The sequence below is a fragment of the Elgaria multicarinata genome, chromosome 7, assembly GCF_023053635.1.
Source record: "Elgaria multicarinata webbii isolate HBS135686 ecotype San Diego chromosome 7, rElgMul1.1.pri, whole genome shotgun sequence".
NCBI classification, from domain to species: Eukaryota; Metazoa; Chordata; class Lepidosauria; order Squamata; family Anguidae; genus Elgaria; species Elgaria multicarinata.
In genome coordinates, this window is record NC_086177.1 from 110,221,016 (window position 1) to 111,205,444 (window position 984,429).

General features: G+C 45.3%; 1 protein-coding gene across 2 annotated transcripts; it reads right to left on the reverse strand.

Moving 5' to 3' along the window:
* Positions 1 to 211,515: 211,515 nt before the first annotated feature.
* On the reverse strand, positions 211,516 to 715,530 carry TSNARE1 (t-SNARE domain containing 1). 2 transcript variants are annotated; one of them, XM_063131213.1, is made up of 13 exons: positions 715,459 to 715,530; positions 645,138 to 645,253; positions 579,938 to 580,062; positions 519,183 to 519,260; positions 512,123 to 512,192; positions 449,456 to 449,546; positions 441,751 to 441,825; positions 439,642 to 439,698; positions 401,915 to 402,082; positions 351,927 to 351,999; positions 342,536 to 342,618; positions 235,400 to 235,518; positions 211,516 to 212,061 (listed from the first exon to the last, which is right to left on the reverse strand). In XM_063131213.1, exons 3-12 carry the CDS (start codon positions 580,020 to 580,022, stop codon positions 235,423 to 235,425), a joined length of 876 nt encoding a protein of 291 aa, XP_062987283.1. In that variant the 5' UTR covers positions 580,023 to 580,062; positions 645,138 to 645,253; positions 715,459 to 715,530; the 3' UTR covers positions 211,516 to 212,061; positions 235,400 to 235,422. The 2 variants fall into 2 exon arrangements, with proteins under 2 accessions (XP_062987283.1, XP_062987282.1); XM_063131212.1 differs by lacking the exon at positions 715,459 to 715,530 and adding an exon at positions 651,217 to 651,238.
* Between the last annotated feature and the right edge of the window lie 268,899 nt (positions 715,531 to 984,429).

The following is a 984,429-nucleotide window of genomic DNA, read 5'->3' on the forward strand; positions in this document are numbered from 1 at the left end:
ATTGACAATGTGGTTCCTCTGGAACTGTGTATTACATCTCCTTGTGTGTCAAAAGTGCTTCACTCTCCAAATTAATGCAATTGCAAAATGTACCCATTTTGATGGTTACTGTTTATAACAAACACAGATATTTAATAATAATATCCCAGTTACAGACATTCCTTCATTAGTCTCCTGAAACTATTAATCTCTCTTGGGGTGAGTAATCTGTACTGCTTCTTTATGTGCTTCCGAACATGATTCAATATTCTTTTCACTTCAGTCTTAAACTAAAGTTTTAAGTGTAGCTTATTCTCACTCCAAAAGGCAATAAGAGCTAGTGTAGTGGTTATAGTGATTCAAAAGTCTGACTGCCTCCTTCTGAGAGCCTCTAAACCAGAAGTAGTTAACTTGATGACCACATGCACCAGTACACCCATGGATACCTTTCCAAGGGGCCCTACCCCCTCCCACTTAAAGAAACCTTTACTGCACAGTTACAAGATGGGGGATACTAGGCTCAGCAATACTACAAACGAGAAAGATCTTGGAATTGTTGTAGATCGCAAGCTGAATATGAGCCAACAGTGCGATATGGCTGCAAGAAAGGCCAATGCTATTTTGAGCTGCATTAATAGAAGTATAGCTTCCAAATCACGTGAGGTACTGGTTCCTCTGTATTTGGCCCTGGTTAGGCCTCACCTAGAGTATTGCGTCCAGTTCTGGGCTCCACAATTCAAGAAGGACGCAGACAAGCTGGAGCGTGTTCAGAGGAGGGCAACCAGGATTATCAGGGGTCTGGAAACAAAGCCCTATGAAGAGAGACTGAAAGAACTGGGCATGTTTAGCCTGGAGAAGAGAAGATTGAGGGGAGACATGATAGCACTCTTCCAATACTTAGAAGGTTGTCACACAGAGGAGGGCCAGGATCTCTTCTCGATCCTCCCAGAGTGCAGGACACGGAATAACGGGCTCAAGTTAAAGGAAGCCAGATTCCAGCTGGACATCAGGAAAAACTTCCTGACTGTTAGAGCAGTACGACAATGGAATCAGTGACCTAGGGAGGTTGTGGGCTCTCCCACACTAGAGGCCTTCAAGAGGCAGCTGGACAACCATCTGTCAGGGATGCTTTAGGGTGAATTCCTGCATTGAGCAGGGGGTTGGACTTGATGGCCTTGTAGGCCCCTTCCAACTCTGCTATTCTATGATTCTATGATTCTATGAAACCAATAGCACAATATTTCTCTTACTGGCAGCTGGGAGTGCAGTGAAACAGGTTTCTGATGCTGATGAAAAGTATGGGTCCAAAGGAATTGTTTAGTATGTTGGACCTCAGACCCTTCCACTGCTTTGGACTCAAGCTGTTGTGAGCAGCCATTTTGTGGTAGTGCCCAGGACAGTTTCTCAAATTGCCTAACGTGCCCACAGCCCCCAAAGGTTTCTTCTTACAGCCCTATATTGTGCCTTGCTGCCCACTTCCCTTCTTCCAAAGCTCAAGCGTATTTGACAGGGAGGTATTGCTAGAGGCCTCTGTGGCCATGGCTAGACCAGGGGCTGGAGAAGGGAGAATCTCGCAATATACCATACCATACATCTTTATTGCAATCCATAGATCCATGAGAAAACAAGAATCAAACATGAAACATCAGACAGAGCTATTGTCAACTTTCTTCTAATACACAGAGAACTCTAAACCTGGCCACCACTGTAAGAAATTTAAAAACAGCCAAAGTTACTTTTGAGGACTTACCTTCCAACAGAAACTTAACATAGAATTTGTCTGTACTTCTAGACAGTTTACTCATCTATGGGGTGATCATAAGATGATGGGCCTGATTATAAAAGTTACAGGACAGAAGGATATGCTCTATCGTCTCCACTTCCATATTCCTACAGGGGCACCGTCGTTCCTGATAAAGGTGATCTCGCAATATGGTGATCGTGAGATCCTCACCCCATTCTACACGCGGCGTATGACGTCCTGGGAGGACGGAGGATCTCGTGCCCACCATTTAGTTTTTTTAATTTCATTCAAGATGAGCGCTCCAGCGCTCCAATGTAAACAGTGAGTTGTTGTTTTTTTAAAAAACTCCCACTACCCCCTGATGGTCACAGAGCTCCATGCCCGTCTCTTGGCTCCTCGCAGTTACTCACAAGGAGCCAGGATAAAAATTGGTAGGGGTGTGCACGGACCCCCCACTCTGCTTCACTTTCAGATCCGCCATTTTCGGATCGGGCCGCTCCGCCCCGCCCCCACTCCGCCTGTGCCCACTCCGCTCCGCTCGGAGCTCCGGATCCGGATCGGAGCTCCGTTCCCCCCCCCATAGGGGAAGTTACCGGGCCCTGCGGCAATGGTGGCAGAGCCCGGTAAGGGACCAAGGGAGAGGGGGACCTTACCTGCCTCCGTCCGTGGTCCGTCGCTGTCTTCAATTGGCCCAGACTTCCTGCTGGAACCACGGGCTCAATTGAAGACGCTGACAGACCGCGGACGGAGGCAGGTAAGGGAGAGGAGGGCAGGGGGGGATTACCGGGCCCTGCCGCCGTCGCCGCATGGGCAACAGCGGCAGGGCCCAGTAAACCCCACTTACCTTTCCGACAGAGCTCCGGATCGAGGCGAAGGATCCGCCTTCACCTCGATCCTCTTCGCCACGCTCCGCCGGCCCCCCAATCCTCTTCGCCTCCGCCTTAAGGGCAGGCAAAGCCCCCCGCTCCGCTCCTGCTTCTACGGTCCGATTAGAAGCGGAGCACATCCCTAAAAATTGGGATGGGTGCCCACTTGTCCCGCAGTCTCAGGATCATCCTGAGACCGCAGGAAAAAACGGGACAAAAGTGGTGCCCATTATCCCAGGGCAAGGAAGGGATCATCAGTCCCTGCCCCCGTGATCCCCTGTGCGTCATGTGGATGCACAGGGATGATCCCGAGGCGATCCCCAGGATAAACAGTCGTCTAGCCATGCCCTGTGTGTGGCCTCCCTCTCCATTCTCCTGATGAATGCAGCATCCCAGGTGCTAGGCAAAGTTAGTTTTCCAAGGCCAGCTTATCAATGCCAGGTGTCCTGGAAGCTCCATTTCACATCCCCCTCCCCTTGTGCAACTGAGCATACCTCCTGGGCACAAAGAGCCCTGGAACATACATTAACCATCAGAGGCAGTAAGCCTGTGTACACCAGTTGCAGGGGAACATGGACAGGAGGGTGCTGTTGCACTCATGTCCTGATTGTGGGTTTCTGGTTGACAGCTGGTTGACCACTGTGTGAACAGAATCCAGGACTGGATGGACCTTTGGTCTGTTCTAGGATGGCTCTTCTTATGTCCTGATGCTCCAGGGCACTGGAGTACACATTAAAGACTGATCTGCCTTGGGACATTTTTATTTCCCAAGGCCTCTGATGTCTAACGTACTGCTGATGCAGCATTCAGGGTGTAAAGGAATGAAATGTATTGATCTGGATTGTAAAATGCACCAGATAATAATTCCATCGATGAGTGGACAATGGTACAAAAGGCGACTGCCTGACAATCCATGAAATGTAGATGGGACACATTAAACAAAGGGCTCATCTATGAAAGCGGTATATAAAAGGTAGGAGGCACACTACAGCTTTATAGCGGTATCAATCAATCCTTTATTTACAGTCAATAGACCAGAAAAAGAAAGGTACAGTTATTCCAAGCAGAAGGTCAGTAAGATAACCTAAGCATATAAAACATATCATTAGTAATACATTTTAAAAAATCAAGGGTAAAAGGGAGTAAGATCAGAGCAAGGATGGGACATGTGTTAACATTAGATCTTGAACAGAACATAGGAGGAAAATTCATGCAATCCTATGTGGTCTGATGAGAATGGCCAGATTCAGAAACTTGGCAACCTGTATAGTGATTGATTTATTTTGGCCCTGGAGGACGCTAATCATCAGGGTCTCTGGGGAGCGGCCAGGCAAAGCCTGTATAATAAGGTGTATCAGCTCTTTTCAATAGCAGTATTGAAGTGCACTGACAACTGTTGGGGCCCATTGACACAGACCACATGCAGCTTTCATACCACTTTCATAGTGTTATGTCTTGCTTGGTGCAGATGTGTCATGAGCCCCAGCAGTTGTCAGTGCACTTCAGTACCACTATAAAGCAGTAGTGTAGATCCTGCTGTGCACTTCAATACTGCTATAAAGCAGTCGTGTGGCTCCTGCCTTTTATATACCACTTTCATACCGCTTTCATACCGGAATATCCTGCTTGGTGTAGATGAGCCCAAAGTCTGCACATCTCTAGCTGTGTGTAACTGGGTCTGGAGTAGGGAGTGGGAAGAGTAGGATAAATTTAGGTGGACCTTCATCTGACCTCGATTATTAGGTGGACCTTCATCTGATTTAGCAAAGCAGTCCTGCTCTTTTTATGTTCTTAAGCCATGTACTCAACATGCACTGCTAGTAGTAGTACTGGAAATATTGGATATAAGCATAACTGGAAAAACAAGGGTTACTGTTAAGCAGATTATTCAATAGTGGGAGGGGCTATTGGAATCACCACCAGTAGAGTCATTTCACATGAAGTGTTCCTTCTTCCTGCTGAATGGTTGCTTTTACAATGCAAGAGGGATGGATTTCACAATTCAGCTGAGGTTTTTCTCTATCCCAAATTGTACCATTGAGCAACTAACAGATGCCTCATCAAGCATTTCTAATTTCTAATAATGTCAAGGATTTTTTTCTTCTAATTTGGATATGGAGTGAGTGATAGGTTTCTTGCACGAAGCAAAAGGCAGGGAGTTGCCTCAATGCACAAGATGAGTTTGTTAAAAGAATTATGTTCCCATCTTGGAGTTGATATAAACCTCAGTGAGTGCAGCAGGAGCCAAATTTAGGCCTCATCTTTCGCAAGGGAGGAGGGGTGGTTGCGAGCTTTCCTGCTTCCGCGATCGTCGCTCACGGGGCACGCGCGACGGAAGTTTCCCACAAGTAAAGGAGAGCTGTTGCAGGAGAACATGTGTCCCCTGATGGTGCTTCTGCATGTGGATTGGGAGAAGTGGGTGGGGATACACAGATGACACAACTATGGGGATTTTTTTTAATGAATTGGAAGGAATGCACAAGAACACAAAATCACAGCTATGCATGGGGTGTGTAGTAGGTCCAGTGAATATGTGATGCTGTGCAGAGATATGTTTGTATTAAAAAAAAACCATGGTTGGCACTGCAACATGCCAATAAACAATCAAAATCTGTGCCAAAAACGGCAGACGGGTCCACCCTGCACACTTTTAAAACTGCTGGACACATAAGAACATCAGAAGTGCCCTGATGCTGGATCAGACCAAGGGTCCATGTAGTCCAGCACTCTGTTCACACAGCGGCCAACCAGCCATCAGCCAAGGATGAACAAGCAGGACATGGTGCAACTGCACCCTCCCAACCTTGTTTCCCAGCAACTGGTGCACACAGGCTTAGTGCCTCGAATACTGGAGATAGCATTCAACCATCAGGGCTAGTAGCCATGGATAGCCTTCACCTCCAGGAATTTATCCAACCCCCTTTTAACGCCATCCAAATTGGTGGCCAGCACTACATCTTGTAGTAGTGAGTTCCATAATTTAACTATGTGCTGTGTGAAGAAGGACTTCCTTTTATTTGTCCTGGATCTCCCACCAATCAGCTTCAAGGGATGACCCTGGATGAGATGTCCCTGCTAATTTCCTTATATGGTAATACGTTCATGTTTTACTGGTTCTGGCTTTCAATAGATGCTGAAGGTTTTGTTAGGGCCCTTGCCTCATTCCCAAATGGATGATGGTCTGTAACTACATGGGAATAAAACTGTGTGAATCAGAGAACCTTGTCTTCGTTCCTCCACAGTGCCAAGCTATTTAGGCCACAGCTAGACCTAAGGTTTATCCTGGGATCATCCAGGGTTCGCCCCTGCCTGAGTACTGGATCCCCTGTGTGTCACCTAGATGAACAGGTTTGACCCCTGGACGATGCAGGGATAAACCTTAGGTCTAGCTATGGCCTTAGTGTTCTATAGGTTGAAAACAACACCTTAAAGTGTGGCTGGGGCAGGGAACTTGTGGTGTTCTTTCAGAACTGATGTAATATCTCCATAACCGAACACCCCTATCAAGAGCTCAGCGGATCTACTCTGAACGAGCTGAAGTTTCCAAAGACTTCTCAGGGGCAGCCCCACATCTAACGCATTACAGTAACCAAAGCATGTATAACCATGGCTAGGTCATTCCGTACCTTCTCTCCTGGTACGTTGCCATCTCATCCTGACTTGGAAAATAAAATCCTTGCCGTTTTTCAGGCCTCAAAGCGGAGGTTACATGAGGCTTGAACTCTAAAAGGGTATTCACTAAGAGCAGTATGGGAACTTTTTTTGTGCCAGCTGCAGTGAAGAGCAAGAAACCAGAAACTTAAAGGTAGGACAAGGGGAGGGGGAAGAGAATCCTTTCTCGCCTTGGGTGGGAAAAGATCAGAATCCTGAGTGTGCCACTTGAAATCAAATTGAAGAAAGCAGCTACAGGTCCAGGAAAAGACTTTGAGTTTCCTAAGCTGTGCTGGAGTATTTGTAGTCTCCTCATTCCGTAAGGTCACCTTCTGTTCTGATGCTGGTGCAGGACTTTAAGGGGGAACCGAGTTTTCTGTCAGCAGCTTCCGATGATGCACTTTCCAACCCATTGTTCTAGCTGAGCTCCTGCATTCTATAATTTATATTTCAGTTAACGAAATGAATGGCAATCATCTGCTCACTGAGGTGAGGTTTCTTTCTGCCTTTTTGAAAGGTCCCTGATGCCAGGGCTGGAATCGGCATGTAGAGCAACCTCTTTACTTTTCCAAGGCCCTTTCATGTAGGGTGACCCTATAAGAAGGAGAAAAGGAATCCGTGGAGAGCCCTGGTCACTCTGCCTTCATGGGAGGATTCTGAGAAGCCAAGGGGCAGTAACTCTTAGGGTACGTGGAATGTGTCAGGATCTGACGGCTTTCAGAGCTTAAGATGAATGGGACCTTGTGAATACATTCATATTAATGTAATAAAAAACATTAACCTAAGAAGCAGGTGATTTTGTCACAGAACTCTTCAAAAAAAGGAGAGGAACACCCGCACACATCTGGGCGGGGTAAGATTGTAGCTCCTCCTAAAGTGGATTCTAGGACAAACTCCTATGGACACCTGTGTCTGTGGCCACAGCTAGACCTAAGGTTTATCCCTGGATCGTCCAGGGGTCAAACCTGTTCATCTAGGTGACACCCAGGGGATCCAGTGCTCAAGCAGGGGTGAACCCTGGATGATCCCAGGATAAACCTTCAGTCTAGCTGTGGCCTGGGTCTTCAGAGACCATTCTTCGATGGAGTAACCACTGGCTCTTCTGGAATGGGGATGGCGGCATTATGGGGAGGTGCCCTCTGGCCTGAAAAGTCCTGAGGTAACAGACAATGGTTCACTGAATGATGCCTCCTGCACTTCTGAGACCTCCTCTGAGCCAGAGGGGGGATCAAGGCCAGAAAACATGACACCCCCCAGAACAAAGACAGTGGTGAATGCAGGTGGAAGTCAGCACCAGAAGGTGGAGAGCTTCTTCTCCTGGTAACAAGGTCCTTCCCTTTCCCAAGCTCTCAAGCTTCTGACTTATGCACTTCCCAGATGAGGGTCTCCATGGATGTACTAGAAAGAGTGGGGCTTCACGTATGGTAACAAATACATCTTGCTGCAACAGCCATTCATAACAGTGATTTAACAGTGCATATATGCATATGATGAATATATGACGAATCCAAGGCTGGAGTCGCAGGAAGAAACATTAACAATCTCAGATATGCAGATGACACCACTTTGATGGCTGAAAGCGAGGAGGAGCTGAGGAGCCTTATGACAAAGGTGAAAGAAGAAAGTGCAAAAGCTGGGTTACAGTTAAACCTCAAAAAAACCAAGATTATGGCAACCAGCTTGATTGATAACTGGCAAATAGAGGGAGAAAACGTGGAGGCAGTGACAGACTTTGTATTTCTGGGCGCAAAGATTACTGCAGACACTGACTGCAGCCAGGAAATCAGAAGACGTTGACTTCTTGGGAGGAGAGCAATGACAAATCTTGATAAAATAGTTAAGAGCAGAGACACCACACTGACAACAAAGGTCCGCATAGTGAAAGCAATGGTATTCCCCGTAGTAACATATGGCTGTGAGAGCTGGACCATAAGGAAAGCTGAGCGAAGGAAGATAGATGCTTTTGAACTGTGGTGTTGGAGGAAAATTCTGAGAGTGCCTTGGACCGCAAGAAGATCAAACCAGTCCATACTCCAGGAAATAAAGCCAGACTGCTCACTTGAGGGAATGCTATTAAAGGCAAAACTGAACTACTTTGGCCACATAATGAGAAGACAGGACACCCTGGAGAAGAGGCTGATGCTAGGGAAAGTGGAAGGCAAAAGGAAGAGCGGCCGACCAAGGGAAAGATGGATGGATGATATCCTGGAGGTGACAGACTTGACCTTGGGGGAGCTAGGGGTGGCAATGGCTGACAGAAAGCTCTGGCGTGGGCTGGTCCATGAAGTCACGAAGAGTCGGAAGCGACTGAACGAATAAACAACAACAACAATATGCATATCAATAGTGTGGGGTCACCAGTGTATTGAGGGCTGCTACTGATGGATCATTCCAGTTCCTGAAAAAAAATATTAGAAGCTCCCCTGGTGAAACCAGACCTCGGGACAAGTCAAAAGCAAGGCAGAGCAAATCAGGGACAAACAGTGAAAGATTGGAAAAGGGAAAGATCTCTCGTCCCTAATGTAATGTTTAAACTAGGCTGGACCATTTGCAAGGACCTTCAACCACCTTCCTCAACCTGGTCGCCTCCAGAAATGTCAGATCATCCACAACCAGCATGGCCAATGCATAATAACAAAAAATATAGTCGAGTGTCATGTTGCATTCAGTGGAAGGTTTTCAAGAGGACTTTCATGCAAAATAATAGTGTTCAAGCCAGTCAGCATGCTTCTCAGACAAAAAAATTGTCTGTATAAGCTGAGCAAATCCTAAAATATTGTTGTGAATCGCCCAGGGAGATTTTTATGAACCACCCAAGGAGCTTCGGCTATTGTTGTTTATTCGTTCAGTCGCTTCCGACTCTTTGTGACTTCATGGACCAGCCCACGCCAGACCTTTCTGTTGGCCGTCGCCACCCCTAGCTGCCCCAAGGTCAAGTCTGTCACCTCCAGAATATCATCCTTCCATCTTGCCCTTGGTCGGCCCATCTTCCTTTTGCCTTCCACTTTCTCTAGCATCAGCCTCTTCTCCAGGGTGTCCTGTCTTCTCATTAGTACTTCAGTTTTGTACTTCAGTTTAGCCTTTAGTATCATTCCCTCAAGTACTTCAGTTTTGCCTTTAGTATCATTCCCTCAAGTGAGCAGTCTGGATTTATTTCCTGGAGTATGGACTGGTTTGATCTTCTTGCGGTCCAAGGCACTCTCAGAATTTTCCTCCAACACCACAGTTCAAAAGCATCTATCTTCCTTCGCTCAGCCTTCCTTATGGTCCAGCTCTCGCAGCCAGAGGTTACTACGGGGAATACCATTGCTTTAACTACGCGGACCTTTGTTGTCAGTGTGGTGTCTCTGCTCTTAACTATTTTATCGAGATTTGTCATTGCTCTCCTCCCAAGAAGTCAACGTCTTCTGATTTCCTGGCTGCAGTCAGCGTCTGCAGTAATCTTTGCGCCCAGAAATACAAAGTCTGTCACTGCCTCCACGTTTTCTCCCTCTATTTGCCAGTTATCAATCAAGCTGGTTGCCATAATCTTGGTTTTTTTGAGGTTTAACTGCAACCCAGCTTTTGCACCTTCTTCTTTCACCTTCATCATAAGGCTCCTCAGCTCCTCCTGGCTTTCAGCCATCAAAGTGGTGTCATCTGCATATCTGAGATTGTTAATGTTTCTTCCTGCGATTTTAACTCCAACTCGGCTATTGGGCAGTATAAAAATGCAATAAATAAATAAATAAATAAATAAATGTCAGTATCCGGAAAGCTGCAATCAGAAGCATTCTTAAACAGTGCTTTCATTTCTTCAGCCCTTCAGTTTATAAAAGGAGGGCAACACTTTTCCCAATGATGCGATAAAAGTCTTTTGCCCACTAAAGAAAGAAAGAAAGAAAGAAAGAAAGAAAGAAAGAAAGAACACATACACAACCCAATGGCGATTCAGCCTTAAAATCAGGTGTCACCCACTGAGAGATGTAAAGTCTGGAAAAGCAGCCATAAGGAGACCCAAATGCTCTGGAATATTCAATTCTTCCGCATGTGAGAAGACGTTTCCCAGTGTAACCCCGAGCCTGGGAGAGGCTGTAGGTGGTGTTTGGCTTCAGATGGCCTCATTGAAACCTAGCACGGCCAATTGTCATTTTAAAAAATAAATAAAGCATGGGTATAGCAAAGAGTTTCAGCTCTTGGCCTAGCGGGAGCAAGGGATTGCCCAGAGCCAGTGTGCTAAGCTGGTCTGGATCATAAAAGTGTTTATGGGTCCCAGGCACAGCTGGCCACATGCATATAAATGGTGGAAGTTTTTCCTAAATGTTAAATAATTCATGGCTGGATAAATATTTTACATGGACGTGGCCCAAACATTGGTGGAGGAAGGAATAAGCAAAAGGGTCTGGTGAGCTATGTAGCAAAACGGGCTCTTTCGAGAAGCCAGAAGCCGAAGCCGAATTTCATTCTCACGCACATTGGAGGTTTCGTCTTTCCCCCGCAGTAGCAGATGGAGAGAAATGTTGCAGAAAAGATGCGTGCGGCTTTGTGTAATATGTAGTTTGGCTCCGTAGACGTTATTCCAGTTGTACTGAGGGGAGAACCAGAACTAAAACACTGCAGTGCCTCGCAGCGAAGAGTATGGGGCCATTGTTAACTGCAGGACAGAATTTATTTATTTATTTATTTTATTACATTTTTATACTGCCCAATAGCCAAAGCTCTCTGGGTGGTTCCCAAAAATTAAAACCATAATAAAACAACCAACAGGTTAAAAGCACAAATACAAAATACAGTATAAAAAGCGCAACCAGGATAAAAACCACGCAGCAAAATTGATATAAGATTAAAATACAGAGTTAAAACAGTAAGATTTAAATTTAAGTTAAAATTAAGTGTTAAAATACTGAGAGGATAAAAAGGTCTTCATCTGGAGATGAAAGGAGTACAGTGTAGGCGCCAGGCGGACCTCTCTGGGGAGCTCATTCCACAACCGGGGTGCCACAACAGAGAAAGCCCTCCTTCTAGTAGCCACCTGCCTCACTTCCTTTGGCACGGACTCAAGGAGAAGGGCCTCTCTAGATGATCTTAATGTCCAGGCAGGTACATATGGGAGGAGGCGTTCCTTCAAATAACGTGGCCCCAAACCGTTTAGGGCTTTAAATGTCAATACCAGCACTTTGAATCGGGCCCGGACCTGGACTGGCAGCCAATGAAGTTGTAAAAGGACTGGCGTAATGTGATCTCGCCAGCCAGTCCCTATTAGTAAATGGGCTGCCCTGTTTTGTACCAACTGAAGCTTCCGGACCGTTTTCAAAGGCAGCCCCACATATAACGCATTGCAGTAATCCAAACGAGAGGTTATCAGAGCATCGATAACTGTAGCTAGGCTATCTCTATCCAGATAAGGGCGTAGTTGGTATATCAACCTAAGCTGGACCTCCTTCCATGCTGTAACGGCATCTACTACAATTCCCAGCAGTCTCTGTTAGGAATCCATGAAATAAAATAGATTTGGAAGTAGAGGGCTAGAAAAGAAGTTAAGGCAGAGCTGGCGATTGGAAGAACTGTTTCAGGAATAAAGGAGTTACTACAAGTCACTGTCAATAGAGATGTCTTGTTAGACAATCTTCAAAGGAGACAAAACATATGCCCACATCCATTTTCTCTTTCTCCTTTAATCTGGCCGATGAATCAGCCCTCCCCATGAATGTAATTTGTGTTGTACAAATGTATACCATGTCCAATGGCAGGGATGGACATCCTGATTGAACAAGAGTTTTTGCATCGTTTTGAGCTGACGTCCAATGTCAGATTTGACATTTGAGCAAATGGAGCAATTTACTGGAAATACGTCAGCTTTGATGCTCAATTCAGTGGAAAGTAGTGAAGAGCTTGAGAGAGAAATGCCAAGATAATATTCTACTCTGGGACCCATTACAAACAGTACATTCGGACCCATTTCATCATTAGCCAATAGCTACTTATATAGATAGTTTTGGTTCCTTGTCAATGCCATTTTATTCAGCTGTTAATAGTGAAGTCAGAGAAATCTGCATTGGATTCAAATGAGTTTCTATTTCTGTGAATCTGACTTGTGGATTCCACAGCAGTCTGGCTTCTCTGAGTTGTGCAGATTCCGTGGACTTGCAGAGTGATTTTTTCGTCTTCTTTTTTTTCCTCCTGCAATTATATGTGAATTTAGTCTTACGAAAATAGGGGGGGGGGAAATACCCCGCCCCAAAGTCTAATAAAAACTGACCAAAAAGGTGCAAACCCCGCCCCACATAGCCCGAAGCATGGAAATGGGGATGGGGGTGGTCTGAACATTCATGCAAATACACAGTGGCCCAAATGTCCACCTTCCAATGTGAATGCAAGTTCAGGAAATTGAGAAATATCCAATTCCATCCATTAGTGGATGATGGGACGGTAGACGTTTGAGCATCCACAAAACTCACATGGAACAGATTTAACATCATCTGCACAAGCATAGCCAAGTTTCTCATTCATTCATTGCATTTATATCCCACCTTTTTTTTCCTCCAAGGAAGCCAAGGTGGCATGCATAATTCTCCTCCTCTCCATGTTATCCTCACAACACCAACCCTGTGAGGTAGGTTGGGCTGAGAGTCTGTGACTGGCCCAAAGTCACCCAGTTTAAGATCAATGCAGAAAGCCAGTGAGTTTCCATGGCTGAGTGTGTACTAGAACCCAGATCTCCTGACTTCGGGCCTTGCTAGACCTACCTGATAATCTGGTGGGGAGGAGAGGCGCTGCCGCGCTGCAGCTAGCGGGGGCCGTCGCCCCTAGCTAGACATAACAGGCGACGGGGTAAGGGAAAGCCCCGTCGCGTCCTCCTTTTTTTTAAATTAAAGGGCCATGTGCGCAGGAGCGCACCAACGAGAAGGTAGGTATTTTTTTTAAAAAAAGAGTTCCCCGCTCCCCCTGCCCCTGATTTCCCCCCCAAATGTCTGATGCCCCCCCGCTCGCCTGTCCGCTCGCCCCCTCGCCCCCTTGCTCGCCCGCCTGTCCCCTCGCTCACTCGCCATGTCCATCTCACGCTCGCCATGTCCACCCACCCCCGCTTGCCATGTCCAGCTCCCCGCTTGCCATGTCCACCCACCCCCACTCGCCATGTATGATGCCCCCTCTGCCCCCCCAGTCCGTGATCTCCCCACCCCCAGGCCCGATGGGCACAGCGCTCCTATGGCTGTGCCCAGTGTGCTGTGCCCAGTGCACGGCTTCTCCCATCTACTCGCGAATAAGCGAGCAGCTGGGAAAAGCCATGGAACTAGCTAGACCTTCCGCAGCCCCGGGCTCAGTCCAGGGCTGCGGAAAAAATGGGCCACAAGCGGATCCGGTTATCCCGGGTAAAGGGAGGGTTTAGCCTGGCCTGACCCTGGGATCCCCTGTGCATCATCTGCATGCACAGCAGGAAGCCCGGGCCTCGCAGCAGGCTAAACCCTCATCTAGCAACGGCCTTCCTGTCCAACACTCTAGCCCAGCGGTTCTCAACCTGTGGGTCGGGACCCCTTTGGGGGTCGAATGACCCTTTCACAGGGGTCGCCTAAGACCATCGGAAAATACATATTTCCGATGGTCTTAGGAAACTGTATTGACTGAACTATGTCATGTATCATCTTTTGTATTATTAAAGCTATTGTTATGTATTATTTTCATTAGCAAACCATCCCATGACAATGGATCGTGTAGAGAAGAACGAAAATAATTTTATGGTTGGGGGTCACCAAAACATGAGTAACTGTATTAAAGGGTCACGGCATTAGGAAGGTTGAGAACCACTGAGTCTAGCCACTACACCACACTGGCTTTCTGCATTAATCTTTCTAGAATTCAGGCTCCATACTGGAAGTATTGCCTACATCTGGAAGTGCCACAACCCATGCCAGACATCTCCAAAGTGCCCTCCCAATGTGTCAAAACAATATAATACCTTCATGAGGGGGGTGTTGTTATAGGAGTAGTATCTCAACACATACAGGAGGGCACCAGATGGGCAAGTCTAACCTACACCAGTGTGGTGTAGTGGTTCAGAGTGTTGGACTGAGAGCTGGGAGATTCAAATTCTACCCCCACTTGATTATGGAAGCTCACTGAGTGACTTTGGGCCAGCCACAGACTCTCAGCCCAACCTACCTCACAGGGTTGTTGTTGTTGAGGATAAAATGGGGAGGCAGATGATAATATAAACCACCTTGAGTAAAAAAGCTGGGATATAAATGCAACACACACAAGTAAATAATAAATACATAATGTGTAAACAGTTCAAGGCATACTGAATTATTCTGATTTCCTTCATATTATTTCTAGAGCCCCATCAATGTAAAACACTTATAGTTGAAATGAAACAGTTTATGCTGAGAAGAACACAGTTTTGAGGGCTCTGTGACATCAAAGAGGTGCTGGGTGTACAAGGGGTGTGAAGGGGGGAGGTGTGACAAGGGAAATGCAACTTCTGCTTTTACTCTCAGATAATTAATACTCTTCACTTGTCTGCAGCAGTGCTTAAGGCAATCAGTTCAACTTAGCAGAAGTCTCTAATTTCATACATCAATAAACGCTGCATCAGGATGGGAGAGCTATCAAGTGGAGTCATTGTTTACAGCCTATTCATCTTCATAAGCACTTGAGTATAAACAGAATATCTCTTCATTGAAGTTTCTTGAAAATATCCATCAATGTGACTTAAAACAGCGGGGAATGTGCTTGGAATGACTCACGAAGCTTTTCCTGCTTGTTTTCATTCTCTGTGGTGGGAATCTCAAGAGTGAGGAAAGAACACACAGAGATGTAGGAACGTGGGGAGATGCCACCTAGTAGGTCAGACTTTGTCCTTCTAGACCACGATAGTCTACTTTGACTAGCAGCAACTCTCCAGTCAGTGGATATGCCCAGAGCAGGACTTTGGGCAGCTGTCCAGGGCCCCACTCAACATTAGAGGGCCACCAAATGCAGTAGGCCTGACTTCCCATATTTTGAAGTAAGTTCCATGGTCTAAAGACCCTCCCATACCCTAGTAATATCATTAAGCGAAGAGTCTAAAATTACCTAACTGTGCCACAAAATGTCAGATCTGAAGCAGAAGGTCTTAAACGTCGGTTGCTACCTGGTCCTTTTATCTGGAGATACTGGAGATTGAAATTGAGACCTTCTGCCAGCAAAGATGTGCTCTACTACTGAGCTGTGCTCCCCTCTCCCAAAGTGTAGGCTATGGCCACAGCTAGACCTAAGGTTTATCCTGGGATCATCCAGGGTTCACCCCTACCTGAGCACTGGATCCCCTGTGTGTCACTTAGGTCATAGCTAGACCTAAGGTTTGTCCCTGGATTGTCCAGGGGTCAAACCTGTTCATCTAGGTGACACACAGGGGATCCAGTGCTCAGGCAGGGGCGAACCCTGGATGATCCCAGGATAAACCTTAGGTCTAGCTGTGGCCCTAGATGAACAGGTTTGACCACTGGACGATCCAGGGATAAACCTTAGGTCTAGCTGTGGCCCTAGATGAACAGGTTTGACCACTGGACGATCCAGGGATAAACCTTAGGTCTAGCTGTGGCCCTAGGGCCTTGCTAGACCATGCCGTATAAGCTGCCGTATAAAGTATAACTTTAGCGTGCGCCGCCCCGCCTCCTAGACAGCCGATGGCAGGGACTACGGAAGCCCTGCAGCATCTGCAATTTATTTATTTATTTTTGTTAAAGGGGCCACGTGCGGCCCGAAGACTCCGGACAAGGTAAGGTTTTTTTTTACTTAAGCCCCCTGCCCCTTGCCCACTCTTTCCCTGCCCTCCCTCCCCGTCCCCATCTCCCTTGTTGCCCTCCGCCATCATCCTCCGTCTCCCATGTCGCCCTCCGCCATCCCCCTCTCCTGCTGGTCCGGCCTTCCCCCCCCATGTCCCCCCCCCCGGGATGCCCCCCTGGCCTGATGGGCACAGTGCTCGTATGAGCGCTGTGCCCAGTCCGTGGCTTTTCCCGGCTACTCACGAGCGAGTAGCCGCAAAAAGCCACGGACCTCGCTAGACGCGCTAGACGTATGAGCGCTGTGCCCAGCGCGTGGCTTTTCCCAGCTACTCGCAAGTAAGCGAGTAGCCGCAAAAAGCCACGGACCTCGCTAGATGTTCCACAGCCCTGGCCTCAGGCCGGGGCTGCGGAAAAGGCACGCCATAAGCGACTTCGCTTATGGCGCGCTAAGGGAGGCTTCAGTAAGCCTTGACCCCGGATTCCCCTGTGCGTCATCTGGACGCACAGCAGGGAAACTGGGCCTCAAAGCACGCTAAGGCCTCGTCTAGCAAGGCCCCTAGTCTTCTTCAAACTGTTTCTTTCTAATGCTCTGGTCTTCCCTGCTCTGGCTCATTGGCTGGCTCTCTCCTTTTATCCCCTGTACCCCTCCCCCCCAAATGAAAGTGCTGTTTTGGTCTTGAAGAAATGAAACTTAACTGAAGGAATGAAACTTAACCAGGGAATGAATCTTAACCAGAGAAATGAAACTACTCTTTTCAGGGATAATGCCTGCCAACAGAAAAACTTCAGGCCTCTGAGCCTGACTCTTATTACCTTACCTCTGTAGGTCTCAAACCTTCACATAGGAATATTTTAAACTGCTGTGCAAAAGTGCTTTCTTTACCCAAAGGTTTTCAGAAAAACATCTGAGCCATTTGTTGGGAAGCAAAAAAAGGCTTACTGAATTGTTTTGATTTCCTTCATATTATTTCTAGGGTCCCATCAATGTAAAACACATAGATTTTCAGGATAGGGTGGGGTGGGAGTGTATGCATATTCCTAGTCTCTCCAGTTTATGCAAGAAATCCTCAACTTTTTAAGCTTCAGCTCCCTAAAACCCATGTTGTTGTTTTTAAAAAATACTTCCCTACTAACATCCGCCACCCCACCACCCCAGATACACACTACTGCAAAGAGAAAAGAAAGTCTCAGTTAAGTTGACATTTGTGATAATGCATGATGGCAGGTGAATTAGGCAAGGAGTTAATTAAAGTCTGAGAGTTAATTAATGAGATCCACTGCACATTAAAGATCATTACTTCATCTGAAAAGAGTAATTAGAGAGCCGTTTCTGGTGCGCCTTTATTCTCTTGGGTGTTAACGTTGACACACCACATAAGTCATTCAATGTTAAGCAAATAATCCACTGGTCCTGCTATTTATTCTGACTGTGGCTTAACTGTAACTAGTTGAGTTGCATGTGAGAGTTCCTATGTTTTTCAAGAGCCTTCCTGGTGCTTCCTTCTTCTAGGGCTGGATTAAATTTCAGGATAAGGATGTACTGTTGGAAAGAGTCCTCCCCGCTCAAGACTCAGGCCAAAATTCAAGATGCAACCTAATCCCTGGAACCTGTTGAGAAATGGGGGAATACTGATTTACCCCTCTTTGCTGGGGTGAGGGGATAGAAAAGGGGTCATGATTAAAGGGAGGAGTATAGCAATAGAAAGAAGAGGACGTTACTTGAAGGAGGGATCTCTGAATCAGCAACCCTGTTCTCACTGATGGTCTCTCAACTCAAGTTGTTGCTGTTTTTTCACATGAAAATCTGTCCATATTTCTGTGCATATATTTTCCCAAATGTATGTAAGGGATTGTGCACATCTTCTCCCATTGATTAAAGCATATTTCTGCACATTTTCAAATGTATGCATGCTGTTGAACAATTTGGGGTGGGTGGGTTCCACAAATAACAGTGCAAGACGAGAAATGTATGGACCGATGGAAGATCCTTCATTATGGTCCAGCTCTCGCAGCCATAGGTTACTACGGGGATGTCCCAAATTCAGAGGGGACCCTTACACCATAGTCTGCAATGACCTAGAGCAGGGCTCCTTCTGTGCTCGCCATATCAAAACGTTTACCTGTGTTTTTGCGTAAAATGGCAGCTCACAGGAAAAGCAGGACACCACGCATCACTCACCAGGCACCCGTGGACTGCCCAGCAGCTTGGCCCAGTACCTAGCTGGATGCTTCATTCAGCAAAGCAAGTCCCGCCTGACTGTCTTCCTGACATCTGAGTCCATGTGACTGAAACAACCTTTGCAACTGTAGCACTTCAGTTGTGGAACCTTCTCTTTGAAGAGGTTTTGCATCAGGTCTGTTGGCACTGAGATTTTATGGAAAGCTGAAACTTGAATACTCCAGTAAATAAAATAAAAAGAAATGTACCGGTAAACAGCACAAGGCTGTCCAGAAGACTTTGTTTCAGACTTCATTGTTGGCGGAACAAAGCTCCTATACTCACCTGATCAGCAGAATGTCAAGGACACCACAGATGGCAAATCAATCAGTTGTTTAACATGTTCCACAGAAGTCATTCAGCCTCATGATAATAGAATCATAGAATCATAGAATAGCAGAGTTGGAAGGGGCCTACAAGGCCATGGAGTCCAACCCCCTGCTCAATGCAGGAATCCACCCTAAAGCATCCCTGACAGAGGGTTGTCCAGCTGCCTCTTGAAGGCCTCTAGTGTGGGAGAGCCCACCACCTCCTAGGTAACTGATTCCATTGTCGTACTGCTCTAACAGTCAGGAAGAGAGCAGTACGACAATGGAATCAGTTACCTAGGGATACCATTAAGAAGGCTGCCAGAGCTCTGTGAGGCAAGGTAAGTGCCCCAGCCAGGTATGAGCGGGTTCCATCTCCCCTGGAATTTGTAGGAATGGCTGACTTCAAGCAGGGGCAGAAGCATATCTGGAATGGGTGTAAGACCTGCTTCTTTCTGGCAGCCCCAGTTAGGTTTACAGCCAGATCATTCCTTCAACAATGTCAATTGTTTGTTCCTGATAAAGACCTTCATCCCATGTACCCATTTCCCTCTAATTATCCCCATAGCGTAAAGCTGTTGCCATTGTCATTGTTGTTAGCTAAATCACACTCTGGGCAGCGGTGCTCCTAAGATCCTTTGCATACCTTTGTAAACGGCCCAGAGAGCTTCGCCTATTGGCGGTATAGAAATGCAATAAATAAATAAATAAATAAATACGAGGGAAAGGGTTTAAAGGGAGGAAATGTTTTTTAAAAAACCATTAAAAAATCAACAGATGACTCAATCTGACTCAAATTTGGTGTGCTCAAAGCCTTCCTTAATATCTATTATTGTGCCAATTTTGATGTTTTTATCGTTAAAACTTATGGAGATGGAAGCATTTGTTTAATTTAAAGTTTTAAAATATCAAATCTTCCTCCTGCGCCCCCAGTGGCCGCTCGGAGAACAACAAAAGATTTGCTCTTAAAGGGGGTACTAAAATACGGCGGTTCTTTTGGCTAAGAAGCACAATTAAAGCAGGATGCCTGGGAGTGCTTCACAGTCAATGCAGATTATAAGCTGGAAAACACTGGAGTCCTTTGCATGCAGTTCGCAGTGATTACACAGTATAACGCTGGTGTGATGAAGCTAAAAAGGCCGAGGTTTCCACACAGCTGCATTTCACTTGAGGGTGAAATGCAGTTGCGATATGGCTGCAAGAAAGGACAATGCTATTTTGGGCTGCATTAATAGAAGTATAGCTTCCAAATCACGTGAGGTACTGGTTCCTCTCTATTCAGCCTTGGTTAGGCCTCATCTAGAGTATTGCGTCCAGTTCTGGGCTCCACAATTCAAGAAGGACGCAGACAAGCTGGAGCGTGTTCAGAGGAGGCCAACCAGGATGATCAGGGGTCTGGAAACAAAGCCCTATGAAGAGAGACTGAAAGAACTGGGCATGTTTAGCCAGGAGAAGAGAAGATTGAGGGGAGACATGAGAGCACTCTTCAAATACTTAAAAGGTTGTCGCACAGAGGAGGGCCAGGATCTCTTCTCGATCCTCCCAGAGTGCAGGACACGGAATAACGGGCTCAAGTTAAAGGAAGCCAGATTCCAGCTGGACATCAGGAAAAACATCCTGGCTGTTAGAGCAGTACGACAATGGAATCAGTTACCTAGGGAGGTTGTGGGCTCTCCCACACTAGAGGCATTCAAGAGGCAGCTGAACAACCATCTGTCAGGGATGCTTTAGGGTGGATTCCTGCATTGAGAAGGGGGTTGGACTCGATGGCCTTGTAGGCCCCTTCCAACACTGCTATTCTATGATTCTATGATTTATAAGTTCTGTAGTCTTAAAGCTGTTTACATCAATTGCTCTTTTCATGGACATGTCTTAAACCTCTGAGAATGCTGGCAGTTTGGTGCAAAGGGATGGCGTATAAGCCCCTCATTTTCCTTCACATGGGCAACATCTGCAAATGGATTCAACTGGTCACCAGAAGTTTCTTGCCATGATTCCAAGTGATGCCATTGGAATCCCTGGCACCACAGTTGGTTGGCATCTCTGGTAATAACATTTAATTGCTTCCCTTTGTGAGCCAAACGAGGAAGGTTGACGAAAATGAAATAACTGGGTTTGCGTTCCCTCAAAAGCTCTTTAACATGTCTGACTAGAAGCAGTTTCCCTCAGCTTCAGAGCTGCAAGAGTTATACGTTCAGGCACTTTCGTGAAGGAAGGATTCCAACATTCATATTGTGTATTTCCTCCCTTTGGTTCAGAACACAGCCCCAAAACTGTCTTCTTTCCAGGAAAGAGGACTTGGGTATTTGATTGTTTGTTTCAACCTTCTCATGTGCTCAGAAGAACCCCCCTCTGGCATGGCTGTTTTGTTACTGGAAACATGCTGAGAATTTAAATGTCACCGTAGAACATATTTATTTTTATTTACAAAGGCTGTCAGGAGGACAGCCAAAAGGAAATTAAAAAAGGAAGAAACAACATCAAATCAACACGATAAAACAGATAAAGTAGATAGTCTGTAAATACCAGTGGTGCCTGGTGCCCATTTGGGCTGATGTAGCAATTGAGCTCAATTAAAGGTGCTGGTTTTGACCTATAAAGCCTTACACGGCTTGGGACCACAATACCTGATAGAACACCTCTTCCGATGTAAATATACCGAGTCACTATGGTCAACATCTAAGGTCCTCCTCCGGGTGCCTACTCCGAGAGAGGCTTGGAGTGTGGCAACGAGGGACAGGGCCTTTTTGGTGGTGGCCCCCAGACTGTGGAATGATCTCCCTGACGAGGCTCGCCTGGCACCAATGCTGCTATCTTTCTGGGACCAGGTTAAGACTTTCCTCTTTGCCCAGGCATATGGCAGCACATCTTAATCACCCACATGTTTAGTTTTTAACAGTTTTTAATGCTTTATGTGTGTATGTTCTGTGTTTTAAAATTTTAATTTTTTTTACTGGTTTTTATCTCAATTTTAGAAATTCTGTAAACTGCCCAGAGAGCTCTGGCTATGGGGGCGGTATATAAGTGTAATAAATAAATAAATAAATAAATGGGGCAGAGGTCAGGGTACCTAAAGGTAAGCAGAGCTAAGAGTTATACCCAACAGCAACCATTTTCATGGAAAGGGAAACTGACACAAATGAACTTTGAGATTCTTCCTGGAGAGCATGGGGAAGAGATTAGGGGTGTGCATGGACCCCCCGCTCCGCTTCACTTGCAGATCCGTGATTTTTGGATCGGGCCGCTTCGCCCCGCCCCTGCTCCGCCCATTTCCGCTCCGCTCTGCTCGGAGCTCCGGATCCGGATCGGAGCTCCGTTTCCCCCCCCATAGCTAAAAAAGTAAACAACTTTTTTTTGGTTCAAGTTAGAAACCTCATGTTTGGCACCATGACACCTCATGGACGTATACACACGCACACCAAGTTTCAAGGCAATCCCATCATCCCCTGATTTTTGGGGAATTTATGAAAATCGGGCACCCCATTCACACCCCTTGGGATAGCTCCGTCAATTTGCACGTTAGAAACCTCAAACTCGCCACCATGACAGCTTATCCATGTGTCCACATGGACGCCCAGACTCAAGGCAATCCCATCATCCCCTGATTTTTGGGGCGGCTTAACTCACCCCAAATTGTCCCATTCTACAACTACATCAATTTGCACGCCCCTTTCCATAGCTCCGTCAATTTGCATGTTAGAAACCTCAAACTCGCCACCATGAAAGCTTATCCAGGGATACATATGCACACCGAGACTCAAGGCAGTCCCATCATCCCCTGATTTTTGGGGAATTTATGAAAATCCAACACCCATTCACACCCCTTTCCAATAGCTCCGTCAATTTGCACGTTAAAAAAAAACCTCAAACTCACCACCATGACAGCTTATCCAGGGATACATATGCCGCACGTCGAGACTCAAGGCAGTCCCATCATCCCCTGTTTTTTGGCGGGGCTTAAACCTGCAGACCTCTCAATGGGGCCATTTCAAAGGAAATCCCAACATGCCATGAATTGGGGAGTAGAGATCAACCTATATGAATCTTCTTCCACACTTGAAAAATGGATTTGGAACTTCCAAAACTCCAAGTGAGTGCAGGAAGGACTTCTCCCATGAGTCAAAGCCAGACACACACAACATCCCTGCAAGGCGGGCAAGGGAGGAGAGAGGGAAGGCAGGCAGGCAAGCAGCAGACATTTCTGGGGGCATAAGGAAGTGAGCCAAGGATAAGCCAGTAATGCATATAAAATGGAATAAATAAATAAATAAACGAAGGAGGGGTGGAATTAAAAGCAGCAGTGTTGCTGAATAAACAGCAAGAAGAACTTTTTAAAAAAGGCTATATCTGTCTTTTACCAGCAATAGGGGGACGTGCCCAGGGGAGGGGGAAGCAGCAGCTGCCAATTTGACTGGTCAACCAGTCTTTTAAGAAGCAAGGCTGTCAGTTCAACTCATGATAGGCATCGCTCCACCACTAAGAGAAGTCGACCGCTCACTTCAACTCATGATAGGCATTGCTCCACCGGGTTATTCTCTTTGGAAGGCTCTGATGGCCTTCCAAGTACAGGAGAGAGTGGGGTACGTCCACAATGAGATGCCCTAGGGGAGCTCATCCCCTTGCACCACATCTTTTCAGTTGTTCCCCTAAGTTAGGGTGGGTAGCAGTGCTGTGTTTCTATCTCTTATTATTGGCTTAGTATATGATTTCAGGTTGTGTTTGTGCATTTGGTGGGGCTACTGTTTTAAAAAACACTGGGAAAAGTCCATTCAGACTAAGAAAGAGAAGTTTCCCAGAATCCCAAGTTACCCGTTTTGCCTATCCCCACCTTCAACTTTGGGATCATGTGATCATGACCGGGAGTTGACTCTGCCCCTCAGCAATCGAAAAGGTAATCTTTTTCCCGCCTTTACCCTACTTTTTAAAAAATTATAGCGCGCGACCCGCACCACGCAGAGAAGTGAGAGTAGTCTCAAAATGACCCCCATCCATGACTGTCTAAGCACAAGAATTTTCAGAACGATAGCTTAAAAATCAACCCAGTTATCCCCGATTCTTTTCCGCAATGCAATCCTATGGGCGAAAACCGCCGTTTGACCCACGCTGTCCCTGTTTGTTGACCTGATTTTTAAAAAATTCTAGCGCGCGACCCGCACGACACAGAGAGGTGAGAGTAGTCTCAAAATGACCCCCATCCACGACTGTCTAAGCACAAGAACGATAGCTTCAAAAACAACCCAGTTATCTATGGGCGAAATGTTTCAAGATGGCGATCGGAGCGGTCCGCCTGAAAGAGGAGCTCCGAAAAATGGTCGCTTCTCTTCGCCTTGCTTCTAGGGGTCTGCGGTCCGCTTCTACTCCGCCTCTGGGCAAGGCGGAGCAGGCCAATTCGCTCCTGCTTCTGCGCTTCTAATAGGAGTGGAGCACATGCCTAGAAGAGATCTTCACAGCAACACACAAGACCAATATTTTTGAATCTGGGCTCCACAATTCAAGAAGGAGGCAGACAAGCTGGAGCGTGTTCAGAGGAGGGCAACCAGGATCATCAGGGGTCTGGAAACAAAGCCCTATGAAGAGAGACTGAAAGAACTGGGCATGTTTAGCCTGGAGAAGAGAAGATTGAGGGGAGGCATGATAGCACTCTTTAAACACTTACAAGGTTGTCACACAGAGGAGGGCCAGGATCTATTCTCGACCCTCCCAGAGTGCAGGACACAGAATAACGGGCTCAAGTTAAAGGAAGCCAGATTTCAGCTGGACATTAGGCAAAACTTCCTAACTGTTAGAGCAGTACGACAATGGAATCCGTTACCTAGGGAGGTTGTGGGCTCTCCCACACTAGAGGCCTTCAAAAGGCAGCTGGACTGCCATCTGTCCGGGATGCTTTAGGATGGATTCCTGCATTGAGGAGGGGGTTGGACTTGATGGCCTTGTAGGTCCCTTCCAACTCTACTATTCTATGATTCTATGATTCTATGAATCTAGAGCAGATCCCATTACACCAAAATGAGACCATTTTAGAGATCTAGTTCTCTCTCTCTCTCTCTCTCTCTCTCTCTCTCTATATATATATATATATATATATATATATGCTTGATTGATTCCTGTGCTGTTTCTTGCTTTGCATCCTAATCTATTTTATTATTTTAAATATTGCTATTGTATTTTATATGTTTAACTGTTTCGTGTGGCGCTGAGCGGTGAAGCAGCAGTTTCTGAATCTGAAACTCTCCCTATGGCCTGAGTTCAATCCCAGCAGAAGCTGGTTTCAGGCAGCTGGCTTGGGTCGACTCAGCCTTCCAGCCTCCCGAAGTCGGTAAAATGAGTACCCAGTTAGCTGGGGGAAAGGTAATAAAGGCCGGGGAAGGCAACGGCAAACCACCCCGCTACAAAGCCTGCCAAGAAAACGTCAGCGAAAGCTTGCGTCTCTCCAAGAGTCAGTAATGACTCAGTGCTTGCACGAGAGGTTCCTTTCCTTTCCTTCCTTCCTGGCATTTTCGTCTTTTAACTGTTTGTAATCTACCCAGAGAACATTGGTTATTGGGCAGATTAAAGATTTAACACATAAATCAATAAAGGAAAACTTGAGTCAAGAAGCTGCAAGATCATGAGTGCAAAGGAACAGTATGAGCACAGAATCACTCATTTGGACCAACATTTATGCAGCAATAAACCGAATAAACCTATGTGCTGTGAACTCACTGCTAGGTGGAGAATAGGACCATAGCTAGACCTAAGGTTTATCCCTGCATCATCCAGCGGTCAAACCTGTTCATCTATGTGACACACAGGGGATCTAGTGCTCAGGCAGGGGTGAACCCTGGATGATCCCAAGATAAACCTTAGGTCTAGCTGTGGCCTAAGTCTATCAATATCTATAAGCAAGATTGCTATTGTCTTCAAGACCTACTTGTGGGCTTCCCAGAGAAATGTGGTTGGGCTACGTGCGCCTTTGGTCTGTTCCAGGAGTCTTATGTGAAATCTGACATTAGAAGTTTTATCATCATAATCATCATCTTTTCTCTAGTGCCCTTAGCCAGAGCTCTCTGGGTGGTTTACAAAAAAAATTGTATTGCCTTGAAAGGCAAATATATGTTTCCACATAGCTGCTGTATCATAGAGGTTGAAGGCTTGAGCTTTGAGCTGGAAATCTTCCAGTGAAAACTTCAGCTCAACCATAAAGTCAGGGGAGCGGGGGGTTAGTGATACTGGTGTATTGTACCCTTTTTTGCTAATGCATATTGAGCTGGTTTCCTTTAAATATTTCTCAATATTATGTAAGTGTTTTCCTACATTAATTTTGCAGCATAAAAACTGGAGAGCCAGTTGAGGTATAGTGACTAGAGTTTTGGACCAGGAGTCCGAAGATCCATCTTCTAGTCCCCACTTGGGCTGTGAGGCTCACTGGATGACTTTGGGCCAGTCAGCGACTCATGGCCTAACCTACCTCACAGGGTTGTTGTGAAAATAAAAATGGAGAGGGGAAAGACAATGAAAGCCTCCTTAGGTTCCTTTCCAGAAAGGAAAAGGTGGGTTATAAATGTAAATAACTGCATAAATTACAGTTATTTTAGCATCCGGTGTGATGTATTGATTAGGATACTGAGTTTGGATGAGTGGATATAAGGCATATATCCTATACTCAGCCATGAAGCTGACTGGATAGCCTTGAACTAGTCATAGGGTGGCCATGTGTCTTCTTTCACAGGTGTCCTCAATTTGAAGGGTTGCTAGAGGAATGTCCTCTGAGATCTTCTCTATTTAAAGAGGAGGTCTCTATTATCCTGTCCAATCCCAGTTAAAAGATAAAGAACTCTAATTGTTGCCCTTCAACAGTTAGCCTCTGAACAGCAAGTTGACTGTTTAGAAAGTAGAAAGTCTAGGGTAACCATATAAAAATGAGGACAGGGCTCCTGTATCTTTAACAGTTGTATTGAAAAGGAAATTTCAGCAGGTGTCATTTGCATATATGGGGAACCTGGTGAAATTTCCTCTTCATCACCACAGTTAAAGCTGCAGGGGCCCTGCCCTCTTTTAAATCTGGTCACTCTAGTATAGCTCCTACACCTTTAACTGTTGTGATGAAGAGGGAATTTCACCAGGTTCTCCATATATACAAATGACACCTGCTGAAATTCCCTTTTCAATACAATTGTTAAAGATACAGGAGCCCTGTCCTCCTTTTCCATAGGGTCAGCCTAAACAATATACAAGCAGAGTGGAATTACTTTTTTAAAAAAATCAAAAGTAATCTGAGTGGGACACACTCTCATGAAAACCCTCAACAATAAGTCCATCTTATCAGGAATCAAAGCTGAGATTATGGGGTGTCCAAAGTCACCCCAAAAGGCAAATAGGGGGGGATGCAAAGGGGAACCTGAGAATAGGTCAACTTTAATTCCCTAGCCATGGGAATATAACTGGCACCCAGCCGATCCCTGTAGCAGGAATAAGCAGCTGAGCTAAAAATTCTAAATAAGTAAATAAATAAACCATGCCCAAAATTAATTGAGGACCTCATCCTGGCTTGGCCATATTTCAGTAGTAATGTAGACCTATAGACATGGATTGGGTGCCATGCGCCATTGAGCTTTCATCTTTTCTGCCCCCTTTGCTCAGTAAGCGGTGATTGATTGAAAGAGCTTTTGAATTCTTAGCTACCCACTGCCCCACTTACCATAAAGTCCCCATTTGATTTCAAATGTTATTGATGAATGACTCAATAAACCTGGGATCTCTCTCTCTCTCTCTCTCTCTCTCTCTCTCTCTCTCTCTCTCACACACACACACACACACACACACACACAGCGTGTTTTTGAGAATGGCACCATTGATCATGGACTCATCATTATAATTGCAGCTCTCACATCTTAACAGAACCAGTGTCACCGGTGCCACTCTGTCTTGCTAAAGGAAATGGTCTCTGAATAGTGGCAACTAAAAGCCCGAAAAGGAGGAGAGAGAAAGAGCCAAGCTGAATCACAAATGGGGATTCTCAATTACCGATGCCAAGATGCCGATAAAGCCATTATCAAAACAAGGCTAGTGAGCAGAAAGAAAGGGGGATAATTACAAGAAATCGTGAAGGCATCAAAAGGTGTAATTTCACTTGCTGTGTCTTTAAAAGTGGGGAGCAACTAACCTCTAGCATTACAGATGTTACAGAGCATCCTGGTAAAATACAAATAGCCCGTGCATGCAAGAGCAGCCATTCAAATCAAGGACACAGAGTAAAGTGTGTTATGTAGTAGGGTGGCCATACGGTAAGGAGGACAGGGCTCCTGTATCTTTCACAGTTGTATTGAAAAAGGAATTTCAACAGATGATCAATTGTATGCATGGATTCCCTCTTCATCAGAACAGTTAAAGCTGCAGGAGCCCTGCCCTCTTTTGTACCTGGTCACTCTTGCAGCTTTAACTGTTGTGATGAAGAGGGAATTTCACCAGGTACTGTGTGCATACAGATGACACCTGCTGGAATTCCCTTTTCTCTACAACTGTTAAAGATACAGGATCCCTGTCCTCCTTTTTATATGGTCACCCTACTGTTAAAGATACAGGAGCCCTGTTCTCCTTTCCATATGGTCACCCTAGTACATGGTCTAGGACGTGGTCTTAGATCATGGACACCAACAATTTTGCATAAATGGCCCTATTGTACAAAATGAGGATTTAAAAGCCAGAAGACAAAAAGAGGGGCATTGATACAGAAGCTATATTAGAGTGACCAGGTACAAAAGAGGCCAGGGCACCTGCAGCTTTAACTGTTGTGATGAAGAGGGAATTTTACCAGGTGCTGCATGCATACAAAGGACACACACTGAAATTCCCTTTTCTAGGCAAAGATGCAGGAGCCCTGTCCTCCTTTCTATGTAGCTACCGTAGATGTATGATACTTCCCATTTTATTTGCTCATCTTTCTCAATATTAGCATTGCATGTTCAAGACACTCTTTGGGGTTTCAAACTGATATTAATATGTTGTTTTCTGAATTGCAATTGGTCTAATTTTTCCACATACAGTTTGGAATTGATTCAGTGTTTCAGCTGTCTTGATCATCCATTAATTAGAAATGCACTAAACAGAAAGGGTGTGCAAAGTGGGTCTTCTCTGCCTCACAATTTGAGCCAGAGCTCCACTGAGGCAATTCTCTGCCCCAATTTCAGAGCGGCTCCACTTACTCCACCCTGTCGGATTACCCGTTGGAGAACCACCCGTGTTTGGATAACTGCTTTAGTCAATGGAAATTAATCAAATGCTTACAGCTCCCTCATTTTTAAAGATGAAGAGATGGAACTTGGCACAGTGATAGCACTTAAGGAGGGCTTTAGCCATTATTAATATTTTATCATTAATATTTATTTATATAGCACCAACAATGTACTTGGTTCTATACAGTATGTACAAATAAAACAATTATAATATCCTGCCGGAGGCGTAAAATCCAAGTAAGCGAAGTTTGAGTCAGATCTGTTCATGCTTTGATTTTTAGGAATTTTAAAATGAAAATTAACAAAAATGCTTATATCTGCTTAAACTTTTAAAGATAAAGAGATAAAACTTGGCACGGTGATAGTTCTTAAGTAGGGCTTTAGCATGCTTTGATTTTTAAGGATTGTTTAATTTCCCCCCTCTACACCAGCCTGCTTCAACCTGATGCTCTCCAGATCTATTGGACAGATCACCCCTGCACCGGAAGCCCTGCCAGGCAATAGGAGTAATAGTTCAACTGAAATAAGAGGCTGTGGAAATGTGGATGATTGACTTCTATGAGTCCAAGCAGAAACACGCTCCCTCTCCCTCCCCCCCCCCCAGCCAGAACCAGTAGCCAGTTAGCGTTTCCCACTCTCCTGAACACTGCAATTGGAGGACATGTTCAGGGAAGTGCTGTGGGAATTTCTAATTAGTTAGCCACAGAAGTCAATATCAAAGCTGCCCCTCAGACCACTCAGTGTCTTCATCAGCCGCCTTAAGTACTAATGCCCCTCTGGCAGAAATCTGCAAGGCGGCCACCTGGACAAGTCCTAATTCCTTCATAAGACATTACAAAATAGACACATATGCCTCAGCGGATGCCTCCTTTGGCAGGAGAGTCCTCCAGCAGGTCGTAGGACTACAATAGACTCGGCTTAAGATTTTCCCACCCAGATAAGGGGTTTTAGCTTTTGCATATCCCATTGTGGGATGCCTTCCTCACACCAACCTGGAGAACGGAACATTGGTACTTACCGAGAAGGTTCCTTCTGGGTTGGTGTGCGGAAGGCATCCCAACCACACCCTGAAACACCACCAAGTCTATCAGGCCACTTGTCCCTGCATTTAGCCGGCCAGACCTTTTCCTAAGGATCCTCAAAGTTTGTACTCTCAGATTGATTTCTAAGTACTTACTAATAAGTTATCTGTTCTTCTGTGGTTCTTCCTTACCTATGATACAAAGAGATGCTTCCTTTCTCAATTTCTGAGAAAAGTCTTCCAAATATGGAGATATTCAATTGAGACACACACACACACATACACACACACACACACACACAGCATTGATGCCTGAACAATAGTCACATCATTTTGGAGACGTTAGACGCTCCAATAAGGTACATCTCTACTCTGATATTAATCAATAGGTTTGGAAGCAGCCAATCTCTGCTCTGGAAGATCGAATGCTCTGCGCATGTTCATGGTTACCAGATAATTCCATGGCAAAGGCCCCTACTAAACAGTGAATGTGCCCTATAACATTATTGAAGCACTATGTTTTAACATGCTGTTGGAATCATAGAATAGCAGAGTTGGAACGGGCCCATAAGGCCCTCAAGTCCAATACCCTGCTCAATGCAGGAATCCACCTTAAAGCATCCCTGACAGATGGCTGTCCAGCTGCCTCTTGAAGGCCTCTGTTGAAAGTTTGTTATCCTTTTAGTTTGCTTTTTGAGTGAGTGAATGAATAAATAAATACACTCACTCCCTAATTAACTTCCTATGGTTTTTGTTCTCATCCTGAATTTTTTACTACATTTGTAAAATAATTCAGTTTGTGGAACCCATGGAGGGGAAAAAAATCAATGAAAAAGCAAAGAAAAACCACGCAGACATGAAGGTGCAGATAGGATGGTATACAGATTATATATGATAAGACACAGAGCCAAATCCTGGAGAACATAAAATAGCCTGGCTGAATTAGGCCAATATTTATTTATTTATTTATTACATTTTTATAACGCCCAATAGCCGAAGCTCTCTGGGCAGTTCACAAAAATTAAAACCACAATAAAACAACCAACAGGTTAAAAGCACAATTACAAAATACAGTATTAAAAAGCACAACCAGGATAAAACCACGCAGCAAAATTGATATAAGATTAAAATACAGAGTTAAAACAGTAAAATTTAAATTTAAGTTAAAATTAAGTGTTAAAATACTGAGTGAATAAAAAGGTCTTCACCTGGCTTCTAAAAGCATATAATGTAGGTGCCAAGCGAACCTCCTTAGGGAGCTCATTCCACAGCCGGGGTGCCACAGCGGAGAAGGCCCTCCTCCTAGTAGCCACCTGCCTCACTTCTTTTGGCAGGGGCTCATGGAGAAGGGCCCCTGTAGATGATCTTAAGGTCCGGGCAGGTACATATGGGAGGAGGCGTTCCTTCAAATAACCTGGCCCCAAACCGTTTAGGGCTTTAAATGTCAATACCAGCACTTTGAATCGGGCCTGGACCTGGACTGGCAGCCAATGAAGCTGGAAAAGGACTGGCGTAATGTGATCTCGCCTGCCAATATCCACCCAATCCAGCAATCTGCTTTCTACAGGGGCCTTTGGGAAACCCACAAGTAGGCAAGAAGGAAATTGATTTCTCCAGCTGTTGCCCTTCATCAACTGGTATTCAATAGTATACTATTACTGAATGATCATGACTAAGGTCATAGCTAGACCTAAGGTTTATCCCTGGATCATCCAGGGGTCAAACCTGTTCATCTAGGTGACACACAGGGGATCCAGTGCTCAGGCAGGGGCGAACCCTGGATCATCCCAGGATAAACCTTAGGTCTAGCTGTGGCCTAAGCCATTGATGGACCTGTCCCATTTTCCATGCATTTCTTTATTCTGCTTTTGCAGACATCAACACTGGTGGTCATTACTACATCCTGTGGCAGCAAATTCCATTAATGAATGATGTGTAGTATGAAGAGCTTCTTCCTTTTGGCTGTCCTGAATCTACTGTCCACCCATTTCATTAAATTGCCCTGAGCTAGAGATGTACAAGAATTTTGCTTTGCTTTGTTGTTGTTTTGTTTTTATTGCATATGCTTTGTTTACACTTCCAAACTTAAATGTCAGCACATTTTTCAGGAAAAGTTCACAGGTTGCCGAAATGCACATTTTACAAACACAGGAGATTTTTTTTATGTTTTAGTCTCTTGGGTGTGTGTGTGCATTTGGGGGTACTCTTCCAAAAACATCCATTCCAAAACATACATATTCCCTGTTGGAATGAAAAGAAAAACAGATCATAAATTAAAATGAGAGCAAGGCAGGCTGAGCGTCAAGGTGGAACTTGGAGAAACTCAAAAAGCTCCAGTCTGACAGATTCTCCCATCCCAACTCTGAGTTCTAGTATTAAGAGAGGAGAAAAACGTTTCTCTAACAACTTTTTCCACACCTTGCATAACTTGTAAAACACTGTTATGTCTAAACAACATCATTAGTTAACATTTAGCTGAAGAAAAAATGCTCTCCTCTTGGGGAAAATGGTCCAAACCCCTGATCATTTTGGTTGCTCTTTTTGTGTACCTTTCCATAAGAACATAAGAAGAGCCCTGCTGGATCAGACCAAGGGTCCCTCTAGTCCAGCCTTCCTCAACCTGGGGCGCTCCAGATGTGTTGGACTGCATCTCCCAGGATGCAGTCCAACACATCTGGAGCGCCCCAGGTTGAGGAAGGCTGCTCTAGTCCAACACTCTGTTCATACAGTGGCCAAGCAGCTGTCAACCAGGAACCCACAAGCAGGACATAAGTGTAAAAGCACCCTGCCACCCATGTTCCCCAGCAACTGGTGCACACAGCCTTACTGCTTCTGGAGACAGCACATAGTCATCAGGACTAGAAACCATTGATATCTCTCTCCTCCAGGAATTTATCAACACCCTTTTAAAACCATCCAAATTGGCCATCACTACATCTTGTGGTAGAGAACTCCATAATTAAACTATGCACTGTATGAAGAAGTACTTTCTGTTCTCTGTCGTGAATCTCCCACTAATCAGTTTTTTGGGATGAACCTAAGTTCTAGTATTTTGAAAGAGGGAGAAAAATGTCTCCCTCTCCACACCATGCATAATTTTGTACACCTCTATCGAGTCTCCCCTTGCCCCCTTTTTCCAAGCTAAACAATCCCAGTTGTTGTAATGTTCTCTCATAGGGAAGATGCCCCAGATCCTTGATTATTTTAGTTGCCCCTTTCTGCATTTCCCCTCCCCCCTAATTCTACAATATCTTTTTTTAGGCGTAGTGATCAGAACTGTACACAGTATTCTAAGTGTGGTCGTACCACAGCTTTGTATAAAGGCAGCATGATTCCGGCAGTTTTATTCCCAATTCCTTTTCTTATAAAGCCCAACATGGAGTTTTCCTTCTTGACTGTGGCTGCTCACTGGGTTGAGATTTTTATTGAACTGTCCACTACAACCTCAAGATCTCTTTCGTGGTCAGTCACCATCAGGTTATACTTGAAGTTGCGATTGCCCCAATGTGCATCACTTTAAACTTGCTTTCATGCCCTTTGATGTCTTTCCTAAGATGGTGTGACCAGAACCACACTCAATATTTCAAATTTGGCCATGCCATAGATTTATATAAGGGCAATGGGATGTTGGCAGGACAGAAGAAAGAGAGGAAGATGACCCCAGCCATCTTCCTGCAGGGCAGGATGACTCCAGATTTGCCATATGGCTAGAGATGGGAAGAGAGGGGTGGGGAGGGTGCCCCCTGAATGAGATGCAAGTTCATGAGACAGACAGTAGATGTGTAACAGAAGTCAGGGTCCACCTGACATCCCTGCAAAGTAGGCTCCTGGACCAAAAGTCCTAGACTCCCAGGCAACCCGCCTCCCTAGCCCTGTCCACAACCGGGATGAGCCAGATGTTCCAGGAATAAAGCACAAACACACATCAGGGACCAAAGCAGGTTTATTAACACCACTAAGTCTAACATGTAAGGCCTTGGTCGGTAAAAGCTAAGCGTTAAGGAAAGGGAAGGGTTGGGAGAGGAGGTGAGGGAAAAGGAGAGAGGAAAGAGATTGAGGGGAAAAGGCTAGCAATTACCCCAATAAAACCATCAGTCATTCCACCACCCAGCCGCAGTGGTGGCTGACCTTGTCCACAATACCCCAATACATTAAAACATAAGAAAAGCTGATCCTCTCCTGACACGCGTGTCGTCCAGCAAAGAAGATGGAGACTCTCCAGCACTAGACGCTTTATCCCTTTTCGGCCACCTGGCCCCATGATTCACACCAACCAACCAATGCCCTTCCCGGGCTTCTGGCGACCCCTCCCAGCAGGAGCGAGACCCACATCTTGACAACATTCTTTCCCACAGCTGAAATGAGTTGACTTTTAAGCACCCCTGATAATCCCCAGGTGCTACGGTGGGAGTTGGAAATGCCAGGCACTTCCCTCCCAACAGAGCCTGGGACAAGGAAGCTCAAACCACAATAATGTACACATTCTGGCAGACACAAAAAGCAACATTAAATCAGAACAGAACAGAAACCATTTCAGGCCCCTTGTCCTTCACAAGATGCACCCAGACTTCCTGAGTGGAATCAGGAACAACCTCATAAGAAATGGTTTGAAGATGATGGGTATTGGCAATTAACTGGTGGGAAAAAAATGGAATAGTGTCTTCCCCATTCTAAGATTCTGTCCTCTTCCTTTTTTTTTTTTAATACAGGAAGAAACCCCAAATGGGGCTTGGCAGACACAGCAACAGCACTCAGCATGGTGAGGAAAATGCCAGCAAACACCTCATCTTGAACTGGTTTTTCTGGTTTAAAAAGCCTGAACTCAGGAGATTGGTCATCAGCAGAACAGCTGGGTGCTTTTAGAATGAGCAATAATGTTATGTTAGGGTGACCATATGAAAAGGAGGACAGGGCTCCTGTATCTTTAACAGTTGTATTGAAAAGGGAATTTCAGCAGGTATCATTTGTATATATGGGGAACCTGGTGAAATTCCCTCTTCATTACCACAGTTAAAGCTGCAGATGCCCTGCCCTCTTTTGAATCTGGTGACTCTAGTATAGCTCCTGCAGCTTTAACTGTTGTGATGAAAAGGGAATTTCACCAGGTTCCCCATATATACAAATGATACCTGCTGAAATTCCCTTTTCTGTGCAACTGTTAAAGATACAGAAGCCCTGTCCTCCTTTTCGTATGGTTACCCTATGTTATGTGGTCAGGGCTGGCATCAAAGGTGGACGTGGTTGGGCACCTGCCTGGGGCTCACACTCCACAGGGCCCCCTGACAAGAGCCCACTGGTTTTGTTCCTCCTCTTCTCCTTTGCAACCTGTCTCTCGCTTTAGTCCAAATGATGGTGATGGTGTGAAGGAGGAGCAACATATTATGGCCCTGTTCAGAAGACACCTTAAACCACAGCTTTAACCACGGTGAATACGGCTTTTGCCTTAGTCACCATGGTTAAAGCTGTGGTTGAAGGTGTCTTCTGAATGGGGCCACCAAGTGCCTATTTGCTCACTGGCTCTCTTCCTGTTAAACGAGCCAATGGTAACAATGGTGTGAAAGAGGAAGATGGGGAGCCATAGCTGCTGGTGAGAATTAGAGGAAGTAGACACTCAGGGGAGAGGTTGTCCAAGGGCCTCAAAAGCCGGATGCCAGCACCGAATGACAGGGGACAGGGGCTTTAACAGCCTGGCACTCTGAAGAGAGGCAAGGCAGTTGCAGCTACCATCAGCTGAATTCCCCAGCTTCAAGGTCCCATTGTACAGCACTGTGGCATTCTGGGGGAAATAAGATGGTTGCTGTTTCAAGCACTTCTCTTTGGGCTCTTTGGGTGAGCCCCTGCCAAAGGAAGTGAGGCAGGTGGCTACTAGGAGGAGGCCCTTCTCCGCCGTGGCACCCCGGTTGTGGAATGAGCTCCCCAGAGAGGTCCGCCTGGCGCCTACACTGTACTCCTTTCATCGCCAGCTGAAGACCTTTTTATTCTCCCAGTATTTTAATACTTAATTTTAACTTAAATTTAAATTTTACTGTTTTAACTCTGTATTTTAATTTTATATCAATTTTGCAGCGTGGTTTTTATTCTGCTTGTGCTTTTTATATTGTATTGTGTATTTGTGCTTTTAACCTGTTGATTGTTTTACTATGATTTTAATTTTTGTGAACTGCCCGGAGAGCTTTGGCTATTGGGCGGTATAGAAATGCAATAAATAAATAAATAAATAAATAAATAAATAAATATTCTCTTTTCATTGCTGGGCTGCCCATTCTGGCAGGACCGCTGTCCACTCCCCTGCCCACCACACACCCACACACACCAGTAAGCTTGCAAGGATATGTCAGGGTAGTGCTCGGGTGAGCCCAGAATCACCTTGTACACACCTGGTGCTGACCCTGGGGTGTGGCTTGGCCTACATCAGTCTCTGATAAACTCCAATAAACTAGGGATGTCCCCTCATCATTGTCGTACTGGACCTGTTTTGGGTTCCCTTGAATTTCTTGAGATGTTTTCCCCAAGGGAAAATGTCCAAATCCTCCCTTAGGATTTTCCTAGAGGTAAAATCCTCAGACGACTCAGGCGTGGAGAGCGGACACCCATAGAATCATAGAATAGCAGAGTTGGAAGGGGCCTACAAGGCCATCGAGTCCAACCCCCATTCCAGCTCAATGGAGGAATCCACCCAGAAACCTTTGAGAAATTTCTCGAGTCTTATTGAAACTTATTTGCTTTCCCTCAACGTTTCTCAAATGTTTTGCCTCCGGCAGTTTTCCGTAAGGTTAAAGTTTGGTGGCGACTGGCGCCAGAGTGAAAACCACCTTCATTCGTCATGTCAGCAGGCTCTCAGATTTGGATGGGCCCAACGGAGAAAAATTTAACAGCATGAATTCAGGATAACAGTGAGTGAATGGCTTTTTCTGCATAAAACTGCGTAAAATATCAGTAAGAGGCATACAAATGACGAGGCGGTAGTTAGGAATCCTCTTGTGCCATGTTAAGTTGGCCGTTTAGCATCAAATTATGTTGATTCTTCCCTTCTATAGGACACACTCATGCATAGCGGAGAAGCTTTTGAAATGTTTATGCATTATGATATTTGGAATAAAGCGAGCCGAGGCCCTATTAAAGTCCTCATGCCGAGTCTCTTATCAAGTCAATTCCTTAAGGATATAAAAAAAAATGGAAACTGCTTTGTGATAGGAATAAAAATGCAACACAGTAAGGCTTCTTTGTTTTCTTCAGCAGAATTTGAGTTGCATTAAAAAATGTCAAGCTGATTTGAATTTAAAAGCAGGTGTTAAAATGCCCGTGAACAGCTCCTCTCTCGTATCTCTGAAATCCCAGGCCCAAATCATAGGCCCACGCAGCAGATTTTTGTCCAATACGAGGTTGCGGGTTCCCCTGCACCTCCACTTCTTCATCATTGAGATGCATATAAGAATTGGGCTCTTAGGGAGGGGGTCTGTGGCCAAACTCCGCATGGAGAGATAAACCTATTTCTGAGCGATACCACTTTATTAGACTGCAGTCTGTAGGATGGGGCTCACATGAATGAATGTTTATCCTACCAAAAAAATCATCATCGTCATCATTCTAGAATAGATAGATCGATAGTTATATAGTTATGTCAGAAATGAACAAGAATAAAACACCGGATCACAAACCAATGCAGTAAAAACAGTAAAAGACGGGGCGGGGGGAACCCACAATGAAAACAACAACAGCAACCAGATTGTTTAGCAGGGGTTGTATGCATGCAGCACCTGGTGAAATCCCCTCTTCATCACAACAGTTAAAGCTGCAGCAACCCTGTGTCATTGACCAGATACAAAAGAGGGCAAGGCTCCTGCAACTTTAAGTGTTGGGATAAAGAGGGAATTTCACTAGGTGCTGCATACATACAAACAGCACTCTTTTCTATGCAACTGTTAAAGTTACAGGAACCCAGTCCTCCTTTCCATATGGCCACCCTACAGTCTGAGCCAAGGGCAAGGTGACTCCATAGATGGAAGAGATAAACCTGGAATAAAAGCTTGAATCTGTCCCCTACCCAGCATCAAACCCAGCTTCTCCGCTATGCATGAGTGTGTCCTATAGAAGGGAAGAATCAACATAATTTGATGCTAACAGGCTCAAGTTAAAGGAAGCCAGATTTCAGCTGGACATTAGGCAAAACTTCCTGACTGTTAGAGCAGTACAACAATGGAATCAGTTACCTCAGGAGGTTGTGGCCTCTCCCACCCTAGAGGCCTTCAAGAGGCAGCTGGACAACCATCTGTCAGGGATGCTTTAGGGTGGATTCTTGCATTGAGCAGGGGGTTGGACTCGATGGCCTTGTAGGCCCCTTCCAACTCTGCTATTCTAGGATTCTATGACTTTATTCATACTTTGTGTATGTCATACACTGCATGAGGCAATCAGTTTTCAATAAAATAAAGTATATTCATTGCATGCAAAGTTGTGTTTATGTGCTTGTGTGCATTTTTCTAGGGAGGGGGTCCATAGCTTTCACCAGATTTTCAAAGGGGTCCATGACTCAAAAAAGGTTAAGAACCACTGATATAGTGGATTCATCAGAGTGGTGGCTGCCCCCTCCCCCAACAAATGTGCCATTTGGCCAAGCCCAAAAGAACCCCATTTGAAAGCTGTTCGTATGAGTAATGTTCAGACCCTTTGCCTGCCTCATCAGAGGCATTCCTGAAAGGTTTCCCTCGAGGAACATGCATTGAACTTGGCAAGTGTTTTGGTACCCTTTTTTGTGACGGAAGTTGATACATGTCGGACTCTGATCCCTCCTACTCTGTGCTCAAAGCCCCAATGGATGTGCCATTGAGATTCAAAGACACTAAACTCTCTTCAGTACAAGGGGAATCACTGCAGCCTAAGCAGTTTTGATCAAAGATGAAAGAATCCCGAAGATCAAATGCTAAAAAGCGAGCATGCATGAGACAGGCAGAGCAAGAAACGTGTACCCAGAAGATTAGGGCTGCTATCACTGAACATTGCTTTCAATTATTGTTACATCACTTCTTGTGGTACTAACAACCGTGGCCACAGAAAAGCTGTGATGATCAACTTGCTGAACAAAGCTCAGCCTGACGTTCACCTCTATCTTTTGTTTGTGGCTGTTGTAACTCTGAATTCTGGCTTAGAGCATTTCCCTTTCAGCTTCAAGGAACTGTTGTTACCCCTGTTTCATAGCTCAGCTCTGCACAAAATGATTTTTTTTCTCTTTGCACTGCTTTTTTTTTTAACAGCAGCATCACACCCATTGCTCTTTCTAAGGCCCTTTCTAAGGGATTTGCTTTCTCTCAGTAGGGCCTGCCACTTTCCTACCAGGGCCTACCTCTCCACATCACTGCCTTATAGAATCATAGAAAAGCAGAGTTGGCCTACAAGGACATCGAGTCCAACCCCCTGCTCAATGCAGGAATCCACCCTAAAGCATCCCTGACAGATGGTTGTCCAGCTGCCTCTTGAAGGCCTCTAGTGTGGGAGAGCCCACCACCTCCCTAGGTAACTGATTCCATTGTCGTACTGCTCTAACAGTCAGGAAGTTTTTCCTGATGTCTAGCCGGAATCTGGCTTCCTTTAACTTGAGCCGGTGATTCCATGTCCTGCACTCTGGGAGGATAGAGAAGAGATCCTGGCCCTCCTCCGTGTGACAACCTTCCAGGGTATTAGCTATACCTTCTGCCTCTGACACTCAACTCACTCTGAACTCCCTTTTTCCTTCTCTCATTGTAACTAATGTGGCGGCACTAGTGAACATACTTGATGTTCCAGCCTTCAATAGGCCTGGTATATTACAGCCAGGAAATCAGAAGACGTTTACTTCTTGGGAGGAGAGCAATGACAAATCTTGATAAAATAGTTAAGATCAGAGACACCACACTGACAACAAAGGTCCGCATAGTTAAAGCAATGGTATTCCCCGTAGTAACCTATGGCTGCAAGAGCTGGACCATAAAGAAAGCTGAGTGAAAGAAGATAGATGCTTTTGAACTGTGGTGTTGGAGGAAAATTCTGAGAGTGCCTTGGACTGCAAGAAGATCAAACCAGTCCATACTCCAGGAAATAAAGCCAGACTGCTCACTTGAGGGAATGGTATTCAAGGCAAAACTGAAGTACTTTGGCCACATAATGAGAAGACAGGATACCCTGGAGAAGAGGCTGATGCTAGGGAAAGTGGAAGGCAAAAGGAAGAGGGGCCGACCAAGGGCAAGATGGATGGATGATATTCTGGAGGTGACAGACTTGACCTTGGGGGAGCTAGGGGTGATGACGGCCGACAGAAAGCTCTGGTGTGGGCTGGTCCATGAAGTCACGAAGAGTTGGAAGCGACTGAACGAATAAACAAAAAATTACAGCAGAACTCAGGCCATAATACCCCCAGGAAATGAAGTTTATTTTGGTTTCTAGGTCCTTACCTAAACTCCAAGCTTTAGGGAGCACTGGGACTGGCTCATAGAATTAGCTCAGGAGTGTTGATCTGGGGAAATTTGTACTGTGAACTCCTTGATCCTGAATTTCAGTCACATCACTGGATGACAGATAACAAATGGCACGGGAAGTTATTTCACAACTATAGTCCTTTGAGATTACTACTTCTCGTATAAAATGTGGCCACCATCCTCTGTGGTTACACATCATCGTAGAGTGAAAAGGTTTGCACGAATCTCTCAAATTTGGTACCCAAATGTTTGAGCCGAAAAGCTTCTCATCAAAGCATACGTTGAAGGTTCTGCATCTAATAGAATAAAATAATGACAACTAAATAAATAAATAAGCATTCCTAACAGCAACCTTCCCCAATCTGGCGTCCTCTAGATATTTTGGACTGCAACTTCCAGAATTCCTACCATGAGCCATGTTGGCTGGGGTTTATGGGAGTTGAAGCCTAAAAAAATATATCTGAAGGGCAGCTGATTGAGAAAGGCTTCTTAATGGCAAGTGAGGTGGCTAAGGGAATAGTTCTAAATCAAGGGGTTGAATGCACCAGATAGCCATAAATTAATCTCCAGTGTATGCTGACAGTTCGGTTTTCAGTGGGGCTGTGACTCCATTCTGGATTTCAGTCAGAAGCAGCCATAACTGGAGGTGCTGAAACATATCACTAAAATAGGTTCAACACCATGGATAGCTCCTGGTTGGTCTGACTAAAATCCAGAATGGAAGCACAGCCACACTGAAATCCCAGCCACCAGCTGGGCAGGCCAGTAAGGTTGAATTTCCTTGCAAAGTTATTGATTGCATTACTGAAATGATGTATATTTTAAATACTCTAAATGTTTGTTTGTTTGTTTGTTTGTAAAGTTATATCCCATTTTTTTTTAAAAAAAAAACATAAATAAATGAAAGCATCGAACAATTTAAAAAAAATCAAACCCAACTACAATGGTTTAAACTAAACTAAACGTGAATTAATATGGGTGGAGGAAGTCTGGGAAATCATTAGATTCAAAGTGTTTTGAGGTTTTATTTGCTTTTGTTTTTGTTTTTGTGTGTACAAGATTAATTTAAAGAGAAGCAGCTTATGAACTAATGCAATTAACCAAGTGGCTTCATAACGGACGCTCAGAGTAACTTCCCAGAGAGAGAGGTTTTATGCCGCCATGTATTTGATCTGGGGAACAGCTAATTTACTGCTCGCCTTGCACCATGCAACAAGAAATCTCTGGTTTGTTTGCAAATAAATCTTATTGGGAAATGAAGTACTTTGTAAATTGCAAGTAATGTTTTTCGGTCCCTGAGTGCAGGAAGGGGGCAGATACATGCCAGGTGGTGCATAAATATGATTTAGATCCGCATCTCACTGCTATGACCAGAGCTCATTTTCTTCAATACACTTTAGGGTTCAACAGAAAGGGGAGCATTTTTCTGAACGCTTTTGGCACAGTGAAAGGCACCCCCCCCTTTGGAGATTCTTGGAGAAGACATTGAAAGGAGGTCTGCTAATTGAGGATGGTAGCAGTGCCCTCACTCACAGTTGACTATGGCCTCATCTACACCAAGCAGGATATTGCACTATGAAAGCGGTATATAATAAGCAAGAGCCACACTACTGCTTTATAACGGTATTGAAGTGCACCGACGACTGTTGGGGCCCATTGACACACGGCATATACTGCTTTCATACCACTTTCATACCATGCTTGGTGTGGCTCCTGCCTTTTATTTATGACTTTCATACTGCTTTCATAGTGCTACATATCCTGCTCGGTGTAGATGAGGCCTTAGTTTGTCCTCGGTGATGTCACGTCATCAAGACCATTGGTTGTATGATGTTATCACACCATCATGCCTACTTCATGATAGTCGACGGGCTGCAATCATGACAAGAAAGAAAATAATATCTAAAGAAATAATGCTGAAAGGTCAGAAAGGGGAATGAAAGTGGTAGGAACCCTAGACCATGGATGCCTATTTGTCCATCAGCCCATTATTGTCTTCTCTGACTGTTAGAGGTCTACAGAGTATCAGCCAAGAGGTTTTTTCCATTGTTTGCTACCTGGATCAGACCGAGGGTCCATCTAGTCCAGCACTCCGTTCACACAGTGGCCAACCAGCTGTTGACCAGGGGCCAACAAAGCAGAACAGATGATATCAAACCTTTCCTTGAAGTAACAGCAGCTCTGTAAAGGATTCAAAAGAAGCAAGTGGGTGCTTGACTGCTTTCTTGATGTCATTCCAAATAAGAAAGTCATTCAGTTGCAGTTCCTGATAAAAAAACACGGCAGGCTGGGTTCGAGTTCTCTTCAAAACATCTGTGAGGGGGTAGCTGGGCTTTTCTGCAGAAGATCCCATGTTCAATTCCCCCCACATACATATACAATAGTTCCAGCTAAAAGAATCTCTGGGAGCTGGTCGGAGATAGACATCCGTCTATATCCTTGAATTGCTATTGACGACACAGAACCAAAAACTATAAGTGTGCTTCATATATTGATTTATATATTGGGGATGGAGAAACTCCAGCCCATGGGACTGATAAAGCTTGGGAAGTCCCCATCCAACCTGGCAACTTCTTCCTTTGGTCCACCCCCTCAGCCATAGAAAGAAAAGCTCTTATCTCCAATCAGCTGCTGACAGGAGATAAGAGCTTTCCCCCGCAGGACTGAGGGGATGGAGCCTGGGGAGGAATCTGAGTGAGTCAGTCCTGCTTCCTTCTGAGGCTTGTCCTACTTACTTCTGAGTAGACATGTGGAAGCGTGGCATTTGGGATGCTATTCGAAAGTGCTGCTGAGTAATTCAGTCCTTCTTACTTCTGAGTAGGCATACGTCCTGCTATAAATCGGTAACCATGGAATGGAGGGGGATTTTTCACCCTGCCCGTCACCTGAATATGAAGCTTCTCTGAAATGGGATTTGGCCCTCAGACTTAAAAAAAAAAAAAGTTAGTCACCTCTGATTTATACATTATAGACCTATGACATTCCTATGCACATTTTTTAAAAAAGGAAAAGAAAATACCTGTTCGGAAGGGAGTAAACAAAACCCAACAAGTATGAAGTTTCTCTAGGAAGACTAGCACTGTTACTCCTGGATTATAGGAGATGTGGCTTTAAATTCTCTTGTTTCTCCTTCTTCTCCTTCTTTGCTGGCTTTGCATACTCTTATGTCTGAGCCACGTAGTCTCTCTCTCTCTCTCTCTCTCTCTCTCTCTCTCTCTCTCTCTCTCTCTCTCTCTCTCTCTCTCTCATCCTCCCTTGCGCTTTGTATTCTGCACAGCTTGCTGCCCCACAGTTTAATATACAGCCTCGCGGATTCCGTCGCCAAGATATGGTACTTTTGCTTTTATCTCCACGGGTTCCCATTTCCTGATGGCAATGTCAATATCTCAATACCCTGGTGGATTTATGGGACAAGCTGCAGAGAGCAAGGTTCCTTTGGCAATTAGTACACCTGCCTCCATTCCGTGACCCCAATTCCCATGGGCCCGTGCTAAGACTGCGTGGAGCCGCTGAAGTCTTGGGAAGCTTAAGAAGTCATGCAGGTGTTTGAGGACTTTTTGAACATGATTAGCTTCTCTCTTCCCCTTTATGGGTTGGTTAAGCTATTTCAGCCGTGTCTAAAATATACAGCCCAATGGGGAACTCCGGATTCTTATAATTGCTTCGAGCAAACTAAGGTAATTGAGAATTAGAACTGCCCCCCACCAAAAAATATTCTTCATAGGCAACTGGATAAGTATATGTATTTCTTTTAAAGGTAGAGATGGGTACCCAACAGGGATGGGTCACTCCCCCCACTTTTTCTCAATAATAATAATAATTATAATAATAATAATAATAATAATAATAATAATAATAATAATAATAATAATAATTTATTTATTACCTTCCTCTGTATCGAGGTGTGGGACACCATCAAATATAAAATTCTATAAAATATGCAGAATTGATTAAAAACATATAAAACTACTACATTATTATAATAACAGCCAAACATCTTTAAAATCGACTGGGTAGGCCTGCCGGAAGAGATCAGTCTTTATAGCTTTCTTAAATTCGGGAACACTGTTAAGTTGGCGAATCTCTCCCGGCAGGCCATTCCACAGTCCAGGAGTGGCAGAAGAGAAGGTCTTCTGGGTAATGGTTGTCAGCCTTGTTTTTGCTGACTGGAATAAATTCTTCCCAGAGGATATATTACATCATACATCTGGGGGCAGATTGCAAGATGATGATGATGATGATTTACAATATTTCTATACTGCTCAATTATCTAACACAGATTCCAGAGTGGTGAACATAGGTATGAACAGTAAAAGAAAGAAGATTTTTAAAAAGCAAATGAAAATTGTTCAATTTAAAAAACAAAGGAACTAGAGAAACAGTGGCTAGTCAGTTGAGGAAAGCCTGTTTTCAGGAGGCGCCAGAAGCAGCCTAGTGTTGGTGCCTGCCTGACCTCCAGGGGCAGGGAGTTCCACAGAGAAGGGGCCACCACACTAAAGGCTCTCCTCCTGGTGGACTCCAATTGTGCCAAAGGTAAGGCCACAGCTAGACCTAAGGTTTATCCTGGGATCATCCAGGGTTCACTCCTGCCTGAGCACTGGATCCCCTGTGTGTCACCTAGATGAACAGGTTCAACTCCTGGACAATCCAGGGATAAACCTTAGGTCTAGCTATGGCCTAAATGTGGAACCACCAGGAGCATGCCCTCCAACAACCTCAGTGATCAGGCAGGTTGGTACAGGAGAAGGCACTCTCTCAGGTATCCTGGTCCCAAGTTGTTTAGGGATTTATACACTAGCACCAAAACCTTAAACCTGGCCTGGCAGCCAATAACCAGCCCGTACAATTCCCTCAGCAAAGGAGTTATATGCTGAAAAGAGGCAGCTTCTGACAGCAGCCGAGCTGCTGCATTCTGCACTAGCTCCAGCTTCTGGACCAGTCTTGAGGGCAGCCCCACATAGAGCGCATTGCAGTAATCCAGTCTTGAGGTTACTAATGCCCGTACCACTGTGGCCAAGCTATCCCTCTGCAGGAGAGGCCATAGCTGACGAGGGACTCTAAACTCTTGCCTCTTGGGCCTCCAGCAACAAAGTTTCCCTACTGGAAAACAAACCCATACAGAAATGTCTCATGAACTGGCCTGAAAGTTTTGGCTATTGGGTGGTATAGAAATGTAATCAATACATAAATTTTAAATAACACATTGGGGAGAAAGACTGGAACTTAGCCATTCTAGCAAGACTGTGGCTACAAATTCCTAGGGGAAAAACACACCCTCCTTCCTTCTTCTGATAGAAGAGCCCTGATGCTGGATCAGACCAAGGGTCCATCTAGTCCAGCACTCTGTTCACACAGTGGCCAACCGGCTCTTGACCAGGGACCAACAAAGCAGGACATGGTGCAACACCACCCTCCTACCCATGTTCCCCAGCAACTGGTGCACACAGGCTTACTGCCTCAGATTCTGGAGGTAGCACCTAACCATCAGGGCTAGTAGCCATTGATAGCCTTCTCCTCCAGGAATTTATCCAACCCCCTTTTAAAGCCATCCAAATGGGTGGTCATCACTACATCCTGAGTTAGTGAGTTCCATAATTTAACTATGTGCTGTGTGAAGAAGTCCTTCCTTTTATTTGTCCTGGATCTCCCACCCATCAGTTTCATGGGATGACCTCGGCTTCTAGTATTTTGAGAGAGGGAGAAAAATGTCTCCCTGTCCACATTCTCCACACCCTGCATAATTTTGTACACCTCTATCATGTCTCCCCTTAGCCTCCTTTTTTCCAAGCTAAACAATCCCAGTTAATGCAACCTTCCCTCATACAGGAGATGCTTCAGCCCCTTAATCATTTGAGTTGCACTTTTGTGCACTTTTTCCAGCTCTATAATGTCCTTTTTTAGGTGTGGTGACCAGAACTGTACACAGTTTTCTAAGTGTGGTCGCACCATAGATTTGTATAAGGGCAGTACGATACTAGCAGTTTTATTCTCAATTCCTTTTCTTATAATGCCTAACATGGAGTTTGCCTTCTTCACAGCAGCCACACACTGGGTTGTTAGCTCTCCACACTCAAGCAGCAATCATCTCCTTCCACTCTCTCCAGTGAGGAACAAGGTAAGTCTTGATTAGAGCCAATTAAGGGCATGCTGGCAAGTGATACACATGCAATTAATGGTGCTCACCCAGGCCTGGTTTATTTCTTCATCATGGCAACATCGGCATGCCACTTTACAGAGTAACACATGGGGATGTGTGAGAATGTCATTTTTGCTCGCATGCCAAATCCAAAGCTCCAAACGCAAAGATATGTTGGCCGAAAATATTATTTACTTATTTTATTTTATGTATTACATTTTTATACCACCCAATAGCCAAAGCTCTCTGGGTGGTTCACAAAAATTAAAACCATAATGAAACAACCAACGGTCTAAAAACACAAACACAAAATATAGTATGAAAAGCACCACCAGGATAAAACCATGCAGCAAAAATTGATATAAGATTAAAATACAGAGTTAGAACAGTAAAATTTAAATTTAAGTAAAAATTAAGTGTTAAAATACTGAGAGAATAAAAAGGTCTTCAGCTGGCGACGAAAGCAGTACAGTGTAGGCGCCAGGAAGACCTCTCTGGGGAGCTCATTCCACAGCCAGGGTGCCACAGCGGAAAAGGCCCTCCTCCTAGTAGCCACCTGCCTCTCTTCCTTTGGCAGGAAGTGAGTAAATTCTGAAATACATATATGTTTTTGTCTCATTCCCTACTCCCAGTTCAATTTGTGCAGATTTCCTAACTTGCACAATTTTCCTCCATAGACTGAATCAACTCTCCTTTAGTCTATGGAGGAGAGTTATGTAAATTAGGAAATTTGCACAATTTCCCCATTTTGCATGAGTTTCCCACTTGAGTACAGCAAACAGCAAATGCTTGAGTCTTACTTTGGGGAGAGGAGATAGGGATAGACGGACTCATTGCGAGCCACCATTGTCGCACAAAATGGTGGCTCGGGCATTTCTGGGAAGGGCAGGTTGCAAAAATGACAGCCATGAATTGGCCATTTACGTAACATTACAGGTGTGAATGCTCCAGTCGTGCTTGTAATGTTCCATAAATGGTCACTTTACAGTGGCAATTTATGCAACATGACCTTCATGGAAATGACCAGGCTGCTATTTTGTGCAACAGTAGTGACTTGGTAAGGGGCGGGCAGCTTTGTGATGTGCTCAATAAGCCCTGAGGCGCACAATAAGTGGGCCTATATGTGCCCCATGGTTTGGTAAGTGGACCCATCGGACTACTGGGAGAAATTGACAATAGGGTGATTGTTCAGTGGTCCAGCACATGCTTTACATAAAGAATTAGAATCATAGAATAGCAGAGTTGGAAGAGGTCTACAGGGCCATCGAGTCCAACCCCCTGCTCAATGCAGGAATCCACCCTAAAGCATCCCTGACAGATGGTTGTCCAGCTGCCTCTTGAAGGCCTCTAGTGTGGGAGAGCCCACAACATCCCTAGGTAACTGATTCCGTTGTCGTACTGCTCTAAAAGTAAGGAAGTATTTCCTGATGTCCAGCTGGAATCTGGCTTCCTTTAACTTGAGCCCATTATTCCGTGTCCTGCACTCTGGGACGATCGAGAAGAGATCCTGGCCCTCCTCTGTGTGACAACCTTTGAAGCCTTTGAAGAGTGCTATCATGTCTCCCCTCAATCTTCTCTTCTCCAGGCTAAATATGCCCAGTTCTTTCAGTCTCTCTTCATAGGGCTTTGTTTCCAGACCCCTGATCATCCTGGTTGCCCTCCTCTGAACACGCTTCAGCTTGTCTGCATCCTTCTTGAATTGTGGAGCCCAGAACTGGACGCAATACTCTAGATGAGGCCTAACCAGGGCCGAATAGAGAGGAACCAGTACCTCACGTGATTTGGAAGCTGTACTTCTATTAATGCAGCCCAAAATAGCATTGGCCTTTCTTGCAGCCATATCGCACTGTTGGCTCATATTCAGCTTGTGATCTACAACAATTCCAAGATCCTTCTCGTTTCCCAGGTTCAATCCCCAGCATTTCCAGTGAACATGATCCCAGGACTCAGGTTTGACAAAGATGTGCGACTCTGAGTGTCTGATGCCGTAGACATCTGCTGGTCTAGATGAATGAATGGACTTCCTAGTTGAATTCAAATATTATGTATTGAGCATCTAATCTGACCTGGTATAATCTACAATCACTGAGTCTAGGGCTGTGCACGGACACCCTCCCCCCAAGTCACTTCGTATCCCGAATCAGACCTTCCAAATCAAGCCAGATTCACTTCGGGTTTGTTTTAGGGAGTTCTGAATCACCCTGATTCACTTTGGATTCGGTATTCGAATCTAAAGCAGTGCACAGCCCTAACTGAATCCCATACTGGACATCTTATTTGGTCCCTACGTATATGCTGATAGGATGTGAGCTAGCAGTGACTGTCCAAGAAAGAGATCATGGGGTTGTGGTGGACAGTTCAATGAAAATATTTGCCCAGTCTGTGGCTGCCATGGAAAAGGTAAATTCCATTTTAGGCATAATTAGGAAAAGAATTAAAAATAAAACTGCCGGCATTATACCACCCATACACAAACCTATTGTGCAACCACACTTGGAAAACCATGTATAGTTCTGGTCACTGCTATTGTAGAGTTGGAAAAATTGCAGAAAAGGGCAACTAAAGTTATCAAAAAGCTGGCGCAACTCCCCTATGAGGAAAGGCTACAACATCTGAGACCATTTAGCTTAGAAAAGAGCTGAGTGAGGGGAGACATGATAGAGGTGTACAAAATTATGTGAGGAAAGGGAATAGTGAGACGTGATTCTTCCTCCCTCGTAATACTAGAACACAGTGGGCTCATCCCATTAAGGTGATTAGTTAAACTATGGAATTTGCTACCACCTGATGTACTGACCACCACCAGTTTGGATGGCAATAAAAGGGGATGTCACAGATTCAAGGAGGAGAAGGCTATCGATGGCTACTAGTCAGGATGGCTATTTGTTACCTCCACTATCAAAGGCAGTATGCCAATGTTCACTACTTGTGGGGGAACATGAGTGGAATGGTGATATTCTTCTCATGCCCTACCTATAAGATCCCCACAAGCAACTTACTAAGATTGGTGAGCAGCATACTGCAATAGATGGTCCCTTGCTCTTATCTGAGTAACTTGATTAATGAGATTTCTCAGGATTTAGGTAGACTGGTGTCTTTAAAGATGAATTTGTGGGGTAAGAAATGCAATTAAGATGAACAACCTTGGGTTGTTTATGTTATATGTGGGTTTCCCTTATCTTTACCTGGCAAATATTTTCAGAAAATCAATGCTGTGTTCATAATTTTTTGGAGGGGCGGTTTCCTTTCCATAAAGGTTATCTCTGAAAATGATGCAAGTTCCATTTAAAGAATATGGATCTGCTTTTCTAGATCTCGTTTGGTAACAATGGACTTATCTGCTGACTCATACTGAATATTGGTGTTTCCTGACTGCATTGGCTCTTCTGCCCTGGTCAGTTTTGGAACCGTCTGGTTGCTCCTGTGTCAGAGGCATTAGCAACTGTCCTTGTTGCCTGTATGCCTGAGTGCTTTTTCAGACATGGAACTTTGACACTTGAAGGGATCTTTTAACATTGAGCACTGAGCGTCCCAAAGCCATGCACCTTAAGGAGAAGTTCAGAGATTAAAGACATCATTGCTTAACCCAGGAGTACTTTACTGCAAAGAATTAAAGACATACATTCAAGAGACTGGATCATAGAAAAAGTCTTTTTAAAGGATCACTACCCTTTTGTACAGAATTCAAGTTCTAATGGTTAAGATGGACACATTGAAAGCAATGGCCTGGTGTAATTGACTAGCAGAGGGGAGGAGAAGAAGTTTGGGGCTATGGAGAGCTAGGGGGAGGAATGGATCTCGGGACCCACAGGGGAAGGAAATAGAGATTGGTAGCAAAGTTGGTGAATAGAGAGAGCGGCCATTAGCAACTTGCATTTCCCTGCAGAAAGAAGTGGGGAGGGTTGACTGGGTGATGACAGAAGAGAAGAGAGGGGGAAACCTGGTAAGACAGTAGACGTATCTGGGGGAAAGTTAATAAGGGGTTGATTATCTCTCCATATTTGCGCAGTCTGGGGTGCGATGAAGTTGGAGGCACTCTTCTGCAAAGAGAGAAAGAGGAAGAAGAGGGGATTCCACAAGATTCCTCTTGTGAGAAAGAATGAGGCTTCTCTTGGTTCAAAGAGATCCCCAATTTTGGGCTGTCTAGGAGCCAGCTGTATGCCCCAAAATTTAATTTAATATTTAAAACTTAAACAATGGCCATAATCCATAAACAATGGGTTATTGAAATCTCTGGGCTCATACAGACAGGTAAACATTAAGACCTGATGTGTGGATTTCCTGGTGACTCGCTTGGGAAGACAGTTTGGAGAGTTAATGTAAATTGAAGATAGGATTAAAGGAGGGTAGAAAGTCAAGGAGTCAAATCCGGAGAGCCATGGTCATGCCAAGAGGTGGGGTTGGGGATGGACAGCTTTGTATCAGGTACATCATTCTGCTTTGAGTGTCAGGCCTGGCCCTTAGAATGGCAGATTTCTTCTACGCTTTCTCAAGCCGGAACGAAACCTCCCTCAAAATTAGCAGAATAATGGCTTGTCTGGCAACAGAGGAGCAGTGAATCCACTTGGTTTCAGCACCTTGGAGAGCTCCTTTGGAGTCCTGACTGGTTCTGACTGAAACCCAGAATAGATTCATTGCCCCACTGACATAGGAGCCACGACTAGAGATTATAATAAGACATAATTTTGTACTGGAATACTATTAGACCTTAGCTAGACCTAAGGTTTATCCCGGGATTGTCCTGGGGTCATCCCTGTTCATGTAAATGACACACAGGGGATCCTGGAAGCAGGCAGGGATGACCCTGGGTTAACCCTTAGGTCTAGCTAAGACCTGAATTGATGTACATGCTCTTTTAAATTTCTTACCTGCTTCATTGAATTTAACAAATGGTCAGCATAATTGGATTATCCACACCCTTTTGGCAGCTAAGACTGATATGACAACATTGGGAGGATAAACACTCATCTCCTATAATGCAATGGATTGGAGACCTTGCAACACTTTCAACAGTTGAACAAGTGGCATATAAGTGGATAGTTATTTGGATATCTGGTCTGCTTTTGTTGAAGCATATGCATAAGTGTTAAACAGTTTTATTTTCACATATATGCATTATATATATATATATATATATATATATATATATATATATTCATTGCTATGAATATAAACAAATTCATGAATGCATACTAAAAAGAAAGGAGAAGAAGAAGAAGAAGAAGAAGAAGAAGAAGAAGAAGAAGAAGAAGAAGAAGAAGAAGAAGAAGAAGAGAAAATATATGTTTATACACATCATTGGCCATGGAAGTTAAAGAACTATGGCAACAGTAAAAGGTCACAGTTATACTGTTAGTCACATCAGTCACCAGCATCACATCAAAAAACAATACAGAAAACCTTCAGAAACTGGGCTGACCAAAATACATTTTCACCAACATCCAGAAAACATTTAAAACATGTTCAATTGTCAGGAAATTCCTGAATCAGCAAAGAAAGCATGATCTGGCAAATCCCATCATGTCCATCTAGAAAATCTGTCACAAGTGACAATGAGAAATAATAATATTAATAATAATAATAATGGTAATGGACACTTGGTCTGATCCAACACGGCTGCTCTTGTTTGCTTAGGACCACCCAGATGTTTTAGCCTACAATTCCCATCAGCCCTACCCAGCATAGCCAATGATGGAGGATCATTGGAGTTGTAGGACAAAGCATCTGAAAGTCCTTAGAACTAAGAGCATTTGTTTGCCAGCACATCTGCACTGCAATATGCTTCATTCCTTGCAGAGACTTTGTTATCGGAAGAAAGTAATTCTTCCTCACTATCACTATTTCGTGGCAAGGAAGGGGAGTTCAGCTCATCTTTCCCAAGCACCCCCTGTGGTATTAAAAATAAATTAGATATAAAGAAGGAGCCCCCGAGAGATTAAGCAGAAACCAAGATTTCGAGCACAATTATTCATAACCAAAAAGAACTTTGCTGTTGGGAAGGATGCTATCTATGAATAATAAAGGAGCTGCTTTTGTATTCATCATCTGGATGCCTCCTGATTAAATGGTGGTGGTTCACAAAATTACATGTGAGAGTAGGGTGGGGGGAAAGAGAGAGAGAGAGAGAGAGAGAGAGAGAGAGAGAGAGAGAGAGAGAGAGAGAGAGAGAGAGAGAGAGAACAACTTCAAAAATGCTGACACTGTAAATCAAGCAGAACCAATCTTCTGTCATCCCAAACATCACTTAAAGGAAAATTAATGTTCTGCACCCGGAAACTATGTCTTCACCTAGAACTAATAGAAAAGTTCTGTTACACCCCACCCCACCCCACCCACCCCTGCACACACACACATAATTAGAAATAATAGCTTCCTCCCATTTTATTGTTGGCAGAGGAGAGGATGTCTTCAGTGCGTCTAACTGCAGACCTAAGAAGATGGATAGAAGTTTTTCAGCTACTTCTCATTCGCCAGCCACATATTTCTTGCGGTTATTGTGCTCAAAATTTTACCCATTAAAAGAAGAGTGAAATATCCTTGCCTTTCCCCTCGCTCTTTGGTGGCGAAAAGGGGAAACAAATGTGAGAGCAGGTGGAGTGTGAGCCATGCATTTCCTGAATCAGCAAAGACAGCATGACCTGGCAAATCCCACCATATCCATCTAGAAAATCTGTCACAAGTGACAAAGAGAAATAATAATAATAATAATAATAATAATAATAATAATAATAATAATAATAATAATAGGTAATGGACCCTTGGTCTGATCCAACATGACTGCTCTTGTTTGCTTAGGACCTAAGGTCTGTTTTAGCTAATCGGTCCATATTTGAAGACACTTTCCTCCAAATATGTGTGCCTGATTTTTAGTGAAAATCAAAATTCCATCTGTCCCTGTCCATCTCCCATATATGAGCCAAGGGTTTGTAATGAAAACATTGAAGAACATTTTGGGAGCAAATGTGGCCCAACGGACAGTGCATGAACAGGAACCTGAAAATGCTGACTTCACGTACAATGGGTGTGTTGGTGTGTTTGTTTTGTTTTCCCGAAATGGTGCATATTAGTTCTAGGGGACAGGAATCAATGCAGGCCATCATGAAGAAAAGTCATACAAATTTCTGTTGTATAGGCTAGATTTGATAAGAACAGATAAGAACATAAGAAGAGCCAACGTGGATCAGACCAAGAGTCCATCTAGTCTGACACTCTGTTCACACAGTGTCCAGTCAGCTGTTGACCAGGGACCAACAAAGCAGGACATGGTGCAACAGCACCCTCCCACCCATGTTCCCCAGCAACTGGTGCACACAGGTTTACTGCTTCAAATACTGGAGATAGCACAGATTGCCAGTTATGACTTCCCAATAAATATGGAGATAGTGAAATAGATACTTTGTGCACCTCAAAGTATATTTAACACACACACACACATATTAGTGTGCACCTGTGTAGGGAAGCCTGTGTGAAACAGCCCTTAATACTGAACTCAATGAACACTCTTGGGCAGTCTGTGTACAACAGTTCCTTGGAAACACAACCTATTACACTCAAGTCTTACTTGTGGTTTTTCCATGGGCACCTGCTTGGCTACTATGTGAACAGAATGCTGGATGAGACAGACCCTTGGTCTGATCCAGAATGGCTCTTCTTATGTTCTTATGTTAACCTTAATTCACTCTGTCAGAATTCATGGTGGTCATATCATCACCCCAGACGGTGGGAGCATTTCCACAGAAATGCTCCCAGGCTGCCTGCACATGGTCTCTCTGCTTCCATGAGATGAGTGCGTAAGGCTCCCTGGACATTCCCCAGAACAATAGGCAGCAGTTGTTTGAGGTGCAAAATTCCACAGTGGATTTGGCGTTTCCTTCCAGCTTATGGAAAACATTCGAGGCATGTTGAGGGAGGTTAAAAGGATTTCTGTCACCCTAGCGACATTTCTAAAATGGGGTCTGTGCATTGTTTTACTTGGGTTAGAAGCCACCTTAGGTATTTTACAGAAAGGTGAAGTATAAATGTCAAAAACAAATGAATGAATGAAAATCTGAACATCACAGTTAGTCTGTGATGGGAGCATTAAAAACGAGCAATATACATTGTGGCCAAAGCAGTAATGTAAATTACATTGCACTAGTGTAAGGGGTACCTGGCATGGCACAGATTGAAGGGATTTGGGGTGGGGGGATCTCATCACACCAGCTAATGATATGGGCATTGTGCTAGAGCTCCTTTATGCTAGTACAACCTAATTTATGCTAGTGGTCAGGTCACATTGGATATTCCCCATTGTCCTCTTTGGAGACCATGAAATGGGCGTGGCACACAGCTTATTCTTCCAGCTCATAAACAACTTTTGTGGTGGGAGAAAACCCACAGGCAACTCCAAGGTATCTAACAAACACTTCCAGGTCAGGGGTCACCCAGAGCCTACAGGTGTGTGTGTGTGTTGGTAATCTTAGGTTGCACAGTAAGGATAATTTACCAAGCCAAAGTAATTGTTGATTCCAACTCCCATAACCGCCCCCCCCCCCAAAAAAGAGATGCACAGAATAAAACTTAACGGTGCATGTATTTCAAATCAAGAATTTCTCAGATAAATACACCATCCCTGCTCAGATGGTCTGTTACACAAATCCCATCTGAAAGCATTGTTGATGTATGGCAGCATAGCATGGTGGATTGCGCCTAATACGTTCCCGTGTTCAAAGAAATAATGTTCTCGGATAAGAGCAGGTACGAATCGCACAATCCAGGATGAAGTCCTCCTGCTCAAGCTCTCTTGGGCCCGATCTACACTAAGCAGGACACAATACTTTAAAAACGTTTTGAAAACTGTAAATGTAATGTGTCCTGGGCTTGAACAGTTGTCAAAACCATTATAAACTGTTTTAAGCAGTAGTGTAGATCCTGCCTTGGAAAACTTGGGAATTGTTCAAGAACACCCAGGAGAACATTCCCAGCAGATTATGGCACAGAGCAATCAAAACTGCATTATATATAATTTTCTCCCTTCCCAGGCCATTATGAGAGTGTTGTAGCCAATCGAAGTGATGCCATTTTATGACTTATTACTATTTAGCCAGAGACAATGTTCACAACTATTTGCCACTCCTGCAGACACAAATAAAAAAGAGACAGCATACAATTAATAAAGCAACACTGGAAAAAATAACCCGATATTGATTTACCAGCTTTCCATTCTGTTTTACAGCATCACTCAGCCTTTCCCCATATACATGGGAGGTTGATGAAGCCAAAATAGGTTTTATTTCTCAAAGCTAAGGCATTTTTCATTGCCGTCTTCTCTGCCATTTCCAACCAACCCTCCGAGTAAATGCATCAACGTTCTGGTTCTTGCAAAGAAGTTGAGGTGTGGGTGTGTGGGTGTGGATGTGTTCACAATTTTTATTTTTCTCTGAATGTCTTAATGCAAAAAGCACGTTTAGAACTTTGAGGGGGGTATTGTGAAAAGTGTGAAGAGAACATGTGGAAAATTTGCATCACCTATCTTAAAACGGGGACTTCTGTTCACACATATCAGAATGGCATTTTGCTTTAGCAGTTAAATAAACAAGAGACAAGACTTGTAAAACATAAAAATAAAAATCATCATCTGTGCTTTATTTGTGTTTCAAAGACTTTTTTTTCATGTTGTATTCACTTTGTGAGCCACCCAGAAAACGTCTGCAATGGAATGACTACATAAATAAAGTAAGAGATCAGTCCTTACTTTGGGGACCAGTGGATGTTATGGATGCATCCCCAAGGCTGTAAACCCACCTATGACCTTGAGGGAGGAGCCTTGAATTGGGATTTTCCCACCCTCATCCCTCTCAGATACCATTGAAAGCTCTTCAGGACGTCCTCTTCTGAGGTCCCTTTTGCAACCTCAGAAGAGAACAGGGGTGGAGAAAGAGGACACTGGTCTAAATATGCTAACAAGCAGGAACAGGAGGCAAACCAGTTCTGCCATTCTTCCCATTACCACCCCACCTGCTAGGGCTAAGAATGAATGGAAGGTCCTGATATCAGAGCCCTCCATCTACAGAGAAGAAGGAAGGACCTTTTGAGAGTGAAACACTTCATCTAGTGGAAGAATCTTTCTTCTTATGGGAAGCAGATCCTGGATCCAACCCTTGGAAATGTACAGCAGGTTGCATTTGGGTGTGCATTTAATTCCATGAGGTGCAAAAGTTGGGCCAGATCTACACGTTGTGTTAAATCATTACGATCCCATCCTGGTAATGGTGCATTTAGACCTTGCAGATCTAGCACATTTAGACCTTGCAGGTCAAACAATGACACTTGTTGCAGTATTTTGGATAATGTAAAATAAAAAGCAGGGGAAAACACATGGAAGCAGTATATGGAATGTGCAATGTGCCCCAACAGTTATCAGTGCACTTCAATACCATTAGAGGCCTTCAAGAGGCAGCTGGACAACCATCTGTCAGGTGTGCTTTAGGGTGGATTCGTGCATTGAGCAGGGGGTTGGACTTGATGGCCTTATAGGCCCCTTCCAACTCTAGTGATAAATGCCTCTGCATTGTCATGGACAGACCATTTTCTGGTCAGGGTTAATATCATGGCTACCATCCGCCCCTGTAGGGGTGGCGGACCTATTAAGATGGTCCGCCCTCGAAGGCTGATGGATCCTCTTGGATTCCAGAAAGCCTTAGAGGGTGCTATGGCTGGTATTGTCGACGATCCTGTTGAAGCCCTGGTCAAGAGATGGAATCAAGACCTAACTAGGGCTATCGACACAATTGCCCACAAACGTCCTCTCCGACCTGCTTCCAATCGGGCACCCTAGTACACAGAAGATCTCAGGAAGTTGAAGCGGGAAGGTCGACGACTGGAGCGCCGATGGAGGAAAACTCGTCTCATATCCGACAAGGCACGTCATAGAGTTAGAAGGGGGCTATAAGACCATCGAGTCCAACCCCCTGCTAAGTGCAGGAATCCACCCTAAAGCATACCTGACAGATGGTTGCCCAGCTGGCTCTTGAAGGCCTCTAGGGTGGGAGAGCCCACAACCTCCCTAGGTAACCGGTTCCATTGTTGTACTGCTCTGACAGCCAGGAAGTTTTTCCTGATGTCCAGCCAGAATCTGGCTTCCTTTAACTTGAGCCTGTTATTCCATGTCCTGCACTCTGGGATGATCGAGAAGAGATCCTGGCCCTCTTCTGTGTAACAACCTTTTAAGTATTTGAAAAGTGTAGATCTAGCCTTGGTAAATTACCTAAACTGAAATGGATTCCTCATACATCCCTCCTGAAGAGTTGAAGGTCCTTTCGATGAGAAACTCTGTAGCCACCTCCCTCTCCTGTCTGTGACAGATGGTCTCTGTCTTTTAATGGTGATGTGGCAGATGTCAACCAGATTTCCTTTTCAAAGAGCCTGCCCTCGGAGAACTTAAATTGTACTTTTTTTCCCTTTAAAAATATATAGATAGCTATAGCAATAGATAGATAGATAGATAGATAGATAGATAGATAGATAGATAGATAGACAGACAGACAGATAGATAGAGTTGTGTGCTGGTTTCCTATTCCAGAAGAGGAAAGACATTCTTCAGTGCTGTTCCTCATCATTTCTCATTCCCTGGAAGAACCAGGAGATGTAAATATGACAGAGCTGGCCACTGAGACATGGGGAAATTGATGGGAAAACTGGAGCATTTAGTCTGTAAACACGCATGCCTCCAAATGCGATGATTTATGTATTGTTTCAAAACAGAAACAACAGAAGATGCTTTGCAACCCCCCTTTTCTCTATTTGCATATTGTCCTCTTCTTTTTAAAGAAACGATTCAGATGAAACAACAAAAGATGCATAAATCATCGTCCTGCCGACAGAGGCAACACTTTAAAAAGGAATGATTTGTAACAGATATGCTGTAAAGTATTACCCTTGGCAAGTGTGGGAATGGCATTATATATTGAGCTGTCACTGGTGAAGTTTATGAGCTACTTGGGAGGCGCTTCTGGAGAGAGAATGATCTAAGACAGGGCTAAAGGAATGGCCACCAATATTACAGGGCCCTGATTGTGCAAAGAGGTTTTGCACCTGATTCGTGATGAGTGTTTGGAAACTCCGGAAATTGGAAGTAGTGAACACAATGAATAGCCCATTCCTCATGGAAATAGTTCAGTGGCTCTAGGGGCGTGCAAGAAACCCTACTGATCAATTGTGTCAGCCTTATTCAACTACCGGCATAATCTGATCATATTGGCGAGTCCCTGTTCACTATCTCACTGCCCTATTTTGGACCAGCTGAAAGTTCCGGACCATTTTCCAAGGGAGCCCCACATATAACGCATTGCAGTCATCCAAATACGAGGTTGCCCAAGTGTGAAGAATTGGAGGTATCCATGCTCAGGAGCAGATTTTCAGCCTTTCCCCAAATTCTCCCCAATTTTAGAAACCATTCCCACACAGAAACAGTATTATTTCTGGTCCAAAAGAAGTTCAATTATTTAGGCTCAGGCTTAGTTCCGCCCGTCTTCTAGATTGTCACCTAGTTTCCTATGAAGTAAAATTTGAAGTGAATTTGGAGGGTTTATTTATTTTATTACATTTATATCCCACCTTTTTTCCTCCAAGGAACCCAAGGCAGAGTACATAATCCCCCTCCTGTCCATTTATCCTCACAACAACAACTCTGTGAGGTAGGTTGGGGTGAGAGTCAGCGACTGACCCAAAGTCACCCAATGGGTTTCCATGGCCTAGTGGGGACTAGAACCCAGATCTCCCGACTCCTAGTCCAACTTTCTAGCCGCTACGCCTGTTGCCCCTGAAATTATGAGATTCCTCACTCCACCTGCTGAAAGTTTCCAAAATCACTCTTGCCGTTTCCCTGCTTTGGCCAATGGGCAAACAGAATCCCGTACATAAATATTGCTGGTCTTATCAACCTCCTTTTGTTCTCCCTAGGAAATGAGAAGTTTCATAAGCTGCCTTATGGAGAATCACATCGTTGCTAGAAAGGCAAATGCTATTTGGGGCTGCATTAATAGAAGTAGAGCTTCCAAATCATGTGAGGTACTGGTTCCTCTCTATTCGGCCCTGGTTAGGCCTCATCTAGAGTATTGCATCCAGTTCTGGGCTCCACAATTCAAGAAGGACGCAGACAAGCTGGAGCATGTTCAGAGGAGGGCAACCAGGATGATCAGGGCTCTGTAAACAAACCCTATGAAGACAGACTGAAAGAACTGGGCATGTTTAGCCTGGAGAAGAGAAGATTGAGGGGAGACATGATAGCACTCTTCAGATACTTGAAAGTTTGTCCCACAGAGGAGGGCCAGGATCTCTTCTCGATCCTCCCAGAGTGCAGGACACGGAATAACGGGCTCAAGTTACAGGAAGCCAGATTCCAGCTGGACATCAGGAAAAACTTCCTGACTGTTAGAGCAGTACGACAATGGAATCAGTTACCTAGGGAGGTTGTGGGCTCTCCCACACTAGAGGCATTCAAGAAGCAGCTGGACAACCATCTGTCAGGGATGCTTTAGGGTGGATTCCTGCATTGAGCAGGGGGTTGGACTCGATGGCCTTGTAGGCCCCTTCCAACTCTGCTATTCTAGGATTCTATGATTCTATGTATGAGAAATTCATTTCAGTTTGTTTTTGATCAGGATTTATGCAGTTTACACCTTCTGGAGTGAACATGCACTCAGATGCAATCTGCAGGCAAAGTGCATACCTCTCCGTGCCTGCAATGTGATTCACAGACACCCCCCTCAAAAAAAAAAAAAAATCATTCAACAGCATGTGAACTTTTGAAATGTGTGATTGAGAAAATGTGTACTTTTCTTTTTCCTTTTTTTCCTTTTATATTTAGTAGTTTTGGTTACAGAGGTCAAATGTTACATCATTTGTATATACACATATATCTATACGCTCCATATTGATTCAGATACAAATTACAAGTTTCAGCCAAGGGTGGCCTCCCCCCTCTGATACTACAGTCTTCCTATCCACCCCAAATTTATTTATTTATTTATTACATTTATATACCGCCCCACAGCCGAAGCTCTCTGGCTGGTTCACAAAAGCTAAAAACAGTAAACATTAAAAGTATACAAAATTTAAAAACCATCAGAGACATAAAAACAACAGTATGAAAACAGCAGCATCCATTTAAAACAACAGTTTAGGGGTCCATTAAAAAACAATCTTGTTCAATGCCGTTAAATGCCTGGGAGAAGAGAAAAGTCTTGACCTGGCGCCTGGAAGATAACAATGTTGGCGCCAGGCGAGCCTCATCGGGGAGATCATTCCACAGTCAGGGGGCCACCACTGAAAAGGCCCTCTCCCTTGTTGCCATCCTCCGAGCTTCTGTATGTGTTGTATAAAGTGACAGGGGTGTTCTCCGCTTCTTCTTCTTTATTCACAAAGTCAATAAATTTCTTCCAAATCCCCACAATTTTATTTTCATGTAATTGTCCTTGCACTTTCCTCATTTTATCTGTCAATTTTTCTAGAAGGGCCGTCTGCGAAACCTTTTGATACCAGTGAAACCCTTTGCCGTCCTTCCAGTGCCCGGCGATCAACCCTCTTGCTGCCAGTAGAAGGTGGCCCTATTAAATCCTTATCTAATAGTTAATTGTCCAGTCCTTTATATAAATTTAACAGCACTACATGGGAAGATGGATGAACCCATTGTCCAGTTATTGAGCTAATCTCCTGGAACAGAAATACATTTTAATAAATGGGAGAAGAATGCATACATTTCAAATAATAATAATAATAATAATAATAATAATAATAATAATTTTTGAAGATGTGGACAATTGATGTACATTTGGAAAAATCCTCACGTAAATCCCCACAGATTTTCACAAGAAATAATAATAATAATAATAATAATAATAATAATAATAATAATAATTTTCACAATCTAAATTAGATTCTAGTTGGAATGAGCTTCAAGGTGGAATTTAGAGAATTTAGAGAATTTTGTTTTGCTGATTTTTACATCCCTACAATCCCTGGTCCACCTGTCACAATATTCCAGGGTCTCCGACCCAGGTCCTTCTGAGCCCTGGCAATGACAGGGATTGAACTTTACGTGAAATCATGTGCTCACTCTTCAATTGCCATTGTTTCTCCTTCCACTCTTCACCTGTAGGAGAAGCCCCACATGTGAAGCTGGTTTTTCTTTAGATGAGCATTCTCCAAGTATCGGGGTTGACCTCTGAGGCCCTGATTCTGAAGTCTTGATTCTGTGCCATCATAAATACAGCAGGTAAACACAAGGAAAAGAGCCGTTCCTGTTGTGCCATAGAGACTCTGAAATGCGTTCCTAAATTTCTTTCTCCATCTTTTGGCAGGCAGTAAAAAGGTGTGATACTGGTGGTGAAACTCAAAATGAGGTGACTTATCAGTTGAATTTACTATGTTCGTAACGTTTACCGAGCTTGGATGGCTATCCCATGAACTTCACGTTTCAAATTGAGATTGATTGCAAGTACTTGTGTGACCTGCGTGACTTTCTTTCTCAGTCCAGCCAACCAGAAAGGAGCTTTTCTAAAGTTCTTAATGCTTTAGAAAACCTCTTTTGGTGCTTGTAGCAGCATGGTTGACTGCAAAGAGATAAGTGTTTCAGCCTGATAGATGCTTCCTAGAATCGTCATGTGACCACGCCAGGGTGCATCACATGGGGCGACCCTACGGGCATTCCAGGAAGTGTTGCTGGGCTGGAACATTGTTTTTGAAGACAGCAGTGCATGCAGTATTTCAAAGAAGAGGAGGTCGGGAGGGAGTGATGCAGCCAGGAGTGGCTGCGTGGTGGTCAAGGAGGACGTCAGTGCTTATGTAGCCCCACATATATACATAACGAGAACTCAGAATAATGGGAAACTTTCATCTTGGACAGAGGAATTTCAAACATTGTCAGCAAATAATAATTTGGGATACATTCACCCATCACTAGTAAAAACAGAGAGCTTCAGCTATTGGGCGGTATAGAAATGTAATAAATAAATAAATTAAATAAATAAAAATAAACCTTTTTTTTCCCCACAGTCTTTTTTTTAATGGGGGGGTGCTTCTTAATTTTACGTAGCATATCTTTATGTATTATGTATTAGGCATGTGCTCCGCTCCAATTAGAAGCGCAGAAGCAGGAGCGAATTGGCCTGCTCCGCCTTGCCCAGAGGCGGAGTAGAAGCGGACCGCGGACCCCTAGAAGCAAGGCGAGGAGAAGTGCCCATAGGTGGAGCGCTCCGGTTTCCGCGGTCCGATCCGATCGCCATCTTGAAACATTTCGCCCATAAGATTGCATTGCGAAAAAGAAAGGGGGATAACTGTGTTGTTTTTGAAGCTATCTTTCTGAAAATTCTTGTGCTTGGAGAGTCGTGGATGGGGGTCATTTTGAGACCACTCTCAGCTCTCTGCGTGGTGCGGTTCATGTGCTAGAATTTTTTAAAAAACCGGCGGGAAAATACCTTTTCCGAAGGGCTGAAGGGCAGAGTCAACTCCCGGTCATGATCACATGATCCCAAAGTTGGAGGAGGGGATAGGCAAAACGGGTAACTTGGGATTCTGGGAACTTCTCTTTCTTAGTCTGAACGGACTTTTCCCAGTGTTTTTTTAAAACAGTAGCCCCACCAAATGCACAAAAACAACCTGATATCATGTACTAAGCCAATAATAAGAGAGCACTGCTACCCACCCTAACTTTGGGGAACAACTGAAAAGATGTGGTGCAAGGGGATGAGCTCCCCTAGGGCATCCCATGTGGACGTGCCCCCACTCTCTCCTGTACTTGGAGGGCAATCAGAGCCCTCCAAAGAGAGTAACCCGGTGGAGCAATGCCTATCATGAGTTGAAGTGACAGTTCTACTCCTCAGCTTTCGTGGTGAAGCAATGGCTTTCATGAGTTGAACTGGCAGCTGCTTCCCCCTCCCCTGGGCACGTCCCCCTATTGCTGGTAAAAGACAGATATAGCCTTTTTAAAAAAGTTCTTCTTGTTGTTTATTCAGCAACACTGCTGCTTTTAATTCCACCCCTCCTTTGTTTATTTATTCCATTTTATATGCATTACTGGCTTATCCTTGGCTCACTTCCTTATGCCCCCAGAAATGTCTGCTGCCTGCCTGCCTTCCCTCTCTCCTCCCCTGCCCGCCTCACAGGGATGTTGTGTGTGTCTGGCTTTGACTCAGGGGAGAAGTCCTTCCTGCGCTCACTTGGAGTTTTGGAAGTTCCAAATCCATTTTTCTAGTGTGGCAGAAGATTCATATTCCCCAATTCATGGCATGTTGGGATTTCCTTTGAAATGGCCCCATTGAGATGTCAGCAGGTTTAAGCCCCACCAAAAAACAGGGGATGATGGGACTGCCTTGAGTCTGGGCGTGCGTGTGTATCCCTGGATAAGCTATCATGGTGGTGAGTTTGGGGGTTTTAACGTGCAAATTGACAGAGCTATCGAAAGGGGTGTGAATGGGGTGCCCGATTTTCATAAATTCCCCAAAAATCAGGGGATGATGGGACTGCCTTGAGTCTTGGCATGCGTGTGTGTCCCTGGATAAGCTATCATGGTGGCGAGTTTGAGGTTTTTAACGTGCAAATTGACGGAGCTATGGAAAAGGGTGTGAATGGGGAGTTGGATTTTCATAAATTCCCCAAAAATCAGGGGATGATGGGACTGCCTTGAGTCTGAGCGTGCGTGTGTGTCCCTGGATAAGCTACCATGGTGGTGAGTTTGAGGTTCTAACATGCAAATTGACGGAGCTATCGAAAGGGGTGTGAATGGGGTGCCCGAATTTCATAAATTCCCCAAAATTCAGGGGATGATGGGATTGCCTTGAGTCTTGGCGTGCGTGTGTATACCTCCATGAGGTGTCATGGTGCCAAACGTGAGGTTTCTAACTTTCACAGAAAAAAAGTTGTATACTTTTTAAGCTTAATGCAAGCCTATGGGGGGGGGAAACGGAGCTCTGATCCGGATCCGGAGCTCCGCAGCGGAGCGGAGCGGGCATGGGCGGAGTGGGGGTGGAGCGAAGCGGCCCGATCCGCAATTCACAGATCTGGAAGTGAAGCGGAGCGGGGGGTCCGTGCACACCCCTATTATGTATCCCATTATTGCTTTGTATTTGGTGGAATACACGAGGGTAAATAAAACTAAGCTCAGACTGAATTGGATTAATCATTTGGGAGGGCTCAATAGCCTAGTTAAATGGGAAAATTTGGATAGGATCATATTAGTCTGGATGGGATCATGTTCTTGTAAAAGGTCAGATGGAACAATTGGGGATACTGTTGGACCCAGAACTGCTTCTAGGGGCCCAGTTTGCACCCATCGCCCAGCGTGCCTATTATCAGCTTTGGATGACATGTTACCTAGACCTCCTACTGACAGACAGAGACCAGACCAATGTCAATCATGCACTGGTGATCTCATTGAACTACTGCAATGTATTTTACATGGGACTACCTTTAAGGATGGTGCAGAAATGTCAGCTGCTGCAAACCAATTTTCTCATACAACAACTATTTAAAACAGCTGCACTGGCCACCTATCTGTTTCAAAGTCCAATTTAAGATGTCTTTATTAACCTTTAAATATTTCAGAATCCTGATAGCCTCAGAGAACACCTCATTTTGTATCACACACACACACACACACACACACACACACACACACACACTGATAACTACACATGAGGTCCTCCTAAAGATTTGAACACATCTCAGGGCTAGATTATCCTCCAAAAGAAGCAGGGCCTTCTTTGTCACTGCCCCACAAATTTTGGAACAACCTTCCCTGGCAATTTCGCATGGATCCATCTTTGATAATCTTCTGAAGAAAGGGCAAACCAATTTCATTCCTTCTTTGATAGCTGATGTTTCAGATTGTTTCCTGCTATTTACATCAGGTGAGGATTTGTAGGAGGTTTTTTTGTGTGTTTATTTATTTATATTTATTTATTTATTACATTTATATACTGCCCCATAGCTGAACTCTCTGGGAGGTTTACAAAAGCTGTCATTTTTTATTTGAATAGTTGAAAACAATTATTTCTTTTTTTTTTAATTTTGAGAAAATTAAAAAAAAATGAAAACAATTATTTCAAATTTATAAATGTTGACTATAGTTATCAACCTTGTATTCAGTCCAACAACACATAGCAGACCTACATTCCAGTTCTCAATTTCCCAGCCTCGCTGTCCTCTGAAATTAAAGCCAAAAAAAGTTCCTTCTGATTAATGTTTTCACCACCGATTTCAAGAGAAGCTGCAATAATGGGACACTTAAGAGTAAAGAGTTACCACTCTAGCTAGTTGAGCTATTAATTGTAAATGTCAATCTTCATTGAGGACTCTAGATTTCAGAACATTTGTTTGCTTGGAATGTAGATTTTGCGATGCTAATTGGATAGTGGAAAAGATGATCCTTCAGTATAAGCCAAAGCAGATATTTACAACAAATAGGGAAATGAGTCTTTAAGATGCCACAAAACTCTTCCTTGTTTTTGCTGCAATAGACCAACATGTCTACCCTCTGAAAAATGCTCAAGATAGAATTCCAGATTTGTCACAACAGAGAGATTGTTCAGATGTTATGTACACAGGGGAGGAAACAGAATGGACAAATGTCTCTCAGATTTTGTTCTTCTCTTAGGACCTGCTCAGGCAATGGCCAGAACCTCTACAACTCTGTATGTCTACACTGGATGGTCAACCACAAAGTTGGGCTCAAGTTACAAGAAGCCAGATTCCAGCCAGACATCAGGAAAAACTTCTTTACTGTTAGAGCAGTACGACAATGAAACCAGTTACCTAGGGAGGTTGTGGGCTCTCCCACACTAGAGGCCTTCAAGAGGCAGCTGGACAACCATCTGTCAGCCTTGTTTTTGTTGGCTGGAGTAAATTCTTCCCAGAGGACCTGAGTGTGCAGGGCAGATTGTACAGGAGAAGGCGATCCCACAGGTAACCTGGACCCAAACCATGTAGGGCTTTAAAGGTAATAACCAATACTTTATACTTCACCCGGAAACTAATTGGCAGCCAGTGAAGAGTTTGTAAGACTGGTGTAATGTGGTCACCCCTAGGTGTACCGGTAACCAACCTAGTTCCTCATGGAGGACAAAGCAATTGATGTCTACTAGTCATGATACTTATATCTTATCTCTAATATTAGACACAATTTGATCCGAATAAAAAACAAACCTCGCAATCTGATAGGGTCATGAGAGCTTCAAGGTGGAATTTGGGGAACGTTGATGAACTCCACTTTTGCTTGTATGCCCATCTCTGCTGAACACGGAACTATGGCCTTCCCCAGAAACCCTGATCAGGTTTCTGATTTCTTGGACAAAGCATTCCCTATTCAGGCATTCAATTAATATGCATGGGGAGGAGACAGAGTTTGCCATTCCTGCTTTGCATGATCGTTGAACCCTGGGTAACATCTCTATTAGAATTATCCAACCATCCAGAATTCCTCTGGACATTTAGGAGTTCTTAACTGCTATCTAGAAAGAGTGGATGCACGGGGCTGTCTAGTTTCATGGGATGGAATGTTCTGATGTAAAAGACAGTGAATGGATTATTCAAGGAAAACCATGATATTGCTCGGCCTGTGACACATGTTAATGTCTTTTCTCTGTTTCAATTTATTGATTTCCCCGCCCCATCCAGCGCCTTCAAGATGGGACAGGCTGCATTGCTTCAACAAATCAATCCTCTTTCTTGACGTTCTCTGATGTGAGAAAACAAACTTCCGCCCCCGCCCTCACGTGCTGTTCCTGTGCCTGAGCCGCTGCTGGAAGCTTAAACTTTAAACGAATGTAATTGCAAAATTGTTCTTTTAATATCATATGCCCAAGGGAGGAGTGTCAGCTTTTATTTCCACTGCAACCAATAATGATTCTTGATAGGTAGTTACAAAGTGTGCTGCAGAATGGACAAAAGCATGATTTTTTTTAAAAAAAACTTCAGCCTTTACTTCCTCCGTGCAAATGCTCCATCAATACTCCATTGGCCAACGTTTGTTTCCCAACTACGCACTTCCATCAAATGTATATAATGCCCAGGGTGTTTCTCTAGAGGGTGCACATAGGGAATTGGTTTCTTTATTTAACACATTTCAGTGCCACCCTTCCTCAAATTGGATTCTAGGATGATGTACAACAATATAGATAATAACCACAATACGTGGGTGGGCCTCGGCACTATTACAATGCAACTCAAAAAAATAAAACATGAACATTAACAACCACATTAAAAGGGAGCAAATAAAAATTACAATGCCGACTGAAGGATTATGCATATTATTTATTTATTTATTACACTTATATACCGCCCCCATAGCCAGCGCTCTCTGGGCGGTTTACAGAAATTCTAAAATTGAGATAAAAACAAGTATACAAAATTTAAAATTTTAAAACACAGAACATACACACATAAAGCATTAAAAACCGTTAAAAAAAACTAAACATGTGGGTGATTAAGATGTGCTGCCATATGCCTGGGCAAAGAGGAGAGTCTTAACCTGGCGCTGGAAAGATAGCAGCGTTGGTGCCAGGCGAGCCTCATCAGGGAGATCATTTCATAGTCTGGGGGCCACCACCGAAAAGGCCCTGTCCCTTGTTGCCACACTCCAAGCCTCTCTCAGAGTAGGCACCTGGAAGAGGACTTTAGATCAGAGATTTCCAAACTGTGTGTCACGACACATTAGTATGTCTGCTGGCGTGTGTAGGTGTGTCACGCGAACGTAACGAGAAACCTATGAGTCTATGTGAAATAAGCAATACCAACTTGCATGCATTTTTACACAGCAAAGGTGCCGATTAGTATGGTGCACTATTATTATTATTATTATTATTATTATTATTTATTTATTTATATAGCACCATCAATGTACATGGTGCTGTACAGAGTAAAACAGTAAATAGCAAGACTCTGCCGCATAGGCTTACAATCTAATAAAATCATAGTAAAACAATAAGGAGGGGAAGAGAATGCAAACAGACACAGGGTAGGGTAAGCAGGCACAGGGTAGGGTAAAACTAACAGTATAAAGTCTGCACAACATCAAGTTTTAAAAGCTTTAGGAAAAAGAAAAGTTTTTAGTTGAGCTTTAAAAGCTGCGATTGAAGTTGTAGTTCTCAAATGTTCTGGAAGAGCGTTCCAGGCGTAAGGGGCAGCAGAAGAAAATGGACGGAGCCGAGCAAGGGAAGTAGAGGCCCTTGGGCAGGCGAGAAACATGGCATCAGAGGAGCGAAGAGCACGAGCGGGGCAATAGTGTGAGATGAGAGAGGAGAGATAGGAAGGAGCTAGACCATGAAAAGCTTTGAAGGTTAACAGGAGAAGTTTATATTGGATTCTGAAGTGAATTGGAAGCCAATGAAGAGATTTCAGAAGCGGAGTAACATGGTCAGAGCGGCGAGCCAAGAAGATGATCTTTGCGGCAGAGTGGTGAACAGAAACCAACGGACTGATGTGAGAAGAAGGAAGGCCAGAGAGAAGAAGGTTGCAGTAGTCCAACCGTGAAATAACCAGTGCATGAACAAGCGTCTTGGCGGAAGAGACAGACAAAAATGATCGAATCCTGGCAATATTATACAGGAAAAATTGACAAGATTTAGCTACTGCCTCAATATGAGGAATAAAGGAGAGCGAGGAGTCAAATATAAAGCCAAGGCTACGAGCTTCCTTGACCGGAGTAAGCGTAACATCATTGACAGTAAGAGAGAATGAGAGATGAGGAGAAGGTTTAGGAGGAAAAACTAGCAATTCAGTCTTTGCCATATTGAGTTTCAAACGACGATGAAGCAGTCAAGCTGAGATATCTGAAAGACATGCCGAGATACGATCGTGAACATCAGGAGAAAGTTCCGGAGATGACAGATATAGTTGTGTATCATCGGCGTACAGATGATATTGGAGGCCATGAGATTGAATAAGCTTGCCCAAGGGCAACATGTATAAGGAAAACAACAACGGGCCAAGCACCGAGCCTTGCGGAACCCCTACTGAAAGGGGAAAGGAGGAAGACGAGCTGCCATTAGCCAACACGCTGAAAGAGCGACCCGCTAGATAGGAGGCAAACCAGTTATAGACAGAGCCACAAAATCCAAGGTCATGAAGGGAATCTAAGAGAAGATCATGATCAACCGTGTCAAAGGCTGCAGTTAGATCAAGGAGAATAAGAACGGAATAATGGCCTTTAGACTTGGCAGTAAGGAGATCATTGGTGATCTTAGTAAGGGCTGTTTCGGTGGAATGCAGAGGACGGAATCCAGATTGAAGTGGATCCAAAGCAGAGTTACTAGAAAGAAAGTCAAGACAGCGAGAGTAGACCGCCCGCTCCAGGATCTTTGAAACAAACGGCAACAAAGAGACAGGTGCACACCATGGTCGAGGGATCGTACAGGTACTGTGCATGCGCAGTATGCATAATTGGGTCAAAACAGCTGATTCCACATCACTTCCAGTGATGCAGCTGCACCTGAAGTGATGCATTCGAGAAATTCCATGGGTCCAGTTTTTTGATAGAACACCGCCTCAACCGCCGCTCGATCGCAGCTTGACAAAATTGGTTAAATGTGAAAAGTCTTGGAAATGTATGTTATTATCTTGCAAATCATATATTTTTAAAAATATAAATGAAAGGTTTTCATGAGATATGTTGTGTCCCCATACATTTCGTTATTACAATTTATGTATGTGTCTGTATCTCTTGTAAGGGGTTAGTTTAACCTCTGGTTTGCTAGTAAAACTGAATTAGTGTGTCATGAAATGATGCATGTCTAAAAAGTGTGTCACCAACATGAAAAGTTTGGAAAGCTCTGCCTTAGATGTTGAACATAGTGACCGGGTATATTCACGTCGGGAGAGGCGTTCCATCAGGTATTGTGGTCCCAAGCCATGTAAGACTTTATAGGTCAAAACCAGCACCTTGAAAGTCCCGGGCAAATAAAAATATCTGAACTCGGTGCTGAAAAGATTTTGAAGTACCTGCCGGGAGTATACCTGCAAGGATGTCATTCTAAAGCCATAGGTGCCACCACTGAGAAAATCCTTGGCAGGATCTACACTACTGCTTTAAAGCGCTTTATAACAGTTTTGACAACTGTTGGGGCCCAGGACACACTGCATATATAGTTGTCAAAACTGTTATAAAGCACTTTAAAGCAGTAGTGTAGATCCAGCCCTTATCTCTGTGGTTACGCAGCCAACTTCTGATAAGGAAACCAGCTCAAGACATGAACAGGGTGAGATAGGAAGAAGCACCAATTACAATTAGATTACTGCAATGCACTCTACGTGGGGCTGCCTTTGAAGACAGTTTGGAAGCTGCAGCTTGTGCAAAATGCAGTGGCCGGATTGATAACAGGGACCTGAAGGTTTGAACATATAAGACCGATTCTGGTCTATTTGCATTGGCTGCCTGTATGTTTCCGAGCCCAATTCAAGGTGCTGGTTTTAACCTATAAAGCCTTACATGGCTTGGGGCCACAATACCTGATGGAAAGCATCTCTCAAAATGAACCTACCCGTACACTGTGCTCAACATCTGAGGCCCTCCTCCAGGTGCCTACTCTGAGGGAAGCTTAGAGGAGAGCAACGAGGGCCTTTTCTGTGGTGGCCCCCCAATTATGGAACAGTCTCCCCAATGAGGCCTGCCTGGCACCGACATTGTTATCTCTTTGGTGCCAGGTTAAGATTTTCCTTATCTCCCAGGCATTCAACAGCATACACTGAGTTTTAACTGACTCCAACAGCATTTGGCCTGGCTGAGTGTTTAAAATTTGTTTTAAAATGTAAACTTTTTAAAATGTTTTTAAATGTTGTATATTGATTTTTAATGTTCAGTCTTTTTAATCCAATCTTTTTAATCTTTGTAAACTGCCCAGAGAGTTTCGGCTATAGGGTGGTATACAAATGTAATAATAATAATAATAATAATAATAATAATAATAATAATAACAACAACAATAATAATAATAATAATAATAATAATAATAATAATAATAAAAATTCTGGCTGCTGAATTCTGTACCAACTGAAGCTTTCAAGTCATTTTCAAGGGCAACCCTACATAACGCTCAATACAGTAAACCCAACCTGGAAGTTATGGAAGCATAAATAATAATTGCTTAGGGTGACCATATGAAAAGGAGGACAGGGCTCCTGTATCTTTAACAGTTGCATAGAAAAGGGTAATTCAGCAGGTGTCCTTTGTATGCATGCAGCCCCTGGTGGAATTCCCTCTTCATCACAGTAGTTAAAGCTGCAGGAGCTATACTAGAGTGACCAGATTTAAAAGAGGGCAGGGCACCTGCAGTTTTAACTGTGGTGACGAAGAGGAAATTTCACCAGGTTCTCCATATATACAAATGACACCTGCTGAAATTTCCTTTTCAATACAACTGTTAAAGGTACGGGAGCCCTGTCCTTCTTTTCATATGGTCACCCTATAATTGCTAGACTATCCATCTGCAGGTATAGCTACAACTGTTGGACCAGTTCTCTGTGTCACAGAGGCCACCTTGTTCTCTAGTAACAAAGCTGTATTTAGGAGCACTGCCAAGCTGAGAACCTGCTCTTATTTAAAGAGAGTGAAAACCCATACAAAACATCACTTTCCCTGGAGCTAAGAACTATCTACCCAAAGTGTCTCCATTTTGACAGGATCCAGCTTCAGTTTATTGGGCCTCATCTAGCCAATTACTGAAGCCATACAACAGCTCAGCACCTACACACACCTGACTCAGATGATGAAGAGAATGGAAGTGTCTGGTAGAAAGAGTTCACGCAAGCAAATCTACACATTTGATTGGCTCGGGATTGTATTGGTTGTTTTCCAGACAGTCTTCATGCAGGAGAACATCTCTCAAATAAAAGACAATGGGAACTTTGATGTGGAAAAACAGCAGCCTGCCTATTCTCTTCCTCTGTCCTCCAGTACTGTGCAGAAAATGAAAGGGGGAAAGACAGCTTTAAGCAAACTTCCCTGGTCTGGCCCCTCCAGTTTACGTTGCTCCAACAAGCAGCAGATCATGACTGAGCCTTAAGTAGGGATGTGGCTTCCTTCAAACTGATTAGCCCTGCCTCCATGCTGACTACACTCTTTTCACTTAAAAGGGGATTGTCTGTTTTAGCTGTTTCAGGGTGTGGCAACATGTACATTAATGGTGCTATATAAATAAATAAATTAATAATAATAATAATAATAATAATAATAATAATAATAATGAAGGTGAGGGGAGGTCCCTGCAATCTTCCTAGTGAAGTGTTTCCTAAAGAGGTAGAAACCTCATGATGCAATTAAACTCAGAAGTGGCTTCTTCTGAGAATTTATTTATTTACTTATTATGTTTTTATACTGCCCAATAGCTGAGGTTCTCTGGGCAGTTCACAATTAAAATCATAAAATACAACATGACAGGAGACAATATAAAACATTAAAAGTTTAAAAGCACTCCAAAGAATGAGGGGTTGGTGTCTTTTAAGGACTAGAGTTCAGGGTCCAAAACCATAACATTATCCTGCTGTTACCATTACTATTATTATTAGTATCATTTATTTATAAAGTGTCATAGATGAACATGGCACTGTACAAAGAAGAAAAACAACAAAACAACTCCCTTCCCAAATGACTTACATTCTAGAAATGTAAACATAAAATTTAGTAAAAAATTAAAAGATATGTTTTTAAAAGGGGGGGTAAGGAAGAGATAAAATTAGAAGCCAGTTTCCAAGGAAAGATACCAAAGGCTTTAGAAAAAAGAAACATTTTCAACTGAGCCTTAAGAATATAAGAACATAAGAAGTGTCCTGATGCTGGAGCAGACCAAGGGTCCATCTAGTCCAGCACTCTGTCCACACAGTGGCCAACCAGCCATCGGCCAGGGATGAACATGCAGGACATGGTGCAACTTGTCAATCTCCCACCCATGCACCCTCCCACCCATGTTCCCCAGCAACTGGTGCACACAGGCTTACTGCCTCAAATACTGGAGATAGCACACAACCATCAGGGCTAGTAGCCATGGATAGCCTTTGCCTCCAGGAATTTATCCAACCCCCTTTTAAAGCCATCCAGATTGGTGGCCATCACTACATCTTGTGGTAGTGAGTTCCATGGTTTAACTATGTGCTGTGTGAAGAAGTCCTTCCTTTTATTTGTCCTGGATCTTCCGCCAATCAGCTTCATGGGATGACCACGGGTTCTAGTATTTTGAGAGAGGGAGAAAAATGTCTCCCTGTCCACATTCTCCACACCTTGCATAATTTTGTACACCTCCCCTTAGCCTCCTCTTCTCCAAGCTAAACAATCCCAGTTGATGTAACCTTCCCTCGTAGGGGAGATGCTCCAGCCCCTTGATCATTTTAATAGCCCTTTTCTGTACTTTCCCCAGCTCTATAATAATTTTTTTTAGGTGTGGTGACCAGAACTGCACACAGTACTCTAAATGTGACTGCACCAGAGATTTGTATAAGGGCAGTACGATACTGGCTGCTTTATTCTCAATTCCTTTTCTTATGATTCCTAACATGGAGTTTGCCTTCTTTACAGCAGCCGCACACTGGGTGGACATTTTCATCGAGCCTTAAAAGCTGAGATTGAAGGAGCAGTCCACAGATGCTCCAGGAGGCAGTTCCAGGAATACAGAGCAGCTACAGAAAATGGGCAAATTCGATGAGAAAACAGACACCCCTTGGATGGATCTGAAGTGTGGTATTTGAGGAGCAAACACCCCCGGTAGGGGTATAATAAGAGATAAGAGCGGAAAGATAAGACGGTACTAAATCACGTAGCATTTTAAAACTTATATCATTTTCTATTCCTGTACAGTCTTGGGCTTAAAACTCCCTGAGGTCAACAGCTGAGAACTTGCTCCATGGTACTTTGCATTCAGAAGTGAAGTGGGTGAACACCAGAGACAGGGCCTCTTCAGTCAAGGTTATGCAATTATGGAATATCATTCCAAGCAAGGGCTGTCCAGGAGGGAATCTACACATCGTACTGAAGGCGCATGCATACGCCCCCAAAACGATGGTGTAGATTCTGCCTACCTGCAGCCCAGAAGAGACGGAGGAGGAGGAGGCTGGAGAATCCGGCCACGTCCTTGCCGCCGCCGCCGCCTCCCCGCCGGCCTCCTGCTGCTGTAGTAAGAGCGACCTGGGTCGGAGAGCTCAGCTTCCGCTTCCGCCGAGCTCTCCGACCAGGGTGACTCTTTCGCTGGCAGCAGGAGGCCGGCGGGGAGGCGGATTCTCCAGCCTCCTCCTCCTCCGTCTCTTCTGGGCTGCAGGTTGGCAAAATCTACACCATCGTTTTGGGGGCGTACTGGGGGCGCATGCATGCGCCTTCAGTACTACGTGTAGATTCCCTCCAGCTCAATCTCTGCTTGCCTTTCAGTGTACACTGACCTCTGGAAGTCTTTGGGGTCAGTTTGTATTAGACTGTAGCTGAATATAGGTTGTACTTGATGGTCTGTTCTCCCCTTCCCCATTTTCGTTGATGTTGCCGAGCTGTATTTTTTTAAAAAAAAAAATCTAAAAATGAAAGTGATAAAAGAAAAGAAAACATTTCATTGTAAACTGCCTTGCAGGTGCTTTGGACACTGAAAGGTTGCTCTATTAAACTTCATTGATAAATCTCTACCTATAGAGCTGAAAGTATCTATTTTGGTTTGTATGTCCGATAATGTGTACCCACTTCCAGAAGAGTTAGAAACTTGAAATTTGGCAGGCTGATAGATCTGCTTGTACAATGTACCAGAAAAGTCTAAAAGCACTTTTTTTTGTCAACAGTATTTTTTAAATATTGTTTAAAATACAGTTTATTTATTTGAATAATAAAATAACAGGCTTATGCCTACAACTCCCAGCATGCCTTGGGTGGGAGGCTACTTACTGGCCTTTGGTGGCCATTGTGAGTGGATGGGGGTGTGTGGCAACTGAGTGCCTTTCACAACCCATTCCTTGGATTCAGCAAAAAAAGAGAAGTGAGAGTGCTCTTTCAGGAGCAGCCATGGGGGTCTCCAGTAGGCATGGGAGGGTCTGTTTTTCTCAGTCCTGCCAAGACTGCTAGGTTTTTGAGTTCATGTGCATTCAAGCCTGTTTCTTTCTGCCCATGTTTGTGCATTTCCAGGTGGCCTTTTCTGCAATGCATTTGTGTGTATGTGCATTCTAAAAAACATACACATTTTCCCCAAGTACTTTACATTGGTGTAATGCAATTTTGTGTGCACTTTTCTCAGATATCTGCATTTCGTGCACACTTTTCCTGAATGTGTAACTTTTTTGGTGTGTATTTTTCCTGAGATGAGCTGCAATGGAAAGTTTGCAAAAATGCAGATTTCAGCTCACCAAAAGGCTCTGGAGGTAAAAAGTGGGCAAATACATTAAAGGAACAAAACTAAGCTGATGGAATCCATAGTGTGTAGCATCTGTTGAAAGGAAAGGAAAGGAACCTCTCGTGCAAGCACTTGAGTCGTTGCTGACTCCTAGAGGGATGCCTGCTTTCGCTGACATTTTCTTGGCAGACTTTGTAGCGGGGTGGTTTGCCATGGCCTTCCCCAGTCGCAGTTCCCTTTCCCCCAGCTAGCTGGGTACTCATTTTACCGACCTTGGAAGGATGGAAGGCTGAGTCGACCTGAGCCGGCTGGCCTGAGAACCAGCTTCCGCTGGGATCGAACTCAGGCCGTGGGGAGAGTTCCGGCTGCAGTAACTGCCACTTACCACTATGCGCCACACGAGGCTCTAAGTAGCATCTGTTACCAACCTATAAAAAAGTGAGTGAGTGGCACCTGTCTGTCAGCTCCCCATTGTTGTAAGAGAATGATTTCACACTAGTTTTCTTGAGAACCTTTTGCTCAGAAAGGGGGACTAAAACTTGATTGCTGGATTTCTGTGCCTTAATGCTCTATTTTTTTCTTTTCTTTCTTAAAGGATATCTGAAATGCCAGCCATTTGAACCATCGTTCAATCCCCACTTCCTTTAATTTCCATGCCTAGGAATAAGATGGACTGGCAGAAGCAGGAACTGAGAGAAAAGGCAAAAGAAGGAAATTGAATTGGCAGAGAAAGCATCCAATTAAAAATTAAAGTTTTATTAACATACCAATATCCCCCGCTCTGTCCAATCCATATTCTCTTGCATTTTGCCACTGAAGACTCTCAGTTTAATAAACTCAATATCCATACGGCAAATCAGGTGCTCCCTACCTCTCTTCCCTAGGAAAAAAAGAGATTACATATCTTATTAATGATGCTGCAATGAGCAAGGCTGAATGCTTGCATGTTTTACATGGCTGCCTATCATCTGTGAGATTGTAATTATTTTTAGCTGCTAATTATAGATGCTGTGCCCACGCCAGTGGAAACTGACAGATGTAATTTCCACAGGATCATTGCATTGCTGGGAAGGGAATTCCAGCTGCAGCATTATCGCTCTCCTATATCAGCTGGGGCTGAAGGCGGGGTGGAGGGGAGTCTGTTTGGATTTTCAATCCAGCAAGCATTGACTATAAATATTTATTTAGTTCATGGCTCCCGGTGCATCTGCTTTGCTGATATTGCAGGCTACCACCAAGACTAGGACTGAGCCTAAACTACACAAACGTATGTGGTTACCTCCCAGTTAGGGCGTCGTTGTACGTGATGCTACCACTGAAGGTGAATTCAGTGAGTTCAAAACAGAGCGGCTAGGGTACTACCTGAGACTGGCCAATATGTTCATGTGACACCATTGCTTCGTCAGCTACACTGGCTTCCAACCAATTTCAGAGCCTAATTTGAAGGGTTGGTGTTGACTTTTAGGACTCAAAATGGCTCGGAGGCAGCATACGTAACAGAACATCAAAAGTCATAGATACCTGTTCAGTTATCTTTGGCGGCCCTCCTCTCGGTGCACTTTCCAAAGGAGGTTAGGCAGGTGGCTACAAGAGAAAGGGCCTTATAAGTTGTGGCATGCCATTTATGAAACTCTCTCTTGTTTCATAAATGGCGCGCCATTTTTGTAGGATACAATGATGGGGCCCCTTTTATATGGTTTTTCTGGGAGAAGGGGTCTCTAAACAGAAATGAAATTTACAAATTATAATTGTCATGACTAGGCCTGTTCCCCTGAGGCTGGGGGAAGCAGCTTCTGGCGATCAATCAGAATCAGATCTTGAAGCAGAAGATACAGTGTGAGAAACGTACCAGCCTACATAGGGAGGTGATTCTCATGGGCTCTTCACCAGCTGGGGATGAACCTTCACCAGACCTTATCATTGAAAACGTTAACAACATGCAGTCTGTGAGAAATCAGTATGGTTCAGAGGGGGAGGGCACATCAGGGCTGGCTGATCCCAGAGTCTAGCACAGACTCAAATGAACAGAACTGAAGGAAGGCGAGAGAAAGTCGGCCCGGCTAGCTTCTTGCCAAAGACTTCTTCAGAACTAGCCCCCTTGAAGTTAAAGACTTCTGGGAAAAGGCTTTAATTCACAGCCCTAGGCCTCTGTAAAGAAGGTACAGCCTACAATGCCCAGCATGCACTGCCTAGGAGGGCTGAACTTACCGAAGGCCAAGGACAGGGGGCACTCATGTCCCCGCTTAGTTTGCATAGTTTTGCCTAGAGGAAAGTTCCTAGAGGTTAGATGCTCTTTTGGTGGGAACAGAGGTTTATTGCCTGAATAAAGCTTTGTGGATTACATGGCAGTCCTCTTTATTGTCGCCCAACAAGGTGGGAGGTTTTGAGAAACACAAGAATACTGTGGGTGGGTGAATAGGGAGGTTGCATCCAAAACCAGCCATTGCTTCCATTTTCCCCATGATTTTCAGCACAGGGTAGTAAGGTAGAAAGCATCAACCACTTACATGAGTTTGGACTTCCTCAGCCTGGTGCTCCTCAGATGCCTTGGACAAGAAATTATATCATTCCTGACCAGCATGGGGATGATGGATTTGTAGTCCAACATTTCTGGAGGGCACCAGATTGGGGGAGGTTGATCTAGGTGATCTACCATCCCAAGGTGTGCTAGGAACTACAGAGAAGATAAGGGAGATGTTCCCTTCCTTCTGGTGCCTTTTATCTTCATCACACCTTGGTGATACTTCAGCTAGAGGGCTGTGGCCACAGAATCCAAAGTAATATATGTGAAGCATTTAAGAACATAAGAAGAGCCATAACGGATCAGGGTCCATCTAGTCCTGCACTCTATTCACACAGTAGCCAACCAGCTGTTGACCCACAAACAGGACATGTGTATACAGGTTTACTGCCTCTGATACTGGAGGATACACATAGGCCGTTGCTAGACAAGGGTTTAGCCCGGGCTGATACTCGGGCTCACCCCTGTGCATCCAGATGACACACAGGGGATCCCGGGGTCAGCACGGGCTAAACCCTCCCTTGGCCTGGGATAATTGGCACCAGTTGTGGCCCGGTATTTCTGCAGCCCCAGGCTGAGCCCGGTCTAGAAGGTCTAGCCAGTTCTGCGGCTTTTCCTGGCTACACAGCTTACTCGTGAGTAGCTGGGAGAAGCTGCGCACTGGGCACAGTGCTCCACAGGAGCGCTGTGCCCATCGGGCCGAGAATCGCCAGGGGGGAGATCGGGGCCAGGGGGGAGAGAGTGGACCTGGCAGGAGAAATGGGGGGCAAGAGTGGAGCCAGGGGACATTGGGGGGGAGGGAATCACGGCCCAGGGGCAATGGGGGGATCAGACATGGCGGGCGGGTGGGGGGGCATCGGACATGGTGGGCAGGCAGAGCATCGGATATGGCTGGGGGCGGGGGGCATCAGACATGGCTGACTAGCGGGTGGGCGGGCAGGGCATTGGACATGGCAGAGGGAAATCGGGGACAGGGGGGAGTGGGGAACCTTTTTTTTAAAAAAAATCTACCTTCTCGTTGGTGCGCTTTCCTTTCAAGTGTGGACAGGAGCAACAGCCCGCGGTACTTCTAGCGTGGGCTGGCCCCTCCACATGCCAGGATTTAAAGGTAGGTCTAGCAAGGCCCATAGACATCATGGCTACTAGACATTGATAACTTTCTCTTCCACGAAGTTATCCAAGCCCCTTTTAAATCCATCCAAATTGGTGGCCATCACCACATCTTTTGGTAGTGAATTTGAACACAGTAAGTCAGGGGAAAGGAATTTGTGGTCCTCCAGAATAGGGATGTATGAGAAATTTCTTTCCATTCATTTTGGATCATGTTTTACTCAGTTCACACCTTCTGGGCTGAACACAGGTTGGACACAATCTTCAGTCAACGTCTGTACATTTCTCCGCTCTCAACGTTATTCCTGGATCAAAGATATTGCATTCAACAGCATGGATATATTTAAAAACTATGCCTGAAAAAGGATACTTTTGAAAAAAAATATGTTTTAATCAATAGGAGAAAAATTCATAATGTCAAAGATGTGCACAATTGATGCTTATTTGGAAAAAAAAATTGCATGATACTATATGATACGGACTCAAGTCAGAACGAGCTCTGAGATGGAATTTGGTAGGGCTGTGCAAATCCAGACCTTGGATTTGAATAATTGAATCATGAGGGCCAATTCCTGATGGATTCGCCATTTCATGACAGATCTGCCATTTTAATTCACAGCCTGAGGCCTCCGTAAAGAAGGAACAGCCTACAACTTCCAGCATGCAGTGCCTGAGAGGGTTGAACCAACCAGAGGCCAGGGACAGTAGGCACTCGTGTCTTCTCCACCACCACCACCATCATGATCACCCACTAGCAAGTGTGATTGCTCGCTCACAGCTGTGATCAGCCATCTGCCGCCATCATTGCCCACTCCCTGACATGATCCAGGATATAGCAGTCCTTGGAAGGGTCCTCATGTGTTCCACAGGTGGCCTGCAGCTGCCTGCTTTGGTTCTCAGTGATGGAGAGGACATGAATGCTCACTGTCCTTGGCCTTCGGTAAGTTCAGCCCTCCCAGGCAATGCATGCTGGGAGTTGTAGGCTGTTCCTTCTTTACAGAGGCCTAGGGCTGTGAATTAAAATGGCGGATCCATCATGAAATGACAGATCCATCAGGAAATGGCTGTTGTGATTTGATTATTTGAATCCAAGGCCCGGATTCGCACAGTCCTAGAATTTGGAGAACTTCAGCAAGCCTGATTCACACGCCCCTTTCCAGCTGTTTGTTGGGCTCTGACTTCCATAATCTCCAACCATTGCCCATGTTAGCTGGGGCTGATAGGAGTTGGAGTCCAAGAACAGCCGGAGGGCCTCAGGTTTGCCACCCTTGCACTAAAACCCTATATAAATGCTATGCTTAGGATTTAATTTACACCTGACCTTTTGAGTAAACACCCTCCAGGCGGCTTGCAAAGATCAATCAAACGCAATCAAATGCAAACAACCCAAAAACCAAGCAATAAAGCCACAAAGAGCCAGCAGATAAAACCAGCAACTGCACATCATTGAAAGGATTCTAAATGTCATTAAAATCTTGAGGGAATTGCCAGTATTTCGTGCCGTGCCAAATCCTGCTCCCTAGTTTCGGGAATTCTTTCTCTCTCCCTGTGAAAGAGGCATTGTTTTTTCTGCCTCTTGCACAGGGAGGGGAAGAATTTCAGAGAATTTTCTCCTTGGAGAGGGGGGCAGGGTTTCCACGTACCTTTTTAAAGTGTCGTTTTTAAGTTTAGAAGGTCTACTTTCTATTTTTTATAAAAACAACAACATCAGCAACAACCCTGGCACATGGGGGAGCCCAGCAGTTCTTCTTGAATACCTGTTGGAGACCATGCCACCACACCTCCTCCAGTAGGTATTTAGAAAGAACACCTGGGCTCCTGCAAGTGTCATTTTTAAATAATAATGACAACTGTGTGATCGCCTTCTCCCGTACAATCCGCACTGCACACTCAGGTCCTCTGGGAAGAATTTACTCCAGCCAACAAAAACAAGGCTGACAACCATTACCCAGAGGACCTTCTCTTCTCCCGCTCTCAGACTGTGAAATGGCCCGCCGGGAGAGATTTGCCAACTTAACAGTCTTCCGGAATTTAAGAGAGCCATAAAGACTGACCACTTCCGGCAGGCCTACCCAGCTGAATTTCAAGATGCCTTTTAATAATGTGCTGTTTTTAATAATGTATTCATTTTAAATGTTTTACCCTATTTGTTCGATTCTAAGACGCACTTTTCCCCCCATATAAACATCTCTAAAAATGTGGTGCGTCTTAGAATCGCAGGTGTGTCTTAGGTGTGTGTTTTTCTGTTGGTGGTACTGAAATTAGTGTGCATCTTACAATCGATGGTGTCTTATAATTGAAGAAATACAGTAACTAGTTATATGTATTTTATGATGTTTGCATTTGTGTTGTACCCCACCTCGATCAGGAGGGAGAAGCGGATAACATATTATTATTATTATTATTATTATTATTATTATTATTATTATAAAGAAAACCCTTTAAAACTTCCTACATTTAAAAAGGCATGTAGAAATCCTGTCCCCCTGCCCAAGGAGAAAATTCTCTGAAATTCTCATCTCATCCAGCCTTTTTTTCCAAACCCTTTGTTCCTTCTCCCCCACCCCCTACGAAACGCCAGAAATGGAATAATTGAAATTTTCAGCACAGCACTACTAGTAATGCCCCTGTATTTCAGGTGGAGCCTTACAGTAAGGGTCACATTAGTGCTGGGCAGTCCGTCGGTCTCTTCACACACAGCACCCTTGCTTTGTAAATTACTTTTTGACGCATTCTGAATATGAAAGTGTTGAACAAACCATAATCTCCCAGCTTTCACTGTGTTTACAGTAGTCTTATCTTTTGTAGCGGCTGACATCGGAGATAATTGACTCAGGTTACACGGAGACATGACAATTCCTTTTATTAACAAGGTGAATTTGTGGTCTTTGCATCCTCAGTGAATGTCTAATGAGGCTGTGCACTGCGATGATTGAAGAGATCTGAAGACATCCATTAAAGATTACTGTTCAACCAGCTTCTCTCACAACCCCTAATTATACAGAGCTTTGAAAATATGCCTGGAATGCCACCTTTTATAACCCCTATTTCCCCATCATTTACATTCTTTCCTGACACCTGTATTGTGGCTTTAAAAAAAAAGGAGCAATGGAAAAAGTTGGTTTACAATGTGCACAATAGCCTGCTTCTTCAAAGACAAAGTGCATAATCCAATCAGATTTAAGCACTTTTAAGACCCATCGGTTTCAATGGGAGAGATTTAAACATGTATATGCCTCTAAAAGCATCAATCTTTATTGTATTGTGCTGGTGGCAGTGAAGACACCAACTGGCTGAGCTGGGATGGAATGTTCATGAACATTCCAAATGCTCAGGTAACTAAAGGGAATGTTTGCGGCTCAGCTTCTGTGAGGAAAGAATAACTGCAAGTTTCACTCGATTAAAAACTCGCATAGCCCTAGAAAAAGAATTATTTGTGGGGCCAGGCTGAGGACAGAGGTGCCATGGCATGAGGGGGGAAAGGTGTTAGAGAGCAAAACATACACAAAAAGGCGGGAGAAAAAGTGCAAAGTAAGCAATGGACAGAGAAAAAGGAACCTGGAAAATGAAAGAGAAGGCAGATTTCAGAAACAGGGTGGGAAGATAGGGAACTGAATTAATGAGAGCTACTGAGCCAGGAAGGAAGCTGAACATGGGGAGATTCAGGAAAGTCAAAATGAGGATGATCAGGGGTCTGGAAACCAAGCCCTATGAGGAGAGACTGAAAGTTCTGGGCATGTTTAGGCTGGAGAAGAGAAGATTGAGGGGAGACATGATAGCACTCTTCAAATACTTGAAAGGTTGTCACACAGAGGAGGGCCAGGATCTCTTCTCGATCCTCCCAGAGTGCAGGACACGGAATAACGGGCTCAAGTTACAGGAAGCCCGATTCCAGCTGGACATCAGGAAAAACTTTCTGATGTCCAGGAACAAGAATGTACAAGAATGTACAAGCAGTACAAGAAAGGAACCAGTTACATGGGCAGGGAAGCCAGATTTCAGCTGGACATCAGGAAAAACTCCCTGACTGTTAGAGCAGTACAACAATGGAATCAGTTACCTAGGGAGGTTGTGGGCTCTCCCACACTAGAGGCCTTCAAGAGGCAGCTGGACAACCATCTGTCCGGGATGCTTTAGGGTGGATTCCTGCATTGGGCAGGGGGTTGAACTCGATGGCCCTATCGCCCCCTTCCAACTCTACTATTCTATGATTCTAAGTACTTCTTCACACAGTGCTTTGTTAAGTTATGGAATTTGTTAACAGAAGATGCAATTCATGGAATGTAAGGCTACCATGGGCATGATGGGTATATTTTACCTCCAGTATCAGACCTCTTCATGTTAGTTGTTTGGAATATCAGTGGGAGGGTGCTGTCACACACATATCCTATCTATGGGCTTCCCATGGGCATCTGTTTGGCCAGTGTAGGACCAGAATGATGGACTCCTTAGGCCTTTGGTCTGCTCAAGCACAGCTCTACTTATGTTCTTATGGAAGGCTTAGGACTGTGGGCTGGAAAACATAGAATTGTTAGGCACAATCTAGGCCAGGCTGCTGTGTCTTTAAAAGTGAGACATCACGGAAAATCCGGGAGTCTGTTGTGGATTCTTTTGTCACTGGAGCATTGTAATCTGATAGTCCTCAAGAGATCATGACTGCCAAGAATCGATGGAGAGTGGGTGGGGTCTGAATTGCACATATTGATTAGAGGTAAGCTTCTGTGAAACCTGTCCCTTGATTCCTACAGCATATTCCATTTTCTTCTCCCAAGATCTCAGTCATGGATACTCTGCAAGTTGTCTCAGACATCCTTGCTTTTCAGAACTGAAGGCTTAAAGCAGATGTGCATCAGGAGGCAAATTGCAATGTGGATGCTGTCCATTACTTTCAATGGAATGTGCATTTTTAGGTGTGTCAGTCTTAAACCTCCAGCTAGCTTGAGAAAGAATCTGCACATCTATTTATTTATTTATTTATTTTTACTGACAGAGAATAAATCAGATCAAATAGGAAAGAGAATGGTGGGTTCGTAATCGTACCCTATCCATGCTAGAAATTCTCTGGGCTGAAGTATGGGCAGCTCTCTGAAGTCAGCCAAGAACTAGGTGACTTTGGATAAAAACAGTTACCACAACCAAAGGACTAGCCCGAAGGAGGGATGTATGAGATATTGGTTTTAGTGAGGGGGTTTTTAAATCAGGATTTATCCAGTTCTCACCTTTCGGAGCAAAGATGGACCAAAAAAGAAATGTATTTGTCCACATGCATCTGTTGGAAAAGTACACATTAAAAAATGTGTCCTTTTCAAAAATGCACACAAACACACTTTAATCAATGAGAAAATCATGCACACATTTCAAAGATGTGCACAATTGATGCACACATTTGGGAAAATACACATGGATTTTCATGTGAAAAGATGACAACAAAGAAGAAAACCCAAAGCTTTCAATCTGTTTTAACTCTGTATACTGTTTTAACTCTGTATTTTAACCTTATATCAATTTTGCTGCGTGGTTTTATCCTGGTTGTGCTTTTTATATTGTATTTTGTATTTGTATTTTTAACTTGTTGGTTGTTTTATGATGATTTTAATTTTTGTGAACCGCCCAGAGAGCTTCGGCTATTGGGCGGTATAAAAATGTAATAAATAAATATAAAAATGTAATAAATAAATAAATAATCTGATATGGACTCGAGATGGAACAAAATTCAAGATAGAACATGGAGAACCCCAGCTAGATCAGATTTTGATGATTCCCACATCCCTACGCAAGATTTGAGTAAGTCTGGAATGAGGAAAGAACCAGCACTCAAGACCAAAGGGCAACCAAAAAAACCCACAGAAACATACCAGACCTCAGAAAGAATGTTGCTATTCGAGCAAAGATTCACTGGAATTGCTCTTATTTATTTATTTTTTGTTCAGGAAGATCCAATGGGCAGTCTGTACTAAACTTTCTAGGCCGGTCTTCTCCAAACTGGTGCCCACTAGATCAGTGGGTCACGAGATCAGTCCACAGAATCATAGAGTCAATTGCTAACTTACATTCCATTGTTTTCTATGGGTGAAGTCTGGATCCAATGTAATGAATATATCTGAAATTGTATTAAAGGGGGTTAATTTACTGGATATGTAGAAAGGAGGGAAGGAAGGAAGGAAGGAAGGAAGGAAGGAAGGAAGGAAGGAAGGAAGGAAAGAAGGAGGGAGGGAGGGAGGGAGGGAAGGAAGAAAGGAAGGAAGGAAGGAAGGAAGGAAGGAAGGAAGGATCCCGAAGCATGAATAATAAAGTTAAGACGGTTTAAGTGGCAATGAAGGTAAAAATGGTTGGCTTCTAGCCCAGTCTCTACAAATGCCTATGAATGTGTTATTATTTTTCCTTAGGACTATGTTAGAATTTTATTGTTGTACTATGACAAATACAGGCTTTTAAAGATGTATAAAGAGTTCAAGACAAAGGGGAGGCCGGAATAAAAAAATGTCCAGCAAAGTCATGAATATTTATCCAAAGGGAATAGGGCTGAAGCACTGAAGGAAATGCATAGTAATAAGGCAGAAAAAGGATTTGTATGCAAATCACAGCTTCGGACATTAAAGCTTTCCCTGTGGAGAAGTTAAGGGTGAATTCACACGTGCCAGTTCATCACTTGATAATGACTGCAACATCGAGCGATAACTCGCATGTATCAAACAGGAATTACAGGTCAGATCCTACAGATCTGAACAGTCTAACCCCCTGAAATACATCGATTTTCAGTAGAAGGAGCTTGCTGCTGCATTTAAAACACTTGGGAGAGTTTCCGAAAAAGTCCAGATCTCTTGCTGCTCATGCCTGTAAGGCAGCATAAATGGCAGCTAGAAATCTGGGTGTGAGGCCCATCGTTCAGCCCATTCATAAATGGCCAAACACATCATCTCCATTTCAGAGTGCTTTTTCTGCCACTCCAGTCTTAACAGGGAACCAGCCAATTGAACAATAGACAGATCTACTCCTATATAAACAAATGGGGCTTGCATACTATTTGCATATAATTGAGTTACCTGCATAAAACAGAGAGCTCATGAAGAAAATAATAATAATAATAATAATAATAATAATAATAATAATAATAATTTATTTCTTACCTGCCTCTCCACTTTGACTGAGGCGGGGAACAACCATAAACGATAAAATAAATAAATCTGAACTAAAACATAACGTACATTGTTAAAAACATCCTAAAAAACATCCTAAAACATTCTAAAAACATCTTAAAATTCCACTGGGATAGGCCTGCCAGAAGAGATCAGTCTTTGATGCTTTCTTGAATGCTAGTAGACTATTAAGTTGACGTGCCTCCTCCGGCAGGCCATTCCACAGTCTGGAAGCAGCAGAAGAGAAGGTCCTCAGGGTAACAGTTGTTAATCTAGTTTTTGCTAGCCGAAGTAGATTTTTCCCAGAGGACCTGAGTGTGCGAGGCGGATTGTATGGGAGAAGGCGATCCTGCAGGTAGCCTGGACCCAAACCATGTAGGGCTTTAAAGGTAATAACCAACACTTTATACTTCGCTCGGAAACTAATTGGCAGCCAGTGAAGAGATTTTAAAACTGGTGTAATATGGTCACGCCTAGGTGTTCCAGTGACCAGCCTGGCTACCATATTTTAAACTTGTTGAAGTTTCTGGACTAGGAACAAAGGTAGCCCTATGTAGAGCACATTGCAGAAGTTGAGCCTTGAAGTTACCAGCATGTGCACTACTGTCTTTAGGTCTTCTAACTCTAGGAAGGGACGCAGCTTTGGTTGCAGCATTAGAAAGTTTGGCCAGATCTACACCAAAGAGGATATTGCCATCATAACTGGTAGCCATTGATACTTATCCTCCATGAATTTGTCTAATCTTTTCGTCCTAACGTCATCTAACTTATTTTCTGTACAGATGAAACTTCAGTCATGGCATTAACAACTGACCGTCTGAAGGGGTCTGCCCCCAAATTCAGCTCTACTACCTTACTGAAAACTGCATCTTTTTTTTTTCTTTTCTTTTTGGATATTAAACTCTAAAAATTTTTTTTAAAAAAATCCTATGGGAGCTTTCACCTAGGGTGACCATATGAAAAGGAGGACAGGGCTCCTGTATCTTTAACAGTTGTATTGAAAAGGGAAATTTGTATATATGGAGAATGTGGGGAAATTTCCTCTTCATGACAACAGTTAAAGCTGCAGGAGCTATACTAGAGTGACCAGATACAAAAGAGGGCAGGGCACCTGCAGCTTTAACTGTTGCGATGAAGAGGAAATTTCACCAGGTTCTCCATATATATACAAATGACACCTGCTGAAATTTCCTTTTCAATACAACGGTTAAAGATACAGGAGTCCTGTCTTCCTTTTCATATGGTCACCCTACATTTGTATGCATGCAGCACCTGGTGAAATCCCCTCTTCATCAAAACATTAAAGCTGTAGGAGCTATACTAGAGTGACCAGATACAAAAGAGTGCAGGGCTCCTGAAGATTTAACTGTGGGATGAAAAGGGAATTTCACCAGGTGATGCATGCATTACAGATGACACCAGCTGAAATTCCCTTTTCTATGCAACTGTTAAAGATACAGGAGCCCTGTCCTCCTTTCCATTTGGTCAGCCTATCTTAAATAAAGAGGCCCCAGTTTACCCAATCTCTGACATCTGAGGCCTCATCTACACCAAGCAGGATATTGCACTATGAAAGTGGTATATAAAAGGCAGGAGCCACACCAAGCAGGATATAGCGTCATGAAAGCTGTATATGGTCTGTGTCACTGGGCCCCAACAGTTGTCAGTGCACTTCAGTACTGCTATAAAGCACTCGTGTGGCTCCTGCCTTTTATATACTGCTTTCATAGTGCAATATCCTGCTTGGTGTAGATGAGGCCTGAGTCGTTATTTCCTCATTTCTTCTTCTATCTGCAAAGCCGCTCTGTCCATGGAGTGCTCCATCTCCCCCACAAAGCCACAGAGGTGTGTGTGTATGTGTGTGTGTGTGTGTGAACTACTTCTCAGTCTCTCTCACTTTGGGCTCATTTACATGTGCTTCTTATGATCCATATCTCATTCTTTGAATAATACAAGCTGAGCGTCAAGGTGTCCCATTTTGTGATGGATGCAAATGTCAACTGATGAAGGGCTCCACTCTGTACGCCTTGCAGGACAGGACTATAATAAATTGATGTAATTAAAACCTTCCAAACAACAACAGCATTGTCATTTGGAGGTCCATCTCGCTAACAAACAGCACACTTTTTCTTCCAGCGATACCTCTTTATAAATGAAAAAGAAGTTCATGGAGGGTTTGTTGGTAATTTTGTTGTTGTTGAAATGAAATTCAGAATGATTTATGAGGACGAAGCATATGAAAACACTTGATTAGAGATGAAGCTCTTGAATTTTAAAAAGGCTGTGGACCCCCACTTACTAATTCCCCCCCTAATGATCCTTCCCCGTGTTCCCAATCAAAGCAGCATGGAAGAGGCGAGTAGTTTTTCAAGGCTAGGTCATATATCTTAGCTGATGGTATGACGGATTTAAAGCAGAACATAAGGATGGGTGAACTACTTCAAGTCCTGTCTGTGCTTTACTCACCAGACTCCTATCATTTGCTCCTGGGACGAATCACCAGACAGTCCACAGGCACCTGGCAAGAGCTCACATCTTTTACTTTTTCATAGAATCATAGAATAGCAGAGCTGGAAGGGGCCTACAAGGCCATCCAGTCCAATCCCCTGCTCAATGCAGGAATCCACCCTAAAGCATCCCTGACAGGTGGTTGTCCAGCTGCCTCTTGAAGGCCTCTAGTGTGGGAGAGCCCACAACCTCCCTAGGTCGCTGATTCCATTGTCGTACTGCTCTAACAGTCAGGAAGTTTTTCCTGATGTCCAGCTGGAATCTGGCTTCCTTTAACTTGAGCCCATTATTCCGTGTCCTGCTTCCATTTCCTGTTTCTTTTCTTTTCTTTTTTGTCCATGAGCTGCTTTGCCAAAATTTGCAGCTGGAAATATTTATGGAAATTGCAATTTGTGCAAAATCACAGTCATCAATAGCATTTCTCTGGCTGCAATTTTGTGCAAATTGTGTAAGTGTTCTTAGCCACAAATTTGCACGAATCAGGATTTGCACAAATAAATCCTTGATAGCTGCTTAGTCTTGAAATTCGGTGTGTGTGTGTGTGTGTGTGTGTGTGTGTGTGTGTGTGTTGTGGAAGCAGGGCGGTTAACTTAGCCACTCTAACTATGCAAGTAGATTAAAAAGAAAAAAACATCATAACTTTTTGTTGTGGCCTTCTTGGGTACTGTTTTTAGAAGGCCAGAGTGACATGATTAGCACAGAGCAAAATATCCAAATTTGCTTAGGACAGCAATAAAAAGCCTTAAACCGGCTCTCATACAACAGTTCACAGTAGGCTTCATAGCCCATTTTTGCTGCTTGCCAAAGGCAGCAAATGTAGAAGGTTTATCAAGCACCTGGCTGGTTTGTGACCTGTGGTGAGTTTGGCGAGGTGTGGGTTGTGACAGTTTGGTTCAGAGTTGCCCCATCCTAACACGCTCTTCTTTCTCTTTGGTTAGAATTGGAAGGGCAGCTAAACCGTACAAGCTCCAGTCATTATGCAGATGTGCCATTGTGTACTCTTTGGGTAAAGTGCATGAAAATTGAACAGATAACGTATTTCTCTCTGGCTGGATTTGCTAGTAATTACCTAGAGGTGGCTTGCGCATGTGGCTTTCGTATGAAATACTGTTTTCATTACACGACTGCGTACCAAACCTGCAGAGGTGACCCTAGGACACCAAAAAACAGGAATTTGTCAAAGAATGTTAGGCGAGGTTGTATTTCAAATGAATATTGAATGTTTTTTGTTTGTTTGTTTGCTTTGCCCAAGTGGGGAGCTATTAAGTTTATTTCCAGGCTTTTTGTCTATAGCCATATCCAGGTGGAATGTTCTACCTTCCCTCCTCGGTCATTCGTTTTGAAGCTGCGTTTGTTTAGGACTCAGAGAGGAGTCAGCTCAGTGAGAGTGTTTACTTTGTATTATACTGTACATAATCCAGCTGTATGAACCCAGAAATTGCCTCTATTCTGGGGGATAGTTCCATGTGCCAATGCTGCACAATGATATCTGTGGCAAGGAGGAACTGAAAGAACTGGGCATGTTTAGCTTCGAGAAGAGAAAGCTGAGGGGAGACATGAGAGCACTCTTCAAATACTTAAAAGGTTGTCACACAGAGGAGGGCCAGGATCTCTTCTCGATCCTCCCAGAGTGCAGGACACGGAATAACTGGCTCAAGTTGAAGGAAGCCAGATTCCAGCGTGACATCAGGAAAAACTTCCTGACTGTTAGAGCAGTACGACAATGGAATCAGTTGCCTAGTGAGGTTGTGGGCTCTCCCACACTAGAGGCATTCAAGAGGCAGGTGGACAACCATCTGTCAGGGATCCTTTAGGGTGGATTCCAGCATTGAGCAAGGGGTTGGACTCAATGTCCTTGTAGGCCCCTTCCAACTCTGCTATTCTATGATTCTGTGAGGGATGGACAGATATAGTCATCTTATTATTAGAACGTAAGACGAACCCTGCTGGATTAGACCAAGAGTTCACCTTGTCCAGCATTCTGTTCACACAATGGCCAACTCGCTGCTTGCAGGAAACTCACAAGCAGCACCTTTTTGCTCACGTCCCCCTGCAACTGGAGTACATATGTATACTAGGGCTCTGCACGCCCCCCCGCCCCCCGGAAGCACTTCGTATCCCACTCATAGAATCATAGAATAGCAGAGTTGGAAGGGGCCTACAAGGCCATCGAGTCCAACCCCCTGCTCAATGCAGGAATCCACCCTAAAGCATCCCTGACAGATGGTTGTCCACCTGCCTCTTGAAGGCCTCTAGTGTGGGAGAGCCCACAACCTCCCTAGGTAACTGATTCCCTTGTCGTACTGCTCTAACAGTTAGGAAGTTTTTCCTGATGTCCAGCTGGAATCTGGCTTCCTTTAACTTGATCCAGATGGTGGTAGCTCACCAACTTGTATCTACTTTTCTCCCTGTCCCCTCAGGGTAAGGTGTTCCTCAGAAGTCCTTCTAGATGTTCCTGTTGTGTCCCAAACATCTAATGAACCTCCTGAGCATATGTAAATTTCCTCCAGTGCATCTAAAAATGTTGAGGTCTCTGGTTTTCTTTCCACCTGTCTCAGCGTTTGAGGACCCCAGGGGGAAATTGGAAGACAAGTGGAGGATGTTGCTCCATCTATTCACTCTTGTCACTGTTTAAGAAGTTAGGCTAATAGGCACCAGCTATGAGGAGCTATCCAAGGCCCTGTTTCTGTCTTCCTTGACCTTACCTGTCATGTCTGTACCTGTCAACTTTGACTGGGCTGTGTGTATTTCACCTGATCTTGTCTAAAGTGATCTGACCCTGTTTGCTGGATGGGATTTTACCTGCTTCAATCTGCCTGCCATCAAATGCTACCAGCTTCCTTTAGGAGCCTCAAGGAACCACAGAAATCGACAATTCATTCAAACAGGAGGGTTTATACTGACAGATTCAAGGATCCCCATTTTCAATGATGGGCTTCTAAGCACGCTGGAAAGCTTCCATTGTTTTTGTGGGATACAGCTTCCCCTTCCTCCATTTGTCCTCCTTTCCTTATTCACAAGGGACATGTCTAGGGTGACCATATGAAAAGGAGGACAGGGCTCCTGTATCTTTAACAGTTGTATTAAAAAGGGAATTTCAGCAGGTGTCATTTGTAAAAATGGAGAACCTGGTGAAATTCCCTCTTCATCACAACAGTAAAAGCTGCAGATGCCCTGCCCTCTGTTAAATCTGGTCACTCTAGGATAGCTCCAGCACCTTTAACTGTTGTGATGAAGAGGGAATTTCACCAGGTTCCCCATATATACAAATGACACCTGCTGAAATTCTATTTTCAATACAACTGTTAAAGATACAGGAGCCCGGTCCTCCTTTTCACATGGTCACCTTAGACATGTCTAGACCGCGGGGTGAAGGGGGAGGATCTCGCGATATGCTGATTGCAAGATCCTCCCCATCAGTCTACATGTGGCGCGTGACTCCCGGGAGGGAGAGGACATCACACCCACCATTTTGCTTTTGTTTTTTTTATCAAAAATGAGCGCAGGAGCGCTCCAGCACTAAAGGTTTTTTTTAAAAAAAAACTCCCACTCACCCCACCCCACCCCCAATGGGCATGGAGGTCCTGAGGAGCTCAGTGCCCGGTTCCTGGCTCCTCGCGGTTACTCATGAGGATCCGGGACAGCCGGCCACACATCCTGCATTCTAAGGATCATCCCGGGACTGCAGGGAAAAACAGGACAAAAGCATAGGGCAATATCCCAGGGAAATGCAGGGATCTTCCCTCCCTGCTCCCGGGATACCCTGTGTGTCATGTGGATGCACAGGGATGATCCCCGGGGTATCGCCCCATCTAGACATGCCCAAGGCAAGTTGGGAAAGCAAGGAGAAGGGAAACTGGCAACAGAAAAGGATAGGCACTGTGGTAGGCTGGTGAATAGTCTTGGTCTTTCTGAGTCTCCAAAACATCTGAAGAAGGAAGAACAATTCCTGAGAAGTCTCAGAAAAACCATAGCCTGTCCAGGGCCATTCTGAATTGAGATCTTTGAGTTTTGCCCATCTCTAGTTAAGTACAAGTTAATGGTGGGTTGAAAATGAACTTCTGCTGTCAAGGAACTCTTCTCTCCCTGCCTGCCCACCCCATGAAAGTCCACAGAGATTTGGGGCTGCTGTCAAGGGGGCACACATTTTTTGGAGGGGTTGTCTGCTGTTGTATCTGATCCTTGCAGTTGTAAGGCTTTCTGTATTCCCCATTTCCTGTTATGCAAAGACCGTTGCAGTTCTCTGCAGCTTCCTAGCCAAACCACAGTCCCCAGAATGCCCATGGCAACATGGGCCTTCCAGGAAATGTGGTCGGACTCTGAGACTACCAGGACAGCAAAAAAGCAGAAGGGTCATTGTGGGGTTATGAAGAGTTTGGGCCTTGCTAGACCTACCTGATAATCCGGTGGGGAGTCGGGGCGAGGCCACGCTGCAGCTAGCGCGGGCCATCGCCCCTAGCTAGATATAACACATGATGGGGTAAGGGAAAGCCCCGTTGCGTCTGCCATTCTTTTATATTAAAGGGGCCATGTGCGCAGGAGCGCACCAACGAAAAGGTAAGTCTTTTTTTAAAAAATAAATAAAGGGTTCCCCGCTCCACCTGCCCCCGATTTACTCTAATGTCTGATGACCCCCCCGCCCGCTCGCTCGCCCGTCTGCCCCCCACTTGCCATGTCCACCCCCGCTCACTCGCCCCGCCCGTCCCCCGCTCACTCGCCCGTCCACCCCCGGCTCGCCATGTCCAACGCCCCCTCCGCCCCCCAGCCGCGATCTCCCCACCCTGGCCCCGTTCTTCTTCTCCCCCATCTCTCCCACCCGGTCTGCTCTTTCCCCCCCCAGCCCCATCTCCCACCCTGTGGTTTTACACCCCCCCCCCACCCGATGGGCACAGCGCTCCTATGGAGTGCTGTGCCCAGTGCACGGCTTCTCCCAGAGAGCAGCCTGGAAAAGCCACAGAACCAGCTAGACCTTCTGCAGCTGCGGAAAAACCAGGCCACAAGTGGATCCGGTTATTCCGGGTCAAGGGAGGGTTTAGCCCGGCCTGACCCCGGGATCCCCTGTGCATCATCTGCACGCACAGCAAGGAGCCCGGGCCTCATACCACGCTAAACCCTCATCTAGCAACGGCCTTTGAGGCTGTGAGTAGCAAGCACAACCTTTTTTCTAGTGCAAAAAAAAGGGGGGGGACTCTCTCCCCTTGTAAAATTAACACAGGTAAGGCAGGCAACCCTTCCCCCAAAAATGTAGGGAAACATCTACCATCCCGAACAATCTTTGAGAGCATTTTCTTTCCACAGCCATTAATCACTGAAAAAGCTGGGTCCAAAATACCATCCAGCACTAGTACCAGCAAGCCGCTTTGCTTATTGGATACCAGACTGCCACCGTGGAGGGTAAACACTGCAGGGAATAGCGAAAGGAGAGAAAACAAATTAAACAGGAAAAGGCTTGATAATATCCCCATTATTATATTTTATGATATAATTAGACCTGCCTGATATAGATTAAATCCTCCTGGATCTTTAGCTGGCGAGGCATACCGAATTTTTATTGTTTGCTGATTCAATTATCTCATGTTGTATTTACCCTGACACTGTTATTAAGAGATGATGGAGGGATGATGGGGATTGTCAATTACCTCCCAACATGGTAGGATATTTTTATCTGTCATGGGGAAACAGGGAGAGATGCCATGCGGCGTTGCAGGGCAGGGCCACGATTGCAGTTGGGTCTTCACCTTTTGGAACAACCTTGTCCGTGAAACATTTGCTCTTCCGTGGTGAGAGTGTCAATGGGTCATGATCCAGGCTAGTACAATTAGCATCCAAAGTAATTCTTCAAAGCAGGCCAGCGTGTAGTCTTCATGGATACTTTCTCATATGTTTGAAGTTGCCTTCAAGACCAGCTGGTGGCCCATATGGACCAATACTATCTACTTTGAGTAGCAGTGACTGTCTTGGGGCAGAAGCCTTTTCCTAGTCTATGGCCTCAGCTAGACCTACCAGTCGAGAGCGACAGAGGGGTGAGGATCTTGCGATATATTTATCGTAAGATCTCCCCCTCTGTTTACACGCAGTGTGAGGTGACCTTGGAGGGAGAGGATGTCGCGGCTGTCATTTTGTTGTTGTTGTTAAAGAAGAGCGCACAAATACTCGTGTGCAAAAGGTAGGTTTTTTATTTTAAATTAATTTCCCCGCTCCCCCACCCCCACCCCTGATGGGCACAGAGCTCCTGAGGAGCTCTGCACCCCGTGCGCAGGTCCTGGCTCCTCGGGAGGAACCAGGACAAACTGTGACACCTTCACACACGTTCTACGGTCCTGGGATCAGCCGGAGACCATGGGAAAAGCAAGCTCAAAGGGGAAGGTGAGATCTTGGAGCAAGGGAGGGATGATCCCTCCCTGCTCTTGGGATCCCCTGTGCATCATGTCAACACACAGGGACGATCCTGGGGATCGCCCCGGGATTTTGCCCCACCTAACTATGGCCTATGTTACTGGGAATCCCTTGAACTGAAGACTCCAGGAATCAGTAACCTCACATTGATTTCAGGTGCCACAAGACTCTGTTGGTTTTGCTGCAACAAAGTAACATGGCTACTCCTCTGGAATCTACTATGTACTCCATTATATTTGGGGTTTCATGCCTTGTGGGTAGGGATTGGGGGAGAGAATTTCCCAAGCTCAGGTGGGATGGAGAAGGGTTGACTAGTTCTTTGACAAGTATGGAACATGGCTGTGCTGGTATTAACTAAGCAATGGGTGGAAATGATGAAACTGACAAGGATATTGACAAGAGGGGAATATGCCTCTGTTGGGTTTCACAAAAGCTTGCAGAGACATCTGACACGCTCAAACTATGGGCCTTGCTAGACCTACCTGATAATCCGGTGGGGAGTCAGGGCGAGGCCGCGCTACAGCTAGCGTGGGCCGTCGCCCTTTTCTACACGTAACACGCGACGGGGAAAGGGAAAGCCCCGTCGCGTCCTCCATTTTTTTTTTAATTAAAGGGCCATGTGCGCAGGAGTGCACCAATGGAAAGGTAAGTTTTTTTTTTAAAAAAATAGAGGGTTCCCTGCTCCCCCTGCCCCTGATTTCCCCCACACACAATGTCTGATGCCCCCCCTGCCCGCTCGCTCGCCCGTCCTCCCCCCGCTCGCCATGTCCGCCCCCCCCCGCTCGCTAGCCCGTCCCCGATCTCCTTGCCCTGGCCCCGTTCTTCTTCCCCCCTACCCGCCATGTCTGATGCCCGCCCTGCCCACTTACCAGCCCAATCGCCATGCCCACCCGATCACCCACCTGCCGTGTCCAATGCCCCCTCTGCGCCCCCCCCCCGTCTGTGATCTCCCCACCCTGGCTCCTCTCTTCCCCCATCTCTCCTGCTGGGTCCGCTCTTTCCCCCGGCCCCCATCTACCCCCCTCATGATTCCCCCCCCCCGGCCCAATGGGCACAGCGCTCCTATGGAGGGCTATGCCCAGTGCGTAGCTTCTCCTGGCTACTCGCGAGTAAGCGAGCAGCTGGGAAAAGCCATGGAAGTAGCTAGACCTTCCGGGGCTGCGGAAAAGCCGGGCCATAAGCGGATCCGGTTATCCCGGGTCAAGGGAGGATTTAGCCCGGCCTGACCCTGGGATCCCCTGTGCGTCGTCTACACACACAGCAGGGAGCCCGGGCCTCACACCGGGCTAAGTCCTCATCTAGCAACAGCTCATTTCTTAATAAATCTACCTACTTGGTGCAAGGCCAGCCTTATACCTATACCTGACAGCTACCTGGGGAAACAACGAAATCTGCAGAGCAGAACTGGAAAGAACCATTGAGTTTTCACCTCCTCCCCGAATGGAATTCTCATACATCCCTACTGCAAAAAAAGTGAATATCAGGCAACAATGCATAGAAAATGCATGTATTAGGAGAAACGTATACAAAGAAGAAGAAAGCTCCTGTATTTTCATTAAAAGATTGTTTGTTTTTTAATTCTCAAAGTTTAGGCTGACCTTAAGACTTGAAAAAATGAGAATCTGAAAAGAAAGATTTGTCCATCCATATTTTCAGGTTGCTATGGTTGCATAACGAAGCTGTGCTAGTTACTTGGGGTCATTATTATTCCCAAAATATAGGAAAGCATTAACATTAATTTGTTTTAATGTTCTCCGTTCAGCTCCTGTAGAAAGAAGATTGGATGGCAATCCATATGTGAATTCTGTATGGCCATGTGTTAGTGAACAGTTAGAAATGATAATTCTGTATTAGTTACTATTGCACACATTTTTGAGAAGTAAAACAACCTGACTTATTTGTCATTTGAATTTTTGAACCGTTCCCAGGAAAGTATTGGGATCTGGCCTACCTCGTCATGGAGGCACAACATTATGTAACTGAATCAGTTGTAAAAGGAGAGACAGTGTGGTGTAGTGGTTAGAGCATTGGACTGGAACCCAGGTTCTAGTCCTCACTCAGGCATGAATTTCACGGGGTGACATTGGGCCAATCACTTACTTTTAGGCCTTACCTAGACCTAAGGTTTATCCCGGGATCGTCCCAGGGTCATCCCTGTTCATGTAAATGACATACAGGGAATCCCAGGAGCAGGCAGGGACGACCCCAGGATGATCCCGGGATAAACCTTAGGTCTAGCTAAGGCCTAAGACTATCCTACCTCACCTGGTTGGAGAGGAGGACACCATCTTGGGCTCCTTGAAGGAAAAGTGACATATAAATGTGACAAATAAATAAAACTTTTGTCCCAAGCTATAAAATTCATAAGCAACTTCTGCAGAACCATTAATGGGTACTCATTGTTTTAATTTTGTCTTAGCTTTGTTTAGATTTCTTACTAATGAAAAATGTATTCTTAGTGGGCTTTCTGGTGGTGGTGGTGGTGTGTGTGTGGGGGTTTAGTTTCCTTTCCCTCTATTTTATGGAATTAAATGTTTGGTTTTGGCAATTTCAAGGTCTGTGATCTATTTAATATACTTGATACTCAGGTTGGATCCTGATTTAGGTGCATGCAACTAGGCTGACAAAGGTGGACTTTCCCACCTCACCCTCTCCATGGCAGCCCTCCATCCCCCTGAAAATGGTACATAGAGGGTCAACGGACCCTTCTGAATGCAATGAACTACGTTGTGGTGAAAAGCCAAAGTCCCTGACAACTGGACAGAGACACCTTCTGTATGTGACGCCCTTCCATCAACAGTAGGAAGATCCAAAACCTCTGATTCTGATACTTCAATTTATGATTGCAGTCTTTGAATCATTGGCATTAGTCAAAAGAGATTTTAGCAGGTAGAGATTAACCATGGAATCAGTACGACAATGGAATCAGTTACCTAGGGAGGTTGTGGGCTCTCCCACACTAGAGGCCTTCAAGAGGCAGCTGGACAAACATCTGTCAGGGATGCTTTAGGGTGGATTCCTGCATTGAGCAGGGGGTTGGACTCGATGGCCTTGTAGGCCCCTTCCAACTCTGCTATTCTTTGATTCTATGGCCTCTCTCTACCCTCTACTTCCATGTTCTGCTGTCAATAGAATTACATCTGTTAAAGATCTAATGACAACACATCTCCCGCTGGGACATTTCAGGGCTGATGAATAATGCATCATTTGTAAAGCTTATAAAAGAGGTTTCATCACTAATTACCCATAGATGTATTCTACATTTCCAAGTATGGGTTGTGGTTTTGGACTGAGAATTCAACCGTCTGAAACTCTCAATGTTTTGCATTTATTTATATTTTATTCAAAACCAATTTTTTAGCCCCCAAGTACACAAAGGCCATAGCTAGACCTAAGGTTTATCCCTGGATTGTCCAGGGGTCAAACCTGTTCATCTAGGTGACACACAGGGGATCCAGTGCTCAGGCAGGGGCGAACCCTGGATGATCCCAGGATAAACTTTAGGTCTAGCTGTGGCCAAAGGCAGCCTTGAAAATATGTGGGATGCCTGTCTGATGCAATCTCAAAATGGAGGAGCTAAGAAATGAAGACCAAGTGTAACTAGAAGGTATTTCAATGTCCTTCATACTTTTTTTTCACATCCTCAGGTTTAGAAATAGCAGAATAAGCAAATGAAGCACAATGTTTGAAAGGCCTTGCTTCAGATATTGATTCACAATATATCTTAAGTCTTTCTGGTCCTCTTTGAAATGGGTGTTTTGGATCCTGTATTGGATCTGCATACCGATTTCCATTCCAGAATTTGAGCTTGAAATGTGGAATGGTGTCCTGAATATGCTTACCAAATTACATTGCTATGTCACAAGACTCAAGGGAGGAATTTCATTGCAAACATACATACAAATAGACATGCCATACATAAATTAAAATAGAGTCCTTGTTTTGTTCTGGCAATTGCATTCATCATCCAGAGAAGTTTGGAGAGGAAAGAGCAAGAATCAGCCATAGCAGAGATAAGGCCTATTCAATTATTCCGTCTTCTTTCTGGCAAGGAGATGTTCCTGCCAAGTGGAAAAGCAGCTCAGGCACTCCCCTTGCCAAGAATGTGTAAAATGGTGGTGGACGTTTCAGCACTTCACCCTTTCTCCAGGTTCATTGCCTCTAGAGATGGCCACATTCCAAAAAGGTAGAAGGAGACTGTGGCCGTAGCTAGACCTAAGGTTTATCCCAGGATTGTCCTGGGGTCAAACCTGTTCAACTGAGTGCCACACAGGGCATCCAGCGCTCAGGCAGGGATGAACCCGGGATGATCCTGGGATAAACCATAGGTCTAGCTACAGCCTATCTTACACATGTTCAGTGTGTAACATATGAACCAACCTAATCCGTATACAATTATTTTTTAAAAAATCCTGATACTTTAAGACCAGCATTAAGGCTATCTCAAGCTCCACTAATCCAGGAAACTCAAGCTGATGCTTTAACCAGCATGCACCATGTCCCAGTTTTCTTTTATACAACCCATTTTATTAGGGTCCTTGTTAACTTCACAGGCCCCAACCAGTAAGTATACAACACACAATTTGGAGTTCCTTCTCCCTTGAACCCAGAACTGGAAAGTTGGCAAGTGGCTACAGTCCTGTGTATAGTTTTCCTCTGGTATGTTCTGCCTGTGATGTCTTTTGACTTGGTCCTTAGCTGCTAGATCACCCTCTTCCTGAAACTGAAAGGAAGCCCAAACCTCAGCCTGAAAAGTCTGGCAGGCTCTCTTTTTGGGACCTGGCCTGGGACAGGGTCCTCTTCCTCTCCTTCTTGGCATGTCCTTCTGTCCTTAATGGGATTCAATCTTAAGAACACACATGTTGAGAAACCATCAAATGAATGGCAATCAGAGAGGAGGGGAAATGGGAATCTCTTAGTGACTTGGAGAAGGGGGTGCATCCAGCTGAAGGTCTTAAGGGCCAAATTGAGACCCCCAGATGGATAGGATTTGGCCCATGGGCCTGAGGTTCAACACCCCTGCATTTATTTATTTTTAGGTAAGGAAATAATTTGGAAAATCTAGGAAGGGTGGAGAGACATAGAATCATAGAATAGCAGAGTTGGAAGGGGCCTACAAGGCCATCGAGTCCAACCCCCTGCTCAATGCAGGAATCCACCCTAAAGCATCCCTGACAGATGGTTGTCCAGCTGCCTCTTGAAGGCCTCTAGTGTGGGGGAGCCCACCACCTCCCTAGGTAACTGATTCCATTGTCGTACTGCTCTAACAGTCAGGAAGTTTTACCTGATGTCCAGCTGGAATCTGGCTTCCTTTAACTTGAGCCCATTATTCCGTGTCCTGCACTCTGGGAGGATCGAGAAGAGATCCTGGCCCTCCTCTGTGTGACAACTTTCAAGTATTTGAGGAGTGCTCTCATGTCTCCCCTCAATCTTCTCTTCTCCAGGCTAAACATGCCCAGTTCTTTCAGTCTCTGAAAGAACTGGCCATGTTTATCCTGTACTACAGATGTTGAGAAGAGTGCACCCACCTCATTGATGTCTTTCCTCATCTGTTGCTCTCCTGGAGAAAGGATTATTTCTTCTTTTGCTGCCTATCGAACATGGATTATGAGTTTTTGAATTGATATAGTTCCATAAATGTGTCATCACAAGCCAACCAAACACACAGAGACACATGTACCACACAGGGTGACTGCAGTTGTTATTGCCACATGTTCTCTGTGTGTACGATGAAGGTTTGCACACTCATCAATGTGGTCATATGCAGAAGGTATTACGTTAGAATGAATCATTAATTCAGCCTCCCATTCCTGAGTCGGCACTAGCTACATTCAGCCAGGAAGCACATTGGATAAACCTAATTCTTAACCTCACAGGGTTGTTGTGAGGGTCCAGGGCTAGAGGAGAACTCTGCATGCTTCCTTAAGCTCCTTGGAAGAATGGGGGTGATAAAATGTAATCAATAAAATTGACTTTTGCTTTCAGTGTCAATTTAGGGAAGTTTTATTAGCAACAATTAGAAATGTGTGACCCCAGTCATGACTCCGGTCTCAATTCAGGGGCCCTGTTAACAAATTTCATTGGATGGCCATCCAGAATCCCTACAGATGTTTCACCTGAGCAAGATTCATCAATTCTGTCTCCAAACTCAGTTTAGGTAAGAACATCCAGCAACTCTATATCAAAACTGCCTCCTTAGGAGCCAGGGACATAGGAATGTAGGCTAACCGTCATCATGTTTGGAGTGTATTTTGTCTATTACTATTTCATGTGCCAAGAACATGTTTATGACTCCATTCATGTAATGCATTTTTTTTTTTTTAATGGGGGATGCACGGTGAAATAATTGTCATGATTCTTCTTTGGTGATGCGGAATATTGGATCAAACCACCCGAAAATGCTCAAGTGAAGGGATGTCCAAAACCACTCGTTGATTCGTTTTTATGTACACAAACGCAATGCCATAAAGGCCCCGAGAATCCAATACTGCAGCTAATCCACTTGAGCAATTCAGTCTATTTCATTTACAAGCCAATATATCAGCCAATTTATAATCAATCTGTCATGCCTGAGAATCAATACAAATCATGAAAACACACTTACATTAGGTGCTGTGCATAATTGAATATTGTGGTCCTGCATCGCGGTGCGAGAGGCAGCTCAAAACGCACATATTTTCCTTCCAGTCCTAATGGCGATAACGCTGTGCCAGTCATTTCAAGTCCACGTTACTACTGAAGACACAGTAATAACAGGAGACAAATATAATATTAGGGGTGAGCCAATGTTTTGATAAGCTTCAATTATTCAAGTCGAAATAAGAACAAAGGAATGCTTAGCCGATCTACTGGGAATGTGTTCATTCAAATTATTGTGCAGCAAGCTGTCTTCCGCTCGCTAATGCAGAAGTTTGGACAGCTAAAAACTGCTGTATGTTCTCAGCCATTTAATGTCCCACATGTGCACATGGTTGGTAAGAAGACACCAGCACTTTGCAGACCTAAAATTTAACCATGGTTTGCTTTCCTCAACCATAGTTGATACTTCCATCAGAATAACTAAACCGTGGAGAAGGGTTGCTGCACGCAAACCCTTCTGTGAAATCATCGTTTGAAATGGATTTAAAACCCACGTTTTGCATGGGCCATTGTTTATCTTTATCTGCAGTAAGCAAAACATGGCTAGGGCATTTTTACCCTCTTTCTAGCCTCTTGTTGCAAGAAGACGACCAGATGTTGGGTCCAGGATCTGCCTTCTGGGAGAAGAAGAGACCTTCCAAGAGGGGAGGGGCTTTTCTCCATGGAAAGTCCCTCCATTTTATTTTTTTGAGGATTCCTCTCACTCTCACTCCATTCATCAGGGTCTCCATACTTTCTGTGGGCCATTTTCAGGGGGTTGCCATGAGAAGGAGGGGTCAGACAAGTCCACATCTGCCAGGACAGCTGATCCAACGTACATCTGGATCCTACCTCTAGTTGTTATATATGCCCTCTGGAACTAGGGCTTAGCTTAATATACTATGAATGGCCTCGCCATGCATTTGGGATATGGCTGAACCAAAATGCCCTCCCCCAGTTTGTAACACCACACCTCTATTTACAGGTGTCAAATTAGAGTAGCAATTCTGACGGTTTCCAGGATGGAGTGCAGAACAGCATTGAATTGTTTTGCAGGAAAGGAGACACTTTGAAGGTGAAAGTAGGGGGGAGTGAAGAAATGAGGCACACGCACATGGCCTAAAAACCCGGTCACATTTATTGAAAATCTGCAAAGAAGAAATACCTGGATGGGTGCCTCATCTATGCTGGCAACTTGCCAGGCAGTATATTTATATATATATTGGGGAAAACATTCTATGCCTGCTATAAGATCTATAAGATCTCCACCCCTCAGGATTACCCCATTTGGGGAAGAGAGGCTTTTGAATGTCAGCCCCTCCCAGACCACAAAACACCGGCTGGATGAGTTGAGTTGGCCTCACAGGGCATGGCTAGACCTACCGACGAAGGGGGGAGGATCTCACGATATGATGATCGCGAGATCCTCCCCCTCAGTCTACATGCAGCGCGTGATGTCCTGAGAGGACGTTGCACCTGCCATTTTGTTTTTTGTTTTGTTAGTTGAAGATGAGCGTTCGAGCACGCCAGCAAAAAGGTAAGTGTTTTTTTAAAAAAAGAACAAGAACAACAACAACCTTCCGCTCCCCCCACCGCACCCCAATGGTTCCTGGCTCCTCGCGGTTACACGTGAGGAGCCGGGACAAAACTAGGATGGCTGCCCACACGTCCCACGGTCTTGGGATGATCCCGAGACCACAGGAAAAGTCAGGATTAAAGCCATTCCGGTTATCCTGGGGCAAGGGAAGGATCATAGAATCATAGAATCATAGAATAGCAGAGTTGGAAGGGGCCTACAAGGCCATCGAGTCCAACCCCCTGCTCAATGCAGGAATCCACCCTAAAGCATCCAGGACAGATGGTTGTCCAGCTGCCTCTTGAAGGCCTCTAGTGTGGGAGAGCCCACAACCTCCCTAGGTAGCTGATTCCACTGTCGCACTGCTCTAACAGTCAGGAAGTTTTTCCTGATGTCCAGCCGGAATCTGGCTTCCTTTAACTTGAGCCCGTTATTCCGTGTCCTGCACTCTGGGAGAATCGAGAAGAGATCCTGGCCCTCCTCTGTGTGACAACCTTTTAAGTATTTGAAGAGTGCTATCCTGTCTCCCCTCCATCTTCTCTTCTCCAGGCTAAACATGCCCAGTTCTTTCAGTCTCTCTTCATAGGGCTTTGTTTCTAGACCTCTGATCATCCTCGTTGCCCTCTTCTGAACACGCTCCAGCTTGTCTGCGTCCTTCTTGAATTGTGGAGCCCAGAACTGGACGCAATACTCTAGATGAGGCCTAACCAGGGCCTAACCCTGCCTCCGGGATCCCCTGTGTGTCATGTGGACACACAGGGATGATCCCGGGATGATCCCCAGGATTCTATACGACAATGGAATCAGTGACCTAGGGAGGTTGTGGGCCGTCCCACACTAGAAGCATTCAAGAGGCAGCTGGACAACCACCTGTCAGGGATGCTGTAGGGTGGATTCCTGCATTGAGCAGGGGGTTGGACTCGATGGCCTTGTAGCCCCCTTCCAACTCTGCTATTCTATGATTCTATATCACCTAGTGTAGACATGTACACAGGTAACCTTTATCCTCCCACTGGGACTATGAAACCTGATTGGGAGGCCTCAGGCATCATCTGTCACCAAAATGGGGCCTCAAAATGCACACCATTCCTGTTCACAGTAACAGAGACTGCCCCAAGCCCTACCTACCATGAAATGTGACCAAATTAACCTAACGGTTGAAATGGAAACAGATTTGTCTATATGAAGACTCCTAGCACCGGCCAATCAGACAATGAGCCAAAAACAAACAAACAAACTCTATTCATCCGGCAAAAGGTCAACCAGCAGAACCCACACTGCTACAGGGATGGGGGAAGGGAGCCACACTTCAAAGAAGCTGAGGAGAGGGACCTCATGGCTAAAACACCTTGCGAGCCCCTCCCCCAGCTGGTGGCATCACACGACAAATGTCAATGGTGATTGCCCACATCTCTCTGTACCCTCCAAAACCTGCAATGGCCTCCCCATGGCCAAGCAAGCCAAAAGTGAGGCAAAGCATGTCTGTGGTACCAGTGTCAGATTCTTCTTCTTCTTGAGCGTGTTCAGAGGAGGGCAACCAGGATGATCAGGGGTCTGGAAACAAAGCCCTATGAAGAGAGACTGAAAGAACTGGGCATATTTAGCCTGGAGAAGAGAAGATTGAGGGGAGACATGAGAGCACGCTTCAAATACTTAAAAGGTTGTCACAAAGAGTGGGGCCAGGATCTCTTATCAATCATTCCAGAGTGCAGGATAAGGAATAATGGGCTGAAGTTACAGGAAGCCAGGTTCTGGCTGGACATCAGGAAAAACTTCTTGACAGTTAGAGCAGTACGACAATGGAACCAGTTACCTAGGGAGGTTGTGGGCTCTCCCACCCTAGAGGCCTTCAAGAGGCAGCTGGACAACCATCTGTCAGAGATGCTTTAGGGTGGATTCCTGCATTGAGCGGGGGGTTGGACTCGATGGTCTTGTAACTATTCTATGACCTGCTCAATGCAGGAATCCATCCTAAAGCATAAAGTATTTTAAGGCCACAGCTAGACCTAAGGTTTATCCTGGGATCATCCAGGGTTCGCCCCTGCCTGAGCACTGGATCCCCTGTGTGTCACCTAGATGAACAGGTTTGACCCCTGGACGATCCAGGGATAAACCTTAGGTCTAGCTATGGCCTAAGAGTGCTATCATGTCTCCCCTCACAGGGTTGTTGTTGCAAGGATAAAAAGGAGAGGAGGAGGCTAATGTATGCCACCTTGGGTTCTTTGGAGGAAATAGGTGGTTATTAAAATAATAAATAAATTTTCATCAGAAGCCACTGTTCCTGACCCAAGGAAAACTACCATTCCATCCTCCAGACGAGAGTACAATGTTGTCATGATGTTCCAGACAGAGACCTGGTGTTGCAATGTATACTACTCCAAAGTGTTATTGAGAAAAATCAATATTTATGAACACTCTGGTAAATTGATGGGTTGTGGAATACAGCAAGGAGTCCAAAGTTATCATTATCCATCAAACTAGTCTGCCATTACTTTAAAACACATGAGTGAGTGTCTCCTCCTCATGACCAATAACCCGCCCACTTGCCGTCCCCACACACCAGGCAATCGATGGTGGCAGGTGCAGGAATTCCCCTCCCATCTCAATCAGCAGCTCCCAGGCCCTGCAGGATGTAAGGGGGTGTGCGGGGTGGGGGCAAGGGATTGAAGAAGCACCCTGGGAAAAAGCTCTGCTGAAAGCAGAAAGGCCTTTAAAAGTTCCACAAATTATAGTTGCAAGTGCTGTGAAAGTTTCACGGTATTCAGAGTAGGATCCAATATATAGGAACATAGGAAGCAGCTGTATACTGAGTCAGACCATTGGTCCATCTAAGCCCAGTATTGTCAACACTGACTGGCAGCCGATTCCCAGGGATTCAGGCAGGAGTTTTTCCGCTCTACCTGGAATTGCTGGGGATTGAACATCAGTCATTCCCCATGCAAAGCAGGTGGGAATCTACACTGATGTTATTCTAACATTTTGAATGGGTTACTGTGACGCACAGCGTCACGTGACCCTGGGTCTCTAACGTTGTAAATGAGTTGTAATTACAGGTTCTATTTCTTCGTTCCAGCGCGGCTACAGATCCATGTGCCTCCTTCTACTGGTAATTTTCATCTCACTCTTCTCTGAGTAGCAGAGCTGCTGGGTTTGCTCCACCCACTTCCTGTTCTCCTTCCTTCGCCCCGTTTGCTATCTTATCTGCTACAGCAGATCAATCATACCAGCGTTATACTGTGCAATCACTGACAAATGCATGCAAAGGACTCAGAAGGTTTCCACCTTAGAATCTGCTTTTATTGTGAAGTACTCCCATGCATCCTGCCTTAATTGTGCTCCTTTTGCAAAAGATTCGCCCGAGCTGCTGCTGTGGGCGCAGGAGCAGGATTTAAAACAAATGCTTACATCTGTAAATTGGGTCATCGGTTGATTTTCTATGATTTTTTAAAAAACATTTCCCCCCTCTTTGCAAAGGAGCTGAGGAGCGCTCAAAGGATCGCTGTAGCTCCGTGCAGGAAAATTAACAAGGGTCTCTGCTCCCAGTCCAAAACCAGGCTGCTGCTAAAACTTTTCAATTTGGTCACCCATCCAAACCCTGACCAGACCCAACCCAGCTTAGCTTCAGCAAAGTGGCTGGCTCCTATACAGTCAGACAATTCCCTGGGACTTATGTTAAGATGTTTTGGGAGGGGGTTTGTGTGTGCTTATGACTATTGCCCTGCACTGCTGGCTAGGAATGAGGCAGGCAGTGGGTGGAGCAAACCCAGCAACTCTGCTACTCTCAGATAAGAGGAAGAACAACGGAAAGGATTTAACCATGTGCCCTGCAGTACCGTTGCAGCTAAACGTAAGTCACGCTAGTGTGCCCCGTGATACAGAGAACCGATACAGAGAACCACGTTAGAAAGGGACACTAGCAACGGTATAAGACTAGTGTAGATGCGGCCCCTGGCCTCTACCACTGTGCTACAGCCCTTCCTAAAGTTGACCTAAGGCACCTTGGGCTGTCAGGAGGGAAATGTCTTTGCTGCTGCTGTTGTTTCTATCCTGCCTTTTGATCCAGAAGGACCCTGAGGCAGCTTACACAAAATAACACACCGGGACCAGTTCATTTCACTGAGGTCTACACAGGACAACATCCTAATGAATCGAATCTGGAGTTTTTAATTGTAGAAATCAACGTCTTTTTGAACATTCTGACTATGGGTGGCAGCATCTTTCTCCAGTAGTCCTCAGAGGTCTCAGAAATTGTTCTGGAGCCAAAAAAATAAATAATGGTTAGGGTTAGTCAGCTTACACTAGCCAACTCCCAACACTGACATTCCCAAACTAGCTTCTGGTGGCAATCTCGTCCTTCTGAAACCCAGCAGGGCTTTTGACAAAGAAACTGACTCATTTGTCCTAATTAATTTCAATCAAGTTGAAATTAGTCACAGAATGTAGCCCCAGAATGTCTGCATGCTCTGTCACCACTGTTAGGTTTTGTGGAGGGTTTTATTAAAATGTATCCAATCAAACGACCTCAAAGTTTCCGTCACAGACACAAATTTCATTTTCATTTAACCCCTTCCATGCTCATCAAGCTGGTGGCCTGCGCTAGATTTACGAGACAGACTGTCAGCTTTCTCCCAACTGGGGGCCATACAAATACGGTGGACAACAACTCCCATCATTCCCAGCCAGCATGGCCTTTGCACTCCAAAACATGGGAGCTGCAGTCCAAGCCACATGGAGGGATCAGGTTGGGGAAGGCTGGTCTTTGGTGTGAACAATAAAGAATTCTTCAAATATGTCAGAAGCAGGAAACCAGCTATTGAAGTAGTTGGACCATTGGATGACAATGGACCTAAGGAAGTACTAAAGGAGACAGGGAGATTGCAGAGAAACTGAATGAATTCTTTGCATCTGTGTTCGCTGCAGAGGATACAGGACAGACGCCTGTGCCTGAACTGAAGTTTTCAGGAAGGGAGTCTGAGGAACTGAGGCAAATAGTGGTGACAAAAGATGAAGTTCTCAACCTTATTCACAACTGAAAGCAAATAAATCACCAGGCCCAGATGGCATCCATCCTAGAGTTCTCAAAGAATTCTGTGATGGCACCGACCTCATACAGAAGGCCTTGCCGTAGCTACCACTTGAAAAGCCTGAAGAAAGGGTAAAACCAACACAACCCCTCCCCTATATGTGAGGAAACAAGGTAAAGGGTTTTGGGAAATAGGTTCTATTGCTGAGGTGCTGAACAGCAGGTGTATTTTTAGATGTTTTTACATAGTGTAATATAGCAGGTAATCACTCCGAGCTGAGACACAGGCCATAGCTAGACCGAAGGTTTATCCCAGGATCATCCCGGGTTCGTACCTGCCTGAGTGCTGGATGCCCTGTGTGGCACTTAGAGGAACAGGTTTGACCCCAGGACAATCCTGGGATAACCCTTAGATCTAGCTACGGCCGTAGTTTGTGGTAACAGAACACAAAGTAAAGTTTATTGAAATTTAACAAACCTTTAGTATTTCAATTTAAATCAAAACTGCATGTTTTTATATTCAAAATAACAATCCCAAGTCCAAAATTCTCACTCCTCACATCAAACACTCTCACGAAGCACAAGCAAGACTAAAACTCCCAGACTAAAACTCCCACTCAAACCAAATGTACCTAACTAACTAAACTAAACCCCACGATACCCTGAGCCAACCTATTTATACTCCTCCCTCACCGCATCAGAAGCCACACCCACTCAGTCAAACATTCTGCACTCACTAGACATACAAACCCCAGACATACCTAAAGGACAGAAAGGTGGGTATCGCCACAAACTCAAATATGAAATTGCGGACCTCTACACAAAAATGTGCAACATGTCCCTAAGCTCAGCCTCTGTACCAAAGGTCTGGAAGATGGCCAATGAAACACCAATTTTCAAAAAGAGATCCGGGGGGATCCAGGAAATTACAGGCCAGTTAGCTTGACATAGAATCATAGAATCATAGAATAGCAGAGTTGGAAGGGGCCTACAAGGCCATCGAGTCCAACCCCCTGCTCAAGGCAGGAATCCACCCTAAAGCATCCCTGACAGAGGGTTGTCCAGCTGCCTCTTGAAGGCCTCTAGTGTGGGAGAGCCTACAACCTCTCTAGGGAACTGATTCCATTGTCGTACTGCTCTAACAGTTAGGAAGTTTTTCCTGATGTCCAGCTGGAATCTGGCTTCCTTTAACTTGAGCCCATTATTCCATGTCCTGTACTCTGGGAGGATCGAGAAGAGATCCTGGCCCTCCTCTATGTGACAACCTTTTAAGTATTTGAAGAGTGCTATCATGTCTCCCCTCAATCTTCTCTTCCCCAGGCTAAACATGCCCAGTTCTTTCAGTCTCTCCTCATAGGGCTTTGTTTCCAGACCCCCGATCATCCTGGTTGCCCTCCTCTGAACACACGTCAGCTTGTCTGCGTCCTTCTTGAATTGTGGAGCCCAGAACTGGATGCAATACTCTAGATGAGGCCTAATCATTTCAGGCCCGGCTTTGGCACGGAAACAGCCTTGGTCGCCCTGTATGATGACCTATGTCGGGAGAAGGACAGGGGGAGTGTGACTTTGTTGATTCTCCTTGATCTCTCAGCGGCTTTCGATACCATCGACCATGGTATCCTTCTGGAACGTCTGGCTGAGTTGGGAGTGGGGGGCACTGCATTGCAGTGGTTCCGCTCCTACTTAGCAGGACGGCTCCAGAAGGTGGTGCTTGGGGGACATTGCTCGGCCCCGTGGACTCTTCAGTATGGAGTTCCGCAGGGATCGGTCTTTTCCCCCATGCTGTTTAACATGTACATGAAACCGTTGGGTGCGGTCATCCGGAGTTTTGGAGTGCGCTGTCATCAGTACGCTGACGACACGCAGCTCTACTGCTCCTTTTCATCCTCATCAGGTGTGGCTGTGGATGTGCTGAACCGGTGCTTGGCTGCGACAATGGACTGGATGAGGGCTAATAAACTGAAGCTCAATCCAGACAAGACTGAGATGCTGCTGGTGGGTGGTTCCTCTGATCGGATGGGGGGTGTTCAACCGGTTCTGGATGGGGTTGCACTCCCCCTGAAGGAGCAGGTTCGTAGCTTGGGGGTTCTCCTAGAACCATCTTTGTCACTTGAGGCTCAGGTGGCCTCGGTGGCACGGAGTGCTTTCTACCAACTTCGGTTGGTGGCCCAGCTACGCCCCTATCTGGACAGGGATAACCTAGCTTCAGTTGTCCATACTCTGGTAACCTCCAAATTAGATTACTGCAATGCCCTCTACATGGGGCAGCCTTTGAAGACGGTCCGGAAGCTGCAGCTTGTGCAAAATGCGGCGGCCAGATTGATAGCTGGAACAGGGAGGTTTGAGCATGTAACACCGATTCTGGCCCGCTTGCATTGGCTGCCTATATGTTTCCGAGCCCAGTTCAAGGTGCTGGTCTTAACCTATAAAGCCCTACATGGCTTGGGACCACAATACCTGATGGAACGCCTCTCCCGACATGAACCTACCCGTACACTGCGCTCAACATCTAAGGTCCTCCTCCGAGTGCCTACTCCGGGGGAACCTCAGAGGTTGGCAACAAGGGAGAGGGCCTTCTCAGTGGTTGCCCCCCAACTGTGGAATGATCTTCCCGATGAGGCTCGCCTGGCGCCAACATTGTTATCTTTTCGGCGCCAGGTCAAGACTTTTCTCTTCTCCCAGGCATTTTTAACAGCATTTTAACAGCATTTAACAATGTTAAGTTTGTTTTTAATGGACCCCACAATTGTTGTTTTTAAATGGATACTGTTGTTTTTATACTGTTTTTTTTTTTGTGTGTGTGTGTGTGTGTGTGTGTGTTTAAATTGTATACTTTTAATGTTTACTATTTTTAAATGTTGTAAACCGCCCAGAGAGCTTCGGCTGTGGGGCGGTATATAAATGTAATTAAATAAATAAATAAATAACAAGGGCTGAATAGAGAGGAACATCTGTTCCAGGTAAATGGGTTGAAAGCATTATTAAACCATTAGCCATGTCTTCTACAAGAACACTTTCTTTCCAGTTCCTAAATCTGGATTTCCCCATAAAGTCAATTTTGCATGAGAGAATGGATCAAACTGTAATTGACATGATACAACATGCCACACCTCTCTAGTGGCCAAGATTGTAGGAGCGGGTTATTTATTCTAATATGTCGAGAACCAAGTGCCATCCATTTGGCACTAACCATAAGGATTCCAAAACTGACCAGGGTGGCAAATCTATATAAACCAGAACAGACCAATACTTAGTACAAGCCAATAGATAGGCCTGATATTTAATACAGCATATTAAAATGGTTCAAGTTAAACCAGAATACAAATTAAAAAATGGTGGCTGGTCTGCTGAGGAATGCTTCCTGGAAAAGACATGTTTCAGGAGGTTGTGGAAGCAGTGCAGCATTGTGCCTGCCTGACCTCCAGGGGCAGGGAGTTCCAAAGAATCATAGAATCATAGAATAGTAGAGTTGTAAGGGGCCTATAAGGCCATTGAGTCCAACCCCCTGCTCAATGCAGAATCCACCTTAAAGCATCCCTGACAGATGGTTGTCAAGCTGCCTCTTGAATGCCTCTAGTGTGGGAGAGCCCACAACCTCCCTAGGTAACTGGTTCCATTGTTGTACTGCTCTAACAGTCAGGAAGTTTTTCCTGACGTCCAGCCAGAATCTGGCATCCTGTAACTTGAGCCCATGGTTCCGTGTCCTGCACTCTGGGAGGATCAAGAAGAGATCCTGGCCCTCCTCTGTGTGACAACCTTTCAAGTATTTGAAGAGTGCTATCATGTCTCCCCTCAATCTTCTCTTCTCCAGGCTAAACATGCCCAGTTGTTTCAGTCTGTCTTCATAGGGCTTTGTTTCCAGACCCCTGATCATCCTCGTTGCCTTCCTCTGAACATGCTCCAGCTTGTCTGCATCCTTCTTGAAGTGTGGTGCCCAGAACTGGGTGCAATACTCCAGAGAAGGCCTAACCAGGGCCAAATAGAGAGGAACAAGTACCTCACGCGATTTGGAAGCTATACTTCTATTAATGCCAAAATAGCATTTTCTCTTTTTGCAGCCACATCACACTCTTGGCTCATATTCAGCTTGTGATCTACAACAATTCCAAGATCCTTCGCATTTGTAGTATTGCTGAATGAACAACCACACTGAAAGCTCTTCTACTGGTGCACTCCACTCAGTCTATAGGTCCATGTACAACCCTGTAATGACCTCAGTGATCAAGCTTGTTGGCAAAGCAGGAGGCACACTCTCAGGTATCCTGGGCCCGAGTTGTTCAGGGCTTTGTACACTAGGGAGCTGCCTATATGGTGGTGGGTTGCCACTGTGATAAGCAAAACCCCATGCTTTTGCTGAATCGGGGTGGCAGTGGCTAATCTGATGCAGGAGTGAAAGCATGGGTTTCCCTAACCCACACACTGCCCTCTGTCTGGGCAGATGGCAACCGATCAGGGGTCGCCATCCACCCGGCCATGCCTCCGCCATAACTCCAGAGCAAGGATAGACAGCAGATGCACTGTACTTGCCTTGCTCGAGAGGGAAAAAAAAAACAGGGTAAATCCCCAACTTTTTTCTTTGTGGGAAAGCCCATGATGGCTGCGAAGTGGCTGCTGCATTGTAGAATCAATGCAGCACCATTGCACAGCCACCCTAGGGATTTCGGTGCGCAGAGACAGCCCTTGTCATACTCATTTTTGTGTGCACTTTTTCACAATACACACATTTGTGTTGACATTTTTTGTCTCTAGAACCCCATTGCAAAATTCAGGGAAGTGGGAATTTCAAAGGATGAATGAGTGTTGATTTCTGGGGTGGAAGCTACACTATTGTATCTATAACGGTACATATGGCTCTGATTACATCACTGGTCACATGACGCGTTCTTTATTACGTTTTATAGTTAAATGATGTTCCGTTTTACCTTTCCGTTGTTACCCTTCTGCAGTGTTGTTTAGATTTCAATGTGCACTGCTCTATCACTGTATCCCCAGTCGCATTGTAAATCCAATGCCACGTGATCCTCCACTCTCCTTCCTGGTTGGGACAACTTCGGGCCTTGCTAGACCTACCTGATAATCTGGTGGGGAGTAGGGGTGACGCCGCGCTACAGGTAGCGCGGGCCGTCGCCCTTTTCTACACGTAACATGCAACGGGGTAAGGGAAAGCCCCGTCGCATCCTCCATTTTTTGGGGGACTTAAAGGATCATGTGCGCAGGAGCGCACCAACGGAAAAATAAGTCTGTTTTTTTTTAAAAAAAAGGGTTCTCTGCTCCCCCTGCCCCTGATTTCCCCCCCACAATGTCTGATGCCCCCCACTCGCTCACTTGCCCATCCTCCTCCTGCTCGCCATGTCCGCCTCCTATCTCTCGCCCGTCCCCACTCGCCATGCCCACCCGATCACCCGCCTGCCATGTCCGATGCCCCCTCTGTGCACCCCCGTCTGTGATCTCCCCCCCCATCTCTCCTGCCAGGTCCGCTCTTTCCCCCGGCCCCCATCTCCCCCCCCCCCCGTGATCCCCCCGGCCCGTTGTGCATAGCACTCCTATGGAGTGCTGTGCCCAGTGCGTGGCTTCTCCCGGCTACTCGCGAGTAAGCGAGCAACTGGGAAAAGCCACGGAAGTAGCTAGACCTTCTGCAGAAAAGCCGGGCCATAAGTGGATCCGGTTATCCCAGGTCAACGGAGGACTTAGCCCAGCCTGACCCCGGGATCCCCTGTGCGTCATCTGGATGCACAGCAGGGAGCCCGGGCCTCACACCGGGCTAACTCCTCGTCTAGCAACAGCCTTCCTCTCCGTGCATAAAGGGATGAAAAAGTAGGCACAGAAAACACAAAAACAGAAGTGGGAAGATCATAGAAGAGACAGTCTGGGCATTGGGAAGATCATAGAAAGGACAGGATCAAGGATCAGACAACGGGGCAACAAAACAGTGTGCTCTGGTATAACGTTACAGGAAACGGAAAATAACGCTAGTGAGCTCAGTTAAAAATAGTAACGTTAGAATTAATAACGGAACAAGGGCAAACGATAACATTTTAAGCTATAGTGTAGATTCCCCCTTGTATTGATTCAAAAGTGTACCTTAGGTAGTTCACATTAAAATGCACACTGAACACATTCCTTCTCCATCTCTACCCAGCACACAAGTTGCGTTAGTGTTGCCTTTAGGTCTAAAGGTAGGCACGTGTAGGATTTTCCTGAGGAATTTTGCTAATCTCTTAACAAAACTCTTCTTTGCTTCCTTTGAAATCCCTCTGCTGTTTCTCCCAAGCAGGAAACGCCAAATTTGCTTTAAATGCTTCCTGGAAATGAGTCATTACCGAACACTTTCAGATGAAAGAAGTCTGAACTGTGTGTTTTTGTACTGAAATTTAAAAAAACAAAATATGGAAAACTAACAAAGAGATATAAAGCTGGCCTGATTCCACTACAGCACTGAGCTGTCACCCTCATAAACTCCCCCAGAGAGGTAAACATGCATTTTCTTGTGTCTGAGGAAACATTAATGTATGATATACTGGCAATATAAAAGCAGAGGGTACCAAACCAATAATAGCATATTATTATGAAGGCATGTGGGGGGGGGAGAGAGGGGGGGAGAGAGAGAGAGAGAGAGAGAGAGAGAGAGATTTGCAATGGACATTGTTTTAGGGAGGTGGCAGAAGATGAGATCCATTTGTTATTGTTTTATTACAACTTGGTTCCCTTAATTTTATTATTTATTCACTCCCCCCCCCTCTTTTATGTAACATTTTTCAGACAATTCCTGCAGGTTGCTCACAGATCAATCTCAATGTCTTCTTTGAATTTATATTAAGCAATACTACAGTTTATCATACTTCTAGCATCCAAAGGGTGCACATACAAATAATATTTTACATGACTCTTAGCTTGTTCCTGGTTAGATCACTGAACTATTTTTTCTGTTTTAGAAAGCGAAGCCAGGATAGGCTTCCCTTACATCACTGCACACAGCACAAATGGATCTAGTCCATTCTTTTAGAGAGTCTATTGTACTCTACTCTTTCCTATATACTACATTTCCTCTGCTCCTGCCCCCTTAGTTTATTGCTTCTATTCACTGCCCACTCCTTAACTCTGACTTATAAAAGAGCCCTTACTAGGGTTTTTATAAAACTGCCGCTCATCTACACCAAGCAGGATATAGCACTATGGAAGTGGTACACGGTATGTGTTAATAGGCCCCAGCAGTTGTCAGTGCACTTCAATGCCGCTATAAAGCAGTAGTGTGGCTCCTGCCTCTTAGGCCTTATCTAGACCTAAGGTTTATCCCGGGATCGTCCCGGGGTCTTCCCTGTTCATGTAAATGACACACAGGGGATCCCCGGAGCAGGCAGGGATGACCCCGGGATAGCATTGGCCTTTCTTGCAGCCACATCGCACTGTTGGCTCATATTCAGCTTGTGATCTACAACAATTCCAAGATCCTTCTCGTTTGTAGTATTGCTGAGCCAAGTATCCCCCATCTTGTAACTGTGCCTTTGGTTTCTATTTCCTAAATGTAGAACTTGGCATTTATCCCTCTTACATTTCATTCTGTTGTTTTCAGCCCAGCACTCCAGCCTATCAAGATCACTTTGAAGTTTGTTTCTGTCTTCCAGGGTATTAGCTATCCCTCCCAATTTTGTGTCATCTGCAAATTTGATAAGCGTTCCCTGCAATGTCTTTGTCCAGATTGATTTACCTGCTCCACTCCCTTGGAATGCCTTAATTATTCCTTTCTCCACCAGTCCCCCTGTTGTGCGAGAGTATTCCAAGAAGGGGGAAGAGGAGGGAAATGGTAGCCAAGCCCCAGCAATTAGGGGAAGCAGTGGTTCAGGATCACCATACCTGATGGCGTACCCTCCCAGCATCCAAGGCCCTCCTCTGGGTGCCTCTTCTAAGGCAGGCTCAGAGGGCAGCCACAAGGAACAGGGACTTCTTGGGGGTGGCTCCTTAATTGTGGAATAATTCCTCTGGGAAGGGCCCCCTGGCACCAACATTGTTACCCTTTCAGTGGCAGGTTAAAACTGCCCTCTTCTTTCAGGCATTTGACAGCATATAATGAGTTTTTAAATCAGGTCTTGTGTTGTCTTTGGCTGATGGTTCAAAACATTTATTTAGAGATATGTTGCCTCTGTGTGTTGATATGCTTTTATGTAAATGGTTTTTGTACGTTGTATAATGTATTTTTATGGTTTTTAATTTTTATGAACCATCCAGAGAGCTTCAGCTATGGGGCGGTATAGAAATATAATAAATGGAATGAATGAAGATTTTGAATGTGGTGGATAGACACTCCTTTTGGGTAGACGGGGGCTCCACTTCATGAAAAGTGGCTAATTCCTACTCCCAAATACTAGGGAGCATCCTGGTTTTTGTAATGTTTCCAAGTCCCACCGCACTTATTTGCCGAGAAGCGATAGCAGGGCCGGAGATAATACGCCAGTAATGAACAATGGTGGATCTATCATCCAACCTTCAGCACTCTTTATTCTCTGTCTGCAGCCAAACATCACTGGAAATTCATCAGCTGCCCAACTGGGAACATCTAAGTCTGCTTCATACTTGACTTCAGGCGAGATTCAGTGGCAACTCATAATGGAAGTTGAAGGAGACTTAAAAGAACCAGGTAACCCCCCTGAGCATGGTACGGGGATTATTGAAACTAAATATGCATGAGCTGGGTTTTGAAAACCTGGGAATACAGCAGTCTGAAATTTTCACACATCAATATCACCCTAATATATGCTGCTCTTGCAACAAAATTGTCACAAGCTTCATGGCTACTTCTTTTTTCTCCCAGCACATGAAATGGAAATCCTGCCAGTTCTCTGAAAGAAAAGCTGTCTTTTGAGATAGCGCAGTAGCGTTGGCTTTCCACATAATTGGTGCATCCAGCCCAAGGCGTAATGATGCCACATGGAACAACTGAAGAAGTGGTCTCCAGCCTAGGAAAAGTTATGCCACAATAAATATCAACGTGAATCCACAGGGAGCTTCTCCTGCACAAGTTCCATTGATGGAAGACAGGAAAGGACAATATGATGCAATTATTATTATTATTATTATTAGAAGGTCCACAGGGACTTTCTCCTGCACAAGTTCCATTGATGGAAGACAGGAAAGGACAATATGATGCAATTATTATTATTATTATTATTATTATTATTATTAGAAGGTCCACAGGGAGCTTCTCCTGCACAAGTTCCATTGATGGAAGACAGGAAAGAACACAATGGTGCAAATAATAATAATAATAATAATAATAATAATAAATCCACAGAGACCTTCTCCTGCACAAGTTCCATTGATGGAAGCCAGGAAAGGACACAATGGTGTAAATAATAATAATAATAATAATAATAATAATAATAATAAATCCACAGAGACCTTCTCCTGCACAAGTTCCATTGATGGAAGCCAGGAAAGGACACAATGGTGCTATTATTGTTGTTGTTGTTGTTGTTGTTGTTGTTGTTGTTAATATAGCACTAACAATGTACATGGTGCTGTACAGAGTAGAACAATAAATCAGCAACACCCTACCAAGTAGGCTTACACTCTAATAAAATCAAAATAAAACAATAAGGAAGGGAAGAGACTGCACCAGACAGGCACAGGGGACAATACAACGAACAGTGTAAAAGTAAGATCAAAGTCAAGGTCTAAAAGCGTTAGAAAAAAGGAAAGTTTTCAACTGAGCTTAAAAAATTGTAATTGAACTCATGGTCTGCAAATGCTCTGGAAGAGAATTCCAGCTTAAGGGGGCATTGAGAGAAAATGGACGAAGCCGAGCAAGAGAAGTAGAGACCCTTGGGTGGGTAGGAAACATGGCATCAGAGGAGCAAAGAGCATGAGCAAGGCAATAATGTGAGATGAGAGAGGAAAGATAGGAAGGAGCTGGACTGTGGCCATAGCTAGACCTAAGGTTTATCCCTGGATCATCCAGGGGTCAAACCTGTTCATCTAGGTGACACACAGGGGATCCAGTGCTCAGGCAGGGGCGAACCCTGGATGATCCCAGGATAAACCTTAGGTCTAGCTGTGGCCTGTGAGAAGCTTTGAAAGTCAACAGGAGAAGCTTATATTGGATTCTGAGTTGAATGGGAAGCCAATGAAGGGATTTCAGGAGAGGCATGACATGATCAAAGCGATGAGCCAAGAAGATGATCTTAGCAGTGGAATGATAAATAGAGACCAATGAACTAATGTGAGAAGAAGGAAGGCCAGTCAGGAGAAGGTTACAATAGTCTAGCCGAGAAATGACTGAAGCGTGAACAAGAGTCTTGGCAGAGGAAACAGTTGTTGCTTCCATTTCAGTGGGGCTTGCACAGAGGAAGTCTCCCGTGGACTGTGTCCTTAGCTATTAAAAGTGATGAAATGCTTCCTTGTTTTTACAACATGGAAACTTTAACCTGGTTTATATCATAAAATAGACTTAACAGAACGGAGAAGTTTATTTCTTAAGGAACACATCTGGAAGTGCCATTACGGGAACAATTGCACAGGATCAGAATATAACTATGCTCCAAAGGGAGTATGGATTAGGGTCGCTGGAGAATTTTGTTCCATCTGCCCTTCCTGGATTGATATGCCGAATGGAATGCAGTTATGCTTCAGACTGCACACTTCTCTGAATGTTGCAATGCAGGACTCAGCTTTAAAAGTACGTACAAAAATGTGTATTTTAAGAGGAAATGTGTACAATTTAAATCTGAAAGTTCATGCCTTTATTTTTTAATGAAGAAAATAGGACAATATGGAGTTATGATTAAGCATACAGTATGAAGAACTGATATGGAACAGCAATAGACTGATCTATCCAGGATGATCAGGGGTCTGGAAACAAAGCCCTATGAAGAGAGGCTGAAGGAACTGGGCATGTTTAGCCTGGAGAAGAGAAGATTGAGGGGAGACATGAGAGCACTCTTCAAATACTTGAAATGTTGTCACACAGAGGAGGGCCAGGATCTCTTCTCGATCCTCCGAGAGTGCAGGACACGGAATAATGGGCTCAAGTTACAGGAAGCCAGATTCTGGATGGACATTGGGAAAAGCTTCCTGACTGTTAGAGCAGTACGACAATGGAATCAGTTACCTAGGGAGGTTGTGGGCTCTCCCACACTCGAGGCCTTCAAGAGGCAGCTGGACAACCCTCTGTCAGGGATGCTTTAGGGTGGATTCCTGCATTGAGCAGGGGGTTGGACTCGATGGCCTTGTAGGCCCCTTCCAATTCTGCTATTCTATGATAATTATGATTCTATGATTCTATATACACTATGTGCTACCTCCAGGATCAGAGGCAGTAAACCTATATATACCAGTTGTTGAGGAACATGGGCTGTAGGGTTGGCTACTGTGGGCCTTCCTAGATGAGGGTTTAGCCCGGTGTGAGGACCGGGCTACCTACTGTGCATGCAGATGACGCACAGGGGATCCCGGGGTCAGGCCGGGCTAAACCCTCCCTTGACCCAGGATAACCGGATCCACTTGTTTTTCCGCAGCCCCAGGCTGAGCCTAGCTGATTCCACAGCTTTTCCGAGCTGCTCGCTTACTCGTGAATAGGCAGGAGAAGCCGCGCACTGGGCACAGCGCTCCATAGGAGTGCTGTGCCCATCGGGCCGGGGGCAAGGGAATCGCAGGGGGGGTGATGGGGGCCAGGGAGGAAAGAGCAGACCCTGCAGGAGAGATGGGGGGAAGAGCAGAGCCAGGGTTGGGAGATCGTGGCCGGGGTGGTGGTGGAGGGGGCATCGGAGAGGGCAAATGGGGGTGGCGAGCGGACGGGTGAGCGAGCGGACAGGCGAGCGAGGGGGCGAGGGAGCGGGCGAGCGGGCAAGCGGGGGGGCAAGCAAGCAGGCGCACATAGCCCCTTTAACTTTTTTTTAAAAAAATGGAGGACGCGATGGGGCTTTTCTGTTCCCGTCGCGTCTGATGTCTGAATTGGCGTGATGGCCCATGCTAATTGTAGCACGGGCTCGCCACGCCTGAAGGCCGGATTCAAAGGTAGGTCTAGCAAGGCCCTGTGTGAACAGAGTGCTGAACTAGATGAACCATTGGTCTCATCAAGCATGGCTCTTCTTCTGGTTACCCTTCTTGGATATAAATGAGTATTATTGAGAGTTACTGTATGCCACCCAAATATATAAAATTATACTCAATCTGAGATATGTGAGATTAGAGTGGCATAATTAGTTGAGAGTATGTGACATTCAGGAATGCCCAAACCATTTATTTTGAGAGAGAAAGAGATTTCAGCATTGATAGGTCTCCCACCCAAATCCCATTCGATTAGCCAACCCAATCTTGTGGCCAGCTCAAATCCTGTTTCCTTACAAGGAAGACTTGTCTGTCCTCTGGTGAATTTTTCCCTTGGCATAATTCTAATCAAGCTCATGAAGAAAAATCTTATTATATTTTATGGTTGTTGTTTTTTGTATGAAAACTGTACTGAGCTAGGGTTATAGCAAAACAAGCCATCACACTGGCACATGCATTAAGTTCAGTGGTGTATTCCACTGTGGAGACACAGATGCTAAGTCATATGGGAAACCGTATGTTCTGTATGATGAATTAATTCTGCATGCTGAAAGGAAGAACATCTGTTCCCTAACATCATACACAATCCCCACTGATTCTGTCTGGAAAATTCTATAAGGGAAGAGGTAGTCATTTTCTTCTTTGGAGCTACAAGACGCATTTATATTTCACGTTTAGGCTACCAACAAATGGCATTCTGAACTAAGCAACTGTGGCCACAGCTAGACCTAAGGTTTATCCTGGGATCATCCAGGGTTCGCCCCTGCCTGAGCACTGGATCCCCTGTGTGTCACCTAGATGAACAGGTTTGACCCCTGGATGATCCAGCGATAAACCTTAGGTCTAGCTATGGCCTGTGTTGCATTCTCAAGTCACCTATTGGTTGATGAAAGAAACTTACTTATTATTTTCCCATCGCTAATGCCTGGGGGCCTCTTCCTTCTCTGCACTTCCATTTCTTTGGTGAAGCAAAGATCTGTGGACCATGTTTGATGCCTGGGGTGGAAGAAGGACTGGAGGCTGCTAGACCATCTTTGAAGCTGCATCAGAGCCTACTTCCAGCAAAGATAACCACTGGGAGACTCATGTCCTCTTGACAGTTTGGATCAGAGAGAAATGAATTTGGTTCTCAATTTAAAGTGAAGGTACCTAATTTCACACTTTGAGAAGCCCTAAATGGTTTGGGGCCAGGTTATTTGAAGGAACGCCTCCTCCCATATGCGCCTGCCTGGACCTTAAGAACATCCACAGGGGTCCTTCTCCGTGAACCCTTGCCGAAGGAAGTGAGGCAGGTGGCTACCAGGAGGAGGGCCTTCTCTGCTGTGGCACCCCGGCTGTGGAACGAGCTCCCCAGAGAGGTTCACTTGGCGCCTACATTGTTTTCCTTTCGTCGCCAGCTGAAGACCTTTTTATTTTCTCAGTATTTTAACACCTAATTTAACTTAAATTTAAACTCTGCTGTTTTAATTTCATTTTTTAACCTATATCAATTTTTGCTGTGTGGTTTTATCCTGGTCATGCTTTTTATATTGTATTTTGTATTTCTGTTTTTAAATTTGTTGGTTGCTTTTATGCTCTTCATGGTTTTAATTTTTGTGAATTTCCCAGAGAGCTTCAGCTATTGGGCGGTATAAAAATGCAATCAATAAATCAATAAATTTTGAACCAATAAAAGAACCAAAATTGTTATCCTTCAAAAATTGCATTCCTGCGATTTCCCCCCTAGAGTCTTCCAATCCAAAAACACATCCAAAAGATGCACATTGGGGAACTGTGCACACAAAAACGTGCATGCTAGTAAAATGCATTATGTTATATTGCACAAAATTCCACATGAAATTCCTTGTATGAAAATGTGTACACATTTTCATGCAATTTTTTTTTAAAAAACGAATGCACAAAATTCAGGATGAACCAAATTAAAGAATGGAAAAAATAAGGAACTTGGAGAAACCAAAAGTGACAGATTCAACCATCCCTAATTGGAAAACGTTTGAACATGGTTCTGTGCAGTCCTTCCAAGCAACCCTGATCATGAAGTGGAGGCAGGTGAAGCTACTCATTGGTAGGGACTATTGATAAATCCAGCCTCTGTGTTGGGCAATCTTTGAAAACCAGATGATTATCTGTGGCCTGAGTTAGACCTACCTCATAGTCCACGATGGAGGAGGGAAGATCTCGCATTGTGATTAACACAAAATCCCTCCTCCGTTTACACGTGAGGCGCGACAACCTCAAGAGGAGAGGCATCGCGCTCGCCATTTTTTAAAAAAAGAACCTGGAGCGCACAAACGCTCATGCACAAAGGTAGGTGCTTTTTTAAAATTAAAATGAATTTCAACGCTCCCCCACACTACCCCCGTGGGCGCAGCACTCCTGAGGAACGCTGTGCTTTGTGCGTGGCTTCCGGCTCCATGCAAGGAATCGTGTGGAGCTGGGTCAAACCGCAGCAACGGGCCACATGTTCCACGGTCTCGAGACCACTGGAAAAGCAGGCCCAAAGGGGAGGGCTATATCCCGGGACAAGGGAGGGATGATCCCTCCCTGATCCCGGGATCCCCTGTGTGTCATGTGGATGCACAGGGACGATCCTGGGGTTCGCCGCAGGATAAACCCCCATCTAGCTAAGGCCTATGTTATGGGGTGAGAGATGAGTGGACATCAGTTTCGGGAAGCACAGCTTGTAGTGAATTGCTTGCTTAAGATGTCTCAATAACAATAAATTGTCTAGAAGTAGGGGGGATATTACGAGACAGTGCCAAGAACATATTGGCTGACAGTGGGTGCAGATGCCCTTAGTCTTAGAGTGTGTTTAGACCTCAGAGTCCTCTTGAGACACAGAACGAACTTACAATGTGCAACTTTGGGGCGGTATGATGCCTCTGGCTTGTATAGGCTTGGGATATGTATGAGGAGCTTGGCTTTCCATCTCCACAGCAGTGCTTTGTGTATGCGAACCCGCAGGCTCAAGGTCCCAGTAGCGGATCGTAGGGACGGAGAGCTACCACACCCTCTTGGAAATGACCTCCCGACATCCTGACAGGGGGCTCATCTACACCAAGTAGGATATTCCACTATGAAAGCAGTATGAAAGCGGTATATAAAAGGCAGGAGCCACACTACTGCTTTATAGCGGTATTGAAGTGCACTGACAACTATTGGGGCCCATGACACATCTACACCAAGCAGGATATTCCATTATGAAAGTGGTATATAAAAGGCAGGAGCCACACTACTGCTTTATAGTGCTACTGAAGTGCACTGACAACTGTTGGGGCCCAGGACACATCTACTGCTTTATAGTGCTACTGAAGTGCACTGACAACTGTTGGGGCCCAGGACACATCTACACCAAGCAAGATATAATACTATGAAAGTAGTATATGGTATGTGTCATGGATCCCAACAGTTGTCAGTGCACTTCAATACCACTATATAGCTGTAGTGTGGCTCCTGCCTTTTATATACTGCTTTCATACCACTTTCATAGTGGAATATCTACTTGGTGTAGATGAGCCCAGGGCCTTGGCAACCCAACCACATGGCTCCAGTTTGGAAATGGAGAGGTAAGGTGTCCCCTACCAAGTTCTGTGTCTGTTGGGTTGGACTATGAGCAAGCAAGTGAGTGAGTGAGTGAGTGAGCGCACGAGTGAGTGAGTGAGCCTCTTTATGCAAGTGGTCTTCTTGGACATTCTGTGACTCAAGAGGGATGTCTGCTTATATGAGGGGAGTCCTATGGACCCAATGCAGCCTGTGCTGGAGCCCAGTCCACCCCATGCAAGATTGAGTACCCTCCATGGGTTCCCCCAATCTCCCCAAGCCCCACCCCCTTCCCAAACTCCACCCCCTGGTGAGAGTAATTCCTATGCTATCTCCAGTAGGAAATAACAACCACTTATTATTATTATTATTATTATTATTATTATTATTATTATTTATTTATTTATTTATTTATTTATATAGCACCATCAATGTACATGGTGCTGTACAGAGCAAAACAGTAAATCGCAAGACCCTGCCGCATAGGCTTACAATCTAATAAAATCTTAGTAAAGCAATAAGGAGGGGAAGAGAATGCAAACAAGCACTGGGTAGGGTAAACAGGCCACAGGGTAGGGTAGAACTAACAGTAGAAGTCCAAGCAACATCAAGTTTTAAAGGCTTTAGGAAAAAGAAAAGTTTTTAGCTGAGCTTTAAAAGCTGCGATTGAACTTGTGGATCTCAGATGTTCTGGAAGAGCATCCTCTGTCAGGGTGGAGCTGGGGATTCCCTCACACTGCTCAGCTGGGGCTTGCAGTTGCTGGCCCTGCAAACCCTGGCTGATTCCATTCCTGTGCTGCCCATTCCTTGACTGGGAATTTGGGTAGGATGACCATATGAAAAGGAGGACAGGGCTCCTGTATCTTTAACAGTAATGTAGAAAAGGGAATTTCAGCAGGTATCAATTGAAGAGGGTGAACTTCCCTCTTCATCACAACAGTTAAAGCTACACTAGCTATAGTAGAGTGGCCAGATACAAAAGAGGGCAGGGCTTCTGCAGCTTTAACTGTGGTGATGAAGAGGGAATTTCACCCTCTTCAATTGATACCTGTTGAAATTCCCTTTTCTACATTACTGTTAAAGATACAAGAGCCCTGTCCTCCTTTTCATATGGTCATCCTAAATTTGGGGATGGGTGGGAAGGAGTAGACCTACTTGGCCAGGCCCGGTAGAAGACAGCTCCTTCCCTACTCTGATCATGCCCCAATCGTGATGTGAGCAGTGTAGGAAAGCGCTGAACAAGGCGGGAAGGAGGCACACGGCTGGCAATTGCAGGAGTGCCTACAAACACCACCCAAGTGGCTTTCCGTGGCTTTCCACGGAACAAGAAGTGGGCAAAGTAGCGCTGCTGATGCCACTAGAGGGGGTGGAGCTTTAGGGCAGGGTGTCACCCTTTTGACATCACCCAGCCTGCCAGCTTGGTCCAGGAGAGTAAGCCAGCCACTGGACCGAAAGAGGTTGCCCCCACACCCCTGCTTAAATTAGCGTTACCAAGGAGTTCAATTCTATCCCCTGAGGCTTGAATCAAGACTATGGGTTTTTATCATGCTACCCCTAGTATTAACTTATCAATGCCAGGATGATTATTGATGCTACTTTGTGAATAGTCACAGGCCACAGCTAGACCTAAGGTTTATCCTAGGATCATCCAGGCTTCGCCCCTGGATGAGCACTGGATCCCCTGTGTGTCACCTAGATGAACAGGTTTGACCCCTGGACGATCCAGGGATAAACCTTAGGTCTAGCTGTGGCCACAGTGATTATTTTACATATAGCTAAGCTTTAACACACACACACACACACAGGGCCTTGCTAGACCAGGCATTAGCGCGGTGTGAGGCCCGGTTTCCCTCCTGTGCATCCAGATGACGCACAGGGGAATCCGAGGTCAGGCCACGCTGTAGCCTGCCTTAAGCCGGCATAAGCGAAATCGCTTATGGCCCGGCTTTTCCGCAGCCCTGGCCTGAGGCCGGGGCTGCGGAATGTCTAGCAGGGTCCGTGGCTTTTTGCGGCTACTCGCTTACTCGCGAGTAGCCGGGAAAAGCCACGGACTGGGCACAGCGCTCATACAAGCGCTGTGCCCATCGGGCCGGGAGGGGCAGGGGGAAGGCCAGACATCGGCGATGGCAAGGGGGGAAGGCAGGGATCGGGCCTGGCAAGGGGGGGGAAGACGGGGATTGGACCTGGCAAGAGGGGGGGAAAGACGGGGATCGGGCCTGGCAAGGGGGGGAAGACGGGGATCGGCCTGGCAAGGGGGGGAAGATGGGGATCGGCCTGGCAAGGGGGGGAAAGATGGGGATCGGCCTGGCAAGGAAGGGGGAAAGACGGGAATCAGCCTGGCAAGGGGGGGGGGGGAAGATGGGGATCGGCCTGGCAAGGGGGGAGAGATGGGGATCAGCCTGGCAAGGGAGGAAAGACGGGGATCGGCCTGGCAAGTGGGGGGGAGATCGGGGACGGGATCTGGGATGGTGGATGGGGGGAGGACGAGCGAGCAGGCAGGGGGGAAATCGGGCAGGGAGAGCGAGGGGGGGCTTTATTTTTGCAAAAAAAAACCCACTTACCTTCTCCGGCAGGGCTCCGGCGCACATGGCCCTTTAACAAAAAATAAATAAATGGCCGACGCTACGGGGCTTCCCATTGCCCCGTCGCGTTGGGCGTGTAGAAGCCGGTGACGGTGCGCGCTAGCTCTAGTGCGCCATCGCCCCTCCTCCCTAACGGCTTATTCTGCAGATCTAGCAAGGCACACACACACACACACACACACACACATTGATATATAGATAGATAATAGATAGATAGATGTAGATGTAGATGTAGATGTAGATGTAGATGTAGATGTAGATGTAGATATAGATATAGATATATAAATCAGGATGACAGACCAAATATTTGATGACGTGTATTCTGGTCCCAAAAAGCTTGGGGACACTTTGTTGGTTTTGGTGCAACAGCCTAATACAGCTACCTCTCTGGAAATGGCTTAAATTTTATTTGCTTTCAACCTGGTCAATAACATTACGGCTCCGTTGTTTAAAAAAACACAAAAAAACTCTTACATCTTTTTTATTTCAGACCCAAAGCGCAAAGGATGGCGACCAAATCTGTTTTTCTGTTAACCTCAAGAAACGGAAGGGAAGAGAGAGCCAACACCGAAGCTACAATCCAAGTGCAAAGCTATGCGCGGTGTCCTTGGCCCTGCGCTGACTCTGCTGACAGGACGTCACTCGATCTCATTCCTGAGCCACCTAAAAGGCCATTTATGAGCATTAATATTTGAACAGGACAATTATTGATTCAAGTATCAGATTCTTCCTCTGAAGGCAAATTGACAGCAGATGAATTCTCCCTGGCGCAGGGACAGAGTTAATGTGGTCGCTCTGCCCTATGATAGTGAGCTGCGTGTCACCCACATGCAGCGTGGAGAGGAAATATAGCCTAGATCCAAAGATAAGTGTGCCCAGCAATAGGCTGCCTGCACACTAATAGGCTCACCTAGCTGTGAAGGCTGATGGTTTGTATGTAAACAGGCCATCAAGAAGAGTTGAGCTGAGTCTGTACCTGAGGAATGCGTTGTTCAGACTAAAAGCTGCCAAAACCAGCAGTGTTATAGGAGTGGAGCTGTACTGGCTCCATCTCACCTGACCCCCTGCTAAGGCCATAGCTAGACCTAAGGTTTATCCCTGGATCGTCCAGGGGTCAAACCTGTTCATCTAGGTGACGCACAGGGGATTCAGTGCTCAGGCAGAGGCGAACCCTGGATGATCCCAGCATAAACCTTAGGTCTAGCTGTGGCCTAAGTTGATAGCTGCAGTACCAGGCCCAGCCACTCACACATAGAATTCTGCTATTCTATGATTCTATGAGTCCAACCCCCTGCTCAGTGCAGGAATCCACTCTAAAGCATCCCTGACAGATGGTTGTCCAGCTGCCTCTTGATTCCTGCAAAATCCCACAACATCACTGCTGCAAAATGGCATTGGTAGGGATACATGTTGCCATGGTGGGGATTACTAAACACACACTTGGAGCCTGCCCCCTGCCCTGTATTCCAGCACCTACCTAGCATCAGGATCTGCATCCGAACTGAATCTGCATCTGAAACCACCACTGTCCCATGCAAAACACCCCGTGAGCTTCTGAGATTTTGATGTTTGAGGCCACAATCCACCAAGAAGGAAAGGTGCTACTGAGGCCTCAGCTAGACCAGGGGTTTTTACCGTGATGATTTCACAATTTTATGACCGTGAGATTGTCGCACTGGTGTACACGCGGCACACGACATCACGGCTGCCATTTTTTTGTTTTAAAGAAGGAGCGTATGAGTGCTCGTGTACAGAAGGTAAGTCTTTTTTTTAAAAAAATAATTTTCCCTGCTCCCCCCACCCCACCCCACCCCACCCCACCCCAGATGGGCACAGAGTGAGGAGCTATTATTATTATTATTATTATTATTATTATTATTATTATTATTATTTATATAACACCATCAATGTACATGGTGCTGTACAGAGTAAAACAGTAAATAGCAAGACCCTGCCGCATAGGCTTACAATCTAATAAAATCATAGTAGAACAATAAGGAGGGGAAGAGAATGCAAACAGGCACAGGGTAGGGTAAGCAGGCACAGGGTAGGGTAAAACTAACAGTATAAAGTCCGAACAACATCAAGTTTTAAAAGCTTTAGGAAAAAGAAAAGTTTTTAGCTGAGCTTTAAAAGCTGTGATTGAACTTGTAGTTCTCAAATGTTCTGGAAGAGCGTTCTGTGCCCGGCTCCAAGCTCCTCGACGAGCAGTGATGCCCACCCACATGTTCCACGGTCTTGGGATCAGCCCAAGACCACAGAAAAAGCAGGCTAGAAGTGGAGGGCAAGATCCCGGGGCAAGCGAGGGATCATTCCTCCCTGCTACCGGGATCCCCTGTGTGTCATGTGAATGCACAGGGATGATCCCAGGGATTGCCCCGGGATATCGCCCAGTCTAGCTATGGCCTGAATTTTTCCTAAAGCAAAATGTGGAGCAAGTTTGGAGAAAAACAGCTAAAGAATTGTAAGTGAAGGACAAGAGTTTTTTATACAGCTAGTGAAATTTGGAAGTAAATCCAGAAGTTCTTGCTAGTGCAAAAATAGGAGCTGGTGGAAAATATCCCTGTTTTCACTTCTATTTCTACCAGCTGTGAAAACTGAATTCCACTTATGGATCTTTTAGCTCCTTAATGAAATGTTCATGTACTGGGAGCGGGAGTAAGAAGCTTATAACCCTGGAATGAAATCAGTAAGGGATGGATGAATCTGAAGTTCTTCCTGTCTCATTTATTGGAGGAAGGGGAATGCTAATTTTGGTAAGTTCTTATCAAAATGAACTCAATGCAATCCTCACCCATCTTCACAAGAAATTCAGCTATCCCCAGCACTGAGAGAACCATATTTTACCTGCCTGCTAAGTAGCAAGCCTGATTCAGCACAACAACCATGGATGAACGCTCAGGGATTCAATCCCAAACTTTAAAGCCCTTAGGGCCCTCTGCCTAGGTGGAGTACTCTGCTGGTTTCACTTTCTCTCACATTCATTCAAAAAACAAAAGCTCAAGTTCTTTCCTCCCTGTTTATGAAGAAATCTGAGAAATTCGGTAAGTTCTTATTAGAAAACAAATAAACAACAACAGAAATTATTTATTTATTTATTTATTTTAAACATTTATATCCCGCCCTGTATCAATAAGATCATAGAATCATAGAATAGCAGAGTTGGAAGGGGCCTACAAGGCCATCGAGTCCAACCCCCTGCTCAAAGCAGGAATCCACCCTAAAGCATCCCTGACAGATGGTTGTCCAGCTGCCTCTTGAAGGCCTCTAGTGTCGGAGAGCCCACCACCTCCCTAGGTCACTGATTCCATTGTCGTACTGCTCTAACAGTCAGGAAGTTTTTCCTGATGTCCAGCTGGAATCTGGCTTCCTTTAACTTGAGCCCATTATTCCGTGTCCTGCACTCTGGGACGATCGAGACGAGATCCTGGCCCTCCTCTGTGTGACAACCTTTGAAGTATTTGAAGAGTGCTATCTCAGATAAAAGCATACAGTATAAAAACAGTACAGATAAAAGCATACAGTATAAAAACTGTAAATATACACAGCTAAAAACAAATTAAACCATAATAATTCTTACCCATTCCTAGATATCAGTGACTTAATATTATTATTAATATTTATTTATATAGCGCCATCAAGTTTTCATGGTGCTGTACAGAACAAAATAAAACAAAATACCAAACGCCGTATGGCTTACATTCTAAAATCACAGTAACAAACAAACCAGGAGGGGAAAAAACAAACTTCAGTGTGTTTTGGCGTCTTGTCTGCTCATTGGCGGAAGTGGATTCCCCACACACACACCAATTTCCTGAGTCTGCACAAATTGACATTTCGCACTTGCACAAAATCACACGTCTGAAAATGCACAAATCCTCCCCCAAATGTGCAAATCCCGCCCCCAATGTACATTGTCATGCTTTAGCCTATGGGGGAAACATATGACGTTCAACTGCTCCCACATTGATCTCAGTTCCGCTTCTCACTTTTACTAGAATATCCCTGACTGCTTTTGTCATGTTTTTGCCGGCTCTCTCGCTTCCATTGAGAAGAACATTTGTGGTGTGCCCCTCCCCTTTGCAAGGTCATTGCTGTTTGCCCTGAGTTCAAGTCTCAGTGAACAGTAGGGGTGTGCACGGACCCCCCGCTCCGCTTCACTTGCAGATCCGCCATTTTCCGGATCGGGCCGCTCCGCCCCGCCCCCGCTCCGCCCACTTCCGCTCCGCTCCGCCCGGAGCTCCGGAGCTCCGGATCCGGATCCGGAGCTCCGTTTTCCCCCCCCCCCCATAGGCTTGCATTGAAAGCTAAAAAATTATACAACTTTTTTTCTGTTCAAGTTAGAAACCTCATGTTTGGCACCATGACACCTCATGGGGATATACACACGCACGCCAAGTTTCAAAGCAATCCCATCATCCCCTGATTTTTGGCGAATTTTTGAAAATCGGGCACCCCACACACAACATCCCTGCGAGGTGGGCAGGGGAGGAGGGAGGGAAGGCAGGCAGGCATGCAGCTGGCATTTCTGGGGGCATAAGGAAGTGAGCCAAGGATAAGCCAGTAATGCATATAAAATGGAATAAATCAATCAATAAACAAAGGAGGGGTGGAATTAAAAGCAGCAGTGTTGCTCAATAAACAGCAAGAAGAATTTTTTTAAAAAGGCTATATCTGTCTTTTACCAGCAATAGGGGGACGTGCCCGGGGGAGGGGGAAGTAGCTGCCAGTTCAAGACAGCCACCAACAGCTCTGAGAAGAAGTAAAACGCTCACTTCAACTCATAACAGGCATTGCTCCACCACTGAGAAGTAAACGCTCACTTCAACTCATAATAGGCATCGCTCCACCACTGAGAAGTAAACGCTCACTTCGACTCATGATAGGCATTGCTCCACCGTTTTACTCTCTTTGGAAGGCTCTATGGCCTTCCAGTGCAGGAGAGAGTGGGGGCACGTCCACGATGAGATGCCCTAGGGGAGCTCATCCCCTTGCACCACATCTATTCAGTTGTTCACCAAGGTTAGGGTGGGGAGCAGTGCTGTGTTTCTATCTCTTATTCTTGGCTTAGTATATGATTTCAGGTTGTGTTTGTGCATTTGGTAGGGCTACTGTTTTAAAAAACACGGGGAAAAGCCCGTTCAGATGAAGAAAGAGAAGTTTCCCAGAATCCCAAGTTACCCGTTTTGCCTATCCCCTCCTCTAACTTTGGGATCATCATGACCGGGAGCTGACTCTGCCCCTCAGCCCTTTGAAAAAGGTATTTTTCCCGCCGATTTTTTAAAAAATTCTAGCGCGCGACCCGGACAACGCAGAAAGTTGAGAGTAGTCTCAAAATGACCCGCATCCACGACTCTCTGTGCACAAGAATTTTCAGAACGATAGCTTAAAAACCAACCCAGTTATGCCCGAGTCTTTCCCTCAATGCAATCCTATGGGCGAAAAGCCGAAAACGCCGTTTGAGCCGCACGGTTGACCCGATTTTCACAAAAATATAGCACGTGACCCAGACAATGCAGAGAGGTGAGAGTGGTCTCAAAATGACCCCCATCCACGACTCTCTGAGCACAAGAATTTCTAGAACGATAGCTTCAAAAAGAACGTAGTTATGCGCGATTATTTGCCGCAATGCAATCCTATGGTGAAATGTTTTCAAGATGGCGACCGGAGCGCTCCGCCTGAACTAGGAGCTCCGAAAAATGGCCGCTTCTCTTCGCCTTGCTTCTAGGGGGTCCGCGGTCTGCTCCTACTCCGCCTCTGGGTAAGGCGGAGCAGGCCAATCCGCTACTGCTTCTACGCTCCTAATCGGAGCGGATCACACCCTAGTGAACAGCCACTTAGCTGTGAGGGGCGTTGCTACGACACAGGCTCTGAACAACAGACCCGGCCGCAGCTACTCCCTGCTCAAGCCAAGCACCACCGCTTGATACGCCTGAGGCAAGGGATAAAAACCACCTTCCTCCAAACTATGTGGAGAAAGGGGTTAAAATGGAGAAGGATTTTAATATATAAAATAAAACACTGTGAGTTATATGTGCTGAGGTGAATTATTGTCAGAGTGATTGCTAAATGTGTAAACTTCAGATGATAAATGCCAAACAGACACGTGGGATTTTTGTGGTAGTTAAAAACAAAATAATTAACATTTATTTTTAAAAGTTCACGAGCTTTGTTTCAAATAAAACATTTAAAAAACTTTTTGAAACCTTTCATCCAATCCTTTCACTCATTCACATACACGCTTTCCTTTCTCTCACACAATCATTCTTGAGCTTTCTTTATTATCTGTATTGATTAATATACATCAACAATGTGCACACCACACTCCAAAAACTCCATTCTCTACCCTGAACCTCAATTTTCCCAGAACTTAAGTACCCTAAACACAGAGAGCACTAAAGACTCTAAGAGTACCTAAAAAGTCCCCTCCAATCCCCTCAGTCCTTCCCTTATATATCCCTCCTCCTCTTCCCAAGACATTCTAACTCCGCCCACTGAGGCCAACATTCTGAACTCACCACAGACTTACAAACTGCAGACATACATTTGGGAACTGACTTGTGGGGTGTAACGCCACAGGCGTGTGCATGGATATTGGTGTATTTTACTGCCAAGTGTGTTTTTTATATATACAAACATATCTCTGCGCAAGAGCGCATATTCGATGGAGCTCCCACCCCCCACGTGTTGCTGCATGTCTGTGCTGCTGTGCATCCATCACGAGTCATTAAAAACAATCCTGTGCCCCATAGCCATCTGCCTAGCCCCACCCACTTCTACCGATACGCAGGTGGAACTGCTGTAATGGGGCACACGTGCTGCCGCAACAGCTTTCCTCTAATTGTGGTACAGATTAGGGCTGTGCAGGGACCCCCCAATCCACCTTGGAGGCTGATCCGGAGCCCCCGAAGCAGCCCCGATCCACCTCGGGGCTGCTCGGGGATTCACAATCCACCTCGGTGCTGAAGCCGAGGTGAAATTCAGACCCTGCGAGGTGACTCAGAGTTTTCTGGGTGCCGGGTGTGTAGCCAGGCTGTGCAGCCATCACCCAGAAAACTCTCCCCTCTTACCTGGTGCCTCCGCCGTCCACCACTGTTACCAGGGAAGCCCCCCTTCCCCACTTACTTGCATCCGCTGCTGCGGCCACTGCTGGTTTGCGTCAGGTGGCTTCTACTTGAGGACACTGAAGGCCGTTAATAGTCCTCGCGTTGAAGCCACCAGATGCAAACTAGCAGCTGCGGCAAACGCAGGTAAGTGGGGAAGGGGGCTTACCTGGGACCGGCGACAATTTAAAATCGTGCGGCCTATTCCCTTTCATTTCCAGCAGTGGCATTGGAAGCCGCCAGAAGAAAGATGGAGGCTGCAATGGAGGCAGCAGGTAAGGACATGGGTGGGGGCGGCTCCAAAGCTCCGAGGCAGCCCGAAGCTTCAGAGCCAATTGGCTTTGGCTTCGGACTGACTCAGGGTCCGAAGCACCCCGATCTGCTTCAGATTCAGGGTTCAGATCTGAGGCGGTGCACAACCCTAGTGCAGATCAGTCATGTGTGCTCCGTGAGGGGTGCTCGTGGAAGCAGGGAACCTTTCCCAGTATGCCTCTTCCCTTGCGAAAGGGCTGTAGGGGTAGATTAGCCCAAAACGTGCATAAAAATCCAGACAGTAAAAACACCCAGTCCACAAATCCACAAAATCCTGGAAAAGCCAGGCCGCTGTGGAATTCATAGAAATCTGAGCTCATTTGATCCATCCCTAGTTTCCAGTCCAAAAATCTCCATGGCTCCCTTAATAACACATGGCACGGTTTCCTGGAATCATTAGCAACCACAGAGACCTCAGAGGCTCATACCTGATGGCATGAAAAAAAATACATCTCACACCTTTACGTAAAGTTCATTCTTGGAGAGCCCTCTTGCAAAATATGCCAGGCTGTTGATGAAGGACTGGAGCATGGTGATCATTTTTGTGCCAGAAAGAGAAGAAAAAAGCCACAGCTTTTTTTAAAAAAAAACAGCCAATTTGCTCTCTTTTTTTCCCCTTCCCTTTCAAAAAAGGAGGTACAGCATTCACCCTCCCAAAATTCAGCCCTCATGGCAAGAGAGGTTTCATTTCAAAGAAATAAATAACATCTAACATTGCCAAATCCGTAACAAGCAATCCTTGTGGCTGGGGACTGCAGCAGACCATCTGCATACATAACCTGTGCTGCTATTGAGCTACAACATTTGGTGCAGAACTGGGCAAAATATTCAAACAATTTGTGGGAAGAACTTTGCTAACCTTCTCAAGTGGTGTTACAAGTGACCTTGGGTTGCTTAGAAATGCATCCCAAAACCAAATTCCTACTTGCCCATTGCTTTTAGATTTAAAAAGTTGTTGTTGTTCTTAATTAATTAATTTCTATAGCACCATCAGTGTACATGTTGAGGAATTTCTAGTGAAATATTAAGAGTTTTGATTGAAGTATCCATATTTCTGAGACGGGAAGTTTACACTTCCATTCTGGTAAGGAGGGGTTCCCACACTTTTTGGGTTGATGGACACATTTGGAATTTTGACACAGTGTTGTGGGCACTCTCACAAAAAGGCTGCCAGAGGGGGAGGGTTGCTGATTCAAAGAATGGCTGCCATAGTCATTGTGGTATATGAGAACCAGTGTGGTGTAGTGGCTAAGGTGTTGGACTGGGAGTCGGGAGATCTGGGTTCTAGTCCCCACTTGGCCATGAAAACCCACTGGGTGACTTTGGGCCAGTTACAGACTGTCAGCCCAACCTACCTCACAGGGTGGTTGTTGTGAGGATAAAATGGAGAGGAGGAGGAGGAGGATTATGTACGCCGCCTTGGGTTCCTTGGAGGAAAAATAGTGGGATATAAATGCAAAAATAAATAAATAAATAAATAAATAAATAAATAATAGACAAACTAGTGAGACTAAAAGAAAATCCACATGCCCAAAAACCTAAGTCAAGGCAGAGGTGGTGCCTGAGCTCCAAAGCACAGACGTTTGAATTCAAACATGGTGCTGGAAGGCAGGCAGCCCTTTGCTTTCCAACATGGCAGCCTCCCAGTTTCTTCTAAGTAAAGTATCTTTAAAATAAAATAAAAATCAGGGGAGTCAGGGAGCATGGCGATGCCAAGAGTGGAATCCATGGGCTCCACACTGGGGACCCAGTGAGAAGGTCTCCTCTGTACATCTGTAACAACCCACCGGGACTCACCACCAGGCCAAGTCATAATCCCTCCATTGCTGAAGACTCCTAGTCAGAGAGGCAGAAAGCAGCTGAGCCTGGGCATAAAGTTAAAAGCTTGGTTCTAAGAAATTCAAGACTCCTGATGTAGGAAAGTACCATGTTTCAGGATACCTTATTAAAAAGATTTTTAAAAAACCCTTTCATTGAGTTTTGCAGGAATGAGTATTTGCTCACTAATTATCACATGTGTGCTTGTAGCTTTATCTGCGACGCTCAGTGAGAGGGAAGCAAGAAAGATATGGAGCACCTTATACGAATTAAAGTTTATCGTAACAGAGTTGACTGATGAAGTAATGGAATGTTGAATGTAATCTGGAGCAGTTGTTTCACACTGTGCAGTGTTTTCATAGTGAATATGTTGCTTGATTTATTTGTTTATTAATTAATTAATTACATTTCTATACCGCCCAATAGCCGGAGCTCTCTGGGCGGTTCCATCATCATCTAACCTAAGTAAATAGCTTCCTGAAGCTATTCATCTAATAGCTTCCATCATCATCTAACCTAAATAAAATAAATAGCGGAGTTCTACAGAACAGAACTGCAGAATTTTATTTATTTATTTATTTATTTATTACATTTCTATACCGCCCAATAGCCGGAGCTCTCTGGGTGGTTCACAAAAATTAAAAAAATTCAAAGTATAAAACAACAGTATAAAACCATAACATAAAATACAATATAAAAGCTCAACCAGATAAAAACAGCAGCAATGCAAAATTACAAATTTAAAACACCAAGTTAAAATTTATTTATAGACTGTTAAAATGCTGGGAGAATAAAAAGGTCTTTCACCTGGCGTCTAAAAGCATATAATGTAGGTGCCAAGCAAACCTCCTTAGGGAGCTCATTCCACAGCCGGGGTGCCACAGCAGAGAAGGCCCTGCTCCTGGTAGCCACCTGCCTCACTTCCTTTGGCAGGGGCTCGTGGAAAAGTACCCCTGAGGATGACCTTAGGGTCCGGGGAGGTACATATGGGAGGAGGCGTTCCTTCAGATAGCCTGGCGCCAAACCGTTTAGGACTTTAAATGTTAATACCAGCACTTTGAATCGGGCCCGGACCTGGACTGGCAGCCAATGAAGCTGGAAAAGGACTGGCATGATGTGGTCTCATCGGCCAGTCCCTGTTAGTAACCGTGCTGTCCTGTTTTGTACCAGTTGAAGTTTCTGGACCATTTTCAAAGGCAGCCCCACGTATAAAGCATTGCAGCAATCCAAACGAGAGGTTATCAGAGCAAGGATAACTGTAGCTAGGCTATCTTTATAATAATATATCACTCTGGTCATTGTTCTTACAGTGAAGAAGTTGCTTTGATTATATATATAAAAACCCCTACAATATTTGATGGTCATTCATATATGTGTTATGTCAATAAAGAATTGAATGTTCAGCTAATACAGTTATGAATTTGCACAGTTGATATTCATATTTATATTATTATTTTAAAGGTCTCCCGTTTTGTGCTTGTTACCTGTGCGGGCTCCTCTCTGTTGTTGTTTATGTGAGGTTAAAAGTAGGGATGTGCTACGCTTCTAATCGGACTGGCGAATTAGAAGCGGAGCGGGGTGCTTCGCCTCCCCTTAAAGCAGAGGCGAAGAGGTTTGGGAGGCCGGCTGAGCGTTGCGAAGAGGATCGAGGTGAAGGTGGATCCTTCGCCTCGATCTGGAGCTCCGCAAGAAAGGTAAGTGGGGTTTACTGGGCCCTGCCGCTGTCGCTGTCGCCCATGCGGCGACAGCGGCAGGGCCCGGTAAACCCCCCTCCCTCCTCTCCCTTACCTGCGTCCGTCCGCGGTCCCTCGGCTTCTTCAATTGAGCCTGCAGCTCAACCAGGAAGTCTAGGCCGCACTTCCTGGTAGAGCCACGGGCTCAACTGAAGAAGCTGAGGGACCGCGGACGGACGCAGGTAAGGCCCCCCCTCCCCCTTGGTCCCTTACCGGGCTCTGCCGCCATCACCGCATGGGCGGCGGGGCCCGGCGAAGAGAAGCGGACTATGGGCGGAGCGGAGCGGGCCGATCCGAAATTTTCGGATTGGCCCGTGAGGTGGAGCGGGGGGTCCGTGCACACCCCTAGTTAAAAGGCAGCATCGTGTGGGAAGGGTTAGAGCTGACAAGGCCATCCCAGCTCAGCTGTGGGAGAATGAAGCCTCAGCAGCAACAGCTGAGTCTCGTCACGGGGCAGCTAGAAAATTTGGGGAAGGAGCAGGTAGGGGGAGGAATTGGGGCGAACGAAAGAAGGGAAGACAGACTGGTGAGAGGGGTGTACAAGCAGGCAGAACTTTGCCACCATGGTGGATGCTGGACTGAAGGCATTACTTACCTGCAGTTCCCCCCCCCCCAGTCTTTCTTTTTGGGGAGACTGGGAAGTCCCTAGCTGGTAACCCTAAGAAGGCCGCAGGCGTATACAGGCCTGGGAATATTATCTTCTCTACAGCACCGGAAGAACCCAACTTGCTGATGGTGCTATATAAATAAATAAATAAATAAATAATAACAGTGGCCAACTGAAAGGCCAGTACTGAAAAGGAGGAGACTTGGACATTTGGATAATTTGAAGCCAGAAGGGGAAGGAAGAAGGTGTATAATTCCTTGCCCTGACTTGGAAGTCTTTATGCTTGCTTTGCCTCAGTGCTGCAACTGGAGGGAAAGACTTGCAAGTAAAAGCTGTCTGCACTTAATGATAGACTCTTGGGGTTATGGAGCCTATGGACGAAGGGGGGGGGGTTCAATGTACCCCCTTCCAGAGGACTCGCACACAACATCCCAGTGAAGTGAAAGTGATCAGCTGAATAGGTCCCTTGCTGTTATTCTGTTATTTAAAACAACCTACTCTTCCATGTCTCCAATAGGGCTAAGTGATAGAAAGCCACGAGTTGTCTGATCAAGTCCCGTACTTTCTCCTCTCCTTGTCTTCTTTTTGTTGCAACCATTCAACCTGCTGCCCTACCGTGCCTCCGCTTGGAGGTGAGTAGAAGGACATCCAGGTGTCCTTTGCCATGAATAAAGCAACAAAGGGTAATAAATAAAACATGGCAACGCTAACCGTCAGAGACAGCTGGGGCTTTTATCTGCTCTGTAATGAAATACTTAACCACAGAACATATGTGGATGTTTGGAAAAGTGACCTTTGGTGAGCTACTGCATCTCCCCTGCCCCTCTCCCCCCGGCCCCCACAGCAATATTGAAAAGGTGCCTGAATAAGAAGTAGAGCCATTACAGCTGCCAGAGGATTTCTTTTGCTCTGCGTTTTTAAGCAAACTGGCCTCATTTGCACTCCCTAGACTAATTTCTGTATTGCAACGGAGCTACCCCTTAGATTCCACACTCCTAGGAAGGTTGTGATGCAGTTCTTGGCTCAAAGGATCTGTACAACAATGCATATGTTGGGAGGTGTTGGACATCAGCGAAGGCTGCATCTGAAAATAAATATGAAATTGTGTATTTATTTTAAGCAGAATGATGTAGAAATTAGACACAACCGACTTATGGTGGAATACGTGCAATACTAGGGTAACCTTATGAAAAGGAGGACAGGGCTCCTGTATCTTTAAAAGTTGCATAGAAAAGGGAATTTCAGCAGGTGTCATTTGTATGCATGTCGCACCTGGTGAAATTTCCTCTTTATCACAAAAGTTAAAGTTGCAGGAGCTATACTGTGACCAGATTTAAAAGACGGCAGGGCACCTGCAGCTTTAACTGTTGTGATGGAGAGGAAATTCCACCAGGTTCCCCATGTATACAAATGACACCTCCTGAAATTTCCTTTTCAATACAACTGTAAGAGATACAGGAGTCCTGTCCTCCTTTCCATATGGTCACCCTATGCAATACTGACATGGACACAAAACAGGGTGACCATATGAAAAGGAGGACAGGGCTCCTGTATCTTTAATAGTTGTGTAGAAAAGGGAATTTCAGCAGGTGTCCTTTGTATGCATGCAGCACCTGGTGAAATTCCCTCTTCATTACAACAGTTAAAGCTGCAGGCGATCTGCCCTCTTTTGTATCTGGTCACTCTAGTATAGCTCCTGCGGCTTTAACTGTTGTGATGAAGGGGAATGCATGCATACAAAGGACACCTGCTGAAATTCCCCTTTCAGTACAACTGTTAAAGATGCAGGAATCATAGACTCATAGAACAGTAGAGTTGGAAGGGGCCTAGTCCAAACCCCTGCTCAATGCAAGAATCCACCCTAAAGCATCCCTGACAGATGGCTGTCCCGCTGCCTCTTGAATGCCTTTAGTGTGGGAGAGCCCACAACCTCCCTAGGTAACTGGTTCCATTGTCATACTACTCTAACAGTCGGAAAGTTTTTCCTGATGTCCACCTGGAATCTGGCTGCCTTTAACTTGAGCCCGTTATTCCATGTCCTGCACTCTGGGATGATCAAGAAGAGATCCTGGCCCTCCTCTGTGTGACAACCTTTTAAGTATTTGAAGAGTGCTATCATGTCTCCCTTCAATCTTCTCTTCTCCAGGCTAAACATGCCCAATTGTTTCAGTCTCTCTTCATAGGGCTCTCTTCAGTCTCTCTTCATAGGAACCCTGTCCTCCTTTCCGTATGGTCATCCTACAAAATATAGAGCGATTCATACATCTCTAATAGTCGTACAACTCACAGCTTTCTTCCAGTGATTTCATTCAGGGTTGGAAAAAAAGGTGTTGTCTTGGCATCTCTGCAGATGCCACCTGAATAGGTAGCAGCTGAAGATGCTGGATACGCCTTCTTTTTTTTAATTTTTGGAAAATTAACACTCTATTTCCTCCCCGCACTGCCTACATGCGATAGTCCAAGCAATCAGTAATTATAATAAATCAAGGCAGAAAAATACAAAATACATTATTCACATGAACCAGAGAGACCGATATGCTACAGGCAAAGTGTTATGAAATTGAGTGTTACCAACATACATAATAAATTGATACCAATTCATAGCAAATGTATCATGTTCCCTACTTCCTTTTGCCAATTGTAACCTGTTTGTTAATTCTTCAAATAAGGCCGTCTTCCAAACCCAAGTCCAACAGGCATCCAATGAAACTCCTTTTAGGTCCTTCCAAAATTGGGCAATGACCAGTCTGGCAGCTGCCAACAAAAATCCAGCCAATGGCTTAAAGGAGCAGTTTTTGTTGTTTCCAGAAATAGTCCTAAAAGTGCCAACTCTGGTGTTCTCTACAACATCTGTCCAAGTATTTTATTCGTTTCACCAAAGACTTCAGTCCCAAACTTTGCCACTTTTACACAGGACCACTACGTATGCTGGGTGGTACCTGGTACATCCTCTCCAGCACAATCTTGTCAATTCCTGGTGAATGTGTACTAAACCAACAGGGGTCATTTACCATTTTTGAAGAATCTTCAAAGTTTGTTCATTCATATTAATAGATACTGATTTCAATGGGATTTTTTCCCAGCATTGAGTTCCTCTGGTCCAATTCCCATATCCATTTTAAACTATTAGTTGAACCCATGTCTAAATCAATTAGCATCCTATAAATATGTGACACCAGGCCTTCCTCCCCCTTGCCAACAAGTTTTAAGTATGGATTCTAGAGTGACCATATGAAAAGGAGGACAGGGCTCCTGTATCTTTAACAGTTGTATTGAAAAGGAAATTTCAGCAGGTGTCATTTGCATATATGAAGAACCTGGTGGAATTTCCTCTTCATCACCACAGTTAAAGCTGCAGGTGCCCTGCCCTCTTTTAAACTGGTCACTCTAGTACAGCTCCTGCAGCTTTAACTGTGGTGATGAAGAGGAAGTTCTCCATATATACAAATAACACCTACTGAAATTCTGTTTTCTATGCAACTGTTAAAGACACAGAAGCCCTGTCCTCCTTTTCATATGGTCACACTAATGGATTCAAATGGTGTTAAATTTCTCAGGACCCGTTCTTTAATATCCATCATGCCTTTGTTGCCGTTGTACTTGATCCCAAAAAGAGCCTTCGCCAGGGGAAGACAGAACAGGAGATGGAAACGGTTTTTCATTCTCTTTATCCCATTGATGTTGTTTCAACTTGCAGCCCTAATAGGCCACCTGCAATGTAGTCAGCTCAGTTGGTGGGGTTCTAATGAGAACATTTGTCCACTTACCAGCACACATGGTAGTGGTGGGGCTTTAGAAGTTCTCCCAGCTGTGTGGGAACCAGTTACACATGAGCAGCTTCATAGAATATTAAGAGTTGGAAGGGGGGCTATAAGGGCATCCAGTCCAATCCCCTATTCATTGCAGGAATCCACCTTAAAGCATCCCTGACAGATGGCTGTCCAGCTGCCTCTTGAAGGCCTCTAGTGTAGGAGAGCCCATGACCTCCCTAGGTCATTGCTTCCATTGTTGTGCTGCTCTAACAGTCAGGAAGCTTTTCCTGATGTCCAGCCAGAATCTGCCTTCCTGTAACTTGTCCTGCATTCTGGGATTACCCAGAAGAGATCCCGGCCCTCCTTTGTGTGACAACCTTTCAAGTCCTTGAAGAGCGCTATCGTGCCTCCCCTCAATTGTCTCTTCTCCAGGCTAAACATGCCCGATTCTTTCAGTCCCTCCTCATACAGCTTTGTTTCCAGACCTCTGATCATCCTCGTTGCCCTCCTCTGAACATGTCTCTATGCTGCTCAGTGAACATTTAAATGATCTAAACATGTCTCTGGTGGCCTCGTGTAGTTTTTTGCCCCCATTAAATTGCCCAGCATTAGCAGGGGGACTTGCCCCCCAGAACGTAAATAAGGAGGAAGCTCCTTAAATAAGGGGGAAGCTCCTAACTCAGCTGTAGAGCTCATACTTTCCAGCCCCTTTCCTTAGCAGCATCTCCTGATAGGGCTTAGATAGAGTCACGCTTTTGGAGGCAGGCACAAACTTTTCTGTTCTAGCATGCCTTTGGTGAATAATCTAGACTTCTGTCTTAGCCCAGGACTCTGAAAAGCACCTTCAATTTCACTGCCCGTGTTTTGAGATCTTCAGGGGAAGCCATCCTCTCACTCCCACCACCATCACAGGCGCGCTTGGTGGGAAGGCCGGAGAGGGCCTTCTCGGTGGCTGCTCCAGTGCTCTGGAACTCTCTTCCCAGGAAAGCTAGGCTGTGTTTTTGGAGGCAGGCCAAACCTTTTTTCTCCGGCAGGCCTTTGGCAAATAATCTGGACCTCTGTCTATGCCCAGGACTCTTAAAATTGTTATCCATTTCACGTATTTATTTATTTATTTATTGCATTTATATACCATAGCTGAAGCTCTCTGGGTGGTTTACAAAAGTTTCAAACAGTAAACATTAAAACAAATTTACAAAGTCTAAAAACGTAAAAAGCATAAAAACAACCATTTAAAATGTTTTAATATTGAAGCGTATTTAATTATAAACAAATAAATATAATAATTCATAATTCTTCAAACCCTGGAGAGCCACTGCCAATTTCTGTGCGGACAATATTGAAGAGGATGGACCAATTGTCTGAGTTGGAGTACGGCAGCTTCCTATGTCCCGAGTGTCTTTGCCTCCCCCGCCCCCCCGGCCGCCCACTTCTTTCTCTCTGGAAGCCTTGCGCACGGATGAAAGACGCCAAGCGCCTGTATGATTTCCCCTTTGTGTGTCTCTTGTACCTTGCAATGTTGTTGGCTTTCCCAAGGGGAATGAGCCACACTTAGCAGTCAGAGAGGGACAGACAAAAGCAGGGGGAGAAGCACGGCGTCAAGAAAATAGAAAAAGTCCACCTTGATACCAAGAAAGCCCAGCTAACAGCAAGGTCAGCGGGGCCAGAGAAAAGTACATTTAACACTCTGTGAAGTCAGGACAGAAGAACTGTGGGATGCAGAGGGAGAGTTGGGCTTGTGGTACTTCTGAAAATGTGCATCTATGGCTTATTTTCCCCTCAAACAAACCACCTTGAGATCCCATGACTTGTTGTTGGGTTGTTCAGGGTGGGTTAACAAGCCATACTGCAGGATTAATGAGCAACCCTAAGGAACAAGGGCTGTGTTCAGACAACATGAGAAACCACCCTGTGGAAAACATCCTGCATTCAGACAACACGATAACCCACAGTTCAACAACAACCCACACTGGGTAAGTTAGGGCCTTGCTAGACCTACCTTTGAATCCGGCCTTCAAGCGCGGCGAGCCCGTGCTACAATTAGCACAGGCCGTCGCGCCTATCCAGACATCAGACGCGACGGGGAAAGGAAAGCTCTGTCGCGTCCTCCATTTTTTTAAAAAAAGTTAAAGGAGTGCACCAACGAAAAGGTAAGTGTTTTTTTTAAAAAAATAAAAGGTTCCCTGCTCCCCCTGCCCCCGATTTCCCCCCCACAACGTCTGATGCCCCCCAGTTGCCCCCCAGCTCACCTGCTTGCTTGACCCCCCTGCTCACCCCTTCGCTCACCCCCCCCCGCTCACACGCTCGCTTGCCCGTTCGCCCCTCCGCTCGCACGCCCGTCCGCTCACTGCCCCTGCTCGCCACGTCCCATGCTCCCTCCAGCACCACCCCGGCTGCGATCTCCCCACCCTGCCTCCACTCTTCCCCCCCATCTCTCCTGCTGGGTCCACTCTTTCCCCCTGGCCCCCATCACTCCCACCCCCCGTGATTCCCTCGCCCCCAGCCCGATGGGCACAGCGCTCCTATGGAGCGCTGTGCCCAGGGCGTGGCTTCTCCTGACTACTCGCGAGTAAGTGAGCAGCTGGGAAAAGCTGCGGAACTAGCTAGGCTCAGCCTGGGGCTGCGGAAAAACCGGGCCACAAGTGGATCCGGTTATCCCGGGTGAAGGGAAGATTTAGCCCGGCCTGACCCCGGCATCCCCTGTGCATCTTCTGCACGCACAGCAGGGAGCCTGGGCCTTGCACCGGGCTAAACCCTCGTCTAGGAAGGCCCTTAGTCTGTTGTGTGAACTAAGCCATTGCTCTTGTGTCTTCAAACACCCCCTTTTCTTTTTTTCTTTTTTTTTCTTTTTTTGCATTCAGATACTAATTGATTTTTTAAAATTTTATATTTATTTGATTAGTTTAGCAAGCAATATTCTCCCAAGTATCTCTAAAATTGTGCATTTTGCTTTACAGGTTCCAGGTAGAAAACTTAACCTCATGGGAAGATTGTTGCAATGAGAGCTGTAATTATTGTTATATATGTTCCGCTGATGAGGACCAGTAAGGAAAACAGCACGGATTGGACTCTTGAATGTAAATGCTACCTACTCTGATGCTAATGCAATATTTCCAGTTCCTGAGTTTGAATTAGCAAAGAAAAGGATACTTCGTACATGTGCATTGCACCCAGAGTTACGCTGCACCTTAGGGTGTGTAGTTGTTGGGTTTTGCAATGATGCCAGCGTGATCATATGTGTTTACATTTCTCTATATTCCTCAGAGGAGACGAACAAACATGTAATGAAGTATGGTTCAAAACTAGCAATATTTTGTTTGTTTTTTTGAAGGTGCTGCCTTTTAGATGGAGAAATAGGAGCAGTGATGAATGACTGGATGGAGCTGGACTCATAGAATCATAGAATCATAGAATAGCAGAGTTGGAAGGAGCCTACAAGACCATCGAGTCCAACCCCCTGCTCAATGCAGGAATCCACCCAGAGATGGTTTGTCCAGCTGCCTCTTGAAGGCCTCAAGTGTGCGAGAGCCCATAACCTCCCTAGGTAACTGATTCCATTGTTGTACTGTTCTAACAGTCAGGAAGCTTTTCCTGATGTCCAGCTGGAATCTGGCTTCCTTTAACTTGAGCCCGTTATTCCGTGTCCTGCACTCTGGGAGGATCGAGAAGAGATCCTGGCCCTCCTCTGTGTGACAACCTTTTAAGTATTTGAAGAGTGCTCTCATGTCTTCATACCATAGTAAATGTCCAAATCCATAGTAAACGTCCAAATCCAGGATAAAGCTATTAATATTAGGTGGACAGTAAATCTGTCCATAGACAGACACCGAGGACAGACACTAATATATAAAATTGACCAGTCCATTACTAAGTAACTGCTCACCTACTTTCCGCTGCTGTTTAGTGACTAGGAAGAAGAGAAAGGCAGTGAAAATCCCTTCCACATTAAATCTCATAAATTCTGGGATCGTTAGGAGAGGGAAACAACCAATTAAACTCACTCATTACATTTTACAGAGGTGCCCCACTCTAATTATAACCTTTTTTTTTCTTTGGGGGTCTAATTAGGTTCAAGTCAACTCTGCTGTATTGAAGGGTGTAATGAATGGACACTTCAGCAGCTTAGTTCAGACTCCGCAGTCAGGAGAGGGAGCGTTAATGGCCTCACGGCTGCTCCTCCGAGAGGGACCGGTCTTAATTTTGTGAGTTAATGCACATAACTGATATGGATGAATTGCAGCCCATGCGTCTCCTCAGCCACGCACTCCTTTTTCTGGCCAGTGGCATGGTGCGTTAATAAGGAGTGGGCTCTGTGGGTTTTTGTATTCTCCAATCACTCAGAATATTGGCTCTGCACAGAGACAGTTGAAAATATTGTGGATGCCAGGGTATTATTTGTTTCTTTAAAAAAATCCAACTGCACAACTGCCCTGTCAGACACCCTCCCCTCGCCCAAGCGAGAAACCAAATGCACAGTTACAAGATGGGGGATATTTGGCTCAGCAATGCTACAAATGAGAAGGATCTTGGAATTGTAGATCACAAGCCGAATGTGAACCAACAGTGCGATATGGCTGCAAGAAAGGCAAATGCTATTTTGGGCTACATTCATAGAAGTATAGCTTCCGAATCACGTGAGGTAATGGTTCCTCTCTATTCGGCCCTGGTTAAGTCTCATCTAGAGTATTGCGTCCAGTTCTGGGCTCCACAATTCAAGAAGGATGCAGACAAGCTGGAGCGTGTTCAGAGGAGGGCAACCAGGATGATCAGGGGTCTGGAAACAAAGCCCTATGAAGAGAGACTGAAAGAACTGGGCATGTTTAGCCTGGAGAGGAGAAGATTGAGGGGAGACATGAGAGCACTCTTCAAATACTTAAAAGGTCGTCACACAGAGGAGGGCCAGGATCTCTTCTCGATCCTCCCAGAGTGCAGGACACGGAATAACGGGCTCAAGTTAAAGGAAGCCAGATTCTGGCTGGACATCAGGAAAAACTTCCTGACTATTAGAGCAGTACGACAATGGAATCAGTTGCCTGGTGAGGTTGTGGCCTCTCCCCACTAGAGGCCTTCAAGAGGCAGCTGGACAACCATCTGTCAGGGATGCTTTAAGGTGGATTCCTGAATTGAGCAGGGGGTTGGACTCGATGGCCTTGTAGGCCCCTTCCAACTCTGCTATTCTATGACTCTATGATCTCTTATGAACCCCTTGAGGAAGGCCTTTGAAAGAACACAGGCCGAAACGTGTCGGACTTTGAAATAAAGTATTTTAAGCATCATGAGAACCTGTTTCTCCCCTTTTTTTCTGACCATGGAGAGCTTCTCCACTAGCCTTGGACTCTCAACTAGACATCCAGGTCCAGTGACGAACAGATGATACCCACATCACAGCTTGATGAAATATGCCTTTATGCTTTCTGGGAGTCCCAGGAGGGATGTGGAAGATCCCCCCTTCTTTGTGAGGAATTGTCCTTATCAAAACTGGTGAAGATTAAGGGCGTGTCTACACTAGGGATCATCCTTGTGTGTCCACATGATGCACAGGGGATCCCAGGAGCAGGGAGGGATGATCCCTCTAATACCCTGGGATATTGCCATACTCTTTTTTTGTGGTTTTTCTCGTGGTCCTGGGACGAGTCCGAGGACTGTGGGTGGTGTGGCCACCCATCCCAGCTTCTTCTCTCCTCCCTGTGAGTAGTGAGAGTCATTAGAGGGAAGGAGCTGGGATAGGGAGAATCCAGGGCCATCAGGGATGGGTGGGGAGCGTGGCTGGAACTTTTTAAACTTACCTTTTTTGCTGGAGTGCAGGTGTGCTCCAGCTCCTGTGTTCTTAAAAAAAACATGTCAGGCACAACATCCTCCTTTCTCCCTGGATGTCGTGCACTGCATGTGAACCCAGGGGGAGGATCTCATGATCAGCATATCGCGAGAACCTCCCTGGTGTAGACATGCCCTAAGACTCCCTGTGAGGACAGGGCTCCATTCCATTGTCCTCTTTTGCCACTACCAAAGGGAATCACTGTTCTCTCTCCTTCCCATCTACCACAGAGGGAAAGAAGGCATGTGGCAACAGCTTCTCAGCCCTATCTGGAGATTGTTGTTTATTCGTTCAGTCATTTCCGACTCTTCGTGACTTCATGGACCAGCCCACGCCAGAGCATTCTGTCGGCTGTCGCCACCCCTAGCTCCCCCAAGGTCGAGTCCGTCACCTCCAGAATATCATCCCTCCATCTTGCCCTTGGTCGGCCCCTCTTCCTTTTGCCTTCCACTCTCCCTAGCATCAGCCTCTTCTCCAGGGTATCCTGTCTTCTCATTATGTGGCCAAAGTACTTCAGTTTTGCCTTTAATACCATTCCCTCAAGTGAGCATCTGGAACATCTGGAGATGTTGGGAACGAATTCCTGAAAACTGCTGAGAGCAAAGCATGCGATCTTCCTCCGAACGATGGTCCTTCCCCTTTTTTGGGTGGGGGACGATTCTGTGGGGGAAATCATACTTCCCTGTAGTTTCCCCAAAGATAACCCCTAGACAAACGAGTTCCATCTTTTCTCAGGCATTGGTGATGGGCTGTTCTTTTCATTCTTTTTAAACAGGCAGCGTTCCACAGCATGGCCTGCAAAACAACAGCCATGGCAGCAGAGCAATACAGAAGAAGATAACCTTTATATAGGGCTCAGTGAAACATGCAATTATCCAACTAGGGAATACGAGCAGTCAATAACAGGAACTCATTGTGTCAACTTGTCAGTCAATCAAGAGACGAAAAGGGCCAAGCAGTCGTTCAATCCTCTGACGATACTGGGATTTTAGTGTGCCGCAAATAGTACATTGGAAACCATCTTTTATATGTCTAGATGCATATTTGATATTGCATGTGGTCTAGGCTGGCTACATAATTGGCATCCTAAGAGTCAGGTCAGAGATCTCATAAGAAAATAAGAGCCCTGAGTCAGGATCAGATCAGATGTCCATCTAATCCAGCACCCTATTTCTAGGGTGACCATATGAAAAGGAGGACAGGGCCCCTGTATCTTTAACAGTTGCATAGAAAAGGGAATTTCAGCAGGTGCCATTTGTATATATGGAGAACCTGGTGAAATTTCCTCTTCGTCACAACAGTTAAAGCTGCAGGTGCCCTGCCCTCTTTTAAATCTGGTCACAGTGTAGCTGCAGTATAGCTCCTGCAGCTTTAACTGTTGTGATGAAGAGGAAACTTCACCAGGTGCGACATGCATACAAATGACAGCTGCTGAAATTCCGTTTTCTATGAAACTGTTTAAGATACAGGAGCCTTGTCCTCCTTTTCATATGGTCACCCTACCTATTTCTCACAGTGGCCAAACATTTGGTCCTAGGGAGCCCACCAGAAGGATATGAGGGCAACGGACTTTCCCGGCTATTAGCTGCCCTCCAAAAACTGGTATTCAGTGGCAATATGCCTCAGAACATGGACACTAATTGCCATGGATTGAGCTAGCCTCCCAGAATTTGTCCAGTTAGGGTGACCATACGGAAAGGACGACAGGGCTCCTGTATCTTTAACTGCATAGAAAGGGGAATTCCATCAGGTGACATTTGTATGCGTGCAGCAGCTGGTGAAATTCCCTCATCTTCATCGCCACAGTTAAAGCTGCAGGAGCCCTGCCAGCATGACCAGTTACAAAAGAGGGCAGGGCTCCTGCAGCTTTAACTGTGGTGATGAAAAGGGAATGTCACCAGGTGCTGCGTGCATACAAATGACACCTGCTGAAATTCCCTTTTCTATAGATGCAGGAGCTCTGTCCTCCTTTCCATATGGTCGCCCTAGTCCAATAACCCTTTAAAGACATCTGTTGTGACCTGTCTGGAGGTGTCCTCTTTGGAAGATAACCCGGAGCCTGCTGAACAGGGCCAGCATCAAGGGAAGGCATGGTTGGACAGTTGTCAAGGGCCCACAACCACCAGGGGTCCACTGATAGGACCTCCGTAGATTCAGTCCTCCTCCTCCACCTCCTCACTATTGTAACCTCCTTATTCTCCTGCCTCTCACTCCTGCCTCCTGTTATGGCCGAAATAGCAGTTCTTCATGCAGCATGGGTCGGTGAGGTTCCATTGCCAGGTGGGCGTTCATCCTTCCCAGATCTTTGCTGATGTGGGAGGGAGGGAGGCACCATCATCTTGAGGACCTTATGCTTCCCTAGAACATCATATATGCTATGCTCCCCAAGGAGGTCGCTCTCCACATTTTGCAAATGTGTCTAAACCAATGGTGCTAAACCTTGTTCAATCCAAGGGCTGAGTTCCATATTGGAAAACCCCTTAGGTGTTGCATTCCAGCGGTTGGTTGGGAGTGGCGGCAAACAGAGCAGGCCAAAATACCAAGAAATACCAGCGGATTGTAGCTTAAACCACCAATGATTGATCATCAGGGAAAACAGGGCATGGCCTTCTGGGGAATCCAAGAGGGCTGCATTGGAATCCTAAAAGGATTTGGCCTCCTGAGCCTGAGGTTCTGCATCCCTGGTCTACACCTTTAGATCCAAAAAGCTCTGCCTGAAGTCTGTGAGGCTTCATAAGAAACTCTGGCCATGACATGTTGATGGCGCCTCTACCCAGTTTTGCCAAGATTTCCTCCTTGTTTGTCTGCATTGCAAAAGCTCCAGTGACTCTTGGGTAGCACCCCAAAACTGAGCATTTCACAATTCAGTCTGCTCTCATGTAATTCTAATTATTCACATTATCCAGTGGTTCCCTGCAGCGCTCTGAGCTGGGCAAAATGCCCGCCTGCCGTTGCCAGCTCTTGGGGGGTGCTGGGCGGGCAACAGACTGCAAAGTGGAGATATTTTCAGCAAGGAGAGACAGTGCCAACTTGTATTTTTCACAAACGAGTTTGAGCATCAGCAGGGTAAACAGCAGCTTAACGGCGCTGCCGAATTAATTTGTCAGACAAATTAGAAGATGAATGCACCCTTGTCATGGGCAAATCAATACTCAAACAAACATATGAGTTAATAAAGTACTGTTGAACAAGCTCACTAAATTATGGTTAATAACATGTCCCATTATCAGTGCACAGTGTCAGGTGCTCCGACAGTAGGGTGACCATATGGAAAGGAGGACAGGGCTCCTGCTACTGTCCAACCATGTCTTCCCTTGATGCTGGCCCTGTTCAGCAGGCTCCGGGTTATCCTCAAAAGAGGACACCTCCAGACAAGGTCACAACAGATGTCTTTAAAGGGTTATTGGACTAGGGCGACCATATGGAAAGGAAGACAGGGCTCCTGCATCTTTAACAACTTTAACAACTTTAACAACTGTATAGAAAAATGTTGTTTTATACTTTGAATGGTTTTATTTTTTGTGAACCGCCCAGAGAGCTCCGGCTATTGGGCGGTATAGAAATGTAATAAATAAATAAATAAATAAATAAATAAAATTCATCAGGTGTCATTTGTATGCATGCAGCACCTGGTGAAATTCCCTCTTCATCGCCACAGTTAAAGCTGCAGGAGCCCTGCCAGCATGACCAGTTACAAAAGTCACCTTACAAATGACACCTGCTGAAATTCCCTTTTCTATACAGCTGTTAAAGATGCAGGAGCCCTGTCCTCCTTTTCATATGGTCACCCTATCCAACAGGAAGTCCAGATCAGCCTCTGCAGGCCCAGACAGGAAGTAATAGCAGCTGCATTTATTTACCGCCATCTAATTTTCCTGGTAATGGAAGTTTCCCTCTACCTGCCTGGAAAAGCCAAATCTCACAGCCAAAGTGAACTTACAATTAACCAAACTTATGCATTTCTCTCCTCTGCGCTATTTTCAAATTAACCCCGGTGTTGAGAGAGGCCATTTTCCTCCTTATTGCATTACACTTATTGCATTAACAAGCGAAGTTTAACAGTATAAGAATGATTTTGAAAAGCACTCTTTCCAGTCGCCAATAGATGAATACAGGAGACAGACCCTTTTCTGGAAGAAACCCTGCAAACACAAGTGGTAGTACATGTTAAGAAATAGCATATGCTACTTTGCTGTTATCTGCCCAGAGAGCTTCAGCTACTGGGTGGTACAGAGAAAGAAAGAAAGAAAGAAAGAAAGAAAGAAAGAAAGAAAGAAAGAAAGAAAGAAAGAAAGAGCGAGCGAGCGAGCGAGCGAGCGAGCTAGGCCTCATCTTCACCAAGCAGGATATTCCACTATGAAAGCGGTATATAAGAGGCAGGAGCCACACTACTGCTTTATAGCAGTATTGAAGTGCACTGACAACTGTTGGGGCCCACTGACACATACCATATACCACTTTCATAGTGTTATATCCTGCTTGGTGTAGATGTGTCACGGGCCCCAACAGTTGTCAATGCTATTCAGAACCACTATAAAGTAGGGTGACCATATTTTGGAAATCAAAAAGGAAGACAACATGGTCGCCCCCAAGGGGGCGTGTCCAGTACCAAGGGGGCGTGCCCACCCGAACATAGCCTTGGTCACATGTCTGATTTTACAGCACACATTTAAGACAAATCTGTTCTACATAACATCTTAATGTTAAAATCACTGAAATAAAGAACAAGTGAGAGATTCAACGTATCTGAAATTAACTTCACTCCCTCCTACTTTTGTAGGTTTTGCTGTACTTTGAAGCTTTTGCTATACTCTGTGTGTTACATTCTCCCCTTCCCTCAAATATCTTTTCTGACTGTATCTTCACTCATAGCAAGCTGCTGTTGTTGTTAACAGGGTTTGCTACTGGCCCCAGATCTGTTTCAAATTTGGTATGGCTAAAGCTCTACCTAAAAGCTATCATGGCACCAACTTTCAGCTCTTTATCTTTAAAAATGACGATTTAAAAAGTAATAATTTTAAAACCTCAATTTTTAAAAAAGTCTTAAAAAAATCAATGGATAAACGGATATGTTTCAAATTTGGTGTGGCTAAAGCTCTACCTAAATCCTTTCATGGTGCAAAGTTTCATCTCTTTATCTTTAAAAATGACGATTTAAAAAGTAATAATTTTAAAACCTCAATTTTTAAAAAATACCTAAAAAATCAATGGATGAACGGATCTCTTTCAAATTTTGTATGACTAAAGCCCTTCCTAAGAGTTACCATTGTGCCAAGTTTCATGTCTTTATCGTAAAAAATGACAGAGTTATAAGCATTTTTGTTAATTCTCATTAGCGCTGCCCTTTGAAAAAAATTCCGGATTTCCCCTCCCCCTCCCGGATTTGCCATCAAAAACCCAGACAAATCTGGGCAAATCTGGTCATATGGTCACCCTAATATAAAGCAGCACTGTATATCCTACAGTGCACTTCAATACCACTATAAAGCGGTCGTGTGGCTCTTTCCTTTTATATAACACTTTCATACTGCTTTCATAGTGGAATATCCTGTTTGGTGTAGATGAGCCCCTAGACTCTGCCACCATCACTATTTTTCCCAAATGGAATCCCCAAAAAATCTTACACCTGCTTTGCAAAAATGTATCCTAAACAAAAGATACCTTTCCTTAAATGTAGGGAAATGCAGGATGTTACAGTCAGTCAATAACTCAACCTCTGCTGCCCAAGAGCTAACCAACCAGTAAGTTAGATTACTGCAATGCACTCTACGTAGGGCTGCCTTTGAAGATGGTTCGGAAGCTGCAGCTCCTGCAAAATGCAGCAGCCAGATTGATTTCGGGAACCAGGAGGTTCAACCGTATAACACCTGCTCTGGTCCGCTTGCATGTGCTGCCTGTATGTTTCCGAGCCCAATTCAAGGTGCTGGTTTTGACCTATAAAGCCTTACACGGCTTGGGACCACAATACCTGACGGAACGCCTCTCCCGACGTGAATATACCCGGTCACTACGTTCAACATCTAAGGTCCTCCTCCAGGTGCCTACTCCAAGAGAGGCTCGGAGTGTGGCAATGAGGGACAGGGCCTTTTCGGTGGTGGCCCCCAGACTCTGGAATGATCTCCCTGACAAGGCTCGCCTGGCACCAACGCTGCTATCTTTCCGGCACAAGGTTAAGACTTTCCTCTTTGCCCAGGCATATGGTGGCACATCTTAATCACCCACATGTTTAGGTTCTTTTAAATGGTTTTTAATGCTTTATGTGTGTATGCTCTGTGTTTTAGAATTTTAAATTTTGTATACTCGTTTTTATCTTAATTTTAGAATTTCTGTAAACCGCCCAGAGAGCCCTGGCTATAGGAATGGTATGTAAGTGCAATAAATAAAATAAATAAATAAAAACAACCATCCATCCATCCATCCATCCATCCATGCCTGTCACTACAACGTCTAGCACCCAGAGTCGAACTTCCCATCACAATGAATTCCATGATTTGTTCATCTATCATTATTTCTTTAATTCCCAAAGAGCCTTCATGATGCCTGAGCCTGGAGTAAAGGATGATTTGGGGGGGGGGGGGCAGATTGCTTAACCCTTTCCCCTCCAATCATATTTCAGCTCAAAATTCCTAGTATTTTTTTCAACCATCAGGGAGGGAAGTGGGGAGGAACATATTTTTGTAGACTGCCCAGGGAGCTCAGCTATTGGGCAGTATAAAAATGCATTAATAATAATAATAATAATAATAATAATAATAATAATAATAATAATAATTTATTTATTTATTTTATTTATTTATTACATTTCTATACCGCCCAATAGCCGGAGCTCTCTGGGCGGTTCACAAAAATTAAAACCATTCAAAGTATAAAACAACAGTATAAAACCATAATATAAAATACAATATAAAAGCTCAACCAGATAAAAACAGCAGTAATGCAAAATTACAAATTTAAAACCATGTTATTTAAAATTTATAGATTGTTAAAATGTTGGGAGAATAAAAAGGTCTTCACCTGGCGTCTAAAAGCATATAATGTAGGTGCCAAGCGAACCTCCTTAGGGAGCTCATTCCACAGCTGGGGTGCCACAGCAGAGAAGGCCCTCCTCCTGGTAGCCACCTGCCTCACTTCCTTTGGCAGGGGCTCACAGAGAAGGACCCCTGAAGATGACCTTAGGGTCCGGGCAGGTACATATGGGAGGAGGCGTTCCTTCAGATAACCTGGCCCCAAGCCGTTTAGGGCTTTAAATGTTAATACCAGCACTTTGAATCGGGCCCGGACCTGGACTGGCAGCCAATGAAGCTGGAAAAGGACTGGCGTAATGTGGTCTCGTCGGCCAGTCCCTGTTAGTAAGCGTGCTGCCCTGTTTTGCACCAGTTGAAGTTTCTGGACCGTTTTCAAAGGCAGCCCCACGTATAACGCATTGCAGTAATCCAAACGAGAGGTTATCAGAGCATGGATAACTGTAGCTAAGCTATCTCTGTCCAGATAAGGGCGCAGCTGGTATATCAACCTAAGCTGATAAAAGGTGCTCTTTGCCACTGAGTTCACCTGTGCCTCAAGTGACAGTTCTGGATCCAAGAGCACCCCCAAACTACGGACCCGATCCTTTAGGGGGAGTGCAACCCCGTCCAGGACAGGGCAAACATCACCTCGCCGGACAGAAGAACCACCCGCTAACAGTACCTCCGTCTTGTCTGGATTGAGTTTCAGTTTATTAGCCCTCATCCAGTCCATTACCGTGCCCAGGCACTGATTCAGAACAGCCACTGCCTCACCTGGGTTTGATGAAAAGGAAAGGTAGAGCTGGGTATCATCCGCATATTGATGACACCTCAGTCCACATCTCCGGATAACCTCCCCCAGCGGCTTCATGTATATGTTAAACAGCATAGGGGATAAAGTAGAGCCCTGTGGAACCCCATGGCTTAGGTGCCACGGCACAGAGCAATAATCCCCCAGCACCACCTTCTGGAATCGGCCATCCAAGTAGGAGCGGAACCACTGCAACGCAGTACCTCCAACTCCCAGGTCAGACAACCTATCCAGAAGGATACCATGGTCGATGGTATCGAAGGCCGCTGAGAGGTCCAGGAGAACCAACAGGGTCGCACTCCCCCTGTCTCTCTCCCGACAGAGGTCATCCCACAGGGCGACCAAGGCAGTTTCCGTTCCAAAACCAGGCCTGAATCCCGATTGAAATGGATCTAGATAATCCGTTTCATTCAAGAGTGCCTGGAGTTGTCCTGCAACCACCCGCTCAATAATAATAATACAAGGACTTTGCAGCTACGTTTCACCCATTGGGGGGGCGGGGGAAGCAGCTGAAGGTCAGTGATTTTGTTCAAGCAGCAGAAAGACGAAGAGATAAGCAGCCGTTCCACACCAGTCTTCTACTTTTGATTTCACTCTGCTACAGCTCGTTTCTTAAAAGTTAGTAGGAAGAATTATGACCTGTCTGCTGCCACGTGTGTTTTAGCCATAATCTTCCTGCACCAAATTATGTAAAAATAAAAACCTGTCTTTCCTCAGTTCTCCCTATCCATTGCCCCATTGAAATAGTCCGGAAGGGGAAAGGGTTCCATTAGAGCGTGATGCACACAGAGGCACGTGTCGCAGATGAAAATGCAACTCTGTAAACCACCCAGAGAGCCAAGGCTATGGGAGTGGTATATAAGTGTAATAAATAAATAAATAAATAAATAAATAAATAAATAAATAAACTCTGAGTATCCCTACACAGCATGGTTGAGAGTACACCATCCCACCCATTCTCTTAATTTAGAGCTGAGTCAAGAATCCGAGTTCAGAAGCTGTGCATTTATTGATTGATTTTTATTTATTTATTTATTACATTTTTATACCGCCCAATAGCCGGAGCTCTCTGGGCGGTTCACAAAAATTAAAAACATTCAAAGTATAAAACAACAGTATAAAACCATAATATAAAATACAATATAAAAGCTCAACCAGCATCGCTTCCCGCGCACAACTTCTCCGGGCATGTCTAGACGAGGGCTTATCCCGGGGATCGCCCCGAGATCATCCCTGTACAACCACATGACACACAGGGGATCATAGAATCATAGAATAGCAGAGTTGGAAGGGGCCTACAAGGCCACTGAGTCCAACCCCCTGCTCAATGCAGGAATCCACCCGAAAGCATCCCTGACAGATGGTTGTCCAGCTGCCTCTTGAAGGCCTCTAGTGTGGGAGAGCCCACAACCTCCCTAGGTAACTGGTTCCATCGTCATACTGCTCTAACAGTCAGGAAGTTTTTCCTGATGTCCAGCTGGAATCTGGCTTCCTTTAACTTGAGCCCGTTATTCTGTGTCCTGCATTCTGGGAGGATCGAGAAGAGATCCTGGCCCTCCTCTGTGGGACAACCTTTTAAGTCTTTGAAGAGTGCTCTCATGTCTCCCCTCAATCTTGTCTTCTCCAGGCTAAACATGCCCAGTTCTTTCAGTCTCTCTTCATAGGGCTTTGTTTCCAGACCCCTGATCATCCTGGATCCTGGGGGCAGGGAGGGAAAATCCCTCCAAATTCCCAGGATAACTAGGACAGGTCATAGCCCGGGTTTCCCTGTGGTCTTGGGATCATCCCCAGACCATGGGACGTCTAGCCAGACATCCTTGTTTCGTCCCAGCTCCTTGCAAGTTAAACGCAAGGAGCCGGGAACAGGGCATGGTTAGTTCTTTTTAAAAAAGATCCTGCTCCCCCCTCCCTCATCCTGATGGGCACGGAACTCTTCAGGAGGTCTGTGCCCATCAGGGGTGGGAGGGGGGAGCGGGATCTTTTTTTTAAAAAAAAAACTGTCGTGGTTTTCCTTATTCTACTGGCCAACATGGATACAACACAGGTACATTCTCAAGCCAAAAAGGGTTTTTAATTGCAAGTCAGATACACACACTGCAGCGGAGCCTCTTCTCGAAAGAAGAAAAGAGAAACTGAGTCTCTTCCTCAACGGTCACTGTATTTATAGTATTATGCAAATAGCTTCTATCCCCCTATGACCCCCCCCTTTATTTTTGTCTTTTAAGGTATATTCTAATGGTTTAAGTTTCTATGGAACTTAAGTTTCTCCTTTTCATATGAAAAGGAGGACAGGGCTCCTGTACCTTTAACAGTTGTATTGAAAAGGAAATTTCAGCAAGTGTCATTTGTATATATGGGGAACCTGGTGAAATTTCCTCTTCATCACTACAGTTAAAGCTGCAGGTGCCCTGTCCTCTTTTGTATCTGGTCACTCTAGTATGGCTCCTGCACCTTTAACTGTTGTGATGAAGAGGGAATTGCACCAGGTTCTCCATATATACAAGTAACTCCTGCTGAAATTCCCTTTTCTATGCAACTGTTAAAGATACAGGAGCCCTTGTCTCTCTCATCAGCCACAAATTCATAGAATCATAGAATAGCAGAGTTGGAAGGGGCCTACAAGGCCATCGAGTCCAACCCCCTGCTCAATGCAGGAATCCACCCTAAAGCATCCCTGACAGATGGTTGTCCAGCTGCCTCTTGAAGGCCTCTAGTGTGGGAGAGCCCACAACCTCCCTAGGTAGCTGATTCCACCGTCGCACTGCTCTAACAGTCAGGAAGTTTTTCCTGATGTCCAGCTGGAATCTGGCTTCCTTTAACTTGAGCCCGTTATTCCGTGTCCTGCACTCTGGGAGGATCGAGAAGAGATCCTGGCCCTCCTCTGTGTGACAACCTTTTAAGTATTTGAAGAGTGCTATCCTGTCTCCCCTCCATCTTCTCTTCTCCAGGCTAAACATGCCCAGTTCTTTCAGTCTCTCTTCATAGGGCTTTGTTTCTAGACCTCTGATCATCCTGGTTGCCCTCTTCTGAACATTCTGAACAATTCATTGTGTTCTTCGTTGCCACGGTTACGCACATTCTTCCAGCTTGTAGGAAGGGGGCCCCAACATTCCAGAGATTCTAACTACAAATCCCATTTTCGGAATTCTACTACAATTGTTGCTAACATACACTTTGACATATAATAGTAGATTAAAATCCATTAAACATATTAAAATCCATTACAAAACTAACCTTATTGTTGGAGTGCTCGTGTGTTTATCTTCAATACAAAAATGGCAGCCATGACATCACGCGCCATGTGTTGACTGAGGGGGAGCATCTCGCGATCAGCATATCATGAGACCCTCCCCCTCCCCTCCCCTGGTGTAGACATGCCTCCTGCACCACCGACATAGCATCAGGGCTTTAGACTTCTGTGCTGAAACACACTTTTTGGTAGCATGGGATTTTAAAATTCATTAACACAAGGCGAAATCCATATTCAAAGGTCAAACGCCTGGGCCTCAGCTGAAAAAAAAACCTCAGTCACAATTACTAATCAGTAAGAACTACTAGATTTCCCCCCTTCTTCTTATATAATTGCACTGTTCATTGGCAACAACACTTTTTAATGTAATATATTCAGTAAAGTTGACATTGATGCATGGCCTGAATGTGCAACATCTTTGGCTTCTCTTCCACTGGATGATGGGATCACGTGCTCTGTGGATGGAAAGAAAAGTTGATCAGTATTCATAATGTTTGCCAAAGAAAGAAAGACCGAGAAAGAGAAAGAGAGAGAGGGAGAGAGAGGGAGAACAAGCCACTTGGAATAGTCATATTATATAAATACTAGCTAAATGACCAGATACAAAAGAGGGCAGGGCTCCTGCAGCTTTAACTATTGGGATGAAGAGGGAAATTCACCAGGTGCTGCATGCGTGCAAATGCTGAAATTCCCTTTTCTATACAACATATGAAAAAGAGCCCTGTTCTCCTTTTCATATGGTCACCCTAGTAATTAGGGGTGTGCACGGACCCCCCGCTCCGCTTCACTTGCAGATCCGCCATTTTCCGGATCGGGCCGCTCCGCCCCGCCCACTTCCGCTCCGCTCCGCCCGGAGCTCCGGATCCGGATCCGGAGCTCCGTTTCCCCCCCCCCATAGGCTTGCATTGAAAGCTAAAAAATTATACAACTTTTTTTCTGTTCAAGTTAGAAACCTCATGTTTGGCACCATGACACCTCATGGGGATATACACACGCACGCCAAGTTTCAAAGCAATCCCATCATCCCCTGATTTTTGGCGAATTTTTGAAAATCGGGCACCCCACACACAACATCCCTGCGAGGTGGGCAGGGGAGGAGGGAGGGAAGGCAGGCAGGCATGCAGCTGGCATTTCTGGGGGCATAAGGAAGTGAGCCAAGGATAAGCCAGTAATGCATATAAAATGGAATAAATCAATAAATAAACAAAGGAGGGGTGGAATTAAAAGCAGCAGTGTTGCTGAATAAACAGCAAGAAGATTTTTTTAAAAAAGGCTATATCTATCTTTTACCAGCAATAGGGGGACGTGCCCGGGGGAGAGGGAAGCAGCTGCCAGTTCAACTCAAGACAGCCCAAGATTAAGAAGTAAACGCTCACTTCAACTCATAACAGGCATCGCTCCACCACTAAAAAGTGAACATTCACTTCAACTCATGATAGGCATTGCTCCACCGTTTTACTCTTTTTGGAAGGCTCTAATGGCCTTCCAGTGCAGGAGAGAGTGGGGGCACGTCCACAATGAGATGCCCTAGGGGAGCTCATCCCCTTGCACCACATCTTTTCAGTTGTTCCCCAAAGTTAGGGTGGGGAGCAGTGCTGTGTTTCTATCTCTTATTCTTGACTTAGTATATGATTTCAGGTTGTGTTTGTGCATTTGGTGGGGCTACTGTGTTAAAAAACACGGGGAAAAGCCCGTTCAGATGAAGAAAGAGAAGTTTCCCAGAATCCCAAGTTACCTGTTTTGCCTATGCCCTCCTCTAACTTTGGGATCATCATGACCGGGAGCTGACTCTGCCCCTCAGCCCTTTGAAAAAGGTATTTTTCCCGCCGATTTTTAAAAAACTTCTAGCGCGCGACCCGGACAACGCAGAAAGTTGAGAGTAGTCTCAAAATGACCCGCATCCACGACTCTCTGTGCACAAGAATTTTCAGAACGATAGCTTAAAAACCAACCCAGTTATGCCCGAGTCTTTCCCTCAATGCAATCCTATGGGCGAAAAGCCGAAAACGCCGTTTGAGCCGCGTGGTTGACCCGATTTTCACAAAAATATAGCACGCGACCCAGACAACGCAGAGAGGTGAGAGTGGTCTCAAAATGACCCCCATCCACGACTCTCTGTGCACAAGAATTTTCAGAACGATAGCTTAAAAACCAACCCAGTTATGCCCGAGTCTTTCCCTCAATGCAATCCTATGGGCGAAAAGCCGAAAACGCAGTTTGAGCCGCGCGGTTGACCCGATTTTCACAAAAATATAGCACGCGACCCAGACAGCGCAGAGAGGTGAGAGTGGTCTCAAAATGACCCCCATCCACGACTCTCTGAGCACAAGAATTTCTAGAACGATAGCTTCAAAAAGAACGTAGTTATGCGCGATTATTTGCCGCAATGCAATCCTATGGTGAAATGTTTTCAAGATGGCGACCGGAGCGCTCCGCCTGAACTAGGAGCTCCAAAAAATGGCCGCTTCTCTTCGCCTTGCTTCTAGGGGGTCCGCGGTCCACTCCTACTCTGCCTCTGGGTAAGGCGGAGCAGGCCAATCCGCTACTGCTTCTACGCTCCTAATCGGAGCGGATCACACCCCTACTAGTAATGCCACATAGAATCATAGAATCGTAGAGTTGGAATGGGCCTACAAGGCCATCGAGTCCAACCCCCTGCTCAGTGCAGGAATCTACCCTAAAGCATACCTGACAGATGGTTGTCCAGCTGCCTTTGGGAGGCCTCTAGTGTAGGGTGACCATATGAAAAGGAGAACGGGGCTCCTATATCTTTAACAGTTGTATTGAAAAGGGAATTTCAGCAGGTGTCATTTGTATATATGGGGAACCTGGTGAAATTTTCTCTTCATCATAACAGTTAAAGCTGCAGGTGTCCTACCCTCGTTTAAATCTGGCCACTCTAGTATAGCTCCTGCACTTTAACTGTTGTGATGAGGAGGGAATTTCACCAGGTTCTCCATATATATAAATGACACCTGCTGAAATTCCCTTTTCTGTGCAACTATTAAAGATACAGGAGCTCTGTCCTCCTTTTCATATGGTCACCCTACTCTAGTGTGGGAGAGCCCACAACCTCCCTAGGTAACTGGTTCCATTGTCATACTGCTCTAACAGTCAGGAAGTTTTTCCTGATGTCCAGCCGGAATCTGGCTTCCTGTAACTTGAGCCCATTACTCCATGTCCTGCACTCTGGGATGTTTACCTCACAGATGGCTGTCTAGCTACCTCTTGAAAGCCCCCAGTGTGGGAGAGCCCATGAACTCCCTAGGCCATGGGTTCCATTGTTGTACTGCTCTAAAAGTCAGAAAGTGTTGAGCTTCAGAGTGTTGAGCTGCAGCCCCACAAGCCAAATCTGATCTTCAGGGACAATCCAGCAATCTGGAGTTCCTTAGGTGGCCATTATCCCTTTCCCTGGCCCCCAGTTTGGTTATTTCCTGGTTTTTGCCAGTTTCCCCCCTCATTTTAAAAGGTTTATCCCCATTTTAGGACATCCAGGTGGTACCTGAAACTGTTGACCTGTCTAGGAAGTGGGGACACTTCGTGATTGGGCCAAATTTCCCACCGTGGCTCTAGAATGGCCAATTCATGATTGCCCTCATGGGATCATTGGCTGTGAGGTTCCATAACAATGAGGAGGCGCGCCTTCGTGTGTTTCTGCAGTTGCAGGGTATAATTCCCTCTACTCATCTCTATGCCCCTCAACAGCCATCCAGAGCCTTATCAAAAACTTTTCTTTTTCCTAAAGCTTTTAAAACTTGATTTTGTTCTGACTTTTATACTGCCTGTTTGGTGCATTCTCTTCCCCTCCTTATTGTTTTATTATGATTCTATTAGAATGTAAGCCTATGCGGCAGGGTCTTGCTATTTACTGTTTTACTCTGTACAGCACCATGTACATTGATGGTGCTATATAAATAAATAATAATAATAATAATTCTCAGCTTCGCTTGCTGCTTATTCCAGAACCAAAATGGATACTTAAGCCAAAGTTTCCATGCCAATGAACTGCCTCGCACGCAATCAACATGTCCCAACACCCAGCACGTCTGAGCTCCTCCATAACATTTTGAACTCACTGGATACCATCTTTCCCTTGTGCTGGCCTTCTTTAAGTTGCTCACTTATAACAAGGGACGAATCACCAGCGATTCATCATTGCAACATTACAGCCCGCTTATAACAATACTGATTGAAAAGGGCTTTAGGTAAGAAGGAAGAGAAAACACAATTGACTTTTCAGCACAACGTCGGCAGACAAATGCAGAGAAGAATGGTTTTTCAAAGGGGAAAGAGATATATCTTTTGTCAGAGAAGCAAGCTGCACCAAAAGTATCTTGGCATTAAAGATTTTCTAGGAACAAAGGCCTACGTTTAAAAAAAGAGAGAGATGTACTATTGTAGTTCTTGGATTAATCTGATGTCTGCTGTGATCCCCCTTCAAAGATCCCAAATATGTTGCTATTTTTCCGTCCTTGTCATGTTGAATTTATGCCTCCCTTTGCTTTATGGTAGCCTTAGACACATAAACATCAGCACTAGGGGAACAATAGCAGAGAACAGCACTGGGTGACATTTAACTACGGGCCTTGCTAGACCTACCTGATAATCCGGTGGGGAGTAGGGGCGACGCCGTGCTACAGTTAGCGTGGGCCGTCACACTTTTCCACTTGTAACAAGTGATGGGGTAAGGGAAAGCCCCGTTGCGTCCTCCATTATTATTGTTTTTTAGTTAAAGGGCCATGTGCGCAGGAGAGCACCAATGGAAAAGTAAGTGGTTTTTTTAAAAAATAAAGGGATTCCCCACTCCCCCGCCCCTGATTTATTCCCCACAATGCCTGATCCCCCCGCCTGCTCGCTCGCCCATCCTCCCCCCGCTCGCCATGCCCGTCCCCCGCTCGCCATGCCCTGGCCCCGTTCTTCTTCTCCCCCCAGTCCGCCATGCCGCCTGGCCCGCTCGCCAGCCCACTCACCATGCCCCACCGATCACCCACCTGCCATGTCCGATGCCCCCTCCGTGCCCCCCATCTGTGATCTCCCCACCCTGGCTCCGCTCTCCCCCCCATCTCTCCTGCCGGGTCTGCTCTTTCCCCCGGCCCCCATCTCCCCTCCCCCATGATTCCCCCCCCCCGGCCTGATGGGCACAGAATGCTGTGCCCAGTGTGTGGCTTCTCCCGGCTACTCACGAGTAAGCGAGCAGCCAGGAAAAGCCACGAAAGTAGCTAGACCTTCCGCAGCCCCGGCCTCAGCCCAGGGCTGCAGAAAAGCTGAGCCATAAGTGGATCCGCTTATCCCGGGTCAAGAGAGGACTTAGCCCGGCCTGACCCCGGGATCCCCTGTGCGTCATCTGGATGCACAGCAGGGAGCCCGGGCCTCACACCGGGCTAACTCCTCGTCTAGCAACGGCCTACATCACAATTGGACTACTGGAATCCACACTACAAGGGGCAGCCTTTGAAATTTGTCTGGAAACTTCAGTGGGTCCAGGAGGCTGCGGCCAGGCTGGGGCTGGCTATAAGAGCTTCCTTGATTACAACAACTTCATTGGTTTCCTATCCATTTCCAGAGCCAATTCAAAGTGCTAGCTACATCATCATCAATAATAATAATAATAATAATAATAATAATAATAATAATAATATATTTATTTATTTGTTACCCACCTCTCCCACTGGATCGAGGCAGGGTACAACACAAATAAGAATGCCATAAAATACATAAAACTAATTCAAATGTTTAAAACCAGTGCATCATTAAAAGCAGCACACCACTAAAAAGGCATCTTAAAGCTCAACTGGGTAGGCTTGCTGGAAGAGATCAGTCTTTATGGCTTTATCATCTTTCAGCCCAAGGGACAATTGCAATTTTGGAGATGCTCTCAGGGACTGCATCCCCCTGATGGGTAGGGTCAAGAATACTACACACACCTCTCCCTCTCCCTCTCCCTCTCCCCCTCCCTCCCTCCCTCTCTCTCTCTCTCTCTCTCTCTCTCTCTCTCTCTCTCTCTCTCTCTCTCTCTTTCTTTCTAACTTAAGGCCAGCCAGATGTCCATCAATCAAGGATAAAGGGACCTCCTTCAACTTTCTTTTGATTCCCCAGAGCCAAACTATTGTTCCCTTTGTTTTGACCCATCCTGGGTCTGTCCTATGAGCCATCCCGTCCCTTGCACCCTTTGTTTTGAACCCAAGCTATAATAGCCTTGAAGTCCAGGCAGGAAGGTCTTGTTTCTTTCTTTTTGCTTGGACACCCTTCATACTTGTGGGACTCAGCTCTGAGAATAACCTGGGTCCAATTGGCTTGTAATCATTCTTCATGACTTTTCCCCAACACAGTTCTCCACTCCACACTGGTGCCCATTCCATGTTTCCAAGGCCTCACCCACCCATGCTGCATTTTCTGATTGAAGCACTTTGCGGCCTCCTTTGCCCAGAGAGATCCATTTACCTTGCATCCCCAGAGAAAAAGCTTTATCCCCTGGTAATGCAGCCATTGGCCCCAAACCCAAGTTCCATGCATTGCAGAAATATGACCGGACCTATAAGGCCACATAGGCAGCTTACAATCTCTGTATGAGTTTCTGTGTTTGAGCCCAAAGCAGTTGATCAAACACAGAACCTAGAAGATTGGAAGTAGCTACTAAAAACCTTAAGCTGAGTGCAACCTGTTTGAATCTTATTGGGAATTGCAAGGAGAAGCCCCACTGTCAAGATTCTCCATCCAAATTCTATTTTAAAACAAAACGGTGGTGGCTTCAGGAACCTTAATGACAGCTTAGGGTGCAATCTTAGGCATAATTAGACAGAAACAAGTCCTACAACAACAGCATGGCTGGCTGGGGGATGCTGGGAGTTTTTGGTCATTTCCTGTCCAAACATGCAAAAGATGGCACCCTTAGGATGCAATCCTGTTGATTATGCCCTTGATGCTCATAAGCTTTGAACATGGAGGCTGACAAGTACCCAGTGCAGAGCAGGAGGCACGGCAGGAGCGACTGTCAAACCCACCCACCCCAAAAAAACAACTCCCGCTCTGCATTTGAGCTAGATGGGCTTTTTCACATGTCTACCTGGGGTGCTGTAGAGGGAGGGGAAAGGAGGCCTGGGGATACACCATAATCCAGCCCCTCTCTTCCCTGCCAACATGAATGCCCCCTTTAACTAGGGTGACCATATTGAAAGGAGGACAGGGCTCCTGTATCTTTAACAGTTGCGTAGAAAAGGGAATTTCAGAGAACTGCACCAGCTGCCTCTCCAAGGGCTGGGTGGGCGGGCTGGAGGATGCATTCCTGGAGGTCCCCCACCCCAGGCTGAACCAGGCCTTCTCCTTGGCTGGCACGGAAGTCCAAGAATGCATTCTCTGGGCCTTTTCCCTGGTAAATTGGGGCCCAGACCTGGTTGCCCTAGAGATCCCCATTTTTCTGGAGGTTTCCAGGGTTTTCTGGGTCATCTGGTCACCCTACACATGCCCCACCATTCTCATCAGCACCTGAGCTCCTTCCTATGGTTGCACAGTGTCCCCAATTCCTTGTCTTCCATTTCCAAAGTTCCACCTTCTGCTTCTCATTAGCAAGAGCTAATTCCCCGTCTTCCTCATTCTCTGTCTTGTAGGCCTCTTAAACCTACCAGTCTGTGCCCCAGGGAGCTGCTATACTACCCAAGCCATTTTTCTTTTCTGTGACATGCAGGCATGAGTGTGTGTGTTAAGAATAAAATCTCTAAAACTCAAGTCTATGCTTCTGGGCTTTAATGACTGTGGCTTAACATCCCCATTTTCTAAGTAGCTGTTCCCCGTTTTGATTGATTGAAGTGTGTGATATATAGAAATAGCCAGGCGTGTAATCTCTCAGGCTACCAGAAGGGGCAATAAACAGCACTACACATGGTGGTAAAGAAAGTACTGGAAGGCCAAATCAAGAGGTGGTTGTTAGAAAAGCAAGTTGGTGTCAGGCTGTTTGTGAGAGATGAGAGATAGAACGTAGTGCGTGAATCTGTTTGGTGCGCGCCATAACTCTTACACTTGTGTTTGTCATCCACCTGTACATGAGAACGAGGTCATGTGACAGCAGTTCAAAGCAAGTGCTGTGCACATGGCAACCACTTCCCCTATTCTGGATGACAATTTATTTATTTATTTGTTATAGCTCAGTAGGGATTTAAATTAAATCAAAATCACCACCTTCTGTTCCAGCCCTACGCAGAGACACTAGCAATTGAACCAGGGATCATCTGAATGCAAACCATGAGCTCTCCCCTCCAAATCTACAATTCTATCTCTATGGCTGTAGCTAGACCTAAGGTTTATCCCAGGATTGTCCTGGGGTCAAACCTGTTCCTCTAAGTGCCACACAGGGCATCCAACGCTCAGGCAGGGATGAACCTGGGATGATCCTGGGATAAACCTTAGGTTTAGCTATGGCCTAAAAGTCCCAGAATGACAGAGAATGACCCCTGCCAATCTCAGCCTATTCCTTATTGCTGTTTCTCACTGTCTGAGATCTTGGATGGAGCTGTAAAACTGTAGCAGATCTCTGACAATTATACACTGTGTACTTTCTTCTGATTAAATAGCAAGCGACATTTTGGAACCCAGGGGCTTATTTTCATTGCCAAAATAATCTTCTCATTATGACAACCCCTGTCTGTCCTTAAATACTCCTCCAGAGTAGAGTGATGCATTTATTGGAGGGTGATTACAATTTTCTTTTGGCCATTTAGCTCCTCCAAAGCCAATCTGGCTTCATAATGAGCCATGACATTATCTCCTTGACAACTCCATCTCACCCCCCCCCCCCCACACACACATTCTAGTCCTGGAGGAACCCATCAAAGAAACGACTGAAAAAAACATTGGCTCTTGGCTAATTTGGCCATCAGTTGAGTTTCCATCTGTGGCTGGAGATACAAAGAGTCCCTCTGTACAAACTAAATGGGATATTTGATTCCCCCCCATCTCCCCTTGAACTAGACTTGCCATCCAATTTTGCCATAAGCTAAATGTCAAAGCAAATTTGCAAAAATCCTGCTTGGATGAAATTTCTCATTCATATATTGCCACCACAATAACAAATAATACTTACAATTTATATCCCTATATATGCCTGCCTGAGATTTGAGATCTGTTGGAGGAAGCCCTCCTCCATGTCCCACCAACATGAGACATACACTATGGTGGGACGTGGGAGAGGGCTTTCTCTGTGGTGGCACCCCATATGTGGAATGCCCTCCCCTTGGAGGCCCGACTGGAGCCAGCACTGGCTTCATCTTGGCACCAAGTTAAGCCATGGCTTTTTAACAATGCCTTTGATAGAACTGTCCCTTGAGGCACAGGTGAACTAAGTGGCAAAGAGCACCTTTAATCAGCTTAGGCTTGGGTGACCATACGTCCGGATTTGCCCAGACATGACCGGAAACAGAGGGGAGCCAAATCCAGGTCCGGCCAGAAATGCCTGTTCCCCCACCACCACCCTTTTGTCTGGGAAAAATGTGCCAGAAAAAAACTGTTTAGGCCCTCCAGGCTTCCATCGGAGCCCCGATGGAAGCCTGGAGGGCCTTAAACCGCGCGTTTCCGAAATGTGGAAACGCCCGGCTTAAGCTACGCCCACCTCGTCCATGTGGGCCTCTCCATTTGACGTCATAAGAGAGGCCCGGATGGATGAGGTGGGCGTGGCTTAAGCTGGACGTTTCCGCGTTTCGGAAACACGCAGTTTAAGGCCCTCCAGGCTTCTATCAGGGCCTCTCCTTGGTTGCCGTGGTGAAATACGGAAACGCCCGGCTTAAGCCACGCCCACCTCGTCCATCTGGGCCTCTCCAAGACGCAGCGGGTGCGGGCGATGGAACAAGAGGCAGGGCTGCAAGGCAGAAGCGGGCCGGTGGCAGCTGCAGAAGATGCAGCACTGCGTTGGAACAAGCAGCATGGCGGGGGCACGGCCAGGGCGGAACAAGGCAGGCGGAATGGTGGCGGCAAGGACAAGGTGGCGGGGCAAGGTGGCAAGGCGGGGGCCAGAAGACAGAAGGGCGGCAGCAGCGCAGGGACCAGAAGTGGAAGGAGGACACCAGCTGGCCGTGGACCAGGCAGCAGCAGGACATGAGGTGCAAAGGGAGGAGGCAGCTCCAAGGATGCCCCATGGGGAGGGAAAGACTGTTGGGGGGGAGAGAAGTGGGGGAGGAGGAATGACTAAAGCATGCCATAATGCAATATTTTGTTCCAGATCCTACTCGTAAGCACCCTAAATCCCACTGCTGTATTTTTTTTAGCCTCACTAACTTGACTCACAGGACGGACAGCCTCAAAAGGGTTGAGGTCACAAGCAGCAGCAGCCTTTTGACTCCATCTTGGAGCCTTGGGAAAAGAGAAAGGTCAAAAGCGCAAGGCAGGCATGGCCTAACTCTAAGTGACGTTAAACAGATGGTGTCGGAGAGTCAAGGAAATTGCTTGGCTGACTCTGGCAATGCGCTCCCTTCGCCGTTTAAGCTGCACGACTTCTGCTTAGCAGTGAGATTCAGCCTCATTCTTGTATTTATTTTTAACAGATGAGCCATACTGCCCGCAGGGCCTCTGAGGTTGTTATCTTAATAGCGAGTAATCTTTGCAAGAAAAAAAATGAGAAGTCGAAGCAAGGCACACATGGCTCCCTCCTGTTGCCTGCCAGTATGAATCCTGCTCTAGAAGGTCTTTGATGTCCTCCTTCATCCCAGGAGAAGTGGAGTCTGGAGAAAGATTCCCAAAGAGATCATCTTTAGGCTGTTCTCCAACTTCTGAAGAAAACTGTTGCATGGGGCCAAGAACCCCTGAGCTCTCTCATGTAGGAGCTGTGGCATGCAAAACAATTGCTACATTGATGTCCCAGTTGCACAGAGAACTTTGACACTGCTACCGTCCACCAAGCAGGGACATAGTACAATGCTCCAGTGAATAGCAGTGGTGTGTCTGCCTCTTTGCCGAAGTGCCTATGGGCAGGGCATAGCTAGATCTACCTGTTCTAGCGCGACTGAGGAGGGAGGATCTTGTGATATGGTTATCATGAAATCTCCCCCTCTTTCTACACGTGGCGTGTGACGTCGTAGGAGGAAGAGGATCATAGAATCATAGAATAGCAGAGTTGGAAGGGGCCTACAAGGCCATCGAGTCCAACCCCCTGCTCAATGCAGAAATCCACCTGAAAGCATCCCTGACAGATGGTTGTCCAGCTGCCTCTTGAAGGCCTCTAGTGTGGGAGAGCTCACAACCTCCCTAGGTAACTGATTCCATTGTCGTACTGCTCTAACAGGAAGTTTTTCCTAATGTCCAGCTGGAATCTGGCTTCCTTTAACTTGAGCCCGTTATCCCGTGACCTGCACTATGGGAGGATCAAGAAGAGATCCTGGCCCTCCTGTGGGTGACAACCTTTCAAGTATTTGAAGAGTGCTATCATGACTCCCCTCAATCTTCTCTTCTCCAGGCTAAACATGCCCAGTTCTTTCAGACTCTCTTCATAGGGCTTTGTTTCCAGACCCCTGATCATCCTGGTTGCCCTCCTCTGAACCCCCTTCAGCTTGTCTGTGTCCTTCTTGAATTGTGGAGCCCAGAACTGTATACAATACTCTAGATGAGGCCTAACCAGGGCCGAATAGAGAGGAACCAGTACCTCATGCGATTTGGAAGTTATACTTCTATTATTGCAGCCCAAATTAGCATTTGCCCTTTTTGCAGCCACATCACACTGTTGGCTCACATTCAGCTTGTGATCTAGAACAATTTCAAGATCCTTCTCGTTTGTAGTATTGCTGAGCCAAGTATCCCCCATCTTGTAACTGTGCATTTGGTTTCTATTTCCTAAATGTAGAACTTGGCATTTATCCCTATTAAATTTCATTCTGTTGTTTTCAGCCCAGCACTCTGCCATGTTGCACCTGCCATTTTTTTCTTAAAAGAGACAGAGCGCATGAGCGCATGAGCAAAAAACATTAAGTTTTATTTTAAAAATAATAATTTCCCCTCTCACCCCACCCCACCCCTGATGGGCACAGAGCTCCTGAGGAGCTCTGTGCCCCGTGCCCAGCTCCCAGCTTCTCGCAGTTACTCACGAGGAACCAGGACAAACCGCAACTCCTGGCCACACATTCCAGGGTCTCAGGATCATCCCGAGACCATGAAAAAAACTGTGAAAAAAGGGTAGGGTGGTATCCCAGGGAAAGACAGGGATCATTCCTCCCTGCTCCTGGGATCCCCTGTGCATCATGTGACTGCACAGGGACAATCCCATGGTAATCCTCGGGATATTTCCCTGTCTAGCTATGCCCTATGTGTGTGTGAATGTCTGTACAAATTCCACACCCATTTTGTCTTTAGACCTTCCCAAATTCGCTCCTGGCCCCACCCACTGTGTCAGTATGAACCTTGGGCTCAAAAAGCTTCCTTAACCCTCCTCTAGCTGCAGCAGAAATATAGTTCCTTTTAGTTCAGCCGGTTAATTTTTTTCAGCCTTTGGCGATCACAAAGAGATAACAGAACAAGGTGAAAACTGAAAAGCAAAAAATAAGACCAATCACAAGATATAGCAGACAGCCTGGTGGGAAGTGCGTCATGTAATTCAATTCATTCAACTCATAACTATCCCAATTACAACACACTGCATCCAAAGTGAAATTGGTCTGCTATTCCTTTGTAGCCACTGAGGCAAATGAAGGCACAGTTTCAGCGATCTCTTCATTTTCAGGAGCAAAACATAACTCTACTCTCTGTTAATTTGACAGCTGATCAGCTCTAAGAAAATCCACTAATACAGAAGCACTCAGAAATACCCAGAAAAATGCATACGAGGTGGCATTTTTCTTGCCACAGTACATATTTGCATTTATATTCTTATTGGGTTGGATCCAGACTACATTGGAAATTAGACTCTATTGATATCAATGGGGCAAGCTAGTCATGGCTTAAGTTCCATTGAGTTCAGTGGGACCTAGGGTCAGATCTACACCAACCTAGATACAACACTATGAAAGTGGTATGAAAGCAGTGTCAATGGGCCCCAACAGTTGTCAGTGAACTTCAATACCACTATATAGCTGTAGTGTGGCTCCTGCCTTTTATATACAGCTTTCATACCACTTTCATAGTGCAATATCCTGCTTGGTGTAGATCTGATCAAAGTTTAGCTAATTTAGCCTGGGGGTGGGTGGGTTCCATTCTTTTTATTCATGTATAAACACTCCAGTACACTGTACACACTTTTCTTATGTTGGTGTGTGCAATAGTAAATTGATAATGATAACCTGAATACATGACAGATTTATATTTGCCTTGTTATTCTGATAGTCATGAAAGACTTCCCATTTTTCATAAATCAGTTACATTTATGTCTAGAATCATAGAATAGCAGAGTTGGAAGGGGCCTACAAGGCCATCGAGTCCAACCCCCTGCTCAATGCAGGAATCCACCCTAAAGCATCCCTGGCAGATGCTTGTCCAGCTGCCTATTGAAGGCCTCCAGTGTGGGAGAGCCCACGACCTCCCTAGGTAACTGGTTCCATTGTCGTACTGCTCTAACAGTCAGGAAGTTTTTCCTGATGTCCAGCAGGAATCTGGCTTCCTGTAACTTGAGCCCATTATTCTGTGTCCTGCACTCTGGGAGGATCGAGAAGAGATCCTGGCCCTCCTCTGTGTGACAACCTTTTAAGTATTTCTTGGACTCAAAGCCACCTTAAGCACCATTTTTTTTTTTTTTTTTTGGTAGAAAGGCAGGGTAAAAATCATACAAACACACACCAAGTTAGCTAACTATAGCCATAGCCACGTAATCATGCCTCTTGCTTCCTGACTTTTCTGTAGCAGGTAATTTTTTTAGGTTGAAATCTAAGCACGAATAATAATAATAATAATAATAATAATAATAATAATAATAATAATTTATTTCTTACCCACCTCTCCACTTACATCGAGGCGGGGAACAACAATGAATTTTATTTATTTATCTATTTGTTACATTTGTATACCGCCCAATAGCGGTTCACAAAAATTAAAACCATAATAAAACTACCAACAGGTTAAAAACACAAATACAAAATACAGTATCAAAAGCACAACCAGGATAAAACCTTGCAGCAAAAATTGATATAAGATTAAAATACAGAGTTAGAACAGTAAAATTTAAATTTAAGTTAAAATTAAGTGTTAAAACACTGAGAGAATAAAAAGGTCTTCAGCTGGCGACGAAAAGAGCACAGCGTTGGCGCCAGGCAGACCTCTCTGGGGAGCTCATTCCACAGCCGGGGTGCCACAGCGGAGAAAGCCCTCTTCCTAGTAGCCACCTCACTTCCTTTGGCAGGGGCTCTATATAGCCTATATGGAGCTTTATCTAAGAGGAACCTGAGTTAACCACAGTGGGACTTACTTCTGAATAAACATGATTGCACTGTCAATCATTCGACCAAGGGCTGCATTCCCTTGGAGGTCATTTGCCAGGGCCAGTGGGCAGGGCTGAAATCATGAACGTATTTGGACAATCCAACGTATTTGGACAATCCAAACGTATTTGGACAATCCAAAGTGAGTAGGATTATTCCTTTTCTCATTTTGTCACACTTCTATCCCTCCCTCCCTCTTTCCCTGTTTTGTGGATTGCTGAAAGAGGCAGGGCCGTTATCAAGGTTAGACATGGGCCTAATCTATACCAAGCAGGATACTGTGCTATGAAAGCAGTATGAAAGTGGTATATAAGCAGTATTGAAGTGCACAGTATATAAGAGGCAGGAGCCACACTACTGCTTTATAGCACTTAGGTCTTCCAACTCTAGGAAGGGGTGCAGCTGGCGTATCAGCCAACGCTGATAGTAGGCACTCCTGGCTGTCGCATCTATCTGTGTTGTCATTTGGAGCAAAGGATCCAGGAGCACCCCCCAAAATGCGAATGCAGTCTTCGGGGGGTGGGAGTTGTAACCCCATCCAGACAAATGATGCCATCTCAGCACAGAAGTTCTCTCCGCGTCAATGTGTCCTTCCCCATTAGGGCCATGGCAACAGGGAAAGGGGCAGAATTGCTAGAGCTGCCCGCTTCCCTGTTGCCATGGCCTTGATGGAGAAGGAATGTCGGCACCAAGCCATGTGCTCCGCTGTGAGGGGTGATGTCGCTCAGCTCTGATGCATCCATCACCAGAGGCTGGATCGTGTGTCCTGACACACGAGGAGACCGCCCCTTGCTACAGAAGCAAAAGGTCCCATGTCCAGTCCTGGGCATTTCCAGGTTTTTTTTGCTCTGATGTTCTTCTCTTTGGGATTTTTCCTTCTCTTTTTACCCCCACACAGCCTTTCTACTTGCCTGATATATTCTCACATTAGAGTTTTCCTTCTTTCCATTGTCATTATCGTCTCAAGTCTCTTACTGCTACTATTGCTCTAATAATTTCCTCAATTATGCTGTTAATTGAAAACACTCAAGCCAGTGTGGCATCTGATCGTTGATTTTATTTCTACTCCTGAGTGAATAGTTGATCCTTTCATACTAAATCTATAGCTCTATATAGGTTTGTTTTTTTCTCCCTCCAGAAATTGTATTTTCCCAGGTCTCCCTCTCCAAGTATTTTTATGGTGCCAATATTAAACTTTATTAAACAATATTAAACTGATGGAAGAACTTATGGTCCTAGTTCATATGGAAGATCACAGTTGTGTGTTCACATTTCTCCAATATTCCTTTTCTTCTTTTCCCTATCCTGTCCACCACAAGCTTTTGGGGGAATATTGCATCTGTTCTATTCCAAACCAGCTCCTCCTATCTCACCTGGAACAGATGTTCTACTGTACAGGGGGGTGGGGAGACCTTTGGTAATAATCGTGTTTGACAGAAAAGTTAGAAAGATGAGTAAAGATCACAGAGGAGAGCAGAGAGGTGTACTCATTCACTTTCAGTGCAATCCTCTACATGTCTACTTCACTAAGTTCAATGGGACGTCCTCCCTGGTACATGTGAAAAGGTTTGCAGCCTCCTCCAATTAAATGAATAGGTAAGAAAATCAACTCCTCCCCCACCCACCCAAGAAAGGAGAATAAAGTATAATATGATAAAAATATAACGTGCATCGTTTGATAGGGATGTATGACAATTTTGTTTCAGTTCACGAATCACGCCAAAATTAGCAATTCCAAATATGAACACGAATGGGAGCGCATTTTGTCTGAAAATGTCTGCAAATTCCCCAAACTGGCATTCATGTTCTCAAAACGGTGTGCTTGAAAAATGCATGACTTTCTCTTTACATATGTTTTAAAAAAATATTTTTGTATTTTACTTTAATACGAAAACTTCATTATAAATCCATTATTACCTTAACTTTCTTGTTTTTTTAGCATATAGTGTTTGGTTAAGGTTAGCACCTGCTTTGTATGAAACTTTTAAATCGCCCATGTTTTACTGTAGGGGAAATTTGCACAGATTGGGGGATTTCTTTCACATTCAATAGTTGTTCATTTTGCGCTATTGTTCCCATTGGCGCAAAACGAAAAGCAATTGCAACCCATTTGCCGTATTGTCCAGTGTGGGTGGGAGAGAAAGATCAGAAGAACAGCACAGCTGGAGTGGATTGAAAGTCAATCTAGTTTAGCCATCCTGATGTCACTGGGAACCCTACAAGGACATGGAGGTAACAGCCGTCTTCCACTATTGCCTCCCCCCAGCAACCGGTATGGAGGTGGAATATAGAGTCCATAGGGTGACCCTATGAAAAGGAGGACAGGGCTCCTGTATCTTTAACAGTTGCATAGGAAAGGAAATTTCAGCAGGTGTCATTTGTATATATGGAGAACCTGGCAAAATTCCCTCTTCATCCCATCAGTTAAAGCTGAAGGAACTATTCTATAGTGACCAGATTTAAAAGAGGGCAGGGCACCTGCAGCTTTAACTGTTGTGATGAAGAGGAAATTTCACCAGGTTCCTCATATATACAAAGGACACCTGCTGAAATTCCCTTTTTCAATACAACTGTTAAAGATACAGGAGCCCTGTCCACCTTCTCATATGGTCACCTTAATATGGAGGTTCAATATTGACGTCATGGCTAACAGTCCTTGGCAAGTAGGGCCTGTAAAAGAACATTGCAATTCGGAGTGCCCTTGTGCATTCCATTTTCCCTCCTTCCCTATTTTCTGTAATTTCTCCCCAACAGTCTCCCCCACATTCTATGTTCAATGAGCATTTTAAAATCTTCGATGGGCTGTTTTTGGGTGCCCCCACTAACCATAGCATCTTCTTAAACTGAATATTTTTTGTTCTTAACAAACCTTGGAGTTCTCCAAACAAACTGATAGCTCCCTCTTCTGCATGGATTGCACTGTTCTGGATACAAAAACACCAGCAATCAGAGTTAGGATTGCAACAGCTAGATTGGTAGACAGGTTGATAGATCAGCTATTTTCCATTAATGTATATAACCCCTTTTTAAAGTCATCTAAGCTAGGGTGACCATATGAAAAGGAGGACAGGGCTTCTGTATCTTTATTTTATTTATTTATTTATTTATTTATTTATTTATTTATTTATTTATTTCATTTCTATACCGCCCAATAGCCGGAGCTCTCTGGGCAGTTCACAAAAAGGAATTTTGAAAAGGAAAAGGAAATTGCATTGAAAAGGAAATTTCAGCAGGTGTCATTTGTATTATATGGAGAACCTGGTGAAATTTCCTCTTCATCATAACAGTTAAAGCTGCAGGTGCCCAGCCCTCTTTTAAATCTGGTCACTCTAGTATAGCTCCTGCAGCTTTAACTATCATGATGAAGAGGGCATTTCACCAGGTTCTCCATATATACAAATGACACCTGCTGAAATTCCCTTTTCAATACAACCGTTAAAGATACAGGAGCCCTGTCCTCCTTTTCGTATGGTCACCCTAGTATCACTAGCAAACTTGAGGAGGGACTGTACAGTACCTGTGTGGAAGAGCATGCAGAAAGCCCCAGGTTGGATCCTTGGATCACATCGAGGGGAAAGGTTCCAGCGACTTTGTGATATCTTCGTTTTCAAAACCATTCCAGACGTGGTCCCCCCCCCACCTGCAGTTTGAAGCAGTACCATCCATTCTGCAAACACAAGAGTCCTATCACCAATTCAACTCCATCGTACTCCATATGTAGACCAGGTCTGAGTCTTGACACTTTTCAAAGAGGCTTCCATAGAATCAACAGTAACCCAATATCTTAAGCTGCGGAAATCTGAGTCTCATTTTGTAGATGATTCTGAGTGAAACCTTCAGAGAAACACCAAATCAGTGAGAGGCAGTCTGGTGTGGTGGTTAATGCAATTGGTCCAGGACTAGGGACAGCTGGGATTTAGTCCCCACTCAGCCTTTGAGGCCTTTGGGTGACTTTGGGCCAGTTACTGACTCTTGACATGACTTACCACACAGGCTTGTTGTGAGAATAAAATGGAAAGGAGGAAGGATCAGGTGGGCCACCTAAATTATTATTATTATTATTTATTATTATTATTATTATTATTATTATTATTATTATTATTATTATTATTATTATTCCAGTATTGCAACTTCCCTATGTTTTGAATACTGATATTCCAGGTCTGAGTATTGCCCAGGTAGTCCTGTCAAAGAAAAATTTCCAGAGATCTTTGCATTGGGAACTTTGTATTGCTAAGTATTTGGGGCCTAGTAGAGCTACAGGGGAGCCTCGTGTGGTGCAGAGTGGTAAAGCAGCAGTTTCTGCAGCTGAAACTCTCCCCACGACCTGAGTTCGATCCCAGCGGAAGCTGGTTTCAGGCAGCTGGCTCGGGTCGATTCAGCCTTCCATCCTCCCAAGATCGGTAAAATGAGTACCCAGTTAGCTGGGGGAAAGGTAATAACGGCCGGGGAAGGCAACGGCAAACCACCCCGCTATAAGGCCTGCCAAGAAAACGTCAGCGAAAGCTGGCATCCCTCCAAGAGTCAGCAATGACTCAGTGCTTGCACGAGAGGTTCCTTTCCTCCAGAGCTACAGGGACATAACGCAGTGGCGGTCTGGTAAGTCAGGATTTGAAACGGCACTATCTAGATTTCAGTTGGACTTTGCCCATCTCCACTTTTCAAACAAAGCTCCACCTCTTCCCCCCATTTCCTAATGGATCATTGAGATTAAAGACGAAATCCCACTTTCCAAAAGCTTTCTACTTTGAAATAACAAACACACGAATAGCTGTGCATCTCCGTCGCTGTCTCTTTGCCACCTCAGGCTGCGCTACACCTCCGCCATATGGAACTTTAATGGATATTAGCTATGGGAAACCTTTTTATTGTTAACAGATGGGCAAGGACTGCTTTCAGGCGGGATAAAGAACAAGGGGAAAACAACACTTGATAGACAGAGACAAACGTAAAGGGAAATATGCCTTTGGATTTGCCACATAGAAGCCCTCCTTATCCCATGTGATTGTGGATAGAAAGGGGACCACAGGTAGGGCATGTCTACACCCATGGGCTTTCCGGGACGGGGGGAGGATCTCAGGCTTCCCTGCTTCCGGGATCGTCCCCCAGTGTACACACGTCTGCATGTCATTCCGGAATTGAGGAGGGACATTCCAGTGCGGCATTCCCCCCCCCCAACTGAGACGTTTGTGCAGCAACATGGGCGTGATCGTGCACCAAAGTAAGTTTAAAAAGAAAAGGAAAACCCTCAAACCTCAGCACCCAACGCTGAGAGCCATCCAAAGGATGGTGAAACCGCTGCCCCCCCCCATGATGAGCGTAGAGCAGTGGTTCTCAACCTTCCTAATGCCGCGACCCTTTAATACAGTTCCTCATGTTGTGGTGACCCCCAACCATAAAACTATTTTCGTTCTTCTGTACATGATCCATTGTCATGGGATGGTTTGCTAGTGAAAATAATACATAACAATAGCTTTAATAATACAAAAGATGATACATGACATAGTTCAGTCAATACAGTTTCCTAAGACCATCAGAAATATGTGTTTTCCGATGGTCTTAGGCGACCCCTGTGAAAGGGTCATTCGACCCCCAAAGGGGTCCCGACCCACAGGTTGAGAACCGCTGGCGTAGAGGATAGCTCTGTGCCTGTTTGTTGAGGCCCTACTCGCAGGGAGATGGGAGGATCCGGGAGCCTGTGCCACACCACCTGCAGTCCTCAGGGTTGCCTCGGGACTACAGGAAAAATTGTTGTATATCCAGTCCATTTTATCCCATGATAACTGAGAAGTCATCCCTGGCATCCCCTGTGCATCATTTGGACACATAGGGATGACCGCGAGCTGACCCTGAGATAAATGGCTGGTGCAGACATGCCCGTGGCTTCAGGTGGGGCTGTCACCCATCACATGGGCTACCTTGAGAGCGAGTGTGGTGTAGTAGTTAAGGTGTTGTACCGCAACTTTGAATATTCAGGTTCTAGACCTCACTCAGCCATGAAGCTCACTGGGCAACCTCAGGCCTCATCTACACCTACTGCCCTTTCGCAAGGGAGGAGGAGTGGTTGGGCGCTCTCCCAGATCCACAATCGCCACTCATGGGGCACATGCGAGGGAAGTTTCCCACAAGTAAAAGAGAGCCGTTGCAGGAGAACAGGAGGGGATCTACACTAGTCAAGTTAGAATGTGTCTTACCGTTTTTAAGTGTGCGTTTGGTAGTATTTCGCCACATGACATTCAGTTTGTGATGTTTTATTGTTTTCTGTTCTCCGGTTTTTATTTTGAACTCTGAAATAAGTCATTCTATTTGGTATGACGTGGCCGATTTCATCGTATTAAATGGGTTTCCTGTAGTTCTTAATTAGCCAATCGTATTCCTGGGGGTGGGGGAGTGATGTTTATGTAATTTCCGTGCCCAAAGTTGGAGCTGTTTTTTTTTTCTTTTTTCTTTCAAGCCTCTTTTTTGCAGCCGCTTCCAGTTTCACTTTTGGGAGGCTGCTGGCTGGATTGTTTGTAGGTGGAGGATTGTCTCGGAGAGAAGAGGAAGTGGGAGGGGAAATTACAAATGGGTTTCTTTTCTTAGCGTGGCCGAAAGGAATGCATTCCCACGGAAAGAGAAAAGTAAGTAAACGTTTTGAAAACTGCTACATTTTAAATCATTCAAAAAAACCAACAACGTTCAATGACTGTAAAAACAACATTTCATATATTAGTGTAGATCCCCTCCATCTGTCAGGGATGCTTTAGGTTGGATTCCTGCGTTGAGCAGGGGGTTGGACTCGATGTCTTTCTAGGCCACTTCCAACTCTACTCTTCTATAATTCTATGATTCTATGTGACGGCAGTTCCAAATGTGTATCGGCCGAAGTGGGTGATAGGTATGGGACATGGATTTTTTTTTTAATAACTCCTGAGAGAAGTGCACCAGCACAGACCCACAACAACACAAAGGGGGGAAGGTACTGTGTCAGAAATGCGCTCCTGCACAGATATATTTGTTTTGGTGGTGTGTGGTTTTTTTTAAAACACTCTGTGATGAAACACAGTAATGTGCAAGCACACACCCCTCACACTGGGTTGGCTGTTCGCTGAGCCAGGAGCTCCTGCCAAACAGCAACAGCTTCATGAAGGGGTGGAGCTAGGGTGACCCTATGAAAAGGACGACAGGGCTCCTGTATCTTTAACAGTGTATTGGAAAGGGAATTTCAGCAGGTGTCATTTCTATATATGGAGAACCTGGTGAAATTTCCTCTTCATCACAACAGTTAAAGCTGCAGGAGCCCTGCCCTCTTTTAAATCTGGTCATTCTAGTACAGCTACTGCAGCTTTAATGGTTGTGATGAAGAGGGAATTTAACCAGGTTCTCTATATATACAAATGATACCTGCTGAAATTCCCTTTTCGATGCAACTGTTAAAAATACAGGAGCCCTGTCCTCCTTTTCATATGGTCACCCTGGTGGAGCACACCAGCAGCAGACTTCGGGATTGTAGCGAGAGAGCCGAGAAAACAGCTACAAAACCAGTCAGCGATATTCCTGAATAACTGAGTGGAGGAGCCAGGATCACAGTGGGATCAGCTATACGTCATGTAGCCCGGTAGGGATACTACCCTGGAATAAACAGCTGGTGTAGACAAGGCCTCAGTCTAACCTACCTCACAGGGCTGTTTTGAGGATGAAATGGAGAAGGCAGGAAAGATAGAATATGAATGCTGCCTTGGGTTCCTTGGAGGAAAGATAGAATATGAATGTAACAAATAGCTACATTTATTCCTGAGCGTGATTCCTGTGAACTAGTTCAGAAACTGCCCAGCTGGTTGTTGCTATAGTTGTTTATTTATTCATTTTATTTACTTATTACATTTATATAACACCCCATAGCCAATGTTCTCTGGGCAGTTTACAAAAGTTAAAAACAATGAACATTAAAAACAAATATACAAAAATTTAAAAGCATAAAAACTGCAATATCCATTTAAAACAGCTATTCTGGGGTCAGTTGAAAAATTCAGCATATGTTGTTAACTGCCTGGGAGAAAAGAAAAGTTTTAACCTGGCGCCGAAAAGATAACAATGTTGGCCCCAGGTGAGCCTCGTTGGGGAGATCATTCCATAATTGGGGGGGCCACCACTGAAAAGGCCCTCTCCCTTGTTGCCATCCTCTGAGGTTCCCTTGGATAGGCACTCGGAGGAGGACCTTAGATGTTGGGCGTAGTGTACGGGTAAGTTCATGTCAGGAGAGGCGTTCCGTCAGGTATGGTGGTCCCAAGCTGTGTAAGGCTTTATAGGTTAAAACCAGCACCTTGAATTGGACTCAGAAATGTACAGGCAGCCAATGCAAGCAGGCCAGAATCGGTCTTATATGTTCGAATCTTCTAGTTCCGGTTATCAATCTGGCTGCTGCATTTTGTTCTATTATTATTATCTTTAACTAAACATTGGGAATTTCTGCCCAGCTTCCTGTGGACCTAACTTTGTGTTTTGGATCAGGATGAAAACTCACAAAACAGGCTCAAATGTGCATTCCTCTTGAGCACAAAATTCTCCCTTTCAAAAATGTGCGAAAATAAAAATTCACAAATATTCAGCTTGGTTTTAGTGTGTGTGTGCCCCCCCCCCCGGCAAAAAACCCATGACTTCCCACTTTTTGAACAGCACAACACGCTTTAAAAAGAAACAAAATGTAGGGTGACCATATGAATAGGAGGACTGGGCTCCTGTGTCTTTAACAGTTGTATTGAAAAGGGAATTTCAACAGGGGTCATTTGTATGCATGCAGCACCTGGTGCAATTCCCTCTTCATCACACAGTTAAAACTGCAGGAGTTATACTAGAGTGACCAGATATAAAAGAGGGCAGGACCCCTGTAGCTTTAACTGTTGTGATGAAGACGGAATTTCATCAGGTGCTGCATGTATACAAATGATACCTGCTGAAACTCCCTTTTCTCCACAACTGTTAAAGATACAGGAACCCTATCCTTTCCATATGGTCACCCTACAAAATGACACACACAAACACACACACACACACACACACACAAAAAGCCTGGCAGAAACAACCAGGCCTCTGTTTCTCCTCATCTCCAACCTCTCCGGCTTCACAGTTTTGACTGCTCGTTGAATCTCTGTGCAAACACAAACCCACAATTTCCATCACAGGCACATTCAACCGCCCAGCCATATGTCAGTCTTCAATGCCAATTTGCATTTGAAAACCTCTCCCTGTATTCCGCACCCATCACATCTGATTAAGCGGCCACAGAAAAGACGGCTTTGAAAAAGGAACATTTGCTGGGACGTTGGCACAGCAGGCTGGAGGCGGGGGGCCCTGGAGGACACTCTGCCTTGGTATCTTGGTGCGAACTTCAGCTCTCCTTTCTGGAACAAAACAATATTTCCTCCAGCATATGGTGTAGGGCTCTAGCTCAGCGTCAGAGCACCTGCTTTGCATGCAGAAGGTCACAGGTTCAATCCCAGGTTCTCCAGGTAGGACTGAGAGAGGCCACTGCCACGACACAGGCTCTGAACACCAGGCCCGGCCACAGCTACTCCCTGCTCAAGCCAAGCACCACCGCTTGATACGCCTGAGGCGAGGGATAAAAACCACCTTCCTCCAAACTATGTGGAGAAAGGGGTTAAAATGGAGAAGGATTTTAATATATAAAATAAAACACTGTGAGTTATATCTGCTGAGGTGAATGGTTGTCAGAGTGGGTGCTAAATGTGCAAACTTTGGATGATACATGCCAAACCGACACGTGGGATTTTTGTGGTATGGTAAAAACCAAATAATTAAAAATTATTTTTAAAAGTTCACAAGTTTTGTTTCAAATAAAACATTTAAAAACCTTTTTGAAACCTTTCATCCAATCCTTTCACTCATTCACATACGCACTTTCCTTTCCCTCATACAATCACTCTTGAGGTTTCTTTATTATCTGTATTGATGAATATACATTAACTATGTGCACACCACACTCCAAAGACACCACTCTCTACACTGACCCTCAAATTTCCCAGAACTTAAGTACCCTAAACACAGAGAGCACTAAAGACTCTAAGGCCACAGCTAGACCGAAGGTTTATCCTGGGATCATCCAGGGGTCACTCCTGCCTGAGCACTGGATCCCCTGTGTTTCACCTAGATGAACAGGTTTGACCCCTGGATGATCCAGGGATAAACCTTAGGTCTAGCTATGGCCTAAGAGTGCCTAACAAGTTCCCCTCAATCCCCTCAGTCATTCCCTTATATATCACTCCTCCCCCTCCCAAGACATTCTAACCCCACCCACTCAGGCCAACAGTCTAAACTCACCACAGACTTACAAACTGCAGACATACATTTGGGAAGTGACTTGTGGGGTGTAACGCCACAGCCACCGTCAAATAATATTGACAAGCCTTCCTGGAGACATTTTGAGCTCCTTCTGCAGTTACGTTCTGCAGAGCTCTGCTATTTAAAGGTGCTTCCAGCATGGTTTAGCGAAAGCTGTCCCTGTTGGTAACTGACACAAAGGAGAGGCATCTCATCCTTTTCAAATTTGGAAAAAGTGCACAAAGGCCAATCACTTAGGGTGACCATCTGAAAAGGAGGACAGGCCTCCTGTATCTTTAACCGTTGCATAGAAAAGGGAATTTCAGCAGGTGTCATTTGTATGCATGTTGCAACTGGTGAAATTCCCTCTTCATCACAACAGTTAAAGTACAGGAGCTATACTACAGTGACCAGATTTAAAAGAGGGCAGGGCACCTGCAGCTTTAACTGTTGTGATGAAGAGGGAATTTCACCAGGTTCCCCATATACACAAATAACACCTGCTGAAATTACTAACATACAAAGCCCTAAATGGCTTGAGGCCAGGTTATTTGAAGGAATGCCTCCTCCCATATGTACCTGCCCGGAGCTTAAGATCATCCACAGGGGCCCTTCTCTGTGAGCCCCTGCCAAATGAAGTGAGGCAGGTGGCTACTAGGAAGAGGGCTTTCTCCACTGTGGCACCCCGGCTGTGGAACGAGCTCCCCAGAGAGTTCCGCCTGGCGCCTAAACTGTATTCTTTTCGTCGCCAGCTGAAGACCTTTTTATTTTCTCAGTATTTTAACACCTAAATTCACACTTTGTTGTTTTAATTCTGTATTTTAATCCTATATCAATTTCTGCTGTGTGGTTTTATCTTGGTTGTGATATTGTATTTTGTATTTGGGTTTTTAGATTGTTGGATGTTTTATTATGTTCTTAATGGTTTTAATTTTTGTGAACTGCCCAGAGAGCTTCGGCTATTGGGTGGTATAAAAATGTAATAAATAAATAAATAAAATAAAACCTGTTAAGGATACAGAAGCCCTGTCCTCCTTTTCATATGGCCACCCTAGAAAAAGTGCACAAAGGCCAATCACCCAATGAACAGGGTTGGGTGGGGGGAACGGATAGAGCCAGGGAAGGAGGCCCAGCCATCTGGGGGAACTCTGGAGGATTGGGACCCCAGGAGGGCCAGATAGGGCTCACAGGCCTGGGGTTAAATAGCCCAGGTGTAGACAACACTGAACTAAATGGTCCTATAGGCTGTGAAGGCTATTAGCCAGTGGAGGCTAGTTTAGTTTAAAATTGAATATCAGTTCAATTTAAGCATCAGAACTTGCCCGGTCACAATCCTGAACATGAACAGGAGTGCTTTTCTCAGCCAAGGCACGTGTATTCCTTAGCCTGCAATTGTATTCAAACAACGTTTGCTACCAAAAAAAGGGGCACTTTAAAAATGAGCTTTCATTTTTGTTTGTTTTTCAAAACACACATTTTCATGATCGAGTCAATGGGAGAAAAGCACTTTGAAAAAAATAAAATAAAATATGTGTATCCAAATGTAGTTTTCCCACTGTGGGGCAGGGGAGGAAGGAAAAGTTGGCATTCAGGAACGAGACGGACTGAGCTTTGAGGTGGAAATCAGAGAACTGTGATGAGTTGCTCCCCTCCCTAGGTGGGAATTGAATAGCTTCCATCATCATCTAACCTAAATAAAATAAATAGCGGAGTTCTACAGAACAGAACTGCAGGATTTTATTTATTTATTACATTTCTATACCGCCCAATAGCCGGAGCTCTCTGGGCAGTTCACAAAAATTAAAAACATTCAAAGTATAAAACAACAGTATAAAATGATAATATAAAATACAATATAAAAGCTCAACCAGATAAAAACAGCAGCAATGCAAAATTACAAATTTAAAACACCAAGTTAAAATTTATTTATAGACTGTTAAAATGCTGGGAGAATAAAAAGGTCTTTCACCTGGCGTTTAAAAGCATATAATGTAGGTGCCAAGCGAACCTCCTTAGGGAGCTCATTCCACCGCCGGGGTGCCACAGCAGAGAAGGTCCTCCTCCTAGTAGCCACCTGCCTCACTTCCTTTGGCAGGGGCTCGCAGAGAAGGACCCCTGAGGATGACCTTAGGGTCCGGGCAGGTACATACGGGAGGAAGCATTCCTTCAGATAACCTGACCCCAAGCCGTTTAGAGCTTTAAATGTCAATACCAGCACTTTGAATTGGGCCGGGACCTGGACTGGCAGCCAATGAAGCTGGAAAAGGACTGGCGTGATGTGCTCTCATTGGCCAGTCCCTGTTAGTAAACGTGCTGCCCTGTTTTGTACCAGCTGAAGTTTCCGGACCATTTTCAAAGGCAGCCCCACGTATAATGCTCAAAATGAATGAGCTCAAAATGTCTCCTGGAAGGCTTGTCAATATCAGGTTGCCCCGATCCAGCTAGGAGTATAGATACGCACAAGCCAACTTCTATATTCAGGTTCCTAGCCAGCTCAGGAACCATGGCTAGCTGCTGTACATGCAGGACACCAATCCAAGGACTGGGAACCCACACATGTAGCACCTAGAAGAAGGGCTTAGGAGAAGGGCAACAGGGTGCTGTATTTGGCCGTCCCTGCCCTCTTCCCTTTCCAAACAGCTGACCAATAGGCACATGCAGACCCCCCGCCCCAGGTGCTGCACAGGTAGCTGGAATGGGGCTGATGGCTCTCTGAGCTATGGGCTCACACATGCAGCTAGAGCAGGGTGAGCTGCATTTTGCAATGTCTCTCACCCAGTGGAGGCTGACGGCTCCAATTTTGGTGGGGCTGTGAATCAACTCCAGGTTTCAGTCAGAACCAGCTGGACCGCTAAAGGAGCTATCCAAGGTGCTGGACCCAATTTCGGTGGGGGGGGGTGTAGCTTGGATAGCTTCTCTAGATTTCTGGCTGATCCTAACTGAAATGCATATAGATAACATTTACAAGGTGTTCATCCAACATTCATAATGAAACCTACAATAAGTTGGCATCCATTAAACATTCGTGATAAGAATCAAAAACCTCATAATATATGCGACTAATAAATAATTTCATAAAGCGTCTAATAAACAGTAGTCCGGTACAAATCCTGTTTCGAGAATTCTTCGTCAGTAGGATGCCAACTTATTGTAGGTTTCATTATGAATGTTGGATGAACACCTTGTAAATGTTATCTATATGCCTGCCTTTTGTACATTAGTGATATCTTCTGAACTATTTGTCTATAAATATTTCTTAGTACCTTTGTGGTTGAGTGTTATTACTCTTATTGTACCATTGTTATTTTTAACCACAGCCTTCTATTTTATTTTATTTTGGTCCTAACTGAAACCCAGGATGGATTTACAGCCTCACCGAAATCAAAGCCACCAGCTTGCACTGCAGCTTGCTTTAGTCTTCAGGGACTTGTCTCCAATGGCATCACTCACCCCCAAACTCAAAACCCAATGGAATCTCCCTCCCAAACCCATCTGCCCAGGGAAAGAAAGACACATGATGAGAAGGATCACAAGCTCAGCGGTAGAGTACATATAGAAGGTCCCACCCCCAGCATCTCCAGGAAAGGCTAGGAAAAGTTCTTGGTGGAAACCCTGGAGACCTGCTACTGGTTGGTGTATGAAAGGCTGAGGTAGATGGAACAATGGTCCCTCTCCCTGTTCACGGTAACTAGAGTAGAAGGGAAACCTCCTCCTCTGCGGCCATCAGGGCCTGAAGTGTTAAGAGGCCCTTTCAGGCACCGATAGGTGCGGGGGCCCTGGGAAAGGCTTTAAACCCCACATTGGTGGGGCAGGGAGGAGGAGTGATGCCATTTCCCCAAGGCTGGGGAAAATGTGCATTTCCCCCCACACCTGACAGGACCAGCACCAGAAGGAGCCATGGGGCGAAAATCCACTGGGCTCTAAGGCCCCAGCAGAGTTTCAACCCACCACTAACCAGTGCATCTGGTATGGTGAGTCTGCCCTTCGCTAGATAGGATTCCTTCCATCCCTGGGTAGGCTTGCACCCTTAATTGATTATGGGCACTCCGGAGGACAAAATTGTAAAATCATCTAGAGCACAGGGAGACAGAGGTACCACCTTGCCTCCCTCTCTTCCTCTCTCTCTCTCTCTCTCTCTCTCTCTCTCTCTCTCTCTCTCTTTCTCTCCCTCTCTCTCTCTCTCTCTCTCTCTCACACACACACACACACACACTTCCTAAATAGTGTCCCAGGACTTGCAATCTTGTTCCTGCAAAACTAACTAACTAACTAAGAACATAAGAAGGGCCCTGATGCTGGATCAGACCAAGGGTCCATCTAGTCCAGCACTCTGTTTGCACAGTGGCTAACCAGCTGATGGCCAGGGATGAACAAGCAGGACATGGTGCAACAGCACCCTCCCACCCATGTTCCCCAGCAACTGGTACACACAGTTGTATTTCCTCAAATACTGGAGATAGCACACAACCATCAGGGCCAGTAGCGATTGGTAGCCTTCAACTCCAGGAATTTATCCAACCCCCTTTTAAAGCTATCCAGATTGGTGGCCATCACTACATCTTGTGGTAGTGAGTTCCATAATTCAACTATGCGCTGTGTGAAGAAGTCCTTCCTTTTATTCGTCCTGGATCTCCTACCAATCAGTTTCATGGGATGACCCTGAGTTCTAGTACTTTGAGAGAGGGAGAAAAATGTCTCCCCATCCACATTCTCCATACAAGATGAACAAGCAAGACCTGGTGCAACAGCACCCTCCCACCCATGTTCCCCAGCAACTGTTGTACACAGGCTTACTGCCTCAAATACTGGAGATCGCACACAAATACATTTAGGAAGCAAGAGAAGTTTGCAAGTGACTTGCATGAATATGTTTAATATCTCTCACCCACGACACGCCCTGTCTTACAAGGCACGAGAGGGTATGGGAGCGCTGAACTGGTTACTAAGGAGCTGCCCACACAACTTGGCTTAATGGAGACTTTGTATTTTGGGAAGTTAAGTGGAAAGAGAAAAGTGGCACCTTTTGTCTGGTTCTTGTAATTGGCAGACAAAGTGCAATCTTCTGTACTGCTCTGTTGACCAGATGCCCTTGTCATGGGCTGTCTTGACTTGTGAAAACTACGGTAATGGGACCTGGCGGCTACTTTGCTGTTCCTCACCTTTTGCATGAGTCACCACGCACAACAAGATGGCTAAAAATACACTTCTCGCAGAACATCACAACTGTGTTAAATAACAAAGTCATGGCACGGGTCTTCTCTGTACTATGGGCATTCAGTCCTAAACGCTCCGGATAAACTACAACGATGGAACAAGGACAGTGTCAGCAAACTATGCTTTGGTTTTTGGTAGGGTTGTGCTTTGCTTCGTTTTGAGTCGTAGAAGTGGGAGCGGAGTGACCCGATCCGCCTCCGCCAAAGGCGGATCCGGATCGGGTCGGGGGAGCTGAGGATCAAGGCAAAGTGATTTGCCTCCATCTGGAGCTCCGAGCGCAGGTAAGGGGGGAGGGGGCTCACCTGGCGGCAGCAGCGATTTCCGTGCGGCGACAGAGCCAGGTAAGGGGGCAGGGGAGCTTACCTGTGTCCGTTGCGGTCCGGCGCAGGCTTCAACTGAGGCCCAGGCCTCAGTTGAGCCTTGCGACAGACACAGGTAAGTGGGGGGAGAGGGGGCCTTACCTGGCTCCACCACCTCTGCCACAGTCTATGCGGTGACAGCTATGAAGCCAAGTAAGGGGGGAGGGGGCCTACCTGTGTCCATTGCGGTCCAGCACCGGCTACAACTGAGGCTCAGGCCTCAAGCTGGAAGAGCAGGCCAAAGCTTGCTCTTCTGGTTTGAGGCCTGGCCCTCAGATGAAGCCAGCGCTGGACTGTGATGGAAGCAGGTAAGTGGGGGGAGGGGGCTTACTTGGCTCCACCGCCAGGTAAGGAGGCCAGGGGAAGGGGACTTACCTGCCTCCATCATGGTTCAGCGCCAGCTTCAACTGAGAGTCAGGTCTCAAGCTGGAAGAGTAGGCTGCGGCCTGCTCTTCCAGTTTGAGGCCTGACCCTCAGTTGAAGCTAGTGCCAAACTGCAATGGAGGCAAATAAGTAGGGATGGGGCTTACCTGGCTCCGCTGCCGCAGTCCATGCAACGATGGTGACATGGCCAGGTAAGGGAGCAGTAGGAAGGGGGGCTTATTCAGCCCCCATTTTGCCCCCCCTTCCCCACTTACCTGCCTCCACCATCCGCCGCAGAGGCAAGTAAGTAGGGAAGGGGGGCAAAATGTCGATCCGCCCCTCCGGATCTCTCTCTGTGGAGCGGAGCGGGGGAGGGGCAGATCGGCCCAAAGCGGATCGCCCCAATCCAAAAGTTGCGGATCGGGCCACGAAGCATTTCGGGGTGGGGGTTTCCGTGCACATTCCTAGTTTTTGGTTTCTAAAATATTTGGAAAGGTCTCACATGCAGTGGAGGCTGGTGGCTCATACTCCATTCTGGGTTGTAATCAGAACCAACCAGAATTCTGAAGGAGCTATCCAAGGGGTTGAACCTTATCACCATCATGGGTTCAGCACCTTAGATAGCTCCTTTAGAGTTGACTACAACCCAGAATGGAAATGTAGCCACTTGCATCCATTGAACTCATCCCATGTATTTAGTCAAAGATATGGCAAATCATGTTGGTCACACACACACACACACACACACACACATACACACACACACAACTCTTGCAGCATGGGGCCCATTTATACAGTTGATAGAAGCTTGTGACCCCCATATAAAACTTCCCCCAACATATACTGTTGTTGTTTATACATTGTGAATTATTATTTTTTATGAGACCTCTGTAACCAATTTTTGATTTGCAATTATAATTATAACTTGTTTGCACTTAAACGTAGCTTGTTTTTTATGCATAAGGAATAAGCATTTTTTAAAAAAAAATTTTTAAAAATTCAGTGAATCAGCTGGGTGATAGTTTTGGAGAGTCAAGCCAATCCCTAAACGGTCAACAAAGGAGAGAGAATAATCGAATAAAATAAGAGAGGTTCATTGCCCGACGCAACTGTAGGTCATTCAGTCTAACTGCTGTCAGAAAAGAAAGTCTGATAACTGGGGCGGGGGGGGGGTGTTCCTAATAAATGCTGTTCTGAAGAAAAAAAGTCGAGGAAATCCTGCTTTCTCTGGGGACCGTTGACTGCATTGCTGAGCTGTTCTTAGGCAAGATTTTTTGTGAAAGCCTGACCTAAATCAACTTCTTTCTTCTTCTTTTCGTCGTTCATGTGTAACATAAAACCATGTTTACCCAGGGGTGGGAAACAGTTTTAGGTGCAGAACCAAAGCCACCCTCCACCAGGCCCTCTATGACATCAGTGGCTGACATCAGTGGTTGTGGTCACGCCCAGTGATGTCATCGTCTTGCCCATTTTGACCTCCACCATGCATGGAGAAAGGGATTTGGCCGATGCCAGCCAAATCCTTGGCTTTGCAGGGCACATATCACCCCCATCAGGAATACACTTCCTGGCCGGTGTTAGGAATTTATTTATTTATTTTATTACATTTATATACTACCCAACAGCCGAAGCTCTCTGGGTGGTTCACAAAAGCTAAAAACAGTAAACATTAAAAGTTTATTCAACTCTTCCCATTGTTTGCAGGTAGGGATGTTGCAGGTGTCCAAATGGCTCTGAGAGTCCAATGGACTCCCCCATGTCCGCCGCTTTGGGACCCACCCACAGCACGTTTGTGGACCCATGGGTCAAGCATCTGCATAGCCATCAACCGCCTGGCAGCCTTCTGCTCCATTGCAGACCTCTGGAACAGAGCAGACAGCTGCCAGGTGTTCATCAGATGCTCACCAAGCATCCAAAGAAGATAATGCAAATGGTGGTAGCAAGGTGAGCATCCCATGAGTCAGACCTGAATGAGTTGCATTAATAGAAGTATAGCTTCCAAAGTGTGTGAGGTACTGGTTCCCCTCCATTCAGCACTGGTTAGGCCTCATCTTGAGTATTGCATACAGTTCTGGGCTCTACACTTCAAGAAGGATGCAGAGAAGCTGGAGCGTGTTCAGAGGAGAGCAACCAGGATGATCAGGGGTCTGGAAACAAAGCCCTATGAAGAGCGACTGAAAGAACTGGGTGTGTTTAGTCTGGGAAAGAGAAGACTAAGGGGAGACATGATAGCACACTTCAAATACTTGAAAGGTTGTCACACAGAGGAGGGCCAGGATCTTTTTTTGCTCATCCCAGAGTGCAGGACACGGAATAACGGGCTCAAGAGACAGGAAGCCAGATCCTGGCTGGACATCTGGAAAACTTCCTGACTGTTAGAGCAGTACAACAATGGAACCAATTCCCTAGGGATGTCAAGGGCTCTCCCACACTAGGGCCTTCAAGAGACAGCTGGATAGTCATCTGTCAGGGATGCTTTAGGGTGGATTCCTGCATTGAGTAAGGGGTTGGACACGATGGCCTTATAGGCCCCTTCCAACTCTACGATTCTATGAATATATGAGTTCACTCATCCGTATTTACAGGTTCTTGGCTTCACATGCATGGAGAGTGCACCATGAGAATGGCCTTGTGTGGTGCTAGGAAGAGTATTCACTCTTCCCAGTGCATGCAGGCCTCTGGTTTCATATGCATGGGGTGGAATGTACCATGCGGATGGGCACAGATGGGGCTGGGAAAAGCAGTCGTTCCTCCCAACACCTACAGAATCCTCAGCTTTCTGAGGTGCATTTTATTTATTCATTTATTTATTTTTGTAACTTTTATAAACCTCTGAATATCCCTCAGTGGTTCACATCACCTCCATGGGTGCAGCGTGTGGTGCACGAACACCATTTTGAATGTGGCACTGACAAGCAGGGAAGATTTATTACAGGAGACGTTGTGGCAATCCTATGAGAACGACCTGTGATGGAGCACTGCCATCTTCTATACAGTATTGTTTCAAATACCGTCATGAATAGGGTGACCATATGGAAAGGAGGACAGGGCTCTTGTATCCTTTACAGTTGTACTGAAAAGGGAATTTCAGCGGGTGTCATTTGTATATATGGAGAGCCTGGTGAAATTCTCTCTTCATCACAGCAGTTAAAGCTGCAGGAGCTATACTAGAGGGACCAGATTGAAAAGAGGGCAGGGCACCTGCAGCTTTAACTGGTGTGATGAAGAGGGAATTTCACCAGGTTCCCCATACATACAAACGGCACCCGCTGAAATTCCCTTTTCAATACAACTGTTAAAGATACAGGAGCCCTGTCCTCCTTTTCATATGGTCACTCTAAATAAGCACATCCTGCTTTGGAAACTCCCAAATAGTAAAAGGTTGCTCTTTCCAAAAGCTCTCTGTACCTATTCATCCGCGTCTTGGCAGGCATGGTCCCCTCAGGAGGGGCACTGATCCCTGCAAATTGCATCTAATTTTGCCCAGAAATAATACAGTTATTTGCAGCTGCCTTAATATTTTTTTTTAATTAAAGGTGCATAGCACAAAACTCTAGCTAGGGTGACCATATGAAAAGGAGGACAGGGCTCTTGTATCCTTAACAGTGGCATTGAAAAGGAAATTTCAGCAGGTGTCATTTGTATAAATGGGGAACCTGGTGAAACTCCCTCTTCATCACAACAGTTAAAGCTGCAGGAGCCCTGCCCTCTTTTAAATCTGGTCACTCTAGTATAGCTCCTGCAGTTTTACCTGGTGTGATGAAGAGGGGATTTCACCAGGTTCTCCATATATACAAATGACACCCGCTGAAATTCCCTTTTCTATGCATCGGTTAAAGATACAGGAGCCCTGTCCTCCTTTTCATATGGTCACCCTAGTCATGAATAAAATGTGCCTCGGCAGTAAGGTGACCACACGGATCTTTTTTCATCACCCCAGCAACTTTAGGTATTCTGGATTGTTCCCAGAAAGCGCACCACTTAATTATTCAAAATTTGATTTTTGTTTTCTTTGGTTTCTCTCTCAGAGCAGTCACTTGGGATGCCAAATCTAGTTTTCCCGGGGGCTCAAGGGAGTGAAAGTTTGCATGAGTTTCCTGTACTTTAGCAGCGTGAAATATACAGGACCGTCAGAGTCATGGGTGGCCATGAGCAGATTCTGCTGGGAAGAAGTCACATTGAAATGAGTAAGTATCAGGACCATTCATTTGCAGACGAAGGAAGCAGGAGACAGATGCTCGCAACTAAACAATAGACATCAACTGAGCCATTGAAAGAGACAGACTGGATTTAAAAACTATAAGTTGGACCTGTAAGAGGAGTGTTGCTGTTCAGGCTTCCAGCCAGCTATGCCTTTCTGGGGGATATTAGAAGCTATGAAAGGCTCGAGCAAAGCAATTCATTCTCCACCATTGGTTTTCTGTTATTCTTTTCCAACTGAGACACTCAACATTCCATCATTCCTGGTGGGGAAAATGACAGCGGGAGTAGAAGTTGCTTGAAATTTATAGGGGAAGTGCAGTAGCTTAGTGTGTGAGCATAGGCGTGCGCAAGAGGTGTGCCGGGTGTGCCCTCCGGCTGTTCTGCTGCTGTGCTGAAGAACCACTGCCTCCGAGGGAGCATCAAAGCAGAGTAGGGCATCATAGAATCATAGAATCGTAGAATAGCAGAGTTGGAAGGGACCTACAAGGCCATTGAGTCCAACCCCCTACTCAATGCAGGAATCCACCCTACAGCATCCCTGACAGATGGTTGCCCAGCTGCCTCTTGAAGGCCTCTAGGGTGGGAGAGCCCACACTAGAGGGCTCTATCAGTGTCTACTGTGCTTAATAAATAAATGAATAAAAATAATACCCTTTATGACTGAATATTCAATAAACGTTCATCTTTTTTAAAAAAATCCCTGGGTGCACACCCTAATGAAATGTGCTGCCCATGCCTATTTGTTTGATAGGCCCATACAAAGCCCCATACTTTGTGGGGCTGTGCACAGACTCCCCGAACCACTTCGTGGACCGACCCGGAATGTTCAGATCGGGCCCAAACCGCTTCAGGTTGATCCGACCCTCCACTGCTCCACTCCATGGAGTGAGATCTGGAGGGACGGATTGAGATTTTGCCCTGCCTTCCCCACTTACCTGCCTCCGTTGCAGTCCGGCACAGGCTTCAACTGAGGCCCAGGCCTCAAAGCGGAAGCAGGCCGTGGCCTGCTTACATTTTGAGACCTAGGCCTCAGTTGAAGCCTGCGCCAGAGCGAAATGGACACAGGTAAGCCCCCTCCCCCTCTTACCTGGTTCCGCCGCCATTGCAACACGGACTGCGGCAGTGGTGGAAGAGCCAGGTAAGCCCCCTCCCCCCCCCACTTACCTGCCTCCGTTGCTGTCCAGCACAGGCTTCAACTCAGTTGAAGCCTGTGATGGACTGCGATGGACACTGGTAAGCCCCCTCCCCCCTGCCCCCTTACCTGGCTCCGCCGCCATTGCCACACGGAATGCAGCGGTGCCTGCAGCGCCAGGTGAGCCGCCCCCTTACCTGCATTCAGAGCTCCAGATGGAGGCAAACCACTTCATCTCAATCCACAGTTCCCCTGACCCGATTCGGATCCGCCTTTGGCAGAGGCAGATCGAGTCACTCCGCTCCGGATGCACAATCCAAATCGGAGCGGAGCACAGCCCTAATACTTTGTATGCCAAATGTCCCAAATTCAATGCACCACATCTCCAGATAGGGCTGAAGCATGCTGTCAACTGAGTTGGATGGACCAAGTGGTTTGACTCTGCACAGAGCACCATCCTATATTCCTAGGCTGCTTCCTGCCAATGGTAAACATCACCTGAAAGCTTAACACACACACACACACACACACACACACACACCAGTTCTCCCTAAATGTGTCACTTGTGAATGGACTGGTGAATTGGGGAGAGGGGAGGAATTTCATTTCAGTCCTGCTGCAGATTATCAACCGATAATCCAGAAAAGTTGGAAGAATCATGTGAAGAGAAGATAGAAGAGTGGTGTAAAGAGAAGCTGGAAGAATCAAGGAAAGAGAAGCTGGAAGAATCGTGTGAAGAGAAGATAGAAGAGTGGTGTAAAGAGAAGCTGGAAGAATGAAGGAAAGAGAAGCTGGAAGAATCATGTGAAGAGAAGTTGGAAGAGTGGTGTAAAGAGAAGCTGGAAGAATCAAGGAAAGAGAAGCTGGAAGAATCATGTGAAGAGAAGTTGGAAGAGTGGTGTAAAGAGAAACTGGAAGAATCAAGGAAAGAGAAGCTGGAAGAATCATGTGAAGAGAAGATGGAAGAGTGGTGTAAAGAGAAGCTGGAAGAATCAAGGAAAGAGAAGCTGGAAGAATCATGTGAAGAGAAGATGGAAGAGCAGTGTAAGGAGAAGATGGAAGAGTTAATTGACTCCATTGTTTTTCCACCCGTGCCTGGTTAACCCACTCAAGTTTGCTTAGACAACACTACGCCTTGCTCAGCAGGGAAATCTCCACTTCGTTTCCAGCTTCTTAGAGAGGCAAACATTGGGATTACGGCAATTTATTCAAATTGTCCTAATTTGCAAAGCCAGTGCTTATCACTCCAAGAACCTGCCATGGTTTGGCCCGAGCTACGTATGTGTTAAGCAAATCCCAGGAGTAGGAACAGAAAATCAGTAACAAGGCAGGCCATACGGCAGGCATGCTGGCTACTCCTGATCTATGGCAACTTTGGCTGAGTTAACTTGTATATATTCTCTCCTGGCCCCTGTTACCCAGCAGTATTTTTTCTAATGGATGCTAGAAATGGAACTGCACAGCCTTTCATTTCTCTAATCCCTCTGGATTTATTTCCATTGTGATTCAGTTTATCGCCCATCTAGGCTATGACATCAGATCATCAGTTATCTCAAAAGCAGGGGAGTGCATTGGTTTTGTCAAACTCTAAGCCATCACAAATGGCATTTCCAACCTCCGTCCAATTTCTCTTTCCTTTCCTTTGCTGACGGTGCACATTTTCCTAATCTTCCAGCGTTTCAACCTACACCATAGTGTTGTTCATTTCCAGGACATATGGATGGGGGGGGTGCGGAGGGTTGGCACGTTTTTCATTTTAACAAGCTTGCCAGAATCCACTGGTTTAGGAACAATGCAGGGAACGCAACAAGCAGGAGAAGGTGTCCCAGGTTGCAATAGGCCAAGGTCCATGGGGTCCATGGGGCAAAACTGTCCCCTAGGAAATTGTCCAGCCCCACAGTTGCTCCAGTCTGTTGACCATTGCCCTTGTTAAGAACACAGGGAGAGCTATACTGCATGGATCAGACCCAAGGTCTATCTCAGGGGTGTTGAATCTCTCTCAGATCTGGGGCAAATTCCATTTCAGAGGCCCTTTCTACACTTAGCAACCTCGTGTGGCGCAGAGTGGTAAGCAGCAGTTACTGCAGCCGGAACTCTCCCCATGGCCTGAGTTCGATCCCAGCAGAAGATGGTTCTCGGGCAGCCGGCTCAACTCAGCCTTCCATCCTTCCGAGGTCGGTAAAATGAGTAGTCAGCTAGCTGGGGGAAAGGTAGCCGCGACTGGGGAAGGCAATGGCAAACCACCCCGCTACAAAGTCTGCCAAGAAAATGTCAATGAAAGCAGGCGTCCCTCTAGGAGTTAGCAATGACTCAAGTGCTTGCATGAGAGGTTCCTTTCCTTCCTTTCTACACCTAATGGTTATCCCAGGAAAACGGAGGGATTGCCTACAGGAGCTATACTAGAGTGACCAGATTAAAAAGAGGGCAGGGCATCCGCAGCTTTAACTGTTGTGATGAAGAAGGAATTTCACCAGGTTCTCCATATATACAAATGGCACCTGCTGAAATTCCATTGTCTGTACAACTGTTAAAGATATAGGAGCCCTGTCCTCCTTTATATGGTCACCCTAGGGTGTCATTGCTTTCATTTGGGGGTGAGTGGGAGAGTTTTTTGAGAAAAATGTTTTGGGGGAGGGTGTAGGATTGCACATTTTTGTAGAATTGCAGTTGTTCCTAATAAAATACTGCTCAGCTGGATTTTGGATTGTTTTCCCCTCATGGGCCAATGTGAATATATTTAAATAATGTATAATTCTCTCTCTGTTTCCATTCTGGTTCTCAACATTCTGTTCCATTCCAGTCTGGCTAAAAAGCAGAAACTAGGGTGGGACAATGCAGATAGGAACCAACCTCGTCCTTAACTCCTGTGGTCACAATAGGCACAGAACAGGTTCAGTTCACACTGAAATGTGACCCAAATACAACCCTTTACTTCTTACAATACTCATGAATGGTTGCCAATCATTTTTGTGGTGAATATGGACATGGAATATGAATATGGAATATGGAGAAAGCCCTATGAAGAGAGACTGAAAGAACTGGACATGTTTAGCCTAGAGAAGGGAAGATTGAGGGGAGACATGATAGCACTCTTCAAATACTTAAAAGGTGGTCACACAGAGGAGGGCCAGGATCTCTTCTCGATCCTCCCAGAGTGCAGGACACAGAATAACGGGCTCAAGTTAAAGGAAGCCAGATTCCAGATGGACATCAGGAAAAACTTCCTAACTGTTAGAGCAGTGCGACAATGGAATCAGTTACCTAGGGAGGTTGTGGGCTCTCCCACACTAGAGTCATTCAAGAGGCAGCTGGACAACCATCTGTCAGGGATGCTTTAGGGTGGATTCCTGCACTGAGCAGGGGGTTGGACTCGATGGCCTTGTAGGCCCCTTCCAACTCTGCTATTCTATGATTCTATGATTCTATGATTACTTGGGCCTTACAGGGATCTGGTAGGATCTTATACGTTCAGAGGTCCTTGCAATATAAGAGCGCCATCCCTCCACACAATTTATCCATCCTAGTCTTTCTCTAATGAAAAGCTAGATCTCAACACCCCTGACACTCTAGGATGATCAAGAGATGGAATCCAGGGTGTATCTCTACAGATAAGAACAGGCTTCATTCGAAGAGTTCTTGCTAACTTCTACGGGACAAAATAAATGAATGCCTTATCAGCAAGCCTACTGAGAATCAAAGCTTCCCCCTGTCCCTGAGTAGCCCAGTCTGAACCGAGACCCCACAGGGGGTTGAAACTATTGCCCTGGTACTCCCTCTTCCTCTACCACCCATGCTAATGGCCATTTTGATAGCTCATTAATTTTGAGAGGTAGAAAACCACAAGACAGAATGGAGCTTTATTTCTGTAAGATGTGGAGTGATATTCAGCATCTGTCATCCCAAGTCTCTTGCGACATCAGTCAATTCTCCCCTCTAATTGTGTTGTCCATATGTGGCCCATCTCAGCTTTTAGCTCCAGCCTTCCTCCATCAGTGCTAACTAAGCAGAACTCTGAAATTATCATTCGCTTTAGAGGGGGTGGGAGAATGCTTGTTCAAGACATACGCCCTTAAGTCTATAATCTTTAAGTAGAAGAAAAATCATGGGACATTAAACCTGAGTAAGTAAGAAATGAAAAAAAAAATTATTTCTGCAGCAAATGATTCCCTGTAGGGACACTTTTCAGAAAGTGTCAGAAAGTTAAGGTCATGGTCCTTAAAGGGGAAAAAAGGGAAGTGCAGCAAAGAAGAATTGAAGGGAATTTTCCCGCCATGGGTACCCATGCTCCATGCAAACTCAACCACACTGGCTGGTCTATATGTCTATGTGTCCAAGGGGCAGGGTTCATGTATTTGAACGGTTGCCCAGTTCAAATCTGGATTAATGTCAAAGAACCATCAGAAGACAGGGAGCACAGGGGGCTACAAGCTGCCATCATCAGAGCCTGGACAGCATACTGAGCAACGCACACCCAGTTCATACGTTCACCACCTTCCTTACTATAATTAGACATATTTTTTTTATTGAAGCAGGCCCTTGGCGTGTAAGCAAGTCTGGTGGGTTGGGTGTTTTGTGCTGGTTTTTTCCCCTGTTATTGTTGTGTTTTTGATTTTATATTAATGCATTTGTTTGATTATTGATTTAATCAAGTTTTATTTATCCATGATTGTAAGCTGCATTGAGTACCGTTTCCTAGAAAGAAAGGTGAAGTTCAAATCAAATCAATTAATCAATCAAACAAACCGGGTTGTTATAGTAGTGAGTAGCATTTTGACCGTAATCTTGGAGCCTAAAGCTTTCTGACCATCTATCAGCTTTAAGTATTTCTGAAGTGTGCAAACGTGAACTGGAATTGGACACAAGATGAGCAGCGAGTCGATATTTGGAGAATCCAGTAATCTTGAACCTCACTCATTCACGCATCCTGAATGATCTGTTCTCCACCAATGACATTGGCTGGTAGAATCTCCATTGAAAGGTTTCCCACCTGGGGAATGTCACAAACCGGCAACACCCTATTCTGTGAGTAGAAGGGGAAAGGGGCAAAGGAGCCTGTCCTTGCTTCCTTTTATCCTTACTTTCCTGTGGTATTTTCTGCTACTACGAGGTGGGAATCCACCTCCCTCGGTTGTCGCTACCAAACCAGCCTTAAAACTGGTTGGACAGGAAAGAATCCATCTCAGTCCTCAGAGTGTACAAAGATGCACGAGGGACAAAGACGGCTGTCTTCTACTATGGCAGCCCCTTGGTCCGTGTAGCCCAGTATTGTCTACAATCCTGGGCAAGGTCCTTGAGTGGGTGGTGGCTGGCCAGCTCCAGACACTCTTGGATGAGACTGATTATCTGGATCCATTTCAGTTGGGCTTCAGGCCTGGTTCTGGCACGGAAACAGCCTTGGTCGCCCTGTATGATGACCTCTGTCGGGAGAAAGACAGGAGAGGGAGTGTGACTCTGTTGATTCTCCTTGATCTCTCAGTGGCTTTCGATACCATCAACCATGGTATCCTTCTGGAACGTCTGGCTGAGTTGGGAGTGGGCGGCACTGCATTGCAGTGGTTCCACTCCTACTTGGCAGGTCGGCTCCAGAAGGTGGTGCTTAGGGGACATTGCTCAGCCCCGTGAACTCTCCAGTATGCTGTTTAACATGTACATGAAACCGTTGGGTGCAGTCATCCGGAGTTTTGGAGTGCGCTGTCATCAGTACGCTTATGTTATGTCACCTTAACACTCTTTCCGAGTTTACACTGACGACACGCAACTCTACTGCTCCTTTTCAACTTCATCAGGTGTGGCTGTGGATGTGCTGGACCGGTGCTTGGCTGCGACAATGAACTGGATGAGGGCTAATAAACTGAAGCTCAATCCAGACAAGACTGAGATGCTGCTGGTGGGTGGTTCCTCTGATCGGATGGGGGGTGTTCAACCGGTTCTGGATGGGGTTGCACTCCCCCTGAAGGAGCAGGTTCATAGCTTGGGGGTTCTCCTAGAACCATCTTTGTCACTTGAAGCTCAGGTGGCCTCGGTGGCACGGAGTGCTTTCTACCAACTCCGGTTGGTGGCCCAGCTATGCCCCTATCTGGACAGGGATAACCTAGCTTCAGTTGTCCATACTTTGGTAACTTCCAAATTATATTACTGCAACGCCCTCTACATGGGGAAGCCTTTGAAGATGGTCCGGAAGCTGCAGCTTGTGCAAAATGCGGCGGCCAGATTGATAGCTGGAACAGGGAGGTTTGAGAATATAACACCGATTCTGGCCCGCTTGCATTGGCTGCCTATATGTTTCCGAGCCCAATTCAAGGTGCTGGTTTTAACCTATAAAGCCCTACATGGCTTGGGACCACAATACCTGATGGAACGCCTCTCCCGACATGAACCTACCCGTACACTGCGCTCAACATCTAAGGTCCTCCTCCGAGTGCCTACTCCAAGGGAAGCTCGGAGGATGGCAACAAGGGAGAGGGCCTTCTCAGTGGTGGCCCCCCGACTGTGGAATGATCTCCCCGATGAGGCTCGCCTGGCACCAACAATTTTATCTTTTCGGCGCCAGGTCAAGACTTTTCTCTTCTCCCAGGCATTTTAACAGCATTTAACAATGTTAAGTTTGTTTTTAATGGACCCCAGAATTGTTGTTTTTATACTGTTTTTTATGTTTTTGATGGTTTTTAAATTTTGTATACTTTTAATGTTTACCATTTTTAATTGTTGTAAACCGCCCAGAGAGCTTCAGCTGTGGGGCGGTATATAAATGTAATAAAATAAATAAATAAATAAATAAATACACCGACTGGCAGCAGTGGTGCTCCATGGTTTCAGACAGGATTCCTTCCCCAGTCCTACCTAGAGAAGCTTAGGACTGAACTTGGGGCCTTTGGTCCTGAAAGCAGATGACCTACCATTGAGCTGAAGGTCTTTTCTTCAAATTCCATGTGCCCTGATCATCTTCTGTGGTTTCCTAGAATAAAGAGAGCACTCATCCATCAATCATCACGCTGCCTTTCAGAATGGGAGGCATTTTGCTAATCATCAACATCACCAGCAAACCCTGAAAATCCCAGGAATCCAGCTGCTATCGGCAATTTGTAACATCGACTATCCAACTCCATCCTGCTGCACTTTAGTCCTCAAAGAGAAACTGCGTTCAAAACTAAGACATCAAGTTCCAGAATGGTTTTGACGTTCCTGCTGATTGTGCCTCCCGTTGGAAAAGTTTCACAAGGCCCATCAGTGATCCGTGCATCTTCCTTGAGGAGGTGAGGATCAGGCGAAAGGGATAATGCAAGCCAACGATTTTGTATTCAGGCCAATATTTCCAAGTCAGAATGGTTCTGAGTGAGCGAAGTTGAACAAATGAGCTCCAGAGAGATACACTGCCTCACTTATCTCCCAGCCGCAGTCCCCACTTAGCTCAATAGTAGCTTTTCTAATCTCTGTTTCGCCGGCATTAGTGTCATGGAATGACGGGGCGGCTGAAGGGAAAAGATGGCAAGGCTAGATTCGCTGTGCAGGTTCTGAGATATAATCCTTTATAGTTTGCAGATGTGTTGCTGCCCATTGCGAGATGCTATGATGCATGGAGATGCAGACAGGATGTCCATGGGTCACATCCAGTCCCCAGTGCACCTCTAGCAGGCGCCTGTTGTGTTTCCCAAGACCTACTGCCTTCTTGGGAGACAATCATAGAATCATAGAATAGTTGAGTTGGAAGGGGCCTACAAGGCCATCGAGTCCAACCCCCTGCTCAATGCAGGAATCCACCCTAAAGCATCCTTGACAGATGGTTGTCCAGCTGCCTCTTGAAGGCCTTTAGTGTGGGAGAGCCCACAACCTCCCTAGGTAACTGGTTCTATTGTCATACTGCTCTAACAGTCAGGAAGTTTTTCCTGATGTCCAGCCGGAATCTGACTTCCTTTAACTTCAGCCCATTATTCCGTGACCTGCACTCTGGGAGGATCGAGAAGAGATCCTGGCCCTCCCCTGTGTGACAACCTTTTAAGTATTTGAAGAGTGCTCTCATGTCTCCCCTCAATCTTCTCTTCTCCAGGCCAAACATGCCCAGTTGTTTCAGTCTCTCTTCATAAGGCTTTGTTTCCAGACCCCTGATCATCCTGGTCCACTAAGTAATCCACAAAGCTTTATTCAAGCAATAAACATCCCTTCCCACCTGAAGGGAGTCTAATCTCTAGGAACTTTCCTCTAGGCAAAAACTATGCAAACTAAGTGAGACAATTGTCCTTTCAAGATGAATGGAAAGCCTTTTCCCAAGACATGTTAACTTCAGAGAGACTGGTTGTGATGCAGCTTCTGATGAGATGCCAGCTGGGTTGACTTTCTCTCACCTTCCTTTAGCTCCGCCTGTTTTAGTCTGCGGCATACTCTAGGATTGGCTAACCTCTCTGTGCACTCCCCTTCGGAAGAATATTGGCTTCTCACTAACTGTGTGAGAAGCCCTGGAGGAGGTTCATTGCCAGCTGGTGAAGAGCCCGTGAGCGCTGCCTCCCCCACTGGTATAATCTGGCCTGTTTCTGGTGCCGTCTCCTCTACTTCAGAGCCTGATTCTGATTGATCACTTGAAACACCTTCCCCCAACCCAAAGGGAACAGAGCTAGACATGACAGTGCCAAATCTGTATGCCATCCTGAGTTCTTAGTGATATAGGTCAGGATATAAATGTTTTAAATAAATAAATAAATAAATAAATAAATAAATAAATAAATAAATCCTAATTATGATGTGGTAATTTTCTCTGAAAAGTTATTTTTTGTTGACAGTTTCACTTGTAAGGAACATGTTCTGGCACTGCCATCTCGTTGACGTTGCGGAAAGAAACTGAGCCACTGCTAATCAGCCCAAAGGCTGGACCGACCGTGCAGGATGTATGAGAATTCTGTTTGGGGGTGAAAACTCCACAGATTTTTCTGATTTGGTCCTGGCGGATTTCATTCCATTGCCCCCCCCCCCCAAGCATTGACTAGTGAGTCAATACAATATGCAGATTCTGTTATTGTTTTGGTTTTTAATGGCAGCAATTTCCTGCAAATTGGATTGATTGATTGATTTTGGAGGATTTTGGAATTTGTGCAAATGAGGTTGTATATCCCCCCCCTCCCCCAGTCTTTCAGAAGTACGCAAGACTGTAGATTTGGCTGTCTGATATGGGTAATTTTGCCATGTCAGTTTCTTTTTATGTTTCATCTGTCAATAGAAGTATAAAAATGGAGCTGGTGTCATGCAACAAAATTGATGAGGCAGGACTGTATATATAGGCTAATTTGCACACAGTCCTGAAGGGTTAGGGAGGGCGATAATAGCAGAAAGGAACCCGTGTGTGTGTGTGTGTGTGTGTGTGTGTGTGTGTAGTGAACTAAGTGCACCACGATGTGTGCTGAGGACAGTGGACATGTCTACATGAGAACTTATCACGAGGATCACCCCGAGATCATCCCTGTGCATCCACATGACACACAGGGGATCCCAGGGGCCAGGAGGGATGAACCCTCTCTTTCCCCAGGATAACCGGGATGGCTTTAATCCGGACTTTCCTCGTGGTCTCTGGATTGTCCTGAGACCATGGGGTGTGTGGGCAGCCATCCTGGTTTCGTCCCAGCTCCTCGCGAATAAACGTGAGGAGCTGGGAACTGGGCATGGGGCACGGAGCTCTGCAGAAGCTCCATGCCCATTGGGTGTGGGAGGGGGAGAGGGATCTTTCTTAAAAATGCACACACCACTAACCTTATCGATGGAGCGCTCGTGTGCCCATCTTCAATAGAAAAAAAATCCAAAATAGCGGGCGCGACGTCCTCCTTCCACTTGGGACGTCGTCCGCCACGTGTGGACTGAGGGGGAGGATCTTGTGATCACCCCATCACCTATTACCCCTCCCTAGATCTAGACATGCCCAGTATCTCCCACTGGGCAAGATAATCCACTCGCTATTAAGTGTTGCGCTGACACTTGACTATGTCCTCTTCCAGTGCGACACTTTCCCAAGTCTCCAGCAAGTCCAGAGCTTTTCACGTCCCCTTCCCGGAGCATTTACTGCTGTGGCACAATTTCCCTTTGCGTTTATTACCCAGTTTCTAAATTTGCACAATTTCCCCCTCCATTTACTTACCAGCCACTCAATTTGTACAAATTTAGAGGCTGGGAAGTAAATGGAAGGGGCATTTGCACAAAAGCAGTAATTGCTCTGAGAAGGGGCTGAAAAGGTGTGTGTGGGGTGGTTTCCATGTCCTCTTTGGGGGCAATTCATAAGTGGCCGCCCTACCAGCTGATGGTCTCATATCTTCCAAATGTGTTTTACCCAATACATGGACATCCTTTCCTGAATATGCAGGTGGGGGCACTTCTTTCCCTGTTCCTCACACCGAGGGCTGAAGAAGAACCAAGGACTGGAGAAAGGCAATCCCCTGCAGACAACTCACTAAAGGAGAGGCTTCCCAAAGCTTTGGATTTTGCCCTTGAAATCTCCAACTTCACCTTGATTCATTGAACGGGGTGGGGGTGGAGTGCACCAGCCATTTTCTGGTCCTTAGACAGGCTTGGAAAAATGAGCTGATATTTCCAACTCCACTAGAAGATCAGATTATTTCTGAGTTGTTCAGAGGCAAGCTTGGAAAAGCCTACCTATTTATTTATTTATTTATTTATTTATTTATTTATTTATTACATTTTTATACCGCCCAATAGCCGAAGCTCTCACTGCTCCCCCCAGTCTAATCTACCTCACAGGGTTGTTGTAAGGATAAAATATGCAGCCTTGAGCTCCTTGGAAGAAAGGTAGGTTAAATAAATAAAAGACCACTAATTATGAATCAGGAAAAGGAAAGGAAAGGAACCTCTCGTGACTCTTGGAGGGATGCCAGCTTTCGCTGATGTTTTCTTGGCAGGACTTATAGCAGGGTGGTTTGCCGTTGCCTTTCCCGGCCCTTATCACCTTTCCCCCAGCTAACTGGGTACTCATTTTACCAACCTCAGGAGGATGGAAGGCTGAGTCGACCCGAGCCAGCTGCCTGAAACCAGCTTCCGCTGGGATCGAACTCAGGCCGTGGGGAGAGTTTCAGCTGCAGAAACTGCTGCTTTACCGCTCTGCGCCTTGGAAGAAAGGTAGGTTAAATAAATAAATGACCACTAATAATGAATCAACAATGCCATAAATCCCTTTCTCTTACACCTAATGCTTATTGGCCATGCCGGATGCTTTAAATGCAATCCCGGTCTCTGGATTGCCAATCTACTGACCTCATTCTTAGTCTCAATGGATAAACCCCCACCCCCAATTGTGAATTAAAATGATCGCCTGGTAGAACTTGAGCTGATTATCAAGCTTGCAACCTTCAAATCTCTCCATCGTGGAAGAGGAGCTGTAGCTCAGAGCCCGTTTTGATTGTAGAAGATCTGAAGTTGAATTCCTAGGATCTCCAGGTAGGGCTTGAAAAACTCCTACTTAATACCCTGGCAGAGCTGCTGCCAGCCAGTGTTGACAATCCTGGGCTGGATGGACCAGGGGTTTGACTCAGTATAGGGGAGCTTCCTATGTTCTTCTCTTTTATTGACATGGCCACCGGTTTGAAGAGCAGCTTCTAAAAAGGCAGTGGGAACCGTTGGACTTCCTCCCACCTGGCCAACGACAGAAAACTTCCTAGCGCAAGACCCAAGAAACAACTTGCTAATTAGAAGCTGAGCAAAGGGAGAGGGAGGGAGAGGAGGGCATGGATGTGGAGATACGAAGGTGGTTACTGAAGGGGAAAAAGGATTACCACAAATCCAAGCTATTTGAGCCAACACACGCTACCGGGCAAGGCGAGAGTTGCCGGCTGTGTTTTTGTGCATTCATGAATGAGTTTAAATTAGGCAGGCTGAAAAGCCCATTTCCGGGGCCTCTCCTTGCCAGACGGTAAAAATCCTCAAACACAATTAAAAAACAAAAACCATTTCATGCTGTGATCTGTACTCCGCTCGTTCAACACCAGGGGCCTTGCTAGACCTACTTGGGAATCCATGCTGGAGGAGGGGCGAGCCCACGCTACAAGTAGCGATACACCCCCCCCCGGCGATCTCTGATTCCCCCCATTCCCCCCTGGTTCCGATTCCCCCCTGGCTCCGATTCCCCCCATCCCCTGCTGGCTCAGATTTCCCCCTGGCTCTGATTCCCCCCCATTCCCCTGGATCCGATTCCCCCTGGCTCCGTTTCCCCCTGGCTCCGATTCCCCCTGGCTCCGATTCCCCCCATCCCCTGCTGGCTCCGTTTCCCCCTGGCTCCAATTCCCCCCATCCCCCCGGCTCCGATTCCCCGCTGGCTCCAATTCCCCCCATCCCCCGCTGGCTCCGTTTCCCCCTGGCTCCGATTCCCCCCAGGTTCCGATTCCCCCCATCCCCTGCTGGCTCTGATTTCCCCCTGGCTCCGATTCCCCCCATCCCCTACTGGCTCCGAGTTTCCCCTGGCTCCGATTCCCCCCCATCCCCCACTGGTTCCTATTTCTCCCTGGCTCCGATCCTCCCATCCCCCACTGGCTCCAATTTCCCCCTGGCTCCGATCTCTTCCCCCGATCTCTCCCCCTGCCCTGATGGGCCCAGCACTCCTGTGGAGCGCTGCGCCCCATTTGCCGCTTTTCCCGGCTACTCGTAATTGCAGTAGCTGGGAAAAGCGGCGGACCGGTCTACACACCCGCGGTCTCGGGCTCAGCCAGAGACCATGGGAAATACCGAGCCAAAAGCGGTGCCGGTTATCCCGGGCTAAGGGAGGGTTACCCCTGCCTGAGCCAAGGATCCCCTGTGCGTCATCTGGACACACAGGGGATGGCCTGGGGCTCACACCGGGCTGACCCGTCGTCTAGCAATGCCCCAGGTCTCCCAAATACCAGAGATTCTCCGCATAAGCAGGCAAGAGCACAGGGAAATGTGCATCAAAACTGGAGGGGCTTCTCCTGGCCTCGCTCTTCAGGTGGGCCGTAATAAGCAGGATTGCTTCTTTTAAAAAAAAGAAAAAAGAAAAAAGGGGGCAGACATAGGGCTGTAGGGGGAGGGAGGATCACGGACTTACCGTCTTCCACGTTCCTCTCCCAGCGTCTTGACGGCCACGCGATGTCCTGGAAGGATGTCACGGCTGTCTTCCCCCCCCCCCCCGAAGAGGGAGAAGGAATGCAGTTGTGCTCCTCCGCAAAAAGGTATTTTTTTTTAAAGAAAAAACCAAACCCTCTCCCCACCCCGATGGGTATGGACTGCCCCTGTGCAGCTCCATTCCCATGTTATGGTCCCCACTACATGTGGGGACAATGGGAGGACCCGGGAGCAGCGGCCACACAACGCGCTCTGTGCGATGGTCCCGGAACCATGGAAAAATCGGGTTTTCCATGGTTCCCTGTATCCCGTGGAAAGTCCCTGGTCCCATGATTCCCTATATCCCGGGATCCCCTGTGCGTCATTTGAAAGAGACTGAAAGAACTGGGAGAGAGACTGAAAGAATTGGGCATGTTTAGCCTGAAGAAGAGAAGGTTGAGGGGAGACATGAGAGCACTCTTCAAACATTTAAAAGGTTGTCACACAGAGGAGGGCCAGGATCTCTTCTCGATCCTCCCAGAATGCAGGACACGGAATAACGGGCTCAAGATAAAGGAAGCCAGATTCTGGCTGGACATCAGGAAAAACTTCCTGACTGTTAGAGCAATATGACAATGGAACCAGTTACCTAGGGAGGTGGTAGGCTCTCCCACACTGGAGGCATTCAAGAGGCAGCTGGACAACCATCTGTCAGGGATGCTTTAGGGTGGATTCCTGCACTGAGCAGGGGGTTGGACTCGATGGCCTTGTAGGCCCCTTCCAACTCTGCTATTCTATGATTCTACCCCGAGACATAGGGCTGGTATAGATATGCCCATACTTATGGCGGCCAGGGCTATCATATTGAGCCTTGATAGCTCAATAGTAGTAGTACATTTCATAGATGTACTTTAGCTATGACAAAGCTAAAATACCATTACGTAGCAAAATCTAAGCACCATGCTTTCATAGCCACATTGTATATAGATCTTTGACAAGTGGGATCCACAACAAAATATTTCAGTTTATCCTCTGTGTAAAAGTGCTCCGGTCCATGGTCCTCTCTAGCCAGCCATGCCCCACGCCAGATACAAAAGAGGGCACGGCTCTGCAGCTTTAACTGTTGTGTAGAAAAGGGAATTTCAGCAGGTGTCATTTCTATGCATGCAGGATGTAGTGAAATGCCCCCTTCATCACCACAGTTAAAGCTGCAGGAGCTCTGCCTAGTAAGACCTGATACAAAAGAGGGCAGAGCTCCTTCTGCTTTAACTGTGGTGATGAAGAGGGAATTTCACCAGGTGCTGCATGCCAACAAAGGACATCTGCTGAAATTCCCCTTTCATCACAACTGTTACCCTGCCCTCCTTTTCATATGGTCACCCTATCTTACACACACTCACACACACACTGACTGTGAGCTTCCACTAAGAGCTCTGAGGGGCTTCAGACCTTGACCTCTTCTACTTCTCTGGACCTAAGTTCTTTAGAACCCAACACCTATTACCAAATATCTACAAAATGGTGGAACAAAAATGGCATTCAACAGCTGGCACTGAAAAGGCCATCTTCAGCCCTACCTGTACCTTCAGGGGACCAAAACAGCAGCAGAGCGGGAGAGGTTGGACTTAACCCTTGTACCCTCCAGATGCTTTGGACCGGGTCTCTCATAAACCCCAACCACCATTGGGATCTGAAGGGCCCTTGATTGCCTAGTCCTGCTTTAGCATTCAAACACGCACACACGCACGCACGCACACAAACACAGCATTTGCTCTACCAGGCCCCCTTTAATTTCCCCTGGGCTTCTGCAGGGAGCAAGTGCCATCTCAGTGTTGCTGAGAAGCAGCTCTGGAGGATTTTTCATTCCTAACAAATCCTTTATTATCCATCGCATTGATAATGCAAACGCCACTGCCCTCCTCCTCTCCTGGATTCCTTTGAAGTATCCCCAGAGCTCACGTAGTTGCCATCCTTTCCCAATCCCCTTTCATCGGGCAATTTGGCGAAACGGTTGCCGCAGCCTAGTTGGAGTGAATGAACTCTGCCTTACTTAAGGGTCCCAGATTAAAATTTCAAAAAAATTTTTTTACAGTAAAGCATTCTGGAGCTGTTTGGTTCTGGAAACAGTGGTGTCCAATTTGTTCTATTAAACAAAGAAATAAGCAAATCATAGAATCATAGAATAGCAGAGTTGGAAGGGGCCTACAAGGCCATCGAGTCCAACCCCCTGCTCAATGCAGGAATCCACCCTAAAGCATCCCTGACAGATGGTTGTCCAGCTGCCTCTTGAAGGCCTCTTGCAACCCACATGATGGCCCATTAAGTGGGAGGGACAGATAAATGGCATAGTAAAGCGAGACCTTGATGAGGACCAACGAAAAATCGCAAAGTAGTATGCGAGTTTTTGAGTTCAACAGAGCAATTCTTATTTCACTGGGTCTGTATGTTGCCATCTACCTGCGAGCAGAAGCCTGTTAGTGTCTCCTTGTTCATAGAGGTGGCTGGTAGGCAGCCCTGTTGCCTCATTAAAGGATGCAAACTTTTCAAAGCAGAGCACTGCAGGGCTTGCTCTGGCAATCCCGTGCCGCGCAATATAAAGTTCCCTGCCTCAAGAAACTTAATATCTAAATCCCAGCACTGGAGGAAATAAGGAAGGAAAGGCAGGGAACCAACTGATATGGTGAGACAAAGGGCTCATCTACACCAAGCAGGATATTCCACTATGAAAGCAGTATATAAAAAGCAGGAGCCACACCAAGCAGGATATAGGGGCATGAAAGTGGTATATGGTATGTGCCAATGGGCCCCAGCAGTTGTCAGTGCACTTCAATACCGCTATAAAGCAGTCGTGTGGCTCCTGCCTTTTATAGACCACTTTCATAGTGGAATATCCTGCTTGGTGTAGATGATCCCAAAGACAGTTTAAGATCAGATGGAAGCAATCCTGTATATCAGCGATCCCCAACCTTTTTGGCACCAGGGACCGGTTTCGTGGAAGACCATTTTTCCATGGACCGGGTGTGTGTGTGTGTTGAAGGGATGGTTTTGGGAAGCGCCCCCGCCCCCCTCTCCAGCGTCCTGCCTTTGCTTCGGCTGGGTGGGCACCCAGCTGAAGTGAAGCTAGGACGATGGAGTGGGCAGCTTCGGAACAGCGCGCCTGGAAGTCGCTCCCCCAGAGCAGCTTCCAGCCAGGAACGCCATTCTGAAGGCACCCCACCCCACCCCAGCGTCCTGGCTTCGCTTCGGCTGGGCAGGCGAGATGCCGCCCCACGCCCAGGTACTCTGGGGTGAAAGGGTGGGTGAAAGCAGCTCACCTGTGCAGCCCAGTTCCTAAGAGGCCACGGACCGGTACCGGCCCGTGGCCCGGGGGTTGGGGACCCCTGCTGTATATGTTGCTCAGAAGTAAGTCCAATGAGTTCAGCGGGGCAAAAGATTGCATCATTGGGATTTTGGCTGCAGCTGAGTACAAAGGAACTAAGCTAAGGGCTTGTTTTAAAAACAACAACTGGTCTTTTGAGGAAGGATATGAAAGTCGAGACAAAAGCTGCAACAGATTATTATCATGATAGAAAAGAAAAAAAATAACGCTTGTTCATTTTTATTTTATTTTTATTTTTGAGCTCCCTTTACTTTTAAAAAGAGGGCAATAAAAGGCAAGCACTGGATTCATCTCAGAAGAGAATAAAACAAATAGGATTCTAGGTGTAATTGGAGAAAAACATCACTTACCAAAATGGAAACTATACAGCAAGGGGAGGGGGGGGGAGAAGAAGAGATTTTGATGATTTTAAAAACCAATTGTCAAAGCATACAATATTCAGCTCCCATCAGTGGAAAATGGGTCTCATTTGGTACAATTCAAAATGCTTTCACAAATGTATCTCCAGGCTAGAGTTAAACGAGGGACGATGCACTATAAAAATAGCAGAGTCTTCATCCTCCTCTTGCTGACATGGCTCTGTTTTGCTGTTTGCAGGAGAACTGCGTGGTTACACTGGGTTGCACTCCTGACGGCAAAATATGCGCAAATGAAAGAGGTGTCATGAAGCGTGTTTGCCAGGCAGAAGCTCACAAATCTGCAGATCCAATTTGAAATCTGTTCTTTTGCTTTCATGGATATTGCCACCTTTCCCCGCTAATTCCATCACTTGTTTCGTAGACATCTGCAAAAGTGGAGATTTAATGATTTTCACAAACAATTTCACAATTGCTGCCAGTTGTCATCCATAGCTGCCCAGTGCATTTTCCAGTCAAAGCACAGAGAATAAGACAGATTTGAATCTATGGGCTCATCTACACCAAGCAGGATATTCCACTATGAAAGTGGTATGAAAGTGGTATATAAAATGCAGGAGCCACACTACAGTGATATCATTATAGTGATATTGAAGTGCACTGCAGGATTTCTTTCTTTCTTTATTTATTTATATACCGCCCAATAGCTGAAGCTCTCTGGGCTGTTCACAAAAATTAAAACCATAATAACAGGTTAAAAACACAAATACAAAATACAGTATCAAAAGCACAACCAGGATAAAACCACGCAGAAAAAAATAATATAAGATTAAAATACAGAGTTAGAACAGTAAAATTTAAATTTAAGGTAAAATTAAGTGTTAAAATACTGAGAGAATAAAAAGGTCTTCAGCTGGCGATGAAAGGAGTACAGTGTAGGCACCAGGCGGACCTCTCTGGGGAGCTCATTCCACAGCCGGGGTGCTACAGCGGAGAAAGCCCTCCTCCTAGTAGCCACCTGCCTCACTTCCTTTGGCAGGGGCTCATGGAGAAGGGCCCCTGTAGATGATCTTAAGGTCCGGACAGGTACTACACTACTGCTTTATCTATAGGACTGCTTTGTAGAGATATTGAAGTGCATTAACAATAGGTGGGCCCCATGACACATCTACACTAGGGTGACCATATGAAAAGGAGGACAAGGCTCCTGTGTCTTTAACAGTTGAATTGAAAAGGGAATTTCAGCAGGTGTCATTTGTAGATATGGAGAACCTGGTGAAATTCCCTCTTCATCACAACAGTTAAAACTGCAGGAGCTATACTAGAGTGACCAGATTTAAAAGAGGGCAGGACACCTGCAGCTTTAACTGTTGTGATGAAGAGGGAATTTCACCAGGTTCTCCACATAGCACCTGCTGAAATTCCCTTTCAATACAACTGTAAAAGATATAGGGCCCTGTCCTCCTTTTCATATGGTCACCCTAATCTACTCCAAGCAGGATATAACACTATGAAAGTGGTATGAAAGCAGTATATGGTATGTGTCAATGGGCCCCAACAGTTCTCAGTGCACTTCAATACCACTATAAAGCAGTAGTGTGGCTCCTGTCTTTTATATACCACTTTCATACCACTTTCATAGTGGAATATCTGCTTGGTGTAGATGAGCCCATTGTTGTACATCCCATGCACAGTTGACTGAATTGTGCACCTTCTTCCTCAGTTGCATAGAATTTGGGATCTTCTATTCCCATGGAGAGTTCCATATTTGGAAAAATTGATAGACTAGACATTGTAATCAGGACATCTGCATAGATTCTGACAATGCAGATGTTCTGGCTATAACATCCAGTCTACCTTCCCCCCGCTCCTATTCGCTCCCCACCTGCTTTTTGTGACTTCTTTCCTGATGAAGAGATCTGGAGATCTCAAAAGCTTGCACATTTTTGTAAACTTTAAGTAACCATTATTTCCGTAAGCTGGCTTAGTTTGTTTTTAACATTTGGATGCACAAGATTAATAATAATAATAATAATAATAATAATAATAATAATAATAATAATAATAAGGCATCACATAAAAAACCTGTACATTAAACCTTCGGAAACAGGGCCTATCAAAATACATCCGCACCAACATCCAGAAAGCAGTCATACTTAAAACTGAAATTCCTGAATCAGTAAAAGACAGCATGACTTGGTTGTCACACAGACAACTTAAAAGGTTGTCACAAAGAGGAGGGCCAGGATCTCTTCTCGATCCTCCCAGAGTGCAGGACACGGAATAATGGGCTCAAGTTAAAGGAAGCCAGATTCCAGCTGGACATCAGGAAAAACTTCCTGACTGTTAGAGCAGTATGACAATGGAACCAGTGACCTAGGGAGGTTGTGGGCTCTCCCACGCTAGAGGCCTTCAAGAGGCAGCTGGACAACCCTCTGTCAGGGTTGCTTTAGGGTGGATTCCTGCATTGAGCAGAGGGTTGGACTCGATGGCCTTGTTGGCCCCTTCCAACTCTGCTATTCTATGATTCTAAAGCCTATCATGGAAAAACCGCCACGAGCAAGAAAAGAGAGATATAATAATAACAATTTAAGGGACCTTATGGACAGAACATCCATTCCAACAAAGAATGAATCAATTCCAATTCGTGCAGAAATTGATACTTTAGGGGGCTTTACCCCTTCCTGAATCCAGACCATTCCCAACCTATCTTCAAAATGGAGACCAAATCCAGACCATCCCCACTCTATTGCTGTATCTCTGTTCAAATTCAGAATATGATGGATGCAGCAATGTCCTGCACGCGCAGCGAAACCGCAAATGCATCTGCGCGTCTGCTTTCAGCCACATGGCGTAACCCTTCGGTATCAAAACGTTCTTCCCCAATGTTAATCACAGCTCTAAAAGCTGAGAGGCAGGAATGTGCATCTCTCTGTTATTAACAGCTGCATTAACAGGGCTCCAAATGAGCAGCGCTGAGTTCTCTCTTTTTTAATGAGAGGAGCACGAGGCATAAAACAACATTTTGCACCAAATACCCAAATCGCATTTGCTTTCAAAAAAGAAAAAGACAGAGCGTGTGGGTGGGTGGGAAAGTTCGGTACACTGGAATGGATGCAGCTGAACGTGTTTAATAATTCTTCAATAATACCCTTCTCTGAAACCAAGTTTAATGTGTGAGTGGTTTTTCTTTTCTTTTCTTCCATCTACAGCAGGCTGCATACTTTGCAGTGAGAAAACCTGGAGAAGGGAATTTCAGCAGGTGTCCTTTGAATGCATGCAGCACCTGATGAAATTCCCTCCTCGTCACAACATTTAAAGTTGCAGGAGGTATACTAGAGTGACCAGATACAAAAGAGGGCAGGGCTCCTGTAGCTTTAACTGTTGTGATGAAGAGGGAGTTTTGCTAGGTGCTGCATGCATACAAAGGACACCTGCTGAAATTCCCTGTTGTATACAACTGTTAAAGATACAGGAGCCCAGTCTTCCTTTCCATATGGTCATCTTAATGCTAGGGACGCTCTAAAAATTAGCACTCAGAGGGCCTGCTTTTGATTGTGTGTAAGTGTGTGTGTGTAGTGGGAAAATGTTTGATGTCTGTATGTGTTTATGTGTGCAGGTATGTGGTGTGTGGGTGAAGAGTTCAGGAGTTTTGGGACAGAACAGCTAGGATAACCATATGAAAAGGAGGACAGGGCTCCTGTATCTTTAACAGTTGCAAAGAAAAGGGAATCTCAGCAGGTGTCATTTGAATATATGGAGAACCGGGTGAAATTCCCTCTTCATCACAACTGTTAAAGCTGAAGGAGCTATACTAGAGTGACCAGATTTAAAAGACAGCAGGCACCTACAGCTTTAACTGCTGTGATGAAGAGGGAATCTCACCAGGTTCTCCATATATACAAATGACACCTGCTGAAATTCCCTTTTCTTTGCAACTGTTAAAGATACAGGAGCCCTGTCCTCCTTTTCATATGGTCACCCTAGAACAGCCTTCCTCAACCTAGGATGCTCCAGATGTGTTGGACTGCACCTGGGGCATTCTGGGAGTTGTAGTCCAACACATCTGGAGCGCCCCAAGTTGAGGAAGGCTGCCCTAGAAGAACATGTATGGGAAAGCATATGCATGTATGTTTTCAAGGATACATGCAAATGCGCGCGCGCACGCACGCACACACTCACACACTCACACACACACACACACACATATATATATATATATATATATTGCAACGTTTGGGTTGAGCCAGATTTAAGACTGGAAAAAATTCTTTTTGTTTCAAATGAACCAAACGTAGAATTGGGGTGGGGTGAAGGGAAGAGAAACAGAGAGGACCAAAACTGACAGATCCATCCAGCCCAACTTCTGAGTAAACATGCCGGCAGTTATACATTAAATCCAAGTCAGTGTAAAAAAGGCAGTTCAGACTTAAAAGCAGAAAGGACGGCAAATTGTCTAAAGACCAGGGGCATGTCTACACCAGCCTTATATCCCAGGATCGTCCCAGGATCATTCTTGTTCATCCAAATGCCACACAGGGGGTCCCATAGCAGGCAGGGACAATCCCTCCGTTTTCCTGGGATAACCCTTAGGTGTAGAAAGGGCCCAGGTAACTCCACACTGGTGGAAAACTTGAACTACATCCTCCATCTGAAAACCAATTGCCATATGTGGATAGTTGTCTCAAAGAGGGCACCAGGCTTCTAAATAAGTCAATGACTGAAAGTATCTCCCTATGTATTCACGCTGTTTATCATAGAATCATAGAACAGCAGAGTTGGAAGGGGCCTACAAGGCCATCGAGTCCAACCCCCTGCTCAATGCAACATCCACCCTAATACATCCCTGACAGATGGTTGTCCAGCTGCCTCTTGAAGGCCTCTAGTGTCGGAGAGCCCACAACCTCCCTAGGTAACTGATTCCATTGTTGTACTGCTCTAACAGTCAGGAAGTTTTCCCCGATGTCCAGCTGGAATCTGGCTTCTTGTAACTTGAGCCCATTATTCCGTGTCCTGCACTCTGGGAGGATCGAGAAGGGATCCTGGCACTCCTCTGTGGGACAACCTTTGAAGTATTTGAAAAGTGCTATCATGTCTCCTCTCAATCTTCTCTTCTCCAGGCTAAACATGCCCAGTTCTTTCAGTCTCTCCTCATAGGGCTTTGTTTCCAGACCCCTGATCATCCTCGTTGCCCTCCTCTGAACACGCTCCAGCTTGTCTGCATCCTTCTTGAATTGTGGAGCCCAGAACTGGACGCAATATTCTAGATGAGGCCTAACCAGGGCCGAATAGAGAGGAACCAGTACCTCACATGATTTGGAAGCTATACTTCTATTAATGAAGCCCAAAATAGCATTTGCCTTTCTTGCAGCCATATCACACTGTTGGCTCATATTCAACTTGCGATCTACAACAATTCCAATATCCTTCCAAGATGCTTTACCCTTATCCTTTATCCTTTACCCAATTCCAAGATCCTTTACCCTTTCCACAGTGAAGATACCAAAAGATTGGAGCCCAGATGTTCTGTATACAATCCTATGTATATTCTGCATCCTATATGTTAAGAGTTTACAAAATATCCACGTAAAAATCCTCATGTAGCCAAATTGCACCATCCACGCACAAGAGAGATGCATCAAAAGGCTTGAAGGAACCCTACCTTTGGCAGAAGTACGAAAATCAAATGAACAAAACAACAACTATTTTTTGTCAGCCTATTTCACTGGGACTATTAGTAATAATTGTACAATATATGTTTCAGAAACCATGTAATATGGGAGACTGTTATGAAAAGCCTTGACCCACTGATACAAGGTAGGAAATAAAATTAAACATTTGGGATGGCAGGTTAACTTGAGAGAAAGTATGGTAAGGAGAAGTGCTGTTTTTGTATTATAGTGAATGATGGTTTCTCTTTATCACGTTTGTGTCTTAGCGTGTTCCTGAAGAAGCGCTGTCTAGCGAAACAGATTTATGTACCGGACTTCTGTTGGTGCTATGAAATCTCCACGCTAAAAGCATAATATTGAGAGGTGTCTATATCTATATCTATATCTATATATATGATAAAAATAGATGAGATTGTAATATGATTTGGACATACTGTAAAAACTCCAGCCAATGATTTGATTTATGTATATATGGATATAAGTGTTTGAATTGTAGCCTATGTCTATTGTGAAATTGTAGGTATCGTTATATCTCTATATATAATATTGTGATTATTGAACTATTGATGAAAAAAAAGTGGATTATTGGGATAAAGTAGCCAATATATGGGACAGAGTAATATATAAAGTATTGAAATACTATTGTGATTCAATTTTTGATTGTGGTTGGAGGGTGGATACCCTAGTGTTGTTTGTATTTCACTGAGGTCCATCCGAGGAGTGTTTTATTGCACGCGCGTTATTGGGCACTCATGGATTTCTTGCTGGACCCTCACAGGACGTCGTCTGCCTCTCGCGCCCCTTCTGGCCTTCCTTGTGCCGCAAGAAAAAAAACAGAAAAACTCCAAAATATTTTTAAACCGAAGTTGCTGCTCTCTCCTGCTGTGTGTGGGAGAAGCGGCATGATTATAACGCCGGACTGAACGAGCCTCGTGCTCCTTGTTTACTTCCTGTTTTCAAACAGGAAGTAACTGAGCGACGACGGAGAAGCGACGGTAGCCAGTGTTTTTTCCTAGGTGTGATGGAGCTCACTGTCAAACAATTCCTAACATTAGGAAGCTTATTCTAAAGGCTAGCAAAATCTGCTTCCTTGCCATTTTCACCCATTGGTTGTAGTCCTGTCCTCTTGACCAGCGGTCCCCAACCTTTTTGGCACCAGGGACCAGTTTCGTGGTAGAAAATTTTTCCACGGACCCGGGGGTGGTGGTGAGGGGATGGTTTTGGGAAGCCCACCCCACCCACCCCACTCCAGCGTCCTGGCTTCGCTTTGGCTCGGTGGGCGCCCAGCCGAAGCGAAGCCACGACGCTGGGGCGGGCAGCTTCGGAAGGGCACGCCCGGAAGTCACTCTCCAGAGCGGCTTCCGGCTGGGCACACCATTCCGAAGCTGCCCCACCCCACCCCAGTGTCCTGGCTTCGCTTTGGCTGGGCAGGTGAGATGGCACCCCGCACCCAGGTACGCTGGGGTGGGTCGGTGGGTGAAAGCAGCTCTCCTGCGCGGCACGGTTTCTAACAGGCTACTGACCGCTCCCGGTCCATGGCCTGGAGGTTGGGGACCCTTGCTCTGGACAACAGAGAACAAATCTGCTCCTTCTTCTATATGCCAGCAATTCAGATATTCAAATACAACTATCATGTCTCCCCTTAACCTGAACTTCTCCAGGCTAAATAGATCTAGCTCTTTCAAGCCATTCCTCAGAGAATTATCTTCCAAGTTCAGCTTCTGACCAACGAAGCCACCTAGAACTTTTCACATTTACTCCTGCAGAAGTATAGGTCTTCCCATCCTATACTTCTGCGGCATTACTTTGGATCGCCATGAATCTGAAAACATTGCTGGACTATCTGCCGATAATTTGTGGCCATCATGCTGGAAGATACATAGAGAGGGGCAGGTTTTGTACTTCTGAAGTTGGAAAGTTTGAGGGCAAAACCTAAAATAAAAAATAGAAATACTTAAATAGAAACGCTGGTGCATTCACCACCTTCGGTAAGCGAGCCAAATATCAACGCAGTCTTAACGCCGACTTCATTAACTCAGTGCCCTTCTCCTGTGCCCAAAGCTGGAGGGCTAGTTGCTGATAAGGAAACCCCCACCAGTTTAGAGACGTGGCTGACGGGCATATGCTAATTCCCAAAGTGGCGGGTGGCCTTCGCAGCGGGACTTTGACAGGATAAAGGCTTTACGAAGTGTCTGATCAGGATCCACCAACTGAGCAGCCTGGCTGCAAGTCAAGCAGTGGTGAATGCAAAAATGAGCAAAGAAGCAGCTTGCAACTCGGCGATTTAGCCGGCCTTAGAACAGCAATTAGGAATGAAACATTAAGTTTCTTGTGCAGGAACTTGGAAAAGAAGGCGACGCCTGTGGAATGTCAAACGGGAGACTATGGGAACAGCAAATCAAACCAGGGTCTCGGCCAAGTTCTCACAAGCAACAGATGAGGTGGCAAAGCTGGGGCTGAGTCAGTGGAGGCTGGTGGGACCGATTTCGGAGGGGCTGTGAATCCATTCCGAGTTTTAATCAGACCAACCCAGAACTCGAGCTGTGTAAAGTGCTGATTTGGGGATCAAGTTCAGCATCTTGGACAGCTCTTTTAGAGTTCTGGCTGGGTCTGACTAAAACCCAGACCGAATTCACAGCCCCACTGAAATTGGAGCCACCAGCCTTCACTGGGCTGGGCTGTACCATTTCAGACTACAGGCGGGGGTCTCATGGGACTGAATTTTCTTCCCTACATCCACATTCTTAACCCCCTGGTTAGCTTGAGCAAACAGTTGCACATCCAGCTGCCAATTTATTTATTTATTTATTTTATCGCATTTTTATACCGCCCAATAGCCGAAGCTTTCTGGGAGGTTTACAAAGATTTAAACCATAAAAAGAAACATTCCAAAATATAAAACAAACAGTATAAAATGCAATATAAAGACAAAACCAGGATAACATCAAGCACCAATTCAGAAATTAATACAGATTTAAAATACGAATTTAAAACAGCAAAGTTAAAATTAAATTGCTTAAGTGTTAAAATGCTGAGACCTAGTGTCTAAAAGAGTATAGTGAGGTGCCAGGCGAACCTCCTTAGGGAGCTCATTCCACAGCCGGGGTGCCACAGCAGAGAAGGCCCTCCTCCTGGTAACCACCTGCCTCACTTCCTTTGGCAGGGGCTCATGGAGAAGGACCCCTGAGGATGACCTTAGGGTCCGGGCAGGTACATACAGGAGGAGGCGTTCCTTCAGATAGCCTGGCCCCAAGCCGTTTAGGGCTTTACATGTTAATACCAGCACTTTGAATCAGGCCCGGACCTGGATTGGTAGCCAATGAAGCTGGAAAAGAACTGGCGTGATGCTGGGGTGCCACAGCAGAGAAGGCCCTCCTCCAATGACATGTGCAGATGGAGGGGATTTCCTAACATGGACTGGCAGCACCGTGTTCCATCAGTGGAAGGGAGAACAGGCAAATGGAGCATCCCTACACATTTCGCCCTTCTTTTCCTGCAGCGTTTTCCATTGCCACCAGAAGGAAATTGTCCCCCCACCCCCGGCCTGGCTATCTCTACGAAAACAGCCTTAAAACTCTCTAGTTCTCAAGCATCTCTTTTAGGTAGTGCAGGGCTTGGCTATTAGATATGGGGTGGGTAAGCAAAAAGAAAAGAGGCCACAAAGTTTCAAACAAATAAGTTTTAACGTTTTATTGATGAAAAATGTTAATAAGGAAAAAAAAGTTTTAAAATCTAAATGGGGTAATAAAATAACCAGGGATAAATGCATCCAGTTAATCTAATGTTATTTTATCAAGTTTGTTTTTTTATCCAAGCAATATTTCACTGTCTTGGGTCCAACATATATTAATGTATTGCATTTTTATACCACCCAATAGCCGAAGCTCTCAATCACTTCTCCAGTTACAGCACTTTTGGCTCTTTCTTTTCTCTAGGCTCCTTCCTTCCTTCCTTCCTTCCTTCCTTCCTTCCTTCCTTCCTTCCTTCCTTCCTTCCTTCCTTTCTTCCTTCCTCCCTCCCTCCCTTCCTTTTTCTTCTCTCTGTCCCCCTTCCCCCCATTTCTGCCATAGGGTTTTTATATCTTAAAATCCATGTTTTCTCTCCCCAGCTCTTTCTTCAATCAAAATTTCTATTTCCTAAGCTCTTCCCCTGACATTCAGCAAACTCTTTTTTTTCTTCCTCTGACCTTCAGTTGAATTTTAAACCTTTCTCATAGAATCATAGAATAGCAGAGTTGGAAGGGGCCTACAAGGCCATCGAGTCCAACCCCCTGCTCAATGCAGGAATCCACCCTAAAGCATCCCTGACAAGTGGTTGTCCAACTGCCTCTTGAAGGCCTCTAGTGTGGGAGAGCCCACAACCTCCCTAGGTCATTGGTTCCATTGTCTCACTACTCTAACCATCTTCCCATGACCAAACCTCATGGCATACTCTATGTAAGCTTCTGATCTCTGAACTAATAGCTGTTCATTGGAAACTGGGCAGTGAACATATGTATGTTCTCATTCTCTCTCTCTCTCTCTCTCTCTCTCTCTCTCTCTCTCACACACACACACACACACACTTAAAAAAAACTAAACTAAATACAAAAATGGAGGCGAGTTCTGTTCCTTCATAAAGTCAGCACAGGATCATTGTCTGTGCCAGTGGAGCTACAGTTATCTTTCTCTGAAAGCAAACTTGCCAAATCACTATTTCGACATATATTTCATTTTAACTGGGGATCAGGACTAAGGGTTAAGCACCACAGTCTCTCTTCCACTTGAAATAAACATAGTGCGAGGAAGAGATTTCTCGGGTTCTTAAGAAGTCAATGCAAACACTCCTCACAATTGCTAAACTGATCACGGCTTTCCTCGGCCAAACCGCTGTTCATTTCATGCAGTGAATGAAAGCAAAGGGCCCCAGTGCATGATAGATATAAATCATGTTGAGGGAGGAGACACGTGCAGAGAGCTCAGCAACTAGGGTAGCACATTAGCCCGACAGATATTGCTGTGTGACAACCATTTGGAAGCTGTGGATTTTATTCAGTGCGATACATCTGCGTATTTGGTGGGTCCTTGTCAAACTGGCTGGCATGCGTCCAAGAGAGGCCTACAAACCCAAGCGCACAGAGAAGAAGCCCTGGGCTCCAGCTGTCTGTTCTCAATCCTGCAGCTGTATTAAAGCGATCATGAAAGGAAGACAAGCTTTTCCTTTCTCGTCTCCCAGTCATTCTCCTTCCTCTATGAAACAGCAGACTACAGCTTTATGCCACACACCCGTACGTCTTGCGGAGAGGCCATAGCTCACTGATAAGGACACACACTCTACACGCAGAAGGTCCCAGCAGTTAAAGGCTCAGTTCAGACGTGTTAGTGAATGCAGTGTGAAAACTCCACTCAAAGGTTGAGTTCCTAGACGTTACTCCTCACATGACATGTTCTCACTCTACCATTGTGTGACTGTGGGCTACTGTGGAGTTGAGTAAAATCCATTATGACATTTGACTGACAGTTCCTCCACCTTCTCTCCTCCCCCAGTCTTCCCGATGGTATCCCATCAGCCATTGCTGTAAAACAACAACAACAACAACAACAATTCCGGTGGCTCTCCTAGAGCGGCATTCACTCCTTTCGTCGCTCTTGCCAGGGAACTCTGTAACCAGTGGGAAAAGTCAACACAGTGCAATGGAAAACGTCTTGAAAACAATGCAGTGATTACTAGAAGCCAGCATGGATTTGTCAAGGACAAATCCTGTCAGACTAATTTGGTCTCATTTTTTGATCGGGTAACCTCCCTTGTGGACTGTGGGAATGCTGTGGACGTCATATATCTTGACTTCAGCAAAGCTTTTGACAAAGTGCCCCATGATATTCTGATTAACAAACTAGCTAAAAGTGGGCTAGATGGTACAACTATTAGGTGGATTCACAGTTGGCTACAGAATCGGACTCAAAGAGTGCTTATCAATGGAACCTTCTCAAACTGGGGAGAGGCAACGAGTGGGGTACTGCAGGGCTTGGTCCTGGGCCCAGTGCTCTAACATTTTTATTAATGATTTGGACGAGGACGTGCAGGAAACGCTTATCAAATTTGCAGATGACACAAAATTGGGTGAGATAGCTAATACCCTGGAAGACAGAAACAAACTTCAAAGTGATCTTCATAGGCTGGAGTGCTGGGCTGAAAACAACAGAATGAAATTGAATAGGGATAAATGCCAAGTTCTACATCTAGGAAGAAGAAACCAATGAACAGTTACAAGATGGGGGATACTTGGCTCAGCAATAATACAAATGAGAAGGATCTTGGAAATGCTGTAGATCACAAGCTGAATATGAGCCAACAGTGCGATATGGCTGCAAGAAAGGCAAATGCTATTTTGGGCCACATTAATAGAAGTATAGCTTCCAAATCACGTGAGGTACTGGTTTTCCTGTATTCAGCACTGGTTAGGCCTCATCTAGAGTATTGCATCCAGTTCTGGGCACCACACTTCAAGACGGACACAGACAAGTTGGAGCGTGTTCAGAGGAGGGCAATGAGGATGATCAGGGATCTGGAAACAAAGCCCTATGAAGAGAGACTGAAAGAACTGGGCATGTTTAGCCTGGATAAGAGAAGTACGAGGGGAGACATGATAGCACTCTTCAAATACTTAAAAGATTGTCACACAGAGGAGATCCAGGATCTCTTCTCCATCCTCCCAGAGTTCAGGACACGGAATAATGGGCTCAAGTTACAGGAAGCCAGATTCCGGCTGGACATCAGGAAAAACATCCTGACTGTTAGAGCAGTATGACAATGGAACCAGTTACCTAGGGAGGTCGTGGGCTCTCCCACACTAGAGGCCTTCAAGAGGCAGCTGGACAACCATCTGTCAGGGATGCTTTAAGGTGGGTTTCTGCATTGAGCAGGGGGTTGGACTTGATGGCCTTAGAGGCCCCTTCCAACTCTGCTATTCTATGATTCTTTGAAATGTGTCCAATCCCCTTTTAAATCCATCCAAACTGGTGGTCATCACTACATCACGTGGTCGAAAATTCCCTAGTTAACTATGTGCTTTGTGCAGAAGGAGTTCCTTTTATCTGTCCTGAACCTCCTACCCGTCAGCTTCATGGGGAGACCTCCTTTGGGAGGAGCTTCGTGGGAAGGATCCTTGAGGATGATATTAGGATCCAGGCAGGTACATATGGGAGGAGGCGATCCTCCAGATAACCCAGCTCCAAGACGTTTAGGGCACTGAATGTTAATCCCAGTGAATCGGACGTGGCCTGGCAGTGAATGCAGTTGGAAAAGTACCGGTGTAATCTGGGCAACTCTTTGGACAGCCCCCCTTAACAATCTTGCTGTCCTGTTTTTGGACCAGCTGAAGTGTCAAAGGCAGCCCGACGTATAACACATAATCCAGAGGAGAGGTTATCACAGCATGGATAACTGTAGCTAGGCTATCTCTGTCCAGATAAGGGCATCGTTGGTGCAGCAGCCTAAGCTGATAAAAGGTGCTCTGTGCCACCGAGTCCAATCAGTGAGGAATGACTGGTTCTATGTTCTCATCATGAACAATGTATGGAGTGCGCGCGCTTTTCAGCAATGTTTTCAGCAAACTTGGAATTCCCATGGAGAACTGCTTGACCCATCATTGCTTGTTTTTTGTGCTAGCAAACTAAGACCTATTTGTACAGGAAATCATTTTCCGGTTATTTTGTGTGTGTATATATGGCTGCTGATTTTGGCTTTCTTTTTTTCGGTGGTGGCGGTGGGTTGGTCTGCTTTTATAACGCAATCAACCTTTTCCCACTTGTGCTTAGATCTTACCATGTTATTATTTGGACATGTTTGCGTTTTTATTCATCGTGCCTCACTTCAAGCACTTACTGCGGGGAATGCATCGAAGGAGTTCAATACTAATACTATTAATACCGGTAACACTAAGAATATTAATGCAACGAATTATCATTTTGAATGGGGAACATAACGTGCAATGGCAAGTGATTATACAACGACGATGAGCACAAATGGTTCGGAACGGCATCGTGAGAAATTGCATATCCAGAATACCGGCGTGTAAGAGAAGGTTAGGGTGACCATATGAAAAGGAGGACAGGGCTCCTGTATCTTTAACAATAGTATTGAGAGGGGGATTGCAGCAGGTGTCCTGTGTATGCATGCAGCACCAGGTGAAATCCCCTCTTCATCACAACAGTTCAAGCTGCAGGAGCCCTGCCCTCTTTTGTATCTGGTCACTCTAGTATAGCTCCTGCAGCTTTAACTGTTGTGATGAAGAGGGGATTCCACCAGGTGCTGCATGCATACAAAGGACATCTACTGAAATCCTCCTTTAATGCAACTGTTAAAGATACAGGTTCCCTGTCCTCCTTTTCATATGGGGCATGTCTACACCATGTCTTATCCCGGGGATTGTCCAAGGATCATCCCTCTGTGTGTCCACATGACGCACAGGGGATCCCTGGGGCAGGGAGGGATGATCCCTCCATTTCCCCAGGATAACTGGGGCAGCTTTTAGCCAAGCTTTCCCGTGGTCTCGGGATTGTCCCGAGACTGCGGGGGATGTGGGTGGCCATCACAGGTTCATCCCACCTCCTCATGAGTAAACACGAGGAGGAGGGAACCAGGCAAAGGGCATGGAGCTCTTCAGGTGCTCCGTGCCCATTGTGTGTGTGGGGGAAGCGGGATCATGATTTTAAATATATATATTACCTTTTCATTGGAGCGCCTGTGCACTCCTCTCCCTTTTTTTTTTAAATGGCGGCTGCGACGACCTTTCGAGCCGTCGCAAGGCCGTCTGGACACCCAGGAAGGATCGCGGAAGCCGGTATGTCCGTGATCTTCCCCCTACATGGTGTAGACATGCCCATGGTCACCCAAGAGAAGACGGAGATAACTATGGAAAGGAATGGGACAGATTTGGCAGACCCCAAACAGGCATCTCATTGGAAGCTTTGCATTCCAGAGAATCATAGAATCATAGAATAGTAGAGTTGGAAGGGGCCTATAAGGCCATTGAGTCCAACCCTCTGCTCAATGCAGAAATCCACCCGAAAGCATACTTGACAAGTGGTTGTCCAACTGCCTCTTGAATGCCTCTAGTGTGGGAGAACCCACAACCTTCCTACGTAACTGATTCCATTGTTGTACTGCTCTAACAGTCAGGAAGTTTTTCCTGATGTCCAGCTGAAATCTGGCTTCCTTTAACTTGAGCCTGTTATTCTGTGTCCTGCACTCTGGGAGGATCGAGAAGAGATCCTGGCCCTCCTCTGTGTGACAACCTTTTAAGTATTTGAAGAGTGCTCTCATGTCTTCCCTCAATCTTCTCTTCTCCAGGCTAAACATGCCCAGTTCTTTCAGTCTCTCTTCATAGGGCTTTGTTTCCAGACCCCTGATCATCCTGGTTGCCCTCCTCTGAATATGCTCCAACTTGTCTGCGTCGTTCTTGAATTGTGGAGTCCAGAACTGGACACAATACTCTAGATGAGGCCTAACCGGGGCCGAATAGAGAGGAACCAGTACCTCACGTGATTTGGAAGCTATACTTCTATTAATGCAGCCCAAAATAGCATTTGCATTTCTTGCAGCCATATCGCATTGTTGGCTCCTATTCAGCTTGTGATCTACAACAATTCCAAGATCCTTCTTCTTTGTAGTATTGCTGAGCCAAGTATCCCCCATCTTGTAACTGTGCCTTTGGTTTCTATTTCCTAAATGTAGAACTTGGCATTTATCCCTATTCAATTTCATTCTGTTGTTTTCAGCCCAGCACTCCAGCCCATCAAGATCACTTTGAAGTTTGTTTCTGTCTTCCAGGGTATTAGCTATCCCACCCAATTTTGTGTCATCTGCACAATGAAAAGAAAGTCAAAGTCTTAATGCGAAAACTGTAGAGAATCCCAGAGGCTAGCTTTGCAATGGTTGTGTGAGGTGTAGGAAGCAACTGATGGGGACAAAAAAGGCTTTGCAAAAGAAGAAAAAGAAGAAACCTGAAAAGAACATGGGGTTTTGGAAAAGGGTATTGCAAAGATGGATCGAGGGCTCCTTTTCAAACCAGCCTGGAGAGGATGGGATTCTATAAGGCAGCAGAGCTCAGTGGCTAAGCCAGAGGGCTGCTCTTGTCCAGTGACAGGCAGCTGGTAAACTTGATGAGGTCCCTGAAGCTCTGGAGGTGAACAGAGGGCTGCAATCTGGCCTGCTCTCTCAACCACTAAGCGGTGGACGGCACAGTGGTAAAAACAGAGAGCCAATCAGCAAAACTGGCCCCATGGCATCAATTTGGGAAGCTAGAGCAATTCCACGGAACGGAGCTGGCCGTGTTGTGCCCTTATTTACAATGTTCGTTAGGGTGAGTTATTGCTTCGTTCAACATTTCCTCATAGATGGGAATAGCTGTGGCTGCAACAATGTATTAACGTCCATTCTCAGGGAAGAGGAAATGGGGGTCAGCGGGTTGGGAGGGGGGAGAAAGATGTCGCAAGAACACGGAACGCACTGAAATGTTGGAAATAAGATGCTCTGTCTTTTGGTATGAGAAGCACTTTGAAACAAACTTCAAAGTGATCTTGATAGGCTGGAGTGCTGGGCTGAAAACAACAGAATGAAAATTAATAGGGATAAATGACAAGTTCTACATTTAGGGAATAGAAACCAAAGGCACAGTTACAAGATGGGGGATACTTGGCTCAGCAATACTACAAACGAGAAGGATCTTGAAATTGTTGTAGATCGCAAGCTGAATATGAGCCAACAGTGCGATATGGCTGCAAGAAAGGCAAATGCTATTTTGGGCTGCATTAATAGAAGTATAGCTTCCAAATCACGTGAGGTACTAGTTCCTCTGTATTCGGCCCTGGTTAGGCCTCATCTAGAGTATTGCGTCCAGTTCTGGGTTCCACAATTCAAGAAGGACGCAGACAAGCTGGAGTGTGTTCAGAGGAGGGCAACCAGGGGTCTGGAAACAAAGCCCTATGAAGAGAGACTGAAAGAACTGGGCATGTTTAGCCTGGAGTAGAGAAGATTGAGGGGAAACATGATAGCACTCTTCACATACTTAAAAGGTTGTCCCACAGAGGAGGGCCAGGATCTCTTCTCGATCCTCCCGGAGTGCAGGACACGGAATAACGGGCTCAAGTTACAGCAAGCCAGATTCCAGCTGGACATCAGGAAAAACTTCCTGACTGTTCGAGCAGTACAACAATGGAATCAGTTACCTAGGGAGGTTGTGGGCTCTCCCACCCTAGAGGCCTTCAAGAGGCAGCTGGACAAGCATCTGTCAGGGATGCTTTCGGGTGGATTCCTGCATTGAGCAGGGGGTTGGACTCGATGGCCTTGTAGGTCCCTTCCAACTCTGCTATTCTATGATTCTATGATTCTATGATCTCTCAAAGGGCTTTGAACGGCTGGAGAACAAGACTGCTGAAATTTGGCCCGTAGGCAATGCCTGTTCAAGGAGGGAATAAACTCTGAACATGTGAGGAGGGTGACAAATAAAGCAGTTGCTGGATCCTTTGGGCCCCGTCGGTTCAACCACAGCAGCTGATAATTCACTGCCCTACACTAGGTCTGATCTTTGGTTCATCTTGTTCACTACTGTCTCCTCCAGCAGAGTATCTTTTGGGAGAAGGTCTTTCCTAGCTCTGCTATCTGAGATCACTTCAAGGTGATATTGAAGTAGGTTTCTTCTGTGGGCAAAGCAGGAGGTGCAGCGGGCAACAAATCTCTAGTCCTTTCCTTAATGGCTGTCCAGAGTCTGAAGCAGGAGTCTTTTTCAAGTCCTGATACACAAAGTTCTTTATACTTGAAACCAATGAATATAAATATTAACCACCGGGCATAACGTTCAGATGTTTCATTATGGATTTAAGTTGCATCAGCCTTAGGGTTTCTTTAAACGAGTGATTTATAGCATGCTCGTGACTGGCCACTCACGGAAGTTTGTGGGTCAATTCAACAATGTTGTGAGCTTCCTGCATGCCTCCTGCTCCTTCCCTCTGTTATTCCGCTTAAAAATAAATGTTGGAAAACCTGATTTTTCTGAAATAGCCCGATACTTCCTGCCGTGTGCAGTCGAAGTTGCACTATAAAACAACCACTAGATGGAGTTGTCCCATTCTAATATGTGAGCTGGGAAGTTTTAAAGTACAGGCCATGTGGTCACTGCCCTTCTCCCAAATAATTCAGCAATTTCAAATCCGGAGGAGAAACAGGAAGCAAAGTGACGGTAAGGAAACGTTATTTCCCTTTAATCCAAAGGGTTTTTTTAAGGACAATGATAGATGGAATTTCGCAAAAAGGAAAACAATAACATAATCGCTCTTACCCTAATTATAGCATTATACATGTTGGGGAGTGGAGGAGGGGATTTGCATGTCCTTAGGTTTCTTTTAGAGATGGTTGATTCATCTATTTCCAATTAGTTTCATGTTTGCATGTGTTCACCCACACGTTTGTTCTAGCTGTTTTTACATTAAACTTTGATTTTTTAAAAAAATAAAAAATGGGCACAAGAATGCATTAAAAACTTATTTAAATACATCTTTTAAACATTTTCTCTGTCAAAACATGTATTTTAAAATGCATTTTGAAAATGCATTTTGAACAGGGCTGTGGTTCAGTGGCAAAGCATATGCTTGGAATGCAAAAAGTCCCATGTTCAATATGTGGCATCTTCATGTAAAGATAAGAACTTAAGGACATAAGAAATGCCCTGATGCTGGATCAGACCAAGGGTCCATCTAGTCCAGCACTCTGTTCACACAGTGGCCAGGCAGCCATCGGCCAGGGACCAACAAAGGAGGACATGGGGCAACAGCACCCTCCCACCCATGTTCCCCAGCAACTGGTGCACACAGGCTTACTGCCTTGAATACTGGAGATAGCACACAACCATCAGGGCTAGTAGCCATCGATAGCCTTTGCCTCCAGGAATTTATCCAACCCCCTTTTAAAACCATCGAAATTGGTGGCCATCACTACATCTTGTGGTAGTGAGTTCCATGACTTAATGGGAAAAACTCCTGCCTTAAATGCTTCAGGGCTGCTATGTTGGATCCGCAAATCTGAAAAAAACCTGAACTTGCTGAAATTTCTCCAAATTCCATCTCACAGCTAGTTCCGACTTAAGTCTGTATCAGATTGTGAGCTTTCTATGAACATCCATATGTATTTCTGTGCATATTCCCCTCCCAAAAAACAGAACGCATCCATTGTGCACAACTTTGAAATGTATGCATTCTTCTCCCATTGATTGAAGTGCATCAGTGCCCATTTTTCAAAAGTCTGCCTTTTTTTCCCATGCACATTTTTCAAATGGACGTATACTGTCAAATGTATTTTGGGGGGGGGGGGTTGGTCCATGAATCACACTGCTAGTTTGCAAATGTGCAAACGTCAACCACAGTCTGTATCTTGGGTCTGGGTTTGGCCCCAAAGGTGCGAACTGGAACTCCCTTCCCGGGGAAGCTGGAATGGATCCCTCCTTGGTGTGCTTCTGGAGGCAGGCAAAAACTTTTGTGTTTTCCGGCAGGCCTTTGGCAAATAGCCTGGACATCTGTCTATGAATAAGACTTTTAAAATTGCTAGCTGTATTTTAAATGTTTTAATATCGAACCCCATTTTACAAACTTTTCCTGGTCACCCAACTGAATTCTTAATGTTCCTATTACTTCGGAACACAGACAAATCAATCACTGAGCAAGTGGCCAAGTTTTTTAACTTGGCCATTTCTATTAGATCCTCTATGATTGCTTGTCTTTTTAATAGCTAACTGTACGCTCAGTGTCTCTGTATGTAACTTTTGTTGGAATGGTCTATTGACTGCAATAAATTGTTGTTGATAATATTGAAGTGCATTTAATTATATTTTTAACTTTTGTATATTTCTATTTCTACGATTTAATTGTATATGTTTTATTTTTGTAAAGACGCCTTGAAGCCCAGCATTGGGCAAAAGGTGGGGTATTACTACTACTACTACTACTACTACTAATGGAATTTGGGATAGGAAAATGCAAGATGCTACACATAGGAAGAGGAAAATGGAAAGAAGAAGAAACAGCAGAAACACTTAATAATAATAATAATAATAATAATAATAATAATAATAATAAAAAATTTATTTCTTACCCGCCTCTCCATTTTGATCGAGGCGGTGAACAACAATAAGTATAAAATACATAAACGAAATACTAGATAACATGGAAGAAAATGAAACATACAAATACTTAGGATTCCAACAAAAGATGAAAATCAATCACTCTACAGTAAAAAAAAACTCAACTAAAAATGCAATATAAAACTCACCTATAACAAATCCTAAAACCCTAGAGGAACCTAGAAGAATTCTTTAGGGTGGATTCCTGCATTGAGCAGGGGGTTGGACTTGATGGCCTTGTGGGCCCCTTCCAACTCTGCTATTCTATGATTCTATTAGGGTGACCATATTTGGGAAACCAAAAAAGAGGACACCTAGTGTGTGTGTGGGGAAGCAGCTTTCTGAGTCCTGCAGAAAGTATGTTATTCCCCCACCACCTTAAAGAACCCGATTGGAGTGGAGGAGGGGAAAGGATTTCATTCTGCACCACCACCATCCACTCCAATGGGGGCCTTTTCTATAATGTCCACGAATGACCCACTTTTCCCTTTAAGACCTCAATTAGAGCTCGGGGTGGGGGAATGATGTGCCTCAAGAAAGCATGTCATTCCCTCCTGCCATGCTAATGGCAGCCTTAAAGAGGAAGGTGTGTCATTCCAGGACATTATTGAAAATTATAGAAAATCCCCCCTGACACCATGGAAAGAACAAAAACCAGGACAAATCCGGGGAAATCCTGACAGTTGGTCACCCTAATTCTATGATTCTATGATTCTAAGTGCACGAACTTGGGGTCAGTTCCCCAGGAGAAGAAGAGTGAGTGTCATCACTCTCCATTTTCAATTCAAGTCTCAACACTTGACACGTTCCCTGCCTGGAGGACAGGGGAGGTGGGCCCGGACTTCTCCAGCAGCTCCTCCAAATCACTCTCCTTGCTCTTCAAAGCCGCTCCAGGGGAGGTAATGACAGACTCCCAGAAGGGGCTTTGCAAAGAAGCAGCAAGGGTCCCTCTCTACAAGGCACAGCTGGCTCCTCTGTGCTCACTGAGCTGAAGAATCAGTGGTGCATTTTCTCCTTTGGAAGCGAAAGCGCCGGCAGCCGGCTCAGCTATATTTCAGGCAAATTATTTCGAGGGAAGGGAAAACTCCGTAGGAGGTTGTTTCACGGTGGACAATTGGTTCAAGCCCAATTCCATGTTCCTTGACCTGGATGAAAGAGGCCAGACCCATATCAGACTCAGTTGCGCTAACAGGTTTGAAGGGGGCGGGCAAGATATTCCCGGGGGTGTGTGTGTATCCCTGGCCAGCCTTCCCATTGCTGCCATGCTGACCAACACAATCCTATTTTGTTTGATTTTTGGTTTCCTCCTCTTGTTGTGCCGTGCAGCGCACTAAACCAATCAGACACTGCCTTTGATGGGTCTGATAGATTTAGCGTGCTTTCACCTCTCCAGCCCCCAGATTGGCTATGCCCCCCCCAAAAAAAGGCAGCATCTGATCAGCACTCTGCTAATCTAAGTTAGCAAAGAAAAATACTGTAATTTATAATGGTGCAAAGGGAGGCAGGAATCTTCACTGCCTGCCACTCTGGCATTCAGCTCTCAGGGGATATTTGGGGGCCCTCCCAACTAGAGGGCTTTGGACCTATGCCTTGGGGTTTGGCTCTAGTGCTGGAGTGCTGGGCTGAAAACAACAGAATGAAATTTAATAGGGATAAATGCAAAGTTCTACACCTAGGAAATAGAAACCAAATGCACAGTTACAAGATGGGGGATACTTGGCTCAACAATACTACGAACGAGAAGGATCTTGGAATTGGTGTAGATCACAAGCTGAATATGAGCCAACAGTGCGACAGGGCTGCAAGAAAGGCAAATGCTATTTTGGGCTGCATTAATAGAAGTATAGCTTCCAAATATGGTTAGGCCTCATCGAGAGTATTGCGTCCAGTTCTGAGCTCCACAATTCAAGAAGGATGCAGACAAGCTGGAGCGTGTTCAGAGGAGGGCAACCAGGATGATCAGGGGTCTGGAAACAAAGCCCTATGAAGAGAGACTGAAAGAACTGGGCATGTTTAGCCTGGAGAAGAGAAGATTGAGGGGAGACATGAGAGCACTCTTCAAACTCTTAAAAGGTTGTCACACAGAGGAGGGCCAGGATCTCTTCTCGATCCTCCCAGAGTGCAGGACACGGAATAAAAGGCTGAAGTGAAAGGAAGTCTGATTCCGGCTGGACATCAGGAAAAACTTCCTGACAGTTAGAACAGTACGCCAATGGAACCAGTTACCTAGGGAGGTGGTGGGCTCTCCCACACTAGAGGCCTTCAAGAGGCAGCTGGACAACCACCTGTCAGGGATGCTTTAGGGTGGATTCCTGCATTGATCAGGGGGTTAGACTCGATGGCCTTATAGGCCCCTTCCATGTTTCTAGTGATGCCTCTGATCAGAACGGCTGAAGGCCCGCAGAGGTGCTGGGCAAAACCCTTCTGACCAAACCCAAATCAGTATAGACACTGTCAGTAGCATAAACCAGCCAGTAGCAAGCACCATCCAGAAATAGAAGACAACTAACAAATACTAAGTAACAGGGAGCAGTCGTAGGCCATCAGCTCCATGGGCTTCAGGATTCAGAGGAGCTTTGAGGAATCTTGGATGTTGCTCCACTGAGAGTCAGATCCCAGCCCCACTGATATGCTGTTACAATAAAGAAAACTAGTCATCAGATGAGTGTATTTTTGCACGCTCGTTGCCGGGCACACGGATTTCCGTGGGTCTCTCTCACGATATCATCTGCGTTCCACGCGCCTTCCCCCTCTTTGCGCGACAAAACCCCCACCCCAGTAAGTCTGACTTATTTTTAAAGGCGGAAGTTGCCGCTCTCTCCTGCTGTGTTCAGGAGAAGCAGAGGGATCAAAATGGCCCCCTGAATGGGCCACATGCACGTTGTTCACTTCCTCTTTTGAAAGAGGAAGTCATGAGGGACAATAGCGCGGGCGGAGAAGCGACAGTAGGGAAACACGATTTCCCCTGTGTGATGGCGCTCAATGGTTACTTTGGAACCGTGCTTCATTCTCTACCTCAGGGTTGGCAACCCTTGGCCTAATTTTGAATGCTTTCTGCAAGGGATCCATAGAGACCTCTGTGAAAAGTGATCGTTCCTTTCACTGGCTACTCACTGAGTGGGGAGGAAGAGGAAGAGAGAGAGAGAGAGAGAGAGAGAGAGAGAGAGAGAGAGAGAGAGAGAGAATGGGAGGCCCCAATCACTTCTGGCTCTGGACCCACCCTTGACTGGCATATGGCCTGCATGGAAAAAAAGAGTTATCCACCCTCACACTACAGCCAAAGGGAGGGGAGAAGCTAAATGTACCATGATACAGTGCAGACACTGGAGGACTTTTCAACTTGGAATGTGTTTTTATTTGCTTCCTTCTCTATATTTGGAGAGGGCTCGTAGTAGTAGGGGAAGGGCAGGGTGACCGTATGAAAAGGAGGACAGAGCTCCTGTATCTTTAACAGTTGTATTGAAAAGGGAATTTGTATGCATGCAGCACCTGGCGAAATTCCCTCGTCATCACAACAGCTCAAGCTGCAGGAGCCAGAGGCAGAAGAGGGCAGGGCTCCTGCAGCTTTAACTGTTGTGATGAAGAGGGAATTTCGCCAGGTGCTGCATGCATGCGAAGGACACCTGCTGAAATTCCCTTTTCTATACAACTGTTAAAGCTACAGGAGCCCTGCCCTCCTTTCCATAGGGTCACCATAGGGAAAGGGGCTAGAAGCTCCAGGTGGAAGCTAACCTCCCATCTGCTTAATTGAGTGAAGACAGACTGTACAGTTGCAATACGTTTCATCCCCCCTTCTCAGAGGTCTCTGGACCTCCCCACTGCCACATCTTCCATATCAACCAGTGAAGGCTCTGCTGCTCTGACCATCAACAGCTTTGCAGAGTCATCCATTGCTCTCTGCTTTTACATCCATCCTGCAGTGAAGGTTCCAGGAGAAGAGCCTACCTGTGGAAACCTGGTGGGTGGGGTTACTTCTTGACGGAAACCGCAATGATTATGATGAAGACCAGCAGGACCGCCAGGCCAGCAGAGATGACGCAGCACTTCACCCTCCGAGCTCGTCGCTGAAACGGATAAAGAGAGGAAACCAGAATAAAGGCATTGTCCTCTGGTGGCAGTACTGGCTTAGCACTAGACGGCAAGTAATGTATTCCGGGTTGCACAGGTCATATCCCACCGCTGGTACCAACTAAGAACTGCTTTGCATGTTCAGAGATGTGGGGGAAATTGGATGCTCCACAGGTGAGCCATTGGGAAAGCACGTCTCTTGACTTGTGGGCTAAGGGCAAATCCCCCTCCCCCTTTGAACATCGCCCAGAAGCACAAAGTAACAGAAGTGTGAATCTCTCAATCGTCCACCTTTTTACTTCGTCTGTGTGAAGTCCTCCTTAGAAACGTTTGCTCCCATTATCCCTACGGTAGGCGAGTTAAAGGCTTGTGTGAATTTCTCTCTCTAATAAATGCTATTCATAGGTTCAGCGGCATTAATAGGTTCAGCGCCCTGCCTCAGTTTGTGTTTGCTTGCCGGCAAAAGTTGGAAAAAGAAAGAAGAAAAGTCACAACAAGGTGTTGCCTATGGTCCGTTCCCCCCCTCCCCCCAAATCTCACATTTAAACTGCACTGCACTGTGCATTTCACGTGCGCTTTATGAGATGGTCATGTAGTCCACAATCATTTGTGATAAAGGAGACAAGACAGTGGGGTGTGTTGAAAGAGAACTGGACAAGGTGACCTTTGAAAGGATGTACAAATTGTAATGCGTTGTCCAAATCTGCCGACCTTTAAGGTAAAGCTTCCTTAAAATGTAACAATGAATTTGCGATTAAATATCACTGCTTCGGTGGCAGAGCTAGGAAAGGCCAATAATGTGATTAACTACTTTATTTTTGATGGGGAGGTACTTATTTAAATCACAAATAAGCAGCCGGCTTCTTTAAAACGACGTTCAGATAGATCAAAAGGCTCGATGTGAACTCTGGAATCCGGCAGAGTTTTGGATGGATTAACAAACATTAGCATATTTCATATTGGAAGCCTGCAACATCGGTAGTGAGCCCATTTCAGTTTTTGGGGTCTGAAGAAAATGGACGAAGCCGAGCAAGGGAAGTAGAGACCCTTGGGCAGGCGAGAAACATGGCGTCAGAGGAGCGAAGAGCACGAGCGGGGCAATAGTGTGAGATGAGAGAGGAGAGATAGGAAGGAGCTAGACCGTGAAAAGCTTTGTAGGTCAACAGGAGAAGTTTATATTGGATTCTGAAGTGAATTGGAAGCCAATGAAGAGATTTCAGAAGTGGAGTAACATGGTCAGAGCGGCGAGCCAAGAACATGATCTTAGCAGCAAGTGGTGAACAGAAACCAACGGACTGATGTGAGAAGAAGGAAGGCCAGTGAGAAGAAGGTTGCAGTAGTCCAACCGAGAAATAACTAATGCATGAACAAAAGTCTTGGCAGAAGAGACAAACAAAAATGATTGAATCCTAGCAATATTATACAGGATTATAGGGATGTCACAGGTTCCTGACAGAGTCCAGGAGTCCGACGGACTTCCCTGTGCCTGCCCCTCTGGAACTAGCTCAACGGATGTAGCGTGTTTGTGGGTCCATGCTTCGAGTCCCTGCACAGCCCAACAAGCATCCAGCAGCCATCCTCCCTGATCCAAAGTCTCCAGTGCTGCACACAATAGAGGCTCTAGAAATTAGTTATTTCTCTGTTGTGTCAACGGCAGCTGTAAAGGCCCCATTTATGCAACGAGGAAATACATAATTTCCGGAGCCTCCATTGTTCCCCAAGACTGGGGAAATCACATGGTTTCCCCCCTCTCTACTCTAATGGTGGCCACCACCATTAGTGTGGAGGGGAAAAACACACAACTTCCCCAGCCTTGGGGAAATCACATTTTTCTCCCCCGCCACTGCTGATGGGGCCCTTAAAGGCACTGTTTATAGGGCCATTGAGTAAGAGGGCCTTTAAGGCCCCGATTACCATGGGGGTTGGACAGAAAAGTTCAATTTTGCTGGCTACGCCATTAGATAACATTTTCAACAAATTTCCTCGGTAGACGGAATCTTCCCCGCTTTAGCCTATGCAGGAAATTTGCACAAATAAGAAAGTTTTTGCACATTTTGAGACAGCTGTGCAAACTCGGGGAAGTTTGCACAAATCTCGCGTCCGATCACTGCTCGATTGGTGCAATTTTCCCATTTGCGTAAAGTGAGCAGCAATTACAAACAGGAATCTGGCCCAAGAAGAACGGAGAATCCTGGCAATCTCGAACAATGCACATTTTGCCCATCCCTAGGTGCATTTTAAAGTGTGACTTTTTAAAACACACACACACACACACATTTTCCAAACATGGCCACAAGCTCTGGAATCCGGAAGCATTTTCTCCAAAATTGTACTTCTGTTCCTGGTTTTCACCAAGGCAAGTTATGATAATTTGCAAACTGAAATGAAATTATTGAACATCCCTAATGGGCCCAGATGCTAAAGTGTAGTGATGCCCTTTATGTCCTTTACTGTATCCTAAAAGAATACTCATGGGAGAAGAACTGATGCTGATTAAGGTCCATTTAATGTGGCAATTCAGTTTCCAATAGAGACCCAGCAATCTGTGGGTTGTATCAAATATGAATCCTACTTAAAGTAGACCATTGAAACTAGGGCTGTGCTCCGCTCCGATTTGGATCATGAATCCCGAGCGGAGCGACTTGACCCACCTCCTCCAAAGGCGGATCCGAATTGGGTCAGGGGAGCTGCGGATCGAGGCGAAGCGGTTCACCTCCATCTGGAGCTCTGAACGTAGGTAAGTGGGGGGGAGGGGGGTCACCTGGCACCACCGCCACTGCAGTCCATGTGACGATGGCGGCAGAGCCAGGTAAGAAGGCAGGGGGGCTTACCTGTGTCCATCGTGGTCTGGCGCAGGCTTCAACTGAGGCCTGGGCCTCAGTTGAAGCCTGCGCCAGACCACGATGGAGGCAGGTAAGGGGGGGGGGCTTACCTGGCTCCGCTGCTGCAGTCTGTGTGATGACGGTGGCGGAGCCAGGTAAGGGGGGAGGGGGGAGGGAGGCTTATTTGCCCCCCATTTTGTCCCCCCTTCCCCACTTACCTGCCTCCGCCGTCCGCTGCAAAGGCAAGTAAGTAGGGAAGGGGGGAATCTCGATCCGCCCCTCTGGATCTCGCTCCACGGAGCAGAGCGGGGGATGGTCGGATTGACCCAAAGTGGTTTGGGCCCGATCCGAAAGTTCCGGATCGGGCCACGAAGCGGTTCGGGGGGGTGTGTGTGTCCGTGCACAGCCCTAATTGAAACCAATTGGACTTGTTAGACCAGCCTGTAACACACAAGAATTAACTGATTGTTTATGTGAGCCTCAAGTTAAATCATTTTCTTTTCTAGTTTCAACATGCCTCAGGGTGATCTCGGGATACAGGCAATTAAGTTTTGAGCCTGTGAATTAGTTGAAGAGGAAACTTTTCCTCTTTCATCTCAACAAGATACTTCAGTTATCCACTTACTTGAAGAAGAAGAAAAAAAATGAGGACAAGCCGACCCAAAGTGCTTACCAAAATAAGCGGATTACAGCTAAAGAGAAGCTTTAATGACATAAAGAAGCTAGCACTAAACGATGATCTAAAATAAAATAAAAATATATAAAAATATTAATATGGTAAGTATGAGGGATGTGACAACCCAACGGGATGCATGTGATACCTACATAAGATTTCTCACATGGAACTCAAGATTTATATGTAAGTAGCTGTCGTAGTTGCAAGAAGAAAGAGATATGAAGTTGTCACCTCCAGTAAGCCTCTGAGCGGAACACCAATCCAGTTTCTGGGACCAGTCTTATAATCTTCTCAATCATGTAATTGAACTAAGACAGAGGAACAATAATGTGGGAATGGAGCCACACTTGCACTGTGGTCGTTGTTTCGCAAACCAGAGAAAACCAACATTTTGGTTTCAGGATACATGAAGTAATAAACTCAGAGCTGATGCATGTACCTCTTGTGCTCACCAGTTTCTTTCCCTTGCATCCAATGAGACTTCTTCTTCAAGGCAGTCACATGATTCATTCCCTACATGCAGAGTTGAGACTGTCACCCAAAATGGCAGAACTTGCTCCTGTAGAATGAACCAGCTGGCTGCCAATTAGTTTCCGGGCGAAGTATAAAGTGCTGGTTAGCACCTTTAAAGCCCTACATGGTTTGGGTCCAGGCTACCTGCGGGATCACCTTCTCTCGTGCAATCTGCCCCGCACGCTCAAGTCCTCTGGGAAGAATCTACTTCAGTCAGTCAAAGGTAGGCTGACAAGTATTACCCAGCGGACCTTCTCTTCTGCTGCTCCCAGACTGTGGAATGGCCCGCCGGAGGAGACTCGTCAACTTGACAGTCTATTAGCATTCAAGAAAGCTATCAAGACAGATCTCTTCTGGCAGGCTATCCAGGGGAATTTTAGGATGTTTTTAGAATGTTTTAACAATGATTGATAACTGGCAAATAGAGGGAGAAAACGTGGAGGCAGTGACAGACTTTGTACTTCTGGGCGCAAAGATTACCGCAGACGCTGACTGCAGCCAGGAAATCAGAAGACGTTGACTTCTTGGGAGGAGAGCAATGACAAATCTTGATAAAATAGTTAAGAGCAGAGACACCACACTGACAACAAAGGTCCGCATAGTTAAAGCAATGGTATTCCCCGTAGTAACCTATGGCTGCGAGAGCTGGACCATAAGGAAGGCTGAGCGAAGGAAGATAGATGCTTTTGAACTGTGCTGTTGGAGGAAAATTCTGAGAGTGCCGTGGACTGCAAGAAGATCAAACCAGTCCATACTCCAGGAAATAAAGCCAGACTGCTCACTTGAAGGAATGGTGTTAAAGGCAAAACTGAAGTACTTTGGCCACATAATGAGAAGACAGGATGCCCTGGAGAAGAGGCAGATGCTAGGGAAAGTGGAAGGCAAAAGGAAGAGGGGCCGACCAAGGGCAAGATGGATGGATGATATTCTGGAGGTGACAGACTTGACTTTGGGGGAGTTAGGGGTGGCGACAGCCGACAGAAATCTCTGGCGTGGGCTGGTCCATGAAGTCACGAAGAGTCGGAAGCGACTGAACGAATAAACAACAACAAATTATGTTCTTAATTCAGTTTTACGTATTTTATATTTACTGTTGTTCCCCGCCTCGATCAAAATGGAGAGGTGGGTAAGAGATAATAATAATGATGAGAATATTAATAATATATGATCTCTTTGCTACAAACAAAGATATTTTTTCCCTGCTTAAAGAGCAAAACGGGGCTTCTGCTTTTGCAGATAAGTAGCAACGGGCTTGTGAACAATGTTTGTGGACCTTTGTGTGTGGGTGAAGGCCAGGAAAGTGCAGCTCAATATGCAAGAGATCAGAAGGTGCTTTGAATTGAACCGATGTGAAGTAGCTTGTTCTGTGCTTATTTGAACTGTACGTAGGAACTGTACATAGGAACATATAGAAAGTAGACTGAAATTACCCAGGTGCACCATTGCTCTGATGCTGTATAGCTTCTTTCTCCCAAGGCTTGGGAGCATCACTGCATTCAGCCGCCCTAGGGCTTCAAACACCTTCCCCCACTTCTTTTGTTCTATACGAACAGCACTTGGTGTCCTGGACTTGGACTAAAAAATGCCTGTTTTGACAGAAAAAAAGTCCTACAACTCCCAGGATGCTGGAATTTGTAGGATCCCCCACTCCACTGTCTAAACATGCATAGGATTGCATCTTTAACTGTTACAAACTACAACAAGAGTTTCAGCAATGACGATGGTCTTCAGAAAGGATGTCATTGTTATTTTTGGCTGGCGGGATATGGCCAATGGTAAGGTGATCACATGGAAAGGAGGGCAGGGCTCCTGTATTTTTCACAGTTGTGGGAAAAGGGAATTTCAGCAAGCGTCAGTTGTATGCATGCAGCACCTGGTGACATTCGCTCTTCATCGTAAGAGTAAAAGCTGCAGGAGTCCTGCCCTCTTTTATTATTATTATTATTATTATTATTATTATTATTATTATTATTATTATTAATTTATTTATATAGCACCATCAATGTACATGGTGCTGTACAGAGTAAAACAGTAAATAGCAAGACCCTGCCGCATAGGCTTACAATCTAATAAAATCATAGTAGAACAATAAGGAGGGGAAGAGAATGCAAACAGGCACAGGGTAGGGTAAAACTAACAGTATAAAGTCCGAACAACATCAAGTTTTAAAAGCTTTAGGAAAAAGAAAAGTTTTTAGCTGAGCTTTAAAAGCTGCGATTGAACTTGTAGTTCTCAAATGTTCTGGAAGAGCGTTCCAGGCTCTTTTGTATCTGGTCACTCACACCAGGTGCTGCGTGCATACAGATGACACCTGCTGAAATTCCCTTTTCTATACAACTATTAAAGATACAGGAGCCCGGTCCTCCTTTCCATATGGTCACCCTGCCAATGGTTAAATTCCAAAAATTGAGGTATGCTATGGGACTATGACACCAGGTGTGATTTGGTTTATGTATTTATTCATTTGTTTTATCGCTTGATTGATTTTACTATTATGCAACGCTTACTCATTCGTTTCAAGTTTCAAATAGCCCTAGCAAATACTCTTCCATAGAGGAAGTAAAATTTGTTGAGGGGGAAAAAAAACACCACAAGTAATAAAATCTGCAAAGATGAAGGCACTGGGGTATCCCCTATGCAGCTCCCCAGTGCTGTGAATTAATTAAACAATGATATTAGCTGGGCTTTCACGTCTGACACTTGGCAGCTGACATTAATTGGGCCACAATCAAGATAGTAATTCAGGTTAATTGGATTCCCACTGTCAGAAGAGATCAGCTTGCTTGAATGTGCTGCTGTCATTTAAGAATAATGAATCATGGACAGCTCTATTGGACAGACTTGCTTGACAGCTGATGGCCTGGCCCAGCTGGTGGATCGCTGTGGGCAGGCAGAGGAAGAAGTCTGGCACTGTTCCTGGTTAAAAGGGAATGTGGGGCAGGGGGGAATCCTTTCGTTAGTCTCTGGGATCCAAGGATGCCACGCCAAGTGTTGACATGTCATCACTGGAAGCCTGTTTCACACTCTCTTGTGCCAGAGACAGAAAGAGACTCCAGATTTCTCAAGGCAGCTGCTTTGAAGGAGGTTGCACTGCATCATCAAAGTGGGTTGTACCATCCCGCCCTCTTGGCACATGGGAATGGCTTACAGGTCAGAGGACCTGTCGGTCAAGTGGCTTTGAATAGGTTTTAAATGCTGGTGCAAAGCTGAAAAAGTTTGGCTAGGTTTCATCTCTTGATGCAACACCTGGCCTCCCTTCTGCTTTGCATTCCATTTCTGCTTGGGACTTTGAAAGCACTCTGCACATGGACGCTTTGTGCACATGGACGCTTTAGATATCTAAGAACTGTGCCATGAAAAGTACTTTGAGGCTTTTCATAGACTTGGACTTGCATTTTTTTATTATTACATTTCTCTGGGTGGTTCATAAAAATTAAAACCATAATAAAACCCCCAACAGTTTAAAAACACAAATACAAAATACAGTATAAAAAGCACAACCAGGATAAAACCACACAACAAAAATCGATATAAGATTAAAATACAGAGTTAAAACAGTAAAATTTAATTTAAGTTAAAATTAAGTGTTAAAATACTGAGAGAATAAAAAGGTCTTCAGCTGGCGATGAAAGAAGTACAGTGTAGGCGCCAGGCTTTTAAAACTCAACTAAAACTTTTCTTTTTCCTAAAGCTTTTAAAACTTGATGTTGTGCAGACTTCTACTGTTACTTTCTACTGTTAGTTTTTCCCTACCCTGTGCCTGCTTACCCTACCCTGTACCTGTTTGCATTCTCTTCCCCTCCTTATTGTTTTACTATGATTTTATTAGATTGTAAGCCTATGCGGCAGGGTCTTGCTATTTATTGTTTTACTCTGTACAGCACCATGTACACTGATGGTGCTATATAAATAATAATAATAATAATAATAATAATAATAATAATAATAATAATAACAGGCAGACCTCTCTGGGGAGCTCATTCCACAGCCGGGTGCCACAGCGGAGAAAGCCCTCCTCCTATTAGCCACCTGCCTCACTTCCTTTGGCAGAGGTTCACAGAGAAAGGCCCCTGTAGATGATCTTAAGTGCATTTACTGTGGATTGTCTGTGCATGGCCAGACTCAGGTGGCAAGGAGTTGCCAGTCCTTAGCAGAAGGATGGGACTCTCGTGCCTGAAGTTTAGCCGTCCCTAAAGTCATGGTAACCAGGGTCATCTCAGTTGTAGCAGGCTGAGATTGACAAGTGTGTTAACTATCTTCTCTGCCTGGCTCTGGTGGCTCAGAGCAACCATTCTCTGGGACTTTGTTTTAGGAGATTGGTCATGTCCCTTGAGGTGCTAGCGTGTGCAGCATCTGGAGAAGCTCAAATTGGATGGTGGTGAACCCTAAACATACACCCTTCCGAGAGTTTGTCTTAAAGGTCGTATCAGAAAAGGAGCCTAAAGCTTTCTAACCATCGTTCTGCTTTAAGTGTGTTTTGGAGACTGGGGCCATAGCTAGACCTAAGGTTTATCCCTGGATTGTCCAGGAGTCAAACCTGTTCATCTAGGTGACACACAGGGGATCCAGTGCTCAGGCAGGGGTGGACCCTGGATGATCCCAGGATAAACCTTAGGTCTAGCTGTAGACTCTTGTTAGACCCTGCCGGATAAGCCGGCAGGGAGGCGGGGTGATGGCGCGCTAACTTTAGCGCGTGCCGCCCCGCCTCCTAGACGGCCGACGTGCAGGGACTGCGGAAGCCCTGTAGCATCGGCCTTTTTTGTTGTTGTTGTTAAAGAGGCCACGTGCGCCACGAAGACTCCGGAGAAGGTAGGTGGGTTTTTTTTTAATTAAGCCCCGCCCATCCGCTCCTGATCCCCTCCCATGCCTCCTGCCCACTCTTTCCCTGTCCTCCCTCCCTGTCCCCGTCCCCTGTGTCGCCCTCCCGTGTCGCCCTCCTGTGTCATCCCGTGTCGCCCTCCCATGTCATCCCATGTCGCCCTCCCGAGTCATCACGTGTCGCCCTCCGCCATCCCGTGTCGCCCTCTGCCATCTCCCTCTCCTGCTGGTCCGGCCTTCCCGCCCCATGTCCCCCCCCGGGATCTCCCCGGCCCGATGGGCACAGCGCTCGTATGAGCGCTGTGCCCAGTCCGTGGCTTTCCCCGGCTACTCGCGAGTAAGCGAGTAGCTCCAAAAAGCCACGGACCTTGCTAGACGTTCCGCAGTCCTGGCCTCAGGCTGGGGCTGCGGAAAAGGCGCACCATAAGCGACTTCACTTATGGCGCGTTAAGGGAGGTCTGAGCACGGCTTGACCCCGGATTCCCCTGTGCGTCATCTGGACGCACAGCAGGGAAACCGGGCCTCAAAGCACGCTAAGGCCTCGTCTAGCAAGGCTCTCAGTCTCTCTTCATAGGGCTTTGTTTCACCCCATCTCGATCACAACCTCTGTGTCTCATTTGCTCCCAGGCCAAGATTACTGTCCTCTCTGTGTAACCATTAAGCCTGTCGACCTCAATAAAAGAAGTCTCACTGATGTGAGTGTCTCGTGTCAGCTTGCCAGCACGTGTGAATGCCAGAGGGAACAGGCAGGAACACAACACCTACAGGTGTTTTATTTCAGCAGCATCCTTAAAACAGAGCTCAAAATTTGCTTTAAGAGAAACTTGGGGCTCATCTACACCAAGCAGGATATTCCACTATGAAAGCAGTATATAAAAAGCAGGAGCCACACCAAGCAGGATATAGGGGCATGAAAGTGGTATATGGTATGTGCCAATGGGCCCCAGCAGTTGTCAGTGCACTTCAATACCGCTATAAAGCAGTCGTGTGGCTCCTGCCTTTTATATACCGCTTTCATAGTGCAATTTTCCTGCATTGAGCAGGGGGTTGGACTCGGTGGCCTTGTAGGCCCCTTCCAACTCTGCTATTCTATGATTCTATGATTCAATATCCCCTTGATAGCAACTATAGCTTATTCCAGTGAATGCAAGCCTGCTATTCTTAGGTTCACCTTTTGGCATCCTCTAATTGTTGATGGTTTTTATTCATGATTTATCTGGTGTTTCACCGAATTGTTTATTTTTGTTGTTGTTTTAGTGTAACAAAGAATGATTTTTTAAATATATATATATATATGTATATATATATATTACAAGCTCCCTTCGGAGCTAATATTGCTGGAAAGGCCGGATGTAAATGTTTCAGGTAAATAAATGTGATTTGTGACTAGGGCTATTGGAGAAATTTGTTTGGTTTGCATTTTAATGCAAATTTATCTTATTTGCACTTCCCAAACCAATGAAACACACTTATATACTGCAATATTCATACTTCTTCAAAGTTTGCGATGCAGTTCTCCAACGGAAAAATGCACAGAACAATGAGTAAGTTAGAGGGAAGTCCACACAAACGCGGCTACAGTCATGAAAATAAAATTCAAACCCCATGGTATTAGGGGAAACTGCTTCAGGGGGGAAAGTATTTGTATTAGGCAAAATTGCTTACAGAGATGTTTATATAAGGCAAAATTGTGTACGCAGAAGTGTATATTAGGTGCAATGCACATGAAAATGTGCACATTGAGAGCCAGTGTGCTGTAGTGGTTGGAGTGTTGGGCTGGTCCTTGGGACAATCCATCTTCTAGTCCCCACTCAGCCATGGAAACCCACTGGGTGTCTTTGGGCCAGTCACAGACTCTCAGCCCAACCTACCTCACAGGGTTGTTGTGAGGATAAAATGGAGAGGAGAAACTGATAAAAACCAAAATGGACAAATGTATTAATTGGTCATGCATGGGGTCCTTGCTGGGGTTTGGTAATCCAGGTTTTGCTGCCCAATTGGAAATCTATTTCTTTTTTAAAGAGGTCAGAACACAGGGCTAGTATGTGTTCAGCTTGGTGGGCTACAGGTTGTACATGACTTGTTCTAACCAGTGATGGAGTAAACGTTGATGAAGGACATTCATGAAGGATAGGTTTCTCGATAGCTATTAGCCCTTGATGACTGGATGGAATCTCCAAGCTGATATATCCTGAGTCAGAAAACTGGTCCATCTAACTCAGTATTGTCGACACTGCCTGACGGCAGCTCTCCAAGATTTTAGACAAGAGTGTTTCTCACCCCTAACTAGAGGACACAGGGATTGAACCTGGGGCATCTTATATACAAAGCAAAGCATGAGCTTTATCACTGACCTATGGCCCTTCCTGATTCACTCTTAGCCAGTAGCAGTGGCATCAAAGAGAACTCACGGTAGAGTTTCAGAAGGTTTGGACTACAATTCCTGACCGCTGTCTGGGACACACAGGAAAGGATAGTATTGTGCAAAATTGTGACTGAATCCACCTGAAAAGAATCCAGGGAAGAGTGTTGCCATCATAAAAGCCAACGCTAGTTGAAGATGAGGCAGTTTGGAGATGAGAAATGGCCTCGTTGGAAGTCCACACCCACGACCCCCTTCTGCCATTTGCACTACGTTGCAACATCTGTTCCCTCCTGCTTCAAACAACTTGGAGGTTATATGAATAATACAAAGAGCTGCTATTCTTACAGCATTGCTCCATTCGTTACTGCTGGTGCCAGCGCAGGGCATTCAGTCCGTGCGAACAGTCTGGGCAGGGCTCCATAGATCATACCCCCTTTCCCCCCTTGCCAGTTTGTATTCTTTCTTCACAAAGAAACTTTCAATTATTTCTTTGCTCAGGAAAACGATCCAGATGGCTGGGCTCATGAGATACTGGCTGTTTCTTTATACGTCGTTATTTTACACAATGTATCTTGCTGGCATTGTATAGTGTCCAATCCGATGGTCCCTAGAAGTTCATCCCAGGGGGTCCTAGGGTTGATCAGACCTCACCGTCTGAAGATGGGTGGAAGGTGGTTATCAAACAAAACACTGCGAAATATTAGATTGTAAGCCTATGCGGCAGGGTCTTGCTATTTACTGTTTACTCTGTACAGCACCATGTACATTGATGGTGCTATATAAATAAATAAATAAATAAATAAATAAATAAATAAATAAATAAATAATAATAATAAAGAACATCAACAACACATAGATCACCCAGTAATCATTTTTAAAAATCCCATAATATTAAAATTGCTAACCAGAGAACAATAAGAATGATTCTTAAAACCACCAAGGGAGAGCCTTAATCAAAGTAAATTGAAAGAGAACTCAGTAAAAGTTGAAATAAATCGTCATAGTTTAACCAGCTGAATGAAACAATGGATTGTCAGGGCATGATGGATCTTGCGCTTGGAGTATTCCAGAAGGTGAGTTCTACTACAGAAAAAGTCCTGCTCCTGATAGCTGACCTCCATGCCTTATGTAGAGCAAGGAATCAGAAGCAAGGCCTCAGAAGTTGAACAAAGCCACGTAGGAAGGCACATGTGGAAGAAGGTGGTGTTTAACCTTAATCATTTTAGGCCAGTGGCAAATGTCCCTTTCCTGGGCAAGTTCCTTAAGCATGTAGTTGCCAACCAGTTCCAAACACGCTTGGATGAGACTGATGGTTTAGACCCATTTCAGCTGGGGTTCAGGCTGGGTTTTGGCATGAAAACAGCCTTGGTCACCTGTTATGATGATTTATGTTGGGTGAGAGATAGGAGAGTGTGACTTTGTTGATTTTCCTTGATCTCTCAGTGGCTTTCAATATCATCAACTATGGTACCCTTCTGGGACAATTGTCTGAGTTAGGAGTGGGAGGTATTGCATTGCAGTGATGTTGGTCCTACTTGCATGGCCAGCTCCAGCAGGTCGTGCTTGTGAATATTGCTCAACCCTGTGGATTCTCAAGTGTGGGTTTCCACAGGGGTCAGTTTTGTCCCCCATGCTATTCAACATCTACATAAAACCACTGGGTGGAGTCATCCAGAGTTTTGGAGTGCATTGTCCGCAGTATGTTGACAACATGCAGCTGTATTTCTCCTTCTCATATTCATCAGGTGAGGCTGTGGGTGTGCTGAACCGGTGCTTGGCTGTGACAATGGAGTGGATGAGGGCTAATAAACCAAAATTCAATCCAGACAGGACTGAGATACTGTTAGTGGGTGGTTCCTCTGACTGGATGGAGGGTGTTCAACATGTTTTGGGTGGTGTTGCACTCGCTCTGAAGGAACAGGTTCATAGCTTGTCTCTCCTGCAGCCATCTTTGTAACTTGAGGCTCAGGTGGCCTCAGTGCCATGGAGTGTCTTCTACAAACTTTGGTTGATGGCCCAGCTATACACATATCTGGACAGGGATAACCTGGCTTCAATTGTCTATGCTCTGGTAACCTCCAACTTAGATTACTGCAATGGTCTCTACTTGGGGCTACCTTTGAAGATGGTTGAGAACCTGCAGCTCATGCAAAATGTCACAGCCAGATGGATACCAGGGACAACATAGATCCAGGTTCTAGTCCCCTAGGGTGACCATATTTGGGAAACCAAAAAAGAGGACACCTAGTGTGTGTGGGGGGGAAGCAGCTTTCTGAGTCCTGCAGAAAGTACGTTATTCCCCCGCCACCTTAAAGAACCCGATTGGAATGGAGGAGGGGAAAGGATTTCATTCTGCACCGCCACCATCCACTCCAATGGGGGCCTTTTCTATAATGTCCACGAATGACCCACTTTCCCCTTTAAGACCTCAATTGGAGCTCGGGGTGGGGGAATGACGTGCCTCAAGAAAGCATGTCATTCCCTCCTGCCATGCTAATAGCAGCCTTAAAGAGGAAGGTGTGTCATTCCAGGACATTATTGAAAATTATAGAAAATCCCCCCTGACACCATGGAAAGAACAAAAACCAGGACAAATCCGGGGAAATCCTGACAGTTGGTCACCCTATAGTCCCCACTCAACCTGGGTGACTTTGGGCCAGTCACAGACTCTCAGCCCGAGCTATCTCATAGGATTGTTATTGTGAAGCTAAAATGGAGAGGATTATGTATACCACCTTGGGTTCCTTATGGAGGAAAAAAGGTGGGATATAAATGTAGTAAATAAATAAATAATAAATAAATAATACATAGTTCAAGATCATATTACCTGATGAAGCTCCTCTCCTGGCTTGGACCATCCCATACACTACGTTCATCATCTAACGCCCTCCTCCAGATGTCTCCTCCAAAAGAGGCTCAGAAGGCAGCCACAAGGGACGGGGCCTTCCCTGTCATTCCCCCCTCCCATTATGATGTGCTCTCCCCGAAGAGGCCCACCTGACACCAACATTGTTCTCTTTTCTGTGTCAGGTTAAGACCTCCTTCTTCTCTCAGGCATTTGGCAGCACATGATGGGGTTGTTTAGTAGGTCTGGGATACTTCTTATTTTTGACGGTTTAAAATTGTTTTAGATACATGTGTGTCTCCGTGCGTGTTGTTTATTTAGACGTTTAGACGTAAATGTATTTTTAATGGGTATTAAATCTTTGTAAACCACCCAGAGAACTTCGGCTATTGGGTGGTATAGAAATTTAAATAATAATAATAATAATAATAATAATAATAATAATAATAATAATAATTTGTATCCTGCCTTTTGCCCAATGCTGGGCCTCAAGGCGTCATTACAATATTTAAAACGTATACATTTAAAACCTATGAATAGAAATTGACAAAAGTTAAAAATATATTAAATATGCTGCCGGCTGGAATCTAGGTTTGCTCCAGCTGCTTTTACAGCTTCGGAGCCTCCAGCACTGTTAGAAACACTTATAACAGCTGAACTGACACGTCGATCCACGACCCATATATGTAAGTATTTAGTAGCAGCAGTAAGTAAATATGATACCCATAGTTTAAGACTGGATTGGAATAGAGAATTGGAGTGTCCTATCTTGCCTAACCAATGGACGGTTGCCCTAGCATCTGTATCTGAAGCTTCTATGGCTCTCAGGTTACATCTTATTCAGCATTTTTTGTTTGTTTCGGGTCTATTGGACTCCACAACGCCTTTTCAATGAGGTTTTGTCTAACTTGCACAATTGTTGGAGAGGTCATGCATGCATCTAATGCTTCTTTAACTCACTTTCTGGGAGGAGGTTATAATAAGAATGAACTTTGTACTCAAACAATCTATAATATGGAACGATGTCCATGTCCTCCTAAACTACCTACCAGCTTCTTGGAAGTTCATAGAATCATAGAATAGCAGAGTTGGAAGGGGCCTACAAGGCCATCGAGTCCAACCCCCTGCTCAACGCAGGAATCCACCCTAAAGCATCCCTGACAGATTGTTATCCAGCTGCCTCTTGAATGACTCTAGTGTGGGAGAGCCCACAACCTCCCTAGGTAATTGATTCCATTGTCATACTGCTCTAACAGTCAGGAAGTTTTTCCTGATGTCCAGCTGGAATCTGGCTTCCTTTAATTTGAGCCCGTTCTTCCGTGTCCTGTACTCTGGGAGGATCAAGAAGAGATCCTGGCCCTCCTCTGTGTGACAACCTTTTAAGTATTTGAAGAGTGCTATCATGTCTCCCCTCAATCTTCTCTTCTCCAGGCTAACACATGGTTAACACATGGTCAGCACAGATGGATCTTCAGACCCTTTTGGCAGCCAAAAGACTTATACTATCACATTGGAAGGACAAATCCACACTTCCCATAATGCAATGGACTGAGGGCTTAATAACATTATCAACTTTAGAACGGGTATAAAGGAAGCCAGATTCTGTCTGGACATCAGGAAAAACTTCCTGACTGTTAGAGCAGTACAACAATGGAATCAGTTACCTAGGGAGGTTGTGGGCTCTCCCACCCTAGAGGCGTTCAAGAGGCAGCTGGACAACCATCTGTCAGGGATGCTTTAGGGTGGATTCCTGCATTGAGCAGGGGGTTGGACTCGATGGCCTTGTAGGCCCCTTCCAACTCTGCTATTCTATGATTTCTATGATTCTATGATAGATGCAACTTGCAAGTGGATAAATACATGGATATCTGGTCTGCTTTTCTTGAAACCTTTGTATAACTTTCTCCTTTTTTTTTAAAGGTACACATTTTTATTTATTATTTATTTATTTACTGGATTTTTATACCACCCAATAACCAAAGCTCTCTGGGTGGTTCACAAATATTAAAACATGGTGGAAATGACGATAATCCTATATATGCCATGTATGGCGTGTTTTTCCCTTTCATTTTCACAATGTATTTTCTGTTCTGTTTTGTTGATATTCACAATAATAATAATAATAATAATAATAATAATAATAATATGTTCCAATATTAAAACATTAAAACATTTGAAATACACAACCATTTTAAAAGTCCTTGGCATAGACGGAGGTCTAGATTATTTACCAAAGGCCCGCTGGAACAAAAATGGTTTTGCCTGCCTCCAAAAACAGATCAAGGAAGGATCCAGGCCTAATCTACACCAAGCAGGATATTGCACCATGAAAGTGGTGTGAAAGCAGTATATAAAAGGCAGGAGCCACACCAAGCAGGATTTAAACTATGAAAGTAGTATGAAAGTGGTATATATGGTTTGTGTCAATGGGCCCCAACAGTGGTCAGTGCACTTCAATACTGCTACAAAGCAGTAGTGTGGCTCATGCTTTTTATATACCGCTTTCATAGTGCAATATCCTGCTTGGTGTAGATTAGGCCCCAGTCTAGCTTTCCTGGGAAGAGAGTTCCAGAGCACTGGAGCAGCCACTGAGAAGGCCCTCTCTGGCGTGCCCACCAGGCATGCCTGTGATGGTGGTGGGAGTGAGATAAGGGCTTCTCCTGAAGATCTCAAAACACAGGCAATGAAATTGAAGGTGCTCCAGTCCCAAGCCACTTAGGGTTTTGAAGGTTAATACAATTACTTTGAATTGAGCCTGGAAACACATCAACAAACAGTGAAAATCAGACAAAATATGTACCAGGGTCTGGTCAGCACCCTTAACACAGCTTCTAGCACTCCTTGCAGTTTCTGAACATCTGTTCTGAAGACCCGTGTAGAGCACACCAGGAGGTACAAATGATGGTGGATGATCTAACTTCATTAGGAAAAGTCAAAGTTGGCAGACCAGCCAGTGAGATTAAAAAAAAAAAAGTGCTCCTGCCACTGATGCCACCTGCACGTCTAAGAAGTGACCAGGTCACGGAACACCCCAAAAATGACAGACCTGATATTTAGGGGCTGGGCAGCCCTATCAAAACCAGAATGCACACTGAAATCTAGAGATCTGTGAATCAGCAAAACTGCAGCTCATCTAAGTTCTCCAAGTTCCATTTCGAAGCTTGTTCGAACTCGAATCCATAGCAGATTGTGAGCTTTTCTTCTTCTTCTTTACACATGAAACTCTATACATATTTTCATCCCTTTTCTCCAAATATATACATCAACTCTACTGCCTCATTAGGATCAGATGTAAATGAGAGATAGATCTGAGTAACATCGGGATACTGATGACTCTACAGCCCAAATCTCTGGATTTCTTCACCCTGGGGGACGTGATAGAATTCTGCAGAACCCTGTGGCCCCCCAGCAGACCCTTCTGAGTTCTCTCTCTCTCAGAATCATAGAATCATAGAATAGCAGAGTTGGAAGGGGCCTACAAGGCCATCGAGTCCAACCCCCTGCTCAATGCAGGAATCCACCCTAAAGCATCCCTGACAGAAGGTTGTCCAGCTGCCTCTTGAAGGCCTCTAGTGTGGGAGAGCCCACCACCTCCCTAGGTAACTGATTCCATTGTCGCACTGCTCTAACAGTCAGGAAGTTTTTCCTGATGTCCAGCTGGAATCTGGCTTCCTTTAACTTGAGCCCGTTATTCCGTGTCCTGCACTCTGGGAGGATCGAGAAGAGATCCTGGCCCTCCTCTGTGTGAAAACCTTTGAAGTATTTAAAGAGTGCTCTCATGTCTCCCCTCAATCTTCTCTTCTCCAGGCTAAACATGCCCAGTTCTTTCAGTCTCTCTTCATAGGGCTTTGTTTCCAGACCCCTGATCATCCTGGTTGCCCTCCTCTGAACACGCTCCAGCTTGTCTGTGTCCTTCTTGAATTGTGGAGCCCAGAACTGGACGCAATACTCTAGATGAGGCCTAACCAGGGCCGAATAGAGAGGAACCAGTACCTCACGTGATTTGGAAGCTATAATTCTATTAATGCAGCCCAAAATAGCATTTGCCTTTCTTGCAGCCATATCGCACTGTTGGCTCATATTCAGGTTGCGATCTACAACAATTCCAAGATCCTTCTCATTTGTAGTAAAGCCCCCTCAACACAGTGTCCTCAGTCCACATCCTTTGAGACAATCCAGAAGGAAACAGTGTTCATAAGTATTGAATGCCACCGAGAAGTCCAGGAGAACCAACACAGTTGCACTCCCTCATCCATCGCTTGGCAGAAGCTGTGGTGTTACTAGGATGACAAAGGCAATTTCTGTCCCAAAATGGAAATGATCTGGATAATATGTTTTCATCCCTGGAGTTACCCACTAGAGTTGAGTGTAGGTAGCGCTTGGAAAAGATGGCAATGAGATGTTAGCTAGCCTCCAGAAAGCCAAATGTCCCATATGAGGGTTCACTGTGTGAGTTAAAATTATGGGCAAAATTTAGAACAGGTTAAACATGTTGCAAGACAAATTCCTTTTGATTCCTTTCAGAATTCTATCCCCCACCCCCAAATCAGTCAGAGAAGCACTTGCCCTGAGAGGAAGGGCTGCATTCAGAAGCAAGGCACGGAGGCTGAAAAAGAAAGAGACAAAGGAGATTTCCGTACCGCTCAGTTGCTGTACTTCCCCTGGCGAAAAGCCCGATTTCCGAATGGATTTATCAAAAACGTATTTTCTATGTAAATATATTCACAAAATATGGCACTTTAGATACAACTATTTGTACATGTTTAGACTGCATTTCAGATCGATTATTCAGATACATATACCTCCAATTTAGAAAGATATGCTTGAATTGCGTTTATTTCGTAAGTGCTGTTGTCTCTGATGGCACTGCGTTGTTGTTGTTATTGTTTTAGGTGGATGACAAATGTTATAATTTTTACAAATGGGTACCCATTCCGCTAAGAAAGGGGAAGAATGTAAAAATCATGGCTTACAGTGTAAACTCAGAGACACTTACCAAGGGAATGATGCTTCAAGGGGGAATATATTTGCTCTAAAATCAGGAGAATTGTTTGGTGATGACGTGTGCCTCTTTACAGATACACACATTAAGAAATTATTATTATTATTATTATTATTATTATTATTATTATTATTATTATTATTCCTTCTAGCCCAGTCTCTTCCCTCAAGGGGGCAATTAAAAATGCAAGGCAAGCGAGGCCGTGCACTAACGCAGCCCCGGAATTGCCTGATCTGCTCAGTGTATGCAAAATGACACTCCGCAAATGTTCCGAGTGCAGGGTCATGTTGCAACAGAGAAGGACAACACAATTTGGGTGGGAGGACAAATGACACCCCCATCCCACCTTCTATTAATTGCACCCCCACTGCTCCGAAAAAAAGTTGCAAGACAAACTCCCTTTGTTTCCTTTCAAAGTCCTATCCCACCCAAAGAAGGTCAGGGAAGCAGATGCCCTAAGAACATCCCTACCAATGGCACCGTCATCGCTAGGAAGCCTGTGCTCTGCTGCGCTTGACCCTCCCTGTCCACCATCTTTGGCAATTTCCACTAGATGGGCTTTTCTAATAAGGGCACATTGGAAGGGGTGGTGGAAGGAGGCTGGAGGAAGCCCTGGATATCTTGTATCCTGACCTCTCCAGTCTCCTCTCCACCCCACCCACTGGAACACCCCCTTTTGTCCTCCGAGATTGCTTGTCTGACTTTGGAGGGCAGCCTGCACAGTTCCTTCTGCCCCAGCTGCGAGGAGGTGGGGGAAAGAGGGGGCGGATTTCCAACTCCCCCTTCCCAAGTCAGAGTATCGTCTCCAACTTCGGAAGGGTTTTCCCCAAAAAATCCGATGGTTCCTGGGACGTTCGCCCAGGATAGCATTCTAAGGCCTTAGCTAGGCCTAAGGTTTATCCCGGGGTCGTCCCTGCCTGCTCCTGGGATCCCCTGTGTGTCATTTACATGAACAGGGATGACCCTGGGACAATCCTGGGATAAACCTTAGGTCTAGCTAAGGCCTAATTCAGCCTTCCAGATGTGCTGGACTACAAGCCCCATCATTCTCATCCATCAAGGCTCACACTGACTGGAAATGATGGGGTTTGCAGTCCAGCACATCTGGAAGTCAGCAGCTTGGGGAAGTGTGAACAGTTGTAATACATATCCATCGGATAAGACAGTATTATTCATTTTATCCTCCATATTGCAGACTGCGGGACTAAAGCCGCCTTGTGAGTTCATGGCTTCTAAGCAGGATGCTCATGTACTGTAAAGTACTTTCCAAGGACAATCAAAATGGGAAAAAAAAACGGCCACAGAAAGAGACGAGTGACCTGCTGTTCTCGGCTCAGGCAAGTTACAAAGGGGAAAAAAGAAAAATGGCACACCGGGTCACTGTCAAATGAACTCTGCGTTCTTCAAGTGAAAGAGATAGATGTATCGCTACGATTATCTAACTGCCTTTCCGATACCGTAGTGCCTTTGGGATTGCATAGTGGAGGGCATAGTGACAGTCCATTATAACAAAGTACTTTTACTAATTGAGGTGTACAGATATATAAGGGTGGGTGGGTGTGTTTTTCCTCAGCTATTTTAAATCATTCATCCCTGATATTAATAACTTGCAAGCAGGAATTTTAAAGAAATGCTTTAGCTTCATTCTGACCATTCTTTTGTTAGTTAGCATACCATAGATCACCAGAGAGTATAAACAAGGCATGGGAGAATGCTAAAAACCTTATAGCTGCTTCGATTTAATTAAACATGGAGAACCAAGTACTACTATTATGTGGCAACTTTGTCTGTTTTTGTTTGTATTTTATGCTTTTGATGGTTTTAAATTTTGTATATTTGTTTTTAATGTTCACTGTTTTTAACTTTTGTAAACCGCCCAGAGAGCTTTGGCTATGGGGTGATATATAAATGTAATAAATAATAATAATAAATAATAGCAGAGACGAGATTTGAACTGAGAGGACTTCCAGGTTTGAAGCTCCGTCTCTTAACTTCAATGCTTTAGTGGCTCAAAATGACTGGCCAAGAAGTTGGCTTAAATCAGCCCTCCTTGACTTGCTGCCCATCAGATGTTTTGGACTTCAACTCCCATCAGGCCCAGCCAGTTCAAAATAGGGATGAATGAGAAATTTGTTTGAGTTAATTTTTTATCAGGATTTACCAGTTCACACCTTCCAGATTGAACATGGACATAGATACAATCTGTGGTCGACGTCCCTACATTTCCAGACTAGCCGCACGATTCACGGATGGTAAATAAGCATTTGAAAGGTCGCCATCTGAGTTGGACTCGAGTCAGAACAAACTTCAAGATGGAATCCCGAGGACTCCAATTTTGCTGATTCCCACATCGCTTTGGGAGGCCACCAGGTGGGAATCTACACTGATGTTATTCTAACGTTTTGAATAGGTTACTGTGACGCACAGCATCACGTGACCCTGGGTCTCCAACGTTGTAAATGAGTTGTACTTACAGGTTCTATTTCTTAGTTGCAGCACGGCTACTGATCCATGTGCCTCCTTCTGCTGGTAATTTTCCTCTTCCTCTTCTCTGAGAGTAGCAGAGCTGCTGGGTTTGCTCCACCCACTTCCTGTTCTCCTTCCTTCGCCCCGCTTGCTATCTTATCTGCTACAGCAGATCAATCACACCAGCGTTATACTGTGCAATCACTGACAATTGCATGCAAAGGACTCAGAAGTCTTCCACCTTAGAATCTGCTTTTATTGTGAAGTACTCCCCTGCATCCTGCCTTAATTGTGCTCCTTTTGCAAAAGATTCGCCCGAGCTGCTGCTGTGGGCGGCAGGATTTTAAACAAATGCTTACATCTGCATAAGCTTTATAGATAAAGACACCAAAATTGGCACAGTAATTCAAATACCAAATTTGAATCAAATTGGGTCATCGTTTGATTTTTTTTTAATATTTCACCCGCCTCTTTGCAAAGGAGCTGAGGAGCGCGCAAAGGATCGCTGTAGCTCCATGCAGGAAAATTAACAAGGGTCTCTGCTCCCAGTCCAAAACTCATGACCAGCAGGGCTTAAATGGTGTGTTTGAAATAATCTCAACAGCTGGGGCTGCTGCTAAAACTTTTCAGTTCGGTCACCCATCCAAACCCTGACCAGACCCAGCCCATCTTAGCTTCGGCACAGTGGCTGGCTCCTATGCATTCAGGCTATTCCCTAGGACTTCTGTTAAAATGTTTTGAGAGGGAGTTTGTGTGTGCTTATGATTATGCACTGCTGGCTAGGAACGAGGCAGGAAGTGGGCAGAGCAAACTGAACAGCTCTGCTTACTCTCAGAGAAGTGGAAGAATGGAAAGGATTTAACCATGTGCCCTGAAGTACCGTTGCAGCTAAACGTAAGTCACGCTAGCGTGCCCCGTGATACAGAGAACCGATACAGAGAACCACGTTAGAAAGGGACACTAGCAACGTTATAAGACTAGTGTAGATCCGGCCCAGGTTAAGAAAGAACGGTCAAAATAAATGGTGCACCCAATAGATCATTTCAAAATATCAGACTGTAAAGACAGTGGATGTTCAAAAGTCTATCTGCCACTACCACCTATGCCACGGTCTCAATGCTGATGGAGCTTTCTGGATCTACTCTAGCATAAAAATATATATTAAAAATGTAGTTGTGAGATATAGATTTAATGCCAGTTTTGCCCCAGAGTGCTGGATCTCTGGGAAAAGCTGCATTTGCTGAAATTCGCCCTTCTACATAGTTGTGAATAATTGAATGGAAGACCTTTCACATAATGAGTCTCGCAATCCTACCTGCACCTGTCAAACTGGCAAAGCCACAGGGCTCTCCTACACCCGCACAGGCACGCACGGTACAGCAATACTAGAATCATGGCTTAGCAACTCAATACCCCACGCACACATCTTCTGCAGTTAAAGGATGGGCAGGCTGGAGCGTTATTTATAACATTGACTGGCACACTGTTTATTGCAGTTCCAGGGATGCATCCTTAAATACAATAAATGATGATCAAAAGCAACCTTTAGAGAGAAAAAGCACCTGCAGGGAGAGGTGGGAAACACGTCTGACATCGCTGACAGAGTGAAAATTAGACAGGAGCGAGATGTCCGTAACCTTTGAATTGGGAATCTCTCTGACAAGCGGGAACTGCTGTCTGCACAATAAAAAGGTGGGTGGGGAGGCGAGAGAGTTTTTTTGGCAAGCAAGGCATGTTCCGTCAATTCCCTCCCCCCCCCCCATTTTTTTTGCTGCCAGGGAACTATTTAGCAACAAGCCACGAGGACACCTGGCAGATGTCACTTGTATTAGTTTCCATGTTGGGACGAATCTAGGGATGGGTGAAAACTGCCATAAATATATTTGTGCGGCTAACTCTGCCTTCCTGTAATTGTGTCGGTACATGGTCAAGACAGTTATCTGCAAAAGCCCAGAGACACACTGAGTGATTTTGCAATGCAGACCCGGATCACCATCGTGCATCATCATCATCATCATCATCATCATCATCATCATCATCACTCTTTTCTGGCTTGAGGTGGTTTTTCTAGACGGACATGACAGGCTTTGCCAAGTTGTTAGAAACGCGATTTGAAATAAAGATTCAAGGACAATGGTGAAAGCACTCTGTTCCTTTTATTGATACAGAATTGCAAGTCTGGGTGCTCTAGCAAAGTAGGCACACCCTCCAAGCACATGTCAAGACATCTTATACCTTACACCCGGCCGAAGAGGTCCCTCCCCGTCTCGTTATTGGTCAGAGACTTGTGGGGTTACAGCCTATCCCGGCACGCAGCTTTGTCCCGCCTTTGATCACTTGCTTTTTCATTTCATTTAATATTCCACCCACCCCTATTTACTTATGTCCAAATATGGGTTTGAATGGTCTGGGCCTACCCACTTTATTGCTCTTGATCATCCCTCCACCCATCAGGTAACCACAAAATCACAAGTTAAGAAACAACAGATGTATGTTTCAGTTTTGTCACTTCTTCTGACCACTAGTCTAACCACAAGTTCCGTATTATTCTCTTTTACTTCAACTGAATAGTCTAACGGCTAAAACACCTGTCTGAGCAGTTTCCTGTCCCTTAACCATCTTTCAGTAAAGATAACAGTACTTTAGCCTGGCTGCTATTCAGCTACATATTTTTAATTATATTATATTTGATATATATATATTTTAGCATAGCATTAATGAAAAAGTAACATATCTCTTTATTTCTCACAAAGTCATGCTGTCTTTTACTGATTCAAGAATTTCCTGACTATTGAACATGTTTTAAATATGACGGTTTTCTGGATATTATTATTATTATTATTGTTATCTGCAACCAACTTGATTGGAAATTGTCAACTCAAAACAACTCCCTAAGCCAGACGTGAACAAAAGAACATCAGAAGAGCCCTGCTGGATCAGCCCAAGGGTCCATCTAGTCCAGCATTGTCTTCCCACAGTGGTCAACCAGGGGCCTTGCTAGACCTATCTGATAATCCGGTGGGGAGTCGGGGTGAGGCCGCGCTGCAGCTAGCGCGGGCCGTCGCCCCTAGCTAGATGTAACACGCGACGGGGTAAGGGAAAGCCCCGTCGCGTCGGCCATTTTTTTTAATCTTAAAGGGGCCATGTGCGCAGGAGCACACCAACGGAAAAGTAAGTCTTTTTAAAAAATAAATAAATAAAGGGTTCCTTGCTCCCCCTGCCCCCGATTCCCCCCCCCCCGCAATGTCTGATGCCCCCCTGCCCGCTGCTCTAACAGTCAGGACGTTTTTCCGGATGTCCAGCTGGAATCTGGCTTCCTGTAACTTGAGCCCATTATTCCGTGTCCTGCACTCTGGGAGGATCGAGAAGAGATCCTGGCCCTCCTCTGTATGACAACCTTTCAAGGATTGGAAGAGTGCTAGCATGTCTCCCCACAGTCTTCTCTTCTCCAGGCTAAACATGCCCAGTTCTTTCTGTCCCTCTTCATAGGGCTTTGTTATCCTGGTTGTGCTTTTATACTGTATTGTGTATTTGTGTTTTTAACCTGTTGGTTGTTTTATTATGGTTTTAATTTTTGTGAACCCCTGCTGTTCTTAACAGACAACGAACTAAATAAAATGCTCCCCCATTTGCATTGTCCAAATTCAGTAGGTATTCCTAGCTCTGAAAGGACCATGTTGAACCTGCCGGTTGTATAGCCATGAAAGATGAGGAGCATGGCCAAACCAAAGGCGTGGCAGCCCTAAATCATCCCCACAAACATGCATTAATACTGGATTTAAACCATAACTTTTAAAGAGCTAGGCACACAAAAGCCTTTGCCTTTTGTGATTTGGAGGTATAGCTTCAAAATCACGTGAGGTACTGGTTCCTCTCTATTCGGCCCTGGTTAGGCCACATCTAGAGTATTGCATCCAGTTCTGGGCTCCACAATTCAAGAAGAACGCAGACAAACTGGAGCGTGTTCAGAGGAGGGCAACCAGGATGATCAGGGGTCTGGAAACAAAGCCCTATGAAGAGAGACTGAAAGAACTGGGCATGTTTAGCCTGGAGAAGAGAAGATTGAGAGGAGACATGATAGCACTCTTCAAATACTTAAAAGGTTGTCACACAGAGGAGGGCCAGGATCTCTTCTCGGTCCTCCCAGAGTGCAGGACACAGAATAACGGGCTCAAGATAAAGGAAGCCAGATTCCATCTGGACATCAGGAAAAACTTCCTGATTGTTAGAGCAGTACGACAATGGAATTTGTTACCTGGGGAGGTTGTGGGCTCTCTCACACTAGAGGCCTTCAAGAGGCAGCTGGGCAGCCATCTGTCAGGGATGCTTTCGGATGGATTCCTGCATTGAGCAGGGGGTTGGACTCGATGGCCTTGTAGGCCCCTTCCAACTCTGCTATTCTATGATTCTATGATTCTATGGACAACGCTGCTACATTTCAATTTTGTTGATCTCCACTGCGTTCCATCCAGTTTAGGATGAAATTTGTGGATTTGGGGAAGCTCCTATCAAAAAGTAAACTGAACCCAGTAAACAGCACATCTCTGTTTGGGAGGTGACCTCATGCCCTTTACTGCTCTCTCTTGCACGGAGCGCATGCTCGGAGGAGCATCGCCACGCGGTTTTCCAACAGCGCTCTCCTGAAACGGCACAAGCGATCCATCGTTCGCTCATCACAAGAGCAAAACAGGCTTCTTGGGGAGAGAGAGGTGCCCTCCCCTTCACAACGAAGTCATTTCTTCCCAATTAGAGTGTTTCACTTGAAAAAGAAAAGAAAGCGTAATAAGGTGAAGCTGAGATAAGAAGATTGGTAATTTTCAGCGGTATGGGTGGGGGATTGATGCGTTTTAAGCTCCCTGACTACTATCTTCGTGCGCACAGTCTTCTGCTCTTGATGAATGGTTCTTTTGAACGCCCCTTCGCCTGTTTCCACTGCATAATGAATTCTGTCACTCTCAACCAGGCTCCCGAGCTGCAAGCGGCGGGAGGGAGTTTGCATGCCGATTACACAAAAGGCGCCGTCAGCTCCAATTACAATGGAGACCTCATTGGTGTGCAGAAATTCTAAGGCACTTATGAGCTCAGACTCTTTCATGGAAGCCGGCAGTACATGACGCTGTCACTGTTTGACAGGGCTTAGCGCAAGGGCCCGGGACGGCGGGCGAGGCGGGGTGCGCGCCGGGCAGATGTGAGGCTGACAGAAAACAGCTGCAAATCCCCTCGCGGATGGAAAGGACCTGCGAGAGGATGGGCAGAAATACAAGGTGGTGGATTTTTGTGGGTTTTTTTTTTTTTTTAGCCTCCTAAACCCCTTCAAGTAGAGGAGATGTCACACACGTCGCACAGCAAACTCGCATGCCGAATGGATGCCCGCCTCCTTCAGCCCACCCTTCTCACGCGGACTTATCTCCCGTCTAACGCTTGTCAGCCATTTTCTGCCTGGCAGTGTGGGAGGGCCGCAAGGCGATAACGGCGGCCCGCTCTTGTGGCATGCTGCTGACATGCTATTAGGGTACCTCAGAGAGCTGTTCAGATGGGACAGAGAGCTGAGGAAAACTCTCTCTCTCCTGTGGCTGCCTACCCATAGTTAGTTCTATAGTCTCACCTCTGTTACCCCGTTCTTTTCCTCTATGAACCCCATAGCACCCCTTTTCCGGACCACCGTGGGTCTGGAAATGCACATGAGGTAAATCCAAAGAAATGAATAAAAGTTAATGGCACAACAGTCTCACAAATAAATTCCAAATAAGCACAGCACCTCTCATTAACTGTTACCCAGAGGACCTTGTGTTCTGTCGCCCCTAGACTGGGGAATGGCCTGTCAGAGGAGATTCGTCAACTTAACTCTCTCACCAAACTCCCAGAGTGCAGGACACGGAATAACTGGCCCAAGTTAAAGGAGGCTTCCTGACTGTTAGAACAGTACGACAATGGAATCAGTGACCTAGGGAGGTTGTGGGCTCTCCCACACTAGAGGCCTTCAAGAGGCAGCTGGACAACCATCTGTCAGGGATGCTTTAGGGTGGATTCCTGCACTAAGCAGGGGGTTGGACTCAATGGCCTTGTAGGTCCCTTCCAACTCTGCTATTCTATGATTCCATGATTCTAAATTCAAGACAGCTATAAATTCAAGACAGCTCTCCCGACGTGAATCTACCCGGTCACTACGTTCAACATCTAAGGTCCTCCTCCGGGTGCCTACTTCGAGAGAGGCTCGGAGTGTGGCAATGAGGGACAGGGCCTTTTCGGTGGTGGCCCCCAGACTCTGAAATGATCTCCCTGACGAGGCTCGCCTGGCACCAACGCTGCTATCTTTCCGGTGCCAGGTTAAGACGTTCCTCTTTGCCCAGGCATATGGCGGCACATCTTAATCACCCACATGTTTAGTTTTTTTAAACAGTTTTTAATGCTTTATGTGTGTATGTTCTGTGTTTTAGAATTTTAAATTTTGTCTACTCGTTTTTATCTTAATTTTAGAATTTCTGTAAACCGCCCAGAGAGCCCTGGCTATGGGAGCGGTATATAAGTGCAATAAAATAAATAAATAAATAAAATAAAGACTAGTCTCTTCTAGCAGGCCTACCCAGATGAATTTTAAAATAAGCATTTTAATGTGTCTTGGTTGTTATTTTGATGTTGCATTGCTTTTATATGCTCTTGTAATTAATATTATGTATTGATTTATATTGTGTTGTTGTGCTAATTCTGTTCCCTGCCTTAATCCAAAGGGAGAGGTGGGTAAGAAATAAATAAATAAATAAATAGATGATTATGATTTATTGCATTTTTATACCTCCCAATAGCCAAAGGTCCCTGGGCGGTTCACAAAAACTAAAACCATTTAAAGTATAAAACAAACTGTATAAAAACATGATATAAAATACCCATTAAAAAGTAATTAAAAACATACCACACATGATTAAAACATCTTTAAAACATCCTTAAACCATTCTAAAATTTCACTGGATAGGCCTGCCAGAATAGATCAGTCTTTATTGCTTTTTTAAACTCTAAATGTTTAATGATTGCTTAGTGCTGGTGAGGTCTGGGTTGCTTGGTTTCACTGTCCATCAAGAATTTATCAAGGATTTATTTATTTATTTATTTATTTATTACACTTATATACCGCCCCCATAGCCAGGGCTCTCTGGGTGGTTTACAGAAATTCTGAAATTAAGATAAAAATGAGTATACAAATTTTAAAATTTTGTATACACACATAAAGCATTAAAAACTGTTAAAAAAACTAAACATGTGGGTAATTAAGATGTGCCGCCATATGCCTGGGCAAAGAGGAAAGTCTTAACCTGGCGCCGGAAAGATAGCAGCGTTGGCGCCAGGCGAGCCTCGTCAGGGAGATCGTTCCGTAGTCTGGGGGCCACCACCGAAAAGGCCCTGTCCCTCATTGCCACACTCCGAGCCTCTCTCAGAGTAGGCACCCGGAGGAGGACCTTAGATGTTGAATGTAGTGACCGGGTATATTCACGTCGGAAGAGGCGTTCTGTCAGGTATTGTGGTCCCAAGCCGTGTAAGGCTTTATCGGTCAAAACCAGCACCTTGAATTGGGCTCGGAAACATACAGGCAGCCAGTGCAAGCGGACCAGAGCAGGTGTTATATGGTCAAACCACCTGGTTCCTGAAATCAATCTGGCCGCTGCATTTTGCATAAGCTGCAGCTTCCGAACCATCTTCAAAGGCAGCCCTACGTAGAGCGCATTGCAGTAATCTAACTTGGAGGTTACCAGAGCATGGACAACTGAAGCCAGGTTATCCCTGTCTGGATAGGGGCGTAGCTGGGCCACCAACTGGAGGTTATAAAAGGTTTTGGGCAAGACCACCAGCGTTAGCCACTAACTTGTTACTTCTCAGCTCTATAATTACACCTGCGGAAGACATAACACAGGGATAAATGTGCCATTGTTTATTTATTTATTTATTTATTTATTTATTTATGGATTTAGCCAATTTGCACCTCCTGGACCAAAATGAAGACCCCAAACGCAATTTGCAGTTGGAAATCCATATGTAAAGCCATTCTGGGGGGGTGGGGGGGAAAGTGTCCGACAACATGCACACATTTGAAAAATGTGCACATATACGCTTAAGTCAATGGGTGCATGCATTTCAAAATACATTGTAAAAATGTTCTTAAAACACATACATTAATGGATGCATTGAGTCATAAATTAATGCATATATTCATGCATACATTAAAAAATGCATAAGACTTTCATACATATTTTTAAACAGCAACAGCAGCAGCAACATGGAAGTTCGTGTGGAAAAGGGACAGAACAAGCTTGACTTAACACCCCTACACACACACACACACACACACACACACACAAACACACACTCAATCCTGGCTAGAGCGAGTTCTGTCCACCCTGTGGGTGTGGGTGTTTCTATTTGCATGTGCGTGTTTTTTGCCTAGTTCTGGGTGCTGCACTCCAAGAAGGATGTAGACCAGGGGTTCCTCCAGGGGTTCTGCATAACTCCCACAATCCCCGACCATTGCCCATGCTGGCTAGGACTTATGGGAGATGAAGTTGAAGACATTTGGAGTGTAGCAAGTTGCCTGTCCCAGATGTAGACAAATTGGAATGGTTTTAGCAGAGGATAACACAAATAGTCAGAAGTATGGAAAACAAGCATCTCTTGGGGATGTCTTAGATCTGGTTTCCCGCATTGAATGAGGAGTTGAATTACATGGCCTACAAGGCCCCCAACCACTCCTTGATTATACAGCAATGTACAGATATTTATTGAACTTTTTAGATTACTGGAAAATCGACGCACTCAAAATCAATCCACTATAAACTGTGTATAAAGGATCTATACCCTTTTACCACCTGAAACAAATCTCTTTCTGCCGAAAGCGAGGAGGAAAACTGGTTCCAAAGCTTTGATTAATAACAGCAGTGAGGATTGTGTGCTGGAAAATGCCAAGAGATTAAATTTCCCTACGTCACCTGCCGTCCTCTATCTAATAGAGATCTGGGCAATCTTGCTTATATAAGAGAATAGAATAATTGAGGCTTAGAGTTATCAGGATTGAGTGTAACAAATTATACTAATTCGGGCAAAGACGCGTCTGACGTGGGTGGGGTGCTAATTCTATCAACCAGATACCTTGGTAATGGCATTATTAGAAGTGACCTCTCCAATAAGTAACCCAACTGTGGGAGAAGTTAGATGCATTTAAATCCCAGTCAATTGCTCAGTATGAAAGTTAGCGGTGGTGGGAGATAATCATTTCCAGCAAACTTGCTTGCTGTCTTATTATCTGACACATATTTTAAATAAAATATATGTAAATCCAAGAAGTCAATTTCTTGGCTTCCCAACCTATTTGCATCCAGCACAAACTGTTTGCCAACTTTAAAGCTCTCCATGCCTTGGCCTTTTCATCCATAAATCCTTTTCCATGACCTTTGTTACTCCGATTTTGTCACCCATTCACCCTCAGCTATTTGGGATTCACCAATGCCCACAGAGAGCTCTACTCATTCCTTTCTGCAACTCCTTATGCAGTTCCATTTCTCTCTCTCTCTCTCTCCCTCTTTCTCTCTTTTTCAAACCTCCCTTCAAAACTCAGCTCTACCATAAAGCCTTTATCCTGACCTCTTCAGTCCTTGACCCCAACGAAAACAAAGCCTGAGGATGGAATCTTATCTATTTATTTATTACATTATTATACCGCCCAATAGCCGAAGCTCTCTGGGCGGTTCACAAAAATTACAACCATGATAAAACAGCCAACAGGTTAAAAGGACAAATACAAAATACAGTATAAAAAGCACAACCAGGATAAAACCACACAGCAAAAATTGATATAAGATTAAAATACAGAGTTAGAACAGTAAAATTTAAATTTAAGTTAAAATTAAGTGTTAAAATACTGAGAGAATAAAAAGGTTTTCAGCTGGCGACGAAAGCAGTACAGTGTAGGCGCCAGGCGGACCTCTCTGGGGAGCTCATTCCACAACCGGGGTGCCACAGCAGAGAAGGCCCTCCTCCTAGTAGCCACCTGCCTCACTTCCTTTGGCAGGGGTTCACGGAGAAGGGCCCCTGTAGATGATCTTAAGGTCTGGGCAGGTACATATGGGAGGAGGAGGCGTTCCTTCAAATAACCTGGCCCCAAACCGTTTAGGGCTTTAAATGTCAATACCAGCACTTTGAATCGGGCCCGGACCTGGACTGGCATCCAATCCTGGCCTACCTGAGAGTACATTCCATCGAACTCAATGGAGCTTACTTCATTCATTCATATCCTTTATGACATTTCTATACCATCCAAGAGTTGAAGGTCTCGGGGTAGTTTACAAAGAAACTTCTGAATATACATGTAAAGAATTACATTGTAAATAGTTGAGATTGGATTTGCACATGCTCTTTTCTCATCATCTTAGGCCAATGCTCAATCTTTGTGTCTCTCCACCCACCATCATTACTGTTCTTTTAAAGCTATGAGCAGGGACCAAGAATGGGGGAAGGGTACATTTCACCACATTTCCAGGGGTTCACATCTGAGGCTGCAAACCTTTTGCCATGAGTGTGTGTGTGTGGGGGCGGTTAAAGCCAAATTGCAGGTCATCTTTGAGGATATTTAGGGGAACTATTGCTGAGATTGGGTGGTGTTTGCTTGGCTGCAACAGAGAAGGAGTAATAGAACAGAACATGCAACATTCTGTTCCCAGCCTGGTCCCTTCTCTAGAACAGAGAGGGTGTGCTTGACCAGTTAAACTAGGACATCTAGAGAGACAGGAGATTTGTGGACATGCTCTCTCATGAACTACCAGTCCCAGGGTTCTTTGGGCATAGACAGGAAAGAGTAACAAATGGTAAAAAGGACAAAGTACCATAATAATTGGATATATTGTTTTCAGGAGCAGTCCTGCTGGGGAACATGGGTGGGAGGGTCTGTTGTACCATGTCCTGCTTGTTCATCCCTGGCCACTTTGTGAACAGAGTGCTGGACTAGATGGACCCTTGGTCTGATCCAGCATGGGACTTCTTATGTTCTTAAGTTCATTTGGGAACTGGGTTGTGACAGGGTGACCATATGACAAGGAGGACTGGGCTGTTGTATCTTTAACACTTGTATAAAAAAGGGAATCTCAGCAGGTGTCCTTTGTATGCACGCAGCACCAGGTGAAATTCTCTCTTAATCACAATAGATAAAGCACCTTTTTTCTTTTTATTTGGTCACCCTAGTATAGCTTTTCAATTCAACTGTTAAAGATACAGCAGCCCTGTCCTCCTTTCCATATGGTCACCCTAATAGTGGGGGATATTTGGGAAAGGGGTTAAGAAACAGTGGGCTGCAGCCCCTGCCAATGGGAATTCTTACCTGTGAGAAACTGTTGAGAATGTTTCTTTCCCCTGGAGAAATGGTAGGAAATAGTCCCCCCCCCCACACACACATATGCACACAGTTTCTCTACACCCAAATAGGGTAGAAATTTTCAAGATTTATTTGTGCACAGCTCTATTTAACAGACTGAGCTACGTTATTAGTATTTGAAGGCCCAACAGCTCTGTGAGTAAAATTAGGGTGACCATATTTGGGAAACCAAAAAAGAGGACACCTAGTGTGTGTGGGGGGAAGCAGCTTTCTGAGTCCTGCAGAAAGTACGTTATTCCCCCGCCACCTTAAAGAACCCGATTGGAATGGAGGAGGGGAAAGGATTTCATTCTGCACCGCCACCATCCACTCCAATGGGGGCCTTTTCTATAATGTCCACGAATGACCCACTTTCCCCTTTAAGACCTCAATTGGAGCTCGGGGTGGGGGAATGACGTGCCTCAAGAAAGCATGTCATTCCCTCCTGCCATGCTAATGGCAGCCTTAAAGAGGAAGGTGTGTCATTCCAGGACATTATTGAAAATTATAGAAAATCCCTCCTGACACCATGGAAAGAACAAAAACCAGGACAAATCCGGGGAAATCCTGACAGTTGGTCACCCTAGTAAAATGTTCTCTCTCTCTCTCTCTCTCTCTCTCTCTCTCTCTCTCTCTCTCTCTCTAACACACACACACACACACACACTGCAACATCTGGCCAAATCTAAAACTCATGAGATGGTGTAGCATGTTCGTACTGGGCTCCAAAACATGACATTTAGGCCATGGCTATGAAGGATATGATTTGTCTAAATTAGGGGAAGTCGTGGGTTAGAGCTTCTCCATTCCATTAAGGGTCTCATACCTCTTACAGTGTAATCTGAACACTGCTCTGGCCTCTTTAGGTTACATGCAGTGGGAGTTCTCTCTCTTTCCTTTTCTCCTCTTGCTTTTCCCATTATTGAAATACACATTATTATCTCCTTGGGAGATCCCTCTCTCTCCTTCTCTCTCTCTTTTGCGTTAGCGCATCTGATATTCACAATAAAACAGGTTTGCAATTTTCACTGTTTGGAATTCTACCATTTCATTAGAATGAACCAGGCACTATTCAATATTTGCTTGACCTATCGTTTCCTGCCCTAAGAAAGGCCTTTGCTGCCCTTCGTTTTCAGACAATGCCCTCTTCTTTCTTGGAGGGGAAGTATAAAAAAGTCCCCCATGCCCAGTGGATCTGTTTTTGTGCCTCGGGGGAGATCGAAAACCTAGCGCATTATCTTCTGCATTGCCCTCTGTACAAAGAAATCAGGGAGCGTTTTCTAAAGGTACTATTGTTAGCAAGAGCAGGTTGGCACACTAGAGACATTATCTGCGACCTGCTGGCGGACCATAGTAAAGTAATCACAATTAAGGTAGCAAAATTTGCGGCTGCAGCCCAAAAAATCAGAAATAACTTTCTTAACAAAGTCTGCGTAGATTGTAAGGGGGACCGTTTGATTTAATAGTTTTGTATAAACTATCATCAGAGATCCCACCTATCTGATAGTGCCAGATATTGACTGAAATTATCCTTGTGACTTTGGCATGTATGTCACCATCCTGATAGCAAAGGGTGGGTGCTGCAGATAACTGAAGCACCCCTAGAGCGACCCACTGACTGACTCCTTGGTTGAGAAAGGATAATACCTCAAATATTTTGAATATTTTAAATAATTTGTGTTGCTATACGTGAGCAATTCTGTATTTTGTAATGGTCTTTGTGCTACAAACTATTCATTCACCAGGCACTATTCCCAAGACACTCTGAATCCATCTGTAATAATTAGAAACAAGACATGTTTTGAGCTGATCTCTGACTTTTGCACCTACATCGATCAGTTTCGATGGGTGAGGCCATCAGCTGCACTAAGCAGACACTCAGAACTTACTTTACTTTTACCACTCATGTGGTCTCACTGAAGCATTGCCCTTCTCTGCTGATAACTGCATTTTAGTACAACCTTATTATTATTATTATTATTATTATTATTATTATTATTATTTATATAGCACCATCAATGTACATGGTGCTGTACAGAGTTTTTTGTCTTTTATTGTGAATACCAACAAAACAGAACAGAAAATACATTGTGAAAATGGAAAGAACCCCCCATACATTACATATATAAGATTACCATTTCCCATCATATGTACCGTTCATTTAAAACAAAGACGTGAGAGAGTTATACGATGGTTTCAAGAAAATCAGACTATATATTTATCCACTTGCAAGATGTATCTACATAACACCCATTCAAAAGTTGATTGTACAGCACCATGTACATTGATGGTGCTATATAAATAATAATAATAATAATAATAATAATAATAAGAAGAAGAAGAAGAAGAAGAAGAAGAAGAAGAAGAAGAAGAAGAAGAAGAAGAAGGTCCTCGATCCATTGCAATGGTATCCCTATTGTTGAAATGTGGGTAGCTTCCTATCTGGTGCCCATCCCCCATGATTCCCATGGCTACTGGGAATCTATACCACCACTTACTGGCAGGTTTCTCTTGCATGGAGCTGCAGGAAGAGAAATGTGAAATGCATGCCCACCTTCTTTTCAGAGGCAGTCACATGGCATGTGATGGGCAAGACGGTGACCCCCAATAGTGCCTCAGCTGCTGACACCTCCCCTCCTCCTCATTTAAGCAGCCGATCATGAGCCAAGGCAACTGGGAAGGAGCTCAGCCAATGAGAATTCAAACACCACAAGACAATTTAGAAGCCATGGGGAGAAGCCATTACCTTTTCCTTCCCTCCTGCTTTTTATAGTTGGTAGAGGAAGCTCAAATAAGGTTTTGGGTGTAGGTGAAGTGGGGGAATTCATCTATCACTAATTCATTTATTCTGAGTTAAATCCAGGCTAAGTCAAATTTAGGATTGGGGCCAGGTTAACTGAAGGAACGCCTCCTCCCATATGTACCTGCCCGGACCCTAAGGTCATCCTCAGGGGTCCTTCTTCACGAGCCCCTGCCAAAGGAAGTGAGGCAGGTGGCTACCAGGAGGAGGGCCTTCTCTGCTGTGGCACCCCGGCTGTAAAATGAGCTCCCTAAGGAGGCTCACTTGGCACCTACATTATATGCTTTTAAACGCCAGGTGAAAGACCTTTTTATTCTCCCAGCATTTTAACAGTCTACAAATAAATTTTAACTTGGTGTTTTAAATTTGTAATTTTGCATTGCTGCTGTTTTTATCTGGTTGAGCTTTTATATTGTATTTTATATTATGGTTTGATACTGTTGTTTTATACTTTGAATGTTTTTAATTTTTGTGAACTGCCCAGAGAGCTCCAGCGATTGGGCGGTATAGAAATGTAATAAATAAATAAATAAATAATAAATGTTAATCCTACTCGAGTAGACCCATTGAAATGCATGGGGCTTAAGTTAGGCTATCATTGGATTTAAAGTTTCATTGGTTTCATGGGATTTGTTATTTACTTAAGTCCCATTGATTTCATGACAAGCTAAATTCCCATTTATTTCAATGGGTCCATCCAACCTATTCTGTATGTCAACATGTGCATTTTGAATTAGTATCACTGTGTTTCATTTTTTTGTTTTCACTGTATTTTATTTTGAAAATAAGTAATTTTAAAAAAGAATAAAGATGGCAACTTAATATATCCAGATTCATTACAAAGCTTTTACAGAAATAATAAAGATGGCAACTTAATATATCCAGATTAAACTTGCTGTTTTGATTCTGTATTTTAATCTATATCAACTTCTGCTGTGTGGTTTTACCCTGGTTGTGCTTTTTATATTGTATTTTGTATTTGTGGCCTTAGCTAGACCTAAGGTTTATCCCAGGATCGTCCCTGTTCATGTAAATGACACACAGGATAATCTCCCGGGAGCAGGCAGGGATGACCCTGGGACGATCCCAGAATAAACCTTAGGTCTAGCTAAGGCCTCAGTTTTTAGACTGTTGGTTATTTTATTATACTTTTCATGGTTTTAATTTTTGTGAACTGCCCAGAGAGCTTCGACTATTGGGCGGTATAAAAATGTAATCAATCAATCAACCAGTAAAATAGAACAGAATCTCACACAGCATGAATCCATTTTAAGATTTGATATTTTAAAAGGATGTATCTCTTTCAACAACAACCCCACCAAAACATGTGTGTGTGTGTGTGTATGTGTATGTGTGTGTGTGTGTGTTGATCCTGTTCTATATATGACCAAGAACAAGTTGTGGAGTTCACTTTCTTAAGGTTGATTGTACTGCTTTTCTTTCTTTCTTTTTTTAACGTATACTAATTGCAATACCAGAACCAGGACAAATGTCCAACCCGCCCAATGTCGAGTCCTTCCTCACCCATCCACCTCAGTGGTATTGCCTTCCTCACTTCAAAATGCCCACTCAGATGTCAGCTCTGGGCTTAATAAAAATGCTGCAGCTTTTATACCAAAAGACCTTCAGAATCTACTTGTGGGAAAAGAAAAAAAGCAAAGGAAAGAGAGACAAACTTAGATAAATAATTTGCTTGTGGATTTTCCTCATCCCTTTTTTATATATAGTAATAAAGTAAGTTCTTCACAGTCAGATTCAGTTGGTGTTCTTCAGTTACAGTCTCATCATGAGTTTTAAATGAGTTGTTGGATTACAGGCCGGAAATATTGCACTGCAAAGTTATTAGATTTTTCTCTCCCAACAGCTACCCCGTCTCTTTTCATGCAAAACACGTACCAATGGGAAGCCTGGCGTGACATTCCCATTTATACAATGGGCATGATTCTATAAATACCATCGATAAGAAATCCCTGGTACTGACTTCGGTTCAAAAAGTTTTAGGCTGAGAACCTCGACATCCAGACATTGTTCTTCTTCTTCACCAGAGAATTTTGACCTGAGCTATGACAAATATTCTCCGGTTATAATTCTTGGATGTCACAAGCAATTTATTTATTTATTTATTACATTTTTATACCGCCCAATGGCCGAAGCTCTCTGGGCAAGTGGGGTAAACAGCTTTCTTACTCTCCCCCCAGTCACGCTTGGTATCAGTTCTGTTTCCCTCATTGTTAAAGTTTCTTCCTCTTTCTGAAATATGTAATAACATGATTTCCACACAGTGAATGTGATAGTGGTGTAGTGGCTAAAGTGTTGGACTGGGAGTCGGGAGATCCAGGTTCTAGTCCCCACTCGGCCATGGAAACCCACTGGGTGGCTTTGGGGATAGTCACAGACTCTCAGCCCAACCCACCTCACAGGGTTGTTATTGTGAGGATAAAATGGAGAGGAGGAGGAGGAGGAGGAGGAGGAGGATTATGTATGCTGCCTTGGGTTCCTTGGAGGAAAAAAACCGGGATATAAAATGCAATAATAAATAATAAATAAATAGTGGCACAACACTAAAAAGTCAATCAGATTTGCCAGAGATGATGTTTATCACTGAGGGCAAGTAAGGGCAAGTGAGGGCAAGAGCCAGTGGAGGCTGGCGGCTCCAATTGTGGTGGGGCTGTGAATCTATTCTGGGTTCCAGTCAGAAGTGAAGAGGGGACATAGCTCCTGCAGGCCACATAGCTCATGACATAGGTCATGCAGAAGGTCCTGGGTTCAATTTATGGCATCTCCATGTAGGAAAGATTCCTGCCTGAAATAACGGAGAGCTGTTTCTTTTTAGTATAGTCCAACAGGTGGGCAACCTGAAGCCTTCCAGATGTTTTAGACTACAAGTCCCATCAGCCCCAGCCAGCTTAGCCAAGGCTCTGTGAGTATGGGTGTTGTGGTCCAATGGCTTCTATAGGGTACTTGGTGACCTACAGCTGGTGTAGACAATAGTGAGCCCTCCAAGGAATAACTGCACATTTTTGCAAGGAACGCTGAAAGAGTGTTTGTCAGCAATGCCAAGAAAAAGACATGTTCGTGAAAAATAGGACACATTTTCAGCTCAGCTCTGATTCTTACAGAAGTCACAGCAGCTTCTGAAGTTAGAAGTGTTACAAGAAACACATCCAGCTTTTTCAGGACCGCACCGCACAGGTCTCCCCTTCAGACATCACAATAGAAATGGAAAAACTGGAAGGGTAACACATGCTTATTATACATTTGAAGGAATACTGTGCAAGTGTGAATATCTCTATAAAGATGCTTTAGGGTGGATTCCTGCATTGAGCAGGGGGTTGGACTCGATGGCCTTGTAGGTCCCTTCCAACTCTGCTATTCTATGATTCTAAGTGCTGACAGCCATGGGTTGTAGATAGCCATATACCTGGAGGGCTAAAGGTGTGGATGAGAGGGCCTTCTGTGGGTTCACTCTGCTGCACATTGCATTCCTTCTTCCTTCCCTGTTAATTTGGAGAATTTCTAAAATTTCACCCATGATGCAGAATGAGGCAGCTAATCACAATGGTGGAATCCTGGGGCTGTCATATTTGGGAATATTTCCCAATGTGAAACAGAAACAAGCCACCATGCCTGTAGTCAACAAGCATGTCAAGGCAAAAAGGTTTATCAAATCCTCAGTGCTAGTTGAGTATGTAGCGAGGATTTTATTTTCATGTGGGGGAGCATTTAAAAATAAGACCCTCTGTTTGCAGTCCCAACTGGGACTGTCTAGTGTTGAGTGAGCTACAAAGTTCTCACCAGCAAAACCACGTGTGTCCCTGAAGCGACAAAGTCAAATGTTCAGAAATCCTGAAGAGGGTCCTCCAAGCCTCTGATCGAAAGGCGCAAGGCTGGGCCCTTCCTTTCCCTGCCTGAAGGTCTGGGGGGATGAGACACCACCCTGGAAAAGCGGGATAGGATAGCCCCCCAGTGATGATTAGGGAGGACCAGCCAACTTCCCCATGGGTGGAAAGCGACCAGAACATCTTTTCTCATTGGGGTTGATAGAAGTTACCCCTTTCTGCACCTTTTCCACTGCTATCTGTACTTGATTTGCTCACCGTAATTCAAGCAGGGCCACACATATAGCCTAGTACCCCTGTTTCAAATGCTCGCACTGTCCCTAGCACATTCTGGGATCCAACCACTCCAAACTCTAGCACCCCGGAGCATGCTGAACGGCCCAAAGACAGTCCACGCTGGGTTTTGTTTCCTCCTCTTTGAACACCAGCGGAGAGATCGGGATGACTTCTCCCTGAGAGGAGCACGGACAGATGCAGAGAGCTAGCATTAAAATAATAACAATAATCAAATCACAGCAGCCCTGTGCACCCGAGGAAAGCTAACATGTGAGCTTATGGGTCGCGACAGATGCAGTATTGATAAAAAGGAGGCCAAGGAAAATGGAGCAGAGAAACGACAGGGAAACCATGGCGTGATTCTGATCGGACCTGATGGCTTCTTTCTGCTCTATGCGCCAAGCACAACGACCAGGCTGGAGGAAACACGTGCTCCCGTGTGTCTGTGGCAGGGAGCAGGGAGGGACGCATGAGCAGAACTGCTCTGGGTTATCTATGATTTTAATTCTTATTTATTTATTTATTTTGGCCTGGATCAGTGGCAGATGCAAGCAGTTCAGGGGGGTTATCTTCACAAATAATAATAATAATAATAATAATAATAATAATAATAATAATAATAATAACAACAACATATTTCTTACCCGCCTCTCCGACCGGATCGAGGCGAGGAAGAACAAGAAGCATAAAATACATATTAAAAACATGGCATACACTGTTTAAAAACATCCTAAAAGCATCCTAAACACATCCCAAAATTCTACTGGATTGCTACTGCACAGTCCTTGCAGACACCAAGAAGTCCCAAATATGTATCTACACCGGGAACCCTAAAGTAGAGATGCAATTGGGGCGGGGGGAACCAAAGGAAAAGACCCCCAGCTCACCAAGCCCAGTGGTGGGGGAAAGTGGAGGAAGCTCTTCCATTTCTCTCACTATGGTTTTATACTGTTGTTTTATACTTCGAATGTTTTTAATTTTTGTGAACCGCCCAGAGAGCTCCGGCTATTGGGCGGTATAGAAATGTAATAAATAAATAAATAAATAAATAAATAAAAAATCGGAACTCTCTCATTTTCTATCCTGTGGGGGTCCCTGTATAGGACCATCTGTTTCCTTACAGGGATATTGACTAGCAGGTATATATGGATGTGGGGGGAGAGATCGAAGACACTGGTATCTCTCTCTATGTGTCCCTGACATCCACAAGTTCAGCTGCCTGCATGATCAGGAACCATGATCAATCAGAGGTCTTGATTGTGTAGAAGCTCCTACATTTATTATTATTATTATTATAATTATTATTGATTATATTTACAACACACAGCTGTCATTAATACTTCTTTATACACCCCCCACATTAACCCTTAATATGTATATTAAGTGTGTTCAGAGGAGAGCAACCAGGATGATCAGGGGTCTGGAAACAAAGCCCTATGAAGAGAGACTGAAAGAACTGGGCATGTTTAGCCTGGAGAAGAGAAGATTGAGGGGAGACATGATAGCACTCTTCAAAGACTTAAAATGTTGTCACACAGAGGAGGGCCAGGATCTCTTCTTGATCCTCCCAGAGTGCAGGACACGGAATAACGGGCTCAAGTTAAAGGAAGCCAGATTCCATCTGGACATCAGGAAAAGCTTTCTGACTGTTAGAGCAATACGACAATGGAACCAGTTACCTAGGGAGGTTGTGGGCTCTCCCACACTAGAGGCCTTCAAGAGGCAGCTGGACAACCCTCTGTCAGGGATGCTTTAGGGTGGATTCCTGCATTGAGCAGGGGGTTGGACTCAATGGCCTTGTAGGCCCCTTCCAACTCTGCTATTCTATGATTCTATGATTCTATAACAAGCATTTTTATGCTTCAAGTTTTTGCGTTTCCATTGTAATATCTGAAGGGGGAACTTTACATTGTTGCTGTTATGATGACGACGATGAAAGTTTTCTACTTTCTGAATACTCAGAGCTGAAAGAACAGCTTACAAAAGGAAATAACCATGCAGGAAAGTATAACCTACAATATTATATGGGTATGTAAGTCAGAGCCCTTTAAAAACATTCACAACTGTATGGATATTGGGGACATGGGTCAGCTGGTGCAATTTTTCTCCCCTCTCCACACATTCGGGGGACAAGTAGAGGGAAAGACTGAGAAGGGCTGAAGTCTTAAACTGTCAGGGAATTTCCTGATCACGCAAGGGGTAAACGTGTGTAGTTGGGTGGGCATGCAAGCTCCAACACTAACCCCCCCAACCTCCCCCCCCCACACACACATACAGGAAGTTTTGAAAAGGATTTCTGAGAATGTTCAGCTGAATGCATTGAGAAACATATGTGCAATGGGGACCCATGCTAAGACTGATTGTGCAAAGATCTAAAGAGGAGCCCATGGTTGCAGGGTTGTCAAGGCGGGTCTTCTTTGTGCTCCGCCCCTTCATACATTTAGCTCCCATGTGTTCTGGCAAACAGGTCAGAAGAAAGGAGAAACAAATTCTCAAGAGGCAACCGTTTTTATTACGAAGCCCTACATGTTTCGGCCTGTATTCTCGCAAAGGCCTTCTTCAGGGGGAGATTCTTACTTGTTAGGAGATGACTTTAGAATTCTCTCTAGCGAGATAATTGTCTCATTGGCGACTGAAGAAGGCCTTTGAGAGAATACAGGCTGAAACACGTAGGGCTTTAGAATGAAAACGGTTGCCTCCTGAGAATTTGTTTCTCCTTTTTTCTGGCCTGACTTGGGCCGTAGCTAGGCCTAAGGTTTATCCCAGGATCATCCTGGGTTCGTCCCTGCCTGAGCACTGGATGCCCTGTGTGTCACCTAGATGAACAGGTTTGACCCCAGGACAATCCTGGGATAAACCTTAGGTCTAGCTATGGCCTTGGATGATCTCCTTCCCTTTGGTTTGGTAAACACCGAAACAGGACCAGAGATGTTTGTGTTTCTAGAGCTGAGCAGGACCCTCCACTACAGGAAGCAAGTAGATCCAAGAGTATGCTGAAATGCCCGTTTTCACTTTGAGATGCACATGAGGCAGGAGGCAGCACTTTGAACCAGGACTTAATAGGACTCGATCTTCCCAGAGTGCAGGACATGGAATAATGGGCTCAAGTGACAGGAAGCCAGATTCCAGCTGGACATCAGGAAAAACTTCCTGACTGTTAGAGCAGTACGACAATGGAATCAGTTACCTAGGGAGGTTGTGGTCTCCCCCACCCTAGAGGCCTTCAAGAGGCAGCTGGACAGCCATCTGTCAGGGATGTTTTAAGGTGGATTCCTGCATTGAGCAGGGGGTTGGATTTCATGGCCTTATAGACCCCTTCCAACTCTATGATTCTATGAAAAGCAGGCAGCAGCAGAGGAAATAAACCTGAGAATGATGCATCATCAAACCAGACTACCTGCCATCACCATATATACTATGGTACTTTGTTCATAGGTAGGGATATGACTCCTTCAAAAAAGAAACAAAGGGATAACGAAAAGGGAAAGGTAAATTCCTATTCTTATCCAAACTCATTTTTCCTTCTCTCATCGCCTCACCCAACCTGGGACCAGCACATCAGCCTTGATTTTTATTTTATTTTATGCCAGCTAAAACTTGGTGACAAATTAGTGACAGGTAGGGCTACGTCCCTGAGCCTTATCCAACATCCCCCACCCTCCATCTTCCCTCAACATCCCTTTGGATATTTTCCCCAAGCAGGAACTTCCAAATTTGTCTCCAAATTTGGAGACTCTAATTGTATGGGATGCCTTTGATCTGGGCACCCGGACAAGTTGAGGAATTCTGGACGCTGCTGATGGAGCATCCATCTGGGATCTGTCCCCTCTCTGATGTAAACATGTGGACATCTTAGGAGCCGCTGCTGTGCCAGCATGTCTTCTTGGATTAGTCAAACGTGCTTTATCCCCAGCTCCCTTCACATCTATAAATATCCTTCTCTCCGTATCTCTCTCTGCCTTGAAATATGCTTATCTCTGTCCCTTTTTTCTAGGTAGAAATTCAGCCACATCCAACCTTCCATGCAAATTATTTTCTTTCTTTCTTTTTAATCACACTACACTGAATGAAGCCCTTGATCTGGTCCATACTTTATGGTACTTTAAATGCAGATGAGTCTTTAATATTTCAGATTTCCAGCAGCGGAGCCTAAAAAATGCTGCTCAAAGTCAGGCCCAGCTGCTGGAAAGTGGCCCACGGGCATGTAGAAAGTTGCCCACGCCTGACTTAAATGAAGAACTAAAAGCATACTATCACAAGGTAATAGCCATTTCCTAACATTACAACAAATACATTTATTATGTATTTATTTTGCAATTAATGCAGCCTTCCTCCAAGGAAAACTAATTTGACTCCACCCTGTGATGTAGGAGAGGCTGAGGGTGACTGGCTCAATGTTATCCAGTGATTTTCATGGGTGAGTGGAGATTTCTTTTCTGGTGCTAGTCCAACGCTTGAACAACTGCACCACACTGGTTTTCAATACATGTTACACATTTTGTGAAGTCTGATCTACGCATCATGGCCTGTGAGGTGACTTTTATTCCATCACCCATCATTGAAGGAATTGGATTTTCCCCAATTTCCCAAATTTGGGCAAATTCTATTTGCACAAATTTGCATCTGAGCAAATTCACTCTTGCAAAAATGGACACAATCCCCTCCCCAAATGTGAAAATCCCCCTCCCCAAAATGGGGGAATGCACATTTTTGGCCATTGTTAATGGTGGTTTTTTTAAACCTATTTTTATACGACTAAGTTTGTGTAAAATTCCTGAAATTGGTCCGCAAGTCCACAGAACTCTGGAAAAATCGGTCCACTGCAGAATTCACCGGTCCGATTTATGGAAATTTGAACTGATTTGATTCTGTTACAGATCTCTCTCTCTCTCTCTCTCTCTCTCTCTCTCTCTCTCTCTCTCTCTGGCCTAATCTACACCAAGCAAGATATTGCACTATGAAAGTGGTATGAAAGCGGTATATAAGAGGCAGGAGCCACACTACTGCTTTATAGCAGTATTGAAGTGCACTGACAACTGTTGGAGCCCATTGACACAGACCACAGACCGCTTTCATACCACTATATCCTGCTTGGGGTGGATCAGCCCTAAGTCACAGGGTCCTTTCTAAACTCATTGTGGGCATTCTATAGTAGGGCAGATCCAAACCTCATAATTACCACCTAACTTGGGATACCAATTTAGTTTTGGATGCAATTGGAACCTTTATCCCCCCTTCTCTTCCATGGCTCCTTGCCAGCTCTTAAAGGAAAACAAGTCTTCGTACATGTGGAGAAAGTGCTTTTTAAAGTTAAACCTATGCCAAAGTCCTGGACACCAGCAAATGCTCACAGAGAACTCAGCAAACGAGAGCATCATGGAACAGGCATACTGTTCCTTGGAGCCCTTAAAATCTCCTTGAGGCTGTTTGCTTAGCTCTGTTTGAGCTGAGATTAGCGTCTAGGGCTTGGACAAAGAGAGAGAGAGAGAGAGAGAGAGAGAAAGAGAGAGAGAGAGGACTTTTAAAACCCATTTAATAAAGTGCAGCCAACATTAGGAGTCAGTTTCAGAACTGTCCAGAGGGGGTGAGGTGGGGATCTTTTTCAAGAGTTCTCTAAAAATACTCCAACGTGGTGACCTATTTCCAAATTGAACTGCGTTGTGTTCTCTCCCCTTGCTCTTAAGGGAATGGATGCCACTCATGGCTATGGGGAAGAGAAAAATGAAGCATTTGCCTTCGCTGTTACAATGAGGGCAAAACCTGGCCTCCTATAATACCTCACAGGTGGCAGCCGGATGCTCAGACGGTGTCCCCAAAGGAGACTGAATTTGTATCTCCCTTCATACGGACCTTTCAAAAAAGAAGAAGAAGCCCTGCCTGTATACAATGAAGGGCATTTTCCTAATGTTTACCTATTTATTTACATCGTTTTTACTCTGCCTTTCAATTTATCAAAATTCTCAAGGTGCCTTACCATTCAAAAACTAATTACCAGTGGAACAGTTAGGTAGGGTGACCCTATGAAAAGGAGGACAGGGCTCCTGTATCTTTAACAGTTGCATAGAAAAGGGAATTTCAGCAGGTGTCATTTGTATATATGGAGAACCTGGTGAAATTCCTTCTTCATCACAACAGTTAAAGCTGCAGCAGCTATACTAGAGTGACCAGATTTAAAAGAGGGCAGGGCTCCTGCAGCTTTAACTGCTGTGATGAAGATGAAATTTCTCTAGATTCCCCATATATACAAATTACACCTGCTGAAATCCCCTTTTCTATGCAACTGCTAAAGATACAGGAGCCCGGTCCTCCTTTTCATATGGTCACCCTAAGTTAGGGGCAGGCAAACATTCACATCTTGAAAACTGTCGGGGACTTGGAAATGTTCTATGAACCCACAAAACCTCGAGCTTTACAAACACAGAGGAAGGTCACAAATCTCTGATGGGTCACAAATCTCTAACCACCCAAACACATTTCAGAAGGAAACTCAACATATTCCATTCTTTACAGCAGGCAGGCTGAAAGAGCCTGCAGCCCCAGAAATGACTGGGAAAAGGCAAACAGAAGGACACTGCTGAAAAGCTGGGGGCAACAGGCTCTTTCACACTGGGATACTGACTGTTTCCAAACAGTTGTTTTGCGGGCGCTGGGCTCTTGGAATCTGTTCTGGGTGAGTTAGAAAAAGCCTACAGCCTAGGAATGGCCAGTGAGGACCACACAAAAGTAACTCTCTCTCTCTCTCTCTTTTCCTTCACTTGTGGGTTAGAAAGGACTGTCAGGGAGGGCTACTGGGTCAAGAAGTGAGGCCCATTTCAAGTCCGATCAAGGCTCATATGAGCCTCAGCAAGGATGATCAGGGGTCTGGAAACAAAGCCCTATGAAGAGAGACTGAAAGAACTGGGCATGTTTAGCCTGGAGAAGAGAAGATTGAGGGGAGACATGATAGCACTCTTCAAAGACTTAAAAAGTTGTCCCACAGAGGAGGGCCAGGATCTCTACTCGATCCTCCCAGAGTGCAGGACACAGAATAACAGGCTCAAGTTAAAGGAAGCCAGATTCCAGCTGGACATCAGGAAAAACTTCCTGACTGTTAGAGCAGTACGACAATGGAATCAGTTACGTAGGGAGGTTGTGGGCTCTCCCACACTAGAGGCCTTCAAGAGGCAGCTGGACAACCACCTGTCAGGGATGCTTTAGGGTGGATTCCTGCATTGAGCAGGGGGTTGGACTCGATGGCCTTGTAGGCCCCTTCCAACTCTGCTTTTCTATGATTCTATAAGACTCAAAATGGGTCGCAGGCAGAGTGGCCACAGCCATTTCATCCCAAAAGAAGAAATGCATAACCATGGAGTGGGCAAAAGAGGATACTGCCACGACACAGGCTCTGAACACCAGACCCGGCCGCAGCTGCTCCCTGCTCAAGCCAAGCACCACCGCTTGATACACCTGAGGCAAGGGATAAATCCCACCTTCTTCCAAACTATGTGGTTAAAGGGTTATATCTGTGAGTTATATCTGCTGAGGTGAATGGTTGTCAGAGTGGGTGTTAAATAAGTAAACTTTAGATGATAAATGCCAAACAGACACGTGGGATTTTTGTGGTAGTTAAAAACAAAATAATTAAAATTTATTTTTAAAAGTTCACAAGCTTTGTTTCAAATAAAACATTTAAAAACCTTTTTGAAACCTTTCATTCAATCCTTCCACTCATTCACATACACACTTTCCTTTCTCTCACACAATCACTCTTGAACTTTCTTTATTATCTGTATTGATTAATATACATCAACAATGTGCACACCACACTCCAAAGACACCACTCTCTATACTGGCCCTCAAATTTCCCAGAACTTAAGTACCCTAAACACAGAGAGCACTAAAGACCCTAAGAGGACCTAACAAGTCCCTCTCAATCCCCCCAGTCCTTCCCTTATATATGACTCCTCCCCCTCCCAAGACATTCTAACTCCGCCCACTCAAGCCAACATTCTAAACTCACCACAGACTTAAAAACTCAGACATACATTTGGGAACTGACTTGTGGGGTGTAACACCACAGATACCAGTTTGCATAATATTTGCGTATGCAAATTTAAATTTATAGCTGCAAATATAGAAACAACAGCAATAATTTAAATAAAAATATAATACAGCTCACCACAGTGAAGAGTGACTAGATCAAGGTACACATTTTAATGCCTATGGGCACCAATATGCTCCTAAAAGGCTTTCCTTCTTGCCCACCAAGATGCCAATCTTCAGATTTTTTTTTTTTTAAAAAATTAAAAACACATTTTCTTACTAACAGCTCAAATTGCTTCAAAGTGAAGTGGAAGCTTCTAGATGCTGCTGTCTTAATTTCTGATGAACACCTCTAGGCAGGTTACAGGTCCTTTGTGAGTAGCCATGGACACAGACGGTAGCCATTTTATGGTTGTGCCCAGGGCAGCTTCTCAAATCCTCTGCTCCTGGACTAGGTGACTTGTGGACCGTCTCAGTCCGTTATCCAGGTGCTAACTGTTAATGGGCAAGTTTAAAGCCGTTGGGCTGTTCCTTTGAATCAAATTTGGGCTGGAGGTTGTGGGCTCTCCCACACTAGAGGCCTTCAAGAGGCAAGTGGACAACCATCTGTCAGGGAGGCTTTAGGGTGGATTCCTGCATTGAGCTGGGGGTTGGACTCGATGACCTTAGAGGCCCCTTCCAACCCTATAACTCTGTTATTCTGATTCTATGACACACATCTCTTCTTGATCCTCCCAGAGTGCAGGACACGGAATAACGGGCTCAAGTTACAGGAAGCCAGATTCCGGCTGGACATCAGGAAAAACTTCCTGACTGTTAGAGCAGTACAACAATGGAATCAGTTACGTAGGGAGGTTGTGGGCTCTCCCACACTAGAGGCCTTCAAGAGGCAGCTGGACAAACATCTGTCAGGTATGCTTTAAGGTGGATTCCTGCATTGAGCTGCATTGAGCTGCATTCCTGCATTGAGCTGGGGGTTGGACTCGATGGCCTCGTAGGCCCCTTATAACTCTTCTATTCTATGATTCTATGATTCTATGGACAGCCTGTCAAAAAAAGGACTCCTTCAAACTAAGAACTGCCCCTGCCAGCTCTCCAAAACAGAGCACTGCCCTCTGGAAAGGAGGTCACCTCCCCCCACCCCAGTTGTAAACTCTTGAACTGGGAAAGGGGTGCATTTTAGCCTGTCTTTCTTTGGAGGTTCAACCAGTCCTTGAAAAACGATGTTTATGATATCAAAAGAATGCTTAAACAGCATAGTAGGTTAAAAATAACAAAATCACAGGATAGCAGCATCAGCATCAAAGTTTTACCTGTGGTTTTTACAGGCCTGGGTAAGTAAAAAAAGGTCTTCACCTGGTGCTAGATAGACATAAGACTTGGCACCAACCCAAACACCCTGCAAACAGTATTCCATATGTTGCCAAAAAGAAAACAAATCCCCCACTTTTTTTGCAGCTAGTACCTGTCTAGTCCACAATAGTGGGGGTGGGGGGAGAAGAGGCTCAGATGATGCCCTGAAAATCAGGTAAGTCCACGTAGGAGCAGTTGATCCTTCAGGTATCTGGCTCCCAAGTATGGATGTGCAACTGAGCAAAACCTGGACTTATCGAGGCTCTCTGAAGCTTGTTCTAACTCATGACTGTCTCAGATTGACAGCTTTGGGTTTTTTTTATTTGTCTTCTTTTTGTACGGGAAGTCGTGTGTATTTCCATGCATTTTCTTTCCAAACGTACATATTAGTTGTACACATTTTTGTTATGTCCATGCTTTTCTCCTATTGGTTAATGCAAGCTTGTGCATACTTTTCTCTGATTCACATTACAAGCTCAGAAATGTACGGACTGCGACCACACATTGAGCTCCTGTCTGTGTCCGGTTTTGTGTGTTTCATACTGGGTAAATCCTGATCAAAACCAAATTATAATGAATTTCTCATACATCCCTAGTCCTAAGCCGTGCAGGACTTCATCCAGGCCTTGATTTGGAATGTCGTTCAGAAACAGAACAGGAAGCCAGTGAAGTCATTTTTAAACTGGGGAGGCCTGTTCCATCTAGGGATGGGCAAATCAGCAGTTTTTGAGATCGATAGGACTCTCTGAATGCTGTCTCTCCACTCATTTCATGCCCGATTCCTGTCCAAGTTTGCAACCGTTGCTCCTTCTGCACGAACGGGGAAATCGCACAAATTGAGCAGCGATCAAACGTAAAATTTGCACAACTTTCCTGCATAGGCTAAAGAAGGGCTTTCAAGTCTGCAGGGGAAAATTTGTACAAATTCGGAACTTTGTGCAAAATGAAACTGGGAACACTGCACAATTTCAAGCGTTAACACATATCCAACATTCTCAAACTTTTTTTGGCAGAGATGTGCTCGCCCCTAAAATCTAGTTCAAGGCTTCACACAGGGCAGGCTTGCATGTTTTGTGAACAGTAAACAAATTCTCATACATCTCTATTTCCATCTGCTGGATCCCAGTAAACAGTCTAGAATTGCCATATGGATCTGTTACAGTTTCCAAGTAGGCTTCAAAGGCAACTCCAGATTTCACAGAACCATAGAAGCGTAGAGTTGGAAGGGGTTACTAAGGCCATCTAGTCCAACCCCCTGCTCAATGCAGAAATCCACCTCAAAGCATCCCTGACAGAGGGCTCTCCAGCTGCCTCTTGAAGGCCTCTAGTGTGGGAGAGCCCACCACCTCCCTAGGGAATTGATTACATTATTGTACTTCTCTAACAGACAGGATATTTTTCCTGACATCCAGTTGGAATCTGGCTTTTTGTAACTTCTGCCCATTATTCCATGTCCTGCACTCTAGGATGATTGAGAAGAGATCATGGCCCTCCTCTGTGTGACAAAATATATAACAAAGTGTAGTAGTTTATAGTGAGGTGTCCCCTTGTGTTAAATATGGGACACCAGCGTGCCAGCCTATCTTTTACCAAAAATAGCAGGATTCGGTAATATTCCCTTATTTTCTCACTCTGGCATGCTTAGTCATTCCCCATGGATATTTAGCACTCTTTAAATTAGTCAAACATAGCAGGGGGCTTCTCTCGCTCTACTAAAACCATAATAAGAATTACAAAAGTAGTGGGGGGGAATAAATTAAGCATTTTATATTTAATCTTACATAAAAAGGTGTTCAAATGCATTAACATGCTCACCCTTTCAAGCTTTCTCCCTTATATACTGGTTTCTTATGTGGAGGGAACTGTGTGATTGCATATTTGTGTTGTGTAATGGTTAATGAAGTGAGGCCCCACCTGTAGTCTAAAGTGGTACAAAGGAATGAAATCAGTTCAGATTTCGATGAATCTGATCTGCAGTTTCTGCAACAGAATAGCTTTTCCTGAGTCTCATGGATTCTGCAGATTTGCAGACTTTTTTTTAACTTTACTTTATGAAAATCTAGTTGTAGAAGCACACACACACACACACACACACACACACACACACACACAGCATTTCTCCCATCAGCTAAAGCATGAACATGCTATTTTTGGGGGTGGTGGAGTTTGCACATTGGGTGGGGGGTGTCCATGCATTTTTGCAAGTGCGGATTTGCGCCAATGCAAATTCGTGCAACTTCAGGAAATTGGGGTGGTGGTGGAATGCAATTCCATGAGCGGACGACAGAATGGCCAGCAGCAAAACACAGACAGACTGGATTTTACACAATCTGTACATCCCTCGTCTAAAATGACACAGACAAGGTGCAGTGTCTTCAGGAGAGCAAGGACTCTGCGAAAAGTAGAGCTGGGTCAAATCCTGCCCCCTGTGTTTGGGAAGTTTCTCCCGGTGAAAGAGAGGCATTGTGGGTTTTTCTGCCTCTTTTGCAGGGAGGGCTGACATTTGGAGAATTTTCTCCTCGGGGAGGGGGACAGGGTTTCCACATACCTTTTTTTAAGTGTAGCCGGTTGCTGACGGGTCTTCTACCTATTTTTTAGTTTAAAAAACAACAACAACACACCCTTCCTTTGCATTTGGATGAACCCAGCAGTTCTTAGTGAATGCCTATTGGAGAACATGTGACCTCTCCTTATCCAATGAGCATCCAGTAAGCACTTCTGGGCTCCCAAAAAGGTCGGGCTGGTGGTTTTTTTTTTTTTAAAAAAAAAGAACTTCTCAACAACTGGCTGCATTTAGAAAAGGTATCTGGACAGCCTGTCCCCCCACCCAAGGGGAAATCCTCCAAAATCCTCACCTCTCCTAGCCTCTTTCACCCGAATTTTCATCCCCCCCCCCCCACCATGAAATGACAAAAATGGAATGGTTGAAATTTTCTGCCCAACTCAAGCAAAAAGTAGCTGGCAGCCATTAGGCTGTAAACTCCACACTTCCACTCTCCATTTCGTTTCATGGGATGCTAACCAAAAATACGTGACTTTGTATAGCTATTCATTTGCCCAATTATGCCTGATAGATACAGGTCCTTCCACTGCTCAAAACTCCTCTTGCTCTTCAAAAAGTGCCAATTTGTCCCCGTTCAACATTACAACCTGTATCCAATAGAAACCTTGTGTCTTCTTAGAGGGATTTTTATTCTGTCTAACGCTTTCCATTTGTGTGTTTAGGTGGACACGGTGACCTAAGATGGGGTGACCATAAGAAAAGGAGGACAGGGATCCTGTATCTTTAACAGTGGTATTGAAAAGGGAATTTCAGCAGGTGTCATTTGTATATACGGAGAACCTGGTGAAATTCCCTCTTCATCACAACAGTTAAAGCTGCAGGTGCCCTGCCCTCTTTTAAATCTGATCACTCTAGGATAGCTCCTGCAACTTTAACTGTTGTGATAAAGAGGGGATTTCACCAGGTTCTCCATATATACAAATGACACCTGCTGAAATTCCCTTTTCTATGCAACTGTTAAAGATACAGGAGCCCCGTCCACCTTTTCATATGGTCACCCTACCTAAGACATGACAGCTTTTGTGTGTAGGGAAGATGGGAGTCTACGTTGCCCCCACCCCAATGAATTGGAAGGTGTGAAAGAGGGTTCTCTGCATGATCATTTGAATGTGAGTAGAATCCACACCAACAGGAGCCCTAATAACAAAGGGTTCCCAATTAAAGGGAGACGCAGGCATGTGCCCAATGAAATGCATCACACCATCCAGGTTAATGCCTGAAATTTGGGGTTGGAGGGGGCAGGATTGGCACACACAGGGATGCTGCAGGTAGGACAAACATGTTCACTTCTGCACTCCCTGCATACTTAAGCCTTTGTGTGCTAGGCTGAACACCAGCATTTGTCTTGTGTATATACAGATCTCCCTCCCTCCCTCCCTCCCTCCGTGTGTGTGTGTGTGTGTGTGTGTGAGAGAGAGAGAGAGAGAGAGAGAGAGAGAGAGAGAGAAAGGGGAGGGAGGGAAAGAGAGAGAGAGAGAGAGAGAGAGAGAGAGAGAGAGAGGGAACAATGTATTTTTCAAGCATTTCTGCAACGAGGTAAACAAACATGGCATTTAATCTTAATAAAATGAGAAGTTTAATAATGCTCTCTATTTTCAGCGGCTGAGACAAGCCAGATGTAAACTGCCCATTAACATTAGTTCTACATGACAAACCGCCCACCTAAGACAATAGTTCATTGCAAACTGAGTCCTCTGGGCCGGCACAGCCTCTGGAATGGCAGCGAGTTAAATCATATGGTTTGGGGATTAAAATAATCAAGAATTAAAGGCAAAAAAAAATTATCTGGAGAGAAACAGAGCTGCTTCCGAGAGAGGTGAGGCAGGGAGGATGAGACAGGAAAAGCTGGGGAGGCTGATGAGACACACACACACCCTCAAAGGGGGTCAAGAAAGACAAGTGGGCAGTAGGGGGGATTCATATCTTAAATCACAAATTCAGATGCTGCACTGATAGATCAATAAATAACAATGCATACACTTTTTCTCTCTGCTGTTGTGTTTTTAACGTGTGTGCTGTTGAGTGTTTTAATGTATTTGTTTTATTGTTTCGATCGAGTGTTATTTGCAATTGAAAGCATCTTGACTACCATTTTTCTTGGCAAAAAGGTGGGGTACGAATCAAATAAAAACGTAAGAAGAGGCCCTGCAGGAACAGACCAAGGGTCCATCTAGTCCAGCACTCTGTTCACACAGTGGCCAACCAGTTGTTGAACAGGGATCCAGAACCGGACATGGTGCATGCAAAAGCACCCTCCTGCCCATGTTCCCCAGCAACTGGTGTATACAGGCTTATTGCCTCTGATGCTGGAGGTAGCACTTAGCCATCAGGGCTGCTAAATAAATACATGGAAATTATTATCTGCTTTGCCTTGCAGGAAAAAAGGACATCAAGGAGGTAGGATTCTGTTTCAATTATGGAAACACTGCAGGAGGAATGAAGAAACCCTCTCGAAAGGCCACAAACCCAATCCTTCTGTGTACAACCCTGAGGCCGCCCTATGCCAGAAAGGCTGATCACTAATGTTGGGGTCTGGAGCGTCTGATCTGATTCAGATGTAGGGTGAAGGGCTGGAATAGAGAAGTGCCCTGCAGAAGTTCTGGGACATCTGCAACTTTGGATGGTTTGCATTGCTTAAGACCATAAGACCGTCAGAAGAGCCCTGATGCTGGATCAGGCCAAGGGTCCATGTAGTCCATCACTCTGTTCACACAGTGGCCAGGCAGCCGTCGACCAGGGACCAACAAAGCAGGACACGGCGCAACAGCACCCTTCTAGCTCATCATGGCTAGAATCCCCAAATTAAGAGGGTCATATGCCTTAAAGCCAGGATGGGGAAAATGTGACCCCTACAACATCCTTCACCATTGGACGTGCTGGTTAGGGGTGATTGAGTTTGGGCTTCAATCATCATCATCATCAACATCTACAGAATTAAAACTTTTAAAATGAGAATGTGCCAATAAAACTAAGGCTGGTTAGTTGGGGAAGTTTTGGTTAAATAAGAGTGTCTTCAGCAGCAGTTTGTTTAAATAAGAATGTCTCCCATAGTGAAGGAGACAAGACACTGAGAGACTGAAAGAACTGGGCATGTTTAGCCTGGAGAAGTGAAGGCTGAGGGGAGCCATGGTAGCGCTCTTCAAAGACCTGAAAAATTGTCACACAGAGGAGGGCCAGGATCTCTTCTCGATCCTCCCAGAGTGCAGGACAAGGAATAATGGGCTCAAGTGACAGGAAGCCAGATTCCAGTTGGACATCAGAAAAACTTCATGACTGTTAGAGCAGTACGACAATGGAACCAGTTACCTAGGGTGGTTGTGGGCTCTCCCACACTAGAGGCCTTCAAGAGGCAGCTGGACAACCATCTGTCAGGGATGCTTTAGGATGGATTCCTGCATTGAGCAGGGGGTTGGACTCAATGGCCTTATGCACCCCTTCCAGCTCTACTATTCTATGAGTCCATGAAGTCTTTTCTCTGAGGGGACTCCAAACAGATTGCAGGTCCATGCAGAACCACCAGGAGCACCTGATGTGGTGGATTTGGGGACTGGGCAGGCAGGGGACTGGGTAAGGGAGAAGGCGCTCTCTCTCAAATATCTTGGCTTCAATTTGTTTAGGGCTTTGTACACTAAAACATGCACCTGGCCTGGTTGCAAATAGGCAGCTAGTGTAGTTCATGCAGCAAAGACGTTAGTTGTTGAAATGGAGTGAGCTTGGAGAGTGCTCAGCCCACCTGCTCCTAAGTCTGCCCCACTCACCAGGCCCTGTGAGCTTCTGCTGCTCCCCCGGCTTTGTCCATTTCCCCCACTGCGGTAATGACAGCAGGGGGATGCCATAGGAAAATGAGAGCTGTGTTCCATCATCATCATCATCATCATCATCATCATCATCATCATCATCATCATCTTCATCATCTACATTTATATACTGCCCCGTAGCCGAAGCTCTCTGGGCAGTTTACAAAACTCTTCCCCTCAGTAGATGTATTTCTAACATTCACAGAATTTAGGTTAGTCAACATATATTTTTAGAGGGTTTTAGTGGGGGGGGGGGGGCGAGGAGAAACACCTTTGGGAAGGAAAAAAGAAAGGAAATCAAACTGTTTAGGAAATGCTTCTAGCTAAGCTCTTGTCCATTGACCGTGGGCCGGTGCGGATTCTTTAAAGGGATCACACCCAACATCATTTCCGAAAGGATATTACATGGTTTAGCATCCCAAAGATAGCACTGAAATGCATTGCATGATAAGCAGTTTCTGCTAAACACATTCCTAATCCAGGCATTACAGCTTGCATTGCATTGGAAAAGCTCTCCGGATTTGATGTGTGTGTGTGTGTGTGTGATGGCAGAGCATTTTTGTTTGTTTTTCATAAGGTTGGCTATGCCTGGGTCAGACCTTGGAAGATGGGTCTCTTCATGGCAGAGAGATCTATCAGTGGTCATTTCAACAGGTATTAGCTATTAGACTTTAAGGTAGCCTACAACATGGGCGTGCATTTTAGAAATGTCAGCATTTTTCTTTGCATATTTTCCAAACCCATGCTGTCAATCACTTTTCCCCCCTTCTGGACGCAGAACACATCACCAACTTGGAAATACATGAATTTCCAACGGCGCATTGTGTTCAGGTCTGTGTTCAGTTCTGCAAAATGCATGTGGGGTAAACTGGCAAAGAAATGTAAAAAATGCAAACCCAAGAAATTTCTCACCCATCTCTAAGCAGCCCACATTTGTCTTTGATTTTGGTATTTGTTCAATTTCATGGTTGTACTACCCAAGAGGGGGGAAAAATGACCAGAATCACCACTGCATATAGAATCATAGAATAGTAGAGTTGGAAGGGGCCTATAAGGCTATTGAATCCAACCCCCAGCTCAATGCAGGAATCCACCCTAGAGCATACCTGACAGATGGTTGTCCAGCTGCCTCTTGAAGGCCTCTACGGTGGGAGAGCCCACAACCACCCTAGGTAACTGGTTCCATTGTCATACTGCATCATGGGAAACATCATGGCCTGCTCCTGTTGGACTCTTTCCCCCACCCCCACAGGGCAAACTGTCATCTTGGCCCTGTGGGGAAGAAGAAAGAGCAAGGGGACAGGAGAAGGCAGAAGAAACATCATGGCCTTCTCCTGTTGGACTCTCTCTCTCTCCTCCCTCCCTCCCTCCCTCCCTCCTGAACTCCTGTTCCTTGTGTGTCATGTCTTTATTAGACTGTAAGCCTGAGGGCAGGGACTATCTTTTTTGCTAAGTGTAAGCCGCTCTGAGAGCCTTTTTTGGCTGAGGAGCGGGGTATAAATATGATAAATAAATAAATAAATAAATAAATAAATAAATAATACTGCTCTAACAGTCAGGAAGTTTTTCCTGATGTCCAGCTGGAATCTGGCTGCCTTTAACTTGAGCCCATTCTTCCCTGTCCTGCACTCTGGGAGGATCGAGAAGAGATCCTGTCCCTCCTCTGTGTGACAACCTTTTAAGTATTTGAAGAGTGCTATAATCTCTCCCCTTCAAATACTTAAAAGATTGACACACAGAGGAGGGACAGGATCTCTCCTTGATGAAAACAACAATGACACCACCAAATCCATATTGTGACAGCCTACATACACACCACATCCTCCTCCTTAAGATCCATTTTCTTCACACCCCTGTGCAATTTTCGTCTCATAAATTCATTCCAGGCTCTATCTCCTGAGCTCCAGTGAGCATTCATCTCTCTTGCCTTACACACATATCCAAAAACAATGCCGAGCTGCAAGCTTTGGCAATAAAGCGCTGGGACTTGCATTATTGGCTTTGCATTAGGTTTGTTTATAAAAGACAAGGCATATTAATCATCAGACGTCAATGCCGCGAGAAGCGGGCAGCAATGCAAGAAATGTATTCATTACAGAAAGCCGGGTGTCAAGCGGACTGGGTGGCGGCTGGATTGATGCACTGCCAGAAAGCTCCTGCACCTTCGACCTTCGTGTAAGGAAAGAAAAGTTCAGCTTGACTTTTCTTCTCTCTCTCTCTCTCTCTCTCTCTCTCTCTCTCTCTCTCTCTTATGAATACAGGATTCAGATCCACATTTTTGGAACAAGGCGTGCCTACATTTTTTTTAGGACAGGTCCATCCATGACTGCATGATAATTAAATGGAACCAGGGGTGCAGTCACAGAGGGACCGCTCACAGAAAACCCAAACTCTTTCCTGAATATCCAGCTTCATGTTTAAAAGGCAAGTCTTTCGCCTTTGTGTTGGTGATTGTTTTGTTTTTGTGGTTCTACCCAATTGTTCTACCCAATTGCTCAATATGAAGTGACCCAGTTAAATGAGCAGATTGGGCAGCCTGTATTTCTCATAGGGATGTGCTCCGCTTCTAATCGGACCGGAGAAGCAGTAGTGGAGCAGGGGGCTTTGCCTGCCCTTAAGGCGGAGGCGAAGAGGATTGGGGGGGCCGGCGGAGCGTGGCGAAGAGGATCGAGGTGAAGGCGGATCCTTTGCCTCGATCTGGAGCTCCGCCGGAAAGGTAAGTGGGGTTTAACGGGCTCTGCCGCTGTCGCTGTCGCCCATGCGGCAACAGCAGCAGGGCCCGGTAACGCCCCCCACCCTCCTCTCCCTTACCTGCCTCCGTCTGCGGTCCGTCAGCGTCTCCAATTGAGCCCGTGGTTCCAGCAGGAAGTCTGGGCCGCACTTGCGGCCCAGACTTCCTGGTGGAACCGCGGGCTCAATTGAAGATGGCGACGGACCGCGGACGGAGGCAGGTAAGGACCCCCTCCTCCTTACCGGGCTCTGCCGCTGTCGCCACATGGGCGGCGATGGCGGCAGGGCCCGGTAACCCCCCCTATGGGGGGGACCGGAGCTCCGATCCGGATCCGGAGCTCCAAGCGGAGCGGAGTGGGCACAGGCGGAGTGGGGGCGGGGCGGAGCGGGCCGATCCGGAAATGGCGGATCTTAAAGTGAAGCGGAGTGGGGGATCCGTGCACATCCCTAATTTCTCAGGAATAGCCGAGCACCAACCTAGGTGGGCCATCGATCCATTGGGCTGATAAATTTGATTTGAATACTTCATCAACCTCATCCGCCCACCACACTTTCCCCAAACCTCCCGGCTACCCCAATCCTCCCTGTCTGTCTCCCAGATCCCTTTCCCAAGGGAAACCAGATCCCTACCTTGGGTAAAAGGAAGGGATGCCAGGTAGTACAACAGCATATTTGAAAATAATGTGCATATTTGAAAAATGCCCCTAGAAAAATGCGTACAACCAAGGATTTTTAATCAATGGATGGATATGAATTTTCAAAATCCTACAACTTGAAATTTGCACATTTTTTTTTAATAATCCATGTGAATGGTGTGCTGTGGTGTGGTGTAGTGGCTAAAGTGTTGGACTGGGAGTTGGGAGATCCGGGTTCTAGTCCCCACTCGGCCTTGGAAACCCACTGGGTGACTTTGGGCCCATCACAGACTCTCAGCCCAACCTACCTCACAGGGTTGTTGTTGTGAGGATAAAATGGAGAGGAAGAGGAGGATTATGTACACCGCCTTGGGTTCCTTGGAGGAAAAAAGGAGGGAAATTTTAAAAAACTGCAATAATAAGTATTATTTAAAAATGTACAGATTTAGCATGGAAAGGACTTTGGAAGTGGTAAAACAAGGAATCTGCAAAAAATGGGCCTGAGATATTCACCCGTTCACCCTAACCCATTGGGTTTGAAGAAGTGAATTGGGAGCAGATGGAATGGGAAAATCTCTCAAGTCAAGAGGACAATCACTTGCACCCTTGATGTTGGCCCCTAAAACTAAGATTATTTCTTTCTGCCATGCCACCCTCCCCCCCCCTGCAACTGTGTGAAGAAAGCTAAAGCCCTGTAATGTCAGATCAGATCTGGAGACTTTGGGCTTTGCTAGACCTACCGGGTGTTCCGTCGTTGAGGAGCGGTGAAAGCGGATTTCCCCGTTCAGCCGTGACGCCTCATCATGCACACTGTCCTTCGATTTGTGGCGGAAGTTTGCGCTGGTTGTGCTGCTGCCGCCTTGAGCACGGCTGCGCAGCCACACCGGCCTGATTTCCGCGGCTTTTTTTTTCGCTCACTGCACGGTTTGCGCAAGTCCGGAGGACCGCAAACAGCGGCGATCGCTTGCGCAGCCGTCAGCGATGCCGCCGCGGCACCAGCGGCGGCGGCGGTGGCACCGGCAGTGGCAGTGCCAGCTGAAGTGCTGCTGCTGCTGCTGCGTACCAGCCCCCTCAGGCTGGGCGGAGGGGAGCCAGTTGCCATTGGTGGATGGCTCACAGGGGGCGTGGCCAGCGAGCGCCGGTGCTGAGGGTCAACATTGATGCGGTCACTTCCTGATGGGGGTCGTGGCATGTGTCATATGACCCGAGGTCAGTCGTCTGCATGGGCACTCTGTGCCTACATCTCCCATCATGCCTCTGAAGTGTCGGTGGCGATGACTGCCTCTGTGCCCTCTCCCCCATCCCACGGAGCCAACCCACATCTGGCTGTAGCCATGGCAGCAGCCCAGAAACAGCTGTGCCCTCTTCCAGCCTCGTACCCACACCAACAGGCTCACAGCCCTTCATGCCTGCACCGTCCCTCTCAGTCCCCGCTAGCCTTTGCATCTTCGGCGCAGCGTACAGCACCGCCATTATGCGGCCGCTGTGGCTGCCCACCGCGAGGAGCCACCAACTTCCCATGACTGTGGGATGCCCGCCTGTCCGAACAGTGACCCACACAGAGGTGGAAATAGGAGAAACAGCCGCACATTCCCCACCCATCCCCCCCACACACCCAGCGGCACACCAGCCACTTTTCCATTCCTCTGTTCCTGCGCAAACTGTCACTTAGGAATAATAATAAAAAAGCCGCTCCGCTGCGCTGCACCAGCTGGCGGACTGGGCGCAAATGGCGGAGGCAGCTTGACCGAAGCCGCTGGCCACTCCCCTTAGCACGCCTTTTCCTGCCCAGTGCGGACCGCAGTGACCTCACATCCTCCTACACGTACTCCAAATTAGCACGGGACAGCAGGAAAAGGCGCACTAGAACTCACTTTTTTAAAGACGGGATAAAGAGGTTTCACCGCAGGATAACGGCGGATCCTCGTGAACGTCATCTGGAAGCCTCGACGTGACTGCGGAAGGTAACGCGCGCTACAGCCTCGTCTAGTAACGCCCTTTATGACCTGCTGAAAATAGCTGCTCTACGGCTCTGTTATGCTAATAACAACAACAACAGGTGTCTCCCGGAGCGAATGGCACAAAAAGTTCCTGGGATCTTCTTTACCGAGTTCCTCAGAAAGTGTCTGGCAACAGTTATCCGTCAAATATGGGCATCGGGAGAAATGCAAGGAAATGAGAGACGCTGAAGGAGAAACGAACACAATCGTCTCCAGCTGCAGCTCAATTAAAGAGCCGTTCAGAAGCGCTTGCGATACACCCACTTCCTCACCGTCTCCTTTTCTGACGCCACGTGGACCATTCTCCCGAAGCGCTCTTTAGAACGCCGTTGAAAGGATCCTTGGATTGAACGAACAAAGGGCCAGGAGATCTGTGTCGCAGTTGCACCCGTCAAGGCTGTCAGGAAGGAAGCAGGTGGGAGTCGAGATGGAAGGTTGGGAGTGGGGGGAAATGAGTCCCTACTCCATGGGGACAATGGAAGGGGTGCTTAGGAGAAGAGGGAGCGTCAAGATGGCGGAAGGCTGAGTAATCAGCCTATCTGAGGCCCTAGACCAGCCTTCCTCAACCTGGGGCGCCCCAGATGTGTTGGACTGCAACTCCCAGAATGCCCCAGCCAGCTCGGCTGCCCTAGATGGAAGGCAAGGGACAGCGGTGTAGTGGAGGCACAGCTCACAGGGACGATGACATCACCTGCCACCTCTCCGGCTTCTCGGTTCCATCTCAGCTTAGCTCAGAGGGAAATTGGATTAGCTAGGTAAATTAGGAAACGTAGGGGATTGGATGTTTGCAGCGATAGTATTGTTGAGAGCTAACCCTGTTGTATTGCAAAGTATTTGGGGCCGGCTTGGTCTCTAAAGGGCAATTAAGACCTATTAACTATACTAATATGCAAACGACCTTCTCCTGTTGGAGAGGAAAACTGCTAGCGTTGCCTTGTTGACTTTGAGATGGAATGTTTCTCCCTGGAAGTAGGAAAAGAAACTCCTGGGGAATCTGGAGCAGAGCTGGTGGACTTCGGTTACCTACACACACACACACACACACACACACACACACGTATAGAGCAATCTTCCAGGACCGGTTCACACATCTATCACTTGATGACTGCAGGAGTAACTTGCACATGTCGGTGGAAGGCTTCATGCACACACATCATTTCACATGGTATAAAAGGGACTCTAGGAGGACACTGCCCCACGTTTGGTGCTGGCCACGGGCTTAAAATAGCTTTAAAAAGAGATCGGATCAAGTCATAGAGGAAAATAAGCTAATGCCGTGCTGGGGGAATTGGGACACTTTCCGGAAGACTTGGAGAGTTTGCTTTCCCTCCTGTCCTGCGCCAATCGTGGATTCTTAATCCAAGGCCATGATTGGTGTGTGGTGGGGGAGGGAGAGGAACGGGATTTCCCCAAGGCTGGAGAAATCATGTACCGTATTTCTTCGATTGTAAGACACACACTAATTTCAGTACCACCAACAGAAAAAAAACCACACAAAACCCTAAGACACACCCATGATTCTAAGACGCACCCCGTTTTTAGAGATGTTTATATGGGGAAAAAAGTGTGCCTTAGAATCGAAGAAATAGGGTATTCCCCCCCTCCACTCTAATGGTGGCCACCCGCCATTAGAGTGGAGGGGGAAATATGTGATTTCCTTAGCCTTGGGGAAATCATGTTTCTCCCTCCCCTGGCTAATGTGAGTTCCGCCTGGACCTGCACCCTCTTTGTCCTGCAGGTGCGATGGGGTGAAAATCTGCCCGGTGCGTCCATCAGGGCCCAGGAAGGCCGGATGCAGGGGCATCTGTTGCCATTGTGGGCCCTGGTGGATTTTTGCCCCATCATGATGGAGTCTCTTGCTTGAGCAAATATCAAAGGAGTTTTGGGGGAGGAAATAGGAGTTCCAATAACACCTGCAGAATGTCTTATGGACCTTACTTAGTGGTATCTGATTTGTGACTGTTCCTTGCAAGTCATCAAGTTAGAGACATTGTAGTCATCAAGTTAGAGACATTGATGTGTAAAACAGCCTTAATAGTTGCATGTTCACTGCAATGCCCATCTGCCTACCCTTGGTCTCCTTCCTTTTCCTTAGATCCAATGGTGGTGGTGGATTTTGGTAGGAGATCAATGGCAGAGAAAGCCAAGCCAACAGTGAGCCAAAAACTAGCAAGCCAACTCTGTTCCCCTCGTGCCAATTAAAATGCAAATTATTTCAGGTTGCTCCATGCTGCATAAACTCAAGCAAACCTCAGCAATGAGAAGGGCCTTTATGGTGGTGGTCCCATGTCGCAGAATGACATTTTGCAGGAGTTTCACCGCAGCTTTTCCCTGACGGATTTCAGAATGAGCTTCAGGGCTTTACTATTTAGGGGAAAAAAACATTTAGAAGCCTATAACTTCCATCATAGAATCATAGAATAGCAGAGTTGGAAGGGGCCTACAAGGCCATCGAGTCCAGCCCCCTTTGTTACCCATAAACACTGGTAAGGGATGATGGGTGTTGTAGGATGAAACATCTGGAGGACCACAAGTTCCCCACCTTTGGGCTAGAAATACTTACATCACTGCTGCTTTTAGATGTTTATACTGGATTGTAATTTTTGTTTTTTTTATTAATAGACAACCTTGTGATTTTTAATCATGACTGTAAGCCACACTGATCATAGGATGAGGTGGAATATAAATATTTAAAATCAATAAACCTACTTGTATAATCATGGCAATCAGTGGCACTTGGATCATAATGGTAGCTATTTAATATTTAATTCATCAAAGTCTCTCTTAACAACTGCTCTTTGAGCTTATTCCCTTGTAAGAATTGGCTTCATGCTGATCCAAATGATTTCGTGATGACTCAACTCAAATGCAGCAGTCATTATATAGAAGAAGGAAAAGGGGGAAAAAGATGCGTGGGAAGGAATGGCAAGTGTAACTTCGTGCCGTCTTATAGTTGCAATAGGCTGAGCGGAGTTCCCGAGGATATATTGACGAGGGTAATTATATAGCCTGTGAATTCAATCGTGAGGCACTCATGCAAAATGCACTCCTTTGTCAACATACCCAAAGTGGTAAAAGACAAGGAGAAGCTTTATGTGACTTTGGCTTACTAAGAACAGGAAATTGGAGGGGGCAGATGTGATCGCTGATGGCGGCCATTAAGTGATGTTCCTACTATAACCAAATATGGGGTCCTACCATGAAGCTGATTGGTGGGAGATCCAGGACAAATAAAAGGAAGGACTTCTTCACACAGTGCATAGATAATTACGGAACTCACTACCACAGGATGTAGTGATGGCCACCAATTTGGATGGCTTTAAAAGGGGGTTGGATAAATTCCTGGAGGCGAAGGCTATTCATGGCTACTAGCCCTGATGATTGAGTGCTATCTCCAGTATTCAAGGCAGTAAGCCTGTGTGCACCAGTCGCTGGGGAACATGGGTGGGAGGGTGCTGTTGCACCATGTCCTGCTTGTTCATCCCTGGCCGATGGCTGGTTGGCCACTGTGTGAACAGAGTGCTGGACTAGATGGACCCTTGGTCTGATCCAGCATCAGGGCTCTTCTTAAGTTCTTACTGTAAGTTAACTAGTAGGTTTCATTGAGTTTAAAAGGAGGGTACAAATTAAGTAAATGAAAACATATCCACATGAAGCTGAATGTTAGAAGGTATAGCACAGACAAAAGGAAGGACTTCTTCACACAGCGCATCATGAAATTATGGAACTCACTACCACAAGATGTAGTGATGGCCACCAATTTGGATGGCTTTAAAAGGGGGTTGGATAAATTCCTGGAGGAGAATGTTATCCGTGGCTACTAGCCATGATGGTTGTGTGCTATCTCCAGTATTTGAGGCAGTAAGCCTGTGTGCACTAGTTGCTGGGGAACATGGGTGGGAGGGTGCTGTTGCACCATATCCTGCTTTGTTGGTCCCTGGTTGACAGCTGGTTGGCCACTGTGTGAACAGAGTGCTGGACTAAATGGATCCTAGGTCGGATCCAACATGGTTCTCTTTATATTCTTATGCGTGGCCAGAATTTCCAGGTTGCAAATCAAGACAACAGCAGTCAAGCAGGCCCGCGGGAGGTTTCATTCTAACTTGAGGAGGAACTGGTATATCCTGGATGTGAAGTTCTTTCTAGAGCCAACCAATCAATACATGATAGTACATCAGTTCCTAAAAGACCTATACGGGGAACACTAAAACAGTTCCAAATGCAAAGACTAGGGTCAATATAACAGATAACACAATATCCAGTGAGGGCAGAACAGGGAAAGCGTCTTGCATATGCTCAAAGGCTTGAGGCAACGGCCTAGCCATAACAAGAGCCTTCTAAACAAAGTGGATGCGAATGAAACCACTACATCTTCTTTGCAAACCAGTTAGAATTAGAAAACAAGAGGAACATGGTGTGTGTGTGTGTGTGTGTGTGTGTGTGTGTGTGTGTGAGAGAGAGAGAGAGAGAGAGAGAGAGAGAGAGAGAGAGAGAGAGAGAGAGAGATTGGGGACTAGAGATAAGGAGAGAGGGGAAAAAAAGAACTTTCTTTCCCGGATGTGAAAATCAATTTTATTCTCAGACTTCCCTGGCTTTTCATTTAGAAAGCAATAAAATTCTATTTGTCTCTTGTTCATTTTCTACATAAAATGCCACCAAAGCTAGTAGCTTTCGGCAACTGCACAAAATTTAATAGGTTAGGACTGCTGCTTTAAAATATGTTAGGGATTTTTAATGAAACCAATTTATATCAGTTTGTGGCGGTGAAAGGGCCGAGGCAACTTAATTTCGTTCCATTTTCCACACGTTTGCAGCCAAAGCAAGGATTCACTTCGTTCTAATTCGACTGCACCTCCACATGCCGGCCGAAGCTATTTCTACCTGATTTGGCTGGTGGCCTCCATTAAATAGCCAGGTGTTTGGTTCTATTAAATGGCTAATTTCTTGATACCTACATGTGGGTGCTGTAAAATGTGTACATTTAAAAAGAAAATAAAACCTGGGTTGTAGCTTCTCTTTAAAGGAACTGCATGTCAGCTTCTATCACAATCCAAAAGTCTTCATGTAAAAAAGAAGAAGAAGGAGAAAATGCATACTTAAAAGTCAACATGTCTCCTCTGAGTTTGAGTCGGGCAATGACCTTGTGATTCTCCACATATCTTCGTCACCAGAGTAAACTGTGTACAACAGTTTTCTTTGAGGCCTGATTTCAAAGCAACATAACTCCAGAAAGGAGAGAGAGAGAGAGAGAGAGAGAGAGACAGAGAGAAAGAGATTTTTGACCCATGCTTATTTAGGACTTTCTTTCTTTCTTTTTAAAATCTTCCTGCAGATTCAGATAAGGTCTTCTGTTCATGATTTAAAAATATGCATTTCTATAATATTCTCAGTCTTGTCCTACTTTTGTCAAGCAACTGACAGGAACATCCAGTGGAGGCTGGTGCCTCCAATTTGAGTGGGGCTGTGAATCCGTTCCTGTCTTTCGTTAGAATCAGTCACAAGTGTAAAAGGGCTATTCACGGTGCTGAAATCTAGCCCCCAAATATGGATAGTTTCTTCATAGAATCATAGAATAGCAGAGTTGGAAGGGGCCTACAAGGCCATTTTTATTTATTTATTTATTTATTTATTACATTTTTATACCGCCCAATAGCCGAAGCTCTCTGCCCCTGCTCAATGCAGGAATCCACCCTAAAGCACCCCTGACAGATGGTTGTCCAGCTGCCTCTTGAAGGCCTCTTGTGTGGGAGAGCCCACAACCTCCCTAGGTAACTGTTTCCATTGTCGTACTGCTCTAACATTCAGGAAGTTTTTCCTGATGTCCATCCAGAATCTGGCTTCCTGTAACTTGAGCCCGTTATTCCGTGTCCTGCACTCTGGGAGGATCAAGAAGAGATCCTGGCCCTCCTCTGTGTGGCAACCTTTTAAGTATTGGAAGAGTGCTCTCATGTCTCCCCTCAATCTTCTCTTCTCCAGGCTAAACATGCCCAGTTCTTTCAGTCTCTCTTCATAGGGCTTTGTTTCCAGACCCCTGATCATCCTGGTTGCCCTTCTCTGAACACGCTCCAGCTTGTCTGAGTCCTTCTTGAATTGTGGAGCCCAGAACTAGATGCAATACTCTAGATGAGGCCTAACCAGGGCCGAATAGAGAGGAACCAGTACCTCACGCGATTTGGAAGCTATACTTCTATTAATGCAGCCTAAAATAGCATTTGCCTTTCTTGCAGCGATATCACACTGTTGACTTATATTCAGCTTGCGATCTACAACAATTCCAAGATCCTTCTCGTTTGTAGTATTGCTGAGCCAAGTATCCCCCATCTTGTAACTGTGCCTTTGGTTTCTATTTCCTAGATGTAGAACTTGGCATTTCTCCCTATTAAATTTCATTCTGTTGTTTTCAGCCCAGCACTCCAGCCTATCAAGATCACTTTGAAGTTTGTTTCAGAGTAGTGGCTGGTTCTGACTGATACCCAGAAACGATTTACAGCCTCACTGATATTGGAGCCACTAGACGCCATTGGTAGCATCATAACCTTTCACAGTTTATGTAGTGTGCTGGAATCATATGAGAACTGAAGGTAGTTATTGTCCATTTGAAATTATCATTGTTAATCACACTGCTTTTGAAAAGAAATAACGCTTCCTTCCTTTCTTATACTGATCTAGATCGTTTTGAAATATATTCAGCCAATTCATGGAGAACATTTATATCTGGCTACAAGGCATGATTGCTAGACCCAAACCCTAATGCTAACTCAGTGATAATAATGCGTCTCAATATCATATGCTATTAAAAAAAAAGCACCTGGGGGCAGAGAAATATGAGAATTTCATTTCAGTACATTTCATAGAACCATAGAATCATAGAATAGCAGAGTTGGAAGGGGCCTACAAGGCCATCGAGTCCAACCTCCTGCTCAATGCAGGAATCCACCCTAAAGCATCCCTGACAGAGGGTTGTCCAGCTGCCTCTTGAAGGCCCCTAGTGTGGGAGAGCCCACAACCTCACCAGGCAACTGATTCCATTGCCGTACTGCTCTAACAGTCAGGAAGGTTTTCCTGATGTTCAGCTGGAATCTGACTTCCTTTAACTTGAGCCTGATAGATTGATTAAATTAATCACTCAATCAGGATCTACCCAGTTTGCATGTTCTGAACCGAACATGGATGCAATCTATGGGTGAAATCTGTATGTCTGAATTTCCAATGTGATTCATGGTCCAAAAAATGTGCTCAACAGCATGCATACATTTGAAATATACAGATGAAAGAGGTGCAGGAAAAAAATGTGTTCTTTTGAAAAATGCACACAAATAACTTTCAGTCCATGGGAGAGGAATGTGTACATGGTTTTTTGTAAAAAAATGAAAATTAATGAATACAGTTGGATAAATTGTGCATCAATATACTCACAAATTTTCATCCAAAAAAAGAAGAAGTAAGTTTGCAAACTGATATGAACATGGGATATGGACAGTATTTTAAAAACATCTATATGAAGCCTTCGGAGGCGGTCATTGGGGATTTGGAGCAAAATGCCATCAGTACGCTGATGACACACAGCTCTGAATCTGTGACATCTGAATCAGGTGAGGCTGTGCAGGTCCTGGACCAGTGCCTAAACTCAGTCTTGGGCTGGATGAAGGTCAATAAACTGAAGCTGAATCCTGGCAAGGCAGAAGCCCTGTGGGTGAGTGGTTCCCAGGTCCAGGAGATAAGTCCATTGCCTGTTCTGGATGGGATTGCACTCTCTCTGGAAGATCAGGTTCGTAGTTTGGGGATACTCCAAGATCCATCATTGTCACTGGAGGCCCAAGTGGCCATGGCAGCTCGGCATGCCTTTTACCAGCTTCAGCTGGCTCGCCAGCTACAGCCTCTTCTGGACAGGGATAGGTTGGCCACAATGGTACGGGCATTAGTAACCTCAAGGCTGGATTACTAGAATGCACTCTATGTGGGGCTGCCCCCTTAAGACTGCTCCGGAAGCTGGAGCTAGTGCATGAAAAATTCAAGTTTTTGAGAAATGCACTCAAATATGCTTTAATCAATGGGAGAGGAATGTGCACGATTGTGTACAACTGATGTGTACATTTGGAAAATATGTATGAAAATGGTCATACATTTTTCATGCAAAACAAACACACACACACACACACACACACACACCAAAGTTCACAATCTGATATAGTCTCAATTCAGACTGAGCTTTGAGGTGGAAGTTTGAGGCCTGAACTGAGGTCTGGTTTGGCTGATTCACACAACCTTAGCAGGGGGGTGGTTATCTTTTTCATGATCTGTGTGGGGGACTCCTCAGAGGCATGAAATTTAGCAACTGCTGGGGAAAGAGCAATGAAATTGATGGGGGGGTTTTTTTTGGTCTCATCCAGAAAGGACATTGGCCATGTTCAGAAGACACCGTAAACTGTGGCTTTAACTACAGTGAATAAAGCAAAAAGCCTTATTCAACCTGGTTAAAGCCATGGTTTAAGGTGTCTTCTGAACAGGGCCATTATTATCTTCTTTCTTACCAGTGCTGGTTTAGTTTAACCTTTTGCAAGGGCTGATAACTGTACAAGCAAGCATGTAAGCAAACCATCATATACCATCCCCCCCAAAAAAAAACCAAAAAAAAAAAAAAAAAAAAAGAAAAAGAGATGGATTTATTTGCTACCAAGTTCATATATTAAAATAGCATGTCTGTGGGGGAGGGGATCCCCCCAAAAGGTTGTCGTTTTTGATAAAAAAGGTGCAATCCCACTATAACGTACTTCAGTTTCTCAGCCCCTGCAATCCTTAAAGAGGGACACTCCTTGATGACATAACAAGGTGCACTTCCAATATCATAAAATGTGCCATGCTCAGAATGGAGGGGATGGAATTTTGCATTCCACAATCAACACCAGAGTTTAGGTGGAGTGGGATGAATCCATTCCATGTTCTCGAAAATGCTCCTCAAAAATGGTTACCTGGAAGAGTCATCTCTAATTTTGCACACCATTGTCGGAGAGGCAAGGGGAGAAGGTCCATGGAACCCACGAGAAGCACAGATATTTCTTCCAAGATTAGATCCACAGTTCCCTATCTCTTTTTTTTACTGGTGTATGTGTGTATGCTGTACCATTATTGTTAACTGCCTCCCAATACCACAATTCATGTTAATTAACGAGGAGCAATTAATTAAAATGACACTCTCATCCCCAGCTATACAAATGCACTCTGGAATGCAGAACCTTTGTGTCACCATTAACAAATGAAGTTATTCGCTCCAGTTTGCTTCTCAGAATTTATGCTCTATTTAATTTCATGTTCTCCAAAGCTCGGGGCAAGGAGAAATCAATGAAATTGCCTGAGGATTCTCCTTCATGAGTAGGTTTGTTTTGGTTTCTGTGACTTTTGCATTGGACACCTTTGCAGCCAAGGAGAACGGCCTGCCGCAGCCTACCAAAGCTCTTTGGGGGTGATACAAGATAGAGACTTCTCAGTGGTGATAACCTGGCTTTGGAATCTTCTTCCCAAGAGGTATGCCCGGCACCAATTTTATTGACATTTTGCAATCAGGCTAAAATCCACCTGTTTACCTGGTTAGTTGCTGTTGCAATCAGACTCACTGCTGATGGTTTTATTATGATTGATTACTGTATTTACTGTTTCATTGTTGCTTTAACATTATTGTCCCTGGGATCTTTCTTTCATTCATTGCATTTTTATACCGCCCAATAGCCGAAGCTCTTCATTCATTCACTCACTCATTCATTCACTCATTCATTCATTCATTCATTCTATATATCCTTCTGTATTCTATATTGTGATCATTTAAAGCTTTCTGGGTGATAAACAACATGATAGAATGCAACATAAAACATGTGGCAAAATGGGGAACTGTTATTTGTACTAAAGTTCAGATTATATTTATTGCTGGGGTTAGCTGTACTGATGGTGGAACTTTATGGGAACTGAACTTCATTCCTGAGAGGTGATATGGTCTGTGGGGTTTGACAACTGAAGGGAAGAGAAGGTCAGTTCGGGCATTTGGTGTTCTAAGAACACTGAAGGCACACTCCTATGCATTTTTAGACAGAAAATGGTCTGACATGTTGGCTGAGGCATGCTGGGATTTGTAGGACAGAAAAGTCTAAACAGGCACAGGATTATGCCCTGAGGAGAATCAGATTGAAAACTGAGGAAGAAAAATGCAGTTATATATCTTTGTGTATTCTGCTTTTATTATTTTACTTGGCTTTGGAATAATGTGAACTATTAATGTTACTTTAGAAGGAAATAACATATTCAATATTTATCCAGGATCGCTTAGTGGAAACTAGTACCCACATGGACTGCCATTTCCTCTAGCAGCAACACAATTGTCCTGGTATTCTTGAGAGACTGTTCCCTCAAGTGGTGGCCACAGGCTGGTAATACCAGCATTAAACCTCTCACTCCACAGGGTGAGACGTCATATATGGGACACTAGCAGTAGGATCAAATTTGTCACAATTTGTCTTTAACATTCAAAAATGTAATACACTTTGAAAACAAGATTGAAAAACACACACACCTATTAACAATAAAACTACCAGGACCCAGTAAAAGGACCCCACCCCCCAAAAAACCATCATCATCTGCCAAATGGCTTAGAGTAGACAAAAAGTCTTAACTTTTTCTTGTCAAAAAATACTTTTGTAAGCCGCCATGGGAGCATATTTTGGCTGAATGGCGGCATAAAAATGCTTAAATAAATATAAATAAATAAACCTGGTACTGAAAAGATGGCAATGATGGCACCAGGTGGGACTCACTGGAGAGGGGGATCACCATTGAGAAGGCTCTGGCTATTGTCACCATCATCGGAGTCTCCCTTGGAGGAGGCACTTCGAGGAGGGCCTCAGATGAGGACTGTAGGTCATACCAGGAGTGCCACTCTATCAGGCATTGTGACTAGGGTGACCATATGTCAGGTTTGGCCTGGACATATCCAGAAATGAGGGGGCCAAACCGGGTCCGGAGGGGAAATCCAATTTTATTCATAATTGTCCAGGAAACACGCTTTAAGGCTCTCGCAGGCTTCCGTCCGGGCCTCTGTTTGGTCGACGCAGTGAAGTCACCCACGAGAGTCCCGGATGGAAGCTTGCGAGGACCTTAAAGAACTTGTTTCCACGTTTTGGAAATGTGCGCTTTAAGGCCCACCCAGCCTTCTGCCAGCACCAGCACCACCACCTGCAGCAGCAGCAGCCACCACCAGCTGCAGCAGCAGCTACCAGCTGCCACTGCTGCCAGCTGCAGCAGCAGCTGCTGCCACCACCACCTCAGCAGCTAGCTGAAGCAGCCACCAGCTATCAATGAGGCAGGTTTTTGGTGTTCTTTTTTTGCTGTTTTTGACGGTTAATGTCTGGTTGAAGTTGAAACAAGCTAAGAGGTACTACTCTTTAGTCCATTTTGTTCCATAGCTAATGTATGCAGGGTAATAGTAGTTTATACTCTTTCTGAATGCTTGTTTGCTGTACTAGATTTTTCTGTAGTTGTCAACTACTTCATTTGTTCAGTGGTAGCAGTATGCTGAATGTGTGAGTATGGATATGAGAAAGATGATGGGGAAAGAGTGTTAAATGTTAGGGGGTCATCCCTTTTCATGTAAATGACACACAGGGGATCCTGGGAGCAGGTAGGGATGACCCCGGGATGATCCTAGGATAAACCTTAGGTCTAGCTAATTTATTTATTTATTACATTTTTATACCGCCCAATAGCTAAGGCCTGAATAACACAGAGTATAGCAAAAGCTTCAAAGTACTGCAAAAGCTACAAAAGTAGGAATGAGTGAAGTTAATTTCAGATTCATTGAATATCTCATTTGTTCTTTATTCCAGTGATTTTAACACTAAGATGTTATGTAGAACAGAGTTGTCTTAATTGTGTGCTGTGAAGTCAGACTTGTGACCAAGGCCATGTTTGGGTGGGCACGCCCCCTTTGGGGCTGGGCATATTGTTGGGCATGCCCCCTGGGGTGTGTGGCCATTTTGTCCTCCTTTTTGGTTTCCAAAATATGGTCACCCTAATTGTTACACAAAACCATGTAAGGATTTATTGGTAAAAAACAAAACAAACAAACCAGAACCTTGAATTGGGCTCAGAAACATACAGGAAGCCAATGCAAGTGGGCCAGAATTGATGTCATATGTTCAGTTCTTCTCTGCTATAAATCTGGCTGCCACATTTCCCAGAAGCTGCAGCTTCTGAACTATCTTCAAATAATAACTAAGCCACACACATCACAGAAGCAAGGAACTGGGAGGGACCAACCTACTTCCAACTTACATCATATATCCTGCTGACTAACTTTTCAACTTCTTTATGTCCCTCTTGCAGTGAAGTGTCCAAACATATATTCAGCATTTGGGCCCTCTCAAATGCTGAATATAATGGAAAAAAGGAATTTGCGTCTTATTCATAGCTCTCCTATTATTGTAACCTGAAATAGTGTTGCTTTCTTAGACCTTAGCAAGATGGGGTGATCCCTGGGATCGTCCCTGTGCATTCACATGATGCACAGGGGATCCCAGGATGAGGGAGGGATGATCCTTCCCTTGTCCAGGGCTCTCGCCCTCCCTTTTAGGCCCACTTTTTCCGCAGTCTCGGGCTGAGCCCAAGACTGTGGAACGTGTGTGCAGGCACACAGTTTGTCCCCCTTCCTCACGAGGAGCCGGGTGCAGAGCTCCTCAGGAGCACTGCGCCCATTGGGGGTGGGGTGGAGGGAACGGGGAAAATAAGTTTTTTTTTTAAAAAAAACACCTTACATTTTGCGCATGAGCGCTCATGCGCATCTTGTGTTTCTTATTTTAAAAAACAAAATGGCAGGCGCGACGTCCTCTCCTTTTAAGGCTGTCATGCGCCGCATGTAAACAGAGGGGGAATCTCATGATAAAAACATTGTGAGATCTTCAGCCCTCCATCACGCAATAATAGGCAGGTCCAGCTGAGACTTCTGTCTTCACATTATACTCCTTGCTCTACTATTAGCTAAGCACTTCATATTCCTGCCTTCAGGTTTTTACTACCCAAAAAGGTACACACATTTATGCTTGATTCTGCCTGTTCTCCAACGTGTTGAGATAATTTGGAATTAAAAGCTCATCCTCCCAAAAGCTTGCAATCTACCCCAATTTAGTATCACTTGCAAATCCTTTCAGAAGTCTGCATTCTATTCTGTTCATTGAATACCTGCTCCCTAATTGCTACAGAAAATAGTTAGATCAAAGGGTGATTATACAAGACATCCCAACTTATTTGGCTCAATACTCACTAGCAGACATTAGAAGGAAAACGGGTATAATAGGTATCATTAACAGATGTTCTTTCAGTATCCCAAGACACATTGCAGCCTTTGTTCCTGCAACTAACATTCTTATGAAGGGAAGTCAATCAGCATGAAAGATAGCTCAATCAAAACACCAATTGACCAGGCTGATCAATGCAGCAGGATTGAATAAATATTCCTCCCTCATTTTTGGCACATGCATGCCACATAGAGGGAAATGTCAAAAGAGAAAGCATCTTCTATGTTTGTGGAGGAGACTTGAGAACTGTCAGACATCAACAGATTTGGGAATATTCATATCTCAACAGCTCTTCAAGCTGCAAGAGGTTATATATATATATATATATAGAGAGAGAGAGAGAGAGAGAGAGAGAGAGAGAGAGATGGACAGATGGAATTAATTATCCCCATTTTTTGCACATTTAGGAAAGACATCAGGATTGACACTTTAGAGCACTTTTCAATCCCAGCTGGAGCAGTTTGGAGGTCTGAGATGTTAAATACATAAATTTAAGAGAAAATTGGGCTTGCATGCAAAGGGAACGAGAGATGTACAGGCTGTGAATTCAAATAGCCAGAGCTGCCTTATAGTTCAGCCTCAGGTGTCCTTAGTGGAATGAAGTCCTTTCAAACAGTTTAGGCGGGGATGACAGCTGTGACCTCTCCTGGATTGGGATAGTCTGGCAAGGAGAATTCATGTTCTGGTAGCATCCCATTTAGATACTTCCTGTTTAGACGAGCACAGATGCAATCCTGTTAAAGTGGGGCTACCCATATTCAGAAACTGTAATTGGTTCAAAGTTTGGATTCCAAGGTTTTTTACTGGGACAGCTCACTGGACATCAGGAAAAACTTCCTGACTGTTAGAGCAGTACGACAATGAAATCAGTTACCTAGGGAGGTTGTGGGCTCTCCCACGCTAGAGGCATTCAAGAGGCAGCTGGACAACCATCTGTCAGGGATGCTTTAGGGTGGATTCCTGCATTGAGCAGGGGGTTGGACTCGATGGCCTTGTAGGCCCCTTCCAACTCTGCTATTCTATGATTCTATGAACACAACTCACCCATCTTGGCTTGCCCATTTGATACCCAGCCAATTAAAGGTGCTGGCTTTGAAGTTTAAAGTCCTTCATGGCTTTGGACCAAGGTATCCTGAGGACCGCCTACTCCCATATCAATCTGCCTGGAACATTAAATTCTTCCAATGAGGTCCTTCTTAGAGTGCCACCACCACCAGAGGTTAAATGGGTGGCATAAATGAATTGGAACATTCCATTCCTAACTACTCCATTCTCTCTGCCTGAAGCCAAAGGGGACTGACCAGTTGACCACCCTCAGCCTCACAATATATAATTGCAAGTGCCAATATGTATCTTCTATTTCCATATTACATGGAAAATGTCCCTTGGGCCTCAGCTAGACCTACAGGTCAAGCATGATGGAGGGGTGAGGATCTCGCAATATTTTTATCGTGAGATCTCCCCCTCTGTTTACACGTGGCATGCAACGGCCTCGGACGAACAGGATGTCACACCCGCCATTTTAGGGTTTTTTTAAGCGCTCAAAGGTAAGTTGTTCTTTTTTTAAAAAAAATCCCCACTACCCCTACTCCACCCCGATGGCTGCAGAGCTCCTGAGGAGCCCTGTGCACGGTCCCCAGCTCCTCACGAGTAACCGTGATGAGCTGGGACAAACCACGACGCACGCCCACACAGATCAGCCCAAGACCGTGGAAAAAGTGGGCTGAAAGGGTAGGACCATATGCCGGGGAAAGGGAGGGATCCCCTGTGCCCGGGGATCGCCCCTGAATATTGCCCCATCTAGCTGGCCTCTTGTAGGAACGGGTGAATATATCACTTTCACTTCCTCTTACATTCAGGCTTTTCTTTTTCTTTTAATATCTCAAGTGGTTTTTCCTCCCAACTCTGAAAAAGCTTTTCAATTTTTAGTAAATTCTGATCAGAAATGAACTTCAAACAGAATTCTCACCCACCTCTACCCGTCAAATTCAATGAGTACCGCTATTCTAAACACGCGAGAGGGCCATGACGTTCCTGGCTGCCGTATAGCCCTTAGAAAAAAAGAGGCGGAAAACCTAATGCAGCTCATGATTGAATACACAGGAATTCTGTTAGGTATAGCTATAAGGCCGGAGGCCTTGTTGAATGTAGGTAGATTTATTAGGAATTAGTTTAAGAATGTCAATGTTTCTGCAAGTTTATCTCTGATAGAGTTTTTTTTTTAAGGCCTTGTGGCCTTGCAGCTGGAAAAGCTTCGCTGGGAATTTGGGAGTGTTTTGGAAAGGTGTGTGTGTGGGGGGCTACTGCTTGGCAGTGTCACTCAGATCGTAGCGATATCTTAGTGGGTGGAGCAGTCTCGCTCTTAATTCAGACCCAGGGCATGTCTACACCTCCCAGCGATCTGGGAGGGAGGGTGGAGGATCTCACGAGATGCTGATCGCGAGATCCTCCCCCTGTGTTCACACAAGGTGCACGATGTCCAGGGGACGTCACACCCTACATTGCCAATGTAGACATGCCCCCAGACTATTAAGAGCAAAGTACTCAAATCTGTTTGCCAGAATGAATAAATCTTTGTTTTCTTCCATTCCCCCCACCCCCTGCACAAGTTCTTTATTTATGTCCTGGACATGGGAAACTTCGCAAGTTTTGTAAAAAAAAAAATTATCAGAACTAGGGATGTGTGAATTAGCAAGCTTTGATCTCACTGATGCTCTTCAAATTCCATATTGTTCTGACTCAAGTCAATATCAGATTGCGAACTTTGCTTTCCCCCCCTCTATTCTCATGAAAAGCCATGCACATTTTCATGTGCATTTTTGCAAATGTATCCATCAATCATGTGCATCTTTGAATTGTACACATTATTCCCCCATTCATTAAAGTGCATTTGTGCATTTTTCAAAAAGTATACATTTTTTTCATGCACATTTTTCCAATGTATGCCTCCTCTTGAACTCATTTTTATTGGTCTTCAACTTGGACTGCAAGCTCAGAAATGTATGGACTAATTGCAGATCACAGAATCATAGAATAGTAGAGCTGGAAGGGGCCTACAAGGCCATCGAGTCCAACCCCCTGCTCAATGCAGGAATCCACCCTAAAGCATCCCTGACAGATGGCTGTCCAGCTGCCTCTTGAAGGCCTCTAGTGTGGGAGAGCCCACAACCTCCCTAGGTAACTGGTTCCATTGTCATACTGCTCTAACAGTCAGGAAGTTTTTCCTGATGTCCAGCCGGAATATGACTTCCTGTAACTTGAGCCCATTATTCTGTGTCCTGCACTCTGGGAGGATCGAGAAGAGATCCTGGCCCTCCTCTGTGTGACAACTTTTAAGTATTTGAAGAGTGCTATCATGTAGGGTGACCATATTTTGGAAACCAAAAAGGAGGACAACATGGTTGGCCCCCAAGGGGGCGTGTCCAGCACCAAGGGGGCGTGCCCACCTGAACATAGCCTTGGTCACATGTCTGATTTTACAGCACACATTTAAGACAAATCTGTTCTACATAGCATCTTAATGTTAAAATCACTGAAATAAAGAACAAGTGAGAAATTCAATGTATCTGAAATTAACTTCACTCACTCCTACTTTTGTAGATTTTGCTGAACTTTGAAGCTTTTGCTATGCTTTGTGTGATACAGTCTCCCCTTCCCTCAAATATCTTTTCTGACTGTGTCTTCACTCATTGCAAGCTGCTGTTGTTGTTAACAGGGTTTGCTACTGGCCGGCCGGATGGCTGGCTTTTGTTAATTTCAATTTTTTAAAAAAGCTTGTGTATAATTGTCACAAGTTTCTCTACTCTAACATTAGGATGGGTGTTCTGGTAGTTTACCTAAAGACTGGAGATCCCCTTAATGCCAAGGGCTGAAACTGCTCAATATGCAAAACCCCAAAGAGGAGGTTTGACAAGCTGAGTTTGAAGGATATGGCTCCAGCTGTTTTGAAACACAATATTTTTAAAACTTTGAACTTTTAAAAAAATCCTTAAAAAAAATGGATGAACAGATCTGATTCAAACCTGGCATGGCTAAATCTCTCATTGAGCTATTATGGTGCGAACTTTCAGCCCTTTATCTTTTAAAAATGTCATTAAAAAATAATAATTTTAAAACCTTAAACTTTTTAAAAAATCCTAAAACTGAATGGATGGACAGATCTGTTTCAAACTTGACATAGCTAAAGTCCTTGTTAAGAGCAATCATGGTGCCAAGTTTCATCTTTTTATCTTTAAAAATAATATATATATATAAAAAATTAAATCCCCAAATTTTTAAAAATTCCTAAAAATCAATGGATGAACAGATCTTTTTCAAATTTGGTGTGGCTAAAGCTCTACCTAAATCCTATCATGGTGCAAAGTTTCATCTCTTTATCTTTAAAAATGATGATTTTAAAAATAATAATTTTAAAACCTATTTTTTAACAAAAATCCTAAAAAATCAATGGATGAACAGATCTATTTCAAATTTGGTATGGCTAAAGTCCTTCCTAAGAGCTACCATCGTGCCAAGTTTCATGTCTTTATCTTAAAAAATGACAGACTTATAAGCATTTTTGTTAATTCCCACTAGAGCTGCTCTTTGGAAAAATCCAGATTTCCCCTCCTCCTCCCAGATTTGTCATCAAAAACCTGGACAAATCCGGGCAAATCTGGTCATATGGTCACCCTATATCATGTCTCCTCTCAATCTTCTCTTCTCCAGGCTAAACATGCCCAGTTCTTTCAGTCTCTCTTCATAGGGCTTTCTTTCCAGACCCCTGATCATCCTGGTTGCCCTCCTCTGAACACGCTCCAGCTTGTCTGCATCCTTCTTGAATTGTGGAGCCCAGAACTGGACACAATACTCTAGATGAAGCCTAACCAGGGCCGAATAGAGAGGAACCAGTACCTCACGTGATTTGGAAGCTATACTTCGATTAATGCAGTCCAAAACAGCATTTGCATTTCTTGAAGCCATATCACAGTTGGCTCATACTCAGCTTGTTATCTACTACAACTACAAGATCCTTCTCGTTTGTAGTATTGCTGAGCCAAGTATCCCCCATCTTGTAACTGTGCCTTTGGTTTCTTTTTCCTAAATGTTGAACTTGGCATTTATCCCTATTAAATTTCATTCTGTTGTTTTCAGCCCAGCACTCCAGCCTATCAAGATCACTTTGAAGTTTGTTTCTGTCTTCCAGGGTATTAGCTATCCCACCCAATTTTGTGTCATCTGCAAATCTGATCAGCGTTCCCTGCATCTCCTCATCCAAATAATTAATTAAAATGTTGAAGAGCACTGGGCCCAGGACTGAGCCCTGCGGTACTCCACTCATTACCTCCCCGCAGTTTGAGAAGGTACCGTTGATGAGTGCTGAGCACTGAATAAATGATGATAAAAAAGAATGATCTGAAACAAATTCCTCAAACATCCCTAATCAAAACCAAACTGAAACAAATGTCTCACCCATTCCTAGTCTTTTATAGCTAAGAATGGTGAACTTACTGCAGCTCAGGTCTGGCGCTGACACCGACTGGAGGCTCAACCCTGCTCACTGTGCAGTCTGCGGGCACCAAGCCAGCGGCACGAGGCTTCCCCGTCCCTCACTGAGCTGCCACTTCACATAAAAATGGTGGCTCGACTTCCCCCCACCCCGTAAAAGGCTATTTGTGTAAATCGTAGCTGTAAATGGGTCATTATTTATACCATTTACACCTATAAAAGCAGCAGTTACTGCAGCCGAAACTCTCCCCATGGCCTGAGTTAGATCCCAGCGGAAGCTGGTTTCAGGCAGCTGGCTCGGGTCGACTCAGCCTTCCATCCTCCCGAGGTCGGTAAAATGAGTACCCAGCTAGCTGGGGAAAGGTGATAAGGGCCGGGGAAGGCAACGGCAAACCACCCCGCTATAAGGCCTGCCAAGAAAACGTCAGCGAAAGCTGGCATCCCTCCAAGAGTCAGCAACGACTCAGTGCTTGCACGAGAGGTTCCTTTCCTTTACAATGCTCATTTATGCAAACGGACATTTACAAAAAAGCCTTGTACCAAAATGGGCAAGCACAGGGATCCATGGACTGGTGTCTGCCAGTGTGTGTGTGTGGGAAGAGAAACCACTGGCCCTCAAGCCCCTCCTGGATGCCTGCAACATATCTAGTTGTAGCTTTTCCAAGAAAAGTATTGTCCACCTTATCAGCTCCTGAACATCTCTTCTGACCGCTATGGATTGAGCATGGGGTTGGACTCGATGACCTTATAGGCCCCTTCCAACTCTACTATTGTATGATTCAATGATTGGGTATTCCAGATACGCCATGGTGCTGGTTGCCAAGTCCACAAACTTATTTCTTCTTTGGGTTTTAATGCATGCCATTTGGGTTAGGAAAATGACTTCCCCCAGTGCCCTCTGCAGGCATCCCATCTTCATGTTCTTTCATCCCCAGCCTGAAAGGAACACTGACAAAAGTGCAGCTCTATCGACTGAACACCCTAAAGGGTACAGATGTGCATATTCCCATAAACACAATGTGGCATCTAATCAATAGAGCAGGAACAGCTCCCTACGGGAAGCACACACCATTGGCAGACCTTCCAAGAAGCAGCCCAATTATGAGTTCCCAGTCTGATGTTTGCGATGGCTCTTCCACAAGCATGGCCTCCAACATCTAAAAAGTTGCAAAAAAGCTTCCAGTTGCAATGTTATAGACTCCAGAAATGCAGGGATCAAAAGAACTAGGCACACAAACACCACTTGAATCTAACTCAGGGGTGTTGAATCCCTTTCAGCTTGGGGGAGGGGGGCAGATTCCAGTGTTGGGTGGGGCCTCGTTCCAGTGATGCGTGGGGCTAAAAGAAAAAGGGACAGGGCCCCAAATACCAAAAATAGCATCATCTTTTAGGTGAAAGACTTTACTGCGAGTAACTCTGCCTTGAGAAGGGCATTTCATAAGAACGTACGAAGTGCCCTGATGCTGGATCAGACCAAGGGTCCATCTAGTCCAGCACATTGTTCACACAGGGGCCAACCAGCTGTCAACCAGGGACCCACAAGCAGGACACAGGTGCAATATCATCCTCCCACCCATGTTCCCCTGCAACTTGTGTATACAAGCTTACTGCCTTGGATACTGTATGCAGCACACAACCATCAGGGCTCGTAGCCATTGATAGCCTTCTCCTCCAGGAATTTATCCAACCCCCTTATTAAAGCCATTCAAACTGGTGGCCATGACTACATCCTGTGGTAGCGAATTCCATTGTTTAATTATTATTATTTTATTTATTCAATTGCTGAGGTTCTCTGGGCAGTCCACAATTAAAGCCATGAAATGCAACACGTCTACGATACAATTGAAACATTAAAAATTTAGGAACACAATTTAAAATCAGATAAATTACAGTCCAGGGAGAGCCTGTGTGAAAAGGTATGTTTTCAGGAGGCGTTTGAAGGATGTTACATTTGCTGCCGGCCAAACTGCACGAGAGAGGGTTTTCCCGAGGGTGGGCACTGCACTGTGTGAAGAAGGACTTCCTCTTTATATGTCCTGAATCTCTCACCATTCAGCTTCATGGGATGACCCCAGGTTCTAGTATTATGGGAGAAGGAGAAAAATGTCTCCCTATCCACATTCTCCACACCAGGCATGATTTTGTACACCTCTATCATGTCTCACCTTATCCTCCTTTTTTCCAAGCGAAACAACCCTAGTCATTGTAACCTTCCCTCATAGGAGAGATGCTCCAGCCCTTTGATCATTCAACCTTCTAGAATGGAGAAGAAAGTGCATAAAAGCTGTGAAGCCACCAAATCATAGGGAGTCATGAGAAAGGGCATGGGGCCCCGGAAGGCCAGACAGGGACCTTGGATGGTCCAAATTTGGACCTGAAGTTCTACACCAATGGTCTAGAACAGCGGTTCTCAACCTGTGGGTCGGGACCCCTTTGGGGGTCGAATGACCCTTTCACAGGGGTCGCCTAAGACCATCGGAAAACACATATTTCCGATGGTCTTAGGAAACTGTATTGACTGAACTATGTCATGTATCATCTTTTGTATTATTAAAGCTATTGTTATGTATTATTTTCATTAGCAAACCATCCCATGACAATGGATCGTGTAGAGAAGAACGAAAATAATTTTATGGTTGGGCGTCACCACAACATGAGGAACTGTATTAAAGGGTTGCGGCATTAGGAAGGTTGAGAACCACTGGTCTAGAACAACGTTAAAGATCTCAATGGGTCAGAGTGAGGAATTTGTTTTTCCAACATACATTTTTGATGGACAATAAAACCGGCATTCTATGGCACGGATTTTAGAAATCCAAAACGTGGCCTCAAATTCAACAGCTCAGTTGCTCGAAATAGTCCTTCTCCACCACCCCCTTCTAAGTTCTGTACAGATTCAGAAGATTTCCCCCCTCCTTCCCTGCAATGCCTCTGAGATATCTATCTCCCTTGTATTTATTCAGTGCAGAACAGATTGATTTAAATCTTTGCCCAAGGTTATTTCCCCCCCTACTTTGCATTAATTTTAAACACATAAGAAGAGGTTATACAGGGCTGGAATGTCCCATTTTGGAGGAGGAGAAGGGGGAGATTAGTTTTAGCTAGAGGAAGGAGGGGAAAATATATAAAAAAAACCTGAGAAGCACTTTCAGTGTTTAAATATACAAATGCTTCCCTTTACTAAGCGTGCCTGAATTTTTCTCCAGTACTACGGAGGAAGGCACAGAATGTCACAGAAGTGAGAATCCATTCAAACCTGATTAGCAAAACAACATCTGCAAAAAAAAAAAAAAAAACTAAAGCAAAAACAAACAAACAAAATACCTGCCTTCCAGGGAGTTGACTTGTTAAGAGCCTTTGCAGACTTTCTAATGAAATCGAGCTTTTTGATAATTTAATCGGGTGTGTTTGAGAATTAAAAGAATAAGCACTTTTCCCCCTCATTTCTGCTGATGCTGGAGATGTCACGTGTCTGGGGCCAAAGCACACGGCTATCAGGAAGTGGGCAAAGAAGGATTATAACACAGACATGTCCCAAGAGATGGTTGAATTTAACTGCACTTGGTTTAAAATACTGAGAAGGTTCTCCAGCATTGAGAACCCTGATAGCCAACAGTGCGATATGGCTGCAAGAAAGGCCAATGCTATTTTGGGCTGCATTAATAGAAGTATAGCTTCCAAATCACGTGAGGTACTGGTTCCTCTCTATTCGGCCCTGGTTAGGCCTCATCTAGAGTATTGCATCCAGTTCTGGGCTCCACAATTCAAGAAGGACGCAGACAAGCTGGAGCGTGTTCAGAGGAGGGCAACCAGGATGATCAGGGGTCTGGAAACAAAGCCCTATGAAGAGAGACTGAAAGAACTGGGCATGTTTAGTCTGGAGAAGAGAAGATTGAGGGGAGACAGGATAGCACTCTTCAAATACTTAAAAGGTTGTCACACAGAGGAGGGCCAGGATCTCTTCTCGATCTTCCCAGAGTGCAGGACATGGAAGAACGGGCTCAAGTTAAAGGAAGCCAGATTCCAGCTGGACATCAGGAAAAACCTTCCTGACTGTTACAGCAGTACGACAACGGAATCAGTTACCTAGGGAGGTTGTGGGCTCTCCCACACTAGAGGCCTTCAAGAGGCAGCTGGACAACCCTTGTAGGCCCCTTCCAACTCTGCTATTCTAGGTTTCTAGGATTCTAAGCCAGTAGGAACATGGACATGGGGTGGGTGGGCGTTACATATGGGGCCCCTCCTCAGTTTAAGCCTACACGTGTTCATCCGAAGACATGGATAGGGCTCCACTGATGAGTTTTGTGTGTGAATTAGCATCACAGACCCACATTGCTCATCACCTTCAATTAGTGTGGGCCGAATCCTCCCTCCTATTTTTGGGAACTTCCTCTCTCCCTGTGAAAGAGGCATTGATTTTTCTGCCTCTTCCGCGTAGAGAGGGGGAATTCGGAGAATTTTCTCGTTGGGGAGGGGGACAGGGTTTCCTTGTACGTTTTTTAAAGTTTAGCCAATAGCTGAGGGGGCTTATTTCTCCCCCCACCCAATTTTTCAGCTCCCCCCTTCCCTCGAGATTTGGAGGAGCCCAGCAAATTGCATCTGCATGGTGGGTGGGTTGGGAAAGGGGAAACGAGCCAAAATCTGCATGGGGGGCAAACAGGTGAACATTTGGCAAGCTCCCACCCCACCCCACCCCCTGAACGGATTCCTTCCACACATCTGGTCACAGTACAGCAGGCAGAGAACTTGTGGGGGGAATCTACACTACTGCTTTTAAAGCGCTTTAAAGCACTTTGAAAATGTTTTGAAAACTGTATATGCAGTGTGTCCTGGGCCCCAACAGTTGTCAAAAGTAGGGGTGTGCACGGCCCCCCCACTCCGCTTCACTTTAAGATCCGCCATTTTCGGATCGGCCCGCTCCGCCCCGCCCCCACTCTGCCTGTGCCCACTCCGCTCCGCTCGGAGCTCCGGATCCGGATCGGAGCTCCGGTCCCCCCCCCATGGGGGGGGTTACCGGGCCCTGCTGCCATCGCCGCCCATGTGGCGACGGCGGCAGAGCCCAGTAAGGAGGAGGGGGGCCTTACCTGCCTCCGTCCGTGGTCCGTCGCCGTCTTCAATTGAGCCCGTGGTTCCACCAGGAAGTCTGGGCCGCAAGTGCGGCCCAGACTTCCTGCTGGAACCACGGGCTCAATTGGAGACGCTGACGGACCGCGGACGGAGGCAGGTAAGGGAGAGGAGGGCGGGGGGCGTTACCGGGCCCTGCTGCCGTCGCCGCATGGGCGACAGCGACAGCGGCAGGGCCCGGTAAACCCCACTTACCTTTCCGGCGGAGCTCCGGATCGAGGCGAAGGATCCGCCTTCACCTCGATCCTCTTCGCCACGCTCCGCCGGCCCCCCAATCCTCTTCGCCTCCGCCTTAAGGGCAGGCGAAGCCCCCCGCTCCGCTACTGCTTCTCCGGTCCGATTAGAAGCGGAGCACATCCCTAGTCAAAAGCACTTTAAAGCAGTAGTGTAGATACCCCCTCCCCAGTCCAGGAATTCCGCACAAAACCGATGTTTCAGCAGTAATGCTTTATCCTATGCAACACCTGCTTTGACAGAGTGGTGTGTGTGTGTGTGTGTGTGTGTGTGTGTGTTGCGTTCCACGCCATATAAATCCAAACATGGTATATGGCACAACCTGGGCAGGTGCATAGCCAATGGTTTGGTGCAACCTATATAAAATTAAAAACCCGATGAAGAGTTAAAAGGCACAATTTCAAAATGGTCAGGGAGGAGGGAGTTCTCCGGCTTTCCCTCTGGAGGGTTATAGACTCTGTTAAACTGCAGGCGGAAAGATTATGTAATAAATTACATTTCTCTGAGTAACAATTAAATGCGGTTATGCTGAAAGCCAGGAGTGTTTTTCTCCTGAAGTAGATGTTATCTGAAATTTTGGCTCACGGAATTTGGGCTCACGGAAGGTTAATTCCCGTTCTCGAAGGAAACCCCAGAATGAGCCATCAAAGCCAACTGCAGGGTCAGGTTTGACATTATTGAAATAATTTCCCTCGCATTCAAAGGGAATGGCAGAATTCCTAAATCTGCAAGGGCTTTTCTGCGCCTCGTCGTGGGACACAGGAAGAGAAACAGGAAAGAGAAAGAGGTCAGGTAGAAATAACCACCCAGAATGTTTGATTATGAGCAGAAGGAAATGCAAATATAGAATTCCTGTGATGGAGGAAGGGAGGAGAAACGGAGCTCACGGACAAAGGAAAAGGAGGATCAGTTGCCTTAATCCTATTAAGGGGGTGATTAATACTAGGGAAGAATACTAAATTTCAATTAGCTTATTTCTGCAGCCCTTTTAATGTTTCTCTCCTGTCCCCTCGTCCGATAACCCTGCCTGGCCTTTAACCTGCGGTCTCTCTTACTTATTACAACTGTCTTCAAGGAAATGTTGGGGTTTTATTCAGCTCTGCTTCATTTCCAAATTTATTTAAGAGTAATGAAATTGATTTTTTGAAATAAATAAACACAACTCAAGGTTCCCAAACCAGGAGGGGGGAAAAATGCTGTTCTTTTCATTTAAGGACCCTCCTGCTTCCCATACGTTGAGCTACAAAATAAGCCCACTGGCTTGACATACACCCCCCACCCTGCTACCCCAATGGGTAACAACAACAACAACAATAATAATAATAAGGCATCCAGAGTGGCTCCTAAGAAATAAATGGGTCAAAAAGGGTTTCAAAATGGCTGCTCTGATCCACCATTTAATTTATTTAAAGAAACCGTTTTTGTGGGGGGGGGGTTGATGGTAGGGGGTGATTTCAGGCTCTGGCCTCGGTGTTGCCCACCCCTCTACTGTCTTGTACTCAGTTCAGAGTGTTGGTAGTAGGGTTAAGCTCTGGGCTGGCGCTGCCATAGAGGACACTCAGGGGGCCGCCTAGAGCGCCAAGGTAAGGGGGGGCATCAAACGCCGTGCCCGGAAGTCGCCCTCCCACTCCCAGCCGCTCTGGCTGAGTGAGGGCAGCTTCTGGGCACGCCGTTCCGAAGCCGCCTTTCCGCCCCCCAGCCCAGCGTCCCTGGCTTGGCTTCGGCTGGGCGCCCGCCCAGCCAAAACCAAGCTGGGATGCTGGGGTGGGTGGATGGCTCCACGTTCTGACTTCCATCTGACACCCCCCCCCCAGCATCCCGGCTTGGCTTCGGCTGGGTGGCTGAAGCCAAGCCGGCACACTGGGGTGGGGGTGGGGGGGCGGTCGGACGGCTCCATGTTCTGACTTCCGGCACACGCTGGACGTCAGAATGTGGAGCCGTCCGACCGCCGCCCCCCTTAGTGTCCCGGATTGGCTTCAGCTGGGTGGCCGAAGCCAAGCTGGGACACTGGGGGGGGGCAGATGGATGGCCCCCCACTCCAGTGTCCTGCCCAGCTGAAGCCCAGCCAGGATGCTGTGTGGGGGGGGGGGCGGAATGGACAGCTCCACATTCTGACTTCCAGTGTGCACCGGACGTCAGAATTTGGAGCCGTCCGTTCGCCGTCAACCCCCCAGCGTCCCATCTTGGCTTCGGCTGGGCAGGATGCTTGGGTGGGAAGAACATGGGCATGCCCGGAAGAACGTGGAGCTGCGTGCCCATCCCACTGCAGCATCCCGCCCAGCCGAAGCCAAGCCGAGACGCACGTTCTGACTTCGGGCGAGGGAAAGGTAACGCGGCCTCCATCCCCACCTGTCTCTGCCTACCTGGAGTGGGGGTGGGGTGTGTGAAAGCAGCTCACCTTGCCTAGGGCGGAAAATAGCCTGGCACCGGCCCTGGAACTTAAGCTGCAGTTACTTGCAAGTAGTTGCACGTAAAAGCTACCATCCATCTCCAAGACTGAATAGGCTGTGGTTTCAACTGTTCAGGCCCTAAAAGGCTTGGGACCAGGCTGCCCAAAAGACGACCTTCTTTCATACGTACTTTCCTGAACCTTAAGATTTTCATCAAGGGCCCTGATTCGGGGTTCCCCTGCCAAAGTGGGAGAGGTGGAAACTTCTAGTGAGAGGGCTTTTTCAGGGGCGACACCCTGATTGTCTTTCAGTTTTAATAGTGTGTGTATGAGTTTGTTTGCTTTTATTATATTTTAATGTTGCCTTTGTGTCTGAGCTACGTAGAGAACCTGTGTTAAATACAGGAATAAATAAATATATATACATACTTGAATAGATAGATCAACAAACTCGAAGGAGAGGACAAATTCTAGGACAGAGTTAATAAGAAAGAGAAATGGAAGCCAAGCTAAGCCAACCCAAGTCAATGAGTGCTAAGTCAACCTAGGAAGGGGGGACTATTTTCACACACACACACACACACACACACTCACACACACACACACATGTTCTCAGAATTTAAAGTGGCCTTGCTTTTGCAGAAGTTGTTTCACAGGTTGTTGTAAAAGGGCTTAGAAACGGTGATCCCTGATTGGCTAGGATCACCTCTCTGTAATGGGCTCCATCTGCCCAAAGTGACATCAACAGACAGTTAAATCTAACTGGCTGCATAACACTGCGACATAATCGAACAAGTATGTGACCCCCCCCCCCCACTAATTGGCTGGGATCATTCATGGAGGAGTAAAATAAAACAATAAGAAGAACATAATAACAGCCCTGCTGGATCAGACCAAGGGTCCATCTATTCCAGTGGCCAAGCAGCTGCCCACAGGGAACCCACAAGTATAACAGGAACCCTTTGGGTTCCTCTGAAGTCAGGTAATTACAGCTGCACCTGCTCTGTTTATTTTCACTTTCTCCTAAATCTGTTTCTCACCCTATCGCCTACTATTATCACCAACACCTGAGCTCCCTTGATTACATACATTTACTTATTTCTTTAAATAAATTAAATGGTGGATCAGAGCAGCCATTTTGAAACCCTTTTTGACCCATTTACTTTTTAGTAGCCACTCTGGATGCCTTATTATTATTATTATTATTATTATTATTATTATTATTATTATTGTTGTTGTTGTTGTTGTTACCCATTGGGGTAGCAGGGTGTGTGGATGTGGGTAAAGCTTCTCTCCCCTGATGTACGTCAAGCTGATGGGCTTATTTTGTAGCTTCCAATTTCCTACCCTGCTATTCCCATAATACCATGTCCCCCTCCTAATTTGGCAAATCAGATTTTTTTCCTAATCTCCGTCTTCCTCTAACTTTTAGTTCAGCCTTTTAGAACTAGTACACTGTCCAGGCAATAGGGGTTGGATGTTCTAACGACGCCATTTTTCTCTTCTGTAATGAATGCCCATATGTGTGATGAGAACACAAATGTGCAAAAATAACATCGATGTTTTGGGACTTTTACAAGCTTTTGAGCTAATCTTCCCACCTTAGAAGTACCAATTTGCCACTCTGGTAGGTGTGTAGTGCATAAATCTGCTGAGTGCTCAACACCATACCTCTGGTGAAAGGCCTCTTTAGATCCACATTCATTGTTGAACATGAAAACCTGGACATTCACATGGCAACAAATGAGACTATCATTTTTTTTTTAACATTTCAGAGATACATATGGCACCCAACAGCAGTAAGGAGTTGGGGAGCATTAGTGAGATTTGCATCCCTGCCCCTCAAAATTTATTTATTTATTTACATTTATATACCGCCCCACAGCCGAAGCTCTCTGAGCGGTTCACAAAAGCTAAAAACAGTAAACGTTTAAAATATACAAAATTTAAAAACCATCAAAAACATAAAAAACAACAGTATAAAAACAGCAGCAGCCATTTAAATGTGACCCACAATCTCTTTCACACCCATCTTTCATCATGACCCCCCCTCCCATTCTGAAGGGGGAAAAAAAAAAGAAGTTTAAAAGTTCAGCCCAGCTGCCTTTTGGTTCAAAAGACCGGAAGGTGATTTTTTGATCGAGCCTAAATTACTCTCTTCCTACTGGAATTCTTCTCTAAAAGTTCTCATATCTACTTTACATTCCAAGAGTAAGACTGGCAGTCCATTTGGGTGATTGTCTCTGCTACAATTTTCAGAGGGGTTGTGGGGTGCTACCAGTGCAGTCACTGTTCTCCTAGACGTGTTGCCAGAACAAATATTATAGGACACTATCTAATTTAATGTCCTTCTTGGCATACATCAACTGGATGTGCTCAGCATTATGTTGGTACCACGCAGGACAAAAACAATTGAAATAAAACAAGATTGCATAACGACGGCAGCAGCATTCAAAGTTCAGGCGGAGATTCACACAGGGAGATCTCGCCAATTTCCAGTGCAACTCCTTGCATGCGCACAGCATAGGGCAAAATGTGGTTCCATAATTACATGGCTTGCGGTATTGCAAATTACATGGAAAGATCCACAGAGGTCCGGCAGAGTTTGCCTTCTTGGACTTCAGTTACCAATTAACCAATTTGCCTCGTTGGAGCTAAATAAACAGTTCACTGCCACTGTATTGGTGGGGCCGTGATGGTATATAAAAGTGGAGATGTTTTCTGGCTTTTGGAGCATGAGCAAATTGAAACAGGAAATCTCTTGAAGACAATAGGAAGAACATTTGGATTTTTAACTCACCCTGCTCTGAAAAACTCAAGACAGTCCCGTGACATAGCAATTCGACGCATGCAAATAAAATATGTGTTGTTGTTGTTTTTAAAAAATCATAGAATCATAGAATAGTAGAGTTGGAAGAGGCCTATAAGGCCATTGTCCAACCCCCGCTCATTGCAGGAATCCACCCTAAAGCATCCCTGACAGATGGCTGTCCAGCTGCCTCTTGAAGGCCTCTAGTGTTGGAGAGACCACAACCTCCCTAGGTAACAGATTCCATTGTCATACTGCTCTAACAGTCAGGAAGTTTTTCCTGCTGTCCAGCTGGAATCTGGCTTCCTGTAACTTGAGCCCGTTATTCCATGTCCTGCACTCTGGGAGGATCGAGAAGAGATCCTCCCAGAGTTTGCAGTACCCATCGCTTGTTCCGGACTTTGGTGGTTTATTTCTTTATTTGCAATTTTATATACCGCTCCCCATTCAAGAATTTCAGAGCGGTGAACGAATACAATAGAAGAATAAAAACACATTTTTAAAAGAAGCAAAGTGCAAGTAAAACTGGGAAGGAGTCCTGGAACAACATTGTTTTCAGGAGGCGCTGGAAGGAATACAAAGTTGGTGCTTGCCTGACCTCCAGAGGCCGGGAATTTGATAGGGTCACCACACCGAAGGCTCTTCCCCTAGTGGACTCCAAACAGATGATGGGTCTATGTTATCCCCATAATGGTCGGGGGAGAGTGAGGCTGAGGAATTGTGGGTTGCCTCAGACCATTCAATACAATAAGCAGAGAACCAAGGGCCCTCTGGCTCACAGGACAAGCTCTTAACCTAGGCTCTAGCAACCCTTTCACAGCCAGGGAAAGCCGCTTAGATAGTTTCCAAAGGTTTGACTTGCTATTGATGTGGGTGACTGCATGGGGCGTAGTGAGGAATTTCCCATACGAGAAGGGTGGATCATTTACCGATCTGTCTTGCTGTGGTCCTGACAGGGGAGTGAAAATGACATGATCTGAGTTGGGACTCATCTCGTCACCTGCCCGCTGCAGACTTCCCTGGGCTGCGTCTACAAGGTAAATGTCTTTTCCCCCCATGATGCACTTGGATGGGCAGACAGGTTGATTCTGGCATCCTTTTGGTGCCACTGTTTATGTCAGAACCATCCCTTAATTAACTGAGAGCAGAGAACAACGTTTGTTAGCCTGCTGATGTGGCATGAAGAAAGTGTTCAGGAAAAAAAGGGGGGGTCCATTTTGTCTTGCCAGGCAGCAACAGGTGAAGCTAACAGTATAGAGTCAGAACAAACTCAATATTTAATTGCTTTACTGTCTTTCTCTCCATCTGTATGAACACATTTCATCAATTTGTCTTACATTGTTTCTCAGATATGCTAGTAGATACGGAGACTAGGGCATAAGATAGATGATTGTAAAAATATGTTTCATCTTCTGTTGCCACCAATAACATTCCTGCTTCAATTTCAGTCTTCTTAGCTAGCATCCCCTTCCGTAGGAGTACCTCTCACACCGTGTAGGAGCGAGATTGTCCTCCTGACTGAAAGCACTTTATGATGTCTGGGCAGGTGGATAATGAATAATCACACACCCCATTTCATTTACAAATTGCTCATTGTCATTGACTACACAAGGGATCTACTCTGCCCAACACTATGACATGGAAACCAGTTGACTAGGAGTTGTGGGGGGCAGAGTGGAGGAAAAGAGAACTGCTGTCATAAAAGCATCAGGAAGAGGTCGTATCAGAGTACTAGGTTCAGTCCTAAGCATCCCTTGGATGCTTTGGAACCAAAGGCTTTAACAAAACTTTGGTTTCAGTTATATTAATCATCATCCTTTTCCTACTGACCACTAAGTTCTACATCGGTGGCAACTGGATAGATATATGAGGGACTTATAGATTGGATCCAGACTTGGGCCTTAGCTAGACTACGGGTTCATAGAACCCTACAAGGCCATCAAGTCCAACCCCCTGCTCAATGCAGGAATCCACCCTAAAGCATCCCTGACAGATGGTTGTCCAGCTGCCTCTTGAAGGTCTCTAGTGTGGGAGAGCTCACAACCTCCCTAGGTCACTGATTCCATTGTCGTACTGCTCTAACAGTCAGGAAGTTTTTCCTGATGTCCAGCTGGAATCTGGCTTCCTTTAACTTGAGCCCGTTATTCCGTGTCCTGCAGTCTGGGAGGATCGAGAAGAGATCCTGGCCCTCCTCTGTGTGACAACCTTTGAAGTATTTGAAGAGTGCTACATGTCTCCCCTCAATCTTCTCTTCTCCAGGCTAAACAGGCCCAGTTCTTTCAGTCTCTCTTCATAGGGCTTTGTTTCCAGACCCTTGATCATCCTGGTTGCCCTCCTCTGAACACGCTCCAGCTTGTCTGCATCCTTCTTGAAGTGTGGAGCCCAGAACTGGACGCAATACTCTAGATGAGGCCTAACCAGGGCCGAATAGAGAGGAACCAGGACCTCACGTGATTTGGAAGCTATACTTCTATTAATGCAGCCCAAAATAGCATTTGCCTTTCTTGCAGCCATATCGCACTGTTGGCTCATATTCAGCTTTTGATCTACGACAATTTCAAGACCCTTCTTTTTTGTAATATTGCTGAGCCAAGTATCCCCCATCTTGTAACTGCATTTGGTTTCTATTTCCTAGATGTAGAACTTGGCATTTATCCCTATTAAATTTCATTCTGTTGTTTTCAGCCTAGCACTCCAGCCTATCAAGATCACTTTGAAGTTTGTTTCTGTCTTCCAGGGTATTAGCTATCCCACCCAATTTTGTGTCATCTGCAAATTTGATCAGCGTTCCCTGCACCTCACATGCTAATACCCGGGATCATCTCTGTGTGTCCAGATGATGCACAGGGGATCCCAGGCTCAGGCAGGGGTCAACCCTCCCTTGCTCCGGGGTAACGGGCACCACTTTTGGCCCAGTATTTCTCACGACCTCGGGCTGAGCCCGAGACCACGAGCGCATAGACCGTTCCACCACTTTCCCCGGCTACCGCAATTACTCGCGAGTAGCCGGGAAAAGCGGCGGATGGGGCGCAGCGCTCCTCAGAATCTCTGCGGCCATCAGGGCTAGGTGGGAGGAGCAGGGAAAGCCATTAATTTTTTTAAAAAAACCACTTACCTGAGCGCACGAACGTTCGTGCGCATGGCCCCTTTAAGACGAAAAAATGGCGGATGCGACGGGGTCCTTTCTTGACCTCGTCACGCCTGAGGTATAGACAACGTCGAGAGCCCGCAATAGTTGCATCGCAGGCTCTCCCCTCCTCACCACTGGATTATCAGGTAGGTCTAGCAAAGGCCTTGGTCGTAAGTCGAGTAGACTGCTGAATTATTCTACTCCAGTCTTCTCCAAACTGCCCATAGTGTTTTATGTTAATATATTCAGTTGCATTGTTTCAGTCAAGAGGACAGCTGTGATTTAATATGTTCTTATGATCTTATGTTGTTCCTATTCATCTTTATTGCTCAAGTCGTCAGAACAGACACATTTATTTATTATTTATTTTATTTAATTACATTTATATACCGCCCCACAGCCGAAGCTCTCTGGGCGGTTATATATTTCTCTTCTTATGCTAGTTACTCCAAGAGAACAAAGACTGATAAGCATATTGCAATGGCGGGGTGGGTGGGTTATGACCTTATTTGCCACAAATGGGGCACCAGAATTTAAACACTGGTGACATCCTCTGTAAAAGTATCCAATTTAGCCTTTCATTCCAACAAGGAATGCTCCACGCCCAACCCAACATATTAGAATTTCCTTGTCAAACAATGCCAGTTTCATTTGCAGAAATTTAAGAAGGCTGCTAGATTTTAGATGTAATCAAAATGACGTCAATTCCAAAATGGTAGGTGGGTTATTCTGTCATAGCCAAAGTAAAGAGAATCTTGACTAGGGATGTTGTGAGTGCCCAGTGGGGTCTAGGGTCTGGTGGACTCACATGCATCAGTCCGCACAACCACGTTCGCCCTCATTGCTGCCTCCACTGGCTGTCAAGTAAGCCCCAGGCTCTCCATCTTGCAAGGAAGAGGACCACACCAAGGCCTTAACAAGAAGCAAGGAACAAGTGTTTGGAACATGGCAAAGGTGACTCCAACACATGGCATCAGGGACTCCAGTGGTCACCATTGCCAGCTTCACCTCTTCCAGGAAGGGGATGTTGCATAAAGGATTCCTTCATGCAACATTCCCTTCCCGGAAGATGTCACCCTGCCATTTTGCTCAGTCCACAGAGAAAAGTTGTGCATATTAGGACATTTGTGGGACTGGGAATTGGGAATGAGACAAATGCTAGCACATGTTGGACAATAAACTTTTTTTTCCAGGCAGACATATTCTCACGCTCACATTTATTTATTTATTACATTTTTATACCGCCCAATAGCCGAAGCTCTCTGGGCGGTTCACAAAAGTTAAAACCGTAATAAAACAACCAACGTGTTAAAAGCACAATTACAAAATACAGTATAAAAAGCACAACCAGGATAAAACCACGCAGCAAAATTGATATAAGATTAAAATGCAGAGTTAGAACAGTCAAATTTAAGTTAAAATTAAGTGTTAAAATACTGAGAGAATAAAAAGGTCTTCAGCTGGCGACAAAAGGAGTACAGTGTAGGCGCCAGGCGGACCTCTCTAGGGAGCTCATTCCACAACCGGGGTGCCACAGCAGAGAAAGCCCTCCTCCTAGTAGCCACCTGCCTCACTTCCTTTGGCAGGGGCTCATGGAGAAGGGCCCCTGTAGATGATCTTAAGGTCTTGGCAGGTACATATGGGAGGAGGCGTTCCTTCAAATAACCTGGCCCCAAACCGTTTAGGGCTTTAAATGTCAATACCAGCACTTTGAATGGGGCCCGGACCTGCACTGGCAGCCAATGAAGCTCACATTCAGAGCTTTGAACAGGCATGCTTGTATATTTTGCGAGCCAAAATTCTCATGTATCCCTCTTAGCCTCAAAGGAAGACATGGCTCGCAACACCTATTACCCTCCACCACTGGCGATACTGGCTAGGGCCATAGCTAGACTGAAGGTTTATCCCTGGATCGTCCAGGGGTCAAACCTGTTCATCTAGGTGACACACAGGGGATCCAGTGCTCAGGCAGGGGCGGACCCTGGATGATCCCAGGATAAACCTTAGGTCTAGCTGTGGCCTGGGACTCACAGGAGCTGAAATTTTTCTTTTTCCTAAAGCTTTTAAAACTTGATTTTGTTCTGACTTTATACTGTTAGTTTTACCCTACCCAGTGCCTGTTTACCCTACCCTATGCCTGTTTGCATTCTCTTCCCCTCCTTATTGTTTTATTATGATTTTATTAGAATGTAAGCCTATGCGGCAGGGTCTTGCTATTTACTGTTTTACTCTGTACAGCACCATGTACATTGATGGTGCTATATAAATAATAATAATAATAATAATAATAATAATAATAATAAAGGCCAGAACATCTGGAAGGCCTCACGTTGCCCCATTTTCATGCAATCATGGAGTGGACACTATAAATCATGTGCTATCAATGGGAATTATTTTGCAAGCTGTCATTAAAAAGCGATTGACCTCATACTGCACACAATACAGCCAAATTAAGCATTGGAATTAATGGGAGAGGTTTGAGCACGTGCTTTTTTTTTTTTTTTTTGCTCTAGAAATCAATAGAATTCAAGAATGAGTGATGGGATAGTGATGGGTGAACTCCCCTCTGATTTGTAAATGGCTCACTATTGATGAACAGTTTTTGACAGCTCTCAACACTCCACCCCCTTCCTGAGTTCTATATTGACTATTTTTTTCTTCTTTTTTTTGCTGGGCTATGTTAAGACTGTTTTAAAATTTCATCTCTTTTCAGACCAAGTCATGGGCTCCTTACGATCAGAAAGCCAAACAAATCCACCACCACTCTCTTGGAATGTTAAGGCTCCAGGGACTAGTGATGGTCCCAAAACGTTCCCAGCATCTGACCAATATATGGGGAGCTTCCTAGCTCAATTATCCAATATCATATGCAAAAGGTATGGTGAACGTATGGAAAGGAGGGCAGGGCTCTTGCAGCTCAGCTAACAGAGGTTACCTGGGCCTCTAGTGACAAACTGGATCTAGGGCTAGATCTATATAGCAGTATTGATAGGATGACCATATGGAAAGGAGTCAGATAATGCTCTCAATTGAGAGCATTATCTGATGGCTTTAATACATGAAAATGATGTGGTGATAAACCTTGGAGGGTTCCACTCTAAATGTATAGCCACGGCTCCTTTTGTGAACCAGTTGCGTCCTACTGACAAAGAATTCTCGAAACAGGACTTGTACCGGACTACTGTTTATTAGACGCTATTAAACGCTTTAGGAAATTATTTATTAGACACATATTTATGAGATTATTGATTCTTGTCATGAATGTTTAATGGATGCTAGCTTATTGTAGGCTTCATTATGAATGTTTGATGAACACCTTGTAAATGTTATCTATATGCCTGTCTTTCGTACATTTGTGATATCTTTTGAACTATTCGTCTATAAAACTTTCTTAGTACCTTTCTGGTTGAGTGTTATCACTCATATTGTACTATTGTTATTTTCAACCACAGCCTTCTATTTTACTTGATCATATGGAAAGGAGGACAGGGCTCCTGTGTCTTTAGCAGTTGTAAAGCAGTTGTGCATCAGTTGCTGGGGAACATGGGTAGGAGGGTGCTGTCGCACCATGTCGTGCTTGTTCATCCCTGGCCGATGGATGGTTGGCCGCTGTGTGAACAGAGTGCTGGACTAGATGGACCCTTGGTCTCATCCAGCAGGGCTCGTCTTATTTTCTTAAAAAAATGATTTCAGCAGGTGTCCTTTGTATGCATGCAGCACCTGGTGAAATTCCTTCTTCATCACAGCAGTTCAAGCTGCAGGAGCCCTGCCTAGCATGATCAGATACAAAAGAGGACAAGGCTCCTGCAGCTTTAACTACTGTGATAAAGAGTATACACGCATACAAAGGACACCTGTTGAAATTGCCTTTTCTCTACAACTGCTAAAGATACAGGAGCCCGGTCCTCCTTTCTATAGGGCCACCCTAGCAAAAAGGTTGTATTACAATCATGCTAGCTACGGATATAAATCACAAACTCCCGAGCTCAGATCAGAGATTTGTTTGGCTCTTTTTATCTATAAACAAAAAACTGCAGATTTAATCATAAACAGGGCAGAAAGAAATCGAGATATTAAAAAGAAATATGGGAGAAAGCAAAATTATCTATCTGAAATTATTTCTAGGCTGGCTTTAAGGCTGGAACTCTCTGAGAACCTGACTGATTCATACACACACACACACACACACAGAGGGCTCTGAGGGCTTCACTCTGAAAAGTCTGGCTTCGAACCTGTCTGTATTCAGCTGTGTTTGTGGCACGAAATTAAGGTTGCCACCTTTTCTTTCTCGTTCCTCACCTTTAACAGTTACATGGAAAGCAGGTGCATTATGGGGTTCTCCATGATGGGGAATAGCTGTGTCTATGAAATTTGGCCAGTGCAGATGGGTGAGAATTTCGTTTCATTTTAAGTTGGATAAGGATTTACCAAAAATGTGTAAATTCCTTTGTATTTGGGATGGAAATAATTTGGATTTTTTTAAAAAAAAAAAAAAAAAATTAATGTGGGAGAAAGTGAAATGGGTGGATTCCTCTATCCCTAGTTCAAACCTCATGAATTCAGGAGGGGACCTTAGGCAAGCCACTCTTTCTAAGCCTCAGTCCCCACTCTATCTGGAATATGTACGTTAGATAACATGACGGCTTCCCTGACATGGTTTTTGTAAGGATAAAACTTTTGTAAGTGTGGGGGTGTTGAAATTCTTTCAGCCAAAGGGCTAAATTCCATTTCAGGGAAGTGCTTTGGGATTGCATTCCAGTGGTGGGCGGAGCCCGGGGAAAAGGGGGCAGGACCAAGATACCAGCATATTTAACCTTAAACCTCCTACGGCCAGTAGCTAATCTTTAGCAGAAGCATTTCTACCTTTTAGAATGCAGGAAAAGCTGCACAAAGCTACTAAATGATTAGTGGTCCATGGAAAGACTAAGCCTAAATACACACCAATTGCTGGAGAACATGGGTGGGAGGATGCTGTTGCATTCATGTCCTGCTTGGGGTTCCCTGGTTGACAGGGGGTTGGCCACTGTGTGAACAGAGTCCTGGAATGGATGGACCCTCAATTTGATCAAGCACAATCCTTCTTATGTTCTTAAAGAGGGTGAGGCTAGGGGAATGAGGCATCACTATTTGGGGAACCCCAAATTTGGCCTGAGGTTCTGGATTCATAGAATCATAGAATAGCAGAGTTGGAAGGGACCTCCAAGGCCATTGAGTCCAACCCCCTGCTCAATGCAGGAGTCCACCCTAAAGCATCCCTGACAGATGGTTGTCCAGCTGCCTCTTGAAGGCCTCTAGTGTGGGAGAGCCCACAACCTCCCTAGGTCACTGATTCATAGAATCATAGAATAGCAGAGGTGGAAGGGACCTACAAGGCCATCGAGTCCAACCCCCTGCTCAGTGCAGGAGTCCACCCTAAAGCATCCCTGACAGATGGTTGTCCAGCTGCCTCTTGAATGCCTCTAGTGTGGGAAAGCCCACAACCTCCCTAGGTCACTGATTCATAGAATCATAGAATAGCAGAGTTGGAAGGGACCTACAAGGCCATCGAGTCCAACCCCCCGCTCAGTGCAGGAATCCACCCTAAAGCATCCCTGACAGATGGTTGTCCAGGTGCCTCTTGAACGCCTCTAGTGTGGGAGAGCCCACATCCTCCCTAGGTCACTGATTCATAGAATCATAGAATAGCAGAGTTGGAAGGGACCTCCAAGGCCATCGAGTCCAACCCTCTGCTCAATGCAGGAGTCCACCCTAAAGCATCCGTGACAGATGGTTGTCCAGCTGCCTCTTGAACGCCTCTAGTGTGGGACAGCCCACATCCTCCCTAGGTAACTAATTCATAGAATCATAGAATAACAGAGTTGGAAGGGACCTACAAGGCCATCAAGTCCAACCCCCTTCTCAATGCAGGAATCCACCCTAAAGCATCCCTAACAGATGGTTGTCCAGCTGCCTCTTGAATGCCTCTAGTGTGGGAGACCCCACAACCTCTCTAGGGAACTGATTCATAGAATCATAGTATCATAGAATAGCAGAGTTGGAAAGGGCCTACAAGGCCATCAAGTCCAACCCCCTGCTCAATGCAGGAATCCACCCTCAAGCATCCCTGACAGATGGTTGTCCAGCTGCCTCTTGAAGGCCTCTAGTGTGAAGTAATAGATGTGAAATACTTGGAGGTGCTATACAAAATCCATGTATCATTATTACGATGTCCTAATTAACGTACAGCAAGAGAAAAATGTCCCTTCCACATGCCACGGCATTCAAGGAACAAGATTCTGTCACTGTGTGTTGACAAGGCATGTAGACATGTAGGTTCAGGTTAGTGATGGGTGGCCAAACAATATTCGAGATTGATAGGAGTCTTTGAACTTCATCTCGCAGTCTGTCTTGTGCCCGATTCTTGTCCTCATTTCAGAACACTGCTTGCTCTGCACAAATGTGAATATTGCTCAAATTGAGCTATGCTCAAATGTGAAATTTGTGCAAACGGGCACAAATCTCCTAATTGTGCAACTGACTTCCATAGACTAAAGCGGGGCTGATTTGGTCTCTGAAGGAAATTTCCACCGTTTCTGAAAGTTGTGCAAATCAAACTGGGAAACTTACGTAAATCAAACATGACAATCACGTGTTCAGTGAGTGGTGAATATTTTCGATGAACATGTGCTCACGCTTGCAGCCGCGTTTGGGGCTTCAAATGTGGCAAGGCTGCATGTTTTGCAAGCAAAAACTATATTCTCATACATCCATGTTCCAGACACACTCTACCCTGAGTCAGTGATGACCACCCTAGCACGTGGTATTTGTAGTGTTTGGTCAACGTACAGTAGGTCTCAATCCAAGCTGAAAGAGACTGTCAAATATGTCAAAGACCTTGCTAAGACATACCCACTCTGCAAATTCAAGACATCTCCCTCCCAGAGTCCTGGAAGTTGCCCATGGCCTTGTGTCTGTGCATGGCATGGAAGCTTCCATACCCTCTGACTACAGATTCCCGAATGGGGGCCCACTACGCAAAGTGTTTAGAGAACCTTTGGATTTCCCTACTTGAGGCTGCCTAGCTGGCTGCCGGCTGCATCCGACGGAGATTTCGTTGATAAGCTCTGACAAGCTGACAGTCCAAAGTGGTACAGCCCGGGGCTCCACAGCTGTGACACTCGGCATTTGGCACCTTTGGGCATTTCTCTCCTCCAGGTTATGCAGGATTCTTTGGTTTTGCTCCCGCTGCGTCACGAGTTTAACTTTCTCTGATTTCGCCGTCCTTTATCAAACGTGCAACTCCTTCGGATAGCTCAGGATGGCTGGACGTGTCTAATGGCTCCACAGCGTCCGCTCGGAACAGCAGCCTTATAGCGTAGAACCCCATGTAAGACTGAAAATGAAAACTCCCCCCACCCTGCCACCATTTGAAACGTCCGATAGCAAGTCAGGGAGGATCAGTCTGATTATTTTCAGGGCTGAGGGACACTGGCAAGGCACAGGTAACGTCATTCTTACCCTCTCTTCCTCCCAGACATTTTCAACACCCGCTTAATGGCAGCCAAGAGAGATGGTCTCTTTTCTTTTTCTCTCCCTCTTCCGCAAAGCAGATCAAGAGCTCAAATTTTTCCAGCATCGCTACTCCTGAATATGTAGAACATTGCGAATTTAGGGGGGGGGTTTATCAAAACCGAATTGAAACAAAATCCTCACCCGGCTGGCAGAGGGCTTAAGGTGCACGCAGAATTGAGGCAGGGTCTTGCTCTCAGTGGGATGTGCATCCTTTGGTTCTCCTTGCAATTGTCTGAGCTGGGGGGTTGGCCTAGTCAAAGTCATCCATGCTTCGTTCCTTGCCGCCTCTCCCTGCTATTCCAGTGCTGTGCTGAAAATTTCCCCCATGAAAATTTCGACCATTCTCAGTCAATGTGCTAGAAAAGAAATGTCTTTCGAAAAGAAATTCAGAGGGGAAGACATTTCGGAGAAATTCTCGTGGGGTTTGGTCAAGAATTCTTGCGCTGACCTTACTTGTGAGATGACTGAGGAGTGTGTGTGAGCGTCCTCCCTTTCAAACTTCCTGACTGTTTGAGCAGTATGACAATGGAACCAGTTACCTAGGGAGGTTGTGGGTTCTCCCACACTAGAGGCCTTCAAGAGGCAGCTGGACTGCCATCTGTCAGGGATGCTTTAGGGTGGATTCCTGCATTGAGCAGGGGTTTGGACTCGATGGCCTTGTAGGCCCCTTCCAACTCTGCTGTTCTATGATTCTATGATTCTATGAAATACTTGAATGGTTGTCACACAGAGGAGGGCCAGGATCTCTTCTCGATCCTCCCAGAGTGCAGGACATGGAATAACGGGCTCAAGTTAAAGGAAGCCAGATTCCGGCTGGACATCAGGAAAAACTTCCTGACTGTTAGAACAGTATGACAATGGAATCAGTTACCTAGGGAGGTTGTGGGCTCTCCCACACTCGAGGCCTTCAAGAGGCAGCTGGACAACCATCTGTCAGGGATGCTTTAGGGTGGATTCCTGCATTGAGCAGGGGGTTGGACTCGATGGCCTTGTAGGTCCCTTCCAACTCTGCTATTCTGTGATTCTATGATTGCGCAATCATCACTCTGACAGCCTGTAGCCTCCTTGGCTTCCCACACTTCAGCCCAGCTGCGGTGGCTGCCTTCACTTCCTCAGCCCCTGCTATGACCTAGCATGATGCTAGGCGTACAGGGTATTGAGGAGGATACAAAATGCGGGCCAGGCTGCCAACATAGTTGATGCTGTTGCCACTTGCAGTGGCAGTGCTGAAAAGAAACAAAACCCATAGGAAAAAAGAAAGAAGCTGTTCTACACCCCTTGCCAATGGCGATGCCTACCTGTGAGTAATTGTTGGAGAATTTCTCCTCCCCCTGGAGAAATTCGGTGAAATTATCCTCCCGATTTCTCCGCCATAAGGTGGAGAATTCCGAGAGGCCGCTTGTGCACTGCGAAATGCTGTTTCTCAGCCGTGCAAAGCCCATCACTAGCCCAGGGGTGTACATTTTGCTGCGTGGTTTTATCCTGGTTGTGCTTTTTATACTGTATTCTTTGTATTTGTGCTTTTAACCTGTTGGGTGTTTTATTATGGTTTTAATTTTTGTGAACCGCCCAGAGGGCTTCAGCTATTCGGCGGTATAAAAATGAAATAAATAAATAAATAAATAAATAAATAAAATAAAAATGAACTAATCCTTGGCTTCATAACTTTCCCTCAAGAAACTCAAGGTCGCTTGTTCTCGGAAGGTCACTCTTGTTTGTCACGAAAGCGTTGCCTTGTTTTCTCAAAACTTCTTTGCAGAAACGGAAAACGATTAACCACAATGCTCCGAAGAAACACCTGCCTTTTGTCATCGCCACCGAATGCCCAGCTGCGGCCGGCGTTTTCCTTGCAAGGTTGCACCTTCCATGATTAGTAGCATCTGAAAGTTCCAGGTGACCCAACCCCATAAATATTCCATTACAGATCCAATATTTAGAGAAAGAGGGACCGTTTAAGAGCAAATAAATAAACAAATAAATAAAATAAAAAATGGAGGGGGGAGTTTAGGGTTGAATACACATGCCAGGTCAGGCTTTGCAAAGGGTTAGTTGCTGCGTTCACTTGCTTCGTTGATCAATGGGGCTGCCGGCTGAATTAGCTGCCTGGTTTTCCCGGGGAAGCAGCTGTTTTGAAAAAAGGCTCGCATTAAGGTAAAAATGAAAACCGCAGGTGCACAGACGCTGCCTTGCAAAACCGACAGTGCTCGGCATACCTGTAATCACAGGCAAGCTTTTGTACTCAGCCGGCCGAAAAACCGAAAGTGCGCATTTTATTGGGGCCACCTGCTCCTATCTGTTCCTAAATGGAAATTAAAACAATATGGCTTAATTGCATCACACGCTGCTCACACAAACAACGTCGCGATTTGCCTTTCTTGTTGTTAACAATGCAAGGGAAGCCCTGAGCGGCTTGTACTTTGTTAATGTGGATTACAATCTCCACTTCTTCCATCATCAGGGCTGTCCCCGGCCGCCGAGGCTTCTGGATATGTGATGCTACGAATTCCAATTGCACACTGAGCTTTTCCGGCATCGTTAAAGGTTCAAGCTGCTTCACATACTCAGACTTGTAGTAATCCTTACACAACAACCCTGTGAGGAAGGATCCTGTCGTCATCCCCACACTCTAGAAGGGGGACAGCTGCAGCTAAGAGAACGTAGCTCAGCTAAGGTCATCTAGAGCAGAGTTTTCCAAACGGTGTGTCATGACACATTAGTGTGTCGGCTGCAGTGTGTAGGTGTGTCGCGCGAACGTAGCGAGAAACCTGAGTCTATGGCCGTAGCTAGACCTAAGGTTTATCCCAGGATCATCCCGGGTTCATCCCTGCCTGAGCGCTGGATGCCCTGTGTGGCACTTAGATGAACAGGTTTGACCCCAGGACAATCCTGGGATAAACCTTAGGTCTAGCTATGGCCTATGTGAAATAAGCAATACCAACTTGCATGCATTTTTACTAAGGTGCCGATTAGTATGGAGCACTACCTTTATCGTTGGTGCGCTCTTGCGCACATGGCCACTTTAAGAGATAAAACAAAATGGCCGACGCCACGGGGCTTTCCTTTACCCCGTCGCATCGATGTGTGGATAGGAGCGACAGCCCGCGCTCCTTCTAGCACGGGCTGGCCCCTCCACACGCCCGGATTTTAAGGTAGGTCTAGCAAGGCCCTTAGACAACTTTTGGAATCACGTTTCAAAAATGCATCCAAACATAGGTAAAAAAAGCATTAAAAATTCTTCTGCAGTTTTCTACTACATACATTGGTGAAGTATCCTTTTCAACAATGAAAAACTTAAATACACAGAAATGCAGAAGCTTAAAAATGCTTGACAAAATGTGAGTGTCTTAATCTAATATTCCTCCAAATATTCAAAAGCTGTGTTCATTCCATCATACATCTCATTAAAATGGTAAGTAGTTATTGGTGTTATTCATTTTTAAAAAATTCTTACACATATTTACATTATTGTTACTAATGACAACAATCTTGGAAATGTATGTTATTATCTTACAAATCATATATTTTTAAAAATATAAATGAAAGGTTTTCATATGTTGTGTCCCCATACATTTTGTCATTACAATTTATGTATGTGTCCGTATCTCTTATAAGGGGTTAGTTTAACCTCCGGTTTGCTAGTAAAACTGAATTACTGTGTCGCAAAATGATGCATGTCTAAAAAGTGTGTCACCAACGTGAAAAGCTCTGATCTAGAGAACCACGAGCAGAGGCGAGATTCGAACCAGAGACTCTTTTTTAAAAAACAAAACAAAACTGTAGAGCTTCTTACCCACAATGCTACATCAGCTCTCCTTATTGTTTCTATAACCCCATCCATGTATGTGATGCTTTATAGTTAGTGGTATAGGACAAATGAGTATGGCTTCTGCCCCAAGAAGCTTACAATCTACATTTCGATAGACAAAGGTAGAGGGAAAGAGAGATTCATGGGGAATTATGAGAAATAAGTATGTGCTTGTTCATCTATATGCAATTAGGCTTTGTACTAGAGCCCCCCTGATGGTTCTTGCTTTTGGGACACCCTTAAGCAAACCCTCCCTGTCATACACACGCACACACAGACGGAGCAGCAAGGACTTTCTGAGCATTACAAGTTCCTATATCTGGCTGACCTTTGGTCCTGACATCTGGCTTGGTTCTCTGCTTGTACTTTGGTCCTGACCGATTGCTTCCGTCTTATGGCTGCCAGTTTCTGGCTCACCTTAGACTACTACTAGGGTGGCCATATGGAAAGGAGGACAGGGTTCCTGTGTCTTTAAGAGTTGCATAGAAGAGGGAATTTCAGTAGCTGTCATTAGTATGCATGAAGCACCTGGTGAAATTCCTTCTTCTTCATAACGGTTAAAGCTGCATGAGCCCTGGCTAGCATGACCAGATACAAAACACAGTGAGGCTCCTGCAGCTTTAACTATTGTGATGAAGAGGGAATTTCACCAGGTGCTGCATGCATAAAAATAACACCTGCTGAAATTCCCTTTTCTACACAACTGTTAAAGACACAGGAGCCCTGTCCTCCTTTCCATATGGTCACCCTAACTACTACCCGGAAGTGGCTACCAGGAGGAGGGCCTTCTCTGCTGTGGCACCCCGGCGATGGAATGAGCTCCCTAAGGAGGTTCACTTGGCACCTACATGATATGCTTTTAGACGCCAGGTGGAGACCTTTTTATTCCCCCAGCATTTTAACAGTATAAATAAATTTTCACTTGGTGTTTTAAATTTGTAATTTTGCATTGCTGCTGTTTTGATCTGGTTGAGCTTTTATATTGTATTTTATATTATGATTTGATACTGTTGTTTTATACTTTGAATGGTTTTAATTTTTGTGAACCGCCCAGAGAGCTCCAGCTATTGGGTGGTATAGAAATGTAATAAATAAATAAATAAATACCCACAGCCCAGGCCTGACAATAATAATAATATATTTATTTCTTACCCACCTCTCCCTCGGGATCGAGGCGGGGTACAACATTGAATACAAAAATACTATAAAATACATAAAATTGATTAAAAACGTATAAAACTAATACATTATTAAAAATAACAGTCAGACATCTTAAAATTCGACTGGGTAGGCTTGCCAGAAGAGCTCAGTCTTTATAGCTTCTTTAAATTCAGAAAGACTGTTTAGTTGATGGATGTCCTCCGGCAGGCCATTCCACAGTCTGGGAGCTGCAGAAGAGAAGGTCCTCTGGGTAATAGTTGTCAGCCTAGTTTTGGCTGACTAGAGTAAATTCAGGCCCTCTGCTGTGGTCTGAGCCTTGACAGGCGCCCAGTGAAACTGATCTCTTAATGCCAGTCAATCTAGTATCAATGGTTTTGATCCAGATAACTCCTAACATGAGTAGAATGCTTGTATTGGAGCTCCTGTAATATGGTGCATTTAAGATCTAGCAGTCCCAGAGGGGGGAAAAAACAAAACCCTGGGACTTTTCAGATGTTTTCAGCCTCATTTTATTATACAGATATTTCACCATGTATTTCTGCTAACAATGCGGATTCTGTGTCCCAGTTATGTTCAAATAAGTCTAGTGGCTTGCATGGCCCTGCTTTGTACTTGCTTCAATGCAAACGGATCTCTGATCGCAGCTTTAAAAGATTGCTGCTGAAATCCTATTTCCCAATGGTCTCACATCTGCCGGCACCATGATCTTTTCAATGAGTTGCCCAGTTAGGATGTGCCGAGAAGAAAGGACATGCAGGAGCAAAGGCTCTGCTTTTAATGCCATCTTTCAAAGAACAACAGTGGCTAATTGCTTCGTTTTCTAGTGGGAAATGGCTGTTTAATATGCAGATCTCAAAATGATGACTTCAACGCAAGCTGCCAACCCTGAAGTCATTTAAATCATGGGGAAATAAAGGAGGTTAAGCTCTGATTTTAGGAATACTCTTTAAGACACTTCCAAATATTTCAAAACAATTACTGGTACTACACCGGGTACCAATTGTCCAAGTTATTTTAAATTGCATGTTTATTTGAGCAGTCTATGCCAGATTCTTTTCTTTTCATTAAAAGATCAACTTACTTGGTGTTGACTGGCCTTTGCCAATTGCTCATTGGCAGACTCTACATTAGAAGAGGCGGTCTCAATGTTGGCTTCGATGCTATCTGTAAATTAAGACAATAGAAGGTAATTACACGGTGCGGAGTGAGGAGCAAATCCTGCAATGAAATTTAATTTAATCCGTACATACCCAAAGTGGCTTACAAAACACAGGACCAACAAGCAGTTATGAAAGCAAACTGCAAGAAGGCAATGAAAAGGAGCAACATTATAGGAAAGAAAGTGTACTATTACATTAATATTACATTAATATTATTAATTATTACATTAATAATGATTACATTATTACATTAATATTACATTAATATTACATTAATATTACATTAATATTAATATTACAGTAATTATTACATTCCAAAAATGCGCATTTGCGCAAAATCCTCAAACCCCACGTTTTCAAGCTTTCGTCTATGGGGGGTGGGGGTGGGAAATGTACATTTAAAAAAAGAAGAAATATATATATTATATTTCAATTTATTAGACCTTTGGTAGTTAGAACAGCTGGATACAGGGCCTTGCTAGACCTACCGGATAATCTGGCTGGGAGTTTCCCCTTTTCCACACGTCAACACGCGATGGGGCAAGGGAAAGCCCCATCGCGTGCTCCGCTTTTTCCCCCCTTAAAGGGCCATGTGTGCAGGAGCGAACCGCCGGAAAGGTAAGTGCTTTTTTAAAAAAATAAAGGGTTCCCCGCTCCCCCTGATTTCCCCCCCACGATGTGTGATGCCCCCCTGCCCACTCACTCGCCCATCCTCCCCCTGTCCGCCATGCCCTGCCCCCCATGCCCGTTCTTCTTTCCCCACCCCCATCCACCATGGCTGTGCCCATGCCCACTCTTCTCCCCCTGCCCCCCCCCGTCCCCAATGCCCATGCCCGTTCTTCTTCCCCTGCCCCCCATCCGCCATTGCTGTGCCCATTCCTCCCCCCCTCTCCTGCCGGGACGGTCTTTCCCCTGGCCCCCATCTCCCTCCCCCCGTGATTCCCCCCCCCGGCCCAATGGGCACAGCACTCCTATGGAATGCTGTGCCCAGTCCGTGGCTTCTCCCAGCTACTCGCGAGGCCGGGGCTGCGGAAAATAAGCGAATCCGCTTATGCCGGGTTAAGGGAGGCTTTAGCTCGGCCTGACCCTGGAATCCCCTGTGCGTCATCTGGATGCACAGGAGGGAGACCGGGCCTCACACCGCGCTAACGCCTCGTCTAGCAACGGCCACAGACATGGTGGTTGTTCTGCTGTGACATTCTTCTGGCTATGAATTTGTGGGGTCTTAACTCTGCAAAGGGCAGAGGTCAGGGTGTACCCACACCTGACTGCTCTTGAAGGCTCAAGAACTGTCTGTTGAGGAAAAAGAGGGGGAAAAACACCACATAAAGGCTATAAGAAAAAGAGGCTCCTAGCTCTGGTGCTAAGAAATGTCAAGCTGATGTTGCAAGCTGAATATGAGCCAACAGTGCGATATGGCTGCAAGAAAGGCAAATGCTATTTTGTCCTGCATTAATAGAAGTATAGCTTCCAAATCACATGAGGTACTGGTTCCTCTCTATTCGGCCCTGGTTAGGCCTCATCTAGAGTATTGCGTCCAGTTCTGGGCTCCACAATTCAAGAAGGACGCAGACAAGCTGGAGCGTGTCCAGAGGAGGGCAACCAGGATGATCAGGGGTCTGGAAACAAAGCCCTATGAAGAGAGACTGAAAGAACTGGGCATGTTTAGCCTGGAGAAGAGAAGATTGAGGGGAGACATGATAGCACTCTTCAAATACTTAAAAGGTGGTCACACAGAGGAGGGCCAGGATCTCTTCTCGATCCTCCCAGAGTGCAGGACACGGAATAACGGGCTCAAGTTAAAGGAAGCCAGATTCCAGCTGGACATCAGGAAAAACTTCCTGACTGTTAGAGCAGTACGACAATGGAATCAGTTACCTAGGGAGGTTGTGGGCTCTCCCACCCTAGAGTCCTTCAAGAGGCAGCTGGACAACCATCTGTCAGGGATGCTTTAGGGTGGATTCGTGCATTGAGCAGGGGGTTGGACTCGATGGCCTTGTAGGCCCCTTCCAACTCTGCTTTTCTATGATTCTATGATTCTATGAAAAGAAATTTCTTTTCTTTTTTAAATCCGAAATATAAAAATTTAAAAATGTTCAAAAAAAACTTTCAACCGAACTTGTACAACGCTCATTGTCTAACAGGGGTTTTGCTCCGTTTCCTGCCCTTTTTCTCTACCGCTCGTTTGCAGCTGAAGCACCCGACGAGGCGACGTCTGGTCCTTTCAGACATCCACCAAAGAGATAACTTCACTTGCTTCAATGACTTATTTGGATCAAAGAGGGTCTTGCTCAAAGGAAGCTTGTCACCAAACGTTGACAGCAGTAAGATGTGTTGTGTTTTCAAGCAGGGAGGAGGAATGAACGATGATTTGTTTAAATACAGGGAAATGCTATTTTGTAGAGCTTCTCCTCATTCCTCTGGCAAGTCAATATTGGGGCTCCATGTGTAACTCCTCAGAAAAAAAAAAAATCTAGCCAGAAGGGACACCGTGACAAGGGTCACCGGAGTAACTGATGGATCTTGTCACGCAGCTGGAGGCTTCTGCATCTGATATGCCTTCCGAAGCCAGAGCAAATTTGAGGAGCTTAATTCTAGGCTAAAGGGACTGCCAAGGAAGAACACAGCCAAATTGGTCGTGATGTCATCTTGATCGCTCTCCACATCCATCACGGAGCGGGCCCTTCAGCTTCAAGCAGGCATGGCGGATGAGAGCAGAGCATCTCCTGACGCGTCTGTGCCAGGGACCAGTGAGGAAAAGGCATTTCTGGAGCCTCAATCCTTGAATTTAGTTTGTCTTCCTCGTTATTAGAGGCTGACAACAACACAACAAGCAGTACATCCCAGGGCTAGGTAACGGTATGTCTGTGGTCACCAAGGCACGCCAAGACACCTTTCTTGGTGCCCACCAAGGTGCCCTTAGGGATGTCAGAGCAATCCATCAGGGGTGGAGCTTTCATCCATTCGCCCCACCCCACCCCAGATACAGCACGGTTTCCCCGTGAATATGGCTGAATACGGGAATCAATTGTAGATGCTTCATAATGAAATAGCTGAGCTAGGCCCTGAAAACCTGGGACAACAATGTCCTTCATATTTCCTAGAGGAGATGGTAGGGTGACCATATGGAAAGGAGGACAGGGCTCCTGTATCTTTAACAGTTGTATTGAAAAGGAAATTTCAACAGGTCTCATTTGTATATATGAAGAACCTGGTGAAATTTCCTCTTCATCACAACAGTTAAAGCTGCAGGAGCCCTGCCCTCTTTTAAATCTGGTCACTCTAGTACAGCTACTGCAGCTTTAATGGTTGTGATGAAGAGGGAATTTCACCAGGTTCTCCATATATACAAATGACATCTGCTGAAATTTCCTTTTCTATGCAACTGTTAAAGATACAGGAGCCCTGTCCTCCTTTTCATATGGTTACCCTAGGAGATGGCACTCCCTTATTCAAGCCTAACTTATTATCAGTCTATTCAAAGATGCACATGATAAATACCTGGAGGTTCTTCCCAGCCCTGTCTGCAACTAGGATCAACAAATCTGTTTGTTTCACTTTCCATAACTTTAACTGTAATAGTAAACCCAGGTAGGGGCAAATTGAACCCTCCCTGCTTCATATCTTTCATGAAAAAAGACAAACAGAGAAAGTTGCAATTAGTTCTATTGCTCTCTTTGACTTCATGGAGTCACAGCATTATTGTGAGTTGGGTCTTAGGGAGTGAACTATGTTGCTCAGTTCTGGAAAGGCAATTGGAATTTTGGGGATTGCTCCACCTGGTGTTTTTCCTTAGGGAAATCAGAGATCCAAACCCCACTAGGTTGTAGTCTTTAGCTCTTCCATTCCTCTTCAGGTCCCTTGGGTGGATGTCTCCCCCCCCCCCTTCAGGGCTGATAACTCTCAGGGCACATAGGGGTGTTCCTTTCTTGAGGTTCTTCAGTTAAGAAGGTTAGACATGAATGCTCCAGAATTCCAACCAATGACAGGGGAAGCTGTCTGCACAAGGCAGGGACTTCTACAAAGTGCCTCTGTCAGGATCCTGGACAGATCTATGCTGACTGGAACTCACACAAGAAGAGCTGTTGTCACAGCATCATGAAGAGGTCTTGCAAGGCTTGCTGAAGGCTGGCTGATCTGGGACTGCTGTTAACCCCACCACTTCTGAGGACCATTGCCTCTTCCTGCAATTGCTGGCTTCCCCAGCGTGGAAGTGGTAGAGACTACATCAGGAGTCCACGGAGTCTGGTATCCCAACATCTTCTGGCCTTGAGGGTCCTGGGATAACCGATGATGACCCACTGGTTGATGCCTCCTCCACCACCTCAGAGTCTTCTTCCTTCTAATGTTCTTATTCCTGCCTGTCTACTGCTCCCAGTACTACTAGCCAGTCCTCACATCTGCAAGACTTCCTTGGTACTTGGAGCTTCTGGGGCCCTCAGCTTCCTTTTGTCTCCTGAAGCCCTTTTCATTATTTGAGGAGAAATATTTGTCGTAACGCCTCAGTTGGGTTAGAAAGTTGTTTCAGGGGATGTGAAGACATTCATCGGTTTGTTTTCCTCTCATGCACACGGAGACATGAGAAGGATCGCAGGAGATGTGGGACATCTTTCCCTCAGCTGTCATTTTACATTAACCTCCCTTTGCATTTGCATGAGAAATTCACAGAGGCTGCACCTCATGTTAAGAAGAAGAAAAAAGTGCCTGGCAAAGGAGGATGTTCATTGTACAAGTTCCAGGAGGTTGGAAAGACAGACTTAGCATTATTTTAAAGTTAACACAAATCACAGGGGTGAATCATGGTCAACAGATCATGGTCTATGGGACAATTCCAACAAACTTCAGCTGACACATAATGCCACCCTCCCTGCCTTATTTCACATCTGTTTTCTCCTCCTCCTCCTCCTCCTCCTCCTCCTCCTCCTCCTCCTCCTCCTCCTCCTCCTCCTCCTCTTCTTCTTCTTCTCCTCCTCCTCCTCCTCCTCCTCTATTTCCTATTCCTTTATAATCCCCTTAACAGCTGTAATGAAGGCAGCAGCTGTAAAGAAGGCAAACTCCATGTTAGGCATTATAAGAAAAGGAATTCAGAATCAAACAGCCAGTATTTCACTGCCTTCATACAAATCTATGGTGCGACCACACTTAGAATACCATGTACAATTCTGGTCACCACACCTTAAAAAAATGATATTGTACAGCATGGTAAGATTGTTCAGCTTAGAAAGAAGGAGGCTAAGAGGAGATATGATAGAGGTGTACAAAATTATGCATGGTGTGGAGAATGTGGAAGGGGAGACATTTTTCTCCCTCTCCCATAGTGCTAGAACCTGGGATGATCCCATGAAGCTGATGGGTGGGAGATTCAGGACAAATAAAAGGAAGGACTTCTTCACACAGTGCACAGTTAAATTATGGAATTCACTACCACAAGATGTAGTGATGGACACCAGTTTGGATGGCTTTAAAAGGGGGTTGGGTAAATTCCTGGAGGCAAAGGCTATCCATGGCTACTAGCCCAGATGGTTGTGTGCTATCTCCAGTATTCGAGGCAGTAAGCCTGTGTGCACCAGTTGCTGGGGAACATGGATGGGAGGAGGTTGTTGCACCATGTCCTGCTTTGTTGGTCCCTGGTCAACAGCTGGTTGGCCACTGTGTGAAAAGAATGCTGGACTAGATGGACCCTTGGTCTGATCCAGAAGGGCTCTTCTTATAGTCTTAATTCTATTGGCCCTTATCAGATGGAATACCATGGTGGGGAAGCACAGGCCGTAGCTAGACCTAAGGTTTATCCCAGGATTGTCCTGGGGTCAAACCTGTTCATCTAAGTGCCACACAGGGCATCCAGCGCTCAGGCAGGGATGAACCTGGGATGATCCTGGGTTAAACATTAGGTCTAGCTATGGCCATACATATTCAGCTGATGCAAATATGCTGAATATCCACATGGTCTGAAGCCTCTGGTTGCCTGTAGCTGCTATTGGTTCTGACAGGTTCTAAATTCACCCAGAAAGTCCTCTTCCAGCCCCGTCTCCGCACCACTGCTTCCTTGCCCTCCTGCAACGTAGGGATCCTTCTGGAAGCACGCCCGTGGTGCTGAGACTCGGGTTTTTTTCCTTTAGAGAGCTGTAAGGAGAATTCCTCTGCTATTAGAAAGAGAGCAAGTACATGGGAAGCTCAAAGAAATGGTTGGAAGGTAGGTTCTCCACCTGACTGTTGCACGTCTCCAAAGTAATAGCTGCTACAGGCAGCTGGATGCTTCTATCTACATAGGTCAAATTGATGTAATTCAGGTTTCCCAAATCCAGAGGTGCTGGACTGCAACTTCCATCATTCCTAGCAAGCTGGCTGGGAATAACGGGAGTTGAAGTCCAAGGCATCTGGAGGACACGAGATTGGGGAAGACTGGAGCAGTCAGAAACTTCTAGCTGCCTATAGCAGCCATTGATTCCTCTTTGTCGGTGTCGTGTTTCCAAGCCCTCCTGCCTAACTGTGAGACAATAAAGAGGTCTGTCAAGTAATCCACAAAGCTTTATTCAGCAAATAAACGTCTCTTTGCACCTCAAGAGAGTTTAATCTCTAGGAGCTTTCCTCTAGGCTAAGACTTGACTAAACTAGAATCATAGAATCACAGAATAGCAGAGCTGGAAGGGGCCTACAAGGCCATCGAGTCCAACCCCCTGCTCAATGCAGGAATCCACCCTAAAGCATCTCTGACAGATGGTTGTCCAGCTGCCTCTTGAAGGCCTCTAGTGTGGGAGAGCCCACAACCTCCCTAGGTAACTGATTCCATTGTCGTACTGCTCTAACAGTCAGGAAGTTTTTCCTGATGTCCAGCTGGGATCTGGCTTCCTTTAACTTGAGCCCGTTATTCCGTGTCCTGCACTCTGGGAGGATCAAGAAGAGATCCTGGCCCTCCTCTGTGTGACAACCTTTTCAGTATTTGAAGAGTGCTATCATGTCTCCCCTCAATCTTCTCTTCTCCAGGCTAAACATGCCCAGTTCTTTCAGTCTCTCCTCATAGGGCTTTGTTTCCAGACCCCTGATCATCCTGGTTGCCCTCCTCTGAACACGCTCCAGCTTGTCTGCGTCCTTCTTGAAGTGTGGTGCTAAGTGAGACAATTGTCCATTCAACAAAAGGGAAAGACTTTTCCCTAAGCCCCCTTTAACTTCAAGGAGGCTTGTTCTGAAGAAGCCTTTGGTGAGAATCTAGCCAAGCCGATCACCGTTCGCTTCTTTTAGCCCCGCCCGTTTGAGTCTGTGGCAGACTCTAGGATCAGCCCACTCTGAAGTCCCTTCCCCCTCTGAAGATTACTGATTTCCCCCAGACTGTGAGTTGTTAAAGCTTTTACTGATAAGGTCCAGCGAAGGGTCATCCCCAGCTGGTGACGAGCCTGTGAGAATCCCCTCCTCCACTCCACATATAGGCTGGAATGTTTCTGGTGCTGCCTCTTCTGCTTCAGAATCTGATTCCGATTGATAGCCTTAAACTCCTTCCCCCCCACCCTAAGGGGGACAGACCTGGTCACGGCAGTCGGCCTCTTGTGTGAAGTGGCCCATTCCCCACCCCCTCTGCTGTTAGCTTGCTGATGCTGTCTCCCCTTGATCTCTCAGTGGGCCCTGTGGTGTGATAGCTTCATGTGGGATTGCACTCACCCTGAAGGAGCAGGTTCATAGCTTGGGGGTTCTTTTAGATCCATCATTGTCACTTGAGGCTCAGATGACCTCAGTGGCACAGAGTGCCTTCTACAAACTCCGGTTGGTGGCCCAGCTACGCCCCTATCCGGACAGGGATAACCTTGCTTCAGTTGTCCATGCTCTGGTAACCTCCAGGTTAGATAACTGCAATGCGCTCTACGTAGGGCTGTGTTTGAAAACGGTTCGGAAGCTGCAGCTCATGCAAAATGCAGCAGCCAGATTGATTTCGGGAACCAGAAGGTTCGACCATATAACACCTGCTCTGTCCGCTTGCACTGGCTGCCTGTATGTTTCCGAGCCCAATTCAAGGTGCTGGTTTTGACCTATAAAGCCTTACACGGCTTGGGACCACAATACCTGACGGAACGCCTCTCCCGACGTGAATATACCCGGTCACTACGTTCAACAACTAAGGTCCTCCTCCGGGTGCCTACTCCAAGAGAGGCTCGGAGTGTGGCAACGAGGGACAGGGCCTTTTCGGCGGTGGTCCCCAGACTTATAGAATGATCTCCCTGACGAGGCTTGCCTAGTGCCAACGCTGCTATCTTTCCGGCACCAGATTAAGACTTTCCTCTTTGCCCAGGCATATGGCGGCACATCGTAATCACCCACATGTTTATTTTTTTAATGGTTTTTAATGCTTTATGTATGTATACAAAATTTAAAATTTTGTATACTTGTTTTCATCTCAATTTTAGAATTTCTGTAAACCGTCCAGAGAGCTCTGGCTATGGGGGCGGTATATAAGTGTAATAAATAAATAAAAATAAATAAATGTACTGCTGGGAACCTGCCTAGCCAAACACATGCATTCTAGCTTGCCAGCTGAGTGACAACTCTCCTTTTCTTGCAGGGCCAGGCAGGCTGGAAGGAAACAAAATAATAATTAAAAAAAACCAACAGTTTATCAGCCTCTGGCTAGCCTCCATCTGCAGTTGGCTTAATTGCTCAAAGGTTGTGCAGGCGTACACTATAAGCTGCTTGGTCAACTCTGCACATAAAAATCAAGACTGTGAGGGGGAAGGCTAGGCCAGACCCCTTAGAATCATAGAATAGTAGAGTTGGAAGGGGCCTACAAGGCCATCAAGTCCAACCCCCCGCTCAGTGCAGGAATCCACCCTAAAGCATACTTGACAGATGGTTGTTCAGCTGCCTCTTGAAGGCCTCTAGTGTGGGAGAGCCCACAACTTCCCTAGGCAATTGGTTCCATTGTCGTACTGCTCTAACAGTCAGGAAGTTTTTCCTGATGTCCAGCCGGAATCTGGCTTCCTTTAACTTGAGCCCGTTATTCCGTGTCCTGCACTCTGGGAGGATCGAGAAGAGATCCTGGCCCTCCTCTGTGTGACAACCTTTCAAGTATTTGAAGAGTGCTATCATGTCTCCCCTCCATCTTCTCTTCTCCAGGCTAAACATGCCCAGTTCTTTCAGTCTCTCCTCAAAGGGCTTTGTTTCCAGACCCCTGATCATCCTGGTTGCCCTCCTCTGAACATGCTCCAGCTTGTCTTAAGTCGTTCAGCAATAGATCACCTTATCTTTTTCTGAGAATGAAGCTGCCGTCGTATCACAAATCCCAGATTTAAAGAACATCATAAGAGAACCGGTAATGATGATACCTACCTATCGTGTCACCCTGCTCGTATACCATGGAGGCCAAGTCCTTAATGATCTGGTTAACGTCCAACATATCACTCTGAAAAAGGGAAGGGAAGAGAGCGTGAGGATTTGCTGGAAACTCAACCTGCAGAAGACCCATCAACTAGCTCAGCCTTCCTCGACATGACGCCTTCCACACAAGGTAGGACTACAACTCCCATTATCCCCCACCAGCAGGACTAGCAGTGATGGGAGTTGTAGTGTAGCACAAGTGAAGAGCACCAAGATAGTGAAAGCGGAACAAATATTTTAAAGTGAGGTGCATGCAACCTCCTGCGTAATTTTGGTCTTGGTTTTCCCCCTGCTTGATTAGGAGCCACCAAACTGACCTGAAACACCATTTGAGGCAGAATCTGCCAGCAGCCTAAAAATGTGCAGGGACTTCATGACAACATTTGATGGCCTTCTTTAAACTCTGAAGACCTTCACATTTGAAGGAGGCCAAGAACTTACACTCCACCGTCCCCACAAAAAAAAGAAACACTTCCCACCCTACAATTTTTGAGAGGTTCTGCCTGGATAAGTTAAACACTCTTCCCTCTTCTCTTTCAGGATCTGTTCCCACCACCCAACTCATGACTGATCACCTGGGTGGCAGGGAACAGTGGATAGGATACCACACCAGCACTGCAGGTCACAGAGAAGACTGAGTGAAGGTCACCTGCGGCTTGCAGGCCACCTACATGTGGTCTAGGGGCCATGGAGTGGAAACGTTGCAAGCCTGTTTCCTCCCCTTTATGCTTGCAAAATAACATCCCAGCAGATCTCAGATCAGGATTCAGGGTGGGATTCACTGGACCACACTGAATCCTGGCGAATTGGCTGTACAGGAAGGAAAGGAAATGAATGTGCAAGGACTGAGTCATTAATGACTCTTGGAGAGATGCCAGCTTTTCGCTGACATTTTCTTGGCAGGCCTTCTGGCGGGGTGGTTTGCCGTTGCCTTCCCTGGCCATTATTACCTTTCCCCCAGCTAACTGGGTACTCATTTTACCGACCTCGGGAGGATGGAAGGCTGAGTCGACCCAAGCTGGCTGCCTGAAACCAGCTTCCGCCGGGATCAAACTCAGGCCGTGGGGAGAGTTTCAGCTGCAGAAACTGCTGCTTTACTGCTCTGCGCCACATGAGGCCATACAGACAAACTCATTTTTCATATTCCCAAACATGCTTTCCGTGTCGTCGCTTCCCCCTCAAAGAGGCTCCTTTCCCACCTCAGTTATGAAAAAGCGCCCTTGAGAACTCTTCCCTTGCATATTAAACTGCGTGGTGCCCAATTCGTTTGTTACTTTGGGCCTTCAGGGATTAGAACCTGTAGGATGTGAGCATCCTCAACCTACTTTTGCGGACAGCTAAGCCGTCTCCTGTGGTGAATTCAGAAAAGGTGCCAAGTGGATCTATGTGCTTTTGAGGGAGAGTTCATTATGCGATGGCGACGACCACTGTACTTAATTATGTAATGCAGTGAGAATCTCATTAATTTGTAATAAAGCCGGAGAGAGCCATTGTGAATTACTGAATGCCCCAAGAAAAGAGTGAGCCCATGAACAAATTGAAGAACCGAAACGCGAAGAAAGGAGCCGGGAAAGAAAACCGAACAAGGGCTGCGTCTAATGCAATACAAATATTCTCAGCTCTCTTTACTTTCAAAGAGAATCTACCTTGACTTATCTCTGCTAATATTCATTGTGGACATTAGATACAGAACATTAGGGGGGAGAGAAAAGAGAGACATTTTAATAATGCAAGAAGATGAGTCGATAAAGGGGTGGCAAAGTGGAGGAGTTGATCCAGCTCAAGTTAAACACTTTGAAATCCCATTCATGACACAGATGAAACTGTTTTATTCTGAGTAAGACTGTTGGTTACGATTAACTAGGGATATCCAAGGAATCCGTCTGGAACCTGGCATCTCATGGACTTTCCCGCAAGCTGGTCTGAGGAATCTGCATCAAGTCGGGCCAGTTAGCGGATGTTTATTGGGGGGGGGGGGTATTTGCATGAATAGCAATTTGCACAAATTATGGCTGCAATTTGGACAGGGATAACCTGGCTTCAGTTGTCCATGCTCTGGTAACCTCCAAGTTAGATTACTGCAATGCACTCTACGTAGGGCTGCCTTTGAAGATGGTTCGGAAGCTGCAGCTCGTGCAAAATGCAGCAGCCAGATTGATTTCGGGAACCAGAAGGTTCGACCATATAACACCTGTTCTGGTCCGCTTGCACTGGCTGCCTGTATGTTTCCGAGCCCAATTCAAGGTGCTGGTTTTGACCGATAAAGCCTTACACGGCTTGGGACCACAATACCTGACGGAACGCCTCTCCCGACGTGAATATACCCAGTCACTACGTTCAACATCTAAGGTCCTCCTCCAGGTGCCTACTCCGAGAGAGGCTTGGAGTGTGGCAATGAGGGACAGGGCCTTTTCGGTGGTGGCCCTCAGACTATGGAATTATTTCCCTGATGAGGCTTGCCTAGTGCCAACGCTGCTATCTTTCCGGCGCCAGGTTAAGACTTTCCTCTTTGCCCAGGCATATGGCGGCACATCTTAATCACCCACACTTCTATTTTAACAGTTTTTAATGCTTCATGTATGTATGTTCTTTGTTTTAGAATTTTAAATTTTGTTTACTTGTTTTTATCTCATTTTAGAATTTCTGTAAACCGCCCAGAGAGCTCTAGCGATGGGGGCGGTATATAAATGTAATAAATAAATAAATAAATAAATAAATTTTCACAGGTTATGCAAATTGCAATGAAAAATGCAGAAATTATGCAAAGGCGGCAGAGATTATGATTTATTTAGAGTATTTTTATCCTGCACCTCAGCCTAAAAGGCTCCCAGAGCGGCTTACAATAAATCAGTAAAGATGACAACCCCTGCCCTCAGGCTGACATTCTAAAAATATTCACACAAAGGATGCAAATTGTGGCTGCAATGTCCACAAATTGCTATCGACACCCACCCACCATTTTCAGTGTTTAGCAACACAAAAACGTACACAGTGGGAAGAAAAGTTTAGCAAAAACTCTCTTGTGTCAGTTTGCTACATGCTGAGAGCTTATTAAAAGGAGGCGCATGAAGAAATATGATCTACACACACACATGACCACCTGCAGGCTGAAAAGTGGTACAGTCCAGTCTTTCACTACCACATTGCGTAGAATGGCTCAAAAACGTTCCTATAAATCTATGGGTGACCTCAGTGCAGAGGGAGCAAGAATGAAAACCATTTTTTAAATGTGCATATACTTGAAAGGTCATCACAAAGAGGAGGGCCAGGATTAATAATAATAATAATAATAATAATAATAATAATAATAATAATATAGCACCCACAATGTACTTGGTGCTGTACAGAATATACAAATAAAACAGCAATACCCTGCCTAGAGGCTTACAGTCTAAAATCACATTAAAACACATGAAGGCGGAAGGGATTACACAAAACAGAAATAAGGGAACCATCTCTTCTAAATCATCCCACAGTGCAGGACACTGACTAACACACTTAAGTTACAGGAAGCCAGATTTCGGCTAGACATCAGGAAAAACTTCCTAACTGTTAGAGCGGTATGGCAATGGAAACAAGGAGCTAGGGAGGTTGTGGGCTCTCTCACATTAGAGGCCTTCAAGAGGCAGCTGGACAACCATCTGTCAGGGATGCTTGAAGGTGGATTCCTGCCTTGAGCAGGGGGTTGGACTCGATGGCCTTAGAGGCCCCTTCCAGCTCTACCATTCTATGTTTCTATGATATACTTGAACCACATATACACATGGGGTGGGCTAAGATGTCCCTGCTATGCATTAAAAAAATGCAAGGGGGGATTGTAGGGTTGCATTTGGTCTAGCCCTGTGCAGAACTCAGAGCCCTGCTCCTCACCAAAAATATGACTGTTACCATGCTCCTGGCCTCTGCACATATATGGCTAGAATTAGAAAGAGCTTTGTGCATCTGATGGATGCACGTGATGCTCCTCCAGATAATGGGATGGGGTGGGGGTAAATGGTCCCAGGGTCTCTCTCCACATGGAGGAGTTCTATGCATGTACACTCCCTCCGGGCATGTTCCGAATTCATGGAGCGGGGCGGCTGGTCAGATCCGTGGCACACATTCTCTCTTCAGGAAAGGGAGACGCTGGCAGAACGGATAAACTCCAAGAGTGGGAAATGATCTGCCCATAAAGCAAACAGCACGGGAAGGTGTTTCTCCTGAGAACAGGCAATAATGTCAGCTTGGCTCTCGAAGAGCAATTGTACCACTTTCCTTCTTCCCTGTTGCTGAGCATCGGAGGTGTCCCACTTCATTAGTCCAGATGGCTGAAGCCTCCGGGACGTCACAATTCATATACGAAAGCAGGGAGCAAAAGAAGAAGACGAAATAAATGATGCTATCCGCAAGAGAAGAAGCCCTTTTAAGATCACTGTTTCTTCCACCCCATCCTTGGAGGTTAATTAATCGCAAAGAAGTGCCATCCTCACGTTTCGCTATCAGCATACTAGCCTGAAAGCGACTCATTGAACCCTGAAGATCACAAAGATTCAAATCTCATCAGACCCCCTTTAACTGGTTGGCATGACGGTAAAAATGGCACAGTGTAGACAGGCAGCGATTTCAGGGGCACCCGCTCATTACAGCTAAACAGAGGAGTGTGTTTTCCTTACAAAAAAGAAGAAATCTCAAAGAGGGATGTGTGGAATTTAATGTTTGTGGTGGGTGGGAATATGCCAGATAATCTCACATTCTTCGGAAGAGAGAATCCCCTTGGGTTTGGGTTATTTTTTGAAAAACAAAGGATGCTTTTCACACCATGAATATTCAGAATTTCAGAAGGGGTGTCAAAATAGCAAATTGTTATGGTCCCAGTTCATTACCTTTCACCTAGAGAATTAGTGTCACCATGTGTTCCAAGCTTCAGATACTGAGATTGAGGGTGTAGAACCTAATAGTTTAGGGATGGTCCCAGGGTCCTGCAAAAGCCAAGGACAGAGCATGGAGGGATGAAGCACTCTTCAAATACTTGAAAGGTTGTCACCCAGAGGAGGGCCAGGATCTCTTCTCGATCCTCCCAGAGTGCAGGACACGGAATTGTTTTCCTTCTGGTCTGAGGCTTGACGTGCAATGCAATGAGAAGTGATGCCGCTTAAGAGTCGTTCCACAACATGGCCTCATGTTGATTAGGAAGCACTGAAGTGTGTGGTCAAATTATTTCATATGGGCTTTGGAATGGCTTCACCAACCCACAAAGTCATCACAGCGCTGGAAGCAATTTGACAAAAAGATGCTGTGAACCACAGAAGATACATGTATTCTGGCCCCATGGCTGTACATCTTGATTTGTTAGGGGTGTCAAAACTGGGAGCGGGCAAGTTGGTCATCATCACGGCCCCCTTTGAAAATATGGGAGCTCCAAGCATCCTGCTTCTAAGGAGAGAATTCACGATAACATAGATAAAATAAGTGAGCAACTTCCACTCATTCTCACTGAAGGAGACATCTGGACAAGCTGGAGCATGTTCAGAGGAGGGCAACCAGGATGATCAGGGGTCTGGAAACAAAGCCCTATGAAGAGAGACTGAAAGAACTGGGCATGTTTAGCCTGGAGAAGAGAAGATTGAGGGGAGACATGGTAGCACTCTTCAAATACTTAAAAGGTTATCACACAGAGGAGGGCCAGGATCTCTTCTCGGTCCTCCCAGAGTGCAGGACACGGAATAACGGGCTCAAGTGACAGGAAGCCAGATTCCGGCTGGACATCAGGGAAAACTGTTAGAGCAGTACGGCAATGGAACCAGTTACCTAGGGAGGTTGTGGGCTCTCCCATACTAGAGGCCTTCAAGAGGCAGCTGGACAACCATCTGTCAGGGATGCTTTAGGGTGGACTCCTGCATTGAGCACGGGGTTGGACTCAATGGCCTTATAGCCCCCTTCCAACTCTACTATTCTATTATTCTATGATTCGAAGTTTGTTTAATTTTTTAATAGGTATGAAATCATCCCTGCATGCTGAGCTTTAGAATTGAACCCAGTGCTTTCAAGCAGTTTTATTATGCCTGTGTGAAGGAACACACCTGTCCTTCATTTTTGGCTTTTAGTTTGGTGGCATGTGTGTATGCTAATCAGTTTAAGGCAAAAAGTTGATAGTCTAAATGTTTAGTTGTAACATAGAGGCCAGGATTTTTTGTTGAGGCAGCAGGAGATTATAAACTTCAACAGAACGTCACAGAAAGAAAGGGAAGTTTTAACTGAGGAAATAGAAACTTAATGAACAAGAAACCACTCTCTTGATTGATTGGATCTGAGGAGAGAGAGAGAGAGGGAGAAACTAATTAAAAATAATAAAGGTAAACAGCCCTAGAGGAAAGAAAGAGTCATAGGTGGTAGAACTGGACAACAGATGGAGAGAACTGGACCAATAGTAGTAATATATTGCTTCGATACGGACCTGCATAAAATAGGAACATTAGTCTAGTTAGGCCATAGCTAGCCTAAGATTTATCCCTGGATTGTCCAGGGGTCAAACCTGTTCATCTAGTTGACACACAGGGGATCCAGTGCTCAGGCAGGGGCGAATCCTGGATGATCCCAGGATAAACTTTAGGTCTAGCTGTGGCCTTAGTCCATCTGGATGTGTTTATCCCTGGTTTGTGATCATGTCTGACATTGCACATTTTCACACCTTTCCTATACAAGCAAGACAAACAAATAAACAAAGAGAGCACAAACACATGAGCTGACACTAACTTCAGCATCGTGTTTGGCGAATTTGGGCAATCATAGACATCACTTGTTTGTCCATCCCTAGTTTGGATCCAAACCATTTGGATTTCAGAACATTTTCTTGCAGTAATACTTAAACTTCGTTATTTGAAAATACGAGGCCTCCTTTTATCAGTTATCCATCCGCATCTAATAGCTAATCCGCACCACCTAAGGCGGCTAACTGAGACCTAGAGAGTTTTGAGTCTGGTTTGTTGGAGGCAACCAGAGAAATGTAGATCGCCACTAGGTGGCAGCAGGAAAGGCCACAGGAACCGAAGGGCAAAACGGAGTAGGAGCACACTATTTTGCCTCTTTCACCTTCCACTCACAGTCCGTATTATTGCATCAATCATCAAAAAATATGCCAGTTTGGTCCAAACTCAACAAAGCCAAGAAACTAAGTCATTGATGTTGTGCAATGCCACAAATTGTGCTTACGAGGAAAGCCTCGTGTGGCGCAGAGCGGTAAAGCAGCAGTTTCTGCAGCTGAAACTCTCCCCACGGCCTGAGTTCGATCCCAGCGGAGGCTGGTTTCAGGCAGCCGGCTCGGGTCGACTCAGCCTTCCATCCTCCTGAGGTCGGTAAAATGAGTACCCAGTTAGCTGGGGGAAAGGGAATAATGGCCGGGGAAGGCAACAGCAAACCACCCTGCTATAAGGCCTGCCAAGAAAACATCAGCGAAAGCTGGCGTCCCTCCAAGAGTCAGTAATGACTCAGTGCTTGCACAAGAGGTTCCTTTCCTTTCCTAACAACTTTACCCTCCATGCACCCACACCTTTCCTGGGTCTTTCAGTCCCAAATCCAGATGGGGAGGACGGAGTGACTGAGACCAGCAAAGATGGTCCACAATGTCCCGGTCCTGTCTTGCCTTATGGAGCATCTGAGTCTTACTGTATTGCTAGAGTAATCCTCTGTGAGGTGTCTCACGCCTTTATTCTGTGAGTTGACTCATGCCTTTACTGGGTGAGTTGATAGTGAGACATGGGTGTCTCCTTGAATGTAGCCAGCCTGTGAAGTGTTATCAATGGGAGTTTCACTGTCGCCACCTCTGCCTTCCATACAATAAGTGGGGGTTGCCTCGGGATAGGAGAAAGTGGAGCATAGCACTCTATCGGGCTTTTCCAGCCTTGCTATCACATACTCAAAGAACCCCCAAGTGTTTGGAGGTAAAGTAGGAGAGTGATAGCACATCCCTACCCTGGTGTAAGTATTGACAGATACCAATGCTGGCTTGAGATATAACTAGAAGTTGGAGAAGTGGAGACAGTAGGCAGGCATGGAATCAGTCAAGAGGTGCAGAGATATATCATAGAATCATAGAATAGCAGAGTTGGAAGGGGCCTACAAGGCCATCAAGTCCAACCCCCTGCTCAATGCAGGAATCAACCCTAAAGCATCCCTGATAGATGATCGTCCAGCCGCCTCTTGAAGGCCTCTAGTGTGGGAGAGCCCACAACCTCCTCAGGTCACTGGTTCCATTGTTGCACTGCTCTAACAGTCAGGAAGTTTTTCCTGATGTCCATCTGGAATCTGGCTTCCTGTAACTTGAGCCCGTTATTCCGTGTCCTGCACTCTGGGAGGATCGAGAAGAGATCCTGGCCCTCCTCTGTGGGACAACCTTTCAAGTATTTGAAGAGTGCTATCATGTCTCCCCTCAATCTTTTCTTCTCCAGGCTAAACATGCCCAGTTCTTTCAGTCTCTCTTCATAGGGCTTTGTTTCCAGACCCCTGATCATCCTGGTTGCCCTCCTCTGAACACGCTCCAGCTTGACCAGATGTCTCCTTCAGTGAGAATGAGTGGAAGTTACTCACTTATTTTATCTATGTTATCGTGAATTCTCTCCTTAGAAGCAGGATGCTTGGAGCTCCCATATTTTCAAAGGGGGCCGTGATGATGACCAACTTGCCCGCTCCCAGTTTTGACACCCCTAACAAATCAAGATGTACAGCCATGGGGCCAGAATACATGTATCTTCCGTGGTTCACAGCATCTTTTTGTCAAATTGCTTCCAGCGCTGTGATGACTTGGTGGGTTGGTGAAGCCATTCCAAAGCCCATATGAAATAATTTGGCCGCACACTTCAGTGCTTCCTAATCACCGTGAGGCCATGTTGTGGAACGACTCTTACGCGGCATCACTTCTCATTGCATGGCACGTCAAGCCTCAGACCAGAAGGAAAACATGGGTTGAGGCCAGGAAGGCTTAACATTATTCTGTTGCTCCCTGAACTGCTCCTCCTGGTCAACTTTGACAAGCCTTAAGGGAAAGGAATTCTGCACCCCATTTCAAAAGGACCAGGAACTGTTTCTGATGCTCCTTCAGAGTCACTTTTGATCAACGTTTCAGTCTCCAAGAACTCCCAGTCCTGGGCCATGACAGCCATATTAGCTTTGTCAGGGCATTCCTCGACTGCTTAAGAGGAATGAAAAGTTCCTGTAATTGATCCAAATGCTTTCCTTCATAAGAACATAAAAAGTGCCATGATGGATCAGACCAAAGGTCCATCTAGTCCAGCACTCTGTTCACACAGTGGCCAACCAGCCATTGCCCAGGGATGGACAAGCAGGACATGTTGCAATAGCACCCTCCCACCCATGTTCTGCAGCAACTAGTGTATATAGGCTCACTGCCTCAGATTCTGGAAGTAGCACATAGCCATCAGGGCTAGTAGCCATGGATAGCCTTCTCCCCCAGGAATTGACCCAACCCCCGTTTAAAGCCATCAAAATTGGTGGCCATCGCTACATCTTGTGATAGTGAATTCCATAGTTCAAGTACGTGCTGTGTGAAGAAGTCCTTCCTTTTATTTGTCCTGAACCACCCACCAATCAGATTCATGGGATGACCCCATTGGGTTCTAGTATTATCGGAGAAGGAGAAAAACGTCTCCTTATCCAAATTCGCCACACCCTGCATACATCTCCTAGCCCAGTCTATAAACCAAATGGGACATATATTATACCTGTTGTATGAAGGCCCATATGGAAGATGGGTACCTTGAGAGAAGTTTAAAGAATGGTGCCTCTCCTCCAGCACAGAGCTTCACACCTGAGCCCTTTCACAATTTCAGTAATTTTGGATTAGCTCTGTGGAGGTTTTCCCACCACTACAACCTACCTCCACCTGGGTAATTTCACTGCAGAGGGGAAAATATTTCAAGGGGAAAAACCATTTTCATTTTAAGAGAGTTCTGGGAAACCAGGGTAATTATTGCTATCTTAAACTGTCATGAATAAGTAATTGACATTCAATGATTATTTCACCTAAAATGTGTTGCCAACCACCAGAGAGAGAAAGAGAGAGAGAGAGAGAGATGGGATTTGATCAGCGGTCACATGTAGAATATATATATATATATATATATATATATATATATATATATATATAAAATAGTTCTGTCAGATGGTTTTCTTGAATGATCATATTAGTATACATCCTCCTGGACACCATCTTTGTCTTGGCTCTCCCACACTAGAGGCCTTCAAGAGGCAGCTGGACAACCATCTGTCAGAGATGGAGCGCTGTACCCATCAGGCCGGGGGCGAGGGAATCGTGGGGGGGGGGAGAGATGGGGGCCAGGGGGGACGAATGGAGGGGCGAGCAAGCAGGTGAGTGTGGGGGCAAGCGGACAGGTGAGCAAGCAGGCGAGTGTGGGGCAAGCGGACAGGCGAGCAAGCAGGCGAGTGGGGGTGAGGGGATGGGCGAGCAAGCAGGTGAGTGGGGGGGTGAGCGGATGGGCGAGCAAGCAGGCGAATGGGGGGTGAGCGGACAGGCGAGCAAGCAGGCGAGTGGGGGGTGAGGGGACGGGCGAGCAAGCAGGTGAGTGGGGGAGTCAGAGTCAGTTTATCCTCACTGCTTGCTCTATGCAGCTGTTGCATGGAACAATATATGCTAATTAAAGCATACATATGATCCGTGTGTGTGTGTGTGTGTGTGTGTGTGTGTGTATGTGCCGAAGAAGGATGCCTGTAAGAAGATGAGGCTTTGAAAGTGATGCCGGAGGTAGGGCAACCACTGGGAACCCATCATACTTTTATCAGCCCTATACCTGAACGCTTCCCGATAGCAGCGACTCAACAGCTGCCCTTGGAAATTATCCTGTTATCTCCCAAATAATTAACTTCAGAGAGTTATCGTACCTCTCCCATCCACATTTGCATATTTGCTTCTCTATTCTGAATCTGATATGCCCCTCTATACTCCATTTTCAGCTGTCTTAAATAATTCCTCCCCCTCAGAATGTGATTAGGTTGAAGCACAGAGGCACAGATATTGTGCTCCCCCAAACTGATTGTGAAGAAATGTCCTTGAGGCTACACTTGCATCCTGTCCTATCATCTCTCCTCGTAAATTATACCCATTCCTTCTATCATTCCCTCGCCCGGATTCAACTACAACTTATCTCAGAGAGGGGGAGGAGAAACTGGTCTTTGCCTCGGATGAAACTAACTATTTGCTAGAAGACACACTTTTAAAACAAAAGAGACAAAATGAAGTGATAGGCGAACGGCGGGCATGATCGAGCCCTTCTTGGGCATGTAGAAATGCATGCATAGGCGGTTAAGAACAGTCCTGGGCCATGGCAGCCATATTAGCTTTGTCAGGGCGTTCTGCGAATGCTTAAGAGGAATGAAAAGTTCCTGTAATTGATCCAAATGCTCTCCTTCATAAGAATGTAAAAAGTGCCCTGCTGGATCAGACCAAGGGTCCATCTACCGTATTTCTTCGATTCTAAGACGCACTTTTTTCCCTAAATAAGCAGCTCTAAAAATGGGGTGCGCCTTAGAATCGATGGCGTCTTAGAATCGAAGAAATACGGTAGTCCAGCACTCTGTTCACACAGTCACCAACCAGCTGTCGACCAGGGACCACCAAAGCAGGACATGAGTACAACAGCACACTTCTAGCTCATCATGGCTAGAACCCCCAATTTAAGAGGGTGCAACAGCACCCTCCCACCCATGTTCCCCAGCAACTGGTGGATCATGGGTTTGGCCCATGGGCCCTTTAAGGAACATCTTAACTTTTCATCCTGGGTGGAAGGAGATGGGTTTCTTTGTGTCCGAAAGGGAGTAGAAGAGCTGCAGAGGCCAAGGACGCGCCTTCCCATGGCGCCTAGCACCTGATAACAGCTAACCGGGCTGGAACTGGTGGGAGTACATTCTGTGTCTGAAAAAGTATCCAGCTGCAGCTGGCCAGGCTCCAGGAGTGTCCCCTCTCCCTTTGGGTGAGGCTGGGGGCTTCTGAGGACTTCTGATTGGTTGGGATGGATTGGGAGACTTAGGTGCCCCCAAAGAGATAAAAGCTTGGGCACCCAAGGGCTTGCCCTCTTTCCCGTGGGTGTTGGAGTCCGGTGCGTGCGCGTGTGAGCAAGGAGCATCCAGGCCGGGCCGGATGGATGGCGGAGCTCCGCGTAGCACCGAGGAAAAGAGTTTAGCTCGAGTGGCCATTGAGCCGAGTCAAGGTGAGCGACAATAGGTCGAGTCAGAGCGTTACATGTTGTTTCGTTGTAGTTTAGGTTTGGGTACTGGGGCAAGGGACCTTTGCCGAGTTACGGCTGAAGAGTGTTTTGAGGCGGGGAGTGCGTGTGTATTCAATTAGTCTGATTGAGAACGGGGGGGGGGGGGAGAGGGAGGTATTAGTCCCTGCTATCCTGTGTGTGTTTTATTCGTCTGTGTTTTTTCCCCAAACCTCCTAATTGTCTATCCTTGTGTGTGGACCCTTAAGAAGAGTGTGTTTAAATGTAATAAAGTCATTTGGTCTTTACATCCAGACTTCTGTCGTTTCTTGAAAACCTAGACTCAAAAGGGTTAAATTAGAATCATAGAATCATAGAATAGCAGAGTAGGAGGGGCCTACAAGGCCATCGAGTCCAACCCCCTGCTCAATGCAGGAATCCACCCTAAAGCATCCCTGACAGATGGTTATCCAGCTGCCTCTTGAAGGCCTCTAGGGTGGGAGAGCCCACAACCTCCCTAGGTAACTGGTTCCATTGTCGTACTGCTCTAACAGGAAGTTTTTCCTGATCATAGAATCATAGAATAGCAGAGTAGGAGGGGCCTACAAGGCCATCGAGTCCAACCCCCTGCTCAATGCAGGAATCCACCCTAAAGCATCCCTGACAGATGGTTGTCCAGCTGCCTCTTGAAGGCCTCTAGTGTGGGAGAGCCCACCACCTCACCAGGCAACTGATTCCATTGTCGTACTGCTCTAACAGTCAGGATGTTTTTCCTGATGTCCAGCTGGAATCTGGCTTCTTTTAACTTGAGCCCGTTATTCCGTGTCCTGCACTCTGGGAGGATCGAGAAGAGATCCTGGCCCTCCTCTGTGTGACAACCTTTTAAGTATTTGAAGAGTGCTCTCATGTCTCCCCTCCATCTTCTCTTCTCCAGGCTAAACATGCCCAGTTCTTTCAGTCTCTCTTCATAGGGCTTTGTTTCCAGACCTCTGATCATCCTGGTTGCCCTCCTCTGAACACGCTTCAGCTTGTCTGCGTCCTTCTTGAATTGTGGAGTCTAGAACTGGACGCAATACTCAAGATGAGGCCTAACCAGGGCCGAATAGAAAGGAACTAGTACCTCACGTGATTTGGAAGCTATACTTCTATTAATGCAGGACAAAATAGCATTGGCCTTTCTTGCAGCCATATTGCTTGTGATCTACAACAATTCCAAGATCCTTCTCGTTTGTAGTATTGCTGAGCCAAGTATCCCCCGTCTTGTAACTGTTCAATTGGAGAGAGAGAGAGGTGTGTGTTTGAGCCTGGCTGGGCAAACCCTCTCTCTCACCTGGAACTGCTGAATTAACTCTCACGGTTCCATCACATGGTGCACATAGGCTTGTTGCCTCGAATACTGGAGATAGCACCCAACCATCAGGGCTAGTAGCCATTGATAGCTTTTGACTCCAGGAATTTATCCAACCCCCTTTTAAAGCCATCCAAATTGGTGGCCATCTCTACATCTTGTGGTAGTGAATTCCATAATTTAACTATGTGCTGTGTAAAGGAGTAATAAAGCTAGAGACGTGGGGACTATAAAGGGATGTCAGGCTGGACTTGGGGCATTGCTAGACCACGTGTTAGCGTGGTGTGAGGCCCGTGCTCGTCCCTGTGCGTTCAAATGACGCACAGGGGATCCCGGCCTCAGCTAGGGCTCAAGCCGCCCTGGCACCGTGCTAACCAAAACCGCCTGTAGCACAGTTCTTCCAGTGGTCCCAGCCTCAGGTCGGGCTGAGGCCGGGACCACGTGCATGTGGACTGGTCCGCGGCTTTTCCCGGCCCTACCCCCTTACTCGCGGGTAGCCGGGAGAAGCTGCGCACTGGGCACAGTGCTTCTATGGAGCGCTGTACCCACAGGGCCGAGGGCGAGGGAATCGTGGGAGGGAGAGACGGGGGCCAGGGGGGACGAGCGGATGGGCGAGCAAGCAGGCGAGTGTGGGGGCGAGCGGACAGGCGAGCAAGCAGGCGAGTGTGGGGGCAAGCGGACAGGCGAGCAAGCATGCGAGTGGGGGGTGAGGGGACAGGTGAGCAAGCAGGTGAGTGGGGGTGAGCGGACGGGCGAGCAAGCAGGCAAATGGGGGGTGAGCGGACAGGCGAGCAGGCAGGCGAGTGTGGGGGCGAGCGGACAGGTGAGCAAGCAGGCGTGTGTGGGTGCAAGCGGACAGGTGAGCAAGCAGGCGAGTGGGGGGTGAGGGGACGGGCGAGCAAGCAGGCGAATGGGGGGCGAGCAGACAGGCGAGTAGGCAGGTGAGTGTGGGGGCAAGCGGAAAGGTGAGCAAGCAGGTGAGTGGGGGGGTGAGGGGACGGGCGAGCAAGCAGGCGAGTGGTGGGGTGAGCGGACGGGCGAGTTAACTATGCACTGTGTGAAGAAGTCATTCCTTTTATTTGTCCTGAATCTCCCACCGATCAGCTTCATGGGTTCTAGTATTTTGAGAGAGGGAGACAAAATGTCTTCCTATCCACATTCTCCATACCATGCATAATTTTGTACACCTTTATCACGACTCCCCTTAGGCTTCTTTTTTTTCCAAGCTATACAATCCCAGTTGATGGAACCTTCCCTCATAGGGGAGATGCTCCAGCCCCTTCATCATTTTAGCTGCCCTTTTATGCACTTTGGAGTGTGAAGTGTACCAGGATCCCTGCCATGGAGATGGGAACAGAAAAGGGCTGATTTAATCCCCATGTTCATCTGTATAGGCCGTTGCTAGATGAGGAGTTAGTCTGGTGTGAGGCCCGGTCTCCCTCCTGTGCATCCAGATGACGCACAGGGGATTCTGGGGTCAGGCTGGGCGAAGACTTCCCTTAAGCTGGGATGAGTGGATTCGCTTATGGCCCGGCTTTTCTGCAGCCCCGGACTGAGGCCGGTGCTGTGGAAGGTCTAGCAGGGTCCGTGGCTTTTCCCGGCTGCTCGCTTACTTGCGAGTAGCCGGGAGAAGCCAGGCACTGGGCACAGCATTCCATAGGAGCGCTGTGCCCATCGGGCCGGGGGGGGGGAATCACAGGGGGGGGAGATAGGGGCCGGGGGAAAGGCCAGACCCGGCAGGAGAGGGGGGGAAGAAGAACGGGCACGGGCATCGGCCATGGCGGACGGGGGATGAGGGGCAGGGGAAGGACGGGCACGGGCATGGCGGACGGGGGGAGGACGGGTGAGTGAGCGGGCAGGGTGGCATCAGGCATTGTGTGTGTGGGGGAATCAGGGGCAGGGGGAGCGGGGACCCTATATTTATTTTTAAAAAGACTTACCTCCTCCGGCGGTGCGCTCCTGCGCACATGGCCCTTTAAGGCTAAAAAAAAATGGCGGACGCAATGTGTCTTCCCTTTGCCACATCGCGTGTTACGTCTGGAAAAGGGTGACAGTGCACGCTAGCTGTAGCGCGCCGTCGCCCCGACTCCCAGACGGATTATCCAGTAGGTCTAGCAAGGTCCATAGTATAACCTCCAACAGGCAAAGCAAATTCACATCAACCACTGACAAACGTAGTGTGCAGTTTTATGCATTTAATGAACTGATGAGGTATTTTTCAGGCTATTAAAATGCTGATGTAGAAATACTATTTAAAGCACACATGCACGCACACACACAATTCTAACGTTTATTGTAAACCAGTTACAGGCGATATATGAAACACACACACACACACACACACCCCAGTGGTAAGCAGCAATTTGCTGCCTTCAGCTTGGATGTTGGTGCCGGCGGGGAGATGATTTGAAAATAATAAGCAAAGTTTGTATATGTCTTTAAGCAAAGTTTTACTATTTAATCTTAACGTCTAGCACACAAATTGGTTCACAATCTGTGGCCGTTTCAAACTGTCGCGCTCACTGGATTAAAGAAATTAAATAAATAATTTCTGGGCTATTTTGGTTTTTTAATGGGGAAAATCAAAAGGACTTACCATTTATGTATTTAAAACATTTTAAAAATGCTAGCATTTCTTCTGTTTAGAATTCCAGGGCAAATACGATCCATTCAATAATGACATACAAGAACCGTTAATTCTTAGCAACATACACAAGTTAAAATGAACGTCTGGGCGGATAAAGATATTTTAGTCTCCCTAGATTCACCCGACAAAGAGAATTAGAGCTGGCAGCTCACCTAGGGTGACCATATGAAAAGGAGGACAGGACTCCTGTATCTTTAACAGTTACATAGAAAAGGGAATTTCAGCAGGTGTCATTGGAATTCCCTCTTCATCACAACAGTTAATGCTGCAGGAGTTATACTAGAGTGACAAGATTCAAAAGAGGGCAGGGCACCTGCAGCTTTAACTGCTGTGATGAAGAGGGAATTTCACCAGGTTCCCCATATATACAAATGACACCTGCTGAAATTCCCTTTTCAATACAACTGTTAAAGATACAGGAGCCCAGTCCTCCTTTTCATAGGGTCACCCTAGCTCACCCCAAACCCTCAGTTGACCTTGGTCAGATCAGAGTTGGGGAACTATTTAGTCCCAGTGGCTGCATTCTGGCACAAACCCCAGGGGCTGAATGGCATTAGGGGCCCCCTGAAACCCCACCCACTAATGTCACAGGAGGACTTTCTCCACGCAGAGAGAAACTCTGAACCACTGTGCTTTTCTGATCACCTCTCCCTGCGGGGAAGTCGGTGCCTCTCTCTGCACAGAGTTTCTCCTCCCTCTCATTCCCCATGAGTAACAGACAGGGAGGAGCAAAGTGATTCCACCTCAGCCACTCCCCCTTCTCCTTTCCCTTCTGAGGGGGCAGGGCTTTAGGGAGGGGGAGGGACCACACCTGAGGACACATGGGTCTGATGGGCCAGCATGGTGGGCCAAATTTGTCCTCCAGAGGTTCCCCATCCTTGATGTAGATATTAACGAACAGTCCCTGCAGAATCTCAGTAGCATGAGAGCCATGGAATTGAGTGGGAATCCCCGAAGGCTATTTTCTGGGATTGGCCATACAGGAAGACAGGGAACCATTATCACAACGTGTCTCCAACCCCAAGGGTTGGTCCAGGAAGATACCATGGTAACAAAAACCTCCAATAGATCAATGAGAATCCAGCTAGGAGCTAGGCTGGGGTGAATATATGTAGGGTTGTGGCGTAGAGCGGTAAAGCAGCAGTTTCTGCAGCTGAAACTCTCCCCACGGCTTGAATTCGATCCCAGCGGAAGCTGGTTTCAGGCAGCCGGCTCGGGTCGATTCAGCCTTCCATCCTCCCAAGGTGGGTAAAATGAGTACCCAGTTAGCTGGGGGAAAGGTAATCACGGCCGGGGAAGGCAACGGCAAACCACCCTGCTGTAAGGCCTGCCAAGAAAACGTCAGCGAAAGCTGGCGTCCCTCCAAGAGTCAGTAATGACTCAGTGCTTGCACGAGAGGTTCCTTTCCTTTCCTTTGTGGCATTAAACACCCAACTTTCTCTGGAGGGTTCACTCTGAACAGGCACACAAAGAAGAATTGCCTGATAAACAGGGGGTGCATAATTAATATTCACCCCGACAAAATAGTAACCAAAAAACCCCTAACACTTACAGCATCATGACAAAAAAAAGTTTTTAAAAAAGCCTTCCAGTTATTATTAGAATTTTTTGATTGCTTTTTGAGCTTGATGCCATTAAACACACTCCTTAGAAACGACGCTGAGACATACAACTCTTGACGTGTTCATAATCATTCTTTAAAGAAGGGTTTGTTTTAGAGCCGTTCTTTCTCTTTCGAAATGACTTTGGCAACATTCTTACTGCAATAACTAATCAATTGTATAATGGAAATGAGGCGACACACGCACCAATCTCTGAAAGGTTTAAATAAAGAATGCCATTGTCATTATTATTAATACATGGATTAGTGTCGAGTCTGAAATAATTCAGGACAAATTAAATACACTCGCTGATAAAATTACTCCAAAGGGCTATTATTAACACGGTGTTCGTTTCCAACTTGGGCAATGGTTTTGCATTTTTGTTGAGTGCAATATCACAACCAGTTGTTGCTTCTTTGGTATTCTAGCCCCACAGTTCCCATTAAGCCACAACTGAGATGGTTAGAGACGGAAATGCGAAGTCTTGCAAAAAAGTCCGGCACTCAGATTCTCAGCACATACAGATCTCTTAAGCTCTGTTTCCTGGAAGCGATTCAGTACAATCTCAAACATAAGCCTTTTCTTTCACCCCCCAATACCTGTAAAACTTACTTGCAAATTAGGGCTTATCTACACCAAGCAGGATATTCCACTATGAAAATGGTATCGAAGTGGTATATAAAAGGCAGTATTGAAGTGCCCTGACAACTCCTGGAGCCATTGACACATACCATATACCATGTTCATAGTGGAATATCTTGCTTGGTGTAGATGAGCCCTTAGTCAGTCAGTGTGTGTGTGTGTGTGTGTGTGTGTGTGTGTGTGTTTCTCTCTCATTCACTCTGTGTGTGTGTGTGTGTGGAGGGAGGGAGAGAGAAAAAGAAAGAGAGAGAGAGAGGACTACCAAGGTTGCCAATTAAGACAGCTTTCAAATTACGGGAGGTACTGGTTCCTTTCTATTCAGCCCTGGTTAGGCCTCATCTTGAATATTGCGTCCAGTTCTGGGCTCCACACTTCAAGAAGGACGCAGACAAGCTGGAGCGTGTTCAGAGAAGGGTAACGAGGATGATCAGGGGTCTGGAAACAAAGCCCTACGAGGAGAGCCTGAAAGAACTGGGCATGTTTAGCCTTGAGAAGAGAAGGCTGAGGGGAGACATGATAGCACTCTTCAAATACTTGAAAGGTTGTCACACAGAGGAGGGCCAGGATCTCTTCTCGATCCTCCCAGAGTGCAGGACACGGAATAATGGGCTCGCAGCCTAATCTACACCAAGCAGGATATTGCACTATGAAAGCGGTATGAAAGCAGTATATAAAAGGCAGGAGCCACACCAAGCAGGATATAGGGGTATGAAAGTGGAATGAAAGTGGTATATGGTATGTGTCAATGGGCCCCCACAGTTGTCAGCACACTTCAATACCATTATAAAAAAGTATTGTGGCTCCTGCCTTTCATTTACCACTTTCATACTGCTTCCATAGTGAAGCCAGATTCCGGCTGGACATCAGGAAAAATGTCCTGATTGTTAGAGCAGTATGACAATGGAACTAATAACCTAGGGAGGTTGTGGGCTCTCCCACACTAGAGGCCTTCAAGAGGCAGCTGGACAACCATCTGTCAGAGATGCTTTAGGGTGGATTCCTGCATTGAGCAGGGGGTTGGACTCAAAAGCCTTATAGGCCCCCTCTAACTCTACTATTCTATGATTCTCTGTTACATATTCAATGTGCTACTTTCATAGTGTTACTTCCTGCTTTTTATTTCACGTTCTTTCACTTTTCTATGATTCTATGATAATTGCTCAGGCCCCACTGCTCCACAAAACTCTGCCTTAACTTACTGACTCTTTAAAGAGAAGTTTTACTTCTTGAAAAGGTTTCCTAATGTTGAACAAAACGCAAAAGAAGTTTCTGGACCTCTCCTCAGAATATTTGAATCATCACAGAAGGTTCTGTAGTGCTCCCAGCTGTTCAAATTGTTTCACATGCATTATCTACTGATCATACTCCTCACAATAAACTCTGTACGCTGAGTATTGCTGTCCCTCTCCTGTGAGTTCATGGCAGTGATGAAATTCAAACTCGGGACTTCCAGATTCATAGCTCAGTCTGTTAAATAGAGCTGTGCACAAATAAGTCTTGGAAATTTCTACCCTATTTGGGTGTAGAGAAACTGTGTGCATATGTGTGTGTGTGTGTGGGGGGGGGACTATTTCCTAGCATTTCTCCAGGGGAAGGAAACATTCTCAACAGTTTCTCACAGGTAAGAATTCCCATTGGCAGGGGCTGCAGCCCACTGTTTCTTAACCCCTTTCCCAAATATCCCCCACTATTAGGGTGACCATATGGAAAGGAGGACAAGGCTGCTGTATCTTTAACAGTTGAATTGAAAAGCTATACTAGGGTGACCAAATAAAAAGAAAAAAGGTGAGGGCTCCTGCAGCTTTATCTATTTATTTTTTATTTATTTATTTAAGGATTTTTATGCCGCCATTCAGACAAAAAAGGCTCTCACGGCGGCTTACAAAAGTATTTCTTGACAGTCCCTGCCCACAGGCTTACAATCTAAAAGACATGACACAAAAGGAAAGGGGATTGGGAGGGAGGAGGAGGAGGGGGGGAAAGGAAAGGAAATTCAGGCACTACAATCTTAGTTGGAAAGTTCAGCAGTTACAGTTGACAGCAGGAGGGAGGGGGCTCTCAGCTGGAGCTGGAGCCAGGCACGGTGGAGAGGTGCCTGGCTGCTGCTTCCTCCCTCACTGGTGGCCTCTGCAAATAAAATACAGGGGTCTGTACTATACTCTGCTAGAGTGACCAGATTCAAAAGAGGGCAGGGCTGCTGCAGCTTTAACTGTTGCGATGAAGAGAGAATTTCACCTGGTGCTGCATGCATACAAAGGCCACCTGCTGAGATTCCCTTTTCTATACAAGTGTTAAAGACACAACAGCCCAGTCCTCCTTGTCATATGGTCACCCTGTCATAAGCCATTTCACAAATTGAACTTAAGAACATTAGAACATAAGAAGTTCCATGCTGGATCAGATCAAGGGTCCATCTAGTCCAGCACTCTGTTCACACAGTGGACAATCGGCTGTTGGCCATGGACCAACAAAGCAGGAGATGGTGCAACAGCACCCAACCCATGAACCCCAGCAACTGGTGCATACAGGCTTACTGCCTTGAATACTGGAGATAGCACACAACCATTAGGGCTAGTAGCCATGGATAGCCTTTGCCTCCAGGAATTTATCCAACCTTAGGGTGACCATGTGAAAAGGAGGACAGGGCTCCTGTATCATTAACAGTTGCATAGAAAAGGGAAATTCAGCAGGTGTCATTTGTATATATGGAGACCCTGGTGAAATTCCCTCTTCATCACCATATTTAAAGCTGCAGAAGCTATATTGAATGACCAGATTTAAAAGAGGGCAGGGTACCTGCAGCTTCAACTGTTGTGATGAAGAGGAAATTTATTTATTTATTTATTGCATTTCTTTACCGCCCAATAGCCGGAGCTATTCCCCAGGTTCTCCAGATACACAAATGACACCTGCTGAAATTCCCTTTTCAATATAACTGTTAAAGATACAGGAGCCCTGTCCTCCTTTTCATATGGTCACCCTATCCAACCTCCTTTTAAAGCCATCCAAATTGGTGGCCATCACTACATCTTGTGCTAGTGAGTTCCATAATTCAACTATGTGTTGTGTGAAGAACATATTTTGATAGAGGGAGAAGAATGTCTCCCTACCCACGTTCTCCACACCATGCATAATTTTGTAGACCTCTATCATGTCTCCTCTCAGCCTCCTTTCCTCCACCCCCCCATACTAAACAATCCCAGGGTGGGGGGGAGGGTGCTGTTGCACCATGTCCTGCTTTTTTAGTCTCTGGCCAATGGACGGTTGGCCACTGTGTGAACCGAGTCCTGGACTGGATGGACCCTTGGTTTGATCCAGCATGACACTTCTATATGTTCTTATTTTCCTTCCTCTTTCTCTCTATTGTTAGTTATCCATCCTTTTAAAAGATTATCCATCCACCCATAAAAGATTATAGCCCAACAAACCTTTGGTTATTCAAGATTCTTTGCTGCTTTTTCTGCAGCACACTAACGGACCTCCCCTTCTGAAACTTGCCCGACTTATCAACAAGCAACGAGGACATTTTAGTTCATTAAGGAGCAACACGAGCTAATCAGACAAACCCAGCTCATCTCGTTATCCAAGAACAATAACATTTGCAAGATGTGCATATTATCAACTCAAGGGTTGCCAATCAACGACAAAGATCTGTTTTTAGAAGCTGAAGTGATGGAGCAAGAACTTTTGTACTTATTTTGCAAGTAGGTAGCAAGTGAACAAATTGGTCTCTGTGTGTGTGTGTGTAGTCGGGCGGTGGATTTCAGAAATGATTCTGATTCTGTCTTTTGCTCTCAGAGACACTAACAGGATTAGCATAAAGCTAAGGAGAGCCTGGGATTGAGAAATGCCATGAAGAGCAGAGCAGAGCAGAACAGTACCAAAAAACCCACTTGATTCCTGAACTGCAATTCCTGACACTTACAACAACAAAGGGAGGTTTTGAAGAGCTGGAGGGTTCTTAGAAGTTTCTGTTTCTTCCTGCTCTTTGGTAGAGCAAGAAACTTCAGCAGAAACTTCAAAGATGGAAAGAAGTAAGTGGTGTGAATCACCTGTCCGTGTATTTCAGAGGGTAGCTCTGTTAGTGTGTTGCAGGGGGAGGAACCCTCTATACCAGTTGCTCGGAAGCACAGCAAGGACATCGGGATTTCAAAATGAAAGAACAAAAGAAGAGCCCTGGTGCAGAAGACTAACTTCCATCTCGTCCAGCTTTCTTCCACCCCCTATCCCCACCACAAAATGGCCAACTAGATGCTATAAAGCCTTACACGGCTTGGGACCACAATACCTATAGAATCATAGAATAGTAGAGTTGGAAGGGGCCTACAAGGCCATTGAGTCCAACCCCCCGCTCAATGCAGAAATCCACCTTAAAGCATACCTGACAGATGGTTGTCCAGCTGCCTCTTGAATGCCTCTAGTGTGGGAGAGCCCACAACCTGACGGAACGTCTCTCCCGACATGAACCTACCCGTACACTGCGCTCCACATCTAAGGTCCTCCTCCAAGTTCCTACTCCGAGGGAAGTTCGGAGGATGGCAACAAGGGAGAGGGCCTTTTCAGTGGTGGCCCCCCAATTATGGAATGATCTCCCCGACAAGCCTTGCCAGGCGCCAACATTCTTATCTTTTCGGCACCATGTCAAGACTTTTCTCTTTTCCCAGGCACTTAACAACATATGCTGAGGTTGTTGTTTTTTAATTGACCCCAGAATCGTTGTTTTAAAATGATATCGTTTTTATGTTCTTGATGGTTTAAAATTTTGTATACTTGTTTTTAATGTTCACTGTTTTAAACTTCTCTAAACTGTCCAGAGAGCTTCAGCTATGGGGAGGTATATAAATGTAATAAAGTCAATAAATAAATAAATTCTGGAAAACCCACAGAACATTTATTTATTTAGTTATTTTATTACATGACTATCTCACCCAACAGCCAAAGCTCTGTGGGCATTTTCCTTTCTACCTGCCCACAGTTCAGATTTTATTTTCTCAAGCAATTTCTCACAGTTAGACCACCAGCCTTAAAAGTCCAACCGAACTCCAAAGCCAGGCTTCCTTGGGTGGCTCTGTCAGAGAACTGAGACCACCAGCTGGCTCATATCTGCTCCTTGGTTGAGATTTGGGGATTTTTCCAGCTTTCCCATCATCAATAGCTCTCTCACACAATTAGTCCCCATCATTGGAGAGGGTCTATAGTAGGGATGCCTGTGGCTTGGAAATCTGGCCCTGTTCAAGAACGAGTTTTGCAAATTGTGACCAAAATGTGTGTACATTGGCACGATTTGTGCAAACCGCAACTGAAAAGTGTGTCATTTGCGCAAGCAGTGGTTGAAATTTGTGCAAATTGTACAAATTGCAACGGTACTTCCCCCCCCCCCAATTTTTGTGATACCCCCAGCCCCCCCACACACAATGCCCTTGAATGACACTAGATACAGTCTATAGTGAAAGACACAAATTGGACCAGCCTGCCAACACATTTGCCGCACAACGAACAAAAAACCATGCGGGAAAAAGAAAGAAGTGTACCACAACCACTGCCATTAGTGAGTTCCTCCTCTGAGAACCTGTTTCAGAATTTTTCCTTCCCCTGGAAGACTTTGGTAGGGTTGCTTCCCCAATTGCATTGCTCACAATTAGCACGGAGAATTTTGAAAGACCATTTGTACACATCTCTCTCTCTATCAAAAAAACATTTCTATCCCTTAACCAAGTTGGCACTGTCTAGGACATCTGAATTCAAGACCTCTGTGTGAGTAAAATGTGAAGGAGTACCCAAATCTGTAGGAGTTGCCATCTCACTTCCTTGCAATGGCCAAAGCAGTGTCTTCTGATAGGAAGTAAAATGGTGTCCCTCTAACTTCACATCACCCTTGACAAGGTACAAAGACCATCACGTTCCCTCACCTTTGCAGGAGCAAAGAGATTTCTGTCCATTTCTTGCCCCTTTCTGTTACATCAGGCGAATGAAATCACCCTCAATCACATCTGTTTATCCTGCTAAGTGCATTTATGAAGCTATTTCCTGGCCTGCTTACGATGCCAATGGCTTTTCACACTGGGGCCACTTTAATGGAGCATTTTATGGGTTGGCCTGAGGGCTGTACAGAGCTGCACGTTCCAAAGTTTAAGCCCAAATGATTCTTCATCTCAACCCAGCACTCTTCTCTTTCCAGATATTTCCTTTGTGGGGAGCAACGTTCGGAAACTATTTGCTGCTGAGATTTCCTCTAATTTATAGTCAATTCATATTAGAAAAGTTAATTCTGGCAAAGCAGAAGGGCTTCAAAAGTTAGAGTTACTAGGTTGCAACATGGAGATAGCCCTTCTGCCTTTAAATTAGAGATGTGTAGAATTGGCCTTTCAAAAATCTCCACCTTATTTGTGGGTAGAGGAATTAGGGGGACAATTTCACCAAATCTCTCCAGGGGGAAGAGAAATTCTCCAAGAATTTCTCACAGGTAGGCATCACCATTGGCAAGGAGAGTAGAACAGCTGCTTCTTCTTCTTCTTCTTCTTCTTCTTCTTCTTCTTCTTCTTCTTCTTCTTCTTCTTCTTCTTCCTCCTCCTCCTCCTCCTCCTCCTCCTCCTCCTCCTCCTCTTCTCCTCCTCCTCCTCCTCCTCCTCCTCCTCCCCCGCCTCTTTTTTGGGGAGGATTTTCAGCACTGCCACTGAGATAATGGTACAACGAAAGAGAGGACACTCAAACATATTCCTCAGCCATCTCACAAGTAAGAACCCTGAACCAAACCCATGAGGATTTCTCCGAAATTTCTTCTTCCTTTGAATTTCTTGTCGAACGCAATTGCTTTTTGAATGAGAATGGTCGGGGGGAAAAGGGGGGGGGAGAAATTTTCATCCCAGCACTAGTTGAAATTAACAAAGCCATTGGGAGATGAGGTAGTCATGGTTTCTCCTCTCCAACCAAACCACCTTTCTGGCCATTTCACCCTCCCTTCTTCACTCCTTGGTGTGCAGCATGCCTGGAGCTGGGGTTGTTTCGTTGCCACCCAGTGACAACTGCATCTTCATCATCATCATCATCATCATCATCACCACCACCACTCCCTCTAATAACGAACCCAAGTAGTGAGTGACAACAGCAATGGAACCAAAACCAGACCACTGAGACACAAATGTTCTGGATAACCATTTGCAGAAGAGGTGGCAGGCAATGCCTCCCCAGCCTGCTTGTGATTCAGTCTTCTTGTTGGCCCATGAGGAAGGAAAGACTCAATAGGAAGGGGGAGGGAATGAGTGAAAGGAGTTACCGTGTATTCCACCAGTCATTTTGAGGGCCCTTGACCAAGAGTGTCCTTTGGCGCGTCTGTCTTTTCACTGCCGTTGTCACCAGCAGTTCTTGCTCCTTGTTCTCTTTCTCATAATTAGTACATGCTTGATTGGCAGGCAGAGAGCCAGGAGGCAAGTAGGCCAGGGCTTCTGCTGCCCCTCCTTCTCAACACCATCATCACCTGGCTCACAATGAGGAAAAAAGTGCTAGAGATTTGTTTTGCTGGCCTGCTCCTCCCTGTACTCCCCTCTCTCATGCACGCACATGCGTGCAACACCAGCTGATCTCAGTTAGCAGAGCTGTGCAAAGACCCCAGTTCGAAACAATGGTGGAACACCAAAAATCGATAACAAAAAAACAACAACAACTGCCAATCAAAGTGGACGTGGACACAAAGTGATTTGGACGAGGAGGTGCAGGGAACGCTGATCAAATCTGCAGATGACACCAAATTGGGTGGGATAGCTAATACCCTGGAAGACAGAAACAAACTTCAAAGTGATCTTGATAGGCTGGAGTGCTGGGCTGAAAACAACAGGATGAAATTTAATAGGGATAAAGGACAAGTTCTACATTTAGGAAATAGAAACCAAAGGCACAGTTACAAGATGGGGGATACTTGGCTCAGCAATACTACAAACGAGGATCTTGAAATTGTTGTGGATCGCAAGCTGAATATGAGCCAACAGTGCGATATGGCTGCAAGAAAGGCCAATGCTATTTTGGGCTGCATTAATAGAAGCATAGCTTCCAAATCACGTGAGGTACTGGTTCCTCTCTATTCGGCCCTGGTTAGGCCTCCTCTAGAGTATTGCATCCAGTTCTGGGCTCCACAATTCAAGAAGGATGCAGACAAGCTGGAGCGTGTTCAGAGGAGGGCAACCAGGATGATCAAGGGTCTGGAAACAAAGCCCTATGAAGAGAGACTGAAAGAACTGGGCATGTTTAGCCTGGAGAAGAGAAGATTGAGGGGAGACATGAGAGCACTCTTCAAATACTTCAAAGGTTGTTACACAGAGGAGGGCCAGGATCTCTTCTCGATCCTCCCAGAGTGCAGGACACGGAATAACGGGCTCAAGTTAAAGGAAGCCAGATTCCAGCTGGACATCAGGGAAAACTTCCTGACTGTTAGAGCAGTATGACAATGGAATCAGTGACCTAGGGAGGTTGTGGGCTCTCCCACACTAGAGGCCTTCAAGAGGCAGCTGGACAACCATCTGTCAGGGATGCTTTAGGGTGGATTCCTGCCTTGAGCAGGGGGTTGGACTCGATGGCCTTGTAGGCCCCTTCCAACTCTGCTATTCTATGATTCTATGATTCTATGACTGAACCAGTCTAAAGACTATGTGCTTTGATTTGCCTCCTAATTCCTCTCAGAATTTCTCTCAATCCGTGTACAGGATGGGAATAGAGTAAAATGTCTACGCAAGGAAGGGAAAAAGAGAGGGGTTACTGCAGAGAGGGATACGACACTGATACAGTTTTACTTCTTTTGCCACAAGGGTTGATTTGGAAACCAGGAAGCAGCAGCGTGAAAGAAGGCAGCCAGGAGCATCCTTTGCTTCATTTAACTAACTACGGCTCAGTTGAAAGATTATGCCTGGAACATGATGCTCCTGCTATGTCGGGAAAGCTCCCCACCTTCTGCAAAGACAATCTTCCTCTCTTTTTAACTCCCTCCTGAAATGCCAGACGTCCTGCAAAGTCTCCCATGGAAGACTGCGGACACCGCTTCCCTGTTGCAACTTTTGTTTGTTGCTTCAAACACGAGAGGTCCCAACACCCAGGTCTGCTTGGAAGCCATTTCTTTTCCAACTGCAGAGTCATTGCTCTGATCAGGCCTATTCCCCTTAGTATGTGTGTGTGTGTTTCTGTGTGAGTAACAGGCTATCAATTGGAATCAGATTCTGAACCAGAAGAAACAGGACTACAAATCTACCAGCCAACACAGGGAGAGGGGGAGAAGATTCTCCCAGGCTCTTCAGGAGCTAGGGATCATAGAATCATAGAATAGCAGAGTTGGAAGGGGCCTACAAGGCCATCGAGTCCAAACCCCTGCTCAATGCAGGAATCCACCCTAAAGCATCCCTGACAGAGGGTTGTCCAGCTGCCTCTTGAAGGCCTCTAGTGTGGGAGAGCCCACAACCTCCCTAGGTGACTGGTTCCATTGTCGTACTGCTCTAACAGTCAGGAAGTTTTTCCTGATGTCCAGCCAGAATCTGGCTTCCTTTAACTTGAGCCCGTTATTCCGTGTCCTGCACTCTGGACAGAGATAATTATCTGGACAGAGATAGCCTAGCTACAATTATCCATGCTCTGATAACCTCTTGTTTGGATTACTGCAATGCGTTATATGTGGGGCTACCTTTGAAAATGGTCTGGAAACTTCAGCTGGTACAAAACAGGGCAGCCCGCCTACTAACGGGGACTGGCTGGCGAGATCATATCCCGCCAGTCCTTCTACAACTTCATTGGCTGCCAGTCCAGGTCCGGGCCCGATTCAAAGTGCTGTTATTAACATTTAAAGCCCTAAACAGTTTGGGGCCAGGTTATTTGAAGGAATGCCTCCTCCCTGAATGCCTGCCCGGACCGTAAGATCATCCACAGGGGTCCTTCTCCGTGAGCCCCTGCTGAAGGAAGTGAGGCAGGTGGCTACTAGGAGGAGGGCTTTCTCTGCTGTGGCACCCCGGTTGTGGAACGAGCTCCCCAGAAAGGTTCACTTGGCACCTACATAGTTTTCTTTCCATCGCCAGCTAAAGACCTTTTTTATTTTCTCAGTATTTTAACACCTAATTTAACTTAAATTTAAACTTTGCTGTTTTAATCTCATATTTTAACCTATATTAATTTTTGCTGTGTGGTTTCATTCTGGTTGTGCTTTTTATATTGTATTTTGTATTTGTGTTTTAAATTTGTTGATTGTTTTTATTCTCTTCGTGGTTTTAATTTTTGTGAACCGCCCAGAGAGCTTTGGCTATTGGGCGGTATAACAATGTAATAAATAAATAAATACATAAATTGTGGAAATTGTTGCCCAACAACAACAAAATAAGGGGAAACTACCTGGAATTTGGAGGAAAAATGCAGCTTGGCTCAGAAACACAAGCCGGGTCAGGCAGGCAGTGAAGGTCCGTGAGCCCCCAAAGCACTGGATTTCCAAGCAACGGACATCCCTACTGTGAGGCCTGTGGCTAAGCTCAGAGGGAAACAGAATTCTGAGGGAGGGAGGTGGTGGCAGAAGACACCAACTTCTCTGCTAATAAAATATATGCTCGTGTTTCATCTGGAAGAAGGGCTAACCTCCATAAAAGCCAGCAGATGTCTCTGTTTTAGGAGCTATTTACAGAAGGCAAGGAGTTAATGGTTTATTTATTTTTTTCAAGCACAAGCACAGCTTGAGACTTTAATGGTAAATGTTCAATGGCCCAACAAAGGGACGTGCAAGGAGCCAAGCAACCATCACTACTGTGGGGTGGTGTTTTTTTGAAGGGGGAGAGGTTGTTTGTTTGTTTGTTTTTGCAAATAATAAATAGTAGAACAACTTAATCTATTTGGTTAGGGAGGAAGAGCACATTTGGGGCCAAGGTACATCTGCTCCACACCAGTCAGAGTGCAGCTCTTTACACCCAGTTGCCTATATATATATATATAAAAGGCTAGTTGTGCCACTGAAATAGAACATAAACCAGAGAACACAACATTGTCAGCCCCAAGGGCCTCATCCAGTGTCTGCTCAGAAGACCAGGGGCCACAGATGTGTGCATGCACACACACTCCACCGCCAGTGGGTTGTGTAGTTTCTCTGCACGTAGCAGGATGAGAATCCTTTTTTCTACTCATAAGTAAGCAGGACGGAATCACTCAGCAGTCCTTTTCAAATAGCATCCCGGATATCAAGCCTCTGCATGACTACTCAGAAGTAAGCATGAGTAGCACGTCTATTCATAAGTAGGCAGAGAACAAGGCCAAAGTCAGACCTATAAAAACCAGGGAAGGCTGGGTTCACTTCGCTGGATGAACGTGAAACCTGCACTCCTTTGGTAGTTTGCACTTGGCTTTGGACATCAAAATGCATGAGTTGGGAAAGACACATTTTCATTGATATTTCTCTGTTCTCAACCAAAAAATAGAGATGTGTTGATGAGGAAATAATTGGGCTGCTATTACCATGCATTTTGTCAATGGCAAAATAACGTAATTTAAGTGTGAGTGTGCAGAATAATTGCATCCTTTCACAAAACAAACAGGGGATAATAAAGCTGAAAAGGTGTACGGAACACCTAGGAGCAAAAAATATTCATAGAATCATAGAATCATAGAATAGCAGAGTTGGAAGGGGCCTACAAGGCCATCGAGTCCAACCCCTGCTCAATGCAGGAATCCACCCTAAAGCATCCCTGACAGATGGTTGTCCAGCTGCCTCTTGAAGGCCTCTAATGTGGGAGAGCCCACAACCTCCCTAGGTAACTAATTCCATTGTTGTACTGCTCTAACAGTCAGGAAGTTTTTCCTGATGTCCAGCTGGAATCTGGCTTCCTTTAACTTGAGCCCGTTATTCCATGTCCTGCACTCTGGGAGGATCGAGAAGAGATCCTGGCCCTCCTCTGTGTGACAACCTTTGAAGTATTTGAAGAGTGCTCTCATGTCTCCCCTCAATCTTCTCTTCTCCAGGCTCAACATGCCCAGTTCTTTCAGACTCTCTTCATAGGGCTTTGTTTCCAGACCCCTGATCATCCTGGTTGCCCATTGGCAACCATTGGACATCCCATTTCTCCTCTGTACTAGATTCAAGGATGGGAGAGGAAGAAAGGGGACAGTGGAAGACAGCGTAGGGTAAGGGAAGGTGCCTCTCAAATCTTCACAGGACTGCCTAGTAAGGGTGAAGGGGGGTGCAAATGAGAAATCAAACACACCTTGTAAGGCATTGATCACATCAGTCATACCAGAGAGGCCTAGCTAAAAAGGCTGTTTTCTGAACCAAGGTGCTCTTAGCCTATTACAAGCAGCTTATTAGTTCAGCTTGACCTAAGAAAAAGGGCCTTGATGAGAAAAGTCTATGCATGTTCCAGACAGGGTAACATAACTTGAGAGTAAAAATGAAATTCTCATACATCCCCAAGTGGCACAGCTACAACAAGAAGGCATATGAGAGCCAGTGTGGTGTAGTGGCTAGAGTATTGGACTGGGAATTGGGAAATCCGGGTTCTAGTCCCCACTCAGCCATGGAAGCCTATTGGCTAACTTTGGAGCAGTCACAGGATAAAATGGTGAGGAAGAGGATTATGTGTTGCCTTGGATTCCTTGAGGTGGAAAAAGAAGGTGGGTAAATGTAATAAATAAATAAAGTCACATTTTCAGGACTTCTTTTGCAACTGAACTTCTTTGGCCCCGTTCAGACCACAGACTAAGACATCATGGTTAAGTGTTTTGAGCTAACCATCATGGCTTAGTATGTCGTGTGAATGATGTTTTTTCCTAACCATGTGTCTACATAACCACGGTTTAAGCATGAGCACTAACTACTTGTTACAAAAGGGTTGGTGGCCCTAACTATGGATTAGTGTGTTATCTTAACAGTCCCACTGTGGTACACCCAACCCCGCCTGCTATTGCAATAGGGATGTAGAAAACAATTCATATCACGTCACTATTACTATCTGCAAATAGCTTACTTATGCACTGCGTTGTCTATTAAAAATCACAGACATTTCTCCAAGCAGTGACATACGGATCATCAGTGGTTGGTGTGCGTTTCATGTGCCTGGTGGCCCACCACAGCATTTTCCACAATAGTCTTAACTGTACATCAAATTCCCCAACTGAAAGCATAGATCGCTCTTCGACTAACGCAGTGTAGATCTGAAGACATTTTGCTGATCGCTTTCCTGTCGTTATCCACCGTAGGCTTAGTCGCCCGTAATGATCCCTGTGCAAAACCCCAGCGATTTCTCTCTAAGCACCAGAGTGCAGGATGGAATTATTGTTGATCATCGCATGTATCTTACTGTTGGTAATTGGCGGAAGACCGCATCATCTTGTCCTAGCAGTTGTTTGCAATATTTCTATACTGTCTGCCTGCTTCAGACACTAATCCACAATAACAAAGATGTGGTTTTCACGGGGTCGGAAAATCACAGATACCCATGGCACGTTGTGAGAAACATAACGGCAGATGGTGCTGGCTAGGACGTGTCCAAGATCAGCCACTTGGTCGGTGGAATCCAACCCATCTGTCCAATCATGGCGATCCATCCTTCTTCCCCTATGCAACTCTATTTTTACATGAACCCCCCCGCCTCCTTTGACATGCCTTCTGAAGTGACCTTCAGACCACTTTAAATCTTCAGCCGTCAAACTGGAGCAACGCAGCCAGATAACTCACTTTCAAGCTCGCAATGAAGGAGTTTTTCATCAAGCATCTTCATTGTTGGTTAATTGGCCGGCATTCTCTCTAGCCTTGTTCCCTACAGGTAAGCGGATATTCATAAAAGAAAGTGACACCAGTCCTTGCTTCATGATAACCTTGAGATTTGTCAAGGATGTGGCTGGACACAGGGCCAAAAGAGAGAGTCCCTGGTAGAGGTTGCTTCTTTCTCCTCCCCACTGTGATTATATATATATATATATATATATATAGAGAGAGAGAGAGAGAGAGAGAGAGAGAGAGAGAGAGAGAGATTTCTAACATGAACGGCTGCCGTAGACACCCCCCTCATCCAGCTGACCACTTAGGCTATTAGTAATTAAAGATAAACAGAACCATCTGGAATATCTTTGCTCTATTTCACAAGAGACACTTGGTGTGTTTTCTACTTCCTACATCTGAAGATCACATCACAGCAACCACGCCAGACTGGGAGCACCTTATACAGAATGACACCTACTCATGCAAACACCCCCCTGGGTACATCAGGGAGAAGGCTAATGTTGCATCTGCAATGACAGCCTTAAACTGACACCAGTTACTGCTCCACATATAGGAATAGGAAGAGCTGCTTTATAATGAGCCAGGCATTTAAGAACATAAGAAGAGCCCTGCTGGATCAGAAAAAAAAGGGTCCATTTTAGGGTGTCCATATGGAAAGGAGGACCGGGCTCCTGTATTTTAAACAGTTGCATAGAAAAGGGAATTTCAGCAGGTGTCATTTGTAGGCATGCAGCACCTGGGGAAATTCCCTCTTCATCACAACAGTTAAAGCTGCAGGAGCCCTGCCCTCTTTTGTATCTGGACACTCTAGTATAGCTCCTGCAGCTTTAACTGTTGTAATGAAGAAGGACTTTCACCAGGTGCTGCATGCATACAAAGGACACCTGCTGAAATCCCTTTTCTATGCAACTGTTAAAGATACAGGAGCTCTGTCCTCCTTTTCATATGGTCAGCCTACCCAAGTGACATTTGAGAAGCATATGCATTTAAAATGAAAGATTATGTACTTAAAAGACAGCGACCTCTTCACCCTCAACAGTGGTGAAAGATGACCAATTGAGCACAGCCTGGCCGCTTCCTCAATTCCTCTCCTGCCGTTGGGATTTAAAAGCACGGTATTCCTGGCTCAGCAACTTCACGTTCCTCTCATCTCTCTCAGAGTTTGCTTAGGGATTTGCATTGCGAATTACAACGACCAGTGTGTCTCCACATACACATCTGTAATACAATCTCTGTGTTCGTTCCCCACTTATATTAGCTTCTCTCCCCCAGTCTGTCCCCTCTCCTTTCCTGCCCCCTCTTTCTCTCTCACACAGAGAGAGTCTGACAGTTGATCAACATTTTGATAGCACTGCCTACTCATTTCTGTGCCAGTCCATTTTGCTACCAACAGCATAACACCTTATTTAACGTTCATATGCTATTGCGTTTATTTAAATCTTTTTAAGATGTTGGAATGATGCTGAACATTCCGTAACACCTCGTAACAGCTGAGCCAATGAGAAGGAGGGCTAATTTAAACCAATTAACCAGAGCTTTCATAATCAATAGATACAGAGTTTCCAAAGGCAGAAGACCGTTTCTTTAACTTCAGGTATTTTTTCTTTTCTTTTCTTTCCTCTTTTCATTTTGTCAAGTTTATCTGATACTGTGAGGTTAATTGGCAAAAGAGCTATTTCCCCAGAAATATCCAAGTTTCGTGATTTAATTTCTCTCTCTGCGACCATTGCACGTGCCCTTAAAGTTATTCAAAGCAGGGCTTGACCAGAAATATATAGGCAAAACATTGCAACAAACATGATTCAACATCAGGCAGTCTCCTCTCTCGTCCAGCCATTCTCAAAATAGATTATTATTATTATTTTTAAAGGGACGAGGGACGATAAAGGCCCTGGAGTCTTGTTGTGACTATTGCCTTTGGCAAAGCCCCAGGCTTTTTCTCTCCAAGATGTAAACAACAGGGTCTGCTGCAGGAGCCAAAAGGAACACAAAGGCACATAGAGATTTCGGGTTTTAAATGGCCACAGCTCTATTAACAGGCAAAGCAAGCAGCGCAGATGGCCACAAAGCTATTCAAAACACGGTTAGTACAGTGTGAAACCAGATGTTATCCAAGAACGTGGCTGGCAAGCCACTTTGGAGCCTAACTGGCCCACCACTCTGGGCCCTCTTCCAGTGAGCATCCATTAGGTAAGGAAGGGCTAGGCAGGCTGTTGTTCGCCAGGCCTTCTGGAGTACAATTCCCAGACAGCACGGCCAATTAGTGATTATGAGAGCCAGCATGGCCAATTAGTGATTATGGAAGCCAGCGTGGCCAATCAGCGATTACGGGAGCTATAGGTCAAACATCTGGAAGGCACTCGGTTGCCACTCTCTACTTGAAGCATGCCTGAGAGTAAAGGGTCATCAACAGTTGTGTCAATTTCAGTTTTGGTTTCTCTTAAGGGTGACTCATGGTTGACTTGCACAACTAGTAGCTGTCAATATAAAGAGAGTTCCAACACAGTGAAAATGGGCGGCAGTGGATTATAAGGTAGATCCACAGGCTGATCCAGGTCTTGTGTTCTTAGCAGACAGCTCCGTGCAACTTAAATTACAGGTGGAAATGCTCTCTCAAGAACCAGCGAGATTGTCTGCTTCAGTACAGAGTTTCCTAAGTCGCCATCCAGAACGATATTCTTTTCTCCTTCAGAAGACATCTGTCTATGTGCACTGGGGATTCAGCTAGAGGAAACTGGTTTGAAGAGACCAGCACATCTGCATGCTACATACCAGCGACACCAAATGCAGAATTTTCTCAAAACCTGCTCAAAGCAATGTGCCCCCTCCTTACACTTTGACTCTCCTGCTTCTCCGACGTTTCTTCTCCTGTCCATTATCCTCTCCCTCCCAAGATTCTTCTGAGGCAAGGAGTTATCTTTCGCCTAGATACAACAATCTGCCATGTGCCCTCAGCGATTCAGCCTGCTTTTCCACACACCCTCGATAAAGTCATGATATCATGGTTTGAACTTCAGAGCACAGTAAGCTACTCCTGCAGGGAGGCTGTGCCTTGGGTGAGGAATGAATATTAAGCACTGTCTGTTTCCGGAGTTCAGAGGGGGCTTGGAGAAGGCTGCCATTATATTATGTTTTTGATCAGCAGTTTCAGGTCTACTCGAAATATAAATAAGGGAACCAAAAAAAAAGAAAAAAATTAGTGCGGAGCGGAAGAGAATCATACTCAGTTCATTGCCTCAAAGACCTCACCGATTTTTTTGATATTACAGCTGTCAAAAAGGAAATTTTGCATGTATTGTATAGAAAGCACCTTAATTCTAAATATCCCTTAAATTGTCGGCTGAGAACAGAAATAGACGGAGCAGAATTAGTGCAATTTAGGAGTGCGTTTGAACTGAACTCTACCGTGACAGACACAGCTACATTTGTTCAAATGTCTGCCCCATTCACAGATGAAGGGTGTGTGGAGTATAGTGTTGGCATCGGAAGGCATGCATCGGTGAAGGGTGCTAGGGCCTGAGACATTATGGCTCAAAGACGTTGGGGATAACATTTGAGGAGGGTGAAATTAAGGACATATGAACATTTTATTTCTGTTCGTTGATCATGCAACCATGTCCCACGTCAATGTGGACAGAAGCAGGAATGCATGCGGATCTAAAGGTCTTCCTGCCATCTAAGCATCTTCAGCATTATCAGCAGTTCTCTATGACTGAGGCCGTTGCTAGACCAGGGTTTAGCCCGGTGTGAGGCCCGGGCCGGCCCCTGTGCGTCGAGATGACACACAGGGGATCCCAGGCCCAGGCAGGGCTCAAACCGCCCTGGGCTAACCGACACCGCTTGTGGCCCATTTTTTTCCACGGTCTCGGGCTGAGCCTGAGACTGCAGGTGTGTAGCCCATTCCACCGCTTTTCCCAGCTACAACATTTACTCGCGATTAGCCAGGAAAAATGGCGGACGGTGCGCAGCGCTCAACAGAAGCGCTGTGGCCATTAAGGTGGGGGGGTAGATGGGGGGGAAATGGAGCCGGGGGGGAAGGGGATCGAACATCGCAAGCCAGCAGGCAGGCGGGGATCGGACAGTGTGGGCGGGCGGGGATTGGACATCACGGGCGGGGGATCGGATTTCACGGGGGGGAAATCGGGGACAGGGAGACGGGGATTTTTTTAAAAAAAAAACCACAAAACCCTACCTTTCTTGTTGGTGTGCTCCTGTGCACATGGCCCCTTTAAAGGATTGAAGAAAATGGCCGACGCGATGGGGCTTTCCTTTACCCCATCGCATCAACGTGTGGATAGGTGTGACAGCCCGCGCTACTTCTAGCGCCGGCTGGCCCCTCCGTATGCCTGAATTTTAAGGTAGGTCTAGCAAGGCCCTGAATGTCCCTTCTAGCACAAGATCTGTTTGTGCATTAATAGGTGTAAGATGCAGACAGATGTGATGGCAGATCTCAAGAGATAAAGGGTACAGACCAATGCTTAGAGGCCTAAGAGCAACAGAAGTCATATATATTAGCTGAAGTGGCAGAATAAAATGGACTGAATCCAGAAAGTGAAGGACTTGGCAAACGTCAGTGAGCTATAAATAGATAGCCCCCTCCCCTCGCTGAATTGCCAGAAGTATAAAACAGTGGGGGAAATCTGGCCAAGCTTCTAACAGAATGAAACCACCACTGCCACTAAACACATACAGAATGAAACCACCACTACTACTAAACACAGAGAGCATGCTAGTATTTTATACACAAGAAACCCAGGTTAAAAAGGAAACCTATTTGGCTCCACTTGACTGATAAGACAACATTCCCATCCCCTTTTTTACCCCTGTTTCCACCCAAGGTTCTTTGATGCATCCAGTGCTGTAAATAAGCGCTGTACGCTGTGTGACCCTTGTAATCCTGCCTAATAACTACGCTACTACTCTAAGGGCAAATTAACCCTTAGTACACCCTTACTTGTTCTGATCCCCTGCCATCCCTATTCAGACTAGTGCTATGCCAAAAATTTTGACCATTCCATTTTCAGCATTTCATGGGGCGTGAGAGAAAATTGAAAACCCAGGCGAAAGAGGTTGGGAGAGGTGAGAATTTTAAATGCAGCCAGTTGCAGGGTGGGGGTGGGGGGTCATCTTCTTTCTTTCTTCCTTTCTTTCTTTTTCCCCCTTTTCTTTTAAAAGAAAAATGCCTCTGGCATTTTCAGGAGCCCAGGAGTGGTTAATGGATGTTTATTGGAAAGGAAGAGGTCACATGGTCTCCAATAAGCATTCACCAAGAACCACTAGGATCCTCCAAATGCTGAAGCAAGGGGGTTTCTTTTTTTGGGGGGAGGAATAGGAAGAAAGCCCCTCAGCAATCGGCTACACTTAAAAAAAAAACCTGGGTTCATTTACATGAAGCAGGATATTCCACTACGAAAGCGGTATATAAAAGGCAGGAGCCACACTACTGCTTTATAGTGGTATTGAAGTTCACTGACAACTTTTGGGGCCCATTCACACATACCATATACTGCTTTCATACCACAGAATCATAGAATAGTAGAGTTGGACTCAGTGGCCTATAAGACCACTGAGTCCAACCTCCCACTAAATGCAGGAATCCACCCTAAAGCATCCTTGACAGATGGTTGTCCAGCTGCCTCTTGAAGGCCTCTAGTGTGGAAGAGCCCACAACCTCCCTAGGTAACTGGTTCCATTGTCATACTGCTCTAACAGTCAGGAAGTTTTTCCTGATGTCCAGCTGGAATCTGGCTTCCTTTAACTTGAGCCCGTTATTCCGTGTCCTGCACTCTGGGAGGATCAATTATTATTATTATTATTTATTTATATATAGCACCATCAATGTACATGGTGCTGTACATCAAGAAGAGATCCTGGCCCTCCTCTGTGTGACAACCTTTGAAGTATTTGAAGAGTGCTATCATGTCTCCCCTCAATCTTCTCTTCTCCAGGCTAAACATGCCCAATTCTTTCAGTCTCATAGTGACTGATTCTTTCATAGTGTTATATCCTGCTTGGTGTAGATGTGTCAATGGGCCCCAACAGTTGTCAGTGCACGTTAATACCACTATAAAGCAGTAGTGAAGATCCTGCAGTGCATTTCAATGCCACTATAAAGCAGTAGTCTGACAGGTTTCGGCCTAGCACTAATCCCAATAATATGGCCAAGGGAGGTACAACCCACACCACTTGCCCCTTCTCAAATATCTTCTGTCATTATTTCTCCTGAGTGATGAAAGTAGATGAATTCTACTACTTGGACCTCAGTGCTGAGTATGGATTAAATGTTTCTGAATCTAACTGTTCCTTCTCACTTGCATCATCAATGTGTCCAATGAGCATCCCAGAGGCCATGGAGAAGAATGCCGCTCACTCCAGGACTGAAGGGGAATAAACCCCCCTCTTTGCTATAACCTTGCATCAGCTGAGCTTTGCAAAAGCATGTCAAATCCAAACATCTGCTTAAGCCAATCCTTATTCATGAAAACACTTAAGCAAGCAGTCAAGAGCTTTGCTGAACCCAAACGGAGGTTGCAAACTCAGACGCACGGCCCATATTAATGGAAAGAAGAAGAAAACAGACAGACACACACACACACTCCACCTCCTTGACTTTCAAATAGGGTTTAGATTAGACCATACGAATCCAATTTTACAGATCTCGGGGGAAATGGGCTATTATATCTAGTGATTATTAGAAACCAGTCAAAATGACCACAAATAGATTTCCCTACACAATCATGTCACCGCGAGGTCTTACGCTCTCCACTGGTTCTACGCTAAATATTGCACATACAGAAACGCCAACCACAGCCGTTTAATATTCTGAGAAAATTCCATGAGTGAGGAACAGATGGAATCATTTCTTTCCCCCTACAGGATTTCTCTCACACACTTTTCTCCTTCCATTTGCCACTTCCAGGTTTCTAATACCGAGGAGAACTGGGACAGTCCTTTGTTGTGTGCTTTAAAAAAAAATGCTGAATATTCCAGAGTTTCTTTTTATGTAGCACTTTAACTGGGACATTCACCCTGCACTACAGAGCACCAAGACATGAGAAACCCACATTGGATTCAAGCACATTGCAATTCACAGATCATAGCCGTGGAGTCTATGATAACCACGGACCAGGAAAGATGTTAAAATCGCTGGACCAACAACTAAAACTATGCATTTATAGGATGCTTGTGCATGCTGCTATGTTGAACTACAGGTAGGTAGTAGATTATCTTCAGAACTTTCTTTGATAGAGAATGTATAATGATCCTAGTTCATATGAAAATACAAAAAAAGAGACCTTTTCTATCGGACAAAGTATCCTTCCAGTTCCAAATCTGTTTTTTGTTTGTCTTTAAGGTAGAATCATAGAATAGTAGAGTTGGAAGGGGCCTATAAAGCCATCGAGTCCAACCCCCCCCCACCCCCGGCTCAATGCAGGAATCTACCTTCAAGCATCCCTGACATATGGTTGTCCAGCTGCCTCTTGAAGGCCTCTAGTGTGGGAGAGCCCACAACCTTCCTAGGTAACTGGTTCCATTGTCACACTGCTCTAACAGTCAGGAAGTTTTTCCTGATGTCCAGCCAGAATCTGGCTTCCTGTAACTTGAGCCCTTTATTCCGTGCCTTGCACTCTGGGATGATCGAGAAGAGATCCTGGCCCTCCTCTGTGTGACAACCTTTCAAGTATTTGAAGAGTATACAAGTTCATTAAAAAGCTGACCCACATTGGATCCTAACTCTGTAGATACAATGATGGCATCTGAATGGTTCACGATTAACCAAGGAAAGAGATCTTGAAACCCTGGGAGACAACTCAAAGAAAACGTCGAATCCAGGTGCGACAGCTGAGAGGAGGTGGGAGGAGGTCTGCTAGACTAGTGGTATGGCAAAAATTGCGGCATTCCGTTCCCTGAAGGAAGAGTCCAGTAAAAGCTTGCTGAGCACAGCAGGAAACCATGTATTTAGTTGATAAGCATCTGCCTTGCTTTGTTAAACTAAGGCCGTAGCTAGACCTAAGATTTATCCTGGGATCATCCCGGGTTCGTCCCTGCCCGAGCGCTGGATGCCCTGTGTGGCACTTAGATGAACAGGTTTGACCCCAGGACAATCCTGGGATAAACCTTAGGTCTAGCTACAGCCCAATTAAACTTAGAGGATAGCTCCTAGCATTCACATTCACTCCAAGTTTGAAGAGGTGTCTGTTGACTGAATGAATCATAGAATCATAGAATAGCAGAGTTGGAAGGGGCCTACAAGGCCATCGAGTCCAACCCCCTGCTCAATGCAGGAATCCATCCTAAAGCATCCCTGACAGATGGTAGTCCAGCTGCCTCTTGAAGGCCTCTAGTGTGGGAGAGCCCACAACCTCCCTAGCCCACAACCTCCCTAAGATTTTGTGGATTGCACAGCAGGCTGCTTTATTATCTCACATCTTGGTGGGAAGGCTTGGAATCATGGCACACGCAAGCACTCAAGGCTATGTACTACAACAAGCCTTATGGCTGAATGTTTACCTGAATTAGAGGGTGGCACTGCCCATTTGCCTAACTCATTTTCCAGGTCAACTTCACCAGTCTCTGCAATGTTAGCAGTATATCATTTCATCAGCTGTTTTTAGTAGGGCTGTGCACCAGCCCCCTGAACCGCATCGGGGCCCAATCCGGAACTTTCGGATTGGGCCCGGATGGGTTCGGGTCAATCCGACCCTCCCCCGACCCACTCCGGATTGGATCCTGGAGCGAGATCCACCACCCCATTTTGCCCCCCTTCCCCACTTACTTGCCTCCACAGCGGAGGCAGGTAAGTGGGGAAGAGAGGACAAAATGGGGGGCGAATAAGTCCCCCCCCTTACCTGGCTCTGCCGTCTGCCGTCGCACAGACTGCGGTGGTGGCGGAGGCAGGTAAGGCTCCCCTCCCCCCCCACTTACCTGCCTCTGTTGCGGTCCGTCGCTGGCTTCAACTGAGGCCTCGCCCTCAGTTGAAGCCAGCGCCGGACTGCGCCGGAGGCAGGTAAGTCCCCCTTACCTGGGTCCCTCGCCATCATCGCATGGACTGTGCCGGCGCCAGGTAAGCCCCCCTCCCCCCACAGTTAACTGTGTTCGGAGCTCCGGATCAAGGCGAAGCGATCCACTTTGTTGCAATCTGCAGCTCCCCCGACCCGCTTCGCTCCTGCTTCTACGAACCGAAACGGAGCGGAGCTCAGCCCTAGTTTTTAGACTGCGGTCTTCTGTTATTCTCTTCCTAGCATCTCCTCTGTGCCTGTTCTACTTTCCCTGGCCCCTGCTTCCCCAGTCCCTACCCCTGCTGTCCTGAAGGCGCCGACTGAAAAGATTGTAGGATGAGCTCCAACATTTTACTACATTTGGATTTGGGGACATGAACATTTAAATGGCACATACTTGACATGCTTGTTTGCAATACATGGGGTTGTTGCCTTTGATTGTCTCTCAGCCAATTGTAACATAACATTATCCAAGTGTTGATGTTATTTCCCCCACCCCTCTGTTCATAACTATAATTGTCTCAATACACACCAGCATATCTATAGCAACGCGGAAATGTCCTTACCGAGCTGCCAATCATTTGGAGATCTTTAAATTATTTACCTCCAAACTAATGGATGGATTTTCTTTTCTATTGCCAAAAAAACTCCTTTGATGTTACCGAAATTTCTACATAGATACGCATTTGAGACATTGACGGAAATGTGATGAGATATCATACAATTTAAGGAACTGGGGCATCCGGAGGATTATTCATTCGCCGGGAGAGGAAAGGTTTGGATTTCAGATGTGGGATTGGATTTCAGAGTTTGGAGCAAGCAACATTAATGGCAGGAGAAGGTTATACAAAAGGATGCCTGCATAATGCATGTGCATAGTATCGTTTTGAACGGTCAACACGGACATCTTAGGCACTGGCCAGAAATAAAGGGCAGCTGGCGTAACTAAAAGATCCCATGCTTTCCATACTTTCCTGGAAAGCAGGAAGGCCTGGGATCTGGCCTTGTTCAGACATCCATCAGCAATGCAGAATCCTATTTGAAGCAATCCTCTCAGAATGGCCATCATCCATTCCAAGTAAATCATTGGGCCTCCCTTTGATTTTAATGGGAGAGTTTAAGTTGCCCATTCAAAACTTTTCCCATTGAAAACAGCAGTTCTTAAAGGTGCTTCACTATGGATGGATCATACCTAAAGCAAAATTGTCCAATCCAGAGCTGCAACCCAAAGTAGCAAGTCATACCTTGCCTTGCAGTTTGCTCTGGTTGGTGCTCAGACGGTATGAAAAGATCAACAGCTCATATGAAGATGGAGAGAGGGGGGTAGTTTTATACGCAATGGTGAGACGTGGGAGAGGGCTTTCTCTGTTGCGGCACCCCGACTGTGGAATGCCCTCCCCTTGGAGGCCCGATGGGCACCAACGCTGATTCCATATCAACGCCGAGTAAAAACATGGCTTTTTAACAAAGCCTTTGATGGTTAAATTCACATTGTTTTAACCATTTTAATTGTTTTTATTGCTTTTAAATTATATATTGTCTTAACTTGGTTCACAGTTTAATTTGTTTTTAGCTGTGTATATTTGTTGTTTTATACTGTGTGCTTTTATCTGTATGCTGCCCTGAGATCCTAATGATATAGGGCAGGATACAAATGACCATCAGAGCCTGCTTGATGGTTGGACCCCCGGGGCTAACAACTTCACCTTGTGGGGAAGAAGGAGCTGTTGGTTTGCCCCTCCATTGGGAGATGAGAGAACGGAGCAGGGCCTTCCCACCAGCCTAAGCAGTCTCCTTAATTTCTTTTTATTTTCTCCCTCTTCCCTCCCCATCCACTTTTCCTTGTGTGTCATGTCTTTTTTAGAATGTAAGCCTGAGGGTAGGGACTGTCTTCTTTATCGATACATTGTAAGCCGCTCCGAGAGCCTTTTGGCTGAGGTGCAGGATAAAAATACTCCAAATAAATAAATAAATAAATCTTGACAAATCGTGATAAAATCAATGAGAAATCTTGATAAAATAGTTAAGAGCAGAGACACCGCACTGACAACAAAGGTCCGCATAGTTAAAGCAATGGTATTCCCCGTAGTAACCTATGGCTGCGAGAGCTGGACCATAAGGAAAGCTGAGCGAAGGAAGATAGATGCTTTTGAACTGTGGCGTTGGAGGAAAATTCTGAGAGTGCCTTGGACTGCAAGAAGATCAAACCAGTCCATACTCCAGGAAATAAAGCCAGACTGCTCACTTGAGGGAATGGTATTCAAGGCAAAACTGAAGTACTTTGGCCACATAATGAGAAGACAGGACACCCTGGAGAAGAGGCTGATGCTTGGGAAAGTGGTAGGCAAAAGGAAGAGGAGACAAGCAAGGGCAAGATGGATGGATGATATTCTGGAGGTGACAGACTCGACCTTGGGGGAGCTAGGGGTGGCAACGGCCGACAGAAAGCTCTGGCGGGGGCTGGTCCATAAAGTCACGAAGAGTGGGAAGCGACTGAACGAATAAACAACAACAACAACAAATGTTTTAAATAAATATATTGTCATCCCACCTAGTCCTAGATAGGGATGCGTGAGAATTTCACTTCAGGTTGGCTTTGATAAGAATTCACTAAGATTCATAAAGATCTCCATATTCAGGAGAAAAAACAGCTTGCAATTATTATACAGATTCATGGAGGAGAAGGCAGTGTGTGCAGAGTGTCTTTCCCTTAGCATTGTGTATCTATAACCAACCCCCATGTATGGCTGGGATTAGAGGGAAGGAACCCTCATGGAGAAGAAGGCCATCCAGAGCTCCAAGGACCAGAACCACTATGCTGATGAAAACCATTTGTTGGGGAACATGTGTGTGAGGGTGCCATTGTATACATTTCCTACTTGTAGGTTTCTCCACAGGCAGCTGGTTGGCCACTGTGTGAACAAAATCCCGGGCTAGACTGACTCTTGTTCTGATCCTGCATGGCTCTTTTTATGTTCTTCTTTGGGCATGTCTGCACCATGCCTTATCCCTGGGATCGCCCTGGGATCATCCCTGTGTGTCCACATGACCCACACGGGATCCTGGGGCCAGGGAGGGAAGATCCCTGCATTTCCCCGGGATAACCCGGATGGCTTTAATCCCAACTTTTCCCGCGGTCTCGGGATCGTCCCGAGACTGCGGGACGTGTGGGCGGCCGGTCCGTTTTCGTCCTGGCTCCTCACGAGTAAACACAAGGAGCCGGAAACCGGGCATGGGGCACGGAGGTCTTCAGGGGCTGATGCTAGGGAAAGTGGAAGGCAAAAGGAAGAAGGGCCGACCAAGGGCAAAATGGAGGGATGATATTCTGGAGGTGACGGACTCGACCTTGGGGGAGCTAGGGGTGGCAACGGCCGACAGAAAGCTCTGGCGGGGGCTGGTCCATGAAGTCACGAAGAGTAAACCCAAGGAGCTGGGAACTGGGCAAGGGGCACGGAGGTCTTCAGGGGCTCCGTGCCCATCGGGGGTGGGGAGGGGTGGCAGGGGAGGGGTTTTTAAAATTATTTTGACCTTTAATTTTCGCTGGAGCGCTCATGCGCTCCAGCTGTTCTTGGATATTTAAAAAATGGCCACCGTGTCGGGTGCTATGCCCAGGATGTCGTGCTGCCCATGTGGACTGAGGGTGAGGATCTTGCGATCACAATACCGCGAGATCCTCCCCACTCCCTCCTGGAAAGCTGGGAGGTCTAGACATGCCCATTGTCTATCCAGTCCTGGGCTTTGAATACTTGGCTCTTAAGTCTGGGTTTGAATCCCTGTGTATTCAACCAGTAAGTACTGATTTAGGGTCACCCTCTCTTTCTCTAACCCTGTTCCGTTAACACACTACACCATGTCGGTGAAGCATTTTGAGCTGAACATTATGGCTTAGCATGTCTTGTGAACCATGACTTAATGTGTCGTCTGAATCATTCCTAAACAAGTTGGCTACATAACTATGGTTTAAACATGGTCACTATTTCCTGCAAAATGGTTAGCAGCATAACCATGGTTTAGTGTGTTGTCTGAACAGCCCCCCCCATCCTCCCTCTCTCTCTTTTTTCTGAGAGTTCTCTCCTCTTTAACAGCTACATGGGAGACCTAAAGACAGTAGTGCACGTGCTGGTAACCTCAAGGCTTGACTTCTACGATGCCCTGTACGTAGGGCTACCTTTGTACCTAGTTCAGAAACTTCAACTAGTTCAAAATATGGCAGCCAGGTTGGTCACCGGTACATCTAGGGGTGAACATATTACCCCAACATTAAAATCACTCCACTGGCTGCCAATTAGTTTCCGGGCAAAGTACAAAGTGTTGGTCATTACCTTTAAAGCCCTAAATGGTTTTGGTCCAGGTTACCTGTGGGATCGCCTTCTCCCATACAGTCCGCCCCGCACACTCAGGTGCTCTGGGGAGAACTTACTTCAGGTAGCCAAGACTAAGCTGACATCAATTTCCCAGAGGACCTTTTCTTCTGTCGCCCCTGGATTATGGAACAGCCTGCCGGAGGAGATTCGTAATATTAACTCCCTCTGTGATTTTAAGGCTGCATTGAAGACTAGCCTTTTCTGGCAGGCCTACCCAGATCAATGTAAAATCAAGAATTTTAAAGATGTGTTGATTCCTGCACTAATGTTGTTCCCCGCCTCGATCCAAAGGGAGAGGCGGGTAAAAAATTATTATTATTATTATTATCATCATCATCATCATCATCATCATCATCATCATCATCATGGTCTCCTCCATGCTAGGAACAGGTTTATCTCTTGAATTTGACCAGTGTACCTGGGAGAAAAAAATTGCTTGTTTTGTGAAGAATTTCCCAAAATTCATAATTCAAGGGTGAAAGAACTTGATATAGATAAAGATAAAATGAATGCAGGAGAAAGTGAAACTGAAAGATTTGCCCATGCCTAACCTAGTACAACCTACTTTCAATGGCAACATCGCAAAAGATCGCTTACTAACATTGCTAGGGGCTCAATTTGAGACCTTCTACATATGCTGTGTCATTGAGATATTCCACTCCATAGTTCACCCCTTTCAATCAGCTTCAGTTGATTTATTCATTTGCACTCGGTCTGGAAAAAAAGCCCTATGAGGAGAGACTGAAAGAACTGGGCATGTTTATCCTGGAGAAGAGAAGATTGAGGGGAGACATGGTAGCACTCTTCAAATACTTCAAAGGTTGTCACACAGAGGAGGGCCAGGACCTCTTCTCGATCCCCCCAGAGTGCAGGACACGGAATAATGGGCTCAAGTTACAGGAAGCCAGATTCCGGCTGGACATCAAGAAAAACTTCCTGACTGTTAGAGCAGTACAACACTTACCTAGGGAGGTTGTGGGCTCTCCCACACTAGAGGCAATCACGAAGCAGCTGGACATCCATCTGTCAGGGATGCTTTAAGGTGGATTCCTGCATTGAGCAGGGGGTGGACTCAATGGCTTTATAGGAGCCTTCCAACTCTACTAGTCTATGATTCTATAAGTTATATTGGGTTGCTCATGTGAACCTACAATGGACTGAGGAATCCCCTGTGCCTTGGAAGTGCACATCTACACAATCCATGCAGTTCTAAGTAACGGAGATAAACGCTACCATAACCTTAGCTTTATTAGAGAACTATTGCCCCATATAATTGCCCCTCAACTAAATTAAGCCTCTTATTTACATTAAATCATGCCTAGTTCTCATCTCAGCTTCCACCTGGTGTCTCTTCGCTGCTGAAAACTGGCTGGCAACAGACAGTTCTTTGAATGTTTATGTTCTTCTAGCAGTGTTGATAGTATCACATTTCTTGCTGCACTACTAGTATTCCCAAATCCACCTCAAAACAATTAGCGTAATCCAATTAGTGAGACCCAGGACTGTGTTTCTTAATCCAATGTTGTGATTTACTGTGCAGTCCTACCACTGAGTTCATCCTTAGTTTAAAGTCTGCATGGAAAGGGAGTTGCACAGACCTTTTATTTTCCTGTGCACTTGCTGGCTGCACGAAACATTGGTGTATGAGGAAGGAGGAAGAAACAGTTTTATACAAGGCATGTGTAACCCAGGAACAAGGCATGATTCAGAAGAAGGGGATAAAGAGTAGTGTAAAAGAGAAGATCGAAAAGTGCTGTAAAGAGGAGACAGAAGAGTAGCGTAAGGAGAAGATGGAAGATTGCTGTCTGGAGAAGATAGAAGAGTGGTGCAAGGAGAAGATGGAAGAGTGGAATAAGGAGAAGATGAAAGAGCAGTGTAGGGAGAAGCTGGAAGAATCATGTGAAGAGAAGATGGAAGATTGGTGTGAAGAGAAGATGGAAGAATCAAGGAAAAAAAGATGGAAGAATCAAGGAAAGAGAAGATGGAAGAATCAAGGAAAGAAAAGATGGAAGAATCAAGGAAAGAGAAGATGGAAGAATCAAGGAAAGAAAAGATGGAAGAATCAAGGAAAGAGAAGTTGGAAGAATCAAGGAAAGAGAAGTTGGAAGAATCAAGGAAAGAGAAGTTGGAAGAATCAAGGAAAGAGAAGCTGGAAGAATCATGTGAAGAGAAGATGGAAGATTGGTGTAAGGTGAAGTTGGAAGAATCAAGGAAAGAGAAGCTGGAAGAATCATGTGAAGAGAAGATGGAAGACTGGTGTAAGGCGAAGATGGAAGAATCAAGGAAAGAGAAGCTGGAAGAATCATGTGAAGAGAAGATGGAAGACTGGTGTAAGGCGAAGATGGAAGAATCAAGGAAAGAGAAGATGGAAGAATCATGTGAAGAGAAGTTGGAAGAACGGTGTAAAGAGAAGATGAAAGACTAATGCATTCTTTCAGGCAGTGTGTGTGTGTGTGTGTGTGTGTGTGCGTGTGTCCTTCTCATTATATTTCAGAGCAATAAGACTAGATCATCTCTAGGCTTTGCTTTAAGGAACCTACTCCCTCCACATACTCTCTGGCTGACTGCCTGGAATTCACCCCACCCCATTTTCTGTTGGTGGGCACAACCTTGAGCAGTGCAGCCATCCCTGGAAGCCCAGAGTACCCCTGCGGCCTTTGTGGCTGAAGACACGTAGTCACAAACTGCAGTGAAAACGCAGGAGCAGTTCCTGCTCACTTCCTCCTACCTCCCACCCCAAAGCATGATGGGATGTAAGAAGGAGAGCCCTGGTCAAGTTATTCCCTGATCGTTAGCTAGAATTGTCAATCTGAAAACTACACCTTCCCCTTCCCTCTACCCTGGCATTTTCTTTATATAAGGCTGGGGACAAATGTATCAATGCTTACAGTCAGAGCCTGAATTTTCACTGGCCTCCAAATTGCTCCCAAAGTTTTTGGAGGAAGTGACTTCATTTTGGACAGCCCTTGTTTCCAGTGGAGGCTGGTGGCTCGTATTTCAGTGAGGGGGCGAATGAATCCATTTGGGGGATAATATTCAGCGTTTTAGACAGCTCCTTTAGAGTTCTGACTGGTTCTGAAAGAAACCCAGAGAAGATTAATTGCCCCACTGAAATAGGAGCCACCAGCCTACAGTGCTTGTTTCACCTCATACGGGACTCAAGCAGTCCACTGTAGCTTTGGGTTCAGGATTCATCCAGAGCAAACACACACCTCTAATGTATTCAACATCCATTGGGTTCTCCTCACCCCCTCCATAATATCAGGGTTAAGATTATTATTATTATTATTATTTATTTATATAGCACCATCAGTGTAAATGGTTAAGAGACTGGGGCCACAGCTAGACCTAAGGTTTATCCTGAGATCATCCAAGATTCACCCCTGCCTGAGCACTGGATCACCTAGATGAACAGGTTTTAAAGCTTTTAAAACTTGATTTTGTTCTGACTTTATACTGTTAGTTTTACCCTACCCAGTGCCTGTGTACCCTACCCTGTGCCTGTTTGCTTTCTCTTCCCCTCCTTATTGTTTTATTATGGTTTTATTAGAATGTAAGCCTATGCGGCAGGGTCTTGCTATTTACTGTTTTACTCTGTACAGCACCATGGACATTGATGGTGCTATATAAATAAATAAATTAATATATAAATAATAATAATAATAATAATGGACGATCCAGGGATAAACTGTTATCCTTTAAAAAGCTTTTACATTTACATGTAATCAACCAGCAAATGTATTTGCATTATGAAGCCTTAGCCATAGATAACCTAGAAGAAGCTAGCAAGCTTAAGTTTTAAATTGCTTTTAAGGGGGGGAAATGTTAGCATAGGTGCCTCCATTTTCTAATGGAGGCACCTATGCTAACATTTCCCCCCTTTTAAAGCAATTTAAACTTAATAGGTGCCTCCATTTTCTAAAGGAAGCTGTGAAGTAGCCATTATACAGCAGGCAAAATGTCATGTATGCGAGAATGTCTCCTTGGATGTCTCCTTGTATCTGTCTTATCTAATGAAAACATAGCCTCGGCTCCAGTGCTCCTGTGTCAAAGTTAGCTTACTGTAACTTACTGTAGAACAAAGGGGATTGTTTAAGCAAAAATTAGCTATGCCCCAGTGTTACGTCCTGATTGGTTTATGCTGCAACAGGGCCCTGCCCCTTGCAGGCTTGAAATGCTGTGCTGAATTCCCAATGTCTTTGTCTGACTGTTCGCTTTCAAGACACTCAGATCTTGATTATAATCAATAAAGCGCTTTTGAACCCTCTGTCGCAGAAAGTGTGGAGTTGTGCTTAGGGGCTGATTGGATTTCGTCCCTGGGTGAAGAACATTGATCTAACAAAACCTTAGGTCTAGCTATGGCCCCTGTGCCAATTGGCCTCCAGCTTTCCCGCAAGGGCTGTTACTGACCTCGATCTGTTGGATGGCTTCTTCCCGCTGACGGATGACTTCCAGGTCCTCCTCTGTGATTTCAGAGAGCAGGGCATGTTCCTGATTCTGCTCCGCCCACATGCTATCTCCACCATTGAAGATCTTCTCATCATCAGCCAGGTCAGCGAAAGGAGTCCTGGGACTTTGCTGTGAGAGAGAAATAAAGCAGCCTTCAGAACCAGAGGGCTCAACCCATAAGGCAGATTTCTCCAGAAGAGGAACTGGAAGTTGAGAAAACATTAGACGATGGAGGCTCAGCTGCTGTGAAGCAAAAACCAACAACACTGCCCAGATGTGTGTGTCTGACTGTGTTTCCACTTGTGCATGCACTCTGCCGTTAAAGGAAACAGTAGCCTATCAGAACTGGCAAACTTGGCACTGGTTGCAAGAATGACAGCCAGTGAAGTATAGCGGTTACAGTATTGGACATAGGATTTGAGGGATACAGGTAACAGGCCCCACTTGGCTGTGAAGTTCACCAGGTAAGCTAACATACCTCCCATGGTTGATGTGAGGAGAAAATGGAGAAGACGAGGCTCCATTGAGCCTCCTTGGGTTCCTGGCAAGAGGAAAACAGGCAGGATATAAATGTAATAAGAAAGAAAAAGAGAAAATTAGGCCTTAGCTAGACCTAAGGTTTATCCCGGGATCGTCCCGGGGTCGCCCCTGCCTGCCCCCGGGATATCCTGTGTGTCATTTACATGAACAAGGATGACCCCGGGACGATCCTGGGATAAACCTTAGGTCTAGCTAAGGCCATAGTGACCTAAAGGCTCAGATTATCTAGTGGAAGCCACTGTCCACATACATTCTGCTCATGGCACACCTGCTCCCATTTACCTGATAGGGCACAAAGTAGGAGCATATGAGACTTTTGTCAAAGTTCATTGAACTTCAGAACTTGCCCCGGAACGTGAGCCATTTTTTGGCCCAAGCTTGCATATTCCCAAGCTTGCGATTGCATTTGCAAAATGCGTTCATTAGGACAATGCAGACTCGGACAGGTGTGTGTGTGTACACATTGTGTGTGTGTGTGTACACATTGGGATTCTCATTTTAACAACGGTGCACCCAAATACACACTTTTCCCATTGGGACAACAACAGAAAATTTGGGAACAAGGCAGACTGAGCTGCAAGAACCTCATTGAGGCCGTTCCCCATTGATTCTCCCATCCCTAGTTCAAAGCGGTCCTAACTCGGATAATACCAGGTGGAGAGGAGGAAAGACGGCATCACCTTGGCATATCACTCAAGTGCTACACCTTTAAAGCTACCGAAAAAGAAAAAAAGAGAAATGAACGCTCTGTCCCTTAGCTTTTTAACGGCATTTTAGAGTGTTGAAAGGTGCTCGTAGACACTACCTCAGTCATCCTTACTAGAGGTGCCAATGAAGAACTCTAAGCTCATCACTTTCTCCATCATCCTGCATATGGGGAATGAGGTTAATAGTGGCTTGCTTAAGGCAACTTACGCCACAGCTAGACCTAAGGTTTATCCTGGGATCATCCAGGGTTCGCCCCTGCCTGAGCACTGGATGCCCTGTGCGTCACCTAGATGAACCGGTTTGACCCCTGGACGATCCAGGGATAAACCTTAGGTCTAGCTACGGCCTTAGAGAGTCCATGGATCAGATGAGATTCAAACCAAAGAACTCATAAGTCACTCACTACCACTGCATCAGTAACCATGGCATACCCTGCATTGTTAAATATGCCTTCTGTGGTGCTCTGTACCAGCAGACTCCAACTTGGGCCCCTCCGGACGTGTTGGGCTCCCAGTTCCTAATAATCCCAGCCAACAGGGCCATTGGTAGTCCAATACATCTGAACTACATCAGGTAAGGGAAGGGTGTTCTATACATTTGGAAAACAGGACGGGGTGTATGTCGATCAAAAATTAAGCTCACACATACTTGAAAGATGATGATGATGATGAGGATGATAATATCCCACCTTTTTTTCCAATACTGGGACTCAAAGTGGTTTACAAGATTAAAACATGTACAATTAACACATATAAATATAAATGTACAAAAGTTAAAATAGAATTAAACCTGAAGTAAAATTAAAAATATGTTAAAACATTTTTTAAACAGTAACAGATTAAAAGGAGGGGGGATCCATTACATGAACACAGGTCCAGAGTACTTCTAAAAGCCTGCAGGAACAAAAAAGTTTTTGCCTGCCTCCGAAAGTGTAGCACAGAGGGATCCAGTCTAGCCTCCCTGGGAAGGGAGTTCCAGAGCCTTGGAGCAGCCACCGAGAAGGCCCTCTCCTGTGGACCCATCAGGCGTGCCTTGGATGGTGGTGGGACTGACAGAAAGGCCTCCCCAGTAGGTCTCAGAGCACAGGCAGGCTCATATGGGAGAATATGGCCTTTCAGATAACCTGGACCCAGGCCGCATAGGGATTTAAAGGTGATAACCAGCACTTTGAATTGTGCCTGGAAACAGACTGGAAGCCAGTGGAGCTGTTTTCACAGGGGAATTCTCTGCTCCCTGTAACCAGCCCCGGTCAACAATCTGGCTGCAGCTCTTTGAACCAGCTGGCGTTTCCGAACAGTCTTCAAAGGCAGCCCCATGTAGAGCGTGTTACAGTAATCCAATCGGGATGTAACTAAGGCATGTGTCACCGTGGCCAAGTCCGACATCTCTAGAAAAGGGCACAGCTGGTGCACTAGCTTTAACTGTGCAAGATAACCAACAATTAAACACGGTTTACAGCTTGAAATGGTGGGAAATTGAAATACTCTTTAAAAGGGTTAGACTGTGAAATTAAAACTTGGGTGCTAATATAGTTCCATCAGTTTGATGTGCTTTTGCTCATCAAATACATATTGGGTGGGATCCAGATGTTATCATGTTTGGAATGGACCCACTGGAATCAACGGCACGAGTTAATTGTAGCTACGTTAAGCATTGAGAAATGTACGTGTAGTTATGCATTTCTACACCTTCCGCTTCGCTGAACATGTGAAACGTAATGTTATATAATAATTATATATGTTTCAATACTGATAGAGTCCTGGAGCTTTAGGGGATTTTTATTTCAGTTTTCTGTCATCTAGATGTCGTGGGGTGGGGGTGGGGGGTTAGCTCAGCTCTAATTAAGGGGCCGGTGGGTTTGTTTACAGCTTGTTATGAGTTTGGACAGAAGGGAGAATTTCCATAGCATATTTCCCTTTCTTTACAAGGATACCCTGCAACATGGGGACTTGCTAACCCTGTTTGCAAAGTCTCCTCCCTCCACACCAGCTGTAGGGGGGGGGGGGAACACAAACACACAAAACAAACTTATAGGGGTGTGTTGCCTCTACTATGGGCGTCTTTGCAAACACAGCAGGTAGCAGATGGAGACCAGAAGTTTACAGCGGCCTCTTATTGAAAGAAAACCAATCCCATTAACGCTGCCCCAAGAACACAGAATCATAGAATAGTAGAGTTGGAAGGGGCCTACAAGGCCATCGAGTCCAACCCCCTGCTCAGTGCAGGAATCCACCCTAAAGCATCCCTGACAGATGGTTGTCCAGCTGCCTCTTGAAGGCCTCTAGTGTGGGAGATCCCATCACCTCCCTATGTAACTGGTTCCATTGTCATACTGCTCTAACAGTCAGGAAGTTTTTCCTAATGTCCAGCCAGAATCTGGCTTCCTGTAACTTGAGCCCATTATTCTGTGTCCTGCACTCTGGGAGGATCGAGAAGAGATCCTGGCCCTTCCTCTGTGTGACAACCTTTTAAGTATTTGAAGAGTGCTCTCATGTCTCCCCTCAATCTTCTCTTCTCCAGGCTAAACATGCCCAGTTCTTTCAGTCTCTCCTCGTACAGCTTTGTTTCCAGACCCCAGATCATCCTGGTTGCCTTCCTCTGAACTTGCTCCAGCTTGTCTGCATCCTTCTTGGAAGTGTGGTGCTCAGAACTGTACATAATACTCAAGATGAGGTCTAAATCTCAACATGTGGGGGAGCATGAAACAGTATGAAATCCAGAGATGCTTTGCCTCTGTCTTCATCAAACACACACCCAGCTATCTCACAATAGCTGGGGGCTCACAATATTCTCTTCACAGCATGGCATAATATGCCTCCTCCCAGGCTGCCCTTCCAACCGGTTGCTGACATTCTGTGGGCCTTACGCTGATACGGATAAGGATCAAAAAGACATAGCAACAATTGTGAGATTAGCTAGCGATTGTCCATCTGTGTCCAAAGAAGAAGTCACAGCATTTATGGTTGCGGAAACCAGCCCATAGCCCAAAGTTGACCAGGCAAACAAGACGCAGTCCTTACTCAATCTCATTTTTTAACTTGGGAAGTCATTGACCTGAATAGCTGCCAAACTGCACCTCCCTTGCTGTGAAAGAACAGAAAGATCCGCTTGGTTTCATTAGATTGGATAATCCCTCTCCAACCTGAAGACAACGAACTTTGCCGTCACCCAGAGATTCAAAGCTGCAACGCGTTGAACAGAAGCCCAAAGCAATTACGGGCAGCGAGGGCCCAAGGCAGCAGCGGAACACGTGTCCTGGGATGCTGAACACTTTCCAAGAGGCGATATGGAATGTGATTACTGTTTTGCATTATCTTTTAGGCAGGAAAGAGAAATGAGGGTTAGTAATCTGTCTTCTTTGCACACAAGCTGTAGGAGAACAGCCTATTACTCCTGCTTTTCCAGCTACGGTGCAGCCCATTTTGCTGGGTCCAGGAGGAGGAGGAGGGTGCACGCATAGGGAGATGGGGTGGCCACGTATAGATCGCCCAAACAAGGGGAAATGCATCCTCCAAAAACGAACACAAAAGAGGGCACAGCTTTAACATCGGTCTATAAGGAATTGCTCTGGCTGCCAATACGTTTCCAGTCGGAATTCAAGGTTTTGGTATTGATGTTTAAAGCCTTAAACAGCTAGGCGACTCGATACTTGAGGGAGTATATATGCCTGCCCCAGATTTGAAATCCACTGGAGGAGCCCTCCTCCGCGTCCCACCAACGCGAGTCATACACGGGATGTGGGGGAGGGCTTTCTCTGCGGTGGCACCCTGGCTGTGGAATGCCCTCCCGTTGGAGGCCCGACTGGTGCCCTAAACTGGTTTCATTTCGGCGCCAAGTTAAGACATGGCTTTTTAACAAAGGTTTGGATGGCTAAATTCACCAAGCCTGTACATAGTTTTAATTGCTTTAATTGGTTTTACTGTTTTTAAAGTTCATATTGGTTTTTAGCATATTAATGGTTTAATTTGTTTTGGAATTGTATATTTATTCTATTTTATATGTATGATTTTATCTGTACGCTGCCCTGTGATCCTTGTGATATAGGGCGGGATATAATTTTTTTAATAAATAAATAAATAAATAAATAAATAAATAAAATTGCCGTGTGCGAATTTATATACATGGCTGTGCATTAAAAAATAATAATTATTATTATAATTTAAATAGAAATACAGTACATCCCACCCTAGTGTAGAAGACTTTGCCCAGGTGACCCATGTTCCTTCCTCTTCAATCTGCTGTCCCGGCGCTGTTGATGGGCAACAGATGTTGCGCCTTTTTAAACTGGAATTGAACGGGACACCCCTTCAAACAGAGAGCAGTCGTATTTGAACAGAACTCAAACAGAGGAATGTCTTCTCTAAAAGAGGGCTCCTGGTCACCCTGACTGGTGATTGCCTCACAACCAGCACTCCTCCCTTCTCTTCTACTTCGAGAAAATGTCAGGCCAGGGCTGAAATTGTGGCAAAGGAAAGGTTAGTGTTGTACACAAGGAAATGATGGCACTCACTGCTCAGCCCTTTGGGTAGTAACAGGACATCTAAATATCCTTGAGAAATAAGCCCCAGTGGGACATAAAAATACCCAGGAGAGAGTGCCTTCTCCCTTATCAACCTGCCCGGTCACTAAGATCATCAGATCACATCCTCCTGGTGATTCCGCATGGACCTATGGCCCAACTGGTGTCCACTCAAAGAAGAGCCTACAGTGTGACGTCCTCCTTTCTATGGAATTCCTTGCCTCTGGAGGTCAGGCAGCTGCCAACACCGTGTTCCTTTTGGTGTCTCCTGAGAACATCTTTATTTCAGGAAGCCTTCCTTAACTGACCAGCCACATTTCTTGCTGGTATTTCATGTTTGTGGTAGGATCTACACTACTGCTTTATAGTGGAATTGAAGTGAACTGGCAACTGTTGGGACCCATGACACATCTACACCAAGCAGGATATAGCACTATGTATGTGTCAATGGGCCCCAACAGTTGTCAGTGCACTTCAATACCAGGATAAAGCAGTACTATAGACCCTGCCTCCCTATTCCACTTTCATACCACTTTCATAGTGCTATATCTTGCTTGGTGTAGATCTGGCCAATGTGTGTTTTAGATAGCTTTTCAGTGGTGGCCCCTCAATTATGGAATGATCTCCCCGACGAGGCTCGCCTGGCACCAACATTGTTATCTTTTCAGCACCAGGTCAAGACTTTTCTCTTCTCCCAGGCCTTTAACAGCATTTAACAGCATATGCTGAGCTTTTTTTAACTGACCCCAGAAATGTTTTTAAATGGATATTGTCTGTTTTTGTATGCATTTTATGCTTTTATGGTCTTAAATTTTGTATATTTCTTTTCAATGTTCACTGTTTTTAACTTTTGTAAACCTCCTAGAGAGCTTCGGCTATGGGGCGGTACATAAATGTCATAAATAATACTAAATAATGCTCCTAGTGGCAGCAGGCTGGAAGCCACAATTTAATTTTCCCAGAATGCCTCCTCTTTACAAGGCTAGACAATGGCGGAAAATGTCAGCTGCCACCTGGTGTCCATTAAGAGAAGCACTTCTTACCAAGAGATGGATTTGCTTTTACACCCAAAATTCAACCCCACACCTCTGCAAACTCTGCAAAACTACCTTCCATGTTATCATCTGTAAATCAGGTAGAAGACAGACACCCCCATTATTTTTTCTTCTTGTTGTTATTGCTTTAACATATTGAAGGTGACTTTTCTGTACCAGCTTTGATGGGGAGGGGTCTGAGGGCAGTTCTGCTGTCTCTGACCTAGGAGGGGTTTTCCCAGGCCATCTTATGTCCCTGAGAGGATCGCTCAGGGACTAGGAGATGCCTGACTAAATTTCTGTCATCATCCTGCTTGGGCAGAATTGGTAGAGATTTGCCTTTCCCTGTTGCAGACATGATAGCCCAATAGTAGAGCACATGTTTTGCATGTAAAAGGTCCCAGATTCAATCCATGGCAACTCCAGTTAAAATAATCAGGTAGCAGTTGATAGGTCGAGGTGGGTGGGGATCTCTCTGTCAATGAGAGTTTAAAACATCACACTATATGAACAACAGTCTGGGTTAAAGGCTGCTGATACAAGTGTTCATGGATTGATCTACCTTTGATCATTTGAAGAGGTTGCATATAAAATTTAAAATAAGGAGTGGTGAAATCCAGTGCCTGTTTAGACAGGAAAAAATGTCCTCCATTATGGCTGGGGGTTGCTGGGAGATGTAGGATTTTTTCTGTCTAAACAGGCATAGAATTGCGCCCTAAATGACTCAGGGCTTTCTCGTTCTCTCCTGGCCTTCAGTCAAATTCTATTCTGCACACCACCCTGCTGTTATCTATACTTTTTCTCTTCCCATCACAACTTCTCACTGCCCGAAATAATTTGTCTTCTCCAAGAAAAGAAAACAACCAAAGATGGTTCATACGAAAGCGTGAAAATTCAGAAAGCGCATGGTTAAACAAGTGTGGATGAACACATTCGTCAAAGTGTGTCCTTAATTATAGATGCAAATGGGCTTTTTTCTTTGAGCATAATTTGTTTCTTTTTGACTCAGCGTAACGTTGTAAGGGGATTTATGGCAATGAAAGCCTCTGCTGACACGGTACGTTTTGGCAACCGTCGGCATTTTCTGGCACTTTTGAGTTGGATCTGGATACTGGCAACTCCTTCAGTCAAAATCACCTGAACTGTTCGCTTCAATCAAGAATCCCTGGGCTTGCCTGGATTTTAAAATACACATTCAAATAGGGAATCGGAGGCAAACCTGGATAAGGGTCCGGAAGCTTCAGCTGGTACAAAACAGGCCAGCCCGTTTACTAACAGGGACTGGCCGGTGAGATCACATTACACCAGTCCTTTCACAACTTCATTGGCTGCCAGTCCAGGTCTGGGCTTGATTCAAAGTGCTGGTATTGACATTCAAAGCCCTAAACGGCTTGGGGCCAGGTTATTTGAAGGAACGCCTCCTCCCATATGTGCCTGCCCAGACCTAAAGTTCATCCACAGGGGTCCTTCTCCGTGAGTCCGTGCCAAAGGAAGTGAGGCAGGTGGCTACCAGAAGGAGGGCTTTCTCCGCTGTGGCACCCCGGTTGTGGAATGAGCTCCCCAGAGAGGTCTGCCTGGCGCCTACACTGTACTCCTTTCGTCGCCAGCTGAAGACCTCTCAGTATTTTAACACTTAATTTTAACTTAAATTTAAATTTTACTATTTTAACTCTGTATTTTAATTTTATATCAATTTTGCTGCGTGGTTTTTATCCCGGTTGTGCTTTTTATACTGTATTTTGTATTTGTGCTTTTCACCTGTTGGTTGTTTTATTGTGGTTTTAATTTTTGTGAACCGCCCAGAGAGCTTCGGCTATTGGGCGGTATAGAAATGTAATAAATAAATAAATAAATAAATAAATAAATAAGGGATTCTGCAAACAACAACGGGGTTAGGGTCCCTTGAGGGTGGGTATCACAGTTCCAACAGAAATCTCTTCATTGGCTTCCAATTCACTCCAGAATCCAATATAAACTTCTCCTGCTGACCTTCAAAGCTCTTCACGGTCTAGCTCCTGCCTATCTCTCCTCTCTCATCTCACACTATCGCCCCGCTCGTGCTCTCCGCTCCTCTGATGCCATGCTTCTCGCCTGCCCAAGGACCTCCACTTCCCTTACTCGGCTCCGTCGTTTTTCTTCTGCTGCCCCTTACGCCTGGAACGCTCTTCCAGAACACTTGAGAACTACAAACTCAATCACTGCTTTTAAAACTCAGCTAAAAACTTTTCTTTTCCCTACAGCCTTCAAATATTGAGCTTGTTCTGACTCTATACTGTTAGCTTCACCCTACCCGGTGCCTGTTTACACTTCCCTGTGCCTGTTTGCATTCTCCTTCCCTCTTTATTGTTTACTACAACTTATTAGATTGTAAGCCTATGTGGCAGGGTCTTGCTATTTACTGTGTTATCTGTACAGCACTATGTACATTGATGGTGCTATATAAATAATAATAATAATAATAATAATAATAATAATAATAATAAGCTAGTAAAGAACTGACTGAATACTAGGGCTGTGCACGAACTCCCCGATTTGCCTCAGAGGCTGTTTCGGAGCGCCCGAAACAGCCCCGATTCACCTCGGGGTGCTTCGGGGGTTGCTCACCTTGCCTTGGTGCTGAAGCCAAGGCAAGATTCAGGCGCTCCAAGGTGACTCGGCCTTTTCTGGGTGCCGGCTGTGCAGCTGGCACCCAGAAAAGCCTCCCTTTCCCCGCTCTCCCTGCTGCCATTGCCTCCTCTTCCTCACTCCTGCTGCCATCGACGCATCTGAGAAGAACCAGGCCATGATTTTAAGATATTGTGGGGTCTCTGATTAGTACCTCTATGGCCACAAACTACGGTGGCCATAGAGGTACTAATCAGAGCCCCTGCGATATCTTAAAATCGTGGCCTGGTTCTTCTCAGATGCGTCGGTGTTGATGACGGCAGACGCCAGGAGTGAGGAGGTAGCAGCAGGTAAGCGTTCGGAGCGGCCCAGTGCTGCTTCGAAGCAACTCGAGGTGCCCCAAATCTTCGGAGCCAATCGGATTCGGGGCACCTCGGGCTGACCCAGAACCACCTTGGAACCGAGGCGAGGTGTCAGGGATGCTTTCGGGTGGATTCCTGCCTTGAGCAGGGGGTTGGACTCGGTGGCCTTGTAGGCCCCTTCCAACTCTGCTATTCTATGATTCTATGATACTAAATCAGCCTGCCTCAACTCGGTTTCGGAGATTCATCAGAAGCACTGCACAGCCCTGCCACAGCTTGCAATTAAAGACGGGAGTCTGTCAAGCGATGTGCAAGGCAGACCCAGGGAAGTTCTCCCATCCTTAATTGCAAGTTTTGGCGGGGGTGGGGTGGAGTGTTTCCACATGAAAATCTGTGTGTATTTCCCTGCGTAGTTTCCCAAATGCTTACATCATTTGTGCTCATCTTTGAAATGGGCATACTTCCATCCCATTAATTAAAGTGTATTTCTGCGCATTTTTTTTTTAAATACACATTTTTCCATGCCCATTTTTTTTAAAAGTTATGCATGCTGCCGACCACATTTTCAGAGGTTTCACGAATCACAAAGCAAGCTGAAAAATGTACGGGCTTCGACTGCGGATCGTGTCTGAGTCCGTGCTCAGTCCGGAATTTGCCTGTTGGGTGAATCCTGATCGAAAATGGACTGAAACAAATTTCTCAGACGTCGCTAGGTTGGAAACAGAAGACGGGGCGAGAGGGACCTCTGACCTGATCCGGGCTGTTCTTGCGTTCCCCCCGCCGTAGCGCCTCCAGCAAATTCTTCAACGTGTTCCTTAAAAGAGATACTTGGGCTGTTTCTATTTAGAGTCTTCTTCGCACCCCCCCCCCCTGGATTCATTTGATGGCTTTATCTACAATGCCAACAGATGGTCCTGCGGCAACATGAGTGAAGTGGAATAATAATAAAGCTGAGCAGAAGCATAAACACTCCCTCCTCCCTCCACCCCGTCCTCCCCGCAGCCTGCCATTATGTTTTTTAAAAAAACAGCCCATTTTATTTAACAAGCATAAATGTTGATCACAATAGCAACACATGTCAGGGCCAAGAGAAATCGGGCAACTTGAGGTCACCTTTGAAAGAGGGCAACCTCTATACACAAGATTGACCCGGACGAATATTTCCCTAGATCTTTGGTAAATGTGAGCATGATTATTATCACTGCATCGCAGACCATTTTTAAAACCTGTTCCTGTCCTTTCCCAGCTGTCTGAATTATACCCTCGTAATTCTTAGGGCTCCATCGTGTTCTACCCACCAGCAAACTGTTCTGGCTGTCACTGCTGGCTAAAAATTATACGGAACATTCCTCCTGTACCTGCAACGTGGTGCAAAGTGACTCCGCTTGAAGCTTTATGGCTCTTTCTCGGAAAACCAACACACGAATCATCATTTCATAGATCTGAAGTTTAGGGGATACTTTGAAGATTATCCAGTGACTTCTCAGGTTCCCCACTGACCCAAGTCCAAGGGGAGACCTCTTCAGAGGATGAACAGTCTACAGCACCACCTCACCTACAGTAAACTTGGGACAACCTGAGGGCTCCTATGGCACAGATGTCTCACCTGAGATCCCCAAGAAACCCTTTAATGCTGCTCCAAGGCCACCCATGGCCCTAGACTTTCCTCCCTCTGCCCATGGATCATCAGAGCACAGACACTGATGGACCAGGGGTATCCTAAGAACTATCTCCTAAGTGACCATATGTCTACAAACCCTTCCTTCATGAGGCAGACACAGCTGCAACTGGTGAATCAGAGACAACCAGCAAACGGCTTCCCAGTCTTCCTCAGACTGGGCACCAGCTACAGACTCAGGACAGGCCCCGACATTCCCACAAACACTTCTTTTGGACTGACGGTTCCTTCCAGTTGCTCTTTTTCCAAGGAATAATGGTGCTGTTTCAACACAGTACATCTCTCTAGCCAAGAGACAAATTTCCATACGAACAGCATGGGTTGAGCACAAGCTTGTCATATACAAGGTCCCAGGTTGAACCTTCAGCCTCTTCAGTTAAATGGTTTAGGACGTAGAGCTGGGATGGGGGAACCTCAGCATGAAGCTTTGAAGAACTGCTGCTGGTCAGAATTGACAGCGTAAGACTAGATCGATCAACTCAGAGTAAGGCAGCTGTGTAGATCCAGCATCCTCAGCCACTAGGCTATCCTAAAGACATGGCACCCTCCATTACCCCAGGAGTTTTCCTGAGCTCTCCATGGTGTGCTACAGTGTCAAATCCAACAACGGGATGAACAGGAGGAGCTAAAATACTCTCCTAAAATTATCCATGCTGTTTGTGGGTGGTGAAATGTGTGGGGTATGTGTGTGTGTGTGTGTGTGTGTGTGTGTGTGTGTGTGTGTATGTGTACCAAATGTAGGAAGGTGGAATTCTCCAATAGTTTGGGTTGATTCAAAAAAGACAGTTTGCACCGCAAATTCTCCACTCTGCTCATGGACTGTGAAGGGGGGGGGCATTTTGCCAAATCACGTGAGGTACTGGTTCCTCTCTATTCGGCCCTGGTTAGGCCTCATCTAGAGTCTTGCGTCCAGTTCTGGGCTCCACAATTCAAGAAGGACGCAGACAAGCTGGAGCGTGTTCAGAGGAGGGTAACCAGGATGATCGGGGGTCTGGAAACAAAGCCCTATGAAGAGAGACTGAAAGAACTGGGCATGTTTAGCCTGGAGAAGAGAAGATTGAGGGGAGACATGAGAGCACTCTTCAAATACTTCAAAGGTTGTCACACAGAGGAGGGCCAGGATCTCTTCTCGATCCTCCCAGAGTGCAGGACACGGAATAACGGGCTCAAGTTAAGGGAAGCCAGATTCCAGCTGGACATCAGGAAAAACTTCCTGACTGTTAGAGAAGTACAACAATGGAATCAGTTGTCTGGTGAGGTTGTGGGCTCTCCCACACTCGAGGCCTTCAAGAGGCAGCTGGACAACCATCTGTCAGGGATGCTTTGGGGTGGGTTCCTGCATTGAGCAGGGGATTGGACTCGATGGCCTTGTAGGTCCCTTCCAACTCTGCTATTCTATGATTCTATGATTCTATGAAATAGTCTCCTGGAGAGAACTGACATTCACCAACCATTCAGATCCATTATTACCTGGATTCTGGGAACACCTGTGGTCAGTCTGGGGTCCATGAATACATTCTTGGATTCAACTCAGTGTTAACCAGTGAATCAAAATAGCTCTTGGTTAGGGTCTTGGAGCTTTGGGGAGTATCCAAAATGATACTGATTCAGACGATGTCTTCAATATGCGCCATGAATTAGTTTCATTTTGCATTTGATTGAGATTACAGATTGATTTTCCTACATCTCCAATTCACACTCTCTGTCCACTGGCCTGCAGGTTAGATGCAACACATGTACAAGATCATGTCCTAGCAAATAACACAGACTAATCACCTGTTTCAGTGCACACAATCATATTAGTATGCATGAAAAACAAAACACTTTATCTATATGCCGAATTTGCAACTGAGGCAGTCAAACTGGGTCTTGGCTGTGCCATTTCAAACTTCAAGTAGGGGCTCACAGAGCAGAATATTCTTCTGCACCCCCCCCCCCAAATAAATAGGTGAGCAACTAAAGGAATAAATCTTACCACATAGAAAACGGGATATCAGGGACAGCACCCTGGGCTAGCTTTATCCCTAATACAACAGTTTTAAATTTTTAGGAATATGCAATCCCATCCATGGAGAAGTATCCAGACCTCTCATCCAGAACTAGGCCCAAGCTGGAGCGTGTTCAGAGGAGGGCAACCAGGATGATCAGGGGTCTGGAAACAAAGCCCTATGAAGAGAGACTGAAAGAACTGGGCAGGTTTAGCCTGGAGAAGAGAAGATTGAGGGGAGACATGAGAGCACTCTTTAAATACTGGAAAGGTGGTCACACAGAGGAGGGCCAGGATCTCTTCTCGATCCTCGCAGAGTGCAGGACACGGAATAATGGTGTAAAGTTACAGGAAGCCAGATTCCAGCTAGACATCAGGAAAAACTTCCTGACAATTAGAGCAGTACGACAATGGAACCAGTTACATAGGGAGGCTGTAGGCTCTCCCACACTGGAGGAATTCAAGAGGCAGCTGTGCAACCATCTGTCAGGTATGCTTTAGAGTGGATTCCTGCACTGTGCAGGGGTTTGGACTCGATGGCCTTATAGGCCCCTTTCAACTCTACTATTCTATTATTCTATGGTCATTAAAATGGTAGACTGTGGTGGGGATGACAAACATTTCGCCACACTTTGCAAACACTTTGTGAGTAAGACGAAGTTGATAAAACATGTCAAAGTAACACGTCTGCATTAAAGTCATTTTGACTGTGCATGCTGAGACAGAACCTCGTCTTTTGATGGGAAGACTGTCTTACCCCAATCACCCTATTTCCTTCCTCCTTTGTGATTTCTGCTGGGTCTGGTCCAAGGAATCCCATCTGTCCTGAAACTAGTGCCAATCAGTTTCACACCACAACATTGATGAAGCTAAGCAGGTCTGGGTCTGTATAGGAAACTGTCTGGGAACCCCACAAGTGCCACCTTGCGCTCCGTAGAAGAATTATGCTTTTCTTTTGGTTTGAATTCAGTATTTTTGTATTTAGTTCACAATTTTAGGAAACCTCTTATCATGCCTTCCTTTCCCTTAGTGGTATCCCCCTGTTTCCAAGCTAGATTAAAAAAAAAGACCCCAATACAATGACAAATCTTGATAAAATAGTTAAGAGCAGAGACATCGCACTGACAACAAAGGTCCGCATAGTTAAAGCAATAGTATTCCCCGTAGTAACCTATGGCTGCGAGAGCTGGACCATAAGGAAGGCTGAGCAAAGGAAGATAGATGCTTTTGAACTGTGGTGTTGGAGGAAAATTCTGAGAGTGCCGTGGACTGCAAGAAGATCAAACCAGTCCATACTCCAGGAAATAAAGCCAGACTGCTCACTTGAGGGAATGCTATTAAAGGCAAAACTGAAGTACTTTGGCCACATAATGAGAAGACAGGATACCCTAGAGAAGAGGCTGATGCTAGGGAAAGTGGAAGGCAAAAGGAAGAAGGGCCGACCAAGGGCAAGTTGGAGGGATGATATTCTGGAGGTGACGGACTCGACCTTGGGGGAGCTAGGGGCGGCAACGGCCGACAGAAAGCTCTGGCGTGGGCTGGTCCATGAAGTCACAAAGAGTCGGAAGCGACTGAACGAATAAACAACAAACTCTATAGTCTTTCCTCATAGGTATAGAGCATTCCAACCAGGCACTGAGATAAATTAAAAAGCCATCATTAGCTCAGGGCAAACCCCCACAGCTAGGTTCAGGTCAAATGATTTATTGTCCAAATTAGAGAAACGTAACTCCAAAGTCTGTTATGAATTTGGTGTGGGATGGCGGCTTCCCATTCCTTATGAAGTCATTGGAAGCATAAGAGGGCCCAGCCGCTACCTTTACTTTTACAAAACGTAAATGACAACAACAACACCGAAAGTAGGTGAAAGGCTGGTGGTGGGGACTCCATTAGATGTACCAGTATTTCCGGTAGCTCCCGAAGACACCATGGCACCATGGGAAATGTTAGCATTTCCACTGCCGTTTCCACTGTCACCCCCAAGGAAATGTGAGTGGTAAACTAAGAGGGTCTTGGAGAGGTTGCCCAGTTTGGTGACCGTGTTATAGGGATGTCCCTCACTGGGAAATCCAGAACTTCTTTGCAGTTGCAGGGCATGTACAACTCACTTTACATCTGAGAGCTGAGCTGCGGGTTATTTCCTGAACTCCGGAAATGTTTTTGCTTCTTCTTCTTTTTATCTTCTGCAATTTGCACAAATTTCCCAGCAAACTGCATTTTTACAGCTGAACTATTACAACTGACCCTATGAAGAGAGACTGAAAGAACTGGGCATGTTTAGCCTGGAGAAGAGAAGATTGAGGGGAGACATGATAGCACTCTTCAAATACTTGAAAGGTTGTCCCACAGAGGAGGGCCAGGATCTCTTCTCGATCCTCCTGGAGTGCAGGACACGGAATAACGGGCTCAAGTTAGGGGAAGCCAGATTCCAGCTGGACATCAGGAAAAACTTCCTGACTGTTAGAGCAGTACGACAATGGAATCAGTTACATAGGGAAGTTGTGGGCTCTCCCACACTAGAGTCATTCAAGAGGCACATGGACAACCATCTGTCAGGGATGCTTTAGGGTGGATTCCTGCATTGAGCAGGGGATTGGACTTGATGGCCTTGTAGGCCCCTTCCAACTCTGCTATTCCATGATTCTATGAACTTGCACAAACCACAGCCGTACTTGTGCAAATTATGCAAATCTGGTTGTAACTGGCATAATTTGCACAAGTTGGGCCATGATTTGCACAAATTTGGTGGTAACTTGTGCAAATATTATTATTATTATTATTATTTTATTATTATTATTATTAATTTATTTATATAGCACCATCAATGTACATGGTGCTGTACAGAGTAAAACAGTAAATAGCAAGACCCTGCCGCATAGGCTTACATTCTATTAAAATCATAGTAAAGCGAGAAGGAGGGGAAGAGAATGCAAACAGGCACTGGGTAGGGTAAAACAGGCACAGGGTAGGGTAAAACTAACAGTATAAAGTCCAAACAGCATCAAGTTTTAAAAGCTTTAGGAAAAAAGAAAAGTTTTTAGCAGAGCTTTAAAAGCTGTGGTTGAACTTGTAGTTCTCAAATGTTCTGGAAGAGCGTTCCAGGCGTAAGGGGCAGCAGAAGAGAATGGACGAAGCCGAGCAAGGGAAGTAGAGGCCCTTGGGCAGGCGAGAAACATGGCATCAGAGGAGCGAAGAGCACGAGCGGGGCAATAGTGTGAGATGAGAGAGGAGAGATAGGAAGGAGCTAGACCGTGAAAAGCTTTGAAGGTCAACAGGAGAAGTTTATATTGGATTCTGGAGTGAATTGGAAGCCAATGAAGAGATTTCAGAAGTGGAGTAACATGGTCAGAGCGGCGAGCCAAGAAGATGATCTTAGCGGCAGAGTGGTGGACAGAAACCAACAGACTGATGTGAGAAGAAGGAAGGCCAGTGAGAAGAAGGTTGCAGTAGTCGAACAGAGAAATAACCAAAGCATGAACAAGAGTCTTGGCAGAAGAGACAGACAAAAATGATCAAATCCTGGCAATATTATACAGGAAAAAACGGCAGGATTTAGCTACTGCCTCAATATGAGGAATAAAGGAGAGCGAGGAATCAAATATAAAGCCAAGGCTACGAGCTTCCTTGACCGGAGTAAGCGTAACATCATTGACAGTAAGAGAGAATGAGAGATGAGGAGAAGGTTTAGGAGGAAAAACAAGCAATTCAGTCTTTGCCATATTAAGTTTCAAACGACGATGAAGCAGCCAAGCTCAGAAATGTGTGCAAATTGCAGGACCTCCCTCCCCCATGCACAAAATCCCTGGAAAATCTGAAAACTGGCCCGAGCCAATGCAGATCAAGTGGGGTGCTGCAGAAGGAACTGAATCAAAGTCCGTGGGGGGGGGGGTGAGCCGAAGGAAGCTCCACTGCCCATTATGAACTAGTTATGAAGCTGAAATAAAACTGAGTTCCACCCCTAAGGGGCTTGAAAACAAACCAAACACCTTAGGGTGACCATATGAAAAGGAGGACAGGGGTCCTGTATCTTTAACAGTTGCATAGAATTTCAGCAGGTGTCTTTTGTATGCATGTTGCACCTGGTGAAATTCCCTCTTCATCACAACAGTTAAAGCTGCAGGAGCTATACTAGAGTGACCGGATTTAAAAGAGGGCAGGGCTCCTGCAGCTTTAACGGTTGTGATGAAGAGGGAATCTTGTCAGGTTCTCCATATATACCAATGACACCTGCTGAAATTCCTTTTTCTATGCAACTGTTAAAGATACAGGAGCCCCGTCCTTCTTTTCATATGGTCACCCTACCTTTCTAACTCTCCCCCCTTCCCCCATTTCAAGATTTCATCATCAGTTTTTACGACAGGATAAACGTCCAGGTAACGCAACCCTTCAGAGGGAGGATGCCAACCCTCCAGCAACAATTAATTGCATTGTCTTCGTTTTTACCTTTCCAGCCAAATCCATCAAGGTTGTCATCAGGTATGGAGTACCCACTGAGATTCTCTTTCTGACTTTGAAAAATGTGTCCGGCCTTTAATTCATATTGATTATCCCACTTGGAAGTTGTACTGCAATATAGTTGTCTGTAATCTAAATACTCTCCTGGGGAACATTGAAATAAGGGTTTATTTGTTGGCATTAGAGGCTCTAAAGATAATTTGAAATCACAATTGGCGTATATTTCATAGGCACAGGGTTATTAAAGCGACCTCATTCCTACCTAGGGTCTCTGTCATGGAACTTCGGCGGAGATTGTGTTCCTTCATCGTGCCCCATGGGAGATCAATTCTTTAGCCCAGTGTCCCCTAAAGCAAAATGCTGGCCTGCTATCAACTCTAAATGTTTCTAGCCTCTGCTTTCGGCCATATTGACAGATTTCATGTCACCCAGGACTGTAAATAAATTACCCATTCTTCATGTCTATTGTCACCTTGAAAGTATTTATAGAGTGCAATCATTTCTCTGCCAAACCCTCTTCCCAAGGCTACATAAATTTAGCTCTTCGTTTCAGGTTCTTATGTCTCCTAACCCTGGCAATGATGATATTTTCGCTCCCCCATTTTGTGCATTAATTCTTTTTATATCCTTTCTGAACTGGCAACGCACTGCTTAAGAGCCACATTGCTCCGTAGGCCAATGAAGCAGACATTAGTTTGTCTACTCTACTGTGTGGGTGTATTTGGCGGAGGGTTCCTCTTTCCTCTGAACCATCCCTGTTTTTCTAGTTTTCCACTATCCACAGAGACATGCAGAGAGGCAGTAAATACTTATGTATGCTAGAAAATGTCTGCATTGCCTTTCGACCCTGAAAGGGCACTCAACAGAGCCCAGTGGGATTAAAACAAAACAGACCAGAATGGTTTTGAAGTAAGGTGGCCATGTATTTTACTCTACAAGAATCACAGAATCATAGAATAGTAGCGTTGGAAGGGGCCTCTAAGACCATAGAGTCCAACCCCCTGCTCAAGCCAGGAATCCACCTTAAAGCATACATGACAGATGGTTGTCCAGCTGCCTCTTGAAGGCCTCTAGTGTGGGAGAGCCCACAACCTCCCTAGGTAACTGATTCCATTGTCGTACTGCTCTTACAGTCAGGAAGTTTTTCCTGATGTCCAGCCGGAATCTGGCTCCCTGTAACTTGAGCTCATTCTTCTGTGTTCTGCACTCTGGGATGATTGAGAAGAGATCCAGGCCCTCCTCTGTGTGACAACCTTCCAAGTATTTGAAGAGTGGCGGGGGCAGTCTTCTATTTGAGAAGAAGACCATTTTAAAGAACCATAAGAAGGGGAAGCAGAAGTCCTGAATTTGCCCATCAACAGTTGGCACAGAGTTCAACAAACTGTTTGGGTCTGTGGACACATTGGGATTTTGGAGAGAGGACTGGGGGCACTCTCATAAGACGACTGTGAATCCACCCACACCATGATCGGGGTGTGGGTGCTTGCCCCATCACCACTGCCGTCCTAAAAAAAACACACCCCGTTATGTCTGGCTTACTTTTAAAGACAGAAGTTGTTGCTATCTCCTGCTTGTGCAGAAGCAGGGGGATCAAAACAGCCCACTGAATGGGCCATGTACATGTTGTTTACTTCCTCTTTCGAAAGAGGAAGTAACGAGGAACAAATGCGTGAGTGGAGAAGTGATGGTAAGCAAACAAGATTTCCCCCTGTGTGATGACGCTCATTAAACGTTCACCCAAAATACCTCCTTTCTTCTTCTTTTTTTTTAATGGAACAAACTTTCATTCCCATTGGGTCAAGCTGACTGGAAAGCATTCCCCAACCATCATCCTCTCAAATACTTCACAAATGCAAAAGCCAATTGACGGTGTCTGTTTGCTGACTTGAAAATCACGGGGCATCAAAACTTTGATCAATTCCTCCCATCTCTGCTCATCCTTAGGGGTGATGACCTGGACATTCGAGTGCCTGGTAAATTCTTCTAATGTGTGGTTAAAGGGTACTAATGGACATTGTAATTGATTATTTGATGGATGGTTGAGAGCTTCCTCTCTATCTGAGATGGTGACTCTTTCATTCTCCAGTTAACCCGGGGCTGATTGCTTGCGTGAATTATCTTTGTCCGTGAGTGGAGATATCGTCTTCCTAATAAACATTTCATTCTAAAGAAAATGTGTTGGGAGGAAGGAAGAGAAACGGCAGTCTTTATGCTGCATCCGTTCCTAGAGATGTCGGACCTGGCCACGGTGACACATGCCTTAGTTACATCCCGATTGGATTACTGTAATGCACTCTACGTGGGGCTGCCTTTGAAGAGTGTTCGGAAACTCCAGCTGGTTCAAAGAGCTGCAGCCAGATTGTTGATTGGTTACAGGGAGCAGAGAACTCCCCTGTTAAAACAGCTCCACTGGCTTCCAGTCTGTTTCCGGGCTCAATTCAAAGAGCTGGTTATGACCTATAAAGCCCTATATGGCTCGGGTCCAGGTTATGTGAAAGACCGTATTCTCCCTTATGAGCCTGCCCGTGCTTTGAGATCTTCTGGAGAAGCCCTTCTTTCAGTCCCACCATCCTCACAGGCGCGCTTGGTGGGAACATGGGAGAGGGCCTTCTCGTTGACTGCTCCGGTGCTCTGGAACTCTCTTCCTGGGGAAGCTAGGCTGGCTCCCTCCTTGATGGGCTTTCAGAAGCAGGCTAAAACGTTTTTGTTCCAGCAGGCCTTTGGAGAATAATCTGGCCCTCCATCTATGTTAATATCTTATAATTTTGTATTTTAAACGTTTATGGTTTTGTGTCCCCCCCCATGTATGTTTTAGACTTTGTAAGGCCGCAAGGCAGGATAATAATAATAATAATAATAATAATAATAATAATAATAATAATAATAATAATAATCTTCTGAAGAGAGAAACCCCATTCAGGTTCTCTGTACCTTCACAGGGCAAACACAAGGCGAAAAGGAGCACACCAGCTCACCCGTCTGTATCATAATAAACAAATTATTTATTTATTTATTTAGACTATTTATATACTGCTCCTCATTGGAAAAAAAAATGAAAATCAAATACAGTTTAATCCTATGCAATTTGATTCAGAAATAAGTTCCACTGAGCGTGCCTGCTCATGTTCTCACATTCGGGATTGTAAATGGGATACGTTCGCGTGGTTTGAGATTTATTTATTTATTCATTTATTTATTTCATTTCTATACCGCCCAATAGCCGAAGCTCTCTGGGTGGTTCACAAAATAATTAAAACCATGAAGAACATAATAAAACAACCAACAATTTAAAAACACACATCATAAATTAAATCCCTGTACATCCCTAACACCTGCATAGATTCCTGCAGTTAATCAAGCACTATAAAAAAATTTCTGGTTGTAGTGTGGGCAGGTGTCTTGTAACTTTGGTAAAAGGAGTGGACTATATTTATTTATTTATTCATTTATTTATTACCTTTTTATACCACCCAATAGCCTAAGCTCTCTGGGCGGTTCACAAAAATTAAAACCATGAAGAGCACAATAAAACAACCTACAGTCTAAAAACACAAATACAAAGTACAATATAAAAAGCACAAACAGGATAAAACCACACAGCAGAAATTGATATAGGATTAAAATACGGAATTAAAACAGCGAAGTTTAAACTTAAGTTAAATTAGATGTTAAAATACTGAGAGAATAAAAAGGTCTTCAGCTGGCAACGAAAGGAGTACAGTGTAGGTGCCAGGCAGACCTCTGTGGGGAGCTCATTCTACAGCCGGGGTGCCACAGCAGAGAAGGCCCTCCTCCTGGTAGCCACCTGCCTCACTTCCTTAGGCAGGGGCTCACGGAGGAGGACCCCTATATAGAATTTCTCTGCTGTGGCACCCCGGCTGTGGAATGAGCTCCCTAAGGAGGTTCGCCTGGCACCGACACTATATTCTTTCAGATGCCTGGTGAAGACCTTTTTATTCTCTCAGCATTTTAACAGTCAATAAATTCAATTTTAACTTTGCTGTTTTAAATTTGTATTTTAAATTTGCATTTCTGCACCGCTGCTGACTTTATCCTGGTTGTGCTTTTATATTGTATTTTAGATCATGTTTTTATACTGTTTATTTTATGCTTTGAATGGTTTTAACTTTTGTGAACTACCCAGGGAGCTTCAGTTATTGGGTGGTATAAAAATGCAATAATAAATAAATAAATAAATAAAACATGGCAGGCTATTAAATTAAAAAAAAACGCCACCCCCACTCTGTCTCTGTTAAAGGGACACACACACATACACACAGGCACACGAACAAACGTGCAAATGCTTAGCAAGTTCTACACCCAGACAGATGCTGCTATGGATGGAACATTCTTCTGGATCTAGTTTACCACCGAAAAAGCTCATCACTTTTGGCATGTCTGGTCACACATTTGTAGGGTGACCATATGGAAAGGAGGACAGGGCTCCTGTATCTTTAACAGTTGCATAGAAAAAGGAATTTCAGCAGGTGTCGTTTGTACATATGGGGAACATGGTGAAATTCCCTCTTCATCACAACAGTTAAAGCTACAGGTGCCCTGTCCTCTTTTAAATCTGGTCACTCTAGTATAGCTCCTGCAGCTTTAACTGTGGTGATGAGGAGGGAATTTCACCGGGTTCCCCATATATACAAATGACACCTGCTGAAATTCCTTTTTCTATGCAACGGTTAAAGATACAGGAGCTCTGTCCTCCTTTTCCTGAAGACTCTTTCCCCATACTAGGTAGAAGAGACAAGATGTAGTGATGGCCAGCAATAGCCTTAAATTAGGGTGACTATATGAAAAGGAGTACTGCATCCCTGTAACAGGACCACTGGTCTCTTCAGCCATGATACGGCAAGGCATGTGCTTTGATGGTTTTTAAATTTTGAATATTATCTGTTTTATATTTTTATGGGTTTTAATATTCTGTATATCTGGTTCTTAACCATTACATGTTTTAATGTTTGTAAACGGCCCAGAGAGTTTCAGCTATGGGGCGGTATAGAAATGTAATAAATAAATAAATATTAATAATATAAACTGCAGTTCTGTACCCATTTACATGGGGTAAGTTAGTCCTTCCCCCTGCACATAATATTGTTAGGACTCTTTGGAAGCTGCTTTAGTTACTTTTAATCAGATGCCCTGAATGACATCTGTGGAAGAAAAGCAGCATAGCGATATTTTGATAAATATAAATTAAGCGGGAAGGGACTGTATTATTATTATTATTATTATTATTATTATTATTATTATTATTATTGCATTTAAAAAAGCAATAAGACTGATCTATTCCGGCATGCCTATCCATTGAAATTTTAGAATGTTTTTTTTAGGATAGCACTCTTCAAATACTTAAAAGGTTGTCACACAGGGGAGTGCCAGGATCTCTTCTCGAACCTCCCAGAGTGCAGGACACGGAATAACGGGATCAAGTTAAAAGAAGCCAGATTCCAGCTGGACATCAGGAAAGAAGCCAGATTCCAGCTGGACATCAGGAAAAAATTCCTGACTGTTAGAGCAGTACGACAATGGAACCAGTGACCTAGGGAGGTTGTGGGCTCTCCCACACTAGAGGCCTTCAAGAGGCAGCTGGACAAGCATTTGTCAGGGATGCTTTAGGGTGGATTCCTGCCTTGAGCAAGGGGTTGGACTCGATGGCCTTGTAGGTCCCTTCCAGCTCTGCTATTCTATGATTCTATAATTTTTAAGGATGTTTTAATCATGTATGCTATGTTTTTAATCAGTTTTTAATGTGTTTTGTATTCATTCTTGTTCCCCGCCTCGATCCAAGTGTAGAGGCAGGTAAGAAATAAATAAATTATTATTATTATTATTATTATTATTATTATTATTATATTCCACCTTTTTTTCCTGCAAGGAACCCAAGGAGGTATGCATAATCCTCCTGCGCTCCATTTTATCCTCACAACAACCACCCTGTGAGGTAGGTTGGGCTGAGAGTCTGTAACTGGCCCAAAGTCACCCAATGGGTTTCCATGGCCGAGTGGGGACTAGAACCCAGATCCCCCGACTCCCAGTCCAACACTTTAGCCGCTACACCATACTTGGACTCTTTTCAGGCCGGTGTCCATATTGCACCCTTATCTCTGCCAAGACTGCTGAGATCTTACATGGAAAAGAGTTGCTATTTCCCATTCCTAAAAACACACACACAAAACCCTCACACTTTTATTAGAACTAGTTTTCGAGTCTCTCCCGGAAAGGTATTTCAGGGCATCCTCAACCAGTCCGCCCTTCATCTCCCTCCTCTCTAATCAAACCAAGTTTCGTGGAGTTGATTGCTGCAGAAAACATCACTAATAAGAAACCACCACGGATACTCTGCCTGCAATTTCCAATTTGTTTCCCAGCGTCAGGTTTAATATGCTGAAAGCTGTTTCAGTTTTGAAATCTTCTTTTATTGAAAAATTGTTGATGAGCAAAATGCATAATGCTCTCCTAGTACTCCCTGCCTCATGTGCGTCCCCTGGGCACCAAAATAGTCTTATCTTCACTCCCTGGCTGTTCCTCAAGCATATTTACATTGTTAGCTTCACACACAAAAAGGTATGATTATGTCAATAGGAGCAATTTTAGCATTAATAGGATGGTTACGGGCAGAAATGCGAGAGATTGCTTTGTGCGCTATCGAGAAAAAAAAAGGAGGGGGAAAACATATGTCACAGAAGAGTTTTAATTGTTCTTTGTTTCAGAATCTTATCTTCAACAGAGACCCACAAAGAAGAAGAGAAGGGAGGGAATAGGAATGAAGACGAAACTAAAAAATTAAGCTGTATTGAACAATGGGAGGGGGGGGGAAAAATGGAGTCAAAAGTAGCCATTCACTGAATCACTATTTATTCATTCATTCATTTATTGCATTTTTATATCGCCCAATAGCCAAAGCGCTCTGGGCGGTTCACAAAAATTGAAACCATAATAAAAACAACCAACAGTCTAAAATAACTATTAGTGAATTGCTTTTTTTTTGGGGGGGGGGAGAAATGCCCTGCCAAAGGTCACGTTATTCAACCCACATGGGATGAGGATGGGTGAGCATTTCGTGGCGGTTCATTTTTGATAAGAATTTACCCAAATTCACAAAGTTCGCCATACTGGGGTCAAAGAGAACTTCAGATTTATTTATTTATTTATTTATTTATTTATTTTAAAAAATCAAATTTGGGAGAGACTGAAACTTTGACAGAAATCCCGAGCCACCCTTTCTGCACAACATTACGTTTTGTGTAAATGGAGCATTTGTGGGTTGCTGTTGTTTTGAACCATTCGAGCAACATCACTTTTATGGAAATCCCCAAGCTGCCACTTCTGTGCAAGGGGAATGGATGGCTGCCAGATTCGCTTGTCGGGTGCAAAGATGGAGGAGTCCGCTGGATTCCTGGACCTAGTTGGGTGTTTTCAACATCCTTGCCAGTAACTAAGCCTTAGCAGGAAGGTTTGGGAGACGGCAAACTGCACAAAAGCCTGCACGGACAATTAGTACTTGGCAGAAAGATGCATGGGCATGTTGGGAATCCCAGAGGGCTGGGCACGGACCCCTGGCAGGCCAGATTTGTTTCCCCAGGGCTTGGGTTCTCCTTCCCTAATGTTGTGTTTCCCAAAACCTCCCGCCTTCTTGGGAGACAATAACGAGGCCCGCTAAGTAATCCACAAAGCTTTATTCAAAACTTTAGACCTGAAGAGAGTCTAATCTCTAGGAACTTTCTCCTAGGCAAAACTATGCAAACTAAGCGAGAAAATTGTCCTTTCAAAAGAATGGAAAGCCTTTTCCCAAGATGCGTTAACTTCAGAGAGACTAGTTCTGAGGCAGCTTCTGACAAGATGCGAGCTGGGCTGACTTTCTCTCGCCTTCCTTTAGCTCCGCCCATTTTAGTCTATGGCGTACTCTAGGATCGACTAACCTCTCCATGCTCTCCCCCTTGGAAGAATATTAGAATCATAGAATCATAGAATAGCAGAGTTGGAAGGGGCCTACAAGGCCATCGAGTCCAACCCCCTGCTCAATGCAGGTATCCACCCTAAAGCATCCCTGACAGACGGTTGTCCAGCTGCCTCTTGAAGGCCTCTAGTGTGGGAGTGCCCACGACCTCCCTAGGTAACTGATTCCACTGTCCTACTGCTCTAACAGTCAGGAAGTTTTTCCTGATGTCCAGCCAGAATCTGGCTTCCTTTAACTTGAGCCCGTTATTTTGTGCCCTGCACTCTGGGAGGATCGAGAAGAGATCCTGGCCCTCCTCTGTGTGACAACCTTTCAAGTATTTGAAGAGTGCTATCATGTCTCCCCTCCATCTTCTCTTCTCCAGGCTAAACATGCCCACTTCTTTCAGTCTCTCTTCACAGGGCTTTGTTTCCAGACCCCTGATCATCCTGTGTACTGATCATGACTGTGTAGTGTTTGCCCTTGAGGAGATAAGCTCTGGAGAGGGTTCACTCCCAGCTGGTGAAGAACCCATGAGAGCTTTCTCCCCCACTGGTACAGGCTGGCCTATGTCTGGCGCCAACTCCTCTACTTCAGCGTCTGATTCTGACTGATCACCTGAAACACCTTCTTCCAAACCAAGGGGAGCAGTGCTAGACATGACACCTATTTGAACTGGAGGTATCCACGAATGACCCCAGGACCTTCTGCATGCAAAGCCGGTACCCTACCACTGAGTGACAGTCCCTTCCAAAATGGAAAGATGGGCTCTGTCAACGTCTCCATAGAAATAAAGGAACCATTTCTTTCCCATGCTGCCCCAGTGTGGATGGTGCCACATTTCTTTGAAGGACCTGTACTAAGGAGACCTTCCCTCCACTCCACTGAGCTCCCACCCTGGCAGGGAGGGTCTGAAAAAGAAAAGCACAGAGCATTGCTTCCTCTTTGAAAAAGACGTTTTCTCTTACGTACATTTCTCTTGGCTGCGGTTAATTGAAATTCAATCGGAGTCCATGGCGCTCTCCGGGGGGTTGGAGAACTTTACCTCTAGTGAGATTTTATTTTAACAACTTAAACGGTGATTAAAGAGGACTCTGTGCAAACTCAGATCTTTGTGGTGAGTCGGGACTGGTGGGAGGTGCTTTGGGAGTCAGGAAGGAGGAAATGAAGCAAAAGAAATGAACAGAACAAACTGGTAATGAAACATTTAGAAGGGAAGAAATCTCTGGACATGGAGCCATGAAGGACGACTTAAAATCCTCTGGTCCTCAATGTGGAAGTGTGGTGGAATATGCATTGCTGTGTGTAGAATTGATAAGAATGGTCACTCTACAAAAAAAAAAAAAAGAGGGCAGGGCTCCTGCAGCTTTCACTGTTGTGATGAAGAGGGAATTCCACCAGGTGCTGCAGGCATACAAAGGACACCTGCTGAAATTCCCTTTCCTAGGCAACTGTTAAAGATACAGGAGCCCTGCTCTCCTTTCCATAGGGTCACCCTAGGTGGTGGCAAAGTTAAGGTCAATTTAACCCTTCCATTTTGGATAGGGGCTTTGAAGAGGAGGGCAAGAGGATACTTGAAAGGTGGGCACGCAAATGCTAAGAGAGCCAGTGTGGTGTAGTGGCTAGAGCGACAGGGTGGGAGTCGGGAGTTCTGGGGGGATTCCACACGTCGTACTGAGGGCGCTTTCATGGGCCCCCAGTGCGCCCCCAAAGTGATCGTGTAGCTTGCCTTTTCAAAGAGACGAGGAAGAGGCGTCCTTGCTGCCGCCGCCACCCACCTACCTCCTCGCCGGCTGGGTCGGAGAGCTCGGCGGAAGAAGGCGGGGTGGAGAGCCGCTCTCCACCCCGCCTTCTTCCGCCGAGCTTTCCGACCCGGCCGGCGAGGAGGTAGGTGGGTGGCGGCGGCAAGGACGCCTCTTCCTCGTTTCTTCTCAGGCAAGCTACACGATTGCTTTGGGGTCGCACTGGGGGCGCATGGAAGCGCCCTCAGTACGATGTGTAGAATCCCCCCTGGGTTCTAGTCCCCACTCAGCCATGGAAACCCACTGGGTGACTTTGGGCCAGTCACAGACTCTCAGCCCAACCCACCTCATGGGGTTGTTGTTGTGAGGATAAAATGGAGAGAAGGAGGATTATGTACACCGCCTTGGGGTCCTTGGAGGAAAAAAGGCGGGATATAAATGCAGTAATAAAATAAGAAGGATTCCCCCATAGCTCAGGCAGAACATGTGTTGCAAGAATACAGGGAGAAGGGAGAAGAAGTGGTATGCCGCCCCAAACCCTCCGGATCTAACACCTGGGGTAGGAAAGGGAGGGCGCCCTCCCCAGTGCTACTAAACTTATTTATTTATTTATTTATTTATTACACTTATATACCGCTCCCATAGCCAGGGCTCTCTGGGCGGTTCACAGAAATTCTAACATTAAAATAAAAACAAGTATACACAATTTAAAATTCTAAAACACAGAACAAACACACATAAAGCATTAAAAAACGTTTTTTAAAAAAACCAAACATGTGGGTGATTAAGATGTGCCGCCATATGCCTGGGCAAAGAGGAAAGTCTTAACCTGGCACCGGAAAGATAGCAGTGTTGGCGCCAGGCGAGCCTCATCAGGGAAATCGTTCCATAGTCTGGGGGCCACCACCGAAAAGGCCTTGTCCCTCGTTGCCACACTCCAAGCCTCTCTCGGAGTAGGCACCCGGAGGAGGACCTTAGATGTTGAACGTATTGACCGGGTATATTCACATCGGGAGAGGCGTTCCATCAGGTATTGTGGTCCCAAGCCGTGTAAGGCTTTATCGGTCAAAACCAGCACCTTGAATTGGGCTCAGAAACATACAGGCAGCCAGTGCAAGCGGACCAGAGCAGGTGTTATACGGTCGAACCTTCTGGTTCCCGAAATCAATCTGGCTGCTGCATTTTGCACGAGCTGCAGATTCTGAACCGTCTTCAAAGGCAGCCCTACGTAGAGTGCATTGCAGTAATCTAACTTGTAGGTTACCAGAGCATGAACAACTGAAGCCAGGTTATCCCTGTCCAGATAAGGGCGTAGCTGGGCCACCAACCGGAGTTTGTAGAAGGCACTCCATGCCACTGAGGTCACCTGAGCCTCAAGTGACAATGATGGATCTAAAAGAACCCCCAAGCTACGAACCTGCTCCTTCATCCAGAACCAGTAGAACACCCACCCACCCTGTCCTGTCAGCGGAGTCACCTACTAACAGCATCTCAGTCTTGTTCTGGAAATGCACACAGAATTGTAAGCAAACTCCACCTCAAGACAAACAAACAGTTAAGTCTAGTACTGGCATTTTGTTCTCCATTATTCCTCTTTTCTGAAGGTTTATATATTCCGTCCAGTGTCATAAGGGGTTACCTACTTTCCAAAATATTATTCCGGGGTGGAGGAAATGAGCGAAAAAGAGAAGGGACTGGGGAGGCACCAGCAACTGGCAGCGTTCACCTTTAATCATGTTATAAACGCTGCGGCCAAGGAGGGGTTTAGAAGAATACAATTTCCCTCCCTTTCAATAATCCATCTCTGCGGGTATTAAAATAATGCTGCATTTCACATCGGAATGAGATGACAAGCTGGATGAGAGCTCCCATTTATTTCTCCGGTAACCGTGTGACCTTTCGGCAGGAGGGGGCGAGACGTGATTTAAAGCCGACACAAATGCAGTTTGGTGAGAGCAGAACGGAAGAGATCATTGGGGGGGGGGGAGTGAAAAGCATCATGATCACCCAACTCTCCCCCCCCCCCACTGCCCTGACACAGTCTTTCATGCAGGCGTTTCAAAACGTCATCTTGCAGAGCGATGCTGAACCAGTCAAAGAATCATAGAATAGTAGAGTTGGAAGGGGCCTCTAAGGACATCAAGTCCAACCCCCTGCTCAATGCAGGAATCCACCCTAAAGCATCCCTGACAGATGGTTGTCCAGCTGCCTCTTGAAGGCCTCTAGTGTGGGAGAGCCCACCACCTCCCTAGGTAACTGATTCCGGTGTCGTACTGCTCTAACAGTCAGGAAGTTTTTCCTCACGTCCAGGGGGAATCTGGCTTCCTGTAACTTGAGCCTGTTATTTCGTGTCCTGCACTCTGGGAGGATCGAGAAGAGTTCCTGGCCCTCCTCTGTGTGACATGTCACAACCTTTTAAGTATTTGAAGAGGGCTATCATGTCCCCCCTCAATCCTCTCTGATTCCTCCCACCCCCACCCCGGTAGGCTCAGGATGGGAGAACATGTAATGTTCACTGAGGTTCTCAAATTCCTCATTGGAGCTCATTTTGCCTTCTTCATATTGCCAACAGAAAAATGCACATTTTTAAAAGCATGCACCCAATAAGCACTTTCTTCACATAAGCTAAAGCATGAAAATGCAGACTTTAGGGAGAAATGTGCACTCAGGAAATTTCAAATAATCATAATCATCAACATCATCATCATCATCAAATCCCAAGGATTGCATTCCTGATTGTGCTTGCACTCAGGGCCACGTGATTTGCGAACAGGAACAGAATTCCCGTACATCCTACTTAATGCTCAGTCCATAAAAGGTAGGTGCTGGAGCTTAAGCCTCCTTTGCCTTGAAACCAAGTCTTTCCTACTCCTTCCAGTTATAGAGAGGCTGGTCGGGAATTTTTATTTGTTCCTTAATTATTCTCAGCAGTGCTACAAAAACACTCTGCACATACCTTGTGCCATTCGCTTTTCACCAATGAAGCAAATGATGTTGCAGAAGCAGAAACCACGTTCCAAACTATGCCTGGTTGACAGCTGGTTGGCCACTGTGTGAACAGAGCGCTGGACTAGACGGAGCCTCGGTCTGATCCAGCAGGGCTCTTCTCATGTTCTTATACAACGAAAGCTCCACTTATGCTGCCGCTTGCACAAGTGATTGCAGATCTTAGGTTTAGAAAGTGATCCGCTAAGTGCTTACTCAACCAATTGCACACCAGGAAAAGGCGTCGGAGTTCCACCAGAACAGCGATTTCTTCCACCAAATGGATTTAGGCTCATGGCGTCTTGCCTAAAGCCTCCCAGTAAGATACAAGATGTGGAACATGCAGGGTCATACTCTTAGTAGGGGTGGCTGAACTCAGCTGCATCTCACCTTGGCAGGCACTCGCCCCACTGTTGCCTGCATCTTCTCATTGGGCCGCATGGCCGCCATTGACACAGGAAGAGTGTCTGCTGAGCACTTACAGGGGCCTCACGAGCACTTGGGCTGGGACCTCACTTGTGCCAGGAGTGCCCAACTGCATCCAGGGGTGTGTGGATGCAGGGAACGGGGGGTCTGCCATACTCTTGGACCCAGTTGGGCAATTTGGGTATCCCGCCAACTGCACTCCACCCACATTCCAAGGCACATCTTGGCTTCCCCGCATGCTAAAGTCTGGTCAGCGTACAGCAGCAACCCCATCTTTTGAGCAATGTCAAGTGGCCCCATCAGGGCACGGATGTGTCTTCAGGACCTGCTGGAACCCGTGATGCCAGAAATTGACAACACTACGTAAAAGCAGTATGTGTGACCGCTCAACTACAAATCTATGGTGCAACCACACTTAGGAAAAGGTAGGTATAAAGACAACTCAAATGATCCAGGGGCCGGAGCATCCCCCCTATGAGGGAAGGTTACAACAGCTGGGACTGTTTAGCTTGGGGGAAAAAGGAGGGTGAGGAGAGACATGATAGAGGTGTACAAAATTATGCATGGTGTGGAGAATGTGGATGGGGAGACATTTTCCTCTCAAAATACTGGAACCCAATGGGGTCATCCCATGAAGCTAGTTGGTGGGAGATTCAGGACAGAAAAAAGGAAGGACTTCTTCACGCAGCAAAGAGTTAAACTATGGAATTCACTACCACAACATGTAGTGAGGGCCACCAATTTGTATAGCTTTAAAAAGGGGTTAGATAAAGGCAGTTAGACAAATTTCTGGAGGACAAGGCCATCAACGGCTACTAGTCCTATTAGCTATGTGCTACTTCCAGTAGCAGAAGCAGTAAGCCTATGTATCCCAGAACATGGAGAACATGGGTGGGAGGCTGCTGTTGCATTTGTGTCCTGCTTGTGGATTCCTGGTCAATAGCCAGAACAGAATGCTAGACTAGATGGACCCTTGGTCTGATCCAGCAGGGCTCTTCGGATGTTCTTATGTTACGTTATCATTGATCAACACTGATAACTAGACAAAAAGGTTTGTGTTCCCAAAGGAAATGCAAGTCAACTCCCACCTCAGGGTTGACATGGATTTTTGTGTTGTCATATAGGGTCTTAACTTTACTGCCTCAATAGATTCACAAAGCATTCAAATCACTGGTGCCGTGCTTTGTGAATTCCCTGGCCATTGTACCTGGACGAAATGAAATCAACGGTAACACTGCATTAACAGTGGCACAGGTTTTACACCTTCAATTTCCTGGTTTTATTTTGCTTTCGAGAGGAATGAGGGGGAAATATATTATAAAAGGGAGATCAAGAAGGAATAATAGGTGCAAATCAGCATGCCTGCAAGACATGAGGCTGCATTAATAGAAGTATAGCTTCCAAATCACGTGAGGTACTGGTTCCTCTCTATTCGGCCCTGGTTAGGAGTCTTCTACAGCACTGTGTCCAGTTCTGGGCTCCACAATTCAAGAAGGATGCAGACAAGCTGGAGTGTGTTCAGAGGAGGGCAACCAGGATGATCAAGGGTCTGGAAACAAAGCCCTATGAAGAGAGACTGAAAGAACTGGGCATGTTTAGCCTGGAGAAGAGAAGATTGGGGGGGGGGGGAGACATGATAGCACTCTTCAAATACTTAAAAGGTTGTCACATAGAGGAGGGCCAGGATCTCTTCTCTATCCTCCCAGAGTGCAGGACATGGAATAACGGGCTCAAGTTAAAGGAAGCCAGATTCCAGCAGGACATCAGGAAAAACTTCCTGACTGTTAGAGCAGTACGACAATGGAATCAGTTACCTAGGGAGGTTGTGGGCTCTCCCACACTAGAGGCCTTCAAGAGGCAGCTGGACAACCATCTGTCAGGGATGCTTTAGGGTGGATTCCTGCATTGAGCAGGGGGTTGGACTCGATGGCCTTGTAGGCCCCTTCCATCTCTGCTATTCTATGATTCTATGACTACAGGCCCACATAATGGAAATACCTGTTGAAATGTGCAGAACTGAACGCCTTTTTTAAATAAAATAAAATAAAATATGTATGCACTTTTGAATTGGAATACAGTTTTCTGGATCCCTATTCGTACAGGCAGAACTACAAGGGAAAGATGGAATTTACCCAATAATGTGAGAAAGGGAGCATGGCATATGTAGGGATGTTGCGAGCATCAAAAATGGATGCTCAGCCCCTGGATGCAGGTTGACGAGCCTCAGGACACTCGTACATGTTCTCGCCAAGCCCTGTGTGCTCCGGGAGCGCTCCACAGTCACCTGCTTCTCGACGTAAGCCACCATTTTTTTACACAAGATGGCAATTCCATAATTTTCATATTTTTAATGTTGCACAAAATGGCGGCTGTGAAAGACCATCTCTGCAACATTCAAGAGGTGTAAAGAGACCCCCTGAACCTGTAACATTGCGGAAATGGCCCTGTACGGCTGCCATTTTGCACAGATTTTTAAATATGGAAATTATGGAGCTGCCGTCCTGCGTAAAAAAAAAAGGGGGGCAGCTTGCACTGTACAACAGATGGCCGTGGGGCACTCCCAAACTGCCTGCCAAGCCCTCCAGTGGCTTGTATGGTCCAGCAGGTGGGGAGCAGATGGCAGCAGCGACTCTGCAAATACTCATGAAGCCTGGGTCCATCCATCTTAAATGTAAGAAGAGCCATACTGGATGAGACCAAGGGCATACCACATCCAGCATTCTGTCTGCACAGTGGCCAACCAGCTTCCCATGGGAAACCCACACGGAGGACATGAGTGCAACTGATTCCTCCCACCCATGTTCCCCGGCAACCTCTATGCACAGTGCCTCTGATACTGCAGGTAGCTTTTCACCATAGAGACTAGTAGCCATTAATAGCCCTACCAGGTTTTGAGAGCACTTACAAGGGAGGATCAGTGGATGGAAGACAAGGTGAGGAACCCCACCCCACCCTAATACTCCCATAGAAATACTACCCAGGTTATTATATTTGTGTGTGAGTGTGTGTGTACGCGCATTTTTTAAAGAGAATTGCTAGTAACATCTTTCCTCAGTAGAGTTTGATGAAATTTGTTGGCAGAGCCCCGTCTTACAATGGAATGAATCCTGCCAAATTCCAGACAGATAGGTGCAGGGGCTTTTGTGAAAGCAGGCTACACAATTTTGTTTTGTTTCTTCTTCTTCTTCTTCTTCTTCTTGTGAAAGCAGGCTTTAAATTTTTGTTTTGTTTCCTCTTCTTCTCCTTCTTCTTCTTCTTCTTCTTCTTCTTCTTCTTCTTCTTCTTCTTCTTCTTCTTCTTCTTGTGAAAGCAGGCTTCATAATTTTGTTTTGTTTCTTCTTCTTCTTCTTCTTCTTCTTCTTCTTCTTCTTCTTCTTCTTCTTCTTCTTCTGAAAGCAGGCTTCACAATTTTGTTTTGTTTCTTCTTCTTCTTCTTCTTCTTCTTCTTCTTCTTCTTCTTCTTCTTCTTCTTCTTCTTCCTCCTCCTCCTAGGAGGAGGGCTTTCTCCGCTGTGGCACCCCGGTTGTGGAACGAGCTCCCCAGAGAGGTCCGCCTGGCGCCTACACTGTACTGCTTTCGTCGCCAGCTGAAGACCTTTTTATTCACTCAGTATTTTAACATTTAATTTTAACTTAAATTTAAATTTTACTGTTTTAACTCTGTATTTTAATCTTATATCAACTTTGCTGTGTGGTTTTATCCTGGTTGCGCTTTTTATACTGTATTTCGTAATTATGTTTTAAACTGTTGGTGTTTTACTGTGGTTTTAATTTTTGTGAACTGCCCAGAGAGCTTCGGCTATTGGGCGGTATAAAAATGTAATAAATAAATAAAATAAATAAATAAAAAATTCTTCTTCTTGTGAAAGCAGGCTTCAAATTTTTGTTTTGTTTCTTCTTCTTCTTCTTCTTCTTCTTCTTCTTCTTCTTCTTCTTCTTCTTCTTCTTCTTCTTCTTCTTGTGAAAGCAGGCTTCACAATTTTGTTTTGTTTCTTCTTCTTCTTCTTCTTCTTCTTCTTCTTCTTCTTCTTCTTCTTCTTCTTCTTCTTCTGAAAGCAGGCTTCACAATTTTGTTTTGTTTCTTCTTCTTCTTCTTCTTCTTCTTCTTCTTCGTCTTCTTCTTCTTTTTAAGGATTTGTTTATTTTATTTTATTTTATTTTGTAGGCAGCTCATATGAAATTGATATACATCACAGAAATGTCCCTACAGAAGAAACATTCAGCGTTTCAGAGGAATAGGTGCAGGAGGTTTTGTGCTGTGTACCTTTAAAGTTTATTGTTGTGGGTGGGACTAAAACATGTTCGGGGGGTTATGCACACATCATGGAGATGCCGTAAGAACATAATTTAATATTGCAGAAGGGTAGGTGGATCAGGAGTTACTGTGGATGAAAAACAGTTTTGCGGGGATGGGACGTCTGCTCAGTCGACAGCACCAAAGTCATAGAAATGTTCAGTGTTTCATCCTTGCTAGAGTGGATGGATGGCACTTCATTGAGAAAACATTAAAAGTGTGTACCGCAGAGCTGGTGTGTTGATCCTCCTTCAGGATGAGGGCTGAATTCAGCTTTGAGGGAGTTTTGGGGAGCCACATACCAATGGTGGGTAAAGTGATCAGGGCGAATGGCAAAATGAGTGAGGGCAAAGTTTCCCCCAAATACCAATGCGTTGTGGCTTAAAGTTCATACTGCCAGTCACTAAGCCTTAGCAGAGGTGTTTCGACTAGGGCTGTGCACGGACCCCCTCGATCCGCTATGCGCCTGATTCGCAAATTGCGGATCGGGCCTGCTCCGCCCCGCGTCGAACTGCCTATGGTCTGCTCCGCTCCAGAGCTCAGGATCTGAATTAGAGCTCCGCAGCAGCGGGAGTGGCAGCAGGTAAGGCCCCCTCCCTCCTCCCCCCTTGCCTGCGTCCGTCCGCGGACCGACTGCTGCTTCAACTGAGCCCGAGGACTCAAACAGGAAGACCAGGCCTGGTCTTGCTTTTTGAGTCCTCGGGCTCAGTTGAAGCAGCCACTGGACCACGGACGGACGCAGGTAAGACCCTTCCCCCCAGCCCCCTTACCTGGCTCTGCCGCCGTCGCTGCACGGACTGTGGTTGTGGCGGCAGCGGTGCCAGGTAAGGCTTTCCTCCCTCCTCCCCCCTTACCTGTGCCCGTCCGCGGTCCGGAGGCTGCTTCAACTGAGCCCAAGGACTCAAACTGGAAGACCAGGCCGTGGTTGTGGCCTGGTCTTCCGGTTTGAGCTTCAGCCTCAGTTGAAGCCGTCGCCGGACCGCGACAGAGGCAGGTAAGCCCCCCTCCCCTCTGCCCCCTTACATGGCTCTGCAGCCATTGCCACAAAGACTGCAGCAGCACCAGGAAAAACCCCATTTACCTTTCTTTCGGAGCTCTGGATTGAGGCGAAAGATCCACCTTCATCTCAATCCGCTCTGTGACACTCCGCTGCCCCCCGATCCTCTTCGCCTCTGCCTTAAGGGGAGGCGAAGCACCCCGATCCGCTTCTGCTTCCCCGACCCAAAGCAAAGCAGAGCACACCCTAGTTTCAACCTTCGAGAGGAAAATGGGAGAGCCAGGAAACCATCACTTGATTGGCAGCCATGGGGAACAGTGTGGAACCAGGGGAAGCGGTGTGGCCGTCTAAAGGTGGATTGGGAACCGAAGGAGGCAGATTTGGTCTGTTTCAACATCCCTCACCCAGGTTTAAGTAGAAGTGCAGTGAGGAGGCAAAGGTGAGCATTGTGGTGTTATATCGTCACTACAGCAGACATATTATATTAACATTCTGGATGTGTAACCCCCTCTTTGAGTTTTTTATTTTATTTTCAATTAAGTTTTCTCGGTTGTGAGATTCTGTTTCTGATGAAGCATTTGTGAAACAGGTGAAAGAAGCCGGAGGCCTGTAAGTGCTCAGTTATTCCAAACTATTCTGTTATCATTCAGTCTTTGTAAACTATTTTTGCTCGGTTATTGTAAACAACTTGTGAACCGCCCAGAGAGCTCTGGCTATTGGGCGGTATAGAAATGTAATTAATAATAAATAAATAAATAAATAAACTTGTTTAGTTTCTTGCAATCTATTTATGCTCGGTTACTGTAAACAACTTGTTCAGTTTCTGTAAACTATTATTGTATTCTTATGCACGGTACGTGATACGGCACAATTAATACGTTACATAAAATGTTTGTTTACCCCAGTTCTTTTGATACCATGTAATATTCTAGCAGTTGTGTGCTGGTTAGCATCATTCTATTTGGGGAGTTAAAAGAAACCATGCAATAGGGCTGTGCAAATCCAGTCTCTGCTCCTCCGGGCCGGGCACAGGAAGATCAGGCCGGAGGAGCAGAGGTCTGAGGAGGTCGATCTCACCAGCGGACCGGCAGAGCAGGTGATGGTAGCGTACAATCAGGAGTTGTAGACCTACTGTATACCCACTATCCCTGGGCCCTGGTAAGTACAGCCCTCCAAGGCACTGGATGCTGGGAATCGTAGGCTGCATAGGAACGCTAGGCCTTGCATTGAAATGGCGGATCCCTCATAAAATGCTGGATCCGTCATGAAATGGCCTCCATGCTTTGAATTTTCAAATTCGAAGCACGGACTTGTACAGCCCTACCACAGTGACTAACATCAAGAAGGAAATGAGAGGTTTGTGTACGTGCTCGAAATATATTGTAGCTTAATCTGAATCAACACTGCACTTACCTGCTTCCTGGTTCTCTGTCCTGTGGGAAGCAGGGCTTTGGACTTCTCTGCAATTTTCTGCCAAGAGAAGGGGGTGGAAAATAGAATTACTGGTCAGGATAGAATTGAAATGCATTAGAATCTTGTTTATTCATAATTTTATACACACAAAAGAAAAGAAAGAGGGAAATGAGTTAACTGTGCGATTTAGGAATAGGAGGGTAGACCTTTGAGAAACTAGAAGTAATTTAAACTTCAAGGGTGACAGGGTTATCAAAAGCAATCCACGGATTTTACAAATGACAGCTGCAAGTGTGGAGAAGTAGCAATTTGCTACTCAAGAACAGCCCCCTTCAGGGCCATTCTGGGGGCGGGGGGAATGCAAAGGATAATTTTGTCAAATTGTAATTTATTAAAAATAAATATATAGAGGGAAAATAACATGCTTAGCTCTAGATGAAACACATATTGGGGGGGAAAGAAGCAGTCGTAGCAGAGATACATCCGTCGTCAGATATATCTCCAGGTACATCGATCCAGCATGTGCAGGAGAGTTGGAATAAAATAATAATAATACAAGGCAGAAGTATTTATGATGATTGGGAACATTTTAGAAGGAAAAAAAAAAAAACCTAAACTCCTTAAATACAATTCTGGAAGAAGTGGGAATGGGAAACACCATGATATTATGAAGTTCACAAGGAATGGTCCAGCTGGACATCAGGAAAAACTTCCTGACTGTTAGAGCAGTACGACAATGGAACCAGTGACCTAGGGAGGTTGTGGGCTCTCCCACGTTAGAGGCCTTCAAGAGGCAGCTGGACAACCATCTGTCAGGGGTGCTTTAGGGTGGATTCCTGCATTGAGCAGGGAGTTGGACTCGATGGCCTTGTAGGCCCCTTCCAACTCCGCTATTCTATGATTCTATGATCCTTTTATCACTAGGAAAACAGAGACAGTGAAACTGGGGCTTAGTCGGTCAGCCCAAATTCTTGTCCCTGGAAGGCATGTATAAAAGACCCCAGCAGGCCCTGCCACTTTGCAAGCAAGGAGGCAAAGGAACAGCCTTAAACATGGTTTGCTGTTGCAGATGTAATGTTCACCCTGGTTAATACAATCATAGCCCTCAGCTAGACCTACCAGGTCTAGTGCAACGAAGGGGTGAGGATCTCGCAATATTTTCATTGCGAGATCTCCCGCTATGTTTACACGTGGCGCGCGACGACCTGGGAGGGAGAGGACGTCACACCCGCCATTTTGTGTGTTTTTTTGTTAAAGGAGAAGAGCGCACAAATGCTCGTGCGCAAAAGGTCAGGTTTTTTTTATTTTAAATAATTTCCCCCGCTCCTCCCAACCAATCCCCGATGGGCACAGAGCCCCCGTGGGCGGGTCCCAGCTCCTTGCGAGTAACCGCGAGGAGCCGGACAAACCGTGATGCCTGCACACACTTTCCGCGGTCTCGGGATCAGCCCGAGACCATGGAAAAAGCAGGCTCAAAGGGTAGGGCAAGATCCCGAGGAAAGGGAGGGAACATCATGTGGACGCACAGGGACGATCTTGGGGATTACCCCGGGATATCGCCCTGTCTAGTTATGGCCATAGTTGGTAAACCCACTTCAAACCATGGTTTCACACCCTGGTTTTCAGTCAATTACATCAGGGTGAGCAACTTGGGCACTTCAGATGTTTTGGCCTATAACTCCCGTCACACCTCAGCACTGGCCATGCTGGCTAGTGCTGACTTGAGCTATAGGCCAAGACATCTATAAGGCCACAAGTTGCCCACCCTGGTTTAGGTATTTAGATAATACACCTAGCTATGGTTAAAGAAAATAAACCATGGTTAAGTGTTATGTCTGTTACCCCTGTAGGGGTAAGTCAGGCAGCCTAGAAAAAATAATGTACTTCTATCCCATCCAAAGAAGCTTACTTTGGAGATGCAACACCCCCCTCTTCTGCTCCCCCCTTTGCTTCTCCGTAGGTGAACCACCCCGGTCATGGCTATTCAACCTTCAGGTGGGGTGGGGGGGAGATAGAACCCACAGTCCCGATGCAGTAAGCCCTCCAGCTCAGTAACCATTCTTCTTATCTCCTTCCCTTTCCCTCCCCAACCTTAGAAATGCCTTTTACCTTTTGTACTGCGCCATATCGCTGAATGGCATCAGAAAGTTGGTTCTTCAGCCGGTCCAATTGGAGTCGTTCTTGCTAGAACAAAAAAAGAAGATGAACAAGCACATTTAGCATATAAGAGTCCCTTACATTTGTGCTAGCAGTATTCACATATAGTAAACCCCTAAGACACTTTGACCTCTGTGTTATTTATAGGACCACCAGGCGAATGGGCCCTACATATCTTCCAGATGTGAACCATTACAGTGTATGCACAAGGACTTAACGCTCCTCACTTCTGGAGCTAAGTGCTCTGATATCTCCACTGGGTTATCTAGAGAAGATTAATTGTAGCAATGCAGATGGTGGTGAAATCCAGATACCTAGCACCATTGGGGCTGTTCATATGATGCTTTGATCTGTTGTATACTATGGCTTTAATTATGAATTGCCCAGAGAGCTTCAGCTATTGGGAGGTATAAAAATGTAATAAATAAATAAATAAATAAATAAATAAATAAAGCGCCCTCACATTCTATCCTCAGGTCACCTAGTAAGTGCCTATGTCTTCTGACATGAGGCATGTGGCCAATCAAAGGCAGAAGTTCCTCTGTATTAGTACCCTTCTAGCATTGGGACAAAAATCCACCTGGGCCCGGAAGGGCAGTGGATGTCCACGTGTCCGGCCTTTACAGGCCCAGACGAACCTACCCAGAGCCAGGACAGGCCCGTAGTCCTTTGTCCTTTCCCTCTTCTGAGTTAATGGCACACATCAGCAGGGGGGGACGACGACACACCATTTCCCCAAGGCTGGGGAAATCACATATCCCCCCGCCTCCTTCTAATGGTGGTGGCACCATTAGTGTAGGTGAAAAATACACAATTTCCCCAGCCTTGTGTCCTCACCCCCATGCCAACCAGGGCCTTAAAGGTCCTAATAACAGGGTCTTTAAGGCACCTATCAGTGTGTGGCGGGAGAGAAACATGCCCCCATGCCAATTGAGACATTAAAGGCCCCCTTAACGTTAAGACGGCCTTTAATGCCCCAATTGGTGCAGGGGGAAAGCAAAGTGCGTTTTCCGGGGCTTCCAAAAAGTGTGCAATTCCCCTGGCCATGCTATTGTGTGCTGGTGGAATTGCACACTTTCTGGAGGCCCCAGAAAGTGTAATTTGCTGAGGGCTCAGGAGGTTTGCATAGCCTCCTGAGAGCTCAGCAAACCTGACTCCTTGGAGCAGGGCCAGGACCTGCAAGGTCTCTAAAGCTTAAACTCTTCTCCTGGCGGATCTACCAGGATCATTCTTTCAGGAGGCCACTGATGGTTAGAATGACAGATTCAGGCCACAGCTAGACCTAAGGTTTATCCTGGGATCATCCAGGGTTTGCCCCTGCCTGAGCACTGGATCCCCTGTGTGGCACTTAGATGAACAGGTTTGAGCCCTGGATGATCCAGGGATAAACCTTAGGTCTAGCTATGGCCTAAGACTGGAGGAACCCAGGATTCAAATCCTCTCAGAGGTGAAGTTCTCTGGGTGACCACGGTTTCTCAGCTTTACCTACCTCACTCAGATGTTAGAGAGAACAATGCATGGGTAAACATATAACTAATACTACAATGATGGAGTCCTCTCTCTCCCTCCATCCCTCCCTCCCTCCCTCTCTCCCTCCCTCTCTCTCTCTTTCTCTTTTCATTTTAGAAGACATTTGATGTAGTGAGCGGATGGGAACTTTTAATAGAATGCTCTTAATTGTTTCTGTTTCAATCTATTTCATTTCATTGGCAGCTGTGTTTCAAACCGATTCCAATTTGATACATGATTTAAAGGCACTTCCTTGGGCCAGATTTTAGCTATTGCTCTCACCAAAGACATACCCATTATGGATAAATAAGATTTCACAGCTATCTGCCCCCACGTCTTCCTTGAAACGTGCCAGGTGGAACTGAACCACAATCTTCTGCTCCATTATGCCATCAGAGCGAAGACACAAGGGCATCCCATTGTATGCAACTTGCATTTCCTCTGTGGTACGTCTTGCAAATGCAATCACTCGAACGGTGCTCACAGACGGAGCGCGCCACATTGTTGTGCAAACCGCTCCTGAATGATTCAATGCGCAGAAGGGATGTTTTTTCTGAAGACCGAAGGGGGAGCCGCGATTTTCATTTGCGTTACGTCGGAGTCGAATACAGGAGGAGAGACATCAAAGGGTAAAGTATGGTTGCAATTTGAAGAGCTGATCAGACACAACCACTCCATCATGGAGCAGAGGAAAACGGATGCACTTGAAAGGCGTAAGGAGAACATGCCACTCAGAGCATGGTTGCTATCATGACAAATCAGGAATCTAATTCAGGAAATCTGGGGGTGGCACACTCTCTCAGAGAGAAAGGCATTCAATCATGTACATGTCTTCTGCTCCTATTACACAGGGCAGTTCCTAATTTCTTGAACTAGTCTCAGGTAATATACTGTCCCTATACAGCCTGGGACCAATACTGTTACCTTTTTGGTGCCAGGTCAAAATTTTTCTCTTTGCCAGGCATTATTTATTTATTTATTACATTTTTATACCACCCAATAGCTGAAGCTCTCTGGGCGGTTCACAAAAATTAAAACCATAATAAAACAACCCGGATCTGCTGAAAGCTCGTAGTTGTTCTAATGCTTTTATGGGTTTTTTTAAATTTTGTGCTTTTAGGGTTTAAATTTTGTGTGTTGGTTTTTAATGTTCAATGTTTTCACCTTTGCGAACTGCCCAGAGTGCTTTAGCTATGGGGCAGTATATAAATGTAATAATAATAATAATAATAATAATAATAATAATAATAATAATAATGATGATGATGATGATGTCCATGGCAACAGGAAAAGGTCACAATTATTCCGTTAGTCACATCAGTCACTGGCATCACATCAAAAAACTACAGAAACTCTTCAGAATCTGGGCCTACCAAAATACATCCACACCACCTTCCAGAAAGCAGTCATACTTAAAACATGCTCAACTGTCAGGAAATCCCTGAATCTGTAAAAGACAGCATGACATGGCAAGGCCCGTCATGTCCATCTAGAAAAAACGCCATGAGCGAGAAAGAGACAATAATAATAATAATAATAATAATAATAATAATAATAATAATAACGGCCTTCGAAGAGATTTTGAGTATTCTTTTAAAATTATTTTCTTAAAGAACAGGAGTACTGCAATTCCATCGGCATTGTAGACAAAGGATAGAGAACAGTGGCATTATTATGGTCTTTTCTTTTTCTTTTTACCCCCAAATTCTTTTTTGTTACAAGATGGGGGATCCTTGGCTCAGCAATACTACAAACGAGAAGGATCTTGGAATTGTTGTAGATCACAAGCTGAATATGAGCCAACAGTGTGATGTGGCTGCAAAAGAAGCAAATGCTATTTTGGGCTGCATTAATAGAAGTATAGCTTCCAAGTCACGTGAGGTACTGGTTCCCCTCTGTTCGGCCCTGGTTAGGACTCATCTAGAGTATTGCGTCCAGTTCTGGGCTCCACAGTTCAAGAAGGACGCAGACAAGTTGGAGCGTGTTCAGAGGAGGGCAACCAGGATGATCAGGGGTCTGGAAACAAAGCCCTATGAAGAGAGACTGAAAGAACTGGGCAGGTTTAGTCTGGAGAAGAGCAGATTGAGGGGAGACAGGATAGCACTCTTCAAATACTTCAAAGGTTGTCACACAGAGGAGGGCCAGGATTTCTTCTTGATCCTCCCAGAGTGCAGGATACGGAATAACGGACTCAAGTTAAAGGAAGCCAGATTCCAGCTGGAAATCAGGAAAAACTTCCTGACTGTTAGAGCAGTACGACAATGGAATCAGTTACCTAGGGAGGTGGTGGGCTCTCCCACACTAGAGGCCTTCAAGAGGCAGCTGGACAAGCATCTGTCAGGGATGCTTTAGGGTGGATCCCTACATTGAGCAGGGGGTTGGACTCGATGGCCTTGTAGGCCCCTTCCAACTCTACTATTCTATGATTTTAAGTGCTTATTGCTTTAACCTGATCTGTTGAATGTCAGTTTTAGTTCCTCTCAATAAATTACTCCTGGATTAAGTAACTGTGTGTATAATCTTCAAATCCCCTTAAATTTTTAAAGTGCCAATTTTTGGGATGTGCAGTGTACTATGGTGTGTGTTTTTTTAAAATCCCTTGAAGTGTCAAGGCTGCATGGAAAAGGGACACTTACGGAACAATCTTATGCTTGTTTAGAAAAAAAAAAAACGTCCTTCATGCTGGCTGGGGAATGCTGGGAGTTTTAGGATTTTTTTTTCTCTGTCTAAATGTGCATAGGGTTGTGCTTGTAGTTACAAAACAAAACAAAAAAAGTGGCACTGAGAAATTCACCCACCCCTAGATAATTCTCATAGTATTCCTCTGTTGATTTTACACATCCTTCTGGATAAGAAACATTTCTCTCTCTCTCTCTCTCTCTCTCTCTCTCTGTTCTCCCCAAAGTGCATGAAACAGTATGCAGAATAATGGATTCAGAAAGGACTGACTGCAAAGCTTTAGATCAGTGGTTCTCAACCTGGGGCGCTCCAGATGTGTTGGACTACAACTCCCAGAATGCCCCAGCCAGCTGGGGCATTCTGGGAGATGCAGTCCAACACATCTGGAGCGCCCCAGGTTGAGAACCACTGCTTTAGATCGATAGAGGCTGTCTTACTCCATGAGAAGCTTTATTTTGGAAGACTATTTGGAGATCCCCCAAGAGAAACATGGAGCTTCAGCAACCGGTACTCACCAAAGCTATTTGTTTGGGAGAAGGGGGAAACATTTGCAGGTTTCACCTCAAAATTTGTAGGTTTAATTATTTAAGCAATATAAGGAAAATGAAGAAAGCAGAATGCTGGAGATCTGTTATACCAATTAAGTGGGGAGCATCGGAAGTTATTATGGGCTGCCGAGATGGAGTAGCATGGTTGCTTCTCAGGTTGGAAGATGGGTGCTTCCTGCGCTCGTAAATTGTACTCTACTTTGTTTATATTCTCTCCAATCCAGACTTTCTCTGGTTGTAGCTTTTGCTGCACTCCCGGCTCTGATAGCAATGACATTCAGCTATCAAGAACTGCTATGTTCCCCTCCACACACACTGTATTTCTTTTCTTTTCTTTTGGGTCAGGGGAACGGGAAAAAGTTGCCTTCATTCAACTTCCCATTGGACCCAATTTGTGTCCCGAAAAATGCCTCCGGAGGTATGAGAAACGGCCAATTTCCTGCGTCTCGATAACAGACGGTGAGAAGAAATCTTTCATTTTATCTCACCTCAGCTTTCATTCGGTAACTCAATAATCCCGCAGTTTACTGCTTCATAGGGAGGGGGGGGGGGGAATCCCCTGTGCTATGTTTCCAAAGGCTGCGGTAGACTTTAATCACCATCTTTTATTTGGCTCAATTAACTTATTTCTAGCAGGGATTCCTCTTCTCCCAGAAGGAGTGGATTTATTAAGTTGTTGCTGGGCTTGGTCCCTTTGTAGATGCATGTGATGGGGTGAGAGCGGGATAGCGGTCCTGAAGAAACCTCAGATGGTTAGGTTGCATATATATACTCTTAGAGCCATCTCTGTCGCTGGAGGGACAAGTGACCACGGTGGCTTGGCGTGCCTTTTACCAGCTTTGGCTGGTTAGCCAACTACGGCCTCTCCTGGAAAGGGATAGCTTGGCCACGGTGGTACAGGCATTGGTAACCTCAAGATTGGATTACTGCAACGCCCTCTATGTGGGGCTGCCCTTGAAGCTGCTCCGGAAGCTGGAGCTAGTGCAGAACGCTGCAGCTCAGCTGTTGTCTGGAGCTGCCCCTTTCCAGCATGGAACTCCTCTGCTGAGGGAACTGCACTGGCTGCCTATTTGCTACCGGGCCAGGTTGAAGGTTCTTCTACTTGTGTACAAAGCCCTAAACAACTTGGGACCAGGATACCTGAGAGAGCGCCTTCTCCCCTACCAACCTGCCCGGTCACTGAAGTCATCCGAGGGTCTGCTCCTGTTGGTTCCACATAGACCCATCCTCCAATTGAAGTCCACCAGGGGAAGAGCCTTCAGCGTGGTGGCCCCCCTCCTGTGGAATTCCCTGCCTCTGGAGGTCAGGCAGCCACCAACTTTGTATTACTTTCAGCACCTCCTGAAAACGTCATTGTTCCAGGAAGCCTTTCCTTAATGACCAGCTGCGGTTCACTGTATATTTTCCTTCTTTTAAAATCTATTTTAAAGTGTTTTTTTTCTGTGTGTGTTTTATTTTAACTTTTAAACCGCTCTGAAATTCTGAATGGGGAGAGGAATATAAATATTGTGTGTGTGTGTCTATGAGATAGAGAGAGATGGAAATGAAGTTCTGAGCAGTTTTAATTGATTATACCGCTTCAGATTGAAGGAAGGGATTACATTTTTTATCTATTTGTACAGTGCACTGGGGACATTATTTTTTAAAACCTAAAAGGTGATATACAAATAATGTTAAGTACGGGCTTCTCGGTAGTGGCCCTACATCTTTGGAGCCAGTTGATATCAGAAGTCTGCCATGCTCCATCATTACAGGCTCTTAAGAAGGCTTTGAAAACATATTATTTTACCTTGGTCTTCTCTTGATTATGACTACTGTTGTTGCTGCTACAGCCTTTATTTATTTATTTATTTATTTATTTAATTAATTACATTTATATACCGCCCCACAGCCGAAGCTCTCTGGGCGGTTTACAACAATTAAAAATAGTAAACATTAAAAGTATACAAAAATTAAAAAAAAAACATAAAAACAGTATAAAAACAACAGTATCCATTTAAAAACAACAATTCTGGGGTCCATTAAAAACAAACTTAACGTTGTTAAATGCTGTTAAAATGCCTGGGAGAAGAGAAAAGTCTTGACCTGGCGCCGAAAAGATAACAACGTTGGCGCCAGGCGAGCCTCATCGGGAAGATCATTCCACAGTTGGGGGGCCACCACTGAAAAGGCCCTCTCCCTTGCTGCCATCCTCCGAGCTTCCCTTGGAGTAGGCACTCGGAGGAGGTCCTTAGATGTTGAGCGCAGTGTACGGGTAGGTTCATGTCGGGAGAGGCGTTCCATCAGGTATTGCAGTCCCAAGCCATGTAGGGCTTTATAGGTTAAAACCAGCACCTTGAATTGGGCTCGGAAACATATAGGCAGCCAATGCAAGCGGGCCAGAATCGGTGTTATATGCTCAAACCTCCCTGTTCCAGCTATCAATCTGGCCGCTGCATTTTGCACAAGCTGCAGCTTCCTTTGCCGTTGCTGCTTGTTTTATTCTTTACTCTTGTTTTTATTGCCATTTTACTGTGTTTATGTTTTTTATCGCTTTTAACATTTTAACTGGGTTTTTTAAATATATGTTTTGTTGCTGTAAAGCGCCTTGGGAAGGCTTCTGCCCTGTATGGCAGCCAAAAAAATACTTTAAATAAATAAATAGTAAAGAAATACAGCTGGAAGTCTTGGAAACTTTTCAGATTTCAGTTTGTGATTTATTGACTGATTGTAAGGAAGCTTGACTTTAAAAAAAATGTTGAGAAACACACACACACACCCAAATATAACAACTTCAAAAATCGTGTGGGTGGAATCCTTCACACAAGTACCAGGGAGTAAGCCTCATTTATCTCAGTAAGATTACTTCTGAGTAGACATGTATAGGATTGTGCTGTAAATCACCCAGAATCTTCCCAGACTTTATCTCAAAGGTCACTTACCCTTGAAGAACCTCTGATGACCTCAGTCAGCTGCCGGATAGCATTTGTGCAAGTTGTGATGGTTTTGTTAGTCTCTTGCTGAGTTGTGTGCCTTCAAAAACAAGCAAACGAGAAAGGTCAAAGGGTTTGTTGCAAACATTCCAAAGTTATTCCAAGAGTCATCCATGCAAATATAGAGGGAAGCTAATTTACAGAAGTAGTCCATACGGATCAGGATGTCGGTTGTAAATGGCAGAGTAATTTCAGTATCATTAAAATGTAGTTCTGTATGTAGGGTAGATTCCCAGATCTCTCTCTCTCTCTCTCTCTTTATAACTCTCCCCCAAAACAAACAAAACAACAAACAGCTAGTGATAAGTGTCTCCTCCATCCTATCCTCCACCAACAACATTTAGTAGCTGAATGTGCTTTACTGTATCAGGCTATGTCAACTTCTGCAGTGTCAGAATGCACTTTGCTGTGTTAGGCTACCAGGGAAGGGCTGATAAAAAAAAAGTGTCAAGGGTACGACACTTCTGAAATAGCTGATACTTGGCTATTCATCCACCATTTTGAAAATAGATTTAATTACACTGCACTGAAAATAAACAATTTCCGAATAGAAGATCAATTTGAATAACTGTCAACCTATTATGAGATCTCTTTATGTTGTAAACCGCCCAGAGAGCTTCGGCTGTGGGGCGGTATATAAATGTAATAAAATAAATAAATAAATAAATTAGCTCCTCTATCATAGAATCATAGAATAGCAGAGTTGGAAGGGGCCTACAAGGCCATCGAGTCCAACCCTCTGCTCAATGCAGGAATCCACCCTACAGCATTCCTGACAGATGGTTGTCCAGCTGCCTCTTGAAGGCCTCTAGTGTGGGAGAGCCCACCACCTCCCTGGGTAACTGATTCCATTGTCATACTGCTCTAACAGTCAAGAAGTTTTGCCTGATGTCCAGCTGGAATCTGGCTTCCTTTAACTTGAGCCCATTATTCCGTGTCCTGCACTCTGGGAGGATCGAGAATTGATCCTGGCCCTCCTCTGTGTGACAACCTTTGAAGTCTTTGAAGAGTGCTATCATGTCTCCCCTCAGTCTTCTCTTCTCCAGGCTAAACATGCCCAGTTCTTTCAGTCTCTCTTCATAGGGCTTTGTTTCCAGACCCCCGATCATCCTGGTTGCCCTCCTCTGAACACGCTCCAGCTTGTCTGCGTCCTTCTTGAAGTGTGGAGCCCAGAACTGGACGCAAGACTCTAGATGAGGCCTAACCAGGGCCGAATAGAGAGGAACCAGTACCTCACGTGATTTGGAAGCTATACTTCTATTAATGCAGCCCAAAATAGCATTTGCCTTTCTTGCAGCCATATCGCATATCTCATACCAGTTCTTAGCAACTGATCCTGATATTAACGTAGTGTCCTTCTTTCTTCCCAATTATAACTAATAGCCAGCCTAATGGCAGCAAGGAGATGGATAATCATTTCCATATCAACTGGCCAGACCAATTATGATCTCACATGACAAAATATTACAGATAACGGATTTAACTGTAAAATATAACCAGTCATTTCCTCTTATTTGATCAAGGACTAACTTCCAGAATTTCATTATCTTAGGGCTTGTCCAATAAATTTGACCTATATCTGCTTGTATAGAGTTACAGCACCAAAAAAACCTCCCTAATCATTCAATGTGGAATAGATTTGGCTTCAACAGGCATTTTTGCACCCTACATTTCACTCCCTTCCAATCTAAAATAGCCTTCCCCAACCTGGTGCCCTCCAGAGGTTCTGCACTTCAATGTCCCAGACAGCAGATCCAATGGGTAGGAATGCTGGGAGTTTTAGTCCAAAACATCTGGAGGACACCATGTTGGGGAAGGCTGCTCTAAAATACTGTTAAGGGTAGTACTTCAACTCAGCAATATTACATCTCCAGGGGCTGCGTTGTTCATGGGTTTCAGCAACGGGTCATCAAGGAAAGCCACTAGTCACCTCTTTGTGTTCCCAAATGATCCCAGTGCCTTCCACCTCACACATGATACTGATGGTTGGTCCCATGGTCTACCATGCAAGGCTCTTCAACCCTAGAAGCTGTGGCATTTACCTTACATCCTGCCTGGACTTTAAACTCTATCCTGGTCCACTTTCCTTGGTTCAAGGTAGAAAAATGGAATGATAAGAGTTGGAAGAGACCTCAAAGGCCATTTACCCCAATTCCTGCCAATGCAGGAAATCCTACAGCAGAAGTAGGCAGGCTTTTGGGGCTGTGGACACATTTGGCAATCTCAGAAACTGTCCTTGGCACCATCACAAAATGGCTGTCATAGGAGGCATAGGAATTCCATCATAGGGCAGCAGATGGCAGTTGGAGGATTTGTATTCAAATGCTGTCCATATTTTGTTAATGTAAAATACACCTTCTCCAATAGATCTCTACTGGATATAGACCACCAAGAGCTCTGGGGAACTGCCTGGGGACCATGTTCCCCCCAATCATTGGGTCTCCCAGTCCCTTCTTGCAAAGACGGAATGCCATACCTGGGTTGGTTAACCATTCCCAAATACAGGAAGGCATTCACCCTAGCAAGATTTAACGTCCTCCCCTCCAAGTTGCTGGAGGGCAGATATAAGAAAATTCCATCCAAAAACAGATACTGCCCATGTAATAACATCGAGGTGGAATCCATTCTGCATGTGCTCTTCCATTGCAATTTTTACCAACAGGCAAGGAAGGACCTATTATGTCCTATTATGCAACGTCTCCCTGGACGATCCCCTGAGTCACTCCTGATTAGTCTACTTCAGGGCTCCAGTAAATCTACCTCTGAGCAGGTGGCCAAATTCCTGAATGTGGCCATCCGCACCAGATCTCTTATGGATGTTGATTGCGCTTAAATCCACAGATTAGCAATTTTATTATCTATATATCCCTCCCTTTTTCACTATGCTAGGCCCCAATAACCCAATTCTGTTCCCTTTTCAGAAACCAACAAATAATCTAGTATCTTTAGTGGTTTTCTAACACTCCCTATTTTTTATCCCTACTTTGTACTGTTTTATATAATGGTGTATCTTCTTGTTTTATATTGGTCTGTTGACTGTAAATAAAGAAATACAAGTAAGAAAATATAGGGTGACCATATAGAAAGGAGGACAAGGCTCCTGTATCTTTTACAACTGTATAGAAAAGGGAATTTCAGCAGGTGTCATTTGTATGTGTGCAGCACCTGGTGAAATTCCCTCTTCATCGCAACAGTTAAAGCTGAAGGAGCCCTGCCTAGCGTGACTAGATACAAAAGAGGGCAGGGCTCCTGCAGCTTTAACTGTTGCGATGAAGAGGGAATTTCACCAGGTGCTGCACGGATACAAATGACACCTGATGAAATTCCCTTTTCGATACAGCTGTTAAAGATGCAGGAGCTCAGTCCTCCTTTCCATATGGTCACCCTAAAAAATAACCACCAACGCTACTGTTGTGGGTCTCACTGTATATTGCAACAGATTCAATAATGATTAGTTCTGTTAAAAGGGTCATTTTTTCGGATTAGAATAATAGAATAGCAGAGTTGGAAGAGGCCTACAACGCCATCAAGTCCAACCTCCTGCTCAATGTAGGAATCCACCCTAAAGCATCCCTGACAGAGGGCTGTCCAGCTGCCTCTTGAAGGCCTCTAGGGTGGGAGAGCCCACAACCTCCCCTAGATCATGGGTTCCATTGTTCTACTGCCCTAACAGCCAGGAAGTTTAAAACTGGTCCTTTCTGAGCTGATTTTTCACCTGCAGTGCAAAGTATGCAGGGACCTCTTGAGACTTCTACAGGACCAGTAGGTTCACCTCTATGGAAAATCTTTGCAATGTGCACTGGTTTACAGCTAGAACTCCCAAGAGCTTCAAAACAGCTAACACAGGTAGAACAGCTGCCTGTGATTAAAACAGAAACACACAGCAATTTTATGCACAGTACCCAGCAATCCTATAAATGAGAACTTAGTGTACCATGAAGACAACATCTCTTCAGCCACAGAGCAGTGCTCCAGATACATATTCCTGAATTAATAGACTAGGCAGAACAGGCCATTCTTTTTGTCACTGTATCCAAGCCAAAGCATCAAAGAGAAGAGCACACAGCACAGCAGGGTCTTAAAGACGCTTTGTTAAATTAAAACAACTTGGCCACATGGACATCATCCAGCAGCCACCACATGTCTCTGCTCATTGATGTCCGCGATGTTTATAGCACTTGCTGTTTTGAGTACCAGTCAATTTAATGACTCTTTGAAAAGGCCACCGTCTTCCCAACCGCAACTGGCCACCTGGCACGGCTTATTGATACGCTAAGCCAAAGGACTAGTTGCCCACGCTGTGATGTTGACAATGGGAGATGCGTGGGAGCCGAATGGATCCACACAGGTTTAGATCCGCTCAGCTCTAAGGTAAGATGGGGTGATGAATTGCATTTAGATTACTAAACCAGAGAGCAGGACACGGAGTAACGGGCTCAAGTTACAGGAAGCCAGATTCCTGTAAAAAAATCCTGACTGTTAGAGCAGTACGACGAAGGAACCAGTTTCCTAGGGAGGTTGTGGGCTCTCCCACACTAGAGGCATTCAAGAGGCAGCTGGACCACCATCTGTCAGGGATACTTTAAGGTAGATTCCTGCAATGAGCAGGGAGTTGGACTTGATGGCCTTACAGGACCCTTCCAAGTCTAGTATTCTATGACTCTATGATTCTACTAGCTTTAGTAAATAAGGATGTGCCCCCCCCCTTTTTTATAAATTGTGTGAGGTCCTGGTTCCCCTCTATTCGGCCCTGGTTAGGCCACATCTGGAGTATTGCGTCCAGTTCTGGGCTCCACAATTCAAGAAGGACGCAGACAAGCTGGAGCATGTTCAGAGGAGGGCAACCAGGATGATCAGGGGTCTGGAAACAAAGCCCTATGAAGAGAGACTGAAAGAACTGGGCATGTTTAGCCTGGAGAAGAGAAGACTGAGGGGAGACATGAGAGCACTCTTCAAATACATGAAAGGTTGTCACACAGAGGAGGGCCAGGATCTCTCCTCGATCATCCCAGAGTGCAGGACACAGAATTATGGGCTCAAGTTACAGGAAGCCAGATTCCGGCTGGACATCAGGAAAAAACTTCCTGACTGTTAGAGCAGTATGACAATGGCACCAGTTACCTAGGGAGGTTGTGGGCTCTCCCACACTAGAGGCGTTCAAGAGGCAGCTGGACAACCATCTGTCAAGTATGCTTTAGGATGGATTCCTGCATTGAGCAGGGGGTTGGACGTGATAGCCGCATAGGCCCCTTCCAACTCTACTATTCTATGATTCTACTAGCTTTAGTAAATCAGGAGGTGCCCCTTTTCAGCGTGTAACACCTTTGCCAAGGAACTGCACTGCCTGCAGTTCAAAAAACCACACGTTCTTGAACCTGTGATTGTGTTCAAAAACGCGGGTTGTTTATTTTTTTAAAAAAAATGCACAATTCAAAACACACTTTTAAAATAAATAAACAAACATTTTCACATGTTAATCAAGCGGGAGGATGGGGAGATGCACTTCTTTGAAAAATGTGAGTAGGGATGTACATTTTCCCCATCCGTACTGAGCAATTACTCCAAAGAGCAACTCACAAACAAAAGTAGGAAGAAGCCAAACTGGGTTTTGAGGTTTGGAGAATTTCGCCAAGCTGAAATATCTCTGATTTCCCTCATCCCTAGTTTTGACTGGCACTGCTCACTCAGATCATCTTTCACCAGTCTCAAAAGTAGGGATGTGCTCCGCTCCGATTAGGAGCGTAGAAGCAGTAGCGGATTGGCCTGCTCCGCCTTACCCAGAGGCGGAGTAGGAGCGGACCGCGGACCCCCTAGAAGCAAGGCGAAGAGAAGCGACCATTTTTCGGAGCTCCGAGTTCAGTCGGAGCGCTCCGGTCGCCATCTTGAAAACATTTCGCCATAGGATTGCATTGCGGCAAATAATCGCGCATAACTACGTTGTTTTTGAAGCTATCGTTCTGGAAATTCTTGTGCACAGAGAGTCGTGGATGGGGGTCATTTTGAGACCACTCTCACCTCTCTGCGTGCTGTGGTTCACGTGCAATATTTTTTTAAAAATCGGGTCAACCGCGGGGCTCAAACTGCGTTTCGGCTTTTCGCCCATAGGATTGCATTGAGGGAAAGAATCGGGGATAACTGGGGGGGGGTTTAAGCTATCGTTCTGAAAATTCTTGTGCACAGAGAGTCGTGGATGGGGGTCATTTTGAGACCACTCTCAACTTTCTGCATCGTACGGGTCGCGGGCTAGAAGTTTTTTAAAAATAGGGTCAACCGCGGGGCTCCGTTTCGGCTTTTCGCCCATAGGATTGCATTGAGGGAAAGAATCGGGGATAACTGGGGGGGGGTTTAAGCTATCGTTCTGAAAATTCTTGTGCACAGAGAGTCGTGGATGGGGGTCATTTTGAGACCACTCTCAACTTTCTGCATCGTACGGGTCGCGGGCTAGAAGTTTTTTAAAAATAGGGTCAACCGCGGGGCTCCGTTTCGGCTTTTCGCCCATAGGATTGCATTGAGGGAAAGAATCGGGGATAACTGGGGGGGGGTTTAAGCTATCGTTCTGAAAATTCTTGTGCACAGAGAGTCGTGGATGGGGGTCATTTTGAGACCACTCTCAACTTTCTGCGTGCTGTGGTTCACGTGCAATATTTTTTTAAAAATCGGGGTTTGGGTTTTTTTTTTTTATTATTATTATTATTTTGGAAGCGATGACAGGCACATTCAACTCCCAATCCTGATGAGAATTCATCTCCTCAGAAAGCATCCTCCTCCAATCCCAGCGTTGGAGGGGGGACTAAGGCAGACCCACCCTGAGAACTTTCTGTTTTGTGTCTCTTTGTGGGTTGGCGTTCGTGGAGGGAACACTTACTTAGCTAGTGCTCCTGCTTTGGAGATAGATTAATTTAATATAGGTTTAGTTTGGCGCGTGTGTGTGTTTGTTTGCTTCTTTCTGACTTGTAGCTTAGTTTGCCCTGTGTTTTCCCCTTACTTTGATTTAATATAAACTTTATTTTTGAATTTTGGAGTGTGTGGTTGGGTTGGTTGCCCCCCCCTTCCCTGTATTAAAGCCTGACTGTTCTGCTTTTGTGAAAGCTTTCTTTTGAAAGCATACACACACTTTTTGTCCCATTTCCCTACATTTATATTCTTAAACATATTTTATTATATTCTTTCACATAGTCCATTAGTATATATTCTCATACATATTATATTAGTATTCATATTTTGTTCTTCTTATAGTAGTGGTTGGTTCTTTTTCCCCCTCCCCTCTCTTAAATCCTGATTGTGTTTCCTTCTATCTTCTATATACCAAATATACCAAAAAAATTGGATTCTCTTTTTCTTCTCTGTGTAACTTCGACGGAGTGGGCTGCTTTTGTCAAGTTCAACAGGCAGCCACAGATTGAGCATTTTGGGGAAAGCATACGCACACCATTTCCCTATTCTTAAACATATTATTATTATATTCTTTGACATAGTCTTAGTAGTCTATTAGTATACATTCTCATACATATTAGTAGTAGTATTCATATTTTGTTCTTCTTATAGTAGTGGTTGTCCCATTTCTTGTCCCATTTCCCTACATTTATTAGTAATATTCTAAAACATATTATTATATTCTTGTAGATATTCTTAGTAGTATATTCTCATACATATTAGTAGTAGTATATTTTATTGTTCTTGTCCCATTTCCCTACATTTAAACATATTATATTCTTCTTATACATATTCTTAGTAGTACCTTATACATAGTATTAGTAGTATTAATATTTTGTTAGTCATCATGAAAAGAGAAAGCAGGCGTGCTGAAAGCAGCAAGGCTCAGTCTGCCAGCAGGGCTTCCTCTCCTCCTGTGAAACTCAAACGGGCAACTCCTTGGCTGACTGCTCCAAAACAGAAGCAGGACAAGCAGCAGGCAGAGCCACTCTCTTCTGCAACTTGTGCCCGGCGTTCTCTTTTTGAGGGTGGGAATGGGAAAAGTGCCCGTTTGCAAGAGGCACGTGGCAGCAGTGCCATTAGAGGAGGAGGAGTATCCCCAACTCCTTCATTCTCCTTTCAGCCCACGAGCCCGCTGATGGACCTAGACGAGGTCCTCAGCACAGTGGAGGGGGGGGAGGAGGAGGAGGCGGTGGGCCTCCAGGATGTGGGGGCTGAGGAGGAGCAGCAGCAGGCCGAGGCTCTCTCCCCAGTCTCATCCCACACCCCTGTTTCTGTGGCAACACCAGAGAGCTCAGGCGGGCAATTGGTGGTGTCACCACAGAAACGAAAGACAAGCATCGTGTGGGACCACTTTGAGTTGGGAGCGGATCCCCGCTTTGCTGTCTGTCGCCACTGCAAACTCAGCCTAAGCAGGGGTTCATCGACAGGGCATTATGGAACCAGCAGCATGAAGATGCATCTTCATAGGCAGCACCAGGCGATCTTGCTGGGGAAAGAGGCGGGCAAGGCGACTGGTTCCAGGGGAAAGCCGAAGGCTGCTGCTGGCACTGCCACTCTAAGCTCTCCATCTCCCATCCCCACAAGGGTTAGGCAGGCAACCCTGCAGGACATGGGGTGGGGGAAGTATTGACCCACAAGATGGCGTTTTCCAATGCCCACCCAGGGTGCTACTGTGTTGGGGCATCTGCCGGGACTGACTCCTCCCCAATACTAGATCTATGACATGTCACTCTGCCTGCCCCTCTGCTAGCCTGTCCTCCTCGGTGACCGACTCGCTGGGATGGTTTGCGTTTGCAATGCGTGACTAACTGCAATGCTGGCTTAGAAACCAGCCATCACTTCCTTGTGCCCCCAGAAATGCCCGCAGCCTGCCTGCCTGCCTGCCCGCCTCCCCCGGGGTGCTGCTGTGGTGGGGCATCTGCCAGGACTGACTCCTCGCCTACTCTGCCTGCCTCTCTGCCCGCCTGGTGCCTGGTTTGCTCCCAATCGTCCTCCTCTGTGCCCCTCAAGGCGTAACTGCTGGCTTAGAAAGAAACAACCAGCCATCTTTGCCTCACTTTGCGCCCACTTATGGGTTGGTTTGCTATGCGTTAGTGCTCAAGCCATCCTTGCGGCACTACAATGCATGCTGCCTGCCTGCTTTCCATTGATGGTGCTATATAAATAAATAATAATAATAATAATAATTCTCCCCTTCCCGCCTTGCAGCGATGGTGTATGTGTCTTGCTTTGACTCAGGGGAGAAGTCCTTCCTGCGCTCACTTAGACTTTATCAAATTCAATAATCCCTTTTTCAAATGTGCCAGAAGATTTAGGGTTATCTCGTGGCATGTTGGGATTGCCTTGGAACTGGCCCCATTGAGCTGTCTGCAATTGCAACTTTAAATCCCTGACATACTGGAGTGTTCAAATTTCAAAAGTTCCCCTAACATCAGGGGATGATGGGATTGCCTTGAAACTTGGTGTCCATGGGGACACATGGGTAAGCTGTCATGGGACCAAAGGATAGGTTTCTAACGTGCAAATTGACGTAGTTGTAGAATGGGACTTGATTTGGGGTGAGTTAAAAAGTTTAAGCCGCGCCAAAAATCAGGGGATGATGGGATTTGCTTGCAACTTGGCGTGCATGTGGACACATGGATAAGCTCTCCTGGTGCCGAGTTTGAGGTTTCTAACATGCAAATTGACGGAGCTATCCCAAGGGGTGTGAATGGGGTGCCCGATTTTCATAAATTCCCCAAAAATCAGGGGATGATGGGATTGCCTTGAAACTTGGCGTGCATGTGGACACGTGGATAAGCTATCATGGTGCTGAGTTTGAGGTTTCTAACGTGCAAATTGACGTAGTTGTAGAATGGGACAATTTGGGGTGAGTTAAGCCATGCCAAAAATCAGGGGATGATGGGATTTGCTTGCAACTTGGCGTGCATGTGGACACATGGATAAGCTCTCCTGGTGCCGAGTTTGAGGTTTCTAACATGCAAATTGACGGAGCTATCCCAAGGGGTGTGAATGGGGTGCCCGATTTTCATAAATTCCCCAAAAATCAGGGGATGATGGGATTGCCTTGAAACTTGGCGTGCATGTGGACACGTGGATAAGCTATCATGGTGCTGAGTTTGAGGTTTCTAACGTGCAAATTGACGGAGCTATCTAAAGGGGTGTGAATTAGGGTTATGGGAGGTGCGTTAGAGGGTAGAGCCGCGCCAAAAATCAGGGGATGATGGGATTTGCTTGCAACTTGGCGTGCATGTGGACACATGGATAAGCTGCCCTGGTGCCGAGTTTGAGGTTTGTAACATGCAAATTGACGGAGCTATCCCAAGGGGTGTGAATGGGGTGCCCGATTTTCAAAAATTCGCCAAAAATCAGGGGATGATGGGATTGCCTTGAAACTTGGCGTGTGTGTGTATACGCCCATGAGGTGTCATGGTGCCAAACGTGAGGTTTCTAACTTCAACGGAAAAAAAGTTGTTTACTTTTTTAGCTTTCAATGCAAGCCTATGGGGGGGCAAAAACGGAGCTCCGGATCCGATCCGGAGCTCCGAGCGGAGCGGAGCGGAAGTGGGCGGAGCGGGGGCGGGGCGGAGCGACCCGCTCCGAAAAATGGCGGATCTGCAAGTGAAGCGGAGCGGGGGGTCCGTGCACACCCCTACTCAAAAGAACTTCCCTGGCTACCTCTTTGCTTCTGGTCCCAATACAAAGTGATCGTCTTTGAAATATTGAAGAGCTCAGAACTGGAGGTGATGAAGGACCACCTCACCTACCTACCCTACTTCTTCGATTCTAAGACACACCTTTTTCCCCATATAAACATCTCTAATAACGGGGTGCATCTTAGAATCGCGGGCGCGTTTATTATTTCTTAGAATCAAAGCTTTTTTTTCTGTTGGTGGTCCTGAAATTAGTGTGCTTCTTACAATCGATGGTGTCTTAGAATCGAAGAAATACTGTATCTACCAGCATGCTATGGCCAAATGCTACCTCCCCATCACAGGTATTTATTTGATTTTTTACAAGAAGAAAAAGTGTGTTTTTGTTTTGTTTTTAAAATAGCAGAGGTGCCCCAGATACGAAACTCTGTCCACCTGGCATCAACCTTGCTGTCTTTTAGGCACCAGATGAAGACTTTTATTTTTATTTTTTTACATTCACCCAGGCATTTTTAAAACATGCTTAAATATTTTAAACTCTCTGTCTTCTGACTGTGCTTTTATCTGATGGTTTGATCACATAAATTGTTGTTCCACTGGTTTTAAGTCTTGTAAACTGCCTTGAAATCATTGATCAACGGTGGCACATAAATGTTTTAAACCGGGGAGGCTGAATCTCCTGCAGCCTGGGGGAGAGGGGGTGCAAATTCAGTCTTGGAGAACCCCTCAATGGCAGCATTCTAGTGGTGCGTGGGGACCATATGTCAATGCCGGGGCCAAAATATCAAAACAAAACAACCAACAAACAAAACCCTGACATATTTTTGCTTAAGGTCACAATTCCATGCATATTTAGGCAGAGAAAATGTCTAAAACTTTCAACAGACACCAACCGGCCATGGGGAGTTGTATGCTTTTCTCTCCAAACTATTATTGCTGTTGTGGTTGTTCATAGAATAGTAGGGTGACCATATGAAAAGGAGGACAGGGGTCCTGTATCTTTAACAGTTGCATAGAAAAGGGAATTCCAGCAGGTGATGTTTGTATGCATGCAACGCCTGGTGAAATTCCCTCTTCATGAAAACAGTTAAAGCTGAAGGAGCTATACTAGAGTGACCAGATTTAAAAGAGGGCAGGGCACCTGCAGCTTTTATTTATTTATTTATTTATTTATTTATTACATTTCTATACCGCCCAATAGCCAGAGCTCTCTGGGCGGTTGTGATGAGGAGGAAATTTCACCAGGTTCCCCATAAATACAAATGACACCTGCTGAAATTCTCCTTTCAATACAATTGTTAAAGATACGGGAGCCCTGTCCTTTTCATATGGTCACCCTATAGAATAGCAGAGTTGGAAGGGGCCTACAAGGCCATCGAGTCCAACCCCTTGCTCAATGCAGGAATCCACCCTAAAGCATCCCTGACAGATGATTGTCCAGCTGCCTCTTGAAGGCCTCTAGTGTGGGAGAGCCCACAACCTCCCTAGGGAACTGGTTCCATTGTCATACTGCTCTAACAGTCAGGAAGTTTTTCCTGATGTCCAGCTGGAATCTGGCTTCCTTTAACTTGAGCCCGTTATTCTGTGTCCTGCACTCTGAGAGGATCGAGAAGAGATCCTAGCCCTCCTCTGTGTGACAACCTTTCAAGTATTTGAAGTGTGCTCTCATGTCTCCCCTCAATCTTCTCTTCTCCAGGCTAAACATGCCCAGTTCTTTCAGTCTCTCTTCATAGGGCTTTGTCTCATTGGGATTTTCTCAACCACGGTGTGTTTTTTCTAGACAGACATGATGGGCTTTGCCAACTCATGCTGTCTTTTACTGGTTCAGAAATTTTCTCACTATAAGCACGACTGCTTTCTGGATGTTGGAGAGGATGCATTTTGGTAGGCCTAGTTTTGGAGGTTTTCTGTAAAAAAATAATAACGATGTGATGCCAGTGACTGATGTGACTGCAGAATAACTGTAACCTTGTCCTATCATCATCATCATCATCATCACCAATTCTATACCACTCATAGCCAAATTGTTCTGGGCAGTTCACATAAAATTAAAACATTAAAAATAATATTCAAAATTTGAAATGTGCCACAGACAGTATACACAAGAACAGACTTCTAGAAACAACTATAATCTGTCAGGCGAGCCTAAAAACAGATCTGGGATCAATTAAGCTCATCTCATATTGCTAAATGCCTGGGAACAGAGAAAAGTCTTGACCTGGCACTGAAAAGACAGCAAGGCAGGCCTTGTGAGGAAGATCATTCAATAATTGGGGGGCCACCACAGAGAAGTCTCTCTTCCACTGAGGGGCTGCCTTTGAAAATGGTCCGGAAACTTCAACTGGTACAAAACAGGGCATCCCGGTTACTAACAGGGATTGGCCGATGAGATCACATCACGCCAGTCCTTTTCCAGCTTCATTGGCTGCCAGTCCAGGTCCGGCCCGATTCAAAGTGCTGGTATTAACATTTAAAGCCCTAAACGGCTTGGGGCCAGGTTATCTGAAGGAACGCCTCCTCCCATATGTACCTGCCCAGACCCTAAGATCATCCTCAGGGGTCTTTCTCCATGAGCCCCTGCCAAAGGAAGTGAGGCAGGTGGCTACCAGGAGGAGGGCCTTCTCTGCTGTGGCACCCCGGCTGTGGAATGGGCTCCCTAAGGAGGTTCGCCTGGCACTACATTATATGCCTTTAGATGCCAGGTGAAGACCTTTTTATTCTCCCAGCATTTTAACAGTCTATAAATAAATTTTAACTTGGTGTTTTAAATTTGTAATTTCGCATTGCTGCTGTTTTGATCTGGTTGAGCTTTTATATTTTTTTTATATTAGGGTTTTAACCTGTTGTTTTATACTTTGAATGGTTTTAATTTTTGTGAACCGCCCAGAGAGCTCTGGCTATTGGGCGGTATAGAAATGCAATAAATAAATAAATAAATAAATAAGCTTAGGATTGTGCCCTAAAACCTTTACTCCAGATGCTAGACCTTAGGAGAGGCATTCCAACCCTTTAGAATGGGGGGAAAGTTTAGAAACTATCAAAGAATTAGTAACTGGGAAAGGAGTGGGAGCAGAAACTGTCTGGGGAACTCCAGGGGGATGGATTGAGACCCTCTGAGGGCTGGATTAGGCCCAAAGTCCTGAAGTTCTGCACCCTTGTTTGAAACAAACAAACAAACAAACATGGAATTTGCTACAAGGGAATCATCCTCAACTATCCCCCCATAACATTGCCTTGTTTTGATTGCTTGCAATGGAACTTAGTTGCAAATGTAGTTCCTTACAGCATATGTATTTGCTGCTCAGTGTGTCTGTACAGATATATAGATTAGGAATCTCTCTCGCTGTACCGTAGGGTGACTTCCTTGGAATCCAATTCTTTCCGCCTGAGACGTCCCTTTAATTAACTTCTTGCTGTCCCGTGGGGAGAAGGATATGGCAGAAAGCTAATAATAAAAATAATACTGACATATCTTATTACTGTTCCATATTAAAATAAAATATAATGCGGTGGGAGGTGAAATTCCAAAGCTTTTATTTTTTAATGAAGATCTTAATGGCGTTGAATGTAAATTAAATCTAATTACCGCCTGATTTATGAATGGCGCTCCGAGAGTGAAGCTTTGCAAGTTAATTACGCTGACGGTGCAGGAATGGCGACAGAAACGGAGCGTCGAGATTTGATTGAGAATTGGCTTTGGACGGAAAAAGGAGAGAGAAGGGAGCACAACACTTACTCTGCCTGCACGAAGTCCCAGGTTCAATGCCTGGCATGTCGAAATTGCCCATTGTCTCCCAGTATTACCTAATTGTAAAAACATAAGAAGGGCCCTGATGCTGGATCAGACCAAGGGTCCATCTAGTCCAGCACTCTGTTCACACAGTGGCCAACCAGCCATCGGCCAGGGATGAACAAGGCAGGACATGGTGCAACAGCACCCTCCCACCCATGTTCCCCAGCAACTGGTGCACACAGGCTTACTGCCTTGAATACTGGAGGTTGTACTTAGCCATCAGGGATTTATCCATTCCCCCTTTAAAGCCATCCAAATTGGTGGCCATCACCCACATCTTGTGGTAGTGGATTCCATAGTTTAACTATGCGCTGTGTGAAGAAGTTCTTCCTTTTATCTGTCCTGAATCTCCCACCAATCAGCTTCATGGGATGACCCCAGTGGATTCTAGTATTATGGGACAGGGAGAAAAAATCTCTCCCTATCCACTGTTCTCCACACCATGCATAATCCTTTGGTTAAGAAACAGGTGATGGGAGATACCTTTCACTGCCTGGAAGCAGATGCCAGTCAAAAGTAGACCATAGTAGACCATAGAAAGAGGCTGACATGGTGGTATAAAGCAGCAATGCAGGAGAAGAGGCTTTTAAAAGCTCTATTGAAGCTGATCACCATCTTTGTTTTCTTTCCCCCCACAGCAAATGCTTCCTAAGTTTCTCTTCTCCAATGCAGTTAGGACTCAGAAGATGTCCAGTAGGGATTTTGCTTGTCTTGCATCACCGAGTTGTGCCCCAGACAAGCAAAAGAGCTTCAACAAGCAAAACAGCCTTGCACACCAACAGGTTGGAACAGAGAACAAGATAAGGCCTGACCTCTATACAAGCTTCAAGGTCACATTCATCCTCTGCACTGAGCAACGAAGGAACAGTGTTCCTCCACTTTCTGTTCCGTTGTAGGAAGCTGCATGACACTGAATCAGAACATTGGCCCATTGAGAAGAGTTTATTTATTTATTTATTTATTACATTTCTATACCGCCCAATAGCCGGAGCTCTCTGGGCGGTTCACAAAAATTAAAAACATTCAAAGTATAAAACAACAGTTATATATAAAATACAATATAAAAGCTCAACCAGATAAAATCAGCAGCAATGCGAAATTACAAATTTAAAACCCCAAGTTAAAATTCATTTATAGACTGTTAAAATGCTGGGAGAATAAAAAGGTCTTCACCTGGCATCTAAAAGCATAGAATGTAGGTGCCAAGCGAACCTCCTTAGGGAGCTCATTCCACAGCCGGGGTGCCACAGCAGAGAAGGCCCTGCTCCTCCTGGTAGCCACCTGCCTCACTTCCTTTGGCAGGGGCTCACAGAGAAGGACCCCTGAGGATGACCTTAGGATCCGGGCAGGTACATACGGGAGGAGGTGTTCCTTCAGATAGCCTGGCCCCAAGCCATTTAGGGCTTTAAATGTTAATACTAGCACTTTGAATCGGGCCCGGACCTGGACTGGCAGTCAATGAAGCTGGAAAAGGACTGAGTATTATCTGCACCGCAGACATTGAAGCTCCCTCAGCCCAGGAGTCAAATTTAGGGACGCCGTCAGTGCCCGAATGAGTGCGGGAGCCTGACAGACTACCCCGCATTCCCCTGCATCCCCTCTGGATCCAGTCGGTCTCTCTCAGCAGGTTCGTGGACCCGCACTCCAAGTGCCTGTGAGGCCCAATCAGTGCTCGGCAGCACCCATCTGCCCTCATCCACAACTACGCCTCATGGCACACAAAGGAGGCACCAGAAATTGCACATTTCCGTGGCTGCATAAATGGCAGCCGGAAAGGCCCTATTGACAAAAGAGTAAAACCATGAAAAGAGGAGTTGCACCTTTACCCTTGTGTGCATGGGAACTTTACGGCTGCCATTTATACAACGGGGGAAATATGTAATTTCCAGAGCACTCATCGGGCCTCGATGAGCCTTAGAAGGGGCTCAGACGGCACCCAACAAGTGGTGGCGAGGTGAGCAGGTGAGTTGTGGGAATGCTTTTGGCGGCAGCTAGGGCTGGAGGCAAACAGGGAGGGGCCAAAATACAAAAACACCTACATTTAATTAAATTAACTTAATTAAAGAAGACGTTTACTTCTTGGGAGGAGAGCAATGACAAATCTCGATAAAATAGTTAAGAGCAGAGACACCACACTGACAACAAAGGTCCGCATAGTTAAAGCAATGGTATTCCCCGTAGTAACCTATGGCTGCGAGAGCTGGACCATAAGGAAGGCTGAGCGAAGGAAGATAGATGCTTTTGAACTGTGGTGTTGGAGGAAAATTCTGAGAGTGCCGTGGACTGCAAGAAGATCAAACCAGTCCGTACTCCAGGAAATAAAGCCAGACTGCTCACTTGAGGGAATGGTATTAAAGGCAAAACTGAAGTACTTTGGTCACATAATGAGAAGACAGGATACCCTGGAGAAGAGGCTGATGCTAGGGAAAGTGGAAGGCAAAAGGAAGAGGGGCCGACCAAGGGCAAGATGGATGGATGATATTCTGCAGGTGACAGACTTGACCTTGGGGAAGCTTGGGGGTGGCAACGGCCGACAGAAAGCTCTGGCGTGGGCTGGTCCATGAAGTCACGAAGAGTCGGAAGCGACTGAACGAATAAACAACAATATTTAACTTAGGAGCGCAATTCTATGCAGTTCTAGTTGGATGAAGACTCGTACAGCTCCCAGAATGCCTGAGCTGGCACAGTTGGCTGGGGCATGCTGGGGTTGTAGGACCTTCCCCCCCCCCCATCTAAACCTCCACAGGATGGCAACCTAAACCTCTTCCTGCCAGAAACAAAGACTTAGAAGAGGCTGAATAAAAGTTAGGAAGTCTTCACATGGTTGGTGGTCAGAGGAAAGGATTTGGTGAGTGGTGCAGCTGAAGAGGGAATGAGGGAAAGACTCCACTGTTCCCCATTGTTCCTGGATTCAAGGAACTACATCTAAGGGGTGAGCTAAAAGGAACCTGAACTGCGAAGGACAGAAAAGCAGTACACAGCAGCAGAACTGGCAGCCTGCCAATGGAGAATCCTATCAAGAGCCTCATACCACCGTGGAAGCTGGACTCAGACAATACAGAAGGGGGGGGACCCCACCAAAACCATCAGCACCAGGGATTGGTCACCTTTAACTACTGCCACACTTGCTTAAGGATGCTGTGATGTCCTGCCCACCTGTGTCATCTTGGCTTCATCACAGACGCCCACAAGCTACCCAACAGGACTATCCACGCCAATAGCGCCCAGGACCACTTCAATCCCCCCCTGTGCTGATGACGTGTGTGTGGGTTTGGGCCTCTTGCTGCTGCTCCTGTCTCGCCTTTATTCTTTAGGCCCCACAGCTCCACAACCCAGCAACCTGGCAGTTTCCCATTCTGCTGCCACCATTAACTGCTTTCTCCTTCATCACCTTCGGCTCCTTCGTTGGTAGTGATGGCCACCAATCTGGATGGCTTCAAAAGAGGGTTGGATAAATTCCTGGCGGCGAAGGCTATCAATGGCTGCTAGCCCTGATGGTTGTGTGCTACCTCCAGTATCCAAGGCAGTAAGCCTGTGTGCACCAGTTGCTGGGGAACATGGGTGGGAGGGTGCTGTTGCACCATGTCCTGCTTGTTCATCCCTGGCCGATGGCTGGTTGGCCCCTGTGCGAACAGAGTGCTGAACTAGATGGACCCTCGGTCTGATCCAGCAGGGCTCTTCTTATGTTCTTAAATGTTAGAATTTATTAACTTAAGTAAGTGCGTGTACATAAGCTTATTTGTTTCCTCAGTTCAAATGAGTATGGTTACAAGGTTCTAAGAGTATTGGTTTCTGTCAGTTCTTTCTTAAAACGTTCCACTATATAATACTACTGTCTATAACTCAACTATCTTGATTCTCATATAATCATCCACTTCTCTCTACCATACTTCTACCCTTCACTTCAGCGAATCATCACCCACACCCACTCAAACTATATATAGCTATGTTTCTCCAGCTCCTCCCCTTCTTACACAGCCAATCCAAGCACTCCCTGCCACTATCCAATCAGCACTCAGGCATTCAGCCCCCCCCCCCCGCCCTTTACGAATTGTTAAGTACATTGAGGCCTACTTACTTCCTGGAACTTTATGCATAATATAAACCATTAACTTTGCACATATTTACATTTAAAGGATAATAGGCGGCTGAACATCACAGATGCCTGCCTCACACAGGGGAAGCAAAGCTTTTATTGTGATGGGGAAGCCACTCGTATCTCCTCAGAGAAATCCAACAGGCCTCTTAGTTACCGACGTTTTGCTTGCAAGAAGAAATCGTTATTGTTGCTGCTGCTGTTGTTCATTTCAGTTATTATTATGGCAACCCTGAATGGGTTTTAGCCAGTTACAAGTCATATATAAAATCAAATACAACAAATACATCAATACATATATTACATTATATTACATATATAATATATGTAATTATGTATATATGACAAATCTTGATAAAATAGTTAAGAGCAGAGACACCACACTGACAACAAAGGTCCGCATAGTTAAAGCAATGGTATTCCCCGTAGTAACCTATGGCTGCGAGAGCTGGACCATAAGGAAAGCTGAGCGAAGGAAGATAGATGCTTTTGAACTGTGGTGCTGGAGGAAAATTCTGAGAGTGCCTTGGACTGCAAGAAGATCAAGCCAGACCATACTCCAGGAAATAAAGCCAGACTGCTCACTGGAGGGAATGATACTAAAGGCAAAACTGAAGTACCTTGGCCACATAATGAGAAGACAGGATACCCTGGAGAAGAGGCTGATGCTAGGGAAAGTGGAAGGCAAAAGGAAGAGGGGCCGACCAAGGGCAAGATGGATGGAGGATATTCTGGAGGTGACGGACTTGACCTTGGGGGAGCAAGGGGTGGCGACAGCCGACAGAAAGCTCTGGCGTGGGCTGGTCCATGAAGTCACGAAAAGTCGGAAGCGACTGAACGAATAAACAACAACATATGTATATATATATATATGTTGTTATTATTATTGTTAATAGTATTGTACACAACATCCCATCAATACATTTCATTCAAAGCAGGGCCTTCTCAGTGGCCGCCCCCAGTCTCGGAACTCTCTCTCTCTCTCTCTCTCTCTCACACACACACACACACTATTTAGGCAGGCCTTCGGCATATAAATTGATCTGTTGCGGATAGGGTTTTAATTAGTGCTGTGTATTTATCTATTGTGTTTTAAGTGGTGTTTCTATTTTTGTTTTGTTTTCATGCTGTCTTTTATGCTGTATCAAGTTTTATTTTTTATTTTTTTTAAAAAATCCTGTATTTTATTGTTAGCTGCCCAGAGCACCATTTATTTTGGCCAGGAAATAATAAATGAATAACTTGTTCAGTTAATTACTGGAATTGATTTATAGGATATCAAATAGTTTGACTGAGATCCCCCCCCGGGGGGGGGAGGGTATAGTGATACCAAACTTTGTGTCCCTCTGTGTTGCAATACATACAAAAAGAACATGAAAAACAAATTAGTGGGGAAAATGGGCCCAGAGTCTAATCATAAAAAACATTCTACCTCCTACACCGGAGCCTTCTGCTTTTGACATCCAGGTTGCCCCAGGCTTTGACTTCAATGGATTTTTATATCCTATTTGGCACCTAGCATGGAGGCTGAACAATATTATCTGTTTAAAAGCTGGGCAATGGAGTATCTTGGATGCCAATTAAGTCTAGTAGCATGTTGCATCAAACTTATCTGTTCCTCAGCTGTCCCTCGGGTTAATGGCCCTTAGAAAAACCTGATCAATGTTGTTTACAGACAAGGCAAAACATGAATCAGAGAATTACTATTTCGGGAGGGGAGGAAGCACTCAGGTTTTGACAGGAGGCAAGTTCAGGCATAAAGGCGCTTACCATCATAGGAGGCAGAGAAGGAGGAGGAGGAGGAGGAGGAGGAGGAGGAGGAGGAGGAGGAGGAACACCTCTCCTGACGTGAATATACCCGGTCACTACATTCAACATCTAAGGTCCTCCTCTGGGTGCCTACTCCAAGAGAGGCTCAGTGTGGCAACGAGGGACAGGGCCTTTTCGGTGGTGGCCCCCAGACTATGGAATGATCTCCCTGACGAAACTCGCCTGGCGCCAATGCTGCTATCTTTCCAGACTTTCCTCTTTGCCCAGGCATATGGCAGCACATCTTAATCACCCACATGTTTAGTTTTTTTAACAGTTTTTAATGCTTTATGTGTGTATGTTCTGTGTTTTAGAATTTTAAATTTTGTATACTCGTTTAATCTTAATTTTAGAATTTCTGTAAACCGCCCAGAGAGCTTTGCCTATGGGAGCGGTATATAAGTGCAATAAATAAAAAGAAGAAGAAGAAGAAGAAGAAGAAGAAGAAGAAGAAGAAGAAGAAGAAGAAGAAGAAGAAGAAGAAGAAGATATTACAGTTCCTTTGAATCATTTTACAGAATCTTCTTATCTGAGCTGATCTACCCATGTAGTATGAAATGGAAGAATACTGAGGTTGTTCTAACCAAGCCTGCTCCTTGCAATGCAAGTTTTTTGGGAACTGCAGGAAGACATTTACTCATTTCAGGAAAAGCGGTATTCATGAGCCCTCACCTGCTATCTGAATTATTATTATTATTATTGTTATTGTTATTGTTATTATTAAAATTATTATTATTTACATTTCTATACCACCCCATAGCCAAAGCTCTCTGGGCGGTTTATAAAGAAGTGGTACAGTCCATTCTACCACACCAGGCCTCTATCACTTCATCCTCACCTCTGCTGAATAGGTAGATCAGTCCCGTCCATCCGCACAAAGAAAAAAAAGAATTCCTTACGAAGCAGAGAGATGCTCAAACAAGCCACACAAATAGTGATGGTATCTAAGGATGTGCGCAAGATCCCGATGAGAAATCCCATTAGACAGCAGCAGCAGAATCAGCGTCATCACCTTCATAGAATCATAGAATCATAGAATAGCAGAGTTGGAAGGGGCCTACAAGGCCATCGAGTCCAACCCCCTGCTCAATGCAGGAATCCACCCTAAAGCATCCCTGACAGATGGTTGTCCAGCTGCCTCTTGAAGGCCTCTAGTGTGGGAGAGCCCACAACTTCCCTAGGTAACTGGTTCCATTGTCGTACTGCTCTAACAGTCAGGAAGTTTTTCCTGATGTCCAGCTAGAATCTGGCTTCCTTTAACTTGAGCCCGTTATTCCGTGTCCTGCAATCTGGGAGGATCGAGAAGAGATCCTGGCCCTCCTCTGTGTGACAACCTTTTAAGTCTTTGAAGAGTGCTCTCATGTCTCCCCTCAATCTTCTCTTCTCCAGGCTAAACATGCCCAGTTCTTTCACTTTGCCTAGTGTAGAAGTTGCCTTACCCTTGTGCTGGGTTTGCTTGGCAACTTCACTAGCTTGGTTCTTAAGGGCTTGGATCCAGAATCTGACCGTCCATGAGAGGAAGTCCTCTGCTCGTAGAAGGAACTTCCAAGAAATATTTCAGATTCCCCCTCCCAATGGAGTAGGTGTTTCCTCACTCTTTATGTAGCATTTGCAAGGGGCTGGAGGGACTGCTGAGAGAAGGAGGGGGCAGAGAATCCACTTTCACCAATGCAGTTGATCCAGCTTCAATCTGGATCCAACAGCAGCATTTGAAAGCATGCTCTGAAGCAGGGATTGGTACTTCTAAACATATAAAAGTCGTAAGTTTGTCTTCTCACATGGCAAACTAAGGGAATGTGTGTGTGTGTGTGTGTGTGTGTGTGTGTGTGTGTGTGTGTGTGAGAGAGAGAGAGAGAGAGAGAGAGAGAGAGAGAGAGAGAGAGAGAGAGAGAGAGAGAGTAGTGGTGGTGGTGCTACACTTGAAAATATAAACAAAAGGATACCTTGCCACTTATCCTACTTCACACATTTAGAAGTGCAGACAACCAGTTCATCTGAGAACATCTTACGATTTGTCATTGTCATCAATGTGCATGCCATTTCACAAAGCACAAGAGGACAGGCCCTTGCCCCGAGGAGTATACAGTCTTTAAAACAGTCTCTACGCTGTTTAGTTTTCTTTTCAAATTCCACCAATTTTGTTTTCTGTGAGTGGGGGGGGGGGGGAGGGACAACCTTCAAAATGCACACTGAATTTTGTGTTATGCAAAATCTGGTGCCAACTTATTGACATAAGTCACCTGTCTTATTAAAACTCTTTGGGCTTCTTTTGAAATTCTCCATGGCTTGTGCCGGATTCATTGTGATCCAGGAAGAAGGGGGGGATACAGAATAGCCTACCAAGTATGAAAGAGAATGAGATGAATGACCATCTGTCAGGGATGCTTTAGGGTGGATTCCTGCATTGAGCAGGGGGGTGGACTCGATGGCCTTGTAGGCCCCTTCCAACTCTGCTATTCTATGATTCTATGAAAAGAACAGATCAGAGCATAAATGTAAGCCATTGATTAACTACTGATAAGGATGGAAGGCAAAAAACTAACAACACCCAGAATTCTACCTGCTCTTACTGCACATTCCTTGGGCACATATTTTAATGAAAAGGTGATTTATAAATACAATCCATCTATTGGTTCTTTAAATCAGGGCGCACACATTTCTTTTGGCGAGAGTTACATGCAGGCTGTGCACATCAACACCATCAGAAACTAAAAAGAAAAAGAAAACCCTTTCGCAAAGTGCTACTCCATTTGAACTCTGATAAAGATCTGATGATTTGATCTGAATTAATGAATAAAAGGATTATCCTATCAGAGAGCAGCTTCCTTGGCTGTAACAAAGAACAAATTATTGTAGCGGGGTTAGTTGCGTTTTACGACCAAAAATCAGCACCTCAATTTGTCCTCTAGGTTTTCTCCTTCTGTCCATATAGGGGTGTGTGTGTGTGGGGGGGGGGGAAACAGATGACAGCATCCTGCATTTTACAGCCAAGGGGCACTTACTGCTGAAATAAACGTGGTGGAAACACAAGCAAGAAAACCCACCTGCTGTCCAATCTTGGGTCCGCGAAACAAACTATGTCCTCATGTCCCAAACTGCACCCAGATTGATGCTTAAAATATGTTGATGCTTTTAAGCGAAGGGCATAATTTTCTACTGTGCAGCATCTGGACAAATAAAAGACAGGGTGGGGGGAATCGGTCCCATCGTCGCTTTCCCTTTGACGGCTTCATACTTTGCATTAAAAATAAATCAAATCAAATCACAGTTGTTGTCCCAGTCTCAATTGCTGTGGTCGGCAACCAACTTTTCATAGCAGACGTATTCTGGATTCACAAATTGCTGAAGGTCTCATGATGCTGGTTTGTTCCCCTGGCTTACGCTCCTTAACCCTGTCCTCCCCAAAGAATTTTAGTTCTTCCCTTAAGCACTTGAGTGGCTCACCTTCACTTGAGGTGTGTTCTGGCTCATTGTCCCATTCCTGCCCATTGAGTGGTGTGGCTGGATTTTCCTGCCCACTGGATCAAGAAGAGGTCAGAGACAGCGAAGGAGTCAAGGGGCTGGTCAGAAGGACCTGTTGCACTAGCAAAAGCCAGTGGTGCCATTAGCACCAGACAAGCGGGCAAAGGTCTGGTACCCCACCACTCTCTGGCAGTCCAGTGGGGCCTGAAAGAACATCAGGGAGGCGGTGGCACTCTGGCATTGCTGGCAAAGGGAAGTCATGGTGGGTTAGCACTGCATCCACACACCATTTCAATTTGAATCATTCGTGAGAGATGCAGGAGCCTCAGCTAATCAGATGCCACCATTTGGAACATGTAGCCATTGAAGGACCTAGATTGGCAAAGAGGTTGGCCAAATTCTCTGGCTGCTCCTGATTGGCCGAGGTTGCTGAACCAAATGTCAGATGTGTATCAGGGTGGATTTGACTCCCCTTGAGCCTAGTACATGCCAAGCTAATCCTAGCTCTCTGAGAAGGTCTCAATCATAGAATTATAGAATAGTAGAGTTGGAAGGGGCCTATGAGGCCATTGAGTCCAACCCCCTGCTCAATGCAGGAATCCACCTTAAGCATACCTAACAGATGGGTGTCCAACTGCCTCTTGAAGGCCTCTAGTGCGGGAGAGCCCACAACCTCCCTAGGTCATGGGTTCCATTGTCATACTACTCTAACAGTCAGGGACTTTTTCCTGATGTCCAGCCAGAATCTGGCTTCCTGTAACTTGAGCCCATTATTCCATGTCCTGCACTCTGGGAGGATCGAGAAGAGATCCTGGCCCTCCTCTGTGTGACAACCTTTTAAGTACTTGAAGAGTGCTATCATGTCTCCCCTCAATCTTCTCTTCTCCAGGCTAAACCTGCCCAGTTCTTTCAGTCTCTCTTCATAGGGCTTTGTTTCCAGACCCCTGATCATCCTGGTTGCCCTCCTCTGAACATGCTCCAGCTTGTCTGCGTCCTTCTTGAATTGTGGAGCCCAGAACTGGACGCAATACTCAAGGTGAGGCCTAACCAGGGCCGAATAGGGGGGAACCAGGTCCTTGTGCGATTTGGAAGCTATAGTTCTGTTCCTGAGCATGGGCTCATAATGCTGCTCAGGCATGGACGCTTCTTCACAATAAGTCGGACCAGTGGTCCATCTAGCGCAGGACTCTCAACTCCGACTGACCGAATTATCTCCAATGTCTTTTCCCTTGGATAGAAATGCTTGGAACTAAACCTGGGAAATCCAGGTTGCCACTTTTATTAAGTTCATACTGTGTGTGCAAGGCTGGGATGCTGGCAGTGAAAAGAACTTTGGCTATGAATTGCCTTTGTTTAAAATATATATGGCTGAGTCAAACTGAGCACAGAATAATTTCCTCACATTCACTTCCTGCTACCCTTGACTCTCACCTCCACTTGACAAAACTTTTGACTGCACGTTCCTAAGGGCAGGGGACTGTCATATCATATCAAAATGGATCATAGAATCATAGAATAGTAGAGTTGGAAGGGGCCTATAAGGCCCTCGAGTCCAACCCCCTGCTCAATGCAGGAATCCGTTCAAGCTATATTATTATTATTATTATTATTATTATTATTATTATTATTATATTATTTAAAACACACACATATGCACGCACATCCCTGTGCATGCAATCACCAACCCACACGCACACACAATTAGGGAAAATATGGGCCGTGTGTGTGTGTGTGTGTGCATTTGGAAGTAGAAGTGGAAAACGTCACATCATAATTAAGGGATATTCCAAATATTGCCCAGGCTTGTGATCCATAAGTAACTCCGAAAATGATTACTTCCTTCATTAGTGATGCAGTTTTATACAGAGCTGAATGTGCATCGAAAGACTGGATTGGGGCTTTTAGTTCCATAGAGAGGGGGCCTCCTTGTCCAACCTTCCTTTGAAATAGAATGAGTTTGAATGTTGTCTCTTTCTAATCTGCAGGGACCTCTTTTGCCCTCTGTGAGCTCTTAAAAATAATTGTCAGCAATTTCAGGACACCGTCTGCTAATCCTTTTAGCACTCAGTTAGGTAGGGGCGGGTTGCATTTCATAAGGCCTAGAGGATTTGGATTCCTTAGGCTGTTCTTCGCTAATTCAGTTTCCGTGACCTCTCTGTTCCTCCATTTCACAGCCAAGACAGTGGCTATAAGCTGGTGACTGGAGGAACTATAGGAAGTGCTCCATCCTTTCTGTAGTCCAGGCTGATCTCAGGTGGAGAAAAGTGATCAAGACGTACACAGAAGAATGCCGCAAGGCCAGAAATCAAAACCAAGTTCAAGCTATATGTATGATCATAGAATCATAGAATAGAATAGTAGAGTTGGAAGGGGCCTATTTATTTATTTATTTATTTATTAATTACATTTTTATACCGCCCAATAGCCGAAGCTCTCTGGGCGGTTCACAAAAATTAAAACCACAGTAAAACACCCAACAGGTTAAAACACAATTACAAAATACAATATAAAAAGCGCAACCAGGATAAAACCACACAGCAAAGTTGATATAAGATTAAAATACAGAGTTTAAACAGTAAAATTTAAATTTAAGTTAAAATTAAGTGTTAAAATACTGAGTGAATAAAAAGGTCTTCAGCTGGCGACGAAAGCAGTACAGTGTAGGCGCCAGGCGGACCTCTCTGGGGAGCTCGTTCCACAACCGGGGTGCCACAGCGGAGAAAGCCCTCCTCCTAGCCCTCCTCCTGGCCTATAAGGCCATCGAGTCCAACCCCAACTCAATGATACTTGCAGTGATTGATTGATTGATATATATCAGTAGGAGATCAGTAGGGAGCTTTAAGGGATATGGTCACAGCCAGCCCACTTCCTGTTTCCACATGTGATCCAGGCAAAATTAGCCAGGTCTTATTTTATTTTTTTGTACGAACTTAAAAAATGCAGACTTGCCGAACCTGTAAGCAAACTGATAATTGCACTTTCTGGAATTCCGTGAAACAGTTCATAATTTAAAAAAAAGAAAAAAAATGCACACAGAAGTATTTGTATTAAGGACACACCATACACAAAACTGCATTAGATTTAGTGGGAAAACACTTGAAAGAAGTGTGCACCCCTGGAAAAAGTGAGGACAAAACTATGGATATTAGGGGAAATGTGCATAAAATTGACGGCACATTTTCATGCAGACTTTTCAGAGGCCTTTGCTGCATTTGCAAACTGATGTGAATATGGGTAGAAATGAGAAACCCAACAAACTTGCATTCATAGATTCACCTATCTCTAGTCTCCATCTAAATGCCCCTTGCTACTTCCTACCCAGTAAGCCACAATGCCAAGGATGTATGAGAAATTTGTTTTTGCTTAAAAACCATGTGGACATACCCTGTTCAAAGCGGACAACTCCATGTCCACTGACAATATTCGGAAAGTGATGAACACATGGTCATATTCCGATCATTCCTGATTCCCAGTTCAATTTTTGCAAATTTCCTAACTTACACAAATTTCCTTAGTAGACTGATTCAGTCCCACTTTCGTCTATGGAGGAAATTTGCGCAGATTACGAAATTTCTGCACATTTCTAGAGATTTGCACAAATTTCACGCGATTTTGTGTAAACCTTTTATTCAATTGCTGCTCGATTCGCACAACTTTCCCATTTGCACAAAGTGAGCAGTGATCGCAAAAGTGCATGAGAATTAGGCACGAGACAACCAGCAAGACGCTGTTTGGAGACTCCAAGAAATGTTGAAAATTGCTTGTCTACCCATCCCTATCTTTGAGTACTGATCTGATCAAGAGGATTGTTGGGTTGAAGAAGAAAAAGACAGAGAAGAAGAAGAAGAAGGAGGAGGAAGAGGAGGAGGAGGAGGAGGAGGAGGAGGAGGAGGAGGAGGAGGACGATGGGGAGGAGGAGGCGAGGAGCAAATCACTCTCCAACAAGTTTGAGGTCACTTCTTCCAAATAAACCACATTATATATCCTTCTGAAACATTGCAATTTTCTTGGTTAGAGCTACCTCTATGGTGTATGTCATTTTTGGAGGGATGGTCCACAATGAACATAGGTACTACACCTGGCAGGATTGATTCTCTCAGAAGGGACAATTATCCCTGCAGATTCCTAGAAATATTTGTAAAGGGATAAAAAAAATATCCTGGATGTAGCACAACCCCCACTGCATTTATTTTTCTGAAATTTGGCAGGCATAATCCGCTGCTAAAGGCCAACTATGTCTGCAGATGGCATCTCTGTTTGATAAGGGGGGCAGGTATAGTGTTCCCCCCCTTGACAGTCTTTGGGTTCAGTGCCGAAAGTCCAAGTGGATGGTCTCAGAACCCATCAGAATAGCAATAGGCCATTTTCTGAAGTGAATTTTCTAAGAAAAAATAATAATTTTCAATTCTTTTCTGACCAAAACTTAGCCAGTCTATACCTCCCAAAACAAATGCAATCCGTGGTCTAAGTATATACATTTCTCAGCTTGCGATGTGATTCACAGAATAAGAAACCCAATGAATTATAAAAAGGTGTACATTTGGGGGAAAAATGTGCACCAAAACACACTGACCAATGGGAGAAAGCTGTACCTCTGAAAATATGTGCACAACTGATGCATGCATTTGTACAGAAGCATACAATTGTTGTAAACTGCACAGAGAGCTTCGGCTGTGGGGCAGTATATATATGTAATAAAATAAATAAATAAATAAATAAATAAATAAATAAATAAATAAAATACAACATTAGCAAAAATATCCATACAAACAGAAAAAAGAAGAACCTCGTGATCTAATACAGGCTTCAATCAGAATGAGCTTTGAAGTGTAACTCAAAGAAACTTGACAAACTCGGGTTTGTCTGTCTCTTCCGCCAAGACTCTTGTTCATGCATTGGTGATTTCTCGGTTGGACTACTGCAACCTTCTTCTCACTGGCCTTCCTTCTTCTCACATCAGTCCGTTGGTTTCTGTTCACCACTCTGCCGCAAAGATCATCTTCTTGGCTCGCCGCTCTGACCATGTTACTCCACTTCTGAAATCTCTTCATTGTCCAATTCACTTCAGAGTCCAATATAAACTTCTCCAGTTAACCTTCAAAGCTTTTCACGGTCTAGCTCCTTCCTATCTCTCCTCTCTCATCTCACACTATTGCCCCGCTCGTGCTCTTCGCTCCTCTGATGCCATGTTTCTCGCCTGCCCAAGGGTCTCTACTTCCCTTGCTCGGCTTCGTCCATTTTCCTCTGCTGCCCCTTATGCCTGGAACGCTCTTCCAGAACATCTGAGATCCACAAGTTCAACCGCAGCTTTTAAAGCTCAGCTAAAAACTTTTCTTTTTCCTAAAGCTTTTAAAACTTGATTTTGTTCTGACTTTATACTGTTAGTTTTACCCTACCCTGTGCCTGCTTACCCTACCCTGTGCCTGTTTGCATTCTCTTCCCCTCCTTATTGTTTTATTATGATTTTATTAGATTGTAAGCCTATGCGGCAGGGTCTTGCTATTTACTGTTTTACTCTATACAGCACCATGTACATGGATGGTGCTATATAAATAATAATAATAATAATAATAATAATAATAATAATAATAATAATAATAATTTGCACATCCCTCGCATGTGAATTTTCCATGTAAATGGCATGTTGGTGGTGGCCGCGCTGGTGATTGAATGGTGAAGCATTTGATCTTGAGAACTCCTATCTACACTCTGAAGGATGCAGAACTGAAAATGATGTCCCTGGCCTATTCTACACCAAGCAGGATATTGTACCCTATAAGTGGTATGAAAGTGGTATACACAAGGCAGGAGCCACAAAAAGCAGGATGTAGTGCTATGAAAGCAGTCTGTGGTCTGTGTCAATGGGCCCCAACAGTTGTCGGTGCACTTCAATACCACTATAAAGCAGTAGTGTGGCTCCTGCCTCCTATATACCGCTTTCATACCACTTTCATAGTGCAATAACCTGCTTGGTGTAGATGAGGCCAGTGTCTTCTTTCACGTATTTACAAATTAATCTCATGAGTACATCGAATAGGTTGGATGCATTCCACTCATCTGTCTGGTGAGGTGATGTTTGCCCCGTCCTGGACGGGGTTGCACTCCCCCTAAAAGGATCGGGTCCGTAGTTTGGGGGTTCTCTTGGATCCAGAACTGTCACTTGAGGCACAGGTGAACTCAGTGGCAAAGAGCACCTTTTATCAGCTTAGGCTGATATACCAACTATGCCCTTATCTGGACAGAGATAGCCTAGCTACAGTTATCCATGCTCTGATAACCTCTCGTTTGGATTACTGCAATGTGTTATATGTGGGGCTGCCTTTGAAAATGGTCCGGAAACTTCAGCTGGTACAAAACAGGGCAGCACGGTTATTAACAGGGACTGGCCGATGAGACCACATTACGCCAGTCCTTTTCCAGCTTCATTGGGTGCCAGTCCAGGTCCGGGCCCGATTCAAAGTGCTGGTATTAACATTTAAAGCCCTAAACGGCTTGGGGCCAGGCTATCTGAAGGAACGCCTCCTCCCGTATGTACCTGCCCGGACCCTAAGGTCATCCTCAGGGGTCCTTCTCCGCGAGCCCCTGCCAAAGGAAGTGAGGCAGGTGGCTACCCGGAGGAGGGCCTTCTCTGCTGTGGCACCCTGGCTGTGGAATGAGCTCCCTAAGGAGGTTCGCTTGGCACCTACATTATATGCTTTTAGACGCCAGGTGAAGACCTTTTTATTCTCCCAGCATTTTAAGTCTATAAAAAATGTTAACTTGGTGTTTTAAATTCGTAATTTTGCATTGCTGCTGCTTTTATCTGGTTGAGCTTTTATATTGTATTTTATAGTATGCTTTTATATTGTTGTTTTATACTTTGAATGTTTTTAATTTTTGTGAACCGCCCAGAGAGCTCCGGCTATTGGGTGGTACTGAAATGCAATAAATAAATAAATAAATACCTTATCATGACTTTTAGAAACATCTTCAAGTTGAGCTTTACCACTTTCTAGAGCCCCCACAAGGATCCAGGCAGAACAGGGCTGTGTTTACCCAACATTGGCAGTATCACCCGTAGCCTCGAAATGTAACCTGTGCTGACCAATGTTCTGACACTGCCGCAAAGACAAATGCCATCCCCTCCCAACCACTCCATCTTCCATATAAATTTAAATCAATTTAATTAATAAATGTTTGGGAGACAGCTCTTGGAATTTCCCACCAAGAAATCCACAGTTCAAATCAAAAGGGACAGGAATATTCCGACGTTTGATTAAAAGAAACAAAACCCCATGTTGACCTGAGGAAAAGATTAAAGAGCGCACAGTAAATTATTGAAGCCATCCTCAGGAGGGAGGCTTTATATATTCTGAAAATTGATTAAAATCAGCTTTGCTCCCTCCAGAACAGGTTATGTAAGGGCACATGACTGGGGGGGAAATAATGTGCTTTGCTGTGAGTCAGTGGGGAATCCAATTCTATTAAAGAATTGTACCGCTATTTCCTCAGCACTGGGCAATTGCTTGTTGAAATCTTCTCATCGGCGCTAATGGATATTCCACCTCACAGCAGATCTCGCCGTCGAGAATCTGGAGAATGCAAATGGACTTCCAATGTAGCCGTGGCCAAGAGAAGACAAAACCAAGCGAGAGAAACAAACGTACTAAAATCAAAGGGCACAATCCCACGGAGTTTAAGTGGCTATAAATCAAATGTGGAATGTAGGTGTACTGTACGAATGATGTCTGAGGTTTGGCTACGAGCATCTCCATTTAAGATTACGAAGTGGGCAGTAAAATGACTCTCTTCATTTATGAAGATACTAGCTTGATTCGCACAGACCATCTCATCTGTGCACTAGTACTTCATTGTTCAGTATCATACTTTTTTTCCGGGCACCTGGAAAAGCCAGGTGTGAACCATTCCCTATTCCCCACTTGCCTTCCTGCCAACCTGCAGGACTTACTTGAGGCTTGTACACATGCCATCAAGCCTCCTCTCTGGGCTCCACCAACCCAGCCACTCCCCCCACTCCCTCCCAGTCACTTTTCCTTGCTCCCAGCTGTTTTTATACATCCTGTCGCTTCGCCACACAAAGTTCTTCTCATAGCTCGGAGCCTCCAGTGTTCAAAGTTCTTCTCATAGCTCAAAACCTCCACTGTCATAGCTCAGAACTTTTGTGCCACGCTTCACCTTAGCATTATATACGTTATATTCTCCGCTGTGGCACCCCAGCTTTGGAATGAGCTCCCCAGAGAGGTCCACCTGGCGCCTACACTGTATTCCTGTCGTCGCCAGCTGAAGACCTTTTTTATTCTCCCAGTATTTTAACAACTAATTTTAACTTACAAATTTTAATTCTGTATTTTAATCTTATATCAACTTCTGCTGCGTGGTTTTATCCTGGTTGTGCTTTTTATACTGTATTTTGTATTTGTGTTTTTAGATGGTTGGTTGTTTTATTATGTTCTTCATGGTTTTAATTTTTGTGAACCATCCAGAGAGCTTCGGCTATTGGGCGGTATAAAAATGTAATAAATAAAAAAATAAAAAAATATACACACAGAGAGATTTTTGTCATCCTGCCTGTTGGCATCATATCTTCAGGATTACCATTTTGTAATCCATAATCTGGTTATTGTGCATAGACATGTTTTATGATCGGTTCTTTTTCCTTTATTTTTATTTTTTTGTTCTTTCTTTTGCTGTTATTGTTTGTTTATTTGTTCTTATTGTATTTGTAAATCATCATCATCATCATCATCACTATCATCATTATCATCACCATCATCATCATCACCATCATCATCATCACCACCATCATCATCATCATCACCACTATCATCCTCACCACTATCATCATCATCATCACCATCATCATCATCATCACCACCACTATCATCATCATCATCATCATTATCACCACTATCATTATCATCATCATCACCATCATCATCACCATCATCATCATCATCATCATCATCACCATCATCATCATCACCATCACCACTATCATTATCATCATCATCACCATCATCATCACCATCATCATCACCATCATCATCATCATCATCACCACCACTATCATCATCATCATCATCATTATCACCACTATCATTATTATCATCATCACCATCATCATCACCATCATCATCACCATCATCACCATCATCATCATCACCATCACCACTATCATTATCATCATCATCACCATCATCATCACCATCATCATCACCATCATCATCACCATCACCACCACTATCATCATCATCATTATCACCACTATCATTATCATCATCATCACCATCATCATCACCATCATCATCACCATCACCACTATCATTATCATCATCATCACCATCATCATCACCATCATCATCACCATCATCATCATCATCACCACCACTATCATCATCATCATCATCATTATCACCACTATCATTATCATCATCATCACCATCATCATCACCATCATCATCATCATCATCATCACCATCACCATCACCACTATCATCATCACCACTATCATCACCATCTGCAAGTGAAGGTTTGGTTTTCACAATGTCACTGCCTCATATTGCATGCATTTTAATTGTGCATCATGTGCACAAAGCAGGAAGGCAGGATATAAATGTGCATAATATATAAGTGTGTGTGTGTGTGTGTGTACATATAGACATTTTTTAACCACAAAACTGCAGATTAATTGTGATTAATCACTACTTACCCTTTCGCTGTGGGATACAGAGAACCCACACAGATGGCCAAATTACCCCAGGATAAACTCTGTCAACTGAGGGTAACTTGGCCATATGTATCATTCTGACAAATAGTAAGGAAGGGTTTATTGCACATCAGGGACATGTGTGCAAGAAGGGGCGGCAGTGGGTTATTAAATGGTGACACACATTCATTCATTTATTACATTTCTATACCATCTCATGTGGCTGGTTCACTGTGGCTGGTTCACAAAAATTCATAGATCCATAGAATCATAGAATAGCAGAGTTGGAAGGGGCCTACAACGCCATCGAGTCCAACCCCCTGCTCAAGGCAGGAATCCACCCTAAAGCATCCCTATAGAAGACTATTAAAATACATCATAGAATCACAGAATCATAGAATTAGCTGAGTTCCTGCTTCCCCCACCTCCCTGTGTTGGAGAACGTGCAGAGAGGAGTCCAAGTTCAAACTTCGGTGCTGTCGTGGGTTTGTTTTAAAGAGCAAATGCATTTGCAGCAGACTTTTTACTTAATACATTTCTTGCCTGCCTTTTCAAGACTGCAGCCCTGCAAACAAATTCATAAACGCTAGCCAAAGCGCTCTTCCTATCCCAGCCTCCCGTGTGTTGCTGTGGGGTAGCCACTGGTGGCTTAAGACAGAAAAGGAACTGACTTCTGTAAAGATGTTCTGCTTGGTGGTTACCTGGAAGAGAATTCTACTCGCCCTTGTTGACCAAGGAAGGGGCTTCTTAGATAAAGGGCATGTCTACACCTCTCGGCGTTCCGGGAGGGAGGGGGGAGGATCTCATGATATGCTGATTGCAAGATCCTCCCCCTGGGTTCACACATGGTGTGCCAGGGAGGAAGGAGGATGTCACACCCACCTTTTTTAAAAAAAAGAAACAGGAAATGGAGTGCACGTGCGCTCCAGCGCAAAAGTAAGTAAAAAAAAAACACGAATGTGCAGTTGGGGGGGAAATGTGCAGTTGGATATCTGATAATGTACAGTTAAAAAAAGTGGTGGGAAAAAAAGACATGTGTTACGTGTATGTGTTTATTAAGAATTTAACAATAAAACATAGTCAGGGATGGCATGTGACACAAATTGTATGAGGATGCAGGTGAAAGAGCCCTTGATGGTGTGACTGGTGTTGTCGGGTCCTGTGACAGTGTTGCCTGAATAGTTGTGGGTGCAGAGCTGGCACTTGGGTCTATTGCATGGTCTGGTCCCTCTGTCTGTGTCTCTGTCCTGTGTCCTGTTGCTGGTTAGTAGTATTGCTGTTTCAGGTTGGGAGGTTGTCTGTAGGCCAGGACTGCTCTGTGTCCCAAGGCTTGTGAGAGAGAAGTGTCTGTGCTGATGATGGGTCGGCATTCACTGATGATCCGTTGCAGTGGTTTCAATTGGGGATTGTAGAGGACAACCAGTGGTGTCCTTCTCTTGGTCTGTCATCCTTCCTGGGTGTCCGTATGGCCCTGTCAATCTGTCTTTAAGTTTAAGGTGCTGCTCGTGTTGGTGATCGTGAAAGAGAAATAATGGGTTTGGCTTGGGCGAGGGGAGGGTGTCTGACAGGGCATTTGTGCAGTTGGAAAAAATGATTTTAAAAATCCTGCTCTCAGCATTAGTTATTCACCACTACATGGTTTGGGTCCAGGCTACCTGCCGGATCGCCTTCTCCTGTACAATCCTCCCCGTTTACTCAGGTCCTCTGGGAAGAATCTACTCCAGTCAGCAAAGACTAGGCTGACAACCATTACCCAGAGGACCTTCTCTTCTGCTGCTCCCAGACTGTGGAATGGTCTTCTGGAGGAGAGTCGTCAGCTTGACAGTCTTTTAGCGTTCAAGAAAGCTATCAAGACTGATCTCTTCCGGCAGGCCTATCCAATAGAATTTTAGGACATTTTAGTATGTTTTTAGGATGCTTTTAAACAGTGTACACCATGTTTTCAATCAGTATTTTATGTATTTTATGCTTGCTGTTGTTCCTCGCCTCGATCCAATCAGAGAGGCGGGTAAGAAATATATTATTATTATTATTATTATTATTATTATTATTATTATTATTATTTGAGTGGCAGCTTGACACTCAACTCGGTAACCCTGCTTGATGCAGGACTTCATCCCCTTGCTTCTAATCTTCCATGGCTTCATTTGCGTCAACGCCCAGCCAACTGCACAATCCAGTTTCAGACGTTCCGCATCTGCAAACCTCTGCACAATGTACCATTTTTCGCCTCTGGGCCCACTTCCATTGCTGTCCAAACTTCTTAGGCCTTGACACGGCTTAAGGTGTTTCCACAGTAGTAAAAAACACCTGGAATTGCTGTATACCCGTAGCATTGTGAACAATACTAAAATCAAGTCTGTGGAGTGTAAAATTAGAGGTACTTTTCTCTTATTGTTTTCCCTTTCTTTCTTTCTTTCTTTCTTTCTAAGAACACCTCCCATTTTAATAAGAGGAGCTAACCAAAGAGGTCTACAGTTTCTCCGCACAAATCCATTTAGGAGTTCACTTTATCTACCTGACCTTTACTTGCTCTTGCACATCAGCTGTCTAATTATTCATAGCTCCTGCGGGATACTGTTTCTATTATCTTCTATTTATAATCCACGTTGTCAGAGAACAAAGCCCGCTGCATGTGCAGGAGTGCTTTCGAGCGTGCGTTTCTCCGTCCCGTAACAATCCCATCCCTGCCTCCCCCAGGGGTGGTCCTGGCCCACCGTTTCTCCTTTAACCTCTCTGATTGTCTTCTGTGATTGAGGTTTTATTTCAGGCTGCCAGTCACAAGACCCTGGGGATATCTAAAGGAGGCACTGGACAGGGTAAGATGTTCAAAAAGGCAAGCCTTAACTTTCCGTTTTGAGATATCTTAGAGCGCTCAACCATGGTTATTCAAAAGGATTTTTTATTTTTTAATTTCAATAGTCTAAGAGTGGAAAAACGACAAAGAAACTTTCAGCAGGACAAATCCTGCAGGTCTCTTGCGCTAAATGAAACACCTCCAGAGTAAGAACTAAGAGAAAAGTCATCATTTAAGAAATTCATAGAATCATAGAATCATAGAATAGCAGAGTTGGAAGGGGCCTACAAGGCCATCGAGTCCAACCCCCTTCTCAAAGCAGGAATCCACCCTAAAGCGTCCCTGACAGAGGGTTGTCCAGCTGCCTCTTGAAGGCCTCTAGTGTGGGAGAGCCCACAACCTCCCTAGGTAACTGATTCCATTGTCGTACTGCTCTAACAGTCAGGAAGTTTTGTCTGATGTCCAGCTGGAATCGGGCCTCCTTTAACTTGAGCCCGTCATTCCGTGTCCTGCACTCTGGGAGGATCGAGAAGAGATCCTGGCCCTCCTCTGTGTGACAACCTTTTAAGTCTTTGAAGAGTGCTCTCATGTCTCCCCTCCATCTTCTCTTCTCCAGGCTAAACATGCCCAATTCTTTCAGTCTCTCTTCCTAGGGCTTTGTTTCCAGACCCCTGATCATCCTGGTTGCCCTCCTCTGAACACGCTCCAGCTTTGCTAAGGTAAAGCTCTCCTTGGACTGTAACACTTCAGAATGCAAAGGTTGTGGGGGTTTTCCCACACACACACACGCCTTAAAGAAAACACCCTTACACATAACTTCTGCACTGAGCCGGACATGTACTAGAAAGACTACAAGAATTCTATGAGTTTGTTTGTTTATTTATTTATTATTTACAATATTTATATACCGCTCCCGATTGAAAATTTCGGAGCGGTGTACAGGATAAAATGAAAATAAAAACAGAATAAAACACTTAAAAAAGATTTTAAAAGAAGCAAATGCAGTGACCCATGGCTGGATATTAAGGAAAGGCTTCCTGGAATAATGATGTTTTCAGGAGGTGCCAAAGGAGTACAAAGTTGGCGCCTGCCTGACCTCCAGAGGGAGTTCCACAGGAGGGGGGCCACCATGCTGAAGGCTCTTCCCCTGGTGGACTCCAATCAGAGGATGGGTCTATGTGGAACCACCAGGAGCAGGCCCTCGGATGACCTGAGTGACCGGGCAGGTTGGTAGGGGAGAAGGCGCTCTCTCAGGTATCCTGGTCCCAAGTTGTTTAGGGCTTTGTATACAAGTGCAAGAACCTTCAACCTGGCCTGGTAGTGAATAGGCAGCCAGTGCAGTTCCCTCAGCAGAGGAGTTACATGCTGGAAAGAGGCAGCTCCAGACAACAGCCGAGCTGCAGCATTCTGCACTTGCTCCAGCTTCTGGAGCAGCTTCAAGGGCAGCCCCACATAGAGCGCATGGCAGTAATCCAATCTTGAGGTTTCCATAAGATTAGCACAAAACGAACAAGCAGTTTGAAAAATCCCAGGAGACTTTCTGCCCATCCCTAAATTTCACTCAGTTTTTGTCTGAAGTAAAATCCGAAGTGAATTAATTGGAATTTATTTTTAGTCAAAACATTTTCAATCTCTTTATTACCTCTATGTGCATCCTACATCTCTGGAAACAGCTCGGAGCGAAGCCAGTGTGCTACACTAACATCCAGGGGAACAACAAAACCACTTTATCATAAAACAACAGCAATATCAGGCATTTCAAGGGAAGCTAAATGGACTTTGAAAAGACAAACAAAATTTCTCGAGGGGTTTTTGGCGCATCTCATAATTTCAGCCTACGGATTTCCAGCCACAAGCTGCACACAAAACATTCCTCTGACACCTGCCAGTGCTGAAAAAACCTGCCATCCAAACCTCACCTGAATTAAAGCTCTCTTCCTCATACTAAAGAGAGAGAAAATAAATCAATTAAGCTTGGTTTGTCCAAAGTTTTCTGCATCTCAGCTCTGAAGAACAATTTATTCATTTACAAATAAGAACAGAAGGAACTTAATTAATAGCTATTCACAATTGGCAAGGGTGGGGGGGGAAACGTACTGGGATAGAAACCAAGACCTAGGCCTAATCTACACCAAGCAGGATATTTCACTTTGGAACCAGTATGAAAGTGGTATATAAAAGGCAGGATCCACACTACTGCTTTATAGCGGCATTGAAGTGCACTGACAACTGTTGGGGCCCATTGACAAAGACTATATACCGCTCTAATCCTGCTTAGTGTAGCTCCTGCCATTTATATATCACTTTATATATATAAACAAAGCCCTATGAAGAGAGACTGAAAGAACTGGGCCTGTTTAGCCTGGAGAAGAGAAGATTGAGGGGAGACATGATAGCACTCTCCAAAGACTTAAAAGGTTGTCACACAGAGGAGGGCCAGGATCTCTTCTCGATCCTCCCAGAGTGCAGGATACGGAATAACGGGCTCAAGTTAAAGGAAGCCACATTCCAGCTGGACATCAGGAAAAACTTCCTGACTGTTAGAACAGTATGACAATGGAATCAGTTACCATTGAGGTGGTGGGCTCTCCCACACTAGAGGCCTTCAAGAGGCAGCTGGACAACCACCTGTCAGGGATGCTTTAGGGTGAATTCCTGCATTGAGCAGGGGGTTGGACTCGATGGCCTTGTAGGCCCCTTCCAACTCTGCTAGTCTATGATTCTATGATTCATTGTGCAATATCCTGCTTGGTGTAGTTTAGGCCCTAGATATCTCTGAAACCACTCAGTTTCATTCCTGGCTTCACCATTGCACCCATGTTTGGTTTTATCTCTTCCCACAGTGGGCTATACCTCTGCTAACAGGATAGATAGATAGATAGATAGATAGATAGATAGATAGATAGATGATAGCAAAAGCTTGCAATCCTCACCAACAGCATAAATGTTGCTGAATGTATTTGATCTAAGGTGAGACCTGTATGGTGAAATCTGTTTACTGTGAGGTTAAATTAGGGTGTCCATATGAAAAGGAGGACAGGGCCCCTAAATCTAACAGTTGCATAAAAAAGGGAATTTCAGCAGGTGTTATTTGTACCCATGGCAGTACCTGGTCACATTCCCTCTTCTTCCCAACAGTTAAACCTGCAGGAGCCCTGCCCGCTTTGGTATCTGGTCACTCTAGTATAGCTCCTGCAGCTTTAACTGTTGCGATCAAGGGGGAATTTCACCATGCATACAAATGGCACCTGCTGAAATCCACTTTTCTATGCAACTGTTGCCCTGACAGATGCCCTGTCCTCCTCTTCATATGGCCACCCTACATGCCCCGTCCTCCTCTTCATATGGCCACCCTAGTTAAGCATGCTAGAAAACATTCCTACATCTTATTTCCCCCTAAAAAGGGGTGTCCAATCAGGGAGGGGAGGGTTGTATCCATTGGCACAGTTATAGATTCTGAAATACATTCTCTTTTGTTAATAATAACTAAATAACAACAGCAGAAACCTTTGTATCCAAGCGTGGGGTTTGGATCTTGCTGAATCTGACCCCGGGCATGTCTACATTGGGGAGGGAAGGGGGAAAGATCTCGCGATATGCTGATTGGGAGAACCTCCCCTTTCTCCACACATGGGCCACAGCTAGACCTAAGGCTTATCCTGGGATCATCCAGGGTTCGCCCCTGCCTGAGCACTGGATCCCCTGTGTGTCACCTAGATGAACAGGTTTGACCCCTGGACAATCCAGTGATAAACCTTAGGTCTAGCTACGGCCCTAGTGTGCGATGTCCAGGGAGGAAGGAGGATGTCTTGTCCGCCATTTTTTTTTCCTGAAGATGAGCGCAAGAGCACTCCAACAAAAAGGTCAGGGTTGTTTTTTTAAAAAACGAACCCGCTCCCAACCCCGATGGGCACGGAGCTCTTCAGGCAGAAGACCTCCATGCCCTGTGCCTGGTTCCTGGCTCTTTGTGTTTACTCATGAGGAGCCAGGACAAAACTGGGATGGCCGCCCACACCTTCCGCAGTCTTGGGATGATCCCGAGACCGCGGGGAAAATCAGGTTAAAAGCCATCCCGGTTATCCTGGGGAAATGGAGGGAACTTCCTTCTTCTCCCCCGGGATCCCCTGTGTGTCATGTGGATGCACAGGGATGATCCTGGGGTGATCCCTTGGATAAGGCATGGTCTAGATCTTTCTTTCTTTCTTTCTTTCTTTCTTTCTTTCTTTCTTTCTTTCTTTCTTTCTTTCATTTTTATACCACCCAATAGTTGAAGCTCTCTGGGCGGTTCACAAAAATTAAAACCATAATAAAACAACCTACAGGTTAAAAACACAAATACAAAATACAGTATAAAAAGCACAACCAGGATAAAACCACGGGATACTAAAATCGGTATACCTCTGCTTGCACCATGCACAAGGATGCACCCATTGCAGAAGCAAATCCCATCTACCAAGTCCCTCAAAAAGAAAGTGCATGCTTCATATTGCAAGGTGAGAATTAGAGCAGAGTGTAGGGAGATGGGAAAGCAAAGGCAATAGCCACAGAGGGTGAGACTCGGGGCAAAGATAAAAATAAGGATAGAAGAGGAAAGCATATGTCCACAATACTCCTGATGCTAAAACGGGCTGCCATTTGCCAAATGGTAACTTGAAAGCCTGGAAGCAAGAAAAAGGGTACGTGACAAGGAGGAGCAGAAAGAGCTAGGAAATGTAAGGTCAGGTTAAATTCTCATCGAATGTTGCCGCATCTAAGGAATTCCTAGGGATTTAGAGCAAGTGGTGTCAGGTTAAATATCTGGCGTGTTGAACAGAAGACCTAAAGCAGCTCTTTATTCAACCGCAGAGGATACAAAGTGCTTGGAATGCAACAGAAAGGATGAGGAAGGAAGGAAGAAACTGGGGAGCATCATTATGGAAACACCCTCCCCCACAAGATTGCTAACTTCTCTTTCTATTGTAATGTGAGTGAATCATCAGTGAAAATAAGACAGAAACAGGCATTTAATAAAAGGTAAATATAAGGTTATATTGGAGGTTTTAACTGATACAATACTACAAACGAGAAGGATCTTGGAATTGTTGTACATCACAAGCTGAATATGAACCAACAGTGCGATATGGCTGCAAGAAAGGCAAATGCTATTTTAGGCTGGATTAATAGAAGTATAGCTTCCAAATCACGTGAGGTACTGGTTCCTTTCTATTCGGCCCTGGTTAGGCCTCATCTAGAGTATTGCGTCCAGTTCTGGGCTCCACAATTCAAGAAGGATGCAGACAAGCTGGAGCGTGTTCAGAGGAGGGCAACCAGGATGATCAGGGGTCTGGAAACAAAGCCCTATGAAGAGAGACTGAAAGAACTGGGCATGTTTAGCCTGGAGAAGAGAAGATTGAGGGGAGACAAGAGAGCACTCTTCAAATATTGAAAAGGTTGTCCCACAGAGGAGGGCCAGGATCTCTTCTCGATCCTCCCAGAGTGCAGGACATGGAATAACGGGCTCAAGTTAAAGGAAGCCAGATTCCAGCTGGACATCAGGAAAAACTTCCTGACTGTTAGAGCAGTACGACAATGGAATCAGTTGCCTGGTGAGGTTGTGGGCTCTCCGACACTGGAGGCCTTCAAGAGGCAGCTGGACAACCATCTGCCAGGGATGCTTTAGGGTGGATTCCTGCATTGAGCAGGGGGTTGGACTCGATGGCCTTGTAGGCTCGTTCCAACTCTGCTATTCTATGATTCTATGATCCTCCACTTAAAGTGTGTGTTTTCTTTTTAAAAAAGAAGTCCTACACTCCACCCACATATTTACTACCACCAATATTCTTTTTAATTCATATATTCACCTACACACACACACACACAGGTTTTTTTCTTTTCTTTTTTATTTCAAGAATTATTTAAAGCATCTTTTAGGCTGCTTGCACATTTATGGTAGCAGAAGGCGAAGACGAAGACGAAGACGAAGACGAAGACGAAGACGAAGACGAAGACGAAGAAGAAGAAGAAGAAGAAGAAGAAGAAGAAGAAGAAGAAGAAGAAGAAGAAGAAGTTGTTGTTGTTCCAGGAAGAGTTTCTCAAAATGCAAAACGGTTTTATTCATTTGAGGAGGGGTCGAGGGGAGAACTGTACTTTATTAAAAGGAAAATGACAAATAAGAGAAAGTACTTCTTCACACAACGCCTAGTTAAATTATGGAACTCACTACCACAAGATGTAGTGGGGGGTTGGACTCGATGGCCTTAAAGGCTCCCCCCAACTCGATTATTTTATGATTCTATGATTCTATGTAAAGCCAATTTGGATGGCTTTAAAAGGGGGTTGGATAAATTCCTGTAGGCAAAGGCTATCCATGGCTACTAACCCTGATACTATCCATGGCCTGGAACGCTCTTCCAGAACATTTGAGAACTACAAGTTCAACCACAGCTTTTAAAGCTCAACTAAAAACTTTTCTTTTTCCTAAAGCTTTTAAAACTTGATGTTGTGCAGACTTCTACTGTTACTTTCTACTGTTAGTTTTTCCCTACCCTGTGCCTGCTTACCCTTCCCTGTACCTGTTGGCATTCTCTTCCCCTCCTTATTGTTTTACTATGATTTTATTAGATTGTAAGCCTATGCGGCAGAGTCTTGCTATTTACTGTTTTACTCTGTACAGCACCATGTACATTGATGGTGCTATATAAATAAATAATAATAATAATAATAATAATGATAGTTGTGTGCTGTCTCCAGTATTTGAGGGATTAAGCATGTGTGCACCAGCTGCTGGGGATCATGGGTGAGAGGGTGCTGTTGCACCATATCCTGCCTTGTTAGTGCCTGGCCGATGGCTGGTTGGCCCCTGTGTGAACAGAGTGCTGGACTAGATGGACCCTTGGTCTGATCCAGCAGGGCTCTTCTTATGTCCTTATGAATACGATTCTCATAGAATCACAGGGGGGCGGGTGGGGGCCTTCGGGGCATTTACTTCAATTCCCTGCATCTAAAGGACATTTATTTGGCGGTAAGGGCCAGCTCACACACAGCTGGGTAGGAAACATATCGACACAGCAAGACAGAAGAGTGATTCTGGGGCTCTGAAACTCTTCATGCAACTAGGCTCCGTTCACACCACTACACTTAGGAATATATGAGGGTTTCAATTCACATGAAAATGCCCCATTCACAATCTTGAATGTGAATAGGACCACATTTTCTCTAGAAATGTCCACACATTTCCAAACTTGTATTTACACTTGCAAAATGTGTACATAATTCCCTAAATAAATATGTATATACTTTAAAAATGAAGCAAGGAAAACAACCTCTTGAAAAGTTAAAAGCATCCCTTTAAATCGTGAAGATGAGATTTATAATTGAAATGGGAACTGACCTTTCCTTAGCATATTGGAAATGCTTCACGCAAAGGCAGCAAACCATTGTGGTTTTCTACTGTTACTATGTAAAGCTACTGATATGGATTTCTATTTATTTTTCTATCACATATACCACCTAAAATTCATAGGATCATAGAATAATAGAACAGTAGAGTTGGAAGGGGCCTCTAAGGCCATCGAGTCCAACCCCCTACTCAATGCAGGAATCCACCTTAAAGCGTCCCTGGCAGATGGCTGTCCAGCTGCCTCTTGAAGGCCTCTAGTGTGGGAGAGCCCACAAACTCCCTAGATAACTGGTTCCATTATCGTACTGCTCTAACAGTCAGGAAGTTTTTCCTGATGTCCAGTCGGAATCTGGCTTCCTGTAACTTGAGCCCATTATTCCGTGTCCTGCACTCTGGGATGATGGAGAAGAGATCCTGGCCCTCCTCTGTGATACAACCTTTCAAGAATTTGAAGAGTGCTATCATGTCTCCCCTCAATCTTCTGTTCTCCAGACTAAACATGCCCAGTTCTTTCAATCTCTCTTCATAGGGCTTTGTTTCCAGACCCCTGATCATCCTGGTTGCCCTGCTCTGAACACGTTCCAGGTTTTCTTTATCCTTCTTCAAGTGTGGTGCCAAAACTGGATGCAATACTCAAGATGAGGCCTAACCAGGGCCGAATAGAGAGGAACCAGAACCTCGCATGATTTGGAAGCTATACTTCGATTGATATAGAAGTTCTATTAATATACTTCTATATTATATACTTCTATAATATGGAAGCTATACTTCTATTAATATAGAAGTTCTATTAATATACTTCTATATTATATACTTCTATAATATGGAAGCTATACTTCTATTAATATAGATGCTTTAGGGTGGATTCCTCCATTGAGCAGGGGGTTGGACTCAATGGCCTTGTAGGCCCCTTCCAGCTCTGCTATTCTATGATTCTATTATTCTATGAATACAGCCCAAATAGCATTTGCTTTTTTGCAGCCACATCTTTAAGCTTTAGTTTTTCTCTGCTTCTGTTTTCCAACAACCAAGGAACCTGTGTGTTTAACCTAAGGATGGAGACAGATCTGGGTAACAACTGGGTTTTATACTTTCAAAAATGGGGGAAGCAACCATTCTATAGTACTTCATCTGAGCACTGCAAGGGGCAATCATAGGTGCAGCGAGTAGAAGCTTGATTTCATGCCACCTAGTAGCATCATAGCAGAAGCTGATTGGGATGTCTGCTACATCCCCCGACATTCCATCTTTAGACAGTAATTCAAGGCAGGCTCAATGCCAGTGGTGGACAACTTTGGCCCTCCAAATATTTTGGGGATTTAAGTCCAAGCATTCCTGATTATTGACTCTGCTAAACAGGGCTGATGGGAGTTGGAAACCTACATCTGGAGGGCCATGAGCTGGCCACAGCTGTGCTCTGCCTTCAACAGCCCTCTCTTGTGAACCGCCAAGTGAGCTTCAGCTATTGGTCAGTATAGAAATGCAATAACCAAACAAAATAGCAGCCACCTTCCTGCCACCCCGTTCTCTGCTTTGTTTACCATTTACCTTGATGAAGAGTTCTAAGTGCAGCTTTAAACCTTTTTCCAGAGCTGCATGAGGATTTTGGTTTTGATTGGAAAATACGCGAGCGTGCCCTGTCCAAAGTCCTGAACACGATCTTAAGCACGAGTCCATTGAAAACGTCCACAAATTCCCAGGCGTGTGCTCGCGTTGGCTTTGCGCAACTTCCTTAGTTCGATTTTGCGCAAATTTCTTAATTTACGCAAATTCCCCTGTAGTCTGAATCATCCCTGCTTTAGTCTGTGGAGGAATTTTTGAGGGGATTTGCCTAAATTCCATGTTCGAGAGCGAGAAGTAGTTGCAAATGCAAAAAGAATTAAGGCGCAAGAAGAGTAGTAAGACGATGTTTAGAGAATCCTAGAGACCTTAAACATCTCTTGTCCGCCCATCCCTAGACCATAGGATTGGGACCTTTGCACCTGCAATTTGCATAGAAAAAAAAAACAATCTCCCACTTGATTGAATGCCCCCCCCCCCAGGTAAACTGCAGGTGTGCGTGTGTTACTGTGTGTTTCAGATTGCAATCATCATGTTCAGGAATGTTAAATGCATTTCTCCCCTCCCCCACGCAAGGGGCCCAATTTTCATGGAGTCTCCCACACTTCAGAATAAGTAAAAATGCTGTGATGTAGCTGCACACTACATAGTAAAGCCATTTGGCCCCAAGGATGAACCGCCCAGAGAGCTTCGGCTATTGGGCGGTATAAAAATGCAATAAATAAATAAATAAATAAATAAGGATGTAATGAAGTAGAGCTCAGGTGACTACGTCTGTTGCAGTTGTTCTTGTTCAAAGGAGCTAAAACACATCTCCTTTACACGTCGCTGCTACATGTATGCTACAGTTAATAAAGCCTAAGATTGTGTTTGCTTTTCTAGCAGCCATATCACACTGTTGGCTCATGTTGGGCTTGCGATCACCTAAAACACCTAGATCCTTTCCACAGGAACGGCTGCGAAGCCTCGTCCATCCTATACTTGTGCCTTCAATTTGTTGGACCTAAATGCAAGGCGTTTCATTCATCAGGAAGCAGGAGGCAGGTAAAACGACGAAGCTGATCGTGCTGTTGAGACACAGGGCTCATCTACACCAAGCAGGATATTGCACGATGAAAGTGGTCTGAATATATATATGCCGGCCCGAGGAAGCTCGTAGTCTTGGCTTTATATTTGATTCCTCGCTCTCCTTTATTCCTCATATCGAGGCAGTGGCTAAATCCTGTCGTTTCTTCCTGTATAATATTGCCAGGATCCGACCATTTTTGTCTGTCTCTTCTGCCAAGACTCTCGTTCACGCACTGGTTATCTCTCGGTTGGACTACTGCAACCTTCTTCTCTCTGGCCTTCCTTCGTCTCACATCAGGCCGCTGGTCTCTGTCCACCACTCTGCCACTAAGATCATCTTCTTGGCCCGCCGCTCTGACCATGTCACTCCACTTCTGAAATCTCTTCATTGGCTTCCAATTCACTCCAGACTCCAATACAAACTTCTCCTGTTGACCTTCAAACCTTTTCACGGCCTAGCTCCTGCCTATCTCTCCTCTCTCATCTCACACTATTGCCCCGCTCGTGCTCTCCGCTCCTCTGATGCCATGCTTCTCGCCTGCCCAAGGACCTCTACTTCCCTTACTCAGCTTCGTCCTTTTTCTTCTGCTGCCCCTTACGCCTGGAACGCTCCTCCAGAACACTTGAGAACTACAAACTCAATCACAGCTTTCAAAACTCAGCTAAAAACCTTTCTGTTCCCTATAGCTTTTAAATATTGAGTTTGTTCTGACTCTATACTGTTTAGCTTCACCCTACCCAGTGCCTGTTTACACTTCCCTGTGCCTGTTTGCATTCTCTTTCCCTCCTTATTATTTACTACAACTTTATTAGATTGTAAGCCTATGCGGCAGGGTCTTGCTATTTACTGTGTAATCTGTACAGCACCATGTACATTGATGGTGCTATATAAATAAATAATAATAATAATAATTCGAGGAGACCTTCTCCGCATCCCACCAATGCAACATATACGTTATGATGGGACAAGGGAGAGGGCTTTCTCTGTGGTGGCACCCCGACTGTGGAATGCCCTCCGCTTGGGAGGCCCGACTGGTGCCAACATTGACTGCATTTCGACGCCAAGTAAAAAACATGGCTTTTTAACAAAGCATTTGAGGATTAAACTCACTGGCACATTGTTTTAACTGTTTTAACTGCTTTTAAATTATATATTGTTTTAGCTTAGATCATGGTTTAATTTGTTTTTAACTGTGCATATTTATTGTTTAATACTGTATGTTTTTATCGGTATGCCGCTCTGAGATGTTAATGGTATAGGGCAGGATATAAATGTTTTAAATAAATAAATAAATAAATAATGCAGTATATCGACCCCAACAGTCATCATAGAATCATAGAATCATAGAATAGCAGAGTTGGAAGGGGCCTACAAGGCCATCGAGTCCAACCCCCTGCTCAATGCAGGAATCCACCCTAAAGCATCCCTGACAGGTGGTTGTCCAGCTGCCTCTTGAAGGCCTCTAGGGTGGGACAGCCCACAACCTCCTTAGGTAACTGATTCCATTGTCGTACTGCTCTAACAGTCAGGAAGTTTTTCCTGATGTCCAGCTGGAATCTGGCTTCCTTTAACTTGAGCCTATTATTCCATGCCCTGCACTCTGGAGAATCGAGAAGAGATCCTGGCCCTCCTCTGTGTGACAACCTTGCAAGTATTTGAAGAGTGCTTTCATGTCTCCCCTCAATCTGCTCTTCTACAGGCTAAACATGCCCAGTTCTTTCAGTCTCGTCAGTGCACTTCAATACCGCTATAAAGCAGTAGTGTGGCTCCTGCCTTTTATATACCACTTTCATAGTGCAATGACCTGCTTGGTATAGATTACGCCACAGGGAGCCACAACCAAACAGTGCGCACAAATAGTTTGGCCTGGTAAAAAAGCAATGTCCTAAGTCTCCAGCTCTGCACAGCCCTGGCCAATGTGGTGCTCAGTAATATGAGCTGACACTTCAGTGCGATAAGGCAGCGTGCTCAGACATCCCGTACCTGTATCATTTTGTAATTGCACTTCATCACAGACTGAACATGTTCTGAAGCTTTCAGAGCTAGGAAGCCTTTATTACCTGATAAACAGGAAACACTCCTGCAGCAGCTACATTAACCTGTATTTGCTGAGAGGCCTGAAGGGATTGCGATTCAGAACTGCAACTCCTGGGTTACAGCTTGGGAGGCAGGGAAAGGGATGGGCTGACAGAAAAATCAACAGAAAGCCAGAGCGTGGGTGATAAAATTCAAAGTCAATGTTAATGCCTATATGCCATGTTCCTCCTTTTCTCTCAAACACGACACTTGAGGGAGGGAGCGCCTCTCCCTTTATATGCCTGCCCGCGATTTGAGATCTGTTGCAGGAAACGTCCTCGGTGCCCCAGTACAAAACATACATTTTGATGGGACAGGGCTTTCTCTGTTGTGGCACCCTGGGTGTAAAAAGTTGGGGTGTGCACGGACCCCCCACTCCGCTTCACTTTAAGATCCGCCATTTTCGGATCGGCCCGCTCCGCCCCGCCCCCACTCCGCCTGTGCCCACTCCGCTCCGCTCGGAGCTCCGGATCCGGATCGGAGCTCCGGTCCCCCCCCATAGGGGGGGTTACCGGGCCCTGCCGCCATCGCCGCCCATGCAGCGACGGCGGCAGAGCCCGGTAAGGGACCAAGGGAGAGGGGGACCTTACCTGCCTCCGTCCGTGGTCCGTCGCCGTCTTCAATTGAGCCCGCGGTTCCAGCAGGAAGTCTGGGCCGCAAGGCCCAGACTTCCTGCTGGAACCACGGGCTCAATTGGAGACGCTGACGGACCGCGGACGGAGGCAGGTAAGGGAGAGGAGGGCGGGGGGCGTTACCGGGCCCTGCTGCTGTCGCCGCATGGGCGACAGCAACAGCGGCAGGGCCCGGTAAACCCCACTTACCTTTCCGGCGGAGCTCCGGATCGAGGCGAAGGATCCGCCTTCACCTCGATCCTCTTCGCCACGCTCCGCCGGCCCCCCAATCCTCTTCGCCTCCGCCTTAAGGGCAGGCGAAGCCCCCCGCTCCGCTACTGCTTCTCCGGTCCGATTAGAAGCGGAGCACATCCCTAGTAAAAAGCCCTCCCCTTGGAGGCCCAACTGGCGCAGGTACTGGCCTCCTTTTGGTGCCAAGTTAAAAGCTTTTTATCAAAGCTTTTGAAGGCTAAATTTGCCTAAACCTGCACAAAGATTAACTGTTTGATTGTGTTTTATTTCTATTTTGTACTGCTATTAGCTTGTCCTTACCTTTAACGTTTCTCATGTCCTAAATGGCTGGCAATGAGGGAGGGGAGGATGGATGAATAGGTGCCCAGTTATATAAGATGCCTGCCATCGTGGGCATAGCTGGCTGATCACATTAAAAAAAAATAAAAAAATCCCAGAAAACAAACTGGAGAGCCTAAAAGAACCTAAGTGCACTGGAGAGTTTCGGGCCGGAACTCCAAAACACTAAACTACTCAATTGCTTTAGAGGAGTTCTGTTGGTTTCGCAGTCTTCCTCAACCTGGGGCGCTCCAGATGTGTTGGACTGCATCTCCCAGAATGCCCCAGCCAGCAGAGCTGGCTCGAGAATTCTGGGAGTTGTAGTCCAACACATCTGGAGCGCCCCAGGTTGAGGAAGGCTGGTTTAGAAGGATTCAGAGGTGGGCAACGGGTCTGGAAACCAAGCCCTATGAGGAGAGACTGAAAGAACTGTTAAGCCTTGAGAAGAGAAGACTAAGGGGAGACATGATAGCACTCTTCAAGTACTTGAAAGGTTGTCACCCAGAGGAGGGCCAGGGTCTCTTCTCGATCCTCCCAGAGTGCAGGACATGGAATAACGGGCTCAAGTTAAAGGAAGCCAGATTCCAGCTGGACATCAGGAAAAACTTCCTGACTGTTAGAGCAGTACGACAATGGGACCAGTGACCCAGGGAGGTCGTGGGCTCTCCCACACTAGAGCCCTTCAAGAGGCAACTGGGCAGCCATCTGTCAGGGATGCTTTAAAGTGGATTCCTGCACTGAGCAGGGGCTTGGACTTGATGGCCTTATAGGCCCCTTCCAACTCTACTATTCCGTGATTCTACAATTGTATGAAATAAAGACAATGTTTAAGGGGAGCACTTTTCTTTGCAGCATGCCAGCTTCCCACTTAAAAAAAAAAGGGGGGGGGAGATCTTAAGAAATAAAATTAAAATCAGGAGGGTCAGAGAGCCCAGTAGACATCAACAGAAGTGTCCATTGATACCCACAGCCACCATGCAGTAGGCTCCTAGACTAATTAATGACAACTGCATGAATAAATGGAACTTCCCTTCCTGAAAATGTTCCATCCCCTTGCTTGATCAAAGAAGCTACACAGCCAAACCTTTCTGTTTAAAGATTCCGAAAAGCCTAGAATGTGTGCTATTGGAAGCCACTTCAGATTAAATGGATAATCACTTTGGTAGACAAGGCAACTTAAATAACTCTTTGGCCTGGCAATCAAAGTCAAAGGATCAGAGATGTGACACTCTCGGAAGAGTAGTGGCTTCCAGCTTCCGGCCTGACATAAATCTCCAGGAATAAGCCAGCCCTCACATTGAGCCAATGCACGGATTTCACTAAATATCAGCTTGATTGGATTAACGCTTCAGCCCCCTGAAGGACTCGGCTGAGCAATGAATGCCTGCCCCTGACAGCAACAGACACTGAGTCTGCATACATGAAATGTTAAGCAACTTTCTTCCCGTGGGGCGCTCTCCATTCAGACAATGTGCTCCTCCGTTCAAAGTGCAATGGTTCGAAATAGCGTTTTTCAAATGCAGTTTAGACATTTCTCTACAGAGGCAATCTCTTCCTGGTTTGGATTCACGGGACCTCTGTGGAGAATTTATCTAAAAGCCGGGAGGCAGGTTCCTCACTGTAGAACTTGTGTTTTTCAAAACTTCCTGCTTTCTTGGGAGACAATAACGAAGTTTGCTAAGTAATTTACAAAGCTTTATTCAAACATCTCTTCCCACCTGAAGAGAGTCTAATTTCTAAGATGAATGGAAAGCCCTTTCCCAAGACGTGTTAACTTCAGAGAGACTAGTTTTGAGGCAGCTTCTGACAGGACACCAGCTGGGCTGACTTTCTCTCGCCTTCCTTTCGCTCCACCCGTTTAGTTTGCGGCGTACTCTAGGATCAGCTAATTTCTCTGTGCTCTCCCCCTCGGAAGTATGTTGGCTTCCCACTGACTGTGTATTATTTGCTCTTGACAAGATAAGCTTTGGAGAGGGTTCACTCCTAGCTGGTAAAGAGCCCTTGAGAGCTTTCTCCCCCACTGGTACAGGCTGGCCTGATTCTGGCCCCGACTCCTCTACTTCAGAGTCTGATTCTGATTGATCACTTGAAACACTTTCTTCTAACTTAGGGGGAGAAGAGCTAGACATGACAGAACTGTGGGTCTGGCTGTTCCAGATGTTACACTTCTGAAAATGTAAGAGGAGCCTGATACTGGTAGGTTTGAACCTGTGCTCGAATCATTGGGATGGACTCTGGGAAAACAGGCTTCCCACTGTTTGGAAGCCTGTTTTCCCACTCATGGCCCCAAACCCCTCCCTGTTTGGATCCATCACCATTTGGGACTTTAAAAGCACTCTGCACATGGACTCTCTTCTATTTGGACTTTGGATTTCTCAGGACTGTGCCATGAAAAGTACTGTGAGGCTTTCATAGAATCATAGAATCATAGAATAGCAGAGTTAGAAGGGGCCTACAAGGCCATCAAGTCCAACTCCCTGCTCAATGCAGGAATCCACCCTAAAGCATCCCCGACAGATGGTTGTCCAGCTGCCTCTTGAAGGCCTCTAGTGTGGGAGAGCCCACAACCTCCCTAGGTCACTGGTTCCATTGTCGTACTGCTCTAACAGTCAGGAAGTTTTTCCTGATGTCCAGCTGGAATCTGGCTTTCTTTAACTTGAGCTCATTATTCCGTGTCCTGCACTCTGGGAGGATCGAGAAGAGATCCTGGCCCTCCTCTGTGGGACAACCTTTTAAGTATTTGTAGAGTGCTCTCATGTCTCCCCTCAATCTTCTCTTCTCCAGGCTAAACATGCCCAGTTCTTTCAGTCTCTCTTCATAGGGCTTTGTTTCCAGACCCCTGATCATCCTGGTTGCCCTCCTCTGAACACGCTCCAGCTTGTCTGCGTCCTTCTTGAATTGTGGAGCCCAGAACTGGACGCAATACTCTAGATGAGGCCTAACCAGGGCTGAATAGAGAGGAACCAGTACCTCACGCGATTTGGAAGCTATACTTCTATTAATGCAGCCATATCACACTGTTGGCTCATATTCAGCTTGTGATCTACAACAATTCCAAGATCCTTTCCATAGACTTGAACTCGGATTTCCTTTGGATTGTGTGTTTGTGGTCAGCTCAGCGCAGAGGCAGGCTGGGATTAACCATCAGACTTTTTCTCCACCGACTCAGGTGGTGGGTAGTTCCCTGGGCTGAAGTACAAGCATGGGACTCCTTGTGCCTGAGGTTTTACCTTCCCTGTGACTGTGTGTGTTATCGACCGCTCAGTGTAAGGGTAGACTGAGGTTGATTTTTTATTGTTAGAGTTCTCCCCTGAGAATCCTGACAAAGGTAAGTTTGCACAGATTCTGACATTCCAGCCGAATTCTAATTAAATCTACCTACAACTTGCAAGGCCTTGCTGAACCCTATACCTGACACTGGCTTCCTCGGAGGAAAAGCAAGGTGGAAATGAAATCAATGCATACAACTCTACAGTTTTGCAAAATGTGTTAGCAAAGCTGGATTCAACGTACAAAATTGCCATTGCCTCGCCCCAAGTGTCCCACTTAACACATTGTGTAGATCAGATGACAACTGCAAATGCTGCATTCTCAGCCATCCCCACACACAACCCCTGCCATCTGAATTAGCTCTTCCATGCAGCTGATACCAGCCCTGATAAACACACTGTGACTAGATATACTTAATCCCAACAGCTTTAACGTTAAACTGGGAAGGTATTACTTTGAAGGGCTTAACATATTAATAGACATGAAACACCATTTCAAAATATTTATGGAAATCACTCGCATAAAGCTTATACAAGCAGAATAACAAAACCCAAAGAAATAGTATTAAAATCCTACCCTCCATTAGAAATGTGGACACTTGAAAGCTTCTGTCTGACATAAATGTTTTATCTTTCTATCTCTATATATCTGCCAGCACTTGACAATTGAACTCATTGGATTCCTTGGGCACTGCAGTGATTTATTTATTTATTAAAATTATTTTAACAGAAGTAGATGGCAATTTGTTCTAAAACCTATTACATCTCAATTCAAAATTTTGATAGGCAGCTGGACAACCATCTGTCGGGGATGCTTTAGGGTGGATTCCTGCACTGAGCAGAGGGTTGGACTCGATGGCCTTGTAGGTCCCTTCCAACTCTGTTATTCTATGATTCTATGAATTAGTTACCTAGGGAGGATGTGGGCTCTCCCACACTAGAGGCGTTCAAGAGGCAGCTGGACAACCATCTGTCAGGGATGCTTTAGGGTGGATTCCTGCCTTGAGCAGGGGGTTGGACTCGATGGCCTTGTAGGCCCCTTCCAACTCTGCTACTCTATGATTCTATGATTCTATGAATTTCTGTATTAATCTCAGTGGTCTACCCTGAAAAATTTCTTGGGTGCTGCCAGATACAATGGGACAACCAATGGTTACCAGTAACAGAGCCTTCTCTGTAGTGACCCCTGTCTGTGCAAAGCCCTTCTCAGGGAGATCTGCCTGGCACCCTCCCTGTATATGTTTAAACATCAGATTAACCCCTCCGCTTCTAGAAAGTATTCATTATTACCTTTACTCTTGGCTCTTTAACATTTTCCATGTTTTAATACATGGATATTTTCGTTGTTGTATTTATTGTTTTGGTTCTGAAGTTACGGGAGTTGTTGTTGATGTATGACTGTAAACTGCCCCAATGACACCTGCCAGTTGTGTGGTATATAAGTTTAATAAATGAATATTCAAATTATGTGGGTAATTATTCATTAGATATTTTACTAAGCATGTGGGTCATCGCCTTGGAAGATCTTAATTAAATGCTCTGCCTGCTACACTTTGTAAGTTTATCCCCAAGGGAATGGTGTACCGATTAAAGGGGAGATTTAAATTCCATGGAGCTGCCAACATGACCAGAGCTGTCAGCTCTCCTGGAACCATCAGGCCGGAGATTCGCTACCGGCACGGGCTTCTGGACAGCCCAATTAGAGCCCAATGTCTTTTGCTCAGCATTTCTGCCAGTGGTTGGATACAGAGTCTGCCTGCACGGCTGAGCAGATGAGCTAAGATCATGTAAAAGAAGGCTGCCCTTTAGGTATCTCAGGCCCATATCATTTAGGACAGGGGTGACCAGTAGGTAGATCTCCAGATGTTTTGGACTTCAACACCCAGAAGCCCCTGCCAGCATGGCCGGTGTTCAGGAATGTTGGGAGTTGGACGTCCAAACCATTCTGAAGGTCTACTTTCTTTCCACACTTGATTTAGGACTTTAAAGACAATAACTGCCACTTCAACCTTGGCTTGGAAACAGGCCAGGAGTTAAGGAAGGTTTCACAATAAAGGTGTCAAAACTCTGCTTGCTTTGAATAGAGATGTGTGAAGCAGCCGGACGCAAGCTGAATTCCACCTCGAAGCTTGTTCTGACTCGAGTCCATATCAGTTTGCAAGCTTTGATTTTTATTTGATTTTTATTTATTTTTTGCATGAAAATCTGTGGGCATTTCCCTGCGTATTTGTTCCAAATGCACACATCAGTTGTGTGCATCTTTCAAATGTATGCATCCCTCTCCCATGGATTAAAGTGCATTTGTGCGCATTTTTCAAATGCGTGTAAGCCTCAAATGACATTGCAAGTTGGGAAACGTATGAACTTTGACTTCAGATTGCATCCCTGTGCATGTTTGCGCTGGATGGTGTGAAGTGGGTCAATCTTCATCAGAAATGAACTAAACAAATTATTCATACACCCTTAGTTTTGAACTAGGTGAATTTTCCAAACACTTTTTAAAGGCAGCCTCACACAAAGTCTGTAACCATAAGAACATAGGAAGAGCCCTTCTGGATCAGACCAAGGGTCCATCTATTCCAGTATTTTGTTCACACAGTGGCCAACCAGCTGTCGACCAGGGACCCACAAGCAGGACACAATGCAACAGCACCCTCCCATCCATATTAGCCACCAAGTGGTGCATATACTGTAGGCTTAGTGCCTCTGATACTGGAGATAGCACACAACCATAAGGGCTAGTAGCCCTTGATAGCCTTTGCCTCCAGGAATGTATCTGTCATGTCTAACCCTACTGCCCCTGTTTCGGGAGAAGGGGTTTCAGGTAATCAATCAGAATCAGATTCAGAACTAGAAGACGCAGCGCCAGACACCAGCCAGACCATACCCGTGGGGGAGGAAGCTCTCACGGGAGAGGCCTCAGCTGGTAATCAGCCCACTCCAGAGCTTATCTCCTCAAGGCCAAATCCTACACCCTCAGAGGGAAACGAGGGAGCTTCCGGGGGTGAGCATTCTGAAACACTAACTGATGCTAGAATCCGCCAGAAGCTCAAACGCACAGTGCGTAAAGAAGCTGTGAGAAAGTCGGGAGAGATTGCACCAGAAACTACCACCGCACCAGGCGCCTTGAAGTTACAAGCATTTGAGAAGTAACTCCTCTCTCTCTTCTTCAATGGACAATTGTCTTGCTTAGTTTGCATAGTAATTGCTTAGTTTCAAAGAGGTAGACTCTATTCAGGTTAAAGAGATGTTTGTTGCTTAATAAAGACTTTGTAGATTACTTAGCAAGCCTCATCATTTGCCTCCCATCGAAAGTATGTGGGCTTGGGAGGGACAGGACAGTACCCAACTGCCTTTTAAAGCCATCCAAACCGTAATCTAACCTAGACCTGATGAAGAGGCCCACCTTTTCCAGGGAAGGCTGTGGCTTGTGAGCCCAACTATGCTGTAAAAATCATCCTTTACCACGCAGAGCAAAGTCATGTCCAGAAGAGCTCCAAAGCTGTGAGCCAGATTAAGAACATAAGAACATATGAAGAGCCCTGAGTCTGGATCAGACCAAGGGTCCATCTAGTCCAGCACTCTGTTCACACGGCGGCCAACCAGTCATCGGCCAGGGACCAACAAGGCAGGACATGATGCAGCAGCACCCTCCCACCCATGTTCCCCAGCAACTGGTGCTGGGGAACATGGGTGGGAGAATTCTTGGGTTTGAGAATGTAACTCCATCCAAAAGAGGCTACCTGCTCAGCCCTCCATCAGCTTGCCTACAGACCAAAGTCACCTCTGTCTTGCCCAGATTAAGTTTTAGCTTGTTAGGCTATGTTCACTCTATCACTGAGTAGAGACTTTCATTCAGGTGCTCAATACATTTCATAGACTGTATTTCACCAATTGCTACAACGATCCTGTAAAGTATGCCAGGATCATTATCCTCATTTTTACAGATAGGGTGGGGCTGCTTATGGCCATTCATGTAGTTCAGGGATGAAGTGAGATTTTATTTGATTGGTTGATTATTACATGTATATCTCTTGTAAGGAACCCAAGGCATAAGAACATAAGAAATGCTATGCTGGATCAGACCAAGGCTCCATCTAATCCAGCACTCGGTTCATACAGTGGCCAACCAGCTGTCGACCAGGGACCAACAAAGCTGGACATGGTGCAATAGCAACCTCCCACCCATGTTCCCCAGCAACTGGTGCACAGGGGCTTACTGCCTCAAATACTGGAGATAGCACACAACCATCAGGGCTAGTAGCCATTGATAGCCTTCTCCTCCAGGAATTTATCCAACCCCCTTCCTTCCTTCCTTCCTTCCTTCCTTCCTTCCTTTGTCAGCAGTGGCCCGTTGGCCACAGATGGTCTCAGATGCTCATTTTATTATTTTTCCTTTAAATACATCATAGCCAACAAAAGGGGGCTTATTCCCAAGTCAATGTGGTGAGAGCATCAGAGCCACAGAAGCTCCATATTATCAGAGCTCCATATTATTCCTGTAGTCGTGACGGTGCCATGATTTAAGAGAGCTTAAAACGCAAAACTGCACCTGCTCAAAGGTACAGTAGATGAGAACCTAAGAACCTCGATGGATCAGACCAAGGGTCCATCTAGTCCAGCATTCTGTTCACACAACTGTCGATGGGGAATCTACAGATGCAACACGAGTGCAACAGCACCCTCCCACCCATGTTCCCCAGCAACGGGTGCACACAGGCTTACTGTCTCAGATACTGGAGGTAGCTCATAGCCATCAGGGCTAGTAGCTATTGGTAGCCTTCTCCTCCAGGAATGTATCAAAGCCTCTTTTAAAGCCATCCAACTTGGTGGTCATCACCACACCTTGTGGTAGTGAATTCCATAAAAGGCAGCTTACATAACCGTCTTCCTCTCCCTTTTATCCTTAAAACAATCTAGTGAGGTGGGTTGGGCTGAGAGTCTGTGACTGTCGTGCTTCCCAAAGCCTCCCACCTTATTGGGAGACTATGGGCTCATCTACACCAAGCAGGATATTCCACTATGAAAACAGTATGAAAGTGGTATATAAAAGGCAGGAGCCACACCAAGCAGGATATAGTGGTATGAAAGCAGCATGAAAGCGGTATATGGTAGGTGTCGATGGGCCCCAACAGTTGTCAGTGCACTTCAATACTGCTATAAAGCAGCAGTGTGGCTCCTGCCTTTTATATACTGCTTTCATACCGCTTTCATAGTGCAATATCCTGCTTGGTGTAGCTGAGCCCCTATGAAGAGGCCTGCCACATAATCCACAAAGCTTTATTCAGGCAATAAACAGCTCTTCCCACCTGAACAGAGTCTAACCTCTGGGACAGAGCTTTCCAAACTTTTCATGTCGGTGACACACTTTTTAGACATGCATCATTTCGCAACACAGCAATTCAGTTTTACTAGCAAACCGGAGGTTAAACTAACCCCTTATAAGAGATACGGACACATACATAAATTGTAATTGTGAAATGTATGGGGACACAACATATGAAAACCTTTCATTTATATTTTATTAAAAATATATGATTTGTAAGATAATAACATACATTTCCAAGATTGTTGTCATGAGTAACAATAATGTAAATCTGTGCAAGAATTTTTTTAAAAAATGAATAACACCAATAACTACTTACCATTTTAATGAGATGTATGAGGTTGATGGGATGAACACAGCTTTTGAATATTTGGTGGAATATTAAATAAAGACACTCGCATTTTGTCATCAAGCATTTTTAAGCTTCTACAATTCAGTGTCTTTAAGTTTGTCATTGTTGAAAAGGATACTTCACCAAGGTATGTAGTAGAAAACTGCAGAAGAATTTTTAATGCTTTTTTATCTATGTTTGGATGCATTTTTGAAACGTGAATCCAAAAGCTGTCCAAGGGCCTTGCTAGACCTAACTTAAATTTTTTTTTATTTTATTTATTTATTTATTACATTTTTATACCGCCCAATAGCCGAAGCTCTCTGGGCAGTTCACAAATCTGGGCATGTGGAGGGGCAAGCCCCCGCTAGAAGGAGCACGGGCTGTCGCTCCTATCCACACGTCGATGTGACGGGGTAAAGGAAAGCCCTGCCACGTCAGCCATTTTGTTTTATATCTTAAAAGGGCCATGTGCACAGGAGCGCACCAGCGATAAGGGTAGTGCACCATACTAATCGGCATCTTTGCTGCGTAAAAATGCATGCAAGTTGGTATTGCTTATTTCACGTAGACCCAGAGGCTTCTCGTTCCATTCGCGCGACACACCTACACCCTGCAGCTGACACACTAATGTGTCACGACACACGGTTTGGAAAGCTCTGCTCTAGGAACTTTCTTCTAGGCAAAACCATGCAAACTAAGCGAGACCGTTGTCCTTTCAAGAAAAAAGGGAAAGCCTTTTCCCAGAACGCTTAAACGTCAAGGAGGCTGGTTCTGAAGAAGTCTTTGGCGAGAAGCTAGCAGGGCCAAACTTCTCTCGCCTTCCTTTAGCTCCACCCATTTCAATCTGCGGTGGTGTCTAGGATCAGCCAGCCCTGATGTGCCCTCCCCCTCTGAACCATACTGATTTCCCACAGACTGTGTTGTTAACGTTTTTAGTGATAAGGTCTGGTGAAAGTTCATCCCCAGCTAGTGAAGAGCCCGTGAGAATTACCTCGCCAACCTCCCATGTAGGCTGGTACATTTTTGGCGCTGTCTCTTCTGCTTCAGAACCTGATTCCGATTGATCGCCAGAAACTCCTTCCCCCCAGCCTAAGGTGAACAGGCCTAGGCACGACAGGGACTGCCCCAACATCACCCAGTGAATTTCATCGTTGAGCAGGGACTGGAACCTAGATCTACCACGTCCCAGTCCAACATTCTCACCACGATGCCACACTGGCTCTGTAGTGAACACAGGAGTGAAATTAGTGGCCAACGTATGTCAGAAAATACGTAACACACCTTTTCATTTCTTCTTCTATTTGAAGTCACCAACAGCACTGGGTCACGTGTTTTTACAAAAATGAACTTAATTGTCTTTCCCAAACAATAATGCAGACGCCCCCATTAAGGACACAATCCTATGTATGTTTAGACAGAAAACAAACAAACAAACACCCTATTCCTCAGCCTGCTCATACTGAGTAGGACTTTAGGACCTAAACATTTTTATTTATTTTTACAGATCCCCCACCCCACCCCCACAATTCATTTTCCTTCTTTGACACTGGCATTACTGTGTCCTTTGAAGCAGAGCTGCACACAGTCTTAAAACACGTGACTCTTTTACTGTGCAATTAAAGCCCTACTTAAAAATGTAAACAATAAAAGCTATCAAGCTACCAAATGCTCTCCCATTATTCTCTAAACACCTTCTAAATCAGAGGGTGCTCAAGGAGAAATAGGTGACCAGCTTGGGAGAAACAAGGGCTGTAGAAGTTCAGAAAAGAGAAGGAAGTACTCGAGAGTGGAGGATTTCCATCCTATTAGGTCCTGGGAATGCCCAACAACACTACCGTACCTGGTGGTGGCTCTGTGGCAGCGTCCGACCTTGCATGCTTACCGAATACGGTTTTCCTTAAATAGGAAATGGAAGTCACAATTTCCCAGCAGTATTTTTCACTCCTCAAAGAACTGGAAAACTCCCAGGCTTCAATGTTACCCAGTATCTAGGCGTATAAAGCTAGCCCTGCTGGGCTGGACCAAAGGCCTATCTAGTGTGGACCACTATTCTGTTTGTTTATTTATTTATTTATTTATTCATTGCACTGATATACCGCCCCCATAGCCAGGGCTCTCTGGGTGGTTTACAGAAATTCTAAAATTAAGATAAAAACGAGTATACACAATTTAAAATTCTAAAACACAGAACATACACACATAAAGTATTAAAAACCGTTAAAAAACTAATCATGTGGGTGATTAAGATGTGCCACCATATGCCTGGGCAAAGAGGAAAGTCTTAACCTGGCGCCAGAAAGATAGCAGCGTTGGCGCTGGGCGAGCCTCGTCAGGGAGATCGTTCCATAGTCTGGGGGCCACCATCGAAAAGGCCCTGTCCCTCGTTGCCACACTCCGAGCCTCTCTCGGAGTAGGTACCCGGAGGAGAACCTTAGATGTTGAACGTAGTAACTGGGTATATTCACGTCAGGAGAGGCGTTCCGTCAGGTATTGTGGTCCCAAGCCGTGTAAGGCTTTATAGGTCAAAACCAGCACCTTGAATTGGGCTCGGAAACATACAGGCAGCCAGTGGAAGCGGACCAGAGCAGGTGTTATACGGTCGAACCTTCTGGTTCCCGAAATCAATCTGGCCGCTGCATTTTGCACGAGCTGCAGCTTCCAAACCGTCTTCAAAGGCTGCCCCATGTAGAGGGCATTGCAATAATCTAACTTGGAGGTTACCAGAGCATGGACGACTGAAGCTAGGTTATCCCTGTCTAGATAGGGCTCCTACAAGTGGCCAGCCTGATGACTATGGGGAGCCCACCAGAAAGGCATGAGGGCAATAGCCCACTCCTACTGTTGGGAATGCAGTGACTGGTATTCAGACACACGCTACTTCTGATCCTGGAGCCATACAGTCATCATAACTAGCAGCTTTCATCTTGGATGAAATGGTAACATCTCCCTTAAAAGGCACCTAGGTTGATGGCCCTCACCACATGCTGTGAAGGCAACTCTAATTGTTTAACAACGTGCTTTGTGAAGAAGTCCTTTCTTTTCTCTGCCCTAAATAGGCTGGCTACTTATAAACACATACAATAGAAAAACAACAACCAACGAATATAATATAATAATAATAATAATAATAATAATAATAATAATAATAATAATAATATAGAAAGAAGTGATACCAATAAAACCTGCAGCCCAAAGACGAATCAGATGGGTCTTCAAAGCCTACCTGTAAAATTGCAAACAATTGACCCATTGTACACCTGATCGAAGCTGATTCAAGAGGTGTAGGGCCACCACTGAAAAGACCTCCTGCCCTTGGCAGCAGCCAGGTGAGAAGAGCGTCTCGTAAGACTAATTTGATCTCATTTTTTGATAGGATAACCTCCCTTGTGGACTGTGGGAATGCTGCGGACATCATATATCTTGACTTCAGCAAAGCTTTCGACAAAGTGCCCCATGATATTCTGATTAAGAAACTAGCTAAAAATGGGCTAGATGGAACAACTATTAGGTGGATTCACAGTTGGCTACAGAATCGGGGGTTGGACTCGATGGCCTTGTAGGCCCCTTCCAACTCTGCTATTCTATGATTCTATGATAATGGCCCCAATAAGGGCAAAGGTGGTCCTTCAAATAACTTGGGGTCAAAACCAGCATTTTAAACTGTTCTTGAATACACACTGCCCTGATTATTTTCCTTCTATTTCTTTTTTAAGTATGAAAAGTCTGTGTGTAAATTACTTTCTGTCCAAGTTATGTTGATGTCTGTGTAGCTCATTGTCATGACAACCACATCTCTCTGAACCTAAGGCAGATATACTGTAGACAGGATGTAAGGGGCTGTCACTAGTACACATGGAGTCTAGTTTAAGAGATTTATTATCCGATTTTCTCCTTAAAAGCTGAAGTTTCTGAACTGTCTTCAAAGGCAGCTCCAAGTACAGTGTGCTACGGTAGTCCAGCCTGGATGTCAACAGAGCAAGAATAACTGAGGAGGCAAGATCCTTCATTTTTTGATAGAATTGCAGCTGACGTACCAGTTTAAGCTGGGAAAAAGTACCAGCTTAGAACCGAATTAAACGGTAGCAAATGCAAAAATACATATGAGGGACAGGGGAGGAAGTTGGAAGAAAAGAGGGTAACAGACAAACACAGACACATGAAAGAGACTCACAATCCATCACGCAGTTCTGGTGTGTCATTTGGTGTCCCCAGAGACTTCAGGCTCCTTTCCAGAGATGTCACTGTCAGAAGAAGAGAAACACTGTTGGAACATCTTACAGGGCAGAGTTCAGGAGCAACTAAGTTAGCAAGTGCTATTCCATTATATCTTTGCATCAACCTAAAGACAAAGACCATGATCAGTGCTAAAACATGTGAGGTCACATTTTGATTTAAGATAATCTTATCAAAAACTCAGTAGGCTTTCCTCAATCAGTGTGGTGTAGTGGCTAGAGTATTGGACTGGGAGTCGGGAGATCCAGGTTCTAGAGTCATAGAATCATAGTATAGCAGAGTTGGAAGGGCCCTACAAGGCCATTGAGTCCAACCCCCTGCTCAATGCAGGAATCCACCCTAAAGCATCCCTGACAGATGGTGGTCCAGCTGCCTCTTGAATTACTCTAGTGTGGGAGAGCTCACAACCTCCCTAGGTCACTGATTCCATTGTCGTACTGCTCTAACAGTCAGGAAGTTTTTCCTGATGTCCAGCTGGAATCTGGCTTCCTTTAATTTGAGCCCGTTATTCCATGTCCTGCACTCTAGGAGGATCGAGAAGAGATTCTGGACTTCTAGTCCCCACTAGCCCATGGAAACCCACTAGGTGACTTTGGGCCAGTCACAGACACTCAGTCCAACCTCCCTCACAGGGCTGTTGTTGTGAGAACAAAATGGAGAGGAGGAGGAGGATTATGCATGCCACCTTGGGTTCCATGGAGGAAAAAAGGTGGAATATAAATGCAATAAATAAATAAATAAATTGAATAAACTTTCACCAGATGCTTCATCCGAGAAGGAATTCCACATGCACACATACAGAGACAAACCTCTGCTTTTTGCTTCAAATGTTAACACAGGTGAAATTGCAGTAGCAAGAATATTCCCATTTGGCAGATAGGGTGACCGAGGCTGTCGGGCAGGAGAATGCAAAATCCCAGTCAATAAATCCACTGCAGAGTGGAGATGCCATCCTTAGTCCAGGACAAAACATCTGGTGGGCATCTGCAGCCCTCCAGATGTTTGACCTAAAACTCCCACCAGCCTTAATCACCATAGCCAATGGTGAAGCATCATGGGAGTTATAGGCCAAAACATTCAGAGGGCCACAAATTGCAACTTCTGCTTTGGTCCCAAAAGTTATGCCTCAACAAAATCCCACACCTCACCACTGCAGCTTGCATGGATTTTCTTTGCAGGAAAATAGACAATGCAAAAATAAGGAAGTCTTATAAAATCCCACCCATGAATTGAGGCTCTTACATTAGAAGAGCTCTTACATCTGATCAACAAAACAAAACAAAACCATGAATCTTGCCAAATCCTGAAGTTTTCTTCCATCACCGAATCCCTTTTCTAGCTTTCACAGGAGTTAATAAGGCGCTTCCTAGTAAACACCAAATATTTTAGCTCTGTACTGACATAGCAAACCTTTATCGTTATAATCCACAATAAGGATATTACACATCAAGGCTGTTCCTAAATTGGTAGCATGGAGACATGGTGCTGGAAGCATCGAGATTAAGCACGTTTCAGATTAATTTATAGCCATGTGATAAACTAACTTTGCATTTCACTTTCAATTGTAAATTTATCGTAAATGGAAATTAATGACATCATAGGGCACCACTGTTTTATAAGAAAATATTTAAGTATGTGCACAGCTCCCCCACAGAAATCAATGAGACTAACAAGAGTTGAATGTGAGCTGGATGGTGCCTCATAATTAGTAAAATCTCTCTCTCTCTCTCTCTCTCTCTCACACACACACACACACACACACATTTAATTTATATGAATAAGCAGAATTAGTCCTTCATTTTAGACACAGGTGTGCTGATGATTGGGAAGGGGGAATGCTGATGATGACAAAGGGGGGGGGGAGACATGGACTTCAAACGTACCTTAAGAGTGTCCTTTAATCAAGACACTTCATTATTATGCATTGCCTACATCATCAGAAATAAAGAACTGCTTGACAAAAGTGAAGCTAGCATCTAAGAACTCACAGAGTTTAGATTATAATATACCTAGGGATCTCTACTTTGGTTAACACAGAAATCACATTTGAGTTAAGTATTCTCAATGCCTGGGCCTGGAATATCTAAAGAAACGCCCTCTCCCATATGAACCTATCACCTGTGATCATTTTGAGGACCCTTTTTATATAGAATCATAGAATAGTAGAGTTGGAGGGGCCCATAAGGCCATCGAGTCCAACCCATCCAAAGAGCTTTGGGTAGTATAGAAATGAAAATAATAATAATGCCATAACTATTCCATTAGTCATAGAATCATAGAATCACAGAATCACAGAATAGCAGAGTAAGGCCATCGAGTCCAACCCCCTGCTCAATGCAGGAATCCACCCTAAAGCATCCCTGACAGATGGTTGTCCAGCTGCCTCTTGAAGGCCTCTAGTGTGGGAGAGCCCACAACCTCCCCAGGTCACTGGTTCCATTGTCGTACTGCTCTAACAGTCAGGAAGTTTTTCCTGATGTCCAACTGGAATCTGGCTTCCTTTAACTTGAGTCCATTATTCCGTGTCCTGCACTCTGGGAGGATCGAGAAGAGATCCTGGCCCTCCTCTGTGTGACAACCTTTTAAGTATTTGAAGAGTGCTCTCATGTCTCCCCTCAATCTTCTCTTCTCCAGGCTAAACATGCCCAGTTCTTTCAGTCTCTCTTCATAGGGCTTTGTTTCCAGACCCCTGATCATCCTGGTTGCCCTCCTCTGAAGGCATATGTCCATGCCCTTTCAGTTTAGGTAACTAGCTTACAAAGAATGGGACACATTCTATTGTTGTTGTTGTTAATGATGATGACAAACAATGAAGTTATAAACACTTAACATGGAACGGGAAACATGGCTAAATATTGTTATTACAGTTTTCATTCCCAAAATCAATGAAGGACCATGGTCCTGTGAAGAAGTTTGTTTGTGAATTACATTGACTTCTTGCATGAAGGTAAGTTTGTGAACAAAACAAGTTCCTATATCCCATATCAGGTTCTTCTGATTTCTGGTTTTGAGCAATGCAAATTCTTCCTGCTATTAGAATGTTTAACGGAAGTTGCTGATCCCCTGATTCTATTTCTTCTTTTACGTAGCAAAGTACAAGTGTTTGGGGATCTGGAAAAAATCTGATACCTTGTCATTTAATTGACTATAGATAGGGTTTCATTCTAAAATTGCCTAATATTTGAACAGGCCCAGAAGAGGTCCATGAGATCTGTGTTTGAAGATTGGCAAATGGAAAATGGTCCTTTTTTGGAGGTGTTCAAACTGTGGAACTTTCTCTTCTAGACAGCCTCACCTTGAACCTTCATTCTTATTTGTTTATGAGCACTAGGAGAAGACATTCCTCTATTCTGGTGCTTTTAGGAGCTGATATGATCCCTTTTATTTGGCTGCGTAGCTCCTGTTTCCCTCTTTTGTAGTTCTTACTGTGCTGTTTTCTGCTGCATTATTTAAAGTTTTTTATTGATGCTTTCATTGTGTTTTAAATCAATTCATTCGTAAACTGCTTCCAGGGCTTTTTAAATCAAAAGGTGGGATACAAATCCTTTAAATGAATGAATGAATGCTCAGTTTTATTGTTATACTGCCTACACCAACATCTGAACCAATTGCTGTTCCTTATACCACCTACATCTACAAGCATGAGTTCAGTGTTGACATGAGATTTCAGCTCAGATTTCACAATTTCCCATCCAAAGTTCTAACCATGCTGGAGTTCCATGTCTAGTTAGCTTTTTTGCTGCCCTCTGCCTACAGATGACTTCTAGTACCATTACAATGACCACTCTGGAGAATTCGCGACAAGGTTTACAAAATATCTCAGGACAGTTAGAATTATCTACAAGCCAATTGTTATTTATTTTCCCTGCAATATATTGGAAGGAATGGAATTTGAAACCTGCTGTGTTGTGACATGATGTGAAAAGGGCAGCCAAGTCTTAAAATTAACTGTATACTCTGCTTTCATGATTTCATAAATAGCATACATGAGAGAATGTGTATACTCATATTTGGAGATACATTATAGTTTTATTATTTTGTCATGATATCATCTCTTCTCGATCCTCCCAGAGTGCAGGACACAGAATAACGGGCTCAAGTTAAAGGAAGCCAGATTCCAGCTGGACATCAGGAAAAACTTCCTGACTGTTAGAGCAGTACGACAATGGAATCAGTTACCTAGGGAGTTTGTGGGCTCTCCCACACTAGAAGCCTTCAAGAGGCAGCTGGACAACCCTCTGTCAGGGATGCTTTAGGGTGGATTCCTGCATTGAGCAGGGGATCGGACTCGATGGCCTTGTAGGCCCCTTCCAACTCTGCTATTCTATGATTCTATGATCGTCATTGTCATCTCTTTTCTCACTCATGGCAGTTTTTCTCGATGGACATGATGGGCTTTGCCAAGTCTTTTACTAATTCAGAAATTTCCTTTCTATTGAGCATGTTTTAAGTATGACTGCTTTCTGGATGTTGGTGTGGATGTATTTTGGTAGGCTCAGGCCTTAGTTAGACCTAAGGTTTATCCCAGGATTGTCCCGGGGTCATCCCTGTTCATGTAAATGACACACAGGATACCCCGGGAGCAGACAGGGACGACCCCAGGATAAACCTTAGGTCTAGCTAAGGCCTCAGTTTGTGAAGTTTTTCTGTAAAAAAATAATAATTGATGTGATGCCAGTGACTAATGGGACTAACGGAATGATTGTAACCTTTTCCTGTTGTCTTCGTTCTTTAACTTCCATGGCTAGCAGTGTATATTTTTCTCTCTTTTCTGTAACATTTTTGTCATTAGGTATTGCTTTGTCGATGAAGTAAGTGTTTTTTTCTTTTCTTTTTGTCATTACCTATTATGTCAGGATGTTTGCAAGGGATTGTCTTGTCTGTGTTCTGTTCCAGTACATTTTGTGATCTGCATTTTCCAAGCTTGTTTCAGTGAGTATGTATAGGTGCAGGTTGTTTGATGACGTTGAATTTGATGGCCAGTTGTCGGTGAAATATTTTTGAAGCTGTATTATATATGTCCAAATGTTGTTGTTGTTTTGGTATATAACAATGTACAGCATATAAACTGGGTGTGATACATGCAAAATCCTGACAGTATTTGAAAATCCCAGATACTGAGATTTTAAAAGAAAGAAATCAGTGGAGAGAATCCTTTCTAGAGGTTCCCTGTATAAGTGAATTGCTTCTTCATAGTTCATGTCTGTGTCCATGGCCGCCACAAATCAAGGAGACATTGAACCCTGCACACTGTCCATTTCGAGATGAAATAAGACAGCTTCTAAAAATATGTCAAGGTCAATTAGACCTTCAGACAGGAGCCCCATGCCACGACACAGACATTGCCATAACACAATTTCAGAGAAGAACATGATGTATAGAGGCAAACACACTCAAATGGTGAGAATGTATCTCCAGCAGCTCAGAAAAATTGGGAGAGAAAAGCAGGGCAGTATATTGGGAGAGGGGTAATTATAATGGCCCTATGTGTCAGCTAGTTGTCCTGACCCGGCATGAGGTCTAGGGGAAGTGGACTCCAACACGGCACTCATTGTCTTCTCTGGGTCACGTCAGGACCTTGGATAGGGCACTGCATGAAGTGCTGGCTGAAGTATTCTTCTAGAAGAAGAATTGTAGAAGAATAGTCCAGCCAGAAGAATTTCTGCCAGCCGGTCTTAAAAGACTGGTATGTGTTTCTGGAATCTCAAGCTCCTGTGTGGCTCATGGATAGAAGCCGCAGGGGAGTCAGGGTGGAGTGACACATATGCAGGCCGGGAAGGCATAGAAGAGGGCGTGGAGGGGTTCCCCCTGAAGTGGAGCAAACCACAGTTTATCTGAATCAGAGTCCTCCGTGGGGTAAAGCAGAGCCCCAGAACCAGAGGCTGGCTTAACCATGCAGTGTAGCTTATTTTCTCAAAGAAGCCACCTTGACAAGCCATGGTTTGTTGCTGGGTTCTTCAGGGTGGTTAACAAGCCATGCTACACGGTTAACAAGCCACCCTGGCAGCATTCAGACAACACGCCAACCCACCCTGCAGAAAATGTGCTGAGTTCAGACAACACACAAACCCACGGTTCAATAAACAACCCATGGTTCAAAAAAACCACACTCAACCAGTGAGTGTGGGTTAGCGTGTTGTGTGAACAGACCCAGTGAGAGTCCACCTCTGGACACAGGCTGGATTTCAGAAACGTGGGTTTTGCAAACATACAGTCATATGTTGTGGAGGCGATGCAAAGACTCAAGAGAGAGCCCGCCTGTCTTAGCAATTGCTGGTGACACCATTCCAAGATGGCAACTGGGACCTCTCCAGAACCATTGAAAGAATGTGGGATTATCTTTGCTATGCAAATATTTCTGCTGTTCTTTACCTCAAGAAACTCGAACTCCATGTGGTAGCCTACTATCACCTTCAGTCATTAATAACTGAAATTATAGAAACACGGCTATTTGCATATCCAAGCACTCCATCTGGCCAGGGTTAGATTGCTCCCTGCAGTACGTTCACCAGCAATTAGTTCCTCAGTTACGATATACTGTACTTTTTTATTAGTGTTCTTAGTTCATTTATTTCTAAGATGTTTATGTTGTCAGGCATCTATGAACTAAACAATTAAACTGACAGCTAAATAGGTAGGTGAAATTATGGTCGTAATGAACATCTCGGAAGCTGGAGCTGTGATGAGGTTCTGCTCAAGAAAAGTATCGGGTAGGCCAACCCCAAGCTCCGACCAGCTGCTCCAAGGGTCAGGGGTGGCCAACCAGATCCTGACCATGATTTTAACAAGGCCTGAAACATATCTGCACCTCTTTGATGCAGCATATGTTGGACAATCTGTGTGTGTGTGTGTGTGTGTATTATACCTTGTCTAAAAAGAACATGCTATCCATGCGTTGAACTAGGATTGGTCTTTTGCTGTTGGAAAAGGCCTTCCTGCTTTCTTTACATATACAATGCACTCAACACATTAACATCCACCATGTTTGACATACGCACCATTGGCATTAATTCGGAAGACGCTGGCAGACGTATCCTGAAAAAGTTCTTGCAGTTCATTGGGATCGATCTGTGTAGCTAGAGAGAGAGAGAAAGAGAGAGAGAGAGAGAGATGTTAATACATCAGGCTGTAACTTCTACTCTGACCCCAACTTAGAACGTTCACGTGTCACTCAAAGACAGACCCAATAATTAATTTGTGTGCAATTCAACTAGGGACATATTTTACTTATTTGGTCAGTATCCAATACCAGCAATTCACCGGCACCAAATATATCGTGGTAGCGGGGAATGATAGCTAGGGCAGTGAGAGGTACTGGTTCCTCTCTATTCAGCCCTGGTTAGGCCTCATCTAGAGTACTGCGTCCAGTTCTGGGCTCCACAATTCAAGAAGGACGCAGACAAGCTGGAGCGTGTTCAGAAGAGGGCAACCAGGATGATCAGAGGTCTAGAAACAAAGCCCTATGAAGAGAGACTGAAAGAACTGGGCATGTTTAGCCTGGAGAAGAGCAGATTGAGGGGAGACATGATAGCACTCTTCAAAGACTTAAAAGGTTGTCACACAGAGGAGGGCCAGGATCTCTTCTCGATCCTCCCAGAGTGCAGGACACGGAATAACGGGCTCAAGTTAAAGGAAGCCAGATTCCAGCTGGACATCAGGAAAAACTTCCTGACTGTTAGAGCAGTACGACAATGGAATCAGTTACCTATGGAAGTGGTGGGCTCTCCTACACTAGGGGCCTTCAAGAGGCAGCTGGACAACCACCTGTCAGGGATGCTTTAGGGTGGATTCCTGCATTGAGCAGGGGGTTGGACTCGATGGCCTTGTAGGCGCCTCCCAACTCTGCTATTCTATGATTCTAAGGTAGCGCGACCTGGGAAACGAGTCAAAACGGCTGCATCTGGAATGCGGCAACTCAGTCCCATCCAAGGAATGGAAGAAAGAGAAGGCTCTGGCCGAGCAGGGGATGGGATGGCTGGGCGACCAAGAGGGTGGTGGCGCATGTGGACAGAAATGGATAGATTTAGCCAAAAACGAAAAATAAGGACAACAGGCGTTACCTGCCTTTAGAGGAAAGGGAACCCCGAATGACTTCACCTTCTGATTGGCTGCCCCAAATTATTTATTCATTTATTGCATTTCTATACCGCCCAACAGCTGAAGCTCTCTGGGTGGTTCACAAAAATTAAGACCATTCAAAGTATAAAACAAAGAGTATAAAACCAGAATATAAAATACAATATAAAAGCACAACCAAGATAAAAAAAACAGCAGCAATGCAAAAAAATACAAATTTAAACAGCAAAGTTAAAATTGAATTCATAGGCTGTTAAAATACGGGGAGAATAAAATGGTCTTCACTTGGCGTCTGAAAGAATATCATGTAGGTGCCAGGCGAACCTCCTTAGGGAGCTCATTCCACAGCCGGGGTGCCACAGCAGAGAAGGCCCTCCTCCTGGTAGCCACCTGCCTCACTTCCTTTGGCAGGGGCTCGCGGAGAAGGACCCCTGAGGATGACCTTAACGTCTGGGCAGGTACATATGGGAGGAGGCATTCCTTCAGACAGCCTGGCCCCAAGCCGTTTAGGGCTTTAAATGTTAATACCAGCACTTTGAATGGGGCTTGGACCTGGACTGGCAGCCAATGGAGTTGTAAAAGGACTGGCATGATGTGGTAGGGTGGAAAATGTTGTGGGAACAGGCTACCTCTGGGATTCTCAACTTTAAGACATGTCTACACCATGCAGTTATCCCAGGATCAGCTCAGGAGCGTCCCTGTGCATCCATATGATGTACAGGGGATCCCGGAGGCAACCAGAGATGGGCAGGGACTTTCCACAGGATAACTGAGACCTTGGTTATCCCGATTTTTCCTACCATCTCAGGAAGATTCCAAGCTCCACCGGGGGGGGGGGGGGGATGACAATCCTGGCTTCTTCCAGCCTCCTTCGGTTTTCAAAACAGACACGGAGCTGTTCAGGGTGTGGGTGTGTCCATGCCCTTCAGGGGTGGGGGGCAGCAATTTCACCATCCTTGGGACGGCGGTGTATGTGGGGGTATTGGGTGCATATTTTTAAAAAACTTATCCTTCCCACCTATTACCTCCAGCAAAATCCCTCCCCGCCACCCAGGCTACTTTTAACATTTTTTTGCTTCCTCGTCAGGCTTCAAAATTGGAACCAACCATAAAGAACCAAAATTGGAATCCACAAAGACCTTGTTCAGATGACATTTTAAGTCATGGCGGTTAATTTAGCATTTTGAGCTAAATCTTATGGCTTCTGTGTCGTGCGAACCACGACTCAATGTGCCGTGCGAACCATTCCTAACCACGGTGGCTACATAATCATAGCTGAAAGACGCTCACTAATCATTAGCTGCAAAGGGGTTAGTGGCCTAACCATGGTTTAATGTGTTGTCTGAACAGGCCCATTCCCTACTGGGGAAAAAAGGCCCCTCAAGACATGTGTAACTATTTTTACCATCTCAGGATATCCGTAAACAAGGAAACAGGCATAATTTTGGGAGGGGTGGGGGAAACTTCAGGGATGGTGAGATCATGGAGAAATCACCAGGCACATGATGGCTTAATGACCCTTTTCACCTTCCAACTCAGCAGCTTTGCCCTACAAGTAGGAAAGTATGAGAAATTCATTTCAGTTTATTTTTTTATCGTGATTTTACCCAGTTTGCACCGTCTGCACCAAACATGGACTCGAAAGCAACCTGCAGTGGAAGTCTGTACATTTCTGAGCTTGCAATGTGATTTATAGACCCCTCCCCCTCAAAAAAGGTATGTTCGACAGCATGCGAATGTAGTGCAGGACACGGAATAACGGGCTCAAGTTAAAGGAAGCGAGATTCCAGCTGGACAGCAGGAAAAACTTCCTGACTGTTAGAGCAGTACGACAATGGAATCAGTTGCCTGGTGAGGTTGTGGGCTCTCCCACACTAGAGGCCTTCAAGAGGCAGCTGGACTACCATCTGTCAGGGATGCTTTAAGATAGAGTCCTGCATTGAGCAAGGGGTTGGACTCAATGGGCTTGTAGGCCCCTTCCAACTCTACTGTTCTATGATTCTATGACATGCAAAGCAGGGGCTCTACCAACAGGCCATGACCCTACTCTGCTATTCTATGATTCTATGATTCTATGCGTATATTTGAAAACTATGTATGAACAAATGTCTACATATGAAAACGGTGCACAAGTATGAGAAGAAGGCAAACATTTCAAAAAATCTGCACAGCTGGTACATACATTTAGAAAAAAGCATGAAAATAGAGACAGATTTTCATGCGAAAAGAAGGAGGGGGAGGAGGAGGAGGAGGAGGAGGAGCTTACAATCTCTTATGGACTGGAGTCAGAACAAGCTTTGAGTTGAAATTTGGAGGACTTTGGTGAGCTCACATTTTGCTGATTCACACATCCGTACCTCCAAGTGCCCATTGTCCCTTCATTCATTTCCATGTGTCCCCTGCCTGCAAGTTTAGAATCTGAGGGCTCCATCTACACCAAGCAGGACATTCCACGATGAAAAAGGTATGGAAGCAGTATATGAAAGGCAGGAGCCGCCCTGCTGCTTTATAGTGATATTGAAGTGCACTGCAGGATCTACACCACAGCTTTATAGTGGTACTGAAGTGCAATGACAATTGTTCGGGGCCCAATGACACATCTGCACCAAGCAGGATATAACACTATGAAAGTGGTATGAAAGCGGTATATGGCCTGTGTCAATGGGTCCCAACAGTCAGTGCACTTCAATACCACTATAAAGCAGTCGTGTGGATGCTGCCTTTTATATACCACTTTCATACCACTTTCATAGTGGAATATCTACTTGGTGTAGATGAGCTCTGAGTCATCTGAATCCAGGCAGCTCCGAGTGTTTTGCAGGCAAATCTCAAAACATGGGGAGAAAACACACACACACACACACACACCAAAATCTTAACTTGGAAGTTCATCGTGAGTGATTTACTGATTCCTGAGTGATTTAATGAAGAACTGATCTGTTCAAGCAGGCTGAAATCAGGTTTGCAGTCTCTGACACTCAATGCCCTCTCTGCCATCCTGCCCTACAGTTCAATAACAACTTAGAGGGACCCTGTTCTTTGAGCTGGAAAATTCGGTTCAATTCAGAATAGATGCCATATAAACATCTCTAAAAACGGGGTGCGTCTTAGAATCGCGGGTGCAATTATTGTTCTTAGAATCAAAGCTTTTCTTTCTGTTGGTGGTACTGAAATTAGTGTGCATCTTACAATCGATGGCATCTTACAATCGAAGAAATATTTATTTATTTTATTTATTTATTTATTACATTTCTATACCGCCCAATAGCTGAAGCTCTCTGGGCAGTTCACAAAAATTAAAAACAATCAAAGTATAAAACAACAGTGTAAAATCATAATATAAAATACAATATAAAAGCTCAACCAGATAAAAACAGCAGCAATGCAAAATTACAAATTGAAAACACCAATTTAAAATGTATTTATAGACTGTTAAAATGCTGGGAGAATAAAAAGGTCTTCACGTGGCGTCTAAAAGCATATAATGTAGGTGCCAAGCAAACCTCATTAGGGAGCTCATTCCACAGCTGGGGTGCCACAGCAGAGAAGGCCCTCTTCCTGGTATTTTTTATTATTTATTTATTTATTTATTTATTACATTTTTATACCGCCCACAGAGAAGGACCCCTGAGGATGACCTTAGTGTCCAGGCAGGTACATACGGGAGGAGGCGTTCCTTCAGATAGCCTGGCCCAAAGCCGTTTAGGGCTTTAAATGTCAATACCAGCACTTTGAATCGGGCCCGGACCTGGACTGGCAGCCAATGAAGCTGGAAAAGGACTGGCGTGATGTGGTCTCGTCGGCCAGTCCCTGTTAGTAAACGGGCTGCCCTGTTTTGTACCAGTTGAAGTTTCCGGACCGTTTTCAAATACGGTAGTTAAGTTTGTTTGGTTTGAAGTCTGGGGTTGTGCTTCGTGAGAGTGTTTGGAGTGAGAAAAGATAGAATTTTAAGGAACTTGGGATTGTTGTTTTGAATATAAAAATATGCAGATTTGTTAAATTTCAATAAACTTTACTTTGTGTTTTGTTACCACAAACTACGCATCAGATCGGATTTATTACCTGCTATAGTACCCAGCGTAAAAACATCTAACAGTACACCTGCCGTTCAGTACCTCAGTGATAGAACCTATTTCCCAAAACCCTTTACCTTGTTCCCTCACATATAGGGGAGAGGTTGTGTTGGTTTTACCCTTTCCTGAGGCTTTTCGAGAGGTAGCGCTTGGCTTGAGAAGGCCTTCTGTGTGAGGTCAGTGCCGTCGCAGCTGTGTTACCCAGGTGCAGGTTCACTGTGAGGCCATCACAGCCCACCTTTTCTCTGCTATCCTAGAATCTGGCAAAGCCGTTTTTGATCTCATCCAGATTACCTGACTTCGTGAGGCCATGTTGAAATTCCTCGCCATGTGGCTGGGTGCTCACATCATTCTCGGCTCTGTACAGTTACCATGCCTGCCCCTTCAGGGCTTAGAATGCAATTCTCCCTTCCTACGGTTTCACACCTCATTTGCCAGGCTCTGAATTCTCCCCGCAATCCCTGTATTGCTCATCTACCTAAGGGATTCATTAAACAGTTGAAAGCATTGTTGTAATTGTCAGTTATTTCCATGTTCACACCTCCCTCCTTCATAAAAGTAGAACCCAGGAGCACTCAAACGAGAGTACCTTTGCACACAACAGACAACTAATATCTGGAATTTCATGGTCGCTGAGTGCGCTGACAGCCCCTAGTTTAGGTGGCTTTATAAGGGAATTAGGCAAATTTATGAAAAATAGATCCGACAGTGGCTATGAGCAAAGGTAACTATCTGGAATGCATAGATTCCGAGAGAATATCCCCCCACCCCTTGAATAGCAGTTGCCTGGGGGCAGGTGTGGAAGAGGGATATTCCCTCGATGCACCACTTCCGGACTTTCTGCAAGGTACTGTGGGAAGCAGGAAGTTGGGATTAATGAATCAATGATCTTATCCAGTACATTAAAAAAATGTATGTATCATGACCAGGCCTGTTCCCCTTGGCATGGGGGAAGGAGTTTCAGGCTATCAATCAGAATCAGATCCTGAAGCTGAAGAAACAGGACTAGAAACGTCCCACCTTACACCGGAAATGGGGGAGGTGATTCTCTCAGGCTCTTCATCCGCCAGGGATGAATCTTCACTGGACATTATCAGTGAGAACATTAACAACACACAGTCTGTGGGAACTCAGGAATCCCCTGGGGCGGGGGGGGGGGGGAGACTTCAGAGTTGACCGATCCCAGAGTACGCCGTAGGTTCAAACGGGCAGAGCTAAAGGTAGGTGAGAGGTGGTCAGTTCAGCTAGCCTCTCGCCAAAGGCTTCTTCAAAGAAATCCTCCTTGAAGTGAAAGGGACTCAGGGGAAAGACCACCGCCTTTGTTGAAAGGGCAATGGTCTCGCTTGGTTTAGTCAAGTGTTATCCTAGAGGAAGGTTCCTGGGTTGAAACTCTCTTGAGGTGCAAACAGATGTTTATTTACTGAATAAAGCTTTGAGGACTTCTTGGGAGGCCTCTTTATTGCTTCACGCTCCAGCGGGAGGTAAGAGCCTCGTGTGGCGCAGAGTGGTAAAGCAGCAGTTTCTGCAGCTGAAACTCTCCCCACGGCTTGAGTTCGATCCCAGTGGAAGCTGGTTTCAGGCAGCCGGCTCGGGTTGACTCAGCCTTCCATCCTCCCGAGGTCGGTAAAATGAGTACCCAGTTAGTTGGAGGAAAGGGAATAACAGCTGGGGAAGGCAACGGCAAACCACCCCGCTATAAGGCCTGCCAAGAAAATGTCAGCGAAAGCTGTCGTCCCTCCAAGAGTCAGTAATGACACAGTGCTTGCACGAGAGGTTCCTTTCCTTCCAGCGGGAGGGCTTGGAACCACGACAGCATGTGTGAAGAAAGTCTGGAGGAGGTATGAGGTTGAGCTAAATGCCTCTTCAGACCTTTCTGACAAAACACGGAAAAGATGGGGGTGGAGCTCACAGGGATGAGGACAATGGGAGAGTGTCGGTGCATTCACCCCTCAACCATCAATCCCCACACATGTTCTTTGAAATGCCCAAATCGGGCTACCGACATGTGTTCTAATGCAGCTTTTCCACACCTGATGCCCCTTAGACGTTTCGGACTACAACTCCCAGCATTCAAGGCCACCGGCCATGCTGGACAAGGCTGATGGGAGCTGAAGTCAAAAACATCTGGAGTGCACCAAGTTGCAAGGAGGCTGTTCCAATATGTACTCCAGGGGATGTACAACTCCTGCGGTCAGGGGACACCTTGCCCCTCCCCCTAACTCACTAGGGGCCAGACCCCAGCCTCCCGCCACCCAACACCCAATTTTCCTCCAAAACTGGAAATGTAGCAGCAGCCTGGAAGCAGTTATTTTGCTGGGCAACAAGGTTGGCAGCAAAATCCCGTCCCCAGGAGGCTTCTGGGAGAATGACTCTGTTTCCAAACAAGGCAGGTGCCCCCCGCGTGCTGTGTTTTCAAATAAAATTGCTGAGGTTTTGCTGCCACCCTGGCAAATGCCGTGCTGTGGGGTCGTGGGGGATGCAAAAACCGGCCAGGCATACCAGGCAGTGCTTCAAAGAGCAGTTTCATAAAATCATAGAATCATAGAATAGCAGAGTTGGAAGGGGCCTACAAGGCCATCGAGTCCAACCCCCTACTCAATGCAGGAATCCACCCTAAAGCATCCCTGACAGATGGTTGTCCAGCTGCCTCTTGAAGGCCTCTAGGGTGGGAGAGCCCACCACCTCCCTAGGTAACTGATTCCATTGTTGTACTGCTCTAACAGTCACAAAGTTTTTCCTGATGTCCAGCCAGAATCTGGCTTCCTGTAACTTGAGCCCGTTATTCCGTGTCCTGCACTCTGGGAGGATCGAGAAGAGATCCTGGCCCTCCTCTCTGTGACAACCTTTTAAGTATTTGAAGAGTGCTATCATCTCTCCCCTCAGCCTTCTCTTCTCCAGGCTAAACATGCCCAGTTCTTTCAGTCTCTCTTCATAGGGCTTTGTTTCCAGACCTCTGATCATCCTGGTTGCCCTTCTCTGAACACGCTCCAGCTTGTCTGCATCCTTCTTGAACTGTGGAGCCCAGAACTGGACGCAATACTCTAGATGAGGCCTAACCAGGGCCGAATAGAGAAGAACCAGTACCTCACGTGATTTGGAAGCTATACTTCTATTAACGCAGCCCAAAATAGCATTTGTCTTTCTTGCAGCCATATTGCACTGTTGGCTCATATTCAGCTTGCGATCTATAACAATTCCGACATCCTTCTCTTTTGTAGTATTGCTGAGCCAAGTATCCTCCATCTTGTAACTGTGCATTTGGTTTCTATTCCCTAAATGTAGAACTTGGCATTTATCCCTATTCAATTTCATTCTGTTGTTTTCAGCCCAGCACTCCAGCTGGGCTGAAAACTCCACTTTGAAGTTTGTTTCTGTCTTCCAGGGTATTCGCTATCCCACCCAATTTGGTGTCATCTGCAAATTCCCCCCCCCAGTTTAAAACTATCAATAAGGGTCCACGTGTGAGTGTGCCAAACCAACAGTGAAGTCATCGTCACATGGCCATCTCCTCTTTGGCCCCATTCTATCAAAAGAAATGGCGACCCACCTACCAGGCAGGCAGAAACGGGGGAAGACACGGCTGCTCCCTGCAGATAGATGGGTAAAGTGGTGCCTGTGGCGTTACACCCCACAAGTCAGTTCCCAAATGTATGTCTGGAGTTTGTAAGTCTGTGGTTTTTAGAATGTTGGCCTGAGTGGGCGGAGTTAGGATGTCTGGGGAGGGGGGAGGAGTGATATATAAGGGAATGACGGAGGGGATTGCGGGAGACTTTTTAGGTCCTCTTAGAGTCTTTAGTGCTCTCTGTGTTTAGAGTACTTAAGTTCTGGGAAATTTGAGGTTCAGGGTAGAGAGTGGTGTCTTTGGAGTGTGGTGTGCACATAGTTGATGTATATTAATCAACCGCCCAGAGAGCTTCGGCTATTGGGCGGTATAAAAATGTAATAAATAAATAAATAAATAAATACAGATAATAAAGAAAGCTCAAGAGTGATTGTGTGAGAGAAAGGAAAGCGTGTATGTGAATGAGTGAAAGGATTGGATGAAAGGTTTCAAATGTTTTATTTGAAACAAAACTTGTGAGCTTTTAAAAATAAATTTTAATTATTTTGTTTTTAACTACCACAAAAATCCCACGTGTCTGTTTGGCATTTATCCTCTGAAGTTTACACATTTAGCACCCGCTCTGACAATCATTCACCTCAGCACATATAACTCACAGTGTTTTATTTTATATATTGAAATCCATTTTAACCCCTTTCTCCACATAGTTTGGAGGAAGGTGGGGTTTATCCCTGGCCTCAGGCGTATCAAGCGGTGGTGCTTGGCTTGAGCAGGGAGTAGCCGCAGCTGGGTCTGTTGTTCAGAGCCTGTGTCATGGCAGTGCCTGTTGAACGTTGGCCCGTCATGCCACTGTGAAAGGCACAGGAGGATCGATGGGGTGAGGGAACGGGGGATAAGTGGCAACCTTCATCCGTACAGGAACCATTTTGACAGAAAGGGGAATTATTTCCGCATAAACAGAGAGTGGGAAGCGATGGCAAAATCCTTCATTATGACAGCTGCTGGATAAAACAGCCATTAACGTGAGCTACTGCCGAGGAGGAACAGACACCTGAACGCCTTGTCGGATGTCAACAGTCCCCACGTTCTCTTTCAGGTTGGGCAAATGTTATCCTTCTCCCAACGCCTTACCCAGCTTTGGCAAAAGCACAAAGCCCCTGTTTTGAGCGTCTTTAGCAGCTACATTCACGTTTTCTACTGTCAGGGAACTCTTTTCCACATCAGCTGAGGGAACCGTGTTCTTCGCCTGCCGTCTGCAAAGGGTTCTGGGGGCATTTCTAGGCCATACACATGTCCCAATGGGCCCCATCACTGGCTCCGTGCCCCCTCTGGAGGTATCAACTTCGGAGGTTGACCTGGAACTACTAAAGCCAAACACTGTAGAGGAGTAGCTTGTGTCAAGGGACCCTGAGGCAGATCAGGGGGATCCTGGGCCCTCAGGGGAGATGGCCATCCACCCTACCCCTCAAGGTGAGGATAGACCCCTCTCTGATTCAGGAGGCCACACAGCCTCTTTATCATAGAAAGCACAGGCACCCGAAAGGTACAGGCTCCGTCAGCCACCAGGTGCAGAAATGCCTACTGGAGGAATAAGCACTCGTCATGAGTAAAAGGATACTTGTGAGTAAGACGCCCTCACAAAAAGACCATTCCTCAGATGAGACTGATGGTCTGCCAAGGTGCAGTTTGAGGCACAGAGTGCTGGAATAAAGTCTGCACCAGCTCTCAGATGTCGGTCTTGTGTGTCCCATGACTACATAGCTCTTCACTGTACCCACCTTCCCCACTGTGTTTTGACCTTTGGACCACCTTCAGATCATGTTATGGGTACTGACTCTTCCTAATTCCTGGCTTCTCCATCTCTGCACTGCCTAATGTACGACAACCGCCCTGCCTTAACAGAATGTGCCCAGTCCTGGTGAAGCAGAACCCATTAAAAATCTGGGGGAAGCAATAGCCTGGGATGTTTTGGAACGGGTAAGGAGAAGAAGAGGCCAACAGGCAGAGTCTGTTTGTCCACTCAAGGGAGGACAACCAGAATCAGGAAACGAGAGACTGAGCCTTTGAAATGCGGGACAGATGTTGCCCATGCTACTATCAGATATCCAGCAACCCGGAGCGGTTTGGCTCAGATCCTCACCAGTTGCTCAACATGGTAGAAGAAGACACTGAGTGTCATCACACGGGAGGAAATCACGTTCCCTTACCGTGGCTTCTCCGCCCATGTATTTGTCCCTCATTACTCCCTCTTTCAAAAGAGGAAGTAAACAAACTGTGCATGGCCCATTCTGTGGGCCGTTTTGATCATGCTGCTTCTCCTGCACACAGGAGATAGACTTACTGGGGTGTTATTTTGTTACATGAAAAAGGCTAGAAGGGGTGGGACGCACGTGGGACGCAGACGACCATGGGAGGGATCCCTGAAATTCCATGAGTGCCTAGCAATGAGTGTGCAATAAAACACTAGTCCGATGGTGCCCACTGTCAACTCCTAGACGCTGAGAGCTAAAACAGCAGGAGATATGTCCAGCCAAGGAAAGGGCAGAGGCCTTGGGTTGGCCAACGGGTACGGCCAACTCTTGGTTTGGTCTTCAGTACAGAACTGTTGTCATCTGTCCTCCTGGGGTCCTGGGAATGACAGCGGATGGTCCGGAGCTGGGCTATGTGTCCAGTCAGGGGCACATGTAATCACTCAAAATGGAGTAACTTCTCTGGGTGGGGTGGGGTGGGGTTTGTCTATCCCTCAGATTTTGCTGGAGCTACTGTTGAAGCTCGACTCCTTCGCCCACGAGGACATCTCATCTAGTTCACACTCCAGGCACCGGCTTGTCCCGACAGCAACTCACCCACCTACACGTTATTTCATTTTATTTATTCATTTATGTATTACATTTCTCTAGCACGCCATAGCTGAAGCTCTCTGGGAGGTTCACAATTAAAACCATAAAATACAACACAATGAAATACAATATAAGAGTTTAAGCATTTAAAACTAACCGTGTAAAATAAAAATAAAAAACCCCGAATAAAACCTAGCAGCAGGGCAAGGATTTAAAATACAGTAACGAATTTAAAACAGCAGAAACTTAAAGACAAAAATGCCTGGGGAAAAAAGGTCTTCATCTGGCACTGAAAAAAACATGCATTTGCACTCGTTCATATGCATATGCACCCTCAAATGCTTATGAAGAGACAAGGTGTGCTCCCTTCCTTGTTTTACCCATTGTCTGCCCATCATTCCATATCAAAAGGTAGTTTCTTTTCTATAGTGCAACACAAAAGCTAAGGGGCTACTAAGAGAAGATTGGAGAAGAGAAGGTTGAAGGGAGACATGAGAGCCCTCTTCAAATACTTGAAAGGTTGTCACACAGAGGAGGGTCAGGATCTCTTCACGATCAGCCCAGAGTGCAGGACACGGAATCATGGGCTCAAGCGACAGGAAGCTAGATTCCGGCTGGACAGCAAGAAAAACTTCGTGATAGTTTTAGCAGTACCAAAATGGAACCAGTTCCCTAGGGTGGTTGTGGGCTTTCCCTCACTAGAAGCCTTCAAGAGGCAGCTGGACAGCCATCTGTCAGTGATGCTTTAAGGTGGATTCCTGCATACAAGGGAGACATGACAGCCCTCGTCAAATACTTGAAAGGTTGTCACGCAGAGGAGGGCCAGGATATCTTCTTGATCATCCCAGAGTGCAGGACATGGAAGAAAGGGCTGAAGTTACAAGAAGTCAGATTCCGGCTGGACAGCAGGAAAAACTTCCTGACTGTTAGAGCAGTACAACAATGGAACCAATGACCTAGGGAGGCCGTGGGCTCTCCCACCCTAGAGGCCTTCAAGAGGCAGCTGGACAGCCATCTGTCAGGGATGCTTTAAGGTGGACTCCTGCACTGAGCAGGGGATTGGACTGGATGGCCTTATAGACCCCTTCCAACTCTACTACAATTCTAGTACAAAAGAAGCACAATACTGTGCAGACAAAATGCAAGTCGAGTTGTCATCTCTTTTAACTTTCCTTCACACTAGTATGGAATTAACAGCAGCAACAACAAAAAGAACATCAGCGACAGAGGATTACCTTACAGGGATGTTGTAAAAACTACTAAAATAGTGAACAGGAAGCACATTGAACAAAAAGCTCTAATTGATTCAGTAAGCTGTTAAAAAAAAAAAATGTTGGAGACCTCTTCTCATTCTCAACAGCACACCCAGTGACCACACTTTCTTTCTAGCCAGGGTTGAGCAAAGAGGGGGGTGGGGGGGCGGAACTTCCTGACCTGAAGGAGGAACTAACCTGACCTTTTTGGAAAGCAATTCTGGGCATCAGCAAGCAATGATTTATGATTGCAAAAGCAGCGGAAATATAAATACATTTCCCACCTTGTAATCAAGGTTTAATCAGACCTTGCCTGACATTATGTATTTTTTTTAATTAACTTGTTTTCATTCTTCTTTGTTTCCTTATTTAGCAGACTTGCTAATAAACGGCTGTGCGAAAAGAACAAAGCAAACATCGCACGTGTTCACAAGTCCGTCCTCATTCTGCTCATGTTTTAGATCTTAGAGGGCACTGATGAAATAACCTTTCAGAAATTTATTTATTTATTTATTTACAATGTTTATATACCGCTCCCCTTTCAAAATTTCGGAGCAATGGACAAACTAAAATAGAATAAAAATTGAGTAAAAACACATTAAAAGTACATTTTTTTAAAAAAAGTGCAAAGAACCTCACAGGTGGACGTTAAAGAATACGAAGTTGGTGTCTGCCTGACCTCCAGAGCAAGGGAATTCCATAGGAGGGGGGCCACCACACTGAAGGCCCTTCCCATGGTGGACTCCAACTGCACAATAGGTCTCTGTGGAACCACCGGGAGCCTGCCTTTGGATGACCTCAGTGACCGGGCAGGTTGGTAGGGGTGACAGTACCCTTGCCGTCAACTTAACAGTCTTCCAGAATTTAAGAAAGCCATAAAGACTGATCCCTTCCGGCAGGCCTACCCAGTTGAATTTTAAGATGCCCTTTTTAATAATGTGCTGCTTTAAATAATGTATTAGTTTTAAATGTTTTAATGAGTTATATGTATTTTATGGTGTTTGAATTTGTGTTGTACCCCGCCTCGATCCAGAGGGAGAGGCGGATAACAAATAAAATGATGATGATGATGATGATGATGATGATGATGTGGTGGTGGTTGTTCAGGGCTTTGTACACTAGTACAAGAACCTTCAACCTGGCCCAGTAGCAAATAGGCAGCCAGTGCAGTTCCCTCAGCAGAGGAGTTACATGCGGGAAAGGGGCAGCTCCAGACAACAGCCGAGCTGCAGCGTTCTGCACTAGCTCCAGCTTCTGGAGCAGCTTTAAGGGCAGCCCCACATAGAGCACATTGCAGTAATCCAGTCTTGAGGTTACCAATGCCAGTACCACCTTGGCCAAGCTGTCCCTGTCCAGGAGAGGCCATAGCTGGTGAACCAGGCAAAGCTGGTAAGAGACACTCCAAGCCATGGCAGCCACTTGAGCCTCTAGTGACAATGATGGATCTAGGAATATCCCCAAACAACAAACCTGAACTTTCAGAGGGAATGTGACTAACCGAGAAACATTTGCTGCAGAGACAACAGGCGACAAAAACATGAAGAACTGCTCCATTTTAATTCTTTGTTTTTTTCATGTTATTCTGTCTAATCGGGCCAGCATCTCTTCTCGATCCTCCCAGGGTGCAGGACACGGAATAACGGGCTCAAGTTACAGGAAGCCAGATTCCGGCTGGACATCAGGAAAAACTTCTTGACTGTTAGAGCAGTAAGACAATGGAATCAGTTACCTAGGGAGGTTGTGGGCTCTCCCACACTAGAGGCCTTCAAGAGGCAGCTGGACAACCACCTGTCAGGGATGCTTTAGGGTGGATTCCTGCATTGAGCAGGGGGTTGGACTCGATGGCCTTGTAGGCCCCCTCCAACTCTGCTGTTCTATGATTCTATGATTCTATGAAGGATCGCCAGATCCGAAATGTCGAGCTCCTTTTTCAAATAGTTTTTTTTACAAAAAATATTTTTAGATGGTACAGACATTAGTGTAAAGAGATTAAAAACTTTTCCACTCTTCAACACTAGAGTCTACCTCTCTTTCTATTAGCCCAGCCAGAACAGGCAATGAGCCTTTCTCCCGGACTCAGGAATCACTCACCCACAAGGCTTCCATTATTATTATTATTATTTATTTATATAGCACCATCAGTGTACATGGTGCTGTACAGAGTAAAACAATAAAATAGCAAAACCCTGCCGCATAGGCTTCGATCTTGCCAGGATTCAGTTTCAGTTTATTGGCCCTCATCCAGCCCATTACTGAGTCTAGGCACTGGTCCAGGACCTGCACAGCCTCACCTGACTCACATGTCACAGGGAGATAGAGCTGCATGTCATCAGCATATTGATGGCATTTAGCTCCAAATCCCCTAATGAACGCTCCCAATGGCTTCATATAGATGTTAAATAACATTGGGGACAGGATGGTGCCCTGGGCACCTCAATTGCAAAGGAGCCAAGGAATGGTCACCCAATGTTACTCTCTGAAAACGACCTCGTAGGTAGAACTGGAACCACTGTAGCACAGTGCCTCCGATACCCATCCGATGGAGTTGATCCAGGAGGATACCATGGATGACAGTATCAAAAGCTGATGAGAGACTTGGGAACCACTCACCCACAAGGCCTCCATCTTTGTGGGTGATGGAGCTAGGTACCCAGGTGGAAAGAGCTAAAGCAGACTAAGCGACCCCAGCTAATCCACCCAGGCAGCTCCCTAATGGAACTGAAAATATGGGATATATAGCTCACCAAGCTATAATAACCATATCTCAGACCTTCAAGGTCCAAAGTCTTAAGTCACAAGGACTTTGACACCTAGGATGCAGGCTTCAGAGAAGTGACTGATGCACACAGTTATGGCCATTTCTATTCCAAGATGTCTACTTCTAGGGATGTATAAGAACATCATTTTTACTCAGAGAATACCTGAACCTGTCCCACTCAAATCTCTGAATGAGAGAACAGGTCCACCAAAAAATATTTGCAAATTATTGAGCACATGCTCGCGTTGATCTCATTCCCAATTCCAAGTTTGATTCGCATTCCCCCACCACCACCAATTTGTACAAATTTCCTCTGCGGATTGAATGAGCCACGCTTTCAAATCAATGTTGGAAAGTTGCACAAGTTAGGAAAGTTGGGCAAAACGGAAGAAATTTGCACACATTGGTGGAAATGCTATTTTAGGATGCATTAATAGAAGTACAGCTTCTGAATCATGTGAGGTACTGGTTCCACTCTATACGGCCCTGGTTAGGCCTCATCTAGAGTACTGCGTCCAGTTCTGGGCTCCACAATTCAAGAAGGATGCAGACAAGCTGGAGCGTGTTCAGAGGAGGGCAAACAGGATGATCAGGGGTCTGGAAACAAAGCCCTATGAAGAGCGACTGAAAGAACTGGGCATGTTTAGCCTGGAGAAGAGAAGATTGAGGGGAGACATGATAGCACTCTTCAAATAGTTAAAAGGTTGTCACACAGGGGAGGGCCAGGATCTCTTCTCGATCCTCCCAGAGTGCAGGACACGGAATAACGGGCTCAAGTTACAGGAAGCCAGATTCCAGCTGGACATCAGGAAAATCTTCCTGACTGTTAGAGCAGTACGACAATGGAACCAGTTACCTAGGGAGGTTGTGGGCTCTCCCACACTAGAGGCCTTCAAGAGGCAGCTGGACAAACATCTGTCAAGTAGGCTTTAGGGTGGATGCCTGCATTGAGCAGGGGGTTGGACTCGATGGCCTTATAGGCCCCTTCCAACTCTACTATTCTATGATTCTATGAAATTTAGGGAAACTGGCACAAATCTCCTCTTCTATCACTGTTCCATTTGGGAAAGTTTCCCACTGACACAAAGCAAGCAGTGAGGACAAACGTAAAAGGGAATCAGGGATGAAACAAATGATGAGGCGATGTTGTGAGAATCCTGGCTATCTCCAAGTTGGCTCATTCGCCCATCCCTGTACACTCCTTCCCACAATCCTATGCACCAGGAATTGTTTCTTGATAGGGTGGATGACGTTAGCCACATGAGCTCTGGAAGTAACTCGCCCGAAATATTTATTTAACTCTATCTTCATTTCATTTGTAGTTTTACGAGAAAAAAAGACCCAGAGTAACCCTTGCCCAACATCAAGCTGCCTATGTTAAGTACTTTCTAATTTTGGTAGAAGGCAAAGACATTTGGTTTCAGTTGGCTGGTTTTATAAATTAACAATTCTGCAGCTTTTTAATCAACGAGGAGGAAAATATTAAATAAAGGCTTTTGGAAGAAAAGTTACCTTGCTACCAAAATCTGCGTACGCAAATGACAAAGTGATTTAAGTCGTTCACAGCAGGAGAGGATTAAGAGAGAGTTTTAAGCCCATCCATATTTCAGTGGAATAAAATCAGCCTCGTGGAAAATGTCCATTTCTTTGCAAAAACCTCCAGAAATGTCTGCTCTGAATGCATGTGTATACTTGTGTGTACACACTTAGATGTAGGTAGGGTACCGAAGTCTGTAGATGTCAGTTCTAAAAGATGGCAACAAGAGAACATTTGCTGAAACATTTCCCAGCATGAATAATAAAAAGATAATAGATATTAGATCTTGTCATTCTACCACACCTTTCCTTATCTACTTAAGAGCTAATGGAAGATGACATAGGACTATTAGAGCTCATAGGGACCCATGACTGCTCATAGAATAGTAGAGTTGGAAAGGGACTGCAAGGCCATTGAGTCCAACCCCATGTTCAATGCAGAAATCCACCTCAAAGCATCCCCAACAGATGGATGTCCAGCTGCCTCTTGAAGGCCTCTAAGTGTGGGAGAGCCCACCACCTCCCTAGGTAACTGGTTCCATTGTCGTACTGCTCTAACAGTCAGGAGGTTTTTCCTGATGTCCAGCCAAAATCTGGCTTCCTGTATCTTGATCCCATTATTCTGTGTCCTGAACTCTGGGATGATCGAGAAGAGATCCTAGCCCTCGTCTGTGTGACAACCTTTCAAATATCTGAAGAGTGCTATCATAAACTTAAGTTGTTACAGCTCAGACACTGGAGCACTGCACAGATTCTAAAACCCCTCACAACTGAAGAGGAGTACCCTGGGCTGGAAAGATACTAAATGCCCATGAGAAGCCCAGCTCCAGGGTCATCTGAGTCAGGGTTACACATTCCTTCCACTACCACTGAAGATGTTGTTGATCATCTCCAGCCAGGATAGTTGGAGACTTAGGATAATTGGAGTCATCCTGTCCAAAGCATGCATGGGTTTATTTAAGAAGGTTTATGCCAGCCCTCAATTATAGTCCCAGGGTGGTTGATAAAAACCCCAGTTACAATATAACTGCATTGAAGCTAAAAGCCACAAAATCATAAAGGTGGATAAAGGCCATCAGGATTAAATGGTACGTTTAAAAAATAAAAAGGAAAATAATTTGTAAAAGCACAAGGCCAAACTCTTCGGGGACAGGGTTGCCCAACTGAGGTAGGGACGGATGAATATGTCAGTTTCAGTTTCTCCCACTTCTATTTCAAGTTCTTTCCATCCCAAACATGAAGATATTTGTGTATTTGGATAAATTCTTATTAAAACAGAGAGAGAGAGAGAGAGAGAGAGAGAGATGAGGCCTCAGATACTCGAGGTAGCTGCATCAGATCAGCTCTAACGTCTTTGAATATACAACAATTCAAGCCCAGACTTTTAAAGAAACTCTCAAAGTCTTCGGCCTCTATTGATTAATCTGTCAGTTTCGGTTACTCCCACATTCCATTCAAGATAAATAAATCTCAAGTTCTTTCCATCCTTAATATGAGATTAGTGATCATTAGTAAATGCTTATCCAAAACAAATTGAAACAAAATTGCCACCTGTGCCCAACTGGAGGCCCATGGGTTATTGAAGTGTGGTGTATCCCCTCCTGCAACCACACGTAACAGGTTGTAAGTCAAGCCGTATTGTGGGGCCCTAATCTACTTCTCCCCATCAATGAAGGTCCTAAAGAGAGTGCAGTGTGTGTGTGTGTGTGACCATAATGAAAACAGTATTTATTTATTTATTTATTTATTTATTTATTTATTTATTTGTTTTATTACATTTCTATACCGAGTTTGTGAACTCTGGGCGGTTCACAAAAGTTAAAACTATAATAAAACAACCAACATGTTAAAAGCAAAATTACAAAACACAGTATAAAAAGCACAACCAGGATAAAACCACGCAACAAAATTGATATAAGATTAAAATACAGAGTTAGAACAGTAAAATTTAAATTTAAGTTAAAATTAAGTGTTAAATCACTGAGAGAATAAAAAGGTCTTCAGCTGGCGACGAAAGCAGTACAGTGTAGGCACCAGGCGGACCTCTCTGGGGAGCTCATGTCACAGCCAGGGTGCCACAGTAGAGAAGGCCCTCCTCCTAGTAGCCACCCACCTCACTTCCTTTGGCAGGGGCTCACGGAGAAGGGCCCCTGTAGATGATCTTAAGGTCCAGGCAGGTACATATGGGAGGAGGCGTTCCTTCAAATAACCTGGCCCCAAACCATTTAGAACTTTGAATGTCAATACCAGCACTTTGAATCGGGCCCGGACCTGGACTGGCAGCCAATGAAGTTGGAAAAGGACTGGCGTAATGTGATCTCGCCAGCCAGTCCCTGTTAGTAAACGGGCTGCCCTGTTTTGTACCAGCTGAAGTTTCCGGACCATTTTCAAAGGCAGCCCCATGTATAACGCATTGCAGTAATCCAAACGAGAGGTTATCAGAGCATGGATAACTGTAGCTAGGCTATCACTGTCCAGATAAGGGCGTAGTTGGTATATCAACGTAAGCTGATAAAAGGTGCTCTTTGCCACTGAGTTCACCTGTGCCTCAAGTGACAGTTCTGGATCCAAGAGCACCCCCAAACTATGGACTCAATCATTTAGGGAGAGTGCAACCCCGTCCAGGACAGGGCAAACATCACCTCGCCGGAAAGATGAACCACCCGCTAACAGTACCTCCGTCTTGTCTGGATTGAGTCTCAGTTTGTTAGCCCTCATCCAGTCCATTACCGTGCCCAGGCACTGGTTCAGAACAGCCACTGCCTCACCTGGGTTTGATGAAAAGGAAAGGTTCACAGTAAGTGAACAAGCAAAGTGAACAGTAAGTGAACAAGCAAAGGTGGTGAGACCATAGACTAGAAGTGCCATCAAATTTTGCTTAATGTGATTTGGAGGGGGGGGCAAATGTTGACATCCCAGCTCAAGTGAAATATCAAATTAATTTTAAGGGGAGTAGGAATCTGGGCATCTTTAGTGCCACATAGCAAGGAGACATATATGGTGCTGGCAGGTGTATTCAATAAACTGTACCTATAAGAACTTCTGCCCATAAGAACTCTGCAGATGTTCAATATCCCAACACAACAACAAAGGTGTACTTAAAAATCTGGCATGATAAAAAGCCTTAAACAAATCACAAGCATGAAACTCATTACTGGACTTTTCTTGAAGAAGTGAAGAAAATACAAGTGAAAGAACAGCCTCACTTCTCATTTAGATAAGCCCGGATAAACCCATCCGTCTGTCAATATTTCCCCCCCTCCCAAGGAGAAAACACTGCAGTTGTGCTTAAACATCTTTATCACTGTCCTTAATAATCACCAGTATTAGCAGCAGCAGAACAGGCATGCATTTCTTATCCTGACAACGCACTTGCGATGAACAGGGGTGATACGGCGGAGAAATCATCTCCATCCACCAAAAGAAAGATACAGTTTTAGACATTCTAGCGGAAGATGGATTCCAAAGCGAATCACCCATGCAGTTGGGTATTGCTTTTCTGAATAATAAATGATTTTTATTTTTTTTAAAGCAACAGTATCGGGAAGTGTAATCTTGACAGCTCTATCTATAGGGTCTAACATACTGGATAGAGAGGCCGCAAATAAAATTGAGACGACGTGTGCAATCTCGGTGTATCTCGGCAACTGATATACATCGTTCAAGAGATTATCCTCACTGACGTGAAGTTGGAGGGACTCCAGAAACAGAAGAGAGTTACCAAATCTGCCTCGCTGGGGAAGATAAGAACTGTAAGCAATGTAGTCGTACTTAAGCTATGAAGATAACAAGGTTGGTATCTTGGGGTTCTTTCCCTTTGTTAGCGGTAGGCAAACTGGTGCCTTCCAGGTGTTTTGGTCTACAACTCTTGCAGGCTTACAGTTTGGAAGTATTCTTGGGCATGGCTTTAAAGATGGATGTCCAAATCTCAGCAGTGGCGAAGAGTGCACCAATGTCCTCCATTCCTAGAGACTTCTGATCTGGTCACAGTCATAATGGGCTCAAGTTACAGAAAGCCAGAATCTATCTGGACATCAGGAAAAACTTCTTGACTGTTAGAGCAGTATGACAATGGAACCAGTTACCCAAGGAGGTTGTGGGCTCTCCCACACTAGAGGCCTTCAAGAGGCAGCTGGACAGCCATCTGTCAGGAATGCTTTAAGGTGGATTCCTGTGTTGAGCAGGGGTTGGACTTGATGGCCTTATAGGCCCCTTCCAACTCTACTATTCTATTATGCTGTTATCCTATGAAATGCCTTAGTTACATCCTGTTTGGATGGAGTGGACAGACCCCTCCCTCAGGGGGCGACCATGACAGGGGCTGTGCCTAGGAGTGACAGCCAGCATGTCTTCACTCAGGCGGAGTGGGCAAAATGTGTTCATATCTGACAGTTGTGTAAGTTTGATTGAAGGCTTCTCTTTATCAACCTAAAAGGCAATTCCAACCCATGAGAACCTGGGTACTTTTGCGTGTGTGTGTGTGTGTGTGTGTGTGTGTGTGTGTGTGTGTGTGTGCGCGCACACACACACACAAACACACACTTTTCATCCAGCCTGGATACAGAAATAGAAAAAGAATTTGCTTACAATACACACCACTGCAGACTCTGTCTTCCCTTAAAGACCCTTTAAACATACAGAAGGAGACCGCAGGGATCTCAAATGAAGGCAGAATCTGGTATTTAGGACGAGGTTCTATTTTATACCATTGCATTATACCAATTCCCATGCTTTTTTCCATAAATGAAACTATCATTTTCCATGAATGAAACTATACACCAAATTTAAAATCACTTCACTGGCTGCCAGTTAGTTTCCGGGTGAAGTATAAAGTGTTGGTTATCACCTTTAAAGCCCTACAAGGTTTGGGTCCAGGCTACCTGCGGGATCGCCTTCTCCCGTACAATCCGCCCCACACACTCAGGTCCTCTGGGAAGGGTTTACTCCAGTCAGCTACAACTAGGCCGGTAACAGTTACCCAGAGGATCTTTTCTTCTGCCGCCCCCAGACTGAGGAATGGTCTGCCGGAGGAGATTAATATTGCCAGGATTCGATCATTTTTGTCTGTCTCTTCTGCCAAGACGCTTGTTCATGCACTGGTTATTTCTCGGCTGGACTACTGCAACCTTCTTCTCTCTGGCCTTCCTTCCTCTCACATCAGTCCGCTGGTTTCTGTTCACCACTCTGCCGCTAAGATCATCTTCCTGGCTCGCCGCTCTGACCATGTTACTCCACTTCTGAAATCTCTTCACTGGCTTCCAATTCACTTCAGAATCCAATATAAACTTCTCCTGTTGACCTACAAAGCTTTTCACGGTCTAGCTCCTGCCTATCTCTCCTCTCTCATCTCACACTATTGCCCCGCTCGTGCTCTTCGCTCCTCTGATGCCATGTTTCTCGCCTGCCCAAGGGCCTCTATTTCACTTGCTCGGCTTCGTCCTTTTTCTTCCGCTGCTCCTTACGCCTGGAACGCTCTTCCAGAACATTTGAGATCTACAAGTTCAATCGCAGCTTTTAAAGCTCAGCTAAAAACCTTTCTCTTTCCTAAAGCTTTTAAAACTTGATGTTGTTTGGACTTTATACTGTTAGTTTTACCCTACCCTGTGCCTGTTTACCCTACCCTGTGCCTGCTGCATTCTGTTCCCCTCCTTATTGTTTTACCATGATTTAATTAGAATGTAAGCCTAAGCGGCAGGGTCTTGCTATTTACTGTTTTACTGTTTTACTCTGTACAGCACCATGTACATTGATGGTGCTATATAAATAAATAAATAAATAAATAAATAATAATAATAATAATAATAATAATAATAATGTTCTCTCTGAGTTTAAGATAGTTGTACAGACTAGTCACTTCCGGCAGGCCTACCCAGATGAATTTTAAACCTAAGAATTTTAAGATGCTGTGAATGTTATTTTAATATTGTATTGGTTTTAACTAATTTTATGTATTATATTGTATTTAGTGTTCTTCCCCGCCTCGATCCAGAGGGAGAGGCAGGTAATAAATATATGATGATGATGATGATGATGATGATGTTCTAAGCCAACTGATTGGTTAGCCTCCTAAAAGGACCCCTCCTTAACTTAGGGTAATGCCCTCCTGCTAATGTATTAACTGGCGTCTTGCTTAGTCCACATTCCTATGGAAAATTCCCAACTTGTTCTTGGTTATTTTACCCTGTCTGGAACATGCATAGCCTTTTCTCATCAAGGCCCTTTTTCTTAGGTCAAGCTGAACTAATTAGCTGCTTGTAATAGGCTAAGAGCACTTTGGTTCAGAAAACAGCTGTTTTAGCTAGGCCTCTCTGGTATGACTGATGTGATCATTGCCTTACTAGGTGTGTTTGGTTTCTCATTTGCACCCCCCTTCACCCTTACTAGGCAGTCCGGTGAAAATTTGAGAGGCACCTTCCCTTACCCTACGCTGTCTTCCACTGTCCCCTTTCTTCCTCTCCCATCCTTGAATCTAGTGCAGAGGAGAAATAGGATGTCCAATGGTTGCCAATGGGCAACCAGGATGATCAGGGGTCTGTAAACAAAGGCCTATGAAGAGAGACTGAAAGAACTGGGCATGTTTAGCCTGGAGAAGAGAAGATTGAGGGGAGACATGAGAGCACTCTTCAAAGACTTAAAAGGTTGTCACACAGAGGAGGGCCAGGATCTCTTCTCGATCCTCCCAGAGTGCAGGACACGGAATAACGGGCTCAAGTTAAAGGAAGCCAGATTCCAGCTGGACATCAGGGAAAACTTCCTGACTGTTAGAGCAGTATGACAATGGAATCAGTTACCTAGGGAGGTTGTGGGCTCTCCCACACTAGAGGCCTTTAAGAGGCAGCTGGACAACCATCTGTCAGGGATGCTTTAGGGTGGATTCCTGCATTGAGCAGGGGGTTGGACTCGATGGCCTTAGAGGCCTTTTCCAACCCTATAACTCTGTTATTCTGATTCTATGACACACATCTCTTCTTGATCCTCCCAGAGTGCAGGACACGGAATAACAGGCTCAAGTTAAAGGAAGCCAGATTCCAGCTGGACATCAGGGAAAACTTCCTGACTGTTAGAGCAGTATGACAATGGAATCAGTTACCTAGGGAGGTTGTGGGCTCTCCCTCACTAGAGGCCTTTAAGAGGCAGCTGGACAACCATCTGTCAGGGATGCTTTAGGGTGGATTCCTGCATTGAGCAGGGGGTTGGACTCGATGGCCTTGTAGGCCCCTTCCAACTCTGCTATTCTATGATTCTATGAATATTTTTTGCTCCTAGGTATTCTGCACACCTTTTCAGCTATATTATCCCCTGTTTGTTTTGTGAAAGGATGCAATTATTCTGCACACTCACACTTAAATTACATTATTTTGCCATTGACAAAATGCATGGTAATAGTAGCCCAATTATTTCCTAATCATCACATCTCTATTTTTTGGTCGAGAAGAGAGAAATATAAATGAAAATGTGTCTTTCCCAACTCATGCATTTTGATGTCCAAAGCCAAGTGCAAACTACCAAAGGAGTGCAGGTTTCACGTTCATTCAGCGATGTGAACCCAGCCATCCCTGGTTTTTTATAGGACTGACATTGGCCCCATTCAGAAGACACCTTAAACCATGACTTTAACCATGGTGGTTAAGCCAGAAAGCCAGGCTGTGTTCAGAAGACACCTTAAACCACGACTTTAACAAAGGTGAATAAAGCAAAAAAAGCCTTCCGCTCATGTTCCCCAGCAATGGGTGCACAGAGGTAGACCACTCTAAATCTGGAGGTAATATAGAGCCATGGGCCCTATTCAGAAGACACCTCAAACCACAGCTTTAACCATGGTGGTTAAGCCAGAAAGCCTTATTCACCATGGTTAAAACCATGGTTTAAGGTGTCTTCTGAGCACAGCCTGGCTTTCTGGCCCAACCACCATGGTTAAAGCCTTGGTTTAGGGTGTCTTCTGAACAAGGCCTGGCTTTCTGGCTTAACCACCATGATTAAAGCCATGGTTTAAGGTGTCTTCTGAACATGGCCCGGCTTTCTGGCTTAACCACCATGATTAAAGCCATGGTTTAAGGTGTCTTCTGAACATGGCCTGGCTTTCTGGCTTAACCACCATGATTAAAGCCATGGTTTAAGGTGTCTTCTGAACATGGCCCGGCTTTCTGGCTTAACCACCATGATTAAAGCCATGGTTTAAGGTGTCTTCTGAACATGGCCCGGCTTTCTGGCTTAACCACCATGATTAAAGCCATGGTTTAAGGTGTCTTCTGAACATGGCCCGGCTTTCTGGCTTAACCACCATGATTAAAGCCATGGTTTAAGGTGTCTTCTGAACCAGGCCTGGCTTTCTGGCTTAACCACCATGATTAAAGCCATGGTTTAAAGTGTCTTCTGAACACAGCCTGGCTTTCTGGCCTAACCACCATGGTTAAAGCCTTGGTTTAAGGTGTCTTCTGAACATGGCCCGGCTTTCTGGCTTAACCACCATGATTAAAGCCATGGTTTAAGGTGTCTTCTGAACATGGCCCGGCTTTCTGGCTTAACCACCATGATTAAAGCCATGGTTTAAGGTGTCTTCTGAACATGGCCCGGCTTTCTGGCTTAACCACCATGATTAAAGCCATGGTTTAAGGTGTCTTCTGAACATGGCCCGGCTTTCTGGCTTAACCACCATGATTAGAGCCATGGTTTAAGGTGTCTTCTGAACATGGCCCGGCTTTCTGGCTTAACCACCATGATTAAAGCCATGGTTTAAGGTGTCTTCTGAACATGGCCTGGCTTTCTGGCTTAACCACCATGATTAAAGCCATGGTTTAAAGTGTCTTCTGAACACAACCTAAGAATTGTGTGTGCTCATGAATTGGCAGGGACCTGTTTTTAAGATGAGAAGACACCTAAAGTATTTCTTTGGAACCTGGGTGGTGATACCAACCTTTTTGCTGGTGGAGGGACTACTTATCCTACCTTCCGTATGATTCCCTGTACACAGAGCTCAAGACCAGCATCTCACAAAGAAAGTGTGATTGTGGTATCACTAGGGCTAGGTTAGCAACAGCTGGCAGTTTTGATCAGACAGAGGATTCTAAGGATGTGTTTTCTCTATCAACTCATCTAAAAATAGCCTTGCATTTTATTCATGGAGGGGAGGAATGTAAACACTCGAGATTCAAGCAGGCATGTTTGGAAGGCAGAATTTACCGAAGACAACGTGTCGGCAAATAGGCTGTCAAGCGTGGGAAGCAAAAAGGGAGACACATGGAGAAAGAAGTCACACGTTTCTGGGATCGCAGCCGGAGGTGTGGAATCTCATCTTTTGTTGCTTGATAAAAAAATATTGTCGCAACAGAGATGGAGAGCTCACAGATGCACACAAAGGGGATGCCTTCCCATAATGAGTCAAATGTTAGTGCCGTCAGCATGGAAACTTCCATTCCCAGCTTTGAATTGTTCGCATCAAACTAGAAATAGCTGAGACATCTCATATCCCAGAAGGAGAAGGACCGCATGCAACAGGAAATGTGCTGGGAAACGACCTTCAGGCAGCAAGGTGCGCTTTCAATTTCCTCCTCAAACAGAATCCATACTAGACACCACAGCTCAAGACTGGGAAGAAAGAGTTTCCAGATTGGAATGGGGACAGAAAGGGGTCCCAGTCCGGAGAATTACGAACATACTCTGGGAGCTTTCTATGCCAAAATTGTGGCAGGTTGGAAGAGTTGCTTACAGTGCACATCTGGCAGATGTCCACCACATGTGTGTCGGACCCAAGTGTGTCACTGAGTCCGTGATTCTGTCATCTTGGTGGCATGCTGGAGACATCCGGGAATGGATAGCACATCATAGGTAGCACATTTTCTCCACTCAGTCCACCCACCACCTGAAATGGATTCCTCTTTACTATCAAGATTTTGTCATCGAACCCAAACACTTCACTTCACTCATGAACAAATATGGCTCCGCCCAAAATTTTGCTGCAGGTTCAAGTGATTCTACCTCCAAATCCACCCCAGTGCTACAGGCTGTTTTCACACATCACATTGTCCTGTTTTATTGTGGAGTCCATCACCCCGACTAGGGGAAACCGCTAATGCAAGGGGACACAGGGTTGGGTAAGGGCTGCAGTGGCTTTGGAATAGAACAGGCTAAGAACCCTAGGTTGGACTGTAGGTTTTCACTGAGGGACGTGTGAGCTGAGATACAGGAACATGGGGAGCAAGGTAAAGGCATGTCACCCCAGCACTAGCTTACAGCATCAGAGGAATGCTTTCCAAGGTTTTCCTGGTGAATTCTAAGATCCATTTGTTGAAGTCAGAGGGCATCAGTGCCACCTGACATTGAGTGGACAGAGAGCAAGGCCCAAGCCGGAAGACACCCAGTGTGAAGGTTTAGGCATTGCTTCTGGCTCCTCCTCCTTGGGGTCACTGGCACTGCAATCCTCAGTCCTAGAAGGCTCTCATTCCTGGGCCATGACACCCATGGGGTCTGAACCTCTGAAGCCCCATTCTATTGAGTCAGATTGTCTGCCCATCTATTCTGACTGGTCCTCATTTCCCAAGTGTTCACCTTCCCAGCCCTCCTAGCTGAGTATCTTTGCCCTGGAGAAGCCAAAGACCTATGGAGATTCCTCTCAAAGCTGACTCTGGACACTTCCAGAACATGGTGGAGAGCATGCAAGGAACATCTGGTCGCATTAGGCATTCCAGGGTTTGAACCAGGAGCCTCGTCCTTGCCATGTTCCAGTGGTCTTCCGTATTTTTCTTTGGCAAGTATTGTGGTCAATTCACAATTTGAATTGAAGAAAGTGAGATGCGCTCTCTCACTTACATTGGGCCCAAGACTCACAGTGCAAGAGTAAAGTGAACATGAAAGCATCTCCGCACTTTGGCAAAATTCTCGCTTTCATCAAAAGATGCCAGAAAGAATCATTGCACTGTGGGGAAAGTGAATGAGGAATCGACTGGATGAAAGAAACTACAGAAAATGTGAATGTTTTATCACTTATGAGAGCAAATCCGTACAAAGGTACTCCGTGATTCTCCTCACATACCCTTATTCGTAGCTTCCTCCTCCAAAAAAGGGGGGCAGAGAACCAAGGGAATTAACAAGATTATTTCAAATAGCCCGACATGTTTTGTGCATCACAATTTCTGATGAACGAACATTGGGAAGTCGTCTCTCTGTTTAGCTGAAAGGGACTCATTAAAGCTTCTCTCCAGAGATTCCCAGACTGTTGTCTTAGGGACTGTCTGTATGATCAGAATTATTTGGGTTTAATGCATCAAAAAAGCCGGTGTGTTTGTAATTCATAGTGCACACCTTCCTTCAAAGGAAGATCTTGTGTTCTTCAAACAATCAGCTCAGATCATCATATGATGGAGGGTTCCCTCTGGATATGATCCGCTCCAGAGTTTTGGCAAAGCACCACAATTCCACTATTTCCTACATCTTTTTCAGGAATGTGCCTGGCTGGGAATAATGTGACTTAGAATCATAGAATCATAGAATAGCAGAGTTGGAAGGGGCCTACAAGGCCATTGAGTCCAACCCCCTGCTCAAGGCAGGAATCCACCCTAAAGCATCCCTGACAGATGGTTGTCCAGCTGCCTCTTGAAGGCCTCTAGGGTGGGAGAGCCCACAACCTCCCTAGATAACTGATTCCGTTGTCGTACTGCTCTAACAGTCAGGAAGTTTTTTCTGATGTCCAGCTGGAATCTGGCTTCCTTTAACTTGAGCCCATTATTCCGTGTCCTGCACTCTGGGAGGATCGAGAAGAGATCCTGGCCCTCCTCTGTATGACAACCTTTTAAGTATTTGAAGAGTGCTATCATGTCTCCCCTCAATCTTCTCTCCTCCAGGCTCAACATGCCCAGTTCTTTCAGTCTCTCTTCATAGGGCTTTCTTTCCAGACCCCTGATCATCCTGGTTGCCCTCCTCTGAACACACTCTAGCTTGTCTGCGTTGTTCTTGAGTTGTGGAGCCCAGAACTGGATGCAATACTCTAGATGAGGCCTAACCAGGGCCGAATAGAGAGGAGCCAGTACCTCACGTGATTTGGAAGCTATACTTCGATTAATGCAGTCCAAAACAGCATTTGCCTTTCTTGCAGCCATATCGCACTGTTGGCTCATATTCAGCTTGCGATCTACAACAATTCCAAGATCCTTCTCGTTTGTAGTATTGCTGAGCCAAGTATCCCCCATCTTGTAACTGTGCCTTTGGTTTCTTCTTCCAGGATGTAGAACTTGGCATTTATCCCTATTCAATTTCATTCTGTTGTTTTCAGAATGAAATTTTGAAACCCAATACATCTGGAAAGTTCAGGGTTGGGGACGGTGGTCCCAGTTTAAGACTCTAATGAAGGTGCCACTCTCTTTCTATAGATATAGACTGTTGTGTACACGCATGCAAGCACGCACATCCACGCATGCATAAATGCACATTCATGTAAGTAGCACATGGATTTTGTGTTGTTCTACTCTTGTGCATGACCTTGCCAGGATAGGAATAAGAGATACTCCCATTTGGTAGTATGCATGAAATACCCCTATAGTTTCTAACCTGAAGTCAAACACATCATTTCCACAGGTGAGCCGCAAGTCTTGCATCTTCCATCCCTTTCTCAATGTGATATTGGGGCATTAGGGTACCCTTTTCTTTTCAATTTATCTTCTTTGGATACAGTTCCTTTCAGGGAAGCTTTCCGGCTAGTTGCTGAAAGACTTTGGACAAGTTACACAAATTCTCAGGGGCTGCAGCTTTATTGCAGATGTAGCCAGCAGATAAGAGAGAGAGAAGGAGAATCACCAGGCAGACTGGTACCTAAAGGGAGCTTGGGGTTTGGTAGATGCTATTCTTCTTCCTGGAAGCAGAAGGTCAGGGGTTCTACTCTCAGCGGATCTATACATTAATTGAATCATAAACAAGAAGAGAGCTAGAAAAACCTCTCCAAGCAGCTTGCCCACCCACTCTTGTCATGCCCCCCTTCCTGAAAGAACACCCAGGTTTGGGCCACTCCAGTGGTAATGTATTCAAGCACTGAGACTTGCGTTGCCTCAATTCACAGTCCTCCCTTTAAATATAACTTGTTGTCGCAGAGACTTTGCTGCAAGAACTGAGACGCTACCTGGCTTCACAAAGGATGCTTTGTCCTGGTACCTGAGGGATTATCATAGAATCGTAGAATAGCAGAGTTGGAAGGGATCTACAAGGCCATCGAGTCCAACCCCCTGCTCAATGCAGGAATCCAACCTACAGCATCCCTGACAGATGGTTGTCCAGCTGCCTCTTGAAGGCCTCTAGGGTGGGAGAGCCCACAACCTCCCTAGGTAACTGGTTCCATTGTTGTACTGCTCTAACAGTCAGGAAGTTTTTCCTGATGTCCAGCTGGAATCTGGCTTCCTTTAACTTGAGCCCGTTATTCCATGTCCTGCACTCTGGGAGGATCAAGAAGAGATGTGTGTCATAGAATCAGAATAACAGAGTTATAGGGTTGGAAAAGGCCTCTAAGGCCATCGAGTCCAACCCCCTGCTCAATGCAGGAATCCACCCTAAAGCATCCCTGACAGATGGTTGTCCAGCTGACTCTTGAAGGCCTGTAGGGTGGGAGAGCTTACAACCCCCCTAGGTCACTGGTTCCATTGTCGTACTGCTCAAACAGTCAGGAAGTTTTTCCTGATGTCCAGCTGGAATCTGGCTTCCTTTAACTTGAGCCCGTTATTCCGTGTCCTGCACTCTGGGAGGATCGAGAAGAGATCCTGGCCCTCCTCTCTGTGACAACCTTTTAAGTATTTGAAGAGTGCTCTCATGTCTCCCCTCAATCTTCTCTTCTCCAGGCTAAACATGCCCAGTTCTTTCAGTCTCTCTTCCTAGGGCTTTGTTTCCAGACCCCTGATCATCCTGGTTGCCCTCCTCTGAACACGAATTGGGTGAACCTCCCTATCTCTCGTCACTTATTTCACCTTACTGTCCTGCTGGCACCCTTCGCTCTCATAACACTATGTCTCTTACCCGCCCAAGAGTTTCTACTTCTCTCACTCGTCTTCGCCTGTTTTCGCTCGCTGCCTCCTAGACCTGGAATTCTCTTCTGGCGCATCTGCGAACCGCGATGTCAATCACAGTTTTTAAATCTTACTTGAAAACGTTTCTTTTCTCAAAAGCTTATAATCTGTAGTGTGACGATACTAATTTTTATTCTTTGTTTCATTGTCCCCCATGCAGGTTGGCCTTTCCCCTCCCTGTTTGTTTGTTACTGTGATTTTAGAATGTAATCCATATGGCAGGGTGTTTTGTATTTTGCTTTATTTTGTTCTGTACATGAAAATTTGATGGCGCTTTCTCCGCTGTGGCACCCCGGTTGTGGCATGAGCTCCCCAGAGAGGTCCGCCTGGCGCCTACACTGTACTCCCTTCGTCGCCAGCTGAAGACCTTTTTATTCTCTCAGTATTTTAACACTTAATTTTATCTTAAATTTAAATTTTACTGTTTTAACTCTGTATATTAATTTTATATCAATTTTGCTGCGTGGCTTTTATCCTGGTTGTGCTTTTTATACTGTATTTTGTATTTGTGCTTTTTAACCTGTTGGTTGTTTTATTATGGTTTTAATTTTTGTGAACCGCCCAGAGAGCTTCAGCTATTGGGTGGTATAAAAAATGCAATCAATCAATCAATCAATCAATATAATAATAATAACAACAACAACAACTCACCCGGGTCTGACTCATCAGACTCATCCCCCGCCGCTGTTGAGTCGGACTCAAGTCGGGTGCTCATGACCTCCCTAAGTCTCTCACCCGGTGTTAAATTGCAGGAAGAAGGTGGTGAGGAGTGCCTCCTTCACCCCAGGAACACCACTAAAGACTAAGGGCATGTCTACGCAGGGCAATATAGAATCACAGAATCATAGAATAGCAGAGTTGGAAGGGGCCTACAAGTCCATTGAGTCCAACCCCCTGCTCAATGCAGGAATCCACCCTAAAGCATCCCTGGGTATCATCCCCATGTGTCCACATGACACAACAGGGCATCCCAGGAGCAGGGAGGGACAATCTCTCCCTTGGCCCAGGATATCGCCTTACCCTTTAATTCCAATTTTCCCCACAGTCTCGGGATAACCCCAAGACCATGGGACATGTGGGTGTCCATCCCGGTTCTTCCCGGCTCCTCCCGAGTAGCCGTGAGGAGCTAGGAACCGGGCACAGAGCTCTTCAGGAGCTCCGTGCCCATCGGGGGTGGGTTGGGGGAGTGGGGTGATGATGATGATGATGATGATGATGTTGATGATTTTAAAAAACTTACTTTTCGTACAAGCGACCAAGTGCTCCTTTTCAGTAAAAAAAAAAAATAAATGGTGGCCACAACAACCTCCATCCTCCCAGGACGTCGCGCGCCGCATGTAGACTAAGGGGGAGGCTCTCGTGATCACCATATCGTGAGATTCTCCCTCCCTCCCTCCCTCTACACCCATAGGTGTAGACATGCCCTAAGTCTTTGCAGCGTGCTGGGGCGTAGGAACTAGTCTGACTCCTGCCTCTCAACCCCTGCCACCCCATCCTCACCCAGAGTTTTCCTCCCAAGACTCCATGTCAGAAAAAGAGAGAGAGAGAGAGAGAGAGAGAGAGAGAGAGAGAGAGAGAGAGAGAGAGAAGGTTCTCTCTAACCCACAAATGCAAGGCCTTGTCATTTCCAGCGCTGGCCCATCGATCTTCCCGAGCTATGGGGCACCTTGCCAGCCCAAGCCTTGCCTGAAAAGATGCCAGAGAGAGAGAAACTCAAAATGCATGAAGTCCTCCCTTTTGTAAATGCGGTGAAGACATTAAAAAGCCATTAGAAACAGATAATGAAATTAAGAGGATAATCTCTTAATAGGAGCCCCGCTTTGCCGAGGGAGTCCCGGAAGGGCTCCCGCGTCACGGTGGCGAGCTGAGTTTCGACCAAAGACAAATCGAGTGTTTGCAGGAGAGGAAAATAAAGAAGGCAACATTGTTCTGCTTGGCAGGAAGGCATAATAGAGTCTGTCTGCAGAGATGGATCTGCACTTGATGCTCTCGGATCGCAACAGAAGAGAGCAAACACCAACTATTATTTTGAATTTATTTAGGGCCTGAAGTGCATCAGGTATTCTGCAGGCATCCCCGAGCCGCTCTTCACTCAGAGAGATGGCAATCTCACAGGTCCTATGGATGCTCATGAAAGGATGATGCCATCCCAGTGCTGTATTAGGGAAAGCTAATGGGTGTCCCATCCTCATCAGCATGCCAGGGTCTTCCAAGCTGCAAGCCTAGGGATGTGTGGATCAAAGTGTGCCTAACACCCCCTTGAGAATTTTCACCAGCCTAACCAAAAGTCTTTTGCCTTTCGTCATACTGATTCAACTGCTTTGGCCCAAACATGAAGCCTTTCTCTGCACACCGCGATTTCCTGGCCAAAAGGAGAGAATCCCTTTACGCAAGGACCAGATCCAAAGACCCGCGGTCCTAACTTCACAAGGGCCAAGCCCTACATGGTTTGGGTCCAGGCTACCTGTGGGATCGACTTCTCCCATACAATCCGCCCCGCACACTCCGGTCCTCTGGGAAGAATCTACTTCAGTCAGCAAAGACTAGGCTGACAACCATTACCCAGAGGACCTTCTCTTCTGCTGCTCCCAGACTGTGGAGCGGCCTGCCAGAGGAGACTCGTCAGCTTGACAGTCTTTTAGCATTCAAGAAAGCTATCAAGACTGATCTCTTCAAGCAGGCCTGTCCAGTGGAATTTTAGGATGCTTTTAGTATGATTTTAGGACGTTTTAAGGATTTTTTAACAGTGTATACTATGTTTTAAATCAGTATTTTAGGTATTTTATGCTTTCTGTTGTTCCCCGCCTCGATCCAATCGGAGAGGCGGATAAGAAATGAATAATTATTATTATTATTATTATTATTATTATTATTATTATTAGTGGTGGTGGTTTCCCCAATGCTAGCAGTACCCCTGCCCCATGCTACAAGGCAAAATGTAAAAACAAACTGTAGTTTGATGTACCCCTTAACACACGTATTGGGATCTTGGCTATTCACAGGACATAGAGTTGGGAGGGGAGGGTTGACCATTTTCCAAGGAGGGACTTCCTGGAAAATTAGGGATGGGAGAATGAGCCATGTCCGAGTGCACCAAGGCCCTCTGCGCATCAGTGCGCTGCTCTTCTCACCTTAACGTGTGCTCACGTTTCCAATCACTGTCCATTTTGCGCAAATGGGAAAATCGCACAAAACTAAGAATTATCGAACATGGAAGCTGGGAGGGGAAGGAATGTGCAAAATCCCTTATAAGCATGGGAGACTTAAAGATTTGTTCATTTTTGACATTTGCATAACACTGAGCAGGGTAATGTGCGCAAATCAAACGTGGGCACGTGGTTGAGAAATGAATTTCTTGTACATCCCTACAGGAAATACTTTGTTCTGAGAAGCTAGTGGTTGTCCTTCTGCTCCTTCAAAACGGCGTAGTCCAAGAAAATGAGCATGCTCCAAAATGTGAAAAGTGGGGAAGCAGATGCAATTCAGAGGCAGTAGACCACTCTTGTGGAAAAGGGTACTTCCCTGCCTGGAAGCATCTGGATGGCTTTACCGTTAGTCAAAGGATGTTTGATTAGAAGGACCAGAAGTCCTCTTATTAAGTTCTTAAGGGTGCAATGCAATAGGTTGCAGCCTTGATGATCGTAAACCCCCCCCCCCAAACTTGAAAGCTTACGAGCATTCTACGCAGGCCAGAAGGAGCGGCACATTTTTCCCAGCATGCATTTTCCACTAGACGGGCTTCCCCCTGCCCCTGGTGACAGCGTTTCAGAGAGGGGGGAAGGCTACAGAGGCTTCAGGATTGCTTGTACCCTGGCCTATCAAGTCCCCGCCCACCAAAACACCCCTTTTCCCCATTTCCAAAGTTGAATTCCCAACCTCGGAGGCCAGTCAGTGTGGTTCATTCCGTGCCAACTGTGAGGGAGCGGAGGGGGTGGTGCTCAGATCTCCAATTCCTCCCTCCATTATTATTATTATTATTATTATTATTATTATTATTATTATTTATTTATTTATATAGCACCATCAATGTACATGGTGCTGTACAGAGTAAAACAGTAAATAGCAAGACTCTGCCGCATAGGCTTACATTCTAATAAAATCATAATGAAACAATAAGGAGGGGAAGAGAATGCCAACAGGCACAGGGTAGGGTAAGCAGGCACAGGGTAGGGTGAGGCTAACAGTATAAAGTCTGCACAACATCAAGTTTTAAAAGCTTTAGGAAAAAGAAAAGTTTTTAGTTGAGCTTTAAAAGCTGCGATTGAAGTTGTAGTTCTCAAATGTTCTGGAAGAGCGTTCCAGGTGTAAGGGGCAGCAGAAGAAAATGGACGAAGCCGAGCAAGGGAAGTAGAGGCCCTTGGGCAGGCGAGAAACATGGCATCAGAGGAGCGAAGAGCACGAGCGGGGCAATAGTGTGAGATGAGAGAGGAGAGATAGGAAGGAGCTAGACCGTGAAAAGCTTTGAAGGTCAACAGGGGCCTTGCTAGACCTGCCGGGATAAGCCGGCAGGGAGGCGGGGCGACGGCGTGCAAACTTTAACGCGCGCCGCCCAGCCTCCTAGACGGCCGACCCGCAGGGACGACGGAAGCCCTGCAGCGTCGGCCATGTTTTTTTTTTTTTAAAGGGGCCATGTGGGGCCCGAAGCCGCCGGAGAAGGTAAGGGTTTTTTTTTAATTTAATCCCCCCCATCCGCCCCCCTCGCCGTCTCCTTCGTCGCCCTCCGCCCCCCCCACCATCTCCTTCGTCGCCCTCCGCCCCCCCACCATCTCCTTCGTCGCCCTCCGCCCCCCCACCATCTCCTTCGTCGCCCTCCGCCCCCCCACCATCTCCTTCGTCGCCCTCCGCCCCCCCACCATCTCCTTCGTCGCCCTCCGCCCCCCCAACATCTCCTTCGTCGCCCTCTGCCATCACCTCGCTGTCTCCTTCGTCGCCCTCTGCCATCACCTCGCTGTCTCCTTCGTCGCCCTCTGCCATCTTCCCCCCCCCCCCCGGATCACCCACCTCCTGGCACGATGGGCACAGCGCATCGTGCCAGGTCCGTGGCTTTTCGCGGCTCCTCGCGAGTAAGCGAGGAGCCGCGAAAAGCCGCGGAACTCTCCACACTTTCCCCAGCTCCGGCCTGAGGCCGGAGCTGGGGAAAAGGCGCGCCATAAGCGACTTCGCTTATGGCGGGTAAGACCAGGCCTCAGCGCGGCCTGTCTGCGGATTCCCCTGTGCGTCATCTGGACGCACAGCAGGGAAGCCGGGACAGAAGGCGCGCTAAGGCCTCGTCTAGTAACGCCCCAGGAGAAGTTTATATTGGATTCTGAAGTGAATTGGAAGCCAATGAAGAGATTTCAGGAGTGGAGTTACATGGTCAGAGCGGCGAGCCAAGAAGATGATCTTTGCGGCAGAGTGGTGGACAGAAACCAATGGACTGATGTGAGAAGAAGGAAGGCCAGAGAGAAGAAGGTTGCAGTAGTCCAACCGTGAAATAACCAGTGCATGAACAAGCGTCTTGGCGGAAGAGACAGACAAAAATGATCGAATCCTGGCAATATTATACAGGAAAAATCGACAAGATTTAGCTACTGCCTCAATATGAGGAATAAAGGAGAGCGAGGAGTCAAAGATAAAGCCAAGGCTACGAGCTTCCTTGACCGGAGTAAGCGTAACATCATTGACAGTAAGGGAGCGCTGTCTCTGACCTTTGGTTTGGGGAATCCAAACTATTCCATTATGGTGTAGAGGCCAAAGGATCGCTCCCTCCATGGACAGATTGGAGTGAATTCTGTCCCAAGCCAGGACAGCTGCAGAAGACGTTTCTTCCGGCTGCTTTAAACTGAAGGTTGGTGGAAGCATCAGCCTCCTTTCACCTCCCCTTCTCTTCTTCTCCTACGTGCGCACAGAGCAGCAACACCGAGCTCCCAATAAACTTCCCAGCAACTGCACCACTGGGCCTCGTAAACGTCCTCCTGATAAATCTGAGCCAAAGGTGCAAAAACCCGCTGCCTTCTTCATTATTCATTGAGGAGGCCAGCAAAGACGTTGCAACGACTTCCATCCGCACAGCTACGGCTTTGCTTCCCTGGTCCCCTTAACCTGCCCGTATATGTAGAAATGGTGCTTTGCGGACATTTACTATCTCTTAACAGACCAGCAGCCCCTTGGCCCCTTTGAAAGCACCTGCAATCGCTTCTTGAGGAGTTACTGAGACACACTGAGGAGCCCTCAAGGTGAAGCTGGCGTCAGCTTTAGGACTGCTGCACCACTGTGGCTTTATTTTTATAGAGTGAGCAGATACAAAAGGGGGCAGGGCTCCTGCAGCTTTAACTGTTGTGATGCTGCGATGAAGAGGGAATTGGAATTGTTTGTAAATCGCAAGCTGAATAGGAGCCCACAGTGTGATATGGCTGCAAGAAAGACCAATGCTATTTTGGGCTGCGTTAATAGAAGTAGAGCTTCCAAATCACGTGAGGTGCTGGTTCCTCTCTATTCGGCCCGGGTTAGGCCTCATCTAGAGTATTGTGTGCAGTTCTGGGCTCCACAATTCAAGAAGGACGCAGACAAACTGGAGCGTGTTCAGAGGAGGGCAACCAGGATGATCAGGGGTCTGGAAACAAAGCCCTATGAAGAGAGACTGAAAGAACTGGGCATATTTAGCCTGGAGAAGCGGAGATGGAGGGGAGACATGATAGCACTCTTCAAATACTTCAAAGGTTGTCACACAGAGGAGGGCCGGGATCTCTTCTCGATCCTCCCAGAGTGCAGGACAAGGAATAACGGGCTCAAGTTAAAGGAAGCCAGATTCCAGCTAGACATCAGGAAAAACTTCCTGACTGTTAGAGCAGTACGACAATGGAACCAGTTACCTAGGGAGGTGGTGGGCTCTCCCACCCTAGAGGCCTTCAAGAGGCAGCTGGACAAACATCTGTCAGGGATGCTTTAGGATGGGTTCCTGCATTGAGCAGGGGGTTGGACTCGATGGCCTTGTAGGCCCCTTCCAACTCTGCTATTCTATGATTCTATGATTTCACCAGGTGCTGCATGCATGCAAACCTGCTGAAATTCCCTTTTCTATACAACTGTTAAAGATACAGGAGCCCTGTCCTCCTTGCCATAGGGTCACCCTAGTTGTCCTCCCTCCACCTGCCAGATCCTTTCTTCTTCCACTGAATTATTGGATGCTGTCTAGCAGCAGTAAGGGGGGCTTCTGAACGTCACTGAAAGGCGCCCGGCAAACCCTGGGAATGCTAGCAGGACGCAGTGTCTCTTGTTTCATTGATGGAACCCTCTTCCTTCCGGCCCTTCCTTGTGCATTTCAAGTCTTAGACAGGTGTAGTAAACTGTTCCCTTCTCTTGAGAACGCCATCTTTTTATGCTCTCCAGGCACGTTGAGATTAATGGACTTGTTTGAGTGTAGGGCATAGTTACAGTTCTCACCGGGGGAAGGGGAAAAAAAGAGTGAACATAAATACGTTGGTGCCAAACCATAAAAGCATTTTTATAGTGTTGTAAACCAATATCGCAAGAAAACCCAGGCCAAGAAAATGGAAGTACAGGGGGATGGAGGAGCTAAACATAGAAAACATTTCTTTTAAAAAAAAAAAATCTAAAAAACAAAAATCTCAGCAAAGATTATTATGTGCATTATTTTTGTATATTGAATTGGTATATTCAAAGGGCTGTAGGTTGTAAATCAAACAAACCAATAAAAGAAGAATACGTAACAATGTAGTTCTGTTCTAAGACAATTACGTTCTATGATGACACATGAGGATATCCTAGAATTCTGTGTGGATCTGCTTCCTACAGCTTAAAGTAGCCACATCTGTCTGTAGTAGCCAGAGGTACCAGGAGAAGGAGAAGAAAAGTGTGGTGTAGTGGCTAAAGTGTCGGACTGGGAATTGGGAGATCCGGGTTCTAGTTAACATTCGGCCATGGAAACCCATTGGGTGACTTTGGGCCAGTCACAGACTCTCAGCCCAACCCACCTCAAAGGGTTGTTGTTGTGAGGATAAAATGGAGAGGAGGAGGATTATGTATGCCGCCTTGGGTTCCTTGGAGGAAAAAGGCAGGATATAAATGTAATCAATCAATAAGAAAAGATTAGGAATATACAATTATTTTCATACACTTTTTTTTTAAAAAAAAATGGAGAAGTTTTACCCTACCCAGTGCCTGTTTACCCTACCCTGTGCCTGTTTGCTTTCTCTTCCCCTCCTTATTGTTTTATCATGGTTTTATTAGAATGTAAGCCTATGCGGCAGGGTCTCGCTATTTACTGTTTTACTCTGTACAGCACCATGTACATTGATGGTGCTATATAAATAAATAAATAAATAAATAAATAATAATAATAATAATAATAATAATAATAATAATAATAATAATAGAAATACAAATTTCAAAGGGTAACTGAGTTTTGGTTCGTGTATTATTTTGAAACTAGGTAAACTAGTAGAGCCAGTGTGGTGCAGCGGTGGAGTGTTGGACTGGAAATCTGGAGATCTGGGTCATGGAAGCTCAGTCAATGACTTTGGACCAGTCACAGACTCTCAGCCCAACCTACCTGGAGGACGACTAACGTTGTCCCTATCTTCAAAAAGGGCAAAAAGGAGGAACCTGGGAACTGCAGACCAGTCAATCTGTAAAAGGTTGTCACACAGAGGAGGGCCAGGATCTCTTCTCGATCCTCCCAGAGTGCAGGACATGGAATAACAGGCTCAAGTTAAAGGAAGCCAGATTCCAGCTGGACATCAGGAAAAACTCCCTGACTGTTAGAGCAGTACGACAATGGAATCAGTTGCCTGGTGAGGTTGTGGGCTCTCCCACACTAGAGGCCTTCAAGAGGCAGCTGGACAACCATCTGTCCAGGATGCTTTAGGATGGATTCCTGCATTGAGCAGGGGGTTGGACTCGATGGCCTTGTAGACCCCTTCCAACTCTGCTATTCTATGATTCTACCTCACAGGGTTGTTGTTGTGAGGTTAAAATGAGGAGGATTATGTATGCTGCCTTGGGTTCCTTGGAGGGAAAAAAGGTGGGACATAACTCAAGTAATCAATCAATATAAATAAATAAATAGATCTCTCAATTAAAATGTGAACTGAATACATTTACCCCCATCCCTAGAAAACAAGCAAGCAAAAGTATTGCTCTTCTCTTGGGCACAGCCTGCGCTCCCCTTCATTCCCAACTTTAATCCCAATTTTCCATATTTGTTTGCACTTAAATGCTTGAACCACTGAATAGTGCGTGGATTGAACTGATATGAATCAAGAAAGAGCTGTGAAATCACCCAAACTTTGGATCTGAAGGCAAACTCAGCTGTGCTAATGCAATTAGTTTGAGATACCAACACTGTCTCAAATCCCTACAGCGTGCTCTAATTGACTACCGAGTAGAGGAGCATAAACTCAAATGGACACCAGGATTTACCCAACACATAAATAGAAATACCTAACCCACACTTGCAGAAGGAATGGCACGTTGTTTCTTTTTCGTACAGAAAGGAAAGGAAAATGAACCCCATCACATACTAAACAAACACACACACACACATACAGTCAGAACTTGACGTCCTCAAGCATAAATCAGCTAACGACTCCTTGAATTATCAGTCAACCATTGCTTCTTAATTGTTTTAGGTAGACACATCCCATCACACATTTCAGACCCAGGTGATAACAATTACAACATGAAACGTCAACAGAAAACAGATGGGCTCTGGGTAAATACGTGCAAGTGGTGTCTATTTATGTATCGATCGCTAGAACAGTAAGAGACTGTTCAGACGACCGTTCAGGCTCTGTGGTTAGGGAAACTCTGGTTCTCTGGGGTTAGCACTAACCACACCCCGTGCTGTCGCACACAACACTTTAAGCCGTGGCTAGAGCCACTAACCCTGATGCAGACAGTCCGACTGTGGTTAGTGACTGAGCAGGGTTAAACAAAACACATCGCCCAAGACGCCTTCAACCCTGATGCTTAACCAAAAGCCTTAACCAGCAGGGTTGAAGGTGTCTTCTGAACAGGCTCAAAGAAATAAAAAGCAGACCTGTGAAGTACCTTGTTAACAGCCTGAGAGTGAACTTGAGGATCTCCTGTAATTCTATGTATTGGAGGAGGAGGAGGAAGGAGAAGGAAAAAGGAAGGCAGGGAGGAACCGCTGCATTCATATACAATCTTGAGTATTCTACAGTGTATGAGAAACAGCTGAATGCATGAACCATTCCAATAAAAAAGCCATATGTGGGAGACAGACTTAATTATACTTAAGTTTGGTGTAGTGGCTAAAGTGTCAGGCTGGGAGTTGGGAGGTCCGGGTTCTAGTTCTCACTCGGCCATGGAAACCCACTGGGTGACTTTGGGCTAGTCACAGACTCTCAGCCCAGCCTACCTCACAGGGTTGTTGTTGTGAGGATAAAATAGAGAGGAGGAGGATTCTGTATGTCGCCTTGGGTTCCTTGGAGGAAAAAAGGCAGCATATAAATGCAATGATAAATAAATAAATAAATGAATAAATAAATAAATGTAGTCTCATTGATCTGAAGGGGTCTCCTCAAGGTATGACTAAGCCTGGATCCAATCCATTGCATTTCAATTGGCACTGGGGTATGTGAAAGTTCTTAAGAACTGCCATGGCCCACCTACACCAGCTTGTCATGAAGTGATGCTGCAGTATTCAGGGGTGGACAAATGTGTAAAACTTCCCTTAGAGAAATGAGAAAGCCGTTCATAGCCTCCAAAGGGTTGAGCACCAAGATGGAGTTCCTTTGTTCCTAGATCGCCACGCCCACGCACTACACTGTGTGTGAAGGAAAGCTGGGGTCCACCCAACCTCCCTGCAAGGTAGGCTCCAGACCAATCGTCCGATTGCCCCAAGTTCCCGGGCGATTCCACACGTCGTACTGAGGGCGCTTTCATGCGCCCCCAGTGCGCCCCCAAAGCGATCGTGTAGCTTGCCTGTTCGAAGAGACGAGGAAGAGGCGTCCTTGCCACTGCCACCCACCTACCTCCTCGCCGGCCGGGTCGGAGAGCTCGGCTTCCGCCGAGCTCTCCGACCCGGCCAGCGAGGAGGTAGGTGGGTGGCGGCGGCGGCGGCAAGGACGCGTCTTCCTCGTCTCTTCGAACAGGCAAGCTACACGATCGCTTTGGGGCCGCACTGGGGGCGCATGGAAGCAAATATAAGGGGAGGCAGAAGAGGAGACGGAAAGAAGCTTGAAGTTATTTATTTATTATTGCTTTTATATCCCACCTTCTTTCCTCCAAGGAACCCAAGGCGGCGTACATAATCCTCCTCCTCTCCATTTTATCCTCACAACAATAACCCTGTGAGGTCGGTTGGGCTGAGAGTCTGTGACTGGCCCAAAGTCACCCAGTGGGTTTCCATGGCCGAGTGGGGGCTAGAACCCGGATCTCCCAACTCCCAGTCCAACACCTTAGCCAATACACCACTCTGGCAGCAATTAATTTCGCAGCAATTAAAACATTAGCCCACCACAAATCATGCCTCAATGGCGGCTGGTCATCCCTGGAGCGTCCAAACCCTAAAAGATTAAAAAAAAACACCTTTCTAAAACCGAGCAACTACCCAGCTCATCAGGGATCTCCCACTCTACAGATGTGTAGTCCCAGGGAAGATGGCTGCCCCCTGGTTGCCCACTCCTTTATCCCTTTCCGGATCTGTTGGTACCATGACCCGTCCTAACCAATCCCAAGCCCCACTCGGGCCTCCGTCTTCCCCTCCCTTTTCGGACGCGTTCAGAGGAGGGCAACCAGGATGATCAGGGGTCTGGAAACAAAGCCCTATGAGGAGAGACTGAAAGAACTGGACATGTTTATCCTGGAGAAGAGAAGATTGAGGGGAGACATGAGAGCACTCTTCAAATACTTAAAAGGTTGTCACACAGAGGAGGGCCAGGATCTCTTCTCGATCCTCCCAGAGTGCAGGACATGGAATAATGGGCTCAAGTTACAGGAAGCCAGATTCCGGCTGGACATCAGGAAAAACTTCCTGACTGTTAGAGCACTACGACAATGGAATCAGTTACCTAGGGAGGTTGTGGGCTCTCCCACCCTAGAGGCCTTCAAGAGGCAGCTGGACAACCATCTGTCAGGGATGCTTTGAGGTGGATTCCTGCCTTGAGCAGGGGGTTGGACTCGATGGCCTTGTAGGCCCCTTCCAACTCTGCTATTCTATGATTCTATGATTCCCACTAGGTCATTTTTCCCACAGCTGAAATGAGTCAACACCCAATTAGTAACTGCCTTGCGCCAAGCTGATAACTCCCCAGGTGCTGTTTCCGGGGAAGAGCGCTCAGCTCAACAAACTGTTTTTTTCTCTCTCTCTCTTTAAGAAGGTCCTTGAGAGCTGTTCTCATGAACTCCCTCCTCCCTCCCTGTCAGGAGGCATGAACCAGAACGCAGCCATCCTGGCCGGTCTTCACACTGTGTAATTCACCAGAAGCGTCAGCGGTTGGCACCTAAACCTATCCATCACGCACCTAGGTATTTTGCTTTCTGCTGCACTCTATGCAACATGCACGAGAGCACCCCTTTGGTAGCTGTTGCTTTATTTTTGCAAACCATAAAAAGAGAAATGAAATTTGTAGCTATTCCTTGCTTTCAGTGTGCTGACTTGTAAAATTTAACCGGATTTATGGGACGCCATAAAAGAAAACTCTCTGAATGCTCCCACGCTCCCGCATTTCAGGCTAGTGCCTTGCTTAACATGGGACAGTGCTACCCCCATGCCCTTGGATTTCAAGCAACTGACCAATGCCCTCCAGATGTTTTGGGCTACAACTCTTCCAGTATCCCCGACTATTGGCCGTGCTCGCTGGTGCTGATGGGAAATGAAGTACCAGGGTACCAGGTTGGGAAAGGCAAGGATAGAGCAATATTTTACTAGCATGAGTACTCTTAGCAATGTCCGGATTTTGTGAAATCCGCCCCGCATGAGTTTCATGGATTGTGCAGTGTCATCATCCCAGCATCTGTTCATAGATGGATTCGTGTGAGTTTTTCTTTCCATTATGCAGAAAAATACGCAAATAATTTCCTAAGGAAGTTCACTACAATTTACATAATTTTCGTCAGTACATAACATTAAGTGTATTATCCCCCGTTCCATTTGATTTTCCGCCGTATATATTCTCCAGCCTGACAGATGTCTCAGCAGAAAGTTGCATATTTTCCTGTGAATGAATTTGCATAAATTTAGGGAAAGTTTTGTGTGGGTTTTTTGTTTTGTTTTGTTTTTTTAAAGGGAAGTTTGGTCTGCAATATATTCTGCAAGTCGGATTCTTTGAAACCTGAACACATTTTAGTTTGTCTCGAATTTCTTCACCATCGCTACTTTTAATATAACTCCACTGGGGCTGTTTGTTCACAGGTTTACCCCACTTCTAACATCAACCACATCTTCTCCTCCTGGTGAATCATAAATTCATATATACTTTAATACTAAAAAGAATCACACACACACACCCCGAAATTTAAACAAACCAAACAATCATAGTCTGTGATTGATGACATAATCTGTGTTCTATGGGGAAAACTAGGTGCAGCATTTAACCCGAATATGTCCCAATCACAAATGGAAAGGGGGTTATTTTATAAACAGTAATGGGGGGTCTGCAGTCCATCTCCCCAAACTCTTCTGGTATGCTCACTGCATCATAGTGCACCTAGAGGGCTCATCTACACCAAGCAGATATTCCACTATGAAAGCATATGAAAGTGGTATATAAAAGGCAGGACACATACCATATACCACCTTCATACCATTTTCATAGTGTTATATCCTGCTTGGTGTAGATGTGTCAATGGGCTCCAATAGTTGTCAGTGCACTACAGTACCACTATAAAGCAGTAGTGTAGATCCTGCAGTGCACTTCAATACCGCTATAAAGCAGTAGTGTGGCTCCTGCCTTTTATATACCGCTTTCATACCACTTTCATAGGGCCTTGCTAGACCCTGCCAGATAAGCCGGCAGGGAGGCGGGGCGACGGCGCGCTAACTTTAGCGCGCGCCGCCCCACCTCCTAGACGGCCTACGCGCAGGGACTGCAGAAGCCCTGTAGCATTGGCCATTCTTTTTGTTGTTGTTGTTAAAGGGGCCACGTGCGCCCTGAAGACTCCAGAGAAGGTAGATGGGTTTTTTTTTAATTAAGCCCCCCCATCTGCTCCTGATCCCCTCCCATGCCTCCTGCCCACTCTTTCCCCTCCCTCCCTCCCCGTCCCCGTCCCGTGTCGCCCTCCGCCGTCCTGTGTCACCCTCCGCCCTCCCTCACCGTCCCGTGTTGCCCTCCGCCATCCCCTGTGTCGCCCTCCGCCGTCCCCTGTGTCGCCCTCCGCCCTCTCTTGCCATCCCCTGGGTCGCCCTCCGCCCTCCCCCTCTCCTGCCGGTCCGGCCTTCCCCCCTATCTCCCCCCCAGCCCGATGGGCACAGCGCTAAGTGCTGTGCCCAGTCTGTGGCTTTTCCCGGCTACTCGCGAGTAAGCGAGTAGCCGCAAAAAGCCACGGCCCTTGCTAGACGTTCCGCAGCCCCGGCCTCAGGCCGGGGCTGCGGAAAAGGCGCGCCATAAGCGACTTCGCTTATGGCGCGTTAAGGGAGGCTTCAGTGCGCCTTGACCCCGGATTCTCCTGTGCGTCGTCTGGACGCACAGTAGGGAAACCAGGCCTCACAGCGCGCTAAGGCCTCGTCTAGCAAGGTCCATAGTGGAATATCCTGCTTACTGTAGATGTGTCCTGGGCCCCAACAGTTGTCAGTGCACTACAGTACCACTATAAAGCAGTAGTGTAGCTCCTGCAGTGCACTTCAATTCCGCTATAAAGCAACAGTGTGGCTCCTGCCTTTTATATACCGTTTTCATACCACTTTCATAGTGGAATATCCTGCTTGGTGTAGATGAACCCAGAGATATAAGAGTGGTGTGGAGTCATGGTATCTTTTTCCCTCTGGAGGAAGAAAAGCAGCTGGGAATCGTTTTAGCAGGAAATGGCTGGCTGAAAGAAAGGGAGGGCGGAGTACACATGCTCTGCTGCTGCTCTGATCAAATTTGCCTGCTAATGAACCAGCAGACGGGATGATCTATTTGGGAACTAGACTGACAAAGGCCCAGCCACACCCAGGTTGCCTGTCCCCCATCCCCAGGCGGTCTACCTATTTCAATGTCATCGACTGGGAGTCACGGACTCAGCTGACAAGCATACAAGATGCTCCGTAGAGTCTTGGCTACCTACGCTGAGCCCCATCTGCTGGGATGGCTCCGAGCCCATTCACTAGTCGTGATGGCCCCTTGCCAGGGGCAGCGGTGCCAGATAAACAGAGGGTTTCGATGGACCGACTCTGGCTGCACCGAACAGCAGCTCCTCTGTTGTCAGGAAGGCCGTCCTCCCCCTCTTGGTGGATGGAGAAGGAATACCAAGCGCCAGCTGAGTCCTCGTGATAAATCCCAGTTTGTGGGATGCAGATGAACAGGAAGGTCAGGTCCAAGGCAAAAGAGACATCACCACAGGGGAGCCGGATGGAACAGGCCTTGCAGCTCGATTTGTGACATGCTGTCCTTGGTGCTGACAAACCTGGGAAGCTCTACTCACTGTTGAGTCTTATCCAAACAGCTGCCTGATGAGAACCGGTGTGGACTCACAAGTAGCAGTGGGGACAGGCGGCCTAGTTGCATTTCTCAGGTCAGCCATGGCTTTTCTTTTGAAAATCATGAACTTTCTGCCTTACTTCAACTGTCTCAATGGCTATTTGTGCAAAGTAATGAGCCTCGTGTGGCGCAGAGTGGTAAGCGGCAGTTACTGCAGCCAAAACTCTCCCCATGGCCTGAGTTCGATCCCAGCGGAAGCTGGTTCTCAGGCAGCCGGCTCAGGTCGACTCAGCCTCCCATCCTTCCGAGGTCAGTAAAATGAGTACCCAGCTAGCTGGGGGAAAGGTAACTGGGACTGGGGAAGGCAATGGCGAACCACCCCGCTACACAGTCTGCCAAGAAAATGTCAGCGAAAGCAGGCGTCCCTCTAGGAGTCAGTAATGACTCATGTGCTTGCACGAGAGGTTCCTTTCCTTTACCTTCAATGTAGGGTCAGGCCGAGAGGATCGAGTGGTATCTGGTCTGGGAGAGATGGGAAAGAGTTTGGAGTGTCTTTTATCAGCTTCACTTGGCTCGCCAGCTACGGCCTCTTCTGGACAGGGATAGCTTAACCGCAGCAGTACAGGCATTAGTAACTTCAAGACTAGATTACTGCAATGCGCTCTATGTGGGGCTGCCCTTAAGACTGCTCTGGGAGCTGGAGCTAGTGCAGAATGCAGCAGCTCGGCTGTTGTCAGGAGCTGCCTCAGTTCAGCATATATCTCCATTGCTGAGGGAATTGCATTGACTGCCTATTGACTACCAGGCCAGGTTTAATGGGACCAGGATACCTGAGAGAACACCTTCTCTTCTACCAACCTGCCCAGTCACTGAGGTCATCAGAGGGCATGCTTCTCATGGGTCCCCATGGACCTATGGTCTGATGGGAGCCCACCAGGAGAAGAGCCTTTAATGTGGTGGCCCCTTATCTTTGGAACTCCCTGAGCATGGAGGTCAGGCAGGTGTCAACACTATGATGCTCCCAGCACCTTCTGAAAACAACTCTTTTCCAGGAGTTGGTCCTTCATTTTAAATTGAATAATTTTAATTTGCTGTTTTTACTCTTCTTTCTCCCCCCGCCCTTTTTCATTCCTATGTGCACCACTCCAGAATCTATTTCAAATATGGAGGGACATATAAATATTGTAAATAATAGTAGTAGTAACTCAAAGACAAGCGTCTTCTTCCACTACAGGCCTAAGCAGCTTAGGACCAGGTTACCGCAGAAGCCATCTGCTCCAGAATGAGTCTGCCTGGCCTTTAAAATCGACTTTGGAGGCACTACGCTTATTTCTGCCAAAGCACAAGATCAGATGTGTCAGCCTGAGAGACAGAGCCTTCTCAATGGTAACACCACAATTCTAGAACTATCCCTGAGAGGGGCCACCATACCCCTTCTCGTTCTGTGTTTAGATGACCAATACAGACTTTAAAAAAACAAAATACCAAAACAAAACAAAAAACTACAGCTAATCCACAATGGATTGTGTTTCTATTTTAATTCTGCTCCTTTCTGGAAGTTTTAATGCTGCTGTTTTATGTACTGCATTTGCATACAGTAAATAAACTGCACAGGAACAAATAAACGTTCTGGAACAAGCCAGGGGAGCATACAATAATTCAAGACACAACCATCATAAACAAATAGAAATGTAATAAAATGTTAGACATACCCTTTAAAACCATAACAATTGGGGGGGGGGAATGGCAAATTGAAAAAGATGTGTCTTGATACCGCCCTTCCTGAATGCAGAGAGAGTGGGACCAGTTACTTCTCCAAAGGGAGCGAATTCTAGACTTTGGGAGCAACGTAAGAGAAAGCCCTTCCCAGCTTTTCCGACAAGAGTGACTTCAAAAGGACGAATTGTGTGCATCTTAATAACCAAGAGGGGGTCATACCAAGATAGACAATCCCTCAAATAGTCAGACCCTAAGTCAGAGCTTTCCAAACTTTTCATGTTGGTGACAGACCTTTTAGACATGCATCATTTCACGACACAGTAATTCAGTTTTATTAGCAAACCGGAAGTTAAACTAACCCCTTATAAGAGATACGGACACACCCTATTTCTTTGATTCTAAGACACACTTTTTTCCCCATATAAACATCTCTAAAAATGGGGTGCGTCTTAGAATCGTGGGTGTGTCTTAGGGGTTTTTTTTCTGTTGGTGGTACTGAAATTAGTGTGCGTCTTACAATCGATGGCGTCTTACAATCGAAGAAATACGGTACATAAATTGTAATGACGAAATTATTATTATTATTATTATTATTATTATTATTATTTATTTATATAGCACCATCAATGTACATGGTGCTGTACAGAGTAAAACAGTAAATAGCAAGACCCTGCCGCATAGGCTTACATTCTAATAAAATCATAATAAAACAATAAGGAGGGGAAGAGAATGCAAACAGGCACAGGGTAGGGTAAACAGGCACTGGGTAGGGTAAAACTAACAGTATAAAGTCAGAACAAAATCAAGTTTTAAAAGCTATAGGAAAAAGTATGGGGACACAACATATCTCATGAAAACCTTTCATGTATATTTTTTAAAATATATGATTTTTAAGATAATAACATACATTTCCAGGATTATTGTCATGAGTAACAATAATGTAAATATGTGCAAGAATTTTAAATCATTGAATAACACCAAAAACTACTTACCATTGTAATGAGATGTATGAGGCTGATGGGATGAACACAGCTTTTGAATATTTGGTGGAAATATTAGATAAAGACACTCGTATTTTGTCATCAAGCATTTTTAAGCTTCTACGTTTCAGTGGCCGTAGCTAGACCTAAGGTTTATCCCTGGATCGTCCAGGGGTCAAACCTGTTCATCTAGGTGACACACAGGGGATCCAGTGCTCAGGCAGGGGCGAAAACTGGATGATCCCAGGATAAACCTTAGGTCTAGCTGTGGCCAGTGTCTTTAAGTTTGTCATTGTTGAAAAGGATACTTCACCAATGCATGTAGTAGAAAACTGCAGAAGAATTTTTAATGCTTTTTTTACCTACGTTTGGATGTATTTTTGAAACGCGATTCCAAAAGCTGTCCAAGGGCCTTGCTAGACCTACCTTAAAATCCGGGCGTGTGGAGGGGCCAGCCGCCGCTAGAAGGAGCGCGGGCTGTCGCTCCTATCCACACGTCGATGTGACGGGGTAAAGGAAAGCCCTGCCACGTCAGCCATTTTGTTTTATATCTTAAAGGGGCCATGTGCGCAGGAGCGCACCAACGATAAAGGTAGTGCACCATACTAATCAGCACCTTTGCTACGTAAAAATGCATGCAAGTTGGTATTGCTTATTTCACGTAGACTCAGAGGTTTCTCGTTCCATTCGCGCGACACACCTACACACTGCAGCTGACACACAGCTTGGAAAGCTCTGCCCTAAGCAGTTTACAACTTTAAAGGTTGGAGGTTCTAGTCAGAATGTAAGAAGAGCCCTGCTGGATCAAATTACGATTCCATCTCGTCCAGCATTCTGTTCATACGGTGGCCAACCAGCTGCCCATGGGAAATCCCCAAACGGGGTATGAATGCAAAAGCATTTTCCCCATTCCTGTCCCACAGAAACTGGTATACAGAGGCGTGATGCCTCTGAAATTAGAGGTCTATTTATTTATTTATTTATTTATTTATTTATTTATTTATTACACTTATATACCACTCCCCTAGCCAGGGCTCTCTGGGCGGTTTACAGAAATTCTAAAATTGAGATAAAAACAAGTATACAACATTTAAAATTCTAAAACACAGAACATACACACATAAAGCATTAAAACCCGTTAAAAAAAACCTAAACATGTGGGTGATTAAGATGTGCCGCCATATGCCTGGGCAAAGAGGAAAGTCTTAACCTGGCGCCGGAAAGATAGCAGCGTTGGTGCCAGGCGAGCGTCATCAGGGAGATCGTTCGACAGTCTGGGGGCCACCACCGAAAAGGCCCTGTCCCTCGTTGCCACACTCCGAGCCTCTCTCGGAGTAGGCACCCGGAGGAGGACCTTAGATGTTGAATGTAGTGACCGGGTATATTCACGTCGGGAGAGGCGTTCCGTCAGGTATTGTGGTCCCAAGCCGTGTAAGGCTTTATCGGTCAAAACCAGCACCCTGAATTGGGCTCGGAAACATACAGGCAGCCAGTGTAAGCGGACCAGAGCAGGTGTTATAGGGTCGAACCTTCTGGTTCCCGAAATCAATCTGGCCGCTGCATTTTGCACGAGCTGCAGCTTCCGAACCGTCTTCAAAGGCAGCCCTACGTAGAGCACATTGCAGTAATCTAACTTGGAGGTTACCAGAGCATGGACAACTGAAGCCAGGTTATATACAGCCATCACAACTAGTTGCCATGGATAGTCTTACCCTTCATAAGTCTGTCTCAACTCCTTTTATCTATTTATTTATTTTATTTATTTATTGCATTTTTATACCGCCCAATAACCAAGGCCATTTAAATTGTTGCTTTAAATTCTTGTTATTTCACTGCTTGATTATTGTTCTTGTTTTATTATCCAGATTTTTTTAAAAAAAAATCACCTCTGTAAGTTGTTTTTCCAATGAGAAGTCTTCCTTTTAAAGTTGTGTTTTCACCCACTGGTGGGTGGGGGTGGGTGGGGTGGGGGTGTAATCCAGAGTCCATGTATCATTTTTATGAGGTCTGCATTGAAAAAAAACAGTTTTTGGGGGTGGATTTTGAGCTGTGGGGGTAAAGACCTGTATTTGAGCATTAAGCAGCACTCTCAGATATAAAGAAATAAAACAGAGGAAAGAATCCAAGAACTCTGAATAATATGTCCTTTGAGCTTCAAAGAAATGAACAAGCAGGCCATTCTCTTGAAAGAAACAGGCTGAACTGGATACCGGGGACAGAGAGTTATGTGCATAGAAGACCAGGAAAGAGAGACAAAAAACAAACTCTTGGGTTGAAACTAGACTTTACACACTGGCATAACATCTTGTTTTCCAGATTTGGGTCAAAGCAATAAGCTCTCTTGGGTTCGCTGTTGAAAGAGAATTTCCTCCAACCCACACATGACACACATGGCCAGCCATCCCTAGGTATGAGCAATCCAACGGGAAAAGATTGGGACCGCTGCACACGGGTGATTCATCCGAACACTGCCAATGGAACTGCTAAGTGTGCCATTTATGAGGGATATGGTAACTGAGGAGTCGTGCCCTACACACACACACACACACACACACACACACATCAGATTATGGTGAATCAAATGTGCAAGGGGGATTTCTCTTTCTTTCACCGCTCCCTCTATTCCCAATGCTCAGGCTGTGAGTGCCGTTGCTTAAGTAGCCAAAAATGGCACCACCCACACTCAAAGAGAAGGTTATCAGCAGCTCTCAAGAACCCCAAGATTTGCAGATGTACCAAAAAAAATGAGAGAAAATGCTGAAGGAGAGGAGAGGCGGAGAGACATCAGGGCCCTTTCTACACCTTAGGGTTATCCAGGCAAATGCAGGGATCGTCCCTGCCTGCTCCCGGGTTCCCCTGAGTATCATTTGGATGCAAATGGGGCATGTCTACACAGCACGGGGATGCGGGAGGGAGGGGGAGGATCTCAGGGTGTTATGCTCGCGAGATCCTCCCTCTCAGTCTAGAATCATAGAATAGCAGAGTTGGAAGGGGCCTACAAGGCCATCGAGTCCAACTCCCTGCTCAATGCAGGAATCCACCCTAAAGCATCCCTGACAGATGGTTGTCCGGCTGCCTCTTGAAGGCCTCTAGTGTGGGAGAGCCCACAACCTCCCTAGGTAACTGATTCCATTGTAGTACTGCTCTAACAGTCAGGAAGTTTTTCCTGATGTCCAGCTGGAATCTGGCTTCCTGTAACTTGAGCCCGTTATTCCGTGTCCTGCACTCTGGGAGGATAGAGAAGAGATCCTGGCCCTCCTCTCTGTGACAACCTTTTAAGTATTGGAAGAGTGCTATCCTGTCTCCCCTCCATCTTCTCTTCTCCAGGTTAAACATGCCCAGTTCTTTCAGTCTCTCTTCATAGGGCTTTGTTTCCAGACCCATGACCATCCCTGATCATAGAATCATAGAATAGCAGAGTTGGAAGGGGTCTACAAGGCCATCCAGTCCAACCCCCTGCTCAATGCAGGAATCCACCCTAAAGCATCCCTGACAGATGGTTGTCCAGCTGCCTCTTGAAGGCCTCTAGTGTGGGAGAGCCCACAACCTCCCTAGGGAACTGATTCCATTGTCATACTGCTCTAACAGTCAGGAAGTTTTTCCTGATGTCCAGCTGGAATCTTGAGGAGTAAAAAATAGCGAAAGGCAAGGGTGGAACCACCCTTCCCTTTGGCTATTTTTTACACCCCTATGGGGTTTTCCTTGCTTTTGCACACATTCCTTTAACTTGAGCCCGTTATTCCGGTCTACACATGGCGTGCGACGTCCCAGGAGGACGTAGGACGTTGCACCCGCCATTTTTTTTTAATGAAGATGAGCGCTCGAGCGAAAAAGTAGTTTTTTAAAAATATATATTCCCGCTCCCCCCACCCCACCTTCCATGGGGTGGGGGGAGCGGGTCCTGGCTCCTCACAGTTACTCGCAAGGAGGTGAGACGAAACTGCGATGGCGGGCCACACCTCCTGTGATCTTGGGATCATCCATAGACCGCAGGAAAAATTGTGATTAAAGGGTAGGGCAATATCCCAGGGAAGGGGAGGAATCATGTCTCCCTGCTCCCAGGATCCCCTGTGCATCGTGTGGAAGCACCGGGATGTTCCCCGGGTTATCGCCCCGTGTAGACATGCCCGGGATGATCCCGGGATGATCCTTGGAAAAAAGGCAGGTGTGGAAATGGCCCAGAACCAAAAAAAACCCACCGCCACCAGCGATGACAGACTGTGCTCAGTGGGCACGAAATGCTGACTGATCGTTATGGGGAAGGAATAAACAATCGGCAGTGCACTTCAATACCACTTGAAGTGCACTGACGATTTTTTATTCCTTCCTAACTGTCCTAATACTGGAGGTTGCACATAGCTACCTGGGCCTCATCTACACCAAGCTGGATATTGGACTATGAAAGCGGTATATAAAAGGCAGGAGCCACTGTGCTCCGTAGGAGTGGAAGGATTCTCAGATTCCCACTGAGAGATCTCAGCAGAAGGATTATCTCTCAGATACAAACACATTTGAAGTTATTTCTGCCTTGGTGGATCGTGCAGCTTCATTGCTGCCTTCACAGTAGCGGTGTGCTCTTACTCAAAACCCTAAAAACTGGCAACTTTCAAACTACGATGGTCCAGGGTGTCATTATCATGCTGTTTCCATTAAATGAGGGACAGACTAAATTAAGATGATACAATTTTATGGACCTGACTTGTGAGTAGGGAACGCAAACTCAAAGCATGCTTTAGAACATCAAGGCCTTCTGAGGAGCAAAAGAGAACCCACAACTTTCCTACACTATTTGTGTATTTATTTGCCTAGCCATGATGCTAAATCCATGCCTACCACCAAAATTCTCAAGTTGTGTATATTTTTTCCTCCCCAACCCTACATGACATCTAGTTTAAATTGCAGGTGTCAGATGGCTACATTGACTGCTCACCTTTATTTAATATATTACTCCATGATGTCCGAGAAGAGCAAGTTGTACTAGACACTTTGGAGGAGGAAACCTTTTCCATACGGCTGCCATTTTGGCGGCAGCCATATGCACATTGTAAAGTCTAGTTCAAACTATAGTCCAATAAAATCACAGAATCAAAGAAACATAGAACAGTAGAGATGGAAGGGGCCTAATAAGGCCATCGAGTCCAACCCCTGCCCAATGCAGGAATCTACCTTAAAGCATCCCTGACAGATGGTTGTCCAGTTGCCTCTTGAAGGCCTCTAGTGTGGGAGAGCCCAAAACCCGTTCCCCCAATCGCTGATTATTGAGAGGCTTCTCAGCTTTTGTGCAGTCTTTCCCCCTGTCCTAAAAGGTTTTAACGACTCTCCTAAGGCTTAGTTACTGGTAGCCAGAGCTTTAATCTGAAATACAGTGGTATTTGGAGGGATTTAGGGCATGGCCCCATTTGCTTTCAGGCCCTCGCACCTCTGGAATGTGACCCCAGAGAGCTTCTCTGAAAATGAATTTGGCTCTTGGGCTGAAAGAGGTTCAATACCCCTGCTGTAAAGAGCTGAAACCTGCAGGCACAATTTGAATATGGGTCCACTGAACTAATATTCACAACACTCAGGTGGCCCTATGGAAAGGAAGACAGGGCTCCTGTATCTTTAACAGTTGCATAGAAAAGGGAATTTCAGCAGGTGTCCTTTGTGGGCATGCAGCACCTGGGGAAATTCCCTCTTCATTACAACAGTTAAAGCTGCAGGAGCCCTGACGCCTTGACCAGATACAAAAGAGGGCAGGGCTCCTGCAGGGTTATCTGTTGTGATGAAGAGGGAATTTCCCCAGGTGCTGCATGCATACAAAGGACACCTGCTGAAATTCCCTTTTCTACAGGAGCCCTGTCCTCCTTTCCATATGGTCACCCTACACAACACTCCGCACAAACACCTCGGCCTAGTTTGCTTCTGAAGTGAAAAGTCACGTTTGACAAATGCACATGCCTTTCAAACGAGGCAGGATTTCATTGTGCGTGTATTTGGTCGCTCTGGCCAAGTGCAAAACATGCTGGGGAAAGAGGTTGTTATCTTTGCATGGAGTAATTCTGCTCCCAATGTGAGTCATCTTGCGTATGAAGAAGGCTTCAAAAGGCAGAAGACAGCTTTCTAAATTAGCTCCCGTGACTTAACTGACTGACATTTTCCATCACCGGTGATGACGGCTTGGGAACTTTCCCGGCGTGTGCATATGTCCCTTCAATCTGACTCGCCTGGAAAGCAGCAAGAGCCACAGACGGCCCAGTGACGGGACCAGAAATGAATGCCAAGGGTGATGACGTCAAGTTCAGGTGGTTCAGCATGTTTCCACCATGCCCATCAACTCCTCGTGTTTTGCAGCCGCACAATGTATTGGTGATGACTGTGTAGTGAGTCCTGCGTTGGAATTCGCCCCCACAAGCACACTTCTTGCCAGTCATGGAGATATTGTGTCGCCCATTCTCTACATCAGCCTCCCCCAAGGTGGTTTCCTCCAGATGTTTTGGACTCCAGCTCCTGGTATTCCTGACCATCGGTCATGCTAGCTGGGTGTCAGGAACAGGCCTGCTCCCCCTAGTGTGGGGAAAGGAGGAGGAGGAGGAGGAGGAGGAGGAGGAGGAGGAGGAGGAGGAGGAGGAGGAGAAGAAGAAGAAGAAGAGGAAGAGGAAGAGGAAGAAGAAGAAGAAGAAGAAGAAGAAGAAGAAGAAGAAGAAGAAGAAGAAGAAGAAGAAGAAGAAGAAGAAGAAGAAGAAGAAGCAGAAGCTGTTTACCATCCAAGAGAGGAAGCGAAAGAGGAGAACCTTCAGGAGTCAAGGAGGAATCTTCCCAGGAGCTTATCAGACAGAATATCAATGACTCAGAGCCCATCCTCCCCCAGTCCCTGGGAACTCAGCCTCTGTCGGAGGGGGAGGGGACTTTGGAGTTAACAGATCCCAGAGTCCATTGCAGGGTCAAGTGAGTGGTCTACCAGGCTAGCCACATGCCAAAGAATTCTCCAGAAAATCCCTCCCTGAGTTAAATTGTCTTCTGGATTGCGCGGGAAACTCTCCTTTTAGTTGAAAGGGCAACTGCCTAGTTTAGATATCCTAATTAAGCTTAGAGGAGAGCTCCTAGCGTTCTCACTCCTTTCAGGTATAAAGAGAACGTTATTTGCTGAATAAAACTGTGTTGATTACACAGCAGACCTCTTGATTGTCTTGCATATCAGCAAGAGGGCTTGGAATCACGACACTGGGGCTGAAGTTCAAAACATCTGGCAGGCATCACGTTGGGAAAGGCGTCTCCTGCTCAATCTCACACAACCTTGCAGTAATGTTTGACTCACCCCTTTGCATCTACTGCCATGTGAACACTGTTGCCAATTCCTCCATTTCATCCTAGGCCTCCTTTGTGAAATACTCATGAAAAATATTGCAAGTATTTGAGTTGCCCATGAAATTCCTCAGACAAATTCCTCAGTTCCAAATCCACTTTGGGCAAAAGACGTTCTGTAGTGACTGGAGAGCAGCCTGGTGCTCACCCTCCAAATGATAATATGCTTCTGTTGAACCCTGTAATGCCTTTGAGAGATGTGTGTTACCTCCCACCCTTGCCTCCGGCCATGGATCTAGATGCTGGCCATGGACCGATATGGCTGCAAGAAAGGCCAATGCTATTTTGGGCTGCATTAATAGAAGTATAGCTTCCAAATCACGTGAGGTCCTGGTTCCTCTCTATTCGGCCCTGGTTAGGCCTCATCTAGAGTATTGCGTCCAGTTCTGGGCTCCACAATTCAAGAAGGACGCAGACAAGCTGGAGCGTGTTCAGAGGAGGGCCACCAGGATGATCAGAGGTCTGGAAACAAAGCCCTATGAAGAGAGACTGAAAGAACTGGGCATGTTTAGCCTGGAGAAGAGAAGATTGAGGGGAGACATGATAGCACTCTTCAAATACTGAAAAGGTTGTCACACAGAGGAGGGCCAGGATCTCTTCTCGATCCTCCCAGAGTGCAGGACACGGAATAACGGGCTCAAGTTAAAGGAAGCCAGATTCCAGCTGGACATCAGGAAAAACTTCCTGGCTGTTAGAGCAGTACGACAATGGAACCAGTTACCTAGGGAGGTTGTGGGCTCTCCCACACTAGAGGCCTTCAAGAGGCAGCTGGACAGCCATCTGTCAGGGATGCTTTAGGGTGGATTCCTGCCTTGAGCAGGGGGTTGGACTCGATGGCCTTGTAGGCGCCTTCCAACTCTGCTATTCTATGATTCTATGATTCTATGACCTAGTGGTCTTGAAGCGGAGAGCAAGGCCGCAAGGATCAGGCATCCTACTCTGTACCACCAGGAGTACAGAAAATGGCTGGCATGATCCTTGAAGCTCCACAGACCCACCGTAACAGTGACAGGAAGAGAGAATGTGGCTTTTGGTCATGTATCAATTGTCTCCAGGCTTGGCACTGCAATCTGAAAAATGGGAGTAGCAACACAGATCCTTGTTGCCTTGCTTTGGACTGATGCCGGACCACTTGCTGCTTTGGACTCTGCTAGCTCCCTACGGCTCCTGTGAATATCATACTTCTTCACACAGTGCATAGTTAAAATATGGAATTTGCTACCACAAGCCGTAGCAATGGCCATCAACTTGGATGGCTTTAAAAGGGGGTTGGATCAATTCTTGGAGGAGAAGGCTATCTAGTCCTGATGGCTAAGTACAACCTCCAGTATCAGAGGCAGTAAGCCTATATAGACCGGTTGCTGGGGAACATGGACCAAGAACATAGGTTCTTGGTCAACAGCTGGTTTATTTATTTATTTATTTATTTATTTAGAATATTTATATACCGCTCCCCATTGAAAAATTTCGGAGAGGTGCACAAGGTAAAATGAAAATAAAAACAGAATAAAACAGTTAAACAAAATTTAAAAGAAGCAAAAACAAAAATTCAAGGCTGCATGTTAAAGAAAGGCTTCCTGGAATAAAGATGTTTTCAGGAGGCGCCGAAAGGAGTACAAGGTTGGAGCCTGCCTGACCTCCAGAGGCAGGGAATTTTATAGGAGGGGGGCCACCACACTGAAGGCTCTTCCCCTGGTGGATTCCAATCGGAGGATGGGTCTAGGTGGAACCACCAGGAGCAGGCCCTCGGATGACCTCAGTGACCGGGCAAGTTGGTAAGGGAGAAGGCGCTCTCTCAGGTATCCTGGTCCCAAGTTGTTTAGGGCTTTGTACACAAGTACCAGAACCTTAAACCTGACCCGGTAGCGAATAGGTTGGCCACTCAGTGAACAAAAAGTTGGACTAGATGAACCCTTGGTCTGATCCATCAGGGCTCTTCTTATGTTCTTATCTTTGGGAAATGGTGAGGGATGCTTTTTTAAGCAAAACCAACCTGTTCAACACTTCCTGTAGTGAGCGTAGATTGAAACACAGTTGTGCTTCATATTATGCACTTCTCTGAAAGCTGCTGTTGGTTCATCAAACAAGCACCAGGACACATACCAAAATGTGCATTTTGTTTACTATTCAGATGAGGATCTTTACGTGGAGCAGACATTATTAAAAAATAAATAAATGATAGATGGTTTTGGAAATGGGAAAGATCAAGCTTCCTGTGAAACTGACACAGGCCAGGATCAGAATATTCCATCCATCCCTAGAAGCTTTGGCTATTGGGCGGTATACAAATGCAATCAATCAATCAAATGGAGCCATGTATGGCCTGAACCATGCCAACTTACTGCCTGCAGCTTTAACCCCAAGGTACCAATTGGAGGTGTGTTGATACGAATGCCACATTCACGTCAGCACACCTTCCAATTGATACATTGATATTAAAGGAAATGAGAGAAAAAAACCAAATATGCAATAGGTTTGGCATGTTCAAAGGAATGCTACAGCAGATACTTTTTTCTCTAACAGCAGCGCCTCACGCCATGAGGATGTGTGAATCAGCAAACCTTCAGCTCATCAAGATTCTTTGATTTCCACCTTGAGGCTACTTCTGATTCTTTTTGCACTTAAATTCAATGACATTTCCCCCCCCCCCCAAAAAAAATAATCTACAAATAATTTTTCGGAATGTATGTATCTTTCTCCTATTGATTGAAGTGTGTTCATGTGCTTTTTAAGAACATAAGTACGATCAGACGAAGGCTCCAACGTTCTGTTCACACAGTCACTGTGTGAACTTTCTGTTCACACAAGCAGCTGCCTGTGAGTTAACCCTCAAGTAGGACATGTGTGCAACAGCATCCTCTCGCCCATGTTCCCCAGCAACTGGTGTACATAGGCATACTCCCTCTGATAATGGAGAAAGCATATAGTCTAGGGCGACCATATGAAAAGGAGGACAGGGCTCCTGTATCTTTAACAGTTGCATAGAAAAGGGAATTTCAGCAGGTGTCATTTGTACGCATGTCTCACCTGGTGAAATTCCCTCTTCATCACAACAGTTAAAGCTGCAGGAGCTAGCCTAGAGTGACCAGATTCAAAAGAGGGCAGGACACCTGCAGCTTTAACTGTGGTGATGAAGAGGGAATTTCACCAGGTTCCCCATATATACAAACGACACCTGCTGAAATTCCCTTTTCAATACAACTGTTAAAGATACAGGAGCCTTGTCCTCCTTTTCATATGGTCACCCTAATTTAAGGCTATTGCTTCCCATCACTACATCTTGTGGAAGTGAATTCCAGAGTTTAACTCTATGCTGTGTGAAGAAGTCCTTCCTTTTATCTGTCCTGAATCTCCCACCAATTAGCTTCATGGGACGACCCCATTGGGTTCTAATATAAATATGTCTCCCTATCCACTTTCTGCACACCCTGCATAAATGTATACGCCTCCGTCATGTCTCCCCTCACCCGCCTCTTTTCTAAGCTTAACACTTCCTAAAGGTACGGATTATTTCATTAGCATTTTTTAAAAAAGATTCTCTTTTCTTCACATGCATTTTTGGGTTCCACGAATCACGCTACCAGCTCAGACATGTACAAACTTCAGCTGCAGATCGCGTTCAGGTCCCTGTTCGGTTCTGAGAGGTTGCGAACTGGGCTAAATGCTAGTAAAACAAAGAAACCGAAACTAATTTCTGATAAATCCCGACCGTGCCATACAATACAGCAAGCAGATATTGAAAACTGGCAGGGAGGAAATGGGAGGAAGAGATACCCGTCCAAATATAGTTTGCATTATGGCATCAGAGTCTGCTGTTAAAAGAGGGAGGGATATAAAAATTCTACTGGGGGAGTGAGAGCCTGTGGTCATACCTAAAGTAGACCTTTGGATCTTGAATGTGCTTGAATATGTTGGGGTTTCTTCTCTATTAAGATAGCAATCGTTGCCACAAATAAGAGGAAATAATTATTTGACACGGATTAAAGTACTACCTAAAGGTTGGTATCCTTGTCTTGAAGGCCCTCCGAAGGTGTTCCGGCTTCCAAACCCACTCCCTTCAATGGAACCGTAAGACATCTTCTTTCAGACAGCTCCAGGAGCAGGCTTCCTTCGAAAGCTACAAGGAAGAGAACGTGCACAAAATCAGTACAATATAAATCTCCATGGGTGAAAGCAGTTCAGCTAAAACTTACCACCATAGGGCTCTCCCATGACCATCTGTTATCCCTGGACCTGGGTAGCGCCAAAAGGATCATTAAGCAGAGACTCCTGGATATTGATACTCAGGAACTACAGCAAGTCCAGATTCCAGCTGGACATCAGGAAAAACTTCCTGACTGTTAGAGCAGTACGACAATGGAATCAGTTACCTAGGGAGGTTGTGGGCTCTCCCACACTTGAGGCCTTCAAGAGGCAGCTGGACAACCATCTGTCAGGGATGCTTTAGGGTGGATTCCTGCATTGAGCAGGGGGTTGGACTCAATGGCCTTGTAGGCCCCTTCCAACTCTGCTTTTCTATGATTCTATGATTCTATGAAGTTGCACGGGGCCCATGTTCCCCGTATGCCTTGGGGCTACAGGATCACGACCAAAATAGTGTACCTCTGTATTTAAGCTGGTTATCTATACCCAAATATAGGAGGGCATTTTCTCTAGCAAGGCTTAATGCTATGCCTTCCAGGGTAATGGAGGGCAGATTTGGGAAAGTCCCACTATCAGATAGATGCTGCCCCTGTAGCAACGAGGAGGTGGAATCTATCTCCCACATATTATTCAACTGCAGCTTCTATCAGGAGGCAAGAAAAGCCCTTATCCATCCTTTCACGCAACAATTACCGGGACAATCGTCCGTGACCCTTATGTCGGTCCTTTTACAGGCTCAAGATAAGCATACCACTAGGGTGACCATATGAAAAGGAGGACAGGGCTCCTGTATCTTTAACAGTTGTATTGAAAAGGGAATTTCAGCAGGTGTCATTTGTATATATGGGGAACCTAGTGAAATTTCCTTTTCATCACAACAGTTAAAGCTGCAGGTGCCCTGCCCTCTTTTAAATCTGGTCACAGTATAGCTGCAGTATAGCTCCTGCAACTTTATCTGTTGTGATGAAGAGGGAATTTCACCAGGTTCTCCATTTATGCAAATGACACCTGCTGAAATTCCCTTTTCTATGCAACTGTTAAAGATACAGGAGCCCTGTCCTCCTTTTCATGTGGTCACCCTACATACCACCGAACAAGTTGCTAAATTTCTTAATTACGCAATCCTTACCAGATCAGTTATGGTGGCAGGACTTTCCTTTTGCTTCTAGCACAGAACTTTAAGGAGGCTCATGCAATCATACTCTGTTTTAATTTCATGTATTTTAAATATTTATTATGTGTTTTCATATGTTTTATTGGTCTTTTGACTGTAATAAAAGGAATTGTGGACAATAGCTAGTTAAAAACATGGGAAACAGAAGAAATCACACAGCACACAATAAAAGCTATGTATCAGCGATAGGGCGGGAGCCAAAAACCAACAGCGTCTACCAGAGAGATGATTTTCAAGGGGCAAAATGCTTAACTTTCCTCCACCGGATCACACTCGTCATTGGCCTTCCTTTATTAAAGATCGATCTTTCCCTTGCTGTGAGTGACTACGTGCAAAGAATAATCAGATATACATCCTCGTTCTTGCAATGACTTTATTTATTTGTTACATTTATATACCGCCCCATAGCCGAAGCTCTCTGGGCGGTTTACAAAGGTTAAAAACAGTGTACATTAAAAACAAATATACAAAAATTTAAAACCATCAAAAGCAGAACAACAACAATATCCATTTAAAACAACTCTTCGGGGGTCAGTTAAAAACTCAGCAGATGTTGTTAACTGCCTGGGAGAAGAGAAAAGTCTTGACCTGGCGCCGAAAAGATCACAATGTTGGCGCCAGGCGAGCCTCGTCGGGGAGATCATTCCACAGTCGGGGGGCCACCACCGAAAAGGCCCTTGATACCATCCTCTGAGGTTCCCTTGGAGTAGGCACTCGGAGGAGAACCTTAGATGTTGGGTAGGTTCATGTCAGGAGAGGCGTTCCATCAGGTATTGATACCATAAGCACTTTTTCATTCAAATATTTCCGCAACCCCATTTTGAAGAGTCCTTACGAACGTATGATGCTATACAGCAGGAGTAGGGAACCAATTTCCCCCTCTGGGGACTGGATTACTCATCCCTTTGGAGCCTGAAGATGTCAGAGGTGGGGGACTCCTTCCTGAAGCCCCTGCCCCAACCGCCCACCGCCCCCATCATCCATCCCCAGGATGGAGAAAGGCAGCTTTCCTCTAGTGCTGGGGGAGGAAAACCCACACATGTCTCCGAATAAGTGTCCTCTTCTGGGAATCCCTTGTCTTATCTTCAGCCAGTGAGCAGAGATAAGACAAGGCTTTCTTCTCCTTCTACTAGAGAAAGGCTGCCTTTCCCTAGCCCTGGCAAAGGGGATAGGCATGGCAAAGGGGGCTTCCGCAGGCCAGATGGGAAATCTACGTGGGCAGAAGGTTTCCCTTCCCTGTGATGAAGTGTCCAGAACATTGGCCCATCCAGCCAAGTCTATTTCTTCTGCCTACTCCAACTGGCACATCTCCCACATCTCTGGCAGATGTCTTTTTTGGCTCTACTAATCTGAGATCCTTCAGCTGGAGATGTTAAAGAGAATATTGCCTGCACCTCTCTCTCTCTCTCTCGCTGCAAGTATCTAGCAAATAAACACCAAGGACTCCAGAGGCTGACATTTTGCATGTAGATGGCAGAACCATCTACATGTAAAACCATGCGTCCTACCACAGGTATGAGTCACCTGTGGTTGGGAAGTGAAAAGCGACAACATCTACCAAGGGAAGCATTTCCAAGTCGGTATATTTTTAAACAAAAAACAAAACTGGAGATGCCAGCCCTTGGTAAACCGTAGTTGTTGTTATTATTATTATATGCTGTTTTTATCTGGTTGAGCTTTTATGTTGTATTTTATTTTATGGTTTTATACTGTTGTTTTATACTTTGAATGTTTTTAATTTTTGTGAACCGCCCAGAGAGCTCCAGCTATTGGGCGGTATAGAAATGTAATTTATTATTATTATTATTATTATTATTATTATTATTATTATTTTAATATTTATACCCCGCCTTTTTCCCAGTACTGGGACTCAAGGCACTTTACAAGATTAAACCATGTACAATTAAAACATATAAATATAAATTACAAAAGTTAAAATAGAATTAAACCTACAGTAAAATTAAAAACATGTACTTTTATATTGTATTTTATATCTTGGTTTTATAGTGTTGTTTTACACTTTGAATGTTTTTGATTTTTCTGAACCGCCCAGAGAGCTTCGGCTATTGGGCGTTACAGAAATGCAATAAATAAATAAATGTTAAAAACAGGTCACCTCTCCCCATCTCCTCTGTGTGTGTGTGTGTGTGTGTGTGTGTATGTGTAGGATAAAACAAACAGACACAAGACTGAGTTCTCCTCAGGGACAATTGCTTCAGGCTGCATGTGAAAGCTTCAAGCTCAAGTGAAAATAACTGCGGCAGTTAGCAAGGGAGATATTCCTTGCCCTACCAGCAAAAAACACTCCCCCCTCTTTCCCAGTGGAAACGGTGGGGTGAAGAAACAGATCTCTAAATTAAGAAAGAGAAAGAGCGATCTTAAGCATGTTTACTCAGAAGTAAGCCGCACTGGAGTTCAGTCAGGATTACTCTCAAGCAAACGTGCCTTGGACTGCAGATTTGGAAGAATGTGTCCATCAGAGTTTGGTCGAGTGGGGAAAATGAAGAGCAATGGGATGTATAAGACGGTGGGCACCTAAACAATGCGTACGCAGGTGATCCGTGACGAAGATTTGAACTGCAAACCTGCTTTTGCAGATAAGTATCCCCAATGTGCAATGAAGGTGTACTTCCCTATGGACATTAAAGGACAGATTCCTCATATCATTACCTAAAATTAATGAACGAATCGACCCTGCTGCATGTCTCAAAACCGTCCTCGGGATTATTCTTTCTTTCTTTTAACTAGGGTGACCATATGAAAAGGAGGACAGGGCTCCTGTATCTTTAACAATTGTATTGAAAAGGGAATTTCTGCAGGTGTCATTTGTATATATGGGGAACCTGGTGAAATTTCCTCTTCATCACAGCAGTTAAAGGTGCAGGAGCCCTGCCCTGTTTTAAAACTGGTCACTCTAGTATAGCTCCTGCACCTTTAACTGTTGTGGTGAAGAGGGGATTTCAACAGGTTCTTCATATATACAAATGACACCTGCTGAAATTCCCTTTCTATGCAACTGTTAAAGATACAGGAGCCCTGTCCTCCTTTTCACAGGGTCACCCTATTTTAACTGAATAAAAGCATCCCACTCAGTGCTCCTTAAAACTCAGGCAAACATTAAGCGGCAAACATCTACCGCAATACCCGTCCAGAGCAGCAGGAACAGAGTGTTTCCTACAAGTTCCTCAATACAATCTAGAAACCTTAAATTATTATAATAACCAGTAGTAATACCAGTATTTCATTTATATCCCTTTTTTTTTTCCTTTTTGCAAGGCGGCTTACATGGGCCTCCTCCTCTCCGTGTTATCCTCCCAACAACTCTGTGAGGTAGGTTAGGCTGAGAGTCAGGCCTTATCTAGACCTAAGGTTTATCCCGGAATCGTCCCGGGGTCATCCCTGTTCATGTAAATGACACACTGGATATCCCGAGAGCGGGCAGGGGCAAACCCTGGATGATCCCAGGATAAACCTTAGGTCTAGCTAAGGCCTCAGTGACTGCCCCAAAGTCACCCAGTGATGTTCATGGCCCAGTGGGAACCAGATTCTGGATCTCCCCAGTCCCACTCCAACACTCTAACCACTACCCCACATTGGCTCTGGAGTGTGAGCCAATTATTTGCACTGGTTATCCAACAGTTCGCAGGCATAGAAATGGTTTGGTTTTGGTTTTTTTAACCAATACATTTATTTATTTATTTATTTACATTTTTATACCGCCCAATAGCCGAAGCTAAGTCTTCTGAGCCTCTCTGTGGAGGTCCCCACAGTGGGGAGAGACAGATGTAAAAACTGTGCCTCTAACGCCAAAGACTCTTAACATCAGAAACAATTCCTACCTTCGGAAGTCCCCAAGCCAGACTCTTATCACCCTTGTCTCTCCTTAACTTAGGGTGACCCTATGACAAGGAGGACAGGGGTCCTGTATCTTTAACAGTTGTATTGAAAAGGGAATTTCAGCAGGTGTCATTTGTATATATGGAGAACCTGGTGAAATTCCCTCTTCACTACAACCATTAAAGCTGCAGGAGCTGTACTAGAGTGACCAGATTTAAAAGAGGGCAGGGCACCTGCAGCTTTAACTGGTGTGATGAAGAGGGAATTTCACCAGGTTCCCCATATATACAAATGACACCTGCTGAAACTCCCTTTTCTATGCAACTGTTAAAGATACAGGAGCCCTGTCCTCCTTTTCATAGGGTCACCTTACTTAACTACTTGCCCAATCCCCCTCCTGTGTCCTGAGATGGTTCGGCGGGGGGGGGGGGAGCTATTCCTCATTTCATTGCATTTCTTTTGTTATATTTCTATACTGACCAATAGCCAAAGCTCTCTGGGTGATTTTTAATCATTAAAAATATAATAATAATAATAATAATAATAATAATAATAATAATAATAATAATAATAAAAAATCCAAGAGGAGAAACCTGTGTTCTAGTATAAAAACGAGAGAGTGGGATTTGGGCGAGGCAGCTAGATGGCAGGTCCCCAGCCAAACTCAACCACTTTGGGTGAAACCTCTTTGGAGGAGGACGGCTGTGATTCCGTAGCAAACCCCACTACCATGGGAGACACAGGGCAGCCTCAAGAGACCTGTTGCAGGAATTCTCTGTCTGGGGGTCCTTAAGAGCCCCTTCAAACCTTCCTCACCCCTGATGTGTTTCCAAACTCTCTTCTCTTATCCTGTGGTTCTCCGGAGCAAAGATGAGGGCCAAGTGGAAGATGCAGAGTGGTCACCAGAGCACCAACCTGGCCCTCAGAAGACCCTTTCATTCAGCATCTCCCACAAGGGGGTCTACTCAGTAGGAGAGAGAAGACCCAGAAGCAGCTGCTGAACCAAGCTGGCAAGTTTATAAGCCTTCCGGTCTCCTCCCAGATCTTACTGGATTATCAGCTCTGACGGAGACATTGTTCAAGCTGTTCAGCACCATGTACATTGATGGTGCTATATAAATAAAGAAGAAGAAGAAGAAGAAGAAGAAGAAGAAGAAGAAGAAGAAGAAGAAGAAGAAGAAGAAGAAGAAGAAGAAGAAGCTGCGTGTACAGGACTCTGATTAGGCAATCTTTGGTGAGATAAGGAAACTGTTACATAGCTGCTCATGGACCTGACCCCATCTAGCAACATAGAAGCCCAAATGGTGCAAAGCAGGTGTTCTACCAATGGGTTATAGCTCTTCTTGAGTGATTTCTACTTCCATAAAGTATATGAAGGGTTTGATACCCAGGGTCGTAGCCTTCAGGATCCCACCATCCAGACCCAGAACCAAGATGTCAATTCTGAACAAACAGTTGCAAGAGTAGAGGTGCATCGGAAGCTAAACATTATTCTTCTACAGATTTGTGGCAGTAAATAAATTCTTCAGTTCTCTAAATGACTGCTGTGCTGAGGGACACAGAGAGAAGCAGCCCATAAAGCCAATGCAAACAAAACAAAAAGATAAAAAATAAACATAAAAATAAAATAATAATCATTGCCGCTCTGACAAAATGCCTCAAGGACATTGCGAGTTTGAAGGGTATGCCCTGAGGCTCACATGATACATTATCCTCAACGGGGCACTTGGGCCTTTTTCTCGTCATTCCCTCAGACTGGTGGCAATCGATGCTGATTCCTGTTTAACATGCCACAATTACTCACAGCTCTGCCAAATCACTAACACCTCTTGAAGGAAGAACAGGCGTTGCAGAGCACATCACAAGCTCCAAAAGAATAACAAGAAGTGAACAAGATTTTGGACAGAACTCAACACGAGTAACTGAGAGCCAGAAAGTAGGCCTGATGTAGACTTCTGGCTATCTTCCCATGGAGATGGACACTTGTTAGTTGTATACATAGGCAAGCGATTGGCCTTATCTCCACTCTTCAAGGGAATGGGAACGGGGAAAGGATGGAAGGTGTGAGGAAGGAACCCCTGTAGACTATCAAAGACATGTGGGTTTACAGAAGAGGGATTCTTTGTGGCTCTATGTCCATGGTGTTGGCCAAGACCAAGCCTGTCAAAAGACCAATCTGAATGGATGCTCTGATTTTTGGTATGGTCCGTCTTCCAACACTGGAAAGAGCCATTTCAGAAACCACATAGTTTCGCCGGCCCCCCTCCCTCCCTCCCTCCCTCCCTCCCTCCCTCTGAAGTAACAGTGTTCCAACCAGGGTGGCATCACCTCTTATTATTGCATTTATATCCCACCTTTTTTCCTCCAAGGAATCCAAGGCGGAATACATAATCCTCCTCCTCCTCCTCTCCATTTTATCCTCACATAACAACCCCGTGAGGTGGGTTGGCCTGAGCATCTGTGACTGGCCCAAAGTCACCCAGTGGGTTTCCATGGCTGAGTGGGGACTAGAACCCGGATCTCCTGTCTCCTAGTCCGACACTTTAGCCACTACACCACACTGACTTTTGGCGTAAAACAGGAATTATTTCAGTCCAAGGGCCAGATTACTTTTCAGAGAAGCTCTGGAAGGCCGCCTTTTGTAATGGGCAGAGGCGAAGACAAAAGTGTTGGGGCCAAAATGCCCACGGTACTAACAGATGTTAGCTCATTGATCCAGCTGCTAGTAACCAACCCTTAGGAGAGACATTTAGAATCATAGAATAGCAGAGTTGGAAGGAGCCTACAAGGCCATCAAGTCCAACCCCCTTCTCAATGCAGGAATCCACCCTAAAGCATCCCTGGCAGATGGTTGTCCAGCTGCTTCTTGAAGGCCTCTAGTGTGGGAGAGCCCACCACCTCCCTAGGTCACTGGTTCCATTGTCGTTCTGCTCTAACAGTCAGGAAGTTTTTTCCTGATGTCCAGCTGGGATCTGGCTTCCTGTAACTTGAGCCCGTTATTCCGTGTCCTGCACTCCGGGAGGATCGAGAAGAGATCCTGGCCCTCCTCTATTCTACTTTTTAGAATAAGAGAAAACTGGGCCAAAGCCAAGAAGCCACCAAACTATGTTGAGGGAAGGGGTTGGGTCACAGGAAAGTGATGTGGCCATCGGGAGGGTGGCAGATTGAGACCCCAAGCAGAGTTCCAGTGGTGTCAGGGTCCAGGGCGTGGGCAGCAAGGTGTCAGGGGCCGGGATGGACGGCGGCAGAACCGGCAACAGAGTCCAGGCAGGGCCAGCGGCAAAAGGCGTGGTCAGGCAAAGCAGAAGGTCAGGCAAGGCAAGGTCTGGAGTCAGGAACGGGCTACAGGAGACCATGTTGCTGTGGCAAGGCTGAGGTGGAAATGCCGGTCTTATATAGCCTTTTCCCAGCTGCTCCCAGCTGGTCTGCATCAGCTCATCTGTGAGTGCTGCTGATACCGGCCTGGATCCTGCAACTACTCTGCAGCCGGCAAGGTGCAGTGCGGCCACCAGGTGGTGCTGCAGGACAGATCCTGACAGGTGGGCTAGATCTGTCCACACCCAGCCAGGCCACTTGGCCTGAGGTTCTACACTCCAGCTGTAAAGTTATGAGGGATAGAAAAAGAGAGGTGGAAAAGTGGTGGTCTTGCCCAGTTTTGGTTCCGCTCCTGCCCACCATTGGCTTCAGGTGTGACAAATGCTGGAATGAACCCTCCACCCCACCCCACCCCACCGCACACACAGAGTAAACTTGAGGGAAATTGGGCCTTGATAGAAAGGGGGAAAATGTTTCCCATCCCCGCACTAAAAGCTATATATAGGGTGATACATGTCCCCAGTGTTCTCTCACAAAACAATAACTCGCACCCAGAAAACTAGCATGTCAAGGTTAAGGGACTACTCTTGCCTTCTCCCTGAGATGTTTCTTTAAGTGTACAGGTGTCACTCATATTAACCCCCTGTGAAGAGTTGAGGCCTACTGAGGCAAGGTATTAAAGTCAGGCCTTAAAAGGCCTGGAGTTTTGTTTTGTTTTTTCTGTTGGGAGGGGGTATCCCTGAGAGGAGTGGTTTCGTTTCTCCAGCTAAGTTTCATTCCCTGGTTAAGTTTCATTTCTCCAGTTAAGCTATATTTCTTCAAGGTTCAAACAGTATTTTCTGTTTTGGGGGAATTGGGTATAAAAAGAGGGGAGAAAGCCAGCCAGAGAGGGAGGGGGAAGCAGAGCATGAGGAAGGAATAGAAAGAAGCAGCCTGAAGAAGTCTACGTGAAGCTTAGAGTAAAAGAAGTTGTGTTTTTGCAACTTTGTTTTCTTTTAATGCCTTTTGTATCACTCAACTCTATTGACTAAATGTCTTTTCTTGTAATTTGGCTGTTTTAATGTTCTGGTAAACTGCTGTGTTAAGCCAAGTCACAAGTGTCTGGAGTTTCACTCGCCCCATGTCTACAGCCTAAAACCCGTGTTACTGGGAAGGAAAAAAGGAAGTAAAGGAACCTCTCGTGCAAGCACTTGAGTCATTGCTGATTCCTAGAGGGACGCCTGCTTTCACTGACATTTTCTTGTCAGACCTTGTAGCGGGGTGGTTTGCCATGGCCTTCCCCAGTCGCAGTTATCTTTCCCCCAGCTAGCCGGGTACTCATTTTACCGACCTTGGAAGGATGGAAGGCTGAGTCGACCCAAGCCGGCTGCCTGAGAACCAGCTTCCGCTGGGATCGAACTCAGGCCATGGGGAGAATTTCGGCTGCAGTAACTGACGCTTACCACTCTGCACCACACGAGGCTCTACTGGGAAGAGGAAAGTAAAAAGAAATAAGGTGGGACTCTTAAGTAAACAGAGATCGTTCAGAGGGTCCAAGTCATAGAAAGAACCCTGACATACTGACATCCCTGATATCAAAAGGCAGCTGGACAACCATCTGTCAGGGATGCTTTAGGGTGGATTCCTGCATTGAGCAGGGGGTTGGACTCGATGGCCTTGTAGGCCCCTTCCAACTCTGCTATTCTATGATTCTATGATCCCATCCTACCCCCTATCCCCCCACTCACACACACCCCTATCGGCTGAAGTAGTACAGTAAGGGGGAAAAATACCAAGTGATTCTGCCAATTACATAAATTGCCGCTAATCTTTCTTCATTGCAACTGAAATCATTTACAGTACATCATGGCAAAACAGAAAACAGTCACTTTCCACCTTCTTGCTCGCAAAAGAAAAGAAAACAATTTGTTTTCAAAGTAGCTTAATAATTACTAAAGCAATGCTTGGTTAAATTTACTGTGTTTGTCTGTGCATGTAGTTCTCATCTAGCTTTCTTTCTTTTTTGGAAAAAAAATGGAGACATCTATTTATTGTTGTGTCACATTGCCCCTTTCTTTGTTTTCTTCTTCTTGAGCCCTACATGTAGAGCAGGCTTAATCTATCACTGCATTAAGCAACACAGAATCGTTGCATATTTCAGTGAACAGAAAAATTAAAATCCTGCTCATTTCAGGAATTCTGGCAACACCCATCTTCTCACTGCTGATGAATTGTGAATACTGATATGTGTTTGGTGTGAATTCTACAGAAATACTTTTCTCTGTCATTTGAGAGCTAGTTGTTGTGGGTGTGGTGTGGTGGGGGACCAGTTACAGGTGAGAATTAGCAAGTGAGGTTTAACCACCCTCCTTCCCAATCACAGGTGCTCCCTTGAAAATGCCAATCTCACATTAGTGATTATTATTATTATTATTATTTATTTATATAGCACCATCAATGTACATGGTGCTGTACAGAGTAAGACAATAAATAGCAAGACCCTGCCGCATAGGCTTACATTCTAATAAAATCATAGTAAAGCAATAAGGAGGGGGAGAGAATGCAAACAGGCGCTGGGTAGGGTAAACAGGCACAGGGTAGGGAAAAACTAACAGTATAGAGTCCAAACAACATCAGGTTTTAAAAGCTTTAGGAAAAAGAAAAGTTTTTAGCTGAGCTTTAAAAGCTGCGATTGAACTTGTGATAAGTAGGCCCTGTGAGGTTGCTCCCCTTTTAATGACTAGTTCTGCCCCTATATATTATTATTATTAAAACCTGCATAATTAGGGCTATCTCCTGTTAGCTCAAGTTCCACCATTGATGCAGCAATTTTGGCAGTGAGGGTGGACAGCTGCCATGGATTCACAGGGGCCTTGCAAGTGCAGGTAAACGTTCACACAGCTTGCACCCACCTGGGGTGGGGTGGGGTGGGGTGGGGTGGGGTGGGGCGGGGCAGACAAGGGGGAGTCCATTGGCATCCTGGACTCAGTCAGATGCTCACAACATCATAAGAACATAAGAAGTGCCCTGAGGCTGGATCAGACCAAGGGTCCATCTAGTCTAGCACTCTGTTCACACAGTGGCCAACCAGGGATGAACAAGCAGGACATGGTGCATCAGCACCCTCCCACCCATGTTCCCCAGCAACTGGTGCACACAGGCTTACTGCCTCGAATACTGGAGATAGCACACAGCCATCAGAGCTGGTAGCCATTGATAGCCTTTGCCTCCAGGAATTTATCCAACCCCCTTCTAAAGCCATCCAAATTGGTGGCCATCACTACATCTTGTGGTAGTGAGTTACATAATTTAACTATTCGCTCTGTGAAGACGGACTTCCTTTTATTTGTCCTGGATCTCCCACCTATGAGTTTCATTGGATGACCCCGGGTTCTAGTATTTTGAGAGAGGGAGAAAAATGCTCCAGCCCCTTAATCATTTTAGTTGATCTTTTCTGCACTTTTTCCAGCTCCATCCCTATTTTTTATTTAATTATTATTATTATTATTATTATTATTATTATTATTATTATTATTATTTTGTATCCCTCCTTTTGCCCAATACTGCTTTGCTTTCTGGGGACTCTCCTAATACTGGCCACACCTGCCTTGCCTTACTTTGTCTTTCTGGACTCACCTGGTCTTACTTTACCCCACCCAAGTCCAACCTGCTCAAAGGATTTTGCCCCAAAACTTGACATGAACCAATTGCAACAGAGAAGGAGGACAAGACATGGGATGGAGGAGATTCCATAGTGTCTAAATTGGTAGCCTGCTAGTTTCTAAGTAGAAAAGGCATGTGTAGTTGGGAAGATTATCTATCACCTAAGATTATTTCTACGGCGCCTTAAAGAGTAGGATCTTTACTAAATAAGCAAGTGTAAAATAGAAAGGTGCTACCAGCTGGGTCCCCAAACTTCCTGGGTCAGTGGAAACATTGCAGATTTTGAGAGTGTTGTAGGCACTCTCACAAAATGGGGCTTGCCTAGTCATAAAATGGTTGCCACGGTGGACATGGCCAATCACAAAATGTAATTATCAGACAGAAGTGGGATATGAGCTCCAAAACACAAAATCACTCCTTTGAACCCCAATAAAGGAGGCACTGGAGGGCAGCCCTTCACTTTGTTGTATAACAGTTTCCCGTTGGTTTATTTATTTATTTTAAGTTTTCCAAAGCTCAGAGGATCTCAGGCTGCTGCTGGCAGGGTTGGGAGATCAGAGACAATTTCGCCACCCATTTCTACAAAAGTTTTAAAACAACAGCAACACTCAGCTACACGGGTCCCCAAACCCATCTAGCTTGCTTACCGACAGTGAGCGGGAACGCATGGTTCAAAGCGTGCAGGATACTTTGGTTCCCAGCCTCTCTTCTCCCAACCCAATCCCATCCCCTTTTCACCCTCTTCGAAGACATCCGAGGTCACTGTTTTGCGACCTCGAAATCAGATGTTGCAGTTGTTTCTGAGGAGACTGCAAGGTGACGGAAGTTGGGATCGGTTGTCATAGTCCCCCTACCGAGATCATAGGGAGTGTCTAGGACCTGAAGAGGGTATCTCCAAAATAGTCTATGATCCCCGGAGCACTCTCTCAGAAACCACAGAATTACTCTTTCAGACAAAAAAGTAAAGAAAAGAACCACGAAACTGCTCTCAAATGTTGCAATGTTGTTAGAACAGTGCGATATGGCTGCAAGAAAGGCAAATGCTATATTTGGGTTGCATTAATAGAAGTATAGCTTCTAAATCACGTGAGGTACTGGTTCCTCTCTATTCAGCCACCCTTTTAGGCCTCATCTAGAGTATTGTGTCCAGTTCTGGGCTCCACAATTCAAGAAGGACGCAGACAAGCTGGAGCGTGTTCAGAGGAGGGCAACCAGGATGATCAGGGGTCTGGAAACAAAGCCCTATGAAGAGAGACTGAAAGAACTGGGCATGTTTAGCCTCGAGAAGAGAAGATTGAGGGGAGACATGATAGCACTCTTCAAAGACTTAAAAGGTTGTCACACAGAGGAAGGCCAGGATCTCTTCTCGATCCTCCCAGAGTGCAGGACATGGAATAACGGGCTCAAGTTAAAGGAAGCCAGATTCCAGCTGGACATCAGGAAAAAATTCCTGACTGTTAGAGCAATACGACAATGGAATCAGTGACCTAGGGAGGTTGTGGGCTCTCCCACACTAGAGGCCTTCAAGAGGCAGCTGGACAACCCTCTGTCAGGGGTGCTTTAGGGTAGATTCCTGCATTGAGCAGGGGGTTGGACTCGATGGCCTTGTAAGTCCCTTCCAACTCTGCTATTCTATGATCTAAATTACAATCGCTCTATGGGTCGGGATGGGATGGGGCTGTCAGTAGAGGGCATGCCAGAAAATCAGACACGAGATGTTAATCAACTTCAGGAAAGTCAATGTCAGAATTTTGAAGCCTGTCACTCCCCACATACATTTTTAAAAACTCTCCCCAGGAAGTGAAGGCTTTAAAAAGAACCGTGATCCAGACGGAATCCCTGTCAATTTCTATAAAATATTTAGCTATCTGCTGTTGGGGGAAAAAAGCTTATGCTTCATTTTTGACAAGCTGTATAAATAAAGCTTCATCCACATGCTTATTTTATTTTTCCTCTTTGCTACAGCCATTCAGTTGAATTGTTATTTGGAAAAACAAAACCACATATACCTGTAGGTCCCCAGCCGGGGGAGAATAAATGTATTTTCAGATGTAAAGCAGCCTTCCCTGACCTGGTACTCTCCAGATGTGTTGGACTACATGGCAAATGGTCATTCTGGCTGGAGATCATAGAATCATAGAATCATAGAATTATAGAATAGCAGAGTTGGAAGAGACCTACAAGGCCATCGAGTCCAACCCCCTGCTCAATGCTGGAATCCACCCAAAAGCATCCCAGACAGATGGTTGTCCAGCTGCCTCTTGAAGGCCTCTAGTGTGGGAGAGCCCACAACCTCCCTAGGCAACTGGTTCCATTGTCATACTGCTCGAACAGTCAGGAAGTTTTCCCTGATGTCCAGCTGGAATCTGGCTTCCTTTAACTTGAGCCCGTTATTCCGTGTCCTGCACTCTGGGAGGATTGAGAAGAGATCCTGGCCCTCCTCTGGGTGACAACCTTTCAAGTATTTGAAGAGTGCTATCATGTCTCCCCTCAATCTTCTCTTCTCCAGGCTAAACATGCCCACTTCTTTCAGTCTCTCTTCATGGGGCTTTGTTTCCAGACCCCTGATCATCCTGGTTGCCCTCCTCTGAACACGCTCCAGCTTGTCTTTGTCCTTCTTGAATTGTGGAGCCCAGAACTGGACGCAATACTCTAAATGAGGCCTAACCAGGGCCGAATAGAGAGGAACCAGTACCTCACGTGATTTGGAAGCTATACTTCTATTAATGCAGCCCAAAATAGCATTGGCTTTTCTTGCAGCCATATTGCACTGTGGGCTCATATTCAGCTTGTGATCTACAACAATTCCAAGATCCTTCTCGTTTGTAGTACTGCTGAGCCAAGTATCTCCCATCTTGTAACTGTGCATTTGGTTTCTACTTCCTAGATGTAGAACTTGGCATTTACCTCTATTAAATTTCATTCTGTTGTTTTCAGCCCAGCACTCCAGCCTATCAGGATAATGGGAATTATAGTCCAAAATACTTGGAATGCACCAGGTTGAGGAAAGCTGATGTACAGAAAAAAGAACAACTCATTCAAGAAAGTCCAGTGATTCACTGCCTCACTGTAATGCGGGGGCCGGGGGGGGGGGGGTGTCCAACCTGGCACATGTGGGATTTTGAGTGTCATGAACACTCTCACACAATGGTTGCTATGGTGAGGGGGTGGGGTGGCTGTTCATTCATAAAACACCTGCCACAGTGGCCATGGGTGGCCATAAATGATTCATTTCCCATTAGCAGACTGGTGAGACCAAAAGAAAAGCAATTTTGTCCAAAAGTCAAGGTACAAGGCAGAGGGGGGGTGGGGTGTCAAAATATTTATTTATTTATTTATTTACTTAATATCCCATTTAGGCATGTGCAAATCAGCAGCAAAACCTGAGATTGCCAACGTTTTCCAAATTCCATCCTGAAGCTCATTCTGACTTGAGTCTGAATAATAATAATAATAATAATAATAATAATAATAATAATAATAATAATATATTTGTTACCCGCCTCTCCCTCTGGATCGAGGTTGGGTACAACACAAATGCAAATGTCATAAAAACACATATAATTGATTAAAACATTTTAAACTAATACATTATTTAAAGCAGCACGGTATTAAAACGAATCTTAAAATGCAACTGGGTAGGCCTTCCGGAAGAGATCAGTCTTTATAGTATCAGACTGCAAGCTTTCTTTCTTTCTTTCTTTTCCCAAACATTCATTTCAATTCGTTTTCAATCAGTTCGCACTTTCCAGACCATGCGCCAACTCGGATGCAATCTGCGGTCGAAGTCTGTACATAGCCGATCTTGCAATGGATTTTGTCCAAAAAATCCCACCACCACCACCAAATTGGCTTTGAGACAGCATGTGTACGTTTGAAAAAGGCACATGAAAAAGGTGTACCATTGATAAATGTGCACAAACCTGTTTTAATGAATGGGAGGAGAATGCGTACATTTCAAAGACTGATGTATGCTTTTGGAGAAATGTGCATGAAGAAAAAACACAAAGTTTGTAATCTGACATGGACCCCCATTGGAACACGCTTCGAAGTGGAACCGGTTGAGCTCCAATTTTGCTGCTTCACGCATCCCTACTTAAAATCAGTGTCACTACTCACAACACCGGGCCATTTATTTATTTATTGCACTTATATACCGCTCCCATAGCCAGGGCTCTCTGGGCGGTTTACAGAAATTCTAAAATTAAGATAAAAACAAGTATACACAATTTAAAATTCTAAAACACAGAACATACACACATAAAGCATTAAAACCCGTTAAAAAAAACCTAAACATGTGGGTGATTAAGATGTGCCGCCATATGTCTGGGCAAAGAGGAAAGTCTTAACCTGGCGCCGGAAAGATCGCAGCGTTGGCGCCAGGCGAGCCTCGTCAGGGAAATCATTCCATAGTCTGGGGGCCACCACCGAAAAGGCCCTGTCCCTCGTTGCCACACTCCGAGCCATTGTGAAGATAAAATAAGGTAACCCCCACATTACGGTAAGGCAGACAGTTGTGTTAAATAAGTAATACTAGTGGACGTCTATGAATCACTAGGCAAAACGGATTTCCTCTTACGCATTCACGGAAGTGTGTGTTACTGCTTATCGTTTGAATATCACCATGTGGACCCAAGCAAGCCATGAAGTTTCTTGTCACTATATCTCTGGACATTTATATCTTCATCACAGCCGGGTTACCCAAACAGCAATAAATAATTTGCTAATCACCACTCCGTCGAGCAGAGCACCATTTCGCAAGTATTGAATATCAACCAAAAGACACATATTATCTGCCCACGGTGTCTGTCAACATTTAATGGCATGTTCTCCTGGTACATATTAACCTTAGCTATTCAGCTAACCCTTCAGCATCGTAAAGACGCCATACAACTCCATTATAGCCTGTTGAACTCATTCAGTCTTGTTGATTTATCAGTCAAAGGACTGTTATGTTCTCAAGCGTGGCAACACGGAATTGCTCCTGTGTGTTTGAAAACCCATAAATTGATATTCTCCTAAAATCATTACAGTAGGCTGACCTTTCGCTCGTTTTCCCCCTGTTCTGTTGAGTTATCATTCATTACCGGCAACTTTGTGGTTCATTAACTATCTGGGTATCTTTCTTTTCCATTTTTTTTTTTTTTTTTTGGTTTTGTTTTGTTTTTAATCTTTGCACTCTGCAAGATTGAATTAAGCTTCTGAGAGGGAAATAGAACCATTTCATTGTGGATAGCTCAGTGCAAAAACTTATTATCTTCCATCGGGTTCTCACGTTACTGTTGCTTTTTATACCAGTTTAACAATTATTGGTTCTACCCCCACAGAATTCTGGGAAATGTAGTTTGGCAAGGGTATTGAAGAAGATCTCTGATTAAGATTGTGAGCTCTCACTTCCTTGGTTCCTCAAATCTCTGAGCAAAGAGAACGGTTATTAAATCCCCTTGAAGGCATGTGCCATTGAGATGCCAGTGCTATTGCTAGTCAACACATTAGCGATATTTTTACTTCAACTTCAACAGTAGTTCCCTTCTGGCCATTGTTCCCACGGATCGGTTCATGCAAGTTGAGGATTTACACCAGACCTAGTTAAACAAAGTGTATTATATGTGCCAAAACTAGAAATGTGAAGGCCTGGGGGGCAGGGGGGAAGCGGGGGTGGGGTGGGGTATAAAAGAAAAAATGTTGTTGTTGAGGAAATAGGTAGTGGTGGTTTCTTCTCTCTCTCTTTTTTTTTTTTTCTGTGTTCCCTCCATACAGTTTTTCACATCTCCAACCAAAACACCCTTCTTTTATTTATTTTCATAGAATCATAGAATAGCAGAGTTGGAAGGGGCCTACAAGGCCATGGAGTCCAACCCCCTGCCCAATGCAGGAATCCACCCTAAAGCATCCCTGACAGATGGTTGTCCAGATGCCTCTTGAAGGCCTCTAGTGTGGGAGAGCCCACCACCTCCCTAGGTAACTGGTTCCATTGTCGTACTGCTCTAACAGTCAGGAAGTTTTTCCTGATGTCCAGTTGGAATCTGGCTTCCTTTAACTTGAGCCCGTTATTCCGTGTCCTGCACTCTGGGAGGATCAAGAAGAGATACAGGCCCTCCTCTGACCATAAGAGAAGTTGGTCTGGATCCGGCCAATACACCATCTAAGCCATACTCCTTTGATCGACCATAGCCTGCTTCCATGAATCTCACAAAGAGAGCAGAAGGACAACAGCCTTCTCTCCATTTATGTGCTCAACATCTGGTCTTTAGGACCTGAGCAATGAACATTTAGCTATTGCGGCTAATACCTATTTGGTAGGCCTATGCACCATGAATTTGACGATACACAATGAATTTGACTCCTGTCCCTTCAGGCTCTGAAGGAGAGACCACAAGGGCTTCAGAGCCAGGAGTCCTGTGCTGCTGCCACCAGCTGACAAGCCATAAAGGCCTCATTTACACAAAATTGAAGGTACAAACGGAGCATTGTGGCGTGCCCTGGAGGCTCCAGACGAGGGCAGAAAGCTCAGGCCTTACCGGTACTCAGAGCACTGGGCCGCAAACATGCTGCAGCACCCAACTGGGTCCAGAGTGGGTGGATGGCAGACAACTCCCAGACTCAACCAGGCGCTTGCAACATCCCTACTCATAGCAGTGAATTACATAACTATGTGTTGTGTGGAGAATAACTTTCTTTAGTCCATGATGAATCTACTGTTGAAAATTAAATACATTTCCGGGGTTGACACTTTGGAGGAGGAAACCTTTTCCATAGGTTCCTCCCCCCCCCTCACCGCCTCGTGGGCCTTCACATCTCTACTGCCCTCCCTGTCCATATTGTTGTGACCCATTTTAAATCTGGTTGAGGCTCATTCAAGTTTTGATAGGACTTAAATGGGCCTTGGCTTTTTATTCCCTTGCTTTTCCTTCCAGTTTCTCCCTCCATGTACACAAAGGAAAGGGGACAAATGACAAACCCATACCTTTGCATGTGAAATCCCCTCACCTCTCTCTTTCTCTCTTTTACACACACAAACACACACACACACACACCTGCCACTCATCACTCCTAGGGAGCCATTTGGATTGTGTGGACTCGACATCTATCTACTCCCCATTCTTCACAATGGTGCCCGTCCTTATGAATTCCAGGCAGCAGGTGCAAATGGTCTCCTTTGTCCACCCTTCTTAGAAACAGTAAGTGTGGTGTTTTATTGCTGCTTTGCTTTGCTGTAGCATGGTTTGCAAGTTGTGATCTGTTTGCATTTTTTTAGTATTGTTTCAGTGCTTTGATGGAGTACCAAATCTCATCAACCCCAGGCAGTGATCTATTTGCATTTTTAGTATTATTTCAGTGCTTTGATGGAGTACCAGCTCCCATCAACCGCAGGCAGTGATCTATTTGCATTTTTTAGTATTATTTCAGTGCTCTGATGGAGTACCAAATCCCACCAATCCCAGCCAATGACAAGGGATAAACAGAGTTGGAGTCCAACAACATCTGGACACCCACAGGTTTTCCATCCCTGCTTTAACAGAAAGGCAGGACAGAGATTCCTCCCCCCACACACACACACAAACAAAGGAATAAAATTGTGTAAGAATGCTAGACATTAAACAAAGAAATAAAAATATCTATTTCACCATGGAGCAGCTTTGATTTCAATCCGTTTCAGAGAAGGACATGTATTATAAACATTGCGCAAGTATCAACAGATCTCCATCTCTGATTATTATTTTTCTGCCCCAGAATTTCAGATTCTCTGTACCAAACGCTTTGAGATACAACCAACAGCCTTCGTTGCTTCTGTATTTCTCAAGCTGAAGTACGTATGTTCCTTGCCGATGTATCTCCACTCCCTGCAGTGTCAGTCATCTCAGGACAGGGAAGAGAAGGAGGATGACGTTCTAATTCTTCATTCTTGCTCCAGGCACCCGTCCATCCGTGAGCGCTTGTGTCCAACAGCAAGCTCGCTGCTTGCTTTCTCCAGAAGGCAGGCTGAGCCGAGTAGCCTTCTCTCCCACTTCCAAGGAGATTAATCAAAATGGAGCAGGTTCTGTCTTCTGCGGCTCCAAAAACCAGTGCATTTTTTATTTTATTTTTAAAAAAAGGAATAAACAAAACTCTGTGTGGCAGCAAGAAAGCAGAAGAAAAGCAAGACAGGAATTCTAAAAATACAGTGAAAGAGTTGCATGGTTCATTTTCAAAACAGGTGTGCAACAATACATCACCATCCACCACCCCACATATATATCTCAGGATCTGGTTCCACCCGCTCTTAAGGAGCCCACAATGAACCACCTCCCCCCACCAAAACAGAAAGCATAAACCAAGTGATGGGTGGAGACCCTTCATTTCCATTTTGAACTGGGCTCAGTTAACATGAACTATCTTCTAAAGAGCTGGAAAACAGCTTCCTCCCCATAGCCAACTACCAAAATTGGGAGACCCTATGAAGAGGTCTATTGACACACCAGCCCTCAGGCCTTTCAGACGAGTCTGATGAATAAAAGGCCAATGGTACTTCCTCTGGGGTAGGACAGTCAATGCTTTACTCAGTCTCCTCCTGTTATGGTCTTCTGGCTCACAGGATGAGTACCCACCAGAACCATCACCCCCCAAACCTCGCAGAAGACTCAGGCTGCAAAACCAGGTGAAAAGTCTAACAGTGCAGTCAGTTCCTTCAGATCTTGCCAACCGATATAAGGTTTCAGTTGATTTTAGCTCCCTGCTGAAACAACATCTTCCTATTGGCCTAGTAGGAGAGAGTCCAAAGTCCTGCTTCCTCCCATCCTTGATCTTGTTACAATCCTCCCCACTGAAAGTCTCAAAGGACCACAGATGAAATACTATCTGTCTTCAAATGTTTCAGTTTTAAGTCAGATATCTACATTCCCTCCATGGAAAACCAGAAACTTCTAAATTACAGCACAAATACATCCTGATTGTTAGATATGTAACAGAGTTGGTAGGCTTTATAATACTTAGCATCTATATCAGTCTGGAATACTGAAAGTACTGATAGTATGTACACTATGTTGCTGTACTATGTCCAACAACCCTGTAAGGTAAGTCAGTATTGACACCAGATGGCAGGCTGGAGAAGAACTGAAGAGACTGTGGTTTGCTGAAGCCACCAAATGAGTTCATGACAAAGGCAAAATGCAAACTGGGAACACTCTGATCCATACCTCATAGCTTGTCTAGACACTGCACTAAATAAAATTACAGGGTCTCATCTTCTTAGCTACCTTGAATCTAAAGTGAAAATCATGCTGGATCACGCTACGTCATGCTCTCACAGTTTCATCATTCTAGAAGAAAAAGCAATCACAGCTGCTAAGCAGATGGAGAAACATACAAACATTAGAAGAGCCCTGTTGGACCAAACCAAAGCTCCATCAAGTCACAGAATCATAGAATCATACAATAGCAGAGTTGGAAGGGGCCTACAAGGCCATCGAGTCCAACCCCCTGCTCAAGGCAGGACTCTATCTTAAAGCATCCCTGACAGATGGTTGTCCAGCTGCCTCTTGAAGGCCTCTCGTGTGAGAGAGCCCACAACCTCCCTAGGTAACTGATTCCATTGTCATACTGCTCTAACAGTCAGGAGGTTTTTCCTGATGTCCTGCTGGAATCTGGCTTCCTTTAACTTGAGCCCGTTATTCCGTGTCCTGCACTCTGGGAGGATTGAGAAGAGATCCTGGCCCTCCTCTGTGTGACAACCTTTTAATTATTTGAAGAGTGCTATCATGTCTCCCCTCAATCTTCTCTTCTCCAGGCTAAACATGCCCAGTTGTTTCAGTCTCTCTTCATAGGGCTTTGTTTCCAGACCCCTGATCATCCTGGTTGCCCTCTTCTGAACCCGCTCCAGCTTGTCTGCGTCCTTCTTGAATTGTGGAGCCCAGAACTGGACACAATACTCTAGATGAGGCCTAACCAGGGCCGAATAGAGAGGAACCAGCACCTCACGTGATTTGGAAGCTATACTTCTATTAACGCAGCCCAAAATAGCATTAATAGAAGTAGTCCAGCATTCTGTTCACACAGTGGCCAAGCAACTGCCTACAGGAAAACCACAAACAATGTGAGTGCAACAACACCCTCCCACCCGTGTCCCCCAGCAACTGGTGAATATAGGCTTCTGATACTGGAGGTAGCACATAGCCATCAGGACTAGCAGCCATTGATAGCCTTCTCCAGGAATTTGTCCAATCCCATTTTAAATCCATCCAATTGGTGGCCATTAGTTGTACGAGTTCAGGCAGTGCTTCATTTCCCATCAGTAAGAAAGGCTAAGAGGGTACCAGGAAAGGTTACTGCACCCTAGTCTATGCTTATTTAAAATAGCAGAGTTGCCAAGGAACGGGAATTAAGAGATTGTCGTGAAGACAGGAGGAGGGGGGAATAATTGTCCTTTGACAGTGGACTGCCTCCCACAGAGACCTGGCCTGCAACAAACTCTCATCTCTGTTTCTTCAACGTTTCCTCCTGGTATATCAGTTGTGCCCTTGATATTACTGCAAAATGCCATGCGCACCAATGGCACCAGTGTGTTGGACTACAATTCCCACCATCTCCCAGCAAGCACATTTGGAGGATACCAGCTTGGGGAAGGTCGTTGTACCTAATGCGCAAGGAGAGCATGCCGGTACCTATTGGTGCTTGTGGGGTTGGTGAGCTAAATTTCATCGGTGACAACTTGGGCATTTTCTCGGCTGCCTCATTTGACGAAGGGGGTTCTGCAGGAGGGGATGAGTTGATGGGAAAGAGCATAAGCAGGTAGATTTTTAAAAAAACATTGCTTGTCTGGAGTCGTTACTTAGCATGGACAGTTGTCTGTGAAAGTGTTGAGCTCAAGAGATAGACGAAGGTGCTTCTCACAGAGACAGCTAAAGACTAGATCCGTAGCCCTGTGCTCCTGGTTCCCATTTGAGTGGGGGCATATGCAAACAGAGCCACCACAAAGGTGCTTGCCCTACTGTTTTACTCTGTACAGCACCATGTACATTGATGGTGCTATATAAATAAATAATAATAATAATAATAAGCTGAGAAGAGGACGGACCAAACAGCCACTGGTGAGAACATGCTGACCTCGTCGGCCTCTTCCGCGAATGGCCTGTCCTTTGGCAGTAAATGCTAAAAATGGATGAGTGAAAAGCCCCTACACAGTTCTATCTGCTGCTCCATCGTTTGAACACTCTGACATATCAAGCAGTCCTTTTTGTAGCACGCTGGGGAGAATAGTCCAGATGGCTGGTGGGACATTTCACTGGGGAAACAAACAGCTCAGACTGAAGAGGAAGGGCAGAGTCAAGATGCACAGGGAAAATTAGAAACCTTGGGTTGTATCCAAAGTTTCTCTAATTAAGTCCCGTTCTTTTCAATGGGTCTACTCTTAAGGGGAACTAACACTGGATACAGCCCTTTGAGTTTAAGATGATCACAGTCTTCTCTACTTGGTGCCCTCCAGACGGGCTGAAAGTTGCAATCCATCACAACTGGGGCAATACCGTATTGCCCCTGGGTCCCAGAGGAAACGACAACTTGCGCAATGGGGAGATAGTTCAAAAAGCGACCTGAAATGAGTGGAAGCGGCCATTTCCAGACAAGTCAGTGGCATTCACAGAAGGGGCACTCCGCTGACCTACCACAATCCATAAATGAGCATTCCTGCTTGTTTGCGGGGGGTAACATTTAGAGCCGCTAACTCCCCATTGCGTGAGTGGACATCCCCATTGCTGCAACACGAACCACGGAACTGTAGAGTCCTTGTTGGATACTGCCCCCGGAGGGTACCACTTTAGGGAAGGCGAGGCCATTGTAGTGCACTCTGTGTAGGGCTGCCTGCAAAAAATAGTGTAGAAATTGCTGGTTCACTGCTCAATTGATGTCGGGTGTGTGTTGGTCAACCACATCAGCCCAGTGTTGAAGCCACGGGCAGCCTTAGACTAGCCACCAGCAATGGGTGCCCTAGCTGAACCATGCAATGGTTCAACCGCAGCTTACAAGTTCAACCGCAGCTTTTAAAGCTCAGCTAAAAACTTTTCTTTTTCCTAAAGCTTTTAAAACTTGATTTTGTTCTGACTTTATACTGTTAGTTTTACCCTACCCAGTGCCTGTTTACCCTACCCTGTGCCTGTTTGCTTTCTCTTCCCCTCCTTATTGTTTTATTATGATTTTATTAGAATGTAAGCCTATGCGGCAGGGTCTTGCTATTTACTGTTTTACTCTGTACAGCACCATGTACATTGATGGTGCTATATAAATAAATAAATAAATAAATAAATAAATAAATAAATAATAATGCAATTGGTGCCCCCACCTTCAGACCCCAAAGGCAAACCTAGGCTGAGAGATATGGAAAACTGGGTAACGTTTTGCCCCTATATTTTATTTAATGAGAATGCAACAACACCCCTCACCCGACACACATTTTCGGAAGCAGAAATATGATCATTTATAATAAAACATGCCCATTATTTTTATTGTTGTTGTATTTATATACCGCCCCACAGCCGAAGCTCTCTGAGTAGTTTACAAAGGTTAAAAGACTGAACATTAAAAATCAATATACAAAATTTAAAAAACCTAAAAACAGCTATCGTTTGAAACAATTTTTAAACTCTCAGCCAGGCCAAAGACAGTTCTGGAGTCAGTTAAAGCTCAACATATGCTGTAAAATGCCTGGGAGAAAAGAAAAGTCTTGACCTGGCGCCGAAAAGATAACAACGTTGGCGCCAGGCAGGCCTCACTGGGGAGATTTTCCCAATATATAAGCACTGTATCAGCGCAGAGGGTCTGATAAAAACAACGGAGGAGAGGAGCCCAGCCCTGGAAGAAGAAGAGTCCCGGTTGCACTCTCGCAGTGAGATGTCCAACCAAGCCCTGCCAGCCCTAGGCTCAGAGCCTCTGAGGGCAAACGAAGTGTCAGCTCTGACTCCCTGACTCCAACCAAGAGCATCAGCAGAGCAGAAGGATAATCCCTGTCGCCTGAGGGAGGACCAGGTCCAAAACACAGGCGATCAGGTGGCCTGACTTAGCTTCACCATCTCCAGTTGATCCCTCACCCACCTCCACAGTCCCAGCCATATGTACGTGCACAAGACTTGAAATAACACCACCATTATTATTATTTTATTTATACAGCACCATCAATGTACATGGTGCTCATTATTGTATTTGCATTCCCCCCCACCCACCCCCAATTTTGGTTGGCACGGTTTGACTTTGTTTGAGCCACCTGTCTATCGTTCAGTACTTTGGGAGAGTTTAGCTGCCTGTCTACCCCCTATAAGAGATTAAAACACTGCTAAACAAAGTGAGCATCTACGATTAGGCCTCATCTAGAGTATTGCGTCCAGTTCTGGGCTCCACAATTCAAGAAGGACGCAGACAAGCTGGAGCGTGTTCAGAGGAGGGCAACCAGGATGATCAGGGGTCTGGAAACAAAGCCCTATGAAGAGAGACCGAAAGAACTGGGCATGTTTAGCCTGGAGAAGAGAAGATTGAGGGGAGACATGATAGCACTCTTCAAATACTGGAAAGGTTGTCCCACAGAGGAGGGCCAGGATCTCTTCTCGATCCTCCCAGAGTGCAGGACACGGAATAACGGGCTCAAGTTAAAGGAAGCCAGATTCCAGCTGGACATCAGGAAAAACCTCCTGACTGTTAGAGCAGTACGACAATGGAATCAGTCACCTAGGGAGGTTGTGGGCTCTCTCACACTAGAGGCATTCAAGAGGCAGCTGGACAACCATCTGTCAGGGATGCTTTAGGGTGGATTCCTGCATTGAGCAGGGGGTTGGACTCGATGGCCTTGTAGGCCCCTTCCAACTCTGCTGTTCTATGATTCTATGATTTTTGAGTGGGTTGCAATCCAGGTATAGTAATAACAGTAATAATACTACAGGAATCTTGGAATCTTTCTTTTAGTGATACAAACATAAGTTCCCAGTTAAAATACTAAAAAGTAAAGAATGTAAAAGCATTTCCTAAGTATTTCTGGCTGTTAAAAAGGAGAGCATTGCGGAGTCCATTTTTCTTACCAGGACCTCTCTTATAGTGTTGTCTGGCAATTGCTTTGGTATCAATGATGCTATCTGACCCCTGAATCACACCATAGGTATAAAATTTCTAAAATACCACTTCACTACCAATACTAATTCCTGTTTCATAAATCTAAGTCCACAATCTTGACTTCTAAGAGAATCTTTGATGATCAAAATATGCAAACAAAAACTTAACATATACATTTCAAGTTAGATACAATTAATTTTGATATATGTCTTCGGCAAAGTGATTTGACAACTTATGATGGAAGGTTACAACAGCTGGGATTGTTTACCTTCGAGCAAAGGAGGTTAAGGGGGGAAATTGGTAGAGGTGCACAAAATTCTGCATGGTGTGGAGAACGTGGATAGGGAGATATTTTTCTCCCTCTCTCAAAATACTAGAACCAGGAGTCATCCCAAGAAGATAACTGGTGGGAAATTCGGGACAGACAAAAAGAAGTCCTTCTTCACACAGTGCATAGTTAAACTATGGAATCTGCTACCACAAGGTGTAGTGATGGTGACCAATTGAGATGGCTTTAAAAAGAGATTAGATAAATTCCTGGAGGGGAAGGCTATCAGTGGCTACTAATCCTGATAGCTATGTGCTACTACCTACACTAGCAGAGGCAGTATGTGTGCACTAGTTGCTGGGGAATGTGTGTAGGAGGGTGCTATTACACTCACGTCCTGCTTGACTGTTGCTGGTCAACAGCTGGTTGGCCACTGTGTGAACAGAGTGCTGGACCAGATGTACTCTTGGTCTGATCCTTCATGGCTCTTATGTTCTTATTTCTTGCTCATGAGGCAGGTGGCTACTAGGAGGAGGGCCTTCGCTGTGGCACCCCGGTTGTGGAATGAGCTCCCCAGAGAGGTCCGCCTGGCGCCTACACTGTACTCCTTTCGTCGCCAGCTGAAGACCTTTATATTCTCTCAGTATTTTAACACTTAATTTGAACTTAAATTTTACTGTTCTAACTCTGTATTTTAATCTTATATCAATTTTGCTGTGTGGTTTTATTCTGGTTGTGCTTTTGATACTGTATTTTGTATTTGTGCTTTTAACCTGTTGGTTGTTTTATTATGGTTTTAATTTTTGTGAACCGCCCAGAGAGCTTCAGCTATTGGGCGGTATAAAAATGTAATAAATAAATAAATAAATAAATAAAAGTATATCTTTACTTTCTAGACATCTATATATCATTTTTAAGAGAGATCAGTTAGCATGAGTCAGCATCCCCAATGAAGCAAAATCACCTACTTCCCAAAATCCAGGACCTGGTGTCCCACTTAACTTCATACAATCATAGAATAGCAGAGTTGGAAGGGACCTACAAGGCCATCGAGTCCAACCCCCTGCTCAATGCAGGAATCCACCCTAAAGCATCCCTGACAGGTGGTTGTCCAGCTGCCTCTTGAAGGCCTCTAGTGTGGGAGAGCCCACAACCTCCCTAGGTAACTGATTCCATTGTCGTACTGCTCTAACAGTCAGGAAGTTTTTCCTGATGTCCAGCCGGAATCTGGCTTCCTTTAACTTGAGCCCGTTATTCCGTGTCCTGCACTCTGGGAGGATCGAGAAGAGATCCTGGCCCTCCTCTGTGTGACAACCTTTTAAGTATTTGAAGAGTGCTATCATGTCTCCCCTGAAATGATACACATGTGGCAGAGCTGATGATTCTAAAATAGCCAATGCACAACCCTGCCTTAGGTCTTTCTTTCATATAACTTTTACAACCCCCTGCTCAATGCAGGAATCCACCCTAAAGCATCCCTGACAGGTGGTTGTCCAGCTGCCTCTTGAAGGCCTCTAGCATGGGAGAGCCCACAACCTCCCTAGTTAACTAGTTCCTGGCGCTCTAAGGGATCACTTAGGTCGACTATATAGATGTCCCACTCCTGGCCGAAGCAAGCACACCGAGTTGTCTGTTGTGTGTTTTCAGGCCGCATTTGAGACGGAGGGTACCTGGACAGGACCCTTGAGCAGAGAACTCCGTATCTCTCGTGGAGCCCTTCCACAATCCCCTCCTGGAACACAGCTGAAAGTCCTGCTGTCACCGTGCCAATTGGATTTCCATAGATGTCCTAAGAGAAATAACCAATGCAAGGATCTCGCCACTGAGGTGCCACCATTTCCCATATTTAACGCTGGCCTGGCCAAGTGGCACCCATTTTGCAAGATAGGTGCACCAAGGTTGGCGGTAGAGTGATTTGTTTCAACTGGTTAATCTCCAAAGTGTCTTCCCAGCCCTTTTATCAGTGTGCTGCTAATGTTTGCAGAGTCTGGAAATGAATGCAGAAGCACAGACAGTTGGGTCAGAGAGATGAACCCTGCAATTTCAGACCATAATACTTTCTATAAAAAAACAAAACACTAGGCTGAGATTGCCACTTTGCAGCAATCAAAATGCCTCTGAAAATAAAAGGTCTCTCTGATGAAAAAAATAAATAAATAAAATAAAGCCTGCTGTTCTCTAAAGCTTAGGACATTTCCCCTAATGTCCCAGCTAAACCTGTCTTGCTGCAACTTAAATCGAAGCATTTGATTGACCATGAAAATTATCTTCGGGCTCCTGTGAGCTGGCAAAGAGCCCACGGGTTCTCCGGTACTGTAAAGGTCAAAGCCCTTTACTCAAATATGTCTTGCATAACGAGAAATTGATATTTTGATGGGGCCACCGTTTGCCTGCCTGCCTGCCAACGAGGCTGCGAGTGAAACACGCTTTGCTTTTGTCAGAACAATGCTTGCCTTGACTGGGAAGGCTGCCCCTGTCCGTCAATTCCGGAAAGTTCTCTTGTGCATTTATTCCCATCGCGCCTCCTGGCCCCACAGGAGGCCTTTTGACAGGGAACATGACGGGCGGACCAAGAATCCCCTCTGCTCATGCTCACAAGCCCAAAGGTGCAAGGTGACACCTGTGGGAATGTTTGCCAGACAACAGTGGAGTGAAGACACCCCCCAAGGCTCAGTCAGAGACAAATCCGGTAATAGACAGCACCTGAGGAGCAAATAGCTTCAGAGATCAAGCTAAGTGATGTGCTAAGGAAAAAGGTAAAAGAGAGCCGTTGGCCAGTGTCCTGTTCTCGCCAGGTGCTTGAACTATGTGGCTGAGATTTTCCCCATCTACAAAAGAACGGAGTTCTCCAGCAGGACCTGGTTTCAAGGCAAGCTTGCCGAGACAGCAGGGTTGCCGTCCAGTCAGCTAGCGAGAACTAGAGCCCAGAGGCAAGGAGATGGTCAGAAAGATTGCTGCACCAGCAACATCCTAGGAGCAAGTGGGGAGGGGAGACATGAGAGCACTCTTCAAGGACTTGAAAGGTTGTCCCACAGAGGAGGGCCAGGATCTCTTCTCGGTCCTCCCAGAGTGCAGGACACGGAATAACGGGCTCAAGTTAAAGGAAGCCAGATTCTAGCTGGACAGCAGGAAAAACTTCCTGACTGTTAGAGCAGTACAACAATGGAATCAGTTACCTAGGGAGATTGTGGGCTCTCTCACACTAGAGGCCTTCATTATTATTATTATTATTTATTTATTTATTTATTTATTTATTTATTTATATAGCACCATCAATGTACATGGTGCTGTACAGAGTAAAACAGTAAATAGCAAGATTCTGCCGCATAGGCTTACAATCTAATAAAATCCTAGTAAAACAATAAGGAGGGGAAGATAATGCAAACAGGCACAGGGTAGGGTAAAATTAACAGTATAAAGTCTGCACAACATCAAGTTTTAAAAGCTTTAGGAAAAAGAAAAGTTTTTAGTTGAGCTTTAAAAGCTGCGATTGAACTTGTAGTTCTCAAGAGGCAGCTGGACAACCATCTGTCAGGGATGCTTTAGGGTAGATTCCTGCAATGAGCAAGGGCTTAGACTCGATAGTCTTATAGGCCCTTTCCAACTCTATGATTCTACAATTCTAAGTGAACCCTACTGCCTAACACCCTCCTGCAAAACCCTGGATTTGCAGCTACTTGGGCTTACAAGTCCTCCTCCTAAAGAGGAGTCGCAATCGGAGGGGATCACACCGCCAGATGTGTGTTAACACCTTATCACCAGTTTAGCTCCTGGAGGAGGTTGTACAAGGATCAGAACTGGGAGTGTGACAAGTCCTGGTGCATCAGCTGTCTCCACCCCTGCAAAGGAATACCTCCCTCCCAGCTTTCAACTGCCTTTGGGTGGCTCATTTTCACAATCCTTGCATTAACTGTCACTGCATACTTTTTAAAAGAGTGGTCTATGAATCAGGAAGTCGCTGTTGCAAATCTCGCTTCCGACCCCCCACTCTCCATGGAAACCCCTGCCCCCATCTACGATATAAGGATGATAATACTGACCTACCTTACAAGGTTGTTCTACGAATTACATGACCATGTATGTGAAATGCTTCAGATATTCCTAAAAGCACTATATCAATGCCAAAGCATTATTTTTTTTTAACCCAGCCCAATGGAGCTGGAATCATGATGTAATATGGCAAAACTAAAAAAAGAAAAAATATCGTGGGCTTCAGTTTCTCTGGCAGGCAACCCTCTGACTCATGTAGGAGTTACTGAAGATGAACACCCACTGAAGAGTTTGAGGTTCTCCATCCTATATATATGTTCCTGATATTTTTCTTTAGCTAATTGATTTCAAAAGAAAGGGGTGAGGGGTGTAAACAATTAAGAATTACTGTCAGATGAAAAGCATGTTAGCAACGTGATCTGTTGTTGTTTTGATTTCAACAGCATTCGTAATGTAATTTTGCCATGGCTTCCATCCACCAAAGAAAAATCGTGCAAAAGAATGTCCTTTAGTAGGAGGGAAAACTTTAATCGAAACTCGGAACAGTTAATTAACGGCTCAGAAAGTGGAAGAGTGTGAACGTACACTTCACTTTGGGAAAACACATTTTTCCACGCATGTACATATTGAAAAAGTCTCCAGATTTTAGAAGGGAGACTGCAAACTCTGATGCCTGACGTTTTAAACAGGTAAGGATAAGAGAGGGAGTAACAGAAAGCCAAGCTGGAGAGAGCAAAAGCAATAAGGCCTTAGGGAGCTGTGACCTTTTGTTTGGGAGAGCGCAACCTCTCCCCAAAATGCCACATCACTGTAAGCCTTTGATCTTCACATACGACAGAATCAGGGCTGTGGAGTCGGAATCGGAAGCAATTCTTGGGTTACTGGAGTCGGAGTCGGTAAAAATGTACCGACTCCAACTCCTAATAAATTTAAATTGTATACAGAGTTGCGATATGTCCCTGAAAACCAAGATTGTCCTGGATTCCAGCCAATTCCAAAAAATTCTGGCTGGTTGGACAAAAATGCCGGATTCGCAATCCAGAGAAATTCAGACCCCCTCAGCGGATCGGCAGCAGCAGAGAAAAAGGCGGATCAATGTGCCGCCTTTTCCAGAGTGCCGCTGCCCCTTCACAGGCAGGCTCAGATGGGTCACCATGACTCAGCATGGCTCCAAGCACGTGAGTTCCAAGCACAAGAAGGAGTTTGGTCATCTTGGCTGGTTGCGGTAAGCGCTGGGCTCCGCTGGGTTGTTTGCGGGGAGAGAAAGTGTTTTGGGGGGTGTATGAGGGAGGGAGTGGGGGGGAGGAAGGAAAGGAAGCACAAAAACCAACTTTCACTTCTAACTGAATAAAATACAGTTGTTACGAAGTAGCTCTCCTGTGAGTGAGCTGTACAGACTCCATTTTGAGGCAGCCAACAGTCAAGGTGTCTTCACCCCTCCATCTCCAACAGAGATGAGGAAAAAAACACAGGAATGGGGCTGAGAGCAATCACAAGGCTAGGTCAAGCAATTCATTTAGATAAGAAACACCTTACTTAGCCACAGACGCTCTATGACCAATGTCTAAAGATTCCTTTCAAGCGTGTGTGTACGTGAGTCTCATTAGAACGTGTGCAAGTTGTACACGGGTCTAATGAGAGCATATCGCATAACACAGTAAAGGAGAATTTTATTTGGGTTTTTAGAAAATATAACCTCATTGTTTTCATTTTTGAGCTTCTTTAATAAATAAAATTTAAAAACCAGAATGTCTTAGCTATAGCCTTTAGACCCGGGCTTTAACAGGTTAGGGTTCTAAAAAGTTGTATGCTTGCAGTCGATGTAGGAAATATATAGAAAATTTATTTCCTATATCGATATATAATTAAAGGAGTCAGAGGTGGCATGAATAAAGGAGTCAGAGTCGGAGGTTTTATGTGCCGACTCCACAGCCCTGGACAGAATAAGGTCATAGAAACCTCCAGTGGTAGAGTCAACTGTACAACTTAAGGTTGCAATGGAATGTCATATTTGAATGGGGTCCCACATTAAAACAAATACACCGCTCCCTGAAAGCAGAAAATTAGAATATCAAGGAGAAACCCCAGTCCTTGATGTGCTAGATTACAACTGCAAGGAGGGGTTGGGAACATAGGGTAGTATTCAAAAATATGAGACACCATCTACAATCTGCCTTCATAGGACCACATTTTCCTGGTTGGTAAGAGCAGGACTTCGGAAAAGCAACATCTGGGAAAACACTCTTTCAGTGAAAGTTGGCTGCCGTGGAGAAATCCGCCCCTTTTTAGAGTCACCGAACTTCTGCCACGCTCCTGACTTGGCTTGTATTTGCAAGCAAAGCTGAGGGCTTTTTCATGAAATCCGGGAATGTTTCTCATTTCATTTTGTTTCTTAACTTGACATTTACGCGAATTTGCACAAATTCCATCCATAATTTGCTTAGTTTGCACAAATTGGAGCCGTATGGCTGAAATTTGCACAAGTTAAGGGAATCACGGCTGAAATTTGCACAAGTTAAGGGCATCACGGCTGGAATTTGCACAAGTTAAGGGCATCACGGCTGGAATTTGCACAAGTTAAGGGCATCACGGCTGGAATTTGCACAAGTTAAGGGAATCACGGCTGAAATTTGTGCACATCCAGGGGGCCGAGCTGATGAAATCTCAGCGAATTTCACCCCCTAGACGTTCGTCCAATATTCCTACTCTCAATACAGAGATAACATTAAGGGCCGTTGTGACATCACCATCCAAGAGACTTCTCCGTTCATTTGCACATTTCAAACGCCCCAGCTCTAAATGGCACACTGGGCTTTCAAACATTCCCATCACTTCATTTGCGTCTTGCCAATAGATATAATGCACTTCAATAGCACAAATTATTATAGGCTTCCAGAACGCCATTTGAAAACTAGATCTAATTAGCAGCTCAAGCCAGGCTCACACTGTGCCAAATGAAAAGTCTTGCATCCACTCATAGGTCTGACCCCAGCTGACGCCGCAACGATATAGCCCTTCAAAGGACCGAGCGAGTGGTTTTCAATCTCCCAACCTCAAGGGCTCTGGAAAGTTTCTGGAACACTGCTGAATCTAGGACATATAGCCAGGTGTCCCTGTGTTGAGAGTGAACCTAGAAATACAGATGCGAGACATACATGCTGCATTGAAAACAGGACACAGTTTTCTTAACTGATGTTTATACAGTCTGGGTCTAGGGTTCCTAGAGAAACAATTGTCCATGAATGACTCTGTCTCCCCACTGAGATCGCTGGGAGAGCCTCTGCTATGATTTTCATCTCTGCTCGAAATATGCTTGATGGATATGCTGAATAGCGGTTTATCAGCTATGGCTCCCAGATTCTAGAAATTACTACCTTTGGAGGAATCTTCCTTCTCTCTCTCTTTCTCTCTCTCTCATCTTCCATCCAGAGAATACACAAACAGTGGCTTGACCAAATCACACACGCCCAAACCAATTTTAGCCCTGGCTAGGTGAGGTAGACCTAATCCCTTAGATTAGGAGGGCCAACAAAATCTGGGAGGCTGGACCAGGAAGAATCCCTTCACCCTCCAACGGGTATTCATAAATGTAACTTATTTCAAATCAGCTTTTATGCCACAACTAGCACTGAAACTACCAGCTACGTCTCATTTAATCCTCACTGTGCGCGCGCACACACACACACACACACACACACACAGAGCAATCATCCCCATCACAGAGCAGAATGGATGGGAAAATCTTCCTTCTCAATTCAGGAGTGGAGGGAAGGGGTCGTACTCACACCCTGAAAGAGCAGTCAGCTAACTCATAGAATCATAGAATCATAGACTAGCAGAGTTGGAAGGGGCCTACAAGGCCATCGAGTCCAACCCCCTGCTCAAGGCAGGAATCCACCCTAAAGCATCCCTGACAGATGGTTGTCCAGCTGCCTCTTGAAGGCCTCTAGTGTGGGAGAGCCCACAACCTCCCTCGGTAACTGATTCCATTGACGTACTGCTCTATCAGTCAGGAGGTTTTTCCTGATGTCCAGCTGGAATCTGGCTTCCTTTAACTTATTCCGTGTCCTGCACTCTGGGAGGTTATTCCGTGCCCGTTATTCCATGTCCTGCACTCTGGGAGGATCGAAAAGAGATCCTGGCCCTCCTCTGTGTGACAACCTTTTAAGTATTTGAAGAGTGCTATCATGTCTCCCCTCAATCTTCTCTTCTCCAGGCTAAACATGCCCAGTTCTTTCAGTCTCTCTTCATAGGGCTTTGTTTCCAGACCCCTGATCATCCTGGTTGCCTTCCTCTGAACACGCTCCAGCTTGTCTGTGTCCTTCTTGAATTGTGGAGCCCAGAACTGGACGCAATACTCTAGATGACACCTAACCAGGGCCGAATAGAGGGGAACTAGTACCTCATGTGATTTGGAAGCTATACTGCTATTAATGCAGCCCAAAATAGCATTTGCCTTTCTTGCAGCCATGTCGCACTGTTGGCTCATATTCAGCTTGTGATCTACAACAATTCCAAGATCCTTCTCGTTTGTAGTATTGCTGAGCCAAGTATCCCCCATCTTGTAACTGTGCATTTGGTTTCTATTTCCTAAATGTAGAACTTGGCATTTATCCCTATTAAATTTCGTTCTGTCATTTTCAGCCCTTCACTCCAGCCTATCAAGATCACTTTGAAGTTTGTTTCTGTCTTCCAGGGTATTAGCTATCCCACCCAATTTTGTGTCATCTCCCAACTCTGCACAGTGTAGAGGCAGAGGGAGGATTTGTGCCCCCCTGAATAGCAAGTCTAACTTAAGAACACAGGAAGCCATCCTTTGGACCATCTGGGTCAATATTGTCTACACTGACTGGCAGCAATGACTCTCCAGGGTTTCAGGCAGGAACTTTTCCACCTCTGCCTGGAGATGCTGGAGATTGAACCTGGGACCTTCTGCATACAGAACATGTGCTCTACCATTGAGCCACACCCCCTCCCCAAATCATAGCCTCAAACAACCCACCTCCCATTGGTTAGCCTATATACGTGTGTGTTCATTCTCCAACTCCTTCATGATGCATGGGGAAGGACGCAGCTCGAATTCATTCATGGGGTGAGCCAATTATCCTAGGCCTTGCCATTTTCCTAGGCAAACTGCGAAGTCTCCAGTTGCTTCCTTATGAGAGTAGGTAGCTAGGCTGGAATAGGGAATCAGAGAAATCCATTTGCAGGCTGGAGCTCAAAGAGTTTCCTTGAATTCACCCGCCTGGACTTGGGCCACAGCTAGACCTGAGGTTTATCCTGGGATCATCCAGGGTTCGCCCCTGCCTGAGCACTGGATCCCCTGTGCGTCACCTAGATGAACAGGTTTGACCCCTGGATGATCAAAGGATAAAACTTAGGTCTAGCTATGGCCTTGGTTTCCCAGATCCCGCTGTTGTGTCTGACTCACTCTGCAGTGAGTCAGTTCAGTTCATGGATTTCCGGAGTAGTTTGTGCATTACCCCCGCACACCCACCCACACTGGGTATGCAATTTGCGCAAATTTCTGAGCACTTTGCCAAATTTGCGCAAATTGCTATGAGTTTTGCACAAATTGCAGAGCCTGTGGGAATTACAGCCATAACCTGTGCAACTTTAGCTGTAATTTGCACAAATTGTTCAGAAATTTGAGCAAATTGAAGAACTGGTGTGAGTGAGCAAAAAAAAAAGAATTCCTAGAGCTCAGGGGAAAGCCCGCAGCTCAGTTCGCAAACAAAATCAAGTCATATCCAATGCAGCATTCTGTTGAATCAAAAAAGAATAAGATTTCCAAGTGGCGGACATTCTTAGGTTGGAACCATTCAAACTCGTATGTTAATTTTCTACATGCAAGGAGTGTTGTTTTGTCTTTGATATGCAAGAGCACACAACAGTGTGACACCCCCCCAAAAAAGCACTCCTAAGTGGTATAGCCCAGGCACAGGTTTATGGTACGCCCCCAGCAGGAACTAAGCCTCTTTCTCTCCTCCGGTATGAACATATGCTATGTACCAAGCTGTGATCGTAATGCAGATTTTTTTTAAAGAAGAAAAACAATTCACAAAGAAGCTATTTTCTAATCCTGTGAATGGCACTTCTTATATAAAGCACTCTATTAATACTCAGACCCTCCTAATATGCTGCCACTAGTGTATCATTTCTCTGTTTCCAATTCAGGAAGAAACTGCATGTTTTCTGAAGATGACACCACTATCAGCCCCTCTAGGAATCGCCCAAAAAGGAAACTGGCAAAATGTGCCGGCCATTAGTTTTGGCAAATTCAATTAAGCACGCAGCTTCTCAGGAACACATCTGAAGGAAGCTTTTGCAGATCCAGCAGGTCGCCCTGGACAACTCCTTGGTTTTTACAGGAGAATACCCAACACATGTAGCAAAGCTGACAAACACAAGGGCCCAGATCCTTATTGGGTCTTTTGGGAGACCCCGCCAGGGCGCCAAGGCAACAAATCCCCATCCCGTTCTACAAAAATCTACCGAACCATCTTTCAGGGCACAGAAGTTGATGTTTTAATCAGGCAAAGGGGTTGACCTAATAATAATAATAATAATAATAATAATAATAATAATAATAATATATTTTTACTCGCCTCTCCAATTGGATCAAGGCAGGGAACAACAGCAAGCATAAAATTCATAAAATACTGATTAAAAACATGGTATACACTGTTTAAAAACATCCTAAGAGCATCCTAAAATCATACTAAAATATCCTACCAATGGCTTTTCCTGCCGGCCATGCCAGAGTGACATTTTTTTCTCCATCCTATTTAACTTAGCAGTGCGGGTTGTTAAGAAGCAACAGGCAGAAGCTACAGATGGGCTCCATTTGCAGCTAGATGGAAGGGAGAGGGATGGGGCGGAGAAAGGAACTTGGATGGCAGGAGTCTTTAGGCTGCTGGTGTTGGAGAGGGAGTTGGGGTAGGGTGACCATTGACAATTGAGAGCATTATCTGACGGCTTGAATGCGTGAAAATGATATGGTGATAAACCTTGGAGGGTTCCACTCTAAATGTATAGCCGTGGCTCCTTTTGTGAACCAGTTGCGTCCTACTGACGAAGAATTCTCAAAACAGGACTTGTACCGGACTACTGTTTATTAGACACTATATGAAATTATTTATTAGATGCATATTAATGAGATTATTGATTCTTGTCATGAATGTTTAATGGATGCCAACTTATTGTAGGCTTCATTATGAATGTTTGATGAACACCTTGTAAATGTTATCTATATGATGTCTTTTGTACATTTGTGATAGCTTTTGAACTATTCGCCTATAAAAATTTCTTAGTACCTTTGTGGTTGAGTGTTATCACTCTTATTGTACCATTGTTATTTTCAACCACAGCCTTCTATTTTATTTATCATATGAAAAGGAGGACAGGGCTCCTGTATCTTTAACAGTTGCATAGAAAAGGGAATTTCAGCAGGTGTCCTTTGTATGCATGGAGAACCTGGTGAAATTCCCTCTTCATCACAACAGTTAAAGCTGCAGGTGCCCTGTCCTCTCTTTTGTATCTGGTCAGGAGGGCAGGACTCCTGCAACTTTAACTGTTGTGATGAAGACAAAACTTCACCAGGTGCTACATGCATTCAAATGACACTTGCTGAAATTCCCTTTTTTATACAACTTTAAAGATAAAGGAGCCCTGTCCTCCTTTTCATATGGTCACCCTAAGTTTGGGGTAGGATTGAGATGGAATGACCACCCATGTTCCCAGTTCCATTCACGGGTGGCAAACTTGGATGAGTGGGGGGGGGGGATGAGGGTTATCATTAGAATTGGTGGGTGGGGAGAACTTCTCATTTCATTTTGACTTCATTTTGCCAGAGCCGTAAATTGCAGTGATAGCAACAGAACAGATTCACTCTCAACGGTGCAGCCGCCATGTTCTAAACCCCCAAATATCCAGGCTTTTAGGTGTTTGCAAAAAAAGCAAGCAAGCAAGAGAAGCAAACGTGGGCACTTCCACCAAGACCTTGTGACACACACATACACCCCAGGCATGGATTCACACAACCCCATACATACAAACAAAGAGAGAGAGAGAGAGAGAGAGAGAGAGAGAGAGAGAGAGAGGATTGAAACAATCAGTTCAAATGATCCTCAGATCCTTGTCTCCCTGAGAGGATTTGGGAGATCGTAATTGTACTTTTGGGAAGGTAGCTTGGAGGATCCGTTGCTGCAAGATGCAGTTGGGCACTGAGTTCTGGTGTGAGGGGTATAGGGTGAAAGGGATATCGTGACTGAGGAGGTACATTTGTAATGAGTGAATATTGATTGATTGATTGATTGATTGATTGATTGATTTAAAACATGTGTATCCCGCCCTATATCATTAGGATCTCAGGGTGGCGTACAGAATACCAACCTTGGAGAACGAATGACACAGTCCTACCCTTAACTCCCAAAGACAGCTATTACAAACACACACACACACACACACACACACAGAGGTGGTCTGTCGCAGAAAACTAACACTGAGATGTCATTTGGCCCTGGAGAAGAAGAGGAGTGGGAGAAGCAAGGGTGACTTCAGGACAGGCAGGCAGAGAGTCCTAGGTGAGCACCTGCAGGGCGCGCCCGCCATTTTGTCCAGAGAGGAGTGCCAGCCAGCCACTGCTCCCTGACTGCTTATTACTATGGACGCAGTTTATACAGCTTCTGGGGATGCCTTTTCCTTCCCCCCCCCCTTTTTTTGGATCCGTTCATCCGCTCGCTCGCTCTCAGGAGACTTCCAGGGAAGCAGCTCCACTGAAAGTACATTCGCTCCCCTCATTGGTACATCTTCACGCTTTAACGGTCCGACAAGGAGAGCACTGTCGAATGCTCGGGGGAGGAGAGGGGGGCGCCGACAGAAGGGAGGAAGAGAAGCAGAAAACAGATGCCTGCTCAAGAGGAGCCAAAACAACAACCAACGACATGATTTGTGTGCCCTCCATACACACACACACACACACACACACACACACACACACATTAGCCATGCACTGCTGTGCAGGCATAGAATCACAGAATCATAGAATAGCAGAGTTGGAAGGGGCCTACAAGGCCATCGAGTCCAACCCCCTGCTCAAGGCAGGAATCCACCCTAAAGCATCCCTGACAGAGGGTTGTCCAGCTGCCTCTTGAAGGCCTCTGGTGTGGGAGAGCCCACAACCTCCCTAGGTAACTGATTCCATTGTCGTACTGCTCTAACAGTCAGGAAGTTTTTCCCTGATGTCCAGCTGGAATCTGGCTTCCTTTAACTTGAGCCCGTTATTCCGTGTCCTGCACTCTGGGAGGATCGAGAAGAGATCCTGGCCCTCCTCTGTGTGACAACCTTTTAAGTATTTGAAGAGTGCTGTCATGTCTCCCCTCAATCTTCTCTTCTCCAGGATAAACATGCCCAGTTCTTTCAGTCTCTCTTCATAGGGCCTTGTTTCCAGACCCCTGATCATCCTGGTTGCCATGTTGGGATTGCTTTCAGAAACCACCTGGTGTGGGGGTGGCCAAGGAGAGGAATCTTTTTTGCCTGACCCCAGTTTTCCCTAGAACTTGTCAACTGACAAAAGAAGAAGAAGAAGAAGAAGAAGAAGAAGAAGAAGAAGAAGAAGAAGAAGAAGAAGAAGACCATCTATGTTGTCCAACGGAAACAGAAATCGCACAAACGTTCATCTCAGGCCTATTTCCATAAGAAAGATGCTGGTTTAATAGATTCCAAGTAGCACCAGAGCTAAATCTGGTTCATACTATTGAAAGGAAAAGAAACAAAGAGGGAAAAGGAAAATGAAGAGGGGAAATAAACCTCCATTAGCATTCACACAGTCAGTCACAGCCGCTCTCAGAACAAGGGAAAAGGTTAGTACGACTGTGTCAAAAAAAACCAAAAGCAAAACAAACACAAAAATAATCCCCCCTCCCAGAGAAAACTCTCCAAGAAAGCAACTCCGCCAAGGAATGAGGTACGCCATAAGGGAGGTTATTTTCTGATATTTTCGCTCGTGATCTCCAAAGAAAGCCAACTGCTGCCGGCCTTCTCTTCAGCTTGAAATAGGCGAGGCACAGACGGGAAGGGAAATGAGTCCGCCTGGACTGGAACGGGGGACGGGGGGAGTATCTGGAGGGGGGGAGGAAAAGAGGGGGCAGCATGCCGCATATTACGGCCGCCTCTTCAGAAAGGATAAGGGTGCCATCGACACGAACGTAACAGAAGCAGACAGCTCGGGGATTAACTGTTCAAAAGGGTTTTCGGGACCCTCTTTTGTCAAGGGAATGCGGTGGACAGCAGCGGTTGTAAACTAAAGCGGGACACGGGCCGCCGCTGGCACAGGAGAACCTCCGTGGTCCTAACACACACAGACATATGGAGCACTTCTGAGCAGCTCTAAATGAGCATTTAAGGATCATAAAGCCAAACAGACACATCGAGGGGGATGTTAATGTTAATGATTCGTCCAGGCTAATCGTAACCGCTCGTTGCATGCATATCATTTCAGCCTGCACTGAACCATTGTAAGAGAGAGAGAGAGAGAGAGAGAGAGAGAGAGAGAGAGAGACCCTTGCTACACCTAAGGGTTATCCCAAGAAAATGGAAGGATCACCCCTGCCTGCTCCTGGGATCCCCTATGTGGCATCTGGATGCACAGGAACGATCCCAGGAATAATCCGGGATAGACATGCCCCAAGAGAGGGAAAGAGAGAAATGTTTTTCATTTTTTAAAAAAAACAAAAGTCCAAGGAATAACTCTCTCCTACCAGGGCATTGCTAACACCAGAGGATGAGAAAACCCAGACCGTGCAGAAAAATCCTTGACTAAAACATAGGAATGCAGATACAATTTGACTTTGCCCACGTTGGCCAAAGAAGACCCTTTTAATTTCCATGCATCAGTTTACACAGGCGTAACTCGGGATGATGTTGCCTACCAAGAGATGGATGAATGTGAAACTTTTGCTTTCCCCTGTTGTCAGGGTTTCTTTTATGCCTTGGACTCCTTGGGCAGCTCTTTCCTCCTTAAGAGTCCCACCTTTCTTCTTTGCCCTTCGCAGAAACATGGGGATTAGGCTGTAGACGTGGGGTTATTGACACACCAGACACTTTAGGTTTAACACAACTGTTTATTAAGATATTAAAATGAGTAAATTTAGTCAACAGAGCTGAGTGATACAAAAGGCATTAAAGGGGAATAAAAGGCACACAAAAAATCATTTGTCCTAAGCTGCACCTAGACTTCTTCAAGCTGCTTCTTTCTGTTCCTTCCTCATGTTCTGGTCTTTTTTGGCTCTCCCCTGGCTGGCTTGCTCTCTCTCTCTCTCTCTCTCTCTCTCTCTCTCTCTCTCTCTCTTATACCCTCTTTCCCTAAAACAGAAAGTACTGTTTCAGTCTTGAAGAACTGATACTTAACTGAAGAAATGAAACTGAAACAGGGAAATGAATCTTAACTGGAGAAATGAAACTACTCTTCTCAGAAATACACCCCAGAAACCCCAAAACCTCTAAGACCTAACCTCACTACAGGCCTTAAACTTTCACACATTTATTCATTCATTCTTGTTGTTATTGTTAATCCTACAGTCTTTCCACCCCAAATACAAAGAAACGTGCAAATGTTGGGAAATTCTTATCAAAACCAAACTGAAATAAAATGCTCATCCATCTGCACCAGCCACATTCAATAGGTGCAGCTATTCCCAGCATGCCTTCCATGAAAGTTTAAAAATGAACAGCCACTCAGGAAAAAAAGAGGTATCAACTCTGTTCTATTTATTTATTTATTTATTTATTTACATTTATATACCGCCCCACAGCCGAAGCTCTCTGGGCGGTTCACAACAATAAAAATGGTAAACATTAAAAGTATACAAAATTTAAAAACCATCAAAAACATAAAAAACAGTATAAAAACAACAGCATCCATTTAAAAACAACAATTCTGGGGTCCATTAAAAACAAACTTAACGTATTTATTTATTTAATTACATAAAATAGTGTAGATAGTTCTACACTATCATGGCTGAATACACAACTATTCAAACCCAGATCTTTACAAGCTAAGCACTCAGAGTCTTATAGAATCATAGAATCATAGAATAGCAGAGTTGGAAGGGGCCTACAAGGCCATCGAGTCCAACCCCCTGCTCAAGGCAGGAATCCACCCTAAAGCATCCCTGACAGGTGGTTGTCCAGCTGCCTCTTGAAGGCCTCTAGTGTGGGAGAGCCCACAACATCCCTAGGTAACTGATTCCATTGTTGTACTGCTCTAACAGTCAGGAAGTTTTTCCTGATGTCCAGCTGGAATCTGGCTTCCTTTAACTTGAGCCCGTTATTCCATGTCCTGCACTCTGTGAGGATCGAGAAGAGATCCTGGCCCTCCTCTGTGTGACAACCTTTCAAGTATTTGAAAGAGTGCTATCATGTCCCCCCTCAATCTTCTCTTCTCCAGGCTAAACATGCCCAGTTCTTTCAGTCTCTCTTCATAGGGCTTTGTTTCCAGACCTCTGATCATCCTGGTTGCCCTCCTCTGAACATGCTCCAGCATGTCTGCGTCCTTCTTGAATTGTGGAGCCCAGAACTGGATGCAATACTCTAGATGAGGCCTAACCAGGGCCGAATTGAGAGGAACCAGTACCTCATGTGATTTGGAAGCTATACTTCTATTAATGTAGCCCAAAATAGCATTTGCCTTTCTTGCAGCCATATCGCACTGTGGGCTCATATTCAGCTTGCGATCTACAACAATTCCAAGATCCTTCTCATTTGTAGTATTGCTGAGCCAAGTACCCCCCCCCTCTGGTAACTGAGCATTTGGTTTCTATTTCTTGGGCCTGGATGGATGACTGTCAGTTTCGAATTCTCTCATATTATTAGTTCTTTTTATTGTGAAGTGATTTCCATCCCAAATATGAATAAATCTTCAAATTTAGGCAAATTCTCATTAAAACTGGGAGAAGGGACGGGGGATTTGGGTGCCCACGGACTACCCAGCAGAAGCTAAACATGGCGGATAAGTTGCGGTGGTCCATGGAAGTTGAGCAGAGTCCACCCCCGCTTGGACTCCCACGACATCCTTACGATTGCCATCTTCAGATATTTGAAGCGGTGTCCCGTAGATGACGGAGAACAAATGAGAGAGCCAGTGTGGAGTAGTGGCTAAGGTGTTGGACTGGGAGACGGGAGATCCGGGTTCTAGTCCCCACTTCGCCATGGAAACCCACTGGGTGACTTTGGGCCAGTCACAAACTCTCAGCCCAACCTACTTCACAGGGTTGTTGTCATGCGGATAACATGGAGAGGAGGAGGATTATGTCCACCACCTTGGAGGGAAAAAGGCGGGATATAAATGTAATAAATAAAAAAATAAAAAAATGGTCTTCCATTGCTCCCAAGCATAGAACAGAAACCAACAGATTCAGATTACAAGAAAAAGGAAAAGGATGTAGGGTAAACACAGGAAGAACAGCCTGATGGTATTAGCTGTTTGACACTGAGTACCACAGATTCTCATTTTTGGGGGGAGGTTTTGAAGCCAAGGATGGGTGGCCACTTAATCACGGGTGCTGTGCTGGTGGATTTTCTGCATCTGAGGGAGGTCAGACTACATGACCTTTGAGACACCTTCCCAGTCTATGAGGTTTGCGGCTGTAGATGCCACTTACGAGAATATGGAGAAGGCGAAGGATGTTGCTTGGGCACTTCAGATCTCTTCAACCTGCCATTTGTCAATAAACTATTTATCACGGACGGTACCACAAGTCTCCAGTAATTTCTCCTCAGAAGGAAAGTGACCCTGTGAAAAGGCTGTCCGGGACTCCTTAATTGCTCAACTGGAGATAGTCTATAGTACGGTTGCTTAGCAACAGCGATGTGCAGCTTTCTTCTAGAAATGGTGGGTGTGGAGAGAATGAAGTATCAGAGGGCAGATTTTTGATGTTATGTGCTCACATTCCAGCGCACGTCAAAAGCATAATCAAAATCCCTCATCAAGCTCATAAAGCCAAGCTTAGAGACATCCTTGGTCTAGGCTTTGAAGGAAACAGAGTAGCAGTTGAGGGTAAAATTCTTTGTAGTGTTTCAGGATAAAATTCTGATGCAACTGAGTGCAGGATGCAGGAATATGAACTGCAAAGTGGGGAAGTCTCTATTCTATGCCCGCCACAACCATTCCCTAGGTATTGATCATCTCAGCCTCAGCCTGACTATCTGAAATATGGGAATAAGGATTCTGGCTAACCATACAGGAACATTGTAAGGACTACTGAAGATACGGGAATCATAGAATAGCAGAGTCGGAAGGGGCCTACAAGGCCATCGAGTCCAACCCCCTGCTCAATGCAGGAATCCACCTGAGATCACGTTTTTGCAAAGTATTTCAACCATCAAAAACAGCACAGTGCAAATGTTATTTCAAATGTACGATGGTAGCGAATTATTCAACAGCAACTAAAATCAGTCTAATAGAAAGAAATGGGTCTATTTCAGTCCCAAGTCATTCTGCCACTAAGGCGACTTTTAGGGTCCCTCCTTTGGGAAACGTTCTACGGAACTTTCAAGGAAGCCAAAGACAGTTTTGGGGGTAAGTGTAGCAACATTTCTCAAAATGGATTGCACACGTACAATACTCAAGCCACCATAATAAATTTCAAAAGTCTGATATAGATGCATCAGATATGCAAACATCCATACTTTTTGCTTTGTGCAAAAGCCATGATTTTAGGCTAGTTACCAGCACATATTTTTAAATAATATATAACAGCAGCATTTTCATAGAATCATAGAATTATTGAATAGTAGAGTTGGAAGGGGCCTACAAGGCCATCGAGTCCAACCCCCTGCTCAAGGCAGGAATCCACCCTAAAGCATCCCTGACAGATGGTTGTCCAGCTGCCTCTTGAAGGCCTCTAGTGTGGGAGAGCCCACCACCTCCCTAGGTCACTGGTTCCATTGTCATACTGCTCTAACAGTCAGGATGTTTTTCCTGATGTCCAGCTGGAATCTGGCTTCCTTTAACTTGAGCCTGTTATTCTGTGTCCTGCGCTCTGGGAGGATTGAGAAGAGATCCTGGCCCTCCTCTGTGGGACAACCTTTAAAGTATTTGAAGAGTGCTCTCATGTCTCCCCTCCATCTTCTCTTCTCCAGGCTAAACATGCCCAGTTCTTTCGGTCTCTCTTCATAGGGCTTTGTTTCCAGACCCGTGACCATCCCTGATCATAGAATCATAGAATCATAGAATAGCAGAGTTGGAAGGGGCCTACAAGGCCATCGCGTCCAACCCCCTGCTCAATGCAGGAATCCACCCTAAAGCATCCCTGACAGATGGTTGTCCAGCTGCCTCTTGAAGGCTTCTAGGGTGGGAGAGCCCACAACCTCCCTAGGTAACGGGTTCCATTGTTGTACTGCTCTAACAGTCAGGAAGTTTTTTCCTGTTGTCCAGCCGGAATCTGACTTCCTGTAACTTGAGCCCGTTATTCATATAGAGATCACACCAAACCATGGTTTCGGAACCAGCACCAGGTTTGAGGGGAACCTGGTTAAGCTGGCCTGCACCCCCTCCCAGCCCCAACCTCTTGAAACCCACCCCCCACCCAAAGGAAATGCTGGTAGTGGTCAGCTGCTGCAAGGGTTTTGCTCAACAATTCACTGGACAACAGCAGGTCACTCCAACACTGGGCAAAGTAGAAAACGCACGAGCAAGGTGGACACAGCTTCCGCCATTCTCTTTAAAGCAGCAGCGGTTTTCTAAACTAAACTAAATGGTTTTCTAAACTAACCGTGGTTTAGAACCCAAATCATTATCCAGAGCTGGTTATTTGCTTTCTTTTCCATCGTCTCAACGCTCAGCTTCATAACATCACTCTTTCTTCCCACTGTACAGCAGCCTCCAAGGGCCAAGTGCTGACTTGTTCATTCAATCTCATCAAACTATAGTTAGTACAAGCCGAGGCCGAGTTCATACACAACAACCACCCAGGGTTGCCAACATGGCAATGTGCTTCTGCACGCTAGCTAACGAGACCACATCACGCCAGTCCTTTTCCAGCTTCACTGGCTGCCAGTCCAAGTCCTGGTTCAAAGTGCTTGTATTAACATTGAAAGTCCTAAACAGCTTGGGGCCAGGCTATCTGAAGGAACGCCTCCTCCCGTATGTACCTGCCCGGACCCTAAGGTCATCCTCAGGGGTCCTTCTCCGTGAGCCCCTGCCAAAGGAAGGGCCTTCTCAGCTGTGGCACCTCAACTGTGGAATGAGCTCCCTACAGAGGTTCACCTGGCACCTTCGTTATACTCTTTTAGATGCCACGTGACGAGCTTTTTATTTCCTCAGTATTTTAACAGTTCATCCACTTAATTTTTAACTTTGCTGTTTTAAATTTGTATTTTAAATCTGTGTCATTTTCTGCATTGCTGCTCACTTTCACTCTGGTTGTGCTTTTATATTGCATTTTATACTATGCTTTTATACCGTTGTTTGCTTTAAATTTTGAATGGTTTTCATGGTTTTAATTTTTGCAAACTGCCCAGAGAGCTTCGGCTATTGGGCAGTATAGAAATGTAATAAATAAATAAATGGCTCCCACTGAGAACAAGAGCAACCAAACAGCCCAGTGTTGGGTCCAAATCTGGACCTATGGCATGTCTCTCCCTGGCTAGCCACAGAAAGAACCCAGGGTTTGTTTTAGGGGTCTTTTCTCTAAATTGTCAGGGGAGAGATCATCCAGAATTCCCGGTTCAGCGCATTCTTGGGTGGTTTAGCAGCTTATTTATTTATTTATTTATTTATTTATTACCTTTTTATACCGCCCAACAGCCGAAGCTCTCTGGGCGGTTCACAAAAATTAAAACCACAATAAAACAACCAACAGGTGAAAAGCACAAATATAAAAAGCACAACCAGGATAAAAACCACGCAGCAAAACTGATATAAAATTAAAATACAGAGTTAAAACAGTAAAAATTTAAATTTAAGTTAAAATTAAGTGTTAAAATACTGAGAGAATAAAAAGGACTTCAGCTGGCGACGAAAGCAGTACAGTGTAGGCACCAGGCGGACCTCTCTGGGGAGCTCATTCCACAACCGGGGTGCCACAGCGGACAAGGCCCTCCTCCTAGGAGCCACCTGCCTCACTTCCTTTGGCAGGGGCTCACGGAGAACGGCTCCTGTAGATGATCTTAAGGTCCGGGCAGGTACATATGGGAGGAAGCGTTCCTTCAAATAACCTGGCCCAAAACCGTTTAGGGCTTTAAATGTCAATACCAGCACTTTGAATCGGGCCCGGACCTGGACTGGCAGCCAATGAAGCTGGAAAAGGACTGGCATAATGTGATCTCGACAGCCAGTCCCTGTTAGTAAACGGGCTGCCCTGTTTTGTACCAGCTGAAGCTTCCGGACCATTTTCAAAGGCAGCCCCACGTATAACGCATTGCAGTAATCCAAACGAGAGGTTATCAGAGCATGGATAACTGTAGCTAGGCTATCTCTGTCCAGGTAAGGGCATATTGGTATATCAGCCTAAGCTGATAAAAGGTGCTCTTTGCCACTGAGTTCACCTGTGCCTCAAGTGACAGTTCTGGATCGAAGAGCACCCCCAAACTAAGGACTCGATCCTTTAGGGAGAGTGCAACCCCGTCCAGGACAGGGCAAACATCACCTTGCCGGACAGATGAACCACCCGCTAACAGTACCTCCGTCTTGTCTGGATTGAGTCTCAGTTTGTTAGCCCTCATCCAGTCCATTACCGTGCCCAGGCACTGGTTCAGAACAGTCACTGCCTCACCTGGGTTTGATGAAAAGGAAAGGTAGAGCTGGGTATCATCCGCATATTGGTGACACCTCAGTCCACATCTCCGGATAACCTCCCCCAGCGGCTTCATGTATATGTTAAACAGCATAGGGGATAAGATAGAGCCCTGCAGAACCCCATGGCTTAGGAGCCACGGCACAGAGCAATAATCCCCCAGCACCACCTTCTGGAATCGGCCATCCAAGTAGGAGCGGAACCACTGCAATGCAGTACCTCCCACCCCCAGCTCAGACAACCTATCCAGAAGGATACCATGGTCGATGGTATCGAAGGCCGCTGAGAGGTCCAGGAGAACCAACAGGGTCGCACTCCCCCTGTCTCTCTCCCGACAGAGGTCATCCCACAGGGCGACCAAGGCAGTTTCCGTTCCAAAACCAGGCCTGAAACCCGATTGAAATGGATCTAGATAATCCGTTTCATTCAAGAGTGCCTGGAGTTGTCCTGCAACCACCCGCTCAAGCACCTTGCCCAGGAAAGGGATATTAGCCACCGGCCTGTAGTTGTTAACATCCTCCGGGTCCAGGTTAGGCTTCTTCAGGAGTGGTCTTCAGCTCCCACTTAGCACCGGAGAAATCATGCCAGGTATCACACCAGGTAAGAATGAGTGTTCCTTAACTATACAAGACTTCATAGAGAATGGATGCAGAGCCTCCTCAGATACTACCTGCAGGCTCAGTTAAGCCAAAGGAAGCAAGTTGGGTGATGAGAGATCAAAAGCTTTTTCTGTTTCTGGCCAGATACAGTTGGTTGTGTATATGCTCTACCAGAGTCCAACAGGTGCTGCTTTGGCACCAGGCTTTTGCAAATGAAAACGTAGGAAGAGGCCTTATACCACGTCATACCTTTGGTCCACCTAGCCCAGTATTGCCAACGCTGGCTGGCCGCAATGGCTCTCCAGATTGCAGGCAGAATTCCTTCTGAGCCCCACCTGTAGATGTTGTTGTTTATTCGTTCAGTCACTTCCAACTCTTCGTGACTTCATGGACCAGCCCACGCCAGAGCTTTCTGTCGGCCGTTGCCACCCCTAGCTCCCCCAAGGTCAAGTCTGTCACCTCCAGGATATCACCCATCCGTCTTGCCCTTGGTCGGCCCCTCTTCCTTTTGCCTTCAACTTTCCCTAGCATCAGCATCTTCTCCAGGGTGTCCTGTCTTCTCATTATGTGACCAAAGTACTTCAGTTTTGCCTTTAATACCATTCCCTCAAGTGAGCAGTCTGGCTTTATTTCCTGGAGTATGGACTGGTTTGATCTTCTTGCAGTCCACGGCACTCTCAGAATTTTCCTCCAACACCACAGTTCAAAAGCATCTATCTTCCTTCGCTCAGCCTTCCTTATGGTCCAGCTCTCGCAGCCATAGGTTACTACGGGGAATACCATTGCTTTAACTATGCGGACCTTTGTTGTCAGTGTGGTGTCTCTGCTCTTAACTATTTTATCAAGATTTGTCATTGCTCTCCTCCCAAGAAGTAAACGTCTTCTGATTTCCTGGCTGCAGACAGCGTCTGCAGTAATCTTTGCGCCCAGAAATACAAAGTCTGTCACTGCCTCCACGTCTTCTCCCTCTATTTGCCAGTTATCAATCAAGCTGGTTGCCATAATCTTGGTTTTTTTGAGGTTTAACTGCAACCTGAGGATCAAAACCAGGACTTTCAGCACAAGAAGCCTCTCCCATCGGTGAGCCACCCCTAATCAAGTGACGGAAGGGGAAGCGGTTCAAGGAGAGCATATGTCAAAGGTCGAGAAGGAACACCGTTGTAAGAAACCCCAAATAAAAGGACTGTTGTGGCACTTCTAGAATAAAGTGATGGACTGGTAAACTTTGATGTGCAGGTGCTCATGACAATCCCCAGAGACATCCCCAAAGAGAGAGCCCAAAAATTCAGGCAGCTGTATTGATCCACACCAATAAACTACTTCTAGCCGTTTCCATCGCCACCACAACTAGGACTTAGGTGAAGCCAATGGGTCTCAATTGACCAAGCCATCCCAAAATGCTTTGCATTGCAACAGGGGGCAATGTATCACAGCAGGAAAAATGCATTATCACCCACCCACCCCCAGCTACAATGAGGATTGCAGCTGGGCTCAAGGAGAAACAACAAGTTCTGAGGAGATGGCAGATGACCCTCCTAATAAATAAAAAAAGTGCTGGCACTGTGTTCCTGTGAGAACTGGCGACGCTACACAACTGAGGGTGCAATCCTATGGGTTGTGCCCTCACGAGGTAGAAGCATCCAATCTCAGAGGCTTCCATGTAACCAGCGCCCTGCCAGGCTGAATTCAGGAGGGTGGAAGGAGCAGCAGAGGTGATCTTGGCCTGTCCGTCCTGCAATCCATGTGTTTTTCACTAGATGGGCCTTTTGCCCATAGAACGACAGCGCTTCCATGCGAGAGGGAAGGAGACTGGAAGAGGCTGAGGATAGTTCGTATCCTGGTCTCTCAGTCTCCTCCCTGCTCCACCCACCTGGAAGGCCCCATTTCTCCCTTCTCAGAGATAGATTTTTCGATCTCAGAGGCCAACCAGTGGGGTTCTCTCCACACCAGCTACCAGCTACGAGGCAGGGGAGCAGGGATGGATCTCCAACCCCGCCTTTTCAAAGTGGGAGTGCTCTCTCCAGCTTCGGAGGGGGGAATCCCCACTACCCAATGGCCCCTCAGGCAATGTCTAGGACCCACAGGATTGCTCTCTGAAGGTATAACTGCAACATCCTCTTAAAACCACAGCCACACTGCACCCGGTGACAACCAAGAAACGAGTCATTTAAACAACCGCCCTCGAGAGAAACTATCTTGTTCTCAAGCACGAAAGTAAAAACAAACAACCAGCAGAGTCTGTTTATTGGAAGTTAGCTTATTATAGGATTTGCTAATAAAGGCAATCCTTCAAATCCTTCCAGAAAAACACACACACACAACCTAATCTTTATAAGAGCTGTTCGGGGCTAATCTACTGGAGAACGGAGTGCATCACAAACACAGAAGGGGAGAGAGGCAGCGTTTAAGGGCACGATTCCCTGGTTGCAATTTGGATTCAGTAGCTCTTCTTGCAGTGAGCCTCACCTGTGTTTGCAAAGTTAAGAAATCCTGGAGCCAGGTACACAAACTACTGAAGGGTGACAGGGACTGATGGTAGGGCTGTGGACGACGACTCCTGATAAATTGTATATAGAGTTTATATTCAAATCATACTTTAATCTCGAAAAAGGTTTATGTTACTTATGTATCTAACTGAGTTCATTTCTTTTAAAACAGTCATTTCTTAAGTTGTTTTAGGTGTTCAATTTTTTTTTTACTTTTTTGTAGTTTTGACTTTGAATATCAAAGCATATACTTTCGATTTTTGAACTAGTAGAGAAAGTTGTTCCTGATTTTCTTTTATAGTTTCATAGCCTATTACTTTATACTCTATAGTCTTTTGATAAACCGCCCACAGAACTTTGACTATGGGGCGATATAAATGCAATTAAATAAATAAATAAAAATATAACCTCATTGCTTTCATTTTGGGGCTTCTTTAATGAATAAAATTAAAAAACCAGAATGTCTTAGCTATAGCCTTTAGACCCGGGCTTTAACAGGTTAGGGTTCTAAAAAGTTGTGTGCTTGCAGTCGATGTAGTAAATATATAGGAAATTTATTTCCTATATCTATATATAATAATAGGAGATGGAGTCAGAAGTGCCATGAATAAAGGAGTCGGAGGTTTTATGTGCCGACTCCACAGCCCAGAGTGGAAACGGTACGTTCTAGTTATACAATAGATATTAGAATCATAGAATAGCGGAGTTGGAAGGGGCCTACAAGGCCATCGAGTCCAACCCCCTGCTCAATGCAGGAATCCACCCTAAAGCATCCCTGACAGATGGTTGTCCAGCTGCCTCTTGAATGACTCTAGTGTGGGAGAGCCCACCACCTCCCTAGGTAACTGATTACACTGTCGTACTGCTCTAACAGTCAGGAAGTTTTTCCTGCTGTCCAGCTGGAATCTGGCTTCCTTTAACTTGAGCCCATTATTCCGTGTCCTGCACTCTGGGAGGATCGAGAAGAGATCCTGGCCCTCCTCTGTATGACAACTTTTTAAGTATTTGAAGAGTGCTCTCATGTCTCCCCTCCATCTTCTCTTCTCCAGGTTAAACATGCCCAGTTCTTTCAGTCTCTCTTCATAGGGCTTTGTTTCCAGACCCCTGATCATCCTGGTTGCCCTCCTCTGAACACGCTGCAGCTCGTCTGCGTCCTTCTTGAATTGTGGAGCCCAGAACTGGATGCAATACTCTAGATGAGGCCTAACTAGGGCCAAATAGAGAGGAACCAGTACCTCCCGTGATTTGGAAGCTATGCTTCGATTAATGTAGCCCAAAATAGCATTTGCCTTTCTTGCAGCCATATCGCACTGTTGGCTCCTATTCATTTTGTGATCTATGACAATTCCAAGATCCTTCTCGTTTGTAGTATTGCTGAGCCAAGTATCCTCCATCTTGTAAGTGTGCCTTTGGTTTCTATTTCCTAGATGTAGAACTTGGCATTTATCCCTATTAAATTTAATTCTGTTGTTTTCAGCCCAGCACTCTCCAGTGCTGTGAACTCTTCGGTCCTAAGCAATAACAACATGCTCGAACTGTCCCTCCTTACTGTTCTTGTTTTTACTAAACAGCCCCCAAACATTGTGATCTTTCTTTGTAGGGGAGTTGCCCCTGCCCCCTGATCATTCGGGTCACCCTTCTCTACACCTTCTCTAACTCAGCAATACCCTTTTCTGAGATGCAGTAACCAGAACTACACAGAGTATTCCAAGAGTGGCCACGCTGTAGATTTGTATAAAGGTATTGCGTTATCGGCAGTTTTATTTTCGATCTCTTCCGTAATGACCCCTAACATGGAATTCACCTTTTTCACAGCAGCTGCACACTAGTTTAATGTTTTTATTGAACTATCCACCACGACCTCAAGATCCCTTTTCCAGTCAATCACGGCTCACGCAGAGCCCATTGGTGTATATGTGAAACTGTGTGTGTGTTTCTTTGGTTTACATTGAACCGCAACTATTTTACTTACATTGAACCTCCTTTGCCATTTTAATGCCCTTTCAGCGAGATCCTTTTGGAACTCTTCACAATCCCTTTTTGGTTTTTTTACCATGGACTCCTTGTGCAACTCTTTCCTCTTTAAGAGTCCCACCTTCCCTCTTTGCCCTTCCGGGTAACATGGGGTTTAGGCTGTAGACTCCAAGGAAATGGCAGTGTGGGACCTCTCCTTCTGAAACTGGCCTCCAATTTCACTGCCTCCTCTTCCCCAGAAGTTTGAGCCAAAAGTTCTCACTTGAAGAGGTTTGGCACAGCACCATCTAGTTTTAATATCAATTTAAACGATTTTTTTTCCATTGTATTGACCGTCGTGAAAAATTGTTTTGGGTATATAAATACTTTAAATAAATAACATTTAATAAAAAGCCATCAATTGTGATTAATGCCTCCTTCCCCGACTAACCAGTGAGGACTATAAATTTGCACACTTGTAAAGGTCAGACGCTTTGCATTCTATGTATATAAATTCCGCATTCTGCATTCCATGGTCGGATCGTGGTTGATATGGATTGCAAACTCTCCCTCCACCCTAAATTCACGCCAGCTCACCAGACCCCAAAACAAGTACTGCTGATGGAGTCACGTTCTCAAGATTAAAAGTATACAAACTGGATCGAAAGAAAGGTGGCAGTGATGATTCTCTGTACTTTGAGAAATGACCTAGTCACCCAGGTAAAACTTTTCAGTCACTCACAATCGCCTGTCAACGGGGTCGCTGCATGGTTGATTTGATTTCAATACATATTTAGCAAGAACAAAAAGGAAGGTCTTTGCAAGGTCTTGCAGTTATAAAGAAAGAATTAGAACCGCCTCAAGTTCATTCAGCTGAGATTAGATGCTCAGCCGCGTTAATATTGGCTGAATCAGACAACCTGAAAAAGAAAATAAAACGGGGGCCGGCGATGATTTGCTTAGCATTAAAATAGATGTATGAATGTACGTAATGCAGAGTTCCAGAATGCAAGAATAAATAGGGGCTTGGGGGAAATAAATCATATGGTGTGTTCCAGTTTCTCCACCCATCCTAAACCTAAAGGAGAATGCAGATAGAGGGGGAGGCAGGCCAAAAGAGCCCAGTGGTTTTTCCCCCCCATCATTGAATGGATTTGGCTGGGGAATTCTAGGAGCTGTAGATCAACACACCTGGAAGGTACATTTCAAAAAGAACAAGGGCTTATTGAAAACAAATACATCCATACTTCATATCCGACGTGGTACATGCATTTTTCATACTTATTTTCATTTCTTCCTTTCGTTCTTTTTATTCCATTTCTACACCGCCTAACAGCCAAAGCTCTCCGGACAGTTTGCAACGCTTAAAGAAACCTTAAAAATGCTTGATTTAAAAACTATTTACATCCAAACATATGAACAGACAGAACACACAGAAACACACATATATCTAAAATAATTCATAGAATCATGGAATCGCAGAGTTGGAAGGGGCCTACAAGGCCATCGAGTCCAACCCCCTGCTCAAGGCAGGAATCCACCCTAAAGCATCCCTGACAGAGGGTTGTCCAGCTGCCTCTTGAAGGCCTCTAGTGTGGGAGAGCCCACCACCTCCCTAGGTCACTGGTTCCATTGTCGTACTGCTCTAACAGTTAGGAAGTTTTTCCTGATGTCCAGCCGGAATCTGGCTTCCTTTAACTTGAGCCCAGGATCTAATTAAAAGCACAACACATGCTGCCCAATGCCTGGAAGTTGAGGAAGGTCTTAACCTGGCACCAAAGAGATAACAATGCTGGTGCCAAGTGGACCTTGTCAGAGATCATTCCATAATTGGGGGCCACCACTGAGAAGGCCCTTTCCCTAGTTTGCCACACTGCTAATCATCTACATTGTCCTATGCCATTTCGCCCCCGACAGTCTTCTTGAAATATAGTGCACAGAACTGAGCGCAGTACTGCAAATGAGATATAAATACAGCAGAATGAAGCAGAACTATTATACCGTAGTGTGTGTGTGTGTGTGTGTATGTGTGTGTGTGAAATCCCTCTCCTTTGACATTATTTTGGAATTGTCACAGCAAAGAACCCACAAGATCCTATTTTGTTTTGTACCTCTTTTTTCTGTATAAACAGGATGGAGACACACACACACACACACACACTTTCTACAGTTCTACAACAGCTCCACTGCACTGCATAATCCATCCTTACTATTACATTATGTTAAATAGATGATTTCCAATGAATGCCATGTTTTGGTAAGAAGGAAGGAAAGGAAAAGAACCTCTCGTGCAAGCACTGAGTCATTGCTGACTCTTGGAGGGATGCCAGCTTTCGCTGACGTTTTCTTGGCAGGCCTTATAGCGGGGTGGTTTGCCGTTGCCTTCCCCGGCCATTATTACCTTTCCCCCAGCTACTCATTTTACAGACCTCGGGAGGATGGAAAGCTGAGTCAACTCGAGCCGGCTGCCTGAAACCAGCTTCCGCTGGGATCGAACTCAGGCTGTGGGGAGAGTTTCAGCTGCAGAAACTGCTGTTTTACTGCTCTGCGCCACACAAGGTTCTTTTGGTAAGAAGGCAGGATACAAATAAAATAAATAAATAAATAAATAAATAGTGACTTCAAGAGTGACTTTTAAATCCCTCTGAACTTTTAAAATGACTTCTTTTTACAGCTGTACACAGTTCGTTAGAGAAAGGAGAGAGGAAGAGGTGGAGCGATTTTGTTGACCCTTCCGTACCACTTAACAGCTTCGGATACCGTTGACCCTGGGATTCTTTTGGATCATCTCCTGAGTTGAGAATCGGGGCCACTGTGCTACAGTGGTTCTGCTCCAACTTGTAAGAGATGGTTCCAAAAAGTAGCATTGGGGGGGGGGGGGGTTGTGTCTTGGCTTCCCAGCCATTATTCTGCATGGTGCTGCAGGGTACCATCATCTATACAAAGCCGTTGCAGAGAGACAATAGGAGGTTGGGGAGAGAGGTGTCAACAGCACGGTGCTGATTTCACCCAGCTCTATTTCTCTGTAACACCTGAATAGGGAGGCCGTGCATGTTCTGATATGATGCCTGGATGAAGTGATGAGATATATGAGGTCCAACAAACAAGATGGAGACTCTGTGGTTCCCAGGCATGGGAATTTGCCAACTCTAGACAGGGTTGCACGCCCTCAGGAAGAGCAGGTGTGTAGCTTAGGGGTGATTCCTGGCTTTATCATTGCCATCAGAGTCCCAAGTGGGTTCTGTGGCAAGGAGTGCCAATTACCAACTCAGCCATGCCTTTTCAACAGAAGATGGACTCTTCTGAACTCATGGCCGGCCTCGCATCAGCTTTTCTCAGTAGGCGGGAGCGGTCCAGCACCGCTCCGAATTGGCCCAAGGCACCCTGAGGCTTCAGTACCAATCTGCTTTAGCCTTGGGATGCCTCAGGACAACCAGCTACCAACTCGGATCCAGGCCAAGGCAGGCCGAATCAGATCATCTTACCTCGGATTCTGGGATTCGACCCGAAGCGGTGCACAGCCCTAATAAACACACAACAACCGCTTACAATCTCAAAAGCCACAGCACGAAAGGTAAAAAGGATGGGGAAGGTGGAGGGGGGAAGCAAGTGGTCTTTCAGGAGGGCTCGAGGAATAGCCCTGTACCCCATCTCATCTCCCTCCATTACAGCCTGCAGGATGACGATCAGATTGTGACCATGATGGATATCACAGGTGACAATGGAAGCCCTTCTGTCCAGGAAAGTGTTACATCTCAAATAGGGATAGACAGAAAGACAGCCAAGCTCAGGGAAACGCCTACTCAGCTCCATGGCCCAAGAGGGCTTCGATGGTTCCCACCCAGGAAAGGTAATGAGCAGAGTAATTAAGGGCAATTGAGGAGAATGAATCATAGCAGGAGCCTTAAAGGGGCCAGCTACTTATTCACCACTGGCCCACAGTCATCTAGCCCTCCACTGGCCCACAGTCATCTAGCCCACCACTAGCCCACAGTCATCTAGCCCACAGTCATCTTCTCTGATTAGTAGCTGTGCTCCAAGGCCTTGTGTACCGCAGGGTTCAGTCCTGGGCCCGGTGCTCTTCAACATTTGTATTAAGGATTTGGACGAGGAGGTGCAGGGAACGTTTATCAAATTTGCAGATGACACAAAATTGGGTGGGATAGCTAATACCCTGGAAGACAGAAACAAACTTCAAAGTGATCTTGATAGGCTGGAGTGCTGGACTGAAAACAACAGGATGAAATTCAATAGGGATAAAGGCCAAGTTCTACATCTAGAAAATAGAAACCAAATGCAGTTACAAGATGGGGGATACTTGGCTCAGCAATACTACAAACGAGAAGGATCTTGGAATTGTTGTAGATCACAAGCTGAATGTGAGTCAACAGTGCGATATGGCTGCAAGAAAGGCAAATGCTATTTTGGGCTGCATTAATAGAAGTACAGCTTCCAAATCGCGTGAGGTCCTGGTTCCTCTCTATTCAGCCCTGGTTAGGCCTCATCTAGAGTATTGCGTCCAGTTCTGGGCTCCACAATTCAAGAACAACGCAGACAAGCTGGAGCGTGTTCAGAGGAGGGCAACCAGGATGATCAGGGGTCTGGAAACAAAGCCCTATGAAGAGAGACTGATAGAACAGGGCATGTTTAGCCTGGAGAAGAGAAGATTGAGGGGGGACATGATAGCACTCTTCAAATACTTAAAAGGCTGTCACACAGAGGAGGGCCAGGATCTCTTCTCGATCCTCCCCGAGTGCAGGACACAGAATAACAGGCTCAAGTTACAGGAAGCCAGATTCCGGCTGGACATCAGGAAAAACTTCCTGACTGTTAGAGCAGTACTACAATGGAACCAGTTACATAGGGAGGTTGTGGGCTCTCCCACACTAGAGGCCTTCAAGAGGCAGCTGGACAACTTTTTGTCAGATAAACTTTAGGGTGGATTCCTGCATTGAGCAGGGGGTTGGACTTGATGGACTTATAGGCCCCTTCCAACTCTACTATTCTATGATTCTATGATTCTTGTGCTCTCCACCCCGGAGATGCCAGGAATTAAAATCTGGAACCCTGTGCACCAAAAGTATGTGTTTCACAGCTGAGCTACTCTGTCTACTACTTCCTCCTCCCCTCTCCACTCCATCTCTTCACCCCAATTATGTGCGCCAGTAATGAACGTGGATGTTTAAAAACTGATTAGAGTTCTCTTTCTTTTGTTTTGTTTTCTTCAGATGCATCTTCAAACTATTTTGGCAAGTGGCTAATGAAAATGTTACATTTCCATGCAATCTGGGGAGCTGTTTCAGGAGATAAACTTAGATAAGGTCTCTGGGTCAATGAGCAATATCATGGAGGCGAGAAAGAAAAGCAGGCAAATCAGAGTGGGACATTGGGACCAGCAAAGACATTGCTCAGAAGAGTCATTTATTTATTTATTTATTTATTTATTACATTTCTATACCGCCCAATAGCCGGAGCTCTCTGGGCGGTTCACAAAAATTAAAAACATTCAAAGTATAAAACAACAGTATAAACCCATAATATAAAATACAATATAAAAGCTCAACCAGATAAAAACAGCAGCAATGCAAAATTACAAATTTAAAACACCAAGTTAAAATTAATTTATAGACTGTTAAAACGCAGGGAGAATAAAAAGGTCTTCACCTGGCGTCTAAAAGCATATAATGTAGGTGCTAAGCGAACCTCCTTAGGGAGCTCATTCCACAGCCGGGGTGCCACAGCAGAGAAGGCCCTGCTCCTGGTAGCCACCTGCCTCACCTCCTTTGGCAGGGGCTCGTGGAGAAGGACCCCTGAGGATGACCTTAGGGTCCGGAGAGGTACATATGGGAGGAGGTGTTCCTTCAGATAGCCTGGCCCCAAGCCATTTAGGGCTTTAAATGCACTTTGAATCGGGCCCAGACCTGGACTGGCAGCCAATGAAGCTGGAAAAGGACTGGCGTGATGTGGTCTCATCAGCCAGTCCCTGTTAGTAAGCGGGCGGCCCTGTTTTGTACCAGTTGAAGCTTCCGGACCATTTTCAAAGGCAGCCCCACGTATAACGCATTGCAGTAATCCAAACAAGAGGTTATCAGAGCATGGATAACTGTAGCTAGGCTATCTCTGTCCAGATAAGGGTGCAGTTGGTATATCAGCCTAAGCTGATAAAAGGCGCTCTTTGCCACTGAGTTCACCTGTGCCTCTAGTGACAGTTCTGGATCGAAGAGCACCCCCAAACTATGGTCCCGATCCTTTAGGGGGAGTGCAACCCCGTCCAGGACAGGGCAAACTTCACCTCGCCAGACAGATGAACCACCCGCTAACAGTACCTCTGTCTTGTCTGGATTTGAGTTTCAGTCTTTTCAACAAAACATATCGGTTTGGAATGTTTGACAGCACTTTTCAAAATGCACACGTACCAGAGCCCAACATGCATATGCTGGAGACAGTAAACTGGGGCAAGATTTGAGTGCTCTAATCAAAATTAAACAAAACAAACAAAACCTAGCATAGAATCTTGTGCTCTTAGTCATTAATACCTGCTCATATAGGGCCTGGTCAAGACAGCAGTTCAGATGCTTCACAATAAACTTCCAAAAAAAAAACTCTTAAGCAAATTTAGAAAGGTAATGCTTAATTTAAGTCAAAGAATAAAAGTTAAGATATAAAAAGAAACCCCTATTAAAGGAGGCCGTAATAGCTCAAAATAACACGCCCCATTATGATGGTGTCAAGTTTGATTTAAGTGTGTGACAGATCTGGAAAGCTATGAGGCAGCTTTCAGATCGAATTACGACAACAAAATAGGTTTTACCCATCACAGTTCAGTTCAATAGCAGAACTGCACTAGGTAGAGGGTGGGGAGAAGATTTGGAGCCCTATCTGGGGAGAGGGAGAGATCCAGAATTGTTACTCATTTTGTTACTCATTTGACGCAGACAAGCTGGAGCGTGTTCAGAGGAGGGCAACCAGGATGATCAAGGGTCTGGAAACAAAGCCCTATGAAGAGAGACTGAAAGAACTGGGCCTGTTTAGCCTGGAGAAGAGAAGATGGAGGGGAGACATGATAGCACTCTTCAAATACTTGAAAGGTTGTCACACAGAGGAGGGCCAGGATCTCTTCTCAATCCTCCCAGAGTGCAGAACACGGAATAACGGGCTCAAGTTAAAGGAAGCCAGATTCCAGTTGGACATCAGGAAAAACTTCCTGACTGTTAGAGCAGTACGACAATGGAATCAGTTACCTAGGGAGGTTGTGGGCTCTCCCACCCTAGAGGCCTTCAAGAGGCAGCTGGACAACCACCTGTCAGAGATGCTTTAGGGTGGATTCCTGCATTGAGCAGGGGGGTTGGACTCGATGGCCTTGTAGGCCCCTTCCAACTCTGCTATTCTATGATTCTATGTTACTCTACACTCCTTTCCTCGGCTGGGACTAAAGTAGAATCCAGCAAAATGGCATGTGAATGATGTGGTACATCAGAATTTTTGCCACTTCAAACTGCAGAAGGTTATATACCTGTTATTTTGTGTGTGTGTGTGTGTGTGTGTGTGTGTGTGTGTGTGTGTGTGTACTCACTCATACATATGCACAAATACATACATCTCCCTGCAGTTAGAAAACTAGCACAATGAGCTAGCCATCTTGTTGCAAGGCATTTCTACATAAGGGATCTTTTAGACACACACACACACACTCCCTCAGTTGAAATTGCAGTGGTATAGTCCAATTGACTGCCCTGGGTCCTTACGCCTCCACTTTGCTACAAGGTTAAACCAGGCCTGATTTTGTACAGGATGAAAACTAGGAATGGGAGGGGCTTTAACTCAGTGGTAGAGCACCTGCTTTGCATGTAGAGGGTCCCAGGTTCGATTCCCGGCATCTCCAGGTAGGGTGAGGAAAGAAACCCATTGCTGCCTGTCAGTGTTGACAATACCGGGGCCTGATGGACCAAGGGTCTGACTTGGTATAAGGCAGCTTCCTGTGTTCATAAAGCCAGGCTGTTGACAGGCTTTGGTAGACCACATAGTCTTTGCAGCACTGGGCCATTACCAAGTCCAATGAAAAAATGCCAAACAGCTCCTAACCAGTAGACAATCAAGTTGGGCCACAGGTAAAAATTCTCCCAGTATTTTAACAGTCTATAAATACATTTTAACTTGGTGTTTTAAATTTGTGATTTTGCATTGCTGCTGTTTTTATCCGGTTGCGCTTTTATATTGTATTTTGTACTATGGTTTTATACTGTTGTTTTATACTTCGAATGTTTTTAATTTTTGTGAACCGCCCAGAGAGCTCCGGCTATTGGGCGGTATAGAAATGTAATAAATAAATAAATAAAAAATTCCTGCCAAATCAGTAGAGGTAATAATGTTCTATGGCAGAGTTTGTACGTCAATATAGGGCAAGACACAGGTTTATTTATTTATTTATTTATTTATTTATTGCACTTCTATACCGCTCCCATAGCCAGGGCTCTCTGGGCGGTTTACAGAAATTCTAAAATTAAGATTAAAATGAGTATACAAAATTTAAAATTCTAAAACACAGAACATACACACATAAAGCATTAAAAACCGTTAAAAAAAACCCTAAACATGTGGGTGATTAAGATGTGCCGCCATATGCCTGGGCAAAGAGGAAAGTCTTAACCTGGCGCCGGAAAGATCGCAGCGTTGGTGCCAGGCGAGCGTCGTCAGGGAGATCATTCCATAGTCTGGGGGCCACCACCGAAAAGGCCCTGTCCCTCATTGCACCATGTACATTGATGGTGCTATATAAATAAATAAATAATAATAATAATAATAATAATTGCCACACTCTGAGCCTCTCTCGGAGTAGGCACCCTGAGGAGGACCTTAGATGTTGAACGTAGTGACCGGGTATATTCACGTCGGGAGAGGCGTTCCGTCAGGGATTGTGGTCCCAAGCCGTGTAAGGCTTTATAGGGCAAAACCAGCACCTTGAATTGAGCTCGGACACATACAGGCAGCCAGTGCAAGCGGACCAGAGCAGGTGTTATATGGTCGAACCTTCTGGTTCCCGAAATCAATCTGGCTGCTGCATTTTGCACGAGCTGCAGCTTCTGAACCGTCTTCAAAGGCAGCCCTACGTAGAGTGCAATGCAATAATCTAACTTGGAGGTTACCAGAGCATGGACAACTGAAGCCAGGTTACCCCTGTCCAGATAGGGGCGTAGCTGGGCCACCAACCGGAGTTTGTAGAAGGCACTCCGTGCCACTGAGGTCACCTGAGCCTCAAGTGACAACGATGGGTCTAAAAGAACCCCCAAGCTACGAACCTGCTCCTTCAGAGTGAGTGCAATCCCATCCAGAACCGGTAGAACACCCCCCATCCTGTCAGCGGAATCACCTACTAACAGCATCTCAGTCTTGTCTGGATTGAGTTTCAGTTTATTAGCCCTCATCCAGTCCATTGTCGCAGCCAGGCACCGGTTCAACACATTCACAGCCTCTCCTGCTGAAGATGAAAAGGAGAAGTAGAGCTGCATGTCGTCAGCATACTGATGGCAGCACACTCCAAAGCTCCAGATGACCGCCCCCAGCGGCTTCATGTAAATGTTAAACAACATGGGGGACAAAACCAACCCCTGCACTGGGTGTTGAACACTGGGCAAAGTTCACTCACAGAAGCAAGCAGATGCAAACCAGTCAACTAATGGTTGGCCACTGTGTGAACAGAGTGCTGGCCTAGATGGACCCTTGGTCTGATCCAGCATCAGGGCTCTTCTCATGTTCTTAAGAATTCTCTCTTCCCCTTCTTACTGATCCAGTTCTGGTGGTTGTGTCAAAATACACCAATAAAACTATACCAGCCATGAACTCAGCATAGATCTCAGAAACGTAAGTGCTTTTTTTAAAAAAAAAGAAGAAAAAGTGTAAATGAATTCAACGTCACCTTACTTCAAAATCTATGCAATGTCACAGAAAGCTTCTGTAGAAGACGTTGCGATAAAGTATTACACGTGACTAGCTTGAGCGCAAATTGAGATTAACAAACCACAACTCTACTTGCACCGGAATAATAAACTCGTCAATTGGGAGTTAATATGGATGAAATTGCCAGTATACTGGCTCATTGGATCAAATTTACACATATACAAGCATATCTGTATTTTGCCAGAATACCCCAATACACAACCGGTGGACCTGTTTCGGCCTACCAGTCGTTTTCAACAACATTAAGTTATGGGTAGACATGGAAACACATCCAATTAGATCATATCATCAAACTTAAAGGCTCATGGGGCAGATGGTAATTCGTTAGGTATTAATTCAGAGGCGTGCACATGGTAGAGTTACACACCCTTTGGGAGAATGCCAAGGACTTTGAACAAGTTTCCAGCCCGGAAAGTTTGAAATGCCTTAGTAGGCCCAATGTTGGCCACTAGCTATGAAAGCTAAATCAAACCTCCACATTCAGAGGTAATATGGCTCTGATGACTAGTTGCTAGACAACAGCAGGCACCTATGATGGCCTTCATGCCCTGCCTTGTGACCCTCTAAGAGGCATCAAGTTGGCAACTGTGGAAGACAGGATATGGGGCTAGATCAGTGGTTCACAAAGTGGGTGGTACTGCCCCCTTGGGGGCAGTGGGATTGCATAGCGGGGCATTAAGGGGAAAGGGGGCAGCAGGGGGGCGCTCGAGGTGGTCTTTTCCAAGCCGCGCCTCTCCAGAAGGTCTTAAAACCCAGGGACATTTTTATGGGAGAAGGTAGTTTGGTCCTAAGCCATATAGGGGAAGAATCCGCACATGTACTAATACCGTTTAAGAAGAGTCCTTTTAAAGGTGAATTGAAATGTTTCAAAAGCACCTAAACGCTAATGAAGAGACATACCCTGCTTGGTGTGCCCCGCCACGCTGGCTGCAAAACAGAGGCATTTGCTCTCTTTTCCCTCCCTCCCTTGGCAAGTCTGCAGTGGGTGCTTCGGATTTTGAATAAATATTCAATTAATTGTTACTGTTTTGAATTTTATTGTTATTCTCTTCCTTAGTGGGTTGTTGAAAACTGCTATTCTGAATAATGATTTTTATAGTGTAGGGTAGGGGGCACTGGGCATGAGTTTGTGGAACCAAGGGGGCAGTGGCCTGAAAAAGTTTGGGAACCACTGGGCAAGATAGACCATTGGATATGGGGCTAGATAGACGATTGGCCTGATCCAGAAGGGTTCTTAATACATGTCATGATTCTAAACCCTCCCACCGAAATGTGAGACAACAAAGAGGTTTGCTGTGCAATCCACAAAGTCTTTATCCAGGTAAAAACCCACCTCTGCACACCTGAAGGGACGGTGAAGGCTAGCAGCTATCCTCTAAGCTTAATTAGAAAGGCAAAGCAAGGCAGCTGCATATCAAATAAATGGACAGTTTCCCGCTGTGCTCGACAGGCTTTTAGCGGACTCCTCGTTCACGGAGGGTCTTTATGATGCAACTTCTGATGTGCAGCTAGTCTAGCGGACATTTTCCTAACTCCCCTCAACTCTGCCCACTTGACTCTGTAGCTGCCTCTGAGATGTGTCAATTCCAGTGCTCCCTCCCCTTGGACGAAGACTGAATTCTCAAGGGAGAGGATCTCTGAACCTCAGCTTCCTGTTTGATAAGCTCTTGGGAAGATTCTTCCATGACTCCTAGAGAGTCTTGAGGAATTTCTTCCCCAGCTCCCTAACTTGACTGAGTTTCTTCTTTGCAGCACAGAATGAGAGAGCTAATGACGTTGAAAAGGGAGGGAGAGAGAGAGGGAGAGAGAGAGAGAAAACCAGCCTAGCTGTAAGCAAATGTGCCATAAGGAACCAACTGTAACTCACCTCCCACCACGGAAACATGAAAGAGGTACACAAACACAAAAGTTCTATCACTCATCACCCAGCTCTCAGGTCACAAAAAACAAAGAGTTCTGGTACCCTTACCTTTTAAAGAAACAAGTTTGAATTGTTTTCCACGGCTGCTTCTGCAAGGTCAGCTCTCTTGATAGGTCAAGATTCTCTCACAATCCACGGCAGAAGATGGACTCACTGATGAGTAACTGATGAGTAAACAGAATATAGATCATTGTAAATAAAGAGAAAGTTGGGAGCAGGTTAGCAAAAATAAAGGTAAGCTGTGATGTTCCTTGTTAGAATTCCTCTTTGGCCATGAAGTTCCTGGGTGCGAAACCACACTCTCTCCACTTCAGCCCACGCATATCCCCACCTCTACACTGGGCATAATGACAGTGGGCCTTCCTAGACGAGGCCTTAGCGCGCCTTCTGTCCCGGCTTCCCTGCTGTGCGTCCAGATGACGCACAGGGGAATCCGGAGACAGGCCGCGCTGAGGCCTTCTCCAACGCGCCATAAGCGAATTCGCTTATGGCGCGCCTTTTCCCCAGCTCCGGCCTGAGGCCGGAGCTGGGGAAGGTCTAGGGACTTCCGTGGCTTTTTGCGGCTAATCGCTTACTCACGAGTAGCCACAAAAAGCCGCGGACTGGCCACAGCGCTGAGCGCTGTGCCCATCGGCCGGGGAGATCCCGGGAGGGAAAAGGAGGGGAGACGACACAGGACACACGCACGGAGGGAAAAGGAGGGGAGATGACACAGGACACACACACACACGCACGGAGGGAAAAGAAGGGGAGATGACACAGGACACACGCACGGAGGGAAAAGGAGGGGAGATGACACAGGACACACGCACGGAGGGAAAAGGAGGGGAGATGACACAGGACACACGCACGGAGGGAAAAGGAGGGGAGATGACACAGGACACACGCACGGAGGGAAAAGGAGGGGAGATGACACAGGACACACACACACACGCACGGAGGGAAAAGGAGGGGAGATGACACAGGACACACGCACGGAGGGAAAAGGAGGGGAGATGACACAGGACACACGCACGGAGGGAAAAGGAGGGGAGATGACACACGGGACATGGAGGGAGAGAAAGATCAGGAAGGGATCAGGAGCGGATGGGGGGGGGTTAACTAATAAAAAACCCTTACCTTCTCCGCAGTCTTCGGGCGCACGTGGCCCCTTTAAACTTTTTAAAAAATGGCCGGCGCTGCAGGGCTTCCGTCGTCCCTGCGCGTTGTGCGTCTAGGAGGCTGGGCGGCGCGCGTTAAAGTTTGCACGCCGTCGCCCCGCCTCCCTGCCGGCTTATCCCGGCAGGTCTAGCAAGGCCCAGTGGCATACCTTACAGAGAAGTTGTAGGGATTGTGGAACACTTAGGAAATATCCAACTGGGCCATTGCGTAAGCAGCCCTCCCACCGCTTTCATTGGGCAAGTAGAACCAACCACTACTGCAAGTAAGATTTAACACTTCCTTTAAGAAGCCCCAAAATGAGTGAATACACTCATTTCAGGATTGGGACAGGTTGGCGGATCTCCCAAATCCAAATTATTGCACATTGGGGGTGTGCTTTGGCTCAGTCCCAAGCTCTGATTCTGAGTCGAAGCAGGCCAATTCAGTCCGCCTCGACCCAAATCTGGCTCGGGACCAGATTGGGCCACTTCAACCTGAAGCAGCCGAAGCGATTCGGGCTGATTCAGCCCAATGGCCCGCTGCCATAGTTTACAACATCTCGAGCTGCTGTAGATCTATAGCAAGGCAGAGTGGCTCGCCTAGAGTACAGGTGGCTCGCTGGCACGTCCAGAGGCTTCAGGTAAGTCACGGGGCAGAGGGAAGCAGCTCACCAGGTTCGGTGAGAATTCAAGGGGAGCCCTAATTTGAAATAGAATCCGAAGTCAGTGGGGTGGTACCGAGGCGCCCCGAATTGAATCAATGGCAATTTGGATGATCAGGGGTCTGGAAACAAAGCCCTATGAAGAGAGACTGAAAGAACTGGGCATGTTTAGCCTGGAGAAGAGAAGATGGAGGGGAGACATGAGAGCACTCTTCAAAGACTTAAAAGGTTGTCACACAGAGGAGGGCCAGGATCTCTTCTCGATCCTCCCAGAGTGCAGGACACGGAATAACGGGCTCAAGTTAAAGGAAGCCAGATTCCAGCTGGATATCAGGAAAAACTTCCTGACTGTTAGAGCAGTACGACAATGGAATCAGTTGCCTGGTGAGGTTGTGGCCTCTCCCACACTAGAGGCCTTCAAGAGGCAGCTGGACAACCATCTGTCAGGGATGCTTTAGGGTGGATTCCTGCATTGAGCAGGGGGTTGGACTCCATGGCCTTGTAGGCCCCTTCCAACTCTGCTATTCTATGATTCTATGGAAGCTCTAAGTCAGCTTCCGAGGTAAATCAGGGGGTTGTGCACAGTCCTAATAAATACTACTAATAAAAGCCTAATCTCCGGTGGAAACAATGCACATAAACCTATTGTCCTCCTACCGATTCTGTGACTGGTAATCCCATTGCTGACAGGAAAAGCAGGCTCCAACTGGGCCCATGAAGCACCCACTCCTGCCTTCCTTGGCCTTGCACCAACTATGTTAACTTGGCCCCTGAGGGCCAGGCACAAAGGAGACGGAATTAATGGTTGGATCAAGGCAAGCAGGCCTCTGCTCATCTTAACCCTGTTTGCGAGTACTTAGGCAGGGATGCACCTCCCTTGAAAGTGCCCCTACTGAAATGCTCAGGACATCCACAAGTAGAGTTACTAAAAATTAGTAACCATCTTTCCCACTGAGCCTTCAAAGCAATCCTTCAGTCGCCATACATTATTGCAGCTTTCCTTCAAATTTTAGTTTGTAAGCTTCTTGGGGCAGGGAACTATCCTCCTCTCCTCTATAAAATACCCAGCACATTAATGATGCAACAGCAGTTTTAGTTGATGCGTTATACATGAGGCTGCCTTTGAAAACGGTCCGGAAGCTTCAGCTGGTACAAAGCAGGGCAGCCCGTTTACTAACAGGGACTGGCCGGCGAGATCACATTACGCCAGTCCTTTTACAACTTCATTGGCTGCCAGTCCAGGTCCGGGCCCGATTCAAAGTGCTGGTATTGACATTTAAAGCCCTAAACGGTTTGGGGCCAGGTTATTTGAAGGAACGCCTCCTCCCATATGTACCTGCCCGGACCTTAAGATCATCTATAGGGGCCCTTCTCCGTGAGCCCCTGCCAAAGGAAGTGAGGCAGGTGGCTACTAGGAGGAGGGCCTTCTCTGCTGTGGCAACCCGACTGTGGAACGAGCTCCCCAGAGAGGTCCGCCTGGCGCCTACACTGTACTCCTTTCGTCACCAGCTGAAGACCTTTTTATTTTCTCAGTATTTTAACACTTAATTTTAACTTAAATTTAAATTTTACTGTTCTAACTCTGTATTTTAATCTTATATCAATTTTGCAGCGTGGTTTTCATCCTGGTTGTGCTTTTTATACTGTATTTTGTATTTGTGCTTTTAACCTGTTGGTTGTTTTATTATGTTTTTAATTTTTGTGAACCGCCCAGTGAGCTTCGGCTATTGGGCGGTATAAAAATGTAATAAATAAATAAATAAATAAATAAAATTATATGTTTAAAGAATATACATGTTGTCCAGCTTTGATACGACAGCCTTTTTTTTTTTTTTTTTTTTTGAACTGCTGAAACTACTTCTAATTCAATAATAAATGGCTACGGCTTCCTGGTGGGAAAATGCATCTTTAACATTCTCCCTTCCATTCCTTATCATAGCAACTCACCAAAACCAAAATAAATTAATAAACTAAATAAACAGTGTGTCTTAATTTGCAGCCCTCCAAATTAATCCAGGAAAGCTTTAGTGAATTTAATCTGTCAATTAAAACAATTAAGGCATGCAAGTCTAATGATCAATGGTTTCACGAGGCCCAAATACATTGCACAAGTCTCAAGTCTTGAAAACACACCACAAACAGTCAATGAAGAGATTTTTAAAAACACAGCAGTTTTTTCAGATTTCACCGGCTTAAAATCTGCAACAATATACACAAAATTAAACTAGAAACATCTTGCATAATTTCTAAAAGATGCCCAGGTTTTCGAAAATCTCCTAGTGATAGTTGTGGTGAGAGAACGAAGGGAATAGACCCAGGCTAATAGACCATCTTATAGGGATGGGAAAATCAGCAAGGCTTAAGATGATCAACATTTTCCAAATTCCACCCTAAATCTTGGTCCTGCCTCCTTCCCAATTTTTTTTTTATTGTTGCTTGGATGAGAAAATTCATTTTGTGTGCAATTTCTAAACTGCACACCCAAATGCATGCTCCCCTCCCCCCCCCCCCCGCCATTGACTAAAGCATGAAAATTATCATTTTTCTCTCTTCAAAATGCATATGCAGCTCGTGCAAAATGCAGCGGCCAGATTGATTTCGGGAACCAGAAGGTTCGACCATATAACACCTGCTCTGGTCCGCTTGCACTGGCTGCCTGTATGTTTCCCAGCCCAATTCAAGGTGCTGGTTTTGACCAATAAAGCCGTACATGGCTTGGGACCACAATACCTGACGGAACGCCTCTCTCGACGTGAATATACCCGGTCACTACGTTCAACATCTAAGGTCCTCCTCCGGATGCCTACTCCGAGAGAGGCTCAGAGTGTGGCAACGAGGGACAGGGCCTTTTCGGTGGTGGCCCCCAGACTATGGAACAATCTCCCTGATGAGGCTCGCCTGGCGCCAACGCTGCTATCTTTCCGGCACCGGGTTAAGACTTACCTCTTTGCCCAGGCATACGGCAGCACATCTTAATCACCCACATGTTTAGTTTTTTAATGGTTTTTAATGCTTTATGTATGTATGTTCTGTGTTTTAAAATTTTAAATTTTGTATACTTGTTTTTATCTTAATTTTAGAATTTCTGTAAACCGCCCAGAGAGCTCTGGCTATGGGGGCAGTATATAAGTATAATAAATAAATAAATAAATAAAATATTTTAAGAGTTTCTTTTTTTCCAATTAATCTATTTTACAAATGAGTTTTCAAGTTCAGGGATTCATGGAGCGTGTTCAGAGGAGGGCAACCAGGATAATCAAGGGTCTGGAAACAAAGCCCTGTGAAGAGAGACTGAAAGAACTGGGCATGTTTAGCCTGGAGAAGAGAAGATTGAGGGGAGACATGAGAGCACTCTTCAAATACTTAAAAGGTTGTCACACAGAGGAGGGCCAGGATCTCTTCTCGATCCTCGGGCTCAAGTTACAGAAAGCCAGATTCCGTCTGGACATCAGGAAAAACTTCCTGACTGTTAGAGCAGTACGACAATGGAACCAGTTACCAAGTGAAGTTGTGGGCTCTCCCACACTAGAGGCCTTCAAGAGGCACCTGTCAGGGATACTTTAGGGTGGATTCCTGCATTGAGCAGAGGGTTGAACTCGATGGCCTTATAGGCCCCTTCCAATTCTACTATTCTATGATTCTATGATTCTATGTATGAGGGTGTGAGAGTGGCAAGTTCTGATATTTAATGAACTGAAATGAAATTCCCATAAATCCCTACTCTTGATACATGCAGTGGAACGAGGCAATATAGTTCCTGAGATGAAGAACTAGGGACGGACCACTCAATTGACCCCTGCCAGGTGCAGGGTCCACAGGCACCCAGCGACTGGCTGCCCAATCCCTCAATGAGCCACCATTTTGCATAAAAATAGCATCTTGTTATTTTACATTTTACATAAACACCCATTTAATCAAATAGCAGCTGTAAAGTGGCCATAAATGTAAAGTTACAAGTGTAAATGGACCATTTTCACCTAGAATTTTGCAGCTGCCATCTACACAAATAGGCCTTTACGTAAGAGAACGACCCACCATTTTTATGCAAAATGGCGGCCTGGCAATACACAGAGTGGACTCTGGTAGGCTGAAGGGGGGAGGGGTAGACCACCAGACTCCACACACCCTTTCTGACTCCTGCCATGTCCCTATGATGAAGTGACTGTACCTCTTTTAGACTACAGATAAGGGAATCACAACTTTGAGTAACTACTTACGGAAAAACAAATGTCTACAAGTAGGAAAGCTGAACTAGATTTGGCCGCTCTATTTTTATGGGTTTTATTTTTAACACAGGAAAGCATCCAAGAAAAATCACAAACTCACACCCTGCTGAAGTGGGATTGTGGTGGACGGTTCAATGAAAATGTCCACCCAGTGTGCAGCCGCTGTAAAGAAGGCAAACTCCATGTTAGTCATTATAAGAAAAGGAATTGAGAATAAAACTGCCAGTATCGTACTTCCCTTATACAAATCTATGGTGCAACCGCACTTAGAATACTGTGTACAGTTCTGGTCACCACACCTAAAAAAGGGTATTATAGAGCTGGAAGAAGTGCAGAAAAGGGCAACTAAAATGATTAAGGGGCTGGAGCATCTACGGTACGAGGGAAGGTTACATCAACTGGGATTGTTTAGCTTGGGAAAAAGGAGGCTAAGAGGAGACATGGTAGAGGTGTACAGAATTATGCATGGTATGGAGAATGTGGACAGGGAGACATTTTTCTCCCTCTCTGAAAATACTAGAACTTGGGGTCCTTCCATGAAGCTGAATGGTGGGAGATCCAGGACAAATAAAAGGAAGGACTTCTTCACACAGCGCATAGTTAAATTATGAAACTCACTACCACAAGATGTAGCGATAGCCACCTATTTGGATGGCTTTAAAAGGGGGTTGGATAAATTCCTGGAGGCAAAAGCTATCGATGGCTACTAGTCCTGATGGTTGTGTGCTATCTCCAGTATTCGAGGCAGTAAGCCTGTGTGTACCAGTTGCTGGGGAACATGGGCAAGAGGGTGCTGTTGCACCGTGTCCTGCTTGTTCAGCCGTGGCCGATGGCTGGTTGGCCCCTGTGTGAACAGAGTGCTGGGCTGGCTCCATAGGGTCACTCTGATGATGGATGGCTATTTGCCAAGCAACATCTACAGCTCCATTTCCTGTCGAATGCTGATGTCTCCCAACACAGAGATTGTACATGGGCGCCACTAATGCAGTCAAGAGGCAGCCATGCCCGCCTATGTCAAGCGTTAAATGCAAAGATCAACCAACCTCTCCCGGTAATCGGAAAACATGTTGTGATCCTCTTAGTGGCTTAATTGCCACTTGTCCGGTGGTACTGTGGCCTCTGGCTGTCATTTACAAGTTTAATACGCATCCAGGCTGCAGTGACCCCTCTTAAACTCACACGTCAGCATGCAAATGGAGATTAATATAATTAGCGAGGATGGAAAGCCAGGGTCAATGGTGTGTGTTTTAAAAAAAGAGGAAGAAGGGGGAAAAACTGACAGGCCAGACTCTACTTTAACATTCTTAGCCATCAAAGACACTCCTCCACCTAAAAAAAAAACATCCTTTCTCCTGAAACTAGGACATTTCTGTGTTTAAAGCCATTCGACCTGTGGAACAAGAATCCTTGCAAACGGCTGAAGGGAGCTGAATGGCAGGATACAGTCATTTCACGCTTTTGGTCAAAAGATTGGAACACTGATTGGGCCTAGCTGCTTCGCATGTTCTATTCCCACTATCCTTCGTTCATTCGGTTTATATCTTGGCCTTTCTACCAAAACAATGGCGCTCAAGGCCATGCGACTAAGACTTAGCATGAGTATTTTGCTCGATACAATGGGCACCTCCACATACCAGTGCCTGGCTTTGAATTCCTCTCCTCAAGGTTGTGAGGTTAGACCTTTTCCCAAGTCGAACACACAAAAAAGAGAGAAGTCAGGAAGCTGTAGAAAAGTGTATTATTATACAAAAGCCCGACACGTTTCGGCCTCTCGCTTTTTTAAGGCCTTCTTCGGGGGGGGGGGGCGGGGTTGTTACCATCACAAGGCGATTTGTTGTTACTGAACATCTGCAGATGTTCTAACAAGCCCTGAAGAAGTCCTTAAAAAAAAATCAGTCGGCTGAAACGTGCCGGGCTTTTGTACAATAAACTTTTCTCCCATTTTGTGTTCATCTCAGATGCTCAAGCCCTTCTCCCAAGTTGACCACAGTGTCACTGTAGGAGCAATAAGGTTTCCGATCTGCCACAGAGCCTAATTGGGCAACCCTTACCTTTCCCTATGCTAAACATCCCGCACCTTCAACCAGGATATCATTGTTGGCAGAGGTTGAGGACGCCCCAAGATCTCTGGAGTGTTTGCCTTAATCCGTGCCTACCTGGTCTCAACATGATAGCCCATTGGTTCTTCCTAAACTTAATCTTTTGTAAACCACCCAGAGAGCTTCACCTATGGGGTGGTATAGAAATGTAATAAATCATAATAAATCATGTGAGGTACTGGTTCCTTTCCAAATCATGTGAGGTACTGGTTCCTCTCTATTCGGCCCTTCCAGATCCATACTGGGGGGGCCTGATAGTTTCTGTTCAGATCCTTATTCCAGCACCTCTTTACCTAGACTTCTCTATTGAGATCCTGGCCTGAAATAGATCCTGCCTCCAGAGGAACCCTTCTCAGGGTCTGTGTTTCACCAGCTCTAGCCTCTATCCTATGCACCATCCAGTTCTGGTTCTAAAGTTGCCAAGACTCACTTCAGCTTACTGCCGGCAGCACAGCACCAACAGGGAGTCAACGTGGCTGGGTTTGTTTGTTTGTTTTCAAAAAAAGCATGTAAAGGGCTCTAAATTATGTTTCCAGGGTTAGAATCAGTTTTTACTTTTAGAAAGTGCACAGATTTGTTTACCAGGACAAGCAGCGTTCTCCCCTTGGTCAATACTGTCGTGTTTCTCAAGACCTCCCGCAGGGGGTTGGACTCGATGGCCTTATAGGCCCCTTCCAACTCTACTATTCTATGATTCTATGATTCCTGGGAGACAATAACGAGGCCTGCTAAGTAATCTACAAAGCTTTATTCAAGCAAAAAACATCTCTTCCCACCTGAAGGGAGTCTAATCTCTAGGAACTTTATTCTAGGCAAAACTATGCAAACTAAGCGAGACAACTGTCTTTTCAGGAAGAATGGAAAGCCCCTTCCCAAAACGCGTTAACTTCAGAGAGATTGGTTGTGAGGCAGCTTCTGATGAGATGCCAGCCGGGTCGACTTTCTCTCACCTTCTTTTAGCTCCGCCTCTTTTAATCTGCGGCATACTCTAGGATCAGCTAACTTCTCTGTGTCCTCCCCTTTGGAAGAATACTGGCTTCTCACTGACTGTGTGTTATTATTATTATTATTATTTATTTATATAGCACCATCAATGTACATGGTGCTGTACAGAGTAAAACAGTAAATAGCAAGACCCTGCCACATAGGCTTACAATCTAATAAAATCATAGTAAAACAATAAGGAGGGGAAGAGAATGCAAACAGGTACAGGGTAGGGTAAGCAGGCGCAGGGTAGGGAAAAACTAACAGTAGAAAGTAACAGTAGAAGTCTGCACAACATCAACTTTTAAAAGCTTTAGGAAAAAGAAAAGTTTTTAGTTGAGCTTTAAAAGCTGTGGTTGAACTTGTAGTTCTCAAATGTTCTGGAAGAGTGTTCCAGGCGTAAGGGGCAGCAGACGAAAATGGACGAAGCCGAGCAAGGGAAGTAGAGGCCCTTGGGTTGTTTACTCTTGAGGGGATAAGCTCTGGAGAAGGTTCATTCCCAGCTGGTGAAGAGCTTGTGAGAGCTGCCTCCTCCACTGGTATAATCTGGCATGTTTCTGGCACCATCTGCTCTACTTCAGAGTCTGATTCTGATTGATGACCCGAAACACCTTCCCCCAACCCAAGGGGAGCAGCGCTAGACATGAAACCTACGACCGTAAGGAACGTGATAAACCCCTGCCCTTCTCCTGAGTTTGGAACCCAGGCGTGGGGCAGAAGATCATCCCTGACGTCATGCTGTGCGTCAAAGCTACTCCCATCATCTCTGTGCAGTGTGAACACCGCAAAACAAGAGTTCACGACTCCCCTAAAGCAAGGAAGCTGCTGTATACTGAGTCAGACCTTTGGCCATCTAACCCAGTATTATTAACACTGATTGGCAGCACCTCTCCAGGTTTTTAGGCAAAAGCTTTTCCAACTTTACCTGTAGATTAAACTTCGGACCTTCTGCATGCAAAGAGCTTTTGCTCTTGGGCAATGTAGAAATGAAATCAAATAAATAAATAAATGTGCACTGGGATCATGACACCCAGAGACAGTGAATTCACCTACCAAGGCCCATCTAAAGTTGAAGACCTTCGGCACAGAGAGCAGCAAGAGTGATCCCCCACCAAAACAGGAGAAACACCCCCAGCACAACCGCGTGGAATCTTATAAGCCACTAAACCCAACACCGACAGATTGTTGCAGAAATTACATGAATCATCGTGTTGTTATAGCAACGTTGTCCCTGCATCAGATCTAAAAACCCGGCACAGCTCATATAATAAAAAAGCATTAGGTAAAAAAAGATATATAATGAGATAAAAATGGATTGGCACAACCTTGCAATAACACCCACGCTTCCCTTTCCAATAACACCACTTTGAAAGAATCTGACTTTTTTGGTATTTAAATAAGGCAAAAGAAACTTGGAAAGAAACTAGGGGGGGGGGATGGAAATTTCACAAGAGGGCCACTGCCGTTATCAAATCCAAATCCCATTGTGAGTTACTTAAATATGAATATTACTTGTGTAACGGAATGAAGAAAATAAAATGAAATGTCATAAATGATGATGTGTTCTGATTCACAATGCTGAGGTTTCATAAGCCTAGAACATGACTGGTGAACCACCCTAATGGCCAATTTGCAGGCTGGGGAAGCCATCAAGTGAGCACCAACAAGCTGCAACAGCTAACCAAGGCTCCCTGATTGGCATACCAGTATGATTTATTCCCATGTCATAAATAAGTAGAATTTGAGGCACTTCTGAAGTGTTCCTAACTTTTCCTGAATGTTATTTTCTTACTCCTTCCTCCAGTGTAAGGAGAGCACCATCAATCCTAGTCCAAGTTACCTTCTGGAAGTTGCTTGTTTCTCTGGCAAAGAGAAGCAAGAAGTTACTTCCAACTGCTCCCTTCCTTTGTTCTTTCCATCACATGCTACTTCTTCCTACTCTATTCCTTACTTGGGGAAGAGCAGCCTAAGGCAGTGGTTCCCAAAGTGGGCGGTACTGTGAACCACCCAGAGAGCTCCGGCTATTGAGCGGTATAGAAATGTAATAAATAAATAATAAAATACTGCCCCTTTGGGGGCGGTGGGATTGCATAGGGGGATGTTAAGAGGCAAGGGGGAAGCAGGGGGGCGCTAAGAGGCAAAGGGGAGGCAGGGGGGGCTCCAGGTGGACTTTTCTAAGAAGTGCCTCTCCAGAAGGTCTTAAAACCCAGGGACATTTTTATGGGAGAAGGTAGTTTGGTCCCAAGCTATATAGGGGAAGAATCCACACATGTATTAATACCATTTAAAAAGAGTCCTTTTAACAGTGAATTGAATTGAAATGTTTCAAAAGCACCTAAACGCTAATGAAGAGACATACCCTGGTTGGTGTGCCCCGCCACGCTGGCTGCAAAACAGAGGCATTTGCTCTCTTTTCCCTCCCTCCCTTGGCAAGTCTGCAGTGGGTGCTTCGGATTTCAAAAGCACCAAAACGCTAATGAAGAGACATACCCTGCTTGGTGTGCCCCGCCATGCTGGCTGCAAAACAGAGGAGTTCGTTCTCTTTTCCCCCCACTCAGCAAGCCTGTGGCAGGTGCTTCGGATTTTGAATAAATATTCATTTGTTACTGTTTTGAATTTTATTGTTATTATCTTCCTTAGTGAGTCGTTGAAAATGGCTATTCTGAATAATGATTTTTATAGTGTAGGGTAGGGGGCACTGGGCATGAGTTTTTGGAACCAAGGGGGCGGTGACCTGAAAAAGTTTGGGAACCACTGGCCTAGGGGATAAGAAAGGCATACAGCCTGGAGCAACTTCCACTTTCCCTGCAAAAGTGACACATTTGTGTATAATGAGTAAACAGGAAAGAGCAGAAATGACTCTCTCCTTGCTTGAAATAGGGACTAGTTAGAGTTGGAAGGGACTCTGACCCAACAGGCAGTTGGGACACCTGAGGTGAACAACAGCTACCATGGGCACTTGAAGGCTTCTGTTGACACAAAGCATCACACAGTGGTTATCATGTGCACCTGGTTTTAGAAATAATAAATGTTGCAGAAGAACACGGGGGTGGGGTGAGGGCAAATGTAGAGGAGTCCCAGCTACCTCCTCCTTCAATACCTTGTTCTGGGGGGAACTTCCTCAGAGTGAGGCATTATGAATTAGGATGGCCATGGAGTCTACCTCAGCTTCTGCAGTATACACAGTCTCCAGGGACACCTCAACCACAATCCCTTGCACTGAGGAAGAACCTCTTCAAGAGAAAGGCATCAGACTTTGGTGTGCTCTCCAGAGAGCCCATGCATCCTCAGAGATGTGAAGGCCCAGAAAAAAACCTGAAAAATCCATTTTCCCCATTTTTTTCCAAAGCCTCTTTTGGGGGGTTTTCTGAAAAATTGAAAAAAATGAACAAAAAATGGATTAAGGGATGTTTTATTTTAGCATGATGAATAAATTGTTTAAGACAAGGTGTTCAGATATTTACTTCTCCAAATGATTTCTAAAAACTGTACAGTATCAGATTATTACAATGTCTGTTCACCAAGGACAAGCAGGACCTAGGTTGCAAACTGAGACTACAACTCTCAAATGCAAGAGGAAGATGCAGTTCTGCCTCTAGGGGGCAGCACTGCCATGGAAGCAGAGACTGAAACTAATACTCATAGCTATAGGTCAGAAAATGAGTCTGATTAAATTTTATGCATATTCACTGAATCTTGGTCCCCCCTTTTTTTCTAAGTTGTTTTTATGGCAATGGGGGCTTTATGTCTTGACACTGGAGGACAACAGGAAACATAAATAATTTTCTTTGTTACTAATGTTGGTGTTTCTTCTGTTGTTGTTGTTTTAAACTGATTTTCTGCCTGCTCATAAACTGGCAGAAACAAAGACGTTCTTTACAATTCAGGTATTCCTAACAGTTCAGGAGCTTGTAGCTCCATTTGTTACCAAAAAAAAGTTAAAACTTTTCAACTGGTACAAAACAGGGCAGCACGTTTACTAACAGGGACTGGCCGATGAGACCACATTATGCCAGTCCTTTTCCAGCTTCATTGGCTGCCAGTCCAGGTCCAGGCCCGATTCAAAGTGCTGGTATTAACATTTAAAGCCCTAAACGGCTTGGGGCCAGGCTGTCTGAAGGAACGCCTCCTCCCATATGTACCTGCCCGGACCGTAAGGTCATCCTCAGGGGTCCTTCTCCGCGAGCCCCTGCCAAAGGAAGTCAGGCAGGTGGCTACCAGGAGGAGGGCCTTCTCTGCTGTGGCACCCGGCTGTGGAATGAGCTCCCTAAGGAGGTTCGCTTGGCACCTATTATATGCTTTTTGATGCCAGGTGAAGACCTTTTTATTCTCCCTGCATTTTAACAGTCGATAAATAAATTTTAACTTGGTGTTTCAAAATCGTAATTTTGCATTGCTGCTGTTTTTATCTGGTTGAACTTTTATATTGCATTTTATATTATGGTTTTATACTGTTGTTTTATACTTTGAATGGTTTTAATTTCTGTGAACCGCCCAGAGAGCTCCGGCTATTGGGCGGTATAGAAATGTAATAAATACATAAACAAATAAAAAGTAAATTACATTTGTAATAATTGTTTGAATGCACTGTACTTTTAATGTACCAAATGTAGTAATTTTATGCCAAACCAACTTGGACGTAATTACATTTATGTTGCTAAAGTGACTTTCAATTTGTAAAAAGTGCTAATATTGCATTATTTCAATTTTTCCGAAGATTTCCATATTTTTCCTGAAATTTTACATCTCTAATTGCGAGGCATCCTCAGAGTGAGGCATCGGGCAAATGGCTGCTCCTGAAAGTCACGCCAGCCGCTCTCCATCTGCGGCAGGAGACGAGCCAGAACATAGGAAACTGCTTTATACAGAGTCAAACCATTAGTCGATCCAGCCCAGTACTGCTGACACTGACTACCAAGGGCTCTCCAGGGTTTCAGGCAGGAGTTCTTGTCTGCCCTACCTGGAGACGTTTGGGTCTGAACTGGAAAGCAAAGCCTGTGCTCCTTCACTGAGCTGCATCTCCTCTGGAGTGCCAGCAAGGTGATGCCTCACTCTTGAGTCCTCTTGAGAGGGAAGCCATGGTCTGGCTGGTAGCAGCCTGCTCAACAGGCACACAAAATGTTGTAAACCATCCAAAGAGCTTTGGGTAGTATAGAAATGAAAATAATAATAATAAGAAGAAGAAGAAGTCATAACTATCCCATTAGTCATAGAATCATAGAATATCAGAGTTGGAAGGGGCCTACAAGGCCATCGAGTCCAACCCCCTGCTCAGTGCAGGAATCCACCCTAAAGCATCCCTGACAGATGGTTGTCCAGCTGCCTCTTGAAGGCCTCTAGGGTGGGAGAGCCCACAACCTCCCTAGGTAACTGGTTCCATTGTCGTACTGCTCTAACAGCCAGGAAGTTTTTCCTGATGTCCAGCTGGAATCTGGCTTCCTTTAACTTGAGCCCGTTATTCCGTGTCCTGCACTCTGGGAGGATCAAGAAGAGATCCTGGCCCTCCTCTGTGTGACAACCTTTTAAGTATTTGAAGAGTGCTCTCATGTCCCCCCTCAATCTTCTCTTCTCCAGGCTAAACCTGCCCAGTTCTTTCAGTCTCTCTTCATAGGGCTTTGTTTCCAGACCCCTGATCATCCTGGTTGCCCTCCTCTGAACACGCTCCAGCTTGTCTGTGTCCTTCTTGAATTGTGGAGCGCAGAACTGGATGCAATACTCCAGATGTGGCCTAACCAGAGCTGAATAGAAAGGAACCAGTACCTCATGCGATTTGGAAGCTATACTTCTATTAATGCAGCCCAAAATAGCATTGGCCTTTCTTGCAGCCATATCGCACTGTTGGCTCATATTCAGCTTGCGATCTACAACAATTCCAAGATTCTTCTTGTTTGTAGTATTGTTGAGCCAAGTATCCCCCATATTGTAACTGCACATCCAAAAACTATACAGAAAACCTTCAGAAACTGGGCCTACCAAAATACATCCACACCAACATCCAGAAAGCAGTCAAACTCCAAACATGCTCAATTGTCAGGAAATTCCTGGATCTGTAAAAGATAGCATGACTTGGCAAAGCCTGTCATGTCTGTGTAGAAAACCACCATGAGTGAGAAAGTAATAATAATAATAATAATAATAATAATAATAATAATAATAATAATATAATAGCAGCAGCAGGGGAGTGGCTTTCCCAAGGTGACTGCAACCCTTCCCAATGCACCACCTGAGGTGAGGGATTCATTGGAGGGAATGACCTGGCAAGAGAAATAAGGTTATTCCAATAAACTCAATCTAAAGAGCGCAATATTTAAATGCAAGGATACATTGCTAACTATCCTAATTTTATCAAGCAAATTTACTTGCAAAAGGCTGATCACAGAAAGAACATTCATTCCACTTTGCTTCAAGTTGTATCCTGCAACTGTATACCCTACACCTAACTACCAATTCCAGGAACGAACAAACAAATAAACAAACCAAAAAGCCCCCAAATTTCCTTTCCCTGCCAGGGGTGTATAGGGCCAGTCCCTGGTTGGTGCAGGAAAGGGTTATTCTGAGCAGCCATGGCGGCCACCTCCTTGTTCTCAAGTCCTTCTCCAGTTCCAAGTAAAATTTGTGGGGAAGGCTGAAGGTAGCCATTGTGTATCTCCTACAATGTCTTTTGAAAAACCTACCTAGGTATTTCTCTGTGATCTTCGGCTCATCTAGTTTAGTGGTTTTTAGCTTTCTGGACCAATCAGAAACTCTTCACACACCTAACCCCTGTCCAGGAATTCCCTTAACTTGGGTAGAGGCACAGCTCCCCTCAGTTAAGACCTTTCTCAAGGTCTTTCTCAAGGTCTTGATAAGCCAGGGTCCACAATTGCACAAGGAGTTCTACTCAAGTTCAAGTGTACGCGAGTAGAACGCTCTTTCAGAACTCGACAATTCAACACGGAAAGGTCCAAACTGGGAAAGGAGGGGCTCAAGTGTCTGGAAATATAGTGGGTGGGATCAGCACTCATGACCCATAGTTAACCTTTACCTATGTAAAGCAAGTGTGCAAAGAGTCTCTCACTCATCCATAGGAGCAGAATACGGCAGAGAAATACCTACGTAGGGTTTTCAAAACCCATTGTAGAACAGCCTCCTTAATCCAATTGAACAGGGGGCTCCGGACTGAAGGGAATCATATTGGAGGAGAAAATAGAGACAGTCCTGAAGAACTGGCCTAGACCTCATTTTATTTCTTCTTTTTTCATTAATCTTATAGTTATTCCTTTCAACTAATGTGTAGGCTGCTCTAATGACTCACCATTCCACACACTGCCATCAAGGAAAACAGGAGCTTCAGTCAGATCTGTTTCTCCACCTCCTTGACTGCTTCTAATTATTCCCACCTCCGATTAAGATGGCAAACCTAAGCTGTACCATGGGAGATTGCAGATTGGGGGGGGGGGCACGCAGCATGATTGAAATTACTTCACGCCACCAACTACAATTTTTGTGAACCGTCCAGAGAGCTTTGGCTATTGGGTGGTATAAAAATGCAATAAATAAATTAAAATACTCTCCAATAGGACATGGTGCAACAGCACCCTCCTACCCATGTTCCCTGGCAACTGGTGCACACAGGCTTACTAGTTTGTCGGGGGTATAGAAAGCTAGTTTGTCGGGGGCCCTCCTCACCCAGAGGAGGGCCAGGATCTCTTCTCGATCCTCCCAGAGTGCAGGGCACAGAACAATGGGCTCAAGTTAAAGGAAGCCAGATTCCAGCTGGACATCAGGAAAAACTTCCTGACCGTTAGAGCAGTACGACAACGGAAACAGTTACCTAGGGAGGTTGGGGGCTCTCCCACACTAGAGGCCTTCAAGAGGCAGCTGGACAACCATCTGTCAGGGATGCTTTAGGGTGGATTCCTGCATTGAGCAGGGGGGGTTGGACTCGATGGCCTTGTAGGCCCCTTCCAACTCTGCTATTCTATAATTCTACGATTCTATGAAATTAGGTTAACGCTCAATAGCCTGCTTTCTATATGTATGAAGTTGTTTGTACCGAGAACATAAGAAGTGCCATGATGGATCAGACAGAGAGTCCATCTAGTCCAGCACTCTGTCCACACAGTGGCCAACCAGCCGTCGACAAGCTTTAGCTAACATGAGGCAGATTACAACCATTTATAAGTACACACAAGTTACAATTTATAATTTATAAGTATGCACAAGGTAATGAAGGAAGTAGCAAGCATATTGATAGCGCAGTAAAACCTCGGTTCCTCTCAATCTAACAGTCAATATCAAAGGTACATATTTACCTAAATGAAGGCATGGTGGGCAAAGCCAGACAGAGCACATAAGAAGAGCCATGGTGGATCAGACCAATGGTCCATCTAGTCCAGCACTCTGTTCACACAAGGGCCAACCAGCCATCGGCCAAGGACCAGCAAAGCAGGACATGGTGCAACAGCACCCTCCTACCCCTGTTCCCTGGCAACTGGTGCACACAGGCTTACTGTCTCAGATACTGGAGGTAGCACATAACCTTCAGGGCTAGTAACCATGGATAGCCTTCTCCTCCAGGAATTTATCCACCACTCCACCTTTTAAAGCCATCCAAATTGGTGGCCATCACTACATCTTGTGGTAGTGAATTCCACAGTTTAACTATGCGCTGTGTGAAGAACTACTTCCTTTCATTTGTCCTGGTTCTCCCACCAATCAGCTCGTGGGATGACCCCATTGGGTTCTAGTATTATGGGAGAGGGACAAAAATGTCTCCCTATCCACATTCTCCACACCATGCGTAATGTTGTACACCTCTCTCATGTCTCCCCTTATCTAGGTTAGCACTCGATAGCCCGCTTTCTATATGAAGACTATATGGAGTTGTTTGTACAGAGGATCATTTCATCGCGTGAGCAGCCACCCGGAGTGTCAAGCCATACAGTCCAGTACCAGCTCCGAGCAACACAGCTTTTGTTCTCCAGGACTTCCCGGAACGCCGCATGACCCTGATTTCTAATTAGACACCTTCCTTTATTGCCAAGAGAAATAATTTTCTCAGGTCAAGACTTGCCCCCTTGCTGTACTTGAAGCTTGCAATCACAAGCCCATAAATATAACTGAACTAGCACTGGAAGGGTTTATGGGGGAGAAACTAAAGGCAAGTGGGAAGAGGGAACAGGTATGAAATGAAGGGCAGTGGAATGTTTCCCCCCACTGAGGAATGTGGCCTTCTACACTTCTTATGCTGAAATGCCCATTATGATCTACATGATTTTAGCTCGCCTAGCATCGTCTGTCGAGTCCAGCCCAGGACTTGGAGGCAGTCAACTCTTGCATCCAGATCTGCTGTCAGTTTTCTGTCCTGAGGTCCTTGCAGCTGCAAAGTGGGACTGGATTCTTAAATCAAGGAGGCAGAAGGTATTGTTCAGAGTGCAGGACACGGAATAACGGGCTCAAGTTAAAGGAAGCCAGATTCCAGCTGGACATCAGGAAAAACTTCCTGACTGTTAGAGCAGTACAACAATGGAATCAGTTACCTAGGGAGGTTGTGGGCTCTCCAACACTAGAGGCCTTCAAGGGGCAGCTGGACAACCATCTGTCAGGAATGCTTTAGGGTGGATTCCTGCATTGAGCAGGGGGTTGGACTCAATGGCCTTGTAGGCCCCTTCCAACTCTGCTATTCTATGATTCAGATGAGATTAGAGGAAGGGTGATGGCTGTAGGTTCACATCCTGGTATCTCCAGGGGAAAACACCCATCTGAAACCCTGGAGAAGCACAGTCAGTCAGCGTAGACAGCTGGATAGAGCAACAGTCTAACCTTGTCCAAGGCCGCTTCCTGTGTTGAGACTACAAGGGCACACCTGTCTCCAAGCATCCCTTTATTCATCCAGGACATTCATAGCCTTCTTCTCTTCCCTCATGCAACTCACTGCAGCACAGATGGGGTTCCCAGATGGTCCTCCATCCAGGCACTGACCAGACGCCCAGACTGGTTTAGCTTCAGCAAAATGGCTCCATCATGTGCCATCTGACCAAACTGGGAGTGAGTATTGACAATCTGAAGCAGCCAAGTTGGTTTAAGTCCCAGGTCAGCCCCTGGAGTTTCATCCTGGTCAGAGCCTCAGATCCCTTAATAGTACCCTCCCAAAGTGTCCAAATGTAGGAAGCTGCCTTGTACTGACTCAGTCCCTTGGTCCATCTAGACCAGTATTATCAATACTGACAGGCAGCAACGGCTCTTCAGCCAGGAATATTTCCAGCCCTACCTGGAAATGCCAGAGATGGACCCTGGGACCCTCTGTATACATATGATGTACTCTACTACTCAACCACAACAAGAGGTTTTTAGTTTTCATCCATCCTTTCCTTCAGAGTGGTTAAATGAGAGAGGAGGTCTGCTGCTCCTGCCTGAACATGGCAGGGTTGGAGGGTCCAGATGTTGCCAAGCTACAATTCCCATCATTCCCAACCATGTTAGCTGGGGGCGATGGCTTGCTCTCCACCAACATCTGGAGAACAAGCCATCACCTGCTCCTGGAGAACCTAAGGAGAACCTAAGAAGACCTCTTCTGAATCTGGCCAAGATGGATTCACATACACACACAGACACACACACACACACAGGCCAACTAGGTAACTTTGGGAAGTCCACAAGAAAGGTGTGAAGCCAACAGGCCTTTCATGCTGTTGCTCTCAACAGCTGGTATTAAGGAGCATACGGCCTCCGTTGAGATTTTACTTAGCTACCATGGCTAATAGCCGCCATGGCTAAAAGCCACAGATAAAATAATTGAGGGCCACTATTTTGCAGACAGATGATTAGATCAAAACAGGTAAGCAAGCTATGTCTCAGGACAGACTGAAGCTGTTGAAGGCTTAGGTCTTCTCTTCCCCCATAGCCATGTGCACAAGTGAGACTCAGTGGGGAAAAGAGGAGGAAAAAAAACCTAGACACACAGCAAATCGATTTATAACATACTTGAACTGAAAGGGTTTTTTACAGTAGCTGTAGAATCAGCCCCGAATTCCCTGGTAATAGACAAGATAAAAAAGTGAATTGTCCCTGTGCACTGAAGCATGGCAATTGCAATTCAAGTTATAGACCAAAGCCGTGCTCAAAAAAAAGTGTATTTATTTAATAAAGGCCTTGGCACAGCTAGAAAAGCCCAGAGAGGACATTGACTCAGTAGGGCATTAAAGGACTGTGACGCGTCCTGCCCCCCTGTGTCGTCTCAACTTCACCTGAGATACCCGCAAGCTACCTGACACGACTGCCCACGCCCCTAGTACCCAGGACCACTTCAGTCCCCCTTTGTGCTAATGACATGTGTGAGGGTTTAATAATAATAATAACAACAACAACAACAGCAACAACAATAATAATTTATTTCTTACCCGCCTCTCCCTTTGGATCGAGGCGTGGAACAACATTAGTACAGGAATCAACACATCTTAAAAATTCTTGATTTTACATTGATCTGGGTAGGCCTGCCGGAAAAGGCTAGTCTTTAAAGCTGCCTTAAAATCACAGAGAGAGTTAATTTTATGAATCTCCTCCGGCAGGCCATTCCGCAATCTGGGGGCGACAGAAGAAAAGGTCCTCTGGGAAACTGATGTCAGCCTACTCTTGGCTGACTGAAGTAAGTTCATCCCAGAGGACCTGAGTGTGCGGGGCGGACTGTATGGGAGAAGGCGATCCCGCAGGTAACCTGGACCCAAACCATGTAGGGCTTTAAAGGTAATGACCAACACTTTGTACTTTGCCTGGAAACTAATTGGAAGCCAGTGGAGTGATTTTAATGTTGGTGTAACGTGGTCACCCCTAGATGTACCGGTGACCAACCTGGCTGCCATATTTTGAACTAGTTGAAGTTTCCGAACTAGGTACAATGGTAGTCCTATGTAGAGCGCATTGCAGAAGTCGAGCCTTGAGGTTACCAGCGCATGCACAGCCGTCTTTAGGTCTTCTGACTCTAAGAAGGGGCGCAGCTGGTGTATCAGCCGAAGCTGATAGTAGGCACTCTTGGCCGTCGCATCTATCTGAGCTGGCATTTGGAGCGACGGATCCAGGAGCACCCCCAATCTGCGAACACAGTCTTTCAGGGGGAGTGTAGCCCCATCCAGAACTGGTTGACACACCTCCAAACCTAGGTCAGAGCCCTTGACAGCAAGCACCTCTGTTTTGTCTGGATTCAGCTTCAGTTTGTTTTTCCTCATCCAGCCCATTACCGCCTGCAAGCATTCATTCAGAGGAGACACACTATCCTTAGCTGACGCTGTTATTGAACGCCTGCTGCTGCTCCTGTCTCGCCTCTTCTTCAGGCCCCACAGCTCCACAGCCCAGCAATTCGGACCTCAGTTTCCCATTCCGCTGCCACCATTAATTGTTTTCTCCTGAGACACTCCTCCACAGACCCCCACACCAGTTGTTTCTAAATTCAATATAATTTGAATTTATTAACTTAAGTAAACGCGTGTACAAGCTTAAGGGTTTCCTCAGTGCAAATGTGTACGGTTACAAGGTTCTAAACGTATTTGTTTAAATTTAAAGTATTGGTTTAGCTAAACTAGCTAAAAGTGGGCTAAATGGAACAACTATTAGGTGGATTCACAGTTGGCTACAGAATCAGACTCAAAGAGAACTTATCAATGGAAACTTCTCAAACTGGGGAGAGGCAACAAGTGGGGTGCCGCAGGGCTCAGTCCTGGGCCCAGTGCTCTTTAACATTTTTATTAATGATTTGGATGAGGAGGTGCAGGGAACGCTGATCAAATTTTCAGATGACACAAAATTGGGTGGGATAGCTAATACCCTGGAAGACAGAAACAAACTTCAAAGTGATCTTGATAGGCTGGAGTGCTGGGCTGAAAACAACAGAATGAAATTGAATAGGGATAAATCCCAAGTTCTACATTTAGGAAATAGAAACCAAAGGCACAGTTACAAGATGGAGGATACTTGGCTCAGCAATACTACGAACGAGAAGGATCTTGGAATTGTTGTAGATCACAAGCTGAATATGAGCCAACAGTGCAATATGGCTGCAAGAAAGGCAAATGCTATTTTGGGCTACATTAATAGAAGTATAGCTTCCAAATCACGTGAGGTACTGGTTCCTCTCTATTCGGCCCTGGTTAGGCCTCATCTAGAGTATTGCGTCCAGTTCTGGGCTCCACAATTCAAGAAGGACGCAGACAAGCTGGAACGTGTTCAGAGGAGGGCAACCAGGATGATCAGGGGTCTGGAAACAAAGCCCTATGAAGAGAGACTGAAAGAACTGGGCATGTTTAGCCTGGAGAAGAGAAGATTGAGGGGAGACATGATAGCACTCTTCAAAGACTTAAAAGGTTGTCACAAAGAGGAGGGCCAGGATCTCTTCTCGATCCTCCCAGAGTGCAGGACACAGAATAACGGGCTCAAGTTAAAGGAAGCCAGATTCCAGCTGGACATCAGGAAAAACTTCCTGACTGTTAGAGCAGTACGACAATGGAACCAGTTACCTAGGGAGGTTGTGGGCTCTCCCACACTAGAGGCCTTCAAGAGGCAGCTGGACAACCCTCTGTCAGGGATGCTTTAGGGTAGATTCCTGCATTGAGCAGAGGGTTGGACTCGATGGCCTTGTAGGTCCCTTCCAACTCTGCTATTCCATGATCCTATGATTCTAGAAGTCTGCTTTGATCCCTGGGGTGAGGGGGAATCACATCAGAACAAAACGTTATTCCCTCCACCAAAGAGCAGAAATATGGACCATGCTACCTTTGAGCACACAATGAAAACTGGGGCTGTTTTGAATTTGATGCGGTCAGATGTAAAGTTGCCCACTTGGTCCTTGATACTGAGGAGGATAGGAGCCAAATAAGGAATAAAGTGAAAATGGGGGTGGAAATGGCTGGGGTGGGGAGACTTAAGAACATAAGTAGAGCCATGGTAGATCAGACCAAAGGTCCATCTAGTTCAATATTCTGTTCACACAGTGGCCAGCCACTATCGACCAGGAACCCGCAAGCAGGACATGAGTGCCACAGCACCCTCCCACCCATGTTCCCCAGCAACTGGTGCACACAGGCTTACTGCCTCGAATACTACACAGCCATCAGGACTAGTAGCCGTTGACAGCCTTCTTCTCCAGGAATTTATCCAACCCCCTTTTAAAGCCATCCAAATTAAAAATAAGTACAAGTACAAAATACTATTATCTGCCAGAGTGACCCGAAAATGATCTGCCAAAGTGAGAGAATATGACAGCCAGGTGAGATCCCATGGATGGGGGACTACTGGGTGTGCCATGCACAAACAGATGAAAGGGGTATTTAAAAAACAAAAGCAGTAAGTTGAGTACAAATACATTGCAATTCTGTATTCACCCAAAATTGGCTCTCTGATTCAAAAGAAAAACCCAAGGCATCTGACAAAGTGGGCATGAAAACAGCTTCAAACATCGGTGTGGAGCCTCAAGAAATTTCAACAGCTCAGTTAAAACTCTTCTCACTTTCCTGAAACGTTTTGCCCAAGGAGAAGCCCCCAGATTCGCTCCAGGCAAAATGCCAGCGCTAGCAACTCTGATTCCACAGAGCAATTCAAAATCCACACAGAGCACCGACCCAAATTAGAAGTGTGGTGTAGTTCTGCAGCTAGTTTGAAGCAAAGGGCAGTATCCAAGTGTAGCAGTATCCATTAGCGCAAATGATGTTGCTCTAGCGCAAACTAGGTTCCGAACTATGCGCAAGAGGGGAAGCCATTTAAAGATATGTTCGTACAAGCAGTTGTGTATTACACTAGCGCAACCCATTTGTGCAACAGTTCACACGTCACTTTTGTGCAACCCGTTGTGAAACTTTTTTTTTTTTTTGCAATTGCTTGTGCAACCAATGGCACAATTTAACAATGCTAAGTTTGTTTGTTTGTTTTTAACAGACCCGAGAACTGTTATTTTTAATTGGAAACTGTTGTTTTTATACTGTTGTTTTTATGTTTTAGATGGTTTAAAAAATTGTATACTTTTTAATGTTCACTGTTTAAAACTTTTGTAAACCTGCCCAGAGAGCTTCGGCTATGGGGCAGTATATAAATGGAAGGAAGGAAGGAAGGAAGGAAGGAAGGAAGGAAGGAAGGAATGAGAATGACTTGTGCAATGAAAAGGTTCAGGAGAGCTCCAATACTCCAATGTGAGTCTGTTGAATGACACTGTTGGATACTGCAGAATGACAATGTTGGATACTAAAGCAGCTCTAGCATGGTGAAGACGTGCTAGACCTGCTTTAGCATCCACAATGAAGCAGAAGACATGATACAGAAGAGGAAATTGTTTCAGACTGGACAATGGGAAGGACCTTAGAATCACAGAATCATAGAATAGCAGAGTTGGAAGGGGCCTACAAGGCCATCGAGTCCAACCCCCTGCTCAAGGCAGGAATCCACCCTAAAGCATCCCTGACAGATGGATGTCCAGCTGCCTCTTGAAGGCCTCTAGTGTGGGAGAGCCCACAACCTCACCAGGCAACTGATTCCATTGTCTTCTGCTTTGCCTTCTGATCCTTCTTGCTTTGCCTTCTGATCCTTCTGCCAGCTGCATTGTGGACTATCCACTGATGTTCTCCAATTTAGGAAGGAAGACATCAAACGTGTCTCAGCATCCATGGAGAGGAAGCTATTGTAACCCTGAAGTCTAGCAGCAAACTGGAAACAGAGACTGGGCATGAACCCTACCATGAAGCCAGAGACCTCCAGATACCCCCATGCCATCAGAGACTGCAACCCCCTCCGTCCAGTTTCATCAAGTACCCAGCATACCTGATTCTGAGGATCCCAGGGACCACTGAGCTGGTTTGTCAATGCAAGCAGTGTACCTGGCACAGGATCTGCCTCTTTAAGGCTCTGAAAGGGGCCGAAACCCAAGAGTTGTAATCAGGCTCCAGTAGAATTAAAGAGTTCAGCTGAGACTGAACACCTAGTCTGCTCCCTGGGCTCTGTCCAGGGTGCTGAAAAAATATTACACAAACATCCCTCATTCTCAGGAATCCTAACCTGGGCTGAGCCCTGCCTCTCCACATCTATGCCCCAGAGCGTTCAGTAGATTTGCACTCGCCTGGCCCACCATGAGCTCGGCTTTACTAAAACAGGACAGGGCCATCTACCTGCTCTTCCAGCAACAGGGTATTCCAGTTTGGGAATGCATCACTTTTAGATGAGATTTTAAGGATAAATAGTATTACTATCTGGCCTGTGGTCTGTTCTGAACACACACACGCACAATAGAACTTTAAGCAGTGTAAAGAAATGGGTGAAGGGGATTTTGCACCGCCTCCAGCATGATTCATAGAATCATGGAATAGAAGAGTTGGAAGAGGCCTACAAGGCCATCGAGTCCAACCCCCTGCTCAATGCAGGAATCCACCCTAAAGCATCCCTGACAGATGGGTGTCCAGCTGCCTCTTGAAGGCCTCTAGTGTGGGAGAGCCCACCACCTCCCTAGGTCACTGATTCCATTGTTGTACTGCTCTAACAGTCAGGAAGTTTTTCCTGATGTCCAGCTGGAATCTGGCTTCCTTTAACTTGAGCCCGTTATTCCGTGTCCTGCACTCTGGGAGGATCGAGAAGAGATCCTGGCCCTCCTCTGTGTGACAACCTTTTAAGTCTTTGAAGAGTGCTATCATGTCTCCCCTCAATCTTCTCTTCTCCAGGCTAAACATGCCCAGTTCTTTCAGTCTGTCTTCATAGGGCTTTGTTTCCAGACCCCTGATCATCCTGGTTGCCCTCCTCTGAACACGTTCCAGCTTGTCTGCGTCCTTCTTGAATTGTGGAGCCCAGAACTGAACTCTGGCCTTGCTTCTGCTGGTGGTGATTCCCACAGGATTGTGGTTCCTGTGTGACTGGGTCATTCCCATTACTACAAGGGCGTAGTTGCAATTTCTCCCATGCTGGTCAAGGCATGTGCAAGGCACGAATGCAGAACCTCAGGCCTTGCGTGGAAGGGGCCAAGGGCTTCTGGATGGCCCTCTTGCCCTGGCCCGTTCCCTTGACCACTGACCATTCGCTGGTCTTCCATCTTTTGTGCAGTGTTTCCCCATTCTAAAAAGCTGAAATGCCTCTCTTACACCTTGCTAATCAGCCTAGGTAAATATGCAGGTATTTCTGGACCTGCCCATTTTGGTTTCAGCCCTCCTTACCACCACCGGAACACAGCCTCCAGGAGCTTCTCCAAAACCAGATTCGACCCTCGGAATGAAAGAGGTTTAATTTCTCTGCACCACAGAGATTCAGAAGCATTCATTGCCCCTCAGTGGACTCAGAACAGGTCTACAGAAAAAGGTGGGCTGATCGTCCCCAAACTAATGTTGGGGTGTTTTTATTTTATTTTAGTGCATACTAAAAAATATTTGGGGGTTTGAGAGTGGAGCATAGTTTGTTTGTTTGTTTTCCCTTTAGCTCAGAGGGAAACAGCACTGTGTCAGCGAGAGATTTGGGAAATATGGATCTTGTCCCTAAATGCATGTTACTTTCTTGAAGCAAGGGAGATGTTTTTCGCCTTTTTGAGAATGGAACACAAACACATTTCTAGAGCAAATGGCCAGAAGTTCCGCTTAAAACATTGCCTGGGTATCTGCCATTCCAAATACTGCTCTCATCACTTATTCATCTCACTGCATAGCTGAAGGGACTCTTTGCACAAGGGAATCACAAGGGACCAAAATTCAATGACGGATTCCTCCGTTAAGTAAAGAAATGTATTTGCTGAATATTTAAAGTGCAACAACCCTGCAACAAAATGGCAAAGCGAGTAAGTGGCTCCATCGGTTATTCATTCTCCATCCTCCCCTATCTCTGAACACTGCTGAGGGGTTGAATTAATAAAGTGTCCTCCAGCCGTTGGGAAGAAAGACATCACAAAAACCTTTTGGTTTATCGAACACAAGTCAAAAAGGAGAAGTTTCTGACTGTCATAGCTATAACTCCAGGGAAGATTCATCCATTTAAACCATTTTTAACCTCCTTGTTATGACCTTGCAAAGGGCCCTCGAAGTTATTCTAACATTGTTTCAAAGTAACTTGTGAAGTAGTCAAGAGCTGTCCCCCTCCATTTAAAAAGGATGGTTAACCATCTCTGGTGACCTCTTGGGTCTTCAAACTGCATTCCAAAGCAGGTTGTGAGTTGCTCCTCCGAAGGAAGATCAGTAATGACAGACGGGAAGGTTTGTCAATCCGGATTTCAGGGGGCATTTTAGGATGCGTGTTGAATTCACGTGTAGCAGTGGTGAGACCCAGCATTGTTGTGTGAACTGACTGTGCATATTACATGGCACAAGGGCTCCTCAACAGAAAAGTTGACTGGAGAGTTCCCTACAGGTAGAAAATCTGAAAACCATTCTTGGGCTATGCTAGGATTCGTGCCCGTGACAGGTGAATCAGCACTCTTCTGCCAAGACTCTTGTTCATGCATTGGTTATTTCTCGGTTGGACTACTGCAACCTTCTTCTCACTGGCCTTCCTTCTTCTCACATCAGTTCGTTGGTTTCTGTTCACCACTCTCCTGCTAAGATCATCCTCTTGGCTCGCCGCTCTGACCATGTTACTCCACTTCTGAAATCTCTTCGTTGGCTTCCTATTCACCTCAGAATCCAATATAAACTTCTCCTGTTGACCTACAAAGCTTTTCACAGTCTATCTCCTTCCTATCTTTCCTCTCTCATCTCACACTATTTTATTTTATTTATTTATTTATTTATTTATTACATTTTTATACCGCCCAATAGCCGAAGCTCTCTGGGCGGTTCACAAAAATTAAAACCATCATAAAACAACCAACAAGTTAAAAATACAAATACAAAATACAATATAAAAAGCACAACCAGGATAAAACCACGCAGCACAATTGATATAAGGTTAAAATACAGAGTTAAAACAGTATAATTTAAATTTGAGTTAAAATTAAGTGTTAAAATACTGAGTGAATAAAAAGGTCTTCAGCTGGCGACGAAAGGAGTACAGTGTAGGGGCCAGGCGGACCTCTCTGGGGAGCTCATTCCACAGCCGGGGTGCCACAGCGGAGAAAGCCCTCCTCCTGTTGCCCTGCTCGTGCTCTTCGCTCCTCTGATGCCATGTTTCTTACCTGCCCAAGAGTCTCTACTTCCCTTGCTCGGCTTCGTCCATTTTCTTCCGCTGCCCCATATGCCTGGAACGCTCTTCCAGAACATTTGCGAACTACAAGTTCAATCGCAGTTTTTAACGCTCAGCGAAAAACTTTTCTTTTTTCTAAAGCTTTTAGAACTTGATTTTGATCTGACTTTTATACTGTTAGTTTTACTCTCCCCTCTGTCTGTTTGGTGCATTCTCTTCCCCTTCTTATTGTTTTATTATGATTCTATTAGAATGTAAGCCTATGCAGGGTTCTGCTATGTTATTGTTTTGCTCTGTACAGCACCATGTACACTGATGGTGCTATATAAATAAATAAATAAATAAAAAATGGAGACAACTCCTGAAGGTCAAGCCAATGTTGGCCAGACCAAACAGGAAAGATATCCCAAACCAAAACCTAGAAGCAGTAAATCAACTGGGATAAATAGACGGGTAAAAATGAACAATATGCAGAAAGCTGGTGATGTAGCTTTATCTCTACAGGCTAAAATCATAGAGTCATCCTACAATGCAAAAACAAACAAACAACGTGTACAATCATGTCATTCATTACCCAAAAGTAACACACGCACATGCGCGCACACACGGTATCAAAGAATACATTTTTATTGCGTTTTAAGAGAATAACAAGCTTTAGCTAACATGAGGCAGATTACAACCATTTATAAGTACACACAAGTTACAATTTATAATTTATAAGTATGCACAAGGTAATGAAGGAAGTAGCAAGCATATTGATAGCGCAGTAAAACCTCGGTTCCTCTCAATCTAACAGTCAATATCAAAGGTACATATTTACCTAAATGAAGGCATGGTGGGCAAAGCCAGACAGAGCACATAAGAAGAGCCATGGTGGATCAGACCAATGGTCCATCTAGTCCAGCACTCTGTTCACACAAGGGCCAACCAGCCATCGGCCAAGGACCAGCAAAGCAGGACATGGTGCAACAGCATCCTCCCGCCCATCTTCCCCAGCAACTGGTGCATACAGGCTTACTGCCTCGAATACTGGAGATAGCACACAACCATCAGGACTAGTAGGCATGGATAGCCTTCTCCTCCAAGAATTTATCCAACCCCCCTTTTAAAGCCATCCAAATTGGCAGCCATCACTACATCATGTGGTAGTGAGTTCCATAACTTAACTACGCGCTGTGTGAAGAAAGACTTCCTTTTATTTGTCCACGCATGGTGAGTTTCTCATTCTCCCAGGATCTCGCTCTCAAACTAATCAAACCCTGCACATTTATAACCTTCATGATGCCAATGAATCATAGAATCATAGAATAGCAGAGTTGGAAGGAGCCTACAAGGCCATCGAGTCCAACCCCCTGCTCAATGCAGGAATCCACCCTAAAGCATCCCCAACAGATGGTTGTCCAGCTGCCTCTTGAAGGCCTCTAGTGTGGGAGAGCCCACAACCTCTCTAGGTAACTGATTCCATTGTCGTACTGCTCTAACAGTCAGGAAGTTTTTCCTGATGTCCAGCTGGAATCTGGCTTCCTTTAATTTGAGCCCGTTATTCCGTGTCCTGCACTCTGGGAGGATCGAGAAGAGATCCTGACCCTCCTCTGTGTGACAACTTTTTAAGTATTTGAAGAGTGCTCTCATGTCTCCCCACAATCTTCTCTTCTCCAGGCTAAACATGCCCAGTTCTTTCAGTCTCTCTTCATAGGGCTTTCTTTCCAGACCCCTGAATGACCTAATCCTTAGTTTTGGACCTGGGCAGGATCTACACTACTCCTTTAAAACAGTTTTGACAACAGTTGGGGCCCATCACCCACTCCATATACAGTCTTCAATCAGTTTTCAAAGTGTTTTCTCCTGCCTGGTGTAGATCTGGCCCTGGTCACACAACCATTCCGATTTTTCTTAAAGTAACCAGGTCTGCCACTGATACGAGTATCACCCCCAGATGAAGGTATCCCTGCTAAATTAAGCTATGTGTTGCTTCCAGCTCTGGACCAACCCATTCATAGCAGCCTCCATCCATTTCCAGGAATATATTCCATTATTTATTTATTTATTTATTTATTCAAAACATTTATAACCCGCCCTATATCAATAAGATCTCAGGGCAGCGTACAGATAAAAGCATACAGTATAAAACAGTAAATACACACAGCTAAAAACAAATTAAACCATAAACCAAGTTAAAACAATATATAATTTAAAAGCAGTAAAACTATTAAAACAGTTAAAACAATGTGCCTAGTGAATTCAACCATTAAAAGCTTTGTTAAAAAGCCATGTTTTCACTTGGTGCCGGAATAAAATAAGCATTGGCGCCAGTCGGGCCTCCAAGGGGAGGGCATTCCACAATTGGGGTGCCACCACAGAGAAGGCCCTCTCCCTTGTCCCAACATAGCGAATGCGTTGTGCTGGTGGGATGCGGAGAAGGGCTCCTCCAACAGATCTCACATCTCGGGCGGGCATATATAAGGAGAGGCGCTCCCTCAAGTATCGAGGTCCCAAGCCGTTTAGGGCTTTAAACGTCATTACCAGCACCTGGAATTCCGACCGGAAGCATATAGGCAGCCAGTGCAGATCCTTTAAGACCATTGTTATGTGGTCTCTGTAAGATGTACCCACAAGCAGTCTAGCTGCTGCATTTTGCACTAGCTGCAACTTCTGAGTCGTCTTCAAGGGCAGCCCCACGTAGAGTGCATTGCAGTAGTCTAATCGGGAAGTTACCAGTGCATGCACTACTGTGGCTAGGTTGTCCCTGTCCAGGAAAGGCCGTAGCTGGCGGATCAGCCGACGCTGACCCCAAGTACTCCACACCATTACTCATAGTTATCTCATTGCACATGTACAGAACTAGTCACCCCTACAAGAAACAACAAATTCCTATCAATTCTACACACTGCAATGCATATTCTGCTACAATGGTAAGATTTACCTGCCTTTGGTAACCCCTATGGATTTTTCAATTATATATTTGTTTATTTCTTCTCTATCCTGCCTTTCCGCCAAACAAAAATGGCGCTCAAGGTGACAAACAATAAAGTGCAGGTTAAAAAAAAAACTTGATTAAAACTTAGCAGGAAAACAAATTAAAAACATAACAAAAGAAATAAACAGCACCTACAGATTAGAACCCGCTTCTGCACCAAACCAGTTTATAGGCCAAAAGTCCATCTGGGCAAAATTATATTTGCCTACAAGGACAACAGAGTGAGTGCCAGTCTTGCCTCCCTCGGCAGGGAGTTCCAAAGCTTGGGGGCAGCCACCGAGAAGGCCTTCTCTCTCTCTTCCCTGCCAAATGTGCCTCTAATGGCAGAGACACCAAGATCTTAAAACCCTGGCATGCTGATATGTGAGAAGGCGGACATTTGGGTAGCCCAGTCCCAGGCTGTTTTTGAACTTTCAACAGCAATGTTAGACAATGCAAATGGTTTCACTTCAGTGATCGTAATAAAATGACTTAAAAATAAAAAAAAAAGTGGGACAAAAGCCAAGGGGAATTAAACAATGCATTAAATACTTTCTCCCTCCCCAGTTGCAGGCAGTCTGCAAAGATCAATTAAAGTGGATTTTGCACACAGCAGGCAAAGATAAGCAAACACTTGAAGGGGAAAGAAAACGGAAAGAAAAAAGAAAAAGCCGCTCCAAATAGCAGTTTAAGGATGTCTGTGGTGAGGAGAACCAACTGCTGATCTCATCCCTTTGGAGGAAAGGGAGGAGGGACCTCTCCAGTTTGAAGACTCAGCAAAAACCAATAATAATAATAATAATAATAATAATCTCTTATACAAATGTTGTTTTAACGTGGTAAACAAAGAAAATCATCCAATAGCAGGGCAACTGAGACGGTGCATTTTCAGAAGGAGAGAGAGCGCTAGCACAGTCCCCCACACACAAAACACACACACATTTGCATTACAAAGTGTTCCGAACTGAAAAAACCATATCTCACAATGGCCCAAACAACTGGGGTCATGCTGTAAGAAAAGCTACTTCAGCAGTCAGAAAAGATCAATAAGAGCTCAGATCCCTGTCAAAACAAGGCCGAATATCCATCGTGTGGGTTTTAAGAAGTCGGCAAGTCCAAGCTGTGCTTTGTACGTAGCCCTCGGTAAGAGGAGGCTGGCGCATTCTCCACGAAAGGTAGCAGAATGCTGCTACTGAACTACAGCCGTAGAATCATAGAATAGTAGAGTTGGAAGGGGCCTATAAGGCCATCGAGTCCAACCCCCTGCCCAGTGCAGGAATCCACCTTAAAGCATCCCTGACAGATGGCTGTCCAGCTGCCTCTTGAAGGCCTCTAGTGTGGGAGAGCCCACAACCTCCCTAGGTAACTGGTTTCAGTGTCATACTGCTCTAACAGTCGGAAGTTTTTCCTGATGTCCAAAGGGAAGGAAGATAGATGGGCAGGATGTGCCAAACTCATTGAGAATGGTTCTGACTCTATAAAGGCTGGTGGTGGGTGGGTGAGAGAGAGAGAGAGAGAGAGAGAGAGAGAGAGAGAGAGAGAGAGAATATTCAAAGTTACATCTTTCTATTTATTTATTTATTGCATTTATATCCCGCCTTTTTTCCTCCAAGGAACCCAAGGCAGCATGCATAATCCTCCTCCTCTCCATTTTATCCTCACAACAACAACCCTGTGAGGTGGGTTGGGCTGAGAGTCTGTGACTGGCCCAAAGTCACCCAGTGGGCTTCCATGGCCGAGTGGGGACTAGAACCCAGATCTCCTGACTCCCAGTCCAACACTTTAGGCACTACACCACACTAGTTTGACCAAAATACAGAATCTAGGGTGGGGGCAAGTAGATAGGGACCCTGCTGGATTAAAGCAAAGGTTACTCATTCCAATACCCCGAATTTCCCACCAGTTTCCAGGCATCAAGATGGTGGCCCTCCAAAATTGGGCATCAAGATGGTGGCCCTCCAAAATTGGGCAGCAAGATGGCGGCCCTCCAAAATTGGGCAGCAAGATGGTGGCCCTCCAAAATTGGGCATCAAGATGGTGGCCCTCCAAAATTGGGCATCAAGATGGTGGCCCTCCAAAATTGGGCAACAAGATGGTGGCCCTCCAAAATTGGGCATCAAGATGGTGGCCCTCCAAAAATGGGCATCAAGATGGTGGCCCTCCAAAAATGGGCATCAAGATGGTGGCCCTCCAAAAATGGGCATCAAGATGGTGGCCCTCCAAAAATGGGCATCAAGATGGTGGCCCTCCAAAAATGGTATTTTGTGGCACTCTAATACTGAACTTGGATGTTTTGTTTAGCTATTGTGGTTCATAAGTGCTCACGGACCCATTTGCCATGAGAAGGACACTCCACTAGTAACACCCTAATAACTGGTGTCATGTCGGAAAGGCAGTAGAATTTGCCCACTAATCCAATGTTTGTTTGTTTGTTTGTTTATTTATTACATTTCTATACCGCCCAATAGCCGGAGCTTTCTGGGCAGTTCACAAAAATTAAAACCATTCAAAGTATAAAACAACCAAATGTGAAATGTGAAATGTGAAAAGACTTCCCAAGGTAGTTCCTTTCCCATCCAAACAGGGGGAAAGGAAAGGACCACACTTGGGGCCGCTGTTGGGAACAAATCACAGGCCTCCCCACACCCTCTAGATCAGCAATAGAAATGAGAAATGAGTTACCTATTGAGGGACAGGGCCTTTTCGGTATCAGCCCCCCTTTGTGAAACACTGTTCCAATTGATGTCCTTCAGACCCCATCATTACAGACCTTCAAGTGGGTTCTAAAAGCCTACTTTTTAACCTCAGCCTAGAATTGAGTTAAGACTTTATTGGTGTGTATATACCGTATTTCTTCGATTCTAAGACGCACCCCATTTTTAGAGATGTTTATTTGGGAAAAAAGTGCGTCTTAGAATCGAAGAAATACAGTAGTAATCCCTGATTTTAAATGTTAATTTTGGTTTTACTATTGTTTTATCAATATTGGGCTGAAATGTTTGGTATGTTAAAGCTCTACCAATGGGTTGGAGCTTCTAGGAAATAGCAACCAAATGCACAGTTACAAGATGGGGGATACTTGGCTCAGCAATACTACAAACGAGAAGGATCTTGGAATCGTTGTAGATCGCAAGCTGAATAGGAGCCAACAGTGTGATATGGCTGCAAGAAAGGCAAATGCTATTTTGGGTTGCATTAATAGAAGTATAGCTTCCAAATCACATGAGGTACTGGTTACTCTCTATTCGGCCCTGGTTAGGCCTCATTGAGAGTATTGTGTCCAGTTCTGGGCTCCACAATTCAAGAAGGACGCAGACAAGCTGAAGCGTGTTCAGAGGAGGGCAACCAGGATGATCGGGGGTCTGGAAACAAAGCCCTATGAAGAGAGACTGAAAGAACTGGGCATGTTTAGCCTGGAGAAGAGAAGATGGAGGGGAGACATGAGAGCACTCTTCAAATACTTAAAAGGTTGTCACACAGAGGAGGGCCAAGATCTCTTCTCGATCCTCCCAGAGTGCAAGACCCAGAATAATGGGCTCAAGTTAAAGGAAGCTAGATTCCAGCTGGACATCAGGAAAAACTTCCTGACTGTTAGAGCAGTACGACAACGGAATCAGTTACCTAGGGAGGTTGTGGGCTCTCCCACACCAGAGTCATTCAAGAGGCAGCTGGACAACCATCTGTCCTGGATGCTTTAGGGTGGATTCCTGCATGGAGCAGGGAGTTGGACTCGATGGCCTTATAGGCCCCTTCCAACTCTGCTATTCTATGATTCTATGATTCTATGAATCAGGCAGTTAAGGAGAGTTCTGCCCTAGAGGGGTAGACCTATGGGGTTTAGGTAGAAACTCCTTAGGGCTATCTCATGATCAATTTCTTGTCGCTCTTCTTTGCTTACCCAGTGGAAGTCCAGCTGCAGTTGCCTACCTAAGAAGGGCTGCTGTCTATGAAGAGCAGGGGGTACAAAGTGCTTCTTCTACGCCGTGTAACGCTGCAGGGGGATGCTTTAAAACTGCTTTCCCTCCTCCTCAAAAGGACAGCAACGCATGGCAATGGGTGGACTGTATGGGACATTGCTTTAGGCAGTTGAGTTACCTGTCGGCCTACTGAGCCTAGGGATTTTGAAGATACTCTTGTTTAGGTTACCAGTTGTTGTCGTTACTTCCAGCAAACTTCCTGACTGTTAGAGCAGTACGACAATGGAACCAGTTCCCTAGGGAGGTTGTGGGCTCTCCCACACTAGAGGCCTTCAAGAGGCAGCTGGACAACCATCTGTCAGGGATGCTTTAGGGTGGATTCCTGCATTGAGCAGGGGGTTGGACTCGATGGCCTTGTAGGCCCCTTCCAACTCTGCTGTTCTATGATTCTATGATTTGGTAATTTGAGGGGGGGCGTTCCCCTGTAGTTCAAGCTAAGCAGGTTAGACGTTAGGGACTGGATTCTAAGCATATTTTGTAGGAGTGAGGGGACGGAGTGTGTGCTATTACACGCTCCAACCTTTGGAATGGGGCAGGCTACAGATTTAAATTAAACAGGCTTTGTCCTGGCTTCAAACACCGGGGCTGAAGAATTCACATGTAAAACAAGGACTGGAATTTCTCCTTTTTCAAAGAAGAAGTTGCAATATAGCACAAAACCAGTAGGGGGAGTCAGTGCCTACAGGTTTGAGACAATGAAGAATAGGAAATCCTTGTTGTGTTCCTTTGCTCAATACAAAAATAAATAAATACAAAAGCTCCTTCCATCCAGGAGATCTGGAGGCCAGGCCTTGGAGGGAAGGCTCCCGGGAGCAAATCACTGGAGAAAGGCTGAATAGACTTCTGCACGGGGCGGTGAGTTTTGCTGTCTTTGCTTGCAACTTTTCAAGGTGGGGGAAAGAGCTTTCGCAGACTTGACGTTGTGGGGTCTAGCCATCAGGAACAAAACTCCTGACCTTGGTTTGGGGCAGTGGGAGAGAGAGTCAGGGAATACAGATTCCAGAAAAGTCCTCTATTGCATCCCATAATCTCTGTAGCCCACACCCTGTTTGTCCAGCCCAAGAAGAGTTCTGCGATTCAGCGAGAAGCTGGAACCAACACAGGCAGCTTTGAGATGCAAGGAACACCCAATACTCTAGTATCTTTCTCTCTACATCACCCAGCTAGTTTACCAGAAGTGGGAGCCACATCTGCATCTTCCATAGGTAGGATTCTCCTGTCTTACACTGCCCACATGACAAAACCAATGCGCAATGCACCAATTAGCTCTACGAGGTTATTCTTTCCGCTCTGAATCATGAACAAGCTCAGATAACTCTCCTGGATGTTAGTCTTTATTAGCTGGGTTCCTGGAACCCCTTTGGTAGCATGCATTTCAGTAGAGGCTGGTGGCTCTGATGTCAATGGGGCGGTGAATCCGTTCCAGGTTTCAGTCAGAACTCTAAAGAAGCTATCCTCCACTGAGATGCATTTTATTTATCACACTTGGTTCCTTCCCTTCCACCAAAGTGTTTAGGGTGTCTGCAGTCGAAAAGGCCCTGCCTCAAGAACCTGCCAGCGTACCGTGACAAGGTAGTTCAAGATATAACAGTGCCTTCAAGAATAATCATCTATTATGGGCAGGTTCAAGTGAAGGAAGTGGACCTTCCAATCTCCTTGCTCCAACCCATTTTTGAGCTTTGTAGCTTACAATGTGCCCAGAAACAAACTGGAAGCCAGTGAAATAGATCCAAACGTAGTATACAAAGTACATTCCAGACAGAAATTTAGCTGCTGCAGTTTCTGAACAACAACAACAACAACAACAACAATAATAAATTACTTACCCACCTCTCCAATTGGATCGAGGCGGGGTACAACAGCAGGCATGAAATACACAAAATACTGATTTAAAACATAGTATACACTGTTAAAAAACATCCTAAAAACATCCTAAAAGCATACTAAAAGCATCCTAAAATTCCACTGGATAGGCCTGCCGGAAGAGATCGTCTTGATAGCTTTCTTGAATGCTAAAAGACCGTCAAGCTGACAAGTCTCCTCCGGCAGGCCATTCCACAGTCTGGGAGCAGCAGAAGAGAAGGTCCTCTGGGTATTTTTTTTTAATTATTTATCACATTTTTATACCGCCCAATAGCCGAAGCTCCCGGTCAGCCACTTCTTCAAGGGCAGTCCCATGTAGACTGCATTATAGTAATCTAAGCAAGAGGTGATTAAAGGCATGAATCATTGTGGACAGATCTTCTTTCCCCAAGGCTGGCAAACCAGATGGAACTGGGCAAAGGCACTCCTGACTATCAACATCACCTGGTCAGCACCACTTGAGCTTCCAGGGGCAGCACCAGATCCAAGAGCACACACTTTCCCCCACTAGCTTTGTTCCTGATCTTTCAGAGGGAGTGCTACCCCAGGCAGACCAGGTGATGACCCCAAACCCGGAATGCTACTGACCAACAGTATTTCTGCATGGTCTGGACTGAGCCTCAGTTTGTTCACCAACATCCATAGTGTACACATAGAATTGGGCAGGAGCTGCTACATTCTCTCCTGAAAACTAGGGGGAATTTACCCATTGTAAAAGCACTACTCAACCTTGAAAAGAATGGGGCAGCAATTTATCAGAACTCCATGTATGCATCAGATCACAGTGGAGCTTTAAGGATACCAATACCACTAGTGTATAGGGCACTCAATGTTCTTGATGCTATTACATCCAGAACTTTCTTGGGTACCAGTATTCTGCCCAAGGATGGTCCATTTGCCTTGGATGCTCATAATTTTGCATGTGCTGCTGTTTGAAAAGCCTCTTAGCTGGCCTTTAATCATCCGCACGTGTGTGTGTGTGTGTGTGTGTGTGTGTGTGTGTGTGTGTGTGTGTGAAAGAAAGAGACACAGTGCAAAGCAAATGATTTCTGTCAATTCGTTAACAGTCTCCATTTGATCAATTACATGTTCCATTTATGCAAATTCTTACAAACATTTGTGATTAATCTCAATGAATTTTTGTTGAACGGGAGACTGGGAAAAAAAACCTGAATTGAGTGAAGATTCAGGGATGCAGGAGAATTGTGTTTGTTTGCAAATTGTGCAAACGTGCTTCATTCGCATCCGGAAATGCAGGCAAGAGCACATGTTCTCCAAAAATGTTGGCAAACTTGCATTCACATTTGAAAGGTGAGCATTTCTTTTAAAAAATGTGCAAAGTATACATTTTTGCAAAAATGCTTGCCTTTGTGTGTGGGGGGTGCACACTTTTCCCCATTAGACAGGCATACTTTTCCTATTTGAAAAAAGGAGGAAGCACAATCAAACATGGGGAACGAGTCAAGCCAAACTTCAAGGAGATGTTTGGAGAATCTCTGTGATTGCAAAAATTAATTGATCACCCATCCCTGGTTTAATTGCTTCAAGATAAGGCTACTCTATCAGATAGCATCCACAGGACGTCCACGCAGCGCCCCTCTAAACTGTATGGAATGAATAGGCATTTTCATGGAAATCCTATGGATTGAATGGGCATTTTTTGTGGAAATCCTAAATTCAGAATCTGCAAATATATTTCAGTGCTATTAGTAGGTTATTGATAACTTAAAACATGCATTCCACGTCCCATCCCCAAGTGAATTTCACTATGCAACCAAATTTGCCTTGGTATTCAGAATTTGGTACCATCACCAATTTAAAGTGCCTTCAATCATCCATTTCCAAGTGGCTGAAGGTGTTGGGAATGACCATAACAAGCCCTGAATTCCCATGGGACTCTGTGTCACACCTCCTTCTAGTTCGTTACTTGTCTATACATTTTACAAACACGTCCCCACACAAAACGGTCCCATTCAGACACTGCTACAAACCATGATTTGCGTGAACCAGGGTTTGGAATTCAGACCTTAGTTTGAGCTTTCACGGAGACAAGCAAAGGACAGTTTACTGCTAGCCAACTTTCGTCTTCCATCACCTGAACAATTCTAGGACTCATCTACACCAAGCAGATACCACTGCAGATACTACGAAAGTGGTATGAAAGCAATGAGGGAGAGGGCCTCTTCAGTGGTGCCCCCCCCCAATTATGGAATGATCTCCCCGACGAGGCTCGCCTGACACCAACATTGTTATCTTTTCGGTGCCAGGTTAAGACCTTTCTCTTCTCCCAGGCATTTAACAGCATTTAACAACATATGCTGGTTCTTTTATTTTTAATTTAACGGACCCCAGAATACCTGTTTTTATAAGGATACTGTTGTTTTTATGCTTTTTATGTTTTTAAACTTTGTATATATGTTTCAATGTTTACTGTTTTAAACTTTTGTAAACTGCCCAGAGTGCTTCGGCAATGGGGCGGTATATAAATGCAATAAATAAATAAATAAATAAATAAATAAATATAAAAACAAATAAATAAAGCGGTATATAAAAGGCAGGAGCCGCACTACTGCTTTATAGTGGTACTGAAGTGCACCGATGACTGTTGGGACCCATGGCCTCATCTACACCAAGCAGGATATAGCGCTATGAAAGCAGTATGCAAGCAGTATATAAAAGGCAGGAGCCACACCAAGCAGGATATAGCGGTATGAAAGAGGTATATGGTATGTGCCAATGGGCCCCAACAGTTGTCGGTGCACTTCAATACCACTGTAAAGCAGTACTGCTTTTTATATAACGCTTTCATAGTTCAATATCCTGCTTGGTGTAGGTGAGGCCCTAGTCTCTAGGTGGCCAGGCATTGTGAGTTGTTAAGTTGTTGATCGGATGGGGGGTGTTCAACCAATTCTGGATGGGGTTGCACTCCCCCTGAAGGAGCTGGTTCGTAGCTTGGGGGTTCTCCTAGAACCATCTCTGTCCCTTGAGGCTCAGGTGGCCTCGGTGACACAGAGTGCTTTCTTCCAACTCCGGTTGGTGGCCCAGCTACGCCCCTATCTGGACAGGGATAACCTAGCTTCAGTCGTCCATACTCTGGTAACCTCCAAATTAGATTACTGCAATGCCCTCGACATGGGGCAGCCTTTGAAGACGGTTCGGAAGCTGCAGCTTGTGCAAAATGCAGCAGCCAAATTGATAACTGGAACAAGGAGGTTCGAACATATAACACCAATTCTGGCCTGCTTGCATTGTCTGCCTATATGTTTCCGAGCCCAAATCAAGGTGCTGGTTTTAACCTATAAAGCCCTACATGGCTTGGGACCACAATACCTGATGGAACGCCTCTCCCGACATGAACCTACCCGTACACTGCGCTCAACATCTAAGGTCCTCCTCCGAGTGCCTACTCCGAGGGAAGCTCGGAGGAGGGCAACAAGGGAGGGGGCCTTTTCGGCGGTGGCCCCCCGACTGTGGAATGATCTCCCCAATGAGGCTCGCCTGGCGCCAACATTGTTATCTTTTAGGATAACAGTGTTATCCTAAAAGTGTTATCCTTTTAGGATAAGACTTTTCTCTTCTCCCAGGCATTTAACACCATTTAACAACGCTAAATTTGTTTTTTAACGGACCCCCAGAACTGTTGTTTTTAAATGGATACTGTTGTTTTTATGTTTTTAAATGTTCTATACTTTTTTAATGTTTACTGTTTTTAACTTTTGTAAACCACCCAGAGCGCTTCAGCTATGGGGCAGTATATAAATGTAACAAATAAATAAATAAATAAATAAATAAATAAATAAATAAAGTAGGCCCAGCCATGATAGAGCAGGATAGCTGAACTGAACCAGGGAAAACCAGAGAAGCTGTGAACCTTCCATGAAACGCAACAAGTAGGGGAATGTCAAACTATGACTAGAACACGAGAGACACAGCAGGGCCTGTTGCTATGGTTGTCAACAAGAGATTTCATTAGACACTTCGGGGGGGGGGGGGAACTGGCTAGGAAGAGGAAACCAAGTAGGCGTTTTTGTGTGTTTTTTGATTGACACCTGAAATCCTACAAAGGACTGCTTTAATACACCGAGTCTTCAACACAGTATTATCTGCAGATTTAATTAGTCCAAATATGTAAGTTATAGGCGGGAGTGTCATTGATCCCTCCGCATCAGGTGTGCAAACCTAGCGTAACTCACACAAGCTTGTGAAAATAATCTGTGCGAAACCTCGGGGGGATGTTTATTTTCCCCTTTTATTAGACACACACACACACACACACACACACTACGGAGTTTTGCTGAATTAACCCCATGGATCCCGCTCCAAATATCTTAGAGGAAGGCAGCAACTACACAAATCTCACCTGCAAATGTGATGTGCTGCCTCCTGCCATCCGTACCTGCCACAGATGCCACCTTTTCAACTGCTAATAATTATTATTTTTTTCTGTTTGTGGTTTTGTCATCGCAATAAACATTTATTCCCAACAATACTGCCAAAAAAATTATTTATAATCTTCGTGTTTTACAGTGACTGTAGTAGTAAAATGTATACTCGACAGGATTATTACAACTTTCAACTACTAATGGAATTATTATTTTTGTTTGCGTTTCAAACCCACAGCAATAAAAATGTCTTACCAACAATACTGTGGTCTTTTTTTTAAAAAAAAAATGTCCTTAAGACTTACTGTAAATAAGAAATATAATAACAGAATGCCTGTAAACATATAAATGCCCTTCTTGGAAAAAGTGGTGGTACCCAGTTTCTTTGAGTGATAGGTGGGATGTAAGATACAAAAGGCTGAGAAACACAGGCCTTAGCTAGACCTAAGGTTTATCCTGGGATCGTCTCGGGGTCGTCCCTGCCTGCTCCTGGGATCCCCTGTGTGTCATTTACATGAACAGGGATGACCCCGGGATGATCCCGGGATAAACCTTGGGTCTAGCTAAGGCCACAGACTTACAACATGGACTCACACACAATCACCAGTGGGAACAAATAACTCCAGACGTGATCACTTGTGTAGTTGTGGCCTTCCTCGAAGATATTTGGGGATTGAGGTTGAGCGAATTCTTGGCAAATGTTATAAAAAAAACCATTTACTTCTGCATACCACTGGTTGAAAACCACTGATCTAAGTGACCCATGTCAAAGGGCTGGTGTAGATTAGGCCCATGTCAAGGCCTAATCTACACCAAGCAGGATATTGCACTATGAAAGCGGTATATAAAAGGCAGGAGCCACACCAAGCAGGATATAGCGGTAAGAAAGAGGTATATGGTATGTGTCAATGGGCCCCAACAGTTGTCAGTGCACTTCAATACCACTATAAAGCAGTAGTGTGGCTCCTGCCTTTTATACAACACTTTCATACCACTTTCATAGTGCAATTTCCTGCTTAGTGTAGATTATGCCCAAGAATTTACTATGGTTCTCACTTTGCCTGGAGCACCCAAGAAGATTTGCAGACAACAAGGGCAAAATCTTCATTAGCAATGAGGAAATCCCATCAGATCTCCTCAATATCCACTGCTCGGAGGGTGTGTTTTGTCAAATGGAGGCAGTTTGTATTTGTAGTACCCCCAACTACAAATCCACTGTTACTCTTGATTTGAATGCCGCATGTGAAGGTTTCAGGCTTACAGAGGCAAAGTAATTAAGTCAGGCTTAGAGGCCTGGGATTTTTCTGTTGATAAGGGAAATCCCTGAGACGAGTAGTTTCATTTATCTGGTTAAGTTTAATTTCTTCAAGGTTGGAAGAGTACTTTCTTCTTTGGGGGAAGAGGGTGTAAAAAGAGAGGAGAAAGCCAGCCAGGGAGAGAGGGGAAGTCCAGAGCATGAGGAAAGAGCAGAAAGAAGCAGACTGAAGAAGTCTAGGGGCAGCTTAGGGTAAAAGACGTTGCATTTATGCAACTTTTATTGCCTTTTTGTAACACTCAGCTCTATTGACTAAACACCTTTAATTGTAATTTGCTTGTTTTAATTCACTAGTAAATAGTTGTGTCTGGAGTGTCACTCACACCACATATGCAGCCTAAACCCCACATGACTGGGGAAGGGGAAGGCAAAAGAAGGAAAGTGGGACTCTTAAGGAGGGAGAGATCCTTAAGAAGTTGCTTCAAGGGGACCAAGACACAGAAGAAACCCTGACACCCCACTTCTCCCATGTTAAGGTGGCCAGCCAAGGTTGCCTTCTTCGTAAGCCCCCGGTCCAATACTCTAATTAGAATCATAGAATAGCAGAGTTGGAAGGAGCCTACGAGGCTCATCCAATGCTAATCGATGAGCCATTAGCATTGCCTTGGCTCATTCCTGGCCGATGGCTGGCTGGCCACTGTGTGAACAGAGTGCTGGACTAGATGGACCCTTGGTCTGATCCAGCAGGGCTCTTCTTATGTTCTTATGAGATTCCAGCAAAAGAAAGGGTCTGGATAGGATTCCAAACCATGTCAACTTACAAAAACACAGCCACCGAGAAGAGGGTTCCTGGTAGGCCTGCTTACATTTCTACAGGCTTGGGAAAAAAACGCAAGTGACTAGGGTGGGCAGCTGCCACATCCTTTGTTGTAGCTAGCAAGCCCTTTGAAGACCCCCAAAAAGGAGTTATTCCTGCATTGGGCTTCTCTTTCTCTTTCCAAATCTCCCTGAAATGCTTTTCTTGGTGGCTGGATTGAGATGGGGAGGGGGGGTGGATTTCTGATGGAACTGAAACGTCTTCCTACAGTACTCGCAACCCAAATATAGAATCACTGCACTGTCGCAGAGGGTAGGGGAGGAAAAAATGAAGAGTAACTGATGAGAAACATACGGGAATATGAGTGGCATATTGTAATTTTCCACTCTGCGACATGGAGAGAGTAAACAGCACTCCTAGTTAGAGGTTTTAATGTGTTGTTGCTAACACCAGATCTACAAGGGAGGAGGGGAGAGAGAGAGAGAAGCTTAGTTTAAAGCAAAGACAAGATTTCTTTACCTCTCCTTCCTTTTTAAGCAGCAGATGCTAACATCTGCAGCAGTCTTCCCTGATTCAATGCCCTCCAGATATTTTAGACTTCATCTCCCATCAGCCCCAGCCACTATGGCCAAGGGTCAGGAGTTGTAATTTAGAAGGCCCAAGTTGGGGATAATTGGTCTACAGCTTGCTAAAAAGAGAGAGAGAGAGACAGGGAATTCATTGAGCTGGACAAATGGGATCAATACTTAAGAGTGGAGGCGTTGGCCAAAGCTCCCTTTTCCCATTGATGGCACGTCGGGAAACAGGCTAGCTCACCACAATGTCAGCAGGGCCATGGCCAGCTCTTCCCATGGGTGCTTAGTATGGTCCTGGAGCTGCTGGGATTAGGTGGCCTTGTGGATTCTTCACAGCACATGTCAAACTATGGAATTTGCTACCACAAGGTGTGGTGATGGCAACCAATTTGGATGGCCTTAAAAGGGGGTTGGAGAAATTCCTGGAGGAGAAGGCTATCAATGACTACTAGCCCTGATGGTTATGTGTCATCTCCAAGATCAGAGGCAGTAAACCTATGTGCAACAGTTGCTGGGGAACATGGGTGGGAGGGTGCTGTTGCACCGTGTCCTGTTTGTGGGTCTCTCATGGGCAGTTGTTTGACCACTGTGTGAAAAGAGTGCTACTAGACTAGATAGACTCTTGGTCTGATCCAACATGGCTCTTCTTATAGTCTATAGTCTTATGTTCAGATAAAAGGAAGTACTTCTTTACATAGCACATGGTTAAACTATAGCATTTTCTAACACAAGAGGAAGTCACGGCTACCAATCTGGATGGCTTTAAAAGGGTGGGGGTGGATAAGTTCCTGGAGGGGAAAGCTATCGACAGCTACTAGTCCTGATGGCTATGTGCTACCTCCAGTATCAGAGGCAATAAGCCTACACCAGTGGCTGGGGAACATGTGTCACAGGGTGCTATTGCATGGTGTCCTGCTTGTGGGTCCCTGGTCAACAGCTGGTTGGCCACTGTTTGGACAGAGTGTTGGACTACATGGATCCTTGGTCTGATCCAACATGTTTTTTCTTATGTTCTCATGGGTTATTCTTCCGCTGCATTAGTTGCTGCTATGGCTGTCAGATTTCTGATAAGCCTTTCTAGGAACCTCTCGGTAGTCTTCTATAGAAGACAAAATCATAAATTCTCTCAGGCGCTGATTTACTGGAACGCTAGTGTATCATTTGCCATCAAAAAATAAGTAGATGCCATCGTTAGAAATTACAACCTAGAAGACTCGGAGGATGGTGAAGGAACTTTGTCAAGGTAACTTTGCGGAATGTGGCCCGCCTTGATAGAATCATAGAATAGCAGAGTTGGAAGGGGCCTACAAGGCCATCGAGTCAGTAGGGATACTACTGGGGAAAAGGAGAGATCCAAATAATGTTCAGATATTTTACATTGATTTAAGTTTTTCACATATACATTTCAAGGAAAAACACAAAGAATAAATACTGGAAGTAACGACAACAACTGGTAACCTAAACAAGAGTATCTTCAAAATCCCTAGGCTCAGTAGGCCGACAGGTAACTCCACTGCCTAAAGCAATGTCCCATACAGTCCACCCATTGCCATGCGTTGCTGTCCTTTTGAGGAGGAGGGAAAGCAGTTTTAAAGCATCCCCCTGCAGCGTTACACGGCGTAGAAGAAGCACTTTGTACCCCCTGCTCTTCATAGACAGCAGCCCTTCTAAGGTTGGCAACTGCAGCTGGACTTCCACTGGGTAAGCAAAGAAGAGTGACAAGAAATTGATCATGAGATAGCCCTAAGGAGTTTCTACCTAAACCCCATAGGTCTACTCCTCTAGGGCAGAACTCTCCTTAACTGCCTGATTCACAGAATCATAGAATAGCAGAGTTATTCTATGAATAACTAGAGGCCTTCAATGGACAACCATCTGTCAGGGATGCTTTAGGGTGGATTCCTGCATTGAGCAGGGGGTTGGACTCGATGGCCTTGTAGGCCCCTTCCAACTCTGCTGTTCTATAATTCTATGATTCTATGAATGAGGGAAAGGGGAAGGAAAAGGGGTTGTGGACAAGGGAGAGTGAGGAAAGAAGGTGAGGAAAAGCTCTAATACTTAGCCATTACCCCCAAGAAGCATTCCTAAGACCCCATACCCAGCCAACATCCGGCTGACCTTCTCCAGAATACCCATACATGTTAAAACATAAAGAACCTTTCTAACTCCAGGCACCTTTCATGGTTGCCATGGACCTGATCTTCGCACTTGACATACGCACGCACCACCAAGGAAGACGGAGGAGCTTCGTCATGAAGCTTTTTATCTCTTTTGGGGACCCCTTCTCCCATGACCTGAGTAACCCAACTGTGCCCTTCCCGGGCGATAGCCCACCCCCCTCCCAAAGGGGCCAGGCCACATCTTTTTCCCACAGTTGAATCCTGTTAGTGTGTCCAACGCCCTGATAATCTCCAGGTGCCTGTGGGAGTCAGATTGGCTCGAGACAGGAATGACCTTGGCTGGCGGCCACCGAAGCCTGGCACAGCCAGTTTGAACAACAGACCATAGATCCTACCTAGGGGGAAGTCCTACACCCTCATAGCAACAGCAGGTTAAAGGTACAGACTTGCACCCCTGTCCTTCACAACAACTATAGCCAGTCACCCTTCCTCCTTCCAACCAGCTTTTGCAAGGATGATGAACCACTGGAATGAGCCCAGACAGCTTCTCTGAAATGGAATCCAACCCTCAGACTATAAGAGTTCAATACCCCCTCTCCTAAAGTGAATCACAGAATAGTAGAGTTGGAAGGTCCCTATAAGGCCATCGAGTCCAACCCCCTGCTCAATGAAGGAATCCACCTAAAAGCATCCCTGACAGATGGCTGTCCAGCTTCGTCTTGAAGGCCTCTAGTGTGGGAGATCCCACCACCTCCCTAGGTAACTGATTCCATTGTCATACGCAATAACTTGCAAATGAAATGTTCTGAGCACAAAGCTAGACATGACTTTAGACACGTAGTTAGCCATGGTGTGCTCACCACTGAAACTCGTGGGGTTTCCACCCACTGCAAACAGCTGACCCCGAGGTGAAATTCCAATCGGGATTGCAGGTGCAAAGGGTCACAGCTCTCCATCTCTCGCCAGGTCCTGCCAGGCACAGCTAGCCCCACATCGGCTATTTGTTGTGGCTGTTTTCATTTAAGAAAAGCCAAGCTAGCAGGATGCCGGAGCTCACCGTAGGACAACGGGCCAATTTAGACAGGATGCCGGATGTCGTCCTCTCCTTGAGCACCGGGAGCAACAGAGATTATGTTTTGTTTTTTGTTTTTTTAATAATTTTTATTTATTTTCTACCTATATAAACATACATAAAACATTACCATAATAATAATGATAACAGGAAAAAAAACAGAAAAACATCAAACAACTGTTGCATACATATTGAATAAATGTTGAGTACATATGTTAAATAACTATTACATATACCTTACTACATACTACAACATCATCATTCTTAACATAAAAGTGCACCCCCCACCTCGGGATCATTCCTGAGTCCAAAATCTAATCGTTTCTTCTGCTGGCGGTTTCCCACTTCCCTTAATAAACACAAATATTAGGAACTGTTTCCAGATTCCTTCAAACTCGTTTATTTTAGTTACGCCTTTTCTCCATTTAATATTACATGTCAATTTATCATTCATGGCTATATCCCATACTTCTTTATACCATTCTTCTATAGAATATTCCCCTTGAACCTTCCAGTTCCTAGCTACCATCAATCGCGCTGCAACCAGCAAACTCGATATCAGCTCTATAGTTCCTTTTTCACACTTTATATCTTCAAATAGTGACAGCAATGCAATCTTTGGTGTTTGTTCTATTTTCATTCCCACTATTTCTTCAATTTCTGAAAACACCATCATCCATAATCTTTGTACATATTTGCATTGCCACCACATATGTAAATACGTTCCTTTTTCCCCACAACCTCTAACAGAGATTATGTTATCTTTCATTTTCGCCAAAGCTAGTGCAAGGCTTTCCGCAGGATGCATACAGTCCAGCCCCACAAGCAAAAGCAGCTCGATGCAGAAGGCCAAGATTTAAAATAAAACAACCCCAGTTGTCCTCAGGGTGAGAAAGCCAACACTTCCAACTTCCATTTCAAATATATTGCTCTATTGTGCCCAACGCAGCAACCCTTGAAGCTGCTTTAAAGGCCAAGTTTTCACTTGGTATTTCATACACTGAAAAATTCAAGGATGGCCGAACTGTTGTCCGGGAAGCAGATTCTGCTCACAGAACGTGAGAGACAAACTCACAGCTTTCTTTCTTGATGGCACCATTCACTCCACACCCAGCAACTACATCTGCTTGTCCCATATGGGCCAGTATACAGAGACAGTAGGCCAGGGGCTAGATTTGCAGTCCTTCAGCATCTGGAGGGCCACAACTCCCAGCATCCCTGACCATAGGCCATGCTGGCTGGGACTGATGGGAGCTGGAGTCCAACAGCAGTTGGGTCAGCGATTCCCCATCCCTGCAGTAGGCAACTGTGGTTACTTGAAGGTAGAGGCCCAACAGCAAATGAAAGAGACGCAAGGCAGGGAGCCAGTCCAATACAGCATCTTCAGGACCGTGGAGAGCTCCAATGCTTACAACAACTTCCACAGCTGAATTTACGTAGCTTAAGGAGGCCTTGTGCTAGGGCGTCCATCCTCTCATATCAACCTTCCCCAAGCTGGTGCCCCCCAGATGTTTTGGACTTCAACTTCCATCAGCCCCAGCCAGCTTGGCCAATGGCCAGGAATGCCAGGTGTTGTCATCCAAAGCACCTGCAAGGCACCAGGCTGGGGAAAGCGGCTTAACATTATAAAGAATAATCTGGTCACTATTTCCTACAGGTGTCATCGCTGTCAGCATGGAGATGATTTTCTGGTCGTGGCACTGTAGGACCCTCTCCCCAGAGAGATCTGCCAGACCTATGGCTGGTTAAAAACATAGCTGTCCCATGAGGGCTCTCAAGGATTTTTGATTGCATCCGTTTTATTTGCTGGCTTTTTACATTTCCCCATTGGGTTTATGTAATCAACTGGCATCAGTCCTGCTTCTGGTGGTTCAAAAACAGAGAAGCTAGTAACCAGCAAGGGGCAGGGTCCTTCCTACAAAGAACAAACCAGCCAGGGAGTCTGAAAGCTGGAAAACAGAGGTAGTCCCTGAAACTCCCTGACTGGAACTCAAGGTGTTTAAAACTGAGCATTCCATGTCCCATCAAAGCTGCAGCCCATCAAAGTCACCAGAAGATAGGTCTGCTCAGGAGCAGAGTCTTACTCACAAGGAGTTTGCATTCCTCATGTTGACACTTCTGCTGATCTTTAGGCACCTGCACTTCCTAGGGCTAAGAGGCCCCTCCGAATCAGAAAAAGGGTTTGGATGCCATATAACCCGAGGGCCCAGGACCCCCCGATCAACCTCAAGGTCCCTGAAACAGGCCGTGCCCCTGAGACCTTCATCTCAGAGAGCTTTAGGGGATCCACCAAAGAAGATTCCTCATGGATGCCAACCCCTCCCACCACCACAAACCCCAGATTCTTCAGTTGAACACAGGTCCACCACCATTTCCCCCAACTACTGATAGTGTGTTGGTTTCCTAGCAGTTGTGCAGTTTCCTCCACATTCTAAACGGTTCCAATGCCTCTCCTAAGGCTTATTTACTGGCACCAAGAGCTGTAAGCTAACATATGCAGGTCTCTTTGCCCTCAGGCCCGCCCACTAGAATCATAGAATAGTAGAGTTGGAAGGGGCCTCCAAGGCCATTGAGTCCAACCCTCTCCTCAATGCAGGAATCCACCTTAAAGCATCCCATGGCAGATAGCTCTCCAGCTGCCTCTTGAAGGCCTCTAGGGTGGGAGAGCCCACAACCTCCCTAGGAAACTGATTCCATTGTCATACTGCTCTGTCAGGAAGTTTTTCCTGATGTCCAGCTGGAATCTGGCTTCCTTTAACTTGAGCCCCTTATTCCGTGTCCTACACTCTGGGAGGATCGAGAATTGATCCTGGCCCTCCTCTGTGTGACAACCTTTCAAGTATTTCAAGAGTGCTCTCATGTCTCCCCTCAATCTTCTCTTCCCCAGGCTAAACATGCCCAGTTGTTTTAGTCTCTCCTCATATAGAGCTTTGTTTCCAGACCCGATCATCCTTGCTGCCCTCCTCTGAACATGCTCCAGCTTGTCTGCATCCTTCTGAAAGTGTGGTGCACTTGATAGCAGACCTTAAGAGCTTCTCTAACATGGAATGTAGCGGTCAGGCTGAAAGCTGATCGACACCCCTGAGTTACAGTGTTGGACTAGAACCCCTGAACTGGAACATCCCACAGCCTAAATCTTCTACAAGCCAGCTGAAGTGCAAGCCTGAAATTCCAACATTCAGGGCCCGTGACCGTCTTCCGTATTCACAATGAACCAGGCATTTCAAACCATCCCATTCAGTGTGTCAGATACATTTCAAATTTACATTTTGTAGTGCACAAGCAGCAAGGCTCCTTCTAACTAAGGGATTCCCGTCACAAGGTACACACCACCTGCTTGGTTGCACATCTTGGAACAAGGTAATTTTTTGCTTACATCCGGAGGCATTAGCATTAATTTCACTCTCCAAAGGGGGATTCAACACTAGCGCCTTGCAGTTAACAACCACCCAAAGTTTACTTTCATTACTGTCAACATGGATCAACGAGAAATCAGATGACGCTCAACACACCAGCGAGATACCTTTTTAGCTTGGTGATTTACAATGCTTTATCGATGTTGGCAAGCAGAACATAACACCTGGAATGTTACAAATATGGAATCCTTCAGCCAGGCAGAGAGGGTAAATGGAACACACAATGTGACGCCTACTTACATGGCCAATTGCCACGAAATAATGGCCCCTGAGCTCTAATCAATGTCTGATTTGTCACATTCAGGAGTTTAATCCAAGGCGGATAAGAGGCACAATACATACCTCATGGGAGCACTTCCATAATTGTAGCAATATCAAAATCATGTTGGACGGTTGAGATCAAAGAGGATGAATTGTGCCAATGGAAGACCATTGCCTCTCCCGCTCTCCACCAGCCTCTGACACAAGAACAGTCATATCATAAGACAGAGACCTTGTGGGTTGGTGGTTCCCAGGTCCAAAAATTATGGTGTTTGCCTCTCTTCTGGATAGGGCTGCACTCCCTCTGAAGGAACAGGTCAATAGTTTGGGTGTGCGCCTGGATCCATCTTTCTCACCAGAGGCCCAAGTGGCCCAGAGCACCAAATATCAACTTTGGTTGGTACACCAACTATGCCCGCTCCTAGATAGGAATAGCCTAGCCACAATCATTCATGCACTGGTAACCTCACAATTACACAACTGTAGCACAGTCTATATGGGACTACCCATGTGTGTGGTTTGGAAACTGCAGCTAGTGCAGAACATAGCAGTTAGAGTGCTGATGGGAACACCTAGCTATGCTCACCAGTGCTAAGAGATATGCACTGGCTGCCTGTTAGCTACCGACCCACATAGAAGGTTACGTTATTATCCTACAAAGCCCCAAACAAGTTGGGACCAGGATGTTTATTTATTTATTTATTTATTTATTTATTTATTTATTTATTTCACTTATATACCACCCCCATAGCCAGAGCTCTCTGGGCGGTTTACAGAAATTCTAAAATTAAGATAAAAACAAGTATGCAAAATTTAAAATTCGAAAACACAGAACATACACGCATAAAAACCCGTTAAAAAACTAAACATGTGGGTGATTAAGATGTGCCGCCATATGCCTGGGCAAAGAGGAAAGTCATAACCTGGAGCCGGAAAGATAGCAGCGTTGGCGCCAGGCGAGCCTCGTCAGGGAGATCGTTCCACAGTCTGGGGGCCACCACCGAAAAGGCCCTGTCCCTCGTTGCCACACTCCAAGCCTCTCTCGGAGTAGACACCCGGAGGAGGGCCTTAGATGTTGAACGTAGTGACCGGGTATATTCACGTCAGGTGAGGCGTTCCGTCAGGTATTGTGGTCCCAAGCCGTGTAAGGCTTTATCGGTCAAAACCAGCACCTTGAATTGGGCTCGGAAACATACAGGCAGCCAGTGCAAGCGGACCAGAGCAGGTGTCATACGGTCGAACCTTCTGGTTCCCGAAATCAATCTGGCCGCTGCATTTTGTACGAGCTGCAGCTTCCGAACCATCTTCAAAGGAAGCCCTACGTAGAGTGCATTGCAGTAATCTAACTTGGAGGTTACCAGAGCATGGACAACTGAAGCCAGGTTATCCCTGTCCAGATAGGGACGTAGCTGGGCCACCAACCGGAGTTTGTAGAAGGCACTCCATGCCACCGAGGTCACCTGAGCCTCAAGAGACAATGATGGATCTAAAAGAACCCCCAACCTACGAACCTGCTCCTTCAGGGTGAGTGCAATACCATCCAGAACCGGTACAACACTCCCCCATACCTAGCATAACACCTTCCCTTATATACACTCAGACAATATTTATGATCTTCAGAGGTGGTCTTGCTGGTCGCTTCAAAACAAACAGAATGCAGCTATGAAGAAACTCGATGGTGGGCCTTCTCTGTAGCGGCACCCACCCTCTGGAAAACCCTCCCTCATGGGATTCGGGAGATGGAAAATCTGACATCCTTTAAACGCCTCCTGAAAACGTATCTTTTCACACAGGCGTTCCCTGGACACTACTTTATTCTCATCCGATTTGCAGCTGATTGTGCCAAACCATTTGTATTACTGCGACATTTCAGCATTTTTATGGCAAGCCATTCATAAGAGAGCCGTGCATCCATAAAACTGCAGCTTTAAGACTACAAAACCTGTGATGCAACACAACCACGAGCAGCTATGCATACAAGGGGAAAAAATGCAGGCCCTTGATAGTGAAATGAGTAAATAATATTAAGAAGAATAGCAGCACAAACTCACATGGTCCAAATTTGATCAGGCATGGATTTTCTGCAAATAAATAAACCACTCTAGGGGCCAGAAGAAAAAAAAATGTACTGAATTTATGCCTCCGGATTTTACACGTCTGACATTGTTTGTTTGCTTGTTTCAGTGCATACATTTTTAATGGGGAGGAGAGGGGGAATTTCTCATTCCAAAGAACAGCCCTGAAAGGAGGGCATGCATGTGAACAGGAGACACATGAAGATTACAGATATTCCAATAAAGAGTTGAGAAGAGACGAGAGTTTTAACGGTAACCGATTGACCAAGTGCAATGCAGCAGAGACAGGAGAAGCTGCATCTTGAAGAGTTTTCCCAATTGTACAGTTCTTAGAAGACGGGTGTTAAACGTCTTTCAGCAAAGGGCCAAAAACGCAGGGAACCACCAAACGGTCAGTGGTCAGAGAAAAGGGGGTGGCTAACAATGGGATCCCCGAAAGGCCAGCTGAGGCCTTGCACCCCACCACTGGAATCGGCCCTTGTAAGACTATGAAAGATAAGATTGCACAGAGCAAGAAGAATGAACTGTAGTTTAGCTGCAGCAGGCCAGGATGAAGAGGTGGTCTCAGAATTTGGGACATAGAATCATAGAATAGCAGAGTTGGAAGGGGCCTACAAGGCCATCGAGTCCAACCCCCTGCTCAATGCAGGTATCCACCCTAAAGCAGCACTGACAGATGGTTGTCCAGCTGCCTCTTGAAGGCGTCTAGTGTGGGAGAGGCCACAACCTCACCAGGCAACTGGTTCCATTGTCATACTGCTCTAACAGTCAGGAAGTTTTTCCTGATGTCCAGCTGGAATCTGGCTTCCTTTAACTTGAGCCCGTTATTCCGTGTCCTGCACTCTGGGAGGATTGAGAAGAGATCCTGGCCCTCCTCTGTGTGACAACCTTTTCAGTATTTGAAGAGTGCTATCCTGTCTCCCCTCAATCTTCTCTTCTCCAGGCTAAACATGCCCAGTTCTTTCAGTCTCTCTTCATACGCAGTCAAATTCATATGCAGTCACATGCAGCCAAAGAGACGCCTGCATTTTCCAGGCAACTCCTTTGCCCTGAAATTCTTGCTTGGGGCTTTGATAATGTTTCCAACAGACAACCAAAGACCCAACCCTGTTTTTCCCTTCACAAGGAAAAACAGACACAACAGAGTTAATTACAGAGAAGCATGAAAAGTTACGAACGCACATTTCAGCAGAGGTGCAATACATCTTTGGAAGGAGGGGGAAAACTCTATAAACCCAATTGATCAAAGATTACGGGTCCTGTTTCAAGGCAGGTGAATAGGTAATAAATAGTGAGCTGAGGGGGTGGGGTGGAAGAAAAAACAGCCAGGCACAGCATTTTTTAAAATAGAATCTTTGGTAGCCAATGTGTCAGCAAAGTTCCGTTTCATCTACATTTTCCCCATCGCGACGAGAACGGACAGTGGAGACTTCGCTCCGTGACTTATTGCCGAGAGTTAAATCTAAAACCAGATTAAGTATTCAGCAGCTCAAATTGCAGCAAAGAGCAATTATCAGGGTTGTCCTCCACCTAAATGACCTGACCTGCACCCAGGGCCAGCAATCAAAATGATCTAAGCCACCGTTCCAGCCCTTAACTTTGCATCTATTCTTCTGAACGATGAACGCACAAGCACAAAAAGAAAAAGGAGAGAGAGAAAGACCTGCAGAAATTTAATGGCCACGTTTTATATGAAATCTTGACGGGAAACTAAGTGGCCATCTACGACGCCAGCAGTGACTTTGGTGCAGTGGAGGCTGGTGACTCCGATGTCAGTGGGGGCGATGAAGCCGCTCTGGGTTTCAGTCAGAACCCATCAAAGGAGCTATTCAAGGTGTGATGCCTCAACTGGGAAAAACGTAGGGCCTTTCATTACCAACCTGGGGGCTGGGGTGGAAAGAATAGTAGCTGTGGATATGGGGGTCTCTCAGCAGTCAGTTTGGGGGCAGACGTAGAGAAGACAACTAGTTCCACCACCCTCCAACCCTAAGGAGGTGGTGGGCTCTCCCACACTAGAGTCATTCCAGAGGCAGCTGGACAACCATCTGTCAGGGATGCTTTAGGGTGGATTCCTGCATTGAGCAGGGGGTTGGACTCGATGGCCTTGTAGGCTCAACTCTATGATTCTATGATTCTAGGAGCAGGACACAAGATTCCCAAACCCATTCGCACCATGGATGTGCACAGCACAGAGGAAGAACATAAAGGGATGTGGCAAGTAAGGTAGTGTGTATCTCCCCATAAACAACACGTCTCCTCTGAAAATCCACCACCACTTGCTTTCACCCACTGATCCAAATGCACTTCAGAAGAGCTTAATCATGGGAGGCGGGGAGGAAGATTAAGCAGTCTGCTTCCAGTCATCCATTGTCTGCATATCCCCCCACTCCATCCTCTATACACACTGTCACTTTGCACTTTACAGGACAATGCCAAGTCTGCTACCATGTACCTTTTTGCCAGAAGAACCATTCTCCAGTAAAAACCAGTTGCTAACCTGGAATGGATAGAAAGGGTGTTCACTACTGGGCCAGATCTACACCTTCTGTCAAATTGTTAAGAATGTGAAATAAAAAGCAGGAAGTAACACTATGAAAGTAGTGCATTGAATGTGTAACATAGAATCATTGAATAGTAGAGTTGGAAGGGGCCTACAAGGCCATCGAGACCAACCCCCTGCTCAGTGCAGGAATCCACCCTAAAGCAACCCTGACAGATGGTTGTCCAGCTGCCTTTTGAAGGCCTCTAGGGTGGGAGAGACCACCACCTCCCTAGGTAATTGATTTCATTGTCATACTGCTCTAATAGTCATGAAGTTTTTCCAGATGTCCAGCCGGAATCTGGCTCCCTGTAACTTGAGCCCATTATTCTGTGTCCTGCACTCTTGGATGATAGAGAAGAGACCCTGGCCCTCCTCTGTTTGACAGCCTTTCAAGTATTTGAAGAGTGCCCCAACAGTTATCGGCATACTTCAAAACCACTATAAAGCCGTAGTGTAGATAGCCCTGGGTTGGAAATTAGTTTTACTGCCGGACCTATCATAGCAGTAGGTGAGTATTTGTCTTGCCTCAGGGATGTGGGTGTCAAAGAGGAGGAGGAGAGGGATACACTGCTGTTCTAGCTCTCTCCTGAATTCCTAGCCATCTTTCCAAATGTTATCTTTGAAGACGGTTCGGAAGCTGCAGCTTGTGCAAAATGTGGTGGCCAGATTGGTAACTCGAACAGGGAGGTTTGAGCATATAACACCGATTCTGGCCTGCTTGCATTGGCTGCCTATATGTTTCCGAGCCCAATTCAAGGTGCTGGTTTTAACCTATAAAGCCCTACATGGCTTGGGACCACAATACCTGATGGAACGCCTCTCCCGACATGAACCTACCCGAACACTGCGCTCAACATCTAAGGTCCTCCTCCGAGTGCCTACTCCGAGGGAAGCTCGGAGGATGGCAACAAGGGAGAGGGCCTTTTCGGTGGTGGCCCCCCGACTGTGGAATGATCTTACCGATAAGGCTCGCCTGGTGCCAACATTGTTATCTTTTCGGTGCCAGGTCAAGACTTTTCTCTTCTCCCAGGCATTTTAACAGCATTTAACAATGTTAAGTTTGTTTTTAATGGACCCTAGAATTGTTGTTTTTAAATGGATACTGTTGTTTTTATACTGTTTTTATGTTTTTGATGGTTTTTAAATTTTGTATACTTTTAATGTTTACTATTTTTAATTGATGTAAACCACCCAGAGAGCTTCGGCTGTAGGGCGGTATATAAATGTAATAAAATAAACAAATAAATAAATAAATAAATAAATAAAACTGTATAAATTGAATCGAGGAATCAGTTGCCGAGAAAGCAAGTAATTGCAGAAGAACCGGAGTTGCTCCTGCAGAAGCAACCGAAGAGATCTTCCAAATTTTGTTCTGGAAAAGATTACATCTTTGCCTTCCCATGTCAAACTTTCCATTCTACCCAGGTCACCTTTGTCTGAATCACGATGGGGGTTAACTCTGTAATTAAGAGTAGGAGGTGGATGTTTGTGCCTGGGACCACTGGGATTTGCAAAGTATTCTGGAACATTGACGTGCCGCTGGGCAAAGCAGAGAGGAGGGAGAGCAGAGTGGGAGAAAGTAAGAAGAAGACTCCAAGGAATGAGCTGAAGATCAACAGAAGGGAAAAGCAACAAGATGTAAGGTCAGAAATGTAGGCTGCGTCTGAGTCACAGTTGACTTAAATGGCTTGAACTATCAGCTCTGACATACCAAACGCTGTTATCAACCCAACATAAAGCTCAGGAGTTATAATGTGGCATTCTGTACCTGCCTGTCACCCACTGCATGGAGAAATGTCAATTTAATTAAAGAGGACGCTTATAAGAAATAGGACAAGCTCTGCGATAAAAGTGACTTGCACATTTGATTTTGGATTCACCTTGCTTCTGAAGATGGAATCAAATCTCTACTAACGGCTTCGCACCAGCCTAAACTCAAGGCCAGACAGCCCAGGGGGCTGTAGAAAAGGAAGCGCACAGCCACACCACTGAACGCGTCTCCAGCGGAATGAGGTCCCAGGCAAACTGCAAATCATCACAGCCCACCCACTTTTAAAAATGTGCGTTGAACGAAGTGCTGTTCTCAGTTTTGAATCTGAAAAACAACCCACGAGGGAGTTCCTCCAGGCCAAAACTCACGGAAATGCATGGGGTTTTCTTGCCAGCAAAACAGGTTTAATAAGGGATATTATACCAGGATTAATCCCCCAAAATGGAGGCGGGTTACTAACATTTTTATCATGACCAAATGTACTTCCCTAATGAAAGACTTTGCCTATTCAGAAAGCAGTTCTGCGAATATGCTGCGTTTGCTGCCAGTAATACCACTGGTTCATTACGTGATCACTAATTGGCTAGGATCAGCCATGTAACCAGTCCAGGAAGCACTGCCCACGCTCACTCCACTTTGTTTAACCTCAGTAGCACCTGGATATAGCCAAATCTGATTGGCAATGCCGTGTTTCGATGGAATCATGTTCACTAGATAATCCCCAAATGGCTAGGGTTATTACAGGAAGAAAAAATACCTAACCAGGAACAACACAGCAGCAGATACAGGAAAGAAACGGTACTGAACCAATTTTCATTTTGTTTTTTCATGTGAAGAGTTGCATGTTTCAGGCAACTGCATATTTAAAGGATCTTTTTCAGGAAATACTGTTGTCCCCATTTTACCATGCCTCCCAAAGCAATTATTTTCCCCTAAATATCAAAACTGATTTTCAGCAGGGTGGGGCAGGGGTTTGATTTTCTGTACTCAAGCCAATGGAACAATCTATCCCTTAGCTTAAATAGGAGGGAACAGAGAGCTTCAGCTATTGGGCGGTACAGAAATGCAATAAATAAATAAATAAATTTAATAGGGATAAATGCCAAGTTCAACATGTAGGAAAAAGAAACCAAATGCACAGTTACAAGATGTGGGATACTTGGGCTCAGCAATACTGCAAACGAGAAGGATCGTGGAATTGTTGTAGATCACAAGCTGAATATGAGCCAACAGTGTGATGTGGCTGTAAAAAAAGCAAATGCTATTTTGGGCTACATTAATAGAAGGATAGCTTCCAAATCGCACAAGGTACTGGTTCCCCTCTATTCGGCTCTGGTTAGGCCTCATCTTGAGTATTGCATACAATTCTGGGCACCACACTTCAAGAAGGACGCAGACAAGCTGGAGCGTGTTCAGAGGAGGGCAACGAGGATGAACAGGGGTCTGGAAACAAAGCCCTATAAAGAGAGACTGAAAGAACTGGGCATGTTTAGCCTGGAGAAGAGAAGGCTGAGGGGAGACATGATAGCACTCCTCAAATACTTGAAAGGTTGTCACACACAGGAGGGCCAGGATCTCTTCTTGATCCTCCCAGAGTGCAGGACACGGAATAACGGGCTCAAGTTACAGAAAGCCAGATTCCGGCTGGACATCAGGAGAAACTTCCTGGCTGTTAGAGCAGTACGACAATGGAACCAGTGACCCAGGGAGGTGGTGGGTTCTCCCACACTAGAGGACAACCATCTGTCAGGGATGCTTTAAGATGGATTCCTGCACTGAGCGGGGGTTGGACTCGATGGCCTTATAGGCCCCTTCCAACTCTACTATTCTATGTTTCTATGATTCTATTACAAAACACGATTGGAGAGGATCGAATTCTACCCACTCCCTGCCATGAACATGGCTACCGCAAGCCTCCATGGGAGGAGGGTAGCCTTCATTTCCCCCCCCTTCCAGCTGATATAAGCAGTGATGCCTTTTTTCCCTCCCTATTTAAAGGAAGGAAGAGGAGCCAGAGAGAGAGAAATAGCACACACACAAGGTTCTCAATCAAGCACACTTACACAAACATAGATAAAAGGGAGGCACCCCCATCATTTCTGTGTTTGACCCCACCCACACAGCAAACTTGTGGTGGTGCTCAGGGCATTTTTTCAAAGTACCAGCTGTGCCCACAGGCCTAAAAAGGTTGGAGCCCCGTGTTCTGCATCACCTGAAACCTAATTCATACATATGCTTGAAGAAGGGTTTCGTTTCGTTTTGCTTTGTTTAGGATCATAAAAGTTTGATTAGGTCTTGTAAAACATACCCAATTTTGTTCTTCCTTGGACTCTAAATAGAAACCTCGGTCTAAAGTACTAGATAATATTCTCTCCGCTCACAATGCCGCTCAATACTTAAACAATAAGAATTGATCCTGCAAAGGATTAAAACGCTGCTTTCCTTTCTTCTGCAACACAGCCTAGCCAAAATAAAGTGGTCCGTGAAGAGATACAAAGCAGAAGCAAAGAGCTGACGGCATGACGTGACAGAGTTGCATCAAAAGGGAGCCTGAAAGCTTGCAGAAAAAGAAAACCCCAAATTCAACTATTTCAGAAGCAGGCAAAAACTTCTTTGTTCTGGTAGGCCTTTGGAGAATAATCTGGTCCTCCATCTATGTTAAGGACTTGTAAAATTGTTATGTATTATTGCAATGCACTCTACGTAGGGCTGCCTTTGAAGTCGGTTCGGAAGCTGCAGCTGGTGCAAAATGCAGCGCCCAGATTGATTGCGCGAACCAGAAAACTCGATCGTATAACACCTGCTCTGATCCGCTTGCACTGGCTGCCTGTATGTTTCCGAGTCAAATTCAAGGTGCTGCTTTTGACCTATAAAGCCTTACACGGCTTGGGACCACAATACCTGACGGAACGCCTCTCCCGACATGAATATACCCAGTCACTACGTTCAACATCTAAGGTCCTCCTCCGGGTGCCTACTCCGAGAGAGGCTTGGAGTGTGGCAACGAGGGACAGGGCCTTTTCAGTGGTGGCCCCCAGACTCTGGATGATCTCCCTGACGAGGCTCGCCTGGCACCAACGCTGCTATCTTTCCGGCTTCAGGTTAAGACTTTCCTCTTTGCCCAGGCATATGGCAGCACATCTTAATCACCCACATGTTTAGGTTTTTTAACGGGTTTTAATGCTTTATGTGTGTATGTTCTGTGTTTTCGAATTTTAAATTTTGTATTCTCGTTTTCATTTTAATTTTAGAATTTCTGTAAACCGCCCAGAGAGCCCTGGCTATGGGAGCGGTATATAAGTGCAATAAATAAATAAATGTATTTTAAACGTTTAATGTTTTAATATTGTAATATATATCTTTAATTTCTGTACATTTCTTTTCCTAGGTTTTAAAATGTGTATGTTTTGAATTTTGTAAGGCTGCCTTGAGGCCCAGTATTGGGCAAAAGGCGGGACAGAAATAAATATAATAATAATAATAACAAAAACAAAAACAAAAACAACAACAACTATTTGAAGTCTCAATATGTGTGATTGGGAAAAGCCGTTGGGCTAACATTTCCATCCAAAGACTGAGGCCCATTAGCTTGGCAGTATGAAAATGGGGAAAAACACAGGCTTCTGCTTGTTTGTGGTATCTGCCCTTGCTATAATTACTGCATAGTCTTTAAAATGGGTATGCCATGGAGATATTGTTTTCTTTTAAAAAAAAAAAACTATATGTGGCAAACTGAGTTGAAAGGCAAGGCATTGATGCTTACACAGTAGAGGTGAATTGGGATGATTCTCCAATGTATGGAGGGTCAGGATCATGGCGCATACCTACCATCATCTGCAGACCTTCATCCTCAGCGATCTACAGCAGCCATGGGAATCCGCAAACTTCCAGATGTTTTTGGACTACAACTCCCATCATTCCTTACAGTGGACATGCTACCTGGGGCCAAAGCGAAGCCAACATCATCTGGAGAAGCTCAGCTTCCCCACTTCTGTTCTACAGCCTATCCTGGGGGATTATCCTTAGAATCATAGAATAGCAGAATTGGAAGGGGCCTACAAGGCCATCGAGTCCAACCCCCTGTTCAATGCAGGAATCCACCCTAAAGCATCCCTGACAGATGGCTGTCCAGCTGCCTCTTGAAGGCCTCTAGTGTGGGAGAGCCCACCACCTCCCTAGGTAACTGGTTCCATTGTCGTACTGCTCTAACAATCAGGAAGTTTTGCCTGATGTCCATCCGGACTCTGGCTTCCTGTCACTTGAGCCCGTTATTCCGTGTCCTGCACTCTGGGAGGACTGAGAAGAGATCCTGGCCCTCCTCTGTGGGACAACGTTTCAAGTATTTGAAGAGTGCTCTCATGTCTCCCCTCAACCTTCTCTTCTCCAGGCTAAACATGCCCAGTTCTTTCAGTCTCTCTTCATAGGGCTTTGTTTCCAGACCCGTGATCATCCTGGTTGCCCTCCTCTGAACACGCTCCAGCTTGTCTGTGTCATTCTTGAAGTGTGGTGCCCAGAACTGGATGCCATACTCTAGATGAGGCCTAACGAGGCCCGAATCGAGAGGAAACTTCATCCTCACAGGCCACAGGTGGAAGGCCTACCATCACTTTCAAATAACCCCCACAAAAAAGCCTTAAAGCAACTACTCATAAACCTAATAGACCACTGAAAAGAGTTTCAATCCCAAAAAACTCACCCCCACAACGAATTTTAGTGCCAACTCTATCCCGTTTCTATTCAAGACTCATTATGCCAAGTCCTCAACGTCAGCCACCCTGCCAGGGTATGTGGCAGCAGTATCCTTCCACCATTTTAATTGGTTGCCACCGCACAAGAGAATAAGTGTACGCAAATAGGACATTGAAATGCTAACATTCAGGAATCAACAGGGAGCATTTCAGCCTTGCTATAACGGAAAGGTGCCACGCTCCAGTAAAAACAGCTTCAAAAGGAGATCCAGCATGGAGTTGGAATTCCTTTGCAAGTTTGACACTATCAGAAACTTTCAGTAGGAATGGTCCCTTTGCGGGAGTTTACATACCCCAAGAACGAAAGAAGGGCCATGCTGGATTAGACCATGGGTACATCTAGTCTGGCATTCTGTTCACATAAGGAACAGAAGCCATAAGGACCTCAGTGCAATAGCAACCTCCCACCCATGCTCCCCAGCAACAGGTGTAGATAGGAATACTGCCTCTAATAATGAAGGTACCACAGAGCCATCAAGATTAATAGCCATAGCTTTCTCCAGGAATTGGTCTAGCCCCCTTTTAAAGCCATCCAAATTGGTGGCCACCATATCTTGTTGCAGCAAATTCCATAATTTACCAATTCACTATCTATTTATTTATTTATTTATTTATTACATTTATATACCGCCCCACAGCCGAAGCTCTCTGGGCAGTTTACAACAGTTAAAAATAGTAAACATTAAAAAGTATACAAGTTTTTTAAAAAACATCAGAAATATAAAAACAACAGTATAAAAACAACAGTATCCATTTAAAAACAACAATTCTAGGGTCCATTAAAAACAAACTTAACGTTGTTAAATGCTGTTAAAATGCTGTTAAAATGCCTGGGAGAAGAGAAAAGTCTTGACCTGGCACCGAAAAGATAACAGTGTTGGCGCCAGGCGAGCCTCATCGGGGAGATCATTCCACAGTTGGGGGCCACCACCGAAAAGGCCCTTTCCCTTGTTGCCATCCTCTGAGCTTCCCTCGGAGTAGGCACTCGGAGGAGGACCTTAGATGTTGAGCGCAGTGTACGGGTAGGTTCATGTCGGGAGAGGCGTCCCATCAGGTATTGCAGTCCCAAGCCATGTAGGGCTTTATAGGTTAAAACCAGCACCTTGAATTGCGCTCGGAAACATATAGGCAGCCAATGCAAGCGGGCCAGAATCTGTGTTATATGCTCAAACCTCCCTGTTCGAGTTATCAATCTGGCCGCTGCGTTTTGCACAAGCTGCAGCTTCTGAATCATCTTCAAAGGCTGCCCCATGTAGAGGGCATTGCAGTAATCTAATTTGGAGGTTACCAGAGTATGGACAACTGAAGCTAGGTTATCCCTGTCCAAATAGGGACATAGCTGGGCCACCAACCGGAGTTGGAAGATTGCACTCCGTGCCACCGAGGCCATGTGAGCCTCAAGTGACAGCCTATGTGAAGAACTCCTTCCTTTTATCTCTCCTGAATCTCCCACTATCAGCTTCATGGGTTCTAGTGTTTTGAGAGAGGGAGAAAAATGTCCCCCTGTCCACATTCTCCACACCAGGCATACTTTTCTACACCTCTTACCCTCCTTTTGTCCAAGCTAAGCAATCCCAGCTGTTGTAACTTTCCATCATCGGGGAGATGCTCCAAGCTTTTGATCATTTTAGATACCCTTTCCTGCACTATCAACCACACTTTCCCAATTCACCACCAGTTGGGAGTGGCCACACCAACTCCAATTGGCTCTTTTATATGTCCGACTGATTTCAAGTTTCATTTGCATTGGGCATAATAATCTCTTGTATTGCTTAGTCTTTCGGTCTCACTGCAAAACACAAACACACACACACATCTCTTCTCACACCTTCTTCTTCTCTGTACTAACCTTCCAGTCCGAGGCTAACACTTCTTCCATTTAACAGACCGGGACACAAAAGCATGCATTCCCATTTGTTTTGACTTTAAGCCAGGGGTGGGCAGAAAACAGAGCTCCAGATGTTTTGCACTTCAACTTCCAGAAGCCCTTGTCAGCATGGCCAATGGTCAGGAATGCTGCAGTTTGAAGTCCCAAACGTCTGAAGATCTGACCACCCCTGCTTTAAGAGACCTCAAGGCACTTCAGTGCTTTTTGTTACAATGGACTGGAATGCCTACCTTTCTAGAATTTGTCATGTAGGGAGAACTAACTGTTGTCTCCGAAACATAAAAGGCGTCCCCCACATATATACACACACACACAGAGACACACACTTGCAATCTGAAAGTAACAACACAAAGTACCTTACTAGGTTTTTGCCTGGGAAAGATAAGTGTTTGAGAAATTGGAAGGAGCCTGGAGAAATTTGTGGAATAGAAGGCTATCAACGGCTACTCATCCTGATGCCTATGCTTCCTCCAGTATGAGAAGCAATACGCCTGTGTACACCAGTTGCTGGGGAACATGGGTGGGAGGGTGCTGTTGCAACTCATGTCCTGCTTGTGGGTTTCCCGTGGGCAGCTGGTTGGCTACTGTGTGAACAGGACGTTGGACTAGATAATGGTTTTTCTTACATTCTGAAGACTTTTGATCCTTTAAGGTACCTGCCTGGACCATAAGATCATCCACAGGGGCCCTTCTCCGTGAGCCCCTGCCAAAGGAAGTGAGGCAGGTGGCTACTAGGAGGAGGGCCTTCTCCGCTGTGGCACCCCAGCTATGGAATCAGCTCCCCAGAGAGGTCCGCCTGGCGCCTACACTGTACTCCTTCCGTCGCCAGCAGAAGACATTTTTATTCTCTCAGTATTTTAACACTTAATTTTAACTTAAATTTAAATGTTACTGTTCTAATTCTGTATTTCAATCTTATATCAATTTCTGCTGCGTGGTTTTATCCTGCTTGTGCTTTTTATACTGTATTTTGTATTTGTGTTTTTAGACTGTTGGATGTTTTATTATGGTTTTAATTTTTGTAAACCGCCCAGAGAGCTTCAGCTATTGGGCGGTATAAAAATGTAATAAATAAGTAAATAAAAATAAAACAGGGTGGATTTGAGTTAAATCAATTTGATTTAAATCACTACTCAGAAAGAGTCGATTTAATCATGTGACTCCCCCCCCCAAAGTGCACTCTATTCATTGAATTTTTTGCACTTAAGAGGTAATTTTTTGCACTTAAGAGGTAAGGTGTTGCTTCTGTGTTCATATATTTGCAAAGGAACAATGGGATTGTGATCTTTGCAGACACAAATTCACACTTTTGAGAACTGTAAAACCAAACAGCTGTGATAATATCTTCTAGATTAAAAAAAATGCCCAATAATCTTACAGAAACCTCTGGAAGAGCATGACATTGTGAATGGATTAATGGAATTCATTTACCCAAAAATTTAAACATTGCATGAATGTACAGCCTCATGCTACATAATTAAAAACTAATCCTTATTTCATGATGAATAACCTTTGGACTATAATGTATCTTAAATAGAAAACCATCTTTACATAGATTTTTCCTCAAAAAGCATTTTATTAAAAAAAAATCCGATTTAAATAAAAAAAACCGATTTAAATTTTAAAAAATCAATTTTAAAAAAAAACATTGAATTTTAGCCACCCTGCTATCAATGGCTACTCATCCTGATGGCCTATACTACCTCCAGTAAGAGAAGCAATATGCCCATACACACCAGTTGCTGGGGAACATGGGCAGGAGGTTCCTTTTGCACTACTCCTGCTTGTGGGTTTTCTGTGGGCAGCTGGTTGGCTACTGTGTGAACAGGATGGTGGACAAGATAATAGTGTTGCTTACATTCTGAAGTGTTTTGAGCCATTAAAATATGAACACTAAGTGTTCTTATTAGTTCTCAATTCTCCATCCGTGCACTACCGTTCTAAGGGATTCCTGGGGAGAGGGAATGTGTTTTGTGGTATAGATGTTATGATCAGAATCAGTGCTGCTGGACTCCGAATTGAACCCTTTCCACTAAATGATGTCCTTCCAAGTCCAGGTCGTGTTGTTTCATGACTTTATCAGGCTCAAAAACAGATGCTCAAATGGCAGCAACTGTTGTGAAATCCAGAAACCAGCACATAGCTATGGAGCAGGCCAAGGGTCATGTGAGAAGTATTTTTCCCCCAACATGTTAAAGGAGAAGGGTTCTCCTTTGAAACAAACAGGGATCTCCCACCTCCACAAATAAATCTACCAGGCATAAATGCTGCAACTCCACCATCATAAACACAAAACCTCGCGCAACGAACAATTCAGCATTCAGAGAAACTCAGCTTACTTAAAAATAAATAAAAAGCAAGGTTCTAGCCCTGAGGACTGCAAAGATAGATGTTAAGGTATGGGGAAAAGACGTCTGTGCCAGGTATTAACATTCAAAGCCCTAAACGGCTTGAGGCCAGGTTATTTGAAGGAACGCCTCCTCCCATATGTGCCTGCCCAGACCTTAAGATCATCCACAGGGGTCCTTCTCTGTGAGCCCCTGCCAAAGGAAGTGAGGCAGGTGGCTACCAAGGGGAGGGCCTTCTCTGCTGTGGCACCCCGGCTGTGGAACGAGCTCCCCAGAGAGGTTCCCTTGGCGCCTACATTGTTTTCCTTTCGTCGCCAGCTGAAGACCTTTTAATTTTCTCAGTATTTTAACACCTAATTTAACTTAAATTTAAACTCTGCTGTTTTAATTTCATATTTTAAACTATATCAATTTTTGCTGTGTGCTTTTATCCTGGTTGTGCTTTTTATATTGTATTTTGTATTTGTGTTTTTAAATTGTTGGTTGTTTTATAATGCTCTTCATGGTTTTAATTTTTGTGAACCGCCCAGAAAGCTTCGGCTATTGGGCGGTATAGAAATGAAATGAAATGAAATTAATAAGGCAGAACTCTTGCACCACTCTACTATTACTGGAGGTTGAGTAAAGCATACAAAGGAGATATATTATCTTCAATATTTGTATCCTTCCTGTGAAAATATAATTAAAGGAGCAAATCAATGCATATTTGCTTACTTTATATAATGTTTCCAGTTGTGCAAGTGTTGGTAACGACTTTGGATTACTTTTTCTTTAAGTATATTAGTTTTTGTAGGGGGTAGGGCAGAGGAAATTTCCTTCTGTACAAACCTAGGGTGACCATATGAAAAGGAGGACAGGGCTCCTGTATCTTTAACAGTTGTATTGAAAAGGGAATTTCAGCAAGTGTCATTTGTATATATGGAGACCTGGTGAAATTTCCTCTTCATCATAACAGTTAAAGCTGCAGAAGCCCTGCCCTCTTTTGTATCTGTTCAAGAGGGCAGGGCTTCTGCAGCTTTAATTTTTGTGATGAAGATGAAATTTCACCACGTTCTCTGTATATACACGTTCTCTGCAGAAAATTCCCTTTTCTATGCCACTGTTAAAGATACAGGAGCCCTGTCCTCCTTTTCATAGGGTCACCCTATACAAACCTAGCATTCATTTCTCCAAGAGAAATGGTTCACTAACCCGAAGAATAACACCGCACAATCATTACAAATTGAACACTCACACACTGCATTAAATCCACATGGTGATCAGACATAAACGAAATCAAAAGTGGAGGGATCAGTTGCAGCAGAGAACACCACCGGTTGCTTGATTAGATAGCACATTTTGCCTGCATGTGCTGGAGGTAAGCATAACCTTAAGAGCTTATCTTGTGGGTGTAGTGCGGCGAAACCGGAAACCACACCCAGGACACTGGAACAGAGTCAGAGAATCCCCAATTCATGACCTCAGGCTGAACCCATGAGCGGTCTTTCCTGCACAAGCCCTGTGGAGACGGAAGAGCAGATGGCAGAATGAAAGATGCCCACAACGTCCCCGCTATACGGCATCATAAGAGATTCCAGAATGACTGAAATGTGGTATAGCCCCAACAGGCAGGAGGTGTGCTGCAACTCTGCCATCATAAGCACAAAACCTTTGAGCAACGATTCAGCATTCCGAGAACCTCAGCTTACTTTAAAACAAACGGAAAAAAAACTATCAAGGTTCTAGTCCTCTTTATGCTCATGGAAGCCCATGTGTCTTTGCACAAGTGCTTGTGACTACATGAGACAATTTAAGAGTCCAGATTTTATTTTATGTTCAGAAGGAGGGCTGGTGGGCAGATATTGAGCAGGGCAGTTTATTTTTATAAAATGCAGAGGACATGTCTGCTTGCAGAGTAAATATCTAAACGCTGAGAACTGAGCTCATGTAGTTAGAGAGAGCATAAAAACAGGAGTGTATGAGATCACCCAGATGGGCACCACGGATGATCTACTCCCAAGTGACATCACCACGAGTCACATGATTGCAGCGTAACACCAACAAGGGAATTGTTGAACAGGAATCTAAAGATGCCCTCAGCTCAACAGCTTTTTTATGCCCAACATATGCAATCAGAGAAGCATTCTTCCAGTAGAGGATTCAGGGTAATCATTAATATTTATTAAATTTTGAAATTAAAAGGCTGCTTTGCTGCCAAAACAGTGCACTTAAAACAACATACAGTGGGGGAGAGGGAAAATCACAGCATTAAACTCTAAGATAAAGACCCAATTCACATGGGACACTAAACCATTGTTTAGAGTTATGGAAATGAGCCCTGGTTCCATTTTGGTTTGTTTCAAGTAAGAAGAGTTCAAACAAATCACAGTTCCCCAAGTGCGGACGTAACACTGGGCTTGTGGTTAGTTCAGAAGTAAAAACAGAAGCTTCTGATCTTTTTCTTAAAACCACGGAGGAGACAGAAGAGCAGGCAAGCCAAAAGACTTGCGTAATTTCGCCCTTGCAACACTATACCACAACTTACCATGTGCTACGCCGTGCAACACACAAACACATCCCGATCACGCGAACATTAAAACCACGAATACAACCCGTCAGGGATACCCAAGGCCTCAACCATAGCCGCCTTGAGCGCCATTTTTCTCGGTAGAAAGGCAGGGCACAAATCCAATCCAATCCATCAATTGCAAATCGGTAGAAAGATAAATATAAAGATAATAATAATAAACACGTAATACATACCAAATACCGTATTTCTTTGATTCTGAGACGCACATTTGTTCCCATATAAACATCTCTAAAAACGGGGCGCATCTTAGAATCACGGGTGCGATTATTATTCTTAGAATCAAAGCTTTTTTTTTTCTGTTGGTGGTACTGGAATTAGTGTGCGTCTTACAATCAAAGAAATACGGTATATAAACAATAATAAAATATGTATTTATTATATTTCTAGACCTCCCGATAGCTAAAGCCCTGTGGGGGGGCAGTTCACAATAACTGCCATAGCGCAAAAAGAGGGTGACACGGAGCAGCACGGGGGTGTTATTGCGTGTGTAAGGGTACACACAAGCTCGCCTCTCCGAAAGGCTTAGAAAAGAGGGCGCTTTGGACCCCGGCAGAATCAAACCACTGCGTCCGTAAGGATTCATGAGACTTAAATCCACCCTAAAGCATCCCTGACAGAGGGTTGTCCAGCTGCCTCTTGAAGGCCTCTAGGGTGGGAGAGCCCACAACCTCCCTAGGTAACTGATTCCATTGTCGTACTGCTCTAACAGTCAGGAAGTTTTTCCTGATGTCCAGCTGGAATCTGGCTTCTTTTAACTTGAGCCCGTTCTTCCGTGTCCTGCACTCTGGGAGGATCGAGAAGAGATCCTCGCCCTCCTCTGTGTGACAACCTTTTCAGTATTTGAAGAGTGCTCTCATGTCTCCCCTCAATCTTCTCTTCTCCAGGCTAAACATGCCCAGTTCTTCATAGGGCTTTGTTTCCAGACCCCTGATCATCCTGGTTGCCCTCCTCTGAACACGCTCCAGCTTGTCTGCGTCCTTCTTGAATTGTGGAGCCCAGAACTGGACGCAATACTCTAGATGAGGCCCAACCAGGGCTGAATTGAGAGGAACCAGCACCTCACATGATTTGGAAGCTATACTTCTGTTAATGCAGCCCAAAATAGCATTTGACTAGAACAGCCTTTAACCCCACCCCAGGCCCACAACACCTGGTGCCCTCCAGATGTGTTTGACTCCAACTCCCAGCATTCCACAGCATTGGCCCATGCTGTCTGGGGCTGATGGGAGTTGGAGTCCAAAATGATCTGTGGAGGGCCCCAGGGTGGGGAAGCTTGGTCTCAGCTGGGCCACCCCCCTCCCCAGCCACTCTCAGCCCCCCTAGCAAAGGCCAGAGACATCTGCAGCCCCTTGGAGAAACAGGTTCCCTTTTGCACTGCTGTTGCAGGGCACCCCCTTTTACCTCCACCACCCCCCCCACTTTCCAGCCATGGGGGAGAAAGAGAGAAGAGAGCTGGGGGGGGCATAACTCATGCAACCCCCCCCCCCATTGCAAAGGGTTCCACTGCGCGCGCAGCTCCTCACCTGCCCCAACAGCGCGTGTGCGTAACGGAGTTTGGGAACAGCCCAGGCTGGAAGGCGACGCCGCCCTGCGCCTGCGCGGAGGTGTGTATGTGTGTTGACAGCCGCCTCGGCCCCGCCCCCGTCCCAGCTGCGCGGCGTCTCATTGGCTGTAGTTCTCGGCCTCCGCGCTTGCTCTGGGCGAGGAGGCAGTGGGAACTACCAAGGCCAGCATGCAAAGCGTTGGAGCTCGGCTCAGTCCCGCTCTCTGTGTATGGCTGCCTTGGCCAATGGAAAGTCGGAGGTTTTCATTCATAAAATTAAATCATCGTCCTCCGTGAGTGGCGCGATGGTTTCTCACAGGAGCAAGTGGAGCAGCTTCGCCAAGGATAAAGGCAGCTGAAGAACATCGGAAGAGCCCTGAGGCTGGATCAGACCCAGGCCATAGCTAGACCTAAGGTCTATCCCTGGATGGTCCAGGGGTCAAACCTGTTCATCTAGGTGACACACAGGGGATCCAGTGCTCAGGCAGGGGCGAACCCTGGATGATCCCAGGATAAACCTTAGGTCTAGCTGTGGCCCAAGGGTCCGTCTACCCCAGCACTCTATTCGCACAGTGGCCAACCAGCCATCGGCCAGGGATGAACAAGCAGGACATGGTGCAACAGCACCCTCCCACCCATGTCCCCCAGCAACTGGTGCACACAGGCTTATTGCATCGAATACTGGACAGATAGCACACAGGCCGTAGCTAGACCTAAGGTTTATCCCAGGATTGTCCTGGGGTCAAACCTGTTCATCTAAGTGCCACACAGGGCATCCAGCGCTCAGGCATGGACAAACCCGGGATGATCCTGGGATAGACCTTGCGTCTAGCAACGGCCACAGTCATCAGGGCTAGCAGCCATGGATAGCCTTTGCCTCCAGGAACTTATCCAACCCCCTTCTAAAGCCATCCTGATTGGTGGCCATCACTACATTTTGTGGTAGTGAGTTCCATAATTTAACTCTACGCTGTGTGAAGAAATACTTCCTTTTATTTGTCCTGGATCTCCCACCAATCAGTTTCATGGGATAACCCCATTGGGTTCTAGTATTTTGAGAGAGGGAGAAAAATGTCTCCCTGTCCACATTCTCCACACCCTGCATAAATTTGTACATCTCTATCCTGTCTCCCCTCAGCCTCCTCTTCTCCAAGCTAAACAATCCCAGTTGATGTAACCTTCCCTCGTAGGGCAGATGCTCCAGCCCCTTGATCATTTTAGCTGCCCTTTTCTGCACTTTTTCCAGCTCTATAATATCCTTTTTTAGGTGTGGTGACCAGAACTGTACACAGTATTCTAAGTGTGGTCACACCATCGATTTGTTTAAGGGTAGTATGACTGTTTTTAGTAATAATAAAAAAAACTTAGGCCATAGCTAGACCTAAGGTTTATCCCAGGATCTAGCTCCTTCCTATCTCTCCTCTCTCATCTCACACTATTGCCCCGCTCGTGCTCTTTGCTCCTCTGATGCCACGTTTCTCACCTGCCAAGGGTCTCTCCTTCCCTTGCTCGGCTTCGTCCATTTTCTTCAGCTGCCCCTTACGCCTGGAACGCTCTTCCAGAACATTTGCGAACTACAAGTTCAATCGCAGCTTTTAAAGCTCAGCTAAAAACTTTTCTTTTTCCTAAAGCTTTTAAAACTTGATTTTGTTCTGACTTTTATACTGTTAGTTTTACTCTCCCCTCTGTCTGTTTGGTGCATTCTCTTCCCCTCCTTATTGTTTTATTATGATTTTATTAGAATGTAAGCCTATGCGGCAGGGTCTTGCTATTTTATTGTTTTACTCTGTACAGCACCATGTACATTGATGGCGCTATATAAATAAATAATAATAATAATAATCCCAGGTTCGTCCCTGCCTGAGCGCTGGATGCCCTGTGTGGCACTTAAATGAACAGGTTTGACTCCAGGACAGTCCTGGGATAAACCTTAAGTCTAGCTATGGCCTTAGACAACTTGGTTTCTATTTTTTTAAAAAAAAACATTATTTAAATATTCTGAAAATGTGGCAAAATACTAATTAAAATTACATCTATCCTTTTGGACATTTCTATTATTATTATTATTATTATTATTATTATTATTATTATTATTATTATTATTATTATTATGCTCTCAGAAAACTTCACACCAGGCACATTAGGGTGGATCACTATGCATGTTTAGATAGGAAGAAAAGTGCTTTAACTCCCAGCATTCCCCAGCATAAAATCCACCAAACAAAATGAATAACAACAAATAACACAAAATACAAATAATATAAAAAGCAGAGGCATATATACACACAATGCAGCATTAAAATTTGGGATTAAAATTTGGGGGAAATGGTTTCCTAAATAAAAAAAGTGTTTATCAGGTGGCAGTACACCTCTGCCGTCTCCTTCATGATAATTTTTGAAAGGTTTGCCTGTGTTGGTGTATATATATATATATATATATATATATATGGTGTTGGGGAGAGGGACCAATGAAACATGGATACTAACGAAAATGTATATTCAATTCAGTTTTTATGGTTTAATCCTTAATCAACCTTGAATTGTAATTTATGTTTAATACTAATATCCCTATTTTTATCACATAATAAAAATGGCTGCAACGCAAATCTACAGTGAAAAGAACAGAAACAACAACACTTTCCGAAGTTACAATACAAATATAATTGTATTGTATTGGCCGTTGTTTTGATGTCTCTCATTAGAGCTGTGAAGCCTGTTATGTAAATAAAAATCATTGTTTTGACCGTTTCTACATATGATTATTTGAGCTGTAAAGCTAATAGCATGTTCTCTCTCACTCTATTCAGACAGTGTGATATGTACATGTAATTGTGTGAATATATTTTGATTTATAATAGCATTATGAGCCTTACAAAGTGATTATGTTAGCCCACTTTTCATCGCCCTTGATGCTCTGGTCTTACATCTTTGAGCTCATCTACTAGGGTGACCATATGAAAAGGAGGACAGGGCTTCTGTATCTTTCACAGGACTGTAGAAAAGGGAATTGCAGCAGGTGTCAATTGAAGAGGGTGAACTTCCCTCTTCATCACAACAGTTAAAGCTACACTAGCTATAGTAGAGTGGCCAGATACAAAAGAGGGCAGGGCTTCTGCAGCTTTAACTGTTGTGATGAAGAGAGAATTTCACCCTCTTCAATTGACACCTGCTGAAATTTCCTTTTCTACATTCCTGTTAAAGATACAGGAGCCCTGTCCTCCTTTTCATATAGTCACCCTAATCTACACCAAGCAGGATATTCCACTATGAAAGCGGTATGAAAGCAGTATATAAAAGGCAGGAGCCATACTACTGCTTTATAGTGGTACTTAAGTGCACTGACAACTGCTGGGGCCCATTGACACATCTGCACAAAGCACGATATAACACTATGAAAGCAGTATGAAAGCGGTATATGGTCTGTGTCAATGGGCCCCAACAGTTGTCAGTGAACTTCAATACCACTATAAAGCAGTAGTGTGGCTCCTGCCTTTTATATACTGCTTTCATACCACTTTCATAGTGGAATATCCTGCTTGGTGTAGATGAACCCTCTGTTGAGAGTTCCCACCTTGTCTTCTTTGGTTTGCTCTGCAAACCTACACACTTACCTGCTTCTGTGGAACCCTATGTAGCTTACTTCTGAGGATTCATGCATAGGATTGCGCTGTGAATTATTCAATATTTATCCTATCCTTTCCCCAGGGTGGTATAAAATATTTTCCCATTATTATTATTATTATTATTATTATTACTATTATTATTATTTGCTTTTTAAAACTGCACTATTGTTTTCTGTTCCTCATTTTGTTATACTGCTGTTTTTAACTGTCTAAAGTGCAATCCTATGCATGTCTAAACAAAAATATGGCCTTCAGTTTCCAGAATTCCCCAAACAGCTATGCTGTCTAAACATGCATAAGATTCTGCCCTTAGATTTCATGCCTGTTTTATTGATTTTTATATCTCATTTTATTTGTGCACCTACCAGAGAATTTAGGAACTGACCAGGGCAAATGTTTGTCCATCTAGCACCAGCTCCAAAATGCTGGAAAATTCCAAGTTAAGAACCACGCCCTGAATGGATGCATTCTTTAGGCAATATGCACAGGGTGTGGTAACCTAGGCTGTAGGAATCTCCATCTTCACCACTACCTTCGAGCTGAATAGTTGTCAGTGGCAACCAATTCCATCCACATAGAAGTATAGAGTTGGACGGGGTCTTGAAGGTCATTTGCTCAGTGCAGGATGAACCATAGAATCATAGAATCATAGAATAGCAGAGTTGGAAGGGTCCTACAAGGCCATCGAGTCCAACCCCCTGCTCAATGCAGGAATCCACCCTAAAGCATCCCTGACAGAGGGTTGTCCAGCTGCCTCTTGAATGCCTCTAGTGTGGGAGAGCCCACAACCTCCCTAGATTACTGGTTCCATTGTCGTACTGCTCTAACAGTCAGGACGTTTTTCCTGATGTCCAGCTGGAATCTGACTTCCTTTAACTTGAGCCCATTATTCCGCGTCCTGCACTCTGGGAGGATCGAGAACCACATGTAAACAATTCCTACTTACTCCTCCTGTACATCTTCCACACAGGTGTTTAGTTTGTTTTGTAATCCTAATCCGGAAACAAAAATCCTTTGTAGTAGGTTAAAGTAGCCTCATCGTGCAGAATGTTAGTTGGAGTGATAGGCCACTTAGAGCTCCATCAGATGAGCGTTTTATTACACGCTTGTTACTGGGGACTCACGGATTTTCACAGATCCCTCTCATTTTATTATTTATTTATTTATTTATTACATTTTTATACCTCCCAATAGCTGAAGCTCTCTGGGCGGTTCACAAAAATTAAAATCATGAAGAGCATAATAAAACAACCTACAGTCTGAAAACACAAATACAAAATACAATATAAAAAGCACAACCAGGATAGAACCGCACAGCAAAATTTGATAGAGGTTAAAATATGGCAGCAAAGTTTAAATTTAAGTTAATAGGTGTTAAAATACTGAGAAAATAAAAAGGTCTTCAGCTGGCGACGAAAGGAGTACAGTGTAGGTGCCAGCCAAACCTCTCTGGGGAGCTTGTTCCACAGCCGGGGTGCCACAGCGGAGAAAGCCTGCTGCACACCTCCTGTCCTTCCTAGCCTTCTTTGTGCAACAAAAAGAACAACAACAAGAACAACACCCCAGCATGTCCAACTTATTTCTAAAGACGGAACTTGCTGCTGTCCCCTGCTATATGCAGGAGAAGCAGCGCGATGAAAACAGCCCACTGCATGGGCCATGTGCACGTTGTTTACTTCCCCTTTCAAAAAAGGAAGTAATGAGGGACAAACGTGAGGGCGGAGAAACGACGGTAAGCAAACGTGATTTTCCCCTGTCTGATGACGCTCAAAGTAAGAAGTCTTGCCATTTATTTATTTAATTAGGTATGGCAATGTATGTGCAGTATTCTGAATAATTGCACCGACTTTATGTGGTATTTATCTTCCCAAGCTCTCATTGTAATCCTGATCTCCCTCACAATGTCATCTTCGTGGTTCTGTCTTCAAGAAGACTATGGCAAACTTTTGTTTCCTGAAGTGAGGTATCAGTGGAGCGTTTAGCAGATGAAGGGAACTGCCCTGCAGGGATATTTTTGAAAGTGTCCTTTAAATGACATTTCGTTTATAGAAGGACGGTTTGACAATATGTCGACTTGTACAGGAATTCGACATCTCACATCCACAAGCCGTGCCAAAAAAGTTTTAAAAGGGCCGAGGGCCACCTAAACCTCCATAAACATCCCGTTTTTACAAGCTCCCAACCCACCGCGAGAACATTCTCTGTGTCCTTCTGCGGCATTGGTAAATCATTGCTCAGCACCACTTCAAAAGATGCCAACTTCGGGCCAAAGGTGCCATAAACATGCATTGACATCAAAATGCTGTTGTCTTCTTTGCACTCTGCACTTTCCCCATTATGGCTTCCCGTTGAGCACTAACGGCACCTGCCAAGGAATTCAAGGGGCTTTTTCTCTTCCACATGAAACAGGAGCATAAACAACCCTCGTGTAGTGCTCAGGTGGGAGGGCTCTTCAAATACTTGTCAGGAGGGGAAATAACAATTGTATCAAATGAATTGGATGGGATTTATTTGATTGTGTATCACCATATCATTACATTAGCAATCTAGGCAATTTCCCATGACTGCAAGCGTGCCTGGAAGTCAGAACGTGGAGCCGTCCGTTCCACCACACACACACACACACCGTCCTGGCTTGGCTTTGGCTGGGAGGGCCCAGCTGAAGCCAAGCCGGGAAGCTGGGGGAGGTCAGTCAGATGGCTCCACGTTCTGACGTCCAGTGTGTGCCAGAAGTCAGAATGTGGAGCCATCTGTTCGCCCCCACCCCCCAGCATCCTGGCTTGGCTTTGGCTGGGAGGGCCCAGCCGAAGTCAAGCCAGGACGCTGGGGGAGGTCAGTCAGACGGCTCCACGTTCTGACGTCCAGTGCATGCCGGAAGTCAGAATGTGGAGCCATCCGTTCCCCCCACCACCACCATCCTGGCTTGGCTTTGGCTGGGAGGGCCCAGCCGAAGTCAAGCTAGGACACTGGGGGAGGTCAGTCAGACGGCTCCACGTTCTGACGTCCAGTGCGTGCCGGAAGTCAGAATGTGGAGCCATCCGTTCCCCCCACCACCACCATCCTGGCTTGGCTTTGGCTGGGAGGGCCCAGCCGAAGCCAAGACAGGAAGCTGGGGGAGGGCGGTCAGACGGCTCCATGTTCTGACATCCGGCGCGCACCGGAAGTTAGAATGTGGAGCCATCCGCCCGCCCCCACCCCCCAGTGTCCTGGGTTGGCTTTGGCTGCTGGGCAGGTGCCCAGCTGAAGCCAAGCCAGGGACGCTGGGGGGTGGGGGGTGGAAGGCTTCAGAACGGCGCACCCGGAAGCTGCCCTCACTTGGCCAGAGCAGCTCTGGGCGTGGGAGGGTGACTTCCAGGCACGCCGTTCGGCGCCCCCTTACCTTGGTGCTCTAGGTGGCCGCCTAACTGGCCTCTATGGCAGCGCCGGCCCTGACTGCAAGACCCGTCGAGGGAACCAGTAAATAGATCCCAGAGATGCATCAAAGCGAGTTTGGGCTGGAGGGCTTTTCACAAATTGTTTGGAAGCATTATTAAGCACTCGGTTTTTCAATAATTACTCTGAAAGTCTTCAATAGTATTTGCTGATTGGCTGGGATTCCCATGTGATCAACCCAGGATGCTCTGTCCTCACCCTTAGCAGAGAAGTCTCGGTTATGCCTCCCAGCAACAGAGGAGAGAGCCTGTCCAGCAGTTCCACCAGACTGTGAAACCCTCCGTCCATGTAGGGAGTGGGGAGATTCAGGAAGATTGATGATGATGATGATGATGATGATGATGGCAGGTATCTAACCTTTCAAGCTTGTCTTGTCAAGTTGTGTATATGTAGCCACTTCCGGTCTTAATTTTTAACTACAGCCATGGGTAGACCTACCAGGTCTAGCGTGACAGAGGAAGGAGTATCTCGCGATATGATTATCGCAAGATCTCCCCCTCTGTATACATGCAACGCGCAACATCCTAGGAGGATGAGGACATTGCACCAGCCATTTTGTTTTTTGGAGACGGAGCGCATGAGCACTCAAGCAAAAAATGTGAGCTTTTTTTAAAAAAAAAAATATCCCCGCTCACCCTACCCCACCCCCAATGGGCACAGAGCTATTGAGGAGCTCTGTGCCCCATGCCCGGCTCCTGGATCCTTGCGGTTACTCATGAGGAGCCAGGACAACTTGCAACGCCTGCCCACATGTTCCGTGGTCTCAAGGATCATCCCGAGACCATGGAAAAAGTGGGGGGAAAGGCTCTGCTGATATCCCGGAGAAAGGGAGGGATTATCCCTCCCTGCTCCCGCAATGCCTTGTGCGTCATGTGAATGCACAGGGAGGATCCCGGGGTGATCCCCAGGATAAGGCATGGTGTAGCTATGCCCTACGGCTAGATCTACACTACTGGTTTATAGCTGTATTGACATACGCAGACACCACCAAGGAAGATGGAGGGTCTTCTTCATTGGGCTTTTTATCTCTTTGTTGGACCCCCTGCCCCACCTTAACGTTCCAGTCTCCTGTAACGAAAATAACATCTCTTTTTGGTGTATTATCCAGTAGGTGCTGCAGATCCTCATAGAACTGATCTGCTTCTTCAGCATCTGTGGTTGAGGCATATATTTGGATCACTGTGATGTTAAATGGCTTACCCTGAATTCGAATTGAGATCATTCTATCATTTTTTGGATTGTATCCAAGCACTGCTTTAGCCACTTTATTATTAATTATGAAGGCTACTCCGTTTCTTCTGTGATCCTCTTGTCCACAGTAGTAGATCTGGTGCTGATCTGATGTGAAGTGGCCCATTCCGGTCCATTTCAGTTCGCTGACACCCAATATATCTATTTTTAATCTTGACATCTCACCAATAACCATGTCCAATTTGCCCTGGCTCATAGATCTTACATTCCAGGTTCCTATGGTGTGTTGACCTTTAGAACATCGGATTCGTCGTTCACCACCAGCACCATCGGCCGCTAGCCGTCCTTTCGGCTTTGAGCTAGCTGCGTCATCACGTCTGGGGCTAGTTGAACTTATCCTCTGTTCCTCCCCAGTAGCATTTTGACCATCTTCTGACCTGGGGGTCCCATCTTCCGATGGTATACCGACATATCTCTGGTTGTACTGATCCATTTAGTTTTCATGGCAAGAGTACTGGGGTGGGTTGCCATTACCTTCCCCAGGGATCGTATTTAGTCTGACCTCTCTACCATGACCTTCCCGTCTTGGGTGTCCCTTCACGGTTTAGCTCATGGCCTCCTTGAGGTGCTCAAGCTCCAGCACCACAACAAGGTAACGATCTCCTTTGCTGGAGTAAAGTAACATATATATTTTTAAAAATTTAAATCCTCAAATTTTAAAAAAATTCCTAAAAATCAATGGATGAACATATCTGTTTCAAATTTGGTATGGCTCAATTGAAGAAGCTGAGGGACCGCAGACGGATGCAGGTAAGGGATAGGAGGGAGGGGGCCTTACCTGGCGCCACTCCCCTCCACTGCAGAGCTCCGATTCGGAGCCGGTGCTCCGCGGCAAAGAGGAGCGGACTATGGGCGGAGCGGCGCAGAGCGGAGCGGGGGGTCTGTGCACACCCCTATTAAGAACATAAGAAGTGCTGGATGCTGGATCAGACCAAGGGTCCATCTATGCAGCACTCTGTTCACGCAGTGGCCAAACAGCCATCAGCCTGGGACCAACAAACAGGACATGGTGCAACAGCACCCTCCCACCCATGTTCCCCAGTAACTGGTGCACACAGGCTTACTGCCTCGAATACTGGAGATAGCACACAACCATCAGGGCTAGTAGCCATGGTTAGCCTTTACTTCAAGGAATTTATCCAAGGCTCTTCCTATTCCTTGGAGTCAATCCATTCGTATGTACAATCACAGGATTGCTTTTTACCCCTGGTGCTTCTCTTCCCACCATCTCCCTCAAATGCTTACCCATTGGCAACAAATAATAGAGATGCAGATGTAATTGCTCATAAGGAACAGAAGAATGAGGCAAATGGTGCTTACTCGGATACCAGGATTAACTTAAGAAAGCCTTCTAGTTAAAAATAGGGCTATGCAGAGAGGACCCCAACCTGCTTCGGAGGCTGATTCGGAGCTTCCAAACCTGCTCCGACCCACCTCGGCCTGATTCGGACCCTGTCCAAACTGCTTCAGACTTTGGCTCCAAAGTGAGATTTGGACATCCGAATCAGGCCACCACCCTTGCTGAGCCTCACTACACACACGCCCTGAGTTGAGCAAGTCCCTTAACCTTACCTGGATTCAATGGGAGCACCTGCATCCACAGCCGTTGCCATTTTCCCTCCTGGAAATCGAAAGCTGTGCCAATTGCAGCCATCACACCATCATATATAGAATGTTACAGGCATAAGTAGGCTATTTATTCCTGTAACGTTGCATACTTGATGGCCTGATTGCCACCATCTGCACAATGATTTTTTTTGGGGGGGGGGGTGATGGTGATGGCTGCAGCTGTGGGTGCTCCAGATGGGTCCATATGGCTGGGCAGGCAGCTGTCTGGACCAGGCGGAAGCGATCCAAAGGGCTTTGCATGATCCTGACCTGCTTCAAACTGCTTCGGCCCGATCCCGACCCGCTTTGGGCCCAGACTGATTAAGTACAAATAATAGAATCATAGAATCATAGAATAGCAGAGTTGGAAGGGGCCTACAAGGCCATCGAGTCCAACCCCCTGCTCAAGGCAGGAATCCACCCTAAAGCATCCCTGACAGAGGGTTGTCCAGCTGCCTCTTGAAGGCCTCTAGTGTGGGAGAGGCCACAACCTCCCTAGGTAACTGATTCCATTGTTGTACTGCTCTAACAGTCAGGAAGTTTTTCCTGATGTCCAGCCGGAATCTGGCTTCCTTTAACTTGAGCCCGTTATTCTGTGTCCTGTACTCTGGGAGGATCAAGAAGAGATCCTGGCCCTCCTCTGTGTGACAACCTTTTAAGTATTTGAAGAGTGCTATCATGTCTCCCCTCAGCCTTCTCTTCTCCAGGCTAAACATGCCCAGTTCTTTCAGTCTCTCTTCATTGGGCTTTGTTTCCAGACCCGTGATCATCCTGGTTGCCCTCCTCTGAACACGCTCCAGCTTGTCTGCATCCTTCTTGAATTGTGGAGCCCAGAACTGGACGCAATACTCTAGATGAAGCCTAACCAGGGCCGAATAGAGAGGAACCAGTACCTCACGTGATTTGGAAGCTATACTTCTATTAATGCAGCCCAAAATAGCATTGGCCTTTCTTGCAGCCATATCGCACTGTTGGCTCCTATTCAGCTTGTGATCTACAACAATTCCAAGATCCTTCTTGTTTGTAGTATTGCTGAGCCAAGTATCCCCCATCTTGTAACTGTGCATTTGGTTTCTATTTCCTAAATGTAGAATTTGGCATTTATCCCTATTAAATTTCATCCTGTTGTTTTCAGCCCAGCACTCCAGCCTATCAAGATCACTTTGAAGTTTGTTTCTGTCTTCTAGGGTATTAGCTATCTCACCCAATTTTGTGTCATCTGCAAATTTGATCAGCATTCCCTGCACCCCCTTTCCAAATCATTAATAAAAATGTTGAAGAGCACTAGGCCCAGGACTGAGCCCTGCGGTACCCCACTCGTTGCGTCTCCCCAGTTTGAGAAGGTTCCATTGATAAGTACTCTTTGAGTCCGATTCTGTAGCAAACTGTGAATCCACCTAATAGTTGTTCCATCTAGCCCACTTTTAGCTAGTTTGTTAATCAGAATGTCATGTGGTACTTTGTCAAAAGCTTTGCTTAAGTCAAGATATATGACGTCCACAGCATTCCTGCTGCTTCAACTCATAATTTGAATCCAGAGCAGAAACAATGGACAGCTCCAGTTAGGAGCAAAATTCAGGAGAAATGGAAAACAGTGCATAGCAACACAAGAGGAGCAATAAAGGAATAAATGGGGCAAATCCTCATATTCTTCTCTCATGGATCACCCGTTCAAGACCGACAATTGGCTTGACTCCGATCAGACTTTTTTTTTTCTGGTTTATGTGTGCCCAAAGATATAGACGTTGCTGAACTTGCATGCCTCCTTAGCAAAAGTGTTCTCTGAGATACTTCCCCGCCAGCCCAGATGAAATCCAACTGCACTTACCTTCTCTCTCTCTCTGTCTGCCCAGTTTTAGCTCATTAATTTTAGTTCACTTTTTGGAGCTAACCTTAAAACCAATCACCATTACAGTTGAATTCTTTTTAAAAACATATATACTTTACAGAGGGTTATCGTATTGCCCTCAAGTTGTCTTTTACTTGAAAAGTGGTTATTTCATTTTATTTTTTGTTTTCCCCAGCCTCTCCTCACAAATCAAGATGCCTTCTGGCCTTTAATCAACCCCAGTTGCCTCTTTTGGATCCTTTTCTAATTTGTATCTGTCGGTTGAGACATTTCTCCCTGTTTGGGCTTATCATAAAGCGTATTATGGCCTCCTGGGGGAGGCTTTAGTGAATGCAACAGAAAATAGGCTTTTGATTGGTTGGTTTCCTATAGACATTCAGAGGGACTTGTACCCGTGCTTACAGAGGGCCAAAGGAGGTGATGGAGATCCTTGATCCTGCTGAGGTGGGGGGGTTACGTTGGTCCTCTCTCTGTTGTCTGTCCGGCAGCAGGCAAAGACGTTTTCATTCAGGCAAGCTGTTGGCATGGAAGTTGGTCTGTTGCTGAAAGGGTTTTGAATTAGTTAGGTACTGTTCATAGGGGTGTGCAAGGGGTATGCCCGTTGTGCCCAGTTATTATTATTATTATTATTATTATTATTATTATTTGCATTTTTATACCGCCCAACAGCCGAAGCTCCCTAGGCAGTTCACAAAAACTAAAACCATTCAAAGTATAAAATACAGTATAAAAACATAATATAAAATACACATTAAAACTAATTAAAAACATACCCTACGTGATTAGGAAAGGAAAGGAACCTCTCGTGCAAGCACTGAGTCATTACTGACTATTGGAGGGACGCCAGCATTTGCTGATGTTTTCTTGGCAGGCCTTATAGCGGGGTGGTTTGCCGTTGCCTTCCCCGGCCATTATTACCTTTCCCCCAGCTAACTGGGTACTCATTTTATTGACCTCGGGAGGATGGAAGGCTGAGTCGACCCGAGCCGGCTGCCTGAAACCAGCTTCCGCTGGGATCAAACTCAGGCCGTGGGGAGAGTTTCGGCTGCAGAAACTGCTGCTTTACCGCTCTGCGCCACACGAGGGTATGATTAATACATAATTAAAACATCTTTAAAAGATCACATTACGCAAGTCCTTCCACAACTTCATTGGCTGCCAGTCCAGGTCCGGGCCCAATTCAAAGTGCTGGTATATTAACATTCAAAGCCCTAAACGGTTTGGGGTCAGGTTATTTGAAGGAACGCCTCCTCCCATATGTGCCTGACCGGACCTTAAGATCATCCACAGGGGTCCTTCTCCGAGAGCCCCTGCCAAAGGAAGTGAGGCAGGTGGCTACTAGGAGGAGGGCTTTCTCCGCTGTGGCACCCTGGTTGTGGAACGAGCTCCCCAGAGAGGTCTGCCTGGCGCCTACACTGCACTCCTTTCGTCGCCAGCTGAAGACCTTTTTATTCTCTCAGTATTTTAGCACTTAATTTTAACTAAAATTTAAATTTTACTGTTCTAACTCTGTATTTTAATCTTATATCAATTTCTGCTGCGTGGTTTTATCCTGGTTGTGCTTTTTATACTGTGTTTTGTATTTGTGTGTTTTAGACTGTTGGTTGTTTTATTATGGTTTTAGTTTTTGTGAACCGCCCAGAGAGCTTCGGATATTGGGTGGTATAAAAATGTAATAAATAAATAAATAAATAAGTCATCCTTAAGACATATTTAAAACATTCTTACAATGAATATCTTGGGGGGGGGTCCACTTTCCTCCCCACTCCACCCTCACTGCTCCAATTGGATCACTTTCCGGGACTGGCCTTACCAGGAATTAAGCAGTCGCCATGCCTTGCCTCCCAACCCAGCCGGCCAGCTAGTTACTTTATTTTCTTTAGTGGGGACACGTACGCCAGCATCGCTAGTATGCCACCTCCCTCTGTAAGGTCTTTCTGCTCAGGATTCACACAGTGTGGACCTGAAGGCAAAAAAAAATGAGGGGGGGCAGGGGATCACGTGGCTGAGAGAGGAGAGGGGAGTAGAGATGTAGTGGACTGCACCTGCATCCTTTTCTGGGCTCCCCCTTCCTCTTGAGGAGCACCCAGGCACTCGAGACTGCTGCCTGCTTGCCTGCCTGCCTGCCCTCCCCCTCCATGGATTTGTCCAGGATCCAGAGCTCAGGGGAGACTGCCAAGAATAAAGAGGCGGAGACAGAACAGGAGGCAGAAGGAGTCCAGTTCTGGGCTCCACACTTCAAGAAGGTTGCAGACAAGGTGGAGCGTGTTCAGAGGAGGGCAACCAGGATGATCAGGGGTCTGGAAACAAAGCCCTATGAAGAGAGACTGAAGGAACTGGGCATGTTGAGCCTGGAGAAGAGAAGATGGAGGGGAGACATGAGAGCACTCTTCAAATACTTCAAAGGTCGACACACAGAGGAGGGCCAGGATCTCTTCTCGATCCTCCCAGAGTGCAGGACACAGAAGAACGGGCTCAAGTTAAAGGAAGCCAGATTCCAGTTGGACATCAGGAAAAAAATCCTGACTGTTAGAGCAGTACAACAATGGAATCAGTTACCTAGGGAGGTTGTGGGCTCTCCCACACTAGAGGCCTTCAAGAGGCAGCTGGACAACCATCTGTCCGGGATACTTTAGGGTGGATTCCTGCATTGAGCAGGGGGTTGGATTTGATGACCGTGTAGGCACCTTCCAGCTCTGCTATTCTATGATTCTATGAGGAGTGGACTCAATGAGGTGGCATCCCTGGCTCCCTCTGCCCTGTGCGGACATCCCAGCTGCCACCACTGCATCTCACCCCCACAGCCCTTCAACTTCTCTCCTGCAGTGGGGGGAGGTGAGAAACTGTGCTTTCCTCTCCTCCACTCTAATTGAATGCACCCCCTAATGAAATAAGCTGCACACGCCTATGGTGCTGTTGATTCCTTTCACCGTTGTGTTTTAATAGCATTATTTGTTTTTAATCTTGGGCTGCGTTAACAGAAACATAGCGTCCAAATCATAGGAAGTCCTAGTTCTGCTTTATTCTGCATTAGTGAGGCAGCATTTAGAGAACTGCATCCTGTTCTGGGTGCTGGATTCCAAGAAGGACATTGACAAAGTAGAGCACATATCCAGAGAAGCCTGACCAAGATGGTGCGGGATCTGGAAACCAAGCCCTATAAGAAGCAGTTGGAAGAGATGTGGGTGTTTAGCCTGCAGAAGAGAAGAGTGAAGGGGTCAGGCATGTTAATGGCCTTCAAATATTTGAAAGGGCTGCCATGCAGAAGATGGAGCAGATTTGTTCTTGGTTGCTCCAGGGAGCAGGGCAAGAACCAACAGGTGGAAACTGCAGAGAACCAGATTTTGGCTTCATATTAGGAGAAATTCCATAACAGTGAGAGTGTTCAGCAGTGGAACAAATTGCCATAGGAGGAGGGCTTTCTCCGTTGTGGCACCCCGGTTGTGGAACGAGCTCCCCAGAGAGGTCCGCCTGGCGCCTACATTGTACTCCTTTCGTCGCCAGCTGAAGACCTTTTTATTCACTCAGTATTTTAACACTTAATTTTAACTTAAATTTAAATTATACTGTTTTAACTCTGTATATATATCAATTTTGCTGTGTGGTTTTATCCTGGTTGTGCTTTTTATACTGTATTTTGTTTTTGTGTTTTTAACCTGTTGGTTGTTTTAATTTTTGTGAACCGCCCAGAGAGCTTCGGCTATTGGGCGGTATAGAAATGTAATAAATAAATAAATAAATAAATAAATGGGAGGTGATGGGTTCTCTTTTGCTGGAGGTTTCTGAGCAGAAGTTGGATGGACATCTGTCCAGTATGGACATATTGGAACTCCACCCTGCAATTCACAGCCTGCATGTAGTTAGTCTAGATGATCTCCAAATTCCCTTTCAACTCGTACATTGTTGTTTTTTATGTTAAGTTTCAGTTAAGATGGCCTTATAGGCTCCTTCCAACTCTACTATTCTATGATTCTAAGAGTGGGTGTGGGTGTGGGTGTGTGGGTATTGTTAGCTGCCTTGAGAGCCATTTTTTGGAGGACAGACAGGATGAAAATTTAATCGCTAGCTAACAAAATGAATAAACGTCTGGGTTCTCCTATCTGTTTGCATTTTTTATAAAAAGCAGCACCAATTGGCGAATTACTGCAGTGCTGGTGGAAAGGACATAACTTCCCCCCCATGCCTTTTTTCATAATGAAACCTCTCTCTCTCTCTCTCTCTCTCTCTCTCTCTCTCTCTCTCTCTCTCTCTCTCACACACACACACACACACACACACACACACTGACACATATCTCCAATAGTGCAGATAGCTGCTATTCTTGGTGGCGGTGAGTATTTTTATCAGGAAGTTGGGTTTAAAAAAACTAAACAAAACCACCAGTCATGACTAGGCCTGGCCCCCTTAGGGTGGGGGAAGGAGTTTCAGGTGATCAACCAGAATTAGATTCTGAAAGAGAAGAGATGGCGCCAGAAAATTCCACCTTATATGGGGAGTGGGGGAGGTGACTCTCATGGGCTCTTCATCAGTTGGGAATGTACTTTCGCCAGACCTTATCTCTGAAAATGTTAACAACACACAGTCTGTGGGAAATCAGTATTCTTCCAAGAGGGAGGGCACTTCAGGGCTAGCTGATCCTAGAGTACGCTGCAGACTAAAATGGGCAGAGCTAAAGGAAGGTGAGAAGGTTGGCACAACTAGCTTCTCGCCAAAGTCTTCTTCAGAACCAGTCTCCCTGAAGTCAAGGCATTCTGGGAAAAGGCTTTCCATTCTTCTTGAAAGGACAATTGTCTCACTTAGTTTGCGTACTTTTGCCTAGAGGAAAGTTCCTAGACGTTGGACTCTCTTCAAGTGGGAAGAGATGTTTATTGCCTGAATAAATGGCAGACATCTTTGTTGTCTCCCAATAAGGTGGGAGGTTTTGGGAAACACAACACCACCTTACCAAGATTATCTGTCCCATTCTGAATCTTAGGAACATAAGAACAGCCCTGATGCTGGATCAGAGCAAGGGTCTATCTAGTCCAGCACTCTGTTCACACAGTGGCCAACCAGCCATCGGCCAGGGATGAACAAGCAGGACATGGCACAACAGCACCCTCCTACCCATGTTCCCCAGCGTCTTGCCCCCCTCCCCCACACTCAGAGATGCTTTTTGCAAACATGCAAAACAGGGCTGTTGCATCTGGACCTGAAAGCTACATTCCGTTTCAGAGGAGTTGTCAGAGGCCACTTTCCAGTTGTGGTCGGGGCCAAAACCAAAAGACGTAGGCCAAAAATACCAGCATTAAAGCTATTGCTGCTAGTATCTAAGCCTTAGGAAAAGCATCTCAATCTTTCAAAATTTGTGGGGGCGGGATTTCACAAAAGATGAGGAACCACCAAACGGTCAGGGGAAAGGGTGGCAGGAGTGGCCATCTCCCCAGGATCCCAGCAAGGCCAGAAGTTATGTACTTTTCATGTACAGAGATAAGACATCCAGGCATGGAACCCCACTGTCTTACCTATAATTAGCTCAGAAAGAACTTATTGAGAGAAGATGGTTGTAAAATCCAGGAGTGCATTTTGGCCCTCAATTTAATTAAAGCCAGTAGTGCTTAACTTCCATCAACGTCAACGGGGGCTTAGCTGAGGTGAGACACACCTGGTTTTAAGATAGGGTGTGTTAAATTGGGTTCTGGTTCTGCTGGGTCCAAGTCATCAATCAGGTTCTTTTGCTTACCAAGATGCACCATTCTTTTGGTTACCAAGATGCACAGTTACAAGATGGGGGATACTTGGCTGAGCAATTCTACAAACTAGAAAGATCTTGGAATTGTTGTAGATCACAAGCTGAATATGAGCCAACAGTGCGATATGGCTGCAAGAAAGGCCAATGCTATTTTGGGCTGCATTAATAGAAGTAGAGCTTCCAAATCACGGGAGGTACTGGTTCCTCTCTATTCGGCCCTGGTTAGGCCTCATCTAGAGTATTGCATCCAGTTCTAGGCTCCACAATTCAAGAAGGACGCAGACAAGCTGGAGCGTGTTCAGAAGAGGGCAACCAGGATGATCAGGGGTCTGGGAACAAAGCCCTATGAAGAGAGACTGAAAGAACTGGGTATGTTTAGCCTGGAGAAGAGAAGATTGAGGGGAGACATGAGAGCACTCTTCAAATACTTAAATGGTTGTCACACAGAGGGGGCCCAAGATCTCTTCTCGATCCTCCCAGAGTGCAGGACATGGAATAACGGGCTCAAGTTAAAGGAATCCAGATTCTGGCTGGACATCAGAAAAAACTTCCTGACTGTTAGAGCAGTATAACAATGGAATCTGTTACCTAGGGAAGTTGTGGGCTCTCCCACACTCGAGGCCTTCAAGAGGCAGCTGGGCAACCATCTGTCAAGGATGCTTTAGGGTGGATTCCTGCATTGAGCAGGGGGTTGGACTTGATGGCCTTGTAGGCACCTTCCAACTCTGCTGTTCTATGATTCTATGATTCTATGAAACAAGCCACTTGGGCAAAATGTTGACCATTTATTGATAGAAAATGGATGCAGAATATATACATGCAAAGGAAATTTGCACCTCCTTCCAGTTAATTAGCTAATTCATTCCATTGTGAATTTCTCTGACTTCCTTAACCACGAGAAATGGACAGGCAAGCTGATGTCTGTCATTGGAGTGGGAGTTCGCTCAGCAAAGGCGGAATCAAGCCTAACTCAGCTTGGCCTTGGTACTTAACTTTTAAATCCTGCATTTTAACAGAGAATTGCACAGCTGGTAGAACTGGCTTCCCTTGGACAAAAGGCTATTTTCCAGTCAAATACCTCACGTAACGAAGCATTCAAGCAAAAGCAACCGAGGGAGACAAGAAAGGAACTGGTAGCGAAATGCTCCTTGAAGGAACCGGAGAGCGGCTTTTAACTGTGGTTTTCTGGGATGGATGGTACTGACCTGAGATTCCCCTAGGCAGTGTGAGAATCCGGTCAATTTACAAGAGGGAATTAGTTCTTCTAAGAGCTGTATGAACTTCTAGAGCACCCAGGGGTAATTGCCCCACTGTGAGGAAAAGTGAAAGCCAAGCTAGATGTGATGAGGGCAGAGCCAGGAGGTGCCAATGCAAAACCTGGTCTCCTATGGCTCTGTGCACAGCTGTCCTACATAGGAAGGCGTGACTGGCATGTCCCAAGACCAAAAACCCTCATAGATGGAGTAATCTAACAACAGCAGTTCTGAGGAAGAATCAGAAATGGTCCCTCATCCCTCTCAAGTGGGATCAGTTGCTGGGGAACATGGGTGGGAGGGTGCCGTTGCACCATGTCCTGCTTTATTGCTCCCTGGCCGATGGCTGGTTGGCCACTGTGTGAACAGAATGCTGGACTGGATGGACCCTTGGTCTGATCCAGCATCAGGGCACTTCTTATGTTCTTATGACCTAGGGTGACCCTATGAAAAGGAGGACCGGGCTCCTGCATCTTTAAAAGTGGCATAGAAAAGGGAATTTCAGCAGGTGTCATTTGTATATATGGAAAACCTAGTGAAATTCCCTCTTCATCACAACAGTTAAAGCTGCAGGAGCTATACTAGAGCAACCAGATTCAAAAGAGGGCAGGGCTCCTGCAGCTTTAACTGTTGTGATGAAGAGGGAATTTCACCAGGTTCCCTATATATACAAATGACACCTGCTGAAATTTCTTGTTCATTACAACTGTTAAAGATGCAGGAGCCCTGCCCTCCTTTTCATAGGGTCACCCTATATGACCCCACCTTTGATCCTGCACAACATCTACTAAATATCATCCAGTATAATATTGCTGCCTTCTGACTCCAAGGAGTGGACCTAAGACTCCTACAGAAAGCAGGAAGCCCTTGGGGGTCCTTCCCAACCCGATTCTTACCTCCCAGACCCTCACCCCTTAAACCCCCCCCCCCAAAAAAAAACCCCACACACCCAGTGACTGTAAAAAAAGGAAGCTAGCAGCTTAAAGTGATAAAGGTCCTACAAGGGCTTTCCTGGCCTGTCCATTGTTTTAGGTCAGTGCTGCGGTAACTTCGCACCTGAAGGGAGTGTGAAAGCTAGGAGCAATCCTTGAAGCTTAATTAGCCTAACAAAGCAAGGCAGTTGCCTATCAATTAAATGGACATTCATTTTCCTGCCTTGCCCAAGAAGCTTTTACTGGACTCATCATTCAGGTAGGGTCATCATGCCACAACTTCTGCCACGTCGCTAGTCTGGTGGACTGTCGCGGAATTTTAGCTGGTTCTTTTGCTATGCCCATAGGTATAAGAAAACGGCCTATCATCCTTAGCTATAGTTCATAAAGTTCATAGCTTCCTGTTCCTTTAAACCTTGTTTTTAATGCTGCAATTGCTTTTGCTTTTAGAGTTAAGTTGATGCTGAAACTATGTGACAACATAGGCGTTGTCCACCCCGGCAGTCAGAGGGTGGAGGATGTCTGCAAGGAAAGATAACCAAGAAAATAACAGATAGAGATGTTTTGCTGTTTGCTGTAACTGTGGTATCTTCTAGTCAGAGAAGCACTCATACTCTGTACATGCCTAAATGCTTAGCTTCTTATTGGTTGTTGCATTTTCAGAACTGTATTATGATTGGTGGGAAAGTTCTGCCATGGTATCTAAGGGGAACTGACTCTATAAATATGTTGACATTTCCTGAAATTATTGGGCAGTTTCCTCAGACTGCCACCTTGCAGCGCTGCTCGTAATAAACCTTCTAAGGAGAGAGAAATTGTGTCTTGAGAGTCTTTGACCACCACTCAGCGAACCACACAGGAACCCGTGGTTTCGGGTTCCACCACAGAGGTGAGACGATAAAGAGGTCTGCTGTGCAATCCACAAAACTCTTATTCAGTAAATAGACATCTCTTCGCACCTGAAGGGAGTGTGAAAGCTAGGAGCAATCCTTGAAGCTTAATTAGCCTAACAAAGCAAGGCAGTTGCCTATCAGTTAAATGGACATTCATTTTCCTGCCTTGCCCAAGAAGCTTTTACTGGACTCTTCATTCAGGTAGGGTCGTCATGCCACAACTTCTGTCACGTCGCTAGTCTGGTGGACCACCTCTACCTTCTCTCAACTCTGCCTGCTTGATCCTGTGTCAGACTCTGGGATCTGTCAATTCTGATGCTCCCTCTCCATCCGACAAAGGCTAAGTTCCTGGGGGAGGGGGACAATCTCTGAGCCTAGGCCTCCTGATTGATAAGCTCCTAGGAAGATTCCTCCCTGACTCCTGAAGAGTCTTGGAGAATTTTCTCTTCCACTTCCTGTTTCAGCTGGTCTTCTTCTACTGCAGCCTCCACATCTGATTCGGAATCCAAACCAGGGAGAATGGGCCTCATCCTGACAGTCACGGACCTTAATCCAAGTTTAGAATTGCCAGGTCAGGACTGTCTATGGCACTGAACCTCTGTGTTCCAGATCTCCATTAGTAACCGGTTCGCCTTTTTCCCTCTCACCTGAGTCTTCGCCTTGCTGGGATGATGGAATCAATGACGGGGACCGTTTCCCTAGTATGGCAATGAAGGGTTCCTAGCGTAGGGCCAAGCCAAAAGTTTTCAAATACCAATAAACCTTACATTTGATGTCTTTGCTCTTTGGCCCTTCCTGCTGTTTTAAAGAGCAGCTAACACAGGTTAACAGACTGGTCAATTCAGCCCAATGTGTGTAATTAAACACCACTGTACGTGCAACCAACATAGAGAGAAAAAGCGTTGATGGATGGATGTGGTGGCTAATATATCAGCCCAATGAAAACTAATCACCCTTAATAGTTATTAATGAGTCATCTGGTTGTAATGCTGAAGTTAATAAGGATAGTGAAACATAATAGATGGGTGGAGGCAGAATCTAAGCCAGCATGAATCAACAGAGCCTTATTCCTTGGAAGCTTCTTAGACTCGGACTGAAAGAGGTAATCAAGAGGCTCACGTTGATGAATCTGTTGCTGGACAGACTGTTTCAGACCTTCTTCCTGATATACTAGTTTTGTATGTGCAAGGAATTTCTTAAATGGGGGAAGCATTGCACATTCCTCTAAAAGTAGTGGTTATGTGAAGACAAGTAGCAAGTGTGTGTAACCTTGGCCATGAGAAGATAGACCCATTGATGGAAGAGACCCGTTGAGGGTGGCTTGCCGAAGGGCTCTCAAAAACCGGGAGCTTGCACAGAGCAGTAAAGTCTGTGCAACCTGTGTAAACTAGGCAACCTTGGGGTAACAAATAAATAAATTATTATTATTATTATTATTATTATTATTATTATTATTATTATTATTATTATTCCTAGTCAAGGGCTTATCCAGAGGATTGCCCCGGGATCATCCCTGTGTGTCCACATGATGTACAGGGGATCCTGGGAGCAGGGAGTTTTTCCTGATTTCTCCACAGTCTTGGGATGATCGATGAGTGTGTGGCCCACCGTCACTGGTATATCCCGGCTCCTTGCGAGTAATGCAAGGAGCCGGGAACTGGGCACGGAGCCCCTCAGGAGCTCTGTGGCCATCGAGGGTGGGGTGGGGTGAGCGTAATGGGTTTATTTATTTATTTTTAAAAAAACCTTACAATTTCGTTGGAGTGCTAATGGGCTCCTTCTCCTTTAAGAAAAATAAATCCAAAATGGCGGCCGCAATGTCGCATGACATGTGTAGACGAGGGCAACGATCTTGTGATCATAAAATCATGAGATCGTCGCCTTCCACTCCTCTTGTCTAGCCATGCCCCATGTCTGTTTCAAGTAAGGCAAGTTAAAAGAGGTATGCCAGCATTCCCGAGTGGCTATTCCTCAACTCCAGTGGGGCACAGTCCACCTAACAGTTTCATAAGATGACCCTATTATTTGGTCTGTCTCATGGTAGCAAAATCACAGGCCCAAGCTATGAAGCTTGGGGATATGAAGGATAGGGGAGGATGAAGATGTCAAATGCTTTGAAGGGACTAAATATGTGAACCGGCTGCTGCTGATTTTACTCATGGAAGAGGGTCTGGAGGAGGACCCCTCTTTAAGAGAGAAACCTTTAACTTAACTAAAAGGACAGCTCAGTAACATCCTGGGTGATGAAGCACGTGAAAAGGATGCTGAACTTAAATCATATCCCATATGCTGCTTCACTCGGGGATATACCATTAAGATAAATGCAAGTTCCTTGTCTCCAATTTCTCTTCCCACAGCACGAACCAACATTGTATAATCTCCTTGGCAAACTCCAGCAGATAAATTGCTCCGTAGAGTTTGTCCCAATGCTATCTACTCTATCTTAGGAACTACGTGAAGAATGCATGCGCTGAGAGCCAGCTTCAAGTGAAGACACCAGAGCTCAGCCTCCAGGTCGCTTTACACATGTTAATCACGCTACTCAGTCAGGCGCCTGGCATCGCCACTAATCTGAGATCAGAAAAATAACACAACGAAACAGTGATTTCAATACAAATTTTGTTCCCACAGTGCTGACACAGTACCAATGATAGAGGTACCATCCATTTTTATTGCCCCATTTAAAGGTCTCCAAAGCATCTTGGAAGCTATCCAAAACTGCAAGTGCCTACAGTCTGGAGCTGTCCACGTACCTGGGAGAGGCTCCAGTTAGCTGCAGAGAAAATTTGTCCAGGTAATAACGTTCTTACAGGCTCCTGGCTGATTTTGTCCTGGTAGGGCTGTAAATACTCCCAGGAAAGACCAGCCTTCTACCTGCGTCCAAAGCACTTACACACAGCATTGTTGGGGTCCCCAAACTTTGTGGGTCAGCAAACTTGGAATTTGGAGCGAGTATTGTTGCTGCTCTCACAAAATGGCTGTCATGAGGGGACTTGCCTAGTTTTTTTTTTTAAAAAAAAAACAGTTTTGGTTACAGAGATCAAATGTTACATCATTTGTATATACACATATATCTATACGTTCCATATTGATTCAGATACAAATTACAAGGAGGGCCTTCTCTGCTGTGGCACCCCGGCTATGGAATGAGCTCCCTAAGGAGGTTCGCTTGGCACCTGCATTATATGCTTTTAGACGCCAGGTGAAGACCTTTTTATTCTCCCAGCATTTTAACAGTCTATAAATAATTTTTTGTTGTTGTTGTTTATTCGTTCAGTCATTTCCGACTCTTCGTGACTTCATGGACCAGCCCACGCCAGAGCTTTCTGTCGGCCGTTGCCACCCCTAGCTCCCCCAAGGTCGAGTCTGTCACCTCCAGAATATCATCCATCCATCTTGCCCTTGGTCGGCCCCTCTTCCTTTTGCCTTCCACTTTCCCTAGCATCAGCCTCTTCTCCAGGGTATCCTGTCTTCTCATTATGTGGCCAAAGTACTTCAGTTTTGCCTTTAATACCATTCCCTCAAGTGAGCAGTCTGGCTTTATTTCCTGGAGTATGGACTGGTTTGATCTTCTTGCAGTCCACGGCACTCTCAGAATTTTCCTCCAACACCACAGTTCTTGGTGTTTTAAATTTGTAATTTTGCATGGCTGCTGTTTATATCTGGTTGAGCTTTTATTCTGTATTTTATATTATGGTTTTATAGTGTTGTTTTATATTTTGAATGTTTTTAATTTTTGTGAACCGCCCAGAGAGCTCCGGCTATTGGGCGGTATAGAAATGTAATTAATAATAAATAAATAAGTTTCCGCCTAGGGTGAACTCCCCCCTCTAATATTACAGTCTTCCTATTCACTCCAAACGTCTGTATACAGTAACAGGGGTCTTCTCCTTTCTTCTTCTTTATTCACAAAGTCAATACATTTCTTCCACTGGAAGGATGGCACAGGGCTTCCCATTGTTAGCTGGTATCAACTCGTATCAAAGGGATTGGCAGATTTGCCCTTCTAGAAAAACTGACAGATAAAATGAGGAAAGTGTGAGGACAACTATGTGAAAATAAATTTGTGGGGATTTGGGGGCTTGCCTAGTTATGAAACGGTTGTCGTTATTGGCATGGCCAGTCACAAAGAACCCATTTCTCAGAAGGCAAAGGGGTGAGACTAAAGGAAAATTAACCTCCCCAAGAATCTAAGTACTAGGCAGAAATGGGCCCTGCCCCCCCCAACCCAAAAAACACTCTCAGGCCTTAGCTAGATGAGGGATTATCCTGGGCTGATACCCGGGATCTCCCCTGTGCGTGCAGATGACGCACAGGGGATCCCAGGCTCAGGCAGGGATCAACCCTCCCTTGCCCCGGGATAATGGGTACCACTTTGGGCCCATTACCACTGTGAGCGTGTGGCCCATTGAAGCGGCTTCTCCCAGCTTCACGCGATTGCTCACGCATAGCCGGGAGCTGCGCATGGGGCGCAGCGCTTCCCAGGAGTGATGCACCTATCCAGGCTAGGGTGGGGGGAGATATATATCTGCCGTCGCTGGAGTGCTCCTGCACTGCTGGCCCTTTAAAACTTTTTTAAAAATGGCGGGTGTGATGGCTTTCCTCCAGAGCTCGTTGCACCTCGTGTGTGAATGAGGGCGAGATTCCGTGATAGTTGCATCATGGGATCTCCCCTCCTCTAGCCTAGGGTGACCATATGAAAAGGAGGACAGGGCTCCTGTATTTTTAACAGTTGCATAGAAAAGGGAATTTCAGCAGGTGTCATTTGTATGTATGGAGAACCTGGTGAAATTCCCTCCTCATCACAACAGTTAAAGGTGCAGGAGCTATACTAGAGTGACCAGATTTAAAAGAGGGCAGGGCACCTGCAGCTTTAACTGCTGTGATGAAGAGGCAAGTTCCCCTGATTCCCCATATATACAAATGACATGTGCTGAAATTTCCTTTTCAATACAACTGTTAAAGATACAGGAGCCCTGTCCTCCTTTTCATATGGTCATCCTACTCTAGCCCGGATTTACAGGTAGGTCTAGCTAAGGCCTTGAACTCAAATAAAGATGGCTCTGGAGGCCAACATTTTGCTTTGCAGCATGCCTGCCTCCCAGTAGAAAAACAAACAAAAAACAATTAATTAAAAAAAACTCTATTAAAATAAAATACAAATCAGGAGAGGCAAAAACCATGGGTTGCACCAAGGAAAGTATCTGTAGGCACATTGGTCCCCATGGGTACCACACCGGAGGCCAGAAATGTAGAGAGAGCTTCATCTATACCCCCCTCAATTCCTCTAGAATTTCCTGCCCTGCATTACTGTATAGACTTTCTGATCAGAAAGATATGGTTTGACCCTGTTCAGACGACACACTAAACCATGGAGGTTAAACATTTTGAGCTAAACCTTGGGGCTTAATGTATTGTGCGAACCATGACTTAGCGTCTTGTGTGAACCATTCCTAACCAGGGTGATTAAATAACCATGGTTTGAAAGTGCTCACTAACCCTTTGCTGCAAAAGGCTTAGTGGCCTAACCATGGCTTAGCGTGTTGTTTGAACAGTAGACCACCAAGGTGATTAATGAGTGACTTTGATATGTGCATCTAAAAGGGCATTGGGGAAGCAATCTATTATGTTGAACTATTAACCAAAATGGTTGAATTTCTAACAATATTGTGAATATTATCAAGAATTAGATGCTTTGTAGTTATTGTATATCTCAATCCATTAATCTTTTTCTTAAAGTTCTTTGTTAAAAATGCAGAAAAGTTGTATTGGTGATTTTCCCCCCCATTAATTTCGTATGTGGTTACTGCTCCACGTATATTAGAGAGAATTATACGTCCAGTTCTTAACTACACCGGGAAACAAAATGTATGATTATGCTATTATGTCAGAACTGACAGCTGGCATTTCAGTGAAAGAAAGAAGACAAAGATTCACACAGAAATCATTACAACGTCACACGGAATTGAATAGGTTTCTTTAATGATTTGCTGAACAAGGCCATTTTTCTGTTAATGAGAAACACATGCTTATTTTATTGTAAGCGTGGTGTTATATTGAATTAATAAATTAAATGAAAACAAAACAAATACAAACAAATTAAACAAATAAACATTTGCATAAATAATAAGTTAGTAATAGTTTTGTTTTGTTTTAATGGATTGCTTGAAACAAGAATGGGGTAAGAAGCGGGAGAGGAGAAAGGGAAAAAATTGAGGATGGAGGAAATTATTATTATTATTATTATTATTATTATTATTATTATTATTTCAACAACAAAGAATACAAAAAATATTATAAAATACATAAAACTGATTAAAACATATAAAACTAATACATTATTAAAATAACAGCCAGACATCTTAAAATCTGACTGGGTAGGCCTGCCGGAAGAGGAAGGAAAGGAGAGGAACCTCTCGTGCAAGCACTGAGTCACTAATGACTCTTGGAGGGACGCCAGCTTTCGCTGACGTTTTCTTGGCAGGCCTTATAGCGGGGTGGTTTGCCGTTGCCTTCCCCTGCCGGAAGAGACCAGTCTTGAATGCTTTTTTTATATTCAGAAAGACGATTGAATTGGTGGATCTCTCCCTGCAGGCCATCCCACAGTCTGGGAGCGGCAGAAGAAAAGGTCCTCTGTCAATCTCGTTTTAGCTGGCTGAAGTAAATTCTTCACAGAGGACCTGAGTGTGTGGGGCGGATTGTATGGGAGAAGGCGATCCCGCCGAATAAAAGGAAAGACACTTACTTAGGCTACAAAAGTGAAGAAACAATAGCCAAATGGCCTCTGTGGGCATTGCTTTTCTGCTTCTCCTCTTTGCTTTAGTAAGAGCTGTCAGTTTCCTTCCGTGCCTGGCTTGTCTGACAACTCCCTCTGAGTTGGAAGAGCCACCTTCAGAACTTTTATCTGGGGAGATGCAATTGACAAGAGATCCCTCCACTGAAAAGAACAAACCTCCATTATGTATGAGACACCAGAAAGACATTAAACATTTATATGAGATGGAACTAATTCACTTAGAGTATCAAATGGAGCTTTCCCATTAATTATTATTAACAATGTTTTCATATAGCTAGCAGATAATATCCTGGCCTAACACACTGCTTTTTCTTTTTCTTTTTTTCTTCCTGTTGAAGGAACCTTGGATGGGAGAATGCCGATGTATTATTGAAGGGCTCGTAATTTCCCCCACCACATTTTTCACAAAGTGCTTTTTAAATGTCAAATTGCCAGCAATATTTTCAAAAAGCCCTTGTGAGAAATTACATTGAGGAATGCAATCTTAAAAATACTTCTGGGGAAGTAATATTTATAATGTATCATATTTACAGGGGGCTTAAGTACTTGAAACACTTAGAACTAACACCCACCCTGTAAAGTTGATCAATATGGTAGGCAGAAGCTGATGAGGCGGTGCCTTGACTTGGTCATGACCACCCAGGGTAGTCATCGCTGTAGTCCAATTCTTACTGGGACTTCCAGGCTCACATTTTGGCTACTCTGGTCTCTCAATGGGAGATTGAAGTCAATGGGATGCACTTCCAAGTAGACATGTTTAGAATTGGAATGCAAGGCTGGGATCCAGAATGTTCTAACTTAGAGATAGTCTTCATGGGCTGGTCTACATGGTCTAGGTTAGATCTGGTCTTAAGATCATCTACAGGGGCCCTTCTCCGTGAGCCCCTGCCAAAGGAAGTGAGGCAGGTGGCTACTAGGAGGAGGGCTTTCTCTGCTGTGGCACCCCGGTTGTGGAACGAGCTCCCCAGAGAGGTCCGCCTGGCGCCTACACTGTACTCTTTTCGTCGCCAGCTGAAGACCTTTTTATTCTCTCAGTATTTTAAAACTTAATTTTAACTAAAATTTAAATTTTACTGTTTTAACTCTGTATTTTAATCTTATATCAACTTTGCTGTGTGGTTTTATCCTGGTTGCGCTTTTTATACTGTATTTCGTAATTGTGTTTTTAACCTGTTGGGTGTTTTATTGTGGTTTTAATTTTTGTGAACCGCCCAGAGAGCTTCGGCTATTGGGCAGTATAAAAATGTAATAAATAAATAAATACATATGGGAGGGCCATTCTACATGGCCTCTCTTCCTTCCTCTCTCTCTATAGTATTTACCCTAAGATGGGTAGAGTTGTTTTTGTTGTTGTTGTTTGCTATTGATTCCCTTGGGGATAATCTGTTGGGGGTCTCATGCTAGATTTGGATGGGTCCAAAGCCAAAAATAGATAGAACCAGAGACCAAAATGTTTGGGCCAACCTCTTTTCTCTTCCTGCCACCTCATTCTCTCTCTACCCACCCATCTCCCTCCCCACCCAGCAAGTTGCTGGAGGTGTGATGAATGGCTTTTGCCAGATGCCCGATCACTTACGAAGGACTTTTTCACACGCCTTCCACCACTTTCCTTCCCACCCCCTTCTCTCCCTCTGTCCCCCAACCTACATGAAATCAGTCCGAGGGCCACGTGAACTTAGGGAGTCACATCTCAGCCCCACCTGACCTGGAATGCAAGCTCACCTCAGAACTTCCCTGCTCTCCTTGACTTCAGCCTCTCTTTGGAAGAGAGAGAGCGAGGCTGCAAGCAGGTGGACCAATCAATCTGGTTTGATGCTCAGGCCATTGATCCAAATCCATTGATCCAAATCCATTGATCCAGCTTTTGTGACCCAGCTCCAGCACTGCACCTCGTGGATTATATCTGGAAGCTGATCAGAAGTGATGTGGAAGGGTTTGGGCCTATTCAGCCTGTGGAATGTCAGAATCAGTGTGAACGTCTCTCTTTCAGAATTCTCAGTTATCGCTGTCCAGCTGCTCGCTTTGGCCTTCACAGGAAAGGAGGTTGGCTGCTTCTCCATGAGAACCTTACAGAAGAAGGGTGGTCAGAGACGTCACACAGGTTGAAGCATCAGTCCAGGAGGAGAAGTCCTATTTGGGCAGGGGCCTCGTTGAGGGGTTAAATCCCCTTGTCAGTTAGTTGTTAAGGAGGAGGACTATCACAGCCACATCTTTGCTCTTAAGTCATTGCCCAGGCTTGGAGTTTTGGTTAGGAACATACTCGTCTTCACTGCGCAAAATCCTTTTTGTTTGAACTTGCTAACATCTGAGTTTCTTCAGGCACTCTGCCCATGGGCTCTCCATCCAATTTGGACGCTTTTCTCTTCGAACTTTAGATTTTTAAGCCCCCATCAAGAAAAGTGCTGCTATACTTTTCGCAGAACTTGAATTCTGGTTTGTTATTTATTTATTTATTTATTTATTTATTACATTTTTATACCGCCCAATAGCCAAAGCTCTCTGGGCGGTTCACAAAAATTAAAATCATCATAAAACAACCAACAAGTTAAAAATACAAATACAAAATACAATATAAAAAGCACAACCAGGATAAAACCACGCAGCAAAATTGATATAAGGTTAAAATACAGAGTTAAAACAGTATAATTTAAATTTAAGTTAAAATTAAGTGTTAAAATACTGAGTGAATAAAAAGGTCTTCAGCTGGCGACGAAAGGAGTACAGTGTAGGCGCCAGGCGGACCTCTCTGGGGAGCTCATTCCACAACCGGGGTGCCACAGCGGAGAAAGCCCTCCTCCTAGTAGCCACCTGCCTCACTTCCTTTGGCAGGGGCTCACGGAGAAGGGCCCCTGTAGATGATCTTAAGGTCCGGGTAGGTACATATGGGAGGAGGCGTTCCTTCAAATAACCTGGCCCCAAACCGTTTAGGGCTTTAAATGTCAATACCAGCACTTTGAATCGGGCCCGGACCTGGACTGGCAGCCAATGAAGTTGTAAAAGGACTGGCATAATGTGATCTCGCCAGCCAGTCCCTGTTAGTAAACGGGCTGCCCTGTTTTGTACCAGCTGAAGCTTCCGGACCGTTTTCAAAGGCAGCCCCACGTATAACGCATTGCAGTAATCCAAACGAGAGGTTATCAGAGCATGGATAACTGTAGCTAGGCTATCACTGTCCAGATAAGGGCGCAGTTGGTATATCAGCCTAAGCTGATAAAAGGTGCTCTTTGCCACTGAGTTCACCTGTGCCTCAAGTGACAGTTCTGGATCGAAGAGCACCCCCAAACTACGGACCCGATCCTTTAGGGAGAGTGCAACCCCATCCAGGACAGGGCAAACATCACCTCGCCGGACAAATGAACCACCCGCTAACAGTACCTCCGTCTTGTCTGGATTGAGTCTCAGTTTGTTAGCCCTCATCCAGTCCATTACCGTGCCCAGGCACTGGTTCAGAACAGCCACTGCCTCACCTGGGTTTGATGAAAAGGAAAGGTAGAGCTGGGTGTCATCCGCATATTGATGACACCTCAGTCCACATCTCCGGATAACCTCCCCCAGCGGCTTCATGTATATGTTAAACAGCATAGGGGATAAGATAGAGCCCTGCGGAACCCCATGGCTTAGGAGCCACGGCACAGAGCAATAATCCCCCAGCACCACCTTCTGGAATCGGCCATCCAAGTAGGAGCGGAACCACTGCAACGCAGTACCTCCAACTCCCAGTTCAGACAACCTATCCAGAAGGATACCATGGTCGATGGTATCGAAGGCCGCTGAGAGGTCCAGGAGAACCAACAGGGTCGCACTCCCCCTGTCTCTCTCCCGACAGAGGTCATCCCACAGGGCGACCAAGGCAGTTTCCGTTCCAAAACCAGGCCTGAAACCCGATTGAAATGGATCTAGATAATCCGTTTCATTCAAGAGTGCCTGGAGTTGTCCTGCAACCACCCGCTCAAGCACCTTGCCCAGGAAAGGGATATTAGCCACCGGCCTGTAGTTGTTAACATCTTCCGGGTCCAGATTAGGCTTCTTCAGGAGTGGTCTAATTACCGCCTCTTTTAAAGAGGCCGGCACCACTCCCTCTCTCAAGGAGGCATTTACAACCTCCTGGACCCAGCCGGCGATCCCCTCCTTATTTGATGTAATGAGCCACGAGGGGCAAGGGTCAAGCACACAGGTGGTTGACCGGACTTGGCCAAGCACCTTGTCCACATCCTCGGGCCTCAATAACTGAAACTCATCCAATAAAACTGAGCCGGACGGCGCTTTGAACGCCTCTACTAGTGGTGCTGCATTAAGTGTGGTGTCCAATTCATGACGAATCTGAGCGACTTTATCTTCAAAGTGCCGTGCAAACTCGTCACAGCGTGCTACCGAGGGTTCAACTATCTCACGCCCTGGCCCAGAGTGTAACAGGCCACGAACCACTCGGAAAAGCTCCGCCGGACGACGGATTATGGATTATCTAACTTCATTGTCGATAGCCCAGAGATGCCAGATGCCTTGGACTGACCATGACCCTTTTCTATGCCTAGACCCATATAGAATGGAGCTACCAAAGTGGAAGTCAAAATCTCTCTATATGTGGCGGATTACTCTGGATTTATCCTTGAACCTGTCTTGACTCTTGGGCCATAGCTAGACCTAAGGTTTATCCCTGGATTGTCCAGGGGTCAAACCTGTTCATCTAGGTGACACACAGGAGAACCAGTGCTCAGGCAGGGGCGAACCCTGGATGATCCCAGGATAAAGGTTAGATCTAGCTGTTGCCTTGGATTTGATAGGCCATGACTCATGTAGCAAGGGGATACCAGCAAAGATTTCAAGGTTGGACTAAATCTCTCTCTGTGTCGAATTGTTTAGGTCTTTTTGTAGAACCTTTCTCTTGAATAGCCTGGGGTCATAGCTAGACCTAAGGTTTATCCCTGGATCGTCCAGGGGTCAAACCTGTTCATCTAGGTGACACACAGGGGATTCAGTGCTCAGGCAGGGGTGAACCCTGGATGATCCCAGGATAAACCTTAGGTTTAACTGTGGCCTGGGATGATATCCTCTGGGAATTTTGAGCCCCTTCTCCTGTATTCTGAGACCTAGGAATTGCAAGGGGAAAATCAAGATGTTGGGATCACTGACATAGTTATAGTTATTAGCTTTGGATTGTTTTGGAATTACTTATGGAGGCTATAGTTTATTGCCATCAGCTATATGATTTCTGAACTGTGTAACCATTATGCTTTTAGTGTGGGATCTGCTATAACAAAGAAGGTCTCACTGATTTAGGATGTCCTGTGTCAGAATGCCAAAGTGTGTGTTTGAAGGAGCGGGCCCATGACACCAGTGTCAATGGCTCTTTTCCTGCTCTACCTGGAGGTGCCAAGAATTGAACCCGGACCTTCTGTATGCAGATGATGTGCCCTACCATGGAGCCATGGCACCTCAAAGAGTTTGCTAATTCCTCTGTTCTCTTTGCGCTGTTCTTCTCTGATTTTTGCTTGTCCCAAATCTGCTGGGTCTATTTATCTGTTCCCTGATTGCTTACATTTAGGTTTCCTGAGCCTCTAGGTCCACCTATACCACCCATGCCTTAACTGACAACTACGAAGATATTATCTGTGGTTGGCTGATGCTCCTAGAAGCATCTGCCACATGGGTACAAACCCACCATGAGATCAGGAAAATCAAGGTGTACCTCTTTTCATATCATATTCCCCTCATGAACTGGAATCATCAGTGGTGAGACCCTTCTTTGAATTCATTTACCAAAGTCCCAGTCCAATCTGTCTAGAAACAAAGCCTTCTCTGAAGTTGCCCCTTACATTTGGAAAGGAACAGGATACAAATCTCAATGCCAATGCATCAACAGACTTCCACTTTCCTAGGACCTATTTCCCTCTGGAAATAGCCTCTGGGAGCAACATCTGGCTTCCTTTTCCACCCTATGCTGGCTGAAAGACGGAACAGGTACGTTTGGTTCTTCCCCCTCTTGGTTATCTAAGCTGGCAGGACTCTCTGCTGGCATAGATGCCGATACACTCATGCCAGGCTCCTCCTCCTCCTTGCTCCCTATACTGGCAGGATTCCCAGTTGGCACAGGTTCCACCCCCCTTGCGCTGGACTCTTCAGCAATGGGTCTGTGTTCCTTCATGTTCTCATCCCCTGACTCCATTCCTATGTAGGGTATGACACTTGCCATTATTGGACTCTGAAGTCTCTGGCCATGAGGAGAGTTGCATGCCACAGCCCACATCATTACAGTTTGAGGCTGCTAAAACAGGTCAGGCCCCTTTTAGAGACAAAACCATAGTCAATGTAGAAGTGGTGCCATCCAGCCTAAATCAGGCAACATCCTACTTTAGGAACAGTCTTGATCTGCTCCTTGTTGGAGCAACATATGGTGCTAGAAGCCAAAATGCATCTGGCTTGCAGGACCAGAGCCACTTGAAGCTATCCATGGTTCTGATCTCTTCCTGTCTTGCTTCTCTGAGGAACCTAACCTGACCTTTGCTAAAGATCAGACCACGCTACATCATAAAATGTAATCTGGACCCACTGACTGAAATGGAAAGCTGTGGCAAGTACATTGAGCAGAGAATCACTTGGCATCCTTAAGTGAAGAGCTGCGTAGACTAAGACCTTAGCTAGACCTAAGGATTATTCCTGGCAAATGGAGAGGTCATTCCTGCCTGCTCCCGGGATCCCATATGTGTCATTTGGATGCACAGGGATGATCCAGGGACAATCCTGGGATATAGGCCTGGTCTACCCATGGCCTAAGAGTGCAGCAAATCTTTCTAGTAGGTAATAATATGGGGGAGGTTCTCTGGGATTACTTGATGCCTTTGATACCTTTGTGGAAAGTGGTATATAGATTTGAATAGCAAAGAAATAAATGAAGGAGGATTCTAGGCTTGTAGGGATCCTAGTTTAAGTCCCACAGACAGACCAGAAAACATGGTTGGCTTAAACCAGTCTTTGTCCAGCATTCCCCAACATGCTCTTTTTGGGACAAATTATTTATAAAATTTCAATGTATGGTTTCAAAAGTATAAGGATCTCAATCTGCTGATATTTGTGATTCATTTTGATTTCTTCATTCTATGGAACTTGACATTTCGGTTTTTCTTCATTTCATTCATATGAGAAAAAGTCAGAACAATCAACCTCCAACAGCTTTTCTTCAATATGAAATGTCTGGGTTAAAATGCCAAAGATTGAAAAGTTGTCCTCTCTCTCTCTCTCTCTCTTTTCTTTGGAAAAAAACAAAGAATGAACCTAACCCCCCCCCCCCCAAAAAAAGCTTGGTTTCAAGTTTGTTTGATTTAAAATGTTAAAATATAAGTGGTCTTTTTGTTTGTAAACATCATATTTCAGATTGTCAAGGCTTTAAAAACATAAATTATATATGCAAATATCGTTTAAAATTACATATTTATTTATTTATTTATTTATTCTCTTTATTTATGAACCTCTCTTACACACACATACGCATCTGTTGGGTCTGGACACAATCCACTGAGAAATCCCCCTGCACATGTCCTATTGGAATGAATGGGAGCTATGAAAGGGCACCGCTGCATTCTTGCACTGCTCCGAGTCTGGATGGTTATGTCTCTTTTACGCTTTTGACTTTTTATTATTTATTTATTTATTTATTTATTTATTTATTTATAATATTTATATCCCGCCCTATATCACTAAGATCTCAGGGCGGCGTACAGATAAAAACATACAGTATAAAACAATAAATATACACAGTTAAAACCAAATTAAACCATAATCCAAGTTAAAACAATATATAATTTAAAAGCAATAGATGCAGTTAAAACAGTTAAAACAATGTGCCAGTGAGTCCAACCATCAAAGGCTTTGTTAAAAAGCCATGTTTTTCCTTGGCGTCGAAATGCAATCAACGTTGGCGCCAGTCGGGCCTCCAAGGGGAGGGCATTCCACAGCCGGGGTGCCACCACAGAGAAGGCCCTCTCCCTTGTCCCATCATAACATATATGTTGCATTGGTGGGATGCAACATATAATATTAAACAGATAATTAAACTTTTTGGCAGTTTAATTTTATTTTAAACTATTACCATTGTGCCAGATTAAAACAGAGACCGGGCATGCAAAAAGGTATTTCCAGAACAGTCCTATTCTTAAATTATGCTAGTTGTGAAGACTTAGGATTTGGCCCACTACTATGGTTTTATTTATTTATTTATTTATTTATTTATTTATTACATTTATATCCCGCCTTTTTTCCTCCAAGGAACCCAAGGCGGCGTACATAATCCTCCTCCTCCACCTCTCCATTTTATCCTCACAACAACAATCTTGTGATGTAGGTTGGGCTGAGAGTCTGTGACTGGCCCCAAAGTCACCCAGTGGGCTTCCATGGCTGAGTGGGGACTAGAACCCAGATCTCCCAACTCCCAGTCCAACACTCTAACCGTTACACCACACTGGCACTCGCAATGGTAGAATGTGAGGTGCACTGATGCCATGCAATATACCATGGAGGAGCACTAGAAGATGCATCAGAGCAATGGGGAAAGCGGGGTACAGTCATGGGAGGGTTGAGGTAACACAGGGAAAGGAGAACACTGATGCACACTGTGCTCACGCCCTTGCTAATGGTGTGACTTTAGACCAGCCGTAGATCTTGTGCAAGAAAAAGGAAGTCAATAGGAGGGAGTGATGGCAATAACCAGCACTATATCTGTGACCTCCTCATCTATGATGCTATGACAGAGCATAGAGAATAGTACCTTCCATTAACAGCACACTGGCACCAATAAATATATCTTACATAGGGAGAATGCAGCGGTGGAGGACAGAGCAACCCACACAAGGAAGTCAGGGCAGGGGGGCAGCCATGCCACAAGGAGAGATGCTGTCATTATCTTCTGTGTCTCCCCTCCCATCACCTTTGTTAGTGCTTAGGGCAGGGCTTTCCAAACCGTGTGTCGTGACACATTAGTGTGTCGGCTGCAGCATGTAGGTGTGTTGCACGAACGTAACGAGAAACCTCCGAGTCTATGGGAAATAAGTAACACCAACTTGCATGCATTTTTCGCAGCAAAGGTGCCGATTAGTATGGTGCACTACCTTTATCGTTGGTGTGCTCCTATGCTAGGGTGACCATATTTTGGAAACCAAAAAGGAGGACAAAATGGCCGCCCTCAGGAGGCGTGGCCACCCCAACATGCCCACCCCCAAGGCGGTGCCAACTCAACATGTCCAGCCCCCAAGGGGGCGTGGCCTCGGTCACATTTATTTATTTATTACATTTTTATACTGCCCAACAGCCGAAGCTCTCTGGGCGGTTCACAAAAAGTAAATGATAGCAACCAATGAGTAGCAAAGGCACACAACTACTATAATAATATACTAAATACTAAAAAAGGAACTTACACTTATATAAAACCATTTCTTTATTTTTTATAACATAATAAACAACCACAACAGTCATAGTACTAGGGTGACCATATTTGGGAAACCAAAAAAGAGGACACCTAGTGTGTGTGTGGGGAAGCAGCTTTCTGAGTCCTGCAGAAAGTAGGTTATTCCCCCGCCACCTTAAAGAACCCGATTGGAGTGGAGGAGGGGAAAGGATTTCATTCTGCACCACCACCATCCACTCCAATTGGGGCCTTTTCTATAATGTCCAGGAATGACCCACTTTCCCCTTTAAGACCTCAATTGGAGCTCGGGGTGGGGGAATGATGTGCCTCAAGAAAGCATGTCATTCCCTCCTGCCATGCTAATGGCAGCCTTAAAGGGGAAGGTGTGTCATTCCAGGACATTATTGAAAATTATTGAAAATCCCCCCTGACACTATGGAAAGAACAAAAACCAGGACAAATCCGGGAAAATCCTGAAAGTTGGTCACCCTATCCTATGCACATGGCCCCTTTAAGATATAAAACAAAATGGCCGACACCACGGGGCTTTCCTTTACCCCATCGCGTTGACGTGTGGATAGGAGTGACAGCCCGTGCTCCTTCTAGCGGGGGCTGGCCCCTCCACACGCCTGGATTCTAAGGTAGGTCTAGCAAGGCCCTTAGATAGGGTGACCCTATGAAAAGGAGGACAGGGCTCCTGTAACTTTAACAATTGAATTGAAAAGGGAATTTCAGCAGGTGTCATTTGCATATATGGAGAACCTGGTGAAATTTCCTCTTCACCACACCAGATAAAGCTGCAGGTGCCCTGCCCTCTTTTAAAACTGGTCACTTTAGCATAGCTCATGCAGCTTTAACTGCTGTGATGAAGAGGGAATTTCACCCAGGTTCTCCATATATACAAATGACACCAGCTGAAATTCCCTTTTCTATGCAACTGTTAAAGATACAGGAGCCCTGTCCTCCTTTTCATATGGTCACCCTACCTTAGACAGCTTTTGGAATCGCATTTCAAAAATGCATCCAAACATAGGTAAAAAAGCATTCAAAATTCTTCTGCAGTTTTCTGCTACATAGATTGGTGAAGTATCCTTTTCAACGATGACAAACTTAAAGACACTGAAACGCAGAAGCTTAAAAATGCTTGACAAAATGCAAGTGTCTTTATCTAATATTTCCACCAAATATTCAAAAGCTGTGCTCATCCCATCAACCTCATACACCTCATCTGCAGAGAGGTCCGCTTGGCGCCTACACTGTACTGCTTTCGTCGCCAGCTGAAGACCTTTTTATTCACTCAGTATTTTAACACTTAATTTTAACTTAAATTTAAATTTTACTGTTTTAACTCTGTATTTTAATCCTATATCAACTTTGCTGAGTGGTTTTATCCTGGTTGCGCTTTTTATACTGTATTTCGTAATTGTGTTTTAAACTGTTGGGTGTTTTACTGTGGTTTTAATTTTTGTGAACCGCCCAGAGAGCTTCGGCTATTGGGCGGTATAAAAATGTAATAAATAAATAAATAAATTAAAATGTTAAGTAGTTATTGGTGTTATTCAGTTTTTTTTAATTCTTGCACATATTTACATATTGTTACTCATAAATGACAACAATCTTGGAAATGTATGTTATTATCTTGCAAATCATATATTTTTTAAATATAAATGAAAGCTTTTCATGAGATATGTTGTGTCCCCATACATTTCGTTATTTCAATTTATGTATGTGTCTGTATCTCTTATAAGGGGTTAGTTTAACCTCTGGTTTGCTAGTAAAACTGAATTACTGTGTTGCGAAATGATGCATGTCTAAAAAGTGCGTCACCAACATGAAAAGTTTGGAAAGCTCTGGAGGTTTCAGCAGGTGTCATTTGTATATATGGGGAACCTGGTGAAATTCCCTCTTCATCACAACAGTTAAAGCTGCAGGAGCCCTGCCCCCTTCTGTATCTGATCAAGGGGGCAGGGATCATGTACCTTTAACAGTTGTATAGAAAAGACTTTTATGGTGACCATATGAAAAGAGGACAGGGCTCCTGTATCTTTAACAGTTGTAGAGAAAAGGGATTTTCAGCAGGTGTCGTTTGTATACATACAGCATCTGGTGAAATTCCCTCTTCATCGCAATAGTTAAAGCTGCAAGTGCCCTCCTCTCTTTTGTATCTGGTCAAGAGGGCAGGGAACCTGCAGCTTTAACTGTTATGATGAAGACAAAATTTCACCTGGTGCTATATGCATACAAATGACACCTGCTGAAACTCCCTTTTCTATACAACTGCTAAAGATACAGGAGCCCTGTCCTCCTTTTCATATGGTCACCCTACCACATGCGCCTGCAATTTTGCATGGATGGTACTATTTATGGCTGCCATTTTCACAAAGTGGCGATATGGCAGCTCGTAGGTAAGTCAGTATCTCTGGCTTGCCTGACTCGGCATGTGCTGAGTCAGAAAAGCATGGAGTCTCTCTCTCTCTCTCTCTCTTACAGAGGCATGAGATAGTCAAGGGGACGACTTGCAGGTTTGTTTGCTGTTTATTGTATCCTGTGTTTGCTCCCTTACCTTATGTTTGTTAATAAACATGTCTATTTAATAATCTGGCTCTGGGCTGTGTAATTTGAGGTTTCTTACTGTCAGGATCTGTGCTAGTGCAGAGTATTCGCAGGACCCAGGTCCACTGTCAGGAGCGGGTCTGCTGTAGAGTGCTCGCTGGACTCAGGCCCTTTGCCAGCAGTACTCCATGGGGGCTGATGTGGATCAGCTGGGAGCAACTGGGGCAAGGGTTATATAAGACCTGCTTTTCTACTCTAGCCTTTGCTGCAGCAACGTGATCTCTTGGATCAGCTGTAGCCCGCTCCTGCTTCTTGTGACTCTGGACCCTGAGTTGCCTGAATCTCTGTTTCTTCATGACCATGTCCCTTGCCTCTGCCCCTGCTGGACCTGGACCTGGACCTGGACCCCTCCTTGAACTCAGGTTTGCCTTTGGCCTCTGAAACCTGCTAATCCTAGACTCTGCTTTTGCCTCTTGCCCTGCTTGGACTTTGTGTACTCCTGGACTCTGAATCCTGCTCAAGACTGGGCTTTGCTTTTGCCTCGGGCTCTGCCATACCTTGCTAGTATTATTAAAATAAGACCTTTCCAGTCTACCTGTCTTGTGAGGGGCTCTGTTATGTTTTAGTTCTCCTGGGTCCCGGTGGCCTAGCCCTAGAGTCTGGCCGCCCACGCCTCGGATCATTACACTTGCCAAGACCCAAGAGAGGGAAGTTCTCTAGGTTGACCATATGAAAAGGAGGACTGGGCTCCTGTATCTTTAACACTTGGATCGAAAAGGGAATTTCTGCAGGTGTCATTTGTATATATGAAGAACCTGGTGAAATTTCCTCTTCATCACAGCAGTTAAAGCTGCAGGAGCCCTGCCCTCTTTTGTATCTGGTGGCTCTAGTATAGCTCCTGCAGCTTTAACTGTTGTGATGAAGAGGGAGTTTCACCAGGTGCTGCATGTTTAACAATGACACCTACTGAAATTCCCTTTTCAATACAACTGTTAAAAGATACAGGAGACCTGTCCACCTTTCAATATGGTCACGCTATTAGCGGTCTGCCAGTGTACATTTCATGTGAACAAAAGGAACCCCAAAGGCGACCACCGTAGAAACAAAATAAACCCAATGAATTAAATCGTCATTCAAAAATTATGCACACTTATTTATGCTAGAATAACTTACTTACAATAAGTGTGTATAATTTTTGAACGACGATTTAATTCATTGGGTTTATTTTATTTCTACGGTAGTCGCCTTTTCGGTTCCTTTTGTTCACATTTCCACCACCACTGCCTCCCTTACTATAGTGTATATTTCATGCCACCGCAGCACCTCCCGATCTGAACTTTAATTCTCTAACACTCTTCCCCCCCCCCCGCAACAATGGGGAGCTGTGTGCCTTGGTGTGGGGAGCCCCTCCCCATATTTCCTTGTGTAGTCAGAAAGGGGGGGGATGGGTGAAGCCCCGGGGAAATGGCACCTCAGCATGCTCCCTTGAAACCATAGCTGTAGCACCTCGGTTGCGTTTTAGGAAATACGTTGGAATTTAAATGTTAATAATGATTTGGCCGCTCTCTAAACTGGGGCCTACTTCTTGGTATGACACTAAGGGGCTGGAATTATCAGAACCCACAGTTTGGGCATGAAAGTGACTGACCACTATACCCTACTGCAGTCTTCCCCAACTATTGCTCCCCCCCCCCCACAGAAGTCTTGGGCTACCACTACCAAACTCCCCAGCCAGCATGGCCACCAAGTCATGGTTTGTGCCCAGAATTGGCATAGGAAGTTCCTCCTCTAAACATGGTGGTCCCATTTGCCATCAGGACTAATAGCCTTCAGTTAGACTGACTCTCCACAAAGTGGTCTAATTGAATACATCTGTCCCTTTTTCTGGGCAAAGATAGCGTTGCTGCTACACAAAATATACAATTTGTTTTCTTCAAACCGTGATGGTTCTGAGTCATTCAGGGGAATATGTTACAAAGGCCCGTCTCTCTCCCCCATGCCCCCCAGGGAGAAAGAGCCCAAGAATAATAGATCCCAAGGGTAACCTGTTTGACTGCTGGTTGAGTTAATGATGTAGCATTGTACTACGAGAACAACATTTTTCATTACATGATTAAAGTTGAATGATTTGGCGGTGGCTGGGCTTTCAATGAGCGGAGAACGCTCCTTCCGCTTGGCAGCAAATTATCGTGTTGTGCCGGCGTCATAATCACAGCAGTAATAGCATATATCAGTGATAGAAATGTAGACGGCCTTTTTCCCCCTGTTCTTTTCATGATTTGTTTGGAACACTAATTCTGGCCTATGCATGTGCTTTGTTTCCTTTGCAAATGCAACAGTTTGGTAATGGTGGTGGGAAGCAATAGTAGAAATATTTTATTTTATTTTTGTATACTGACTATTTAAACTTTTAAACTTTTGTGTTGTGTTTTGTATTTTACGGTTTGAAGTGTTGTGCTCTGCCCAGAGAGCTTCAGCTGTTGGGTGGCATAAACATGTAGAATCCATTGAGGCAGCAGATCCAGGCAAGCCCACCCCCACCCCCACACTTCACTTACCTCCTCCGGTGGTGGCGGGCCTGAGCTTGAACTGAGCGCCCTGGCCCCACCAGAAGCAAGGCCACACCTGCGGCCTTACTTCCTGGTAGAGCCGGGGCCTCAATTCAAACCCGGGCCCGCCGGAGCAGGTAAGGCCCCCATTCCGCCTGGAACCTTACCTGGACCCGCCGCTGCACAAACTGCAGCGGTGGCTCCAGGCAAGCCCCCCCTTACCTGATCTCTCGTGGCTGAGCGCAGGCCGCACTCTCCCTGCCTCTCCCCCCTCCCTCCAGGGAATCTGAGGCACATGCGCTGCCTTATCAGATTCCCCATAGGGAAGCATTAGATTTTTGAAAAAAGAAATAAAAATTGATGGAATGGACTTTTGAAAAAAGAAAGGCCATTCCATCAATGGGGAGGATAGGGCAACACAATCCTACTAATAGATTGCACGGTAAGGCTCCCAATTTGGAGCTTTTAGTGCACAAAAAATTGTCGCCAGCCCGGAAGCACTTCTGTGTCAGTTTGAAACAGAGAGGCTTCCCCCCTTTTGTCATTTAAAGTGACATCCTGCCCTCAATATTTCACCAATCTTCTTGAAATGCGCAGGGTATGTAAAACCAGCATTTCTTTCTGGCAGTACTCCATTTCAGAAAGATTGGTGAAATATTTTCCATTTTAGGATACTAGAATGACCCACCTCCCAATAACGCCTTTTAACATGGTGGAATGCTTTTTTTTACTGATCATCCTTAACACGGAAACGCTGCTGTGTTTCCCTGTAATTATTATTATTATTATCTACAGGGGTATGAGAACTTTGTTCCTATTTGCAAATACACATTTGTGCAAATACGCCCCATCTCAGTAAAAAAAACAACCAAAAAAACAGTCTGCAAGTCTGCCGAATCCATACAACTTGGGGGAAACTGGTCCACTGCGAAATCTGAAGGTCAGATTCATAACAAACACGTATGAATCCATTGCAGATTTCTCTGGCATTCCCAAACACGCCTGGCACCAAGTAGGATAAGACTGATCTAGAATTTAAATAACTGACATCAGGCTCCAAATGAAATTAATTCCCAAAGTCCCCGTACTTAGAAGGTTTTCCAAATTCAGATATGAATACAGATGGACGAAATAGAAACAGAAAAGCCAAATAAAAATGGTGTATCACATACCTATATCGTTAACGCTGTTTCAACTTAACAAAAAAGACACAACAAACAACGATTCGATACTCAGGCATTGCCTGAGTCCAAAGAATAAGCGGGGTTTGAAGTTTCCACATCTTTTGGCGACTTCTGGCCTTCCTTGACAGCACACCCGCTCACAAAAATGCTGATGCGTTTCCATTAAAGAGGAAATCCATTTCCAAAATTTCCACCGTCCCTCTTAATCTTCAGCTTCTTGAAATTTTAATAAGCCAGATGTTCCATGGCTGCTTTTACAGAGCAGGTAACCTGTTTCTCACGGAGGACTCAGCTGCCTTGGTAATTTCTTTGACAGAAACCTAAGCGAGCACCTTGCACAAGGCACCCCATCTATTCACAAAAGCAACTTGACTCCTGAAAAGCCTCAGTCATAATTCATGGACTCTGAACTAGGGGAGAAAGTCAAAGAAATAAAATCAAACAAATTGGTCATTATTAATATGCCTTTATATAAATTCATATGCGTTTTCAAATTCTACACAATTTTGCAGGTGACCTTCCCCAGAGATGCAGCATACTTGTACATACTTCTCTGTAACAGATGCATATTTGTGAATGCTTCTTTGTAATGTCCACATTTCTTTGCTAAGTTTCCATAACAATGAGTACTAGACAAATTTCTTCCCTATGCCTGTTCCACAGGCTTGCCTCAAGAGTAGGGTGACCATATGGAAAAGGAGGACCAGGCTCCTGTATCTGTAACAGTTGCATAGAAAAGGGGATTTCAGCAGGTGTCATTTGTATATATGGAGAACCTGGTGAAATTCCCTCTTTATCACAACAGTTAAAGCTGCAGGAGCTATACAAGAGCGACCAGATTTAAAAGAGGGCAGGGCTCTTGCAGCTTTAACTGTTGTGATAAAGAGGGAATTTCACCAGGTTCTCCATATATACAAATGACACCTGCTGAAATCCCCTTTTCTATGCAACTGTTAAAAATACAGGAGCCCTGTCCTCCTTTTCCATATGGTCACCCTACTCTTGAGGCAAGCCTGTGGAACAGGCATAGGGAAGAAATTTGTCTAGTACTCATTGTTATGGAAACTTAGCAAAGAAATGTGGACATTACAAAGAAGCATTCACAAATATGCATCTGTTATGCATCTGTTACACCCTACTCAAGAGAGTTACTGTCTTCAATTCTCTAAGACATCATTCAGCAGAGATCTGGGCTGAAATTGACCCCGATCCTAGAGGAGCAGTTAGGGGTGGTTGTCAGATGAACCTCCTCGCACATTAATTGCATGAGTGCGTAGGTCACAGGACCAGTTCTCCCCCTGCTGCTGATGCTATGGTGACCATATGAAAAGGAGGACTGAGCTCCTGTACCTTTAAGAGTTGCATAGAAAAGGGAATTTTAGCAGGTGTCATTTATATATATATGGAGAACCTGGTGAAATTCCCTCTTCATCACAACAGTTAAAGCTTCAGGAGCTCTGCCTTCTTGACTAGATACAAAAGAGGGCAGGACTCCTGCATTTTTAACTCTTGTGATGAAGAGGGAATTTCAGCAGGTGCTGCATGCATACAAATGACACCTGCTGAAATTCCCTTTTCTACACAACGGTTAAAGATACAGGAGACCTGTCCTCCTTTTTCATATGGTCAGTCTCGCTAATGCACAGGCCAGACACATACCCTGATGGCTGGGCATTCACAGAGTGTGAGAAGAGGGGCTATTGCCATGCTGTTGTATGCATGTAGAGCTCCATGCAAGAAGGCATTTGGATTGGTGCAGGAGACCTCCTCACATGAAGGAGCTTTACACACGGTTGTGCTTCTCTAAAACCTCCCACCTTATTGGGAGTCAATAAAGAGGCCTGCCACGTAATCCACAAAGCTTTATTCAGGCAATAAACAACTCTTCCCATCTGAAGAGAGTCTAACCTAGGGTGACCAACTGTCAGGATTTCCCCGGATTTGTCCTGGTTTTTGTTCTTTCCATGGTGTCAGGGGGGATTTTCTATAATTTTCAATAATGTCCTGGAATGACACACCTTCCCCTTTAAGGCTGCCATTATCATGGCAGGAGGGAATGACATGCTTTCTTGAGGCACATCATTCCCCCACCCCGAGCTCCAATTGAGGTCTTATAGGGGAAAGTAGGTCATTCGTGGACATTATAGAAAAGGCCCCAATTGGAGTGGATGGTGGTGGTGCAGAATGAAATCCTTTCCCCTCCTCCACTCCAATCGGGTTCTTTAAGGTGGCGGGGGAATAACGTACTTTCTGCAGGACTCAGAAAGCTGCTTCCACACACACACACTAGGTGTCCTCTTTTTTGGTTTCCCAAATATGGTCACCCTAGTCTAACCTCTAGGAACTTCCCTCTAGGCAAAACTATGCAAACTAAGCGAGACAATTGTCCTTTCAAGACGAACAGAAAGCCTTTTCCCAGAATGCTTTGACTTCAAGGAGGCTGGTTCTGAAGAAGCCTTTGGCAAGAAGCTAACCGGGCCTACCTTCTCTCGCCTGCCTTTAGCTCCACCCATTTGAGTCTGTGGCGGACTTTAGTTTCAGCCAGCCCTGAAGTGCCCTCTCCCTCGGAAGAATACTGATTTTTCACAGACTTTACGCATGCACAGAGACCCCAATCTGGATTTTAAAAATGAATAAAAAAATCCAACCCTCTACATTAGGGGTCCAATCCACATGAGTGGCCTGCAGCTGTTCTAGTGTAAAAATCTCTCTCTCTCTCTCTCTCTCTCTCTCTCTCTCTCTCTCTCTCTCTCTCTCTCTCTCTCTCTCATGCACACCCTCCCACATCCACCCACAGTATTGCTTTCCAAATATATATTTCAAAGAGGGCCAATGCACATTAACAATATATACTTGTGGGTTTTTTGTGTGTTTGTAATGAGCTGAAGATAATTATAATTGGTATGTGAGCTGCCTCGTTGAAAATTCTCATCCAAACTGTGTCACCTAGGTATTTAATTGGTCGTGGTGTAGAAGGACCTTAAGATTCTTTAAAATATATCTTTAAGAGGAAAGAGGCAGTTGTTTTGTCTGTCTCTAAGTATCAAACCTGTTGTAATACGCATGAAAATGATATCACAATTTGTCTTTCTCCTAAACAAGAACTCTGAAGTTGTACGGTAAATATTTCCCCTAATCCAGATCTGTGTATGCTGCTGGTGTGGATGAGCGTCCGGGCTCCATGGAACTTGATAGGTTTGTCCTATGGGGATGTCCCGTCTGGGGCTACAGGTTGCATACATCACATGAGACTAGGAATGAGTTGGAGCCATTCAGTTAAAACTCACAGCCAGGTCCTATGTTACAACCATCCCCAAGTTGGCATCCTCAAAATGTGTTGGACTACAACTCCCGGAATCCTCCAGTGGTGCATACAAAACAGCGAAGTAGTTCAGATGAGGAAGGCAAGGAAAACTCTGGTCCAGGAAATGTGGGTTAGGGACCAGAGTTGGAGGGGCAGAGCAACAAAAGAGAGGGCCTTCTCTGTGGTGGCCCCCCAACCGTGGAACAATCTCTCTGACGAGGCCCACCCGGTGCCGACATTGTCATCTTTTCAGTGCCAGGACAAAACTTTCCTCTTCTCCCAGGCATTTAGCAATATGTAATGAGCCTGGGTCTGTTTTTTGGCTCATCGTTTCTAAAGTTGATATAGTGGTTTTAAATGTATGTGAATTTTGCATGTTTTTGTGGTTTTTAATTTTTGTATATTGTTTTTAAATGTTTTATCTTATGTGAACCGCCCAGAGAGCTTTGGCAATGGGGGCAGTATATAAATAATAATAATAATAATAATTGTTTTGAAATCACAAGGAATATTTTGTAAGCCAAGCGTACCCCAGGCAAAACTTGCAGCTGTGAACCAGAGAGTCTGTGTACCCCCCAATCAAAAAGATCACTGGCTACTCAAACTCCAGATCACTTATAAACTTCAAAGAAAGGGGCAATGACAAAAGGGGACCCAGGTTAGGGTAGAATAAAAGGATCCTCCCAGCTTGAAAGGAAACTTCAGAAAGATTCCTGGCTGCTTGATGGAAACCCTTTTTATTTTCTCAGTATTTTAACACCTAATTTAACTTAAATTTAAACTCTGCTGTTTTAATCTCATATTTTAACCCAGTGCTTCCCCAAGTGGGTGGTACTGCCCCCTTGGGGGTGGTGGGATTGCATAGGGGGGCGTTAAGAGGCAAGGGGGTGGCAGGGGGGCGCTCGAGGTGGTCTTTTCCAAGAAGCACCTCTCCAGAAGGTCTTAAAGCCCAGGGACATTTTTATGGGAGAAGGTAGTTTGGTTCCAAGCCATACAGGGGAAGAATCCACACATGTATTAATACCGTTTAAGAAGAGTCCTTTTAATGGTGAATTGAAATGTTTCAAAAGCACCAAAACGCTAATGAAGAGACATACCGTACTTGGTGTGCCCCGCCATGCCGGCTGCAAAACAGGCGTTCGCTCTCTTTTCCCTCCCTCCCTTGGCAAGCCTGCAGTGGGTGCTTCGGATTTTGAATAAATATTCAATTAATTGTTACTGTTTAAAATTTTATTGCTATTATCTTCCTTAGTGGGTCGTTGAAAACCGCTATTCTGAATAATGATTTTTATAGTGTATGGTAGGGGGCACTGGCCATGAGTTTGTGGAACCAAGGGGGCAGTTACCTGAAAAAGTTTGGGAACCACTATTTTAACCTATATCAATTTTTGCTTTGTGGTTTTATCCTGGTCATGCTTTTTATATTGTATTTTGTATTTGTGTTTTTAAATTGTTGGTTGTTTTATTATGCTCTTCATAGTTTTAATTTTTGTGAACCGCCCAGGGAGCTTCGGCTATTGGGCGATATAGAAATGAAATGAAATGAAATGAGATAAATAAATAAATAAATAAATAAAATTAAAGCAAGCTGACTATACATTTCAAAAGTCTTACTTGCGGCAGAGTCTTGCTATTTACTGTTTTACTCTGTACAGCACCATGTACATTGATGGTGCTATATAAATAAATAATAATAATAATAATAAAGAGAGTTAAAGATACTTAGAACAAAAGGTACCACGAGGCATGTCCTGGGGTCATTTTAAACTGTTGATCTATACAGAGGTGAGGATACAGATGTGCAGGTTTTGTTAAATCCATTCGTAGTGGTTTTTGCCAATTGTCAGGAATATTTTATCCCATCATTAGCTCATTGACAGAATTGGATTTTTTTTGGGGGGGAGGGGAGAATTCCAGTCTACTTACACTTCTATGCATTTGTTTCAATGCACACTTGTGCAGGTAATGTAAATTAACGAATGCACATTAGCATAAATGCATATCAGTTAATGCAAATTTGCACAAATCTCTCCAAAAGTAAAAAACAAAAACAAAAAAACCCACCCATGCAAATCCCCTCCAAATTACACATTTTCTCAAACAGGCTTATCTCCTATGCAAACGAAGTGGTTTTTGTTTTTTTAATCTGACGTAGTATAGTGCGGACACAGATTTATGACTCCGTCAGCTATTTATTTATTTTAGATATTCATTATTAAATTTATACCCTGCCTTTTCCCCCCTCTTGCAAGGCTTACATGGTCTCCCTCCTCTCCCTTTTATCTCCACCGCAATTCTGTTAGGTAGGAGAAGAAAAATATGTTGTGTCAGACTTCAAAGACTCTGGTTTGGGAATTGCTTCTGAATATTATTTAAGAGACTGTCTGCCAGTGGAGGCTGGTGGCTCTGATGTCTGTGGGGCTGTGAATCTACTAGGATAGTTTCTTTAGAGTTCTGACTAGTTCTGAAAAAAACCCGGAAGGGGATTCACTGCTCCACTAACATCACAGCCACCAGCATCCACTGCTGTCTGCTAACTAACATTGAATAACTACAAAGTCTTGGAGGTAATAGACTGCTGTCTACTAACTAAGGGCCTTGCTAGACTATGCCGGATAAGCCGGCAGGGAGGCGGGGCGACGGCGCGCTAACTTTAGCGCGCGCTGCCCCGCCTCCTACACGCACAACGCGCAGGGACTCTGGAAGCCCTGCAGCGTCGGCCATTTTTTGTTTTTTGTTGTTAAAGGGGCCACGTGCGCCCCGAAGACTCCGGACAAGGTAAGTGGTTTTTTAAAAAAATTAAGCCCCCACCCGCTCCTGATCCCATCCATGCCCCCTGCCCACTCTTTCCCCGCCCTTGGTCCCCGTCCCCGAGATGTGTGCCGCCCTCCGACATCCCTCCCCGTCCCCGATGTGTGCCGCCCTCCGCCATCCCTCCCCATCCCCGAGATGTGTGCTGCCCTCCGCCATCCCCCTCTCCTGCCGGTCCGGCCTTCCCGCCTATCTCCCCCCCCAGGATCCCCCCAGCCCGATGGGCACAGCGCTCGTATGAGCGCTGTGCCCAGTCCATGGCTTTTCCCGGCTACTCGCGAGTCAGCGAGTAGCCACAAAAAGCCATGGACCCTGCTAGATGTTCTTTCAGCGTGGCCTGACCCCAGATTCCCCTGTGCGCCATCTGGACGCACAGCAGGGAAACCGGGCCTCACAGCACGCTAAGACCTCGTCTAGCAAGGCCCTAACACTAAGGCCACAGCTAGACCTAATGTTTATCCTGGGATCATCCAGGGTTCGCCCCTGCCTGAGCACTGGATCCCCTGTGTGTCACCCAGGTGAACAGGTTTGACCCCTGGACGATCCAGGGATAAACCTTAGGTCTAGCTATGGCATGAATACTACAAAGTCTTGGAGGTAATAGAGGTGGTTTTGAGCCCCAGCATCTGGGCAAATTCATAATTTCTTTTCTACAACGGGCAGAGGAAAGTTTTGTGTGTCAAAATAAAGATGTAAAATATATTCTGATGAGTTAATTGATATTAAAGGCGAGGTTAGGTTATCTCGGTAACCTGAGGTGAGTTGTTTTGTGGTACAGAAATAATTAAACCCCACTGCAATTTTTATTTGCTCGCTTTGGTGTTAAAATACTAAATAACAGCTTGCATACATGTTAAGTTTCCAAATTACCGTCGCTGGGTATTAATTTTATTTGAATGATGGAAAACCGCATATGAAATACTGTAGGGAAATTATTTCAGTCTTGATTAGAATCCCTGGGACAAATTATATTGTGATGCTTGTGCAAACTCTTCCATATAAAAGATAATTTATATATTTGTAACAAGTCTTGGGCTTAGATATAAATATAATTTTCTACAGGCTTTAGAAAGGAAGCTAATAGATGGAGAAATCAGGGGATTTTTCTGATTTAACGTGAGGTCTCAATGCCCTGCAGATACATTAACTTTTCTAAAGATTGTTCCATTTCAACAATATTTGAAGTGAGGACTCATTATTGGAAGCTGCAAAGAACCACAACTTTGTGATGTAGATTACTTATGGGCATCCAGCTGCCATTGATGATGTTAGATTTGATTATCTTCTTGACAGAGCTCGTGGGAGGAAGAGAACTTCAGAAATGGATCAATTCATGACCATGTTATACACTGGCAGAAGAGAATGTCTCCCAAGGACTCTGGTGGACAAAGAATCCTGGAGGCCACCATGAGAAAATCATGCTGGAAGTCAGCCTAGTAGATGCAATGGACATCTTGGAACTGATTTGTGAGGAGCAGACCAGAAGGATTGGACCATTTCTCTGAGCAGAGGCTAAGACCTTACCAGCCTATTGGAAGAGGCCAGAACCCATGTGTGCCATGACTGTAGATTGTATGCTTTGTATGTATAGGGTCAAATCCTGGCATCTCCTATTAAAGCATCTGTTGTCTGATATAAGGGCTGGGGAAGTCCTCTCTAAGACCAATAATTGAGAGCAGGGTAGGGAAGTTCTTCTGGGGTGGGTGGAATGGGCCCCACCTGGCCCTCCATGGGTCAGATGACATGGCACAGCTGCCCCAAACAAAGCAGAGGTTAGAGGGCTCCACTTGATGCCTTGGATGGGACCCAGTTTTGGGTGTGTGGGTGTTTTACCAGGCAAGGGAAAGGTAACATGTACTGAAGCCGTCCCAACCAAGGTGTGGTGTGAAGGATCACTCCTCCACCCTACACCTTGGTCTAAATGAATCTATCAGTTCTGTTTTCTCCCCCATCTGGATTCTTATGACATGAAACTAGGGGTATTTTTATTTATTTTTATTTATTTATTACATTTTTATACTGCCCAATAGCCGAAGCTCTCTGGGCGGTTCACAAAAATTAAAACCATAATAAAACAACCAACAGTTTAAAAACACAAATACAAAATACAATATAAAAAGCACAACCAGGATAAAACCACACAGCAAAAATTGATATAAGATTAAAATTCAGAATTGGAATAGTAAAATTTAAATTTAAGTTAAAATTAAGTGTTAAAATACTGAGAGAATAAAAAGGTCTTCGGCTGGCGACGAAAGGAGTACAGTGTAGGTGCCAGGCAGACCTCTCTGAGGAGCTCATTCCACAGCCAGGGTGCCACAGCGGAGAAAGCCCTGCTCCTAGTAGCCACCTGCCTCACTTCCTTTGGCAGGAGAAGGGCCCCTGTAGATGATCTTAAGGTCCAGGCACCACCCCCAACTTGGCTCAGAGGCCATTTCGGAGCCTCTGAAATTGCCCCCAACTAGGGGTGATTTGGGGCTTGGCCACCTTGCTTCAGAACCGAAGCTGAAGCGAGGTTTGCCTCCCTACAAATTGGTCAGCCTTTGTGTGTTCCTGGACTCTCCGCTTGCCCCCTCCTTCTCTCCCTTTATGGCCACTGTAGTTTGCGACCATAAATCTATGAAAAAGAGGGAGCCCCCATCTTGCTTTTAAATTGCTGCTCTAATCGAGGAGGATGCATGCCAAAAGTAAGTCCTGGTGGCAGCAGTGGCAGGTTTGGGTGTGTGTGTGTGACCAGGGAGGGAGAAGAGGGGGGTGGGGAGGGTGGACTCATGGTCGGCCTTGTGCCAGCTTTCCCACATGAGCGGGTGGGTGGGCAGGGATAGTGGCACACCACCACCCTGAATCGTTCCGAGGCACTTCAGAATCAGAACCAATCCATTTTGCTTCGGGATGCCTCGGGCCGAAGTGGTACCAGCTCGTATTTAGGCCGAGGCAGGCCAAATCGGCCCACTTCACCTTGGATTCTGGGCTTTGGCCTGAGGCAGTGCACAGCCCTACGTGAAGCACCATTAAAGTCGCTTGCATCCCTCCCTCCTGCTGCCGCTCCCACCCCCCAGCTGCTTTCTTCAGTAGATTAAAGGAACACTTGTTCAGATATATTGGTACTTTGTGGGGGGAAATGGCAGCATCTAGCCATATGCTGAGGACGTTGGCTGCCTTGTCTCCATTGTATCAATGCTTCATTCCCCCTCTCCTTAGATTGCTGTTTCTCCAAGATCCCTGTTTGGTTACCTAGGGAACTACTTTAACATCACTCCAAAGCGGTTGTGTGCCAGAAAAGGGAGGCGTATTTTCTATGGTTACCCAGCAGTTTCACTTCCAGCCCCAGGAAAGTCCTCAGGGCCTGGTCTGAGGGCAAATGATGCCGCTACTTTGCTGAAGCTAAGTTGCCCTGTGTCTGGTCAGCGCCTGGATGGGAGACCACACGTGGACCCGATACTGCCTTGAGTTCCAGGATGGGATATTAATGAACTCAAATACATGAAGTGGAATCAATAATAACTTATCCTTCTCTCGTGTGTGTGTGTGTGTGTGTGTGTGTGTGTGTATATGTACACGTACACTGTGCCTCAAACTGTGTGAAACGACTATGCCTCCAAAAAAGAAAATGAATAAGCTGGGGCAGGAGTTGTACTGGATAGCCAGAAAAAGGGAGGTCACGGACAACAGACAATAGGGAGAGCCAATGAAGAAGAGATGGGGAGAGTTCAGGGCCAGCCTCGGAGGTCAGCATTTTGAGGCTGTGGCCAAGGTCCCTAAGCCCTCGGAGGGCTGAGGGATAAACCCCAACCTACTGCCAGAGATGCTCTTCTCTAGGCACATTTGCCCACTTCAGGTGAATGTGTGGGAATAAGGTGTCCTTTTTTACTGTGGAAAGTCCTCTATTTGATGGGACACCCATACTAAGTCTGGCTAAAAGAACCCTACAGAGGAAGAGCAGGAGCCTCAAGGTTGCCCATCAACAGCACCTGGGGAGCAGAGACTGAGCAGGGACACGGGTTGCCTGGTCCCAGACTTCTCCATCATCAAAAGGACCCACACAGGTCTATGAGTGGCCAGTCACAAGGGTGCTTTATTTCGCTCATGTGAAGATCCCCTGTGTCTCCCCTGTGTGTGTGCGTGCGTGCGCGCGCGTCCGTCCATCCGTCCGTCCCTCTCTTCTATTCTGTGTGTCTCTGTGTTTCCACGTCTCTCCCCATATCTCAGCTTTTATGTCTCTCTCCCCACTGTCCACCCCCACTCCCATTAGGTTTATCCGTGTTTCTCAGCCACCCAGTATTTGTGTAGGCCTGCCTGTTTCTCTCCCCACCACCAATGTGTGCGTATGTCCCACCACCCCAATATCTCTCTTCGTGTGACTCCCTACCTTCCAATATGTTTGCCTGCCTGTGTTTTCCCCCACACCACAGTGTCTCAGAACATAGAATCATAAAATAGTAGAATTGGAAAGGGCTTATAAGGCCATCAAGTCCAACGCCCCACTCAATGCAGGAATCCACCCTAAAGCATACCTGACAGATGGCTGTCCAGCTGCCTCTTGAATGCCTCTAGGGTGGGAGAGCCCACAGCCTCCCTAGGTCATGGGTTCCATTGTTGTACTGCTCTAACAGTCAGGAAGCTTTTCCCGATGTCCAGCCAGAATCTGGCTTCCTGTCACTTGAGCCCATTCTTCCGTGTCCTGCACTCTAGGAGGATCGAGAAGAGATCCTGGCCCTCCTCTGTGGGACAACCTTTTAAGTATTTGAAGAGTGCTATCATGTCTCCCCTCCATCTTCTCGTCTCCAGGCTAAACATGCCCAGTTTCAGTCTCTCTTCACAGGGTTTTGTTTCCAGACCCCTGATCATCCTGGATGCTTCTTAAGACAAGACAGGGCCAGGACAATGTGGGCCATCTTTGCTGGTCCCAGTATTTCCATCCTCCCCATCTGGATTTGGGTCTGAAAGACCAAGAAAAAGTATGGGAACATGGAGGGTAAGTTGTAATCAAGCACAATTTGTGACATTGCACAACTTCTTCCCAGGTCACATGACACGTCGCTTAAGGCATTAGCTTTAAACTGTATCCTGGCTTTGTGGGGGTTGGGGGAGTTTGGACCAACATGAGATAGCCTTAGCTTCTGGTCTTAGCTGTTGTGTTCATTGGTAAATTGTGCCACAGTGTGGTTGGAGATGCAAAGTTGGAGGTGCATCCTCTTGAAACTAGTGAGGATGGAGAACGTCTACATGCAGGTGTACAATCAGACAGTTCTTGCCCATGCTTTACATGCCGCTTCACTTTCCATGGGATGTGCAACTGAGTGAAGGCAAGAGAGCACATTGGCCTAGAGGAGGGCTTCTATTAGCTTCATCACACCAGCATTATACTGCGCAATCTCTGCGAATTGCGTGCAAAGGACTCCGGAGTTTTCCAGCTTATAATCTGCTTTGACTGTGAAGCACTCCCAGGCATCCTGCTTTAATTGTGCTTCTTAGCCAAAAGACCTGACGTATTTTACTACCCCTTTAAGAGAGAACCTTTTGCTGTTCTCCGAGCGGCCACTGGGGGCGCAGGAGGAGGATTTGATATGTTTAAAGTACAAATTAAACAAACGCTTACATCTGCGTACGTTTCAAAGATAAAGACATCAAAATTGGCACAGTGAAAGACATTAAGGAGGGCTTTAAGCAGACCAAATTTGAATCGGATTGGGTCATCCGTTGATTTTTTAATGATTTTTTACATTTCTCCCCAATAAACCCTTTTCCTGGTATGCAAAGGATCTTAGCAGCCCTGCCGCCCAGGGTGTGATTTAGCTAATGACAACGACAGCTTTACGCTATGCGGATAATTCGAGGGAAACGGGTATGTGGGATGAACCTCTTTGACAGGAGCTGCTCTTTGAAAGGGGCCATTTACCATATTTCTTCTATTCTAAGACACACTTTCCCCCCCATATAAACATCTCTAAAAATGGGGCGCGTCTTAGAATCGCGGGTGTGTCTTAGGTTTTTTTTTCCTGTTGGTGGTACTGAAATTAGTGTGTGCCTTACCATCGATGGCGTCTTACAATCGAAGAAATACGGTAGTTGTTATCTGCAAGTGATCTGACCAGAACCCTTTTCTGAACAAGGGCTGGAGTGGGGGCTGTAGACAACAGCTCCTGCACTCTTGATGAACACTCACTTGATTAGTAGTCTTGGGAAATGCGAAATGTTACCAGATCCCTGCAGTCCAACGTTTTTGAGACTGGTGGTGTCTGATATCAGCGTGGCTAAAAATAAGACCAATTAGTACTTTTTTTAATATTCTCCTGTGCACTTCAAAAATCTACCGACGGAGTGCACGCCGTTGGCAGAGGTGCCCACCAGTAGCTCAGCAATCTCCAGAGAGGAACTGAGCATCTCAGAGAATTTATTTTTATACTAGAATTGCTAAAGGTGAGCTTCGTCTAAACGCCTACACACAGGCAGGCGCATGTTCTCCGAGGAGGGGAGAGGGGTGGGAGAAAGGAGAAAGAAATAGGCTTTTAATTTTCTAAAATGAAAAGCTTGAAATTACCACCTACAGGCAGGCAGGATGGTGTTTTAAATCTCTCTGAAAGAGCTGATGGGAGCAAGACCCCCTAATTGCCACCAATAACAGCACACCCACTTGTTAGAGTATCTATGGAGCAGCTGAATGTGAGATTTTCATTGGAGAGGTCTAGGAGGAATGGGAGGGAGGAAGTTTGCTATCACGATAGAGGGGATCCCAGTTACCAGTCCTAAACAAAGTATTTCTCCCACCCACCCCTTGCCTTGAAATTCCCAATATGCTTCCTTCCAGCAGGAAACTTCAAAATCCTTCCAGGTTTTTGCTTTGGCCATGGTCTGGCAAAGGTATCTGTGCCAGACCATGGCATTAATAGAAGTATAGCTTCCATATAGCTTTCATTAATAGAAGTATAGCTTCCAAATCACGTGAGGTCCTGGTTCCTCTCTATTCGGCCCTGGTTAGGTCTCATCTAGAGTATTGCGTGCAGTTCTGGGCTCCACAATTCAAGAAGGACGCAGACAAGCTGGAGCGTGTTCAGAGGAGGGCAACCAGAATGATCAGGGGTCTGGAATCAAAGCCCTGTGAAGAGAGACTGAAAGAACTGGGCATGTTTAGCCTGGAGAAGAGAAGATTGAGGGGAGACATGATAGCACTCTTCAAATACTTAAAAGGTTGTCACACAGAGGAGGGCCAGGATCTCTTCTCGATCCTCCCAGAGTGCAGGACATGGAATAACAGGCTCAAGTTAAAGGAAGCCAGATTCCAGCTGGACATCAGGAAAAACTTCCTGACTGTTAGAGCAGTATGACAATGGAATCAGTTACCTAGGGAGGTTGTGGGCTCTCCCACACTAGAGGCCTTCAAGAAGCAGCTGGACAGCCATCTGTCAGGGATGCTTTAGGGTGGATTCCTGCATTGAGCAGGGGGTTGGACTCAATTGCCTTGTAGGCTCCTTCCAGCTCTGCTAATCTATGATTCTGTAATCTTCAATGGCTAGAATTGTCGTTTCCCGTCCCTGATGGGCAAAGACTAGTGTTGTGCTGAATATGTCTCCCCCATTTTTTTGACCATCCTCATTCAGTTTGATAGAAAAGAAATGGCTTTCGAAAAGTGGTGAAGACATTTTGGAGAAGTCCTCATGGGTTGGTTTTCTAGGAGGGGGGCCTTCTCCACTGTGGCACCCGGGCTCCCCAGAGAGGTCCACCTGGCCCTGTACTCCTTTCATTACCAGCTGAAGACCTTTTTATTTTCTCAGTATTTTGACACAATTTTAACTTAGATTTAAATTTTACTGTTTTAACTCTGTATTTTAATCTTATATCAATTTTTGCTGTGTGGTTTTATCCTGGTTGTGCTTTTTATACTGTATTTTGTATTTGTGTTTTTAAACTGTTGGTTGTTTTATTATGGTTTTAATTTTTGTGAACCGCCCAGAGAGCTTCGGCTATTGGGCAGTATAGAAATGCTATAAATAAAATAAAATAAATAAATGGCTGGTCATTAAGGAAAGTCATCCTGGAATAATGACGTTTTCAGGAGGCGCCGAAAGGAGTACAAGGTTGGCACTCTGACCTCCAGAGGCAGAGAATTCCATAGGAGGGGGGCCACCACGCTAAAGGCTCTTCCCCTGGTGGACTCCAATCGGAGGATGGGTCTAAGTGGAACCACCAGGAGCACATATTTAATTGTGATTGTATGCAGTATTGTTTTGTAAATCATTTAGGGAGAATCCCTATGTCCCCTAGACAGTGCCTGGGCGAAATACAGGATTGTTTGGTGTCCTGGTTTGGAGTTTGTGGACTGGGCTCTGAGCTGGGAGCCAGGAACCATGCTCCTGCCCCCTGCCCCTCATAGCTAGTGCAGAGAGAACTGGACCACTGGACCAGCTAGCTCTCCATGCTCGCAAAATGGAGCACAGTGATAGGGAAAAGTGGGCCTTATGTGAGAGAGGTGGAGAAGAGACCAGGGTGGCCGCCATTCCACACACCCAATGGCTGCCCCAACCTCCTCCCCTCCCCCTCCCTGAAGCCTTCTCTAGACAAGTGAAATCACCCCTCTAGCTTACGTGCAGGACGCGAGGCACACGGAGCCTCCCACTCTGTATAGCATACTTGGAATCCTCCAAATTCCACCATTGCACCATTCGGAACGTATTTTAATGTAAGTGATTCCTGTCATCAAACAAACAAATTCCAACGCCAGCTCTTCTCAAATGGAAAGTTTCTTCACTAGGGATGGACAGAAGTTTTTAGTTTTGCCCACATTTGTGTTTGTTTGTTTTGGGGTGTTTTTTTTTAACCCTCAAGTTCTTTCTGTACTGTTTATGAAGAAATGTGTGGATTTTGGTAGGTTCTTATCAAAAACAAGCCAAACAAAATTCACACCGGTCTGCAGCAGCCAAATACCACAGGTACAATTATTCCCTGCAAGGACAGGAGCATGTTGTACCTGCCTGCCATGTCGCAGTTGAAGGTGAGGAGTGTGTCAGAAAATAAGAGGTGGCAGTGCATGATGGAATAAACAGGAATTCAAACCCAAACTTTTCAGAGCTTAGCACCCAAAGCCTTTCGCTTGGATGGATAACTCTCTCAAAAATAAAAATTGGAGGTTCTTTCTGTCCCATTTTTGATGAAATGTGCGATTTGGATACATTTTAATTAAAAAAAAACACGTGACAATGAACTGAATGATATTCTCACCCATATCTATTCTTCACTAACCCCAAGCAGGGCATCAAGTGATGTCGAGGAAAAGTAGGTGATGCCTGCACTAAAGTAGGGTGACCATATGAAAAGGAGGACAGGACTCCTGTATCTTTAACAGTTCTATTGAAAGAGGAATTTCAGCAGCGCCTGGTGAAATTCCCTCTTCATCACAACAGTTAAAGCTGCAAGAGCTATACTAGAGAGGGCAGGACTCCTGCAGCTTTAACTGTTGTGATGAAGAGGGAATTTCACTAGGTGCTGCATGCATACAAATGACACGTGCTGAAATTGCCCTTTCAATGCAACTATTAAGGATACAGGAGCCCTGTCCTCCTTTTCATATGGTCACCCTAACTAAAGCCTCCATTGATGCTTTTTCTGGGACCCTGGGAAGCATGTCCAACCCCCAAACCCATCCCTGAGAAATGTCTCCGGTCTTATTAAAACTGTATTTGATTCCCTTAACGTGCCTGGACAGTTTTGGCTCAGCAGGAACTTTGAGATTTGGTTGTGAGTTTACATTGGTGGTGGCTGGGGATGTCACGTGTGCCCCGCTGGGTCCAGGAATCCAACGGACTGCCCTGTGTCTGCCCCCAGACTCAGCTCACTGGGCTGCGGCCTGGCCCTTGGGCCTGTTCTTCGAGTGCCCTATGGCTCGACCACCCCCTGGCAGCCATCCGCCCTCATTTGGAGGCCTCCATTGCTGTATCAATGGCAGCCACAAAGGTCCCATTTATTATTATTATTATTATTATTATTATTATTAATAATAATTAATTAATTTATTTATATAGCACCATCAATGTACATGGTGCTGTACAGAGTAAAACAGTAAATAGCAAGACCCTGCCGCATAGGCTTACATTCTAATAAAATCATAGTAAAGCAATAAGGAGGGGAAGAGAATGTATACAGGCGCTAGGTAGGGTAAACAGGCACAGGGTAGGGTAAAACTAACAGTATTAAGTCCAAACAACATCAGGTTTTAAAAGCTTTAGGAAAAAGAAAAGTTTTTAGCTGAGCTTTAAAAGCTGCGATTGAACTTGTGGATCTCAGATGTTCTGGAAGAGCGTTCCAGGCGTAAGGGGCAGCAGAAGAAAATGGACGAAGCCGAGCAAGGGAAGTAGAGACCCTTGGGCAGGCGAGAAACATGGCATCAGAGGAGCGAAGAGCACGAGCGGGGGAATAGTGTGAGATGAGAGAGGAGAGATAGGCAGGAGCTAGACCGTGAAAAGCTTTGTAGGTCAACAGGAGAAGTTTATATTGGATTCTGAAGTGAATTGGAAGCCAATGAAGAGATTTCATTTATGCACGTTTAAAGGTGTAAATGGGGCCTGCTCTACCTTAGGTTGTCCACATGAAACGGAGGACAGGATCGGGCTCCTGTATCTTTAACAGTTGTATAAAAAAGGGAGTTTTAGCAGGTGTCGTTTGTATGCATGCAGCAGCTGGTGAAACTCCCTCTTCATCACAACAGTTACAGCTGCAGGAGCCCTGCCCTCTTGACCAGCTCCTGCAGCTTTAACTGTTGTGAGGAAGAGGGAATTCCACCAAGTGCTGCACGCATACAAAGGACACCTGCTGAAATTATCTTTTCTATGCAACTGTTAAAGATACAGGAGCCCTCTCCTCCTTTTCATAGGGTCACCCTACTCTACCTGCGTTTGAGAACTAGGGTGAAACTAAAACGGCTCACTCACTCATTCTCCCTTGAGTTTTGTTGTATTTTTGATTGCTGATTGCCATTTTCTTTATTTGCTGCCTTGAGACCTTTCAGGCAGAAAGGCCACCTATAAATGTTTGAATACATACGCGCATAAAATGAATGTGAAAATCAAAAACGTACCTTAGGCATTTTGCAGCTTGGGGGCAGGAAGGAGCTCATTGTAAGTTCATTTGACTTCTCTGCGTGCCACCTGGTGAGGGAAATCATTGATGCCACTAGTTAACACCACATTCTTCGCGAACTGGAATGTTATGGGATGCGTACAATCACACAATATTATTTATGGAAGTGATTGCCAGTGTGGAGACCTCAGAAGCTAAAGCAATGGTGCATTCAACACCATGGAAGTGCTCATCAAATACCTCTACTTACCTTGATCCAGAGAGCACATTTTGAGACAGTAATCACATGGGAACGGAGCATGCCAGAGGGCTAATTTTAGAACCTGGAGTAGTATGGGAATTGTAGTTCAAACAAGGACCTACAACCCTGTGAATCGGCAGGGATGTTTTTGATGTGAAAAGCGATTTTTCCCAAAAAAAGGATCTCCAATGGGGAACATTGCCTCTTTTTGACAGAAGGTTTTTCATACCCCGAAAGGAGCGCTGTGGAAATCCAGCATAGCCCTGATCAGAAGCTTCTCCGTTGGGCTGCAAAACCTAATGTAAAATTATGTTTTTGCCTGAGGTCTCTTCATCCCGTATTACAGTTTTGTTCTTAATTATCCTTTCAGACATGCAACACAGGGCTTCCCAACCACCCATCCACTTTCACTCCCATCTCACATGGCTCCTAATATTGTTTCACCCAAGAATATCAGAGCCCATCCGGGAAGGCCTTGTGAGTAGAAAAGCGGCTAATTAAAGAACTTAACCCCCTATTTTAGCAATTTCAACACCCCCCCCCCCATTTCATCAATCCTTCAGGTGGACAGACAAATCGAGCAGAAAATGTTAAATTTCTTTAAGGTGAAAACTGATCCTTTAAAAGGAGGTCATAGAATCATAGAATCATAGAACAGCAGAGTTGGAAGGGGCCTACAAGGCCATCGAGTCCAACCCCCTGCTCAATGCAGGAATCCACCCTAAAGCATCCCTGACAGATGGTTGTCCAGCTGCCTCTTGAAGGCCTCTAGTGTGGGAGAGGCCACAACCTCCCTAGGTAACTGGTTCCATTGTTGTACTGCTCTAACAGTCAGGAAGTTTTTCCTGATGTCCAGCTGGAATCTGGCTTCCTTTAACTTGAGCCCGTTATTCTGTGTCCTGCACTCTGGGAGGATCAAGAAGAGATCCTGGCCCTCCTCTGTGTGACAACCTTTGAAGTATTTGAAGAGTGCTATCCTGTCTCCCCTCACTCTTCTCTTCTCCAGGCTAAACATGCCCAGTTCTTTCAGTCTCTCTTCATAGGGCTTTGTTTCCAGACCCCTGATCATCCTGGTTGCCCTCCTCTGAACACGCTCCAGCTTGTCTGCATTCTTCTTGAATTGTGGAGCCTAGAACTGGACACAATACTCAAGATGAGGCCTAATCAGGGCCGAATATAGAGGAACCAGTACCTCTCGTGATTTGGAAGCTATACTTCTATTAATGCAAGCTGTATGGATACCTTTGCCAGACCATGGCCAAAGCAAAAACCTGGAAGGATTTTGAAGTTTCCTGCTGGAAGGAAGCATATTGGGAATTTCAAGGCAAGGGGTGGGTGGGAGAAATACTTTGTTTAGGACTGGTAACTGGGATTTGGAAGCTATACTTCTATTAATGCAGCCCAAAATAGCATTTGCCTTCCTTGCCGATCTCGCAACGTGATCTGTAGCATGATGCACATAGGGAGGGAGGAATCAGATTGTTTCTGGTCCATGTCATTTTCACATGTGTGCATTCATATGACCAATCTGTCCCACATCCACACCAATCGGTGAATGTTTTAAAAAAGAAAAGTCAATTTCCAGAGGGTAGCTGTGTTAGTCTGTTGTGGCAAAGAGGGCAAAGAGAACCAACAGCCCTGTGCTATCTTAAAGAGTGACACGTTTATTCTATTATAAGCTTTCATGGACACTGTCTACTTCCTCAGAAACATGGAGCATTACGGATGGAGCATTTAAGGTTTATATGCAGTACATGTGTGGCAAGAGGATTAAATGCAGATTATTAACCGTGGCCATTCACAGTGTAGTTGCTGCTGATAACACAAACACCTTGGCATTAGGTAAGCCAATTAATGCATGTAGTGTGCTAAAAAACAAAAACCTTTATCACAATTCAAGCCTGTGTTGATAAATTTAAACATGTTGATGAATTCTAACTCAACTGCATGTGTTTTAACCTAAAACATGTGTTCTTCTATGCATGTTAACATAAAAGAGCATTTTGCTACAGTTTTTGAGCGTTGAACAGTATCACAAAATTCAGAGAAGTGTGAAAAATTGAAGGGTAATAGTATTTCAATTTTTGTATTAGCCCAGGATGTGGAGCTCTGGTTGGTTTGCTTTAAAATGTGGCCAGAATGAAACCTACAAGCATACCTAAGATTCACACTAGGTGAGTTTCTATGTCACCCTAAACCACCCTGAAGGTATGAAACAACCGAAAACAAAATAGTATCATAGAATCATAGAATAGCAGAGTTGGAAGGGCCTACAAGGCCATCGAGTCCAACCCCCTGCTCAATGCAGGAATTCACCCTAAAGCATCCCTGGCAGGTGGTTGTCCAGCTGCCTCTTGAAGGCCTCTAGGGTGGGAGAGCCCACAACCTCCCTAGGTCACTGATTCCATTATCATACTGCTCTAAAAGTAAGGAAGTTTTGCCTGATGTCCCGCTGGAATCTGGCTTCCTTTAACTTGAGCCCGTTATTCCATGTCCTGCACTCTGGGAGGATCGAGAAGAGATCCTGGCCCTCCTCTGTATGACAACCTTTTAATTATTTGAAGAGTGCTCTCATGTCTCCCCTCAATCTTCTCTCCTCCAGGCTAAACATGCCGTTCTTTCAGTCTCTCTTCATAGGGCTTTGTTTCCAGACCCCTGATCATCCTGGTTGCCCTCCTCTGAACCCGCTCCAGCTTGTCTGCGTCCTTCTTGAATTGTGGAGCCCAGAACTGGACGCAAGACTCTAGATGAGGCCTAACCAGGGCCGAATAGAGAGGAACCAGTACCTCACGTGATTTAGTACGAGATGGCGGCTTTGCAATTCAAGGGCGACTTGCATTGAGTTGTTCAACAGAACAGGACCTTCTACTTGCTACAGTTTGGAAACCGGTGGGTTTACTGCTCCAGTTCCAGCCATTTAACTCAGGGATGTTGCTTTGAGAACAGCCTCCAGACCGTGCCATATAATATAATGCCACATATGGCAACCCCACAGCAGCTGCTTAAACAGTCCACCCACAGACATCTCATCCTTGCTCAGGTTAACAAGAAGATGGCACAGCTAAAATCAGGGTCGCTGAGGGAACTATGCTGAGATCTCAGTGGACGATGGGCACATCAGGAGAAAGGAGGAGTTGGAGGAGGAAGGGGGGGAAATGCCACCTTCATGATTGGCATTAATTGGTCTGCTTGCTGGCAGGAAGATCTCTGGAGTGGAAGAGCTGATGAAGGGATCTGGAGAAGAAACTACAGGGGGACGGTCGTGACTGATAGAACTGGGCTCTTTGTTTAGGATGGCACAGGCCTTGCCCGAGGTAGAGGGCAAAAGAACAAATTGGTGTTAAATATACCCCCGAAACAGAGAAGCAAAACTTGAGGGCCGAGGAGAGAGAGGAGGGCGGGCAGAATTAACACGGCTCAGTTGGCTGAGTCAGCAGTTTGAGAATGGCTTGACATGGGCTGAGTCAGCACAACATTCCTCCCTCCCCCCACCCTGCCATGAATTCTTAACTTTCCGAAACACACTTTTTTTAAAAAAAAGTGACACATTCCATTATGTAAGAGCCGCTTCTGCACTTCCAGGTGCTGTGATTAACACTCTATCGAGCCGAGGGAATGCTTTGCTCTCCTCTCTCTACCACCAAACCCTCCGCCGTCGCCACCCCCCCTCACACACACACACCCCGGCCACCTGATTTCAAATCTAGCACAAATACCTTCAGCGACTGCTGTAGGCTGCTGCACTTTCATGGAAAACGCAGGGCAGTTCACATCCCACTGGTGGGTTCCTGCCTCCCCTTGTCCCCTGGGCGGCCATTTGACCCGTCAAACATCAGTGGACTAATTCTGTAATTAATGTGTTAGTAAAGTAACAATGGCAGACAGGGACGCTAATTACAAAACAGCGTGGAGGCTTTTGGCTCCGATTTCTGTGTGGTGGTGAATCCATTCTGGATTTCAGACAGAACCAGCTGGAACTGTAGAGTAGCCACCGGAGGTGCTGAACCCAATCCCCCAAACAGGTACATCACCTTGGAGAGCTCCTTTAAAGCTCCAACTGGTTCTGACTGAAACTGAGGCCTTAGCTAGACAGGATGTGATCCCCGGGATCATCCTGTGTGTCCACATGATGCACAGGGGATCCTGGGATCAGGGAGGAATGATTCCTTCCTTGCCCCGGGATAGAGCCCTCCTCTTTGGGCCTGGTTTGTCCCAGCTCCCGCGGTTCCTCGAAGAGGGAAAATAATTATTTTTAAAAAAAGTACTTAGGTTTTGTGCACGAGCACTCATGCGCTCCGGTCTCTTTAAAAATAATTTTTAGAATGGCGAGCGCGACGCCTCTCCCTCTGAGGTCATCACACGCTGCGTGTGAACAGAGGGGGAGATCTCGTGGTAAAAATTTTTTGCGAGATCTTCACCCCTCCGTCCCGCTAGACTGCTCAGCCTAGCTAAGGCCCCAGAGTAGATTCACAGCCTCGCCCAAATCTGATCCACCAACCTCCACTGCAACACAGACGCCAGAGCTCAGTTCTTCCTGGAGTACCATGCCAGGTGACATGGAGGTTCTACCTGTGGATACCATATGCAGTCACTTCGAAGAAAAAGCCTGGTTTGATCAGACCAAAGGGTAAAAACTAAAATTTAGTATTTGAGATTTTGGAGGCCTTTCTTCTTAGGCTGTGTCTACATCATCCCGATAGTCCAGGCTGGTCACGGCTGAGTCCCTGTGCATCCATATGATGCCCAGGGACTCCTGGGGTCGGGGTGGGGGGAGGGCATGGGTTTTCCCAGGGATAAAGACACCTTGAGAAAACCTGATCGGGGTCATCCTGCGGGAGATGTGTGCGCCCGTCTCGTGAATAACTGTGGCACCAGAAATGGGCACAGAGCTACACCACGCAGTTCCCTGCCCATCAGGGGAGGGGGTGGCAGCAATCTTGCCCTCCCCCATGATGGTAGGGAGGTGGTTTGAGGGCCAGTTTTTAAAAAACTACTCACATTTTCAATGGAGCGTAGTCTCACTCTTACGCGTCCGGCACCTCTGCTTCAAAAAAACAACAAATGGCCCCCATGCCATCCCTGGATGTGGTGTGGGCATGTGGACCCAGGGGGAGGATCTCAGAACAAGGAAATCCCAAGATCCTCCCTCCTCCCTCCCAGAAGGCCGGGAGGTGTAGAAAGGGCCTTAGTTACCCACCCCATATTAAACAGCGAACCACAACACTACCCTGAGGCCCAGAGATTTTTTGAGGGTTGCTTGTTGGAGGCAGCCAGAGAGGGAAAAAAAGATTCCCTTCTGTAGAATGTGGAACCAACCTTCCTGGGTGGGATCTACACTACTGCTTTAAAATGGTTCATAACAGTAGTGACAACTGTTGGGGCCTAGGACACACTCCAGATATAGTATTTAAAACTATTTTCAAAATGTCATATCCTGCTTGGTATAGATCTGGAAAAAACACAATTGGAGTGCTGAGCACTCAACCACAAAGACTCACACATGAAATATAAGATAGACGCAAAATATTACAAATTTGGGCTATATATATACAGTATTCTTACATATACAGTCTGTAAATAAGTATACAAAACACTTTCTCCTTGCTGATACACAGCCTTAAACCCCCCTCTCTCTATATATATATATATATAACGGTGCAGAAGCCTCCACTCTATAGAAAATAAAGAAAACAATAACAATAATATTTATTTTATTTATGTATTTATTACATTTATATACCACCCCACAGCCGAAGCTCTCTGGGTGGTTTACAACAGTTAAAAAAAGGAAACATTAAGTATACGAGATTTAAAAAACCATCAGAAACATAAAAACAGTATAAAAAACAGTATCCATCACATAGTTTCCAATGTGTCAGCACTAAAGTCTCAATAACATGTTACAAAACAGCAAATGGGAAAAATATTTTAGTAGTAAAAGTACAGAGTTGTATCCCCACACATATTCACTAATTAGGGTGTCCGGTACAATTCCTGTTTCGAGGAGTCTTCATCAGTTGGACGCTTATTCATAGAAGGAGCCATGGCTGTATGTTTGGAGTGGAGCCCTCCAACATTATCACCTTGTAGATCAGCCACATAAAGCTCTCAACTGATTGGTATAGATCTGGCCCAGGTTAGTCATAAGGACCACTGAGACAAACCAGTCCTACAATGAAGGTTAAACAGCACTAGATAGCTCGTTCCATTCAGCATCACCTGGGGTTCTCCACCACTATCTTCTCAAATACCTTGTCTAAGGATGGTGAATCTAGAGCAGCCATCCATGCTTGCTGGGAGCTACTAAGAGTTGTTCTCAGGTCGGGGAAGGTTGCCCTATAGTTACCAAGATCAGTAAGTGCCAAATATGGTTTCTTCAGGAATGCGTCTACCTATTTTTTAAAAAAAGATCTGTGGCATAGAAAAAGAATCTCAGAGAACTTTCACATCAGGTGCCTGATCTGGTCACAGCTACATCCCATTTGGACTAATGCAACGTGCTCTATGGGAGGATAGCTTTGAAAACTGTTCAGAAACTTCAGCTGGCCCAGAAGAGGGATGTATGAGAAGTTTGTTTGAGGATGAAGTCCATACATTTCTGAGCTGGCAATATGATTTCGGGAACCAGAAGGTTTGACCATATAACACCTGCTCTGGTCTGCTTGCACTGGCTGGCTGTATGTTTCCAAGCCCAATTCAAGGTGCTGGTTTTGACCGATAGAGCCTTACACGGCTTGGGACCACAATACCTGACGGAACGCCTCTCTCATCGTGAATATACCCGGTCACTACGTTCAACATCTAAGGTCCTCCTCCGGGTGCCTACTCCGAGAGAGGCTCTGAGTGTGGCAACAAGGGAGAGGGCCTTTTCGGTGGTGGCCCCCAGACTATGGAACGATCTCCCTGACGAGGCTCGCCTGGCGCCAATGCTGCTATCTTTCTGGCACCAGGTTAAGACTTTCCTCTTTGCCCAGGCATATGGCGGCACATCTTAATCACCCACATGTTTAGTTTTTTAACAGTTTTTTAATGCTTTATGTGTGGATGTTCTGTGTTTTAGGATTTTAAATTTTGTATACTTGTTTTAATCTTAATTTTAGAATTTCTGTAAACCAGCCAGAGAGCCCTGGCTATGGGAGCGGTATATAAGTGCAATAATAAATAAATAAATAAATAAATAAATAAATAAATAAATAAATGATTTGCTGCTCCCCTCCCCCCCCAAATGGTGTTTGACTGTATAGGTACATTTAAAAAATGGGAGCACCTGACTCTTTTCTTACAAGAGGTTCACAGGCCACCAATCTGTTTCTGGGCAGAATTCAAAGTGTTGGTTATGGCTTGGGGCCAGGCCATTCTCAAAGAGTCAGGTTCCATTTTGATCTCCTCACCACCTCCACCACTTTGCCCATGTATTACAGGTAATCTAGGGAGCATCCATGACCTAAAATGTTCATTGCATATTTAGAATGCACATAAAAAAAGAAAGATGTGCTGATCATATGGATTGGAAATGAAGCCCTATGATGAGAGACTGAAAGAACTGGGCATGTTTAGCCTGGAGAAGAGAAGACTGAGGGGAGACGTGATAACATTCTTCATATACTTGAAAGGTCGTCACACATAGGAGGGCCAGGATCTCTTCTTGATCATCCCAGAGGGCAGGACATGGAATTTATTATATTATTTATTTATTTAAAGCATTTTTATAGCGCCGCCTCACCATTTCTGGCATCAAGGCGCTTTACAATACCATATAAAACAATTCCATTAAAACTCTCAACCCACATTTAATGGGCTCAAGTTACAGGAAGCCAGATTCCGGCTGGATGTCAGAAAAAAACTTCCCGACTGTTAGAGCAGTACGATAATGGAACCCATGACCTAGGGAGGTTGTGGGCTCTCCCACACTCAAGGCCTTCAAGAGGCAGCTGGACAGCCATCTGTCAGGAATTCTTTAAGGTGGATTCCTGCATTGAGCAGAGGGTTGAACTCAATGTCCTTATAGGCTCCTTGTTCTATGATTCCATGATTCTATGAACACGAAGTTGCTCCCAGAAGAAGGGGAGAAGAAAGAACACATATAAACCATCTTTTCAGACTTGAGGGGAAAAAATCATCTACTCACAACAGCCAGAAAAGCCCAACAATGAATGCAATATTTGTACACTTGGCGGTTTGATTTAACAGGTGTCTTCCGAAGCATGGATGCCAACGTCTCTTGCCAGTTTTCACTGAGGAAAAACGAACAGAGACTGTTTGATTAAAAACAAGGCGGCAACATTATTCTGAAGTCAATTTCTTTGTTATTTAAACGTTTTTCATGTTAATGATCATGCTGAAAGTAGAATGTTACTGCACAATATAATTACAGGGGAAAGCAGCACCACTGCAGAAAATATGATCTATTATTTTTATAGCACTTCCAGGCTGCAGCTTGTATTCCAGCCTTCTCCTAACCTGATGCCCTACGGATGGTTTTTGGACTACAATTCCCAGAATTCCTAATTATTGGACATGCTGGCCTAGACTGAGTGTTGACACCCAAAACATCTGGGGGGCACCAAGTTGGAGAAGGCTGCTGTAGCTATTTACTTAGGGGCAAGCCCCATCGAAGGAACTGGGACTTACTTCTGAGTATCATAGAATCATAGTAGAGTTGGAAGGGGCCTATGAGGCCATCAAGTCCAACCCTCCACTCAGTGCAGGAATCCACCCTAAAGCATACCAGACAGATGGTTGTCCAGCTGCCTCTTGAAGGCCTCCAGTGTGGGAAAGCCCACATGCATTGGATTGTGCTGTTCATGTGCAAGCTGCTATAAGCTCAGCGGGACATCTGCTCTTAAGGCCATAAAAGTCAAAAGTATTCCCATTTCACAGAAGGTTAGCTTAGCCTGAAAAGAAACATGTGATTTGCCAAAGGCCTTCCACTCTATCTGCAGCTCAAGGATTGGGTTCCAAAAACAACCTTCACTGTCCAAGGCCCAATCTGGACAGTGTCCCACAATCATGTTCACAAGCGTTGGACTGCTAAACAGGAAGGTCATCCCAACTCTTTCTTCTACTATCACCTCATTGCACTTTAGATATTTTAAGCCCAAATCCCCCACTCTTCACCTGTCCCTCTCTCTCTACAATGGCCGCATCTCGAATTCCATCACACAGGCCATGTTTCATTACAATTCCTTATCTTATCCACAGCAGTTTTTTGGATGTGAAGGTGAGGTTAGAGCACGGCACCACTGGAAAACCCATGCCCTCATAAATTCTCTACTTTCCTCTCAGTTTTGATGCAATTTTGGATTGCAGAACACATTTATTCTATTTTTTTGAAGTGGACAGTGAATTATACATAATTATGGGATGCCTATCTGAAGAACTTGATGAATGCTCAGTTCATCCTGAGCATGCGTTTGAGCCAAATAATTATGGCTATTTACTAGCATGGTACATTGTGGAGGATGGATGGTGTATTGTAAAACAAAGAGATGGCTTCATAAATTTCACTAATCCAGATGTCCTTCTTCTGCTAAGTTACAAAATTGTTCAGCTTCTGATTTACCGGTCTTGCCATAAATAAAATTAGTCTATTCTGTCTCCCAATATTGGCTCACCATATTGCTCCTGATAAAATTAAAACAAATGATGCCTCGAAAAATTAGCATACTCTATAAATGGCTGTATTCAAAGGTTGGATTGAATGTGCATCAAAATTGTTGATGCTCATAACAAAGGAAACTTGAACTGGGGGTGGGAAATTTCTTTCTTTCTTCTTTTTTTCTTTTTGCAAACATTTGCTTTTATTAAAATATTTATGTCCTGCCCTTGGCTTTAAGAAGATATGAAAGGTGGCTAACAGAATTTAAAAGGACACAACACAAATATTAAAACAAAAATAAGAGAAGTAAGATAAACTGCAGGTAAACAGTAAGGGGCTAATATCTAATTTGTTCAATGCCAAAACAAATTCAAGTAGGAAGAGGAGGAGGAGGAGGAGGAGGAGAAGGAGAAGAAGAAGAAGAAGAAGAAGGGGAAGCAGAAGGGAGGAAGAGAAGGAGGAAAAGGAGATGATGATGATGATGATGATGACGATGACGATGATGAAGGAGGAGGAGGAGGAGGGTGAGAAGGAGGAGGAGGAGGAGGAGGGGAAGGAGAAGAAGAAGAAGAAGAAGAAAGAAAATACTAGCCTCAACTAATTCCAGAAGACCTAAGAAAAAGAACCACACCTTCACCTAGTATCTGAAGATTAGCAAAGGAAATGGTGGTGGGGTGAATCTCCACCAGGAAGAAGTTCACTGCTGAGAAGGCCTTTCCTTGGTAACCTTCTGTTGCAACGTTGACAAGACAGGGATCTAGAGCCAAGGCTATGAAGAAGATATTAAAGGACTAGGCCTTCCCCAACGTGGTACCTTCCAGATATTTTGGACTATGAACCCCAGCCAGTATGGCCAATGATCAGGGATGGTGGGTGCTGTAGTCCAACATCTGGAGGGCATCACATTGGGAAAAAACTTCTTAAAGCATGGGTAGGATCATCTGGGGAGCAACTGTCCTTTATGTATCCTGGATCCAGATAATTTATGACAGGGGAGGAGAATCTGGTGCCCTCCAAATATTTTAACTACAACTCCCATTAGCTCCAGCCACCCTGGCCAATGGTCAGAGATGATGGGACTTGTAACCCAACCACATGTGTATGGCCACTAGCTCTCCACCCTGATTTGGTTTTTTAAAGTTAAGGCTCACCCTTGGAATTGGGCAAGAGACCAACTGAGAGCCAATGTGTGTTTTTAAAAAAAAATTGTTGCCACCCTAGTTAAAATCCTGTGGCCACATTCTGCACGAGCTGTAGTTTCTAAGAACTCTCCAAAGGCAGACCCAATTGTCTTTATTGTATTCCTAATCTGTCCAATAACTACTGTTTTCTTGGTGGGTTACAAATAATTAAAAAAACTAAAATGCCAAATAACTATTCAAATATAAAATCCAATATAAATATTTAAAAGACTGAAACACAATATAATGCAAAAACAATACACAGCACAGGAATTGGCATAATTGCCATAATGCAGAGTTTGTTCTATGATTAGAATGCCACCACTTCGAAGGACCTCTCTCCTTTGGCCACCCACCTAGCTTCCTTTGGTGGAGGCATCCAGAGAAGGGCCTCTGAAATGACCTAAGGGTCTGAGGAGGTACATTTGGGGGGAAATGTGCACTTAGATAAAGGGCCTTTGCCGGATTTTGTATTCTCAGACTTCTGTGAGTTTCAGGAGATGGAAGTTCAGCCAGAGTACATCCTCTGACTCAGAAAATGATGAAAAAGCAGTGTCTTCTGCCTGGAGGGAGTGGGGATGTATGAATATGGAACTGATTGTCCTTCCCTTGGAAAAACAAACTGGTCGTCGTCCTCATCCTCGTCCTCCTCCTTTTCCGAGTCTTCTCTGATACACTGATATGGCTGAAGGATGGGGTTCATGGCACCTTGTTTGACTTCTGACATCTCCAGTAAGAAGGCTCTTAGATAGCAGGGGTTGGGAGAAGATCTGCCTGGGCCCCTGAAGGGCTGCTAACCATCAAAAGAGGCCATCTGGGATCCATGTCTAGACACAGTGATGGGCAGGGTGAAAGCCAATAAACTGAAGCAGCACCCTAGTAAGTTCCTTGTGGGTGAGTCATCCCCAAGTCTGGGAGACAGGCCCATTGCCTGTTCTGGATGGGGTTGCAATCTCTTTGAAAGATCAGGTTGGTAGTCTGGGGATGCTCTTAGATCCATCACTGTCACTGGAGGCCCAAGTGGCCATGGCAGCTTGGAGTGACTTTTACCAGTTTCAGCTGTTTGCCAGCTACGGCCTCTTCAGGACAGGGGATAGCTTGGCCACAGTGTACTAGTAATCTCAAGGCTGGATTATCGGAATGTATTCTATGTGAAGATGCCCTTAAGGCTGGATCAGAAACTGGAGCACGTGCAGAATGCAGCAGATTGGCTAATTTTATCATGTAACATCTTTGCTGATGGAACAGCACTGACAGCCTATTCACTACCAGGCCAGGTTTAAGGTTTTAGTACTAGTGTAAAAAGCCGTTAAAAAACTTGGGACCAGGATGCCAGAGAGAGTGCTTGCTCCCTTATCAACCTGCCCGGTCATCAGAGGGCATGCTCCTGGTGGTTCTGCATGGACCTATGGCTCTCCCACCCTAGAGGCCTTCAAGAGGCAGCTGGACAACCATCTGTCAGGGATGCTTTAGGGTGGATTCCTGCATTGAGCAGGGGGTTGGACTCGACGGCCTTAAGGCCCCTTCCAACTCTACTATTCTATGATTTTATGAATCGATGAAGTCCATCTGGAGGGCAGCCTTCAGGGTGGTGGAATTCTCTGCCTCTGGAGGTCAGGTAGGTGTTAACATGGTGTTGTTTCCGGCACCTCCTGAAAACAGCTTTATTCTGGGAAGCCTTCCTTGATTGACCATCCATGGTTTCTATTAGTATTATGTTTTAAAAATAAAATTATTATTATTATTATTATTATTATTATTATTATTATTTATTTATTTATTTATATAGCACCATCAATGTACATGGTGCTGTACAGAGTAAAACAGTAAATAGCAAGACCCTGCCGCATAGGCTTACAATCTAATAAAATCATAGTAAAACAATAAGGAGGGGAAGAGAATGCAAACAGGCACAGGTTAGGGTAAGCAGGCACAGGGTAGGGTAAAACTAACAGTAGAAAGTCTGCACAACATCAAGTTTTAAAAGCTTTAGGAAAAAGAAAAGTTTTTAGTTGAGCTTTAAAAGCTGCGATTGAACTTGTAGTTCTCAAATGTTCTGGAAGAACGTTCCAGGCATAAGGGGCAGCAGAAGAAAATGGACGAAGCTGAGCAAGGGAAGTATTCTTGTTATCTTTTATTGTTCATCTGCAATCTATTTGAGATGTGTAGCAGTATATAAATGTTGTAAGTAAATAAATGTGGATAAATGGTGTGATGGAATAGAAGACAGTGTCTTACAGGTCCAGTTAAGAATCTTAATGTCTTTGGACATCTTGAAAAAACAGAGGGGACAAAAGCTGTGAATGGGAACAAGCATTCGGAGAACATTAGCAAGTGCAATCCTATGCATGTCTTCTGAGAAGTAAATGCTGCTGTGTTCAGCGGTGCTTACTCCTTAGCAAGCATTTTTAGGATCACATGGCCAACTTTGCTTACATTTTCCAGATGTGTCTTCTTCACAGGATGTTGGACTGGAGACAACTTTGGCCCAATAAACAGAGAGACTTTCCTTGATTCCAACTGCCTTTGGATCCTTTTCTAGGCACCATTAACTCCAGAAATGGCAGAAAGAGCCTCTGTGTATGACACATTCATTGTGATGCTTTTAAAATCACTCCTTTCCTCAGGCCTTCTGTGCTGACAGGGGTTTTATAAATGCATGTGCTATTTCCAGTAAACTTCCATTCACATGTTGCTATTTGGGTCACTTCTGTGTTCACCAGGCAATAGATTTCCCCTGTGCTGGTGACTCAAATTGTGCAAGCTAATTGGATTCCGATTATACTTTCCTAATTTACACAAAGAGAGTTGAGTTCATTTGAGTTGAATGGACCCATTAGGGAGTTTTGGAAATCTGATGGCTGTGGGTGTGAAAATAATCATCGAATGTGACACATACTGAAAAGAAAAGTAAAAAAAAAAGAAGAAGAAGATTTCCATGTTTCTTATTAAAATTGTGAGTCAATTTCCTAGTCCTCATGAATTTGGGCAGCTGGAATCTCACAATGTATTAACAATTTGATAAAGACTTAACAGCTTAATCCTCTAGATGTGAGTATCTATAATGGGAATAATAATAATAATAATAATAATAATAATAATAATAATAATAGCAACAATGTTTCCCCTTTTATTCCCAATGGCCTTCATGCCAAAGTCCAGCTTATGTGGGAAGCATAGAAAATAACAGAAATGATCATTGTCTTTAATATCATTAAATGCATCTCCATGGATTTCTCTGGAATGCTGTCATGTCATTTCTCCCCAGATCTTAGCAGATTAAATTACTTGACGATCATAAACTTCATAAAGAACTCGAAAGACTTTTCTCTTTTGGTCAGCTTTTGAATCATTCTAGGACTGTTTTATTGTGGTCTTAAAGAGTCATCCTATGCCCACCAGACAGCATGAGAATAGGATAGTTCAGTTGCCTGGTTCCAAGTTTGGAACCAGGAAACTGGGCTCCCTGGCCTGCACCCCCACTGTACCCCATTCCCCTTGTATGGAGAGAACCATGCTGACTATCTCTCTGCATTCAGAAAAGGGAGTGTGGAGATCCTTCATAAATATAAGCACAAGTAACAGAGAGAAGGAAGAGATGCAGATGAACCGAAAGAAGGGAACCAAGGCGAACTGTCCACACTGGAATTAATTTGAGGAATTCTCCGAATTCAATTGGAATTCAAGAGGAAGGTAACATACGGCAGAGAAATCCGATGGAACAAGGAAAATCAATTCCTTCCTCATTCGCTCTAAGGTTTGATTCAATTTATTTGGAGAAACACCTATAGTGGATAATAAAGGAGAAACTTTATGATAAGGAAGTATGGATGGTTGATCTGTTCCGTTTTTACAAATTGTCAGGTGTCTTTTGTCTTATCATCCACTCATTGGTGGAATCAGATTTTGTTTAGGAATGTGTAAGAATTTCGTTCCACTTGTGCTATTGGACATTAGTGCTAATTCACACTTGTGTTAATGCACATTAATGTAAGCGTGAATTAGCATTAATGTGCATTAGTGCAAGTGCAAATTTGTACAACCCCCCTTCAAAATGATAATAAAAAATCCAGTCTGCAAGTCCTCAGAATACATGTGAACAAGGAATCATCTACACCAAGCTGGATATTCCACTATGAAAGTGGTATGAAAGTGGTGGTACTGGGGGACTCCTGTTCGACTCCTTGGCCATTGGCCTGTGGAGTCCCTCAGGGCTCTGTTTTGTCCCCCATGCTATTTAACATATACATGAAACTGTTGGGAGAGGTTATCCAGAGTTGTGGGGTGCGGTTCCACCAGTACACTGATGACACCCAACTCTACTACTCCTTTCCACCCAATTCCAAGGAAGTGGTTTCTGTGCTAAACCGGTGTTTGTTGGCAGTAATGGATTGGATGAGGGCGAACAAATTGCAGCTTAATCCCGATAAGACAGAGGTGCTCCTGGTCAGTCGAAAGGCAGATCAGGGAATAGGGATTCAGCTTGTGTTGGATGGGGTTACGCTCCCCCTGAAGACACAGGTCCGCAGCTTGGGTGTACTTCTGGATTCAGCCCTGAGCCTGGATGCCCAGGTTTCGGCGATGGCCAGGAGTGCATTTTCACAGTTAAAGCTAGTGCGCCAGCTAGTGCGCCAGCTGCACCCGTTCCTAGAGATGTCGGACCTGGCCACGGTGACACATGCCTTAGTTACATCCCAATTGGATCACTGTAACACGCTCTACGTGAGGCTGCCTTTGAAGAGTGTTCAGAAACTCCAGCTGGTTCAAAGAGCTGCAGCCAGATTGTTGACCGGGGCTGGTTACAGGGAGCACACAACTCCCCTGTTAAAACAGCTCCACCGGCTTCCAGTCTGTTTCCAGGCACAATTCAAAGTGCTGGTTATGACCTATAAAGCCCTATATGGCTTGGGTCCAGATTATTTGAAAGAACGTATTCTCCCTTATGAGCCTGCCCGTGCTTTGAGATCTTCTGGAGAAGCCCTTCTTTCAGTCCCACCTTCTTCACAGGCGCGCTTGGTGGGAACATGGAAGAGAGCCTTCTCGGTGGCTGCTCCGGTGCTCTGGAACTCTCTTCCCGGGGAAGCTAGGCTGGCTCCCTCCTTGATGGGTTTCGGAAGCAGGCTAAAACTTTTTTCTTCCAGCAGGCCTTTGGAGAATAATCTAGCCCTCCATCTATGTTAATGTCTTATAATTTTGTTGTGTATTTTAAACGTTTATGGTTTTGTTCCCCCCGCCCCATGTATGTTTTAAACTTTGTAAGGCCGCCTTGAGGCCCAGCATTGGGCAAAAGGCGGGATACTAATACTAATACTAATACTACTACTACTACTACTACTACTACTAATAATATAAAAGGTAGGATCTACACTGCTGCTTTATAGTGGTACTGAAGTATCTGACAATTGTTGGGGGCCATGATACATCCACCCCAAGCAGGATATAATGCTATGAAAGTGGTATGAAAGCAGTATATGGTAGGGGTGTGCACGGACCCCCTGCTCTGCTTCTCTTCCAGATCCGGGATTTGCGGATCGGGCCGCTTCGCTCCGCCCCCGCTCCGCCTATGTCCACTCCGCTCCGCTGCGGAGCTCCGGATCCGGATCGGAGCTCCGTTTCCCCCCCTATAGGCTTGCATTGAAAGCTAAAAAAGTATACAACTTTTTTTCTGTTAAAGTTAGAAACCTCAAGTTTGGCACCATGGCACCTCATGGAGGTATACACATGCGCGCCAAGTTTCAAAGCAATCCCATCATCCCCTGATTTTTGGGGAATTTTTGAAAATTGGGCACCCCATTCACACCCCTTTCGATAGCTCCGTCAATTTGCACGTTAGAAACCTCAAACTCGGCACCATGATAGCTTATCCAGGGATACACATGCATGCCAAGACTCAAGGCAATCCCATCATCCCCTGATTTTTGGCGGGGCTCTAACCTTTTAACTCACCCCAAATCAAGTCCCATTTTACAACGACATCAATTTGCATGTCAGAAACCTCACCTTAGGTCCCATGACAGCTTACCCATGTGTTCACATGGATGCCAAGTTTCAAGCCAATCCCATCGTCCCCGGATTTTTGGGGAATTTATGAAAGTAGGACACCCCAGTATCTGCAGACAGCTCAATGGGCCCATTTCAAAGGAAATCTCAACATGCCATGAATTGGGGAGTATTATTATTATTTATTATTATTTATTTATATAGCACCATCGATGTACATGGTGCTGCACAGACCACACAGTAAACAGCAATACCCTGCTGCATAGGCTTACAATCTAATAAGGTTGTAGTAAACAATAAGGAGGGAAAGAGAATGCAAACAGGCACGGGGAAGTGTAAACAGGCACCGGGTAGGGTGAAGCTAACAGTATAGAGTCAGAACAAACTCAAAGTTTAAAAGCTATAGGGAAAAGAAAAGTTTTTAGCTGAGTTTTAAAAGCTGTGATTGAGTTGGTAGTTCTCAAGTGTTCTGGAAGAGCGTTCCAGGCATGAGGGGCAGCAGAGGAAAAAGGACGAAGCCGAGAAAGGGAAGTGGAGGTCCTTGGGCAGGCGAGAAGCATGGCATCAGAGGAGCGGAGAGCCCGAGCGGGGCGATAGTGTGAGATGAGAGAGGAGAGATAGGCAGGAGCTAGACCGTGAAGAGCTTTGAAGGTCAGCAGGAGAAGTTTATATTGGATTCTGGAGTGAATTGGAAGCCAATGAAGAGATTTCAGAAGCGGAGTGACATGGTCAGAGCGGCGGGCCAGGAAGATGATCTTAGCGGCAGAGTGGTGGACAGAGACCAGCGGACTGATGTGAGATGAGGGGAGGCCAGAGAGAAGGAGGTTGCAGTAGTCCAACCGAGAGATAACCAGTGCGTGAACGAGAGTCTTGGCAGAAGAGACAGACAAAAATGGTCGAATCCTGGCAATATTATACAGGAAGAAACGACAAGATTTAGCTACTGCCTCGATATGAGGAATAAAGGAGAGCGAGGAATCAAATATAAAGCCAAGACTACGAGCTTCCTTGACCGGAGTAAGCGTGACATCGTTAACAGTAAGAGAGAATGAGAGGTGAGGAGAAGGTTTAGGAGGAAAAACAAGCAGTTCAGTTTTTGCCATATTGAGTTTCAAACGGCGATGAAGCAGCCAGGCTGAGATATCTGAAAGACATGCCGAGATACGATCGTGGACATCAGGAGAAAGTTCCGGAGATGAGAAAGTTCTGGAGTAGAGATAAACCTAAATATGAATCTTCTTCCACACTTGAAAAATTGATTTGGAACTTGAGCACAGGAAGGACTTCTCCCCTGAGTCAAAGCAAGACACACAAAAACCATCCCTGCGAGGTGGGCAGGGGAGGAGGGAGGGAAGGCAGGCAGGCAGCAGACATTTCTGGGGGCACAAGGAAGTGAGCCAAGGATAGTTTCAAAGCCAGTAATTCATATAAAATGGAATAAATAAATAAATAAATAAACAAAGGAAGGGTGGAATTAAAAGCAGCAGTGTTGCTGAATAAACAAGAAGAATTTTTTTAAAAAGGCTATATCTGTCTTTTACCAGTAAGAGGGGAGTGGACGTGCCCAAGGGGAGGGGGAATCATCTGCCAATTTGACTGGTCCTGTCTATGTACCAGTCTTTAAGAAGCAAACGATTATTTCAACTCATGATAGGCATTCTCTCCAGTGATTTACCTTTGGAGGGCTCTGATGGCCCTCCAAGGACAGGAGAGTGCACAGGGCATGTCCACATGCCCTAGAGGAGCTCATCCCCTTGCACCACATCTATTCAGTTGTTCCCCAAAGTTAGGGTGGGTAGCAGTGCTGTGCTTTTTCTATCTCTTATTATTGGTTTAGTATATGATTTCAGGTTATGTTTGCGCATTTGGTGGGGCTACTGTGTTAAAAAACACTGGGAAAAGTGCGTTCAGACTAAGAAAGAGAAGTTCCCAGAATCCCAAGTTACCCGTTTTGCCTATCCCCTCCTCCAACTTTGGGATCTTGTGATCATGACCGGGAGTTGACTCTGCCCCTCAGCCCTTCGAAAAAGGTACATTTTCCCGCTGTTTTACCTGATTTTCCCAAAAATTATAGCAAGCGAACCGCAGCACGCAGAGAGCTGAGAGTAGACTCAAAATGACCCCCAGCCACGACTCTCTAAGCACAAGAAGTTTCAGAAAGATAGCTTTAAAAACAACACAGTTATCCCCTATTCTTTTCTGCAATGCAATCCTATGGGCGAAATTTTTCAAAATGGTGATCGGATCGGTCCACAAAAAAGAGAAGCGCTCCGCGTATGGGCGCTTCTCTTCACCGTGCTTCTACGGGTCCCCGGTCCGCTTCTACTCCGCCTCTGGGCAAGGCGGAGCAGGCCAATTCGCTTCTGATTCTCTGATTCTAATCGGAGCGGAGCACATCCCTAGTATATGGTATGTGTCAAAAGGCCCCAACAGTTGTCAGTGCACTTCAACACTGCTATGAAGCAGTCGTGTGGCTCCTGACTCTTACATACCGCTTTCATACTACTTTCATAGTGGAATATCCTGCTTGGTGTAGATGAGGCCTTAGAATAAACTGTTCCATTGCTGAATCCATAGGTGCCATTCATAGAAATCCAAATACATTTGACTCCATTGCTGCTTTCTCCGACATCCCAACTTTATGAATTGTTTTGAAGTTCCAGACATCTTTTCTTTCCATGGCCAGCTTTTGTAGAAGTATGATTATTGGTGTCCACTGAACAAAGCAACTCTGATACTTTATTTTATTCCGTCTCAGATTTTTCTTCAGTGTTGTGGGTGAGATATATTGCAGTGCTGATTATACTAGCTGTTTCAGTTGTTTCTTGATGTTCACCAGATTGAAACCTGTATAGTGTTATTTGTTAAAATAAGTGTTTCCCTGTACAAGTCTTAATCATTACTCTCAAGAACTGGCTTTGCTCCAGGACTATATATTTTTTTAAATATAGCTCTGAGCTGATCAGCTGGTACGACATACCCAGCTGATGGCGTATGATTCCCCCCCCCCCCCTGTGTTGCAACTTAATTGTGTCTACCAGATATTCTGTCTTGGATAAGACAGGATAGACAGAGCAGTTCTGATTACACCATTCCCGATTTATCAATCCATTTTCTACAAGTGTCTGTATCTGTTGTCCTCCTGATGTATGTTTGATTATTATTGGTAGCAATTACAGGACCTTGAATGGTAGCAATAAAAAACTTCCAGGTTTTGCTTTCGATTGACCTGCTTTTGAGCCATTTCACTGATGAGGTTGCATCCTAATTTCTCTTGTTAACACTTTCTGGGTAGTTTTGCCATGCAGAGCTTTGAATTGCCATATTTCAATTCTTCTTCTTTTTATATATACAGAGGTTCTTTAGAATGATCAATTGAAGAGGGATGATGTTTTGATCATTGCTTGGAAAAATGGTTGAAAATCAGCCAGCGTTAAGTAATTTCAAAGTTTTCATACCTTTTTCTTTTCTTGTTTTGCTCAGTGTATGTGTGCACACACATGTACAGACACACACTCCCTTCTCCGTCTCCTCCTCCTCCTCCTCCTCCTCCTCCTCCTCCTCCTCCTCCTTCTCCTCTTCTTCTTCTTCTTCTTCTTCTTCTTCTTCTTCTTCTTCTTCTTCTTCTTCTTCTTCTTCTTCTGGGCATTAACCCAACAATCGTATGGTCTCTGGTATAGTGTCCCACGGATCTTAAGATGTGTTGAATTTCCCTTCCTGTGACCACAGACAATTCTATAACCTTCAGAGGGTTTTATAACTTCCAACATTTATTTATTTATTTATTTATTTATTACATTTCTAAACCGCGCAATAGCCGGAGCTCTCCGGGCGGTTCACAAAAACATCAGGCCGTTTACCTTCCCTGCCTTGCAGCTGCCACAGAGAGCATGGTGGTGGCCGCTCTTCCAAAGTCACAACAGTGAGCTTGGAAGACTTCTGAGAAGTCATCAAGGGAGTGGGTCAGTGGGCAGAGAGGCAAGAGGAGAGGTCAGGATCCACAGAATCCTATGACCTGTCTGTCACCTCCCAGGTGACAGAAGGGTACATACAGAGAGGTACACACAACACTTTTTCATTTTTAAAGAGGAATGGGAGGTGAAACCATCTTCCTCCTGCCCTGCCTGGCTCTTGCCGAGAAGGCTTAAAATAGATCATAGAATCATAGAATAGTAGAGTTGGAAAGGGCCTATAAGGCCATCAAGTCCAACCCCCTGCTCAATGCAGGAATCCACCCTAAATCATCCCTGACAGATGGTTGTCCAGCTGCCTCTTGAAGGCCTCTAATGTGGGAGAGCCCAAAACCTCCCTAGGTAACTGGTTTCAGTGTCGTACTGCTCTAACAGTCAGGAAGTTTTTCCTGATGTTCAGCCAGAATCTGACTTCCTTCATAATGATTCTTACCCTTGATCCAGGGTAGGAGGTCTGGGATCAGAAGTCCCTGATTTGCCCCTTAGGGTGGATTCTTGCATTGAGCAGGGGGTTGGACTCGATGGCCTTGTAGGCCCCTTCCAACTCTCCTATTCTATGATTCTATAATTCTAAGAGCTTCTCTAAACTAAAGCCTTAGCTAGACCATGATGGAGTCCATGATGGAGGAGGGAAGATCTCACGTTGTGATTAACGTGAGATCCCTCCTCCATTTAGACGTGAGGTGCAACAACCTCAGGAAGAGAGGCATCGCGCCCGCCATTTTTTAATTTTTTAAAGAAACAGGAGTGCACAAATGGTCTGCCCAAAGGTATGTGCTTTTTAAAAATTTAAATTGATTTCCCCGCTCCCCCACCCTACCCGCGCTGGGTGCAGTGCACCCAGTGCGCGGCTCCTGGCTCCACACGAGTAATCACGTGGAGCCGGATCAAACCGTGGCAACGGGCCACACATTCCATGGTCTTGGGCTCATCCCGTGGAAAAAGTGGGCCCAAAGTGGAAGGCTCTATTCCGGGGCAAGGGAGGGATGATCCCTCCCTGATCCCGGGATCCCCTGTGCGTTATGCGGATGCACAGGGATGATCCCGGGGTTCTCCCCATGATTTCATCTCGTCTAGCTAAGGCCTAATACCTCTTCCTCTTCCCATGGGTACTGAGGAGAGAAGGAAAAATATGGGATGATTAACTAAAAAGCAACAGGATAAAAGGGATGGTAATTCCAGCGAAAACATTTCACGTTGAAACTCCTTTGGAAATGGAGAGAACGTGTGGAATTGGTTTGAAAATTGGCTTACCTGTCAGAAGATCTAGCAGGCGATAGAACAGGTAAAATAGCTGTTGATACATGAGGGTAGTGATACTTTAGCACTTACAATATTTTCTCCGCTAAAATATTGTTTCTGAACTTTCTGGAAACACCAATTACATAGTTCCATGAGGACTAGAAACTCAGTGTATAAATGAGTTGGGTTTTTTTTAGGTTCTCAGGATATCAGAGAACTGGGGCCATTGCTAGATCAGGCGTTAGCGCGGTGTGAGGCCCGGTCTCCCTCCTGTGCATCCAGATGACGCACAGGGGATTCCGGGGTCAAGCCGGGCTAATGCCTCCCTTAAGCCGGGATAAACGGATTCGCTTATGGCCCGGCTTTTCTGCAGCCCCGGCCTGAGGCCAGGGCTGCGGAAAATCTAGCAACTTCTGTGGCTTTTCCTGGCTGCTTGCTTACGCGAGTAGCTGGAAGAAGCCACGGACTGGGCACAGCGCTCATAGGAGCGCTGTGCCCATTGGGCCGGGGGAGGATCATGGGGGGGGGAGATAGGGGCTGGGGGAAAGGCCAGACCTGGTAGGAGAGTGGGGGGAAGAAGAACAGGCACGGGCATCGGGGAAGGGGGATGGGGGGTAAAGAAGGACGGGGCATCAGGCATTGGGGAAGGGGGATGGGGGAAAAGAAGGACAGGGCATCAGGCATCGGGGAAGGGGGAGGACGGGCGAGCGAGCGGGCAGGGGGGCATCAGGAATTGTGTGTGGGGAGGAAAACAGGGGCAGAGGGAGCGGGGGAGCCTATATTTTTTTTTAAAAAAACTTACTTTGTCCGGCGGTAGTGCGCTCCTGCGCACATGGCCCTTTAAGGTTTAAATAAAATGGCAGACGCGATGGGGCTTCCCCTTGCCCCGTTGCGTCTTATGTGTGGAAAAGGGCGACAGTGCGCGCTAGTTGCAGCGCGCCGTCGCCCTGACTCCCGGACGGATTATCCGGCAGGTCTAGCAAGGCCCTGGCTCAGAAATGACACTGAAATACTAGCATCAGCAAACACAGACAAATGGGGTTTTTTTCCCTTATAGCCTTGACTACCTTGTACTCTCTGAGTTCTATGAAAAATCCCTCTGAGCTAAACAAGAGAACTAAGCAGAGGGGGAAGGATGTAGACGCTAAAGCAGAAGGTTCCAGATTCACCGTGTGGTTGGTGCATTGCACTCCCTGGAGCTTCTATTTGGAGGTTGAAAGAGCTTTACATTAATGAGATAGTAAAATGAAATAAAAAAGAATATATATATATATATATATATATATATATATATATATGAAAAGAGAGCTATCAAAACGCAAAAACAAAAGCCCTGCAGCAAGCCTCCGATGGCACATTTTTAAAAAGCGCTCTTCATTTTCCTCCACTTTGCTTCGTCCAAAAGGATCGGGTGTCTGGAGAAAGCAATAAACGACTTTATGGATGGGCATTAAAATTTCAGAAGCACTGCAGTAAGTAGCTGTGTATTTAAGTATCAAAAACAACCTCCAATCCAGCCGGGGCACTTTTGGAGTGTGGAGGCTCAGGCGTCAGGTGTTGGCTTGTCCTTTTTCTGGAGAGTAACAAGACCAGCGTCGTAAATCTATCACTTGACACCCTCTCCCCCTTGCATATAAAGACATCGAAGTATATTATCTTGTACCTAAAGGCCTATAAACTCCGGTAAGAGAGGGAAGATTGAACAGTTCCAGCCCTTTTCCCATAGCCCCACCCTCTCATAAGAATGCTAGAAGAGCCCTGCTGCATCAAACCTAGGTAGCTTCATCTGGAACAGCATCCTGTGTCCCACAGGGAGCAACCAGATCCAGAGCTTCCTCACACCAGCGTTATACAGTGCTAGTTATGACTTATAAAGCCCTACATGGCTCAGGTCAAGGTTATTTGAAAGAACGTATTCTCCTTTATGAGCCTGCCCGTGCTTTGAGATCTTCTGGAGAAGCCCTTCTTTCAGTCCCGCCATCTTCACAGGCGCGCTTGGTGGGAACATGGGAGAGGGCCTTCTCGGTGGCTGCTCCGGTGCTCTGGAACTCTCTTCCCAGGGAAGCTAGGCTGGCTCCCTCCTTGATGGGCTTTTGGAAGCAGGCTAAAACTTTTTTGTTCCAGCAGGCCTTTGGAGAATAATCTGGCCCTCCATCTATGTTAATGTCTTATAATTTTGTTGTGTATTTTAACTATGTTCCCCTCCCCCCAATGTATGTTTTAAACTTTGTAAGGCCGCCTTGAGGCCCAGCATTGGGCAAAAGGCGGGATACAAATAAATATAATAATAATAATAATAATAATAATAATAATAATAATATACTGTGCAATCACTGTGAATTGCATGCAAAGGACTCTGAAGTTTTCCAGCTTATAATCTGCTTTGAACGTGAAGTACTCCCATGCATCCTGCTTTAATTGTGCTATAAAGCCAAAAGACCCGCCCTATTTGGCTACTGGTTTTGGAGCGAATCATTTGTCATTTTCCGAGCGACCACTGGGGGTGCAAGAGCAGGATTTGATACTCTTAAGCTTCAAATTAAACAAATGCTTACAGCTGTGTAAGTTTTAATGCTAAAGACATCAAAATTGGCACAGTAATGCATATTAAGGAGCGCTTTAAGCATACCAAATTTGAATCAGATTGGGTCGTCTGTTGATTTTTTATGATTTTTTTTACATTTCCCCCCTTAAACCCTTTTCCTGGTATGCAAAGGATCTTAGGAGCACTGCCACCCGGAGTGTGATTTAGCTAGCAACAACAACAATGACAGCTTAGCGCTGTAGGGGATAATTCGAGGTAAACAGGTACGTGGGATGAAGCTAACACTGACCAACGTCTCACCACTTTCTAGGCCATCTTTCCCCCACCTGTTGCCCTCTGAGGGCATGGCTACACCAAGGGAGGGCGGGGGTGAAGATCTCGCGATATTCTGCTCGCGAGATCCTCCCCTTTGTCCAGACGCGTGCGCAACATCCCGGGAGGAAGGAGGGATGTCATGCCCACCATTTTATTTTTATTTTTACAGAAGGATGAGTGGACGTGTGCTCCGACTAAAAGTGAATTTAAAAACAAACACCTGATCTCACTCACCCCACCCCACCCCTGATGGGCACAGAGCACCTGAAGAGCTCCCTGCCCTGTGCCTGGTTCCTGTCTCCATGCCTGTACTCGCGAGGAGGTGGAATGAAGCCGGGTTGGGCGCCCACACCTCCTGCAGTCTTGGGATGATCCCGAGACTACAGGAAGCATCAAGCTAAAAGGGCGTGTTGATATCCCAGGGAAATGGAGGGATCACCCCTCTCTGCTCCCCGGATCCCCTGTGCATCATCTGGATGCGCAGGGACAATCCTGGGACGATCCCTGGGATAACGACTGGTCTAGACATGCCCTGGATGTTTCAGATGTCAACTCTCATTAGCCTCAGCAGCGTGGAATGCTGGGAGTTGTCGCACTGATTTCTGGAGTGCACCAGGTGAGAGAAGGCTGCTCTAGCAGGTCCATCAGAAGGCGTCTACGATGTGGGCTGCTAGTCAGTTGGCAGCCAGGCAACTGCATTAGGCTAACTGGGCTGGCCGCTGTCCATACCACCACAGCCTCCTGATGGTTGATGGTTCAAGCATCCTTTCCTTTCTCCCCTTGATACCAGTTTAGGCCTCGTGCCAACATCACACAGCATGCCCACGCAATGCCAAGTCCAGTTGCTCAGGTGTGTTGCTTCTCTTAGTGGGTGGGCCATCCTTGGCTACTTGTCATCTGGTAAACCTCGAACCCCTCAGAAAGAGAGGCCAGATGCTTCCTCTGCCTGAATTTGATGCTGGGGGTGGGGTGGGCGGGCAGTGATGGCATTTTTCCTAAGCATAGACTCTATACAAGTAATCTATGGCCATAGCTAGACCTAGGTGTATCCCTGGATCATCCAGGGGTCAAACCTGTTCATCTAGGTGACACACAGGGGATCCAGTGCTCAGGCAGGGGCGAACCCTGGATGATCCCCGGATAAACCTTAGGTCTAGCTGTGGCCTTTGTCACTGGCTTACTTGAGGACGGTGCTGGTTAACTCCTGCAGTTTAAGTGCCTCTGTTCATTCTCCTTGGAATTGTTCAATAATTTCTGCCTTTAGATGCAGAGATTTGTTCCTGTTCACTTACCTGCTACGACCTCATATTATGCTTCTGCTATCTCAGCCCACCTCTTGGAATCTTACCAAGACACCCCTTTCTCCGTGGGACAGGCCTCGTCCTGACAATATTGATAGCATTCTTTGTGGGCTAACCATGACGGAAATCAAAGGGTTGATTTTGAAAGATCTAGAAATAAATAAATAAACGAAACCAGGAGGCGGCAGATGGTGGGCAAAGAGATTGAATACTTGACACTCACAAGCAACAACGACATCACCAAATTATTTTGGTAAACCAGAAAACACACGTCCGTCCTTCAGCCTCCATGTTCCCTGCTGAGTTTAATTTTCAGCCTAGCTCTTCCTAGCTGCCTCTTTCCACATCCCCATGAGCTGTAATAACCATGCAAAGCAGTTTTTATCTGCGTGGGTCAAGCTCAGTGCAGTGCCGTATTTCATGGCTCTTGAAGAATTCGCTGCATAGCAATCTCGTGGGGTCCTATTACAGAGGGCTGTCCTGTTGTTCGTATGCTAAGGAGGAGATAAACTGAGAAGTGAGGACAAGTCCTCTGTGGGGAAAGAGCTGCTTTTTCTAGCAAGATGCATTGCTGCAAGGGTGCCCGCACCCCACCAATCTTTCTGGCTTCATGCCATGCAATTTATTAATTTATTAACCCAGAGATGCATTTACAGATGCAAAAGGAATGTCTAAGGCCACAGCTAGACCGAAGGTTTATCCTGGGATCATCCAGGGTTCACCCCTGCCTGAGCACTGGATCCCCTGTGTGTCACCTAGATGAGCAGGTTTGACCCCTAGATGATCCAGGGATAAACCTTCGGTCTAGCTATAGCCTAAGAACATCCTAACAGCTGTAACTAGATGGGACAACTGGCCACTATGGCAGAGAGCAAATGGGGTTGCCCCCTTTCATGGATCTGAAAGGTGGTGACGGAACGTAGGGTTTAGGTGTACCACTTCTGCATCACCCAAAAAGAGCAAACGCATCACACACAGAAGGGTGCACCAACTTGCATATGTATATTTACATGCATAGATGTCAATTTAGAAATGACAACCAAAATTTAAATAGAAATACAATGGATCATACCATAGGGTAGTGCCAAAGGCAAAGGTGTGTGTGTGTTGTGTGTGTGTGTGTGTGCGCGCACGCCAAAAATACAAAATAAAAAAAACCTTTGGTCTAGCTATAGCCTAAGAACATCCTAACAGCTGTAACTAGATGGGACAACTGGCCACTATGGCAGAGAGCAAATGGGGTTGCCCCCTTTCATGGATCTGACAGGTGGTGACGGAACGTAGGGTTTAGGTGTACCACTTCTGCATCACCCAAAAAGAGCAAACGCTTCACACACAGAAGGGTGCACCAACTTGCATATGTATATTTACATGCATAGATGTCAATTTAGAAATGACAACCAAAATTTAAATAGAAATACAATGGATCATACCATAGGGTAGTGCCAAAGGCAAAGGTGTGTGTGTGTTGTGTGTGTGTGTGCGTACGCCAAAAATACAAAATAAAAATGGCAGCCTAGTGTAGCTTAAAGCTCTTGCTACCAGTCATGAAGCCTTGGGAGAGGGCATTTCAACTTTTTCAAGTGGGGAAAAACAGCACAAAAGTCAGGAAACCACTCCAAAATGGCTTTTTTTCAGGAAAAGGGGTGTGGATATCTGGGGAACGAGGAGAAGGGCAACGAGGATGATCAGGGGTCTGGAAACAAAGCCCTATGAAGAGAGACTGAAAGAAATGGGCATGTTTAGCCTAGAGAAGAGAAGGTTGAGGGGAGACATGAGAGCACTCTTCAAAGACTTAAAAGGTTGTCACACAGAGGAGGGCCAGGATCTCTTCTCAATCCTCCCAGAGTGCAGGACACAGAATAATGGGCTCAAGTTAAAGGAAGCCAGATTCCAGCTGGACATCAGGCAAAACTTCCTGACTGTTAGAGCAGTACGACAATGGAACCAGTGACCTAGGGAGGTCGTGGGCTCTCCCACGCTGGAAGCCTTCAAGAGGCAGCTGGACAACCATCTGTCAGGGATGCTTTAATCGAATCTCCTGCTCAATTCCTGCATTGAGCAGGAGATTGAATTCGATGGCCTTATAGGCCCCTTCCAACTCTACTATTCTATGACTCTATGGACTTGGACTGGACAGTCCTTTAAATAGAAGACACCTTCAAATGGAGGGCTCTCCTCTGACAGCTCTTCAAATAGACTCAGCCCTAGTCATATCGAAGCAGCAGAATCTTACAGCAGCAGGATACCACCTTCAGCCTAGTTTAGCTTAAAGTTCTTGCTGCCAGTAATGAAGCCTTGGGAGAAGGCATTTCAACTTTTTCAAATGGAAAAAAAAACCTGCACAAAAGTCTGGAAACCACTCCAAAATTGTTTTTTTTTGGGGGGGGGGAGGGACGTGGATATCTGGGGAACCCCTGAGGTTTATATTGGGACCCTTGGAGGGCTATGTTTGTTTATAGCCAGTGTGGTGTAGTGGCTAAGGTGTTGGACTAGGAGTCGGGGGATCTGGGTTCTAGACCCCACTCAGCCATGGAAACCCTCTGGGTGACTTTGGGCTAGTCAAAGACTCTCAGCCCAGCCTACTTCACAGGGTTGTTGTTGGGAGGATAAAATGGAGAGGAGGAGGATTATGTACACCGCCTTGGGTAATTGGAGCAAATGAAGGTGGGATATAAATGCAATAATCATCACATTCCTTTTCTGCCTTTTTCCCAAGGAGCACAAGGCAGAATGCATGATCCTCCTCCTCTTCATTTTATCCTCACAACAACAACACTGTGAGGTCGGTTCGGCTGAGAGTCTGTGACTGGCCCAAAGTCACCCAATGCGTTTCCATGGCCGAGTGGGGATTTGAACCTGAGTCTCCCAAGACACTAACCACTATACCACACCGGCTCTCCCACCCAGGCCCGAGGTTCCCCACACCTGCATTAGAAATTATTCTGCAATTAAGAACTGATTACCATTGATATAATACGAGAAGCAAGTATTCAGCGTTCATTATCCAGTTTCACAATATTGAACCTTCCAAAGGACTGAGAAGAGTACATTCTTTTCAAAAGCCAGAGATTCCTTTCAAAAAGCAACAGCTACATGCCATTAAAACCTGATCCCAATTTTCTCTTAATATCTATTCTATCTAATGTCTGAGCTCCATGAAAAAGATACACCTTGAAGTGGTTCTTTTGAAAGCAGGCAGGCTGATCCATTGAGTCAGAATTCTGTATTTGGTGTCGAGTTTTGATTTCCATAATTCTCCTGGGTCAGACAGCTGGAGATCTCTCTCTCTCTCTCTCTCTCTCTCTCTCTCTCTCTCTCTCTCTCTCTCTCTCTCTCTCTCTGTGTGTGTGTGTTGCATGTGCGTGCAGAGGGTGACATGTGACCAGTCCAGGCTGAGCCCTTGTTTGGGGGGGGGGGACAAATACCATGAGTGAACCTCTGTGACATCGGCCAGGCAGGAAGTTGTGATCAATGGCAATGACAAGTTTCCTTCTTGGCTGTACAGTCTCCGAATAATCAGAAGTCCCTGCTCAGCAGCCAACCCTGCCTCCATGCTGCGCATAAGAAAAGGTTGCCGGCTTTTTGTTCGCCTCATTGTGCCATCTTAATTTAATGATTTTTCCCAGAGAGTCTAGACATTCCCCCAGTTCCATTCAAAGAGCTTCCTTCCCACTCGGCTTCCACTCCATTAATCCCCTAACTCAGCTGGGAGTTGCTGACGCTCTTCTGTTCAGCCCCTGGTGAGTTACAGTTTCAAAGACAACAGCACAAACTGCTTGGCACCCTTCCCCGTCCCCTTCTGCTCTTTCAAATTCTGGGTGGGGGTCAGAAACAAGATGTTTCATTCAGAGTCTGGCTTTTCCCATTTCAGCATAAACTCATGCAATCCAACTGTGCGCCAAAGCATCGCATGGATCCTTTCCCCATAATCTTACTACATGAAGTGGGTTTCCATTTCTTTCCAACCCTCCATCCCAAGCAGCTGAGGGATGGACTAGGAAAAGCCTTGACCTAGAAGGCTGTATGGACATTGAGCAAGAGGTTGGACTCGATGGCCTTGTAGGTCCCTTCCAACTCTGCTATTCTATGATTCTAAGATCCCACAAGCTCAGCCTATGGTTGACTGTAGGAGCTATAGATCAGGCAGCTACTACAGCCACCCATGGACAGCTTCTTTTCAATAATCTTTTCAGCATCACCACCTACTTACTCAAAACTCCACCAACAATTTCTCTGGCAATAAGGAGATCATGACAAAAGGGACACTTATTTCTGAAAGGGCGCTCATGTTGGGTGGCTATAGCAGAAGTTAAAACAACTAATGCAGTCACTTGGAGGCTTCTGACCACATGGAAGCTTTTTCACAGACATCACTGTGAACAGACCCCAGAAACGCTTAGAATCTACTGACTTAGGGTCTCCAGTATTTACAACTAAACAAATCCATTGGAATACCCTAAGATAACAGTAACATTACGTCACGTAAGCGTCTTCCTCGTTCTAAATCCATCCACAATTTACAGATGGATTTAGAAGGAGGAATTCAACTGGCACTCCAAGGTTAAGACAGCTAAAATTATTTTTGTTTATTTGTTACATTGGTATCCCTCCCTTCCTCCAAGGAACTCTGAACAGCATTTCAGCCTCACGTAGGTGCTGAGAAATTGTGACTTTCACAAAAGCCTCCCGCTGAGCTTCATAGCTGAGTGGGAATTAACCTAGTGAGCAAAGCTCTCCCTGTGCTGTCTTTCGCATAATCCCGCTATATTAAAGGGAAAGCCTTCCCTTATTGCTTGTATCTCATGGATGGAAAGCCAACTTTTCCTTGATATACTTTCTGCCCACTCACCCTGAGTTTTAAACTTTGTTTGCACCAATAAACCTGAGTGGGTCAGTTCATACTTCCTTTCTCTTATAAGTGTTTCTGAGGCTGGTTTATTCTTTGGTCTGCTCATCTATTTATCTCTTATAAATAAACAGCTTACCAAGGAAGAGGGAAGAAAAGTGCCACTAGCAGAGAGATGAATTCTTCTTCTTCTTCTTCTTCTTCTTCTTCTTCTTCTTCTTCTTCTTCTTCTTCTTCTTCTTCTTCTTCTTCTTCTTCTTCTTCTTCCTCCTCCTCCTCCTCCTCCTCCTCCTCCTCCCAGAGTGCAGGACACGGAATAACGGGCTCAAGTTAAAGGAAGCCAGATTCCAGCTGGACATCAGGAAAAACTTCCTGACTGTTAGAGCAGTACGACAATGGAATCAGGTACCTAGGGAGGTTGTGGGCTCTCTCACACTATAGGCCTTCAAGAGGCAGCTGGACAACCATCTGTCAGGGATGCTTTAGGGTGGATTCCTGCATTGAGCAGGGGGTTGTAGGCCCCTTCCAACTCTCTTCTTCTTCTTCTTCTTCTTCTTCTTCTTCTTCTTCTTCTTCTTCTTCTTCTTCTTCTTCTTCTTCTCCTCCTCCTCCTCCTCCTCCTCCTCCTCCTCCTCCTCCTCCTCCTCCTCCTCCTCCTCCTCACCTGCAAAGGGAACCTTGATACCAGGGACTGAACATGGGAGTTTCTCTGTTCTACTACTGACTCACCATTATAAGTGATAGCTAACTACTTTTCCACCTTCGAGAACTTGGGAAGCTGATTGAGGTTATCATGAGGATCAGGCAAGGGTCCCGCTATGGGGCTTCAATACCCCGACTCTGTTCTCTAGTTTGCATCAACAATCTACAAAGCAAGGGTAGCTCTGAGTGCACAACTTGCTCCATTCTGGAGGTGGACTGAGGACAACTCCTTCCATCCAGATCTCCCTTTCTAAGATAGTAATGTATGGACATTTTGTTTATGTCCACAATCATGCACCTGAGCATCTTTTTTTAGGAAATTCCTGCAATTTATCGAACTTCCAGGAAATGAGTGCTTTAAAAATGTGCACTTTAAAAATGTACATATCCCCCAAAACACACGTTCATGCTTTACTTTATGGTGGGGGGAGGGGAGTGCTCATATGGGTGCTCTCTTTTCTTTTTTAAAAAAGTGCAGTTTCCCTATTCAAAATGTGCACTTTTCCCATTTGATTGAAATGAAAACAGGGCGCAATCATGCCTGGAAAATGAGCCCAGGTTCAAGAGAAACTCAGGCCATAGCTAGACCTCAGGTTTATCCCTGGATCGTCCAGGGGTCAAACCTGTTCATCTAGGTGACATACAGGGGATCCAGTGCTCAGGCAGGGGTGAACCCTGGATGATCCCAGGATAAACCTTAGGTCTAGCTGTGGCCTCAGTGATCATAAAAATCACATGTTCACCCATCCCTATTAAGAACATAAGAACTGCCATCCTGGATCAGACCAAGGGTCCATCTAGTCCGGCACTCTGTTCACACAGTGGCCAACCAGCCATTGGCCAGGGACCAACAAAGCAGGACATGGTGCAACAGCACCCTCCTACCCATGTTCCCCAGCAACTGGTGTACATAGGCTTACTGCCTCGGATACTGGAGATAGCACACAACCATCAGGGCTAGTAGCCATTGATAGCTCTCTACTCCAGGAATTTATCCAACCCCCTTTTAAAGCCTTCCAAATTGGTGGCCATCACCACATCTTGTGGTAATGAATTCCATAGTTTAAATATGCACTGTGAAAATAAGTCCTTCCTTTTATTTGTCCTGGATCTCCCACCCATCAGCTTCATGGGATGTCCCCTGGTTATAGTATTTTGAGAGAGGGAGAAAAATGTTTCCTTCTCCACATTCTCCATATCATGCATAATTTTGTACACCTCTATATGTCTCCCCTTAGCCTCCTTTTCCCCCAAGCTAAACAATCCCAGATGTTGTAACTGTCCCCCATAGGGAAAAACTAGTATGTTGTCTGAGGGATGTAACCACTTAAGCAGGAACCTCCTGGCCTGAAGGTTAGTACCTTTCCTCTCTGTGGCCTGTTTCCTGTGCCATTGGTCAGGTGTTGGGGAGTGGGAGGCACTTCACTCCTCAGGGGAACTGGGATGAGGTGAAGGTGGTGGAGGGCCCTGGTTGGGATCTACAAGTTCATGGCCACCAGCCTCACAGTTGGTACTTGGAAACTTGTTCTGTTCCTTGACTGGCACCGAGACAAACCCTTGATCCATCTAACCCAGCATTGTCAACTGACGGTGGCTCTCCAGGGCTTCAGGCAGGAGTTTTTCCAGCACTACCTGGAGATGGTGGGGATCAAACTGGGACCATCTGCATGCAAAGCAAAAGCTCTACCACTGAGCTAGGGCCCCTCCTCCTCTCTTCCACCTCTCTTCTAGAGAGATGAGTGTGGCACGGGGTTTCATGTAGGTCCTCCAGGATCCAGCCTGGTTTGGTGCCTCTTCCATGATCAGCTCTTCCTCTTCCATCTTTGAGTATTGGCTATCGCCAGAGGCTGGGGCCATGAGAAACCTCACTTAGGGCTAATCTACACCTACAGCCCTTTTGCAACAGAGGAGGGATAATTGCGAGGTTCCCCACTTCTGGGATCATAGTTCATGGAGCATGTGCAAGGGAGGTTTCCCTCAAGTAAAGGGGAGCCGTTGCGGGAGGACATGTGCCCCGTGATGGCGGTTCCGAATGGGTATCGGGAGAAGTGGGTGGGACTGGACAGATGGGTATGGGCACTGATATATGTTTTTAATAATGCCGCTGAGATGTGCACCAGCGCAGATACACAGCAACACAAGGGGTGGGGGATAAGAACTGTGTCAAAGATGGTGATATCTAGCTCTGCTCCCCTTGGGTTGGGAGAAGGTGTTTCAGGTGATCAATCAGAATCAGACTCTGAAGTAGAGGAGAGGGTGCCAGAAACAGGCCAGATTATACCAGTGGAGGAGGCAGCTCTCACAGGCTCTTCACCAGATGGGAATGAACCTTCTCCTGAGCTTATCTCCTCAAGGGTAAACAACACACAGTTAGAGAGAAGCTAATATTCTTCCGAAGGGGAGGGCACAGAAAAGTTAACCAATCCAGAGTGTGCCGCAGACTAAAATGGGTGGGGCTAAAGGAAGGTGAGAGAAAGTCAGCCCATCCGGCATCTCATCAGAAGTTGCCTCACACCCAGTCTCTCTGAAGTTAATGCATTTTGGGAAAGGGCTTTCCATTCTTCTTGAAAGGACAATTGTCTTGCTTAGTTTGCATAGTTTTGCCTAGGGGAAAGTTCCTAGAGATTAGATTCCCTTAAGGTGGGAAGAGATGTTTATTGCTTGAATAAAGCTTGGTGGAATCCTTAGCAGACCTTGTTGTTGTCTCCCAAGAAGGTGGGAGGTCTTGGGAAACATGACAAGTATGAAACTGAATCACAATATGTTGCTGCTGCTGTTTTTGTTGAAGAGTTCAAGGCCATTGGGCAAAGTGTTTTGTGAAAACCAAACTTTTCAAAGCAAAGAAATGCAAACTAAGCAAATGACGGTTAGCTGTGTGATCATCACTGAGAATCACAGACCAACAGTTTCAAGGGTTCATGTGTTTCTTCTACATGGCTTTATAGGTTGCAGTGGGGTGTGTGTGCTAACGGAGCAATATTAACCTCACACAAGTCTGCATAGTCAATCATTCTGGCAAGATGGCTCATTTTTTAAGTCGGCGGCAAAGTTATTTAACGTTTCAATGAAATGCCGTACAGCTTTGGAGCAAGCACAAAGTTTCTGAGAAAGGAAAGCAGTCTTATGAGCCTCAAGATAAACAGACAGGCGCTGTAGCATTTTTCATACAGAAACACTTTGCTAAATGCTGCTGTCACCTATTAATCATTACCCAAGATTCAGCCGCTCTCACCGGCTGAGAAATGCAATGATATTTCTGGGGAATTTCACGGAACTTTCACAAACATTCTAACTGCTCAGGCAGAAAAGGTCAGGTGTACAATGCTGACAAACGGCACAGGTGTCACCAGAGAAGCAGAACATCTATTCGGTTTGGAATAAACAGTCTTGGGATTTTCTGCATGCCAAGCATGTGCGCTACCACTAAGCTGTGGCCCTTTGCAATGGCACAGGAGTATTTACTATATGCAGGCCATCTGGTGCCTTGGCCTACAATTCCCACAATCCCTGGGCAAGCTAGCTTGGGTTTATTCAAGTTGTGATCCTAATTGTCTGGGGGGTACCAAGTTGCCTACCTTCATCTATGCCAGGGGTGTCAATGTGGGTTGGGCCTGAAGACCTGAACTGCGCCCCCCAGACCAACCCACCAGGATGGATGGTGTCAGGGGATGGAACCCCCTCCCCCTTCCCATCCATTTCCCCTTTCTCCATGTTGAAAGAGGCATGGGGGCTCCATGTATGTCCTCCAGGAAACAGCCACCTTTGCACAGTGTGTACCATCTGCTCAGGGCAGAGCACATGGCATGAAGTGTCAATTAGCCAGTGCGTGTAGGATTGACTCCTTCACACATTGGCAAAATTGGGCGCCTCCTTTGTGTGCAGTGTGCGAAGGGAATCCCGAGTGAGGAGCTCTCCATTAGAATCCCAAGTAATGAGAATTCCATTAGGGATTCTCCAGGCCCTGGGGAAGAGCGCCTCCTTTGTGTGCAGTGTGCGAAGGGAATCCCGAGTGAGGAGCTCTCCATTAGAATCCCAAGTAATGAGAATTCCATTAGGGATTCCTCTTCCCCAGGGCCTGGAGAGGGTGAAGGATGAAGACCCCCTCTTCCATAAGCCATATGAGGCCTGCAGGCTAGAGTTTTAATCCCTGGATCTATACCATGGTTATTACGAGATGTCAACCACAATACATGCTCTTGAAATACAACTTCATTTTTTGCCATGTAATTTTGTATATAATGTACCATTCCAAGAACAGGCCTTTGAGCACTGCTGGGACTCTTTCCTCACACCCCCGCCAACTGCAAACACGCCGCTGAAACATGCAATCATTTTTGTCTGTCTCTTCTGCCAAGACTCTTGTTCATGCATTGGTTATTTCTCGGTTGGACTACTGCAACCTTCTTCTCACTGGCCTTCCTTCTTCTCACATCAGTCCGTTGGTTTCTGTTCACCACTCTGCTGCTAAGATCATCTTCTTGGCTCGCCGCTCTGACCATGTTACTCCACTTCTGAAATCTCTTCATTGGCTTCCAATTCACTTCAGAATCCAATATAAACTTCTCCTGTTGACCTTCAAAGCTTTTCACGGTCTAGCTCCTTCCTATCTCTCCTCTCTCATCTCACACTATTGCCCCGCTCGTGCTCTTCGCTCCTCTAATGCCATGTTTCTCACCTGCCCAAGGGTCTCCACTTCCCTTGCTCGGCTTCGTCCATTATCTTCCGCTGTCCCTTACGCCTGGAACGCTCTTCCAGAACATTTGAGAACTACAAGTTCAATCGCCGCTTTTAAAGCTCAGCTAAAAACATGTCTTTTTTCTAAAGCTTTTAAAACTTGATTTTGATCTGACTTTTTACTGTTAGTTTTACTCTACCCTCTGCCTGTTTGGTGCATTCTCTTCCCCTTCTTATTGTTTTATTATGATTTTATTAGAATGTAAGTCTATGTGGCAGGGTTTTGCTATTTTACTGTTTTACTCTGTACAGCACCATGTACATTGATGGTGCTATATAAATAAATAAATAAATAAATAAATAAATAAATAAATAATAATAATACTCCTGCCTCTGCTGTAGCACAGAGTAGCTTGAAGAGACCAAATGGTTTACGGAACATTTGGAAGAAAGGAGCAAATGCCTTATTCCTCGACATGATGAGCCTCTGGCCAAGGAGAGTTGCATTAAAGGGATTATTAAGACTTTGATTTATTTCCATTTCTCCCACCAGTTCCAATGCCATTTCGATTCATCGATTTATCTTCAACAAAATGTGCAACAAACACTTACCTTCTAACAGGAGCCTTCCTCTTCAGCATTCCTCCCAACGAAGAACAAATTCCTCCAGGACTTCCATTATTCAGGAATTCCATTCCTGAATAATTCCATTCCTGACTGTTAGAGCAGTAAAACAATGGAACCAGTTACCTAGGGAGGTTGTGGGCTCTCCCGCACTAGAGGTATTCAAGAGGCAGCTGGACAACCATCTGTCAGGGATGCTTTAGGGTGGATTCCTGCCTTGAGCAGGGGGGCGTTTGGACTTGATGGCCTTATAGGCCCCTTCCAACTCTACTATTCTATGATTCTATGATTCTAGGGGCTCATCTACACCAAGCAGGATATTCCACTATGAAAGCGTTATGAAAGTGGTATATAAAAAGCAGGAGTCACACTGCTGCTTTATAGCGGCATTGAAGTGCACTGCAGGATCTACACTACTGCTTTATAGTGGTAATGAAGTGCACTGACAACTGTTGGGGGCCATGACACATCTACCCAAGCAGGATATAACACTCTGAAAGTGGTATGAAAGCAGTATATGGCATGTGTCATGGGTCCCAACAGTTGTCAGTGCACCTCAATACCACTATAAAGCAGTAGTGTGCTTTTATATACCCTTTTATATACCGCTTTCATACCACTTTCACAGTGGAATATCTGCTTGGTGTAGATGAGCCCTAGGACTTCCATTCTCTCCCACTTTTCAGTTTTCCTTTTCTAACTGACAGTCAACACTCTGTGGCTTCTGCACAGCCTCAGTGGTCTTTTTATGGAAAAGGGTGTTTGTCCACCTTGGGTTGGTTCGCTATTTGTTTTACTTATGCAAACCCCTGGGGTTCCAATGAAAGCTGATCCCCCACTCTTGTTTCTCAGCAATCTTGTTTTTGGCTCCCATCCTGTTGGCACTCAGCACCTGAATTTGCAATTAGAGCGAGGGATATACACTATGTGAGAGCCAGTTGACAATGACCTGTCCCCCATTATTCTCAACATTCGTCACAATTTAGAATGACCATAAAACAGAATTCAGAATGGGGCTAAGAAGAAAGGGGGTGGATTTACTCTTAATGGTGACACCAGTAGCAGGCAACAGAATGAGCTTCCTCTGTAATGACACATCCCTTTTTATTTCTCCCATGGTTGCACTGGGCCAGAACTGGGAAGTTGTAGGATTCTAACCACGATCAGTAAGGGTCAGTGTTTGAGCTTGTTGGGTTCATAGAATCGTAGAATAGTAGAGTTGGAAGGGGCTTCTAAGGCTATTGAGTCCAATCCCTTGCTTAATGCAGGAATCCACCTTCAAGCATACCTGTCCAGCTGCCTCTTGAAGGCCTCTAGTGTGGGAAAGCCCACAACGTCCCTAGGGAATCACTTCCATTACCGTACTGCTGTAACAGTCAGAAGGTTTTTCCTGATGTCCAGCTGGAATCTGGCTTCCTGTAACTTGAGCCCATTAGTCTGTGTCCTGCATTCTGAGGCCAGATCAACATCAAGCAGGATATCACACTATGAAAGCCGTATTAAAGTGGTATATAAGAGGCAGGATCCACACCAAGCAGGATATAGTGGTATGAAAGCAGTATATGGTCTGTGTCAATGGGCCCCAACAGTTGTCAGTGCACTTCAATACCACTATAAAGCTCCACAATTCAAGAAGGATGCAGACAAACTAGAGCATGTTGTTCAGAGGAGGGCAGCCAGGATGATCAGGGGTCTGGAAACAAAGCCCTATGAAGAGAGACTGAAAGAACTGGACATGTTTAGCCTGAAGAAGAGGAGATTGAGGGGAGACATGATAGCACTCTTCAAATACTTGAAAGGTTGCCCCACAGAGGAGGGCCAGGATCTCTTCTCGATCCTCCCAGAGTGCAGGACACGGAATAACGGGCTCAAGTTCAAGGAAGCCAGTTTCCAGCTGGACATCAGGAAAACCTTCCTGACTGTTAGAGCAGTGTGACAATGGAATCAGTTACCTAGGGAGGTTGTGGTCTCTCCCACACTAGAGGCATTCAAGAGGCAGCTGGACAACCACCTGTCAGGGATGCTTTAAGGTGGATTCCTGCACTGAGCAGGGGGTTGGACTCGATGGCCTTGAAGGCCCCTTCCAACTCTGCTGTTCTATGATTCTATCATTCTATGATATACCAGTTTCATACCACTTTCATAGTGCAAAATCCTGCTTGGTGTAGATCTGGCCAAACATGATCAAGAAGAGATCCTGGCCCTCCTCTGTGTGACAATCTTTCAAGTATTTGAAGAGTGCTATCATGTCTCCCCTCAATTTTCTCTTCTCCAGGCTAAACATCTCCCAAATCCTACCTCAAAGCTCATTTGCATCCCCAAATGTAAGGATTCCTGGGGGGGGGGGCATTGGAGCAGGGAAAATGCGCATACAAGCTAAAGCATGAAAATGCACAGGTTTTGAAAAAGTGAAAAATTCCCAGGAATTGCATTGCTGCTTGAGTTTGTGTTCAGGTTTGTGAACAGGACATGCTCACATTACTTGAGTACAGGAACACAATTCTCATATATCCCTCCCACCAAGGCCAATGGTAAGGGATGATGTATTCCAAATGTACCCTTCCATAGGGTAAAGTAAAGTACTGATACCCAGGAGTTATTCCTGTGCGCTTGCAAGAAGGAAGGTCAGCAGTTCTGACAACAGGCACATCATGAAACATATCGGAACTTTCCTTGTTCTCGCTTTAGCCCAGTTCCTTACAGAGTTCAGAACTAGAGCCCAGGTTTCAACCTAATCTATGCAACTACCAAAAAAAAAAAAAAAAGGTGTCATTTCATTAACAACTTGCCACCATCAGCAAGAGTTCCCGTTAGCACAACTGGATATTTCTGTTACAGGGCAAAAAAGAACAAATGTGATATATGCCACTTGTAAATTTTACTGGTAATAACATTTAATATTCTTTTCAAAATCAATTCCAAGTCAGCTCTGCTGCTTTTCTTCCCCGCTTCTCTTTTCAAAAAGACTCAAATTTTGATCATGTCACTTGTAATATATATTTTTAATATTTTCCATGAATAATTTTGATTATTACCTTGAGCTGTCTTTGTGACCTCTAATTTTATTGCACTTCTAGTTCTCCCCCCTCCACTGAAACATATAACAAGAGATATCACCCCCCACCCACCCCCACCCCCAAGTTAATACAAGTTAAAAAGGAACATGAAGCTTAAGAACATTTGGGGCCATTTAGAAAGTGTGCAAAGCCAAGCTGCTTTCCCCATAGATGTCTTCTGCCATAACTCCCTTCAGACATCTCAAACTGCACAGACATCTCTCCAGCACCTTCTCAAAAGGATACTGTAGATCTGGAAAAGATGCAGAAAAGTCTCTCTCTCTCTCTCTCTCTCTCTCTCTCTCTCTCTCTCTCTCTCTCTCTCTCTGTGTGTGTGTGTGTGTGTGTAAGTACCTTTCCTAAGAACATGAAGGCCTCTAGTGTGAGAGAGCCCACAACCTCCACAGGTAATTGGTTCCATTGTCATACTGCTCTAACAGTCAAGAAGTTTTTCCTGATGTCCAGGCGGATAATAATACGACTATTATCCGATAAGGCCTCCTCACCGACAGTTGGAAATGCCATTGCAGCCCACTCTCCTTAATTCAATTGTACCAAAAGCAATTGCTTTTTTTGACTCCTCATAATTACCAAAAATATAGGAACGTCTGAGGAATATAGTCTGAAAGAGGAGTCACCTTTCACCTCTGACACACGCACACTCACGGCCACAACTCCCCTCACAGTATGACATGCACTCGTGTAGGAGGTGACCCCACAGTGATGACCAGAGAGATGGCATTCTCTGGGTTCCAGTCCAAATATGCCCCCTTGAGTAACAGAGCGCGTTTCCATGCCCACAGATGTGTTTCTTGAATGCGCTGAACAACAACAACAAAAAGCTGAAGAGCAAGATGTAGAAACAGCCTCCGCAGCAAGGTGGGAATCCTCTCTCTCTCTCTCTCTCTCTCTCTCTCTCTCTCTCTCTCTCTCTCTGTGTGTGTGTGTAAGTACCTTTCCTAAGAACATAAGAAGAGCCCTGATGCTGGATCAGACCAAGAGCCCATCTAGTCCAGCATCCTCTTCACACAGTGGCCAGCCAGCTGTTGACCAGGAACCCACAAGCAAAACATGATGTAACAGCACCCTCCCACCCATGTTCCCCAGCAACTGGTGCATACAGGCTTACTGCCTCGAATACTGGAGGTAGCACATAGTCATCAGAGCTAGTAGCCATGGATAGCCTTCTTCTCCAGGAATTTATCCACCACCCCACCTTTTAAAGCCAACCAAATTGGTGGCCATCACTACATCTTGTCGTAGTGAATTCCACAGTTTAACTATGCACTGTGTGAAGAACTACTTCCTTTTATTTGTCCGGGATCTCCCACCATTCAGCTTCATTGGATGACCCCAGTGGATTCTAGTATTATGGGACAGGGAGAAAAATGTCTCCCTATCCACTGTTCTCCACACCATGCATAATCATTTCGTTAAGAAACAGGTGATACCTTTCACTGCCTGGAAGCAGTTAGCAGGTGCTAGGGGGATGGTGAAAGGAGAGTGACACATATAATAAATAATATAATTTAATCTGTTTTGGGCACAACCATATTACTCACTCATGTTGCTATATAACATGCCCCAGCACATGAGAACATAAAAAGTGCCATACTGGATCAGACCAAGCAGCTGTCAACCAGGGACCAACAGAGCAGGACATGGTGCAACAGCACCCTCCCACCCATGTTCCCCAGCAACTGGTGTATATAGGCTTACTGCCTCTGATACTGGAAAGAAAAAAACAGCCATCTTTGATCTGATGCCTTCCAGATGTGTTAGCTGCAACCTCCCTCATTCCCTGCCAGCACAGCCATGGTCAACTGAGTGGGGATGATGAGACTTGTAGTCTGACACATCTGGAGAGCATCAATATTGGGAAGGGAGGGCTAGAAAATCCAGGGCTTTTAAGGTTAGGTGTAAAGTTGACAAAGGACACAATCCCATGCATGTTTAGACAGAGAAAAGCCCAGGCTGGGGCATGCTGGGAGATATAGGTCTTTTCTCCTTTCTAAATATGCATGGGATTCTGCCCTAAGGGGTGGGAGAAAATGATCCAGGTTGGTAGAATTATGCATGGGTCATTGAATTAAATGGATCAATGGAAGATCCTGGCCCTAGAAAAAGAAACACTTCTTCACGCAGCACTTGGGTTTATGGGATTTGATTTAGGTGGCTTTCACAGGGAATCAAACATAGGAAACTGCCTTATTCTGGGTCAGATCGTTGGTCCAACTTGCTCAGTATTGTCTGCAATGAGGTAAGGTAGTGAGATATATGGTGGCTACAGCGAAGGAAAAGGGTACATAGAGTGGAGCACAAGAGTGCTGGGCTGGTTTCTGTGGGGCTACGAAGGGTCAGTGAAATGCAGAACCAGTGAGCAGCTGTATTCCAACTGGGTCCATACTTGGGGTCCTTTATAGAGAGAAAGGTAAAGGAGACCCAAAGGGAGAGTCATGACACTATCCAATTCCAGTTTAAAGATAAGGAACTAAAGGAACTTGAGTGGTGAACCTCAGGTACTGGGAGCCAGATTGGTCCGTTGTATGTGTCCAAGGCCATGGCTAGACGAGGGGGGTTGGAGGGCGACGATCTCCCAATTTTATGATCGCAAGATGGTCGTTCTCGTCTACATGATGTGCGCGACATTGCGGCCACCATTTTGGAATTTTCTTTTAAAGGAAAAAGAGCGCACGAGTGCTCGAATGAAAGGTAAGGCGGTTGTTGTTTTAAAAAACTTGCCTTCCCCCCACTCCACCCTCAATGGGCACAGAGCTCTGTATATATTAGAATGGGAATATGTAACCCCAACCCTGCAATTGGCCGGCTGTGTGAACCCTCTGGATTGTACGAGGTTGGTGAAAATACTTTTAAATAGGGATGTATGGGAAATGTATTGCCATATATTTTTGATGAGGATTTACCTGGTTCTCACTTTCTGAACTGAAAACTTACACTGATGCAATCTGTGGTTGAAATCCATACACTTCTTAATTTGCAACATCACAGACCAAACAAACAAAACCATTCCAAAGCACGCATACATTTTAAAGTGTGCATTAAAAACCACACACAGACTTTTGAGATTTTTGAAAAATGTGAATAAACAGGTTTTTAAAATGTGCACAAATTTGCTTCAAGCAGTGGGAGAAGAATGTGTACATTTCAAATATGTGCATGATTGATGATGCTTACATTTGGAAAAGATATGCATGGATTTTCATGCAAAACAAAGGGGGGAATCCCAAAGCTCGGACTCTGATATGGGGTTGAGTCAGAATGAGCTTTGAGATGGAATTTGGAGAACTTTGGCAAGGCCCAAGTTTTGCTGATTTGCACATCCCTTTTTGATGGAACAAGCAAAAATTTAAAACATAAACTTCATTTAACTTTCATGTGGGTAGCAGCAAGAATGACAATCACATCTTCTTGGAAAACAGCTGACAGATCCTGTTTCAGTGTAGACAACTAGGTTCTGGTCTATTGCTTTAATGGAAAAGTTGACACAACAGATCAGAAAACCTAGATCAATTCGCTGAGACTTGGCATCCATTCATTATCTATGCAAATAATAATAAAGACACTAGTACACCACCATATACACATTGGACACGTTAGAAAGATATGTTGGAATGATTCTGTCTCCAGCTTCTCCACTTCAGGCTGCTGACCTTAAGGACTGACTGAAAGCCCTATGAGAAGAGACTAAAAGAACTGGGCATGTTTAGCCTGGAGAAGAGAAGATTGAGGGGAGACATGATAGCACTCTTCAAATACTTAAAATCTTGTCACGCAGAGGAGGGCCAGGATCTCTTCTCGATCCTCCCAGAGTGCAGGACACGGAATAACGGGCTCAAGTTACAGGAAGCCAGGGAATCACTTCCATTGCCGTACTGCTGTAACAGTCAGCAGGTTTTTCCTGATGTCCAGCTGGAATCTGGCTTCCTGTAACTTGAGCCCATTAGTCTGTGCCCTGCATTCTGAGGCCAGATCTACCCCAAGCAGGATATTGCACTATGAAAGCAGTATAAAAGTGGTATATAAGATGCAGGATCCACACCAAACAGGATATAGTGGTATGAAAGCGGTATATGGTCTGTGTCAATGGGCCCCAACAGTTGTCAGTGCACTTCAATACCACTATAAAGCTCCACAATTCAAGAAGGACGCAGACAAGCTGGAGCGTGTTCAGAGGAGGGCAGCCAGGATGATCAGGGGTCTGGAAACAAAGCCCTATGAAGAGAGACTGAAAGAACTGGGCATGTTTAGCCTGGAGAAGAGGAGACTGAGGGGAGACATGATAGCACTCTTCAAATACTTGAAAGGTTGTCACACAGAGGAGGGCCAGGATCTCTTCTCGATCCTCCCAGAGTGCAGGACACAGAATAATGGGCTCAAGTTACAGGAAGCCAGATTCCAGCTGGACATCAGGAAAAACGTCCTGACTGCTAGAGCAGTATGACAATGGAACCAGTTACCTAAGGAGGTGGTGGGCTCTCCCACACTAGAGGCCTTCAAGAGGCAGCTGGATAGCCATCTGTGAGGTATGCTTTAAGGTAGATTCCTGCAATGAGCAAGGGTTTTGACTCAATGGCCTTGAAGGCCCCTTCCAATTCTATTCTATGATTCTATGACTATGAAGTAGCAGGGGAGGCTGGCCCACAGGCTTAGAGTTCTCAGCCACGGCCTGGCCTGGCCTACCCTTGACAATGTCATTTATAACTTTTATCAAACATATGGTGGAGTAGTTTTGGAGGGGCAGGAGGTAGACCATCAAGCCACCTCCCACCTTCCTTTTTTCCTATTATGGAACTGTACTTGTGTGTAGAATGATAATTACCAGAACTAAGCCAAGCAAAGTGCATTTGGGGTTCACCATCTTTATTGCCTCTCTTTCTTTTTCTCTCCTCTTTGGCAAGATTAATACTCATGCATATGCATGCAACAGGGAGAGGAAGGAGAAGACAATATTTTATCCTATGGAGCAGCAACCTAATAGTGCTCACTCGAGTTAGGAACATCAAAAAGAACCTGCTACATTATACAAGAACATCTATCTACATGTCCACAAATCATTCTTTATGTTTTAGGGTAGTGGTTTTTTTTTTCTTTTTTTTGTTTTTACTACTCCCCAAGCTTAATGCACACCTGCACCACCTGTGACCAACCAAGATGAACATAGCCCATCCGCCATATATAGTAGGCCACAAGAACAGGAGTTAGCAGCTTATGGCCCTCCTGATGCTTTGGCCTACAACTCCCATCAGACCCAGCCAGCATAGCCAATGGGAAAGGGTGAGGGAAGCTGTAAGTCAAAACATCTAGAGAACGGCTCACCCTTACATTAGAAGATTGATAGAACTCCTGGTTTTGCTGCCTATGAATGAAAAGGGCAGGATTCTTGGAGACCACAATAGCTGGTTGGTGGGTCAGTAGTTATATAGTCCCAGACTCATGGGATATATTTATTTATTTATTTAATTTATATACCGCCCCATAGCTGAAGCTCTCTGGGTTGTTTACAAAAGTTCAAATATCAATGTTTGCCCCTTCTCTTTGCCAAATATGAGTGTTGCTGCTTGGAGACCATTTAATCTGAAATATAGTTCTCCCCCTCCTATTTCACTTTTACTCATCTTCAACTACAAAATGACATTTGCCTCTCTTCAAAGTCACAAGTGACTCAGAGAAATTGGGGTCTGAAAGTTGCCTCTCACCGTCATCCAAAAGCACGTGCCTTCTACTCTCCAACCCAAAAGCTGACTTGATAAGAGCTGCAAGGACACCAGGTATGATTCTGAGTTTGATCCCAGGGCTGGAGGCACGTGGTAACTCCCACAACCCCACCAGTGTGTAGAAAACGGGTAAGATGGAATTACTGTCGCTGAGGGTGGGCGCATTCATTTCTTCTGATCCACCGTCATCTCTATGAAAAAGGCTTTGCCAAATTTTGAAGGGCTTCAAAAAAGGTCCTTCAAAGTCTATTCAAACAGAGATGATATTAGAACAAATGAAGCAAGTATATACACAACAGGTGGCAATAGCTCCATCAAACCAATTTGACTGGTCAGGGGGTGTGAGTTTGGGTGTGTTTGGGTGTAATATATAATATTGAACTATCATCCTTCTCCAGCCTTCGTTCCTTGGGTGTGAGCTGGCCGTTACGCTTTGCCTGGAGATCTGTACTAGGACTACCCAATGCTAAAGCTACACATCACACTTCATTATTCACTCATATACTGTTTGGAAGTTATGAAGACCTGGATTCATGAAATGTTCCACTTGGGGTGCCTCCCTCAGCAGATTCAGGACTCTTGGAGGATGAGAACAGCAACTCTGTTCTTTGTAAGAAAATGGAAGAAAAAGTAATTCTTGGGTGCAAACCCCATAGCATTAGGGATGTGCTCCGCTTCTAATCAGACCGGAGAAGCAGGAGCGGAGCAGGGGGCTTCGCCTGCCCTTAAGGCGGAGGCGAAGAGGATTGGGGGGCCGGCGGAGCGTGGTGGAGAGGATCGAGGTGAAGGCGGATCCTTCGCCTTGATCCGGAGCTCTGCCGGAGAGGTAAGTGGGGTTTATCGGGCCCTGCTGCTGTCGCTGTCGCCCATGCGGCGACAGCGGCAGGGCCCGGTAACCCCCCTGCCCTCCTCTCCCTTACCTGCCTCCGTCCGCGGTCCGTCAGCGTCTTCAATTGAGCCCGCGGTTCCACCAGGAAGTCTGGGCCGCGGCCCAGACTTCCTGGTGGAACCGCGGGCTCAATTGAAGACGGCGACGGACCGCGGACGGAGGCAGGTAAGTCCCCCTCTCCCTTGGTCTCTTACCGGGCTCTGCCGCCGTCGCCGCATGGGCGGCGATGGCGGTAGGGCCCGGTAACCCCCCCTATGGGGGGGGAACGGAGCTCCGCTCCAGATCCGGAGCTCGGAGCGGAGCGGAGTGGGCACAGGCGGAGTGGGGGCGGTGCGGAGCGGCCCGATCCGAAAATGGCGGATCTGAAAGTGAAGCGGAGTGGGGGGTCCGTGCACACCCCTACATAGCATCGTCAGGGCCCAAACTGGGAGGGAAAAAGGCATACATTACCAGGGCCTGGGGATTCAGAGGCAGCAGCAAAGGCTGCAACCACATTGCAATGAGGAGACAAAACGAGGCTAAATAAGATCATTCTTAAGGGTATTTATGGAAATTTATTTCCCTCTATGTACTTAGATGTCTATATTGTGTATCCATACACACACACACACAGAGAGAGAGAGAGAGAAGACCTTGCCGTATCAGGCTGTGGATACAAAGAAAGCAATCAGAAACATGAGGAGGTTAAATAACAGGAATGAGAAAAAGGTAAAGGATAACAACCCATCCACCACTTAAACAGGCAAGGCCTTTCTCCGCTTTGACCCAGACGATACACTAACCAGTACAACTAAATCAAGCTGAAAATGATTTCAATACAGATACTTTCTCTATGGCAAGTGGCGAAGAAACAAGGCTGCCAGAAGCACCATTTGCCATAGAAGCGTTCCAGTCGAATGCTTTCAAAAGGTAATCAGGTAATTTCACCCTTAACACCATGATTTTGCAAGGGAAAAGGGCCGGAACAATAAGAATAAAGCATTGTTAATTGGTCTATTTATAAAATGTTTTGTAGCGGTGTTGTTCCGTTAGAATAAAGGAAATCAAAACATCGACAGGATCACAGCTTTATTAGGACCAACAAAAAAGTTACAAAGTAGGTCAGCAGACCTTTCATAGAATCAGAATCATAAAGAGCAGAGTTGGAAGGGGCCTTTAAGGCCATCGAGTCCAACCCCCTGCTCAATGCAGGAATCCACCCTAAAGCATCCCTGACAGATGGTTGTCCAGCTGCCTCTTGAAGGCCTCTAGTGTGGGAGAGCCCACAACCTCCCTAGGTCACTGGTTCCATTGTCGTACTGCTCTAACAGTCAGGAAGTTTTTCCTGATCATAGAATCATAGAATAGCAGAGTTGGAAGGGGCCTACAAGGCCATCGAGTCCAACCCCCTGCTCAATGCAGGGGGCTTCTTTGTAGGCTTCTTCTTTAGGCCGGATGTTATGTTAAATAGGGTGACCATATGAAAAGGAGGACCGGGCTCCTGTGTCTTTAACAGTTGTATTGAAAAGGAAATTTCAGCAGGTGTCATTTGTATATATGGGGAATCTGGAGAAATTCCCTCTTTATCACAGCAGTTAAAGCTGCAGGTGCCCTGCCCTCCTTTAAATCTGGTCACTCTAGTATAGCTCCTGCACTTTAACTGTTGTGATGAAGAGGGAATTTCACCAGGTTCTCCATATATACAAATGACACCTGCTGAAATTCCCTTTACTATGCAACTGTTAAAGATACAGGAGCCCTGTCCTCCTTTTCATAGGGTCACCCTGATGTTAAACAAAAATACCAAATGGGGCAGGATATTTGGAAGGATGGTGAAAAGGCCCCAGTGTGGGCCATGGGGTACCTTTAAATATGTCAGAAATGAAATTTTAGAATTTCACAGGCAACAGCCAGGGACCGCTTCATTAGCTGATTTCATCCATTTACTACATTTCTATACCACCCAATAAGCAAAGCTCTCTGGGTGGTTTGCAACATCATAAACCATAACACAACAGAGATGTCCATGGCTGGGAAATCTGTACCTGACTCAGCTTGTTTTTGCAAGCCAAGCCGAGTAGTTTTCCAGAGTTCTGGGGATTTTTAACGCACTTTTTTTGTGTGTCTTGGCTGTAATTTGCGCATGTAGAGATTTGAACAAATTAGGCCACGAGCCACACAAATTTGCATAATTTGGACGAATTTTGTTGGCAAATTGCACAAATTTGCATAACTTGCACAGATTAGGGCTGCAATTTGCATGGATTATGCAAATATGGGCAGTTTATGGCTATAATTTGTGCAAATATTTTTACAAAATAATAATAATATATGGAATATATTGCACACTGAGTCGGGCCAGCTGGCAGAAGGTGGAATGGATTCTGAAGTGGTGGTGAGGCAACAAATGCTTGCTGATCTCCCCCCACAACTGGATTCCTCCAACATCTCTACAAAACCTTGCACAAAAAATGAAATACTTTCCAAGAAGAAACCATACCCAAGGTGGCCCCAATACTAGACACTCCATTTTCTTTTGTCAGGACACCCATCCCAGCTCTGGGACACCCCCCCCCCCCGCATCAACTCCAGAATGACAGGAGTGGTGACAACTGTGGGACCAGCCTGATGTCCAAGTCTGGTGACACATTGTTTGGCCACGAGCAACCCCAGGTAGTAGTAGACCCATCAGACTAGGGTGACCATATGGAAAGGAGGACAGGGCTCATGTATCTAAAACAGTATTGAAAAAGGAATTTCAGCAGGGGTCCTTTGAATGCAAGCAGCACCTGGTGGAATTCTATCTTCAACAATTGTGTTACAATTGAACAGATAACATGAAAGTTATGAACAAATGCATGTTGTACAATAATAATAATCTACAGTGTTGAGACACAAATAAAGTCTCCAGAGTATTTAAACCAAAAAAATGGGTGATGAAAATACTATTGTTTAAGGCTCACATCCAAGAATATATATATATATATATATATATATATATATATATATATATATTGTTTAAACATGGAATTGAGGTTCGAACTCTCCCCTTTTCTCCACGGCATTAGCCCTATAGATGGTGGTGAGTCAAAGGCCATTTCTACCCCTGCCTTTTCCCCCAGAATCGTCCCTGGATCTTTCCTGTGCATCCAAATAACACACAGGGGATCCCGGGAGCAGGCAGGGATGACCCCTCCATTTTCCTTGGATAAACCTTAGGTGTAGAAAAGACCAAGGGTCTTCCTAGACGAGGGTTTAGCCTGGTGCGAGGCCCAGGCTCCCTGCTGTGTGTGCAGATGATGCACAGGGGATCCCAGGGTCAGGCTGGGCTAAACCCTCCCTTGACCCAGGATAACCGGATCCACCTGTGGCCCAGTTTTTCTGCAGCCCTCGGGCTGAGCCTGGGGCTGTGGAAAGTCTAGCTGGTTCTGTGGCTTTTCCCGGCTGCTCTCTTACTCGCGCACTTGCTGTGCCCATTGGGCTGGGGGCGAGGGAATCGCGGGGGGGGGAGAGATGGGGGCCAGGGGGGAAGAGCGGACCCAGCAGGAGAGATGGGGGGAGAGCGGAGCCAGGGTGCAGAGATTGCGGCCGGGGTGGTGGTGGAGGGGGCATCGGACATGGCGAGCGGGGGCGGCAAGAGGATGAGTGAGTGAGGGGGCGAGCGGGGAGGTGAGCGAGGGGGCATCAGACACTGGGGGGGGGGAAATCATGGTCAGGGAGAGCGGAGAACCCCTTCTTTTTTAAAAAAACAACTTACCTTTTCGTTGGTGCGCTCCTGCACACATGGCCCCTTTAACTTTTTTTTAAAAATGGAGGATGCGACAGGGCTTTCCTTTCCCCATTGCATCTGACATGTGGAAAGGAGCGACAGTCCGTGCTACTTCTAGCGTAGGCTGGCTGCTCCTCCCACATGGATTCTGAGGTAGGTCTAGCAAGGCCCCAAAATTTCTTACACCAAACTGAATTTTTCTTGCATCAACAATAGTATGATTGGATTTTCAATTTGTTTTGGGGGGATAATTAAAAAAGTTTTATCTTTTATTATTTCTTTTAAGTGTCTCTGATGAAGCATCTGTGAAAACAGGATTTTAAAAAACCGGTAGCCTGTTTAAAGGTTTCAAAAACACCGAAGAGACTATTTTGTGTCTTAACACTAAAGGTTTAAAAACACTGAAGAGACCAATTTTGTGTCTTCACATTCTGGATTCCTGTTCTGGAGCCCTGCCCTCCTTTAAGTCTGGTCACTCTAGTATAGCTCCTGCAGCTTTAACTGTTGTGATGAGGAGGGAATTTCACCAGGTTCTCCATATATACAAATGACACCTGCTGAAATTCCCTTTTCTATGCGACTGTTAAAGATACAGGAGCCCTGTACTCCTTTTCATAGGGTCACCCTACCACTGAGAATTAGGGGTGGGTGAAAAAGTAATGTTTGAGCTTGCCAAATAAATGAACTGATGTTCAGAGATTATCTCATCTCTCAATTTGCACTCACATTTGTGATTATTCTTCCTTTTGTGCGAATGGGAAAATTCCACAAACCAAACAGCTATCAAACATGATAGTTGTGCAAACAATTCCCAAATTTGCAAAAAAACAAAAAAACAAAAAAAAAAAACCAAAAAAAACACCTTTCATAGACTAAAATGTGGGTGATTTAAAATGGGCGTATTCTGAGAGAACTGTGCATTTTGAGAAAGTTGTGCATTTTCAAAGCACAGGTTTTGCAAACGTGAAAGCAAGGTCAGGAATTTGTGGATGGTTGTTGTTGTTTTTGGAGAACATGTGCTCCTGTTTGCGTCTGCATTCAGGATTGCCAATGGGGCATTTTTTTTTAGTGATTTTGAAATGAAAAGAAATGCCCATAAATCCCTGCTGAGAGGTTTCATTAGGGTGACCCTATGAAAAGGAGGACAGGGCTCCTGTATCTTTAACAGTTGTAGAGAAAAGGGATTTTCAGCAGGTGTCATTTGTATATATGGAGAACCTGGTAAAATTCCCTCTTCATCACAACAGTTAAAGTTGCAGGTGCCCTGCCCGCTTTTAAACCTGGTCACTCTAGTATAGCTCCTGCAGCTTTAACTGTTGCATAGAAAAGGGAATTTCAGCAGGTGTCATTGGTATGCCTACAGCATCTGGTGAAATTCCCTCTTCATCGCAATAGTTAAAGCTGCAGGCGCCCTCCTCTCTTTTGTATCTGGTCAAGAGGGTAGGACTCCTGCAGCTTTAACTGTTTTGATGAAGACAAAATTTCACCAGGTGCTACATGCATTCAAATGACACCTGCTGAAATTCCCTTTTCTATACAACTTTAAAGATACAGGAGCCCAGTCCTCCTTTTCATATGGTCACCCGAGTTTCATGACAGACACACAGGAGCTCCTTGGAAGACAAATGAACAAAGCAAAGAGCTCCTCAAGTGGTAAATTTACTGACACAAACTGAATGATAGTTTATATTTTTGAATATATTATATGAATCATCATCATCATCATCATCAAATAAAGAAAGGGCCCTTGAGCAATCCTGGCATTTAGACCCTCCTGCTATTCGCTAAGCCTCTCTTTCTCACAGGCAAAGTCGTTTCACGCTTAGTTTTGCTTGGCCATTTAGGGATGGGAAAAGCCTGTTTTGCTTGCCTTTCTTTGCAATATTTGCCATGTGGAATTACTTTTAAAGTCTGCTGGAGGGTGAAAGCCTTTTACAGCGCCATAAAATGTGAGCAGCAAAGAGGAGAGCATTTCTTTCTTTCTTTCTTTCTTTCCAGAAACAAACAAAGAGAACCCAAACAAACCTGTTTTCGTATTTCTTGCTAAATGCGTTCCCTGCCTCCAGCCTAGTGAATATTTGCTTTCCCACAAAAACGGGGGGGGGGGGAATGTAGACTTCCAAGCATCTTTGACTGTTAGAATCTCATTGTTTTTAGGCCAAAATTGCAGCCTTTCTTCTCCCATGATCTAGGGTGACCATATGAAAAGGAGGACAGGGCTCCTGTATCTTTAACAGTTGCATAGAAAAGGGAATTTCAGCAGGTGCCATTTGTATATATGGGGAACCTGGGGAAATTTCCTCTTCATCACACCAGTTAAAGCTGCAGGTGCCCTGCCCTCTTTTAAAATGGTCACTCTAGTACAGTTCCTGCACCTTTAACTGTTGTGATGAAGATGGAATTTCACCAGGTTCCCCATATATACAAATGACACCTGCTGAAATTCCCTTTTCTATGCAACTGTTAAAGATACAGGAGCCCTGTTCTCCTTTTCATATGGTCACCCTACATGATCAGTATGACCTCTTTTTTTTTTCTTGTGTTGCAGACAATTGCATGGCCATGATTACATGGGTCTTAATGTGGGATGCACATTATTTATTAATTAAAATGACCCTGTTCATATAACACATTAAACTGCAGTGGTTAAGCATTTTGCGCAAACCATGATGGCTTAGCGTGTCATGCGAACCATGACTTAACATGCTATGTGAGCCATTCCTAAGCATGGTGGCTACATAACCATGGTTTGAAATGCTGAGCAACTATTTGCTGCAAAAGGGTTAGCAGCCTCAGCATGGCTTTGCGTGTTGTCTGAACAGGCCCAATATCTGCATCCTTTGCCAGTAATATTTATTTATCAGTGTATGTTGTTATTTAGTTGATTTCTATGTTGTCCTTCAGTACAAGACCATCAGGGTAGCAAGCTTGTTGAAAGAATAATATCTATATCTGTCTGCCGGTCTGTCTGTCTATCTATCTATGACTCAATATTAAAAACACAGAAATAGAACAAGCAGCAGGAATCAATAAAAACAGAACAGTCATGGAGAGAGAGAGAAACCAGCAGAGCAGATAGAGCCATAGGCCTTAGCTTAGGGTGACCATATGAAAAGGAGGACAGGGCTCCTTTATCTTTACCAGTTGTATTGAAAAGGGAATTTCAGCAGGTGTCATTTGTATATATGGGGAACCTGGTGAAATTTCCTCTTCATCACAACAGTTAAAGCTGCAGGTGCCCTGCCCTCTTTTGTAGTTGATCACTCTAGTATAGCTCCTGCACCTTTAACTGTTGTGATGAAGAGGGAATTTCACCAGGTTCTCCATATATACAAATGACACCTGCTGAAATTCCCTTTTCTATGCCACTGTTAAAGATGCAGGAGCCCTGTCCTTCTTTTCATATGGTCACCCTACGGCTTAGCTAGACCTAAGGATTATCCCAGGCAAATGGAAGGGTCGTCCCTGCCTGCTCCCGGTATCCCCTGTGTGTCATTTGGATGTTCAGGGATGATCTTGGGATGATCCCGGGATATAGGCCTGGTCTAGCCATGGCCATAGATAAAGCCAGCTGCTTTCACATGCTGGAATGCTGGGCTAAACAGAAAATGACTTTGGCTGGCACGGAAATAACATCAAAGTCAGGATCAAGTGACCTTCTCTAGGAGGGCATTCCATGTGAGGTACCATGACGAAGAAGGCCCTCTCCCTGGCCGCCACTCACCTAACCTCTGTCATGTGGATGCAGGGAGGAGGGCTTCCACTGAAGAATAGAAGGTTTGGCAAGGGCTCAACCAAGGCAGCTAAAACGTGAACATTGAAAGCACAAACAAGATGGAAATCAGCATAAAAATGAAGGTAGGGGGTGTGCAGATTGGCAAAACTTGAGCTTGTTGAGGCTCTCTGAATTCCACCTTGAAGCTCATTTGACACTGAGAACCAGTGTGGTCTAGTGGTTAGAGTGTTGGGAGGGGGAATCCAAGGATCCCCACTCAGCCATGAACCTCACTGGGTGACTTTGGCCCAGGCATTGACTCTCAGCCTAACCTACATCACACGGCTGTTTTGAGGATAAAAATAGGAGGATAACCAAGTAAGCTACCTTTGGTACTTGCAAAAGGACAAAAAAGAGGGGACATAAATGTAATTTGAATAAATAAACTCATGTCTGGGTCAGATTGCAAGCTTTCTTTTTTTATTTTTTGCAGAAACATTCATGTGTTTTACCAAATGCATGCATCAAATTATTATTATTATTATTATTATTATTATTATTATTATTATTATTATTATGTCCCACCTTTTCCCCAGTACTGGGACTCAAGGCGGCTTTACAAGATCAAAACACATACAATTCAAACATATAACATTATACTGTATTTTGTATTTGTGTTTTTAACCTGTCGGTTGTTTTATTATGGTTTTAATTTTTGTGAACCGCCCAGAAAGCTTCGGCTATTGGGCGGTATAAAAATGTAATAAATAAATAAATAAATAAATAAATAAGAAATATAAATTTACACAAGTTAAAATAGAATTAAACCTTCAGTAATATATATATATATATATATATATATATATATATATAATTAAAAACAGTAACTTTTTTTTTTAAAAAAACAGTCTAATACATTAACACAGGTCCAGAGTAGTTCCAAAAGCCTGCTGGAACAAACAAGTTTTTGCCTGCCTCCGAAAGTGTAGCACAGAGGGATCCAGTCTAGCCTCCCTGGGAAGGGAGTTCCAGAGCCTTGGAGCAGCCACCGAGAAGGCCCTCTCCTGTGGACCCATCAGGCGTGCCTGTGAAGATGGTGGGACTGAAAGAAGGGCTTCTCCAGTAGATCTCAGAGCACAGGCAGGCTCATATGGGAGAATATGGTCTTTCAGATAACCTGAACCCGAGCCGTAGAGGGCATTATAGGTGATAACCAGCACATCTTAATCACCCACATGTTTAGTTCTTTTAATGGTTTTTAATGCTTTATGTGTGTATGTTCTGTGTTTAAGAATTTTAAATTTTGTATACTTGTTTTTAGCTTAATTTTAGAATTTCTGTAAACTGCCCAGAGAGCCCTGGCTATGGGGGCGGTATATAAGTGTAATAAATAAATAAATAAATTGAATTGAGCCCGGAAACAGACTGGAAGCCAGTGGAGCTGTTTTCACAGGGGAGTTCTCTGCTCCCTGTAACCAGCCCCGGTCAACAATCTGGCTGCAGCTCTTTGAACCAGCTGAAGTTTTGGAGCACTCTTCAAAGGCAGCCCCATGTAGAGCGCATCACAGTAATCCAAACACTGTGCACATTTTTGAAATGTACACTTTTTTCTCCCATTGTTTCAAACATGTTTGCTTACATTTTTCAAAAGCATGTGCTCTTCGTGTGCATTTTTTCAAATATACACATTTCTCAAGTGCATGTTTAAAATTTGCTTGTTCTCCAAATTGCATCACAAGCTTGGGAATGTGAAGGACTACAGCTGCAGATTGCATTCAGGTTCACATTTGGTTCCAGGAGCTGTGAGCTGTGCACATTCTGATAAAAAATGATTGGAAAAGCATTTCTCATATATCCCTAAATCAAAGCTAAAAAAAATTACAAGCAGCATCAAGAACAAAACTGTCAAAGAACATAGTGGCTTAATTTCTTTGAAAACAGGGGGAGGAATTGCATTATTGTTCAGGCTATACTCTCAGGGGTACAGAGATGGAGTAAAAAATCTCCCCTTCCCCCCAGGGATTGTCTAACAGGGATGGAGGTCCATATTCCAGATACTACAACCATGAAGCATGTCTTTTAGTCATTATTCACATTCTCCAATGCTAGGGCGGGCCAGCTCCAGGGCCCAACCAGAGTGGCTCCAAGGCCAGGCTGGGGCTCCAAGACAGGGGAGGCCAGGCCAGACCACGCCATTCGCTGCCATGCCCGCCCACCCAGCTGCCTGCTCAGTTGACGACGTAGGCCCATATGGCAATCGGAGGGGCTGGAGGCCATGTTCCCGGAAGTGCGGCCCCCAGTCTGTCCCAGTGCAGTAATCTGGGCCTTTTCGGTGGCATTGCGCCGGCCAAGAGAAGGCCCAGATGGCCAATGGGAGAAGGCCCAGATGGCCAATCGTCCAGCATCTCACCCATCTTCCATGATAGAAGTATAGCTTCCAAGTCGTGTGAAGTTCTGGTTCCTCTCTATTCAGCCCTGGTTAGGCCTCATCTAGAGTATTGCATCCAGTTCTGGGCCCCACAATTCAAGAAGGATGCAGACAAGCTGGAGCGTGTTCAGAGGAGGGCAACCAGGATGATCAGGGGTCTGGAAACAAAGCCCTATGAAGAGAGACTGAAAGAATGGGGCATGTTTAGCCTGGAGAAGAGAAGATGGAGGGGAGACATGAGAGCACTCTTCAAAGACTTAAAAGGTTGTCACACAGAGTTGGGCCAGGATCTCTTCTCGATCCTCCTAGAGTGCAGGACACGGAATAACGGTCTGAAGTTAAAGGAAGCCAGATTCCAGCTGGACATCAGGAAAAACTTCCTGACTGTTAGAGCAGTACGACAATGAAACCAGTTACCTAGGGAGGTGGTGGGCTCTCCCACACTAGAGGCCTTCAAGAGGCAGCTGGACAACCATCTGTCAGGGATGCTTTAGGGTGTATTCTTGCATTGAGCAGGGGGTTGGACTCGATGGCCTTGTAGACCCCTTCCAAATCTACTAGTCTATGATTCTATGATTTTGCAAAGATAATAGACAGCGGTTCTGAGAATTCTTCTGCTAGCTCCTTCATTACTTTAGGATGCAGTTCATGGGGCCCTAGAGATTTGAACTCGTTCAAAGAAATCAGGTGTTCCTTGACCATTTGTTTATCAATCTCAAACTGCAAGCCTGCCTCCTCAACTTCTGCTTCACTTTTTCCAAGGGGGGTCATAGACCTGCTTTTGGGAGAAGACTGAGCCAAAGTAGGAACTGAGCACTTCAGCCTTTTCTTTGTCTTCTGTTATCAATTTGCCATCCTCATTAAGCAGTTGAACCACCATTTTTTTTCCTCTGTCTTTTATTACTCACGTATCTGAAGAAAGCCTTTTTATTGCTTTTAGCATCCCTCGCTAATCTCAGCTCATTCTCAGCTTTAGCCTTCCTGACGCCATTTTGGCACTTCTGTGCCACTTGTCTGTACTCTTCTTTTGTAGCCTGGCCTTCCTTCCACTTCCTATATGTATCCTTTGTTGTTTTCAGGTCATCTCTAAGCTTTTTGTGGAGCCTCATTGGTTTCTTCTGTTGTATTTTATATTTTCTCCTTGTTGGAATTGATTGTAATTGTGCCTTAAAATTTTCCTTTTTTAAATACTCCCACCCATCCTGCACTCCTTTTCTTATTAGGTTCACTTGCCATGGGATCTTACTTATCATAGTTCTGAGTTTATTAAAATCAGCTTTCCTAAAATCCAGAGTACGTGTATGGCTACACTCAGCTTTTGCCTCCTTTATAATCAAGAATTCAAGTATGATGAGGTCACTTTCCCCCAGACTTCCCAAAACTGCCACTTTATATCATCATCATCATCATCATCATCATCATCATCATCATCATCATCATCAATCTTGAGGACCACAAGTTGCCACCCCAGACCTGTACTGGAAGCTCATCAGGTGATTCTCAGTGTGTTGGTGCTTGGAAGAGCATCACTGGAATTGGTTGAATTTGGCATAGATCAAGTTATTTGGATCACTGTTGTGTTGAGTGATGCTGTTGCCCGATGGTGTTTTTAATATTGTGGCTGACTTGGGCCATGCAATAAATGTTGATTGATGGATTGCCTGGAAACTTCTGAGCTACTAAATACTATGAAGGTACGATTTTTTTTGCAATGCTTTTCCCCCCCTCACAGAATCTGCAAATTCTGGCCGTTGCTAGACCAGGCTATATCCCGGGCTGATACCTGGGTTCGCCCCTGTGCATCCAGATGACGCACAGGGGATCCCTGGCTCAGGCAGGGAACAACCCTCCCTTGCCCTGGGATAATGGGCACCACTTTTGGCCCAGTATTTCCCACGACCTCGGGCTGAGCCCGAGACCGCGAGCGTGTAGCCCGTTCCGCTGCTTTTCTTGGCTACACGCGACTACTCATGCGTACCAGGAGAAGCCGTGCATGGGGCAGGGTGGGGGGATCGGGGGCAGGGTGGGAGAGTGGGGGAAACTATTTTTTTTTAAAAAAAATTACTCACCTAAGCGCATGAGCGTTTGTGCGCATCTGGCCCCTTTAAAAAGAATTTTAAAATATGGCGGACGCGACAGGTCTTTCATTTCGCCTGTCGCGCCTGACGTATAGACTAACGCGACAGCCCGCGATAGTTGTATCATGGGCTCTCCCATCCTCCGTCGTGCTTTTTAAGGTAGGCTAGCAAAGGCCTGTGTTTCAGATTAATTCTTTAGTTCCCTGTTGAGTGAATAAAATTGAGAGGGAGCCACCTCTTCTACCACCCCACTAACATTTTCAGTAAAATTTATTTATTTATTTATTTATTTTATTTTATTACATTTATATACCGCCCCACATCCGAAGCTCTATGGGCAGTTTACAACAATTAAAAATAGTAAACATTAAAAGTATTAAAAATTCCTGATTGCAGCCCTAACTAACTTTCTTCCCCATCACTTGGTTCAAATAAAATTAAAATCACGGAGCAGTAGTTTATAGCCTTCCTCTTGTTTGTTGTTGTTGTTTCATTATGTAATTCATAATATTAACTTTTCATCTTGCTGTGGGTAAGACTAGGGATCCTTGAAACAAATGTTTCTTCCTTAAAGCTTCAAGTATCCTAATTTAATTTTGCAAGTGGGATCCATTAGATAATACTTCCTTTAACCCTCAGGAACCTCATCTAGTGTTCATAGAATCATAGAATAGCAGAGTTGGAAGGGGCCTACAATGCCATCGAGTCCAACCTCCTGCTCAATGCAGGAATCCACCCTAAAGCATCCCTGACAGATGGTTGTCCAGCTGCCTCTTGAAGGCCTCTAGTGTGGGAGAGCCCCCAACCTCCCTAGGTAACTGATTCCATTGTTGTACTACTCTAACAGTCAGGAAGTTTTTCCTGCTGTCCAGCTGGAATCTGGCTTCCTTTAACTTGAGCCCCTTATTCCATGTCCTGCACTCTGAGAGGATCGAGAAGAGTTCCTGGCCCTCCTCTGTGTGACAGAGGAGGGCCACAGTTTCCAACCGACACAGATTATCAGCCAATTAATCTAAGTAGGATTACATTAATGTAAATGGAGGGGAACTGAAGGATGTTTTTGCCTGCTATAGTCTTCTTTCTAATAGGAACATGCAAAGCTTCCTTCCTGGAATTCTCTCTGCTGTTCCAGTTAGTCTGTGAGTCTTGTGAGGGGTGAACTCCTCCACGTCTGCCTCGTGAACCACTCACCAGACCCCGCTGGCCCAACCCCGACAAATGTGTGGGACAAACCACCGGACAATCCACAGGTGCCCAGTGAGTCCTCGTTGTGTCCTGCTGTTCCACAAGCTGCCATTTTGTGCAAAAGCGTGGATATGCTATTGACGAAAATCATCACTTAGATAATTTATGCCTGCAATTTTGTGTAAATCACACTATTTCTGGAAATCACCCAAATGAGGCCTGCTAATCCATGATTTTTCTCAAAATGGGAGTTTGCGGAACAGCAGAGAAGCATGAACTTGTCCAACTTGGTGCACTCTGAAGCATAGAATCATAGAATAGTAGAGTTGGAAGGGGCCTATAAGGCCATCAATGCAGGGCTGGGTCCCTACACACCTCCCATGGTCTCAGGACGATCCTGAGACCACGGGAAGAACTTGGATGCACAGGGATTCAGCTGTGACCAGCCCGGATTTTGGGGCTGGTGTAGAAACGGCCTGTAAGACACTTCCTCTGGACCTCTTGGAAGACAAGGGCTTTGGGCCTTTAAGTGAGGCTCCTGTCCAAACAGGACGCCACTGTTCAGGGATTAACCCAGGTGACTTTTCTGCAAACTCCACCCCACTTCTGTCAGGTTGTCGCAGAGAGTTTCCAGCCTCCGTCCTTCTTAAGACACGCTCTGCAGGTGGATGTGGAAAGCAGAGTAACTCCCTCTTGCTCTGCTCTAAGTATGCTGACAGAGAAAAGCTCACACGATTTCTGACATTGCACAAGGTCCAAACTCTTCCAGACTATCAAATCCTTGCTATAACCTGCAAGGCCCGTTGCAGTGCTGAAGCTGGGCCCTGACAGAGGCTGGTATTTGGTAACATTGGCTTATTGGTGTGGATTAGGTGACGCAAACGACACTTGAGAGGTCACAGCACTTAAGCTTAGGGCTTTGCTAGATGAGGGGTTAGCCTGGGCTGATACCCGGGATTAGGGTGACCCTATGAAAAGGAGGACAGGGCTCCTGTATCTTTAACAGTAATGTAGGAAAGGGAATTTCAGCAGGTGTCAATTGAAGAGGGTGAAATTCCCTCTTCATCACAACAGTTAAAGCTACACTAGCTATAGTAGAGTGGCCAGATACAAAAGAGGGCAGGGCTGCTGCAGCTTTAACTGTTGTGATGAAGAGGGAATTTCACCCTCTTCAATTGACACCTGCTGAAATTCCCTTTCCTACATGGCTGTTAAAGATACAGGAGCCCTGTCCTCCTTTTCATAGGGTCACCCTACCCGGGATCGCCCCTGTGCATCCAGGATGCACAGGGAATCCTGGGTTTAGGCAGGGGGCAACCCTCCCTTGCCCTGGGGTAATGGGCTCCACTTGTAGCCCAGTATTTCCACAGTCCTGGGCTGAGCCTATGGAAGGTCTAGCCCATTCCACGGCTTTTCCCGGCTACACAGCTTACTCATTTGTAGCTGGGAGAAGCTACGCATGGGGCAGGTGGAGAGATTGTGGTCGGGGGGTGGGTGGGTGGATCGCGGCTGGGGGGGAGATGGGGGCAGGGGGGATATTGAGTCCAGGGGGGAGCGGGAAAACCTTTTTTAAAAAAAACCAACAAAAAAACTTACCTTTGTCGATTGACCCGGCCCTTTAAAAATGAAAAAAATGAAAAATAAAATGGTGGACATGATGGGGCTTTCCTTTAGCCCATCACGTCTGGTGTATAGACTGGGGCCACAGCCCACGCTAGCTGCAGTGTGAGCTCGCCCCCCTCCAGACCGGAATTTCAGGTAGGTCTAGCAAAGGCCTTAGAAGATATAAATCAGTTAACTCGAGAGCTAATGCCACGTGGCTTTGATTAAGGAACAATATAGGAGCAGGTGCATAATTATAGTCTGAGACATAGGGTTAGGGTTAGGGTGAGAAGAACAAGGAGCCACACTACTGCCTTATAGTGGTACTGAAGTGTACTGACAACTGTTGGGGCCCATTGACACATCTACAACAAGCACAGTATAACACCGTGAACATGGTATACTGTATGTGTGGGACCCAACAGTGGTCAGTGCACATCGATACCACTATAAAGCCATAGCGTGGGTCCTGCCTTTTATATACCACTTTCATAGTGGAATATTCTGCCTGGTGTAGATGTAGGGTGACCCTATGAATAGGAGGACAGGGCTCCTGTATCTTTAACAGTTGTATTGAAAAGGGAATTTCAGCAGGTGTCATTTGTACATATGGAAAACCTGGTGAAATTCCCTCTTCGTCACCACAGTTAAAGCTGCAGGAGCTATACTAGAGTGACCAGATTAAAAAGAGGGCAGGGCACCTGCAGCTTTAACTAGTGTGATGAAGAGGAAGTTTCACCAGGTTCCCCATATATACAAATAACACCTGCTGAAATTCCCTTTTCAATACAACTGTTAAAGATACAAGATCCCTGTCCTCCTTTTTCATCTGGTCACCCTAGTAGATGAGCCCAAAGAAATGAAGTGTGTGTGTGTGTGTGTGTGTGTGTGTGTGTGTGTGTGTGTGTGCTGCAGATGCTCCTCCCCTGGTGAGACATTTGGTGTCAAGGGACCAGCCCTAGAGAAGTCCTTTTAGCCTTATAGAATCATAGAATAGCAGAGTTAGAAGGGGCCTACAAGGCCATTGAGTCCAACCCCCTGCTCAATGCAGGAATCCACCCTAAAGCATCTCTGACAGATGGTTGTCCAGCTGCTTCTTGAATGCCTCTAGTGTGGGAGAGCCCCCAACCTCCCTAGGTAACTGGTTCCATTGTTGTACTGCTCTAACAGTCAGGAATTTTTTCCTGATGTCCAGCTGGAATCTGGCTTCCTTTAACTTGAGCCTGTTATTCTGTGTCCTGCACTCTGGGAGGATCGAGAAGAGATCCTGGCCCTCCTCTGCGTGACAACCTCTTTAGTACTTGAAGAGTGCTCTCATGTCTCCCCTCAATCTTCTCTTCTCCATGCTCAACATGCCCAGTTCTTTCAGTCTCTCCTCACAGGGCTTTGTTTCCAGACCCCTGATCATCCTGGTTGCCCTCCTTTGAACACGCTCCAGCTGAACACGCTCCCAACAACTCCCTTGGTGATGGGTGACCGGCCCGGAGGAGATCACGTCCCGATGCTCCTGTAGTGCGGGCTTGTAAGCATGCATCTGGGCCCACTGGCCCACAAAAGTCCACAACTCTTGATGCAGTCATGCTGTTGTTGTTTAGTTGATCTATGCTGTCAGCATATTTTAACATTAAGTTAGCTGCCTTAAGAATCCTTGCTTAGGCCAGAAAGTTAGCATGCAGATATTTCAATAAAATACATAAATGCCTGAAAGATCCCACCTTCGCTGTCTGTACCTCTAAACCCCTGGACCCTCCAAAGGAGGAGGAAATCAGGTCAATTTAGCCCACACATCTCCAATTTTGTGGCTGTATCATCCTTGATATCACACAGAAGCAATCCTGTTCTGTTCTCTCTTTCACACACACAGATTCCCTCACACACCTCCATGCCTTCGTCCCTTTCTACCAGAGTAGATTTGCAAGAGTGTTAATGAGAAATGCCAGTAGTAAATCCCAGGCCCTAGCGTGAGATCGTGGCTTGCTAAAAATACAACCTGAGAAGTTTGGAAATGATTTTTAAAGGCCTCCCCATAGCTCTCACTTTGGGTGGTGGTGCAGCCCTGCTGTAGCTGAGAACGCAAGATCCGAGAAAAAGGAGTAGGAGGTGTCGGGTTTTTTGAACTCAAAGTGGAATGGTGGTTGTGTAACGTTCCCCCTTAAACCATCTGACCTCTTTAGAACAACTTAAACATACCGCCCTTATAAAAATCTATGGTGCAACCACATGTAGAATACTGTGTACAGTTCTGGTCACCACACCTAAAAAAAGGATATTATAGAGCTGGGAAAAGTGCAGAAAAGGGCAACTCAAATGATGAAGGGGCTGGAGCATCTCCCCTATGAGGGAAGGTTACATCAACTGGGATTGTTTAGCTTGGAAAAAAGGAGGCTAAGCGGAGAAATGATAGAGGTGTACAAAATTATGCAGGGTGTGGAGAATGTGGATTGGGAGACATTTTTCTCCCACTCTCAAATCGCGTCATCCCATGAAGCTGATGGGTGGGAGATCCAGGACAAATAAAAGGAAGGACTTCTTCACACAGCGCATAGTGAAATTATGGAACTCACTACCATAAGATGTAGTGATGGCCAGCAATTTGGATGGCTTTAAAAGGGGGTTGGATAAATTCCTGGAGGCGAAGGCTATCAATGGCTACTAGCCCTGATGGCTGTGTGCTATCTCCAGTATTCGAGGCAGTAAGCCTGTGTGCACCAGCTGCTGGGGAACATGGGTGGGAGGGTGTTGTTGCACTCGTGTCCTGCTTGTCGGTTTCCCATTGACTTCTGGTTGGCCACTGTGGGAACAGAGTGCTGGACTAGGTGGGAGATCCAGGACAAATAAAAGGAAGGACTTCTTCACACAGCGCATAGTTAAATTACGGAACTCACTACCACAGGATGTATTGATGGCCACCAATTTGGATTACTTTGAAAGGGGATTGGATAAATTCCTGGAGGAGAAGGCTATCAATGGCTGCTAGTCCCGATGGCTATGTGATACCTCCAGTATCCATGGCAGTATGCCTATACACAGCAGTTTCTGAGGGAACATGGGTGGGAGGGTGCTGTTGCACTGTGCCCTGCTTGTGGAACCCTGGTTGGCCACTTTGTGAATGGAGTGACGGACGAGATGAACCCTTGCTCTGATCCAGCATGGCTTTTCTTATGCACCTCATTCCCTGTGGCTTCCACTGAACCCCCCCCCCCCCCGCTCTCTTCCAGACATGATGCTCCTGAGCTGGTGGATGTGGCCATAACTTGGGGATCTTCTCTTGTAGCTGGCTTTCTTGTGTGAATCCTCTCAAGCTCTTTGCTCTGTAAAATACTTTCTGCAATGCCCTTTTGCTGTGCTCCATAGTGTATAAACTGATCTGTTCTGCCATGATGGAGGAATGCTTAAACTAATTGGCTATTAGATCTCATTCAGCTCAATAGATGGTTTTGAGGTCCACCTGAACTCTTTCCCTAAACAGGCTGGCTGGGAAGAAGATATAACACCAGGATGGAAATGATCAAAAAACTAGTGAGACCATCTTAGCATTATTAAATTAAGCAGCAAACGCTATTCATCACTGTACACACATTCCACTGAAAAGAAACCCAAACCAAATTGCTGTGTAGACTGTCTGGCAGAGGCCCAATAACCATGATGGATAATCCTCGCACTTGACAGGTTACTGACAGGTTCACAGCTCCCAGGGACTCCCTGGCAACTCACTCTTAAATTGGATTCTAGGAGAATCATTGCTGAGAGTTTGTGATCTGTAATGAGGAAGGCTGAGGTGACAGAGATCCCTCGTCAGCCTAGGCCTTGGGGCAAATCCTTCTTTAAGAGCAGATACCCAAATAAGATGAGACGGTTAAGCAAATTCTAGAGAAGAAGATAAATGTCGGATTGTGTGTGTGTGTGTGTGTGTGTGTGTGTGTGTGTGTGTGTGTGTGTGTAAAAATAAAACAAAATAAATAAATATATGAGGGTGAATAAGAAATCATGAGCAAAACAGGACTCCTGAGTAACACCAACAGCTAAGAAGATTCTCGTTAGTAAGGATTTCACCAGGGCTGTATCCTTTTGAAGGTGTTGTGGGAGTTAGTTGGGTAAACAAGTTACAACCAATGGGACACTTAAATGCACATGCCTTGCTTCAGACAGGTTCCTACAACCCCCAGCCCATATGGGTCATTATTGGAGAAGTTCATTCTTTGTATTGAACAGCACAGCAACTTCATAAATGTATGAACACACACCTTGACTGTATTTTATCGTATTTACTGTCAGAAAGCAAACACGGAATAATGGGCTCAAGTTACAGGAAGCCAGATTCCAGCTGGACATCAGGAAAAACTTCCCAACTGTTAGAGCAGTATGACAATGGAACCAGTTGCCTAGGGAGGTTGTGGGCTCTCCCACACTAGAGGCCTTCAAGAGGCAGCTGGACATCCATCCGTCAGGGATGCTTTAAGGTGGATTCCTGTATTGAGTAGGGGGTTGGACTTGATGGCCTTGTAGGACCCTTCCAACTCTATTCTTCTACGTTTCCATGATATTCAAGATAATTATAGAAAGAAATTGGTGCCATGATACTAGTTGATAAAGTTTAGGATGTAAGACAAAAACAAAAGATGCAGCTTGCACATTACCAGTTTTAGCTTTCTGCTGTCCCTTTCAAGTCACTTGTTACCCTTTCCTCCCAGTAATCTTTGTCCACCAATATCCCCACCCCATCCTCCCCAAATTTCCGCACCAAATTAATTTCATTTTTACTATGAGCTCCATCAGACGGGGGAAAATCATGCTTCCTTACCATCACTTCTCCGCCCCCGCTTCCATTGCTTCATACTTCCTCTTTCAAAAGAGGAAGTAAACAACGTGTATGTGGCCCATTCAGTGGTCTGTTCTGATCGTGCTGCTTCTCATGAACACAGCAGGAGATCGTGGCAACTTCAATTTTAAAAAATATATCAGGCTTTCTGGGTGGTTTTTTGTGGCGGGAGGAAGGCCAGAAGGGGCGGGAGGTGCACAGGAGGCAGATGATGTTGTGAGAGGGACCCACGAAAATCTGTGAGTGCCCAGCAACAAGCATACAATAAATGCTTATCTGAAGGAACTCAATGATCATTTATTCTTCTTAACTAGTAGATGACACTTTATGGTAGTATAGAATCATATAATCATAGAGTTGGAAGGGGCCTACAAGGCCATCGAGTCCAACCCCCTGCTCAATGCAGGAATCCACCCTAAAGCATCCCTGACAGGTGGTTGTCCAGCTGCCTCTTGAAGGCCTCTAGTGTGGGAGAGCCCACAACCTCCTTAGGTAACAGGTTCCATTGTCGTACTGCTCTAACTGTCAGGAAGTTTCTCCTGATGTCCAGCCGGAATCTGGCTTCTTGTAACTTCAGCCCATTATTCCGTATATAAAGTCTGCTCTAGAATTTCTCTTCTGCCTTCCTAATTTCTTCAAATCCAGAATGAGAAGGGGCATTGCTGATTCACTACTGACTGCTAGTTACAATTTGAGCTGTATATGGTGAGTGTGTGTCCACACCCTTTCTTTTTGGCTTGAGCATAAGGCTGGGTGATTCTACCAAATATTAATACGGGGAATGAACCAAAATCTTATTTGGAAGGAAATATTGGCTATCAGAGATAAAAGTGATTTTCACAGCATCTTTCTTGGATGTTCTGAAAACCCAGCATAGGTTCATCTAAATGGATTTTGCACTATTCTTCCTCATTTCTGTGCTTGGCACACACTTCCTGTACCTGCTGTGCTCTGTTTTCAGTTCACACACTTAGGATCTCACTCTACTTTCCATGTGAGATTGCACAGCATGTATGTCTTACGGCCATGTGCTGACTTGTTTCATTTCCATATGTATTATCAGATGTGTTGCATTTGCCTGTCCCATTCAGCACACATGCTGATGTGATGCCGATGATGACAACAAGTTATTTAAGGTTGTTAAATAAAACACAACGGGATTGTGAAGAGCTCCAAAGGGATCTCTCCAAGCTGGGAGAGTGGGCATCCAAATGGCAGATGCGGTTCAATGTAAGCAAGTGTAAGGTGATGAACGTTGGGGTGGAAAAACCCAACTTCAGGTATAACCTGATGGGATCCTGAGCTGGCAGTGATCGAACAAGAAAGAGATCTTGGGATTGTGGTGGACAGGTTGATGAAAATGTCAACCCAGTGTGCAGCTGCTGTAATGATGGGAAACTCCATGATAGACATTACTAGAAAAAGAAATGAGAATAAAACTGCAAGTATCTTACTGCCTTTATACAAATCAATGGTGCGACCACACTTAGGGCCTTGCTAGACGAGGCCTTAGTGCGCTGTGAGGCCCGGTTTCCCTGCTGTGCGTCCAAATGATGCACAGGGGAATCCGGGGTCAGGCCGCGCTGAAGCCTCCCCTAACATGCCATAAGCGAAGTCGCTTATGGCGCGCCTTTTCCGCAGCCCCGGCCTGAGGCCGGGGCTGCGGAACGTCTAGCAAGGTCCGTGCCTTTTTGCGGCTACTCGCTTACTTGCGAGTAGCCGGGAAAAGCCATGAACTGGGCACAGCGCTCATACGAGCGCTGTGCCCATCGGGCCGGGGGGATCTGGGGGGGGAGATAAGGGGGGGAAGGCCGGACTGGCAGGAGGGGGGGGAGGGATGGACATCCGAGGATGGGATGGGGGCGAGGGACAGACAACTGGGGATGGGATGGGGCCAAGGGACAGACAACCGGGGATGGGATGGGGGGAGGGACGGACAACCGGGGATGGGATGGGGGCGAGAGACAGATAATTTTAGGAAAAAAACCCACTTATCTTCTCCGGAGTCTTCGGGGCGCATGTGGCCCCTTTAACCAATTTTTTTTTAAAAAAAATGGCCGACGCTACAGGGCTTCCGCAGTCCCTGCGCGTCTGCCATCTAGGAGGCGGGGCGGCGCACGCTAAAGTTAGCACGCCGTTGCCCCGCCGCCCTGCCGGCTTATCCGGCTGGGTCTAGCAAGGCCCTTAGAATACTGTGTACAGTTTTTGTCACCGCTCTTAAAAAAAAGACATTGTAGAGCATGAAAAAGTGCAGAAAAGGGCAACTAAAATGATGAAGGGGCTGGAGCATCTCCCCTATGAGGGAAGGTTACGTCAACTGGGATTGTTCAGCTTGGGAAAAAAGAGGCTAAGGGGAGACATGATAGAGGTGTACAAAATTATGCATGGCGTGGAGGATGTAGATAGGGAGATATTTTTCTCCCTCTCTCAAAATACTAGAACCTGGGGTCATCCCATGAAGCTGTGATACAGGACAAATAAAAGGAAGTACTGCTTCACATAGCACATAGTTAAATTATGGAAGATGTAGTGACGGCCACCAATTTGGAATACTTTAAAAGGGGGTTCAACAAATTCCTGGAGAAGGCTACCAATGGCTATTAGCCCTGATAGTTGTGTGCTACCTCTAATACCTGAGGCAGTAAGCCTGTGTGCACCAGTTGCTGGGGAACATGGGTGGGAGGGCGCTGTTGCATCATGTCCTGCTTCGATGGTCCTTGGTCGACAGCTGGTTGGCCACTCTGTGACCAGAGTGTTGGACTAGATGGACCATTGGTCTGATCCAGCATGGAACTTTTTATGTTCTTATGTGCTGGGGCATGTTATTTGGCAACATCAGTGAGTAATGTGGTTGTGCCCCAAACAGATTAAACTGTATTATTTATTATATGTGTCACTCTCCTTTCATCATCCCCCTGCCTCCTCAGAATTGTGATGTGATTTTTCCCTTGGCCTCCTGCCCTGGCTGACGCCGGGATCCCCTGTGCATCATCTGGACGCACAGGGACGAGCACAGGACTCGCACCGCTCTAACCCATGGTCTAGCAATTGCCTTGGTCTGATTTAGATTTGTAGTTTTATGTACTCCAAGGGAGCTTGGCAGAACAAGTTAATAGAGATCCACATAGGTAAGAGGGATTTAGTAGCTACCATTTCAACTTATTGCAGTTCCTGTAAAAATTGTAGTTAATAAAAGTTGTCCATTTAAACACCAAGCTGGTGTCTTATCTCTGCATGGCTGGAGTTTCTGATCACTTTAGGCAACATAACTTTTTTTCTAAAACCAAAGGAGACCTATTCTTTCCCCTACCCCACCACCTCACCCTACTGCCCTGGCCTGCCCCATTGAGAATAATATGATGGTGACGTTTGTAAAAAGTAAAATCCTGTCCAAGGTTTTGAAGGAGAACGCAAAAAATTAAACATAATTCAACCTCGGCGTAGGGCTTAAACATAATTCAATCTCAGTTTGCATGACCTGAGGCACGCACAGAGTGAAGGCAGAGACAGCACCAGAGTTATTCAGCAACAACACAAGCTGTGTCTACAAACCTCAAAAGGGTTTCATCCCCTCATTCTGGAATACAGCGGTTGAGAACAAAGGGCAAATACCTGCTCCCTGTACTGCCTGAGGCTATGTCTGTTGCTTTCATGGGTGAGATTTTTCAGTTTTTTAAATGGATAGTGTTGTTTTATCCTGTTGTTTAAATATTTTTGATGGTTTTAAGTTTTGCATACTTTTAATGTTCACTGTTTTTAACTTTTGTAAACCACCCAGAGAGCTTCGGATATGGGGCAGTATATTAATTAATTAATTAATTAAATAAATAAATAAATAAATCTGACCTCGGGTGTGTTTTGGAACCTGGCAAAGAATGTGGCAAAGAACATTGCAAGAAGGGCTGTGAAGAAGTTACTGAGAAATGTACTTGGTATATCTTCCTTGTTAGGTTATAAGCAGCTGACTGATAGTCAGTCAACCAATTTTTTTTTCCTATCAAGTTCAGCACTGTTTTGTCCACCTGGCTTTCCAGGGTTTCAGGCAGAGGTCTCCTTAAGCCTGGTTAATTGAGATCTTTTAACTGGAGAACTTCCTGACTGTTAGAGCAGTACGACAATGGAACCAGCAAGACGTTTCCATTCCTGTCAAGATCACTAGCTCCGAGTGGCTGCAAAAAAATGCAAATGCTATTTTGGGCTGCATAAATAGACGTACAGCTTCCAAATCGCAAGAGGTACTGGTTCCTCTTTTTTCAGCCCTGGTTAGGCCTCATCTAGAGTGGAGGGGAGACATGATAGCCCTCTTCAATGACTTGAAAGGTTGTCACACAGAGGAGGACCAAGATCTCTTCTCGATCTTCCCAGAGTGCAGGACACGGAATAATGGGTTCAAGTTACAGGAAGCCAGATTCCGGCTGGACATCAGGAAAAACTTCCTGACTGTTAGAGCAGTATAACAATGGAACCAGTTACCTAGGGAGGTTGTGGGCTCTCCCACCCTAGAGGCCTTCAAGAGGCAACTGGACAGGTATGCTTTAGGGTGGATTCCTGCATTGAGCAGGGGGTTGGACTCGATGGTCTTTTAGGCCCCTTTCAACTCTACTATTCTATGATTCTATGCTCAGAAAGTGGTGCACTTTGTTAGAACTCTAGCCATGATTATAGAGAAAGTACACAACAACAGAAGAAAAACAATGCTGGATGAGACGAAGGTCCACCTAGTCCAGCATTCTGATAACACAGTACCTAACCAGCTGCCACTAGGAAACCCACAAGTAGGTAGGGTGACCATATGGAAAGGAGGACAGGGCTCCTGTATCTTTAACAGTTGCATAGAAAAGGGAATTTCAGCAGGTGTCATTTGTATATATGGAACCTGGTGAAATTCCCTCTTCATCACAACAGTTAAAGGTGCAGGAGCTATATAAGAGTGACCAGATTTAAAAGAGGGCAGGGCACCTACAGCTTTAACTGTTGTGATGAAGAGGGAATTTCACCAGGTTCTCCATATATACAAATGACACCTGCTGAAATTCCCTTTTCTATGCAGCTATACAAGAGCCCTGTCCTCCTTTTCATAGGGTCACCCTACAAGTAGGACATGAGTGCAATAGTATCCTTGGTCTTGTTCCTCCAGCCACTGGTGTATACATAGAATCATAGAACTATATAATACTAGAATTGAAAGGGGCCGATAAGGCCATCGAGTCCAAACCCCTGCTCAATTCAGAGGGAAGTAGAGAGGTACATGCAAAGAACTGTCTATAAGACACCTCCATCTCCAATTAAAACAAAAATTGAAAATATAATTCCCAGAATTCTCTGAAAGGGAAGAACAAGAACCAAATCAGTGAAGAGAGACCGAAAGAACTGGGCATGTTTAGCCTGGAGAAGAGGAGATTGAGGGGAGACATGATAGCAATCTTCAAATACTTAAAAGGTTGTCACACAGAGGAGGGCCAGGATCTCTTCTCGATCCTCCCAGAGTGCAGGACAGGGAAGAATGGGCTCAAGTTAAAGGAAGCTAGATTCCAGCTGGACATCAGGAAAAACTTCCTGACTGTTAGAGCAGTACAACAATGGAATCAGTTACCTAGGGAGGTTGTGGGCTCTCCCACACTAGAGGCCTTCAAGAGGCAGCTGGACAACCATGTGTCAGGGATGCTTTAGGATGGATTCCTGCATTGAGCAGGGGGTTGGACTCGATGGCCTTGGAGGCCCCTTCCAACTCTCTCTCTCTCTCCTGCTCCTTTGTTACTAAGTAATGACATCACTGCAGTAACCCTTCAGGAAATCGCCTCCATCGTTATCAGAATCAGAGTGATTTCTTGCATTATGTTTTGTTTCAGATTTGATATCAGAGGAAACTACCACTGGAACTTTTCTGCTGTTAGTAAATCAAAGCTAAGCGTTTCATTATACCATCTGGAGCATAAGAATACCTCAGCTCAAGAGAAGTCCCGCTAAGCCTTTGAGGACTGTATTTAATTAAGGATTAATTAGATGGCTTTTACATGTGAGCAGGGCAGTAATTCTCACAATTATTATTTTTTCATGAGACAGTTTTCTCACAACATGTCATTAAAAAAAATGTTGGGATTTAATTAATAGGGGTTTAAATGACAAATTGCTCTTGAGTATATGTTATATTTCCTTGAAAAATAATACATGTTTCAAACACACTGTTCTTATTACTTTCCCTTTCTCTCCGAAGGCTAGGGTTACATTTGACATGCTTAGTTGTTTTGCGTTGTTTTTAATTTTGTAGAAAGAATATTAGTTTTCTACTTTTATCACTTATAGCGCAAAACCATTTGCTGAATTGGTTTGCTTTAGTGATTTATATTTGGGGTGTGTGGGGCCACAGCTAGACCTAAGGTTTATTCGGGGATCATCCAGGGTTCGCCCCTGCCTGAGCACTGGATCCCCTGTGTGTCACCTAGATGAACTGATTTGACCCCTGGATGATCCAGGAATAAACCTTAGGTCTAGCTATGGCCTGGGTCTCCCATAAGGGTGTGCAAACCCGAAACATTCCATGAATCCGCTTAAAATGATTCTTCCCTTGAAACACTTAAGACGTTAAGAACAAGAACGTCAGAGTTTCACATAGGGTGTCAAGTATGGAATGACTCAAGAGGCAGGAATGAGGAGCACAAAGTAAAGAGAAACAAAGCCCTATGAAGGGAGACTGAAAGAACTGGGCATGTTTAGCCTGGAGAAGAGAAGATTGAGGGGGAGACAGGATAGCACTCTTCAAAGACTTGAAAGGTTGTCACATGGAGGAGGGCCAGGATCTCTTCTCGATCCTCCCAGAGTGCAGGACACAGAATAATGGGCTCAAGTTAAAGGAAGTCAGATTCCAGCTGGACATCAGGAAAAACATCCTGAATGTTAGAGCAGTATGACAATGGAACCAATTCCCTAGGGAGGTGGTGGGCTCTCCCACCCTAGAGGCCTTCAAGAGGCAGCTGGACAACCCTCTGTCAGGGATGCTTTAGGGTGGATTCCTGCACTGAGCAGGGGGTTGGACTCGATGGCCTTGTGGCCCCTTCCGACTCTGCTATTCTATGATTCTATGATTCTAAGAGCAATCAGGATCAGATGGCAAACCAGAAGGCAAGAGCAGAGAACGTGCCAGACTTTGTTACTCAAGCAAAGCTTCACTGAGACAGGAAGTCGCCTGATCCTCCTTCCTGCCCAGAAGAAGCCAATGAGCAGCTCGGCTGGAGTCAGCCTGGAAGGTTCTTCACTGAGAAGATGTAGTGACATGGCTCACCACATGGGGAACTGATGGTCAACAGTTCCTGACACTTTACTGAGAAGTTCCATTGACACTACCTGCTACATGGGCCCGGAGCCAAAGCTCCTGGTAGAAGAGTCATATCTAAGGGGAGGGGCAAGAGCTCATGGGTAGAAGACATTCTTTGCATGCAAAAGGTCCTACGTTTGATTTCTAGAGCTTCCAGAAAGAGTCAGGAAAGGCTCTAGGAGCACATGAGGTGTTTTTTACTTGCTTGTAAATCATGTAAGCATGTCCCATTCACAACTGTGAACACAAGCAGGAGCACAATTCTCAGAAAATGTCCACAGTTCCCCAAACTTGCTTTCCCTCAAACTTCCCCACATCTCTGCAAGTCTACACTCCCCCCCCCCCGAAAATCTGCCTTTTCAGTCTTTAACTTATGGGAGAAAGTACGTGTTTTTGGCTGCACACTTTCAAAAATGTGCATTTTCCCCCCAATAAAAAAAGACGCTCATGTTCCAGAGTGCAAGTGGAGCAAACTGAGCTTCGAGAAGGACTTCAGAGAACCTCGACATGTTCAAACATCACATGTTTGCCCATCCCTACTTGAAACCCTGGAGAGTTGCTTCTGTGTAGAGTGTAGAATCTACATTGAGCTTGATAGACCAATGGCCTGGCTTGGTACAGTCCTATTTATCATAGAATCATAGAATCATAGAATAGCAGAGTTGGAAGGGGCCTACAAGGCCATCGAGTCCAACCCCTTGCTCAATGCAGGAATCCACCCTAAAGCATCCCTGACAGATGGTTGTCCAGCTGCCTCTTGAAGGCCTCGAGTGTGGGAGAGCCCACAACCTCCCTAGGTCACTGATTCCATTGTCGTACTGCTCTAACAGTCAGGAAGTTTTTCCTGATGTCCAGCTGGAATCTGGCTTCCTTTAACTTGAGCCCGTTATTCCTTGTCCTGCACTCTGGGAGGATTGAGAAGAGATCCTGGCCCTCCTCTGTGTGACAACCTTTTCAGTATTTGAAGAGTGCTATCCTGTCTCCCCTCAATCTTCTCTTATCTAGGCTAAACATGCCCAGTTCTTTCAGGCTCTCTTCATAGGGCTTTGTTTCCAGACCCCTGACCATCCTGGTTGCCATCCTCTGGACACGCTCCAGCTTGTCTGCGTCCTTTTTGAATTGTGGAGCCCAGAACTGGACACAATACTCTAGATGAGGCCTAACCAGGGCCGAATAGAGAGGAACTAGGACCTCGTGCGATTCCTGTGTCCCATTACCTTTCAGTTCATCTTGGCATTTTGAGCTCTCACTTCCTTTTTTTTTTGGTAAGACCTGGTGGTAACATCTCTAGTTTTAATATTCTAATTATATTCATTTATGTTTTTGCCCTCTGCTCTAACTTTTAGATAAACAAATTGCAAGCTACAAATGCACCCTGGCATCAATAGAAGAAATGGCACTTTCCGTGTTATACTACAAAGGACCTTTTCAGGTGGGGAGGCACTGTGGCCATACAAGCTATCATTACTGGCTGCAGTTACCCATGCCAACTCCTCCTTGTGGAAGGAGATCCAAAGTCTTCCCACCCACCCCAATTAGAGGCCTCGCCCTCCTTCTGCTAAACACATTTTCCGGGCACAAAAATCAACAATTTCAGCCGTACAAATGGGCTTCCTGATGGTTGGCATTGTGCAGTGGTGGCGAGAAGGCCTCTGCTCATTATTTTTAATTGCTGTGGACATTTGCCTGGAAACACATTTACCGCTGCTCTGTGGCTCGTCCGGTGTACGCCGTTCTTCCTGCCTTAGGATGCCGTGTAAATCAGCTCGACAGCGACGGATTGCGAAACCGCGTTAGCAGGCTGTGCTTCCAAATGCGGAAAGAGCAGCCAAAACAAAAACAAAACAGGAGCAAACCCAAGATTAATAAATAAAGGAACTCGTGCCCATAGAACGAGAAACTTGTCTCCATTTATGGAGAGGTGTAGATGGTCTCAGATGCAATTCTAAATTAGAAGCAGCCATGCCTGAAACTAGTCGGAACTGGTTGCCAGGGCTAGGGGTAGCCGGGGTGTGAAACCTCTGGCGCTGTCTGCCCAAACTGGCCCACCATGACATAGAATGGCAGGGGCAGGAAGGAAGGTCCATGGCTGCCATTGGCTGAGCTGTACAGATGCTAGCTTGTTATAGGGCAGAGAGAAGGGACTAGGGAGTAAATGAGTAGATGCACCATAGCTCTAGCAGTGGTGTAGATAGGGCACCTTGGGGCCAAAGGGTCCTGCAGATCAGAGGACCCTCCCCCCCAAACAACCACCCAATAAGTGGAAGGAGCAAACAGGGTTGACGGCTGCACTTGGGCCATCATGGGCATGCCAGAGCCCTGTGGGATTGATGCTGCTACGCTGCTCATTGCAGCATCCTTTCTTTTCTCCTTCTCCTCTTCCTGCTCCCTTCTCCTTCTTCTCCTTTTTCTCCTCTTCTACTTCTTCTCTTTTCTCTTCTCTTTCTCTTTCTCCTTCCCCCTTCTCCTTCTCATCCTTCTTCTCCTTCTCCAGTGGCCCAAGGTCACCCTGTGAACTTCGTGACTGGGTGGAAACTAGAAACAAGGGATCTCCCCAGTTCCAATCCAACAATCTAACCACTACACCACACCGGCCTCTTCCTTCCTTTATTTATTTATTTATTTATTACATTTCTATACCGCCCAATAGCCGGAGCTCTCTGGGCAGTTCACAAAAATTAAAACCATTCATAATATAAAACAACAGTATAAAACCATAATATAAAATACAATAAAAAAGCTCAAGCAGATAAAAACAGCAGCAATGCAAAATTACAAATTTAAAACACCATGTTAAAATGTATTTATAGATTGTTAAAATGTTGGGAGAATAAAAAGGTCTTCACCTGGCATCTAAAAGCATGTAATGTAGGTGCCAAGCGAACCTCCTTAGGGAGCTCATTCCACAGCCGGGGTGCCACAGCAGAGAAGGTCCTCCTCCTGGTAGCCACCTGCCTCACTTCCTTTGGCAGGGGCTCGCGGAGAAGGACCCCTGAAGATGACCTTAGGGTCCAGGCAGGTACATATGGGAGGAGGCGTTCCTTCAGATAACCTGGCCCCAAGCCGTTTAGGGCTTTAAATGTTAATACCAGCACTTTGAATTGGGCCCGGACCTGGACTGGCAGCCATTATTCGATTGTAATGTGACTTATGTCCCTTATACCAAAAAGTGGTAAACCAGCCTTGCTGCATTGTGCTGAACAAAGCTTACTTGGATTATAGTACTGAGCAAGGAAGGGCTAGGAAGGAAGGATTGAAAGAGGAACTGAGCCACAGTGATGGGAAAAAGCAGTCGAGTCTGAGATTTGAGAATGGTGTACATGAAATTAGTGAAACCAGGAAAGAGGTTTCCAGTTAAGCAGAAGGAAGTAGCCTGAGGCCAGCTCAGTTTGTGCCTGCATCACAAATGGCTCAGACCCAGGACCAAGGCCAGAAATCAAAAGTTTGATATCTTCTGGCACCCTCCAGTTGTCTTGGGGTTACAACACATCTGAAGGACACCAGAAGGGGATCTACACTAGTCAAGTTAGAACGTGTCTTACCATTTTTAAGTGTGCATTTGGTGGTATTTCACCACATGATGTATAGTTTGTGACATTTTACTGTTGTCTGTTCTCCGGTTTTTATTTTGAACTTCTCTGAAACAAGTCGTTCTATTCGTTATGTTGTGGCCGATTTCGTCGTATGAAATGGGTTCCCTGTAGTTCTTAATTAGCCAATCGCATTCTTGGGGGGCATGTTTATGTAATTTCCTCACCCAAAGTTGGAGCCATTTTTTTCTTTCAAGACTCTTTATTGCAGACACTTCTAGTTTCACTTTTGGGAGGCTGCTGGCTGGATTGTTTGTAGGTGGAGGATTGTCTCAGAGAGAAGAAGAAGTGGGAGGGGAAATCGGCAGAATAGAACAAACGGATTTCTTTTCTTAGTGTGGCCAAAAGGAATGCATTCCCACGGAAAGAGAAAAGTAAGTAGACGTTTTAAAAACTGCTACGTTTAAATCGTTCAAAAACAAAACGTTCAATGACTGTAAAATCAATGTTTCATATACTAGTGTAGATCCCCTCCAGATTGGAGAAGGCTGCTTTATTGGACCAAGTGGAAGCCTATTGGAACCTTGAGGCACCTGACCGTGCTGACCCACAGAGCCGTACAAACAGGTGCACCTTGCCAGGTAAATGGGCTGGGACTTAGCTTATTCTAAGTAGGGCATTTACAGAAAGCACACACAGTTTGTCTCTCACATTGCTTATGTTCTTTGCGAAGCATGGACAAACAGAATCGGTGCCCCCTCTCCTGCATTCTACTAAGAACTCGCCACAGGTGAGCCAACAAGGAGATTTGGGATCCCTTGTTCTAGGTTTCAGGTGTGCCAACAGGAACAACTTCAAAAGAGCTTCAGCTATTAGGCGAAATTGACATAAAATAAATAAAATAATAAAATAAATTCAGAAGTTGAATGGTATTAAGCTGCCTGTGACCCAAGGGATAATAATAATAATAATAATAATAATAATAATAATAATAATAATAATAATGGCTTGATTCATTTGGAGACTTTAAACTGGCCATTCATCAAATACAAGTGCTTTCCCCATGTGCTGTGTTCGTCAATGAAATAACCCCCCTATTAACCTTCACAGTGTACTTCCAAGTCTAGAACATGATGATTTCACTCCCCGATAAAGGTTGGCTGGATTTTTGCCACCTGCTCTTCCTCTTTCAAATCAATGTCCTTCAGGTTCATTCTCTTTGACTGGCATCTCTAAAGAACCACTCACCAGGGTGGAGGGCAAGAACCCCAAAGACCTAAAGGTGAGATCATAGCTCCTTTTGAATGCACTTCCATTCAATTTTCCACCCTCCTGCATCACTCCGTTAACCATTCTCTCTCTGATCGATGACAAGCTTTTCCTCCCAGACTTAATGGTTGCTTCATTTTTAGCCCCAAGCCTGAAGGCAAACTCAGCAAGCAGTGAAGACCCAAGGTGGGTGTTCCTACTCATAAGGGCCTTTTGCTTCTAAAGCCTCAGGATTATTATGGACAAGGAAAGGAAAGGAACCTCTTGTGCAAGCACTTGAGTCATTGCTGACTCCTAGAGGGACGCCTGCTTTCACTGATGTTTTCTTGGCAGACTTTGTAGCGGGGTGGTTTGCCATGGCCTTCCCCAGTCGCAGTTACCTTTCCCCCAGCTAGCTGCGTACTCATTTTACCGACCTCGGAAGGATGGAAGGCTGAGTCGACCTGAGCCGGCTGCCTGAGAACCAGCTTCCGCTGGGATCGAACTCAGGCCGTGGGGAGAGTTTCGGCTGCAGTAACGGCTGCTTACCACTCTGCGCCACACGAGGCTCTATTATGGGCAAAATTGTGCATAATCTGTAGCTACATTGTACATTACAAAGGGTTTGTTCAGTCATTGCCAGTAGGAATCTCAATATTTTGGATTTTATCAATGTAAAATATGCACATGTCCCTCCCCGCACCGCCAACCCAAACCAATCAAATTGGACAATGTTCATATTTCAGGCTTGAAACATTGACTGTGCCTGTTATCACAAATTAATTTGTCTTTAATGCAGGGATGAGACAAATTGATTCCTACCTTTTTATTTCTTCTCGTTTATTGAAGTAGGCATAGGCGTTCATTGACACCAAGGGGCTGCATCATATGTTAGATTGTGGCCTGGAATATTGTTTGGGTTGTCTGGAGCATTTAATCTTTGCAAATTCCTAATTGAACTGATCCAATTCACATCTCCTGGACTAATATGCACGTGGGAATGTAACTATTTAACACTTCCCCAAATATGATAAGACAGTAAGATACAGTTCTCTGACCAAAGAATTTACTAAGATGCATGCTAAAATGTTTATCCTAAGAGAAAATACATTTAGGGCTCAATCCTATGGGTAGTTGTAAGCCTCCAAGCTGCATTTTAGCTATTTATTTATTTATTTATTTATTTATTCATTACATTTTTATACCGCCCAATAGCCAAAGCTCTCTGGGCGGTTCACAAAATTAAAACCACAATAAAACACCCAACAGGTTAAAACACAATTACGAAATACAGTATAAAAAGCGCAACCAGGATAAAACCACACAGCAAAGTTGATATAAGATTAAAATACAGAGTTAAAACAGTACAATTTAAATTTAAGTTAAAATTAAGTGTTAAAATACTGAGTGAATAAAAAGGTCTTCAGCTGGCGACGAAAGCAGTACAGTGTAGGCGCCAGGCGGACCTCTCTGGGGAACTCGTTCCACAACCGGGGTGCCACAGCGGAGAAAGCCCTCCTCCTAGTAGCCACCTGCCTCACTTCCTTTGGCAGGGGCTCACGGAGAAGGGCCCCTGTAGATGATCTTAAGGTCCGGGTAGGTACATATGGGAGGAGGCGTTCCTTCAGATAACCTGGCCCCAAACCGTTTAGGGCTTTAAATGTCAATACCAGCACTTTGAATCGGGCCCGGACCTGGACTGGCAGCCAATGAAGTTGTAAAAGAACTGGCGTAATGTGATCTCGCCAGCCAGTCCCTGTTAGTAAACGGGCTGCCCTATTTTATACCAGCTGAAGCTTCCGGACCGTTTTCAAAGGCAGCCCCACGTATAACGCATTGCAGTAATCCAAGTGAGAGGTTATCAGAGCATGGATAACTGTCTCTAGGCTATCTCTGTCCAGATAAGGGCATAGTTGGTATATCAACCTAAGCTGATAAAAGGTGCTCTTTGCCACTGAGTTCACCTGTGCCTCAAGTGACAGTTCTGGATCCAAGAGCACCCCCAAACTACGGACCCGATCCTTTAGGGAGAGTGCAACCCCATCCAGGACAGGGCAAACATCACCTCGCCGGACAGAAGAACCACCCGCTAACAGTACCTCCGTCTTGTCTGGATTGAGCCTCAGTTTGTTAGCCCTCATCCAGTCCATTACCGTGCCCAGGCACTGGTTCAGATGGGAGATTTTGCCTGTCTAGCAGAGGCTTTGGAAAGCAGGAGAGGAAGGAATCTGGGGGTGATTGGGGAGACTTCATATCCCTTTGTCCCCAATCTCCTCCCCTCCATGCCTCTGGGAACACCCCCTTTCACCCCCTACGAGCTTGTGCTTGCAAGCTCGTCACAGCAGCCATCATGCTGGCTGCCAGGTGGGGAGGGGGAGGGGGCGGGGAGCACAGTTTCCTGGGTCCGAGGTTGCAGCCTTGTCTCTGAGCTCAGAGCCAGGAAAATGAAATATTCCATGTCTCCCAGGCACTGTATGGGGAGGGGGGGAGCATCGGATGGCTCTCTTAGAAATCTGTTCTTAAATATGTATTTAAACACACATTTCATTTGGATTTTTTTTAAAAAAAATTGCAGATTAATGCAGAAATGGGATAGATTGAACTTATTAGGGGATACATGCAAAAGTGACAGAGACTGGAAAGGGATGGATCCATGCATCCCCAGCTAGAATTTGGTTGCCTTAAACTGGCCAGTTTTTAAAAAGAGTGGTAAACTAGTTCTTTTGCGTTTTACAATATGCGGCAGTAAAGCAGAGAGAAGATGGCCCCATATCTATCTATCTATCTATCTATCTATCTATCTATCTATCTATCTATCTATCTCTCCTTGTGGAAAAATACAGGAAGGTCTCTAACCAAGAAAAAAAATGCTATCCTTTAGGGATACACCTATTATTCCCTTTTTGGATTCCACTTTTCTGCTACAGATGGTCATTACATCATGGAGGACATCACACATGGGCAGTTTGGAAGGGTTGGTCCCTCTCTGTTTCTGTATTTTGTTGAGCGTTTCTTCATTTTAAGACAGTTTCTTGGTTATATGGGTGCTTCTGTCTGGTTTCACTTTTTTCCTTGCTGTTGATAGTGCCAATGGTGTGTGTGTGTGTGTGTGTGACAGAGAGAGACAGAGAGAGACAGAGAGACAGAGAGACAGAGAGAGAGAGAATCAGGAATATAGATATATGTGTAAACTAGCCCATCACTGGATCATAGATCTGGATGAAAGGAGGAAATATTTGCTAACTTCTCAGGCAGCCTCAAAAGTGATTCCGGATGCAATCCAATACCCACTTACCTATGAGTAAACCCCACTAAACTCATTATTATTATTATTATTATTATTTATTTATTTATTTATTTATTTATTTATATAGCACCATCAATGTACATGGTGCTGTACAGAGTAAAACAGTAAATAGCAAGACCCTGCTGCATCGGCTTACATTCTAATAATCATTGGTGTGCACTTCTGGGTAGACCTGTTTAGGACTGCACAGTTAATCTCTCTTAATGCATAATATACATAGTGCTTCCCCAAGAGGGGATGAAGCAAGCTTTGCAAAATTAAGCCACTGTGGCCATAGCTAGACCTAAGGTTTATCCCTGGAATGTCCAGGGGGTCAAACCTGTTCATCTAGGTGACACACAGGGGATCCAGTGCTCAGGCAGGGGCGAACCCTGGATGATCCCAGGATAAACCTTCGGTCTAGCTGTGGCTTGTGTTGCATGCAGCCTCCACTCTGAACTCCATGGAGTGGAGAAGGCCTGTGCACATCATTGACCCTCCCCACCCAATATATGCATCCGTGTCATCATTCTGAGGGCAGGTGTTAAGGTGACTTGGGATTCCCTTTTTCATCCTGTCCTAGTACAATTGACAGGCATGAAGGAAGCATCACCTTTACCTAGAAGAAAGCACAGAATACTGGAAAGGTTGGAATGTTCACTGGAGGATTCCTCTGGCAATACAGTAAGGTCCAGATGTTTTATAAAGCAAGACAAAACCAGAACAATGTGGGCATCTTTTCTGGTCCCAGGCACTTTATCCTCCCCTTCTGTATTTGGAGGAGCCTCGTGTTGCGCAGAGTGGTAAGCGGCAGTTACTGCAGCCAAAACTCTCCCCACGGCCTGAGTTCGATCCCAGTGGAAGCTGGTTCTCAGGCAGCCGGCTCAGGTCGACTCAGCCTTCCATCCTTCTGAGGTCGGTAAAATGAGTACCCAGCTAGCTGGGGGAAAGGGAACCGTGACTGGGGAAGGCAATGGCAAACCACCCAGCTACAAAGTCTGCCAAGAAAACGTCAGCGAAAGCAGGCGTCCCTCTAGGAGTCGGCAATGACTCAAGTGCTTGCACAAGAGGTTCCTTTCCTATCTTTCTTCTGTATTTGGGCCTGAAAGAAAAGCGGGGGTGCATGGAGGGTAAATGGAAAGCAAGCACAATTTGTGACATTGCACGGGGGACATCTGTTATTTCCTGGCTTTGTGTAGCTTGAGCCAACATGAGATAGTCGTATCTTGGATCTTAAAATGGCAGAGTTTCCCCCCACGCCCTGTCATTGAATGCATACTTGCATGGGATGTGAAGAGTTTGAATCCAGGAGGACAATGTGTCCCAGGTATTCAAAATTAGGGCACAGTCATTTGAAACATGAGTCGTGTCCAAGAGCATGCTGTGTTTTATTTATTTATTTATTTATTTATTTAGAGTATTTCTATCCCGCACCTCAGCCAAAAGGCTCTTGGAGCGGCTTACAATGTATCAATAAAGAAGACAATCACTATCCTCAGGCTTACATTCTAAAAAAAGACATGACACACAAGGAAAAGTGGATGGGGAGGGAAGAGGGAGAAAATAAAAAGAAATTAAGGAGACTGTTTAGGTTGGTGGGAAGGCCTTGCTCCGTCCTCTCATCTCCCAATGGAGGGGCAAACCAACAGCTCCTTCTTCCCCACATGGTGAAGATGTTAGCCCTGTGGGGGGGGGGGTTCAAACTGAAGCAGGGTCTGATGGTGCCTGCCTGCTCCAGTCTCCCTCGCATCTTCTTCCCCACAGGGTGAAGATGGCAGTTAGCCCTTTGGGGGGCGGGGTCCAACTGGGCTGAGCTCTTTGTGGGATGTTCCACCTTTCCCCATGGTGGTTGGGGATGATGGGAGTTGCAGTCTAAAAACACACCTGGAATGCAGCATGGATGGTATGTATTCATCCTGTATAGGAAGCTTTCCTAAACAGGTACTTTTTCAAGCACCCCTCGTTGCAACTGCCCTGATTCCTCTTTTCACCCCAGCTCCCAAATCAAACTTGACAGCTGTTTATTGCTGCAGATCCTGCCAAACAATACAGTGTATCTCGTAATTGTTTTCTCTTGTTCTTCTGACCACTAGACGAAAACGCTGGCAGAAATTCAGGCTGTAAAAGAAATCCATATTCCGCCCCATTCTTTTACAACAGCAGAAGGCTTGCTCATTTCTGTTGGCCACTTGTCAGAGTATTGTGAATGAAGTCTTTTCCCCATTGAAAGGAAGGAAGTTTGCTCAGCTACCCATGTGTCTCATAAAAACACAAACCGCAAGACTGAGATCTACTGTCTAAATTCCTACTCTTGGCATTTACCTAGGCCGGATCTACACTACTGCTTTAAAGCGCTTTAAAGCAATAGTGTAGATCCGGCCCTAGTTGTAGGGATGTCTGTTGCTGAGAAATCCAACCCTTTGGGGGCTCACTGAACCTGCACGGTGTGCTTGCATTTGTGAGCTGAGCTGTTTGTTTCCCCTGAATTCTGAGGACTTTTTGCACAAATCACAAATCTCAATTTCCATAAATAAATATATAAATAAAGGAAAAGCCACTAGCTGACTGTTGTTTTTATACTGTTGTTTTTTATGTTTTTTAAATTTGGAATACTTTTAATGTTTACTGTTTTTAACTTTTGTAAACCGCCCAGAGAGCTTCGGCTATGGGGCGGTAGATAAATGTAACAAATAAATAAATAAATAAATAAATATTTGCTGTAGTCCAAGTTGGGCCATCTAGCAGGAGACATGCTGAAGTCAAGGGGGCTGAGCCGATGAAGGGTTACCCTATGGAAAGGAGGAGAGGGCTCCTGTATCTTTAACAGTTGTATAGAAAAGGGAATTTCAGCAGGTGTCATTTGTATATATGGGGAACCTGGTGAAACTCCCTCTTCATCACAACAGTTAAAGCTGCAGGAGCCCTGCCCTCTTTTGTATCTTGTCAAGAGGGCAGGGCTCCTGCAGCTTTAGCTGTTGTGTTGAAAAGTGAATTCCACCAGATGCTGCATGCATACAAATGGCACCTGCTGAAATTCCCTTTTCTTTACAACTGTTAAAGATTCAGGAGCCCAGTCCTCCTTTCCATAGGGTCACCCTAAGCCGATGAAAGCTTGTCAAGCTCCACCCCCACAACCAGATTCCTCTGACATCCCTACTTAGATGTGTCATGAAGAATGTGCAGAATGTGGATTTCAACTCCCATTGGTCCAAGCCAACATGGCCAATGCTAAGGAATTCTGGCAGTTGTAGTCAAAGATGTCTGGAGGGCCGCAGCTTTGAGAAGGTTGGAATAACTGATGGACTCTGTAATGGATGGGTGTATGTGATGGACCCCATACACCCTGGACAAAACTGAGTCTAACTGACACTGTTAGTATGTTTTCAGATGTCTACAATGGCAGCTAGAAAGAAATCCTACATTAAAGAGAGAAAGAAGGCAGGATTTTAAGAAATGGATGGAATCCTTCACAGTTGGCCTTGATTTAGACCAACCTTCCACAACCTGATGCCTTTCAGATGTATTGGACATCAACTCCCATGACACCCAACCAGCAGTGTAACTGACTGTGAGGGTTGGGGATGATGGGGTTTGTAGTCCAACACATCAGGGAGTCTTCAGATTGGGGGAAGTCTGATATTGATATTCACTAAACTAAACCTAAAAAGTTGAGAAACCTAACAGCTGTAGTTAAACTAATTGCAAGGGGGTGGGGGTGGGGGTGAAAGCAATCTTTGGTAATTGATGGTGTTGATCACCTTCTATGACTTGTGGAGAATTCCCTTCACACCTGATGCTAGTATTATATTTTTTTTTTACTTTTTACCAAAAGGGCAACAGAAGGTATTAAATTCTGAGCAAGTGAATGTCATGATAAGCCTAGTGTAATAACTCAGGATGCTTCAATCAATATTTCAGACACTGTACTTCCCAGATTACCCCATAAAGAGGCCATGAGGGAAAGAATTAAAAGGCCTAGAACAGTTGATGGATTGCACTTGGAGCTACGGTGCTCAGATGCATGGCTAATTCTACCCTGACATCCAATAAAGGAAGGATGGTGAAAGCTGCCTGGGTTCAGACCATGCAATACTAAGGGTGGCCTTATGCCAGCTGGTTATTTTCCTGGTCATCTCAAACCGAGGGAGTCACTCCCCATACAGCTCAGACCTCCCACTTGGTGCCAGGTTGTGTATGGAATTGAGGTCATAACCAGCAATTTGAATTGCATCCAGAGACAAACAATTAGTCAGTAAAGCTGTTGTAACATGGGAGTCACACACAGCCATGGACCCAGGTCTGGTGAATTGTCTGGCTATAGGATTCTAAGCCAGCTGAAGTTTATGAACACTTTTCAAAAGTAGCCCCCATTATTATTATTATTATTATTATTATTATTATTATATTTATTTGTATCCCGCCTTTTGCCCAATGCTGGGCCTCAAGGCGGCCTTACAAAGTTTAAAACATACATTGGGGGGGGGGGGAAACATAAATGTTTAAAATACACAACAAAATTATAAGACATTAACATAGATGGAGGGCCAGATTATTCTCCAAAGGCCTGCTGGAAGAAAAAAGTTTTAGCCTGCTTCCGAAAGCCCATCAAGGAGGGAGCCAGCCTAGCTTCCCCGGGGAAGAGAGTTCCAGAGCACTAGAGCAGCCACCGAGAAGGCCCTCTCCCATGTTCCCACCAAGCGCGCCTGTGAAGAAGGTGGGACTGAAAGAAGGGCTTCTCCAGAAGATCTCAAAGCACGGGCAGGCTCATAAGGGAGAATACGGTCTTTCAAATAACCTGGACCCGCGCCATATAGGGCTTTATAGGTCATAACCAGCACTTTGAATTGAGCCTGTAAGAGGCTTACAGTAGTAGAAATGAGATATAATTAAGGGATTCATCTTGGATTTTTTTTTTTTTAATTTTTGTGAACCGCCCAGAGAGCTCTGGCTATTGGGCGGTATAGAAATGTAATTAATTAATTAATTAATTAATTAATATTCTTCAAGCAGCACTTCTGATGTTATGAGCTATACTGTTTATTTATTTTATTTATTTAAAGCATTTTTATAGCGCCGCCTCACCATTTCTGGCATCGAGGCGCTTTACAATAACATATAAAACAATTCCATTAAAACTTTCAACCCACATTAAGGCCACAGCTAGACCTAAGGTTTATCCTGACATCATCCAGGGTTCGCCCCTGCCTGATCACTGGATCCCCTGTGTGCCACCTAGATGAACAGGTTTGACCCCTGGATGATCCAGGGATAAACCTTAGGTCTAGCTATGGCCTAAGACAATTCCATTAAAACCCTAGCCCTCAAACCATTAAAAGCCCTCAACCCCAATTTAAACCACCCCCTCCCCAATCTCTCGTGAAAATAAAAACGCCTTACAAAGGCGTTTGAAGCAATTGAGAGTGGGAGCCTGTCTAATCTCCAGGGGCACATTATTCCATAACCGGGGGCCAGCCACTGAAAAAACCCTGGACCCGGCACATTCCAATTTGTAGCGGGGGACCATCAGGGCACCCTGCTCCTGAGAGCGAGTCTGCCAAAGGTGAGACACAGGAGAGAGGCGAGTGCACAGGTATCCAGGACCCAAGCAATGCAGGGCTTTATACATGGTCAACAAGACCTTGTAGTGCACCCTAGCAGCCATCGGCAGCCAATGGAGCTCTTGAAGCATCAAAGTGATAGAAGACCACTTTGGGAGCCCCTTGACCAACCTGGCTGCTGCATTTTGTACAGCCTGCAGGTGTTGGATTTGCTTCATAGAATCATAGAATCATAGAATAGCAGAGTTGGAAGGGGCCTACAAGGCCATCGAGTCCAACCCCCTGCTCAATGCAGGAATCCACCCTAAAGCATCCCCGACAAATGCTTGTCCAGCTGCCTCTTGAAGGCCTCTAGTGTGGGAGAGCCCACAACCTCCCTAGGTCACTGGTTCCATTGTTGTACTGCTCTAACAGTCAGGAAGTTTTTCCTGATGTCCAGCTGGAATCTGGCTTCCTTTAACTTGAGTCCATTACTCCGTGTCCTGCACTCTGGGAGGATCGAGAAGAGATCCTGGCCCTCCTCTGGGTGACAACCTTTTAAGTATTTGAAGAGTGCTCTCCTCCATCTTCTCTTCTCCAGGCTAACCATGCCCAGTTCTTTCAGTCTCTCTTCATAGGGCTTTGTTTCCAGACCCCTGATCATCCTGGTTGCCCTCCTCTGAACATGCTCCAGCTTGTCTGCGTCCTTCTTGAATTGTGGAGCCCAGAACTGGACGCAATACTTCAAGGGAAGCCCTGTATACAACAGGTTGCAATAGTCCAGTCTGGAAAGAACCAGGGCCTGGACTGTGGTGGTAAGATCAGCCTCTGACAGAATTCAGAATACTGATCACATCAGTAGACCATTTGGGTGAGGAGTACCAGCTTCAAAAGCTACCCCCCCCTTTTCTATCATCTGCAAGTGTCTCCAAGAGCGTTTATTCAATCATGTGAGAAGTACAAAAACAGCACAGGGAACCATAAGCATATATGCTCAATGGTTCAAAAAATAGCTATTACGATGTCACTTATTAGAAAGCAGAGCTAAATAGCAACATGTTATTATGCTTATAATTCACCATGAAATATTTGGCTAGGGAGGAGGAAATTCATCTCAATGTTCACACATTTTCTGAAATCCCGATGTCCAACAAAATGAGTGTCGCATCATTTCCTTCCATTCTGGAGCTGTAGTACATACCGAAAATGACCCTTCTGTGCCCTGTTGTCAGGTGAGATTTCAGAGGTGAGATCACCAACTGCATTTGATTTTAATGGGACTTATTCCAAGAAAGTGTGCTTTGGAGGATTTGTGGCCAAAAGACACACCTCAAACTGTTCTTAACAATAATAAAGACATGGTTATAGTTCTTATTCGGAAGAATGTTAAAACTTCAGGATATTATGTGTACAGGGAATCCATTCTAGCTTGCATTCTCAACGCAGGGGGGCATATGCTGGAAATTTGTCATAAACAACGGCACACTGTAATGATAAAAGAAAAATCTTGGCTGTATGGTCAAGTTAAAGGAAGCCAGATTCCAGCTGGACTTCAGGAAAAACTTCCTGACTGTTAGAGCAGTACGACAATAGAATCAGTGACCTAAGGAGGTTGTGGGCTCTCCCACACTAGAGGCCTTCAAGAGGCAGCTGAACAACCATCTGTCAGGGATGCTTTCAGGTGGATTCCTGCATTGAGCAGGGGGTTGGACTCGATGGCCTTGTAGGCACCTCCCAAGTCTACTATTCTACGATTCTATGATTCATCATTTTGATTTTCAGGTCACACCTGGCAATTTCTGTGGGGTAAAGGCTTCTGTTGAAAATATCTTCTTTCCAGTGCGATGGGTTCCAATGTGTTCTGATTCATTTGTACAATTTCCCCTCTGGCTGCTGTTTTCTCCCCTTCGGGATTTAATTTTATTTATTTATTTATTACATTTTTATACCACCCAATAGCCAAAGCTCTCTGGGAGGTTCGCAAAAAATTAAAACCATTTAATCACATTGATGATCTTGCCCAACCAGACATACCATGCCTAATGTGATATCACCAGATATTAGTAAAAGGAAAAGATTATTATTTATTACATTTAATAATATTTATTACTTTTTATTACATTTAATAATATTTATTACTTTTTATTACATTTAATAATATTTATTACTTTTTATTACATTTAATGAGATTACAATAATTTAGATTACAAAAATAAAGTCACTGAGAACAAATAAGGATAACTGAGAGCAAAGGCAATTTAAAGAAATGAGCAAACATTTTCACAAGGAATGCAGGGAAACCCACCAAAATAGAATATGCTGTATGACATTGCTGGGGGAGGGGAGAGAGAAAGGCCATAGCTAGACCTAAGGTGTATCCCTGGATCGTTCAGGGGGTCAAACCTGTTCATCTAGGTGACACATAGGGGATCCAGTGCTCAGGCAGGGGCGAACCCTGGATGATCCCAGGATAAACCTTAGGTCTAGCTGTGGCCACCGAGAGTTTTGGCCCAGTCCTGATTCTGAACCAGTTCTTCATTTCAGTTAATGTGACCTGATGATGTGAACAGTGTACTTGCAGAAAAGGGCAACTAAAATGATTAAAGGACTGGAGCATCTCACCTATGAGGGAAGGTTACAACTGGGATAGTTTAGCTTGGAAAAAGGAGGCTAAGGAGAGACATGAGAGAGAGAGAAGCAGCTGCTGGCATTCTTACATGAAACTATGGCCATAGCTAGACCTAAAGTTTATCCCTGGATCATCCAGGGGTCAAACCTGTTCATCTAGGTGACACACAGGCAATCCAGTGCTCAGGCAGGGGCGAACCCTGGATGATCCCAGGATAAACCTTAGGTCTAGCTGTGGCCTGATTGTTGACACCTATTCCAGTCTTGATTCAGGCCTGGTTTGGGGACCAAATTGGCCTTTACTCCTGTGTTGGATGACTTGTATCATGAGAGGAACAGAACCAGATCTACACTACTGCCTTAAAGCACTTTAAAGCACTTTTGACAACTGTATACGGAGTGTGTCCTGGGCCCCAACACTTGTCAAAACTGTTTAAAGGGCTTTAAAGCAGTAGTGTAGATCTTGCCCTTGGCATGTTGAGCCTGGAGAAGAGAAGATTGAGGGGGGACACGATTGCACTCTTCAAATACTTGAAAGTTTGTCACACAGAGGAGGGCCAGGATCTCTTCTCGATCCTCCCAGAGTGCAGGACACAGAACAATGGGCTCAAGTTACAGGAAGCCAGATTCCAGCTGGACATCAGGAAAAACTTCCTGACTGTTAGAGCACTACGACAATGGAACCAGTTACCTAGGGAGGTTGTGGGCTCTCCCACACTAGAGGCATTCAAGAGGCAGCTGGACAACCTTCTGTCTGGGATGCTTTAAGGTGGATTGCTGCATTAAGCAGGGGGTTGGACTCGATGGCCTTGTAGGCTCCTTCCAACTGTACTATTGTATGATTCCTCTGACCATAGGATTGTCTTAGATGGCTATGTGGAATGGGCAATTAGTACTCTCTATTTCAATTGTTCTGTTTCTATTTATTGTCTCAGAGAGTAGTATTAGGGGAGTGCATTTTGACCTCCTGACACTTGTACTATGGGGTACTGTGGTGCACTATTTTATCCCAAATGCTCTTCAGCACCTATATGAAACTACTAGGAGTGAGCAATCATTTAGAACAAGGTGTCATCAATATGTGGATGACTTCTAGCTCTATGTCTGTATAACATCTGAAGCAGATGTGGCTGTGCAGGCTGCAGATTGATGTTGGGACACAGCAGTGGGCTGAATGAGGGCCAATAAACTAAGTCTGAATCCCGGCAAGGCGAAAGCATTGTGGGTAAGTAGGCAACAGGTACGAATGTATGGATTGTGCAAAATCCATTCCGTCTGTCTTTTGTGGCCTGTCAGGCACCTTTCATTTCGTCCTCCACCCGTTGATGGAATCAGATTTTGACATGCAGCCGTTTCTCTTCACGCGGTCTCTCCCAGAAGTGTGACCCAGCCAGCTACGGTCTGTCGTGCACATCAGAACGTGGAATTTTACTGCCCGTTAGCGTTTATTTATTATCGTGAAGTCATATTGCAATGATGTACTGTTGTTTTGCTTTTAATGGCACTGCTTTGATCACTCTGGAAAATGGTGTATTAATTGGTGAGATAAGGGTGACCATATGAAAAGGAGGACAGGGCTCCTGTATCTTTAACAGTGGCATAGAAAAGGGAATTTCAGCAGGTGTCATTTGTATGCATGTCTCACCTGGTGAAATTCCCTCTTCATCACAACAGTTAAAGCTGCAGGAGCTAGCCTAGAGTGACCAGATTCAAAAGAGGGCAGGACACCTGCAGCTTTAACTGTGGTGATGAAGAGGGAATTTCCCCAGGTTCCCCATATATACAAATGACACCTGCTGAAATTCCCTTTTCAATACAACTGTTAAAGATACAGGAGCCCTGTCCTCCTTTTCATATGGTCACCCTAATAAATAAATAAATAAATAGCAGCCTGGGAAGCTCATTGAAGATTCTCCACAGGTGTGGAATCACTTTGACTTCCATTAAGCTTCCCCAAATTTGTCCTAAACCAAGATCTGTACCCACAAATCTTGGGGCAGTTTCTCCGTCTACTGGCAAGAGAGACACAGATAGAATGATTCCTTAAACGTTGATCATGGCCGTTGGGAGCACCTGCTGAGTTCATTCCATGGAATCACTTGCTGAGCCTTTGCTCCATGATAATGCAATTTTTTAGCAAGTGCAACTACCTGGAGACGGTGTCCTGCCGTATTTATGTTTTGCTCTTTCCTTTCCTCAACAGCCGTCTCTAGAGCCCCCCTCTGTGTGCTTTGCTTGTATTGATTTTTTGTTCACAAAGCTTTAGGGACCCCCTTGGTTTTAATCAAGAAACGATGCTTTCTCCAATCTTGTCTGCTCCCTCCCTCCCTTCCTCAATGTTACATGATGACCTCTAAACTCAAGACAGCCTTCATCACCAGATGCGAAAACGCAGAGGGGGTGCAAAATAGCGTTTTCAGATATATCCTTGGACATCTATCTAGACATGTTGAGAAGGGTCCACAGCTCTATTTGCACCAGTCGCAACACTTCAGAGGATAAGCTGAATGTTGCTTTCCTTCACCATGTCTCTGTTATTGTTCATTAGGACAACAGACAAGCACACATCAAACAAACACTGAGGCTGAAAAGAAGAGGTTTATGTTCATTTGCTGCAGTTCAACACATCTGGAATATCAGCTGCTACTGACGCATCTAGTTCAGTATTGTTCTGGGCTAAGGATGCGTGAGGATTTCATTTCATTCGAACTTGCCTCACTCACAATCCCATATGCGAAAGCAAACAGGACTTCTTCTTTTTTAGTTAGTAAATTCCTGAATTTCTGATCACATTCAAGAATGTGTACTTTGAAAAAATCTGCGTTTTAAAAGGTGTGTTAAAAATACACACTTTCACACTATAGTCAATGCAGGAGATGTGCTCACTTTTGGAAAATGCACATGAAAACATGTACCTTTTGCCTTCAAAACATGCATTTTTTCCAGTTTAAATGAAGGGGGCAAGAACCAGGTCAAAATGAGAATGGGAGCTAGATGAACTGAGCTATGAAGTGGAGTTTGGAGAATTTCTGAGAACTCAGCATTCCTGGTTCTCCCACCCCCAAAATTTATTTATTTATTTATTTATTTGTTACATTTCTATACCACCCAATAGCCGAAGCTCTCTGGGCAGTTCACAAAAATTAAAACCACAATAAAACAACCAACTGGTTAAAAGCACAAATACAAAATACAGTATAAAAAGCACAACCAGGATAAAAAAACCACGCAGCAAAATTGATATAAGATTAAAATACAGAGTTAAAACAGTAAAATTTAAATTTAAGTTAAAATTAAGTGTTAAAATACTGAGAGAATAAAAAGGTCTTCAGCTGGCGATGAAAGGAATGCAGTGTAGGCGCCAGGCAGACCTCTCTGGGGAGCTCGTTCCACAGCTGGGGTGCCACAGCAGAGAAGGCCCTCCTTCTAGTAGCCACCTGCCTCACTTCCTTTGGCAGGGGCTCACGGAGAAGGGCTCCTGTAGATGATCTTAAGGTCCGGGCAGGTACATATGGGAGGAGGCGTTCCTTCAAATAACCTGGCCCCAAACCATTTAGGGCTTTAACTGTCAATACCAGCAATATGGGAAAACGTCAGACTTGAAGGCTCTTTAAAAGAAAAAGAAAGAAAAAAAGTTCCCTGCATTCTCTCAACCACAGCCAAAATAATAGCTAGGAGACCTGAGACAGATATAAAATGGTTGTTCATGGGGTGAAGCTATTTACATGCTACATTTTGAATCATCACTGGGATATACCTCAAGATTGGATTACTGCAATGCGCTCTATGTGGGGCTGCCCTTGAAGCTGCTCCGGAAGATGGAGCTAGTGCAGAACGCTGCAGCTCGGCTGTTGTCTGGAGCTGTCCCTTTCCAGCATGTAACTCCTCTGCTGAAGGAACTGCACTGGCTGCCTATTCGCTACCGGGCCAGGTTGAAGGTTCTGGTACTTGCGTACAAAGCCCTAAACAACTTGGGACCAGGATACCTGAGAGAGAGAGAGCGCCTTCTCCCCTACCAACCTGCCCAGTCACTGAGGTCATCCGAGGGTTTGCTCCTGGTGGTTCCACATAGATCCATCCTCTGATTGGAGTCCACCAGGGGAAGAGCCTTCACACATACAAAACAGCAGAACTTCAGTAGTTTTTGCTCTCTTAAAGAAGGGTAAGTGAGAGAACACTTAAACCTCACTGATACATAGCACAGAGAGATTTGTGGTCAAAAGGCCTAAGTTGTTGCCAAGGGCAACTTTCATTTTGACCTAAATCAACCCACTCTTTCCTTTTTTGTCTTTTTAAAAAAGAGACTTTTAAATGAAACAATGTAAATTAAAGTCACACACTTTCAATTTTGTTTCTGAAGCAGCCATGCCGTCGAAACCTCTGATTTGATTTTCTAAGTATTATTTGCCTCAATTTAATCATCTAGTTGTTTTTAGTGCTATAAAATTTATGATTTTGCTTAAATGCACAGAGTATAATTCAAAAGCAAATATTCTGAACCAAACCTCCGCATCTGAGGATATAAGAAGTAAAACTGTGCTCCGCTTCTCTTCGGGTTGGAGACGCAGAAGCGGATCGGGGTGCTTCACTTCCCCTTAAGGTGGAGGCGAAGAGGATCGGGGGGCAGTGAAGTGTCGCAAAGCAGATCGAGATGAAGGCAGACCCTTCGCCTCGATCCGGAGCTCCAAAAAAAAAAAAAAGGTAAGGGGGCCTTATCTGGCACTGCTGCTGCCTGTGCGATGATGGCGGCAGAGCCAGGTAAGGGGGCAGGGGCGAGAGGGGTCTTACCTGGTCCATCGCGGGCCATCGTGGGCTTCACTAGAGCCTGTGGCTCAACCCGCAAGTGTAAGCCCCAAGCGGGGCCTACAGTTCCAGGTTGCGCCACGGGCTCTAGTAAAGCTGCCGACAGGCAACGGACCAGGTAAGTGGTGTGTGCAAGGGGGGGTTACCACGCGGTGACAGCGGTGGAGCCAGGTAAGGGGGGTAGCGGGGGAGGGTCTTACCTGAGTCCCTCCACGGCCCAGCAGCGGCTTCAACTGAGCCCGAGGACTCAAACGGCCTGGTCTTTTTGTTTGAGTCCTCAGGCTGAGTTGAAGCCACCAGCTGACCGTGGACGGACACAAGTAAGGGGGGAGGAGGGAGGGGGGCCTTACCTGGTGCTGCTGCTGCTGCAGAGCTCCGATTCAGATCCAGAGCTCCGCAGTGAAGCGAAGCGGACCGATGGTGAATCAGCGCAGACCGATCCAGATCCGGAAGTTGCGGATCGGGATCCAAAGCGGATCGGGGGGGGGTCCGTGCACAGCCCTAATAAGAAGAGCCATGCTGGAGCGGATCACCTAGTTTATCTGGTCCAGCATTCTGTTGACACTGTGGCCAATTAGCTGCCTAAATGGAACTCGTCAGCAGGGCACACGTGCAACAGCACCCTCCCAACCATGTTCCAGCAACTGGTGTAGGAAGGCATTCTGCTTCTAAGACTGGAGATAGCATAAAGCCATCAGGACTAGTAGCCATTGATAGCCTTATCCTTTTTGAATTTGTCCAATCCCCTTTCAAAGTCATCCATCTATCCTTCCCTTCCATTTTTTACCAGTCGTGGGAGGGGGAATGTCAGGGAGGGCCGGGACTTGATGCATTGCTTTATTTCTAGTCTGACATCTCTGTTTCCTACTGAATTTTCTTGGCCAACAGTAGTATTAGACACAGGACCCACATTAGATCAAACTGCAAAATGGGCCCATTGCCTGCCTGCCTGCCTTAACCTTACCTCCATCCCTCTCTCTCGTTTTACCATACATGTCCCGATTCATACATGTCCATCTTTCCCCCCTGCAATAATCAAAATAGGAGGTTAGCAGAGAATGAATAACAGTTGCAAAGTTATGTCTGTCCATGTGGGGTTGTGCTTTGCATAAGAACATAAGAAGAGCCCTGCTGGATCAGACCAAGGGTCCGTCTAGTCCAGCACTCAGTCCACACAGGGGCCAACCAGCCATCGGCCAGGGACCAACAAAGCAGGACATGGTGCGACAGCACCCTCCCACCCATGTTCCCCAGCAACTGGTGGTAAAATGTGATCCATGTGACAAGTGCTGTGCTAAAACAATCGATTATTCCATTTTTGTCATTTGGGGAGGGGGCAGAAAAGGAAAACTGTGAGAGGTGAGAATTTCAGAAAATTTTCTCCTTGGGAAAGGGGACAGGGAGGGCATCTACACAAGTATATGAAACATTGTTTTTACAGTCATTGAATGTTTTGTTTTTCAACGATTTAAAACGTAGCCGTTTTAAAAACGTTTACTTACTTTTCTCTTTCAGTGGGAATGCATTCCTTTTGGCCACACTAAGAAAAGAAATCTGTTTGTTCTTTTTCCCCGGCTGCCAATTTCCCCTCCCACTTCCTCTTCTCTCTGAGAATCCTCTACTTACAAACGATCCAGCAAGCAGCCTCCCAAAAGTGAAACTAAAAGTGTCTGCAAAAAAGAGGCTTGATAGGAAAAAAACCCGGCTCCAACTTTGGATGCAGAAATTACATAAACATGCCCCCCCCCCCGGAATGCAATTGGCTAATTAAGAACTACAGGAAACCCATTTAATATGATGAAATCGGCCACATCATACCAAATAGAACGACTTATTTCAGAAAAGTTCAAAATAAAAACCGAAGAACAGACAACAATAAAACGTCCCAAACTGAACATCATGTAGCGAAATACTACCAAACGCACACTTAAAAATGGTAAGACATGTTCTAATTTGACTAGTGTAGATCCCCTCAGGGTTTCCACATACCTTTTTAAATGTAAAGGGTACACTGGGTGTCATTTGCATATTGATGACATCTTAGCCCACATCTCTGAATTACCTCTCCCAGTGATTTCATGTAGATGTTGAAAAACTTGGGAGGATAAAAATAGAACCCTGTTGAGCCCTGCAGCATAACTGCCATGGAGCAGAGTAATAATCCCACAGCACCACATCAGGAGTCAGCCATCTAAGTACCGTATTTCTTTGATTGTAAGACACCATTGATTGTAAAATGCACACTAATTTCAGTAGCACCAACAAGGAAAAAAACCCGAAGCCACACCCACGATTCTAAGACACACCCCATTTTTAGAGATGTTTATATGGGGGGAAAAGTGCATCTTAGAATAGAAGAAATAAGGTAGAACCTCTGCAACACAGTGTCCCCACATCCCAGCTCAGACTATCTATCCGGAATTCACAATGTTGTATCCAGACAGCTCTTGCCTATGCCCGGTGCTATCTTAGAAAGGGAGGGAGTTTCAATTCCTTCCTTGAACAATTGCCATTTGCTCTGTTCCTTTGAAGGGCTCAGTGTGACTGCCTATCATTCTCAGGTGGTCTCCCATACAGACAGCTTACAGGACCAGGCCTGCTTAGCTTCAACAAGAGAACTCTCCTATGTACACCTTCACACCATTTGTGGGTCAAGGCTTTGGGGATCACTTCCTTTCTTTAGATCCAAGATGGCATCAACTCTTGCGACTACCTCTTTGTGTTGCATAGGGTGACCCTATGTAAAGGAGGACAGGGCTCCTGTATCTTTAACAGTTGCATAGAAAAGGGAATTTCAGCAATATAAACTTCTCCTGTTGACCTACAAAGCTTTTCACTGTCTAGCTCCTTCCTATCTTTCCTCTCTCATCTCACACTATTCCCCCACTCGTCTTCGCTCCTCTGATGCCATGTTTCTCACCTGCCCAAGGGTCTCTACTTCCCTTGCTCGGCTTCGTCCATTTTCTTTTGCTGCCCCTTACGCCTGGAACGCTTTTCCAGAACATTTGAGAACTACAAGTTCAATCACAGTTTTTAAAGCTCAGCTAAAAACTTTTCTTTTTCCTAAAGTTTTTAAAACTTGATTTTGTTCTGACTTTATACTGCTAGTTTTACCCTATCCTGTGCCTGTTTGGTGCATTCTCTTCCCCAACTTATTGTTTTATTATGATTTTATTAGAATGTAAGCCAGGGTCTTGCTATTTACTGTTTTACTCTGTACAGCACCATGTACATTGATGGTGCTATATAAATAAATAAATAAATAAATAATAATAATGGAGAACCTGGCGAAATGCCCTCTTCATCACAACAGTTAAAGCTGCAGGAGCTATACTAGACTGACCAGATTAAAAGAGGGCAGGACACCTGCAGCTTTAACTGGTGTGATGAAGAGGAAATTTCACCAGGTTCCCCATATATACAAATGACACGGCTGAAATTTCCCTTTTCAATACAACTGTTAATTAATTAATCAATTAATTACATTTCTATACCACCCAATAGCCGGAGCTCTCTGAGCGGTTCACAAAAATTAAAAACATTCAAAGTATAAAACAACAGTATAAAACCATAATATAAAATACAATATAAAAGCTCAACCAGATCAAAACAGCAGCAATGCAAAATTACAAATTCAAAACACCAAGTTAAAAGTTATTTATAGACTGTTAAAATGCTCGGAGAATAAAAAGGTCTTGACCTTGTTGGAGATACAGGAGCCCTGTCCTCCTTTTCATATGGTCACCTTAGTGTTGCATGATGGACCACTTGTGGTTCACAGATAGCATTTTGGAAACTTCAAGTACTATGGGGACATTTTTACATATATGGCATGCAGTGAAATGCTTCCCCATTTGCTTGGTTTAATCAGTCTATTTGTGAACCAGACATGTCAATCCATGTCAGCACCCAAAGCAATCCTTATTTTAAAACTTTCCCCCCTCGGTGGATGCTACCCTGATATTTCTGGCGGATTGTGCTATTTGAAGCCGTCCCGGGTGCTCTTTTTCCATGACAGGAGTGAGATATTTTCAACATACTAAAAATCAGGAACAAGCAGCACTTCCGATTTCCATCGGCACTTATTTTAGTCTCGTTTAATTCCAAGAGCCTTTTCTTCTCATTGAGATCTCTGCAAAGAGATAAAGACCATGCTTCCCCCTCCCCTCCATGGGAGGCCCAGGATAAAGCAACTTGAGCAGAGGGGGGAAATACACTGATTCAATTCACTTGGTGGTTCTGGTTGACTACAGTGCTGTAAAATACGGAGCTCTCACCTCCGCCCCGGGAGTCCTTCTTGTGCCGGTATTAAGGCATCAATGAGATTTGGGGCATGTCTACACCAGGCGATATAGAATCATAGAACAGCAGAGTTGGAAGGGGCCTACAAGGCCATCGAGTCCAACCCCCTGCTAAATGCAGGAATCCACCCTAAAGCATCCCTGACAGATGGTTGTCCAGCTGCCTCTTGAAGGCCTCTAGTGTGGGAGAGCCCACAACCTCCCTAGGTAACTGATTCCATTGTCGTACTGCTCTAACAGTCAGAAAGTTTTTCCTGATGTCCAGCTGGAATCTGGCTTCCTTTAACTTGAGCCCGTTATTCCGTGTCCTGCACTCTGGGAGGATCGAGAAGAGATCCTGTCCCTCCTCTGTGTGACAACCTTTTAAGTATTTGAAGAGTGCTATCATGTCTCCCCTCCACTCTAGATGAGGCCTAACCAGGGCCGAATAGAGAGGAACCAGTACCTCATGCGATTTGGAAGCTATACATCTATTTATGCAGCCCAAAATAGCATTTGCTTTTTTTTTTTTTTTTTGCAGCCACTAGGAGCTAGTGATCTTGGAAGGACTGGAAATGTCTGGCCAGGGTAAGTCTATTTATAATAAGGGCACAAAGGGTAAACAATAAGGCTTTTTGCATTATTCACCATAGTTAAAGCCATGGTTTAAGGTGTCTTCTGAACAGGGCCTATCTGTGTCTTGCAGATTGTGAGACATCTTTCATTCAACTCATTGACAGAATTTGACTTTTTAGGGTTCTTTCAGAATTGTGTTCAACTGCACATTTGTGTAAGTGCACAATACTGCCAAATTAGCACCAATCCCCACCCAAAGTGTCTTTTTTTTTTTTTTTTAGAAAAGCAGGGTCCTCAAATCTGTGGTATCCATGCAACTCAGAGGAAGCTGGTCCGTAGTGGAACGTGCAGCTCAGCTTTGTAGAAAATCCAAATTCTCCTAACCTTGGGCTCTTTGGAGGAAGGGTGGGATACAGATGTGGTAATAAAATAATGATAATAAAAGCAATTCACAGCCAAAAACCCCCACTAAGAAACCAAAAATCCATCATGGATTTCTCCGACATCCCTACCCGCTGTGAGGATGCTGACAACCTGGAGCGTGTTCAGAGGAGGGCAACCAGGATGATCAAGGGTCTGGAAACAAAACCCTATGAAGAGAGACTGAAAGAACTGGGCATGTTTAGCCTGGAGTAGAGAAGATTGAGGGGAAACATGATAGCACTCTTCAAATACTGAAAATGTTGTCACACAGAGGAGGGCCAGGATCTCTTCTCGATTCTCCCAGAGTGCAGGACACGGAATAATGGACTCAAGTTAAAGGAAGCCAGATTCCAGCTGGACATCAGGAAAAACGTCCTGATTGTTAGAGTAGTACGATAATAGAATCAGTTACCCAGGGAGGTTGTGGGCTCTCCCTCACTAGGAGCCTTCAAGAGGCAGCTGGACCACCATCTGTCAGGGATGCTTTAGGGTGGATTCCTGCATTGAGCAGGGGGTTGGACTTGATGGCCTTGTAGGCCCCTTCCAACTCTGCTATTCTATGATTCTATGATGAAGGAGGCAGCGGGCCCAAGACCTGACCTGGAAGCTTTCACAGAGGCCTGGCTGTACACCATGACTTGTGTTGGCTCATTGCAACAAGGAAACAGAAGCAGCAGCTGTTTTCTGGTGGCAATGCTAAAGGCCTCTTTTCTTTTCACTGTTTGGGCTCGTCTGTCACACAGCCAAGCCCTGTTGCTCTGTTGACGAGATCCCCCCTGTGGCCTGGTCTCCCTCGCAGTGACCCTCACTGCAAGCCGTGTCATTCATCCTCTGCCTCGGCCTCCCACTTTGGTCACCCTTGACAACTAATCAATGAACTACTTGGAGGTGGGGAAGAAGGAGAGGAGAACAACAGGAAACAAGCAAAGGTCTTGGAAACTCTGTGTGCTGGTCCCTTAGTGTTTCCTTCCTTCCCTCCTCCTCCTCCTCCTCCTCCTCCTCCTCCTCCTCCTCCTCCTCCTCCTCCTCCTCCTCCTCCTCCTCCCCCCTCCCTGGCTGCCTCCCCCATCACTTCTCCACCCCAGCCGGTTGGTCTCCATTGTCTACAACTTCCTTCTCCTTTCAGTCAGGCTCAAAGGGCCCAGCGGAAGAGGCGGTTTCAGGAAGGATCTCCTCACTTGAGCAGTGAGAGAACAGTGTATACATGTGTGCATTGTTGCTCCTCAGCATTGTGTGGGTCAGGCTCATTTTGTCTAACCGTCATCCCTATTTTGTTGCTTTTCTTCTGGCAGAGGACAAAAAATCCCAACAATGAAACTGGTGAGGCGTCGTCTTTCCTCCTAACTTGCCAACTAGGTCTGTTCGTTCACTTGCTTAAGCTGCTTCCATTGAATTGCGTGGAGAGAGAGAGAGAGAGAGAGAGAGAGAGAGAGAGAGAAAGGATTCCCACCTTGCTGCGGAGGCTGTTTCTACATCTTGCTCGTCAGCTTTTTGTTGTTGTTGTTCAGCGCATTCAAGAAACACATCTGTGGGCATGGAAACGCGCTCTGTTACTCAAGGGGGCATTTTTTGGACTGGAACCCAGAGAATGCCATCTCTCTGGTCATCACTGTGGGGTCACCTCCTACACGAGTGCATGTCATACTGTGAGGGGAGTTGTGGCTGTGAGTGTGCGTGTGTCAGAGGTGAAAGGTGACTCCTCTTTCAGACTATATTCCTCAGACGTTCCTATATTTTTGGTAATTATGAGGAGTCAAAAAAAGCAATTGCTTTTGGTACAATTGAATTAAGGAGAGTGGGCTGCAATGGCATTTCCAACTGTCGGTGAGGAGGCCTTATCGGATAATAGTCGTATTATTATCCGCCTGGACATCAGGAAAAACTTCCTGACTGTTAGAGTAGTATGACAATGGAACCAATTACCTGGGGAGGTTGTGGGCTCTCTCACACTAGAGGCATTCAAGAGGCAGCTGGACAGCCATCTGTCAGTTATGTTTTAAGGTGGATTCTTACATACAAGGGAGTCCTATTCAAATACTTGAAGGGTTGTCACACAGAGGAGGGCCCGGATTTCTTCTTGAACATCCCAGAGTGCAGGACGCGGAATAATGGGCTCAAGTAACAGAAAGTCAGATTCCATCTGGACATCAGGAAAAACGTCCTGATTGTTAGAACAGTACAACAATGGAACCAGTTACCTAGGGAGGTTGGGGGCTCTCCCATCCTAGAGGCCTTCAAGAGGCAGCTGGACAACCATCTGTCAGGGATGCTTTTAGGTGGATTCCTGCATTGAGCAGGGGGTTGGACTCGAAGGCCTTATATGCCCCTTCCAACTCAACTATTCTATGATTCTATATATGCCACATACATGGAGAGTAGGGAGTAGAATAAGTCCTGCTCCCCCTTCCACCAAGCTCCACAGAAGCCAGAGGTCTGAACTGATCCTAAATGTTCCGGCTCTGTACATATTTTTGTGGAGGTTTCCTTGTGCAAGGTTCCTGATTGAACAGGGAGATTCTATCTGTATACTTCGGGGTACAGATGTTGGAGAAATCCATTTGGTGGTGGTGGAATTTAATGTTTTTTTTGTAGGCTCTTCCCCCCCCCCCCCGCATTTTGTTTTGGTTCCAGCTGCATGGCACGATTTGATCTGCAGCACATCAGCCCAGTTTTCAGGGTTTTTTTAGGGTGGTGGTGGAAATTGTGTCCCTTTTAGGAGGGGAGACATTCTGCAATTTGCACACTTTTCTGAGCAATATGTACAAATTGCAGCTGAATTTGCACAAATTACTCAGAAATTTGGGGCAATTGCAGAACCTCCCCCTCTAAAAAAAGTGCAAAAAAAAAAAAAAAGGGTTCTTGGAAAAGCCTGCAGCTGAGCTTGCAGACGCAAAGCAAGTAGTGCAATGCTCCAGAAGTATGTCAAGCCAAAAAAGAACTGGATCCTTTTGGGTCCTGTGGGTACATTTTGCAATTTGAGAGATGATCCTGAGCACCACCTCCATATGCCTGCCATGGGAAGTGTGGCAAAGGACAAGTAACCTGCCTCAAAGTCTAAATAGAAGGCAGTTGTGGGGCCTGGCTTCAACACAGTAACTCCTTTGAACCTACTGTTTTCAGCAGCATCAGAAGACTGTTTCACAGAATTATTATTATTATTATTATTATTATTATTATTAAAATGTAGGAGGCATAGGGCACCTTCATGGGTGCCAAGAAAGGTGTCTGTTGGTGTATTGGTGCTGCGGGTACCACATTGCTTCCCCCTGGTATACTTGTTATATACACATTGGCTCTATTCACACCTCCACCTGAATGTGTGCAGGCCAGGAGCAGACATTTCCCCTCCTCCACGTTGACTCAGCATGTGAAAAGTGCTTTTAACTCCCAGCTTCCATCTTTATATATTCAATTCCAAACTTTATGTATTCAATTCAGGCCTGTCTCTATGTTTACTCTTGTCTTGTATCTTCCATGACAGGTGATGGGTTGGTGGACATCTTCTGGCTTGAGAGGGTGGGGTCATGGGATCCTCTAAATGCAGGGAGGTCCAGAGCAGCTGCCAAGGCACCAGGTGGCCATAACTTTGGTGGCTCAGAAGATTGCTTGCCATCAAGGAGACATCTTCATTGAATAAAGTGGGTTTTACACCCAAGTAGAGACATGTGTGATTGTAGTGTGAGGCTGTAGCTAGACCTAAGGTTTATCCCAGGATCATCCTGTGTTTGTCCCTGCCTGAGCGCTGGATACCCTGTGTGGCACTTAGATGAACAGGTTTGACCCCAGGACAATCCTGGGATAAACCTTAGGTCTAGCTACGGCCTAAGTGATGGAGTTCCAGACTTCTCAGAGGGCAATGCCATAGTAGAGGGACAGGGACTTGAGCAGATATTTATTTTATTTTATTTACAATATTTACATACTGCTCCCCATTCAAAATTTCAGAGCACTATACAAGAAAAAAATAAAACACAAAAAATAAAACCCTTTAAAATAGATTTTAAAGGAAGCAAAATGTACAGTGAACCATGGCTGGTCATTAAGGACAGGCTTCCTGGAACAATGACATTATCAGGAGGCGCTGAAAGGAATACAGAGTTGGCGCCTGCCTGACCTCCAGAGGCAGGGAGTTCCACAGGAGGGGCGCCACCACGCTGAAGGCTCTTCCCCTGGTGGACTCCTATCGGAGGATGGATCTATGTGGAACCACCAGGAGCAGACCCTCGGATGACCTCAGTGACCGGGCAGGTTGGTAGGAGAGAAGGTGCTCTCTCAGGTATCCTGGTCCCATGTTGTTTGGGGCTCTTTACACAAGTACAAGAACCTTAAACCTTGCCCGGTAGTGAATAGGCAGCCAGTGCAGTTCCCTCATCAGAGGAGTTACATGCTGGAAAGGGGCAGCTCCGGACAACAGCTGAGCTGCAGCATTCTGCACTCGCTCCAGCTTCTGGAGCAGCTTTAAGGGCAGCCCCACATAGAGCACATTGCAGTAATCCAATCCTGAGGTTACCAACGCCTGTACCACCTTGGCCAAGCTGTCCCTGTCCAAGAGAGGCTGTAGTTGGCGAACCAACCGAAGCTGGTAAAAGGCACTCTGAGTTGCCGTGGCCACTTGAGCCTCTAGTGACAATGATGCATCTAGGAATATCCCCAAACTACAAACCTGATCTTTCAGAGGGAGTGCGATCCTATCCAGAACAGGCAATGAGCCTATCTCTCGGACTCAGGAACCACTCAGCCACAGGGCTTCCATCTTTCCAAGATACAGTTTCAGTTTATTGGCCCATCTCCAGTGCATTACTGAGTCTAGGCACTAGTCCAGGATATGGAAGCCATACACCCTGACCCTTAAAGCCCTGTCACTTTATTCCACTTATTGGGCTATAGTGGAAACTAGAAACATGGGTGGATCCTAGAATCATACCATCAAGATGAACCACACAGTCAACAGAGGCCATGGCTCAGTGTTTGAACACATGTTTTGCATAGACAAGGTCCTGGGTTCAGTCTCCAGCGTATGCAAGGTGGGCGAGGAAAGGCTCCTCCTTGAAAACTTGGAGAAGTGCTGGACAATAGTGACCTAGATGGACCGATGTTTTGAGTCTGTACAGCACATCTTCTTAGAGGGGAGATGTTTTGGGGAAAAGTACCTTGCAGAGTAAATAACTCCAGGTAACTCAAGGAAGAGAGCCACAGCAAAATCAGAGACGGGAAATAAGAAAGGAAGGGAAACAGTTCCATGTAAGCTAAGAGGTACGACCGCTCATTGTCTCTTAACAGGTGAAGGGCCTGGCCCTTGAAGCCAGGCTGGGTGAGCGAGGAGAAGCCCTTGCCAGCCAGGCTAAGCATCACACTAAGCCTTGGGTGCCATATCTAAGATGGAGGCAGCACGGACACGCTTTGTGCTACCCAGAGAGTTCAAGCCGTCGTTTCAGAACTTAACGTTCCGTCTTCAGGTCCACAATGTTTGCTTCCTCTATCCCCCCCCTCCCTTCTTCTCCCTCACAGTGACTCGCAGTAACAATTGCCAAGGTAACCACAGCATCTCGCTCAGAGTGGCACCGAGTGCTTTTGCAGAGCTCGTATCCCCAAGTGTGGGGGCGTGTGCTGTGCCTGTGGTCCCAGTGGGATTTAAAACCGGAGCGTCATTAGCCGGGTGGGTGGGGATGGAAATTCTCATGCTGCTGGCTGACACTAGTGGAGGCAGAAAGGTCTCTTGCCACCGGCTTTCCGCTCGGAGCCCCGAGGCATCACCAAAGCCGTTGCCGCCACCACCTCAGCAAGAAGGGAAAGAGGGAGGCCACCACCACAGAGAGGCCACTCTGATGGAGTTGCTGGGAACCAAGAAGCCATCTGACCCAGCCCCTTGTCTCCCACACCAGGGTAGCAGAATGTGTGGGATGTCTAGTCATTATCGGACAGTGAACTGGAAAGAAAGGGGTGGGAAAGCTTCTAATCATTCCACTATCAATAATTTGGTACAAGTGAGTGAAATGCTTAAGAAGTCTTTAATATACTATGGCCATAGCTAGACCTAAGGTTTATCCCTGGATCGTCCAGGGGTCAAACCTGTTCATCTAGGTGAAACACAGGGGAACCAGTGCTCAGGCAGGGGCGGACCCTGGATGATCCCAGGAAAAACCTAGCTGTGGCCTATGTACCAAAAATGATCTGTATACCTGTCGTCTTAGCCACTACTCTGTTGCTTCTTCTTCTTCTTCTTCTTTTTAAAAAAGGCTAAACGGGAGCCTACTACATTCAAGTTCTTTTGACCAACTGGTAACTTTTATATACATTTGCGACAGCACTGACCTTACACAGAAGGCCTTGCCTAGCACACCCTTCTCAAGCCAAGCACTAACACTTGAACAACCTGAGGGTAGGGTAAAACACAACCTTTTCCTCACATAAGAGGGTAAAGACTAGAATCTGGAAAGGTTCTGCTGAAACTCTCCCCATACCCTGAGTTCAACCCCAGCGGAAGCTGGTTTCAGGCAGCCGGCTTGGGTTGACTCAGCCTTCCATTCTCCCGAGGTCGGTAAAATGAGTACCCAGCTAGCTGGGGGAAAGGTAATCATGGCTGGGGAAGGCAACGGCAAACCACCACGCTGCCTTTTTTGCTAAGTGTAAGCTGCTCAGAGAGCCTTTTTTCGCTGAGGAGCAGGGTATAAGTATGATAAATAAATAAATAAATAAATAAATAAATAAAAAATAAGGCCTTCCAAGAAAATGTCAATGGAAACTGGCGTCCCTCCAAGAGTCAGTAATGACTCAGTGCTTGCACGAGAGGTTCCTTTCCCTCCTCATATATATATATGGTGTTTATGATAGAAACTGTAGAGCAGGTGATAAAGCCAAGCAGACATGTGGTTTGAGGTAACAAAATAAAATGTTTATTTTTGTTTAACAGATCTTAGTTACTTTCAATGCTAGTTAACCTGCTTAATCTACTAGTTCTAATAGATACCGTAATCTTATCTCCATTCACTCTCCACACCACTGGACCTTCTCCTGACTAAACAAACCCTAACTCCCTTAACTCACTCAAAACTCCAACTCCCACAATCCCCTCAGCCAACCTATTTATACTCCTCCCTCTGCCTCTCTCACAGCATCATCAGCCACACCCACTCAGTCAAACATTCCGCACTCACTAGACATACAAACTTCTAGACATACTTAAGGGACAGAAAGGTGGTATCACCACAACATGCCCTCATGTTTCATTTAATGAGGTGATTTTGAAATGGCATGGAGCTATTTTATGTTGGCCGATATCTATATGGATATTGTTTGCACTTCCAATTCTAGAAAATAGCTCCACGCCATTTCAAAATCACCTCATTAGATTATTATTATTATTATTATTATTATTTATTTATATAGCACCATCAATGTACATGGTGCTGTACAGATAACACAATAAATAGCAGGACCTTGCCGCGTAGGCTTACAATCTAATAAGTTGTAGTAAACAATAAAGAGGGAAGGAGAATGCAAACAGGCACAGGGAAGTGTAAACAGGCACCGGGTAGGGTGAAGCTAAACAGTATAGAGTCAGAACAAACTCAATATTTGAAGGCTATAGGGAAAAGAAAAGTTTTTAGCTGAGTTTTAAAAGCAGTGATTGAGTTTGTAGTTCTCAAGTGTTCTGGAAGAGCGTTCCAGGCGTAAGGGGCAGCAGAAGAAAAAGGACGAAGCCGAGTAAGGGAAGTGGAGGTCCTTGGGCAGGCAAGAAGCATGGCATCAGAGGAGCGGAGAGCACGAGCGGGGCGATAGTGTGAGATGAGAGAGGAGAGATAGGCAGGAGCTAGACCGTGAAGAGCTTTGAAGGTCAGCAGGAGAAGTTTATATTGGATTCTGGAGTGAGTTGGAAGCCAATGAAGAGATTTCAGAAGTGGAGTGACATGGTCAGAGCGGCGGGCCAAGAAGATGATCTTAGCGGCAGAGTGGTGGACAGAGACCAGCGGACTGATGTGAGACGAAAACATGAGGGCATGTATATAAAAGCTACCAGTTGGTCAAAAGAACTTGAATGTAGTAGGCTCCTGTTTAGCCTTTTTAAAAAAGAAAGAAAAAAGAAGCAACAGAGTATTATTATTATTATTTATTTATTTATAAAGCACCATCAGTGTACATGGTGCTGTACAGAGTAAAACAATAAAATAGCAAAACCCTGCCGCATAGGCTTACAATCTAATAGAATAATAATAAAACAATAAGAAGGGGAAGAGAATGCACCAAACAGGCACAGGGGAGAGTAAAACTAACAGTATAAAAGTAAGATCAAAATCAAGTTCTAAAAGCTTTAGGAAAAAAAATGTTTTTAGCTGAGCTTCAAAAGCTGCGATTGAACTTGTACTTCTCAAATGTTCTGGAAGAGCATTCCAGGCATAAGGGGCAGCGGGGAAAAATGGACGAAGCCGAACAAGGGAAGTAGAAACCTTGGGCAGGTGAGAAACATGGCATCAGAGGAGCGAAGAGCATGAGCGGGGCAATAGTGTGAGATGAGAGAAGAAAGATAAGAAGGAGCTAGACAGTGAAAAGCTTTGTAGGTTAACAAGAGAAGTTTATATTGGATTCTGAGGTGAATTGGAAGCCAATGAAGAGATTTCAGAAGTGGAGTAACATGGTCAGAGGGGCGAACCAAGAAGATGATCTTAGCAGCAAGTGGTGAACAGAAACCAATGAACTGATGTGAGAAGAAGGAAGGCCAGTGAGTAGAAGGTTACAGTAGTCCAACCGAGTAGTCCAACCGAGAGTAGTGGTAAGTAGAAACACAGATTAAGAAGGAATAAAGATTTTTGAACCATTTTTCTGTAAACCTGTAGCTCCAGTATAAACCTGGCTATGTTTTTTTGACTTGCAGGCTGAGACGATTCCAAAATATTTTTCTGTATTGTATATGTATGTAAATTAAATTACAACACTGAGGAAGACCCAAATTGGGTCAAAACGCGTTTGGTTTGGTTTTAAAGTTTTCATTTGAGGGTATATATAATATTACACAGTTAGGATTTATTTGAGGTATACAGATCGTTTTTGGTACATAGTATATTAAAGTTCTTAAGGATTTCACTCACTTGTACCAAATTATTGATAGTGGAACAATTAGAAGCTTTCCTTATATTTTTGAATGTTTGAATTAGTTTTATGTACTTTATGGTGTTTTTAATTGTGTTGTACCCCGCCTCGATCCAGAGGGAGAGGCGGGTAACAAATAGATAAATATATTATTATTATTATTATTATTATTATTATTATTATTATTATTATTATTATTCCCACCCCTTTCTTTCCAGTTCAGTGTTTTAGCCATAAGAGGTCAGGCCAGTTCTCTTGTTTTTTAGTCATTATCGGACTTCAGCTCCCATCATTCTCATCACTTGCTATGGTGGCTGAAGCTGATAGGAGCTTCAGTCCTCCAACATCTGGAGGGTGACATATCCCCACCCCTGCCCTACACCATGGCCCTCTGGCTTGAAGGGCTCACTCCAGCTTGTGGGGGGCGTCAATAGTGTCCTCCTGTGGGTTCCTGTGGTTTACCTGGTAGCAGCAGCGCTGTGATCAGAGAGCGGGAGCTGGAACCACCATTTAAATTTTTCACAATGCTCCTGGTGTAACTTTGCTGTGGAGCATTGTGGCAGCTCTTGACCCCAGACATGTCCTTACAGTGCAGTGGGGGGCAGAGTAGGTATCCGTTAGGGCACTAAGGATTTGGGGGGGGGAACTGGTTGGTGGTTGGAGTTTGACAAGCTTTCATCAGCTCAGCCCCCTGGATTTCCACTAGTTGGCCACTCAACCTGCAGGGATTCCGGTTAGCTAGTAATTTTTAATTTGTGCAAATTACAGCTACAATTTGCACAAATTTGCACCATTCATGCAAATGGGGATGTAAATTTGTGCAAATCTCTAGTTGCACACACAAAAATATTTGTGAAAGTCCCCAGGGTTCGGGGGAAATCCACAGCTCAGCTTGGAAATACCAGCTGAGTCAGGTACGCCACAGAACTCTGGCAAGTCTAAAAGGGGATGGATTTCCTGGTGGCAGACATCCCTAACGGTCACTGAAGCTGCTTCAGGATGCTACATAGTGACACCAACTGGACTTGGGTTTGACCCTCCTGTCCTGTACATGTGTTTGTGCAGATCTCCAAATTGCACGTTTCAGTGCAATCACAAATGTGTTAATATGGGGTCACACCTGTTCACACCTGGGGTCGTGTAAGGGACATGTTCAGATGATTTATGAACAGAAATAAAAGTCTTCTACATCCCTAAAGTAGGACTGTACAAGATGTCTCCTGCTATCTCCTGCAAGACCAGGGAACATGTCTCCATCATCTATTTATTTATTTATTAAATTTATACACCACCCCATAGCCGAAGCTCTCTGGGCAGTTTACAGAAGTTAAAAACAGTGAACAATTAAAAAGTATACAAAATTTAAAACCATCGAGAATATAAAAACAACAGTATAAAACAACAGTATCCGTTTAAACAACAACAGTTCTGGGGTCCATTAAAAAACAAACAAGCTTAGCATATGTTGTTAAATGCTGTTAAAAGCCTGGGAGAAGAGAAAAGTCTTGACCTGGCGCCGAAAAGATAACAATGTTGGTGCCAGGCGAGCCTCATCCTGGAGATCATTCCATAATTGAGGGGCCACCACTGAAAAGGCCCTCTCCCTTGTTGTCATCCTCTGAGCTTCCCTCGGAGAAGGCACTCGGAGGAGGACCTTAGATGTTGAGCACAGGGTACGGGTGGGTTCATGTTGGGAGAGGTGTTCTGTCAGGTATTGTGGTCCCAAGCTGTGTAAGGCTTTATAGGTTAAAAACAGCACCTTGTAATGGAAGCACCAGTGTTCCTCTCCAAACTAGATTGTGATGCTGCCCCTGCACACATCTTCACTTGCTGTGTCCATCAACAAACAATGAAGATTTGGGCTGTGCACAGACCCCCCGATCTGCTTCGTGGCCTGATCTGGAAAATCCAAATAGGGCCCGATCCTCTTCGCGCTGCTCCGCCAGTCCCCCGCTCCGCTCCACGGAGTGAGATCCAGCTTTGCCGCCATCGCCAGGTAAGCCACCCCCCACCCCTTACCTGCATCCGTCATCATGGGCTTCATTTGAGGCCCTGGCTTGAAGCGGAAGAGGCCTCGGCCTTCACTTCTGGCTTCAACCGGGGCCTCAATTGAAGCCTGCGACGGACGCAGGTAAGGCTCCTTCCTCCCTGCCCCCTTAACTGGCTCCATCGCCATCGCTGCAGGGACTGCGCCGGCGCCGCCAGTTGAGTCCTACTCCCCCCCCACTTACCTGCGTCCGGAGCTCCGGATTGAGGCGATCTTCTTCACCTCGATCTGCAGCACCCCCGACTCTCTTCCCCTCCGCCTTTTCCGGAGGCGAATCAGGCTGCCTCACTCCTGCTTCTCTGAACCGAAGAGAAGCGGAGCACAGCCCTAATGAAGATGATGTATTCATGAACTGGCCATGATTTAGCTCTGACCATGTTACATTCATATAAATGCAATGTTATTTTTTGTAAAAGTAAAAATAAATAAATGAAGAAGCATAAGTTTAGTCTCTTGTAAAGCTTAATTATGTATATTTTAAGGGATACTGAATTCCAACAATAATTTTAAAACCCATTTCTTTTACTTTTTATGACTGGGATGTTTATTTAAAAAGCAGTAAGTCAAGGGCGTATTTAGCCAGTCTCAAATACAAAATGAGGGATCCATGGCAAGTCTTTGAATACATGTAATGCTTTTGTTGTATTGCAAAAAGGTCTGAATGATTAAAAAAAGCAACGTTCCATGGCTAACAGTTATTCAAACCTGTTTCAAATGGAGGTGGGCGGGGTGAGAAACCATGGAAACCTCTGTTACATAGCTTTCTAAATAAGGAATGTCAAAACGGCTGTGATTTGAACATCCGTCGACTGGATGTACCTGAGCCCTTTGGCCAATTCAAATGTGCCACTTTGTCAAGACTTTAGAGCAGCCTTCGCCAACCTGACAACCTCCAGGTGTGTTGGACTACAATGCCCAGTATCCCCCAGCCAGCACAGAGCTTCGGCTATTGGGCGGTATAGAAATGCAATAAATAAATAAATAAATAAATAAAATAGTCCAACATCACTACGTTCAACATCTAAGGTCCTCCTCCGGGTGCCTAATCCGAGAGAGGCTCAGAGTGTAGCAACGAGGGACAGGGCCTTTTCGGTGGTGGCCCCCAGACTCTGGAATGATCTCCCTGACGACGCTCGCCTGGCACCAACGCTGCTATCTTTCCGGTGCCAGGTTAAGACTTTCCTCTTTGCCCAGGCATATGGCGGCACACCCACATGTTTAGGTTTTTTTTAATGGTTTTTAATGCTTTATGTGTGTATGTTCTGTGTTTTAGAATTTAAAATTTAAAATTCTCAATTTTAGAATTTTTGTAAACCGCCCAGAGAGCCCTGGCTATGGGAGCGGTATATAAGTGTAGTAAATAAATTAAATAAATAAATAAATAAATAAATAAGGGCGCAGTTGGTATATCAGCCTAAGCTGATAAAAGGTGCTCTTTGCCACTGAGTTCACCTGTGCCTCAAGTGACAGTTCTGGACCCAAGAGCACCCCCATACAATGTTGAGTTAACTCTGATAGTTGACTTGAAATGGCACCTCAGTGTAACTTTCATGAGCGAAGAATATCACCAGCCTCTAGAGCACACCATTGGAATGGATTTTTTCCCTTGGACAAAAGGAAATGACTCAGCGAGCCGATGGGTCACTTCACCGCTCTTCCATTCTGTTACTGAATAGAAACAAAATATGTCAGCATTTGTGAGCATATAGTTCAAAAGTGGAAAATTCGGTAATTCAGTCATTCAGTAGTATCTCCCCATCTCAAGTCAGAGTTAGGGATGTACATGTATTGGTCCTGTTCAGACAACACACTAAGTCATGGTTAGGCCACTAACTCTCTTGCAGCAAATGGTTAGTGAGAGTGTTTAAACTGTTGTTATGTAACCATAGGGTGACCATATGAAAAGGAGGACAGGGCTCCTGTATCTTTAACAGTTGTATTGAAAGGGGAAGTTCAGCAGGTGTCATTTGTATATATGGAGAACCTGGTGAAATTTCCTCTTTATCACAACAGTTAAAGCTGGTGCCCTGCCCTCTTTTAAATCTGATCACTCTAGTACAGCTCCTGCAGCTTGAACTGTTGTGATGAAGAAGGAATTTCATCAGGTTCTCCATACAAATGACACCTGCTGAAATTCCCTTTTCTATGCAACTGTTAAAGACGCAGGAGCCCTGTCCTCCTTTTCATATGGTCACCCTATTAACCACCATGGTTAGGAATGGCTCACATGACATAGAATCATAGAACAGCAGTGTTGGAAGGGGCCTACAAGGCCATCATGTCCAACCCCCTGCTCAATGCAGGAATCCACCCTAAAGCATCCCCGACAGATGCTTGTCCAGCTGCCTCTTGAAGGCCTCCAGTGTGAGAGAGCCCACAACCTCCCTAGGTAACTGATTCCATTGTCATACTGCTCTAACAGTCAGGACGTTTTTCCTGATGTCCAGCTGGAATCTGGCTTCCTTTAACTTGAACTTCCTTTAACTTTAACTTTAACCGTTATTCCGTGTCCTGTACTCTGGGAGGATTGAGAAGAGATCCTGGCCCTCCTCTGTGTGACAACCTTTTAAGCATTTGAAGAGTTCTATCATGGCTCCCCTCAATCTTCTCTTCTCCAGGCTAAACATGCCCAGTTCTTTCAGTCTCTCTTAATAGGGCTTTGTTTCCAGACCCCTGATCATCCTGGTTGCCCTCCTCTGAACACGCTCCAGCTTGTCTGCATCCCTCTTGAATTTGGGAGCCCAGAACTGGATGCAATACTCTAGATGAGGCCTAACCAGGGCCGAATAGAGAGGAACCAGTACCTCACGTGATTTGGAAGCTATACTTCTATTAATGCTGCCCAAAATAGCATTGGCCTTTCTTGCAGCCATATCGCACTGTTGGCTCATATTTAGCTTGTGATCTACAACAATTCCAAGATCTTTCTAGTTTGTAGAATTGCTCAGCCAAGTATCCCCCATCTTGTAACTGTGCACTTGGTTTCTATTAGGGATGTGCACCGCTTCTAATCAGACCAGCGAATTAGAAGCGGAGCAGGGTGCTTCGCCTCCCCTTAAAGCGGAGGTGAAGAGGATTGGGGGGCTGGCGGAGCGTGGCGAAGAGGATCGAGGTGAAGGCGGATCCTTCACCTCGATCCAGAGCTCCGCCGGAAAGGTAAGTGGGGTTTACCGGGCCCTGCCGCTGTCGCTGTCGCCCATGCGGCGACAGCGGCAGGGCCCGGTAACCCCCCTCCTCTCCCTTACCTGCCTCCATCCGCGGTCCCTCGGCTTCTTCAATTGAGCCCGCAGTTCAACCAGGAAGTCTAGGCCGCACGGCCCAGACTTCCTGGCTGAACCGCGGGCTCAATTGAAGAAGCCGACGGACCACAGACGGAGGCAGGTAAGGCCCCCCTCCCCCTTGGTCCCTTACCGGGCTCTGCCGCCGTAGCCGCACGGGCGGCAACGGCGGCAGGGCCCGGTAACCCCCCCTCCTCTCCCGACCTTACCTGGCACCACTCCCCTCCACTGCGGAGCTCCGATTCGGAGCTGGAGCTCCACGGCGAAGAGGAGCGGAGTATGGGCGGCGCGGAGCGGAGCAGGCCGATCCGACATTTTTGGATCGGCCCGCGGGGCGGAGCGGGGGGTCCGTGCACACCCCTAGCTTTTATTTCCTAAATGTAGAACTTGGCATTTATCCCTATTCAATTTCATTCTGTTGTTTTCAGCCCAGCACTCCAGCCTATCTAGATCACTTTGAAGTTTGTTTCTGTCTTCCAGGGTATTAGCTATCCCACATGCTAAGCTGTGGTTCACATGACATGCTAAATCATGACGTTTAGTTCAAAATGCTTAACCACCATGGCTTACTATTTCGACTGGACAGGATCTTTGTTATATCCATTCTATGTTTCACGGATTGTCAGGGCTCTTTTGTTCTAACAACTACTTGCTGACAGAATCAGATTTTTTCTTCGGGATGTACATTAGAACATAAGAAAAGTCATGCTGGATCAGACCAAGGCCCCATCACGTCCAGCATTCTTTTCACACAGTGGCCAACCAGCTGTCGACCAGGCAGGACATGAGTAAACTATCAACCTTCCACTCACGCTCCCCAGCAACTGGTGCATACAGGCTTACCGCCTCTGTTACTGGAGGTAGCACATAGGGATCAGGACTAGTAGCCATTGATAGCCTTCTCCTCCAAGAACTGGTCCAATCCCCTTCTAAAGCAATTAAAATTGGTGGCCATCACTATGTCTTGTAGTAGCAAATTCTATAGTTTAACTATGTGCTGTGTGAAGAAGTGCTTCCTTTAATCTGTCCTGAATCTCTCACCAATCAGTACAAGAATTGAGTTCCTGTTTGCAATTACACATTTGCACTAATGTGCTCTTGTTCAAGCTCACATTTCTTTTTTAAAAAAACGATCCACAAGTTCTCAGAATCTGCAAAATGTGGCGGGGGGGGGGGGGAAGCTGGTTTATTGCAGAATCTGCAGGTTGGATTCATAGCAATCTGAACTCATTCGTATCCATTGCTGATTTCTCCAACACCCCAAGGCTAAGTGGCTGGCTGGAGAAAGGACTGGATCCTTAATTTTAAAGGTGTCCTCTTCTCTGTCACTTATGAAATCACCTATCTTTCTTTCCTTTCCACACAAACTCTTGTGTTGCCATCTTGTTCCTGGAAGTGTGTTTCCTCTCAAGCCAACCACATGTACACTTCTCATGTAGAATGATCAAAGTTATGTCACTCCTCCTTCCATGCCTTTATCACTAGCTTTAAATTCATCTTTGTAGAGGTGACCTTAGGAATGTAGGAAGTCAGACCATTCATCTGTTTATGATAACATTAGAAGTCGGCATCTAACAAAACTGAATTGCAGTAAGTTCAGACAAAAGGAAGTCTTTCTTCACACCACAAAAAATGCCACGGGATCAGGCAGTACCTTGGACTGGTTTAGAAGGGGATTAGACAAATTCTTGGAGGAAGAGAAGGATGCAGACAAGCTGGAGTGTGTTTAGAGAAGGGCAATGAGGTTGATCAGGGGTCTGGAAACATTCAAAGCCCTATGAGGAGAGACTGAAAGAACTGGGCATGTTTAGCCTGGAGAAGAGAAGGTTGAGGGGAGATATGAGAGCACTCTTCAAATACTTAAAAGGTTGTCACGCAGAGGAGGGCCAGGATCTCTTCTCACTCATCCCAGAATGCAGGACACAAAAGAATGGGCTCAAGTTACAGGAAGCCAGATTCTGACTGGACATCAGGAAAAAGTTTCCTGATCGTTAGAGCAGTACGACAATGGAACCAGTTACCCAGGGAGGTCGTGGGCTCTCCCACCCTTGAGGCCTTCAAAGAGGCAGCTGGACCACCACCTGTCAGGAATGCTTTAAGGAAGATTCCTGCATTGAGCAGGGGGTTGAACTCGATGGCCTTGTAGGCCCCTTCCAACTCTGCTATTCTATGATTCTGTGATTCTATACTAGCTCCATGTTCAGAAACATTAGGCCTCTAAATATGAGTTGCCAGTGGGGAAACAGCAGGGAGTGCTGTTGCCTCCATGCCCTGCTTGTGGTTTTCCTGGGGGCATATAGTTAGCCCCTGTGAGAAAGCAGTTGTGAGAGCTAGATCAGATGAACATTTGGTCCTATCCTGCAGGGCTCTTCTGTTCCGTATCAATGTGTGTGCAATTATATCTGATCATGTGTGTGCGTCTCCTTCTTTCCACGGCTCCTGTGACATCCTGTGACAGCGTTCCGCTGTTTCTCATTTTTTGCTCTCTCTCTCTCTTCCCCATGTTCAGCTCTCTTTTCCTGCCAAACCCTTGGAGCAAGTGAGTCAGACTGACAGCTCAGATGAGGGGCAGCCCCCTCAGCTGTTGAAATGCCAGCCAATCTAAACAGCAGATTCAAATTAAAAGCCCACTATTATGTACGTATACTACATACATATATAAATAATGGTTTCCCCCCCTTCTCCCCCTCCTTGGCATGGTGAGTCAGTTAATCAAGTCTCCTTTGTTATTACATGCAGGGCGTCATGGCTGGTGGGCAGACCAGCTCTTCAGCCAAACATGGGCAATTCACATTTCTCCCCTGCCTTTGCAACAGCCAAAGCAATTGCTGTGAGAAAAGAATCCACAAGACAATCATAGAATAATAGAATAGCAGAGCTGGAAGGGGCCTACAAGGCCATCGAGTCCAAACCCCTGCTCAATGCAGGAATCCACCCTAAAGCATCCCTGACAGAGGGTTGTCCAGCTGCCTCTTAAAGGCCTCTATTGTGGGAGAGCCCACAACCTCCCTAGGTAACTGATTCCATTGTCATACTGCTCTAACAGTCAGGAAGTTTTTCCTGATGTCCAGCTGGAATCTGGCTTCCTTTAACTTGAGCCTATTATTCCGTGTCCTGCACTCTGGGAGGATCGATAAGAGATCCTGGCCCTCCTCTGGGTGACAACCTTTTAAGTCTTTGAAGAGTGCTATCATGTCTCCCCTCAGTCTTCTCTTCTCCAGGCTAAACATGCCCAGTTCTTTCAGTCTCTCTTTATAGGGCTTTGTTTCCAGACCCCTGATCATCCTGGTTGCCCTCCTCTGAACATGCTCCAACTTGTCTGCGTCGTTCTTGAATTGCGGAGCCCAGAACTGGACGCAATATTCTAGATGAGGCCTAACCAGGGCCGAATAGAGAGGAACCAGTACCTCAAGTGATTTGGAAGCTATACTTCTATTAATGCAGCCCAAAATAGCATTTGCCTTTCTTGCAGCCATATCGCACTGTTGGCTCATATCTGTTCTGAATTCAACTGGTCCTCTGGGAGTTTGGTTTTCCGGTTCTTGGGTTGCTTTCCCCCCCCTTCAAACCCCCCCCCCTCATGATGGGCATTTATAATATATTTATATATATTATAAATATATAATTTAAAAGCAATAGATACAGTTAGAACAGTTAAAACAATGTGCCAGTGAGTTTAACCATCAAAGTCTTTGTTAAAAAGCCATGTTTTTACTTGGCGTCTAAATGAAATCAATGTTGGCGCCAACCGGGCCTCCAAGGGGAGGGCGTTCCACAGCCGGGGTGCCACCACAGAGAAAGCCCTCTCCCTTGTCCCATCATAACGTATATGTTACATTGGTGGGATGCAGAGAAGGGCTCCTCCAACAGATCTCAAGTCTCGGGCAGGCATATATAAGGAGAGGTGCTCCCTCAAGTATCGAGGTCCCAAGCCGTTTAGGGCTTTAAACATCATTACCAGCACCTTGAATTCCGACTGGAAGTGTATAGGCAGGCAGTGCAGTTCCTTTAAGACTGGTGTTATGTGGTCTCTGTAAGATGTACCCACCAGCAGTCTAGCTGCTGCATTTTGCACTAGCTGCAACTTCCACATCATCTTCAAGGGCAGCCCCACGTAGAGTGCATTGCAGTAGTCTAATCGGGAAGTTACCAGTGCATGTATTACTGTAGCTAGGTTATCCCGGTCCATGAAAGGCCATAGCTGGCGGATCAGCCGTGCCACAGAGTCCAACTGGGCCTCCAGTGACAATGATGGATCAAGGAGTACTCCCAAGCTACGCACCTGCTCCTTCAGAGGGAGCGCCACCACCTCCAGAACAGGTCGCTTACCCAATTCCCGGACTCGGGAACCACCAATCCACAGAGCTTCCGTCTTATCGGGATTCAGCTTCAGTTTATTGGCCCTCATCCAGCCCATTACAGCCTCAAGGCACTGGTCCAGCGCCTTCACAGCCCCAGCTGACTCCGACAACAAGGCGAAGTAGAGCTGAGTATCATCAGCATACTGATGGCACCCAACCCCTGCCTGAGCACTGGATCCCCTTTTCTATCCCAGGCCATCGCTAGACCTAAGGTTTATCCCTGGATCGTCCAGGGATCAAACCTGTTCATCTAGGTGACACACAGGGGATCCAGTGCTCAGGCAGGGGCGAACCCTGGATGATCCCAGGATGAACCTTAGGTCTAGCTATGGCCTTAGTGTGTTAATCATGACTGTGCCTAGATGCATACAAGGCATTTCCTGTTTCATAGCTCAGTCTGCTAACTACTGCACTATATCAGCACTCATTTTTGATTACCTTCATGTATGGGCTCACAACTACCTCCCTAGCTGTTTTTCTGCTTCTGATATACTTAAAGGTATTATAGTTGTTGCTGTTGTTGTAATTGTGAGTCTGAATATTGTTAGTGATATTTATTTATTAAATACTTATACGCTACTTAATATAGTAAAATATGTAAGCAGGTTTGATATGCCCATCAATATACGTTGTTGTTGTCGTCGTCATTGTTGCTGTTCCCAAATAGTCTTTTTGCACTTCCTTTGACCATGTTTGTGTTCCTTTTTGTTCTTCTTGATTGGGCAAGACCCCAGTTTCAAAAGGATGCTTTCTTATCTCTAATAGCTTCCGTGACAAATCTCATTAACCTTGCCGGTGACCTTTTGGATATGGTGTTACCATTGTACTTTCTGGCAATAAATAAATAAATAAATAAATCTAACTGCCATACACTGATGGGTTTTGAGCTGGTAGTGACTGATAGATCACAGAAGGAATCTTGAAGTTGTGTTTGGCAGCTTAGTGAAAATGTCAACCCAATGAAAAAAGGCAAATTCCATGATGGGGATCATTAGGAAAGGGAAGCTCGGAGGATGGCAACAAGGGAGAGGGCCTTTTCAGTGGTGGCCCTGACTGTGGAATGATCTCCCCGATGAGGCTCGCCTGGCACCAACATTGTTAACTTTCAGGCGCCAGGTCAAGACTTTTCTCTTCTCCCAGGCATTTTAACAGCATTTAACAATGTTAAGTTTGTTTTTAATGGACCCTAGTATGGTTGTTTTTAAATGGATACTGTTGTTTTTATACTGTTTTATGTTTTTGATGGTTTTTAAATTTTGTATACTTTTATGTTTACTATTTTTAATTGTTGTAAACTGCCCAGAGAGCTTCTGCTGTGGGGCGGTATATACATGAAATAAAATAAATAAATAAATAAATAAAAAACAAAACCACAAATAACTCATTTATGCAGATCTACAGTGCAACCACATTTGGAATTCTGGGTACAGTTCTGATCATCACACCCCCAAAAGGCGTGATGATCTCTCTCATAATATTAGAACCTGGAGTCACTTAAAGCTCCATCGCACCGGGGGTTAACACACTCCCTGCCATCCTATTTTCGTTCCTCAGTTACTTCCTCTTTTCAAAAGAGGAAGTACACAAGAAGCACAAGGCAGGAGAGAGCAGCAATTCCGAGTTTTTTTTTAAAAATCAGACTTAAAGAGGGATTTTTTTTCCACGCGAGGAAGGCCTGAAGAGGCGAGAGGCAGATAATGTCACGTGAAGGACCTGAGCAAACTCCATGAGTGCCCAGTAACGAGAGTACAATAAAATGCTTGTCAGATGGAGCTTTCAGTGAAACTAAATGCTGGGAATTTCAGAACAGATAAAAGGAAGTACATCTTCACACAGTGATTTGTTAAACTTTGGAATTAGCTACCATGGGTTATAGTGATGACCACCAGTGCAGACAGCTTGTTATTATTTATTATTATTATTATTTATTTATATAGCACCATCAATGTACATGGTGCTGTACAGATAACACAGTAAAAAGCAAGACCCTGTATAATATTGCCAGGATTCGACCATTTTTGTCTGTCTCTTCTGCCAAGACTCTCGTTCACGCACTGGTTATCTCTCGGTTGGACTACTGCAACCTTCTTCTCTCTGGCCTTCCTTCGTCTCACATCAGTCCGCTGGTCTCTGTCCACCACTCTGCTGCTAAGATCATCTTCTTGGCCCGCCGCTCTGACCATGTCACTCCACTTCTGAAATCTCTTCATTGGCTTCCAATTCACTCCAGAATCCAATATAAACTTCTCCTGTTGACCTTCAAAGCTTTTCACGGTCTAGCTCCTGCCTATCTCTCCTCTCTTATCTCACACTATTACCCCGCTCGTGCCCTCCGCTCCTCTGATGCCATGTTTCTCGCCTGCCCAAGGACTCCACTTCCCTTACTCGGCTACAAGTCATGATGGCTATACATTGCCTCTAATATCATAGGCACCAGCAGTATGCCTCTTTGCACCAGTTGCTGTGCAACATGTGCTTGAGGGTGCTTTTGCACTCATATCTGGCTTGGGGTCTTCCCATAGGCAGCTAACCGGCCAGTGCAGGAACAGAATGCTGGACTAGATAGGCCTTCGGTCTGATAACAGTAGTTATAGTCTTTACTACTGGTGCTTTGTAATTAACTTCCTTAAGCTTGAGATTCATGATGAAATCCACAAGACACAAAAGTTGAGACCACACAGGCCTGTTTTCACCCCATGACGGCAACATCAAGTAATGTCTTCCATGTGCATCAAAGCCACTGTAGGTCAAGCAATCACCAACATTTCACATCCTCCCATACTGCTTCAAATAGAGTGCTTCTTCACACAATCACAATTTCATACAATCAGCTGTAGGACAATCGATTGATGGATAAGATACTTTCCTGATAGAGAACACGCATGTGTGAATCATCACATAGAGGAGCAATAACCTCAATATCCTAGCTGTGACTCATTGCTCCACCATGAGCCTCCATCCCTGCATTCGCTGGCAATGTCTGCGGCACTTTGAAAAGCATTCCATTTGCGGTGGGTGAAAAGATCAATCATGGAACATCAACAATCAATGCACTTCCACTGGGGAAGGATATGGTCAATTTAACAGAGCGGTGGTGGAGGATGGAAATGTTGATCATCCAGAAGGACTGATTGCTGCGAAGGGTAATGGGAAAAACAAGCATGGGAGAGTAAGTGTCAAAAAGGAGGTGGCATGGACTTGATGGGAGTTGAATTGTGATCCAAATCCATCATCATTCACTGGGACATTCCCCCCAAGACTACCATCAAATCAGGCAGCCAGATAAGGAATAGGGCAGGAATGAGCAGACAATGGTCCGCCAACGGACTACAGGCTTAATTTCCCCATGGATCACCTGATTCCTGTTGATTGCTGGGATTCTTGCAATTAATGCTGGTTCTTACTGTGATCCAGAAAACACTTCTTCAGCTCTTAAGGCCCACCAGGATTATTTTTTTTAAAAAAATAATTGGACCATGCAAGATGGAGGTCATCTCATTCCCAGGACAGAGAGTTGTCTATTGCTGTCACCACCTTGATATATATTAAAAAAACCTCACCCTCCAGCATTCGTGCACAGCGGCCCCTTTAAACCAAAAATAAAATGTCGGACGTGATGGGGCTTTCCTTCCCCTTGTCACGCCTGATGTGTGGATTAGAGCAACAGCCCGTGATACTTGCATCGCAGGCTCGCCCCTTCTCATGCCCGGATTTTGAGGTAGGTCTGGCAAAGGCCTATGAGTCTTCATTGCCCCTTCGAGATCAGGCCACCCCAAAATACCTTGCATTACAGCAGGGATAGCTCAGAACTTTATATCACTGCTCAGCGCATTCATTGGCCCTTTCTACACCTAAGGGTTATCCCAGGAAAATGGAGGGGTCGCCCCTGCCTGCTCCCGGAATCCCCTGTGTGTCATTTGGATGCACAGGGATGATCCTGGGACGATCCTGGGATAAATGGCTGGTGTAGACATGCCCATTATCTCCCCCAGCTATTGTGGGGACTGCAGCTCAGCTTACAGGGAACAGAGAATGCTCATGCAGCTGGCACCCATGAAAAAGTACCGTCCTGGGGTCCCTCAGAACTCTGGCTCTAACTGCACCACTGCAGTCTTGCTTACCTGAGATCTACACCAGTGACCAAACATGGGGCTTTTTGCATGGAAGGAAAAAGGAAAGGAACCTCTCGTGCAAGCACTGAGTTATTATTGACTCTTGGAGGGACGCCAGCTTTCGATGACGTTTTCTTGGCAGGCCTTATAGTGGGGTGGTTTGCCGTTGCCTTCCCCGGCCATTATTACCTTTTCCCCAGCTAACTGGGGACTCATCTTACCGACCTCGCGAGGGTGGAAGGCTGAGTCGACCCGAGCCGGCTGCCTGAAACCAGCTTCCGCTGGGATCGAACTCAGGCCATGGGGAGAGTTTCAGCTGCAGAAACTGCTGCTTTACCGCTCTGCGCCACACGAGGCTCTTTTTGCATGGAACGCTCTACTATTAGCATTGTGAGAGTCCTGTTTGGCTCCCATACATTTGAATGTCTCTGACATACTGGAGAAAGGAGACCTTGGTCTGGAAGCGCCCACAGAGGTATTGCATAGATGAGGAGGGAGGCTGGTAGACACCAGACGGTGCCTCCAGAGCAGATGCATCAGGATCTTAGTCCGGTGAGCTGGTGGTGAGGAATGATGATGTGGCAACGGCAGCGAAAGGACGGAAGCAGCATCACAGCTCCGGGGCTGAGTGTGGCTTGTGGATGAATTGCTGTACCAAATGTAGGCTGTGTGGGAAGGAACAGTCGAGCAAAGGAACAGCAGTGGGAGGAACGAGAAATGATGCGTTATAATGTGAATCAAGGCAAGGAGGGGAGGAGGGATGTGTTTTCAATGCACCACCAAACTTGCCAATTGCAGCTCCCACCCCTTGCAGGGCAGCTGGGGGCATTTGGTCCTCTGAAATGAGCTGCATTGTTACAAGAGGATGCATTACTGCTCGGATCTGAAGAAGAACACTTGATTTACAGAGATGCATGAGCAGAGCTGGGGTATGTGTGTGCGAGAGAGGGGGCAAGTAACTTGCCCCCACCCCCATTGCTGGACCCCTCTGGCTACTTGAAGAAAAGACACTTTCACACACAAATTCTCACTGAATCATAAAATGGAAAATTTAAATAACCCCGCAGTCCTACACAGGGTTACTTGGATGTATGCTCCATTCAAATCGATTGGACTTGCTCTGGAGAAAATATATTAATGGGAAATATACTGTTATTGCTCTTTCAAAAACCTAACATGGACATGCATTTTGCCCCAACTGCTGCCCCATCAACGCCACGTACCCCCATGCCACCCTACAGAGATGTTCCAGATGTACACTTACGCGGTTCCCTGTGACTGTGAAACTATTCCACTGAGCCAGGGATCTGAGGTGATAGAGCAGGATCTCAGAAAAGGAAGAGCCCTGGGGATCCCTGATGAGGTTATTGTGTACATGTTAGAGATCAGATGTCTTCTCAGTGGCTCATAGGGTCACCATGACTGATGTCAGCATCAGGACAAGGGGACAACCCAGCACTAGCAATCGGCTGTAGCGTGAGTCACCCGCCATGGTGATCAGCAGTAGCTTGGAAGCAGAACTAGAGGTGAAATCTCATGCTTCCCCCCCCCCCCCCCCGTACAGAATGAAAAAGCTACCAGGGATGGACACAAACCCGTCTGTTCTTTCTTTCCCTCAATTTCTCATTTTTCCAAACTTAAATTTAGTTTGTCCCAAACTTTGAGAAGTTTTATTTCAAAGGTTTGCATGAACATTTGCAGATTTTTGTGTGCATTTCTCCTAATACAGGCGTTTTGATACATAATGTTGACCAATATCCACATTTTTGCAAGTGAGTTCCCTAACATAGTGAATTTTTGAATGCCTTTTCCATGAATATAGGCATTTTTTGTGCAACTTCCCCTAATATACACCTTTCTGTATTCATCTCTTTTGATAGAAGGACTCCATTGGAAAATTCAGAGAAGTGAGAAATTAAAGGTTTGGTTTGAAATAGGGTGAAAATATGAAAAGGAGGACAGGGCTCCTATATCTTTAAGAGTTGCAAAAAAAAAAAGGAATTTCAGCAAGGGTCATTTGTATTATGGAGACCTGGTGAAATTCCCTCTTCATCACAGCAATTAGAGCTGCAGGAGCTATACTAGCGTGAGCAGATTTAAGAGGGCAGGGCACCTGCAGCTTTAACTGTTGTGATGAAGAGGGAATTTCACCAGGTCCTTCTCCATATATACAAATGACACCTGCTGAAATTCCCTTTTCAATACAACTGTTAAAGATACAGGAGCCCGGTCCTCCTTTTCATATGGTCACCCTAGTTTGAAAGTGCAAAATTAAGTGTGTCTCCATTAATTGATAGCCCTTCCCAATCCCAAAAAGCTGCATGAGGTTTTGTTTTTTTGGTTTTGACAAAGGGAGATCTTTCCATCATCCTAGCTTACATTATGGCTATTGGAGAGAGGAGTCACAGGAATCCTCGTTTCACAGGGTTTTTTTGTTTTTTGTTTTATGAAATGGGACTTGCAGATGGTTTATTTTATCACAAGCAACTTTTCCAGTCCGGGGTCACACACCAAAAAGTAGGAGGCAGTTTATCTGGTTTGCAAGCCTCTTAAAGACAAAATTGTGGACTAGGTTTCAATCATTTATTTGTAAAAAAAAAAAAAAATAGGGAGCAGAGAAAATTTAGGGGTACACCCCCCTGCTCACTCTCCCTCCTTCTGGCCTTTTTACAGCCTTAACTGTAGAGTAGGCCTGGGTAAATAAGTAATGTTTGAACTTGTCAGTGTTTTCTCAACTTCAGCTCATCTTGCACCTGATTTACATTCACATTCATGATTGCTATTCGTTGCATGTAAATGGTGGACTGCCCAGAGAGCTTCGTCTATTGGGTGGTATAGAAATGCAATCAACCAATCATGCATGCAAAACCAATGGCTATTGAATGAAGAACTTGCACAGAAATCCCCCAAATTGCATAAATGTCCAAAGTTGTGCAAGTTTCCCCTTACACATTTTTAAATTTGTGCAAATTTGGAAATTTCCAAAAACTGAACAGGTGTAACAGTCCAAGACGTGGGCGGCTGAGAGCGCAGACTGAGTGCGCTCCTTGGAGAGCGAAGGTGTACCTTGGAGAGCGAAGGTGTACAAAGACTAACCCACGCACAAGCTGTTTAGGATAGAGCAGTTTACTGGTATAACCACAATGTGGCATAGTCCAAAGTAGGGATATGCACAGACCCCCCCGATCCTCTTTGCGCCCGATCCGCAAATTGCCTGCTCCACCCCGCCTCGATCCGCCTAGGGGCCGCTCTGCTCTGATCCGCCTTCACCTCAATCCACTCCGCAACGCTCTGCTGCTCCCCCGATCCTCTTCGCCTACGCCTTAAGCAGAGGCGAAGCCTCCTGATCCGCTCCTGCTTCTCCAGTCCGAGGAGAAGCAGAGCACATCCCCAGTCCAAAGAACAGTCCAAGGTCAGGAACAAACAAGGCGTGGCAGAGGCAATAGCATAGTCCAAAGAGCAGTCAGAGGTCTGGCACAAACAAGGTAACAAGAGCCAAGCACCACAGGAATGATGTTGATGTGGCAAATGCTGGTGTCACAATGTGGGTCTTAAACAGCCCTGACTCTAGCTGCTCCCAGCTGCACAGAATTACCCTATCATGAACTGCTGCTGGCCAGGGCCTGAGTCCTGCCAGCACTCTGCAGCAGAGCAGCCCTGTGAGCTCCGACCTGGATCCTGAAAGTACTCATCACTAGTAGCTGATCCTGACAACAGGGAAAGTTACACAAATTGAATATTAGCCAACGTCTGGTAATTTTAAATATTTTTGACAGCTACGTTTGGGATTGTGAAAAGGGCACGCATTCATGTTTTGCAAACATAAAAGTAATTCTCATACATCCCAAATATAGAGCCTTTGTTGTTACAAATACACCTGGAATAAAGATTCAAACTGACGAGTTCTACAAACATACAGAAGTGTGAAATTGCATTCTCATCGTATTTGGGAACCTCACATGGATGTTTCTTGATGCATTTGCCTAAAGATTTCCTGATGATCTATAATTCTGCAATTTTCTAATTAGCTCACTCTTGGCTTTGTGGTTAACATTCCTTTAAACAATAATAATTAAAAATCCAAGCTGTACAATAGTAAAGCCACACCATATATTGCCATCTTTATGCCTTTGAAGAGCTCAGTGGTAGGGTTCCTGCTTTGCATGCCAAAGACTCCAGCTTCAATCTAGGCAATGAAGAACTCACGAGATGCCCACCCCGTGAGTTCATCAAGTGCTGCTCAGCTGGCCCTGTTCTGTAGGGTGACCCTATGAAAAGGAGGACAGGGCTCCTGTATTTTTAACAGTTGCATAGAAAAGAGAATTTCAGCAGTTGTCATTTGTATATATGGGGAACCTGGTGAAATTCCCTCTTCATCACCATATTTAAAGCTGCAGGAGCTATATAGAATGACCAGATTTAAAAGAGGGCAGGGCACCTGCAGCTTTTACTGTTGTAATGAAGAGGGAATTTCACTAGGTTCCCCATATATACAAATGACCCCTGCTGAAATTCCCTTTTCAATACAACTGTTAAAGATACAGGAGCCCTGTCCTACCTTTTCATAGGGTCACCCTACTGTTCTGGGTGGGTGGCCCTGTCAAGCACTCAGCAATGCACAATTTCCAGGCCCTCAATGGTGTGCCAGGAGAATTATGCACTTTCCAATGGCCCCAAGGCTGTGGAAATTGCATATGTTTTCTTCTCCCCTCTAATGGTGGCCTTGGGAAAATTGAGGCCTTAGCTAGACCTAAGGTTTATCCTGGGATCGTCCTGGGGTCATCCCTGTTCATGTAAATGACACACAGGATATCCTGGGAGCAGGCAGGGATGACCCCGGGACAATCCCAGGATAAACCATAGGTCTAGCTGAGGCCTATGTGCCCCCCTCCCACCGATGGGGCCCATAAATAGGGTGACCATATGAAAAGGAGGACAGGGCTCCTGTATCTTTAACAGTTGCATAGAAAAGGGAATTTCAGCAGGTGTCATTTGTATATATGGGGAACCTGGTGAAATTCCCTCTTCATCACTACAGTTAAAGGTGCAGGAGCTATACTAGAGCGACCAGATTTAAAAGAGGGCAGGACACCTGCATCTTTAACTGGTGTGATGAAGAGGAAATGTCACCAGGTTCTTCATATATACAAATGACACCTGCTGAAATTCCCTTTTCAATACAACTGTTAAAGATACAGGAGCCCTGTCCTCCTTTTTATATGGTCACCCTACCCATAAAGGCATTGTTAATAGGCCCCCCATCGGTGGGGAGCGGGAGAGAAAATATCATGCTTGGTGTAGATTAAGCCTAGATGTATTTATACGAGAAGACTGGAACTTCTGGCTGATGAAAGTTGCCCACGTCCAGGGGCTGCAGCATGGACACCTAGGTCCTCCCCTAGAAGAAGGGCTATTTGTGATTGGACATAACAGCAGGTAGTGTGTGTGTGTGTGTGTGTGTGTATGTGTAGGGGGGACTCAAGCTAAGGGATTCTATACCCAGCCGCCAGATTCTATTCAAAATCCAAGATTGACTTTTTTAGTTTTCCAGAAACCTGAACGATTTTGGTTTCTTCCCTTCCCAGAGAGGCAATAACAAGAAATAAATTTGACTTATGAAAAATCTCTCGCACACAGTGGAGGTGTTGTCCTGAGCCCATTCTGTTTTTAACTTTATTTTAAAGAAAAAGAATAACTGTCCTAGTTTAAATTCCACAATTGCTGGAGTGCCTAGAAGGTGCCTTCAGAGAAGTATCATTATGTATTTATGCACCAGATGTAACCCATCCAAACAGATTTGCTCTGCCGTTTGGTTTCCACCATGTAACAGCTGGATGGGATAGGGCATGAAGGTGCACATTGGACCAGAAGAAAAGCATGAATTATGGAAGCTCCTAGCATTTCCAGTTGTACTGATGCAACAGCTGGTGGCCACATTCCATTTAAAAAACAGGATCAGAGAGCTTCTTTTGCAAAACAACAACAACAACTATGGCCCACACCGTCACCTCCTTGTGCATTTTCTACTTAGAAAATGCAATTAATATGACTGATGTCAGAGCTAAGCTGTAGGAAGATGTCAAGAAGGGCTCACAATAAAGTCTATTGGCCTTGCTAGACCTACCTGTTAATCCGGTGGGGAGTAGGGGGGAGGCCACACTGCAGCTAGTGCGGGCCGTCGCCCCAGTCTACACGTGACACGCGACGGGGTAAGGGAAAGCCCCGTTGCATCGGCCATTTTTAAAAAAAACTTAAAGGGGCCATGTGCGCAGGAGCGCACCAACGAGCGTGTTCAGAGGAGGGCAACCAGGATGATCAGGGGCCTGGAAACAAAGCCCTCTGAAGAGAGACTGAAAGAACTGGGCATGTTTAGCCTGGAGAAGAGAAGATGGAGGGGAGACATGAGAGCACTCTTCAAATACTGAAAAGGTTGTCGCACAGAGGAGGGCCAGGATCTCTTCTCGATCCTCCCAGAGTGCAGGACACAGAAAAACAGACTCAAGTTAAAGGAAGCCAGATTCCAGCTGGACATCAGGAAAAACTTCCTGACTGTTAGAGCAGTTCGACAATGGAATAAGTTACCTAGGGAGGTTGTGGGGTCTCCCACACTATTTATTTATTTTGTTTATTTATTTATTACATTTTTATACCGCCCAATAGCCGAAGGCCTTCAAGAAGCAGCTGGACACCATCTGTCAGGGATGCTTTAGGGTGGATTCCTGCATTGAGCGGGGGGTTGGACTCGATGGTCTTGTAGGTCCCTTCCAACTCTGCTATTCTATGATTCTATGATAAGGTAAGTCTTTTTTTTTAAAGGGTTCCCCGCTCCCCCGTGTCCCTGATTCCCCCCAATGTCTGATGCCCCCCGCCCGCTTGCTCACCCCTGCCCCCCTGCTCACCATGTCCGCAACCCCACTCACTCACTCGCCCATCTGCCCTCCCCCACTCACCGTGTCCAATGCCCCTTCCCACCCCCCGGCCGTGATCTCCCCTCCCTGGCTCTGCTCTTCCCCCCATCTCTCCTGCCAGGTCCCCTCTTCCCCCCTGTCCCCCATCTCTCTCTTCCTTGTGATTCCCCCCCCCAGCCCAATGGGCACAACACTATGGAGCGCTGTGCCCATTGCGCGGCTTCTCCTGGCTACTTGTGAGTAAGCCGCATAGCCGGGAAAAGCCATGGAACCAGCTAGACCTCCCACAGCCCCGGGCTGCTGAAATACCGGGCCACAAGCGGATCCAGTTATCCTGGGTCAAGGGAGGGTTTAGCCCTGGCTGACCCCGGGATCCCCTGTGAATCGTCTGGACGCACAGGGGTGAGCCCGGGTATCAGCATGGGCTAAACCCTTGTCTAGCAACAGCCTATGATTGCACAGGCAAAATCACAGCCTGAACAGGAGTTCTTTATAGCCAGACTGGGTAAGAAGGAGACAGTCTGGTATCTGGCGGGCACTCTTCACTGCCATAGCTCCAGCAGTTTACCCAAGGGCAGCTACAAACAAAAGTGAGGTATTATGGTTCTAGCCTCCCAGGAGTTCCAGGTATATTCTCTCTGTGAACCTTTTTCTTGGTCAGAAGACAGGTTTGGTCCAGATGTAAGGGGAAACACACACAATAGCAGCAAACACAAGTAATGTGTGACAATAATCACAGAAAATCACATTGGTTCAACTAAGCAATGAGAGAAACTAGAAATAGCGACACCTGGTGCCAGAATGCAGTATTAGCTCTCCTAAACGAAGAAGAAGAAGAAGAAGAAGAAGAAGAAGAAGAAGGAGGAGGAGGAGGAGGAGGAGGAGGAGGAGGAAAGGAAGGAAGGAAGGAAGGAAGGAAGGAAGGAAGAAGTCTCTCTCTCTTTCTCTCTCTCTCTGACTCTTTCTACATCTCCTGGCTTTTTAGGAGGGAGGGGAAAGGGATTTCCTGGTTCCAAGATCCTCCCCCTGGGTCCACACACATGTGCCGTGTCCAGGGATGGCACGGGCACTTTTTTTTTTTTAAAGCAGCAGGGCTGCTCATACAATAGCGAGGCCCCACTCCATTGAAAATGTGAATATAGAATAACAGAACCACGGAGCTGGAAGGGTCCTCAAAAATCATCTAGAAAGCATATGCAGCTATAGCATGCGATTGGTTATACACAGTGGAAGCTGGTGGCTCCAATGTCAGTGGGGTGGTGAACTGGCTCTAAGTTTAAGTTCAAACAAATCATAATTCTAAAGGTGCTATTCATTGTGCTTTCATTGGTTATATGATGGCATTGCATAACCATATTCATTATGAGATCCCTGAGAAGCTATTGGTGTCAGGGGGGATGATAATAATAATAATAATAATAATAATAATAATAATAATAATAATAATAATAATTCTTACCCACCTCTCCATTTGATCAAGGCAGGGAACAGCAATATTTATTTATTTATTTATTTACATTTATATACCGCCCCACAGCCGAAGCTCTCTGGGCGGTTTACAACAACATGTATAAAATACATGTTCAGACAATACGCTAAGCCATGGTTAGACCGATAATCCTTTTGCAGCAAATTGTTAGCGAGCATGTTTAAATGGTATTTATGTAGCCACCATGGTTAGGAATGGTTCACATGACATCCTAACTGATGGTTAACATGACATGCTAAGTCATGGTTCACATGACATACTAAGCCATAATGTTTTCCTCAAAGTGCTTAGCCACCGTGACTTAGCATGGCATTTGAACAGGCCCAGTATTACCAAGAAGGAAGCCACTTTTTTAAAAAAATGGCACTGACCCAGTAAAAGGAAAGGAAAGGAACCTCTCGTGCAAGCACTGAGTCATTGCTGACTCTTGGAGGGACGCCAGCTTTCGCTGACGTTTTCTTGGCAGGCCTTATAGCGGGGTGGTTTGCCGTTGCCTTCCCCGGCCCTTATCACCTTTCCCCCAGCTAGCTGGGTACTCATTTTACCGACCTCGGGAGGATGGAAGGCTGAGTCGACCAGAGCCGGCTGCCTGAAACCAGCTTCCGCTGGGATTGAACTCAGGCAATGGGGAGAGTTTCAGCTGCAGAAACTGCTGCTTTACCGCTCTGCGCCACACGAGGCTCATCTGCCAGTAATCCAGCCCAAAATCCAGAACCTTAAAGGCAATGAATAATAGAATAGTAGAGTTAGAAGGGGCTTATAAAGCCATCGAGTCCAATTCCCTGCTCAATGCAGGAATCCACCATATCCTGACAGATGGCTGGCCAGCTGCATCTTAGGGTGGAAGAGCCCACCACCTCCCTAGGGAATCACTTCCATTATTGTACTGGTCTAACAATCAGGAAGTTTTTCCTGATGTCCAGCTGGAATCTGGTTTCCTGTAACTTGATCCCATTATTCCGTGACCTGCACTCTGGGATGAACGAGAAGAGATCCTGGCCCTCCTCTGTGTGACAAATATTTGAAGAGTGCTATCATGTCTCTCCTCAATCTTCTCTTCTCCAGGCTAAACATGCTCAGTTCTTTCAGTCTCTCTTCATAGGGCTTTGTTTCCAGACCCCTGATCATCCTGGTTGCCCTCCTCTGAACACGCTCCAGCTTGTGTGCATCCAGCTTTGAGAATGACCATCTTAACGGGAGAACGTTCTGTGCAGTTCTATTCCTGATTCTTGACGACATGGGCCTGCTGATAGATGAGACACACTGCAATCCTTCCAAACACAAGCACTGTGACCACACTAGGATGGATCCTGCCCAAAGTTTTAAGAGTATTATTTAAGAGAGAGAGAGAGAGAGAGAGAAGGGGGGATTTAAGGAAGAGAAAATTCAGCACTGTGCTTGGCAAATTTTAAACAGTAGTACTTTGCAAACAAGTAGCTGTGGAACCAACACGATTTTGTGCCAATCGCCCCTCAGCAGGAGGTGTTTCAAATGCATCTTGACACTCTCTAGGGGATTGCTGCTCTTGGCAAGGTGTTAGGTTATGAAACCAGAGAAAGATCCATCCCAATTTACTGCAATAGCTGGGCTTTCCAGCCAGTAACTGGGGAGTAGGTAGGAGTGGACAAGGGAGCAATGCTTCAAGGGTTATCGCAAAATTGGCTGTTCCTGTCAAGGATTGGGAAGTAATAAAGTGGATTGTCCCCCCCCCCCCTTTTTTTGTTGGACTAAAAGGGGGAGCTGCAAAATTCAGGGACTTGAATTGAAGTGATATGGGAATATTCCAGCTGGGGGTGGGGGAATATACCCTAAAGATAATCCAGATCAACCCCATTACCCTAAGGCAGAACATCCATTGCCTAATGCTTCCCTGTCATAGAATTATAGAATCATAGAATAGCAGAGTTGGAAGGGGCCTACAAGGCCATCGAGTCCAACCCCCTGCTCAATGCAGGAATCCACCCTAAAGCATCCCCGACAGATGGTTGTCCAGCTGCCTCTTGAAGGCCTCTAGTGTGGGAGAGCCCACAACCTCCCTAGGGAACTGATTCCATTGTCGTACTGCTCTAACAGTCAGGAAGTTTTTCCTGATGTCCAGCTGGAATCTGGCTTCCTTTAACTTGAGCCCGTTATTCCGTGTCCTGCACTCTGGGAAGATCGAGAAGAGATCCTGGCCTTCCTCTGGGTGACAACCGTTTAAGTATTTGAAGAGTGCTCTCATGTCTCCCCTCAATCTTCTCTTCTCCAGGCTAAACATACCCAGTTCTTTCAGTCTCTCTTCATAGGGCTTTGTTTCCAGACCCCTGATCATCTTGATTACCCTCCTCTGAACACGCTCCAGCTTGTCTGCATCCTTCTTGAATTGTGGAGCCCAGAACTAGATGCAATACTCTAGACTAGGGCGACAGCCCGCGATAGTTGTGTCGCGGGCTCTCCCCTCCTCCGTCGTGGATTTTAAGGTAGGTGTAGCAAAGGCCTAAGATGCAACACAAAAGAAAAAAAAGGGGTGGTGAAGGGAAAAGGGAGAAAGCAAACACAAGCACCAGTTCTTAAAGTAACAAAGTTCTTATAATGACCAGCTTGACTGGACACAGTTGAAGGAGTTGAGCCCTATGGAGCTGGTCTCGCAACAGAGCTGACGGAGCGGCCCTGCAGTCCCATCTCTCTCCCTCTGCTGAAGTCTGATGACACGGCTGTTACTAGATGCCAGTTGAGTAAGGAGCTGAATAAAGCTGGCCTTTTAGCAGAGCTGATGAAGTAGCATTGCAGTCCCATCTCTCCCTCTGCTGCAGCCTGACCAAATGCCTGCTTCGAGGTGACAGTTGAGGGAGGGCCCTAATGGAGTCATCTTGTAGTCCCTGAAGCCCAATCTCTCCATCAGCAATGGACTGATAAAACAGCTTCTACTAGATAACATTTGATGGAGGAACCTGATGAAGCTGGTCTCTTAGCCGAGCCTATACTTCCCTGTTTCTTCTTCTATTGTTTCACTTAAACCAGTGGTTTTCAACATTACCACCTCAGCAAATCCAGAGCAATTTCTCTGTTGAGCAGCCCATGCACATCAGAGGCAGTTTCTGGAATTTGTATTAGAACAGTCGAGGCTGGTGGATCCAATTTCAGTGGGGCTGTAAATTAGGGTGACCATATGACTGGATTTGCCCAGATTTGTCCAGGTTTTTGATGACAAATCTGGGAGGGGGAGGAGAAATCCAGATTTTTCCAAAGAGCAGCTCTAATGGGAATTAACAAAAATGCTTATAACTCTGTCATTTTTTTAAGATAAAGACATGAAACTTGGCACAATGGTAGCTCTTAGGAAGGGCTTTAGTCATACCAAATTTGAAACGGATTCGTTCATCCATTGATTTTTTAGGATTTTTTTAAAAATTGAGGTTTTAAAATTATTATTTTTAAAATTGTCATTTTTAAAGATAAAGAGATGAAACTTTGCACCATGATAGGATTTAGGTAGAGCTTTAGCCACACCAAATTTGAAACAGATCTGTTCATCCATTGATTTTTAGGAATTTTTTAAAATTTGAGGATTTAATTTTTTTTAAAAAAATTATTTTTAAAGATAAAGAGATAAAAGTTGGCACCATGATTGCTCTTAACAAGGACTTTAGCTATGCCAAGTTTGAAACAGATCTGTCCATCCATTGAGTTTTAGGATTTTAAAAAATTGTTTGAGGTTTTAAAATTATTATTTTTAAATGACATTTTTAAAAGATAAAGGGCTGAAAGTTGGCACCATGATAGCTCTTAAGGAGAGATTTAGCCATGCCAGGTTTGAATCAGATCTGTTCATCCATTGTTTTTTTAGGATTTTTTTAAAAGTTCAAAGTTTTAAAATTATTGTGTTTTAAAACTGCTGGAGCCATATCCTTCGAACTCAGGTTGTCAAACCTCCTCTTTGGGGTTTTGCATACTGAGCAATTTCAGCCCTTGGCATTAAGGGGATCTCCAGTCTTTAGGTAAACTGCCAGAACACCTACCCTAATGTTAGAGCAGAGAAACTTGTGACAATTATACACATGCTTTTAAAAAAAAATGAAATTAAAAAAAGCCAGCCATCCGTCCGGCCAGTAACAAACCCTATTAACAACAACAACAGCTTGCAATGAGTGAAGATACAGTCAGAAAAGATATTTGAGGGAAGGGGAGACTGTATCACACAAAGCATAGCAAAAGCTTCAAAGTACAGCAAAACCTACAAAAGTAGGAGTGAGTGAAGTTAATTTCAGATACATTGAATCTCTCACTTGTTCTTTATTTCAGTGATTTTAACATTAAGATGCTATGTAGAACAGATTTGTCTTGAATGTGTGCTGTAAAATCAGACATGTGGCCAAGGCTATGTTCAGGTGGGCACGCCCCCTTGGTGCTGGACACGCCCCCTTGGGGGCCGACCATGTTGTCCTCCTTTTTGGTTGCCAAAATATGGTCACCCTATGTAAATCCATTCCGGGTTTCAGTCAGAACCTGCCAGGATTGTAAAAGAGCTATCCAAGGTGCTGTACGGAAGCGGTTGGGCCAGAAGAAGTGGGCTTGGGCATCTGGGGAATTCTGGAACCCAGATTAGGACTCTGAAGCAGCAGTTTTATCCCTTGAGCTGTGGTTCTGCAAACCTCCTGAAGAGGCCAAGTGCAGTTGATTGGGGGGAAGTAGTGTGCCAGTCCCTAGCCCCTCCAAGCCTAGTGGCCCACACCCATGAAATGGCTAATAATGGGCCTGGGCCTGCAAAGGCGAGCTGTTGGTGGATTTCTTTGCTATGCATATTGTCCTTCGACTAACACAATAGAACAAACAACTGAAATGCTGAAAAAGAAGATAACTGCATATGATTAAGCATAAGTCAGAATTTCCATTCTCCTACACAAAGTCGAAACTCTAGCCTCACCCCCTGACCAGGTAATTAACACCTGTCAGTTCAGTTTACCCACTCCTACTATTTTTGAAACATTTTTCTGCATCATTGGGGTGGGGAAAGCTGTCAGAAAATGACTGAATTTTGATCCCCCTGCGAGCACAAAATCAACACTCGTAAGACCCTAAATATTTAATCTTGCTAGTGACTGTTTCCTTGTTAGAAATTTTATTTTTATTTATTTATTGCATTTTTATACCGCCCAATAGCTGAAGCTCCCATTGTTTCCATTAAACAGATGAGTGGGTTTTTTTTAATTATCTATTTTTGAACCATTCTCTTTCCATTTAAGAACATGCCAGTCACCTCTAGGGACATAAGAATCCTTAATTTGAAGGCTCCACCTTTAGACTTTGACATTTCCTGTTAGTTGATGGGGGAGAAGGAGCACTAATAGACAACAATTCCAAGCCCCTGGAATATTTTTATTTATTTATTAAAACATTTACATCTCACCTTATATCTCAAGGCTCTTGGGGCGGTGTACAGATACGATCATACATATAAAATAGAACTATAAATATACAATTCTATAACAAATTAAACCATTAATATGTTAAAACCAATATAAATTTCTAAAGCAGTAAAATCCAGTTAAAACATGACAGTGTGCAGGCTGGTGGATTTAGCCATCAAAGGCTTTGTTAAAAAGCCATGTCTGAACTTGGTGCAAAAATGAAGCCAGTACTGGCTCCAGTTGGGCCTCCAGGGGGAGGGCATTCCACAGCCAGGGTGCCACCACAGAGAAAGCCCTCTCCCATGTCCCACCATAGCATATATCTCATGTTGGTGGAGCACAGAGAAGGGCTCTTCTGACAGATCTTAGGCCTCAGGCAGTCAGATATAGGGAGAGGCGTTCCTTCAAGTATCGAGGGGGATACTTGGCTCAGCAATACTACAAACGAGAAGGATCTTGGAATTGTTGTAGATCGCAAGCTGAATAGGAGCCAACAGTGCGATATGGCTGCAAGAAAGGCAAATGCTATTTTGGGCTGCATTAATAGAAGTATAGCTTCCAAATCACGTGAGGTACTGGTTCCTCTCTATTCAGCCCTGGTTGGGCCTCATCTAGAATATTGCGTCCAGTTCTGGGCTCCGCAATTCAAGAACGACGCCGACAAGTTGGAGCGTGTTCAGAGGAGGGCAACCAGGATGATCAGGGGTCTGGAAACAAAGCCCTATGAAGAGAGACTGAAAGAACTGGGTATGTTTAGCCTGGAGAAGAGAAGATTGAGGGGAGACATGAGAGCACTCTTCAAATACTTAAAAGGTTTATTTATTTATTTATTTATTTATTTATTTATTTATTTATTTATTACATTTTTATACCACCCAATAGCCGAAGCTCTCTGGGCAGTTCATAAAAATTAAAACCACAATAAAACAACCAACAGGTTAAAAGCACAATTACAAAATACAGTATAAAAAGCACAACCGGGATAAAACCACGCAGCAAAATTGATATAAGATTAAAATACAGAGTTAAAACAGTAAAATTTAAATTTAAGTTAAAATTAAGTGTTAAAATACTGAGCGAATAAAAAGGTCTACTTTAGGGTGGATTCCTGCCTTGAGCAGGGGGTTGGACTCGATGGCCTTGTAGGCCCCTTCCAACTCTGCTATTCTATGATTATATGTATTCTATGAGGTCCCAAGCCATTTAGGACTTTAAACATCATTACCAACACCTTGAATTCCGACCGGAAACATATTGGCAGCTAGTGCAATTCCTTTAAGACTGGTGTTATATGGTGTCTATGAGATGTTCTAGTCAGCAATCTAGTTGCTGCATTTTGCACTGGCTGCAACTTCTGAGTCATCTACAAGGGCAACCCCTCGTAGAGTGCATTGCAGTAGTCTAATCGGGAAGCTATCAGAGCATGTATTACTGTGGCTAGGTTATCCCGGTCCAGGAAAGGCCATAGCTGGCAGATCAGCCGTGCCACAGAGTCCACCTGGGCCTCCAGTGACAATAATGGATCTAGGAGTACTCCCAAGCTATGCACCTGCTCCTTCAGAGGGAGTGCAACGCCATCCAGAACAGGTCGCTTACCCAATTCCAGGACTTGGGAACCACCAACCAACAGAACTTTCATCTTATCAGGATTCAGCTCCAGTTTATCAGCCCTCATCCAGCCCATTACCACCTCTAAGCACTGGTCCAGCACTTTCCATGGCCCTGGAGTCCAATTCATATACATTTGCCAGAACAGGGTCTGAATGCGAGGTTGTGATTTACTTATTTTTAAAGTCCATCTGAAAATATGTGCACATTTTTCATAGACTCATAGAATCATAGAATAGCAGAGTTGGAAGGGGCCTACAAGGCCATCGAGTCCAACCCCCTGCTCAAGGCAGGAATCCACCCTAAAGCATCCCTGACAAATGCTTGTTTAGCTGCCTCTTGAAGGCCTCTAGTGTGGGAGAGCCCACAACCTCTCAAGGTAACTGATTCCATTGTCGTACTGCTCTAACAGTCAGGAAGTTTTTCCTGATGTCCAGCTGGAATCTGGCTTCCTTTAACTTGAGCCCATTATTCCGTGTCCTGCACTCTGGGAGGATCGAGAAGAGATCCTGGCCCTCCTCTGTGTGACAACCTCTTATGTACTTGAAGAGTGCTATCATGGCAGGGCTGGAAAAACTCATGACTAAAATTCTGGAGAGCCATTGTAAATCAGAGTCAGTGTCAACAATACTGAGATAGATGGACCATAGGCAGCTTCTTATGTTTTGATTTCTAACCACAAATTGCACAGGTCTGCAAAGTGGGCAAAACCTTAAAAAACAAAAACAAAAAAACACATCTCAGTGGAGCAAATGACACATCCCCAGCTCTGAAACCAGTGTTGCCTGACAAAGGATATGTAAGGAAACCTGAATAGCAGAACTTTGGATTTGGCAAAAGAGCTGATTTGGATCTGGATCAGGGCAGAACTGGTACTCTTTGGGTCTAACATTGCCTCCCTGTGTGTCTAATTCTGTGTACCTGTATCCCTGCCAAACTTACACATTTACAAATAAACCATCAAGGAAAGAACATGTTGAATAATAATTAGGTGTAATTATGATTAAATTAGGTTATTAAAACTCATCAACATCATTGCGCGTAGGAAAAATCAAGAATTAAATAGAAGTGCACTCAAACTCAAAGCAGCAAGAAAGCCGGCTACAGAAAACTAGTTCTTTTGTTTAAAAGAACAACTTAATGCATGTGTACATTTTGACAGCAACATTTGTTGTAATAATTTTGGTTCTCAATTCTGGTGTGGCCGTAGTAAATCTTGCAAAAGTGTAACATATTTCTCCGAGGCCCAGACTAGAGTTCTAAGCTTTTGGATGTTCTGCCTAGTGTTGGTGTTGGGGGAGGGGTCAGAGACGAAAGTGGAGGATTACACTGCTTCTCCACTTTTGTACGCAGCAGGAGTCCAAATCCTGAAGACTGGGCATACGAAAACCATTGACTTCACCGGTTCTTTGTTGCTGCCATCTTTAATACCCCACAATGCCCCCAGAATGATTCTAGGGTTGCCATGATGTAGCAACATTCCAAGGGGAATTCTAGGGGGAAAGTGGCATCGGCAGTTGGGTGCCATTTCCCCCCCCCTCCTCTAAAAGCCCATTGGGATGACTCTGCACTTCCATCTTGGTGCATCAGGGGAATTGAAGAACTTGGCTGGTGACAGCGAGGAGCTGGGAGGAGTGCCAGTGAGTTTGGGAATGGTAAAATGGGCAAGGGAGAAAGAAAATAAATGATTGTGACTAAGGGCCTTGCTAGACCTGGTGGAAAATCCAGGGGAAAGGAGGGGAGACCTCGCGTTATGAATAATGCAAGATCTCGCCCTTATTCACATGCGAGCCGCGACGAGCTCTGGAGGAGAGCCCTCACGGCCGCCATTTTTTTCCTTTTAAAGAGGCAGCAGCAGCACAGGAGCCAGGAAAGGTAAGTGGTTGTTTGTTTTTTAAAAAAAGATCTCCTCCCCCCCCCGGTCCGCGATCTCCCTGCCCTGGCCCTGTTCTCCTCCCCCATCTGCGATCTCTCCACCCTGCCCCTGTTCTCCTTCCCCCGTCCGCCATGTCCGATGCCCCCCCGCCTGATCGCCCCCCTGCCTGCCATGCCTGCCCGATCACCCACCCGCCCGATCACCCGACTGCCATGTCCGATGGGCCCCTGCCCAATCGCTCCCCCCGCCTGCCCAATCACCTGCCCACCATGTCCGATGCCCCCTCCATGCCTCCCCCCGGCTGCGATCTCCCCACCCTGGCTCCGCTCTTCCCCCCCATCTCTCCCGCCGGGTCTGCTCTTTCCCCCCCAATCCCATCTCCCCCCCCCATGATTTCCTCCGCCAGCCCGATGGGCACAGTGCTCCTATGGAGCGTTGTGTCCAGTGCGTGGATTCTCCTGGCTACTCACGAGTAAGCCGCATAGCTGGGAAAAGCTGTGGAACTAGCTAGACTTTTTGCTGGGCTGTGGAAATACCGGGCCACAACCAGTGCCGGTTATCCCAGGCCAAGGGAGGGTTTAGCCCGGGCTGACCCCAGGATCCCCTGTGCATCATCTGGACACACAGAGGTGAGCCCGGGTATCAGCTGGGGCTAAACCCTCATCTAGCAATGGCCTAAGTCATCAGAACTGGCCAAACCATCCATCACTCAAGTGGAAGAATCCTCTGCCTGCCCACCAGGAAATGCAGACAGGAGTCAAAGATAGGTTTAACTGGGCACAACTTTATTTTGTTTAGCATAGGAGTAGCCAACTGGTTCCCCCCCCCCCAGATGTTCAGGCCTACTGGTCTGGATGCCTCGCTGCTACCTCCAGAATCAGAGGCAGTAAGACTATTACACCAGTTGTTGGGGAACATGGGCAAGAGGAGCCTGTTGAACTCTGGTCCTGGACTAGATGGACCCTTGCTTTGATACAGCATGGCTCTTATGTTCTTCATTCCCATCAGCCTGGACCAGCATAGCCAGGCATGAGGTTAATGAGTTGTAAGTCAAAACATCTGGAGAGCCACACATTGCCCAGCCCTGCCTTGAGTAAATAGCAATGAACTTTCACTGTTGGGCTATCAAACATTCAGTGCCAGGTAGGGTGACTCTATGGAAAGGAGGGCAGGGCTCCTGTATCTTTAACAGTTGTATTGAAAGGGGGATTTCAGCAGGTGTCATTGGTAGGTATGCAGCACCTGGCAACATTTTATCTTCATCCCAACAGTTAAAGCTGCAGCTGCCCTGCCTTCTTAACCAGATACCAGAGGGCAAGCCTTCTGTAGCTTTAACTGTTGTGATGAAGAGGGAATTTCACCAGGTGCTGCATGCATACAAATGACACCTGCTAAAATCCCCCTTTCAATACAACTGTTAAAGATACAGGTCCTCCTTTCCATAGGGTCACCCTAGTGCCTGGTGGAGAGGCTTTCCCAAGCTAACAATCAGTCATGGGCAATTCCACCCTGAATCAGCTGATATCTGATTGTTGCTTATCCCCACCTGAACACAAGGCATTGTTCCTGGTGAGAGTCTCCCTACGTATTATGGAGTTGTCAGGACCACAGTATGTGACAGAGCACTTCTCCCAGTATGAACCTAACTGTACACTCTGATCATCAGCTCAGGCATCCTTCAAGTGAAGTGTTGTCTTGGCAACAAAGGAGAGGGCCTTCATGGTGGTGGCCCCCTGATCGTGGAATGTTCTCCCCACTGAGGTCCAACTGGTGCCAATATTGTCATCTTTGGGACACCGGATTAAAACTTTCCCTTTCCCAGGCATTTGATGGTATGTGACAGAGCAGAAGCATGTGGACTGCAGTCTACTTTTAATGTTCTTACGCAGCATGCAGGCAACATGTCTGCATTGGACTTAAAAACAGCAACACAATTTTCTTCCTCAGCTGGGGCATTTTTCAAGGATGCAGAAATGCACTACTACCTCCGCCTGGGGGCATTTTTCACCCAGCATGCCTATGTGTAGGACACCAGCTTTACTAATGGAATGGTGATAAAGGAGTGATAAAAGAGGCATGCATCTCCAGTGTTCTTCTCTCTTTCTGGCTTTGTGACCCTACCGGTTTTTCATAGAATCATAGAATAGTAGAGTTGGAAGGGGCCTATGAGGCCATCAAGTCCAACCCTCTGCTCAGTGCAGGAATCCACCTTAAAGCATACCTGACAGATGGTTGCCCAGCTGCCTCTTGAAGGCCTCTAGTGTGGGACAGCCCACAACCTCCCTAGGTCATTGGTTCCATTGTTGTACTGCTCTATCACTCAGGAAGCTGTCACATGCTTCACAATGCTCAATTAGGGTGTATGAGAAGCTGGCTTAAAGCCGAATATTGTGAACATCTCCGCTAATGCAGAAGATCATGAAATCAAGTGTAGAGGGGTTTTGGTTTTTTGGTTTTTTTTATCTCTGGAGAGAGCTGATAACTCACTATTTCCATTAAGTTGAATTTAGGCAGCAACCCTATACACACATACCTAGGATAAAGTCCCATTGAACTAAATGAAATGTACTTTGGTGTAGATATACATAGGAGATTGTGCTGTAAGAACACAGTTACTGTTATTACTTTTTAAAAGCTATTTTGGTTCTGGTGTGTTATTGTAATTAAGAATGACAGGAAACTATTAACAAAGGTGTTCCCTTTCATAAAACTCCATTTTTTTTTACAGTCAACAGACCATTAATATAATATGTGAAGTACATACATATTAATTAAAAATACAGGTTAAAAGAAAAGGAAGGATACAAAATCTGTAAACACACTAATCAGTAAATTTAAAAGAGATGATCAAACAATCATGAGTGGTACAGTGAGAATAGCGAGATTCAGAAATTTGGCCACTTGCTCAGAATTATTGAATTATTGGTGCCCTAGAGTAAAATAAGGGGCCCAGGAGAGCAATGAGGACAAACTGCATAATAGGGCACATTAGGTTTATTCTGGCCTCTTGTTAATATAGGGTGACCATATGAAAAGGAGGACAGGGCTCCTGTATCTTTAACAGTTGCATAGAAAAGGGAATTTCAGCAGGTGTCATTTGTATATATGGAGAACATGGTGAAATTCCATCTTCATCACAACAGTTAAAGGTGCAGGAGCTATACTAGAGTGGCCAGATTTAAAAGAAGGCAGGGCTCCTGCAGCTTTAACTGTTGTGATGAAGAGGAAATTTCACCAGGTTCCCCATATATACAAATGACACCTGCTGAAATTCCCTTTTCTATGCAACTGTTAACAATACAGGAGCCCTGTCCTTCTTTTCATATGGTCACCCTAGTTAATAACTGCAGTAAAATAATTTTGGGGGATTTTGTTAAATCTGCCCTCTAATAGTTTGGAAGGAAGAACATTAAACCTTGCTAAGGGGAAGGCCTTCCTATATTTGGGGATAGTTAGCCATCCTAAGTAGGGAATTCTGTCTTTACGTGAGAGGCTTGGTAGGCCCAATGATTGAGGTGAATGTGGTTCCCATGTTTCTCCTTGGATCTCCTGGCCTCATCTACACCAAGCAGGATATTGCACTATGAAAGTGGTATTTAGGGTGACCCTATGAAAAGGAGGACAGGGCTCCTGTATGTTTAAGAGTTGTACTGAAAAGGAAATTTCAGCAGCTGTTATTTGTATATATGGGGAACCTGGTGAAATTTCCTCTTCATCCCAGCAGTTAAAGGTGCAGGTGCCCTGCCCTCTTTTAAATCTGGTCACTCTAGTATAGCTCCTGCAGCTTTAACTGCTGTGATGAAGAGGGAATTTCACCAGGTTCTCCATATATACAAACGACACCTGCGGAAATTCCTTTTTCTATGCAACTGTTAAAGATACAGGAGCCCTGTCCTCCTTTTCATATAGTCACCCTAACGAAAGCGGTATATAAAAGGCAGGAGCCACACCACTGCTTTATGGTGGTATTGAAGTGCACTGACAACTGTTGCGGCCCATTGACACAGACCATATACAGCTTTCATAGTGCTATATCCTGCTTGGTGTGGCTCCTGCATTTTATATGCCACTTTCATAGTGCAATATCCTGCTTGGTGTAGATGAGGCCCTGGGTTCATATAGGTTGAAATCACCCTTCATTGGATACTGCAAAGCCTTCATGCAAAGTGATGCATCAGCCAGAGTGGGACACATTGTGCCCATCTCATCTGAGTTAAGCCTAATTGTGGGCACCTCTAGGCATGCCCCATGCCATGATGCCCCCTATATTTTATCTATTTATCTATTTATTTATTTCAGTGGATTTCTATATTGCTTTTAATCTTTTTTTAAAATATATATCCAAAAACTGTTTGCAAGATTTAAAAAATGATAAAATACCGCAAAACTTCAGACTCCATTGTCTGCAAATCTATTGGAGAAATCTGCCACCTAATGACTGAAGATGGTACTACAGTCTTACAACACAGAGACACATTTAAATTAATTTTAGATAATCAAATGACCCTGAGTTGTACAATCCTAAATTCCCCTTAGAATGTAGGCTATGGTGTCTAGGCTTCATGGTCTTGGAGCTATGGCACAGACAGACAGACATCTATTATTATTATTATTATTATTAATAATAATAATAATAATAATAATAATAATAATAATTAATATTTATTTATAAAGCACCGTCAATTTTCATGGTCCTGTACAGAATAAAACAAAACAAGACAATCTGCCATATGGCTTACAATCTAAAATTACTGTAACAGACAGGGGAGGGAGGGGAAAAACCAATAAGGGTAGGGGACATTAACACTAAATATAGACTAGTATGACCATGCTACGGTTAAAAAGCTTTCGAGAAAAGAAATGTTTTCAAGTGAGATTTAAAAACAGAAACTGATGACGTGGTCCGCAAATGCACTGGAAGAGAATTCCAGGCATAGGGGGCAGCGAGCGAGAATGGGCGAAGACGAGTGAGAGATGTGGAAACTCTTGGGCAGGTAAGAGACATAGTGTTATTGGAGTGGAGGGCACGAGCAGGGCGATGGAGTGAAATAAGGGACAAAAGGTAGGGAGGAGCGAGATTATGACAGGCTTTAAAAGTAAGAAGAAGAAGCTTGTACTGGATTCTATAAGAGATAGGAAGCCAGTTTAGGGATTTTAAAAGCGGGGTGACATGATCAAAACGACGAGCCAAGAAAATAATCCTTTAGTAACAAAGTCTCTGGTTGTTAAGATCATGTCTATTCTTGACAGTGATCTGTGTCTTTCTGAAAAGTAGGTAAATTCCTTTGAATTGCCATTTTTTTGTCTCCATATATCTATCAGTCCCAAATTGTCCATCATATCAAAAAAGCTTTTGAGGAGTTTGCCCTGGTGACTTCTGATATCCTTCTCTGAAGTCCTATCCATTTTTGGCACCATCACTCCATTCCATTATTATTATTATTATTATTTATTTATATAGCACCATCACCCATCAGACACCAGCTGTCAAAGGCTATATCAGTTAGGCTATTCATGAGTCTCTCATAGAATTCTGCTTTGTGCTCATTGGGAGCATAAACTCCCAATACCATAGTTGTGGTTCCATTTAAATTAATTTTAACTCCTATGTAACGTCCTTGTTCATCAGAGACTACCAATTCTGGTTTCAGGTGCGGTTTAATATACAAGACAACACCATTTTTCTTTTTCATATTTGCTGCGATAAATTCCTCTCCTAAATTCTTATTGTATAAGAATTTTGTCATTTTTTCTGATATGAGTCTCTTGTAGACAAATAACGTCCTGTTTTAATTTTCTCAGTTGATGAAAGATTCTTTGCCTCTTTTGAGGTCCATTGATTCTATTAATATTCCAGGTTAAAAGAGACCAGTGGAGACAAATTATTATTATTATTATTATTATTATTATTATTATTATTATTATTATTGATAGCTCTGACATCCTTTACTATTTCAAAAAAGAATGCTTAGATTTGGGTTATGGTGTTCTGAAAATTACTTTAATTATAAATTGCTTACTTACTCCATTGAAAGGCAGGTTATCAACCAACTGCAAAGGCTTCAAGATGTTGAACTGGGCTCACAGGTGTTGGCTCCATTGGATCCTTTCTGACATGGTTCACTCCAGAGTGTTCATCCAGATTGAGGCAGTGAGCATGCCACGTAGGAAGAATAGCCACGTCTGTTTTTGCTGGCCTGTATTTTGACTTGCTGCACGCTTTAGGAAAACCCTGTGGGTAACACTGTTTCCTAATGCAAACACTGTGAATAAAATGTGAATTGCACAAAGTGCAGTGCTTGGCGCCAATTTTCAACTGCAAGAGACTCTGAGATGCTGATGGTAGAAGACAGAAGGAAACGGGGAATAAAGTTCTGCAATCCATCTTGCTATAGCACAAATGCAGAGACATGTTAGGCCAAGCCTAAGACAATGGCCATGGCTAGACCTAGTCGACTAGTGCGACAGAGGGGGAAGGAACTTGCGATTTTATAGAATCATAGAATCATAGAATAGCAGAGTTGGAAGGGGCCTACAAGGCCATCGAGTCCAACCCCCTGTTCAATGCAGGAATCCACCCTAAAGCATCCCTGACAGATGGTTGTCCAGCTGCCTCTTGAAGGCCTCTAGTGTGGGAGAGCCCACAACCTCCCTAGGTAACTGATTCCATTGTCGTACTGCTCTAACAGTCAGGAAGTTTTTCCTGATGTCCAGCTGGAATCTGGCTTCCCTGCCCATGTAACTGGTTCCATTCTTGTACTGCTTGTAAATTCTTGTACATTCTTGTTCCTGGACATCAGAAAGTTTTTCCTGATGTCCAGCTGGAATCTGGCTTCCTGGAACTGGAGCCCGTTATTCCGTGTCCTGCACTCTGGGAGGATCGAGAAGAGATCCTGGCCCTCCTCTGTGTGGCAACCTTTTAAGTATTGGAAGAGTGCTATCATGTCTCCCCTCTGATGATCATAAGACCTGATCATCAGGTCTCATGATCGTGAGACCTCCCCCTCTGTCTAAACGCAGCATGCGACATCTTGGGAAGAGGAGGACATTGTGGCCACCATTTTGTTTTTGTTTTTAAAGGGGAAGGAGCGCTCCTGAAGAGTTCTGCACCCTGTGCATGGTTTCCAGCTCCTCATGGTTACTCACGAGGAGCCGGAACAAAACCATGTTGCCCGCCCACACATCCTGCGGTCTCAGGATCATCCCGATGCCACAGGAAAAAGCTGGATTAAAGGCTATGTCAATATCCCGGGCCAAGGGAGGGATCATCCCTCCCTGCTTTCGGGATCCCCTGTGCGTCATGTGGACACACAGGGATGATCCCGGGGTGATCCCCGGGATATTGGCAGGTCTAGCCATGGCCAATCTTGACTTTAAACACGGGCTGAGAGAATATTCTCCCATTTCAATTTTGGGGTAGAAAAATGTAATATTGAAGGGGTGTAGAAATACTTGGTGGAAATGCCTTAAATTGTGGGAATACTCACCTTTGTTTGATGTTGCTGCCTTGCTACAAGACCATTACAAAAGAGGACGGTGTGTGTGTGTGTGCTCTGCTAGAACCAAAATGGAATCTGAATGGTGGTTCTTAAAATAGAATAAAAATGATTTGAATTGATTGAGAAACATCTGTTTGGGTATAACACATCCCTGAAGAGGGAGTTTGATTGAAAAACTCAAATTAAGGACAGTATCGAATTGACAGCAAACATGCAGATTTACCTTAAACTTTTAGGGTGACCATAGGAAAAGGAGGACAGGGCTTCTGTACTTTAACTGTTGTCCAGAAAGGGGAATTTCAACAGATGATCTTTGCATGCATGCAGCACCTGGTGAAATTCCCTCTTCATCACAACAGTTAAAGCTGCAGGATCCCTGCCCTCCTTTGGATCTGGTCAAAAGGGCAGGGCGCCTGCAGCTTTAACAATTGTGATGAAGAGGGAATTTCACCAGGTGCTGCATGCATGCAAAGGACCCCTGCAGAAATTCCCCTTTCTATACAACTGTTAAAGACACAGGTGCCCTGTCTTCCTTTCCACATGGTCACCCTACTTTAAAGTATCGTAACAAGTATGATATGCAAAAAAGACATTAAAGCGAGAGGAAATATGTAGGTGTTTGTATGCTAATTCTAGAAGCCCCCAAAGGTAATTGAATTAGGACACAATCCTATACATGTTTAGACAGAAAAAAGGTCTTTCAACTTCCAGAATCCTGCATCCAGCGCTCTTAAAGTTACTGGTACTGTAAGAGATATTTTCTAGATACAATAAATGATTGTGCAGTAGAGTAATGACAGTACAATTCAGAAAACATGTCTATACAACTGGATTTAATCCCAGACCCCAAGTAAGTGCTTATAATACTGCAACTTTAGTCAAGGAGAAAAGAAAATGGGAGGTGCTGCTTGATTTAATATTGAACTGTGCCTACAATTGGAAGGGGTGTCTATGCAGTGGTGAGTTGCTGCCACAATGTACTTGTACCCCACAGAATCATCGAATCATAGAATAGCAGAGTTGGAAGGGGCCTACAAGGCCATCGAGTCCAACCCCCTGCTCAATGCAGGAATCTTCCTTAAAGCATTCCTGACAGGTGGTTGTCCAGCTGCCTCTTGAAGGCCTCTACGGTGGGAGATCCCACTACCTCCCTAGGGAATTGGTTCCATTGTCATATTGCTCTAACTGTCAGGAAGTTTTTCCTGATGTCCAGCCAGAATCTGATTTCCTGTAACTTGAGCCCATTATTCTGGGAGGATCGAGAAGAGATCCTGGCCCTCTGTGTGACAACCTTTTAAGTATTTGAAGAGTGCTATCATGTCTCCCATCCACTCTAGATGAGGCCTAACCAGGGCTGAATAGAGAGGAACCAGTACCTCATGCGATTTGGAAGCTATACATCTATTTATGCAGCCCCAAATAGCATTTGCTTTTTTTTGTAGCCACTAGGAGCTAGTGATCTTGGCAGGACTGGAAACATCTGGATGGTTCCATTGTCGTACTGCTCTAACAGTCAGGAAGTTCTCTAGTTAAAAGATCTCAATTAACCAGGCTTAAGGAGACCTCTGCCTGAAACCCTGGAAAGCCAGGTGGACAAAACAGTGCTGAACTTGATAGGGAAAAAAATTGGTTGACTCACTATCAGTCAGCTGCTTATAACCTAACAAGGAAGATATACCAAGTACATTTCTCAGTAACTTCTTCACAGCCCTTCTTGCAATGTTTAGAGAAACCCAATGTGAATATATTGCATGCCAGCAAGCTGTTAGAATTTGGAGTGAAAATGGTGCAGCTTTAATAGGTACCACTTCTGCTGAAGCCCTTCTCACATAGAAGAGATAATTGGGTGCCTGTAGACCTAAAAGTAGGGCAAAATGCAGGGCACTGGGGTGGAAATAGCAGTGATTCTGTGGTCTGTGCATATTTGCACTAGCTCCATCTACTGGTTGCTGTTGGATATGGCACCCCTCTTTGAGGAAGAAGAATAAAGAAATGGAGAGAACCACAGTTATCAAAATCTAGTGATGGGAACTTGTTGGTCATAAAATCTTAGAATCATAGAATAATAGAGTTGGAAGGGGCCTCTAAGGCCATTGGGTCCAACCCCCTGGTCAATGCAGGAATCCACCTTTAAGCATTCCTTACAGATGGCTGTCCAGCTGCCTCTTGAAGGCCTCCAGTGTGGGAGAGCCCACCAACTCCCTGGGTAACTGGTTCCATTGTAGTACTGCTCTAACAGTCAGGAAGTTTTTTTTCTGATGTCCAGCCAGAATCTGGCTTCCTGTAACTTGAGCCCATTACTCCATGTCCTGCACTCTGGGATGTTTACCTCACAGATGGCTGTCTAGCTACCTCTTGAAAGCCCCCAGTGTGGGAGAGCCCACCAACTCCCTGGGTAACTGGTTCCATTGTAGTACTGCTCTAACAGTCAGGAAGTTTTTTTTCTGATGTCCAGCCAGAATCTGGCTTCCTGTAACTTAGGGTGACCTTATGAAAAGGAGAACAGGGCTCCTGTATCTTTAACAGTTGCATAGAAAAGGGAATTTCAGCAGGTGTCATTTGTATATATGGAGAACCTGGTGAAATCCCCTCTTCATCACAACAGTTAAAGGTGCAGGAGCTACACTAGAGTGACCAGATTTAAAAGAGGGCAGGGCACCTGCAGCTTTAACTGTTGTGATGAAGAGGGAATTTCACCAGGTTCTCCATATATACAAATCACACCTGCTGAAATTCCCTTTTCAATACAACTGTTGAAGATACAGGAGCCCTGTCCTCCTTTTCATATGGGCCACAGCTAGACCTAAGGTTTATCCTGGGATCATCCAGGGTTCCACCCTGTCTGAGCACTGGATCCCCTGTGTGTCACCTAGATGAACAGGTCTGACCCCTGGACGATCCAGGGATAAACCTTAGGTCTAGCTATGGCCATGGTCACCCTACTGTAACTGGAATTTGGCCCTCAGGCTGAAAGAGGTCCTGAACCTGTGATTTATAGCTAAGCGAAGTCAGGAGGAACCAATGGGCTGCAAGACATGGAGTTTGCTAGAACCTCTGAGGTGCTTCAGTGAACCTCAGAGCTATATGCTATTGGGCGGTATAGAAATGCAATAAATAAATAAATAAACATTTGCTTGGTGTAAATGAGCCTGCAGAGGGAGTTCAACCAAGGCAAGCAATGATGATATAAGGTTTGAGAAATGGGACCTAAGAGGTCTAGACATTGGAATGGAGACAGGTTAACTGTCTCTGCCAATAAATAAAGGCTGATTATAAAAAGGGAAAGGATCAATTGCTTTCATTAGGTAATGAAGGTAGAACAGTAAATAATGGCCCAAGGCAGCAGCAATGTACAATGTGCAAATGGGAACTATTTAAGGCCACCCTGCAGTAAAGTGTCATGAGCAGGGCTTTGCCTTTCCTGTGATTTCTTTTGCAAGAGCTGCTCAATTGCCAACCTTGGCCTTAGGTGCAAAGTTTAGCTTGCCAAGGTATTTTCTCCTCTGGCCACATTTTCGCCGTATCAGAACACGATTATCCATCCCACCCAATCCTCCTGGCCACGTTCAGGGATGCTAGTCAAGGACCAAACTTTCAAGAGGGAGAAAGCTTGGCCCGGATTTGGGGAGGGATTGGCAGTTTTGTGCTCTTTTTCTGGAGCGGGGGACTCGGGGGTATTCCCCTTGGCTCCTTTCTGCTATAGCTGCAACCCTTTTATTTCCCCCAGAATGATGCTGTACCATGTATGTCAGGATGCAGGGTCATTCCAGAGCATTCAAAATGGTGGCCTACAGCAGTGATGGGGACCAGGAGGTGTGCCAGTGTGTTTTGGGGCGTCCCCGCACAAAGAGACCCAATGCCCTCTTTTTGCAAATCTGTGAAGGAGGATGTGTGGGAGTGTAGTTTGCTCTGCATTAGATGTGACCCAATTCAGGAGCCTCGTGGTGTGTGCGCTGTGGCCCTTTGGGGGTCAGTTACTCAAAGCTGGAAAATGTGTGTGGGGTAGTGATGGGGTGGAGGGGAAACAGAGAAGTATTGTCCTCATAAGAACATAAGGAGGCCCATCTTGTCCAGCATTCTGTTCACACAGGCCTTAGCTAGACCTAAGGTTTATCCTGGAATCGTCCCGGGGTCTTCCGTGCCTGCTCCCAGGATATCCTGTGTGTCATTTACATGAACAGGGATGACCTTGGGATGATCCCGGGATAAACCTTAGATCTAGCTAAGGCCACAGTGGCCAAACAGCTGCCCATGGGAAACCCACAAGCAGGACATCAGTGCAACAGCACCCTCCCAGCCATGTTCTCCAGCAACTTGGTGTACATTGACACACTTACTGGAGGAAGCATATAGCCCTGAGGTTCATTGAAGCACCTTAGAGGTTCTAGAAAGCTCCATCTCTGGCAGCCCATTGGTTCCTCCTGACTTCGCTGAGCTATAAATCACAGGTTCAGGACCTCTTTCAGCCTGAGGGCCAAATTCCTTTTTGAAGAAGCTTTCAGGGGCCATGTTGCAGTGGTGGGTGTGGCCAAAGGCCAAAGGAATAGGGCCGAAATATCAAAAAGGAGGGACAGCACAAAAGCCAAGAAACCACACAACAATCAGTGGGTGGGAGAAAAGGAAATGGCCCTCTGGGGACCTCCAGATGGCTGGATTGGGACCACAAGAAGTCCAGATTTGCCTGGGATTTTGCACAACTCATGATTTCTGTAAATGTTCCCAGTCGCAAATTTGTGCAAATTACGATTTGCACAAATTGGGATTTGCAAAAATAATAAATAGTGGGGAAAGTGCTGAGTTCAGCCAGCTCAGGGATCCCTTTGCTGCTGTCTAGAAGGCCGAACTGGCAAAAAACATGCCAAGTTCCACCCCACCCCACCCCAATAGATTCTTCTGACATCTCTAACGTTGACATCGCCTGCCAACAGCTGAGAATGTCCTGTTTCCTCTGAGCTTTGCTCCGATTCTCACAGTAGCTGGGAGGAAATGAAATTTCCCACTAACAATATATTGTTCTCTTGTGGGCGTGTGGCTATGGAGATTGTCATGGTGAGCGCCTGCACTTCAGAATTCACCACTACACCACGTGTGTTTCTAGTGCAGGCTCAAGGGTTGCAAGCTTGCGGGTCTCTTGCATGGGGGGCTTCTCAGTGCCGGGGCCTCTGTTTCAGTGGTGGTGCTCTGAGATGATCTCTTCTGCAAGCACCACTGGTCTCCATCCTCTGTTTTTATGTCCAGATCATTGCTTGTCTCTGGGATTAGGACATTACCCAGCAAACTTGGTGGCCTGACAACACCGTCCCCTGAATAATATCCCGGGGCCTGACCCATATCTGGCCTTCTGTACCAAAAATATCAATAATCCAGATATTTCCCTCAACTACTACGGTGTCACTTTCCGGAGACCTCACAAGAGATGAAGAATTCTCCCTGTCCCCAAAACATACCCTGCACAAGGGGTACCTAACGGTTAGAGCAGCACAACAATGGAACCAATGACCCAGGGAGGCTGTGGGCTCTCCCAGACTAGAGGCCTTCAACTTCAAAGGTTGTCACACAGAGGAGGGCCAGGATCGCTTCTCGATCCTCCCAGAGTGCAGGACATGGAATAATGGGCTCAAGTTGAAGGAAGCCAGATTCCAGCTGGACATCAGGAAAAACTTCCTGACTGTTAGAGCAGTACGACAATGGAACCAGTTACCTAGAGAGGTTGTGGGCTCTCCCACACTAGAGGCCTTGAAGAGGCAGCTGGACAGTCATCTGTCAGGGATGCTTTAGGGTGGATTCCTGCATTGAGCAGGGGGTTGGACTCGATGGCCTTGTAGGCCTCTTCCAACTCTGCTATTCTATGATTCTATGATTCTATAAGAGGCAGCTGGACAGTCATCTGTCAGGGATGCTTTAAGTTGGATTCCTGCATTGAGCAGGGGGCTGGCCTCGATGGCCTCGTAGGCACCTTCCACCTCTACTATTCTATGAATCTATGAAACTAAGAGATTTACTGAGAGCCATCTATGGCAATACATTCCACTGGTATCATAGGCATTGAATGAAGGACTGTTTGCTTTTATCTATTAAAAGCCTGCTGCCAATCAAATTTCATTGGTTGACACCCCTCCCCCAAGTCTGAAAAGGAGGAATCAGTTTTCACTCCTAACTCACTCCCCTCTGCTTTTGCTTTTATAAACATATATTTCTCCTGTCAGTTATTTTTATTATTATCATTCTACCCTAAAGAGCTCCAATCACTTAAATCTATGTTCTTCGTGAGGAAGATGATCCATCACGCTCTTAATTTCAGTCCCTCTGTTCTGTACCTTCCCTAGCTTGACAATGTATTATATTTTTAGGCGTGGCAGCCACAAATGGCACATAATATTCTGAATGCAGATGTACTACAGGGTTACATAATAGCATTATGATGCTTGCTGTTTTATTTTCAGTCACCTAATAATTCTTCAGTGCTGCACTTGTTTTTCATTGCTGCAAGACACAGGGTAGTCAGTTTAGTGAATTTTGTAGTATAGTGCCAAAATCTCTTTCCTCCGAAGTTAAAGGTCCGTGCAGAGTGCGGACCGTTAAGGCTACCTGCCCCATGAGGCACTTTGATGTTGGTGTAATAGACCTAGCTGAGAACAAGTATGTGTTAATTGACATAGGTTTGATGAAAGAAAACCCATGGTGCAGTGGGCTGATGGGAGGGAATGTATGCCCAATATCGAGGACCTGAATTACATCAGACTATTTAGAAAGCAATGAGCGATTGGCGAGATGGGGGATTGGAGTGCACAATATTATAGAATCATAGAATCAAAGAATAGCAGAGTTGGAAGCGGCCTACAAGGCCATCGAGTCCAACCCCCTGCTCAAGGCAGGAATCCACCCTAAAACATCCCTGACAGATGGTTGTCCAGCTGCCTCTTGAAGGCCTCTAGTGTGGGAGAGCCCACAACCTCCCTAGGTAAATGGCTCCATTGTCGTACTGCTCTAACAGTCAGGAAGTTTTTCCTGATGTCCAGCTGGAATCTGGCTTCCTTTAACTTGAGCCCGTTATTCCGTGTCCTGCACTCTGGGAGGATCGAGAAGAGATCCTGGTCATCCTCTGTGTGACAACCTTTTAAGTATTTGAAGAGTGCTATCATGTCTCCCCTCAATCTACTCTTCTCCAGGCTAAACATGCCCAGTTCTTTCAGTCTCTCTTCATAGGGCTTTGTTTCCAGACCCCTGATCATCCTGGTTGCCCTCCTCTGAACACGCTCCAGCTTGTCTGCGTCCTTCTTGAATTGTGGAGCCCAGAACTGGACGCAATACTCTAGATGAGGCCTAACCAGGGCCGAATAGAGAGGAACCACTACCTCACGTGATTTGGAAGCTCTACTTCTATTAATGCAGCCCAAAATAGCATTTGCCTTTCTTGCAGCCATATCGCACTGTTGGCTCATATTCAGCTTGCGATCCACAACAATTCCAAGATCCTTCTCGTTTGTAATATTGCTGAGCCAAGTATCCCCCATCTTGTAACTGTGCATTTGGTTTCTATTTCCTAAATGTAGAACTTGGCATTTATCCCTATTAAATTTCATCCTGTTGTTTTCAGCCCAGCACTCCAGCCTATCAAGATCACTTTGAAGTTTGTTTCTGTCTTCCAGGGTTTTAGCTATCCCACCCAATTTTGTGTCATCTGCAAATTTGATCAGCGTTCCCTGCACCTCCTCGTCCAAATCATTAGATGATCTATAATTGGATCATCTAATTATAATGAGCATTAGATGATCTATAATAGCGGTCTTCAACTGGTCCAAGCCAAAGACCCACCTCGGACTCCCAACCTACAAAATGGGACCCACTTTCACAATTTCAGAATTGCCCAACATGGCGGCAACCCATCTGGACTGATCTCGCGGCCTACTTTTGGGTCACGATCCACCATTGAAGACCACTGATCTGTTAGACCAAGAGATTTTCTTTGGTAACCTGCTGCTTTGGCACAGCATCAAGGAATTTTGGGTAGATGTTTTTTGTCGATGTCAGATGGACTTGTTACTGCTAAATAAATGTGCTTTGGATTTGAGGACTTGCATTGATGCATTTGTTTTGTTCTGTGAAAGGAAAGACAGAAGAAGACCAGCATTCCTCTGGGCTATTGAACCTTTTCCTATAAGCTAGTGCTATTAAACAACAAATTTAATTGCTTGAGGTAATTATTTGTTTTTCATGAATGCAAAATCCGGCTAATCTAATTGCCTTATTTTGTCAGGCTCTGCTAACAATAGAAGTGGAATCCACGTATAAATGGCTACTCGTATATTAAAATATCAGACAGATCAGAGAGCCTATTGTGTATGTAAATGCAAATAAGAGTTGGGGAACAATTACGTCTGGTGTGTTATACATATTTAAGGCAGTCTTATTATCTCTACAAGCATCTGACTCTGGAGACAGGAGTTCCCATTGGAAAATCAATAATAGCACCTCTGTGATTGTTGCTAGAAGCTGCATCATTTCAATTAGTGCTCAGAAGAGGCCAATATTTCCCTTTGCTCTGTCACCTGTTAATTCCATTGGAACCCAATGCATTGCTATTCTCTGGGGAGGAATGAGATCTGGAGGTGGGGAAACAACCACGGCTGCTTGTTCGTTTTCACTGCTGTGAAATCAGAACGTCCTTCGCTAAATGCAGAAATCAACCAAAGAGCCGTGCAACGACGAAATCAAACCCTCCTCCACCCCGATCTTTGACAATAAGGTTGGCATCAATTCTCACAAACAAGCCGACGTGTCAGGTGCAAGGTCTGGATATACACGGAGCGGGTCTGGGATATTTCAGATGTTATATTTATTATTTATTAAAAACATTTCTATCCTGCTTTATATCACTAGGATTTCAGGGCGGTGTACAGATAAAACCAGAGCAATGTAAACATAAATATACACAACTAAAAAAAAAGTATTAAATTGTTAACAAATTAAAACCAGTAGAAAAACAATAAAAGCAATAAAACACTTACAAAACAATTAAAATTATGGAACCAATGACCTAGGGAGGTTGTGGGCTCTCCCACACTAGAGGCCTTCAAGAGGCAGCTGGACAACCATCTGTCAGGGATGCTTTAAGGTGGATTCCTGCATTGAGCAGGGAGTTGGACTCGATGGCCTTGTAGGCCCCTTCCAGCTCTACAATTCTATGATTCTGTGATTCTGTGTGTGACCATGGAGAATTTAGCCCTCAAGGCTTTGATAAAGAGCCATGTTTTAACTTGGCGCTGAAATGGAGCCAGTGTTGACACCAGTTGGGCCTCCAAGGAGAGGGAATTCCACAACCGGAGTGCCACAACAGAGAAAGCCACAACAGTTATACTACATTGCTGCATGAGGTTCACAGGTAACTTTGATTTGATTTGATTAAAATATTTATATGCCACCTTTCTGTCCAAAGAGGATGATGACGATGATGATGATGATGATGATGATGATGATGGACATTTATATACCTTCCATAGCTGAAAAGGTAATTGATAAAACATAAACTGTATAAACAATAAACAGGGTTGTGCAGATAAAACAGAGAGGAGGAGGAGGAGGAAAGTGACCTTGGTTTTCTTGCAAGAGGGGAAAAAAGGGGGATATATACACATGAAAATTAATTTAATAAATAAATCTGCAGAGGGCCTTTGCTCAATTTGAAGTTTGGTGAGGGCCTTTTGAGTAGTTGCTCCCTGGTGACGGGATGCTTTCTCTACGGAAGCTTGCCTGATGCCCACATTGTTTCCATTTTGCTGGCTGGCTAACCCCCTTCCATCTTCACTGGGCCACCTGAAGAGGGCAGCAATGGCTATGTGTTTTCAGCCTATACACACCAGTAGATGGGGGAAATGGATGGGAGTGTGCTATTGCACTCATGAGTCCTGCAGGAGTGTTCCTGTTCGACAGCAGGTTGACCACTGCGTGAACAGAGTGCTGGACTAGATGGATCCTTGGTCTGAGCCAGCTTTAGGGCTCTTCTTATCTTCTTATAGTGGCAGCTGTTGCATTATTATTATTATTTATTTATTTATTTATTTATTTATTTATTTATTTATTTATATAGCACCATCAATGTACATGGTGCTGTACAGAGTAAAACAATAAAATAGCAAAACCCTGCTGCATAGGTTTACATTCTAATAAAATCATAATAAAATAATAGGAAGGGGAAGAGAATGCTTTAGAAAAGTTTTAAAAGCTTTAGAAAAAAGAAAAGTTTTTAGCTGAGCTTTAAAAGCTGCGATTGAACTTGTAGTTACTTTGGCACTTTGGCACTTTCTCCTAGCCATTGCCAGGAGGCTGCTTACACATGTCCCTCTGCTGCCAGAAGTGTCACACGCCCCACTGCTCTGACTCTCTGGAGCAGCAGGCCAATGCCTAGCCTGCGTTCCTTGAGATATTTTAAACCCTTTCACAACCTTGTTGTTGTAGTCTGATAGCACTGATGAAAGCTATAATTCCTGGATTGGCTGGTTGTTTTTAGATCCTACAACATGTATTTTTTATCGAGTTGATATTTTGTCATTTTGGCTTTTGATGGATTGGATTTTTATGATTTGTATCATTGTTCTGTTTCCATCCATTTTGTACAACTCCTAAAGAACTTCTTCATATTTGATAAATGATAATTACATAAAATATTATTAGTAGTATTGTTATTATTATTATTTACATTTCTATACCACCCCATAGCTGAAGCTGGGTGTTTTATATAACATTAAAACAATTAAAAACAATATACAAAATTTAAAACCATAATAACATACTGTATACACAAAACATACATCTAAAGACACCTATAAACAACTATAAGCTGTCAGTTGAACATAAAAACAGATCCGGAATCAGTTACGTTCATCACATATTGCTAAATGCCCAGGAAAAGAGAAAAGTCTTGACCTGATGCTGAAAAGTTAGCAATGTTGATGCCAGGCGGGCCTCAGCATGGAGATCATTCCACAACTGGGGGACACCACAGAGAAGACCCTTTCCCTTGTAGACATCTTCTGAGCCTCCTCCAGAGTAGGCACCCAGAGGAGGACCTTAGGCACTGAGCATAGTGTATGGGTAGGTTCATGTCAGAAAAGGCATTCCATCAGGAATTGCAGTCCTGAGCCATGTAAGACTTCATAGGTTGGAACCAGCATCTTCAATTGGGCTTGGAAATATACAAGCAGCCAATGCAAGTGCGCCAGAGTCGGTCTTATACATTCAAACCTCCTGGTTTCCATTATTTCATTTCATTTCATTTATTGCATTTTTTATACCGCCCAATAGCCGAAGCTCTCTGGGCGGTTTACAAAAATTAAAAACTACAACAATATTTAACAATGTACAAATCAACAATATCACAATAATATTCAAAATATACTAAACACGCATGTACAGCAAAACAAACCAGGTAAGGGGAAAAAAAGCCTTCAGCTCCAGCCTTGCTTTAATGTCTCCAGGTGGAGGGGGGAGGGAGGGGAGCAGGTGGAATAGTTCACCCTTGATGGTCCAGCATTTCTCCCCCAGAAGCAGCACTTCCCAGCCTTCAGCTCCAGCCTTGCTTTAATGTCTCCAGGTGGGGGGGGGAGGGGAGCAGGTGGAATAGCTCACCCTTGATGGTCCAGCATTTCTCCCCCAGAAGCAGCACTTCAATCTTCAGCATTATCAATCTGGTCACTGCATTTTGCGCAAGCTGCAGCTTCTGAGCTGTCATCAAAGGCAGCCCCACATAGAGTGCATTGCAGTATAATCTGACTTGGAGGTTACCAGAGCATAGACAATTGAAGCCAGGTTATCCCTGTCCAGATTGGGGCATAGCTGGACCACCAACCAAAGTTGGTAGAAGGCATTCTGTGCCACTGAGCCCACCTGAGCTTCAAGTGACAGAGATGGTTCTAGGAGAACCCCCAAGCTACAAACTTGCTCCATCAGGGTGAGCGTAACCCCATCCAGAACAGGCTGAATGCACTCCATCTGGGCAGAAGAACCACCCACTAACAGCATCTCAGTCATATCTGGATTGAGTTTCAGTTTATTAGCCCTTGTCCAGTCCATCGTCACAGCCAGGTTCAGCACATCCACAGCCTCACCTGATGAAGATGAGAAGGAGAAATAGCGCTGTGTATCATCAACATACTGATGACAATGCACTCCAAAACTCTGGATGACCCCACTCAATGGTTTCATGTAGATGTTGAACAGTGTGGGGGACAAAACTGACCCCTGCAGATCCCCATACTGGAGAATCCACATGGCTGAGCAATGTAAATAAAATCGATACACCGTTCAGTCTGTGCATGGATGATAAAACTGCAAGTTTCCTGAACTTCTGCAAAACCACAACCACATTGTATTGAAAGTAGGAAAGCTTTTTAAAATCTCAATAAATAAATAAATAAATAAAGTATTATTATTATTATTATTATTATTATTATTATTATTATTATATTTATTTGTATCCCGCCTTTTGCCCAATACTGGGCCTCAAGGCGGCCTTACAAAGTTTAAAACATACATTGAAAAGAAAAAAAGAAAAAAAAACATGTTTAAAATACACAACAAAATTATAAGTCAATTAATATAGATGGAGGGCCAGATTATTCTCCAAAGGCCTGCTGGAACAAAAAAGTTTTAGCCTGCTTCCGAAAGCCCATCGAGGAGGGAGCCAGCCTAGCTTCCCCAGGAAGAGAGTTCCAGAGCACCGGAGCAGCCACCGAGAAGGCCCTCTCCCATGTTCCCACCAAGCGCGCCTGTGAAGAAGGTGGGACTGAAAGAAGGGCTTCTCCAGAAGATCTCAAAGCACGGGCAGGCTCATAAGGGAGAATACGGTCTTTCAAATAACCTGGACCCGAGCCATAAATAAATGTTTGGGATCAGCAGAATGACAAACAGCAACCTCCAGGAAAGGGATTTTCTATGGTGGAGGTGGTGCTGTGTGTGCACACAGCACCACCTCCACCATAGAAAATCCCTTTCCTCGAGGTCGCTGTCTCAGATCATCCTCACCGCGCGTTGAGGAATTCATATAAACAACACACCACCTGCTTAAGAGCCAAAGGATGATTCATAGAGGTTGCACATGAATCACCATGAGCTCATCCAGATTGTAATGATCCTAAAAAGTCTGCAGTCACAGATCCAATAACTCTTTCATGTTGTGCATTAAGTGCAACCATCACCCAAAAGAGCCAAGCTGCATTGTCATACACCGAAGACATGCTCACATCAGCATGGCACCTGTTTTGTGCCGTGCCTCAATATGATTGCAAACACCCACCCCTCTTTTTCCCGTAATCCACTTCAAAAGAAATCACCACTTTTGCAACGGTAAAGGGGGTCATTTCGTATCTATACCGTCCATTAGCTAAAGCTCTTTGGGTGGTTAAAATAAATAAATTCCATAAAATACAGTCGACATAGTAAAGCATAATATAAACAAACGTAAGTTTTAAACAGAATAAAGCCAAAGTAAGAATCCAAATAAAAGCCAGCAGCCGTGCAAAGATCTAAAGTCAGCTCACTGACTTCTGAGCAAGGTACAGGTTGGCCTCCTGGGTCATCTGCTTTATTCTTGCTCTTCACAGTCCAGGATTGCTTTGTCTGTTAATCCCCTGTTAAGGCCCCTGTTTTCCACAGCACATAAGCTGCTTTCCCCTGAATAAATGGAGCATAAATGGGTTCTTACACTCCTCTTAGTACATACTCCAGATTCTCTGAAAAGCCTCCATACAATGAGCTTACTAGTTCTAAAGCACCTAGCAAGACCAAAACCAGGAAAACCAGAGGCTGAAAGGGCATAGCCCCTCTTGTTCAACGATGTTAAGTTGATAGACAAAAAACTAGAGCTGTGCACAAGTGGCCCCCGGAAATTCTCCACCCGATTTGCAGGCAGAGAAATGGGGGGGGTGGGGCAATTTCACCGCATTTCTTCAGCGGGAGGAGAAATTCTCCAACAATTGCTCACAGGGACAATTGGCGAGGGTTGTGGAACAGCTTCTTTGTTTTTTCTCCATGAGTTTTGGGTTTTTCTGAACTGCCACTGCAAGTGACAACAACTTCAACTGGGAGCTCTATCACACCAGCGTTATGCTGTGCAATCGCTGCGAATTGCATGCAAATTTTTACCCTACCCTGTGCCTGTTTAAACTACCCTGTGCCTGTTTGCATTCTCTTCCCCTCCTTATTGTTTTACTATGATTTTATTAGATTGTAAGCCTATGCAGCAGAGTCTTGTTATTTACTGTTTTACTCTGTACAGCACCATGTACATTGATGGTGCTATATAAATAAATAAATAATAATAATAATAATAATAATAATAATAATAATAATGGACTCAAAAGTTTTCCAACTTATAATCTGCTTTGATTGTGAAGTACCCCCATGCAACCTACTTTAATTGTGCAAAAAAGCAAAAAAAGATTCGCCGTATTTAGCCCCTGCATTTTGAGCGTATCTTCCGAGCCGCCGCTGGGGCGCAGGAGCAGGATTTTCAAGAAATGCTTACGTCTTCGTAAGCTTTAAAGATAAAGTCACCAAAATTGGCACAGTAATAGATATTAGGGAGAGCTTTAAGCATACCAAATTTGAATCGGATTGGGTCATCCATGAATTTTTTATGAATTTTTTTTTTTACATTTCTCCCCTTAAACTTACTTCCTGGTATGCAAAGGATCGCTGTCGCCCAGTAGCAAAAACAACAACAACCGCGAAAGCTTAGCGCTACGGGGATAATCCGAGGGAAGCAGGTACGTATCATAGAATCATAGAATCATAGAATAGCAGAGTTGGAAGGGGCCTACAAGGCCATCGAGTCCAACCCCCTGCTCAATGCAGGAATCCACCCTTAAGCATCCCTGGCAGATGGTGGTCCAGCTGCCTCTTGAAGGCCTCTAGTGTGGGAGAGCCCACCACCTCCCTAGGTAAATAGTTATTTTTAATTTCTCGTTATTCTGAAAAAAGGACTCAGCATTTAAATGTTTCTCATCAGTATGCCTTCATCTAGAAACAATTGTTCAGACTTTATGTCTTCTTCTGTTTCCCCAACCCTTTCCCCAACAAACCAGTAGCTGATTGCAGGCTAGGCTCTGTGGCACTATTAAAAAATTAAGGGGCAAAATGTTGTTTGCATTGCAGTAAACAGCAGAAGCACACAATGTTTGCAAGTTTTGCTTTATTAGTCTCTTCATAATATAAACAAGAATAATATGTGGGCTGCTATTAATTCTCTCCTGGGCCTCTGTTATAATTATGTTTATTATTGCCATTTATTTCAAATCCATAACCTTTATCTCAAGTAATGAGCAAAGGAAAGCGGAGAGTAGCATTCCAGTGACTCAGAATGGATGAGCGAAATCTTTACAAGGAAAGCACACTGAGGCCTTAGCTAGACCTAAGATTTATCCTGGGATCGTCCCGGGGTCATCCCTGTTCATGTAAATGACACACAGGGGATCCCAGGAGCAGGCAGAGACGACCCCAGGACGATCCCCGGATAAACCTTAGGTCTAGCACCCTCTACAGGCCTAGGACAGTTGCTCCATTGGTCTGATGGTAATTCCAAGCTCATTATCGCCTTTCATCCAGGCACTGGTGGCAGCAGAAAACATGAAGACATTCCTGTGCATGCTGATGATCAGGAACAGCTCCTTGTTAAAGGAACAAGATGTCCTTTAACAGAGAGAAATGTAAGGTATTACATTTTGGGTGGGAAAATGTAGGGTACACATACAAGATGGGGGATTCCTGGCTTGGAAGCACTTCATCGGAGAAAGATTTGGGTGAAGTGGTTGACAACAATCTGAACATGAGTCAGACAAGACGGAGGTACTGTTAGCAGGTGGTTCATCTGTCCGGGGAGGTGATGTTTGCCCTGTCCTGGATGGGGTTACACTCTCCCTAAAGGATCGGGTCTGTAGTTTGGGGGTGCTCTTGGATCCAGAACTGTCACTTGAGGCACAGGTGAACTCAGTGGCAAAGAGAACCTTTTATCAGCTTAAGCTGATATACCAACTGCGCCCTTATCTGGATAGATATAGCCTAGCTACAGTTATCCATGCTCTGATAACCTCTCGTTTGGATTACTGCAATGCGTTATACGTGGGGCTGCCTTTGAAAACGGTCCAGAAACTTCAACTGGTACAAAACAGGGCAGCACGTTTACTAACAGGGATTGGCCGGCGAGACCACATCACGCCAGTCCTTTTCCAGCTTCATTGGCTGCCAGTCCCGGTCCGGCCCGATTCAAAGTGCTGGTATTAACATTTAAAGCCCTAAACAGCTTGGGGCCAGGCTGTCTGAAGGAACGCCTCCTCCCATATGTACCTGCCCAGACCCTAAGGTCATCCTCAGGGGTCCTTCTCCACGAGCCCCTGCCAAAGAAAGTGAGGCAGGTGGCTACCAGGAGGAGGGCCTTCTCTGCTATGGCACCCCAGCTGTGGAATGAGCTCCCTAAGGAGGTTCGCTTGTCATCTACATTATATGCTTTTAGACACCAGGTGAAGACCTTTTTATTCTCCCAGCATTTTAACAATCTATAAATAAATTTTAACTTGATGTTTTAAATTTGTAATTTCGCATTGCTGCTGTTTTGATCTGGTTGAGCTTTTGTATTGTATTTTATATTATGGTTTTATACTGTTGTTTTATACTTTGATTGGTTTTAATTTTTGTGAACCGCCCAGAGAGCTCCAGCTATTGGGCGGTATAGAAATGTAATAAATAAATAAATAAATAAAAGGGTGAACACAGTTCTGGGCTGCATTAGAAGAAGCATTGTATCAAGGACATGTGAAATCCTTATTCCTCTCTACTCGGCACTAGTGAGACCACACCTGGAGTATTGTGTATGATTCTAGGCACCACATTTCCAGAAGGACATCAACAGGTTAGAACAGGTTCAGAGGAGGGCAACAAAGAGGATACAATGACTTGAGGACAGGCCCTATGAGGACAGGCTAAAGGAACCTGGGATGTTCAGTCTGGAGAAAAGGAGACTGAGCGGAGACGTGTGAGCAGTGTTCAGGTGCATAAAAGTGTGCCACAGGGAAGATGGTCAAGAATAATTTTCCATGGTCACAGAAACTGGGAGTCAAATTAGTGTGTACAAGTTGCAGCTACCTAGATTCTGATTAAATATTAGGAAAAAATTCCTGATGGTAAGATCCGTACAACAGCAGCACAGTCTACCCACAGAGGTTGTGGGTTCTTCATCCCTGAAGGTTTTTAGGAAGAGGCTGGACAGCCACCTCTCATGGATAGTTTAACTGCTTTTCCTGCACATTGCAGAGGGTTAGACTAGATGATCCTTGTGATCCCTTCCAACTCAACGATTCTGTGTTTCTAAATAGCAGAGATGTGCTGATGCCTCAACCAAATCATTTTTAACAGAGCAATCCTGATCAGTATATCCTCTAAGCCAGTGGTTCCCAGAGTGAGTAGTACCGCCCCCTTGGGGGGGGTGGGATTGCATAGGGGGGGTTAAGAGGCAAGGGGCAGCAGGGGGGTGCTAAGAGGTTACCAGTGCCTGGGCACGGTAATGGACTGGATGAGGGCTAACAAACTGAGACTCAATCCAGACAAGACGGAGGTACTGTTAGCGGGTGGTTCATTTGTCCGGCGAGGTGATGTTTGCCCTGTCCTGGACGGGGTTGCACTCTCTCTAAAGGATCGGGTCTGTAGTTTGGGGGTGCTCTTCGATCCAGAACTGTCACTTGAGGCACAGGTGAACTCAGTGGCAAAGAGCACCTTTTATCAGCTTAGGCTGATATACCAACTGCGCCCTTATCTGGACAGTGATAGCCTAGCTACAGTTATCCATGCTCTGATAACCTCTCGTTTGGATTACTGCAATGCGTTATACGTGGGGCTGCCTTTGAAAATGGTCCGGAAGCTTCAGCTGGTACAAAACAGGGCAGCCCGTTTACTAACAGGGACTGGCTGGCGAGATCACATTACGCCAGTCCTTTTACAACTTCATTGGCTGCCAGTCCAGGTCCGGGCCCGATTCAAAGTGCTGGTATTGACATTTAAAGCCCTAAACGGTTTGGGACCAGGTTATTTGAAGGAACGCCTCCTCCCATATGTACCTACCCGGACCTTAAGATCATCTACAGGGGCCCTTCTCCGTGAGCCCCTGCCAAAGGAAGTGAGGCAGGTGGCTACTAGGAGGAGGGCTTTCTCCGCTGTGGCACCCCGGTTGTGGAATGAGCTCCCCAGAGAGGTCCGCCTGGCGCCTACACTGTACTCCTTTCGTCGCCAGCTGAAGACCTTTTTATTCACTCAGTATTTTAACACTTAATTTTAACTTAAATTTAAATTATACTGTTTTAACTCTGTATTTTAACCTTATATCAATTTTGCTGCGTGGTTTTATCCTGGTTGTGCTTTTTATATTGTATTTTGTATTTGTATTTTTAACTTGTTGGTTGTTTTATGATGATTTTAATTTTTGCGAACCGCCCAGAGAGCCTCGGCTATTGGGCGGTATAAAAATGTAATAAATAAATAAATAAATAAATAAAGAGGTTGTCTTTTCCGAAAAGTGCCTCTCCAGAAGGTCTTAAAACCCAGGGACATTTTTATGGGAGATAGTAGTTTGGTCCCAAGCTATATAGGGGAAGAATCCATGCATGTATTAATACCATTTAGGAAGAGTTCTTTTAACGGTGAATTGAGATGTTTCAAAAGCACCAAAACACTATTGAAGAGACATACCCCGCTTGGTGTGCCCCGCCACGCTGGCTACAAAATAAGAGGCATTCCCTATCTTTTCCCTCCCTCCCTCGGCAAGCCTGCGGTGGGTGCTTCCCATTTAAATGGGCCAATTAAGCTACAAAATGAAATTGAGCTGAAGCCAAAGTTTAAGAAATTGTACCAGGAGTTTTGGTTACAGAAGGAAATTTTATGATGGTTTTAATTTTTGTGAACCACCCAGAGAGCTTCAGCTATTGGGCGGTATAAAAATATAATAAATAAATAAATAAATAAATAAATAAAATTTCTGATCGCTATCTTGCACTATGGAGAGTGGTTCAGAAGCTCCTGGTTGCATTTTCAACATCATATTTGGTGGAATGTGGTTTTAGTGTGGTCTGCCTACTTCTCTCCAAGCAAAGAAATCGACTCCAGATTACTAAATGTGGTCATTTAAGACTCATGTTAAGTGACATTAAACCAGACATTGGGAAACTGGTATCACTTCATAAAGCCCATCCATCACATTAAGATTTTACAGAATAGTGAGGTACTCTACCCTAGTTACTAAATGTGATATCTAATATTCTTGCTAAATGACTATCGGACTTTGAAAAGATGATATCACTGGATCAAGTTCATCAATTATGTTTAATTGAATAAACTATAAAAAAGTAATTGGATTTTGAATAAATATTCAATTAATTGTTACTGTTTTGAATTTTATTGTTATTATCTTCCTTAGTGGGTCATTTAAAACTGCTATTCTGAATAATTATTTTTATAGTGTAGGTTAGGGGGCACTGAGCTTGAGTTTGTGGGACCAAGGGGGCGGTTACCTGAAAAATTTGGGGAATCACTGCTCTAAGCCAAGGTGAAGGAATCTCTTTCAGTCAATTTCTGAGAAGTTCTTGAAGTTCTTGGGTTTGGTGGTTGGGCGAAAGGGCTTGAAGGGAAGGAGGTGTGGACACCTGACTTTCTCCACCCTTTCTCTAAGCTCCCTCCGCATGCCCAGTGACATCACTACGAATCTGATCACGCCCAGGTCTCTCGCTGCAACTGCAGTTTTTTCTGCATGGTTCGAATTCCTCCTGGCACAATCCCAACACTACATATTAATCATGATCAGTAGATCAAAGTCTCATGGAGCCCGGGAGAAGTACTGGTTTCAGCAGGATCTTGGCCACCCTCAAGTATATATTGAGTATCCAAGATGTCAGCAGTATTTCATTTTATTCATGTATAATACATTTTCAAGTTCTGACATTTCCTCTCCAAGCGGAGATGCTCAAAGTGGCTCACAAAAGAGAGCACAAGATATTATCATAATCAATTCAAATGCAATAATGCATCAAAATAACATACAGTGTTAAAACAATATATTAAAAAAAAAAATCCTGAAAGAGCTAGTATTCAAAAACTGCACACATCACCAGCCAGACAACAGGAAAGCTTGTTGGAAAAAGATACATCTCCGATCAACAATGAAGCGTGGACAAAAAGTAGGAAAACTAGGCTTTTGAGGAAGGGAATTAATCAGGTCACATTAAAAAGAAAAGAAAAGACCCTCTAGTGCATTGCCAACACCTGTCCTTCAGAAGGCAGTAGCTTATGCAAGAGGCCATCTTTAATCGGTTTTTCAAAAAGTGAGCAGGCTCACAGGGAAGGAAGTGGTCCTTCAAGTAGCTTGTATCCAAGCTACTAAGGGTGCAAATTGCTTGCATGTTTAGACAGGATGAAATCCTATAAATCCCAGCGTTGCCCAGACAGCCATGCTGGCAGGGAAGTGCTACAGGTGGTGGGACTTTTTCCTGTCTCAACGTGCACTAGGTTGTAGGACTGTGCACCCCCTCCCTGAACTGCTTCGGATCCCGATCCGGATCCCCTCCCTGAAACACTTCAGATCCTGATCCGAGATCTGGAGGTCTGGATCGATTTTTGGACACCATTTTGCCCCCCCCCCCCACTTACTTGCCTCCGCAGCAGACGGCAGAGGCAGTTAAGTGGGGAAGTGGGGACAAAATAGGGGCCGAATAAGCCCCCCTCCCCACTTACCTGGCTCCGCTGTCTGCCACCACATGGACCACGGTGGAGGTGGACGGCGGAGCCAGGTAAGCCCCCTCCCTCACTTATCTGGCTTTGTTGTCTGCAGCCACCATGGTATGTGTGGTGGTTTCAGCTGCCGCCCAGGCCTAAGGCCGGAAATAAGCCGTGGCCTACTTCCAGGCTTAGGCCTGGACGGTAGTTGAAGCTGCCGCATGGACCATGGCCAATGATGGACCCAGGTAAGCCCCCTCCCCCTTTAACTGGCTCCACCACCGTCGCCACACAGACTGCGGCAGTGGAGCCAGGTAAGCCGCCCTCTCCCCCCTTCCCTGGCTCCGTCATCCACCGCAGTCTGTGCGGCAGCTTCAACTGCCATGCAGGCCTAAGGCTGGAAACAGGCCGCAGCCTATTTCTGGCCTTAGGCCTGGGTGGCAGTCGAAGCCACCGCATGGACCATGGTGGATGACGGAGCCAGGTAAGCCCCCCTCCCCCTTTCCCACTTACCTGGCTCTGCTGCCGTCACTGCACAGACTGCAGTGGCTGCGGACGGGGGAGCCAGGTAAGCTCCCCTCCCCACTTACCTGGCTCTGAATCTTCAGAATGGTCCGAATCACTTCGGACTGTTCTGAACCGCTTCAGGCCAATCCGGACCTCCCCTGATACGCTCTGGAACCGGGCTTTGGAGGTCCAGATCGGCCTGCTCGGTTGTACATTTATGGCTTTAAAGGTAAAAGCCAGCCCATTTCTCATGTGCTATGTGTAAAGGAAACTGGACCCAGCCAAGCTGGCCTTCCACCGGATTTTGCACAGATCCCCAGAATAACACACACAGCTCCCAAATTGGAGGGTTATGCCCAATAATATTTATTAGGAAGGAGGCAAGCAAGTCGTACAGGATTAGCAACTAAAAGCATACATTTATACATTGAACCCAAATACCAGCAAACTAATACATTGTTCAAAGTCATACATCACCTAGCCAAGGATTCCACCAGCTCAGAACAAAAGGCCCAGCATTTTGTATCCCTTTATAGTAACTAAACTACTCTTTCTCCCCCCACCCTCCCGTGAGGTATTTCACACTTCTCTTGGATGTTAATTTCTCAAGGACACTTGGCCTGGACAAAGCGGAGCCAGGAGGTGCCCAACGCCCACGGGCAGCTGGCGATTATCTCTCTCTTCCTAAAATCAACGACAGGACATTTTACATTTCTTTTTAAAAACAGCAATTCCATGTATGACTTAACCCCTTCCTTACACTATGTACCTTGAACTGCACTCAGAATCAGAGGTCACATGATCCCAGCACTTCACACTATTAGAGATTTTAGCAGCAGTGTTATATTTTCCAAAGGTGTATTTCTGTCACCCCCTATTTGGTGAACCCATAATTTTCTCTCCCCTGGATGAAATGGGGCAGTATTTTGAAGGTGGATAGATTGCCTCCTGAGTAGGGTAATCTGCCCATGAAGTGTGCTCCCCATCCTGCAAACTAGGGGTGTGATCCGCTCCGATTAGGAGCGTAGAAGCAGTAGCGGATTGGCCTGCTCCGCCTTACCCAGAGGCGAAGTAGGAGCGGACCGCGGACCCCTAGAAGCAAGGCGAAGAGAAGCGGCCATTTTTCGGAGCTCCTAGTTCAGGCGGAGCGCTCCGGTCGCCATCTTGAAAACATTTCGCCATAGGATTGCATTGCGGCAAATAATCGCGGATAACTACGTTCTTTTTGAAGCTATCGTTCTGGAAATTCTTGTGCTCAGAGAGTCGTGGATGGGGGTCATTTTGAGACCACTCTCACCTCTCTGCGTTGTGCGGGTCGCGTGCTATATTTTTTTGAAAATCGGGTCAACCGCGCGGCTCAAACGGCGTTTTCGGCTTTTCGCCCATAGGATTGCATTGAGGGAAAGAATCGGGGATAACTGGGGGGGGGTTTAAGCTATCGTTCTGAAAATTCTTGTGCACAGAGAGTCGTGGATGGGGGTCATTTTGAGACTACTCTCAACTTTCTGCGTCCTGTGGTTCTTGTGCAATATTTTTTTAAAAATCGGGGTTTGGGGTTTTTTGTTTTTTTTTGGAAGTGATGACAGGCACATTCAACTCCCAATCCTGATGAGAATTGATCTCCTCAGAAAGCATCATTCTCCAATCCCAGCGTTGGAGGGGGGACTAAGGCAGACCCACCCTGAGAACTTTCTGTTTTGTGTCTCTTTGTGGGTTGGCGTTCGTGGAGGGGACACTTAGTTAGTTAGTGCTCCTGCTTTGGACTTTGGAGATAGATTAGGATAGATTTAGTTTGGCGTGTGTGTGTGTGTTTGTTTGCTTCTTTCTGACTTATAGCTTAGTTTGCCCTGTGTTTTTCCCTTACTTTGATTTAATATAAACTTTATTTTTAAATTTTGGAGTGTGTGTTTGGTGGGTTGGGTTGGTTGCCCCCCCCGACTGTTCTGCTTTTGTGAAAGCTTTCTTTTGAAAGCATACACACACTTCTTGTCCCATTTCCCTACATTTATTAGTAATATTCTTAAACATATTTTATTATATTCTTTTACATAGTCTTAGTAGTATATTAGTATCTCATACATATTATTAGTAGTATTCATATTTTATTCTTCTTATACATATTAGTAGTAGTGTTTGGTTGGTTCTTTTCCCCCCTCCCCTCTCTTAAATCCTGATTGTGTTTCCTTCTATCTTCTATATACCAAAAAAATACCAAAAAATACCAAAAAAAAATTATTCTCTTTTTCTTCTCTGTGTAACTTGGACTGAGTGGGCTGCTTTTGTGAAGTGCAACAGGCAGCCACAGATTGAGCATTTTGGGGAAAGCATACACACACTTCTTGTCCTATTTCCCTACATTTATTAGTAATATTCTTAAACATATTATTAGATATTCTTAGTAGTATATATATTAGTATATTCTTAGTAGTATAATATTTTATTCTTTTTATACAGCATACACACTTCTTGTCCCATTTCCCTACATTTAAACATATATTCTTCTTATACATATTCTTAGTAGTACCTTATACATATTATTAGTAGTATTAATATTTTATTAGTCATCATGAAAAGAGGGAGCAGGCGTGCTGAAAGCAGCAAGGCTCAGGCTGGCACCAGTAAGCAGGCTGCCTCTCCTCCTGTGAAAATCAAACGGGCAACTCCTTGGCTGACTGCTCCAAAACAGAAGCAGGACAAGCAGCAGGCAGAGCCACTCTCTTCTGCAACTTGTGCCCGGCGTTCTCTTTTTGAGGGTGGGAATGGGAAAAGTGCCCCTTTACAAGAGGCAGGTGGCATTAGAGGAGGAGGAGTATCCCCAACACCTTCATTATCCTTTCAGCCCATGAGCCCGCTGATGGACCTAGACAAGGGGGAGGGGGAGGAGGAGGAGGCGGTGGGCCTCCAGGATGTGGGGGCTGAGGAGGAGGAGCAGCAGCAGCAGGCCGAGGCTCTCTCCCCAGTCTCATCCCACACCCCTGTTTCTGTGGCAACACCAGAGAGCTCAGGCGGGCAATTGGTGGTGTCACCACGGAAACGAAAGACAAGCATCGTGTGGGACCACTTTGAGTTGGGAGCGGATCCCCGCTTTGCTGTCTGTCGCCACTGCAAACTCAGCCTAAGCAGGGGTTCATCAACAGGGCATTATGGAACCAGCAGCATGAAGATGCATCTTAAGAGGCAGCACCAGTCGGTCTTGCTGGGGAAAGAGGCGGGCAAGGCGACTGGTTCCAGGGGAAAGCCGAAGGCTGCTGCTGGCACTGCCACTCTAAGCTCTCCATCTCCCATCCCCACAAGGGTTAGGCAGGCAACCCTGCAGGACATGGGGTGGGGGAAGTATTGATCCACAAGATGGTGTTTTCCAATGCCCACCCAGGGTGCTACTGTGGTGGGGCATCTGCCGGGACTGACTCCTCCCCAATACTAGATCTATGACATGTCACTCTGCCTGCCCCTCTGCTAGCCTGTCCTCCTCGGTGACCGACTCGCTGGGATGGTTTGTGTTTGCAATGCGTGACTAACTGCAATGCTGGCTTAGAAACCAGCCATCACTTCCTTGTGCCCCCAGAAATGCCCGCAGCCTGCCTGCCTGCCTGCCCGCCTGACCACCTGCCCGCCTGCCCGCCTCCCCCGGGGTGCTGCTGTGGTGGGGCATCTGCCAGGACTGACTCCTCGCCTACTCTGCCTGCCTCTCTGCCCGCCTGGTGCCTGGTTTGCTCCCAATCGTCCTCCTCTGTGCCCCTCAAGGCGTAACTGCTGGCTTAGAAAGAAACAACCAGCCATCTTTGCCTCACTTGCTCCTTGCGCCCGCTTACGGGTTGGTTTGCTATGCGTTAGTGCTCAAGCCATCCTTGCGGCACTACAATGCATGCTGCCTGCCTGCCTGCCTGCCTGCCTGCCTTCCCTCCCTTCTCCCCTTCCCGCCTTGCAGGGATGGTGTATGTGTCTTGCTTTGACTCAGGGGAGAAGTCCTTCCTGCGCTCACTTAGACTTTATCAAGTTCAATAATCCCTTTTTCAAATGTGCCAGAAGATTTAGGGTTATCTCGTGGCATGTTGGGATTGCCTTGGAACTGGCCCCATTGAGCTGTCTGCATTGCAACTTTAAATCCCTGACATACTGGAGTGCCCGATTTTCAAAAGTTCCCCTAACATCAGGGGATGATGGGATTGCCTTGAAACTTGGTGTCCATGGGGACACATGGGTAAGCTGTCATGGGACCAAAGGATAGGTTTCTGACGTGCAAATTGACGTAGTTGTAGAATGGGACTTGATTTGGGGTGAGTTAAAAAGTTTAAGCCGCGCCAAAAATCAGGGGATGATGGGATTTGCTTGAAACTTGGCATCCATGTGGACACGTGGATAAGCTATCAAGGTGACGAGTTTGAGGTTTCTAACATGCAAATTGACGGAGCTATCCCAAGGGGTGTGAATGGGGTGCCCGATTTTCATAAATTCCCCAAAAATCAGGGGATGATGGGATTGCCTTGAAACTTGGCGCCATGTGGACATGTGGATAAGCTATCATGGTGCTGAGTTTGAGGTTTCTAACATGCAAATTGACGTAGTTGTAGAATGGGACAATTTGGGGTGAGTTAAGCCGCGCCAAAAATCAGGGGATGATGGGATTGCCTTGAGTCTGGGCGTCCATGTGGACACATGGATAAGCTTTCATGGTGCTGAGTTTGAGGTTTCTAACATGCAAATTGATGGAGCTATCCCAACGGGTGTGAATGAGGTGCCCGATTTTCAAAAAATCCCCAAAAATCAGGGGATGATGGGATTTGCTTGAAACTTGGCGTCCATGTGGACACATGGATAAGCTATCATGGTGCCGAGTTTGAGGTTTCTAACGTGCAAATTGACAGAGCTATCGAAAGGGGTGTGAATTAGGGTTATGGGTGGTGCGTTAGAGGTTAGAGCCGCGCCAAAAATCAGGGGATGATGGGATTGCTTTGAGTCTGGGCGTCCATGGGGACACATGGATAAGCTTTCATGGTGCCGAGTTTGAGGTTTCTAACATGCAAATTGACGGAGCTATCCCAAGGGGTCTGAATGGGGTGCCCGATTTTCAAAAATTCCCCAAAAATCAGGGGATGATGGGATTGCTTTGAAACTTGGCGTGCATGTGTATACCCCCATGAGGTGTCATGGTGCCAAACGTGAGGTTTCTAACTTGAACAGAAAAAAAGTTTTATACTTTTTTAGCTTTCAATGCAACCCTATGGGGGGCAAAAACGGAGCTCTGGATCCGGATCCGGAGCTCCGAGCGGAGCGGAGCGGAAGTGGGCGGAGCGGGGGCGGGGCGGAGCGGCCCGATCCGAAAAATGGCAGATCTGCAAGTGAAGCGGAGCGGGGGGTCCGTGCACACCCCTACTGCAAACCTTCAAGGGTTTATAGAGCAGCAGCTATATGATCCCATCTTGCCACACAATTCTAAAAGCAAGCAAATTAACCCATGGTTCCTAACTGATGACATGATAAACCATGTTGGGTTAAATAAACCCTACTGGAGTGGGTTATTTCGGCAAATAACTAATTGTGGGTTAAAAACAACAACACCAACAGACAACATGGTAACCCACAATAGCTGAAATCATCCATTGTGGGTTGTTGTGTCATCTGAACCCAGTCATATTGAAGAGGTCACGTGATGCCAACACTTCACACCATTAGAGACATCATCATCAGCAATCCCCAATAAGTGAAGTGACTGAATAGTCTCCAAGGGAAGCCCCACAGGCAGCATGTTACAGTACTAATGAATGTATGTATGATCACAAGACAGGTAGTGCCCACTAGAGAGAGAAAGGCCGTGTGTACACTGTCACTTTTAAGAAGAGTCTGAACGGAGAACTAGAATGTCTATGGCCATAGCTAGACCTACTGGGTCTTGCGCAATGGAGCGGGAGGATCTTGCAATATAGTTATCGCGAGATCTACGCCTCTGTCTACGTGCGATGTGTGATGTCCCAGGAGGAAGAGGATGTCATACCAACCATTTTGTTTTTTGTTTTTAAAGGAGAATCATAGAATCATAGAATAGCAGAGTTGGAAGGGACCTACAAGGCCATCGAGTCCAACCCCCTGCTCAATGCAGGAATCCACCCTAAAGCATCCCCGGCAGATGGTTGTCCAGCTGCCTCTTGAAGGCCTCTAGTGTGGGAGAGCCCGCAACCTCCCTAGGTAACTGGTTCCATTGTCGTACTGCTCTAACAGTCAGGAAGTTTTTCCTGATGTCCAGCCGGAATCTGGCTTCCTTTAACTTGAGCCCGTTATTCCGTGACCTGCACTCTGGGAGGATCGAGAAGAGATCCTGGCCCTCCTCTGTGTGACAACCTTTTAAGTATTTGAAGAGTGCTCTCATGTCTCCCCTCAATCTTCTCTTCTCCAGGCTAAACATGCCCAGTTCTTTCAATCTCTCTTCATAGGGCGTTGTTTCCAGACCCCTGATCATTCTGGTTGCCCTCCTCTGAACACGTTCCAGCTTGTCTGCATCCTTCTTGAATTGTGGAGCCCAGAACTGGACGCAATACTCTAGATAAGGCCTAACCAGGGCCGAATAGGGAGGAACCAGTACCTCACATGATTTGGAAGCTATACTTCTGTTAATGCAGCCCCAAATAGCATTTTGAAGAAGCACACAAGTGCTGAAATGAAAATCTCTCCCCCCACACCACCTCCGATGGGCGCAGAGCTCCTGAGGAGATCTGTGCCCCGTGCCCAGCTCCTGGTTCCTCACGGTTCCTCACGAGGAGACAGGACAACTCGCAACATTTGAATTCATCAAAGTTCTTTGAGTTTCACCTTCAAGTTCAGTTGGCCATTGCTTCCATTGCTACTTTTTTATTTTACGTTGGCATGGGAAACGTGCACATTTAAGTGCTCATTTTTGGAAAGCATGCACTCAAATGCATACTCCCTGCCCCAATGATTAAAGCATGGAAATGCTTTTCTTTTTGTTTTAAAATGTGCTCATTTTAAAGCGTGTATGTTGTGTGTTTTTAAAAACAAATGCATTTAGCAAACGTTAGCTTAGGAGTCTTGGACTTTTTTCTAAAGCATGTGCTTGCCTTCATGGATGCCAACAGGGCAAGTTCTGATGTATAATGGACGGAAACAAAAATTCTCAGACATCCCTTCAAAGGATTTGAGCCAAACCCTCCCTACCTTATTTCAGACGGATGCCTGAATTTTGTTCTAAGGCAGAGATCTTGGGCTTTAAGAACTGCTTGAATTGTTGCAATTTTGGATTCTTGGATCGAGCCCAGAAGTCTTAATTGGAGAACCTAAACTTGCAACAATTGAACTAATTCTTAATTGCCACTAGTTAGTTCCCTTTAAAATCCTTGTTTCCCTGTTTCCTTCCAACTGGCTCACAGCTAACCTTTCTGAATAATGAAACCCACTTCTGTTTCCAAGTGAAGTGTACATCTTAATTGGCTGGGTAAGGGGAAAAGGTCCGGAACAGACATTTCTTTAAGCGTGTCCATATTTTAATCCTTGCGGGGACCCTAATGCTCTTATCTCTAAATTTCATAAGACACAAAAGAGGCGTCTTGCCCAGCATGGGAATGTACAGAGCAGATAATTCTAGTGACGGAGCAGCAGCGAGGGAACGAATAGTCCAGGAATGTGCGGCAAAGAAGTTCTGCGGCAACCAATCAAAATTGCATGGGGGAATTTAGGCAGATGCCACGTTATTAAACTAATTGGTATATGTCCAAGAATGCTCTGATGCCAACCCAACTTTTTCAGAAAATTGTCTTGGAGCTAGCTTATGGTTGTGTTTCCTTAGGATCTTTATTGCTTTCTGGCACTTCCCCAAAACACACATGCGCGCGTGCACACAAACACATGCACACACACACAACAACAACATACCCTCCTACCACAACAGGTGGTAGGAGGGTATAGACATTTGAATGCCAGTGAAGGTGACTCAGCAGAACTTGCCCAGTGGACATCAGCAGAAGAAATTTTTTGTCAGCATAAAGCAGACATATTTTGCCATCAACAACACAAAAGCAAGAGAAAAACCTGCATTCTTCTTACACCTATACATCTGGCATTTTGCCTCCCAATAAGATCATATTCACAATCATAAAAATCAGCTCTGCTTTCAGAGATGGGTCTGGGAACTCCATTCTGGATCCTATCATCCCTCCCTCAGAATGACAACAGATCTATTTGCTCTTAATTCTCTCATATATATTTTTTGTCGCTCCCTGCTTCCCCCTCATAGAAACATAGAATAGCAGAGTTGGAAGGGGCCTACAAGGCCATTGAGTCCAACCCCCTGCTCAATGCAGGATTCCACCCTAAAGCATCCCTGACAGATGCTTGTCCAGCTGCCTCTTGAATGCCTCTAGTGTGGGAGAGCCCACAACCTCCCTAAGTAACTGATTCCATTGTCGTACTGCTCTAACAGTCAGGAAGTTTTTCCTGATGTCCAGCTGGAATCTGACTTCCTTTAACTTGAGCCCGTTATTCTGTGTCCTGCACTCTGGGAGGATCGAGAAGAGATCCTGGCCCTCCTCTGTGTGACAACCTTTCAAGTATTTGAAGAGTGCTATCGTGTCTCCCCTCAGTCTTCTCTTCTCCAGGCTCAACATGCCCAGTTCTTTCAGTCTCTCTTCATAGGGCTTTGTTTCTACACCTCTAATCATCCTGGTTGCCCTCCTCTGAACACACTCCAGCTTGTCTGCATCCTTTTGTGAGTATTTTTGTGTGCATTTCCCCAAATGTATGCATCAATTGCGTGCATCTTTGAAATGTACATGTTCTTCTCCCACTGATTAAAACATGTTTGTGCACATTTTTCAAAATTACACATTTTTTCCATGCACATTTTTCAAACGTACACATTAGGGCTGTGCTCCGCTCCGATTCGGATCGGAGGGCGGATCCGAATCGGGTTGGGGGAGCTGTAGATCGAGGTGAAGCGGATCACTCCTCTGAGGATCACTTCACCTCGATCCAGAGCTCCAAACGCAGGTAAGTTTGAGGGGAGGGGGGCTTACCTGGTGCCGCCACCTCCACCAAAGTCCACGTGGCGATGGCGGTGGAGCAAGGTAAGAGGGGAGGGGGGCTTACCTGCCTCCATCGTGGTCCAGCAGCAGCTTCAACTTAGGCCTAGGCCTCAAAGTGGAAGCAGGCTGTGGCCTGCTTCCAGCTTGAGACCTGGGCCTCAGCTGAAGCTGCCACCTGGACCGCGACAGACGCAGGTAAGTAGGGGGAGGGGGCTTACCTGGCTCTGCCGCTGGCGCAGTCTGTGCGGCAATGGCAGTGGAGCCAGGTAAGGGGGAGGGGGCTTATTCGGCCCCCATTTTGTCACCCCTTCTGGGGAAGGGGTGCAAAATGGTGGGCGAATTTTGATCCGACCCTTCAGACCTCTGGATCCAGTTCCGCAGGGGGTCAGGGGAGGGTTGCATCGACCTGAAGCAGTTCGGGCCCGATCCGAAAGTTTCGAATAGGGCCACGAAGCGGTTTGGGGGGCTGGTTCACAGCCCTAGTACACATGCTTTCAAACACTTCCCCAAACCTGTGAATCACATTGCAAGCTCAGAAACTTACAAGCTTTGACTACAGATTGCATCCAAGTCCATCTTTGGTCCTGAAGGAGCAAACTGGGTAAAGTCCTGATCAAAAGCAAACTGAAACAAATTTCTCATGCATCCCTAGTTGCTAACAAACACACCTCTGAAGGCAAAGGTCTCGAAAGAAAGGCCTCTCCAGAAGATCTTTAGAACCAGGCAGGTTTGTACTGGAGATGGCAGTCTGTCAAATGAAGCCCTTTTTATTTTCTCCAATATTTAAGTAAGAATAGAAGAACAGCCCTGCAGGATCCAATCAAGGGTCCATCTAGTCCAGCATTCTGTTCACACAGTGGCCAACCAGCTGTCAATCAGGAACCTTCAAGCAGCACATGGGTGCAACAGCACCCTCCCACTTGTGTTCTCCAGCAACTGGTGTATCTGGGCTTACTGCCTCTGATACTAGAAGTCTTTTTAGTTCTGTTGTTTTAAATCTGGGTGTCATGTCTAACCTTACTGCCCCTGTTTTGGGAGAAGGTGTTTCAGTTAATCAATCAGAATCAGATTCGGACCTAGAGGAGGCAGCACCAGACACCAGCCAGCCTGTACCAGTGGGGGAGGAAACTCTCATGGGTGATTCACCAGCTGGTGGTGAACGCTTTCCAGGGCTTATCTCCTCAAGGCCAAATACTACACACTCAGTGGGAAGTGAGCTTTCTTCTGGAGGAGAGCACCCTGACAAGCTAGCTGATGCTAGGGTCCGCCAGAAGCTAAAACACACAGAGCAGAAGGAAGGTGTGAGAAAGTAGATTCAACTAGGATTGTGCCAGAACCTGCCTCCACACCAGCTTCTCTGAAGTCACAGGCGTTTGGGAAGGGGCTTCCCGTTCTCCTTGGTTGGACAATTGTCTCGCTTATTTTGCATAGTTTTGCCTAGGGGGAAGTTTCCAAGAGTTTAGACTCTCTTCAGGTAGAAGAGATGTTTGCTGCTTACCTAGCAGGCCTCGTCTTTTGTCTCCCATCGAAAGAAGAAGCCCTCTGAGAAACATGACAATGTGTTTTGAATATCTGCATAGCGGCTAGGTTTTATTCTGGCCCTATCCCTGGTGTCTGTGTGTACAGTGAAACTACAGTGAGTCAGCCTTCACATCTGCAGCTGTCTGCATGAAGACTCCTTTTCAATTTGGAACCCAAAGCTCACAGAGGTGTGGACGAAAACTGCCTCCCTGAAGGTGTTTCCTGGATGTGTGGATGCCACATGGCGAGGCTAGTCAGTGTGTGCAACATAGGGTTGTGGCTAGTGCAGGAGTGTAGGACGTGAGTTCCAGGGGCCAAGATGGCCACACCTCCTCCATGGCCCCTCCTCCTTTCTTCTGACCACCAATCATTTGGTGGTGTCTGGGCTTTTGCATGTTCCTCTCCTCATTCTGAATGACTGAAAAACATTTCCCAAAGCTTAGTTACTAGTAATAAAGGTTTTCAAGCTAAAATGTAGGTTTTTTTTGTCTTTAGACTGTGGTCCCAAAGGGCTTCTTCCCAGTTTAATTGGGCACTCAGTCTGAAAGAAACTCAAGACACCTGGGCTAGTAGGTATGCGTCTGCTCCTCCTTCACAACTTCATACAATACATGAGGGAAACTTCTGCTAGGGCTTCTCCCACAGTCTTGTGTGTCCAACAGAAAGAGAACCCAATAGGGCTTGAACGTATAGAGCCAGCTGGACTGTCAGTGACTCCTATAAAGTTGTATGAGACAAAAGCCAATGGGTGATAGTCAAAGGAACATAATCTAACTTTCTTCTGAGGTGTTTGGTTACCTACTCCAATGGTGTCTTCTTCCATCCCAAATTAATGCCTGGCTTGTTCCTATTGTTAGCTAAGGGGACTCCATCTTTGTTAATGAGCCAATGTTCAGCCATATTTTGCTGTTTCTATATGTACCCCTCTCTTCTGCATTTGAGAGAAACATGCTTATTAAGGTATGAGGAATTCAGCTGATGTGTATTCTAAATCACAAGATACTCCAAGATGTGTATTGACCTTTGCCCGCATGAACCATTGTCCTTCTATAGCTGATACCTTATCACTATAGCTGATTGACAAACAGATGCTTGAAAAGTCATTGTTTGCTCTGTTTTAGTTGCTGAAATAACAAACATTAGTTAATCACTGAACCAGCTCAAACGAAATTCTATATCTTGTCTTTGTAGGAATGTGCTGACATGAAATTACAATGTATGTTGCAATGTAAGTTTTACTATATAAGAAGCTCCAGAATAACCCATAAGTTACTCTCTTCCCAGCGCCTAGCTAGGGAGAGTCACGCACTCAGCCGACTGTGATCAGAAATAAAGGTGTGTTATATCTGATTTGGGCTGTTGCTAGATGAGGACTTAGCCTAGTGCAAGTCCTGGGCTCCCTGCTGTGCGTGCAGACGATGCACAGGGGATCGTGGGGTCAGGCTGGGCTAAATCCTCCCTTGACCCGGGATAACCAGATCCGCTTGTGGCCCGGGGCTGCGGAAGGTCTAGATACTTCCATGGCTTTTCCCGGCTGCTCGCTTACTCGCGCATCAGGCCGGGGGGGGGGATCACGGAGGAGGGGAGATGGGGGCCGGGGGGAAAGAGCGGACCCGGCAGGAGAGATGGGGGGAAGAGTGGAGCCAGGGTGGGGAGATCACGGATGGGGGGGTGCGCGGAGGGGGCATCAGACATGGCGGGCGGGTGATTGGGTGGGCATGGCGAGTGGGCTGGTGAGCGGGCAGGAGGGGCATCAGACATGGCGGACAGGGGGGAGAAGAACAGGGCCAGGGCAAGGAGATTGGGGACAGGCAAGCGAGCAGGGGGCTGACATGGTGAGCGGGCAGGGGGGTATTAGACATTGTGGGGGGGGAAATCAGGGGCAGGGGGAGCGGGGAACCCTTTATTTATTTATTTATTTTAAAAAAGCCTTACCTTTCCATTGGTGCACTCCTGCGCACATGGCCCCTTTAATTAAAAAAAATGGCCAACGCGACAGGGCTTTCCCTTATCCCGTTGCGTGTTATGTCTAGCTAGGGGCGACGGCCTGCGCTAGCTGCAGCGTGGCCTCGCCCCGACTCCCCACCGGATTATCAGGTAGGTCTAGCGAGGCCCTTGGACTCTGTGTGTTCTTAGGAGAGTTTTGGCTGTCTCCTAGGGAAAGTACCTGGCATTTCTGGCTAACACTATGGAGAAATGGGAGATGCATCAGCAAGGAGTCCCACATGATGTAGTGCCTCTGCACACAGAAGAAATTCCTGCCCAAAGCCAAGAATCTCAACAATAAATAGATTCACCCTCCTCCCACACACCACTCATCATAATAGACAGGTGATTCATTATTAAATAATGTTGCCGGCATCCTTCTGGAAGCCCTGAGAAGTCTTGTTCAGCCTTGCCACTAGCTCTAAACAGGACAACTCTCTGTTGCCCTTAGAGGAAGGAGTAGATGCTATTCGTTTTGAAAAGCCAGGAATGTGGGAGGCGTATGTGCGTATGTGTGCTAAGAGTGGCTGGGGTTTCAAGAGGAGTAAACGCTCTAAATGCTCCACAAAGCAAGACACTCTGAAAAGAATGGCAATCCAGAGCACCAAGAGGCTGGAATGAGTCAGCTTTGTGGAAGGAAGCAGGAGAAAACAAGGAGGAGGTGGGGGTGGAGGAAAGAGAGGAGCTGGGGAAAGAGGAAGCAGAAGGGTCAGGAGGTGAAAGGAAGGAGATCATGGAGACAACATGGTTGAATCAAGAACTGGGGAGGGGAGAATATTGCCAGATCCAGTCAAAGTTATCTCCAGGTTTTGAGGTCTCTTGAGCAAGACTGGACATCTTCCATCAGTCTACCTTCTCACCACCACCACTGTCACTGACTGCTATTGCTCCTCATCTTCTTTCTCATCATTGCCACTACTTGCTGTCTTGCTAGGCAGAGAACCATGGAGCAAGTAGCTTCTGGCATCTCCTGGTCCTCATACTCACCACCACTGTCATCTGAGCCAGAGAGAGAAGTAGGTGAACAATCAGGTTGCAGTACCGTAGATGTGGAGCAACTCCAGGAGAGTCTTGTCAGTAGGCCTCTGTGAGTATGTGGGCTCTTGGCAGGAGCCAACCCCCCCTTGATACCAGCCCTGACTACAGTCTTGTAGGGGGAGGGGAAGGGGCTTTGGCCAACCACCTTAACCTGGAAGAAGCAGGATGTGCAAACAGCAACTATTCCCATGCATGCATCCTTTTTGTATGCAGCACTGTTGAGGAATCATGAGTCCATTGCTGGTTTCTTGGCTTCTGTGAATTAAAGGCTCCAGGCGCTTAGGACCCAAGAGGGCCAGGAGCAGGGGCATTAAGGGCAAAGAACCTTGGGCTTTTGTGTAGCATTTTCCCCATTCTTTAACATTGAAATGCCTCACCTGAGGTTCAGGTACTGGCTGTTGGTAAGGCTGTATGGATTTAATCTCTCTGTGCTCTGGAAAATTGCCAGGCATCCTTTGTTCAGTTGCCTGCTTATTGATTAGGGTGACCATATGAAAAGGAGGACAGGGCTCCTGTACCTTTACAGTTGTATTGGAAAGGGAATTTCAGCAGGTGTCATTTGTATATATGGAGAAACTGGTGAAATTCCCTCTTCATCACAACAGTTAAAGCTGCAGGTGCCCTGCCTTCTTTTAAAATGATCACTCTAGTATAGCTCCTGCAGCTTTAACTGTTGTGATGAAGAGGGAATTTCACCAGGTTCTCCATATATACAAATGACACCTGCTGAAATTCCCTTTTCAATACAACTGTTAAAGATACAGGAGCCCTGTCCTCCTTTTCATATGGTCACCCTATTATTGATGGAATTGGGATTATTATTATTTTACCAGAATATCAATCTATTTGTGCTAATTTGCACTAGCACAAGTGTGCATTAGCACTAATGCACTTTAGTGCTCATCCCCACCCACCCCAAAAAATGAGAAAGTGAGCAGCTGAGATCCAAGGCAGCAGACACCACTTGCACAAGCTCCCTCCAATGTTACGGCTGTTTCTCTTTTAGTATGCCGATGTGTGTGTGTGTGGGGGGAAACGCACCAATAAGCGGGGATGCCAAAAAGAGAGATCAACTCTGGTGCTTGATAAACATGTTAAAAACTATTTTATTCTTTAAATCCGAAAAATGCATTTTTGGATTTAAAGAATAAAATAGTTTTTAATATGTTTATGAAGCACCAGAGTTGATCTCTGTTTCTCTTTTAGAGCATTTTCACTAGGCATGAGCTCCGCTCCAATTAGGAGCGGAGAAGCAGTAGCGGATTGGCCTACTCCGCCTTACCCAGAGGCGGAGTAGAAGCGGACCGTGGACCCCTAGAAGCAAGGCGAAGAGAAGCGACCATTTTTCAGAGCTCCTAGTTTAGGCGGAGCGCTCCGATCGCCATCTTGAAAACATTTCGCCCATAGGATTGCATTGCGGCAAATAATCGCGGATAACTGGGTTGTTTTTGAAGCTATCGTTCTGGAAATTCTTGTGCTCAGAGAGTCGTGGATGGGGGTCATTTTGAGACTACTCTCACCTCTCTGCGTCATGCGGGTTGCGTGCTAGAATTTTTTACAAATCAGGTAAACAAACGGACAGCGCGGGTCAAACGGCGGTTTTCGCCCATAGGATTGCATTGAGGAAAACAATCGGGGATAACTGGGTTGATTTTTAAGCTATCGTTCTGAAAATTCTTGTGCACAGAGAGTCGTGGATGGGGGTCATTTTGAGACTACTCTCACCTCTCTGCGTGGTGTGGGTCACGCGCTAGAAGTTTTTAAAAAATCGGCGGGAAAAATACCTTTTTCAAAGGGCTGAGGGGCAGAGTCAGCTCCTGGTCATGATCACATGATCCCAAAGTTAGAGGAGGGCATAGGCAAAACGGGTAACTTGGGATTCTGGGAAACTTCTCTTTCTTCATCTGAACGGACTTTTCCCAGTGTTTTTTAACACAGTAGCCCCACCAAATGCACAAACACAACCTGAAATCATATACTAAGCCAAGAATAAGAGATAGAAACACAGCACTGCTACCCACCCTAACTTTGGGGAACAACTGAAAAGATGTGGTGCAAGGGGATGAGCTCCCCTAGGGCATCTCATCGTGGACGTGCCCCCACTCTCTCCTGTACTGGAAGGCCATTAGAGCCTTCCAAAGAGAGTAACCCGGTGGAGCAATGCCTATCATGAGTCGAAGTGAGCGTTCTACTTCTCTCTTAGTGGTGGAGCGATGCCTATTATGAGTTGAAGTGAGCGTTTACTTCTTAGAGCTGTTGGTGAAGCAATGGCTTTCTTGAGCTGAACTGGCAGCTGCTTCCCTCTCCCCCGGGCACGTCCCCCTATTGCTGGTAAAAGACAGATATAGCCTTTTTAAAAAAGTTCTTCTTGCTGTTTATTCAGCAACACTGCTGCTTTTAATTCCACCCCGCCTTCGTTTATTTATTTGTTTATTTATTCCATTTTATATGCATTACTGGCTTATCCTTGGCTCACTTCCTTCTGCCCCCAGAAATGCCAGCTGCATGCCTGCCTGCCTTCCCTCCCTCCTCCCCTGCCCACCTCGCAGGGATGTTGTGTGTGTCTGGCTTTGACTCAGGGGAGAAGTCCTTCCTGCGCTCACTTGGAGTTTTGGAAGTTCCAAATTTTGCAGGTTTAAGCCCCGCCAAAAAACAGGGGATGATGGGACTGCCTTGAGTCTGGGCGTGCGTATGTATCCCTGGATAAGCTGTCATGGTGGTGAGTTTGAGGGTTTTTTTTAACGTGCAAAATTGACGGAGCTATGGAAAGGGGTGTTGGATTTTCATAAATTCCCCAAAAATCAGGGGATGATGGGACTGCCTTGAGTCTTGGCATGCGTATGTATCCCTGGATAAGCTTTCATGGTGGTGAGTTTGAGGTTTCTAACGTGCAAATTGATGGAGCTATGGAAAGGGGTGTGAATGGGGTGCCCGATTTTCAAAAATTCCCCAAAAATCAGGGGATGATGGGATTGCCTTGAAACTTGGCGTCCATGTGGACACGTGGATAAGCTTTCATGGTGGCGAGTTTGAGGTTTCTAACGTGCAAATTGACAGAGCTATGGAAAGGGGTGTGAATGGGGTGCCCGATTTTCAAAAATTCCCCAAAAATCAGGGGATGATGGGATTCCCTTGAAACTTGGCGTGCGTGTGTATACCCCCATGAGGTGTCGTGGTGCCAAATGTGAGGTTTCTAACTTGAACAGAAAAAAAGTTGTATAATTTTTTAACTTTCAATGCAACCCTATTGGGGGGAAAAAACGGAGCTCCGATCCGGATCCGGAGCTCCGAGCGGAGCGGAGCGGAAGTGGGCGGAGCGGGGGCGGGGTGAAGCGGCCCGCTCCGAAAATCGCAGATCTGCAAGTGAAGCGGAGCGGGGGGTCCGTGCACACCCCTAATTTTCACATCATTACAAAAATAAAAAGTTCATTGTTTATCTATACACGGCACCACAGCTCGTCCCTCTTTCTTCCACCTTCCTACTGGTGCCAATTCCCTTCATCTACCAGTGTCTCTTTTAGGGCTGCATTTCTGCACCCATTTAGTTGGGATACTTTCGATTGGAATCAGCAGAGTTTACATTCAAGGGAAGTTTACTTTATTGAGTTAATGCTTTTTTTTTTAATACAGTTTCACTTTATAGCCCAAAGTAGGAAAAAAACACCATAAAAATAACATAGAGCACACAGAGAAGTTCAAAACCTTCATGGAAGTAAGCCTTTAGGGTGACCATATGAAAAGGAGGACAGGGCTCCTGTATCTTTAACAGTAATGTAGAAAAGGTAATTTCAGCAGGTGTCAATTGAAGAGGGTGAAATTCTCTCTTCATCAACACAGTTAAAGCTGCAGAAGCCCTGCCGTCTTTTGTATCTGGCCACTCTACTATAGCTAGTGTAGCTTTAACTGTTGTGATGAAGAAGGAATTTCACCCACTTCAATTGACACCTGCTGAAATTACCTTTTCTACATTCCTGTTAAAGATACAGGAGCCCTGTCCTCCTTTTCATATGGTCACACTAAGTAAGCCATATTCCTGCCCTACTGGTACATCTTGGGCAGGAGTAGGCATTTCATAGAATCATAGAATAGCAGAGTTGGAAGGGGCCTCTAAGGTAGGGTGACCCTATGAAAAGGAGGACAGGGCTCCTTTCTCTTTAACAGTTGCATAGAAAAGGGGATTTCAGCAGGTGTCATTTGTATATATGGAGAACCTGGTGAAATTCCCTCTTCATCTCAAAAGTGATGACCCTCTTTTAAATCTGGTCACTCTAGTATAGCTCCTTCAGCTTTAACTGTTGTGATGAAGAGGGAAATTCACCAGGTTCTCCGTATATACGAATGACACCTGCTGAAATTCCCTTTTCAATGCAACTGTTAAAGATACAGGAGCCCTGTCCTCCCTTTCATATGGTCATCCTCAGACCATCGAGTCCAACCCCCTGCTCAATGCAGGAATCCACCTTAAAGCATCCGTGACAAATGGCTGTCCAGCTGTGGGCAGGAAAAAGGGGGAAAGGATGCTGCATGTGTCCAGGCATGTGTGCAGTAAGACGCATGCGCGTGGCTAGTGATAAAGGCATGTCCCTTATGCATCCCAGCCCAATAGCCGAAGCTCCCTGGGTGGTTCACACAAATTAAAACCGTTCAAAGTATAAAACAAACAGTATAAAAACATGATGTAAAATACAATATAAAAGCACAAACAGGATAAAATCAGCAGCAGTGCAGAAATACAAATTTAAAACAGCAAAGTTAAAATTAAATGTATAGACTGTTAAAATGCTGAAAGAATAAAAAGGTCTTCACCTGGCATCTGAAAGAATATAGTGTAGGTGCCAGGAGAACCACCTTAGGGAGCTCATACCACAGCCGGGGTGCCACAGCAGGGAAGGCCCTCCTGGTAGCCACCTGCCTCACTTCCGGCTTCCATCCTCCCCCCTGCCCTATAATCAGTAGGGGATTAGCTCACCGCTCACTTTGGAGGGGGTGGGGACTAAGGCCGCAGCTAGACCTAAGATTTATCCCAGCATCTTCACTGGTTCGTCCCTGCCTGAGCGCTGGATGCCCTGTGTGGCACTTAGATGAACAGGTTTGACCCCAGGACAGTCCTGGGATAAACCTTAGGTCTAGCTACTGCCTGAGTAGGAATTTAACCTGCCATGGATTGTTTCTAGTGTACAGGTTTTTATCCTACTCAAATATGGAATTAAAAATTTAATTGAGGCCGGGTAAATACGTAGGTTGATTGGAATGGCAGGGTTTTATGGGAATCTTAGGATATTAGGAGAACCGTCAGATGGGGGTGGGGATCCCATCTCCTTACCATCGCTTTGCCTCCTGCTTCTGTCCGCAGTAGGGACGACCAGCTTCTTCTTTCTTCACACGGGGAAGAAAGAGGAAGTAAGCAGTGACCATGTGGACCATTCAGTGAGCATTTTAATGGTACAACCTTCCTGCACGTGGCAGGAAATAATGCCAATTAGTGTTACAGCTAGAAGAAGGCCTAATCTACACCAAGCAGGTTATTGCACTATGAAAGCTGTATTAGGGCCCCAACAGTTGTCAGTGCACTTCAACACCACTATAAAGCAGTAGTGTGGCTCCTGCCTTATCCTTGTTGGTGTAGATTAGGCCAAGGCTGACTTTTTGGGTGGTATTTTGAAGTGGGGGAAATGACAGAAAGAGCAGGAGATACACGGGAGGAATGCAGCATCATCAAAATGTCCCGCGAAGATCTGTGAATAGGCAGTCATGAGCGTGCCATAAAATGTAGGGGTGTGCAATGGACCCCCCGCTCCGCTTCACTTCCAGATCTGCGATTTTCAGATCAGGCCGCTTCGCCCCGCCCCCGCTCCGCCCATTTCCGCTCCGCTCCGCTCGGAGCTCCGGATCTGGATCGGAGCTCCGTTTTTTCTCCCATAGGGTTGCATTGAAAGCTAAAAAAGTAAACAACTTTTTTTTGGTTCAAGTTAGAAACCTCACGTTTGGCACCATGACACCTCATGGGCGTATACACACGCACACCAAGTTTCAAGGCAATCCCATCATCCCCTGATTTTTGGGGAATTTATGAAAATCGGGCATCCCATTCAGACCCCTTGGGATAGCTCCGTCAATTTGCACGTTAGAAACCTCAAACTCGCCACCATGACAGCTTATCCATGTATCCACATGGACGCCCAGACTCAAGGCAGTCCCATCATCCCCTGATTTTTGGCGGGGCTCTAACCTCTAACGCACCACCCATAACCCTAAGTCACACCCCTTTCGATAGCTTTGTCAATTTGCACGTTAGAAACCTCAAAATCGGCACCATGATAGCTTATCCATGTGTCCACATGGATGCCATGTTTCAAGGCAATCCCATCATCCCCTGATTTTTGGGGAATTTTTGAAAATCGGGCACCCCATTCACACCCCTTTCCATAGGTCCGTCAATTTGCATGTTAGAAACCTCAAACTCGCCACCATGAAAGCTAATCCAGGGATACATATGCACGCCGAGACTCAAGGCAGTCCCATCATCCCCTGATTTTTGGGGAATTTATGAAAATCTAACACCCATTCACACCCCTTTCCAATAGCTCCGTCAATTTGCACGTTAAAAAAAAAACTCAAACTCACCACCATGACAGCTTATCCAGGGATACATATGCCGCACACTGAGACTCAAGGCAGTCCCATCATCCCCTGTTTTTTGGCGGGGCTTAAACCTGCAGACCTCTCAATGGGGCCATTTCAAAGGAAATCCCAACATGCCATGAATTGGGGAGTAGAGATCAACCTATGAAATCTTCTTCCACACTTGAAAAATGGATTTGGAACTTCCAAAACTCCAAGCGAGCGCAGGAAGGACTTCTCCCCTGAGTCACGATCTTCTCTTAGATTCCCTCCATGACTTTGGACTCTGTGGCTCTGTATATAACTGGTTCGCCTCCTATCTAGAGGGTCGCTCTTTCAGCGTGTCGGCTAACGGCAGCTCGTCCTCCTCTTTTCCCCTTTCAGTAGGGGTTCTGCAAGGCTCGGTGCTTGGCCCGTTGTTGTTTTCTCTATACATGCTGCCCTTGGGCAAGCTTATTCAATCTCATGGCCTCCAATATTACCTGTATGCCGATGATACACAATTATATCTCTCATCTCCGGAACTTTCTCCTGATGTTCACGATCGTATCTCGGCATGTCTTTCAGATATCTCAGCCTGGCTGCTTCATCGTCGTTTGAAACTTAATATGGCAAAAACTGAACTGCTTGTTTTTCCTCCTAAACCTTCTCCTCACCTCTCATTCTCTCTTACTGTCAATGATGTCACGCTCTCTCCGGTCAAGGAAGCTCATAGTCTCGGCTTTATATTTGATTCCTCGCTCTCCTTTATTCCTCATATCGAGGCAGTAGCTAAATCCTGTCGTTTCTTCCTGTATAATATTGCCAGGATTCGACCATTTTTGTCTGTCTCTTCTGCCAAGACTCTCGTTCACGCACTGGTTATCTCTCGGTTGGACTACTGCAACCTTCTTCTCTCTGGCCTTCCTTCGTCTCACATCAGTCCGCTGGTCTCTGTCCACCACTCTGCTGCTACGATCATCTTCTTGGCCCGCCGCTCTGACCATGTCACTCCACTTCTGAAATCTCTTCATTGGCTCCCAATTCACTCCAGAATCCAATATAAACTTCTCCTGTTAACCTTCAAAGCTTTTCACGGTCTAGCTCCTGCCTATCTCTCCTCTCTCATCTCACATTATTCCCCCGCTCGTGCTCTCCGCTCCTCTGATGCCATGCTTCTCGCCTGCCCAAGAACCTCCACTTCCCTTACTAGGCTTCATCCTTTTTCTTCTGCTGCCCCTTACGCCTGGAATACTCTTCCAGAACACTTGAGAACTACCAACTCAATCACAGCTTTTAAAACTCAGCTAAAAACTTTTCTTTTCCCTATAGCTTTTAAATATTGAGTTTGTTCTGACTCTACACTGTTAGCTTCACCCTACCCGGTGCCTGTTTACACTTCCCTGTGCCTGTCTGCATTCTCTTTCCCTCCTTATTGTTTACTACAACTTTATTAGATTGTAAGCCTATGCGGCAGGGTCTTGCTATTTACTGTGTATAATCTGTACAGCACCATGTACATTGATGGTGCTATATAAATAAATAAATAAATTAATAATAATAATAATAATAATAATAATAATAATAATAACATCCCTGCAAGGTGGGCAGGGGAGGAAAGAGGGAAGGCAGGCAGGCAGGCAGCAGACATTTCTGGGGGCATAAGGAAGTGAGCCAAAGTTAAGCCAGTAATGCATATAAAATGGAATAAATAAATAAATAAACGAAGGAGGGGTGGAATTAAAAGCAGCAGTGTTGCTGAATAAACAGCAAGAAGAACTTTTTTAAAAAGGCTATATCTGTCTTTTACCAGCAATAGGGGGACGTGCCCAGGGGAGGGGGAAGCAGCAGCTGCCAATTTGACTGGTCAACCAGTCTTTTAAGAAGCAAGGCTGTCAGTTCAACTCATGAAAGCCATTGTTCCACCGCTAAGAAGTGGAACTGTCACTTCAACTCATGATAGGCATCGCTCCACCACTAAGAGAAGTCGACCGCTCACTTCAACTCATGATAGGCATTGCTCCACCGGGTTACTCTCTTTGGAAGGCTCTGATGGCCTTCCAAGTACAGGAGAGAGTGGGGGCACGTCCACAATGAGATGCCCTAGGGGAACTCATCCCCTTGCACCACATCTTTTCAGTTGTTCCCCAAAGTTAGGGTGGGTAGCAGTGCTGTGTTTCTATCTCTTATTATTGGCTTAGTATATGATTTCACAGGTTGTGTTTGTGCATTTGGTGGGGCTACTGTTTTAAAAAACACTGGGAAAAGTCCGTTCAGACTAAGAAAGAGAAGTTTCCCAGAATCCCAAGTTACTCGTTTTGCCTATCCCCTCCTCCAACTTTGGGATCATGTGATCATGACCGGGAGTTGACTCTGCCCCTCAGCAATCGAAAAGGTAATCTTTTTCCCGCCTTTACCCTACTTTTTAAAAAATTCTAGTGCGCGACCCGCACCATGCAGAGAGGTGAGAGTAGTCTCAAAATGACCCCCATCCATGACTGTCTAAGCACAAGAATTTTCAGAACGATAGCTTAAAAAACAACCCAGTTATCCCCGATTCTTTTCCGCAATGCAATCCTATGGGCGAAAACTGCCATTTGACCCGCGCTGTCCCTGTTTGTTGACCCGATTTTAAAAAAAATATAGCACGCGACCCGCATGATGCAGAGAGGTGAGAGTAGTCTCAAAATGACCCCCATCCACGACTGTCTAAGCACAAGAATTTTCAGAACGATAGCTTCAAAAACAACCCAGTTATCTATGGGCGAAATGTTTTCAAGATGGCGATCGGAGCGGTCCGCCTGAAAGAGGAGCTCCAAAAAATGGTCGCTTCTCTTCGCCTTGCTTCTAGGGGTCCGCGGTCCGCTTCTACTCCGCCTCTGGGCAAGGCGGAGCAGGCCAATTCGCGCCAGCTTCTGCACTTCTAATAGAAGCGGAGCACATGCCTAATAAAATGCTCATGTGATGATGCTCTAGAATAGGTTTGGTGAGTAGTCGCTGGCACCTTTATGGTGACTGGTAAGCTTGGAGGCCTGGTCCTTGGGAGCTGTGCAGCTCTTGAGTCAAGATACAGGTTGCCTTTGAGGACCTCTCTGGCTCACCTACTTGGAGTTTATTTATTTATTTATTTATTGCATTTTTATACCACCCAGTAGCTGAAGCTCCCTGGGCGGTTCACAAAAATTAAAACCATTCAAAGTATAAAACAAACAGTATGAAAACATGATATACAATATAAGAGCACAGCAGGATAAAATCAGCAGCGGTGCAGAAATACAAACTTAAAATACAAATTCGAAGCAGCAAAGTTAAAATTAAATGTATAGATTGTTAAAATGCTGAGAGAATAAAAAGGTCTTTTTTATTGGCGTCTGAAAGAATATAGTGTTGGTGCCAGGCGAACCTCGTTGGGGAGCTCATTCCACAGCCGGGGAGCCACAGCAGAGAAGGCTCTCCTTCTGGTAGTTGTGCAGCACCAGACAGGGGTGACACAGGGTGATTTCCCACTACTCTCTCACACGTGTAGCTTAGGAAAGGAGCCGGGTTTTACTCGACTCCTGGCTTGGCCGAGTGGTTTGCTTATAACTCAGGCTAGTTACCTTGAGAAAGGATTGCTTAGATTCCCGCACTCTCACATGCATATCCAGGGAAGGGTGAATTACACAATTTAAATAAAGAGAACCTGGTTATTCCAAGCTCTGGTGTCTGTGTTGTTATTTCCTCTCTTCTTCCTCTGCCTGCAATTAGCAATAGGACAGGACCAGTCTGTACGAGTGGCGGAACACAGGACAAATTTAATGCAGGCTGTTGGGACATCAGTTATGAAATTAAAATATGTAGGTTGAGTGTCCCTTTTGAAATTAGATTTCATCTCATGATGATAAACTATCTGATGCTGGGAGGAAGGGCCACGGATGGCTGTGACATCAGGACAGAATAATAAACAATTTTAATAGTAATTATGGCTGATGGGTATGCTAATAATAATCACAGACAAATACACAGTGATTAAACAAGGTCGACGGGACATTCATCATCCTACTTTTCGGTTTCTCTGTTTGAACAATAGCTCTGCCCTGTCCTAAAGCTTTGCAGTGGGAAAAATAGGATGGAAACAAATGAACAGAAATTTGCATAATATCCCAAGCTCTCTATTATCCAAAATATGTACCTCACAAGGATATAAGCTATTGCAGGTGTTCCACTATGGCTCCGTGCAACAGACTACCCCTACGTATCTGGGAGAAAGGATAATTGAAATCAAGGTGATTTGCTTCTGGGGATTGAAAAATTGGGATAGAACGGGCCACCTGAGGCCCTAATTCCATTTTGGGAAAGTTCTCATAGACCAAAATATAAAAATACAAGAACGTAAAAAAAGGCCTGCTGGATCAGAACAAGGGTCCATCTAGTCCAGCATTCTGTTCATATGGCGGCCAACCAGTTGCTCATGGGAAACCCACAAGCAAGACATGAGTACAACATCACCCTCCCACCCATGTTCCCCAGCAACTGGTGTACAAAGGCAGACTGCCTCTGATGCTGGAGCTAGCATATATCCATCAGGACCAGTGACCACTAATAGCCTTCTCCATCATGGATTTGTCTAACCCCCTTTTAGTTATCCAAATTGGTGGCCACTGCTATGTTTCATGGTAGCAAATTCCATAGTTTTAACTATGCAAAAGCTTTGCAAAATATGAAAAAGGAGGAGGAGGAGGAGGAGGTGGAGGTGGAGGAGGAGGAGGAGGAGGAGGAGGAGGAGGAGGAGAAGAAGAAGAAGAAGAAGAAGAAGAAGAAGAAGAAGAAGAAGAAGAAGAAGAAGAAGAAGAAGAAGAAGAAGAAGAAGAAGGCATTTTGAGCATCATCACATTGGGGGGGGGGGTGTGATCATGTTTCTCTACTGTTGTTTGCCTTCTGCTCCTGTCCCACAATAGGGAAGCCGCAATAGGGAAGAACTCAGGGAAGAAAGAGGAAGCAAGCAACAACCAGATGGCCATTATTGTGGGCGTTTTGATTGTGCTGCTTCTCCTGCACACAACAGGAAATGGCAGCAGGTATCATAGCAAAAAAAAAAAAAAAAAGAGATTTTCCAGATCTTGTTTTGTGATGGAAAAATGAGCAGAAGGAGTGGGAGATGTGCAGGAGGCAGACAGCATTGTCAAGAGGTCCAGCGAACATCCGTGAGTGGGCAGTACAAGCATGCGATGAAACACTTGTCTGATGAAGCTCATTGTCTCTTAAAGTTCTTACTGCCAGTAACTAAGCCTTAAGAGAGGCATTTCAACCAGATAGAATGTGGTGGAGGGTGGTGTCATGTCTAGCCCTGCTCCCCCTGGGTTGGAAGAAGGTGTTTCAGGTGATTAATCAGAATCAGACTCTGAAGTAGAGGAGTCGGCGCCAGACACAGGCCAGCCTGTGCCAGTGGGGGAGAAAGCTCTCACGAGTGAACACTCTCCAGAGCTTATCTCCTCAAGGGCAAACAATACATAGTCAGTGGGAAGCCAACATTCTTCCGAAGGAGAGAGCACAAACAAGTTAGACAATCCTAGAGTATGCTGCAGACTAAAATGGGTGGGGCTAAAGGAAGCTGAGAGAAAGTCAGCCCAGCTGGCATCCCGTCAGAAGCTGCCTCAAAACTAGTCTCTCTGAAGTTAAAGCGTTCTGGGAAAAGGCTTCCCATTCTTCTTGAAAGGACAATTGTCTCACTTAGTTTGCATAGTTTTGCCTAGGGGAAAGTTCCTAGAGATTAGACTCTTTTCAGGTGTGAAGAGACATTTATTGCTTAAATAAAACTTTGTGGATTACTTAGCAAGCCTTGTTACTGTCTCCCAATAAGGTGGGAGGTTTGAGAAACACGACAGGTGGGCTGCACGAAAGAAGAAACCAAGGATCACTGGTTAGGGAAAAGAAGAGGTCCATCTGGCAAACCCTAGAGGGCCAGATAGGGGACCCAGGAAGGTTGGATTTGGCCACAGGGCCACAGACTCCCCACCCCTATTGTAGAAATTAGAAGTGGGTATAACACTCAGAAAGTACACACAAAATCCCATCTTACATTAAAATGTAGCATGTTTCTAGACCTTAAGGCTCTAAATGTTAAGTTGAAAGGAAAAGGAAAGGAACCTCTTGTGCAAGCACTGAGCCATTACTGACTCTTGGAGGGACAGCAGCTTTCGCTGATGTTTTCTTGGCAGGCCTTATAGCAGGGTGGTTTGCCATTGCCTTCCCTGGCTGTTATTACCTTTCCCCCAGCTAACTGGGTACTAATTTTACCGACCTCGGGAGGATGGAAGGCTGAGTCGACCCAAGCCGGCTGCCTGAAACCAGGTTCCGCTGGGATCGAACTCAGGCCGTGGGGAGAGTTTCAGCTGCAGAAATTGCGGCTTTACCACTCTGTGCCACATGAGGCTCACAGTTGAAAATATGTGGATTATTCCTGACCTCAGATGTCAGAAGCAGAATTGAGCAGGTTTTCCAGTGGTCAGTTCATGGTCCTTCTCTAGTGATGGGGATGAATTTGGAATTGGAGGACTACAGAAGCAGAATTGCCAGTATTTGGAAATCCTGTCCCCAGTATAAGTTGAGGCAGGTTCTTTTTGACTTCACTGCCGGCCAACTTCCCTCCCCAGCAAACCTGCCCTTCGAAAGAGGGCTAAAAATGTCTAAAATGTGAATGTCAGACTCGCAGAGCTCACAAATTTGTTAGTATTTTCCCAGTACACATTCAATGGGGAGAGTAAGCCCCATTGAATCTAATGGGACTTACAGTGTGATCCAGTTTACGGATGATCAGAAGTAAGTTATGTTAGAATATACATATATTGGGAATATATGTGACATTTCTGCTTGCTGGCTTGGTTTTCCAATGGGGGTCAAAATTGGAATGGTGTGACAAAAGGTAGAACCGATGGAATGGAAACCAAATATACCTCTTTTGCATTTATGAAATTTGGCAATGATAAATTCAGAATTCTGAATTTCAAATACTAGTCATGTTCTGGTTTGAGAATGTATGGATTTTGTTAAACCTGTTCTGTCTGGGTTTCATGAATTGCCAGGCAATTTTTGTTCTGTCATGAGCTCATTGATGGAATCAGATGATTATTATTATTATTATTATTATTATTATTATTATTATTATTCATTCTACTTGTACTGCTACACATTAGTATGAGTGCACATTTTCTTTCTCTTCTTTGAGTTTTTTTTAATATATACATACATACATTTGTATATATCCATAGCAATTAATCCTTATGAAATAAATATATATATATATATATATATATATATATATATGAAAATACAACTTAGTAGCAATTATACATAGGCTTAAACAAAAGCAGAACAGATATCCAAATAAGTACCCATTTGGAGCTGATGTCTATATGCTACCCATCCAAATGCTGAGAGAGTTATAAGGTCCTCAATCCATTGCATTACAGGACGTGAGCATTTATCCTTCCAGTGTTGTCATATCAGTCATTTAGCAGTCAAGAGGGTGTGGAGAATCCATTAATGCTGACCATTTGTTATTTTCCATGAAGCAGGTAATTAATTTGAAGGAGCATGCACATCAGTGAACGTTAAAGACTGTTCCAGTACAAAGTTTATCTGTATAATATCATCTCTCAAAAAGAAGCAACTATTGCACTTGTCCAAAACATATGCTTAATAGGAGCATTAGCTGTATTACATTATTACTATTTTTTGTGTACTTGCATAAATGTGGTAATGAGCATTAATTAATGAAATCCCCTACAAACTTAAAAAACAACAACAGTTTGCAAGTCCATGGAATCCTTATGACTCGAAAATAGTGAGTCCGCTGTAGAAAGCATAGAACCCCATTTGAATTCATTGTGGATTCCTCTTACATCCTTAGTCTGACAATACATCTACACCAAGCAGGATATTGCACAATGAAAGCAGTATGGAAGCGGTATATAAAAGGTAGGAGCCACACCACTGCTTTATAACAGTATTGAAATGCACTGCAAGATCTCCACTACTGCTTTACGGCGGTATTGAAGTGCACTGTCAGTTGTTGGGGGCCATTGACATATACCATATACTGCTTTCATCCTGCTATATCCTGCCTGGAGTGGCTCCTGCCTTTTATATTTCATAGGGCAATATCCTGCTTTGTGTAGATGAGCTGCAGGAGAGGTCAATACAGTGTGGGTGCATTCATGCAAAGGAGAAGTATAAAACTCAATAGGTTTGTTTGATCAATTATTGGTTTGTTTGATCAATTATTGGTTTGTTTGATCAATTATTGGATCGTTATGAATTACTTGAGAAATTATTGATTCTTCATTTGTTACTCAAATGCTCATCATCTTATTTATTTATTTATTTATCTATTTTATTACATTTATATACCGCCCCACAACCGAAGCTCTCTGGGCGGTTCACAAGATGACTGGATTTCAGTCGACCAGTTTGCATAAAGTCTAATTTATTTATTTTTACTCCAAAATGCATATTGGTCCTCCAGTTGTTTAGAGGTTGGTACAAGGGAGCTCCAACTTTACAGGGCGTCCCACATTTTGTCAACGTTGCATTGCAGGATTTACAACAAACTTTTTCATAGAAGTTTGGTTACTCTTGGTAACTCTTTAAAGTCCTTAAAGAGTTAAGCACTCAAAGCCCTTGACCTAGATGAAGGAATCCGACGGTTTTTGGTCTCTCCCACATTCATTTAAATCAAATCAAATAAAATCTCAAGTTCTTTCCACCAAGCTTATGATGAAATTTGAACATGTGTGTAAGTTCAAATTAAAAGCAGGAGAAAGAAAAACTGACAGATCCCTGTTTTGAAGCATACGTTTGGGTGCATGCTTTTAATAAATGAGCACCTAATAATAACCCCTGTTTATTCAGTAGAGCTGTGTGCAAATGGCCTCTCAAAGTTCTCCATTCTCTGTGTGATGTTTGAGCAGAGAAACTGCGGGGGAGGGGGAGGGAGGGCAATTTCGGAGATTTCTCCATCGGGAGGCAAAATTCTCAAACAGCTTTTCAGAGATGCAGCTCACCGTGAGCAGTGGTTGTAGCACGGCTTCTTTGATTTTTCCTCAAGGTTTTTGTTTGTTTGTTGTTGTTATTTGTGATGCCATTGCAAGTGACAACAGCAGCAAATGTCTTGGTAGTGTGGAGACCATTTTGCATCCTTCACCATTTCACATAGTGTTATTCCAGGGCATTGTGTGTATGTCAGGGGGCACCACAAAAATGGTGGAGAAAAATTTGGCAGTGGCCAAGAGTACAGTGAGTGTTCTCTCTCTCTCTCTCTCTCTCTCTCTCTCTCTCTCTCTCTCTCTCTCTCTCTCTCTCTCATACATCCCTCCATTGCTTTGTAGGCTACCTGCAGGATCGCCTTCTCCCGTACAATCCACCCTGCACACTCAGGTCGTCTGGGAAGAATTTACTCCAGCCAACAAAAACAAGGCTGACAACTATTACCCAGAGGACCTTTTCTTCTGCTCCCAGTTTGTGGAATGGCTTCCCGGGAAAGACTCGTCAACTTAACAGTCTTCCAGAATTTAAGAAAGCCATAAAGACTGATCACTTCTGGCAGGCCTACCCAGTTGAATTTTAAATTTGCCTTTTAATAATGTAGTAGTTTTAAATGTTTTAATTAGTTATAAGTATTTTATGGTGTTTGCATTTGTGTTGTACCCCGCCTCGATCCAGAAGGCGAGACGGGTAACAAATAAATATTATTGTTGTTGTTGTTGTTGTTATTATTATTATTAGTCTTCCTGGCTACCTGCATTGTCAAAATGACCCACAAAGATCCATGAGTGGCCAGTCACGAGTGTGCGATAAAACACTCACCTAAAGATGCTCTAGGTCTTCCCTTAAGCTTTAATTGAAGTGGGGGAATCTGTGGGGGCAACCGGCTGCCAGCGAGATTATTGTGCAATGAAAGACAAAGACCCTCACCTACTTTGACTGAGAATAAGGGTGTTACAATAAGCGTGTTCTCATTTTGGTCTGTGAAATCTAGAATGGCATGAGTTTGTAGCTCCTCAGGACTGCAAGAATTTACTTGGAATGTTTCTTAAAAAAAACCAAAAAAAAACCAACCCTGTCCCAGTGCAGGAAGTTTTCTATCCTAAGTTTGCTAATTTTTGGTTTCTGCTTCCCCACTTTCAGGATGGACACTGCGCTGAACATCTAAGGTCGTCCTCCGAGTGTGTACTCCGAGGGAAGCTCGGAGGATGGCAACAAGGGAGAGGGCCTTTTCGGTGGTGGCCCCTCAACTGTGGAATTATCTCCCCGATGAGGCTCACCTGATGCCAACACTGTTATCTTTCAGGCTCCAGGTCAAGACTTTTCTCTTCTTCCAGGCATTTAATAGCATTTAACAATGCTAAGTTTGTTTTTAACGGACCCCAGAACAGTTGTTTCTAAATGGATAATGTTGTTTTTATATTGTTGTCTATATGTTTCTGATGGTTTTTAAAATTTTGTATACTTTTTAATGTTTACTGTTTTTAACCATTGTAAACTGCCCAGAGAGCTTTGGCTGTGGGGTGGTACATAAATGAAATGAAATAAATAAATAAATAAATAAATAAATAAATAAAGTAAAAAGCTCCAAAAGGTAGAGCCACGTTAGAAACCTTATGCGTCAAAGATGGAGCTGAGAATACTCTAGATCAGAACACCTCTCAGATTATGGTTGGAGCCCAGGACACAATCAGTTGAATAATAATAATAATAATAATAATAATAATAATAATAATAATAATAATATATTTGTTACCCGCCTCTCCCTCCGGATCCAGGGTGCTAATAGAATATGGAGTTTACTGTCTGGTGTGGTTTTTTTCCCCTCACCCCATTGATGTCTATCTTACATAATACGGCTTTGTTGTTTGGACAAGGAAGTTAATGAAAAACAATAATCCAGGAGACATATTTCAGAGAGCATCACAGAAAAAAGGAGAACCAGAATTAGGAGAAAGAGAAGAAAGGGCTTGCCAGTTGGTTGGATGGTTGGTTTATTAAAAATGTACATCACACCTTACAATTGTTATAACATTTTCAGGGTGGCACGCACTTCCAAAATACAATATTGTTAAAAATAACCACCTTTAAAGAATAGGCTGTTGCCATGCTCCACCCCCCCCCCGAAGAATACTCCAACATGACATCACAACAGCAATGCTAAAATAACGAAAAAAAGTGTCTGCCGCAATACCAATGCTCAATTTCTCTCCATTTTTAAGGGATGATGGATTTTGTGCTCCTACCCCTGTTAGAGCATCACAGTCTCGTTTGAGAACTTTTGTCCAAGGATCTTTCTCCCAAGAAGGAAGGTAGAAGGGGTTCGAACCGCTCTTGGGGAATCCCACCAGGATTTTCTGAATACCCGCCTCCCTATCCTTCGAAATTCCTCTTGACGTTTTGCCTTCACCTCCAAAGAGAAATTTTGGCAAACTTCAAATTGCAGCAGTATTGATGGCTTCTTGGGCCTGGATGGTTCCTATCACTGCATTGAGCCGGGGGTTGGACTTGATGGCCTTATAGACCCCTTCCAACTCTACTGTTCTATGATTCTATGATTCTTCTTTGATTTGTTCCCTGCTCTTAAGTTGCAAGGGGAGAAAGCTGATGCATGGAAGGTAGGCTTTGTCCCTTCATTGCTCTCTAGAGGAGGCACAATTGCTTTTGTTGGACTGGGCAATTCTCTTCCCCTGTCAACACACACACACAAACAGTTGCCGAGATACATCTGCTAATTAAAAGTGGGGGGAAGCCACCCAGCAACAACAGGGAGTTGTGGGAAGGAGGGATAGAGAAACTGCTGTGGAAAATAAAGTAAAGAAGGGCTATTGACATTCTAGTCATGTCTGACATGAATCTAAATGATTTGCCTGTTGCTTAAACACACACACACACACATACAAACACAAAACTATTTCACCCTGTCCCTGTCCTTTACATCCCCACCAGCTACACTGTCACTTTCCTCCCCCACCACACACAATATCAGAGGCTCTATTTGTGGGGAGGGGCTCCCTGTTTCTCATATAAGGTTGGGTTGAAGATCACTTGGCAAAGGCTGTGAATCGGGGCGTCTACTCTTCGAAGCACAGGCCTTAATTCTTCTGCACACAGCAGACCATGTAATTGCCAGCCTAATTGAGCATGGGGAGGGGGAATGGGGGGGAGTTGAAAGAAAGAGGCAGCTCTGAATGGGGGGGGCTGGGAGTGGAGCGTTGTGCCGAGTGCGAAGGTTGGCGAAAGCGGCTCCCTCTGAAAGGCCGCTTCTCCCCCCCCCCCCGCAAAATAATTCAAAAAAGTAAAACAAACAAGGAAATGATCACCGTCACCTCACACTGTGGATGGTAAATGGAGACCTCTTGCTTCAGCCATGAACACACGAGGTGTCCTCAACCTCCCCTCCGCTACCACATTAGAAATAGGGGAATAATAATAATGACTAGGGTTGTGTACCAGCCCCCCCCCCAACCGCTTTGTGGCCCGATCCGGAACTTTCGAATCGGGCCCGAACTGGTTTGGGTCGATCCGACCCTCCCCCGACCTGCTCTGGATCAGATCTTGGAGCGAGATCCGAATGGTCGGATCAAGATTCACCTACCATTTTGCCCCCCTCTCCTCCTTACCTGGCTCCACCATCTGCCGGCCCAAGGACCGTGGCGGCGGCGAAGCCAGGTAAGGACCCCCTCCCCACCAACACTTACCTGCCTCAATTGCGGTCCGGCGCCGGCTTCATCTGAGGGCCAGACCTCAAAACACAAGAGCAGGCCATGGCCTGCTCTTCCGGCTTGAGGCCTGGCCCTCAGTTGAAGCCGCCACCAGACTGCAATGGAGGCAGGTAAGACCCCCTCCCCCTTACCTGGCTCCGCCGTCATCACCGCACAGACTGGTAAGCCCCCTCCCCCCACACTTACCTGTGTTCGGAGCTCCGGATCGAGGCGAAGCAATCCGCTTTGTCTCCATCCGCTTTGTCTCCATCCGCAGCTCCCCCGACCCGATTTGGCTTCACCTTTGACGGAGGTGACTCGGGCCGCTCCGCCACCACTTGTATGACCCAAAACGGAGTGGAGCACAGCCCTAATAATGACCAACCTTACAGGGTTGTTGATTAAGGATCGCTAAGGTCAGGTATGTGGCATATTTTTCAACTGTCATTTTGCTTTGTAAATACTGAGTACTACTATTAGGGCAGCTATCCTCAAGTGGGTGCCCTCCAGATATGTTGGACTACAACATATTCTGGGAATTCTAGACACATCTGGAGGGCACCAAGTTGGGGGAGGCTGTTTTAGGATAAGCTCTCCAATCCAAGCTTTTGTACAACTCATGCTTTATTATTGACTACTTTATTGATAATGGGGCATTATGCTTTGATGTCTCTAACTGGTAGATTCATCAGCTAAGGGCATAACGCACCTGAGAACTCTCCTGCACAAGGATTTAATGGGAGCAACACGAAAGCTTATTAAGGATCTACACCATAGTTTTAAAAACCTGTGTTTACCTTGATTCCTCCAAGAAGCTCAGCCAGAGAGTGTATGTGGTTCTACGCACACACACATTTTTATAATCACAACAACCATGTAAGGTAGGTAAGGTGGGATGGGCTTAGGAATAGTCCAAGATTAAGTAGTAAGACTTGTGGGTAAGCTTGGATTCAAATGCAGGTCTTCCTGGTCTTCTCAGCACACCAGATCGGCACATTAGAGAAAAGTTTCTAACACACTGAAGTCAGAAAGAGGCAACAGTATGTGGTAATAGCAACTGCTCCACCAGCTCTGGCCCCAATTGGACATCTTCCACACCAACATCAGCCCAGGAAGAAGGAAATATAAGTTGCCTTGTCTAAATGCTAAGGGGGCTACATAACCCAGGATACATTGATTATCTAGTAGACACATCACAACCCTCAGCTCAAATGCTGGACTCCAGTAAGGAAGATACTCCTTGGACCTCTTGTTCTGGATTTCGTGTTCATGTACTTCTCCCGTCCAGATGTTGAACAGAACCAAACTTACTTAGTTTCAGCATTGTGTGCTCAGAATGTACCCAGGACCTGAGGTTTATCTCAATGATTTATATACTGCATTTCAGCAATGCTTCCAGGGCAGTTTACAGAAACAAGATATAATACAAAAAGAAAATGTAATAAATAACAGCATGTTGAAATAATAACATCAACATTATAATCCATTGTTTTTCAAGGCCTAGGAGAACCGAAATACCTTCATGCTGCAAACTTGATCTTTTTTGGCAGTGGGGGTGGGATTACACCCCAGACCATGCTGACAGGCTGAATGATGTCAAGTGGTGGGCCTCACCCCAAAAGCCCCCCCCCCATGGCATCATCCACCTTGCACTCCTAAAAAATGATGTTTCTCCATGCAGAGGGGCATGAGGTTCCATGCATGGAAAAAGGGCACCACTGGGTAATGCAGGAGTTGGGCTGCACTTCCCTTGCAAGAGGATGAGTCAGGTTTAGAGTGAGCATATTTGGGAAACCAAAAAAGAGGACACCTGAGGGGGGGGGGGGCAGGAAAGCACACTTTCCAGGGCAGTAGTTCCTCAGCACCACTTTTTGTAATGAACCCTCCAGCTTGGAGTGGAACCATTGCATCACCAACGCCCAACATACAAAGCCTATCCAAGAGGATACCAAGGTTGACAACACTGAAAGTTGCTGAGAGGTCCAGGAGAATTAGCATGGGTACACAAACCTTGTCACTCTCCTGACATAAGTCATACTCCACAAGACATAATGATAGCCACCAACTTGGATGGCTTTCAAAGGAGATTGGACAAATTCAGGTCAGATAAACGGAAGAACTTCTTCACACAGCACATAGTTAAACTTTGGAATTCATTACAAGATGTGGTGACGGGCACCAATTTGGGTGGCTTTAAAAGGGGGTTGGATACATTCCTAGAGGAGAAGGAGACCAATGGCTACTAGTCCTGGTGGCTAAGTGCAACCTCCAGTATCAGAGGCAGTAAGCCTGTATATGGCAGTTGTTAGGGAACATGGGTGGGAGGGTGCTGTTGCACCATGTCCTACTTGTGATTCCCTGTGTGACGGCTGGTTGGCCACTGTTTGAACAGAGGGCTGGACTAGATGGACCCTTGGTCTGATCCAGCATGGCTCTTCTTATGTTCATGGAAGAGAAGGCTATCAATGAATATTACTCCTGATGGCTATGTGCTACCTCCATTAGCAGAGGCAGTAAGCCCATGTACACCAGTTGTTGGGGAGCATGGGTGGAAAGCTACTGTCTCATTCATGTCCTGCTTATGGGTTTCTTGGTCAACAGCTGGTTGGTCACTGTATGAACAGAAACCTGGACTAGATGGACCCTTGTTCTGATCCAGCAGGGCTCCTCTTACGTTCTTATGTTTCATTAGGGAGACCCAAACATTCACTGTACCACTACAAGACCTAACACCAGACTGAAAAGGATCCAGATAATCTGTCTGCTCTAAGAGCTCCTGGAGTTGCACAGCCACCACCTGCTCAGGCACCTTGCGCAAGAGATATCAGAGACTGTTACAATCTGTTACTCCATGATAACTGTTACTCCCTGAAGACACCATCCCTTGTTATCAAGAGTGGCATGATTGTCTTCCATATTTATTAATGAACTCGACAGGGGCTGACCATGATCTCAGTTGAGGAGCTTCAGCTGATGTTGAACACAGTGACATTTCCTATGAGTGATCAAGAGAACAAATAGAAAAGTAACCATCACCACCCCATACATAGACTCATAGAATCATAGAATAGCAGAGTTGGAAGGGGCCTACAAGGCCATCGAGTCCAACTCCTTGCTCAATGCAGGAATCCACCCTAAAGCATCCCTGACAGATGGTTGTCCAGCTGCCTCTTGAAGGCCTCTAGTGTGGGAGAGCCCACAACCTCCCTAGGTAACTGATTCCATTGTCGTACTGCTCTAACAATCAGGACGTTTTTCTTCCTGACTGTTAGAGTCAGGAAGAAAAATACACACAGCCAATGGCACCAAACTCTACAATTAGGCCACAGCTAGACCTAAGGTTTATCCTGGGATCATCCAGGGTTCACCCCTGCTTGAGCACTGGATCCCCTGTGTGTCACCTAGATGAGCAGGTTTGACCCCTGGACGATCCAGGGATAAACCTTAGGTCTAGCTATGGCCTCAGTGGAATCAACTATCCAGCTACCTGATTTGGGGGTGGAAGGGAGTGTCCTTTTTTCTTTTCTTTTTTACATTTTGGAGGCCTGGGTGAAATCCCCAGACTCTGAATGGTCAGAAATGTCCAAACTCACTGGACAGTTCAATGATGAAAAGTGCAAAGTTTTGATGCTTACTGCTCAAAGGGTTATCATAGCAGCAGCTGTTCCCATGATGCCAGCCAAACGGGAAAGATCTACCACGCACAAGACGTCCAAGCTCCCAAACCTCCTGCACCCTTCCAAGCAGAATTGGGCCTTCCCTCCATGCCTCATCCAAATCCCCTTCCAGTGAGTAGCACAATGGAGGGGGATTGACCACCAATTGAGTTGGGAAAGGCATAGAGTTCATGGGAACCCAGAGACCTCTTCAAGGATTGCAACTAGGAAACCAAGGCCACAGCTAGACCTAAGGTTTATCCTGGGATCATCCAGGGTTCGCCCCTGCCTGAGCACTGGATCCTCTGTGTGTCACCTAGATGAACAGGTTTGACTCCTGGACGATCCAGGGATAAACCTTAGGTCTAGCTATGGCCCCAGTGTGGCGTAGCCCATTGTAACTGATCTGGAGGGGAATACAGATTAACCTTTGGCTATCACCACTTTGATGGCTGAAAGCGAGGAGGAGCTGAGGAGCCTTATGACGAAGGTGAAAGAAGAAAGTGCAAAAGCTGGGTTGCAGTTAAACCTCAAAAAAACCAAGATTATGGCAACCAGCTTGATTGATAACTGGCAAATAGAGGGAGAAAACGTGGAGGCAGTGACAGACTTTGTATTTCTGGGCGCAAAGATTACTGCAGACGCTGACTGCAGCCAGGAAATCAGAAGACATTTACTTCTTGGGAGGAGAGCAATGACAAATCTTGATAAAATAGTTAAGAGCAGAGACACCACACTGACAACAAAGGTCCGCATAGTTAAAGCAATGGTATTCCCCGTAGTAACCTATGGCTGCGAGAGCTGGACCATAAGGAAGGCTGAGCGAAGGAAGATAGATGAGTTTGAGCTGTGGTGTTGGAGGAAAATTCTGAGAGTGCCTTGGACTGCAAGAAGATCAAACCAGTCCATACTCCAGGAAATAAAGCCAGACTGCTCAGTTGAGGGAATGGTATTAAAGGCAAAACTGAAGTACTTTGGTCACATAATGAGAAGACAGGATACCCTGGAGAAGAGGCTGATGCTAGGGAAAGTGGAAGGCAAAAGGAAAAGGGGCCAATCAAGGGCAAGATGGAGGGATGATATTCTGGGGGTGACAGACTTGACCTTGGGGGAGCTGGGGGTGGCAACGGCCGACAGAAAGCTCTGGCATGGGCTGGTCCATGAAGTCACGAAGAGTCACTGAACGAACAAACAACAACAAATTCAATGGGTGCTTGGATGATCTGTTGTTGCTTTATAAATCAAAGCAAACCAATGCTAAAGGGCACACAACTGTAATTACATTGGGCAATGCCCCAAATAGAGAGAATTTATCAATCAGACAAGGGCATATGCTCCATATGCATAATGATATGCAGTATGCATATTTCTTTAAGGTGTTGGTATTTCCCAAGCAATGCTCATGGCCGTCTCGTCCTATATGCCATCAAGAACTCTCAAGCCATCAAGAACTCTCACATGGGTTGAGGGTACCCTCTTAATAATAAAAAGAATTGGTACATCATGTTGCAACACATGGAAAGGTCTTCTTGGCACCACTTCTACCATTCTGTAAAATGCCAAAGAAGGAGGCTCAAACTGGGGGAAAGAGAGACATTCCTCCCTGCCTTTATTTCAGGTTGTGAACAACTGCACAGGAAACAGAATAATCAGAAGCAGCGCACTGGGTACGTGGACAATCTGTGAACCACACTACTGCATATGGATAGCGGTGTAGCAAGAGAGAAGGAGGGTGACACTCTTAGAGGCAGCCATGAAGTATGCTAGATGCATGCCTTCTGAGTCCCTTTCAAGGGTCTGAGTGACTTCAATTGGCTCAACTCCATGGGAAGGGGTTTAATTGGTCTGTGCACGATGTGCATGGATAGCAGATTAGGCACTCATCATTAACACAGCTTTACCATCTTTTCTGTTGAACATCAGAGTGATGGAAGGGGTGGATTTCCACCCACACCCACGTACAGGTCATTCATTGCTGGACTGGATGGACTTGGTGATTTGGTCTGTTTTTATTCAGAGGGTTTGGAAGCAGAAGACAATGGTGACTAATCTGAAAGTTAGAATTCTCCATTCATTTGGCATAGTTGTTCGTAAAACAACAACAAAGGTTTGGTATCATCATCATCATCATCATCATCATCATCATCATCATCATCATCTTCCTGTGTTCTAAGGGTGCATGGAACTTAAAACAGTGGGGAATGTCAGCTTTTTCTCAGTCTCTCCTCTCCTGGGTCTTTTCCATGCTTCCTCTTCACTTTATTTAAAACAGGATCTGGTGCTGCCCTACTCTTTCATGCAGCCTTCCCCAATCTTCTGCCTTCCAGAAGTGTGGGACTACTAGCCCCATCATCCCATCACATAGCAATGATGGGGGTTGTAGTCTGGAGGCCCACAGGTTGTTGGGGAGGCTCTTCCAACCCCTACCCTCTGAAAAAAAACCCCACATAGATCTTGGGCAACCTCGTCTTTTTCCTTTCTCCACGGTGCCCTAATCCATCCTGGCATTCTGATTTAGAATGTGATTGAGCCAAAGTACTTCGAGGCAATGCTTTGGAATCAGTGGGGTGTATTTCCAGCTAAACACAGGTCTGATCTACACCAAGCAGGATATTGCACTATGAAAGTGGTATATAAGAAGCAGGAGCCACACTACTGCTTTATAGTGGTATTGAAGTGCACTGACAACTGTTGGGGCCCATTGACACAGATCATTTACCACTTTCATAGTGCTGTATCCTGCTTGGTGTGGCTCCTGCCTTTTATATACTGCTTACACAGTGCTGTATCCTGCTTGGTGTAGATTAGGGCATCGCGAGGGTCTAAAACAACCTAATCCAACCTGATGCTCTCCAGATGTTTTTGGACTACAATTCCCATGCTTCCTGACCATTGACCATGCTGGTTGGGGCTGATGGAAGCGGAAGTCCGAAACAGCTGGAGAGCACCAGGTTGGGGAAGGCTGGTGGAAAGACTTGGGCGCACTCTGGGTTAATTGTGTTCCAGATTCAACTGCCCCCCCTCCATTTCAAGACACCTTCAAAAGAACTGTCGCGACTGAAAAAGATGCTAGTCCCCAAGAGGAATCGAAGGCTGCAATCTTAACGCATCCCTGCCGTTGGACACTGTGGGATTTATCTC

Bases quoted from the DNA above. Each gene is read 5' to 3' on its own strand.
- TSNARE1 (XM_063131213.1), bottom strand. From the start codon at position 580,022: ATGTCTTACGGTTCCATTGAAGGGAGTGGGTTTGGAAGCCGGAACACC. The intron at 449,547-512,122 runs GTGAGTCTCTTT...TTGTTTTTGAAG, and splicing joins CCAGAACTGCGTGATGGATT to GCACACAACTCAGCAAGAGA. The intron at 441,826-449,455 runs GTAAGTGACCTT...TTTTTGTTCTAG, and splicing joins TCATCAGAGGTTCTTCAAGG to CAAGAACGACTCCAATTGGA.